Source organism: Falco punctatus (assembly GCF_963210335.1).
Source record: "Falco punctatus genome assembly, chromosome: Z".
Lineage (NCBI taxonomy): Eukaryota > Metazoa > Chordata > Aves > Falconiformes > Falconidae > Falco > Falco punctatus.
The window spans coordinates 20,987,646-22,123,538 of NC_137586.1; the positions used below are offsets into that span (position 1 = coordinate 20,987,646).

At 38.9% G+C, this 1,135,893-nt stretch overlaps 7 protein-coding genes and 2 long non-coding RNA genes across 36 annotated transcripts; 3 read left to right on the plus strand and 6 right to left on the minus strand.

Annotated features, from left to right (window-relative positions):
- The first annotated feature begins 31,790 nt into the window (after positions 1–31,790).
- On the plus strand, positions 31,791–189,823 carry RAB3C (RAB3C, member RAS oncogene family). Of its 3 annotated transcripts, none has more exons than XM_080372965.1 (5): positions 31,791–54,163; positions 63,638–63,865; positions 125,413–125,531; positions 172,333–172,457; positions 181,587–189,823. In XM_080372965.1, exons 1-5 carry the CDS (start codon positions 54,101–54,103, stop codon positions 181,772–181,774), a joined length of 723 nt encoding a protein of 240 aa, XP_080229091.1. In that variant the 5' UTR covers positions 31,791–54,100; the 3' UTR covers positions 181,775–189,823. The 3 variants fall into 3 exon arrangements, with proteins under 3 accessions (XP_080229091.1, XP_080229090.1, XP_080229089.1); XM_080372964.1 differs by having other exon boundaries at positions 31,791–54,124; XM_080372963.1 differs by lacking the exons at positions 63,638–63,865; positions 125,413–125,531; positions 172,333–172,457; positions 181,587–189,823 and adding an exon at positions 56,234–57,835 and having other exon boundaries at positions 31,791–54,124.
- Positions 189,824–218,410: 28,587 nt separating this feature from the next.
- PDE4D (phosphodiesterase 4D) lies at positions 218,411–844,683 on the minus strand. Of its 9 annotated transcripts, XM_080372937.1 has the most exons (17): positions 839,568–844,683; positions 750,562–750,687; positions 659,510–659,742; positions 345,625–345,816; positions 330,801–330,837; positions 325,642–325,715; positions 324,419–324,468; positions 272,481–272,593; positions 235,749–235,842; positions 232,072–232,244; positions 230,989–231,087; positions 230,734–230,898; positions 228,905–229,004; positions 224,983–225,137; positions 224,371–224,493; positions 223,744–223,926; positions 218,411–223,165 (listed from the first exon to the last, which is right to left on the minus strand). In XM_080372937.1, the coding sequence occupies exons 2-17, from the start codon at positions 750,601–750,603 to the stop codon at positions 222,755–222,757; spliced, it is 2,244 nt and encodes a 747-aa protein (XP_080229063.1). In that variant the 5' UTR covers positions 750,604–750,687; positions 839,568–844,683; the 3' UTR covers positions 218,411–222,754. The 9 variants fall into 9 exon arrangements, with proteins under 9 accessions (XP_080229063.1, XP_080229062.1, XP_080229065.1 ...); XM_080372936.1 differs by lacking the exons at positions 659,510–659,742; positions 750,562–750,687; positions 839,568–844,683 and adding an exon at positions 630,200–658,453; XM_080372939.1 differs by lacking the exons at positions 659,510–659,742; positions 750,562–750,687; positions 839,568–844,683 and adding an exon at positions 508,939–509,900.
- On the minus strand, positions 248,628–252,648 carry LOC308056963. The gene is made up of 2 exons (XR_013925045.1): positions 250,212–252,648; positions 248,628–249,808 (listed from the first exon to the last, which is right to left on the minus strand). It is a non-coding gene; the product is annotated as an uncharacterized lncRNA (long non-coding RNA).
- On the plus strand, positions 661,153–693,391 carry LOC308056959. The gene is made up of 2 exons (XR_013925041.1): positions 661,153–688,846; positions 692,958–693,391. It is a non-coding gene; the product is annotated as an uncharacterized lncRNA (long non-coding RNA).
- Positions 844,684–871,321: 26,638 nt separating the features above from the next.
- DEPDC1B (DEP domain containing 1B) lies at positions 871,322–897,983 on the minus strand. Of its 5 annotated transcripts, none has more exons than XM_080371835.1 (11): positions 897,277–897,595; positions 896,382–896,647; positions 891,243–891,378; positions 888,371–888,498; positions 883,170–883,300; positions 882,079–882,126; positions 881,532–881,672; positions 875,228–875,394; positions 873,591–873,767; positions 872,738–872,923; positions 871,322–872,415 (listed from the first exon to the last, which is right to left on the minus strand). In XM_080371835.1, exons 1-11 carry the CDS (start codon positions 897,322–897,324, stop codon positions 872,254–872,256), a joined length of 1,590 nt encoding a protein of 529 aa, XP_080227961.1. In that variant the 5' UTR covers positions 897,325–897,595; the 3' UTR covers positions 871,322–872,253. The 5 variants fall into 5 exon arrangements, with proteins under 5 accessions (XP_080227961.1, XP_080227962.1, XP_080227960.1 ...); XM_080371836.1 differs by lacking the exon at positions 897,277–897,595 and adding an exon at positions 897,045–897,247 and having other exon boundaries at positions 872,742–872,923; XM_080371834.1 differs by lacking the exon at positions 897,277–897,595 and adding an exon at positions 897,045–897,245.
- A 106-nt stretch (positions 897,984–898,089) lies between these two features.
- On the minus strand, positions 898,090–952,608 carry ELOVL7 (ELOVL fatty acid elongase 7). 11 transcript variants are annotated; one of them, XM_080370968.1, is made up of 9 exons: positions 952,544–952,608; positions 915,928–915,988; positions 912,836–912,929; positions 910,356–910,546; positions 907,781–907,861; positions 907,323–907,379; positions 905,502–905,607; positions 902,592–902,728; positions 898,091–901,323 (listed from the first exon to the last, which is right to left on the minus strand). In XM_080370968.1, the coding sequence occupies exons 3-9, from the start codon at positions 912,897–912,899 to the stop codon at positions 901,120–901,122; spliced, it is 840 nt and encodes a 279-aa protein (XP_080227094.1). In that variant the 5' UTR covers positions 912,900–912,929; positions 915,928–915,988; positions 952,544–952,608; the 3' UTR covers positions 898,091–901,119. The 11 variants fall into 11 exon arrangements, with proteins under 11 accessions (XP_080227093.1, XP_080227092.1, XP_080227101.1 ...); XM_080370965.1 differs by lacking the exon at positions 915,928–915,988 and having other exon boundaries at positions 952,544–952,588; XM_080370969.1 differs by lacking the exons at positions 915,928–915,988; positions 952,544–952,608 and adding an exon at positions 947,018–950,323.
- On the minus strand, positions 950,456–990,822 carry ERCC8 (ERCC excision repair 8, CSA ubiquitin ligase complex subunit). Of its 3 annotated transcripts, XM_080370962.1 has the most exons (14): positions 990,624–990,822; positions 986,364–986,459; positions 986,108–986,209; positions 981,661–981,784; positions 980,040–980,121; positions 979,367–979,435; positions 977,174–977,240; positions 973,133–973,236; positions 969,915–970,039; positions 964,444–964,641; positions 959,295–959,381; positions 953,267–953,385; positions 952,544–952,620; positions 950,456–952,161 (listed from the first exon to the last, which is right to left on the minus strand). In XM_080370962.1, exons 1-12 carry the CDS (start codon positions 990,698–990,700, stop codon positions 953,293–953,295), a joined length of 1,224 nt encoding a protein of 407 aa, XP_080227088.1. In that variant the 5' UTR covers positions 990,701–990,822; the 3' UTR covers positions 950,456–952,161; positions 952,544–952,620; positions 953,267–953,292. The 3 variants fall into 3 exon arrangements, with proteins under 3 accessions (XP_080227088.1, XP_080227090.1, XP_080227089.1); XM_080370964.1 differs by lacking the exons at positions 950,456–952,161; positions 952,544–952,620; positions 953,267–953,385 and adding an exon at positions 955,828–956,860; XM_080370963.1 differs by lacking the exons at positions 950,456–952,161; positions 952,544–952,620; positions 953,267–953,385 and adding an exon at positions 955,828–957,618.
- A 50-nt stretch (positions 990,823–990,872) lies between these two features.
- NDUFAF2 (NADH:ubiquinone oxidoreductase complex assembly factor 2) lies at positions 990,873–1,059,700 on the plus strand. 2 transcript variants are annotated; one of them, XM_080370978.1, is made up of 5 exons: positions 990,997–991,134; positions 992,174–992,270; positions 1,038,556–1,038,645; positions 1,047,417–1,047,457; positions 1,059,336–1,059,700. In XM_080370978.1, the coding sequence occupies exons 2-5, from the start codon at positions 992,180–992,182 to the stop codon at positions 1,059,591–1,059,593; spliced, it is 480 nt and encodes a 159-aa protein (XP_080227104.1). In that variant the 5' UTR covers positions 990,997–991,134; positions 992,174–992,179; the 3' UTR covers positions 1,059,594–1,059,700. The 2 variants fall into 2 exon arrangements, with proteins under 2 accessions (XP_080227103.1, XP_080227104.1); XM_080370977.1 differs by lacking the exon at positions 992,174–992,270 and having other exon boundaries at positions 990,873–991,134.
- A 4,193-nt stretch (positions 1,059,701–1,063,893) lies between these two features.
- SMIM15 (small integral membrane protein 15) lies at positions 1,063,894–1,064,385 on the minus strand (the record flags this gene model as incomplete). Its single annotated transcript, XM_080370979.1, has 1 exon — positions 1,063,894–1,064,385. One exon carries the CDS (start codon positions 1,064,383–1,064,385, stop codon positions 1,064,161–1,064,163), a length of 225 nt encoding a protein of 74 aa, XP_080227105.1. The 3' UTR covers positions 1,063,894–1,064,160.
- Positions 1,064,386–1,135,893: the final 71,508 nt, after the last annotated feature.

Sequence of the window (1,135,893 nt, forward strand, 5' to 3'; positions counted from 1 at the left end):
ATTGAGCTCCACAAACAGCGTTGTCACTGGAATACATACCAAAATATGTGGGTGATAAAAATTAAGCAGCTTCTTTCTAGAACATCGCCCTATAGAAACTGTGTTATTAAAACCGTGGGTTTTACACAAAGTGCTTCATGATTCTTTGTGACCTGTCAGAGAGAATAGTTATTGACTGGAGAAACTATTGCTAATCTTACTGTATTTTAGTGATTGACTACGTCGCATTTCACCTCTTGACTTTCTCCTTAGCTCATCCCGCTCCTTTTGTTCTTCTGGTTTAAACTTTCATACCCCACCAGCTCCACACAAGCCATTTCCCACCACCCCATACAGGTCTGTATGTACTCTGCTTTTGTGTTTCACGTTTTCCAGGTTCTCCAGGGCACTTGCTGTTGTGCTTCCAGTGAAGTATTCATTTCACAGCCTGCAGGGTATCTAGCATAGGAAGCCTCACCAAATAAAGTATAAAACATAAAAGCCAAACTAGATACAGAACTAAACATTTGCTCTGATGCTGCCATGCAGTTTCAGTGTCTCACTTCCCTTGCAGGATTTTATTGTCACAGATCATCCTCACCCACAGGTGTGATACCATTTGTCCTCCCTAACTCACTGCAGAGCTAGTGCAAAGCACTTGTTTCTGCTATAATTCATGTATTTGTTTCCTTTGCTTGAAGTTTGGCAAAGTTTCCAAAGACCTGAATTCCTTCGGAGTTTCATTTGAAGTGATCTACTAATTAAAAAGCAGGCATACTACCAAGAGCTTAAGGCAATCATATGCTTTCCCAGAAAAATCTCCAGAAAAAAGTGTGTTTAGCTTAGTGGTCACATAGGCTGTGCTAGTTTTTGGTTCTTTCTGGGGTGGTACCAAGGTCTGTTCCCATCCTGCTGGTTCAGTGTGGGTTCCCTGGAACCAGCAGGAAGGCAGGGCTGCAGTTGTGGGGGTTATAAGATCCTGTATTAGGTCCCCAAAGGCACAAAACTCCTCCTGTTTCCTAGGGTTTAATGAGTACGTACATGGTCAGGGTGGATGGATGGCTCTCAAAGTTGTTCCCCAAGTACAAAGATCAGGTATGGGAAATAATACAGCGCAAATCAAGTGTCAGTGTGTCAAGTGAAGACAGTGCCAGGGAAACTCAGCTTTCTCTTATCCCTCACTGCTCTCACACTCCTTCACTGTCCTGTTTGGGCTGATTTCAGCTTAATGTTAGGCACTAGCCCTTGCACTCAGGAAGTGCAGTAACATCTTCATACAGCGCCTACTTCTAAAAGTGAAGTCAGGCCACAGGTTTGCACACTGTGGTATTTTTCTCATTTAGTTTTTTCACGGCTTGACTTGTTTTTCTTGCATGTCCCAGACCAAAACAAATATACTAACCTCAAAGTTAAAGTACTGCAAAATTAAAGGCTCTAAAGCCTTTGCCTTTACCTCTAAAGATTGATCAAAATTTTTACTCTAAACTTTGCAAAGTTAATAACTGAGAATGTGTTTGCACAGACAATACTGTCAGATACATTGTTTCATTCAATGAGATTCTCTAAGGCCTCTATTTGCCCCCCTTGAAATGCACTGGGGAGAACAAAGAGTGTCAACTGTACCACCCATACATTAACATAATGACCACAAATACATGTGAATACTTCATGTAGTGTCCTGTAGGAATGACACCCACTCTGCCTCTGCCTACAGAGTGAAGCTCCTGAGTGCTCCCTTAGTCAAAGAGTATCTGTCCACAAGATGTTTAGTGACATATCCTGGCATTCTGGCCATCCATCCTGCCAGCAGCAGCTTTTTCTAGATGTTGCTTCTGCTGAAGCACTGGTGATTTTCAGTATGCCGTTGAAGGTGTTTGGGACTTCATGAGACCAGGGCTTAAGATACCACACCATAGTGTTATAATGGTTATGCCCAGAATTAGCCTGCCTCCCATGTAAAATACCACCAGACCCATTATGCAGCTGCATCAATCATGCAGAAGGAACAAAGGTCTGTGTGATGGTAAAGCGTCATGTCCAGTATTAGGGACACTTGGCTTCGTACCTGAGGAACAATTGGAGTAGTGTTTTGTGCCTCAAAAAGAACTGCCTAGAATATTATATTTTTTTTATAGCCCTTGTCAGCACCCTAATACCTTTAAACCTCCTTGTTAAAGGAAGTAATGCCAAAGGGTAGTCAAAATCCTCTAAATGGGACAGAGTTCACTACTTCAGTTAGTTCCCCTTCTTGCTGTCCCTTTCCTTTTCCAATTTCAGTCTTCAGCTCCTGCAGGACACAGGACAGGAGACAATCTCCTACCAGTTGGGCTAGGCACTTATTCTCTTTCTATGGGTAGGAAAGCATTTTCCTGAATTCACAGAGCAGAAGTCAGTGTTACTGGTGCTTAAATAACACAGACAACACAGGAACAGAATTATAAGATACATGAGGTAAGAGCCCATGTCACAGGTTGTCTCCATGACACTCCTTCCTGTCAAGAACAACCATATCTGTTTTTCATGCACATGTTGCCAGTAACTAGATATGTACATGCCACTTCTGACCATATATTACAAACATGAAGCGCAAAAGAGGAGAACAAGTATTTAGGAGGTTGAAAGCATTTGTTGCCTTGTTTTCCACAATTAACTGTGCCTGTAGAACAAAACAGCTACAAAGAACTAAGTGTTCTGGCAGACAGGAGTACAAGTCATTATTCCTAACCCTCAACAGTTGTGTATAATGTTCAAGCTCAGCAAGACAGTGATGCCGATCTTACGCATGCCTAGATATAGAACTACTCTGGGAAGTTAGAGTTGAAGGTAGAGGAGTTGATGGTCTACAGAAAAATTAGTTACTAGGTAATTTCATGCAATCCAGTGCTTCTTTTCAGCACTGCAGGTACTACAGAGGCTCTTTGCTACCAAAGCAAGACATGCCAGAAGAAATCCTGAATAGAGCAGAAGAGATAGCTTGCTCAGGAAGCAAAAGTGAGCTGAAAGCTGCTTTTGTCAGAGCCAAGTGAAGCAACCACATCATTTGTGAAAGAAGGGTATCCTGTGCTCTTTTGGCTGTTGGGATTAGATTAAAACCATTTAACATTTATTGCCTTTCCTAGATTTCTTCTATCCACCACTGACATCAAATCAACAGGCTTTAACAAAAGCAACATAGAAAGAAGAGTAAGCATCATATGCTACTATCAAAATCTTTGTTCATCACACACAACATGACAGAGACATTCTGGGGAAAGCTTCTGAGAACTATGTTTGCCGATAAGCTGTTTTCTGTCTGGCATATATTAGAAGTTTTTCTAAGTGTTTCTTACCTCCATTTTGTATTATATGTAAATCACTACAGCTTTTCCAGGTAACAGTGCTTTCTGTATTTATGTAAATATTTAAAAGTGACTGGCACTACATTTAGGTTATTTGAGTTACACTTGTCTTGACTGCTAATATGAAGAGTTGAAGCACGTCATTAGCAAAGTCAGTGTACCAACACCCCCCCCCCCCCCAAAATCACACACAAAAAATGACTTGTAATGAAAGTTATCTAGGAAATTGAGACATACCAAATCCAGTCTGCTGGCATCTTTAAGAACAGACATGAAAGCAGGTGGTTTTTTAGATGGATAAAAGAAAAGATGAACAAAAAGCATGCCCTAAATAGCTAGGTGTGAAAGTGAAAATCCCTACTAGATTTTTTTCCCAGCAATTCACTTTGATCTTTTTGTTCTAGCATCCTTTTCTGATTTAAGCTATTATTAGCATCAGCCACCCAAGGAAGGTAGGTAGGCCAGTGCAGTACCTTCCTCCTCCTGAGCTTAGCTGCACAGTCCACCAGTGGCCAAAGACCTTGGGCAGTTATTGTACCTCTGCTTCTTTGACTAGGAAAGCCAGTACCTTGAATAAAGCTCCTCATCAGTACGAAGAAAAAAAAGCCAGGGAAGATACTTGACAAGTGCAAAAAAAGCCAGAACTATGACTGAAAATACTGCCCTCTAAACAAGGAGAATGTGTCTGGGTGCAGTCACTGACTCCACAGATGGGACACACACTGGGGAGTAAAAAAATATATATTTATACATATAAATAAATATATATACATATACAATATAAATGTGCCTCCCAGCACCATCGCAGATGCTTTCCTGCACACCTGCATTAAGAAGAGGAAGTCAGGAAAGGGAAAGGAGAAGTCCCTGAAAGGGAAAATGAGAGATGAGTTCTACAGCTACAAACTGACCCAGGTATTTTGCCCAGAACAGGGGATGTTTTGGGAGAGGTTAGTTTTATCTAATCTTTAGCTCTGTTTCAAATTGACATTTTAACAGGTTTGGGATGTGGAGTCTCAGTTGACCTTTGATGTTCTGTATTACTTAACATGGAGCAGGTTATTTTTTAAGTTTAGAGAGCAGTTACTATTGGCTCAGATCAACCACAGCGAATTTATGGTGTAACAAATACATTACACTTTCTTGTCTGAAGTCCGTAGTCATATTTCACAGCAAATGCAAAATAATGCAGAAAGATAATGCTTAGCTGAACTTATGACAGGGTAAAAATATGAACACAAGTAGTTATTGTGCTCTGTGATGCCAAGAGAAGCTGTGGTACCTGGCAAAGAGCAAGCCTTCAGAAAGGAAGTAAATAAAATATTGCAAATACAAGTTTAGCAACAGGATGTGATAGCTCAGCCCACAACATGGATTATTGAACTTCTGAGATGGGGCTGAGTTAATTTTAGCTCTCATTTCAAGCAGAGCAGGGCACTTCCTCCAGTGAAAGAATAGCAGTGACCTTCACAGCAAACTGTGAGGTTTCTTCTATCGAAGTCTGCATTTAGCTTTAGAAGAACCTGCTTCTATTTTAGACTCCCAGGAGGGCTGGAGTGCTGAAAAACCTGTCTATTTTTTTTAGATACATCAATCTGAGTAAATAAAAAATATTACCTTTCCCTGGTCTAGTTTATGTCTTCAGATTCTTATGGCAGAGACACTATCCCCACAAGCATGCTGATTTTTTTCTTAGTTAAGTAGCTCGTTGCTCTTAACCTTAAACGACAGATTTGAGAACCATGGAATCAGCAAATTTCTGACTAACAGACTTGGACAGCTTTCTGTCATCTGTCAAATGGTGACAGGGACTCACAGTCCAAGTAATACCCAATTGATAAATGAAATATATGAAGGAAATCCTCCAATACTCACTTGCATGAAACATAGCGGTTTTTAAAAATTAGAGCTTTGTTTTACTGCCCTTTGGCTCCTTGTTGATGCCATTTCTGGTTAGACATACAGTGCTTAAAGAAACACAGTTGCTTCTAGAAGAACAATACTGCTTGAGAGGGGCAGAAAGGAAGTGAGCAGCTTTAAAAAGTCGAGTGATGAGAAACTGCCCTTCCAGCAGTCAGTTTCAGGGTTGTTCACACTAGTATGTGCTTTGCAAAAAACAGGAAAAGGTCACCTAAGTAGAAAACAATGTGGTGAGTGTTATTTTGCAGCTGCCTTGGACTGCTTTAAAAAGAGATACCAAGACAATAAATATACATGACCATTTGCGGTTGGAACAGGTGTTTTCAAACATACTTCAGTCCCACACAGAGCACTGCATCAAAAACCTACTTTAAAGCTATCCCAAGTTCAGTTAGACTGGTTCCTAAGCGTTTCTTTGTATGGAAAGAAGCAAAACAGACAAACTGCTTAACAAGGTCTCTGGCCAAGAAATGCAGTTGTCCAAGTTTATACAGTTTAAGAACTGCAGACTTTGTTGGATTCAGACCCAGGCTTACCAGGTTATTTTCCCCTGTCAACTCAATGCACAGAAATATTTGTCACGAGTCTGCCAGCAGAGCTCCTTCTCCTCACAGACCTTGCCATGCCTGACAGTATTTGCTACGTACTGGAGGATCTCCTTCATCTTTACCAAAACAGCTCTAATTCAGACTCAGAGAAATTTCTTATTTTCTTCTATCACTGTTGCCCATAGATTACTTACCGAGACTTTTCATAGTGACGAACTCAATGCATAGTCTTATCACTGATGAGAACAAAAAACTGTTCAAAGGGAAAAATAAAACAGACTGCATTGTATCCTGTACTGAAGAAAAAAGGCAAAGACACCTGGAATTTGCATTGGACTGACATTCATTCCTCATTGAGAAAGAGACTCAGCTATTGGGAATTCTTTGCTAGAACTGATGGGAGAAAACTTTGGGAATAATGATTCTGTCCCCTAATCTTTTCCTGCTTCCTCCATCTGTGACTGTTCTTTTGTTGGGTTTTCTTGGATTTGGTTGTTTTGGTTTTGTTTTAAAATCCTGATATTAATCTATTTTACCTTCTCTTAGTCACTGCATCCTTCTTATAATTTCTGGTTGGGTGATACCCTGGGCTTCACTAATTTCTTAAGCTAAGCTGGTGTGGTGGTGCATCTTGCCCCTTCCCCTGGGCTGCTCTGTGATCTCAGGAATCCCCCACAGGCTTAGCCTCTGCATAATGAGTTGGGTGGTTAAGCAGCCCTTGACCATACCAGAAAATCTTGCATGGCTGAGGTGGGGAATGGTGCTGGCAGTACCAGAAACATTCTTTATCTGCATAGTAATATCCTCTGACATCCTTGAAACACTCCTTATGTGAATCTGAGTGGTACAGTACCACCATCACTGAAATTTTGAAATTTTCAGTAATTACAGACTGAGATTGTGGCCATGATGGAAATTTGCTGTTCACTAAAGCAAATAATCTTTGACCCTATGAACAGTGTTCCTAAGTGAGGGCCCCTGGACTGCAGTGGGCTCTGAACAGCACCTCCTTCGGAGTGGGATGCCTCTCAGAGCTCATAAACTCCCAAGTCTGTGAAGTTAGGAGGACTATCATGGAAAGCTGGTGATGGAGCCTAAGCTGATACCCCCAGTCCTTGAGGCTCAACCCTTTGCTCATTGAGAATTACAAAGGCATTCAGGATGAATATTCCACTGAACTTGAGGGGAACTTTTAACTGATATGCCTTTGTGTATTTTGATATATCTATTTCTATATACACACACACATCTATTCTTTTGTGTCTGTGTGCATGTGTGTGTGAATTGATTTAGATATCCTGTAACAAGTATAGTCTTGGATTTGTAATTAAGTCACTTCTCTGATTGTAGTAAATCCCATTGATCCACTTTGTAAATTAGTCAATGATTAAGTGCTACTAAAATCTTGTGGTCAAATTTAAAATGGGAATAAACCTTAGACATCATTTAGATACAAACTGTTATCCTAGTCTGAGACTAGGACTGGACCTGGCCACACCTAAACTCCATCAAGAGTTTAGAAAGCAAGGGGTCCACTCTGTACCTTATGACTCAACAGGAGGGTTTCCCTTACCCTTTTATGTCTTTAGTCTCTGTGTAAAGCACTCCAGCTTAATTTTAATTTGATTCTTCTTTGTGTGATTTACACAATAAGTAATGGAGTGAACCTTGCCATCAAACTTTTTGAAGTCTCACTCCCCGAAATTCATGTTAAAACTATTTTGCTAATACCTTTGATGGTGATTTTTTAAGTGACCTAAACCACTCACTTGCAACAACTGGCCTCCATGAATCAGTCTCTCAGGCAGCTCTCAGATGCTCCTCTGCAGCCTAAACCCTTTCCAGCAGCTACCTGGGGCTCTCTCCCACTTGCATTAATTCAACCTGTTCACTTTGCTCTGTAACCAAGTTAAAAAAGAAGCATCTTCAAGTGGAGAGAAAGTCACACCCAGCAGCAGTCCTGGGTAAAAGCTTAAAACCAGCATTGCGACCATCAGGAAACAGAAAATGTGGAAGCATACAGAAAATTAAGCTTATGGCGAGAGGAAGGGAGAGTAATCATGTTGTATAGCCAGTAGAAAGAATAAAACTATGCAATAAAACCAGGGGAAATACTATATTAGAAGCAAGAAGTTGATGCAAACATTAAGCTAGATGCAATCTAAGGTTAACAGGTTTAGGAACAAATGGATGCAAGTCATCTTGCTTGAAGTAATTCCAGTAATTCCTAGGTGCGCTCTCCCTCCCCGCTCTCTGAGAAGGAACAACAGGCTCCTGAGATACTGCATCAAGCAGCATTTACTGAATTACAACAGGTTTAGAAAGAGAATATTATGGGTGGAGAAAGTGCACACCTCAATAAATAGCAACAGGCTCAGGAACTGGCACTCATGTTGTTCCGTGAACACTAATTATACAGCAGCTTGTTCTGTGGGCATCATCATCCTGTGCCTCATGAACCAGCCGTTTGATCAAGGGAACAAAGCAGGACCTGTGAGGGAGTTGAGATACTCTCCAAGTAACAGTTACGAAGATACTCATCCACTGCATGTTATCTCAACAGATTTGATTCATTAATGTTCCAGTTAGTTACAGGGGAGAAGTGATAATAAAAATCTGTCACCTGCTTTGTAATCAGATAGAAATTATGATCGACTCCTTTCTCATGGACTGCAAAAGACTGATTCAGAAATGAAAGTTTTAAGGTGTTTATCCGTAGTTACACTTTCTTGTATGCCTTGTGGCTAAGACCAGCATTTTTCTCCCAAACCGGAGAGAAAGCTTTACACCCACAGAGATGTGCTGACTGATCTGCTCTGGACATCCAAATTACATTATACCAGAGCCGGAGACAGTGTGTGCACAGGCAACTGGAGCACAGCTCTCTAGCCATGGAGGATGCAAAGCAATTAATCATGAAACTCATCTGTCTGTCTGGAGTTAACCACAGGCTGAGTTCATTTGTTGTGCAGGGGAGGGATAGGAAGGATCTTCTTTCTGAATGCAAAATACTTTTTTTTTAACCATTAAAGAGGACCTTATTTCAGACAGTATGAGAACGGAATAAGTAATGATATATACTCTTTCCATAACTCTGCTGAGTTCTAGATCAGGTAAACTTCTGGTCCTTTCTTCTGGCACTGCTTCTTCCAGGTCCACAACTATGACCTCCCATCACCTCCCTGCAACCAAACTGGTGTACGCTGGCACCATTTGGCAGATTCCTGATGGAGCCATCCCCCATGCACCCAGGGCTGCAGTTCAATTGGCTACAGCCAGCAACTCCCAAGCGCCTGCTAAAAAGAACATTGAAAATTCTTTAGCAGAAAAAAACCCACATAATGCAAAGGAAAAGAAAAGAATATTAAGAGACTCTGCAAGTGGTTTTTATCTAAAGGCAAATAGGTGTAATTTTTACCCCCAGACTTTTTGGGTTACGGCAATCCCCAAAAGAGTGACTCCCTGCTCCCCAAGACAGTGATTCCCCTGGATATCTCTCTCTTCAGATTTCTTCCTAACAGTGATTGCTTTAGGCAGACATAATGGCTTCAAAACGAGCTGAATTGCCATGCCATTTAAGTGTTTCCCCAGAGGAGTGAATGACAGTTCATCTCCAGGTCTAGGTGTACGATGCTTGGCAAAGCTGCTTCCAAGCAAGTCCGATAAATACATCCAGCTACCATTTAAAAACTGATCATTGTTACCCTCGTGAACAATTAACATGTAATTAAAAATCCATTAGATCACACCACAAAACTCCCACATTTGTAGAACCTCCCTCAGGCACAAGGAATTCATCTGTGCTCAGTTTCTAAAGAAAATACACCTTTTTGTGAAAGCTATAACTGTAAATGTGAGTAAACCATTCTTCTCCCATCCATGGGAGGGCTGTATTACTTTTTTTTCTGACAATAAGTGTACAGGACAGAACCACTAGTAATTTTTCTGTCTTCCCATAAATCATTCCAAATGTTGAGCACACCTGTGTCAGCCCACCCTCCCCTTCTGCAGCTTATCAGGAAGTGCAAGCACTTCCAGGGTGAAAACACCAGAGGTTTCTCTTTCTGAACACTTTCCTCCGAGCAAGAAAGCCAGTGTCCATTCTCCTGCTCTGGTGCCTGGAAATAGCAAAGGCAGGCAGGCAGCTTAAGCAAAGCCTGAGTATTTTCAGCTGCCTGTTTTGCAAATAGGGCACAGTGCTTCTCGTGCTTCTCCTTACTGTGAAGCACAGCACATCTCTGCCTCTCTACGTTCAAGTGGAACGTTGCACTGAGATGCAGAACATGGCATGTGCATTGTTTCCTCCTTGACTGGCAGGTCAGAGAGGAGAGTATACTTCTGTCCTCACAAATGGCTCATGCTCATGTAATTAATCATCCCAGTGCCCATGGGTCAGATATTTCTTTAATTTTAATGCCGCCAAACAACTCAACTGTTTTCCATCTCCTTACATGAATTATGTGAACTGTGACTGATAGAAGCCAAAGCAATTTAATGATTTACTGTCTTTTCTTAGCCAGCAATGTTTATACAGATCCTGAGGGAAGATTAAAGGAAGTTTTTTCAATCAGAAGTGTTAAAAATTGTAGCTTGGTGTTACAGGTGCAATTTTAGCTTACAATTGACTATACTTACCTTTCTTTCCAATACACAAAAGGTAGTATCAGGGATATAAGCCCTACTTCTGTTTTGATTATCTGTCTGTCCGAATGCATTTGGTGCTCAAATGGATCTCATATGGCTTAAACTATACCAGGAGAAAAAACAAGCAAGATTTAGAGGGCCTGACACAATATTTTCATGACAAATATTGCTATCAAGAAGACACTGTACAGACAGAAGTACATAGAATTCAAAGAAGGGAAAAGGAGACACAACAGGAGATTAAAAACAAAGCAGTGACATCTACTAAATATTTCCAGGTTCCACCTTTCACAGATGTTACAGAATACCTTTTATGAGAAATAAACTACTTTTCCTATAGGGTTTACTTCATGAGGTAGTGCTTACAAAATTAACAGAGAAATGTTCCTATGAGGCTGACTAGAAAGATAGCAAGAAGTGCTCATACTTTACTACCAGCAAAGCAACTTGCAGTTCTATTTTAAACTGTACATCTGCAGGCTATCACCTCCACCTAATCCTGGAAAAAGTCATACTCAGAGCAGATAGTGTTTGGCAAGAATGGCCCCAGGCAAAGCATTCACCCACTGCAAGAATCACTAGGGATTTCTCTGCAAGTAACACTCAAAATCAAAAGTAAGCCCATATTTTCTGGGACATGTCTCAGCAGTAATGCCACATTAAGGATAATGATTTTGTGTTAGAATGTGCACTCACTCCTGGATTAGTGATCATTTATTTAGAGGCTGCCTTATTATGGAATATGGCTACAGCTACAGTCTACATGTTGCTGTTACAAGGGGAATTTCCAACTCTTATAAATAGATATTATTTTGGAGACACATGAGCTTTCAAGGGTAATCAGCTTTAATTTCAAAATTTTCTATTGCAGAGAATCTTTGAGTCAGAAAGCCTTTGAAAATGAAGCAGTTCCCAAGCAATTCTTAGCTTCCAATGTAATTATCTCCTTAGCAGGTAGCTTTCACAAACATTGAATGTGTTTTTTGAAGGCACAGCCACCCACAGTTAGGAGGGAGATTCCAGTCCTCTCCCCCAAGGTCAGTTACCCCTGCTCCCTCCTACACCAATGCCCTAAGCTTTTCTCACATTTAGAAGAAAATATACAGAAAAACAAGGTACTACAAAGAATTGCTGTAAAAGTTTCATTTTTTTCAGCCTCCTAAACTTCTTAGAGCAGTGTCTTCCAGACTTTCATGCTCATCACTCAGACAAGTATTTTTGTAAAGGTAAACTGCAGCTGAAACAGGTAATAGCACCTCTTCATAAGTTTTAAGAAATAAAACATTAAAACATTGTCACAGACAAATGTTAATTTTTAACTAAAAGGTTTGTATCACATTCTCCTAGTATCTTCTAAAATCAAAAGGAAAGAAAGCAGAGCAGCTATTTATATGGCAGCTAATAGATTATTTTCCATTCAGATAAGAAGCCACTACATTTTTATGCCTGTTCAAGGTTGTTTTCCTTAATAACAGCTCTATTAAACTCATACTGTGTCTGAATTGTCGCATCATTGTGGGTAACAGTCTAAGTGTTTGAATTTTTCATATTTTTGAAAGAGGAACTTATTGAAAAACAAATATCTACATTTAGATCATACACTTAGATTCCACAAGTGAGGTGGAAAAAATTAATAGAGGAGCAGCTGGTTGTACAGTTTTAATATCATGTATTTGCTTTAAAAATACAATGCTGTTGTATGCATTTATTAACCATTTTCAAGTTGTATACATTACCTCAGTTTCTGATTTCAGCTTCTTCAGTCATTCAAGACACAGAGGTGGTTTTGTCCTGTGGTATATAACTGTTTACACTTTCTTTATATAAAGGCATTTATTTTCCTCTTTTCCCTTTTCAGTATTTCCAAGTCAAAATTGTACTGTTCAAGTCCCTTTAAGATGTGCCATTTTTGATGAATCACAAATTCTCGGTAAAAGCAGGAAGAGGTATTTCTAACTTTCACTGGCACGGAGAGGCAGCCCACCTGCTAGCATCAGGCGCCTGCTCCCTTACACCACCCACACTTCAAAGCAGAGCATTAAAGACTCAGTGTTGAGTTCTGTGTTTTCATACATCCCTAAGCCTGCTGGACTACTGTGACAGAAGTGTTAAAACACTTTGGAAATATTCAGCAATACTAATCCAGAGTTACAGTAGGATATTACTGTGGGGAAAAAAAAATAATTAGTTGGCTTTGAGCAAGAGGGTAGAACAGCATCTAGCTGTTGCTGTACAGCTGCTGCTCTGTATATGGGCTCAGCATGCTGGCTGGGGCTCCCCAGAGTCTGGGCAAGGATGAGCTTGGGTAAACCAGCAGAAGTAGTTTTCTGGACATCTCCTCTGGAAAGAGACAGTGGATTTAGAGACATGACTCTCCAAGTGAAACTGGTGGCATTGCTAAGGGGTTCCTTTTCAATGTGGGCCCAATATGATCACAGCAGTCACAACAACTAGCCCTACATTTAATCACTTTAACTGATTTTCCACCTGTCCCCAGCACTTTGGAAAACACTGATTAACATACACTTGCAATGTTCATGCAATATCCCTCGGTCATCAAAACACAGAACAACTTTAATACACATTATTAAACAGGTGCTGAGAATCTGAGAAATAATCACTGTTTGACACGTGCAATCCTGTTTATTGCAGTGGATTATAAATGAGAATGAGGTCTGGTGTTGGGGTCTGCAGCGGGTCTGCAGACAAGTTAGTTGACTTCAAAGACTTAGCCGTGTACCTTTAAGACAGCCACAAATCGTCAGGTATGTAAACAGGGTGTGAAGAATCTCGGAACTTAGAACCGCAGCATACAGCAAACAGCAAGCAAGAAGAAGGACACAAAAACCTATCAGGGTTTAACACTTGTACTGTCTAAGATATATAAATAGTTTGTATAAACAATAAAGGCCATTTTGGTCTGAACCCAGCCACGCAGACACATAGTGTTTTTTTCAGTCTGCTTTGACTTGCGTCACCACATTTGGTGACCCTGACATGCCGATGTGATCCCAGTAAAGGGTATCAAAAAGAGACCCTGAGACTGTGCTGATGTGACCCCGGTGAGGGGTGCCAGGAGCCGATCCTGAGGCTCTGACCAGTGGGTTGCTGAGGAGGCAGAGCCTGGTGAAGCGGAGTAGCACAGCGAGCGGCTGCGAGATCCCGGGAGAACGTGACACGGGTAAGGTGAGCCACCAGCGACAGCATGGGGAGTAACTTATCTAAAGAAGATACCATGGTGCTATCAATGTGGAAATTAGTATTAGAGAAGCGTGGAAATACTTTAGATGGGCTTCGGTTAAAAGAGATGTTATTGTGGGCCAAAACACATGGAGTGGAAGTGTCCCCCGCGACTGCTTTTAGTGTGTCGACCTGGGACAATTTAGGATTAACACTGTTAGAAGCTCTGGAGAAAGGGGACAAAAAGGCACCGGGGCTTTTGCTTACATGGGGACTGCTTAGATATGTTGTAGGGGGCTTAAAAAATCCGCAAGACGCAAATGGGGGCTTGCAAAATCAGCAAAATGCGACTGGGGGCTTGCAGAGTCTGCAAGACACGAGTGGGAGCTTAAAAAGTCAGCAAAATGCGAGCGGGGGCTTGCAAAGTCCTCAAGACGCAAGAGGGGGCTTAAAAAGTCAGCCAAATGAGAATGAGGGTACATCGTTCAAACCTCCCCTGTATCCCCGTCCAGAATGCAGGCAAGAGGATGAGGGGGTGGGGGAGGGGGAGAGTCTGTGTCCTTTACCAGACGCCACTCCTCAATGCCCCGAATCCCCTAAATCTCTCCAACTGCATCGACTTATACTCGATACCGATTCCGATTCTGAGGACGACAAGCAGAAACCTCAGCGGACCGGTCCCAGCCCCCCTGACTCCCCCCCACATTTGTGCCAGCCCACACTCCTTCCTCCCTTGGCTCCGGCCCTGCCCGCGCAGGATGGAAATGCCGAAAACCCGGATTCGGGTCCCGCTACGACAACGTTATCACTCACAGGCAATGAAGAAGGTGGAGGTGGTAAAAATCCAGTTTCCAGTGGTACAGTAATGACGTGTGACCCTCGCCGATTTTGGCAGGCTATAAGAGATGGGGCGTTAAGAGACTGGAACTGTGGTTTAGTAAAATTGATAGGCGGACCGCTCCTTATCTGCCTACTCCTTCGCACCGCACGCACATCCTATCGTACTGGGAGATGCAGCTGGCGGTAATCCTCACGTTCATACACCATTTGCTTGGAAAGTAGTACAGGACTTGCAAAAAACTGTTTTGCGATGCGGAGTGACTGTGTTCTGTCATGCGGAAAAGCTGTCTATAATCTACTGTATTATAGTGGTTGAAATGTATTTCGCTCTTTAAAAAAAAAAAAAAGGAATAATAGTATTGTACGGAACAGAGACAGTGGGTTGTGTTGACATTGATAATGTGCAGTTTTGGCCTTGCTTTGATGATGTGCAGCTGAGATCCTGCAGCAAAGAGTTAAATGACTTTAAGGGAGTATGAGAAAGAACTAGGATGAGACAGAAGCAAAGGAGGAATGTGATCTCACCCCTAGAAGATAAGGAAACAGCATGAACAGTAGAGAGTAGCCTATAGTGAACAGCACTAAGGAAAGTGTTGTAGGAATTTGCCTGATCACTCAAACTATTCATGAGCAGCTTGCTGAGTTAAGAAAAAATGTACAGGCCATAAAGATTGAGAATGGGTTAACGGACTGGCTACAGAGTTTAGGAATTACTGGATGGTTAAAAGATTTGTTTCTGCATGGGATAACGGTATTAATTGCCATTGTAATCTTTTTAATGATATTGGGCTGTGTGTGGAGTTGCTTTACGAGAATTATGAACAGAATAATAAAAGGGGTCTGGATTGCTCAAAAACAAAAAGGGGGGAGCAGCATGTGGGCACCGGGACCAATCACAGGGGAGGTGGAAGCGTGTGAACGCGTAGTTTTAACCTGTCACCTTTTACATAACAAAGCCTGCGTAGCGTGTGTATTTTTAGCTGGGGGTATAAATTGGTGTGAGTCTGTTAATAAAGTGGCACTCACTTAAAAAAAACCAAAACAATAAAAACCCCCCAAAACCCAAAGGGGAATGAAGGGAATGACCCCAGAGGCACGTTTAGAGAAAGCATGCTATGTTTTGAACTTTTTGAAAATCTCTGCCGACCATGCGGTGCCTCCCATTGTGCGACATTTTGTGTCAACTGGTGACAAGCAGCAAAAGCATGAAGGCGTCTTAGTACGCGTGAAAGACCCTCGTATCGGGCATTGGTCGGGAACGCATGAATTGCTAACCTGGGGGAGAGGTTATGCTTGTGTTTCTACAGATGAAGGCCCGCGATGGATACCTGCTCACTGTGCGTGGCCTGAGCTTCGTGTGCCGGATCGTGGGAGCGCTGCTGCCACCAGTCAACCCAGCAACTAACGTGTGTCTCCCTACCGAACCAGTCCTTGTTTGGTGTGTCCTTCCTTGAAACTGACTTGCAGACATTGTTGCAAAAAAGTGAATGTATGTGGGGAATGAAGAATCTTACTGAAAGTCTTGGTATTTGGCATAATTGATTACCTCTGTATAATGTTAACCCAAAAGAAGTTGATATTGTTTGCACTTTGAATACTGATAGTTGTCTTCATGTAGATGCTAATGTTGTGGAAAGCTATGATGGGACCATGACACCTGCATAAATCAACACGTGAACATGTTGATAAGCATAATGCGCTTAAACACAATGTAACTTTGGATGAAGCATGTAATGGATGTAGTTGATTTATGGAACTGATGGGAATGTATTGCAGCAGTTCTCTTATCCGAAGTAACAGCAGGGAAAGCATTAAAGAATTAAGCCACCTTGTTTGTTAGTCAAATTTGCCACCATTACATACAAAACAGAGCAACTCTTGGCTTTTTGTTGTTGGCTCAAGATCATGGCTGTGAGGATTTTGATGGTATGTGCCGTATTGATTTTAGGCGTCCCATTGCAGCAACATGTTACCAAAATCTGAGAAAATGTCAGCCTTTTTGGCATCAATTCACTCAATTGGCAGTATTGTTTGTTTGCTATTGCCTTGGTTGCTGTCATGTTTGCAAGGGCCCTGCAGAACATGACAAACCTGGTACTAGCTGTTCAAAAAACAAAAAGGGGGAATTGTTGGTGTCTGCAGCAGGTCTGCAGACAAGTTAGTTGACTTCAAAGACTTAGCCGTGTACCTTTAAGACAGCCACAAATCATCAGGTATGTAAATAGGGTGTGAAGAATCTTGGAACTTAGAACCGCAGCATATGGGCACCTACAGCAACAGCAAATAGCAAGCAAGAAGGACACAAAAACCTGTCAGGGTCACACCTGTACTATATATATATATATATTATATTTTTATATACTATATATATTTATATATATATATATATATATATAAATAGTTTGTATAAACAATAAAGGCCATTTTTGTCCAAACCCGGCGACGCAGACATAGTGTTTTTTTCAGTCCGCCTCAACTTGCATCACCACAGTCTGGAGCATAAACATTTGCTTTTGCATGCCCAGTTTTGGTGAGCTATTGAATTCAGTGTTTTCCCTCATAGAAGCATTAATCAAAGTTCCAGTACCCTGATTTTTTTGTGTTTTGATCAAAACTGTAGCAGCAAAAGTGTTGCCATTTTAAAAGAATTCTGTGGATCCCAGCATGACAGACCCGTTGGGAAGCATATTTTCTCTAAGCAGAGCAGCCCTCAGTTGTCAGGCCCCTCTGGGAACTGCCACCCCCTTCTTTCCCTCCCTATGCACCTGATGGAGCCAGCACAGAGCTGCTCCAGATGACACCCCTGTGAAGGCAACTGCTGCTGTATCAGGCCTGGCTGAGCCCCATAGCAGCCCCCGCGGCACTGTGCTCCACATTGGTAGCCAGAAAGGCTACCAAAAACACACCGGTGTTTTGGCTACTGCTGAGCAGCGCTCGCACAGCATCAAGGCTGTCCCGCCAGCCTTCCCCCCCTCACCAGTAGGCTGGGGGTGGGCACCATCCTGGGAGGGGACATGGCCAGGACAGCTGACCCAAAGTGATCAAAGGGATATTCCACACCACACATATGACATCTGCTCGGAAAAGCTAAGAGAAAGGAGGAGGAATAGGGGGCATTCATTATTTACAATGTTTATGTTCCAGAGCAACCACTACACGTACCAAAGCCCTGCTTCTCAGGAAGTGGCCAAACATCACCTGCTGATGGGAAGTACAGAATAACACCTTTTGTTTTCCTGTGCTTCCATGTGTGCAGCTTTTGCTATTGCTTCATTAAACTGCCTTTATCTTGACCCACAAAGGTTTTTTTCCATCTTGTTTTCTCCCCCCAGCCCCACATTCCACTGAAGAGGTGGAGTGACAGAGGAGCTTGGTGGTCACCTGGAACCTAGCCAAGGTCAACCTGCCACAGCTGTATCAGTGCGAGAAGAGGAACAGCAAACATCCTTTGTGTTACATGAAAGCTAAGGCAGAAGAAAGATTATTCTTAGCAGGCAATCATTTGGACACTGACATGAGAACCTGTTATTGCAAGATATGTAGTAATATGAATAGTACAGTTTATTCATTATCAGACTTCACATTGTTTAATATCTGCATTTAAAAATAACATTTTTGAGCTTGTTTACTCAGCTCTTTCCTTCCCAGTTTTATCTATTATTAATTACAATTGGAAGCGATAAAAACCCACTAGCACCAAGACCACTTTGCAGCAGCCAGACGTCTCCCTGTTAACAGCATTCAGCCTACATTGTATGGCTGCTGTGGATGTCCAGCAGCTTTCTGTGCCACGGAAATAAGGAATAAAACAGGCTAAAGCAGAATCAGTGTCTTACCACTAAAGACTAGTTTGCCTTGTTAAGAAAGAAGGAACAGAAATCCATTTCTGGTACAATTTGCAGCAAGAAAAGGCAGTTTAGATGAAGTTGCAGAATCACAGTATGTACAACATAGCTAATCTGTCTTCTTTCTGTACAGTAGTCAATTCTAATTACAGCAACCAAATTAAATTCAAGGAATTTTCTGTGCAAGTATTGAAGTTAAAGACTTAAAATGCAAACAAACACACCCAGACAATTGCCACAGAACACTATCCTTAGGAGGCTGCTCAGCCAGGTACTGTTCCTGGATTTGCCAGGCTCACCTATGTATCTTGGAAGATTACCTGCTGAATCATTTAAACTTGCCTTTCGGAACTACAACTTTCGCTTTTAATAAAATATGCTTATTCATTAATGGATAGATAGTCTTGTTTAACTACAGAACAGCTATAACGTTTACCAATAACAAAAACTTACCTCCTAGAGTGCCTCTGATACAGTACTGTTAAGGGCAATTTATGTTTGTCAATTAGCACAATAATGTTTTTCAGTGAGCACCTTAGTAATACATGCATGGGTAGTAGGATGTGTTTAAGGAGAGCCATAAAGCAGATAAGTTGCATAGCGGTGGCTGTGTTTCTGTCTGGGGTGGGGAAAGCTGTAGGGAAGGGTCAACCATAGAAACAGCTTTTTTTGGGTCACCTCTTCAGCAGCGTGTGGTGTGCAGTCTCAGGCAGATTGAGTTACATCCAAGATGAAAACTTTGAGGAAGGAAGGATTGTATTATTTTCCTCAAGCAAGTGAAGCTTGGTGTAGGTGGGGGGAAGGTGTCTGAGCAGGTAAAATATAGTTATCCAAATCCTAGCCTAACAACTTCTGAAGTGCTTTGTTTCTCACAATATGTGTGGCTGCTGACACCTGGATTTTTTCCCCTTTTGAAGCAGGAGTGACTCATAACCACTAGCAAGAGATGATGTTTGTGTTCAGTGTTTCTGTGTACCCTGCATGATAATAAACAAGGTAAAAAAAGCCTTTTGTTCTTCTGAATAGACTAGGTATGATGAGGAAAGCACAGAGAGAAAGATACATGTTGTATTAGTGATTGTTCCAAAATAACTTGATTGTTTTGACTGTTATAGTCGAAGTATAATAATGTAATCAAATACGGGTTGAATATTTTGATGATAATATTAAGAAAAATTAAAGATATGATGAGATTGTACTTAACAGATTTCACAGGGACTAGGTATAAAACTTTCTAGCATTCAAACAAGATAGTAGAGAGAAGGAAGCAGACTTCTTAACTATCAGCAGCACCTATCAGGAAGTTTATATGTCTCAACACTGGATTATCTGCTGCCTTCTTCCAAAAGTTTAGTTGCCTGCCATCAGCCAGAAACCTAGCTACTAGTCTAGGCAGCAGGACAGTACTCATTACAAGTCGCAGTCTACATTCTCAAGGATGAGCCTAGATACTTGAATCTTACTGAGGGAAACACAAATCTGGCTTTGAGCTTACAGTACTGGTTTAATTCTGTCCTCAATTTTGCCGTGTTGGCAACAGCATTGAGGGTTTCCCCAGAATGGCTGAGAGATACAGAGGCAGAGCTGCCCCTGTATGCACTGCAGCATTACGATTTATTATTCATTGATGATGTCTAATCTAAGGACAATTTTTTGATGGTGTGTTGTGGCAGGGTAATACTGGGCACAGAATCATAGAATGTTTTGGGTTGGAAGGGATTATTAAAGGTCATCTAGTCCAGTGCCTCCTGCAATGAGCAGGGACGTCTTCAGCTAGATCAGGTTGCTCAGAGCCCGGTCTAATCTGACCTGGAATGTATCCAGGGATGGAGATCTACCACCTCTCTGGGCAACATGTTCCAGTGTTTCACCATGCTAATCGTAAAACAGATTTCTTCTGTAAACCTAGTCTGAATCTACCCTCTTTGAATTCTAAAGCAGTACCCCCTGTTCTATTTCTACAGGCCCTACTAAAAAGTCTGTCCCCATCTTCCTTATAAACCCCTTTTAAGTATTGCTGCCTTTCATTATGGTCTCCCCTGAGCCTTCTTTTCCTCATGCTGAACAATGCCAACTCTCTCAGCCTTTCCCTACAGGGGAGGCGTTCCACCCCACTCATCATTTTTGTGGTCCTCCTCTGGACCTGCTCCAACAGGTCCATGTCTTCCCTGTGCTGAGGACTCCAGAGCTGGATGCAGTGCTCCAGGTGGGGTCTCACCAGAGTGAAGTAGAGGGGCAGAATCACATCCCCCAACCTGCTTTTGATGCAGCCCAGGACACGTTGACTTTCTGGGCTGCAAGTCCGCATTGCTGGCTCACATCCAGCTTTTCATCCACCAGTACCCCCAAGTCCTCCCTAGGGCTGCTCTCCATCCCTTCATCCCCCAGCCCATATCAACATCAGATGTTGCCCCAACCCAGATGCAGGACCTTGCACTTGGCCTTGTTGAACCTCATCAGGTTCACATGGGGCCCATTGCCGAGCTCATCCAGGTCCCTTTGGGTGGCATGAACACCTGTGACTTTGTTTAGGGCAGCTTTCACTCAGGTTAGGAGTGAAAGCTTATTGGTTTACTTGCTGCTTTAGAAAACATCTCCTTGTTACCTTGATTCACTGCCTTTGCAACAGCTCATCTTTTCAGGGAGAAAACTGCAGCACACTGAGATTTCTCCCACAAAGGCAAAACTGGAGTGTTTCCCTTCCTGCCGCTTCCTTGTTTAGGGCTCCTTCACTCTGTTGCTCCAGGTTGTGATGAGAGCCCTCAGGTGTTCTTACTGCAACTTTCTTGTTAACTATTAAAAAGCAGGGAAAATGGTTTGTATTTCTTAGATTTGAAGTTTGGCCGTTGTGGTAATTTTATCAAATTATGTTATTATTCAAATAATATAATTCAAATCCTGGCTTGTTTTTTAATCCTTTGGCGATATCAAGTGTTCGAAATTTAAAAAAGAAAACAAAGGTTTTGTTATTGTCCTGCATAGGATTTAAAGTAACTGACTTTAGGACCAGACCTCATTTGTATTCTGCTTGCTAGAAGCTGCCAAGAGAAGGTTGTCTCCCAGTCTGAGTTCTATATGCATTTGTTTGGACTTCTCAGATAGGTTTCAACAGTTCATTTTTCCTGCTTACCAGCAGGCATCACCAAAATTAATTCCTTCCTCTTTCTGAGTAGCTAACATTAAAAAGTTCCCATAAAATACATATTGCCCTTTACATGATAATCACAGCTGAATATCACAGCTGAATATCAGAGAGTTATCACATAGAAAATTATCTACTAAAAAATCACTTTCATCTCTATGAAAACTAATCTAGTCCCTGGGGTATTAATCTTAAAACTACCTGAAGTTATACTGAAGTATACTTCATACTTTATCCAGGTATAGGTGACTTAGACTAAGTAATCCTTATATGAAATCATGCTTCCTAGAATGACCCTAGCATTAAGAATTGCTTTTTAAAGTTCAGATGAGAGGTTTAGGGTTTATTTGATAGTCAATAGAGGATATTTAACTGAAAGGTTTTTATTTTAGTCCTCCTATAAGACAGCCAAATATACAGATTACTCAATTCTGCATCTCTTTGCTAATGACCAGCTGTTCACAGCCACTTGAGGCTGTTACAGAGACAGAAAGTGAAAGGTACAATGAGAAGATGAGTGTGTCTAAGAAAGACAAAACCCAAATCCTAAGTCACAGATTGGACTTCTCAGAGGAAGAGTGCTAACACACTACACTTTGTTTCACCTGTAATGGAAGAAACTGGCCAAACAAGAGCAGCTTTCCTTTTCACTGGGAATCTGCTTCCTCTCTACTTCAATGTCCCCATTCGTCCTAAAATTTTTTTTCAAGGCAGCAGAAAGATACAAATACAGTAAGCTGGCAGCATTTCCTGGTATTGCAGGAGAAACTGCTTAAGAACACGCATTTTTCTTTCTCTGTTGCGACAACAGATGAGGGTTGTGCTAAAAAAAACCAAAACACATTTTTAAGATGTTAGCTGTGCTGTCAATTTCCAGTGCTCTCATTACATGGTAACTGAGAGGGACCTTATACTTCTACATGGACAATGAATTAAAGCGTGAATGCTGATACTTCTAGGCTGCAAACACTAAACATGTTTTGAATAAATGTGCTACTATGTCCTAAGCAATTCATGCCATTTAGTGTATTTTAAAATTAAAAAAACCCAAACAAACAACACCAACCAGCATGAAAGATAGTGACATTTCATTCACTCTTTTCTCTTTTTGCTTGCAAAGGCAACACTGAATGTGAATTACATAACTGTAGAAAGGAAGAATGTAGCGAACCATGAGCATGAATCATTATCTCCCAAATGCCAGACTAGTACTTTGTCTTTATATTGCTTTTCCTGTGCATTAGACAACTTACATTTTGAATCATTAATATAACAGAAAAAAATTCCATTCATGTATATTGTAGTTGAAGCTAGACAAGGAAGAGTTGTGGATACATTCAAAATCTTTCCCTGACCTTTCTGATACAAAGACTCTTTTAGGAATTGTCTCTTACTGTAAGTATACTTACTAAAACCGTCTCCAAACCAAGCTATTTCTCCTACTAATATTTGTCATATACCATACAATTGTTCAGACATAACTGGAATGTCAAGTTTCATTGTTGTTATTATAATCTTACATCATTATGCTTCTGTTGACTTGTAACCTACAGCTAATTTTATTTTTTTTTTCAGCAAGCCTAAAATGATTTAAGCGTTTTGATCACAAGCTGGGAGAGGACCCATTGCATAGAGCTTTCAAGTGCCACCATTAGCTGGAAATCTTGTGCAAAACTGCTCCAAACTCTCCTTTGCAGAGTTAAGCAGCCACAGGCTGGAGTACTAAATCTGACATTCAGGTGGGCTATTGTGTCATTTTTATATTCCACAAGGTGCAGGAAGGTGCAGCAGTGTTTTGGAGAGTTGTAGGAAAATACTCTGTTAATATAGAGGCTGCCAGATGGAAGAAGCATAAATTGGAGAGGAGCATCTACCCTTCAGGTCACTTGTTGAAGGTGGCAAACATCTGAGGCAGTAGTTAGCAGGAGAGCACAAGGAGAAGAGAGATTTTGAAGTTGCATGTAGATCAGAAGTACATAACGGAAGAAGGTCAGCGTCTCACAGAAGAGTGTTACTTTAAAGCAGTTGCATGGGGAGTTCTGTTGCCAGATACAGTGCATGCTTCAAACAGGATTTTATAACTTGTGAACATCTGAGGTCCTGTGGATGGGAGTTTACACTCCCTCAATATTACAGGGCAGTGCTTGACATTGATTTTTGCTGTTCTCAGCACTTCCTCACAAAAATGGCAATTGTGTTATTGAGGACCACTTTGACAGGCCCAAGGGTGAAATGGAAGTTTGTAGGTTTCTAATGCAGATTTCCCCAAGAGGAGAGATTGGACATGTGCAGAGACCATCTAAGGACCCAGTGACAGCAGGTGGGGAAAGCATCAGCCTTTCATGTACTGATCCTCGGGACTCCTTCCCACTTGGGCATGCCAGGCTCTGTCTGACCACCTGGCCAGCTTTCTCACACCCGCGTTTTGTAGTTCTTCTATGGGAACAAGTCATCAAAAAGGTCTTGGTGCCATTCCAGGCAGTAACTTTGTCTTCAGGATAGCAGCAGTTTCAGTAGCAGCTTGCATGCCTGGCAGCATTTGCCTGGTATGTTACTTTCACTTCACCTCATAAAAAGCCAACTATAAATCTCCAGCTTCAAATCAGATCCATACCTACATCAGGATTTGGTGTTTTGGCCCTTTCCATGTAGGTGAAATTCATTTAAAGTTAAAAAATTAAATGTTACTTTAACATCACTTCAGGTTTTTCAGGGTCAAATTGGATAAGGGAGACTGATGTTAACTTCAGACAGGGAAGACTGAGGCTGAAGGGAAGAAAAAGGAGCTTTCTCACCTAAATTTTTACATAGTAAAGTGTGCTGTCTGCATACAATAAACAAATCAGGGAGAGAATGAGAAACCAGCAAGTGAAACTGGAAACTCAGCTTTCACGATGATGACATATTCTGTTGAAGGTGTTTCAGTATTATGCCAGTCTTTTACTGTGCATAATAATTTAGGTCCCAAATCAAGAGATGTCAAAGGTTTATGTCCATACTGCCCTCCCTGTATGGAATAGAAAGCCTCCCAAAACAAAAACCTTTCATTGAGAAAGCCAGGCTACCAATAGTCTTAACTGGTTAGGTCATGAAGGCTTCACTATCTGCTCAAAGCACAAGATGTAGCATACTTTAGTTGTGCATTATGTTTCATTTAGCAGAATTAGTAAGCTCCTTAGTTAAACCTGTATTATGTAATTAAAAAAAATAGATAAATCATTAGGGAAAGACTTGGTAGAAGGTTCTGAAGCCTGATCTATTTCAAAATACAGTCTGGTTATTAAATGGGGCTAACTGAAAAATTAAAAGGTCGAATACATGTGCTGCTGTAACCCTTCCCAAATGCTGTAATTCTCCCCAGTGACCCCTTTTTTGGACTTGCAACACTTGATGCTTCTCCTGAGGCACTTCAATGGCAACAGGCTCAAGAGCACAGTAACCTTCCCTGCGCCTCGACTCCCTCCCAATTCCTTTCTTTAACATTCCTCAGCACCCTGGTCTTGCCAAATACCAGCCTTCCACAGGCACTTTCACAATGCCAACGAGCTTTTAAAGGAAAGCCAAATCTTCTTTTGCAGTGCCTGGTGATCCAGTTGTCTCCCTGGATCATCCAAGTGCAGTCATCAGTTCTGTCTTTACTGTTTGTCCCTTTTCTAATGGTGAAAATTGGCTGCCCATGCCCTTCCTGCTAAAACACTCAGGGTGCAAATCCCAGACCTCCTTTCCATCATTATACCAATCAGCCTACAGCTTAGCAGGTTGATCTGCAGCTCTCATGACAAAAGTTTCTTTTTCTTTCCTCAACGAACTTTGCTAATTGTTGTAAATATTTATGTCTGAGCTTTATTCGCAAGGGCAAGCTTCCTACAGTGGGAACTCTGAGCCCAGAGGAATTGGTGGCTTTGCTGATACAAGATGGACTCCAGATGCAGAGCCCTGTGGCTTGCAGTGGCTCAGTTGTTTATTCAGAGGCAGCTTCCAAGTCAGTGATTACTTTGAAGTCATTGGCAAATATGATGAAACACAATTAGAGAACATGAAATATTCAGGTTCTTTATTTCCTTTGGGTTGGTTTTGTTTGTTGTTGTTTTGGTTGTTTTTTTTTTTTTTTTTTAACTAAACCCAGCAGTGACCCAGATTCCTCATCAGATTTACGTTTGTTTCCGTTGCCTGGGAGCTAGAATAACAATTGTAACTGTCTAGTACAGATCATGAGCCCTTTGCACTGATCCCAGATGTCTAAATAAATCCTGACACCTTGCAGGAGCACTTTTTCAAATAGTGGGCAGGATAAGTATGCCAGTTAAGTTCTTTGGTTTTGCTCTATAAATAGAGAGAAGAGCTGGTGACATTAAAATGAGCTTCCATTAATTCACCCTGAATTGAAATTTGCATATTCCCCAGGCTTCCCTACATTTACATCTACAGATGGTACATATTTGTTGTGCTGCTGAAAGATATAATATTTTCATCTCCTCATCTTGTGGAAATGTGCAAAGAAATATTGGACAAAAGGGTGATATTTACTTTTGCTGGACAGAGATTTCAATAAAGCATTTGAAGACTGCCCTGAGAGTGTTTTGTTATTCTCAGCTTTTAATAAGATGACAAAGTGGCTCTGACGTAAAATTATGATGAGGACAGGTCTACTTATATTCTATATCAAATTGTGATACATAATCTGACCTTCCTTCATCTTGGAGAATGTACTTCAGCTGTATGGCTCCAATTGTTCCTTTTTGTGTGTGCCTTCCTTCAGGGTAAGGGAAAAATGAAGTGAGTTTCTTCAAGCTTCAAAAACCTTGACAGTGATAAAGACACATTTCAATAAGCATTTATTCAAGCTCTAAGATCTTAGGCAAACAGCACTGAGGAAACACCTTGTTTCTTCAATAGACTGTAATGCTAAAGAATAAAGTAATAGAGGAAAAAGGGGGGGGGGGGCAGGGGGAAATAAAATTAAAAAAAGGTGGCTGACTAACCAAAAGCAAGTATGAAATTACATTATTTCCTCCTCATATCCTAATATCAGATAAACATCCATAGCTTCGTTTTCCAGTTCCAGCAAATGTATGCATAGCATGAAAATCACTGAAACTGGCATTTTAGCCTGAAGACCAGGGACTAAAGGATAGCCAGTTACTTCTCATCGTGTAAAGCACCCTCCACTCCATGACAAGAGCAATCCCAGCTGACACTGTGCCTTAGCAACTCTTCCCTTCCAGCCTCAGCTGGTGAGCCACCCTCCTGAGAAACAGAGACATCTTTTTCCCTAGTCTAGGTTACAGAAAGCTGTATATAGCTCCTAAGGGTGAAATTAAGGTTAAAGGAGGCCCATAGTGCCATATTTAGGGTATACGCATTCATAGTATCATCTGTAGGGCCCATTTCAAACTTGTGCTTTATGGCAGAGCTGTAGTTGGTAACATTGAACTGGAACCAGCTGCAATTAGGAAGTGTATCAACACCACCACGACTTACTGTCCATCCTATTCACAGAACCATAGGATGGTTTGGGTTGGAAGGGACCTTAAAGATTGTCAACTTCCAGCTGCCCTGCCATGGGCAGGGATAATTTCCACTAGACCAGGTTGCTCCAAGCCCCATCCAGCCTGGCCTTGAACACTGCCAGGGAAGGGGCACCCACAGCTTCTCTGGGAAACCTGTTCCAGTGTCTCACCACCCTCACAGTAACAAATGTCTTCTTGATATTTTTAGTTTAAAAGCATTGCACCTTGTCCTGTTGCTACAGGCCCTATTAAAAAGTCCATCCCCATCTCTTTTATAAACACCCTTTAAGTACTGAAGGGCTGCTATAAGCTCCCCCTGAGCCTTCTCTTCTCCAGGCTGAACAAACATAACTTCACTACCCTTTCACTTAAGAGTTTTCCTCGTGGTCATAACTTTGCTGCGCTATAAGCCCATCATTCCCAACCCCATTTCTGGTGAATACAGAGAAGAATTTAACTTCCCTCCTTTTCCGATATTTGAAGAATGTTGTGTTGCCTTCTAGTCTCTTCTTGGTTAAATAAACCCTTTTTGGTTAAATAAACCCTTTTTTTTTTTTTTTTTTTTTCCCTTTCCTCACACAGTTTCTAGATCTCTGCGTGTATTTGCTGCCTGGACTCCTCTGGATACTTTCCAATTTGCCCAGAAGCAGAATCATTGTGTCAGGACCGCAGCCAAAGCTTTTCAAGTGTGGCATGCAATGGTGGGACTGTGTGGTGTCTCCCCAGCTGTGCTCTAGGTTTCATGTTTTAGCTGATCCCATTTTTCAAAGTATTGCTCTTTTTTGTATGGTGGTGTTAGTAATTTGATGGGTTTTATGCTCTGGATACTCTTTTGTAAAAGTGCAGCACAATCAGTTGTTCCATTTCATAAGCCCACACTCTTGATTGCTCCTATTTCCATATGTGGAAGTTACTGATTTCCCTTCACTCATTCCGTCCTATTTTTTCAGATGATTCAATCCAACTTGTTTTGGGTGTTTTGGTTTTTTGTTGTTTTTTTTTTTTTTTTTGGGGGGGGGAGTTGTTGGTCTGAGCAGCAGGGCAGAGGGAAGTAAACACCTTGCACAATTTTCACAGCTGATATTTTCAACAACTTCACTGGGAAAAAAATTGTCTTTCATAACTTCGTTTCTCTTGTTAGGGCAATAAGTGGCAAATGCTATAGTACTCATCGCTTGGGGTAATCCTCAGTGGTACTGAGGACAAGGAAGAGACGCACACATGGTCTGCTGTGTGACATTCCACAGGCAAACATGGAGATCACATCTGGGTTTTAAGATGGGATATTTATACCGCAAAAATCCCATCCTACTTTCGAAACCACATGGCCTTCTTTATATTTGTTGAAGGGTCCCTGTCCTATGCCTTTGGTAGGGCTGTGCCTGGTCACTGTCTTAGGGTGCTGGGAGGCATGTAATGCTTAGACACTTGGGGTGGCCAGATCCCATTCCTGTGCTGAAGCCCATGCCCTAGACTAGTTAGGTCTGTCACAAAGATGTCATTGCAGATTCCTTTGGTGTTTGTTATCTTTCTTGCTGCTGCACTACTGACTTACCATTCAACATCTCTGATAATCATGACTGAGGAGCTGAACAGCTGTAACCTGAACTTTGGTTCTGGAAGGATAATATTCATCCACTGCACAACCTCTTGTAGGTAAAGATGCGTTTTATGCTTGCTACCCTCTGCTAGCCAGGACTGACAGTAACCTATGGTTACATCAGCCATGATGGCACCAGATAGCTCCCTGTTTTGTTCTTAAATCAATTTAAAGTTTCAACGTCAATTCCCCTGAAAGCAGACTATTACAGGACATGCTTTTCCTTGCCTTTGCAGGTGATTAAAATAGCCCAGAGTTACTTGCTGTAACAGTGCACTTAGCAGCCATCAGCCATTTGAAATCCCAGAAATAGGTAGAGGGTTATTATATCCCCCATCCTCTGCCAATAACTGTCACTCCCACTAAGATCTATGATAGTAATTTAGGTTCCATAAAGGACATTGTTAATTCATCAGACATGCAAAGGAAAGTACAAAAGAATCTAAGCTGAAACAGAAGTGTCAGGACAAACAGGGCTTCCAGAATGGAACACCAGCATTTATTTAAATATGTATATACATATATATGCTTCATGTTTTTACACTGAGCACAGACAGCAAGGTGAGTCTAAATGTCTGAGGTCATGGATTTAGTCTTATCAAACACATTTTGGAATGTTTTGCTTGTGGTTTCTGAAAAGTATTTGTATTTGCAAATAAGACAATTCTACTTAAACCTTCAGGATTTCACACGTAGGTTATTATAACACCTTATTAATCTGTGAAGCGTAAGCTGGTTTTCATTAACAGTTACTGTATTCAGCAGGATTCCTTCTTTTGTTAAAAAGAAAAGAGCAGGCCTGAATGAGCCTGACCAAAACATTTGATCAGAAAGAGGAAATAACAGTTAAAATTATCTTGACCTTTCAACTAAAACCCTTTTGCCACAGGGGGAACATTTAAAACTAGGTTAGCCTGAAAGAGCTTGGTGGCTCAGAGATGGCTACTGTTTTCTTGTTGTGTATAGTTTCTTTGCACACTTTTTGGGTGCCTTGTCCAACTGCTGCCCCATAATAGCTGCCAAGTAAGATCATCATCATGTGTGAGGGTCTGTGCTTGTTTCCCATAATAATGGTTAGAGATGAGCTCTAATTCTACACTAAAATTTAACCTAAAAGATATTTACATCAGACTTGTTGACTTTTATTTCTTGGGGTGATGAATCCTATGGGCTGTCTTGGATTGATGTAGATGTCATTGTCCCTTCATATAACAAACATAACACTATCTACCCTCCAGTAACAGTTCACCTGTTGAAGCTTTTCTCGGAAAAATAAACCTGTGGTTTATCTGCTTGATGTATTTTGTTAGTTTCCTAGTACTTCGTGTCCCCTATGTTTTCAGTTTTTCCTATTTGCATCTTCCCTTCCTACCACTGATCTCATATCTCAGATAACAGTAAACATTTTAATCTTTTTTTAGCCTGGAAAAAGTCTTTTAGTCTTTCCTGTCCTAAAAATATAGATTAGAGAATTTTGTCTAGTGATGTTTCATTTAGACCCCACCTAGCTTTTGCTTGACCTGCTGGGTTTAAGTTATTTTAAAAAGTCAGCCAGCATGGATGCTTGTTTTCAACCACTTGGATTTTTTTTGTATCTTGTTATGTCTTTAAATGCTTAATTGTTGTTTCTGTTAATCCTGCATTATTTCCTGTTGGAGCTTGGCTGACTTCAGCTTCAAATTTTTTACAACTTGCCTTTCTATGCTATACTGAAAGATACTGAAAGCACACATATATATATGTGCTACTATCAGCTGTTAGCCACATCTGCAGAATGCAATGAAATCATCTCTTCCCCTCTCTCTCACAAGCTAAATCAATTAGGCATCTGTCAACCGTTAAAAGAAACACAAAAAAAACCAATAAACAACCACCAAAAAAACCAAAAACAACAAGCAACAAAAACATATGCATTTTTTTTTACATTTCTGAAAAATAAGGTCTTCTAACTCTGGTGCTGGTGAGGGATGTTAAGGACGCAGGAAGACTGTATAATGGAGACCCACACACATAAAACACTTTGGTGGCCTGAAACGGTGTGGCTCAGTCTCTGATCTTCCATACCACTCTACCACATGTGGAATAGCATCAGCACCCCACATTTTAGTATCCTTCTGCCAGAGGCTTCTTTGTTAGTTAAGACTGTATAAAAGACAACAGTCAGAGAGAAAGCATCACCTTAAAATGCCTGATGTTAATACTTTGAAAGCCTGAGTTAGGAGTTATTTTTAATATAATAAGACCATCAGCCACTAGAGGCCCTTCATGGCTAGAAGACTGGCTGAGCCAAGATGCCATAGAATATCCCCCTGGTTTAATTTAGTGCACCCAGAGGGGAAGTATTAAAATGATAAACAACCTTACTGAGAAGCAACATCCAGAGTGTCTGTGTTAGGTACCTCTGACAGGATTCGGTCTCTTCTCAGCTTCTGTGTTATTCAAAAAACACCCTTAATATTAAAGTCTCTTTGCTCAGGCACATCTTTTCTTTCCATACCCTCCTTTTCATCTTATTTTTTCAGTTGCTTAAATGGAAGTATGGATGCTGATTTTTTATACTGTTTCTGCTGTTACTACTTAAGGCCCTTTATGTGAAAAGCAGAAAGGGACCGTGGGACCCAGGTGGGAGAAGAAACAGCAGGACACATGGGCAGCACTGCTGTATGTCCCTTCCCAGTTCATACAAAGTAAATTAGGTTGGATCTCCCACAAAATGGGGACTCAGACCTGCAAATATTTATTTTAAGTGCTTAGATGGAAGCATAAAGAGTCATTTGATGACTCTTCCCAATATAGTCTTGGGAAAGGGGCTTCACAGTGAATTAATTTTTTTTAATGTTAATACTATGCCAGAGCTTCAATCTGAATTGGGCTTTTGTTGTGCTGAATGCTTTTCAAATAATAATGTATTGTCAGCATAGGATGCTGGTCCAGCTTGCGACTCTAGAGGGCAGGGCTTGGGACGCTGATTTACTGAGAAAAGTGGCTGACAGAAGAAAAAATATTCTTCGCCTTGTAAAAAAACTAGTCTATTCTGCAAATCTGCCTCCTGAATACCAGGAGTAACACCTAACCACCTGTGCCATCATGGCCCAACACCTTTTTCACAACACACACAAGTGAAGGTGAGGAAAACCTGTGTTTCTCAGGTATTATCTTTTCTTTTTCCTTCCCTTCCCTTCCCTTCCCTTCCCTTCCCTTCCCTTCCCTTCCCTTCCCTTCCCTTCCCTTCCCTTCCCTTCCCTTCCCTTCCCTTCCCTTCCCTTCCCTGCCCTTCCCTGCCCTTCCCTGCCCTTCCCTTCCCTTCCCTTTCTGTGTATTGCCTTTATGACAACTAATTATCACTGTTGTGGTCTTCAGTGTCGTTATGATATTCATACAGAAATTAAAATAGGATCTCAGTTGCAGACTAAATGGCATTTCAAGATTGTAGTTGAGTGGGTTTTGTGGATGGAGTGACACACAAGAGGGAAGCAGCAATATGTTTATTGGTATAAAACAGCAGTTTAACAAAGTTCGATAGTAAATGCAACAGTGGTTTAACAAGACTCGATGGCAAGGTACGCTTGAGTATTTACTGCACAGAGGACAGGGTCAGACAAAACCATCAGGGAGACCCTCCCGCTGAGTGATGAGGTTCAGAGAGGACCCCCTTGTGTTCTAAACTGCTCCTCAGGGGGGAATTTTAGGTGCGGCCAGATCCAGACTTGGTCTCAGACTTGGTCAGTGGTTTGTGTCTAAAGGATTATATTTGAACAATCAATCCTTTTATATCACTTAGCTAAGATTTCAAAGTTTAGCATGCTTTTAATCAGCCCTGAGGAGTAACCTTGAGAGTCATCCCTACATCAAGGAGAGACCCTGTCGTGCAGCCCGCTGCCATGCAGGAGAGCTGACTGGGCCCTGGGCCGTCCACTCCTTATGGCCTAAGATAACTAACTCATAGTCATATTTGCATACCAGCTACAGAAATTAGTTTCTTTCAAACTTGGCTTGAGTCAGACCTTGATCAGCACTGTGGTTAGGTGGGCACATTGTTCAAATTACCCCTTGGCTATTGTGTCATCTGTCTCCCCTGAATCCACTTAATCGGATGACATCCAGCAGGACCAGACTTAGCCATGACCTCCACTGATGATCATCACTTGAGCAGGGTTACAGAAATAAAGGTCAGGATGGGTTCAGTGGGAGCACACTGCCACAGTAAAAGAGGAATTCTTCCAAATTACTCACACCTTGCTTAGGATCAAAATAACCCTGTGAAATGGCCCAGCAAAACTTTGAAAGGTTGGTAAGATCAGGACAGTCCTTGAGCTACTCAGACTGACCATAAGAAGCAGAACAGCTACGTGTTATTGGGAATGTTGTAACATCTGAAGGATGGAATAATTTCTCACTGTGCTAATGCCAACATAAAAGAAAGCAGATCTGTGCAAAGGAGGGACACTAACCTTCAGCTGGACAAGAAACACATTACTCAGTAACACTCTAAAAAGTTGTACCAAGTCAACAATCCTGTTTGGGGTGGACAGACTATGAGCTGTAAACAACATGATTAATATGAATGACCTGTTAAAGATTACCAGCTGTAGAGTTTTGTAACAAACATACTGTTCTGTGAAGGAGATGTGCCCAGCTTTGTGTTTTTACTTGGACTATATTCGCTCTTTACACTTTTGAAGAGAGTATGTTTTAATAAGAGCCTTTTCCTGTACTTGGCTATTAATGTGACACCAGGTACTGGCTGATTAGTAAGAAAGGTAAAGTATTTTCTACTTTTGCAGGACAGAGTGGCAGGAAAAAATTAGAAGCAGCAGAATACACTATAACGTTCCCAGAAATATTAAATGGCTGAGTAGAAAGCAGATTGCAAGTGGTGAGGCATAACTGTGGGGGGGGGGAAATGCTGAAAAGAGACTTGTGCTTTTTTAAACTTCATAAAGATACAAGAAACGAAAAAATGCATGGCAGAGGAGATCTATCAGCATTTTGATTTCACTGCAATACATTTATGCAGTGCAGATCTTCCTTAATATTTCTTATCCCTTTCCTTTATTATCCTTCCCTTTACATACATGAAATTGTGAAGAGGGAGGGAAAATACTTGTAAAATGTTTAAGCTGCTCTCCGATTTTTCTCCCAGATGAGTATGGCAGGGCATAGCTGGAGGGAAGGTGTGAAAGACTTGAAAGACTACAAGCACAACCTGCCTTAGCGTTGTCAGATGGCACAAAGACTATGGGCGCTCACTGCAGACATGGCAGCGCATCAGCTTCAACGATCACACACAGCATGACTGCGTGTGAAATATTGTGAGCTGAGAAGTGTTGGTGCCTGGATGGGAGCCTGCAGATCCCTAGGGAGGTCCTGGGGTTTGTACCACTATGAAGTCAGGGGCAACTCTGGCCTTTATTGTTTGCTTTATATAGCTGTGACCTTCTGAGGAACATTTTCCTAGAAAATCAAGTTGATGTAGCATGACAAAAATTCAGGCCCCAAGGCTATGGACTAGACTATTTCATTCTTCCCATGTCATTATAAGACCTGCCTGTGCCTTGTCTCTGCTGGGATTTTCCACTGCAGGCAGACACTGTGCTATGAAAGAAAGCCTGAGAGAATTTTCTTCAGCCCTTTCCACCTAGGTCCTTATGACCCTGTCCTGAGCGTGTCTGTACAAGTCAGGGATATAGGGAAGAATGTGCACAGCTTAAGGGTGTTTGAGGTCTTGGGCAAACCTCCTCTTTCCTTTAGACTCTGCTTTTTCAACACAAGTTGAGGTGTGCTCAGCCAACCAAATGCAGAAATAGCACCTGGTTTTCAAAGACAACAGCAAAGAGGTATGTCAGTGTTTGGTAGAAGAACTGGGAAAACTGAAGGTCTTGCCCTGACAAGACCTCCTGGAACAGGGGTGACCTTGTAACACTTGAGTGCAAAATAGTTATTACATGGCCATCAACATGGACAAGAGGGCCAAGATTCACACTCTGGGAAAATAAATCTTTATGGAGATCCAGCTCTTTCATGGACTCTCATTCTTCCAGACAGTTTGTACAAATCGTAGAATCATAGAATGGTTTGGGTTGGAAGGGACCTTAAAGATCATCTAGTTCCAACCCCTGTGCTACAGGCAGGAGCACCTTCCACTAGACCAGGTTGCTCCAAGCCCCATCCAGCCTGGCCTCGAACACTTCCAGGGATGGGACATCCACAGCTTCTCTGGGCAGCCTGTTCCACTGTCTCATCACTCTCATATGAAGAATGTCTAATGCTCTTCTATTACTCTGCACAAGAGCAGAGGGAGAGTATCACTCCCTTGACCTGCTGGCAACACTTCTTTTGATAAAGCCCAGGGCACATTTTTTTTTCCTGGGCTGCATAGATACATTGCTGGGCCATGTTGAGCTTTTTTTCTACCAGCACCCCCAAGTCCTTCTCCTCAGGGCTGCTCTCAGTCCATTCTCTGCCCAGCCTGTATTTGTGCTTGGGTTTGCCCCAACCCAAGTGCAGGACCTTGCAATTGACCTTGTTGAACTTCATGAGGTTTGCACAGGCCCACCTCTCAAGCCTGTTGGGGTCCCTGTGGATGGCATCCCTTCCCTTCAGCGTGTTGACCGCACCACACAGCCTGGTGTTGTCAGCAGACTTGCTGAGGGTGCACTCAATCCCACTGGCCATGTACTAGCAAAGGTGTTGAGCAGCACTGGTCCCAGTACGGACGCCTAAGGACTGCCACTTGTCTCCACTTGGACACTGAGCTGTTGATGACCACAACTCTTTGAGTGTGGCCATCCAGCCAATTCCTTATCCACCCAAGTGGCCCATCCATCAAATACATGTCTCTCCAGTTTAGAGACAAGGACTGTTGTGCAGAACAGTGTTGGAAACTTTGCACAAGTCCATGTATACATAAGAAATATATATGTAAATATAAATATAAATATATACAAAAGAATGTTTACAATATCAAACTGCATGGCATGAGTACCAGAAAGCATTATTAATATGTGTCAAGCACCCCCAAAATGACAAAATTAACATTGTCTGTCCAATACAATTCAATTTCTTTGTGTGGCTGTGTTTATGATAATCTTCTCAATTTCAGATTGCATGTGTTTTATCCACACTGCACAGAATAGGCATAGGCAGCACTCAGTTAATGAACCTCCATTTAACATTAATTGCCCACAAGTCAGAGTCTGCTCTGAAGACAATATTATTAATTTCCTCCTTGGTTTGCAATAGTGCTTGTTAATATATTATATGTGTGTAAGAAACTTTTTTTTTTTTTTAACTGCTGATAGAGTTTAGACATTCTCATTTTGTAGCTGGTAACAGAAGGATTTAGATAACAGAACACTCACCTCATTTTTTGGTTTGGTTGGTTTTGTGTGCCCAATCCCAGATCTCCTAGATGTAACTTTAAGGAAAGTAGCACTATTCAGCATGCTGAGAGTCCTGCTTTTGTGGCCTAGACAGTTTCCTCCAGATTCAGTGCTGTTGCTAAGTGGATCCTATACATTGATGAACTTAATGGATAGCCCTGTTGTTAGATAGCATTCAGTTTGGACAAAATCAAAGTATCACTAAAGCACACTGGATTTTTAATTACATTTTCAACAGAAAAGTGTAACATTACTTTGAGATATTTTCTGCCTACAGAAATGGAAAATTTTAGCACAATTTCACAAAAATTAGAAGCTGGTGACAACTGTCTTACAATGATGCTGAGGCAAGCTGTCAGTCACGTTTACTACAAGTGCAGGACTTGCTGTGAAGCAGAATGAGCATAGCTTTTTCACTTCTTTCATTCATTTTTTTGCCAATGTAAAAGAAAAAGAAAACCAATGGGGAAAAAAAAATAATCTTAAGAATGTGATCATAACAAGTTAATTAATCTTTTTTCATAACCTTGACAGACCCTTTCTGGGTAACTCATGCTTTAACCTTAATGCATTTTTTTTAAAATCCATGGCTGTTTGGAAGCAAGGAAGGGAAAGGCCTTTTACTTACAAGCTCCCAGTCTTCCTCTCTTGAAATTTCTTGAAATTGCTACAGGTGCTAGAATTGAGATTCGGTAACCCATGTCCAAGCCCCTCAACTTATGTTGGTGTCTGATCTTTAAGGCGTTTCTTTTAAAAGCAATTTTCATTACTTTAGTATGCTTTCCCCCAGTGCTTAAATGTGTACAAGTTAACAATTACCAAAAATAGCTTGATATGCAACTGTATTCCTATGTTCAGTAACAATAACATTATGCCTAACCTTTGCTGACAAAACTATTATTTTAATTGAACAGACTTTTAAGAAAGACATTAAATGAACAGGAAAAAAAAAAAAAAAGATAGGGCAAAGTCCCTAATGATCAACAATATCTGTTAAGTAAATGAAGTGTTTGCTGTTGCCAGGATGCAAGCTGGAAAAAAGAACAGCTAGTGCTTTGAAAAATTATATGAGGACTTGGTTTCCAATTCTTTTAGCTCAAGTGAACAGAAGAACATTTTTAGTTTATATTTTAATTATCTAAGTATTTTGGCTTGTTAAAATTAAATCTGGATTGTTCATGTTCTTGTTTTGTGCGCAAATTCCTTGTCTTAAATGAAAAATTCTTGATCAGTGGAAGGAAAAAATGGGATTATGCACATGGAAGAGAGCTGATCATCACTACCTTTCAAATTTGTGTGTGTGTGTTTGAAGACCACCTCAGCATTGTTTAGTGGATGGGCAGGGTGCCTTAAAGGAGTTTAAGCCTGCTGTGTTAATTAGGCTTTTTAAAAGACATTCTTTTCCAAATGAAGTGGTTGAGAAATCCTTCAGGTTGGAAATCATGAGACTAGGTGTTTTCCTGCTCAGTAAATTCTGAACTAGAATGTGATTTATATCCTTTCACATAATGGTTGTATTGAACTATTACCTGCTGAGTATTTCTGAGAAAATGGTTTACATACAGTCCTTGTTGTAATGAAGATCAGCTATGGAAATTAAGAGAGGCATTTGGGGTAGCAGTCACTGCTGCTGATTCTGATTCTTTGCTCCTTAGAAGTCTGTGTGACTGGCTGCACTTGGGCAAACCACCTGGAGTGGGTTACACTTGCAGGTACTGGTGCAAATGAGTACATAGTGTGCAAAGCTGCAAAGAAATGGCAGCCTTGACTGCGGAATGAGATCACACCAGAAACTGGTGCTTGGCCACTTTCAAGGTGCACTTTTAGGACTTTTGGTGGTAAGAAATACCTTTCACAACCTCAATACTGCAAAATTGGGTGTCCATAGTAACATGCAAGGGCAGCTTTCTGGTTTATTTTGTGCCATGGTTTGGATTTCTTGCTTATCTAATTTAGAGGGCTATGAGATTAAGGATTAGTAACAGCATTTTTAAAACAGGCAGGTACTTCTAGACTGCCACTATTCCCACATGTTTTAAGAACAGATTTGAAACACAAGTGAAGCCCTGGAATGACTTGTTTAAGGGGAATACTCCACTTTAGAACGTGTTAATTGCAAATGTTATCAAATAAGTAACTGGCACATGAAAAAGGAATGGCTTTTCTAAATAGTATGATGTTCTGAAAGAAAACCTTTCTTCAGAAGATGCAAGATCTATTGGTTCTGTGGGACACACTGTGTGATGAATACATTGATATGTGTATGCTACTCTTTGAATAATTTGCACAAATGAGTATATACATTTTGTCTGTCCTTCTATCATGAATTTCCTCGATTTTCTTGTTAGAAATGATTCAGAAGTTTTTGTGTGTTTCACACCTTTGGATACTGTGTCTAATTCAGCTACAGGCCAAGCCTGGGAGGGTTATGAAGGCACAAAGGGGAGCAGAATCAAAGGCTTTCAGATCTGAAGCTCAGCCAAGAGGGAAATGAGATTACGTCAGGGCTTGCGGTCACAGGAAAGTCGAGGGAAGAAAGTAATAAATATGGAGAGCAGAGATGTGTCTGCATGGGAGGTCAAGCTGCAAGGGCCAGAATAAGTGTTTTAATTAAGAGAATAAGATAAAATCAAGAATGAAAAAGAATAAAGATAGCATAGACTAGGCAAGATTAACATTTTTAAAGCTATTAAGTTAATTGTAAGGAGAAAATTAAGGTTAAAAATAGTTTAATAAAAGGTGTATTTAAGTTTCATTCTAAAGTTATTCCAAACTCGGAAAATATCCATTACCTCCCTTGAATATCTGGCCCACATGACCATAGGAAGACCAGGTCTGTCAAAGTTAACTGAATTAAAAATAACAAAGTGCATCAGTGTACGAAGAAGAGATACTGGGTGAATGTGGTCAGCCCTCAGAAATGGAAGGAGTGCTTCCAGTCAGTGCAATCTGGAATTAAACAGTTACTTGATTCAATGCCTTACAAAAACTTAACCGAAAACTTAATTAAAAACACCTCAGAAAAAAAAAAAAAGTGTTAAATTAAAAGAAACTGGCTGCATGTCTGTTAACAAATGGTGTCACTGCAGGGAGGACTGCTTGAATGAGGGTGTATATGTATACATGGGTGTGTGAAAAGCACTCTGCTCAAGGAGTCTTGTGCCAAACTGAATTTCAGTTCTTTATTAATAACTGATCTAGAAGATGGAGTAAGTTTTTAGCAAGTATTGTACTGGCAATACTCCCTGCGCAAATTTAACTTCCAGTAAGAAACGAATAAAGCCAGAAAACATTTGCTAATAGATTTGTGAAAAATCAATCTCCTAACTAAGGATTCAGTGGAAGAGTAATTAATCACAAACAAGAAATGAGACACCAGACCGCCTGCCAGAGGAGAGATAGCAGAAAGCTACTTGGGTATCAGGTTGCTGCAAAACTAGATAGTTAAATACAAATGAAGAAATGCAAAAATCCTGCCAATGTAGACTTGGCTAATATGTTAAAACATTTGCCCAGTTTCGGGTTTAATGTGGTCATTTTTCCATACACATGAAATTTCTATATTGAGATTCATTGCTTGGTCACTTTTAGCTACAGCAACATAGCTATGATAAAGGGTAGCTGAGAAGCAGTGCTTTTCAGTTTAGTCACAGGACATGGAAATGCATACAAAGATGAGAACTCTTAACTCTTAAAATTGCGTAGGGTACGAGGACTGAATTTAATGATCTGATGAAAAATTGTTATGATGTTGATCATAGAAACATCTATGAATAAGAACACTGGGTGAGACGTTAACATGCCAAAGAGACCTGAAGATGCAAGTTACACAGATGTCCACCCCTCTGATTTTCACTTGGCTGCACAGTGTGGGATGGAGGGGGGAGATTCTGCTTAGGGCTTTCCATCACCAAACTTCAGAACAACTGTTGTATGCAGGAAAGTTAAAAAGCTGTCTGGATGTATATTTAAAATTTGATATGGTGCCACAGTACTAATACTAATCTTTTCATTATCTCATAATTAAGAACTCTGAATAACAATATTAGGAAACATTCTGAAGTAATATACGGGGAATACTCTGAAGAAGAAGGTAACATGAGTACTTGAAAGTACTATATGACAAGAGGAGGGTGTAAATGGTACAAAGCTGCTGCTGATCTTATTTGTCATCAGACCTGAGCACTTTGTGGGTATATTTTCAATGGAAGAACATTTCGCTGAGCAGCTAAAATGCAGTGAACAGTACCAAATACATTAAAATTATTCTGGACATATTAGGCCTTGGCTTTGTGTTTAATTTGAAACAATGTAAACAAGTTGGATCATGAGATTGAGTCAAATATAATCAGAGGCCATGGGGACTGGTTATTTTCCTTTCTGTGCACTCAGGGATTTGTATCCAGTAGTTAATTCCTGTGAAGTCGCAGAAGGGGTTAGATACGAAGAATGAATCCCTTGTGAAACAGACCCCTATGGCTTCAAAGGGCAAACAACATGAGCACAGATTAGTTACTTCTGTAAAATTGTTCTGCAGTGGTGATTAGAAGTAAAAGAAAGTAAGTCCCAAGGCCATTTTGAAGGTTCTGTTTAGTAGCAAAGATATGCTGATCTCATGGAAATTAGTGGAAAGACTTTTGACTTTTACAGACCTGAAATTCATTAGAGGTCTCCAACACTTAGCTGCCCATCTGAAGTAATTCTGGCACTAGTCCAAAAGCAGAATTCTGTATGCTTTTTAATGCACCTTTTTAAGGGAATGATCTCTGCAACACAAAATCATTCCAAGGGAACTGGTGCATATGAAAAGTCAAGGGACAAATTACACTAAAGGCATCTTCACAGCCACTAACACAGATCATTAAGATCCTGACAAACGTTGTCCAACAGATGTTTCTAGCCTGCCTTACCTGGAAGAGCCTCTGCTGACCAAAGAGTAAACAAATAGTGTGAGGAAACAGTGCGAATTACTTTTAAAGTCCCAGTTAGCTTAGTTTGAAAAGGCAAAAGTCGTTGGTCCATATAAATATGAGTCCAGCCCCCAGATTGATGCAGTCAGCTTGCAGATTGCAAACCTCTGGATACCATGTTTACCTGCACAGTCTGAAGCTGAGGAAAGGCCTATATGAGTTTATATAAGCCAATTAATCAATCATAAAATAGTTTGGGTTGGAAAGGACCTTTAAAGGACAGCTGCTCCAACCTTCCTGCCATGAACAGGGCCATCTTCAACTAGATAAGGTTGCTGAGAGCCCCATCCAACCTGACCCTGAAGATTTCCAGGGATGGGGCATCTGCCAACTCTGAGAAATCTGTTCCAGTGTTTCACCACTACATAGCCAAACCAACAGAGCTTAGACTGTATAAACTAAGCATTCCCTCAGCTTATACGGTTAAGATTCTTTGGGTGGAAAGGTGCAAACACAGCAAGGTGTCAAAGTCATGTCTGAAAAATCGGTGTCACACAGAACCTGAACATTAAATTCAGGATCCTAGGAAGAAGAAACCGGAGGAGGTCATCACTGAAGGACAGTAAGATTAAAATACTCCCCAGACTTTTTTTCTCCATTTATCTGTTTCTGGAGCAGAAATGTTCAGCAGGGGACATTTTGTAATGGCATAAATTATATCTGTTAACACAAGCCAAGAGCTTAGTTTAGCTGCTATTATTTTCTTGTTCACTGTTCCAACCAATTTCCTTCTGTCAGTTACCAGAGGGTCTGTTAAAAGAGATAGAGCATGTGAGGCTGAGTTGCAGTCATTGAAGGCACACTACAGATAACTTAAATACATTTCCTGGACAGTAATTATATGTGAGAGGTCAATTCTGATTTCTCAGGGGTGAATTATGGGTGGATGTAGTCATGACCTTGATTGGCAGTTTTTCTGACAGTTAAGGTAATGCAGATTCAGACAAATAACTCATCATGTTCGAAAATGGTAATATTAAGATACTTTCTCATTTCCTTCAGAGTGAGAGCATTTAAAGAGAGGCAGCACACGTGATCCAGCACTTCCCACTTCCAGGTTTTTTGTATGTGAGGAACTCTATGCTGTTGACAGTTTCTCTAGAGAAAGTCTTTGAAAAGGGACTTGCCAGCTTCTCCAGCATACATTTGAAAGTAAACATTTTTTTTTTTTCCATTAGCAAATGCAGAAAGAGATGGTAGAGGAAATAGAGTAACAAAAGCCTGAAAGAGCTGTATCATGACATTAGCCAGCCCAGATGTGACATCAGCCTTCACCAGGGTTCTGGAAAAGAGCTGGCAGGAAGGGAGTGTGCAGGATAAAGACTGTATTTTAAAGTACCCTAAAGAAACTCAGTCTTCCAGCAATCCCTCCATGGGGCTTAAATAATCTTCTATCTCCCTTTTTCAAAACAATTATGTTTTATACAGGAAAATACACTGATAGCACTTGCATGTTTATCACAGTGTAATGACTTGGCTCTGACCCACAATTAATACCCCTTTCTTTAATCATCTATAATTATAATCTTAGCCAATATAATTCTAAAAGAAAGGAAACATACACTTTATTTATGTACCCAGTAATTAAACACTGGCCTGCCTTAAACTGAAGTCAATGTAAATCGCATGTAGTTAATTATATTGTCCTTGTTCAATTTATCAAAACTGCCAGCCAATAAATAGGAAATATCCTATGATACCTGTATATTTATTTTGAAAGGTATTGCTGACTTAAAGCTAATCGTAATCAACGTTTTACTAAACTAGTACAAATATTAATTCATTACCTTGACACACAGACTTCTTTTATGCTTGTTTCCTGTGTGTGCAAAAGAGAATTTTGGTTCTCTTAACAGTTTGATATTCTTGTCTTAAAGCAGTTGATATTGTAATGGATATACAAGATACCAATATTATTCTCATATAGGAAAAATTAGCTATGAACAGTTAAATTTTATGAATTGCTTTAACTTCTGATTTTAGAGTGGGTGCTACATCCTACTGCAGAATAAATACAGCACAGCTACTAGTATAATAGAGAGCTGCCAACTGACCTCTGTTACTTAAACTGGTATCCGTAATGCACAGATACACAATATGAATGTAAATTAAAACCTCCACTGTGTCTGTTCAAAATAACCCATGTGTGATCTACATGCAATTCTGGTTAGCACAAAGCAAAACCTCCCACATCGAAGATGCCTTTCAGAGCTTAATTCTGTCTGTTCTCAATGCTTTTACAAAGACACAACTGAGGGGGTTATTAGGGAGAGACAACCTAGATAAAATCATGAGGAAAGCTTAGAGACCATAGCTGGAGTCAAACACCATTATAGGTCAAAGCTACTGGAGGACAGTAATCACTCATTCTTCCTTTTCCAACTATGTTTGCACTAGTAAGTGTCCTTTATTACTTGATCCACTCAACAATATTGCCTACACTGCCCAGAGCCTGAAATATTGCCATAGACCACATAATACTCAAACCCTGGAGTGCAGAGCTAGGGACTTTGGGAAAAGCAGACTTCAGATAGCTAAAACCAGAAGGAGGGGAAAAAAAAAAAGTGCATGGTGGGTAGCCAGATTTGTTCTTTTATGGACAACTGTTGTGAAGTAGAGGGCAGTAATATATTTTTGGTTTCAGTCTAGGAGGGTTTTGCTTATGGTGTATGGCACTTACAAACTGTTTGTTCTTAGCATCAGCTGGTCTTTTTTTTTTTTTTTTTCCCAGAAAGCATCAAATATTCTCCTTTAAAAGAAGAATCCTGACATCATGAAAAGTTTGTGAGATCTCTTTTCCTTTTCTGGCAATGTTCAAAATGCTTACCAGCCTCTGGGCTGTAATGTTTCCTTCCTTTCCTGTATTATCCCCCTGCCTCCCACTCCCATACACAAAGGCAAACACAATCAACTTCTGTATAAAGTCATTGCAGCAAATCAGTTTCCCCTGAGTGTCCACGATCATACGAATTTGCAGTGCCTCGGTCGCTCACGTTGTTGCAATGTGTGTGTTTCCATTCTCCTTCCCACTCAGGGCCTGGGCACTGCACCAAGTGTACTTCCCTCAGCTGTGGAGGCATCTCAGGTAGGCTTCTTGAAGTTCTTCCCTATAACCCCATCTCTTTTGGTAAGTACTGTCGCTGCAAATCAAATAGAATATGTAGCACTTTTCTACTGAAGAATAGGAGCAGGTGCCATCTCTGTGATAAATCTTGGCTCTGAAGAGGGAAATTGACCTCTTGAATGCTGGTTGGCATGGCTGGCTCAAGAGCTGCTACATGCATACAGCATTTTGATTGATACATCTGATTTTCCTCGGTATAAATGAAGATCCTGCCGGCTTTTGTCTTTTCTTCCTGATGCATTGGTTTTAGAAAGCAACATTATGTTTGTTACCTTTGTAAAACCAATTGTTCAGGCAGTGAAACTATTTCCATTTGAGAGAGAAATACTGCAAAACTCATTAAGCACCCATGATGAAATACACATGGATGCAGGTCTCAGACAGAAAAATGGGTTCAGCTTTCTTATTATTCCCAGAAGACATGAAATCAAAAGGTTTAAAAATACATGGAAAACAAGTTTTTTACTTATTATACTCCAAGTTTTTTGATACCAGACCTTTCAAATAAAACAGAAAATATTTGGCTTCATCCTCATGTTCTTTTAGCTAAAAAAAAAAAAAAAAAAAAAAAGGCCATCTCGGTCAAACAGATGACTTCTTTCTTCATCTCAGTTCAAAGGAAGTATTTGTCCTGGCTTCTTGGAAGCTATTAGAACTATTGTGATGCCAAAGATCCATGTGTGAAAGATACAGTATGTATTTCTCCACTGAATGCATTTTTGTCCCTTTTTACTGATGTCTGACACTGCAGCTCTGGCCACCCTAAAAATACACATTTGAACAGCAGAGCTCTTGAACTAATGCTCTGCCTACATGTTCTTAACCAGAGTGTTCATTGCCATTGTTGTTTGACTGAACTTGTCATATAATTCAGTAGCTGTCATAGGGCTGGAATGATCTGGGACACTGGATGAATACAAAGAGGTTGACATTACTGCGGTATGTATGTTTTTACTTTATAAGGTTGAAGGGTGAGTAATTATGAAGGCAATCCTAGTGACAAATGAGATTACCAACCACAAATATACACTTCATATTCTTGAGACTAGAGCCATATGACCTTGCTTTGTGTTTCTAACCAGATGAGAATAATAATGTACTAAATCTGAGGAAGCAGATACAGCTTGAAGTGTATGAATGTACCTATTCTAAGAATATAGAGTGATTCATAAACTAGAAGAAATTGTAAACACAAACCATCAGGCCCTGCTGAAAACTAACTGGAATATCTCAGTGGGTAATTCTGGAACAGTGTATGCCATGGAGACTTTTGTTTTCCTTCGTCTATGCAAACCTAGTAGTGAGATTTTGAGAAATATTAAAAAAAATAACATGTTCTACAAACTTACATTTTCTTGATGGAATATTTTTACTTGAATTTATTTGAATTGGCAAAATAATGCCTGAAAAACTATCCCAGAGAATGTCAGCAAGTCCAAAGGAAGATTAAAATGTGTTGCCAGCACAGCATTAATTCTCATTCCTCTGCATTTCAATACATCTACGAGAAACATAGGAACAAGCTTCTCATAATATAGAGTACCAACTGCAGAAATATAGGAACAAGCTTCTCATAGTACAGAGTTCCAACTGCAGTGAATTCTTTTCTTCAGAAAGTGTATAGATAAATGTTGCTTCAGGAATAATCATCCTTTTTTAATTACTGTTTTTATCCTTATTTGTAAGTATCTCTCTTTTCCTGAATCATATTAAACACCACTTTCAAGTAGTATCGTATTAATTTCCTCAAGATCTTTTCTGTTGGCTTTTTTTTATTCCTCCCAGCTCTTGTTTTTTCCCTCCCTAACACTCCCAAACCCAGCACCAATAAGATGAGATAATGATATCTTATTTTACAGAAAAGGAAATGGAGACAAAGAGACTTCCTTAAAGGCATGCAATGAATCGGTGGCAAAGGCAGAACTCAAACCTACTTTCACACAAATTTCTGACCACATTCATTTTTCCAGAACATACAGTTTGGCATTTTGATTGCACTTGTGAGAACTAAACACGTATACAGATTAGACTGCGCTTAGGCACCCTAGAAATGAGGAACATGGATGCTGACTGCGCTGAGAGTTTCACTGCAGCATGGCAGTGTAAGGGATCCTTCCCTGAGGACTTGTTACTCCTTCTTGCTGGAGGTTGCTGTTGCAGGGGAAGAGCTAATGGAATGACTTGTGTGAGTGCCCATCGTCAACTCTGGTTGGAAATTGGTCAGCTCTGTACAATATCTGAAAATGACACAACAGTTCTGTAATGAATAGCTAACTGTGGGCTCTCTGGCCAGCTGCCAACATTTTGCTTGGTACCTTATGCAGAAGTCATGACTGATGGTAGGACTGGGCTTGTTAGCAAAACATTAATCTACCATATACCATCTTTATCTAGCTGCCTTTATGGTCTTGCTCGCCACATATTTTGCAGGCTCCAGAGCACTGGCAAATGGCCTGATTCCGTTCCTGATTAATTCCTCTGCACGCTCAGTCCTGCATGTCAAATAGCACACCTCTAGGATTGCCAGGCAAAATGAGCTAAACCATGTTACTGTGGCTGAGCCTGCCTTTAAGTTCAGATGTTCAGTTATTATTTTGGTGAGATGTACAATTCTGCAACGAGCAAAAGCAAGAGAAGGAAACAGATATTCAGAATATGGACATACTCACATGGGACACAACCCCCCATTGCTTTTTCCAAACCAATTAAGACAGCTGCAGATAATAGAGACAGGATGTGATGATTTCTCAGAAATAGTTAATTAGCTCTCCTTTAATGGAAAATAATGGTAGGGGTTCCTTCCAGCTCCCTGGCATGATAATGTGCTGTGTGTATAACAAGGAAGATGGTCAAGTGTGCAAGAATTTAACTTGGAAATAAGGAGTAAAATGGAGGGAGACAATATGTCATGTATGGAATTTGCTGACCACTCAACATCACTATTCTGGTGAAAAAATCACTGGCTGCATTTAGAGACTCCAAATGATGCTTATGAAGTTGATGTGACATTTAAGGCCAGGCTGGGGCTCCTTCATTGGTTTTGAATTTCAGCCTAAGATCTCAGACCTGAGAGAAGGTGAATGCCTCTAACGGAAAGCTAATGACATCTACAGGGGATGAGCATCTCACAGAATTATATCCTCACATTTGAGCTCCAGAGGTTTATTCTTCATCTCCCTGATGAAAAAGGACTGATGTCTGAGTAGGCCTGGTGATTGGTGTTTTAAGTACCGAGGCAAAATAGAAAATCAAGTAATGATCCTTTTTCTTCCCGAGTCATGCATAGCTAAGGGACCCAAAACTAGCTATTAGGTTGCTTCCTGCCGCAACAGCCTCTTCTAAAACAGCTGCAGAGTATTCATGGGAAGTACTTGATCATCATGATATCATTAGCAACAACTGTGTTTCTATCTTGAAATGCTTGTTAGATAAGAAAAGTAAGCAAAATCAAATTTTATTAGAGCTAGATGTGAATATATTTATTTCCTCCTTCATTTTTACATTTTGGGCTGAAAAATATGCAATCTGACTACATGCAGTTCCTGTAAGTAAATGTTTCTTCTTTTCACCTTTTTTTACTTCTGTCTATAGTTACTGTAGCAGAAACTTTCAAAATAGAACTAGTGAACTGTAGCAATATCTGTCGCTGTCATTGATATTAATTATTGGAAGCTTTATGCTAACATCATACTGAAGAAAGATGGAGAAGTCAGATGCAAAATGAATGAAAACACCACCCCTAGAAGTCTCATTGACTGTGTGTATATTTGATAAAAATGGTAAGATTATTTCTTTAATCAACCAGCCTTTCCCTAAGAGTAGGAACAAAAAAAAATATTAGCTTCTACCCTTGGCTGTTCAGCAGAACTTAATACAGCTGAATTCATTATACGCTGTTTGCTGCTATGCTGTTTTAACAACTATTTTGGCAGTGCACAAATGTTTTGACAGGAGGAGCTGTGTGAAAATTCCTGCCGAAGCAGTAGCCACAGAACACCTCTCTCTAGGTCATCCGATTGATCTCAGCTGTTGTCAGCACTGAGCCATCAATGTCATCCAGTGACCATGCAGAATCGTGATGTAGTATATCATGGATATGCTTTGTTTGCCATGTTTAAGAATTTCCATGCTTGACAGAAACTAATGCATGCTCTTTTCTCTCATCAGAGCTTCCTCTTGTCTAGGACAGATCGTGTGATTAATGGTATAGAAATGCATGGACAGTAAAGGAACCATTCTTCTGATCTATAGAAAGCTTAGGATGATGACATTTCACTGTGAACACAAAGCTTGTTGCAAAAGCATTAGATAAGCAATACGTTTAAACTTTAATTTAATTGCATTTTTTTTTTAATTTGACGATGCACGCACTGCTACTAAGTATCTCAGCAGATATATGCACAATTCCAAGCATGGGTTTTAATTTCAGAATTTCTATAACCTTTTTAACCTGCCCATCATGATGAATATACACTGTGGTCTTCCTCTTGAATGGTAGGCAGACTCCATAAAGCCCTTGTTCAGGAAACAGCTAGGCAGACATTCTTAAGATTTTAAAAGTTACACTTTGTACCAAAAACTGTGCTAGAAGGCTTAATGCATTAACTGCCAGTTTGTCCCTTGCCTGCAGAGGTCACTGGCCATGCAGATTCATAGTAGTGTGGGTGCTCAGATTAGGTGGTGACTGGAGTCAAGACTAAGAGGATTTTTCTTCAGCGTCAGGACACATACCAAAGGGAGATGCCTTCAAAGGGAGATGTATGAAATACCTGTTTGATCTCCACAGACCCAGGTGATCTTATAGAAGACAAGCCAGTGTGTTATGCAATAAGAAATGAGAAACAGAATGCAAGTTTTCCCTTATGCCAACAAAACGTTTGCACGTAGAATATGAGGATGCAGGAAACATGATGGCGTATCTGGTGCTGTGACCCAGTAGCCATGGCAACAACAGTGCAAAGACAGATTACCCCAGTGCTCATTTCCATCAACAGAACTGTAGTAATTTATACACTGGTCCCTTATCCACTAAATGGAAAGCTGCATTTCAGTTCTGTGTTACAGTTTTAATGGTTGCAAAGTTTAACAGGGAAGAGACTGACAGTATCCTCTATCCCGAGAATGAGAAGAAGAAAACAAAAATCACTGACAGAAACCATTTACTTGTCTTTCATTGAAATGCAGACCTGTCAAGACTCATGTGATGAGCATCAGACTTGCTCTTTTAGCCACTGCATTCTCATTCCCCACTGTGGCATCTCCAGTTCATGCATCAGCAACGTGCTGTCACGCAGCCTGACATGTGAGTCTTGTCTGTTGGGATTTTAAAGGACTTGCAGAATCTAGCAAGGTCACAAAACCAAGCATCTATACAGCAGTAAAGCATCTTAATCTGTTGCAAATATAACAACTTCCATGGTTTACCTCATGACAAGATACTATGTAGTTTATCTGTCTTCTAGCCTGACAAGAAGTCCCCACAGATTTTTTTTGAAGGGTGTGTATCTGAGATCTGTACTTGAGACAGATCTTGTGTTGTTTCAGTGCCACATCTGCTCTCAACAGAATTTCTAATTTCATTTTAGAAATGTACTTTGTTAATTTATGCTTGCTTTCTTGATGAAATACTGTTTAAAACTGTCATTGGAGAGAAGGCTTACCTCAAGCACAGCCAGACTTGCAAACACGACAGACTGAACCAGGGTGAATGACCTTTATTGCTTAGTGAAAGACTCATGACTCTTCTTTCCGTTATTTGCATCCAAAGTCCAATCCCAGGATAAGTCAAATGGCATGCAGGAGTAAAAGAAATACTGTGTTCCTAAAGGTCAGGAGGAAAAAGCAAGCTATTTGACAGTAAGGAACAGAACATGAGAGAGAACATTGACAAGATGTATAGTTATTTCAAAATGGCTGGCACTTTGTACTTAGCGAGAACCTTTATTTTCTTAAATCAAAACCTGAAACAATTTGTATTTCAACCTAAAAATTACAAGAGAGGAACAATGATCATTAGTTAACTCTCTTTGACTTATTTTCTCCCTCTTAACTTAGGCTTCTTCTACTTCCGAATCTTACTTACTTGTTAATTTTCTATTATGACACCTTGAAAGATTTGAAAGCCAGAAAATATTTATTCCAAATACATTCATTGAACTTGTGAAATAAGTTACATTGCATTTATATCACTTTTACTTATATAGACCTTTAGTGAAAAATCAAGAAACAGCTTTGTTAATGTGTCCATCATTCCAGAATTCACTCACCTAAAACAACTCAACTCTATACAAACCAGCTGTCTCCTGGTGCCTTTGTAAATATGTTTACTTATATTTAGTATGCAGCCCTCAAAGTTACTGTTTTATCTTCTTTGCTCTGTAAAATCAGTGTTTTGGGCAAAACCCAAACTGTATTACAAAGATCGAAAAATGTCCTAAAACGATGCTGTTCTACATCTAGGTAAGCCAGAGTGACTGTACTAGATATCTCATGAGCAGCATGCTCATTCTGGGTTAGCTTTCGTGATGATGTATGTTAATTGGATGACTATTTGCCATCACCTAATGAAAATAAAAATTTCTCCTTTTGTCTTTAGCCCAAATTAGCAAATGATAACTAACTTTTCTGTGCATTCCTTGATCTAGCACTTGGTATGAAAAAAAAAAAAAAAAAGATATCACTCCTGTGAGTGTTAGCAAATGAAAAGGAGGTAGTATAATCAACATAATTAAAAACCTGAACTGATGTTCATGACTACTTCTGCAGTATTTTTACTATTCATGGTTAAAAAAATTAGAAATTTTATTTTAAACTGGGTCCCTTCTATGTTGGCACCTTGTCAAAATAGCTAGTTCACAGTAATGATGTACAAAAGAGCTTCAAGAACACCATGTTCCAAAAATGTTAACATATTTTAACCCGGTGATTAGTAATCAACAGAAATTTCTGCCACATGCAAGCAGTGCTCTGTGGTCAACAGCATTCCAGAATATCATCACAGCATGTCACTGGACTAAGGTGCTTCGGGTACAAAACCACATCTGTGTCTAGCATTATTCTATTTAATTCTGGCCCATTTCTTTTCCATGCCATCTTCAAAAGCTTCTGAAGAAGAGAGAGGGAAAAGGACAAAGTTACTGCTGGAAGACAAACAATAAACAAAACCTGAGGAATCAAAAAAAACCAAACCCAACCCAACAACCACCAGTATTGCTGCTTCAACCAACAACAGAAAGAAAAAACTCAGCATTACTTCTTGTAGTTTTATGCCTTTTAAAAACTGAACAAAGAAACAGTATCTTTTATGCAGAGATGCTGTTTACTTTAACATTTATTGAAAAAAAAACAACACACCAAAACCAGGTGATCCTGTGCTTTAAAGAAGGACATAAGACAATCCGAAAAGTAATCCTGCTATATGTTCTACTAATAGTTCCCTGTATGGAGGTTTTAGGTGAGAGATTGCTTAGAGACTTCAATGCTAAGATAAATTTCAGTGTAATAAAAAGATGTGGAGGATCTTTGTCTTGGGATAAATTTGGGAACCCAGCATCATTTAAGCTTCATAATTTGTAATACAGTATCTGCATCTATTAAATTTTTTAATAGAATAATAAATCCAGAGTATCTATTTTCTAAATTCTATAACCAAAAGCTTATCTGAATACTTTAATGTTCTGTTTCAAATACCTATTCAACTAAGATTTAAAATGACATTCCAAAATGAGATTTGTTTTATGGAAAACTACAGTTTAATATATTCAGGACTGTGTAATATATTGATAATACTTCCTTAAAAAGTAACTCCATAAAACAACGCTTTAATAGGAGGAAGAATATCTCTGTTTTTTTCCCAATTGCAACTGATAGCAAATACAATGTGCCCTGTTTTCAGAAGGAAATTGATTGTTACTCATGATTGTTTGGTATGTATTCACCTAAAAATAGCAAGAATAGATCACATGCATTAAGAAAAAATGGACTGTTGGCATGCTCATGACACATGCACACATACACATTGTCTAAAATGTTGAGCAAATTCACGTCTACATGCCGACATTGGTACAAAGATTAACATTCAATGTTTCATGCAGGAAAGAGGAATCAGCTGCAAAAGTCATGTGTTTGAAACAAATTTCACTTAATTCCTATTTTCATGTTATAGTGAGGTAGATTTAAATAGTTGTACAAGAAATCAAAAACCTGCAGATCTAGAATGTAATTACTTCTGATATACAGTTTAATCTATATTCATGTCCCTGTTATACAATTTGACTATGTCATAGCTCCTGTAGGTGATTTGCTTTACGCAATGCCTACCACACAGATACAAGTGACTAGTCCACAGGGCAGACTGCCATTTTCATGCTGCCTCAGCCACCACAGCTGCTTTCTCCTGCCCTTCCCTCTCTGCCCAGAAAACGTCCAGCTCTCAAACCTCGGGCAGACTGCCCCAGGGTGAGCCACCTTGGCTGCTCACACCCATGGCTCGCTTTCACCCTTTCAGCAGAAGAGAACATGCCATATCTTAAATCTGAAATACCATTAGTTGTACATTTTCCTACCCTCTGGACCTGTATATTCCTCTGACTATGAGGCAGAACTTCTTTACTTTAGAGGGTGACCAAGCACTGGAACACGCTGCCCAGAGAGGCTGTGGAGTCTCCTCTGGAGACATTTAAAACCCACCTGGGTGGATCCTGTGCAACCTGCTCTAGCAGAACCTGCTTTAGCAGGGGGTTGGACCAGATGATCTCCAGAGGATCCTTCCAACACCACCCATTCTGTGATTCCGCATGGTCCTGTATATTGGGGCCCAAGTATGGACTCTGAATTAAAGGCTATGGTTACAGAAAAAGTGCTAAGAAAGATATTCAAAACCTATTGGACAATAAAACCCAGTTTTGGGAACACATGCAGAAGGTGTGATGCTTTTTTGGTGTCATTCCCTCACGATGACCTCAATACCGCCATCAAAACCGAGTGCCACCAGCCCGAAGCTGTGCCCGTGCGGGGCTGCCACCACCGCACAGCAGCACGGCCCGGCGCCGACCTGCTGCTCTTTGTCAAAGGCCAGCGAGGATCCTAGCGGGGACAGCGGGGACAATGGGATGTGACAAAGAGGAGGAGGAGAAGGGACTGTGACTTTACAACAGCGCAGACGTTAATCATGCGCTGCCATGCCGAGGACGCTCGGCCTTGCTCGGCCCCAGGGCCGGCCGCGGGAGCCAGGCGCGCCGGGCGGCCGGCGGGACCGAGCCGCGGTGGGCGCGGCAGGCCGCCCCCAGCTCTGCCCTGCGGCGCCCACGGGCCGCTGGCTGCGGGGCGTTGCCCGGCGGGCGCCCCCGGCCCGGCGCCCGGGCTGCAGAGTGATGGGGCCGGCGGGGCGGAGCGGGACCAGCGCAGCTGCCGGTGCGGCGGGTAAAGGGACGCGACATGGAAGCGCTGCCGGTGCCTCGCGGCGCGCCCTCCAGGCCCCGCGGGAGCGCGGCTTCCGCCCGCTCCGCCCCGCGACTCCCCGCAGCCCGCCGAGGGCCGCTGCCTGCCGCGTCCGCAGCGCTCTCGCTGCCCCGGCCCGGCCCCGCTCCGCCGCGGCTGCCGGCGCTGGGGCTGGGCCGGCAGCGCATCCGCCGAGCCGGCGGGGCCGGCCCCGCTCCCTCCGTCCCCGCTCCCTCCGTCCCCGCTCCGCGCCGCAGCGTGGGCAAAGCGCCCCGTGCCGCCCAGCCGCTCCCCGGCCCCGCCGCTCCCCGCGGCCCCGCGACGAGTTTGCAAAGCGCCGCGCTGGCCCCGCCGCCTCCGCCCGCGCCGTCCCCCGCGGCGGCGGGCCGCCGTGCGCAGAGCGCCGCGGGAGCTGTAGTGCGGCCTGCGCGGCCGGGCGGCGGCGGGGCGGGGCGGGGGGACTACGGCTCCCGGGCGCGCGCGGGAGGGGGGGCGGCGCCGGGGGCGGAGCGGGGACAGCTCCGGTGCTGATCGCGACGCGGGTTTGTCAGCAGAGCCCGGGCGGGCGGCGGCCGCGGCTGTTGGCGTGCGCGGGCGGGCGGCGGGCGGCAGCGGAGCGAGCGGCGGGCCGCGCCCGGCCATGAGGCACGAAGCGCCCGTGCAGGTGGGTCCCCGGGCCGGAGCCGAGCGAGCCGCCAGGGGGGCGGCCGGCGCAGCGCGGCCGAGAGCCGGGCGCCTGCGGCGGCGTGGCGGGGCCGCCGGGGCGGGCTCTCCCGCTGGCGGCCGGCGGGTGTGAGGAGGACAGGGCTGAGGGCGCCGGGGGTGTGTGCGGTGGGGCCCGGGCGGGGGTCGTGTCCCTGCGAGAGGTGTCCCCGGCGGGCGGGCGCTGGCCGCGGCCCGTGGCAGGGCAGGGGTGCGGGGCCCCGGCCCGGGGAGCGGGGCAGCCGGGGCGGGGGGCTGAGCGGCGGGGCCCTCCCGCGGCCGCCGCCCCGCCGCCGCGGCCGCGGGTGGGTTCCGGGTCGCCCTGGGCACACCGCACGGTCTTGTGCAGACCCTGCCCTCGCAGCGCGGCGGCAGCTCCCCCGGAGCGGGCGGGTGGAAGTGGTTGGGCGATGGGATGTAAGGAGGTCCCACCTGGATGCGCAGGGATCGGCGCGGTATCTTCCACCCGTTTATTCAAGAAGCAGTTACCCGTCTGCAACAGGAGAGGTGGCTCGGGGCTAGGACTGGGGGTAGCGAAGGGGTGGCCCCTTTTCAGCAGTTGTTATGTATGGAAGAATGTAATGCTCCTTATAGCACTGGAGAAACAGGTGCTGTGCAGATACAAGTTACATTACACAGAGTTTTTAGCAGTTCCTGGGTTGTTGGTTCCAAACAGTTTATGCTGGTGAACTGTACTTCAGTTATTAATTAGGACCTGTTTTATAATCTCATGCGGGAAGCAGTTCTGGGGGCACCAGACTGTAGCTATATTTGAACACATGACTGTTTTTTAATAGAAAGTCGGTCATATTACCAGTGGGTTGGGAACAATCAATGGTTTTATACAATGCAAAGAGCACTTCTGCTGTCCGTTGTGATTTAAGTTGCGAACTGCAGCTCTGCTAGCTAATATTTTTTATGCTGGATATCTACTCTGACAGTAACAGAATTTCAACCTGAAGGGAAGTTCTGCATCCTTTTCAATATGTGTGTTCAAAGTGAAGTCTGAAATCTTAAGTTATGTTGAAATGGAGTTGGGTTTGCTTGACTTTGGGCTGCTTGACTTTGGGCAGAGACTGACCATTTCATGTATATTTTGCAGAGCAATTGCTCAGATGTCACATGCTGAAACCTTTCAGCCAAAGAGGTGCACTAGAAATAAGCTGTTCTTCATTAAGAATGTCTTTCAGCTTTCTGGTTGGAGAGCAGCAATAATCAGAATGCTGTTGAAAATGCCTGGTCCTGAATGCTACATGTGTGTGTTGGAAATGTTTATGTGGTATTTCACATTTATTTACACATGCTTATTGAGATACTGAAGTCATGTTTAGTATGTATTGGCTTTGGTGAGCATTTCATTAAAAGCAAATTTCACTAGTAAAGCATCACAACTACAAGTTGGTCACTATTGCATTTGACCTTTTTGGCAGTGTTGAATTCACCGATGTTGTTACAGGCTTACGGAAACAAAAAAGTGGTAACATTAAAATCTTCTAAAGAAAGGAAGGTCCACATACACACATACATACATATATATATATGTGTGTGTGTGTGTGTGTATTTTGACACATTGGAGAAAAACTTTTAATTTTTTTATGTTTGTCAGTACAAATTTATGTTAAATATAATTGATTAAAAGTCAGGAGAAATCACACCCTTAGTATAAAAAAAAAGACAGAGATCTAGAAAAAACCCTAAAATTTCCACATTTTCAAGGCTGGTGAGATGGTCAAACAGTGTCTATTTTTAAGCTTATCTCATTCAAAATCATAATCAGAAGCATCTGGATTTTTCCAAGATGTGAAAATGCAGTCTGGCAGATGAGGTTTGATATTTTTTCCCCCACATTTGGTGTTTGCGTGTTATTTTTCTTTTTTCTACTTGACACTCTTACCAGCATACTCTATTATTATTATTATTATTATTATTAAGAATTCCAGTAAAACACTATTCTGTTGTATATTCTTCTTCTTAAGCGTGCCTAGTTTTCCAGCATCAGGCTAGTATGGTTGATCCTTGTCCAAATGTGGTTTAGTTTGGCTGAACTAATTGCTTGATTTATCTCTTTTAGCTATCTGATTTCCTATTACGTGAAAAAAATGTAGTTCCTTCATTGCACACAACGAAGTTATGGAACAGTCTGTTACAGAGCTACTATTCCGAATTGCAGAAAGAGTGATCAAGTCTATGTCTTTTGATCATGACAAAAAAAAACACCCTCAGAGGAAAGCGTAAGCATTTTTTTTTTTCATTTCTATCCAGCAATAATTAAAAAGAAAACTAAAAAGTAGAACTATTTTAGCAGGAGGAGGAAAAGGGCCTGTGCAGCGGCATTATCTTTCTGTATTTACAAATTGTTTCAATCTCAAGTTCATGCAATTTCTCTGTAGGCAAGAAGGGCCAACAGTGACCAGAAAAGCAGCCCGAACAGTCCTTCCAGAGAAGGAGTTACCTAGTGTAAAAGTTTGCTGTTGTCATCTGCCGGGTACAATTGATTCTGGGTCAGTTTCTGACTACTTCTCATTTTTCTAGCCATGTTTTCAAAGAATGGATATAAGTCTTAGTAGGGCTTATGTCCATGGAGAGGGCTTTAGTTTAGAAGTCAAAAGCAGTCAGCTGCGTTTTCTGTGAAATATAGAAGTTTGTATGGTTTCTGCATATTCTTTTAAGAATTGGTGTGAAGTAGTTGAAACATCTGTGTCTCTCAGTGGTTTCCCCTAAGGCTTCCATGGTACTTTCAAAAGTGAAGATTCAATGGAACATTCTCAGTGATTCATACACTGATTCACTCCAAGTTTCAGTCCCTATCTGATTGTAGCATGCAGACTTCCCACAAAGCTACACTTTGCCAGAATAAGAAAGTGGAAATGTAGTTTGGATAACCTTTTCCTAGTGTTTATCAGAGCATGTGGGCATTATGATGATGGCATTTTGAAGAAAATGCTAGATCTCTGGAAACCCTCTCTTTCACTTGCCAGGGCATGAGATCATTTCAAAGGTGATGGAGGCCACAGAGGTGAGGGAAAGCTAGGAAGTGGGAAATAATCTGTAAATAATCAGCTTTGCCAAGGAGAACATTTTCTTCTTGGCTTTTTTGTATCTTGTTGTCACTGGCAATGGTTATGCCCACACAAAACAGGTTTGCAACAGTACACATCCAAACACAATGGAGAAGGGCAATAGCAAGTAAAAAGACTGCTTCCAGATATTTGAGAATTTATTTAAGTTGTGATGAAAAAAGCCAAATCAAAGCTCTGAGACATAGGAGTCAGCAGGGCAATTAATCTCCTATCACTCAGCAAAATTATTAGATACATTAATCTTGGTTCAAATTAGAAGCACTGGAGTGGAAGAGCCTGCCAAGCCATTAGAGTCCACAGAGCAAGTCATATACACCTTTTTGTTAATTGATCAAGCTGCATTTGGAGTCAGTAGTCCTCTTTCTGTCACTACCCCTTTTTGGAAGTGTACTGTGGAAGCTCATTCCCTTGCTGGTTAGATCTTTCTAATCTCCAGCTCGAAGGCACTCAGGGCTAGTTTATATTAACTTCTTAATGTCCAGTGCCTGCTCCAGTTTACATTTGTCTAAATAGTTCTCATTCCCTAATGTTCACTCCAGATTATTATCTAAGGAAACAAGCTCACGTTTTGCTTACTCCTTTTTTATTTTTTTATTTTTTTTTAAAAAAAGGTTTCTTTCATAAAATAAGCTCTTCATTCTTCTGGTCTTCCTAATAAACTTTTTCTGTACTTTCCAGTCTGAACTCAGCTTTTGTAAACATTCATGACCAGATTGTTACAAATGGTATCTCACCACTGCCTTAGACAGTGGCATTAGTATTTCACTGTGTCTTTTGGCCTGATGCAGCTGCTGTGGAGACTAGAGAAGCTGCACAGTCTTTGCTAGTCTCATAACCCTGAATGCTGCACTAAATAGGGCAAATGACAGAGGGCTGTAGCCACCTTGTCTTCATTCTCTTTCTTACCCCCTGGTAAATTCAAATTAATTTCTACTGGAGTACTTGGCCTGACACAGCTTGTATTTTTTTTTTTTTCAGAGCTGCACTTTTTTGGTGGTTTCTTGACATCCTGTGTTAGGCTAACCTACTTAGGACTTCATCTCTGATTTTGCCGCTATTTGGAGAAGGGGATTTTGCTGTACTACCTAGAGTGGGAATTGGAAATACATTTCTTAAGCTACCCTTTTCATGGAGAAGGTAAACTTAGGTTAAAGAAAGACAAAGAAGAGATAATGCCCTAGCTCACCACAAGTGGATTCACCAGAATCCATGTGCTAGAGCCTTGCCAGAACTGTTCTTTATTGCACCTTGCATTCTGCTGTCCTGGACAGCTGCCAGCACTGTGGCCACGTTTGTGCTACTTCTGCTGATAGGAAGCAAGTAGAGCTTCTTTAGAATGTAATAGACCTCACCTCTCTGTATCTTTCCAATATTCCCCAACTTGTCATTTCAGTATGCCACTTATAATAAAACTTTGCATTTCTAACTACACATTTCCAATTGGGTTATGATATGCTTACACATATTCATGAATCTAACCTTATAATACCTTGAAGCAGATAAGCTTCTCCTCATGCTGCCAAGTACATTGGTTCACAAGCTGTGCTCTGCAGATGGCTAGCAATCCGTAAATTCAAAGTAAGTGGCTGGTGCATTGTCCACTGAACTCTAAGTCTTATTAATTGGACAGTTAAAAATTAGATGATAAGGATTTGTGAGAATTGGCTCTGTTCTGCATCTGTGGATACTGATGTGTTCTCTGAGAGTGCACCAAATGTAAGGGAGGATAAGCTGCTTGTCCAAGATACAGAAAAAAGGAAAACAAGTCGTGGGATACCTCTGAAAGATTAGGAATAAAACCCAATCTCTAGATTATTGGCCTGGTATTTTACCTAGAATATCATTGATTTCTTAATGATTGGGTTATGTTGTCATGGTGTTCTTATGTATAAGGATCTAGGTAACATTTTTACTACTCTGATGATGGCATTTGATTTGCACATTAGACACTCGCTTGTGGTGCATCCTACATACAGTCCAGTGAGTTACAAACATTGAGTTTTCCCATTGTATTCCATTGTTTTAATATCCATTGACTGATTATATTTTACAAAAAGCAAAAAGATCACCTCACAGATCACTTCACAAAAAGCTGTGTGTGCACGGAACTCTGTCTTTTTACTAAAAAAATGACTAAAGTCAGTTTCTTTTTAGAAAGCAATGGAAATGTATATATTTCTACGCTTTATGTAAAGGAGTGTTGCTCTTTGAAACAAATGTAAATTACAAATCAGTGTCTGTCTATCCTTACTGTAGATAGAAACAAGGCATTTTTTTTGCACTTACTATTGATCTTTTCCTTTAAGACATGCCTGGTTATATAGTTTTTAAAGAAAACCAATGTATTTGTAAAAGGCATAAAGAACGAGCCTCAGTATTTTAAGTCCCAGCTTTTCTTGCTTTTTGTGTCATATTTTCCAGGGGCAATTTATCCTGCATTAGACATTCAGAGTGGAATGCATATAGAGGTACAGGCCAGGGGGATTCATGGCATGCTGCTCTGCTTAAATGAGAAAGCTGTTCAACTTAATTCTATCAAAGAAAGAGGTCCTGTAAGGCCATAAAGCATAACATAGTCAAGTGTTTTGTTATTATCATGAAGGTGGCAGGTAAACACATACTTCTTCAGACATCTGTTCTCCACCCTGCCTTGTTTTAGCCTATTATTTTGGGATCAAGGAAACAGCTGAATATAAGACTTGAAAAGTACCTGAGTCTGATATAGGAAACTCAATGATTAAACTTGCCTTTGCCCATAAATAATCCTTATTTAAGGAGTGTGGATATATAAAAGAATATGCTGTAAGCAAGGAAGAATATAAAGCCATTCTTTTTTGCCCTTGGTCCGTATTCAGTCTGGGGACAACCCTACTCTGTATCAAAACTGGGAGAAGGTATGTGAGACCTCCTGACTGTAAGTCTTCTGATCATTGTCTTGAGTTTAGATTTCCTAGTGGACTTTCAAGTCTGTCCTGGGTCCTTTAGGAGGTAACCTGAGATTGCCTTTGGTGCTAACAACCTGATGGGTACAGGGATCTGAATAGGGACTCATTCAACAAAAAAATAAAGTATGCAATATACTAATGAAAATAGCCTTGTGTGTTCTATCTTCAGTTTCACTAAATAAGGAGAAAAAAATACTGAAAAGAAAGCTCAGTGAGTTTTACTGGAAGTGATGCTTGTTTAATATACCCATTTAATCACTTGAAAAGAGAACTTTGTCAAAATAAAGGTAAGAGTTTTGCTTTCTTTGAAACAGAGTAACATAACATTAGTGAGTCTGGCATGTTTATTTGTTTCTCCTCCATGTATGCATTATTTAATTACAGGTCCAAACATTGCATTCCTTGTGATATTTTCCAGCACTGTTTCCAAAGGAAGAGCATAACAACAGCACTAGCTTCTTCACATTTCTTTGCCAAATGCCTCCATAGCAGGGACAAGTCCAGTTAGGAGTGAACTGACATACTAATATATGGGGAAGTGGGCTACAGTGCATCCCATACTTACTTGAAGTCAGCAGCTTGCTTTTAAGGAAGTCTTGCAGACATATTCGCAAAGTTCAAGAGGACCAAACATCTAGATTTCCCTTACAGTCAGCAGAAAAATAGAGACTTCTCTAGATTATCATTTAGTGCAGGACCCTGATATAGGTGATGTGAATGGTATTCTGAAGAATCTGTGTCTGAGCTTACTACAGAATGAGTGAATGTGGGAAGTAATGGCAAAGTCTTAGCATCCATACTCAGTTTGATGTTTCTTCAGTCTAATGCAGGCACTAGTACTTTCCTAATACTCATTCGGTTTTGGATGTGAGAGAGGATCCAAAGTTCTTTGGATCTTTGTTTAAAAGATACCTGGCTGGCTCTATAGGCTAAAATTAGTCTTTCCAAACAGTATAAATTATAGCCAGTACCTCCCAAATCATGTCACGATTCCCCTGGTGGGAGATGACAAAATTAATCCTTTCCTATACCTTCTGCATCCTGTAATAGGCAGACATACTCCTGTCCCTGAAATAAAAGTTAGCTGCAATTCTGTGTTCAGCTTGCCCATAATTCTGTCTGTGGTACTGCAAGTAATGAATCCATGAGTTCAAGGGACAGTGAAGGTTGGGTTTTATTGTTTTATTATTTTTTAAGAACTTTTAAGGAAACTATTGCATAGGTAATGCACATAAACGCATTAATTTAGTGGAACACTGAAATTCTTTCTGGGGCAAGTCTGTGTTTAAAGCCATCCACAGGAAACCTGTTCTTACTCAGGAAGGCTACATACTGCACAAGATTTAGCAAGCCTATTATTAGAATCCAGGTCTCCTGATTCCTCTGCTCACTGAATCAGACTGTTTCTGAAGTGTTAGGCATTAAAGTACATGGCGATGAATGGTAAGGCACATAGGACTGAGGACAGCAAATTAAATGAAAGCTAACCCCCCTTTTTTTTAAACCTTAAGTGAGTTGAAGAAGCTACATGGATGGCTTCCTAGGAGATAAAATCAAGAAAGAAAACTATTCGTCTTGCTAGAAGCAGTAACTACTGGTTTCAGCTGCTGCATCGCAGGGAGGAGCCACAAGGGCAGCAGAAAAGGCTGCTGGGGAAGGTGTACAGGTTAGACACTGGCATCCCCAGCCAGTGCACAGTCTTTTGTCTGCTGGACTTTGTTGACTTCTAGTTGCAAACTGTACACAACACTAGCATACTCTTTACTACTTCATAGCCAGTTGTGATTAGACTGGTATAAACAGCATTTGATTTTCTTTTTCTCACGTTCTAAGTGAAATATCCCCAAATATTTTCACAGTAAAGGAGAGCAGTGAAGGTGAGCAGCATATGTTTCTGTCTTTTGCTATAGAAATCAGAAAGATGAAAGATTAGTAATGTGTATGCTTGGTAATATTTAGGGTTTTGTTCTAATACTTCTTTGTTTCATGCCTGTGAAGGAAGTTAATAAATATTACGGCCAATACAAGCACTCAGGTTGCAAGCATGTAGGTACCTTTTAAACAAGAACTTTAGTCACTACCAAATGAAAGGGTAATTCTGAAATCAAGCACTCCCTAGTGCATTATTTATGAAACATAAATCTTACACTGAATTTTCTCTCAAAAGTTTGCTACTTCCGTTGATTCCTTCACGACTTTTTGTCCGTGCTTCTATATGCCTCTTCAGCAGCCCATAGAAGATGGCATTCTGTTATTTGTGCTATGAGACAGCAGAATTAGTTCAGAAAATTTTTGTAGTAATTGGAAATCTGCTGAGAAGGTGGGTTAGTGTACAGCCCTTACCCTGGTTCCATCTGTCCTCTCTCATTGCACAAGTGCACTCTGGAATGTCTAACTTGGGAAGCTTTGACATGAGCTGCTTTTCCATGAGCCTTTATGTTAGGATATGATGTGTGTCTTTCCGTCTGAGGTCAGTGTGCAAAACTGTTGCATTTAGTATTGCCAGACTCCAAGAATTTAAAATCCTGCCACCGTCCCAAAATACTTGACATTTTTTCTTAAAAAGCATATGAGGTGAAACACTACCTAGTTCTAAGTATTTTATTTTTGCCATCTGTTTTTTGAGCATCCCAGGTAGAATTTTTGCAAGGTTTTCAAGTTAATCTCTGCAACCTTCCTGAAAGCCAAAAGTGTACTTTTTATAAATGGAACCCATAATCTTTGTAGTCTCTAGAGTAAAATAAGCTTGCTGTTTAGCTGCATTCAGTAATCTGTGCATATTCAGGTGTTTTATATGGATTAGAAACTGTATTTATGGACTCAGATTTGAAAACGTTGACAACTGCCACTTATGATGATGTTGCATTAACATTGCAAATTCTGAAACTATAGAACAGACTAGAACTAGAAGAAATAGTAGAGGTATATACCAAACACACTGTTTAATGGTATGGTAACTGAAACCTGCTAAAGGCATAATGCTTTGAATAAGGTTTTAGGTATTATAAAAGACAGCAGCATATTTAAAGTAAAATGAATGGTTCAAGAATTTTATCAGATGTAAAACATAGTAAGCTTTTGCTTGGAAACATACCTTCTACTTAATAATGCAACATTGATCTCTTCCTTCTGCACAAGTGAAATATATTTGTGTTTTCACTACTTCATTCATCACATTTTCTGAAGGTAGATCTTTTTAATTATATATTCAAGAACGGTCATGGATTTTCAAAATTGATATTTTTTTTTGGTACCAGTCACCAGTGATGTTTATTTCCTCTTTTGCAACTGGAACTATTACCATAGATACAAGAATCATAAAAAAGAATTAAAGCTGTGTGAATTTCTTTAGTTCATTTATAGCTGGTATCAAAAATTCCATTAAAGTCTGTTTCCACTTTTATATGATATAAGAGACAATAAACTATTTATTTTTATTTTGAATTACAGATGGCATCTGCTCAAGATTCCAGATATGGCCAGAAAGATACATCTGACCAGAACTTTGATTACATGTTCAAACTTCTCATTATCGGCAACAGCAGTGTTGGGAAAACCTCCTTTTTATTCCGATACGCTGATGATTCCTTTACATCTGCATTTGTAAGCACGGTTGGGATTGATTTCAAAGTAAAAACAGTTTTCAAAAATGAAAAAAGAATTAAGCTACAGATATGGGTAAGCCAAAAATAATAATTCTATGAACTAAGCAGGCTGTAGCAGTTTGATAGCATTTAAACTACTGTAGGTTTGCAACTGAATGTCGTAACCTTTTTCTATATAACTACATATATATGTATATGGCATAGTAATGAAAAAGCAGTTATTTCCTGCATCATTTTTCTGTCTTGAATAATGGAGTGTAGGCAGTATTTGCAAGGCACTGAAGTACAGCAAAGCATATATTCTGAATTAAATTCTGTTAAGAAATAACACAGGTTGACACATATTGATATCTGTGCAGTGAGGTATAAACAACTGTGCAATATATAGGCTATTGAAAGTGATACGTTATTAAAAAAGGCCTTGAAATACCAATTAGGATCTGGTTTCTTTCCACAAAAATTATAAATTAATTTAGGAGCTATGATAGTGGGTGCATAACACAAGGCGTAATTTCTTGCTCATGTTTGTCATCCAAATCACCTGAAACATCTTTCTTCTGCTGCTGAGGAAGAAAATGTGTGGAAAGACAGAGTGTGACAGCTGTGTTGTCCAAGTGTACGAGACCCGTTATCCCTTGCCTTCACCTTAGAGACGGTGGAAAGATGCCACATGTAGGAAAGTGTGATGCCAAGGGAATAGGTGTTCATTTCTATAATCTTTCCTCAGAAAGAAAGGATAGCCTGGTTTGTGCAGGAGCTGCAAATGCTCACATCTAGCCTGGTTTGTGCAGGAGCTGCAAATGCTCACATCTAATTCTTGGGTGGTAGCATGATACTTACTTAAAGGAAAGGAGGGAATAGCAGAACATTTAACAATGTGGGACCTAGAGTTAAAGCTTCAGATCTTTGCCATCTTCCTTGGGTGCTTGAAGATTTTGAGCAGTGTTTTCATTGTCGGATATTCAGAACAGATTCATTAACCAAGATTTTCTTTTTTTTGTGCATGAATACATTTAAAAAAAAAATTAATGATGGGCAGCCATTAAATCTCAGGACACATCAGATAAAATACAACCAGTTCATCTAACTTATTTTGAACAGCAAGTAAATTGAGTATTTTTTTAATATGGCACAAAGGTGAATTTCCCAGAGTTGCCTAGGCTATATCTAACTCATGTCTTTTTAGGTAGGCTTGAGCCCTTGATATCTCAGATCATTTGTTCTGTGCCCTCTAGGAGCTGGAACACAGTCTCTTTGCCTCTGAACCTTTTTTTAGCTTAGATTCTTGCTATTATTATGACTGTAACCATGCTACATACTAGATAACTATGTCATGTACATGCCTTCACTACAATAACTCTCTAGTTTTGTCATAGTAATTCAAGGCTGGAGATCACGTGGCAATTCCCATGGACATTACCTTACTATTTTTTTGTAATGGAGCAATAAAATTTTGTTCACATTAGAGTCTTTATACAGTTTTCCTAATCACCAAGTATTCCCTACAATAAATAGATTTTATTGTTTATGTCTCTTCTAGCAAAAGCAGTGTTAGTTTACAATGTTGCATTAACGTGATTAGTTTGCCACCACTATATTTCTCATAATGCCTCTCCATGGCAGAATACAAATATGTGCTTGGCTCAAAGCGGTCCATTATTCTAAGGCTATCCACGGCACAGAGAGGATGTAGCAGCTGTGTTCTAGGATAAACTTCCAGTTCTAGCAAAACGGACATTTTGTTGTTCTTTGCGTGGCAGTAACATGCAGAGTCCAAACGGACTCTGACAGTCCTTGCCTGAAAAAACTTGCAATTGGAATGAGTGAAACAAACACAAGGGCTCCCATGTCTTTTAGGGAAGAGGGAACAGAGGCTCAGAGCATGGAAGAGACCTTTCTAAAGTCAACTACCAGGATGCAGGGTTAGAGACAGGATTTCAGATATTATTTTCATGCTAAAGCTTTTTATAGCAGCCAGTATCCTGGGGTTTTTTTGTGTTTTTTTTTTTTTTCATTAAAATTTTAATGCCGTTTCTTAAAAGGCCTTGATATTGCCAAATTAACTCAAATTGCAACTATTGCTGTTTGCACTTTTTAGATGGAGTATTCTGCATTGGAGCATTGTGTTGCAGTTATGCTTGCTAGTAAATGAGCTGACTTGCACCTTTAGAACCTTAAATAAAATCAGTTAAGTATCTCAGAAAGCTATTCTAGATCACTAAACCTGAAATACAGCTATGTTACCCCATCTCATAAGCTATACCAACAGCCATATTGTTCTTAATACACAGTATTTGTATATGTAATATCTGTCTATATTACATTATACCTCATTACTTTTCTTTGAGTATGCAAATCTTTCTAAAATGAATAGTACTCCTGCAATATCCATTTCCATTTCAAACTATATTTATGAAAGACCGTTTACATTAGATAAAATATAAAATTGAATGAATCGTAGTGAGTGTGATTTTATGTTAATTCTGAGTAGAAACATGCATGAGGTTCTAACATTTCCTTCAAATCACTGGCAAAGTACTTGACGACATCATGTGATAACTGATGTTCAGCATATGTGAAATAAACTTTCTGAGAAACCTCACAGGTTTGAATAGTCAGAAGAAACCAAAAATGCAACTTTGAAATGCATACTGAATTACAAGATCAGAACTTAATTACTTTGCCATATACTGCAGTGAAAGAATACATGGAATGCTGCTTTTCTGCTGTCTTTGCCTGGCAGTAAGATGCAGGAATGCGTAAAGAGTAATGCTGTTCAGTCTCTAAAATTCCCTAGCTAGAGACACAGTTAATTCAACATGTGTCCTGTTACAATTTTGTACGTATTTTTCTTGGGTAGACATTTAAACCTGTTGTTTAATAGCCCTTTGAGCATAATACTTTGTGTTCAACTGGAAGCATGCTAGAGCTTGAAACACTGATTTCCTCAGAATAAGATTGTCAAATGCTTATCAGTGAAGGCTGACAATCAGCATGGGTAAGGATGCAGAATTATTATTTCTTGATAAAATTCATGGTGTGATTATCACAGATGAATTAGCAAGGGTTAACAGGTTGAACTAGGTGCTGTCTTACTGGGAGGCTCTGCAGGTCTTTTATTTGTTTGAACTTTTTTCTTACTTTGAGGCAACAGTGTCTTATTCTTGGATTGAAAGGACCTGAATTGAATTGTCTTCTTTTGTTGTTCAAGTCAGGGAGGACAAGGCTCTTTCTAGTACTTACCTTTATATCTTTTTCATATGGTCATAAAGAGCCTGAAGGGAACACTGTAATGTTTGGGGTTTTTCCTTCTGAGTCAAACACCTTTTTTTCCACAGAATTTCTTGGTGGAACCAAGAGATGTGTAGAGTTCAAGTGTGATATTCATAAGTGATAGCACCTTACCTTTCCACAGGACTACCAGCTGGCTCTGAAATTTTGTTTCACAGGCAGTTATAAATGTGACAGCACTGGTTTGGACATTACAAAATAGCATATTAACAGGTTTTTTTGCCTTTTAAAGAAGAGAAATTTGTAAAAAATCTGTTTTACCTAAAAGGGCATTGATCTCTCAACAGAAACAAGAAATTCTGGAAAGGAATTGTGTCTGTATGCAGCACATTCATGCATAGTATAAAAGTCTGTCAGAGTGCTTTAGGGTGTTTTACAGTGTCAAATAATAAACAGCAATATAATTTTCCTTCATTTGGTTTAAGCTAGTAATAATAAAGGGATGGAACTGGAAGGCTCGAAGAGTCTTTCAAATTCAAACTGATAGATTTCAAATTATGTTGAATTAAAATAAAATGGTTTGTCAGTACTAATTCTCACAAAAATACAAAATTCTGACAAAAGAAAATTATTAAAAGTTCAAAGAAGTGCAAATCAGACAATTAAGTTTAACCTTATAAATCTGTCACTGTATTCACTGTATAAATCACTACATTCAGATACCACTATCATACTATATTCAGTATACACCCTGTAACTGTGATGCCATAAAGGTTTACACTACTTTTCTAAACTCTGGCAATGGTTTTATAGAAATAACAACCTGAAAGAGTTCATGGAGAAAATGTGGGCTAATTTGGACAGTAGAATTCGTTAGCTAACATTTGACAAAATAAATCATTATTATAGGGGAAAAAGAAAAAAATAAAGTTCAGATATTGATTCCTAGAGAACAAATTAAGAATTAGAAAGACAGGTCAACATATTTATTTAACTGACAATATATCCATACCACATCTTTAGCTTATGTTTAAAATTTATTCGATTACAACTCTCAGTGATTTCTAACTTATTTCAGTACAAATCTTGTTTGAGGAATAAAGCCTCAAGTTTTTCCACTCTGACCTGTTTATTACACAAAAATGTTCTAACTGCATTCATACAGAAATATTTGCATAGTTTCTATTTGATCACAGCACTTTGGTGCAAAAATCAAATAAGAACACTGCACTGCCTTTTGCTGCTTAGATGGCTTTTCCCTGGGACTAGCCATAGACTTCATGAAGTAGGTGCAGTATCACACACAAATAAAGGATGTCCTACAGAAGTCAGTGTAAGAACTTATGTCAGCATATCCTTCCTAGAACTGTGTATGACAGTTTCATTTGATACCTAAAATGTTGCTGTCTTCACATCAGCTGTTCTCTATAAATTATCGTAGGGCTTAGGGACTAAGTGAGGACTAGGGTTTATAAACTAATTAAGGAAATGCAATGTCATCCAGTCAATAGTTGAAACTATACTAGTTGTTTAAAAAAAAAATCAGTAATAGGTACCTGATTTTTTGCTTTACAAGCTCCCTAACAGTGCTTTAGCAGTAAAAAGGTGTTAATTTGGAAGTTTGAATGAAAATTGCCTTGACATTGGAGTCTTCAAGGGGTATCCTACAGTAATATGCATGTGTGGAGGCAGTGCAACATTGCAGACATATCCTGTAACAGTGACTAAGGCTATAGCATCAGTGCAAGAATCACTAAATACACTGGTTCAGAAGAAAGTTAGTGAAAGCTGAATCAATAAAAGGGGAGTTGAGTAGCATGTGGAGATAGTGGATAGCAAACATAGCAAACGTTTCATCACAAAGTTCAGGACCTGATTTTGTCACATCTGACTCAATTGCATATTTTTTTTTGGTATGTTAGCCACATCAAGTTTTATTTCTTGATTCCTTTCTCAGGTGCTGTGACAGTGTGTAGCTGCTGCTTTGAATACACAGCCTTTTTAGGTGAGGATAGGAAATCCAATATTAAAAATTAAAATTCCCCGTCTCAGCATGAAAATCAAATGTGTGTACGGTAATATGTCAGGCAAAAAGTGTCTGAAGAGAGCAACTGCAGACATCTGGGATTTCTCTGGATCCATTTGTACTAGTAATTTAAACATACCAAGATTGTCCCTTGGCACAGAATAGCTTTTGTCCATACATTTAAACTCTTTCAGTGTCTGGAAGAGAATGGACACATCCAGATTCTGTATTTGGAAAGTTCTCTGTCCTGTGCTACATCCTGAACCTTGTCCAGGAACTGTTTGGCAGAGTGCTGGCAAACCTAGGTCAAAAACATGCCAGAAAACATGCTGGCAGTTTCATGGTATAGACAAATTCAATAGCTTCAAAATGCTCCTTGGCACAACTTAATTTGCTGTTACAGGCCTGGTCTGAAAAGGCAGCAGCTCTTGCCAGCCTTGGGTTAGGCTGACCTGTGTGTGGTGATAAGCAATGCAACATGTTCACAAATGTTGTTCTGTCAGAAGGCCATAAAGGAACCATTACTCAGAAAAGATGGTTGATGAGGAATGTAGTTCTGATGGCCAGAATGCAAACTCTTTCTGGACTTTCTCTGTTAGCTGAAAAAAAATGAAATTCTGAGCAGCTTTTGTTTTGATTTAAGCTGCTCTCCAGCAAGTGAACATTACCCCAGTTGTGGCTGGGCATTGTTAGCCCAAAATATTCCCTTTCTTCTCCTTTGCTTATTTCTACACAACACATATCTTTGCAGAGCCATAGATAATATTTACTTGAAAGTTTTAGTGTAGGATCCTATTTTCATACTGCTGTATGATTTCACGTAGTGCTTCTTCTACGTCTTCATTGAGAACTCTTCCACTTATGTACAAGCCATGTTTGGTGTACTTAATTTCTCAGAAATACTGGCATTCATTAATCATTATTTTTCCATAACTGGGTTTTTTTTCACCCGAATTTTTGTGGCACCTGGAGTTTTCAACAACAAATACTAAAGAATCGCGCATCCAAGGGAAAGCCCATTATAGTACAGACAGTACTACTGTGTTCAGATCTCAGTCAGAGAACTTCCAGGAGTTTTCAATCTTTGTATAGCTTAAGGATCTTTGTTAATTCCAGAAGCTGTATATGTTCCTTGATTCAGGGATTCTTAGTAGTCTTTTTACCTTGCCCTTTTTATTCTGTATTCTGTTTCTTGTAGATGCTCTTCTGTTTACATTAAAGTTGCACCCATGGGTCCAGTTCAGCTCAGGTTTCCATTATTTTAGGTAAATAGCCATGAAAAAAATGGTTGCATAGCTCACTTTTAGTCAGTCAAGTGGGAATAAACAGGTGGGAAGGGGAGATGGCTAATGTAGGTATTTGTGATGGAAAAGAAAACTACTTGCTTAAAAAGTAGACAAGACAGCTTGCCTTTTCCCTAAACTTTAGTAGGTGCTAGTAGTTTATATCATCAATATAATGTATACATAATATAAATAGTTTGTATTATAGTTTATATTATGTTTATATATATGGCTTAAAGTTCAAAGGCATCAGAGCAAAAGGAAGTATAAGCAGAAACTGGAAAGATAATATGTGTGCTGCTGTTTGAAGTTTGACTAATTGCTCACATAATGAGGTATGACATGAGAGAAAGCACCAATGAGTCTGAGTGAGAGTAGGACCAGGAGTCTGTGAGACAGGGCACTGTAAATGGTGTGAAAACTCAGAAACAGTTACAGGTACTACATGTGATGACTTCTATTATTTCCTTGCAAATCTCACTGCAGAAGTGGTAGCAGATGTGATATTGCAGTCATTTAGTGGAAGACACAAAACGGAACTCTGCAAAACTTTTTGTAAGAAATGCTACCTTGGGACCTATTCTGGGTGCAAAATATAGATGCATCGATTACAAACGATACACATCTTGTAAAACTGCTTGATGTATTTATTGTATAGAATCAGGCTGCAGTCTTCAGTGTCAAAGAAGATCTTAGCAACGTGAAGGGCATACTCAGTTCAGATGACCTTCAGTGCAAAGAGCACATGTGTATGCTTTGTGAGACTGGCCATAATGGCCAATGACAGCACTTTAAAAATTTATATACTTTTATTTTAAAAATAGCACTGGCTATTCAAATATTGATGTGACATTACAGTTTTATTGCTATGAAAAGCAATGTCTTCAGGGTTTCAAACAGTGGCTCTAAATCCAGCTCAAAAAAAAAAGATGGTGCCTATCACTTCAGCACTCTGTCTAGAGAGCCCTGTGGCCTGATTCTCTGTGCTTGCACTTACACTCATATGCACCAAAGCGGTTGCAAACTCCTGGCCTCAGACAGTTTGGAGAGGAAACCTGAGGTGAATACCAGTCCTGCAACTGCAACTAGCATTAAATTCCACTATTTTTCCCAATATTCCAATGGGGTTTTTTTAAGCTTTCTATAACAGAAGGTCAAAGATTTTACTATTTTACAAATTTCTGTGATTTACAAAATGCTCCATTGCCTGCTTCAACAATTTTGCTATATAGCTTTGCTTGCAGCATAGAGATCAGGTCCCTGTGACCAGCTTAGCGCTATATATGTCATCGCTGGACTTTAAATATCCTCTGACAAAGACTCCTGTTATCAGTAAAATCATACATCTGTATTCAAAGGCAAAGATTAATTGGAAAGAGAAGGTGGCATTTAGGATAATTAAAATTCTAAATAAGCCTTATCTCGCTGTTTAAGTGGATATTTCCACGGGGATTCTCTAAGAGAAACTGAGCTAGTTTAAGGCACTTTATAGCTTAGGCAGCTTCCTTCACCATACTCCTGGGAAATGCATCCTGCCATTGTTTAGGCCAACAAATCATCATCTTGCCAGACCTAAAGTCATTGCAGCTCCCCCTAACCTGTGACCAGGCAGTCTGGTATAATATTTTTCAGCTGCCTTTGCTTTCCATATCACAATCTGTGAGACGCCAGCTTTTCCTATATAGGGAAGCATATACCTGTGGAAGAACTGTCATGGACCAGCACTAACATGTGTGCAAGCATTATATGGATTGTACACAGGCTCCTTAAAAAGTGATGATGGGAAAGGGAAAATAGAAAAGTCTTTTAAAATGTTTACCTGAACAGCAAGATCTTTGATCTTGATTAAAACAAGGACTCAGGATGGGAAGGAAAAAGGGAATGGAACAATTTTACTGTGATAGGGATCTGAAGCAAGAACAATAGCCTTGTCCTGATGTTGAAAAAAAAAAGTTATTTTAATTGCTCAGGCTCAATACAATCCAGAGAAAGCTGACAGTATATTTTAAACTGTGAGATGTAACTTATACTTATTAAGCTATCACTTTAAGAAGCAAGATTAAGTCTATTGCTAAAATGAAATTGATATTGACAGCATTTCTTAAAGTGAAATTATCTATGCTACCAGGTCCTGTGAACCATTTTAGCAGCACATTTAAACATCCATACAGCTGCAGTGAATCTACAAAGAAAAAAAAAAAAAAAGCCTGTACAGGGTCTCTGCTGTGTTTTAGCAAGATTCGTGTTGTAGATTAGAGCAAAATCTTGCACTTTTGCTGTACAGATGTTGCTTTGAAATTGGAGGACCAGAGCCTTGGATGGGAGCCATAATGTAAATACTACGAAAAGGGGAGTGTAGAAGCAGTATTTAAAGCTCACTTTTGCTTTCTTCTGCTGCTCAGTGCAAGCTATTTCAGTGCTGCATTAGAACAGCTGGAAGTCATTCTGAAATTATACTGGGCTGAGAGGGGCATAAGTGACTGAGGAAGGCTGGGGGTCACACAAAAGCAACTCATTTTTATTTAACACTACCCAATTTGCATTATGTTCTGGAAGTAAGCGTAAATGCATTTTGTAAGAAGCCAGAGCCTTAAGGGGCTTCTTACTGTCACATCAGGATAATGTTTGTAGTAGCTAACACATGGATGATGCAAACAGCTTTTATATGTGAAATGATGACATCAAGCAAAATAGGAGGATTTGGCTTTGTATTTACATTATTATTTCTTGGTCAACTAAGAAAAATCCGTTAGGATACTGGCTGCATTTTTTTCTAGTAGAGAAGCTGTTTCTTCCACTTTTCTTTCTTTGCAGTGTAGTTGAAAGCTAATCTCCTTCAATCTTTTCTGAATAAATATGTTGTTCTTCTGTAATCATCTAGGTATTTTCTAGTTTAACCCAGATTGTTTTATTACTCATTACTTATAAACAAGTTCTTTGCAGAGTTTTTAGCTGTTATGACTTTATTCATTAACCGCAGTTTTAGGATACAGAGGAAATCAGTTGTGTGTTCTGACAGCAAGAATGATAGTTGATGGACGTTTTTGCCCTGTGTAGATTGGATACTATTGACTTTGGTTTATTTTACTTGGAAATTAAGCTAACTCTGCAGAAACGGATACGAAGTAACATCTCTTAAGCATTTCTGGGTTTTCTTTCTAGATGGTTTGGTCTGTCACACTGGCTAGCAAGGCCTATACTTGTTCAGCTTAAAGAATCATTCTAGGATGAGCTGAGCTAAAACAAACCTGGAAGTGTAATACTTTATAATTCTATATTCACCTATAATTGGGACTCATACTTTCTGCAGTGTCCTGAAATCTTCTGGGATTGCTTATTTCTGACCTTTTCTCCAAAAGATTCTCAAATTCCAATCATCATATGAGACTTCCTAACAACAACAAATAAAATTTACTTCAACTGTAATTTCTTTGGAGAAATTGGTTTGTGATGGGGGTTCCTAGATTTTAGTGGATACGATCACACATGAGACAGCTTCACCTATGCTGGGAAATAGAAATGCAAGAAGGAAGTGTGGAACCATCCCAGCTGGCTAGAAATAAATGTAAGATTCTTTAAATGTATGAATAAAAGGAATCAAGGAAATTTCCTGGAGTGGGCAGAGTTTCATAATGAAGAGAAGGGTGGGTAAGGAACTAATGGCAAGCTGTCTCGAAAGGACAGGACATCAGACTTAGAATGCACTGTGAAAAGGTTTTAGGACTCAAATAGTAAACTTAATACATAGTAGGTATATGCTAATAATACTCGTTAATGATGGCAAGTTGGGAAGTGTTACCAGTATAGAAGAGGATCAGTATAACATACAGAAAAACACAGTGACTTTCAAGTGTCAGGTAATAGATATGGGATTTAATGTATCAGTACAAACTGGGCACTTTGAGAACAACAATAAAAAGTTATTTTATAAACTAGAAGTTAGTCAGTTAGCAACCACTGAAGAAAGGCAAAATCTGGGTATGCAAGAAAGATCCATCCGTCCAATGAAAAACAGTTAAAATGGCTCTTGCATGTGCCTGGTGAAATATTTCCAGAGGAAATTGCGCTATTCCATTATCTACTGCACTGGAGATTCTTCATATGGAGAAAGGAACTCAAACTGAAGACAGGTACAGAAAAGCCCTATTGTAATGAGTAGAGGAACTAAAGGAAATGGAATTAAAAAAAGTGTGGGTTTTTTGATTCCAGAAAACAAAGGCTCTAGTGTTTTGGGTTTTGGTGAAGTAATTTTTATTAATAAATATACTTCATTTTGTCCCAAGCACGCAATTCTCCATTAAGAAACAGTTTGGACAGGAAAAATGTGTAGGCAGGCCTGTTATTTATGTGACATCAATGTGCTGTTAGAAGAAATCTGTGACAAATGAACAGGACATGCACTGACGGTCTGTATAGCAGACAGAGGCATTCATGAATTTCCTTAGAAAGCATGTGTGGAGTTGGGTCAACAAATGGCACGTGCACTGTTCTGAATGCCCCCAGTTGCTCCTCCCCAAACATACAGTGGAAATTAATGCTTGTATGGTATTTTTAATATGGCAGTGGTCTCACCTGCAGTACCTCAAGGACTCAAATAATTGTCTTCCTTCATGTCCATGAGGCACCATCCTTCTTCCTGCTCTTTCTCAGGCTAAATTCCTTTAGGAAGTCCATCCTTGCAGGTGCTAATAATGTTTTTTTCACAGCACTCTGCTTCAGGCAATTTAATTAAATGGGGGGGTGTGGGGTGGGGGGGTGTGGGGTGTGTCACAGTAGTGTCATTAGCTGGCTGCATCCCATAAGATACAGCTCATGGCAGGTAGGAAGACTCATAACAGAAGTGTGACTCAAGGGCAATCAACAGGAAATCAATTTGGTCGTTGGATATGATGAGCGTGGTAGACAAAGAAATTCACTGACAGCAGCTGAGTGTGAACGCATCTGCCATGTTGCAGGGAGTATAGAATCTATCAAGGCAGAAAGGCATTAAAAAGGTCATCTATGGCAAGGGGGGGTTGTAGCTGCTTTGGCTGGAAAATGCGAAGGCTGAGGAAACCAGTATTGCACTAATTAGAGGGGAAGAGAGAAAACAATGGTGTAATTGAAGCATATGTGAGAAGTCCTGAGAAGATGAATGTCAGACCCGAAACAAGAGAGTAATTAAGAGCCAGAAGGATATAAAGACCTTATAGAAAAGTCAAATAGTCCAGGAGAAATGCCTGTACAGTGAAGGTAATGAGTGTCATTATGATCGTACAGGAACAGGAGTCTTAAAAGCTAAATGGAAGAAACAATGTTAGAAGGTGACATTTGTATACAACACCCTTAATTGGACACCAGCTCTGGGGATTAAACGCATGTGTTAGAACTAAAATCATGAGCACTTGTTGCTTTATTTGAAAGGCTAAGACTGCTTATGAAAATCAGCCATTATAATGGCTGATCTGTATAGGAGGAATGAGCTTTTGATTTTAAAGGGATGGAAAAAAGAAATCTCTGGAATCCCTTCATACATTCAATGGAAGTCCTTGCTAAAGGACATTGCACATTCTAAAACTTTACATGCGTTAAGAGAAATCTGGGAAAATTCATGTAAGAGATATTCACTGAGTATTTATAGATATAGAAACCACTTCTAGCTCAGTAAATCACAGAACTCCATGTGATTGGAGGTTAGGGGGATGCTAAAAATAATATCATATATGTCCAACTTGCTGTTACCATTTTCCCTGGGCATTTAATCATCCACACTGTTACAGAGATACTGACTAGATATACTTTTGATCTGACCCAGCAAGACTGCTCATGCATGAATGTTTATTTACTTGAAAAACGGATCAGTTCTTTGCCTTATTCCAGGAAAAGCTTCCCTGCTTTTTATGAAGCTTCTAGCTAGAAAAGTGCAAGAAAATCCAGTCACAGCCATTTTAATACTCAGGCCTCTGTCATGAACAAATGAGCCTTAATAATTTGAAAATAACAGGATCCAGGGAAATAGAAATTTTACCTGTCTGTCCCTTACAACAAAGTTTTCTGACAGCTGTCATGTAGTAGTGCACAAGTACTCACAGAAGAGATTGGAGGTGAGCCATGGCAGGATTGCAGTCTTGTTTCGTCATGGTGAAGGATGCAGGGTCAGGAACTGGGTAGATTCCAGGAAATCTTGTGATAGTACTTGTGCTTTGATTCCCGTTTTTAAAGGATTGTTAAGAGGCTAAACTATTGTGTAGTTCCTGATGGATCACATACCAACTTTCTTCTGCTAAATTATAAAATTTGCTAAATTATAAATGCCTCAGATATCACAGTCTATTTCCTTCTGAATTCCTTTAGAAATACTAGGCCCCAATGCAGTGGTTCTTAGAAATTCATATTTGGGCCCATGGTGTCCTGTAGGACTCCCAGATGTGGTCTGTGAAATGACTGCAAATTAAAAAATAAAATACATTCTCACACATGTAAGTGAAAAAAAAAAATGAGGGGGAAATAGTAGATTACATTATTAGCCTAACCTGTATTTGTCTAGAAATAAAAACTCTTGTGGGGCATCTCTGCAAAATAAATTGAATAACCTTGACTTAGAAAGCTCTATTTTTCTTTTTCAGATGTAGGAATGCCTCCACCTGACTTGCAATAAACCATTCTCTCTTGAGCTCATAGGTTCTTTTTCTTCTTCCTTTGTATAAACACAGCACAGCCCTTGAGACTTAATTCTTTGATATTTTGCATTTTGTGTTGCCAGCTAGGAAATGCAATAGAATTGTATGACTTCTCTTTGTGTATAAAAGAATAAGTAAATATGTACACCTTCTTCATATGGAGAACATTTTCAGGGAAGACTGGCTTAGGTTTGGATAAGGAGATTGTTGTAAGATGCTAGGGGCTGTTTCTGTTGACAGTGATGGACACACATTCATCTAACACATCTTTTGTCTCAGTGCAATCACTGTGCAAAGTTTCCAGCACCTCGTGTGCTGCCACACAAAGGGTCTCAACACAAAGCAATGACACAGGAGCAGCCCTGACATAGTAGAAATAGGCGATGTTTTTCTAAATATTTTTAAGTTCAGGGGCTTTTTTCTCTTCCCTTTTTCCTGATTTAGTTCCAGGTAGTACAGTGAGAACATAACAAGCACGCAGTGCATTTGCCTAATTCACAGCCCAACTCCAGATAAACTGAGTGCAAAGGTAAATTGCTGAGTGCAAAGGTAAATTTGGTTGGGTTTTTTGTGTTTTTTTTTTCTGTGTGCACAGAAGTTCATAGGAAATAGGATCATTCTGCAGGCCAGGATGATTGACTTCCTACGGCTGTTTGTTTCTGATTATGCAGAAGAGGCTGTGTTAATGATTTACCCAAATATAATTTTCAACGACCAAAATGTGTGTATACCTGTGTGAGAACTTGAGTTTTCAAGAGTAGTACACGTCTTTTACTTTGGCTGTTTCTTTTGGAAGAATACAGTTAAATCCACAGCTACAGTCCAATGACACAGGGATGTCTTGTTTAGTGTGTTTATAAACATGGTCTACTTATAATGAATTTTAAACACTGGAAGTTTATTTTAGCAATTTAAAAAAACGGGTAGAGTCACCCACATAAAATGTTCATTAGTATGTCTTCCACTGATTTGTCTCATTAAATATAATTCTAAAATTAAGTAATACAGCATTTTTTTATGACTGCCTTGTGGATAGTGTCAGTGGTATATGAACAAATGTGGTTGATTGTTTCATAGCTTTTTATCACAAATAACTTTAAAAAAGAGAAAAATCCTCCTCTATGGCAAATCACTTCCAAATCTGAAAGAACCAATGTTGAATGACTGTAATTCATCCTCTTGGTAACCCAAATTGTATCTTCAGGGCTGCCAGACTAGCAGTTTGAAGATAGGGTCTGATTTCAGTTTCTGGAAGGAGTTTTGTAGTCTGGCTTTGAATAGGCTAGGGAGGGAAAGACATAAGTTTAACAACTTTTAATGTCCTTGAAGGTCTTAATTTAACTGATTGACAGTCCTTCATCCAGAACTGAATCAAATGTAAATCTAACGGCAATTACCCCGTAATTTGCATCTCACAAATATAGCCAAACTCCTTAAGAAGTAAAGATTTAGGGAAGATTTTAGCTTCATTACAGCAAGGAAACAGGTGAATGTGACAGCATTATATTAAGTTCAAGATCTAACAGTTTTATCAAGTGCTGTGACTGCTGTGACTGAGTCAGTAGTTACGTTGTAGGAAAGTCAACCTCTAATTATTACACCAGAAAATTTTCTGTTACACAGCTGAGTGCTGTTTTCTAGACCTCTCCTTATGAAATTTCCACTCAGATTTCTAAATCTGATAAATTTTGTGGATAGAACTTCCAAAGCTGATGATGTTTGCTCCCAAGTAGTTCAAAGAAGAAAGCCTTCAGAAAAGTGTACGATAGCAACTTCTTGTTTTATCTGTTCTGGAATTGTGAGTAGCTTAAATTTAGGGACAGATTTTCAGTTGATAATACATTAGTGTTTCACCAAAGTGAAAAGCACCAAGTTAACAAGCTTGGTAAGGTGGAGATCCAGATTTTGTATTGGAAAATGGGGGAGGAAGATGTAACATAGTAGTGGAATCAGAAACTTAAGATTTTAGTCAGCTAAAATTTAGTTGTCTTTTCTCTATAGAGCCATCTACCATGGCTCTGTAATTAGTGGTCAGAAATACCTGTCTTCAGATGGTGATTTATTCTGTGCTAAAATACATCACTGAAAGAAAAATTCCCCCTAAAATTTACTTTTTGGATATGTATGTTCTATTAAATAAGAAAGAAGTAGGCCTAAAGTATAGTCAAATATATGCTTACATTTTAGATGGCTCAATCTCACCCTTAGCAGCTAGAAAACAAAGGGGTAGTTTTGACAAGAACAGCCAGTGGTTGAGAGATTACTCGTGCTTTAGTCATGGCTTCTCATAATTTTTGCAAAAATCTGTATGCTGTAGATTAATGACCACTAGAGCACTTTGGGCAGGTTATGACTAGAATGAAGGATATTAAGGAGATGGACATTAACCAATGAATCAGTGTTATGCATGCAGAAGCCTCCTTTAGCTGGATGCCATTGCCGAGATGACGCCAGTGGTTAATAACATGAAGGCATTTTTTGCTTATTAGAACCAGGTGCCTATGTTCTTATTCTGAATTTCACTGTCTGGTGAAGAAAAAGATTTTACAGAAGGAAAATTAAGATGGATACTCTTAATTATTAGTCAGGGAAGTTTAGAGATCAACCACATGAATATACCAGCTTTGTTGAGAAAGGGAAGTGGGAGAGTGGCCATTAAGGCAGAATTCTAAAGCAAAACAATAAAGCTTTCTAATCCCATTGTGTATGGATAGATTCTTGCATCCATTCTATGGCAAAAAAGTTATATTCATGATTTGGTCTGATGTCTCTATGGAGACCAAATGATTGTCTGAATTTTATTGTAATCATGGGTTTACCTTGAAAAACCTTTGTGGCAGAATCCAGAATATTATAGAAAGTCTTAATATTTCTTGGTCCAGAAGACACTGTTGATGTTATATTTTTGCAGAAAGGTGGAAAACTAAGAACAGAACTCATACAATGTGTTTTGGGTTGGGATTATATCTTCCAGTTCTTTGAAGATTGGTCATTAATACCTGTTGCAGGCCGATAGATTTTAAATCCTCTGTATGCTGCTAATCTTTTCCAAAACTGTTGTTTGAGAGAGATGCTTCCCATGGAGAAAGAGGCTGAACTTCCTTAAATTTGCCATTTTATCAAGCATTTCTGGGCATGATTTTTTATAAGTGAAAAATACTTTTGTTACATTCAGGGGCACAGTGCTTCATAAAGAGCTTGCTAAGGAGGTTTTTTGAGTTCTTAAGCCTTTTAAAATATTTAAATGGCTCGTTTTTAAAACAGCTTATACGCGTTGTTTTCTTTCCTCAAAATCTACAAATGGGTATGTTTTTGTATATTTCACAGAGATTTTTCCAATGAGACATGGGTCAGGCAGCCAAAGGATTCCTAGGACAGTAACTGAGATCAAGAAAGAACTTTAAAACTCCTTGGTATAAATTCCCTTGTTTTCTCCTGTTATCTGTGAGAGTGAGCAGCAATATGTGCTTCATAACCATAGTTTAGGAAAAAAGATATGTAATCAATTCTCATAAGTGGTGAGCTCTGCTCACCAATCCATTTTATGATTTATTTATTTATTTGTCAGAGAACACTGTGTAATGCCTGCTGCCATTCTTCTTACTGTTAATTATCTGGACTGTAATTTAATTGTCCCTTGTATTGTTTTGCATCAGAAATCTTAAATATTACTTTTTCCTAAAAGCTAGGCACTTTCCTTGAATGCAAGCCAAGATTTTGCAGCATATGTCTTAAATGAGCTGCATGCAACACTAATCATTTTGCATTTCTCTTTTTCAGTCTGTAATAAGCTTTGGCACAAATCTGTACTTTCTGGTGTCTTTTCAAAATTACTTTTGGGGCTTTTCAAAGGGGAGAGTTTTTTTTTTTGTGATTTGGCCTCCACACCAGTAAGCTGCTCACTTGCATGAAGATAACATGCTAGTCTCTACCATCCACAGGTACCTTTGTCTTTGTACACCCTCCTGCTGTGAGGAGCTTCCAGAACTGAAATGACTTGCAAGTGAAAATCCTAATTGTCAGTCTTAGATCTCAGTTCTGCAGCTTTTATGTGAGTGATTCCTGGTCACATGAATTAGACTACTGCAAATAAAGAGGTTACTCAGGCAAATAAAGACTGAAAGACCAGGTCCATATTATCTACCCCTTAAAGGTCTGCATTTCCAGTCATTCAGCTCCAAATTTTACCATCAATTTATCTCATTTGAGTCATAGCTAAATATATTTCTACCTATAACAACTAATTCCTGATGGCTGCTGCCTGTTCCCAAATCACATTCTGTACCCATGTGCCTGCAACACATGTAGTTAACTCTGACAGAGGACCTGGAAATGCTATTACAGTCCAACTGCTTAGAGACCCCCATTAATTACACACAGGGCTACCTGTAATTGGTTATATTGTCCGCTTTATTATGTGATCTGTGTACTATTGAGTCTGCCTAGAGAAAAATCATAAGAATCAACATGGAGAAAGAAAGCATCTACTTTTTACTCTGTGAAGGAGAAGCATGCCTAAGAATGTTCAGAAACAGGAGAAAAATTCATACTGATATATTTCTGGAGTGTCTAACTTGTGATGGAATATTTGAAATACTAATGTTAGATGAATGTGTAAAGTTCCTTTCTTCTTGTTACTTGGCTTAAAAAATTACTATGTTTTGTGAGGTATGTTAATGCTTTTTGGGTTCCCTACTGAGTTTTTGAGAAAGGAAGGAGGAGGAATAACACAAGCTGAAAGGTGCACTTACAGACTCAAGAAACCTACTTCTTTTCACAGCAGACTGTCACATCTTCAGGGCATGTTAATGTCTTTACACATCACCTGTTCATGGAGAGGAGGACTACAGTGGGACCTTTTTTGGGGGAAAAAAGAGGTAGACAAAGTCCAAATAGCAGTAGGTAGGGTGAAATAAGAGAGAACAAACCATATTTAGGAGCAGAAGTATGGTATGGCATTTTTCCCCCACTTAAAATATTTTCAAATATTAGAGTGTCTCTTCTCTCATTACTGTTTCTTTCTGAGTGCCTCATGTTCCACTGGATAAGGAGAGGTTTCTTTCAGCAGTTAGCAGGTATGAAACATGGGATCAGCATGGCATTTTCTCCACTGTTATGACAAATATTACTGAACCTCTTGGAACATCCTTGTAATCACTGGGAATGGGCTTTTGCGATAAGGTGAATAGTGGTGTCTTCCCCTCAAAGCTGACAAACCAACAGAGGCACAGAATATTGTTACACTTTGGCCAGGATTACAGAACAAAGCTGTTATTTCTCAGCTTTCCTCTTACTCTTTGACATTGTTTCCACCCTTTGCCATTCCTTTCTCAGAACATCTGTGAAGTAATCAGCATATGGCCTTCCTATGATTGCTAATGAGCTTATTAAAAGCTACAGCACAAAATTACAGTTGCATGTGCTTTTTGCCTGACTTTATACTGGGCTTTTAATTACCTTCAGGTACTTTTATGAAATACTGTGGCTTAATAACTTTGCAGTGTTATTGTTTAATGTTATTAGAAAATAGGGAATTCAGGGGGGAGAGTGTACTTAGCTTGGCAGAGCAGTTTGCTAACTTTTGCTTAAAGCAACGTTTCTCCCTAGGCCTTTGCTGTAGTGAACATACTAGATGACAATTCTAACAGTAAAACAATGGATTCTATATAAGTTAGGTGTATCTAAACAGTGCATAGATCTTGTACTAGCTCCTTGTATAGGGATAAATACCAGTCTTAATCCTAAAATAACAGCTTGGTATCAGAACATGGGATTGTTTCAATAGTGAAGAATTTCTAGCTAAATTCTCAAAGATTTCCCTTAGAACAGCAAAAATCACTGGACTTTTTTCATGCTAAAATAAAAAAACAAATTTTCACATCTGCCAGACTTGAGAAAAACAGCAACCAGGAAACTGTCAAATATTGTTCTTACTTCAGAAGATAATACTATGCATTCATGTGTTTTGCTTTGTTTTCGTGCGTTTCTTTCCTTGCTGCCTTTCAAGACTTCATAGTGAGTAATCCAGTTTAGCTTGCTGTGTTCATTGTGAGCTAAACACGATGTTTGCTCCTCACATTTTTTCTCCTTAAGGGTCAAACTCCACAATGGTAAGAGTTAAGTGGAACTAACAGCACTAATTGTTCCTCTTGGATGGATGCTGGGTGTAGTTGATTTAGTCTGCTCCATTTTCAGTAATTAGCTCATTAGGTTCCTCCTGTCATTGTTCAAATCTTCATTGGATCTCTGTGTTTGCAAGGATTGGATTTAAGTAGAGAACCTGACACAGATGAAAGGTCACAACTGTTCATTTAAAAATTATCTCAATTTTTTAGCACAGCTTTCTTTGGTTTTACTTTAGAGCCTCTCTGTCATTGGGATATGGAGTGGTGGTTTGTGTGAATGACATAGGTACATTTTTGTGTGTTTTGTCTTCAAGGAGGTGGTAATTGGCATGAGCCTAGTGTGCAGGTGGAACCAGTGCCTCAGGACATCTTTATGGTACTTGAGCTTGGGACAGCAATGTGCAGTGATTAGTGCAAAGCTGCCCATGACTGGAAAAGAGTTATATTTATTGTCTGATTTAAACAAATATTCCTTTTGTATGGGGTAGCTAAAAGATACATACTGAAGTCCATATGGCACCAGATTCCTTACAAACTTTTGGGATAGACAATGTGGCATGCCTAGTATCACTGCTTATTCTGTGAAAGGAATTTAAACTTATTCTGTCAGAGGAAAAGTTTCTTGCAAGAAACCATGGTATTAGTGACATTACTGCCAAAACAAATCAGTCTGGACAAGTGGATTCATTGTGCATTCATTATCCACACAGAGCTGTAAATGGTTTGGGGTTACCACCCAATTATAAAATCTGTCCAGTCTTGCTCTTTCTAGACCTTTTCAAGGCATTTTAGCTACAGCTTCATTATAGAAAATTTTTGTTGGTGTTTCCAAATTCTTTCATCAGTTGTCCAAGTGTGAAGCAGGTCAGAACTACTTTTTTTTATTTATTTTACACAACACACAGTTTTAGTGTAGTATGCTAGATGACCAGGTGAGATAAGTCTGTTATTTCTTTAGGTTTTGTGGAGTTACCCTGACCTACACGAGTATAGGATCTAGTCCTACCATTAGCTAATATGCTTGAAAATTATCTTCCTTATTACTCATTGCCTTTGAGTAATTCCAAAAACTGTGAGTGTTAAAGTTTATACTTCTCTTCAATGGAGCAATGTGTATTATTTATGCAAGTAGTATCTTCAGATTCAGATAGACTTTCTGAAGGGCCAACTTATTATAGACGTAATTATTAACCTTGAGAAAAAAACATACAATTGTCATGAAAAGAATGAATTGCTCACCAGTTCGATTTATATTAACAAAACAAGGACAAGGTAAATATGTAATTTTAATAAGCTACTGAAAGATGATACTTCTTGTATATATTTAAATCACTGTACTTCGTGGGGCAGTTTAGCACTCGTTTCTGCCTTTACTGGGCACACTAAGTCTGTGTAATTCTACCTGTTACGTAACTCAAATTACTGTATACAATGCACATGTATACACATACATGTTGCGTGGTCTTTAATAATATGCATACTAAATAGAGATTCACCCTTGGTGCTGCTGGAAAATTTATAAAATAATTCTGCAACACTGGGGACTCCATTAACAGGAGCACACCCCTCCACAATAAACTGCTTCCATTATACTGTGGTGAGTTACCCCTGCCCTCACCACCTCCCCAGCATACAGTATGTGTGCCAGCAGAGAAGCCCCTTGGTTTCTTAGGTTCAATGTGCATGTCAAGCAGCTCTGCTATGGTATTTTCCTGCTGCAGAGTACTAATATTCCTATGGAGTAGTGGGGAAAAGTGATAAAGGATATGCCTATAGGGTCAGGTTAAGAGACAGGATGTAATTGCTCAGGTTTAGCACTGTAAAACTATCTGAGTCCTGTGTCCATCCCTGTAGATATACTCTGCAAATCAGACTGAAATTGGTATGTGAAGAGGAGTGAGTCCTATTTCTTTTACTGCCTGATGGGTCTAGTTAAGTTTGCACTGACACAGCACACAAAAAAGGTGAAATTTTGCTCTCTGGGACTATATAGCATGTACTCCTGACATCTGTGGAATGGGAACGCTGGAAATGATCCTTAGGAATCCTTTTGGGATGTATAAGTGAGAAGTACTACACCTCAGCCAACTGTCACAGTAAAATAAACCAGGTATTATCAACACAAACTTCATCAGTTGATTTATGCTGCAGTAAACTACTAGTTTTTCAACAGGTAAAACTAAGAAAATAAAGTTAATAAAATAAAATCTATAAAGTAAAATCAATATTATCAATGTAAGTTCCATCAGTTGATTTACAGTATAGTAAAACATTAGTACCATTTCTGTTTCCTGGCCGGATGACTTAAGTGCATATTAGAAAGGAAGAAAAACATCTCTGTTATTTGCAGCTGTTGTGGTTATGTGGGCAAGGAGCAGCAAAAACAGTTGTAGTTGTATGCAACTTCATATTAAAAGCAAAAGTGTTCAGAAAAGTGTGAGTGGGGAATGTGTTCCGAACATAGCAAGTTTAGCAGATTAAGAACTCATATTTGGCCATAACAGTGTAGAATTAATAGCTACTGTTTGAACTGTGACCAACGGTACTGTAGGAATCCTTCTACATACCCACCAACAGTGGAAGTTCCCAAGTGTTAGATTTATGGGTTTGTTGCCAAGCTGCCCATTGAACCATGATGCACATGTCCCGTATGGGTAGTACAGCATCTAGGGATTCAGTCTACTCAATTACAGGTTGTCCTGAGAAAGCATCCGCCATGTGCTGCGGTACTGAAGAGCTGGACTCCACTAACAGTTCTTGTCTGAGTCCTTTCCTTTTCGCTATGAGAAGAAAACAGCACCCACGAAGCATTTGCAGTATTTGAATGGGGTGGAAGAACAACCTTTGAGTGACAAAGAACGTGTCAGGCTGCCAGCAGATAGAAGGAACGAAAAGCAGCACCCACTAGGAAAACAAAGCAGAAGAGTGGAAAGAGTTGTGGGAGCTGAAGTTTATTGCCCAAATTGGTAGGATTCATAGATATGTTCCTGTATGTTGTATGTCACAGAGAGGCAGTCAACTCCTTTTAGCAGCCAACTCTATGTAACATTTTCTTTAATTAAAAGTTTATCTAGGTTACTTCTCAGACTACCATTTTCTTTGTGCTGAACCACTTGGATATAATTATATTAGCTAATTCTACCTAATGTGAGCAGTATCAGGATAAAGTGATAGAAAAGACTGTTGTGTTAGACACGGAGCTGTAAGATAGGGCTGGATACCTTGTAAGTCAGGAAGCCTGGATCTGCACCCACCTTTTTACTCCCTTTTCAGAAGCAGCTGCCCTCCTGCTCTTTTGCCCTGGTGTATAAGGACACCTTCTTTTGGAAGGATGTTGAAGCCCTCTGCTTGATACGGTGGGAATGTCTTTTAATCAGAACTTTTGAGCTGACTTCTCTTTACAGAGTAGAGAAGACCTCTTTCTAGAATGACGTTTTATGTTGTATTTTAGTGAAACATATTTGGATTCAGGTTTTAATATTTCTTGGGAAAATCTAAGTGGGGGAGAGCAACAATTCATTCTCTAGTTGAAATGAAATATGAATGATATTTTATTATTTTCTTGATGTTATTCTATGCAGAATATAAAGAATAAAGAAAAAAATCAGCTGGGGTAATTTTGGTTCGTTTCATCAAAATGTGAATTATTTTTTTTTCACTTGGTCTCTGTTTGTAGGTTCTTTTCTGAACTGAACATTTCCGTAATGTGAGACAAACCAGCTTTCTAACATGTTTGACAAATACCTCCATATTTAATCATGTGCTATCTATAGCATTTATATTACATATAGTGCAGGCAATGGCAGTTTCACAGAATCTAGGAACACTCTCCCCTGCATCCCCCACAACAATTGTGCTGTTGTTTCTTCCATCACCTGACATAAGCATCGAAATTGGAATAATTTTTCTTGTTTCATCTTCTTCATTTTAATTAAGAAGTTAAGTATTACACACTTTCAGAAACATTTTTGGGAAGGTGCTTGTGTAGCAATAACAATCATGATTTTTATTTTAAAACCTAATTCCTGCGTACTGTATGTCCATTGGTTACGTGTTTAGAAGAAAAAAAAAAGGGGGGGGGGGGGGGGGGGGGGGGGAAGGGATGGTGAAAGGAACTAAACAAGACCCAAACACTCCAGAAGTCTGGCATTCAGCAGCAGTGCAAGTGTTACAAGTGTGTAGGCAGTAACAAGGAAAGATTATACCACCTGCCCAATGTCGCTGACTGCTGAAGGCCTTGCCCTCCTTATTTTACAGGGGTTATCTGAGGACTTCAGATTTTGGTACATTTAAAGGCATTCATGTTGTCTGCAGTACTGGATTGTGTAGGTGAAAATACCATTATTTAAGCTGTACAACTAAAAATATTCTTGCATATAAAGTATTTTCCAAGACAGTCCCAATGTATCAGAAAACTGTTCTGAGGCAGCATGTGCAGAGCAAGCAGTAATCAATGCAGTCAAACATGTTCTAAATCTGTGATTGCATCAGTGTCCCAGAAGTGAAGAGCATTTTAATTCTTGAAAAAAAAATCATTACATTTAAAAGGCCTGTTTTGTATTGGTGCTACTTGGATGATGTTTAATGGATCTGAAAGTAATTAACAGTGGATTTTCTCTTCCCTTTTTCCCCACTGTACAGGGTTTCATCAAATTAAAAATTTTCGGCTACTTTACCTCATTTTTTAACTTTAGATTTGGTGGGGGTTTTGTATTATCATTATTTAAGTGGAGATCTGGTATTTTTCCCTTTTTTGAAACTTTAATTTTTTCCTCTTCGCTAGTAAATGCAAAAAGTGCTTTTAAAGAAGGCAACATTGTTCATCCTGGTTCATTTATGCTAGTCAGTGTTGATTCTGAGGCATTTCTTGCTGATAACTCTGCAAAAAAAAGGGTTTTTTGGGACCAAAGATGAAGCCCCAGTACTAATCCATTGCTTCAGATACTGAATGTTCCCAAGAACATTAACAATGCAGACCAGTGATATCTTTCAAAAGGTACATTTTGTATCTGGTTTTCTGACCCAGAAATACATTCTGTACAAGCCTCATTCATAAATAAGTGGAAAGCAGTCTAGATACTTAATAAAATTTATGTTCTTAATTTGCTATGAGCAGAAACATGCTGTAGGCTACATTAACTCTCATTTCTTGATGGTGCTGTCTGCTTTTCAAACAGCTCACGTATATTCTCAGTGACTTCCAATCTGTGTTTGGGAAACATTATCCCATGAGGCATCACTGCTGAAAGATCAGCTGCAAAATGGATTTGAATTTTTAAATAACTGTCCATGTGGTTCTGGCCCCTGCTCACAGCATCACAGAATTATTTAGGTTGGAAAAGACCTTTGAGATCATCAAGTCCAACCACTAATCGAACGCTACCTAGTCCACCACAAAACTGTGTCCCTAAGTGCCAAACCTACACGTCTTTTAAATATCTGCAGGGATGGTGATTCAGCCACCTCCCTGGGCAGCCTGTTCCAATGCCTGACCACCCTTTTAGTGAAGAAGTTTTTCCTAATACCTGATCTAAACCTTCCCTGGTGCAACTTGAGGCTGTTTCCCCCTTGTCCTATCGCTGGTTACTTCAGAGAAGAGACTGACACTCACCTCCCTACAACCTCCTTTCAAGTAGTTGTACGGACCAATAAGGTCTGAGCCTCGTTTTCCCCAGGCTAAACAACCCCAGTTCCCTCAGCTACTCCGCATAAGACTTGTTTTCTAGACCCCTCACCAGCTTTGTTGCCCTTCTCTGGACATGGTCCGGCGCCTCAATGTCTTTCTTGTGATAAGGGTCCAAAACTGAACACACTATTCAAGGTGTGGCCTCACTAGCGCCGAGTACAGGGTGACAATCACTTCCCTTGTCCCGCTGGCCACACTCATTCAGATAGAAGCCAGGGTGCTATTGACCTCTAGCCACCTGGGCACACTGCTGGCTCATGTTCAGGCAGCTGTCAACCAGCCCTTCCAGGCCCAAGCCTGTAGTGTTCCATGGGGTTGTGACCCAAGTGCAGGACCTGGCACTTCTCCTTCTTGAACCTCATACAATTGGCCTTGGCCCATCAGTCCAGCCTGTCCTGATCAATACTTGAAATCAGTAGATCTTTGTGCATCTTCTCTCCTTGACCTTCATTCTTTGGTTGGTTGAGTTTTGGTTTTGGGTTTTTTCAGAGGTGTTGGTAAAAGTTCTGCCTTTCCCAAATGGTTATATTGCAATGAGGACATGTGTGAAGACACAAAGTTATCTGAGTAAGCAGTGCCATAGTTCATATATGAGTATGCCTTCCTCACACATATTCATATGATACTGCATAATTTTCATATCAATGACATTTGTTTCCCAAGAGGAAATAGTTTAAGGACATTTGTGGAAAAGACAGTAAAAGGAAAACAGAAGCAATTGCATTTCAATCAGATTCAGTTCAACTTGTTTGTGAATAATTATTTCATTATTGTTCCAGATCTGCTCCTTAGTAATTAACAACTGAGGAAAGTCCTAACATTTTAATTAATATGTGGATATATTACAGAGTCAATTACTAGCTCTGCATGTACAGATGGCCATCTCCACTGTGAATTGTTATGCTTTAGTTTCAATGAGAAAACATGGAATAACCCTACCGGAATATAAATGTCTGTGGACAATGAACTTCCAGAAAATAGTTGCCTGTTCTGGCAGAAAGGAAGGCAAAACTAATCAGTTGTGTCCTGTGAGTGGGAAGCAACAGATCCTGGAACAACTTCTGATACCTGAGCATGGAGGTCTCAGAGATCAGTTGAGGCTTTTGTTAGACTTAGTTTGCAAACCCACAAAACTGCCGAGATCTGGGGTTTGGATTTCCTAAATCTGACTCGATGTAGACCCCAATGTTTCTTATCCTCGTGACTTTTCTTGATGAGGGCTTTCTGCTTACTACTCTCCCTTGCCACATGATGGGAAAGCTGTGCTCTGTGCAAGTTGTAGAAGAAAGAACTGTTGGAGGAGAGCTGGAAATCATACTTCAACTGAAGTGAGTAGTGGGTTTGGCTCTGGTCCTGTCAGTGCCAGGATCTCCTTTCTGGGTTGCAGAGGGAAGGAAAAGGTCTTGCTCACCATAATGGCTTCCTGTAGGGTGCAGTTAAGAAAAGAAGTAAGGACACAGTAAGAGAAGAATGAGCTAGATTAAACCTAGGAGATTAAGGAGGAAAATATTTTTGGGAAAATAACACCATTCTTCTGAGGTAGAAAATCTGATTCAAACCACAGAGGAACTATTGGATTTAATAAATCATAGATTCCTATCAGAATTTCCATATTCTGTTGTGGCTCTCTGTGTTCCCCTGAGACCTGTGAGGTATATACTTTGTTTTACTAAAGAATCCTCCAGCAGAATCTTTGCTTGAGTATCTCTGTTAATTTTAGGTTTCTTTTCTATAAAGCATATAAAAAGATATGACGTAGATCAGTTAAAAAAGTCTACACTTTAGCAGTACAGTATTACTCATACAAGAATATTTGGGGTCTGACATTCATTTTTGTATGAGTAACTGATTCATTTCTGCAGCATGAGAAGTGAGCAGATATTTTTCTAAAGAATTATTTTTAAATCTTATAAAATATTATCTGCAGGTCTTCTGTAACCTACTCAGTTTATCAAACTGACTGTAAATTATTACACCAATGATGCGGTTGCAACACCTGACCCAGTGGTTGTATTCACCACGATGTTCAGTTTCTTACACTCCTACAGGTTAGGAACAATGAGAAAACTGTTCTTCTGAAACGCTTGTTATCTCTCTACTTCTGTAATTTCAGAATTTTAATGTTCCAGCTCCTAAGTGGCACAGAAAACAACAGGATCATAAATACAAGTGTGTACTTCTCACAACTCTATTTAATAGCTGATGCTTGAATGCAAGTAACAGACTTTTCTAGCTGGGAGTAATCACATGAGAGTTGTGGCAGCTCTTCCTGATTTTCTCTAACAGACTCCTTAGTAACTTGGCTGTTTTCCATATTATGGACTAAAGTACTGCTTTGCCTATGCTACTGCCTGATTGTCACGGCTTTTAATCTGCTGTGCACCCACCACATACTTCCATCTGTACTACTGCTTGAATTTAGGAAGGTCTAGCATGGCTTTCTGCAGCAAAGTTATTCACATTAAATATTTATACCTGACTAAATATATACAGAAAAATAAATTATACTCTTGCAATGTTTTAGGGCCCGAACCATCTTATATATGTAACATTAGCAGAAGTGCACAAAGTTGTCATTTGATCCAACAGCAGAAGCTGAAACTATCTCAACATTTTCTGTCCACCCATTTTGCAATAGCATCATGGCACATACAACTCTTGCCACATAAATGAGTTTATCACCAAGGCACGTGCTTACACTTTAAAGTCAGTGGAGACTTTGCCCTTATTTCTATGGAGCCAGAACTTCACTGCAGAGTTCCTCCTGCCAGCTATCCCAAGGAAGCAGGAGCTTCCTTTCCCTTAACCTTTTGCATATGGTAATCTAATGCTTCTTTTGAATGAATAGTTAATGTGGGGCATTCATTTCCCATAAGCAAGCCAATGTATGGGACTTAAGATGAAACAGCTTCATTCTTTGAAATGAATTTTATAATAGGATATGATGTTCTGTTTCTAAGGCATCATTGTTGTATTATAGTAATAAGAAGAAGCTCTCAGAATAACTCTGCAATGCTTTGTGCAACATGAAAGCTGTGTAGCATTTAAAGAGTGTCTCCATCATGCTGTAATTCAACTATCAGCCTTTCAGCTAGCTTCAGTTAGCATCCTCAGCAGCTGACAGTCCAGCAAATCCCTGCCAGCTGGGAACTGGCCTATGCACCTGACTTCATCTACCTGCTAATGTCTAAGGGAATCTCAGCTGTTTTCCATTGCTATTCAGTTTATCCAGTTTCTGGATTATATTATCTTCAGCTTTTATTTTGTTGACGCTCTTTGGCTCTGTCCTAATCTGTATATCAGCTTCTGCACCATATTCTCTCAACTCAATTAGTTCTTACCTTCATCCTTGTTCCTGATCTGGTTTTCTGTCATGCTGATGGTGATAACTCTTAATGACTGACTTTCTTAGGCTTTCTTCTATCATGCCTGCTTCTGGCTGTGGACCCTGAATTACTCTGTGGTTGAAGTTCCTCACCTTTTACCTGCCTTCAAACTGTATCTGGCCTTGCAGCATGTGTACACCTCTGCTTGTGCACCTTAGCCAGACCTCTCATAACTCTTCTGCTTGACTTTTTAGCTTTTTTTTTTTTTTTCTGATTTGGCTGCACTTTTACTCCTGTTTCTTCTCTAGGTCCTGTATTCAAACTGAATCACACTCACACTTGAGGTTTCCCATCCCCAAGTGCTAGCTTAATTTGTGCTGCCAGTTAGCCTTCAAGTGCCAACTCCAGCAGTAATTGAGGATGAAACTCAGAGGGTGTCAGTGTTTAAAAGATAAAACAAAAAGGAAGTTGAGCAAATTTGTGTGGAAAAGTACTGTTTATATGCATATATGTATGAATTGACTAGATATTCTCCAGATCTTCTTCAGGCTTTTTCTGTTTTCATAGCAGCAAGCCCGTAAGTGTTCTCAATATTTCTTCTACAACTTTATTTTTCGGGTCCAGCAGGACCTGTACAAGAAAGCCTTTTAATGTGGATGAGCTCTCAGACATTTTCTGTCCACTTCAGAGCTTATTTTAGACCAACATTAGGTGCAAAATGTAATTCTGCTGAAGTGGGGAAATGCTCCAGCCTAAGAGATAATAAAATTACCAAATTCCACTCTTTTTTTCAGGCTAGACTGGTTTTCTGAGAAAACAATGCTGGATATAAAGCACTGAGTCATAGTTACCACCAAATCATTGAGTATAGAAAGCACTGATCTTTTATAACCTCTTTGTGGGATCAAATTTGTTTGATAAATGTTTGTGATCCCTTTGTATGAGACAGCTTTGTATCATTTATACCTGAGTCACTCTAATGTTACATGAAATCAATAATATCTGTAATTGTGCAAATTATATACAATCATGATGTCAAATTAATTTCTGTAAGGGTGCATTCTGAGTAATTCAGTAAAAATGTGCCAAGCTGCCTGTTCTGGATCTGGATCAAATTTACCACAATGTGTTCCTATATACTTGTGGAAGCATAAATGTCAGTAACCAATAACGCAGATGTTCTTAAAATATAGCTGAAAAATACGGAATTTCTGGCAGAATCCAGTTGCTGTGATAACTGCATGTATATTCCACAAGTCATGACAAAACAGACTTTATATAAACTTCAAGCTATAATACACAAAAGACTACCTTTGTAGTCTTAGGGTCATTGAAGAAAGCAATAGAAATGCATTCATTTGTTACTACACTTGGGACACTGCTACTGGGAGTCAGAGCCACTGTCCTCATCGTCATGGAGAAAATCCAACCTGCAGGCTTTGGAGATAAGTCTTCTGTCTGTAGAAGGCATGTCTTCTCCTATGTCTGTCTGCCTCACTGAAGGAGCAATGTGAATTCCTAATGCCAGAGACTGGAGATGACATTCCCTAGGTGAGGGGAGTAGAGAGAAGAACACTTTCCCAAGAAGTGGGAAACAGTCTTCAGCCCTTGAACTAAGTAGGACATTAAGACTTTTTTTTTTTCTCTTTCCTGGATAAAAGCTATAACTTGAGGTTACCATATAAAAATGGTCACTGACACCATAGACGCCACAGAACTGTGTTTTTCATTAGAAAAAAGAAGTGGTGGTAGCTGCAGTGTTTTGTGCTGAACTCCATACCGTCAGCCTGTGTCAAAAACTGCCTTTAACAGAAGCTCCTTGGGGTTTTAGGTACATGGGTTCCTAGTTTGTGGTTTCCAAATATATTTACATATAACAAGAGAGACCCTTGACCTAGACAGAAGGTGCAAGTACTACACATGTACAATGACATCATTAACAAGACTATTACAAACTGCAAGGTGATCACATACAGCTTAAGCCAGGCAGGAAAGCTGTGAATTTTATTCTTGACTTTTGAATTTTCTATCAGTCATCAAGCACTGGGAGTATAGCCTCATAGTGCTTTAAGCACTGATTCTGAGGTTAGAGTTTGACTCCTTTGTAGTTCTTACACTGGAATTCATTTCCGGATCAGAAAGATTGTAATCTCAGTTAATAAAAACTTTCCCCACCATAACTTTTTTTTTTATATTTAGAGTTTAATGTTGATAAAGAGTTGTTCTTCGTATTCGCTGGGCTTTTGAATGAGTCCTTCAATCCAGGATAAGAATTATTAATGCTGATCTGAGAAAAGTAAATTGCTTCATACCAGTCTTTTCTGACATTTTTTCGTTTGCCAAATGATTCTAGGAGTCAAAATTTCCTATAGAAGAGATGGCTCCAAACCAACCACCATTAATTTTAGACAATAGTAATGAAGTTCGGGCTTATTTTACCTTTAAGCACTTGACTAATTCTACTAACAGAGGTCTCTCTAACACTGTGTTTAAGAGTGTGTGTAAGTTTTTTGCTGTATCAAACATTCCACACAACACATGACTGGAAGAACTCAAAAGATACTTGGCAGTACCTGGGTTTTAGGAGAGAAATTGCAATCATGTATGTGTGTGATGCTTCTACAAAAAACAAATAATAACAAGTACCCTAAATATTAATAAGTAAATTACCATGAATTACAGATAATCCAAATAAGTATTAACTATACCAATAGCTCATATTATATGTGGGGAATGGAAAATTTGGCCTGAAATGAATTACCTTTCTCAAATAAGGTGAACTCTTCTGTGTTCAACTACACATTGACTGTGCAGTTCAAATGACCTTATTTATGTTAATGTAATTTATAGATTGCCTTCTGAGAGCATTTGGCAGGGGTTGAGAACAGTATGCAATTCACAATTAGATTATTATCAGAGCACCGCTTCATATTACCCATGACACACACCTTTGCATAGAAAACATCTGAATCACAGTTACATTATTTGCAGCAGTGCCCACAATGTGCTTCCTGTTCCCCAGAGATTCGTCCAATTTTGCTCTAAGCAGCTGAGGATAATACTGACCAGAGACGTAACAGGGAGCAGCTCGCAACAAGTGATTAAAAGAGGTCAATGCCTCACTGTAAGCAGTACAGCAGAAGGTTATAACAGAGGGCTTAAGTGGAATAGAGCTAAAGGTCTTGGGGCTGAGCTGAGAGAGCTGCCCCATGCTCTGAAAGTAGGCACAGGAGAGAATCAGGAAAATATAGCAGTGTGGGTGAATGAGTGGATGAACTGCCATACCTAGTACACAGGAGCTGGTCACACTCTGGTGGTGTGCCATCCCCAGCTTTCCTCCCTTAGTGTAGTGGCATGTGGTGGTGGTGTACAATCAAAGCTCCAGTATCCAGCTGATGGTATGCAAACTGACAAATGCTGGGTTTTCATATGTGAGTGGTGTCTGCCAGCTTGGACAGTAGAGACCATGGGGAGCTTTCTATGAACCAGCAAAACCAAGAAGCAAGAGCAGAGAGAGAAAGAGAGAGAGAGAGAGAGAGGAGATGCCCCAACCCTGTCCCCCCTGCCCCAAGAAGGAAGCCTTGGGGGCCCTGATGAGTGTCAGCTCTGACAGCATGCACAGGGACAGGAGTGAAGATGGCCAAACCCCCAGACATACAAAGGAGCCCCCAGAGAGTGTGAGTGACCAGGAGCATGGCAAACACAGTGGGTAATCAGGCTGTGGTACACCCGCTTGGGCATGGCGCAGTGCTTGGCACGGGGAGGGCACTGTTCCCTAATGGCTCAAAAAGGAGCTTCTGGTAGTGGTCATAGCTCCCCTGCCCCTGAAGAAACTGATCTGTAGTTTCTACTCAGCCAAAAACCAGAACCAGATGGCATGGCGACCGAGATGGAGCTCTACCTAAATGTGTAGCTGTCCAGCTCACAGACCACAAGGAGTGCCTGAGCCCATCACTGCTACTGGAGAACAGCAGAGATGACATCTCTGTGAGGTGTGACTGGGTGGGCAATAAGGAGTATCAGGGAGTGTGAGAGGGAGACAGATTTCTGGAGGTGGAGCCACTTTCTACCATCACTGACAAATGCCCTGTATGGACACATTACAAGAAGTGGAGGCTCCCCTGCCTACTTGCCTCCAGGCAGATGGAGGGGTCCTAAGTGATGGGGAGGAATGGAAACAGGTCCCTGCTCAGGACAGCATGTGAATCACCCCCTGGCCTACTTCACCTTCCCAGGTGCCCCTATACAATAGGTATGCAGGTCTGGAACCTGAAGGCCAGGAAAATGATGATGTGGACAAAAACCTGTCCAGGTTGCCCAGGGAGAGTCTGTCAACCCCATGCATCATGACCAGCTCTGCTAGGAAGAAAAGAAAGATGGCTGTCATCAGCAACTCCACTCTGAGAGAAACAGAGGGCCCAATATGCCAACCAGACCCAATCCATAGGAAAGCCTGATGCCTCCTTGGGGACCAGGTAAGGGATGTCACTAGAAAGCTCCCTTGTCTGGTATGATCCTCTGATTACTAGCTGTTACTCGTCTTCCAACTGGGCAATGAAGTCCAGATGACAAGGAGTCTGAGGGCAATCAAGAGACACCTCAGAATCTTAGGGTGACTGGCTGAGGGATCAGAAGCACAAGCAGTGTTTCCATCTCTCCTGACAGTTGCAGGGAATGATGGGATGTGTAATTGGAAGATCATACAGATCAATACCTGGCTCCAGGCCTGGTGTCAATGGCTAAATTTTAGATTTTTTGATCATTTTTGATCGATTTACACAACACCAGGCCTGCTGTCAACAGATGGAATTCACCTGTCTCGAAGTGGGAAGAGAGTCTTAGGTCAGGAGTTAGTAAGGCTCATTGAGAGAGCTTTAAATTAGATTCAAAGGTTGAAGGGAATAAACCCAAGCTCATTAGAGATGAGCCTGGGGGAAGCATGTCAGGGTTGGAGGTCAGATGCCTGAACCACAGCTGAACTCCATCTAAGCCAATGCCCAAAGCATGGGCAACAAACAGGACAAGCTGGAAGCCATCATGCAGAAGGAAGACTATGACATAGTCACCATCACAGAAACATGGTGGGAGAACTCACACAACTGGACTGCTGCAATGGATGGTTACAGACTCTTCAGATGGGATAGGCAAGGAAGGAGAGGCAGTGAGGTAGCTCTGTTTCGACTGGGATAGAGTGTTTCCACTGCCTAGAGCTGAATGATGGTGACAGCAGGGTTGAGTGTTTATGGGTAAGAATCAGGAGGAGGGCCAACAAGGTGGATATCCCGGTGGGAGTCTGTTATAGACCACACAACCAGGATGAAGAGGCAGATGAAACATTCTACAAGCAGCTGGGAGGAGTCTTAAGACTGCTAGCCCTTGTTCTTGTGGGGGACTTCAACCTAATGGATGTCCACTGGGAATACAACACAGCAAAGAGCAAACAGCCTAGGAGGTTCCTGGAGTGTGTGGAAGACAACTGCCTGACACAGCTGGTCAGTGAGCCAAGCAGGGGAGATGCCCTGCTGGACCTGCTTTTTACGAACAGGGAAGGACTGCTGGAGATTTGGTGGTTGAAGGACATCTTGGGCATAGCAGTCATGAGTTGTTAGGGTTTTTGATTCTCAGAGAGGTAAGGAGGGAGACAGCAGACCAACTTTGGCCTGTTTAAAAGCCTGGTTGACAGAGTCCCTTGGGAGATAGTTCTGAAGGGCCAAGGGGTCCAGGAGGGCTGGGCGTTCTTCAAGAAGGAAGGCTTAAAGAAGGGACAGGACCAGGCCATCCCCATGTGCCAAAAGATGAGCTGGTGGGGGAGAAAGAAGACCAGCCTAGCTAAACAGAGAGCTTTGACTGAACTGAGGAATAAGCCAGGTCTGCCACCTTTGAAAGAAAGGACAGGCAACTCTGGAGGACTATAAGGATGTTGTGAGGTTATGTAGGGCAAAGATTAGAGACACGAAAGCCCAGCTAGAACTCAGGCTGGCCACTGCTGTAAAAGATAACAAAAAAATCGTTTTACAAATACATTAGAAACAAAAGAACGGCCAAGGATAACCTTTGTCCTTCATTGGAAGCAGCAAGGAACATTGCCACAAAAGATGAGGAAAAGGCTGAGATGCTAAATGCTCATAACCAGGAGACTGAAAGTTAACCAGTGTGACACCCACCTACAAGAAGGGCAGGAAGGAGGATCTGGGGAACTACAGGCCTGTCAGCCTGACCTCGGTGCTGGGGAAGGTCATGGAGCAGATCATCCTGAGTGCCATCACGTGGCATGTGTGGGACAGCCAGGGGATCAGGCCCAGCCAGCATGGGTTTGTGAAAGGCAGGTCCTGCTTGATGAACCTCATCTCCTTCTATGACAAGGTGACCTGCCTAGTGGATGAGGGAAAGGCTGTGGATGTTGTCTGCCTGGACCTTAGCAAAGCCTTTAAGACTTCTCCCACAGCATTCTCCTGGAGACACTGGCTGCTCATCAGTACTGGGGCCAGTCCTGTTTAATGTCTTTATTGACAGTCTAGACAAGGGGATTGAGTGCACCCTCAGTAAGTCTGCAGACAACACCAAGTTGGGTGGGAGTGTTGATCTGCTTGATGGTAGGAAGGCTCTGTAGAGGGATCTGAACAGGCTGGACTGATGGGCCGAGGCCAATTGTATGAGATTCAAGAAGGAGAAGTGCCAGGTTTGACCCACTTGGATCAAACAACCCCACACAGCACTACAGGCTTGGGGAAGAGCAGCTGGAAAGCTGCCTGGTGGGAAAGCACCTGAGAGGGCTCATTGGTGACCATCTGAACATGAATCAGCAGTGTGCCCAGATGGCCAAGAAGGTCAATAGCACTCTGGCTTCTATCTGAATGAGTGTGGCCAGCAGGACAAGGGAAGCGATTGTCCCCTGTACTCAGCACTGGTGAAGCCACACCTAGAATACTGTGTTCCGTTTTGGACCCTCACTACAAGAAAGACACTGAAGTGCTGGACTATCCAGGGAAGGGCAGAAAAGCTGGTAAAGGGTCTAGAGAATGCAGAGCAGTTGAGAGAACTGGGGTTGTTTAGCCTGGAGAAAAGTAGGCTCAGATCTTATTGGTCTGTACAACTACTTGAAAGGAGGTTGTAGGGAGGCAGCTGTCAGTCTCTTCTCCAAAGCAGCAAGCAATAGGACAGGAGGAAACACCATCAAATTGCACCAGGGAAGGTTTAGATTGGGTATTAGGAAATCTTTTTTCACTGGAAGAGGTGTCAAGTATTGGAAAGGCTGCCCAGGGAGGTGGTAGAATCACCACCCCTGAAGGTGTTTAAAAAACATGTAGATGTGGTGCTTAGCAACCTGGTTTAGTGTTGGACTTGGCAGTCCTGGGTTAACAGTTGGACTTGATGATGTCAAAGTTCTTTTCCAACCAAAATGATTCTATGATTTATGCTGAGGTTGAACAGTGGAACTTCCTGCAGAGCTGAAAGCCTGAGATGCTGCACTGAAGCTGAACAGGGAAGCCTCAGCAGCAAGAGGCGTAACAGATTCCTCTTCTGCTGATAGCACTAAAATTCTCACTGCAAGACATCCTCATCATTGTTGTTGGTATTTATCTTCTGAAGATAGAGATTTTCATGTTGAGTTTTTCAATTTTCAGCAACATGGGTAAACTGTAATTTTGCTTTTCATTAAAATCCATAAAATGGTAGTGACTCCCCCTAAAAATATGCAGCTGTTATGATCCCTGTGCATGCTTAAGAAAAATGCAAATTGATGTGACGGGTTTGTCATTAAAAGAAGACATCATGATTAATTCTTAAAAAGTTTTTGAAAATTAGAAGTTGACTTATCTGATCTGAGTTTTGGGTTAGGTTATAGATTGGATTAATATAGCATGAATTTTTATATACTAAATAGCAGAGGACATTATCTGTGCTCTTGTTTCCTAATGACATAGATCTAATTTATAAGTTTATTCTGTATGGTTAGTAATTACAAAATACAGAGGAATACAGGATACCTATTGGGAAAAAGCTATCAATGTTTAAGAAGTAACATTTTCACCTGTATCTTTCTTATATTTCAGTCCTTGGCCTTATGTCAATTAATTTTTATTAGTGCTATCAAATGTTGTCATATAATCCAATGAAATACCCATTGCAAATCTCTGAGTACAAATGCAGGTAATATAATACTGGGAGGCATCTTTGTTCTGCAGGCAGGCATTGTGTTGCAATTACATTTCTTTTCTAATAAAGATAGAAATGTCATGATAGCGTATAGCAGATTTTACTGCTTTAAGAGCAAATGAACTCTGTACTAAGGATTCATTCACTCTTCTCAGCAAGAGAGAGCTGGAAGGGAAGAGGAAAGTTGTCATGGTTAAAAGAGGTCTTGGATTTAATATTCTGTGCCACTATACATGGACAAGTCACTGAAGTTTTTTTTCTGTGTTGCAGATACTCCACCTGGGAGGTATTCAGCTTACCTATTTCATTGTACTATAGAGATAAAGAGGAACTTTAAGTGACAGAGAGAAGACAGAGAGGACAATGCATCATGTTTAAACTGCAAAGTATAGCTGTTACATTAAGCCCTAAGAAAGAAAAAGTGCACTCTGCAGAGATTTTTCTTGCTTTAGTCTTCAGCATCCTGTCATACTATTTACTGAATTAAAAAATAAACAAATAAACACTCCCCCCCCAAAAAAAAAAAAAAAATTCTGAAGTTCCTAAGTTAAATGAATTTTTATGAAGCCACCATCATGGAATATGAATGATCTTAGGTCATCAGTCAGGACCCCTGTTTCATTTATTGTCACTGGTGCCTCGTGTCCAATATCCTTACCAGCACCTCATGCCACGCTTCAGTCAGTTCAAACTTCACTCATCCTAATCATACTACATGGATCCTGGGTTGGTGGTCAGAGGAGAAGATTTATACATCATTGGACCTCAGAGTCCAACGTATATACAAGAAAGTATACAAGCTACCTTAAATATTGTATTCCTCCCATATCCCCTGTGTTGGTAGGATTCAGCTGAAATTATCCTATATAAAAATAGAATTGACAATTTTAAGTTTGAACCTGTGCATGTTGGTTTTGGTGGGTTTTTTGGGTTTTGGTTGTTTTTTTTGTTGTTGTTGGGTTTTTTTTTCAGGAGAGGCTTATAGATAATGTGTATATTTATATAAAATAGATTTGTTGCTCTACACTGTTTGGCTAAACATTTTTGGAATGGATAATAGGTTATTTTCAGCAGTCTTTCTAAAGACTCATGGATTCACACCAAGTTCTGAAAAAATACAGCATGACTCTTTACATTCCAGTTTTTCTATTTTAGATAAGCATATGGTAAGTCTAATGAAAGATTTGACAGCAGAGAATCATTTCTGTGGTTAGTAATTTTGCTCCAAGTTTAGTTAAATTGTGCTGTGAGATTAAGATCATGCTTGGGTATATGAAGTGACTAAGCTGAGTGTATTTTGCTTAAATCTGTGATTTAAAAGTATTTAATAATTATTGATTGAGTCTGCTACTTCTCTAGATTACATTGTCAAATACATGTCACACTTACACTGAAACCACTTGAATTGTTTCTATACAGAATGTGGTGATGAGGCAATGGTTTGTCTAATTTTTCCGCAAATACTTGTGTTATTTTTGCTCCTGGTGTATCTGCTTTGGGAAAGGTCTAATACTGGAATAGCCTCTTAAAAAAAAAACAAACCCCACATAATTTTTCTTCAGGAAGTACCTTGAAATGAATATAATTAAAACATAGAAACACATAAGTACAACACTGCATTATATAAAAAGGTAAAATTTATAGTGAAACCAATGTCCATAGGAATAAATTACTCAAAATTTTAATTATTTTATTTGGGAAGTTAGATCTTCACATTGGTTTGGATCAATCTGGATTTCATTGAGCTATATGTGCTTGTTTAATTATTTTGTATAACAAAGGACAAAATTTGGCCTCCTTCCTTTTAGATTTCAAATCCTGTAAATCATTGCTGTTTCTTTAGTGTTACATACATCCTCTACATTCTTGATGTCCTGTGGGGCTGTCCTCATTCACAGTTTTGAAGGCTGGGTACCTGAAGTAGTCAAAAACTCCTGTAGAGGTACAGAAGAGAAGTTTGGAGAACATGTAACTTCCTGCAGCATCCAGTAACTTTGATGGTACTTGGCATCAAAGAAAATGTAGTAAAAAACAAATTTGTAGTACATTCATCTTAGCCAAAACTGTGTGTTATACAGATCAAATTTTCATCATACTGAAGATTAAAAAGGAAAAAAATCTGGGAGAAAAATTATATGTTCCCCACATTAATTTGTTGCCTTTCTCATCAGTGAAGGTGACTTTGAAACCCAAAGCACCGTTCAGTGCTTCTAGAACTGAATATAATTTCCAGGTTTAATTGGTGAGTTCTGCCATCTTCTGATATTGCTGTTTGTGATGGCAGATGTTTGGAAAGGGCTGTTTCCCCTACCTCTCCACCCAGTTAGCATTAGTTGGATGTAGCAAAATCAACAGCTTTGGTCTGAGCTGTGTGCCGAAACACGAACCCCTGGGAGCCATTGTGGAGCTGACTAATGAACAATTCTGGCAGATTGTCCTCCTTTTTCTTACTTCCTTGAAGCAGCAGACTTTGAGTGTGCTTACATATGAAATGACCAGAATTCAGATATTTTTTTTTTAATGTACCACTACCACCACCACCCTCAGTATACCAGAAATTATATAAGAAAAAAACCTCCTCTACAGGGTCAATTCTCACTTTGATCTTTCATTATTCAAGTCTTCTCTTTGGCTGTCAGTCTGTCTTGCCAGTCACGGTAGTATTTTGTGAGCTGATGGATGATAATTCCATTATGTCTGCACAATGAGAGAACATGTCGCACAATTTAATCAAATCAGGGTAGAAATCTTCAATTTTTATCAGGATCAAAGAACACATGGTTGAGTGTCTAATAATGCAATTTGCATGTAATATGCTGGTCAGTGTTTTATTCAGTGAAAAGATTACTGATGTTTCTATTCAAGTCGCAGCAGCCAAAAGCAGATTGCATGCAGAAAACACACATTCACCCTAAAAATGCCCTTTGCAGTGAAAGAGGCCTGGAGAGCCATGTTTAAGGAATTTGAATTATGTTAACTCTGCTGTGTACTTAACAGCTGCTCTATCAAGGGATTTCTTAACTTGACTTTCAAAATTAATTTAGTCTAATCTGTAATTGAAAAAGATTAATTTGATTTTCTATCAAAAATTTACATTTAACTTTATATTTGATTTTTTTGGTAAATACAATATGAATCTGAAATAATTACAATGTCATAGTGTGCTTGCATTTCTGATTCATACTTCTGAGTTTAATTTTTCTGTAAGGTAATTCTATTCTCTTTTATAATTAATGAAATGTAAATGTATATAGGAACAATTATGAATACATACATTTTCTCCTCTTCATGCTTTGATGAGGTCAGTCAGAGTTCTGGGACCATAGACACAAATTTTCAAGGTGAAAAATTTGCTTTCTTCATCCCTGACATAAAGACATAATACTCAGGACAGGTTTACAGAAAAATATTTATCTCACAACAGGAATAGTGGAATATAGGTTTTATTTATGTTATATACATACGGTCACATTATAAACATATAATTCATAAATTGAAGATATATTTTTATAAATATATGTATTCATAAATTTGTGTATATACACAGGAACATGCACTATGAGACTACACTGTTTCAAATTAATGAAGACTACTACAACTACTACTACTGCTACTTTAAAACCACTATTATGTGACAGTTAGAAGACTGGGAAGGAATGGGATAGAGCTGTTGTAGAATATGGTGGCTTCCAGGAAGCTGTGTCTTAGTTTCAGTGGATTTTAAATCAGAGAAGAAATAGCACAGTGTATAATTTAAAGCAGAATTGTTGTCATCAAACATCTACTGCTTCAATGTAGTCAGTGCTGCACTGCAGGCAGCAAAGCCCTTTGAAAGTTATTTACACTTAATTTGTTTTTAGACTGTTTTTTGTGTGTAGCTCTGGTTATAATTATACTAACTACAGGTTTCACAGCTGGTCATTTTTCTGCTTCCATTAGACGGTAATTTCCTATTCCTTTATAATGCATCAAGACAGAGTAACTGGTCACTGAAAAAATACCTGTAATTTGAAAATCAGAGCTGAAGAATGACACTATGAGATCTATCATGTGAGATCTAAATCCTATCTTTAAAACTTATTTATTTATAACAGCATATTTTATTTTATTGGAATATTTACATTCAAAACTTTTCAAATAACCTATATCATTCTGCCTGGTAATACATATAGGAATTATAGAATGGTTTGGGAAAGAAAGGCGCATTTCAATCAGGCCTTCTACCGTAACAGGTCAAAATCTTCATTCCATTTTTCTTCGGTACTTGATTTGACTTCTTGTGATGATGTTGCACTTTCAGGACTGATAGAATTATCCCCTTTTACTTGACCAGCATAAATGGTTTTGTGTCTTCCTAAAAGAATTAATTTACTAATTATATCATCTAGGTTTTCTGTCTTTAAAGGTATAATTTTTTACTTAAAAGCAAAATAAGCATGGATATTCCGTAACTATTACAGCTATAGAAACACGAAAACTTTCTTCTTTAACTGCATTCTGCTTGAAAATTTCATGCTATTGGATACCATAATCTACTGGTTTACTTCCCTAAAAAGTAAGCTAAAGGAAAATAAAATCAGCACTGTGGACTGAGGACTGCGAGTTTCACAGAAAACTGAGATACCTATCTACTTGGAGTCTAAAAGGCTCTGTTGTGTTTGGGTGATGTAATTAGAGCAGATCTTCAAAATAATTGCATATATTCTCAGGTGTAAAGTGATAAAGAGTAAAGGCATCTCTTGCACCTTTATGTATGTTGTGGTCTATAAGCCTGTACATGTGAACTAAAAGACAACTGGATAGTCAGGCTTACCGTATCTATTAGTCTAGTTCAGCCAACGATTTTATGATTCTCTAACTCAATGGATTTCGATGACCTATGACTCAGTACCTATTCCTGGTGGGAGTTATTTTGGCCAGTTTTTGACCAGTATTTGGTGTTTGACTTGTTTGGGCCAGTAATGAGTTGAATTTGATACACTTACCTGTGGCAATGAATTTTTCACATAAACATAAACTTTAGCAACAGTTCATTTGAATAATTCAGCATTTTCCAGAGAAAAAAATATTGCACCAAAAATCCAAAGTGAATGTAGTGTTTCTTTGGTTAATTTAGCACTAAAATCATGAGTCCAAGAAGTAATTTCTGTTCATCTAAAATTTGATCCCAGAACGTGATTACCACTGTAGTTCGTATCCAGCAAAGAACCTGAAAGCGTGAATTCCTTTCAGAAGTTACTTCTCTGCATTGGACTTCTGGACATTTCTTTTTCTTAAAGTGCAGCAGCCTACCTATGCATCTATAAAGTTAGTTATATACTTTTTATGAAGAACTAGTTCTAGATTCTCTTGACAAGTTCCATAGATACTTGTAGAACTTCAAAGCCTGTTCCTTGAAGTGTAGAAATCTTGCTACTGCTTTGTTTGCCTGATACTTTTTGAAATATAAGAGGAAAATTTTCTAGTTAAAATCCTTCTTTTAACACCTGTTCTTTGCTTCATGTATGGCTGTAGTTATTGAAGAAACTTTTGAATTAATATCTTTCTTTGAATTTTTGTTGAAACTACTGCTGCTCATCCCTCTTTGCAGAAAAAAAAAAAAAAAAAAAAAAAAAACAAAACAGGTTTTCTAGCAAGATTTGGATAGCACCTGACAATAAATAGTAGTTTTGAGCCTTCCTGAATGTTTTGTAAGATCATAAGAATGACTGTATTCCATCAGATGAAAGGTCCAGTTGGTCCAGTTAGTCCAGTACTTTCTGTCATTGCCAGTAATGGATGCTTAAGAAAAATGGCTAAAGAACATTTGAGTGTATTTCTACATAAATAGACTTTAAAAGCTACTTGTCTTCTAGTTTGTGCAGGCAGATAAATCTGCATACTCACACCTACCTGTGTGACTCTGCCTTTCTCAGAAAGGTTTGAACAGGAGTTGGTTGCAACCTAGTTGGATTGTGACAAGCGTGTTGAACTTGTATTGTTTTCAGGAGGTTGGAAAGTAATTGTCAAAGTATTTAAAGCCTAATATGTGAACTGCTTAGGCATTTAAAAACACATTGCATCCAGTAAATTGCCCATAATATATTTAGTAGCTTTTTATGCTCGTACTTCAATAAAATCAGGATCTGACTTAATGAGCACTCTTTTTGGAGACTTTTATCAGGGCTCTTTACACCTTGGCCCAAATTTTTGTGCAATGAAAACTTGTATAGCATTCTTTCACAGAATCACAGACTGGTTGGGGTTGGAAGGGACCACTGGAGGTCATCTAGTCCAACCACCTGCTAAAGCAGGTTCACCTACAGCAGGTTGCACAGAGTCACATCCAGGCGGGTTTTGAATATCTCCAGAGAAGGAGACTCCACAGCCTCTCTCAGCAGCGTGTTCCAGTGCTCGGTCACCCTCAAGGTAAAGAAGTTCTTCCTCGTATTCAGAAGGAATTTCTTGTGAGGCAGTTTGTGCCCATTGTCCCTTGGCCTGTCACTGGGCATCACTGAAAAGAGCCTGGCCCCAGCCTCTTGACACTTGCCCTTAGGATATTTGTAGACATTAATAAGATCCCATCTCAGTCTTCTCTTCTCCAGGCTAAGCAGGCCCAGCTCCCTCAGCCTTTCCTCAGAAGGGAGATGCTCCAGCCCCCTCACCATCTCTGTAGCCCTCGCTGAACCCTCTCCAGTAGTTCCCTGTCCCTCTTGAACTGGGGAGCCCAGAACTGGACACAGCACTCCAGCTGCAGCCTCACCAGGGCAGAGCAGAGGGGAGGATCACCTCCCTCGACCTGCTGGCCACGTTCCCCTAATGCCCCCCAGGATCCCACTGGCCGCCTTGGCCACCAGGGCACACTGCTGGCTCATGGGCACCTTGCTGTGCTCCAGCACTCCCAGGCCCTTCTCCGCAGAGCTGCCTTCCAGCAGGTCAGCCCCAGCCTGTGCGGGTGCGTGGGGTTGTCCCTCCCCAGGTGCAGGACCCTACACTTGCCTCTGCTGAACTTCATCAGGTTCCTCCCCACCCAACTCTCCAGCCTGTCCAGGTCTCGCTGAATGGCAGCGCAGCCTGCTGGGGTATCAGCCCCTGCTCCCAGCTCTGTATCATCAGCAAACCTGCCGAGGGGACACTCAGTCCCTTCATCTGGGTCACTGATGAGTAAGTTGAACATTTGTGTACCAGTGTGATGTTATGCTGCGATTGAGAGACGGGAGGCAGCTTGATGCAAGCAAATGTCACTTTAATTAGCCTAATAGCATGATTATATACACATAAGCAATTGTTAGCTCTTATTCTGATTGGTCCAAAAACTTGCTTATTCTATAACGATGTGGCAACTCGCACAAAGATCTCACGTTAGCTATTTAGCAATTCAGCAATAGTTAAAGACAACAATGTCTGCAGTTCTTGCACCACGTCCTTGAGCAAGCTGACAAACCAAACGCCTTATTCCTTGTATAGTCTCAACTTGATACTTAGTCCCTGTTTCTATACCCTTCAGTAATTTCTCATGTCCCTTATCACCAGGGCTTGTGATCCACAAGCTCGAGCACATTCTTTTCAACTAACTGATTTGTTACTTGTGGTCCTGCTTCACAGGCCCCCTCCTGCGCTTACCCCTTCTTCTTTTTGAGCATCCCAAATCCCATTTGTTTTAAACGTGTGTTCAATCAAGTTACTCATCACTCGTTGTAAACATTGAAACAAACAAGAAACAAATAATACTAAGACTAACAATACTGTCAATACCATCAGTGCTCCTTTGATTATGGTTTGTAACCAGCTCCCTAGCCCAAGACTTTAAAGCCAGTCAGAAAAAGGATCATGTCCTTCAGTAACATGCTTCATATTCTTGAGCAGTGCTGCTAATTGCTGAGCTATGCTTTTTGAGTGATCAGACAAATTCATGTAACACTTTCCTTAGCGCTGTTCACTATAGGCTACTTTCTACTGTTCATGCTGTTTCCTCATCTTCTAGAGGTGAGATCACATTCCTCCTTTGTTTCTGTCTCATCCTAGTTTCTTCTCATACTCCCTCAAAGTTATTTAACTCTTTGCTGCAGGATCTCAGCTGCACATTGTCAAAGCAAGGCCCAAACCGCACATCATCAATGTCAAAACAGCCCACTGTCTCTGTTCTGTAAATTTCCCCTTTTTATTTGAACAGCTAGTACCAGGTTTGTCATGTTCTGCAGGGCCCTTGCAAACATGACAGCAACCAAGGCAATAGCAAACAAACAATACTGCCAACTGAGTGAATTGCTGCCAAAAAGGCTGACATTTTCTCAGATTTTGGTAACATGTTGCTGCAATGGGACGCCTAAAATCAATGCAGCACATACCATCAAAATCCTCACAGCCATGTTCTTGAGCCAACAACAAAAAGCCAAGAGTTGCTCTGTTTTGTATGTAATGGTGGCAAATTTGACTCACATTCTTAACTGCCTAACAAACAAGGTGATTTAACTCTTTAATGCTTTCCCCGCTGTTACTCCGGATGCAATAAGTTCCCATCAGTTCCATAAATCAACTACATCCATTACATGCTTCATCCAAAGTTACATTGTGTTTAAGCGCATTATGCTTATCAACATGTTCACGTGTTGATTTATGCAGGTGTCATGGTCCCATCATAGCTTTTCACTACATTAGCATCTACATAAAGACAACTATCGGCATTCAAAGTGCAAACAATATCAACTTCTTTTGGGTTAACATTATACAGAGGTAATCAATTATGCCAAATACCAAGACTTTCAGTAAGATTCTTCATTCCCCACATACATTCACTTTTTTGCAACAATGTCTGCAAGTCAGTTTCAAGGAAGGGCACACCAAACAGGGACTGGTTCAGTAGGGAGACACACGTTAGTTGCTGGGTTGACTGGTGGCAGCAGCGCTCCCACAATCCGGCACACGAAGCTCAGGCCACGCACAGTGAGCAGGTATCCATCGCGGGCCTTCATCTGTAGAAACACAAGCATAACCTCTCCCCCAAGTTAGCAATTCATGCGTTCCCGACCAATGCCCGATACGAGGGTCTTTCACGCGTACTAAGACGCCTTCGTGCTTTTGCTGCTTGTCACCAGTTGACACAAAATGTCACACAGTGGGAGGCACCGCATGGTCAGCAGAGATTTTCAAAAAGTTCAAAACATAACATGCTTTCTCTAATCGTGCCTCTGGGGTCATTCCCTTCATTCCTTTTTTTTTTTTTTTTTTTATATATATATATATATATATATACATATATGCAACCAGAGACACTTTACAGTGTAACAGAGAAGCCCATATTTACATCTCTGAGCCCAGACACAAACCGCAGGTGTATACACCACCAGGCTCAGGGCAGAAATCATTCATGCAGTTACATAGCTATATATCACTACAAGCATGCGGACACCTATTAAATGCTAGATAACCATGTTCATCTTTCCTACTCTCCTTTACAATACCTAGCTCTTTTCTCATCTCTTGTTAGGTCAAATATTCTCCAGCTGCCTCTCCTATATCTCTCTTCAGACATTCTCTATCCTCCTCTTTTTTGCTTGTTAATTGCAACAAGGCAAAGGTTGTGTATAGCTGGGTGACCATGACCTGATTTATGTTATAATCAACTAAATGCTGAATACAGGACAAAAAGGCATGGGAGATAAAAGGCAAACATAAATAAGGTGGTTAAGATAACTGTAATAAATCCTGTAATACTTTTGATCCACAGCCTAAAGTTTCCCAGCCATGAGAAGAGACCAAAGGCATCCTGCCCCTGGCTCTGCTGCAGGTCTTTGTTTAAGGCTTTTAAGTTTTGTATGCTTTTGTGACTTAATTGTGAATTAAGTGGTCACTCAGATTCATGTAACACATCCTATAAAAGTCTTCACACTTGTGTCCCTGTGCTAATAATAAAAATCAATAGCAACTCAGTTCTGTAGCAAGATATGACGGAAAGAATCAACATCTGTTAATAAGCCAGAAAACAAGAAATAGTATTTGTAGTATTGCTTTCTTTAGCAAGTTAGCAGCCTAATTCACTAAGCAAGTTAAGAGCATGTACTATTCTTACAGAAAAGATTAAAGAAGCAAAAAAAATGTGTTATGCTGCATTCCAGAACTCAGCCTGAGAGTTACAGTCTGCTGTGAGCTCTGTGTTATAATCATTTGACACATGTTGGGGTTGCTATTGTGAAAGTTGCCGGTTTACAATTTTCATTGGCATTATCATAGCTAGTTGTTTTAAAAGCAACCCTTGAGCTTCCTGATGTTCGACTTGTTGTTGCAAAATAGTCTGAAGCCAATCAATAAAGTTAGTATATGACTCTCTAGGACCCTGCAAGACTGTGGCCAGACTCCCGCATCCTGACTGCCTTAACAGCCATCTCCTTCATTTGCAAATAGTTGTGGCTGGGATACCTTCCCTGAGTCACAGAATTGGCACAATTATTTTCTCCAGCCAACTGCTCATAGTTAACAGCAATACCCCGATTGAGGTTTTCAATCAAGGCCACTACACGTAGCTCACAAAAATCAGATAACTACATCATATACTGTATCAGTTAGTACCATACAAAGCAATGACTTCCAATCACGTGTTGTGAGTGTATAAGGCTCTGCCATCACTTCAAGAAGGGACATAGCAAATGTACTATGAATCCTCCCTCACTGCTTTGCTTAATTCTTTAACAGCCTCGTATTGCACGGGCTGCCCCCCTTGAGGTTGATTTGTCTGACAAAGTACTGACCATGCCATCCCAAATCCCCTTGCATAAGCGCTTCCCGCTTGCATTCCTGCCACCAATCCCTCAGATCCCCTTGCACCCTCCCCAAAAATACAGTCAATGCATTGGGGGAGGGAGAAAAAAAGTCTAGCTCCTTTTCTGGATTTATAGGACCCGGATCAAAAGGTTTATCAGTGTCAATGGAATCATTGTCCAAGGTGTCCTGTTCCTGTACTTGGTCCTGTGTTGTGAGGGTCGCTGCAACCAGTGACAGAAGCTTTGGGGGCAGAGGAGGTGTGGACAGAATTGCCATTGTTGACGGTGTGTTGAGAAGAGCCGCGCTGTCAATGGAATTTACAGCCTCCTCTGGTTTAGCACTGTTAGTAGAATTAGTCCACACTTGGCGAAGAGTAGTCAGAATTTGCCACCAAGGTGCTAAATGCATTCCTGACATGGAGCAGCATCATACAATTGTCTGCTGACCACTTTCCTTTCTTTCAAAGTCTCTAAAGGTTCTTGACTGCTCGCTTGTCTCAATGAGTACAGGTTTCTAAAGCTTCTTAAAATTTCTTCAAATATTTAAAATCTCTAAAGTTTCTTGGCTGCTCACCTGTCTAGATGCATACAGGTGTTATCCCCGGCGTTTAGGTTGTCCGCCTGGTCCAGCCAGCAAGACAATCGTTCAGCCAAGATATCTCCTCCGGAACGCAGCCCTCTTCCATGAACTGTCGTTTTTTTATCGACCAGTTCCATTCTTATTCTTCCAAGGCTTCGGAACACCACCATAGGGGTCACCATTTGAGGAGATTGAGGCACGGACTCCTGAATCTGGCCAGAAGACCTTTTATTAGTCCATATACGTCTCTTTCTGGGGAAGATGCTTGATTCCCCATCTTTCCCACAGCTCACCTCTCTACTCCAGAGGGATGTATTGCTGGCTAGCTCCCGCTTCCTTTCAGCGGCTCATTCAAAGTTCTGTGGGAGTCGCAGCATGCTGCTCAGCTAGGCGGTTCATAACCCCATCACATCAGGGTCACCAGTTTGCCGCGACTGAGAGACGGCAGCTTGATGCAAGCAATTGTCACTTTAATTAGCCTAATAGCATGATTATATACACATAAGCAATTGTTAGCTCTTATTCTGATTGGTCCAAAAACTTGCTTATTCTATAACGATGTGGCAACTCGCACAAAGATCTCACGTTAGCTATTTAGCAATTCAGCAATAGTTAAAGACGACAATGTCTGCAGTTCTTGCACCACGTCCTTGAGCAAGCTGACAAACCAAACGCCTTATTCCTTGTATAGTCTCAACTTGATACTTAGTCCCTGTTTCTATACCCTTCAGTAATTTCTCATGTCCCTTATCACCAGGGCTTGTGATCCACAAGCTCGAGCACATTCTTTTCAACTAACTGATTTGTTACTTGTGGTCTTGCTTCCCAGGTCCCCTCCTGCAATGTTATAATACTTTAAAAGAAGATAAATATATGTCCAAACTAATAAAATATCTTTGCAGTGATCAAGGAAATAACATAATTTCATTTCCTCTACTGCTGGATCGTGAATTGTCTTTGCTTAGAGATTGTCAGTGGTGGTCGTGTTCAGTGTTCTGCTTACAATGACACTGGAAACTTACCAGCTAAATAAAACTTGTTAAATATTTCAGGATTTCTTTGGACAAAAAACTAAGTGAATAAAATGTGACCGTTTTTGAGAGAGTAACAGAATGAGATAATGTGGGTTTTATTCTGCTTCCTATATGAACATACATACCTGTAATGGTGGTACTGATATTGTCTACTATACCTTTGTCTATTGCACAGTGGCCAGGACTCAAAAATAGATGCTATATGTAAAAGGACCAAATTGCTCATTACTAAAATAAACCAAAAAATATTAATATTTATATTTATACTGTATCTACTGGTTTAAAGTTGCACTAGTGGAGGTTTAGACTGGATATTAGGAAGCATTTCTTTAAGAGAAGGGTGGTCAGACTTTGGAGCAGGCTTCCTAGAGGCGACCGATGCCCCGCGCCTGTCGGGGTTTGAGAGGCATTTGGAGAATGTCCGTAACAACGTGCTTCAGCTGTTGGTCAGCCCTGAAGTGGTCAGGCAGCTGGGACAGGTGATCGTTGTAGGCCCCTTACAACTGAACGATTCTATTTTATTCTAATAGGTCTGGCAATTATGCTTTCTCGTGAGACTGCGTTTTTCTCAAAACTTTGGGTTTAAAGTTACAAGGAAGTAATTAGAATTGCTAAATGTGTTTATACATATGCTAAACCCGTAGCTCTTAAGGAGTCTAAGTTAAAAAAGGAGACCGGGGCCAAATTAAACAGCAATTTAGATGAAATCTAATTTAATTATGCCACTTCATGCCAGAACTTCCCAAGATGAGAATGCAAGGATAAGGGCACTGGACTTGAAATAATCTAGGATTCATAGGTTAATCACATGTGACATATTTAACTTCTTTTTACAACTCTTTCTTTACTAATTTTCAGTCTTAAACTAGAACAACGTAAATGTCATGATTGGTTGATGTGCATTAAGCTACATCAGCTGCTGAGACATTTTCAGGGTAAATAAATATTTCCTTGTCAGGACAACCTGTGCTCTCTTAAATTACATATTTCTCAACAGATAGCAGGACATTGAGAAGTGTTCTAGGTATAACCTTCTGATATGCAGTCATAGTGCAGAGGTGTTTACTGACAAGCAAGAGAACACAGAGGCCTTTAGTTTAAATACTATATTTTCCAGATGAAAACTCACCTCAAATCATATTGTAATTATATTGTTTATATTTGTCATCTTTAACATTTCTTTCCTGTGTGAAGAAAATTTAGCAGTGCTTATGGTGTATCTAAGAATTGCATCTTGTTTTGATAAGATATTTTTTCTTGGTGACTTCAATAGAATTTTTATTTAATTAATAGACAAATCCTATCTGGCTGTAGATAATTCTAGCAGCATATTGATGACAAAGTTATCTTTTTGTTATAGAGGATGTGTCCTCTTAGTTTTTCTGCAGGGAAACAATAATAATCAAACCCCAGAAAAATAGATTTTTCCAGCACCTTGTAACAACTGTTAATTAAAATTCAGCTTTGAAAGAACTAGAGAAGTCAATCAAAGTCTAAAAGTCTTGAAGCCAGATTCCTGGTCTTTTATGCATCACCTTTGTGTCACAAGCCATTTGGGTTCAGCCGTGAACTCCCATGCTGTAAAAAACCTTCCAGCACCTGATGGCTGATAGAATCTGTCCTGTGCCACCTATCCTTTCTCCATCTTTCCCTTTAACACAGAAACATTTTGGAGAAGTTCATCTGAATGTTTTGAAGACAACAGAACTGACTTGGAACATGTTCTTCAATGATTCTGGCCAGCTGACCACCCGTCATTGCAAACCTAAATTTCTAATCACTATGATCAGACCCAAGAAAAAGAAAAAGATTATGGGGAATTTAAAGATCTCACACACAGTCACATATTAAGGGAGTGTTTGGTGATGACAGATAGTTGGAGGGCAAAGGAGTCAGAAGTGGAAGAAAGGAGAGGTTAGTGGAGAGTGTCCTGCAAACAGCTCTCGCTAGTTCTGTGTCAGGGCAGGGAGCAGCTCCCTGGAAAGGCATGAAGGGGCTGTGTTGCTAATGGAGAAGAGATGGTGGCATTCTGCACCTTTGATACATCACTGGTGCTTTTTCAGCTGAGTTTAAGAATCTTAAAGTACCTGCCTAAGGTATGATATACAAAGAGCTACCAGAATTTCTTCAGGTATTTTTGATGTCTGCCCCAGAAGACAATGTCTGCCACAAAGAGGATACGGAAGTTACCTTCAGATCTTCCTACAAGGAATCTTCCAGACAGCAATAAAGCAGCATTATGGTGCCAAGGCAGGAGGGAACTGTTTTAGCACAGACCACACTGCAGTCCAGTACATTTATACTGCAAGTTTTCTAAAGAACTAGGCTGTGCCTTTTACCAGCTTTAATGTAAGTTCTGAATGGGATTGAACTTCAGACATGGCTGAACTCTCCAAGAAATATTGCGTTTATAGTTTCTTGCTTAGAATAGGTAAATGTGGCTTGTTCTGTGTTGCAGATTGTCTCTTTTCCTTTTTATAGGTAATTGAGATTTAAAACATTTTTATATAAAAAGCTTAAGTTGATAGTAATTCTAAGGAGCCTTTAAATGTGTTTTGTATACTTAATATTCTGCACAGAAATGCATTCTTTTACTCCTGGGAAGGTTTGCAAGGTTATTAATATTTAACAGCAACATTCCTATAATTTGTTGCAAATGAGAGAAACTTCACTGCAGATTTAAACACAAGGGTTTATCACAAGGAAAAGTGGAGGTGGAGAGCATTTCTTGCAAGAGTGCTTGGTTTATGGCTTTGAAAGGTCCTTTGTACCACTAATTCTTTTTTCTCTTAGAGTTGGAGAGTTACAAAACTGCACTTCTAAAAAAGGTCCAGAACAAAAATGTGCTAAGCTCGATGTTGTCATGAGGAAAGAATTATGTTCATAGCTCTCAACAGCTAAGAGGTACTGTTAGCTGCTAATCCATGGGCAGGGATTTACATAATATTTAACATGATGTCACTATTATGCAAATTTGTTCAGTGCAACGAGCCACTAATGTAAAGCTATTATCAAAATGGTTGGTCAAACTTTTCTCTACCCATGGATCCCACCTCATCCTGAATAATAAGTTAATTAAATATGAGCAATGAATATTAAATAGAGAAAGATGTATTCGAGATGCAGTATGGGACAGAATGACAAGGGAGAGAGAAAGATGAACGCTTATTTTCTTATTTTATGAATAATAAGTTTCAGACAGAAGTAGTTAATTCAAAAGATTTGTAAGTATACAATCAAAGTACAGAAATACGATGAGGAAGGTACTCTGGCATTCCAATATACCTTGACGCTGTTCTCTGTTTATGTGTTTATAGTCAGCTTGACTCTTAAAGTCTCTGAACTCAGGGTTTTTTCCTGTCTCTGTGAAATGAAAGGCACATGCCTTCAAAAAAATGGTGGAAGATCAGACAAAGATTTAAAAGCCTTATTACAGCTGTAAAAAAAAAAAAAAACCAACAAAAAAAGTAAAAGCAAAACAAACAGCATCCTACCCCCCCAAAAAAAAAAAACAACCAGCAAACCCAGAAATCCCCCACATTTATGATAGGGCAAGATCATACCTATTTTTAGGCTACCGAGTGCTCTGTGGGCAGAAGAGCCAGTTTGAAGAACTGGCAAGTTGCAAATACCTGTAGCGGGCACCAAACCAAGTGAAATGGAGACTGAAGGACTGTTTAGTGCCTGCTGTCTACAGATGAAACAGCTCTGCTTTGTATTTTCCTAATAGGCATAAGTCTTACAGCATTAGGATTGACTATTGCAACCTAGCCTCATCCCACAGTAAGTATGATGGGCACTGTTTGCTTAGTGTCTAAATTATCAAGTACACTCCTGGAGCTTGAGGAGGCTTTCTGTCAAGTCTGAGGATGGTCATTACATCCACTGTGTATCTGGGTGTCAGGTTTCTAAGACTACCATTCCTTGTAATGTTAGTATAGATCTAACATTCCTTTGCGACCCTTTCGCTCAAAAGCGGGTTGTTCTGATCCTCTCAAGCTTTGCCAGAATTCAGTGCCAAACATCAGCATTCCAAAATCATTTTGGTTTCATTCAAAGTTTTATTATTTATACAGTAACTTCAGCCCATATCAAATGCTTTTCATTTTTTCGTTATGCACTGGGACATATTTTGGTCTGTGACTACAAAGATTAAAAAAAGAGAGGAAAAAGGTTGCTGTTCTTATACAATCACAGAATTCTGGGAGCAATAGCTTTAAAACCAAAATATGACAAACCTAAGAATATCACATTATTCCAATGCTGCTTGCCATATGGTGAAAGCTGCCTTTAGAACAAGGATCCTTATCACAGTTTTGCTGGTTTTGTGTGTATGTAACTATTATGTTATGTAACAGAATGGGTCTCTGTTGCTTCACTCTTTTCCTGAAAAATATGAGGAAATATTTACAGTCTGATTTACAAGTATTTAAACATACTACAAATAGGAAGTTATTAAACTTCTTTTTCCCTAGCTATATTTACAAACTAAGCTCCAATTTAAATTTTATTCATTTAAAAAATAGTTGGATTATTACATTAATTGCAAATTAGATTTCATAATTCATGATTTCCACTATACATTTTTTGCAGCTGTACTTAATGTTTGATCTTGTAACACTTTTCATAAAATAAAATTTAAAAAAATGTCTTGAAAGCAAAATCTAAAGCCTTTCCAGAAATAGAAGTTCTTCTTAAGACCTAACATGAAGCTTGGTTAAAATACAAAGTGATGCTTCAATTAACATTTTACTTTTGAAAAGAATGCCAGGTCCTACTGATCTGACAGACGCTTTATAAAGTATGTCCAATGACTGGGAAGAAGGACAAGAGGAATTGATCCTCACCTCCAGCAGAGCAGGACAGGCCACAGCAAAAGTGAAGACAGGACCAGGAGAAAGCTGCAGCTCATGGTGGAGAAAGAGGGAGACATGCACTGAAATGGCAGCGGGGCTCAAAACTTCCATCCAGAACCAACAGCAGCTGCAGTCAAATTATGCTGGACTAGAAAGGAGGCAGGAAACTCCATCCTGGTTTCAGCTGGGATGGAGTTATCTTTCTTGTCAGTAGCTGGTGCAGTGCTGTGTTTTGGATTTGGTGTGAGAACATGTGGATAACAAAGTGATGGTTCTGGTTGTTGCTGGGTGATGTTTATCCTGAGTCAAGGACTTTTTGGTTCCTTGGGCCCTGCCAATGAAAGGGCTGGAGGGGCATGGGAAACTGGGAGGGGACACATCCAGGACAGGTGACCTGAACCAGCCAAATAGGTGTTCCATACCATGGGATGTCATGCTTGGTACATAAACTGGGGAGGTGAGCTGGGGCCTGGGGATCGCTGCTCAGGGACTGGCTGGGCATCAGTCAGTGGGTGGTGAGCAGCTGTACTGTGCATTACTTGTTTTCCTTTCTCCCTTTTCCTTTGGATTTAATCCTTTCCCCCACCTTTCTATTATAACTTCATCATCATCTTCATCATTATTATCTATCATTTATTATAGTTATCTATATTATTATATCTATATCATCTATAGTTATCTATTATTATTATAGTTATTATTGTTATTATTATAGATCTTACCTTTTTATTCTGTTCAAATTATTAAATTTTTCTTATCTCAACCCTCAAGTTTTACATACACCCTCCGGGTGGCAGGCAGTGAGCAAGCAGCTGCCTGGTGCTTGGTTGCCAGCTGGGGTTAAACCATGACAGTCCTTTTTGGCACCCAACGTGGGGCCAGAAGGGTTGAGATGATGACAGGTCTAATCAGACTGTGTTAGATTAAATTTTTTCAAGTGTTCATTGTATTAGATTAATTATAATGGCTACAATGCTGGCTTTTCTGCTTTTGAACTTGCTGCCCATGGTCCCAGGGCTGAATTGTCTTGTTTATTTACAGTACGTGTTCCCTGTTGTGTTGTTTGTTTACATTGAGAACTGGGCTAAAGTTACACTGTTGCACTATATAGTACTAGTTTATAATATGATAGACTTGGTTATGAAACTAATCTGGTCTGTGCACTCGATGTTGCCTCTGTGAGTCTGGTGGCCCTTACGGGGGAATGCCAACAGCTGCACCTTTGGCTTGATTTTCCCAGAGTCGTCCTATGGGTGGGTTCCACACCTCCCCCTTCTCCTCAGGGCTAATTAATGAACATTTAGGATTTTAGGAGACTCTGAGTGTCTTTGGTCCACTGGAAGCCCCATAGTGTCAGTCCTGAACCTAGTGATAGGAATACTGAATGCGTTTTCATGTCCTGGAACTGGTGGTATTCCAAGCCACAAACTTTAACTGCTGCTCCAGACCCTGCAGCCCCTGCTCCAGACCCTGCTCCAGCCTCTGCTTCAGCTGCTGCAGCCCCTGCTCCAGCTGCTCCATCCCAGCTGAAACAAGGACACAGGGATATCATGGTTTTCCTAAACTTTGTGCTTTAGGAAGACATGATAGCTGAACTGCAGAGAATTAACATTTAATCTGAGTCTTAAAAATAAACAAGGAGTAAGAACAGGAAAGGAGAAAACCAGAAAATTTAAATGCAGATGAACTTCAGGCACAGTTAACAGCTGCATGGATGGAGTAAGAGAAAACAAATCTGGCAGCAAAGTACTTTTACAACCCCAGCTTGGGTTTTCCAGGACCCAGACTCTCTCTCTGGTGCAAGCTCTGCCCCACATTCTGCCTGGCAGGACAGCCCTCCCAGGGCTATTTTTTACTAGCCATATTTGGAATAAAGCTTCTCTGGGCTGCTCTGGCCTCAACTATTTCCAGCTGGCCCTGCCATGCTCCTGCATCCCCCCCCCCCACCACCACCCCTACAAGAAATGAACTGTCAGCTGTGATTCTGGGATGGGTTCTAAACACCAGCATATAAGTTAGCAGACGTGTACTGGCAAGATCAGCAGCTAGCTTTTCATGCTCCAAATGCTTTTTTGATATGCATATATATGTATTCCTACAAGCATGCATGCATGCACACATATCTATACACATGTATGTACATAAAGACAGAATTCCAGGGGAATCAAAGCCATGAGAAGCCTGGAAAGGGCTGCTGACAAAAGACTCAGTTGGCAATATGCAGTGTTAAATCTTTTGTGCATACATTAGCTAAAGGAACTGTTTTGAACTGTGTTTTCTATTCCTAGTTGAAGATGTTCATATGTCTGTGTTTCTGTGTGCCTAACACTCTCTGTTGGAAGTGCTCCCAGGTTAGTCAACTCCTCCTGCTCCAGCAGCTTTTCCCCCTGTCCTCTTTCTTTATGCCCTGCCCAGTTGCTTCTGCTGTAAGCCCACAGCTGTTCCTCCTGGGCAGTTAGCAGCAGGCTTCAGGTGGGTTTATCCCTGTCTGGACTCCACCTCTAGAGGATTTTTGCAGAGGTTGTCCCTTGCACCTCCCTGAACAGCTGTCTGACTGGGTTATTTTATGTTGCTGTTTGTTTGTCATACTTTCCTTTTTATTCTTTCTTCCCCAGAGATCCCTGAGGAAAGATCAGAGACATCTTTTGTGCTGTTCTGAAAACAGCCAGTTTAGATTTTCATTCACTCACTCCCTCAAGTAATTTTTTGTATCAATAGGAGAAACTGGAGAAATGTGGAGTATCTTTGATATAAATAACCTTTGGGAAGAAACACAGGAAAGAAACATGAAGCTCATAAAGGAGCAGCAGTTCTTGATTGCTGTGCCAATTTTGTTTACCTTAACAGAAAATTTTGACCTGTTACAGTGAGAATTCACCAAGTTCACATTTCTAATTTTATCTTTGTTTGCCTTGTCTTCAAATGTTCTGGATGTGCAGCAGACATATAAATGCCATCCAAGAAATCCTTCTCCTCTGCTGACAGTTTTTTGGCATGCAGCACAAACTATATTGTGATATGGGTAAAACTTTTAATGTGGGGAAGTGGATCTATAAAGATATTTGTATGTTTAGCATACAGGACAGAAATGCAGAGTCACAGAGTCACTCAAGTGTGCTACAAAATAAGTTTGTTTTTTGCAGACTGAATTCCTTCATGACAGGCTCATTAAAAGTTCTTTCTGCCAAGTGCTGTTTGCTTTCACCTTCAAAACTGTCTTGCATTAATAATGAGTAACTGCATTTGGAAGTTACTTACATAGAGTATTGTTCCTGACAGTGGTGCAGTGCTAGGCAAGGGTGGGACAGGAGCACACACTCAGCAAATGAATTCAGGGGCCTGATTTAACATATTGCTCAAAAACATTGGTATAATCTAAACTGATATGGCACATTTTGGATGAAGTCTAGCTTAGCAGTACTTGACAGTAAGGGGGATTCACGTCTGCTAAGTTAACTCAGCTAACTGTACTTTGCAAGCCTAAATAGTTAGTATTTTCAAGCTTACTATCAGAAACTTGGTTTCTCTGTTTTGTGTTTTGAGACTTTCCAGCCCCATGAACTCTTAATCTCATGCGGAATACAGATTTTTCTTGAGTCAGATAGCTTGCTATTCCTAAGTGTTTCTGCTTGCACAGATGGCTATTACTTTATATCTCTCCATTCCTCTGGGAACAGTTGTCAGCAGCTGGTGCATTCCCCATACACTAAGGCCTTCAATGCTATGGCAGTTACACAGTAATAATTACAAACTGTAGGAAGTTTCCATTAACATGATAGAAGGCTTGTTTCAAGGGAGAAGCCTGGGACAAAACATGGTTCATGCGATTTCTGTAAAAGTAACTAATGTATCTTCTACTTTAAGCTTTATTGTACTGTCAAATTCACAGCTTTAACTCAGACTAACAGCCAAGGTAATCTAGAATTATCTATCTCCATATAGTTTGATACATATATGATAAAGGAAAGTTGGCCAAACAGATTGCTATCTACACCCTCAGCCAGAAACAACCATTTTGTGCTCAGTCTATAGCTCTACCATTCCTCTTTCACTGCCTATAGATATACATGCCCTATTCATGATCTTTACTGATGGAAAAGCTTTACTTGTCCTTTTAGCTATCAAATTTCTGCCAAAGATCAATTAATTTTTGTAATAAGAAATTATATGTATCAGGATCTGGAGCATGAAACTGTTTGCAAATATCTAAATTCAATTATAGGTGAAAAAAATTTATGAACTAAAAAAAGAAACACAAAACATAGTAGACATATCAGAGCACTCAAGGCCAAACTGTGCAAGTCTGAGACTTCCAAGTACTTACGATCATGGACTGTTAGCCAGTGTACTCTATGCAATGCTCAACAACCGGATAATTTCTGAAGTGCCATGTCCACTACACCTTATCATTCTGTGATTTGATATCTAAAATCTGTTGCCTATGAAAAAGATTCACTAAAAGAGGATCACCTAACCAAAAGCTAATGAAATTGTGGGAGCTTTATTAAAAACAGAATTTATAAAAGTAGATAAAATATTTGAAAATATTTCTTGAAGCTGCTGAGACCCTATTTGTTTTATTTTGTCTAAGATTTGTAAAATACTTCTTTTCGTCTTCTGTGTGTGGAGCTTTTCATAAAGTATTCCCTCACTGTCATTGATTCCCTTCTACTTTTCCACTCTACTTCTTTACTGAACAGTCAGTTGTCCTCACCAGACATTACCTACATGAATGAAGAGGCCCCCAAGACAATCTATGTCTTGTTTTCTGCCCATCAAAGAGGGAAAAAACTGCCTTGGTTAAAATACCAGTTAATAATAGGTCAAATTGTATTATTCCTCAGGCTTATTTTATTTAGTGTTTGCTTAGAAATAAACATCTGTCAGTGCAAAATACAGGTGTTAAATTTCAGAATTTAAATCTAAAAAGATGGTCATCAGATTAATTCCATGGTCTTGCAAAACAGACTAATAGAACACAGCAGCAGCCAGTAACCATACCTGAATTGGAAAATGTTTTCTACAAGCACAAAACAGTACCTGAGGGTAAAATGGTAGTGGTTTACAGAAAAAAAAAAAGATGATGAAATATGGAAATCCATTCTTTTCCTCTCAGTTCTTCCATAAAAATAAAGCTAATAAACAGAGAGAAATGCCACTTATATTGTTGCATTATCTGTTTCAAATAAATTAATTCATTGTAATAAGATATATTTAATTTTAAAGTATTTGATGTTTCTAATGTGCTCTTTCTCCTGACAAATTGTATTTCAGTTCCTTAACAGTTGTACAAAATAAGCTAGTATTAGGGCATTTATGATATATTCTAGTCAGAATTGAAAGGAGATGCTTATGAAGAACACAAAGGTTTCAACAACATTCATTACATGATCATAAACACTCTACTGCATGATTTGTACATTGGGCCAATTAAAATGTTATTTGCTTCCTTATAGCAAGTGAATAGAAAATAATACCAACAGGAATGTGATCATTGATGTTTGAAACTAACAAACTGCACTTTATTCGTGGTCATCCATCTCTGCCATATACTGAAATGCCACTTTAGAAAATCATCTTTTTTATCATCACATTAACACAGCATTAGCTACAGACACATGCTAGATGCCTGTATTGAGAACAACCACAAATATCTGGTTTCTTCTGAGACTGACCCAAATTAAATGCCTAGGTCCAGAGGAGCATGTTCTATCCCAAAGTCAGTCAGTGTTTGCATTTTCATCTGCAGCTTCCATTTCCCTTTGTGTAAAATGATTTAAGAACTTTTATCTTGTCTTCCTTTATGCTCATAATCAAGAGTGCCTAAGCCTGCACTAGCTACGTTTAACACTGTGCAGAAAATAGCTGGTGTCTTGGATAGGAAGCCTCACTGACTTATAGCTTTATTGCTAGGACCGTTCAATATTGTCAGCAGACAGGCTTCAGTGGAAATCATTTGCCTCAAAATAAGATTTGCTTTGGTAGCAGTGGGCTCCTGTTTGTCATATCATCATATTTCCAACCCTACCTGTCTCTGACTGACAAACAAACAGACAGACACCGACAAAACTTGTTTGAAAATCACGTATCTTCTGTACAGAGTCCGCGTGCTTGCTATAGGCCATATTTTCTTTCTGTCCCTCCCAGCTTTCTTCTCTAGTATCAAATCAAATAAATGAAGCCAGCAAAACATGTGACAGTAAACCTTATTCTGTAAAAGAAATACAAAGAAATGGTTTTAAATAATGACAGGTGATATTTCTGCTGCTATAAATTATTTTACTCAACATTTCAGTGATATTTTCATCTTATTAGCAGACTATGACCTACTGAAGAAAAAACTGACTTCCCAGTACTAGAATAAGTGCAGGCTTAGTGCAAGGGTCTTAGTATCTTAACATACGTTAATACTACTGGAAAAAATTGGGAGCAGCTATCCAGCCTCCAGACCACAGTTGTTATAGCCTTAGCCAGCTCTGAGTATAAGCAGAAAAAATTTAGGGCTGTCTGGCTTTTCCTGCAAAGATATAACCTAACCTGTGAGACCTGGTAAAGTCTGACTTCTACATTAGCTTGTCATCTTGGATCACTGAAACTGCATCAAAGCAGTAGGGGCTGTAATCCGGAATGAACAGAATCCATATATCTTACCTAAGACTTTGTTTGGTTTCAGTAACTGACTTGATTACATTTCTTATTCTGTAAGTGGTTTCTGATGTGTGTAGAATCTCCTATTTTTACTTTATCAGTTTACAAGATGAATGATGTATCTGTGAAGAAGGAGGCCCACTTAATCTATTTTTCTCTTGTTCATAAGGCGGTACTACTAGCCCAGGAATCATTCCAGAAAACCAAATAAAACATTATTTGGCACTGGTTATTCTTCCTTCTCTGTAGGAAGGCAAATCAAATATATTTATCTATATTGTAAAGTAAACTATTTCTTGTCCATGAAAAAAATCTGAAATAGTGAAATTACCTTTCAAAGTATGTTAAAATTGAATATGCAGAGGTGATCTGTTAGTTACAGGATTGCACTGAATTGTTATGTATGTCTCATCTAAATCTTTTAATGTTTATGATTTTAAAATATTAAATAGTAATGATGGAACAGGAAATAGCTATGCATTTCCTGTATTTCAGTTATTGCTGTTGTCTCACAATCTCAGTCCAGGCATGGGTGTTTATGCTAGACATTGCATATAAATGTACTAACAGGTAGTCCCTGACCTGAAATTTTTTCAATGGAAATAAGTAAAGCAAGCAGAAGGAGAAAGGAAGACCTACATTTCTTGTTTTAAAAGCAACTGAATGAGATGCAGAGAATGAGGGAGAAAACCGGCTTGAGATAAGGGACTGTCGGCAAAGTTTTAGGGTCTTTTTTGTCAGATATCCTTATTTTGAAAGCACTGCCCTTCAGCTTTTATTTTGTCAGCATGGATTTGTATTGGTGCTAAAGTTGACATGATCACCAGTGGCTTAAAATTGCAAGAACAAAATTATTAGATGTTGACTTTTTGGTTAGGATGTTTGTGGACTTCAGGAACCATCCTGATCTTATAACGAAGACCTTAAACTGGGAAAGTACAAGGCAGGAGCAGGAGGCAAGTTTCCTGCCTGACTCTCAGTTGAATGTCACAAATCAGTGAATGACTCAGGGTATATGACCTCACAGAGGAAAGGGCCATACCTTTCTGCATCTCTCCACTCTCACCTCATGACAGAATGGATGTGTCCCTCCTATTACAATCCAATGCAGAATTCTCCTTTTTTCTGTTGCTCTCAGTTTTCTCCCCCTTGATTAGTTTTGTGATTAGGATTGTAGGGTTGTACAATAATTTTTGTCAGTTTTCTTTCTATTAAAAACAATTATAATTTGTCAATTTTTTTTTAACATGTAAAAATTTTGTTACTGTTTCAGGACACAGCAGGTCAGGAGAGATACAGAACGATTACCACGGCTTACTACCGGGGTGCAATGGGCTTCATTTTAATGTATGACATCACGAATGAAGAATCTTTCAATGCTGTGCAGGACTGGTAAGTAAAACTTATTATTCATATTAATTCTACATTCATATTAAATACTACAGATTCATATTAGATACTACAGAGAATACTTGATATCACTCACCTGCTGGGACAGTGCAAATTATTTTGAAAAACATATTTCCAAATACAGTGCACAAGCATTCCTATACCCTAATATATGGTGTGGGTTGTTTTTTTTTCCTGGAAAGAAATGAATACTTTAAAATGTGTTGCATATAATTCATTGTAATAATTGTATTTTCTGTGCTTTTTGTTAATGTGTGTTATTCATACTACTAAAACCAGCAACATGCTAGTGTGGAGAGCAATTGCTAAAATACCGGAAAGTGTTTCCATATTTCATGGGGAAAAATGAGATGCCATGTGTGGGGGTTGTCTTTTAATTTAATTTTTCATCATGTTGCTTTTAACCATAGTTGGTTATACATTATGCTGTCAGCTTTGTGCCTCAAGTGTAAAAATTATGAGCAAACTGTATCAGAATAACAGAATCTAAAATGGCTGGTATTTATATTACCTTGTGTTATGTGAATATCAGGATGTCTCTTTGAAAGTGTCTCATTTTAATCAGGCATGGGTCAGTCAGGAACCAAACAGTCTAAAGCTTTTTTAAATAAAGCTAACCTAAAAAGAAAGCTAGGGTTAATCTCAGTGATCTCTTCCTTTACAAGTTATTTTAATATCCGAGAGCCTCCTAGCAGTGCTCTGAGTGATATGAATAGCATTTTTCATGTGTGCTTCATGTGCTCTCTTGCATGCTGTTCCCAAGGCAGTACTGTGTTTGAGAAAGGATTTTATTCAGTTTGTGTGATTTGTTCAGTATGTTTCTTTGACTTTTTTTTTTTTTTTTTAAGTTTATTTTAAGATAGCATTACTGTGTACTTCTTTCAGGAAAGGCAAACTAAGGAACAGTGAAAGTAAAGTAAAAGGCAGTGATGCTGTGATGCCTGTTTCTAACAGGAATTGTTGCCTAACCTCAGACTCTGTAGAAAAACCCAACATTTTCTTTATCATCCTCTTCTACTTATTGTGGTAGAAAGTGTCACTGAACCCACGAGGCATCTTTGCTTTCCACATCTGGAGTTTTTCTTGGTCTGTATATGCTAAGCCTGGTCATTCACCACTCTGAAAATATGAACTGAGAACCTTAGCTTGGTTCTGCTCTACAAGAAATGGGGTCTTGGGTTGCCTGACATTTCCTGTGTGAGTGCTAGGGATGTAGTCATTCACACTCCTCCAGGGGAAAGAGGCAACTCCAGAGTCTGTCCAACCTTCTCTCCATCAGTTATCTATGTGACTACACCAAATTGCTCTTATGAGCTTCTCTTTCCATTTATACAGAATCAGTAAGCTTACATAACTAGTATAGACCAGACAACTAGCTTTTGGACAATTGAATGTATCTGAGAGGAGTCTCTGCTTGATACTCAAAGAAGACACACTTGCTCATTGTGGCTTCTTATGCCAAAGGGATGTTCTGCCCATTTTGTACGAGCTGGAGGCATCATGCTGAGTGCTTGCTGTTACACATTTGTGAGTACTGCTCTGTTCAACAGCATGAGACATAACCTCCTACCTAATAGGAGGTAGCTGAAAGTGTTATTCAGAGATGCTGCTGTGAAAGATTAGCAAAAACAGGGAATCAAGGAGTACAACCAACCTCCCAGCTGAACCTGCAGTTGTGGCTGCCAGCACCACTGCTTCCTGGACCTGCCAGCTGAAGCACTTTCTTGCTTTGCCTCTGCTGTTCCTCATCCGTGGCATGATTCTGTTGAAGTAGTGGGTTAACTGGGTGATAATGGCTGACTAGGACCAGCTGTAATCTGCAGATCTCATTGCCCCATCTCTGGGCAAACCAGATAGCATGCCATGTATTATCTAGCTTCCTCCCAACACAAAGATTTCTTTATAGCAAGTGTAAATATGAGTACTTATTGTTAATTTTCCTACCTGTTTGTTTTCCATCCTCCTAGATCTGGTATGGTTGGCACTCTTTTTCTGCTGGTGAAAAGTAACTAGGCTTCATACTAGCTAGCGAAAAAAAATAAAGCCCCTGTAAAATGAAACAAGAAAATATTGAAAAGCTATGGAGTTCTTAAATAGAATTTTTATAGATATCTTTAGATACCTATTAATATAGATATGTATTTAATAAATAGAATCTTAAATTGTGAAACATTATTTTTTCCATAATTTTTATCTAGAAGCTGTATGAAGAGTTGGCAGCTACTATAGAAGTTTGGTGGACAGAAGGGATTGCGTTATTATGTGCCAAGAGCTACTGAGCAGTCATTGGCATGATGAAAGGGATGACAGAGTGCCTCACTTGTCAGGATAAGACATAGATTTACTTGTTATTTTTATTTTTAATTTCATGAGCCGAGTTCCTGCCCTGCTGTTCTTTCTCTGTTTTATTCCTCCCATCTCACAGCTGATAATTGATTTTGATGAGCCCATGCTTCAATTTTGATAGTAATTACAAAACCACAGCTTGCTTCTGAATGTGAGAGAAGTTAAAACTCGCAATTAGCAGTGCTGCAGAAAAGCAGGCATGGCTATGCGCATGTATCTGTGCATTTGTGAAAGATCTGAGGGGAGGAAGTGGGAGATTTTAAGCCTTTCTGAGGCTTAATATGCTTTCCCCTGTGATAAATGTGCCTCTGAAGGCAGTGGTGCCATTTCATGTACGTGCGCAATGGGCCAAATCCAAGCTCAGGTCACATCAGCTTCGAGTCTTGATCTAGAAACTGCACTGCAGTCAGGACAATGAATCTACAGGTACCTTTTAGATTTAGATGAAGGAGTTTGGATTAAAATGTCTGTTGGGATGATTTTTTAAAAGCAGTTAGTTCAAAGTGATTGTACTCGTACTGATGGGCATTTCTTTCTGTCTGAAGCCTGGCTGACAATGGCTAGTCGTATTTCTAGATAACAGGTCTAGGTAAGTATGAATCTATTCAGCTGTGAGAAATTCTGTATTTGATTTGACTATGAACATTTTACATTAAAAAAAAAAAATCAGCATCTGTAATTTTACATAAACCTATTAGCACCAATATATGCAACAGTATAGTAGGCAGGCATTTGCACCACTCTATGAGGCTGAGAAAGGGTTTTGACTAAAAGTTTTGACTAAATGACTAATGACTTGAAGGTCCAATAGATTTCAACCATGCTGCATACACTTCAGGAAACATTCATGTTACCTTCCCAAATCAAAACAACAACAAAAAACTATTAAAGATTGCAAATGACATTAACAACAAAAATTGTAATCCAAATATAAGATTTTCTTAAGACTCAAAAACTTTTGGGAAGAGAAAGCTTGAGTTGGTACTGCTAAGAGTTCTGCTGTATGTACACCCAGTGATTTATTGCCTTCAGCGATGCTTCCTTCGGAGTCACACAAAGCTGAAGGAACTTATCAGGCTTTGAATTATTGAAGTTTTCAGACAGTCTGTTATGTCAGCCTGTCAAGATCTACAGAATAAGTTCTTCCTGCTTTTTGGGCTGAGGCCTAGGGGAGCAGGGAGAACAGCATCCTAGGAAAAACTTCATCACCCCTCACTTTTTAAAAAATAATTTCTCAAAAATTATATAAAGCATATTTTTTAATGTCGCCATTGGAAACGATTATGGTTACACATTTTCTTGAGAAAATCAGAGAGTATTCCATGAAAGATACTTCTCTTTCCTCTTTTTCTCTTGCTTTTTTTCCTCTGCTTTCATTTAAAGATGTCCTCCTCAACAGTCTGCTCAAGCACATTACTTTTGAGAAGGAATCAGCTGGCAGAAGGTACATAAACTGCCTATTTTATGTAGGAGACAGAGGCTTAGAATACAGCAAGAAATTTGTGATTTTAAGAACTCTATTGTGCTGTGTTTACTTCCGTATTTCTATAGGAACTATTTGCAGAATTTACTACAAATCAATATGCTAAGAACAGCGCGAAAATTAGTTTAATTTAAAATTAAAGCCAACAGAATGAAATACTGATTGTACATCCTTCATCCATGCTCATAATGCATGGAGGATGGTTATTAGGAACTGGTCTGGGCAAAAACAATAGAAATTAATCAGTAGCCATCAGGTAAGACCAGAGCAGGTCCTAAGCTGTGCAATATGGGTTCAGCCATTACCAGAAATGTAGGGTTTTTTCCTATAATATACATGTCTTGAATTAAATTTTTCAAGGTATCTTTTGAGGGTGTTTTAAAGCCGAACCTTAAAAAGTAACTACGCTACTATGAATTCAAGATAACATTCAGAATTAAGGCTTTAAAAATATGAGCATTCACTACAACATGGCATTTGGCAGCTGGATTTACTGGGTATTGCAGTGCTAGTTATCATTCTAGGACATTGTGGAAAAAATGGTTCTATTTCTTCAAACTATTAGCTTTTTCTTTCCTTTTAGCACCTGAAGTGAACTAGAAGTTAGTAGGTATGGCTACAGTGCACTACAAATACTTTTTTCTGTGTTCCATTGTGTCTCTCTTCTAATAAAAGACATGATGGCATTTTTTGAATGGTCATTAAGAGAAAAAATGAAATTGGAAAATACATTAGCATGTTAATGGGTGAATGTAAGAAGTCCACAAGCAAATTAAGCCCATTAAGTTAATGTCAGCACTGCTATGTGCACTTCTAAAGGGCATATGTCCTGAAAGATACCTTTTTCTTGCTTTCACCTCATTTAGCCTAATATTCATGCTCAGCACACACTTGTTCTACAGACAGGCTATTTTTCTTTTACCTCTTAATATTGAGCTTAGTTCTATCATTTGAGGAAAATCCATTATTTGATGTCTATTAGGGAAGAAATCTGGAAACTGTTTCTAGGCAAATTTGCTAAAACATATGACCTGAAATGCAGCACAATTTGTGCAGTTCTGCTGCACAGACACAAGCCATGTGTGGCATTCCTTGTGCACGTCCTCAGGAGCTTTATCCTTTGAGGCTCTGACTAAAAATGTGTTGCATCGTGTCCACTGGCAATCCACACATAAAGCGAGAGTCTGCCATGCAGTTGACAGCAACCTCCACATGGCAATGCAGCTAAAGCTGGCTGGAAAAATATTCCCTTGGAGCATGCTGATATTAAATGTATTCACTTGGGCTTGATATGGACAAAGATTTAAGCAGACTCCCTGTTTTTTTGACATAGTTATAGTTTTCAGCCAAGCAGGTGCAAGAAGTTCCACACAGGTGGATAGTTTTGTGTCATTCTACTATTTAAAACAAAAGAATGAAATGCTAATATTCCACAAATTATATTCAGTGAAAAGAAGAAGGTGAAATTCAGAGATTAATATGTCAAAAGAATCACAGTTTGGTATACTTTTTTGTTTGTGTCCAAGTCTTTCATCTGCAAAATGGATGCACATAAGGGGAAAGGGAGGGTGGTATTCTTTACAGACTTAAATATAGGGAACAAAACCACATTTTACAATTTGGAATTTTGTTAGTTGTTGCAATTACATGAAAGTCACAGTTTTCCCTTTTAAAGTTCACTATTGGAAATGGGGCTTTTGTTATACATAAAATGACCCTAAAATTCTTTTCACTTTTTCTTCCTGTAAGAAGAACTAAGGCCAGTGGCAAATTAGATATGTTTTCTAAAAAAGAAATAAAAATAATCTCTCACTCAAATAGTATCAAGACATCTATCAAAAAGTTATTCTTGGTGGACCAAATATAATTTAAAATATTTTTAAAAACCTCTGTATTCCAGGTCAGTTTGCTTAGCTGTTTTTCACTCATTTTTTAGTATGGAATTCCTGATACAATAAATTGAAAACTTAGTTCTGTGAGATGACATCTTTTTCCTCAAATCAAACTTTGGCTCACAAATGCTAAACTGGTGCTAGCTCAAGCCACCTACATGCTTTCCAGTTTCACAGACCTACTCTAAAGTATTCCACAATATTTCTCCCAGCACATACAAAAATAGGAGTATCTCTGCATTTCAAACTCAAAGGTAGAGCATATCCCTAGAGAGTTGAGGAGCAACATGTGCTACAACTGAGTCTTCCCAGGGGAAAAAATAAATAAAAAAAAGGCTTCTATAATGATAAGATGATAAGAAAATGTTGCAAGTAGTTTATATTTTTAATTACAGGTTTCTGTAATTTTCAGCACATCACTCATGACATACCAACAAAAAATATTTAATGTCATCCAAATGATTTATTTGTTGCTTGAAGTTTTGGATGTGCCAGAAAGTACCTTCTCTTATCACTGACATTGCCAAATACATGGCTTTAGGTTTTCCTGTAAAGCTCTCGGTGATAAAAAAGAACATGCCTGCTTTTTTAAAGGTTCTTCTGATAACATATCTAATGTTAGGTTTAAACAACACAGTAGCGTGGACAGCATTTCTTTGATGAAGATATGATATTTTCTTACCTTTTTCTTTCTAGTAAACCCTGAATTTAAATACTTATAGCACACATGGAAATTTATGCAAATCTTTATCAAAGGGGTTTTTTGTCTTGAAAATAGTAAACCTTTGATATAAAGTTCAAACCTCATCATAACATGACGGTAGGTTTACTGTCAAAAAAATGATTCACACATTGTAGCAGTTAATCAGGAAAGACAATCGTTAAGTTTTCATGACAATTTTTTCTTTCCTGTTTTTATGTTCTTAAACCATAGAAAGAAACACATTTGTGAAGCTGAAATTATCCATATGTCGTTCTTGGTCCTATTGGCCCTTACTCACACTTGCTCCTTTCATTCATTTTGCTGTAGTACTGAGCACTTCTGCAGAAGGTCCTACACCCCCTTGAACCTCCTTCACTACAGATTTTACGTTTTCTTGGACACTAGGTAACCACCCAGTATCAGGGTGGTCATCCAGCTGTCCTCAGCTGCATCAAACATATTGATGCTGAAATAAGAATAATACTGCATGGACATTATTCTCTTAGGCTGCTCCATGTCTTTCTTTTCCCTCAAATCTGAGATTCAGCAGCAGTCATGAAGTCATTGATGGCAGTCACTCACCCAGATCCTACTCAGCCACCAGTGGCTCAGTGGAGCTAATCTCAGTAATACGCTCAGTAATAAGGGATTCACCATTGACTTTCACTGGACCTAACTGGCCTAGTGAGTGGCTTAGATAACTGCTTGTTTTGTTGTTGTTGTTTTAATTTATTTCAGTTCACATGATAATTGATTAGGACTGTTGTTGGCCATAACTAGACATGACTTACTGCAGCATCACAGATTGCAGCCTCCCTGTTACCACCAGCTGCAGACTGGTAACTACATCATAAATGTGGCTGCACCTCCTCTACAGATCCAACCCATAGAGATAAGGGCTGCAGTTCTGGGTATTAATTTATTCTTTTCTTGTTAGAGCTGGTCAGTAGTAAGGAAGGCTGCATCACTCCTTTCCTAGGCCCTTTTTCCTCATTCATAAAGATGTGGCAGTCCCGTCTGATAGGAAATCAACAAAATCTTTTTTTTGGGAAAACATGACAAACTGCCAGTCATGACTGGATACTATCTTCAGCTGGCTTAACTGTGCCCATACTTCAGTTACGATTTTCAGGAGCATATCTGGCAGGATTTCCCTCTAGCTTGTGAGTTTCTGCCCACTGTCTTTATAATCACACAGCAAGAAACAAAACATACATATTTTGTTGCCTGTTATCTCTCACCTAAGTGAACTGAATATAAATAATTAATAATAATAGTGCAGATGTGACAGTGTGAACATAAATTTGCTTTCCAGGACTGGAAATTCCACAGTGGAGTTTCGTTGCGTGGCTGATGAAGCAATATAGATAGCCATTTAGAGAACTGTTGTTAAACAGAGGAGGTGTCTTCTATTCTGTACCAGATCCTGCTATGCTTCACATAGGTCACTAAAGGTTACACTGAGGCAGATGAAAGCAAACCAGATCATCAGATTAACATCTAAATGCTGCCATGCTGAACCGCTCTCCTTTAATTAGACCATGGTAAGATACTCTTAATGAGATTTGCAATTTAGTCTGTTTTTTTCCTTTAATAAAGCTTGTACTTTTAAAAATGTTAAAGTAGAAAATGCCTCTGAGAGGCCTCCAGAGGTGAGCTGCTGGATTTTTCTAGGAAGATAAACAAACTTAAGCATGGTACTATAACTGTATGCTAAAGGAGGTACATGGAAGACTGATTCCTATATTTATTCTAGTCTGTCTCTTTAATTTATAGACACAGCCATTAGCACAAGAAACAAATTATCAACATGGCATGTTATCATCAACTCACAATATTTATTTTTGTTAGTGATAAAGGTCGTTAAATCTTGTGACAATGATAATTTTTATTGGCTGAACAGTAACTAAAATATTCTTTTTATCTCCCTGTAACTATTCATGTTGACAAAGTTACACCATTGCTTGGCATTCCCAAATGAAAGCTCTGCTGCCAGCCAACTACATGTGAGTCTTATCAGTGACTCAGTAATGTCCCTAAACAATTCCCAATCTCAGTTCAAGCTGCAGAAGATTTACTTTTCTCTGTACTCTAATACTCTAAACCTGCTATTCTTGACTTCAGAGGAATATCATAGCCCCAGCACTAAATTCAAATCTTGAGATTCGTTGAAGGAGCTGTTCCTTTGGAGGATTTCAGATTTGCAGTTCTGTGGGTCAGGGTGTATGTCAGTAGCTCTAAAGGCTGCAGTTTTGTTCATGCAGCCTGGAGGTTATTCGTTCAAAAAGCCAACAAAACTGAGACCATGCAAGTCAGCAGCAAAGTAGCATACAGCCTTGCGGTCAGTCTGAAGAAGTTTAACTGAGTTCCCTCTCCCTCATTAGCTTTCCCACCTCTGCTCCCCTCAGGCTGCTTCCTTTCTTCTGCTAGGTCCGCTGCTTTTGATTCCTTCTCTCCTTTGCATCTGGTTGCAACATGGCTTGTTTAGTGTCAAGCACTGACAGTTTTAAAAGGATGATAGCTATGTGAGATACAGGCTGTACATGGGTGAGTACAAGTTTTATTGGAATCCATCCCTCTGATCAAGCAGGAGAAGTGCTGTCAGTTTTCTTACATTGAAACCCAAGCTGCAAAGTGACATGGCAATGTAACCCAGTAATAGTTGTTCTTTTCAAAGCATAACAATGCTATTTAGGTCTGGTCTGCATATGAAGCAGTGTTTTCTTCAGAGTATTGCAAGGTCTTTGCCGTTAAACTAAGACATTTGTAGTGAATGCTTAATAATGATGGGCATGAACAATTTAAATTTTGGAAATTTTAGTTTCAAGGAAGTCATGAACAGTGATGTAAAACAGATCTTAAAACTATTATGGTGGTAGATTCCAGCTGAGCACCAGAGCAGATTATATGTTACTTGAAGAACTGTATATTTCAGCTTCTTAGGAAGCTCAGGACACAGACTATGACTGGTACAAATCCAACAGACCTGTAAAAGCATTACAACCTAGCTCTGTCTGATTGTTACAAAAAATCCAAGGCTACAGAGTCAAGAAGGAGTTTACATCACGAAATCTATTATTATCATATGCAGGTGTGACTGGTACCCACTGCTCCCAACCCCTGGTAATACAGTTAGTCGTGTGACTAACACCATTTTATAAGGTAAACGACTATTCTCTGTGACTGAGCTGGTCACATATTCGTTCTCTTTGCCCTTATTATCATGCCCTAAAGGGCTTGTGAACCAAGTAGGCAAACCAAGCAGATTTCTTCTTCCTCTCCCTACCAGCCTTAAGGGGTTCCTGGGTGCTAGGCCAATTACTCCTTTCATCACAAGCCTTGAAAGTCCCTGGCACCTGGCCAACCAGGTGGTGATGACCCCATCACAGAACAGGGAAGTGTAACAGCATCCAGAGCACTGTCCATGAAATTAAGCAGTTACAAGTCCTAAGTGGGGAACCTGGACTGGAGCTGCTGCTGGACAGTGAAATCCAGGAATGCCCAGTAGCCAGGGATGCTTTGGCCATTATCTGCGTCCTCCAAGGACTGAGTGATTAGAAACTGTAAACTAAGCTGTAATATAAATTCTGTATTACACTATTTATAGATTGTACTATATTGATTCTGCGTGTAGAAATTTTGTGCCATTCTAATAATAAATTCTGTGCTATACTCATTATAAAATTCTGTTAAGAAAATAAAGCTTTAAATGTAACCACAATTCAGTGCCATCACCATTCTGCAAGGATCCTTAAAAGAACCTGTCTGTCCCTTTTGCAGGGACAGCATGTTAAATACAAATAATAGTTTCCGAATTTCTAGGTTTCTGAATATAGAGTTATTATAAAATATGGAAAAAGCAGGTAAAATATCTTGTTAATCCAGTTTGGAGGCTCTACTTCTACCCAGTGCTCTCTCATGTTTCCCACCATACAAGAGGCATTGGGGTCCTTCTCTTTCTGGAGAATAAGTAGGCAATAGAAGCCCATATTCTTTTTGGGCCAAGGTTTTGTGTGTTTATTAAATAGGCTTTAGCAGAAAACATACTTCAACAGCACTTACTTTCTCCAGACATCATGTGATACCCTTGCAGAAATGGTAGTGAAAACAATGAGCCTTAGAGGTCACAAATTGCTTATAAAACTCCCTAGAGGCACCAGAGGAGGGACTGTCTTTCTGCTTTAATCCTCCTCTGTGCTGGCCACTAAACAACTGAGGACCATCTAAGTGTCTGAATATGTTGCTGTTGCCTTCACCGTGTAATGCAACGCTGCACAGAAAGATGCAAGCTGAGATACCCCAGTGAGATTCTAGGATAATACTGTTTACAACACTTAAGCTAATTTGCTCCACTCAAACTTGGATATCACTGTGAAGTGCTTTGTTCACACAGTATAAACTTTAAATATAAATTATTTCTGCAAAGTCATTGCAGTTCTCCCTGTAACAAAATGTAGCATACATAGCCTCAGCAATTTAAGGATGTTCATTGTAAGCAGTTAGGCAGTGACCACGTGACAAATATTTCATCTATACATTAGTGCCTCAGCCGGAGATTGTGAACTAAGTTTTCAGTGGAGATGGGGAAAGGGAATTAGAAGGTGCAGAGTCTGTGCATAACTCCTGGAAACACTGAGCAGTGTGGGGAAGCAGATGCTGCTGCATATCAGCTCAGCTCTAACAGTACCAGGGACCTCACCCTACCTTTCCCTCTCTCTTGCTACCCCTGGGATTTTTTAAAAATCAGCTAAAATTTGATTTACATGTACGCTCATGGGAAGAGTTGTAGCTGTTCTATGTTCCCAGTAGGGAAGGCTTTCATAAGCTCTCCGCTCCCTCTACTTGTAACAAACATGCTCTGCCATGAGTTCATATCTTAAAAGGAACATACTCCAAGGGGAAGAATAAATCAATGTATTTTATCTTAAATTGCCTCCTGCCACTTGCACTATAAATACCTATTTACAGTGCTTTGTTCACAGCAAGTGAAGAGAAATTGTTATATCAAATAAAAAACAATTGAGAGGGAATGGATCCCTTGGAAAACCATAATACTGACAAAACTGATTTCAGGCCCAGTTTGACAGGGACAAATCTGCATGACGTCCCCAGTTTTTCCATATCTGTGTTTTAAACTGTGCCTTTCAGACATTCTAAACGACAGAACCAGCATCTGTCATGTGAGGTGTTTGTTTTTCCTGTCATTCCTGGAAGGCAAAATTCTGTAGGAAATCCATGTTAATTGAACACATGAAATTCGCACTTAGCTATGTCTATGCATTAGCAGAGGCAAAGTGTCCTAAAGGAAGCAAAAATAGAGAAAAAAACAAAACACAAACACAAATAAATTGTTTCAAAACAATTCTGAAGAAAGGACTTCAGCAGTTTCTGCTGCTAGTCAGTGAGAGGAGCCTGCATATTACAGCTTGCTTGCTACAAACAAGGAGATAATAGAACTGAATGTTACCACCTCTGGGAGAAAAGGAAAGTACAAATATGAACCAGCCAGAAGGGATGGGGATGCAAACCTTCCTTTGATGTACTTAATATCCGTCCTTGCAGTTTTGATTGCTGGGAGACAATCAGCAAATAGATCATTAAGACCCAGTGACAAGTCACCCATCAGAAACCTGCATCTGAAACTAAAAGGGGGTGGGGGGAGAGACAAAGATTGAAATTGCATATGTGTAAGCTGTGGAAAAGTTGGGAGAAATAATTAATATCACTTTTGTATTATATTTTCAGATGCACAAATTGAAATTAGTACCTTAGCCTCTTTCCTTATTTATGACAGCCTTTATAACCTACATTTTTCTGAGCTTTTGAACCACAAATGCTCAACCCTATAGCAGTTAAAGTTATATTTCTAAGCAGATTTAGAGACATTTCCTTCATAGATCAAGGAAAATCAATATTGGTAGCTCATCATTAATACAAAGGCCTATTCGTCTTTTATAATCTTCACAGTGTTTTGTTGTGTATGAGTGTATTTATGTGAGTAGACTACAGAAAATATGAAAGTAACCAAGATTGACCAGGAAATGTTGCCTCTAGCTGAAAATTCATGCAATATCTGTTAAGAGAGATTTATATTCTGAAAGTCATGGGCGTTTAAAATGACTTTTCAGTCTCCATGGAGACTCTTCACTGGGTTAATTACTGCAGTCAGAGCTTAGATACATAAACAAAAGCATGGGTACAATGGCTAGAGGGGAAGTCTGGGTTTATCTGAGGTTGTTACAGGGCTTTTCATACTGTCTACTACAGTAAAACAGTCTTCCAGATCCAGTGTGCTAAGAAAACAAAGCCTGATGTTTCCTCACAGTTAAGTCAAGGTTTTAAAATTTAAATACCTGTTTATGTATCTTCAGTTTTGCCCTTCCAAAGCAGAGAACTTCCAGGGCTCATATTTTCAAGAAATCTGAGATGTGTTACAATCTCTTTTATAAGATTATCTATGTAAACTGCAAGCCTTGAGCTAAAGCTTAGTTTGTTTTAATTCCAGTTCTATACTTAAATATTTCTCTCTTTCCCAGTAAGGTCACATAAGGAAAATCCGGTCAGAGCTTACGAATGCTGTCCTGCCAGCTTAGTGTGAAATATCCAAGGAGGCAGAAGGGAACTGTGCAGGGGTGTGTGTCACAGATGGGTGGTTTAGGTCACTTAAAGAATCACCATCAAAGGTATTAGAATAGTTTTAATATGAATTTGTGGGAGTGTGACCTCACAAAGTTTGATGGCAAAGTTCACTCTATAACTTATTATATGGATGAAACATGCAAAGAAAAACAAGAGTTAGAATCGAGCTAGAATGTTTTACACAGAGAACAAAGATGTAAAAGGGTAAGGGAGACCTCCTATTGAGTCACGAGGTTCAGAGTAGACCCCCCTGCTTTCTAAACTCCTCATAGAGCTTAGTGCAGCTAGATTAAATCTAATTACAGATCTGAGATGGTAACATTCATTCTAGACTTGCTATGAGGTATCTAAATCAGTTCACGCACACATGCACACAGACACAAATAGAGGTATACCCATTAAAAGTTCCCATCAAGTTCAGTGAAATAATGCTTTCAGATGTCTCAGCATTTTTCAACAGGTGAGAGTTGAGCCTCAGGGAGTAGAAGATTTCAACCCAGGCCCCAGTGCCAGCTTTCAGTGACGCTTCTCCAGTTTTTGCAGACTTGAGGGTTTATGAGTTCTGTGAGGTGTCCCACTCAGAGGGAGATGCTGGTCGCAGCCTGCTGTGGTCCAGGAAAGCTCAAAGGGTCTCACCTAGGACCACTGTTCATAGGGTCACAAGATGACTGGCTTTAGTCATCCATAAATTTCTATTCTGGACACAATGTGGGTCATTAATCTTTCAAAATTCTAGTAACAATGGTACCGTTCCACTTGGGCTACGATTCAGGTAAGGAATGTTCCAGGGCTGTCAGGGAATGACTAATTATTCCCATTCTTGTTCCCTGCCTTGGCCGGGCAACAGGAGTTCCTGGTACGGTCGGTGCTGTTCCCCACCTCAGCCGTGCAAGAGTTCCTGGTGCTGTCAAGGGACACTTAAGCACTCAAATTGTTCCACAAAGGCCAAGGCCTAGCGGGAATTCCTGAGATCTTGGAGGGGCCCAGAGCGGTGGGGTATAGGCACCACCACAGGGTGACAGAACTCACTTGAAGCACACTCAGCTTGAAGCAGCAAAGAACCGTGCTATCCAGGAAGTGCTGGGTGACATGGAAAATCACAGTTATCCCCATTTGTATAGACAGCACCCTGCTGTAAGAACACATTCAGATCTCCCTGAGCACGGCTAGTAACCCACACTGCTTTCTCAAGGAAGAATTTCAAGTATTCAAGTTCATCCCATGAGTTGCAGAAAGGTGGTGAAAGTAAAGGCTTATGGTTAAATTACTTGGTAGGTTAGGGTGGTTCATATTTCCATGAGGTGTGCAAAGTGAGGCCAGCTAGGCATCGTCTCCCATGCTTCTCTGTCCTGTTACCCTATACAGAGCAAGTTCTTAAGTTTGATTTTGTTGCTTCCAGACTAAAGTTGCTTCACATGCAGACAGCTTATTCCCCAGCCATGGACAGACCTTGCTTGCTTTGGTCTGTGCCTAGCCAGTCAGGCAGAACTGGGGGAGCTTTCTGAAGTGTAAAGTTGCACTGTGTGTCCATGTTGGATTCAGATGTTATTGCAGAATCCCACAGACTGCAAGGGTCCCTGTTACAGCTTTATTACATGCAGATGGGTTTTGCCTTAGTTAAAGGCAAATGTCTTCTGATGTGCAGCAGTCTTACCAATATACAGTGTGTTGAAACCAGTTTCTAGATTTCATTCTCTTTAATAAAGATGTTGGAGGAATTGAATAAAAATTAAGCTTTACAAGCTGCAAAACATGTCAAGGCAAATTGTAATGTAGGCTCATTCTTATTTAGTAGAATACTTGAATCATTAGATTTCTTATTCCATGATGTATGTACACATCCAATTTTTTTTCTGTGTTTCCTGTGCTTATTTACCTTGTTAAGACTGCTTTATTTTATTGGAGTCAACACAAATCTCTCTTAGACTTGGACTAAAGAGCCTCATTTCAGTTTTTAAAAAACAGATCTTCTAGCAGTAGAAGTCACAAGGAGGGGAAAGACATCATAAAGTAACTGGTTTGACATTTGTATATATTTTAGTTGGTTTTATTAGGGATCACTGATAGTCATATGAATCAAAACCTTCAGGAAATACACCGATTCTTTCTTATGTAGTAAGATTTGAACAGAAAATTGAACTCAATACATTCTGCTTAAGAAAGCCATGGAGGAAAATGCTTGTAAACACAAGTGTCTGGATACACTTTTAAGCGTTATTAAGTCAATCAGTCAATACAGATCTCATTACCTTCACTTTTACTGTATTGCTTTTCAAAGTTTTTTTGTTTATGCTGAAGGCACTATCACATTTTCCTAGGTATACTTAATTGAAAACTATTGATTCATTATGTTGGTTGCTCTGCTTTTTGATTTTTTTTATTTTTTACAGCCATGGCCAATTTTATACACATAAGAACCTGCTGCAGAGGGTTCTCCACATTGTTAAAAATCAGGTTTTAAATGTCTTTTGCTTTCTCATTTTCAGCTAAGTCCATCAAGGATGAAATCAGCCAGTCCTTCCTAATTAAGTGTCTGAAAAATACAAATGCTTGGAGTATTGCTTATTTAATATTCAGCAGTTAATCAGCATTTTTAACATTTCTTTTGATTACCATTTCCTGGGTTGTTTTTTTTTTTTTTTTTTCTTTTTAACTGAATTCTGCATTCATAAAAGAATACAAGGAAACTAGGGAGTGGAAAGAGAATTTCTGTAAAGAATGTATATATACCTTACAGTGGAGTACACAGTTTCCTTCAGAGCCTTAGCAATGAGTTCTGCTGGGAATGTCTTTCAGTTTTGCTTAGGATTTACACAGGATTAAAGAAGCAAAAGGAATGAAGAACAAATGGAATGTCTTTTCTGTTAAATCAGGTGACTAATTATTTTATTGTGGTTTTCTGATTGTTCTCTGCACACAAAAAGGTGTAAATTAGGATATTTGGGGTATGTAGATTATTTATTTGGGCTCTGGCTTTTGGGGAGATGACAATACAATAAGGAAGAAAAAGCATGAGAAAATAAAAGGGCCAGATTAAATGGCTGTAAGAAAGAGGAGGTTTAAGAGTGAGAACTGTGCTTAAGGAGGATAGGAAAAATGGTACGAAATATTTGAAGAAATAGAATTGAGAAATCAAGTGGTTCTGATGGGCTTGCATCATGTCAGCAGCTTTGACTGTACTTATTCCAGCCATTTTCCATTTTGGGAAACTCCCTCTTCACTGATGGCTGACAAGCAGCATGCACATTTTGTGCTAGTTCACCGTGACACGAAAGAGCAGTGTTGCCCAGCAGCAATTTAAAGCTAGAGCAAGTTGTATTTAGAAGCTGCAAGAATCTGCCTGCTCAGCCAGGGCATATGCCATGGCTGGCCAAACTTCTTGGAGAACCAGTATCCTTGACGTCATCAGTAGAGCTTTAGACCTCCATGGGATGGGGTTCAAGAATATAAGCCTGTCACGTTTTAAAAAAATTCCAGAAAGGTTCTAAGACAAAATGTCATGTTCACAGTAAAAGCATGTCAAAATATATTCCTTCTGACATCTATAAAACTGTGGAGATGAAAAATGAAAATAAAATACACTGGAGCTGAGCTTATTTCTTTCTCCAGACACTTATTGCTTTGCTTGATATATTAATTCATTGCTAATTAACAATATCCATTTATTTAAACACAATACTGTGTAGTCATGTATCTGTAACTTAGTGAACAGGTGGCAAATGCAGTATAAACTAGAAACATAACAAACACCAGTGTCTGTTGAGCAAAGCACATCCAACATTTGGTGTCTTACACACATGAAAGGAGACAGAGACACTGGGTTTTTAAAGTATCTGGAAGAACTTCAGTTAGTGTGTTGCTTCTCATGGTGATTAAAAGGACATTGCCACTGTATTCCTTGAGCAGGTTAAGACTTAAAGTATATTGTTTATAGCTCAAGCATTAATAGTGTGGAATTATTTTCTCTATACTTCACACAAATTATACATCTAGAATGCTTTACTGTCCTTTTCAAATATGTCTGACTGTTAAAGGAGTACTTGGAAGATCTACCGGTAGAATACCATTTTTCAATATCCAGAATTGAAGATATAGTTGGGTTTCAGCGCTTCAGCTTAAGCAGCTGTGCTGATGATGAGCAGCCTGTCCAATCTCAGTTTTCACCTGTACATTTCAACCCAGTTTTACATTTCAACCCAGTTTTTGGTGTTGCTGGTCTGCGCTGAGCTATGACCAGGGAGTGGGGTAGGGCTGGAATATAGGGAAGAATGGAGTCACAAACATGGAAGTGTTATGTTACAAAAGATTTCTGCTTTAGTTAATATGCAATCTATGGTGATACGCTGTTGACAGATGTCCTAGTGTCCTAGGAAGGAAAGTGTTAATCTTCAACTAGACAGATTTAATTAGAATAATAGAAGTATATGAGAATGAGGTCTGTAAAATAAATTTATTACTTATACTTGTAACATATACATAACAGGAAAAGCTAACTATTGGATTTTGGGGGTGTTATGAATGTAAAGACATTATAGCCAAATTGTTGACACTTTTTTCACAGGAATGATTTTAATGATGGATTTTTAAACTGTTGTAAGAGTATCAGAAATTGTCTGATCTGAACAAGTATACACTGAGGAAGGACTTAGAAATAAATGTTCTGATAATAACATTCAGCTATGCTTTGCCAGATACATCTCCAGCATTTTGAAGATAAGTAGGTCCCTGTATACAGGTAAGGAGCATATCCTATCTGAACTGCTGCTGGCTACATCATCAGGCTGTGCAAGTCTTGTTTCTGTGGCCAAACTAAAAATATTTATCTCAGCCCAAGAATCTTCTCTTTTTGCCTCCAAAAGAATATTATTACCAAAGCTAGAACTGGGGCGGGGGGGGGGGGGGGCGGGGGGGGGGGGGGGGAGCGGAAATATAAGAGTGAAGAAAATACTTTGCTCTGTCTTAAAACTGGGAAGACCTCGTGGTGAAAGGGACTGTGTGTCTTGCAAAGGACTCCATTTTTGTTTGTTTCCATGGGTTGAGGTTCTGAGGTATCTTCACACATTTTTTGGTGTTTTAAATGTTTTCAGACTCTTAGTAAGGACCATGAGGGCCAGTAATAACCCTTGTAAAAAAATTATGTGCAATACCAAAAGAGTTGGTGTTTCAAAGAACATGCTGTGTTTTATGAGAAATTTTAAGAGAAAAAAAAACTTGGTATTTGGTATGTTACAAATGTATAACCTTTAATGTATTTCCTTGCAAGAAAAAAACCCTACCACAAACAAATCAATCGGTTATCCCTGGAAGTTACTAAAAAATGGATGGCTTCAGAAAACATGATATATACAATAACCTTAAAAGTGGCTCTAAAAATCACATTATCACTTAAGTAAGAGGATGTGAACTAACTGTACATTGGGAATGCAGCCCAATCCTATTTTGACAGTATTGCTTTGTGCAGTTTGCAGTTATTTTTTTCCTTCATCAGGTTCAGTTGAATTTCAGCTGGTGAGATTTTGGCTTTCCTTTTTTTTTCTGCTCATTCCCTAGCTTGGGATTTCCATGATGCCAAAGAACAGAGAATAAATTCACCCAAAATAGTTCAGACCAAATTATAATTGCCATATGCACCAGACATGCAAACTGACTGCTTCTGGGATTTGATGTCACATCCCTGTGTGGTACTGCCTTACACTGTATGATTTGACATCCAGACTACCTAGGAGGATCCCTAAATTAGTAACACATGGTGCTGTATACACATGCTCTCTATCTGTATTTGTATGTGTATATCATCCATACATCACTGATCCTTTCTGTTTTCACTTTCCTGTACTCTGAAGTTTAGTAGGATATGATGAGAAAGGTAGATTGATTTAGTCAAAGTTACCCTTCTATTACTTGTGCACTGCATTAAAGGTCTTATCAGAACTGATTGCCAGTTGTAATAGGCTTCATTCAAAAATGCTATGCAAAATGTCATTTCTTAAAAAAATAAAAGAAAACTGAGCTGAGGTCATGGAAGACACAGTAATGCTAACTTTATCTCAGTTGTAAATTCTGTAAGGGGACAGGGAGTGGCTTGTTTCCGTAAATAATTGTTTACATATATTGATTAAATAATTATTGTAAAGAAGATGATATGTTGGCCAAAATGTTTTTAAGTATTCACAAGTAATGTTCAAATGCATTGGAAAAAAAATCTTGTCAAGGGGATAATCGCATCCTTCTACACTTTTGTTTTTCTGTTCTCAACTCTCTTTCTCACTTCAAAGGCTTAGAAGTGTAAAGGAAACTAATGCATTTAAGCAGTACACAAATACTCAAGTGTTTATAGGAAGACCTTTTTGTATAAACTTCACAAAAAGTTCCACCTTAAATCCATACACAGCAATTGGAAATAGGTCAACGCTGAGCATCTTGTTGTTTGATGAAAGAATTCAAACCTGTTTCCAAGGTAACCAATCCCATCCTCTATAAATCTCTGCTGTCTTTCCACCTGTTTTGTGGAGCTGGATTATTTTTCATTTCCTGAGATACAGTTTGAACTTTAACACACATGTACACACTCACTACATGCTGCTTTTTTTCTACTGTGATGAAGGATATAACAAAAGTAAATAGGAGGTGGTTAATATTTAAACTATTAATGCAAGTGCCTCAGTAGCACATTTTTAGAGGTATTGTAAGTGGTGCCAAGCGGCACTTGAACAAATAGCTCTTACAGGAAGGGTAGATTAATTCTGCATGAATTCCTGGGTACCTGGACATCAGGTCACTGTAGTCTCCTTTGCTCTCTACACAGGCTAAGGAGAATACTGTATTTTATAGAGAGTAATGAGGATGTTTCAATAGAGTAAAATGATATTTAATCATACCACTTCATGCATAAACTGCCATCTTTTCTATTGCATTAGACAGTTGCTTCACACATCTGATAATAGCATGTAAAAGCAGAACTTTAGAGATTTCTTTGCGCATTCCACACACTTCTATACACATTAAAACATTTTCTGTAAAAGGTCTGAAAGATAAGTCTTTTTTTTTTTTTTAATAATTTTTGCTATTGAGACAGTAAGCCTTCGGGAGGGTTGAAACACAAAATGTATGGCAGGAGAGCACAGAAAAGCACAGAGTGGAGGGAGGCAATGAAAAAAGCCTTGCAAAAGTATCTTCTTTTATCTGGAAAAAAGCATGCGCATAATAACTGATAAAGGACATTCTGAATGTTGCCAGCATTTTATAGAAAGCATGTCCAATAATAATTTATTTTGGGTTTGGTTTATTTAAATATTGACCATACAGGCAATTTAGAATTCCCTGAATCGGTCTCAGAGTAAAATAAAACAAAGCAATTGCTGCCAGATGGAAGCTGCTCCTGCTTTGATGCCATAGGAGATATATCAAATCTATAGCTCAGTTTTAATAAAGGACATAACAATGGTACAAAACATGATCTTCAGAATAACAATCCAATAGTAATGCTCTCAATTTACTAATCTATTAATCACATCACTCATAGTATTATTCAAAGATTGTCTGTCTTAAGTCATTCATGATATACTTCCCTGCAGTCTGATACACCCTATTGGTTTACCTTTTGAAAATGTAATTTGTTTTCTGAGAAGTGACCAGTTGTATTACTTAGATAAATCAGTTTAATAAGAGATACTACCTGTGACAGAGAGTGTCTCAAATAAAGAAAGAGGTGATTAACCAAATAAAATTCTGCCAAGGCTTCTTCAACTATATATGAATGAATATACTGTTGTTCAGAAATTCATGCTTTAGATTTAATTTATAACACCAACAGTCATATTGAAGTTCAGTTTGAGAGGGTGCTGTAATTAGTCTTCTATTGACAGAATTAGAAGTAAGCCACTGTCATGAGTACATTTCAAGACTTGTGATTGCTTTGGGCAACTCTAATGAAGGTGACTTCCAGAAGCATTTCCATCTGTAATGGAAGTTCTGCAGATTCTTAGTGTAGGGTGCACAGTTCAAGGAGAAACAATGAAACGGGTCCAATTTTCTGTTATGAAAATCATGTTTCTCTAACTGCTTCTTCTGGAAAATATCTTCTAACAATCAGCATAGAACACATCATAGGTAACTTCTGCCTACATCATCAAGAAAGCAAAATGTATCCTTTGTACATTGGCATATTTATTTTTATACTATTTATATTGCAATATTCCATAATTTAAGTTGTTGATATAGCCATGTCCAGTTTAGAACTAGTTTAATAGCCTTTAACACTTTGGTCACAAGAGAAGACCTATTCGTTGTGTTATTTTAAAAACTGCTTATTGTCTTCATCATACAGAAGCTACAGAGCATGTACTTCGTGTTTAGTAAATTCCTACTTTGGGGAGTTTTGGGGCTTGTCAGTAAACGTTTGTCTTGGTAATTGCTCAGGTCCCTGCTGGATGTTTTTTACCTTTGATGTTTCTTTATATTTCTAGTCCAAAGTTAATTTTCTCTGTCTCTTCATGTCTAGCCTCTTAAAATCTTCAACCTATTAAAAGTCTGTTTACTTTCTATATCTATTGCATATTAATCAATGTTCATATGTCTTTGACCCTTCAGATCTGTGTAAGTATAGATGATTAAGCAATATGCTCAATTAATTATAATAGAGTCAACCTCTCCCAACTTTAGGTATTAGTCTAAGGTGGTCACCAAAGCTCTATAATAAGAGAAATAAGAACCTGGGAGGGGAAATTAATCTACCAAACTTTCACAGTCATTATACAGTGGAATGAACTGCCCTCTGCTAAGTCCTGTGCCTTTGCTTTGACTGTGGAAGGAGCTAAAGCAACTGACTGAGAATGGATGCCTAGGCCTTCAGAGGCTGAAGTTAAAAGTGCTGAATCCTAGGCTGGCTATTATTTTGTTTTGGACTTATGATTTCTCACTGTTCCATGAAGAAGTCATCTAAAAATTCTGTGGAAGTTCAGGATCAAAATGTAAAAGACACAGTATTTATCTAGTGAGCTAAATAGCTATTCATTTAATAACTCTTCATGGATAAAGACATTTTGGGTGGATTTGAGTGGTTTCACCCACATTAACACATCATTCCATTCTTGGAGTGTGGATTCTCATTTTGTGTCAAATATCTTGGCTTCATCTTCTGTTAGAATTTCATAATAAAGGGACTTAGACAGTCTGGGAAGTTTAGAGATTCATCATGTTTTCAAACGTGGCACCAAAATGCATAGAAATTAATTTTCTCTGGAATAGAGTGTACATAGCACACCTGCAAAGCACAAAGAGGAATGCTGATGTATGTCTGGCTGACTAATAAGTGCAGCAAACTGATTTGCCATAGAAAAGGGTATCCAGAACCATAGTCAGCCAAGCCTGTCAAGTACATCACTAAGAAAGACACAGCATGACATCAAAATATTCTCTGCCAACGGGCACTGTGGGAACCCCAGAAGAGTGTCTAGCCCTGTGCTAGATATTCCTCATGGGCCACTCTCACTGCTCACAATTTCTCATGGGTTATCCAACTTGTCTCCAGATGAGGTTAATGATTTATTTTTCTCTGTATCTGTTTGGTTTTTTTAAGTATTAGTGTACTGTTATTATGTTGCTTCTTCTAACACCCTTTCTAAATTTACATTATAATCCTTTAATATTTGTTCACAAGTTTCTAAACCTCTGATCTTGTTTCTGTCCTCTGTAATCCTCCTAACTTGCCCTAAAGTGTAGCACGCAAAAAAGAGCAAAAGCCCTGCAAATGCTGAGTAGAGTGAATAATCCTTCTCCTTTATAACACCTCTTAACTCTGCCAAGAGTCAGATTCCTCTGGTCACTGTGTTACCCATACTCAGTTTTTGGTCACTGCAGCTCCAGACTCCTTTTCTTTAGAAACACGACCAAGTCAGTTATTTTGAAGCTCATATTTTTGCATTTCCTCTCTTCTTGCAGAAGGTAGCCCTTTGCACTTGTCTGTACTAAATTTCATACCAGACTCCAGATTGCGCCCTCAGTCTATCATATACATTTAGAATTCTGATCCCATTCTCTGAAGTGCTTGCAAATATTCCCCTCCAGCTTGGTGTCTTCAGATTTGATCAGTGCTTCCTTATTCTGTCATCCAAGTCATTAATACAGCAGTAGATAGAGACATATCAACAGCCCATATTCAGAGTGCCTTTCCAGACTGACAGTGAATCATTCGTAACTAATCTGAGGGCAGATTTTAATTTTGTCCAGTTTATCTTCTGCATATTTCCTTTCCTACTGCATAAAAAATTGATGTTAACCTTCCTAAAATCAAGAGCGATCTCATTCATATTCTCCCCTGTACCTGCCAGGTTAGTTAGCCTATCAATGAAGGCAGCCAAATTGGTCTGACATTCTTAGTTACTGGCATAGCAATGTCAGTAACACATCTATGGTGGCTATGTCTTATGAACATCTGGGTGGCTATGTCTTATGAACTTGTTATACCTAAGGAGTTAGGAAACTGTTCTGGTGTTAAATATTTTCAGGCATTAAGTAGACTTATTGGTCTATAATTCCTCAGCTTCTGCTTTTAACTCTTTTTCTGTTTTGGTTTGGTTTGTGTTTTGTTTTGTTTTGTTATTATTTTCTTTCTCTCTCTTCTTTTTTTTTTTTTTTTTTTTTAATGTATTCTAAGCTTTCCTATGTTTAATTCCTTGGGACCTACTCCATAAGTACTCAAAGATAATCACTACTAGTTTAGAGATTACTTCAACAGTTTGCTTAATGCCTTAGGAAACATCAGGCTTTGCTGACTTAAATATGTCTACACTGCCTGAACATTCATTAATATCTTTGCTATTTTGGCAAGCATTTCTCTCCTGTTCTTAAACTTGAATTATGCATGAAAACCAATCTTTATTTTAAAGACTGAATGAGGTATTAAGTACAGGATATCAAACACTTGGACTTTGTCAGGCCATCGTATCTTCCCCACTAAGTCAGCCCACCTATGTTTCCCCTTATTTTCAGCTTATTCTAATGCATATATAGAAATTCTTATTTGAATTTTCTTCTTTTTATATCCCCCTCCCAAATGTTATGAGATGTAAATCTTACTTCCCACAAGAATCAGATTCCTACAGAATCAGAAGGATTCAGGTAGGAACTCCTTTCTGCTTATCACCAATTGCTTGAAAGCATTTCCACAAATGCAGTTTCTGTGCAGATATATTCCCCTATTTTGGGGGTACTCTGGAAAACATATAAGGGAGCTAAGCACTTTTGTTACACTGCACCAGAAACCCAATTTTTAGATTCCTCTCCACCTTAGACAAGGAAACTTTCAAAATCACTCCTTAGTCAAGTCAGGTTACAATTGAACACAAATGAAATCTGCTTTCATTGGACGAAATAATACAGCTGGAATAAAGACACAAGATTTTAGACTTTTTTTCCTTGGGACTTAAAGAAGGATATATGTTGCTGAAAGCTTTTCTGTTTTCCCAGCTATCGCTAAGCCTAATAAGAGATATTACCTCCTTGGGCAGTCTGCCTGTGTGCAGCTGACATTCTGTAGATGCTTTCCTTATGCATTCGGTTAGTATTTTTTTCACCTGGAATATTCTGTGTCTCAGACTTTACTCCTCAGGAACCAAATAATTTTCTGATGGAAAATGCTAGCTTTTATAACTAAGCTTCTTAGAGTCCTTTGGAAGATTCGGACAGATTTAGTCTTTCCTTCCAAAATATAGTTACTGCAAACTTATTCAAAGAATTGTCTTAATGCTCCACCTAAATTTAGGACGAATTTATGTCTTCAGAGACACATATACAATTGGGTGAATGATGAACTCTGTACTGTATTTGAACGGTCAATTAACAACTGTTTAACTGAGTGACTGATAGTCACATCCTCTGCTATTATGTGAATCAATATGCATTTTTTATTGTAAAATGACCCTATTCACTGAATTTTATATTTTATATGAGCAGATATTCTGCACAGAAAACTATAAATGGGTTAAATTCATGTAATAAAACTGAATTTTCACTGGGACTAGGAAAAATGGTCATACTTCTGTACACAAATTCTTGGCACAGTGGTAAACCTTTGAGATGACTGACTTCAAAGCCTCTTGCTGAGGAGTATCACAAAGTACTGATGTGTGATGGGTGTGGGGAGGACAACAGTGCCTTGACTAGTGTGTGTTGCCTACACTTCTGAGCAGTCCTCTGTAGGTCTGCATAACTTTCCATCCATTTCTGATTAACAAAGATAATTCATCCAAAATGCTGGAAGATTTTTACATACCCATTATGACAGATTTGGAAGTTGGTCCCATATCTTTCTTCATACTACTTAACAGTTCTACCTCCCTCAGTTTCTCTGTGTAGAATGCCATAACTAAACAAAAATAATTTTGGAAAAAAGACTACATATGTTATATCAAAACACTAATCTCAAAATAGCTTAGTCCTCCTACAGAAGATCTGTTTTATTTATGCATTTGTCTGTTCCCTAATTCTTTGCATGATTAGTAAAATCACTAGTAGTGTCAAAACTGAAAAACAGGGAAGTCAAGCAAGTTTTTCATTTTTATACACAAATCGAAACCCAAAATTTCCAGCATTCACAAGGAATAATACAAATATTGTTGTAAATGTAGTGGTGTAAAGACATAAGTAGAGAGTCATCAATATGCAAAGGTGTTAATTTTATTAAGCTGCTCGGTATATTTGAAAATTGCAGAGAAAGTTCTGGATTGCCTTGAATGACTCTAAATTCAAGCCACAGTAAGGCAGGGTACAGATAGATATGTTTAAAATGTACAACATTGTTACAAATATTTATAAAGGGAAGGACTGACAATCTCAAAAAAGTAAGCATACTTTGTCTATTTACACAAACGTTAAATCAGGAGGGCCTTCTCCAACTATTTAATTTATTTGTTGTAAAATATTCTAAAAGTAATCTGGCACTCAACAAGTCCCTGCAGGATGGATTTTGTTGTGTTTCTCTGACCCCATAGCTATCTATGTGAGACAGCTGAAGAAAACACTGACTAACTTCATGCCCTTTAGCTCTTATATCACCAAGTTCTCAAGCTGTCCTTCCTAGCATCTTCAGAGAACATCAGGTTCCTCTTGTGAGTGGATTCAAAGATTTTGAAACAGCCCATTCTACAACTATTTGCAAATTTGTCCCTTCAGTGCTTTGGTTTCTTGTAAGAACTATTTGGCTATGGGAGGGTTAAAAGCATCCTTCTTATCTTCATTTATCAGAAGGCCTTGATTTACTTAGTGCTGCACTGGAACAGACATCTCCACTTTGTGTATGGCAATCATTATTGAATGTAACAGGAAAAACTGGATGGTGAGCATGAAGAACAGAATTAATTTCATGTAAAAGGCTGACATCTGGGAAAACTATTTTTAAATACTCTTCCCTGAGACCTACAATTCTGTAAGTCTTACATGTTTTTCTCAGATAAGTTTGGCTTCCATCCGCTATGTATTAACTACTTTTTTTTTGTTGTTGTTGTTATTTCCATCCATCAGTTACAGCCAACTGGATGAACACTTTCAGCTTCTTGTGTTCACGTGCCTTAAATTGGTCATGTAAACTTAGCCTACATCTAAGACACCTTAAACGTCAGGACAGGCTTTCATCTAAGTACCAGGCAGCTGAGTCTACTCTGTTGTGCAGTCCACTATAAGATGACAGAATAGTTTTTACTACTTTTTGAAAATTTCAAAAATAACTGAACAGTTTGCTTTTGTCAGTGAAACTAATAAATTCACTTGTCTGAACCAAAAAAAAAAAAAGTAAATGAAGCCATCATATGATTCAGGTACATAGGACACTGACAGTTCACAGGACATAAAAATTCCAATTTCCATATCATGCAGCATGCATCTTCTCAAGTCTTGTTTCTATCTCAAAGTTGGTTTTGCTTATAAATTTATGTGCCAGAGTGACTAGAACTGAGCATCTTGTTCCAAGCAAGCTTCTGCAATCTATGTATTGGGATTTGGGGTTTTTTTATGATGAAGGTCAGGTGAAACTATGCTATTGATATGATGACCGTATGTCTTTACGAACAAATGCAAGAACCAGTAAAAGTTCCTGTTTTGGAAAAAGCTAGTTAAAAAGTTGACATTTTCTACTCCTTCTTGTATATTACATGCAATATTTTGGGGAACAAAAAAAGAAGTTATGATTGAGCTGGGATCATGATATGTTGATGATCTGTAAAGCTGGCATTCACCTGACAAGTTTTCAGCATCTGCCTTGTGTTAGTTACTTTAGGCTCAGTTTACAGTGAGTGCAGAGAATTGAGCATTTTTGTCTCATAATTTGTCTCATCCTAAGACAGACATCTAAAATTGGTTTTGTGATTTGTGCTTTAAAATTGTTTTTCTCTCTCCATTGAGGGAGTCAGCAGTGACCGATCTGCAGACAAGAATATTTACACTGTAAATGTCTGAGGTTAGGTAAGATGGAGCCTATTCCATGTGTTTAAAGACAGAAGACAGAGAAAAAGCTAAAAAAGAAAAAAGAAAAAGAAAAAAAAACATGAAATGGGCTTCTCTGAGAAAATGCAGGTTCTTTGTACAGAAATTTATTTGGGTAATAGGATGGCTTTATGAGGTTTGGGAACTGTGAGAAAAATTATGATTTCTTACTTAATTTTTATTGTGACCTCAGCTTTGAGCACATTTTTTGTATATAAGAAAATTTCATCAAAGATATGTGTGACATTCACATACAAAAATTTAAAAAATAAATCAACCAACACAAAAAATCCTGCCTACAAAACCATAAATTTAGCTAATAACCTTGGGTAAGAAGGAGATTTTAGTATTCTTCTTAATTGTGTTATGCATGCAGCCAACATTTTGCTTGGTTATTTAACTGTTATGGCATATTGAGCACTGGTTTTCATTAAGCAGCTTGCAATGACACTTGAGGTTTTTCCTAAGTGATTGTAGTTAATTCAGAAGTAGTTCATTAGAGAAGATGAGTAGCACAGATTATCCCTTCTAATGTGCATGTTTTAGATGTATCAGCACTAAAATTTAGCAGCCTTAACTGTCCTTTTATTTAGATCCCTTGTACTCCTGCAGAAATTTTTCGTTCATCTTCCGTCCTGACTATCTAACATGGATTTGTCCATGTGTTCTCATTTTACTTTCTTTTTCAGAATGCTATTTTTACTGTTTCACAAAAATTGGAGGCTTTGCTGCTCTTTTTTTCACCAAATTAAATGTTAGGTTTCTTTCCTTCTTTGTCTTGTGTCTCTTAACCAGCTCCTATCTATGATATTTTAGTGCTTGTACTGTACTGAACTACTTGTGTTTACTACACAAACAGCTGCAATAGCCTGTGATGTTGCTTCCCTGCCTCACCTACCTCTAGCTACTCTTCCTTCATGTTACTGCTGCTATCCACAACTCAGCAGAACAAAACATGTACTTGCACCTCAACCAGCTCACAGCCCAGAACCACAGTTCATCGTCAGATAAGCTTATACATAGCTGTCAATGTAAATATCTGAGGCACAGCATGTTTAATCTGTTACACTAAAACTCCAGCAGGAAAAACAGAGAGATGACCAGGATTTCCTGTGCCCAAATCCTCAAGCTTCTTAAAAAAAATTTTTAACAGTCCAAATTATGTCAACCAACCGGTTCACAACTAAGAGGAAAACAATTATTGACCTTAATAGAAAACATTTTTTCTGAGTACTTGAGCTGAGTAAAATTTTTCTTTTAAAGTTTTTGTGCAAAAGAAATGCTATTTTTTTAGACCTTGTAGAATGACACATAAAATACCTGAAAGTACAATAAACATAAAGAGTTTATATTCTGTTTTTATTTTATTACCAAAGCCTCAGAGTGCTATGACCTGGGGGGAGTATTTCATGATGCTTGTAAAGTGCCCTACATCATTCTGCCATTATAGCAATAATTAGGAGTAACTTTAAATATAGATATTTTGCTCTTTTAATATCATTCTTGTTTTTTCCTTAGTGCACACAGTTAACTGACATTAAGCCTTTAGCACAGCTGTTTCTCCGTGATGGAGAAATTTGTTATATTTTTCAGGTGTCATATGATTTTCATTCACAAATATGCATGCAGTGTCCTGTTGCCCTGAGCAGAGTAGAAGCCAACAGGAGCCAGAGTTCTTCATGTGTATCAGTTCATAATATTCTCATGTCTTCCTCCAGCATTGAGGTTTGGTTTTGGTTTCATCACTTGGCTCTATTTTGGCCCCAGTTCAAATGAGTGAGACAGGTACAAACCAATACTATATTGTAACCCCATATGCTTTGTTCTAACCTGTTGTCTGGCTTAGTCCTTGGGCTTTTCCTTCCATGTTTGTAGCTCTCTCTGTTACTGCCAAGTCTGAGGGAGTATGTGGCACACTATTGTGTTAATCACTATACATGAATATCAGAAAAAATAATTTAAAATCCCTGACCAAAAAAGTATAAGTAAAAAACGAGCAGAAGCATAAGGAAAAAAGATAAAGGCGACACAAAGAAACACAGAATACCAGTGGACCAGTGAATTAGTGAAGTAACTTCATTCACAGCATGTCAGCTGGCTACTCATTAAACAGAGAGATCACTACGCAGGTTGTTTTTCAGCAGAGATTTAAAGGGGGATAATATCATGCTGCTTTTTACAAAGGACAGCTTGGGAGGATGTGTGGAGGTTACTATTAGAATAATGAAACATGCTGGCCATCTGGGCTGGAGTTACCAGTAAGGCAGAGGTGAGGCTTGGTGGCATCATGAAATATGGGAAACATGAGGGGCTTTGCACAGAAGGAATACAACCACAAGCAGTAATCTGAGGTTTCAGAGGAAGAACAACAGCTTTCTTACTTTTGTTTTCTTTGGTACTGAAAGAATGAGCCAGATCATGTCAAGACTACATCAAGGTCAAGTATGTGGGCATCTGATGTCTAAATATCACAGACTGTTCTGGAGACCCTTAGGAAGCACTGAAAAAGAGAGGCTTGCAGTTCTCGTGGCTTGTGGCAAGCTGAGAAAGGGATGGTTTAGTGTTTGCACCATTTGGTATATCTATGGGAGATCAAGCAGAGCATAGCTCTAACCGTTCTGTGACTATGCTAATTGCCAGTCCAAAAATGGAGGCACCTGAACAACCAACCTAATTTAGTAAAACTCAGCACTTGAATTCAAAGCTCAGGACAGTGTGATGCCAAATTTTAGATGTCCTTTCTCTGAAAATCATTGCCATCAACTTTGAAGTGTTACAGCATAAAACACATTGCTAAAAAACCAAACCAAACCAAGATCTGCTAGGATGCTACATGTAGTAATTGTGAGTGGTTTATATAGAAACACTTCAGATTGCAAGTAAAATTACTTCTCTTCCTCTTGTCCTCAGTCTAAGAATTAAAAGTCATGATGTGTTTGCTTTTCCTTTGACCTCTTTAATCAAAGGTATTAGACCTCCTGCCATTTACCGCGAGTCCTCAGGACACACCTGTGTCACCTTACCCACTGATGTGTATTTCCTGTAGCAGTAAGACTCTGTTATGATCACAATTAGAGTGCAGGTGTCCTGCTGATTGGCGACACACACTCAGCAGGGTAGATAACACTGGCTGTTTCACACAAATTCCTTAGCTAAAGACCTGCACACGAGGAATGAGCGTACAGCATGCCTGAAGTGTAACTTTGGAGAAACCTGCTTGTGCCATCTTTCAAGGGTCAGGGTAGAGGGCATTGTCCTCAATTTCCTTCTACAGTGGTGTATATATACATATACACACACAGATCCCTTAGCCTTTGTACCTGCATGTAAAAGTATTACGTATTCTTTTTAAAGCCCCGAACAAAGATGAGGGACAGAGACACATAAAGAGATCATTTTTGCATTACCTACTGTTTCCCTGCATGAGGGTTTTATAACATAACTAATTTATTTGATTGCTAGGTATGCTTACAGTGGTTGGCCAGAAAGCTTTGAACTTCACTCAAGTACAAAAAGCAAGCTGTTCATTTAATCAGCACGTTTAATTCATCCTGCTTTGCATGCTGTGCCACACTGTCTTCTTTCCATATAAGGATCCTGTGGTATCTTCCTGCAGCACCCCTGCCTCTCTCCTGAAAGCAGCCAAAGATGGCTTTGTGCATATTGCTTATATATGCTGTAGGCCCAGCTCCCTTTCGGTGTGCAATGTAGCAGCTACCTCCTTCTCATGTATCTCTTCTCTTCAGGTGAGTTGTTTATATTCAAGGGTTGTTTTTTTTTACACTGACTGAGAGCATGCTCTTAATTTATCTTGCTTTTAAATATTTATTTTTGTTCTGTGTGACTAAGTGGGAAGTGAATCAGCAAACTGAGTTTTGGCTATACTAAGGATTTATATAATTTATAGATGTCTTCTGCCTTTAGGCATTTCTTTTTGTTTAATGCTGGTTATTCATCAGATTTCTCTTTAAGCAGCCATTGTTTAGAATCCAATGGTTTTCTAATGCTATGTAAAAATTTTAGAAAAACCTTCAAGGCAAAATTGAGGGGAGGGAGGAAAGATTTTCTAATTTAGCAATTACATTATATTAACAAAAACATAGCATATTTGTTCTGGACTTTAGTAAGATTGGGACTATGTGTTTTTTCTTTCAGACTCGTGCACTCGCACATGATATAAATATGTAACATGCAATTTACAGAAAATCAATAGGACCTTTTGTGTTACTTTCAGTGGTATCTATTTTTTATCTGATTATCTTCTTATTCTAAATTGTTTAAGGACAGTGTGGTACTTCAGACTCAGGATTATCTGCCACAAATATTAGAAAAGGTACTTGATTATCCCTTAGCATCTGTTTATGCACACCTCATTTTACTTAACTGGATGGGTTTCAGATAACTCATAATTTCTTTCTCAGTCATATCCTCTCCTCCATTCTAAGTCCTTCCTCTGCCAGATGTCCAGAGGGTGGAAGTTAAAATGTGTTTATGAAATGCTCTATTCAGCCCTGCTGTGACAAATGGGAAAAGAGAATATAGATTTAAACCTTGTCCAAATTCTCTTCTGTGTGGAAGTCTGAAACTATCGATGCTCCCCTGCAGGCTATGGGATTGCCATGGGAAGCACTAGGTCCATGGGACAAGCCCTGTTTCTCTGGAAGCTTTCTGCATGTTCCCCAGGGGCTCTGTGGCCCTGGAGAAAGGAAATCAGTTCAGTCACATTGCAGTTCATCCTGCTTCCTCTCTCAGTCCTCCCACATCTGTGCTTCAGGTCAGCCTTGGATTGCATACATTCCTTTTTATGGACTGTCTGTCTGAGAGGTAGTCATCATTTGTGTCTTTGAATACAAGCCCTGAGGAGAATGAACTGCCTGCTTGAAATTCCTTCTTTTCTGTCTGTTAATAGAGTACCACTGACCTTCTCTTTACCACTTGGTGGGTCCCACTGGCAGTTCCCCAGTCTGCAAGTCCACCATCCACAGCACAAAAGCCTACTTACAGAGGACAGCTGGTATCTGTGAGCAGGGCTATCAATAAAGTCGTCCTGCTAGGTAACAGTCTGGAGATGACCTTTTAGCTGTTCTAGGCAAATCTTGCGAAGAAGGATGTATACTCAGGCAGCAGTAAAATTTGGCTCAGACCACAGTAAAATTTGGCAGAGTTAGGAATAAACCACTTGAATTCCTCTTGTGACTCTGACCTGCAGCCCCCATGCCTATAGGGTTACAGGAGCTCGGAGCAGCACACATGAAGTTTCTGAGGTGTAAAGGTTTTATATCCAGCAATTTCTTGCTCTAGTCCCATCAGATGCTGGCAAAGGAATGTATGAGTGAAGCCAGGTTTGCTGTAACTTCCCGTTCAGCTGTGAACAACAGAGACCTCACTTTCAAATGTTGCTATGTGGAATTTAGCTTCAGTGAAATCCTGGAATTTTCCTAGATGAAGGTAACCATGGCGTCTCTTTGTTGTCGTACGCGGTTGTTAATACCATCAGTTGTTTCAGACACATCACTCCTCCCTTTCAGCCTTTCTCAGCTCTGCTGCTCAGTGTAGGAACACACACGGTTATCTCCCCGACACACTCACAGTGTAGTGTAGAGCTGTCCTCATAGTCTGCCACAACCTAAGTCCTGTGTAGTGAACAAGCCTTTAGGGGATCAGCCTTTGCTAGAAATGTTTCATAACAAGAAAGCTTAAGTAAGTTCATTAGTTAAACTATCTCCGGAGTGTTATAACTGCAGAAATCTGTCTCTGGTATAAGTCTGCTTGGATGTTTGCTAGTTATAGCTGTGAAATAGAGGTGTATAGGAAACCCTCACCTGACACTGTTACTCTGCAGACAAATCTTGTATTCTTTCAGTGAGTTCTGTAACCCTGGGAGACCTTGACAGCAACCAGAGCTATGGGTGAGACTCCTCAGTATAAATTTAGCTTATACATTGCAGACATCCATATCCAAGCTAAAGGCATGAGGATCCCTTCTAGTCAATGGCAAGAAACAAGACATTTCGCTGTTACTCATCTCATTCTAAAGCAGTTATCTAGAACAGACCAGAAGAATTGCACCCAAAAAGACCTCTGCCAGCCCATCTGTGTCAGAGCTGTGAGGAGCTGTGACTCAGCCTGTCTAGCTCTGCCAAGAGAAATGTCTGAGGGATGTGGTTATATGGGCAAAAGTTTTACTGCTTTATTTTGATTTGCTATAGGACCAGAGTTGGCAGTGCATGATAGTTTATTACATTCCAGGGCAAAACACAATTTTGTGGATGCAGTTATGTCCACACTGGAAACACTTTCTGGTAAAGTGCAGTCATTTCCTCCACTCTGTGCCTTAGAAAGACCTGCTGTTCAACACATTCATTCACACTTGCTTGCAGTTGTAGGTTTTCGTTTCTGGAACAGCACATAGGAAGTGCTTTATTCTTCTCATATTTCCTATACATCACTTTACTGCTCTGGGGATACAGAATAATTTCACTGATGAACTTTGAATTTTGTGATGCTTGCCCTTATAGCTGTCCATCCAGAAATTATTGTCTACCCAAGCACCTGTGTAATGCACACAGTTATGTCCTCTGAGAGGGGTCTCTACCCACCAAAGTCAGCGAAGAAGTGTCAATAAGATAATATAAACACTTCTTTTTTATTGACGGAGAGAAGCTGTAACCTCAAAAATGTGTTAGCTTACATGGTTTAAACAGTATGCTTATAAGGTTCTTACAGGCAGAGTGAGATGATCTCTAGGAGAGGTTAGGCTGTATCATATTGAAATGGCATTGTGTTCAGTTTTAAAAAGCATTAAGAGGTTTTAAATCTAATCTCCAAATTTTTTATTAAAAAGTTATATTTATGCCTGCATATATTGCTGATGGCTTCTGCCATACTGAGGATTTCCTTTTAAATCTAGCTGCTGGGGTCAGCGACAAGCGCTATACATTTGTTTTAAGAATTGTGATGGAGAACAAAATTCAAATATATAATAGCTAGGGTTTGAGGGGCAGAGGGGCAAATTCATATATATGCATACATATATACACAGTCTTTCAATTTGTGAATCAGGTAGGAGCACTACTGACACTCTCAATGAATATGCAACTCTCCATTTTCTAAAAACTTTTTTTCTTACCTTATTTTTAATCCTAGAATTATAAAGTCTAATGCCTCTTGTCATCCTCTGTGAGTCAGCAGAAATAAACCTGCACTTTACTTGTTGGCAGGGTGAGTCAGCAAGACAATTCTGCCACCCTGGGCCAACCAGGATGTAGACAGTAAAGTAGTTTTTACCATTGTCTTTGGCTTCTGGCAGCCCTCACAGAATGAATTTTGATCAGCAGTATCCCAGAAGCAAAGCATCACCAGACTAATTCAAAATTTACCTTCAGGACCTCAAAGAGAAAGAAAAAAAGTGCAGTTATACAACTCATATTTGTCTGATTAACCAGTATCAGTTAACAGCAAGATTAACGCAGTTGCCATTTTGCCAGTCTAGATTCAGCTGTCCTTGAAAAAAGGCAGAAGCTCAAATGTTCAAGATGAAAACTAAGCCCACATGTTTTGACTCAAAATTTCAAACCTCAAATCTCTCATGCTTGCAACTGTACAGCCATATAGGGAAAGTACTTCCAAAGAGACATTGGTCTAAGGACACAACAGTGGAATCCCATTCTTGTGCCTAAGGTTCAAATATAGCTCTGAATATTTATTTTGCTCTGCTTCCAGAAGATAAGAAAATAAGTAACTTTAAAGACAAAATGCTGGTAGGATTTGTAACCAGTTCTAGTATAAAATGTACTATTACAGAAGTAAAATATCCTTGGCATTTCAGCATAACAATGCTGTCTGCCTTAAGAAGTAAAATAACTCACATGATAGCCCTGACACATGGCTTGTAAGCTGGATGAATCTGTAACAAGGATAGTTCATGATAATTTATCACAGGTGCCTTCAATGACCTACTAAGCTTTTCCAGTGATTAAAATTGGGTCTGATTGTTTTAACCCCTTCAATAAAACATGAACACAGAGAACACCATTTGTGTGTATGTAAGACTGAGTTCTTTAGGAAAGAATTTGTGCAAAATACCAAATGAGAAAAAAAAAACAACAAAACAAAACAAAAAACCAACCCAAAATGATCTAACAAGATCAGACGTAAGAGTTGCAATAGCAATAGCAGAATTCATCTAAACTTGAAAAAATGAAAGCTAAAACAATAGATGAAATAAAATCCAAACCAGTGAATTTGTGAAGTGAGAGAAACTTGGAAGGCATTCCTGGTGAAACAGGCAGAAAGGGATTATTAACAACCACAAATACGCAACTAAGTTCATAATGAGATATGACAGCAAAATGTCAGGGTCAAACCAGAGTTTCAGAGAACTGTTTAATGAGAAGTTCCCTAAAACAGTGACATCTTGTTGCCAGAGATTTGTTATGTATATTGCGAACATGAACGTGGGTTTGCTATTTAAAAGAGAAAAAGGAAAAAGTAACTCACTCTGTCATCCAGTTAAATTATAGCTACAGAACTATCAATGTTGTTAAAAACAAAAGAATTTGACTATGCTTGTGAAAACTTTACTCCTTCCAAAATGCCATTGCTGGGCAGGTGTTTTTGGGGCTGAAGGTGAGAGGCTTATAGATAACCCCAGAAGTGCAAGACAGGCTCTTTGGCAGAGTAGTGCAATCCAGGGTTATGGGACCATTGCTGGTGCAAAGAAGAGGGAGGTATTAGATACGAGCATATAGTACCAAAACAATTTGCTCAGCATCAGTATTGCTTACTTAACTATCTTTTTTTAAAAAATAATATCAGAAGCATATCACTATGAAAAAGGAAAACAGCAGATGTGAGGACACATACATATGTGTCTATATCTGTTTCCCGAGATATGTGTGTGTCTGTATATGTATGATTTGGCAAGCAAAAAAAGTATTTTTAAGTGACAAAAAATTGCTTATTTACTTAAAAGGGTAGTATACTCAAACAGATGCTGTAGTTGCTTTAGTAAATTACTTCAGTACTCCCTTATTCCACAGCTACATTTTTTTGAATACAAGAGGTAAGATCAGCTGTAGTGATTAGGGTCATTACTCAGAGTTCCAGCTACAGTCTGTGCAATCAACATAAATTGGTGATAAACAGGATCATTTATTTGGAAGCATCTGGAACATGAAACCATGGGGGTAGTCAAAAGATGAGCAAGTGCAGACTCTATTTTGCCATTTATTTTATCCATGAATATGATTTTCCTGTAAATACTTTTTTCCATCTCCTTTAAAACCCTAATTTTTGATGATTGTGTGCACTGTGCATGTGTAGTAGTAGCTTTGAAGGATGATATAAATTAATGGTGGGTTGCTCAGTGGGGAGAAAATTAAAATCTACAGCCTTTTGTCTGTGTAGCGAGTTGCTAAATCACTTCCCACATTATGACACAGCTTGCAGCATTATACATTACATAAAAACTTTTCATTAACATGTGCTGTTACTGTGTCCCACTGTGAAAAATGTGTTACATTAGTTGATCTGCTCATAAGTAAACCTTGTTATAGGAGAACATTTTGTAGTCATGTGAATAAGAATTAAATACTGAAATATACTTTATATTAGTTTATCATGACACAAAATATGAGGAAGTAGGTTGAAAGATCTCTCTGCCTTTAAAGCCTAAAACAGTATTTGTTGTCTCTTCTCCACTGTCTGTGTAAACATCTGTTCAACTTTTCTAAACAAAAAGCCTGGAAAAGAAGTATGTACTACACATCAGAAAAGGAAAGAAATGCAGTTGGCTTTGACAGGGAATTTGCTTACTTTCATTAATGCTGCACACTTTCAGCCAAAGTACGTTTTGCCTAGGACTAGGTCAGGAGCTTCCACATCAGTACTCTGTCATCTACCTCCATGACAAAAAGGCTTCCAGGGTGTGCAATGTCAGGGTGACATACTCTGTGTCAGGACCTTGCTCTGCCTGAGGCTGTTCTTAGACTTACTGCCAGCTGTTTAAGTGCCAACAGTGGCATACTGGCTGTGCAGGTACAAGAACACACCTCACCTGGTGTGCCTTTCTTCTAAAGAATGGCCATCAGAGCTCAGGCACAGGAGGTGCTGGGGAGGAAGTATACCAAATATAGTGCTAATTTAGAGTACAGTCTTTTTTTTTTTTTTTTTAATGTAGTAAGCGCATAATTATGGTCCTGTTACACTGGTATTGGAAAGTAGTTTCAAGGTGTATTTGACAGCTGGGAGAAAAGCAGGATGCAGAGATTGTGCCAAAGATGCAAAAATTAAGGACATCCAACATGATTAATACAAATTAAATATGCCCTGTAGCCTTCTAGACCTCCACTGTAACTCCAAGTAAAGGGACATACCTAAGAATTACAGTTTGAACCTGAATGTCTTGCCCACAATATACTTACTTGGCCATATACCATTATCCAGCGGATTTACATTTTAGTGTCAGACAATAATCTTCTGACAACAGACACTTGGTACTCTTAGCTGAAACAACACTGTATAGAAAAGGGTTTGGTTTTTTTCAAAGCTAATTCATGGACTATTAAGAAAATTATTTGTGTATTACATTAAAAATGGAATGTAATTCAATAAAGTACTCAGCAGAGGTTTCTGGATAGGAAGGCTCTTCTGTGTACAAGGTAAGAACAGATAGAAATGGTTGATTAGAAAGAAAGAAAAGTCTGATTGATGAATCTCTCTGATGCCTCCCTCCCATCTTAGGTACCACACAGAATTATGTAGTTATCAATGCCGTGTCAGTTCTTACTCCATTGTGTTACATGCAGACCCAGAGTGGACATTATTGAGCAAGCTTATACTTCCATATAACAAATATAGTAATGGATTGTCACTGAAATACTTACATAAGAATAAATGTCATCGACACACAGAGAATATTAGCTCTTACATCTTCAGCTGTTCTCTGCTTTTCCTTCTTTTTTTTATTAACTAAACTTTTTGCAAAACAATATGTCATATTTCCTTGCATAATGTTATAAAAATGTATATATTAAAAATTAGTTCAATTCTGCCTCCAAAAGAACTGGATTCCCTTTGATTATCTTTATAACCTACCAAAACTGAAATGGAGCACATGGTTTTCCACAATGAAGCTATGGCCTCAGAAATTTGTAGTGGGGTCCTCTGTTAGGATAGCTTTTGTGTTTTGTTCACTGGAAAAGCTAGATTTATTTTCCTTAAAATAGATGCAATTCCTAGCAGACCAATGGAAACCTGTGGTGCTCTTGATAATGTGCATTTTGACTAGCCTTCTGGCTGAAAATGAACCAGAAATTTGTTAGTGTCAGACCTGTCATGCAGCTTCTGCATCATCAATTTATCTTCCTCTAAGGGAAGGTTAAATGTGTAGCCTTTCATTGCATGGGTGCATTCCTTGGCTCTGCACAAGGAAGATAAAGCCTGTCAGAAGGAAGAGGTGAGTCACTGGTATTCTTCCGTTTTCTTCAATATCAGCTTATTTCACAATCATAAAGTATTTTTCAATTACTTTGCCTTTCAATCCAAACCAAAAACATAATTTTGTATAAACAATACTTGACACATGCAATATAGCCAGTCCTGGCTGATATTTGTATATTCTGGTCTTCTGCAAGAGTAAAGCGGTTGGTATATCCCAATTTCGCTATTACATCCACTTCTTTACATCCAGACCCTTTTCCGTGGCTGCTTTGTGAAACTGAGGATTGAAGTTTATTTAGTTCATTGTTTCCCTTTCTTTGCCTCCCTCCACCCATGTTCATTACTCCTGTGTTGCTAGAACATCTTAGTCTATTCTCTATTCTGTTAATAAGCACTTGCAGTCAGCAGGTACCGCCACTGAAAATAAGCACTGCAAATTCAGTGTATGTCATCTGTTCTAAATAGAAGTGGAAATGCTAGGGGATCCACTAGATTTAAATCCTCAATGAGAAGGACCAAGGTGCAATTTCCCCACTCCTGTCACAGGTTCATCTATGTCAGTTTCTATTTTGATAATTATTTCCTTTATTGGTTACTTTTCTTGGTTTTTCACTAATTCTTTAATAATTATAAAGGGCTTAATGAATGCAAAACGTAAAAGCATTTGTATTAGCCATGATCATTGAGCTTTTATGGCCCTCAGCTGGAGCATGCCAGAATGATGAAATGAGTAGCAATAGTTAGAGTTTAAAAGCTGCAGATATCCAGATCTTCCTCATCAGTAAGGGAGGAAAGATCCCAAGCCGTTTCTTAAAGCTAGTTCTGTTTCTTGGGGCTGTGTGTGCTCCCAGCTGCTCATCAGTTCAACTGGAATCTGGCAAATGTTAGGATCTTCTTTTCATTTTTACTGATTTTATTACTAATTATTTCTAGTATAATCCTAAACTGCCAGTAACCATGGCCACAAGAAGTCTAGAATTCAAGTACTCCAGGACTCTTCTGCCTTGGTTTTGCTCAGAGTGCTTTGAGTTTTTAACCTTGGCACTGTTTTCGAAGTCCCAATCAAAAAGTTGTGTTGGGGTTTTGGTTCGTACATTTATAAATTTTGGATGGCTTCTCTCCCACTAACAGTGGGTTATTTACTGGGGAACAGATGGAAAGCCTGAGGCTGCCTCTCTCCCTGCCCTTCCTGCAGCAGGGTCTGAGCGCCAAGCCCAGAGCAGCTGGTACAAAGCCACCTTCCAAATGGCCATCAAAACTGAGCATTGTCATCATATAATGTGCTGTATACAATAAGTGGGTGTAGGCCCTATCTCCATCATATCCCCAAGAGGAGTGGGATAGAAAGAGGAGATTGGAAAACTCCAAGATGCAGGAGCACTCCTAAGGCACATAACATATCAGGATTACTGGGAATAATAAGGTTTTAGGAGACATAAAGGAGGGCATGGGGAAAGGAATGGAGCATATAGCATACACTGAAGTAAAGACACTTGGTATTTTGAGGGAGACTTCAGACCCACCGCATGGAAAAGATGGCTTGAACAGGGAGAGTGCCAGAGCTCTTCACAGACAAGGAGGGTGGGAAAGTGCTCCTGACACGATCCTATCCTCTGAAAAGATGGTAATGGCAGAGCTTCCCCTTACCATCCCTGTCTGTGTCAGGGGTTGGAGAGGGCTGTGCCATACCTTCTGACATCATAGGATGGGGACTGTAGGAAGAGGGAAAGACACCCTCCATGGCCTTAATTACAGAAGGAAAATTATATCTTCTGAAAATGCTGGAAAGCAAGCCTTCCTGGTCAGACGTAGCCAAGCATTTGGAGCTATCACCTGCAAGTAAAGGGAGGAAGTTCAGCTGAGGACACTGAAAGCTTTTGAACACACCTCCAAACTCATAGCTGCTTCTCTGACACTCCCTCTCATCAAATACTTAAAAAAAAACTGAGAAAGTTTTAGAATGGATAATTCAGATGCCATCTCAGATCCCAGCACTCCACTGCAACCCCTGATAGTTCAGCTAACGGGCTTTGGAGGCACCATGCTTTAGATAGAGATGGGAGAATTTTAAGGATCCATCAGTGAACTCAATATAACAGTAACTTCAAAAAATGAAACAGTTTTGGTAGAGGTTTTGCTACTTTGGTTTAGGGCTGGGGTTTATTTATTTTCCTTGTAAGATGATGCACTCCAGTTATTTGTATACTCCTTTCTAAAACCAGAACATCAGAAGTACAGCATGTTCCCCGAACTTGCTGAAACAAATATTACACACGGTCCCCTCTGGAGCATTCTCATTAGGGTGCCTCTCTGCTGTCAGTGCACGTGGCTTACTACATAATTCATCTAAAAAGCCCATAGAAACCAGCCCCTCTAGGCATGGCAGGCATACTTGGAGAGCTCTACATCCAAACAGTGGTCCATAGATTGCAACTGTCTCTAAAAATTCATATTCCTGACATATTTACTGTATAATTATATATTTATTGAATATATTTGTTTGCTATCCTTTCTGTCTGTGGGTGACAATACACTAGAGACTATTCCAGGTTAGATTAATGTTTGTTCTGGACATGTATGAGTTAGTAAAAACAGATTCTCTGGAGTTGCAGTCAGAGTGACCCTAAAGTATAGCAGTCAGTGGGTGCAACCTGAGATGTGTCTAGTACAATAAGTGGCAGGTTTGGCTTCTGCAGTAGTTTCTCCAGGGTACAATGCAGTGTTACCCAGGCATAGCTGAGCTAAGTCTGAACTCTTCGGGGAAAACACATCATGCTGGATCTGATGGCTCAAGAGAGGCAAGGCTGCTGTGGCTTCATGTCCCAGGTCCAACCAGTAGTGAGGCTAAAAATGTAGCCCCCACAGGCACGTGCACACAGTATTCACATGTACAACACCTATATATGCATATATACTTGGCCAGCCACACAGATCACAGACAGACACACACAGCGCTCCCACAAACAGAGAAAGCACCAACAGACACATCCTGCTCCCCTGCCTGACAGAGCAGCATGGAAGTCCACTACTGAGAATATATATTTGTGCAGATATGTGTACAGCATGGATCCCTCCATCCACTGGGCTTATACATTTAGTCTTCCCAGTATCTGCCCTTGGATCCCAGTGTCCCCAGTTGCTGGCATCTGGATGTACAAGTCTCCAGTGTTGACCCGTGGTGATGGATTTCATGCCTGGACAGTGGGGCTGAGGCTTTCCTGGGACAGCCCTAGGAGGGGCCTGGATTTGATGTCCCTTTTTTAGAGTCCTTAATCTGGATTGTCACCTGCCTTTGCACCACTGTGCTCCTCTGGACTTATGGACATGCGCCTTTGACAGTCTGATGGCTCCCGCAATATGCCTGGAAACAGCCAGGGCCAGGATATTATTTGGGTTCTGCCACCTGCCATCATCTCTGCTCCTGCACATCTGGATGTGCAGATAAGCTTTTATCACATAATTTAATGTGAACAAGCTGGTTTCCAGAACAGTAACATCACAGCAGTGCTCCCGTATTGCTTTGTGCTGGCTACCTTGCCTACCAGCATCTCAGCTACCTCAGCCAGCCGGGGCTGCATGTTTTTGCGCCCCACTCCATCATGTTGTGCAATACTCCCTGTAAGCTGCCCACACAAGCACACACAGACACCCCGCCATTCCTCACAATTGCTGGACAATTATTTGAAGTTCTTGCATTTTCAGAGGCAAAGGGTCACACCTGCACACTCCTGATTTTTTCAAAGTTTTGTTCTTTCATGGTTGTTTCCAGTCCCAGACAGTCCTTCAATTGCTAGAACCAAGTTCTTTATTAAACTGATTCTTTTACAGACCTCAAACAGAATCTTATCTGAGAACTGAGGTAGCCCTTGAAGTTTGTACCTGATTTTTTCCCAAAAGATAATGTGCTGCAACATAGACCTTTTACCTACTGCTGCTTCTCTGTCATGAAGGTGCATTTCACCATGCTTGGTTATAACCAGAACTGACATTTAATTTTCTTGGCAGACTTGGAGCAGGGTAGTGCATGATACTACTGTCTTTGGTCTTTATAGCAGTGTGTTCACCATTTTAAGCATTGTAGTATTTGCTTTGGAACTTAAGTGCTCATGAGAGGTGAGGTAACAGTGGACAGCTTTGCCTGGGTAACACTGGTTTTAGAAGTGGCAGCAATACAAAATCTTGTTACATTCTATTGAACTAAAGCCCCAATGTTTTCAGAAGAATATTTTGTGGACTAACAACTATTACAAGGCATTTCCAAGGAGCAGAACTAAATAGCTCAGTAACACTGAAGCAGGGTCCATACAGACATATGCCACTGTGAACTGTTTAACTTTGCCTTTTGTTTCAAACAAAGTAGGGGGTTTGTGTTCAAAACACAACTGTGTTCAAAATGAACTACTTTGTTCAAAATGAAATGAAAACACAAAACTCTTTGGAACATATTTTTCACATAGTATTTTGTTCCATGTAACAAAGGTTAAAAGCCTTCGTATTATCTTTAACAGTCTTCTGTCATAATAGTCCAAAACACTTTTGGAGATTTACTGATGTAACTTTGTACTTTGAACCAGTAGTGGAAAATAAAGCACTGTTTCAAGATAAGCATTGCTTTAGTTAGTGTTCAGCAAGTGATCTTTTCTGACAAGGAGTATGGCAGAATGGCAGTACAGGGAGAACAAGTCTTCTGTTGATCACTGAAAGTGATGGATTGTGGAACTCCTGCATTAATCTGCCCTTCTAGTGTCTGTATATTATAAAAATTCAAGCATGTTGCAGATTGCCTGCCTACCATACAACTAGAATGTGAAAGATTTACAGGGTAAATTACTATTGACATATACCATGTCACTGAGACTGAACAAGAATTGCTGCATTCAGCTTACTGAAAACATCAGCTCTGCCTTTTCATGTCTTCAGTCTTCCTGAGGCTAAAGTTCTTTACAAGGACAATTATTCATGTTTTGGATTAATCAGAAACCTTAGTCATTTGAAAGGTTGTGTATGCAAGGAACAGCAAAATCTCTTTTTTAAATGACCTGTGAGCTGGTTTTTGAGGTGAATTCTGGGAATCAAAATCTATAGAAGCCATTGGTGTAAATGTATGTCTAAAAGAAAACATTATAGTGATAAGCATACTATATTCTTTGAATCCAAGCCCCTGCTGAGTTGAGACTGATATTTTTGGATATCAATATTTGGATATCAAAATATTTGGATATCAAAATATTGATATTTTGGGGGATACATTTGACTAAATTTCACAGAGCCAGTTGTATGTTTTGCACTACAGAGTCTTTTGCAAAACATAAGCCTTTGCATTCATTATCAAGGACAAAATCTCTTCTCTTGTTGCTTAAAAAATTCTTCATAACTAGAATATAAGACATAAGCAAACCAGATAAAAAGTCCAAGAACAAAATAAGTCACTTTGCTAATGAGAACCATTTGAATACTCAAGTCTGTAGTTCATAGAATGACAAATCACATCTGGCTGCAGTAAAATGAAGGGAGTTATGTTCATAAGCAAAGAAACTCATGTAAAGCTCTGGAGCGAAAGTTTGCAAAACAAGACTGAATGAATTCGCTTTACACTGATGTGACAATATTTCGCCAGGTTGTATTTCTTCATTCATCAATTTCTTATATTTCATCTTTGCAGAATAAGCAAGTGATTCCTTCTATAAAGCTTAAAATTTTAACTGTATATTTTGCTTTTGAAACTTCTTCAATTTCCTGCTGATATAAGGGGAACAAATTGATTCCCCAAGTCATAACTGCTCAAAGCTGAGTTCGAGTCCTTAATGGACTAACAACCTCTGACATTTGAGCTACTAATATTTGCAAAGTTGCTATGGTGACAAATATAATTCTAGTTAAAAAAAAAAAAATACTCTATTTTGCTTAGCCACAAATTCCAGAACTCAGCATGGTTCCAGAAGAACATTTCTGCCAAAATGAATGCATGGAGCCCTTTTTTCTGAGCAATTGTATCTTTAGTAAAACGTAAGCGTACAGGGAAATCTAACCTCTGCTTTGGTCCCAATACCTTAGGATCACCTACTCAAATTTCTGTAAAACATTTAAAATAGCAGTGTCTGTTTCTTGAAGGAAAGATCAGGGCAGGTCCAAGGGAACAATCTGTAGAACAAAATGCCTGGGGCTTGCTTCAGCTTCTATTTGGTCATTCTGATGAAGTAAAACAACCCTAAAGGCAGTGTGGTCCTTCCTCTTAAATTCCTCTGCCCAGCACTGCAAACCCATCACACATGGCTTAAAGGTGCTTTGGCTCAAGCACAGGGGTCTGGGCCTGTGGGCAATGGCATTGGATCTAGGGTTACAAAGATAACTGCAGCAGTTTCCCCCCATGCCCATCCCTCTGGTCTTGCAAGACAGCTTTGGAGATTTGATCCATTTTCTGTCTTTCAGTAGAAATGGTTGTAGAGACCACATAATGATCTTTTTTGTGCATGCAATATTTTGTAGATAGGGATCTGAATACGTAGAGACAGGGAGACAGCTGTTTTATGGGAAGGGGTCACTAGTGACCCTGGCATCCACACAGACCAGCTTCCAAAACACTTGGGTGACAGATTTTTGAAGATATTTCGTCTTCTCACAGAGACCTAGGGCCCTGATAGACATCAAGATTCTCTTCCAGGGTGCCCTCTCCAAAATGTGTAGTTAAGCAGGTTAGTTGCTATTTCAGTGCACTTTCCCTAGGCAGCTTGTATTGTCCAAGGAGAGAGAGAGAGAGAGATATGCTCTATCTCCCTTGATCATATGGGCACAGGTGAGATATTAAGATCCTACCAAGCCCATGACTCAGAGCCCAAAGCCAGACATAGCCACAAGTCCAAGGCAAAGGGTGAGTGCTTACAGTAAGCTTGCTGCACTCTGCATTACCTTCAAGGGCAGATGCTGCTCTCAGTTAGAAGGTGGTAGCCAGCAGGATCGTTCCTGGCAGAGTCTGGACCCATGACATGGAGCTTTCCTTCCTACAGAGCAGGTCTGAGTACCAGCAGAATGGCAGCAGTCAGCAACTGAGAGGTGATATGAGTCTGCTCCTAAGTTGCCCATTAGCTGCATCCTTTTCAAATTGCAGAAGACAGCTTTGTAAAGTAAGCTGTTTCACCACCAGCATTCAAGGTCTCATGGCGTTTCAAGGCCTCAGATACTCCAGCTATAGCCATGCTTAGGGCTTGTACAATTTAAATGGAATGCAAATCAAAGCTCAAACTCAGTCCCTGACCACGGCTTAATGGACAATGCAAACATTGCTGTCGTCTTGGTAGGTCAAAGGACCTATAGTGGAACATGCTGAAGAGAAAAAAAAAGCAAAGAAGAGTGGCTTTGAAGTTTTGCTGATATATTTAGATCTTGATTTTTAAAAGTGAAAAATAAGAAACAAATAAGCTGTTGATTTTATTTCAAAGCTCTGGGTTTAGATGATAAGGTTTGCTTTTAAATGTGAAAATATTTTTTTTAATTGTGGGAGAGTGTCACCTCTTCTTTCTAAAAATACAGGAAAAAATGTTGATGGCAGGAGAAAATATTGAAAGACTGTCTTAACAAGCAAAAGTAAAATCTGCATTGACATTATTTCTGTAATAACAATTCCTGACAGATACTCCTTAGTTTATTTGAAATCCAAAATTCAACAGAATCATGTTACTCTGGATGTCATAATCACTATTGTCTTTTTTGTCTTGTTACAATTCTGTTTGAAATTGATATAAGGGGAATTTGCTTTGCTTTGACTTCTCTCTCTCTCTCTCTCTCTCTCTCTCTCTCTCTTTTAAGGTCAACTCAAATTAAAACATACTCTTGGGATAATGCCCAGGTTATTTTGGTCGGTAACAAATGTGACATGGAGGAAGAACGAGTAATCTTCACCGAGAGAGGCAAACATTTAGCAGAGCAACTTGGTAAGAAAAGAAATTACAAAAGCTATATGATTGCTTGTGAGAATGCACAAAGTAATGTCATTAATTCCTACAGTACTTGTAATGAAGTGTTCATTATACATTCACTGGAAAGGAATAGTCATATACCACCTCCCATTTCTTTCTGAAGGCTGAGGTATGAACTGCCCTTGTTGATATCACTAATATTGTAGCATCATTAGGATATGTGTCCAGGGATGACCTTGTGCAAAGCTGTAATATGTCTGTCATCTAAAAGTGTCCACAAGACTAGGGCTGGCCTGGCTCAGAGGCTGGCTTAGACTAAAGATATAGCTGAATAAATGTTCCTTATGCTGCTTCTTAGATAGGAATTACATTAAGGCCTTTTTGATAAGTAGCAAGATTTGGTGTGTGTCTGCACATATATATTAGGTTTAGATAGTTACAGCTATAGGCAGATACATCCTAGCCAGGGAAAAATAAGAAAAAAAGAAACCCACAAGCAAACCAACAAGAAAAAGGAGAGAAGAGACTGAAGAAACAGCTTGTCCCAAATGTGAACTAGACTATTCTGCAAGTTGAGAACATTGGGATTATGATTGCCAGTACCAATAATCCAAAACAGAAAGACACCAATATCCAACTGCTGACAGTTCACCTACTACATGTTTACATAGGTGTAAATAACATGAACCTCTGTTTGATAAAGTCTCCCTCTAGGAGGCAACTGTTATCCATACAGAAAATTACAGAGCTGTGAACATCTCTGTTCTTTCTGTTTCTGCCCAGAAGTGATATCCTTTCATACTATGAAATGTTTTTCAGATGACACTGGCCAAACTGTAATGGAAAATCTCCAGAGCATCACCATAATGCTACTACCTGGCCCATTTTTCTCTTTAAAATTTGCTGATCTCTGGAGACCATGCTCAGCAGCTGTGCAAGTCAAGCCCTAGCATCACTGGAGGCTGATTTCTGTGCTGTACTGGGCATGGGTTTGTTACTCTTTTTAATACTGACTGTGGTAAAGGTTCAGTCTGGGAACATGTGTGTAACTAAGATCACCTTGTCACTATTCCTATATAGGTGTTTAGGGGAAAGGCTGTTGTAAGAGTAACTGCACGTGAAACAGAGAGAGGTGGTGGCATTTCACCGTATACCACCAGTGCTGGATCTAATCCCATGCTGGTTCTTAATTTAAATATATTCTATATTATATATAGATGACCTTATTTTTTAAAAATTATTTTTCTAGTTGTACAATTGCTTGTCCTGGTAAATAATTTCATCAGAATATCTTCATATCACATCTGTCTAAATAAACATTGTGTATGTGTAAAAGCACATCTCAAAAGTATACATTAAAAATTACCATAAATAAGTCCTTGAAAGGTGACAAAAAATATTTAACAGTAGGTTATTTCTGGAAAAATTACCAAGACCTGTGAAGACCAGAGTTTCTAAAACTGTTTGCAACAAACCCAAACTGGCTACCATTGCACCTGCTTTAACAGAGGGTATTTTTCTTTGCAGAAGTACCTGTCATATTACCATATTTCTATAATCTGTTCTTCCCTCAGTAAGCATTTCTAATATTTATTCATTTTACTAGGAGCTAGGGAAGTGTATTCCATGAAGAATGAGATTCAAAAAATGTAACTGTACCCCAAATTTAGACCAGTCACTAAAATGCCTGGCAATAAACATAAATTTGAAATGTAGATTTTGAAAATTATTTTATTTTTTAAATTCCATAACTAATCTTAATTTCTCTTCCTCAAACTGTTTTTCTTTAGAATGATTAATGCAGTAAGTTGACAAGAAATCCCCAAGGTCATGAATTTAGCAAGACGAGAAGAAACTCTGCATGTTGTACAGTTAAGAATTCTCAGCTGTAATAACCAATGCTTGCAAAAAAAAGAGTAATGAGATAGATATCAAAACTCATCTTTCAGGCTTTAAAGCAAACTCTAGCTCCTGGGACTTAGAATTCAGTTTTTATGGAAGTAGATTATCCTCTCTTTCCATCTTTATCTACTCTGGGGTTTTCCTTTCTCAGATATACGTCCTGTGGCTACCTCAAGGGCAGATTATTGTATTGGATAAATTGTGGCTCTGATCCAGTATGATGGTTACTGTACTCAGCCTGAATACACAAGCGTTTATATGTTTCCTGTACAGCTGCAATAATTTCTTAAATCTGCTCAGAGATTGTGGGAGGTGCTGTCAGGAAAAGCAAGAATATGAGTTTTCCTGAACTGTAGTCAGTGCTCTGGCCATGCTGGACGGTTTGAAAGGCATGTGTTGTGCCAGACACTTGGGACTGTCTTTTCTTTCTCTGACAGTGAGTTGGTAACATCTCTTGCGGGCAAGTTTTAAAAATAATGTTATAGATTTATGTGTCCAGCAAGGCATTTTAAGACTTTTGGCCCTTTGAATACCAGTCTGCAACACTGATTGCAGCCACAACTACAAGCAAGCACAATGCACAAGCATTGTACAAAGAGCATGTTGTGAAACATTGTTCTCAAGTGTGGTTTTATCTTCAGCTCTGGTTTATTTAAGTCACTGAGAAAATGAATACATGTACATTTTGGGCTGCGTTTTCAAAAGGTCAAAAAGAGCACCAGGCATTTAACCCTCCTGGAAACATGATGTCCTGTTGATGACAGCGTTATCAGCAAATTGTACCTCTTTTGTGGCTGCCGATTTCTTTGAAAAGTGTGGCCTTCAACTTTATTAACAAGGTATAATCAATCATTTCTTTCAATCTCAGTGCTGGCTTATTTCTGAAGTGTAACCCAAACAAGTGGTTTAGATCAACCAGCAATAGGCCTTGTTATATGAGAACGTTTGGCTAAACTAGCCAAGTACCCTGTGGTAGCTCCAAGTACCTCTCCCATAACCCTAATGGAAGTTCACAAACGAGAGAAGGAATTGTTAAGAAAACTGGATTTGACCTTGAAGGGAAATGAACAGAATGTTTATAAAGACAGAATTTGTCTCATTTCCATTTAGATTTTTTAAAATACCGTAGCTGCACGCAGCGGTAGTGGCTGGAAGCAGATGCCTTGTGAAAGGTATGCAAGGGCAAACATACAGCAATACTTTCCTAGACTGCAGCAAATTATATTTGTGTGTCTCATGAACCAAAGGTAATAGCTTTGTATTCAATTGCCCTTTCATGATGATTTTTTCATGGGCTTGTCCAACGATGTCTTTGAAACCATATAAAATTTTAGCCTCCACAACATCTTCTAAATGCGTACAGTTTGAGTTATCTGCTTCTGCTTTGAAACAGCCACTTGCTAGTTTTTTCTGATGTTTCTTTACAGTTGTATTCTGAAAAACAGTGAACAACTGTTTGCTGTTCCCTGCTCTGTAACACAGTTGGTTTCAGAGACCTCTAACATACCCCTCCTTTTTCTCCAGGCTGAAATTACCAGACTATTTCATCATTCTGGACACAAAGATTGTCTCCCACCTTAGCCATTCCTTGTCACCCTAGTCAGTACTTTTTGAAAGTGGTACAGTCTTTCTTCAGAAATTAGTTCATGGCTGTTTAACATTATAGCATACTTATAAGAGTAATGTTAGAACAAGGTGAAAACAGGCAGGATCAAATAAATTCAGTTGAGTCATGTAACTACTTCACAGGGATATCATACCAAGAAAATACAGAAACATACAAACCAGCCAGTAGACAGAACTGATTAATGTAATGTTAATATTGACATGGGAATCACACCAAACACATTTAAACAAATTTATTCACTAATCACTACCAAAAAAAAAAAAAAAAAAAAAAAAAAAAAAAAAAAAGGTTTGGAACATAATATTTGTTATATTTTGTCTCTTCATAAATGTTTAATCTGAGCACTACATGCATTGGCTATTGAGTGAAACCCCAATACAGTCAGCATTTACATGCTTTGAATCATTTTAGTAAAAAAGGCTTGGAACTTCTTGCAAGCAAAATGCATGCATACTTGCCAGCTGTATTACACAGCTTTTCTGATATACACATCTCACCTGAGTTCAAAGCTTCATAAATTCATAAAAGTTCGGTGTCACTTGTCAGAAAAGAAATAAAAAGAATGACTCACAGATGGCATGAATGTCTTGGTTCCTTTTATTTGTGATTTGTATGGTATATTGTGATCTACATTCTGCCAAAGGATTAACAGGCAGAGGTGTACACAGAGCTTTGAACAGACTGAATAACAGCACGTGTAAATGAAATGGGCAGTTACATATGTGGTTTGACATACAGCTTCTCCATTTATTTATGACACAGTGCTGTGCATGCCAATTCAGTATGTAATTTTATGTGTTCTTTGGTTGCTCACATGCTTCTGTACAAGTCCTATCTGCTACGTATGTGCTACAAATTATTTCAACACTCATTAGTCTTTAATTGCAAATACTGCCATTACAGAGTATGTTATATCTTTAGGACCAAGGGCCTTAAGGTTGCTGCAAAAGTACAATCCTGTCATAGGTACAAACCATGTCTATTGTGCTCTTGCTGCACCAGGTACTAGGGGAGTACTGCAAGATCTACCCCAGATATCTGGCCACCTTTTCTGTAAGGTTCTGTTTGTCCTATCCCACCTTTTTTGCTCAAGTTAAGACTCTGGTAAATATAGCTATTGTATCATAGAAATGTTGGCTGGAACAGTTCAAGCTTGTCTTCAAGGAAGCATAGTTATTGTGGGAACACACCCTTGAGGACATCTGTTAAACATAACATCAGGGGTGGTAAATAAAATTGTCTTCGTTGTGGACAAACACTCTGAAACCAGAAGGTCTTCTTGATCACCTGGTGAAACATCAGCATAGCTCTTGTCTGTATTGTCTGTGGAATTGTGCTTAAAATTTGCTAGCTAGTGTGTCCTCTTGATGTCACATTTTTCTCTGGAAGACGAGATGGTGCAGAATGTTTGTCCCTTTGCATATGGGTCTGCTTTCTGGGTTTTTTTCTTCCTTATTTTTTGAAAGCAGGCATAAACAAGTGTTAATAAGTATTGATGAAAAAGCTTTTATGGAGCCAGGGCAAGTGGGAGGCACAGAGGGAACCAAGTCAGTAATTCAGGCTGTTTATGTGTTTGAAGGCAGCTATCCAAACTGCTCTGCATGCATTATAGCTCCCCAGGTGAACAGCAGCACCATGGCAGTGTTCTGGTTGGCCCCTGCTGCTCGAGTGCTCTGTGAGGGCTGCCGAGAGCTTACCAGCTTTCTTTGAGTCAATACTATTGGGAAGGAGATAGATAAGGGAAAGAGACATAGTGTAAGGACAGCAAAGGGAAAAACTGAATTAAACACAAAAATGGCATTTAAATTAGAACATCCTGATGCATGTTCCACAAACATTGTTCGTATGTTCAGGCAGCACTCTGGTATTTTGGATTTTCTCAGCCTCAGTTCTGTTCTGCCTCACCTATGTTCTTGTCTCCTGGGCTTTGTCATATCTTTGCAATAATCTGCTCTGCCTGTCTCATCCAGCAGTACAGATCTTCATGGGTGTGGTAACGTGAAATTCTTTGAGCTCTGTGCCCTGAGCATCACCAGAGAGTTGCCTCACTTCAGGCTTACACTCACATGGAAAATCTCTTCTCTCCATTAATAATGAGCAGTGGAAAAAAAACCTGAAGAAAGTACTAAAAGGCATAGGTCTCAGGCCCTTGTACACAAGCATTTTAGAAGCTTAGGGTGTCTGAGCATTATTAGTAAAATAATTGCAAGATGAGTCAGGAGGAGAGGAGAGGTCCACAGGGGGAAAGGTCTGCAAAATATTCCATAACAAAATGGAAAACAACCAGAATTCAGGTATTTTTTCCAGGCACGCTGCTAGGAAAAAAGCCCCATATCTCTGAAACTGTTCCACAGACAGCGTTACTGTTAAACAAAACAAAACTCAAAAAAACCAAAACCTTCACTATAATTTATTGGGATCTTTTGCATAAGGTAGCACTCATGTAGGGAATTGAATCCCCTGTGTAGGACAATTAGTTGCTGTCCAGATGGCAACAGCACTGTTGCAAGGGTCTTTGCAATGGTGTCTTCAGCTGCATCAAATGAGACTCTGAACTCCTGTTCTGCTGAATTCTTGTAAACCAGCTGGTCCTATGTGCCCTCTACATACCATGATCCTGTGGCACTGATTACTTTAAACTGTGCACAAAGCATCTCTTGACTGTCTTAGCTGGCTTCAAAGGACCATTCTGTGTGACCATTTCTGCATATGCCAGAAGAGTATCCAAAGACCATCTGCAGCTGAATCCATACTACAGCAGCGACTGCCTGGGAGGAGCCCACCAGCATACCCTGTTCTCTACTTGGCATGTTTGCCAATGCATTTAAGAATATAAATAGTTCCTATCAGGTTGCCTGTGCACAACAGGGGCTGTGTATGCGATAATCTCCAGAACTGTACAAACAAATTCCCACCTGTACAGTTCCTTTAAAGAATGAAGCTCATACTTTGTTGTGGAGGCAGCTGGGAGTTCAGTCACTTTCTTACAGGTCAGTGCATTCTCTCATCTGTGCGGTATCTAGCTAGGGAGGTCGTGGATCACCCAGGCAATTAATGACTAAGTTGATGGGTTGTGTATACAGGCATAGCCTGATACCCAGCTACACCTGTACTGTAATGGCAATTTCCTTCTTTTATCAAAATCATCACTGAAATTCCACAGATTTCATCACAGTAGTAGTGTCTATTTTTTATTGTATTTGAATAAGCATGTTTGTGCTTGAACAGTCTGTAAGCCTCTATTTTATTTGGAGAATGGATGCTTCTCAGTTTTTCACAGTGTTCTTATGCAGAACATACTCACCGTGATGATGGGCCTGTTTTCTTGATCCTGTCCATGTTACAGTATTTCCTGATGTGGCTGTCCTTACTTCTTTGTGATTTTCCCTTTCACTTCCTGCTTTTCTCTGTCCAGATGTCTTAGCTACTTGTCATATCTGCCACTTCATGACCATCTCATGTGCCAGTTATTCTGCCTTCCTATTGGTAAAAACTACTCCCCTCATAAATGTCTTTAAGATTCGTCTTCTTCCTGTTGTCTTCTCCAAGGCTTTGTTGTGCTGTTTCTCAGGCATTCTCTCATTGTCCCTCAACCCTCCTGCCCTCTGGTCCTGCCTGTTCCTCTTTGGAATGGCTGCTTTCCTCCTGCACTCTGTGGAGTGGAAACTAGCAGACCACGATGCTGTGCTACAGCTGCAGCCGGGTTTCACCACAGAGCACTGAAAATGTGAAGGATCTTCCTTCCTTCAAGCAGTCCCCAAGGGATCTGAACAGTCTTCTCCTGTGTGGAGCTCTGAAAGAGGGCTGAAGCCACCAACAAGTGAGGCTACACTGGCTTTCCCCATTTTCCTTCTAGTTTAGAACAAAGGAGATGTGATTCAAACCTCCTTTCAGTATATAATTTCTGTAGACGGTCTTTCATTATGTACAGTTTTCCTGCTTTCCAGAGAAATGTGGAAAGGAAAAGTTTTCACAGCAACTGTGAAATGTAAATATGTTTCACTCATACCTGTGAGGTTATCTTTACACTTCTTGAAGACATTGATAGAAGTCGTATGACCAAAACCCTGTGCAATATTTATACCTTTTATTATCTAAACTACCTATGAACACTAAGTTTGACCAGTGCTTAGATCCTATGCATTTAAACAATTCAGCACTTTGTAACATTTCAGCACAAGGCACGTTAAAGTACATTAAAACCATGAAGAAAGTTCAGAACAGAGTTAAGTTTTTGCATTGGTTATTAGTACACGTTGGGATATCACACCAAACTAAACATAATTATCTGCTGTAATTCTAGGCTAGTATTCAAACATGCAACATCCACATGGTAAGCAGATAAAGGACTGAATGTGCAGATTACATCCTGTTTAGATGGCATATTGAATACATAGTACTCATGTGATCCAAGTAGTGGCATTTAAATTTCAAGTGGCCTTTCAAAGCAGAAGATTAGCCCATTCACTAGGAAAAAACCACAATAATATTAAAAAAAAAAAAAAAAAGTTGGGTTTTGCCATTCTGCCAAGAATTTCAAGTGATTGACATTTGATTACTGGGATTTTTCTCATAATTAATCATGGTGGTAGTTGCACATTTTATTCAGATTTAATCAGTAAGAATCAAAATAGTTTTGCAGAGGCTAAGCCACTTCTGTAAAATTACCAGTGAATTAGATGTTTTGTAAACTGGTTTAATATTGAACCCTTAGGTAGTGGAAAGACAGAGGCAGAAGAAAGTTTTCAGTTACCAGGCAACACTCAAATGAAGAATGTAGTAACTGTGGGAAAAGGTGTAGCATGGAGGAAAAGGCTTAGAAAAAAAAACAAATCTAAAAAAAAAAATGTTTTGCAAAAGAAGCAAAAACATGGGAAGACCCAGTCAGTCCTAGCAGAAGCCTGCTGGATTGCTTCCAGTGTCCCTTCTGGGTTAAGGATAGCTCTAATTTTTGCCTTTGGAGTAGTTGTTGGGAATGGACAGATAAAAAGTCCTTCTGTGTAAATTAATTAAGGAAGATTTCTTTCTTATGTGTATTTGTGTAATTATTTTTTTTATTAGTTTGGTTTGTGGGACTGGGAGTCCCTTTGGTCCCACAGATTCACCTCTAACTGAAGTAGACTGCAGAAATCTTCCCTTGTCTTGCTTGATTTTTTACCTGGTTATTTTCAAACACAATTGTCTCTTTTGGAGCCAGGTTAATGACACGATGGAAGTGACTGTTTACAGCTAAATAATGCTCAGAGTAACACAATAGTTAGAGAGGGAGCCGTAGATTATTCCTTCCCAATGGCTGGGTACATAGGGCATTTCTAAAATAATAATACTCTCAAATTCCTTTCAATCTTTAGATTAAACTGTTTTAAAGTAGAATTTGTCTAAGGGAATGTATCAAAAGTCTTGATTTTATCTGGCTTGATATAAAGCAAATAGCAGTAGTGTAATTACTCTGGTTGTGTTACAATTTCAACTGCTCTTCCAATATCACTCTTTTGTATGTGTGCTCTCACACATTTGCTTTCTGAGTGTCTCTTCACTCTTTCTGGCCCAAAAGATGTTTGTATATTTGTTGGAGATACTGGAATATGCATCAAACCTGTTGTTTATTTTCTTAGGATTTGAGTTTTTTGAAACAAGTGCCAAGGACAACATTAATGTCAAGCAGACGTTTGAGCGACTTGTGGATATCATCTGTGACAAAATGTCAGAAAGTCTGGAGACGGATCCCACCATTGCTGCCAGCAAGCAGAACACACGGCTAAAGGACACCCCTCCTCCACAGCAGCCCAACTGTGGCTGTTAATACAGCTATCGGCGACGGCAGCTCCAGCATGTTCTGTTGCCAACAGAGTATTTATGAATGGTCTATATGCCTTTATTTATACTGTCTTATTAATTCATTTGGGAGAAAAGCCTTTTATTTTACAGCTGGTCGAGTATGCATATGGAGATGGAGAGGTTATTAGTCTGAAAGGACGATCCATTTTTTAGCATCTGGCTTTTGCATGCAGGATGGCTATTAGTTTCTCTTTTCTTTTTTGCTGTTTTACATTACACTAACTTCAGCTGGTGCCATGTCCTCAGACCACATTTGCCTAGAATTGACGCTTGCTTCATCAGTTTCAAATTACATAGTTGAATCCTTAGGGTAATGGCCAAGGTGTTTTAGAATAACTTTCAGATGCCCCTTATATTTTCTCCTGATTGAAAATAAATTTCAAAGTATTCCTCTAGTAAGCCCATCCCTCATTCTGCCCAGATCATTTTTCTAATCCACTTCCTGGATCATATTGCCTTGGAAAATCTACACATTATGTTACGTATCCTGGCTGATTGGAAAATGTGGAAGTTAGAAGTTCGTTCCTGGACCCAAAGCAACCAAATTTCCCTGTGAGTTTCCAACTGGATAAGAGTATTCAGTGCAGACCATCAGAGATATTAGGTACTTCATCCTGTTTGGGTAGCTAGTGTGTTTACATTTCCATGGGAGTTGCACACCTATCTAATACTTTTCTGAAACTGAACTTAAATTTCTTATTCTATCATTAAGGAGATCCCAGTAGTACCTACCCCAGTAATGGAGGGTGGACTAGCTCGTTACATTTCTACCTGCATGAGATATTAAACACACAGGTCTATATTACTCCTGACAGAAGCAAATCCATTATGTTCACTTGTTCATAGCAAAAAACTCTCTTGTCATGTTGCTGTCAAACCTCCATAAGTTTTCAGGAACTTCACCTGTCATTCAGTCACTGAGACAACCATCAGAACACTGGCCTATTGCAGAAGTGGTGCCAGTGTCAGTGAACAGGAGTTTGGCCTCATTTTTTTGCTTTGATGAGAACATCTATTTGGAAAAGACAACCAGAATTTCACAGAACTTTTAAAAACTTTAGGAGTAATAAAATATTGTCATCATTTCTTGCGTTAGGCTGAATACATTCATAAGATCACCAAAAGGCTGTGTAGATAGCAGAATAAAGTACACAGTCTTTTTTAATAGTGTTAAAATTTTTTCCTATTTCACAGTTTTTGAAAGTATTCCTCTAGTAATTGTTTGCAGTTTCTTACATCTGTGCCCTGGAGTACTTCATATAACGGCTTTACATGCACCACAGTGACATTTTTTAACTAAGCAACATCATTGAATAGGTATTAACTGTTTTATTTTTACAATTAGACAGAATCTGGGACAAGGCTGACATTTCTTAAACTGTATGCAATGGGAAAAATTGGAAGACAAAGAAGGGAAGTAACACAAAGTACTGCCAACTGCTCACAACTGCAAAGAAATCCCTCTACACGCAACTTTTTTTGAAGGTCATTTATGTAACTCCTGAAACACACTAAGAGAAAATGGTCACTTTTTTGGTTTGGGGTTTTTTTTTTTTCTGATTAAATAATCTACATACACTTTGACATAGTAAAAATTACTTCCAAACAAGGCGTATTAGACGTGTACAATGGATATGCCACAGGGTGTTACATTGGCTGCCTAACTTAAATGAATCAATGTTCTTTCTTCAGTCTGGGGTTGTAAACCATGTCTGTCCTGTTAACTAGTTTACTTAAGCACTTATTTTCCTAGAAGACATGGAGACTGGACTGCGTTTGTTTACTTCCATGGAAAGAAAGCACTGTCCATTTTGGGGCTCATGAGCAGCCAAGTGGAAAAGTCATGTGCTCTCCCAACCATAACTCTGCCTCTCTCCGGAGATGCTGCTTTTCTCTCCCCTGTCTAAGGCAGCATGCTGATAACTGTGCTGAGAGACTTTCATTAATACGTCTTCACCTGATAGGTACCAGCTGCTTCAGAAAAAGAAGTTGTAAGAAGCTGAGGAAGCTTTGTTTGAGATGGTAGGAAGTTTTCCATCCTTTTCTTGTTATGTGCAGTTATTCCTGCAGTAGAAAAAGGATCAGGGAAGCCTTGAGACAGCACACAGCTTCAACCCTCAAGTCCTTTAGGAAAGGTTTTGTTTTGTGTTATTAGTCTGAGCCCTCTCAGGCAAGGCAAGGAGAGAGGAGGATGTAGTCACATCTTACATGAGCTTGGGCGTATCCTGGATCATGCAGCATGGCTAGAAGTGCAAGTATTCTTCCAGCTTTGCTCTGGGATGCTTGCTGCAAGATGGTCACCTCCTGTGCACAGTGTAACAAGGAGAAAAGATTCCAAGATGCCCCTTGCGACAGCCACACCTTGCCTGCACTCTATTGCAATGAATTGCAGACCCTCCTTGCCTCTTTATGACCATATAGACTCTAATCAGTGTTAGCAATACTTTATTAGCATATATCTTTTTAAACAAACTGAGTGATAGATAAATAGTTATTTACTTACATAGGATTAATTAATTGCTTTTCATTTTACATCAAAAGTCTGGGCAGAAGAGCAACAGCAAAAACAAAGAGGGAGAATCTCTCCTTTGTGTTTCTGAGGCCACTAACCTCCCAGGCCTCCAGCATGTCTGACCTTCTGCATGGGATGGGGAGGATGGGGAAAGCAGCTGCCTGAGTAAGGTTGCTCATCACACTGTCAGCTGTGTGTGAAAAGGCTCGTCTGAAGTACAGCAGCAGAACCAGTCAGTACTGAAAAACTCCTAGGACCTTTGTACTGACACTCAGATATTGTCACAGAGTTCAGAATTAGTCAGTTTAATTTTTAAGATGTTCACATCAAATCCTTGGAGGTTTTCAAGATCAGACTGGCTAAAGCCCTGGGCAGACTGCTCAGACCTCTTAGTTGAAACTGTTTTGAGCAGGAGGTTGAAAAAGATGACCTGTTGATATCTCATCAAACCCAAATTATCCTATCATCCCTTCCTCTGAAATTGAAAATGCGTAGAAGTACACCTTTTCTTAACAATCAGAGTTACCAACTGTTGGAAAGTAGGCTTTGATTTTCCATCACAGGTTGTCTTTTGAAGCCACAGCCTTCACAGTGATATTGAATTTTCTGCTGTAAAGTTTGGTCACATTTAGATCAGAGGCATCATGATCTCAGTACCTCTTTCAGCTGGAACCCGGCTATCGTAGAGAAATATGAGGGACAGAAAGGCTTTTGGAAAGCAGCTTACCATCCCTTCCCCAAACATTCTGAAAATGCAGCTTGAATTCTGAGGGAACTAGCAAGACTGGGATTTTCATTCTATTTAAAATTATGCTTTGGCCTTTTCATAGGGCAGGATATCCAAGGGCAGCCTGTGACAATCTAGTTCAGCTCATTCAACCTAGTTTGGCTCCTATTGACTTATGTGGTAAAACTGAAATTTTCTTAAATGCAAGTAGAGTTAGGCTGAACAATTTTGGAAATCCCATCCCAACCTGATCAAAGGCCAAAATTTAAACAATCAGTGGCTCATTCTTCACACATATCCAACAGTCACTGATTATAAATTGTTGAAGGAAACAAGCAGGATTTGGTTAGATCCCTGGTCTATCTGATACAGGACAGTTCTGTCAGGAGAAAGTACCAGACTGAACAGAGTTATATTTTAATGATGGAAGAGGGCTGGATCATTAAATTGAAACCTGGGGTAAGAGATCCAAAACTACTTTAAGCCTCATCACAATTCTTGGTGAAAAAGTACTCACACACTTTGCGCTAGTTTGTTGTCACTCCCAGCACAGAGATAGGACTGAATGTCATGGAGCATTTTTGGTCCAGCCACGGATAAACCCTTTAGCTGAGCCTTAGGCCACTTGGTGAGATACAGCAGCTGCCACACAGAGCACGTTAAGTTTCTGAGATTAGATGCCTTTGGGCAGAGGGTCCTGAGCTCCATAGTGCCAGCTGAACTAATACTACACAATCCATTTTCCAGGTTATGATCTAGACTAAAGCTTTTAGCAGCAGGCTAATCCTGTGCATGGGTAACACACCAGCTTCATCATGCTCTGGCAGCGTCTTGCTTGCTGCATGCTCAAACTAGTACTCAGAAAATGCCTTGGGAGCACACAAGAGCATGGGATGTGACTGGTTCCTGCGGTGCCTCCTGGTACTGACCTGATGAAAGCTAGCAAGCCCGGCTGGGTTGAACCTTCCGATGCGTGTTTTCAGTTCTAAGAGTTCATGTTCACAAGCGTTCTAACCTTATAACACAACTAACTTAATACTGTACCTTTTTGTAGTTGTTGTTGGTGGTGGTTTGTTTATTTAGACCTGTTTGTTTGGTGTTTAAAATACATATGAGTTAGCCTGATTTTCTGTCAAAAAATACTCTTTTGCTCTGAACAGCTGTGTATGTGACTGTTACTTGGAACTGTTTGTTCCTTTGTGCTTATACTTAATGTAATGCCTAGAGAAACTACCTGAGCAACTACATTGATGTGGCCTTTCCAGAGCACCACTCTGAAAGATTTTCTTCGCAGCCTGCTCAGCTCTGTATATTCAGCTGTACCACCTGCACCTTCTTTATTTAAGGAATGAATTGCTATGTCAGGGTGCACAAAATCTGCTGGAGTCTGATCCCAACTTTGAGAATGCTTGGAATTCATCATTTTTAGGACAAAAATAGTGGTACATTACTCTACGTCTGATGGTGATGCCTTCATTTCTTCAATAGCAGATGAATGATGATGCATTTGCATTCCAAAAGAAGCCCCCCTCCAAAATTCCACCCCTCCCCAGCTAACCTTTTCTGTATTTGTTTGTAAGAGGCAAGTTTTATTACTTGCATTTGTTAGGGCATCAAGTAAATTAATGTTCTGCTGATGAACAGATTCCTCCTTGGCCTGTGTCCTATAAACAGACACACAATGTGTGAGCCTAGTTCTTCTTTAGGATGTGAGACCATGAGTATGTAAATCCTCATAGATAAAGCCTCAGGGGGTGTAAAACAACATGTCTGCACTTATGCCAACAGGGGAGTGAGTTGCATTGATTTACATGATTTAATCCATACACTCTGGCTCCAGATTCTCCTTCGTTCATCATTTGTCAAGTCTCCCTTTACAGATGAAACTTGTTTCAATTATTTGAATGATTTCTACCAGTTTTCTTTATTAAGGGGTAAATGTAGTTTGCCTTTGCAATTTCAGCTCTCATTTTTCTTTTTTTCTTCTTCTTCTTCTTTTTTTTTTTTACTTTGTTTATCCTTGGATTTTCATGGAAGCAGAAATTCTAACTATACATAGCATATACATCTTTGACACTCATTCAGCTCCTGCTGTTACTTGTTCATGGTCAGTGCAGCCTTCCCCAAATGCCACAGTGAAATTTAGCCATAAATTCTCATTAGCACCAGAGATCAGCTTGGTGACATTTGCAGACCATAAGTTTATTACACATGGTTCCAACAGATGTAGATGGCTTATCATGTGTAGAATAAGGTACCTGGTATTTGATTTAGGGGGAAACAAAAGTCCTAATCTTCTGATAACTTCAGGGTCATGCATAAGATGCAGAAATGAAAGCTACAGATTCCTTACCACTTCTTGTGATAAATTTCCTCAAGTAATTCTGACATGTACCTGCAAGTAGTGTTAAATGAAATGTTTGTGCTGTAACTCCTGTTTAATATTTTGTCAGTAATGTCAGATGTGTCGTGGCTCAGTTGGAGTGTCAGAATATGTAACCTATATACTAGTGTTTGTGGAATTCAAATGTCTTAAATGTTGCATGAAAATATGTTATAAAAATAGATATGTTTTCTATTTTTGAATACCTCAAAACTGAGGGATAATGGGCCAATAAGTGCAATATTTAATTATTTACTCAGTGTATATAAACTTGTGTGAAAGGGAGAAGTGTCATGTATGTGTGATAAGCTGTTGATGATGCCTGCGTGGCTTAAGATTTCCAGTAGGTGTATGTGTCTTGTAGTAAAATTTATATAGTAAACACTTTACCAGTGTAGTGCAAGAACATTCTTAAGTCATTTAAACTATTTTTCATATATGAAACAATGGTAAAATATATTTGTATGTTTACTGCAAGTGCATGTCAATTTTACTTTTACAGTTGTGAGTGTCCTTTTTGAAAATTATCTTGTTAGACCAACACAAACGGGACAGTACTTTCAGTCAGAAGATACTTGCAACCATTTCTAAATTATCTGTGTGTATTTTTAAAGCATGTTCTCTAGAAGCATTAAAAGAACCTCCTAGAGATCAGCAGTTACATTATTTATTCTTAAAAATCAGTAACATGCTTTGTCTGCCCATACTGCAAAATATCATGTGAGCATGTTTTCATTAATCTGATAGTTAACTCATAATACTTAAATGAAATACTAAATAGGAGTACCCAGTACTTTTGCAGATGACATGCAAAACTTCAGTTGGTGCCCTGAGTTAACATTTTTTTGAATCGTCACTTCTGCAAATTTTCTTAACTTTTCTAGATCCTAAAAGTGGAAGATACATCCTTAAATATATTGATCCACTCAAGTGTTACATGGTCTTCACTGTTCAACAACTCTACCATTAGCAGTAAAGCTGAGCTATAAATGGAAACAAAATGTAGCCCAGAACTTAACCATGAAATTAAAAGGAGACCTCCACTAATTTCTTTTTCCTTTCCTGTTATCCTTGCATATTTCTAATAGTTCTCTAAGCATACAAGCGAGGTCATCATTATTCAGCTAAACCCTTGGGTACATTTGGGACCTTAAACCCTGAATCACTGATCTGCCATCATGGGTTCCCAGCTGTGCCCACAGACTCGGCAGAGAGAAGTTCACTCTGTTAATTCTTGCTGCATCTCTGGTTTCAAAGGAATGTGTCATCTGCCTTAGGAATTTGCTAAATAGGTCACTGATTCTGAGCCAAGGGGAGTAACTGGTTTTACTGAACAATATTCACAACAAATTATTTTCATTAGTACCACGTTAAAAGGTACATAAGTAGACTTCTAGTTTGATCCGATGCATTTTTGTGACAATGTACAAGGTTGAATTAGGTTTGGGGGTTATTTTAAATTAGCTTGATCAGGAAAAGAACAAAACTCTAAGACATACTGGAAACCAGTATCATGGTTTTCCTTTGCTATGTCATCAAATAGTTTCTCTGAGAAAGCTAAGTAGCCAGAATGCATTAAGTAGCACAGGGCGTCACTTGCAATTATGTGAGCAGCCCTTAAATTCTCCCTGTTTTTATACCTTCTGCCATGAAAACTTCTGCAAAATTATACATACCAGAGTGAAATGAAAATGTACGTTGAGAGAAATTTGGGTTTGCTTAATAAAAAAATGAAATTCTCAACACCTTTGTAGCTGAGCAGCTGACAAAATAAGTCATAATATGAGATGCCACTTAAATACAGAAATACAGGCTGCTACTGAACTGAGGGTGCTTTAGCTAAACTTTTTATTGCTAAGTGACCTGACTATTCAAGGACTGGCAGATAATTTTACCCAGCATTTTTATTATTCCTCATAAACATGTGATTACCTGTACAGGGATAAATGCTTACCTTGAAAATATGTAGCTGTTCTGGCTCCCTCAAGCTAACTTGCTTGTCTACTTGTTCTTGAAGAAAAGTTGAAGTACTTGCTTAGGATACATTTGTGAGGGGGTGAGATTCAATCTGTCCCTCCTCCCCCAACTTTTATTGCAATATAGTTACTGTGGTTCTAAAAAATATGTTAGTTTAAAATGCTGCTGGGTGATAAATTTTGTGAATCTTCTGCATACATCCATGGGAGCTCTTGTCTGAAAGTAAAGTACAAGTTTTATCCATGTGCAGAGTTTTAATTCTGTGTGGACGTAGAGACCATATGTATTCCATTGGATATTCTGTTTGTATGTGACTTCTGTATTCCAAGTGGATTTTGTTTGTTTAATTTTTTGTTGGAAGGTTGGTTTTTTTCTCCTTTTGCAATTATAATAAATATTCAAGAGACTATATTAATGAATATGTCAGCTGTGGTGACATGGTCTTAACTCCCTTCCTCCCTCTATTTATTTCATTTCACATATTAAAAACGGGAAAGGATTACTCCACTTTTGACAAAATAATGGACAACGATACCACATCTGCAATAACTAATTTCCTTAATATCCTCTCAGTAGCACTGGTGAGTTGCAGTTCTGTTTGAATACCACAGAAATCACTGGAGTCTTTGTCCTAGGAGTTGGCAGGAGAAAGACTAGGCATTCCCCTACTAAAAGCACACTGTTGTCTCAACCCACACACTGACCCTTTAAAATGGTGCAAAGTTTTTTATTTTTACATTTCACTGTATAAACTGCTAAATATCTGTGCCTTCTGGATGCTGTTATTACTCTGTCGTGTAATCTTAGCCCAAGTGAGCCATCTCAATTGTTGTGGGTGGTATTCCACACAAATTGTGATATATCACTGTCCAGGTGTTGCTTTTTTCTAGACATACACATGCCCCTGTGCTAATTTCAGCCCTTCTGTGACTCTTTAATTTATTTTCCCTTCACTTAAGTCCTAATCTTCAACCAATCTGTTGAACAGGTCGCATCCTGTGCTCCCCAGATCCTGCTCGCAGCAGTCCACCTACAAACTCCTTTAGCATGTTCACTCTCATCGTTCCACTGCGTTTCAATCATGTTCCATTTTTTCTAGTATATTACATCTTATCTACAGAGTAAACATTGTCTGATTAATGCCTAGTTCTCACTCAACACGGAGCGCTTCCTACCTTGCTTGGGATCCCATATCTCTAGGCAGGTTTCTGCTGAGGAATCTATCCATGCAGCTCATTGCCCTCACTCATAGAGCTTCTCTTTCTGGGACAGACTCTTGCCATTGACATACCTCTGAGCATGAAACTTCTTTATTCCTCCCAGCTACCAACAAAAGCAGTGTCTTCTCCACCTACTTTCTGCATGCCATTGCTCTGTGAGATTTGCCCTGATGTACTTGCTTTGCCTACTAGAGTGAGTGGAAGACCAGAGGATGAAGGACAAGAAGGGGAGGATAACAGGGCAAGGAACAGATGACTTCTGACAGGTACCTTGGGAATGAGAGGATTCTTAAATTGCTGTTATTTTTAGTATGTTGGGACTTTTACCATATAGAACTAGAGTAGAGAAAATCACAGACGGGTAGATGAGAACTGTGATGTACTAGTACAAAACCTGTCTCAACAGCAGGTGTTTCTTGCTCAAGAGTACCCGTTTTTATCTTCTTTCCAGTCAGAGAAGCCTGGAGACAGAGGAAGATAGTTCCTAACCACCAAAGAACAAGACGTCAGGAAAGATGCTGTAAAGGGGAGATATAAAGTGGCACAGAATAGATTCCCAGCTTTGAGTAAGAAAGGGCAAAAGGCAGAATGCCCCAGTGAAGAGAGAGTGGATGACTTAGCAATGTGATCCATCAAAATCAAGAAAGACAAACTTTGGGCTTACACCTGACAGAAGAGACTCTGCAAGTTAATGAGAAAACTGAGGCAGTTTAGTGCAAGGAGCGTTAGTTATTTTTTTGTTCAGATCTTTGCAGCTCTTGAGCTGTAAAGCAAAAATCTAAGGTTCCTTCAAAAATCTTACCAACTGCCTTGCTATATCTGTTTGTCTCAAGAACTAAACTGTAAGTCAGAAGATTTACAGTTTAACTGTCTGACATCAGGAAAATATATGCTTTAAGCCATGGTGAACTCATATTATCAGTGTCAGGCACAGGTGATGGGAAGCTAGTGTGAGGTCCCATCCTCAGTGACGTCCTAGCCAGGGGGTCTGCCTAGGGTCTGGTCCTCAAGAAGCTGAAGGTGCTGGAGGAGTTGCAGGATTAGGAGACAACCTGGCCAAGTGAATGGCCAAGCCTAAGGGTGGCTCAGGCAGCTCTGCAACCCACCACAGTGGGATGGAAAATGAGACCAGAGACTACTCCAACTGCAGAAAAAAGGTGTTGAAAGGCCAAAGATCTGAACCCCCTGTCATTCAGAAGATAAAAAACATCTTGGAGAATTAGAAACTCTAGTATTGCACTCTTCACTTCCCAACAGCTGAATGAGGGGAGGTTATCTGGGGCCTCCTCTGAGCAGGAACATGATCTCCTGAGGAGATACTGCGTTTTTCCTGATATCCAAACATGTGCGAAGGGCATGCCTTGGGCAGTCAAATTGTCACTTCTAATGGCACAGTGCATCTAGCCCAATACAACATGGCCAGGTGGAGACATAAGTACACTCATAGCAGGGCAGCCTTGCTCTGTGGCCTCTGTTGGGCTCTCTGAGGCCCCAGGAAGTACATGTGCATTTGTTCCAAACCAATGCCTGTAGTTAGAAAATAGATCTGTGAATAGCTGTAGAACGTCCAAGGATGCCACGCAGGACGTCTGTCTCTCACCAGCCTCTTGAAAGTTTTAAAGCTTAAATAAGGTTTTAGGAATATAACATCAGACAACCATTTTTTAAAACCGTGCCCTGCTTTTCTTTCAAGGTGGTGTACCCTATAAGCAAAGCTGGCCATGGCACATTTTCACTTTTACCATTATTTTTAATACTCAACAAAGCAGAAAAAAGCTTAGCCCCTGACCCAAATACTGCCAGATCCTTTGCAGGTCAGCAACACACGGCACGCAGCTTGTGCTACTCTGCATGCTGCCCTGCCAGCCTTAGCAGCGAGGTGGCTGTCAGCTCAGGCAACAGCTGGTGGATGTCTCAGGTGGAACTTGCCTTTGAGCCATCTCTTTTATTTCTGTTGGGAAACAACATCAGAAATTGTGTAGAAAATAAAGCCCATTTCAAATTGCAGTTTCTCTTTTCAGTAACTGAGAATAGGAGGAGGAGTTTTAGGATGCCTTCCCTGCATGAGGGTACATAACCATCCACATACCACCCGGCACTAAGGTTTCCCTGTATAACTAAAGCCAACATACAACAAATGTTACTCTGTGCCTATGCAGGATAAAACCATCTGCACTAGCATTATTGACAAGCTGGTTAAACAGCCTCCTTTCACCTTGCAGGGAATAGGGACCATCTACCAGGACAGAGGTACCTGGTGGCCATTTCAAGGCTACAGGAGGTCACTTGACCCAGGGCCCACACAGGATTTCAGACATAGCCTTTCATTTCATGATTCCTATGCTTTTGGTCAGTAGAATGGCTGCTATCAACTTTTATTATATGGGTGCTTTCCATACCATTGTATATTGGGACATAAGCACCTGGCCCTGGAATGAGAATTTTGGTCTGGAAATTGCCTAATTCCCCTTCTGCATGTGATTCCCAGTTTTCTTGCACTAATTACTTTCCTAAAATATAATAGTAGAGATCACTGAAATATTAGAGTGGGGATTTTTCCTATTGCATTAGCAGATAACATCTTCATTATAACATTTCAGAGGGAGCCAGAAAGACAACTTAGTAACCTGCTAAGCCTTCTCTCTTGCATTACCAGTCTTGGCTAAAGGTAATCCAATGCTTTCACAAGTGCCCTAATGCAGAAATCACTAACTCAGAGTGGTAGGTGCCTGGCAGCTGCTACCAAAGCAAAATGGAGAAATCATAGAATGACATTTTGGAGATGTGCTGGCAACAGACTTTCCCCCTGCATTGAGCTCACTGGTGGGCTAACCTCATGAGCTTGGGTCAGTGGCCTTGGTGTCTCAATGCTAGGCAAACAGATGCTTTCTCCCCCATTCACCACTTATATTCCAAAGAGAAACTGCGACGTTTTAGTGCTGGGATTCTGGGAAGTGAGTCTTATTTTTTGGAAAATGCAGTCACATAACCAGAAGAAACATTGACTGTAACAGGAAAGGTGTGGATAAATGCTGCACTCAAATAATAAACCACAGCGTTATGTACATCATGATGATGAGAGACAAGCCACAGCAGAAGAAGGCAGATGGGCCTGGATAGTTTTGATGACCACAAATACCACGCAAAGCCACTTCCAAGTATGAGCAATGGAAACTATGATCTTGTGGGCAGCCCCTTTCCTGGTTGCCTGTTTGTCTTCATCCACCCTTCACAATCCATCAATGTGGTTTCTGAGCACTGCATTTGCTTGGGAAGCACTGCTCCAGCCTGACAAGTGGGGAGTTACACAACTCAGCTAAAAGAAGGGACGGAGAAATGGAAAGGAGAGGGTGGGTCCACAAGAGGTGCACCAAATCTTGGTGTAAAGGCAATACTCTTCAGGAATAGGAATAAAGTTAGTAAATCAGGAAAAACTTAGTCCCTCTATTTTAGAGGTCCCAAGGCTTCTGGCAAGTCAGAGCTCTGATGTGTGCCGTTGGTAAAGCTTGCCATAGGTCTTACACCCTGGGCTATGCACACCTGGGTATAGAGATCACACAGGGTGGTCACTAGGACTTGTTGCTGCAGCCCCACACTGTTGTGATCAGCACGGCCAGACATCAAATTAGTTGGGTTATTTCAGCATAACATTTAACTGCCTGATGCTTTTGAGTTCATCTAAACATCTTGCTTTCTCCCTTCTGCCTCAGTACTTTTCTTTCAACTGAAAAACAGATGCCAGAAATGTCTTTTGACTGACCATCACTTCTGGTCTCACAGCAAGAACCAACCCTTGTGTTACGCAGCACTCCATACAGGTACTACAAATCTCTCCCACCTCCCTCCCAGCCCCTTTTTTCCTCACTCCCCTTAGGAAAGAGTGGCAGGTGCCTTTCTGCTGTGTGGTTTACAATTGCATTAGATTGACCTCTAATGTGTGCGTGCCGCAAACACACCTCACTGCGCGTTGCAGCCATTCAGAGCCACCTGACAGGGCATTGTCCTTGGACATGCCACCTGCCAGATGGCAAGGGGAGACACAGGCACACAAGAGGGGAAAATTAACCTTGTTGTATTAAATTGCATAAAAGAAAGCAGCTGAGAGGAATCTGGATCAGAAGTGACTTTCTTGACTGTGCCTGCAGGCTGAGGGATCACTGCTGGCCTTTTCCTGCACCCTTGGAAGACCTGCTTGCCAAAAGAGGTGGTTGTTATTCATTACTTTTGCATTTGTTATTGGTTTACTGTGATCACCAGGGCATTCGCCCACCTCCCCATATTACTTTCGCCTACCTGATTGGAAGCCATTTAGAAAGGCGCTGGCTCAGAAACTGATCCCATCCAGCGGTGACTTCAACCATCAAAGCTGGGGTTTTTAGGAACACCACAGGGATCTGTACTGGGAGAAATCAGGAGACAGGGTAGAGGCTGAGGCATACATAGGGCACGGTAGGCACCAGAACTGACCCTGGGCACAGCCAAGAGGCAGGATGAAAAGGGGCAGCTTTGGTGTATGCAGCTGGATCTAGGCAGCAGCCGGGGAGGTGGCAGTGTGGCATGGGCATGCAGAGCTGTGTGGAGAGCTGGTAAACACCAGGACAGGAGAATGTGGGCTTCAGGGAATACCCGATAAAGGAGAATACGAAAAGGAGGAAAGAGATGGAGGAGCTGGGAGAGCATCCTGCTAATGGGGAGCAAGAGTGGAATCTCACCGCAGAGCTGCTGAGGACACCTGTGCAGCCACAAGGGCTTTGAAGTTGAATGTCACATTGAGATGTTCATAGAGTCTGGAAGGGCTGCCCAATTTGGTTTAGCAAATGTGTACTAAATACTTCAAGACTGAAAATTATTTGTTTAACTTACTTAAAATGAGGACAAAACAAGTCAGAATATGATAAACCTTTAAAAAGGGCCAGGTCTGGGGGATTAACAGTCTGAACTTCTGTTCAATGAAGAAATCCCTTTCTTAAATAAGCAATTTTTTTTCCCAAAGCATTTTGCCTTGGGAGCAGTTTTCTTATTTCAACTGTCACGCGAGGAAGCTTCCACCGTTAACCCACCCGCTCAACACCAGGCTGCTGCTCAGCCTGGTTGGGCAGATGGGGCTGCCCCAACACGGGAGATTCACTTTCCCATCGCTTTGACCTCCGCAGCAGGGTGCCAGGATCTGAGCACCGAGCCAGGCTGGCGTCCCGGCTGCGGCGCTGCCCCGGCGCCCGCCGTGGGCCACCGGCAGGCAGGCACGCCGCGCAGCCCCTGGGCACGGGGGGGCAGTGGCCAGGAGCTGCCCTCCCGACCAGGGCAAGCGGTGGAGCGGGGCCCGCCGAGCTCCAGCACACACCGCTGCGCCCAGGGCCACCTGCGGCTGCTTTGCCCACCTTGCCGTGCCTCACCCCGCAGCTGCGTGCCCCAGGGCCCGCCGGAGAACAGGCTGCACAGCGGAGCGTCACTGCCCCCCGGGGACAGCCCAGCTCTAAATCGAGAAAGGATTCTGTGAAGCCTGATTCTGACCTGACCCGTGCCCAGAGGTTCCCGTCGCGGGTGCAGCGGGACGGGGCCGCCCCCCCTGCGCAGGCGGGGGGCTGCGCCGCCGCCGAGGCGGCCAGCAGGGGGCGCGCCGGAGCCACCGCGGCGCAGTGCAGCTGGGGGGCAGCCCCGCCGCCCCCCTCGGCGGCAGCCGGGGGTGCTGTGCCCCTTCCATCCTTTGCTAACGTTTTCATACATAGCTCCCGGCAGCTTGCCTTTACGTGTGTGTACAGCTCTTTCTCTCTTTTTATTTTTTCTTTTTTTTTTTCTTTTCTTTTTCTTTTCAGAAGAGGGAGAAGGGCTGTTTTCTCCACGACAGAAACGAGTGACCTCTCTTAGCCACGATGTGGCGACAAGGCTTTTGTTTTTTAGCTCGGTGCCGTCTGCTGAATCCCTTGCAGATAGCTGTATCTGCTACCTTTTACCTGTCCGGATCCAAGCGTGGGAAAGATTTCTTCTCCACTCCAGCCCTTCCCTCTTTTCCCACACACACCCCATCCTGCTTCGCCTGCAGCACACATTTTGACAGCAGCTGCTAATGGTTTTCCACTCTGTCTTTAATTACAGATTTCAATATTGTCATTCTTCTAATTTCCCGAACCATGGGTCTGAATAGGCGCCTAAAAGCTATATATTATATTGGCTTCATCCCCTCTATTGTCTGGTGCATAGTGGGTTTTTGTCCATACTCCAAGTGCCTCTGAGATGTCTGCTTATTTTGTTAAGAGTTGCTACATAGGTGAAGGGGAGGAAGAGCAAGAAACAGAAATACTCCGTGCTATTAGCTTTCCCAGATATGTGTAAATAAAAGTGATCCAGGATGCTCTCCCACCATCCCTCATGGGTACCCTGGCTTCTGCCTCCCCATGCAAATTCAGCACCCCTGTGCTCCACCAGCCCTGACACCATCCAGGTTGTCAGCCTTGCTCTGAGCACCGAGGGCTAGAAAATCCCTGGAGAATTAGTGCCAAGAGACCCTTTAAAAATTTCCTATCAGCTTTAAGACAAGACATTATGGTTCCATAGCCAGAAACACCTCAGTATTGACAAGCTTGGAGGCTTACCCAAACTTCTGCATTTTTGCAGACAGCAAGGTTACTTGTGTATTTGCCGGTGCTATCAGGTGGGCTCACAGGGCCACCCAAACAGGCTGTCCTGTTCAGGTTCTGCAACCCAGCCAGAATCAGGAGGAGCTGCTGCACAGGTCCCACAGCCTGCAGTGACCTGGGCAGGGGGCTGGCAGGCAGAGATATCTTCCCACTGGCAGCAGCTGCAAAGAGAAAGCACAAAGGGAAAACACAGCTTTAATCTGGGCCCATGATGCATGGTGTACTGTTTGTGTGAGCAGAGGTTTCATGTCTGTCCTCCGTCCTCCCCATTTCTTGTCCCTCCTCTGACTCCAGGGACAGGAGTGGGGCAGAGCCAGTTCCAGTGGGGAGACAATAAACATCTTTCCCCTCTTCCTTGCAGCCTCATGTATCCCAGTCTCCAGGGTAGAAAGTATTCTGACACGCCATGGAAAGTGGCTTTGCCAAGACAGCAAAGCAAGGAAAATCTATGCAGTGTAGATCAGATGCTCTGTAGCACACTATGAACAATCCCTTGCTACCTTTGCTTTGCCACATGGCACGCATGTGGTGCGTGAGGCTCCGGTCTGCAAAAATGGTGTATCCCACTGCTAATTCACATGATATTACTGAAATTCACAAAATTTCTAGGTCTTCTCTCAAAACTCTAGCCCTAAGACTAACTCATCAGAATGCTAAAAAAAATCTTTACATTTTCCAAAGTATTTATTATAGAGGTACGCTCGCAAACCTGAATTTTAAAGGCCACCAGACCCACCAGTGAAATAGCAGGAACACCAAATATGTTTCTTGTTAACTCGTCGCCCAGAGGAAGTGGGCCCACTCCTGACCTGTGGTTGTCCATATAGGCAGTACAGTGGCTGGGGATGTGGAGAGTATGTGGACAGACTGGCCCCGCTCTGCACCAAGGAGATGCTGTGGATAGCTCAGTCCACTCCATCCTTCCATCTGCCCCAAACCAGGTTTGGAGGCTTTGGGCTGACATTTACACTAACCGGAGGTTTAAAGCTTTGCACAAGAGAGCAGAGCTGGCTGTAAATGCTCATCTGACATCCTCCTAAAATATCAGGAGAGCCTGCCCCATTTCTGTGTGGGAGAAGAGGCTGCTTCTCTCCTTGCACCCCCGACATTTAAAATATTGCAACCTACTGATCCGCCCCCATTCAGCCAGAAGGCAGGCTGAGAAGATGTTCATCTCAGGCAGATGAAGCTTGATGCTCCTGCCCTCACCAGGGAGCTGTGCAACTTCCCTGGCCTCAGTCTCATGGCACGGGTGAGGTGGGCGGGCAGGAGCACAAAGGCTCCCTTCATGCAGTGCCTGCTGTTTTCCTCTCTTAAAGTCTGTTGCAGACAATGCAGAAATATTTCTCAGCAAGGATACATGCAGGTTGTGAATCCCAGTGCTGCCTCATGACTCCTGAAAGGATGCCGACCTAATTTCTGAAGGCTTTTGTGGGAGGAACATGTGCTCTTGCCCTTTGTATGCCAAAGTGGCTGGGAGGGACAGCCGAGGGAAAGGGCACTGCTGATGCTGCTACCCAAAAATATGCTCACAGAGCAAGGAGCGAGAGGAGGTTTTATGTTCCATTTATGTTCCATGTAGAATCAACTAAAGCTATGGATTTCTCCCTCCCAGTCTTCCCCATCAATTCTCATTTAAAGATGTGACTCCGTTCATACTCCTTTTCTCCCCAAGGGAGACAGCCTGGCCCAGCCCACAGCCACAGACAGCTCTGTCAATGTCTGGCTCTGCTAGGGCTGTGTTCCCAGACCACAGCATCCTGCCTGAATATGCCTGCAGCAAGTGATTAGGAGAAATTGTTCAGCTCCAATTAATACAGCAACGGCAACGATCATTGCCTGCAAGAGCATGAAGCCTTAAAAACAGGAAAAGCAAAATCCAGAAATGGCGACAAGATATAGCAACTTACTTAAGGCATGAGTCTGCTGTGCAGTGGCTTTTACTGGGGCAGATTGCTGTGACCAGCCAAGGGATTTGCCATGGCCACTTTCACACTGTCGGGCCCCTGCATTTTCTTGCCTATCAGTTAGGTGTACTGTCAGTCAAGGCTTTCTCTCTGAACAGTGTCTCCAGGAGAGAGAACTTTGCTGTAAAAGCCTTTTGTTCCTGGCAGGCCAAGAGTGACCTGGGAGAGCTCATCCCTGCTCCCAGGCCATCCTCATTCTGCCTCCCCTGCAGTTTCCATGCACCCTCACTTCCTCAGTTTAAACAAGGACTGACCTGCACGGCCTGAGGAAGCAGCATGGGGTCTCGCCACAGAGCAGAGCAGGGAAGGTCCTGGGTGTCAGACAGGGAGAGATGCTTGCAAGTGTAAGGGAGAGCATGGCAGACTTTGCAAACTTAGACCTCGCTCAGAGACGTGGCAGTGAACAAGGTAATTCATGAAGTGGCTGGGTAAAGGAAATGAGAATTATAGTGTATCAGGTATGGAGCAGGTTGTGAAAGTTTGCAGATATTGAGTGAAAAGTGCAAACAATAAGCAAAGCTGAAACTGAGAACATGGGAGCTCCTTCAAAAGCAAAAAGTTTAAAAACCAAACGCATTTTGTTCTTCATACCAGGCACCTCTGTATTTGCTCCTTTTTGAGTGAGAGAAGACGCTGCTCTGCTGCCCTTCTGCAAAGGGATGCAGAGTTTTGCAGGCCAGGGAGGGCAGGGTGATAGAGGTTGCACATTGTGTGACCTGGAGTCATCCATAGTCATGTCCTGCACCTGCATTTGATGAAGGACTTTGGAAACCTACTGGTTTGTGGCTGGCTCGATAGTCTCTACAACAGAACAGCCCCCAGGGACAACAACGCTCTCATGAGGTCAGTTACTCCCCTGCTGCCTGCCCTGATGCTGGGTGAAGATTACTTTGATCCAGGCCCAGGAGCTGCAATGGCCCAAGAGTGACTTTGCACAGAACTCTGCTGTAGGATCTGGTGATCCCAAGGAGTTGGAGGTCCATGAAAAGCTGCTGGAGATGCATCTGCATCTGCAATGGAAGCAAAATCTGCTCTTGATGGAATGCCTCTGCTGATACGTCTGATACGCCTCTGCCGATGGCTGGAGGGCCCAGATAAAGTCGTGTGAAATCTTCAGGCAGCAGTCCCTCCCAGGGAAACCCTGAGCAGAGACAAGCCTTGCAGGAAGAGAGACATTACCTGTCATGTTAGTGGGAATTCCCTTCCTTGGATTCATGGGTTTTTACCGTTAGCTCTCCCAAGTTCCTTTAAAGCTAAATCTCATACTGTCATACAGAAGGAAAAAGAAATGCCTTCGATTTGCCATAAGTTAATGCTGACTGCTATGCTGGAGTGTTCCATTTCTTGATGCTGAAACAGATTCTCCCACAACACACCACTTCCAGCAGGTACTGGCTTTTCATAGTTTCAAGTGACCAATGTCTCATGACAACTCGGCTATAACCCTTCAAGTAACAATAATTTCAAATATCTGCTTACAGTCTTACAAATATTCTACAGTCTCTTTAATTCTCCAGTACCTAGGTTGAAGCCTCTGGGTTTTTTTTTTATATTTTAGGGGTTTGGAGGTTAATTTTTTTATCTGTGTTATAGCCACTTAGTGGCCATCAGTAAATGTCACTTTTCAGGTTTAAAACAGGAGGAACTCTTCAGTGAAAATAGCTGTGTTTTGGCTATCAATTATTGTGATGACTGTCTCTGAAGCAAGTTCACGGTGTGCAAAATTCTCACTTTTCAGCAAAGCAAAAGAACCTCCCAAGAGAATCAGTCTCCTCTGCCATGACTCTCTGGCTCATCAACCACTTTTCATATGGCCGTCGTGGAAAGTCTCCAGAATAAGAAATTTTTAACATAATCCATTGACACATTTGTTAAATGGCAAGTGCTTTCCAAAATTTTTACACTGCTACATGACATTTTAGTTCAGTTGATAGCGTTTTTTTTTTTTTTTGTAAGAATAGTTTTGAGTCAGCAGAGCAACACAAATTGAAGTCTACTAACGTTATGTGCCTTGCCTCTGCAAAAAGATCAGAATCTACACAAAAAGAAGAGAAAAGCAGTGTGCATAAATATCGGTGTTCAACACAAGACAACAGTAATTGTCTAACACAGCATAGCAAGCCAATGACTGCATATTAAATGTGTGAAGTCTGATTCACCTTTCATGCTCATAAGCAATACCTCAATAAATTACCTACTGCAAGGTTAGAATTTTATTTCCAAAAAGGGCATTTTAGTGCTGCTACAAGCAGAATAAAGGCTGGAGTGTGCTGGCCAGTAGGTGCTTTAGGATACGGTAGTGATATAATGGTTAATCACAAAATCCTTATTCATTTAAATGCTGATGATTACTCTCACCTCTCTATTTATATGCATTGAGATCTGTGGGTGTGCCTCAGGTGCATCTTAGTTTAAGATTTAGGAAAAAAGGTGTGCACAGGAGAGAGGAAAGAGGATCAAAAGCTGAGCTCCAAGGAAGAAGCATTGCCAAAGCCTGTGCTAAAACAAAGCAGAGCAGAGAGATACCAATGCAGCCAGGTCTGATGTAATCAGATTCAGGTTTACTTGGTTTGGAGAGGAAGGAGGATGTAAGCCATAGTCAGGAATCACTGCAAGAAGGAATCCATGCACTTCTCGCTCCTGTGCCTATTCAGAGCCTTCAGCTGTTCCTGCCTTGCCAAAGTTTCAGGGCTGCAGCTGTCCAGACAAATGTCCATGCACCATAATTTCATAAAAGGCTGAAGCTATTGGTAGTCTGTTATTGTCTTTCTGGTCAACCAGAAGCAACCACATTGGTATTACTTTTCAAAGGCCAGTTTGTTGTGTCAGTTCTCCTGTCATATTGCATAGGATCAGGTACGTGCACCATCCACTTCCTTCCCCAAGACCACTTGCACCAAAGCATTACCTGTATATGCTTCGCTGTGTCCTTCCTGAGCTCCAATGAGGCTTTCTAGGAACCCACATTGTCACTGTGCTGTTACTTACCTTAGGATCCTCAAAGATGCCTCTCTTTTACCCACAGAAATGCCCACTCAGATGTAGGGAGAGTGTTGACCACACTCATATACCCTCCCTACAAGTAACCCCTGCTCTAATCAGGAGTTACTGAGCTGCACCATGACAGCTATACTGACCAGTTCCTCACTCAGCTTGGAAACCCGGACATTCGCACAATGTAGAGACTTCAGGTGGGATTTCCTACCCCTCAGTAGGTTCCTTGTGCCCTTTCCCAGACAACCAGGGACTTTTCTGTCTTGCCAGCTCAGGCAGGACTCGTGCATACAAGTGAATTTCACCGTTGAAGATGAGGATTAGTGAGAAAATTAATCATAATGCAGATAGGAAGCCTGTCAGTCCACCTCTGAACAAAAAATTGCCCTCTAGAGAAAGAAATCTCTTCAGAAGATGCAGCTTCTCCAAAAGGAACAATAAAGTACTTTGGCATAAGAGGGTAAAAGAAAAATTTTCCAGCTACTTGAATATCACACTGAAAGGTTTTTTTATTTAATCAAGCACCGCTTTGAGTAACTATGTGTGGTTCCAAAAGCTGAAAAGGTCAGGTTACACCATCTAACCACTCTGCAGCCCTCAGAGTCTGGTGTGGATAAGTAAATGAGGAAGGAGCTGGGGATTTTGGCTTTTCTTAGCTGAATGACTCTGAAGTTGAAACCTCAAAGGATTCCTGCCTCCCCTTTCAGTATCTGTAGCATTTCCGTCACCAGGACTGACGGTTTCTTCCCCACCAGATCATGTCACTGCCTTTCACCAGTGGATTCACACATTATCTGATTCGTATGTGACAAGCTAACTAGAACCTGTCTTTAAAATAGGCTTTTGTGAGTCATCTACCATTCAGCCATGCTCTCCAAAAAATACACTTTAAAGACATAATACAAGGGCATGAAGAAACACTCTAAAAACCCCTGAATCATCTCCCCTGACACTATCAATCTCAAGCAGTCCAAAAATGCTGCATGCTCCTGGAGCAGTGGAGCCTGCTTTAAACACAGAGGGCACACCTGACCATGGCTCAGGGCTAGTTTATTTTCCTTCAGGATGACAGCTTCAACGAGTACCTCTGGAAACACAAGTCAGATATCAGGGCAACTTGCCCAGCTTCCCACTGCTGCCTGCTGGGCTACAACCCATCACATGCCCACAAACGTGCAATTTTGTTCCACTGTTCTGTGAAATACTTTCAAGTATTTCAAGCTTTCAGCTTGTTTTCTCATGGTGACATTTCAAAGCACATGTTTTCAGTACATAGAGAAAAAAGTTTCATGAATGAATTTACTGCCCTTGACTTCCTGAAAGCAAGCCTTAATCAGTTTTCCATGGCAGGCGTTTAAAAGGCTCCATGTTTCTAATGAGCCTTGCATAGCTTCAAGTGGAAATAAAACCATCTTTTAGGTATATAACTGTTTCTAAACACACACCCTGAGTTCTGCATAGCCAGATTTTTACTTTAAATTGATGGAATTAGGTTAGGATGAGGTGCCACTGCCATGCCTTAATGCAACAAGATGTTGGTTGTGTTGGAGGTGATTCAACAGAGGCAATGAGCTAACTCCATAACACTCATTCTATAATTCCTGCTTTCCTTAGGAGCCCGGATTTCCAAGGTGCATATATGATTCCAGTTACAAAACAGCTAGATGAAATTTGCACCTGCCTGGGGGATCCAGGAAGAGCAGCGCTCTACCAACACCCCACTCTTAAGCAGTGTTTTGAATGTCTTAGTAGTTTGTATTGATTTTGGGGAAGAACCACACCCATCTTTAATATCAATCCAAAGTGAAGTCATTTCACACATAGTGGCTTACAACTGTTCTGCCAGGTCACAGCACAGATTCAGTCCTGACCATAGCCTCCTTGAGAATGTGCTAAAGACATCAGCTTCAGCTCCCTGTTTTGTTCCTGACATTGTAAATGTGCTGAGCGGGGGGCAGGGGGCAGGCCAAGCTACAGATCTCAAGCTTTTGCAGGGTACTGAGGAAAACGAAGCCATGAAGCTAAAACATCTGCTTACTTATGCTTGTTCACAGCATTGAGCCATGCAGAGAGCAGGGACTTATGGCTATGTGTTATGCACATCCATTTGCCTCTTGTCCCTCCCCCCAAAACTTTCAAGTGTTTACTATTAGAGTAAGTTGTAAGTAAAACAGTCCCTGGCACAATTTTTGCTTTCACACCAGGATGTCCTCTGTGTGGCTGAATTAAAAGCCTGGGTCAAGATGCAACACCACTATGTGAAGTCAGTCTGAGGCTGCTGTGGAAAAAGCATTTGTGAAGTTGGGCAATGGATGTCAGTCCAGAAGGCTAACACCAACAAAAGAAACTTTTCCCCACAGCATGAGGGAGCTGAGGCCAGCACCAAGTGTCCTGGACATAAACAACCCAGTGTTTAGCTCTGCCATGGTCAGGCTGATGACAGTATGCCGCAGAAAAATGGGGCAATGGGGTGTAGTATTCTGTCTTGGACAGGCTGGCACAGCTTCCACTGCTTTAATGGGCATTGCACACACTCACCTGAGAGCCCAACATGAGCCAGTGCAGGCTAGCAAAGCTACCTGTGCTTGCCTTGTTCTGCCACTGCTGCTTCTATTCACAGGTATTCGTATCATCAGGTGTTACAGCAAGAAAGCGGAAAAACAGGAACTACCTTATTTCCCTCTCTATCAAAACTTGTCACTTCATAAGCCTCCCCTCATCCCCTTTTTCTTGTCAAGCTTTCTTGTCAAGCTACATATACCTACCCAGAAGACAGAGGTGAGAAAAGAGGGTGGGAGGTATTAGTTGTTGCTTCACATGGTTTTGCATTAGCATGTCACCAGCATATCAGAGGACGCATCAGAGTCAGGAATAGCAGGTGACTCACACAGGCAGTGTGCCTGTGCTTTTGCACATCCCTGGTTCAGGTAGCATATTCACTCATGGTATTTTACGTATCACACAACTGAGATGGGGGATTTGCCAAGGCTGAATCCACCTGGGGTTGGCTGTCAGTGTGGGATCCCCACTGCTAGGTTCACAGCCTGCTTCCCTCACTTGTTGAGATGAGTTTTCCTCAAGGCATTCGGTACCTAGAGAGGTGTACTTGCTGCCAGGGCTGGGTACAGAGCAGCGAGGCTCTGCACGAGGCAGTTCCCGGGAATGGTGGGGCCCTAAGCCATGTGTCCTACTTGCAAGTCTGTTCAGCTGCACCCATAACGCAGAAGGGCAGATATCACAGTGTGCGTCTCCCTGGGAGGAGCAGCTGCCCTGGCATAGCTATGGCTCACAGCACACACATGCCCTCAAAGAACTTATTCAATGACCTGTGCTGCACAATTCTCATCCTAATGCATGGACTCTGATCTAGGTCAGCAAACTCGCTTATCAGGGTGGTAGCTGGCACAGGCTGCAGGGAGAGCTGCCTTGTAGTCATCACTTTTTACATCCCTGAAGGAAAATAGGTCTTATGACACTGTTTTCTCTCCCCACCCCCTTTTTTTTTCTTTTTTTCTTTTTTCTCCTATGCAGCAGAAGGAATCCTTTCAGACACAGACAGGATTTCCCAAGAGCGTCTTCCTCTGTGTCAGGTGTTTTGCTGCAGAGTCATGAGTGTTCTGGAGACCTGGTGGCATGATCTCTTCTGACTCAGCTGCTCCTTGCTCATTTCAGCAGCAGAGAACAGCATGCTATTTTCATTGCTGCCTCTAATTAAATTCTGGGAGGATATCCAGGACTAGCTCTAAGGCACCCAGCCATAATTTGGCTACTAGCACATGTATTCCATGCTCCAGGGGGAAACCAGGCTGTAGAGGAAGTTCATTTGGTTGGGACATCCCTCCATGAAATAGCACAGCGCCCTGAGCTGTCTCCAAGAGCTGGAGGAAGCCAGCTTGCACCACGGTGCCCTTCTCTCTCTTCCACTTCTCCAGTGCCTTGTAGGGCCTCTCCCCTTCCAATGCAGAGACCCCTGTCCAAGCCCACTGCCCTGTTTCTAGGCCACCCTGGTTCTGCGGCCTCTGTTTTCTACTTGAAATGCTCCTGTGAAGTGATCTCTGCCCTTATTCAGTTGGCCTCATCTACATTTTATCTCAGGGCCCACAAAAAATTACTTGCTCAGACTCAGTCCACTGACCATTTTGCCAGGCTGGAGGGTGTACAGTTCTGACTGTAGATGCCACCTTGCCCCACAGCTCTTCTAGGAAGACCAAGTGACCTGCCTTAGTGATCACATTCCTGGTGCCACTGGGGCCAGGAACCACGCTCCCACCCAGACAGTCCATACTGAGGCATCGTGCCAGCATGAACACCTCTTCTTTTCCCAAAATATGCCATTCAAACTCTTTCTGGTTGTGGCTATCTCTCCAAATACGGTGTGAGGAGACACAGGATCAAGCAGGGCTTTGAAGCACGTCATGTAACCTTAGATTTAACAACTATCTTTGCAGTTAGTGGTAAACCTCTGCCTGGCCCAAGCACGCTCTGCCCTATTCCTCTTCCAGGCACACACAAATAGCTTTAAAGCAGGCAGAAGATGCTCTTGCCCCCATCAAACAAATACAGCTGAGAATATAGGCTTGAGCCCAGGTTTCATCCCTTTCCAAGTGGGCCAACAGCTTTTTCTGCACTGAGAACCAGCCTTGACTAGTTTTGACACTTCTGGGCCTCCTTGAGCCATCTCACAGTTATTCCTGGGCACTTGGGCTGTATTTTCTTTTTTTTTTCTTTCTGGTTTTTGTTTTGTTTTGTTTTTACCTTTCTCCTACACTGATGTTGGCCTATATATATACATATAAAAAATCTATATACATGTATAGAGAGATCTGTATAAAAATTTAAATTATAAATTCATATATATATAAATTATATGTATCATCATTATAATTTATATATATATATATAAAAGCTCAACTTTTTACTTCCATACTTTCTTTCCCTGGTTGCAGTTCTCCAGGCAGCAGAGACGACTGTTGGGTGCTTCAGTGCAAGGTGGTGTCCTCGTACTGATGGACTGCAGCCCCAAGCTCAATGAACAGCAGAGAGCCTCTGTGCACCCACAGTGAACTGTCCCACTCCGTCCAGTACAGAGCTGTGGATAGTGTCAACGTGAATGCAGCTACACGCACCTGGGTGGGCAGGAGTGTGTGATGACAGCATGCCATTGATGCTGGGCTGGCTTCTATATTCTCTGATAAGCGTCACTGCTGTTTGAAGCTACCTGCCCCTTTCCTCTGCAGAAATAGGGGAAGGGAATAGGCATCCAAACATTAATCATTTCAGAGCACATTTCCATGTCTTTGCACAAATCCATTTTTGGTGGCAGTGTCATCGATGATGGTAGGATTTGCGTTGCAATGGTTGAGTCATGGGCAATGTTCCCTGCAGGTGACTATGCTGTGGGAGAGGTAATTCTCCCAGGGGCACAGAAGGCAGGTCAGGGATCCCACAGGCTCAGTATCTACTTATCCAGAGTCACCAGAGGGAACCTTGCACCTCCTGGTACCTGGAGTGAGCCAGCTTATGCTTTGATGGACAAAATCCTCCCATATAAATACTGCAAGTGTTTATTTCTAATGCAGCGTCAAAGATACACTTTATGGTTGAAAATACTTGCTGTTGAATAATGTTTTCCAGGAAGGAATATCTGGGCAGGATGTTTCTGGGAGACTTAGGGCCACAAGAATAGGTTTGTCTGTTATGTTTCTATTTACATTTATCACTCGTTATAGGTATCCATTCCAAGCAACATAGTAAGACAGAGATGAGTTGCCCCATCCTAGCAACAGTAAAAAGAGTACGATGAGGCAGCCCTTACAGTGCCTGACCAAGGAAGTGGAAGGTGTGAGAGTGCTGAGGTGATGACATACAAAGTAGAAAGAAAGAAACCACATGGGACCAGGGAAAACAACAGTGGTTGAATGTTCCAGCCTAAAAGGAAAGGACCCATGTGTGCAGCAGAATTGTGAGTGTGGGGAGTTACTCAGAGGAAAGGTGTGATAAGTGATAAACATGATGGACATGATGAACCACAGTTAAAATACAGTTGAGAAGTGGGTTAGGAAGAGCTGTGAGAGAAGTGGGTTTGAAGCGGGGGGCAGGCTGAGTCTGCAGCCTCTTCCAGCCCCTTCCCTCCTCCCAGAGAATGAGCACTTCTTTGGGGAAGGGATTTTGTTATAGCCTAGCTACTGGAAGAGGAGGTGATATTTAATCCCTTTCTCAGTGCCTGACGGGAAAAGGAGTGAAGGTTGGAGGTGCTGTGTTTGGGGGTGAAGGTGTGGAACCTAGGAAAACGAACATGCTGCTAACACAGCCACAACGACAGCCCTTTGCCCTCTGCCCGTAGGAAAGGCTTGATGGTACAGAAAAAGCACTCTGCTATTAAAAGTGCTCCAGCTAACATGCATTATTTGAGCCAAAGAGGGTTGAAGTAAACCATGGTTTGAGCAGCAATGCTGGCAGTGAGTCCCAAGAGAGGGGTGGTAGAGGGATGTCAGTCCCTTTACCACAGATGCTGCAGCAAGCACCAGGCTTGCATGGGGTCCTGACTGACATCCAAGAAACATATTGGCCATTGCAGATGAGCAAAGGATGAGCCAAATTCTATTTTTTGACTAATTTGGTAGTTTTAAAGATGACCCTGGCAATATGGTGATGACACAGTCATATTGCCAGTGACTTTGTCATTAATAAAACCCAGACATAAACAATGACAGAGTTCTGCAGTTCTGTCTGGTTTTATCAGAGAACCTGCTCCGGTCTCTCTCTTAATTTAAATTGGGGGGAGGGAAAGTGGGAAGAAAAAGATGAGGCAGTATTTTACCAGTCACTCCAGTCTGCACAACCAGCTCTGTGACTGCTTGGCCAGCTCACTTCTCCTGCAGCTAGGGTAAACGCAGGCAACAGGGCTGTGAGCTTGCTCTGTTCACCTCAACTGAGTTTTAAATAAAGTCTATTTTAATCATTAAAATTCCATTACCTGTTTGATCCTTGAAACTTTCCTGACCACCACAATATATTTATGGAGTGTATAAAAATACTTTTAAAGTCCAGGCAGAGTTAGTTCTGCTGCGTTATTTCCCCATGGTTCTGTCATTATGAGCCATTTTAAGGAATGTCTGAGCTACGTTCCTCATGTATGACACAGGAACATCCTAGCCTGTCTGCTCATGTATGCATATGTGTTTATAATTACTTGCGTTTAGCTACATAAGTGTCTTAAATTTTGCTTCTAAGCGGTGTGCATTTTGCTGGTTGTGTCCTGAGCAAGGGGGATGGTGGCTCAGGTCTGTGCTCAGCCCCCAGCTCCCTGCCCCTTTGCAGCAGAGCTGCTGGAGTGAGACCAGCCATAGCAGGGCACAGTCCCCTACCGTCGCTTGCATGGCTGGTAGAGGTGAGTTTAGCCAAAGCCTGCAGGCCTTGCATTGAAGCTGTAAATAAACATGCATACGTTCCTTCTTGTTGACACTTTTGCAAGGAAGGTCCTTTCTTAGAGACAGCCCAGCCAGATGTTCACTCCTGATAACTGATTTAATTGCTCCAGGTAGACTCATTAACCCAGGCACTAATGAGCTGTGCTGAGCAGCTCTTTTCTGCAACTAATTCCAGAAAAGAAACATGTTCACCCACACACCTACACAGAACTTCCGCTTCTCAACCAGTAAAAAAGGGATGTGTGTATGTGTGTATATATATATATATATATATATATGCTTTTTACAGCAAGTATACATTATTTCATACGTCTTTCACTGAAAATAAGCTTTCCTAAGGTAGTAGTTGTCAAAATAGTGATCTATGTACTGTAAAAGCTTTTTGGAAAGCCTTAACTCACAGACATGTACAACAAACTCCACGCTGAACTAAAGATTGTTAGCTGATGTCAAAATCCAACCCACCACCCTGACATCGATGATCATTCAAAGTAAATAAACATTAACATTCTTTTGTATCAAAGGAAATTGCTAGTTTACTCTTGGTGAGGAGAGATGATGAAATAAGATACAAATGGACTAAAATAGGATCCCAATCTGCCATGCCCACTGTTAATCTGTTCACCAAGGCTGTTCACCAGGACCTGCCTTACTCTACACAGCTGTCCTGTATACATTCCTCCAAGGACTTTTTCCCTGCATGTCCCAGGAGCATGGCAACAAGAGGTCCTTCCCTTGCTTTGTGAGCAACCTGTGGTCCTGCTCTCCCAACACTTGCTGGACTTGGAGTTTACCCCTACCCTAAATGTGCTCCCAGTATTCCTCCATCCACCATCGCCTTCTGTGCTCAGATGCTCACCGGGAAATAATTTCTTAGCCAGGATTATTCCCTGCTGCACCACTCTGCCCCATCCATCAGGCCTTCCCAAGACATGCCCAGGTGGAAGATGGGGGGCCAGGCAAGCAGTGGAGCCAGGGAATGGGCAGTCCTTCACCTTGCTGTAACCTGCCTCATTAACAGGCTTTTTTACCTGCTAATTAGGGGATCCTCAGAGGCCCTGTGCCTCCCTCTCCTCTAACAAGCGTGATTGTGTTGCTGCGTGAGCCCTGCGGCAGATGTCATGGTTGTGTTTTCTATTGTGCACTTGTTTCCCCCTCCTTAGGAACCTTCACTGCACCTTGGATGGGTGCACTTACCTTTTCTCATCTACTACTGTTAGCTACAGCAAACGGCACACATTTTGTTTGCTTCTCTTACACACTGCTGTGTGGATCTGCAGGTGTGCTCTCCTCTTTGGCTGTGACAGAAGACAATGCAGCCAAGCCCTGCCTCTCCACTGTATTAATTATTAACGAAGCTGAACACTGGAGCAGTTCAGCTGAAGCGGCACAAAGGAGCAAGGAGTGATTTCATACCCACGCTCACTAATGCTCTCAGAATAATTTGCTGGGTTTCTAGGGACTCCCATTAAATCCCCCTTTGTTTAAATCAGGCACAAAACTCTACCCTGTTAGAGGAAACTTCAGTTTATCAGAAGCAGAATGGTTTGTGCATGACTCCATCAGGCCATGTAGAAACCAGCCCCACAGCAATACCTGAAATGAAATATGAGGTTTGGGATATGAAGCCTGTTTCAAAGGGGTTTGTTCTACCTATTGACTTATTTTTCACAATAAGATACTGCTGTATGCTGAAATGTATGCATAGAGGTTAGCATGTGCCCAAAGCAGCATTTCTATCTGCCATGAACACATGAAATACCATTGTGGCAGCTGGTGGCTGGCCCAGCCACCCCTCTGCAGCACCCTGTGGGCAGCACAGCGGCCAGCTGTGCAGCTCGGGGTCACAGGGTAGCCAGCAGTGCCCCTGCAGCGAGGGTCCCCATGAGTGCAAGACCTGTCCCCAGAAAGCAGAGGGAACTCGCTGTGTGCTGCTGGGTAGCTGCTTGGAGGGGAAGGGAAGGCAGTGGGATTTCATCTCTCTTCTCCCTGAGTCCCAGAGAGCAGAGGAAAGCTTGGGTACCACTATGAGGATACCTTTTGCTAAAAGCAGCCAAATTCTAACATCCGTTCCCCAGGAAAAAAGCTGTCATTAGTGCTGCTAGCGAGGACTGTGGCTACAAGGGCTGCAGAACACTCAGAAAGGTGGCAGAAAATTGTCCGAACATACCTGAAAATAAACCTCCAGGTTTTTAAGATTGGCTGGGGGCTAGCAAGAGTAGCCCAAACCCTCACCCTTGTTCACCATGCCACCCCCCTACCCCCTCTCCCCTTATCCCCACGCAACATCGTCATTGCACTCAGTTGTGGTTTTTGCCACTTACCGAGTGCAGAGCCTTGTGCCAGCCCATCATCCTGCCAGGGAAGCATCCCGCATCACCCCCCATGCTTCCTCCCACCTAGCAGCTTGTGCAAACAGCCTGCCTGGAGCAGGCGAGCTCCAGCGCTGTCACCGCAGCCATCCTACGGGGCGACAGTGCTGGGGCCCTGTCACCGTCCACAGATGGTGGAACACTGGGACCAGCAAACCCAGCAGAGCAGGCAGCCTGAGGATTGAAGCCACCTGAATCAGATATAAGGTTGAATGGATCTGCAACATATTTTAAAAGGGCATCCCTACTAGTGTTCCTGGACAGCTGCAGGCCAGTGAGAAGCACTGGCAGGTATTAATATTTATGAAGGTGGGGGTTGCACAGGGAACTTTGGTGGGGAAAAAGTGGAAAATGCCATCAAATACTTCTGATAAAGGATGAGTTTGAGAGTTGCTTTGCCTGCCTGCAAGGGAAAAAAAAACACAAACCATGACTGGTTACAAGTCATGGTGCTGAAGGCTTTTCCAGCTTGGACAGTGTAATGGATGAATTGTCTGAATACTAATGGTGTTCATCAATACTAATTGCTGACTGTGGAGGAGGTCATTAGGAGACAGCCTTGGTCTTACAGCTCCCACAGGATGGCTCCTGTGGCCCTGCCCTGCTGGGGACACTGCTTAGCACATCTGTCCTGGCCTTGCAGTGCTGTTGTGCATTGCAAACCTGAGGCTGCAGTCTGCAGCGGACAGCATAGCACACCACTCCCATTTGGGGAAGTAGGATACCCTTTAACTTTACAGACTGCTCCATGAGGTGCTGGCTGGCTCCAAGCAAGGGAGCAGTAAGGGCAGCAATGCTTCATGACAGCCCACAGGAGCACAGCAGGTTTCCCTCCCACCGTGGCTGCTGCTGACACCACCTGGGAGACTTTTGGGGGGTTATTTCAGCCTCGGGGAACTGGTGGTTTTCCAGAGTACCCGTCCCTCCAATGACTTCAGAGCAGCTGGCACCCTAACCTACAGGTTGCACTTAGCAATGAGCAGCTATTCTGGCTGGGCCCAGGCAAGTCTGCTGCAGCTCTGTGCAAGCAAGAGAACAACTATGCAGCCTGGTACACTGGTAGGTAACAGCCTTAGATCACAGTGGGTTTTTTTGGTTGAGATTTGTAGCTCTTTAATCCTTTCTAGAGCAGCAGACTGTCTGTGGTTGAGATCTTCCTTGGTGTGAAGCTTTGTTCTTCGGTTTCTTCCCATTTCTCCCTCTCTGTCCTCAGTCCCCCCAGCCCCTCTGCTACTTTTCAGCTCGATGGCCCAGGTGCCCACAGCACTGCAGGACTTCAGAGGTCAGACAACACAGCAGGAAGCTGTATCTCTGCTAAGAATTGTCAAAACCCTCAGCCAGATTATAACAATCTCCTTTTCAAACTTTTTTCCTGTTTTTCTCTAAATTTCCTTGACAGAGTTCCCCCTTCTCCTTCCTCACTTGTGTGTTTCCCTGAAGGTTTCATACTCGACTTAAGGACAATCCCAGACAGAACATTTTTGATAGGTTTCAGTGAGATCTCATTAGCTAATTGCACCTGAGGGTGGCTTACATGAGTAACCTTCAGCAAAATTGGAGGTGTTACAGAGATACTCTTCTGAAAAAATATGCTAGCAAAAAAAAAAAAAAAAAAGTCAGGTGACACCTACTATATTCTAAGTATGGTCCTTCTACATACAGGCATTAACTTCTTTAATTAAATGGAAGTGTATCGGAGGGCGGCACTCACTGCCCTGCGACTCTCCCCTCTCCACATGGCACCTTGCCCCTTCCTGCCACTGCCTGGTGCTGGGGGGTGGTGAGGCAGAGCCCCCCAGGAGGGCATCTGCCACTCATTTTGTGTTTGGGATGCACCAGAAACCATCATGTCTCTTTGACGAACAGTCCTTGTCAGGGAAATGATACCTCTGGCAAAGGAGCTTTTTCCTCTGGGGTTCAGGGGATGGCTTCTAATTGTAAGCAATGGAGTCCCCATGCTCGCCAGCACCACAAAACACAGCCCATGCACCAACACCAGCTGCCTACACAGCTGTCCTCTAACTTCTGAACCCATGAGCCAAATTTTCCCACATTAAAGGACCACATTTATAGTAGTTTCATGAAAATAAACAGCCAGCTGGAGGAGAACAACCCCACATGTTTATCTACCTGTGCAGGGGCAGGGTCTGCTGGGAGCTTAGGACTTCAGAAAATAAACAACTCACAAAATGTGTGGCTGTATTATGGCAAGCGTTCTTCTCCCACTGAGAAGGAGTCCCTGGGAGTGTGTGAGGTGGGATGCCATCACGCCACACATTGCCATGTAGCCCAACAGACTGCTCTGGCACATCTCTGGACAAACTGACAAACTGTGCTCTCCTACTAGCCAGGCAGAGTTTCCTCCCGTGCAAGTGGTACAGTGCTCCCTCCTGCAGGGACTTTGGTACGGTGTCATTCAGAGAGCGAGTAACCAGGGAAGGGGCTAGGCTACCCTCCAGTTGGTGTTGATGGGAGCATCTAAGCACGAAGCGCAGGAGGGAGGCTTTGCAGCCTTTGTATAAGAGATGTAACTGCCCACCTTAGGGATAAGGGAAGAGTGGCGTGTGAAGCATAAGCTCCAGGAGCTGGTGAGGCCATCAAGTGCAAAGTGATTTCATGTATGTGGAAGTGAAAGACACATATGAAAACACACACACATCTGTGTACACAGCTTACTCATACTGCGAGAGCAGAGAGCAGCAGCCTGGCTCCATGAACTGCACCCAATCCCATCCTGTGGCAGAGGTGTCTTCTCCCCTGGCAGTATGCAGCCATAGACCAACACAGTGGACCAGCCCTGTCAAACTCAGTTACCTGGAGGCGAAGGCAACCCAAACCAAACATAATTTTGGGTAAGAGGAAGAGGCAGACTAGCCCGTTCCTTTTGGATGCCCTCACCCCACTGGCGGCCTGGCTGTGCAGCTTAAAAAAATGAGGGGAGGCACACGTGCCAGTGTCTCAGTTCAGCTGAGGAAAACAGGGCCAAGCTGTGCAGCTAACACAGGGTGATTCACAACCCTTGCTGTGAACAGCACAATGCAATGGTCGGAGTGCTGCAGCCCATCTCCCCTCCCTACATGCTCATAAGACCAGGACCCCACACTGGCATTAGGAGGGACACGATTGCCATCACCCCTAAATCCAGTGGTGTCGTTTCCCTCCTACAAGCATGTGGGGAAGGAGCTGAACAACACAGAAGGTTAAATGAGGATATCAGCTGACTGGAGTCAGTTGTTACAAGTAGAGACAGAAAGCTTTTTGGATGCAAAAAAAGTACTTTGCTATTTTGCAATAAATAGCTCTACTGCTTTATGGTTTGAAAAGCACTGTAACAGAAAAAGCCCTTCCAACTTCCCTCTCCTTCATCCCATGCCCTCGTCCCATCATTGCCACAAAAGACCAGCACATTCTTAGGCAAAGCTACACCAAAGTGAATTGCACATATTAAATACTCCTAAGGGTAGGACCTGTGGCACTAAGCAGTGTGTGTGGCTCCCAGCACTCACAGCAGCACATCGCTCAGTTCTAACAGTCACAGTTCCCCAGGTCCCGGTCCCCAGTGAGGTACCCACAAACACGAACAGTGAATTAAAACAGCTGGTGCAGCTGCTCCATCCACGAGCCTGAATTTGTCACATCAGCTTAAAATGATTTGGCTCCTTTGCCAACAGATGGTTTTGCCTGCTACACGACACAATGGACTGAGGGACTATCATGTTTCTGTCCCCACATGACCAAATCATATCTTAACCTTCTCTTGAGTAAGATAAATAGGTCATACTTCTAGAAACCTACTAGACAGCAAGATTCCAGGTTGGTAACTTATTTTTCCATTGCATTTTTTGCTCCCGCACAAACCGCTTCTGCAAGTACCGCTACCAAACCCGAACACCGTGATTCCAGTAACACCCTTACCAATACTGAAGGTTGTTTAAATAGTCTCCCATTTACTGCTTCTCAAGATTATTTTTTTTTTGTTTTTAGTGCCTTACAGGCACAGCTTTGTAAGGGACATTTATCTGCAGCTGCCATCAACACAGGATCATCTCACACACACTATCACTGATTCCTTGATACGTCTCTCACCTGGTAAAAGTGTTTAACTGACGCTGTCTAGCCCCATGTAATGACGGCTCATACGCATTTGCTGTAACACGTGCCAACTGTACTTTGATTACTATGTGTGGCATAACTTGCATTTTCTTTTCCAGCCTTCTTCAGACAAACAATGGGCTCCACTGCATAACAGAGATGCTGATGTTGTAGGTCTCTGAACTCCATGGGTGCTGGAGGAGGACAGCAAGGGCAGGCAGGAGCGAGAAGTTCAGCATTTGGAGGTAGCCATGCGATGTGACCGCTGAGTTTCTGTTCTGCAATTGCTGCCTGCACAGGTCATCAGCACTAGACAGTTAATGCTACCTGGGGCCACACGTCCTGTGCCTTCCCCCTCTCGCTCTCTCTAAGGGCTGTTTACCCAGATGAGATGTTGTCATTCTCCTCCTCCCATGCTAAGGACTTGTTTGGTGGAAATAGTCATCCCACATTTTTAGTCTTTAAAACTGTGCTAAACTCTGCATTGTATCAAACAATTTTTTACTTTCTCAATGTCCATCTTGAATACATAGCTACTTCTTACCACCAGAGTAAAAAGGACCTCAAAATATTTGTTTTGTAAGAAGGAAAAAAAAACCCACAGCTTTGTAGCTGGGGAACTGAGACAGAGTCAGACTCAAACTGTGGTCTTCCAATGTCTATATCCAAGCCACAGGACTGCCTTTGATGAGATCAGATTATTTTAGCTGGAGGGTATTTCTCCCTGCCCAGGTTTTGCTCCCAGTAAGATGCTCTGATTGTGGTTTGGACTTCCTATCCTGCTTTGAGTTGCAGATCCCTCAACCAGCTTGACAGGAGGAAGCTGGAGATTTTCTTTACGCTGCAGGCTAAATTAAACTGAATTAAGTAAAGGTTTTTATAACATCTTTGAACTTCTGTGTTTTGGGTTTTTTTGGTCCGTGTCCCCATCGTCCCCCTGTTGCTGCTCTCCCCCCCCCCCCCATCCCCTTCCCAAGTTAAGAAAATTATTCACAGCTGGTGGAGAAACTGGGCTGGTCATTCCAGTAAACACTGTGTGCTAGCAGGTGTGACTTTTGTTTTTAGTACAGCAGCGCTATCAAGGAAATGAAGCTGCAGCTATTCAGACTGTTTGTCTCATTAGGAAAGAGAGGACCCATTTGTTCAAAAATACATTCAACTCCTATAGCAGCAGCTGGCTGCAGTGAAAGAGGGGATCCATTTTGGTTTTGCTCTGAAACTTGCCTATTCTGACACATTATTGCCATGCACAGGGACTGACAAAGCACTGCCAGAGGACGTAGGCAGCAGTGGGATAATCCTGCCAGCTTCAGGCTCACCAGGTCCACATCTGCAGTACCTGAGCTACTTACTCAAAAAGTTTTAGTAGTGTCAACAAGAATTTGGGACTACAGCTTCCCTTCATAATAGCCATGATGTATGCAAACTTTTTCCCATTAGGGCCACTTGGAACTTGTGAGGATCAGCCTGCCAGGAGCAACAGGCACTAACTGGTTTAGCTGCCCTACCTGTGCTCAGTGCAGCATCCTTCATCTCCCCAGCACAGCACTTGGTAGCCTCTTCTGCCACCAAGGTATGGTTAAAAAGGAGTCCTAAGGATTCTTCTCCTTGCAAACTAACCTCAAACCCAAAGAAGGATCCAAGAGACTTAAAGAAAAAAATGACAGAATTTCTTTGTATTCGATTAGAAACTATTTTCAGTTAAGCAAACCCACCCAGACAACAAAATCCTCATGCTGATCAAGGAGGTGTGCGTGAAAGCCACTTCAACAGCTGGTCCTGCATTAAGATCACATTTTCTCTTCAAGACAACAGCTGGTGTTTATGAATTCTGTTTAAAAAAACAACTTCACCGCCCATTTAGAGCTGAGATTGTCTGGTCAATATTTACCTATGGTATTCTTTTCCTTTTTTCTTTGTAGTACCCTAGCATATTGCTCTTCTAAGCAATGTTGGCTCTGGTTTCCTTAAAGCTGAAGTTTCATTTTCTCAGGACAGGCTGCTTTTGCCACTGAAACCAACGGTGAAATTTCCCGGAAACTGAGACTGAACGCCTTTCTGTGTAACTGTATAACACCTTTGTGGACTGGACTTCTTTATGAAATACCACATTTCAATGACTTTTCTGATTTGCCTCCACATTTATTTTCTATTATCTATGCAAAACAGTACGATGACAGAAATACAGGAATCAAATTATTCTGGAAATATGCTTTCTCTTAAGATGTCACAACTATGGGATGTATGTAAAAAAAAAAAACTAATTTGCAAAAGAAAATCAAATACAGTAACTAGGCAGAACCAACCCATGCTTTTATTTCCATTGCATATAAAATTTCATATGAAGGTATTGATGTACAGTACTATCCCATAGGCTGTAAGAGAGGCTAAGAAACAAGTGAAAGATAGTCATGTGCAATGTTCACACAAGTTGCCACTCTCAAGACACACCCAAAGGAAAAATCAAATTAGAACAGTAACAAAAAAAAAAATGTTCAGGATTTCTGTTGTTATAGTGTCCCTTTTATACCGTTTTAAACAAAAGCAATCAATTTCCTTTGGGCCAGGGCTGCTAAAATCTACAGTTTGTGTCAAAAAGGAGGCTCTGTTTTTCCTTGAAAATGAATCTCTCCTTTCACCAAGTCGTCGCGTTGCTACAAGGGCTGGGCATCACCGGAATGGAGGAGAGGTATTTACCTTGCTCTGGCAAGTACACTGATATTAGCTCTTAAGTGCTCTTGAGCATTGTGACAAGTCAAACAGCAAGGGATGCTCAGTCCAACCTGCAAACCTAGTACTAGTGTTTTTGAAAGATCTAAAGGTAGGTTTACCGCTCTCCTGTAGATCTAGTGCATTATGCTATACACAGCTGTACAACCTCTTAGATACATCTATATAAAATAAAACTTTGGCTGCTTACAACACTAATAATGGTGTTGGAAAGCATTTCCAAGATTGAAGTTGTCTTTTATCCTCTTCCATGGATTTTGCTTATATAGTGATAATCTGTGCCACTAAATAAAGAATGGATATTGCAGATGATTGTAAAAGTGTATGAGTTATACCTTTTTAATTCTAATGGTTCCATTTCCCAATATGCATTAAAATCAAATGCTTATTACAGATGCTTTCCAAAGCTGTTTCAGTGCAATTCAGTACTGGAATACAGCTCGCTGCTTTTTTTTTTTTTTTTTTTTTTAATGAGCAAAAAATGGCTGCAATAATCCCTGATGAAAGCCTGCAAGAAGATAATCAGAGACACAATACTGTTATACTGCCAGAAGTCTGGAAAAGCTTGAACTTCCACTAGAATCATGAATGAAAGCTCATTGAAGTATCATGCATATTAGCTCATATGAGTAACCCCATCAGTTAGTAACTAAAAATATGGTAGAAATGCCCAGCCCTATCCCCACAGCCACCTTACTTTCAAATGCAGCAAAACAGAAGAAAATATTGTTTAAAGTTAAGGCACAGCCCTGGGACCAAAGACCTGCAGCTTTTTTATTGATATATCTTTATGTATTTTATACTTTTCTTGAATCTTTCATAAACAAGCTCTAAGGTGACATTGAATATATTACAGGAGAAAAAAATGTACAAGGAATATGTATACACAATAATCATTCTCTCACCAAGAGTTTCCAAATACAGCAACACCACCCTGACAAGGATGATGTTATAAGAACTGATAATTTACAATTAACATTACAGTATGTACATTACAATAAATACATGGTTGTAAACAGAGACAAACAAGACTGTATTACAGGTAAGGTCATTTGGTGAGAAAAATGCATGGCACAAATAAATAATGCGTTTGAAAAGAATTGTCAAAGCTTTCTGTAAAATCAATTTCATTCAAGTTTTTTAAACTTCTGAATGCTATTCGCTCTACCTATATTCTTTCATTATCATTTTTTAATGACACAAAACAATTTAAGAATTCAAATACAGCATTATTGAGTACAGTAACTTGCAAGCTAAAGTGTACTGTTACAAGCAAGGTGAATTTTCTTCCCCCCCGCCCGCTCAATCCCCATTCACTGCATTTTTTTATGGCAAAAATACTCAGAACACATAAAGCCACTTGTAAATTGTATTGTTTTACAGCAGTGTACAATGCTAAAAACACACTTTGGCAAAAGAGGAAAAAAAGATTGTACAGTGCATTATATCCCCAGCTCTAAGAAATGATAAAGTTTTCTATTATTTGATTGTCCACATGTATGGGTGTGTATTTCACACTACGGTGTTATTCTCTTCATTTACTTTCCATTAGTGCAGATACAAAACCTCTTCAGGTCCCCATTGGTTCTTTTGGAATTTATATTGCTTGTCCATTATTAAGGTTCCAGGCACTCTTGGGGATTGAAAGGATTTTTAGATGGATCAGGTTCAGGAAGAAATTAAGAACAAAACCAAACAACAAATAAACAAACAAACAAACAAAAAGTCAAAACCTGAAAAAAAAAACCAAAACCCCATGAGTTCTCTTCACTCTCGTTCCTCCTCCAGCACCTTCTGTGCTAAGGCGCTGTGAGGGCTAAAGGTAGAGAAAACTATGACCTGGATATAGAAGAATGCAAAATGCATTTAAACACTGAATTCTTATCCAAACATTTTAGAACTTGTTTTTATTCTAGATCTCAGATGTATAAACACACTCCTGTATTCATACCTGCAAATTTACTAAAAAATTAATCCAAAGCAGAAATAATGGCTGCTGCTATCTTCCTTTGTTAAGAAATCATCTTGATTCTGTCATTTTACCAGAATTTTACAGAGTGGGAGTCTGCTAGCTTCCCTAGACAACTATCCCCCATCTTCCACACTCAAACCTACAATTTTAAAGAAGAATGAAGTGGAGGAAATACGGTTCCTTCTTCTTTCATGTGACCAATCTTAGGACCGGAAAATGACAAATACCTACTCCTACCTCCCTTTAACTTTCCAAGTTAAGTTTCCAAAAGCTTTCAGAACCAAATTTCCTCAGCACAAGCTGGATAAAGGATGAAAACATCTGAGATTGAAATAATGTGGAATAAACTACAACTCTCATGATGCATTGCTCATTTACTTAAAAACACAAGAAGACAAGACTGACCTAGCTCTTCTTGCAACAAAGACATGAACAAATAATGATAATAATTATTTTTATGTTGTATACATCTATTAGCAAATGGCTTAACTAGATAGCTTACAGATAAAAAGTTAAGAAAGCCAAAATTGGAAATATTACGCTAATGCTTCTGTTGCCAGAACAAATATTCCATACTAGCCTGTTCTGATTTAGGAGTCCACAGCACCCAGCCAAAAATGGTCTGGAAACCATGTTTCAGAGGGAAAAAATTTTAGTACAGCAGAAAAGCTGCTTTTGTATTAAGACGACAATTCACCACCTTCCTTATAGGCTCTAGTCCTGCAAATCCCAGTTTGCTTCACTGAGACCACTTCTTGTAGTAAGACAGAATGAGCAGGATCAGGCCACTACAGGGCCAAAAGCACAACACAAGTTCCTCTGATACGTTTAGGAAAACTGTAAAAAAAAAAAAAAGAAACAAAAAAGCTATCATACTGAAAAAGTTTTATGTAACATAAAAAGATATTCATGGAACTCGCTAATATATAAAATAGACGTTTGCAGTTTGATACTACCATGAGATTCTAAGGAGCAAAAAACAGAATGAAAGGAAAAAACCCTAGAAGTTTTATCCAGTGTAGCACAGATTTGTACTGAAATCTTGCAAGTTATTCTTTGGGAGAGGAAAAAAAAAAAAAAAAAAAGAGTAGCAGATGAAGTCTAAAAGCGTTTTTCTTCAAATATTATAGCTCAGTACATTTAATATTCAAAGTAAGCTCTACAAAAGATCTCCCTTTTACATACTATACAAAATGCAGAGGTTACTGCAACCCACTGGGTTACACTTTTTTCAATCACGTATCAGGAAGACTTGAAATTAGAAAATTATGCTATTTCTACAGCTCATCTTCCTACTGGTAACAGAATCATATTGTGTCCCACCGTTTACATGCATTTGATTTCCAGTAGGAACCTGTTTATTTTCTATCTGTTTCCTCTCAAGATGAACATTATCCAATGCTTTGTGAAAATACAATGCTTGTGAAATACAATGAATTCAAAAACTATCAAAGCATACCAGCATTTGGTTGGCAGGTGGTACTCCTCTGAAAACATATGCTTTATTTAATCAAATCTGCCAAATGGAAAGCTTATTGAAATGTAGTTTATGGGTGTTCTTCCCCCTGCTTTCTGATGCCATGGAGGTGAAAATTCTGGCTACAATATTCCTGAGTGCCAAACTGAGTCATCAACGACAGTTTTGATCAACAAACGGCCTGGCAGATGACAATGAGTTGTGACCACGGTTGAAGCATATGACATATCCTTTGGCAACCATTACTTAACTACAAAAAATGAAAACCAAAAGCAAACAAAAACCCCCAAAACAAAAGAAAACCAACAAAAAACCAAAAAAAAAACCCAACAAAAAAACCCCAAAACCAACATTAAAAAACAAACAAACGAAAAAACAAAACCCAAAACCAAACAAACAGAGAGAAAGAGGAAAGGAAAGGGAGAGGGCAAGAGAGCAAAAGACTGCGTCTTGGTTGTTACGTGTGAGGAGAATGGTCTTCTACCACACAAGGTTCTGTCTGGTTCTCCTCCTCTTCTACTTCTTCCCCTACTTGCTCATCAAGAGGAATTTCAGTGGATTCTGAATCCTGGGTGCAAAGTGTCTTTGAGTCACTGCAGCTGGTGTCTTCTTCTACTTGACTTCCACTGTCCTTTTCAGTGTCTGACTCACCATCTTCCTCCAGTGTTAGTTCAAACTGGAATTTTTCAGTTTGGCCCTGCCTACCCTCTTCCTGGCCATCAGGTGCAGGAGAGGGACTTTGAGGGATTGTGCTCTGGTACCATTCTCTATTGTCCTCCAGTGTATCTAAGATGTCCTGGGCATCTGGGTGAACAAGATCTGCCCACGTCTCCCACAAAGGATGAACAATGTAGTCTATAAAACCCACCTGTTTCAAATACAAAATTAGAATGACCTCTTATTCACACAGAAATAAACAACTATGCCTGTAAGTCATGCAAAGTACGAGAAATATAACACTAGTATGAGATACTAGATGTATTACCCTTAAACGTGGCTGAAAGGAAATGATGCTGTTTTATGTAGTAAATAGGGTCTTTTACATTTCAAAAGTCTGATTCAGGATATTGGGTAAGGACTTGGAAAGGATTTGTTTTCAAATGAACTGTTCAAATCAGCATTGCAAACAACTCTACTGCACCTAGTGAGCCAATCAGCTGCTTTATATCTAATTCTGCTTTTGAAAGAAACCCTAATGGGCAGCTGTACCATACTCTCTTTTGACACGTATGCTACATTGCAGGTCACAACAGCAATGGGATCTCTTCAGCAAACACTGCCACGCACCATGTTTTCACAGTAAAAATCTCAGCTCCCCTCACTTGCTACTCAGGAGCTGAGTTAATTAATGGTGCATTCAGAAATGAATCTAAACAGGGTTATGGACCACCCTTTTCTGTTAATGTGTGATACCGTGTTATTTAACTATCGACTAAAATTAATTACCTGTGATTTTTCTACAGATGCATTGTGCTTGTCACACATGGGACTTATCTCCATTCCCCTTTCTCTTTCCCGATCTCCCTGACGGAAAAATTCCTCCATTATTCTGTCTGTCCACTGACGGTAGAGATGAAGTGGCTTGGTTGGATTGCTTAGATCTGCACAGTGCACCATATTCTGAAGAACCTAAAATAAATTGAACAGCTGCTGTGTTATTGCACTGCAGAAAACCAGCTCATTTTCCATTCACACTTTTGGTCACTGTGAAACAGAATCTTGAAAATACATGTAGTGCAAGATTTATTCTAAACAGCAAAAAAACTTTATGTGCTTGGGTGTTTTTCACACTTCCAGTAATAGCCATGAATTACCTTGCTTCTGCTGCTTCTGCCTGCATAAGGGACAGAAAATCCTTGAGAGGAAGACCAATTAAGTGCTGATACTGTGAAGGGAAGGCCAAAGCCTCATCTAGTGCCAAAGTACTCTAGCACCTCATCACTCTCTGAAAGACACTCAGTACCTAACAGAGTACATGGTGTAAGGATGGACAGTCAATTAACCCAAGCTGGAGAATGGGTAGGCCAACATTATTAAGGATGCAAGTGACCATTCGCAGATGAATTTTCTTACCTGAATCCGGTCTGAATAGTTATCAAGAAGTAGGACACCAGAACTGGTCACTTTTTTGGTTTCTACCATGGTTTTTAGATCAGCCAACAGATTCATATGCTTAGACATGTCTGTTGCAAGTACCTTGAAACAAACAAACAAACAGAAAGTATTATGTAAATTATTCTACTGGTTTTATAAAAACCCCTCTGAATACATCAAAAGTTCTGGGGGGAACCCATAACTCCTGTGTCTGAATACACTATAAAAGTCTGAGTCCTGTATATCATTAGTGTCCAAAATAGTAAGTTTTCATTTCGGTTATTTTAAGAATATAACAGATTGATTGTTCAGAATTATCTGATCAGCTTGAATTCATCATCAATTTGATAGCACATTTCTAACTGTGATGGTGAAATGGCATATGTGTCAGTAAGAAAACAGCTTGAAGCAGGATTGTATACCTTCTAAAAAAAGTATAGATGGTTACTGAAACTGATTCATGTTTGGATATGACACAATAGAACTTCATTGGTTATGGGTCTAGAGACAAGTAATTTACCACAAAATGCTTTGTGCTTTATTATTCAATTTGCTAGTGCTATGAAAGAGGGATTCTCAAGTATAACTCACAATGTCAATGACCATTTTCCTCAATGACTGCCTCTGTTTTTTGGTCAGATTCTGGAAAATGTCACAATTTTCTTCCTGCAGCAGCTTGAAGCCCACAGCTAAGTGATGATTCTCCAGTACTGATGAGTCATTGTACATCAAGGCAAGTTCAGAATCTGCAATTACAATTGCAGGGCAGAACGTTAAAGGCGGTGCTTCTACCAAATCCTTTGAGATTTTTCAAATTTATTACATCTATAACAAGATTTACAGAAGAACTTTTAGAAAGTTCATGTAGTTCACACAGTATCAAAAGTTACAGAATTAATGACTGAACATTTTAACAAATCAAGGCAAGGTATGTTGAGGAAAATAAAGAAAACAGTTTGCAGTGAAGCATGTACACATGCCTGAAGTGGCGAGTTAGAAAAAATACAAGGAAGGTATTTTTCAGAATACATTTTCATATCTGCATAAGGTCACATGGGAAATTTTATCTGCATAAACACACCTAAACAAAAACACTCTGATGTTTTCTCTACTCAAGTCTCTCTCCTCCAGAACTACTAAAATTCCATTGTTTAAATTGAGTTGCAGCTGTCCAGCACTCAGACCTGGGCTATGTGTTGACGGCTGAGGCTCTGCTGCAGGTCAGGCAGAGAGCACTGCTTTCACACCGTGCCCTTTGGCAGCTAGCTAAGGCACTCGGGTGCCTTGCCAGTTAGGGCCACGGGTCATTAGTCCATGACAATTGGGTATTTTGAGAGAAGGCTGGTAGGATGGGAACAGTTACACTTCTGGTCTTTTTCTTGAAAGGTCATCGTGTGGCTTGAAAATACAAGCAGTGGCCTTGCCTGCTGCCTCGCGCTTGAGCGTGGTCAGTGCCTGACGCTGTAGTGCTGCCTCTCCGACAGAAGCATTCTGAACTCTCACTGCAGATGGCTGTGAGAACAACATGCACCTTCCCAGCAATGCCTATGCTAAGGCACACAGGCAAGGCCTGCATCTCTCTGCTCAGACCTACTGAACAGCCAGCTCCGACAAATAAAGCAGTTATGACAACTTTCTGCACAGCTTTAGCTTTTATGGGGGATATGGCACAGTCAGTTTGTGTATGTTTTAAGGCACAGCTTGCAAATGAGTCTGTCATAAAAAACCAAATACTTTTTATGCAACCGCACTTGTCATGTGTGATATTAACTTCTATTTATTACAGCTGTTCTATCCTAAATCTAACAGTACGTCAGTCTATTATATTCTTTGTCTACTCTTCTTTTATAGCTGCTTTGTTTTAAAATTCCACTGACTCAATGGGGTGCCTATAAAACCTCTGCTTTTCAGACTTCGTTAGTCTCATTATTCATTCTCCTGCTGTCTTCCTCTCCTGTTTTGAATGCATCAATCTTTTGAATCGGAAAACCCTTCCTCTACCTCTACCTCTCTGTATCCTGATTGCAGCAAAATTGTAACAGCAAAAAGGAAAAAGAAAGCAAGTTCGTCAACTGATCTCTCTTTCATCTTTCACTGACCATTTACAAAACTTGCCTAACTGTTATTTTTCTTACAAAGACAGGCACTAGTTTATTTCCCTCTCAAACAGCCTTCTGGTGAGCCTCAACTGCAAAACACTCAACATTGCCAAAATACTTTGGAAGGGCCGGAGCTACAGACAGAGCTAGAATGTGCTCAACTTTGTAATGGAGGTGGAATGGAATTAAGTTCCCACTTAGTAATCTCTGTAACACATTACAAGCTTCAAGAGTATTTGTCTGTAAGGACAGAGTTACACTGATCAAATAAGCATCTCCTCTGATGCTAACACAATCCATATTCATTTGTTCTTTAATAGCATTAAAAAGGGATCAGATTTTTAGACCACTGTGTAACAGACTTTAAATCCTTAAGTAGGGAAATAATATTCAGAAATATCCCATGCAAATAGTTATAAAGAATAAGCTGGAATACGTCAAATAACTACATACTTACAGTAACTGTAAGTCTATTATGCTGATTTAAAATGTATTGTTCTAGTTTTTAGTGAAATGCTAATACATTGTAAGGTTCGCCGGAAAACCAGACAAGGTGGAAACAAAAGATCTTCTAGAGGTTACGAAAATGTAGCAGCCCTAAATTACATGGTCTTTGTCTCTTGTCTCTGTCCCTATAGTTTCTTCCTTGTACACAGAGTAACTCAAAAGAGATAAAATCACTTTCCCTCTTTCAGCTTGCCAACAGCAGTTCCAGCTAGTGATATTACTTGATTAAGACAGAAGCCTTCTCTATCAAAAGCTGAACTGAGAAAAACAAGATGTTTCTTCCAAACCACTCAACAAACAGCATCAGAATCACTCCTAACCGAGCTGAATTTCAACTGTCTGCCTAAGAGTGAAAGCTTCGTGCATCGCTACTGATCCCTTCAACTAGTCAGCCATCCTGCTTAAATCTCAACAACTTGATGGTTTCCTCATAGCACGTCAGAGACATCTGTGTATTCTGGTACTCAGTTCTGACTAAACAAACAAATAAAAGCTTTACTTACATATGCCCACTCTACGAGTTTAGGTATTATCCACTGTTTGTGCACAAAGCTTGATTCACTCTCTTCCCATACCATGCTGCTGAATTGTATAGTTTACCGATAATACACCAGAAATCTGGAGTCAATCCTAATCCTCCTCCATGGAGATGAGTCATCAAATTTAGTTTCACTATAGGGTGGCCTTCAGGCCATTAAGACAAATAAAATTAGATGCAGGCTAAACTGGAGTGGAGGTCTTATTTGAACATACAGCACCAATGACTCAGAAGAGCTCCCTTCTTCAAACTGTATCACTGATTTGGGGTCATGTTATTTTAGCACCAGTGCAATAGATTCACCCCAGTACAGGAATGACAGTATCTGTAAGTATGCAACCAGATCGCTCAAATGCAAAAATACACAAATGTTTCCGTTTCTGTAGCTTTTTCTTCTGAAGTGTTTGGATTATTAGAAGTACTTCAACTTTTGTACTTCTGGGTCAGTTTATCGTAAAAGGAGAAGTTGTCATACAGCAACAGAAGTAACACTGCATGATGGAACTTGCACTGACCTACAATGTGCTCCTCGTAAGAGTAGCATACACCACTGAAATCAACAGGTCACACTGAGGCAACAAATCATTCAGCAAATGTGTCATGATCAGGTTCAAAGAAGCTAACACTATTTTTCTTCTTGTAGAAGAGGTTCATGAAACGCTGCAGAAAACAGCCTTGAGGAACACAGAACAAGTACAGTGGGTTTCAAATTGGGAGACGACATTAGGGTCACATTTCATTACGACTTTTTTCCTCCACACGTGGAGTGCCAGCAAGAGACTCAACAACAACAACAACAACAACAAATTGCCATATGCTGCAGGGACAGGCTGAGAAACTTAGTCTGCGTAGCATGAGTATGCAGAGATCAGAAATCAAGAACAGCAGCTAGGGAGAGACAGAGACGGGGGCCTGCCAGTTTGTTTGCCAGAAAGAAACTTGTTTCCTGAATTTCTTAAAAATGTATGGCTATTCTTGGTCGTATCATATGCTTCCAATATAAACCCATCACCTGTTGTCTTCCTTTTCTTGATTTTTATTTAATCTTCCTTTATTTCTCTCCTACAATGTTATTTATTTAATGTGTACCCACTCATTTCCAGGAGAGACAACATCCTATTGGATGAAAGTGTTGAAACAGTGCCAGGTTTACAGTTAATGTCTTAGTACTTCTTGCTAGACAGTACTACATAAATTACTTCTAAAGTTACAAGAAATGCAAAATAATATCCAGTTTAAAATACAAACACCTCTCTATTTACTACGAAAAATCACAGAGAGAAGAGAACAAGTAATGAACTATGTATTCTTCAGGTGCTATGAGCAGATCTTGCAGCAAATTTTTGAGAAAACCACTGAATAAACTTACTTGTGTTGATAAGAAACTGGTTTGAAACCCCAGGATGATCTACATCATGTATTGCACTGGCAAAAATTGCTGCAAGAATCTCCAAATCTGTGAACACTGCCTAGAAAATCATGAAACAGAAATGACAATCACTAATCAATGAAAAAGTGCTTTCAACAAAAAGGACTCTACTTGAATCTAGGTCTGAACAAGCAAAATACATTTGAAATGTATCACGGATCTCAAGAAATTTTACACATAGGCTATCACAACCTTTTGTAAAATTGTCAATTATGTAAAATTTCACAAATATTTCAAGTTTGGCCAAAGTCAAAGATCCATACTTCATACCAACAACATCACTAAATTCCATAACTGAAGTTTTTTCAGCTTCTCTGTAAATAAATCCACATTTATTACATCACTAAGTACAGATTAGACCATTAAGTACAGGTTTCTAATTTATAGTACAAATTGAAATTAAAAATTTCAGCCTGACTCCTACATATTGTCTTACACTTGAAAGACAAACATCTCCGGTAATTATGTTAAAGTCAATGGTGAAAGATCACAAGGCATCTTACTTAACATTTACTGATTTTTCTCTGTATGGCATTATTAGGAAGATAGGAAGAGAGGACTGCAAGGGAGCTGGCATGTCACTGAACCCAGTCACCTGCTGTCACAAGCACCCAGTAATTGTTTTCGTAATGATCAGTCAGCAGTGGCACTGGGCAGACATCACTGTTTTACTGGCTAAAGCTCTGCCAAGAACAAGGCCATGAAAAACAGCTGATCTGGAAAAAAAAACCCACCCAAATGCTACTGACGACCAGTTCAGCTATTTGGTGAAGCCAGTGGTGATTTAATAACATAATCTGATCTTTCTTCTTGAGATAGAAAAAAGCTTTCCCAAGATAATTCCTGAGTCTTTGGGGATGGAGACCTGTGAACAGTCTTAAGGTCCACTTATAACCCTCTCTTTAAGAGGAAGGTAAAGCAGAAGCATTCAGTAACATGAAAGATTGGTCATTATAAGAGTCAAAATGCAGCCCTTCTTGAAAGTTAGGGCAAATCCTTTTGAACTACTAAGATTGAACTGCTTGCTTTATCTGCCTTTTTCTAACAATTTACTGGGATAGGTCAATGTTTGCTATACTAAGACCTGAATTGTGCTTAAGAAAGGGAAAGTAAACTACGTCTTTCTTCAGCTGCCTTCTACTTCAGAGATTTAAACACTTTTGAGACAATAATTCCTCAGAAAAGAATATATGAAATGTTTTTTTTTCCAGTTTTTAAGTATTTATAATTTTTTTTAAAAAAATAGAAAAAAGAGATACAGTCCAGTGAAAATTTGGTACACGTTCCACTTTGTCTGAGAAACAAACACAAAAATAGCCCTTCAGGACCATAATAAATATGCTCAAGGTAAAAACCCAAAAAACAAAAGGCCCTGCTGAGGTAATCCCATTTTATCACTATCTTTCCTAAGCAATTCCACTAATTGTGATTAGTGAGAATCCCACAGGGGAGATAATGAGTGATCAAGATGCAGTATTAATAATGAGATGGTGGAAACGAGTTATGCATTGTGTTACAATGGAAAAGGTTATGACAACACAAATCTGCATGATTTTAAAGAAAAAGATGTGACATTTTCTGCACAATATTTACAGGTATATAAGCTTTGATCCTCACAAAATACCTTTAGAAGAGCAGAATTCATGAAAGAAATGTTAAGATTTCTTTCAAAGATACTACAGAAAACTAAGACCTTTAATATTTAGTTTATAAGAGTCTTAGTATGCCCCTTGTTCTCATGCCTCTTTCCCACCTCAGTGGTAGTTTACCTCTAATGCTGGGGTTGATAGCAGGACATGGGTTGACTGAACAACATCTGCAGCATGTATGTTATTGTGATATGCCACATCTGCATGGTAATGGTCTTCTAGGGTCATCAAGTAAGTTATTAAAGTATCTACTGGAATCTTAAACATTTTTAACAAGTCCCGTTCCTAGGAAAGGAAAAGAGAAACAATTAAGATTACAAAGCACTAGAAAAATCTGTAAGATAAGCAAAAAGCATCACGGCTGCTGCTACTTGCCTGAAAAATGGTGTACATGATGACAGTCAATGGTCTGTTTCCAGACAACTCTGCTACTCTGAAAACCTGAAGGCCCCATTTGTTCACATCTTCCAGTTCCTAGAGCAGAATCAAGTAACAAACATGTTGGAACCTAACATACAAATTCCAGTGATTTTTGATTGAAAAGCTACAAACAGCAGACTCGTGAAGATTCAAACCTTGCCACTGTGAAATTTATATGCTAAACCTCCGGGAGGGGGAAAGCTGCTGCTACTAATCTTGCAATACTGGAATTTGCAGCTACTTACTCTTCAGATTATAATTCACTCGGCAGGAAAGAGTGCCTCTTAAGTGGATTGCCCCCCAGGGAAAAATGCTACAGTATCTTGAATGAGCTGAACTGACACGCTTTGCTATCTCACTGCCCAGTCACAGCAGAGTTCAGCAAGGAGGATACCTCCAGGGATGCTCCATTTCTGCTGCTCTTTCCCTGGTTCTCTGAAACACTTAAAATAAAGGGGGAGATTCCTAAAAACATAAGGATAGGCATATTTCAAAATGCAAAACTCTAAAATTAAATTAATAAAAACTTTATGCCAGTTTTAGGTTACTGCAAACTAGTTAGCAGCTGTTGCAAAAATCATAGGAAATGATTCAAAACAAAACCACAAATAATGTACGTAAAAAGATACAGTAAAGACAGGACCTGGAAGCATAGCTCTAATGCTATACACCAGTTGTGCATTTTCAAAAAACAGGGCTGCTATAAATTTCATTCCTGTGACACCATATGGTATGTTTACTTTTCATTCTTCAGATATTATTTATGAATAAGCAGATTTATTAGTGCATACACAAATACTAATTTACATTCCATCTCCAGATGAAATGCTGTTCACGCGGAAGTTAACCCTTATGTCCTGATTCTGATTGTACTTGTTATTTTACCACTTCACCAAGTTTGTATTATTTCAAGTGAGATCACCTTTTGGTGCTACAGCTTGAAATCAATGGTTATAAGCAGAGGATGGAATAAAACTGACAAGTCCACCCTCTATCTTAATTCAATGGCTTAAATTCAAGGATTTATATATTCTCCACCTTGGCAAGAACATCCTCTTGGTCTGTTTTAACTCCAAATCTGGGAATACTGGAATTAGTGAGGCTGGAGCTATGCATCAGTTTTTTGACTCCACTGATCTGCGACATTGGCCTCTTCTTTTTCTCTTTCTCCTTTTGTGTTGGAGAAGGGATTTCAACTTCATGTTGTTTGTCTTCAAAAGAATGAAGAAAATAATTTTTAAAGGAATTACAAATATTATAACATTCACTGTTGAGTTGTATCTTATAGATATCGTAATCCTTAACAACACTTTTTATTATTTTTGTGTTTAGAGATTTTGCAACAGATACTTCATATAAAGAACAGTGAAAACATGGGAAATAAACATAGACCTATACCTCAGTAGAAGCAGACCTCTATTTCAGGAATTGCCTCATTATTTCTGAACCAACTTTGTTTAAAGTGACTTGTGACTGATTAATTTCCACTTCTCCTGCACCCCTAGTACTGTAGATAGGGTCAATCCTTTCATTATAAAAATGTTATTATTACAGCTAAACAGAAATGTAAATTTCCATTTTGCAAGAAAACTTAAAATTTCTTCTTTTCTAGGAAAAACACTCTCCGAAATTTTATTTCAAACCCAATCAAAACGGTGTCTTACATAAACCTTTACAAAAGGTTTTCGGGACTTGAAGGACCTAATACTTATGGACTGGTTCTGTTTGTGTTAAGGCTGTAAAACACAGAAAGCCTTTTGCCAGCCACATCTACAACTGCTTCGGATGTAGAGGCAGTTCATACCAGCATGTCTGCACCTCCTAACCAAATACCAACAAAAGGACTGTTTTGCTAATCCAACATTTTGCTGTGGGCTTTTGCCTCCATAGAATTATCAGTGGCATCATTTCACGTACCTCATCAATTACATGCTAGCAAAACTTTAGACGAGGATTAAGTGGCGAGTATAGTCTATTTAGGCAATGGCCAGCTGAGTGCTGCAGAAACAGTATGGGGGTGTGGAGCACTGCAGACATCTGTGGTCCCCAAAGAAAACCAGGTTAGTGCAACAAAGGATCTGATGCCAAAACTGCTAGGAATTTGCCTTAATTTTAGTTCTTTTTATTCATACTGTATTTAAAAACAGTTTTAATGACTCACTCCAAATTTTCTCTTTGCTGAACTATACCTGCACCTTTTCTAGTCCTCCAGGAATATTCCAGAAAAAACAGGAAAACCCAGAACAGGCATTTTTAAGACAGAGGCCTAGCAAAAACTATGATTTAAAAAAAAACTTAGAACAAAAGAAATTTAAATAAAGGAAAGAAAATTTGGCCCTTTCAAAACCTATGTCTATTTTTTCCTTCCTGCAGTAGTAATTTTCAATAGACGCTAAAACCAGACAAAGGTTGCAAGTCCATTTCTAATTACTAGACTTTTACTGCGTTTGCTTCTACGTTTTCTTTCTCTATCCTTTTTTTTTTTAATTACCCTTAAGCAGTTGCATTTACTGGACACCTCAAATTCCAAAGAAATCACAGCAAAGAAGAGACCATGAAAGTGTCAAAGTGTTCACCAAGCTTTAGCCTGTGGCACCAAGTTCCCTGATTGCCCCCACCATACTTCACCACTCTCCCTGTACTTTCCGTCAAGAAAGGGGGGAGGCAAAGCGCTGCAGCTCTTGTCTGTTGCAAACCAACAACAGATGAGGAGCAGCGACTCTTGTTCGTGCTTTGATGTTTATAGTTTTGGGCATATGCACAAAGTTTAGACCCATCAAAGGGAGGTTCATAAGCCAAGCTGTCAGACTAACTCAAGTGAAAGGACGTGTCTGTCTGAACAACTTCGGATCTCCAGAGGAATTCTATGGGACTGCCTCTGCTTTGGCAACTATGAGCACACAGGGCAAAGGATCCTGCACTCCTCTAACATCTACAACAAACAGCTCGCCGTTCTGACCCTGGTTGTGCTGTGCTCATTGGCAGATTCTCTTACATTTTCCATTCAAAGGAAAACAGATTAATGGCACTGCAAAATAAAAACCTTGAGTATTATTATAATCAATGCAGGAGCCTTAATTCTTACACAAATCTGTTGTCATTATGGCTAACTTCAATACATGTCATATTCCTTCTTGGGAAAAATCTTGTCTCTTCTTGGAAAAAATAGTCAATTTTATTTTTTCCAAAAAAATAAGAACAGCAAATCTGTCTTCTCATGACGTGTTCCTGATTTTCAAATGTCAGAAAATCCGTAGATGTTCAGGAGATAGATTATGCATCAAAAAAATTAACTAACTAGACTCACTAAAGTTTTACATGAAAAGTTTTCCCTATTCACTTTGTTGCTCAGAACCCATATACTTAAGACTGTGTATGATGAAAATACTCTGTTTAAGCAATAATTCTGCAGATGAGTTGTATTCCCAATTTATTCTTCCTGTACTTAAAATTTTAAGTATCCTAGTCTTTCACGCAGCCACAAACCACTACCCACGGCTTAGTAACTTAGAAGTGACTGCCTTTCCAGCTCTCTTTCTGCTCAGGCTGAGGTCTCACGTGAAAGGCTGACATGCATTTCCTTACCCTGTAAAAACGAGCCTTAAGTTTTCAAATAAGAGCATTCAGAAACTGGTATCTCACTCTTTTCAGCCTAAGTGGGTCACCCTCTCAGGCAACTGCACACTGTGACTCTCAGGGCTCCTAAAGCTGTGCAATATTGCTTCTCCATGACAAAGGCTCATCCCTTCCTTACTGTCTGAAACCCTACTGTGCCACAGCGCTCAGGCACACAGCTGCCATTGGGGGTAAACTGGACAGACACATTCAGTGATCCGTTCAGGATACGGTGACAAGGAGGATAAAATGTTTATTAAGCACCAGCTATAGTACCTCAAACAAATAAAACAAGATGTATCTTAGCATGTACGATGGGCACTCTTTCAAATACTTATCCTAGTTAGGATGTATCCAGCTGTGCCTGTGCTTACAGACACATCTCTATGAACCAATGGTGTTTTGCTCAAAAAATGCTTGAGATTGGTATATTATCTTTATCTTCATGTTCAAAATCAACAGTATGGAACCAAGTTTTACTAATTTCAACCAGTTTTAGCAAAAAAAAAAAACAAACAATATTTTCTTCTACAAAGCAATAGGGGAGGAACCATACTCTTTGTAATATTGTGTTTGGCTTTTTTTAATGCTCACATCCCCCCATGCCAAGCTCTTGAGCTGCACAAACTCTCCTGGCAGCAGCCTGTTCAGATATTGACTTAGTCATACTCATCCACCTGCTTATGTGCACACAGAACACCGAAGCATCAGAACTGTGTGCTACAGGATTTTATGAGGTTACTTGTATGTCCAGCACACCAAAACCTCTAAGTGAACTATTGTAAGGGAAACAGAGTGGAAGAATTCTTTTTAATATACAGTAATTAATTCATTATATATTAATGTCTTAATGCAGTAGCAGTATTGCAGTTGTAACTTTACATGAAAATATGTACTTGAGTATTTATCTGTAATTACACACACAGGGAAACCACGCACACAAAATAACAGCTGTAAGGAAATTAACATGATCTCTGTGCTCAAACACTGAAAAATGAGATATTAAATGTATAGTCTCTGAAAACAGAAATTCACATGGAAAGATACTTGTTTTCAAGAAAAAACAAACAAAAAAAAATTAACTCTTATCACAGTTTTACCTAAGAACGTGTTCGATATGTATTCCGAGACCTGATTGCCCGACCTGCTCATTTCAGATAGGTGGGTTAGCTCCCGGTTGAGCATTCTTTTGAACTGGAAAACAAACAAACAAACAAACAAGTGTAAAGTTAGCAATCAAGATGTATTTTACTTAGGATGAGAAAACATAGACAATTTATAAGTGGGGAAAGGACATGACATTAAGAATATGTAATAAACTAAGATAACTATGAAAGCAAAAATCACAAGTTAACATTGCTCTACCCTACTAACTTACTCACGTGTTAGACAACGTAATTCTTAACCGCCTAAAACACTCCATAGTGATTCAATTACTAAGGCACAGGGTCCTATTAATAACTGAAAACTATAAGACATATGTATACACAGAATTAACTAACATTATTGTCTTTTCATTGTTTTTAATTTTAATTTGGAAAGAAAAATTATTTACATAGGACTCCTTCTCTACTAGGATTTTTTCAGTATATTTGTAAGTTAATCTATTTGTTCATTTTTTGCAATTAATTTTGTAATATTTCAAGTTTATCTTATCTCTCATCATTGATCTGCTCAAAGATATTTGACAGTACTGCTCAAAACAATCAAAATGTCCTACTGATTCCCTACACACCAATAAAGAGAGGTAAGTTTTGTCTTCTCTGTCTTAAAATTATTATACTGGATGAGCCCAACGACTTGACCATTCCACAACAGTCAGCAACTGCCAGTATATGTATGAAATGTCAGAGTAGAAAATACCCATCTCTGGTAACACCTTCCTTTTCCCTCTAAGTTGGCATTTCACTCTAGGCACTCTATAGGATAGAAGCAGATATTCACATTTTGCAGAATGTGCAATTAATTAGGTACTCAACATAGAGCCTTTCTTGATTCCTTCCAGACTCCAAGGTTAAATGGTATCTTGGGGCATTGTGTTTGATGGGTTAATTACATAATACAGCTCTAGCTATCTTACCTGCATTTTCATTGACTATAGCTCTGCCTTGGTATTATCAGCAAATAGAAAACAGTAAGATTTATTAACAATTCAAATAACTCTTGCCAATGTAAATTAGCATCTGTCACTACTAAATTTTGCCTCCCACTGTGCTATCCTTTCACTTTCTTGTTAGATTTCTCAGTCATCTTTTAACAAAGCCAAGTGATTTGTGCCATTTTCAGAATCATCTTTCACACTGTTCATCCAGTTACGACTATTTATTACATCAAGCAATGGCTATCTTTAGTATATACCCCTGTAAACATTCCTCTGTGTTGAAAATCGGTCATTTATTGTTCTGTACAAGATACAGCACTACACTGAACGTTAACCACCTCCTTTCCATCTCACTGGAATCAAAGCCCTTTCTTCAAAGACGCCTTGCACAGTGAAAGGTGTTATTTTCTTCACAATGTCTCTGTATGTCACCAATTATCGTATTGCTCACAGTGTATCAAATAAAAATTACCATTAGCTACAGCATTTTCCTGCCATCTTGATGTGCTATGAGCTCACAAAGTTCCTGAGCTACGAAGACTGAATCCTACTTTAGTCACAAGCAAAGGCTTAGCTTTGATCTCAGATAAGCTGTTCGCTAGTAAGTGCTCAACACATTTCTGAAAGTTGGAACCATACTGCAAATACAGCTACGCATGCTATGAACTACAGGGCTATATATTCTGCCTGAAACCAGTATCAATATCTATAGTGAGGTCTGATGTTTGCCACCAATGTCAAATGTTGCAAAAGCAAGTCAAGCTTGCCAAGCAGTAAAGTGACTGGTCCAAAAATCCTAAGAGTATTTTTAAAAGCCTGTCTTTAAACTTTCAACACACACTGAAGTCAATCTTGCATGCTTTTTCTTCTGCATACATGAAGGTAAGAAACTGAAATATTTAAGCCAAAAATTGAAGCTGTCATGGAATGGCTTGTCTCCAGATGGTATCCAGAAACTGCAGCTTTAAATAAAAGATTGTGTATGGGAATCTTAATAAAATGTCAGAAGTTGACAAATATCGCATTAATTTCCAGGCACGTCATTGGTATATCCACTAGCGCTCAAATATACTCTCTCCTTAATTTAAATCAGCTAGTTCACCGGCTCTCAACTAAATAGGTTCTTATCTGTCTGTTTTTCTCCTAGTAAACCCTTTCAGATGATGCCCAGCTTTGCGATGCTGCTTTTGGTGTGGAGCAACACTACTGGGTCATGCTTCACACTTTGGAAAAAGGCCACCTAGCCACCACTGGTACATACTCTTCAGGAAATCTGCTGAAGAGTTTCCCAGCTTTGAAAGGAGAACTAATTGGTGTTTGTTTGCACTATGCTTTTTCTGCAGCCACCTAACACAACAAATAGGAAGGACTTTCTCTTTTTTTCCCCCTCCAAATCATATATTTAATTGCAGGGAGTAGGTAGGGAGAAGGTTTGTTACTGCACATTGAGAAGCACCTTGTAGAACTTAAAGGATCTGTATCTGTTTAAGAATTTCTTACTAAATATTTATTGTATGGATGTCCATAACAAATGGAAGGTGCATAGCAGTCCTTTCTAATGCCATGTTCCCCACTAGTCTGATGTTAAGCCTTGTCTTCCCACCTCTCATCACCTCGTAAGTCACCAGAACACAAAAGCTCAGCCATCAGCATGAAACGTGCAGAACAGTCTGTGTTGCTGCTGAACATGGGTGTACAGTAAAAAAAGTCCCGCAGCTTGGGCAAGGCCCTCCTGCTAACAGCAAATTCAATGGGAGAAGCCTTTGGCTCTCAGAACCGTAGCAGCATGATTTTACAGAATCATAGAACCACTCAGGTTGGACAAGACCTTTAAGATCATCAAGTCCAACTGTTGAGCCAGGACTGCCAAGTCCACCACCAAACCACATCCCCATGTGCCCCATCTACACATCTTTTAAGTACCTTTCAGGGACAGTGGCTCAACCACTTCACCAAAAGGGTTTTCAAGCATTGGAACAGGCTGCCCAGGGAAGAAATTCTTCCCCATACCCCTGGTGCAACGAGGCCATTTTCTCTTGTCCTATCACTTGTTACTTGGGAAAGACACCAACAACCACCTCAACACAGTGTCCTGCTCAGGTAGCTGGGGAGAGCGAGAAGGTCTTCCCTGTCCTCATACTCTTTCACATGTTGCTGACATCACAGCAACAAAACTTTAATTGATATTCAGTTTGAAGACATCTGGACTAAGCAGGGGTTTAAAGAACTGGTTTGTTCTTCCAATTATATAACAAAGCCTTATGACTGCCATCCACATTGAAGCAGATTAGGTCGAAGATCTTATGCAGACAGCAGTTTCTGAAGCTGAACAATAGTGTTCTTTGAGAACATAAAAAAACCCCCAAGAGATGAACGGTGGTCAAGATGCTCAGATATTTTGTTGATTATACCCTCTTTCGGTTTATCTGTATGTTACTTAATCCTCTGATGTTTAATAACTTGTCCTTTGGGGAAAATAAAAAAATCTTTTTTCCTAAGGAAAAAAAAACCCACAATACAAAACCAAACCAAACCTAAAGCCCCTGCTTCTTCCTGATTTTACCAATTTCTCAAAGATTCCATTTGGGTCCCAAGTGCACCCATAACAGTTGCTACTTCAAAGAGTGTAATCTTTCCACATATTTATACATCTCTGCACAAATACTTTATAATGAAAGCCTGCCTAACTCTCATGTGGCTCCCACAAGATCTTACTGCAAATCAGAGGAGTTTGTTCTATCTGTGAGTTAACTGTTTCAGTTACCCAGCAGACATCTCTTAAGTATTGGCTGGACTATCCATACTCTCATTATTTGTCCTCAGCCAAACAAGATGTGAAACTACCCTGCCACTAATAATAAATGCTAAAGATAGTATTTTAAGTAAAATAAAAATAATAATAAAAAAATATCTGAATGCCATATACCTGACAGTTGAAGAAAATCAGTCTTAACATCAAAACTGTGGTTACTAATAAACATTTATACCATACACTAGTTGTGATACTGTCAGCTCAGCATGGGGAGGAAGCAGAGGTTTTTGGATGATCTATGCATATATTGTGTTCTCCCTCAGAAAGGAAGATATCCCCATGTTAAGACTAGGCATTGTTAGATTGGAAAAATGACACATATACCCCTTTGGAATAACACAGCCCTTGATTATAGTCTAGGAAATTCCTCCTGGAAATGGACAGGCTATAAAGTATCCATTAAGCCAATTACACAGTTCTTCACTGCTGAATATGGATGTCATAGCAACATAGCAGTATTGTCTGAAAAAAATACTAAAAATATTTCCTTAAACAGATTTTTTCATTTCATTTGTTTCTATTGATTTTAATGGTTTTACTCTCAGCATGGAGGGTGGGGGAGCAGAGGGGGAACCCACACCACAAACACAGGCACAATATTCAAAGTAACATTAAAAATCTCTCAGAGTGATAAAACTACATGTACACTTTTACCTCCCTTTAGAAACCCAGAAAGTCTGGTAAGAACTGTAATCCATGAGAATAAAAATGCATACTTTGAGACAGGAACAGTTTCCTCATAGTGATCACCTCCAAAGGACATGTTACAAGTGAGGGACTGAGCCTGGTAGTTCAGGTCTTTCTGGGCTGAAGCACACTGTGGGCATCACTTTGCACATATAATACTGCTGTCAGCCTACGATAAATATACATGGGGGGGGTGGTGGAGAAAAAATAGGATACTTTTCTGATGTCAGCAAAGGTACAAAAAGAATTTAAACTTCTGCAGTAACCATGTTCCCAGACGGCAGCCAGAGCACTGATGCAATTTTGTGAAGACTTTGCATGTATAAGAGAAAGAAACTTCCAACTCCAAAGACGTAGTGAAGATCCAACTAGAGTCAATGCATGGCCATGAAAAAGTCTGGGCTGCATGCTTAAAAGAGATATGGGGTTTATTGATAAGATTTTAGAACACTTCACATTTTTTGCATAAAGTTCTTGACTCAGTGACACACTCAGTGACCCAGAGGTTAAGTAAATACGAGCCTGCAGTTAATTGCATTGAGAGAGGCAGCATGCATAACCACTCATGGTGTAGATGCCTTGTCCTGGTAGGGCCTCTTCCACCCAGGCCTTCTGTCCCTCAACAGGAGATCTGCTGCACCTCAAGGACTGTAAAGAGGCTTCCTCCACTACAGACTTTGGCACCAGCATGGAAAGTGAAGCTAGGGCTAGAAGCAGTCCATTGACCAAAAGGCCCTATCCTGCTTGTCCTTCAGTTTGAGTGTTAATCAAGCTCCAAGCCCAATGGAGGCTGGAACCAAAATGCTCAAGAGCACCTGGAACCTTTCATTGCACTAGCTCCCGCACCCACACAGCCACAGATCCCAGTTTCAATCCTTCTGGCTGCCTCTTTCTAAGTAACATTTCTAAAAGCTTATGTGAACACAACACAACCATAGAACATTCATTCAATACAGGGAACACTCATCTTACATGACTGTACTTTGTTTCTGAATATCTATCAGTGCTATTTTAAAAAGATGTCTGTAACACACAAAAAAAGAATAAATGATATTATTTTACTTGATTTGAAAAGTCTTGTATTTACAAAAAAGGAAAAAACAAAAAGCCAACAAGGAACGTAAAACAGGCCAGCCTTAGAAATTAATGTAAGGCTTTTGTTTATATTGCTTATCAATGCAAAACTATCTTTGATTGTAGCAGCATTCTTAATACAAAAACTGTATTCTTATTAACTAAACATTTGGGTTGAAAGCCCATCTGTTCAATTAATATCAAGGGCATGCACTAGGTTTTATACATAAGCTTCAGTGAGGAACATAACTAAGCCTGGCATTGTGATAGTGGTGCTCATTGTTTCAAGGAAAGATACTCAGTAAAAGCCAGGGTTAAATACTCTACATGACAATCATTTTCTGAAATGTAATTAACAGAAGAAAATAAAGTACAGCCTGGCACATACAGAAAAATATGTATAGTAAGGGATGCAACCATATATAATAATCTCTGAGACTTCATGCTTCCTTAGAATTTCACAAATACTGTTTTGAACATCATAAAAAGCAGATCTTTGCCTCTCTTCACGTCTTTCCTATAATGAGCATACTGTGAACTTAAAGAGCACTGTACTACACTTGTGTTCAAGTACTGTTTAGCTTAACTAAAATCATTTGCTATAGACAGCATAGGACACTGCCTATACAGAGGACTGTTGTGGTTTGGGCTTTTTTTCATGTGTAATCAATTACAGCTATCATGCTGTCTGCTGACCTTCAATTAGCAAAAAAATCTATCCATTTTTAAAGGCTATAACAGTAAGAGTGAACATTTTTTGAAGATTGGTAATTGGATTTTTCTTATTTAGCAAGTAGAGACGTGACAGCAGCTGCCTGGAAATACAGGGAACACTTCCATGTAAATTACAATAATTACTGCAGTTTCAGCTGAATGGAAAGTAACTTCATCTTATTTTTTGGTAAATGAGAAAGGAATCCACCTAGCTAGCATAATGGGATCCAATTTCTTCACAGATGGCTGATAAAAATCCTTGAGAATATACTGTAACAATTCTGCATTAGCAGGGAATGGTTACAATGACCTAATCGGACATAATGACCTAATGAGGGTTTTAAAATTTTATTTAAAAAAAACAATCATTATAAAAATAGGTATTAATTAATACAGGCAAACATAAGAGATTCAGTCATGTGTAAGTATAATGCCTGTATTACTTTTGTCATTTAATTTAATACTTGCAATATTTGGTTCAGGAGAAATCAGAATTTTCTTTAAAACAGGATTATTAGGAACAATTATTGTATGTCAAGCATAGGATGATGATTCTTTTTCCTTTTTCACACACTTGATAACAATTATAAAGGCAACATTTATTTTTTTTAAGCACAAATGCACAAGTAGGGCTAAAACAAAGCCCAAACATGGTTTTGTATTAAGTGCATTTCAGTTCTGTACATTGATAGGCATGACTTAATTCCTTAGTGCAAAACTTTTCCATAGAGATAAAAGCTTATATAATTTCATTTTCTAGCAGTATTGCAGCTTCAAGCTAGTTCAAAGCTGCTCTACATAATAATGTAGATCAATATTACAAGATGACAATTTCTAGTGTTTTCATCAATAAAGTTGTCACACACACACAGAGGCTACCAAAAAATGCTGCTGGAACATACTGTTGATAATTTCACATTTCTTCAGCTATTAAAACCAGTATGAGTCATGCATTCACCCGTTATCCTCAGCGTCTTTACTTATGCCCTCTCCTATTGTGTGCTATCTCCGTTCTGAGTTTGTTGGGTTTTGGTGTTTGGGATTTTGGGGGGGGGGGGGTTTGTAATCTTTTAATGTTTAGAAATTGAGTTGTGTAGTAATCTTTTCCTAAAAGAAAACAAAAGTCTTCCAGATTTCTTTGGCTTTAGACTTGGTCTGATTATTCACTGAAGCAACATTATTTTGTAAGTCCCAGCACAGTTTCTAAGAAAGACTGTATACTGTGCAGTTCATTCTCATTGCTGAACAAAGGCTGGCTTTTCTGATTTTTTTTTACTTTCTGTGACTATGAATAATATGAATATCACCCACAAATACTCATGCTACCCAGTGATCATGCAATCATGCACTGCAAATCAAGGTTCTTAAAAGGTAAAACAAAATCCTACCTTTATGTAGCCCCAAGAAACTGAGAGTAAATAGTTTGCCTCAGGCATTTTTGATTTTTTTTTTCTGTACTACCAGTCTGCTAATCAGTTCTTTACTATCTGATAATGCAAAAGACTTCCAAGAAGAAAGATTCTTTCTTCTATCTCCCAATTATTTTTGCTGATTTTCAGGTTCTCAGCAACTGTGTGCACAGGAGGCATACTGAAATGAAATCCAAACGCATGGTCTTCTGATTGTATAAATGCCATTTGTAAAACTCCAGGCATTCAGAGGCAACATTGAAGAGACATATTGTACAAGCTGAAGAAGTATCTGAAGAGCTAGGGATATGCATATTTCCTGAACACCAGGACTTAATGAATAATGTACGTCAAGATGCTCAGATGCTGGAAAGACTTGCTTTATCAACAGCTACCAAATAAGGACCTGAAGGGGAAGCTACAAACGATGCCAGTAATCCCTCCCATAGAGCCTAACTAGCAGCCAATAGTATGTCATCTTAACGATATAAATCTGAGGGGCTGGTGACATGATGTACAGTAATTTCCCATTGGCCAGCACAGGGGACTCTCCTGAGCACGGGGTATATCTTTTTGGTTTTTTACAGCAAATGCCATTTAATAACGGCATCCCTGCCTGCAGCATTCACATACCATTCAAAAATAACTGGGTTAAGGTCTCCCTCTTTCAGCAGCATTTGCCAGCTCTCTTCAAAGGATGCACCACCCAAGCAGCTAAAATCAGTATTGTGCATATTCATATGGATAATTTTTCATATGGAAGTATATTTAGAGTTTTTTGTGAAGATAAAAACAGAAATAGAGCTACTAAGTTTCCCGATCAATCTGTGATGTAGCATCACAATGAAAATGTTTTTGGCTTTTATGCCATCTAGATTAAAAACTGATCTACTTAAACCACTGGGTAGTCTGTCAGTTTCTACTGCTTTTTTATTTTAAGAGATAAAAGCAGTTATTATTAAAATAAAGCAAGTCATGTGTCCTACAATTTCCAGTAAATGTTAAGTTTCCATGGAGAAGTCAGAAGTGAGATAGTAAGGGTTCTCAAATTCTCACTGTATTTATTTAACTTCAACTCATTCTGCCTTGGCAGATTAATATAATCAATTACAGCTATACATCATAGAAAAAAGGGGATTAATTGAGCATGGAGTGTGCCAGTGAGCTGACTCAGAGAATTATACAAAATATCCCACCATCTGCCATTCAGAGACCAAAATTTGAAAGGAGGAATGCACTATCTTGCACTACTCTGTGCAAGGCATATGCACTACTGCAGCAAATTTCCAAGTCTGATTCCATCAAAAGAAGGGAGTGTTTCCCAATATGGCAATGAGGAAATGTCTAAGGACAAGCCGAATGAGATGCAGTGTTCAGCCTAAGCCCACACTGCTGATTCACTGAAGATGCTGACCGACAAGGGTCATAAGGGAGGGTTTGGCTGAAGTAGATTCTGCTTCTCTGGGTGATGCTACACAGCAATGTCAGCAACGCCAAGTGCATGAAAAAGAGTTGAACCTGCAAAACTCAATAGGGCAATACATGATATTAACAGATTTCTTCCTTACAGAAATATATAGCAATGTGACAATTGAATATAGTTAATGTATTAAAAAAAAAACCAAACATGAATGAACACATTACTGATGTGTTTTCCTTATAATACACACAATTATACCTGTCCTAGATGTACACAGGTAGATAAATACGAAACAATTAAGTTCTAAAAACAGACCTGGGTTATTAGAGAGTCAGCAAGACAAAGCACCCAAAAAAAGTGCTTCTGGAAAGTAATTCTCATTTTTCCAGCTCAGCTTCGTAACACTGAACATCAGGCTTGTCTGCATCTTTGTTGCATCATTTTCTGACAATCCACAAGAGAGCACTGCTGCCACCTACCCAGCATCAATGCTGGTAATTGCAAAAATGCTGCCTCCCTTCAGAAGGCAATTTCAATCATGATGTAGAAAACAGTAAAGTAACAGCCATTATAATTCTGGGTACTTAAGTGAAGCATGTGGGTATGAACGTTTGGTTGCAATAGGTAGTATGAACAGACAGTGGAAAGCCAAGTTTTTAAGTTACTTCTCTTACTTTGTTACTTTGAAGACTGGTTCTTTGTTACATCTTATTAACAACTGCTCCCAAAAGCACAGAACTTGTTTCAGACAAGGAATATTTTAAATGGCTGCTATGTGAATTACACAAATTGTTTAGCATGCATAAAAAAAAAAATCTTCCTTGAAGTTTTTTTGATCCCCACCAATGTATGTGACAAAGACACAGCCCTAATTACTGAATTTATTAAAGGACGGTATTTATAGAGCTATTAGATAGATAATTCTGATGTAAAACCATGAAAAAAATATTCTTCCAATGTATATATGTCATAAACATTTATTTTAGCTGCATATTAACAATATTGATAATAAGAAAATAACAGCTCATACTGACAGCTTATTACTAATTTGTATGATTCTTCCAAGATCCGCAGCCTCAACCTCATAAAACTATCAAATGCTGTGATACAATTTACTAGCACAACTTCACTGGCTCAGAAGGCATGTCCTATGACTTTAGCTACATGTAAAAGTTGGGAGATTTGTAGCAGCACTGATTTGCAGTAATCATTTTGGCTGATTTTCATCCTCAATTTCCAGATGGGAATGAGTAAATAATTAGCTTTAGAGGAGGTTATGCTGGATAGATGAGTGCACAGCAAATAGCTGCCACACACAACTAAATACCTAGAGCAATTCAAGGTAAGAAAAAGAGAATTTAGATATAAGCTGAAATCCAGCACTGTGAAAGGGAAATTCTTGTTTTCATACACAGATACATCCATGAAGATAAAACATGGGGTGGGAAGGGAATAATGACATTTTCTACAATGGTTCCAACAAAGCAAAGAATATGCAAATGAGAAAGTGATAATTTGAACTGATAGTAACTGAGAAAAAAGGAAGTTTTTAATGAACACTGTTGTGTGTTTTGAAAGCATCAAGACAATGACCTTGAAAGGCAGAAAGACGATGAAGTCCCTTAATACCCACAGGAAACATTAGCTGTTATTTAATCAACAAGCCTGGACAACTTTCTTTGCAGGAGTCATAAAAAGAGCTGGCAGAGATCCCAGGAGCTGTGATATTCAGCTTTAGCAAATTTTGAAAGACTGCAAAAATGTTAATTTTCTGCCAATTAAAATTTGCAAGCAGGATGCCTGGGTAACTTCAGGCCACTTCACAAAACATCAGCCCTGGGTAAAATAATGGAAAAGCTGAAATACACATATTCTAGGCATTTGCTTGAGAAAGAACTAGGGCCTTGGAGCGTAATTAATGCCAGGCAGTATTGTTTCATGTCTCTGAACACGTAATATTCTTTGATTTTTGTAGGGCATTTTATTTAGAACTGTACAATATTCTGTAACAGCACTCCTAATGTTGAGAGAGGATACATTAAATGGATTAAGAACCTGATCACTGACCCAATTTCTAACAGCCATCAACAGGTCATCTTCATCTAATGGGACTGTTTCAAGTCAGGCTTTGCAAGATGTGAGACTATTTTACGGTATTCATGTGAAAACTTCCACAGAACAGAAAATCCAGGGGCAAAGGAGAAAGGTAAACTGTGAGGATGTGGAACTCACCAGCAGCAGCCTCACTTGTTTAGTATGATGACTCCATTCATGTAAAATACAGTTCAAAGAATTTAATGGCAAAAGATAGCCAGCAACAAGCAAGACAGTCCGTGAGTACAAAATGGTGGAGTACACTGAAGAAAGCTGAAACCCTGAAGAGTTTAAAGAGTCACAGCAGAACACCTCATAGCAATACTGTGAGCCTCAAAAATCTGCATCTCCTGTGATGCTAAATAAACAGAGAGATACTATAAACACACCATTCTGGTGAGACCAGTGATGGAATAGTGCATACAGCTCTACTGTCTCTGTTTTCCTAAATGCTGTCACGTACAACACGTTGGAAAAAAATTACAAGTGTTACTCAGAGGATAGAGAAAATGTTTTATTGCAAGATAAAAAACTCAGGCTGTGTAGATTCAGAATAAGGCTACTGTGTAAAACCTGACAAAAAGGAAATAAAGTGTAGGGGACCTGGTTCACTAGCACCAAGGAAGCAGCAAGAAGCAATGGAAGGCAGCTGAATCTGCCTCAAACTAACAGAGCTGAAACCAACTCAAACTACGAAGAAGACATGTGAAGTAACTACAAGAATTATTAAATTAGCATACACCAGCAGTGAAGTGGTAGATCTTCTGTTCTTTGGTATCTTCAAATCAAGAAAAACAGTCTTTTTGAAAGATACATTTTAGACAAATGCAAGTCATATTAGTCAAACACAAGTCAGTGAGTTCAATATTTCCACAGCTATGTGCAAATTAGCCATCCGAGAGTCAGGAGATCCAGTAATCCACTTGGCCCCATGAGTCTATGACAGCTCAATCTACCTATTTCAGATGCTCATTCTAGAAATTCTACCTTCTAAATAACTTGCATAAAGAGCCTTCGTGACATGTCTTCTACAAACATGCTCTGCTTGAAACCAACTGTTAAGAAATTAGAAGCTGTGCATCTGTGATGAAAACAGGATTGCAGTGAGTTACCTCAAACATTCTTATAACTGAAGCAGTAATCTTGAGCTCTGTGCAAGCTTCTGGAGCTGTCAGTACTTATACTTTTTAAACTATTTCTTGATTCTTTAATAAAGCTCTGTACCATTGCCACAGTCAGTAAAAAGTTACAATTAACCTAAATTTTACTGTCCTTCAAGAAAAATGTGAGGATTTTCATTACTAGGTTGCTTTTTTTTTTTTTTTAATCATTCCAAGCAAGTGCAAAAGCATGCAGTTTCACCAACATTAGTGAAGGTTTTAATCCTTTTATTTATCTGTCATACTCATCATCACAATTTGCTAGAAGGACTTATAGCCTGGAAACCACTGTAAAGCATACATACCAGACTATGTACGGAATACAAGACATTCAAGGATAGCTCATTTCCAGCTCACGCCCCCGAGATCTAGAATAGGGCTTCTGATACAGAAACACGTTACTTGCAAGGGCAAGAATTATACCCTCAGAAGCCTGGCAGAAACCTTGATCCTCTAAAATAAAAGTATCTGTGTTCCTTTCTGGCTTTTGTTAGTAAGTGTGAGAAACTATGGACTAGGGTATTGTTTATTAAGATTTATGTTAAGCCTAATGTAAAGATTAGGCAACAAAAGATAAGATAACCACCAGATGTCCAGGATGCCTCTTGTGAAAGATAAGATAACCGCCAGATGTCCAGGAACCGACAGAAACAAGACAGACAACCCCACATAAGGATATATGAATGAAGGGTCAATACCTCCACTACTTCATGAACACGGAAGTAAAGATGTATAAAAAGGGACTGTTTGAACTGCTCAGTGCGGCAGTTGGTGGAGCGCAGACTCCCCTGCCGTCCAGCGCTGTTTTTGTTCATATTCTACTTGCTATAATTAATAAAATTTTAATTGGATTATGATCCGTTGTGGTCTCAATTTATAACAGTAAGCAAAGATTCCTGAAGGTTCAGTCAGCAGGAAAATAAGATGGCAACATTTCAAACCTGAGGAAAGGATAGGAAGATGCCTGAAGGGCCACTTTATTGATTCAGTTGCAGTACTTCTGAACTGTCCCACAGACCTACAGTCTTGGTCTTTCCTTCCACAGGTCAGTGACGGGTAACACGGGAGCTCCAGCTGAAACATGCTTAGCTTACAGGGCAGAACAGTACTTCCTGGCTTTCAACTGCAACCGCTGGATTGACTATGAAGCTGCTGACTAGGAACCTTCAAAGAGACGTCTGAACATCTACCCTGAATACAAGTGTATTGGATGTAGTGAGTATGTCTAGAAAATGGCAAAGAGTAAAACAAAGAGGATGACAGCTAAATGCATCACTGACTTCAGTTTTCAAGGTTGTATGCATTACAAACAGGAACCGACAGCCTGAAGATATCTCATGAGCCAAATGAGAAGCCTGTTTGAAAATATCAGAAAACATTTTTAGTCTGAACAGAGAAGAGCAATAATCACTCATATCAAATCCAGCTCCTACTGGTCACAAACACAGGACTGTTTTTACAGCATTGGCCAACCCCAACTGGCATTTGCACTGGCATGCACCCTAGCAGAAAGCCTCCCAACAAAATAGAAGGTCTACGCAGTGCTGGAAGACCATAGCAGAAAAGAATGGTTGTTTCATCCAGCAAGCAAGGGCATGTGGCTGAACTCAACAGAGCTAAAACCGAGAACTGGTCTGGAGGAAGCAGCAGGACAGCTAGGGACAATGAAACTATGCTGAATCAACCAGCCTTGCAACGAGCGAGGGGAAGCAAGCAGCCGACTCAATGTGAGTGATAAAGCAAGCTTCAATTTATTACGGCGCGATTATGTCTTATATACAGTTCCAGTTAATTTTATGCCTACAAATCATCTGCTAATTGGCTAAGCTCTAAAGGGTTACATTTTCATACGTCCTCCTACTTGCGGTTTCTGCGGATAGCTAGCTACATATATTTTTTTCTCTCTTGTCTACGCGAATTCCTCAAAGTTATTTACAACATTAGGCACAAGGTCAGTGTTTTTCTCAGCTTCCTTATCAGCATGCCTCAGCACAGCTGCAAGGCCTGCTTCAGCTAACTTACACTAACTTTGTTTCACAAAGATCTTTAAGGGAGTCATGGCCGTGATCACACAGCCATTCTGCAACACAGCCTCACCAAACTTCTCTGGGTTACACCTAAGCCTCCCTGACTAGAAGGAAAGAAAATGTAGAACTTCATTTAAAAAAGAAAAAAAATCAGGAATTTTACAAATACAAGTTGTTCCAGCTGCACAGCTATCAGCTGCCACACACCAAGTGAGCAGCAGGGTTGGAGACAAAGTTGGGTCATAACGCTGGTATCAAGAAGAGATGAACTCCGCTGGTGGCTGAGAACCGATGGCTGCAGTTGGAATGAATTCCTAACTCTTCTGAAGGAGTCTCAGCTTTAAGGACCCTAACTATAGCATAACTTCTGCTTTAAAAAGGCTTTCTTGGCAGCCTCCTGCTTGTCAGAATTACATTCATTAAACACAATGGAAGCCTAAGCTATATAATTTTACAGAACTTTTTATTTGGGAATACATACTTCTCATGCATCAAATATGATAATTTTATGTTGCTGAACAGACTGAGATGACAACGTTCTTCTGAATTATTTTGGGAAAAAACATAGTAAAACCCAGAAACTGGGGTGTTTAATAAAGTTAGGCCCCTTTATTAATAAAAAAAAAATTATTTTCTGGCAAAATACATAATTCAGTGTTTGTATTTAGTGCCCTCTAGTGGTAATATAAGCATTAGCTATGAATATATAGGAACACATTTAACTTTTTTCAGACCAGAAATTTCAGCGTGGTCCACCAATTTTCAATCATACCACAGCAGAGGTCTTTACGGGTTTTCTCTACAACTGCAGTATTTTCAATAGATACTCCTGAGCAACTGCACAAGCAACAAAAATTACACTGTATTTCAACCCGTGTTCTGGGGACCACTGGCAATATTTTAAGACACAATATTCACTTACAGTTTTCTTGCAGGAATTCTACATAACAATGAGCATAGTGTGTACATAATGGTTTCTAAAAGAACACAACCCTGCAGTAAATGGAGTTTAATTTCAAATATTTTCCTTGTTTGCAATATTCTGCTATATATTTATTTCCCTCAATTCAATGCTGTCAAAACAATGAAAATAAAACTTCAAAAGCTACTGTTAAAAGCTAATTTTAGATGACAGAAAAGTAGATCAGGGTGTGTAGACAGCAGATTTGAGGAGGCAGTTGCCCTAGCAGAAAGCAATGACAAATAGCTGAGGTGGTTCTCTCTGTATCCAGCGTGGCAACCCACAGAATCAAATGCATAACCACAATCCCATGATTTTGTCCATTAAATTACTATTGTGAACAGCACCTGATGTGAGCAGAAGGCTTTTCAAGTTCTGCCCTAAAAACTTCGTTTAAAAAAGCACTTTACCTTTAGTTGGATATATATAGATAAGTATCAGATATCATAAGCCCACAATATATGTGTCCATACATACCCACAGCATACTGATGCAGACATATTGCATGTTTGTATCACAATGGGACAAGTTATTTACACCTCTGGCCTGGAAATGCCTCCAATGATACCCTGAGTTAAGGCAGTATTTTTTAAAATCTTGCTTAAAATCATTGCAACGTTAGTGGAAATACTTAGTTCACTCAGTTAATCCATCATATCAGCATATTTGTCAACAGAAACTAAAATGTTTTGCTCCAAGTTTTTCCTCTGTAAATATAAAAGATGCTGGCACATAAATCAAATGTGTGCTCAGCTTGCACTGGACTTGAGCTCAGGGAACCTGGAGGAACCTGTGAGATTTTATATTTTGTACTTTTTGTATCTACTTGATATGCAAAAATCCATTGTATTTATGCAAGCGATTTTAATGACATGATTCTCTTGCTATTAATCCTCCAAACAACTCTGCAGGGAACAATCCAAAATGCAACTTTCAAAACAGCTCTGGAAGGAGCAACAAATAACCACAAGAGAGCCCTAACCTGGAATTTTTATAATTATTCATTGCCTTACAATACCCTGGCACCAACTTTTTGCTTTACAATAATTACCATATTTTATAGAAACTACAATTTGGATGGAAAAGTGGAAAATAAAATAGAAATTATTTAATTATCACTTTACTTTCAGGACTTATCCCAACACACCTCTTACACAAGCTGCTGAGGCTTTACTCTGACCAAATCTAAAAACTAAACAGTTCCAGCGCTCCCTTAGAAGACCCATTCTCTGGCCTTCCAGCCTCCTTTTAGGAAGAGTCCTCTCTGGGAAGAGCAGAACCAAGACCTGTTGTATGTGGAAGGGAAAACACATTTATTCCTCTTCCCTTAATGCTTGTATTATGTATTATGTAAACTGTATCTATATGGTGCACAGGACAGTGAGATAGCCGTAACAAAATAGAGTAAGAAAAAAACCCAAAATAAATCAGATATGGGACAAAAAGGTAAGACTTCCTCCTTAAAACTTTATCCACGGATGGCATAGCAATTAATTCTTAGTCGCATCTTTTTGCCTATTTTTTCTTAGAGACTGCTGTTGGCCAGTTCTGATCTTTCTCTTCAGTTCTTTCCCTTACACACATCGCTTCCTGTCTTGGGGACAATGACAACAGAACAGCCAAAGCACTGCTATCACCTTCACTCTGTCCCCTTACCTGCCAACAAAAATGCAGTCTCAAATATAGTCGAGCAGTTTAGATTATACTGGATCTTTTGTTCCATTGAGCTGCCACTTCTTTGTCACACTTTGAATCCGGACATTTTCCAAACAACATATTGAACCCACCCCCGCTTCCCAAAGTGCAGCCCCAGACAGCGATGTTTTGTCAGGGCAACAAATACACAAAACTGGCAAGTTTGGCTGTAAGTGGAATCTCAGGGCTATACTCCTATGCTCCTCAGCAGTAAGCCCCTATGCTTTACAGACCCTTTAACATGCTTTACAAAAAGCAAAGAAAAAATAATCCGACTTGAAAGAACAGTGTGATCTAGTATATGCATCTCCTTCACATGGCTACACCTACTTCAGTGCTGAGACTTTCAGTCTAAACGCGCTTAAGAAGAGTTAACATGTCAGAGGTACCGCAAAGACATAAAACTTCAGTAATGCACCGATATCCACCAATACCTTTACCTTCAACAATACCAGTGTTGGAGAAATGTTGCTATTAATAAAGAATACTATATGGAGATACACTCGTTTCCAGCTCCAACTAACCACTCATACCCTGCGGCACAGGAATTCCAGCAACTTGTTATGTGTTATCCCAGCTACAGCAGCTGCAGGTGCCTTTTCTACAGCTTATTTGCATAAGTAAGATTTACAAGCTACATCATTGTTAATGCCTCATCCCGATACTCATATTAGGGGATAAGAACACAGTGACGTTTAAGCCTCTTCAAGACAACTTGTGCTAAATCCGTAACGGTGTTCACACTGGAAAAACGATAAAGATGATTTCTTCTAATATCAAAAAAACACCTCTGCAAATAAGTACTTTGTCTTTTAAGTATCATGAAAAGAGAAACAAGATTTTTTTTCCTAAAATATATTTGTAGGAAATTCTAACAGTTCATTTCTGACTGAATGGAAAAGATTTGGCTTTAAACCTATCAAAGTTTTTTCTCCTTCTGCTAACTTATATCCAGTTAACATTTGCCTAGTTAACATTGGCAGCCATATCTGACAGACACAGGAGGTAAAAAATACAAGTAAAAAATACCAGCTTGCCATCAGTTTCAAGGAGGAATAATGCACTTATTCCTTGATCACCCCTCAGATTTGTAATTCTCAGGCTGTTACTCACAATTTAAAGATATCTAGAAAGAAAAGCTGCTGTTTTCTCCTCCTTTTATCCTTTATGAGGCTTTCCCCCCTCAAAATAAGTGTCAATTTCAACAAAGAGATAGGTCTGTAATAGAAGGAATGTAAGATGCAGAACCATCTGAATAACTTTTATATATATATATATATATATGCACTCTACAAGTAAATACCTACCCCATAAATACCTACTTTTAGCATTAGCCACAAAAGAGGTTTGTACCCACATCATGCATTTTTGCAGACAGCTGTGTCTAACAAATGTGCAAAGAGGACCGATACTTCACTGAGAGCTGCGACAGCACACTCTAGGACTTAGCTAGAGCAGGAAAAACTGAGCTTTACGGGTATTGCCTATTTCAGAGAGAAAACTGGCTTGCTATGTAAGGAAGAAAACAGCTTCACTGGTATTGCTGGATTAATCTTCCCTCTCCTGTAACACGACATTCTTATTTTAATGAGGTGTTCCTACTGTTGACCTGGTCAAGCACATGATTTAACAGTTCAGCAGAATTTTTTTTGAATGGTTGCCATTTCATACTAAGAAATGAGCCTTTTAATCATCTTTTTTAAAGCTACAGTCATGTTAACCTACATAGTGTTCTTGTGAAAAAGCAAAAATTAATGATTTTTTCTCATTCTACTATATATGAAAACCAAATATGAACCAATCCTATCCTTCTAAATACTGTTGCGTCTACCAAAAAAAAAAAAAAAAGGAAAAAAAAAAAGACAGAAGGTAAAAGCCATCCTACTCAAAAAAGCAATGATACCACAGATACAAGAAGAGAATTGTCAACACTGCAAGCTCAGTACAGATCTGATATAAACATACCTTAGCAAGCGCTAAGATCATCCACAGGAGATACCAGTATTTTGAAAGCAGACCTCAATTTTTTTCATGCAATTATGTTGGTTCAGGCTCCAGTTCTTACTAAACCATGGCTGTTGTACTCCTAGCTAAAGTGCACATGATAGTCATTGTTCTTTCAAGAAAAAAACCTCAGCAAGGGTTATTTACCAACTAATATTAATTCAAATGTGTCCTTCATACTTGTCATTTGAATATTTAGATGCTCAAACATGCTCTAAATCCAAGTAGAGCCACAAAAGATGAAGATCCATCCATCCATAACAGGAGAAACAACCAGTCTCATCCATTACACCCTTATCTCACACATACAGGGAAACACAAAAAAAATTTAAAGCTTTTTCTGTCCAAGTGAATGCTTCACTCAAATGCCTCCATGTAAAATTAAGAAAACAAGCATGACACCCAAATTGTTTCCAATACCACAGTCAGGTGCACTACAAGGTTAGGTTTACTGGTACATGAGAGAGATGGAGATAAGATAAAAAAAAACAGGACAAAGGCGGTTCTGTTGTTTCTTTAATCACATACTTATTACTGCTGTGACTTAAACCCCTCAAGAAGTCCCAGTATTTGCATGAGGAAGGTCATGGTATATTCATGTTTCCTTATTCTGTGTCTACCAATACCAGTCATTTGCCTGTCATCCTACACATGGGACCAGAGGGTCTTTTTGGGCACTGACTTGTTGCGCCCTGGTGACAGCATGTGGCGGGGTGCTGCTGCTCTGCTCTGTGCCTGGCGCTCGGTTTGCCAGCCATGGGTGTCTGCACACCTGGCTGGTGTTTGGCACGCTCAGACCTTGCCACACCAGGGAGGCACTGGCCAAGTGCTGCTAAGGACAAGCGACGCACCCACGTCTGACAGCTAACGTGCCTCGCTGTCCCGTGCCAACATGGATGGGTTCCTTTGGGTTTGGCAACCACGTGCTGGAGCAGAGCGGGTGAGTGCTTGGACTGTCACAGCTCAGTCCCACCTGGGCAACAACCGACTGCTGAGAGGCATTTGAAGAAATGGGCTGCTAGCATGTTTCACCTCTAGCTACTAGAGCTTCTGTGTAGCTCATCAGTTGTAATATAGACAAGAGGAAACATACAAAGGATCGGACTTGCTCAGCAGAGCACACTGTTGGAAACTGAAAGCATCTGGAACAATGACTGAGGGTCAGGAGATGCAGCTGGATGCATTTCTCATTAATTCTGTAGAACTGGATTTCAGGTGAGAGGTACCCTTTCAGTAATCCTCCAGCTTTTTACGTAAGCCACACCCCCATTTGTTTCGTTATTGACAACTGATTCCTTAAACATAGAAAACATTTTTATGCTAACTTTTCCAGAAGAATAAACAGTATGGAATATACAAATAGATACCAAGGTTTACTTGCCACATCAATGTATTCACCCCTGAGTAATGTTAACTGTGGGTTGCTCCTTAGCAACCCCAGTTTGACACAGCACCAATAAATTCTTATTTACGAGGAAACAATTTTATTGCTAAATCAATATTTTCTTTGAAAATGATCAAATGCAGCTAGTATTTAGCAATTTCCAGTAAGTACTGTAACACTGTACAGTAATCACCTTTTGAAAACACTGCTTTTAGTCAGTTTAATACCAGTGAGTATTTTATATTTAAAAATGGTTAAATGTACATTAGTAACAAATTAATTAACATAGTCAGTCTTTAAAAATGTAGGTCACTTATGAGCTTATCTAGCACAGCAAAGCATTAAAGATAATTTTATTTGAAATTTAAGACCTCTGTCTAATCAATGATAATCCACCATCACTTATTTTCTTCTCTGAACACTGAACTGTAACAAATCCTACCATCCATGCAAAATTTGAAACCAAAGGTGGACTAAAAATCACAAAAATAACATCACATACTGGAAACTGATTATGTTCCACTATCAGAAGAAACATGAATCATTAGATTGGGGTATACTCTCTGACGAACTTGCAATATGGATACAAAATGCACAGGCATTATTCAAGTAGATTATGTATTAACCCTTCATTATTAAGAAACAAGGCATTTTTCATATTTTAACCCTCTTAAATAGATACTTTCATGTCTCTATAAAAATCATCCCTGGTTTGAAAAACATCTTCAAATGAAACAAAACTAGTAAGATCTCAATAAATAGGGCATCATCTTCATCTTTGACTTGCATTTTTATTAGTAAAATTAAAAGGTGGGAAAATCGGGCTGGTTTTTGCCCATTAATGTATTTACATACAGTGTTTGGAGCAGCTGGAAAAGCACAAGACAGTGGAGAGACCTCGGCAGACACAGAAGGACAGTCTATCCATTTATGTAGGGGCTCACATATACACACAAGCTCAATTTTGCCATGAGGACAGAAACGTTGAAAAGCCTCAGTCTGCAACAAATTCAACCTCCTTCAGTCCTTCAAAGCCCATTCTACCAAGTCTTTATCAAAAAGAACAATGCTAAATAAAACCAGCTATGGGCTCCATCAACTACCTAACGAAGTAAATTTAAAGACTCTCATTAGGCATTAGATCAAGTTCTAATTGAATCCAAACAAACTGTAAAAATGACCCAGGCAATGGGAGAAATGCTCTAGTACCACCTTCCAGTTCCCCCAGTGCCATTCTTTTGCTCAGTCTCCAAACCACAGAATAAAACCGAAAGGGTGTAACAAATATAGTTCATCTGTACAGGACTGTATAGTTATCTAGGGATTTTATGTCTTGTCCAAATTCCATTAGAAATGAGATGGGATGTAGCATTTGATTACTTCAGTTAATACTGAAGTTAATTTTCACACTCATTTCATGAGACTGATAAGCCTAGTCTATTAATTACTGCTTAATTTACTGCTACGTGTGCAAAAAGGATATTCCTAGCTTTTAAAAGCAAACACGTTGCTGATTTCTACTGTTCTCTCAGTACGCATTAGATGATATGACTTCCCAATGTTTCCCATTCCACTGTAAGCATAGCATGTACTCTTCCTGAATAGAACAAATGTTTGCCTTCTCTATTGTTCAGTGTACAGCTGTATTAATCACCTCATATTAAAATAGTAGTATAAATCAAGTCCCAGGCCTTGATTAGAAAATTTTCCAAGAGCACAAGGACCATGAAGCAAAGATGAGCTATTCATCTGAGTCTGCAAACAGACTCCTTGAAGTACCTTTGTAGTCAAAAGGTACAAGTCAGAATGGATCTTACCACTTCCAGTGCTGCCACCCATAAGCCCGTGAGCAAGCCACCTGGCAGATGCAGCACAGGTCAGCGTGACTCTTGCCATTCAAAGCTACATGCACCAGCAAATGCAAGAAAACATCTCCGAGGAGGATGTGGTGTGAAAATACAGATTGGGGTACAGATAGATTTGTGCAGAGTGTGGTATTTCACAACAGCCAAGACACTGTAGAAGGAACCAAAAAAAAACCACCAAACCCCAAATCAAAAACAAATCCAGATGACTCCTCCCTGAAAAGCAGTTAAGGCAGTTTCATACCCAGGCACATTACTCAAATGACAGGGTGTAACAAGATGTAAGAGACCTGTCCTCTCATCCTGCCTCTCATCAGTCAGACAGCTTTAGTTTTCTATGTCCAGGACATTTTTCAAGCTCTAATGATAATTGCAAGAACAAATCTAAAACCCCTATGTACATCAGCATGCTGTTATTTATACCACGTCTATAAAATCTGAAAAGACACATGAGCACAGGAATAATACCTACCTGGAAAGAAAATAAAAATAAAAATCACCACAACGTAGTTATCAAATTCCTTTTCTTCCTGCAGTTCTACTTATCCCAACAGCCCAGTTTTATTTTGTATTGTTGTATCATTCCTCTAACTAATGTATCTTTCACTGCTCTGTGAAACGGAAGTCAGATTACAGACGTATATTTGTGACCAACAAAGAAAAATCATTACTTAAATTTTAGACCCCAAATGCCAAGATTTCTTTCTGCAGAAGTTTTCCAGAGCACTTTATCTTCTTGTATGTAAAATTTAGTCATTCAGATTTAAAAATCAAGTTCTGTAACCAGGGATGTACTGAAAGATGTGCTAGAAATGCCAGGCTCTGACTATTATCAACCAACTGCATCACCTTCACAGTGATGAGCTTTAAGAGCTCTCCTATAATAAAGTCTCTGAAATCTTTTCAGCAACAACTGAGAAGACCTGCAGAAAAACTCTCCCAGCTAGAAAATTTGCACGTTTGTTCTTACTGATGCTAAGAAAAGAGGAAAAAGCAACTAATTACCAAATTACAAAATGCAATCTTACCTGGGTCCCATATTCAGACATACAAAACTTTGGCCATACTTCATAGTACAAGAAAAACACAGTCATTTTACTGAGGAATCTCAGTTCTGGGCTTTAAAGTTTACGCAGACAAAGAGGTACTCTATGATTTGTCAAAGAATTCATCACACTAGTATTTCTCAGAGCAAATGTGCTTACAAATTTTCCAGCTTAAGTTCCCATTGCTAGCGAAAAATAATTTCATTTAAAGATACCCTTACATAATTAATTTCAGATTTTGTTTTTTGTAAGCTGTCTTCTTGCAAGTACTGTGTTTCAGAAAGCCTCTGATGTGCACATACAGAACAGCTTTGTAAATCCAGCAAAGATACTTTCTGGCTTCTTGTTGAGCCACACTAGCCTGCCAAAAGGGCACCCTCACCTCTGCTTGTTGCTATGGCCACACTGTACGTCAGGCTTGCACTTTTTTCCCCAGATCTGACTGCTTATGACAGGCCTAGGTGCTTCCTATTACAGTGCCTGCAGCAGCATCAGCAATGACAAGAGCTGGCAGCCACTGCTGAGATGATCAGCGTGCAGCAGAGGACAGAGATGCTGAGGAATCTGAGCATGCTCCCTGCAACGCTGCACACAAGGACTGCTTTGAGACATGTTACAGGGCATGCAAATAACACATACAGATTTGACTGAAGAAGTCCTTTTAACTCTAGCCTTCCGTGGCAGAAAAGAGCTGAATATGGGTGAACCACTTGCTTAGAAAGCAAAACAAATACTGCATTTTGCAAGGTCTCAAGCATCTGTCTGTCCCCCTGGTTCTGAAATGCTGCTGCTGAGCATCAAAGACATGAGCATTTTAATTCACATAACAACAGCACAGCTAAGAAAATATTTACAAAGCTACTCATCATTAACTTTCAAATGTAATCTTAGTATTTGATAGCTTGTTTCATTCATTTCAGCTACTAAACTGAAAACATTTTGTTTGTTTCATGTGGACTTGTAGGGAAGGTCCCTTTCTGCATGGGGAAATCATGGCCAAAATCAAAGGTATGGTAACTCTCATACTACCGACATACCACTTCTAATGTATGAGGGCTCAGTCCCCATGCAGTAGGAAACCAGTCGCCAATGCCACGTTTGCAGCAATAAAGCTTACCTACAATAACCAAAGGTTCACAGTGCTGCTGAAATACTCAAGAACACCAACCACCTGCAAACCCAGCGTTAACGAAGCTTAGGGTCCAGTCAGCATCCTTCAAAATCATTTGCAGAAGCACACAGCGAAGCTAAACTTCCCCCCCTCAAAAAAAAAAGTTATAAAATCTTTAAGAAAATAAAATTTCCAATTTTCCTTGTATTTGTCATTTACTTATCACAGCACCAATAAAGTCTGGCCAATTTCAAGCACAGCAAACACATTAACTGCTCAAAAGACTGCATTCATGAAAACTCCATTTTCTAGTTCATTTTGCCCATTATCTACTAAAACATGCCTAAAGATGCTCAAGTCCATGTCTGCTTGGCAGCCTACTTTTCAGTTGTTTCTGCTCCTCAGACCCTTCCTTGTTCAATTAATGAAACCGCACTATCTTGCTATTTCTTTTTTTCATACACTAGGCCCTATTGTGCCGCCTTCTTACCATCCTTTCCTGCTGGAGTTGCACTACTTTTCCAGTGCCACAAGGGATGAAGTTTGCAGAAACACTGGTAAAAAGCAGAGCCTTGGTGTTTATCCTTTCTTTGTTCAGATCAGCTCTGAAAACTAACAACTGCTTTCTTGTGTCAGTGAGTACACATGAATCATATCCTCACTTTGCAAAATTACTCTTTCTTTAGACCACCCTTTGAAGCTCCTATGGGTGGCTGATGTACTACGAAAATCGTTGTTCCTATATATAAGAAACCTTCAGGACAAGGTACCTGTCAATTTACCTTTTCTATTGCATAACATATACAGATACCTTGAGCAAGAGTAAGAAAAAATATCTGGCACTTTCATTTCTAGTCCCTGCAGTTAAAATAACTTTTTCAGTACCAACTGGTGCAGTGCTGCCATACTGAATCTATGGACTGCTATCAGTATACCACAAGAGAAGGTTATTTCATAATAAAATTTTACCTATCAACTTGGTGGTCCGCCTCTTTAAAATTTGATTTATGGCAATTAAAACACCAGTATTGTTAGTCATTTTGCTCTTGGCCATTAGAAAAGACATCTCTGTTGTAGCTGTTCATTCTGAATTGCAAAACCCAAGTATATGAAAACTATCTCAGCCAGCAGGGTGAGGTTGTAATTCTGGGTAAAATTACTGCATTAAGGCTGTGAAGTCCGCCTTGGCCACAATAATATCAGATAGCCTTGTTTAAATACATTAATGCCTGCTTGAACAGGTCCTTTCAATCCTATAAAATAATTCAATTAAAACCCACATACTATTACATCCATCAGACAATGCTCCTGGCTTTTTGTATGTGGTGAACATGAGTGATATAGCGGAATAGTTACAAGATTGCAGTTAACCATACAGATTTCCTGTAAGGTCCAGCTGTTTATTCCAGAATAAAATGAACACTGCCTTAGATTGCTTTATATAACTTTGAAAAACATGCTTGTAAATTTCTTCAAAAAGACAGACTTCAGGCAAAAAGAAAATCCCACTGGTTAGTATATGATGCTTATGAACACAGGCAAGCAAAAGCCACCATTAACACGCATTTTATTAGTGAGGGAGAATGATGGAGGAGATTGAAAACCAGCCTGAACTAGCGCACATTACAATAATTGCTGCCTCATTAACATTTTGCCAACATCTAGTGTTGATGAAAGTGGACTGAATTCTGATGTTCAAGAAACCTGCTAACGACATTCTTAGCTGACAAGCATAACTCACGTGAACATACGCATTAGGAAGCACAGGGAGCCCTGCTACTGAGCTGTGCCATGCAGACACTGACTGGGCTGCATAGCTGAACACCTGAAAGCAGCAGCAAGATGCTCTTAAGTATGCTTCCAGACTTGGATGGCCCCAAATGCATCTTAACTGCTCCACCTCAGTTCCCCAGCCTGCGAAACAGAAATACTTCTGATCTGTAAATTGAGTGACGTGAATGTCATGGTATATCATTGTAGCACAGTGCAGGAAATTTTTAAGCATAACTTGCAGTGCAATTAGATAAGAAAGGAATTTTAAGGGTTTGTGTTGTCTCACAGGTAAAAAGCTAACTATCCTGGTTCCAGCTGGGATACAGTTAATTTTCTTCGGTCAGCAGGTGGTGAGCAGCTACACCGTGCATGATGTGTTCCTTTCTTCCTTTCCCTCTGGATTTTATTCTTTCCTTCCCCCTTTTCATTATAACTGTTACTGTCATCATTGCTATTACTGTTCTTTCATTTTTAATCTGTTTCAATTATTAGATTGTTCTTACCTCAACCCTGGAGTTTTACATTCCTTTCCAACTCTCCTTCCCACCCCTCAGGGTGAGAGGGAGTAATCGAGCGGCTGGGTGGGGCTTCATTACCAGCTGGGGTTAAACCATGACAGAGAATGATGCTGATAACACACTGATGCTGTAGTCAGGGTAAGCACAGCTCAGCAAGGACTTCGCTGAGGACTTTTCAGTTTCCCATGCCCCACCAGTAAGCAGGTGCACAAGAAGCTGGGAGGGAGCAGAGCCAGGACAGCTGACCCAAACTAGCCAAAGGGACATTCCATACCACATGATGTCATGCTCAGTATATAAAGCTGAGGGGAGCTGGCCAGGAGAGGCTGATCGCTGCTGGGGGACTGGCTGGGTATCGGTCACGGGGTGGTGAGCAACTGTATTGTGCATCACTTGTTTTTTACGTTTTTCATTGGGTTTTATTCCTCTCCCTCCCTCTCCTCTTCCAATAATTACAATTATTATTATTGTTGTTATTATTTTTACTTTTATCTCAGTTATGAAGCTGTTCTTATCTCAGCCCATGGGTTTTAACTTTTCTCCTGATTCTCTCCATCACACAGGGAGGGGAGGCAAGGGCCTGCATGGTATTTAGTTGCTGGCTGGGGTTAAATGACAACACTAACTCAGTTATTTATTGTGGTTTATATTCTGGGCTGTTTTAAATAAATCCATGAACTACTTCCACACTTTTTGTACAAATTAGAAGCTATCCTTGACCAGGAAAGATGAAATATTACTATAGAAAACTACATATGTGCATTAATTGCAACTGATATTTCTTAACTATAATAAAAGATCAAAATAAATCAAATTCAACCAGAAGGTATGCTTCCAGTTTAACTTTCCTTTGTCTTCTTGCTTTCCCTCCCCAAATAAAATCAATAGCAAAAATTCACAAACCAGCAGCCTTTCCCCTAGCAATGATGAGCAGAGGGTTTAGTTAAACATTGAGCTGACTGAGTAAAATCCCTCAGCAAGACAATTTCATTAGCTGATCATCTATTAGTGGGCTACAACTCAATTAACAGAAGTAACAAGCTGTTTAAATTTCATTTATAAATAATCTCATAAACAGGCCCTGCACATCAGCTTGATTCAGTGTTACTCCACTGGCTGTGATTTACAACAGGTGGTACTATTGCCTGTGCAGCTCCATTTCAGCACCCAGAGAGGCAAGCAGAGCGGATGACAGGCGGGACTCACCCTAGTACAGCAGCGTTGCCCTGGGCTGGAGGTCCAGATGCAGCAGTGCCCATTGCAGCACAGCTCTGCCACCAGGCACCTAGCCCTGCAGCCACGGGGAAGCTGCAGCTGAGCTGCTCAGAGGTGAGCCCCAGCTCAACAGCCAGGTTCTGGCCACTGCCCTGCTCACACAGTCCCAGGCAGGATGAGCAGCATCACTTTTCACCATGCCTCAGCTCGCCTGCATTCATTTTTGCAGCTACCTGGGGGACCAGCTGCAAGTTAGCTAGAACTGGGATCAGTTTCTATTGAGATATGCTCTATTTAAAAAAATAAAATCAGAACAGGGTGTATCCATCCATAATACACTTAATTCTATGTTAAGTCTCCTAAATATGGAAAATTTTGGCAAATGATACCAAAACCCCTACTAATGTAACTGAGACAAGAACAGTTCCTCCGTGCAGTTTCTTTACGAGGCCGAGTCTGAACTGACATTTCAGCAAACACCACATCCATTGTACCAAAACTTTACACAGCAGCAGAAGCTGCCTCTTACTGGAAACAAAAAAATTACTAAAAAGAATAAAATAAGAGGTTGCTGCTCTTTGAAATGCTTCATATCTTACAGTCTAACCTTGATCACAGCAGCACACTACTATGAATAAAATGCAGGAGTTCTTGGCTCTAAATACTGGCACAAGGAGCCACAAGTATTTAGATACTTCCAGTAGCCACAAATTCCACCTTTATTATTAAGCAAGAAGTTAGGAAGTACTCATGTTCATGAAGCCTTTTCCAAGTAAAACCTTCAGAGGGGAAAAAAAAAGAAAAAAGACAAACCCCGCCACCAGTATTTTTTGTAATGTGCCTTTCTGTGGCACTTAATATTTGCATTTTAACTTTACATAATTCAACTGCTGGAAAAATTGTCATAGTTTTCAAATCTTCTATTATGATGGTTGACAGCAAAGTTATTTTCCCACATCAAGTCTTGGCTATTTACTCCATAACATTTTGTCTATATTATTCTGTGCCGTTACAGTAAAAGGAAAGAATCTTTTATACTGTGGCATTTCCTATAAATGAAGAGGCTACAAAAAGGGCTGTTTGTGTGCTGTTATGTGGACCATTTGCTTATATTTATGGAAAAAATTATCAAGTTATTAATGGCTGGAAAGCTATGCAATCCTAGAAGCAGCTAAAAAGCTGAAAAGTGTTAAATCATAGGAACGCGCAGAGAGGCATCATTCCTCTTACACAGCTCACATCCAGGACTTCTTAAGCAGCAGCAAATGACATGTGCAGAAATCGATCAGGTTTTTTTTCTAATATTGAAAGTACAGACTGAATCTGTGAGATTAGGGGTTCCTAACTTGTTTTGGAGCCTTAAAATGCCAGTATTCTTTGTATTGACTTTATGGGTCAAGTTGAGGTTCCTTTCTGCTGGTGCAGAATGGCACAGCCTGTGCGCTGTGCTTGTTTGAGAAGAGCCCCCTTGTGAAGGAGCTCACCCCATCACCCAACTGAGATACTTGCAGTTCACAAACACCTGCTCATCATGGCCCAGGAAGGCAAACGCTTGACATTGTGTACCCACACATGGAGAAGGGGCAGCTCAGAACTCAGACACATTGACCTTCACCCACCACATTTGCTTCTTTCTCAGCAACAGACTTACAGATCTATCACACCACCAAAGCCCCCAGTTAATATCCTCACTGGAGAACAGGGCATTTCATGATTTTTCCTCCTTTGGCAGCAACCCAACAGCCCCTATGGAAGCAGCATGCATTTGAAAAGAAGAGATTCAGTCACTGCTGAACTGGTACCACTGCTCCATCCTGAGTAGTGTTTCTGAGAAGATGGAAGTGTTCATAAATGATAAGGCAGCATTGGTGCAAGCCACCTGCACGAGAGCAAGTTTCACCCATTATCTTGCTGCAGCACATTGTTGCACAATACAGACAGCAAAGTGTTATCGCCTTGTTTTGTACATACATATGTATATACACACACCTCGCTCATCACTGCAGTTACCCGAGGGCAAGTCTGCTGATCTCCAGAAGCATGAGCAGTCTCAATGGAAGCAAGTAAGGTTGTACACAGGGAACTGCACTCCAGCCCAGAGGTCTTAAAGTCCTTTTGGGCTGGCTTCAGTGCATGGAAAGGGAGGAGCGTGCCTGGGCAGGCAGTCCTTCCTGACCTCTTCAATGCTCTTTTCCTTTTCTCTTGTTATGAAGTACGACAGAACTGGGGAATATGCACAATATGCATTAATTTAACCAGGCTCACCACTTAATCAGTACTCCTTTGTCACTGTAGAAACTTAAATCCGTAATGAATAAAAACTCTCCTGATGCTGCACTCAACAAGCCTTTTCTTGCTTATAGCTGCCCCTTAATTGCAATCTTCATCAGAAGCAGCACTCCGAAGAGCTAACCAAATCCCCTGATTTTCCTAGAAAGATCTGAGAATGTAAGAACCAATTAAACTACCATGTCAGCCAGCCAAGTGTGATGGCATTGCCAGACGCTTATAGAAGAGTACTGTCACAAAAGAAACCCCATCAAGTTTTTCCCCTGGATATCCAAGTTTTTTAAATCTGAGAAGCAAAACAGAGATGCTGCCTGCTCTGCAACAATTTAGTCATGACAACAGATTTCTTTTCTACTATTACATTTCCAGCACATATTTTTCATGTGCAATAGCTGAAACCCAAGAGAATGACTGATGTTTAAATCACCTTAAATGGATATGACAACATTATCCTGCCCCCTAATTGGAAACAGGTCACTAATCGGTGGCTATGACAGAAGAGGGTACAATTTTATTCTGGCTGAGCTTCTAGATTTGGAAAAAGTATTGCAAAAAATTATGCTCTTACACATGTAATTTCTGTAGACAAGCTCCTATCCATGTGACAAACCTGTCCCCAGAGTTGGCAGCAAGAACTCAAAAAAGACAATGCTAAAAACTAGCCTGTTAAAAAACTGAACTAGTGGCATAAGCCATGTTTATTAGTTCCATACTCAGCCTACCTAGGCTCCTGCAAAATTACCAACCACCACAGCACTTAAGCTTTTCCACAAAATAAGACAAGGATAAAAACAGATGAATGGACTGAATCAGAAGTCACAGCCTGTTGTTAGCTCCATATATTCTGGTCAGGGAAATCCAGAGAGCTACTGCTAGCCTGCGGGAACACGATGCTGTTTCTCTATCCAGTGAGTGCCTGTGAAGAGCTGCCAAGAGGCTGGAGGTGCCTTCTGGCCCCCTCCTCTTGCCCCAGCAAGGGTCATGCAAGAATGCAGGCAGCAGGGCTCTCCCCTTCTCCTGGGAAAACACAGTGAAGGTAACACAACTTGTGCTTAAGTGTGTTAGGGAATTCACACACGGTCCATTATTTGAACCAAGTTATTTGAACCAAGTTTAGCCTCACTCTTTCCCCAGATATTTCATTAGTCAGCCTCCCATTGCCTGTGTGGACTTTTTAGCACTGTAAAGGAGGAAAGGAAAAATACTTTTTAGCAGCAGGAAAATGTGATTATAAACCAGCTCAAATTGGCAGGGGAGGGACTTTAACATAATGTCAGGAGGGAATGTTAGAAAAAAAAAAAAAAGAAACTGAACAGATTTCAAATTGTCTTTGTTTCCATCAAGTGCAATTTTAGTTTACGTTAGATGTTTACAGGTAGGTAATTTTTTTACAATAAAATACCTTTAAGATTATTGTTTGAGTACATGTAATGGGTGACAAGTTCAGGGCCATAAACATAAACCAAAATTCCATTAACATTTGCTCAGAGTGTTACATTATCATAGTCTTTGGAATTTAGTTGATTGATAACATTGATGCTTTGGGCATCTTCAAAGCAATCAAAATCTCAGAAAGGTTTGGGTTTTTTTTTAATAGTAACCAGCACTAGCATCCATCTGTAAATAGACCTGCTTTAATCTGTAAAAAGATTTGCACATACTGGTATACAAGTTGGACAACTATAATTTATACTTAAAAAATAGTTTCATAGTTAACATGGTTAAACTAAATAAAACCTAAATCTTCTTAGCTTTGACATCTAAAAAAGCTTCCTGGAGAAAAGGAATTCACTTAAGTTTGTAGCGGGAAAGAAATACCCATGAATAACCTTTTCCAAACTCTTGTTCATTACCAGCTATCACCAAATCCTTCAAAACCACTGTCATGTGCAGTAGACTTAAAACTAAAACAAAAGCAACCTGAAACTTCTTCCACATCTAAAACCAGATAGCCAGACACACAAAAGCAACACACTAGACAAGTTTGCAAAAATCATCATTACAAATTACAAAAAATACATTTCTGTGTTACCAGTTTCACTGTAAGTATTCCTCCACATTTGACTACCTTGCAATTAATACTGTCTAACAGAAAGTGGTTCTTGTATCTTTATTATTACCATTCTTCATTTATTGATTGTCTGTCACAGAATAATTCTCAGATTCCAAATCAGGGACTTAAGCTAGGTGCTGCCAAACTGCACACGGGAAAGAGATGGTTCTTCTCCCAGAGAATTTAAAGTCTTGACAAAAAAAAAGCAGGTTATTCATTAAAAGGAGGTATTTTTTTAAATTTTTTTTTAAATGTCACTCTGCAACCTGCAAGTTCTAGAAAGATCATTTGCTTACACAAGTGTATCAAAGCGTACCTGTGTCTAAAGTTAAAAACCACAACCAGCAAGCTAGTAGCCACCTAAAAACTATCTTTTTCAACAGATGTTACTCACAGCTCACTTTAGCAGAACCTTCCATGGGTTAGCATCTCTGGAAATCAAAACCGTTAAATAGAGGCATCTAATTATGCCTTGGGATCCTATCTCTAGTGACCCAAACTGGAAAAGTATTTCCTGAAATGAATTTATTTCTGTTTGAGTAAGCATCATGCAGAAAAACACAATACAGCCACAGTCCACTGATGTTAGCCAATATTAACAGCACATCGTATAGAAAATCACAAATACATCTCCAAGAGTGAAAGACATTTCAGCTGATTTTCCAAGTTTAGAAATTTTTCTAGTTTCAGAGCCTTTCAAGACATTACAGGGTTTCTAGAGGAGTATGAGGATGACAAACTTCCTATGCTTTTAAAAAGATGCTGGGATTCTCCTGTTAGTACCCAATTTCAGAAGCTGGTGTTTAAGAAAACACCAAGTACTGTAATATTCATGAAAACATAACGACAACTGACAATACTTTTAAATACTATGTCCTTTTGAAATCAGATTTATTTACGAACTATGCCCATGGGTGCATCACAGATCTATCCATCAGTTACTTCATGTGCAATGCCTCCAGGCACTTGGAAATGTTGCTTATCACAGGAATGGCTGGGAAATGGGAAATCATCTGGATATTACAGTCATCCTGGCGTAACTTCAGCAGCCAAGCATCATGGCTGGCTTCCTACAGAGCCGACCTAGAGCACGTTTTCAAAGTTTCTGGGGTTACACTTCCTGCCACAAAATGCTGGGGCTCATCCACAGGCTGCAGAGCACACTGTGCCTACTGCTCCCAGCAATTTTAAGCAGGGAGAAGGAGGATCTTTTCGTCTGTCTGCATTGCCCCACTTGTGGTCATCCAAAGCTGTGAGCTGGCATGCCATAAACTGCTGCTAATTGAGCAAAAGGGACACCTAAATAAAATAAATACCCTTGGAGCAGGATAAGCTAACAGAAGACCTATGCAGGCATTACTGACAAGAAGGGGATTCCACACGGATGCAATCAATGGTTCAGACTGCCAACTCACTGCCCAGAGAGGGACTGGAGATGAGACTGACTCCCCGGCCTATTTCAGGCATTCAGGACGCACAATAGTTCCCTCCCTGGGTATTTTTCCCTCTTCTATAACAGCCTTTGCATGATGAGTAAAAGCTTTTGCCTGGTGCAGGGCTACATTCTTATGCTACTCCTTACGCCTCACACATGTTCACATAAGTAAGGAAACACTGACAAACATGATGTTACATATAAAAAAAAAGGGGGGGGGGGGGGGGGAATGACATGACACTGGGGATAAATATGGGAAGCTGAGAATCTGGCAAAACAACCCCATAATCAACCAATCTTGTGGGGTTGTTCTTAAGGAAACGCAGAGAAAGGGAAAGAGGGAAACATGGTGAGAAACCATGTCCTGTACCAACAATGTTCTTTTTCTTGGTCTTCTCATCTGATTTTATACGACTCACTTTTGGGTTACAGAACTGGGTACTCTTGAACATTCATTGCTGTACTAAAGTCTACGTCCTCAGCCTTGAGCAAAGTTTCTCTGCTTCAGTTTCTCTACAAACTAAACCAGTATCATTTACCTATGTGTTTCATTGAGATGCCACAGTTTGCAGCTGTATTCCAGTAGGAAGTGCTGTATAATATATGCTGGATACGTTTTACTGATCAGAAATAAAATCATTCTTTAGAACAACCTGTTACACATGTAAAATTAAAATCCTTCTGCATTAAATTTTCTCATATTATTATATGGGCTTGCTGATTTATATTCAAGATTGTTCACATTATGGATAATGGCACCAATTTACCTTTTATTTTAATTTATTCAAAACAAAATTAAAAACCCCAAACACTGAAATATGTCACAGATTTCTATACAGGGGGGTAGACTTTCCAAAATTGTGGGGGAAAGATTACCTCAGGAATTGAATATGACCTGCAGAACCAAACAGCAGCTATTTCTTTCCAATACAGTAATACCAGTTTTTTCCTAAATACTGCAACATGAAACAGTAAGTAGCAATAAAGTGCTTTAGACATGTACATCTATATTTGATATATCAAACAGACTGAGGACTGAGTAGAAATTACTGCAATATACAAATCCTGGTTTTGATGTAAAGCTTGGCAACATTCTTACTGACCTTCAGATTAACTATGCCAACTAGGCTTACTGTGTACCCCACATCCATCTCGTGTCTGTATGATCTTATGCTGGAAACAACAAGATCAAAAACTTTTTCTGAATCACATATTCCTTTTCATTTGAATAAACACACGTGAAGAATGTTTATCCTGTCACCTATGGCAAACAATTAACTAGTTCAAACAAATACAAACAAAACATAGTATCAGATATAGCACCTTTGTGTTTACTTGAAGATGCAAAGCAGCTGTCATGTTTTATTTTAAGAACAGATGCTTTTCAGGTAAAAACCTGAATATACTTGGCAAAACTTAAGACAAATCAATTCACAATTATTCTAGAAACAGCTTGTCCTTATTGTTCATACAACACACTGCATATCTTACCTGTTACAGGGAGGTAATAAGTAAATACTTGAAGAAAGTCCAGGATCTTGTGAAAGAGTGGCTATGCAGACATCACAAGTGAGGGAACAGACAGGTGTTCAAACTTGTTAGCAATGAGAGATCAGGCCCTACATGTCAGTCTGATTACTCCCTTCGAAAACAAGGATTCAAATAGTGCTAAACAGACCCTGAAACTCTTTTTGTAACTTGCCGGTACATAGGCAGCATGCCCATAATAATGAGATCTTTCAACTGGCAATAAAAACTGGTAACACAGTTCGGAGAATAGGGAAATACCAGGCAGATAACTCTTAGAACTGAGATGTAATTGCTGCTGAGAGTCTCTAAAGACAAGAACAGTAAATGGGATATTATATTATAGGACTAAACCACACAAGAGTGCAAATACCTCACACTTTACATGCAGGCTGAGTTGAACATGGACTTAAAAACAGTGAATAAGAAACAAAGGCAGTCAGAGCAAGACAGCAGAATTTTAAGAAGGTGTAAGCCAAATAAAATATGCTTAGTATTTTGTGACTTCAGAAAAAAACTAATTGCAACTAAAAAGGTTACCAGCTGCTTTCGCAGACACAAGAGGCAAACCCAGAGTACCTAAACCTTTCTTCTTCTCTCTCATTGAACATGTAGCTCCACACTCAGCTGACGACAAATACAAAAATAAATTCTGAAGCAAGACAGCAGGCTTATTAATTGGGCTTTGAAAATTAACTGTAGCAACATAGCTACATATTGCTTGTAAGCCAAAATCATTGATGAAAGTGAACTTATGAATGGAGCATGTGGCAGCTATTTCAAGCTGTGAAACAAAAATACACACGCAGATCACAACAGATACTGGCACATAATTCCCTAGCTAACACGCATCCTCAGCTTCCAGGAAGGGCAGGAAGAGTGCGCTCCGCCTCAGAAACACACCTCTGGGTCTGTCGTGACTATTGTGACTGCACCTCGGTTCTGAGCGTGGTCTTGTAACACATGAGAGTGGTCAGCACTACTGTTTACAAATAAATTTAGCATGCAGCTCCCCTGGGACCAACAATTAACTTCATCACCTCCTGATGCTACTTTCCACACCATTTTCTAGGAAAGATCCCTAGTTCAACCCCATGGGATGCTATGAAAAGAAAGAGCAACTGAAGGGCTTATCTTTTTGGCTTTGAAACTGAGACACACCGGGAAACACTACCGCCTTCCGTCACCAGCACCCCTTTCACAGCTTGCCCTCGTATGGAAGAGCACTGCGCGCAGCCGGCAGCACCGGCCCGCCCGGCGCCCCGGGGACCGCGGCTGCCCAGCCCGGGGCTCTCCAACGCCGCGGACCCGCTCCCGCCGACACCGGCGTGCGCGGCCGGCGGCGCCGCAACCGCGACCCGCTGCGGGCACCGTCTGCGGCCCCGCCGCCCCCCGCCCCGGCTGACGCGACCCCCGCACCCGTCCCGCGGCACGGGGGGCGCGGCCGCGGGCTCCTACCTTGTTGGAGGCCATCTCGCTGACGGAGTGCCTGGTCTGCAGGGTCTCCAGCTGGTCCAAGCACCAGTCCAGCTCCTCGAGGGTCTCGCTGGCCAGTTTTTGGTAGGCCTCCTCTGCGAAGAGACACGGAAAGGCGTACTCAGTTCGCAGGCGTTTCACAGGGCTAACGGCGAGCTCCAGCGGGCCCATCCGCCGCCGCCCGGTGCCCACACACGAGGTGCCCACACACGAGTGCCGCTCCCTCATATTGCCAGCCCGGCCGAGCCGCGGGGCCGCGCTCTTCCCCGGAATCACCGGGTCGGCCACCGCCGGCGCCGACAGAAACTTCCTGCCGGCCGCGCTCGCCGCCGGGCTCGCCTCGCCTCCCCTACCCGCCCGCCACGGGGTGGGGGGCGCGGCGGCGCCGGGGCGCCCCCTGGCGGGCAGCGCGGAGCTACGCGGGCGCGCTGCCGGTGCGGGCGCGGGCGGGAGGACCCCGCCGCGGCGGCCACCGCACTGTTGCGTTTCGCAGCCCCGGCGGCGACACGGCTGGTGGCGGGGGGCGGCCCCGGCGGCCTCGCAGGTCCCGGGCGGGACCCGCCGGGCCGGCCTGAGCCGCAGCCCCTGTGCTTTCTTACCGAGCCCCGGGGGCACCATGAGAGTCAACGGGCTAGTGCTTATACAGCGTGGGGAAGGTGTACGGGCGGGCGTCAGGTGCTTGGGGTAACGATGCTTGGAGCACCGGCGGCCAGCGGAGAGCTCGGTAACGGCGGCAGCGCTCGCACTCGCGGGAAAGCGCGCGCGTGCACGGAGCGTCACGTGGATGTCAGCGAAGAAGGAGCCGCTGAAAGTTTTGGAAATGGACCCGGCAACGCCGTATGTGCAACGGGCCCGACGCAGATCTTCGTGGTTTAACCAAAATCGCTCTGTGCCGCATTGGAGCCAGGCAGGGGTTTCCCTTACAGAGAGGCAGGCACTCCCTCCTATCAGCAACTCCCCAACAGCAGATCTGCTGGTATGCAAACAATTTCAGAAAAATAATTCCACATCTAGGGTGCCAGCCTCACCTACAAAGCCTAGCGCTTTTTTTCTTTCTTTTTTCTTTCCTTTTTTTTTTTTTTTTCCCTGACGTAGATCTGAAGGGGCGAATGCTTCACTACACTAAACTCAGCGCTGAGAAGAGTTTCAGCCCAAGCATGCTGTCTTGCAAGCTGTGTATCTGAAACATCAAGTTTTGAAACTCCTGGCACGGGTGATCCTGGATCACCTACATGCAAACGTAACCCCAAGGCACAGAAACTTTTGTTCAGTGGGCTTGTTATTGCCATCTAAAACATCTCCCTTAACTTGTTTCACATCACATTATCTGTACTTTCAAAATGTCAGACAAGCAAAAAATCAAGCAAACAAATTAACTAAAACACATTTTTAAACTAAACACCCCAACACGGACCACTGCCAAATAGCTCTGTGCATTACTGTTCAACATCTAGGGTATTAGTTTCATATCTTTACATTTCAGAATATGTGCTCAAAAACTTCAGATTCTTTCACAGCTGTTAAACCTCACATACTTGTGGTTATTGCAAAACCACTCCACAGTTATGAATAATGTCCATTTGCCTCAGGAAAAAGGCAATGTGAGAAGAAAAGGTTTGGACTGAGATTAAGTAGCAGAACTATTTAAAGAAAATTTTGCAGTGCCTGCCTGTATTGTGAGTAACCTGCCACTTGAGCAAACACAATGCTGATACTCAAAAGAAAAATAATCCACATTGAATTGTAAACATGGTCTTTCAGACTTGTCATACCTCCTACAAATTCTATCAGATTCAAAAGAATTCCCCTGGCAAAAAAAAATCAAGGCTTTTCTAGCTTGTTTAGCTATCAAAAGAGAATCTGTGACGTTCTCAACACACAGACATCACAGCTGACTAATTCTTGAACATGACTGGTTTACTGACTTTACAGTATAGATTTCATCAAGATCAGTACTGGAAACAGACATAACTTTGTTTATAATATGTTTGTAAGTAGACTGCATTAAAAGCTTTTGATGAAGTGGAGATGTGGTTAAAGTATGCATAATTATCTGATGACCTTATACAATTATGTAATTGAGGATAAAAAGCATAATGAAGATACTTTGTTGCTAGCCTACAGCCTACCCTTCAGAAGTTCTTGAAAATCAGATATTGGGAAACTTAAGAGAGTTGAGGGTTTTTTGTTGGTTTGGGCTTTCTTTCCCACAAGTAAGCATCATCACTTCTAATACTTAGGAGAGTAAAAGGGTAAGATTTTCCGAGAAGTATGAAAACAACAAAATAAACTTGACAAATACCATATTTAGGTAAAAGTAATAAAACACTCAGTTTGTTACATATTTTAAAACTTGTTATCAATGTAGCAATAACACACATTACCAACAGTACCTTACATCCAGGAATCCTTATCTACTATCCACCTTGCCATATATCTCAAAGCACATTAGAAAGCAGAATTCATCACTCACATAGAAGTCCCATCACCCTTAGGATATTTCTTACGATCTGTTGTTTCTGACGTCTGCACTTCAAGAGTCTGTGGCTGCGGTGGGGACTTGACTGACCACTGAGACTGAGTAAACTTCTAATGGCCACCGCTCAGCTAAAGACTTGCTGGACTCAGCACCTCCTGCCAGTTCTCAGACTGCAGAGCCGTCAGTCCAGCCCTGATAGCTTAAATGGAAATAAAAGGGTTTCTAACTGGTGACAAAGTACCCATCAAACAAGCACGGGCCGCTTTGTTCCTGCAGTTCTGAAGGGCAGAACAACCATAGGAAAGCTTTTTTCTAAACAGTACTGAAACTCTAAATTTGGGCCACACTTTTGTTGTTATACAATGTGGTGGAAAATGTTGTCGAGGTTAACAGCTTTTCAAGTATAACACCCTGTCACCACTAAGCTAAGAATAAAAAAATAATTATCAGCCATGCAGCTTTGACAGCCTCACAACAATTTTTCTGACCTCTTTCTTACCTCTAAGGTAGCACTCTGTAATTATGCCTAACCAGGACTGATCTACTTACCATTTTTTTTGGAATAGGCATATGATCACCCTTCCTCTCCCCACCAGCCCCCACCCCCTCCCCCACCCCTGCCTGATGAAGTCCTAAACTAGATTAACTTCTGTAAATGAGAGGGTTTTGAAATTTCAAACGTTCTTTAATATTAATAAGAGGGAGAGAAACACAATTTAAACACCAGTTGCTTTAAGAATTTGCATGTTATTTCATATATGCTTTAAAAAAAAAGGAAGTGACAGCAAATGTTCTCTTTACAGTTCACAGATTACCACAAACAATTCCACCACATGTAGCTTTCGGTAAAGTACATGGAAAAAAACAAATGAAAGGCTAGCAGAAAGAAAAAGGTCTGTCATAATCATTTATCGCTGCACACCTGTTTTTTTTTTAAAAAGAGTGTTCTACTGCTTGTTTTTATAAAAGACTCGATTCTTAGCACACCTAACGCTCCACCAGAGATAGCTGTACTTATATTCTCACACTTATTCAGGAACAACTTCTGTTCAAAATTTTCATAGGGGAAATTTACTATATGGCAATAATAGGAACGGTGTCCACATTATTTAAGTTCATCATGGTTCTCATATATGGTGTCCCAATACTCCCAGAGAACGAAAAGCAGTATTAGACTTTTTTACTAGCGCTCAAGTGTATTTATACCAACATTTGTAGTACTTTGAGGAAATTCAGCACAGCAGAATGAAAAGGTAAGTACAGCATCTTCATTGTTGTCCAATTAGTTGAGATTATCTGAGTGATGCAAAGAGACTGAAGAAGAGTTGTCTCAGCAAGCACACAGCCAAGGGCTTTAACCACTGTGTTGCCTTAAAATGGCAGTGTCTTGGAGGCAAGACAAGGCCATGGCTGAGCAGTGGTGTGATCCAGATAGGCTCAGCATTTGTCCTTTGGGTGTCCAGGCAGCTGGAAGAAGTTCTGGAAACCTCCAGGCTACTCTAAATGAAGATAAGCTGAAGATCTACTTTGAGGACCAGACCCTGGACAACTTTCCTGAATTTTCTGATGGTCTTTTTGCTCTTCTGCCTAGTATAAGTTTCAAGTTCAGTGCCACAGAATTGCTGGGCCAAGAGTTTCAGTTTCTCTTACTACTACAGCATTTTTAAAAAGTTCTCTTTGGCTCAAACTAAGATTTTTTTCTGTAAATGGGGATGTTCATACTTAACTGATGACCTCTATATTGAGCTGACTGACATTTTAGTCAGTGTTGGCACATTCTATTAAACATAGCCGTATTAACACTGATTCAGTGTAGAAATAACATCCATTTTCTTAGTCACTCTTTTACAACTGAAAAAAAAAAAACACTTTGCTTTTAGGTTTTACTGAGAAAATTTTAAATATTGTGACTTAAAAGGCTATCTTTGTGGAGTGTTCATATGTTGGTAAAATGTGGTTATGAATAGTATTTTTTTTTCCTAGAAATTGCAGATATCCCTCCACAATCACAAGTAAAACAAAATACTCTTGATCAGATTTTGGAATGAGCATCTGGGAAGACAACTCAGCTGCATCAGATTTCTCAGAAACTGTTTTGATGGTCCCACTCTGAACACTCACTTTTTTCCATGCCAGGAATCTCTCCAAGTTTCCATTCCAGTGTAGAAAAATCCTTTGTACCAGTTAGTAGCCTTATGCATAGCTGGACTGTGTCCAAATGACTAGGACTATTCTTCATTCAGGATGTGATGATCTGCAAGACTGCCCCAACGTACTCCTTTATACAATGCCAGTAGCACTAGCCTTAAGCTATGGAAAGTGCCTTATCTCCTTGAACTCAGTATGTAGTAACCTCTAGGAAACAAAAGGAGCAAAATGATAAAAGTCCAGTTATGCACAACTTGTCAAAACACTTGACTACACTTATAAAAAAGGACCATATGAAGAAATACACACACAAAGCACACATTAGGATCTAGGAAAAAAGGTGGGGTTCTCCCCCCTAACATTTTGTATTTCTGCCATGATGTCAGAGAAGTCCACTATGCTATAAAATGATCTCTATACCCTAAGACTGTATTTCAAGGGCAAAGGTATGAATAATATGTATTTGTATTCTCACAAAGCCAGGTAACAGGAAAGTTGCAGATAACTGTAAAGAAGTTACTTGGGTCTTAGAACAGGCCTATTACGGTTAGTTCAGAGTAAAAAAGGCACTCCTGACTTACAAATATAGAAGAACCGTATCATTAGGCTCTCGCTATGTAGTTCAGGTTCATTGTGTGGGGATGGGGATATTACATGTGCTATGTTACTCTTTTTTTTTCTGTTAAAATATTTGATCTACTTCTTGGAAGAAGCTTTGAAGTGAAGTTACTAGTACTGATATAATTTGTTCTAAAGTCTAGAAGTGTTTCTGCATTAAGTATTTGCAAATTCATCCTAAGAAACAGTCTTGCAATGCCACAGTAGCACATCAGACTACCAGAAAAGTATCCATCATTGAAGCCAAGCAAGAAAACGCACATCCAGTACATACTGTGTATTTAAGTAATTCACTGCTTTAATGACAGGCCACATCAAAACGCTTGCACTCTTTGCTTTTATCTAATATCCAGCAAGGCTAAATTAATTTTCTTCTGTTACCACACATCCCTACCCAGTGTGCCCTTCCCCACTGACCACTTTGGCAAGGGACTAACACATTCCTTACTCCACAGCCTGTAAGAATCTGCCAGAGGATCACTATCACCCAACCACTGTTGAAAAGTAAGCCCTTCCAACAAGCAATCAACCTTGGTCAAAATAAAGAAAAAGAGGAAAGTTCTTGATTTTCAAGTCGCAAAATGTCCTCTGCATGAATTTTTATTGCTTTCTTTCCATGAACAAAATGCATTTTTGGGGAAAAAGTCTGTTTCATTTCTACATCTCTTTTTTTCCCAACAGTTGTAGTTGTGTTGATGCTGTACTCTGAGAATGGATTCATTACTCAAGCTGCTTTCTTATCCTATTTCTTTTATTATACAAATTTTTTTTTTTCTATGTGAGAGAATCTATCATCAAGACTAGTTCACCCTGTAGCTGTAAAACAGTTTGTTTCTGAGGAGGATACTGCTATTAATTCATAACGAGAGAAGTGAGAGATTTTCAAAATAGAAAAAATTTAGAGGCAATGGGACAAACTGAAACACAGGAGGCTCCCTCTGAACATCAAGAAACACTTTTTTATGGTAAGAGTGACTAAGCATTGACACAGGTTGTCCTGAGAGGTTATGGAGTCTTCGCTTGGAGAACTTCAAAAGATGTGGCCCTGGGGAACTGGCTTTGGGTGGCCCTGTTTGAGCAGGGGAATTGGAACAGATGACCTCCAGAGGTCCCTTCCAACCTCAACCATTCTGTGATTCTGTGGTTAAATGAGCAGTTGAAAAATAAAAGCCATTCTGGCAAAAAGTGGGTGATTCAAATAGCCAACTGTCATGCTTACCATTTTGTAATGGTTTCTGACCCTAGTAGAAGTGATCAAAAGATATTACAGAGTCCCCATTAGGATTTTGCTGAAGAACTCAATTAATACATATTATTATGGGCATTAGGATGAAAACAAGCAGTAATAATCACTAAATATATATGTGTTAAACTTTACTGTTAAAAAGACCAACTAACAATTTTGGTTTTCCTATTTTCTTAGAACATACGTTCAGAAGGCAAATAGCTCAAGTTTCTGTCAAAAGACAATACAAGCCTATTAGAAACCATGAACTTTACTTTTAAGCAGATTACTGCTGGTTTCATCTGAGACGTCAATAGCTCCAAGATCCATAATGTCTATTTTGTCACAAAATCTTTATTACCAGATGGAACTTGTTTAGACTAGCTGAAATACGTCCCACCTGGGAAAGAATTTCAGGATCTCTGTTTCATTTAGAGTTTCTCAAAAACTTTACTAATGCATGTTCAAAATCACTGCAGAATAAAATAAATATAAAGATATCTGTAAGTACCAGAACTAACAAAGTCTGCTTCCCTAAGCATTTGTGTCACGACACCCAGTGGTGTAGCCTGAGCTCATACTGTATTAAAAAATGATAAATTCTGAAGTTTAAAAAGACTTCAGCTGGTCTTTGCTAAAGAAACTTCAATAGAACTCCTTGTGTCTAATAAAATGGGAAAGGTGAATGAAGCTTGAAGCTTTCCAAGAGTTAAGGCATTCTTATTGGCTCTTCTCCTCTTAGATCCTCTGGCATCTAACAAGAAATGTGTTCGAACTGCAGATTTGTTTCCTCAAAAGACAGTGTTAATAGGCCTCTCTATAAATTTGCCCATTTTTACATAGTTTATCTTTAATAAATCTCACAAATCGCTGCCCCACTATCAGATTTAGCTAACAGTGTCAATGATTTCAGAAATTAATAGGAGGCTGTTAGTAATACACACCTATTTCCTAGAGGAAAGCACTCTAAAAATGTCCCAAGTGTTTCTGGTGGTAGTAGTAATTTGAACCAGATTTGCATGATACTGATAAGACAAACTAAATTAACTGATGGCAACAGAGAACAGCTGGGGACTGCCTTTATCTTAGGGCCCTGGAGACTGCAGGAGAGAGGAAACTTCTCAGCCCTGCCCCAGCAGGGTAGGAGGAAGCCTGCTCTCCTGCCAACAACACAAAAGGAAAAATACAAAGAACTCAGCCTCATTCATTTTCATTCCCGAAAACCACAGAAAGGGCAGCAGCAGGAATGAAATTTCCTCCTTCATCTGTACAAAGTTGTCCTTCCCTTCACACCCAGTTGTGGCGGTGTATCTATGTGCCACAAAAGGACTACCCTTCTGCACTCTTCCCTAAGCTAAGAACACAGGCAACCAACAAACGTGGCTTTCAGGTCCAATATTTATTTAGTTTTTAATCTTCCTTTGCAGGTCAAGTGATGCCTGAATCAGCCTGTGGCTAGCAGCACGCTCTGTATCACCGGGCTCTTGTGACCTACTAAGACAATGGACCTGTGAAGTTCCGGGATACTCTTGATGGATTACTCCCAATGAGTATGTGCTGAATCAGACCCTCACTCTACAAAACCTACAGATCATCTAAGGCATCTTCTGTAAAATTTCACACTTATCTAAGACACTACTGAAGAAGCAAATAAGCTTTTCGTCTACAAATTGTAAGACTGATGAGGTGGATAAACTTAGTTTGGTTTTAGTAAGATGATTCTAACAGAACCTTTGCTGTTATCGTAAATATCATTATAACTTCTTTTAGTTTAGTGTTATTACTGATTAATATATTCAAAATATTATTGTAGTACTGCCCAAGAGCCCCATTCAGGATTGAATCTCATCAAATAATGGTGCAAATACATCAAAACTGTGGGTCTTCTTTTCTAGTTTTTTTAAGCACAATCTCACTTCCTATTTATGCTGGTTTCAACATAATACTGTTTCCACTGGTTTGATTTTTGGCTTTTGCAGAGGAACACAAACACTCCTTTGGAAGTCAGATATGCCTCACTGTTCTAGATTTATGTCATAGATAAGAAACCTACAGTTAAACTGAATGAACTGTGTTAGTCACACGATTTCTTTACACTGGACAATGAGTCAACCATTATTTCTCCTATACTTCTGTGTCATATTGCCTCAGGAAATTATCCTGAAGGCAACTAACCCTTGAGCTGACATTGTAAGTATCAGTCACTATTTCTGTGGCTGTGAAAAGGCCAGGCTGGGAGTTGATTTCTTTTGGATGACAGGTAAGCAGTAGACAAACGTCATCCAGCAAAACCACAAGACAGCTCAACCTGCTCCTCCATGCGTCAAGTTGAAAAATCAACAAACACTGTCATTGTTTCCCTTACAGCAAATTTCAGCTCTTTCACAATATTCATTAACAGTTCAGTGCCTTGAAACCCACAGGATTTTCTCCCTCATATTTTCCTTTAGAAGCCCTGTGCTGAACACTTGGCATTGATTTACTTGGTGCCACGCTTTTCCATATTAACTGATGACTTTCCCCTAAATTTTAGGCAGAGGAAATAAGAAAGCAAAAGTAGGGTAAGAACAAAAAGGTTCACATGAGATGCATCACAGTGATGATTAGTTCACCTCATTCTGGAGCTTTTTTTTTTTTTATTTGAGAAAGATTGTCCAACACGTTCTTTTCTTCTCCCATGGATAAAGGCCCAAATTAGAAGGGAGCGAATTTTTTTTTCACCCAGAAAATTTTTGCTAATTAAAAACCCTGAAACATATACATATCCTACACTACAGAAAGGTAACACCAAATTGGTTCACAGTTGTTTAGGGTTTTTTTTTTCCTGAAATGGAATAAAAGAAAATCTTACCCTAAAGTAGCCTGATTATTATGCAACTGTCCTGGAATGGAGAGGTTTAAATTTTTGTACCAGTTTCCCACGTGCTGTTTAAGCACCCTGAATGCAGGGTTGTTGACTATTGTTGAGGTGGATCTGTTGATTATTTTTCTGCTCAACTCCTTCTGGTATGGATAAATAATAAAAAGGAAGCTTCTCTCCTTCTAGCCCTGCAAATGCTCAGTATCTCTGTGGTGCAACTCTTTATTTATTTATACAAAGTGAAGCAGCTGCCAGAGAAGATGCTGAAATGCACACCACAACTGCATTATCTGAGGTCCCTCCTCTTCCTCATTACCATGAGGATGGGGAGACACTTCAGCCTGGGAATGCTTTTCTCGTAACACTCTCTAAGGGAGCTCAGAAATTTTTCCCAGAGTACACTTCAGTGATACTGGTACACTCCCACAAAAGACTTTGGTTCTGAAAATCATTATGTTCTACTTAAAAATAAAACTTAGATTTCTGAATTGCTGAAGATAATCACCCATATTTGGCAGTCGGTCTGAGCAGAGGCAATTGCTATAGTTTTCATAGTGCTATCTGGAGCTTATGCGTAAGTTTGCCCTGAGAATCTAGCAGCCTTAACAAGCTCATTAATGATTCCTCATCAGTGCTGCAAAAAGAAACTTGGCACAGTGAATAACCAAAAATTTGTTTCTCAAAATGTTTGATTTCCGAACAGCAAGAAAGAGTACTGTGGAATAAAGATCTGTTCTTTGTGACACAATTCATCACTAAAAGCACATTGTCCTTAATCCTTAACACAACAATAGGTTCCCTCTCACCTGCCCCCCCCCCCCCCCCCCCTTTTCCTTTTTTTCCTGAAAGGTGAGGTTTGTTCATCATCTTTTAAGGTTATCTTTACCAGGTGAGCTAGGCCTGTCCCAATTTCAAAATATCATTTCTGTAAGACCTCATCTACATGGGTTTCAAAGGAAATACTAGCACATACGTAAAGAAACACAAATAACTGTATTTTTCACTATGGATAACTTCTTTCCATTTTGTGCACAAACCTGTAGCTGGACCCTATAGCTCTGTCCCAGCATCCTACGCAAGAACTGCACTGTCTGCTCTAGGATGCAAAACCAAGCAGAAATCCGCAGAGCCAAGTGCAAAACTAAGAAAGATCTAGAACTCAAGGTATGAATCTGAAGGCAGCAGGAATATACAGGCATTGCAGTAAGAGAGTAATCAGTTGTCCAGGCCTGGGAGATTTGGTAAAACAGTCTGCAGGTATAAAAGACATCTCTGTTAAGTGTTGACATGAAAAAACAGCTTTTTCCTAATTCAGATGCAGTCTACATTTTTTTTTCCGTTCCATCTTCTACTAGTAACTTCTCTAAACAGCAAAGTATTTTGCAAATAATTACAAATATTTTTCCCATTAGCAATTTAAAGGACAATTTCTAATGTTGTGCATTTACATAAAGATTTTTATCAACATTTACTACAGTAAGCTTGACATTAAAGAATATTTTTTGTTGCAAGTCAAAACAGAATCATTCAGGATGGTTGCTCATGGGCTGCACCACAATGGCCTGGACTGTTGCAGTTGCCAGCAGGTCTCTGACAGCAGTGCTGTGCAGCTCTCCATTTTTAAAGCAACTTGAAATGGGTCATGGGTAAATTTGAAAGAGGAGCAAACTGCATTTCTTTTAAAATAAATAACAGTAGTGTTGAATCTAATAAGAACTTTAATGCAGTACTGTACTGGGTCTGCATGGCAAGGTTTTGGTAGCTGGGGGGTACTACATAGGTGGCTTCTGTCAGAAGATGCCAGAAGCTTCCCCCATGTCCAATGGAGCCAATGCCAGCTGTCTCCAAGACAGATCCACCGCTGGCCAAGGCCGAGCCAGTCAGCCACAGTGGCAGCACCTCTGTAACAGTACATTAAGAAGAAGGTGGAAAAAAATGCAAAGTGCCAGTGACAGAGAGGAGTGAGAGCAACAGCTCTGCAGACCCCAGGGTCAGTGCAGAAGGAGGGGAGGAGATGCTCCAGGCACCAGAGCAGAGATTCCGCTCAGCCCATGAAGGTCCACGGCGGAGCAGATACCCACCTGCAGCCTGTGGAGGACCCCACACCTGAGTGGGTGGATGCCCAAAGGAGGATGTGACCCATGGGAAGCCCATGCTGGAGCAGGCTCCTGGCAGGACCCCTAAAGACAGAAGCCCAGGCTGGAGCAGGTTTGCTGGCAGGACTTGTGACCCCATGGGGGATGCACGCTGGAGCAGCCTGTTCCTGAAGGACTGCACCCTGTGGGAGGGACCCACGCTGGGGGGGTTCATGAAGGTGTGTGCCTTCATGCCCCACACACATGGGAAGCCTGTGTGAAGGACTCATGTTAGAGAAGTTCATGAACTGACTTCCATGGGAGGGATCCCATGCAGGAGTAGGGTAAGAGTGTGAGGAGCCTCCCCCTGAGGAGGAAGGAGCAGCATAGACAACATGCGATGAAGTGACCACAACCCCCATTCCTCATCCTCCTGCACCACTTGAAGCAGGAAGAGGTGGGGAAATCTGGAATCAAGTTAAGCCTGGGAAGAAGCAACGGGTGGGGGGAAGGTGTTTTTCTGATTTGAGTAGTAAACTAAACTCATTTTCCCCAAGCTGAGTCTGTTTTGCCCATGACAGTCATCACTGAGTGATCACTCCATATCCTCATCTTGGCCTACAAGCCTCTCTCCCCTGCCTGGTTGAGGAGGGGAGCACTAGAGCAGCTTTGGTAGGCACCTGACGTCCAGCCAGGGTCACACCACTACAATTACCTTCCTTTAATGGTGTAAGAGTGGATTAACAAACCATATCTAAATTATATCCATTTACATTACACTCATTTTGCTCATCACTGACACACAAGGGTAGTGGCATGGCATTTACATATTTGTACAGCGCACTGCACAACTGATAACAAAAAAGCTGTATAGATTATAGGACCTACCTGAAATGACAAGAACAGTTTAGCCATGAACGTTTTTCAGGCAAGCCAGCTATGTCCAGAAACATTAATTTAATATCTTGACAAATACAGTATTTTACACTGCCAGCCGTGTGAGTGCCTACTAATTACTGTAGCTTAGTGTTGATTAAGGACACCAGTTCCTGATTTAGGAGCACCTTCTCCTGATACATGTTTCTGAACACTGTGTTGGTGTGACCCAACACGACTCTACATTTCCTTTGACACCTGACAAGTTCAAAACTTCTGGTAAAACACTTTTTTTCTGCTTACCAAAGCTTGCTTAGTCATCAGTTAGAACCAGTTTCAAAAGCACTGGTTGTTTCCTCATAGCATTTTAGCTAATCTGAAATTAACTAGATTGATGTGTGCAGTTTGGTAAAGCAAGTGATGTTGTACGCAGGCAAATTAGCACTGGCTTGTTTGTTTTTTGTTTTGCTTTTTTGTTTGTTTTGTTCAGAATCTCTTTATCAACTTCCCATGTATGGATAGTTTGCTATAATACAGTGCTCAGGTTACAGGAAGTTTTACTACAGCTAGGTTTCTTCAATACTTGCTTAGGAACAAAAGAAGTTTAAAAAACAACAGGAAAAACCCTCAAAAGAGGCAGCACAGCAGACAGCTCGCAAGAGTAAGCAATGTCAGGCATTCCTAAATAGCTTCTCAGAAACTTAACATTTATTATACCTTCACTGGTATTTTTATACTTTTTAATATTAGTTCATTGGTTTTATTTCACTAACAATTTTGTATTTTTTTATATATTTTCATACATATAATTACTTTTTTCCATGCTAATCAAACTTTCATCCTCTATCATGTGTGATAAACTTTTTTATGCACCTGAGCAGATCTGCCTTCCAAAACCTGTATCAAATTACCCAGTGCTCAAACACGGACCACGGAGAAATGTCCTTTTCCATCTCAGTGCAAATCTGCTTAGTTAATAGCTTTGTGCCATAAATTACTAATGTCACCACGTTGCTGGTAGAAAAGGTTTCATTGAGTTAATACGCTTGAAACAAGAAGAGCTAAAACAGCTCAAGTTGTTTTAATTGCTGCTCTGAGCTAAATTAGCTGATTTTGTCTCGAGCATATTAGGGACCACAAACAGATCTTCACTTCAAAACAAATTCTGGCAGTAACTTTCAGCAGCCTATTGTAACCTCTGTGATGAGAACCTGAAAGAGGACATCTGCCTATGGCATTGAATAGTGATATTTCCCTAAAAGTTCAAAAGGGAAAATAAGACTTATGGTGTTCCTGGGTTCTCAAGTTCTCGAGTCTCAAGTCTTCAGCTTGAGAACAACTGGCTTGTTGCTCTGTTTATTCAACAGTTCATTCTCACAAGCTGACATAATGAACTTTGGTATCGTTAATACAAAGCTTCTCCTGCAACCTCATAAAATTTCTGATACATATACTTCATTGTAGAGTTATTTATTCAGGAACTAGTAAAAACATTTTTCTCTTGCATAATTCATCTGTATTGATAGGAAAATTCTTGGTTACATCTGAGACTACATGAAAAGAGTGACCACTTCTTACATTTCCACCAGAATTACCTTTAAAATTAAAAATATTTTTTGTTTCACAAACCATCTCTGTGATCCAGAAAAAAAGTATAAAAGCCAGGAAATGAAACTTCCTGAGAACTCATCTATATACCAGACCTTTGGCTACAGGCAAAGAGACATACTGCATTAGTACAAATGAGTGAAAGCAATTCACAAAATACTTGTGGTTTTAGATGTCTGCCTACATTTAAATCTTTTGGTCAGCCTCAACCAAACCTAGCAGAGGTACAGAGATTTCAAACATACTAGATTCTGGCAAGTTTATTGAAAATAAGTCACCCACTAAAGGGAAAAATCTTTATTAATGCCTCTACTGAGTGAAGAGACCTAGAGTGGGCCCACTGTTCCTGTAAAGCATACAGAAGCTGCACAGGAGAAAGGGCTATGCATTGGTAGGGAAAACTTCCACTGGAAGTTGTGTCTGTTAGGAAACTAACAGTCAGAAATAAATCCATAGGAAACCAAACATCACTAAATCTGCTGCTTGCAGAACTATCTGTTTTCTAAAAAAAACTGAAACAACTGATTCAAGGTTTTTTATCTAATTGGTTTATGTGGTCATTGGAGTATTTTTAATGTCATTATAAGAATTCTGGGTAGTTTGGTGGTTTTGGTTTTGGTGTGGGTTTTTTTTTTTTTTTTTTCATTTTTGCCAAATGAAATCAATAAGAGTCCTGAATAACCTTTCTTTTTCTTTCTTCTGCTTATAAAATCAGTTTCAGTACCCTACATAGATGGGCCTGCTTCTGTACTGACCTTGGCAATGATATACACATAGGTGCCCCGCTTTACTCTAAGCTCTCGGAGACTTCCCCCACAAGAGAAGGAAGGCAGTTAGGAAGGAAGGTGATCTTTTTATTTACAAGCTGATAAAATATGGTAAAGGTAAACATGAGAAAATGTGGGACACAGCAACAGCATTTTTATTTCCTTGAGGAAAGTAATTTCTAAGCAGATAAGGTATTTTCTCCATGTACTGATGTATTTAGTATTGGAGACAAGCAGTTACAATACAAGTCAATTCTTTCAAGTAGCAGATACAAGAAAATGCAGGAGCTGGCTGAACTTTCTGTACAAAACTGACTTTCTAAGCCATTTTTGTGGTGTTGGTGCTGAGAAGCCAAGAACTAGTGGTGAAGAACAGATGGCGTAGCCACTGTACAAAATATAACCTTTATTAAAAAAACCAAACCCAAATACCTAATTCAAATCCTAATTTAAGGTATGAGTGAACAGAGATTCTAAAGAACCTTCTCATCTGACAAAAGAAAGGTGAAATAAATTGAAAAAAGTACTTGAAATTTTTAAGAGAGTTGTAAAAGGCAAAAAGGAATCGCTGGCTCCTCTGTGCTTCTCCTGGTGGTTACTGAGTTGGTGGGATGCCACTCTTGTCCTTCACAGCCCTTGCTTCAGTCCCAAAAGTATACAACAAAATTATGCAAAGTTTGTGTATATCATGTTTCCAAGGATGGATCAAAAATACTTTGCAGAGGATAATAGAGGTGAACTAAAGAAAGCCATTAAAAGAAACACCTCAGGACAAAGAACCTCTAACAAGTAAAAATCAAAGCAGAAATGGAAAAACCCCAACATGATGTAAAAATAAAACAGAAAATGTTTTACCATGGAGTAATCCAAAACATATTTTTTAAAAGGGAGGGGGGCAGGGGAGGTGAAAGGGTAACAGTTTAGTCCCAGTAACAAAATTCACATATGGACTTCAACACGTCTAGTGATTGCATTTTAAAATTAAAATAAAATGCGTTGAGTTCTGGCAGCCAACACCATATTTGTCCTGCAAGATTCAGAGCATAGGCAGCTGAATGGAGCAGAGCTCCTCTACACGTTACTGGTGAAATCAGCCCAGGTAAGGGAACCACAAGTCTTTCCAATTTTGTCAGGAAAGAACAGACATTTTAAAATATTTTCAGTTAAAATGCAGGTATTGGAAATTAAGATAAATACAATTTTTAAATTGTATCACGTGTCTTCTGTATTTTAGGGATTTCAGTTCATCTTCAAACTTGGGCAAAAATGTACTACTGCCAATTGTTTTTTTGAGGTAAAAGAGACTGAATAACGTGAAAGAGGAAAGCCATGGTTTAAAATCAGCTATTGCATGAGCTAACAGATAGTCTTTAATAGGAGTTATAAAGACTGCGAAAGAACAGATTAAGAAGAAGCCCAACAGGATGGGTGAGCAACATTCTTTCAGAGGTAAATACAAGCAACTTCCAGTTAGGGCAACAGAAACTCATGGTATCCTTTCAATTGCAAAGGAAGCTCATGCAATATGTGAAGAAAAGAGAGACCAGCAGTCAGTTTACCTCCAAAAGTAAGAGGAAGTGGAAGTTCCAAGAAAAACATGTGAATCCTTTAATTTCCACCTGCTTAGTCTCTACTGGGTACCTGTGCAATAAAGAATCTATACTAAAGGTCCTTAAAAGAAGTGTTTGTTGGTTTTGATGGCAGCATACACACCAAGCTTCCTGTGTATACTAGAGGCAAGCCTCCCAGGGGAGGGGTTAAAAAATACCAAATATAGTTTACGATGAACATTTTCTTTGATTGTTTTCAAAGTCATTGTTGTAGATAAGGAAATTCAATGAAGTACATATAAGCCAATTGAAATATAAAACAAGAATAGATAACAACTTGTCCAGACTCCAGAATGAGACAATAAATTTTCCAAAAGGGAAAAAGAAGAAAAAGGGAAAAAAGTGATAAACTTAAATATAGTCATTAGATCACAAAACTTTTCAACAGGAAAAGAACAACAGTTAAAAGCCCCAGCTCCAGTAAATTCTTGTGCAAAAGTCCTGCTGATTACAACAGACCAGAATTTCACTGAAAGAGCAAAGAAAGTTCTCAGGAGTGATATCAGGAGTGATGAAAAGAGGTGGCAAAATTACAGTGCTGGTTGTGGAGATTTTTTTTAGGATTTGAAAAATAAGCTGCTACTATATGACAATTTGTTTACACCTCAAATGACCTTTTTTTTACTGAGGGTTTTCAACAATTGCCATCCAGCCTGCAATTAATGTTAGCTCTCATTGGATATAACTCTTTTTTCCCCCAAAATATATTGAAAAATTACTAATCTAAAGGCTACTTTTGGAAAACTTCCCACAAGAAATAGGATGTACAGTGCAAATTAAGTGTGCAGAGCTGCTTCTTGCTGCTTCTTGCAACATGTGGAAAATTGCACATCATACCTCTGTGGGGAGTTTTAGACTTCTGACATTCAAAATCGATTATTCTAAAAGGAATATTTACTTAACAGAAACAAACTCATAGCAAGCTAGTACAAGTGAAGTAGCTGAACCTTCTGCTGTAATAAATACTAAATCAGGCTTTGATTATTAGGTAAACTCTCTTAACCTCTGTGACATAATTAATGTAGCACTTTAAAATGCATCTTTATCTTAATAGGTTTGGTAACCTGTTTTAACCTTAAATACAGAGCAGTGTTCTGCTTTAAATTCCATTTGGTCTAGTGTAAAGAAGGACATTGTTTTTTTTAAGTCAAGAGGAGTGTTTTATACTCATGGGTACACTTTTAACACCTTATCCTCTAAACCACAGTAAGTTTCTGCAATGGGAAATACAGAAAAATAAAGGGCTACATCTTAGCCAATAGGCAGGTATCATTTTAATAGTGGCACATTGATTAAAGTTAATAATTTTAATTGCTGCTTTAATAGCAGCATGATGTACTGCAGCTGAGGATGTGATGCATAGCTTGCATTTGTTTACAGAAATGTACTAAAATATACAAAGACAACTGAATTAAAATTCATGAAGGTAAATAAATATGTAAAATTAGTCAAGCAAACATGACAGACCGTTTTCTTGTAAGATCAGACAAGTGGTCAAGCTAATGAAATGTGCAAAGCAAAAATGAGGGTTTCACATCACCTATAGAGTTAACTCATAATAAAACAAACCTGAAAATGGTTGTCAACAGAGAATGGGTTTCACAAAGAGAAATAACAGAATATCGCTGTTTTTTAAAAGGAACCATAATAACTTTTTTTCAAATTGTATGATTATTTCCTATAGGAAATAACCTACTTTAACTTTTCTTTTTTTTTACCTAGAAGCAACCAACCAAATCAGAACAAGGGAATCAGTTCTCTGAAACACATCACTCCATGGCTGAGTGAGTGCTGGCTGCACCAGCTTGTCCCAGCTTAAATGGGGCTGCAATTTTGAATTTTTAAAAAAAGTTAAATCTTGTGTACACCATGTTACAAGACACTAGGTATTGTAAAGATTTGACCTCCTTGCCTTATGAAAAGCCACAGACTGGATCATTTCCTCTCTCTGTGAGGAGTACATCCAGCATGCAGGGGCACACATAACTCACATCCCTGCATCTTGTTTTTGACATTTCAGTACGTGCAATTGGGAAGGAAAGACGGGATTTCTGCTACCGGCTTGGCAGAATCTCTGACCTTGGCTCGGCACTGCTGGCCCTGCTTGCTGGGTGCATGTGGGAAGTGAACTGCAGATCAGGCTGCCCTAGTGCATCTGGTACATAGAGTCACAGGATGGGAGAGACCATGGTGGTGTGCTGTGTGCTGGGGTATGTCCAGTGTATGAAATCAAATAATCTGATTTCCTCCTCTGGTCTGGTTCAGTGAAGTCGGACCACGTGCATGTTTCAGTCATCAGAGTTGTCCATTTCTTCCCTCCTGCCACAGGTATTCCTCTTCTGTCCTGTAAAACTCTGGGTATACCTCTTAACTTCTTTTGGGGTCAGGTGTTTCATGACAAAGCAAGACTGAAGTGTGAAGACTGCAGTGGAACCACCATCATTTGCCTTGTTCAGACCTTGATCTCATTCATAACATGGAAAACAGTGGTTTTAAAAATCAGTAATTTTTTATTGAGGTTTTGTTTTGAATGGAAAAGCAAATCATATCAGCTACCTTATGTTGGATCAACTTTGTTAGTGTATCATGCCCAATAAACAAAAAGTGTTCAATGCTTGAACATCAGGGAAATAAAAAGTGCAGGACTGAAGGGATATTTCCACACTATTGGTTCCTCGTGGCAATGCTGGCATAGGTTGTTCTGTCCTTGCTCTGATGACTGCAGTCACTGTTAGCCATCTGCATACTATCCTTCCTTCGGGGATACATGGTTATGCAGACCGGAGGACCAGATTTGTTAAAAATAACTCTGCAAAACCCAGTTATTTTTAACCTGATAAATTTCTCACCAATTTATACTGTGCCTTCATAAACAATAGCACTGGCATAGATGAGGAGGTGGCCCCAGGGTAGGAAGGAATAGCTTGGGACACTGTATAGATCTCTTGATGCTGGCACTGTGGCCAAGGTATGCAGAAATGCAGTCTCTGGAACAACCATTCACCAGCAAAAGAAAGTTTCATTGGAATTTAAGAATACATATTTTGACTGATAACAGACTAGTGATGATCATTTTGTTTGCAGGCTTGCAAAAACCCCAATGTTCATATCAAAGTATAATTCTGCACTTTCAGTGAAATGTACAACATTGGGGGAACATTTGCTAAATGTCAAGCTCTTAGTTGCCGCAGGAATAATTTCCTAATAAATGGAAACTGGTCAATCCTTATGTTACAAAATTAGCTGTACAAAGCCTGATTCTTTAAATGCTAACTCTTTAAGGCAGGTGCCAATAAATCTTGATATTGTTACTTTAAAGGTGATATAGCTTAGTTGCCAGCTTTCACTGTGGCTAGGCAAAGACCTAAATAGTTTTATGTCTTTGAGCTCTTCCTTGATGACTAGGAGCAATAAACTCTCTCTCTCTCTCATCTCTTGATGTTGAAGGACAAAAATATCACAGCACAGTCTGAAAGAATATGTAGGGATCAAGAGTGGGAGAAGCACATAGAAAATGTTTGAAGACAAGATAGATCCAACAGACCAAACAACTCTAATGATTCTAATATTACAAATCACAAATCTGAACTGGGACAAGCCTGCTTTTAACGATATAGTTGAAGGTTAATAAATAGCGTGTATATCAGGCTCTGGCAGTTCTTTTAGCAATACACACAGTGCACCGCAACCACTCTTCCTATCAACCTCCATGTGCCAGTAAACAGGTTTTTAGATTTAACAGACAGTCACAAGAATGACTAGGAGAATATGAAAATCATTAGAAAAACAAATGGAAAGAAAAATCACTCTGATTTATTTCCATCTATTCCAAAGAAACAAAGACTATAGCTGGAAATTATGATCCCTTTCTCGAGTGCTGCCTGTAGCTTGTTTAATAAACATATAAGGAGCCTGCCAAGAGGAAACTCAGCTTGCCACTGCGGACTAATGAAATGCTTTGAACTACAGGCGGTAGTGCACACCCAAACTGCATACTGTGATACTCACAATATTTGAACTGATCCACAATGCAGAAACCTGTTACTCTTGGCAAACATTTTCATCATGCCTTCCAGCTCCCCATCATTCACATGTGGAGTAGTGCCACATCAAAAGAACCCAGCCATAAATTCTATAAATCCTTATAGATGAAGATCAAGTGGTAAAAATACCCAACCTTTGGAGCAAGTAAGATTTCAAATAAAGTCACATTCAATCTCCTTAGAGGTGCTACCAGTATAGCTCTTCGCAAGAAAGAAAAATAGCAAAAAAAAATATACCAGTTTAGATAAACTTACAATGCTTATCAGTCTAATAATTAATTTTTGTTTTACTTTAGAGCAATAAAGTGAGGCCATGAATATGAATTATATTAAATGAAAAACATATCTAACTTTTAATGTATTTTCCTTATACATTTCTACATAAACTTGGTCAGTAGTTGAATTACACATACTATGAAAATTCTCAACAAATTCACAACTGTACTTGAAGTCTCTAGTGCTAATTACTGCAGAACACTGCATTAAGAGACAGCCCATGACCTAAAATAGCCATATTCCAACAGACAGAGAAGGACAGAGAGGGAATATGAGTTGCCTAAGTATATACTACATACCTTGTTCGTCACACAACTGAGACCAGAAGGCAGGTCTCTGAAATGTAGCCCAGGATCCCACCTAGGAATCACACTGCCCTAGAAATGACTAAAAATGGTTCACAGGTACACTGTTACCTTCAAAATCTTCTCTTTTTCTTCATAGAACAAGAATCATTTTGGGGCACAATTCGACTTGCAGCTCCAGTTACATGAGAGTAATTCTGGGGCGAAATTTGACTTGCAGCTGAAATTTATCTTGTAGTGACGACAAGCTCTCAGAGAAAATAAAAGACATATCTAACTCATGTTCCACAACACTGCACCACCAAGGGCTGTGATACTTGAATGACAATCTTCAATGTACCCAAAAAAGCAAAATGTTATGCTTGGGAAGGGAGCAAGTGTTCCATTTATATCTGCTGCAATAAATTAGAATACGGGAGCTTTCCAGCTGTGGCAGCTAGGGAGTCAAATTAAAGAATTCAGATCTGATTTCTTATTACCAGAAAACTTCACTGATAGCAAAAGAGTTAGGTGGAAAAAAGACTTTCTAAAGGAAGTGAATGTGAGAAAAAATGCAGTCTTTGTAGCATTCGGAGGAATATGATATACTTGGGCTCCCTGTGTGCTAACAAAGGCCACAACTTGGTAATACAAGTACAAGTAGTGGCTTACAACAGAGTCATCAGCCGGCAGTCCTGCGTCAGGCCTGGAAAAAAAAAATGAAGTGTAGGGAAAGAAACTAAACAAATTGATGTTACATAGATAATTTTAAAGGGCAATGAGCTCTGCCAGAAAATACAACTTACTACTGGGAAGGCCAGGACACCAAGATTATAAACTTTTAATTAATACAACTAACACAACAAAACTCCTCAGATTCTTGGGCCATGAAGCCAAATGTGACATAGAAGGTAGGTGCTGAAATAAAAGCATCCCTAAAGGAAGCTTATTCTCTGATGTTCCATGGACAAAATCAAAGTGCAATAAAACAGTCAGGTTTGTAATATTTTTCTTAAGTTCTAAATTATCATTTCAGGAGAAAGAGATTAAACTTATTTCAGCAAAAATCCTAATGTTTGAGATCACCTGGTTTTATATTTAAATATAAAACTGTATTTTTTCAATATATCACTCAAGCAGGCATTGGTTATTGGATGGGTTAAGAGTCCATTGAATTCAACAGTGAATCATGAGGCCAAAATCCAGGTGTTTCTTGGAGCTGAGGACTGCATTCACCTAATCCACCATAAATGCAGCTCCTGCCAGCTGAAACTGGTCACGAATCAAATAATTTGAGACAGAAAGTTTTATTATCCTATTACAAACTCCCAAAAGATTCAGTCCTAACACACACTAGGGCATAGCTGAAGTATATTGCATGGGATTAGTAATTCCTTAAAATGCTTTTGGAAATTTAAAGACAAGTGATACCCAAAAGAAAAAGGCTGTCATGGGGCAGCACAGAGTGACTGTATTTGACATCATAACTCCCACAATCACTGTAATGAGGTAAGTCCTTAGATCCTCACATTTGGTGGTGTACTGAAACACACTTGGTGATGTACTGAAACAAGACTAAGGCCAATCTTCCCAGACTCTCGAATTCGCTCATAATTTCTCTCCTATTTTAATACAAATGAGAGCAGTTTTGGTTTATTCGTGATTTGAAATAATTCACGTTACTTCTATTTAGTATTTTAGGTGATCAAGCAATTCAGCTAGTATCTTTAACAGTAGTTTCTTTTTAGCGTTAAACTGAAATCACAGCTCTAATTGCTGTCAAAATCCAGCAAGTTTATGATTTTTTTTCCTGCTTTTTACACAGATCATTGGTTGTATACTCCCTACATATAAACCACAAATGATTTCACGGCACTACTCTACTTTATAAATCCCCATCAAGAAGCACTGCACAATCTGCCCAGATTAGTATTTTTTGTCACTATAAATACAGTGGTGTAATGACACTCAGTTAAAGTCTCTAATATGCATAAACATTCAGAACCACTCACCCAAATTCACCCCATCCACAACATGAAGTTCATGAAGCCAGTCAGTGGTGGGATGCTGGAGAAGAATTAAACCCTTGGCTCACGCTGTCATTTAAAGATCTGGTACCAGAAAGTGGTTTATCACTGTGCACCTGCATGCATAAGTTCAAAGTCTGCCCTGTTATGTCTTAATAACTCAGCACATTAGGCCTCCCTTATACAAACACCTACCTACAAATCTCCATGAACTTCCATGAGTGATGTATGTCTGAGCTGAACATTAATTTCTCCTTTGCCTTGATCATAAATATCCTTTTTAAAAGGATCCAAACTTTCATTATTTAACCTTTCTTTTGAGGAAAGACTGAAATATAAGTTCTCACCAAAGAAGTAAAAAATATTCCTCAAGTTCCTGCACTCCAGCCACACCATGTCCAAATTAAGGCTCCCATAGAAGGATTTTTTTGCTTTTGTTTTTTGTTTGTTTAGCAAACTATAATTAAACAGAGAGAAACTATAATACAAATACATTTTTCTGATTTCACATGGTGCCTCCTTCACTCTGTGGAAGACTTCTAACAAACCAGTGCATGCTGCAATATAATTAAAATTAAAACCCCCACAACTACTATGACACTAATGAGGTAAAGAATAATGTCAGCCAACATCCTCTGGTAAGAAAGTTGAAAGAGTGAGGGAAAGGATATATATAATGTCAATAAGACCTCAAGAAAGTGCCAAGTTCAAATGTAAACAGAACACTGGTAATAAAACTTAAAATAATGGTTTGCAGTGATGTCATCTAGCAGTCTGATGTGAGGTCCAAAGAAAATAAGATTCAGTGGAGTGAAGCACATTTGTCCAAAGTCCAGAAGAAAGGACTATTTTTTTCTCATAGAATACAATAAAATAAAATATACATTAAAAAAAAAAAAGAAAGAAAGGAAAAAAAAGGGAGTGGCCAGGGTGTATGCTTATTAATTTTTAAAAGCTTTTTTAAAAGCTATTACTCTGTAAGTGGCAGTATATTCATATATTTCTTTTTTTTCTGCTTTGTTTGTTGGAACTTCCTGACACAAAGGGACATTTTTGCTACAGTTAACATAGTCCCATACATATAACATTAATGAAACAAAGAGATACTATTGATTTTATGGTTTTGTTGCATTTTTAATATTCAGATAAAGTACATAGGAAAAAAATACTGTTTTATTATTTTATTACCAAGTTAAACAGAAAAGTGAACTTTAAAAAACTCCTTACAACAATCTTAGTGGGTGCCTAACAATTTTTCATTGTTGAACTTTTTCTGAGCTATTCAATTATCTTACTGAATATACTTACAAAACCTGTTTACTGTGCTTTTATTTCACACCCTGTTTTTCTATGATTTCTTTTTATTGGAAACTATGCAAAAACCAGAACAATTTACTAGATATTCCAGTATTCTACCATTACCAAAAGTCATAAATTAAAATTAAACATGCAGGTTTTATTCTTACAGTTTTCTTGAATTCAGGGTGAACACCATTTAATCATAGCACAGCCCTATTAATTATTAATCTTTAAAGGAAGTCACCGAAGAACCTTAAATTGTACAACTGGGTAATGACAGGGCATGGTCTTTCTAATTTTCCTCAAGATGCTGCCAAAAAGACCCTAGATACTATTGTTTATATCGACTAATTGTAACTCACTTCAGGCCTTAAAACCTATTGTTTTTGCTTCTCATTAGCCTTGATTTGAGGAACATAATAGTTCAGCCTTGCACAGGCAACTGTGAAAAATAAATAACTCCTGTAATGAACATCTGTTAAGCTGTTCAGAGAACATCTGCAGCATATAACTTGCCTACTTCTCCTTCCTTCTGTCAGTAGGAGAGCTGTAAAAATCAAACCAATTGCAGTAATAGTAACATAAGCATCATTAAGGTACAAAGAAACATGATTATTAGATGTTGCTCAGAAACAATTTCAGAGTTTGAAAAAGAAGACACAGAAGGTGCTGCACAGCCACAGGATCTGGCAAATGGAGACACCAGCTGATGCAACCCAACAACGACTTCCATCAAGACAATAGATAACACAATAGATGTAAAACTCCAGGAAAATAAGGCTACAGATGTGAACTCTGGAACTGATTCAGTCTCTGTATGTTCACATTATTCATGAAACCCCTTTTCTGGCTACTTTTTTTTTTTTTTTTCGTGTGCCAAAACCAAGCTATTTACATTAGGTTTTAAATATGTCATAAGCTGACTCCTCCAGATCTCATTCCTCATTCAGCCCTAAAACATTATTTTCCCTCACTGATCACATCACTGCACCTTTAAATTGACACATTTGCAGTTCTCTTATCTTGCTTTCACCCATGCAGGATCTTTTCTATATGTTAGCAAAGCTACCTCATCCTTTTCATTGAAATTGTGCCCTAAATCCTACATTGCTGTGATGCATCCAAAATCTTGCTATGAATGAGACTGCTGCTGTGTTGGGTCTGTTGTTTCTCATGCCAAATTATAGTGTGAATTTTTTTCCCCCTTACAATCCATCATCTTACTCCTTTCTTCTGAATCTAACTCTCTCTAACCTTCTGACTTGACTTTATAAATAAAAACCTCATTGAGACACAGACCACCAGTTACAGCTTATCAGCACAAACCCTAGCCTAGGCCTAGGGCTCCTTGGTGGTACAGGCAGTACTGACAACAAAATGACAATGAAATGTTGATGTTTTCCTTAAGGTTGGGAATGTTTGGATATATGCATCATCTCTAACCCAGTAAACAGGACTTCTCTTTCTTGTTAAATCAGTGCAGGCAACACTCAAGAAAATTAGTGTGTAGACTCAATCATCTTCAGAAATAGTGAAAAATCCCCATTTAAAAAAGTGGGTTTTAAAATATTTACTGTACTTCAGACTTCAGCCAGTAACAGTGAGTCCTGACTCTGCAAACTTTAATCAGATGACAGAAATATTACAGCCTCACATCTTTAGTATTTTGACATGTTCACACAGAAGGTCCACCTGACCTCACGGCCTGTTACTGCCTTTGTGTTTCCAGTTGCGAAAGAGAGGATAAATATTCAACATCCTGAATTAAAAATAAATCTTCTAGGATGCTTTACTAAGTGTTAACCATTTTATAGACTTAAGAATCTGCACAGGATGGAATTGGTGGAGGAAACAATGTAAAGAAACTATATATATGTTCATTATTTGCTGAAGTTGACTGTATCAACAGTTTTTTTTACAGGATTTTAAAAAAATAATACAGATCTTTCACTATAGAAGTTAATCCTTTAAGAAAAATTAAGAATATTTTTCTAAGAGTCTGATTCTGAAAACATCATGCTGTTGTCTTTCAAAACAGCATTGATAACAGAGATGTTGGCTCATGAAAAAATCCAGGACACTTGCAAGAGTCATCAGTTGCAAGAAAGCTGCTCTGCAAACTTCCCTGAAAGTTACCCTGCTGCACATGCTGCTTAGAAAGGTAACCATTCTGCAGCAGCTCAGGCTGTAGCCAGTGGACCACCAAAGGCCACATGAAAGGACTGATCTTTTGTAACCTTGATCGATGTTGGGTGACTAGTCCTGGGAAACACAGTCAGGCCTCTGCTTCTACAACTCATGCCTTTATTACAGTATATTTCCTGGTTAAATTAATTAGGCTGCACCATACATACTACCTTGTGTATTAATAATGTATGCTTAACCTACAACCTTATCACTGGGGTACATTTTATTACATGAAGTGATGTAAATACAGCCACTCCCATTCCTGGTAGCTCTTATACCTTTATGATATTTATAAAAATACATGCCTGCATTGTGATGTTTTGAGCAAGTATATCAGAAATATGAAAGATAAAAGCCAATAATGAATTAATGCTTTGCAATCTAATTCAATAGTGCACAAACAAACCATGGTAAATAGTACTGAGGCAGAGTCGCTCCAGACTTACTTCAAGGACAGCTCAATTACAATAAAACTACTGAAACAATTAATGTACATTGCAATAATTCTGATCCAGTCTAAGGATTTTACACAGTAAGTGAAACCAGGTAATGTACCAAATAAAGGAATACAATTAATATCACATGTCTTGTCCTTAGCTGAGTTATCGCATGGAGCAGAATATCTGTGTGCAGGAAATTCGTTGTTGAAGGGTTTTAGGCAAATCCCTTTGGAGAAACATTGAAGGTGCCACTGTACATATTTATATATATATATGTATGTGTGTGTGTGTGTTTTGTTTCCAAGAGAGTTTATGCAGATAGGTATACTCAAACACAGTTAGATACATGATGTGTAGGGTTAAGCTGAAGAAAGCTACAAAAGTAACTGGGAAAATGAAGTAAGAGCTAAGAAAGCTCAGAGTGTTCTACAATGTGTCATGTGTCCTTAGCAAACAGGGGCATTCTGATTTCAGGGCAACCACTGCTGATAAATTAGTTACAAAGTGTTTCACCCAAGTGAAGTCACCTGTGTCCCTCCTCGCCCCCCACCCCCGCCAAGGTTATGGAAACACAGTCATCTTAAGCACCATTCGGTTATAATCCAGTTATAGAAGGCCACAGTTAGACAGGCGCAGATTGCTTCTTTTAGCTACGTTTGCTGGACTATCTCAATAATGTACCCAGTTTTCATCCCGAAAATGGGAACTGTTTCACCTCCTTAACATGTGGATTTTCAGAGGCCACAGTGACACATCCAGAGTCAACAGAGGGAAAGGCACACAGAGTTAAAAGATCCTTGCAGCAGACTGCTGACCCCAAGGCTTAGGAGTTCTTTCAATCACACATTTTACTGTTCTAGATAAGGGAAATCTGCCTCTTTTCTGCCATCACTGCTGTATAACACCCTAATTAACGGCACTCTGGTGGACTAGGACAGAATTCTCACTCATTACACACTAACCCAGAATCTTTAGAAATGTAGAACACCCCTATATATCTCTATGTGCAGTATATAATCCCAGCCTAAAACAGAGAAACAGTCACTGTTATCTCACTTGAAGCCTATTTTTAAGCATGCATTGAGGGGGAGGGGCAGTAAAATTACCCAGCATCAAAAAAGGGACCAAGTCATAAAATTAAATGGAGCAGCTATAAATTTGATGGAGTTAGGTCAGAGATGTCGAGATTTGCTTGCAGATAGAAAAACACATCTCATTTTGATTTGACATTTACTTTACACAGAAGTAATTGATGACTCTGACCACTTTCTGAGGATACCGATTAGTCTGTGAAGATTCAGACCCAGTCAAGACAAAATTGTATCTACTGTGTGTGAAAGTGCATCAGTCTCCACCTTGGCAACCGCAGAATATTTTAAGGCAATGCCGCTGAACACACTTTGTTTTTTTTCCCACCAGAGACACGAATTTGCGGGAGCGTCTAAACCCGCCACCTCCCGCAGGGATCTCCGCAACGACAAGAATCGGGCCAGCAACGCGGCCACACAGATGTCACACGCCCCACGGCGACTCCGCTCAGGCAAAGCGCTGCCCCCCGCGCCTTACGGGAAGCGGCTGCTGGCCCGCCTGCGCGCGGCCCCGCGCGGCCCGCCCCGCCCCCTGCCGGCCGCCGCCCCGCCCCCCGCTGCGCGCGCATTCCTGCCTAGACGGCGCCCGCAGGCCGGGCCCCCGGCGGCAGCGCTCGGGCCGGTGGTCAGTGCCGGCAGGCACCGACGTCAGGGCTGGCGCTCCCCATTCCCCACACCTCTGTTACACTAAGCCGGGTTTAACTGTCCACGTGTAATCACGTTAAGTGACTCCGCACGCAGATGAAGGAGTGACCTTCCGTCCGCTCGGCGGCCCGGCGCGCCCGCGCGGTACCGCTCGTTTCGATGGGGGGGGGGATATGACCCTACACGGCGTTTCGCGGGTGAGTTCCCGTGTGCCCCGCCGCAGCCCCGCGGCGAGAGCGGGCTTCCGCGCCGCCCGGAGAGGCGCGGGGGCGGGGGCCCCCGGCCCCCCCAGCCCGCGCCGCAGCCCCCCCGCCGCTCGCTGGCGTCAGCGGCAGCCCGCCGAGGCCGCGCGGCGCCCTCCAAGCGGCGGAGCGGAGCCGGCGGCGGGCGGGGCGCGCGCCCCGCTCCCGGCCCTCGGAAGGGGCTCCGGGCGGCGTGCGGGGAGCTCCGCCGGGCAGCTGGCCGGTCGTGGGCGGCATGCCCCAGCCTCGCCCCGTCCGTCCTTCCCCCAGCTTCCCGGCAGTGCCAGGTCGGCCAGGAGCGCGGCCCTGCCCGGCAGCGCGCCGGTGGCGCAGGACGACCCGCACTTCCCTCACGCCTGCACCCGCCGAGGCGCCCGCGGCCTGGCGCCTGGGCCTCCGCTCCTGGCGGAGCACGGGGATCCTTCTGCAAAGGCGGCGCCGCCTCCCGGCGGCCGGCAGCACGGGCAGCTCACCGGGCATCCAGGGAAAAGTTCTGAAGACGGAGGTTTAATGAAATCTGTGGGTTCCAGCTGAAGCATCCCACCTAAAACCCCAACACCGAGGGGTTGAGCCTTTACTTGTTCATGCCTGTGGCCCGTCGCGCTCAGCATCCTCACATTCAGTGGTGTTACACCTAGTTACTGGAGCACAAGGGAGGGAAACACCTGGCACCTGGCAGTGCCCTTTTGCACCATTGGTGCTGAGTTTTGAGAGACAGCATTCCTCCCAGAACGTTTCAGTGGCGTGGATCTGACACCATTTAGCACAATGCTGTGAAAACCTCAGGGAAAGAACAGGCATTTACTGTGAGCGTGGCAGCATGGACGTCAAGGCCATGGGTACGCAAACAGGACAAGGCATCAAACTGCAGCTGTTGTGTTGTAGAACACAAAAAAGACAAAGGACCTTCTGAGATTTTAAGAGATAAAATCTATTCCAAGCCTGAGCTAGTGGGAAAACTGTGGCAGAGGGGGACAGTGATTAGTTTGCCAAGCTGGTTTGGTGATGTCAAGTCTAACCGGATTTACACTGAAATCTGCAGGATCCATGTATTTAAATGCTCCCATGGTGTTGTGTGTCAGTCTGGTTTGCACCTCACAACTGACTCTGCCTATCGCTAGTTATCTTCACTGGCTTTACTGCAAGTGGCCCAAAATGTGTGTTCTCACAAGCCTTCCTCTCCTGTCTGCACCCCTACTGTATATCCATGCCTTTATGCATAGTCATCTGTACATCTGTATATATACACACCCCCGATGTATTCTACACAAATATACCATATGTACAAAATCAAACAAATCAAATTTTACAAAATTACCACAGTTTATGTCCTTTTCTCTAAAGCAAAATGCCCTTTTCAATGAAATACATCATCATGATTTAAGCCTGTTTTTCTACACACCTATATCAAACCCCAGATTTTTTTTAGAAATACATGCTAGCACAGTGTTTGCACACCTATACGCTGTTACTATGCATGACATGAAACTCTCACACCTACCCAAGAAATGAGTACCAAATCACATTCAGCCCTAGAAAAAATAGTTAAAACTCCATTACTTTTCAAAATAATTAAGCTGTCGACCTTGTGTATGAATTTGGCCCACAAAGTGGGAAGACACACCTCAATGGGCTTTTAGAAGCAAAGCATGACAGACTGGAGAGCTGCAGCTGCTGCTCGTAAGGTTTTTGCACTGGTTCATTGTAATAACTATAATTCACCAATATTGTTGTTACTTTTGTTTTAAAAAGCTTTTCTTCAAATGCATAGCTATGCACAGGGAACGGAATAGAAGAATGATATGGAGACTATACTTGTTCCTTTCCTGCTAAGTAAGCACATCACTCATTTCAAATGCCCTTTTTTTCAGTTACAGGGAGTGATTAACATCCACAGAAGCCAACAGGACTCAGGCTGATCTGTAAAAGAAATGCATGGAAATGTAGCAACATTTTCTTAATCTGGTAATCATGTGCTGTTCCTGGTCATGGTGGCAGTTGTCTTTTTCAAGAAGTGAAGAGAATGTAAGGGAGAAAATAGAAAACCAAAGTCTACCCCATATCTATGTTATTCAAAATAGGTGATTCTTCTTCAGAAGGTCAATTGTGTTAGAAACACATCCTGCCTCATCAAGAGGATTAAGCTGCAGTTGGCCTTTGCTGAAAATGACTGAAAAAACATGTCAAAAATGGTTTGTGGCCATTAGGCTAATCCATTCACAGACAGCTCCCTAAAGACAGGACTAAATTCCTTATTTTTCAAAACTGACCTGTTGTCATCACTCTTCAAGATGCAGCAATAAAGGTGCAAATACAGAGCAGCCATGGGATTTGTTAGTGAAAGCAATTGCTACAACACCAAATGACATACTGTAACAAAACTCCTATCATGCGTGCCATCTATGTAGTGAGGTGAAAATCCAGTGAAAGCAGAGCTGAGAAATTAAGTCAAATCTAGGCCAGGCCTGAAAAGTCTTAATCAAATCCTGCTCACTGAGGATGCTATTTCAGTTCCAGACTGGACAGTCAAACAAATAACAGCAACTGAGATGTGATGGAAATAGAACCTAGCTTTCTACTCATTAAAATACGCTAAAAAAATGGTTAGGCTTCCTGCATACTGTCTATGCCAGAAGTCCATCACTATAGCCTATAATGAACTCAGAGTCTCTGGCACCAGGAAAATAATATTTTGCTCTTTTTTAATCTTGAATGAAATTGAAAAGTTATTGTGAGATCTCTAAGTTTATAAAAAAAATTCTGATTCAGTAACATTTTTAAATGGATAAGAATTCTGTTCATCTGTGATGTAGACTAGAGTTAAAATCACAACATAACAGCAAAGCCTGCCAGAAAAGAATTTCTACACCATACAAAGTGCTTTGTCTCTGCACTTGTAAGAGTAAATAAAATCCCAATGATTATGACATTTATGAGGATATTCTGAGACCACCTGAAAATAACATAAAATTGACCCTTCTTATGACTGCAATCAAAAAGCTAGGCTTGTAATGCTTTTCTGAGTCTAATATGAAGAACTTTGTTGACCAGCAGATACCACCATATAAAAAGTTACTATATTTTCTATATATACTATATATATATATATTTCTATATATAATATATATATACTATATATACACTTCCACTTCACAGGACAGCCTGATGAGTATTTTCAGATACACATTTCCAAAGTATGAGTAACACTGAAGCTATCTAGCAGAACCTTTCCCCACCCCCCACCCACCCCCCTTTAAAGAACAATTCCAGTTTCCAGCCTCGGCTAACAGAACAGACTGTATGGAGAGAATGAATTGTTAGCACACTTCCTCCTGTATCCTCTTCCACTAAACAACTTCATACATTGAACGACTGATTAGATGGGGGGGGGCATCTTTTCCATGAAACAATTCATGCTTTAGTTTACAATGCCAGTTACATAGACTAAAGCCTGTTTTAATAATCCTGACTGCCATCTGCTAACAGTCCACCTTCTAGCAACACAACACACAGATGAGTTTAAGAACTTCTAGAAGTGATCTTGTTTAACAGGAAAGTAGCTAGTTTGGCCCTTACACATGTGATACATTTTGTTTAAAGCTATCTTTCCACTGCAGTCAGGGATGTCATCATAGCATAAGCAGATACAGCTAAACCAGCTTTAATCTGATAGCCATGAAGCTGTGAGACCATAGGCTTTACCCTGGAACTTTACTAATGCTGGGCTTTTACTCAGGTGGGTGAAAGGTACGCTTTCCTCCTTCATTCCTGTTAGTACCTGCTAACTAAATATGGTAAGCTTAGGTATATCTATACATCTTGCAGACCTTCTCATTTGCAAAGCTGCCTTAGAATGTGCCGGGGAAGCTCTTCCTCTGTACTGAAATATTAAAGCTAGCTTCCAAATAACCTGGTCTAAGCATTGCCAGATGATGAGATAATCAGTAATTCAGGCAATAAAATTTAATATTAACCATTTTTCTATTTAGAAATTGTGAAACTATAGCATTGGCATAGACTGTACACAAGGAAAAAAAAAAAAGAGAATGTTCTAAGTGTGTTTACTAACCAACAGATAGAAATATTCCTTGATAAGCAACAGTTCTGAGAGAATTAAAAGGCCTGGAGTGATAAATGTTTAATTGAGAACTATTGATACTTAATAGATTAACAAGCATTGAAACATGACTGAATCCATATTGTGAGTAAAGGTGTAAAGGTGCTTGGGTCTAATCCCGCTTTTATAAATGCTTATACATGATCTATTTTGTCAAGTTTTTCCATGTAGGTTTAGAATTATTTGCAGATGTGAAGCAAGATAATGATATTAAATAAAATAGATAGTAAAGATATGATCACACATTTCAGAATTGCATTTAAAGAAAAATGCAAAGACATTTAAATAGGAGAAAACAGGACAGATTGTAAATCAAGCCATAAGAGGGGCAGAAGAAACTGAATGAAAGAAAAATAGGCATAAGGAGAAGAGAGTAAATTAGGGAATTTCTTTGCGTTAAGGGAATAAATTTAAGGGAACAGTGATTTGAAATTAAGAATGAGCAAACATTCAATTTTTAGCAAAATTCTCTCCTTTAACAGAAGCCTCTTCTGTCCTCTTGCAACTTGCTGAACAAATGTAAAAAATTACATTAAATCTGCAATACATCCCATGACTGTTTCAAGACATTTTCAGACTTCTTGCCTTCCCAATACTAGTCCAGACTAGTATTATCACACCATATAGAGTTACTTGCTCTGTCTCTCTCTGCGACTGGGTTTTTAGATAGCTGATCTTGTGATTGTCAAGAGTACCTTGCAGACATTAATGGATGTGTCCTTACAATGAGGTAGGCAGCATAAGAGAGGAAGCCACAAGCATGTGTGTGATCATACAGTAAAGCTTAGAACTAATTCCAGGTGTCAGTCTTGTGCAGCGCTGTGTCCATACCGCCAGCTTCTGAAATCAGCCTATGTTCCAGACAAAAGCTTTAGTGCTGCCGGCCATGAACAATCTCTGTTGTCCAGCTGTAGCAGCACAGCTTCAGAACCATGGAGTTCTGCTCTGGCTGCAGAACTCCCAGCTGTGTACTGAGCTCCGTGCTCAGCTTGCTGCTCTTTCGACTAAATTGTCTAAGCTTTCCTCTGATCAGACTTAACGCACATGGACCCAAAAAACTTAGCTTAAAAGTTGCAATGCAGGAAAATGTCTTTCAGGTCCCTTCACTATTTTGTCTTATTGGAAACGTCACTCTGCATCTTTTACCTTTTTCCCAAAGACAAGATTGAAAACTTTGCAAAATACTCTTAAAATGCTATGTCTAAAGTGAATAATAACCTGCATGATAACATCTTGTTACTGTTTTGGAATATATTAACAACTGATTGTACTTATTACATTTTGAAATCCATTTAATAAGCACTGTTAATCTTCATTAAGTTAATTTTTAACAAGGGGTGGAGACTTAGGACATACAGTCATTTTCTCAACAAAAGGAAGATGAAAATCCCTACCTCAGCACACTGCTTTCCAAGTTACACTTTGGATGACAACATCATTGTTTGTTTCATTTCTAACAGGCTTTGCTTATACTCCCTGTACAGTGGAGTCTGTACAGTTAAATCTTACTTCGGACCTCTTCTGTCTAAGTATTATATGTCTTCTCTGCTACAGTCTGCATTAGGGTTGATGGGGGATTGTTTTGTTGCTTTCTTTTCTCAGAGACATGAATTTATTGTGCTATGCATCCGATTTTCATGTCTGAATGTCACGTCTGGATAGTGATCTCTTGCACTGTGATCTGCAAGACGTTTTCACATATATGAGAAAAGAGCAGATACATTTTTTAAATGAATCACTGTTGTTTCAGAAAGAAATCTACTTGGGACAAAGAGGTTAAAAGCAAGTAAAAAGACATTTTGAAGGCGTGAAAGCTGAATGTGTGCTTTTGCATTTAAAATGTTACTCAGGGAGATGAGGGAAATGGGCCTCTGTGATGTTTTGTGTAATTTTGATTTCTTTCTAAATATTTCTGAAAGACTCTAAAAACAAAGGTCGAAAGGTCAATGTATGTGCTTAACTGAGATCCCAGTAAAATGATTTCTGCTGTATGAACCCTACTGCAATATCTCAATCTATAGTTTCATTTTCAGCAATTCAGATTGCCACTCTGTGTGGATTAAATGATGACAATATGATGAAAGGCAAGCTCATGGGTTCATATAATTTGTTATATTTAAATTCCTTAATTTGTTTTACAAATGTGGCTATTGTCGAATCTCTTAATCTGTGTAATTATTTTTATGAGATTAAGTTACTTCAGCATCATACAGAAATGTTTGTCTGTGTTCTGGGCCATCTTTCTGCCAGTCAAAGAACAGGTTTATTTTTGTGGAAATTTTCTAGCTCTGGAATGCAGAGTGCCATATGTCTGCTAAGGGTTTGAATGGCAGCTAACGATCTAAAGGTAACACTTAATACATATGTATCTTCAGCAACCTGCATAAATGTAGCACTACCTTTTGCGGTAGTACTGTTTTAGATAATTTCGAGTTCCCAGGCTATCCCATTGTTCACTGCTTAAATCCTTGCAGCAGCCCATTCATTTGTTTTCAGATGAGTATTTGAATAGCTGTATAATGAATCAAATGAAAAACTTATGGGTGGGGAAAAAAAAAAGGAAAAATCATACAGGTTATTTTTCAGTGTGTTCCTTGATTCTTTCACCCTGTGTCTGCACAGACAGCTTGATAGTGTATTGCAGGGAGTAGTGAGAGGAAAGAAATGAGTGCTGGAGTTCAGGAATTACATAAATTGATCCTATTGCTCAAAAATGCATGTTGAACCACAGCCTATGTCTCATTTAAATCTGTGGGACCTAAATACGTGCCTCAAGTTTTCTGAAACAAAGACTTGAAGCAGTTAAATCAAAGGCAATTAAAAAGAAGAATAGTTAATTTTTAAACCAATTGAAATTTGGGGTTGTCTCTCAACTAAGCAGTTCAAAATAGAGCAGAATAAGTCTGTGAATCAGTGTGCAAGGCAGACCTGGAGAAGCCATGCAGAATACGGGAAAGTCAGGTGGCCACCTTTGATTGGCGTCCCAACTATGAAAGAAAAATGTTCCCACTTGTTGCTAACACTTCTACAGGAGGTGTAGGCAGAAAGTTTGAAGATCTTCAGAAAAAAAAAAGGCTCCTGAGGAGTATAAAGTACTGATACCCCATATGCTTCTTTCAGTTGATATCATTACCTAGTGTGAATTAGAAAGTTTAGATGGTAGGCCTGACTACTTTTAAATAAGGATTTGACTCATAGCTGTTTCATACCATTAATGACTCCAAAAGAAATTATATTATCAATCTAGTTTTGGGAACACCTTTTCAGTCATCATCGCAAAAGTCTGCTTTAAAATGGGACTCGGGTTCCTTTGCATGATCGCTTTTCATCCCCCTTTTTAATATTGAGAAATTTATTCCAGAACATTGCAGTAGCAGTCAATATTGAAATATTACCTCTGGAAGGTAGCATCCAACATCTTGTTGGGAGGAAGATGGATATTTTATGGTGTATTTTAATTTTTGGGGTGGATGGAGCTGTTACCTGTAGTCAAAGAACCATAGCTAATGTTAAAACTTATATTTTGATTTTATGCTATGAGATTGTATTTTAAAGAATACTCCTGTCAACCTTTTTTATTTTGCAAAAGGAAATGTGGCTTTAATAGATGTTTTGTAAGCCAGATTTGCAGGATTGAGCTGTGCTTGGAAGGAATGCCTACAGTACTGGTCTCTCACAGAACCACCACAAAGGTTTTAAAAGTCAATTTCTATCAGTCAACGTACGTATACTATGAAGTAGAAATACCAGTTTATTTTAAAAACCAATCTTCAAAAAGATTCTTTGAAAACCTGTGCTATTTTTACAGCCTGTATTTTTTAGACAAAACTAACATCTTTGGAGAAAAGAGATTCAAGGTAGAAACTGGCAAGTACTTCCACACACCAAGTCTTACACAAACACATAACGATTTGTTGAAGCAACTTTTACTCCTTTGAGCATCAACTCTGTGTTCCAGTGGCTATGTTTAGACAATAGCATTTGTGGAACAGAACTGTGCCTTTCTTTTTTGCAATGTATACTGAGGCTAAAAGGATCCTTTGTCTTCCTAGTTTCTTCTCCCACTGCGGCCACCTGTACCTCCTAAAGAACAAATAAGCCAACCAGGGAAGGTAGCGAGACATGAAACTCAGGGCAGTATAAATCTGCAGGGAGGGCAGACTACACTAGACCAGAGAAAACTGTTGTAATAGACTTATTGGTGCTTCAGCTTCAGGTTTTACTCAGAAAAAAAAAGTTTCATCATGAGAATTAGCAGAAGCAAGGAAATCACTGGTTTTACAGTATCATACAGTGAAAATCTATGGCTGATAAGTAACATGCTTACATACACTTCCAAGTAGCAGAAGCATGTGAGAACTCAGTGGTTTCACCACCTGATAATTGCTTTCCTGTGTGAAAGGCATGTGTACTATGCATGTCAGCTGTTTGCTCATTCTCTGAAAACAGTGCCTTGAAATGCAAAGACATAGATTGCTTTAGGACTAATTCTTCTCTGCCCACCTCCTTTGTTTGATAAGTTTTCAGAGCTGAAGATTGAATAGGGACAAGGTTCAAACAGCCTTTCTATCTGCCAAAAAAGTTTTGACATCCCCCCTGCCTCAAAAAAAAAAAAAAAAAAAAAAAAAGGAACCCAATGGAGGAAAAAGGTATTTCTGGAGCTGAAATGCTGACATAGATCACACAGATGCCTTTTTGTTTAGGAAACCGAAAGGACATAATTAAAAAAAAAAAAAACAAAACAACAACATTTTGGGTGTGTGTCGGTTCATTTACCATTGCTGCCTCTCCGAAAATTCAGTGGGAAGGTGGGATTCAAAACCAATAGTATTAACAACAAAACCCACATCAACAATAATAACAATTACAGTGTTAAAGACTCTCCCAAACAAATGTTGGTTTCTTTCCCACTAGTTGCCTCCCGTTACCTTTCAGACCCTTCTGCATCACATTGGTAACACTCAGTTCAGGTAGCTCAACTATGTCGAACTGTTTTCTGATTTTCTCCTTAATTTCTTTGGCACTGACTTCTTCCTGGGCTTCTGCTAGTCACTTTTGCACTCCTTCTATTAAAGACTAATTAGTCAATAGTATGTCCACTAGGTAAGGTGCTAACATACACCTTGTTTAATACAAGGGGATTTTTTAAATGCTTGATAGTCCAGTAGTCACTTCTTTAATATATTTCTGAGTTATTTACTGTTTCTTTAGCATAGTAGTAAGTTACCTAGAGGCAAATTTACTCACTCAGGTGTAATCCTACCTTGTTCATTATTATTAAGGAAAGAAACCATTAATTTTTATCATATCATCCTATAATATAATTTATTGTCTGTCATTTTCATGTTTTATCTGGCTTAGAATTAATTGAACTTTATATCTAATTTGCACTTTCAAAGGTAAATATCAGTTGCAGAAATTAATTTTAAAATACTGCATAGGGAAGGAATAATGAATTAGATTGGCAATTTGCTACTAGTATTTTAATCTAAATATTTGGAATAATATTGAATATTTAGTATCAACTAGAACTTTATGCATGTGACCACAGCTGTGTCATTAATTCAGAATATCATCATAATGTGGATAAAATCAAGACATTTCTGGTACAAAAAAAGTCTGCTCCTACAAAAGATAGGGCTGAATCTTCTAAACTGTGACCTGATTAAAGACTATAATAAAACCACCAAAACTTTCCAATTCTATTAACAGAAAGCAAAAGTCACAGAGCTGTGCAAACCTGCCTCAGTGCTATGGCTGGGATTTGATTAGTGAGTTTCAAGGAAGTCATATCCTGGTGCTTTTAACATTTCAAGCAAAAGCTCTCCAGTAAGAACTACTGGTCTTTCAGTGCCTCCTGTCGTCCCCCCTGAAGTCCCAGAAGTAAGTCTGGTAAATTCCTTGTTTCAGCTTTTCCACGATAGGCTTCTGCTAGGAAACGCCTTGCAATTCTTGGGACTATGTTAGGCTACCCACTGCTTGTGTCTCTTTTATAAACAGTGACACCAAAGCAATGACTGTTGGATGACTCTCAAGGTCTTGCTTAGGCATTCGGGGGGTTAGGGCTGCCACAGAGCACTCGGATTGTCTGAGATGCCTGCCTGCCTCCCCTGACTGTAAAGAAAACCTGTAGCTGTCCAGAGGGATTTCATACACTGAGCCAGCCGACTGGAAGCATGTCTGAATCCATGACTAAGGTGTGCCCTGCAGTTACCCTCAAACTTCCCGGTTCCCACCACCAAAGGTCTTCTCAGGTGAGTTGCCTGAGAGGAAACAGCAGTTGGTTTTGTGGGTTTTTTTTGTTTTGGGGTTGGTTTTTTTGTTTGTTTGTTTGTTTTTTGGCCTGAATATGTTAGAACTTCTGGTTTGGGAGCATGAGCCCGAGTTTTAAGCATTTCTAATTCTTTAATGTTTTGATCCCAGTTCCTGACAAAGTGCAGTATGTCCAAGCCAATTTTCCTACCACCAGACCTGGAATTACTCCTTCCAGCTGAAGATGAGTCACTCTGCAGAATGTAATGCAAAATACTTGAGGTCAGAGAAAGAATGAGCAAAGGGGGGGCTGTCCCTGTTGTCTGGTGAAGAGGCCACTCCTGGAGAAAATGTGCAGGAGTAGGTCCTAAACTGTGAGCACTGTTCCTAGGGTAACTTATTCATTTTATCTGAGCATGGACAAAACACTATGTGGAGAGACCTGCAGAACTTCCTAGTCTACAAGAGAAGAGCTGTTATTCTTGCTTGTCTCTGGGGTTGTCTGAGCCTGGAGTTCAGGCACCATACTCAGGAGCCTGCAATATAATAAAAGCAGAACTTAGATTCTTCAATGGGTGATCTCAATGTAGCCCTTAACTTTTAAACGGACCCTCAGGAAAGTGAATAGTCTTTAATGGACCAGTTTCTTGGTAACCTGTTAATGGAAAAGAGGTCTACTTTCAAATCCATCTTTTCAATTGGACAGTAGATAATGCATCACTTATCGGAGATGTCAGAAGCTAGATGAAGTGTGAAATTGAAGCTGCACTCAGACTGCGTCTAACTAGAAGCCACATCTGCACAGTTTTATTTTCTATATTCATCAGCCAATGGGCTGCATTCATAACAGAAATGAGAATAATGACATAGACAGGAGTCCTATTTTTATTTTTCATTCTTCTCACCTCAGTCCGACAAACCAAACCACCTTTCACTCTTTTCAGTTGTTCTGTTACTGATACAGCAAATGCAGCCTGGGGTCATGTACAGTTCTCAGCTACTAGTGAACCATAAGTGACACTGCTGAGCTGAAACAAGAGGAAGCACACAAAGCCTGTCATCTTGTCTGTCTTTCTAGTAAAATGGACAGTTTGAGTGAGATGGTGATATAGGAACTTTTACTGATTCAGCAAAATATCAGACCAATGTAAAGGTAAGAAGCGATGACCTATGTTGAGTTGCATATCAGATTATCAATGTGGAGACTGATAATGCCTCTCAGGTGTTTTTTGTTTTTTTTTTTTTTTTAAACTGACCACTAACTCCAAAATGTGTAAGTCTATTTTGAAATCAAGGCTGTACTACACTGCAGTCCTAAGGAAAAGTAACCTTAAGCGCAGGATGAAGATAACAATCAGAGGTCAGCCCTATGCTGCCTTCTAGTCTCTATGCACTTTGATCATGGAATCATAGAATCATTTAGGATGGAAAAGACTTTTAAGATCATCAAGTCCAATTGTTAACCCAGGACTGCCTAATCTGACCACGCTTCTACCAAAACAGACTGTTGACAAATTAAAAATCATACATAAGGGCCAAGTGTTGTAGTCTATGCCCTGCAAAACAACTACAGTTATTTTCTAATTATTGATTTGGATAGTTAGTTTCAATTATGTAGACATTCTTGCCATCAATGTTTCAAACCCTTGATTGTACTTCCCTGTTTAAGTAACTTGCTCTTTTATAAAAGCTTACACATTTGACTATCAGGTATCAACGTTCAAGTGCAAACCAAAGGTGCTCATAATACTGAGCAAAAGGCATCTTCTCATTATACATGGTAGTTAGCATTTTTAAATGGCATAATTTAAACCACCATTTTGCAATTAGTATAGTCAGGGCAAGTCATTGTTTAAACATTCTAGGTGATCCTGAAAACTCCCAGGTTTCTCATAGTTTCACTGTATTGAAAGTCTGAATTTTCCAGACTTTTCAATGGTACCTTGCAGTAAACAAGTGTAGAGGGTATTCTATTTTGTACCATGGCTTTAGTCACTTCCTTGACTGTGAGATGATACATGAGCAGCTTATTTTGTTCAAAACCACGTCAATCCTCTTCCTGTTGTTCTGCCTCAAGAAAGTTAATCACCATTTAACAAACCCACCAATCTTAAAGGTGCATTAGATAAAGATTTCATTTGTAATCTCTCATTCAGTTAGAAAAAAATTGTGACGTTAATTAAAGGTCTACAAATTGAGACAGAGAAAACATTGAGTAAGCCTTCAGAGATGTATCCTGTCAGTAAAAACCTCTTCCCTAAACCAAGGAAGGGGGACAAACTGGGGACACAAATACTATTCCTTTTGAAAGGGCAGTATAATTTAATAGTTATCTTTTTGAATGACCCATTTTAAGCAGGTATTTTTTCATTATAGCACATTACAGTGCTGCACAAACTGTGACAGACAGAGCTAGTTTTTCATAGAATATAAGCAAATATGGCCTCCATTTATGAATATCAAATGCCCACAAACTCTGTATATGCAAGGAAAAAAGCTGCTAGTTCACCCCTGAAAGTGACAAAGTGACTGTGAAGACTGGGTGGGGAGCAGCCTCCTGTCTCTCCAATTCCCTGCCTGTTCACTGTATACGTTTGTTTGCTATGGGCAGGAGACATACGAATTAATGATAGTCTAAATGTCATTTGGGCCCTGTATGTCACAAAGCAATAAGATTTTGTTTTTATTGTGGATAAGAAGGCTGTAAATGAGATAACTCTCCTTATCATGACCTAGATAAGGCCTTTAATGATTGACTGAAAGGAGTAGCTTATCTAAATATTGCTGTTTTCCAAATCTGCTTTATTTATGCAAAATTTATTGATTGTTTAAAAAAACAATATACAAGCCTCTTTAAAGTACTTTATAAGGTAGTGATGGGGGATTGGTTCAACTCCACTGAAGCTGATGATTGTCAATCCTTTATTCAGGATGTTTGTCGGAAAATTGTGTGATCATTTTGCAAACAGAAAAGATGAAACTAGCTAAAACAAAGGGCATCTGCACTGCTAGTTGGTTACTAACTACATGGACCAGCTTTCACTGGGAGCGAAATCTAATTTTGCCCTGGTCTGCACAATATAAATCTGTTTCTTTGTATCTGTTATCTGAATTCATGGAATAATAGAATAGTGTGGGTTGGAAGGGACCTTAAAGGTTCTCTGGTTCCACCCCACCTGCCGTGGGCAGGGACACCTTCCACTAGACCAGGTTGCTCCAAGCCCCATCCAGCCTGGTCTTGAACACTGCCAGGGATGGGGCATCCACAGCTTCTGTGGGCAGCCTGTTCCAGTGTCTCACCACCCTCACAGTGAATTTCTTCCTAATATCTAATCTAAATCTACCCTCTTTCCATTTAAAATGATTACCCTTCATCCTATTGCTACTCTCCCTGAAAAAGACTCCTTCCCCATCTTTCCTGTAGGCTAGGCCCTCTCTAAGTACTGGAAAGCCGCAATAAGGTCTCCCTGGAGCCTTCTCTTCTCCAGGCTGAACAACCCAAATTCTCTCAGCCTGTCCTCACGGGAGAGGTGCTCCAGCCTCTTGATCATCTTTGTAGCCCTCCTCTGGACTTGCTTGAGCAGGTCCATGTCTTTCTTATGTCAGGGTCCCCAGAGCTGGACATAGTGCTCCAGGTTGGGTTGGGTCTCATGAGAGCAAAGTAGAGGGGCAGAATCACCTCCCTTGACCTGCTGGCCACGCTTCTTTTGATGCAGCCTGTGATTCAGTTGGCTTTCTGGGCTGCTAGTGCACATTGCTGGCTCATCTCCAGTTTTACAGCCACCAGTACCCCCAAGTCTTTCTCCTCAGGGCTGCTCTCAATCCACTTATGGCCCAGCCTGTAATTGTGCTTAAGATTGCCCTGACATGTGTGCAGGACATTTCACTTGACCATGTTGAACTTCATGAGGTTTGCACAGGCCCACCTCTAAAGCCTGTCGAGATCCCTCTGGATGTCATCCCTTCCCTCTAAAGTATCAACCATACCACTTAACTTGGTGTCATCTGCAAACCTGCTGAGGGTGCACTCAATCCCACTGTCTATGTCCCCAGCAAAGTTGTTAAACAATACTGCTTCCAGCAGGGACTCCTGAGGGACATGACTTGCCACTGGTCCCCACCTGGACATTGAGCTGTTGACTGCAACCCTTCAAGTGTGAACATCTAGTCAATTTGTTATCCACCGAGTGGTCCACCCCTCAAATCTATGTCTCTCCATTTTAGAGAAAAGGATGTTGTGTGGGAGAGTATCAGATTCTTTTCACAAGTCCAGGTAGATGACATCAGTCACTCTTCCCTTATCCATCAATGCTGTAGCCCCGTCATAGAAAGCCACCAAATCTGTCACAAATGTCACACACACTTTGCACTTAGTGAAGCCATGCTGGCTGTCACAATCACCCCTCTGTTCTCCATGTGCCTTAGTGTATTTTCCAGGAGGACCTGTTCCATGATCTTGCCGAGTTCAGAGGTGAGACTGACCGGCCTATAGTTCCCTACGTCTTCCTTTTTTCCGTTTTTAGCAATGGGGTTTTCCTCCTTTTCCAATCAGTGGAATTTCACCAGTCTGCTACAACTTTTCAAATATGATGGAACCTGATCCTCTATGGTGGGCAGTACTTCATTCTCCCAGTCCTTGCCTTTGGATTCTATGGACTGGGCAATGTGGCTAGAGCACTTGCTGGTGAAGACTGAGGCAAAAAAGTTGTTGAATACCTCAGCCGTCTCCATGTCAGTTGTAGCTAGGTCTCCCATTTTGCTCATCAGTGGGGCATACTCTTTCATCCTCCTTTGTTTTCCTATGTACCTGAAGAAATCCTTCCTGTTATTGTTTTATTGTTCACATTCCTAGCCAAGTTCATCTCCAGCTGTGCCTTGGCTTTCCTGATCCCCTCTCTGCACTCAGGCCATATCCCTTACAGTGTTCCCAGGAGCTATATCCCTGCCTCCACTGCCTATGTATTTTGGGTTTGTGGTTTAGTTTGGCTAAGAGGTCTTGGCCAAGCTGGCCTTCTGCCTCTCCTACCTGACTTCTTGCACATCAGGACTGACAGCTCCTGCACCCTAAGAAAAATGTTTTGTTTCAACAGGAGGTTACCTCTGTCTGGCCCCCAGAATTAAATAGCCCGTTTCCTGAAGGTTGCCCTCCCTGTGCGCCCTTCTGCACAGACTGCCATGCAAACTGAACTGCACAACAACAACAAAAAAAATAATGCTAGACAATCCAAATATCCAAAAGTATAATTTCTTTGCTCAAACTGAAGCTTGACACATACATTCATAGTGGAGTTTATCACACAAATGCCAGTGGGGGTCTGGTCTAAAAAGACAATAGAATGGAGTACTTTCTAGGTTCAGATATATCTTAGATTTTACCCACAACTGCAATATTGCCACCCATCAAAATAAATCTATTGAAGGAAGCACTGTACACCATGTAGACAAGCCATTTAGTTTTTAATCTTCCTTCCATTGCAACCATCTGTTCCAGTATGCAAAACCCTGAGATCAGTACCTTATACTAACTCTAAAACTGAACAAGGATGCAGACCACAAACACATTTGAATATTATGTAACAACATCTTAATGAAAGATGAAAAAAGCCTTTTGAAATGCCATCCCATATGAAGGACTACTGATCTTCTAATTGCATTCTAATTTGATCTATTAATAACAAGTTTAGATTGATTAATCCAAAGAGTGGATTCCAGACTAGTGTTAATACCTTTAAGTTATGATAAAATATATTTTTTCCTGACAAAAACTATGTGTTTTTCTTTTCCTTAGCATTTTTCTCTGCAGTTTCAAATGGCCTACTGAGTTTCAAAACTTGATGCCACTTGTGGATGCTTAAAAGCTGTGAGAGGTACCAGCAGCAAGAAAAAGCAACAACTGAAGAGAATAGTCCTTGCACATTGGTCTGTGTCATACAGAGCTCTACATAACACCAGCAAAATTTTGTTTTATTTTATTTTATTTTATTTTATTTTATTTAAAAGGAAATTACTTCTTTATAGAGGATGGGTAAGTTCTAAAAGAATGTTATAGACATGAAAGAGCAATAGAGTTGCATAGATGCTAATAAAATGAATACAAAACACCAGGATAAGTAAGTCAGCTCTGAATTCTACAATGTTTTTTGTGTTAACTACTTCAATTTAATGTAAAATAGAGTATTAGGCCTAGGATGTGAGTTTGTAAGAGGCTTTTTGGTTTTAAATACAGGAGCTGAGTTGGATAGAAATCATAAAACGATAAATACTTTTTTATGCAATCGACATTGACAAATAACACAGGTGTATGTGCTATGGGTACCTTAAAAAAACCACATTTTCATGTCTCCATTAATATGAATAGTTTAATGTAGGTATATAACCTTCCACAAAGTTTTCTTTCGGTTTGTCAGCTCCTGTCTCTTGTTCTACTACTCTTCATGTAGCATAAAATCTACACCAAACAAAATGTACTATTTTTTTTTGTCTATATGAGAAAACAGCTGTAATGAATATGACTGTCTTCACACAGTTCACATAAAGGAGGGATTTCAGAAGCATTCACAGAAGTTAAAGGGACACATTTAACTGACTCTTTAGTAAAAGTTCTAATACTTCTAGATGTGTGTATTGAACATATATCCCCTAGGAAGCAAACTGATGTGGACCGGCATGTGTATGTCAGTGACTTTTGTGCATATAAAGCACTTTTAATGCTTTAATTCAGCTACTGCTGATGTACACTTTTAACCTGCTGCAAGGCTGCAGATACGTATCTGCTAATTTCTCAAATAACAGATGGCATTTACCACAGACTGAAAGATGTGAAAATGCTACAAATCACATTCACACTAGAAAGTATAGATGTCTGTGGTATTTATCCTGAAATTAAAATAATTATTTGAGATGAGTTAAATGTGTTCAAAATATCTGTAGGTGTACGGATATAAGCAAAAGTACAAAGAACAGAACACTTACATATCATTCAACATACTGCACAAAGAACCAAGGCCATTTTATTAAGAACATGCCCCTTTGAAACCACGGTGTCAGGCTTCTCCAGTGATTCAGGAAAGAATCCTTTACTCAATAAACTTGAGGGAGGATTTCAGAGCATTTAACCTCACCTCTGCCCAGAGTTTGGCAGTGCAGTTTACTGTGGAATACTTGTCTGTAATAAGATAAAAATATATTCGGTGGGAAAATTGAGTAAGAGTGGGAAGTTCTCATTATAAAGGTAATCCTGCTGACTAAATCTAGGAGAGTGATACATACACTGCAATTATGTCTTGAATATGGCATGCTTTGTATATCTGCCTAAATCTGGGTATGAAATCTGAAGTCTTTAGCACTTTAAATGTGACACTGATATTATGAGTCTTCCTTTGTTAAAAAACTACAATGCTCTTTATTTTCAAGTATCTGTCTTCATAGACCTTAGGATCCCACCAATCCCATATACCCACTCCCAGGCTAGTGGCAGTTACCCCAGCATTGCATGAATCAACCTCCGTAAGGCATGCATTTTTGCTTTTTCTTTCTTTTGCTCTCCCATGATCTCATGTTTACTTTATCCCCTGATGTGCTCTGGCAGAATCGGGGAATAATAGACAGGGAAGAATAAAAGACATTTGGATTGCTGTGGACATCTCCATGCAGTGGTACACTGCACACTCCAGTCAAACCCTGGAAGAGATAGCAGGGTTTGCAACACTTTGCCTTTGGGACTTTTGTATAGTTTAAAGCATATTGCATACCAAGAATGTTACTTCTTATTGAACAAGAACTTACTCTATTTTAATTCCATCCTGTTATTCAATAAAATCCTTCTATTACAGAACTGGTATGAATGACACTTACACAAAGGTATACACACTCACAATAATCTATTATTCCAGTGCAATTACTTGTGACCTACTGATTTTCATCACCTTTGTTTTTTCTTGTTATGCCCAGCTGCTTGTATTTAGAAGGAGTTTAGTCTGTATGAATATAGATGTTTATCTTACCATAGAGATATTTAGGTGTATCATACTGAAAGACAGGAGGCTATTCTTTAATTTATTAATTAATATTTAATTATTAAATAAAGATTCATTACACTGCCAACGTAATAACAAAAAAATCTCTAGCAAAAGTCTAGTAGATCCCATTTCACAACCATAAACTTGATTGGGAAACCTGAAGCTAATCAAAACAAATCATGAAATGTGTGAGATAAAGCCCATGAAAAACATGCAAGAATTTCAATTTAATTAGAAGGTTATTGATTTCTGCTGGATTTAAGATGCAGAGCCATGTATGTGTAACTAGAGTGTAACTCTAGTCCAATAAAAAGCCATCAAAGCATAGAGTAGTCATTTATTTCAGTTAGATTTGTAATCTCATAATCTTTGCAAAAAGTCTATTTCTCTGGCACTGTGTTTTTTGTACATATGATAAAATCTTAAGTAGTTTTCCTGACACTAAGCCATATGCTTCCTACATTTTAATAAAGGAAACATGTAGCTTGTTACTGGAAAACTCCAAATATTTTCCTCTATTTGATGAAATAGGTTTGTGACAGGTTTTGATGCAAAATCATAAAGTGTAGTAGCTTCTAAAAAGTACAATTTTTCAATTATGATTTATTTTATGATTAAATTGCTTTTTTGTTAGATATACAAGTATTCACCTACAGGTCCTTTGGCACTGCATTTGTAATATAAAGGTCCTCTTATGTAATTACATTTAAATCCACTTTAAAGCTATTACTATGAATTAGGTATTGTCTATCTAATATATGTATATATTAATGAGTCAGACCCTGTGTCTGTGATTTCAGGTTAACTAAGACTTGCCAGTTAATCAGTAGTTGTGATAGTATTTGGTGGTTGAAACTTATTCTTTTGGGCAAACTTGCCTCCTTCTGCATGCAGAATCTTTGCACATAAAAGCAGCTTCCAGACTGAGTTTGCAAATTGTCATTAGTAGACAATTAGTAGACAGAGAAACTGTAAGATCTCTACCAGTTTTAAATCTGACATGTATCAAGAAATACCTTATATGGTTCCTTCCTAATTAAAATTATTCTGATTTAGAAATGCAGATATTAGAACTCTAGTAATCAAAAAGATATCTAATTTTTGCTCACTTTTTTATCAGTCAAAAATGAAAACTTGCATGCTCAGTTCTTGAGTCACAGCAGTTGTGGTTTGTTTTTTTTTTAATTATTATTTTATTTATTTATTTATTTTATTAAATGAAACATTATAATTTACTGGTTGTGTTGAAGGAATTACTATCAGCTTGAAACACTGTTCATATCACTGCCTGGAAAATGTGACTCATAGTGAGAGGAACCCCTCTTCTGGTTGAAGCACAGAACAGCACATAAGGAAGCACTGTACAGCAAAACAGGGAGTTATCCCAGACTGCTCTCAGTCATGGGAGATGGCACTTTCAGGGAGCAATTCATCTCCCTGTAAAGAAAACATCTAAATTAAGTCACTTTGCGTGCCTGCTTATTCACACTGACTATAGATAAAATAGGTATCTACATCCTAGATGTCTAAAGCAAGTTAAGCGCCATCTAAGAAGTCTGTTGTTACATGAAAAGCTCCCACCTCCTACCCCCTAATTTGCAAAAGGAACACTCAGCATGCTATAGCATACTTGGCTGATACTGAAGAACAAGTATGCCATTGATATTCATTACCATCCTTCAACACAGTTTCTAAAACAGATATATGTGGACATATGGAACAGAACAGACCATATTTTGATCATGGTTTACATATTTACACTGAAAACTCGCTTCAAATTTTAAGGCCACTGTGGTTGCTGTTGTTTCTAAGAATTTAAACATTTGATTCCTGTGCTGTTTCACTTCTCAGTTCCACAGTTTCTTACTTTTTGCTAATGCATTGTCTCCCACAGTCATGTCTCAGGGTGAATCCTTAAAATAGTAAATGGGAGAATTTTGCCCTTGCTGTTTTAGTCACTTGGTTTTACTAAATCCATTTTTATTTTTCCCTTGAGTTTTTCTCCGTATCTTCTGCAGCAGTTTGCTTTTGCTACACTTTTGCTTTCTGTGATCATCCATTTTCCTCGGTTGTCTTCCCAAAGACACTTCTTCCAGGAAGCTTAGCAACATAACCTGTCCATCCATCTTAAGCGTCTTTTGCTGGGTTAGCATTGACATAGTTTAGTGATGCTGTGTCTTCCAGTTACCTAGTTTTCACACTGGTGACCAGCTCTCATTGAGTTCGCTAGCTGAACCATCTGTGTGATGTGATGGGGCTCTACCTGTCTGGTGTATTGTTCTGGATATTCCATGACATGAACTCCGAGACCAGCGCAATCAGTAGGATTTCTCAGCAGGAAGGATCTGCACAAACTACCTTTCAAATATTCCCCAGAATAATTCAAAAAGCTTATCTGAAAGGGTTTTCAATCATTCTGTGGAGAGCAGGAAAAACTTTGTAGTATGTCTTACTTCTTGGTATAGCGCTGTAGTGCAGCATGCTTTACTAGGATTTTATATGCCTGAAGAGAGCACCTATGCATACCTGTGCTTATGCCATGAAATTTGTTGCCATGGAAATACCAAAAACAGTCTATGATTAAGAACAGACAAACCTGTTCAGGCAGAATAGTATCTAGCCTTTATCTCCACTCAACAATCAAAATGAATTGTAGCCATTTTCACGCTTTATAGTGGCTTAATATCTTCCCTGTGTCATTAAAGTCTTTTATCCACTTATATCCAATGCATGCAGACCACAGATCACCCAGTTCAATGCATAATTTGGGCACAGTAATTCCAGCAGCATCTCTAAGAAATCAGATTAAACTAAATTAGATTAAATTATCCTTACTATTATTTGCCTCTTCTTGCTTCCTTTAAATTTCTTGACACAGAAGCATTTTCTAGATTAATTGCAGCACTGACTGCACCACCTTCCTTCTAAACAGTAAAATTTCAGATGATTTATTGCTTCTGACATGTAGAGTGCACTCTGAGGATTAACTGAATGGAAACCTTCAGATCAGGAGTAATTTAAAAAGAATAGCAGCACCTTGCAGCATGTGTCTTGGATCCTGCTGTCTAACCAGCTTCTCCTGCTGGGAAAAAGAAGCTGACCTCAGGCAAACAACTGTGGGACAGCACATAAGGTAGGCTCACTCTGTATTCACATACATGTATCTCTTCTCTTCTGGACATCAAATATCCTTTTACTCTCAGGGACTTTACTGTGTTAAAGGCTTTATAAAGTTAGCCCCTTGGAACCAAAGAAAAAGCCCTATTTTCCAGTATCTCTATCTCCAGTTAAGATAACGGACTTCTGCGCGACTATACTGTGAGACAAACCCTGCAATTAAAAACAGGTGTAACATCTAGCAGTAACCAAATGTCTCATGGAGAGTTATTTGAAACTGATGCAGAAGATTACCTTGTAAAGGAATACATTAACAAAGGATTATGATTATAATTGATCTAAGCATTTATCTGTCTCCCTTTCCTATATTTAATTACCATGAACTAAGTGTGATCGCAGAACATTCCTAAGGATGCTTTTCTGCTGATAGAACAGATTTAAAGATTTAGCCCTCCATTCCCTGATGAGTCCTACACACATATTCTCAGATTACATTATGAGTTCCTAGGAGAATAATATTGTACAGAACTGCCAAGACTGGATCTTTTAGAGGTAAATATGAGCACTGTGTGAGGCTAGAAAAAAACCACCCTAATGTTAACATACTCCAGAGCCTAAAGACAGAAAGTATTGAACATCGTAAAGCCACATTTCTCAAAAGAACTGAACCTTCTTCCTTGGGTTACAAATCTATTATACAATTAAAAAGATATGCTATTTTGAAAATTCTGGAAAAATTAAGTTTTTATTTTAAATGATAAATTTCCTGTTTAATAAGTGTCTGTATACTTTCATCAAGAGGCAAAGCAAATGCTTTTTCAGTCTGCCGACACACCATAAAGAATGTAACTATAAAATTAAACAGTGTAAGAACACATGGATTAACATGATGTAAAAAATATGAGGTCAAATAAAGTGTGTTCCCATAAAGATGTCCAAGTCCAAGTTGCCATAATATTAACCAAAAGTGCCACAGGGTAAACTTTTCAAAAGTGTTCACAGAACTTACAATGCTGATCCTTTTTCAAGTTGATGTTTCTTTAGAAATAATAGTGTTTTTTACAAGAAATAATAGTGTTTTTTACAAAGGAATTATTGTTATCTTATGCACTTACAAATGTTACAGAAATAGAATTTACCATCCTAAACCAGAAAAGTCAGTTTTGAAAATTTCTTCTAATTGCCTAAGGGCTTGTAATGTAAAGACTGCCTTGGTATAGTGACAGAACTCCATGTCCCAACTCCCAAAGGAAAGATCAACGTGTTCCTCATACCAATTCTTTCTACTATATTTCATTGCAAGAAGTTACTAATGAAGGTAATCATGATACGGCCGCACATTGGTAGGGGGAAAAGAATATCTGGGAAAGAACTTAAATTAAAACCAGGATAATAAGACAGATATCAGAAAGCTAACATGATACAACACCAAAAGTCATCAGTTTGAGTCATTACATTACTCAAATCTTCTTTAATATAACACATACAAGGATATGAAACAACATAGAGATATTATTATAAACTGTAGTTTTCAGTGAGGTGTCTTTAGAAATAAATGATAAATTTAGAAACCCATGATGGTTTCAAAGAGGAATTTTAGTCATATTAATTCTTCTTACCTGTTATGGTTGCTTTGTTAATAGATGGTTGGTTACACATTGGTGATCGTCTGTTTAAAAGAAAGGAAAAATAGGTATATGCCTGATAAGCTCACAGATGATTGAATCCTGAAATAATGTAACAGAAAACACATTTCGGACTGGAATTCCCTGGCATTGCAAAATAAACAGTTTGTTTACAACAGGTATTTCTTTCTAATGTAGAAGGGAATTCACAACTCACCCTGAAAACTTTCTGCAGATTGGGAACTCCAAGAGAGGAATATTTTAGGAATTTGCAAGTTCATAAAAAACCTGCCCAATCATACCTAGAGCTTATATGTATCCTGAAGTTTACTTATATACAGTTACCATTATTCTAACACAGCTTGCAGTTCCCATTGCTCTCTCACTTGAAAAAAAAAAATCTTTTTCACTCTATTATTTTGCATATACCTTTCACAATAATCTTTAAGGCAAACAGCTCAGTGGACTGCTTTGCCCACTGAAGACAGCTAGAAGTTGCTGGGCTGACATAGCTGTGTAGGGATGTGTGAATGACTGCAAGCAGGGGCCACATAGGGTCTGCATATTCCAGCCCAGGAGGCTGGAAATATCTTTTACTGGCACTGCATATGAAATGGTAGGCAGCTGTCTTTGGAATGCTAATTACTTCTAAGCTCTAGGGACACACATTTCGGGTGTGGGAAACGACTTCACTACAAAAATTGCCAGTGTAACTAATGCTAATGTTAACTGTGATGCTGTAACACAATTGGAGAAAGATCATATTTATAATGTCTCCTTTATAATCATGAACTACTGTGGATAAGTGGGATGTCATTATCTTGGATGAGTTACGCAGAGTTCTATGTTTAGATCACGCAAGTAGGTCACAATGAGTGTAGCTGTCTGCTCGCTTTGGTTCATTTGCAAGACTCAGATTCTGCCTGAATGGTCATCTTTGAATGATCTTTGACATATGACTAAGTTATTGAAAATTACACAAATTGCACAAAACCACTCCAAGGTTATGCAAGGATGGCAATGCAAGAGAGACTAGTAGGCAAGAGGACTGTTGTCTCAGCTATCAAGTATAGCATCTTCAAGGGATTAATAAACTCATTACTCATCCACATGTTTGGTGGCACAGACTGAAATCTGTTAACATCTAACTGTTATTCTTACTTTACTTTTAAGAAGTATCACTGCAAAAAGTTCAGTGGCCAAAAACTGACACTCACTTGCTGGGTGCTCGATCTTGTAAATTGGTTAATGCAGCAAAGTTATTCCGTACAGTACGCAGGCTGGCCAGCACCTGGAACAGACAAAATGGTTTCAGTCTAAATTCCTGCACAGGTGAGACTGACTTATCTTTGCTCCACTGTGCTGAAAGAAAAAGGAAAAGACATTGCAAAACAACTGTAAAAGGTTTTCAGGGTTGGTTTGTCTGAAGCCTTTGAACATTATTTAACAATAACATGTCTGCAATACAAGGGCAATAGTTTATTTCTTTTTTTTTTTTTTTCCTCATGAACAACTCATTATTTGTGAAAAGGCAGACTTACTTGAAAAGGAAGAAAGCTTTCACAGAATACATATTTTTTTGAAATGACCATAAAAACATTCATGTTTGGAAGAGAATAGCCCATGCAAGCCTAATACTTTATGCGTAAGAAGTGATTACAGAGTCCTCCATTTGCAGTTCAGCCCCCACAAACCTCAAAGGACAAAGGGAACATGATTGTCTAGGCTTCCAGGAAAATTCAAGTGGTTCCCTTAAGGGGTACAGTTGATTTGGGGACCTAGTGCAGAGGGGCAGAGTAAGAGGAAGGTATCACATCAACCGGGGGAAAATGTCTGCAGGCTTTTACAAACTTTGCACATTGGGAAAGATGAGATAAACGAACTACCCTTTCTGACCTAATTTCATGCAAGACCACAGCTAGTGGAGGCAGTAGAGGAGCAGTAGAGGAGCATCGTCTTGTTATCAGTGGTGTAGGCACTCTTCTGAATGCAGTAGGGTAAATGCAACACACTTTGTACTATGTAACGGTAGTAAGATGCACCTCACCAACTAGGGAGAGGCATTTCAGCTGGTCAGAGTGGAACCACAAGTTCTTTGGAACCAGACAGGGAACGGGAGGAAGCAGCAACACTAATCACTGGTATGTCTTTGCAGGAGTTGGCCATTGTTGTTTCTCAGCCCAGAGTGGGCTGATTCCCTGGCGAACCCCTCCTAGGAATAACAGGTATGAATGGGAACTTGGTTTTGCAGATGTCTGCATCAAGGAGGATACAAACATCTTTTCATAGGCCCTGAAGCTTATACATGTGGTAGGAAGGGGGTAGGAGGCTGAAGAGAAAAGAAGAATTCAGTGAAAGCCTGTAAAAGACAGAAAATACTCAGGAGATAATAATGATTGGCAGTGTTCAAGCTCAAGGTAATTCCCAAATGAGTTAAGATAATAAAAATACAAATACATGTGTTGCCTAATTAGACAGTATTAATTTAATGATGTTTTCCTTTCTAAAGATCAGGAAGCAAACTCATATATTTTACATTCATCACAGAATAAAAATAATTGTATATGCCATCAAATTTGCGTGCCCAGGGTACAGTTGACACTAACAAATGTTGTATTTAGATCTTGGATATACACAGATGGAAATCAGGCATAAACTGAGCAGAAAGGGAAAGAAGATCTTGGAGTTCAAAAGTTCAAAAATGAATACATAAAATGCAAATAAAAACTGCTGAAGTATGAAAATATTGTAAATGGAAAGGATGAGATGGAGGTGGAAGGAGAAGGAAAGCATAAATGGAAAAAAACGTTGGGCCTACTAAGGTAAGACACACACTTTAGTGACTGTAGCTCAGTTTCAATTCTCTTTGGTCAGTCTGCCTAGCTTCAGTTTATGTGTGCCAGGATGCTGAGATGGCTTGTATATGCTCTTATTATCAAAGATACATATTTATGTAGCTCCCAGAGCTGTCTCAGGCCAAAAAATGTAAAAAAAAAGGCCAAAAAAAAAATGTAGTTAGTTTTGCCAGCTGCAAGTTTCTGCTTGTCCTGGTTTCGGCTGGGATAGAGTTAATTTTCTTCTCAGCAGCTGGTATACTTCTGTGGTTTGGATTTGGTGTGAGAATAATGTTGATAACACACTGATGTTTTAGTTGTTGCTGAGCAGTACATACTCTGTATCAACGACTTTTCAGTTTCCCATGCTCTGCCCGTGAGCAGGTGCACAAGAGGCCAGGAGGGAGCAGAGCCAGGACAGCTGACCCAAACTGGCCAAAGGGATGTTCCATACCATAGAATGTCATGCTCAGTATGTAAAGCTGGGGGAAGAAGGAGGAACGGGGGGACGCTTGTAGTGATGGTGCTTGTCATCCCAAGTAACCATTACACTTGACAGAGCCCAGTTTTCCTGGGAATGGCCAAACCCCTGCCTGCCCATGCGAAGCGGTGAGTGAATTCCTTGTTTTGCTTTGCTTGCATGTGCAGCTTTTGCTTTACCCATTAAACTGTCTATCTCAACCCACGAGTTTTCTCACTTTTACCCTTCTGATTCTCTCCCGCATCCCACCACGGGGGGAAGCGAGTGAGAATCTGTGTGGGGCTTAGTTGCCAGCCAGGGTTAAACCCCAACGCTACTCAATAAGCCCTGCTGGACTCAATTTTGCTGTATATGCAGGTGCACTGGGAATTTGGAGCATGCACAAAGGTAGCCAAGTGGCTCCTCAGTGGCTCCTCAGGTACAGCTATGCTTATTAGCTCTGCCTCTGCTGGACTGCCCTGAATGACTCCGTACCTGCTGTGCAGGGATGAGTTTCAGAAAGGTTAGTAGGCTAAGCAGATGCCAGGTGAAAAAATGAACCTAGCCGAGGTATGTGTTGGATCTGAAATAACAGGACATTTAGCATGTGAGGTGCTGGCGAAAGAAGTGTACAGAGCTGCAAGGTTGCTCAGGGCCAGACTCAGATTTGTGTGCAAAAAGCAACCAGTCACCTGCAAGCCTCTTCAGGTTTAATCCTTAAGTAAATAACATTATTTTCAAAATAAAGTTACATACAAACAGTTGCAACTGCATTAAAACCTCAAACTTCTTTAATTATAAAAACAGTACAGAACTCATCCTTAAATTTCAAATCACTCAAATGATTTTATTTTTAAAAGCAAAATTCTATGAATAATGAAATTACAGCAGCTGCTGTATATTACAATATAGGGAAATGCAACTAAAAATATCCTCATAATAGATTTTTTTATTTTAGCTTACAAAATTCCATTCTGGTAAAAATAGTAAATTATCTTGTCTTGGAGCCAGATTCTACGTGGGGGACACAGCATGCCACCATGCCTCCAGTTAACAAATGCAGCCACACTACCATGGTGATGTGCTGAATAGAAACTGAAATGCTAAAATTGGATCTATTACCACCAGGTGGCTCATGATCAGAGGAAACAAGCTTCCTGATCAGCTGAAGAAAATACAGATGATTTGAAATAACTGGAACATGTGGTCCATGTGCCCTGACCTCCTGCCACCAGGAAACCCTGAATGGATTAAAATGGATTTACTGTTTGCAATGCAAAAAATGTACATAAGTGGTGAAATATTGCTCTAGGAATATATTAAAAGGGTAGTTTGTATGATGCATAGACATTTTACTGGCATATGGGATCCAATTTCTGAAGTCCTGAGCGAGGTCCTAACACTGCTAATGTAACTCAGAGGCATGGGCCCTGTGCTTAGCTGCAGATGCAGCCTGTGATCGGGCTCCACTGAGAGATGGGATTTTGCATATTCAAATAATCTTTAGATAAGGGCTACATTTTTCATAAAAGTCTAATCAGATGTCACTTCCCCTCTATTAGGCATGGTCTCTCAACAGCATCTCAATTCCCCCTGTGTCAGGGAATGTGACATGTGATAACTCACCTTACGAGTGCTCTTTTTCTTGTTCGATGCAAATGAAACCAGGCTCATTTAAACCACTGCTAATAGGATTTTTGCACTGAAATACTAAAGCTCTCAAATAATCAATTATGGCATGTTGGTGCAAGTAGCAATAACATTCAACTGCTCCTGCTTTAATTGCTAAAGCATGTCAATCAACACCAACAAGAATGTGACACTACCCTTAAAACTGATAGAGTGCTTTGTCCCAGCAAAAAAAAAATATCCATAAATGGTGTGTAATACTTGCTGGTTTTTTAGACATATTATTATGTGTCTTATCTATATGGCATAATTTGTAATAAAAAATCAGATGACAGTGAACATGAACTATAGAAAATATTATTGGATCGCTTCACCACCATAAAATTTGTATTTTTTTCTGTGCTCAAGACTTAGGATTTTTATGTTTCCCAAGGTACTAAAATCAGAAGTGGTTTTACTTTTTCTTTTTCTTGTTTTTCCTGTACTTTCTTGCCTGCCAGTATTTTTTCCAGTACATTTACCATTTGAGTGATCTTAAAGTATTCTTAGAAAAGGCCCTGGCTTAATATTACCTCTGCTAATAAAGATGAAGGTGTTCTTCATATTAAGGATTTGACCAGAGAGCTGTATAAACACTGTATCAGTTTACAGTATAATTGAACATGTAATAACCTATTAAATTAATATTAACTGTTTTAACAGCTTATCATTAGACCAAAGCAACCTGCATATTCAGACTCAGGTTGGACACCTTATTCTTGTTTGAGGCTTCTGGGTGACTCAGCCTTTCTCTTTCCATTCACCTTCAATCACTTATGATTTCCAGATTTGTTTTTTCCCCCTGTAGTTACACTGAATTGACTTTCATTCCTATCTATTACAGTGTAAAACCTATCAGCATGAGTTCAAGAAATAGCAATGTTAAGTTTTCATACATGATAAGGCATGTCTATTGCTAAAAGTTGTGGAGTTTCAATCTAAATGATATGGAATTTTGAGCTGATATTTTATAAAACAGAATCTGAATGGAAAAACCAAACAAATAGAGATGATTTTGTAAAGGAACATAAGTATTCCGGGTAAAACTTATCTCACATCTAAAAATTACCTTGTATTGCATGCATAAAAAATGTTCTAAAGGAGAAATTGCAATTATAAAAAGCAGGAGAATAACAGAGTACAGATTTGTCTTCATCGTGCTCGTCTGCTACAGTATTTGAAAATGCATCAGTTAAAGGTGTTTATTGCGTTGCACTTCAACTTTTTAGATAATCAAAAAAGAGACGTACAGACAACAAGGGTGGGAGGTTTATGACTTCCTGTTTAGACAATTGTTTTTTCCCATTTCAAACAAACGTATCTTATATAATAGTAACAATGGAAAACACGTGGTTTGGCCATTTAGGCTTTAAATTGCAAGATTGCGTGAGAAATATGGCAAAATTGTGCCTACCTGAGCAAATGGTGTCACAATCAAGTCATCTCCATGTCTGAAAAAATAAGCAGGGTTGTAAATTAGGTATTACTGAACGTTTATCACACTACTGTAACAGCAAGAAAATAAGGTTTTACAATGCACTGTAGGCAACTCCAGTTTTATTCCTCTGCAGTTACTCGCTGCTGCTGGCTTTACACATCCTGTCAAAAGTATGTATCAACTTAGCTATTGCCCAACTGCCTGGCATGTCTATGGGATGGCTGATGACCCAGCTGCGGGTTGGGCAGGTGACCAGCTGCCTAGGATTGCAGAGATTTCATCCCAAAGGATGGATGTGAAAACACCAAAAGTGACCCCATCGAGGGTTACCAGCAGGTTTGTAAGTACTGGAGGGGTAAGTCACTGCAGATGGCTGAGCACTACATCGCAGACGAATAAAAAGCTAGTAAAACTTTCAAACTGACTCACACTTCTATAGCTATAGGGGGTGTGACAGAGTATGTGCTGTTGCTGTGGCAACCTCACCCACTCCAGGGGTGACTATGGGCAAAATGCCGGGATGACGCACTGTAGGGGAGAAGGGAGGAAGGGCAAGAGGGTTTCCTTCTCTTCAGCACTAAAACCTGCCACTTCAAATGGTTTCAAAAAAATACAGTCTTGTAAATACAAGTAGGCTGAAGGGCTGTTGAGCTTACAAGTAGCATCTGTAGCACAGAGGATATGGAGTCAGAGCTCTCCAGAGGACCACAAGGACAGGGAAAACATGGAGTTTTCTGTAATTTTATCTAGTATATGGCACCAATCAAGATGAAAAGAAATTTTCCAAAGACAAAAATCCAATACGACTCTGTTTTTAATTCTCCTGTATTTTCCTGCAGTGAATTCATTGTGGCAAATTACAAATTGCATCTTTCAGCAGAAATTACATTGCTTTGGTGCTATTATAATGTTATTTAAGTTTAAGCATAAAATAAGAGTATTTAACAACAGATTTCAAGTCCATGAAAACCTAATCAGGAAAAGGCTTTCTGATAAATGGAGAAATATCATTTGCATTTGAATTGCTACAACATCATTCTCATGATTTATATACTGTTCGCAGGTTTTTTTTCAGGTATTACCTCATAAAAAAGCAGTAAGTACAACCAGAGAGCCTGTATGGATGAAACAAAACTCCCCAGTATTCAGAATTATTATAATGCTTACTATCTGTGTAGCTGTTTTTATTACCATCTCATTTATCTGAAATAGAGAAATGGATTTTTACAGACCCTGTGGAAGAAATCTACACTTTTAACAAGGTCTTTGCAGGAGTAGTCGGAATTGTATTGCTTCAGGTGAAGCTCCAGCTCCAGCCTGGCTGCAAAGCACGTAAGCCTGATCCTCAAACCAAAACAGAAGAAACATGGGCACCATGGGAGGAATTCAGAGGCTTTAATTGCCCAATGAAGCCAAATCCAATGGGTTATTATAGACATCGTGGATCAGTTAGTGACCAGCTGAGTTTAGCACCTCTTCAAATTTTCATTGGGTCATGAAAATATCAGGAAATGCCCTAGACTATAATTTCTGATCAGGACTGCTTAATGAGTTACACAGCTACACAAAGGCTTCAGCAGAAGGATAAGCCACATCCATCTTATCCTTTTCTCTCCTGTTCTCCACTTGAACAGATATAGTGTGAATATGGACACTATGTCACTTCCAGAAAAAGTACACTCTTTGTCATCAGATTCTGTGAAATGATATTTTCTGCTGTGTGACAGCCGGCTTACCTGTTTCTCAGTAAAATCTGTTAATTTCTTCCCTTTTATAAAGAATATTTTACTATTTGTGTATAGATACTCCATTTTATTTTGACACCTGAAAAGAGGCACAGCTGTGTTGAGCAAGAAATTCTGCATTAGTCACCTGAATGACTTCTGCAAAGGTGGAAGAGCCTAAAACTTCAAGTGAATTATTTGTCAGTCTCCCTCACATGTACCCACTTTATCCGTTACTCAGGTTGTTTAAGCAAGAAGCAAACAAAGCATTGAGCAAATTCTTAGATATGAGTGTGTTCTCTAAGAGATCAAATTCTGCACAGAAACTGCATCTAAAATCAAAATGCAAACCCATTTTTTACTTATCTAGTCTAATTCCCACATGTGGAAATGTTGAAGGGGCCAAAACCTGGAGACGAAAAGGTTTACAAGTAGCAGAAGCACTGGACAAAGAACAAAAATACTGAATTGTTTCTACCTGTAAATAAACCAGATAGAGGAGAGCTAGTTCTTTCTGGTGTCACAAGCACCTGTCAGTGGCAAACACTCTGAATGCCCAATATTCAAAACGACACAAATGCACAAAATATTCATCAGTGCTTCAAATCTGGAGGCAACTGCCACAACGTAGGTATTAACCGTCAAAGTGCAGATTGGCAGAACTATGAAAATAGGGTGGGCCACCTTCTCAAAATCTCTTGTGGACTTCCTTACCAGAGGTGGTACTTTCTTGCTCTCCTTCCCACTCAGTATCCCTCTTTGCCAGCCTTTGAATGCTGAGGCAATTCTAAGAGGCAACAAATACACGTTTCTGGGATTTCTGTCCTGGAGTTTTTCTTTCCTTCTCTACAAAACAGCATGACCTCTAGTTTTCAAACTTCATTCTACTTGAGCTCTTGCTGGACTGCATTTCATTGGAGAACACTGATAAAATACTGTAGCTTGTTATTTTTTAGAGGAGGCATTATTAAATACTGATTTAGTGCACTGAAATCAACCCACGGTTTAATTTTCACTTTTCAAATGCCCCTTGTGTCAAGAACAGCAATTCCAGATATTATCATTATTTTCGTCAAAGTGTCATACTGAAAGTACAGGTATCCACAGCTTTCACAAAGCAGTTTAGCACACACCAGACACACTTGAACAGAAAAGTAATTGCATAGCGTGGTGAGTAATCTTTAATCCACACTGGGTCAGGAAATCTGGAAAAGGTAAGAGTGCTCAAAAAGGGAGAAGACATGTCTAAAGTGGCTGTGTTATTGTTTTTGTACAGCAGAGCAAGAATGTATGATTCAATCATTGATTGCCATTGATCCATGGTGTACAGAGGTGCAGTAAACACTCCAGTGTATGAGTGTCCTGCTGTTTTCTTTTCAGATGATACAGAAGCTGATAGATGATTCTGTCTGGATTCTGGACAGGATAGTGCCACACATCTATATACAGAAGCAGCAACAGGGCGTGTAAATCCTATGCAATACTTCACAAGCATCTACAGACAGAGCTGTTAATCTTTAGGGTTAGAAGAAATCGCTCACATCAGCGTTAGACTCCATTAACTAGAATGCCTGGCGTACTTGTTCACATCTTCATTTTTCAAAGGAAAGACAGATTTGAAAGCAGAGTAATTTTCGCATAGCCCCAAAATTTAAAATGATTAAATCCCCACCATGAGAAGAGACTGCTGAAGCACACAACAGTCTACATGAGATGAATCACTGCTACATAAAACACAGGCCATATTTACATTAGAAGACCAAAGATTATGTAATGCATTGCAAGTTATTTACCATGTTAAAGTGATGAAGCCTGGCCTTCTGCAAATTTTCTAGGTTTTGCTTCCTAAGCCTTTCCTATGGGACATACCTGAACTCACTCCATATAGCCTTTGAAGACTGTTGCCAAATAAAAAGTATAAAAATTCTGCTTCCTTCCTTCAAAATTGGCATTAATTTGTCTCTTCTATCCCTATTACAGAACAGCAATTAACTTTACCTCAACTAAAAAGGAACTTAGAGATGCATGCATTAAAAAAACAAAGAGAAGCTGGCAGGAAGATTAACACAAGCATAGACAGGGTGACTGCATAACCTTCATTTCTTAATTAAGTTGGGATAACCTAATATGATCATCTAATAAGAGGAGTAGCTAGAGAGAGATTCTGCAGACCTGTTATGATACTGTTAAAAAAGAGAGGGTGTTTTTTTAATGTGGTCAGAAAAAAGTCAAGGTACCCATTAAGGAGAAGTGAGTCCCAGAACTTAGAGACCACTAGAAATGTTAGTACTCGCCAGTGTGGAGCTTCGCAGGGAAGGTCCTGAATAAGGTTTGTCTTCCTAAAGGCCATACTAAACCCAGATTAAGACTTTCTAGGCACATGTGAAGAATACCAAGCAAGTGATCTCGAGGAGATGTATTGCAGACAGGAGACATAAACAGGACAAATAAGTGCTCTGTCTAAAGAGGGGTGGGGAGAGGGGAACAGGTATTTATGCCAATTTCAACATACCTTCTCATAGACAACATATAGTCAAAATGAAATTCCTGGTTAAACTTGACACAATTTTTATTGCATAAATTATAAGTCTAGCGGAAAGAATCTTGATGTCACACTCCTCCATTTGAATGAAAACCTCACGTATCTGCCCAGGGGAAGTACTGGCTGAGGATGCCAGCTGGGCTTTAAATCCAGCTGGCATAGTCTGTGTTGGATTCTCTGGCTACAAAGTTGGGACACAGACTATGTGAAAGAATAAAGCTGCCAACTGACTTTGAAAAGCCCTAGGGGACTGTGGCTGTCTGGAATTCCTGAACTGTGCTCCACAGCAAGAGTGAAGGCTTTTGTCACATTTTGTCACAAGGACTGACTCCATTTTTATAGAATTGTATTTGGGCATTTTTTGATTTTTTTGTTTTTAATATAGAAACATAGGAAACATAAAAGCAGGGAAAATCCATACTGTTTACATAGTACCTACAAAATAAGAAGATGAACATGAAAGTAGTCTTCTATTTGAATCAGAAAATCTATTGCAGCCCACTTTTTCAGTGTAAGCATCTAAATTTGGATTAAACATTACATCCACTTATTTCTCTCATGTACAAGGCTGATTCAGACTTGCTGTCCAATAATGCTATAAATACATCTTAAATGAGACATGAGTGTTTTGCTTGCAAATATGCTGGAACACAAATATACTGAGTGCAAAACCATAAATGGAGAACAGAGAGTAGGGTGATTGTTTACCCTAATTGCTAGGTTGGGGTTTTTTTTCTGCCCCAATAACATTTTATACGTGAAGCCAAATAAATGCACAAAAACCATATGAATTAGGTATGCTGAAAAGATGCACATTGCTCAGATTCAGATTTTAGCAGCAATGAAATCTGATTCTAGACTGCACTCTGACAGAGTAACAGAAACATTGTGTGATGATACTAGTCAGCAGAAGCTGTGCTCTAAGGACAGCAAGTGGGGTGGCTGGCTGCTCCACACATCATCTGCCTTTGGAATATCTGAATGGGATGGTCTGCAATACTGATTTGGCAGAGTCAGAAATCGCACTGCTCCAACTTAGTTTATTCTGTAGGAAAGTGCCTAAATCACATCACATCAATTTCTAAAGCCTTCAAAGACAATTTTCTAGTGCTAATATGAGACGGTCCAGGCCTGGCTCCAAAAGCTGAGGCTGACTGTGGTTAAGAGGCACCTCTCGATGTAGTGCCCACATTATGGGGTGTGACAGAAACTGGCTTACAGCTTTTCCCAGATACTCAGTGGGTTGTCAGCAATTTGCATCTCACTGAAAGGCTGAGCGCCATTTGGGGGATGATCAGCCATCTAGGGCAGGGGCTAAAGACTATGACACTGTGCGGGGCGCTGGGTTTTAGGGTTGAAGGAGCAAGCAGTTGAAATTGTTGTTGGAGTCATGAGCTACAGACGAAGAGGTTGTTTTTCCCAGAGCACTTCTTTATTTCTGGGAACCATGTACCTTACAGGATCTTTATGAAGAGCTACTTGAAACCACTTGTTCTATCACACAATAGACTGAAATTAGACCCTGAATGAAGCAGACTGTCATTAGCTACTGTCTGAGTGTTTTTGAACACCACATTTTTCTATAGCACTGTGCAGTTATGTCCTCCTGATACTTCTTTCTAATACAGCAGCAGAGCTTGCCCTAATTAGCCAAAAGTATTGCTGTAATACTGGGAGTTCTGGAGAGTTCAGTCTACTTAATTTCAATTGAGTTTACAATTGAGCTTACCCAGATGGAAGAGGGTTCGCTCAAAAAAGCCGCAGTTCCTGAGAAGTCAAATATCCCAGCCAAGAGAAAGGCTGGCTATAATAGTTCTCCTCAAACTATCTAACTAAGCAAGTTAGACTTAGGAAGGCACACCAAACGGAAAAAAAAAAAAACCCAAACATTTCTCCAGCATAAATTTCCCTAGAAAATACTTCAGATGTGTTTCCAAACACCCCGATCAACTTCATACGGAGCACAAATCAAGTTATTCCACTACGGCATCTTGATGAAGAAAACAATACTTGTCTGCCTTATGATCAGAGATCCAAAAGACAGTTCAAAACAAATGTGGATTATTACACATGGCTAATACACACCAAAATATGCCATGTACATGTTCCTGGAGCTTTCCAGGTACAATGGATATTTTGTACAAGAAAGTACTTTAATTTTTCATGCTGCCTCTTTAGCATCTCAGTTCCTGAAGATACACTGTCAGGTTTGAAAGAAGCCTTTGAACACTTGGAATCTGCTCTGTTGAAGTCATCAGTGTTAGGTCACCCAAATTACAATCTTACTTCCAGTTGAACTGCATAAACACCCAAGGTGAGGAGCGCTCTAAAGACTTGGAAAGACAGAATTATCACACCAATTACAGACTAAATGGCTGAAAAGGAACAATGAATACCAAAGTGTTTTTAAATCAGAATTTTGAGATTTAATCCAGGCAGTATCAGGAAACATTATCTGGTTACCTCTGTACCTTACAGTGCATCACCAGCATCACATCACAGCTCCTGTGCTTTCAGCAGACAAGAAACAAGAGACTTTGCTGGGTGACAAGGGCAGATAAGTACATTTTAGTGATGGTGATCTGAACCAAGGCCCATCAAATCCAGAAGCTTCATTCAGGATTGCTGGATTGGCTAGAAGCAGAATCAGCTGTCTAATTCAAAGAACAGGAAGTATTACTGTTTTTCTCAATTCCATGTCATATGCTATAGCAGCACTATCAGGCTTCTTCTATCTCCCACAAAACTATCATAGCACATTTTGAAGAATTCAAGATCAAGGCTTCTTGTGTTAGACCCAGCTACTTCCTTGCTCAGGAAGCTTAAATATTTTCCAAAGAGACTGCACTTGCACGTCTTACTTGGGTAATCTGCCTGAGGAAATCATGTAGGTACTGATGTAGTGGGCCATCACAGAAGGATGCCAGCATGATATGCAAGATACAAAACCACTGGAAAGCTTAAGAAATCACCCCTATCATATTGCCCCTAACAGCCACCTAACTTCAATGCCTTACTCCTACCATAATACAGCAGATCATTTAGATGACAGAAGAATGGTGGACAGCCCTGACTAACTGGCCTGCATGAAGTCTGACAGAATTATTCAGTCCTAAAGGGAAACTTCCCTGAAGGGAAGAGCATGGACTTGTCAGACTGTTTCACATGTGTAGGTGGTTTTCCTTCAAAAACTGGAAGGCAGTCTGCCTGGGGGCGACTGAGGCAATGGCAAGGGAAAAGAAGCTACTGCAGTGCAGGGGTCTAGTTTGTGTGTTGAAGGAGCAGCTGGACTAAGCCAGTGGATGTAGGACTTTAAACCAGAAAAGAGCTGAACTCAATCAGAAATGCCTGGGCCAATTCAGCAGTGCCATTGTTAGACAGTTCATACAATAGAAATCATCATTTAGCCCTAAGCAAATCTGTAAAACAAACAAGCATCAGTGACTAAAGGATAGTTTTGTTTTCTGCTCAGGTTAGAGAAAATTAGTGAGTGGGCGTGCATACATGACTAGAAGCAATCAAGCTAGTGTAGCTTAACGAGTTACTATTAATCGGTTTTGATTGCATTAGCTGACATATATAAATGCTTAGCTTGTTGCAAATGAAAATAAAATGTGTTACCTTGAACTGCTCTTAAGCAGCAGACATTTGGTAGCTTGCTTGTCCCTGCTCCAAATGCTTAAGTGCTGAGAACTGATACGATTGTCTTACTTCTGAAGAATGACTTTCCATGTGAATCTCCTACTGCTGCAGGCTGAAAAGTTTCCTCTCTAAAAGAAATTAGAGCAGAGTTGCTGAGAAGAGCACCTGTGCAAGGTAACTTCCCAGCCTGAGCAAGCTTGCTGTCAGCTAGCCACAGGAAGATTGTCGCAGCTTCAAGGTTTACAAAAAAGGGTCTGCTAACCAAATTCAAAGGCCCCTAAATGTACATAATAAGAAGAAACAAGAAGATGTCAAGACAAAGAAGGTAAAATCGTCAGAATTTCAGATAGTCCATTTTCAGGGAACAAACTCTACACAGCAATAGTGCCATTGCAAGCACAGAGCATTTGTGCCCTGAGGAGTGAAACAAGATCTAATGTTCTGAGTTGTGAAACAAATTCAGACTGTGTATGCAGGTGATCACTGAGCTGGCAAAACAATCTAAGAGACATCCCCCCAAAATATTTGTGTCCTTTACAGAGCTCACTTTCTCCACACTGCTGCCGTCCTTCAGTAAGGCACACACATAGAAAGCACACCCATCCTCCCTCCCCTCTGCTGCAGATCTGCGTAGCAAGCCCAGAGATGACTAGAGCTGTGATGTAGCCGAAATCTCAGCGAAGAACTGGGTTTGGTACCATGTTATTAAAAACATGCCACCTCTGACTGAAGAAGTTTAGGAATTCACTCTGCTTTGTTTAGCACAGGAGCAGTAACTTGCCATTTTGTTTCAAACACCCACTATTTCCAGAAGGGGGGTGGGGTGGGGGGTGGGGTGGGAAGTCTGACACATTGAAAGTGTTTGAAGGGGAAGTGATGTGTTTAACAAATTAAGAGTTATATCTGGAAAATGATTGGATTTCAGCATTCAGTCACAAACCAATGATTCTGTATTGTTTAAACATAAGATATTAAACATAAGATAAAATCAGGTTTCATGTCATAAAAAAAATCCTCATTCAACAACCAAATAAAGGCATATTAGAACACCTCAAAATCTCTTGAATTAAAAAAGCAGATCAAATGAAGTCCTCTCAATGTGAAAATATTCCCTTTTTATTTACAACATAACTGATTTCCTGATCAACCAATGAATGTAGCGCAAACTTATTATTTGACCTTAAGCAAGCTGGATATTACTGAGTTCTTTGTTTTGGATTCCATTATTCCATTTGTAACATGTTCAAAACAACTGGACGGGACACAGTGGTCTTTTTTTCCAAATGTTTTTCTCAATAACTCAGAAAAAGATTGTATCTGACTTACTAATTACTTTGCTTAATTTAAGCTGCAACCTGGAGATTTATTCAATTCTAAAGATCTTAAGAACAAAAAGGCAAAACCCAATGAAGCAAAATATTGGCCTATTTTTCCTAAAGCCATGTAAGTACAGTTATTTCCATGGGAAAATGTCTCAAGCAATTTAATATTTTTGTTTTCATTTAAAATTGTTTCTAAGCTGAAAGACACAGAGAAAATGCATCTTAAAAGATTTTTTTAAAGAAGGCTGGACTTTGAAGTTTAACTGCCTCTTTTCAGCCAGTAATATCTATGATAGAGTAGTAACACAAGTTCTGAGAAAATAATCTGATAAATCATAAGGAATTTCATCAGCAGTGTATCTAGAAACACAGACAATTATTTCTGATTTTTTAAACTGAGGTGAAATTACTCTGCTCAGTAAATGCGTATCTTTTGTGTTCTCCTATAATCTTGGCCAGAACCTTTCAGAGAAAAGGGTGTTTTTCTCTGTAACTGCAGATGCATACTCACAGCCTTTTATTAAGAAATCCAGGCCCTCCTGGTTCAGAAACAGAAGAATAAGCTGCATCACTAGCAACTTGGCTTCCTGTTCTGGATGAGAAAAATATAGCCTCATTTCATGATTTTATTGGCATATTAAAGGCTCAAGTGAACCTTTTTTCACTGTCTGTGTTTCCCATCTTTGTCTGCCATTATTTTAAAGTATATTCTTTTTATGAATCTGATCCAGATTGAATACAATGTAAGTTTTTAAAAAGCTGAGCAGGCTGTCAAGAACTGGGAAATGTGTACAAGTTTACCTCAGAAATTCTCTTCTCTGGCAGTTGTTCCACCTGCCAGTTAAAGGGATATTTCAGCCCATTTGCAGCTTCAGGTCAGGACCAGACCTGCCAGTTACTGACAAATAAGGGAACTCCCTACCTTGGAATTTCCCTTTATTTAAGGTAATATCCACAGCCAGAATAATTCTGTTATTCTTTGCAAAATTACAGGTTATTTTGGCACTATTTTGGAAAAAGATACCCCCCCCAAATTAAAAATCCCACAACTATTTCTCTAGCTATAAAGAAGGGGATAATTCATCCTGACAAAACAGCTCACATCTCTGTATGTCAGTATCCTTGTATATCAGACTACGGAAGTTCTTTTTATTCCAAAGTAGTCCACATTTGGGTTTTATTATTCAAATAGATGATTACTTTTGTGAAAAAAAAAAAAATAAACCTGGAGCCAAGGTTTACAGACATGTTCAAATACAGCCTACAAAGTAGCTTGCCCTCAAGGAGAAGGCAGGATAATACTGTAATTATAGGGAAAAAATTCTGGAGTAAATTGCGTTCTCTTGACATTCATTTTACCTGTAGGTACAGGGATGCTACTACCTACAGAAGGTATTGGCAGAATAGCAGTAGGTTGGCCAGTTTAGGGAATAGGTGTATTGGTGGCCATTTGGGCATTTAGCAGATCACCAGGGCAATGACCCTGCAGCTTCCTACGGTCATTGTTCCGTGGCTATGTTCTGATGCTTAAAAGATGGAAGCAAGGTTTAATGAAAATCAGTAAATTTTGTGTAATTATTCTGATTAGAACTTACAGTGATATTTCACCTGACTGGGGAAACAGTGCTGAGCCTCTCTAAATACATAAAACTTGTATATCAGACTATGGAAGATCTTTTTATTCCAAAGTTGTCCACATTTGGGTTTTATTATTCAAATAGAGGATAATAAAAAAAAAAATTTAAAAGAAAAAAGGATCATAAAAAAGCACACCAGCTGCTTTTTTACTGAGTAAGGTTCAGTTGGCCAAGTCCTGGAAAGACCAGGATGTTGCATCTGAGCTGTGTTCGGTGACTTTGTGGAAATGGGAAAAGGGTGACAATAAACACTTAAGGAGTGTTTATTGTCAAATGGCTTTTCCCCTAGATACCTTCAGAAGACATCGTCGACCTCAGACAGACTTCTGTACTGAGAGCTTCTTAGTCTTCTGGACTGGTTTGCTACACTCTGGTTCTGTTTCTTCAGGATCATAGAGGGACTTACATGATTTTGTTCCTTTAGAGTGGCAGTTAAAACATGGGCTCTGCCCCAGCCAGTGGAGTGCTTACTGGCTTTTCTCTAGTGTTCATGAGAATGCTACTGATTTCATTGAAGAATCCATTTTTTAACCTGGTTAGAGACCTGGTTTTTACTAAAAAAGAGATTGTCTTCTAAGCAGGTTTCTCGCTCTGTTAATCACAGCAGTGATTCCTTAGCAAGAAACATTAGAAGTGTAACTTTTTCTGCCTCTGCCTGCATTTGTCAGTTCTGAGCAGCAATAGCAGTTCCAACAGATCAACAATCAGGCCACCTCTGCAAGACACCCAGAAAGCCCCCTGCTTCACTGATGCCCTCGGACACACACCTGACAATTCATCCAGTACAACACTGATGATTTTGCTAACCTTGCAGCTAGCTTCTGTTACCTTTTTCCTGTTTTGCAACAGTGCTGTTTGAGACACACACACATACACCGCCCCACCCCCCCAACACTGACACCCCACCCCCCCTTTACTATCCATCCTTTTAAACTTGTTTTTTTGTCTCTCATCAGAGATCCTGCCCTGTAATTCCTCATATTGGCTCGCTCATCTTCACTGTCTCACTCATTTGCTTCTCTTTCCCTTGCACATCCTCTATCTGCTGGAAACCCCATAGCCAGGTTTCACAATGCATCTGTGCACTTCTGCCTTGGATTTTGCACCACCCTGTCTAAACCAACTGCCTCTCACAGTTCACAGCCTTGAATGGCTTTTTCTCATCTTCTCATATCATCTTCATGTCCTGCTTTTTTTTTTTCTTCTCTAGGACCATGCTATTTCTTCTGAGAGAACAAAAAATACGTTACTGACTCCCACTCCTTTTTATTTGTTTTTCCTTTCTTATCATACAGCTGCCTTTTCTGTGTCTTTCAGTGACGTAACTGCACCCACGTTTGTCTCACTTACCTTCTCTCATCTGAACAGCCTTGCACTTATCCCGTCTTTTATTCTTTTCTGTAGCTATCCTGGCTCCTCAGCCTCTCTAATTTTAGAATACTTTCTGCCTCCCCCTTCTCTGCCCTTGTTTCTGTTACTTTCCATCTCGACTCACTGAATGAAACTCCCTTTGGTAGGTCTGTGGGGTTTACTACTTTGGGCATAGGGACTCACATTGTACCTTTTCCTGGGGATAGAATCCGACTGTATTAGTCTCTTGGTTATCATCTTATGCTTTGACTTTATGTTGTTTGTGGCAGAGCCCATCTTTTCATCTGGGGTTTGCAGAGAACTGAGCACAGCTGTGTTCCCTTCCTCGGCTGGAGCTGTTCAAATACTGACAGAATGATGAATTCCGTACCTTCGCACTGCCATCCACTGGCTGCCTTTTATCATGACACTCCGTATTTGAAGTCTTCAAGTTTTGTTTTTTGTTCCATATGCTGCTACTGAAGTGGAATCTATTATTTTAAGCACGCTATTTGAGAGTAATGGAAATGCCAAAAATCTTTATGTTATATTCTTTCCAACTACGAGACGCATGCCTTTTGCCTTCTATTTTGCTTTACAAAGTGAAATACTGAGGTTGGTAACTTAAGTACTGAAGAATCAGGGGATTCTAGGTTTGTCTGTTACATAAAATTAATTCACTTCCATTACCTAAGTGATGTGTATGTTTTGTAAAATATTTTGCTTATGCTTAAGAAACATGCAGTACTTCCTCTTTCATTCCTTGGTTTTCTTTTACTTCATTTTGGTGATATAATCAAATTGATTATAATTAAGCTTACTGATATATGATTAATATTCTATGGTTAAAACAACTTGCTTTTTAGATTTCCTAATGTGCTCCCATCCTAAACAGTGGCAGGAATACTTAACATCTTAGTACAGCAGCTCCTCTATGACAGGAGACTGCGAAAATCTATCCAGATGTGAGGTCCAATAAATTTTAAGATGTGTTTTAAGAACATTTTGAAAGGAAGAATAGATACAAATATCCAAAGCATAAAGTGTGCTCAGTGTTTCTGTAATTCAATTGTTTATCCAATTTACTGCTCTGTGCTGAAATATTACCCAGAATTCTAGGAAATGCAGAAGTGGATTATGAGTTCAAGGATGGAGCACTAACTGAATTCTTAATTGAAATGACTCATTCTAAGCAACACAGTGACCTAGATTGCCCCCTGAATGTAAAAATCTTTCTAAATGGTATATTGGCACAGGTGCCACACTAAAAGCTGGACTCTGATCTATCTAAAAGAAGGGTTATCTGTCAGAGGAAGATTTGCTGGAAGAGGGTCTCTAAAATTTGCAAGTGAAATGCATTTTTACTTATGACAAGGAAAGATGGATTGGTCTTTTTCTTACTCATTTTGTCTCAAGCAAAACTGGTCACACATGGCACAAAGCTTATAAGTAATTCAATCCATGGGACTTAACTGAGGTACTGACCTTACACAAACCCTCTGTAAAAGTATGAGTTTTTCTCATCTTGAAACTCAGATAGAAAGAGAGAAATTATTAGATGGACTAATCAACATTTCTAAAAATTACATGTAAGCTGAAAATGGGAGTATTAAATTATAATGACTGCAGGTAAAATATCAGGTGAAATTTCACTCATTATTATAGAAACCTTTTTCCTTTGTTGTGTGTACTCTTACTTTTTAAAGAAGAGATTGATTGGGGTTTGCCTCATTAAAAAATAGTTTTTATTTTAATGCTGGATTTTTAATGCTTTAGACTTTCTTATTCACTAGGGGACTGTTACAAGTACGGTCCTTTATTTTAGTGATTTAGAATTGAACCATAAACACCTACTTGGCAGTGAAATTTGGAGCAGGTAAGGCAAACAAACAAATTAATTATTCTTAATTTCTACTACTTAGAAGTGACTAGAAGCTAGGACATTTAACATGGTTTTAGTGTCTTACAAAAGAAGAGATTTGCACCTGACTTCACTACCCATGCAACCTGGGGTCTACACACACACATAGTGGGTATGACCCACTAGCAGAAAATACACACATCACAGAACAGTGAGAGAGGACAGAATAACTTTCCAAAGGCCTTTTGTTAAATTTTTGCCTTTTAGTTAAAAGGATATTTAAAATAATTTTTGTCTCTCTTGAATTTATTAATTTTTGCCAGCTGGTAAATCTACTAACTAAAAGCTTAAACATAACCGATGCAAATAAACAGAATATTTTTCTTAAGAACATTAAGAAGCAGAAATTGAGTTTCTATGGCTTTGCTTGAAAACTGTAGCCAGAAAATCAGTTCTCAGTGTTTTGATACACCAGTACTGACTGTCTTCATTACTTGTCAAAGCTAATAAAGTGCATAAATACATCAAGTACACCCTCATGTTATCCTTACTTTCAGAAAACTGCAGAAACAAGTACCAGGTTTGTTAAAGAAATAAAAAATTATCCATGATGTCAGCAGCATGATTACTGTCTTTGATTTTAAAAAGAAATGTCTTCTGTCTAGAAAAATCTGAAGACAGAAGATAAAACATAGGCTAAAAGTATTTTATAATGTACTTACATATCACTGGCGATGGAGGAGTTCCTGGACATGGACTTTGGAGACAGGTCATAGTCACTGTCTGACCGGTAAAGGAAAGACTCCCTACGCTGACTGTGGACAAAATTTGCCTGAAGAATTAGCCCTGATCCAGGGCTCGTCATGGGATCCAAGGGACTTCGTCCCGATGATGTACCATTGTCTACATCGAAACTGCAAAAAGAAAGGAGAAAAAGATTTATACAATTAACGTAAGAATTTTGAAAGTAATAAACATTCTTTTGACAAATTTATCACTAGGTAATTACTTCCTGATAATAACAGGGAAATAAAGACATGGTCAACTCCACTGCTAAGCCAAAACGCAAGGCTCACAAGAAATATACTTTAAAATTGCTGACAACTAAATAAAACAAGTCCAAAAGAAAAGAAATTTAGTAGACAAAAAAAACCCCACTATTAGGAATACAGGAAGCCTTATGCTTCTCTGCATGTAGACTGTTGATGAGCTCTATACCTGAGGAAGCATAATGTTTCATTATTTCCCTCCTCAGGCCCCATCTCTCCTGAGCTGGACCCTCATTATCCTGTGTCCCACTGCTGAGGCAGTTGAGGGCTTTTTTGTTACTGAGTACCCGGCCCTAATATTTTCATTACTACCAAAATATTTCAGGAAACTGTTTTGTCTTGTCCCAATAAACAAAGTGCTGGGGTGGGATTAAGGCGTATGTGGGTGCTTGGGCATGTTTGTGTGCCTTAGAGTTGCTATTTTACAATTGGATTGAAGTTTTTCGCTCACTACCAAGCAGCGCAACTTCCACGGTTGTTTAGATCTTCAAACTATACAGTTTAGATCCAGCACTTCTAGGTATTGTATTTTGTATTAAGAGTGGTAAACAGGCTTATCTTTCCTAGGAAATACTGCCATCATGACATGCTGATGGGTGAGGGTAGAGAAAGAAAGAGGAGAGAGAAGATGCTCTTTCATGTAGTCTGTGATGTTTCCACAAAGGGCTTTGAAAATCGGTGTAAAGAACTTGAATGGGAGTCTGCAATCAATTAGAAACTAGTGCAAGGTGGTCAGTGCTGGGAGGATGCGCTCATGGCAACTTGTGGTGCTTAGCAGCCTGACATCTGCATTTGGTACCATTAGGAGTCTTTTTGGAGCATGTGGCTCTGGTTTTAGACCTAATGTGTTTTGGTATGCAATATCAGAGGTTACAGATGAGTGTATTAGCAAGATTATGTCCCCATCTTATGGGATGGAGCACATTTTATCCAGCTAAAAGTGGAAGATTACTTTTGTTTCCCTAGTTGGTTCTGTCTCTATAAAATCAAAGATCAGTTTTTATTTGCTATGCTAATGGGAACTTAATACTGCTAAAGCATTTAGGAATGAGGGATGAACACAGGATCTTTCCCGTGATTTTTTAAACATGGGTAAGTGTTAACATCATAGTATGCATATGTGCTGAACTCATCTAAAGTACTTAATTTAAAACAGTGTTCAATGAAGGACACCCACAGGTTTTCAATTATATCTAATGACACTGGAACACAAAATAGCCAGTACATGTCAGCTGTTGATTAGACTTCAGCCTGCTGCAGGTGTCACAGCAGATACATGCTGCTCTTTGCACTAGCTTGTTTCTCACTGTTACCTACCATTGACCTGAGGCTGCTGCTTTAATGTTTTACTGAAGTGACAGCATTCCCATGGTCTTTTTTCCTTTGTTAAATGAAGTAATCAAAGAAACTTCTAGCAGCCTTCCAGTACCTAAAGGGGGGCCTACAAGAAATCTGGAGAGAGACTTTTTACAAAGGCATGTATCAACAGGACAAAGGGTAATGGCTTTACGCTGAAGCAGGGAAGATTTAGATTAGATGTAAGGAAGAAATTCTTTACTATGAGGGTGGTGAGATGCTGGAACAGGCTGCCCAGAGAGGCTGTGGTTGCCCCATCCCTGGAAGTGTTCGAGGCCAGGCTGGATGTGGCTTGGAGCAACCTGGCCTGGTGGAAGGTGTCCCTGCCCACGGCAGGGGAGTTGGAAGTAGATGATCTTTAAGGTCCCTTCCAACCCAAACTATTCTATGAAACATATATTGCCCATTTTGACAGAGATGCATGTTACCTGGCAGAACACGGACCTTGGTTTCATGGTTTTTTTCATTGTTTCATTGTTACTTTGCATATATTCCTGGAACTGCAAGCTTCCTGCCACTCTCAGACTATACTATTTATTATGTATTCACCTTTCACAGTTTGAATGTAGAAAAGCATTTTTTCCCCAAAAAAATATGATTCAGAAACGGTAGCAAATAAACTTCAAGACAGCTTAGCAATTTAATCCTCTTTTCACTGTAGTTTTCAGAACAATTCACTGTTAGTAAATCCTAACACATACACTTCCCAACTTTTATTTCTTTCCATTATGCCTGAATATTTTTTCATTATGCCTGAATATTTTTTCTGCATCCTGAATTGTGCTACTACCACATGACATTATCAATCTCAAGCTAACAAAGCTTAATCCATAAGATATCAAATGAAAGATCCATCACCAGCCTGCTGGGTGATCTTGGACAATGCAAAGCTCTTCTTTGCCTTTCATTTTTCCTATTCATTACGTCTTTGTGCTCATTGTCAGATCTGCTCTCAAAAAAGTACTGAAAAACATACTGGAAAGGACAAGATAGCGTGAATACTACAGTAAATCATCCTTTGCAGCTTACAGTGCTGTAAATTCTTAAACATATTGCCATTACTACCAGCATCCCTACTATTATTCACTAGCCATCAGTATCTTTGGGTTTTAACTCCAGAGCATTCCAGGAGCACAAAATACTCACAGTACCAATGAAGGGTTTGGAACATTTGTGATCTCATTGTATTCAAATTTCTTAACACTTCTATTTCATTGAGAAAATAAAATATTTTTTTTTCTTTAAACAGCTGCAAGAACACACGGGCTCCTAAACAATACACAGGTTGTATTTTTTCTATTGAAGGCAGGAGGGAAGATTTTTCATGTAATTTTAGGTAAAATAGGACTGTTTACTCCTGCGCTTAATAAGACTAACTTCTGCAATGGCAGTATAATTCAAAACATATCTAAGTTTGCCCGAAAGCTCTAAAGAAATAAATGAAGGTAAATATAAGTCTGTCTCACAGCAGGAAAATTTTGAATAAAGAATGATTATTAAATTTATTTCTTTAACAGTGGACTTAATTATTTGCCTGATCAAAAGGTATTTCATTGGATTAAAGGAATATATGGTTTTGTTTGCACATTTGTTTTATTGTCTTCACCCACCTTTTGTTGACATGATATGAATATTTTACCACCAGTCTTAGATCTCCCAGCCAGAAACTAAGGGCAGGCTTCTATGAATGATTTTACTGTCAGATTATAGAATAGTGATTTTAAAAAATTAAAACTCTTAGCTGAAATTGCAGTGTCATCAGCTGGGAAGCGCCTTGCGGTTTGCAACACCCAGCAAGTATGCGTACTGCTTATACATGGCTGCTGGGGCAGGAGTTCCGTCCTGTGATACTGCGCTGTGACCACTAGATGGGCGTCACAAGTAACGGACGGGACCCAAACGGACCAGCTACGGCTTGTCTCACACTGTTCAACGAAAACGTCTTTTATGTAAATATGCATCAAGAAAAAAAAAAAAAAAAAGTCAGTTGTACAGTCAAAGGGGAATGTGAATACAGCACTGTTTGCCAAAAACATATGTTTATATTAAAAAAAATTCTACAATGCTACAGCACACAGTAAGCATCTTGTTTAGCTCTTACTGAGACATTTGTTAACAATTTTGGAGATAAATCTTGTAAAAATCTAAATTAAACGTGTTATTACACTGAAAATCAAATAAATTGTTCCTTTGGCTGAATCACAAGTCTTATTTGCAAGAAATGGCACTGATGATCACACTACATTAAACAGAGAATGAGAATAGGGAATTGAAGACTTTCACACAAGTTGTTTGCTCTTTACTGCTGCATACACTGGGGAAAAAAAAGTTTAAGATACAAAATAGGAAAGACTTTCTAATTTGCCTGGCCAGAAATTGCAGAAAGTCAGCTATGGTTGCTTCACATTTATCTTTCCACTCCTGTTAAGTTTTAAGCCACAGTAAGAATATGCTGTAAACTAGAAACTACATGTTCAATGACAAACCAAAAGGTACTCTCTGCCTAGCATGTTCCTTAGCCTCCCTGCACTTCTGGTGGAGGGTGGTCTTTGCAAAGAGAGAACGAGCATGGAAGTTGTTAGTGGAGGCACACAGTGTTTTGCTGTTTTTCACACGCAGAAACTGGCCATGTAAAGACAGATTTTTCCACTGTTGTTCTGCAGTCAGCTTCAGGCGCTTTGCACAACCCATGCAAACTGAAGCTGCTTTTAGTGACAGGAGCATTTGGCACACCACACATCACAGAATTTTCTGTGTTCAAAGAGCTTTGCTGCAACCTCACAGATGCCAAAGCTATGAAAAGCCAGTGCTAATTCAGCAACTATTGTGCCTGCGTTTTGACAAAATGTTTTATGACATTAGTGGATAGTGTTTATCCTTAGAGCCTGCCTTATTCAGAGTTCTGTGATGACAAACATGACATGAGATGAAGCTCAGCCTTTTTTCCATTTTTGGTTATTCTTTGTGTTTGCACATCTTGCCCACTGCATATCATCCAGGCTCTGTACTGACATAGGGATAAAGGTGGTGAACTCTCTTGAATGACTTGTGAAAACATTAATGGCTCATCTTCCCTGTGCTCCTAACAGCACAAGAAGTAACAGCATAAAAGACAATGTTTAGGAAGATTACTAATGATTTGTTTCAGGCAATAGTAGAAATCTGTGGCAAGCACAGGAGAGGTTCTGGATCCTGGATCTCAGCAGCACCACTTCATTGTTAATGACTGCACAGCTTCTTTACACAATGTAAGAAACCCTCAGTGGACTTCCCTTTGAGTCTTTAAATAACACTCTCCTACTCTCTACAAGGTTGCTAAAACAAAAAAGGGGAAGATCTGTGTACAAAATAGTTTTAGTTACATAAGAAGTAATGGTATCATAATGAATATGCGCCAGAGCTTGTAATTAAAGCTGCACAGAAAATCTTAATGTTGGTCTTCCTTATTACAAGAGTTTAGCAGTTTGTTTCTGTAGGCTTTTGTTGGGGTTTTTTGTTTTGTTCTCTTTTGTTTTAGAGAAGTAAACAATAGTAGAAGAGGGAAGGAAATAAATTCCACCCCAAAATGAAGAATTTACTAGACTTTTTAAGAATAGAAACTGCACTCCAGATATTCCCCTTTAAGTCTCTCTCCACCTTCAGCCTATCTGATCTTGGAAACTATGGGGAGGGAGAAGCCAAATTAACCTATCCTCTAGGGACACCTTATCTTTTAAGGCCATCTTTAAACATTACAGAGAGACAAAGAAGTTCTAGAGGAGCAATTTTTGTCCCCCATCGAAGGAATTAATTGTCCTGTGTCAAGCAATCTCTCCAGCCATCTGTCTGTGCTAGGACCTACCTACACATGTCAACATCCTTACTTCCCAGAAGTCCTATCCTGTATTTTCACCTGGGAGGACAATCCAGCCATCACACTGAATGGGTAGATTCAGCATAGCAGCTGTAATTCACTGAAATTATCACAGAAAAGCTGCCCTGTAGCAACTGCCTTTGGGCAGGGTCTCATTTAGAGCAAAAGCAAGGTAACAAAATGTTATTAAAGTCTCCAAGGAGAAGGTAAGCTATTTATCCCTTATGCCCCAGGATAGGAGCCCACCTCTGGAGGAGGCAGCCTGTAGCTACTGGAGAAAAGAGAGGTTCAGATGGTTCCTTCAAATGCCGAATCTGAATTTGTTACTTGTATTGCTCAGGATGCAAAACAGCAGTGGGCAAGCTCAGCTGGTGGGATACACCATGGATATGGAGGATTGCAGAGAAAGGCCAGTGTGTCTGTCTCTGGAATTGTTCAGTATAAAAACCCAACACAGGGGAAAACTCATTCTCTGTCAGATGCGATGTGACAGGCAATGTAGTGTGCTCTTAGACTCTGTGTGCATTAATTACTGTGTATTCCAGAGATATGTGCGTCTCTGATCAAAGCAGGGCAGTTTAAAGTTTTGTTCATAGATGTGATGATTTATTCTGAATTAGCTACAGGTTATTTTAGTAGGACAGACCATTTCAGTTACTGTGGAAATTATGCCCATTGTGACCCAGTTCTTTAAAAACCACACAGAGACTCCTGAAATACTATGTCATTATAAAGCATTTTGTGTGAGGTGGATGTTGATTGTATTATGTTAATTTTACAGCTCTCGGTCAGAGACGGCAGAGAAAGGAATAAATGGAGACAGAGACAAAAACCTCTTCCTCTGGAACAGACATTATCTGCTAATAAGAACTGAATTTTCATTGATGCATTTTAGGTAGTTAAATTCTGGTTTACTTTATACAGTAAATATATTCACTGAATTCACTGAATTCAGCTGTAAATCTGTCCAAAGATTTGCTAATACACCAAATAATTACCATAATTTCTTTGTGAAATACTGATTTTAGACACACTTTACATTCATTAACTAGACTGCACGCGCACTTTAGTTATGCCTTTATGACTTCTCTTGAACCTTATTATTCCTTATTAATAAATTAAGCATTAAATTGAGTGAACAGCTGACTTGGGTGTCCCTTTTTTTCCAGACATAGTTATTTCCAGTGTTTAGTAAGGATGAAACTTTAGAAATTTTCTTTATCAGAAAGAAACAAATTGTCACTAATCAGTCCCTGCCATAGGCTCTCACTAGACTTTAGATGTTAAGTTGGTTAACCTAGAGCATCAAACCCCTCCCTGTAAAAAAAACTAGGGCTTTTATATATTTGAATAGCAGGCCAAAATTTTATTTCTTATATTAATTCTCTGCTTAGGACCTTTCAAAATGTTTCCTTTCTGACAGTGTCTACCCAGTGATGATGCAGGAGAGACCACATCTGGTTTTCTCCTTTTACTTTCCTTTCTGTCTCTTTTCCCATGCCTAGTAAAAACTAAAGACCTCAGGAAAATGAGAGGGGAAAAAGAAAAATATTTATACTGACATTTTAGAAGGTCTATTGTCTCAGTTCCCTACATTTGAAGATAAACATCATTTATGTGTTACCTGATATTTTTATTTTCTCTGTAGTGAAGTTAATAAAAACTTCTGCTTTCCATTGCTTAAAAATATTTTCAGCAAACTGTAAGCAAATGATATTAAAAGGAACATATGATCTAAATCTGAATTTTCTTGTACCACTGGAGAATTCAAGCCAACTACCTACTTGTGGCTTTGGGTGTCCAGTTAAGCGATTCAGCAAGCAAGCAAGCCCTATGATTAACTCCATTTTTAGAAGTGGTGTGGATAGATTTTCCAGTATCAAAACTGCAAGCAAAAGAAGAAAAGGTGACATTTCATGAAATTTGCTTTTAGCAGCAGAACTTGGCTTTTGCTTTTGGCATACACGTTTTTGGACATATTTGGAGTGTAACAAGGCTTAATACTAATATTAAAAGCCCAGATAACAGGCCAACAGAACATGTGCAGGATAAAAAACATTCTGAAGCAAAAAGGTTTGTAAGAATTTGTCTACTCAAACATGTTAGCAAATGAATTCCAACTATCTGTTTTACTTCTGCCTCATGATTTTCTAGCAAGTGTCTTAGGAAACGTAGCTGATCTCTCAAAACAAACTGTTTCATGTTTTGTTTTGAAGTTTCCAAGCAAGGAGTTTCCTGTGACAACTATTCCATATCTTTAGGCCTTTTGCTTTGAACAGGCTCCTCACACTAAGTTCAAGGTGCACTCTTTCATAATGTCACTTCATTATTCTTAATTATACCTCAGTGGTCTATGCATTTGGCGTGCTAGCCTTTGTTGCACCTATTAAATCAATTTGCTTGTTGGGCTCAGCCATACTGGGATTCTTTTTGTAATTCCTTTTATTATTTCCTCAGACTTGGCTCTTGCAAGTGAACATCTTCTAATTAATGTGATGTTCTGATAAGAACACCAGATTCCAGATCCTGTTACATGGATTTGATGTTTTGTTGTTTCTTTGGATTGGAAAAGTTGTATTACTGCAGTATAACAAAAATGCAAAAAACCAAAACAAAACCACAAGAGAAACAAAATGCAAAATAACTTCCAAGAAATGTGGTAATATGTTCAGATTTATCCTAGGCTTCAATCACCTTCTATGGTGGTTCTGGTCTAACAATCCTACTGGGGCTTGTATCCCCATTTTTAGATAACAAAAAAAGGTCACTGAGACAGTTTTCCACAAGGCTTCTGGTAAAATCTGTGGCGGGTTGAGGTCTGAATGTGAAAACCCTTAGAAAATATTGAAGAATCTGAACTATTTTGGGTAACTGGAGGTGAAGAAGGCTGAAAACCAGAACGACTTAATCCAGGCATGAGAAGGAGTACGCAGCAAATCCAGGGGTGCTCCTGAGCAGCCTGCCAGCCAGCTGGCCCCAGCCACCCACCAGCTCCTACTGCTGCGGGTGCCTGGCAGCATCACCGCATTTCTAGGAGTGCAGTCTCAGCTGGACTGATGGTTCTCCACTTTATTATTGTCATTATTTAATTATGGTGTATCTGTCACCATTCACTTAAATCATTCCATAATGTTGTCTGCACTTATTTTCTGTAAGGTACCTTTTCTCTGGGTCCTAAGTACTAAAGTACCTTCAAACCCTTTAAAAAAAGTCACTTCACCTCATTTCTTCAAGAAATTCTAAAACAGCACTGGTTTTCTTTCCATGTTGAGTTTTGATCCAACGATCCTTACTCCTTTTTCCGCAATACTACTTTTTGAGTGCTATTTGGGCACTGGGATACAAAACCAACTTGCACTGACTCTGACTATATAGCACGTATTTACTGTAATATACAGTCCTATTAATTCTCTTTTATTTTAAATTTATTTGAATCAAAGCATTTAAAAATATTTATTTATAAATTTATACAAATATGCAAACCACCCATCAGGCATACTGACTAATCCTAATTAAAATGCAGTTCCCCTAAGATATTAGTGGAACACCTTTCTTTCAGGAAAAAACTAAAACATAAAAATGAATGTAAGATCATGATTCAGAAACAGTTTGCTGCTAGAGAAAGAAAATTCATACACTGAAAGAGCTCAGCCTCCTCTTTCTGGGAATTCAGTTGGATGCTATTATCAGAAGTGGCCAAATTGTTTATATATTCTTTCTGAAGTAGTGGTGGGATAAAGCAAGTACATAGGAAAAAAGGTGGTTCCTCAGACCCATACTATGTAAATCAGTACACTACAGTAGTGATGAGAGTGCATGGAATACGGAAAGTACACGTGAATGTTCCCCAGGGCTAACACTAGTACGCATTGGGAAGCTTCCTGGAAAACACATCCTTCTGAAGAATCATCGTATATGGCCACAATGACAACAGACCCCTGGCACAGTCACAGAAGATATGGTTACATGTACCCTGGGCTTAGCGGCAGAGATCTTTGGCAAACAGTGCCCCAGCCAGCAGCTGACAGGAAAAAGCAGTCATGGTTACTCCTGGCTACACTTCCATCCCAGAGAATGCAGTTCAGAAGGAGGTCCAGAGCCAGAAGGTGCAATGATAATGACAAGAGGAGGTCGCATGCCTCAGCATCACCCAGCTCATAATTCTTAAGTCTTTTGCACAACTGAGCTTAAGCCAATCTTACTTCAAAAGTGTGTCTTCCAGAAAACGGGTAAGAGCTGTGGACAAAAATGTCCATAAAGAAGGTGGTCTATAGCTCAGACTGTAAGAACCCTGCACACAGAAGGTAAGATGGCTTGTTTCACCAGCACAATGTGCACACATAGGTATCTACAGGAAATCAAGGCCAGCTTCACAGGACAGTGGGCAGGAGGCAGCTGGGTAAGGAATTGCAGTTGTCTCTTTAGACAAAGAAAGTGTCTTCCAGTGTTGCTCCAGATTCCCTACGCCAATGAAAGCTCCATGAAAAGGAGACAATTATATTTGAAAAGCAACATTTTATTTTTTTTTTCTTACACTGTTGTAACATTCCTCTAATTGCAATAAAGAATTGCTGGCAATTAATCATATACGAAATCTACTCCCACGAGAATTCATGTTGGTACATGTTAGCAGCAATTATCATTTAAATCATAGCAAGTACTGTTTAAAGCTTAAAAGCTCGAAGTATTAAGAGCTTCAGAGCTCTACAAGTTTTGTACTTTGTTTTTTCAAAATTGTTTCATTGAAATTCTTTCCATTTCAGTTCTTTCTATTTCAATTCTTTACATTCTGGGTGTTTGGATATTTTTTTTAATTTGTATTTTTGTACTGTATTAATTTGTATTGCATTTTTTGTATTTATATATTTATATATATTATAAAAATATAGAATTTTCTAAATTTTTAGTTGCTTCCACTTCCCTGGACTTATACTAGATGTATCAAGGTCCACTTCATGATCTGGGTTCTGGAAATCCTTGCTACAGCTTTGCCACAATCAAGCAACAGCCTTTAAAGGGAAACAAAAAGGTCAGGAGCTTGCCTTGGAAGGGTGCCGAGACTGGAATATCTTGCGTGTATGCACTCATACTGTATTTTTATACCGATTGTAGACCCTGAGCACATTCACTGAGTACCTGGTATGTCAAGAAAGATAATTCTCATTGCTAGTCCAAAACAAATTTTAACCTACACTAATGGATCATTTGGACCATATTCTTCTTGATTTTTTAAAATATTATTTTAATGGTATATTATATTATTATAAATCCTAATAACATTACCTAAGAGGGTTGCCTGACCATCCACATTATAAAATTGTGTTTTTCTTTTACCATTACATTACTAAATTCTGTCCAGTTGTGCTGAAATTTCCCGGGTGTTTTTTTTTTTTTTTTTTTTTTAGGGAAAATGTGTAAATTGTTAATAAGAAAGTAGAAGAGATGTGTATTTTTTCATATTAAAAAAAAACACAAGACATGGAAGCTGTTTTGTGAAGTGAAATTTAGCCAAATACATGCAAAATACTTTTTTTTTGCTGATTCTGTGAACATCTTCATAAATTTCAGAGTTATAAGCTTCGGCCAGCCTTAAAGTCAGTCAGCTCATGTATCTACATTATTGAAAAAATACTAAGTGATAACTGTGTTATTTTTTACAAAATTCCCACCTTACTCAGGGTCTAAGAGGACTCCGAGGAACACACCCCTGCCAGTGGGATACTTATGCACTACAGGAGGTGGGTACTGATTCAAGCAAAGGACTACAGGAAGGTAAAAGTGCTTTTATCACCAAGAACTGGAAATATTTGTCCAGGCTGCAGACCACCTGTTACTGAATTAGTCACACCAACTTTATCATATGTCACTAATTATGTGACTAACTAATTAGTTTTCTCATTCTTGAGGTATCCACTCTGAAAGGCTGCTGCTTGATCTATGTGGACATCACCACTTACAAATACAGATTAATTCAGAACATCTGAGCAGCCACTAAATGGCTCAAAGATCCATCAGATCCACTCTTCTGACTCTAGTAGTAGTGGCCAAAAGTGAATGCCTATGGAAGAGGGTAAGAAGCAACAAGAAGTGATACTTCCCCAGTGTATCCTAGCACTTCAACATTCTCCCACCCACCCTTTCAGGAAAACTATGAATATATGAGTCATTCTTTGATAAGCAGATCAAAAACCTGAAGTCCTAGGTACCTCATTTTGGATATTCAATTTAGGGAATACTTTCATTTTAATGCCTGTATTTTAATTCATCTTGGGTTAAGAAGGATAATAATACTTCCTCACATCATTACATGGGTGATATGAAAATTAATTTAATCATGTATGAAAAGTAGTGAGGTAGCATAGTGATGAACACCATAGAAAAGGCAATGAAAGCACTGTAACTGCTTTTCCAACAGGTCTGAACAGCAGGTTCTCAATGAAGCACGTGGCCATATAATGAAGAGCAAGAAAACAATAGAAAACCAAAAAAAGACACGAATTGAGTTGCATTCATTCTGTGCACTCAGCGAAATAAAAGCAGTATGGAATCATATAGGTAAAGTCTGTATCAAATTATTTATCCACAGGACTAAACCAGGGTTCCTAATCCAATTGTAATGTTGGTGTCTCCTTCTTTTGTGCTTGACTTTTCTTCATAATAACATGGATATGATTATTGTATATACTGTTGTGCACATGCTGGAGAATCACAGCCTCACTGAATGGTCAGAGTTGGAAGGGACCCCTGGAGATCACCTAGTCCAACCACCTGCTAAAGCAGGTTCACCTACAGCAGGTTGCATGGAGTCACATCCAGGTGGGTTTTGAATGTCTCCAGAGAAGGAGACTCCACAGCCTCTCTGGGCAGCCTGTTCCAGTGCTCGGTCACCCTCAAGGTAAAGAAGTTCTGCCTCATATTCCGGTGGAACTTCCTCTGTTGCGGTTTGTGCCCATTGCCTCTTGTCCTGTCACTGGGGACCACTGAAAAGAGCCTGGCCCCAGCCTCTTGATACTCGCCCTTAAGATATTTGTAGACATTGATAAGATCCCATCTCAGTCTTCTCTTCTCCAGGCTAAGCAGGCCCAGGTCCCTCAGCCTTTCCTCAGAAGGGAGATGCTCCAGCCCCCTCACCATCTCTGCAGCCCTCGCTGGACCCTCTCCAGTAGTTCCCTGTCCCTCTTGAACTGGGGAGCCCAGCACTGGACACAGCACTCCAGATGCGGCCTCACCAGGGCAGAGCAGAGGGGGAGGATCACCTCCCTCGACCTGCTGGCCACGCTCCTCCTAATGCCCCCCAGGATCCCACTGGCCGCCTTGGCCACAGGGCACACTGCTGGTTCATGGGCACCTTGCTGTGCTCCAGCACTCCCAGGCCCTTCTCCGCAGAGCTGCCCCCCAGCAGGTCAGCCCCAGCCTGTGCTGGTGCGTGGGGTTGTCCCTCCCCAGGTGCAGGACCCTACACTTGCCTCTGCTGAACTTCATCAGGTTCCTCCCCACCCAACTCTCCAGCCTGTCCAGGTCTCGCTGAATGGCAGCGCAGCCTGCTGGGGTATCAGCCCCTGCTCCCAGCTCTGTATCATCAGCAAACCTGCCGAGGGGACACTCGGTCCCTTCATCTGGGTCACTGATGAGTAACTTGACCAGGACTGGACCCAGTACTGACCCCTGGGGAACACCACAAGCTACAGGCCTCCAGCCAGACTCTGTGCCGCTGATCACAACCCTCTGAGCTCTGAGTTCAGCCAGTTCTCCATCCACCTCACTGTCCACCCATCCAACCCACACACTGCCTGAGCTTACCTATGAGTATGTTATGGGAGACAGTGCCAAAAGCCTTACTGAGGTCAAAGTAGACAACACTCATTGCTCTCCCCTCATCTAGCCAGCCAGTCATTCCATCATAGAAGGCTATCAGGTTGGTCAGGTGTGATTTTCCCTTGGTGAATTCCTGTTGACTACCCCTGATAACCTTCTTTTCCTCTACATGCTTTGAGATGACCTCCAGGTTGAGCTGTTCCATCACCTTTCCAGGGATGGAGGTGAGGCTGGCCAGCCTGTAGTTTCCTGGGTCCTCCTTCTTGCCCTTCTGGAAGACTGAAGTGACACTGGCTTTCCTCCAGTGCTCAGGCACCTCTCCTGTCCTCCATGACCTTTCAAGGATGATGGAGAGTGGCTTGACAGTAACATCTGCCAGCTCCCTCAGCACTCAGCAGTGCACTCCATTAGGGCTCATGGATTTCTGGGTGTCGAGTTTGCCTAAATGATCTCTAACCTGATAACTCAAGAGAGGGCCTAATCTCTCTAAACTCTCGCATTTGCTGTTGTTTTTTTCCAGTTTTCTTTTTCAACCTACTGTGGCACTATCAACAGCCATTACTGGTAGACCATCAGAAACATCAAACTTCAAATGCAGTGTTGCAGATTTGCTTTCTAATGGTTAGTATAGAGATGACCAAGTGCATGTTGCATTTTGGTTTTAATGCCTGAGGTTTTAACCTCATTTTCTGCAGACTTCAGGATCATTGGAACATTTCATTCATAGTCTCGCTATGATTAACTGTTGTAATATAAAAAAACCTCACTAAAATATCTTGTGCTCCTGTATTCTCTACTAAGTTTCCGTTAGTCACTGTAAGATCCCTATAGTGCACATGACTCTCAGACTCTGAAAGCAAAAGCTATAAAGCTAGAAATATAGTGCTTTATCTTAACAAAGTAAGAACATATTATGAACTGTAAAATTACTATATATATTATGAAAATCTCATTTGATAAAATACCTAAATGAGCAGAAGTCTATGAGTTCTCAAGGCTTATTCACAAACCAGCTAGAAACAAGGGAAAAGAAAACACTAGCTGCTACAGTCTTCAAATGCCACACACACAGAGCTAAGCTAAGCATGTCTCACCAAACAAGTGTCTTCCTCTGTGGAGGAATGTGGTAACAGAAATATCAGTTTACACTCTCTACTTGTAACAAGACATTTTTTCCAGTATTAAACAAACTTGGAAGCAGGTTTGATGTAGTGGTTTAAAACAGGGAAAAAAAATATAAATGTGAATATTCCGACAAGCCAAAGCTGTTAACAATTGCTGTGTATTGCAAACCAAAATCAAACATTCTCCTCACACAGCAATACCAATGTGTTCTACTAAAATTTACAACTCAGCCTGCCCCATAAAAAAATATGTCTCTATAGGACCATCAATACATTCACGAACAGCTCAAGATTTTCTCATCAATTACAGAATTATCTGTAAGCAGAAGCAAATTCCAGAGAACTAACTTTGTGCTCCAGTTCATATTAAGGATTTGGGAAGGGAGCAGACTACTTACTGCTGTGCTTATCCATCAGCCATCGTCTCTGGTGGAACTGCTTCTCTGCTGCCATCCTCCATCAGGCAAAATGTGCTGCCCTTCCCCATCCTTTCTGCAAGTCGACCCACCCACCCCCAACACCAAAGGATTACATGCTTAAACTGCCACAAACATTGCAAAATTCAGTCAAATTATAACAACTGAATTACAGAGTTTCTTAGGATAAAATGATTAAAATGCTGTCTATTTACAAATAGGGGAAAAAAAACCCAATATAAATTAAACACGTAAGGCCGTCTTTTGAATTAAGTAATTTCATGTTTTCAGGAAAAAAATGTATAGTATACAGAATCATAGAATCGTTTCGGTAGGAAAAGACCTTTAAGATCACCAAGTCCAACCATTAACTTAGGATTGTCAAGTCCATCACTAAACCATGTTGCTAAGCACCACATCTTTGCATTTTTTAAAGATCTCCAGGGATGGTGATTCCACCACCTCCCTGGGCAGCCTGTTCCAATGCTTGACAACCCTTTCAGGGAAGTAATTTTTCCCAATACTGAACCTAAACCTCCCCTGGCACAACTGGAGGCCGTTTCCTCTTGTCCTGTCACTTGTTATTGGGGAGAAGAGACCGACACCCACCTGCCTACAGCCTCTTTCCAGGCAGCTGTAGAGAGCACTAAGGTCTCCCCTGAGCCTCCTTGTCTCCAGCCCAAATAACCCCAGTTCTCTCAGCGGCTCACCACAAGGCTTCTTCTGTAGACCAAGGCAGTCAGCCTCGTTGCCTTCTCCGGACACACTCCAGCACCTCAGTGTCCCTCCTGCAGTGAGGGGGCCCAACACTGAACCCGGTATTTGAGGTGCGGCCTCACCAGTGCCCAGTACAGGAGGGCGATCACTTCCCTTGTTCTGCTGATACAGTTTCTGATACCAGCCAGGGTGCTGCTGGCCTTCTTGGCCACCTGGGCACACTGCTGGCTCATGCTCAGCCAGCCATCAGCCAGCACATCCAGGTCCTACTCGCCCCCCCCCCCCCCCCCCCCCCCCCAATTTGGTGTTGTCTGCAAACTTACAACTTACTGAGGGTGCACTCAATTCCCTTTGTTCAAAAAAGCTGTTTGACTACTTGATTCCAAAAGTCTATTTTCTTGATACCTGTGTCATTACTAAGATTGGGACAGGACATGCCATAATTGCTGGCACCAAGGAGGTGATTATATCGCTCTGAAAACATTACAAAATATGCAGTAGAAGAGACCAAGAAGGAGAAATGCCAGCACCTTGCACCAGTCCCTGCAGCTGAAAAAACGTCACTCTAACATTGTTGCTTTTGGAACAAGCTTTGTCTCCCACTGTTTTCCCCTGACATCTGGTTATTCCATCCTGTGAAGTGTTCCCAGGAGAATCAACAATTTTGCCAGCTAAAAAGTACTTTTCAAGCACTTATTTTCAGGAAAATTCAACCTGTATGTCCAAAGTTCTGCTGAGCTGATCAAACACATGGCCCTCCCCAGCTGGCACCGTTGTAGATGCACCATCCATCACCACGTCTAACCTATGATTCTGGAGAAGAACTCACCATCAAAGACTGGCTTTCAAGGGGAAAACTTAAGCTGATGCGGGGCCCCGCAGGCAGCCAAGGGAGGGACACTGCTGTTTATACATATAAGCTATCAGGAAATCCTTTGTTTCATTCTTTTCTTTTGCAGGAATGAAGTAGGATAATAGCATACAAAAACCTGTTCTCTCACTGCATGAGTCATCCTGAATGAATCACTTTATCCCCTTCTGTGCTTCCATTTCCCTATCTACAGAATGGGTACTTTACAGTGCCAATGGGTCTGGGCATTAACAAAAATATTTTGTAAGAGCTAAAATTAGTACTATTAGGAATAGTATTAAAAGCATTAGAAATACTTGAAACACTGCTTTTTAAGAACCTACCAAAAGTGGATTTGGGTGTAAAAAAGAGAAATTTAGAAATTTTACTGGTTTTCCTCGTGGGAAATGTGAAGGAAGAGCAAGAATAAAAGGAAAGACTTGCTTATTTATTTGTTTTGGTATATTTATTTTTCAAGACTTTCTCATAATTAAAAAAGGAGTAGAAGAAGACATTAGACCTGGCATTTCTGTAACATTTTGAAGCAAATGGAGGGAATAATGGCAATAACCACCACCACCCCCCAAATCCCAAAATACAAACAAACAAGAGAGGTGATAAAACACAAGAGGAAAAATAAACTTCATCAAAAGTTTATTATAAGAAAATTTATGAAAAAATCAAGAAATTTCAGAAAAAATAAAGTATTTTTCACTTCAGATAAGAAGTTGGTTAGATCTTTTTTCTTTTTAAATGTGGCTTTTATTTTCTGTTGACATTATTTTGCACCTCTACAAGACACAGATAATCATTATGAATTCTCTTTCCAGGCAGAATGAGATTCATTTTTTTCCACACAACATAAAAAAAGGACTACAGGATTTATTTTTTTTTTTAAAAAAAGGTTAAGAGTTATTATTGCAGCAGATGAAACATTACTGAGGTCTAAAGGAGAAAAACCTGACAGTGGCCAAATACGTGCTTGGCACACCCTACTACACAGCCCTGCCAGAACAGCACGTGCATGACCGTGTCCTCCTGGGAATCTGGTAGCTGGGCCTTAAGAAAGCCTCCACAGTATATATTTTCCTGTAATATTCTTTTTTTTAACCCCTCCAGCCATGGCTTGCTGCCAACAGATGAGAACCTGCCCATCCATGAGCAAGACATGCTATTAAAAAGGATAGCAAATTAAGCAGGTATGTATACTATTTTCTTCATTGAAATTTTTCTTTGAGTGTTAAAAATTAAGGCAATAAAGATAGAAACTTGTTTATATCTGACCTCTCTAATGTGTCAATGTAAGTAGCATTGAATGAAATACTAGTACAGTTTTTGCTAATAAACTTGTATCAACATATGAGCGCAACTTAGAAACAGCATAAATTTGCAGAATATTCATGGGTTTGTATAATTTTAGAGATTTCTACAAGGATGCTTGAGACATAAAGCATTGGATTAAAACAAAACAAAATCCTCAAGGAGTATTTAAAGCAGAGAAGTAAGGAGGGGAAATCTTTGCTTATACTTCAAATATTAAAAGTTTTTACCACTCCCTGACACCTGAGAAAGTGAAACAGCCAATAATGGGAATATCTGTCTATATTTAATCTTCATGAACTATTATGTTACAAGGTAATGTCTGTGATTGTCTCTATGTTCCATCCTTTACAGAAAGCTGGATTTAATTTATTTTCCAAGCAGCTGCAACAGAGTATTACACAAGAGCTGACTCTGCAAAGTTAAATTTCAGGGAATGGGGCCTTTTCTTTTGCTTCAATGAATCCAACGTCTGAGGCTAATTTAACATCAAAAGAACTGAGAGGTAACTCTGACACACCAGATGCTGGTTCTAAAACACAACAGATAGAATGGCAATGTCAAAGAGGTTCAGAAGGCCGCTCTCAAAATCATTGTTCACCAGAATTGCTATGATAAAATCTATAACTTGAGAGAGAATATTCACACACTTAGAGAAGAAGAGCAGCAGGCAAAGGTGGAATGGAATGGACAAGTGTGTGGAGAAGGGGGAAGAACTACAACAAATATCCTTAACCTGCAAACTCATCCTTTTTAGCACATAAATATCACATAAATAGCACATAGAAAACAATATTATATTTTCCAATAATTTTCATGAAAGACTGGAGAAAAAGGATGTCCTCGTGAGCAAAAGTACATTCCAAGAGCTGCTAGCTCTCAGATCTTCTCCTCTAGTTAAAACAACGACAGTGGATTTTTGATTCATTTTATTATTATTGTATTTCAGCAGACTCTTCCAAGGAGTTCTGAAAGTAACTGGAAAGTAACTGGAAAGTAACTTCTTCTTCAGGTTGTCATTCTGGATTTCTAATTGCCAATGAACATTTAAATTAAAACACAATCTCGTTTTGAAGTAAAAGCCCAAATATTACCATGATCAGTATCTGAAACAGAAAAATTGGAGAAGGCAGAGAGAGAAGCTGGTCTATCTTAATGATGAAAAAGTTACAGTGGTTTTCTTATACAGGACTTCTATTTCTAGTACCAGCAACCAGTAAGAAAATAACTACTGGTTAGGAAATCAATCAATTTTAGGTGATTAAGCAAAATATTCTGAAGAGCTACTAAAACTGGAAAATGTATGCTTCCTACCCATCTACAATCATGTAATGACACTGAGAGCATAAAAACAAAGTTATATTTTACTACTGAAATAAATGATTGTGAGAAAGTTGCAAATGCACAATATCAGTTACAAAGTCATAAGGTCATCTTACTGACACAGGGGGGATGTATTTCTGCGGTGGAAAAGCTGTTTGAACAAGATGAAAAGCTGTGATGGCTTTACAAAATGTAATTTCCTAGTTATTCATTTCCAGTCTTTTCCAAGAATGGAAATTCCAAGAAGAAAAATATTTTTTTTTCACAGCTGTGAACACCCTGCTTGCCAAAAATGCAAATGTAATCACTATCTGTGAATCAAAGACAAATAATGGCACTGCTGATAAATATGAGGAAGGACTTCACAGAAGTGTAGACCTCTAGTGCTGAAAGTCAGATTCATCTGGAAGGGTTATCTGTGCATATGCATAACAGCAAGCACGTCAGTTATAAACTGGCTGGTACCAAGAGGAATGTACTCGTAAGACAGCAAATCCTTTTAATAGGTGATTGTGGCATTTGAATTGCCACAAATGTTAAGACTTTATGAAGGCTGCCACCACCACTAGGGGTTCAAAAATGGTTCCTAACATTTTTCCAGCTCAATTCTCTGGCCTTTAAAGGATGGAAAACATATGTCAGCAATTAAGTCACTAATCATAGTGTTACTAAGCCTAAAAACAGTGCCTGTGCCAATATCAACTGAGTCACTGTATATGTTTTCTCAGATGTCCTGGACCCTACATGGCATTCATCCTAAATGGTCATTTAGCTCATACCGAAACCTAAGGAAGCATGGGTCTTTCCTTAATAGTATGGAATTCAGAGCAGGGGGCACTGAGGTGACTATCATGGGACAAGAGGGACATTAAAACAAAGACCAAACCAGAGACTGGTTTGGCCAGTGCTTCCAAGAGGATAAATCAAAAAATAAACTTCTGCAGGCTGGGCTGGAAAGGGCACGGCTTCAGTATCAGTAAGCCAGCCAGCATAATTTTCAGGCTCATGAAATGAAGGGCATGTGAACAGTCTGCTTAAGAACTGACACAATAGGTTGAACTTCTTAACAGTTATTATGCAGTTGTAGCACCTACCACTGATCATCAGCAAGTTTTGAACCAGGGGTCGCATTGGCTTTGATCCCTTGTGTTCTTTTACCATGCCTTCCAAAATATTCATTTAGAAGATCCCTTGAATGTTGTCATTTCTTTCCCCTCTGTGTCTATTAGTTGTTGATTCTTGTCAGATTTCCTCTCTATCTGGGTAGAAATGAAATATTAATATCACAGGGATTCCCTGTGGTAACAGGTAACAGTGCTAACAGCCTGGTAAACAGCTTTCTTCTCCTTGGGTTCTAAATAATTGATTTCTTTTTCAGTTATCAGTATGTTTTGAGATGCTAGAAACTTATGTCAGACAAAAGTATCAAATCAGGACTTAAACATAATAAAGGGGGAAGAAGATGACAATCCAGTCAGCTCTTTGGACACTGTCAGAGCTAGTAGAATAGCTACAGAAATGGGTACTGAACAGTGAGCAGTAATACTGAAACTTCAGGGTTTTGAGATACCTGAGGTGCAGATTTTAATGTACCATGAGCTGCTGAGGAGGGAAATACTAAACTTCAAATTTTAGAAGTCTGTGTGCTAAAGCACCAGAAAAGAACTGAATATTATGGAAGGTGATGTAAAAGTGGCTCTATGGTACTGAATACTTCATGGACTAAACAGCCAAAAATGCCCATTATGCAAGACATATACCAAAGAGCAGCCAGAGTAACTTAAGCAGAATGTTTTTTTCCTTGTTGCAGAAAAGGCACATGTCTACTATCTCACTGTATGATTCATATAGAGGTTTATACTGTAGAATAAAGACAGAAAAGAAGTCAGGGTAACATAACTGTTTTCAAGTCTAGAGGGAAACAAATCACAGTAGCTCCTGACACACACACAATTCCTCATTTCAGCCCTCTGTAGAAAGAACACAATCAGGTCTGGTCTGACTTTTTCAGAATCTCTGAAAAAATAAAATGTGAAACAGTGGGCATTAAAGAGTAAATAAATCAAAAGAAATTTAGAAAGAAAAGGAACAAGAGCCAGAATATGAGCCAGGAAGGAAAAGCTATCCAAACCCAATTGTCTGCTGCTGTAAATACGCATTTGCTTAATTTAAGATATAGAGTTTCTTCCATTTAAATGAACAGAAGATTTGTTCCCAAGTAAACAAGATGCCAGAAATGGCCTGAGCAGTCTATTTGAAATAGCAGGTTCCACTGCATGAATTGTTTGACATCTAGGTGGTTGAATGATTGGCAAGAGATAACAGGGATAGTAGGAAATTAAATTATTATAGAATTACAGGATATTTCAACTACAGAGTTCAGTACTGGTTTAAGACTAAAGCAATGTAAAATTGAAGGATGCATGAAGAAAACCTGAAACTCATTTGGAAGCATTAACGACATCTTCCTAAGTGTCCCTTTCAGCCTAGCTGCCCAGCTACAAAAGGCTTTCAAGCTGTGCATTACAAAAGCATGCTCAAGTGGAGCAGTCCTTTGTACATTTTTAATGGCTTTCACAACACTGAACACACTTAGAAGAAAACTTGTGTGACAATGGAACTGTGTGGAAAAGGGGACTTGGTTCTCCAGCATCAGCAAGGGATCCCTTCAGGGCCTTAGTTCCACTTCCAGTCCTCCAAAAGAACGTATGGTGTTTTTTTGCTCTCTCCATTACTGACCTTCTTAGGGCAACTGCGTGTTTCTTTTCAGCAGCCAAAAAAGTATGCAAGAACAGCAACAACGGACTAATATGGCCTCTACTGCTGAAAAACGTCTGCTGATGAGTATAACCAGAACATTTACCAGCAGATGTAGTGATGTTACTGTTGTTCTTTTGAGACTTGACATTTTCATTTGTTCTAAAATTTCATTTGTCATAAGTGAACATGTTCCATTTTACCATTATTGAGTCTGTCAGCGCTAGCTTAACTAGTGGTTTTACACTCTTAGTGCAAGTGCAGGCCCACTAACTTTTAAATGTTCATCTTTACTTCATCATACTTCTTTCTACAAAATGGGGCTTTACCTGTGGATACATTTTTTATGCTGTTTCAGACATAACAGACTAAATAAAATGAAAAACTGCACACAGGAATCGGACAAGATCTAGCATTTGTGAAATGGCATTACAGTCTATCAGGTGTTCTTCCTCTGTATTTCCTTTTTCCTCTGTACATTGCAATCCCAGCAGATAAAGGTATTATCATACCATCGTTATGCAAAGCACAAAAAGTAAATATACACATGAATCAATAATAAGAAGTAAATACACAAACCACAAAGATGGTTTTTGTTTTCTAAAAAGTTGCCAGCATCACTTGGCAAAACTTGAAAAAATGTTTGTTTATAAATCATGCGGTGAAGATTTACAGCACAGATTCACACAGATGTCTGAACGTGGAGACCAGGCTCCCCAGCAGTCCCTAGGGAGAGAGCTCAGAGGAAAGCTGGGAGCACCTGCCTGTGCTAGAATGATCCTCCTGGTTTCCTGAACGGCCCTCTAGATCTGCGCCATTTCCTCTATCAACTAAACAAGTATGGGTGATGGGATTGTCTTTAAAATGGTGAGATTTTAAACACAAGTAACAGATCTTTTTAATTCTTGAAACTTTGAATTCAAATTTACAAACTTTTCTGTCTTCATTAAATATTCCATTTTTAAAATATGAGCTGAAAATTTCGCATTACTATAAGACTTGGGTTTACATTAAAAAATTACTAGAACTATGCCAAGTGGAAAACAATTGAAGCAGCTACATTTTTATGAATGAAAAACCTTGACTAGAACAAAAGATAGGATGGGGAAAAAAATAGTATTTACACATACAATTTAAATCAGACACACTTTTGGATGGCATGAGATGACAGCAGTAAGCCTACAAACTCTTAAGATAAAGGCGGTCACTTCTGTAAGCGTGATGTGCTTCATTTGATCATATACACCATAAAGAGTACAGGCTTTATCACACTGTGCCTTCTCATATTAAATTTGAACAAACATATCTTGTGAGGGCTAAATCAAATTTTTAGCACACTGGACAAATTTGGAAAATGCAGAGGTACAAAACAGGAAACTGCAAGTTATAACATACACTACATGTGGTATGTAGGTATACACACATCCACAAAACGACACTTGTCCAAGTTTACAGGCATTACACATCTGAAGTGCAAAAAACCTAAAAGGATTAAGCTGTACAGAATGTAAACTGGATTTGTGATACAGCAATAAGGGTGTCAGTGCAGGAGAGGAACGATGAAAGTTGCGATAACACAATTATGCGATTCCTCAGTTTAAAGCATATGAATACCTAATTTATATCTGGAAGTTCTGAAGGTAAAAACTGAAACCAAGTGGGGTTTTTTTTTCATGCATTTAAGTTAACATTACGAAAAGAACTGTTTTGTTGCAGTCTTGCAAAGGCAAATTTTAATGACTTTCAAATGAGGAAGGCTACTTCAAATTCAGTTGGAAAGGAAGATTTAAATGCAAATGAGGACAGAAGAAACGCAAAAGAAAAAACGTGGGAAGTAAAAGTAAACTAGCTACAGATTTGGGCCCTAGGTAATAAGGGGAATGTATAGAGGTATGGCAAGAGGAAAATAGATGCTGGCTAATTCAAGGAAACATCACATGTCAAATGACAGCACAGCTCACAAGCTTCAAATCACTAAATATGGAAATTTCTGAGACAATGAAGATGATTGTGAATATAAAGCTCTAAAAAGGATGATGATCTTATATAACTGATCGCGTGTAGAGGATGTTTCAGGGCAGCAGCAATCAAGAAGCTTTTGTAGTTACTGGCCTTTTTTTCTCTATATATATACCTCCTGGAAAGAATTTCCTAAAAGTGCTTGCTGGAATCTGCCCTGATGTTCATGTGGGTGCATGCTGGCCGCAGCTATGAGATGTAGTATGACACCATGTGGGATTAGTCACTGGGGTTCAGAAAGCAGTGTAGCCATATCAGTGTGGTAGAGGGCTAACTGGCCTTGGTACCGCATCATCGCAGCACCTCCCAGGACAGCACAGCTGTCACCAACGTGCAAGGTTTTGTAATGTGTTGTTTTGTACTGTACATACGTAGCAACTATGTCCTTTCTCTGAAACATGTTATGAGTACATGTTACAACGCTATTTGTTTGGAGGGTCTTATATAATTACACACGTGAAAGCCTTCATAATGTTGATAACTGAACAACATAATTTCACAAAAACTGGAACTTTTCACAGAAAAAATATTGTTATCATTAAAATAAATTTAAGGATAAATTTCAGATTTTTCAAAACTTTTATTCATCAAAATAACCCCCTTTTTTTCTAGTCTGACATGACTTTTTATTCAAATACTTTATTTGAATAATAATTTTAAATTATTAAATTGAAATAAAGCATAATGAAACTTCCGAAATGGAATTTTTCAGCTGATCTGTGGTGAATTTATTTTGAGATCTCTGACAAATAGGAAGACAGTTATACTTCTGAAGCAATCTGCTTCAATTTTTTTAATGCTTAACAGTTTCACAGAAGGGGAAAAGTCTGTTAAATAATTACAGGGAAAAGTTTATTTGACTTAGTGTTTGAGGATTTGCATGTATTACAGTTAAATAGCACCATTAGATGCTGTTACAAAACTAGCAAATGAAGAAAGAAATTTATATTATGAGTTACTCTCTGTGCTTCTTGAATCCTTGAAACTGAAGTCACATGGCAAAATCAGTTTCTGCCACTTAACTTCGAAAGCTGTGCACTGTTCTGTGTTTTTACACACAGCAGGTTAGAAAATGTTTCATAAATTTTGATGAAAGAAAAAAAAAAAAAAGGTCGTATCATATCATACTATAGCCATACCATGCACCTATTTAAGTCACACATGCACATATCTTCACAGTATCACCAAGGTTAACAAAGGAGTGCAGAAATCAAATCTACTTATGTATTTTGTAATGTGACTCAAGAAACATGCTCTAGTGCGTGTTAGTTTGAAGTAAAACCCACCAGAGATGAAATCTGATAGGAATAATAGTAGTGAGGTTGAGTCATTTGTGCTGCTATCAGAATGACGCCATCACTGCTCAGTGACTTCATAGACGTGAACTGACCACACTTTGAGCACAATTTTTTTTCAGTAGAGTTGGTTTATTCTTGCTGCTGTGTCCAAAAGATTGTATTCTGTACTGGACTTCCCTTGGTTTATAGGAATACTCTCCTTAATATTATACAATAATACTACAACTACTAAATATTAAAGTATGTATTCAGCATAATGTACATTAGTTGGTTAAATGTGCACACTGCATGTGCCCATATACAAGTTAGATTCCATGTATACGTGTTATTTATATTCAGTGGAGCTTTTGTTGATAAAACCATTGACATCAAGATCTTACCTTCACCTGAGGCAGACATCTAAAATACACGATGTTAAGTCATATCCTGAAAGCAAGTTATTTCTCTTCACTGAGAGCATACGGTTACCAGTCCAGGTATGGCAGACATCTGTCTTTAGGTGATGTGAATCCTGTCTGCTATGCCTTACACTGTAATTGTGTTTCTCAGGAAACTGTGTTAGTTTCTCTCATCTTGGAAAAAATGCAACCGACTGGTTCAGCCATGGTGTAATGCGAGGGAATAAAAGGGAGAGGACTTCTATCAAGGCATCTCAGCAGTGATCCAGAATTAGGCTACCTCCTATCCTCAGATGAACCAGCTGTAAATGGGATTTTGGTCATTCAGGCTGAGCTGTCAAGGGAGCTCCCCATGATGCTTGCTGCTGTGTCCCTTGTTATACTAGGGATAGACACTGCAGTGCCTTGTCTGCACTGGCCTCGTGGTCCAGTTACATTTCAACAGACCTTTGTCCACAACCTGAAAATGTACGATGTGCACAGGGAGAAAGTGTGAGAACAAACTGTGCTGTAAAGACAATATAATATCTTCAGGAACATTGAGGGTGGATTGTTTGTACGCAAAAGTGAGGGGCAGAGAACTATATGTGCTTGCATCTGGTAGGGAAAGAGTATTACGTATGTTTGTCTGGATGTAGCTTGAAAGAGAATGTCTCTTGAGGAAGTGCCCTTTCTTTGCTGAAGTCAAACTGCCATTTGTTCTGTTTGGCATGGTTAGCGATATTTTTGTTTGTTTAAAAAAACATTTATTATTGCCAGACAGTAGTTCTTATCACATTCATGTTAAAGTAATTGTGTTTTATGTTGGCAAGTCCAATACTTTTTCTCTAAAAAAACAATGCAGAGATGCAGAGATGAGACCATCCCAAAAGACCGGCAAGAAAAAACAGTAAAAAAATCTCTAAAATCACTGACTCAAATAGAAATGGCAGTCAAAAAAGCTACCAGCATAATGGGCATCATCAACAAAGGCACTGAGAGAAAAAGCAGGCATCATTTTACCACTGTGTAAAAACCTTCATGTGTTCACGCCTGGAGTAATGCATACCATCTGATCTCTATATTTCAAGAACACAGTGGTGTTCGAGGAAATACGGCAAACAGCAGCTCAAACGATCAAGGGATTGGGCAGCAGCCTTTTTAGAAAAATCTAAGAATGCTACAACTCCAGTTTCTACAGGAAAAGATTGAGGAGGTTATGACTGAGCTTTACAAAATCATGAATGTGATGGATAAAGTAAATGCAGAATCTTTTGCCAAATGCCACAATGGCATAACTAAGAGACACTTGTTGAGACCAGTAGGACACCACTTTACAGAACAGTAAAGTGCTTTCCTGCATAGTCAGAAAGGCTGTCAGAAGGCTGTGGGGGAAGACAATATCAGCAAATTCAAGGAAGAGATTAGACAAATCCATGGGCAACAGGCCCTTACATGGACTCTAAAGGGAACAGGCAAGGGTGAATCCCTAATACAACACTAGCAGATGCTGGGCACTATGATGGGAATGGATTGCAGAAACTGGACAGGCTTTCAGGTTTTCCTGCTGCCACAGGTGAAGGCAGAATACTAGGCTTAGGTAGACCATTGGTTAGGCCCAGCAGGACATGTCTTATGCTGTTAGAATACTCGATCACCTCAAAGTCCACTCCTAATTTATTAGAAAAAACAGCATTTGTTCCCATTTCATTTTGTAAAAATAACACAGTTTAACATACCATAGCCTGGAAAATAGTGCAGTGCTGACCATTCAGGCTTCCTCATTAGTGCTGACACCAGCAGAATAAATAAAAGCACATATACCACTTTGAGGTTTTATGGCTGTCATGATTTGAGGACCATTCTGCTTATGAAAGCCTGTTTTGCTAAATGAAGTCACTAATCCCATGGAAGTCAGACTTCATGCAGTAAAGGTGATCTCTAGCTTGCAGGCTTTGTTCAGCATTCAGAAATCCCCCAGTTCTGCGTATGGTTATCGGTACTTCTGCTTCCCTGTAAGTCTGGACACTGTGCAGCTTGCATTGAACTTTCCCAGTCGACTGTATTCAACATCTTCAACTAATAAAAGCTTAATTGAAAATTATGTGAGGTCCCAACCCTTTTTTTGTTCAAGAGTAGTTTCATAAGCTATGGCAGCAGGGGACAGGTAATATCGCCAACAACGACAACAGGCACTTGCCTCTCACAAACAATCATAATACTGGAAAGGAAAAAAAGATTCATCCAGTACAGGAATAAAAAAAACTTAACTCTTCAACAGCCAAGTGGTATGAATGCTGTTAATATTATTCACAGTTACATACTGTTTTCTGTCCTGTAGACAAAGATTCCTTCAAGGAATACCCTGGTTTTGCTCTTGATCTCCCCATCGCTGGGTTTCCCAGTCTGAAAGTCAGCAGTTCCTTCAAATACAGGTCTGATGCCAATAACCTAAAGGTATATGACTTATTGAGTAGCACTTACTATATGCATTCATCATCTTTATACTGGCAATAAGCTTGCTTGCACCAAGTGATTAACGAAGGAACTGATTTGTGATGGCCAGTCTCTGGGCAGTGTGATGGAGCCACAGCTTCCTCCTGCCAGAGAAAGGTAGCAAAAGACTGGATCATGCTTATGGCAGAGTTTTACTTTATGGTACCTGCAAGTCAGGAAGCCAGTGTAGCTACCGCAGGCCAGCACAGCTGGATCTCATCTCAATCTTCTGTCCGAGTTGTTCTACCCCAGAAACAACACTATCCACTGATGTCAGGCCACAAGCATTTTCTTGTCTCCATCCAATAAAACTTTTATTTAGCACCCCTATTGTGATCTACATATTAAAGGCTACAGTCATGAAAAGTTCACTCAATAGATCAGTTTTGTTCCACTTATCTTTAAATATGTAATAGACTGCGAAAGTCATACTTGACAACATCCTTCAGCAATTTCCAATCTATGAACTTCATGATATCACAGACAAGCAGTATCACCCACTTCTGGAGTTAAGGAAGAACAGATCCATTGTTCTACAGTATACCGCAGACTGAATCATCGAAGGCCTCTGCTCTCCGGGGCACCAGGGAGGAGTGGATGTGCCCTTTGCAACTCAGCCAGCCCTAAGTTCCAAAAAACAGTACAGCCTGAATTGGCGTATGTTACAAAAAAATAAATACATACAGAGGAAAGCCAACCCACAAAGTAAACAGATAGCTATGAACTCTGGAAACACCACACAGTAAGGACTGTGGCAAAAAACGGACAATACTCCTGAGGCTTATTAGTTCTTTAGGCTAATTACCTGTACTGTCAAAAAAAAAAGCAAACAACCAAACAAACAAAAAAAAGGGTGCTCTAAAATCTGATCAGCTGCTGCTTTTCCAGCCAGTAAGCTGTTGTCCAACAACCCCAGCTGCTTGCTGGATTTGCCATCAGTTCTTCACTTAAAACTTGCAAAATTTTAATTAAGTTCCTCCAAAATAGTATTTTTTATAAGTTCAAACTCTTCCTTCATTACAAAAGAAAGAAAACCAACTGAAATATGACATTTTCTGTGGAAGACTGCTGCTCTACTGCTCAGTGGCAAATAGTCAAGAAGTGGAGTCACAGTCTCATTTAAATGCATGCTCTCCTATTTCAGCCAAGGTTTTACCTTACAGTGAGTTTCCTTACTACCTTGTTATTTCTTCTTAGGAGTAACAAGACAAATCTCTGTACCATTATTTATCCTTTCTAGACTATTCCCCAGAAATACTGTGATTCACCACACTTCATGATCACGTCCTGAAGGTAGGAATGAGTAGGAATGAGTGGCAGAGTTGAGCAGCATCAATGTAAGAGGTAATAAGCTTTAAATACATCACCACCTCGTTTTACATGAATACCAACCACCTGCTTTTACTTCAGTCACTGTAATGTCAGGAAACATTTTCCAAGGTGCATCAGAGAGAAGAGGTTTGCCTGCAGACCCTACTGTCATGCTAAGCAGCAGCCAGCCTAAACCAAGCTGACTTTGCCATGGGAAGAAGCAACAGCACAGCCTGGGCTCACCCTGCATGTCCTCTCAAAAGCCAGCTGGTGCACCTCTGCATACTACCAGCTGGTGATACCCTTCAGATGCATTGCACTACTGATGCTGTAAAAAATATCATGCTTTTACCACATGTCCTGAAGTTATTGCATCTTTTGGACACAGGGTGAGGGTGGTTTCAGGGAACTGAGAGAGGAGGTTTCTCTGCCTTGTCTCCAAGTCTCTTCCACCTGCTCACTGGTCTCCACTGTTGGGAGCCTGGTTTCTGTTCTTCATGGGAATTTTGTTCACATGGGGAACAGCAGTGCAAAACCATCCTGGAGCCATTCCTCTTAAACCCCTGCAAGAGGGATATCCACATTTCTCTACAACATTGTCACTCAAGTCCCCGTGCTCTCAGGTCCCACACACCTCCCTGCAGCTGTTAACGTCACATTCTCCCATCTCCTCCTTCTCCCCAGTCACTCCAGCTCCTCCAACACGTGGCAGGATTGCTACGTGCTGTAGCTTTCCCTCTCCCCCGGCTGACCACCTGTCTGTGCTCCTGACTCCATGATGTTACATGTCCCTATGCATTTTGGTGCTGTCTAATCCTGTGGTGAGATTGCTGTGTGGCTATCCTGCCCCACAGAACTGCAGAGAGAAGTGCTGGCCCACGGGGACAAGCCCACAGACTCCTGAGCGCAGCGATTCAGAGCACCAAACAAAGCCCCGCAGGGATTTGGCCACCAGTCCCGCAGAGGTGCCCCATGAAGGTTGCTGGGGTTGGGAGGTGTGGGTAGGGCAGGCTGGCCTGAGCTGCCACCCCCCGGGAGGTGGCCAGGAGCGGAGCTTGGCTGGGGCGGCCAGCAGCTCCCTCCCCTTCTCTCCTCCCTCTGCACTCCTGTTTCCCTCAGGTCTCTGGCTGGGGCAGGACTTGCCTGGCTTCACTCCACGCCGCCAGAAACAGCGTGTACCTTGTCTAGTCAGCCTCCAAGGATCGCCCCGAGAGCCACCTCTGAGCTCAGGTAGTGTTTCCAAATGGCAGGGGAGCAGTGGACTCCCAGTTCACAATTAGCAGATCAGGTATTCTCACCTACCAGATCAATGTTATAACTAAAAGCATCAGCAACAAAAGGGAGGCAGGCAGGTGTTTTAGGCAGAGTATCTGGTGGTGAAGTCAGCCTGCACATATTTGCTACGAGGGTTTTTTTCTTTGAAACGATTTATTTTTTCCTGCAAGCATCAATGGAAGCAGTTAAAAAAGAAATAATGGAAGGGCAGAAGAGTTAATCAGAAAGATACTGATTTATTTGCACAGTTGTATGTGATAATTAAGGTCTTTGTGTTTTAGCTCACTGCCTTGGAGACACCCAGCAGATGCTTCAGCAATATATAATTCATCAACATGGTATTAATTTATTACATTTTAATAAAGTTATTTCAGCAAATTTCTTTCTTAGTTTCTGAAAATAACTGGGACTACTGTTCAGCCTGAATAGTGTAGTTATTTCTTTTACTACAAGATGGTTTTAGTAATGGAGAACTGGAAAAAAATTACTAACTGCTTTAATGGTAGCGCTGACATAGCTTTAACTCAGAACCAAGAGTATTTGTAACATAGGCTACTGTTCAATTAATTTGATGTATTTACTCACAAATAAATGTATTTCATTACTAATCTTTCCCACAGTAATAATGAGCCATTTATTTCTAAACAAAGGCTGTATTTTAAAATACATAACTTTATACCAGTTAAATATAGCCATGAACAATTAGTCTATTATGTGTTTATTAAAGTGATGGTGGTTTTATTAAAGACACAGAGAGAGGGAAAAAACGTGGGAGATATTAAAAGAGAAGATGGGATTTATTTGGCGTAACTATTAAAAACCTGTCGGTGCCTATTAAGCTATGTAAAGCATAAAGTTCTCACAAGAAAAAAATAATTAATCAGAAGACCAAACTTTGCTGATTGCTAACTGAAAGAATCTGCAAGAAAATCATACACACAGATCCCTATTACAGGCTGCTTCTACACTTAACTGAGCCTCTGAGAGGAGGGGAAACACATGAAGTGTAACACAGCACAGTCTCACACATACTAATATAAAGCCTGTCTCTTCCCAGGACACTTACATATATCAGCCAGTCTATTTATGCAGCAAAACTACATGTTACTATCCCAAAATAGCTCACACAAACTAAAGCTTCATTTTACCCTCCAGCCTCCAGAACTGCAAGCTTTATATTATAGCTTTGTTCCTGAAATTGATCTACTGAAGATTTTTAGAACGTACCTGTAAGTGCAAGGACTGAACCTGACTATGTAATGAGAAAAATGCCTGTAATGGGTTAAAAAAAGACATACGTAATGGGTTCTCATTAAAAAAATGCTACACACAGTATTGTGTAAGAAAAAGCTAAATAATTTGTTCTTTACTATGAACTGTGAAACTCAGCAGACGAACATTTTCAGTAACCATGCAAAATCTATCAAGTCAAAATTAAACCCTGGGACTTTCTTGGGACATGTCTGTGTGTCATAATAGGAAGGGGAGTTTGAAAGAAGCAAACGAAACACATTACCACATTATGTCGGCATTCCTTAAGGAGCTCGTAGATCGGGATCTTGGCTTCATAACAATGCTCATTTTGAAAAATTCCTTCAGTGTTTCTAGAGTCAAACCTCAGTTGTCCTTACACAGCTCATTCTCAAAGGACTCCACTTCGAAGCATTTTTTTAAAATCCTCTGCCTTCTAAAACCCTTAAAATTCGTCTCCTGTAATAATCCAGGCTGTGGAGGAAGAATTCTAACACGCTGCAACTCCTTCCTTTTTCACGCTGAATTTACTCTAGCACTGTGCTGTTCGGAAATGACAGTGCTTTTCTCTTCTGTCTTGTATTGCCCTGGGAGGAACTAGTCTATTTTGAATCTATTCTCCCTGCAGGTCACATGGGAACGAAGGCAGCTGAAAAGTCTCTATCTCTTTCTTGCAGTTTGATAACAACAGGTTTAAAGGTCAATCACATTTAAAAAAAAAGAAAAGGAACAATACTGATGGATAATAAATTAAAGGAAAAGATGAATGTAAGTTACAGTAACATTAGTGAGTTTGCAGGGAATTTCCACTTACAGACGTGCTAGATAAATCAGTCTCTGTGGAGTCGAGCAAGGAACAAAGATTTTTCATTCCAAGTTAAATAAAAGCCTTACCTAGAAATATAATTCTTCCCTTTCTTTTTCTCCTAACCCTTGCCTTGATACTGTGAATAAGTACTATTGTCTAACTTCACAAAACAGAAAGTATTCCCTGTCTGAAAGACATTCAAAACACTGTGGGGAAGTTAAGTAAAAATAAAATTCCTTGTTGACTGTTAAAGTCAAACACACATACAGACAGCTATTGTTATAAACCACTGAAGGACAAAATACCTCAGTTAAAGAACTCTAACATGACGTTCTCTCTACCATACTGCAGAAAGAGATCTTTTCCTGTTACAACAAATACTTTAATAGTTTATGCATTACAGACAAACTTGCATTTATAAATTCTAGTCAAAAAATTACCATAAAAGCTTTGAAAGTTAATTTCTTTTAGGAAATAGTGTAAGCATATTTGGCAGCTTCAGTGGTAGAAGAGGAAAAAAGTGCAAAGAACTGCATAGTGAATATAGCATTCAAATTACACATTTTGAATTTGGTCTGAACTGTGTTAGAATTGTTTTTAAACTGAAAAAGCAAAGTTATTGCTCAACAAGTGGTTACATGCATAATAGCCATTCCTTTGTACAGTCTTCACGAGTGTTACAGTATATTACTTTGGATGATAGTACAGCTAGGTTAATAATGAAAGCCAGAACTAAAAATCGTATTTATAACATTTATATAGACTTGGCAAATAGAAGGAAAAATAATAAACAAGCTATACATTAAAATATGAAAAAATACATCAAATAGGAATATACATAAAGTGTGTAAAGCTCTCTAGAACCTTTGCACTTCATTTTATAACAGTACAATAAAATGCATTACCAAATACATTGTGTATCAACAGGAAAGATCCTAACTGCCCTGGAGGCTTGTACCAGTCATCTGCATATAAAGTACTCCACAACAGCAGAAGGAATGTTAATAAGGTTTCTTGCTAAGCATTCTGTTCTTCTTGTTTTCTGGCACCTATCTTTCAAATATCACCGAGTGGTTAACACAGGACCTTTTGTAAGAGTCCTGTGGAATCATAAAAGTTAACCTCAAAGAGTGGAAAAAGCATCTGTGGTAAATTTAGCTCAAAGGGTCATACAGTCATGGGAGCTCAAAGGGTCATACAGTCATGGGACCTTTAGTAACAGTTGGGTCTGTCACTGTGCAGGTCACATATCTATCGAAGTAGACATAAATGAGGCACCATGTTGTGAAAGTCTTTTATTCCTTAAAATAATTCGTGAAGAAAAAAATCATGTGAATTCGAGGTGCTGGGCTATTACAGAATAGCTGGCCATTTTAAAGCTTTTTTTACAGTTTGCCTGATTATTTATTACCGATAAATATCAACGTTATTCCCATATCAATGAAGGAACATAAAATGAAAGAAAATGGAGCTTTTGACTAAGCAGTTTTACAATATCTTACTGGAACGGAATATTTAAGGACTACTTCTGCTGTGCCACACAGTAGGTATCTCAGGATGGTTTGTTCTCAAAAGCGTATCAGTCAAGATGCTGCCTCTTGTAGTTAATAGAAATATAATTAGAAAGATACTGTAGTATATTTGTATACTAAATATTACTATACAATATGATTACACTGTAGTTACAGGTATTTATATAATTAAAGTAGTGTTTTTCAATGCTGATTCATAAAAAATGGCTAATGGAGATGCAGATCACCAACAGTGGTAAACAGTAGCACCTATTGCTACCATGGTTTTGGTTTTGTTTTCTTTCATCAGCTCTTTAGAAATAAACCCTGCCCTCCAAGCAGGAGGTTAGACCAGGTGCTATTATGAAATATATATTAGTCAGCAACGAGAAGACTACGGTATTGCAACCATGTTCCAAGCAGTCAAATCAAAGCCTGTCCTCAGGCAGCAACCTTAGAAAGACAGGCTTCCTGCAAAAAAGGTATCTGTCAGGAGGAGGGAGAGCTCATAGTCCTCCAGAGAATGTTTGTTCTATGCGAAACTCAAAAATTGACTTTGGTGAAAACTGAAAAACAGGGAGAGTTTCAGAAAATGAGGCAGTAAAAAAAAGCAACAATAAACAATCAAAAAAACCCTTAATTTTTCATCTGGATTGGTATCTTGCAAGCCGCATGGAATGCAAAACCATTTTGTCTGTGATTTCCCAGCTCCATTAGTGGGAAATTTTTTTTGCAGGGAACCCAGGGATTCAATAGTCAGTATGAGAAAGACAAACCTTTTCTGATGAAGTTTATAGGGAAACTAGTAGACCAGCTTTGGCAATTAGTAATAGCTTCTAATTTGTACATAAAACCTGTTCTGCTACCATTAAGATCAATTGGAGTTTTAGCCAAGATTTAAATAAAGGTAAGAGCATACCAGTCCACTGTGATCACCGAAGATGACACATAATTTATTTTAGGCCCCTGGTCTTGGGTCAAATAATATAAACTCTCAACTTCTCATAATTTGAGGAATTAAGAGAATGAGAAATTAATAGAATAAAGACAGAATTGGCCATTCTACTCTAATAGCAATGGAAAATTTTGATATCAATTAATGAATTGTAAAAACAGCCAATCAGAAGCCATAAGCAAAGAAGTAAATGAAACTTCTTAAAGACATAAGAAATCACGGTATCAGATCTGCTTCTTCATAAAAGCTAAGATTTACATATTGGAAGATGGAAATGTATCTATGTTACGTGCAAGCATTCTCTTCTCCCAGAACAGTATTTTATGAGTAAAGAGCTACTGCATTTTCTCTTATTAAATCCAAAATGTCAAAATGCAAATTATGTACAGATATGAAGTACAATAAAAAAGATAAATAAAAGTATATTCATTATTTAAAAATGTGTGCATGGCATTATAGATGCATGTAGAATATACATAGTCTAAAAATGCAAGCATTCGTCGACACATGCAACAGGCATTTGTAGCATCTGATTTCTGCATGTAATGCTGTAACTTAAAAATATCATATTTCTTTTCCTTTTTGGAATCCTTTTTTTAGGGTTGCAGGAATAAAGGCTCTCCAGCTGGGCTCCTGTTGGTATGCCATCACAGTTAAGGCAAGTGTTGACTACATAATGAAAATAAGGAAGAAAGTATTTTAAAATAACAAAAATTCTAAAAGATGGAGCCATTCAGTACTGCTAAATACACTAATGATAAAAGCAGCATGAAAAGCTACAATATTTTTTATCTCCATGTATCTGTCAGCTGAGGTTCTGGCTGCATAGTTAAGCTGTCTAAGGAAGAAAAGATACAGATGTAATTAAAACACCAATAACAAAATGTGTGCAAGATTCAACCCACTTTGAGGATGCTTGTATCTTAGTTACTCATCTTCAAATTAGTAACTAATTGAATTAAACCAGTGTTGCATTGCACAAAATTGAAAATTAAAATGAACTGGGAAAAGTATGGCTTAGGGAATGAGGAACAGGACTGACTGTTCTGTTCCATGCTTGGGCAAATCTTTGTCTTGAGAGTATGGAATATTTGCTTAAACGTTCTGAGTTTTGGCTTCCATGTTTGTAAAACAGGGATAACACATCATGCTGCTTGAAAAGCAGTTGGACATCAAAGGGCTGAAAACATGCGATAGGTGCCAGGTTATTACTGCTGCTGTTGCATACAGACTGAAGAAATAGATTCACTATTTTCCTTTTTAAGAGGAGGTAAAAAGCCCCTGTAGTCTGGTAAGACTCTAACACTGTATGTTAAGCCTACAACAGCTGATACCACTTTTCTTGCTTACTGGGGTGAAAAAATCAGGAATTCCTAGCAAATATGCATTGCTTTAGGACATGCAGGGACTGGCAACTTATCAAAAGAAACAGAATCCTGGAAGCCTAATGTCAAGCCTTAGCATGCAAAGAATGACTGGGCTCTTACACATGTTATTTGGAATGCACATCTGCGAATGAAAGGTATACAACAAGCTGCTGCTTCCTGATGTGCAATCTTTCAGATAGGATTATTAAGTGTCTCTAAAAACCTGCAGCTGTGCTCATTGACTCAGGACTGTCCCCGGCACTGCTTAGCTACAAGTGCACCTGGTATTGTGCACACTTTTTATTTTCCTTTTCTTCATATATGCTTGCCAGTTTATATGTTTATATGAAATATAGTTTTCAATATACAAACAATATACATCGAGATCTGTACTCAACCTTTCTAATCTCTAGGACCACATACCCCACAACAGAAAACATTTTATCACAATCTGCACACCACACCAGTTAGTATTGCTGAACTGTGACTTCCACAGTTCATCCTAGTTCATCCACAGCACCAGATAATCCTCTTATGTCCTGTATTGTAGAACAAGACTGAAGGACAGAAAAGATTAACAGGATATTCTTACATTACCTGCATATGTTTGAGAACTAGTAATGCAGGGGTAGGTTCAGAAGAGATATCTTTCAATAACAAGCATTAAGACAGAGAATTAAAGAAGGAAATTTTTGACCCACCAGAAGATTCTGCCACTGCTCAACATAGCAAATGATTTTAAAAATATGCTTTTATATAGTATTGATGGAATGTCAGGTAATTAAACTCCGCTGTCCATTTCTAGGTAAAAGCATATCCCCTTTTGACTGGAGTGACTCCATCAGAGAGGAAAAATGTGTATGTAACTGCATAAGTAAAATAACTGAAAAATATAATAGTAATTACTGCTTAGAACCCGTAAGAATGGAAAAAGGCAAACAAAAGGGCACAGAAGAAATACAACATACGTCATTAGTGTTTTCTTTCTATATTAATTTACATTTAACTGCCTGGATCAAGCTACCTGACTTATGAATAAATATGGTTTATTTGCTCGGTGAGTACAGTGTAAATAAAGTTACTATGTGCTCTACAAAGGCTTTATCAAGATTCAAGCATGCAGAACTCCTCATAGGCAGCATGGCAAAGAGGGCCTTATGTGAGAATACCCTGTTCTGCCACGATGCCTGGTCTGAGGAGACTCAGCCTCAGTGCCAGGTGCTGCTGCCTGAGCAGCAAGCAAGGCACGTCTTGCAGAGAGGCCTCACAGTGCCTCTCTCCCTCACATAGCAAAGCCAGGTTCTTGATACATGGTGGACTTAAAACATGTCCCTCTGCTTTTATTCTGGGCCAATTTTCATGTCAGTTATGGAATTAAGAGTGGCAAATTCAGTACTAACTGACCATTGCTGGTCCACATTGACTCGGTTGTAGAAATCAAGCTTTATCACGATAGATCTAGTACCTATGTAAAGCTTCATTGCTAGAGATTTGAAAACAAAACAAAAGATAGTTTTTAGGAGAAGGAAAATATTTTTTTTCTGACAAACATTGTATTCTAGGCAAAATGTGTGAGGTCACACTATGAGGTATGGCTGTGGTCTGTGGTTAACGTCCACCATTAAGGCTGTAACAAAAGGTACCTGCTAATGTTGGACTAATACTGGATAACAGTGAATAGCCCAAGATTAAATACTAGCCCACTGGAAGACTTTAACTTGAGCAGAGCTAAGGCTTCCAACTGTGTCAGGGTGGTTTTCTCTTGTTTTTAAAATAAGACCAAAAAAAAATCCCGAGATAATCAGCCATGTCTCTCTATATATTTAAAAAGACCTATAAAAATGTGGTTTGTATTATAAAAAAATAGTCTTTTTTTTTTTTTTCAGCTCTGAATGGACATACTGCAATATTAACAGCACTGATTACACTGTTAAATTGAAAGTCTACCAATGTTTCCATCAGGCTCTCTGTTTTTCAACTATTTGCTTCACACAAACTTGGACTACAATTTCTTAGCTAAATATCTGCTTAAAAAGTAAACATTGGTGGTTCATATTTAAGTTAGAGCTAAGCAGTAACTATGCCTTTCAAGTGCAGTATGTCAGTCTTTTGGGCTAAAAAAAAGTTAAAGACTAAAATTTTTTATTTTGTTTATGAAGCAGTGGCCGCTAGGAAAAGCAAGAGAGAACTGTATTCCTTGTGCAAAGATTTCATAATTAAGGCTGGTCCTGGACAGAGTTACTGTTAAGTGTCAGGCTTACTACTTTGAGAACAATATTTTGTAGGATATATCTTCCTTCATCTTCACCTTGTTCAGAAGAATGGGATAGTCCTGCTGAATATCATTCAAACACGAAAGTGAGCAATTGAAGAGGGATATCTAGAAGAGACTTAGGGATACCGCCATTTCAAGAAGACGATGCGTATGTTTCAAGATGATGATTAATCTTTTTCAAGAATACAAAATATACCACAATTTCAAGACAAAACTTATACACAACCTGAAAATTTGCACATAAAGGAATTTTAAGTATGTTTGCTAATCTTATGTATTAAACCACTTTTTTTTCAACTTTGCATATACATATGTATATGCATATGTATATATATTTACATATACATTTTGCTGCCTGGATCAAGCTACCTGACTTATGAATAAATATGGCCTACTTGCTCGGTGAGTACAGTGTAAATGTACTCCTGCTGCACTCCCAATTTGTCGAACAGCTGACTTTAGCAGTATTCCTCAACAACACATTCTAAAATGAGTATTTTTCAGTAATACTTCGCTTTTTTTGGAAGGAGTGCAGCAATCAACTTTCACTATCAGAAGTCTTCATGAAAATAAATGTGAGGTGGGGTTTTTAAAACAGTGTAACAGCACAGTTCTCCACAAAACAGGAGAGTGGATTTCTCAATGTTATTCACTGGAAACTTGGCATCCACAGGTATTGGACCATGACCTGAATGAGTCAGACACGGGTAAGACTCTTGTTTGGTAGAATGACATCATCCATACTTCCAAGTGCTTCAGAAAAATGTGAGGAAGTAAAATTAAACCTGAATTATTCATTATGCAACCAAACCTTTCTTGAAGAGGAACTACACCTCTCAGGCATTTGTGTTTCAAAAAATCCACTTGAATTTGTACAATATTATCTAATCTTGTTTATCTCTGTTTCTGAGGTATGGAAAACTCCAAAGACTTAATCTAGCTGGTACAGGGAGAAGAAAGAAAAAAGCAAGGCTTTATATGAACACTGAGAAGTACATTTGCTTGAATTTTAACACATGATTTTAATTAAAAAAAAAAATCTATGTGTGTTACTGGACAGCATTCTATGAGCACAAATGAAGGTTAAATTGAGAGTACCTTACTTGCCATGAATTATTCACTGAGAGCTAAACAAGGCACACTGAGAAAGGAGTTTTCTCTTTAGCCTTAAGCTGTCAAAAGGTTTGGTTGCTGATTTAAACTGGTCAGCCAGGCTCCTGCTATAGATAACTCTGTTAGGTACTCGCTGGGATACTCTATTTCCATGATTCAGACATCTATTTTAAGACAGAGAGAACTGCTCCTCACAGCTGTCTATCTGTGCTTCTGTGGAGTATGGCTTCCTGCTTATTTTATATTAGGAACTAGATTTTGGGCAGTTCAAGGTGTAATTGATAAATCCTATGGTACCAGCCTAAAAACTATAAGCTTCTATAACATGATTTTTTTCTTTTTTCTCTTCACCCTCTTAGTTGTAGCAATTGAACTGAATGTAGATAAGATTAAATTTTTTGCTTTTCTAGAAATATGAATTCCAAAATATTTTCGTATTTGGCCTCATGTCTTATCATACTTGGATTGCGTGAGAGATGAACCATGTTAAGACATCACCTCCCCAGTCCATAACTAATGTAGTAGCTGTCATGGTTCAAAACAGCTACACTTCTGACCTCTCGCCCCTTCCTCCCCAGACTGGGGAAAAATAAAGCAATCAAAAGGAACCATTGAATCTAGTCCAGCTAACTTCCTTCTAGACATTTGCTGCTGTGTTAAATGAAGAAAGACTCTTTAATTAGAAAAACAGGAAAGGCACCAAGTCTTTTTCTTGACTTAGTTTGTTGGTTTTTTTATAATAAAGGCTGTTCATCAACCTTTACACCACCACATTTCCTAAAAAAAAACCCACCAGCCAAATCATCCATGTACAACTGCAATGGGAAGTCCTGCCTCTTAATTTCCCTTCTGTGACTGATACGCTGGAAGTCTGTTACTGATGTACTACTTCAGATCATTTTCAATGATGACAAAGAGTAGTTCAAATCAGTTAAGGGCCTTGACTTCACTCCTTTTTTAACAAAGACTGCTTCTTTCAGAATACAGATAACCAGGTACCTCTCAACTTGATATTTTTAAAGTCTTACTGTCTCAAACACAGTAAAACCTAAATATTAAATTGTCACTTTGAAGAAATATGAAACTTTTCTCTCCATTCTTTTATAAATTAAACAACTCATTGAAAGTAACTTTTCCTCCAAATAAATTTTTGTTTACGGGAACACGCTTTTTAAAATAACATCATCTTTGTCATGGTAGCTTTTTAGAAAGGTTACACATTCTTCGTAAGAGCTACATGGTCACAATTGCTATCCACTATAAAATAAACTATGTCTCGGTTGGAAAATACAAAGTTAAAAGACGTTACATCAGCTACAAGTTTTATCCTCTAAACAGCTGTAACTGGGTTGATCTGAACCTCACAGATTTTCAGTATTAATTTGCTCTAATATCAATCAGTGCTTGAAATGACCTCCACTGGTTAAATCTTACTTTCATTCTCCTTGAGCTCTGACAGATTGTGAAGCTAGAAACTATTCCCTGACTCTAAAAATTCCTCCACATTCAGCATCCTCTCTTCTTATATTTCAACTGTGCTGCCAAACGGAAATCTTGGTTTTTTTCTCAATTTAACACCACACCTTCTCTTAAGCTAATTCCATGGTCCTCTATTTTTGACATCTTCTTTCTTATCCACTACCTTAAACCATTTAAAAATACTGTTAAATACACCATATTTATGTGGAGGAGCCATTACATTAGCCTTCTGTATTAAATTCTTACCTCATTTTACCTCACCATCCTTCTCATACAATTTTCTGATATTCCTGTACAAGCAAGATGTTAGAACAGCTTTAAATGAGCATTATCTCATAGATTTTTCTGTCACATGACTAACACTCCCACTTACTCACGTTATCCTAAAACGTTTTCAGCTTTGGTCCTTCATTTTGGCCAAGCCAGCCTTGCCATAGCTGAGCATCATTGCTTCCACTTGGACAATACTTGTCAGAATTATTCTGTCCAGACTCCCAAAACATAATCAGACCTTTTCTAACTATTCCCCAATGGACCTTGCTGGTATCACCACTTCCTAGTCAAAAAGACAGCCACATCTTTCTGGCTGACTATTTCAACAGTGTAATTCCATTTTCATGTCCTTATGTATGGCCCCCCTCTTGGATGAAAATTGTATTTTCCATATAAATTCTACTCTTTTTCTTCTAAGGCATTTTAATCTGCACTTTATCAAACAGTTGACTTCAGTCTGATAATAAAGACTGCTTCAGTCACCCATTTTTTTCTTCCTTCTCAAGCATGTGTGTTTTTCATGCAGATACTGTATGCAGGGAAAAAGACCCCATAAAATTTTAACTTCCCCTCAACATTATTTTTTAAATTACTCTTCAAAACAGGCTCTTCCTACAATGGCCATGTCTAACAATGGCTAGAGAACAACAACTTGGACTTCTATTTTATATAAGCTTGAGTAAAATGCTAGGCTTGCTGTGATCATGGAGATTTTGCTACTTCAGAAGATCCAGAATCACATTGCCTACATTTTATGGTGACTACCTCTTCTCCAAACACAGTTATTCAAGTTGCCTTTTTACTATTGCATCGTATTTCTCACAAAAATCATGAGCTCATTGGAAGACTGTCTATGCCACACCTTGAATATATTTCATGCATGTCTGAAACATGAGAATATTCAAGAAACGAAGAATCACTTATGCAAGGACTAAATGAATTTTAAATTATTTTAAGTCTGTGTCGAAGCTGGTCACAGATAACAGTGCAAAATTAGAGTACACATATTCAATTGTGCAATAATTCAAAATATTATCCCTGTGCCAATAGAGATTTTAAGTATGCTGCATTGGAAAATTATATTTAACAATTTTATAGAAATTTACAGTAAAAAAAATCTAAACTACAACAGCTATTATTTGAAACTACTTACTTTAAACAGCATGTATAACAGAATGTGCTCACTCTTGGTTGCATTAGAGACAATCTGGGCTGTATTTCAGCGTGTTTGCATGAAACCTAGTAAAACTAGAGTGAGCCTTTTCATTCCACTGACAGCATTTCACATGTAACTTTGAAAGGTGGCTTGCTTTGATTCTGCTACATGTCCAAGGGAAGGTTGAAAAACTCATACTGGGTTGCAAAGACCACTCGGACTCTTATTCTCTCTTATTTCCCAAGCCTTTTCATTCCACTGACAACATTTCACATGTAACTTTGAAAGGTGGCTTGCTTTGATTCTGCTACATGTCCAAGGGAAGGTTGAAAAACTCATACTGGGTTGCAAAGACCACTCGGACTCTTATTCTCTCTTATTTCCCATCTTAAATTATCTACATAAGTACTGCAAAAAAGAAACTTCTCTAAGTATACGTGAAAGTTTACATGAAAGTAATTGATTCATTTACAGAAAATTTCAGAAACTTTTACACCTACAAAGTTTCAATAAAGTTTCTTCTTTGATATTCATACACAATTTTAACAATTCAGAAAACTATGTTATATTTGATATTGCAAACATTGTTAAAGACTACTGCTGACCTTGAATGTTGGCTGTAAGAATATCTTTTTAAATGCTCCATGCCTATAGACACATATTTCATAACTGCTATCTAACTTGAGCTAACATTCAAAATACACTGGCAGTTTTACAAATCACAGCAAAGGCCACATTTCTGTCTCTGGAATATGAAGTTGTAAACTGTTAAAATTTATTTTTACTGTTTAAGCAACTTCTATATATGTAAATAAATTCAATCCTGCAAAGTCATGCCCAGCTGATCAACATCCAGATAAGGTGACATTTAAGAGAAAAACTGGCTCAGATTTTTTTGCCCTCTTGTTTCTCTCCTTCATGTTCTGTTATTTTGGACAAGAACACAAATATATGATTCACTTTGGTTCACTTTGGCATGTTACAACTGAAAAAAAGATCTTGGCATATAAAACATTTCTCAGTTAGGACGCCATTCTTGCAAAGATAAGGATGAGTTATTAGGATGTTTTGCCCAAAAAATTCTCAATCTAATACATGCCGTTGTGATTGCGGTTGAAAAACTATGGCTTCTTCAATCTTTATTTTAAATTGTATTTAAATTTTAATTTAGTAAACATTTAAAGCTTAGTTATCCCAATTGTCCGAAGGAAGTCCTCCAAACAGCACATAGGAAGTTATCCTAACACATGGTTCGCATCTGCACTGTTTCTCCTTCTAGCATAACAGCTTCCCCACTCAAGCCCTCAAATGACCACTTGTTTCATGACCCCTAGCCAGGTGGTTCAAAATGTCATCATTTTAGAGAAAGCTCTGGGCAGAAATCTTTCTTCTGAAAGGCTTGCACAGAAAGAGATTATAACAACCACTAATTCTGCCAATATTCTTTCTCAGAGAGGCACCTAAAGAAAATAGACTCAAGATTATCTTTCTAATCTTTAATAATTTTTCAACTACCTAGGGAAAAAGAATAACCTAGAAAGAGAAAAACATTATTTTAATGCAAGGAAATGAGATATCCATTTAAAATTCACAGGTACTAAAATTATGATTGCAGTCCTTGGCTTTGCAGTTCATAAAGGATTCATGCTTTCTTGTCTGAGGATATGCATATTTTTTTTAATACAGGACCTCCTGCATGCACAGGACCTCCTGCATGCACAGTCCCAGTGAATGAAACAGTAAGATCTGATCTGTGGCTGCCTTGCCTGACACAGACATGTGCAGCTGGCACACCGCTGGAGGCTGAGAGCTCTCAGGGAGGAGGCTGAGCTCTCAGAACACTGAGTACCTTCAGGTCTACTCATCCACAACCTTGTTAGGGATGACCATGTGTTTCCAAAATGTGAGCCAGCAGCTCTTTGTAGCAAAATAATGTCTGCTCTTAACTTCTAAAAGAACAAAGATGTCAGAGAAGGACTGTTTTGATTTTTTGAAATAAACCAGGGCATGATCTGGACTATTCTAGGATCTGAATCCAAGGTTCCAAAAATGTAGATACTGACAATGAAATCTGTAGTACCAAAACCCCAGAGTTTGAATGTGTTAATTTTGTAAGATCATAATCAGTGCAAGACATTTCTAGATAAGTCCAATTTGCAAAGATGTCTTTCAACAAGTGAGTTGACAGTAGTAGAAAAAGGGAAAAAACTTTGCATACACAATCTTTTCATCTAGATCAATAACTAAAGACTAATATGAATTAGAATGAATTGCGTTCTTAGTTTGACCTGATTCTGTTCATTAATTAGACCTAGAGAAGAAAAAAATAAAATGCAGTACCTTTGAAGAAGAAAGGGGTGCTGGAAAGGGAACAAATAGCAAATTTATAGAGAGCAAAAAGAGAGAAATAGCATCTATAGAACAAAGGTGGCTGTTTGGCGAATAGGGAAAAGATAAGACTGAAGAAAAAAACCCAAACCAATGTCTCTGTGGATTTTATTAATTCAGTGTCCATTAAAATGAAAACTTTTACTTCCCAGGCTTGCCTTTTGAATATATTGCTGGGTGTCCTTAGTGTGCCACACTGAGGGATGAGATACACATGGCTGCTCTTGTGGTTCTGACCTTTCTCTGTTGCTTCAGAAACATGATTCTAGGTTGCAGAACTTCTGTATTTGGACTCACATGGTTTCTATGACGACAACCAGTGCACCGGATAAAGTATATTGCACTGGTGATGAGCAGATGTAGGATCTATGGATTCTGATATTTCTCTTGTGAAAGATGCTGATTATGGTGCTTTGACTATCTCTAATATATAAAAACATTAGAACTTTGCTTATGGGCCTAAGAATTTCCCTTTTACAGCTCGGTCAAATCCTTCTGGTTTTGTTTTGTTTTCTGAGAATACCATTTGAAATAGGCTTCCTTCAGCTCAGTATACTAAGATGGAGAAGGGGTTAATGCAACATTAGAGAAAAGCAACAGAAAAAATGCATTGGAGCTTTAGAAAAACATGAGTTATTTTCTTGACACAAAGTTCTCATCAAGTCTTATCAGCAACTGAAATCTTAATGAAAAGAAACCACTGAACATCAGAACAGTCAAATCACTTTTCTAAATAACCTTAAGGCCTCTCCTACAATACAGTTACCCTTTCATCCTTTACATATCCTGGGTTTTGGTCTAGTTTTAGTTTGAATACGAAACTTATTTGATCTTTTATCTCTTGCAATATGTAGTGTTTAAAACAAAATTAACAACTTGAATCTTTCTCTCCTGCAAGGATTTATCCACAGATATATGGAACTGATATAGTGTCAGTAATTCTAATCTGTGGTGCAGACACAAATCTGTGGTTTAAATCTGAATATGCATGAGAGCACCACATTGAAACTTATCCCACTTCAGCTTTTTTAATATAAACTCCTTTGACAAGCTGGAGCAGCTACACTGGAGCAACAGAATGTGTTGCTCTTCTCTCGGTAAGTACAGCACTTTAAAAAGTAACCTGTTTTCCTTCAAGTGGAAAACATGACACATAAAGAAATACTACTACTACCAACCAAAAAAAAAAAAAAAAAAGAAGAAGAAAAAAAAAAAGGCCCTATTGTTTATTTTCTTATCCATATCTGAAATCAGTCTGGGATCTCTTTCAGGCTCAGCTGATGGGTCATTACTCCTAAGAACTAAGCCATGCTACAGCACACGTGCCTATTAAGTACACAAAGTGATATTTAACTACTCAATACATTTACTTTACATGACAGGTTTCAGATGCACACACTGATTTTTACTCTGTTGCAATTGATCTATAATTTGAAGTTGACGCTTCCTAATAACATCTTCCTGCCTCATTTTGCATTATAACTTCAGCAAAAACCATCCTATGTGATAGGAAAAACACCAGTAAACTGAGTGGTTATTTACACTGGTAGAGAAAATAGCACCACCAATAATGTATTATGATACTTTTTAAAAGTGAGTTTGCAGAAAGAGTAAGATAGAAACCTCATCTAACAAATATGGTCCTATGTTTTTATTTAAAAATATAACAAGTATCAACAGCAAAAAATAAAATAGATAATGGAAAATGAGTCAAAGCTTTTGCAGCTTAATTAACCAGGTTTGCATTTGGATGAAGAACTGGAGAGTCTCTTCAGTTTTCAGGGGCATATCTTTGTTCATGTGTGCTTGGTTGTCACTTTTCCCTCCCAACATATAAAAGCTAGAAATATCTATCATCCCGTGTTATCCATTTGAATTTCACACTAAATAGTTTTTGCATTCCAGGTCTTTTCCTTGGGTTTAATCAGTTTGAATTATGTATTATAGTATGTCACCTTCCTGACAAGTCATCTCAGTAAGATAGGTTTGGTGCAGTTCAGTTAATATGGTTTCACATGGATCTTGGAAAACATTTTTCCCTGTAAATTTGCTGGTATAATTAGCATGAAGCTCAACGATCTCAGCAAGGTTTTTTTCATAACTTTTTACTACTTTATATATAAAAAAATCTCACAAAACTTGCAAGACTCAAAGTTGAACCAAATCAAATAGATGTCAAAGAGCCAGTTCCTGAAAATTTTTCCTTTTATTTTGGTCTGTCTAACACATGGTGCAGTAACAGTAGTGTGCTACAGTAGACTGTTCATGAAATTGAATGCATACCAAATTACAAGTTAAATGTATGGTTGTTTTTATAGTATATTTGGTTTCTGTATGGCAGGATCAGGAATATTCAACATCAAATAGTGTCTGACAGCTGCACTGCACTGTCTAGTTTAACTAAGCCTCCAGGATTTTCTTTTTTTCAAGATGAAAAATTAAGTTTTGTATTTGAACTAAAAATGGAAAGCCGCAACAACAAAAAATCTTGACTTCTTCACCAGCAAAACCTAACTTTCCATACCACCTAAGAAGGACTGAAGACTAAATGCAAGGTTTCAAGGTGGTATTTTACACAACCTAAATTTACTGTGTTTGATCCCTTTGTAGCAGTTCAAAGAGGGAGGAGCTCAAGTACTACTGGTTTAAAGTGCCTACTGCTTCAAAGTGTACAGAGCTAAGGGCCGTGTGGAGCAGGAATGCTGTTTTGGTCCTGTAAGTTGATATTTTAGGAAATGTCACCTGCAGACCTCTTTGGTGACCAGGATAGTAAGGCAGCTAAGTTTGTAAATTAAGCTTCCAATAGTGTTACTTAAATGGTATTTATTTAATTTAAAAAGTCTTTAGAAAGCCTTAAAGGTTTTGCCATATTATTGATTAAAAATAATTAACAGAAGCATTAACATGTAGTTTATAAATTCTGAATACCATTCAACAAGAACCACAAAAAAAATCTTTTGTCTTGATATTAAACTCACCATAGTAGTGTTTATTTGAAAAAGAAATTAAATAAATACAATTACAGGGGCTATGAGAGATATAGAGTGGATAAACAGCAATGTAAAAATGTTATGAACACAGTCTGAGGCCCAGAAAAGGAACTTTCTGCATGACAGTGACACTGGCCTGCCATGTTTTTCTACAAAACAGGTTGGGATTTGCCATAAAATTTTGCCTTGAAAACTTTAATGAAGCAATATGTCTATAATCTAAATCTGCATCAAGGTGCTGCTTGTTATTGGCAACCTAGAATGGCTCTGACCTATGTCTGGCTATTACACAAATTATTGGTTATTCATTGCAGAAATAATCATGATAGGTTAATTTATATTCAGGGAAGGGAAATGTATATCTCAATATCTTGAATGCAGTAAGGTGTACCCATGAAAGTAGCCCAGCAGGGCAGCCTCCGACTCCCAGGAACTCCTGTTCCTAAGGACCTGCGAATCTTGTTTTGCTAAAGGCAGGTATTACAGATTAAAAGGCTCTAGGCAGCTGGGAAACAATTTCAGCCCTGCAAAAGGGAGAAATAAAAGAACTGAGCTGCATCAGTATGACGCAGCTTTTGCTACTGACAGTGCCTAGACAGTGGTCGTATGTGACTGTAGTAAGCCACCTCTTTCATCTACATGCTTTTCTCCCCCTAACAGTTCTTGCTTCATCCCACTCATTTGCCCCATATTTTTCTGCCAAGTAGTCAAATCAAGGCTGGATATTAAAGCTGTAAAAGTTAATTCTGTGATTCCTCTGAATTTTCTGCAGTTACCCATTTCTTAATTTGCATCTCTCAGTCCATAGGTATTATGATACTACCGTGCAACCCAACATTTGTAGATGAAAAATAGTTTCAGACTATTTTGAATTTTAACTTGAAGAGATATTGACAAATCCTAAACAAAGCACTAGATTGTTAGAAATACACAAAATAAGGACATTTTCCTTATCTTCCTGCCAAGTATGAAAAGAAAAAATTTCTCCATAAATGCTATGAACAAATTGTTACCCAACTAACCGTAAATCAAATTGTAGTGCTATCATATGTACTTAGTGATACAACAAACAGAAAGAAGGTAATGAAAGAAGGCAACTTCTTAGCCAGAAATAAATTTCAAAAGCATGGCAGAAATTCTGGAGTAACTTCAGTTAAGGAATAGGAATAGACAGCAGCTACAATGAAAAACAATTATATACGTTATACAGTTATTTAGGTTATAAAAATGTTCCTAAACTACAGATACAAAAATTATCGAAAATCAATCCTTTCCCTACGTATGTAGAACCATAATGTCTTTCTAAAAGTATACTCATATTCACTTTTCTAAGCTACCCAGTATAAATGCAAAAATTATGATGCTGCACAAAAGTTAGGGTAAGAGCTGTAGGCCTTCAAATGCAGATGCCTAAGAGTGCTCTACATTGTTACCACAAACTTCTTTACATTGCTTAACATTTTTACTGTAACTGCTAAAGCAGCTATTTTGAGGGAAGTGACTTTGTAAACCTGAAGAGCTGACAAGAACAAGTTCATGTCTTACTGAAACTGTGTACTTGGAAGCAGTTTTACTCTTACCCTTTTACAGTGTATGCCATTTAACACTGAATTAAAAGTTACAGGATAAAAAAAAATATCTATATTGTATATAGATATATAATATTTAAACCATTTAGAAGTATCATACAAAATAATATTTATAATAAATTGCTAATAACATCCATTTATTTCACTTTATCAAAGTTAAGAAGCTGACAAACTGCAGCTCCATCAGGCAGTTCTGCACTGTAATAAATAATTTTCACTGACATTCTCTGACTGCTTTTATTGTCCTCTACTTAAACTTATATTAGCTATTATAAACTACAACCAAAATGACAAATTAATTCAAAAGGAACAGTACAAATTATGAAATATCTGCTTGGTCAAAGATCAAGTGTTCCTTTCAGAAGGGTGAAGAAAGTGCACATTAGCCAGTCTCTCCCTCAGTGGAAAGAGAGAGCACAGCTTTTCCAGGATTGTCTGCTGCTTTCTTTACACCTTAAAACACTCCAATTATACAGCTGGGAAATATACATGCTGAAAAAATATTAGGGAAGAAGCAGCTGGTGAGTTTTGTATGCTAATAGGAGCCTGGGTGAATTCTTTATACTAACACAGAACTTGTTACTTTGAACTCTGGAAGAAAGAATAGGGCATCGTGAGGAGAAGTGCGGGTCAGGCTTCCACTCTCTGCTGTGAAAAGTAGAATTTTAGAGAAAGTTTTCAGGGTGTGGATGTCAAAGTCACATTATCCTGCCCTGACAATCTTTGAAATGTTATTTCCAGTCTCTCTCTATATATATATACTATACCAGAGTAAGGTATTTTCTTTAAAGCTACTGGAGTCCAGGTATTAGATGAAAATCTCAAACTGCATCTAAAGAAAGCTCCTGGCTTTCCTCATTTTGGGAAACCCTTTTAGATTTAAGCACTTGAGGACAAACGATTCTCCAAGACATAATTAAAAACAGTTGGAATTGGTGGTACCGTAATAATCGAGCAGAATATAATATAGTCCAGTAGAAAACTGTGATGAGTTTATTTTAATAAAGCAGCAAAGGAGTAAAGTCTTCTTGGTTTGGAGGGTAACATGGACCACCTGAGCCTGGACCAGGGACCTCTCCACATGACTATTTTGTCTGCTTACAACCTGCTCCAGGGAGCAGATGAAGTTAGCATTATGGACAGCAGCCTTGTCATGCCAGCTAGTCCCAGTTCACGAGCTGGAAGGACTGCTGGGCCGTTTTATTCAGTGTGTATATACAACCAAGTTAAAATATGGCTCCTCACGTGGCACTCAGTAAAACCGGTCCAGCTAACCTTTTCTGATAGCACCAAGATACCTCAGAAAGATCTTCCACATCTAAATTTTAGATAAATGTACATTTTTTTGATATTCAGCATGGATAGGACAGTACGGTTATGTGTTTAACAGACACTACCTGGACTACTAAGTATTTCTATTTAAATTATATATGCATTTGCAGGCTAGTATTTGGTGTATTTAGGAGTCTAGACTGATCAGTATGCACAGCAAAATTAATTTTTTTTATCTTTTTATGATATCCTAGGCAAGGATAGCCAAGTAGGAAGAACTGAGTCATCAAAACTTCAAGCCCTTCGTAGATCATGGAGGTATATCTGGTTTTGTGCATGTGAGGATAAAATTTTGTCTGTATCTTGAAACAGATTTTTAACAAGATCACATTACATTTTCTCATCAGCTCCAAGTATAAACTAGTATACCATTAGTGTTATATCATAAATATTCTTATCTATAAACAATAAGTATTATTTTGGCATTCAAAAGTGCTTGTATTTGCACTGTAAAATCACTTTGGCTAGAATTCCTTCTGTTTTCTATGATTCCAAACAGTGTTTACCAGAAAACAGAACTACATGCATTTTTATGCCAAATTTGGATAAGCCTCAAAATATGCCATGTCCTGTAACGTATCATGTGGGAGAGAGCTTAAACAGAGACGGTGGCCAAGTGGAAACATGGAACAAATACAGTTTTCAACTTATGTGCTCATTAAGGCTGCATGATTCCCTCGTTAAGGGAACCATCTGGATGCTAGGATTAATGTTAAGAAATTACATTAATGTCTTTTTTTTTCTTTCTATTTGAAATAGAAAAATATCTGCAGAAATCAGTGTCTTGTTTCTGAAGGCTGATATAATTAACCACACATACTAGTATAATGTAAATTTCTTTCTCAGGTATCCATGATGCTTCTGTTCAGGAACCCATCACTGCTGGATATTTCACAGCAAATTCATGGGAGTGTTTTCCTCATGCAATGTTTAGAATAAAATTTTCTCCTCTATCAGCAGTAAAAGCCTAACTCAGCAGATTTTACTTCTAATGTTTTACAGACATACCCCAGTTTTCAAATTACCATTTTTCTGACTGTTCAGTCTGTGGTTCAGTGGAGTGCAAATGATGTTGAAAAATTTGCCTTGGTTTCCAAGGCATAATATAAACCAGATGAACTTCATTGGTTAAAACAGCTGACTTCTCTGCTTCTCCCATTTAATGTTTGCGTGACCATATTTCTATTTTCTTTTTATTTTATGAGTAAGAGGAGCAAAAAGCAAGGAAAAATTATGCAATGGGATTGTTACCTAGAAGTTGAATTATATTTCACACACTTAGGAAAACCAACAAAATGTAAGAAAATACCCACACTTATTAGTGTCATGCATTAAGGTAAAACAGGCATCATTTGCATAGTGCTACATGATGCTTCTGCCTTACACCAGAGCTGTCCAAGCAGCAGATCCTGGTCCACCTGCAATATTTTCACTGGCAATTATGAGTTTAATTTATTGTCATATTTCAGTTTATCAGAAGGAAAACAGAATTCTAAATTTAATAGAAGAAACTACAGTGTTCCTAATTTGGAAAAAAAACCCAACAAACAAACACCAAAACCAAAACCTGAAAACTGAACAAAACCAAACCAAAACAACCAAACTCTAACCAAAAAACAAAACAACAAAACCTGATGCACTGTTCCCAAGGTGTGCATCCAACTTTGGAAGGCATGTATATTTCAGCCATCCATCCATCCATCCATCCTCCTTGTGCTCTGTGTACCTAAAATGGTCATGTACAGAGGCAGAGATTTAAGCAGCTGGCAAACTTTCCCTTGGAGCATGAACTCCCTGTGATTTCTCTGCAGGTGAGAGGCTTCTCACAGCAGATCTGGTGTGGGCCAAATACCATTCCTGACAAAGTAAGCAAAAGTCATCAGAGTGTCAACCTGTCCAAGTGCTTTTCTTTAGCACTTCTGCAGCAGTTTGTAACAAGGGATGCAGATACATAGTTGTGTCTCAGAGAGCTTGAGGAAGGAAAAGGTGCTCTAGATGAAGTATCATGAGGACAATGAAATATCCCATATGGCGCACTTCTCAGCAACTGCAGATTAATTTGGATTGACAGGGTAATTTACAGGATATATTAGAGTAACACATAGGTAGCTCGAGTTGTTAATTATTTTTCTTTTTTTTTTTTTTTTTTTTTTATATTTGGCTTTTTGCTACACCTACATCTGTTATAACCGAGAAAATATGAGGCCTCTCATTCTCCATCTGGAGACAATTATATCCCATTTAAGTAGCTTTGCTTTCTTCCATTTTAGGTTTCTTCACTAGCTAAGTAACTTCAGCTAGCGTTAACAGGAGTTTATCTGATCCCGCTTGGGAGAGATCTTACACTTTGTTGTTTGTTCTGCTGTGTCATTTTGCTTTTACAAATTCAACAGAAATTTTTACCTAAGCCAGTGAAAGCTAAGCCACTAAAGAGCTGAGTGTTGACTGGAAATGTTGCAAAGGTAAAATAAATAAAGGAAAACTGAGTATATGTGGACGAACAATAAAGTAAGTACTGTGTATTCAGCTTCTTCCTGGCAAACTTCTGATAGTTTGCTCACTTTACTGTCGAATATATATACACACACACATGTGTCTGTGTGTACATATATACACATATATAATGATCAACTGTCTGATTGTGTTGGTGGGAAGCATCTGTCTCCTCCTGCTGCTGAGACCCCCAATTTCTGCAGTTGCCCAGATTCTGGCAGCTTGCCTGAAGGACTTTCCAACCCCAAACAAGTCAGGAACCATATAGAGGAGGCTATAAAAAAACTAATAACATTTTATATTTCATTATATTAAAAAAAAAAAGTAAAATTCTTCCCATAGAAAATTGTGCAAATCTGGCTCTTCATCACACGAGATTTTTCTTTCTTTTAGAATGCAGAATTTCCAGTGAGACTGAAATTCTACCTCCTGCAATGATCCCTGCTGCCTTCACTCAATACTGTGTCCTTGTAAACTGCTCTGAGAGGAAAGAGAATGGGCAGACATGGAACAAAATAAAAAGTTCATAGTAATAAAGTAAGAGTATTCCAACAGGGTTAAAAACACAGAATATCTAGTCTGGCTGGAACAGACACTACCAAGTATTTGATGTAATGGGAGGTTATTGCTCTTTACCTAAAGTTAGTTAATCAGCAAATCTGTTAAACTACATCAGAAATGAGATAGAGAGTAATAATGGAAATGTAATTAAACTCTACTTGCATGGGAATAGGAATATTATAATTCATCTAGAACATGTGCCCTCATCAGAAGCTCTGAGTTTACTTCTAGTCGCTCTGCATTAGGAGTACTGCAGTAGGAGTGGTTAAGAAACCTGCAACATGAATGAAATGGGCCCAGAATTTTTCTGTGTGAAAAGAAGAGGCATTGAAAATATAATTAGTTAGAAAGCTCATGAGCAAAAGTGGTATACAAATATATAAAACAACTAACCATTCAGTAAGATAAGGTCACAATACTTAAAATGTTCCAAGGCAAAAGAGAACAGAATGAAGAAACTCCTGCACATCGCAGAGAGTTCACCTGTGGAAGTATCAGAAGATATTGCTAAAACCAACAATTCAGCAACCTTTTAATTAAAAAATGGACAAATTTTGATGTGAATAACTATAATACTCAGACTTGTTAAAGTAAGCAATACAGACAGTAAGGAGAGTTCTGGAATACCTATACATAGGGAACTACTGAAGATACTGAGGAAATTCTCTCTCAAAAAGGATTCTATTGTAACCGCTACATGTCTTACTGTTTTCCCTCAGATGTTTGCTTCTGCCTGCTGCCACAGACCAGGTGCTGGATTAGCTGTCATGGACCACCTCTGTGACAAAATATAACAATGCCCCTACGGCAAAGAACAACAGACCAGTGTGGTGCCAGACCCTTCTAGATGGGCAGGAGTCTCTCCCTGACCCCCTCCTCGGCTTCATTTCCCTTTTTCTTTTTTGCCTCATGGAAAAAGGTGCATTAGAGCCTGAAATTACTTTTTAGCATGTTGCAGAGGTTTTCAATTAACACTCGCATATGGCTCTCATAGACACAACTGAAACATGAAATGACCTGTAGATATTAGTGTTTTCTGGGGCTTGGAAATAAATTGTATTTACTAGTTCCAGTAAGTAATTCCAGTTTTTAAATTTTCTTTGCCATAAAAAAAAAATATTATCTATTCAGATCCACAATGGACATGGATATAATCTACAGTGGCATAAAATAAACAGTTAGGTTACCTCCGTACCACTTTTCTTCTTGTTTAATGCAGTATCCAGAAATTAATTACAACATTTTGACATGGTACATACTGAACTAGCGTCAGCTTGTTCCTGATGTATTCAGTATCAGATTGAATGATAGACCTAATTATAGTGCTCCTAGAATTTGTGATACATCAAGGAATTGCAAGTCAGATAGTCCTGACATTAACATAAATATCCATGGACATCTAAAATTTTTAAATCAAACTCAGAATTTCCTGGTGTTTATGGTTAGTGTAACCTTTTTCTGCATCCTAAGGAATGCTAATGCCGGCTCCCAGCCCACTCTGGGAGGCCAGCTCTGTATGGGGATTGTTCCAGCCAGAAACAGCAAAGCCCAGCCATTTATTTACTGTAAACTGTTGGCAACACTAGTCATCATAATTTACTTCAATGTGTATAAAAGAACATTTCCTGATAGTTATTCATACAGGTTCTGGCTTAGGCTGTTAGAACTTACTTAAGCATAAAATGGAAAAAAACTCTTTGACAAAATACCTATAGATATACTTCAGTTTTCTGTTTATTTCATACCAACTAAATCACTTCCAAGGCAGTAGCAAGAACAACAAAATACTACAGAATAAGTGCTCAGGTAATGCCAGTCCAAAGCAACAATAAGAAACACTGACAGACTCAACTTGTCCCACTATGATCAACTCACTCAACCTACCTCTGTGAGGATGAAATACATCTCATCTGAGAAATTTAAACAAAACCAGAAACTTTTAAATATGTTACTTCTATTTTTTTCCTGCTGTGGGGGACCTATGGACTGGGGCTTGCCTTTCTAGGGTTTTAGGCAATGGTGTAGAGACTCAATATTCATTCATTTTCAGGAAATCTCTAGGCAGGTCTGTCAAGGATGTACATCTGCAACAACACCAAGAGTCAAGTATGATTCACTTGCTTTCCTACTTCTACTCAACCTGACTACCAATATGCCTTGCTATTTTGCCACTTCTCCCAAGATTTCAAATCAGCATAACGAAATGTCTGAATTGGGTATGATGACATTTTGGTATGCAGATTTTTCTAAAATAAGTCTGCGTGAGACTCAGAACACCATATTAACCGTGACATGGCCTAGTCTGAATTACAGAATTTCTGAGCTGAATATGAAATCAACTGTGTGACTCATCATGTTCACATGAAACATTCAGACTCATACATTTGAATATTTTGTTTCTCAGACAATTTGAATGAGTAGTCAAAAAGAATCAAACCAGTTCCAGTGTGCTGGGACTCACTAATCCCTCATAAAATAATAAACTTTAATCTGGTTTCTATTCCCATTTCATTCCAAGGCTTACAGTAACAAAAAAGTTAGAATATTACACTGCTCACTAAGAAAGCTTTGACATCATTAAGAAGTCCCCTTAGAGAAGGGATTCCTGAAAATTGCTGTTTGAGAGAGAGATTCCACTTTCAAGCTCAGCTCCCAAGAGTTTAGTGGCTTGGAGTAAATTATCTGGCAGGAGGGAATCTGCCTCCTTATGTATGAATGCCATGAGCAGCTGGCTGCAGAAGTGGTGCTGGCAGTATCCTCAGCCACATGACCATTCCTCTAGCCCAGGAAAATATGCCAGGTGGCAGCCAAAGAAGAAAAACAGAAAGAAAGCAGAAGAAGGAACAAAAGAAGCTCAAACAAAACAATAAAGAACCTTTATTTCTTTTCCATATAAAGGTAAAGTTTCATGATTACTGTCTCAGGAAGTGTATCTCCATAGCTAACCAAAGAAAGATGTAGTTCTGACACTGCAATAATTTAACAAACATACTAATTATTTGATTATTTAATTTCATGCATAATATTGCCAGTGTCATTTCTCCAGAACGTTCATTTTACTTACAACATCTACAAAACTGTCTCCATGAACCGGTTCAACTCAGCACATTTTTGCTCTGAGTTATACACAAATTCTTCATTGTGAAAAGAAAGACAACAACCAGGCAGACAACCAGGGCAGATCCTGCTGCCTCTGGAGAATCTTCTACATGGTCCTGAGGGCCCGTCATTAAGTTGGTGGAAGGTGTAAGTGTTTAGCATGTAGCAGGATTAGGTGTCATAAAACACGTTCTTATTCAAACATCTCAGTTGTAGGGAATTTTGATAAGTCCTTTAGTTCTTCGTCATCCGTGCGTGATAGGATGTAGAGGTCATGACAAAGGCTTCTGCCTCCATCCGTTCTTCAGAGGTCTCGGGAGGCTCTGAAGCATAACTGTGCTACTATTAGGACTCATTTTTTACAGTCATATCTAGCAGTATTTTCCTGAGCAAAGCAAAATGCAGCAGGAAACACGATTCCTGTCTGCATTTCAGGAAATGAGGTGTGCTTCACTTCAGAAAGACTCATGGCTTTACAAAGGGGGGTGGGGGTTTAGGGGGTGGTGTGTGTGTGCGTGTGTGGTGGTGGTGAGGAAAGAAAAGAGGTGAGCTTGTCTGTGAGTTCTGGAAACATAATAAAGATTTACAAATATTTTGTTTCTATTGCAGTAGAAGAATGTCCATCTGCCAGAGAGCTGGATAGGCACACCTCCCTACACAACTAAACAACCCTCCTCCTTCTCCAGACTGCAAAAATTGTGAAATCATTTGGCGGTCTCCTGAGTTTCCTTGTCTGTGAACATGGCTCTACATCTAATGCTGTGAATACTTGCACTTCTTGTGTATAGTGGATCTCCACCAGTTTCTCTGGTCTGCTTTCCTGGTTTTGTTCAGTACAATTTGATGAGGCTTTAAGCTATGGTTTATTTGATGGGAAGGGAAGAGGAGGAGAAGGAGTTTTAAGTGGCTGCATTACATTCCAGCTCCTCCTAGAAAAATGGCATTGTCTCAAGGCATATTTTTTCCTACCCTGGAAAAAATTGCATAAGCTGGGCTCTTCCATCATCTTCAGAAAGATGCAAAACTCAGCACTTGCTGATCAGCAGAGAAACTCAAATCACTATTTGGTTATGAGGGGACATCAATGAATCACAGAACCTCCCAGAAATAAAATATGTAAATTAAAACATAATGCTCCATTTAATCAATAAATTGTGAATCCCACAGAAGAAACCCCGTGTTTTTGTGCAGAATGTAGTAAAAGAAATTTAAAAATCATGGCCAACTTCACAATTTAAATGAAGATTATGAAGTAGATCAGCATGGTTTGCTATACAATGTTCATCACGGAAAACCTGGATGGTACTATCAGGCATTCAGTTTTAGAAACCAAAGCCCCTTGACATCAGATAGTTGAGTGATGTGAGCAGAACTGTCAGTTGACATAAACAAGGTTATTAAATTACATAGGGACTGGGTACTGTAAAATTTTGTAGTGGATTTCTAAATATAACCTACAGTGTGAATGGAGACATGGCAGCGACATGGCAATATGTATATTGAGGATTTTTAATCTTCTTAGTCAAAACAAAAAGTAACAACATAAAAATGGCTCACATTAAATAATACAACTGTGACCCAGTTCTTGTAAAATTATCTTCAACCTCATGCTAATTCTTTGAAGCTCCTGAAAAACAAACATATAACACTCTCTCTATGGTAAGACAAAATTCATTCATGCCTCTGGACTTTTTAGATAAGATTTCCTTGCTTTCTATTTTTCTTCACAACTTTTAAGACTATTTTCACTTTATTAGAAAGAAAAACTAGTGTGTGCTATATTTACATAAGTTAATCATCAAAATAATCAGATCCTATATTAACTTGCTTCTTGAAATATTTTTCTTTTTGTTTCTGAAACAGTAATATAAGTTTTTAAAAGAACACTAGTAGCTTTCTTTAAGCAAAAAAATTCCTTATAAGAATGCCTTAAGAGAATCTGAATTGAATTACATGATCTACTTTCGAACTTTTAGAAACTATTATAGATACCACCTTTTTATTCTGTATTCAAATCCCTTTATCTGTTGTTATTATTTTTTGTGATAAAAACTGCTCCCTTTACAGGAACAACGTAGCTTTTGCAAAAGAGAATATTGAGAGAAGTTCAACTGTACATACCCAGCTTTTTTTACCATATTCATATATACAGTGGTTGCTGTCAATAATCATACATAAAGCATTTAGCTTCTTAGGCATTTGATATTGTACACGTGCAAATAAGTGTGGCTGTTGCATCAATTAATGTTGAAACGTTATTATTAAGATGATATGTAGTAGGTTCTTCAAGGAATTATATACAAATGAGGATCTTTTAATAAGAATTTTATACTTGAAGATTTATATTGCATCTATTATAAATAAAAGCAAGGAAGTTGGAAAACAAGTATTGGTTCAATTGCAAAAAAAAAGCAGTATAATAAATAATGGAAAGCATACTTTGCTATTGCTGTTTTTAAATAACAGCTAAGGAAAAAAGAATCTATGTGTTTTTCTCATTGGTTAAAAATACTTCTAAAATGTTGAACACAAACTTATTTCACAAACATGGTTTTCTGGTTATGTAAAAGCCCCTCAACTATAAATATTAATTAAAATTTGGTATGCTGTACCAATGTGTGATCTTTATAACTAAATATGTTTCCTTATAACAAGTACTGATAATATTTATAATTTATATTTTTGTAAGAACACTAATATAAATTCTAATATACTTTCCCCCAACCTAGAGTGCAAAAAATTTTCAAAATTATTATATGCTTTTAAAATGCAGTTTCATAAACTTCCATTGTCACTTACAGTACTTTCCAATCACACAGAAGCAATTACTATTTTCCTGATATAATTGTTCAGCAAATCATTTACAAGTTCAAGACAGTCACAGTTAATACAAGACATTTCCAAATTTTTATATGCTACAATCCTACAGAAGAATAGAAAAGAGCTACAGTTGCAAATATCACTTTCAGTTACACCATAAGCCACCAGAACAGATACCTGTAAGACTTCAAAAAGCGAAATCTCATCTTATTCCTCGGAGATGGACGAGGGTTATAGGCTCCAAAAGGATCCCACAGAAAGGCCATTAGCAAACTTAATTCTAGAATTGTCTAAAAAATATATGCCTAAGGGAAAGCCGGTCAGTTGTGCTGGAGGTGCCGTGCACTAATCATGAAGCACTTGTAACTGTGTAAGGGAACGTCCTTTTCCTACGGTATGCTTTGGCAGAGATATGGCTGGCTGAGAGCACAGGCTAGAAGGGATAACTGGGATTTCCTGCTGTATGAGACTTGCCCTTTGCGTGAACGTTACCTATATTCAGGGCTCTTATTGCGTTATTCAAGTAAGAACTCTTATGGTAGACCCTTGAACAGTTATAGCAGCCACTAAAGAGCACAGAACCATAGAATTGAGGCAGACTAGAAATAGACAATGCTCTGATTATTCACTGCTGCCCAGACAAAAGCCTTCAAACTCTGTTAACAGACTGTTGAACATACTTTTAATATGGATTATATTTGACCAACCTATTTCAGCTGGCATCAGACAGCTAAGGAGTATCAGAAAATGACCCCAAACCTCCCAAAAGACCCTTGAACCAAAATCTGCTGCATCCCCCAATGTGTCCCCCACAGCACAGTAAGGAGCTGGTAACCAGGGGGTAAAACTGCTGTTGAAAACACGCCTGCAAACCCCTCAATTGCTTATTTGTTTAGCTCTTAACTCTCTTCAAGTGTGTCATCCTCCCTCACAGTTTCTAAAGAGAATCAATTTATAACATTAAGTAGCTTTTCTGAAAAGGCTTAATCATCTATGAGAGATCAGCCACTCTAAGAAAGTACGTCTGAGACCGGTAGATAATTTTCAGGCCTCTTGGCAGCTTTTCTCAAAGACATCACTTCCCGTACTGAATTACTGCCAGTGACTTTGAGAAGTGAACTCAGTTCCCTGCTACCTGGGGTCATTCCAGTTCGGTGTCATTTTGTTGTTTGTTTTGCTGCTTTAGGGTTGGGGGTTTGTGTTGTTTTTTTTTCCTTTTAATTACTTTATTTTATTTTATTTTTTATAATTCAAGACCCAACACTTGCATGCAATTGTTTCAATCCAGCACTAGTTGTGCTGAAGGCAAACAACAGCCTACGATTCAACACTGACAACAATTAAGTTCACGCCAGCAAGGCCACTGTTACTTCTCCTACCAGCTCTGAATGTGGCTATGACCTCCCAGCACTGCTAAGCAGAGGACTCTCTAATTTAGCTGATCTTTGAAACAAAGCTAACCCAGATATTTTCATTCATAAGAAAGGTGATGGAGGAGAAACTGAGTATTCACCCAAAGCAAGGTTAAAAATGAAAAAAGAGGATTGCTCAGGGCCATACTGGAGAAGGTCAGAGAATAAGAAAAACAATTTTCAGGGATAAATTACATCTATGAATCAATTATCTGATGAACAGCACTATTATCATGGTAAAGGCTACTGTGAGAAACTACAGTCATCAGAAAATTTATAAATATACTCTAACTGGGAATATTTCGCTTTTGGAGGAACATTTCTGTTACACTGACAAATGCACAGGGTCAACTGACAATAAAACTCTGCACACAATGCAGTAAGTTTTGAACATATGGGACTCATAGGTGAAATCACCGTTTCCAGGTCAAAAGTCACATTACTTTTGAGCAGCTTAAACAATATACTAGATAATTAAATTATAATAATATAGCACCTGATTTCCACAGGAATAGAATTGTGATCATTCTAACAACTGTTAGTAAGGTGCTCCCTGGGTGGATATCATAAGCTAAAGTCTTATTCACAATCATGATAACATTAAAATTTGAACAATTAATATATAATTTAAAACATACTTGAATGAGTGAGCATTCCCAAAATTAGTATTTCTCTTCAGTCAAATAAAACCAGGTTAGGATGCATTTTTATAATTACATCCTATATAACTGAATACTGCCAGGTATGTTTCATTTTCACATTCTGTTTCTAAAAAGAATTTTGTACAAAACATTTATACAGAAGCAACATTTTTTTTAAATAAAGAAAATGGAAACAAACATGCTTATTATAAACTCTCTTTCCTCCTCCTTAGTGCCCTTCTTATTGTACTAAACCTGCTAATGCAGCCAACTACAATAAGGTCATAGAAGTAAGCTTCTTAGGAGATTAGTTACTAAAGACTAAATTTATACCTTGATATCAAAAACACTTACTGTCAGTACACAGTGGCATGCAGTAGATCACTGTATCAAACCAAGTCACAGTGTTTATGGAAATTCTAGGAAATGAAGGAGTATATAGCTCTGTAATACACTTCGATGTCTACAGAGAAGTTGCTATGCTCTTCCTGCCTTTTTTTTTTTCTTTTTCATCAGACAAAACATTTCTAGAAGCACTCAAAGCACGTTAAATGATTTGACATTAAGTTGTTACTTGCAGGCAGTGTTTTGTGGAAAAAACCCAGCTCAATAGTATCTAGTTTTATATAAAAGAGGTAAAATCAATCATTGCACTCAGTGGTAATCCAGACCTCTTACAGAAATGCACACTGTAATAAACGTTTATGGTGCAGTATCTTGGAGATTCTATGTAGTTTTGTGATTGCAACTTCTGCTCTACGGTTGTGACAGATACTGGGATATCACATTCACACTCCTAGCTGGTCAGTGGCACCACTGGAGTATGTCATGATTGATGGCTTCAGGTTTGAAGGATCTACAAAGGATGAATTATTAAAGGAACATTTCTTTTACTGGTCTCCTGGATAGATACATTCTTGAGTTGTTTTTTTTTAAAGAAACCTTTTATATAAATGAATTGTAAAATAGTATTTTTCATAATTTAAAATGTGAAGCTTAAATTAATAACGAGCACAGAAACCCACATGAAATTAGACTTCTTTTTGGTCATTTGAAGTCATGTAAGTGTTAAAGCTCTTGTAAGCAAGCAGTAAGCGTAAGTATCTTTACAGACTCAGTTCACTTTCCCAGTTGTTTATGCATTTTAAAACTCAAAGGACCAAATTTTATCCCTAAATTCCTCTCAGTGTTTCCAAAGCTCAAATAATTACAACTTTAAGGGGACCATAGCCAGAAGGCTCACCAGTGGTGGTGAAGGTGTTTTTGCAGAGGTCTCCACTCTAATCCTGCTCCATGCTTTGGGTGATATGACAGGAAGCCACTACAGCACAGGGACGCATGACAGATTGTACTGTTCAACAGAGCACATGACAGAAGTACAGCCTGGACCTGGACACTATGACTCCTACCGTAGTTTCTTTAAGTAGCCTCCCCCTTACGCCTTGATCTTGTCGGTCGGGTATAAGTTGTGACAAGCTCCTAGATCAGCTTCATCAACTGAGTTTCAGTTTTTGAGTTCAGTGCAAAAGATATATGACACCCAAACTTAAAAGTAGGAAGGACATAAACAAATAAACAAGAATATAGTTTATATCCCATCCTGAGTGGGTGGTGTGATGGATGTTACACTGGCAGCGCATTGTGCCAGGGAGGTGCAGGGGCTGCCAGCTCAGCCAACCACCTCCCGAGCAACACTGGGAAATGGACAGGACCACTGATTCCTGTTTTGGCAGGTGAAGTAGTAGAAGATGTAGGAAACAGGAAAAACAACTGAGGTTATTGCTTTCTACAGGGCTTTCCCGTGTGCTCCCCTTGTGGCTCCTCTGCAGCGCGGGTGTGCTCCCTCCCCAGGCAGCCTTCCCAAAGCCTCTGCCACGCACGCTGGTCTACTGTATGCAGTGTTATACTTGGAAAAGAAAGATGTTACAGATACTATTGAACAATAGCAATATGTAAACTTTGTTGTTTAAAAAATGCTTTTTTATCATCAGCTGGAAACTCTGAAAGAGTTCAGACTGGGGTCATTACAGTGGACGGAACAGTTCATGTTAGTGTACAGTATTTTACAGATGCTTCTCCCAGAGTTACTCGTTTTGTTTTCAGACACCACCTAATGGTTTAGTTGGACATCTTCAAACAAAATGCCACTGAATATTATATTGCTAAAATAAAATATTCACTCATTATTTAAGAGATGGCTTGTAAATTCTGAATTCTAGGCAGTTTAATGATATTTATGCACATTTTATTACAGACAAGGTATTTTCCCACCTTCTTTCTCCCTCTCTTGCCATTATCAAGACAGAAATGAAAGACAACTGACAAAACAAGAATTAGGAGTAAACCACTGAATATAGGATGAACTTGCATTTTAATTTCCCCCAGTAGCATGACAGTATCTAGAATTTCATATAGTTACCTCAATAGAAGTTTATGCTGGAAGTCTAAGAATACGTAAGACCCTAGAATTAAATAAAACTATTTTCCACATTTCATTTAGTTATGATGTAACTTGAAGATTATTTTTGTAAAATTTCTTCTAACTTGAATTTTTTATATTATTACTGTTCAGAACATTACACTTCCATGACACAGGTATTTTCTCCTGAAAGAAGTATCCTGAACCTTGACACAATTCCCTTTCCACCTGAACAAAGAATCACTCCAGCAGAAAACACCCTGCCTAATTCTGATTTTGAGTAATAAACTGGAAGTCTGAACTTTCAACCTCTCTAAAGGCAAGTACATTCTCTTCAGTCTTTCATTTTTTCCATCATTCTGATCTATTTTAACAGGTCAGTAAGTCTGAACGTATTATTTATGATACCAGCTTGGCCCTATTACCATGTTCAATGAAGAAAAAATTTACAAATTATTTCACTTGGGACTAAGTATGAAGAAAAATCCATGCTCTGACTATGTTTTGTTAAGCTTAGATAAGATTCTACCCATGTTTATTATCTTTTTGCATTGCAAATTTTTTCTGATTATTATTACTTATTACCCCTTGTTGGCTTTAATGCTTAATTCTGAAGCCCTTGTTTCTGTAAACAAATTTGGCTGCCTTATAGGTGGCTAAATGGGAATATTTCTGTAAGACCTTCTCACCTGAACAAGTTTCTGAAGTGGTTTGTAGTACTGATAGTATTCCTGAGGTTGGAGCATTCACAAGTATGCCTTACTGTAAGTATTTTTTTGTGATTAATAAAAAGTCAGCATAGGCTGCAGCCCTTATGTGAAAAGAGCAGCTCTAAGGTGTGAACTTCCAACAGTTCTATAGTTGTGAACTTCCAAGGGTTTAATTATTTCCCAGATTCTTGTAAAACCATTGAATTTTGTGGAAATCATACAGGGTTAAAAATTACATTGAAGGAAGACATACAAATACGCATGCACAAGCACACACTCACATTGATTCTGTAAATATGAAATATTTAAAAAGTCTGAAAACAAAAACATCTGAATTTTGCTCTTTCAGTAACTTTATAGTAATTTTTTGCTCATGCTCGTTTTACAGATTATAATATAACCTGATTTGAGATGCATGCATGAAGGGTTTTGTCTCATCAGTTACAACTATTTGTGGTCTCATATATCTGTTGTGTGGGAAGTATTGTTAAATAGTGGTAACTGATTTAAAGTGGTAGAAAGTTTGGTGCTCTGGTCTTTGCTATTAAAGCTATGCAATGAAGCAGCAAGCTCTCTCTCAGAAAGTAAAACGAATGTGGCTGAGCTGGAAGCAAGCTACATGAAGAACTAAATGTACCTAAGATAAAAGAAGTGTGAAGTTCTTTCCCAGAGATTAAAGTATTAATACTGGAGAGCAAGAAGAGAGATGTCAAAAATGTAGCAGCCTAAACAGATAGCTCTTTCATTAAACATGTATACAGCCACTACCTACTGTAGGTGACAGAATCAAGAAGGAAATAGCAGAATGAAAGCCAGGAGAGACCTGAGATCAGAAGTAAGTTGGTTTAATCATGAAATAAAGGAAGGTGCTAGACCAGGCAGGAATGTTAAGGCTATTTATATGTGTCTAGTCAAGTTTTCTATGGAGTTTGCACTAAGAGCTTTTACTGAGCAGGGTTTTTCTCTGAATTTGTTAGCAACTTCTGCAGCCTGTGCAGCAGATGTTACCCTTGGTACAGAATTGTATGTTCATCCATGACCATCACACAAGCACTGTACACTGATCTTCAGCTTGAAGAGTTATGAACTACAAAATTCTGTAAAAGCCACAGCTGAAAGTGTCATTTTTAAAAAGGTAACCAGATTAAATAATGTGTGGTTTAGAAATGCTCTTACTCCTGATAATTTTCCAATAAATTGTACAACCTGTATTTGGAAAAAAAAAATTTACACAACAAAGAGATGCTACCCCAATACATGTTGTGGTCATTATTTTTTAAATTGTTGCTTAAAAAAAAGCTCTTTTATTTACCTATTTTTTCAAAGAATGGTGATATACTTCAAGGACAAATGGCATCTCAAGAATTACTGAGGAATCTAATTTTAGTACAAGTGAAATTTAAGAGCTTGTGTAAATGATTAGCAGGCACCTTTGAGTCATGTCTGGAGCTGGCTCATTGAAAGGGGATTTCACAAATAAGCAAAATATACATTCAGCAAATTACCTAGGAAAGCTTTCAGTTGTTCCTAGGGACACTAAAAAATCCTCTGATCCCTCAGAGACCTCTCAGAGATTCATGAATTAGAGTAATTCCTTGCCCTGAACACTTCCAATCCTATGTTTTTAGTGGGATTTCAGAAGTATTTGGCAGGAACCCATTGTACTTCTAGCTGACTGCAACAGAAGGGGCATCGGAGCCACTTAGATCAGAGCTAATTTGAGAAGTGCCTTAGGACAAGGGCAAAAATGGGACAGCTTTGGACAGTACTGAAATGTAGAAGAAACAAGCTAAGTTTATAGTCTACATTTTAATTTATCGCTAAAGCATATAAGAAATCTTGTTTGCATAATGTATACTTTTAAGTGATCTTTTGTAAAGTTGGAAATAAAGATCCTACTTCAGTCCCTGAGCACAAGACAGAATTAACATTGCCAGCAAGACTTGGGAAATATGAATCCTAAAGGCTTTGCAACTCAGCCCCGCTTGTCTGTGTGACAGCTAAAAAGCATGTATTCTGATGCTCACATAGCCCAAGTTAGTCCGCCTTTCAAAGATGATAGACAATATTTATAGGTAAGTTCTTATATGTGGACATACGTGTTATGTATTCATGGTCTTACTCAAAAGAAAGGAACAATTAGAGGAAATGCATCAGGGCTGCCTAGGACCCAGTAGCTAGAGAATTAGCAAACTGTGGATTTGTTTTAGCCTCCCGTGAAAATGAGTAGAGTGGTAGTCAACATGGCAGTCAAAACCACTGGAAAAATCCAGGAGAGCTGCGTGCAAGAAAAAAGTGCATATAACTCTCTTGTCTAAAATACATAAACATTGATTTAAAATGCAAGCTTCCCAGCAAGTGCTAAGGCTTTCCTAATTAAACTGACTGAAGCTACATACTATACATTTTGTATTTAAAAAACCCCTTTATTTGTGAAACTACTTATTAAATATCACTTTAAATATGTACTTTGTTTGGGTTTTTTTTCACCATCTTATTAAAAAGGAAATTATCCACCTGGAAGAAAAAATTATTTTCTTATTTAACGAAAAAATAATTTGAAGTAGGTAACTTAGCTGATTTAACCTAAACCAAAAAATAAATCAGTACCTGAACTAGGACTGGAATCTTGCTTAACACATGATTGTAATGTAACCAAAACCTGTAATAACATAAACTGCATCTTTAAACAAGGTATTTACTGAAGGTAGGAAAAAATGTTATAGTTTTATTATTTTTTCAGTATATTTATCTCAATTAATTTTCTCCTTAAATCTTTGAAGATTAAAATAATTCTAATTCATTCCTTTAGCTTTAGTGACTATTTAATTGCACAATCCTAACACAAGAATTGCAATATAAGATGACAAGAACAGTTTTATTTAGACTTTATAAAACAAGGACTATCATAAAGTTCCTAACATAAATAATGAGAATTAATTTATGGAAGAGAATGAAACAAAGAGGCAATGCTTGGCATTACAAGTTACCCAAAAAGCTGAACAGATTCAAAAGTAGTATTAGACCATGTGGTGTTGCAGGTGACTGAAGAAAATTCACTACAATGAATTTACTGAAAATTTCTTGACTGAATAAAAGATGACACAATACTACAGTGTAATAGTTTTGGTCACTTCATGTTCAGAGCACATCACAACTACAAGTAAAGCTGTAAAGCTATCACATGACATGGCCTTGGACCACCTACTCCAGGTGACCCTGACTGAGCTGGAAGGTTGGACTAGAGGATTTCCAGTGCTGCCCTCCCACCTGAGTGATTCTGTGATGCTGTAAACCAATCCAGTTTCCCATAGGTTTTGAGATTATGAAAGCTATGGGATTTCAGAATTGCTTTAATTTACTTGCAAAGCATTTCCCTCTCTCTGGAAACATGCTTTCGTGCCCTCTAGTGTTCATAATAAAAACTGTTTCTCTCACTTTCATCAGTTACATCTAAGATAGTAACATATCCTTAACTAGGTTGTTCCTCTGATCGTTAAGAAATAGTTCAGATTGTGATCAAAAGAGGCACAAAGGGAACTGTTTGTTAGGTTAGTTGATCTTTAGTAAGACAAAGTAAGTAGCGATTTCTAAGATACAGTGGTTTAATGTTTCTAGCGTAATAGCAGTGAGAAAAAGGCAGGGCTACATTGAGACACCTCTTTACAAATGGAGCAACTTCTATGTGTCTTGCAAGAGAACCTTCATGTGAAATACACAGTAAGCTGCATACGGTTCAGGTGGTTCACAACACGCAAGGAATTGAAGCTATAGTTCAATGATGAACGACCACAAATATGTCATTTGCTAAATTTAAAGAAAACAATCCTAAACACCTTCACAGAAATCATCATTCTACTTTAATAGTACTCAACACTAGAAGATTCATTCTGTAACATATATTTTACTATGACACGAAGGAGGATGAACTCACATATATAGTGGTAAATGTTAGGCAGTAAAAACTAGCACTGTTTTGCTGAGTATCAAATTCTAGATTTACTATTTTATTTTGTACAATCTGTTAAGGAATATTAATGACCGAGTAAATGTTTTGAAACGGTAATTCAGACTTCTCATTTTAATCAGAAAATGTGTAATGGTAAGAAACCACGTGAAGAATACAAAAATAGCCATCTTCTGTAGGAGAAAATCTTTACTGCCACAGAAGGATTCTAACATTCTGACCTAGGGTTTTTTACTCTGTTTTATCTGTATTCTTCCTTCTGCTCCTCTCAGCAAGTAATTTAAATAATCTCTGGAGCAGGCACAGTGAACCATAGGCTCTTAATCTAGCACTTGCACTATCAGTCTGAAGTGTTACTCTTTCACAGACTCATTACTCAGTTAATATTTAAATGTCTTAACCACATAAGACCAAATTACGGCAGAAGAAAACCCTCATCAGAAAATATAAATACATGAGGTTGATAAGTATCCAAAAACTCCAAACACAAGGGTTCAATTCCTTTCAGCAGGACGACCTGGAGATGGGACTCCCTGAAAACTGAGTTACCTGATTGCTAAGGAATCATGTAAGCAGTTTTAAAAAACAGTAGCTTTGAAACATCAAATACAGACAGAACTTCAAACAAAATATGCAAATAAGATCATCTGTCCTAGACCAGAAGGCCAAAAGTGGATGACTTTCAAAAAGAGCAGACATGGTACGTGATACTTCTTTCCCTCAGATAGATTCCTAAACTTCAACAATTTTTGATTCAGGGACTTCAGAGCTAAAGATAACTGGGCTTTGCTGTGGGTTTGATTTTTTCGTTTTGTTTTCTTTTTTGAGGTATTTTTTCCATTTAAATTGGTGTTCTTTTCGAAATATTTGCCAAGCTGTAGTTATACAGCAATATCTGGTTAGAACAGTGTAATCAAAATAAGTTTGCTAGCCTTATAAACAATGATCACAAGGTAATTTCATTGAAATACTGCCTGCATTGACATACAAACTATATGAAACTGGCCTAACATCTGAGTGCATGTATTTGTAACTAGAAGGTTTTACAGATGAAGAAATAGAAAATCCATCCAGATGCTTAAACCACCTTCTATTAATGGATGACTCTGAGGTAGTCTAGTTTATCTCGCATGATTTATGCAAGTACCTGTTCAATATATTTCCGAGTTTTCATTTCTGTGTGAAATGCTTTGAAATGTTGCAATGATAAGTGTTACACAGGAAGACAGACAATGTAATTTAATACAATAATTATAATCTTACCTGATTGATTTTCTCTGGTTTTATTGAATATTGAATACAGTTTTTCATGTTCTAAACTTGCTTTTTTGTTCCATACACTGCACATCAGTCATTCTTTAAAAAAATCTAACCTGAACCATAATATATTTGAGAAAAGCATCTGAATGTGTGCAAGCCCCCACTTTCACTAGAAATATTTTGACTATTAAGAACTAATTCTATAATTTTCAAGATAGAAAAACTTTTAAAAGAACTATGTATTAAAAAACTGCTTGAATACTGGATTTTGGAGGAAATAAGTTCTCATTTCTCAGAACAAGAACATTTACAGCCCTTTTCATACCCAATATGCCTTAGAAATACTTAGTGACTGAACACTATGGCATGTTTGGTCTTCCTTTAAATCTGCAGGCAGGCACAACAGAGGGCTGAAAGATTAAAGTAACTGAAACTATATTTACTGTGCACTAAAAGGACACAGACCAGCAATGCAGATTAGGTGACCATAATACATTGCTCTTTGTCTTCCTTTGAAATGGTTTGTCACCAGGTGTCCGCATGGTGAGCTCAACTGATCTTTAAGCTACTCTGACAGTATTGACTAGGTGACTGTTGACTGCAGTAGCTCCAACAGCTGCCATACATGCATAGATTAACTCTTTACATTGACAGTTGTCCTAACTTGGAGCAAGTCCCACCCCAGTATTCTTAAGGGCTTAAGTCCCACAGAAAAATGAAGTTTAAACCAAAATTTTAAAGGGAGCAAAGTGCCTTTTCTCTAAGAGCTTTAAAAACATGAACTGTGTACAACTCAATGTGCTTAACGTAGTATTAATCAATCTAAAAATATGTGATTGTAAGGTAGGAACAGTAACAAATATGCCAAGTCAAAGTGGAGGTGATTCCAGAAGCACAGCTGACTTATGCCTGTCTTCCCAAACGACAAATCTTGGTAGCCGGGGTTGAAATACAACTTTGTTTTTTAAAACAGTAACCATCTGAACTTTACACACATGTACCTCTTCAATACTGCAAAATTATGAAGAAGTATGTTGGGACCACCTCCAATACACAGTTTCTATACCAACTGCTGACATACGTCCTCAGCATGACACATAATTGAGAGATTAATTCAGCCTGGAATTAATAATAACATAAAAAGCCTGGGAATCAGTCCACTGAGAACTGCTTGTGCCAATTAAGAAAGAATCAGATCCTGGGTGCATTAAAAGCAAAAATGTACATTTACAAGTCACCTTATGTCACACAGTTTGGTGGCATTTTGCACAAGGGCAGGCCTTTGTTGCTGGCTGCGCGATGTCCTTCCCCATGCATACAGCATCCCCATCTCAGCAGTAAGGGGCACTCTGCCACCTCCTAGCTCCACCACAGCAGCCCATTACTCCACCTGCCAGGACTGAGTCTTTATGTAATATACTTCAAATAAATGACTGAGAATTTCACTTAAGAGTTTCCAAATTCTTTAAAATGCTTTTTTTAAAAAAAAAAAAGTTAAAAGAGTGTAGAAGTGGGGCTTCATGAAAAGGAACACCCTTTCAGCCAATCTGTTACTAAAAAAATTAGTGGAAACTGAATATTATTTTTAAACAAAATTTTAGTTTTACAAAAGCGGCCCAAAGGCAGAGTCAGGGAGTTCTTTTCCTCTCATGCCCTCACAGAAATGAAGGAAAATGCCATCATGATGGGTTTTGTATAGCTAATAAATTTTCAGCACAGTTCTTTTTATAAAGAAAACAGCGACAAGAACTACCACCTTTTGCTATGTTATAAGGTTGCAAGACACAGACTGCCTGTAGAGGAGTCAGATACAACTGTGCATCCATGGAGATTTGCTTTCACATGAACACATGAACAACAGATTCGTGCCATTTCTACCCCAAAAAAACTGGAGTATAAAGATGGAGTAGAATTAGGAGAAGAATCCAACCAGAAACTTTTTTTTTTTTTCAGAAAGAAAATACAAGAAAGCATGAATGAGAACACGGGGAGAAAGGACAAGTAGCACACATTGCCTGAACAGACAAATATCGCTGATGTACTGGTAACTTTGGTAAAGAAGTTATTAACCTAGTACCTTTTTTGCTTTCTATTTCACATTATAAAAACAGATCACATTGTCTTGTACTATGCTATCTTTTACTTACTGGTACAGCAATATATAGCTTTACAACAAACATGTTTATTCCTTAGTTTCACGGGTGAAATTATATAAATATAGCATGTTTGTTGAAGCAGATAAATAAAGCCCCCTTGTTCAGAAGCAGTATAGCAACGTCCTTTCACGGGAAGTCAAGGCCCTAGAGCAGGGGTCCTCAAACTATGGCCCATGGGCCAGATACAGCTCCCCAGTGTCCTCAATCCAGCCCCCGGTATTTAGAGCCACCCCCCACCCCCCGCTGGGGGTTTGGGGGGGAACCAAGCAGCCGCAGATGACTGCCTGCCACTTCATCCGCGCGCCCGCCCCCTGGTTAAACAGTTTGAGGACCCCTGATATATTGTATTGCAAGGTTACATTTGAGTAAAATGTTGAGTACTATGCTAATTTATTATTAGTTGGCAGTACACTAAATCATTTTATCAGTTTCACAGTTCTGAAGAACAGACAATATTTAGTTGAATGAATAAAGGTATTTTGGAAACTATTTCAATGATATTTCTGTAAATTGACAATTGACTGTAACAGATGAAGCTGAGTCATCCGTCAGTCATGGCTGAAATCAGAAAGTGCAGCTGTAGAGTGCACTGATTGCATGTCTATTATGCTGTTAAGAAAGTTTCAAGACATTTCACACTTTCTGATCAGGTTTTATTTTATACTGACTCAGTACAGGTCATCTAGTATCATTTAATAATTTCATCTACTTTACAACAAAAAGGCTTTTGCTGAGTTCAGATAGCTGGACTTGTCTTTTGTTAACTTTTCTTCTCATTGGAAGCCTAGATATTTTATGTATTTTTCATCCATAAACTTTTTCTGATGGATTTGCTTTAAGAATCAGTTGAAATGCATCTGCTGTAAAGGACATATGTGAATGAAGTGGGATTTTCTTATAATGCCAGCCCTTTGTCATCTGTAAAGCTGCCTTTCCAAAATTCACATTTATCTACAGTGTGCATTCACTGCCTTATTCTGGGAAAAATCTCAAACCTAATAAATTTTCACTACTCTTAGTATTTTGGAGGTGTCATGGATTATCCTGACCATCTGAGATCTGACATCAGACAGGCAATGTCACTGCAAGAATCGGTGGAGGGTGCCTGGCTCACCACAATTTCTCATGATCTAGTCACTTGGCAACTAAAGACACGTTTGAATGAAGTTTACTCCAAAAGCTCTGCTGAGTTTTCCTCTCCAGCCATAAGCTGAACTTCTTTTGGATTTGGGGAAAAAACAAACAAACAAACAAACAAACCACATATACACAAAAAAAAAACCCCAAAAAACACAACACAAAAAACACGATCTCTGCAGATAAATATTTGAAAAAACAGAAAATCTTACCTTAAGGCTGGTCCCAAAATTATTGCACAGCAATACTGGCGTAGCCATTATTTAACAAGAACAATGTTTTTCAAAAATTTTTCAAAAAAGCTGAAGAGGGAATTAAATGCTGCCAGTTAAGTAGTAATGCTGCAAAATCTTACAAGTTTCTCTTAGAGTATCCTGCAAAGAGCACATTTTCTGTACAGAGAGGTTGACTTGATTTGAGCGCTACAGTGAGTTTTGTAGTAGATAATGCTTCTAATATTGTGTACAGAAATAGATCATCTTATTTAAAAGGTAATTTCTGATTTACTGAAACAGTTTTCAAGAGCAGCCATTAAAAGAGCAGTAAGAATGTCCTGGCATTTAAAATTCAAAGCATACCTGCACTTTTGTATTTCATGCACCTGCTATAGTCTGGTAGCGATGACTGGTATTAAGCCTTCTATTTTAACAATGGTATTAGAGCCCCTGTGAGCAAAAGCTTCTTCCTTAGATCCAATAATACCTATTATTTTTTAACATAATTGCCTCTACTGATGAATAATTTACATTGAGAAATTTAATAAAATGTTCATGAAGACCCACACTGCAAAACATTTAATTAAAATCATCAAACCATGATAACAAAAAAGAATGGCTTCGTTTCCCAAGATTATACCTAGCTAAATACTTGAGTCGATTTTAATACAGTATCTCAGAAGTGCTAACATTATCAGGCAATTGTCTTCTGTGGGGGGGAACAGCACATTACAACCACATCATGTTTAATGTCTAAATTCTGCCCTTTTATTTCGCCGTGTTTTGCATGGCTTTGTTTTAGGGCCCTGGCATTATATGATTTGCTCTGTAATAGACACTTTTCGCTTAACAAGAACAACTACATAATAGCATACACAACTCACATAAAGTACTCAGACAGATCAAATAATTGTATTGGCCGCCAACTTTTATGTAGTTACTGTATTCTTTGCAAAACTGCCTGGCACATGACAGACTGAAGAAAATGGGAAGTCTGTACTGTTCTGGTGACTGTACTGGAAAACCATGTTCTAAATTTGCAGAGGTATCACCTTTATGTTCCTGTCTCCCCCAGAGGCTCAGGAAAGGGCAGCTATAGGGTCTCTCTGACTCACAAACGGCACAGAAGGTGTCTGTGAAGGAGAACATTCAAAAACTCACAGGATCCATGAAGTCTGGCCTTGTCCCATCACTTGCAAAGAAAATACATGAAACAACAGCAGAGAGAAAAAGCAAAAATGAGTCAGATCCCTAGGAGCTGCCACTGGCTAACCCATTTATCCTCTTAGTGAAAAGAACTCAGAACATGAAAAAAAAATATTGGCAATTTCCTCAAGGAACTAGATTGCCAGATCCTGCTGTACCTTTTCCTTTTCTCTTCTGACTGTAAATGTCTCAGAAAATTACACTTCTTCTGAAAGTGATTTCTGCAGGCACTGAATAGGCCCAGTTGTGCCGTTTTACTATTAAAGGTAACTAATACTTTCCTTTCAGCTTCTAAGCAGGCAAATAACATCTAGAGTAAGGCAGGGATTTCAGGTGAAGAATGTGCAAGTAACTAATACTCCAGCGTTTCAACTGAAAAATCAGGAAGGAAAGTATTTTCCAGAGCAGAACAGCTTTATTGGGTGAGATGGAAAATTCTTTATTCCATGTCTACAATACCTCACAGGTCATGGCTTTGTCTGAACAAGCCTGTGTTCAAAAATCTGCAAGAGAACTGGATTAGACAAATTCTTCCGTATCCTTGAAAGCTTCCTAGCAGTCACTGGGGGGAAATAGAGACTTCTGGTTTTCCACTAGCCATTTCATGAATCTAATCCTGACTATTTCTCTAATTAGTATGCCCATTAATGTTCGTTAAATACTTTTAGTTAGCATGCAATTCTTAAAAAAATATTCACCTGGCTTCATTTTAAACAGCTAAGATCCAAAGAGGACTGTATCCCTCCTTGTGTAAAAGGAACACACCAAGAATTGGAATGGATACGTACAATCATTATACAATTACTGATATTTTAAATACATATACTGCAGGAAATGTCAGGCTAAAGGTTGACTATGCAAATTACATTTGTTTTCCTTGTACATGTGCACTGTGCTACAATCTTTTAACATAAGGACTGCACACACTTTTTATCCATTGGAGTCTACCTCATCCACTAAGATGAAGCTGCAGATGGGAGAGGAAGTATGGACAGATAAGGCAAGAAAAAGAGGCATGTCTGATAGATATCCTTTTGGGCCAAATCAGAAGGTAAGCAGTAAATGAGATGGGAAATTACAGGAAAAGAAAGGATGATCTTTTATCAAGGAAATTGAATGCAGAACGGAAGAAAGTCATAGACAGCAATTACATTTTCCTAAATTTCTGGCTATTTGAGCTTGCTTTGCTAATGTGAAGAGTTTATAAACAGAGATGAAGTTAAAATTTTTTTTCTGAACATGTGAAGACTTTTGTCACAGGTTCTTGAGGCATCCAACTTAAAAGTAAAAGTACCTAAAAGGAAGAGTGAAACTTTGACCTTACTTTTGCTATATTCAGTATGCATTTACAAAAAGAGAGCAATATTAGTCCTTCATTAATCAGTTCTCATTGTGAAGAAAAATAAGTTCTGCTGTGAAGTACTCAAGTATTGCAGCAACAAGTCACAGAATCACAGATTTGTTGGACAGGGTGTCTGCAAGTCACCTCATCCAACCTCCTGCTGGGAGATGGGCTCTCACCAACACAGAACAGTTCGGCCGTGACTTGATCTACTTGAGTCTGGTAAACCTGCAAGAGTGAAGATCTCAGTGTCTCCAGGCAACATATTAAAGCACTGCACTACCCTCCCAGTAGAAGAAAAGGAAAAAAATATGTCAAAAACAGACACCTACCCGCCCTACAGCCACAATTTGTGACCATTGCCCCTTTTTAGATCATTGCCCACTATGAAGAAGAGCTTACTATGTCACTGTTCACAACTAACTCTCAGTAGCTGTTTAATAGCCACAGTCTATTAGATCTCTAGTCTTCTGTTTACTCGAGCAAACAAGTACAGCTCCTTCAGCCTCTCCTCACTCCACCCGGCTAGCCCTCTGCTGGATCTCTGATGGTTTCTCCAAATCCCTTTTTAACTGCAACCCCAAAACTACAGAAGTACTGCAGTAACTCGCAAGTTCTGAGGGAAATAACTACTTCCATTCATCTGCTGGCCACAGTCCTCCTAAAATGGTTCAGCATGCAGCCTGCTTTGTTCACGATGAAAGTGTGCTATTAGCTTGTATTCAACCAGGTGTCCATCAAAATCTCCAGGTGCTTTGCAGTAGAACTGCCAGTCAGCCACTCGCCCCCTGCCGGGGTTATTCTTACCCAGCACTGTGTTTCTCCTGACAGAACTTCATGAGCTCAGCCCAGTCCTCATGTCCCGCTGGTCTGAAGTTCTGGTATTTGTCACGTTTGTCACTCCTCTTTTTGCCCCTCAAAGAAAAAGGCACCCTGGATATGCCTTGCTTCTTTTGGAATGCTTATAGTGTTAGTTTTATCTCGGTTTTTAACTCCCAAAGGGTATTTATCAGGCAAGTTAATTCTAAATTAAAATGTTGAATATTTAAAAGCTATGAAGCAGTTAATTAATTTCAAAAGTACTGTATTTTATGCTATTTTTAGATTATTTTGAATTTAAAAGACTGAATGAAAAAGGTCAAGTGAACTTCATACTAATAACCAACTAGGGAATTAATTTTCCTGCAACATTAAATTCAGATAGAAAGCTATTTAATTCTTCAAAAACTTAGGCACGCATTGGCAATGACCCATACTTCAGATGTGCGTTTAGAACAGCAGCTTCTACTACGGAAGTGCCATTTTGTGCCAGTAATAAAAAAAAAAAAAAAAAAGTTTTTTCTTCTGAAATATGAAACATGTATCTTCAAGGATAATTCTGGGATCTCCAATGTTTCCTGTTTTAGTAGAGGATCTTGAACACTGGAACACCCTCACAGCACAGTTTCAATCTTAAAATAGATTCTTTTCACAGCACATCCAGACGAAAGCAAACCTCCATTTCATATTAAAAAAAAAAAAAAGTATTGCTCCTATGTATAAGGGTGTGGTTTTTTTTTAACACACTCTCTGACATTGCTGTTGGCAATATAATCAAGAACCTGATCTTTCAAAAATATTACATATTCCCCGTTCTATACCTAGACATAGACATCTCCTACTAGACACCACTGGAGGCAAGATACTGTTTTTGGTGGACTTCTGGTCTCATTGTTATAACTGTTTTTTATGTTATTTTTCCTTCACTTAATAATTTGGAATACTTTTAACATAATATGAAAAATAATTTTAACTTCTCTTCCAATGGTCTGCATTGTTTTTGGTAACTCAAGCAACTGTTCTAGGCAGCCTTAGTTGTTCCTACTGCAAAGGATGAAGGATGAAAGAAATATATTGTTTCATGAGGAATGGAATTTATTTCACTTACTTTCAGTCATTTAAAAGTTAGGGGTTTAGTTCAATATATTTTTACAAGTCTATGTATAGTAATGGACAAAGACAAGTACCTCGAAAAGGTGATTCATTCCACCTGCCTTAAAGGTCCATTTTGGACAAAACTCTAAAGATGCCTTTCTCTTTTCAATACTCACAAAAGAAACCTGTATGACTATTAGCAAAGATGCTTGCTTTTAAATGACTATGGAGCTGAATCTCAACCCAACTGATTAATTACTAGTATGTAGCTATATTAATTTAATTTCTTTTGCTAGTTCAGCCTCTGTTCTTCAAGCTTCTGATCTTACAAACACTATATTTTGTCAAAGAAAATTACTTGAGCCACACAAAAAGGATTAAAAGCTAATTCAGAATGATGAATATCAATGTATATTTTTCATTTTTTAACCACAACTTTTAAATTATTTCTTGGTTGTGGAATATTGGATTGCATATATATATTCTACACATCTCTTGCTACATTCGTTAGAAAACCCAACACATACTGTTATTTCTCTTTCTATAAGCACCTTTCTTTCATGCAACTTGTCATGCAATGGTTGGAGGACTACGTTGCCCATTTTCCAAATAATAATTTTGTTGGCCAGTTTATCACCAATTTTTAAAGTCTCAGTCCATCTGGCTCTCAGTCATGTCTCGCGAATGAGGGATTTGGGATAGGGGGTTGTTTTGTTGTTTGAGTTTTGGCTTTTTGCAGGGGGAGAGATGAGGAAGTCTCTGGCTGTTCCAGCTCTGAAATGCCACAGCATGATAAGAGAGACTAATATGACACTAGAGACTTAGATGGACCGATCCCAGACTAATTATCATAAAGTTTTCTCTTTCTCATTGAGACAGCATATTCTGGTTGCTGTGATAAATCAGCACAATAGGTCCCATTACACCTGTCAGCTTGAGGATGGCATGTTTAGCAACAGTCCTGGTATTTACTTTTGTTTGATATTTCCTTTTGGAGATGCTATTTTGTGGAATAGAATCCACAGTTCTAATAATTTTATTTTGTGAACCTGAACACTATTTCCATACTATCTTCAAAATGCACTTTACAGCAACTGACATCTAGCTTCCCTTTGATAAGTTAAATTTCTTCAATAGATGTTTGATTTCAGAGAACTTTTGCATCGCATGTTTCAGTAGTCATCAGTACAAGGCATGTCTACCCCTACGCATTTACTTTCTCATCAGTAAGACAGTAATTTATATCAAGTTTCAATAGCTGTATCTGTTATTATTGCTGCTTATTCTCTGAGTCACCACAGTACCCAGGAGCCTTCAAAGTGAACTAGGGCTCCAGGTCATTAGCTATGAAATCACAGGCTACTTCCAGTGACCAAATCAATCAATATCAATAGCTGAAAGTTATCTAAATTTATTAAGGTTGATATTTATGTCTTCAAGCCTCCTTTTTTTTTGCAGGAAAACACAGCTTTTTTTGAAGTGCCTTTATGTACACCTTGTAATTCAACAGAGTATCTTTGGTTTTATGAACCTTCTTGATTTACCTGAGCACAGTTCAGAATTATTTATTCCTGCAGTATCACATAGGCATGAAATACACTGCTACAACTGTTACAGTATTTTTTATGTGAAGTTCTAAATTCTGGACAAAATTTGAGTAGTTTAGTGACCCAACAAAGCATACAGAACTCTTTTTCTTCAAAAAAACAACTGCAGTAGTTTACCCATGGGGAGTGGGTGTGGGTGTGGGGCATGGAAGTAAAAGGGAGCAGTCTGATTAGAAGGGATTGTAATTACAAGTAATCATATGACTTAGAAATTGAAAAGGATAGAATTGAAAATCCACTTGAAAATTACAGCCTACTTAAAAAAAAAAAAAAAAAGACCAAATCAACAAACAAAAAAACCACCCCACAGCACTGTTGTCCTTTTTTTCTTTTTTTGAAAGGCAATTTAGCAAAATCTTAGCTGTAAATTTATTTTCAGTTTACAGCTGCTTTAGATGGTAAAAGCAGTATAAGGAAGATTGCAAATAAGAATGCAAGCAAGAAATAAAGACGCGGAGATCAGAAGAGTGAAAAAAGATCTAAAAAAAATACATTAGAGAAAGTGACTTTATGTAGCTCTCTACAAAAAGGTGAAGCCATGACAGCATGAACAAGTAAGACTGAAAGTAGCTGCATGGCATGAGAAGCACATCAATATCATTCCCTGAAAATACTGCAGTAAAATCGCAACTACTGAAATTAGATTTGTGTCCCAGTACTGCTAGTCCTTTAGTAGCCACTAGTTTGTAACATGAAATCTTCTCATCAAACCTAATCTTTTTCTTATGCATAGAAGTGCAAGTAAATCACTGAAAGAGTCTTCACATTGTTGTAGTATTTCTACTTAAGACACCAAGCACATATGGCTTTAGAATCAGGCAGCTGCAAACTCAGAGGAGCATATGAAAAACAAATGGGGATCTCGTCCAATCTTCCATTTTGCATGTATGCAACTCCTGCAATGTTAATGGGTGATATTCACCCTTATCAAGTCATGAACATGCCCCAAAATGCGAGCATCTGCTTCAAATTTCCTGGCTTTTGTTGATTTGTCTCAGTCATAAAGCTATTTGAATGTACATTTCCATTACTAAATAAAAAAATGTAATAATGATGCAGTCGCTGTGCTTATCTATTCGCCAACATCTGTTGCTTTGTGGCTGGTTCTTATTATTTACTTTTTGGAAGACATTTGCTAGTTGACATCGCATAAGCTTCTCTAATAGCTATAGTGATTTTGCTTTTAGTGAAATGTAATGAGAGATTAAGGATCATATACAATTGTGCTACATGTTTGCACAAACAATATATCATGTGATTTATCAGGATTCTCATCAATTAAAGATCTCAGTGGAGAGATTCCTAACATTTTTACTTCTTAGCAGTGATTTCATTAAAATTATAAATGTGTGATTTGAGAACAATGCTATGATGGATATTTGCCAGATGAGTTACAAAGCGGACTATGATTACTAAAAGCAGAAAAAGGAAGAAAGTACAAGCATATCATACAGATCTTTCCAATGTGAAGGAAGCTGTAGCTGTACAATTGAGTATTGTATCATGTAGAAAATCTTAGCTGTTTTTTTGTATAATATAAGGGGAGATAAAGGGACAGGCTCAAACTGACTACTCAGGTCTGTACCAGTTTCTGAAAGATTGCATCAGCTTTGGCCAAATCTTAAGTCTGAAAATTTATATTTCTTATATAATGGGCAAACTTCTGAATCACTGCAATCTTATTTAATTAGTAGAAAAATATAAAAATTAACTTCCTTTGGAATTTATTTGAAAATTTTGCAGCTAGATTTAAATAACTTAATGCCTCTGCACTACTCCCTTAAAGGACTCACATGCCAACAGGAATGTTAGTAGCTGAAAAAACCCCAACTAGTTATCTTTCAGACAAGACAGGTGAAATTCAGTAACGTGTTGGAAAGGAGATTCAGATGATGTAATTCTAATTGTCTAAGAAGTCCTTAAGTTCAGAAAGCCCTGAATATTTTTTATCTCATTAACCTGTCTAATTAAACTATATGTTAAATTTAAATATGTTATATTTAAAAATGGGGTGTGGGGGTGTGGGGGGTGCGGTTGTACTGAGAAGAGACATATGTTAATGAGATTATCAGGAATTTTTTACAATACAATAATGTCCAGCTATGTGACTCAAGTGGGCAGATTTATAGCATCAAAAAAAAAAAGAAAAGCAATTGCCAGCTGTAGAAAAATATAGCCACTGTATTCACCAAATACACAAAACACGAGAATGTATTTTGTTTCTTCATATTTTGCTTTCTGTTTCAAAATAATCTTTCCAAAGCACCTCCAGAATCCACATAGCTTACGCAACAGCTATGCCATCAGACAGTAAACATGACCGTTTTACACAGTGATAACTGCTGTCATTCAACATGGCAAGTGTTGCACATTCATCCCATATTTCAACTTCCCTTTGCGCATTCCTATAGCCTATTTGGATTATCACAATAAGCAGAGCTCAGTCCAGTGATCACTGTGAAAGGTTGTTCATCCTCTTCTCTCTCAAATGCATTAGATACAGCTCAAGGGCCAGGGAGGTCATTATCAGCCATGTTCTGCCTCAGACATTAAAAAAAAGAGGGGTTATGGAGTGTAGGGTGTCAAGGGCGTGCCCTGAGTGCAAGCTGGCTGTTTGCCACATTGCTGCTAGAAGACCTGGCTACAAGTATATTAGCAAATAACTATACTTCCACTGCTTTGTCTTGCATTAGTTTTGCATTTTTTCCTGTAATTACAAATAAAGAGGTTAAATGTCTAGTGTGTAACTGTCTGTTAGCCAAGTTTTAATGTTCTAAAATATTTTTTCATACAAAAGAAATAGAATTCACTGAACAGACTTTGTCAGAGTATTAGATTAATTCTGACCCTTGTGGTTTGCAAATAATTTGTACTAATATCCTTTTATTGCAATTTATATACATATATATATTTTAAATATATATCTATAGATATAGATATATTCCATGTAGTTTAAATAAGTGTTTTAATGACTGAAGACTTCCTGGGTTAAAGTTTGGGGATTTATTCCATGAATATATCCTATTGTTTTTTTAACCCATGGAAACTGCTGATGTTCACAACATCCTTTGATGAGGATTTCCATATCTTAAGTGTTTGTTTCATGGAGAGGTGCCTTCCTTGTCTGCTACAGAACTGCTCCCCACTCTTTCTGATCAGTGTTTTGTCACTGTTCTGAAGGAGATGCTGAGCAGTCACTACCCAGCCATATTCTTCACAACCTTTCTCATACTTGAAAGTGGTTTTTTTTTTCTAGGCTGAAATGCCCTAATTTTTGTTCCCTTCCTCAGTTTTCATACTTTAATCACGTTTGCTTTTTTTCAACTACTCTGTTTTTGAAATCAAGAGGAATCAGAGCAGTTAACTATCAAAACATGGCCATAACACTGCTATACATAATGCCATAAAGTTTCCCTTTCTGTTCATTATTCCTTCCCTCGCAATTCCTAACGCAATTCCTAAATTTTCGTCTTTGTCTGCTACAGAGTGCCAAGATAATGTTTTCAGAGATTTATTAAAACACCAAGATTTTATTCCTGAATAGAACTTGGTAGTTCGGCGCCCTGAAGTTCAAATTCTTTTCACCATATGCCTCACCTAATATTTATCTGTATTTAAATTTTCTGTTTTATTATTCAGCTCACTGAGATGCTTCCCCAGCCTGTTTCTATTGGTATGCTTCAGAATGAGCATCACCAACATGTTGCTTGTCATTCACCACAGTCTACAAGTCCTCTCCTAACAGCTGCCTGTACAGCTGCTGACCTGTTTATATTTATAGTCTATTCCTCCTTTCCAAGCACTTCGTGCTTGTCTGCACTGAATTTCATCTAGACTTGATCTCAGCTATCCCTCCAAGCCTTTGGAGTCCTCCTTAGATTATCATCCATGCATTTTGCAAGTACATCCTATCTCATCACTTCAATCAAGTTCTCCACACAAGCTCACTTAATTTAACTTGTCTTTGAATGTTTGCTATTTTCTGAAAATAACTTTAAGCCAGCTGGACTCTCAGTTTGTAACAATATAATATAAACCACATTTTACTAGTTTGCTTGCAAAACTCTCATGGGACAGTACAACAAGCTTTCCTATAGTTACACAAAGTCTGCATTTTCACTAACACTCGTTCGGTCATCCTTCTAAAGAACCGTATCACATTGGTTGAACACAATTTGTCTTACTCCACATTGGCTGTCAGGATTCTTTTCCACTTAATTGTCTGTTAGTTGCATATAAATTGCTTGTGTGATAAATCATTAACTGTCCTCGGCATAAAAACTAAGGCTCAGGTATGCAACTGAGCTTAAAGAGTTTCCATTCCTCCACAAAGCCGCAAGGACTGTTGTGCCTGCTGTTAGGCTATCACAAGCATGAGGCAACATATTTTAGCTTTGATTTCTGACAGACAAAAGTGATTGTATTAAATCGGCTAGAAGTTAGAAACAGCAGAAGGTACACCTGCCCCAGTAAATTACAAAGGAAATTAATGCACAAGGCCAAAACTAGCCACGCTGGTTCAAGAATTGATTCAGATAGACAAAACATCTGTTTCAATATTAGGAACAGAGCAGCTGGCCAAGAGCACTGAGAGCTTGAGTTACCTGGTTTTATTTTGTGACTGCACCTCTGTCCAAGCTCTCAACTCTCACTCATGGGGACTGAAGCTAAGGTATTTTTTCTTCACGCTGCAAATAGCTAAAGGTCTGCTACCAAAGATAGCTGTAATGTGGCATGTGCCTCAGCCAATAAGACGACTGCTTAAAGATGTACAATTTCTTCAGCCAGCTTCTTCTCCAGCCTTTAAGGATGGAGCCTTGTTTGCATTCACTATTTCTCTTGATGTATCCCACTGTATGAAAATATAAAAATACTAATTTATTATTTAGCTAATTTCTATAGATATTTTTGTTTAAAAACATGAAGAAGCATGGACATCAACAGTATAAAACTGTATGTTAGTGATAGGAGTTGCTTTACATTTATGACAGAATTGCCTCAAATTAAACAGCATTTTACATTCTCACTGGCAGAAATGACAGACTTCAAGTTTCAATACTTTTGCTGGTGCATCCCAAAGTGCATAAATCTACCATCATTCACTGGTGTGTTTTCCTGAAGTTTAGCGTTGCTTAAGGCAGGTTGTTTAGGAGGTATGAGTACTCAATTTCAGCACATTGCTTTCAGTCAAGAGAAAGTCTGAAGTCAGTCTCTACTTGTGTGCAGAACTAAAACAAAAATCACTTAATTGGTCTTATACCACCACCATCACCACACCATTCATTGCTATTGACTACATAATAATCAAAAACTGATTAATGAACTAAAATCTAACTGCAATAATCCACATACACTTGAGTAGTAACTCTTCTGTGCTTATTACAACAAACAACAAACCTTGTATTTCTAAACTACTTTGTTACTGTGCAAGTCGTTACAATTCCTGAAAATAGACACTGCCATCATTTCTTTGCCGGGTTAATTCTGCTTATGCTGTTCAGACTGCTTCGTAATTTTTGTTCAAAAACATATTCTTTTTTTCTTTTTTAAAAAAATCCATCAAAATATAGAAAAATATGCTGTAATACAGATTTTTAAGAATCATTTCTCCTTTAATCCTGACTTGTGGGGAATTTAACCAAAACTGAAGTAACCAAAAAGTCACCAAAAACTCATCTTGTTTAACAACAAACTAAACCAAAAGAAGTGAACAAAAGCTTTGATAGCAGTTTCATCATTTGAGTTATCATTTTACTATCTGTACTTGCCTAGTAGTGTTGACAACAGCATCAATTTCTTTTCTGTTCTACTTTGGGATCCTCATTTCTACATCATGTTTCAGAATCTTAGTAAAGCTTATCTCCGAAACAAAATTGAAGTAAATTTCAATTTTTTTAAAAAAAAATTTTTACTCTGTTGTATGTGAATATGCACTGCAGTTTCTTTTAATCTTAAAAAAAAATACAAAAATCCATGCAAAAATAAATTTCTCTAACTTAATAAATAATATTTTAAATATGTTTTATTGGAAGTATATAGAGACACATTAATATATATAAAAGGTATTTATTCCATTTTTTAGGTTGTGAATGATATAAATACTTCGCCAGTGTCCTCCAGCTAAGCTTTCTTTGGAAGAATGTCTCCAAATTACAAAGTGAATCCAATGAAAGAGAGAAACAAAACATTAGGTGCAATAAAACTGAATTGAAATTCCTACAATTTAACTGAAAAAAAAAATTAAATGGATTTTTTTTGCGTATTTTGGACACACTTGCATAATATTTTTATGCATTATTCTCCAGGCCAAAAGTTTTAAAAACTGAAATATAAAGCTAAGATTCTCACCTTAAAATTTGTCTCAAGGAACTAGAGTTGAAAGTCATGCTCTAAAAAGCACACCAGCTAATAAAACAGACTATGCAGTAAATATTCTTTTAGTCACAGTTATCTCTTAAGCCTTAATTCAAATGCTCCTATGTTTCTAAAGAAGAAAAAAACAAAAAAACAGTAATTAGAGTCTCAGTGAGCTCTATGCATCAACAGTCAACCATCTATGGGTTTCTATTTTAAAAGAAATTAACATAAGAATATTTTTTATTATAAAAGTTAAGCAGCAGATATGTAACAACATTTTATTCATGCCTGTGAGAAGAAAAGCTGGAAGAAATAAAATGGATGGCTTAATGTAACAATAAATAAATAAATAATCATCCCTCTACTATTAGAAATTGGCTATGAAATGAATGCCCTTAATAAATTTTTATTCTAAATGTATGCCAGTACTGCTCACAAACAAGAAGTAAATAAAATATGTAAATACAATGTGACTTATTAGCCTTCACACAGTAGTTTATGTTGGAGGGATGCAAGGGTGGGCGCAGGTCAAGATAGTTGAGCTCGCCTGACATTCACAGTGGGAAGGAATGTGTGTTTCATTGAAACGGTAACAAAAAGCATGGACGATAAGCCAATTATTTTGGGCACTTTGCTCACAAAAAGATCACATAATAGGGAGAGGACAAAACGGATATAAATTACAAGTTAGTGTGAGTGCGGATTGTGCCATTGCTGTAAGTATAACGTGGTTAGGCATCACCTCTATACTGAAAGGTCAGGAGATAAGCAGCAAGCTCCCAGACCAGCTAAACACTGTCCATGATGATGGAGGATGAGGTAGGAAGGGGAATGGGAATTTTATCATAAAGGAACAGCTTTGTAAGTCAATTGAGGATCTTTCTCAGTGTGCTACTACAGTGGGATATAAGCCGATTTGAAAACACCATCATTTATTTCAAGCATCCCTGAAGTGTAGACAGTTACCGCTTCCAAAATAATCTGTCTACCTGATTGAGATTTACAACAGGGCAAACTGAAGGTATATGATACAGTTTTTGTCTGATGAAATAACAAAACTCATTATTTCGGTGTCATTTAACACCGAAACAAAAAGCAGTTTTTAGAGAGCATTTCAGACAGAATAGAGCATGAATACTAAAATATAACAAGCAATGCCTGCTTGTGAAATTAAGTTGGTCACATCAACCAGAGAACATAACAGTGATAAATTAAATAGCTAGTCAGATCCATGTTATGGGTCAGCTTGTGCCAAGTGAAGAAACATTGATGGATTTTAACAAGCAAGTTTTCTGTCAATATCAGACTTGCCAAGTGCTCATTACATTGTCACTTCCAGCACTACTAGCCCACCTAAGCCCTGCACAAGCAGTGCATACTATATACTGTATTATTAAAAAAATAATTGTAATTTCCCAACATATTGGATATAATTTCCCTCTGTATTCTTTTTTTCAACAGAAGAAAAAGCAGGACTTCTTTTATGTATCAGTTAGAATAAGTAACTTTTTTCCCCACCAGTTAATTTCCAGTCAATTCAGTTTCTTCTTGGAACAAGACGCGCTTTGCAGCATGGTTGACCACATATGGGGTCTCACTGATTGTTTCATTCTGGTTTTATGGACATGAAGATACAACTAATGCACGAATATTAGCCTACGTCTTAACTCCCACCACTGTGTCATTGCAATTGAAACATTTCCATGGATACCATTATAAAATGATGACAAGCTTGGCAATTTAACAAAAAACCTTACTTGTATTCAGACGCAGGCCTATATGAGAAATAGTCTTCTTGCTTTGACCAGCAGTATTGCAATTCTGAAATTTCATCCTCTTCCAGAACAGAACCCTAATGCAGAATGGAAATTTCAAGTGACCTAAAATTTTAAAAGCCTTGCATTTCAGGTTAATTGAAATATATTTGGTATTAAAAACCTGAAATGTTTCTTTTTTCAGTTTTTCCTTTACCCTTTGGAAGCCTTATTATGTAAAAATCTAAAAATATAAATCTCCTTTGAAACTGAATTTTGACACAATTCTTCCTAAAGACAAAATGAAATTATCAGTTTAAAAATCTCTGAACAATCTGATGTCATGCAATTCTGTAAAAAGTTTTCACTTTCAAGAAACACTGGGAAATATTCAACTAGCAGTATTAAAATACTAAAATGCTTGTCTCAGCTTTGGTAACAGCGATGAAAACAAGCATGACAACATTTCTAAATGCACAAATATATGTGTGTGTGTGTGTGTGTGTGTGTGTGTATGTAGAATGTTTACATGTGCATATAGGAATGACTGGGGTTTTGCTCTAAAAAGACACTTGCAATTAGCAAAACAATTCATAGTCCTAACTGTGCAAATTAGGTATAACTACCTTGCACCTCCTGTGAGTATCTGATTATAAAAGATGCAATTTCTTCCCAAAGCCTTCATACCTTTTTGCATTGATAACACAAAGAAAATAAAAAAAGTCAGATGAGAGACTTCTTGCACATTAAGTAATCCAAATAGTGCAATCTTTGAGAGAAATGCTTGTATCACATACACGTACCAAAACCAAAACCAAAAAAATGTTACCCAATGGAAAACAATTCCCCTAAAATTCATTGTATCCACACTCCTCCTGTACAGTTAAATCTGTTCTTTTTTCTATTAGCCACAAAAATCTCATTGTAAATCCACACTCATGGAGACTAACTTGGTGTAGTATGAGGTAGGAGTTTTCTTAGTGACTTAGTTATCTTAAATATTGCAGTCTAATTCAGATTCTGGTTCTGAGTTTTCAATGATTTCTTTCATTTCCACTATGCATATACTCCCATTAACCTTAATTCTTTAAAATATTTTAATTATGATTTCTACTCTCTCAAGAGCTTCTAAATAATATTTGCACCAGAAAGCTAATAATTATGTTCTGCTTAGAAATTCCTTACCTACTTTTTTTGCAAGTTCTGCTTTAAACTAGTGCACTGAAAAATATCACACATGAACATCTTGTGTATATTTGAAATTAACTTGTGTGTAGCATGCAATCTTCTCCCTGAAATAGATAGCAAGGAGTTCCAAGTGCCTGCAGCACAATTTTGCACTGTTGTTTGCATTTTTCTAAAGAAGGTGAATAAACATTGCTTTGCATGTGGAAGAGCTTCAGTTCCCAATACTATTTAATTATTGGGTTTTTTATCTGATTTAGGTTTCAACTTGCATAAAAGAAAGGAGGAAAATGCTCAGCCACACAATGCATCAACCTCTTTTATGAACGCCCTGAGACCAAAGTGTTACATCAACTTTAAAAAAGGTTAAAATCTTAACAAGAATAGTTATTAAGCAAGAGTCTTCTGCCTGAAAGGCAGCAGTACAGTGGACTCACAACAGTGTGATGTCTTAGAAAGGTTTTGGAGATGGAGATTGATAGATGTATCACATCCTAAGCATCAGCCTCCATGCTCCTCAGAGGTAGCAGAGACTGGAATACATTCCCCATTGTTTAGACAGCACAAAGGAAGTAATTTCTCTGGCTTACACACACAAATGAATCAGTGGTGGTAAAATCAATTTATGAATTTGTACAACAGCATTTGAATTTCACTGGTTTTTCTTTCTTTTCCCAAATATACCCACCAGATCTGTTGAATTTATATTGATGAGTACTCACAAGACTGGGGTCTACATAGTGGCAAATCATTAACAGAACAGAGTAATATACCCTTCTTATAATAAAAAACAAAATTCAGGCTTTAATATAGCATGATACTATCTTAGGACGGGGAAATATAATATTTAGAAAAGTTATGTATTACATTAATTTTTTGAACTATGAACAATGAACATATTCAAGAGGAAAGTAGATTCTGTAGAAAAATCAAGGAGCTCTCTGAGCATCTTACATTAAATCAGTAAAGCAATTCACTAACATGTAAAAAATAGGAAGTTTCTTGAAATAGTACTTAAAATTTTCCTATTAGTTTAATTTTTTTAACAGAGTATGATTTTTAAATTAATCTATCAAAAATACTGTGGAAAGAGGATTTTTTGTTTTTGAAACTGGAGAAAGGTTTCCATTTCAGTTTTCGCATTTGACTTTTCACTCTTCATGCCAAAGTCTGGCTTTTTCTAAGATCTACGTATAACCTCGTCATTTAAACAAAGTATTATGTACCATATAGGCGGATAAACAACTAGAGATTATAAATATTGATTTAACCTGAAACTACTTTTGGGAAGGCAGCTGGAATAAATGACCATTTCTCTTAAGGTAAATTTTGTTTTAGAGTATCACTAGTTTACCTTTTACTCCAAAGACCCCCTGCTAAAACACTAACCAGATATCAGCAGATCTCTGATCTGACATGGAACTTTACATCTGGTTTTTGTTCTGGGAAAAAATCAAGGGAGATTGATATTTTTTTATACAAGAATTTTCAGCAAGTCTTTCAATCTCATTCATAAAGCAAGCTTCTCTTCATGGCATAGTTTAATAAAATTGAAGAGAAAGAAATTCTGCCACACTGAACAATATGCAAAAGCCTGTTTCAGCTATTTTGCTAAAATATGAAGTAATATATTCCAGATAAAAAGATAGAAAATGTTCCATGTAATATCTGACAAATAGGATTAAGAAATAATTTGTAACTAATCAAATTCCTAGTACATTTTTTGCTTGAGATTTGGAGACAATAGCCCTAGTTTACTTGTATTTAAAAAAATTAAGTAACATTTCTTCCCTGAAAAAAGTGTCTAATTATTTGTAACAGCACCTACATACAGTACTGTCCTGTCCAAACAGTAAATACGCTGTTCATATCTTTGTGTTAAACAAATATAACTTTTTGCTGCTATATTTATTGCTGTTATCTGGTGGTGTATTTTTTTCCTTTTTTTTCACTACATTTCTCTTCCACGATTCAATAGTGAATACACACACAGTGAGATGTTGGGGTTTTTTAGCATGCCCCTTCTCCCCCTCTCTCTATACACAAGCACAGAAGGTTTAAAGGCAGCAAGCTGTAGACAATGCAAACACTTTGCTGAAGAATAATAAAGTCTCATACCGTCTCCTTTGCTGTTTAATATCAATTGGCTTGTTAATAGCATAAGGCGATCCGTGAATGTAAGCACTCTGGAATCTAGCCACCTTCTCCAGAGTCAGGTGCTCACAGCTAGATGGTAAACTCATTTTATCCCAACAGAAGCAGCATAAGACTAACAGCCAAAGTGATGCATTCCTGGGAAAACTGGAAACAAAAGGCTACATAATCAACTTCACTGAAGTACGCTGCTCCAAAGGAGCCCAACACTCCTGTGGTTGGAAAGCGAATGCTCGTCTCAGCTGCAGCTGCCACCCTCGTGGATGCAGGAAGTTGGCTGCTTATTTCCACCCAGTCGTACTCCAACCAATTACTGATCAAGCAGATAAAGCGGAAAGTCACTCAGGAACAGTCTCCCCCACCCGTGGGCACTAATCTTTTCTCTAAATCTTTTTCTGGTGGAGACAGACCATGAGCACAGTTTAATCAGTTAAGACCCATGCCTAAAAAGGCAACAGACTGAATTTACTTTGAAGCAGCAGGTGGGCCAGGAGAGATACTTCTGCACCAACAGATCGCTGTGGAAGGAGGATTGTCTACCCACTGGTACATCTGAAAAAGCCAAGTAACTTTTTGAATTTGTGGTGTGACCTCAGACTGATTAGCTTTAATGATTTCAAGATTTAATCCGTATAGCGACAAAAAGATGATTGTCTAATTTATGATAGATTTTATGAAGTTTTATATTCTGCAGTATGCTTCTCATTCCATAGCAGTGCATTCTCCACTAACACAAAGTAACAAAACATGATTATAACCTCATATAAGAACTTATTCTGTCTTCAACCAACAGTATATTAAATTGTTTTACCATATTATAAAAAACACTGGGTTTTTTACACATTCAACTGCTCAAAATTAGCCATAGGATTGCCTTTATTTATGAAAGTGCATCTACTTGGTCTCTGCTCTCTCAGCCTCTGTGCAATGCTCTTAGAGGTCCCAACTATGAAAAGCAGGACACTAGTACTTCAGTGCTACTTTCACACACAATGAAATTATGAAGTGGATTTTACACTCTACTATGAGAATTAGAGGGATACAAGGGAGATTTATATTCAGTACAGAAAAAGCTCTGTCACGGAGAACTGGAAAACGGGGGGGGATTTTGTGTATATAATACATAAATTTTATATGCATCCAGATCTATCTGGCTAATATTAATCCTCTTGAATTGCTGGAATTAAATCAAAGGAGGCTGCAAAGGTGGAACCCCAACAGGAAACAAGACAGAAAGAAAGATAAGGCTGCTTGTGAAAACAATGGATGGGGGAGTGTTCCCGACTGGGGAATACCCTCTGCCTGGCTCCAGCCAGGGTGGCAACATTTACCTTTCCCAGGCTGCAGAGCACTAGAGAAGGATAAAGAACTTGCCCATGATGTGTCAGCAGAAGCAGACAAGTAGCAGAGATGCCCAACAGAATGGGAAGCAGGCTGCCTCCCCTTGGCACTGCTAAATGAAGTGGAAGGTGAGGTTCTTACATATGTACCAAAAAAAGTTCAGATGCTAAACTCTGGGCATATGTCTGTTTAAGTTTTGCTCTTTGTGCTTTGTATTTATCAAGAGACCAGAAGAAGAAATAAATAAAAAAAAAAAATCGAACAAAAAAACCCCCAGTAGTTCTTTTCTTGGAAAAGACTGACCTGAGAATCAATTTAATTCTCAGGTTAGAAGTAACCAAACTGCAGACTGTGCACCTTACTGATGCTCTGGGCTGCAGCCACGATGTTGCTGCTCCATGTGCTGCCAGCCCTAGTGCCTTGGTAGAAACAGAAGCAATTTGTCCTGTGCCTTTGGCAGCTGTCAAAGTCCTCACAGGACTCCGTTAAGTGACAAAACAGCCAGGCAAAAGGTGGACAGTAGTCTATCCTGTACCCTTCCCTTGCATCTAATGCAAACTGCCAGTGTAACAGATGAGACTTTTTAAAGTTATTCTTAATTGTATTTGCGTCTTGAAACTTTTTTTTGCCTATATAATTTAAGTGTATTTTTGCAATGCACAGCTATTGCAAGACTGAGTTCAAGTTAGGTAAACTATACTGCATTAACAGCCACTCTTAAGGAAAGAGGGGTGCATACACTCTGGAAAAGATGAAATTGACTGACGTGAGAACACCTGAAAACCTGCATTAGTCTTTTAAATGTGACAATAACAGTGTACAGCTACATCTGATTCTGTTTAGGGTATAAGACAGCAGCAGTCAAAAATCCTTTAGAAATTAATTCAGCTTTGTAAAACAAAAAGCTAACATGAATAAATTAGTCCAATCCATGCCTCAAGTAGCCACTCTCCATCTTCTAAATACAGCTATTAAAAAAAAAACCAAAAAAACAAACAAACTAAAAAGCAAACAACCCTCAACCTCCTACATTTTAGCTTTTTCAGTTCAGTTAAGAAAGAAATAGGAAGGAAAAAACAAGTAAGAAAAGCATGGAAATTTAACAGTCATTTAAGAATAATCAGATTAAATTCAAACTAAGAAGGTTTTACCATCGTTGTGGTTTGGTTTTGTTTTTTGATTTTGAAGTGTGAATAAAAACAGCTGTAAACCAGTATTTCTATGCATGGAACAGATTCTTCCTTGTTAATGAGGAGGAATAGGTTATTTCCATTTCAAAACAGGTATATACACACAGCTGGAAATATTTTTTCTAGATACAAAAACTGACTTAATTGATGCATTGAAGATTCTTCTCTGAGAAAGGAGATAAAAGTGTGCACAGCAGTACTTCAGGAGTCATGCTGTGTTGATAAATTCTCCGTTGCACACCAGGCAGCCCTCAGCAGCATTGGGTAGAAGAGCCTGGAGGCTCCAGTCTCCCTCCCAGCAACCCTCCCATCTTTAAAGGCAATGCTAATTTACTGGGAAATTTATGGAAAATTATGTCTTCCCATCTCATGATCTGTGGTCACATTTCGGATTGGGTATCATAACAACTGGAAAATACTTCCTACAGGTCTGAAGAGTGCACTGGGCATAACTACTTGTATCTTTTTTGGGTAGATTTTAAGTACAGAGCTATTCTAATTTTGAAGTCTGACTGATCTCAGTTATGTTCAGTGGAACCTGGCTTTTACATAAGAGCTTTTTTTTTCCCTGTGTTGTATGAATCTTTGAAAACTACACACCAAACACATCTTCAGCTTTAACACCTTTGTAACGTATGCAGCCAGAAAACATGAACTTACTTTGACATAATGTCTCAGAAACATTATGTAATACTGCAGGTAATTAGACAATATCCAAATCCCTATCAACCTGAGAAATTTCAATGGAACAGTATAGCATCAGGTTATATCAAAAGCATCTTGAGATAGGATAGAATTTTATGGAATTTTGGCAGAAAAAATGAAAATGCTTAATTTTGATATTTTAAAAGCAATCTGAATTTTTCACTAAGATGCAGTTTGAAGTATTTTACAACACACAGAAATACTCTAAAGTAAAAACAGGTGAAATATCTTACATTTCTCAATATGAAATATTAAAGTCAGTATAAAATTAATCCATCTAAGATTTTCCTTTGTGGAGGGATTCTGATAGTTTGGGTTGGCACAAAGCTTAATTTAGGTATCTCAAAACTCTTGGCAAAAATGGAACTTTAAACATCGTTTGTGTCCATTTAAGATTCAAGTGTTAAACATCTCCTAATTTACTACCTTTATGAATAGTTTTTCAGCACCTTTTTTTTAATGTTGACATTCACAAACAGCTGCATTTTTATTATCCTTGATTCGTATTCTCAAACCTCTGTGAAACAGAAGAACATCCCCGTGCCTTTTAAGGAATTCTATCCATTGTGGAACATGGTATAGGTGTATGAGTATTGACTGTATCAAATGCTGACAATGTCTGCAAAGCTTTTAAAAGTTAATTTGATTTGTGTTTGTTACTAGTAAATAACTAAATATTAAAGAATAATCACAAAAGTCTTTTGTTGGTGTATGAGACATACTATGTAAGAATTTAACTTTTATTACTACTATTAGATTGCACTGCTATTCAGACTAGACAGCCTCGGCCAACATCCTAAGCTTCACTAGACTACAGAACATTTTAAGCAAAAGACAGGTGTTTCTCACAAAAAAAAAAAAAATTTCTTGATCTATAGACTGCCAGGTCATCTGCTAACTAGACCTTTTCTCTTGTGACAAGAATTGCTTCCCAGAAATATCCCAGATGATTAATTAAATGAAAATTGTTTGGCAACATATGACAATTTTTTTCTGATGATGATTTTTCTGATATGGCCGATCCAGAGTACAGAAACAGTTAAGAATCTTCTTTTTTTAATTCATAGACTGAACAAAGCTTCCCCCCTCCTTTAATTGTTTTGAAGCTTTTCCCTTTGTATATATTAATTTGTTTAACAACTCTCTAAATCTTGCTGTTGAGCATTCCCTGACTGCTGAATATCGGCAACTGTTTACCTGTTAGCAGATAAGCTAAAGAAATCTGTGAATATAAGTGTTATTTTAATTCTTCTCTCCTTCACTGATAAGTATTTGATTGCCCCTCCTATCTTTTAGAGGATTAATTTCTTTAAAAATGTACTTCTGATTTACTTACAGAGGTTATTATAGGAATTGTCCAAAAATTTGCTCATATATTTTTCTCTGATTTAACAGTGATCTAAGAACGTATGCTATGTCTCTGAAGAAGTGTCAGCCAAAACAAACACACAAATAGAAGTCCCTAATGTAAGGATCATATAATAAAGCTGTGAATAAGAACAAGCTCTTACTTACACCACTGCACAGTCTGCATTATATTACGAGTCCATCTGTTACATATGGAGATAATAAAAATCGGTTTATATAGTACATATCAAACTCATGTTGGAAAGGACCCCAACTTTCAAAAAAAGTGAAATAAATATTCACTAATGGCATATGCTTGGCTTCACTTTCTAATATTTTGTCAAAATTCTATCCTTAAATTTGCCTTAAAAAGATGAATCTGTTTTTAACACATGTTCTTTTAACTCTGCCAATACAGAATTTTGTTATTGAAATGTGGGACTTCATACTGCTGCCCTCAAAGACTTTTTTTTAACTGATTCCTACAGATCTTTCTTCCCTTTATTTCATTAAATACCCCAGAAAACCTTTCATGAAGGCCTTCTATTCTCTCCTTTACATATCATAAAGCCATCAGAATAGTGACACTGCGTACGTTCAGCTCAGCACCCCATTTGCAACACTGGCTGAGAAGCCTACCATTTATTCAACATATAACCTAATGACAGAACCAGAAAGGTCCTATAGACTGAATTTTAATAATCACATTGGGAAAAAAAAAAAAAAAAAAGCCTATTGTTCTGACAGAAAAATTATTTAAGGGCAAAAAGTAGCTCATAAATGGAAGCAATTAAAAAATCAAGAGTTCTTATTAAAACCTGTCTCCAACCATAGACAGTCAGTGCCACTGTATATAATGTTACTCATTAAAAAACATTAATGACATACTGCTGTAGTTACACAGTGGAACAATTCTGTTTATTCATCTCTCGAAATGAACATCTTCCTTGAACATCAGCTGCTACTACTATATTTAGAATAGCAAGGTAGCAATGCCAACATTGTTTGTTGAATAGGCAAAATAAAGACATTTTAGAAATGTTAGGTGCTGTTAATATACATTACTTCTCCAGCATACTGACTACCAGTTTGGCTGTTCAGTATTAAATTTGTATAGTCTGCACAGGTTAACAATGAACTGATTTCTGAATCCATTTCTTAGGTATATACCTATGTTCTTTTTCTATGTTATCACTTTTCATGGATGTATTTCTTATTTTGCCAAAACCGAACAAGTGTCATGTATTTGCACACTATTCATCAGGGCTAAATTAAAATTTACAATGTAAAGGTGAAAGACTGTGTATCCCATTACAGGTTCCATGGACAACTAATTTTCAAGAAAGATGTTTTCTATTAGAAACTGTTGTTTTACAAAGTTTATAATTTCTAGTTAATATTCAGCTTTCATTGGTTGTTTTATTAATAACTCCATTAATAAATCAAAGAACTATGCTGTCCTCTTAACACTGTTATTATCAAGACTTTTTGATTCCCAGAGAAACACTGCAAAGAGTAGAAATCTCTAAGTTGACCTCCACATTCTATGACATTTGAAAATGTATAGTATTGATCTAGCAGTATGCATTATCTCTTCCTAAAATGATGTAACACACTGTCTGAAAACCTGCCTTTAAAAAAAAAAAACACAAAAAACCCCCAAATACTATCCACATGGCTCTCATGCACCATAAAAATCACTCATGAGAGAAAAAGAAGGACATATCTCAAGCTTAGTCTAAGTGATGAAAAAACCCACCTATAGAGTGATGTTCTTTCCTGAAGGGAAAGGAGTCTTAAATTCTACACTGCCTAGGAAAAAGGAGGAGCTTTGGCTCTAAAAAAGGTTGATGTATCATAATTACGGTATACAGGCTGATGCTGGTACATAACAAGCTGAGTTCATCTTGCTCTGAGGAATTTTCACAGTGCTTTGTTTACACGGTATTTAATATGATCTATCACTCTAAAGACCTAAGCATTTTTTAAGGAATAAAACCTTAAAGATCTTTTCCTTATGTTTCAATTAGAATAATTCTTAAGCTCGTGAGTGCCTCACAGTAATCTTGAATTTACAGCAACCTCTCAGAGCTGAGTGTGGGTAAAGGTGAGGGCACGTATGGATACATACAACTGAGCTGCATGCCAGCCTCCCTTTTGCTCTTGCTTATACGCTCCTACTGCCTTTGCTGTGTTGGCTAGCATGCTCATCTCTGCCCCTGGTGAACTGATCCAACTTCTTAACTGAAAGAGCAAGAACAAATGTAAGCAGTGTTTTGCTAGGTTCAGCATTTGAAGTTCTAGAATAAGATTAGTTATTTCCTAATGTCTTTCCATTAAGAATGCCTGTTGTGACGTCCCCAAATGTAATGTCTACAACACATGTGTCTGCCTTTCGCCAGGTGGCTACCATCCTTAATATCCCATTTGTTGATCATTTTCATTTGTACATAATGTTGAAGAGAGATTTGAGCAAATAAGTACTACTAAACCCAAAATCGAAAAACCAGGCCCTTAGTTTTTAAATTCAGCACCAAAAACAATTAATATATATATATATTTCTGCCATTAGTCTTCCAATGTCTGACAACGGAAACACTGATACTATTTTATCTGTTCAGTTTACTGTAAAGATAAATATACAGACCATATGTCAAGGCCCAAGATATTATACTGCTGAACATCTCAGAAAAGCGAAAAAAGAACCTAACAATTTTTTTTTTTTTTTTTCTGGACAGGAACTCAACAATGTTCTAGAGAGTTTGGAACTGATTTTGTTGTTTGTTTTTTTTTTTAAAGATAGGGACTCTTCACAAAGAACAAGTAAAAGATAAAATAAAAAACAGACAGTCCTGTCTATCTCATTGCACACATGAGACTAAGGTCCTCTGAAAAAGCTGGCATTTATACAACTGAAGACTATCAGTCCATGTATGCAGGGTCAAAATTAAATTCATAAAGTAAGGATAATTTAATCTTTTCCAAAGTTAGAATGTCAACGTTTGCAACACATTTTTCATAATGCATTTTTTTTTTTGTATGGGGTTTTAAGTACGTAGCAGCAGAAAAAGGAAATTGAAAAATGGTGAAAATACTCTGTTATGAAAATAGTGCTGACATCATAGTCTGTATGCAAGAAAAAAATCCCTTCTTTCCAGAGATCTTACAAGTACTGCACTTTAACATTTCCACTGTGATAGCTCTAACACTTTCCTTTGTTCTGCACCAGCCATATTGTGTCAAAATATGCAGAGTATTGGATTCTCTTCCTTGCTATCATGATAACAGCTCCTGAACCCTGCTGGAAATGAACTTCAGTCACTGCAGAGAAAATTGTGTGCTGATTTGTGACTGACATCGGTAGAGAATCTGTTTTCACACAAAGGGTTCCCTGCTTCTGCATTACTGTATACAGCATTGTGACAGGTATGCTATTATGATTTTCTTCTGAAATAAAAGAATGGGTTTATTTCTCTTGCAGGAAGTGTTGGGGAGGGTTTCCTTTCCCTTTTCAAACTGTTGAAAATAATTAGTAGTTAGTCATCCTTTCTTCCTATGTAGTAGATATACCTGTTTCTGTTCTATGTCTTTTACAGATCAGTTCTCATTTCTATCAAGATAAAACACAACCCACCACCATCTCATAGGAAATCATTCTCTACAAAATGGCTTCACTGTATGAAATGAGTCACTGCTTCCCAGGGCAAGCTGCAGAGCAAGAAGTAGGGAAAATAATACACTCACTAAACAGTTGTAAAAATTACTTCACAGCCCTCATATTTGATGAGCATGTGTTGAAGATAACTACAGAAGTGAGAAGAAAAATAAAAATCAAGACATTATCCCACTATTGCATTGTATTTAAATTTGTATCATTTACAGTAATGTGTAAGTAATTACTTTTGAAAACTTTGTGCAGCAAAGGCTGGTTTTCCCTAAATTTGAAATCCATGCAAACTTGTTAAACGTATGGCTTTGCTAAAGACTACCAATAAAGGCTACCTACTCCTGTGTTATCAGAGCCTTAAATTAGTGAAGAAAACTAATTCTGCTCTGTAGCATTGATGCTGATTAGGATTTTAAAATTAAAAATACTAGAAGTGATCCTTGCCGATATTTGAGTGTTTTCTGTGGCTTGAGGTAAAAACTGCAAACAGTCATTAGATGACATATGATGCCACCTTAGGTATACCTGAAGCACGTAAAAAGCCAGAGGGAAATTTCAGGAAAATTGCACTGCAAGCCCTGAGACAGAGGTAAACAAGTTATTTCCAGAGCTGAATTTGGGTGAATTATAAAGTTCACAATCCTTTTTGTTTTTTGCAACTGTCAGTGTAGATCCCATTGTGGACAACTGACATATTTTACCCCCTCAGGATGGTGGAAATGAGAAGTGCCAGCATAATCAGTCAGAAAAGACTGTAATGGCACTCTTAGACTTGTCATGATCCTGTTACCTTTATAAGCTCTAAACCGCTGAATATCATCTTGTTTGAAGATTCTGAGAACTGCTCTATCTCCAAGGTAGCAGAGTCTTGCTTGAATGTGGATGGAACAAGCCTTCATGTTTGATGGGAGAGATACTCAAAGATGGAGTCTGTTATCGTAGCAAGGCAGAACGCAAAAAGATCATGTGGAACTTACTGTCTTCCTATCTATTCAGACAGATGTCAGCTTTGAAAAATTGAGCTCTTTTTCAGAAATCACAGAGAAGGCTCATAATGTTGTTCATTTGATATAATAAAGCAAGGCTCAAAGTAAAATTGTGAAGATGTTAGCAGTGAATTGAATAGCTTGATTTCAGTAGAATTTTGAAACCACTTTAGTAACTGATTTTAGCTGATGTTGGTGTGAAGAGCCCTTTAGGGACATTTGACCATTATTGTGTTCAAGGCCTTTGTACTCTTCCAGTTGACAAAGTAGCCATTACAAAAACCCCCACAAACCTACAGAAAGGTGTGGTATAAGGAGAACAGTGTGATAAAGGCCAAAATGAGACTGCTCATGAGTCACAGGGAGGTGATTGTAAGTCTGAGGCAGGAACATGTTCTTTGGTACAAAGAGAAAGTTTTTTTTGGTACAAAGTACGTGTCAGTTGTAGTGATCGCATTTGGAGGAAGTATCTGACCATAACAATGTGAAATCAGACCTCGAAGCTAAAAAGGCACAGATTAAATTCCTACCCTGGTGGTAGTCACTGTACATCATAGGTTTTTTTCTGGACCAATTATATAGATCTACCTACAAAAACAAGACATGGCCTCACCCAAATACAGTTTCAGAATATGGGCAAATTTTCTATTGAGAACTTTAGCAAATAAAAAGCATCAGAGCCATCGTGGCTTATGTCTGGCCACAAGTCAGCTCCATTTCAGTGTCAAATTCTTGAAGCAAAAAAGGGTAAGATGGAGAAGTATCAAGAGTGAAATTTTGTAGGATAGTATGATATAGTATAGTAATGTGTAACTCTACATAAGCAAGATTTCAAAATATAATTTCTACTTTTTAAAATATTAAAATATTTGGAGACATGGGACAATTTACTGGTTTCTGGAAGTCTCCACTGAAAAAGCAAGCACTGTCTTAAACATCATATTTAAGCTTTAAAATATACAATCTATTCTAGAATAAATCTCTATAGCAGGAATGAAAAAATGATCCAGTAGATTGCTGTCTACTTTGTGGCCTAATAAAAAAAATGTTATGAAATCATCCATCTAAACATACTAACCACACTGAAGTCAAATAAAATGTGCAGCTACTTAAAAACAATAAACAGATTCCCCAAACTATCTTTGCATTTCTTTGTCTCTCTCTCTCTTTTTTTTTTTTTTTTTTTAAATAAAGCTGAACTAAGAAATGTGCTAGCCTAGTAGTTCACAAGGTGGGGGAGGACAGACAAAGCATATACCCAAAGTATAGCTGGAACAGGGGAGATGATGGGGAATAGAGTCAGGCTAAGAAAACAGGGCAGGAAGGGATAACAGGCAGGACATAGACAGGACAGAGAGCAAGACCAAGGAAGTTCGTAGTTACCCAGCAAGGCTGAAAGTTTCCTGCAGACTTCAGGTGACAAGGGGCAGACTGGCATGCTGGACTGTGCATGTTAGTTCCAGGTCCAAACTGGAAAAGGGTAAAACTATCCAACTTGGGGAAGAGGCAGGAAACAGAATATTCTGACTCAACAAGGCAATATTAAAACATTTTTGTGAATGGCATCCAACAGCCATGGAAATTTGTTACTAAGTGTGCAGAAGATATGAACTGCCATAATCTCATTTGTGTTGCAGGGAAAGAAAACCCTGCCTTCTTATTACTTACTTATGGAGTGATCTAGAAAAATCTGTGGAAGTATTACTATTTTTCAGATTAGCCACAAACCCAAAATTAAACAGAAAAATCCAGCTCCCATACTTCCCCTCTAGATTCCTTGTATTTTCTACCTGCAAGAGAGCCACTGTAGCAGTCACCTAACCCTGTCATCCGGGCTCATTTGCATTGGGGTTTTCAGGCATCTCGCTGAACAAATAAGATGGTATCAGTCATTTTACATACGTGCCAAATATGGAAAGTACACAGTATGTTATCTTATAGTTTTCTGATGTTATCTTAAACATGTGAGAGTATTTGTTTCAAACTGAGATATGAGCAAGGATTTTGAGCTTATCTCAGCTCCAAGAAGACAAACAAGGTACATACCCATTTCTGCTGCCATCTGCTGTAGCACACACACTACTCATAACTGCTTCTCTTTTATAAGCAAATTTGTTCCAATACTACAATCCACTATGCCCGTCCCTGAGAACACAGCTTTAATTCTTGTAACAGCCTGTTAGAAGATAAGTTATTTACTCTTTTGCTTTCAATGCCTAATTCTGTGTCTGCACCGTAATGCAGCAGGTATAGAAATGACATAGAAAATGCATTCAAACCCCAGTAAAAGCAAACCGTATGCTAGATAACAAAAGTTTCATTAAAAAAAATAATCTAATACTCAGGCTTTTAAGTCAGTAAGACTCTTCTACTAAATACATGATGTGCATCTACTCTTCCTCTAACAGAAAGAACAGCTGCATATTAAATTGGTTTGACAAAACATGTTAGAAAAACATTAGTAGAAGTGGCTAGAACTATTCCAGGTAAAATGTCAATATTTAAAACCAAAAAAAGATTAGGTTAAAAAAACCCAACAACAACTTGCTCCAAAGCAAGGCTGCATTTTAGTTCAGCTTGGTCTGTGTTTATAAGCACACAATTGTGTTTGCGCCATTTCTCAGCACTGTCACTTGTACATGCATGAGATTCTGCAAGATACTGTGCACATACGCAGGGTATCACCTAAATAATACAATTTGCACAACTGAATGGTCCCTGCATAAATAAATAGAAGACCTTATCTGAAATATGCCTGTTCCTTTATTTTGCATGGTATAAATAAACTCATTCTACCTTTGAAGCCCCAATTCCTTTCCTCTTAGGGATTCCTCTAATAATGGTTCTATTATTTGTGCTCTGAGGATGGTAATACAGGGATCACAGTAGCCTGTTCTCAAGAAGCTCCTTGTTAAAGGACTCACAAAAGTCATATTCAACCTTATTTTCTGTCAGAAAGCATTCAGTACTACAAAATATGCTTGTACAGAAAGTGCAAGTTTGCCAGATCAATGTTTCACAGTTGATTTTTATCTATCATGGGACTCACTAGTCTCCACAAAAGGGTATTTTAATAAGAAGAAAGAAGTTTAAAGGAGGGAATGCACACATAGTCACAGGATTTTTAAAATATATATTTTAATGCACATTAAACCTCTCTGTTTATATGCAATGCATTATTTTGAAGGAAAATATTATGGGACTGTATATTTCTTCATGTTTCAAAAGCTTTACAGGACATTGCTGGTTATTAATTTATTTTTTCTTTCAAGAGTTACAGAAATAAAGATAGTTTTTTTTAAATAACTGAGCAAGACAGTTTCAATATCAGAACAACTCAGAACAAGAACCATCATTTTAGAATCCTGAGCAGCAGAATACAGTAACGGTAGTTATTTAGTATGAACTTTAAAACTACTTCTGATAAAGTCTTAATGAGTTTTCTCATTTTCCCTGTTACAGCCACCTAGATGTTGCTATGCCAAAACCATCATATTGCCCTCTACAGGTTGATTTAGTAACATACTCTGCACCAAACCATTTTTTCCCTGAAGCATGTTACTTCCCACACACCTGAACTACTTTATGTATTATGAAAAGCTTTAAAATTATGCCTTTATTAAAATATTAGAAAGTATTAGTCACCCTAATATTCTCAGAACAAATACATTAGTTTTAAAGATCTCAATACAGAGCAGCTATATAGATTTATCAAGAAAAAGACCTGCATCAAGTGTCACAAAAAGAACGTATTAAATGTGAAAAGAAACAGCAAGTGTGGATTTTGATTTGTTATTGTTGTTACTTTAAACTTACTTATTTTTTTTAATTGGAAGAATAACTGATTTTAATAGCTGGATTGAATAATTCAGCTATGTGTTACAGACAAAAAGAAGTTTGCATTAAAAATACACATGGCATCTCCTGTTTTCAGAAAACTGTAACCTTTTAAGGCAATACTACAAGTCTGAATGTCTTTAGTTATTGAAAAGCTGAATAAGCTCTTATTTTAGATGAGGGAAATACTGAAAATGTTGCCCCTATTCTTTTTACTTTTAGGCAGGACAGTGTTCCTTTTCCATCTTTCCTACAACTGCAGTAAATAATGCCTTGTCTTATCCTTTTTAGTCATTGAATCTTTCTTCAGGTAAAATCTTTTCTATGGAGCTATTTTAATTTCCATTTTAAAAACTCCATCTAGCTCAAAAATAATTTAAGTTTTTATCGCTATTTCAGATATGTGTGTGTGCCTGTCTCTCTGTATGTGTGTGAATACAAGGATAGGGAAATTTAATGTAGGCAGACTATAATTAGGCAGACTAAAATTAATGCAAGATTAAAGTTCGTAATTATTTTTCACTCAAGTGCCAGAAAAACTTTAATGGCTACCAAGCACAAGATCTTGAATATAGATTCCTAAGCCAGTACTAGTCTCAGGTGTTTCACAGTTTGACGCTGGTACTAGAAAGGACAGGTAGATGGATGAGGTCCATCTCTGCCAGTATGGCAGCTTTCAATTTCAAGTCCACAATGCTTGCAATCCCCCATAGCACCACTAAGCTTTCAAAGCTCACGTTTGGAGAGTCCAGAGGACCTTACCTTGTGACATTACTACTTCCAACATCTTTGCTTAGGTCTAGAAAAGCACTGGAGTGCAAGATTCATGTATCTACTGTAAAAACTTCACTTGCGTCATTTTCCTTGTAATTAACTCCCCCCTCCCCGCCCCCCCCCCCCCCCCCCCAGTCTCCTCCTCCTCTCCTCCTCTTTCGCCTGTCCTTGGCCTTCTAAAAGCAATCCATCTTAGCTGGCTAAGGGTGCATCCTGCACTCCTGTGACTATAACTACAATGGAAGCTATTGGTCATGTCATAAATCGCTTCAATTCAGCACAGGACAGACAGATTTTGAAAAGCTCAGACAGCCATCTGTTTTCCCTGAAACCGCTTCAACAAATGGTTGCGAGACAAACTTCAAAGAAGTTTATAACTTAGTTATATAACATATATAACTTTAGTTTATAAAGTTAGTGGGATTTTCCCATCTTTTTCACCTTTTACTTTTTGTTGTCCTTGCTTTGTTTCCCTTCAAGAAAGCAAGACCAAATTGTACTTAATAAGAGCATCAGCACCACTTCCAGAACCTTCTGTAACCCTATTCCTGAACAGGCAATTTCCTCCATCTTTGATATGACCCAAATAACTCAAACACTGAGATTTCTGACATCAAAAGTCTCTGGCTATGCCCTAATTCAACCTTTTAGGAAATGAAAGCCTGGACCATGGAAAGGTGGGAGTGCTGCCTGCAGTTCACCTGGGTAGCCTGCAAGTGCAATGAGCGTTTCATAAACAGTTTCTGTGATCAGCTTCTCTCTTCTCCAACTCTACACAAACTAATCCTCTGAAATGGTTGCATTCCTCCAAAAATAAAAGTAGATGAGCAGGTAAACCAAAGAGAATTCTTACCAACTGGCCCTTCATTTACTTTGCCTTGGTTCTTACCTCTTTTGTTGCACTTCAAGAAGGCAGAGAGGAATATTAGGTTTTCTGTCAATTCAATGAAGAAGAATACAGAGAGTACTTACCTAGAAAAAAAAAATGAAAATAATTATTAGAACAGGGAAGCTTAAGGTTTTACTTACATCATTTGCACAAACATGTATTTACAGATGCACTAGGAAATTTGACTGCTTCTATTTAGGTTTCAGTGCTAATTTTTTTATGTCACTGCACCACAAATGTGAACTTAGCACACGCAGACACACACTGATATACACACACACATACACAACACTGTATTTTGTTGATACTCAAAATTATTTCCAAAGTTTGTTATGAGTTTTCTTACAGACACCGTTCATTAACAGGTGTCTTAGAATATTTAATATTTCATACAGCACTGATGTTTCACAGCTTTTTTACAACATATTTCTCTTTTTCTGTGGACAGTCTTGTGTGATTTTTTTTAATTTCAGTTATCAAGTACAAAATTAGCTGGCAACGTATATTTTTGTGCAGTTGAGTTTAAAATTAATTTCTAGTTCAGTACTATTGAATATTCCTGTATTTACTACTATCAAAACGTGTAAGTGAAATGAGAATTCTTGGATCTTCAGTGAAAATGAAGTTTTGCAGCCATTATACGTATAGATAGATCTAATCTTAAAAAGATTAAAAATGAAGTATTGCAGACATTTTATGATGGTTAAAGTTCTTTTGCTATTTAGTTCTATTAAAAAATTATGTGCTATAAATTGGGATAACAGAAAAAGATTACAAAAATCACTTAAATTTTAGGAAGAACTATGTAAGAAGAAAAAAGAATGCCCTGCGTTTAAAATATGGTTAGACCACCAAGAATTTTACAAGTGCTCAGGACAGTGTTTCTTTCTAGGAATTTATCCAAACCATGCTAACAATAAATAGTAAAGAATTAGTGCTTTAAAAAAATCTCACCTTCAGCAGCATAAAAACTTATATTTTGTCACCTTAGTTACATACACAGGGAGGTTCCTGGCGACCAGCCCCCACCCCCTAATCTAAATCCAAAATAAAATAATAAAGCCCTAGTTTTCAGTGCTACTGAATTGCTAATATATTATACCTTGAGCAGAAATACAGCAAAAATAAGAGGAATGAATGGCTGAGTGCGCAGTCCAGAAGCGATGCTGTAAGAGCCTCATGAGGACTCTAAGGCTATACAAATACATCTGACACTTTAGAAGTCATTGCTGCTAAGAAACACTTCTCTGTGCTTTGCTAGTCTCCATTTTTCTGGTCTGCTTTTGATGCCATCTTTCTCAGAAAAAGTCAAACTCACCCCCTTGGTCTTGTTGACTAGCCTAACATCTGGGCTTTCTGGGCTTCACTGTCTGCTTCCACTTATTATTGTCAGCCAGACACAATTAATGAGACTCCAAGCACACGCTAATCTAGATGTTAATCAATGACAGGTGCAAAACTGGTGAATACCAGGGTGGAAAAGTTGCTTGCCTGCCTTCAAACTGTTCAGACTACCATGAACAGGATCTAAAAGTAGTTTCCTAAATCCAGGTCCCATCAAGCAAGAAGTCATTCTAAATATGTAAAAAAACGGTTAGAATGCTGACCATCAAATGACTGCCCTCAGCTGTGGCATTTACTACCCCAAATAAATAAATAAAATACTCAAACATGAGACTTATTCAAAGGTGAGAGGACAAGAAACAATCCATGTGCATCCATTTTTTTCATAGCCTCATTGTATATGAATCCGTATTTTGTGTTACTGGTAAATCACCGTATTTGTTTGTCAGAGGTCCTATTGATCTGTATGACATCAGTTGTGTGTGTGATGCATTCTTACAAATGCCATAACTGTCTTGTATTGAAGATGTCTTTTTCCTATTCTTAATAGTTTTGCCTAATGATTTAGAAATGGAAATTACTAACACAACTCTAGCAGCAAACTACGATAAAGAGCCTTTTATTAGAATTAATTTAGAGCTGTTAAAAACCTGACTTCCATATTTGACATAATTCTTAAAGAAAAAAAAAGTGAAAATATGGAAATATTTTCCAGAGGTAGGTACAGCATTCAGCAGAAACAGGCTGAAGGAGTTCTTAACTGGCTGAAGGAATAAATATTATTAATTAAAGTCCTCAGTACCTAAACACTAACAGTATAATCAGGAGAAGCTGACTACTGACACCTTCGTATTTTACATCTATAGGTTGAGTTACTTTTGCATTCTTCTTCAAAACAAGTTTCTAAGTCACCTCTTTTGCTTTTGTGATAGCTATTCTGTGACCCTTGGGGGACAGCAGAAATAAGATTATAAGAAAATACCTGTGACAAATGCCATGAGGAATACTTTCTTATTAAGGAAAAATAAAATACAGCAGTTAGCAAAACCCCTTCATTTTATAGGTTTTTTTCTGTGTTAACACATTAAGACAGCATAGAAATGCATGTTTTATTGGTGTAGCATATAGCTAACTCTGCCAAGCTGTACAAATAACATTAGATGCTTCTTCAGACCCAGAGGATCAAAACAAGACACACATCCCTGTACTCTATCCTAAAATAACACCATCTATCTCCTTCTCCCCTCATACTTGCTTCAGTGATAAAAGAGTTGCAGAACAGTTTTTAGAAAAGGAGGGAGATTCTGTATGTCATACAACCAGAAAGGTTTTAGGGTAACTGGTTTAGCTTTAATTATGTCCTACTCTCCTCTTTATCTAAAGAGGCTATGGCTATTATGTATAAAACTAAAACATCTGTGATTTTCAAATAGCCAGACCTTTAAAAGATACCGGCTTCTGAGAAAGAGCTGTAGGTTTGCTTGTTGAACTACAGCTCACAGACCTGTGCTCCTCCCACCAGAGCAGCAATAATTCATACGCTCCTGAGTGTCGTGCAGTGTCACAGCTTCTGCTAGCTGCCTAGGACCAGGAAGAAGCTGGAAATCTGTGCTGTGTAATTGTATTTCACAGAGTTAAGCCCAGGTTAATGTATTCTCTTTCTCCGTGGGGCTTATTAGCTTGTCTGCCAGACTGGTTTCTATCACAGGCACTTCAGAGCACTGATGGAGTGGGTGCAGGACTTTTCCACTGACACCAGGAAACTTGTGAAAGTCAAATGAAGGACTGTTTCACTGAGACACATAGTGAGGAATGTTGAGGGAACTGGGTCTGGATAGTATGGATAAAGGGGGAGAAAGATAATTATTTGTATTCAACTACATATAGGGAGGATACAGGGAGGCAAAGCCTGACTCTTCGCAGCAATTCATAGATGAGAAAAAACAAGATGCAGTTTGCACAAAGTCATACTTTGAGTGGGCATAAAGAAAAAAAAAAAAATCTTCACAATGATGACGGTTAAGAACAGAAACCAGCTGCCCAAAACTGTTGTAGAGTCTCTACTCTTGAAGCTGCTCAAAGCTTCACTGGAGAAGGCTCTGGGAAACTAAATCAAACCTTGATGTTAGGCCTGCTTTAAGCAGAGGACTGCATGAGATAGCTTCAAGAGTACTCTTCCAGCCTAAATTATTTTATGATTCAGTGACTGTAACTCTCTAGTTACAACTAATAACAATATAGTTTTATAGAATGACAGCAGTAATGAGAAGGCCAAGTATTGTTTGTACCTTTCCCTTTCCTTGATGTGACACCATGCGTTCATCAGCAGCAGGCATCACTCTCTGCCCTCCCCATGCCAGGACTGAATTTTGTTTTCTGTGCTTAAAACTAACAGCTTCCTTATTGCCATCATTTTTTTGTGCAGCCCAGATGCTCTGTAAACAATTTTCTACAATTAATCTACAAATGCATGCTCTAAACACATAAAGTATTGTTAAACATTTCCTGTTTCATTATGTACCATGTTATAAAACAGTTTTGCAACTCAGGAAAGGGAATAAACACTTCCTAAGAAGCAAACAGTCTTATCAGTGTATTAGTTGTACCCCTTAGATGTGTATATTGATACTTCCTTTTGATCTTTTCTAATCTAATCTATTTGAGATTTACTTTTTTAATACCTATGACAATTCTGAAATGTCTGTAAACTTTTCTTATCATGGCTTGTATATATGGATTCTGGGCTAGACTATGTTCTTTGCTAATAGGGTCTGGTGAAAAGAATGTTATGGAAATGACACATAGGAACAAATCCAGGGTATATTATTAAATATATTAACAATAAATTTTCTTGGTATATTGAATTAGTATTGTAAGAGATTAAACAGGTTATTTCTTAATGTCTGTCTGCCATTAGCTATTGTGTCAGCCAGCTGTGCTTCCTAATGTCATAGCAGAGGGACAGATATCCTGGAAGCATTAGGCAGGGCTTTATTTGTAAGTTTTCCTGTCCACAGAAGGGAGGATCGAAAGGATGATCTTCTCTCAGAGTTTGAACATTACAGTGGACATCTTCATTAAGTCCAAAGTTATACACAACTTTAAAAACACGTTCCATCTCTGTAAACCTGTTTTCTTGACATGCAAGACCAGCGTACATGTATAATGTATGAATCTTGGCATTGATGGATGATAAGTGGTACTGTTGCAGAACTCCTAATTAAGCCAGAGCTGGAGGAAGAATTATAAGGACAAGAAGATATCTGTAGTAATTTTAGTTCCTCCCCCTGAAACACATTCAAATACTCTCAGCCTTTTTGTAGAAAAGCTCAATACCATGTGAAGAAGCACAATTTGCTTCTTCCTGGACTGCAGAATAAAAATACTTGCATAATGCATATTTGAAAACTGCTATATGGCACTGCCACCACACAGAGAGCATTAGAACTCTATCTACTCTTTCTTTTGGTTTGTTTTTTTCTTAGGGAAATAGATCAAAGATGCCCACTCTGAAAAAAATAATTCTCAAATGTTGATGGTACACATCAGGCAGAGAAAGTCATCTCTGCATGCTTCTGCTCCCACTTGGGGACAGTGTAACACTGACAGCTAGAGGAACTGACAACAAGAGAGACATTTATGGTCTAATGTTGTATGTATTTTCATCATGAGAAGAAAATGTTAACTGCTGTCTGCAACAGTATTTCTATAACCCAAAACTGTTTTCTTCCCTCTTTCCTCCTCCCTCATACTTTCTTTCTTCCATGTATTCTTCTTTCCTTAATTTGCATAAATTTACAGCCTTTGTACTTATCCATTTCAGAATGCTACTTAAAACATTTAAGACTCAGACGTGCACTTGTTCAGCAAATGGCAGTGGCTTTCGCTTTTGCTCAGCAGCTGATTTCCTCTACCCGCCCAGCTCCCCAGAAAGCTATCTCTGTCTTCCCGGGAGAGGCTCCTCTTTCCATGGAGAAGCTAATGAAGCGGCATGCGTAAGCGCTGCTGAGCTGCTTCAGCACAAAGGCTCACTTAAATGGCTGTTGGCATTGAGTTGCACTAAGTTACTGTGGATTTTGGACTGCAGTGGCCAAGGAGTGCTCTCAGGCTTCCTCTTCTGGCCAAGCTCCAGAGAAAGCACACATTGTGAAGGGATAGTAATAAAGGCAAGGGGAGAAAGATATGCCTGTAACCATCTGCAAAATGTTCTCCACCCCATCCTGAAAAAGAAACCAATGAAGATCCTGCAGCTGCAACACCAAGAATGGCAAAGGCTCAGAAGAGATTTCCCATCAACAGAAGCAAGAGCAGCAGGGCAGTCGCCAGCCCTCTCATCAGAACACCCCCTCAGTAAGGACTCCTGGGAGAGCCAGGGCAGAAGGCTCCTGCCCTTCTGTGCAGCAGCAGGTTGCTTTGCTGGTACAGCACCTGCAGCAGGACCTGCAGGGACCCTGTGTTACCACGTGGCATGACAGACAGCTTCAGTCCCGGCTGCATCTGCTTATCTTGCTCGCTGCAACAGCTCTGACGCCAGGGAGATCTGGCTCTTTCAGAAAGCCTGTCTCCCATGACTACCAGGTAAGACAAAGCAGTGATGAGTTTTCATCTCCTGAGCACATCCTGTTCTTACCCATGTCTGTGAGCCTTAATTATGAGCACACCGTACTGCACTCCTGCTTGAAATTTATGCAGGCCTGTAAATCACATAATCTGGAACCATGATGGCTAGAGTAGAAAACATGTTTTAAAGCAATTCTTTAAAGGATCTCAGAGAAGCTGTAGTATTGAATTGCCTTCTACCTACTGCTGCTCTCTCCTCTTCACCACTGCAATTCCTCTCCTCACAACCTCCCTAATATTTAAAGACACAGTTTGGTAGTTGTAATTCCAACAGTCTTCAAACATTTAAATGAAAAACATACCTCTGGAAAACAAATACAAGTAGCTGACAGCCTGATCTGATAGCTAGCTCTTCTTTTACAACGATGCAGTACTTCGTGCATAACTGACTGTTCTAGCAGCAAGATGTGACCAGTGTTAACTTCCGATATACTTTGCAGTCAAATAGGACTGCATTCTAAAGCAAACAACATATGATACTTTGTATTTGAAGGATTTCAAAAGTTGCTATGACAATGGAAATGCTATGTTATTCACAGTAGTTATGAAAAATGGTTAATGATGTCAGTGAAAGAGGATTAAGATAACAAAAATTGCCTTACATTTGTTAAAGGCAAAGAACACAGAAAAGGTACGGCTGATGAGGTAATGCTAGGTGTCATCCTCTTACACAGACACCATCTTTTCTTATTAGTTATTTGTTGATCATGTCTGTGTCCTTTTACTCAATAATATTTACACAGGCAGGATCAGGAACGTTTATATGAGAAACTGCTGGTCTGCTGCTCATTATGGGTAAGACAGCACTTCTCAGGAACACGCCTGAGAAGGGGTGAGCAGCTGCACGCAGCTCTGGGAACAGCAGGAAACGACAGACATGCACACAAGAACCGCTCCACGTCATTTCTCCAGTTGAACTGACAAGTCTATCACCCATGCGGTCTAGTACAACAGAGCAAACCTAAGCTAAAATTTCCTTACCATATGAGACAAACCAGCTCATTAACAAGATACTTCAAAAATTTAGGTCATGACACATAGCTAACCCACGAGTCCTGCAATTTAAACACTCACCTGTGGCCACTCAATTCTTCCCTATGCCCACACTAATTTTAAGCTGTTAGCAACTCTGGAAGCATTTGCACTTTGAAGAGTACTGTATTACAGAGCCTCATTCGTATAAGAACTGATAAGCATTCTTTAGAATAATTGTGAATATAAATGAAGCACAATAAAGTATTCTTAAGAGCTTTACAGCACCACTTCCTGTAATTATTTTGTGGGTAACTGTTCAAAAACATAAGCAGAAAAGATCCTCAGTTCTAGGGCTTAGCACATACTTTTTTGTTTGTTTTCATTTGCTATGAAGTTTTTCTAAAGTAAATTACGTCTTAAGTACAGACTTTAAATTCTCATATTTTTTCCTGACTTAATAACAAATCAGATTTATTCTCAGTAGCAAAATAACAAAGTGTTCTGCTAAGGTGCATTACCTTTTAGATAGAATGCAAAATGCATTCTGCTTTACACGATGTAAAGCTACTCAGATCAGAATTCAGTGATATAGCAATACTGATTGGCAAAAAACCATTTACAGTTGTACCTCTGTCTAATTAATTCAACAGTGACATTCGTCACTCACTTTGGATATCCCAGAGTAGTGTTAATTACTAGCAACATACAGTTATACATATTTTAACAGCATAATTTCTAATAATATTAGATACTACCACAATAAATGTCTTGTAAACACACATTGCCTAGATTTATAAGATAATAGTCCTATTAGTTTCTTATCTGTAGGTTATTATTGGTGAATGTTGCTTCCGTATATAGCACACATCAGATATAAACGGATGCCCATTTATATCTAGATCCATTGAATTGAATGAGAACATGTATTGTTCTGCATCAACAAGACGATCAGTACTATAAAAAAAAATCTGTAAACTGACTTCTGAGTATCAAAATGTATCAGAATTAAACTCTCTAGAGATTATCTAGTCTACAATAAACTAATTGTTATTGTGCTTTCTTCTTGTTTCTGCAATATGCAAAGACTTTAAAGTAATATGAAATACTAAAGTAATTTTATTAGAATGGGATAAGGTAAGATGCCAAAAATGTCTTTGGACAAGAAAATGTCTCTTATCAATATGATTAGTGTAAAATTACTAATAACTAGTCTTGTGCCTCTTTACAGGTATACTTAGATATTTTTAATGTCATGCAGAAATCTGACAACGTAGTAACAGAATCTAGTAATGCATCTTCCTTGGTGGTAACAGAATATTACATCGTATTACATCACCATGATGAATGAGGCTTACCTTAGGCCACAACTGGACTCCACAGCTTTTAAATAAAAGTAAATAAAAATTCTGCACTGTTTGATCGCAGCAGAAATCATGTATAATGTAGTGTTCATGTAGTTAAAGACTTCAGAATAACACTCGTGCTTAGACAGGATGAATTGAATTAGCAGTAACTACCTTTATATTGACATTTTCTGATTCCTCAATACTTAACTTGAAACTTCTTTTTACAAGTGATCAGAGACCTATTCTGTCTTCTGAAGTGTGACTTTCCTATGAAAGTCCAGGACTATAAGCCAGGAAATCTGTTGTTGTTCCTACCCAGCAAGACTGCATAACCTGGGGCAAATCATTTCACTTGTTCCTTTGTTTGTCTATAGGAGCTTGAGAAAAGTATGTTTCTAATGGCTGGCACTTCATTATACGACAACAGGGATACTGCCCACTAAAATAAAACACAGTATTGAAAGTCATCCAGATTTTTTCTCTATCAAGTATCAATAATTACAGTACCAAAAAGAATCCATCTGCAGTTTCTTATGTCTCTTTATACTGAAGAATATACATAGAAGAAAATTGCATTTACATTCAAGATTTACAATCTGAAACTTTCTTCACTGTACTTTTATAAATGTTTTAAACGTTCTGCAAATTCACTCTCAAAGAACATATATATATGTGAATTAAAACCTATATTGTGTGTAAAAAAATGTAACAGGTAATCACCCACTTTCTTTGCTCTAAACTTCTCAAGACAAAACTCAGGAAGTGGGAATCATCTGTCTTTGACATAAGTTTTATTTAATAATTAAAGTACTGGGTTGCTTCTTTTAGGACATGTACACAGAACTCAGAATAGCTGGGTTAGAACTGTAGTGTGTGCTTGAAAATGCCATGATCCTACAAGTAGACCTACATGTTTAGACTGGAACACTTCTGTCTGGATACATACCTGTATCATAGAATCATAGAACTGTTTAGGTTGGAAGGGACCTTTAAAGGTCATCTAGATCAATCTCCTGCAAAATGCAGGGACATAAACTAGATCAGGTTGCTCAGAGCCCCATCCAACCTGACCTTGAAATGTTTTCAGGGATGGGGCATCTGCCACCTCTCTGGGCAACATTTCCAGTGTTTTACCACTGTCATTACGAAAAAATTCTTCCATATTTCTAGTCTGAATCTATCCTCTTTCAGTTTAAAACCATTACTTCTTCTCCTAATGCTACAGGTCCTACTAAAAAGTCTGTCCCACCTTTCTTGTAAGCCCCCTTTAAGTACTGAAAGGCTGCAGTAAGGTCCCCCCAGAGCCTTCTTTTCTCCAGAGGAACTAACTACCTCAAAACTCTCTCAGCCTTTCCTCATAGGAGAGGTGTTCCATCCCCCTGATCATTTCTGTGGTCCCCCTCCAGACCTGCTCCAACAGGTCCATGTCTTTCCTGTGCTGAGGACTCCAGAGCTGGATGCTCCAGGTGGGGTCTCACCAGAGTAGAGCAGAAGGGCAGAATCACCTCCTCGACCTGCCGGCCACGCTTCTCTTGATGCAGCCCAGGATACAATTGGCTTTCTGGGCTGCAAGTGCACGTTGCCAACTCATGTCCCGTTTTTCATCCACTACTACCTCCAAATCCTTCTCTGCTGGGCTCCTTTCATTACCTTCATCCCCCAGCCTGTATCGATACCAGGGGTTGCCCTGACCTACGTGCAGGACTTTGCATTTGGCCTTGTTGAATCTCCTGAGGTTCCCCTGGGCTCACTTCTTGAGCTTCTCCAGGTCCCTCTGGGTAGCATCCCATCCCTCAGGCACGTCAACCACACCACACAGCTTGGTGTCACCTGCAAATGTGCCGAGGGTGTACTTGATCCCACTGCCTATACCGTTGATGACAATATTAAACTGTACTGATCCCAATATGGACCCCTGAGGGACACCACTTGTCATTGATCTCCATCCAGACATTGAGAGCTGTTGACCACTACTCTCTGGATGTGACCATCCCACCAATTCCTCACCTACCAAACAGTCTGTCCATCAAATCCATGTCTACAGTTTAGAGGGAAGGGTGTTGTAGAGGACCATGTCGAACGCCTAGATGACGTCTGTATCTCTCCTCTTGTCCACTGGTATAGTCCACTGATTTATATACTGTCCAGTAGTCTTATACCACTGTATCATTCCCATACTTTCATATACATTACAAAAATTTAAATCAATATATCCCTACATATTCCTCTATGTTGCTCACTGACTATATTTACCAGTGTTTCTGTGATCAGTGTTTCTGACCTCCCCGAACCACAACAGAGTGGAGGGAGCACTGCCTTTTTCTGCCACGTTCCCTCCACTGAACTGAACATGGTTTACTCAGTTCCTCTGCTTTTTGAAACACTTCCTGCATGCTGAGTGGATGCATGCAGAGTTCCAAACTGCAAAATTAAACAGGATGAGTTTGAAAGTACTGAGTAAGATAATCGAGTTTTCTATGAAATTAACATTTATTGAATGATATTTCATTTTTCTGTCCTACAGTTTCTGTGTGAGTGCCTCATTTAGCAATCTTTAGCATGCCAAGAGAAGTTACACAGACTCAGGCTAGCAGTAAAGGCAGCAGTGACTACATGGTGAAAAAAAGGGTCCTATGACCTCATTGCTCTGCTGTGACCAACCCTGCTGCTATCAGTTCTTTTTTTCTGGAAAAACCCTTATTTGTACCTCAGATTTACAAATGTAAAGGGTCAGAAATGTTTTACATTTTCTTCTGCAGTACAAAAAAAATGACAAAAAAAAACCAACCCACAACAAAAACAACCAACATGCATTTTCACGAAAATGTATTAATTTTGAATATTGAAAAATTGATCCAGAAAGGTTCCAGAGGTCCATAATTGAATTTTGAATCGAACTTCAGACAGGAAAGGAGTCAAGATGTCCCCAGGGCAGCGTATCTCTGAGCATCCCAGTGGTTATGAAATCTTGCAACTCCAAAGAAAACGGTTTGAAAGTCCTGTCTCTCATTGCTTTAAAATGCTGTCCTTGAAAAGGCCTAAAGTCTCTTTTTTGTTAAAAATCATTAAATGTGAAGCTTTTACAAGCAAATGAACAACAAATCTAGACCTAGAAGTCCTTAGTGATTGGACCCATTTTTTTTTCTAACCATCCTTTTTCATATCTACCTCAGATAGTGCAAATCAAACAAGGAGTTTCCTAATTTTGGTAGTCATTTTTTCACTGTGACAAACACAATATTTATTTTACCCTCATAAGCAAATAAGAAACTATCATACATGGGTAGAGCTGTGTGTGTTTTAATGATCCACAGGACTAGGCTCTGCAGTGTTGGCGGAATAGATATAATATAAGCTGCTAAAGCTTAAATGAACAGTTCAAACTGATTTTCTTTGAGAAGCATAAGGGAATTAGACTTCACTGAAATGTCCCATCATAAAATAATTTTATGAAAACTAAATAAAACTAGTTTTGTTATTAATTTACATTCTTTGGAGTATAAATTACATACCTATAAGCTTATATGTACACTATAAGTATACAGTTACATAAGTTTTAAGTATATATCAATATATAACATCTAAATATGTAAGAATAGCTTATATATATATTTATATATACATACACAGATATTCTTATAAACAATTATTTATATAAATAAAAGCTTCTTATTGTTTTAGAATACAGCGTTTGAGGCATATTTACAATTTGATGTTGCAAAGCCATATGAATTTCCAAACTGCGTTTCCAAATTGAATGATGATGATGTAAGAAATGGTGCTAATAACAGGACACTTCAAAGAAAGGTAAAAAAGTATTTCCTTTAAGCACTAAGCTAGGCACTAATTTTTTCATTCAAATGTAGGGAAAAATTACTTCTTGATCCCATCTTTACAGATTAGTATGCAAAATAAAAGAATCAGCAGCCAACATGACCTTATTTCTGGATTATCACATATAATATTATTTTTATCAAATAATTCCACACCCTTCAAGAAATATTAAACTAATCTCATTAATCCTTTTCTACCCATGGAGAAATGCCACTTTTTTCTGTGAACATTGCCTTTAAATGATGCTTATGGTTTGGAGCAATCTCATCTAAATACTGACAATGATTTTTATTATTTTTATTTTTAGTAGAAAAAAACACAGACACCATTGGGAGTAACTGTAAGTTATTTTCCACTTCAGTAATTTTTAAATATAAAAGGCCAGTATGATTCCAGAAGAATGAGGGGGATTCCTAGGTTCTCCTTTTTCCACTGCCATGAACTTCATGTAGATGTTAACTCATCCATCAAATAAACGGCAGCCAAGTCTTAACTGCTATGGTTCTGATTTGTGGCTGTTTTATAGTTGCCTCTCCTGACATATTCTGAAATATCAGAAGTGAGAAATGGACTTATCACTAAATTCTTAACAGTTAAGTGAAATTCTTAATATATAATATTTTTTGCTTTGAAATAAGTAACTTTATAAATTTACTTCACTTAACTCATGCACATAATTCCAGTAACACCAAGCATGTTTAAACTTTTCAAAAAGGGGGATAATCCTTATCTAATGAGGATGGGAATGAAACATCAGAAAGACACAATCAAAAAAGACAACTTGCATAGAAGTGAGGCAGACTTACTGCTGACAGTATGGTACACTCACCTAGATATAAAAGTCTGCAAGACCATTGTTTATTTTTTTTCTCATCGGTGTTGTCTATTCTTTCAGCACATACAAACTACCTAAATCTACCATCTTTGCCACGTATTTTTCTGACATAACTGCTGTGATTTCAGACATAACTGAGAGCACATATACACAATTCAAGTTTCATTGCAAAAGTATTGTATCCAGATAATTGAAGACAATGCTGTCTAAAAGTATAGTCTCCAAGAAAAGGATGTTGCTCAACTTCATTTACACAAAGTTGAACACAAATTTCATTCCTGTGAATGTATGTCTAATGGAAGAATAGAAAAGCTAAGACAGAGCCTTAAGAAAGCTTTTTGAATCACTGAGAAACTTCAGAACAGAACACAGACTCAAAACTACATGAGTATGTTATACATTCTTCATTCTACACTGACTCTCAGGTTGCATTTACATTGCAGAAAATTAAAAGCACAGACATCGTCCTTGCCAGAAGAATGCCCACAGAAGCTAACCTCCAAATTGCTTTCAGCATTCCCAATGCAAGGTTTCATCAAAAGCTGTAAGTTGCATAACCAGCTCCTGACCTCTGTGAGAGTCCCCTTTCTCCAGAATTATTCCGAATGTAAAGCTGACCATCATAACTTTGCTATATCAGCACCAGTGATTACTAGAATTCATTATTTTATAATATCTTTTCACTGACCTTGGATGTTTGGGGTTTTGTTTGTTGTTGGTGGTGTTTTTTTAATGTAATAAACATCGATGTTTATTTCCTATTAATTTTTATTCAGATTCTCAGTCAAAAAGGTTGAGATTTTTTTGGAAGGTTTGGAGTTCTTGTGGACTGGTTGAGGGAATTATTCTCTTGCCACAGAAATGTTAAGCTTTGTTTCCTATTTTCCTACATAGTTTTGTTTAACAGTCTTTAAGACAGATGCCACTTGTGCCCTGAGCAGCACAGTGCCTGTTGCCAAGGAAACAACATTCTTTTCTTGCATCCTCTGCTTTCCCCTGCTCCTTATTCCAGTGTCTCAGCATCCTTTGCAGCAAGGGCAAATAGGAAAAGGTGTCTGTAACTGCTAACTTGCATAAAGTAGCGCGGTACAGTAATATCACAAATTTGGAAGATTTGTTAGTAAGACTGCAAATCATAAATTGTGACTTTTCATCAAGACTTTAATTTGCCACAAATATTGTAAATCAAAATAATAATAATAGATAACAAAGTATTTATAAGCATAACACTCCTACTAAAGAGCTGTAGTATGCAGACTGTTGATCCTGCTCAGCCGTATGTACAAAGCAGTCTTGTTTGTTCTGGAGAAAAAAGGTCCTTATCATAATTGCCTTATCATAATTCACCCAGTGGAACAAATCATTGGATGGAACCACAGGTACAAAGATCCTCCTCAAGAATACAGCCAAGATTTAATAGCTAAGTACTTGCAACAAAAAAATAAACCCCAATCTAAACAGTAAAAGTGGATCACAGAAAACTATGCATTCTTATCATGCTGGGTTTCCTATAAGACCCTTGTTTCCCAACAGTCCACCTCTAGTTGCCTGAGCACCCAAATGAGAGGTGAAGCAACCTGATGTGGAGATGATGCCCCATTTCCCAGAGCCAGAGGAGTACACCTGCACACCATTACCCCACAGCCTTTTCTTGGGAAATGAAACCAGTTCCCAAACACTGTAGTAAACAAAAGCAGAAGAAAAGAGGAGACCAGTTTCCATTTAGTCATTAACACAAAGCCACAGAATAAAAACCAAACACAGAAAAAGACTCAGAAATGGATAAGCATTACTCAGCCCCTAGAGAAATCATGGCTTAACTATTACCGACAGCAGCAATAACCACATCCATTTCTGGCTTCAGCGAACAAAGCAGGAATTGCACCCAGGCAATAGATGCTATGTTTTCAAACCTTTCAATGCCATTAAGAAATAGAAGGCGGCAGAGGTGCTGCCAGGGCCCTGGGTGCACCAAGCAGCCACATCTGCCCTGCCCAGGCTCAGCCTCTCCACAGGCACACCCAGCCCCCAAGCCATCCCCATCCCCACCGTCCCCCATGGTGCCACCCCCATGTGAAACCTCACAACCAGCTTGCCTTAATGGCTGAACATGCAAACCCAGGACTGCAGTCTGCTGCTCCCCACTGCTCATCAGAGAGAAGGAAGAGACAGAAGAGAATGGGATTTTATTATGAGGAAAGGTGAAGCATTCCCAAAACTCTGCTGCAAATGCTTTTAGGGTTTGTTTGTTGGTTTGTTTGTTTGTTTGTTTGTTTTTAAAAACAAACCAAACCAAAACCAAAACCGTGCACTTACTATTAATAATTTTGTAGAAAAGCCGTAACTTATTACTGTGCTGCATATTATGCTCAGGTATTTGTACCTACAGGTGAGGCTACCGTCACTAACAAAATACAACATCCCAAATAAGAAAATAAGTCATGGAGGCTCCTAAGCCACACTGTAAGAATGTGAATCCTTTAAAACAAACATTTAATGCAAATAACTTTCATTTCTGAGGGACTTATTAATTATATAATGATCAAGGTGGGCTTGATTAAAACAGTGATGTAAATGTTCGAACTGCATTTTCGAAAAAAAGATTCTGAGATCCAGAATGATGGTAAAAACATACAAGGTACTTCTATTTATTGGAATAATACAGAAGAGAAACCTATCAATTTGATCCAAAATGTATTTTCAATGTACTTTGCTAGTCTAAAAAATTGATAGAATGCTTATTTTTATTGTAATTAGTACTGAAATGAATTTTGACTATCACAAAGAGCATGACACCGTAAACCTCTTCCTTGTGCCAGCTCTGTAAAATGTGATTTTACACATTTTACAACAGTTCAAAGTAAAATGAATACTTCTTTTTATCACCAAATTTTAATGGGGTGGTGTACAAATACATTTATAGAATGAAATCTCCAATATTTGAGATAACCACATGCTTTTCAGCAAAAAAAATCACCCTGGTCTCACCCACTCACAATTTACATGTAAGCCTTTCTAAAAAGACTCTCTTTAAGAGGTGACTGGCCTTTTAAGAATAATACCTCAGAAGTCCCAAGAGATCATAAACACCTTATTATAGTGTCAGCAGTGTATTAGAGCAAGAAATTCACTTTCTTCCCATCTTTGCCCTTTTCAGCACCAGGCAGAGACACAGAATGTATCATGGTATGGCTGGAAAACATGCCTGGGGGAGAATCTGAGTTCAGATTGTGAGATGTGGTAGAAAGGTGTCAGAGAATTTTACTGCTGAAGCAGGGTGGCAATTGGTGGAAGCTGGCTTTCTTTTTTCTTCTATGACCTCTGAGGTCATATAACTATACTGGACAGCAATCTTAATTAATACATAGAAGAGTGTCCTGAGTCTGAACTATAAACCAAGTGTCCTGCATTTCATAAAGATTGAAATAATATATTCAATCTCATCAACTCAGAAGTCCTTATGATGAAGTCCAATTTTTTGTTGCATTTTTAACTTTATTGCAGAAGTCATCTTGCTCTAACAAAAAAAAGCCACTTTATGCTCTATCAGAAATATTATTTATTCAGATAATTGCAGGTTTGGAAGAATTAGTCAGGATTTCATTCTAGAAATCTGGAATAAAATTGACTTCTCGAGCAGAATTTAATGGAGATTAGATACTTAATCACATTTTCTCTATGGATCTTTTAGCATACTGTGTGACCTCCAATGAAAGTGGTAATAACTCCACCGGTGTGTTCAGCTGTGCAACAGTACTTTACAAAATGAGTCCCTTTCCATATGAATGGGTTTATTTATTCTGACACATTAATAAACCTGATAATGAATCACTTTGGAGACTCCTTGCATATGTTTTGAAATTTGATTATACAAACTTAATATTCTGTATGTTGGTTATCTTTTGGGTTTATCATCTTTTATTCTAAAACACCATAGGTAACTTAATAATACACTTGTCTAAAGTTTTTTATGTCTTTCCATCATGTAAAGCCATATATATATATATAAAATTTAAAAGGCATTTCAATCTCTTACTTGTAACAAAATCAAGTTATAGCCAGAGATAAGCAAGGTATTACCCAGTTTAAATTAGTTCTTAAAATCCTTAACACAGGGCCAAAGAAACTGATAGTCAAGAAATAACATTTCCATTTAAAAAATAAGTACACATTGTTTTAAAGAACACCATATTCCTGAAGCGTTGTTGTGCTCTTATTTTAGCTTGTTTAAAATAATGCCTGAGATCAACAAACGTGAGTAAAACTAAGTCATCTGAGTTAGAGTAAGTAAACCACCAGAGTATTCCTATTAAATATTTCTACTTTTCTATGAAGTTTTAACAGTTAGGACTAGAAGTAATTTTCATACAGGTCAAAAATAATTAACTTATGCTTCTGTAAAAGGCATTTTGCTCTTTTCTGGCAGTATTTTTCAGAGTCATAGATGATGACAATAACCCACTCATGAACAAATACCCAGGCCCAAGCAGTAATTTCATTTGCTTGCTACTTTTTCCCTCTAATTAAAGGAAGATATTTTTTTCCCCTCCCTAAAGATAATGACATTAACAGCCTTTCATCATAAAGCATGGAATTTCACAATAGGAAATATTACAATCATATCCAAGTAATCAAGCTATCTTTGGTTGTTGTTGGTGGTGGTGGGTTTTTTATGTATTCCAGTCTTAACAGGAGGTGGTGCTGAGAAGAATAAGAATAAACCTGAGTATCTTGCAGACTATGATACTGAGCCAAATTATCTGCTTCTGGGTGAACAAAACTCCCACTGAAAATCCTTCAATAGATGATTCAGTCTTTTAGGACAACGGAATTTGTTCTTATAATTTAAAACAATTCTTAATTTCTTGTGCAGTACCTCAAAAACAACCCTGTTGTTCTGTAGCCTATGTTCGTATCATTGGTGTCCGTATGACATATTTCACAATAAATTTCACAGCATTTGAGCTGATGGGTTACTACAGCATGGAGGCACCTGCAGACAGGATCCTAACACCCAGTATGACTCAAAGTGCGCCTTTGGGGGTGATTCTAGGCCATTCTAACTCTGTCTTCCCTTTTTTTTTTTTTTTTTTTTTTTTGGGGGGGGTGTGTGTGGAGGGGAAGGAGTGGTGCAAAAAGTAGCCATTTCCTTAGATCAAAAACTGAATACATGTAGTTACTGAAGCAAGTTTATCTTACCAGTGTGGTAACAACTATATGATTGGGTTCAGATCATCATATCTTTCAAGACTTTTTTTCTTTGATGTATCAACAGAAGCGTGGTGCTAATACAGCCTTTTTGTTGTTGGTTTCCAAAGTAGGATCTTTGGAGATTATTGATACACTGAGTTTATCACTACACAAAAAAGAAGGATTTACATGATTTAATATTAATTAATATAAATAATTAAAATTAATTAATATTAATATATATTTAACATACGGTATGATGAGTTTTGTTTTCCTATATAGTCTATTGCCTTGACAATAGTTTCCATTCCTCATAATGAAGGCATAATCAGAGCACTACCTGAATAAAAGCTTTTTTAATTTCAGACAACTATTATGTGAGATCTCATAGTCGTCTTGGCAGCAGTGACATGTATCATGGCATATGGAAAGGCATACTATCTGTACTTTAAGTATCAGAAACTGCATTCGAAATCATGAAGCTTGAACAAAACTACTGTGATCACCTAAACCAACTTCTTGAATAATGCAGATTGTTAAACGGCCCTAAACTAAATCCTACTTGAAACAGAACATATCTCTAAAATATATTGTGTAACAATCCCCAGCAAACCTTGATAAATTCACTTAGTAATTGCAGAATCTATTTCTATTCATTAAAATGAAATTACTGTTTCTACTGTTAATTTCCTAGCCTCCACTTCTACTCATTGAGTTTTTGTTGGGTTTGGTTTTTTGTTTTTTTTGTTTTTTTTTTTTAATTATTATTATTTTATTTATGTCCTAGGTAAAGTTCTCTTCCTGTATTAAACTGTTGACAGTATGTCTGTGCTGTCACTGGATTACCTTTCAATTCTGTGTTGGAGAAGTAAGATGGAGATACTTCATACCGTATAGAGTGGATTGCTAAGATGATTTGTCTAACAACCTTGAAAAACACTCTTAACTGCCTTGGCTTTAGAATCCTCCTTGAATCCTTTCACTTCATTGGTTTTCTACAGTGATTAGTTTCTAATTTATATACTTTACTACTCACATCCTCTGTTTTGTCAGCATTCATATACAGTTGTTTCAAGTTAGTATTTCTCTTGTTCGATCAAGATATTTTTCTTTCCTTTGACTGAATTTTATGTTAGAAGTTGTCCATACTCAAAACTGATGATGCATAAGCAAGCTTTGAATACAAACTTTGTAATGAAGATTGCTGAGGGTTCTCAAGGCATCTGAAAAGTAAAATATTTTTGCAGAGGCTGTTCCTGTGTTAAGACATTTTAGGATCAGAGGTAGCCTGCACCTTCCCCTTATCTCAAGACATTCTTACATGTCAAAGCCCTGGTGTGTCCCTGTTCCTGACATTACATAGTCCTGAAAATACACTGAATTCTCAGACAAGACTTGATAAGGACAATTTATTATTTGGCAAATTAAAATTAGGCGTGTTTTATTTCAAAGTTTAATCCTTTTTCCTCCTTTGTCAGAGCAGATTGTTACATAAATCTTTGCTCTGCTACAGAAGTTAAACTAAAGAAATACTGCAGGACTTAGGATAGCAAAACTTCTTTCTGAATGACAGTCAAGATCAGTCTCAGCTTTTCAACTGTCTGCATTACCAAGGATGTAAACTAAACAAATACAACACTTCCTTTTTATTATTTTTTATTTTCATTTTCCTTCATCCCTAGAAAGATAAAGCTTTTTGGCTGAGCTTTTTTGCTTGGTACAGTTCCAGATTTCTCAGACTGGTGGGTTGAAAAGTTGGTGAAGATGTTTTTACAGAACAGCAAGTCGAGCAATTCTGGCAAACCCTGAAGGGAAGAGAGATCATCAGGGCATTAAGCAATACCTATTATGATAACAATACTAGAAAATGTCCATCAACCTAACAAAGAGTTGATTTTGCCATCAACATTCTTCCTGGAATACGTTCAAGCAACATTATTAGCGTAAGACTTCTGAAAGAGGAGCAGGAAATTACATTTCTTTGCTTCTTGATTGCCTCTTACAAATGTATTATGTAGGTGTGCATAGCATCAACACAAATACCAATATTTACAGAAAAAATACTATCATGGAGAGAGAAGGCAGCAAATATTTATTTAGTATACACATCATCATGATTCTGAAGCACAAAATTTTAAATTGTCTTATGTATACATTTTCACAACGAAACTATTTCTTCTTTCTCACAGACATGTCTGTTACCAGATCCTCAGATTAGGTACAAGGCTAGTTGGATGTCTCAAAAGTTATTTCTCAAAGGGGAACTTTCCTTCCACTGGCTTAAAGTACAGACCAGTCTAGGTGTCATAACAATATTAAATAGGGATCCATGAAATGATTGAGGCCTGTGGTCAGCCAAGGAGAAACTGTCAGTATCTTATCCTTTAACCACACTTGGGTTTTAAATTATAAGCACATGACATCAACATGTTCTTTAAAAAAGTAAAGAAAGAGAAATCCTAATGAATTCAACCTAGTAAACAATTTCTTGAAATCTTTATTTTCACTTTAAATTTGCATTGACTGATACAAGAGTTCCGCCTACATCTGTTAGAAAATCATTATTACCAGCTATTTGCTAGGTGCCTAGGCCCGAATTTCTTGATCTGACTCAGATTGCACATCTGTATAATAGGTGTAAAATTTAAAAGAAAAATATTATGTTAAGGCTGTATTATTTGTCATAAATAACCAAGCAGAACAAATCACAGGGGCATCCTGCAGCAGAGGGAGCTCTAACACAAGCTGTGTGATCTCGCACCACATCAAAGTCAGAAATAAATTATGACGTGTACTAGGAGAAAGGAATGCAAGAAGGAAAAGGATTTGATGAGCGACAACATGAAAAAGAAATCCTAAAACATTTTCTAAGTATATTTGAGAGACAAACAGAAAATAAATCATTGATAGTAGCTCAAAATATGATGCTAAATACAGAACATAATTTTATGGATAGCATAAAAACTATCAAAGAACTCTTGTTTACTGCTCTGGCCTTAGGTGGGGAGGAAGTGAAAGGAAAGTCAATGACAAACACGAAAAGCAGTTTGACAGACCTAAAAGAAGAGTTTCATATAAACGAGCTCTTAATAGATCATCAAATTTTCCTTTCTTACAAAAAAAATAATGAAGAACAAGTATCTTCACTTTCCTAACACATTTAACTACACTAGATTTTGTAGGGGTCTTCACAATTATCTTGCACTTTTAAAATTGATAATTTGAACATGTATTTTCTCGACTGGTAGCTTTTTTCTGAACTTCTTTTTGTCATGATTACTGCCTACTCATTAGCCTCGGCCTTGGGATCAGACAGTAAAAAAAAACAACAACAAAAAAAAACAACAAAAGACCATCTGAATGTCAAATCGTTTGAACAATTACATAGGTAAATGTGAAATGTGATTAAATTCTCCAAATCTGTCTGGTGAAAGCAAATATTTTATGCAAATTGTAAGTGAGAGTGGAAAATTAATCTTCAGAAGAAGATAGTCTCTCTAGCTCATTGCAATACCATCATTCCCACTTGCAGAGCTAAAACCAATATAGGGCTATTAATAAACTGTATGTACCACAGTGTCCTAAGAAAAAACTTGAAATACTAAATTCTGTGTAGACATAAATACATAAAGCCAAGATAACTAAATAAAAAAAAAAAGTCATATGCCCAGAATGTTATCAATGCACCTTTTGTAAATAGCAAGCACACACTGGTGACAATTCATCTGCATCAGTAGTGGTTTCTTTTTTTAAAATAATGTATATTGCAGATGATTCTACTACAGAAAGAAAAATATCCAAAATAGGGACATGAAGATAAAAGGCATTCTAAAAGTAATAGTAAGAAAAGGCTTTAGGACTTTTTGATTCCTGAGCCAAAGCAAAATGAAGTCTGACACAACGAAATTCAATTAACAGTTGCTTCTCACTTTAACTAGGAAAAGAATAATTTACACATTTCAAAGAAAGAAGTAAAATGTACAAAACTGGTGAACATCTTAAGATAAATCAATGAACAGCAACAACAATTACAAACAGCAGACCTTGTGAACACATGCATAAGAGGGCAATGCCATGCAGGATCTATTTACTAGTATTTTTCATCCTGAGAATGGCATTTCCTAGCCTCAATAGCTGTTAAAATTAAAGGGGCACAGCCACTGATCTTTCTTTCCTTTGGGACAGTCTGGAAAGTCCCAGATATTTCTGAAAAGACCACTCTGTAAACTGCTTTGTGTGTGTGGGTGAGGAAAGTCCTTGCATGGACTCTGCAGCAAATCAGCTGGCATTTGGAAGCTTATCTGGCTATGCCTCTCCTGGTATGCTCAGCAGTAAAATGTTATCGCTGGTTTCTAAAAATATCTGGCATCATTTGAAATCCACTACTGCATTTGACTCTATAATAATCTCCTGCAGCAGTGAACCACACAGACTAATTAAAACTATGAAACACTGTTTCCTGAGCTTCTTTATAATGTTCTTGCATTTGAATGCATAAAGTGGCCCTTTTTCTTGTTTCTCTGGGACAAGGTAATTAAAAGGCTGATTGCATCATCTGTACTTCTTTAATAACTCTGAAAATTACATTTAACTAGTAACCTGAGGCAGTGAGTGGACCCATAATGCTCATGATGATGGTTTTTCCAACTTCAGAAATTGTGCAGAATTTCTGCACAGATCCCAGCTATAAAATTATGACTTTGCAGTTAAGGATGTAGAAAAGCTTTAGTTTCATCACTGAAGGTTTTTCCTGCCTAAACCTCCAGTGACTCTGCCAGGATGGCAAGTATCACACTAGGTCCTACATATACACATTTTATACACTTTGGGAAATTACAGCTGTATTGAACTGCAGAGAGCAGTTCTGCCACCAAGAGACAAGCTACCACTTTTAAAACAGAGTCTACAGAGCCAAAAAGAGACATGACATGAACTATGGGCCTAATTTGAAAACCACATGTATTTCTGCGTGGAGAAAGCATATTAAAAAGCTGTTAATAAATGATCAAAAAGTGGATAGTGCCTGTGCTTAAGTTGACCAGCAAGTTACTGTACTTAACTGTGTACAAATATGGGAGACAGCTGCTGTATCAAACCCCCTTCAATTTAAAGAGGGAAAACCACAGAAAGTAACTGGCCAGCTAGACAAGGGGATCAGTAACAGAAACGTGATTAGCCCATTTGTTTTAAGATATTTCTTTTTGACTATTTAAATAATAAACTATAATTAAACTTACTAAAATTATTTCTCATTTCAAGTTTTTCACTTGACTATTCATTAGAGTTAGAATAGAAATGAACAATCCCAAAGAACTGTTAAAACTCAAATACCTTATTTCTGTACTAAAGATCAAGACAGTCTGAAATTAAAAGCTGGTAAAGAAAGGTCTTAATGCTTGCAGAGCCACGGAGTTGAAGGTATCAGATGACTGGGTGAACTCAATTCCCTCCCTTACATAGACAAGCAACAATCCTGGAAAAGCAAGATAAAAACCCAACATGAAAAAAGAGCCTGTATTACATATCTGTGTGAGAGTGTATGCACATGCAAGAGAGAGAAATTACCACTTTAAAGACTGCATTTTCACCTTTTCAGAACATCAAAGGTAAAAGCAAAAAGAAACAAGTAATGCAATGCACATCCTCTGTTCTTCAAGGAAGTCAGGTCCTCTAAACAGGTTTAAGAGCACACCTGAGATAAATTCTTGACCTAATTATCTTTGCTTTCTAGTTTGGGGCTATTTTTCATCAGCAATAACCCATTTAGTTGAATTTTACCAGAGTCTGTTGGATCTTAAATAGAAGTGGGAACTAAGATGAAATAAATTTTAATTCATTAGGTAATCCGTAAAAAGGAAATAAAATAGACAGCTAAATTGCTAGAAGTCTAAGTTCAGCGTGGGAAATGAAATTGAACATTCTTTGGGCCCTTTCAGTTTTGTCACAACAGATATGGAAGAGTGATTATAATTAGGGTTACACAAACCTGTCTTTTCATTTTGTCACACCCAGAGTCCTTGGCTTATCTTTGCTCTAAAAATGTAATGAGTGCAGTGGCTACAACACACATCTTATGCTTTGGTAAATGGTGCAACCTGCAGCAGTAAGGCCATACTGTTTACTTTGTCATCTAAGGTAAATTTAAACATCACTTTAGACTATGTTTCTGTGGACCTGATCAATATGATCTGGTTTCAGATTTTTCTAGATTTTCTTCTGACAGGTTCTCTCAGTCTTCTAAGATTTACTGTGCTCAAAATTGACCTTTTTTTTTCTTCACAATTGCCCATGCATATATTTATGTCTTTTGAGAAGCCTTATTCTATTCCAATGAAGAAACCTAAAATCCATTGTCATCTACTTACACCAGAATCAAAAGAGTGCTTGTAATAACTGTGATTAAGCGTGGCAGAAAGGTAACTTCACATATTCTGAAGCTTGCTGTCCTTTCCACATACCCACTACTGAACACTTGACCTTGCCAGGTGCAACTGTAAGCTTGAGCCTGCTACCCCAGCCACAGAGGATTGCTGTGGGTGGGACGGTAAGGATCCACATGCTGCAGGATGCTGCAGGGTTGACAGGTTGCCAGTGGGGAACTGGCAGTAAGCAGCACAGTCAAAAAATGTCTGAGATACAGTACTGCTACCTTCTTTCAGAGCAGCATGACTTTGAGATGAAGGCCAATGCTGGTCCACGCTCTTTTATTATTTATCTATGTTATTTAAAATATTCAAGGTTATTTATCTGTGATGCAGACCTGAAGCTACGCTGGAGAAGAACTGTTCGGAGTAAAATGTAAAATCTATTCAACCTGACAGCTGAATCTTTACAAATTAGCGCTAAGAAATGGCTTAGGTTGATCACAGTTCAGAGTAAATCTGCATCACAAAGTATAAAGCAAATTTAGTTTCTCTATACCTTGAGAATATTTTGGATATATGTTGAAGAACTGAATCATTGTTGGATAAATCTCACAGGTATTTGTATCACATATGTAAGAGATGATTAGCAATAATTCAAACTTCTGCTCCAGTAACACTGAAAAGTACAAATTCCTATCTCAATAATTAAATGTCTTCATAGTTTTAAAACTCTAAACACATTTTCTAGCCCAACTAAGTAATGCTTTTCTGGCTGCTCTTTCTCACAACAGGAGTATGCAAAGACCTACCAGGTTAACACTGATGAAAATATGCAGTACACTGCTCACTTGGTTATCTCCAAGCCAAAGAGCATACTCATGCAAGCACATAAACCTGGCATTTAGTGAAATTATTTCCTTGTTTCTCAAGGGAACAGTATCAAGAACAGAGAAGCCTAGTTTGGGGAATATTTTATAAGCCACATAGGCTAAAATGTGCTCGTAACACTTGCAGCCCCCCAGGTATATACTACCTAAAATATGTGATGAATTTTCTCCATTATTGGCATTGAAAGTTTTACAGCTAGAAATTACTGAATAATTTTAAGATATTATGATCCAAAAGACAAGCAGACAAAAATATTTATTACTCAACATAAAAAGTACAATTCAGAGTTATTGTAAAAGCTTGTTAATAACTTTCCCAGTTGTAGTAGCTGTGTCAAAGCCTGTTCAAAAACTTCAAAGCACCATTTGACATTCACCAAAATAATGACAGCATAATCTGTTTTTCCTTTAATATAAATATAGTAGGATCACTGTCATATTATTAGGTATCAAGCAATTAAAAAATAGAGGCCAAATAATGATACTGGAAGTATTTGGTAAAGAATCAGTAGGACAAAATTAAATTTACCCTAGTGTGCTTGTGATGCTAGCTGAAATAATATTTAAATCATAAGTGACTTTTAATGAACTGCAGAATAACGGTAAGAGTAAAGGGCATTGGAGAGGGCACACAATGTCAATACAGAAAAAGGAGAAGGGGCTAGCTTAAATTCAATACTAAAAGGAAATCACTGCTCAGTTTGTAACAATCTAGAGGATAAGCTGACAATAACCAGTCAAAATAGCTTAAAATCTTGCCAGACCATTATAACCTTCTTTGTCAAAGAAACTGGTCAGATACAAGTTGAAACTGGAAGCCATAGGTTTCATTTATCTTGAGTTTAGCAAAACTTTAGATACTGCTTTATGTGATGTACACTGAAACAACATGGGGATACCTGGGCTGGAGTCCATTAATATTTGGCAGAAGCGGATACACGGACAAAAATAAAAAGTTAATATCGTCTATCAAGTTGTAAAAACACACATTGCATGAGGCTCTTCAGACTGTCTCATGCCAGGTGTTTCCATTAGTGACTTGAAGTAAAGCATGGCGTGACAAAAACTTGATTTTATAAGTAGAAAATGGATGAAAACATTTAAGGGAGATGGATTAGCATGCAAGGGATCTTGAGAACCTGGACACTGAGAACAACAGTATTTAAGAAACCATTAAGCACCAAGTAAAATACTTCTGGAAAACTGTCAGAATTACTAAAGCCAAAGAAGAAATTAATGTAATGATACATTGGATCACAATCCAGTTTCACGCAGTAGCCATTTTGATCCTGTTGGAGAAGAGGAAATTTACTTTTGGCGATATTAAAAACTACTATCTGCAAGAAGTGGGCAGCAGCCTCCAGATTAAACAACATACCAATCTGCAGACAATATTTTAAGGAAGGTGCAGAACAGTAACCCCCCTAGATGCATTGAGTCAATGGATCATCACCAACACTCAAAAATTCTGCGTACCACAATACAGTCCTGTCGCTACACTTTATACTGGAAAATCTATACAAAGCCTGTGTTCCGTGAGGTTCACTTTGCGTAAATTTGGGCATTACTGAGAAGTATCGCAATAAGCAAAGATGTTACCAACATCCATCATCCATAAAGAAAGGGCATGTTTAATCTTATCACAGGAAGACCAGGAAAAAAATTACAACACCTTTTGGTGGCTCCTCCAATACTTTTAAAAATAGACTGACTGATTATGCTCCATGGCCTCTGAGCTTAGACAAGAAGCTTGCTTAATTTGCAGCCAGGGAAGTTTGGCCTAGATACTGTTTTCAAGATAATGATGGCCAGAAACTGGAATAGATTATGTTCACTGGATATTATACACGACAGGTCAGTTAGGTTACATAAAAATCTTCATAAAGTTTTCTGGGTATATGTGAGCATGCATTTGACTATTATATAATGACCTCTTCAGATACTTTCATCCATATCATTCTGCTAGAAATGGTAGTACCCATTCTATTCGACTTTCAAAATTATTTTGCAGGCAAGCAATATAAAAGTTAATTTCTGACTAAAACATGGGTATATTAAAATCTTAGGTGTACATCTGTAAATTGGATGATAAATGGCACCCATGATGTAGATAACCAGAAGTTATGGAAGGCAAAATACATGTTTTTTTCCAGATTTAAGCATGACAGCTGTCAACACAGCATCCCCAATGGCTCCCACTGTTACGAGCACCATGATTTTTCTGTACTACTGCATGCTTTAGGGACTGTGAGTCTACTCTGCTAGCTGCTGAACAGAACAGCAACAAACTCACTCCCTATCTCAAATACCTTAGACTCTAAAGAAAAAAGACTGGTATAGGTAGACCCTGATGAATTAATACAGCCAGAAAAACACATTAAGATAGACATAATGTTGGTCAGCATGGTAGGGAGTAGGCATAGCATATCAGAAGTCAAGTGATAGTTCAGATTTTCTGTAAGTTGTGGCACAGAGAGTGGCACACAGGCTTATCTAAAAACCTGTGCAACGTTTATCAATAGAGCAGATTAGCTAACTTATTGAGCATAAATAGGCTTGATTTACACTCAGCAGTTGTAAGATAGAGCGGGGGGAAAATGAGCAGCAGATACGTAAACTAATTTTTCATTTCCATTTGACTGCTTCTGAAAACTAATACCTTTTTTTTGGACTCCCTTCAGACTGTTCTCATGGAAAATTAAAATACTGAGTGCCAAGCAAGGCATTAGAGGTTTTGATTCTCCCCTCCAGTTTATGTACATAACTTCCTGTATCAAAATCAATAGGCATTAGGCACTTAAACAGTTCTGCGCAGCGTTCTGGCTAGAATAAATTATGCTGAGAAAAAAGGTCACAGATCTTATGCCCAAAACTTTTTCAGATTTGTTAACAGTTCTGTTTTGGCACCGATTAATAACTTATCAGGTAATATTTTTAGATTTGGCCTAAATTTACCAACACCACAATTACCAGCGTGTGAAGGAAAGTAAAAATGTGGCAGATTCAATTATACACAGAAAACAAATATATGAGAAGAACATTTTCATTTTCTCTTTTTATGTAGAAATAGAGAACAGAAGAATGATTTAAAATATTCATTTGACCTTTGCAACTCTGGTTCAAGAAAAAATCAGAAAATATTCTGGTGAAATTATAAGAAGATACAGTCTGGAAAGTAAAAATGTGGCAGATTCAATTATACACAGAAAACAAATATATGAGAAGAACATTTTCATTTTCTCTTTTTATGTAGAAATAGAGAACAGAAGAATGATTTAAAATATTCATTTGACCTTTGCAACTCTGGTTCAAGAAAAAATCAGAAAATATTCTGGTGAAATTATAAGAAGATACAGTCTAAAGATTTATGAGGCTAAAAATTATTTTAGGAAACAGGTGAATCACTGCTTCATTTGCAACATGCTTATATGACTTCCTAAATCCCAATGTCAGAAGTTAACGTGTTTGTTTTTTTCTTTTTTTTCCCAAAAACATATGATTTCAAACCTAGATTAAATAACATATATTTCTTTATGATGCAGAAGAGTCCCAGACTATGTATGGATAAATTAGATGAATGTGCTGTATTTATTAAAAAAATATTTTTTCCAAAGATAGCAGAACCTGAAGAAAATAATAAGTTGTTTCAACTCACAATTCCACTAGTAAAATACAAATATATAGAAAAAGAATAGTTCTCTTCCAAATGCTTTTCCAGCTGATTTAAGAAGACTTATACATTCATTTAAAAATAGAGAAGTCTGTGAGACATAATAGAACAATATGAGGAAATCTCCCTGGCACCAGCTTACTCATTGTAGCAGTACCAAAGGTCTAGAAAGCCCAAGCATACATCCTGCATGTGGTTTTCGTTGGCATTCTTTACTGCAGGGAATGTTCCTGCCTGCTGTATAAAGCCTGGCCAGTTTTTGTGCAAAGCACTAAGCCTCACAGTCTCTCTAGCTGTTACTTAGGATGTAAGGTTATGGCGGAACACTTTAAATTATAAAAGGCACAAAAAGCACAAGAAAGGGATATTTGCTCTGCAACCTGCACATTTTGCTTCAGCTAGACAAAAGAACTGGAATATCTAGTCCTGCTGAATACTGTCACAAAATATGGCACTTTTTCTGTGGAACCACTGTAATACCCATGCTAACACATATTTGGGCTGTGTAGAAAATCACTGGTCCAACCAATGTCAGTGTGTTACTAAGGGGTTAAAAGTACAGGATGTTTTTAATGTATCTTCATATCCCTAAAGATTTTCTCGAACCCTTCTTAAAATTCCTACTTTTAGGATGTCTGTGAGAAAGTGGCCATTGGCCTCAGCAGGATCAGGTTTTACCTTAGATCTTTTAAGAATGATTTAAGATATTATTTATTATTATTATTAAATCATAATTTGAAATTTCTAAGGCATGCATTTTGCTGTAAAATTTTACTAATAATTTACTACTCCACCATATTTAGAATTTAAAGCATAAGGATATTCAAGCTTCTGAATCAAAGCAGAAGGCAGACAACAGCAGAACTGACCTTCAGGGATTTACAATTCACAAACTCTGTAAAAAAACTTCTCTCCCATTGATGTAGTTTAAAATGTCAGTTCTTCCCAAGTAAGGGAAAACATTTCTGCACAAACTTCATGAGAAACTAAATGGGACCTTTTCAGGCAACGGCACTGTTGATGCTTTTTCCTACATGGCTGGTTGCAGCTGTCATTTCAAAACCTCACATTCTTGGGCTATTAGGTAACTACCTCCAGGTCAGTTATTCTCTGTTCCAGTGTAAAGGTAACTTCCATGCAAAATAACTCGTCTACTCATATTATTTTAAAAACAGAAGTAATTGCTTTCAGGGATTTTGTTATTTAATGAATGAAAACACATTCTTACTTGACTTATTTTAAATACCTTTTTTAAAAGTCAACTTTATCATTAATTGTTATAAGCTGCAGTGACTTGTTTCTCATCAGATAGCTGAATTTTAGGATTTATTTCATAAGCTTACTTTTCCTGTTACCAAAGTTACTTCACAAAGTAGGCATTTTTATTTCTTTTTCTTGTCTTAGAGATAGCCTTTCACAATTAATGCAATGCACTCTCTATATCTTAAAAGATTTATGACCTTTAATGCTGTTTCTGAATTTTTTATGCAAATAAATGTAATTTTCTCCATTTGTATGGATATATTGAAGTTCTGCAGGTACAGTTAAAGTAATTACCTTAATAGTGATCTGTGTGTTCCCATCCAGCCTTTTATTTTTATTCAGCAAGTTTTTGTCTCCTACCTGAAGTTACTCTGCAGCTGTTTTATTCATCTGTTGGATACTTAACCCTTTCCTTGTACTGAGTTTGGGTATGTAATTCACTTTTAAAATTCACCCTTTCATTTTTGAAAATAATTTTCATTTAAGAATGGTGGATAGACAATTACAAACATTTCAACGGAAAGTATCTTGTCAACAATAGTTCCAGTTTTCTAATGAACAGATGCAGATGTGCAAATATGCATATTTATTGTTATCTTGAAGCTCCATACAACATGAAGTGCAACATTAATCAGCAACATTGATCAAAAAATCTTTTTTCTACAGAACTGCAGTATTTCTGCAAAGTTCTGTAGGAATTTTGTTGCTCGTTATACCACTACACAGTCTGACAAGTAGTTGGCTTTCTGAAAGTTAAGGTAAGAAAATAATTGTGCAAGAATATAAACTTTCACAGCCTATTTCCAGCTTTTCTATGGAAAACTTGAAAATGCAATGCAGTGCAGAGTCAGTTTCATGTCAGCAGTTGCCTGTTGCAGCAGGCCACTGTGGATAACAGTGGGGATCCAGGATGGGGAGGGACCCCCGAGTCTGGGGAGGAAGAGGACCAGCTGCCTGCAAAGCAGAGTTTGCTTGAACAGCAGTTCTCCTTTCTCACCGTCCACACACAGAGCTAGTGAAGTTGCACCAACCCATACGATAGTGGTGTTCTGGAGGATGTCTCTGCATAGGCTGAGTGGCAATGACTGCTCTGGATGGTGACCCTTTCTGAACACCAGCATTGCTACTCCCAACTCCTTGGTGGCAGCAGCCAGGGAAGCAAGTTCATCTTTCTAGGGCACTCAGCTAAACTCACCAGCTGGAACATATTACAGTATTTGTGCTGGAATGACAAATCTCATCTGCACTAGTCAAAAGGCTCAAGCATCAACCAAACAAGCAAAACCAAAAATTTTTTTTTAACTTTTTTTTTTTTAAAAAAAATAATCTAGCTCTATTGACAAACTTTGGATACTGTCTAATTTTTGTTCCCTCAGAGCTGAAGTACTCTTGATTAAAATGTGTGAGGTTATCCCTGTGCCTACAGTCTTTCTACACAAAATAAAGGCATTACTGTAAACTACAGATGTCATTAAAAAAGTTCCTCTTTCCTTACCTCTGTTACTGTTCAAGTTTTCACCACTTGCAAAAAAAAAAAAAAAAAGGAAATGGAAAACAATGTAGCTACACAGCCTGTATAAACTAAGCATTTGGCCCTTTTGCCCTCCCACTGTGTTTCAGACTAGTAAGACCTGTCAATGGCTTACCACAAACTTACTCTTCCCAAATTCTCTAGGAAATGAGACACCCAATGGTGTAATTTTTACAACAAAAGTTTTGTTCTGATAAACAGATTGAATAAAAATTTTACTGTGGTTAAATAAATACATTAAAACCACTATTTGGTTAGAAACACAAGAGATTTTCACAGGGCAGGTCTTCCTCTAAAACTCAGAATCTCACAGCATGGCAAACAGCAAAATCTTCTGAAGGAGAACTTACAGACTGAGACTTCCCCTCTCTTTGAGGGCAGAAAAAATACTCCTAAGTGAACCAATTACTTGCCTGTGATACTAACACCCTTCACAAATGCTCCTGCCAAGCCTTCAGCTCCAGCCACAGTGCCCTCATTTTTCAAATACCCAGGCCCAGTTATTTATTCAGGACAGCTCATTTCAACAACTAAATGACTGGTAAAGTCAAACTACATTTAGCCTCTAGCATTCCTTGGATGTCTGACCTGTAGAAGCGCACAAAAAAATATTACAAAATGTACAAGTCTAAGTGGGACTGCTGAAGCAATCTGCTCTGACAAGCTCTCTGTCAGTGCCATTTCAGGGGTGCTGTTAAAACTAGACAGACATTTACCCCTTTTTTATAAGGTGAACAATAATACAGCAACAACACCTTGTAAAACATCCAAAACATTTCAACAGAACTCTTCTTAAAACCATTCAATGAAATCTTAACCCCAAGAACTATTTTCCAGTTCTCTTCCCATTTCCTAGCTTGTAGGGCCATTTCCTTACTAGTAATCCCACATTACAGTTATAAGCCAATTCTTCAGGTACCTGTTGCTGTGTTTTTCCATACAAGATTTTTAGTTTTTTCAGAATATGCTTTTTTTTTTGTTTTTAAATAAGGTAATACCCTCTTATGTAATTTTTTTTTCAATATATGCTTTTCAAGTAGATTTATCACAGTGACGTTACATCCTGACTTAAGTGTATAAAAAACAATTAAGAAATCCCCCAACAGCATTCCTTAAAATACCAACATTTTCTGAGTAAGAGCAAAATTACACATGTAATTATAAAGCTTGTCTATACACACACACACACACACACATACACTGGGGAGCACAGAGGCATGATGACAAGAGGGGGAACCCCAGCAGCCCAGTCCAGCCTCAGCCCTGTAGGCTGCGGAGTGACACCCACCATGGTGAGCTGATGGCAGAGGCTGCCTACAGCACCTTACAGACTGAGGGAGTACTGCCAGGAGGCATGGGACACATTATGGGACACCAGGGAAAAGCAATCAGGCATTGCATGGTATTTACCATGGGATGTACCGGGGAGAAAGCGAAAGCAGGGGAAGGGACAGGTCAAGGTGATTTGGAAAGGAACATGCATGGGAAAAGAGGAGTAAGGGGTTGAAAGGAACTGGTCAGTTGCCTTAGCTGGCCACAGGATACCCACAGTCTGTCCTGTCCTTTTACTGAACTGCACTTCTAACTCTCTTCCTGGGCGAGGGGCTCTCTGTCCTGCACATGTGTGTGCCAGCAGCTAGGGTGAGACCGTTTGTAACCATGTCCCTGGTGCCAGCAACTGGAGCAAGACCACGTGTGGTCACTAACATGCATCAAACCAGACTAGCCAGTCAGCTGGCTGAGTGGCCCAGGAGCCATGGGCTGGTAGTGAGGCACCTGGTGGAGGTGGCCACCAGAGGGATCAGGGGTCCGGGCTATGGGGTTGGAGGTTGACCAAGAGGCCCATTTGCATGCTGTATGTGTCTTAGGTGTGAAGTAGCATGGTCAGCTATGGGGTGGGGTGGGTCTCTAATCTGGTCATGAAAGGATCCTATATGTGTGGCTCTGTGTGTGTGCATGCATGTACACTCATGCCAATGAGGAAACCAGGGACCAGCTACGGTATATATAGCTACTGGGGCATCACAGCCCAGCTCCTGGAGGACTAACAGTGTATGTGTATCCCACCCACAGACCTTCATCTTTATCAGCCAGAGGGGGGAAGAGGATGCGGACAGTTGCACGGTTTGTGTTTCCCTGTTCTGCCTGTGCTGAGCTGGGTGGCCGTGTCCATGCACATGTGTTTATCAGTACTGTACACATGTGTGCGCCCACGGGGAAGGCATGCTTACACTGCACACAGAGTGGGCCTGACAACATGCAGCTGTGGCAACCTCACCTCTATTGGGCATGTATGAAAATACAAAATCCAAGACTATTTGCAAAGCTTATGCATCGTTACACTGTATGTAAACACTTCAGGAGAAAAATAAAAAAAGTTATTTCCATAAAGTTTGGAGGAAAACTCAGAAGAGAAACTAATACATTGTTTCAAGACTAAAATTCAATACAGGAGAAGAATAGAAACCATTAGTGAAATCAGCATTCATGATGTTGGCAATTTCAGTATCCATGACAAATGTACTAAGTATGAATTATTTACTCTTCTTTTTTGGTTGGTACTACAGAAGAAAGAAGAAAAAAGAATCTGCTGAATCAGATCTTTGGTGGATGCTTTCATCTGAGCTGTAGAGAAGTTTTCAGTAATTAATAGCCAGCTGCACATCCTGATATAATGCCAGATGGGTCCTGCGTCATTAAGCATTACTGAAACAAGTTACTGTTTATCAGGTAATGGTCCAGAAAAATAAATCCTTGGAAAAGCAAATAAGTTTTCTTAAGAGAGAAAGGTGTATTTAAGGAGTAACTTCATGGTCATTATTTAATTTCATTTAAAAAAGTAAGTTCGTGAAATGTTACCTTATCATGCAAATCTCTCACATATGGGAGGGACAGAATCTATTACTCATCTACATTTACATTTCAAAGGAAGTTCTTTTGACAAAGCTATCAGTACTGTTGATAGTTAACATTCCTTGATATTTCTTTTAAGAAGTTATTTTTCAGCTATTTATATCTTTGCCTAAAATTATCCATCCAGTCAGATTTTTTTTTGTGCTGGGTATATATCCCAAGGTAGTTCATTTTTGATATAGTTCTGTAGAATGAGATTCTGAGCTCCCACACAACAATGGGCTACCTAAACCCATTCACATCCCTCACAGATGATCTCCATAGGTACCTCACTCAATTCTAAGGGTACTTAGCTCTGAATTTTGAAGAAAGATTAGCAGAAACAGAGAGTATTCCCAATTGCCAAAGAAGATTATTTGAACAGTATCTGGATTAGATTTGTTACTATTAAAGTACTAGAAATGCTGGAAAATTAATCTCTGGATATTTCAAATTACTTACTCCACATTAGCAGACACTTCTTCATACCTTAAATTCTCATCTATAGAATAGATCTAATGATATTTTGTCAGTGCTGCTACAGCACATCCTTTAATCTTTGTAAAGTACTCAGCTTCTACAATGGGAAGAATTAAGGAAAACTCAAGAGGAAATAGGCCATTTCGAATCTGGTGCAGGTTTTAAATTACTTATTTTGAGAAAGAAGTGCAGGGCTGTCTGCTGAACAAGAAATACTGGGGCAGCTGCCAAAGCAGTGAAGGAATAAGGTGTTCTGTGGAAGCTATAGTATCCCTTCATGCATTTGGAGCAAGTACCTCACACACATAGGAATCCTAACTATTTAAGTTATGGTGCAAGTCACCAGAATTGTAACATTTTCTAACTTTTGGATCCTTCAAACCTCCTTGTTTTAAACACAAATACGTCTGTTTTCACATAAGCTCACAAGCAACAGTTTTGCATTTTGCTGCAAAAGTTAATTTGATATGGTACTAAATTTATACAAACAGCTGCATGTGAAATCACGCCTTAGTACATTTTATAATCTTGAATGGTAGGTAACAGCCTATTAGAAAGCCTCTTTGCTACTACTCGATTTGCATGTGCATAACAAGCTCAAGAGAATGTGACTGGTTATTTCCACATCCCCCACCATTACACTTTTTGAACACCTGAGATTTAAAAGGCAAGAAGTTTGTCTGGTACAGCCAGGAGAAGTACTTAAAGGCTTTTAAAGAGATATGCAGATATTTTAACTCCAAATAAGATTAGTAACAGTACGCCCACTATATGGAGGTACACAAAGTAAGGATGGACAATTGCTTGTCCTGACATTACTTTCAGAAGTGGGTGTAAAAGCTTTTTGGTTTTATCTCTCTATTCCCATCCATGCCTGGATCTGAAATGAAAAAAAGCCCAATCATAAATGTTCTCCCTACAGTGTAAATGACAAGACAGAAAAAAGTTAACTGGCATAATACTGCAAGATTATTTAAAAGGTAACAGTAAAAAAAATCAAACCACTAGTATTCATCTTTGCTGTTAGGTAGCATCATTCTATCATAGATAAATAAAAAGACAAAGAATTGTATGACATCCAGAAATTGTTAAAGAGTTTTTTTTCTCAGACCTTCTCAATGATCTTATCCCAAAGATGGTAAATTAAGGTTACAGGGTGAAAGACAACTACTATCAGCCTCAAAGATTATTTCTTTTTTACTTATGACATGTTCACTATTTTAAAGACCAAGATCACAAGCAAGATCTTCTTCAGCGAGAAACTGGTAATATCAAACAACAATATGCAGCATCCCTCACTAAGTTTCAGAAATCTAATTTTCAGTGAGTAACCAGTTGATATAAAAATACAATTTGACATAATGTAAGTCAGTAAGATCTGCATTCCAAGCAAAAATGGAGGTTGTTCTCCATACAACAGGCTGTTGTAACTTGGGGGATTCCCTGCCAAAGCATATTGCAAACGAAGAAGTTTACATAGGTCCCAGAGGAGACTGGGAAATAAATTAGGAAATATTTGAGTGGAAAATACTTGGGGGCTGGGAGAATACTTGTGGGAGGTGTCATATTGCACTTTCCCCTGTGGACGTCTGCTTACAGCCAGAATATCTACCCATCTAGAGGTACTCTTGATTTCTGCCATTACATCCACTTCATTAGTACACTTACTCTCACACAATATAGTGTAAGCATATAAAATAAGCTTAAACGAAACTATTTTTTTCTGGAGAAGATGACAGCTAGCGTGTTCTCAAGAATCAGAAAGATGACGTTAGGCTGCAGGCCCCCCCACCACCTTGCCCTTGGTGTGCACTTCTTTGTCTTTGAATTTTCACCCCTCTCCTGCCTCTGCATTTAGATTAAAATAAGGTGGAGGTTACTTCTTGCTATGAATTTTATCAATGCCTAATATGAAAACAAAAATCTTAATCCTGATTATAATCTTTACACTCAACCGTAATAGTAAAGAACAGGTAAAACATTTCTCAACAACAACCACTAGAGAAAATGCTTTTGGGTGCTTCCATTTATCCCTCTGTAAATTTGGTAAACAGAAAGGCATGTTGCTAATTACCTTACCAAAATCCACTTTGATAGTCTCACAGGAAACACAATATTAAATCAAAATTCAGTATTAAAATAAAATACCGTGGAAAATACAGAAGCAAAATTAATAAATAAGGAAATAAAAACTTTTAGCTTTTTCAAGTAAGAAGTGTTCTCAGTAGTAAGTTATTTATGTAAATATAAATATGTATTTAGCATGGGACAGTTCCCTGTTTCTCTCTAGAATAGCGTCCATCACATAACTGGGTCATTATTAAACAAAATGACAGTAAGAACCTTAGAACTGCAGATCCGAATTCCAGATTTCTTAAGAGAAAATAATTTTCCAACTTCTGGGATATGGATGTTGCAACTTCTAATTCCTATAAATAGAGGAAAGTATACATTCTATAATTTGAGAGAGAAGGAAGGAGGGAGGTTGGAGGTGTGGGGTAGGTGGTGTGTGTGTGTGTGTGTGGTTTAAATAAGAATTAAAACATACTTTTTGCATTCAGTTTGGAAGCTGTCTTGTATCTTCCTACCTCCATCACTGACAGTCACAGAAAATCAGTGTCCTCAGGGGAGATCAGGGGGGTATTCAAACTCCAGATTTATCTCTAATCTTCCTACATGAACTGTCACAGAAGACACTTCAGTGGCCTACAGCCTTTTGTGATCCTTCCCAAATCCAGATCTAATGTGACTTGTGCAACAGAATCATAACCAAGAACTGGTGACAAACATATCAAGCAGGATGCCAAGAAGGCAGAATTGAACAAAGCTATGTCTTCCAGTATTTGAAAATTCTGTTTATTCATTAATCTCTGACACTTGCTCCTTCCTACAAACCACTCTATAAGGCTCAGTGCTTCACATCTGCAAATGTCATATTGCATATAGTTGTACTATTCTCTGCTATTAAAAAAAGCACCAAAATTAAAGTACTAGGTTGACATTACAGACATTTCGCTATTTTCTCCAAAGATGCTATATGATAGAAGAAGCTTTGTTATAATTTTACCCGCTACAGCAAACATAAAGGTTTGATTTTTTTATTGTTGTTTTACTTTATCCAAAATATATTTGCGAAAGTTTTCATTTTTATTTATATTGTTTGAAAATGTTGGCACATCTCTTTTAGTTGTTTGGGCTTTTTTTTTCCCCAATAATAAATAAATATACAGGTAAATATAAAATAAACTTTTCTTGTAAAGAAACAGCCTTAGTGTTCTGATGACTGACAAAAAAAAATGGATGCTTAATGGAGCATGGAAGAGTGAAAAGTTCTTTTCAAATATTGTGTCATTTTTTTAACTATCTATCACACTTCGTATAGATCTTATCTTGTGCTCGAAATTAGTGGTACAATAAACAAGCAGTGAAAGAAAACCATGGTAGATGGAACTGTGCCCCTTAGCACGTTAGGAATATATAGTACCTTTTGAGATTTATAGACCATTCAAATATGTTGACTTTATTAGATCAGGTTTCAGGTAAGAAAGAAATTGGAGTGAAAGAAAAAAGTGAGAACCCCACCTCACACATCTAGGGAAGAGGAGGCTAATAATTCCAAAACACATTTTCTTAAATGGGTATTAATGAATGTAAAATACAGACTGTAGCCAAACACAGGAAAACCTAAGTCAATCTTTCTAATTTTTCCCAGTCTGTTGCTCTGTGTTCAGCAGTGCCCGTTTGAAAAGACATGACCATGTGTATCCACGGCTCAGGATAAGGAATGACTGGCCCTTTGTAAGTGGCAACACATATTTATATCACCTTAAAGAGAAATAATTAAATGACAAATAAATGAAAACTGACTTGAACCCTGTAAGCAATTGTTAGAGAAAAAGAATGGGGAAAACAAAGGGAAGCACCAACACTACAGGATGCTTAATCATCTTATAATTATGATTATATACTTTAAATATATATAAGATGTATTATATTTCTTTTACATATACAGTATCTACTATATAAATAACAAAACTAATTCAAAAAATCAGTGTGAAGTCTTGACTCTGCAGAATTATTGAACTGATCACCTCACAATTTTCAAAGACACTGAAGTAGGCCATCTGAGCACTCTGACATGGGTTTTCATTGCTGACATTAGAAATGAAACAGCTATTTAATTTGTCAAAAAATACTTTTGATAGAAGAAAAAAAACCCCAAGTATACAGTATGTTTTGCTCCTACAATCAAAGGAATTTTTCATATACCTATTGAGATAATTTCTCTTGACAAAAACCTATGAGAGATTAAAGACTACTTTTGTGGTGCTTCTGTAAATTGATTTTTTAACAGTGGCCACTGGCACAATTTTCCAATTACCCACATTTGCTACTTGTTGCTAGAATCTATGAGGATTTTAGAGAACTTCTGGAGCATCATCATCCCATCTAACATCTTTCTCAGATTTTTCAGGCTTTCCCCTAAAACTACCTTGAGTTTTTGGGTTTCCACTATATCCTCTAACTTTCAACCCCTTCAAATTGGAATTCTATGTAAGACTCAGTCAAAACATATTCATATCTACTAGAAAGCAAAAGACCATTTGCAATGGAAGATTTTAATTATTCTTCTATTCTTTGCAGTATGTACCCTTCTATCTTGTTTGCAGATCCATAAAATAGTGCTGTAGTTAATCTGATCAATGATGTTAAATTACTTTGGCTGGATTTTTTGTTTGTTTCTGCCTGACTGTGCTGAGAACACAGTCCCTTGTTTATCAGAAAGTTAGTTCAGATAATCTGCACATGATTTGCTTTTTAAAAAGATGTGAATGTCAAAGTGAGGGGGTTAAATCATGCCACAGTAGAAATGAAGTCTAATAACCACCGAAACAGGTGTCTGATGTGTTCCAAAGTTAAAGATACCATTAGGACTACAGAAGAAGGAGGTGAGCAGTCACATGGGTCCTCAGAGTGATACCGGTAACATTAGTGAGAATAATAGCTGCTGACGTCTCAATGAAATGAGCTACAGCAGAGCTGGATTATGAGGCACTGAAATAGTATTAAGACAACTCAGAACTGACCTGTTAATCACTCATAGAGCTAAAAAGCCCTACTGGGTACTAAAAGCCTGCTTCTTCTGACCAACGAGAATGTAATTCTATAGAAACTTTCTGATATTCATAGTCACAGGCTAACACAGAAGTAGGGTATGTGAGAAAAAAAACCCCATGAAATAAGTATTTGGCATTTCTGCTATGAAATTGTATCTTGATTGAGGAAAAAGCCAAGAAAAGAAGGTAACAGGTTTGCTAGCTTACCATTCTGGAAAACATTTTCTCAAGAATCCACTACCCTTAAACAATTAAGGACAGGAAACTATGAGGTTACCGCAACAGTCATGTTTTCATTCTTGTATGTATTTGTATCAGTGTTCTATGATGCTTATAGCAAGATGAGCATAGACAACAATATAGAAAAAATGTAGCATATGTATCCACTTTGTCTTAAGAAGAAAAGATGTATCTGGTAGGAAATATAAATAACTGACAAAATAAAAGTATTGAAAATAACTGTGAAAAGTTAAATAAAACACAAATGAGCAACAAAAGTACCAAACATTACTGAAGATATAAAAAAGGTGAAAGCATTCTTAAATACGACACAAATTATGTTCTTGGAAAGCTACCTGGAAGCTGTTGAACAAACATCTTTTAAAACACTAATCTATCCTTTGTCTGTAGTAAGAAGAATCAAGAACATTGTAAGGTACTGCCAAATATACAAGCTGTATCAAAATAGAAACCACTTATATAACTGAATGATAGAAAAAACCTAGTATGCCTGTCACTGTATTTCAGATACTATACTACTCTTCTGACAGAATATGCACAAAAGAACTAAAGTGATATAAAATATCACCCAAATAAGCCACGAATAATGTAAGAGCAAATTAGGCTGTCAGTGATAGATACCCAAGTTGGTAATATCTGTTTGGCATATTAGCAAAAAAGCCTACTATATTTCTTTCAGTTACCTTTTTTTTTTTAATTAGAAAATATTAGAAATCAGAAATTTTAGAATAAGATGTATTTTGTCTGGATATACAGTACAATACAGAAAACCTTCAGCAGAAAGAATAGAATTATTAGATCTGCAATGCATAGGTATCAAGCACACTGTATAATTTATATTATATTTAATAGATTATTATATTGAGGCTATTTAATAGAGATATTTCATAACAGATCAGGTTGAAAATTCTTGAATTACACAGCATACTGAAATGGAAAGCTATCATCAGTTACATTCAACTGTAGAAAGCAGCTGTGCTCTATTCTGTCCTGTGTTTTTGATCCAAATGAGATACGAGTCCTGTGTATTGAAAAACTATGGTATGATCTAACATGGAAAATGAGAAATAAATTTGCAAATAATGCTGCTGAAGTAACTAGATTTTTGATTCAGCTACCTAATTAAAAAAAATCAGAATTCAATTTGGATTATTTATAAATTATTTTAATCTGTTTTTCTTACTGGGATGAAAAACCTATTGAGATAAGAGGCTGCTGCTAGAAGCATCATAATTTATTAAAGAGCTCTGCCATAAAACAATAGGATCTATATTTAATTGGTTTTGCTATTTGCAGATTGCGCTATTCACCTTGATATAGAACTACCATGGGAGCATCCTATATAAAATGTAACAGCTCAGAGAAAAGGACAGAAATAAAGACACACAAGATTACTATGTGTCTTAGCATTTAGGCATTCTACAGGACTGTGGAACAGGAGGAAATTTAAACGTAAGTCTCTGCATCCTTGGTGTTATTTTTGCTAGATGAGGATGCCATCAAAACCATAAACTCCCATTTGAGCTTGGCAGTCTGCTCCAGCACAGCGCTACTTACTCCTAGGCACCACCTTTTTACACATTGAAACTATTCATGCAATTTAACCCAAAATTGCTACTGGTACTGACTGAAACCACATTTTCAAAGAACACATTATTTACTAAAATGAAGTTATGTAACTTGGTACAAAAGTTTTCCACTGGTTATCAGTCCTATTTTCAAAGGTATTTCCACTGGTATCAATCCCATTTTCAAAGGCTTAAATGACTTTTTGATCCATCTTCCTAAATTTGTTACTAGATGAATGATCTGTTTCATTGATGGTTGCATCAATCTCTCTTTCCTTATTTTAGTAACTTTTAGAAAAGCACTACCACTTTAACACTTTTCAGACAGGTAAATAATGAATACATCATTAATAGTAAAAATAGGAAAAGAACCCAAATGGGTATCAAAGATATTTTAAAATATACTTTTTTTGTGTGTGTGTTTACATTTTTTATATATTACTTGCACTACAGATACAATACAGGAACTATTTGAAATATACCAGCTGCAACACCGAAGCAATTCTACCAGACCCCTGTTACTCCCAAAGCTTAGTCCTCGGAAACAAGAGGCATTACTACTTAGGCATTACAGACAAATACAGAATTCTTTCAAAAATACATCAACAATGATTTAAACTCCTAAAGTGACAGGAAAGGAAAGGGCAGGAAAAAGGGCAGGAAAAGAAAAGGGAAAAGGGAGAAGGGAGAAGGGAGGAGGGAGGAGGGAGGAGGGCAGGGCAGGGCAGGGAAGGGAAGGGAAGGGCAGGAAAGGGCAGGGAAGGGCGGGGCGGGGCGGGGCAGGGCAGAGCAGGGAAGGGAAGGGCGGGGTGGGGCAGGGCAGGGCAGGGAAGGGCGGGGCGGGGCAGGGCAGGGCAGGGCAGGGCAGGGCGGGGTGGGGCAGGGCAGAGCAGGGAAGGGAAGGGCGGGGTGGGGCAGGGCAGGGCAGGGCAGGGCAGGGAAGGGCGGGGTGGGGCAGGGCAGGGCAGAGCAGGGAAGGGAAGGGCGGGGTGGGGCAGGGCAGGGCAGGGCAGAGCAGGGCAGGGAAGGGCGGGGCGGGGCAGGGCAGGGCAGGGCAGGGCAGGGAAGGGCGGGGTGGGGCAGGGCAGGGCAGGGCAGGGCAGGGCAGGGCGGGGTGGGGCAGGGCAGAGCAGGGAAGGGAAGGGCGGGGTGGGGCAGGGCAGGGCAGGGCAGGGCAGGGAAGGGCGGGGCGGGGCAGGGCAGGGCAGCGAAGGGAAGGGAGTAGTTGAATTAATTCATTTACCAGAAAGAAACTTAAAAGTAGAAGGGATGTAAGAGACACTCTGGGTGACACAGTCTAGTTGCCCTGCTGTCACAGACTCCACATCACAGAAACATTTCCTCTGTTATTTTTAACATGCAACAGTTAATTACTTCCATGCTTTTCTCCAATATGCTGTTGGAAGGCTGTTCCAGAGCCTGCTTTGTCTGACAGTCTAGGAGTACTCTAATTTCCAGCCCAAAGGTCTGACTGGTCAATTAAACTCCATTGATTTCTTCAATTTTGCCAACACAGCTCTAAAACTGAAGCAGAAAACCCAACAGAACTGTAGCTGAATATGCCTAGCACATGTTGGTTTAACTTGCTCTTAAAACTCTGCAATGATACAGGACCCAGAAGTATGGCATTTCTCTCACCATCTAAAGCACACATTTATCAAGACTGTTCTAAACTGGGAGTTTAGACTCTGTTAGACTTTAGCAAGACTCCTCCAAGGCTCTGCAGCCAACCATCTCCTGTCACTGCAGGTACAAACACAAAGATTCTCTGACATTTGCATTTTAATTTCACTGTGCATGAGGAATTCTGATATTCAGCAGTTGAAAACCTCTATGCAGTAGCAAAATATACTGACAAACGCACAGCATTCACAATATGATTTCAGTTCTTTCCCTGTCCTAACTTCCAAGGTAAACAACAAAAAAAAAAATCAATGAAACGCATATATTTCTCCTGAAGGTGAAAGTGCATTGACTGATAAAAGTCTCACATAAAAATCACTGATGCTAGAAAAGTCATGGCAGTCAGGTGAAGTCCCTGGTACCTGGAAAATGAAAACATTGAACCTCTTTGTAAAAAGGGTAGAAAGGAGGACCCTGGGAACCACTGATCTCTCAGCATCACCTCTGTGCCCATGCAGATCATGGAATAGATTCTCCTAGAAGCTCTGCTAAGGCACATGGAGGACAGAGAGGTGATTCAAGACAGCCAGCATGGATTCACCATGGGCAAGTCTTGCCTGACCAACCTGCTGCCCACCTATGATGGAGTGACTACATCAGTGGGGAAGGGAATTGCTATGAATGTCATCTATCTGGGCTTCTGTAAGGCCTTTGACACAACACCTTTCCCTCTAAACTGTAGACATGGATTTGATGGACAGACTGTTTGGTAGGTGAGGAATTGGTTGGATGGTCACATCCAGAGAGTAGTGGTCAACAGCTCTCAATGTCTGGATGGAGATCAATGACAAGTGGTGTCCCTCAGGGGTCCATATTGGGATCAGTACAGTTTAATATTGTCATCAACGGTATAGGCAGTGGGATCAAGTACACCCTCGGCACATTTGCAGGTGACACCAAGCTGTGTGGTGTGGTTGACGTGCCTGAGGGATGGGATGCTACCCAGAGGGACCTGGAGAAGCTCAAGAAGTGAGCCCAGGGGAACCTCAGGAGATTCAACAAGGCCAAATGCAAAGTCCTGCACGTAGGTCAGGGCAACCCCTGGTATCGATACAGGTTGGGGGATGAAGGTAATGAAAGGAGCCCAGCAGAGAAGGATTTGGAGGTAGTAGTGGATGAAAAACGGGACATGAGTTGGCAACGTGCACTTGCAGCCCAGAAAGCCAATTGTATCCTGGGCTGCATCAAGAGAAGCGTGGCCGGCAGGTCGAGGAGGTGATTCTGCCCTTCTGCTCTACTCTGGTGAGACCCCACCTGGAGCATCCAGCTCTGGAGTCCTCAGCACAGGAAAGACATGGACCTGTTGGAGCAGGTCTGGAGGGGGACCACAGAAATGATCAGGGGGATGGAACACCTCTCCTATGAGGAAAGGCTGAGAGAGTTTTGAGGTAGTTAGTTCCTCTGGAGAAAAGAAGGCTCTGGGGGGACCTTACTGCAGCCTTTCAGTACTTAAAGGGGGCTTACAAGAAAGGTGGGACAGACTTTTTAGTAGGACCTGTAGCATTAGGAGAAGAAGTAATGGTTTTAAACTGAAAGAGGATAGATTCAGACTAGAAATATGGAAGAATTTTTTCGTAATGACAGTGGTAAAACACTGGAAATGTTGCCCAGAGAGGTGGCAGATGCCCCATCCCTGAAAACATTTCAAGGTCAAGTTGGATGGGGCTCTGAGCAACCTGATCTAGTTGAAGATGTCCGTGCTTATTGCAGGGGGGTTAAACTAGATGACTTTTAAAGGTCCTTTCCAAGCCAGACTACTCTATGATTCTATGTACTTTTCACATAGGGTCCCACAAGGGACTCACAACACTAGACAAAATGTCATCTTTATTTCCCTAGACATGCAAGCACATTTGTTCTTTCTTCATGGTATCCCCTAACATGGATGATAGTGCAAAACTTGCAGAGCACCAAAGTCTCTTTTAAAATTAGAAATAAGATACTTTTTCAAGCCTGCAGTGGTCCTGTTATTACTACAAATCTCATTCCAAATGCACGGATGCCCTCAACTTACGTTCCTGAAAGGTAAAACTAATGCATGTTAAATACTCAGCACTTTTTGAGTACTTCAAGCATGGGTGACTAGTTAGGGAAGAAAAGTGGTTTCTCAGAAATTTAAACATGCTTTTAATTATTTTATTCTGTGTTTTCTGTAACTGACAGTTAAAATACTGCATACATTTTCAGTAAGGAGAGTACTATGATACCATGGTTGTTCTGCTGATGTTTTAAAGGTTTCTTTAAGGTGCTTTCAAAATCCTTGCTGTTACCTACACTATTCATCATGGGAAAGAACAACACAACTGGACTTGCTTGTCAATTCGTAAGTGAATCTTACGGAGTTCAGAGGCAGCCTAAGCACTTAAGATGTAAATGAGTGGCTTTGAAAATATTCAGAATATGATGTTAACAGATTAAATCTATGGTTAACAGAGATACAGGTTCATCATTACTGCAAACTCCATTCTGTCTGTGTTTTTGTCCTGAACATGTCTGCATGGATAACGCTTCAACTCTACTGTCTCTACGCCCATGTCCACGTAACACACTTCACTGGCTTCATCCCCACAGTACACCTGAACTGCAGCAGTAAGCTGCTGCATGAGGAACGGGGAGCCTGGCCACCTCCTCCCTCTCCTGTGACCCACCTGCACGGACGCAGTGTGAGGGTGCAGGAGGCAAGAAGCACTGAGGTGACAGCAAGCTCTGCCAGGGCTTTGCCCGGCCAGCTGCTCCCAGGGGCCGCTTTGCCAGGGAGCAGCAGTCCCTCCCTCAGGAAGCACGCAGACTGAAGGCACTTTCTAACCAACACTGTTTCCTGAAAGAAACAGATAGGTATGATCATGCAGGCCTGATTTCTTCAAGTAACTGGGGCAGGGGGGCATTTCACATATAGATAGTGATATATTTAAATGACAGTCCCAAAGCAGTTCTTCCTGCCCAACATTCTGCATGTGCTGCCTTGGTTAATGCCCAGTAACATACCTGTGAATATACGGAAAGCAAATGACATTTCAGGAAAGCAGTAACATTAAACTCACAGTCATAAATATGCTTATGTATTCTATATTTACCAAGTATCAAAATCTTAATACATAAGGAGAAGAGCACTCCTTTTTCTTTTTTTTTGGGGGGGGTGGGGTGGGGTGGGGGGGTGGGGAGGGCAGTAGGAATGAAGCGTTTCAGCAAAGGATACAAAGCAAAAAACTGACAATCTAGCAGTTACTACTCCAAGTGTTTGTTTTCCTTAGTGAATTTATTTTTTAATACAGATGCCATTACCTATATCCTGACAAATTGTCATTTATTCTGTTTCAGAACGTAGATTCATTTTGCCTTTCAATTATTTTTTTAAATATATTGTATAATTAATGAAACAATGGCCTGACTATATGATCTTGTTGTAGGATTGCATGAACTGATGGTTCAAAAACGTTCACTATGCAAAAATATCTTAAAACTTTTATTCATACTCACTTTGCAGGGGAAAAGCAATGCTCTAAATCAGCTTTAAAATCCTCCTTCTACTTCACAGAACAAGCAAGTGAGCTGGTACAATCCCTACCTTATTATGTCTTAATCTCTGATTCCTGCTTGGTTGCCATAAATAGCCATATATTAGCTCAGCTGCAGCTCAGCATGCATACCTTTTCGTGACTGTGGTATTCCCAGTAGCAGTTACCTCACCACAAGCCACATCTAATTGCAAAATGCAATCCTATGGAAAGAAAATTGATTAGTCTGTGAGGATTATACAGCGTATAGAGATTCCACTCTTGCTAAAGATATTGTATAGCATATAGCTCACCAACTTACACTGCAATAATAAAAGCATTACACCATTTAAAACTTGAAAATGTTTATTACACAGATGACAAGCACCGCACATTAACTTTCTTTTTATCAAGTTGTAACTTCCTAACAAATAAAATGGCCTATTATCCCAAACTAATACTCCCACTAACATCTGTCTAATACTGGAAAGAGCAATTTCAGTATTTGTGAGCTGGACATTCCAAATACTGTTGGATTAGAAAGGAGGAAAAAACCCAGCAGCTGTTAGCTACTCACCTTCTCTGGGCAATTCCTAGGATTATTGTATTTTTATGGGACAGGTGAGTCTCTCGGAGGGAGAGACCACTTTCTATGGCAGTTATTCAAAGAGCCTGGAAATTCTCAGGGGAAAATTGCACGGTTACTGCTGTATGTTTACCCTGAAGAGATTTCCAAGGACAGTTAAGATCAAAATCCCAAACAGCAACAGGGAAAGAATAGGTATTTGTTGATTGGTAACCTTTACCAAACCTCCGTTTCAGTATCACTGTATTAAAATACAATCAAAAAACCTACTCTCTCACAACCAGCAAGAAACGTGGAAAGGCTGCAAGTATATTTAAAAAAATAACTGATAGAAGAGCTGGGTATCTCTTGGCCTGTACATGAAAATATGCTTTTCTGTATGACACCAGCCTAGCATTCAAGAATCTTCTACTTTTATCCCAGGTGTAAATTTCTCCATACCTCCTACAAGATGGGGGAAGGGATAATTTTTATTTCACCATGACTATTCGGTTTATGACCTGTTTGGAAAATAGCTATTCTATCGTTTTTGTTGCCTATTACCACAGCTTCTTTGCTTTATTTGGTGACTGGTAGAAGGTTAAGACACTACAAAGATGACACTGCCTGATGAAAAGTAGTGTCATATAGTAGGACACATACAGTAGCTAAATACAGTGCAAGACAATGAAATAGTGTTGCTGATTTGGAATGTCTGTAAAGGTTCAGATCCGCTATTTACAAATTAAAGTACTGAGGAAAGGTAAAACATGAGAGCTCAGTAACAGTCATAGGCCATGCTCATTAAGACAGTTATGAGCTCTGTTGCATGAAATGTTATTTTATAGTGGGCAGGAAACATTGGAATGACAGATTTCAAGAAGGTTTCTGGGAACTTATGGGTCCTCCTGAGCTGAAAAATATTGGCTAAAATACCTCTATCAGAGTTTAAGAATTAAATAAAGCCTCTGAAGTTGGAAGTCTAAGTATTCTTTAGATGCCTAAATATAAATAAGCTGATGAATGTATGCAATCAAATGCAAGCTAAAAATATTAAGTCCTCACACCAGTATTTTTTTGGTAAGTAATTCTGCTGTTGGAGGATGGCATGATATGTACATTATTATTTCACAATATACCAAATCCAAACGATTAAAATTGCATTTTTTTGTCCTTAATATGTACATTTTAGTTCAGTTGAGCATTGATTTCCATACATTACTGGATGTATCTAGATACTGAATATAACATGATACTGGTTCCTCTGCCCCAAGTTCTGTAAGTATGTATGGATGAGATGCCTCATTCCTTTTTCTATTATTCCACTTACCCAATTCAAGATGAATTAGCCAAAAAACTAATACTGGAAGATAATGTTCATAAATGCACATAACATGAAAACAAAAATTCACAAATAGTCAAAGATGCCTAAAAATCTTAGACTTTCATGTGTTGAAATGATTTTTAATTGGTTGATATTTGGTCAATTTCATAACTAACAGCTTTGGTCCAGATCCACCAAATGAAACTTTTCTCTTAAAATAGCACTCAAACCCACAGTTAATCTGCTATTTTTAATATGTCTCAAGGATTTAATTGTACACTAAATTAAAGTAACACTGTGATTAATAATTTGATAACTAAAATCTCCTCACTTCCCTGAAGGCATTACTTGCCTATGCAGAATACAGTTGGATACAAAGACAAATGAAACCAACTTCTGAAACTTTTTTTCCCCTGGTATACAGACACATATCATTAGGGTATATGAGCCTCTGTGCTTGATGCTTCTACTATAACCAGAAAGGCTATTTCACCTTGAAGGTCTTGTTCCGGTCTGAATCTGCAAGGTATATTGCAAATGAGCTGTATGTTTTTTTCCAGTTAAAAAGAAGTTAAATTCTGAAAACTTTAAATTGCTTGTGAATAAGAGTGTATATTGACATCCCCAGAAAAGAGATCACTCTTAAACAATTTTGTAAAGAAAGATAAATCCAGTAATAACATGGAATAAGACATATGAAATAAATGTAGTATAAAATGTTATGACACAACATGGAGTACTTTTTTCTCTTAAAATATTCTAAAGATCATGTGATTGTTCAACTAGGCATAGAACTGACCTTAGAATTTTACCAAGTAACTGTTGTGTCAAGGCCAACAACTTATGAAGGACACGCAAGCTTTCTGTTACAGAGTTACATCCATATGATAAACAAAGGTAACTGATTCAATCCTTAGTTACTGACCACATTAAAAATGTGTCTGTATTTCAGATCATATATTAAAGACTATTTGTTAGTGTCTGAAATTAAGCATTTTATAACCACTAAAAAAAAATCATTAAAATAGGAGCTACATTTCATTGCAGATGGAAAGAGTTAAAGTCATGTCTTTTCATCTCAGTAAGAATTATCTGTTTTCCTGAAGGGGACAAGCTGTCATCTGCCATATCAAAGTAACCCAATTAAAATGAGACAATATGAAATAACACAATCTAAACCAATTGCTCCTTAAGATTGAAAATATGAAGCCATTCTACTTTAGAAAAAAAAAATTAAGCCTTCTACATTTTGTAAAACTACTGAATAAATCATTCTGTAAAATTAAAAGTTGTGATACAAGAAGCCTAGAGATCCTCCTTTTAAGAGATCAACTAAGCTAACTAAATCTAAAAGAAACAGTTCCCAAATTTGAGACTCAGGTATACGCAATTTCACTGTAGCTTTCCAGTGCTTCAATAACTTTAATATTCAGGCAAGTTTTAATTAGTTCTCAACAGAAAGAGAACTAATTTTGCCTAAATAAGGCAAAATACTAATTTTCATACTATTTTTCCATACCCATCTTTAAAAATAGTAATAAATTCCCAAGGTAATCTAGGAATATCAACTTAGCCAGTTTTAAAAGTATGTAAACACCCCTTTCTTCTGTTAAAATGGATCAGACATTTAAACATAGTTACCAGTTTCCTAAGCAAAATTGTTCTTTTCTTTTTCAAATGTTGTCCTTGTTCCTATCCACTCCTTTGAAACTTTTTCTTTTGTGTGTTCCATTTTACTAATCCCATGGAGTGAGTCACACAGGGAAAATGATTGCATTTATTAACAGCTACTCACCAGTAGTTTTTACTGGAAATATTCTTGTATTTTTCAATGGTTAAAAGAAAAATTATCTTAACTCATTCTGCTATCATCAAAGAAGTAATCCAGTAATAAAAAAGTATCAAGCATCATGTATTCAGTTACAGTTTCAGCAGACAATAATGAATTCATATTAGCATAAAACCTGCCATTTAGCATAGTGTACAAGTGAAACCCAACTACTTCTATTTTAATTACATGAAACTATAATAAGCAGTAAATTATATTTGTTGGCCAATCTTCAGTTTTGTGATTGTCAGCCTTCAATATTTTTAGCGGTTCTCTTTCCTCCCTCTACTCTCCTCCCTGCCCACAAATTGAAAATATAAAACAAAATAATAAATCTTTATGAATAGACCTGGACAATTCTTTGGTTGTCTCCAAATGCCATATAGGTGGATTTCAAGTAAACCTGTTAACGTACTACAATACTTAACACCATTGTTTCTTTTCTCACTAGGAGTCAAATTCCAATCCTCAGGGAATCTATCTGTCAACAAAAGACCATCCCCACTTAAGTCAGGCCCAAATGTTTATGAACTATGTAAGTACCTACAAACCTATTTACACAGTACTCTATAAATGAAACAACATAAATAATAAATCATATTTAACCAACATGTTTAATGTAATAATAATTTAAATGTTTTTTCTTCATTACTAAACTATTGTTTAAGAGGTAGATGTGTAGGGTAATTTTTGCTGAGCCAAAATGTAATTACGGATAAACTCTTCCCCAAGAAGAGAAGGTGGCTCTTTCTATGCAGGTAAGAGTGAAGAACTGCATGAACAGGTGTTCATTATGAAAAGAAGTTTCAATTTAGTTTCTACGATTGTGGCTTGAGTTTCCAAGAAGATATAAATCAAGACTATATCCAGACACAGCAAGACTTTCTGCAATTTTATAAGATCCTTCAAGAAACAACTTGACTCTAACTTAGCCTGAAAATGACTGGTTCACAGACGTGCTCTACGTCTAATGAGACATAGTGTTTCAAAGTGTTTTCACTTGAACAAAACAGATGGTGCATCCGAAGGAGAGAGTTATGAAATAACAACTTCATTTACAGATTGTAGGCTGAGCACCAAAGAGCAAAAGGCAGGCCTTGACAAGAGTCCACATTCCAAAGACAGAGAAGTTCAGTTTGAAATTAGTTGCAGTAATACAAAGATTAATGTATTAGTGATCTGAAAATGCAGGTTAAATGATCTTATTATTCTGGAATAATCGACTGAAGTCCCAACAGGGTACTCATCTGTCTAGTACATCCAAAGCGAGTGACAGTTTACATTAGCTTATATGGTTATATTATCTTGCCTGTGCAGAAATTTTGCCTGCAGAAGTGCCCTAACTATTGTGTGGAAGACTACAGAGCACTTCCGTGGTGAAGGTTGTAATTTACATACATAGATACATACCCAGCCTGTCCGTCAGGGGCGTTGTCAGGCTTAGCTGACTAATGTTTCTGGAGATCTTTCAGCTTTTCACATGGTAACATTACAGAAAGTCAAAGGACTGCTAACACAGCTTACAAACAAATAAACTCTTGCCCTATTTGCAGACAGTGGAAATATTTTTCTCCCTTCATTAATTTTCAGCATACTGAATGCTGGCTAGGTGACACCAGACAGATAAGGTGTTAAGAAATATAAAGAAAAGACAATAGATACCTTAAAATGAAACTCCTTGTTTCATTCAGTATCTTACTACACTCATCGTAACTTGAGCAATAAACTGCAACAATGCCTGAAGGAAAGTAACACCTGTCTATGCGTAAGAACATGGGGAATAAGGTGACATTTCATACTATAGCAATACTGTGAAAACCTGCTGACCACAGATGGTTAAACAACATTCTTTGGTCTTAAAAAGTTTCTTCTTAGTTTAAGAGATCATACTTCTTTTCCCCAAAATTCAGGTTCAAATCCAGATTTCCAAAGGAAGAACTGAGATACTCCTCTACATTTTTAATGTTAATGTTTTAAGTACAAAACATCTAAAAACTGGTTAAGTACTGTGCTGAAAAGCAGTTCATAAAGAAGCTTATTTTCTTTCCCCACTATAAACACAGAATTTTCTAGAACAAGCAAATGAGTAAATTGAAACTTTTCATCCTGGTTTGGGCCAGAAGAGTTATGCCATGAAAAGAGCAGAGCACTTGACAGAGTTAGTTGGCCATGACACCTTAGTGAGCTGAGGTGACTCATCGTGTCCTAAGAACATAACAAAAAGTTTATTTCATGCATTAGCATTAAGATCTTCATTTTCCATCAGTTTTCTTCACAGTTACATATTGTTCTGTTCTTACAAAATGGAAGAACCCGCGTAAGAATGGAAAGCCAAACATTTTTGGCTGGCTGACAACCATGTGGGTTTCTAGAAAACGTACAAATAAACAATTCAGTATCATTATTTTAGAATCCTGGCAAAAACTGAAGCTTAATAACAATTGCAATCATTCAAGGAATTATTAAGGTGCTTTTCAAAAAATAAGTTAGTCATCAAATTATCTGAAGAAAAGAACAACCTTTACAACCATGCATCTGCATCATTTTGCATTATATGAAGTATACCAAGCAATAATGATCAAATTAAGTAAATTGTAAAGTTAGTGTACTCACCTGTGGATTAATTTTAAACCTTTACCAGTTTAAAGACAGATAATCTTGAACACATTTCTGTTTTGCCTATGGTAAAGCTAAAAGGCATATACAGTATTTGTTTACACAATTAGGCAAGCCAAAATTGAACACCATGTTTATCTTAATTTGCTTTGGCATCAAAAAGGCAGATAAAATGTAATGTTAGGAAATCTAGGTTATATACTTCGGCAGTAAATGTTTCTAAAATTGTTTTCAGCATCAGTTGTAGTAAGCTGTATGTTGTTAATACATAATTTATGCTGTATAGTGTGTAATGTGGTAAGTAGTTATAAAATCATCCTCATCCTCATATCATCACAAACATTTCCCACTGTTGCTAGGACTAACTTTATCCTCACCCAGGACATGACCTTCCCCAACCACTGCACCCCTTTAATCGTATGTATTTTACATTTGCTTCTCTACAATCTATTTGAAACAGCTTCAAAGTATATTTGTTTTGCCTACTCCAATCTCAGTTTTATATGACCTTTAGAGTCCATTCAGATTATAGCTCTCATTCATACTACCTGGGAACATACATATTTTATAGTTGCTTTTTGTCCGTAGTCAGTTGCTACCTATTACTAACATTACTAGGAGGCTTCAGATACTGGAATTCTCACTAGACTTGCAAAAGCTTACAGGTTCACATTCAAACCCTGCTCTCAGGATTGTCACTTCTTGTCTGTTCTTGCCCTAAACCCACACAAAAGACTGAACACCAAAAATACATCCACCCTCTTGACTAGTTACACAACACTGAAATCCTGGACATTTGAAACAGTAAGTTATATTTCAGAAGAGTTCATTCCCCGCCCCATCCCCAGTCCCCCAAGTCTTCCTCCCCACATTCCATGTGAGACAAGCAGGAACTAGCACATGAAGGCATAGTGCATGTCTCTAAGGTACTAGAAATACCTTAAAAAAGCAACATCTCTAAGGTACAGAAAATCATTAGTCCTACTTCTGAAATATGTGGTTCTATATGCATATAAAGGTTACAAATGTTATGAAGTACACAACGCTGGCCACAAAACGCCTTGGATGTGTTGCATCAGCATTGGGGAAACATTGTTAACGATGATGAACTAGTATTTGTATTAAACAAACACAAAACTATTTGGGTCCCATGAAAGATATCCTTTCCTTTATCTTCATTATCATCCTTTAATGGACATCTGAAAGTAGCACGGGGGGTGGGGGGGCTGGGGGGGGTGGGTGTTGGAGGTTATATACATATAGAAAACTTTCCTTTGTCACAATTCCTATTCATAACAGAAAAGGTTGTCATTCCTTACAGGCGATGCATGGATTTGTGACGGTTCAGAACTAAAAGCTATGACTGCCAGCTTACAACCCTGGCACCCACAAATGCTCCTTACAGACCTACTGTAGCATGAATAAGCAAATTTGCCAGTTCTCTCAGAGTGGAGATGAACAATGGCATGCTAAAAACACTTCCATTCTAAATTAGGGATCTAGGATTCGGTAAGCACAGATGTAGGCATACTGTAGCTTGCATCAATGAAAACTGTAATGTGGAACATATAATTGTCCTTATGTATCTTCCTAGCAAACACTTCTGCCAGTCTTCCCTAGGCAGTGGGCTCACATCCTGTGTCAGACAGCAAGGGGCTGGCGAGGAGTGCATGGGGAAACCATGTAACATCCTCTTAGAGGAGATAAATAAGAGTCGCTTTGTTCCACACACCCCCCCCTCGGCAGACTTCAGGGTTCATGTCTGAAAACCGCTTAATCAGAAGATGAGCTCTGGGGGTTAAAGCATGCTTAAAATAATTTCTGCAAGTTATTGGAAACAGAAGTAGGCCAAATTCTGAGAAAACAATGAAAATGGCCTTCCTGTTAGGTGTGGGCTGCAGTCCCCTCCCCAACATGCCTTGCTAAATAAACCGCCAAAACAGAAAGATGAAATACGTTCCAGGCCACATGCTCCATTTTTCAGGTAACGCGGTTTCAAGTTGGCTCTGAAAGGGTTTTACGTGGGTCAGGACGGTTCTACGGAAACGTGGCATAAATTTAATTTAAAACAAAAAACCCACACAACACAACAAAAAAAACCAGCAAACAAAGCCCTAAGTGCACGCAGCTGACGCGCTGAAGGCGGCGGGTCCCTCCCAGCTGCCCGCCCCGGCCGCCGCCGCGCCCCGCCCCCCCGCGCCCCGCCCCGCCCCGCGCCCCGCCCCCCCCCGCGCTACGGGCGGCTCCGGCCCCGCCATTGGCTCCGCGCGGAGCCGGCGGCGCCGCCGACAAACGGCAGCGGGTGACGCCAGCGCCGGTGCTGCCGGCCCGGGGCCTCGGCGGCCGCTTGCCCCCGCAGACAACTTCGAAATACCGCAAAAAGAACGCGGCTTTCAGAACTTTGCTCGGGCGTTCCCAAGGGAAGAATCCTCTTCTTCCGTTTTCCCGCAAACCGGTTGCGGGCAGAGGCCAGCATACGCCTTAAGGGCAAATCTGTCAGACAAAGGTGCACTCTGAACCCAGTCCCTCAACTCCCATGCAGTTGTTTTTTTAAAAAAGAGCTTCCATAATATGTTTGCTTCTAATATTTTGCAAGACTCAATATTCGCACAAAGAGCTAAAGTTTTTCTGGGTAAGTATTCTTGCCTCACCTGATAATACTCATTAAGCACTAACCAGGACACTAATGCCAATACCAGGAGCAAGACATGACGCAACAGCCACTGGTAGAATTTACACGCAAGTTAACTGCACCACATCGCACAGAAAGTTACAGAGGAATATTCTGCAGTGAGCCAGAAGTGTAGATGCCTGTGGTTCAAAGAGGAAACAGCTGTTTTAATGATGATAAAGGGATTTTAATGCTATATGGTCGTCCTCCAAATAACCACATTTCAGAACCTAGCATACAAAAACATTTATTAAACGTTACTGAATCATCATATGAATGAGCATTTTTTCCGGTTTTCAGGTCACTGGAATGTATATAAATAAACAAGTTCCAGAACAAACAACACAGTAGCATAGGGAGAAAAGATACCTTCATTATTTCATTCAAGTCAGGCTAAGAAAGAAATGGGAATACGCGTTGCTTTGACACATCAAGAAAATACGTCTCCCTGCTCAAATGGGAGCACAGAAAAGAAACATGACCATAACAATACAAATTTTATGCCTTGCCCATTTTGTAAAGGCAAAGGAGTGCCAACCTCATATTACTTCACCTCTACTGTCTCTGTAAGATTTTCATTCTCCTTATAGCCCAGTTAGTTCTCATTTGATAGTAATGTAGGGAAAAAACATAGCATCTGGTAGTTGCCACAGTATTTTGCAAACAGGCATTTTGAGTTTAACAATCTCTAATGTGTATTGATTACTCACCATATCCATGAATGCCTCCTAAAGGGGAAATTATTCACATGCATCATGTTCACAGATCTTCCAGCATTAGTGTTTTCCTTGTCAGACAGATTTATCTGCTGTGGTATTCATAGATGCATTCCAGAACACTGCACGAGCAGTTAACAGCAGGGATTATTGCAAGAATTACTGTAATCCACAAAAATAAAAATTCCCAGGATCCGAAGAAATACTTCTCACAGGGTTTTCTAGGTACACGTCCATCCATTTATGCATCACTTGCTACTTAAAAAACATTAAACTAATCAGTATATAGAAACTGTTGTGATAATGCCTTGATAAAAATCCAAGTGCTTTGACTGGGAATTAAAGCATCTTCATATGCAGCATTTTGGACAGTTGGAAAAGGTTAGTCAAACGATAGTTTCTTGTCATCCGTGCCAAATCAGTGGTTAGGGGAAGATACATAACTTCTGATTGCTTTGCCATGTTCAGAAATGAATATTGCTTTTTCTTCTTTCTTAGACACATATTCATTAGTGATCGTTTTAATGCAGTTTTCCTTTCTTACAAGCCCAGGGAAAAGGATGATGTTTAATAGCCATGTACAACAAACCCAAACTTATTTCTGAATTGGATACTGTGGGTTTGTTTCTTCAACTAACTAAGAAAGAAGGAAGGAAGTATGCTTTTTCCGCTCCATAGGACAGGACTACAGTTAGATACCATCACGAGATGTGAGCATACAATGATCAAATTCATTTTTGCTGTCTAACCCCATTATGAAGCTGCCTGCCCCCTTTAAGTAAAATGACTAAGCTATTGACTCTTGCACTGCAGAACCTAGTTCTGTTTTGATGTTACACTGTATATAAAGCCATGTGCATCATTCTGTACGTTGCAAAATGAAAGCAAAGCTTTAAGTCCCATGTTACCTAAGCATTTTTTTTTCTGCTGTCCTTTTTTCCCAATTCAGCTCCCAGATAGGAGTTATGCCTCCTTGACGCTCTGGTAAATATCCTCGGGAGGATTCTTAAGCCCGGGCAAAAGAGACGACGTATATTTTGAAGCAACGCAGGCAACAGGCTCTTGCTTCCTTTTCCCTGACAAGAATTTCCAACCTACCCCTCGGGCTGCTCGTGTCCTCGCCCAGCAGCAGCTCCGGACACTTGCGGACTCCGTGGCACTTACTCTGCAGCAGACTGGGCTCGGCTGCGGCGAGGGCTCTGCTGGCAGAGGCTGCGCTGGCGTCAAGGGGGCCCTCTAGGTGGGCTCTCCCGACACAGCGCATCCTGCCCTGCCGCTCCCGCCGGCGCCGGGAGGGGAAAGGGACGGCGGCACTGGGGGGGACCAAGCCGGAGAGCCGTCCTCAGACGTTTGTCCCGGGTGGCCGAAAGCAAAGACAATTTTGCAAGAAGGTGCAAAAATCCGTAGGAAAAGACACACGTAGGAGACAGGGTTCACAGTGTCGCTCTCTACTGATATGTGAAAGATTTCTAGGCAAGCCTTTGTGCTTCAGCGTTCCCAGGCCATGCACCGTGTGCTGGCCATTCTTTTTGAATGGTTTGCACTGCACTGAGACCCTTTAAACTTCAAACAACCCCTTGCCCTTTTGGACAGGAAATACTGCAATATGGAAGCCAGCTGCAACTTCAATGACATTAAAACATGTGATAACAGTGTATTTGATGAGGGTGTGGGTGGACTTGGGAGTAACATGATAAGGTATTGCACTGCACATTTTTATAGATCCTATTTCCTTAAGCGCAGTTCTGTTGCTGTCAGCTCTATTCTACAATACCCCAAATTAGCCCTAGTACAGCTGATGCCATTCTGAAGGAAGAATAAAATATTAAACTGCTTGAATGTCACAATGTGTTGACAGTGAAGTAGTTTTATTTCATTTCAGTAATAAAAAGGTAGCCTGCGCTGCTGCACACATTTGTATGTTGCTGTACTTTGAAGTTCTGGAGCACCAAAATACAACAGATTCCAAAATTTAAAAGGACCCCAGCATCATTTATGTCACTACTACTCTGTGCAGAAGATTGGAGTTTCTTTTTTTTTTTGAAATACCGCCGTGATAGAAAGCAGACACTGAGAGTTAGGAATAGTGAGAATGAGAATTAGCCTTTTTTCATTAAGGCATTACAAAGTACATAATCATGCTTAATAAAAATAAATAGTGTAAAGACCAAGTAAGCTGTTTTAAGTGTTGTGATATGCTCATGCTTTATGTAAAAAGCGCACATGCGCACAAACACACACACACATACACACTTTGGGAATATATACTAGAGACATTTGAAAAGAGTACAAACAAAACTGTGAAAACTGCAAGGTTGTGTGATTAATCTGTATATGAAAATACATTACATCTAACTGATCCAGTTGTCTATTGCTTTCTCTAGGCTACATCCACTTATTATGAAATATTAACTACACCAAATGCTACACCATCATTATTATTTCATATTGCACTTACCTAACTGCATACTTGCCCAGTCATCCATGGGCACTGACATTTTCAACACTAGACTTAATTAATGCCTTGTACTATCTTGAGAAAGAGCTTCTTAACACTGACCTGGCACCTAACACATCTGAAATCCATGAGCGAGTCTATTCTGCAGCTATATGCCAATTTTTCTGGTTTTCTGTGGTATTAAGTTCAGCACAAAGCATAGCACCCATTGACTCAACTAATTTCATTCAGAAGCAGAGTTGCAGAAGGAGAGTGGGCGTATATGAAGTTACTATATAGCATTACAAACCAGTTAAAGAACTCACAAAGGGGAATACACAATATATAGGCTTTCCAAAGCAGCTATGAATTAAAGGCACAGACTTTAATCAGTAAATAATTTTTGTTACATTTCCAGTATAGGCTGATTTGCGAAATTCTTCCAGTTCAAGCCCATAATAGCTTGTTAATCAGTTCACCTTGAAAAAAACATGCAACAGCTAAAAACATTTAGTGACATTAATTTTAGTGGCTTTTGTTGTGTTTTTTTTCTTTAAAAAAAAAAAAAAAAAGGATATTGGTATGTCAGTTCCAATTCAGGTTCACCAAGTTCTTTGAAAAAGTAGTTCAAGCACAGTTTCAGGTAGAAAAAGAGAAAAAAAAACAATTCAAAGCAGATTTCGCTTTGATTCTGTGGCTCTGCTACCAGAACTGTGCTCTGAGCATTAGAATTTAGGCTATAGGAAAGTCTAGTGCATCTTTTCCATTTTTTCAGAATCTAGGCTAGGCACAAAGAAGCTGGAGGGAGAAAAGCAGGAACACAGATAGGAGTCTACAAGTGGCAATGGCTGTTCCCTGAGATGGAGGAATCCCAGATTCCAGTCACTTCTACAAGGCCTCCTTGAGAATTTTCTTCTAAAATGAACTAGGTAATGGATAAAATATGTTTGCAGCAGGAGCCAGGTATCAGTAGTTACAGTGGACTACTGAGTGAGGATCAATTCTTTTTCTCTCTCTTACCGGGCTTGGGAAGCTTGCATTTCTGACTACCCAATGAAACATCTAAGCAGGGAGGAGTGAAAGTATGTCCCATAGACCTGGTTTTTAATCAGCCTATTAAAGAGTGCAAAATTGTGAATGTCTTTCCATTCTGTTCTTTGTGGGTTGCAGAACCAAATAGAGGATTAGTTGGGTCTCCTTTTTTTTTTTAAATTTCCACATAGTCTTCCTCCCACAGTGCACAGCTTTGCAATTAGTGACAGCAGAAGATTCACTTAAGATATGATTAAGGTTTGTGTCAGTTAAACTGAAACCCTATAGAGTATTTTCTTTACCTCTTCACATAAGCTGCAAATGCAGCAGCAGACACCAGAGAAAGAGTTTACCTTGTGACATTTCTGGTCATGGTCATAGAATCATAGAACAGTTTGAGTTGGAATAGACCTTTAAAGGTCATCTAGTCCAACCCCCCTGCAATGAGCAGGGACATCTTCAACTAGATCAGGTTGCTCAGAACCCCACCCAGCCTGACCTTGAATGTTTCCAGGGATGGGGCATTTCCACCTCTCTGGGCCACCTGTTCCAGTGTCTCACCACCCTCATTGTAAAAGATTTCTTCATTATATCTAGTCTGAATCAACCTTCAGTTTAAAACATTACCCCTTGTCCTATAACTACAGGCCCTACTAACGAAGATAGTGCTAAGAGAAGCTAGAACTACTGTTCTACTAGTGTCAGATTTTTAATACAAAACCCAACAAAACCAATGAAAATATATAATACAAACCATACAGGTCACAAGACAGAAACTGCACTAGGGTCATACAGGACTACCATTTGTATGCTAAGAATGAAGACAAATTGTCTGAAGACATCTGTTTAACTTACTAAATCTTTCGATTTTTACAAAAAGGGGCAAAAAGAAGTCATTGAATCAAATATTTTGGTGACAGTACAGTAACACATAGGGCAAAACGTGAATCTAGGAAGATAAAGCTAGTGCTTAAAGAGATGCTTAAAAGCCAGCTCTTAATGACTACAGAGAATTTTTCATCAGTGTCACTGATAAGTAGTTATAGGGACCAAAGTGGGATTTTTTGACAGTATGCAAGATGGACTGGTGTCTTCCACAAGTAGATTCCATTCAAATATCAACAAAAAAGCCTTATCAAACTTCATAATTGTATACAAAGTCTCCAAATACTCTCCAGGAAATGAATGGTTATGGAGCCTGAAATATGCTAACAGTGACAAGGAGCATTCACTGAGGTCAGGTCTGAGGTATGTGATAAAGGCTAATGCAAGAAACATATTGCTAACATAAATATTGTACAGACCAGTAGTTTCAGCCTTCAGAAAGAAGGCTGAAATGAAAATTATTTTAAAGAAAAAAAATAAAAGGCAGCAAACCATGGCATTTTGGAATGCTTTTTTTAAAAAAAAAAAACTATTTAAGAGATTACCCAAAAAAGAAGGAAAGAAATGAATGAAAATTAACAATCACTTGAAGGTTAATATTGATTCATGTGCACTATTACAAAAATATAATGTATGCATGTGACAATTCCCCATACATGGGATTCATTTCTATATTTTGAGTGTTAGGATCCCTTTAATATTTATAAATTCTCTATGAAAACCATATAGATTAAAAAATCACCTTGATTAATGAAGTGGTAAGAAATGCATCTCACTACATATGATTAAAGGAAATCAACCAAGTAGTAGGTCTTTAGTCATACAACTTTTTAGGTCCACTGAAGTTGTCTTCAATTATAGTAGCATGTAAAGTTAAGGCACAAATTCTTCTCATCAGAATCCTCAACAGAGTGAGCAATAAGCTCTTTTACCCCAGTTTAGACTGTTTACTTATAGACAGGTGTTATATGAGTGTATGTCAAGCTAAGTAACTTTGCTTTTTGTCCTGTCTGCTTCCTCTTACCATTCATCCTGCGTGGAAATAAGCTCACTATTGGATCTCTTTCTGGCCTAAATAAACTATTCTTTCAGAGAAAAACATGTGCAACTTCAGAAGCACTTTGCTACAAGGAGTCCAGATAACAGTCGGGTTTATTTATCACTATTCTTCCTATACAGTCTTGGTGCATCCCATATAGGCCTTCCACCCTCAGACATCTTCATGATGAGTCATCAGGCAAGCCACTTGCATTTTGGTGTTATGATACAGAAACACTATTCCAGTGGGCTCTTACAAAGACTTGCCTGGTTTCAGACACTCTGAACTGAAAAATGACAGAGAAAAATTGTTTGTACCTATGGAAAGTCTAAATGAGTGCTATGCAGGGTGAATATAACTTGCTCCACATAACCTGCCCTCAGGGGCTGACAGCTTAGAGCCATAATTATCTCATTGAAATGAACACTAAAACAGAGAACTTCAGAAAACATGTTCACTTTTGAACAACAGTCATGAATTAGGTAATGTTACTGAGAGCTTGCAGCTATCCCTTAAGGAGTTAAAGAGCTTAGTTATCAAGTATATTTTTGTTCTGAAAATGATGTGCTCAACTATAAATGTAATTTGAGCAGAACATTCTCCATCCAAGCCACAGACCATTTTGAAGTCCAAAGGTTCTTCAGTCAAGAACTTTGAAAAATTAATATTTTATGTGTCTTTTATTAACTTCTTAGCTTCTTCTGTCTCTCTCTCTCTTTCCCCTTCAATTAGAGCAAGAAACGGTTTCAGGTAATCTCATTCTATATTGTAAGATCTACTGAGGTGTGTCAAAAATAATTATTGTTCCTCATCTCACTTGGTAAATGTCAGTTCTCACTATACTTTTGCTGTGCCATTTTTTACTTATAATTGACATTAAAGCTCTATAAAGTTGCATAGATTTAAACTGAAGTAGATGGACTGGTGTGAAAAGGAATGCAAATACATCTCAGGAAGATCAAATTACCATTTTGTCTCATTTGAAGAGAAATAAGTCTTGCTCCCCTAATACTACCGATTGTTGATGACTGAAGAAAAATAACTGTCCTGCATAGCAACCTGTGTCTCTAGATTTGGCAGCACTGCTTATGCTCATAGACTCGTCTCTTCCCTATTGCATAAGACAGAGTTCAGATGCCTTAAGGTTATTCCGCAAATACAAACAGAAACTTTGCATGTATGCAAAAGCAATGTAAATGGGAATGGCAGATCATTGTTCTCTTTTGCCATTTGAACCCTTTCCCTGCCCACCTACTGACCCACAAATCACCTTTTCCTTAAGAAAAGTGGCAAGAAGAAAAGCAAACAGTCTAGTTTGCTGACAGAATAGAGGTTTAACGTATTAAAATGAGGATTAGTTTAAGCTCATATTTATCAAGTCATTTTGCCTCCTGTGTCCTAGCTATCTTATTTATGGTCAGAAGCAGAGCTTGAGCTCTCTATAAGGAGTCACATAAGTTATGCAGCTCATGGCTACGGAATATGTGGCTGGCACCACATTAGCAGTTTGGACATGTGCCAGCTGTGAAACAGGAAGTGACTTCTGGTAACCACAAACTAAAATTTTATGTCAGTGAAAATACTAGGTATGACTAAATTCCCAGAAACATTTTGGCAGGACTTCTTTAAGAAAACTGTCTATTTTCACAACTGTGAAACTGAAACATTGAGAAAACAATTACACTTTTTTATTTATACAATGGCAACAAAATAAAGTCAGATTAAATAACCTTCTAGTGAATAGTTATGACCCATTCTATAACATGGGAGATTATTGTGCATTATTTTTAGTCATACTCTATTTCAAATAGAACATAGTTCAGAGTATTTAAACCTTAAATGGCAAGGTAGAATGATATATTAATTGTTCATGCTTTGAAAAAAATCAGATAAATTAAATTTATTCCAGTAAATATTTGTTACTGTAGTATGATACAATATTATATTCATGCTGGAGAAGAAGCTTAAAGTGGAACAAATCATAGAATTCAAGATAATTCTATATATTTGTTTACTTTTTCTTCAATTTGATAAGCAATGCCAAAATAAGGATTATTTATTTTGCTCACAAATTTATCTGATAAAACAGGTTTCTATTTTCAATTCTTTTGTCCCAAACCCGGGTACATTAAAAAAGTTCTGAAGATGGCATGTGAACACACAAGATGGAGTTAACAGAACAGTTCCTGCTAGCAGCCCATACTTAGATTAACTGAAAAGTGTATTGATGACTTCTGGAAAGCCTTCTGCTCTTTCCTCTACAAGGGGATGTTGGCATGAGTATTCAAAAATAGCTGAAAATCTTACATGAAAAAATGTAACCTTTCCAGAAACTGAAGAATATCAACATGAAAGGGTGTGGGTATTCACTAGGAATAATTTACATTTTTTAAATCACAAAATATGCCTTTACTATGCACCCTGGAAACTCAGCTATAGTCCATATAGCTTTACCTTCTCTGCAGGGCTGTGGAGAAAAGGTAGCCTACAACATCTCTGGGGTTTTGCCTGGCATCAAAAAAGCCCCCTTTTTCCCCCTTGCATCTGGTAATGTTCGCATTTCACTTGCTACAAATTTGCATATTTGCGTAGTGAAGATGGCTTCTTTCTATATTGCCAAGCATCATATGTATTCTGAACACAACTATATTTTATAAAAGGAATCATAACTACCTGAACTGAAGAATACAGAAATGATTTACAAAAGGAAATGGAGACAAAGGACTCTTAATTGAGAATTCATATGGAATCTTACTTAGAGATGCCTGGGTGGCATCTTTTCTTGGATGGGGAAGGGGAAGCGTTAGAATGGGACACATGAAAAATAAGGGACAATACTTTGAGACATTGAGAAATGTAATGTCTCCTAACGTTGTATTTTTCTATCAAGAACACTTTTTTATGTTTTCAAATATACAGTTCAATTACATTTCATGATTTATAATATAGTTTAGAACATTTGAATTATTTTTTAATAATCTCACAAAAACTTCATAAAGCTACAAGCTGTAGATCAGTTGTACTAGAATCATGAATAAGCAGATTTATGTTTTGTCTGAAACTGCTTATTCATGGAAAATATTTGTTACTTTTGAGATGGGAACAGATATACTGCAGTTGGTTTTGCTTTTAAGAAATTGAAATAAGAGGAAATAAATTTAGACTGTTTTCTATATGAGGATTCCTGAAACTTCTCCAGACACCTTAATGAATTTTGCAATAACATATTTTTACTATAAACAATCTAGATCCTCTAGCTTTCTGTCAAATCAGAACTTTTGACACAGCTTTTCAGGGGAAAATGAATGAACCATTAGTATAATTTCTTTCTGAAATCAGAATATGAAGTCAGATATTTGAGAGGTAATGTATACTAATGAGTGAAAACCTTTTCTGTTTGCCCTGATTTGCCTTGTTTTTGTTGGTTTTAATTTTGTATATGAGTAAAGAACATCTGTCTGTTTGTAACTTAGTCATCAATAAATGTAGTATGTCAAAACCTCCAGGGCCTGCAAAATCAAATAGTTTCAATATTGACATTATGTCATAAAGAGGGTTAGCAATTGTGAAAGTAATGTTAAGTAGTGCTGAGTCACTGAACTTGTCTTTCTCTTGTGGTCAGCCTATCCTCATTAGATAGGTAGATATTTCCTTTCATAGTTTCAAAAAGTTTCAGGACTTAAAACTTCTAAGCATCACATTCCCACCTACTGAACTACTTTAAGATCCTGTTATCTGATTCTTCTCTATAGTGATAGTTTAGTAACACTGAGTCATATGCAAGTGTCACTAGTGTACTACAGCCTAACGTTTTTAAGAAAACCATGAATAAAAGTGTTAAGTCAAATCCTAGAACTCTAGTAGCATCTTACTTGGGAAATACTACTTACGTTCTGACAGTCCTTTGTTGCCTTTTTTTTACTAGCTCCTCATCTGCCTTAAAGTCTATTACTAATACCCATGTTTTTAGTTAAAACAGGAATTTCCCAGCTTACATTACAACAAAGATCATCTACATGAATCCACATACTACTTTGTCTGCAAAATACTAAGATCGCTGAGAGCAACTTAAGTTAGCAATCATATATGGTATAGTTTTAACTCATTTTCTATTTGTCTTTATGTCTAGTGATTCTGGTCTTGAAATGATTTATTTATTTTTAAAAAAGAAAAAGGCACTGGTACCTATCTAGATCACTTCCAATCTCTTCAAAATCAAGTAACATGTTTACTATTACACCATTCTGGATTTTATAATATTATTAATGTTCCCTACTACAAGATCAAAGATTTCCTGTACCAGTTCTTTCGAAGTTCTTGAACAAATAGCATCCATTCCCCATAATTTAAGAGCATTAATGTCTCAGGTTTACTTCTGTATCAATTGTAGCAGTTTAGATTTACAAATCTTTGTTCCTATTATCTATCTTGCAAGCCCTGAGGCTTAAAATAATTTTCTTAATTTCTTAAAACCAAGACAAAGGAAGATATTCTTTCATTTCCTGCAATTCCACAGCCAACCCTGTAACACGTCTATTCTGCTGCTTCTCCTCTTTTATTTATACTACTTTTACAGTTCATGCAACTTTTGTTTTCTGTTGGTTCATTGAGGATTTTATAAAGAAATTGATCAGATTTATCTTGTCAGACTATCTAATCTTTGCCATCGTTTACAGATTTTTTTGCAACACAAACACGGGAAGTTTAAGTTTCTCATAATATCATAATTCCTGGTACTATTTTATTTAATAAAGTTGATATGTTTCTATACAAATGCAAGTACTTTTGCAGAAGAGCCCCTTCTACTAGGCGACATTCACCCAAAACAATAATTCTGTAGCTATGCAAGATCTTCCTTTTAATGTTCAGTATTATGTTTTTCAATTCATAGAACTGTAATTCCCCTCCCCCTACCGGTGGATGCACAGATCCCATAGAGCTAATTTCTGCTAACTGATATTGAAGTTATTTTCTAATTGCCTTTCACAGGTGTCTTTAGAACCAGTCCACCAGCCCCCTGGAGTCTGCAGGGCGCATATATGATGCATATGCACAAACTGCACAATGCTGTCCTCTTACTGGTATACACAATCTTACAAATAATATTTCATTATTTGGTAGGACAGGAATTATCATGGTAATTACCTTTTGTACACAAATACTCATTTTTTTGTTGTTTGTGTGTCAGATGTGCACAAAATGTGAATGTGTAATTGTATATTCCTGTCTGGCAATTTCTATAATTAAGTGACAACTTGTATTCTAACAAAAATACATGTATTTGTAACGTATTAAAGTACAGGAACTAAAACTTATCATTAAAAAGACAGTGCAGTATCTGCTTCTTAAGTAAAATGTGGTTAAGAATCAACCCCCAAAATTCTTTTTTTCTCCAAATTTAAAGAAACCACATAATTTAAATTGCAGACTGCCCAAATGAAAGCTAATTCAGATAACAATTCTGTCTCCCAGCTGCAGATGATAGGAAAAAACTAGACCTTTTATAGTATTAGGAGATTCCTACTGTCTCAGGAATAGTATACAGAAGTTGCTGTAATATACACCGCTGGACAAAAATTTTATTGGTTTTGTGTATGTAGCTGGAATGTGTATGGACAAGTACTCAGCAATAAATACATGGTATTTCATAGCAACATAGAACCACAGACACTTAGGTTAACTAAAAGATGTAAAACAGACAAGAACTTTATCTCAAATGGTTTACAGTCCTAAATTAGGTAGAAAACAGTGGAAATTTATTATGCATTACATAGAGAAGTGGACTAAAATGTTCTTAACAGAGGACTAAAATGTTCTTACAGAAGCAGAATAATAAGCTGATTATAAAGTACTTAATGAGATTTATTAAATGAATATGGGCCAATATTCCCTGTATACAAAGCCACTCTTAGTTTCTTTTTAATTTATTATTTAGAGGAGTACAATAAAGAGCAAACATGTGACAATCTAAGTAGCAAACCTTTCTGGTTTGCAGACTGAAGTTCAAATTTGATGAGTTTAGCAGCTTTTTCTAAAGACTGAAGTCCAAATCCTACTGCATTTACATCACTGAAAATGCTGAGTAACCTAATGCTATCCATGGTATTAACCACTACTAGTGTGATTGTGAACAAACTGAGAAGTCCTGAAAGCCTCACTGATTATTTCCTCAAACATATATAATGCAAGAAATGGAAGTCTTCCCCCTCAATGTATCTCAGACTGTGAAAATTATAAGGCTTAGAAACTGGAGAATCAGGTTTTATGAAGTGCACAAAACAAAATCATGCCTTTTTTCCTATATGCTCACAGTTGTTTTTTTTAAGAAAAGACTCCTAAATTGGGTATCTCTGAGACAGGCAACAATTTTAGCAGATTTAGACAGCTCTACTACAGACTGGTCTCCTACCAGGCTACTGAAATATTCTTCAGAGAATTCCCTCCATTTGGCAAATTATTTAAGCAAGATGACATGGTGAGACACAGTGAGACTCATCCACTTTAAGGTAGACATACATTTGATGCCTTTGCAGGATCAGTTGAACCTATGCCTAGTTTCCCATTATCCCTGGACTGATATAGCAAGGTGTTGCACTACATATAGTTCCACTATATATGCACTATACTTAGATGCTAAATATTAGATCTAGTGAGCAAAAGTGAGAACTTACTTACTTTCCAGCTGTATTAAAATATTCCTGCAAACAGAAGTCATCTCTGTGACACTAAACCTAAACAAATTAGATCTTTTTCTGGTATTTGATTGTTGATTGGAAATGGGACCATATAACTGGCACAAAGGCAATCCTTTGCAGGTCCAGTTAGAAGATAGGTCTCTGAAGTCAAGTCTTCTGATCACTAGCTACTAACACTTGGGAAATTTGGAAAGCTATCATAACATAGTTTGGTCTTACTTTGTTTTGCCAACATAACCCATGAGAAACATGGGAACTTTTTAGCAGTACAGAAAGTCAAGGCAGCACTGTCTGAAGTAAATGCTTACTCAGAATACTATACCTGGGCCATAGTGACTGTGCTGCTCGTGCTATTTATCCAAACCTACATATATTAATGTAGATTATTTGCAATACTTCAGTAATAAATACCAAGTGCAAAGTAGACAAAACCTAAGAGAGATTATTCGAAAGATTAATCAAGAAAATGGGTAATTTGAAAGTTATTTTTTCCTAAACGTTCATTTTTCAGATTTCTTCTTTTGACTGAAGTTACTAGAATACTATTTTTTTTCTGATAGTCTGATAAATAGTGATAGTTCATCTAAAAACAACCTTCAAAAGCTCTTACTGGTGTCTGTCTTCATATGAAATTATCCAACAAGGTTGCATATGGGATAAATTAGCTAAAATAAAGGTGAAAGAGAGCATGCTTTTGATGATGTTCCCTATTTTCAAAATCTTGCAGGGAATTTTTGATAATTAAATGAAACAAAAATAGCTGTCTGTATAAATCCTAAATATTTTTTCCTTAGAAAATTATTCCCTTAACATGTATTTCCTGGAGTCTTCTGAGAATATTATGATTTTTTGCTCTATAGTTTGAAAGCTTGTGTGTATGAAGAAACAGAACAGATGTTTATCAGTAATCATAGGCCACACACTGATTTTTTGAGTAAATGACATTGTCCATAAAGGAGGATGGCAGCCTTGATATGTTGAAATTCTCAGATATTCTGCTTCAGTTACTGTATCTCAGACAATCTGAGATTGCCTCAGATAATCTCCCTCAGTACTGTGTAACGTGGGACGGAACCATCTCATTACTCCCTGCAGAATGATAGTAAAGCTGTACACATAATTTCTTACTACCCTCATGGTTTGTGTTTTAAAATAATGAAAAGCTGATTTGTGCCCAAAGTATTTCCTGCATGGATTAGTTAGATAACTCATTGTGGAAATGATCTTTAGAACTTCAAATATAAGACAGCTGTATAATAAATATGACTTAAACTTTCCTATTGCAATACTAAGCTAAAACTGAAAACTAGTGAATGATTTCTTCACAAAATAGCCATATAGGTTGCCAGCTGAATAAACCTGTTACCAGAATGCGATATACGATTACAAATAAAGCCTGATGCCTGCATCTGACTACCTTATATCTTCTCACAATTACTCATATTAGTGTATTTTGTCAGGTGTTAACTTTGCAACTTGTTCCAATAGCGGACTAAATAGAGATTGTTGCTGGACTATTTTCGACTATCTATTCTTATATTTTACTGCCACTTCTCCAGAAGACTTTCACTCTCCAGAAGATATTCTGTTGAGGAAAGAATGCAAGAATTTCTTGGTAATGAAATTATTCATATTGTATTTGACACGGGGCAAACAAAACCCTTCCATATAATTTTACAGATCTTTGTTATGAGGACTACAAGTCTACTACTTGTAAGAACCCAGAAAATTTTCAGATTTCTAAAGTGATGTTGGTTTGCAAAAAGATTGGGAAAAACAGCTCTAAACACTCATTTAAATCAATGTTTAAACTCCAACAAGTGAAACTTCAACTAATTGACATTTTTAGACTTTTTGGGTTGTTAGTTGATCACTTGAAAGGGTACAATGCAATACTCTCTTTTTAAAAAAAAAAAAAATAATGTAAGCTCCGATTTTCCAAAGGAAGAATTCATGGGCAAACCAACACTTTTCAAAACTAGGAGAATAACAGAATTGCCTAAATTAAGATTTGAATATCTGAATTTGTGCTCCAGAGGGCTGGACATACAGCAGCTCTACTGAATGAATAGGAATTTGGAAAGCTCAACACTTGAAAAATCAGGCAGTTCCTGACATTTTCTTTCCTATTACATATAGCTTCTTTCTGCACTTTGCTTTTTCCACCACATCTAGCTTCAGTATTGCTATTTCCTTTTATTCATGAGAGATTATTAATGAATTAAAAAAGAATAAACAAACCATGGTGTGAACAAAACCAATGCTTGTTTTCCAAATTATATATCTTTACTGATAGGTTTGACTAATACACACTGTGCTTCTAACACTGAAACATAGATATATATTTTTTTTAAACTGGGACAAAGCCAGATTAAATTAGTGCAAAAATCATGCTCAACGTAAAATTGTCAGTTGCTACTTAAAGGAGGAGTTGGCTGTTGTAAATTATAAGTGTGAGTAATGGCCTATCTGGGCAGAAACCATGACACCTGTATGGAAGGGAATGCTGCCTAAAGCTAAGATCACCTGCTCCTCCTCTCACTCTAGTGCTTAGAAGACAGTATTAATAAATTGATATGAAACCCCCAGTTCCATTATTTAAGCAGTAAGTACCACTTTTCACTCATCCTTTAGAGAGCTGATAACTAAAACTAGTTTTATTTCTCATATGGAATACAATTTCAAAAAGAAACCCTGAAACTATCTGTAGATATATAAACAATAAAGTTCACAGGAAATTTCCAAACATATTTTGCAATAACTATTCTAGTAATAACTATTCATGAATGTGTAGCATAAACTTCACATTTTGCACAGCTGGCAAGAAGTTATGTTCATTAGTTGAAGAAGAAAAGTTCTAGACTGAGAGAAGGTGCACTGTAATAGACGTGCATAAAATTATTGCACACAAAAGTATTTTTCCTTCAGTGTCAGCAGACCCAAATGGAAATTTTGATCTGAAATCAAGTAACATGAAATCTTGGCACACAGGTCTTCTATGAATTCAGAACATTGAAAATTGTAACTTGCAGCTACTAGTGTTGCAGCCTGACAGAATCAAAACATGCTTCAGATAATTTTGCCTAAGTTTATTAAAAGAATACAGGCAGAAATTAAAGTGCATTGAAGCATCATGTCATAATGCTTCCACTGGTTGAACTATTCTTTTGTATTCTGTTCTGGATTGTTTCATCAGCTGATATCCTCTGAATCTCTTAGTTATGATGTTTTTCATTCAGTCTTTATGTATTTCTCTGTGTTAATATTTTAACAGTACAAAAATGTCTTTAACACATAAAGAAATATTATACTGCATAATGAACCGTTAATAAAGACTTTGACAAAAATTATGCATAAGCTGTATCAAAAAGGATGACCAGAAAGTTTTCAATATAAATATTTTTGCTTTATTATTGTACGATACCTTATCTATGCCACACAAAAAAAATTACTCCTGGAGGAAACATTTTCAATCTTAGTCAGATCTAGCTTACATGATTTTGCAAAGATTAATTATTCTTTAGAAAGTGCTTTCAAGGTGTAAAGCCAACTATGAATGCCAAAGATAATTAATATTGTTAAAGCAATAAATGAATGGTGTATGTAGTACTGTTCAATAATAAATTCCTTTGTGACACTTAAACATGAGTTTGAGGGCCAACTGTAACTAACCATTGGAGTATTATTTTTTAATGATTACACGTCTCCTGGAAGATAATTTCATGACCCTTCATGATTTTTCTGAAGAAGGTATACGTAAGACAAAAAACTGAACAAATATTCTTGAATATGATAGGAAATAATGCTTCAAGAGAGTCTCACTAATAACTACAGCCTTAATGCACAATAATCAATATCTTCATATGAAAAATACATGGAAATAATTATAGAAAATATTTTAAAATTATCAGTTCTTAATGTATTATTTAACAAAGCTGAGGACTGAACAGAATGGCAATTCTTTATTTTCAAAAAGTAGTCATGGTACTGGGATCTCACATGAATGTACAAGGAAGATCCTGTAACACGCAGTGTTTTGTATTACCCATGCAGTTAATATTACACACCTCAAATTAATTTCAGGTTGAAGACCCATTTGATGAATTTTCTTTAAATAAGTTTGGACAGGGAATTTTTATGGGACCAAGCTTCTTGGTCTGCTCTGCTCTGAACGTATTAATGTTATGCTCTGAATGTTTTAAATGTTATTTATGGAATACTATTACACTGACCCAGATCAAGTCTTTAAACAGGCCCTTCTTTTTTGTAACAATGAAAAGACAGCTGTCTGTCCTGAGAGACAGGTAATAGAAGTTGCACTGCAAACCCATACGTTGGGTTTCAGACCTTTTCCTGCAACTGCATTCAAGATTTCATTTTTAAGCACCAACATATACGCAATTCTTAAACAATGTGTTTCCAGGCATCTTCTTGTTTTGGATCAATTTAACTGCAGAGATTTCATGTTTTACAGGTTGCCAAGCTTGTAACTGAAGAGAAATACAGTGGTGGAAAGCTCTGACAAATGATAAGGAGCAATGCATGTGCAATGGCTGGCTGTAGACAATAATCACAGTCACGTGATGGGTTGAAATAATCATAATTCCCATTAACAACCTCATCTAAGTTGGTGCCTTCAGATCAGAATGTGAGGCCTGAGGTTCATTCTAACACTGGCATTTTGTGTGTTCTGAGGGCAAAGTAAATAACGTTATCAGAAATAGTGCTTAGTCAAATGCTGCATTTGGGCATAGTAACGTAAAATTTTCAAGCCACCGTAAGATTCAGTGTGCCTAGCTATGAAGTTGGTGCCACTATTGAATCCAGATGGTATCCAACCACATCTAAAAACCATTCATCATCACACAAATATTAATTATGAAATGTATCAAAACATAAGATTGTTAAAAAGTCTACAAGAGTAAAAAAAAGAATAATAATAATTTGAGCCATTTTCTTAAGCAAGGCATAAGGATAAACCCTTACTTGTTTATATGCAGTTTAGGTGAACATATAGCTCAGTCAGGTGATGAAGACTCTATACATACATTCATTTTACTAGGAAAGATACTTTTCCCATCGGATTCTGTAGGTTTTTCATTGTTCATAAAAAGCTATTTTTTCGTACAATTCAATGTAATTTGAGCATGAATGCAAGAAATATGATTACAGATCTTGAAGACAAAATTATTTGCTTCTCATACAAGAATAACAACCCCTTTCCAGCACTAAATCTCTCTATTTTTACTGATAAAACTCTCAAAAGAGGCTATTCCAGAGAATAGATTCTCTCTTTTTGAGTTTTAGGTGTGTTCATATGATATTTATTTTGCAAATTAATAACGACCCTATAGAAATCTCAAGGCAAGACCTGGAGGACAAAATTAGTAATTTTCTACTTATGTCAAAATATATAGCCAACTATAGACATTTATTAAAAGTTGTGTAACTTTCAGGGTCTCTAGCCAATTTATAGGCCAAGAGTTGTAGAAATAAGATACTACAGCACAACTGTGTTCAATACTATGCCTGGAGTGTCTGATAATCAGCTCAGAAGCATACTGAAAAGAAAGCTGTTAAATAATGACAGCACTATTCCAGAAAAGCATTGATCTGAAACAGAAAATATTTATAAGAAATTAACACCCCATGGACTACCAAAAGTAGAAGCCCATATCCGTGATATGGAAAATGCTCTGAGACAATTGAACAAAGCATGAAAGGATGCACTGTAAGGGTATTCTGCAGCTTGTGCCATGTTTGGAAAATCAGAAAATACAAATTGGCTGTCTTTCTTTTACAAGAAAAATAAGTAAATTCTTGGGAAGATCAGCCAGTTGTCATTTATTGTGGGCTTTTTTGTTTGTTTGGGGAATAGTGTGTGTGTGTGTGTTATTTGCTTGTTTGTTTTTTAATATACAGAGACAGGCAATGCTTCACTGATCAGTCAATGCTTCACTGATCAGTATTTGTACTGAGCTGAAGGTCAGACTGCCAGCATTTCTGCAACCCATACATATGAATTAATAATTGCTTTTTAGGTATTGGTGAGCTACAAAATCATTGTAATGCTATTTGGAATCACAGAAGCAAAAACCAGTCCAGGTTGGAATGGACCTAAAAACTTTTCACAGGAAAGGGAGCCTAGATTTGGTGAAAAAAAACTAAATTTGAATTGTTAAAAAAAATGGAGGGGTCAGAAATGCAAATCAAGTTTTTATTATTGCCATTATTTTTAAGTTTTCCCCAGATTGTAACCTAGAATTCTCTGTAAGATATATCAAATGGTATGGTTGATAAGTTTTAAAAGTGGGAAAGATCACTATAGGCAGCAGTTTTTCAAAAAAGCAGATGTTAAAGTCTAGCTCAGTAATTCCCTCACCTAACCCAATAACATGTCGTTCAAACATTTGGATGCTTTGGTTTTTGTTTTGGTTTTGGGGGGTTGTTTTAGTTTGTTTTTTTAAGAGAACTACTCTAAAGACTTCAAATGTGGGACAACTCTTTCCACATTTAAGTGATTTGTTTTCACATATCTTTATATATCTTGCTGACTTTATACAGTGATGGAATATTGTCAGTTTTCCCTGCCACGTTAGAAAGCATATACGCATTATGTATTTTATCTTTGTGTAGTTTCTTGTAGTCTTTCCACAGTTAATACCCAATATTTTTTAAATAATTATCCAGTAATACCCTGCATGGGCAGGGTGTGAGTTTCCTCAACACTGCTCAAAGCTTTGGTGCAGGTCATTTGTAGTATATGCTGCTCTGGGTAATAAATTCAAGCCTGAGCAACAAAAAAAAAAAAAACAACTTTCCGAAGAACAAGATGCATCTCTCTTACAAAGGTTTACCAATAAAAATATTCAAGTAGAGATACCTTACTAGTTTCAAATATAAATCCCTTCCTATTTATTCCATTGACAAATCAGTGACCTGGCCTGTAGAAGTCCTATAGCTGCCATGAAAATATTCTCCAGACATCCAAGTAATTCTTCTTTGAATCATCTGTGGATTGCACTTTTTTCAGGCAATGGTATTGAGAACTGAACAATCTTCTGGTTATGGTCACACCAGCATCTTGAACAAAAATATATCCCTACTTACAATCCCCTTTTTGCATTGCTAGTGACTAAAAGTAGCTCTCCTCTGTTTGCATATTTTTTCTGGAAAATGTATGTTTGTATTTCTGCTCTGATCCACCAATTTCTTCCATTCTACTTTCCAGCACAGATTCTCACATCAGACGACAACATATGCTAGCTTTGGTCTTCCATTTGACTGTACTGAATACTGATTTAGTTATCACATCCCAAGCAAAGAAGACCAGTAGCAGTGACTCATCTTTAATACTATTTCTTCATCACTCATTCTCTGGGTCTTAAAGTATTCAGAAAGAATTTCCTGTTACACATTTTTTCACAATCCATCTTCACTCATAATTACTTCTAGTACATTCTACCTTTCACAATGCACTAACTGTGCATTCATACCTGCTACATTTGTGAATTAAAATGGAATGTCAATGGCATTTTTTAAACCTGAGGTTGCAATAAAACATACCATATTTGTAAGGATCATCTAACTACAGCATTGGCAGGAAAGCTTTTTATTTGGTCAGTTAACAAAAGGTGGGAAAAACAAATATAAAATACATGTATATGAGAGCTTCAAAACTATAAAACACCATCAGGTCTGGGGTAGGGCTTAATTCTGTTTTTATACACATATCAACACCAACATGCATAGAGGACTTTCTAATCTGATAAGACAAGGCAGATTGCGTTTATTATCATAGAATCATGGAATAGTCTGGGTTCAAATAGACCTCTAAAGTCCAACCCCCCTGCAATGAGAAGGGCCATCTTCAACTAGATCAGGTTGCTCAGAGCCCCGTCCAACCCGATTCTGAATGTTTCCAGGGATGGGGCATCTGCCACCTCTCTGGGTAACCTGTTCCAATGTTTCACTACCCTCATTACAAAAAATTTCTTCCTTATTTCTAGTCTGAATCAACTTTCTTTCAATTTGAAACTATTAGGCCTTGTCCTATTGCTACAGGCCCTACTAAAAAAGTCTGTCCCCATCTTTCTGTAAGCCTCCTTTAAGTATTGAAGGTATGCTATAAAGGTGTCCCTAGAGCCTTCCCTTCTCCAGGCTGAACAACCCCATTACGTATCTTTCCATACTTACTAATGGATGAAATCTAATTTTAGTTTTTCATTTGTCATCAGACATATGTCAAAACACTTGTGACTTCACTGAGATCAAACATCCAATATTTTCAAAAGTATTTCTTTGATTTTATTTCAGAAAAAAAATCCCAGTAATGTAATATTTATATTTACCTCTCTTGTAACAATGTACAGCAGATTAAAAACAAAAGAAAAATAGTTTTGGAATTTTGTGGAAATTTCTTGCTGTTTTCTTGCTTTCAAGAAGTGAGTGCATCTGAAAATACTTTCAAATCAAAAGCCCTGAATTTATTATTTTAAAGCAAGTTACACAACTATACCTTTTGTATTAAAAAAAATAAGTGTTTTATGAAAAGTAAATAATAGCTACTTTAAGGTCTAAAATATACTTTAAAAGTGAGCACATCAGGTTGAGTGTGATGTATTGAACTCAACAACTCATTATGTCTATGATGGTTTTCTTATTTTTTTGACATTTACTATGGTATCAAATAGGAACATATGTTTGGAAGTGCAAAGTCTGCATTGGGATGACCAAAATATAGGGTCAAATATTTTTAATATGGTACAGTTAACTAATCTGTTGGGAGGAGGCTGAGCGGTTTTCAGCTGTCCTATGTTACGTAAAGAACAAAATTCCGCTTCAGCAACTGTAACCAGTACTGAATCAGTTTCTGAAAATGTCTCTGAGTTCCAGGAAAGAACCAAATAACTTCAGATGAAATGATTCAGATCATGAGGTCACCTAGCTCCATAGACTATGCAGCCCCCACACTTAGAGTTGCTTTTGATCAAAACACCTACAGGAGGAAGACTGAACTTCCTTAACTACCAGTGACCACACTGATGCCTGCATCACTCCCAGCCTCAGCACGGGCTGCAAAACAAAAGGTGGCCCCAGGAGCTACCAGGCTCTGGAGCCACGATCTCAGCTCTTCTTCGGACCATTCCAACTAGCTGTCTCCAAGATAAAACCAGGACAGGGTCCTGAAGTAGTTCACCCTAAGGATGACCCCACAGCATGTGATAGGGACCAGACTGCATCATGATTGTTTTCTTTTGACCTACACAATCCTCCATTATAGCATTTGATCTCCAAGCATCACTAAATGCCCTCACTCAACATCTCAAGACATGGAGCGTAAAAACAATAGTGCAGTGGGCTGCATTACAGCCTGTGTTATTATCTATTATTTCAAACACTTTCAACTGAACAAACATAAAAAATAATAATTATCTTGTTACCAGAGCAGCATCAGGTAGGGCCCAGGGGGAATTCAGAGCCAAGTGGTGTGCAAAGACAACACATGCCATCTGGTCTAGACACCTGAGCAACTTGGGCCACTCTGCATCATTTAATTTATGGGTTAAGCATCACACCCCAGAACTGATGCATTTCACAAGGTAGATGGATGACTTCTTTGGTCTTCATAAAATTCATGCCATGAGGACAGTCTGAGCAGAAGGCTCTGAAATGAACTAAGGTCTGGATCCAAAACACACCCAGGAAATTAAGCAGAAGGTCTTGATAACTCAGGATAACATTCTTCATACACAGACACAGAAGCCTAGCTCCTGTAATTTTGTTGGACAGATTTAAATAAATTATTGAAATGTCCAAAATTAATTATTATTTAAATAAGCAGCTGGACATAATGATTTAAATAATTGATTTAAATCTGGGTTTGCATTTGCATTTTTCAGGTTTTTACATAAAGGAATGTTCATCTCCTTTAAAATTCACATTTAGTTTTATTAATCAAGATACACTATGCCTATATATATATTAAATAATTACATAGTTCACTAGACATTTAATACATTTCTTAGCTTTTTAGAGTAATTTCTGATGTTAAAATATTAAATACCACCTTTGCAAATTTGGTGATGACATCTTTTATTCAAGGTTTCTGGAAAGGTGCATTTCACTGGAAACTAAAACCCAGTTGCAATACAGAAATCAGCACTTTAGACTTTCTGTTGTTACTGGAGTTGTTACTTATAGAAAAGAATTACTATGATAGACATATTTAAAGAAAAACAGTGGTGATCATGGATTTCAACTAGCATGCAAATAATTGAAACTACAGCAAGAGACTTCTTTGTAATCTTCCAGACTTCAGAACTGAGATTCAGCACTGGGGGGATCTGGGGGATTTGAGGTATTTTTTATTTTCTTAAAATGATTAGGCACAGCAGGAAAACTAATCAGCTCTTCTATTTCATTATTGACAAAAGCAATCTGAAGAAAATAAACATTTTTTTTTTCCTGCCTTGGGCTGTGAAAAGTTAACTATTGTTTCTTACATCCAGGATAAATTTTCAGTGTACTGGTTTTTAAATGCTTGGGCAGGAATTAGGATAACAGTTTAACATTCTGCAAAGCTTTGACAGTAAATATACACAACAGCCTATTGTGGGGGCAGGGGGGAAGACACAATGAAACCCAAAACAGCTTGCATTATTTTAGTAATTACTCATTGTTTCCTCATGAAATTATACTCATGTGATAGGAGAAACGTGTTCATCTATTGTACTTTTCACAAACAGAAGTTTAGTTAACAGAAATAACTACTAGACACAAATGAAAGAGGTATGAAATAAACTAAATACTGAAACCTAATGCAGCAGTCTAGATTAGATGACATGAGATTAGATCACATCTCATCAGATCCTGGAAACAAAGTAAAAAATATCTGATGTTATCTTCAACTACAAAGATATAACACTACTTGTTAAACTGTAAAAATTCATTCAACAATGTAATGTGTCTGAAAGGCTTCCTTATTATAAGTTTATAATTTGGAGGGATGTTACTTTTAACATGAACTCTCTTCATACTTATCCAGAATCAAGATGTTCTACTCCTGGAGTTATAAACAGCAGCATGATTATATAAGCAATATATTTATATGTAACTTAAGGAACATTTTCAGTATTCAGACACAGCTGGCCATATTATTATTCTAGGAAGAAATTAACAAAATAATTCCCAATATTTAGCAGTGATTTCACAGTGGATCTAAAAAGCAGAATACAAGAGTATTCTACTTAAACTAACAGTTTAAGTATTTCTTTACTAATATATACTACTTAAATAAAATAGTAGATTCAATTTAGTTAAAAAATGAGGTGCAAACCCAACATATTTCTCAACTGTATATAAAATTTTATGCATATATATATGTGTATATGTATATGTATATGTATATATTCATTATGTATAATGCATGCCTTTCTATTCCAGAACTGTGATCTGTGATACTGTGATGACTACATTTCTGAGTTCTTAGATACAATATAATTTCAGGTAATTTATTAACATCTTCCTTAACATAATATTTTTCCAGGGTAGTAATAAATGGTAATCAACACCAATAACATTTACTACTTTGATAAAGTATTTCCTTGCCAAAGGGGATCAGTTCAATAAGATAACATAAGTTACACAATAATTTATAGACCCAATAATCTTTCTCAGCTGCATGCATGCAAGAATCTCCATTTAAGCAGTTACGTTACAACTAATTTTTACCCTAATTTTTCAAAATAATAGTCAAGAGATTTCATTTTGAATTTACCAACATTTTTAGAAATTACACAAAGAACTCCTTTGGGGCAAATTTAATGCTTATGACAAGACTTGTTCTTCAGACAGACATTTTATCCGGTCCATGTTTCAGGAAAACTTTCCTCTTCATACTCAAGATAGAGAGTTTAATTAATTATTGGCCCTTTTGTAATTATTAGTTTCATCTTCTACTGTATTCAGGCAAAGCTAAAGTGACCAGTTCCTACTGAATTGAAACTTACTGCACATTCATCAGATCATATTTTTCAGCAGCACTGTCTCAAGCTTTCCAAGCAGTGATTCAGAAAAGGCCTCCATCATTAAAAATCTTCCAGGCTATCCTGATTAGTCAAGACTTTATACAAAGTTTTACAAAAAGTCCTTAAATGCATCCTTAAACATATTGGCAACAATAATACCTAGAATGCTAACATATACCATGCTAAATTGCTCATTTGTTCCCAAGATTTAGCATGTCAGGTAGGCATTCTGTAAACTTTAAAACAAAACAAACAAACAAAAGAAATCAATATAATTTAACAATGGATATATAACTTAACATCTGATTCCAAGAAACAGTGGCCAGACTCTGCATGGATAAATGTAAATGGTTTAAGTATTTATGTTTTGGCCTCCCAAACTTTTTGTCAGTTCTTACTGCTTAGCTGGAATTGCAACAGCTTCAAAAGAAAAATAAACTGAGAAGACAAATAAGAACAAAAGCAGAAAAAAAATGTTTCTAATAAAGTTGTTTCTTCCAATTTTTCCAATGCAGCAGAGGACAGAATAGCAATGAAATTACACTTTTAAAGGTTGTGAGGCCTTTTTTTATTTTTCTTTCCAGTAACATGGAAAGAATATTATATTCTGCAATAAAGTGTTTCTCGCAGCTTTTCTTGGCATTGTATCAGTCTATCTTAGTATTTCATCAAATGTATAAAGTGAGATTCTTTTAAAAAGGATTTATTTGTACATTGTTCCTAAATAAGCCTCTTTTGGGTCTAAACCTGTGGATGACACAAACGTACTTGAAATATCCAGCTACATTACTAATACTGTTTTCTGAAGTAAATGGCCCCAAGACACCATTTTTAAATCCAAAACTACACCAAGGAAATGTGTTGTAAAAATTCTATGAATAAATCTGTCTTTCTGACATCTTCAACAATCTAACAATGGAAGGGGAAACAGGAATTTGTTTCATCAGCTAACATTTTATTGCATGAAATAATTCATTTCGTGGACTATTTAAAATAGTTCCATTTTATTTCCTAAGGTATGATCTTCCAAAAGTACTAAATTAGATTTACAAGTACATATAGACAATTCAGTTGCTGGGGCTGAAAATGTATTTCCAGTTACATTATAGATTTCACTACATTTTGCTCATTTTGATGCCACTGCTTCATATTTCCCATCAACTGATACCTCAGACTTAAAATTTTTTATATTTCCAAAGTACTTTTTTGACGATCAGTTAACAGAGGAAATACTTAAATTATATTATTTAAAATCTTGTATTTTAATCCTTTTGATTCAGGGATTCTGTGTTTCTTCTGTCTGTAGGTAATTGTTCCTCTTTTATTTGCTATCCTAACAGAAGTAACAGTCACAAAATATATTAATTTCTATAATGCCATCAATACTGTCAATAAATAAATTTAATACTGGACTTGCAAAGAAAGGGATATGTTTTCTTTCCTATTTGCAAAGAACTAAGTACATTTCTTGCTGTTCTTCAACATAAAGAAATATTACATATTCTTAAGCATTTTGGGTAAGTAGAGAGTAAAATAGACTGCAATTAATGAGGTGAAAAGAGACATAAAATTGTATTGTTAAGATAATAATAGGGAGCCTATGCAAAACGAAAAAAAAATATTAATAAAATTGAATATAAGCCAAAAAGATTTTGAGCAGTATTTAAAATTACTGGCTTACAATGACAACTTGCAAAACCAAACTCAAGAGAAGCTTGATCTGAGTAAAAATTTACTATCCGTTCAGTGTGTGTAGATTAAATCTTCTCCCTCCCATTAGTATCTCTAATATTTTCCTATCTTTACCCTTCTGCTGCTTTTTGCTATGAAAGTTTTAGCTGGTTTGATTCTTCAGTGAACCTTGAGCGTGATATCCTGAATGACAGGAAAACAGGTTCCAAAAAAGCCCTAAATAAGACAAAATAATGAAATACTGCATCACAACACATCTCTACAGGGAGCAAGAACGAAAGCCACCTGCCCAGGCACAAAGCTGACATTTTAAAATTTTCCAGTGTTCCCACTTTGCTAATTAATACTTTTACATTACATTTAGTGTCATAGCCTTTCATGGAATAGTGAAATGGTAGAAATATTTTCAGATTTATGCAATACACCCAGATGTGGTTACAGTGCACTTTCATCGAGATGGTGTATCGGGAGCCTTGCAGAAGACATTGTATTCAAGGGCTGAGAAATCTTAAACAGGCTCTGCCTGCTCTATGGGGCCTCATACTTGGGGCTTCAGAAAGCTGTATGTCTGTACATATCACCTGTACGTATCTTTGGGAAATGTAAACTCTATGTGGATTAAGGGGTAGAAGGTATTGATGCTGACCGAGACACTGCTGCGTGTTTAGCAGGTAGTGATCCCATGTAAGTTAACCAGAGCAGATGCTGGCCAGTGCTGTGCAGCACAAATCCTGTGGCCACAGGATAACCCCAGGCAGCACAGGGGAGGCTGCTAGAGGCAGCTTCTGCTTGGCTCCCTGATTACACCACCTGCATGGCATTGCCTTTATCTAACAGCACAGCAAGCAGATCTCATGAAAATGTCCTTTGGGAACAGAGTTTTGGATTGCCAAGGCTATACATGTTGTAACAACTGCCCCATCAGCTTCCAGATGTACCCACTAAGGTCTGCTGTTGTTGCCTTGTTGATGGGGCAAACCTTCGGTTTTAGAAAGTTTGTGTGTTTAGGTTTTTTGGTAGGCTGCGAAACCTTTCTGAGAAATACAATCAGCTGAAGGAAAATGCTACTTTAAGCAGTATAATTAAGCTAAAATTGAGCAGAATTTACCAGAAAGAGGAACATCTCTATCTAGAGAGCTTTCATGCTGCTGTATTTTAAAGCAATCCAAGATTTTGCTGCAAATATTGGCAGTATTAGAAACTTCTGAACGTATATTTTGTCTGTAACTCTTTGTATAATACTGTAGGTAATTCAGAAGCAAAACAAAACAAAACAAAAGCAACAAAAAAAGAAAAACAACTAAAATGAAAGCTATTGCACAATAGGTTTTATAACACATTCTGCTATTAATTAAAATCTTCGCAGCGCTTTCAACTGGAGAGTAGGAAGAAACATCAGGACATCAATTGCAGAGTTTTCCTCATTTTAATACCTACCGTGCTCTGATTTTGTAAATTCTATTTCCTTGAAATCTTAATCCAGCCTCAGGTGGTGAGAGCCGAGGGAAGGAGGCAAGGAAAAAACATGTCAGGCATTGAAGAGGATTAAAAAACCAACATAAAACCTTTGCTTTGACATTCACTATAAAATGAGAATTGGACCTGCTGCCCCGCAGATGGTGAAGGGCTAAACAGAGTAAGGAAGTGCTGAGTCAGGCTGCATTAGGTTGCCGTTCCAGGGAACCCAGTGCTTAGTTGTCCACTGTTCGAGGAGTCAGCTATGTTGTGACAAACACACATTAAAGACTCAGTGCTGGCACATGTAGAGAAAGAACCTGTACCTGGGCTTCCTAAAACACAATTAAGCTGTAGAGAAAGAACCTGGACCTGGGCTTCCTAAAACACAATTAAGTACCCTTTTAACCACTTAAATATCGGAAAGCATGAGGAACTAGCTGATCATTGTCATTGGACTTTGCATTAATAGATTTACAGTTTGGGTTTGTTCCAGAATATAAAGAAAATATTAAAATCTGTTCTCCCTCCAAAAGACAATTCTCATTTTACAGCCAGATCTGGATATCCAGGACCCTACTTTTTCCCAGTGAAAGCACAAATTATCTTCTTTTGCCTCTCCTTTAGATTCCCGCTGAGATGCCTATATTTCACATTTCCTTTTTCCCCTTTACCAGACAGATTTGTTATTCTTCTCATTGCTGAGGATATCAGATATCATCACTAGGCATGCACAGTATTTATAATACTGCAGTGTACCGCATGCAAACCAGTCCAATACTAAATATCCCCACCAACAGTTTTCTGTGTACACACTATATTTCATACAAAGTCTTTTAGAAGATAAAGATAACTGGCATAATGACAGTTTCTTTAGGAAAAGTCTATAGACAAGGAATACTGTCATCCTCTGTAGTCAAATTATGATGAAAACTGTACAGAAAAAAATGGAAAAATACATTTCAGTACCTACATTCACTTAGTAACAAGAAGAGAGAGAAAAAGCTTCCTCCAGGGAATCACATTTTGTTACACTTCTCATAACCACCCTCTTTGACATCATGTATACAATAGAAATTTAAAAACAGCAATGCTTATGGAGTAACAGAGGCTATTACTGCAGCATTTTGACAAAAGAAGGGTTTACATTTATGAAGTTTCATAATAGAGAAACAAAGAAACTACTATTTCACTACAAAAAGACTAGTCCAGAAGATTCTTACATGACCTTTTCAGTGGTATACTATTAATGAATGCACTGTCATTATTTCTTCCCTGGTAAAATTGCAATAGCTTCCTGATAATTAGAATCTGGATTAGAAAGCTCCAATATGAACACTCTGTTAAACATTCAGGTCTAAAAGAATTGCATAAATAGACGCCCAGCGTAGGAATCTACAGTTTTGGTTACAATGGCCATACACTTTCTTGTTGCATTTTGTTTTGCTTAAACTTACTTCATTCTTACCCTTCACAGGAAGCTCTTAAGAAGTGAAATAACAAAAAGGAGATACTCTGAGAGAATAAAACAGCTGATTTATTTTGTCCTTCAGCTTAGCTTCGGGCTTTGTTTCCAGAATGTTTTATATTTCATAACCCTAACACGGAAACATGAAACCATGTAAATTTGCCACAAAATCTAGTGGCAAATTTGATGGCATGTTTTGATAGTCATGTGCCAACATCATCTGTGTGATGGGCCTCTCAGGCAGTATGCAAGTTATTCAATGTTCTGCATCACTAGGACAAGAAGGCATTCAGAAGAAACTAATAAGTTGCTTTGACTTGTGCATAGGACTGACAGAATTCTTATCTCAGTTCTTGTTCAGTGAATTGCCACTCTCTTAAGATCTTAAATTCACTATTTTTTTGCTAGTATTTCCTTTCTTTCTGAAATCAAACTACAAATGTATGCTTGAGTTTTTTCAAATGTTCAAACTTTAATTCTTTCTTTGATTTCTTACTTCATGGTACCAACCTGACATGAGGATTTGAATTTTTCTTGCTTAAGTAGTTTTCTTTTTAGATTATTTTAGGTTGCCTCTGTCACCTCCTCCTATTCCTCAATTCCCAAGTCCTGAAGATGAAGAGGCACCTATCACCTGTCCTCCTCCTAATGCCATCCCTTGGTACCATCACAATTATCTGAAGACCTCCACCCAACACCTGAACCAGTATTACTGTTGTGCCTCCACAAATTTTTCACCTTCTTGCTTTGTAAGCATTTTAGTGTTCTTGAAAGAGGTGGGCTGGGTTCAGCATAGCTCCTGTAGAAAGCTCTTTTGCTGCATCTCATCTCCTGGATAATGTCTGCTGCAATCTTATTTCTGTAGGGCTAGGTCTCAGTATCACACCTGCTTCAGCTTCAGCATGATCCCCAAACTAATACATCCAAGGTATCTTTGATATTAGTACATCTCACCAGTAGAGTGCACATCATGCTTGGTGACTTCCTTGAGTGAAGGACTTCCTTGAGTTCCTGACGAACTAAATCCAGTATTGGATTACTGAGAATGAAATACACAGAGACATGCAAAAGCCAGGATCATCTGTCTGTATGCCATCCATTTCCAAGGCACAGAAGTTTCCTCTCACTGTCTCCAAACACTTGCATGTTTGATTGTTATTATGCAAACCAGGACTTAAGATCATAGCACTGTTGTGGGAAGGATTTGCTAACAGAAAAACAGAAATATATGAGGGTTTGGAATTGTCATTTAAGGTACATGCAGGCTAGGGGAAAGGTCAGCACTAGATGTGTTTGCAATTTTTTTCTGTGAAATGGAACTAAATGCGTCTTACAAAAATATAGCCACGCAGCCTAATTTTAAGTTTAATAAATATAGTTATGAAGAACAAACATGGCTGTTTCAACTCCAACTATTCAAATCCAAGTGTTTTGAAAGATACATTGTTTCTTACTGCTGATTCTAACAAGAAAGAACAACGCTGAGTTAAAAGGGTTCCTACCAATAATGCATTTTCATGCTTATATTCCATGAAAATCTAAATCTGTTTTTGTTCGTTCAGTGCCATGGGCTTTCATGGCTTAAAGCACTATAGCTTATAATTAGCTAAGCTATGTCAGATACATGACAAACCTCTAAGGGCAGCCTGAACATAATAAGAACTATGCTGGTATGTTACTCATTAATATGACAACAAAGTGGTAGTTTTGACTTCATTTGTCAGCCTGCAGAGCTCAAGAATTCCTATTTATAGTAAGCACTATAAGGAGGTATGAAGCATGCTAGAATGAAATTCAGTTCAAGACATCAGTAAGTAAAGGTTTTATCAAGGACACTAAAAAAAAAATGTCTCAAAAACCAAGGCAGCAATATAAGAAAAAAATAGAAAAAGCCAAGGCTATATTCCAAACATATTTTTTATTATTGATAGGTACGAAAGGTAGTGATGGCAACCACCAGAGCATAATAGCAATGGTGGCCTGCATCCCACAACTATAAAAAGCTTCCCTAATTCCAAGGAGTGTTTCAAGCACTCTTGGGCTCAGTAAAAAGGACAGAAAACAAATAACATAAGTAAGAAACTGTGAGTATCTTCCCAGTCTCTCTGGTCTGTCCAGTGAATAATTGATTATAGAGATGGAAACAGTTCTCTTGGGCACTACCGAGAGACCTCCAGACCAGAATTAACTGTAGGTTGCTGGTCGGGTTGAAGCCATGACCAGGGTTAAGTAGTCTAGCATCAAGAAATCACATTCCCAAGTCCATCTGGTTTTCTGTTCAATCAGTTATCTGAAATTATCAGACTAATAAATATACCTAGAGCTTGAGGATAAATTATGAGTCTGAATCTTTAATTTACAACAATATGAATCAATTTCACTATGAAAAATCACCTCAGTTTCAGAAGGAAAATTGTATTTCTATTTGGTTTTGCCAAGATAGAGATGCTATTCCTTTTATCTTCAAGTTATAAAATCCTTAAAATTTGTAGCCTTCAACATGTGTCTACATTGCAACCACTAAGAAGTACAGAGGCTTATAAAATAAACATGTAATTTTATATTATATTACATAACTGCACATGCTTAAAGCAAGAAAGAATGACTGTATACATTCAAGACAAGAAACATTTTAGAACTGCAAGATTATTGTGATATTGTATGTATACGTACCACACTAACACACACAAAATATAAAAGATTTTAACACACGTAATAAATTCTGCATAGATGGATTTCTCCAAATGATTTGAAAACATGGCTGTAAAATGCTAGAAATGCTGCTGTCCAACAACTTTAACATTAGTCAGCACAACAACCTGTTACACACCTTTTGTCCTGCAGTCCATTCAGAAAGGATGCCTTACAGAAACTTGAAAGTAACAAATTTTGCATTGGAACCACTTATGATATTTTTATTTAATTTTCATATTGAAATTACTTTCTGAGAACCTATTTGCATCTGCCTACTATAAATTCATTTTGAAAGCCTCAGCTTTTCCCCATAGAATTTACAAGATACAACTAATAACATATAAAATCTGTATGTTATTTTAAATATAAGATCTTAAGATATCAATAAGCCCATGTATGACGTTAACTTATGAACATATGCATCAGCTATCTGATTTTCAGAAAATCTCCATGACAGGTTTAACTATTGAAGGAATAGGAATGAATATACTGGATCTCACTTAAGAAAGGGGAAAAGGAGTTTTAAGTGTTCTAAGAATTTGCTTTTCTAAGATACAATTCAATTGTCCTTATTCAGGAAACAATAGAATAGAAATATCTACTAAACTGTTTACAAGAACTATAGCTTTGAAAGTTGAAACATTTCCCTTTTCTATAGTAGTGTTGGGCAAAGAATATTTGTCCAGAACTAACCTCTTTGCTAATGAATTTACCTACAGCAAGCAAGAAGACAACATGCAACATTAACCTGCAACTATTCATAACTTTTTACACACTGTAGGACAAAAAGACTAAGGCAGTCAATTAGACAACAGAAAAGCTTAATTCTAACAGTGAGGACCTTGGGTATATTTGAAATAGGTGCCCTTTTCACATCCCTGAGAGAATGGATTCAGATTTCTGAGATTCTGCCAATGATACGTCCCCAGTCATGCCCCTCAGAAATGCCTCTCCTTCTCCCAGTGCTCTGGTCTGGCCACATGTTCCACTATCTGTGTCACTCAGAATTAGTGTTTCATTCTCCTGATGCGGTGGGCTCCCTGGCTTTTTGTCTCCCAGCCTCTCCCCTGTCCCACTTATCCTTAGCTACCCTCTGCAATGGTAGGAAGTCCCCTTTCTCCAAAGAGCTTCACCTTTTCAGTGTGAAGTGGCTAAAGCAAGGTGAGTGGGTAGCCTTCACTGCCGCTACCTGGGCACAGAACTTAGATCACAACCAACAAAAAAAATAATCCAAGACATCTCATTTTCTTTAAAAAAGAGAATAGACCTCTCTGTTCTTTGCAACTGATGGCACCTAATTATTTTTCAAATACTCACTGAGATACTGGACAGCTGTTCAAATGTCTAACAGCTATATTCTTGAGAAAAACGATGACATCTAGTGACAAGACAGAAAATCACAGCCCTGTCTTTCCCTATCCACCACTGAATACACATTCACCTCCACTTATGGCAGCTATATACTCACTGCAGCTTCAAGATTAACAAGATTTTTATTAAAAATCAGCAGAAAATATAAATAAAACATTTAAATTGTCTTGCGTGCTTGGATCTATATCCTGCTGCATTTTAAACGCACAGCATTTTAAATTTGCAAATTAAATGTCCCTCATATTTTACCTTAAGATCCTATGTACTGACATGTTCAGAAGCAGTAAACCATAACATGCACTTGACAGACTTCTTTGTAAAAACTAGCAAAAATGAGTGTACTACTTACATACTTCCCCACTTCTCATCCCAATATGGATGTTCCACCAAGAAAGTTCAGTTTTCTATTACTCTGCTTACAAGTTAAGGAATAACATAAAAGCTTGGTGGTAACACTGCAGTTACAGATTAAAATGCATGAGTTCAGGCAGTGTTCTTTTCTGAACAGTTTTTTGTTTTCTTCTTCTTTTTTTTTTTTTTTTTTTTACTACCCCCCTGCCCCGGGAATTATTACCCTCCCAGTCTCCTAGGCAGTGAATGAATTTCTGGGATATAAAATTTGTACTCATGTTTCTTCATGACAGTTCTTAATACTGATCTCTGCCTACAAATGGCTTTCTATATTATGTGTCTTACCCAGCTTTTACTTTACCAGCTTGACAACATAACACTGTGTAAAGATTTGCACTATGTAGCAGTTCATTTTATGTTCTAATAATTACATGATACAAAACTAGGCACTGAACCACACCACATTATTGTGATATAATTGGCTCTATTACACCATTGTGGACTCATTTCCATCTGTCCTTGACTGGAAATCTGTTACACAAAACCATTAATTCTTATTGTCACAATAGCTACATTATGGCTACGTTATCTAAAATGTCTTGTGTATCACCTTACAGATTTTTCCTTTCTTACTGATAAACTTCAAAATTCATCTAGAAGCCTGTTTCAGTAATGATACAGCAACTTAATTCTCTATATCCTTGTAAAAGAAAGACTGCATGTGCTATATTGGCCCATTTTAGTTCAGGAAAATGCTGGCGCATACGCTTGCAACATACCCTTTTTCCCAACGGCTCGAGTATGTACCTGAATTCCATTGGATAAATATGAATTTTAGACATATTTGCAAGTGCTGTTCTGAATAGTGACAGAAAAAAAAAGTACTGTTTTTTTGCTGACCTTAGGTAACCTCCGTCCTGTTAAATATGCAAAGAACAACGTTGAAAATTCCTAAAACCAGGCACTTCGAAATAATTTATTTCTGGGTGTACTTATTCCCATTAATAGAAGTGGGCCAAGATGTTTCGCCTTTCAAGTCTGCACCAAGTTTTAAACAGAACAACTCTGCAGGGACTGAACAAATTGGTAAACACATCTCCTTTCATTTTAATCCCACACTGACTCCAAGAGCTGCACTACAGAACTTCAGGAAAAGCAACCAAAACAACTACATTAGTAAATTCTTGTTATAGATGATGCTTGTTAAAATATAGCCTCTAGTTTAAAGACTTCTCCAGCTGTTCTTTTTTTCTGCCTAAGCATCCAACATTTAATTATCAATAAAATTATTAATACATTATTCATTAAATAGATTGCATAGTTTAGATTAAAAAATAGATTAAATATTGTTTCTAACAGTAATGGAAAATCTGAACCACCACCTTAGCTGAAGTTTATGATGATGATAAAACAATGTAGTAGTAAAAACAACTCCAGTTTGCCTAATAAGAAAAAAAAAGTAGGAGGATTTACAATATTTACACTATAAAACTCATCTGGTTTTTTACATAAGAAATGAAATATAGGTTATGAAGAAATTTGTAATTGGAACTGCATAAGATGAAATGGCTTATTTAGTTAACTGGTCTATATAGTTTTTTAGGGTTGTAACAGCTACCTTAAAAAGAAACACAACCCATTCTTATATACAGCTGACCAAATCTTACACTTCTGAAACAAGCACAATTTTCATTCACTTCAGAGTTCTTCAAGATAAACCCACATTATGGTATTGGTCTGTAAAGAATATAAACATACCCTCTTTCTGTAAAACAGGTTAGCAAAACCAGCAGCCACAGAAGGTGGTTATATGTCCCCAGTTCAAGCATACATCTATATTTGTATTTGAGTTTGGCTTAGGAGTGTATTTTGAAGGTAGTCCACTTTTACCAGTTCGGTTTGCATAGCAGAGAAGCACAATGGTTTGGTGCACAAACAAAACACGAATGCAGTGAAACCAGAAGGTATATTCCAGGACTATGTACACAGTGCACTGTGGTCATTAGGGACTAACTTAATCTGACAACCCCCCCCCCCCCCCCCCCCCCCCCGAAACACAGGCAATGTAGACAGTTTCTCAGTACTGACAGCCTCACACTGCAGTGACACCACCCTACCACCCCCATTATGAGACCTTATTTGCCAGTTAAGATACAGTCTAAGAGGTCTTTAAAGATTACAATCCCACTAAGCAAAGGCCTGACAAATATTGAGGATGTCTACGGCTGCACTGTAGAATCACTGGTTGATGTCTGTTTTATCATATGCCATCACCGAGATGAACAACTTCTGAATAGAGGAGTCCCTGATGTCTATGCTGGATGATGTGAATTTTCCAGTCTTCCTCTATACTGAACCTGGAACACCCAAAAGCTTCTGGATATAGTCTTCTTCTCTCCATTCCAGAGAGCAGGTCATGCTCTGAAGACACAAAAACAGGTTTCTGAGGGATAATGTGTTCATTAACTTCTAACATGGAACCTGCTCTGCAGTAAAAGTTCAGGAATCTTGCCCAGACTGAATATGGGGAGAATAACAAAAAACAAAACAAAACAAAGAGCTTGCCCTACAGAACAGTAGTAGCATCTACCTCAGCGATTCAAATCTTCAGCATACATAAACATATCTGTACAGTTAATGCATGTCTGTGGGTCTCTGAATGTGTTGCTGCTTCCTAAGGCAGGATGTGCAGTGTCAGACATCTATTAGTTGTAATTAGAGGTTACAATTGTCATTTTCTGTCTTGCACCTAGCAAATTTTCTCAATTTTCTATTCCTAATATGAAGCAGAAATGTAACATCTGACAATGCACTATTGTTTTGCATGAATGCTTAAGCAGCTCATGTACCTACATAAAGTTCAGAGAATGATTCATCAGACTTACTGAAATGTAAAGGCTCCTGCTTTGTGGCATGCTGAGTGTTTCAGCTTTCATTCATGTCTGCAGGTATTGCAGTTCTTAACCACCACAGAAATTCCATCATTATACAAGATTTCTGTGTATCATTTGGGTCACAATGTATTTAAAGATATCATTGTATCTACCCTTTAGATCACAAATACTAATATAAATGATAAAATTACATATATTCAACAATTTCCAACCACTCAAGAATATGAAAGCCGCTTATAGCATCTTTTAATTCAAATATATAATTTAACCTTGTAAATTAAGCATAAGTAGCCTTAACCATTACACAATGATACCCTATTTTCTTTTAAAAAAGCCCTTGCTACAGTTTGCTGAAACATATCTCTAGAGGTCAGAACACTGATTCCTGAAAATTCCAGCCAATCCTGAATGCTGTATTTTTCCACTGAACACCACAATACCACTGGGTAAATAGCTCAAATTCTGTCATAGGTATGTTCCTTAAAAATCTTCTTTGCATACAAGCTTCAAAAACTCTGGAGAAAAGACCACAGGAAGTCACTGTATGTTTATTGATTTGTTGCTATCAATCTTGATGCAGGACTGCAATTTATTTTTTTAAATGGCAGCATTTAAGGTAATTCATCTGACTTCAGATTTGCAGTAAAGTGAGAGTAATGTGCCAATATCCTCACCAGTTGAAAACACTGCAATTAAATCTTCTGTAGGTTTTCTTACTCAAATTCTAAAAACCCAAAAGTCCCACAGAAGTGTCATGAATATTGTCTAGGTTTGCACTGATCTAAAGCAGCATGTGTCAGAGAAGAGGACAACTGTACGCTTTTCAATTTATTCCTACAGATCTCATCCAAAATTCAGAGAACACAGCTGAAAGATTTCATAACACATAATAGCAGTTGCTGATGAGTTAAACATGTCAAGACATGAAAAGATTTTGTGCATACTCACTGGACACAGGAATTCACAGAAGTGCACAGCGCAAACACTCACCAAACTATGAACTTCTTCAAAAATGGTACTTACCTACAAAGCAAACAATAGAAGAAACCCTTAAATATCTATACAGACACACATACGTTTTAGCATCCTGAAAGATGTCAGATGATCACAGTATTATACTAACTTCTACAAAAGGTAATGGTCAGAACACATTCCTAGATTTACAACTTACACATTACTGGCCATGTATAGTCACAGATGCTTTAAAAGAATTCGCATATAGGCTTCTTCTTTTTTTTTTTTTTTTTTTCATTTTTCCTTCTTAGTTCTGGAAAATCACCACTTTTAAGTTCCAAAAATACTTGCAAAGTTTTGCTGCCTACCCTATATTCAAATTTTAAGAATCAGTTACAATGCAAAAATATGCTAAAATAGCACAAGGTTTTAGCTTCAAAATTAAATAATTCAATAATAACAGCTGTAAGAAGAAGGATTAGCATATTCCTAAGCAGGTTATTAAAACGATTAAAAGTTTATCTTTTTCATATGGCTTTATGCTTTAGTTTCAGATAATGCTACTCTGCAATTCCAAGTATTTCTAATGTCGCAGCTCAAAAAATTGTAAAAATATTATAAATATTTAGCACTAAATAACATTGTTTATTCATAGGTCTAGCTCCTTAAAAATATGTTTTGCCTACCTTTGATAAAGTAAAAAAACCGAACATGGCACATAACTGACTGGGCCAGCTTCATCAAATCAGTCAATAATCAGACTGAAATAATACTTGAGCCCTCAAATACCCAGTCATGTGACATAAGTGGAGAGTGGATAAACATGATTAATCTTGCTCTTAAGAGTCATTTCATACCATTAAACAATGAGGCATTCTCTTGTTTTCAGTTCTTCAGAAGGGAGGGGAAAAAAAACAAAACCACAAACCAACCAAACAAACAAACCCAGGAGAAATTTCTTAACTGATAGGAATTCCTAAGCTGTCAATTTCTTTCTTGTGCTCACACAAAGGTCACCAGAATGCAATTGTATTCTACAGTTGTGTAAAATCGGTTCTAAAACACTGTATGTGTGTGCATATAATGAAAAAAACCCAACCAAAAAAACCCACAAAACCTCAAAACCCCAAAACCCAAACAAAACCCCAAGTCACACTCAAGTACTGGCATTACTGCATAGGTTTGGTCCATACTGTGGTACAGATGTTCTAAATTATTTTGGTATTGCTGCATGGAGATGTTTCCGTAACTGTGTGTCTGCAGGCTATAATAAAATACGTTATTTCCAGTACTCCACAGCAACAAAGATGCCTGAGCACTTGTTAGCTACAGAAAGGTTTCAGTTTCTGTTCAAACTAGAGATAAGAATGAGATTTGATCGGAAAGGTCTGTTATGACACTGACAAACGTAAGACTCTTTAATTTGTTTCACATCATGCTTTCTTGTTTGTGAGCTACTTCAGCACAAAAACCCACAGTTGTCAGGGCCTACATCAAACCAAGGTATATTACATATTTATGAATTAGCAATGAAGCTGCTGCAGTGGGTGTTGTAATGCTGTGGCAAGTAACCTGGTTACAGTAGTAATTGACTTTGCTTTTTCCTTTTCCTTACCTAGGCTCTGTAACACAAATGCTCCACTTGTGCCAGCCTAGGAATTCCGTGGTTTCAAGCAAATGTGCCTGCCTATGCACGATGTGCATGACAAAACTGGAAAGTCGTGTGTATATTTTTAGAAAAAACTCTTTGCCTTACTGACTCTCCCCATCACAGTCATGATATACAGCCAGAACAACAGCCAGAAAACCATCAGACAAAGGTGACTTTAGATAAAGCAAAGATTTATCCCAAACTGAAACTCAGAAGAGCAGACATATATCTATATGTATTGTAGACCATCCAAAAGAGTAGACAGTCCTGCTTCATATACTGTCTTTCTGGTAATCATTTGATAGCATACGCTTGAATTGGAAAGGTATTGGAGATACTTTCTCAAGGCTGACAGATGTCTGAGTTTAGGAACCCTTGGAAAAGGCACTGAAATTGAGAATTTTCTATTTCAGTCATTGAAAAACTGTTAGTGATTGAAAAACACTATTGAAAAAGTATTTACAGACAACAAATGGAAGCTGCAAGAGTTGTAGTTGCCTTTAAAACATCCTTGCTCTAGGTATTAACATTGGGAAAAAAAATAATAAAAAGAAATAATCACATGATAAATTGTTACCAATGCCTTTCTTCTTCTAAATACATGCACAATTTATATCGTTCCTCATGAAAGAAATATGAAGTTGAAGTTCCTATATCCATGTCTATTCGGTTTACATGAATTTTTGATTTCTTGGTGTTAGTTTTTTAAAATTATTTACATCAAAACAAAGAATAATGAAATGAAGGTTACATAAAGCATGACATGCTCTACTAGAAAAAAAAATCTTACAGCATTCAGATTCCTGGAGAGACTGATTTTACCAACTTATTTTCCAATATATTAGGCCCTATAGGTAAGTCTTAGCAGGGTGATAGGGGTGCCTGCTCCATATAGCTGTGGAAACTGGAAAGCTCATCTGCAGACACCTATAGACAATCTGCTCATGAAGTTCAAATCTATTACCTCAACACTTTTTACTGTCCTGCCTGAAGTGTAAAAGCTAGCTCACAGTCAAATTGAATGAAGTGCTTAGTACTAATTACTGAATATATCCACAGTAAACAAAAGTAATTTTATATTTTTATAACAAAGAAAAAACAAAAAAACAAAAAAACCCAAAAGAAAATAATTTCTTCTCCATCCCAGTTCTCAAAAAAATGAAAATAAAGTTTGAAACTCCAATCAGTTGCTTCTCAAGTCTTAAAATATCCTAACCCACTCAAACCCTGCACAGAAGAATGCACATGCATATGAAATCACATACCTATCTGACAATACTCCTATGCTTAGTAGCACTGAAACATTATTATTGCTAATTTAAGTATAAAACACTGGTGATTTTTAAGACTCTATAGTTCTAGGATTTTTTGTCCGTCTTAGTTGCAACTGAAATAGCCTAAGTATGCGTCAGAAAGCAATGGCTATTCTACCTATGCAACTGTGCCAAGAAAATTTCTTTCCAAGCTGCAGATTTTCTGTCGTTCTATTTCCATATCATTCTAGAGAACAGAGCAGCAACCACTGCTTAAACATGCTGTGGGTTTATAACAGTATTAACGTTTTCAAAGATTTTTAAATATGAATTTGTGAGGCAAAGAGTATTTTTTCCACTGTATGTTTTATTGTATTGAGTAAACTCAGCATTTAAAATGATTAATAATTTAAAACTGCAAGTGAACTTTCCTTGTGGCTGATAAGATGGGAAACATTAGAATATTATCCTCCTTTTGTACCAGCCCAAGTGTTGTGCTCTTTTTTTGTCACCAATCAAGTGTGGTTTTCTTTGTAGCTGCTCAATTTTTTTTTCCCTTAAACATGAATCTTAACTTTTCTAATTCCTTGAAAACTCAAGAACATTTTCATTTTTCCAGTTAGGAAACAACATTAACAATAATCCAAAAATAAATCTGGAAAATTAAAACTCTATCAGGTTTATCAGAAATTAAACTAGTTTAGCCAAATGATTCATGTTCATTTCATGGCATTAAAAGGACTTAAAAATTCTTTGCAAACTGCAGTTACTGATTAATTTGGTTGTATTAGAATGAAAGAAATTATAAAGAAATTAACCAGAAAGCACAAGCACACATATTCTGTACCAACTTCCACACGGTTTTTCGTTGTTTTGTGGTAGTTGTTTTTTTTAATTTCAGCTTTGAAAATGTTATAATTAATGCTTAAACATAAGAAAAACAGATGTTTACAAAGCATACTGAGGTTTACAACACCAGGAGATGTGAATGTGAAAGTCTGACAACAAAATGACAACCTTACTGTGCAGTTTATCAGTCATTATGCAACAAGAAAAGAATTATGAGTTTAGTCTATATAAAGGACTAATGCTACTTCATTACACTTAGGCTGTTTGCTTTCTTATAAATTATTAGAAGTGGGAAATACGCTATAAAAATAATGCAAATACTGAGCTGGAAAATTATATGTTCAAGGAGTTATTTCCTCTCAGATTACATTATCAAGGGCTTTATAGACATTATTTATTTATTTCCCCTCTTGTTTCTAAAATAAGGACTTCTAACCAGCCTGAGGCTGACTGCCTATCTACCCAATTTGCAGTAAATTAAATAGGAGCTGAGAAACTATTACCTGTTCACAGACACGACCCTGCTGTCACACTTGCATTACAAATCTTCTTTGAAATATTAGAAGCTCATGTGTAGGATGTTGTCTCTCACTGTCCCTTTAGTTCTCAGTGTATGCAACTACCCGAAGCAAGTCAGAAAGGAATAGTTGCAGAGTACTGTTGATACAAAAACGTGGGGTTTTTTCCTATGTAAGCATAAATTTTGTACATTCTGTCTGATGACATACATTCAAACTTGCTAGCATTTTAACACAATCCTTTCTGTCGTTATTTTCTTCTACTGCTGGAACTACGGGCAACAATATCCATTATTTTCTGTTCTTAAAAGCAACAGAAGTTAACTACATCCATACACTATCACAGAAGATAAATTAGTCTGAATAGAAGAGCAGAACAGATGAGCATTTCTGAAAGTCCACAGGAAGTCCTCTGCCACTGGCAGTGGTGATCTTTTCATACCGAAATGAAATCTTATTTTTTAAAGAAGGAAAATGAATATACCAACTGAAATGAGTGGGCTTTTTTCTTAAAGCTTTTTTCTTGTTACGACATTCACCACAAAAAGTAATCATCACCCCCCACCCCCGCAAATAATTACTTTTTGCTGTGCAAAGTCACCTGAGCAGGAGAGGATTCTCCTCTAAGTAATAAACACAACAATACAGAATTTAGATTTTATTAATCTCAGTGTTGTTGTGTACCTGCAGATACATTCCTATGTCTGTTATCTATTGGACAGCCAAAACCAGTTTCTTAGAAGCAGCCACAGAAGTTCAACCTTTCAAAACGTGTAAACCAATCTTACAACTTTCTACCAATGGAATTATTATTATTATACCAATGGAGCATAGGGAATAAACAAGAAGAGTTAAGAGATGTGCATATGCCTGCAGGGCTACGATCTTATTGGCATCACAGATGCGTGGTGGGATGATGTCAAAGGCAACAAGAAAAGCTTCTATAGGTACCTTGGTGGTAAAAGGATGACTAAAGAAAATGCAGGCCCTCTCCAGAAGGAAATGGGAGACCTGGTTACCTGGTATATGGAGAAGGCTGAGTTACTTAATGACTTTTTTTCCTTAGTCTTCACCAGCAAGTGCTCCAGCCACACCACCCAGGTTGCAGAAGACAAAAGCAGGGACTGGGAAAATGAAGAACTGCCTGTGGTAGGGAAGATCAGGCTTAGAGACAATCTTAGGAGCCTGAAGGTGCAAAAGCCTATGGGATCTGATGAGATGCATCTGCAGATCCTGAGGGAGCTGGAAGATGAGATGGCTAAACCACTATCCATCATATTTAGGGAGTCATGGCAGTGAAGTTCCCACTGACTGGAAAAGAGGAAAATAACTTCCATTTTTAAAAAGGGAAATAAGGAAGACCTGGGAAACTACAGGCCAGTCAGTCTCACCGCTATACCCAGCAAGATCATGGAGCAGATCCTCCTTGAATATATGCTAAGACACAGGGAAACAGAGAGGTGATTGGTGATAGCCAACATGGCTTCACTAAGAGCAAATCATGCCCGACAAGTGTGGTAGCCTTCTATGACAGGGTTACAGCACTGGTGGATAAGGTAAGAGTGACTGACATCACTTACCTGGACTTGTGCGAAGCATTTGACACTGTCCCTAATAACATCCTTGTCCCTACACCAGAAAGACATATGGATTTGACAGGTGGACCACTGGGTGGATAAGGAATTGGCTGGGTGGTTGCACTCAAACTGTTATGGCCCAAGTGGAGAGCAGTGATGAGTGGTGTTTCTCAGGGGTCAGTACTGGGACCAGTGCTGTTTAACATCTTTGTCGGCAACACGGACAGTAGGATTGAGGGCACCTTCAGCAAGTTTGCAGATGACACCAAGCTAAGTGCTATGGTTGATACCCTAGAGGGAACAGATGTCATCTAGAGGAACCCTGACAGGCTTGAGAAGTGGGTCCATGCAAACCTCATAAAGCTTAATAAGGCCAAGTGCAAGGTCCTGCATGTAGGTCAGTGCAATCTCAAGCACAAATAAAGGCTGGGCCATGAGCAGCTTGACAGCAGCCCTAAGGACTTGGGGGTGTTGGTGAAAGAGAAGCTTGACATGACCCGGCAATGTGCATTTGCATCCCAGAAAGCCAACCAAATCCTGGGCTGCATCAAAAGCAGCATGGCCAGCTGGTTGAGGGAGATGATTCTCCCCACTACTCTGCTTTCATGAGACCCCACCTGGAGTACTGCTCTGGGGCCCCCAACATAAGGATGACATAGACCTGTTGCAGTGAGTTCAGAGGAGGATCATAAAGACAATTAGAGGGCTGGAGCACTTCTATGAAGACAGATTGAGAGACTTGGGGTTGTTCAGCCTGGAGAAGAGAAGGCTTCAGGGAGACCTTCCAGTACCTGAAGGGCACCTACAAGAAATCTTGAGATGGACTTTTTACAGGGGCATGTAGTGATAGGACAAAGGGTAATGGCTTTAAGCTGAAAGATGGTAGATTTATATTAGATATTAGGAAGAAATTCTTTACTGTGATGGTGGTGAGACACTGGAACGGGCTGCACAGGCAAGCTGTGGATGCTCCATCCCTGGAAGTACTCAAGGCCGGGCTGGATGGGGCTTTGAGCAACCTGGTCTAGTGGAAGGTGTCCCTGCCCATAGCGGGGGGTTGGAACTAGATGATCTTTAAGGTCCCTTCCAACCCAAACCATTCTATGCTTCTATGAAAGGACTGGCTCGGTAGATGAGCAGATAGCTCATTGTCTATCATTGTCTGTCTTCACTTCAGGAAGACTTTTTACACTGTCTCCCATAAGATCCTCACAGAGAATCTGAAGAGGCATGGGCTGGATGAATAGGCAGTGAGGTGGACTGAAAACTGGCTGAACAGCTGGATCTAGAGGGTGGTGATCAGTAGCACAGAGTTGGAGGCCAGTAACTAGCCATGTACCCAAAGGTTCAACACTGGATCCAATCCTGTTCAACATCTTCATTAGTGATTTGGATGATGGGGTAGAATGTACCCTTAGTAAGTCTGCTGATGACATTAAACCATGAAGAGTGGCTGGTATGCCCAGAGGGTCATGCTGGATGGTCCCCATCCAAAGCAACCTCAGCAGGCTGCAGAAATGGGCTAGCAGGAACCACATGCAGCTCCACAAGGAGAAGTGCAAAGTCCTGCACCTGGGGAGGAACAACCCCAGGCAGCAGTATATGCTGGGGGACACCCACCTGGAAAGCAGCTTTCCAGAGAAAGCCCTGGGGGCTCTGGTGGACACAAAGTGGAGTATGAGCCAGCAGCGTGCCCTTGCACCAAAGAACTTTCATGGTCTCTGGGCTGCATTGGGAAGAGGGTTGCTGGCAGGTTGAGAGAGGTAGTCCTTTCCCTCTGCTCAGCACTGATGAGGCCACACCCAGAGTACTGTGTCCAGTGCAAGAGAGGTCTAGAGCTACTGGAAACAGTCCAGCAAAGGACAAGATCAAGAGTATGGAGCATTCCTCACACGAGGACAGGCTGGTAGAGCTGGAACATTTAGCCTGGAGAAGACAAAAGGAGGCTCTAGAGTATCTTATCAATTTGCACAAATACCTGGAGAGAGGTTATAAAGAAGACAGAGCCAGGTTGCTCTCAGTGGTGCCCAGCGACAGGACCAGAGGCAACATGCACAAAGTGAAACACAAGAGGTTCCCTCTGAACATCAGGGAACAATTTTTACTCTGAGGGTGAGCTCAGGCATCCCAGAGAGGTTGTGGAGTCTCTACACTTGGACATACTTAGAAGCCATCTGGATGTGGTTCTGGGCAACCTGCTCTAGGTGGCCCTGCTCGTGCAAGAGGGTTGGATCAGCTGACCTCCAGAGGTCCCTCCCAGCCTCCACAATTCTGTGGTTCTGTATAGAAACAGACTGAACAAGTCTAATTTACATTTAATAGGGAGAATCTATCTTCCTTGTGAGAACAGACTAGATGAATTATTACATCCTTTTAAATGCCTTTTTCACAAGATTTATTGTGCTTATAAAGAGCTTCTCATTTTTGGTATGTATTTTTAATATTCACTTTAAATAAGTGACCCAAAACACCCATTATTTCCTTTTTTTCAAAGGAAGCACATGAAAGCATTATAAACCATGTATTTGTGCTGTAAATGATTGGGTTTTTTGAAAACACTTTTTTCTCCCTCCCCTCCCCCTTATGTCCTGCTGTCTATCCTACGCATTAACTGGTTTATGCATCTCTTTCTTCCACAAAATATTTTTTTTCCAGAAAATAATCGCTCTGTGGCCCTTTTGGCATTTTTAGAATGGTACTGGGGACCTTCTGGCATTTGTATAACAGGTGAAAACCAGTCTCAAATTTGTCAAGGGTAGATAACATGATCAATCACTGTCACAAGTCTTTTCTTTCTTTGTGATGATAGTTATTTCCATCCCTAGGAACAAGCAAATACAAACTGTCAGTTACATACAGAAAGCATTTTTTTCTCACCTTTCAACTATGAAATACAAAACCACCAAGGACATTTTAACCAAAAAGAATGCACATATTTTTTAAGAAAAAAACTTTAAAATGAAAGTTTTTTAAAAAACAGTTTACTTACACATCTTATACTACACTTACATGTATAAGATGTTTCTCAAAACATGCTCCCTATAACATTAAAAGAACAAAGCTCACAATATAGTTCCATACCTTATGGTATGTTTGCCACATCTAAATGTCCTGCCCCGGATTCTGCCATAAATTATCATCTAGACTAACAGGAAGTTGACATTTCAGTTTTAGCATTTTTGTATGAGACTACTATTAGGTGTATTCTAGACAGATTGTAGTTCAATGAATATTGTGAATTAGCAATGCATATGATCTTTCATCCAATATTATAGTAGCATTATTACTTTAATCACAATAATGGACTAAAATATATATGCAGTAATGGATTTGTTTTGAGTCTTTGTTCTGCTAATAATAGGCACTAATTACCTTATGTGAAGAAATCCAAGTCATAGTTACACTTCCTTTAAAAGTTGTAATTATAATCTATGCTATTTCATGACTCACTTTTTGTAACACAGTGCTGGAATACTGTTGCTCAGAAAAACTGAAATTACCTCTATACAGTATTTTCCTTCCTTTTCGCACCAGCAGTCACAGAAAGCCACACCAGACTGCTTCATAGGTAAATCAGCTTTGGACTTGGATAGGGCCTTTCAAGCAAGATCAGGTAGCTGGGTTAACCCAAAAGTTGAGGAGTTTCTCATGCTTACCTACCTGCTTCTTTCAGGTAACTGTGAAAAAGCCACTGATGACTTTTTCTCTCTTTTATCAGTTTTAATGAGTCATTGTCTTAGGCTGTTTGTAACAATACATTCTATAACTGTCACTAATGCATTGTATTACTACCACCATCAAAAAACAAGCACTCCACAATCCCACATCCTTTATCGATTAACTCTTTAAGTCACTACTTGTCTTGTACATCCCCAAAGTCATCTGCAGAGAATGTATTTATATGCATAAGAGTATCTGATCCCCTTGAAATGCCTTTTTCAGTTGCCTATTGTAACTTCTTTCAAGATAAAACTGTGAACCTTCATACTGTGGTCTCATTTTCATTACGCTGGTAGCCCAGCTGACAAATTGAACTTTGCCCTAAACTTCACCCACAATCGGAGAACCCTAGGCCAAGTTCTTGGATGCTCTAATTCAAAGTATCCATCATGCCAAGTTGTATTGAAGTTCTGGTATTGCTGGAGCTCAGGCCAGCAAAGCAGAGGCGCTGTGGTTACTAAAAACCTCCTGCAACACAGATAAGTCTCCCTGGGGTAACAAGATTTTAACAAGTATATTGCTATGTGTTTTTTGCTCACATGCTCCTTTTTACCATGCAATAGATGTCAAACAATGCAATATAGCTTTTTTTCCTCACTGAAAGAAGAGTAATTTCTCACATCAACCAATGCACTGTACTTAGGGTGGGTGATGAGTTTTTAAACACACAACAATACCTGGGCTTGCCCAACAACATCACACTTTTACCAAGGATCATACTTCTATGATACTTTTGATTTTTAAAAAAGGCAAAACCAAAACCAAACAATCAACAAAACCAACAACAAAAACCAGACATACCGCCACCCCACCCCACCGCAAAATCCCAGAATATTCTTATTATTTTTCCACAGGAAGCTATTTCCTTCCTTTTGCTTTACTGACCGACTCCTCTGCCAACACACTCTCGATGAGAATTAGAACACAACGCAGGAAGAGTTCAGGTCTGCTGCGCAAAGTGCAGTAAGAATCACTGCAGCCCACTCGTATGCCTGCAGCCCTCACTAGAATTTCCCGTTCTTGCTTATTTCTTACTTAGAACTTACTTTAAAACTTATAAAAAGACTGCAAATCCGCTCTGTCCAAATGCGTTTCTAAATACATAGGAGAGTAAGAAGGAGACAGCGATGCTAACCCCTATCACATTCTTCTCCCTAAAAGTGGAGTAGAGGGCCTGTGTGAGTGGCTACTCCCAGAGGGGGCCAGGGAAGCAGGGGCCGAGCAGGACCAAGTAACACTGAACACAGACCAATTCCAAAAAGCTGCACAAAGCACAGCGCACTGGTATCACAGGTGAGGTTCTGTGGCTAAATACTGCTGTATAACTTTACATTGTGCAAATATGCTTAAAAGGGACATTACAATACTAGAACATGGGGCATCAACGACAAAGCTACGGAAAGCAGGGGATGTGCTGCAAATTCACATGGTAGTTTACTTCACTACAGCATGAACTGAAGTTCTAACAGCTCTGCAGTTGTTAATTTTTTTATCAATTGTTAATTCAGATATTTGGTCTGCTAATAAATTTGTCATGTGTAGCCATTTTTCAGAATCTCTCAATTCAGAATACCCCACTTGATGTAATCAATATGGATTAAAGTGGGTATGCAGCAGCTACTGCCATTTTATCTTGCCATTCATTAAAATTGACTTGCAGTGAACATATGCTTTTGATATACGTACAGAGCTACAGTTCTATGAAACCATAATACAGCTGGATATATTTCAACCTCTGGTTTAAATTCTACTACTTGATATATTTAGCCCATATTCTAATCCAGCTATAGATGATCAGGTATGCATAAAATACTAATAGACAAGGTGTAATATAATTGATAAAAATGATATGATTTAATAAAGGGTGTATATATATACACACACCAAAAAAAAAAAACCCAAAAACATCTGAAATCTTTCCAGACTAAAACAGATAGAAAGTCAGTGAATTGATTTTCAATTTCCATCCTTAACAAACTATGTAGAATAGGAAAGTTGTAAAGTAATAATTCAATTTCATTTTTATACCTTCTGCAGTAGACTAAACTTTGTGTTATAATGCCACCCCAAAATGTCCTTTAAAGGGAGAAGACATGTGACAAATACATTTTCACAAGAAGAAATATTAAAAACAAATAAACACTGATCTGAGAAAATTTCTACTGGTCTCCATCAGCTTAAACGCTCTCTGAAATTCCTATGAATAGTATTTTAAACTGACAGCACTCCACTGCCTCCCTGCTTGTTGGTCTTCAGAATAAAAAAGCCTCTCCTTTGCCTTACATATTTCTGATGCATGTCACACATATGCCGAGTTAAAGCACCATGGAAAACAACAGGAGATTTTACATTATTCTACAAGAAAACCATTTTTAAAGACATCAGCGGTACACACCCTACGCAGTTCTTTCTTGAATATTCTTAATCTGACTCTACTGAATAACAAACAACAAACATTTAACAAAGGCAATATAATACTCCCCTATCCCAAAAATCATAGTGATTTGGAACTGAAAATTTTCTGCTCTGTAATTATTTAGTGACAAAAAAAATCAACCTAGGCAAGTACAGCATGGTATTTTCACTTATTTTCTGCAATATCAAAAAAAGGCTAGCTTTAGCAATAAAACAAGAAGTAGTCTTAGTAGTGTCACACTGTTCCCCCAAGCCCAACCCACCCACAAATGTGTATTAAATTCTTGGGCTTAAACACCAAGAAATTTACACTGGCACATTCAGGATTTTAGTCAATCCAAGTAGAAGTCATAAATCCAATCAATCAAGCTTCCAAAGAGCAAAATATTTAAACCAAACATTACCAAGCTGTTTGAGGTTCTTGCTAAACTTTTGTTAGATATCATGCAAGTTGTTACGTGCAGCCTTTCTTTTTCTTTTCCTCATCTCAGTTTAGTCAGTGCTGTTATAACTAACAAAGATCATCAGAGACAAAATGTTGTTTCCATTGAAAGCAAGTGCAAAATCCTTTAAAAGAAGAATTAGTCAGTGTTCTCTTGTGGCAAGCAATTATGTTAATTCAAGAGAATTTGAGGCTGATGCAGTACTATCTAACAGGCAAATAAATAGTATTCAGAATATATGCAAATTACTTTGCCAGTTCAGATAAGCAAGCCAAGTCTTCACAGGGACTGTTATTAATTACTGGAAAAATATTGAAAGGGAAGAATTTCTTGCCTCTGATACAGTCAATTTCACATTGGTGAATAATTCTGGCCAAAGATGACAGCCCTGAATTAATATTAACCGCTCTCAAAAATATTTCTTTTCTGGCTAGGAATGCACCAGGTTGCACTTGTTGGATAAAGATGTACAAACAAGTCCCCAGTCACACACAGATACAATTTCACTGGGTGGGACCCTAAGTTCACCTAGCTGGATTTTTCTGCCAGGGGCTACAAACAGATGCTCACAGAAAAAGTGAAAATACTACTTCAAGAATTCAATAGCATTTCTCTGAATATTTCCTGTCAAAATATGGCAAGCCTAATTCATCATCGTGTTGAATAGCTCTCAATAGACTTTTATCCCAGGATTTTGCCTAAACATATTTTGAACTCATGTAAAAAATATTTACTGTGCATTCTGTGAAAAAATACTGTGTTGAAACCTCCTGCTTCAGAGTTTCACTGAGTAATCGTGTTCTTACATGGGAAATAGCAAGTGACTTTTCCTTATTCACATTTCCTCTGCTGTTCACAATTGTATATATTTTCCTATAAACCCAGGCTCTTTTCCAAACTGAAGCATCCCAGTCTATCCGATTACTCCTTGCTGTTCTCACTGTTTCTTAACAGTTCTTAACAACCTGAGTATCTTTTTGACTTCTTAACACCAAGTCGGCATTTTCAAAGAACTTCCCACAATGACTTCTAGAACCTTGTCCTCAGCAGCGTTATTTAAGATCCACTGTTAGTTATATACGCCTAAAGTTGGTTTTTTTCCCTTATGTATCAATTTTTATTTATTGTCAATGAACTTTCTTCAATATGTTGTTTCCCATGGAATCAATATTGCATGACAGCTTTGCCTCTTTAGGAGCTCTTCACAAAGTACACTATAAAAAAGCTAATTGGAAAACCATATATACAAGAAGAACTGTATCATCTTTGCTCATGTTTGCCAACTCCTTAAAAAAACCCAAAACACAACACACACACATACAAAACAAACAAACCCAATCAGAAAACAAAACCATAAACCCTCAAAAACACAACAAAAGAAAACACTAACCATTTCTGAAGTATGCTTTTTTTCTATAAAAGCCCATTTCATACTTCTCTGTTTTATCCCATGAACTTAAATGTTTACTTTCATTCTAAAAGTTTCTGGAGTTATTTCAGTACAGATGTCAGATATTCTTGCTTACAATTCTCTGGATTCTCCTTCTCTCTCCACAAACAGTTGTTTTAAAAATCTGGCATCATGTCTGCCAGCATCTGATTTCTTTGGAATAACATTGATCTCAGTGGTAGATGTAAGTAATAGTTTTACAATTTCATGTTTGGGTTATTTTAGAAATATTGAACGAATGACATCTGGACTTGCATACTTACTACTTTTACCTTAATTTTTTCATTTTTAGATTTTTCTTTAGAGTAGACATTGGTCTCTGCTTCATGCAAACCTGGAATGCAACACTTGTAAACAAAAGCTCTAGTGCAAGACAGAGCCTAAGTTGTTTCGTGAATCATGATAGAAATAAAAATGTTTTGGTTTTCTGCTGTTTCTTTGACTTCTTTGTATACATCTCTTATCTCTCAATCATTGCTCAGTTCATGTACCAAATGTTACACATAGAAACATGGAGCTCTTTCCAAAATAAATTATAACATGGGCTAGTAAAAGCTCATTATCTACCTGTATGAAACCACGAAACCAGAAACAAGCTCTGATAAAATGGAGGTATGTTACCAGCTTTTAGGTGTTACACAATACACTTTATTCCAGGAGGTAATGGACAGTAGAATTTACACAACTACAGAAATGCTAATACCAGCCTTTGTTGTTGTTTGTTTGTTTTTTTTTTTTTAACACTGTGAATTAAGCTTGATGAAGTACAAAGCATGATACGGTTAAATTTTGGGTATTTAGAGAGGCATGCAGGCATCTAGAGTGCCTTACGCCAAAGTATAGTCATTTCCCCTGACTTCTCTGGACTGAAAAATAACATTGTGGAAAAATATTTTCTGTCCAGCCATGAAAATATTCCAAAGAAGCTTTGAGTAAAATGCAAAACTTTACTTAGAAACTGTGCATTATCAAACAACATTAACCTCTATTGTACATCTGTTTAAACAGAAAGAGCTCGTTTCTGACAAATAACCTGAACAATAATACAAACTTTGTGTTAACCTTTGTATTACCAATGTATTGATTTTTTTCTTTTTCCTTTTTTTAGGACACAACTCAAAAAACAGCTGATTTCAATTAAGTTGTATAGGATTCACTTGTCTTTCATTAAGACAATGAATTCTACTATTTTTAACACATATATTAAATTATAAATATTGCAAATATTTAACAGTCCAGGATATACTTCCTGCTTTAGGAAACAGCATAATTTACTAAAGTTTGCCAGGCATGAAACATATCAGATATTCAGACAGGATATTAAAAATTGCTATTTTGAGTGTTGAAGTTAGCTCTGCTTTTCATTGAAAACACGCCGTTGATTAACGTAATTCAAATAGCCCTATATTACTGAAAATTTATGTCATTTTTTTCTGCAATGTTATACTGAAATGTAGTAGCACTAATCACACATCAGAAAAAATACACAGTTAATGGGTTTACCAATGTTTGCCTCCTACGTTGTGTTCTGCTCAGTGCATAGTCTGTTCTGATGTATCGAGCACTACAGCAGGGGAGAGCTGGGGCAAGCTGCAAATGAATGAGGCCATTTCACTTCAGTTTCCAGGCAACACAGAAAAGTGTAATGACTGTGCAGCGTGCTGGTCACTGTTCCAAAAAGTGCTACAACTCAGAATTGTCGTGGGTTTTAATTTTAAGCATTTGTTCCACCTTGTGTGTTTCAACCTGCATCTTTTTTCTTTTTAAATTTTTTTTTCTCCCCATCCTTTCTAGTTATCATGTGTGGAGGACATCTTTGTTCTAAAAAATTGTGTGTCTGTATAATCAGCGTAGCCACTCCTTGGAGAAAGACCCTGGGTAAATGTCTATTACTAAAATGATATAAAAGTCAAATGATAACCATGTACTTTGCCAGCTCTGGAACTCGCTCCCCATTTGATCCAGATGGATGAAAGAATGGAGAGGAGGTAAGATTCTGACAAAGAGTATCCAGTCGCTTAGGCACTGACCGTTTTGCAGATTTAGTTTAAAGGGGCTTACGTAAAATATACTGCTTAGTAATAGGGATACTCATCCGAATTTATAGTCTTACTTTATCTAGTGAATCTTACCTCCTAAATCAATAAATAACAGGCAAATCATTAAAACTATTTAAGTTATAAAATAAGAAGTTAAAGAAAATTAAGAGTTATATTAGTGATCAGTTAGTCTTACTGATTTTTATTTACTTTCTGGTGTGTTCCTGTTCACTTTTGTAGTCATCACACAATTTCCATCACTGCCAACTGAAATTTTTAAAATCTTTGTGTAAAACAAATATTTACTGTTGCAGATCTGCTACCAATTTAACTGTGTTGCTACTAAAGATAGTATTCACTCCTACCCAACTGCAATAGGCTTTCAGTCACTACATATGTGAAATGTGTATTTATGAAGCGACACACATTTATGTCACTTTTGCACAACACAACATAAACATAAACACATGAATTTATTAATGTAGAAAATGCTTTTAAGGAGAACAACTAAAGCTCCAACTTCTTCTCCCCGATTAAATATACAGTTATATGATAACAGTGATTGCATCACAACAATTTATTCCTCAAGCACGTGTATTTCTGGGCTCGGTCTGTGGGAGGAGGCCAGCTCAGAGGCACAGATGTGGTATCACACCCTCTGGACAGCAGTATTTCTCTGCAAAGGGATCTTTAACCTGTGCAAACTCAACAGCCAACAGACTTCTTGTGACAAGATACCACCCACACCCTTACGCTGCATGTTCAGACCTGGTTTTTCTCTGACATCCCTGGTCGCTAAACTATTGAAAGCAGTGCAGTTCAAAGAACAATAAAGTCTCACTGCTCCAGTATTTATGTTCTGCTCAGTGCCTGAGAAGAATCAGTTTGCAAGGAAATTGTTTACTTTGCCATGGTGCTGTTAATTCTATACATTTGTTCTGCCCCAAAATGAAACAGGACTTCTACATTAGCTGTCTGAGTTTGTCAGAAACAAGCACAGATACTGCTTTCTGAACTAAGTTATTCTTACAGCTGGTTGTCGAGCTTCTAAATGGATGGATTATTATGATAAAAAAAAATAATCAAAGCTGTACAAAAATATACTTTTGCAATTTTAAAATATGCAAAAATAAGTTAAGATTCACTTCAACAAAAGCAACAAGCCAATTTCCTTTAATTACAAGTCAAGATGTAAATAGTTTGTGTTTTCTCTCTCTTCTTTTTTATTTTTTTTATTTATTTATTAAATTTTGCCCTTGTCTTTCATTCCTGACTTTTTTTTTTTATTTTAGTCAAAATGTATTCATTTCATCATTGCATGCATGTCCCCCTGCATTGGCAGCAATAATTACCCACGCTTTTGGTTTGTTTTGTTTAAGACTTAAAGAAATGTAATCTACATTTAAGAAAACAGTATTTACATTTCTGCCGGACTTAGGATATGGAAAAAAGTTATTTATGAAAAAGTATCTTTGCAAAATTAATCCGTTATCATTTCTTTTAGCAAAGCTGTCATAAAAATTTTAGGTACCCTTCACTCCATATTTTTCAGAGTTGAGAAATGGCCAGCATCACATTAATTGTGTATTTCCTCTTATTTTTTTTCCTAAGAGTGAAAGAGCAAATAGAATTTGAACTACATTCAACTTCTAATACCTAATTTGAGTTTATTATGTTCAAATTATTTTGATTTTAAAATAGATTTTTACATTTTTCTTCACAGGGAAGCAATTTAAAGATAATTTCACCACATTAATAATCTCTCTAGTTCATAGTACTGTAATGTTTGCATTGCCCCAGCTTGAATTTTTCATTAATACTTCTTTGCCACCATACAAATATTTCTGCTTTGCACTGGAAGAATAATACTTTGCGGTTCTAACATCAGTATAAAAACTATTAAAATAAGAACCTATCCTTCTACTTTCTTCCCCACTTGCTTTTACTTTCAGAGCTGCAGAAACAGAACAATTTCTTTATGCAGTTTCAGTGGTGAGTGTTCTGCACAAAACCCCAGAGGTTTTACAGGCCTACAGGTGTAGAAATAGTGCACATGAAGGTCTCAGGAGAGTTATAACACTTACAACATCCAAGAGGTATCAGAGGGCAAAGCTGTTTACTCTGTCACATTGGTCTTAACCCCCCATTTACAAAATGACTCACCCCTCATACAATAGACATTTTATTGAAAGCAATGCCAACAGTGACAACTGTGGATTAATTGCCACAGTTGTGAGTATAGAAAAATACAACAAGAAGAGGAATGTAAAATCAAAATGAAAACCCGATGAGAATATATACATATATTTAGACTTTAAATTTCCAAATTTCAAATCTTTAGTATTTAATTTGTATGCCTATTTTCTGAAGGTAAGTTTTGCATTCAGAACACTGTCCCTTACAAGTACAAAGATTCAAAAAATGTTTAGATTCCAGTTAGTCTCCATAGCCCTTCCAGTTGAGTCACTGATAGGTAATCATTATAGAAAAAGGCCAACTTCAACCAAGATTTTTTTTTTTCACCCCCGAGGGCTTAGATTACTTTTAAGTAAGACAATTTATATGTAAAATGAAATATTTCAATTAGCATGCTCAATAACAAGCTAAACGCAGAATACAATCCTACAAATCCAAACAAATGTGTAATTTCCGCAATGTTGCCTGTTAGACAACTACCAATATTTTCTAATGGATTAATGTACTTAGGTGTTACATGGCTCCAGCATCCCTACATTAGACAGTTCATTCATCTCCTTGCCAACCCTTCTTCATACAGGTATGGAAGGCTGTTACAGTACAGTTAAGCCTGCAGAAAAGTAATGAAGGAGACATCATAAAGCAACACAAGAATTTTTTTGCATTAAAAAACCAAACCAAACATAAAACTCCCAAAACACACACACACACCACCACCACCACCACACCCCCCCAAACCAATCCTAACCTACACTGAGAAATTGTGCACAGGAAAGGATATTAAGATTGTAAGACAATTTCTTAAATGTTAAGACATGCCAAAAGTGTTTCTCCAACCAGCCATAATTTGCCTGCTGTGTATGACATGTACTATGATAGCGGTGCCCTTTAACAATGGTCACAACCATCTTTCCCACCAGACCAGTACTTCTTTGGGCAAGCAGAACTGGTGTTTTACAGGTAGAAAAAGAGGCAAAGATCTGTTGTCCCTCAGTTTTTGCAGACATTGGAAACTGTCATGAACAAAGCAAGAAACATACACTTTTTATTTAGAAAAAGAGACACTACTCTGTAAAACTGTTTGGCCTTTTCTGCAGCCCACAGGTTGTCTATACCTTTTCGAAAGCCCATATGCTTTTGCATTGCCTGATCTTTCTGCAAATCCAACACAAGTAAGCTTTGAACTGCATAGTCAAGGTTAATGTGGCATATCCTTAAACTGGTAAGTCTGATGACAAGCAAGATAAATGAGTTCAGATGTACTTGTCATGTTCAACTATTTTAAAGTTCCAGATTTTTGCTACAGATCAGTGGGTGGTCTTAAAATTACAAGCAAAAAGCAGCTAAAGCTTGTATTGGTTTGGTTTCTCCTACAGTTAAAGAGTGCAAAACAAAGTTAATGTTTTCTTAGATTCCTACAATATCTGAAATGTTGACACCACAAGAAACTACAAATGGATATTTAATATTTAAAGGATGAAAAGTGAACATCTGTTTGATCTGTAAGCAATGATAGCACTTCATACTTCAAAAGCATTGGAAAAATACTAACAAAACATTCCTGAAATAAGTATTGTAACATTTTATTTCTGATTTAGGATAATAGAGAATAAATAACTCCGTTGAATCCAAAGAATAGGAACTAACAGCAGAGCAAGGTTTTAAAATCCCAGAATATTTCAGCCCAGTCTCACACTGTATCCACAAGGCCATGTGTCCATCTACCTGAATTTGCTTACAAGACTCGGTAACCATAGCACTTATTGCGTGCTGTTATTAATGTAAGTGGCAGTTGGATTTTTATATGTTAATGCACATACCTTCTCTTTAAGCCGAGAAGCTTGTTCTCAGAGCTACATGATTGTTCCACACAACAATAATGACACAGCAACCATGCTTTTATTTCAACAAAGAAAAAATGATACATAACTGCAGTTTACCTTTTTGGTTTTCATTGTGACCACATAATGGCATTACTGTGATGTCACAGCCATTGGTTTAAAAGGAACACTCATTTTTTCTACTGATTTAAGTGTTGCTCCATAGATTACTTATTAATCAAGAAAATACTTCTCAAACATTAAAACTGTACTTTATAATTCACCTTGAAAAATTTAAAGGCACCCAAAGTTCATCTGCTATATTGTTCAAGTCACTTGAATTTGTTTCCTTCTCAAAACTATTTAAGCAGTCAATAATCAAAGATTGGGGATTATAATTTAGTATTCTATTCAAATAAAGGAATGGAGCAAAAACAGGTTTTATAGAAATGCTTCCTGATCCTCACCCAAATATTTTTACTCAGAGGAGTGAGTCACCAGCTACCAGCTTAAGCAGCATTGTATAAGTCTCTTTATAGAAAAGCTGGGCTTCTCTTTCTTGCAGTTACAAACAAGGAAATTAATTGTCCAGAAAATTGTATTTTTGTGGTAGTGATTTTATTTTTCATGCTGTTAAAAGCAATTCTGAATCACATCACATTTTATTCCAAATACGATCCTGATTATTTTTATCATTCATTCCATGAAAGTTCAGTGAGATTCAAATACTGTTATTTTAGGGGCAACAAAGCTTCTGAAAATGTAAAACTTCAAATTAGTACCAAAATCCTTCATGTAAATATTTCAGGATGAATATGAAAGCAGTTAAGAAGTTTCTTAGGTAACTACTGAGAAACTAATTTGCCACTGTTGGCAAATAGCACACCGAAGAGGGCTTTGCTAGAGAAACAGTTATTATTTCTCACTTTTTAGACTGGGTGATAACAGGCAAACAACTATGGTGCTCCTGTTCAAGTAGTCTGAAATAGGACAATTATTTATAATACTATATGTGGCTTGCATTAAAACTCATTGGTCAACATATAGAGACATCATCAGTCTTCAAGAAGACAAAAAGTGAGTCAGACTGTTTTAGTGACTTCAGCTTCTTCTGATGACCTTAATATAAGCCCTAGAACTAAGACATCTGCTTTTCTCCAGCCCTTCCAAGCATCAAATCTTAATGCTGATAACAAGACATTACTACTAGCTGGTCAAGTTTTGCTCCTTGCTCTCACCCATGTAACCTCATCTGCATTCAAATGCTCCAAAGTCAGCTAGCCTGCTACTTCCCAGAGTTCATGTTACATTCTTTATCTAAGACTACTGTTGCTTGTGAAGCCTTTACCTTATTGTCTGCAAATGTAATTTATTTCAGCAGACTACTTTTTGCAAAAGCACTGTCACAGAAAAAAATGGGTGCTTCCAATAGAAAATTATTATCTGGGTTGAATTAATTATACAAAAGTTATTAAATATTAGTTAAATTTGCAGACATTATGAGCTAAGTCTAGTCCAAGGTCTAAACATCCTTAGAAGAATTAAATTACATTTTGTATAACCATTTGGTTTTATGAATGAAGACTGTATCGAAGTAAAGAATCCATTAGGAACTACATCATACTTCTATTGAAATACTTTATTTCTTTCACTTTGCATACACTAAAATCTGGAAGACCCCTACTCTTTTCTGGAAAGTTCATTAAGCCTACATCAATCAAGTTTTCCAAACAGAAGTTTGGAAACATAAGCTACCATATGCATGCTATTTCTTGGTAAAGAGAGGATCACCTCTATAATATTAGAGGATTTCCATTTCAAAGTTAATTCTGTCTTCTGTACAACTGCCTCTATGGCAACAAAAGCATAACCTTCTATTACCAAAAGAGTGTGGATGGAAACAGCAAGTACTGAACAGTTGCAGCTCATAGCACAAGTTTATATTAAAAAAACAAAAAAAAAAAAAACCAAACAAACTTTTACAGACCAAGGTCACTATGTTTTATTTGCCCTTAGCTTCTCTATGTATTTTAACAATGATGTTTCATTGTGTGCATTCAAACAATTGATGACATTTTTCTAAGGCTTCTAAACATGAAAAAATTATTTTTATTTATTTTTGATTGGTGATGATCTTTGCACTTTAGACATGCAGGTAGCAGCTTGTAGTAAAGCCACAACACACAAAACATTTTTTATTGTGTAAGATATGTCTAAAGCAACTTCGTAATTATATACAGTATGTAGTCTGGGGTACTAGATAATTCTGAGAATATATGCAGAATGAAAGATAGAGGCTTTCCTCCTTGAATTCAGCTGATATTTTCTTTTTATCACCACCACCACCGTCCCTTCGCCAGCCCATGTGAAATAAGCTTTGCATCAGAAAAGGAGCTAGTCCTGCTCAGCATATTAATGGCATTTGCAGCAGATACTCAAGGAACTAAAGGGGCTGTGAAAACCCTTTTCAATGATGTCTATACACAAGTCTAGTTTAATTAACAAATTAAAATTTTTTAGTAATAAATCCCATTTCTTCATAGAAATCGACATTAATTTAAAACTATTTGTCTGTCAGTTTGAAAAAGAATTGATAAAGAAAAATTTAACTTTTAATGATACATTCCCAGAGGTTCATAAGGCATGCCCTTTAAAATCATGAGCATTGGGATCAAGCTCTACACTGTAATATACCCTCTGAAGGGAGCAGAGATTAAATCATCCTCCAGGACAGCTTATAATTAAAAAAAGAACCCACAACTGTTACATGAAGAGAAGGACAATGAGATGGCAGATTATTTGTAGCAAGGAGAATAACGGATCTTGAGCAACTCATCCAAAAACAATCCTGACAGATTTTGAAGAAAAGATTTCTAATTGTGAAGACACTTCTCCAGTTTTTTTGGGGTATATATTTTCTCAGTAGGAACACTGATAAATTGTATTCTTAGGAAGCACATTCTTCTAGTGGCTGTCAGTTCACAAACAAGATTAAGAGATTTATGCATAGGTCCTAGAAAAGGTTAGATCATTGTCCCAACAAAATCTGGTGACATACAAGATTTACAAGATTATTACCAGCAAAATACTTTTTTTTTTTTTTTTTTTCCCTCTTCTTACAGAAGAACTTCCATGCAATACAATATAGGATATGGAGGTTCTGGAAGAATGGTTGGTAAGCCACTGACCTTTCTAGGTGGAATAATGGGTATCGGAGCATCATTATGAAGAGAGAGCAAGGTGTACAATAGTGTTTCAAGGTGCATTTCATTAAGGTTTATCAAGATCATACTGTGATCTTTAAAAAAAGGTTTCCAGACTGGAGCAAAAACAGATCAGAAAGAAATGTTGCTGATGTAAAAGGAGAAAATAGAGAATAATTTGCAGATATGGCCAGTGAGTAAACTGTGAATTTGATAAGAGAGGTGGCTTAAAGGCAAAGTATATGTTATAGAACAGCGGTTATGGCAGAAACTGCTGTTGGGTCTAGAGTTACATATATAATATCTAATACATAATAATGTATAATGCAATATTTAATATTCATTACCACCTATCTGAACAGAAAACATAATAATGTGATTTGTTACTCAGCTCAGCAGAACACCCTCCAGCACAGCCTCTAGGTAAGGTGAAATAAGGCATTCCTTACTCTCAGCTGTTACTTGGGGGACAAGGGGATGGGAAACAAGTATTTCAAAGTAAGTATTTCAGGCACAATAAGTCAGTATTTTCCAGTATTTTATTAGAAAATTCCTCACAACCTCTATCCTGAAGTTCATGTCTAAAAATCTTTTAAAAATCTTTTTTTTTTCCCTGTTGAATTTAGGTTTTGGGGTTTTTTTGGAGGGGTTTGGGCGTTTTGTTGTTTTTGTGGGGTTTGGGTTTTGGTTTTGTTTTGTTTTTGGGGTTTTTTTTTACACAGTGAAAGATGCATTCTAATCTTGAACTTGGCACACTTCAGCCTTAAAGGTACTTTTTACATTGCTAAAAAAATAAGATGGGGTCAAATTTTTCCTCATAGCCCTTTCCTCCTCCCACACCCTTCACCACCAACCAACATGTTTTAATATTGTTTCTCTTGACAAGCTACTGTTGATGAAAGGCCAAAAGTCTGATATTGTCACAGCTCCTTCTATACTAATGCCACCACCTATCGCAAACTCTTGTGTGTCTACAGCAGCGAGAACTTTTCTCTGACATATAGCTCATAGAGTCACTGCAGACAAATATAGTCCACCCCCAAGACAAACACACAGAAGTCTCCAGACTCCAACTATCACAACAGGTAAGAAATAAACACACAATTGTTCTTAAATAGTCATTTTTAGCTGGCACATCTAACTTAGCTCTCTTACTCGTAAGTTGCATTCCTTGGAAACAAGTGAGACATACTTGGAGAAACACTGTTGTTTGCAAGCTTCCAATATTCTGCAGGAAATTATTTTTTAGGTGGGGAATACAGCCCCTTGTGCAGTCAATTTTTAGGCCTTTTAATGAATATTTTTTTTTATGATCTTGCTGGATTTCCACATTTAATTATGCAGTCTAATCTATATCCCATGACAGCATGCATTTACACAAGTCATTATTCTTCTTTTTGATTATGTAATGTGCTACATGCTATGATTGTAATTAACACCTTTGGAGAATTCAGTCTCTGTCATATGAATATGCATAATAATGAAGAGGTCCAAGAGGTAGATGATATTTTAAAATAACTTAGATTTTATTGCTTATGACTGTGCTCATAAAAGTACAACAGATTTTAAAGGTTCTTGCTGCTGCCCAGCAAGACTGGAAATACAATAACTAACTTCTGATTCAGTGAACCTTCCCATCCCCAAAAGAAAATAACATATGTTATCTGTGGTTGCATGTGGCTTCTACAATGCGAAATTATATTTATGGTAATGGTCAAATCAATTATTTACTTCAGTATAACTGGAAAATTCTTATAATACTCAAATGTTCATCAGAAAATCCTAATTTTCCTTTAACTTATTTAATATGGACATATATATTGTTCTTATAAAGCTGGAAAAAAATCACACAAAATCTATTCTGGATAAAACCTACTTGCTGTCTTATTCTATTTTGATGGTGAGAGTGGGGTGGGTGGAATGATAATATAGACAGATATTCTTTAAACACCTTGTGGAGATTTCTTCTCCAGCACACTCCTTATTCTTGTTCTGGAGATTATTTTTCAAGCTCAGCAGATGCAGATTTATCACAGAAGCACAACAAAACATACACTACAAAAAACTGCACATATACACAAACCCCACAGTTTACATATTCACTTAATCTATCCACAATTACTTTTTTTTAAACTGTCAAGGTAATGCTATGAAGAGATAATCCCAAAGACAAATTCATGCATTAAAGAATACTATGAAAGTTCCTGGATATTCCAGCCAAAGTTAGTCTGGCCCATAAAGCTAATGTATTTAATTGTACATCATTCATTCCCACACATTGTTATACCTTAAAGTATTTCAAGATCATCTGAACAATCTATTGTCCATAGAAGTCTTTGACTACTATTCTACAATAATCAATCTTACTTGCAGGATCATACCTATGGAGCACTTGCCACAATGAGATTCTAACTGATCAGTTCTGTTATAATAAGGATATTTAATGAGTACCGATAAACTTGGTTCACTGAACAACACAGAAGACACCTGATGACTATCTAAGAGGAAAAAAGATTACAACTAAAGCATTGTGACAGGACCACAAGTGTTTCTTTATAAAACAAGGAAACAGAGTACATCCTTCTTGTCTTACATTTCACCCTGTGCATGCACAAAATTTCACTTCTTTGTGATATTAATTCTGTACCTGTGTTTTTTTAAAGAACCAAATGCAGAGGCTTAGTAAAAGTAAGCTGTTGAAAATAATGGATGGAAGGTCCCGAATGTTTACTAAGAGAGAATATACAACTACTGGAAGAGAAGTTCCACAGTAACATGAAGTGTTAACCATGTAGTGTCATATCACGTCTGATGAAGGAGAAGGAACTGGAGTGCTTGCGGAATTTGAGGATTTAGAAAAAAGAAAGTCAAACCACTATAGATTTATTAAATGTACTAATCTACACAGTATGAAGCAGTAGAGGTTTTACAAGACTCTTAGCTAAAATTTTGCAGGAAGAGGAGGGGAGGTGGCAATATTACCACAACTATCTAGTGACCAAGATCAAACATGAATTTGACATGAGTGAAAGGACAGGTCTGGCAGTACATCCCACCACAGCAGTGACCACACTCTACTGCAGACACAGAACTCGCCCCAGCTAGAGAACAGTCCCAACACTGGCCATTTTCCCCACGTCAGTACCGAAATAAACTTTCTGCTGGCAAGTGTTTCACTGCACTTCTGTACAAATCAGAAGCCCTCCAGTAGTCTGACTTTTGACAGAGTAAAACCTGCTGGTTCCAGTCAACAGTTGCTCCTTACGGTAGCTTGACAGATAAAGATACTGAGACACCCTCCCTTCCACTTTTCTATCTTACTTAAATGTTAACTTATCTACTGTCAGAGTGAACTCTTGTAAGTTTTAAGCTCAGTGTTCTCCTGGACCACCAGTGGAAAAATCATGCTCAGTACTAGATGAAACAGTAGGAGAAGAACACAAAAAGTTCATGAGGTACAGAAGACATGTAATGAGAAAAAAAAAATAATTGAGTAATGCCTACAAACCTTGAAGAAGATGAAGCTCTTCAAGAATATGTGAAAGAAAAAGCCAGCTACTTGCTAGACTGTGCTAAATACATTTTAAGACCATCCATTCCCATAAGAAATATATATATTAAGAGTTATTAATTACTATGAGAAATCAAAAAGGAAAAGAAACATTTGACACTGAGGTTATGTACATGGAAGTATACAATACCTATCAAATCCTTAATTTAAGGCCATGGTACAGTGGAGCCTTGAAATTGAAAACAGAGGAAAAGACTGCATATGGTACCAATTTCAGCTTGCGTAAAGCATTGAAAATATGTCAAATGGCAGAAGAAACAAACAGGTTTGCATGGGCTGGGGACAGAAAAAATAATCTGTTTTAGCAAGCCACAAATAAAGTAGTAATATACACATGCAAAATGGAAGTGAAGATAGCAAGTTTGCAAAATGCAGTCAGAGCGATCCAACAAGAAGCTATGAGGAAGATTGCTTGAGTTTAACACGCTTCCCAGGACATTATGCAGAAAGTGAATAAAAGTATTCTATAAAAACTACTGGAACTTTTTGCAAATTTAAAAAAAAAAAACAAACAACCAAACAAAACAAACAAAAGAAGAAAATCAGAGATTTTTTCATGCTGTAAGAATACAATAGCTAAAACTTTTGCAGTCACACATAACTTGCAATACAATTATAGTAAGATTAAAAAAAAAATCGTGGATGCAAAAGCACTCTTGCAAAGCAGTTTTTGCTTTTGAGGTAACTGCTAAAGAAAAGTAGAACTACAGGACTCAGTTGCACTTCTGCTAAATTATTGAGAATTTCTCCTAAATTCTGCCCAACACAGGACATGCTACTAAAGACAACAGGTCAGACAAGCATGGCCTAGGCAAAGCACTTCAGCTATTAAAACTGACAATGAAAAATCTACAAGGTCTTCCACAAGTGAGAAAGCCTGTAATTTATTGGGTTTTCTCTTCCACACTGTTCTTCCTTACTCATTTATTTGTCCCTGTACAATAAAGACTTAGCATTTAGTCTTGAATTGTTCATTGCTCTTTCTGAAGCTGTTTTGGTTTTCCTTTCTGATACCAGGAGCTCTGCTCTAACATTGACTCTTATTTGGGAAAATGCATCTTTGCCTCTTACTTCTTTACAGGGAGATGAATTTTGTTTTCCTCGCTCTCTCCTCAGGTTTGAGCTATGGAGAAAGAGTATTAATTCTCTCTGGTAAATTAACTTGTCAGTAGTTAACACCATTATGCAGCATCCTTAGCTTATTGCAAGCCACTCTGTAGATACTAGACAGCATCATGTTCCCGTAGCTCATTCCTTGCCTCTGACCCACTAACCTATACATATTTGTGCACAGATCCCATCAAATACACATACTGTCTTTGCAAGCCTGTCACCTATTTGTATACAACATCCACAGAAGCGTGCCCGTCCTTACATAACAGAATTTCTAGAAAAGAGTGGATATGTGGATTGGGTTATCTTACACACTTGTAGTATGTCTCTGACAAAATTGTGAATTAAATTACTTCCTGGAAATTATTTACGCATCTATTATGAATATCTTCATATTACATGAGGAGAGGATCACATATTATTTCAGAAAATGACTAAGATAACCCATTCTAAAAAGTCTGAAATCCAGTGGAAGAGATTCCTCTGTAATATGCTCATTGTTACCTTGACTAAAACCTTATATGATATTTGGTCATCTGATTCAGAAAGTGTTGAATAAAACTTACAGGAGCAAAAGCAAGGAAGTAATAGAAGAAACAAGATACTTTCTTAATTGAAACAAATAAGGTCACATATACAAACGTGCAACTTACCTTCATCTGACTCAAATCTTTTCTTAAACTCTTTTTTTTTTCTTTACTTTAATAGTTCCAAAAGGATGTTATTAATTAAATTTTATTGCATTTTGACCCGATAAAATATTACCTTTAATCTTATGAGCACATGCATCTAATTAAATCAGGAAAATATGCTACAATCTGGCTTCTCTTTGAAATATTTTCCCACAACACTTGCTTATTTTTTTCCACAGAAGTTTAAATACTCTGCACAACTCTCTAGAACATTTCAGCTGTTAGTATAGAGTACACATATAGAGAATTTATAGACTATGAATCCTATCCTTCCCTAGTGTTCTTATCATAGTTAATCATCCTACTCTGCTTTGATTTGATCCTTTTGAAATGCTTTTCACACACAAAAATGTAATTAGTCTAGTTCCCTGACATGGACTGAGTAGGGAAAGCATTAGTAGGCAGGCATTAAAAATCTTTGAAGAAAATGTATCTTGAAAATTGGAATAAAATTGTAGTTAGAAAAGTCTATATTTTCAGTTTGGTATAGCTTCACTATACTTTAGTAGTTTCAGAGTAAACAAACTGAACCAGACAGTTTACAACGACATCAATATGTTGCTCTGCTGCAATCTATCTACAACTAACACTTGAGGTTTTGTTGTTTTTTGCAATTAGTGCTAAAAGTGCGTGAAAAGATATTGTGCAATAAAAATTAACAAAGACCTTAGTTTATCAGTACCCTTATGCAAGTTACATTCCTGAAACTTAAAATGGCACACCTTACCCATATCTATCTAAACTATTTGTAAAGCATCTATTGTTTTCATATCTGAATGCCAAAGTCAATGCAAAACTATTTACTATGGGTGGGGACAAAGGCCGGCTGAATTCAGATAAAGTACTCTATATAACTGAGCACATAGTTGTGTTCTTACAGTAATGTTTGGAGGTGCATGTTTAAAATAAATAATAAAAAAAACCCACAACAGTCTAAAGAGCAAAACCATAAAATCCCTGAACATCAGAAAGTACTAAATGAACCCCTGAAGAGCTGGAAAGGGGACAGATATATAAGGGGAAGACTGACAACAGACCCATGAATAACAAACCCACTTTATATCATGAAAAAACAAGTCATATATCACTACTTGGTGTATCTGAACACATACAAACAAGTCACAAAGGCAGCAAATATTCCATCCAAAGTTATATACAACAAAGAAAAAAATGACTGAACATTTGTGCTCACTCACGGGTATTAAGGCAGCAAATAAAGGCCAAAAAAAATCAAGCACATTCATGCCATGACTTCATACTTCCAATTAAATAGATACAATTTAGTTGCTATGTTGCACTGACCTTACTATGCTGCTCCAAATATTTATGCTTCTTGCTTCTCCTCCCTCTCCTACAGAAAGGAATCTTTCATGGAAAATAATGGGAAGCTGACTTCCCACATGACTTAGTTCACTAAAGCTGTACGATTTAAAGTATCTAAACATCCTTCCACAGACCACTGGACACGTCCCACACACACTGGCTGTTCACGCAGCTGGGGAACCGACAGCCTCTTTCCCTGTAACCGAAGGCCCTCTCTTCTCACAAATCCCAGCACGTACGATCCCACCTTAACAACCTCTCCTGCCAAACTGCACTGGGCTAATAGGCAACCTGAAAAGGCATGCTAAGAGCCAACCAAGAGAATCTAGAAACTGAATTTGTCAAGCACATACCAAATAACTTAATTTATCTTGTCTGTATCGGTTATAATATGTGCTGCCACATCACTATATTGATCAGATCACAAAACATTATGATTGCTTCTATAGTAATACAATAGAATTCAGCTTTCTTAGGAACATGAGTTTGTTTTGGCTAGAGTACGTTTGAATTCCTGGCCACGAAGCTTTGAAACGCTTGTTTCTTTTCAGTTGCTATAGTTGTTTCTTACAGACTGCAGACTGACGTGGTCTATACGCCGAGTGTGATGCAGTCTAAAAGTTTAAGATAACTAGTTTTAATTTCACAGTTATAGGCAAGACTAGCTGTAACACTCTCCGAAGGTGTAAATTATTCGGAAATTTCTCCAATAAAAATGAAGAGCCCACACACCTCTACCACTTAAAATCTTCTATTTCAGCTTACTCTTAATGCTGTACTTTTTCCTTTCTGAAATCCTAAAATTAGTAGTTTGTCTTTCAAGTGTTAGAATGAACTCAGAGTTACAGCTGGGGAAGGATAAAGAAGAAAAAGGAGAGTAGGACTCAAAATGTTTGAGATTAATGGCTAATAATGAACTGAAAGAAATATTGGCAAATTATCCATTACACTCTTGTAAGTAAAATCAGGTATACAACCACATTTCTGAACATAGTACATGGAAACCTCCTATTAAATAAAAAAAGAATCTTACAAAGTTGTGCCTTTGTGAACACAACTGATGCAGAGTGAGCAGACTTAAATGGCTCCATCATTTTCTTAAGCACTCCCTGGTAAATGGCCCAGTTTGTGTATACCTTTCAGGAAAACTTTTTATACAAAATATGGTTTTCAGAAGACACAATGGTGCAACTTTTCTAGAAAGAACAGCCACAGAGATTCTTAAAGAGGTTTTAAAGGCTTACATACTACATCACAGTAATCACAGGTAGTTACATGTATTTTATGTAACATACGATCACCTCACTGTGTAAATGGACACGTATGTGAACATTGCATCCTAGATTATATGCCTCATTACATGAAAACTTCAGGTATGTTGACATTTCACAACCAGGCCGTTTATGCAGTCTTTACAAGACTGACTATTACTCCATATGACTAAAAACAATAACTTAATTATTCATGTGAAAGGGTAACAGTCACATGATAAAGTGCATTTTGGTGTCAACAGTTCTACATCCCAAGCTATTACAGGGGGAGAGCTATGGGCCTTATCAAAGAAAGAGAAAGAACCAGGTTGCCAGAACACTTCATCAGTCTGCCACCCACTTCTTGACTGGATCTGAATGCCATTATGGAGCCTTGAAATCAGTAGAGTTAGGTAAAATCTAAATGAGTTGTTCTGGTGCACTGGTTCTGTGGTGGCTGTATTTGGCCTCACTCTAATACACAGCAATATCTTTAGTGTTATACATTTAGGTTTTATGCTACTATATACATAAACTTCTAACCATAAGAAAGATGTAAGCAAACACTAAATTTATAAAACTGGAGGTTTGGTATTTTACAAAGTTAGACGGCTTTCCAGCTTACTGGTTGCTTAAATAAGATCATGTATTAAAATTTTTTAATGCCTGTATGTGAATGATGGATTAAACAAGAAAGCTGTATACACAAATTCAGCACCTATTCTTAAAGCAGAAAACAGATTAAATCAGAAACGCAAAAGAATTAGAGCACTTACAGAGAGGGTCATAACTATGGTGGAACAAAATGTAGCACTAGAACCAGAATGGATCCTCCGTAGTACAACATTTTGGAGTAAGCTTACAATTACTCCATTTTCAAAAGTACTTATTTTCTATGAGCTGCCTAAAATAGATTATATGGATATCGAATTAAAATCACTATACTGCTTATGTAGCCAAAGTATCTAGAAACCGAATACCTACCAACAGCATCTCAGTTTTCGAAATAGATAACCAAGTGAAGAGGTATCAGTAACTATGGACTTGATGGGATTTGGCAACCAATAAATTTCGTAAGCACACAGTAGTGCTTATGCTTCCCTTCATATGTCTGTCAGTCTAATCACATATATTATTGTTTAAGAAAAGTGTGGGGGGGGTTATCTTCACTTCTGAAATACTATTCTTCTTTGCAGGTTCTCAAGTCATTTATTGTAACTCTCTGCTTGACTCTATCTACTTGCTGAAAAAAAAGTGTTCCTAAGATGAGCCGGTCTTACAAATCATTAGAAACAACTGTGAATTGTTCTACAATAGTATTTTGCAGGCCTAGTATTTCAAATATTTGGGAAAAAACCAAGCATTTCCTATACTCCACATCATGCTGAAAAAGGCACTCTACCCAAACTAAAAACTTTCTGAGGCTCACTACAGGAAATGTGCTTAAACAAAATTCCACTTTTTAATACTATGCCAGCCTTTGCCCCTTGATGTTGCCCAAACCTGTTTGTTCACTTCATATCTACCTTTTAATACCCTTCCTTCCTCTGTCATCTGAAACTGTCTGCAATAACTCTCATAACACATACATAAGCACACATGATAATTTCCCTTCTGTAAGCTTTCACAAATTCTTATTTATTTTCATCTTACAATGTCAAACAGCTCTGTCTGATTTTTTTTAATCTTGTGTGTTCTTATGTGCAAACTGTTTTACAAATTATTTAATGCAGGTCAGCAGTCAGAGACCCTTAATGTTGTTGAGATTTATGCATAACTGTTAAAGGAACATGAAATATCCTAATTTTATTCAGTTTTCTCTGTTACGCAGGCAATTTCTGACCAGGCACACTGGTTTCATAACAAATATGCTTTAAGCATAAAGGCACACTTGTTTTTCCTCATCCTTTTCAAGGGTAAAAATATCATTTTATCAAAGGTGTATTTTAACTACACAAATACGTACAGAGTAAATATTTAGGCACACAAGTATGTAATGTGCAATGCACAGACCAGTCACATAGCTATAGTGTAAATCTAATTTCAGACAAATAAAGGTAAATTTGAATAGCATATCCATTTGCTGCTTAGAATGCATGACTTTCTTTGAACATGTTTCATTGCTCTCTTTTCTTTACATTACATTTTTATTTGAAAAATAACAGGGGGAAATCTCACAAGAAAAAACAGAACACATCAAAATCTCAGGACCATCAAAGCAAACAGGAATGTATTACTGAGTTACAATAATCTCATATGTAACTTTTTAAAAAATAGTAAGTGAAGTAATGAAATTATGCTGCTGTTTTATAGAAGGATAGAACAGAATGCATGTCTTGTATAGATTTGATCACAAACACATGTCTAAGAAATTATTGAGTTACCAAAAAAGTACTAGTGAATCACTTAACAAGGGGTTCCCCTTCCCATCTTTCCTCTGTTTATTCCAGCTACTGCTTTCATAAAAATCACTGTTTCATATACAAAATATTCCCACCATTCTTCTCTATCATTTCCTTTTTAATTTGAGTGCTGTTAAAAGATTAACAAACATGTTATTCTGCATAGGAGTGGAGGTATCATACATGACCAGTAAATAAATAAAATATACTTTAAAACTACACTAAAGGAAAGTATTGCCTACTCACTCTAGCCTGAACAGCACAGACTGAGATAAGTACTTTTCCTTCTTAAAGACTCCAGTTTTTATTTCTCGTGGAGGAAAAAAAGGAATTATTACCCAAGAAATATATTTGCTTGCACAAAAGCTACTTCATGTTTTCTTACTTTATATAAATTACTATTTTAAACTTCTGTTTAACTTGAGTCACAAATTAGAACTGTCTCTTTCAACCAGAGGGATTCATGCGGAGATCAAACTAACAAACATAAGCAGTGGCATTGGGGAAATAAAAAATTAATCTGACATTTCATGACAACCCACTCAGTGCTTACCATGTATGTGCCACAGTGAAACGCCGCTGTTTCGGTATGTTGCTATTTAAAAGCATCCTGCGCAAAAGCCTTGGAGAGTTTCGAGGAGAAATAACTGGACACAGCCGGGGAGAAGCAGATGAAGATTTCCTAGACGTCCTGGACTTTTCATGTTGCAACAGGTTTTCCCTCAGGGTCTTCACAAGATCTTCATTTAACCAGGGATTTTGACAATGTTTATTATCCACTTCAGGAACAGCCAGAGTGCCTGGACTTGTCTGCTGAGCCATGTTTCCAAAGTAAGTTTGCTATCAAAGTCTAATACAATCGAATATTGGCTTAGCTGCTTAAAATATTTCCTTTCTAATCAGTGCTCAAGAGCTGTGCAGAGCTCCAACTCTAGTTCAGCCTATTCTGTTTTCAACATGGTGTCGCTTGCCCTCAGCTTCTCTCTATAGACAATCATCTACAAAGAAAAAAGCAAGCTAACTCCTATACAGAAACCTATTAAACATTACCACTCCTCTCACAGACCTGCTGCCAAAGATCACTTATTAGCTATCATAGCAAGTGAGCACAGGAGGAAGAAACTGCCTTAGTACAGCCTTTGTCAGAGTTGTAAAGCTGCCTGTTAAACTATTGGAACTAATGTGCTGCAGCTGCTTGAGTGACTTCTGGTTATGTACATAAGAAGTGTTGGAGGAGGGCTTAAACATCAGATGTGTGCTCATTTTGTTTGGTTATTCTTTCCCTTTGCTTATTCCTGAACCTTCAGGGAGGCTGAAAGAAAAGGGGGACTGCTGAATAACCTCTTCTGTTTTTTCCAGGTTCCACAGTATTTGTCATTGTTGTCCCTATTTACCAATCGAGATTACAAACTTTTAGCTCTTAACCTAACTAGCAAATGCTACAATTAAATAATGTAAAAGGGCTTAGGTTCGGCTTTGCCTTCCCCACCCCCAAGTCCATTCATCACAACCATTTTCAAATGCATTTAGGAAAGGCTAATACTTGCTATTTCAAATGCTTGTTTTGGTTTGGTTTGTTTTTTTGAAAATGTAAGATCAAACTATGGCAGCAACTAGTTGCTGTTTTATGAGATATTCTTAATTCAGTATACTGTCATATCATGACCACTACTTGAACTAAGGGAGTGCCTTTTTGCTGTTCACAGCTGGTGGGGAAAAAAACTATCAGAAGATATTAAAAGAAAACTTCCAAAATATAAAAAGGCAAAAGTATTTGCATTTATGTAGTCACCACATACTGCTATTAAATTTCATTTTTAGAGTATCTTTTTTCATGGCATTATGCAGAAAAGATACTGTTACAGTTTTCTGATACAACAAAACCTTTGTCAATCAATCCTGAGGCTTGCTTTTTTCATTTTTAGTTAACTCACTTCACCTGTTCTGAAAGACAAAATTTTTATGAACATGTTCAGTTTTGTTCATTGGACACTGGTAGTTGACAAAGACCTGTAATACCTGGTGGTAGGCTAATATTTGCTTAAGCTTAGTACATTCATTTTTACAGCAACAACAACAACAATCTTTTCATTGTAAGCATACTTCCTGTTCATCCTACAGGAACAAACCGTCACCATTTTGTGAGAGATTTCTTTTTAATCTCAGAACATTGGTTACATATAATTTTTGTTGGTGCAATGTGTTTTTCCTCTTTTACTTGGCCTTACAATCCAGCTTTCCTTTGTAAATAAGAATTTCCTTTTGAAGCACACACAATGTCCAGGCTTTCAGTGGGGTGAAGGGTGTTTGACCACAATGACATGACCAGGTGTGAAAGGCAAATACTGTTTTCTGTTTTATTGCAAAATCAGAAATCTTTCAAAAGCAGCCTTGTGTCACAGCAGAGAGGAATCGCCTTTGTACTTAGCACCAAAACCACAATTCCTGATGAGGATTATAAAGAGAACATCATGATGCTGACAGAAGTTGAGCAGAACAGGAACTGAAAGGTCAACTTACTTTAAGAATGACCTTGCGATCAGGTGTCAGCCCCAATTATGTAGACAAGTTTAACTGTACTGCGTCATATGTGAAATTTGATAACAGTGTATTTACAAATTTAACTCAATATCAAACAGCACCACAGAATACAGAAATCACTCTGCATTATGTTTTTGTGTATTCTTCTAAAATTTTGTACAATATTTAATCACTATGTAAAAACTAAAATATAGTAAAACCTGACCAAATACAGAATAAAGCCCAGATACTATTAAAACTACAAACCCAAAATGTTAAACTATGTTTTATCAAGAACAAAATTTAAACTGGAAATCAAGTGTTCATCGACAGACCAAAAAAGAATTGGATTAAATTGTAACTAACACAGGGCTAACACAGTAACTGCTTCCACTCCTTTTCAATTGGAAGACTAGTACACACAGCGTTCGTCCTCAACAAGCAGACGAAATATAAGCATAATGTATGAAAGTGGGGGGGTTTATATCTGTGAAGAACAAACATATCTCCCCTCTATTAGTCTATTATTTCTTCTTATTTATTAAAAAAACAACCACTAGCAATTCCATAGGAGTCCAATATTTTTTCTTCAGACAATAGTCTGTATAAAAGAGAGCTGTATTCTTTTATGCTATGAAATACTGCCATCTGACGTCTGTTCCAAAGCATGTTTTTCAGATAGCTGGCAGTGGCTTTATAAAACCAGACAAACTGACCCGCTGGAGATCAATGAATCAATGACGTCAATAAGACTATTAACATTTAGTACAGCAGGCCCAGGGTCATACTTTACACTGCACTATGTTACAAAGATAATTATAGAAAAGGGAAGTATTAGTCCACACATCAGCAGTTTTATTATCCTTGTTCTTAAAAATATTAGAACTAAGTCAACAAGGACCATTAGCTTGACACCCTTCATTACAGGTATTGAGTGGGTTTGCCACATATTCAAAGGGGTAACATAACGCGTATAGAACAGCAGGATAAGGCCTTTTAACAGGAAAAGTGAATTCAGTCATTATAAAGCAGCACCATTTGCATGAATAGCAAACTAAAATGCTTTTCCTTACTTGGTTAACAGGTTAAATTTCTGAACGTAGATGTTCTCATGCAGTGCTACAGTCTTGGGGAATAGAGGCTGGAAAGGTGCCTGGTGGAAAAGGACCTGGGGCTGTTTGGCAGCCAGCTGAGCATGAGCCAGCAGTGTGCCCAGGTGGCCAAGAAGGCGAAGAGTATCCTGGGTTGTATCAGAAACTGTGTGGCCAGCAGGACTAGGGCAGTGATTGCCCCCTGTACTGGGCACTGGTGAGGCCGCACCTCAAATACTGGGTTCAGTGTTGGGCCCCTCACTGCAAGAGGGACACTGAGGTGCTGGAGTGTGTCCGGAGATGGGCAACGAGGCTGGCTGCCCTGGTCTAGACAAGAAGCCTTGTGAGGAGCCGCTGAGGGGACTGGGGTTGTTTGGGCTGGAGACAAGGAGGCTCAGGGGAGACCTTAGTGCTCTCTAAGCTGCCTGCTTAGGCAGGTGGGTGTAGGTCTCTTCTCCCAGATAACAGGTGATAAGACAAGAGGAAACGGTCTCCAGTTGTGCCAGGGGAGGTTTAGAATGGATATTCTGAAAAAAATTCTTCACTGAAAGGGTGATCAAACACTGAAACATGCTGCCTAGGAAGGCAATGGACTCACCATCCTTGTAAGTGTTCAAAAACATGTAGATGTGTTGCTTAGGGGCATGGTTTAGTGATGGACTTGGCAGTCCTGGGTTAACAGTTGGACTTGAAGATCTTAAAGGTCTTTTCCAACCTAAATGTTCTATGATTCTTTTCCTCCAGATACCTTATTTTGACAAATGCCTGCCTCTTCCTCCTCAAAACAAAACAAGCGGAAAAAAAATAAATCTGAGAGGACTAAATGAGATCCTTATATGCTCAGAACAATTTTAATTACTAAAAACAGTCCCACAATATAAATTATTTAAGAATCTGTTGAGCTAATCTCTGTAATGCCTAGCATGGATATGTACTATGAAAACTCTCAATCATGCTCACAAAGTTAAATGAAAGCCTTTGGACTGATTTTATTACAGGTTGGAAACATGAACGGCCTTCACTGTAATAAAAAGCAGAGATCTAACTTCCAGCAATATTGAATAACCTCTATGCGAGATAGACACAATGCTTATCTTTGAGTCAGGACTGGGAAGAAGGCAGAAAAAGGGCAGTAGCATGAGGTAGCCTACCCAGGTGCTAGAATAAAGTCTTCAAAGAAAATCAGTCCATAAGGAAAAAGTATCATGCACAGTTGAATGTGTCTAGCTACATTAAAAGACAACAAAGTACAATTTTTGTTTTCTGTAAAGATTCTGATTAAAGAACAGCCCTACTTCACTGTTTTAATAAAGATATATCTAATTTTTCTACAAAGATTACTACAACTATTATTGACTGGAAAACATTGTTGGCTACTCCTTTGAAAAACTCCAGATAAAAACCACAGTATGTGTTTTTCACACACATTAAGAAAGCATAGGGTACAAGTCCAAAAATTGCTGTAGGGTTTTTAATCAAGATTACAAAACAAGTATTTTAAAATGTTTTTTTCCAATGAGTTAATTTTCTGGTCTCTTACCTACTCCTATTAGTGAAATGAGGTCACTGAAAGTGGTCTGTGAAATTCCACCAAAAAAGATATTTACTGCTTCTTTTAAAATAAGAACATTTAAGAGTTGATACATATCACATTTTCAAAAGGTAATACTGATAGGGCTTCAAGCATATCCACATTGTGTGTCCTAAGGGCATTTGATTCACTTTCTGATTCTATGTTCTATTTTAAGGCCCTCACAGTTAAATCTAATTTTGCTGGTTTAGCTTAGTCACAGCTGCATAGGTAAAAGTTATATCAAGATCAGATTTAATTCTGCCTGCTATACATTTAACTAAATCATCATAAGGCTCAGGACAAAAGCAGAGGACTGGAATATCCCTGTAGCAGAAATCCAGTATTACAAAAATCTACATGTCAGTAGCTTATATTCTATTCCAGTGATGGCTTAATGTTACTAAAAAATGAAATTCAAGCATGCAATTCTTGTACTTTTAATGAACTTTCTTATGAAAATATATTCCTTATGATAAATATACTTAAATATTACAGGCTTAAAGGGCTCATATTTCTGTTAATCATGAGGACCAGAAAAAGCTGCAGCATACAGAAAAGAAAAAGTTAATAGGTTCTGCAGGTAATACTGTGCAAGATTAAACATGTATTTGATCTCACATAAAAGAGACTAAACAAAGACTTTAAAGTAATTTCTGTGTTACAACTTTGAACAGAGTATGATAAAGTAACTTTAATATTTTAACTATTAATAAACATATAAAATACATTACACAATTGTGCCTATTCTAAATTACCCTTAACAGAATTTTTATTAGAACATAAATGCAGTCACTCACTAGGAGCAAAAGAACTCTTTCCCATAAAATATGAAGAGGAAAAGTTATTAAAATACCTCACTTGGGACCGAGTAAAGAATTCCAGACACACAGGAATGCAAGCAAAAGAACAACCCTCCAACCAATGTGTTGCTTCTTTGAAAGCAAGTAGCTCAGTTTCACAGGATCATAGAAGAATTCAGATTGTTAATGACCTCAGGTGATCAAGTCCACTGTCCTGCTTAAAGCAGAACCAGCTGTAAGGTCAGATCAGACCATGCTGAGGTATTAGAGCACCTGAGAATGGTGCAGAAGTGGAGAGAAAAGACAAAGTCAGAGGTGATTGTGAAGAACAGGTGGTATATGATGGTTTAATTTCCTGAAGCAAATAACAGAATCCTGAGGGCATGGTGTGACTGAGGAGAATTCTGATTCTAGATAAGGTAGAAAATAAGAATCTTGGATGATACTATGATTCTTATTTGGAAAGAGAGGTTAATGCATGAATTGAGGAGCAGAGTGGTAAAGGAAGAAAATCAGGATAAAAGAACAAATTAATAGGTGATAGGAAGTCTTTATAAAATGTTATGTACCAGTAAAGTTCACAGTATCATTTTAATACCTGCCAATTGCCACGTTCTCTAAGAGCTGATAGAATATTTAGGGATTTGCAAAGTGCAGGGTTGTGCTTATCAGATCATTTTCCTAGCAGTTACATCCATGGCCTGTTGGGGAGACCATAGGTACCATGCAGCTGGAACAGGTGACTAAAAAGAGTATTGGTTGCGATTAGCACAGAAATAGCAGGCATCCTCTGATAGATAAAACTCTCTATTGCATGGAAAACATGCAATTCCAAATATTCCAAGGAAAATTGCAGGCTGCGCTTTTCACTCTGCATATTTGATCTGAGTAAATTTTCATTAATATCCTAATGGAACAATAGTACCTAAAATTGCATTAAAAGACCGAATCACATCAACTTTCCAAACAATAGTCAGATAGATATACATTTAAAACTATATTTTCAGAAGGAGAACAGAATAAAATAAGAACAGCTTGTGGTACAACCGAAGTTGGGTATGGTATGTTTACCATCAGGAACAAAACACTTGCTGTCCACTTAAATTTTAGAGTACTTTTATTCTTGAGAATTTCCTAACAAAAAGTTTTCATAATATCAACTGAGAGTCACCTTGCAATTCAATAAAGTGTGTTGTATTTAGTCAGTCATTTCTTTTATTATGATTTTTTGAGTGTTTGGAAATATTGTCATGATTCTACAAAAATAAAGTGCTATTTAGCTGCTGATTCCCCCAAATGAGCTACTAGATTTTTATTCTCTTTTCTATGCATGGCAGAAACAACAGAGTTAAGAGAACACAGAGTATATGATAATGAAAGAAAACAAGTTAGATACAACAGCTATGTATTACAATATGGCCAGAGTCCATTCTAAGAACAGAGGAACATTTTGCAATCTATGCACAAGGACTTCAGCAGTATTTTATGCAAATGTCAGAGATAACACTTAGTACTATACTTTCAAAATAATTTTCTAAATGTAATACAGACACAGAACTTCTAAAAAAGCTCCAAATTCCAACAGAACAGTACACTGAGTTTCTGAAGAATGAATTGAAAATGGAGATTCTCTGAAATCTTTGCAAGGTTCTGCAGTTCCTTCTACAATTCATGCTGCTACAGAGAGTGAATTACGGATATTTTCAGAATAGTTTGTTCCTGGAATAAAATGCTGTAAACTGAGTGCTGTAGGCAGCCATCCACTGTTTCCCATAAATAACACAGTAAATGGTCTGTCAAAGACCTCCAGTTTAAAAACATTCATTGCCATACATGCACACAAGAAAACAAATGAAGAAGGGGAAGTGATCATCTCAAGAGCAGTCTACTTAGCATTTGGTTATAAATTAAATCATTATGTCAACACTGCATAGGATAGCCTGGAGATTTCCTTCTAACAAGATTAGATGTTCCTTAATTTAAAGAAAAGGATTAAGAAAAACTGCTTCTATCATCAAAAGCTTCCATTAGAAAGGACTACTAATACAATCCCATTTGAGTACACAAAGCAAGCTATCAACATTTCAAAACAAAATGCCTTTACTACACCAACCCTTGAAAAAAAGGCCTCAGCTAGTGTGACATGTGTTAGAATATCTAACAGATACTTCATAAAAATAAAAGCAGCATTTCTTTTAAAAGATTGTATCAGTGTGGGAAGAAGCTTGTCTTGCCAGGAAAAGATACGCAGATGTACCATTCCTCACACACATGCGTTAACATAGAAGTGAGTGACCTCATATGGCAAATAAGAATAAACAGAGTAGCAATAACCGTAATTTCTAAACAATTGTGTAAGAAAACATTTCCTGAGGTCAGATTAAAGGAAATGAATGTAATTCTACATAATTACATCCAAGAACAGACAGGAGCATTAGGCAGCATTCCTGCCACTGCAATGCATAAAGATATCTGTTAACTCTTTGTTAATTACAATTGAAGGACATGGCCTACATGAGCAGAAAACAATTATAAATATAAACTGCTTTGCAGAGTAGTAATGAGGAGAGGTGAAAGGAGAGGGCAGTGGACAGTACAGGGCACAGAATGAACCAAGCTAAACCCTACCTCCCCAGTCTGTATTTAACATGGATATAGGCTTGATTAAAAAGTATAGCAGTTAAGCAAGTTGTGGTTCTAAGATTTCTTGGGGCTAGACCTGTGATAGATACTGTTAGAGCTTTTGGAAAATCAATTAGCTTAATGATTAGAGCGTAATTTTGCCTGTTGATGTCAGCGAATGCACGATGACTGCGTAAAAATCTAGGGATTATAAAGTATCACAGGAACTTGGCAAAAAGCATATCGACAGTCCAGATTCCCAAACTTCAAAGTTTATTTCTGAAGCTAGGAAGAGCAATAGTTCTTATCAAACTAGACTTAACCCAGGCTCTCCAAGCATGGCAGTTACGCCACAGTATAACGTACAAACAAGTACATTTCTGAGAGGTCAGACACATGCAGAGTTTACTCAATAAGGAATCTAGACCATCTGTTATATTTCAAGTAATCTGTTATTTTGACCACGCATTAAAATTTAAACACCACAAAGGATTTGCTTCTACAATGTTACTAAGAATTGACAGAGTGTATTCCCAGTCAGGTGATAAGGTCCTCTGAAGAAATCTGGGGGGAAAAAAGTTCCTTCCCTGCATGGAAAAGCTTGGGATTGTGATACTATGAACGTGTCACACTTTTTCCTTTATAGAATTCCCCAGAAAGTAGGATTTTCATAAATCTTTCTAGAATCAACAGTAAGTATTTGTGTATTTGCCAATTCTATCACGTGTCTCTCTCCATCTTAAGAAATAGGACTTAAGTGTTTTCAGGCAACCTTTTGTGGACATAAATGGAAATTTAATTCTACCCTGCAAAATTCTATTCTGCAGTCTTAAATACCATTATTTTCTTCTGAATGTGCGGAATAAAAAACCACTTCAAAATTCCTTTTGGTTGCAGATGGCTTATAAACTTTGTGTATAATAAGAAATCTGGTTTGTATAAGCAATTTTACTCAACCTAATATTTGCCAAAAACATTGGAGAAGTTTTCCCTTATTTTTGCAAGGAAGAAACTAGGAACCAGAAACTACAGCACAAGGCACAGTAGAAAAAGGTAATGTATGCTTTAAAAGAAAATGGTAATAGTTTTTTTTAGTACATCAACCTAGAGGTATCCCAAATGATTTATTGAAGTACATCATATGGCACTTACAATTACGGAGGAAAAAAAAAATGATGCATTACAGAACTGGAGTATGGCTGCTCTCAGATACTCAAAAGTACTGCAACAGCATTTAAATATGAGGGTCATATGTAGTCTATCAGGTAAAGAAAATTACTATATTTATGATTGAAAGCAAACATAATTAGCAGACTTTTAAAAATCACCTTATAAACTGCCCAAAACTAACATTATAGAGTTTTCATGCCTGCTTTAAATGGGGAAAAGAACAATCTCTAGAAGTTGGACAATGAAAGAAGAAATTATCAGTCCTTTGTCACCCTCTACAGGAAAAATCCTAAACTAGAAGCAGTTCTTACCTAACACAATTAATTATAGACCTCCGTGCCACCACTTCATCACTGGTTTAAGGGACACTGTTTTCAGAGAAGTTAATTTTTCAAACATTCTTGTTGGATATAACCGTAATGAAAATGTTCTTTTTCTTCATTTATAAAGCTGAGGGCAAGAAAAAATTGTCAGATCTCTATAGAATATGTTAAGCATTTATATTACATTAATACCCCTGTTTTACTGACTGAAACCAAACTAAATTAACATGACAAAAAAATATGTGAAACATTTAGTTGCAGTTGCAGATTCCAAAATTATAAGATTAATTTTAAACTATCCTTTCTGTGCTTAGAGAGGATATTCTGGTTTTATTGTTAACAAAGAACACATGTAACAGCTTTAAAAAAATAATGTTTGCATCAAGTAGACAAGGAACTAAGGATTCAGAGGGATTTTCATGCACTTGAATGTAAAACATGAAAGCCATTAACTGAAAGAGATAATGGACAGGCCAGACCATGAAGCCACTTGGTATTTTTTAGTTTTATAATTCTGCTACAAGTTCCTGCATTCTGTGACTTTCAGGGGCACAAAATCGAAATTGTGCTGTTCACAGAATGCAGAGATGTAGAAAAGTAAAGAAAAAAGAAACCCATCCATGCTTAATTACCCTTAACATAGTTATGCAGTGTATCTTTCCACTATAATTTTTTTTTTCCAGGAAGAATCAGACAACCCTGTAGACTACCAAAAGAAAATTCCTACTAGCCAAAAATGCTTTCTAAAACCTCTTTCTTGATATTGAGGGCACTAGGCCTGAAATACCCAGGTTAGATGGGTACCTACAGACAATGTAGTAGCTGTATTTGGGGATTCTTGCTGCCTGTTCCTGTACAGAATCAAAGCAGCAGAACACTACAGTCTGGAAGAAGATGCCTGAGGATAGCCCATTTTCTTTTTAGGAAGGTTGGACTTCCTTTAAAGATTTTAATGTGCCTCTGAAGTTGTTTGTTGAATGCATAATCTTGCCCACATGCAAGCTTAAAAGTCCTTTGCTATCAGAGGAGATTGGGACTGGGTAGCACTTTAGGGAAGTAAAAGATCAAGAGCGCCTCTCTAAAACAAGCACATAACCACGGAGCTGCATTTAGGATACTGGTTGCATAATGAATTATTGTTATAGAAATTAGGTCCTTCTCTGACAACCAAGACTCCTGTAGGAGCTTGGTGGAATGAAAAGAGGATTAATGTAGACAGCAGATTTTTTGTTATACCTGATTAAAAATGCTGATACAGAAATGAAGAGTATCAGAAAAACTAAAACTGTTCAGCCAAGGCATCAAGGTACTTACATTCCTTTACAAACACTGAGCCTCCAGCCTGTCTGTTCCTTTATTGGTGGCAATTTGCATTGGTGAGGAAGAAACATCTCTCATGTAGACCTTTGAATTTTATTTATTTTTTTAATATGGTCATATGAGAAGTCATTTTTTTACCAGATGAGATTAGCAGGATCCAAGACAGCAGACCTGATAACTAGTGTCACCTCAACCAGTATTAGATGTCCAGAAACAAGTGTGATGAACCTACAGAGTGCTAAATACCAGGACAGTAATCATACTGTCTGAGACCAAAGGTCCATCTACTTGAGTATATTTTCTCTGACAGCTGCTAGGAGTAAATAATAATTGAAGAGTAGAAGACAAGAAGCATGCAGTGACACTTCCAGTCATTTGCAGTGTTTGGACATCTCAAGCCATGTGTTGTCTTTTTACTCAATAGAAAAAATCAGTCAATTTTTCTTCCTTGTGTTTGTCCAGTCATTTCTTGAACCATATAAACTTTAAGCATCTGAACATAAAGACTTCACAACTTTGATTAAAAGCTTCATAAAGCAATAAATATTGGTTCACTTTGGTACTGATAGGAAAAGGAATGCATAATCATATTGGATTCAAGTCTTCAGGATGTCGTGACCTCAGTGGAACACTCTTTTAAGAGGGTAATTCTAAACTGATTGAAGGAAGGAAAGATAAAGATGCTCTGTCTCAACACCAGAGCTGGAGAGTGGTGGTATGATTCAGTGCTGGGACGTTGATTATACCAAAGTGGCAACATTCTGTTGCAAAATAATACCCAACTAAGTGGTGCCAAAAGTGGCCTACTAGAGAGCTTTGAATATGTGCTGTGGTGGGTAAGATGTTGCAGAAGTAATATTTGTGGTTCCCTCAGGAGCTTTCTCTTGGAAACTCCTTTATGGTAACATCTTGATGGGTACAGAAAAAGATCAGAAGGGGTTACAGAGAAGATACAGGCTAAGAAAAGCAAGGGGCCAAAGTGCTGTCTCTTTCCAGTCCCCAGGAACCTCTGCACAGGTGAATATTGCAACTTAGTTGTCAATGTTCTTCATGAATCCCATTTTTCAGAAACTATGAGATATTCATGGAAAAGGGTCCAGAAACACCTCTAAATCTCCTGTCTCTAAAAAAGGACCTAGAGGTGCTGTGCGGTGCTCTGAGAAGGCACATGACACTAAAGGAAGACAAAACAATTAAAGAACTGAAATAGAAATTATACTCTGTATTTACTTATTTACTGTGTAATACTTAAAGTGTTTGGTTTTAGTTTTTTTACCTCAGCTCAACTGCAAGAATGCATCTCATATTTAAAACAAGCTGCCCTGACAACCTAAAGCACAGACTGTCTTGTAGCCTACATGGGAAGAACAGAAACAGGAAAAAAACCTTTGTGTCCTGCAAATGTGTCCAAGATCCTTCCATAACCACGTAAACTGCCCTTACAGGAAGATGAACACCTAAAAAACAAGCTATGATAAAAAAGTATCTGACAGCACAATAAATATGCTCCATAGTGTAAATGGGCTTTAAGATAAACACTCAAAGGAAAAAAAAAAAGGTACAAATGGGAGTACATAGAAAAGGGCACATGAAGCATGGTAAAAAGAGGAACAAGAATGAAAATCTGGAGGTCTAAGAAACAGCAGTGATGGTGCAAGACAACAGTATTGGAAAGCTAGTACTGCCAGTTTTGCTGAATGAACAGCCAGTTCTTTGGAAACTTTTTATCTCGGAGGAAACCAAAATTGTGATGGGATGTTTGTGTTATTGTCTATAGATTGTGAATGTCAAGCTGATAGAGCGCTTTACAACTTCAGCACTGTAAACTGAGAACCCTGGGGAACCATATGTCCAGGACAGAAAATGGTGTGAGTTTGTGCCTAGCAACCAATTTTCAGAGTCATACCATGACGTAGTGATCCCATCTATCCACACAGTAAGAACGCTCATCCAGAAAATCATTATCCTCCATCCTTTCTCCTGGCCTTGACAAATACAGTCTTGTCAGCAATTCAGAACACTGCTGACAAGAATAATTTCCCCAGCCAAACATTCCAATATGACACTGTTGAATTTTATCTCTTTCACTTTTGTTTGCTGTCATAGACTGCCTGCCTTCACTTGCAGAAGTCTTCTCTGACTCTTTACCCTACCTCTTTTCTTTTACCTTGCTCAAATGTCAGCTTCCCCTTAACATACCCATTTCCCTCAGCCCCCTGTCATTACCAAATGCATTCAAACTGTCTTCAGGATAGCCTTTCACTTAGAAGCCACCTATAAACATCCACAAACTTTATCTCATTATTTACCTTCAAATTCTTTGTTGCAGTGCCTTTAGGAAACTGACAAACTAGATTACTGGAAATTACTGTCATCACATACTCACTTCTAAATCTCTGTATCGATGTGCTGTTTTATGTTGCTTAAAACGGCAAGATCTCTTTGGCAAGGAACGTTTGTTCTGGGATATTTTTGTGGTTTTTTCATTACTTAATGCTTAGAACTTCAGACAACATGAACATTAAAAAAAAAAAAAGAAAAAGGCAGTAGCAAGGAGTACTTGAAAACTCAAGTCTATGGTTCTCTTAATATCCAACAACAGACAATGATCTGTAAGTGCTAAAGAGACATACGAATATCAATTACCATTGGTTGTAAGTCAAGTCAATGCTAGCTACAAAGACTGCAGTAATAAACTACTCAAAATTTACCAGATGAGGTGCCTATAAACATTTTGGGGAAATACAAGTAGAAATTCTCCCTCCAGTGGTCTCAAAGGAGAAGTACACAATTAAGGTAAACCCAAGCAAACAGAGTAACAAAAAGCTCTTTTTTTACAATTTATTACTAATGAACGATTATATTTGTTTATATTATTATTTAACATCTACCCTATGGCAGTAGTGCTGAGCCATAGCCAAGAACTACAGCCCCACTGGGGCAGATTCTGTACAATTACAGAATAAAAAGCTTCATTAACAGCTTAAAATTTAGTAGAAATCATACTGAAAAGAGGAGTAGGGCAAATAGAAAGAAAGAGTGTAAGGAAACAGAATTTTTCACATATAAGGTAGTGATGTGTATGCAGTCTTACCTTCTCAAGATTTTGAACAGAAATTCAAAGTTTTAAGGAAAATTTCAAGAATAGTTAAATATATCTATAGGTGTTGTAAAGATAGATTCTGTCAAATGTGAGGGGTAGAGACAGAAGAAAATCTAAATACGTGTATAGAAATCTAAGCTGAAGGTATTACAGGCTCATCTATGGACTGATGAAAGCCAGGTGCTCACTTGTTGCAATGGACATAATTAGTGAGCTGGACAGAAGTAATGATGAATTTCGGTAGGAAAGACAGGCACCAGAACTGGTGCAAAAAAACAAGTGGACATAGAGGAAAACACTCTACTGTTTTAATGCTTTGCCTGAATGGATGTAAACAAAATGGTTTTACACTTTCAAAGTCCAGAATTGCAAAGGCTAACACAGCACAATAAGATGTAGTTTAAAATTTCATCACCATTACAGGAAAACATGTATCTTTGAGTATTGGTTCAGCTTGAAGGATTTTTGGTATTTAATTTTCTGGAAAGCAAACAGTTACAGTACTGTTTGCATTCTGGTTACTGAGACCTCCAGATGGTTGTGATTTCTGGTCAGTCCCAGCCTCTTACTCTCCTCCCTCATATGCTCACACACATGATTACAAAGCTCATTCCCTCTCCCTTCAACGCCCTGTTCATAATTTTGGGTTAATTTCAGCCCCTTCCCTATTCCAATTTTCCATGCTGCAGCTGCCATTTCCCCTGTTAATTTTTGCCTTCTGAGCATAGCCAGAAATTATAACTTGCAGTCCAGATGAAGGGAGGCACAGCTGCAAGTCCTATAGTCTGGAATGAGAGATGCTGGACTTGATTAAAAATGTGATCCAGGGTTTGGAGGGGAGGAAGTAAAACAGACATTATAAGTGGCAATTTTAGCTCAGTATCTCTTTAAAGAAGAGTGACAGGCAAGAAAACCATGTGTTTACTGAATAACATGAAAACCTAGAAGAAAGTAAAATTACATAAAGAGTTGCAAGGTAATCCTAAATTAAAGGAAGGTGCAGAGCCTTAATCAAATGTAGTTAATTCAAGTGCATGTCTAATATGACCAGTGATGTTTCATCCCAGTTGAACCATATCTGCTTTGTAATCACCAGTCAGTAAAAAATGTCTGGTCAGTACTTTCCATCAAAGGATCACAATCTGCAGAATTCAGACAGAGTAAAACGTGTTGAGCCCTATCATACCTGCTATACTGGGAAACAAGGAATGTGTTCACTCCTCAGCTTTTTTCCTCACAGTAGACTAACTGGTTTGTAGAACTTCATTTTTTTCAGTTGATGAAACTGAAAGCACCAAGGGTATAATTTCCTGTGACAAAAGTGACTGTAGGATGGGAGGAATGACATAGCAGCTATGGGAGAGGTAAAGTGGCAAGCATTAGGCTGAAACAGAAATCTGCTTCTAGCTGAGCTCCTCTGAGTGCACTGTAAACACTACATGGCAAAAGCACCAGCTGCAGAGGCAAGCAGATCAGGTACGTACAGAATATAGGATCCCAGAGTGGGAAAAAACCTATAGCACCTGAAAACTCCCTAACACTCCTTAGCAACATCTTTTGGGCCTTTTTCTCATCTTGCTTTTGCACCGACCTTAGCAAGCAGGTACTATCTTATAGTTTGTCACCACTCAAATACAGTTTGAGCATTCTTTATTAGAGAATTTATGAGGTTTTTAGTAGTAATACAAAGTTTCTCTTTGTTCAGACACATTTAGTCTTGAGCACTCACAAATCTGACTTTCTATTTTTCCCCTGTACATCTGGGCTGCGACTAAATCTGAGTTTTTTGCATCTGCAATAGAGAATCACAGTTGCAACACCAAACTGGGGGTGGCTGGTGCCATGAAGGGCAAGGCTGCTATTCAGGACATGAACAGACTGAGAAAAATAGGTGGATGGGAATGTCAGGCAGTTCAATGACAGTAAATGCAAAGTGTTGTAGCTGGGATGGAATAATCCAATACAACGGTATAGGCATTTTTCTGTCTAGCCAGAAAAAGGCTTCTCCAAAAAAGACCAAGGGTTCCTGGTGGACAACAAGTTAGTAAGTTTCAGTGGTGTGCCCTTGCAGAGATGAAGGCCAGCCACATAATGGGCTATATTAACAAAAACCTTCTCAGCAGACTGAGGAAAGTGATTTTCCCATGTCTTAAGATCACATGGAGAATACCATGTTTGATTTCGGGCTTCCCAGTGCAAGACAGACACTGACACATTGGTGTGAGTCCAGGGAATCGCCACAAAGATGAGGCTAAGAAAAGTGACTTTCTTCATCCTTAAGAAGAGAATGCTAAGCAGAGATCTTACTGCTGTCTGCAGCTACCTAATAGGAAGATGGAGTGAGACTGCTAACAGAGTTGCACAGATACAGACAAGTGGCAGCAGATGCAAATGGGAACATACTAAATTCTGACTGGCTGTACACACCAAAAAAAAAAAAAAAATTACTATGAGGGTGGTCAAACACTGGAACGGGAGAGAGGCTGTAGAAACTCCATCTATGGAGACATTCAAAACCCAAGTGCATATTTCTTGAGCAACCTGCTCTAGCAGAAACATGGACTAGAGATCTCAGAAAGTCTCTTCCAATGTATGCGAGTCTGCATTGCTGTCCTATCACTTACTATTATGGGACAGGGAATGCTTTTTAAAATCAATTCAGGTTTTTGTAATTAGGTTAAGCCCATTATACTACACTGCAAATTTATACGAAAACCAGAATATAAGCAATAAATGCAGGAGAGAGAGGCAAGCCCTCTACAAGATTGCCTGTAAGGAAAGGGGATAGGCTAAATAATTTGTTCCGTTTTCTGATTTGATAACTAGGCATAGTATGAAGCTACTGGGGATGGAGTTTACAGATAAACAACTTATTTTTTCATGTAATAAACAGCTGAACTGTGGAACTCCTTGTGAAAGGTTCTTTTTCTGTAGATAGCAAAAGTTTCTATGATCTGAAGGGCACACTAGGCAAGTTCATGGAAGAGAAATCCATTTGACGTTGTTAACTCAATAAGAATCACATCCTGCTCAAAAAGGCCCGCAGCTGAAAATGGCTAGAAGATGGAAAAAACATAAGCAGGCTTATCATACTGGCTTGCATTGTTCTTACACTTTTTCTTAAAGACTTGCTTATGGAGAAAAACACAGAAACAAAATACTGTGCTTGATGAACCATTAGCTGCTCCCCCAACAACTGTTCGGAGGGAGAGAGAGAGACAAAACAGTGCTCAGCCAATTAACAGTTAAAAGACATGATAACATGCAAGAAGGGAAAGCTAGCAGAAAAGAATTTCTGAAATGGAAACTGCATGGATTTGAAGATGAGCAATTTAACTGCATGACAAGTGGAAAAAAAGAGAGCAAGCAGTTGTGTTCAACAGTATGTTTAGGAACAAAAAAACTCGGTTGAACAATAGGAATGGACTCATTCTGTGTATTACAGCAGAGGGAAGAATAGGCAGAACAAAAGAAAACAGATCACAACAGGTAACAGGACATCAGAATCTGCATAAATTTTGCTCATGGGAACAGAAAGTCAGAGTAAGGAATTCTGAATGCTCAAACTGTATTTGAGTGGTGACAAACTATAAGAGAGTACCTGCTTGCTAAGGTCAGTGCAAAGCAAGATGAGAATGTTTTTAGAAACATGCATTAAAGAAAGTGGAGTCAGAGTGCAGTTTTGACAAAAAAATTGACCACAACATTGCGAGCCTGAAAGACTAGATATGCTGAAGTACTAGAGGAGAAAGAGAGACAAGAGAAAGGAAGACAAGTATATACACATTTCTGGAAAACCACAATGAACTGATTAAAAATTATAGTGATGACCCCCCAGCACCGTTACTGCAAAATCCCATTTCTTATGAAGGTTGGTATTCAGTCGTCTTTAATTCTGAATGGACTTATTGTAGATTTAGAAGTGAATCTGGACCTGAATATATATGAAATTAAATTATTTCAAAGGAGAAAACACTGCCATCACTGCTTGCATAAAACATGCTTGTTAGGCTAAAAAATAATAATAATGCAATCATTCTTGAGGAAACACAGAGCTTTTAGAGACTTCTAATGACAATGTCATATTCTTTTCAAAGCAGCACTTGGAAGCTACAGCTTTTTAAATATCCGCTTTCCCCTCCCATAATTGCCATCTGAGAGAGTACTGCACAGCAGGACAGAAGTCTGACCTTTGAAAACATTTATAAAGGACTGCATTAAAAATACAGAAATGTAATTTTAAAGTCTTTTGAATGCACTTCCTACAACACTGCCTCAGATCCTTAGGTACTTCCTATCTTCAACTGTAGTAAATATATGGTAACCCAAATCCCATTATCCTGTTGTAAAGAACAGGATATTCTGCTAGTTTGGCTCAGGATAAAATTAAGAAAATCCCATTGCCTGCTTCTGTTAATGGGGTACATACGACAGTAAAAATTCTTTCCGACCCTTTATCAAGATGTTTCACAGTTTGCATATTTAAAAGAGACAACAAATCAGTAAGATAAACCTCTTTGCATACCACAAAGACCACCTTTCACAACCACATTTTTATTTTTTAAAATAAAATCCAGATCATTCGAAGGCTTTCTAAATACATCTGGCAAGGTTCTCTTTACTGGGTCTGAAAATTTGTGCAGAGATAAGGAAATTGCCTTTATAGTGTTGGTACACATCTTAAGAAATCCTATTTTAGTACCAATTAAAGAACCTTTAAAGTTCTTACTAATTAAAAAAAAAAACAAAACAACAAATTGCTATTATTGCAATATCTATGAAACTGACCCATAAAAGCCCCTTTGTATATCTTTGACAGTGTAATTTCTGTAGACTCTTCATCAGTAATTAGGTAAGAAAACCATACCTGATGTTTCTCTTTACTTTATCAGCACCAGGAAACAAAATCAGACATTAATTTTTGAGTCATCAGTGTAAAAAATGGCTCTCTGACACTCTGTGCTACAAGTAAATTTATTTTTAAAAGGTTCATTTTCATTGCAAAAAGAATGTTACTCAAATATATACTCCACACCAATAAATAAAATCCTGAAGCCTGAGTGATGCCCCACAGATGAGAGTAGAGCTGAAAAAAACCAGCGGTCTGACATTCTGCAGCCAAAACATGCAAGCTATAGAACTGACAAGCAGTGCTGAACATGAAAACAAATTTGAGAGCATTTTTTTAGCTAGGTCACACTCCTGTAAGCTGCCTTTCATTTTTTGTGAAACTCTACAGATTGTGACCACATGTACGAAATTAAAATAGCATGCCTCATCTTCACATATAATCCCATGCTGTATTAATGCAAGAGAAAATTCAGAAATCTTAGGTATTGCATTTTCGCCAACGGTCCTATGTCATTCTCTTCGTATCTGCTCCAGCTTAAGAAAACATGCAGCGGCATTTACTCCTATTTACCAGTAGAGGGGGCTCGCTTCCTTAAAAAAGACCAATTTACGCAGTGACAGTTGACTACAGCCTCGTTCATATTTCTAGTCAAATAGAAAAAGAAAAAGAAAAAAAAAAAAAAAGAAAAAAACCAACCAAATAAACAAACCAAACAATTGCAGATGTGTTATGGAAGAAAGCTGCTGTGCATTGAAAATCAACAGAGTTATTTGAAGTCCTAACTTGGAAAACAAGAGAGTTCTGATTTAGCGTGAAACTCATCCTAATTTTACCTAGATCGTTTACATTTTATAAAAACAGATGCAGAAAGACAGGAAGAAAAATTAAAAGGAGGTAAGACAATTACAGTACACAGCTACGACTATCTGCTTGGGATAAAAAATAAGTGTGAGTTTCCCATCCAGTGAAGAGCATAGAAATAGGAACTGTATGGGGGTTATCACCACGGCCCGAGAAGGCTACCTGTAGAAACCTGTGCTCTCAGGAGACAGGAGCTTCATCTTTCTCTGTTGCATGACAATGCAAAGAGCAATGCACGATTCAGAAGACAATGCAATATGCTAACATGGTGGGAAATACTTTCAAAAAATTGTATTGATGGATGATTTTCACTTCTACTTCTTAAAGTGAATATTAAAACAACAAAAGGGCACAGCACCAACTGCAGTTTTGGGATGTATTTTGGAATGTATTTTGCAACTGACTTAAAGTCCTTTCCACCACTATTTTTCTGAAGAACGACAAGGAATTATAATATTTACTTAAAAAATACAAAATACTTCTGTGAAGAGATGATGATTGTATTACAGACCACAGCCAAAGTTAAGCAAAATCAAAGTCTTTTAACTGATTCCTTCAGCTTTGGGTCCCGCTATTAATGAGTGGGTTTGTGAACACTAAAAGTAAATAAAACCACATGCCCACACTCTTTAAATGAGCTCAGCGGCACTGGAACAATCAGATCAGCTGACCATCCAATCCCACCAAGGTTTCACATAAATGTTTCTTTCCAGTTCTTCCCACTGACAATGTAATTACCATTCCACAAACATTTTAATTTATCATTTTGTTTCCTTTAATTATACATACTGAGGTAACAGTCTTTTTATTTCTCTATCATAATAAGTAGTTTGTAACTTTCTGTTAACTGACTTATTTCATTCACCATATATTTAGGCTATCCTATACAAATAAACACAAGCAAATAAGCTTCAGATGCCTGCAAACTATTACCATTAAAAAAAAAAAAATACTGGCTGAGGTATGATTTAAATACTAAAATGGGAAAACAATAGTTTATCTGGTTGTGGAGTTTAAGATTTCCAAACGTTAGGCTTCTTATTAAAAAAAAAAAAAGTGTCTCTTTTTGAATTGCATATAGTCAGCCTAATAATAAATTTTGCCTAGTTTTGCAAAGTTAGTCCAGTTCCTTTGTCATAAAAATATTTAGAAAGAAATATAATGGTATGCATTTTACAATAATGGAACCTCTTTAGAACATTTTTTTTTTGGGGGGGTGGGGATTCTTACAAAGAATATTTACTAATGTTCAAGTTATTTCAGAAATGTCCCTCGGAAGCTCCAGTGAAGGATCAAAACTAGGTTACAGCAAACAGCAGTGAGTTATATAAAACATACATCCAAAAAGCATATCAATATAATATTAAGCGACTTTTTATCTTAGGAAATCATTTAAGGATAACATGCTAATAAGTACTATCACTTGTGAAAGATCACAGTTACAACATAAAGACAGATTTTGTGCACATAAAAAACTATTTTGCCTCACAATGCAGAAAAAAAAAAATCTTGTATATGTTTGTCCTTTTGATTTGATGATACACAAGAACCTCTTGCTGAGACACTGCTCAAAGTTACAACTGTTCTATCTACATACAAACTGGAATACAGTGTCCCCCACTACAGCAGTTACAATCCCACGTTTCCAAACCAGCCTCAGCAGTCTATTTTCAAAACTGAAACAAAATAAATTACACAGATACTTGTGATTTAGGCACATCACTAGAGACTAATTAATCAGTTATCCACACAGTTAAAACTATATACAAACAAAACTAATTTTACAAATAAAGCTCCATAGCTAAATACATATATGTGCGTGCACAAGGTGGTTAGGGAGTTGAAAGGAAGTTTGGAAGACACTTGTTCAAACCATCTTCAGCTCTCAGAATACAGAACAACAAAAAGATCTTATGAAAGCAATTGATTTTTTTATGTGGGCATCTGTTAGACATTTCTTACAGAACATAATAAACATTTTTACAGAAACAAAAAACAAAACCTAAGCAACCTAATTGCTTTGGAAGTGTAAAATGTATTTGTTTGCTGTAGCCTTGCCACAAGGGCTAAAACAAATGAAGAAAAAAGTAGGAGGAGATATTCAACAGCCAAATGCCAGAATGATTGTATTAAATTAATAATTGTGTTGGTTGCTTTTTTAAAAAAGACCAAACAAAAACAAACCCAGGGAACTGAACTTTTTTATAAGTCATAGCAGCCAAGTGTTAAGCAGATTATTATCTGTTATAGACATTCGGAAACGAATATTTCAGTCTCCAAATTGCAGGAACCTGGATTATTATGTGCTGTAATTAGCTGCAACCCAAATTCTTCCCTAGAACCAAGTAGTGGTAAAACAGAAAAAAGTAACAAAAAACTCAGATGATCAGAATGCTACTCCACAAAAGATTAAGCTCATGTTACTCTGAAATTGGGTCTCCTCACTCCTCAAGTCATGTTTTGTTTTTTGGTTGTTTTTTTTGACTCAGCCTTATCACTTGTATGGTAAATCAGGTGAAAAGGCTGACTCAGCTGAAATTATTCACACCAAAACCTCCACAGAATGCAAATTAGTTTACAGATGCATTAAATAACATATTAGTTATTCTTCAGCATCTGGAGTAAAGGAGGCAGCAGGAAGATAGATTTATTAAAGCTGCTTGGAAATGACAGGAAGGGTTCAAGAAGGGTCTATGGCTGTAGTTAAACAGGTTTCCCTCTCTGCAAACAAGTTTTTTAAATTAAAAGAAAAAATAGTTTCCTAACATGAATATAGTCAAACTCCTACAACTATGTATTTTTAAATAGCTCTATACCTTCTTTTGACAATTATGAAAAATTGTATTTTATAGGTTTTATTCTTGGAGTGCTTTCCATAAATTAAACTTTGTGTTTTGAGATGAAGAGTAGTTTCACTAATAGAAGTTTGAAAAAATCCTTTATAAAAAACTTTCACTCAATGTTATCAGAAATTGACCTTTGGATAAAAAAAAAAAAAAAGGGGGTCTCAGGTTAAAAGATAAAATACTACTCCACCAAAAATACCTGATTCTGTTGAATCTGATTATGTTAATTTCCTAAAACAAACTTCAGCTTTATAACACTGTGTTATTTTCATAATGACTTTGGAAGGAATTGACCAATTAAAAGGAAGAAACTGTAAAGATAAGGAAAATCAAAGCAACACTTTTTATTATAAATTCTGCAAAACACCAAGGTAAGGGAGAAAAACTACGTTTGCAGCTCCACTAAGCAGGCTTAGCATGAACTTTATAGCCAAAGAATACATATAAAATGGAATATTTATAAACGTCCCAACTTCAGAATATTCATTTTGAGAATGTACTGGTTCAGACATGGAAGTCTATCAACTGCAAGACAACGATCTGTAGCTAAGCAGGCTATCTCAGTTCTACAGTTCATTGAACTTATTTATCAAGGCTAGAAAAGGGTAGTTCTTGGTGTTAATAAGGTATGCCATCAGGTCTATGGGTATTTTACTTATACCACTGGCCCACATTAAAATTACATTAGTAATTGAAGTTTTAAGAATGATACACTGCTTTCTAAATTTCCTTATAATCTAAATCAACATGAGTATCTGTAGTAGATGTTACAGGCAGTTCAGACATGAGATCACAGATCTGATTTTTGGAAGTCACGATTAGATCAGTTTGTAATGATTATCTTGAACTAAAAGACTTAGCCAAAGAGAAATATTCCCACAGTACAAAACTGTAGAGTACAGAAGTTGTATTACAAAATGTTGTTTAAGAACCTAAATTTTAAAATCTCAGGTGCTTTTTGAAGAAATACTTAAATCTTATCAGATCATTGTATAGAGGAGTGTCCTGGTTTCAGCTGGGATAGACTTAATTTTCTTCTCAGTACCTGGTGCAGTGCTGGTTTTTTTGATTTGGTGTGAGAACATGTGGATAACGCACTGATGGTTTTAGTTGTTGCTGGGTGATGTTTACCCTGAGTCAAAGACTCTTTGGTTCCTTGGGCCCTGCCGGCCAGAGGGCTGGAGGGGCACGGGAAACTGGGAGGGGACACAGCCAGGACAGGTGGCCCAAGCTAGCCAAAGGGACATTCCATACCATATGACGTCATGCTGAGTATATAAACTGGGGGAAGAAGGCGGCAGGGGGGGACATTTGGCATTATGGTGTTTGTCTTCCCGAGTAACCGTCACGCGTGATGGAGCCCGGCTTCCCTGGGGATGGCCGAACCCCTGCCTGCCCGTGGGGAGTGGGGAGTGAATTCCTTGTTTTGCTTTGCTTGTGTGCAGCTTTGGCTTTACCTATTAAATTGTTCTTATCTCAACCCTGGAGTTTTACATTCCTTTCCCATTCTCCTCCCCATCCCTCTGGGTGAGGGGGGGTGAGCGAGCAGCTGTGTGGGGCTTGGCTGCCGGCCGGGGTTAAACCACAACAAGGAGTATAAAATTATTTATGCTCCCAATATTCTAGGAAAGTGATGGATGCATTCTCTCTTGCCTTTACCAAGTATTTTCTCTAGTTGTAAATTCACAGATGGATCAAAAGTTATACTAAATGCAGTAGTTTATTGGTTAAATATTCCTTCTAAAGAGTCATATTGGGGGCCAATTATCTATTTTCCAAAGTCATTTTATTCTGCTGTCGTTGCTGTTATAATTCCTGATCCTATTTAAAAGTACATTCTCTGTTCTCTACCATTGCTTTTCACGAGAATTCTTAAACTTAGCGCTCTTTGCTGACCTCAAAGGGAATCACACAAAGCCCTTCATAGGCTGATATTTCTTCTTTGAGTGGTCTGTATGAATCAGAAAACTATTCCATGTGTCTTGTAACTTAAATCATCTTTAAACACAGAAATTAAAGACAGAGTATGGTAAAAACAGTTTATTGGTAGGAGAAGATACAGGTGCTGTCTTGTTTCTCAGTTTACTACAATATGATACCGAGCTTGGACCTGCTTCTGTTTATTTGACTACAAATTATGTTTGTATCATTGAACTGTATTTGACCCATTTTAGATGAGGAATAGGGATATTTCACTTTTGTCATGATGAAACACCTGTCTTTTTTTTTTTTAAAAAGACTCTGGAGTTTTAAAAATTCCTGCTATTCTTTCATTAATTTTCTTTGTTTTGCACATGACATTAAGTAACTCTTCTTGAGGAAACTGGTGTTTACACACATGATTATACGAGTATGGCTTTTTATGACAAATAATGAGAAATATTTTCAGAGTATTCTATAGAACAGGTATTCAACATAACAGGTACACAGTCCACATAATCAAAATACTTCTGTGCCCGATGTTCCCCTTGTTCTCAAGGGAGTCCTTCAATGCTGAATGATATGAAAACAGGTAAATCAGTTGGGTGCCTAAAGCAGACAAGATTTCTCTTGAAAAATCAGCTGTCTGCCTCACACTACTTTGGGCATAATCTTCATCGGTTGTCTGCTGGTGAATATTAAAATAAGAGTATATATAAATGCAAAAATAATATTTTAGAGTTTAGGGTATTCTAAAAAATATTTAGATATTTTAGAGAATCTCTAAATACTGAAAACCTTTGAAAAGGGGATCTCTTCAAAGTGCCTTAAAGTAAATAATTAAATTCAGATCTGTTTAAAAAAATCCAAGCCGAAACTGTAATTATCATAAACAGCCTTTATGCATAGTTTTAGGAGAAATAGAAAAATTAAGGAGATTATCTAAGCCTGTGCCTACATTATCAAGTAGCAAGGCCCAGTAGAAGCACACCTGAAGACTGAACTAACAGGTACAGGAGACCCAACATCCATAATATTTGTTTCAGAAGCTTTACTTCAGTCTGCCTTTGTTCTGGTCCCATAGACAAAATAATCTTTAGTGGCTGGAGTGCCAGAGAGTGTGCTCTAACATCTGGTTTAGTTTATGAAACTGTATACTATGAAAGCATTTAAATGAATGTGTTCCAAGACACCTACTCAGTGTAAGCCAAAATAAGGTAAGGGGTTTATCAGAAGATTTTTAGAAGCATAGTCCTGATCCAAGCTAAAATGCTTAAAGTAGACAGACTGTCTCTCTTGGATCAGACACAGTGGTAAAAATACAAATACCTCCAGTAACTGAGTGAACCACAGTTTTTCTGTATTGCATATGCTTACCTTCAGATTCACTTTCTGATCTACATGCATTTTGTCACCCCAAACCCCCATGATGCTAAGCAAGCAGATTGTCATATTCTGATCAGGTGAAGGCCAAATACCATTATTTTCTAAGTTAATGACTGTTAAGAAAAGTTTGTACATCAGCATATCATGTATTTTCTTCATATACAGACATAGGACAGCATGTCGTATCTTCTTCATATACAGACACACATAACCACAAAAAAAACCCTAACAAAACAAATTCTTTTATAAAGTGTGCTTTATGCAAGGATGAGATACTTTGCTCATGTAAATACAGAGTAGCACTCTTTAAACTACTAAAATATTAACACTGAGGTCAGGCATTCCTATGGCCCATATATGACTGTGTCCACAGATTGTAAACCAATGCAGTAGCAAAATGATCACTAAAATGCCATAAAGGTAATAAACAACAGAAAGTGGAATAAACAAACCTAAAATAATAGAATATTCTTCTGCCCCTCTTTCCATGACTTAACTGGGCAGCTGAAGCTCATATACTTTTTAATATTTAAAATTTGGAAATATCTGACAAGTAATCATTTCCATGTATGTAATACGGTTCCAAACTTGTTTTTAAGTAAGCTGGAAGAATACTTACTGTTAATGAAAAATGAAATGTTGCAGTGTACAACATGATCTCATAAGATAAAGGTGTTTTAAATGGCCATATACAAAGTCTGGGAGAATGTGATGGTAGTTTTGTTACAATACATCTGTGAAGATTCTAACTTACTTACAGCAATGATAAATTATCATTTCAAACTGCTCTGTCAGGTTCCTGTCAAACAAACTGCAGGTTGAATACTGGGGGTTAGAATTAAAACTTTAGTGAAATCGATTGTACACAGAAAAAGAACAATGACCCCCAACTTTTTTCAGAACAATGTTATTGTCCTAAAACCACAAAAGTTTCAGGATAAATGTAGCAAAAAATACCGAATTGCACTGTTTTATCCAGTTCAATATCTTTGCCTCAATTCCACCAAAAAGAATCCAAGCATACAGTGTAAAGTAAAAAAAAAAAAAAAAAGTCCTTGGTTATGTTTCTTGATAATGTTTCTTTAATGATGAATAATTACGGCATAGGGTTAACTGGATTACCATTATTGCAGTGTTAAAATGTTACAGCTGTAAGTGAAGAAAATATTAAACTTTCTATAGCCAGTATGGAAAAATTTGTAGACACACAATAAGTATTATTCACTACAATTCTGCTTTTTTATCTTTCTCAAAGTTTTTTAGTCCCCTCCATGTTACCTGTAGTCTTGATTTCTAGATGCCTGACCTTGGATTTTACCATTTTAAAACCTAGTTTTAATCGTACTGTGCTCTAGATCATTCTGTAGGACCCTGCTGCTATATCATGTTTATTTATGACTTCACTGTTTTCTTCAACTCATTTACAAACTATCTGCCTAAGCCTTATTATTTAATCTTCAAACCATGTGTATGTACACTAAGTCAATAATAAATAGATGTGACACTTCACCTGCATTGAAGATGCTCTACCAGAAATTACTTCTTGACATCATCAGTTAGGTCTTACTCAGTGTCACACTGATTCTTGCATAGTCTAAATTTACTAAATCAAAGTATCATACAGTTCTAAGTCAAACAGCTCAATTTCTAAATTGTACTACAATAAAAGCATCATTTGAAATTAACCTGAAGTACAAATTACAATTCTGCATTCTCATTCCCACCAGATAGAATTCTGCATTTAGAATACCCCTCTGTTCTCTAGGGAAACATATGGTCTTGAGTGCTTAAGGAAATATGAGTCATATAATGGATTGCCTTTACAGAGCTGCGCATATGAGTTTATAGTAAAAAAACATTAGAATCCAGTATTCTATAGACTTCTGTAATTAAAAATATATTCTATCATCACTCTTCCACAGACACTTAATATTAAATTTTACAAATGTCTTATTACCTGATGTTCCAGACAAAGTAACATTTTGATGAAAACTATAAAAAGGTCTTGGCAAAATAGCTGTATCTCATTTCACAGTATTTTACAGTTCTATTTTATATCCTGCTGTGGGATGCCTAGATCAAGATGTAAGATACAGAGCTTTCATTAGCCTTTCAAATTACCTAATGTGGCGGAGCAGTACTTTAGCTTACCACCTAGTTTCAAAACTAACCTCTCCCATAGCCGCTCCATAGTTGGAAACCTAGAAAGCTTTCCACAGGAGATTTGCAGCATTTGTTTCATTTGAATAATGTGGTAGGCAATTTGATTTTACAAAAAGTGAAGCAATGAAAGGTGCTTTTTAATCAGGGTAGCCTTCAGGTAGCACACCCTATCCCTGTACTACTTGGAATACCTCACAGTATACATTACTGTATCATTTGGCAAAACTACCAGTAAAAAAGGATAAGCAGTGGATTTCAATCCAAACACATAACTAGTTCTGCATAATTTTACAGAAAATATGTCCTGTGATAAAAAAACACAAAATAAAATACACATTTGGATATCAATATACTTCAGATTTTGGAAAGAGGTAACATCACTCTCTCTTAAACTGTTCATTATCTCATAAACTTACCCAGCCACAGTTACATTTTTGGTCAATTCCAAATTAAGCAGCAAGGAAGTGAACAGTGGTCAAGTTCACAGCTTACTATCAAAAAATGTACAACTCAGAAAACAAAACATTCATAGATTGCAATACTGGCTGTTTACATGCATTTTGAAAGGAGTTTTGTGCTTCTAGTGACACTGGTAGAAAAACACTGAAGAAAAAATTATCAACAACATATTCAAGTAGGACTGGGACTTAAAGTTTCAATTCATATATGCATAGAGCCATATACAAATTGAATAATTGACAGTACCTGTGTTTGATAACCATTCTCTGAGTAGGTTTCTTTTGTAGCCTCTAAGGGGAAATTGAAAACACAGAACTGATGCATGCTTCAGTTTTCTCATTAGTTGTAGGAATTCATGCTGAAGGTTTAAAAAGTAAGACTTCCCTCTTTCTCGCTTATCACTTTGTACACCAAATGATCAAAGCAGGCAATAGAGAAAATCCTAATATTAACCCAACTTACAAGGAATTAATTTTACAACTGTATTTGTCAAATTGGTTACTTATAAGGTAACTGCAAGAATAAGTTATGTATAAGGTTTTAAAATTAAGCCCTACCCTACAGAAAAAAAACCCAAACAAAACCAACTTATTTTCACTAGAATTCCCATCTACTGGAAATGTAGAACTTTTATGTCTATTAAACCTAGTGCTACATAAAATGCCTACTCTATTTCAGTTACCTTTACTATGATATTTTCTCATGTGCATACCTAAGCTCTATTTTAATCAAGGTGTCAGTCATAATTAATGTACATTGCTTAGTTTCAAGATTTTTTTTAATCTATTAAGTATTACTGAGTCTACACTTCATTAAGTTCTATACATAGACATTAGAATGTCCCTGCTTCATACACATACACAATGGAAGTTGTGCAATGAGCCTTAGTATTAATATAATATATATAATTAATATAACATTTAACTTTTTTTATAACCTCTCTGTTGCTAGTATTTTTATCTATTTTCAATAAATCACCAGAATCACACATGCACATGAATGTTCAGATAATATGTATACATTTGTCAATATTATATATTCACAGAAACATCAAATAATAATACCAGATGGATAAGATACATTCCAAAATCTCCTGCCAAGCCTACCTACCCAAATATTATATATTTCAAGATTCATTATATTGAAAATTATCAAAATTATCTCAAAAGATAGATAACTGCCAAACAGCCCAAATTTCTGAATTCTTCTGTCATTTGGATGAAAGCAGTGCTTCTGAAAGCGAAGTGCTGTTTATATGGTGAGCAAAGTCTGTATGAATTGTACCATATACAATTACCATCAGATATCCAAAGCCTAAGTATGTGTTATTTAGCCATTACATAAAACTGTATAACTACATTGCTGGAAATTAAACTAACATATAGGGTTTATACTGCATTAACTACCCCAAAGTAGCTCCTTGTTTTCAACCATAAATTCATAGAAAATGTGGATTATCTTATTCCCCAGTTGCAGTTATTCCTCAATTGGAGTTCAAAATTGTAATCTTCTCAGTAAGAAATTATTCTCTCTTAATTCTACAAGAAACTTTATGTTTCTATTAAGACTAAAATCTTACTTTGTGTGACTTTCCCTTTTAGCTGGCCATACTTGTGCAAGTAAATTTTTATATCTTCAAAATGGGAGTTTTGTGAGGGCTTTATGAATAATTGAAGTATTTTGCATGCTATAGCCTCTGCAGTCTGTGCTAGAGAAGTCTACATTTGTAATCCCACTTCAGGCTACAGCACTCCAAATGTGTTATTCGCAGTTCTTTCCTCAGCCAAGTGTGGAGAAGTACATTTTTTACTGTATCAATATTGTGTAAATTCACTTTCATATCCCTAATGCTTTTGTATTTCCTCCTGGAGGTTTTCTTATTTTCAGACATAATGCTTGTAAAAGATGAATCTATTGAATCTTTTTAGAAAGCTGAAATGGTCTACTATGCACTAGAACACACTCCAAACTTTCACTTCACATTGCAACTTAAAATGCATGTTCAGACTTTTGGGAGTACATCCCTCTGCGTAAATTCCAGCCTATTTCCTCACTGTCCTGGCTCTAAAGCAAGTGGTTGAAATATGTTTTATGTATTTCTAAAGTATGCGTTTTCACATATCTCTATCCAAAATCCATTAGATGACTAATGAGACCTAGTATGTATAATAGATCCAGCTTGATTGAAGTTCCTCCCTGAAATTGAGAGGTGGTGAGTAATTCAGAATTTACTTCAAGTTTTCACCTTTTTCCTTTATGCATAAACCTTATTTATTTTATGATGGTCTACTTTATGAAATTAAAAGAGAAAGGATGGCAATATTAGACTGGATCAAAAGCCCCACCACTTATATCTATAAATACATGAACACATTGAATGCAGGGATGACTTCCCAATGTAATACACAACACTTGCCAACAATGCCACTATGTCAACAATGATACCAAAACTAAACTGAAACCTGTACGTCTAAGCCTGGACCCACTAAGCTTTGATGGCCTTCTGAACTAAGGGTAGCTTAAAAAATTCAATTATCCATATATATGGGATAAAAAAAAAATACACTGCTTCTGTCAGTTGACATGTAAAACTTATTTTAGTTCTGCTATTAGATTAGTGCAGTTACTGACTAGCCATAATGTTTGTTTGAATAGTGATGTAAATGTCCTGCTTTGATAGATAGGATGCAGTCTGATATCCCTTTAAACTCACAGTGCCGTACCTGATTCCTAGCTGACACTAACAGACATTCCTACACTTATAGAACAGGGCTATGTAGGTTTTCCTAAGCAAAAAACTCCATTCTGCAATTTACTTCATTTATTCTGAAACATCAAGAATCCAAGCATTTATATGACAATACCTATAGGCAAAGACCTATAAATTGAGCTCTGGGACAATATCTGCCAAATAGGACAGGGAGTTTACACTTCTTTGTTTGACTGACACCTCTGCTGGACAGAAATGACTGTCCTTCATGGTGAACCATTTTATGAATGCCTTAACTCTGGCCTCTATAGGAAGGCGGCATATGGATATGCAGGCACATAAAAAAAGCTATGGGATGAAAGCTAGAGTGCTTACAGCATGTCCTATAGTCCACGCAGCTATAAAAGTGTACTAAGCTAAACATGAAGCAGCTTTAACCTCAATAACCTTGGCTGTGATGTCACAGCATGGAAGTATGCAGTTACCACCAAATGCCTGAAATGCAGCGTGCTTATACCCACTACTTCCATGTAACCTGCTTTAGGGTTTACACTCTTCACTAAATAGGACAAGCAACTGCAGCAGCTGAGTTCAGTAGCAGACAGGGTCAGTACCTCTGAAAACACTATACAGCCCTATATTTATACTTATACTTTATATATTTCTATATTTATACATATACTTTATTTATATTTATTTCTATATTTCTGTAATTTCTATATAAATATTTCTATATTTATACATATACTAGGGCACAACCCTCAGGAGAAATTGAGAGTTTCATTCTTAACTGTTCATCCTTATTTTTGTTTTTCTTTAACTAAACTCTCTGTGCTACAATAGTATAAATTTCCATGTGAATTATGCGGCCCGTGGTTTCAAAAGCTGGCTGTTGCTTAGTTTCCATAGGCTTCCTGGAAAATCACAGCCCTAATAGTAAGTAAACACACACATGCAGACATACAAATAAGATACTTCTGTTTACACACCTGTGACTAGCTGCTATCCTTTTAATCAACTTCCTACCATATAATTTTATCATATTGCCATCTTCTTGTGACAGTAGACTTCTAGCAAGTGGTATAAAACTTTATTAGCCTACATGTAAAGTGTATCTGCTTGTCAATTATGTTTTTCCTTCTTTGACTGAAATGTATATATATATTCGTCTCTACCTTAAGTGGATTCTGAATTATAGGTACCTACAGTTTCTGCATAAACTATTCCATTTTAAAAATTACATCATATTTCTTAATATCTTATTAAAAATATAGCTGACATGAGCCTAGAAAAGTAGTAGGACTGAATAAATTCACAAAAAGCATGCAAATACACTTAATTCATAAAATAGAAAATTGACAAAAGACGTGTGTAGAGAGCTAAATTTGTCACTGTAATCTGGTCAGAAAAATATTTGAAAATGGGTACATTGCAATTTGCATTCTATTTTTTACATTGTCATAATTTAAAATTTATTAGGTGTGCTTTGGGATCAGGTTACATCCATGTGAACAGTTACTGAATTGTCTTATTTCAAGTATTGTGATCTCTGTTTTTCAGTCATTTTCATAGCTATGTTCTGTGAAGAAAGAATGGGAAAATATCAGTGAGTAAAGAGAGTGGTGCAAAGCAGGAAAAAAAAAAAAGCACAGAATCAAAACCTTTTATTACAGTTCTACAAGTATATCTCCAGGTATCCCTTGGATAACTCGAGTTCATTAACTTCCTCTGAATATTAGGACATTAATGTTAGCAAAAAAGAAGCTGTGGCTTAAAAGAGACTGTTTTGATGGAATATCAAGAGGATTTGCCATAACATAATAAAATGTATTAATGTAGGAATATCATTCTCAAATAATTGAGTGAGATAGTTGAGCACAATCACCCACATGTTGCTGGAAGAACAGAATTTCCTGGCAAAATGAACATAGACTTTCACTAGAATACCACACATGCTATGAAAAAATCTTGAGCTACCTTTTTCTGTTACTAATAAGCACAGTCCAGACAAACTGGGAGACATCCCTCAGGGCTTTTTTTCATATTTCACTTACAAATGGATACAGGTTAAGTGCCATTTCATATTTATCTAAAATCATGTTTATAACATTCCTACTGAAATACCTCTAGAAAATACAATATTTTAGAAAAATATAAAGGAAGTGAAGACACCAAGGGCTAAAGTAACATACATAAGACCTTGCACTTATAGAATTCCCAAAAGTTCGATGATGCACAACTCCTATATATATGTTGAGGTTCAATGCTGCAAGGAACTAAACAACAGTGAATGTATCTGCCTAAGAGTATGAGTACATTTTGTAACTAGTACTTGTTGAGGGGTGTTCTATGCAAGGTAGTAAGTGCATGCTGAAAAGTAAACCCCATTTCCCACATTTTAGATTTAGCTTTTCCTATCCATCTGCAAAGACTAACAGCCACAGTCATCTTATTTTATATCTCTCTTATTCATCTAGAATGCTGCTGCAAAGAAAATTTCCTAATTAATTTCTTCAGCATCTCTTTCTCCCTTGGTGCATTCCCCTGCTGTCTTTTTCCCTGTTCTATAGCATCAAATATAAACTGCTCCTTTCACCTTCAAGGTTGTTCATTAGTTATCCCCACCTTATTTATATCTTATTTTCTGTATGACAACTCCCACTTCCAAATCAGCTCACAACATCAACCCTCAATTAACACTTGTCAAATTTTCAAACAAGATGAAAATGTTCTTTTCTTATTGCTGGGTAGAAATCCACCAGAAAGTAATCTGCAAAACTAATCCATTACTCTCTTTTAAATTTCATTGGAGTGGCTACTTTCCCATTATATTTGCAAAAATATTGATAATGTTCTACATTAATAGGATTTAAAGTTGTTAAGACTGACTAGTCAAACAGTTCAGCATGGGAGCAAGCACTGAAGATTGAATTGCAAACCGTACATCCCGCCATACATGAAGTCTGTTCAGATGACAGGTAATATCCAGTGTTAGCATCTCACATAAAATAATCCTTCAATATCAATAGCAAGGGTTGACATCTCCTCATGAAAAAACAGAAACAGAAAAAATATTAAAGTCTTTTAAAAGAAAACCACTTAAAATTAGCATCTACACCACTTGTAACACATGAATTTCACTAGCGTTAAATTTTAATATTTTCCCGTAGGTCCATTAAATTTCTTCTAAGTAATGGAAAAAAGGGCAATTTTATCAGACACCACCACCTTCCTCCCACTTAGATGCCCTTCTGCTTGTCCCAAGAGAGACAAGTGCTGACAGATCATACAGAAATAAATAAAACTCAGAAGCATTTACAAAATCTGTGGAAGTAGAAATGGAAGTTCCCATCATTTAAAAGATGCACGGTGCAGGTATAGTGCTTACAGAATGACTTGGAAACATGCTTCCCTTCTGAGAATGAACATAGTCAAAAGGTGCTGCTTTTTCAGTATCAACACTGGTTGGTATTTTACAACTAACTGCCTCATGTAAATGCTAAAACACTGGTTTCTTGTGCTTATCTAATATTCTAAGACACCCAGCTGAGATGTTTGTCTCCACAGTTTTAAATGAGCAAGAAACTTCACATATAGAAAGAAATCTTCCCATGACACTGGAATTCTGATCTAGGTTAAGCTGCCCATAACTACTGTCTTTTTTCTTTGCATCTGCAATCTCCTATCATATACCTAAATCTTAGGACCTTTTGAATTATTACAAGATATCTTGATCTTTGGAATGAGTCATCATTCTGTTTGAGGCTTCAACACTACCAAAACCAAGGCAATGATAACATGATAATAATAAGAGCTATACAGAATGGATATAAATAACCACTTTGTGTCTGAGTCAGTTAGAAGTAATACGTATTTTCTGGATTTTACACCTTAATATTGTACCTCAATAAAAGAACACTTTATAAGGCTTTGAATAACCACCTACATCGTATTCATGTAAAATGAAATGTCTTTAATATCCACAAGGTGCCATACATATGAGAAATCAGGAATTTTTCCTAGGAAGAAGAAGACATTTTGTCCTAGTTTCAAAATTTCACATCTAATGATGTAAAAGATGTAAATAATATTGTTACGTATTTCTGATTTCTGATCTGTGTAGCATTTTTATTAACCAAAACCCAACATTAAATGGTTTTCACCAGATGTGTATTTATTATAATAGTTGTTCTACATAGTAAATAAGTTATATAATTAAAATACATAAATATAATTGCATTTATACAGGATAAACATAGCTTATTCAACATAGTATATCCTAGCTCCTTTGGCTGGAACTCAGGATAAAAAGGAGTTTATGACCATTGGAAGAAGGAGCAGGCAACTTAGGAGGACTGCAAAGATGTCATGAGGTTATGCAAGGAGAAAATTAGAAAGGACAAAGGCCAACTAGAACTTAATCTGACTACTGCTGTGAGAGGTATCTTGAATTGTTGTGAAATTGTTTTTCAATTGAAAAATTGAAAAATGTTTCTGTAAATACATTAGCAACAAAAGAACTAAGGAGAATCTCCATCCGTTATTGGATACGGGGGGAAATACAGTGGCAAATGCTGAGGAAAAGGCTGGAGGTACTTAATGACTGCTTTGCCTCGGTTTTTAAAAGCAGGAACAATTGTTCTTGTGGTACCCAGCCCCCTGAACCGGAAGACAGAGACAGGGAGCAGAATAAAGCCCCCACAATCCAAGGGGAAATGATCAGCAACCTGCTATACCACTTAGACACAAATCTACGGGATCAGATCGGATTCACCCAAGGGTACCAAGGGAGCTGGTAAAAGTGCTCAACAAGCCACTTCACACCATTTATCAGCAGTCCTGGCTAACTGGGAGATCCCAGTTGATGGAGGTTAGCAAATGTGATGCCAAACTACAAGAAGGGCAGGAAGGAGGATCCCAGGAACTACAGGCCTGTCAGCCTGACCTCGGTGCCAGGAAAGGCTCTGGAGCAAATACTTTTCAGTGCCATCATGGGGCACATACAGGACAGCCAGGGGATCAGGTCCAGCCAGCGTGGGTTTGTGAAAGGCAGGTCCTGCTTGATGAACCTGATCTCCTTCTAGGGCAAGATGATCCACTTAGCGGATGAAGGAAAGACTGTGGATGTTGTCTACCTAGACTTTAGTAAAGCCTTTGACACCATCTCCCACAGCATTCTCCTGGAGACACTGGCAACTCATGGCTTGGATGGGTGTGCTCTGTGCTGGGTTAAAAACTGGCTGGATGGCTGGGTCCAAAGAGCTGGGCAGGAGTTTTGACCTCCTTGAGGGCAGGAAGGCTCTCCAAGAGGGATCTGCACAGGCTGGATCAATGGGCCAAGGCCAGTGGCATGAGGTGTGAGAGCGGCAAGTGCTGGGTCCTGCACTTGGGTCACAACAACCCCCCACAACACTACGGGCTTGGGGAGGAGTGGCTGGAAAGCCGCCCAGCAGGAAAGCACCCGGGCGCGTTGCTTGACAGCTGCCTGAGCATGAGCCAGCCGTGTGCCCAGGTGGCCAAGAAGGCCAACAGCATCCTGGCTTGTGTCTGAAACAGTGTGGCCAGCAGGGCTGGCAAAGTGATTGTCCCCCTGTACTGGGCACTGGTGGGGCTGCACTCCAAATAACTGTGTTCAGTTTCGGGCCCCTCATTAGAAGACAGACATTGAGGTGTTGGACCATGTCCAGAGAAGGGCAACAAAGCTGGTGAAGGGTCTAGAGAGCGAGTCTTGTAAGTGACTGAGGGAAGTGGGCTTCTTTAAGCTGGAGACAAGGAGGCTCAGGGGAGACCTTAGTGCTCTCTACAGCTGCCTGGAAAGAGGCTGTAGGCAGGTGGGTGTCGGTCTCTTCTCCCCAATAACAAGTGACAGGACAAGAGGAAACAGCCTCCAGTTGCACCAGGGTTGGTTTAGATTGATAATCTGAAAAGTTTTTTCACTGAAAGGGTGATCAAACATTGGAACAGGCTGCCCAGAGAAGTGGTTGAGTCACCATCCCTGGAAGTGTTTAAAAACTGCGTAAATGTGGTGCTTAGGAACATGGTTTAATGCTGGACTTGGTACGGTTACGTTAACGGTTGGACTCAATGATCTTTAAGGTTTTTTCCAACCTAAATGATTCCATGATTCTATTATTAAAACACACCACTATAAATTCTCTGGATTTGATCCAGTTCCTTTCAAATCCACCAAAATAACTTTATCACTGCATTAGATTTTTTTATGTGGTTTTCAACAATTACTCAGAAAGCAGTTATTTTACTTACAGTTTTCAGAAATCTGATGTTTTTAAAGTTTAGAACAGCATTATAAATATGGAATAAAATTCTTTAAAATAAATAACATTCAGGAAGCTTACTGTTGAAGAATCAAATTCAATAACATATACATCACAAAAAGAGAAACTAAGTATGTTAAGGATGATACAATCAGAAGTGAAATTAAAGCTCAAAGATCCATCTGGGAAATTAAGTATTGTGAAAGTAACATGTTCTTTTCTCTTTGCTAACATCCTTAATGTTAATGTGATCCATGTGATAAACCAAAGTAGCTATGTAAGTCCCAGAACAATGCCACTTTTTACAAGCAAGGACACAGGTGTACTTTTAATACAGCTGGTTATTCAGTATTCCTAGAATAATGGATAGGAAAGCTGTATTGAACACTGCCAAACTATTCAAGGTCCATCAGCTGTGCTTTGTTTGCTTTAAAGTCTGCTCAAATTGTGTACTTTTACATGTATGTTGTGGTAAGAACTTTGAAAACAGAACAGTAACACTGCCTTAGTCTTTCTTAAACATCTGTTTCATGCTGAGGAACAATACTCACATACGTATTTGATATTCTTACTGGATTTTCACATAAGGGGTAAGAGTTGATACAGCTGGACATATCCTGCCTTATGGCCAAGAGACTGTAAAAGAGAGGGATCAGACACCAAGAAACTTAGCTACATTCTACTGAACCTTTGCACTTAGGAAATCAGCAGAAGGCACAGGGTCTCTTGGCACTTTTATACTTTTCCTGCTGAAAATGAGACTGCAGAAGGGTGGTCCTACCATCGAAGATGCTGTGTACTTTAGGCTTATTTTGGCAAATGAGAGAATGTGATTCGGGGCTTTTAAAATAAGCACTTGCTAAGTTTGTAATACTTCCAAATCTCGGGAATGTGAGGAAGTTCATCTTGAGATATTCATTACCAATTTTCACTGAAGCTTTTAATTTGAAATTGTGGGTGTTTTCCATCTAAGATAATGGTTGGGGTTGGTTTTTTGGTTGGTTTGTTTTTTTTTTGAGGGGGGGGTTTGTTGTATTTTTTTAAGCTGCATGTTAAGGTAAAAGTGGAGCATCAAAAATCTGACTTAAAGAAAAATTCAGTGTTCAGTACATTTAAGATACAGCAAGAATGGGGGTAAATTTGTATTAGAATTTTATATCCTCCATTAAGCATGTGTTCAGTCCATCATGTCACATTGCATATGACTGTAATCACTGCTGTCACACAGCAGCATCTTGGAAAAGTATTCAGCATCTTCTCTGAATGAAACTGTACAGCTGAAAAAATGTTAGGACCATTTGAATTGTATATTGCACACCTCTCTTTTGTTTCTCTTTCTGTAAGAAGGGCAAACAAATCATGAAGTTGAATATGAGCGATGTTAAGGCTTGAATTAAGCCAAAGATGGTTTTAGTACTAACAGAAGAGGTTTTTTCCTAATAAATAAAGGTGTAAAGACAGCAATGCTCTGGAATCTCTCAGTTTTATCACCTTCCTTTTGCAAAGACTAAAAAGGCAAAGTTCAATGAAATTCAGACTTCAATTTGATTATTACACATAGCTCCTGGAAGGGGAGGCAGAGGTGGAAGCAGAAGCATTTCTCTTTCACTACCTGGTACATGGTAATAAGGTGTAATCTTAAACTAAAAGTGATGTATCTAAAGCAAGAATCAAAGTGATTAAGTTATGTGAATTGAAATCAATTGACATCTACTTATGTGTAATTTCTCAGCTAATTTCCTACTTATGCACAGTTAAAAATATTGTATGGTTAGAAGGGCATAAAACGCACATGTGGGTTTCAGTCTGCTCATTCCTTTAGGTTGCTCTACAGGTTTAATTTTTTTGTTCTTTCATTTTTATTACTGCCAACTAGCGAATTTTTTTTTCTCTGATCTGTGTTTCAAATTACATTTTAAGCTCCCTTACCTTTACTAAGTATATAACCTTTACTTAGCTATAATTTGATAAAAGGAGGGCTCTTTAAAGGTAGAATCAAATATTAGAATTCACATTTGGGGCATCCAGGTTTTCTAAAATATAAAAATATTTTCCAGATCTGATAATTTTCTTCTCCTTTTGTTCCTGGGTCCAGTCATTAATTTTTCAACCACATTTATAGTCGTTAAAAGTTAAATAGGTCAGAAAAGATTTACTGTACATTCTGAACAAGCATGCTGAAAAAATTTACAGTAGAAACTTTGCTGATACAGTTATGCTTCTGAGTGTGATCCAGGTAAGTTGTTTCCATTCATGTGGGTTATGCTATACTGATACATTATTTAACAGACACAAGAATTTCACAATTAATAATTTCATTTTTGGCTGCATACTTCACCCCACGAAAAGAGGCACTTTAAGTTACTTTTTCACCTTGTTGTCTTTGAGCATGCATCTGTCACTAAAATAAAAACACCATCCTATATTTTATTTTTATATTACACTACGCTTCCTAGTAAACTAACACTTTACTACTATGGCATCAATGTTTGCCTGCTATTTCAATAGGACTACCAAGTTACAAGATTCTCTTCTAGCTGTTTATAGAACACTAAGTGTTGCATCAAAAGTTGTAGCAATCTAACAGGGCTTCCTACTGACGCTGTCCTTCAGACACTACCAAGTTACATTAAAAAACTAAAGACGTTTTGATTATAGTAATTTCTCATGCTTCATGAGCTCAAGGAAGCACTTGATCTCTATTTATTATTATAGGATTTGCAGGAACATACAACTGGGGGAAATTGCACAACTACAAAATAACAGTTAGCAGTTCTGTTGAAAAGCATTTGGGGTTACTGTGCATTAGAAGCCAATTATGACACATTACCATGCTGTTGGAAAAAAAATCCAATCATCAAACTAGAATAAATAAAGAGGCATAACTTGCAGAACACTTCAGGTATGCTTCTGAAGTATCCACTTCTAGAATTTCCTTAGCTGAAGGCTTTGATCAGTTTTGGACACGTTATATGATGAAAGGTACAGATCAAACCTGGAGACAGTGTGGAAGAAAGGAGCAACTAGATTAAAACTCTAAAAATATGGAATAAAAAGAAAGTATGAAAGAAAGTAAGAAAAGATCTGACACAGGTGTAGCCGATTCTTCTGTGAGATCTCTCCAAGCTTTATAATTCTAAGAAAATAAATAGAAAACAAGATATTTTTGCCATATGGTTTAAAAATGTGTGTGTAAAAAAAAGGTCTGCTATGCCTTTCACAGAAAGTAACTTGTATTAAACAATTTTTAAAAAAAATATTGCAGAACTTTTCCAGAAGAAAAACACACTCTAAGCATGAAATCCTCCTTAATCCAAGGAGCTCTGCTAGTCTTCAAAAGATCAATACAGGAAACTACCTTATTTGTGTTTTCATAATGATACATAGAGTTTCTGGTAGTATGAGATGGGAAGAAAACTATTTTGCTCCGAACAGTCTCCTGCCATACACCTAAACTACTCTGTTGCTACTCTATTAAAAACCACATTTGCCAAGTGATCTTTCCTGATACTGGTTTATAGACAGTAAGCATGAATGTAAATTTGTTAAATTCTTAAGGAAAGTCAGCAAATCACTGTAGAGATAGATTGATGGAAGTTAGTGAGAAAAGTGGTCAAAAGATGGTGGGACTTGCCCAACAATTTTAGTGACTATTTGGTGGTGGGCTCTTTGCTCAAATCAATTTCTCTCTCTCTCATCCAGTATCTTTGTTTCTGAGTGGCCTTAGAGTGTTATTATTTGTTTAAATTATCAGTATTGATCTTTTGCATTTTTTAAGTCACACTAATGGAAAACAGAAATTCAGATGAACACCACAGTATATTTTTAAATGTTATTCAGTATTTAATCCTTGGTAACTGATGAAAATAAGATTGATCTCAGTGAAAATTCTGTAATGTTACATAACACTGAGGCATTCTTCTCCTCCTGTATGGGAAAGTCTATAAACAATGTAGATATATAAAACCACCTATCTTAAGTGTAAACTGTTTCCATTCTCACAGCCAAGCACAGATTATGCCTAAAAATTCCTGGAACACTGGTGCATAGAGAAATGTGAGTTACTGATAATCTAAGGTTTATAAGTGAACAGAGGGAAATGCAATGAACGTCAGTTCCTGAAGCATGTGTATACATGCAGCAGTCCTTTATATCATTATCCTATTACTAGATGGGACATTACTACTCTTTTATTTAATGGTATCTCAAGTGTCTGACGGAGAGAGAGAGAGAAAGCACACACAAGTGTATCTACAGAGAAGCATCCCAGTCTTAATTGTTAATATTTTTTATTTGATATTCTGAAAACGAGTAGAACAGTTCAACTAAATATTTATCGTCCTTCCATTTACTACCATACTTTCTTAGTGGTAGCACCTCCATTCACTTCTATAAAAAGTTTCTTCACTGTTACTTGAGAATGCAACTATTGCCTTGAAATACCTGGTGCTATTTAATTTTCTAAGTGGAGAGTAAAATAAGTAAATAAATAAAAGTTGATGAGTTTATCCTAAAATTATGAGTTTAGAGTTAATAATTGAAAACAATAATGAATGTGTCCAAAGCAGGAAAGGTAGTTTTAGTAGCAGCTGCTCTCACTCCCATGACTTTTTATGGTCAGCTGCTGTAGACAAGTGAACATGACCACACCCCAAAACACAGGTGTGATGACCTACAGTGACAACTGAGGGACGTCCATCCCGTGATTTCTCAATTTCAAAATCTGACAGGAAATTTTCATCCCTTTATTATAACATATCCTAGGGGGGTGGAAAATGCACTTTGCCTCATGAACTTGCAAATCCCTTGAGCATAGCCTTGCAGCAATTTGTATTTTTCTGAAACTCTGCTCTCAATATTTGATATAAACTTACATCATTAATTGACACCTCTACCACCCCCAGCCCTCAAATTCAAGAGCTGAACTTATTTCCCTATGATTGAATGTTTTGGTTGTCTCTGCATGTGTGTGTGTGTTTAAATACACATCCAAATATCTGTTCACACATAGATTTTTAATGTGGCGTTTTTGGTTAGTTCCCCTCCTGTATGACCAAGCACTCATTTTACACACTTACTTCCCTGTGGGAATAAAGCTGTAAGATTTTCGTTTAAGCGAATGACAAAATTAAGCTAAAGTATTATTCCAAATATATTGAAGATTCTAGTGATTTGTAAGACCTCAAAGATGTTAGATTTTTGCTTTTCTTTCCTCTACAGCCTTCTGCTGTTGTTTGAGATAAGCTTCCCGGCAGTTTTTCTAAACTGTATGGTCCAGAAGAAATGGACCTATTTCACAGGGAGGTCAAATTTGGGAACATCTTTTGGAAGAGGTTATAATGACAGAGGCTAAAGGAAAGAAAATAATTGGGATTCAAGGCCCATTTTGTAATCTTCAGTCTTCATGCCAGTGAATAGTGTTATCTGAAACCTTAGAACAGTAGACAGAAAGTTAAGCTCAACAGTCAGAGGAATAGGTTAAAGTATTGGATATGCGATTTACACGTTTTGTTCTGAAGTGCTTTCATTTCTGGAACTGGAGGGAGGGCTGGCTGTCCCTGAAGCAAACCATTCCCATTATGCCTATTTTCCCTGTCTGGAGCTGGATGGCCTTAGGTCAGCTTGGCCCAAGTTAGGAGACGCAAGAGTGGAAATGATCACAACATCTCTGAAACATACTAGATTAGTGAACAAACTACTTGATAGGAAGGCACAGTTCTTTTTTTTCCTTCTTTCTCCCCTGACTATTCTTGCAGCGGAACCCTCTCTCTGAAATCTGAGAGAAAAGTGGCTACAGGTCCCTCACAAGGACAAAGACAGTGAAAGAATAGTCTATACAAACTAATCTACTAAGCATCCAGTCATTCTTAGAACTGTGTATCTAATAAATAGCAGTTGAAAACAACACTTCCAGCACTAGACTTTCCTTTAAACCTGTTAAATTCCTATCCAGCACTTGTGAGATTGCACCCAGAGAACTATACTACCTGCCTGATCAGAAGATGATAAAGAATGGAGCCAGACTCTTGGAGGCGCGCAGTGATATGATATGAATCAAAGGAGCCAAGTCATGACATAGGAAATTCTGATTAGATATTGGAAAATGTTATACCATCAAGTAGTCAAATATCCACAGGGGCTGTGAAACCTGCACCCTTGGGAGTGTTCAAGACTGAAATGGACACAGCCCTGAGTAACCTGTTCTGAATAGACCTGCTTTGAGCAGTGACTGGACCACGGGACCTCCAAAGGCCCCTTCCAACCTAAAGCATTCTATGATTCCACGATTCTTTAATGCTGTATGTCTTTATTTTCTCTTCGGCTCTTTCACGTACTAATTTAACTGAACATGTAAACTTGTCCTATTTATCATCAGCCTGTAGTTAACTTTCTTTAATGCACTATAAGATACTCAGAAACTATTGTGCAAATCCTGTAGTGCAATATTGTAATACAGACCTACATAAGGTAACTGGAAGTAGGCAGGAACTTAGGTCTAATTGCAGCCACATTATTAAGCTAAATGGTTAGTTAGTTTGAAACCTTCACAGCAGGACACACTAAGTCATTGGAAAGACACAGGAGAGGGACAAAACTGAGAAGAATTTGAGGAATGGATAACAGTGGGGCATCTCCTAGCTATTGATAACTAGCAGATATTGCTTTCCCTGCCTCCCTCTCCACCCCCACCCACCCCCTACTCCCCATAACCCTTGCTATACAGAATTTAAGGCCTTAATACATCAAGGGAAAGATGTAGGTGGCTGGACAATTGCATTTAAAATAAACATCAACAGAATTTAATATCGTACCTATATGTTTTCATCCCTTAGTGAGTGTTATTACCACCTTTAAATATTCAGTCTAAACAAACATCACTAAATATAGTTTCTCTGGATTACTGGAAGAGCTTTGGATTTAATCCAGACGTGGTGGTGATCCACCGTATTACCAAGAAAAGAACCCTTGTTCTCAGATATACGCTGCATTCTTGTTTACAAGAAGAAACTCTTCTAGCAATGTTCTTCTTTTCTGGAGCTGCTATATACCTCATACTGGTTAAAATGGCAAAGGAAAGCTAACATTGCCCATGTCAGCACATACCAACCTTCTTTCAAATCATTCTATCAAGTGACACGGAGTAGGGTTTGTCTAACACCCTTTCCTCACAAAACTCTTGCCTTCCAGTAGAAAAAAAAATGAGCCTTGGAAGTTGTCCATCAAGACGACCTATTTAGCAGTCAAATGGTTCTGTTTCTGGACTTAAACTTCTTCTCGCATTTACAATTTTTACACATCAACATAATCTCACAGGCTTTCCAATCATCTACTAGCTCCCAAGTCTTCTCTAACAGAGGAGCACCATATACTTAAAATTATTTAACTCCATTTAAGATAACTTTTATAGGAAATTCACTAAAGTTCTTTTAGTGCTTTATATGCAAAATTCCTATCTAAATTTTGCCTCAACTGTGCACCTGGTGTCCGAAGGAGAGACATTTAGAGCACCAGCTGACTGCCACAGAGCTGACACCATGAGTGTGTTCCTTTACATAACCACTTTATGGACAGATATCTCTATTAATACTTAAATAATGTTGCTACAATAAAACCAATTTTAAAAGTACTGAAAGAAAAACTGCATTACATAGTTTCCACTGGGAAATACATTAAAGAGTTGTGTTAATAATTTTAAGGTAGAACTTTACATGGCTATGTCTTTAAGGAAAAGTGCTTCAATGGTGATTAATCTCTACTTGATTACTGATGGGCTTGTCCTGCTTTGTCCTATACTCACTAAATTAAGAAATTGGCACTATTCATTTGCAGCAAAATTAATGTTAAAATAATCATATTTGAATATGTAAATTTTAAAAGCTAATGTTTTTTCAAATTCCAATATCATGAAAATGAATGCTATTTATATCGTTCAGGTCACACAACACAATCCAAAAATGCAAGCCTTTTGAAACAAACACAAAAATCAGGCCCTTATAATCACTTATTTAAAACATTTGACAACATGAGTTTCTTATTTAATTTATTTTTATGTACAGTTAATAAAGAACATTAATCTAACAATGTTTACTAAGTTGTAAAAATTATTTGTATTTTTGAAGGAGGGCTAGCATATGTCAATTGTAACATCTTGGGTGCCAATACCATTTAGTAGTAAACAAAGCAATAAAACTCTGCCAGACAAGTAAACAACTAAATTCTTAATTAGAGACTGCTACTGAATTCTGAGAGCATTTTCTATTGGCCTGTAAGTTGGAAAACACTTATATTTCTTTTCCTTAGGTTGTGTGGAAGCAATTAGGACATAATAGATCAAGAGGAGCTTGTCAAACTAAGCAGGGGAACAGAATGGGGTTTAGGATGGAAAGAAGGGTGAATTTTATTGGAGTACACAACAGACTTTTGCCAGGATTTGCGAAGGTACCATTATTTTTCCAGGTGTTCTACTTTTAGCTACAGAAACCAAGGTCTTATCTAGCTAAATGATCACAGCATCATACAGTGCTGCAGACTTCAGAAATTCGAGAAACTAACACACAGAACTCTTCTCCTAATAGAGAATAAAGCTTCTGCTACTGAAATAATACACTACATTCCATCTTGGGTGTTATTTTGTTTTCTTAACACTTTGTTGAGTGGTGTAAGCACAAGATTGTCACTTTCAAGAAAAAATTGATATTTAGGACCAATCTCCGTGTATAAGCAAAGCAGTGGTGGGTGCTACCTGGTTAGACACAGTCCCACACAAGGAACAGAAAGGGAGAGGAAGTAGATTTTTTTTTGACAGCAGCTAATTTTAATGGCCACTTACATGTTTTGAATAGACAGCATTAGGGAACAAGTACCCTGATTGCTGGATTGCAAAAGGCTAATATTGCCTCACCTGTGTGTAGTCACTTATGCATACATACAGATACAATGTTGGTTTCATGAAGAAGCCTAGACCTGTAAATCACCTGAGATAAATCTACAAGAAGCCTATTCTAAAACAAACAATGGTCTTGGAAACCTAATAAAAAGAAGTCTAAAGTCTAAGATATTAGGATGCATCTTAAGGATACAATAATGGGAGATTTCATGACTCGTGGAATTAGGACCAGTGTATTTCTTCCCTATTTTTTCCAGTTGGAAATTTCATTAGTGAAAAATAGAACATAGAAAGATGATACGACAAGATGATTTAATTGATATATGACTAATGGCCTTTAAAATTGTTAGTTGTTTGGTTTTTTTTTAAACCACTAAACTGTGAATAAAGACTATGCAATACTGATAATTATGTAAGGAGCAAACAGAAGTACCTGAATTTTTTGAAAATAACCAGAACGTCAGCTCCATTTATTACACTCACTGTTTTTGCTATATTGAATGGAAAATTATTTGAAGTATTTACTTCCCAATTGCACTAGTACTATTTATTATTAACATAGTACCTTTTATTCTATGATCTAAAAAAAATCACTCTAACATAAACTTGTCAAGACTCTATTTCTGTTTTTATTTTACACATGAGAAAACAGTGCCAGAGAGAGATTGACTTGGCCAAGACCACACAGTAAACACATGGCAACAAAAAAGATCACAGATAGTCCCGGCTATTCTTGACTCCTCTGGCTTTTGTATAGCTCTTCTGCGTATGAATTCAAAGCACTTACCTTCCCATTTGAAAATAAAGGAATAATCTCTACTTTAAAGAAAAGACATCAATGATTCTCATACATTTTTCTGTGTAATGAAATGCTATTGTATTCCTTGAAGGAAATACAGCACTGTACTAAGCTCTGTGCAAAGTTACTGATGATCATATGGAGCCAGGGAAAGCATTAAAATGGTTATAAAAAATACTCCATTTTCCAAACTACAAGCACATATTTTTTTTCAGCTAATTCAGTTCAGAATTTTTGCTGGTTGATTTTGCCATTTAAATGTTAACTCTCTTCAGTCTGGATGACAAAGATGTACTCGTCTGTTCTCACTCAAATTTTAATATATGTAACTTCTCATTTCTTTTGAGAAATATAACCATTAGGTATTTTTAAGTTTTCTACAAAACATAAAATAGAAGAAACTTCAGAGTTGTGTATTTGGCTTCATAAGCGTTCCTTTGTGGTTTTCATTGAGGTTTTAAGAGTTAGTGTATCTTTGGAGCAAAAGAAAACAAATTATGGAAAAAAAATGTTACGGAGCTAATTTCTGCACTTTTGAGCCATTAATGTTTAATACTATCTCTAATACATGATGTGTTTTCTGTACAGTTCTTTACACAATTTTTCCCACCCTCTCACATTCAGAGTAACTTTAGGTTTTCTGAAAGACAAGTTTATCACCCTAGACCATAATAAATACAGAGGAATCCATTAAGAAATGTTCTTCTGACAAACAGGTTAAATAAGGGAGAAATATTAAAAAGCCTTAATATGAAAAGGGAAGCTGATAACTTCGGAAAGGACTGGTGCCTTTTCCAGAAGTATTACAGGTTTTTGCAAGTTACTGTTTTATACAAGAATACTAAGAAAATATTTTGCTTTGCTCTCCATGAAAAAAAGCAGTTGACCCAGAACTTGAAGTCCTAGAAAGACCAGGCTTTTCTGATATTTCTTGAACTTACTTGTAAAGCAATTTGTTACAGTTCACATTGTGTTTCCATACTATAGGTGTTTGTTTCATTTAAAATGTTCACCTGTGAGAACGTATTTTTGCTAAGAAAGTCATGTAACGGTCAATTTTATTGAGCTTCTTTAGTCCACTTTGCTCCAGTAATTCTAAAAAGGAGGCATACCTGCAGCATTTTTACCAATCTCATAAAATGAAAATAAAATTCACTGATCATCCTTGATTTTTAAGGAGCATGTCTTGTCAAAACAACATAGTTCCACTTATAAAAAGAATAGAAGCTTAAAAAACCAAAATGCTATGCATTAAAAAAAAAAAATCCTGTTCAAATGGGCATCACAAGAATTGCAATTTACAATTTTTCAATGGCCCCAAAGTCCTAACAAAAAAAAAAAAAAAAGTGTACTTTCCCTTCCCACCTTGACTTGTCATGCCCTCAGTAACTAACAGTTATGGAATAATGCTGAATATACTCAAAGCAGCCATTACCATTTGCAAGAACTAAACTTCTTTGCATTCAGAAAACTGAACCGCATTCAGTCTTAAAGACTGAAAACCCTAGATGCCTAGTGTTTTTTCTATAAAAGAAACAGGCATGTATTGAAAAGAGCATTAAATCGAACATTTGTTCTTTTTTGAAGCATAGAGTTTATTCTTTCAAATCTTACATGATGAAAATTTTAACATCATTAACTTCAGACAAGCATGAGTTCACCCAAGTGATACAAAGGTGTAGCAACAGAATGGCTGCATGAAAGCCAAAGCTATTAAGACAGATTTTAAAGATTACCCATGTGAAAGTTTAATTCCAATTCAGAATTCCTGCACCTCTTTTTATTTCTTAATTACATACAAAGTGGAAATGAAGCCAAGGTAGAAAGATAAAATAGAGCAAACAGTGCCAAAGACTGTTCAAGTATGTCTTGCTTAGATTTATGGCCAAGGCTAAAGAATACAGTGTGCACCACAGAAACATACAAAGCAACCTCTGCTCAGAAAGGGTTCTATTATTTATTCATTAGAATATCATGCTATAAAAACATGATTTTCCAGGAAATCAAGAATCTACAGAGTAACTGGATATTAAGTATTGTCCCTTTGCCCACTATTCTCTCCATAAATCCTTTATTCACAGCGTCTGCTTAAAATTGAAATACAAGCTTGTGGCTCTCCACTAAAAGGAAGTGGTTCCAGCCACCCAAAAATGAAGACCGAATAACAAATTGATCGATCAAATAAAACATCCTACTGATTTTGACGGAGAATTTGATTTTAAACCAGATGCCTGTGATAGCCATCAAGGGCAAAATCGGCACTGGTGAGCTACACACTGCAAAATAAATCTCCAGCTCTTTTAACAGGGAACAATAGACTAGTAGATGACGGACTCCTCCCTCTGGCTAAGAAACCATTAGGCTGTTCTCTCCTCTAAGCCCATCCAGACTAGCGGGACCCTAACCCCGGGTTTGTCAGACTGCACACCTCCCGGAGCTCTCATTATTTTAACTTTGTGCAGCCACCACGCGAGCCGCGTCCTTCCCGCCCGGCGCCAGCGCCGCAGGTTCGGCGGGAGCGCGGGCAGCTCCCGCGGGGGGGGCGGCGGGGAGCAGCGGAGCGGCGCGGGGCGGCGGCGGCCCCGGGCGCGGCGCGGCCCCGGGCGGAGAGCCCCGCTCCAGCCGCCCGCTCCTGCCGCCCGCTCCAGGCTCCCTGCCGGCACCGGCGCGGTCCCGCTCCCACCCACGTGTTTGGCGGTGGCTTTTCCATCCACAGACAGGCGCGTATGGCACGACGTACAGCCGCCCGCGCCCCGGTCACGCCCGCTCCCTGCCCGGGGGCCCCGGGGAAGACGAGGTGCCCCGCTCCCCGCAGCCGCCCACCCGGGCTCCCCAGCACGGCAGCCCGGCCCGGCCCCACCTCCCTTTCGGAACCTCCGCAGTTGCACGGCGTCCCTTTCTTCTCCTTCCTGCCGTGGGGAGCGGGGTCGGTCGGCGGAGGTCCTGCTGTGCCCGCACCTCAGCGGCCCCCGCCAGCTCCCCCCACCCCGCGGCCGGGAGCCACCACGGCTGGCGGGAGAACGGCGCTCCGCCGCCGCGCCGCCCCCCCCCCCGCCTCCCTACGGCCGGAGCGGTGGGCCAAGCCCTCTCCTACCGTCTGAGCCCCTGGAAGGAGGAGGGCCAGGACATCCGCGATTTCTTCAAGCCGGGCCGGTGGCCGGTCTCCACGGCGTAGGAGGCGCGGTCCATGGCGCGGCAGTAGAGGTACCGCTCCGTGTCGGAGTAGCCGCGGTGCCTGACGCGAGCCCCGGCCAGGCAGCGGCCCCGCGAGGCGGGCGGCGGGGCGGGGGGCTGCTGGTGCTGGAGGAACTGGTGCTGCCGCAGCTGCGGCGGGTAGTGCTGCTCGTGCCGCCACAGATGCTTGGGGGCTTTGAGACTCCCGCTGTCCCCGCCGCCGGCGCTGCCGCCGGCGCCGTCGCTGCTGCCGGGCATGCCGCCGCCGCGCTCTGCCTCCATGGTGCCGGCGGGCGGGCGGGCCGGGCGGTGGCAGCCGCCTTCCTCCGGGCAGCGCCGGGGAAACTGTGCTGAAAAGTTGGACAGCGCCTGCCGCGCCGCCCCTCGCCCGGTGCTCCAGCGGCTGGGGCCGCCGCGCCGGCGGGTCCGCCTGGCCACTCGGGAGGGGAGGCGGGGACAGGGGGAGGCGGGGGAGGAGAGGGGCCGGCTTCCCGCTCGGAAGTACTTAAAGTCGGGCTGGAGCCGGCGCGGGGGAGAGCGGAGCCGGCAGCGGCGCGCGGCGGGGGCGCGGCAGGCGGGGGCGGGCTCGGCGGGGACCCTGGCCCGGGGTGGGAGCGGGGCAGGGAGGGGCCGCGGGGGGGCTCAGGCTGCCGCTGCTGGAGGCAGCCCCTCCGCGCTGCCCCTCCCGCCGCCAGGCCGCCGGCAGCAGCGCTCCAGCCCGTGGCTGCTGGCCCGGCCCCGGGGGACCCCGGCCGCCAAGCGACGGCAGGTGGTCGGGCTGCGCACGCCCCAGCTCGCCGAGAACTTGGCGGTGGGTTAAAACAGGGCTCTTCCTCCCTGCACTCCTCCTGACGCCTCTGCCACACCAGGTTCGGAAATCGTCTGCTGCCCAACTTGAAACCTTCCCCTGGTCTGCCATCTTCACCGATGAATAAGCTCTCTCCCCTCTGCGAGTAAGACTGGCTGTAAATCAATGCGAGGAAGGTTTAATTATAGCGGCGCTGAGCCCACTGCTACAGGGAAGCTTTTATATTTTAAACCGCCAGTTTCAGGAGTTTGTAACTGCCGCAGAAAAATTTATTTAAAGTTAAAATATACAGAAAGGAACTTCGTCCTAAAAAGAACTTGGTTTTACATCTCAGATTCTTTTGTGCTCATGTACAATCCAGAACCAAAGGAAGCTGCATTTTTTTAAAGCTGCTGCTTCTTTAATTTTTTTAAAGTAGAATTCATATTTGTCCCATGTGGAAATATTCTAAAATCTAACACTTCTTATTCATGCCAAAATTATAATCACTATGCTCCTGACAAAATATGAAGAAGACACAGCCAGGTGTTAATTTGAAAGTTAGTATGTATTTGTCTGGTCCTTCTATTATGTTTGCCAGAGTGTCAGTACTAAACAAGAATGCACTGCAAAAACGTCTCGCAAACAGTACCTTTACAAAGACATGTATTTTCTTCCAATCAGCATTCATCTACTCCTTAGACTGTTCTGATTAGCTTCACGCACATCTTCTACTTCCTCAATCATCAAATTGGTCCTGCCATCGTTCTTACCTTTCCATCACAGATCTGCAATCATTTTAAACCTCATACATTTCTTTCTAAACTTCTTAATTTCATATTAATGGAATGGTACACCTATGTCAAATCTCTTTAACCTGTTGATGCATTAATTTCCATTCTCCATCTTAAAAGTCAGCCTTCCTTTCCAGACATACGGTGCTCCTAAAATCAAGATTCACCCTCTAGCCATGTATATCCAAGCTTCTTTCGGCCAAAACTCCCAGAAGATGTTTTTCCAAGCCAACTGTACTTTCCTAGATAATCCTGACACTCATCCATCATCCCTTCATTTCTTTTTTCCTGCCCAAATAACTTTTGGTTTCACCAATCAGTTTCAGACAAGACAATATGCTGTGATCAATATTGTAAATAGTGGGAAATATCTGAAGCAGTATTTCCATTGAAGGAAATTTGAACTTAACCTCATGGATTTATCAAGTTCTGATTCTCTTGCTATTTATCCAAACATACAAGATTATTTCCAAACCAGACATCACAGATGCTGCCACTTGGCCAGCTGTAGCAGGCTGTGAGAGTTTTGATGGCATGTATAGCACACAGAAATTGGAAGAAGATGGGAAGAAAAAGACTTAAGTGAGACAAGAGGAGAAAATGATGTTCAAAATGAAACAATGGGGATAATTGCAATGTGGAATATAGGCATATGGGATGCAAATCCATGAACAACGGGAGAAGTAGCATTTCCCCCTCTTTTCACCTCCATTCCCACAGAGCTTCTGTGACCAATCTGACTATAAATTCACAGAATCACAGAACTGCTGTTTGGAAGGACCCTCATGAGGCTGTCCAGTCCAACCTCATGCTCAAAATGAGACTATCATCAACACTTGATCACATCAGCCACAGCTTTGTCTGAATCTCAAAAACCTCCAGCACCAGAAATTCCCCAGCCTCCGTGGATAACCCACGCCGGTGCTGCACCACATTCCTAATGAAGAAGATTCTCCTGATGTTCAGTCTGAACATCCCAGACAGGGGCCCTTGGCCCTCCTTAAACAGCATGCCGCCGCCGAGAAGAGCTGAAGTTTGTTGCCTTTTGCAGCAACCTTCAAGCAGCTGCCGGCTGCCACTAGACCCCCTTTCAGCTCCTCCACAGCAGACAAGCAAGCTGGGCGCCAGCACTGATTGTGTGCTCTAAGTCCTGACCATCCTGGTAGCCCTCTCCTGGGCTCCGGGCGTTCCCCTCGATCCGCCAGCGACAGGCACGCTGGCACATATGGTGTTGTTTACGATGGAGAGCGTGCTGCCTGGCTGCGACCCACCCCGCCGTCCCCTGAGGGCCCCAGGTCCTTGCCAGCACCCAGGCAGCCACTTGCCGGCCTGTGCCGGTGCTTCAGGTTATCCCGTCTGGGCCACGTGGGTGCCAGTACCAGCCCCTCATGGTGATGTGCTCATTGCCAGCTGCCAGCCAGATGTTGGCCCATCAGTCTCTGCACTTTGATCCCACTTAACAGTCTGTTCATCCAGTCCAGACTTCCCTGGCTTCCAGATGAGAATGTTTTGAGGGATTGTTTCAAAAGCCTTGTGGAACGGAAAGGATGTTACATCCACTGTTCTCTCTTCCACACAGTCTTTTCATCATGGAAGGCAGTCGGGTCAGTCAACTACTATTTACCCTTGGTAGATCACTATGTTCAGTAGTCCTGAGTATCTTCACATCCTTCACAGCTCTGGAAACAGATTCTGAGATGTGCTTGGACTCTTCCAGCAACTGAGGTGAGGCTGATCAGTCTGTAGTACTGTCCTCCTCCTCCCTGCCTTTCTTAAAGATAAGTGTAACACTAACCTTTCCCCAGCTGACAGGGATTTCCCTTAACCATCATGACTTTCCGCAAGTGATAAACAGCAGCCTCACAGTCACGCTAGCATTGGCCTTTGGATCAGCCTGGTCTGATCTTATTATGTATCTGAATTATAAGTGCACTTCTGATATTCCCCATTCAATCCAGTATTTTCAGAGTACAGCTAATGTTTTAGACACCAAGTACAATTTGACAAATAATCAAGGCATATTAACATTTAAAGTATTAGCTCTGAGAAACATACAAAAGGCACCAGAAGTAGAAGTTTATCTATATCACACTGCCAATACTTTTGCAGATAGAATGGAAAGTTCTGCATCAGAGTCCATCTAGACAACTGCAAGAACTCTTTTCAGACAATTCTTTATTTTTCTTTTTTCTTTGGTGGGGGCAGGAATTGTGTGTGTGTTTATGGTTCTTTCTTTCTTTCTTTTTTTTTTTTTTTTTTTTTTTTTTTCTTGTACAGAAACCTTACAATGAGATTTGCATAAAAATAGATAAACTTTCACTAGGCTATCTTGTTTGAATTCAGGTCAGTAGTGTAAACTGTATTACTGTACATACTGATGTAAACTAAGACAGGTTTGGTGACTGCCATTTTTGGTAAGAGTCCATCTCTGCTAGATTTTTGGCTTTTCTTCTGATATTGGGAAGAAGGGAACCAATTAGCCACATGGATAGGAATGGCATATTATAAATGGGCAGCTTTTAATTCAGAATTAATGGAGCTTTCCAGTTTTCCACATAGGCCGCATGGGACAACTTTCAGTTGTTACGAACAAAGACTGCCTAAATATAACTATACCAGTAACTTTCTAGTTCGTAATCAGTTTCCTGACTTCTTTTCATTTCAATCTACCCCATATTTCTTTTACCTTAGATATGAAAAAGAAAGTAATTCTGCAATGTCATAACTACATCACTGTTTTAAACTGTAATCTTAATTCATAATCACAGATAGTATTTGTAAAATGCAATTTGAACTGTAGTTGTAACTAGGCTTAATAGACCAGCAATTTAAAATTCATGGAGTATTAGAAAGTCCAGTTCTAATCTATTAAAACTTATGATGACAATGACTAATTCAGTTGATTGTTTTAAGAAAGAATAATTATTTTTGTCTACTTTGAAACACATTTTACATTTCTTTCTGTAGTAATGCTACAGAAAGACAACTGAGTGAAATAATGGCAATTGTCATATACTTGAAATAAAGATAAGATAGAAAGGCAAGGTTGTTGGACAGAGATAACTTGCACCAGTGGCCAAGACTGTCTGAGATCCTTCCTCTGCCACTTCTATAATTCTTACCATGCAGCAATTCCTTACCTCCTCAGGTGTGGCAGAACAACAGCACGCAGAATGGACCGTTGCAGAACTGGTCGAGCCCAAGTCATCAATCTGGTTTACAAGGCGGCATGGCATCATGGTGTTCAAACACCAGAAGGTTTTGCTTGACCACTGAAATCAGTGTGACAGACTAAAAACTTAGTTTTACATTGTCATGTGGCATTTGTGATCAGCTTCAGTTGCTGACTAAATTGATACTTACTTGTCGGGATTGTAATTGCCAATACAAAAATAAACACCAAGTTCCTGGACTTGAAAAAAATGCACTAGTTCATCAATACTCATTTAAATAACAGGGGTGTAAAAGCAGACCAATTTTTATATTAATAATAACTTTTACTAATTTTGTAGAATTTGTTTAACCTAGCAATTCTATGACTTTGAAAACTGCCCAGAGATAAAGAAGCCAAAAGCTTCCCAGTTTACTAACAAGCTACAATGGAAAGACATATTTTGTTTGTATCCTCTTTATGATAGTAATTTTTATTGACTGACATACTTTGAATTTATGGTACCATACAAACAACAAGAATAAAATTGTACATATGCATCCTATTGCTTCAAACCCGTTCTTTTACATGAACTCCTAACAATCCTACCAAAATCTAGGATAAAACAGAAGTTATTTTAGAATTGTATTAGGGTGATACAACTCATGACTCCATATAAAGGGTAACTAAGCTGGGGTATTTTTTTTTTCCAGTCCTTGAAATTTTTATGTATATTTTTTTTTTTTTTTTCATCAAGGAGTATTGATTCCTGCAGTGGCTTTTGGAGGACAGAGAATAATTTCTAGCAGATCTAAGATGAAACATGGCCAGACACATGTCTGATTTTAGAGCCTGAGCCCTATCCTGGAAATTAACTCAGTTTGCAACCTGCTTTCCCTGGAGAACATGGGCCTAAATAGTTTTTTTAAATTTTACTGGAATGTCAGGGTTCAAGAATAAAACTAACAATATATAAATATGTTTTGCTTGCATTTTAGGAAAAAACTTTAGGTTTTTATTTTAAAGGGTAGCATACAGCAAACATCAATACAAGTAAATAAAAAAAAATGTTAAACCTGTCTTGCTAACATGTCCATTTTTGAAGATCAGTATAAAATTCAAATTCTCCCAGTTACAGAAAGAAAGGGTGAAAGAAGAGTGGCTGAAATAAACTGCCCATTTGAAAAATCTCTCAAATAAAATCCTATACCAAAAAGATGCTTACAATCTTATGTTTTGCTTTCTAGTCACTTGTTAAAGACCCCAATTTCTGCATAACTGCATTTGGGAGATTCATGTTTGCTCTCAGAGGCTGAAAGGAGTTCAGTATTGAGAAAGAAGGTTAGATCTGGCTAAAATGTTTTTAAATGTTCCTATCTAAGCTTAGTTCAGAACCTCTGGAGGAATGATTCCATATCTTTAGAAGTATTACCTGCTTCTCTGCTTGGAAGCTCCAAAAACTTCTCTGGGCCTCTACCCACAAAAACAAGGTTTCTATAGCATAATCAGTTTAATTATTTTGAATGCCATACATCCACATTAACTGGCCCAGACCATCTTTCTCTCATGACAAACCACAGATCATCTCTGCCTTGGTTCTGCTAAACAGTTCTTCTGACCCCTTTCTCAGTTTTGTGAAATGATACACACTAAAAAAATCACATCAAGTTAGAGACCGGTCAAGCCAATAGTTTAACAGACCATAGAGATGGTGACATCCAGTGGAAAGGAGGTGGCAAGCTATATTAGTCTCTGTGACCATGCTCCTATTCAATACAGCCTGTGGTGCTGGCTGCACACCAGGTGCCCATCAAGCTGCTCTATCATTCCCCTCTGGGGAGCTGTACAGGGAGAGAAAGTACAATGAAAGGACCGCAGGTTGAGATAAGGACAAGATCACTCAGCAATTACCATCATGTGCAAAACAGATTCAAGTTGAGGAAATCAGTTTAATTTATTACCAATCAAACCACAGTAGGATAATGAGAAATAAATCTTAAAGCACCTTCCCCCCACCTCTCCATTCTTCCCAGGCTCAACTTCACTTCTGTTTTTTTTCTACCTCCTCCCATGCAGGGGGATGGGGCGTGGGGGTTGTGGTCAATTCATCAAATGTTGTCTCTGTCATTCCTTCCTCCTCAGGAAGAGGATTCCTCATACTCTTCCCCTGCTCCAGCATGGTCCCTCCCATGGGAGACAGTTCTCCGTAAACTTCTCCAACATGAGCCCTTCCCACGGGCTACAGTTCTTCATGAACTGATCCAGCATGGGTCCCTTCCACAGGGTGCAGTCCCTGAGGATCAGACCGCTCCAGTGTAGATCCCCCATGGGGTCACAAGTCCTGCCAGCAAACCTGCTCCAGCTTGGGATCCTCTTTCCATGGGGCCACAGGTCCTGCCAGGAACCTGCTCCAGTGTAAGCTTCCCACGGGCTCACAGTCTGTTCCAGACACCCACCTGCTCCAGCGTGGGGGGCTCCACGGGCTGCAGGTGTGTTATCTGCTCCACCATGGACCTCCATGGGTTGTAGGGGCACAGCCTGCCTCACCATGGTCTTCCCCATGGGCTGATGGGGAATCTTTGCTCTGGCACCTGGAGCACCTCCTGCCCTCCTTCTGCACTGATGTGGGGGTCTGCAGAGTCATTCCTCTCACATATTCTCACTCCTCTCTTCTGATACAATTAGTTGTGCAGGGTTTGGGTTTTTTTTTCCCTTTCTTAAAAATGTTATCCCAGAGGCACTGCCAGCCATAGCTGATTGGCTCAGCCTTGGCCAGCAGCAGGTTCCTCTTGGAGCTGGCTGGCACTGGCTCTTTTGGACATAGAAGTTTCTGGCATCTTCTCACAGAAGCCACTCCTGTAGCCTCCTTTGCTACCAAAACCTTGCCATGCAAACCCAATACACAAGCTACCCAGGTTTCATTTAGAAAATGCTTTATAAAAAGGAAGAGTAATGCATGTATATTGTAATAACTATGTGTTAATTATAGTTTTGGTGTATTTGGCTTGTATACCTATTTTCAATTAGTAACAGTATTTAATGTTAGGAAAAATGTGTTTTGCATTTACATAGTGTTTTTCACTCCATCCAAAATAATACAAATAGGATGTTGCTACCTGTATTATACACAAGAGGAAACTAAACTACAGGGAACAAGACATGGCAGAGTATTAATGGAGACATTCCAGTCACCTACTAGTCTTTATATTTAAGTTTTTAAAAATGACATGTGCATGACCAGTTGTTTATTACACTGGTGTGCTAAGACACTGGCAGAACATTTTGTTCCCAAACCACAGAATATTTACCCTTCCCTGCAAAATATGCTATAATTTATCATCATCTAATGTGCATGTTTTAGCGGCTTTATCAGAAAAAAGAATCAGTATGTGATACATTTTAATCAATATTTCTTATATGAATTCAAGGCAATTTTTTTTCTTACTTGCCTAGCTTATTTCAGCACAGTATCCTCAAAAGTACCAAGTCTCCTAAAGACTCAATAACAGCGGAACATTCTACGTTTGAGAATTGTAACTGAAAATTATTTAGAAAAATATATTTCTTTTCATTTTCCTGGAACTTGCCTAAGCCTCCTCACAGGAGACTGGAACCTCCCTAGCGAGTTGAGGCTGGAATATGAGAACTACTGCTCCAGCTGTACCCACCTATTATCCTTGTATTAGCATCTCAGAGCTCTCTGTGTACATCACACCAAAGTGCACAGATATCCATAAAGTAAAATGTAACATTTTACCTCATAAGAGAATGCCATTTTAAGTTAGCTAGCATTCTTAACCTTCCACATGTCTTTTTTTAAAAAAACATGTCCTTGATTGTAAGAAACACGTAGATGGAAAGAATAGTGTTCAAATAAATAACAGTTTTATTAGCTTTTTAAATCTGTTTACAAATGTTTTGACAATATTTTCCAGACATTGTTCAGCTGGTGGTGGTAGCATTAACAGTGTACTAGATAAATTGTTGCATCTCTGATTACTTTAGAATGGCACTGCAGTTCTTAACAGATATCTATGATAATACTGCAGTGAAGATAAGTAACTCTGACATACAGAAAATAATGGGGAACATCTTATTTTGTCCCTTCATTTTCTGGACTAATAATGACATGCATTCCTTACAAACCACTGTATTTTATTTTTGGTCTGAATTTAAGAGAAGTGTGTTGCCCAAGTGCAATAGAAATGATTCAGAATTGAGATAAAAATGTAACATTGAAGGTCAATGTATTAAGGAGATAACAAGTATAACCGGATTAGAAAAGAAAATACACAGCAATTTAATAAGGAAACTAATAATGTCCACCCACTTCATGTCAAAGAAGATACTTCTGTAATAGTTTACATACCTTGTAAACAGTGGTAAAGTGAGAGCAAATCACTTGCATTATCTGTACAAGAAATGAGCCAATGCTAAAACATGCACATTAGATGATGATAAATTTTGTTCAGTAGTATTCATCACTGACTGCAGCTCTGACAGTAATCCTTCTATAATTCAGAACAATGGCACTTAAGAAACAGTACTATATTTTACATATAGCCATAAAGTTTCAGTGAGTTCTTTTAAGTCTAATAAGGTCGAATTTCAGATACAATGGACAGTCACTGGCTGTTCATATAAATTTTTTTATCATGTCTGACTCATGAAGCAGAAACACATTCCTGCTGCTAGCAATGGAAAAGGAATTCAGCAGATCATCATTCATGAAAACATGAATTATTAAAGAGGAAAAAACTGAGTGCTTTAAAAAGCAGAGTTCTGCTTAAATGTAGAATATGTTGTTAGATGTAGAACTACAAATCACAGAAAAAGAAAATAACACAAGAACATACCCATATAAGTCTCCTATAATCTGTTTGTAGAATGTATTCACATTAATCATGAACTTTATCATTGCAAACAAAGGGATAGTTATGGTAAGAACACTGTATCTAATATATATTCTGAAATCGCATTGCAGAGAAAAATTAACAATTAGTATTTTTTATTTAATGTCTTTTGTAAATTATGGAATTACTGTATAATTTAATTCTACTTCAATTACTAATGACACAATAAAAGGGGGATTAATCTAGAACCATATAATTTGATGTTTATTGCCTATTAGGAAGGCTGCTTTTCCAGTTTGCAGGAAGGTATTCTTGCAGGTAGCTCCATGGGGTCTTATTTTTGATACAAATTTTTAGTGAGGAATAATACTTTTGAATTTTGAAAAAAAAAACAACCCCACAGTCCTATCACCTGTCTCACCTAGTGCCTTATGTACATAAGCATAAATAAAATGCTTTATTTATTGCCCTACAGATTTTTCTTGAGTGTTCCTTAACTTTCCCTGCAGTTAGTCAGAACTGATCCAAAGATCTGTTTTTCTTAGAATAGGTGTGGTATAAATACCAAACTAATGTATATTATAAAGTGAAATAGAAATCATGCTAATTTAAGTATTTACTACAACACAGACTACTACATTGCTTTCAGAATCTGAATACAAACCCAGATCTAACAGTTCCTTGTGAGCACACAGTTTCTGTTTCTTAGAGAATGTTTGTTTGAACCTATCAAAATTTCAGTTGCAAGAACATAGTTCTTCTGTATAGATTGTATTCTTGTCCAGCATATTAAAGCACTGAGTTTGGTCCTGTGGAATATATTCACCACAACACGGCCACAAAGGGGAGAGAGAGAGATCCTGACACACAAAGGCAACCCTCTCCTCTCACCCATTTAATATCTGTCAAGTATGTAAGAACCATGTGTTTGAAACTGCAGTTGCATGGACAGACACAGCTAATGTCTGGGCTATGACAGCCCCAGGCTGATGCACAGCTCTACTGATGAAAGGCTGAGATGACTGAGATGAAAGGCGTTTTGCACCCACTAAGATCACAATTCCATGTAACCTCCCACTTAAAGCAATGAGCAAAGCTCACTCTATTTCAGAAGCACACTAAAAATCACAAGCTAGATTCTTGCTAGTGCTATGTAATTACTGAAAGTAAAAGGGGGCAGATCTTAAAAACATTCCCTTGACTGCCTTGATTTGCAGCTTGAGGAGGAAACAACAGCAACAGTTATTACTTTCCCAGTTGGATAGCATAGCAGCGAGAGAGGGGGATTTAACACAGTTAGTGCTCTTCTCACCACTTCCTCCACTCCAATGTACCACCGCAGCAGATTAAATGAAGCATAAACCTGCAGAGAGTCTCTTGTGGAGTTTCTTCCTTTTGTAGCAACAGGGGACAGTGCTACCTTGATTGAAACTTTGTTTCCAAAATAGTTCCTGAATAATGAAACTACACCTCATCTATCGATCTGGAAAAATCACAGAGTGAGAATCTAACCCATTTTGAACAAGGTCTGATGGATAAAGGTACTTCTCCAGTTTCTTTAGCACTCTATCAGTTGAATTATTGATTTGCTCACTTCAAGGAGAGGGGCGTGGGTGAGATCCAGGATATTTTATTAATAGTACATTTGTATGAAAAAGTTACTTCAGTTTCAAGGCGTTTAGGAGCATTTCATTCCTGTAAGACTTGCACAGCATTAAACCCTCTTAATTTTGCTGTGACTTCTACAAACAAGAAAGCCTACAGGTTAAAAGCAAACTTCATTCAAAGCTAGTTGCAGTCAGTTCTCAGTGAAAAAGCATAAATTCCTACCACTCTCAAAAACACTAGGAAAATTTCCAAAACAAGAACAAAAAGGACTGGACTGTTTAATCAAACTCCAGTGCAGGTGAGGTTTGCATGATCTGAAGTTTTAACCAATCTCTTGAAAAAGGTCCTAGAAAATTCAAGATCTTTCAAATTCTAATTGGTAAAAGTTGCCCTTTTGGAGAAAGCTGGATAAGATGTTTATTCAGAATTAGGCAGTGTAATTCTTTGGCTCCTTTAAATTTCTCAAACCATATCTGAAGCTTGCTACTCACTGTCTTAATTATTTTCATAATTTCTAATGAGGGTTTGAATTACTGAACCTACCTCACATCTGAAATACTTCTGCTATTTAAGTTCTCTTAAACAGACAAAAAAAGCTACTAGGTATTTCATTAATTCAACTGAAACAATATTTTTAGTAGGACTAAACTTGATATAACTCTTTTTTAGGTAGATAACTTTCTTTCTACATACCCTTAATTCCATCAAGCTTTCACATAAGCTTTAATAGTATTCATTAACTTTATCAAGCAAGATAGTAAAAGTAAAGATGCTTTTAAAATAAGCTTTATAATAGTAATTTTGCAGAAAGATCAATATAGATATTTAAATTGACTGTTCCCAAGTAATAAGCTGGCAAATTAATGGAAAGGCTCATGCCAACAGATTTCAGTTAATTACTCTCAAAGCCTCCCAAAAATATTGCTGGTATTTTTAGTTTGGTTTTGGGGGGTTTTGGTTTGTTGGGGTTTTTTTTGTTTGTTTGTTTGTTTGGTTTGGTTTGGGGTTTTTGTGGGGTTTGTTTTGTTGGGGTTTTTTTGTTGTTGTTGTTTTTGTTTTGTTGGGTTTTTTTGGTTTTTGGGTGTTGTTTTTTTTTTTGTGTGTAAAGCATTAGTTCTATCCACCATTGTTAGAATGAATACTAGAGTTTATTTCTTTCTTGGAAACAGCATTCAAAAGAAAACTACTTCTCCTGTGTATTATATTTCAATTACTGGACAGCTTTATTAACATGTACCTGATCTTAACTTTGTCAGGAAAAGACCCAAATTTAGAAATACAATTCATTGAAACTATTTAAAGTGTTGAAATCTCTAACACAGCAGAAACTACGTAATTTTTAATTAGAAAGTTAAGAATCAGTATCAATCATTTTTTCAATAAATGATTTTTAAATAAATAAATCATATATATGTACATTATCTTAGTAGATTATATTTCCAGTAAAAAGTTTCCTACATGCTTTTGTTGAATTCAAAATATTAACAGTTTGAATAGTAAGATGTAATTTTGCATGTCAATGTATTACTTATTTGAATGAAGGATAGAGGGGAAAGTAGCATTCATTAATGCAGCTAAGTGAGTGTAAATATTGCCAATTTAATTTCCCATCTGCAACTCTCCAAAGTAAAGGCCTTTATTGAAAGATATTAACTTGAGATATAAAAAAAGTTTTGAAGTGTTATTTGGCAAAATTTTTATTTGTTACTTGTGCATCTCATGCTTGCTGAAAATTTCCCACTGATATTAATGGCTCTATTTTCTAAGCTTAGCTCATTTTGATTTGATAGTCCTCCAGCTAGAACCATTAGGAGGTTTTTCTGCTGTCTTCATTGAAACTTGGATTGTTCAGCTCATATCTGAGCCACAAGTGAATGTTATTTGAATTGCAATATTTGCCTGAAGCCTGTATAATAGATGAGTCTTCGTTATTCTCTGAAAATATGAAATTCATTGGCTGAAAATTCTTTCACATTTGTCAAATAAATCCCTTGCATAAGAATACTGCCCTCCAGAGACAAATGCAAAAGACCTCATAGACAACTGTTTGTACAGTAAAATGCCATGTTTTTCAAATACTTATTTTACAGAAATGGTGGAATGCTTTTATTCAATCTTACCCCTTCTTATCATCTAGCACCCACATAGATCTGTTCAACCCCTTCTTTCTTCTCACCAGTATTTCCAAGTGGAGAGAAATATATAAAGATTAAATGATTAAAAGCTACATTTCACTCCTTAAAATGACAAACAAACAACAACAAAAAAACTCAAACAAAAAAACAACAGAAGCTGAGCTTCTGCTTGATATTTACAGGGTTTGTAAACCCTATGGGAATGTTAGCCAGACTGTGACTATCCAAGGCAGCAATCACAAATAGGAGAAACTCTGAAACCATTCCCAGCATTCACTGAAGCACTGTTGCCCTGTTTCCCCTCTAACTCATCAATGGAGTCTTGCAGAGGCAAGAATAGTAGACAGAAATTATTACCTCTTTTAGAGCAGTGTAACTACATGCTGCTTGTATTAGTGTGGTCCAGTGCAATCAGGACATGTTAAATTTGTATTCAAAAAGGGTTTAAGATGGGGTCAGAGATACTGGAAACTATCGGTGTCTAGCCACTATTGTTAGAATGTGATTAACATCTCAGGATTAACAGGGAATACTTGTAAGATTTTATGTTTGCTTTTTTTTTTTACTGGTGGTTTGGAGGTTGTGGATCTGGATGTGTTTTTAATAATTAACCCTTCAAAGAAAGAAATGTTCACATATTCAGTATCATGAGGGTGTTCATAAACAATATAGTAGCTTTCAATGTACATAAACACTGGTATGAATACTTTCCCCAAAACCTATGTGATCTACAGGCTTGTAGGAACCAATGAATTGCAATACCTACCTACAGAATAAATTAAGTACAGGTTTATTTTCTTACAATCTGCTAGGTATCATAAAATACAGAGCACTAAATTCTGTCCTCAAGTTCTGCAAATAAGCAAACAGTTCCTACTTCAGGGAATCAGAACTTTAAGTGCCACTTGTCACTCAGGCAATGAAATCTTCTGTTTTTCATTTTATTCTTTGTTCATGATGGATAGCTAAAATTCATGTAATGCTAATGGAAAAACCACCACCAGGAGCTTGATTTCTCTGACTGAGATATACTACTGGGTAAGAAATAATAATCCACTTACTGCTTTAATTACTGAAATAATTTATGACAGTAAATGCTGTCGTAAATAGAAAGTGTTGGGCAGTTGCAGTTGAAATCAGAGAGAGAAAAAAATCCAACTACATTTTCTCAGTGAATTCTCTCACATTCTTCGTTCATACACTTACACCGCTCTACTGGTAGCAACAATATTCCTGCTTTGTTTTCTTTTATCCATGCTACTTTTTTCCACAGCTTTTTGCATTCTTCAGTAGGTTGTTCCCTCTTAATTCTTAGTTAAGCACATCATATAATAGAACGTTTAAGTAACTATGTAGCTATTAAGCATCAGATGGGTCTTCATCTTTCCTATGAAAAATGCTATACAAGGAAGTAATGATGGTAATTTAAATGATTTCAACAGTATCACTTATTCTCATCACAGTTCCTTGGTACTCTGTGTTACTTCAGTAATACTCTATGCACATTTTATTAGTCTTGACACAATATGGAAAACTGGTAGCATAGCTACCATGAGATTTCTTTGCTTGCCTTCACTGTCCTTGACAAAAGCCTTACCACAATTACTCTTGGCTTATAAATTTAACTTCCTGTGTTTTGCAGACTGAGAAGGTTTCTCCCGTTATTTTCAAAATATCTTCCAAACTCAAGGTGTATCAAAGATAGGCAAAATAAGACAACACTGAAGTGACACTCCTCAAATCTAGGGAAAACTCTTAAATCTAGAAACCCCTAGGAATTTCTCACCTTTTTCAGAAATTGCAGATTTCACATTTGTCAGTAAGTATTGTGTAAGGGCAAGCATGTATTTCCAAGAGCACCAAAGGTATAATGGATCTTCAACTCAGCCTGTCATTGAAATGCCACCTATATTTGAACTGGGATTTAGGATGCTCAGCTTCTATTCGTGGCTGAAATGGAGATCCCAAAAACTGCAACAGCCATGATTCCATTACTCAGTAAAGCATTTAGCAAGAATAAAAATCCTGAGAGGTGAGGTAATCAGAACCACAGAAAAGTTTCCAGTATAAATTCAGCACTAATCGGTGTTGAAAGATTTCTAGCTCTGGAATATATTCATCTGCAATGATGCAGCTTTTCAGGTTAGCAACTTCTAGTTTATTTTGTATAATTCTTCTCTACAAAGCTGTGTCAGAGTACATCTAACCTCTTCTCTATCCAGGAAATCAATGACAATCATCTGAAATACAAGCATGTTAATGAAGAGCTTGAAGATTTTTAAACTACCAGAGAAACCAACACTGCTTGTTTTATGTTATTAACTTAATGCCAGGATTTAAAAGGCTTTTTCTATACCTCCTTCATTTTTGGTAATTTCCTCCTCTACTACAATAAAAACACCATCGTTCTATAAGTTTTAAAGAATGTAATTTACTTTAAAGTAGCATACTTAACAAACAAAATCCTAAGATCTTTTTTATTCTGCTTTGAATTAAGGCTAAATTTACAGAACAGTCTCCAGAGGAAACCCCAGACTACCGATGACTTTATATTAATCTCCCACACAGCTTTTAGAAATTCTATGGTGCATCCTGTCATCATTTAATTAAACAGGATTTTGCCAACAACTCTATGTGCAGAACAATCATACTTTGCAAGTGTATTTGACATCAAGAAACTGTAGCATCAAACATAAAGATGACAAAAGCATAGTTCTTGTCCAAATTTACACCAATTAATCTGTGAATCAAAAAGCACAATCACATTTGATGAAAAGGAGCAATTGCTACTGAATCATGCGTACACAATAGATTAAGCATCTCAAGAGAAACATTTAGGGCTAGGGATTATTTCATACATTTCAATTTGACAATAAAAAATCAGATTCGACTTTTGACTGAGAAAAATTACTATGATGACATCAACTTTTACTACTGATTATTGAATATCTTGCTGTAGTTTTCTCTGTATAGAAATAAAAATGCTATGCTTTTCACACCTGTATTTAATTTACTCGAGAAAAAGCTGACTATTCTTTATCCAGAACTGTACAAAGGTTTCTATATTTTTATTGTCATAAAATGATTGGAAATCATGGTGTTGAGTATTGTATAAATTACTTGATACATTGTATAAGTTACTCAACACAGTCTACTCAATGTCCTCCATCAATCATGCCTGTGTCCAGTGGTGATAATTTTAGGACATACTGAACTCAAGTCTTCTGCCAAAGGTGAGGAATAGTTATAAAAATGACACACAACATGAAAGAGATCTTACATTGTGGCAGACCAAGAAAACCAGAATATGTATGATTAATAGATGTTTTAGACAGTGATAGCAATTATAATAAACACTATAAGAATCAAAAGATGTCAGCATCTGAAGGAAAAGGGAGATATGAGCCAAAACAGAGTAACAGAAGGAATCTAAGAAATGTTACAAGACTGCAGTCAGAGAAAGACACAACCCTCAAACTTTTCAAAGCTGTCATAAAAATCCAGTTGCTTGAGTATGAAACTAGATAAAAGCAGCTGAAATTCCATACTACTGATTTGTCTTCATTGAAAAGTCTTGATTTCTGTACGTTTAATGAATTTCAGATCATACATTGCTATCAAAAATTATCTTATTACCATACATTTATTTTCTGTTAGGTACATGCAGACATGTCTAACGCTAAACCTCATAGGGCCACAGACTGTCATAATGAAACTTTTTATTGTAGAGTCTGTGAGATTCTGCATCCACCTATTCACACATTTCTCATTGTCTGTTATATTTAATCACCCTGTCACCTATACCAGAAAAAAGACCAGAGTTACTTTTAAATTAAGGAAAATTATAGTTAAGGGATGTGGCAAGAGAGAACAGAACGAGACCATTACATAGCCGTTACCTGAGATTGCACAGGAACTTAATTTGCTGAAAGTAATAGCAGTCAACCAGATCTTACCCTACCACATGGAGCAGATCCTCTGATAAGGCCCACATTTTTTACTCTGCACTCAGGAGTTCAAGCAACAAACCTATGAAAAACATCTCAAAATTGGTTCACTGCTGGGAAAGAGGTAAAACCAGAGTTGCAGCCTTTTGTGGCTTGTGTCTTCTATTTTCTTTGCTATAACAAGAACTAAAAATTATCTGCCCATATAGTTTTGCAAGATAATTCTAAAGTCCTTTCTTTTCATCTCCATTATAGACATTATCTCTTTTAAAGAAGACCTTTTTAAGGACAGCAAAAATCATGTTATATTTACATTCCAAGAGGATCTGATCTGTTTACATCTCAGAGAACTACTGTAGTACCTTGATCTGAAGTGAAAAGGGAAACTGTAACTACAATGTTTAAAAGAATCAGAAGAGAGTTTGGAGCCTTAGCCAGAAACAGAAAAAGGAAGTCAGTAGATGAGTGAACGTACTTAACAGGCTGTTCTCAGAGGATATACCTAATGTAAATATGTATGGGGAAAATACTTTCTATGCTTCATAATTTCAAAGTATAATTTTGATTTCAACTGTGAAGAAATCAACTTCCTCCTGCTTCCAGAAAATCCCATTTATTCCATGTGTTCCAATCTGGAAAATTATTCATTGTATGTTTCATTAATTTTCTTCTTAAATTTTTAAATGGAACTCAAAGCATCACCTCAATAAATTCAAATCTTAGTTTCTGCATTTGAACTTTATATTTTATAAAAAACTTTATTTTTCAAACAGATAAAAATTGCTTCAAAGTGAAGAGAAAAAATAAGTTCCATCTGTAAGAATACAAAATATTTTTTTCTTCTAAATAAACTTTCAAAAAATATTATGCCATTTAATGAAACAGTATTTTGATAATAGTGTGGTATTATAAAATGTTCTTTCTATTCCAACAGTGTGAAATGCCTCATCAAAACTATCCAAAATATTTTGTATACATTTGGATGTGATATTATACACTACTTAAACAGCAACCCTTTAAATGTTAAATGTTCAAATTCCAAAGTGAGATTTGGAATCTGCATTTCCTGCATCGTTTGCTAGTAATGTGAAATGTTACTGGAAATATGTTCAAAAGATATAAAGTAAATTTATAATTCTAAATCTGTACTCAGTCATGAAATAAATTAAGACCTTATTATGCATATACCTCTTAACTTTATTAATAAATTATGGTTGGTCTCAACGTGGATGAAAATTCTGCAGAGCCAAGTTGAATGCATATTATGAACAGATGACAATGGTCTAGAGAAGAGAAACTATTACAATCCATTTTATGTGAGAATGGCTGTACTTAGTCAGACCTAGAGTCTTTCTAGCCAACAATCCGTACTGTCCATAAGCAGGTACCTGACAGAAGAAAGAATAGGACAGGCATAACTGATAGGCTTACCAAGGCAGAGCTTCCCAAGTAACCACCTGAAATCTATCCATTTTCTTCTGAGAATTTCTTAGTTAGGTATGAGTTATAAATAGAATAAGGCTATAAAGTAGCATTCAATTTTATTATGAAATGTGTGTACTAATTGTTAGTTGATGTGATCAGATGCTTATCTCCACACAGGATTGTACTGAAGCAAGAGAGGTAAGGAATGATTTGCTACATAGATAGCCTAGATCCTTTGCCTGTACACCACCTTGTTGCTTCTGCTGATTTAGAGAAAGGAACACATGAGGAAAAATATAGCCTGTAATCAGCCTTAATAAAGATGATACAACAGTGACTGTGCACAGAGACCTGTAGAAAGATTGGGTCACGTAAATGCTCATAATTAATATGCTTCTGCATACTGTGCAAAAACATATGGGTGTCTCTCCCAGGTATACATGGCCTGCTCAGATGCTAGGCACCATTCTGCATGCAATGACACAAGATGCACGGACGGTTCACCACGTCATTCCAGTCCAAGACAGCTTGGATGGAATTGTCCTAAAGGCTGGATTCAAGCACAGCTGCTGGCTGGATCACCGTCTTGAACTGATTTCCACCTTTCCCTTAGCTTTGAGTGCCTGTGACAGTCCAGTAGGTTTCTTGTTTGTACTTATAAGCTGCTGCTGTAGGGGTGATTGAAATGCAAATCAGAATGAGGCCAAGACATCTTCAATAGTGAAGCTAATCTAAAGGGACAATTTCTTACATTAAATCCTCATAAGGAAGACACTATGTATTCCTCTGATTAGATAAGCTTTCTGATTTCTTTTATCATCTCTGAATTGACGTTAATATGACAGTGAAAAAGTATATATTAAGAGATTACTTTGTTATGCATTTCTTTTCACACTGAATTTTCAATAGTGAATCACTGTTTTCAATTTCACACAACTTTCAGTAGGGTGTGGGCTTGGATTTGGCTGATTGCTTGAAGAAATATTTTAACAAAATAACTATTTTACCAGTTAACTGCTTAAAAAAGACAATACCTGAAAAGTATAAAACTTAACAACTATTAACATAATACCTCCTCCACTTATGGTACAGAAAGTAAAGCTGATCTTGATGAATTCCCAGCCTTTTCCTACCTCACTGCAACTCAAACCAGTTATAATTAGAAGCAGTCTTTTACTTTTTGAGCTTTCCTTTGCAAGATGAGCCATAGTAGCTGTAGAACTTGGCAACAGTAATCATCTAAGCAGGTAAATGAGCAGCAGACTAGGAAGAATCATCAGGAAAAAAAAAAATTAAAGAGTTACTTAGCAAATGCCCAGTCTCTTTATACCTACAATCAAATCAGCTATGAAACAAGAAAAGAGTCTCTCTCACTCTGTTTAACAAAACGGCACCAAATTACGTGAATGCAAAACCAGAACCAATGTAGTCACATTAAGAAATCCCTCCTTTTTATGGAATGCATACAGGAATGTAATAATAATTGAAAATTAAAACAATATTTTATCATAAAAATGCCACAGAATCAGCCAGTGACTCACTATGCTGTAGTACACAGGATAAACAAACTGTGATTAAGGACTTAGAAACAACAGTAGGACATCAAACTGGCTGAGCAAGGAACTTCTGACAGAGATGAAATGCATAAAACAGAAATACAGGAAGTGGAATAAGAAACACATTTCCAAGGAGGACGATGGAAGTGTTACCTGGCTTTTCAGGAATGACACCAGGGAAGTCAAAGCTCAGTTGGAGATGAACCATCATTGGAGTTGAAGGGCAGCAAAAAAGTATATCAAAGGCAAAAAGAAAAAAGGAAAATGTGGGCCTGCTGCTGAAAGGAGTAGGCAACAGAGTGATGAATCACATGGGAAAGGATGAAGTACTCAAACTCTTCTTTGCCTTATTTTACTGGCAAGGCTGTTCTCAGGCCTCCCAGATCATTTTGTCCAAAAGGAAAGATTTGAGAGCATAAAAGGTACCACCCACTGCAGGGACGGATCAGGCTAGGTTCTGCTTAAGTAAATTGGTCAAGTTCAAGTTATTGTGACCATGTTGGATGCATCTAATGGGTGACAAAGCTGATCAATGTCATTGTGAAGCCATGTGCTCTTTATCATCTTTGAAAAGTTGTGGTAACCTGCAGAGGTCCCCAGTGACCTGAAAACGATTGATGGTGAGAACATCTTTAAAAGGCAGCAGAAGAGAACTTGAGAACAGCCTGCCTCAACCTTATATTAGATCCTAGGAAAGTTATTGAACAAGTTCTCTTAGAAGTAATTTCTAAGCATATGAAGGACAAGAAGAGATTTGGAACACTCAGCATAAATTTACTAAGGGCAATTCATATGTGATGAACCCAATTCCCTTTCATGAAGAAATTCCTGTCTCTTTGAAAGACAACAGCAGCAACAGCAGGAAGGTTTTTGACAGACTTTCACTGAATCTTGTAGCCAAGCAGTAAAGATATGGACTAGATGAGTAGACTACTGGTTGCACCATCAGGCTCAAAAGGTAGCGGGCAAATGGTTCCAAATCTAAGCAGCAGCTAGATAAGAACAGAGTCCCCCAGGAGTTTTCACTGGAGCCAAGACTGTTTAAAACCTTCAACAACTATCTGGACGGTAAGATGTAATGGACCCTCAGGAAGTTTGCAGATTACACCAAAATCGTGGGAGCACCTGATACACTGGAGGGCTGCCATTCACAGGGCCTTAGCAAGCTAGAGGAATGGCGTGACAGGAGTCATATGAAGTTCATCAAAGGCAAAAAATAACCTCATCTCAGACTATTATGTGCTGTTACCTGACTTTAAAAAAGTTAATCTCAAACTTTATCTGCTAATTATACAACGCTGCAAAGTTCTAAACCATGTTTTAGCTTTTTTTCAGATATAGCTATCATCTAAAGGTAACTATTTCAAAGTGCCTATTTTAAATACTAGTTGTACATTTTTTTCTTAAACCAGAAAATACATTCACACATACACTATTTATCCACAATTTACAGTAATGTCTGTTACCAGTGTATGTTATATAAGTAATTATTTCAAAGGGCAAAGAGGTCATTTTTATTATTGAAAAACTAGAAATTTTACCACTGCTGAATAAACCAGTAGTATTTGATCAAAACTCTGATTTTTAAAAGTATTTCAGAATGACTAGTGCTGGGCTGGACACAGTACCTGTTGTCCTGCATAGTCTACCTGTGCATCAGATCTAAATCATCCAGGCATAAGTTAATATAATCCTTTTCTCTGGGAGCTGGGGGGCTAGAGATAAGTGTAAGATCAGAAGTTGTGCACAGGTATTAAGAATTGCTGTTATGCAAGTATTCTCATATGGGTCTTGACACCTTCACAACTTCCTTACCTCTCTTCAGCACCTAATCAATTAAATTCTTGACCAATAAAATTATTTTTAAGTTGTTCTCCAACATTATTCTAGCATACATATAGCAACATAGCAATTGTTGATGCTGGTGACCAAAACATAAGACTCTCTTGAAAGTCAGGGCTTGAATGCCACAAAACATTAAGACTTCTAATATCCACTTAACCTCACAAATTCCCACTGAAAGATCTGAGCTTAAATACCGACTCAGTTTTGATTTCCTCACTAATTAAATACACTTTTCTTGGTAACAGCTATTGCAGTCAGATAGAATTCAATGAGACCGAGTCAGTATGATAGAAACAAAGGTTCATTGTGAGTCCAGATGCATAACAACAGTTACATATTTAACTCCTAATAATAACAATTAAAAACCTTCTCAGACCTGGTCAGGAAAATTCTCCTTGACCTACTGAGTTCATTTTTAAAGGCTGAGATGATAAAATTGAGGTATCTACATGCCGCGCCCCCCCCCCCCCCCCCCCCCCCCGCCCAGGTTCCATCCTCAGCCTTCTAACCAGTAGTGTAGGCTAAACACAAAACCAGGAGCCAAAACCTCTTGAATTCTGTTCATAGTTTGATTGCAGGTTTGTTCTGTGGTCTTGAACAGTTGCAGTACCCCTTTGTATGCATGTTTTCCTATGCATAAAGTCAAAATAACGCTACTTGCCTACTAACTGGTCTCCCAAAGGTAACATGAGGATTTGCTCAAGTTTATAAAGCTTTTAAAATGAAGAAAGTGCAACAAAAGTGCTGAAGAATTATTGTGCTGTTCTTCACTATTCTTAACTGGCAGGTGAGTCAGGCTTTGGAAAACAGCCTAGACCCATGAGAAGTTTCCTGAGAAGAGTTACAGCTTGGCAGACACAAGATCATAATTCTGAGTTAAAAAATAAATTAAATAACAAATTTTCTTTTTTTTCATCTTTCAGCACTATATAAACCATAGTTCCCACTTATTTTCACTACATACACTACCCTACTGTGGTGTGAATAAATGAATTTGAAAAGCAGCTTTTCCCTAGCTTTTATCTTTATTACATGTTACTCTGCTAAGATCCAATCTCCTTACTTTAATTGCCTCTAAGACTCATTCCCTAAAAACAATAACTGTCCTGATTTTGGCTGACTTTCTTCTTAGTAGTGGGTGCTGTGTTTTGGATTTAGTATGGGAATAACGTTGACAACACACTGATTTGTTGCTAAGTAGTGCTTACTCTAAATCAAGGTGTTCACAGTTTCCCATGCTCTGGCAGTGAGCAAGTGCACAAGAAGCTGGGAGGAAGCAGAGCCAGGACAGCTGGCCTGAACTAGCGAAAAGGATATTTCATACCATAGAACGTCATACTCAGTATATGAACAGGGGGGAGTTGGCCAGGAGGGGCCGATCGCTGCTCAGGGACTGGCTGGGCATCAAGTGACCAGGTGGTGAGCAATTGTGTTGTGTGGCATCTGCTTTTCTTCCTTTAGGTTTTATTCCTCTCTCTCCCTCTCCTCTTCATTATTATTATTATTGTAATTCTTGTTGTTGTATTCTTATTGTTTTCTTTAATTCAATTATTAAACTGTTCTTATCTCAACCCATGTGTTTTTTACCTTTTTCTGATTCTCCTCCCCATCCTATGGGGGAGGGGGGAATGTCAGTGGGGGTGACTGAGCAGCTGTGCGGTACTTAATTGCTAGCTGGGGTTAAACCACAATGGTGCTTTTTGGCACACAACATGGGGCTGGAAGGGTTGAGATAATGACAGGTCTGACTAGAGTGTGTTAAAACAAATTTGTTATAAATATTTATTATACTAGTTTAATAGTCACTGGTCACAATGTTAATTTATTTGCTTCCAAAGTTGCTGCACCTGATTTCATTGTTACACTATTTAATACTTTACTTGCAGTACATGTTCCCTGTTGTGTTTATCATCCTTGGGCCTAGGCTAAGGTTGATACTGTACTTGTACTGATGATATGATACAATTGCTGGTCGTGAAACTAACCTGATATATGTACTCAGCCTTGTCATCACCTCTGTACTTGGGGAGCCATTTAGTGGGAACTATTAATAATTACACTTTTTGACTTTTCTCCTTGGAGAGCCAAACTATAGGGGAGACATCTGCCTTCCTTCCTCCCTCCCTCTCTCCTTCCCTTCCAGCAGCTTTCTTCTCCTCCAGGCTGATCACAGAAGGATTTGAGAACTTTAAAAATTTTGAATATCCTTGGGATGTTGAGACCAGGGTATTTCTGGTCCTGGTTCTGTTGCTAGGATTGATGACTACGCTTCAGATTTTGTTTAGGGTTAAGCAACTATCCACGGCTACTCCAACACCTGCGACAGGCACTGCAGCTACTCCAACCCCACTGGCAGTCACTATGGCTACTCAAAACCCCAGAGACAGGCACTGCAGTTACTTCAATCTCCATGACAAGCACTGTGGCTACTCAAACTTTTGCAAGTTCTTGGTTAGAATTCTAGCTGTTGTTTAAAAAGTACATTGCTGGTATAGTAAATGAATAACTGCAAATTTATGGCTCGGGATTCACACATTTAAGCTGTCTAACATTTGAAAAAGTTTTTCTTGCCCTGACTCAGAAGAAAAAATTTAATCTTTGAGGTATTACGCTTATGGGGAAAGACAATGAGCAAGCACATGGTAGACATTAAGACAGATACAGTCTGAAATCAGGACTCAGTCTGTATTGCTATACTATCAAACTTGCACTGATGATGCTAATAATTTTCTACTTATTTCTTTTCAAAAACAGATATTAAAAAGTTTAAATGAATCTTTAAAGGGCATAAAGAAAACCAGGATAATTTTAAATCAAGTCTTTATCTGATTTCCAATGGAGAATTTTGATTGCTTCTTTAATGGATAATAAAACACAGAAGTTTTTAAGCAGCACAGTGCCTATCTAATTCACAGAACTTAACTTAAGGAAAAACTGATAAATTAGGACAGAAGGAACATTGCAAAAAAGATACTTCAGAAATTAGCAATCATGTAAGTCATTCCTGTAGCTCCCTAAAGTTTCATAAACACTAATACATATGCTTTGAGTTGTACATAAGCATATGAAAGCAATTTAAAATAGATCTTATGTTGTACAATTAAAGTAACCTCTCCCAAAAGATGTTTGAGCAAAGAATAGGGTAAATAGTAAGAAGAGACACTATATATACTCAATTACAGATAACTAGATGAAACACAAAACATTATTTTATATATTTTTGCACTGAAAACCTTTATAACCATCTCAATGACAAAGTAACTTTTTGCTTTCAACTAACTCCTTTAATGAAGTCTTGAAGTACATGATATACTCTTACTTTTCTGGACTTTATATCCAAAAAACATGACATTTCCCATCATATTATGTCAGTAATATGTATTAAGAGAACAAAAGATTCACAGCAACAATGGGGGGAGTTTGCCCCTTTGTCATGGGAGAAGGTATCTTTTAAAGCGAAAACAAAAGACTGCATCAGCCTCTGACACCTGGGATCTGTATCACTGAGAGTGGAGTACGTATATGTGCCATTGCAATTCATATTGTCCAACAAATGCTAGTCCAGCCAGCTCAAGAATATCTATATCCTACCCTATCTTCTCCTATTCCATCTCTTCTTCCAAGTTAAACAGTGCAAAGAGGTATTTCATAACAAAGGTGACTGAAAAGACTTCCATCATATTTCATGAAGTTTTGGACAAACCAATACCATCATCACATATGGATTTAACAAACTGTCTTAAATCATATTGAAGTGTTTGAAGGAAGAAATCAGATTTACAGTATCACACTTACTATCATAATACAAATATTTGCTTGAGTATTGAATCAGGGTGGGATCTGTGGCTATCGGGCAAAACAAATATAGAGGAAAGTAAACCTTCTTTGAAATAGTTACTATAAAGTAGGTAAGATCAAATACTGTAAATCTCTTAAACAAATGAGTTCCTAAGAGTGACAGTCCCCCACCATTTTAATACCAGCTGCTTTGGTGAAAGCAAAAGTATTCTGCTGTTGTTCCCTTCCTATCTGTGCACCCCATCTTAAACGCCACCATAGCTGTTACCTACATCAAAACTGTTGGTAAACTCAATTATGGTTATTTGAGGAAAACTGTGAAAATTTAAGGTAAACTCAATTATGGTTATTTGAGGAAAACTGAAAATTTAAAACATGTGGTCCTAGCTTACAGTAAAATATCATATTTAATAGTCTCTATATATAGGCCAAATATATTGCTTGTTAAAAAAAAAATAAAAGGGAAGAACTGAAATATCAAAAGCAATTGACTGCCTGTTTCTAATCCTCCCCATAGAAAGTCTGGCGGTTCTTACATTTCACAAGTCTAACTGTTACCAGCTGCAGGCTCAGTCTATCCATTTGCAAGCACTTGTTTTTATAGCTCATGTTAGTGATTTTGTACGCGAAACTTCAATGTAAGACATAAATCCTTCATCTTAACAATGATCTTTGTTATTGCCTCATTTAACCAGGGTGAAAAAAATGAGAATTTGGCTCCCTGTATTCACAAAAAGAAATTGACAGGGTGATGGGAATGACAACACACTAATGTCTCTTTAGAATCAGAAGAGTAAGAGTTTACAAAGGGTGAAAGGTTTAGAAAAACAATACTGAATATTTACTTTCTAGATTTTCAACTACTCTGCCATATTTTTCTTAAAAAAGAGAACCTCTGTTTGAATTACTGTAACTCATTCCTCTACAAAGCTAACATAAAACTGGAAATAATCCTGAGACATTGTAAAGATGAGAGAGAAAAAGGGAGTAAAAAAGGGAGCATGTGTGTGCACATGTGTATATGTATGTTTAGGAACAGAATGTATATTTTATTTTCTAAACTACATTTACTGTCACTGTTTGTCACTGTTTTTAGTTTTGCACATTCCAGGTATTTAAATCACAGCATAAGATGTTTTAAAATGCTGTCTTTGGGATATTTTGGTGTATTACTCCAAAAACATGCATTTGTAATATAAGATCTTTTCAGAAATTCTTCTGCCTCAGACTGAGTTTCTACGACCCAGATGCTCTTCACCTACCCACTGAAAACAGAGAACCCTCTCCTGTCTCCCACCCACATTTTGGTTTCCTTTTCTCAGCTGCACACTTCCATACTTTTGAAGACAATGGAGGTAAGCTGTATTTCCACAGACATAATAGGTCCCCTAAGTTTGTGTACTTTCAAGCTGACAAGATGCCAGATAAAAGGATAGCTTTCTCCAGCTGTTTGGCTGGCATTACAAGCACGTAGCTGCTTGAGAGAGTTAACAACTGAAAACCAGCATTAAACATCTAGAGAAATTTAATTTCCTGAGCAACAGTCTTCCTGTAGCAACATAACTGCTCCTTAGCTAAAAAAGAATCATAAAAGCTGAAGATTCTGTATTACAAAGAAACACCAACATTATAATTGCTTCTGCTGTTGTGTTCAGTTTGGGTTTGTTTGTTTGTTTAAACAGCCTGGCAGCTCCATTCAACAGTCTGTAGATCTGCTGTTTCCCTGTCACTCTCAGAAATAAACTTACTGGTAGGTAAATCTTCTGTTCTCTAGTTTCAAAACATTCTGCCAACCATAGGAATGAATGGTATAGACAGGATACAAAGGTCTGTCTTAATGCTTGGTACAGGCTCAATGCCCAGTACAGACTCAGCCACAGAGTAAGCCACTCACAGAAGCAATCATTCTGTGAGTACAGCAGATAGCTACCCCGAACAGCCAGTATGTTTTAGGTTTGTTATTTTTTTGAATACCTGTCAAACTGTCTTGCTCTTGCACATTGAATCCAGCAATAATGCAATCTCCAGAAATCTATAATCACTTAGACTTTTTCATAGGGCAGAAGTAATGTTTTCCATTGTGCTTTCTAGTGTTCTACCACATCAGCATACATATTGTTTTATTTCAGTCAGGGTTACTAAATCTAACAAAACGCAGAGTACCTCCTGTGTATTACACAGTTTACACTGAACATGCCAAATGATATTGAAGCTTCAAAGCCAAATAGAAAGGCCAGGAATGTGAACTATAATCATTCCACATATACTTATTTTCCTTTCAAAACAAAAAAGTTGAGACACCAATCTATCTTCAGAACTTCACTAAATGACTTTGTATTTAGCTCTTCAAATAATAATATTTACATTTGCAAACAACCTACATGTTTAAATGTTTTTATGGATGTAGTCAGTGTTTCTACAAGCACTTTTCAAGAAATAGTCTCACTTATTCAAAAAATATAAATACCCATGTGGTAAAAAGATATGAGAGGCAATATTAAATTTAAAGGTAGTATTTGATGGGGTTTGCCATAGCACTTTAATGAATACTTATGCTTTTTCTCATGTGCTACAAGTCCTACATTCTTTTCACAGCCATATTATTCAGAATACAGTATTCCCTCTGAAGATATGTGCAAAGGTTCTTAAGTCCTGCATTTTAGCTCTCAGTGTGTTCACCTTTCCTTTTCATGTATATTCTTAGGTTACCAAATGGCTACACTGCCTTCACCATTGTAAACAACAATTTAATAAAAAACCATTCACATTATGGAAAATAGAAATAGAAAATAAAGTAATATCAAAAACATTTAAGAACAGGAAAGACTACTCTAGAAAGCATGGATGATACAAAAAGTCACAGGTGTAGTATGAAGGAACTAGAATACAAAGGACTGTAACCAAATATGTTCAACTATTAACATTAGAAATAATGTAGATATAACAAGACAGGTAAAAGCCTCTCATGACTTTTTGGAACTTGTTTAAAACTGTATCATTAAAAACTTTCTGTGTACAAAAAAAGCTTCTACCTTTATTATGATAGCAAAATACTGTTTTTTCATGCCTCCAGAAGTCTTCTTTCTGAACATAAAGTATTAGTATTGTTTGGAGAAAATGTTTTCTAGTGTTTGTACTTGGACATGACTAAAAGGTCTACAAGCAGTATTACCAAATGTCACTCTCAAATGTACATGTTAATATTTTATTCTTCTTTTTCACTTATGTAAGGGATTTACAAAACAAATAAACTTCTGTCTGAAAACCAGCATCTGCTGTCTTGCACCTCCCACTGAAAATGTCAAATCAAGGAGAAATTGCTGGACCTTACCTGCTGGACTCGGCAGATGTAATGGCAATCAGAGGAGGAATCCTCAGTGGAAGAGTGGTGGGCCTTGGAATAGTCTCAGTATCATTCTTTTTATCCCAGTCTGCCTGTTCTAACTGCCTGAAAGCCAGGGGGGGAAGCTGGATGTTACGAGATGATAATCTCCGTACAAGATAGGGCTCCAATCCCTGGAAAGACTCTTCATCCTCAGTGCTATGGTGGAGAACTTCTGAGACCTATGATCAAGGCAAAAAAATACCTATAATGTAATAAATTACCTATAATGTTAATCTGATAAATTCATAAATTCCTTTCCATAAGCTAGTTTCATATAAATTTACTTTTATTAAAAAATACTTTACTACCATTATTAAGAAAATGAAAAAGAATGAAAAAATGCAGGTAAAAACTTCTAGGACTTAGATAATTTGGGGTTTTAAAATTAAACAGAAAGCTATTTTATGATGAGATTAATACACTATTATAAAATAGGTACTCATACCTGTAAAGCCGACAAAAGTGACATTAGACAAATTTCTTTCCCACAATATTCTTGCTTCCCTACAACTTAACCACTTTTTGGAAGTGAAAGTCCAAATACCAATAACCAAATAAAGTGAAAGTAGTAGTCAGAGATTCGAAACTATACACCTCTTGACTGAGAACAGGAGAAAATTTACTCTTGAATTCTCTCAGCTGTCCCTACTCTCATACTTCTCTCTTGCTCACAGTAATTTCGTGCTAACAGCAAGTGATGAGTACTTAAAACAACACTGCAGTGCTTAGAAACAGTGAATATTTAGAAGCTCTGAAGGTCAGGCCCTAATGAAATCTTAAGTCTAAGCATTAGTAGACATTATTTTTAATTTAATTATCTAACCACTGGTAATATTCTCTGGGTCATGGAAGAATGGTAGACAATAAATGGTAGACAGGAAAGAGATTTCCAACTGATACTGATTTACAGGGGAGAAAATTTCTTCAGACTATTTCCTGAACTTTTAACAAACAGCTCACTATTATGAGAGGAAATTCTCAAAGAATTACTTTCGTGAGAGCACTGATATTCTGAGAAGCCTGTTGAAATAATAAGAAAAAATGTCTTTTTTCTCCATGTGTTACACAAAGCCTTTTACCACTATTTCATAAATTCCCCAGCACAGATACCACTGTCTGCACCTAAGTTCTGAGCAAGTCTAAAAATTTTATACACCTAAACTAAGAATTAGGAATACAGCATATATAGCTGTATATTATTCCACTTAGGTCATGTATAGTCCTAATAACGTACTTGAGACTGGTTCACCAACTACCCACCTCTGTCAAACTACAGTTCACATTCATATTGTGGTATACATGGTATACAGAAAAAGCAAGCTGGACTATGCCCACAGCTTACAGTCACACCTTCAGTTACAGTGCAGACATGGCCTTCAGTTTGACCTGTCTCATGAGCACTGATGCACACATGCAAGAAAAATCTGAACGGCACTGGATTGGTTCTGTGTGTAGAGGGAGAGCCATTAACCAAACACCTTTCATGATGAGTAACTGTATTGTGTTTGCATGGCAAGATGCTCGTAGCAAAGGAGGCTACAGGAGTGGCTTCTGTGAGAAGATGCCAGAAACTTCCCCTATGTCCAGCTGGCTCCAAGAGGAACCTGCTGCTGGCCAAGGCTGAGCCAATCAGCTATGGCTGGCAGTGCCTCTGGGATAACATTTTTAAGAAAGGGAAAAAAAAACCCAAACCCTGCACAACTAATTGTATCAGAAGAGAGGAGTGAGAATATGTGAGAGGAATGACTCTGCAGACCCCCACATCAGTGCAGAAGGAGGGCAGGAGGTGCTCCAGGTGCCAGAGCAAAGATTCCCCATCAGCCCATGGGGAAGACCATGGTGAGGCAGGCTGTGCCCCTACAACCCATGGAGGTCCATGGTGGAGCAGATAACACACCTGCAGCCCGTGGAGCCCCCCACGCTGGAGCAGGTGGGTGTCTGGAACAGACTGTGAGCCCGTGGGAAGCTTACACTGGAGCAGGTTCCTGGCAGGACCTGTGGCCCCATGGAAAGAGGATCCCAAGCTGGAGCAGGTTTGCTGGCAGGACTTGTGACCCCATGGGGGATCTACACTGGAGCGGTCTGATCCTCAGGGACTGCACCCTGTGGAAGGGACCCATGCTGGATCAGTTCATGAAGAACTGTAGCCCGTGGGAAGGGCTCATGTTGGAGAAGTTTACGGAGAACTGTCTCCCATGGGAGGGACCATGCTGGAGCAGGGGAAGAGTATGAGGAATCCTCTTCCTGAGGAGGAAGGAATGACAGAGACAACATTTGATGAATTGACCACAACCCCCACGCCCCATCCCCCTGCATGGGAGGAGGTAGAAAAAAAACAGAAGTGAAGTTGAGCCTGGGAAGAATGGAGAGGTGGGGGGAAGGTGCTTTAAGATTTATTTCTCATTATCCTACTGTGGTTTGATTGGTAATAAATTAAACTGATTTCCTCAACTTGAATCTGTTTTGCACATGATGGTAATTGCTGAGTGATCTCTCCCTGTCCTTATCTTGACACAGAAGCCTTTCGTTACATTTTCTTTCCAGTGTCCACCTGAAGAGGGGAATGATAGTGTGGCTTTGGTGAGCACGTAACTTCCAGCCAGGGTCAACCCACCACAGTAATATTAATAAGCTCCATTTATACTCAGAGCTTGAGCAGTTGCTGCAAGCAAACTGTTTCTAATTAAATTTTTAATCACAACATCTAAATTCATAATTTAGCGATTTTTCTTAATCTAGCTGTAATGTAGTTTAAGAAAACAAGGATTATGAAATGGTATGCATTAATGCATGTACTCTGAAGCAAATCAACAGCAAGATCAATCACTGTGAAAATACTACAAGAATTAATGTGTTATAGTTATCCAGGGAGAAGTTTAACTTCAGGCTTCTATTTTCAGTGTGTGCATAGTGGATATTCAAGACAGCTGAATGCATTTAAAAAATAATCATGAAATTAATTATAGCTTAGCAAGAAATGAAAAATACTGATATTGAGCTAAAAGTAGTCTATCATATGTGGTTATTTGATCCACTTCATCACCTGCTATTTTGGGCAGGTCTGAAAATCATAAAAATCTTTTAATTGTGGCCACAGGCAACAAGAATGAGTTAGCCAAAGGGAGAAACTGAACTCACTGAGTGACTTCTTCTTCAACTCATATGCAAAAATTACAGAAGTAAAAGATTATAGCATGAAGAAGGGCATACATGAAAGGGAAGAATTCCAACACAAATATTAAAGCCAAGCTTTGGAGAGATTAAAACATAGACATCTAACGTATTTCCATGACAATAGAAAACTAAATCAATTTGTAGAAAGACAGACCACCAAGTCAGTTACAAATACTCACGCATCTAAACCAGTAAATGATCATATTGATTTTACTCATCTTGGTAAAACAGAAGAAAAAATGCAGTGCTAGTTTTGCCTTATTTTTGAACATGGTTGTAATGAGCATTATCTTTACTCACTACAATCACAGAACTGCTGTTTGGAAGGACCCTCATGAGGCTGTCCAGTCCAACCTCATGCTCAAAATGAGACTATCATCAACACTTGATCACATCAGCCACAGCTTTGTCTGAATCTCAAAAACCTCCAGCACCAGAAATTCCCCAGCCTCCGTGGATAACCCGCGCTGGTGCTGCACCACATTCCTAATGAAGAAGATTCTCCTGATGTTCAGTCTGAACATCCCAGACAGGGGCCCTTGGCCCTCCTTAAACAGCATGCCGCCGCCGAGAAGAGCTGAAGTTTGTTGCCTTTTGCAGCAACCTTCAAGCAGCTGCCGGCTGCCACTAGACCCCCTTTCAGCTCCTCCACAGCAGACAAGCAAGCTGGGCGCCAGCACTGATTGTGTGCTCTAAGTCCTGACCATCCTGGTAGCCCTCTCCTGGGCTCCGGGCGTTCCCCTCGATCCGCCAGCGACAGGCGCGCTGGCACATATGGTGTTGTTTACGATGGAGAGCGTGCTGCCTGGCTGCGACCCACCCCGCAGTCCCCTGAGGGCCCCAGGTCCTTGCCAGCACCCAGGCAGCCACTTGCCGGCCTGTGCCGGTGCTTCAGGTTATCCCGTCTGGGCCACGTGGGTGCCGGTACCAGCCCCTCATGGTGATGTGCTCATTGACAGCTGCCAGCCAGATGTTGGCCCATCAGTCTCTGCACTTTGATCTCAGAAGTGGAACTAGTTTTTTTTCCCAACTAGTAACCTTTTCATTCATCCAAGGTTTCCTATCTGGAATTCAAAGCAGAATTCAAAATCTTCTTTAAATTGTGGTCTGTTAAAGGAGGTTTGCCACAGTAATGGCAGGGGCAGTGGGTGGGGAGGTGAAGAGGCATCAAAGAAACTGCAATTTCAGACAGAACGATTGAGGAATCCAGAATATAAGTAAATAAATAAGATAAATTTTGAAGCTCTAAGAGCTTCAGATGATATCAGTGGAGTGACACAGAGTAAGAGGCCTTAACAGGAGGTCCAGAAGATACTACATTAACATACATGTACACCAGGATGAGGAACAGCATGATGAGGACAAATTTTTTTGGATCTAGACTGCCTTATGAGGACTACTGAAAAGTCAGATAGAGGCCAAGAAGCTCATAATTTATGTAGCTTTGTGGAGAAGATGTTACAGGTCATAGTATCTGAATGTAGATAGACTTACAATGCTATCACTATAAGAAAGACAAGAAAACTACTAACTACTTTATAGAAATAAAAATAGAAAACCTAAATTTTGCAGCCTGAAGTTACATGAGGGTAGAGATGATACTTTTATGAGCTCCTGGTTACCAAACAGCAAACAATGTAATATCAAAGTCGGTTGTAAAAGATCTGAATTTTCAGAAATGCAAAGTGTATGAAAAGCAAGAAGTCGGTGTTGGCCATCTTCCTGCTGCCTCTAAAGATTTAGTGAAGAATAGAAATCAAGCAATACAGCATCAGCACATAAAAGACCTTTCATCTCCAACATTCAGAGCAGTAACATGTGAATGTCAGATAGACAGGTTGTACGCATATACAAAATACATATTAAGGTAGTGTATCTGCAGTGGTACGTTTCACTCCCACCGCTCTGGGCCCCTCTATAATCTCAGGAATTCCCGCTAGGCCTTGGCCTTTGTGGAACAATTTGAGTGCTTAAGTGTCCCTTGACAGCACCAGGAACTCTTGCACAGCTGAGGTGGGGAACAGCACCGACCGTACCAGGAACTCCTGTTGCCCGGCCAAGGCAGGGAACAAGAATGGGAATAAGTAATTTCCTGATGGCCCTGGAACATTCCTTACCTGAATCATAGCCCAAGTGGAACAATACCATTGTTACTAGAATTTTGAAAGATTAATGACCCACATTGTGCCCAGAATGGAAATTTATGGATGACTAAAGCCAGTCATCTTGTGACCCTATGAACAGTGGTCCTAGGTGAGACATTTTGAGCTCTCCTGTACCACAGCAGGCTGTGACCAGCATCTCATTCTGAGTGGGACACCTCACAGAACTCACAAACCCTCAATCAGCACTGAAATGCTAACAGAGCCCCATTAACAGCTACAGTACCACATATTGCAACCCTAACAGCCACACTACAGGCAGCCACACACCTATGGATGGCAGCACTAGATGTAAAATATATATTCCTTATGGTTCCCCCTACAAGAGTAGGATAAGAAGAAACTTGCTTTTACTTAGGAATGTATATGATATACCTTTAACAGACTGCCACAAGAGTATAAACATTCACCCACAATTGCTCATGCTGTGGCTTGCTGAACTTCTACAGTCTTGCTTCCTCAGGATGTGAAACTACCAACATATACATGATATTGAAGGAGATTCCCCTTAATATACAGGAGAAGTGACAATAGCAGTGTGGGAAGCACTCCATAAAGCAGAAGTTGAGATACCACCTCAGAAGTATCAGGGACCAAATAGGGAAGTAAAGGTTTTGGGTACTCATTGGACAGCAGGCAGTGCAGTGATTCCTCCAGATACCTTAAGAAAAACAGAACAGAACAGTTGCGGGTGCCCCAGTCTAGGAAGGAAATACAACAGCTTATGGGTACTTCAGGGTATTAGAGAAAGCATGTACCTGGATTTTCTATCATTGTTTGCCCACTATGCTCACTTTTATGAAAGGGAAAGATATGGAAATGAAACTCAGAACATGAAGTGGCAGCCAAAACTTTAACACAGGAGTTGAAGACATACCAGTCCTTGTGACCAGTAAATCCCCACAACCCTGTTATAGCAGAATGGAGTTTTGCTGAACACAGCTCTGAAACTGGCCCTGGACGGATCAGAGACCTTTATTGTTCTGTTCAACTGCATTTAAAGAGACAGATAAGAAATACTCTGAGTGGGAAAAGGGACTTTTGTCTTTAGTCCAAGCAGTTAAACAAGTTGAGCTACTAATAAGTAACTTGTCTGGAAAAACCCTGCCAATACTTGTATTGTTTTCCCTTGCCAGAAACAGTACTGGTAATAATACCAACAAACCTTCCCTGGAGATAAGGTTGACTATTGAAGGATTGCTTATCCTTCTCGCAGGAGCAGTCATCACAGTCATGAATGAAATTCAGTTCACACATCAACAAGCTTGACCCACAGAGTGGACACCTACATTTCTTTTACTTGTGCCAATCAATATGGAAACTATAGTACATTCTGCACCATACATATTTCTCAGTTGTGGGTCCAACCTACTGTAACAGCAGTTATAAGAGAAGGTGAAGAGGACACCTTACTCCCTGAAATTTGAAAAGTAACTTGAGATAATGTGACTCAATTCAAATAAGATTTCCAATCTTTGTGACATCTAGTTAATTTCATTTATGACCCCAGCAACAGTAAAGCCACAGTCTTTGTTTTGACAATACACAATGCTTCAGTATACACCATATACCCAATCATTGTGCTGGGATTAAATCACAATGAAACTGTTCTCTATCTGCTAGAACACAGAATATGGGCCTAACAAAGGGGGAACAAATGGCAAACTATTGATGTTGACACACATGTTGTATGGGAACAACAGGCATTTATTTGTGAAAGTAATACTATTAAGGCTCAAGACATTTGTTGTGACACTAAACAAAATGTCATTTTGAAATACACCCCGATGAACCCCCTGAAACTGTACTTGCATAGGTTAGAAATGGATGTGTTTGTCTGAGAAGCCTTTTGTGATTTTATATGTACAAACACCACTGTAGAGATATATAATCACTCAAATACCGATATCTGTAATTTTATCAAAATTATGGTATGCAACTGTCCAGCTCCTGTCCCAACCAATGGATTCTACAATAATTGCTACAGTCAAAATACACATCCTATCAAGATTTACTACCTACCCCCATTGGAATGAATCTTCCATTGCTAAAAACACTACTATAACATGATGACCTGATTCAAGTACTGAAATGAATCCAGAACAACAGATAAAGAATGTTGATTATCATTCATGATGATGCAGAAAAGATACACCATGCCCTAGAAAGAGTGAAGATAGAGAACATAACTGGTGGGATAACTTATTTGGATGGTCACCAACAGCAACAGGAACTTTGAATTGAATGCTATATCCCATTGTAATTTTACTAATTTCTGTCTTATTATGCTTGCTGATGAACATTATTCTATATGTTAGAGTGTGGAGAATGGCTAGATGGGTGGCACTGTTGCAAAGACTTCCTTGCATATATAGCATAGCTTGATCACATTTAACAAAAGATAGACTAACCAGAAGTTTCTCTCAAATTACAACTCAAATATGCCATTGATCTGTTCATAGACATAGAGGCAAAAGGTGACCACACCATCAGTCTGTGAGAGAGAGACTGATTAACTTTACTCACAGGTTAGACTGTGGCAGTGCATTTCTTTCCTACCCCTCTAGGCCCCTCTACAATCTCAGGAATTCCCGCTAGGCCTTGGCCTTTGTGGAACAATTTGAGTGCTTAAGTGTCCCTTGACAGCACCAGGAACTCTTGCACGGCTGAGGTGGGGAACAGCACCGACCGTACCAGGAACTCCTGTTGCCCGGCCAAGGCAGGGAACAAGAATGGGAATAATTAGTCATTCCCTGACAGCCCTGGAACATTCCTTACCTGAATCGTAGCCCAAGTGGAACGGTACCATTGTTACTAGAATTTTGAAAGATTAATGACCCACATTGTGTCCAGAATAGAAATTTATGGATGACTAAAGCCAGTCATCTTGTGACCCTATGAACAGTGGTCCTAGGTGAGACATTTTGAGCTCTCCTGTACCACAGCAGGCTGTGACCAGCATCTCATTCTGAGTGGGACACCTCACAGAACTCACAAACCCTCAAGTCTTCAAAAAACTGGAGAAGCGTCACTGAAAGCTGGCACTGGGGCCTGGGTTGAAATCTTCTACTCCCTGAGGCTCAACTCTCACCTGTTGAAAAATGCTGAGACATCTGAAAGCATTATTTCACTGAACTTGATGGGAACTTTTAATGGGTATACCTCTATTTGTGTCTGTGTGCATGTGTGTGTGAACTGATTTAGATACCTCATAGCAAGTCTAGAATGAATGTTACCACCTTGGATCCCTAATTAAGTCGCTGTTGTGATTATAGTAAATCCTATTAACCTCACTCTGTATATGTTAAATCAGTCAATGATTAACTGCTGCTGAAATCTTGTGATCCACTTTAAAACTGTGAATAAACCTTAGACATCCTTTAGATATAATTGTTGTCCAAGTCTGAGACACACTGGAGCAGCAGAGGTGTGAGGAGTCCTCCCCCGAGGAGGAAGGAGCAGCAGAGACAATGTGTGATGAACTGACCACAACCCCCATTCCTGTCACAGTGTGCCACTCAGGGGAGGGAGGCTGAGGAAATCTGGAGCTAAGCTGAGCCCAGGAAGAAGGGAGGGGTGGGAACAGTGTTTTAAGATTTGGTTTTATTTTCCATTACCCTACTGTGATTTGACTGTAATAAATTAAGCTAAGTGCTGAGTGATCTCCCCCTGTCCTTATTTCAACCCTCAAACTTTTTGTTGTATTTTCTCCACTGTCCAGTTCAGGAGGGAAGTGATAAAGCAAATCTAATGGGCACCTGGCATGCAGCCAGGGTCAACTGACCACAAGGCTCCATGTATCTGTGGCACAGACTACATCAGGAGAAGGTGCTTCAGGGACCCAAAAGGGTACCAGTGAGCTTTTGATATAGTTGCCTTAAGTATGAAGAAGATTAAGCAGCTGTCTAACTTGCCTTGTCTCTCAAAGGATCCTTCTGTTGTTGACAGACAGCAGGGGCCAATATCTACCATGACAGAGCACTGAGAACAATATCGCACTAATCAAGACTCCCTGATTCCCATCCATAAGCTGATCCTGTGAATGGAGAGTAGAAGACCGATCAGTAGGACTCATTCACCCTTTAATAGTCCCACATGGCCAGTGTGAAATGCTAATGGAGAGTGGAGGCTTAACACTGGATTATTGTGGCCTGAACAACATCATGCTGCCATACCAGACATGCTAGAATTCCAATATGAACTGAAGTCAAAGACAGCCAAGTGGTATGCCACAGCTGATACTGCTATTGTGTTTTTCTCAATCCCTTTGGCTGCAAAGTACAGGCCACAGTTTGCTTTCACTTGGAGGGACATCCAGTACACCTGGAATTGACTGCCCCAGGGGTGGAAACACAGCCATACTATTTGTCATTAATTGATACAGGCTGCACTGGAACAAGGTGAACTCATGAACACCTGAAGTATATTGCTGACATCGTTGTTTGAGGCAACATAGTGGAGGAATTGTTTGAGAAGGGGAGAAGAATAGTATAGATTCTTCTGAAAGCTGGTTTTGCTATAAAACTAAGTAAGGTCAAAGGACCTGCAAAGGAGTTCCAGATTTTAGGTATAAAATGGCAAAATGGATACCATCAGCTTCCAACGGATGTGTCCAATAAAATAACAGCTATGTCCCCACCAACTAAAAAGAAAAAAGACAAGTTTTTTTAAGTGTTGTGGGTTTTTGGAGAATGCATAATCCAGGTTACAGTCTGATCGTAAGCCCTCTCTATCAAGTGACCCAGAAGAAGAACGATTTTGAATGGGACCCCAAGCAGCAGCAAGGTTTTGAACAAATTAAACAGGAGATAGTTTGTGCACAGTAGTACTTGTACCAGACTGAAAAGAGCAAGATGTGAAAAACATGCTTTACATTGCAGCCAGGAATCATGGCCCCACATGAAGCTTTTGGCAGAAAGCTCTGGGGGACACTAAAGGTTGACCTCTGGAGTTTCTGAGCTAGGCATATAGAGGATCTGAAGTCCGTCACACTCCAACTGGAAAAGAAATATTAGCAACATATGAAGGAGTTCAAGCCATTTCAGAAGTAGCTGTTACTGAAGCACAGCTCCTTTCAGCACCTTGACTGACTGTGCTGGGCTGGATGTTCAAAAGAATCTCTACACATCATGCAATGGATGGTACATGGAGTAAGTGGGTCACAGTGATAATGCAAAGGACTTGGATGGGAAATCCTGACTGACCAGGAATTCTGGAAGTGATCATGGACTGGCCGGAGGGTTTAAACTTTGGACTGTCACCAGAGGAGGTGAACCATGCTGAAGAAGCCCCACTGTATAACAAATTACCAGCAACTGAAAAGCATTACACGCTGCTCATAAATGGATCCTGTCATACTGTGAGGAAACATCAGGGGTGGAAAGTTGCTATGTGGAGTCCCTACATAGCAAGTCACATAAACTGCTGAAGGAAAAGGTGAATGAAGTCAGTCTGCAGAAGTGAAAGTTATCCAGCTGGCTTTAGCTATGGCTGAATGAGAAAAATTACCAATACTGTATCTCTATACCCACCCATGGATGGTGGCAAATGCTCTGTGTGTGTCTACAGCAACGGAAGCAGATTAACTGGCAGCACAGAAGTAAGCACAAATGGGGCTGCAGAATTGTAGCAACATATTGCTGCCCAGGTGGAGAACCTGGATGCTCACGTTCCCAAGAGCTGTGCCACTGAAGAACATTGACACAAAGAGCAGGTGGACCAGGCTGGACCAGGACCACTACCACTGCTCAGATGGACCTGGACTGGGAACATAAAGGTGAGCTATTTATAGTTTAATGGGTCTATGACACATCAGGGCATCTAAGAAGGGATACATTATATAAACAGGCTTGTGATCAAGGGATGGACTTGTCCATTGATGTCATTGCACAGATCATCCATGAATGTAAAACATGTCCCATAAGCAAACAAGCCAAGTGGCTGAAGCCTTTCTGGTATAGAGGGCAATGGTTGAAATACCAATGTGGGAAAGAATGACAGAACAATTATATCATGCTATCACAAGCCTGCCATGCCAAGCACCATGTCCTTACAATGGTGGAAGGGACTACTGGATGGCTGGAAATACGGCCTGTGACACATGCCACTGCCTGGAATACTATCTTGGGACTTGAAAAGCAAGTTTTATGGCAACACAGCACCCCTGAAAGACCTGAACCAGAGTGCAGGACCGATGAGGAGTTGAAAGTCATTGTGCAGCTGGAAAAATGTGGTGTAATTGCCATCATGGAAAATGGTGGGATGACTCACACAACTGGAGTGCCCCAGCAGATAGCTATAAACTCTTCAGAAGGCATAGGCAAGGAAGGAGAGAGAGTATATATACAGAGGCCTTGTGTATTAGGGAGTGTTTTGATTGTCTAGAGCTTGATGGTGGTAATGAAAAGGGTTGAGTATTTATGGGTAAGAACCAGCGGGAAGTCCAACAAGACAGATATCAGGGTGGGACTATGTTATAGACCACCCAATCAGAATGAAGAGGCAGAAGAAATAGTCTATAAGCACCTGGGAGAAGCCTCACAATCACTAGTCCTTGTTCTCATGGGGGACTTCAACTTACCAGATGTCTACTGAAAACACATTTCAATATAGATAAAAAACAATGTAGGAGGTTCCTGGTGTGGAAGATAACTTCCTGAAAAAATTCGTGAGTAATCCAGCTAAGGAAGGCAACCCACTAGACCTGTTGTTTGCAAACAGAGAAGGACATGTGGGTGATGTGATGGTTGGAAGCCATCTTGGGTACATCAGTCATGAAATGGTAGAGTTCAGTTCTTGAAGAATTAAGGAATGTGGTTATCAGAATCACTACCTTGGACTTCTGGAGGGCAGACCGGACTATTTAAGTGCCTGGTTGACAGAATCTCTTGGGAGTCAGTCCTGGAGGGCGAAGGGGTCCAGGAAGGCTGGACATTATTCAAGAAGGAAATATTAAAGGCACAAGAGCAGGCCTATGTGCCAAAAGATGAGCCATCAGGGAAGAAGACCAACCTGGCAGAACAGAGACCTTCTGCTGTAACTCAGGGGGAAAAGGAGAGTTTATGACCTTTAGAAGGGGCAGGCAACTCGGGAGGACTACAAAGATGTCATGAGGTTATGCCAGGAGAAAACCAAAAAGGTGAAAGCCCAGCTAAAACTCAGGCTGGCTACTGCCATAAAAGATAACAAAAAAGATTTTTACAAATGCATTAGAAACAAAAGGAGGGCCACAGGTAATCTCCACCCTTTATTGGACATGGTGGGGAACATTGCAGCAAAGGATGAGGAAAAGGCGGAGGTACTTTATGACTTCTTTGCCTCAGTATTTCATAGCAAGGACAATTGCTCTCAGGGTACCCAGCTCCCTGAGCTGGAAAACAGGCAAGAGGACCATAATGAAGTCCCTGTTCTCCAGGAGGAAACAGTGGCCTGCTGCTCCACTTACACATCCACGAGTCTATGGGGCCAGATAGATTCCACCCAAGGGTACTGAAGGAGCCAGTGAAAGAGCTCACCAAGCAACTCTCCATCATTTGTCAACAGTCCTGGCTAACCGAGGAGGTCCCAGAGCACTGGAAGTCAGCCACTGTAATGCCTGTCTACAAGAAGGGCAGGAAGGAGGATTCGGAGAATTCCAGGCCTCTCAGCCTGACCTTGGTGCTGGGGAAAGTTATGGAGCAGATCTTCCTGAGGGCCATCATGTGGCACGTGCAGGACAGCCAGTGGAACAGGCCCAGCCAGCGTGGGTTTGTGAAAGGCAGGTCCTGCTTGATGAACCTGATCTCCTTCTAGGGCAAGATGATCCACCTAGTAGATGAGGGAAAGGCTGTGGGTGTTGGCTGCCTGGACCTTCGTAAAGCCTTTGACACTGTCTCCCACAGCATTCTCCTGGAGACACTGGCTGCTCATGGCTTGGATGGGTGTGCTCTATACTGGGTGAAAAAATAGCTGATGGCCGGGTCCAAAGGGCTGTGGTGAATGGAGTTACATCCATCTGGTGGCCAGTCAGAAGTGGTGTTCCCCGGGGCTCGGTACCAGGGCCAGTTCTGTCTAATATCTTTATTGAAGGTCTGGTCGAGGGGATCGAGTGCATCCTCAGTAAGTTTGCAGACAACACCAAGTAGGAGGGTGGGGAAGTGTTGACCTCCTTGAGGGCAGGAAGGCTCTCCAAGAGGGATCTGCACAGGCTGGATCAATGGGCCAAGGCCAGTGGCATGAGGTGTGAGAGCGGCAAGTGCTGGGTCCTGCACTTGGGTCACAACAACCCCCCACAACACTACGGGCTTGGGGAGGAGTGGCTGGAAAGCCGCCCAGCAGGAAAGCACCTGGGCGCGTTGCTTGACAGCTGCCTGAGCATGAGCCAGCCGTGTGCCCAGGTGGCCAAGAAGGCCAACAGCATCCTGGCTTGTGTCTGAAACAGTGTGGCCAGCAGGGCTGGCAAAGTGATTGTCCCCCTGTACTGGGCACTGGTGGGGCTGCACTCCAAATAACTGTGTTCAGTTTCGGGCCCCTCATTAGAAGACAGACATTGAGGTGTTGGACCATGTCCAGAGAAGGGCAACAAAGCTGGTGAAGGGTCTAGAGAGCGAGTCTTGTAAGTGACTGAGGGAAGTGGGCTTCTTTAAGCTGGAGACAAGGAGGCTCAGGGGAGACCTTAGTGCTCTCTGCAGCTGCCTGGAAAGAGGCTGTAGGCAGGTGGGTGTCGGTCTCTTCTCCCCAATAACAAGTGACAGGACAAGAGGAAACGGCCTCCAGTTGCACCAGGGTTGGTTTAGATTGGATATTCTGAAAAGTTTCTTCACTGAAAGGGTGATCAAACACTGAAACAGGCTGCCCAGAGAGGCAGTAGAGTCACCATCCTTGTATGTGTTTAAAAATGTGTAGTTGTGGTTATTAGGGACATGGTTTAGTGGTGGAGTTTGCCGTCCTGGGTTAACAGTTGTACTTGATGATCTTTAAGGTGTTTTCCAACCTAAATAATTCTGTTATTCAATCTGAAACTTCAGGGTCTTTAGAATGAAAATAAAAACATAGACTAACTTACTTCTTGCTTTGCTAGTCATACAGTTCTCTGTGAGGGGCCCTAAAGCTGAGAATGATTTAACATGCCAATTAAATTTTAATGCTCAGAAACTAGGTAAGTGTTTTGTACACTGGGGCTTTTGTATTTGATCGGTTTCTTATTATTGTTTTAGCAGGGCTATAATTTTCCATTTGAATTTGTATTGCTTCTTTGTGAGCTTCATGGGAATTTATAGAAAGCTTGTGATAAATCAGTAGGCTGACACAGTTATTCTATAAAATGCCATTTTGTTCTAGTTCATTAATGCTGGAATACTTATTAAATGATGCAGTTAAGCATTGAGGGATTTAATATACAGGTATAAACTCCTGTGGACCTATCTTCACAACAGGAGACCCCTTAGACAGAAGTATCTGATATTTTCCTAAGGCACTTTAATTCATCTGAAGTGATGTTTATTATTAAAGTATGTTTTCCTCCAGTATTTCATTAGTTTAAGTTTACTGAAGTATTTAGACATCTTAGAGGGTTCTAAATAATAACATGATCATCTAAGAGAAGGGACTGGGACATTGCTGAAAATAATTTAATTAGCTTTTTTCCATCTTCTTATTGTTGCCAACACCAGAAGAATGCTCAGAGTGGACTAAGGTAAAAAAAAAAATTGAATAGTTTGGCAAAATGTAGTACAAGTGCAGTAAATTCATGCAAAGGACATGGTAACTGTCAAAATTTCTGCTGGAAATTTGGCAGGGAAGCAGATTCTCCGGGACTGTTTTCTGCTTGAGTTCCATGGCAGTCTAATCCAGCAAACCAGTCTACCATTTTAATACTGTTTATGATTCCTGTGAAGAGAGAACACTTAAATCATGTTCTAAGAAAATTCTTAGGTTTTTAAAAATCAGTTTAAATTTACAAATAATTAGAAACATAGAATTTATCATGAGCTGGGAATTCTTGTTACTGCACAGACCTGATTAGAAATATTGGGATTAAGATTATGTAAATCAGTTATTCAAAATGGAGAGAGGTGCTGGGATTTTGACCATGAGTTGTCACGTGAAATATGGATTACCTCATTTCCTCCAAGATATTAGAGAGCTGGGACTGGATTAAAAAAGGATAATGAACACAGCCTGTCAGGAAAAAGAAAAAAATTGGGAGTTTGGTATTACATACATAAACAAAATATGTAATTAATTGTCAGAGTATACTATTGCTACCAAGAATTTTAGGGATTTTTATCAATTTAATTACTTGTTTATATAGATATAAAATAATATTTGGAATTTAAACATTTCATGCTGGAGAAAGAGGATGGAAGAGAAAATTAAAAGGATATATAACTTAATGACTCCGGGTTTAAGACACTTTTTGATTAGGATTAAGTAAGACTTGAGAAGGATCAGATTTCCTTGATTCCAACTATAAAAAGGATTTTTCTCTACCCAATTTTGATACAATATTTGCTGCCCACTGCCTGAGACTGCAATAATTAAGTATAAATCTAGTCTAGAATGGAAATTACATCAAATTATTTTTTTATATAAATGTAGTGTGGATTTTTAAAAAAGAATATGACATTTGCCACATATGTTTTCTTTTGCTTTTTTTTTTCCATTTTCTCTCTCTGTGCATATGTAGATGTATGAGTTCCAGACATATCAGAATCACCAGTGAGGGGATGTTTACACATACATGAGCAGCTGCAGTCAAACTTCTAAGGCTATGCAATGGGAAGATTGTATGATGATGTCCCCATGTTTTTCAATTAATCTTTAATTTAAGTAATCCTGTCACCCTTAAGTCTCAGGTGAGCCTAGGAAAAATACCTTTCCACGATTTGAACAAACACTTCTTTTTGGTTTAATTCTGTTCTAACTGAAATGGCTCTTGCTGTACTGCTGCTACCATGAAGACCTAAGCTATGACAGAGCTACAGGAGTTATCTTCAAACTATGTTTAAAGAAGGTAAAATCATAGAATCAGAGAACCGTTTAGGTTGGAAAAGACCTTTAAGATCATTGATTCCAACTTTATACCTAACACTGATAAACACAGTGCAAAAACTGTGTCCTTAAGTGCCACACCTACATGTCTTTTAAATATCTCCAAGGATGGTAACTCAACCACCTCCCTGGGCAGCCTGTTCCAATGCTTGATCACCCTTTCAGTGAAGAAATTTTTCTGAATATCCAATCTAAACCAACCCTGGTGCAACTGGAGGCCGTTTCCTCTTGTCCTGTCACTTGTTATTGGGGAGAAGAGACCGACACCCACCTGCCTACAGCCTCTTTCCAGGCAGCTGCAGAGAGCACTAAGGTCTCCCCTGAGCCTCCTTGTCTCCAGCTTAAAGAAGCCCACTTCCCTCAGTCACTTACAAGACTCGCTCTCTAGACCCTTCACCAGCTTTGTTGCCCTTCTCTGGACGTGGTCCAACACCTCAATGTCTGTCTTCTAATGAGGGGCCTGAAACTGAACACAGTTATTTGGAGTGCAGCCCCACCAGTGCCCAGTACAGGGGGACAATCACTTTGCCAGCCCTGCTGGCCACACTGTTTCAGACACAAGCCAGGATGCTGTTGGCCTTCTTGGCCACCTGGGCACACGGCTGGCTCATGCTCAGGCAGCTGTCAAGCAACGCGCCCGGGTGCTTTCCTGCTGGGCGGCTTTCCAGCCACTCCTCCCCAAGCCCGTAGTGTTGTGGGGGGTTGTTGTGACCCAAGTGCAGACCTGGTACTTGGCCTTGTTAAGGGTAGATACTCTTTTCCTAGTACATTTAAACTTTAAAGTCTTTCTCTCCTGTCAGTCACAGGTATCACAGAAAAGCCAGCAACATGAGGTTCAGGAATAACTGTGATTTGGTTCTAAATATTTTTCTTATAGTAAGTTGTTGTGCTAGGGTTATAGAGTATATCATAAGTGATCATAAGTGATGAAATTACATCCAGTTAGACAAATGCTAAGAAATGGTAGGTTTGAAAGAGATTCAAGGCATGTGAAATTAAAGATTTGAGATTGCACCATGATGTACCAAGTCTACTTTTCCACCAATAAATGAAAAATTTTTGCATAAAGAAAAAACTTAGAAGTAGGTTCTTACTCAGAAAAGGTTTTGTTTGAATATTATATTTATAGGAAAGAATTGTTTTAACTTAAAAATCAATAACCATTACTGTTTTTTCTTCTCCAGGATGCTAAAAATGAAAATTAATTTTTTTTAATCCTCTTTTTCATGAAAATGCTCCTAATAACACAATTATGCTGAAGTATTTGATACAGTGAATGTTTTTTATAAAGTGAAAATACCAATTAAGCATTTAGAAATACTTTTGGCTGTCCTATATTGTTATAATTTATATGGAAGCAGTATGAGAAGAAAAAGTTGCAGTACAAATGAAGACCTGAAAAATACAGTGAAATAGTTAAACAAAATTAATAAGAAGGCCACCCTAAACAAATTAAATTATAATTTAAAAATATTTTCCATATGTAGAGAAGGTGGAGGAAATATTCAGACAATAATGAATTAAAAATGCTGTGCAGGAAAGAAAAGAAAGATTATGATGTCTCATTCTGTTACTAGAAATAGCATTACTGTAGTCAGTTTGAAACTAAGCAGAGAACAAGCATGAAGAATCTTGGTAAAATCATAAATAAAATCATAAATTGTATCGTCCTGGAAGAGTGAAATGGTGAAGAGAGAAATTTTTTGCAAAAGATTAAGAATGAAAAGAAAATATTGTCTGGAATGTCAGAAATTTCAAACTTTGTCAGTAAGCTATAATTTTGCTAATTTTAAGGATTCACTGATATGTGACAAAATAATTTTGGGTGTATAAGACTTACTCCCACAAGAATATTTACTATGGGAACTGGGGAGAAAAAATCTAGCATGTTTCTAAAACCATGCAGATGCAGAGGGAATGTAAATTATTTTTACAGGCGAGAAGGCACAGGACATGGAAATGGAATATATGTGTATATACTCTTATATATAAGTTATTTGAATCAGGCTCAGAAAATACAAGTTTATGGGTTGGGGTTTTTTTTGCATTTAAAGAGCTGTGTTTTAACAAGTAGACAAAATGAGAGTGAAAGGTGCTTGCACACTGTAGCGCTTTTAGAACAGAACAGACTGTTCTCCATGAAAAAGTCAAAAAATGAACATGTATACAGAGGAAACAGCAGGATTGCCTAGAATACTGCTGCATCCTAAATACATTCAAAATATGAATGCAAGTGAATGATTTGGCTTTATAAGCAATCACTCTTGACATTAGTGATTTTATGTAATAATTTGAGTGTCACAGGCTAGCTAAAACAGTGAAGTATTGGCAGTTTAATCATGAAAATGGAAAAAACGAATTAGAAATTATGTAAAATATGAATTAAGATTAAATTTGACATCGATTCTAAATTTCTAATAAAGAACCTAAAAAGGCAAAAAGTGAATAGATGAGAATGACTGATAGTTGAAGGTGACTCATCTGTTACGTTGTTTTGGAGTTCAGGATATCAGCACAGTGAATAATGTGAAGAGATTTGTAGTAGACAGAAACTGTACAAATTTCCAGCAGGGATAGGCAGATTCATCTTGGGCTGAGGGGACCTCAGAAGCAAAATACAAATTAGAAAGAAAAAAGAGTGTAACATACGCATGGGTGCCTAAAAAGTTGGTTATTAGAATTTTTATGCAATCCCAAAGGACTGGATTAGGTTATTTAGAAAATAACTATAAATGATCTTTAAGAAGCAGAGTACTTTTGCCAGTGGATGCTAAGAGATATAAAAGCATTTCTGCAATCTAATGTCAAATATTAAAGTATTATAACCTAAAATGATGATAAATTTTATTATATTGATATATCAGAGTAGCAGTATTATTTGGAGCCATATAGAGATGAGTCATTTAGTGTCATACATAATAGCTGAACCTGTTTTTCACTAGAGGATTCATGGGGCTTTGCTCTGATGCTCTCCTTTCTAAGCTATATACTTGCTTATCAGGAACATAAAAGTTTCCTCACACGGTACCTCTCTATTACACATGGAGAAATCCCTTTGCTTCTCTTCTATCCCATGCCTTTGCCTGAGTAATTAGGCAAGGTTCAAAGACACTGAAGAGGCACTGGGAGGGATTCCCCACTACTAGTCAAACTGCTCTGAAAAAATACTGTCATCCCCATGTTGCACAAAATTCAAGCACTGGTGTATTGTATGTGCTATGTTTTCTTTCTTTTCCTTCACTGTTTTGGACTCGTAATGTCTGCAGCATAGAAAGATAGAGACGGGGCTTATTGGTACCTGCAAATGTGTGTGCTGGTCCAGCCCATTCCATCAAGTCTTGTCTGGACAGTGATGAAAGTTGCAGTTTTGCTGTGACTGTGCAATGTTCTTTCTGCTACCACAGTAAAAGTGTCTGGGTTTGCCCACCATGTTGACATCCAGTGAAGCACACACTGTATTGTCGTTTCATCCCTCCTTACAAACATTTTGGATGATGAGCTCCTACAGTGCATTCTAATATGAACAATCTTTGTGGTTTTTAATGTCAAAGTCAGTATGTCAGAACTACAAAGCAGTATGCTCTATGGACCACTGTATGACAAATTAAGAAAATGATCACCGTTGCTTGCCTCTCTTAGAAAATTGATTCTGAGCAGTATAGTTCATTCTTCCTTATGGAATTCTACTTTAAAAGAAAAGTATTCTTTGGTGGGGTCTTTTTCCTGACAGAAATTGCTACTGCAGGGAGTAGTTGATGAATCATCATCTCTAGTGAGTCTTACTATAGTTACTGTTCTGTTACAACATTTTGTAGACAATGAGAGACTATTCCTCCCTTCCTGAGCCTTTTGCATACAAGTTCAAAACTGGTTAAATTACTCTGGAGCAGAATATGTCCTGCATTATAACACTTTGTTTTCATTGTTGTAGACTGACTATCAGTTTGTGTGTTCAAGTTCCTGTAACATGTATGTGGTGAGATTTGTAATTTACTTTTAACATTAGAAAAGAAAAAAAAATTATCAAGATAAAAACTTTTCCTACAAAAGTAGAGGAGATCTAGCGAGTCATTCACTGAGGATTACCCTGGATACAGAACCAAATTTCTTGTTAAAAGAAATCAGTTCCTTGCCCTTCACTCCTCTCCATATGCATACATGTGGATACAGAACTGGACTTCTGGTTAAAGATACAGAATTTAATTTCTAGTTAAAATAATTCAATTCCTTGCTCTTCTCTCCTTTCCACATGCACTTTGCTCCTGTGTTTTATATTTAATTTGAACAAGTACTAGCCAGTAAATTGTCTACATGGATGAAGAATTAACCTCTTCCCACTCACCTTGCAAGTAATTAGTTGTAGGTAATGATGTTTTTCAACAGAGGAACTTGAGGGAGACCTACTCGAGCACAACCAATACTTCAGTGAAGTCCATCTGAGAGGAAAGCCAGGTGAGTGAAGGCCTGATGTTCCATGACTGGAGTGCTCTGATGCTGGCTCTTTAAGAAGAGCAGGCTGGGAAGATGAGGAGAAGAGTTGCCTTTCATTTAAGATAGTAGCTGGAAAGCAAGGAGCTCTGCACAGGGAGAGCTGAAGAGCCAGATTATGGGTTGGAGTTAATGGGCAGACCAACAGAAATATTGTGGTAGGGGTCTGCTTCAGACGTTCTGATCAGGAAGACTTAGTGGAAGAGTAGATAAACTGAAGAAGCCTCACATTCACAGGTCCTAGTCCTTATGGGGGACTTTAACTACCCTGATATCTGCTGGAATAACACCACATCAAGGCACATGCAACCTAAGAGGTTTCTGGAATGCTTTGATTAACAATTCCTGACACAGGTGATCAGGGCACCAACAAGAAGAGGCTCTCAACTGGACCTGATGGTTGATAAAGAAAGAAAACTTGTAGAGAAACTGAATGTTGGTGATAGCCTTGGCTGCAAAGACTATGAGATGGGTGGAGTTCAGGATCATGAGAGGAGGGAAAAGACAAATTGCAGGATCATGAGAAGAGGGAAAAGACAAATTGCAGGATCATGACTCTGGAATTCCAGAGAGCAAGCTTTGGCCTGTTAAGGGATCTGCTAGAAATGGGATACAGCTGTGGTGAGAAGAGGGCTCCAGGAGAGCTGGCTGATTTCCAAGGATCAGTTTCCTGAAGCTCAGGTGCAGTGCATGCCCTCAAAAGGGAAATTAAGTAGATATTGCAGAAGGCCAGTATGGATGAAGAAAGAACTCCTGATAAAGCTCAAATATTAAAAGGAAATATGCAGGAGGTGAGGGCAAGGGCGAGTGGCCCAGGTAAAATACAGAGATACCCTCAGAGCATGCAGGGATGGCATTAGGATAGCAAAGCCCATCTGCAGTTGAACCCAGTGAAGGTTGTGCAGCGCATCAGGAAAAGCTTTTATAGACATATCAGCAGTGAAAGGTTTGCTGCTAAATGGGTCAGGAGACCTGATGACAAAGGACAGGGAAAACACCAAGCTACTCGAAGTACACACTGGTGGCTACCATCTGGAAAGCAGCTGGGCAAAAAAGTACCTGGACATCCTGGTGGACAACAAGCTGAGCATGAGTCAGCAGTGTGTCCTTGCATCAAAAAAGGCCAGGAGCATGTGGACAGCACTAGGAAGAGCACTGCCGATTTGTCAAGGAGAGTGGTCCTTTCTCCTCTACTCATCACTAGTAAAAGCACATCTGGAGCGCTGTGTCGTATCCTGGGCCCCTTGCTACAAGAAAGACGTGGCTGTTCTTAAATGAGTGCAGCAGAGACACATACCAGGGGGAGGCTGAGACCTGGGACTGTTTAGCCTGGAGAAGAGAAGGTTCAGGGGTGGTGTTATCAATTTGTAAAAATGCCTCTTGATGGGATATTAATGAAGGAACCAGATTCTTCTCCGCAGTGCCCAGTAGCATGACAAGAAGCATTGTGCACATATTAAAACACATAACAATTCATCTGAACACAATAAAACACTTGTTGGTTTGTTGTTGCTGTTTTTTAACTGTGAGGGTAGTGAGACACTGGACCAAGTTGCTCAGAAAGGTTGTGCAGTGCAGTCTCCTCCTGTTGATATACCCAGAACCTGACTGAACAATCTCCTGGACAACCTATCATCTGAGCTTGCTTGAACAGAAGGTCTGAACTTGATGATCTCCAGAGATCCCCTGCAGTCTGAGTGATTAGGTGATTCCCTGATGTGAATCTAAGAGCCCTTAGTTCATTTACAGTTACATTTCCAGGAGGTTGCCATGTCCTGAACTACCTGACTGAGAGGACAAAGGTGGGAGAAAGCATGTATCTCAAATTCTTGCATTTTATGAAAATATTGAAAGAATCTTCTTTCTATATGACAGAGAATAGGAACATTTCTGAACTTGAACAGTTTGGCAGGGTAGAAAAACAATTTCCTACTACGCTCTGATGATATATTTTTCTTGCAAGAGAGTGCATTTGTGCAATGTTTTGTAAAATGTCAGTATAATGTCCTTGTTATGGAGTTAGTTTTTGCCAAGTTTTTATCTTAAGTTATAATTAAATTAACTCAAGCAATAATAATCACATGGTAAAACATGAACACAGAGATGCAGCAGCCCTGTCTGCCTCTGTATGGTTACAATCTTGCATGTTATCCCTTGAATTTCTATCCCTACCCTGGCAATTCAACTGAACTGAGTTTAAATAATTTTTCAACTCAGGTTGGATGTTCTTATGTGTGGGTGGGAGTGCCAGAATTAACCTGTATTTAAATTGTATGTTGATTGCAATGAAGACAATTATTTGTGAAGAGAGGGTGATTGTAGAAACAAATTTATGCTCTTGGGGTTAGTCAGAGGAATGTATTTGTATGGATGTTTGGATTTCTACTCCACAGTGCATTTGGCTTCAGACTTTCATTCCTTCTCCTTTCATTTTTCATTTTTCTGCCCTCCCTGTTTTGTGTTTAGATATGATAGTGCCTTTTGAATTACCAAATATGTCTTCTACTACCACCGTAGGTTCTGTAAGCCTTTTTGATCAGCTGTTAGGATTGGGTAAATTAACCCCTGGGTTTTCCTTTTATTTCTTTTTCTTCATTAAATCATGGCTTATTAACATTTACAGGAGGAATATCTCCTCTTCCACATCTCATTGTGTTGTGTGCACTGTTTCTTTTACTTACCTTTGTCAAACTATGTTTTTACAATTATATGCAATAAATAGTTTTTCCTCTTTATCTATGCTCTATTTTACTTAATAAACATCTAACTTGAGCTGAATGGTCTTACTAGCTGCTGTTTCAGCAGATTCCCAACCTGTTGCTCCCTGTCAGATTGCTGATAATTCCGTGGGAATTTCCGTGGGGAAAAAAATAAATTGAAATTATTTCCCAGCCTGTCTTTCTACACGAGCATTATTCAAAGTCTTCCCTAAATAGAATTGTAGACATTCTATTTTTCTGTTGACCTGAGGATAAGAAATTGAAGAACTTCCTGGCTTTGCACTTTCTCTCCTTTAAGAAATTAGTCTGAACTTACAGACACAAACAAAGATTCTTTGATCTCAAGTATCTTCAACTGGTAACATAGATACCTGTTTGCAAGTTAATGTGCTGAAAAATAAAAGCTACTTCTTCATTTGCTGAAAAAAAATAAAATTTGAACTGCATAAAGCTAATAATTCCACTAAATTGGTCTTGAAATATTTCAAAATATTCTGTACTTTACCTAGCAGTATTGACAAGAACTGACAAATGTAAATGGGAAATACAAAGTAACGATACATTCATAGTAATGGCTTTTTAGTGATCTACCACAACTCAGAACAGAGGTCTTGAACAATATTGTTGGTATTTCTCTGCAAAACTCAAATCAATAATCAGCAGTGGTGGAAATAATTGGATAAGTGGAAATCAGATACAGTATTAGGGATTATCCAGATATGCCTACAGAACAACGTAATTACGAGGCATCAGTTTAAAAGCAAAAGGGAGTACTTTTTGACAGAAAATATAATTAAATTCTAGGACTAAAATTTACAAAATGTAAAAGGGAAATTATATAAATAGGTTCAAAACAAGGTGCATAAATTAATGGAATTAACCATTAATTTCTATGGATGACTATCAAATGCAACAGTCCAAATGAACCCCCTGCCTAAGGATATCTTAAAGTTGTTCCTTGAAATAAAATGAAAGCTATAAAAATGGGAGATGGATTGTTTTTACTTTTGACCTTTTCCTAACATATTATCCCTAAACATCTCCTTCAAACTCTTATGCTAGAGGATACCGGGCTAGGAGTAATAATAATATAAACCTGTATGGCCATGTCTCCCTGGGTCAGACAAGATAAACTGTTGTGATATCAAATTTATTTGATTTACTGTAGAACTTAACCTGGCTATGTAACAGCACTCTCATATACTTCTAACTCAAAATTTCCTATTCAAATATGAATAGAGACTTCATGGGTAGATTGCTTTCTGTTAGTGGATAAACAGAACACCCTAATAAGATTGAAGCCATTGACAGTAAGCAAATAATATCTCGAAGCCTTGTTCACACAGTAGTTCAGTATTAGTGAACAAAAAGGATATGGCTTCTGCCCCTTAGGTTGCAAATTAAAGGACACTATGAAGAATTCACAAACTTCCTTAATGTACTTCTTGTTAGTAGGAAACACACAAGCATCTTTTTCTTGTATTTTTTCTTAATGAAGTGAACTACATAATAACATATACTTAAAGGTACAGTCATGCCTCCAAAATTGCATATAGTCAAGTTTAACATTGTCCTGCTTATGAAGTTGCTTAGAAACAACTTGAAATGCCGGTTATATCCCAGCAAGCAGGATGAAGGTGTTTTTCCTTTTAGACAATAGATAGGTTGCTTCAAGGGAGCTCTATTTCCTGACCATAAAAAAATTATAATAAAATAATATATTGGAAAACAACACTTGAAATAGTCAGTTTTGATATTTAGAAGCTTCTCACTCAGATTTCTATATTTATAGTTTAGCATCTTGCAGGAATACTTGTTAAAATACAGCATGGAATAATGTCTAGTTGCATTATTATAGAAGATTATTTTCTTATGTTTTGTTTTGGGTTATTTTATCTAGTTCAACTACCTCTGATAGGTTTTTCTCTAAGAAAATTAAAATTTTAAAGGAAGAGAACTCTTGATATCATCTGCTTACCTAAACTTTATTGGTTTTGGTTTTTTTCACTATCTACTAAAATTTATAAAGTTTATAGAATTTTATAAAAGTAAATTTTAATCTGCGAGATCCTAGAGCAGTGTAATAGCAAGGGTAGATGTAGCTGAGCTGAATTATGTCCAGATAAGAATCTATTGTTTCTACCTATTGGTGCAACTGGACATCTCTATTCAAAATTGCAATTCATTATCTTATAAAATTTTTCAGCATGACTATTTTCTATAACTTTTATTTTAAATGATAGGATATTTTATTTCATTTAATTCCTAACTCCAAAATTAATTTTTACTACAAGTTAGGAAACTTATTATGTTATTCATCTCCATTCATAGAAGGAGGATGAAAAAACAGGGTAATCCAGAAACCAGCCTATGAACAACTTGTAGTCTTAAAAGACTAAAAAAGGGCATTTTGACAGGGTAATACTGCTTTCTACAGACCTCTGACAAGTAGCGGGCTACATGTCATCTGCATACAAAGAGAAGTAACAATTATTTTAACTCAACAAAGTTTTACTCAGGTAAGTCACAAAATGTATTCCAGTAAAACTCATTTCCATAAAAGAATCTATAGTTTTTCTACATGAAATGTTCCTTCTGTCCAGGGAGTCAAGTTTCTAAGCTTGTGTTGCATGTAATAACCATGAAACTAGCTTTAGTTATCCTTTCTTGCTGGAGTGTAGGGGGGTTTTACACATTTTTTCTTCATCCAGACTTTCACAAAACATGCTGGTTTCTTGTCCTGGTGATGGAAACCTTTGCAAGGGTTATAATTGTGACAACAGAAACACTGGGTCAACAGAAAGAGCATCTTTAAGGAAATTTTGAGGAGAGATTCTTTCAGATGTGTGAATGTCCTGAAAAACTGTCATGCAATTTTTGCATGCTAGCAAGGGTGGAAGAAGTAAGCGAAAGTAGTGTCTGTAGTCAAAAAGAGGCAAAACCTACCTCATTGACATTGAGGATAACAGGTTTTACTTTGCATTTTGAGAATCTACAAGTACATATGTAATAAGTCACTCTGATGAACAGTAATTTGTTAATTATAACAATGTTACAGTGTGCCTACCTTCCCTTTTTTCTTAGCTGACACCTTATCTGCCTTTTTTTATGTTTACATCTTTATTGTAAAAACTGAAAAGCAAAAATGAAATAATTGCTATAAAGTGCCTAATGGACACAGCTGTATTGGTAAATTTTTCCTCTGTGTACCCTTTGTGTCCGTCTTCAATATCTACCAAAAGGTAGAAGAGTATAAACTTTTTGCCAACTTGATGTAAAATACTTTTTCAGCAGTCTGTGATGATCTGCAGAATGCACAGATAAGGAATGAATTGGTTGAACATGCTCACTCAATTCTATTGATAATAATTTTTCTGCAGAAGACAGTTTAGTATTGTGTAAGTTTACTTTTAGTTTGTGTAAAAGTTCAGTATTTATGTCTTTTATGTACAGAAGCATTGGAGATAAAATATGAGGTATGTGTGACATATGCATGGAGAAATTTGTGGGTGGTAGTGTTAACTTTTAATAATGGTTGTTTGAGTATTTTGTATTATTAGTCTTGAACTGGAAATATCCTCTGTATTTTTGTTTAGGTGCTAGGTCTGTAAAACATGTTGGTCAGTGGATCTACCAGTTCTTCAATTTTGTATAAAATTTTCATTTGTTTCTTTTTTTTTGTTCAAAACCAAAGATATCTAGAGTTAAAGGAAAAGGAACCATACTGGTTATTTGCAACAAATCAACTTGATATGATTTTATATATGATAGCAATGTAATAGCTGGATGGTTGGAAGACTATAATCCAGAAATATTGGCATTAAAAAATATGAAAGTGTTCAAAACTTTTTTCTAATAGTTGTTATGTAAAGGCAGAAGGGAAGATTCTGTCCTATACGTTATCAGCCAGTAAACTAACTCCTTGGAAGTGTTAAAAAGATGTCTTTAAATTCTGGGATAACAGTGTGTAAGCACACTGTAAATACCTTTTTACAGTTGCATATCTGTGAATTAAACAATCTGGAGTGGAAGACTGTCTTGGGTCTTGGATCCTGAAGTTTACTAGTGAATTATCAGATTTTCTCTGATACTAATCTTGCTCACTGACTAATATCTGATAATACCTGCTCAGTGTTCAACTGAAATAGATTTGCTTTTGCAAACTTGACAGTATCTAAGCCTGAAAAATGTCAAAACATATGCTGCAAATATAGAGAGGCCAAATCTGTATTTTAGTGTGTGTGCCTAAGTGATCACGTGAGCTGTTAAATAACTATGATTTTTAGAGTTGAAAAGTTGGAGGTAAAGACTTCTGGGCAAAGCTCTATAGTCAGACTTGTGTCTGGACTAGCATTAAAAAATGTCCTCTGTCCGCTACGTTGCTGTGGGTATGTCATACAATCAAGCTCCACTATCAGGGTTCCCCAGCATTTTGTGATGTGCTTGGAATGTCATGGCCTTATTTCAGGACACTTTTTGGGAAAAAAAACTACTAATGAATAGCCCTGTTTCCAGAAGTTATGAGATCAATAGAAGTACTTCATGCCAGGGCTTCTGGTAATCAAGATACTTGTTGAAATGCCCAAACAGGGATGTAGGAGCTAAAAAAAAGTGTTGACATCATTCTTTTGTCAGCTTCCTCTTGGATGTCCCTGTCAGAAAGGTGCATTTACAGCACTAAGTAAATTATCTATTTCAAAACTTTCATTTATCCTGAAAGATATGTCACATAACTATTTCTGTTATGAAAAGGAGTGGAAGAAGCATCTGTCCACTTTAGGAACTCTTTGTATGTGTCCATCTCATCTTTCTTCCCATACAGAGGGCAGTCTACCTGAGTACACTTAGCAGGAGAACTCCAGGTAACAGTAAACAGACTGATTTTTTTTAAAAGACTGATAGCTAACAATTAGGATTAGGATGGGTGAGCCTTTGTTTTTTCTTGATTTTTCAACTGCCATTAGGAGGCTAAATCTTAAGCTACCATTTTTGGAACACTCGGGCAAGTGTGTCAGCAACTGCCTGACACATGTTCTTAGCTTATTTACTGCATTCCACAGTGGATGAGATTATTATTGAATGAGGTCCTCCTACGCAACTGACAATGCATCATGAAGCTGAAGTCAGTGTAGTTCTGCCTTACTGAAGCCCACAAAACCTGTGGCTGCATACTTACAGTTTTTCATTATATGTGCAGCAGAGAATGCAGTACTCTTGGCATAATCTCCTATATGAATTGATCTGAAATTCAAAATTGTTTATATCATCACCATGACTTTGAATAACTTGCTTTGGTTGGTTTTTTTTCCCCCCCTAGCTTTTGGCATGCACTTTTTTTTTTTATTGCTAAGCATCTGCCTAACTGCAGACATCCTTTCAAATAATCTCTAGAGATAAAAAAGAAGAGCTTGTAGGAAAATTCCTGATTGAAGAAATGGAGGACCAGAAAAGCTGTCTAATAAATCAATACCAGGGCTGAAGATGTTAGAAATGCACACAGTCCTGAGGCTGGAGCCTTGGATTTTTTACCTCTGGGATAGACCTACGCTACCTTTTCCCAGGTAATAAGTGATAGAACAAGAGGGAGCAGCCTCAAGTTGCACCAGGGGAAGTTTAAGTTGGATATTAGGAAAGATTTCTTCACTGAAAGGATACTCAAGCATTGGAACAGGCTGCCCAGGGACATGGTGGAATCATCATCCTTGGAGGTATTTAAAAGACGTGTAGGTGTGGCACTTGGGGACATGCTTTAGTGGTGGACCGGGTAGTTTTAGGTTAACTGTTGGACTTGATGATCTTAAAGGTTTTTTCCAACCTAAATGATTCTGGGGTTCTATGATTCTAACAATAAAACTCAGGACCAGCTTGTGAGCTGGAGCTCTGTTCTCTGCTAAATTAAAAAGCCTAAAACCTCATGGAAATGGAGAATGTGAAAGTGCTGTGGCAAGTTCCCAGGGTATCTGCCTCAGAGATAGTCATATTTGTATAGCATTATTTTTTCATCAGTTGCATGTCAATGCCTTATAAAACTCTGTTGTATGTACAAGAAAATGCCAAAGCTTTTTTTAAAAGATCTGTTTCCTATAAAGTCAGATTCAATGCAATACTCTTACATCTTTATAGTAATATGACATTTCCTTTTGTATGTTAGTGGGCTCACTCTTCTATTGGAATTTGGGTCATCTAATTTGTTCTTTTAGGACAAGTGTTCTTCTGGTCCTTTTGGCTTTCCCTTGATTCCTAAGATGTGTTACTATTAGAAAAGTTAAAGGATTGTCTGCCAACTTTTTTAGTGTTTCTCTGTGGAAATAATTTGACCTGCTTAAAACTTTTTTTCTTAGAAAACTGTCCATATTAATGGCCTGGAAAGTACTTCTTCATTTCCTTTGAATGAGTACTTTTCATCCCTCTAAATACAGGAAGAAATAAACATGGCTATGTCTTGCAACATTAACAATTCCACCATCTCCATCTAATTAAACTATCATTAAAAATTGTTCATTTTCTTATTTACATTAATACTTCTTAACTTGTGCTGAGATACACAATCATGTGTTAAATGGTGTGATTATTTTAAACCACTTGAGAAAGATATGGAAAAAAAATTATTTTGAACTTGTTTCAGAGATGTTTTTCCACTAAAAATATTTGCATCATAGACAAAAGAGGAAAATAATTGTCTGACTGTATAGTTAATTTTATTTAACTATGAAATTAAAAGTATGAATCATCATTTCTTTCTGAAGTGCAAATAATGAGCAGCACTGAATCTAGTCACAGTGAAATGTAGCATTGAAATGACTAATATAGGTTCATCTACTTTTTAATAAAAATCAAAGAATCCAAGAGCAAGAACATTTTACTGGTTTTATAGTTTCCTTGGGTTATATTTTGAAAGTATTTCAAAGTATTAAAATGGTTACTGGTGAGGAACAAATGGAGAAGGTATAGGAGTGGAAAGTAGAGAACTGCCAGAAAGAAGGATGGTGTATTTAGTCTAGACCTAATGCTAGTGGGTCTCAAACACATTCATAGCTAGATGGGAATAACTATGTCAGTTCTCCAGGTGTAGAAACTAGGGGATGGTCAGGGTGAGAGAACTGCCAGGTGTGAAAACAAACATCCATAATACAGCAGAGAAGAAACCCCAGATATTAATACTCTCAGGCAAGCACCTATTCTTTGTGTTCTGTAAATGTATTACTGGAATTTAAAACAGTCAGTACTCATCTGCTGTCTGTTTAGATGGACTGTTCAAACACTTTAGGTTTTCACAGATACTATGTCAGTTTCTAGTAAAGCATGAAATAATAATTACTTATTCTATGTAAAAGAATAAAACAAATATTTGGGCAGTTTATTAAAAATATTTTGGTGTAAATGAAAATAGTATTTTGTACAGAAGCAGCTAGAATTATTAGACATGATTATTTTCTGACTTAAGCCAACCACAGAGCTGAGTCAGGAGGTTGTTCTGTAGGTAGGCTAGAAACCACCCCATCATTCTTTGGGAGAAATCATGTGTCAAACCTCAAAAATGAATTTTCATTGTGGCGTCTGGCTCTTTGGTACTCGGTATGCTTCTTGGCTGCAAATAAACGAACCAAGGTGAATTTTTTTACCTATTTTTCAGCTACCTTCTGGTTTAATTCTGCTGTTGCATTGGCATGATTTATCATGTGACATGGCAAAGCAAGAACACACACAGAGGTTAAGAAGCTGTACCTTTTTTCCCCCTAATTAGTATTATTTCAAAGAGCACTGTGCTGTCATGTCAAAGTTGTTGGAAGAATGACTGCAGTGTTGGGTTTTTTTTAAGCACTTGGAAGTCTCCTTACTTGTTCTTGGAACAGAATGGATAAACTTTAGGATGTCAGTAGTCATTTGATCCACGTCACAAGACTGAGCAGCAGATGCAAAGGATGGGAGGGTGTGTCAGGGTGGGTTGATTATGGATGATTCAAGAACTGGCACTACACAACTGCTTTGTTAGTGATGCATACTGTGATACTTCTAAAAAATGTTTTTCAAAGAAACACTAAGGAACATGAGAAATAGATAATCTAAGCCTGTCAAGATGCCTGCAAAGAAATGGCAAAAAAAACCAATCCATATTTCCATGTCAGGAGTCTGTACTTTTGACTTTTCTCAGGCTGTTTTCACTTTCTACCAAGCTTGTGATATGTGGGTGACTATTGTTCCTTAGATTACAATCATTTATTGTGGCACAAAAATCTATGACTACTACTGAGCAATGACTGATAAGAACTAAGAAACATACCTGCTAATTAGAAGGCTAGCAAATGATCTCATGAGCATGAAGTTAGAAAGCAAATGATTCATCACACTAGCAGAGCGACCAGTGGGATAAGGAGACAGACACATTAAATGACCTAGCCTGCAGTCTGCTCTATATAAAAAGAGCTGAAGTAAGTTAATTGGTATCTAAAAGGATGTCACGCTCTAGAATTTAATTAATTGGTTATAGGGCAGGGATTAACAGAGAATCTTCTAGACCTCTAGTGTAAAAAAGAAAGCCTAAAATGTTCCATTTAGGTGATTTCATTAACAGACACCTTACAGGAGCTTCCCTTCACTTGTGTACATTCTCAAAGATCAGAAATGTCAGGAGCAGAACTATTCCTTGGAGTTGCTTTTTTTTTTTATTAGCAATTATGATCCTGGATAACTTTATGTAGCAAGTCAGATACCTGCCATTCCAAAGGCTGGTTGTCATTCTTGTCATTCTTGATGGTTTTGTTGTAATGTTGTAATGTTGTAATGATAGCACCAACTTTGTTTATGCTTGACCAACACTGGTATAAATTGCTTGCGATTTAGGAAAACCTGAACTGCAACCTTGGATAACATTATCTACACCAGTTTGTCTTAGGATAATTACTTACGCAGCTCTAACTCAAGTTACTTCAACTGTTAACAAGAATGAGGCTTTTTCACTGGTCAAAATATGATGATAAACTTTCTTTCAAGTTATTTAGCACTCTCACACTTCAAACCACAGATGCATTTGGTGCCATCCTTGTGAAAATTTGCACAGGGACAGTCAGAATATAAGCCTCTGCAGAAAAAGAAAAGAAAAGAAAAGAAAACAAAAAAGGGTATTCTTCAGTTCTGTTTTGTCCTAGGAAGTGAGGCCTCAGCATGTGTCATGGTTGTTTGGGAAGACAAGTACTATAACCCTAAATGCCCAGGATCTTCCTCCTCCTTTCCCTGAGCTTTTATTGCTGAGCACAACATCATATGGCAATGAATATCGCTTTGATCAGTTGGGGTCAACTGTTCTGGTTGCATCCCCTCAACTTCTTGAGCATCCCCAGCCTACTACCTGGAGGTACAGCATGTGAAACAGAGAAGGTCTGTATGCTGTGTAAGCACTGTTCAGGAACAGCTAAAACATTGTGTTATTACCAACACTGTTTGGGTCACAAATCTAAACCATAACACCATATGGGCTGCTATGAAGGAAATGAACTCCATCCTAGCCAGACCCAATACAGATGCCAAAGCAAATTATAGAAACCAGTTGCACAGTTGTCTGCCTTCTTCCCCTGCCCTCCCTGGGATCTTGGAGGCCTTGTGCTAATGTTGAGAAAATAAAAAGAAAATAATTATCCAGTTCAAGAAATGGACAGGAGCAAAAGGCAGGGCAAGAGAAGAAAAATGAATAGGGAAGAGAATTTTGATAGGTTTTGAGGACGTAAAGAAAAAACTGAGTTTAAGTTTGAAAAGTAACACATCTTTGTGGAAAACATATGGTACTGAAGCATCCAAGGGCATATACCTTCTTTATTACTGCAGATGTGATCAGCAACACTACTCCAGCAAGACACTTCTGAGCCTCTCTGGCTACTTCTTTGTGGAAAGTGGGAGAAACAGGACATTGCATGTATACTTTCTAATCAAGAAGAAACTGCATTTTATGTATTCCCTGCAACCTTTATAATGGACATTTCTGCTACGTAAAGATCTCATAGTCCCTTGCAAAATGTAACATTGACTGTGCATGGCAACATGTTGCAGGGTCTGGGGAGAAGGGACAGTCTTGGAGTAAAGGATAAATAATAATCTGTATTCCCTAAAATATTTAGCCTGAAGCAGCATCCAGGACTGACAGAAAACAAAACCAGTAATTCCTAAATCACATGTTTTTCTATATACTGAATATCTGGAGAATTCACTGGGAAAGTTGTTATTTTGTATTTATGGCATGTCTAAATAGATGACTACCTAACTTTCTGTTTCTATTTAAATATTTCTTTGCATAGCATTGCTTTTTGTAGTCCATCTGAAGTTTCATCTTAGCTGAGGAATGACATGATGGAAATGTGCCATCTATTTTCTGAAAGAAAATTAAATGTTATATGGCAAAAATGTCATACAAATCACTAAGCTAGAAAGTCAAGCACTCAAAAAACAGCCAGTGCCAGAATTACCTTTTTTTGGTGTCCTTATGCTTATACTATGATATATATATATTTATGTAGTAGGATAAACTTTAACAACACGATCACATGCTCTCTTAGACATGACCCTGTAGGCTAAAGCTGCTTGTAGGATCAGTAAGGATTATGTATCAATAGTTACTATAGTCTCCTCATTTCTTACAGAACCTGAATGATTTTTAACAAATGCTTTGGAAGATTTGAAGTGAAACAATGGTCTGAAAGTTAAGATAATAGACTCTTACCTTAGCGAAACTTAATTCTATAAAACTTGGTCATAGAAATACTATATGACACCAAATAAATTGCTTACAGAAAACTTCTTGTCTTTATTTTCTGACTGTCCACTTTGAGCCCATAGTGTTACCTGCAAACATGTTGAGCTAAACTCTTGCAAATTAAAGTCAGAAGAAAATATGCTTGATGGCGTTAAGGAAAGCTGATATGAAGTATTCTGAAACTTGCATTTCCCAAACTGGTCAAGCAAAATTAGAGGCTGTTTTTCAGTTTATCTAATTCTGTCTCTGTCTCTTGGCTATAAAAATGGGATAGTGCCATCTTTGCAGCTTCAATAGGTTTTATGGAGTTAAATTAACACTTGTGAAGCTTCTAGCTATTGAGATGATAAGCACCTAAGAAAAACCTATAAAGAATGACAGGCAGAAACTAAGCACTACAGGACCACACAGCTCCTCTCACTCACTACTCAACGCACTCCCCACCAGCCCCCAACCCTTGGGATGGAGGGGAGAGTCAGAAGGGTAAAAGTGAGACAGAAACTCAAGTTTTGAGATAAAAACAGTTTAATAATTAGAAAGAAGTTTAAATAAATTGCAAGGGGTGAAAAAAAAAAGCCACCAAACCACACAAGCCCAACCCAAAAAGACAAAAAGTGAGGAAAACAGAATCCAAGAAAGACAAGTGATGCAAATGAGAAAAATTGCTCACCACTGACTGATGCCGAGCCCATCCCTGAGCAGCTCTCCACCACTCCATTTATATTGTTAAGTATGTTGTATGGTATGAAATATCCCTTTGGTCAGTTTGGGTCAGCTGTCCCAGCTGTGTACCCTCCCAACATTTCGTGCATCCTAGCCTACTCACCGGCAGTGCAGTGTGAAAAGCAAAAAAGACTTTGGCATCGTGTAAACACTGCTCAGCAATAACTAAAATGTCAATGTGTTATCAACACTGTTTTCAGCACAAAGGCAAAACATAGTCCTATACAAGCTACTATAAAGAAATGTAACACTATTCCTGCCGAAACCAGTACCTTCTTCACTCCTTATTCCATACTATTTATGTAATCATGCTCAGGTCCCACAGTATCACAAAAGGTCCTTATTTACTACCCCTTCTCCCATAAAAATCTGTAAAATGTCCATAGATACCTATAAAATTTTCCTTAAGTTCATTTTGCATATGACTTTGCGTGCCATCTGTTATGGTATTCACTCAAGACAGGAGAGGTGGTGTGTCACATGGAGTTACTAGGCACCAAAGCCAGATCAAGTTGGGTCATTGCTGCACTTGCACTGCTTCTTGTGAGGTTCGTCCTTGACTGATTCAGGTGGTTTCTGCTGTAGTACTTCCTATAACACACAACTCAAATTATGGGTTAAAACATTTTAAAGGCATATCTGTTACAGTCTTTACCCCGGGCCCCTTTGGACTAAGCCATAAAGTGTGACATTGCAATGAATTTCTCCTTGTGCTGCTAGCCTCACTGGCAGCAAAAGGTTCCTACTATAATACCTTTCATGTAGGGCAGCCATACCGGTGGTGACATACAGCACCATGTAACACTGCCATCATACAGCCTATATCATGGATTATTTTCACTCAGACTTAAATCACTTTGAAGTATACTGTGGAGTTCGTCATCCTTCTGCATTACCCACCAAGTGTGCTCAGGTCCTAGAGCAAAAACAATCACAAATGTTTGCTCTTTCACAAGGAGGGAATAACCCAGACACTTTTTCTCAGCCATTTCCTTACATGTGCTACGGGGATCTTAGCTCCTTCCACAGTGTGCAGAGCTCTAGATTGGGCAGGGCTGGGTCAGCTGGTGGATCCTCTAGTGTTAAGTTGCCAAACGGATTCTGCTAAATTATATCCCAATGTTTGAATGTCACAGCACCCATTGGTCTCAGTGTAGTCCATTGTATCATTCAATTATCCTGGAGGCTCATGCATGATGCAGGATGTGATATCCCCAGTCAATGCCATGCTCCTTGTCCCAGGAGTTTATAAGGTTGTTTTGGAAATCATATAAACACAGAATCATTTAACTTTGAAAAGACACTTAAGACCTACACAGTTTTTAAACATCTCCAAGGATGATAACTCAACCACCTCCCTGGGCAGCCTGTTCCAATGCTTGATCACCCTTTCAGTGAAGAAATTTTTCTGAATATCCAATCTAAACCAACCCTGGTGCAACTGGAGGCCGTTTCCTCTTGTCCTGTCACTTGTTATTGGGGAGAAGAGACCAACACCCACCTGCCTACAGCCTCTTTCCAGGCAGCTGCAGAGAGCACTAAGGTCTCCCCTGAGCCTCCTTGTCTCCAGCTTAAAGAAGCCCACTTCCCTCAGTCACTTACAAGACTCGCTCTCTAGACCCTTCACCAGCTTTGTTGCCCTTCTCTGGACATGGTCCAACACCTCAATGTCTGTCTTCTAATGAGGGGCCCGAAACTGAACACAGTTATTTGGAGTGCAGCCCCACCAGTGCCCAGTACAGGGGGACAATCACTTTGCCAGCCCTGCTGGCCACACTGTTTCAGACACAAGCCAGGATGCTGTTGGCCTTCTTGGCCACCTGGGCACACGGCTGGCTCATGCTCAGGCAGCTGTCAAGCAACGCGCCCGGGTGCTTTCCTGCTGGGCGGCTTTCCAGCCACTCCTCCCCAAGCCCGTAGTGTTGTGGGGGGTTGTTGTGACCCAAGTGCAGGACCCAGCACTTGCCGCTCTCACACCTCATGCCACTGGCCTTGGCCCATTGATCCAGCCTGTGCAGATCCCTCTTGGAGAGCCTTCCTGCCCTCAAGGAGGTCAACACTTCCCCACCCTCCTACTTGGTGTTGTCTGCAAACTTACTGAGGATGCACTCGATCCCCTCGACCAGACCTTCAATAAAGATATTAGACAGAACTGGCCCTGGTACCGAGCCCCGGGGAACACCACTTCTGACTGGCCACCAGATGGATGTAACTCCATTCACCACAGCCCTTTGGACCCGGCCATCAGCTATTTTTTCACCCAGTATAGAGCACACCCATCCAAGCCATGAGCAGCCAGTGTCTCCAGGAGAATGCTGTGGGAGACAGTGTCAAAGGCTTTACGAAGGTCCAGGCAGCCAACACCCACAGCCTTTCCCTCATCTACTAGGTGGATCATCTTGCCCTAGAAGGAGATCAGGTTCATCAAGCAGGACCTGCCTTTCACAAACCCACGCTGGCTGGGCCTGTTCCACTGGCTGTCCTGCACGTGCCACATGATGGCCCTCAGGAAGATCTGCTCCATAACTTTCCCCAGCACCAAGGTCAGGCTGAGAGGCCTGGAATTCTCCGAATCCTCCTTCCTGCCCTTCTTGTAGACAGGCATTACAGTGGCTGACTTCCAGTGCTCTGGGACCTCCTCGGTTAGCCAGGACTGTTGACAAATGATGGAGAGTTGCTTGGTGAGCTCTTTCACTGGCTCCTTCAGTACCCTTGGGTGGAATCTATCTGGCCCCATAGACTCGTGGATGTGTAAGTGGAGCAGCAGGCCTGGAGAACAGGGACTTCATTATGGTCCTCTTGCCTGTTTTCCAGCTCAGGGAGCTGGGTACCCTGAGAGCAATTGTCCTTGCTATGAAATACTGAGGCAAAGAAGTCATAAAGTACCTCCGCCTTTTCCTCATCCTTTCCTGCAATGTTCCCCACCATGTCCAATAAAGGGTGGAGATTACCTGTGGCCCTCCTTTTGTTTCTAATGCATTTGTAAAAATCTTTTTTGTTATCTTTTATGGCAGTAGCCAGCCTGAGTTTTAGCTGGGCTTTCACCTTTTTGGTTTTCTCCTGGCATAACCTCATGACATCTTTGTAGTCCTCCCGAGTTGCCTGCCCCTTCTAAAGGTCATAAACTCTCCTTTTCCCCCTGAGTTACAGCAGAAGGTCTCTGTTCTGCCAGGTTGGTCTTCTTCCCTGATGGCTCATCTTTTGGCACATAGGCCTGCTCTTGTGCCTTTAATATTTCCTTCTTGAATAATGTCCAGCCTTCCTGGACCCCTTCGCCCTCCAGGACTGACTCCTAAAAGATTCTCTCAACCAGGCTTCTAAACAGGCCAGTCTTCCCTCCAGAAGGCTAAAGCTTACTTCTCCAAGAACTGTAAACTCTATAATCTTGTGATCGCTAAGCCCAAGACATCCTCTGACCATCACATCACCCACATGTCCTTCTCTGTTTGTAAACAGCAGGTTTCCCTGCTTTTGGAACGGGTACACTACATTTAACTAAAAATATTTGCTTCTCAAGTCTGTATGCAATCTGTTTTTCCTCCACTCATGCATAGGATGATGGGGTTCCCATACATTCTCAGTGTTAAGCTGTTTCTAAATGAATAATCAGGGAATGTATTACTTGTTAAATCTGTGACTGATAAAGAACAAGCTTTACAGCGATAATATAAAACTTAAAGTGACTGATAGAAGCTACCTCTGCAAGTAAATGGGCTTTGCTTGGCGGAGACACATAATAAGGCACATAGAATACATTCCTTAGCTCCATAAGGCGATGTATTACAAACAACATGCCATTTTGGTCAAATTGATGTGTATATGTGAGCTACAGAACTTCATTTCTGTCCTGTGCATGTTTTCCCTTCTTACTTTTCAGTTCCCTTGTGCAAAGATCTTTACATCACAAGGAAGGAAAAAGAATTCCCCTCAGTTATTGCCTGCACAGTGCCTATACCTCTTTCCTTGTATCATAAGATATACAGGATTTATGTCTTGCAATGCAGGCGTAGGTCAAAATAGACATACACATTTCACACAGCAGCCTCTTTTTCCTCTTTTTCTGTGTGGGATAATGAAATTCTCATATACTCTTAGTCATCCATTTACCCACCAAACTGCTCAAAGCAGCAATGCATTGTCCCAACCTGTATTGTAACACCTTGTACTCATATGCTGATGTTCAATGACTGTAATACAAGAAAAAAAATGTACTGAAAAGCTCTTACGGCCAGACAAAACATGTAAGGTAATGTATCAACATTTGTACTGTTGAAGAGAAATTGGTGTTGGCAAGAGTTTCTTCAGTTCTAGTGAACTGAGGCTGCTGGGGGGGGGCGGGAAGGCGCGTCCTGCGAGGGGCGGCTGGGGGCTCTGGGTCGGTCTGGTGGCAGAGGGGAGGCCGAGGGGCGCCCTCATGGCTCCTGCAGCTTCCTGAGGGGGGACGTGGGGCGGGGGGTGCTGAGCTCTTCCTCCTGCTGCCCCCGGGCCGGGCGCAGGGCATGGGGCAAAGCTGCGCTGGGGAGGTTTAGGCTGGGCATTAGGGAGCGTTTCTTTACCCGGAGGGTGGTCACACACGGGAAGAGGCTTCCTAGAGGCGACCGATGCCCCGCGCCTGTCGGGGTTTGAGAGGCATTTGGAGAATGTCCATAACAACGTGCTTCAGCTGTTGGTCAGCCCTGAAGTGGTCAGGCAGCTGGGACAGGTGATCAGGTCATTGCTGGTCCTCTCCAACTGAAATATTCCATTCCATTCTACTATATTCAAATTCATCAAGCAGGTCCAGGATACTGCTTGTTCTATTGAAGTTCATATACCACAAAGACTTAGTCCAAAGGTAATCTTATGTCTGCAGATAAAAATTTGAAAGTATATTCTAATTTCTGCCTTGGAATCCTTCAGAGTTTTCTTTGGAAGTGGTGAATAACAAACCCATTTACTAACCAACAAGACATGTAATTTTTAACTAATTGCCTACTACAAAGAAAAAAAGTTTCTATGAAAAGCCTAAGGTTGAGCAGAACCCAGTCCAAAGCTGAGAGTAGGGTTCTATGACTTCGGGATGTAACACTAAAGTCTTTTCAGTTTGGAAGAACATGAAAACTGGAGGGAAAAATCCATCAATTTCTACTGGCATAGTTTTTCTTTACACTTATTTCTTTGAAACAGGCAGCAGCTGCTGATGAAAGGAAGTAGTCTCTGTCTCTGTTTTCTGGGACTTATTACAAGATCACAGCAAAGACAGAATTTATAAAAAAAAATTATGAAAAAACCTAATTAATTTAGAGGGAACATGTTAAAGAGCTGTGCTTAGCTTTTGTGCAAAATGAAAATCTGTTTGTACAAATACAAAATAGTAATGATACTAATCCTTAGTTACTACTATTTTATGGGTATTCTTGGCAAAACCAGACTCTTGATTGCTGTAGTTCCTTTGGTATAGCATATAAAACCATAAAGAAGCTACACGCTACTTCACAGCCAGAAACTACATTATAGTTTTGAAGGAGACTCTTTCATCGTTAAAGAAAATACTTAAGTGTGTGCTTACAGAGGAGAGGGAACTGTCTTCTGATCTTTAAGTGCAGCATATGCTGCTGTATAGTATTGAACACTCCAAATAAAATGCAAACATTCTATCCTGCCTCTGTTTTTCTGTATTCCTTTCTAATAAAGCTACAGAATCTATGCATTTACTAATATTGGAGCCTGATTTATATTGTTAATTTATATAGATTGTTATACCGTCTGCCTTAGAGCTGGACTCTACTAGTTTATAACATTGGTGTCTTTCTTACATACACACTTCTATCCTCTTCCCAAGATGCACATGAGCCTAATCCAAAATCAAAGTATAGTTTCTTCTTTCTGTCTTTCTTTCTCTCTTTCTTTTTCTCTCTCTCTCTTTCTTTCTCTCCTTCCTTCTTTCCTTTTGTCTTTTCTTTTTAAAAGTAGTTTCTAGTCCAGGATACCTATTTTCAGTGATATTTTTCAATCGTGCACTGACCACAAAAAAAAGCCACAAAGGAGAATAAAACAAAAAGGTTCTACAGATCTGGTGAAGGCCACAGCTGCTTGGCAGGAATGCAAAAAATGGTTTCTTGAGGCTGACACAGTCTGGTAGACTGGAGGGACTGTGTTGCCCTGTTAATCGCTGAAGAACATAAAAACTTTAGCCATGTGCCTGGGCATTTGCAAAAGCAGGTTTTTGGTCTGGCTACCATCTTTTCTGTACAAGCAGCACGTACAGCCTCCCAGTCCAGACATTAGAAAGCCACAGGTAAAAAAATTAAACCAAACCAACCAACCAAAAAAAAAAAAACAAACCACCCCAAAAAACCCAAACCACAAGCCCAAAACATCAAGACGAAACCCAAGAAACTGTTACTCAATGCTGAGCCTGCATCCTTTCACAGAAAGTTTACATACAGAGGTCTTGAGTCCTGTTCTAAACCAAAGTTAATTTTTTCTCACAGGTAAGAGCTCTGTCTCCATCCAAATATAATTTAACCATGTGCTCCACTTTGAATTCCCACAACATTGGCATCTTCTGTGCATGAGGCTATGCAGATCAGACTAGATCATAAACGAGTTTCTTAACGATTTCTAGTATACATAAAGCCTTCATGTATCCTCCTTTGTACATACTGACAAAAAGTCTGCATTCAAGTAAGTTTTCTGGAATTGTCCTTATAATTTAAGTGCTACTAGAAGGATAGTGTTGGCACACAATTTGATAGCATAATTTATGGCACACTGGCATCATGGGGATCCAGAAAAGCTTTGCAAGAGAAAGTTTCTAAGAGCCTGGAAGACCACTCACAGCCATGCTTTTCTTACCAATAATAACATATATTGGGTCTGGATGACACAGGACTGGATTTTGAGCAGTATAATATTGCTCAAAACTCAAAATCTAACACATGCTATGAAAAATAAACTCAGACAAATAAAAGTAATCAGTGTCATGTTCTTTATGCAAATAGCATTTTAGTGTTTGGCAAGCTTTTTTTCACTTGCTGCTTATTCAACTCCTGTGTCTGCCCTGTCTTTGACTTGAGCTGACCTCTAGTCTTAAAGAAATTTTCTCTACATCTTAAGACAGAAACATCAGAAAGCATAGCATAATTGGGCCATACAATACATAGATATAAATGTCAAGTTTTGCACCTGGTTGAGCTATGTAGTGTTAGCCACCACCACCAATGTGGAAAATTTTCTCTGTAATCTGTTCCCCATGGGACACCAGCATACATCAACGGGAGTCACATGGGCCCCTGCTCTCTACAAGAGCTATATCTCGTATGAATTCTCTACTCTGTACTACCACATTGTTACTGAGATTCATGACAAGATTATTAAATATCTGCTACATTCTGCTGAGTAACAATTTACTGGCAATAAATTAATCATTAGGAGCTTATTAACACCATGGTCTCCCATTTTCCTTGAGGGAGCAGTTCAAACCTAACCCCGGTTAAGTCTTGCTGTCATGATAAGAAAAGTGGCTGGTTGTTCTCTTTTCCATCTAGCATTTAAACATTGGGTTTTTTTAACCTCTTCCTCTGTACTTCACTTCTACTCAAGTTGTAACGGGACATAGTCACTGTAACTGTCTACTGGCCAGCTTTAGGTTTACACAGCTATAGGACATCGTTAAAATGTGAGTGTGACAGATTCCTGAAAACAAGATTTCAGATAGGCTTGATATGATGCAATAAACTAAGAACACGATTTCAGCATTTTTCAATACATTGCCCAGCACAAAGACTATGCATGTCTTCAATTTGTAGCAGTCAGTAATACATTAAAAAAAACCACTGACACTGAGTAATTCTTGTCAACCAATGCTTAAAGCTCTTTGTATGCATCTTCATAAGCTTCCCCTCTTTCATGTCCCTTCTTCCTCAGTTTCTACTAATTATAACTTCTATAATTTGGCTTTTTATCCTGAAGTCAACATTTGCAGCAAATACGTACATGCAAGTTACATGCAAAACTATACCTCCTGTTTGCACTTTTCCTACTCCAAAAGTTTATTTTTCTTTTTGCAAAGCATACATTAAAGCTGAAAATAAAATTCAAGTGTGGAATTTTTTAATGCATGTTTTGTCAAAATACGATTTTCAAGGTCATTCATAAAATGGTACTGAACTTCAACTTCTTAATAAAATCTGTTTAAGTGAGTGTGGTGACAGACTGATTTAATTTTTGTTTGTAGGTCTAACACAACTGCTGTTAAACAGCAAAAAAATGCTACGCTTACAATTTGAATTTATTCATGTATTTAAGAATTAAAAATGTGATTAGATTTTCAATTAAAAATATGACTATGCTAACCAAAACATTACACATAGGTACTTCATGCAGAATTAGAAAGGTAAAGGCCACAGTTATTTGTGATATTCCAACACGAGCAATGGAATAAATTAAAATAATGTATCACACAGCAGGATTTGTATCTGTTTAAACAATTTAACATCTAGCAAATGCAGCAGTTAAAAATAATCTCAAAACTGTTTTCCTAAAATGCCAAATAGACAAGTTTAATACTTTCAGTAACAAGTAGTGAAGTAACTGCTTAGTGTCTCTCCTAGGAAAAGAAAACTTGTAGAACTAGTTTGTCAAGGAACTTGTTAAACAGCAATTCACCTGTAAGGCATGGATCCAGTGCTTTGGTCAAAAATTGTTCTGCTTTCTTCATTCCAAGAAGACCTTCACCTTCTAGCTCAAAAGCAGAAGGCCCATTCACTGATGTCCCCAAAGGCCAGGGGAGGTCAGGCTTGAATACCCACACAGGAATGCAAAGGGCAACCACCCCTACCACCACTCACAAGTTTGAGCAAAGCTGCAGCTCAAATTTCTGTAATGCTTGAGTCACACATTAAAAACAAACAACAGACAGCCACCACAAAGTACTAAATAGAGACTAAAGTGGAGAGATTACCTGGTTTAATTTCCACTAAGTACAGATGGGTTTTTTGCCAAAATGCTATTAGAAGACAAAGCAAGGTGCAAGTCCTTGGCTTCTTCACAGCATGAACTGAGAAGAATCTTTGTACATCTGCAACAGCAAATGCTTTCATTTTTTGCTGCTCTCACGACACAGTAGGCATTTCTGCCAGTTCATTTTCTAAGTATGTGTTTTCCTGAGCCCTTGTATCTTTGCAAATGCACAGCTTTAAGAATGGAAAATACTTGCAGCAAAGGCCATTGTCCCTTCTGCAGGCAACCCAGAGCACAAGGCAGATAAAACAATGTGAATGTAATACTTATCATGGTGCCCTTAGACTCCTCTGTTGGGAATATTTTTTCTCTCTGCACAAAGATCATGGACTCTGCCCTTCCCACAAAATAGTACCACCTGCAAAATAATATATCTAAGCATACACTCCTAGATCCTGCACATTCAAGGCTGAATTCACACTGTTTTAAAGAGATCTAAATTTAGTTGCTCCCCCGATACAGCTTGATGTTACACAGGTGTGTTTACAACCATTATCTTCCTATGCTTCCTGAGCACCAGAGGAGACTACACTGAAGTTTCCTTCTCTTCAATTATGGAAGCTACAAAGACAATATTTTAAAATAAGCAACTGTCTTTAAAAAAACCCTTAAGTCAGTGCCCTTACAATAGGAAAGGTGCATGGTTGTACAAGCAGGCAATATACTTGTTTACCTCAAAAACTTCAGGAGCAACATTTGCAGAACCTTAGCCTCTGTTCTAAAGTACGTTTTAGAGCAGTATACTTAGGATTGTGGATATAATCAAGGGTAGCCCAGAATACTAAACACAGTACTCTGTAGAAAGGTGTCCAACTGAGTTATAAAATGGAGTCCCACTACAGCACACTGAATCCGGAACGGAGTGCAGTCCAAGGCAGCTGGACTCTGTGGAACTAAGCCAAGTGGATATTGGAAACAAAATTACTATAATGGATAAATCACATCCAAGGTAGCACTGAAAATTTATGTAGACTCAATAAAGCATTAATTCAGATGGAGCACAAATTTCAGAGAAGGATAACATAATGAAATCAGAGGGACAAATTAATCTCTAGAGTTACTCCCCTGAAGTCAATTCAGTTAGGCAAAATCTTAGTTTGTTATTTGAAAGAGAATCACTATTAGCTGAAGCTGGTCAACCCACTTGATAAAAATGAACAAATTTATGCTCCTCTTTCCCAAGAACACCCATGGAGGAAGGCCTCTCTCCAGAGTGGTACATCAAAGAACACCCATTCATAATTCCTATTTGATGGGAAAAGTAGAAAGATTTCTCATTCCCCAATATTTACAATGATTCCGCAGACTTGAGGGCTCTTCCCACCCACCCCACCCCCTTCCCTTGTTAAAACAGCTCCAAAGAAGCCATACTTTCCGCTTATTCAGTGAACACATTGATTCCAGCAGGAGTGCACACAGTATACATTTGGCCACATTCTCATAGGTATGACAACAATTGAATTTAGCTTCTGTTACTTTCTTCAAATAAGTGAGTGTTAGTAACTGATACAGTTTAGACTCCAATCCATGTAGTGTAGTTTGGTTGTACTGATTTGCTTTCATTTTACTTACTACAGAAAACTGGGCATTTTTCCATCTGATTTTTAGAATTACTCATTTATTTCTAAGAGAAGTAGTGTAGTATGAGCTCACCAGTCCTTGGTCTTCTACTAATATGCACTGATGCAACATGATACAGTAAGGTAATAAGTTGTGGAAATTACTTTTCCTATTTCCACAGATGCAGAGGGAAAACTGGATCACCAGTTTACAGACTTAGAAAAAAGGAGATAACTGAAGTTTGCACTCTTCCCCTTACATACAGTCTTCCAGCTGAAGGTCTTCTGTGATATAAACCATTGGACTCAATGGTCTTAAGAGTCTTTTCTAACAAACAATTCTATTGTCTTGGATTCTTTCCAAGGATGTGAAAGGCACCGTCTTGGAATCATAGCTAGTACATATTCTTTAGCAATACCCAAATTCAGTTATGCACATTGATGTTGTATTTGTACATATATGCAGGTATGTAATAATTGCAGTGGGAATAGCATCTGGGCATAAAGTTAACTGAATGCAGAATTTAGCTCTTAATGATTTATGTTATTGAATCAGCTTCTGCACAGGAAATTCCTAGCAGAAAAATCTTCCTTTATGTGATGAGCTGTACTCCATGTCTCTGGTGGTCAGTCATAACTAGCCTATTCAGCTGACAATTCATAAACATGGTTTTATAAAACATTCCATTTTCACAAAATTGTATTACTGAAAGATCACAGGTCAACATATACAAGCAGCATGTTAGTACTTTGTATGTTTCATATACTTGTGAAGTATATACATATATAGAAATGCAACAATTTGATTTATAACACATATATAAGCTTTTCATTCATGCTCCAATTTATGTTCTATTTTAAGCCATCTTTAAATTCTGCATTCTCTTTCCCTTCTTCTACCTGTACAACCTAAGTAAACTACTTATATACTTTCCTGTTACTGTTGTGTCACAATTTCATACTTGAATAAAATTATGTTTAAAATTCCATTGTATTGTATGGATCTTTGATTATCCTTATGTTAGAAATAAGGAACAGAGGGACGGAAATTGTAACTATGCCCTTAAAAGAGCATATGGGTGGCAAAGACTTTTGAAATTTGTAGAGAGATTTAGTGGAGTAGAAATACATATTTATGAACAATCTCAATATGCAGATTCTTCTTCCTGCCTCTGTTGTAAAGAAAATCCTGAGGAATGTGAAAGCTAAAGTCATATAATGACTGAAATACTGTTTTCATGTATTGAAAACACTATAACTTCCAACATGAAATTAATATTGCCTAATAGATCAATTTCTGACAACAGAAGCAACAAAACTGAGTGAAAACTCAAAAGTAACCAAGGTTCAATTAGTTTTGCCTTAATGGAACATTAGGTTGAGATAAATGAGTAGTACTTCACAATTAACAAGTTCTTACCCAGTATTTAGTTGTGACTAATAATCCATTAGTAAATTTATGAAAGACCTGAAAAGTATTTCAGTTAGAATTACGGAAGATACTGTAATGTAGTTTAAATTGTTTTGAAGTCATTACTGTGTACATCTATCTGTATTTAAGCATAGCAGCACCATTGTATACAAACCACCAGCAAAAACTATAACTTTCTACAGATACAGAAAAAAGGCTATTAAAGATCCCAGGATAATTAAAGATTATCCCAGAGAATCTTAAAAAGGTTATATTTTAATTCTTACTTTTCAAAATTAAAGACTTCGAAGTATTTTATTATCCGATTTCTAGAAAGATGTTGAGTGGAAATATACTCTTTAATGTTTATCAAGTGAATTGCTCATTACTTGTTTTTATAATGCTATGACAAATAAACATAATTCTGTCATATCTATTAGTATGTCATTTAGGCAGAGGCATCGAGTACAGGATTTACCCTACAATTACAGACAGAGAAAAGATTCAGTGTTCTGCTAATCATTAATCTAATGTAATTATGAACACGTTGATACTCAATGTACACTTTTTTAACATTCATCTGACCAAAAAAATGTTGAACATAAATACTATAACCTCCCCAAACAAGGAAGTTTTATAACACAACCAAAACAGTCTAGGGAGGCAAAAGTAAGGGATGCCATGCATCTAATATACATGTGATGCACTAAAAATATCACTCATGCCAAAATTGCTTTTCTGCAGCATGAACTACACATGAGAATTATACCTTGACAATGGTTTTGAGCTATTTGTAAATATACTTAATATATTTTTGTTACATATCAACAGCTGATTGCTGCCGAAAGATCTTTTCACGTTTTGGCAAAAAGAGACAAAATGTGGTACCCTTACTATCTAACAACATGACAAATCAAAGATTATTACTTAAAATATTTAATAACAGTTTTTAAAGGCAAACAATGTACAACAGAGGTTTGTTCCACTGGTGTATTTCATAAGCCCCATCATAATTTCCCCCATTAATAAATGAAAATGTATCCATTAAAAAAACATCCCCATATGAAAATCTTTCAAAAAAGTTAACACCACAAAAGCTTTAGCATCATTGGCTAGGATCAATGGCATTCCACAAGAGGCTCCTTTCTTCAAATAGCAATGTTTACATGTATCTGAAGCAGAAAGGGGGGGGGGGGGAGGGGGGGAAGGGCATTCCAAAATCCGAAATACTTAGATGAACTTCTTTCTAGAGAAATTCTATGAAAACTTGCTATGAAACAAGGTTTACATTTGTTCAACCTTCTTTCAGTTGCAGAATATATTGAGTTTATTGTAGATGCTCTAAAAACCTCAAGGCTCAGGTCAGGGTATGCAGTGTGGTGACGAATCAAAAGACAGAGCCAGCTCCATATCTTTTACAAGTTTAAAAGTGTCTCACAAGTTTAAAAAGCAGTTGGACAGGTATCCAAAGAAGAAATAGCTGCCAGCATTTAAAATTATTACATCTCTTTACATCCTGTTTGCCGATGTTGCTGCTCACAAACCAACACATCAGTAGAAAGGAATTTGTGTTGGTGCATAAGATGCTTCAATGTAAGTTTTAGGAGTTTAAACCATGATACCCTATGTAATAATTTTTTTAGAATAAATCATTGTGGTAATAGGAGCCAACAGGGGAACACCAATGAGATACTCCAAAGGAAATAAGGTGTGTTCCTCTTAATGTGACACAATCAACAGTGCAGGTGAAGTGCCTTTACACCAATGCGTGTATCATGGGCAACAAATAAGGAGCAGCTGGAAGCCACCGTGTGTCACAGCTCTTTCCAAACTATCAAGCTGCAACAACGTCTTTCACCACATACCAACATACTCTTCATGCCAGTCCCTCTGCTGCCTTCTAGTCTCAATTCATCCAGGGCACGCACTCTCTTCTCTCTGCTTCTTCCTCCTCTCTTCCTTGGCTGCCCAACCCCTTAACAGAACCAGCCACAGCTGCACCTTGTCTACATCAGCCAGCCCACAGTTGTATGTTAACAATTATTATATCAAATATATATTTATATATATTTGATATATCACATATATATGATATATATGAAAAATTATATCAAATGTAAATATAAAAATTTTATCAATCTAATTAACCCAGCTTCATTCCTCTACACCTCCCCCTTTTTCTTTTTAACGTTGAATACCTTATGTTTTTAACAGTTATCACAATCTTTTTACAAATAAATTTTTCATACAGTCCAGACAACTTGTCCCTGAACTCTTTTTTTCTCTTCTTAACATTTCATACCTCATGTTTTTACCAACCATCACAAACTTTTTACAAATAAACTTTTCATACAGTCCAGACAACTTGTTCCTGAATCCCTTCTTCACTTTTATCTTGGGCTTTTCAGCTTCTACAGGTTGGTCACCTTTCTTCTTATCTGCTTTCTTAGCATCTGGGATTTTGTTTTCTTCAGAGGGGGGTTCTGATGAACTTACAGTGCCTTGTCCTTTCACCTCTTGGTTTACACTGGACAGTAAGCTGAATGAGCTTTCAGCAGCAGCAGATCTAGAATACAGCGCTAGCACATCATTCTGTGTCCTGAAAAATTTAACATCCTTGTGGTCACCTATTCCTTATACAAGTGGAGACACCTTCAATGAGCACATAAATACTGGCAAGAATACCACCAGGCTGAGCAGCAGCAGCAACAGTGGGAGCCACTCACAGCATCGTGCTGCTCCCGCACCTTCCCCCAGCACACCATCATCGCTGTCTGGCCAGACCTGCTCTGGACCCACCACTGCTGTGGGGCTGCTGCTACACCTGGCCATGTACTCCACTGCTATTGCCCATTACCCTCAGTCTCTTAACTCCACGGCAGTCAGGCTTCCTTCTCTTTGACACCAATGGCTCACCTTTACTGGCATCTGATCCAGATCCCCAGGCTCTTCCCGCCTATCTCAACATGATCTGGATCGCAGGCTATCCCCGCCTGTCTCCGCTACATTGGGCACCACCGTCGCTGTTCAAAAGTTCAAACATCCCCCAGCACAGCCATCACCGCTGTCATCACTCAGTCTCATAATCTGAAGGGCCTCACACAGGGCACCAATTGTTGCAGCACAAACAAACTAGCAGGCTGCAACAAGACTTTACCATTGGTCAGATTCCACTGTCTGTCCTGTATCTCCTTCCTCCAGAGGTCAGACCACACTGCTCCTCCATCCAACCCCCCTCTCCCATCAGCCTCAGGTCTATTTAACCACTTAGCGGGAATGAGCTACAGCTGTATATCATCCACGTCAATCAACCCACTGCCTCTGAGGCAAGGCCACAGCTGCATGTTGTCAATGCTGATCAACCCACTGCCTTCAGTCCTCTACAACCGTGCTGCTAGAAAGTTACAACCTGGTTGCCATTACAGAAACTTGGTGGGATGAATCCCATGACTGGGGCATGGCTATCAATGGATACAGGCTGTTTAGAAAGGACAGGCATGTAGTCAGCATGGATCCATGAGGGGTAAGTCATGCCTGACTAGCCTAGTGGCCTTCTGTGATAAAAGTGACTACACCAATGGACAAGGGAAAAATTATGCATGCAATCTATTTGGACTTTTGTAAGAGCTCAGACATGGCCCCCACAACATCTTTCTCTCTAAATGGGAGAGATACAGATTTGATGGCTGGACTGTTCAGTGGATGAGGAACTGGTTGGATGGCCACATCCAGACAGTAGAGGTCAGCAGATCAATGTCTGGATGAAGATCACTGACAAGTGGTATCCCTCAGGGGTCTGCATTGGGACCAGTACTGTTTAATTTCTTTAACTATGACATAGACAGTGGGATTAAGTGCACCCTCAGCACATTTGTAAATGACACCAAGCCAAATGGTGCAGCTGAGGGCTGAGGTGCCATCCAGAGGGACCCAAACAAGCTCAAGAAGTAGCTCATGTAAACCTCAGGAGGTTCAACAAGGCCAAGTGCAAGGTCCTGCACCTGGGTCAGGGCAACCCCTGGTATCGATACAGGCTGGGGGATGAAGGGATTGAGAGCAACCTTAGGGAGAAGGACTTGGGGGTACTGGTGGCTAGAAAGCTGAACACAAGCTGGCAATGTGTGCTCACAGCCCAGAAAGCCAAACAGTACCATGGGCTGCATCAAAAGAAACATGGCCAGGACGTCAAGGGAAGTGATTCTTCCCTTCTAGTCCACTCACATCCAGCTCTCAGCACAGGAAAGACATGGACCTGTTGGAGCAGGTCCAGAGGAGGACCACAAAAATGATCAGGGGGATGGAACACCACTCCTATGAGGAAAGGCTGAGAGAGTTGGAGTTGTGCAGTCTGGAGGAGAAAAGAAGGCTCTGGGGAGATACTGCAGCCTTTCAATACTTAAACGGGGTTACGAGAAAGATGGGGACAGACTTTTCAGTAGGGCATGTAGTGACAGGACAAGGGGTACCGCTTTAAAACTAAAAGAGGGTAGATTCACACTGGATATAAGGAAGAGAATTTTTTACAGTGGGAGTGGTAAGACGTGGAACAGGTTGCCGAGAGAAATGGTAAATGCCCTGTCCCTGGAAACATTCAGGGTCTGTCTGGATGGTCCTCTGAGCAACCAGATCTATTTGAAGATATCACTATTATCACACAGGGGTTGGACTAGATGATCTTTGGAGGTCCCTTCCAACCCAAACTATTCTATGATTCTCTGATTTAATTTTTTGTCAAAGATTTTCGTTAGGTAAGTCTTTATAACAGTGATACAGAAAATCTTTTTAACTTATCTTCCCCCTCAAGGGTGTCTGAAAAACAACTAGAATAGCATAGAGCTTTGTGCAGGGAGAGGTACGTCCTGGTTTCGTCTGGGACAAAGTTAATTTTCTTCACAGTAGTTGCTACAACACTGCGTTTTGGGTTTAGTATTAGAATAATGTTGATAACACACTGATTTTTTTTAGTTGTCAATAAGTAATGTTTATACTAAGTCAAGGACACTTCAGTTTCTCAGGCCCTGCTAACGAGAAGGCTGGAGGCACACAAGAAATTCAAAGGGGACACAGTCATCTCAGCTGACCTGAACTAGTTGAAGGGATATTTTATACCTACAAATGTCATGCTGAGTATATTAACTGGGGGAGTTGGCTGGGGCCTGCTGACCACTGCTTGAGGACTGGACACCAGTCAGAGGGTGGTGAGTAATTGTATTGTGCATCTACTGTTTTTTTTCCTTTCCTTTTGGATGCTATTCCTCTCATCTTCTCCTTTTTGTTACAATTGTTGTTGCTGTTACTATTTCATTTTATTTCAATTATTAAATTGTTCTTATCTCAACACTCAAGTTTTACCTTTTCCCCATTCTCCTCCCCACCTTGCTGGTGGCGGGGGAGTTGGGAGTGAACGAGCAGCTGTGTGGTACTTAGTTGCCAGCTGGGGTTAAACACCACCACCCAGGTAAAATACAGAGATACTCTCAGAGCATGCAGGGATGGCATTAGGATAGCAAAGCCCATCTGCAGTTGAACCCAGTGAAGGTTGTGCAGAGCATCAGGAAAAGCTTTTATAGGCATATCAGCAATGAAAGAAAGACTAGAGAAAATGCGTGTTTGCTGCTGAATGGGTCAGGAGACCTGATGACAAAGGACAGGGAAAACACCCAGCTACTCGAAGTACACACTGGTGGCTACCATCTGGAAAGCAGCTGGGCAAAAAAGTACCTGGACATCCTGGTGGACAACAAGCTGAGCATGAGTCAGCAGTGTGTCCTTGCATCAAAAAAGGCCAGGAGCATGTGGACAGCACTAGGAAGAGCACTGCCGATTTGTCAAGGAGAGTGGTCCTTTCTCCTCTACTCATCACTAGTAAAAGCACATCTGGAGCGCTGTGTCATATCCTGGGCCCCTTGCTACAAGAAAGACGTGGCTGTTCTTAAATGAGTGCAGTAAAATCCTACCACTGGGAGTTTGTTGGCAACTGAACTCAGACAAATAATTTGGGGAAAAAGAAGGGAAAAAATTCAGTAACATAAGTTTAATGAAATTCCATGCTTCTCCATCTTACAAATTCCCTTGAAATAGATTACATTTTTCAAGTTACTCAGTGTACAAAATTACATACAGAGTCATTTTTCTGAAGGAACATTGGACTGGTGTTCAGTTCAGAACAGTTCATAGTCAGCATTTATATTCATAAATTGAATTGTGGGTATGGTGACTACAAAACATGTTACAATTCATTACAGGAAGTGTTGAATATTTAATATTTCTTCAGTTGTTACTTTTATTTTATGGTAAATAAATGTTCTAAGTATATGTTGTTTCCTATTAACACAGACATCGAGATCTGCCTCATTTTTGCATGGGCATGAAAGTAACTATGTTCTTTAAGAACACAAAGGATATTTTTGCTATACAGGGTAAGTTGTTTCAGTGTCTACTGAAACAAAGCTTCTAAAAAGGAGGCAAGCCTTCTTTTTCTTATTATTTTAATTTTCTCCAGGAAGGGATTGAAAGAAATTAAGAATTAATTTGTGCAGCATGGTAAGGCAATTCAAATGTAAGAATTCCAGTCAGGCCTTGCAGACCAGATGGCTTTTAATTTTCTGGCAATGATGTTAATTAGAAGTCAGGATGCAAACTTCTTTTTTAATCAACTTTAGGCAACTGAGGGTTTTTTCTAATCATATAAACAGCTGCACACTGTAAGCATCTCAGCATCTATGTTACATTGTGCAGTACACATTAGCCAGGACAAGTAAAGCTATAAACAACAATAATCTTAAGTGAAGTTGTAGACCACTGTTAACTACATTAAAGACTCTAAAAATGAAAGTCTGGATTTTTGTGAATATCTTACTTCTTCTCTCTCCATTTATGCAATAAAATTCCTAAAAATCACCAAAAAATCTTGACATTTATTTAGTCACTAAAATGTTGCACTCCTGCCTCAACACAAAAGATTAAAAACCTCAGTTGCCTATTATAAAACAAATCTTTTTTGTACACTCTGTTAAGAGTATAGAATCTTAATTGTATTAATAGTTATTTTCTTTTTCAAATCGAAGAAAAACTTGAGGATCTATACTACACTAAAAATGATGCTATATCAAATTAGGAATTAATTACAGGGCAACACAAAACTAGGAGTGTAGAACTACAACTAGGTTTTCACATTTGCCATAATTGGCACCATTCCATAGGTTATAAATTGAAAGTAAAAAACTGAATAACTAGTTTCTAGCTTTGTTCACCCTTTTTATTCCTAGAAAGCCTTGAAAAAGAGAAAAATATTCTAGATCACCTATTTGGATTACTGTCTTTGACAAAACAAAAATAAGACATAGGGACCTATCAAGCCTCATTAAAAATTTTAAAATCAAGCCCATAAGTCCTTTAAAGGCAAATCAAGCACAGAAGAAAAAGTGGAAATCTAGATTTCACAAAGTGCCTTTTCAACAGAATCCTCATGAAGTTCAATAGATATGGATGCATCTTGGAATAAATTTCCAAGACATACGAGGCTGCAAGAGCACAGCCAGCAGGCAGGGAAAGTGACTATTTTGCTTTTCTCAGCACTTATGAGGATAGACCTGAAATATGCTGCATCCAGCTTTAATCCTACCAGCACAAGAGGCATGAGGACAAACTGGAGAGAGTCCAGCAGAGGAAGGTCCACCGGTGTGGTCAGGGGCTGCAGCAAATGACATTCAAAGGAGAGGCTGAGCCAGGTGGGCTCGTTTGGACTGGAGAAAAGAAGGCTCAGGCATGAGAGGAACTAATTTCAGTCTTACGCAACCTAGAAGGTGTTGCAGAGAAGAGAGAAACAGATTCTTCTCAGAGGTACACAGTGAAAGCTCAAGAGGCAGCAATTACAAATTGCAGAGGGGTAACTTGTTGGGCAAAAGAGAAATTCTTCTTATGTGGGTGGCGCAGCACTGGCAAGAGCTGTGCATGGAGGCTGGGGGATCTCCAAAATTCTGAACTTCAGAACTCATTGGGAAATCCAGTCAGGCTAGAAATGCTTATTATTTCTGATTCAGCTTATTCTGAAGATTTTAACAAACTCTTCAATAGATGTTCTTATTTTAATTTCTAATCCGAGAAGAAGCTGAAAATGAAAGGATATTTTCAGTTGGCATAGGCAAGCTTTCCATGTCATCTTTATTTTATTTCAAATAATTCACTCTTATTTATCAATGCATTGTAAGAGCTCCTTCTCCAAGTCATGCTTTGGAAGATAAGTGCAGTCTAAAGCTTAGACTTTAAAAGTTTTCCACATCCTGTGATATCTGATTTCCAAGTCTTAGAACCGTGCTTGGGTTTTCTCACTATAGATAGAAAAGCCTGAAGCCAACTACCTTAATTAACAGAAAATCATCTGCTTCTGGATCTGAACCCACTTGATCAGCTCCAACATCATTGAAATGCTATGCTTGAGACGTCCTGTTTTGGACCTGCTTTAGAATAAAATGTTTCAGTGAAGTTTTTCTTTAATAAGTCATTAGCACTAGAAGAGATTTATACATTATTAGTCTAGAAAAGAACTTTTATGACTAAATAATGAATTGGTAGAATATTGGTAGAAATAACATTTCTTTCATCTCAGTGAATATTTAAAGACTTGGGGTCATTAAATTGAACAATAGTAGAGCTTTTATCTAGGTTTCTGGTAAAGTCATTATCACAGCTGTCAGCCACTTCTATCTGATTCATGGCCAGATTGGTGAAAAATGATGTTAATAGCACACTGTAGCAGCTAACAACGGTCTGTGTCTATCACTGTGTCTCTTTGAACCAGCAGTTACTCAGAAGGGCTTCACTGAAATCTGTTTGATAATCATCCGTGACAGTTTCAGCTTAACAGAGAAGAGGTAGGATTGTGTCCACATATTTCACATTAAAATATTACCAGTTTAAAATGTCTCTATTCCATGACATCTTAACTATCTTAATTGCAACTTTCCTTTACTCATTTATATTTTTCTGACATTGCCTTAGGTCCCATATTCTTGGAAAATCAGAGGCATGACAACAGGATATCGAAGTTTTGTCAATTTAATTTTATTCATGAATAGATGCTTCAATTACTGGACCTGTCAGCACTTCTTACTGTAATTACTTGCAACTCAGTTCATATTGCCCTCTTCACAATTGGATTAAAAAGAATAATTAATGCAGATATTTGTTAGCAGTCAGTGTTCTGAAGTGTTCATAACTATTAATTAGATTACATAAAATTTCCTTCTTTTTGTCAGTAAATATCAGATCTTCTGTGGTGTGATCCTACATAACCTTGTATTATGATTAGAATATTATTCTAGCCAAGGGACAATCTCAAAGACATTGATTGAAACCTTGCAAACTCATGTCTGTGACAATAACAGAATCATATTTTATAACAACTTCTATTTGCATGTACAGAAGTGTTTCATAGTAATGCTTAACAGCAATAGTTAAAAATTGTAGTATGTTTTGATGACTTCTTTCCTATGTCAGGTTTTTATTTACCACAAATCCTTTGCTTCAAGCTGTACTCCATATAGGGCTCATGACTCAGATCAAATGTTTTGTTTTGGTTTTTTTTTTTAAACATGACATTTTGAAATTATTTCAAATTCTGATATATTAATGCATATTTTGTGAAATCAGTGTTTTCTTAGTGGTACTATAAGTAGGAGTACTTTTACTTTGTAGAATTTCCTCTAAGTGGATCCTGAAGAAAAATGTATTAACTAATCATCCTTTCAAATAGTGACAGTGTGTACATCTGCAAGAATACCAAATTCTAATCTAAGTCTGCTTGTGTAGAAAAATTCTTTAGCACTTGTAATGAAGGTAACAGAGTAATTACTAAAAAACTTTCTAAAGGTGAGTCATAAAAATGCAGTCTCGTACAGGCCTGCTCAGTAACAAAAAATTATCAAGCAAAATATTTAAAATAGGTTTGCAGAGCACTTGTTCATGCTCTGATTGTTCCCTAACTGAAGAACATAACAGAACTAGTGTAAAAATTATACATTCCATGTTTTTTAAATGTGTGGGTTTGTAATAGGATATTAAAATGGAAAGTGAAAAGAATTAAAAACTTTTTAAGATTTTACACATTTTTTTCATGCTTTTTCCTCTTGAATTCTCATGTAAAAGGAGCAATAGAAGGATTAGCAGCCCACTGAAATCCTAACTTATTTGATTCTCAGTGCCAGTGAAGTAACCAGGGATGTATTTACTGTCTATGGATGCTGCATAAGCAGGCAAAAGGACCAATAAAAAAGCAAAATATTTGAACACTTCGGGTAGTTTATTTTTCTCTGCTGGACTGGAGAAATCTCCATTTGTCTTGCATGATGTTCTGTTGCATTAGGAATGTTCCATTGGGGTTTTGGTTACCATTCCTCTTTGTCTGGGTTTCCCAGCTACACATTTCCTTCTGTTTGTTGAAAGGCTGTCCCTTGGAGGTGCAACTGCCAATAATTATCTCTTGGTGATCCAAGTCCTCCTCAGGTCCAAGTCTCTTGTTTCTTCTGATTTTGCTTTTCCTCTTTCAGCTTAGCCTTTCAAAATGTTTCATAATAAATTGTCCACTCATCTTCCATTCTATCCCACTAAACAGTATTATTATAGGACAGCTGATGATCCAGGCCAAAGCCAACTTTGCAGGCACAGTGTACATACTTTGCTTCCCCTGCTCTTCAGAACAGAGTTCTCTTAGGTAAACTGTGATGCTCAGACTGTGGTGCCAGCTTTGATTTCATTTGATTATCCTCTACAGAAAGCTCCATGTTGGACTGTGTCAGGACACAAGTCCTTAGCAGGACATAAGTCACCATAAGTCTGCCACAAAAGACTCCCTTCAAAAGACATCATATGGGAACTGTGTTGAAAGATAAGTGCCAGGAAATAAAAAGACCATACCATCTCATTTCAGGCTAAACCAGAAGAAATTATGAAAATAAAGACAGCTATATAAATCTCCTGTTTCAATGATATTGTACACATGCAAGAAACAGATTTAGCAGTCGTACAGAAGGGCAATCTCCTCATCCATGGCTATTAACACCATTTCATGAAAACAAATGCTTTTGCTTTGATAATGTACTCATCATTCTTAAAAGCAGACAGGAACCATAGTGACTTAGCAGCCTCTGGACAGCAGCAGGATTCCTCTATAAGTACCATATAGGTTATCTGAGTTTTGCCTACATAATGTTAACAGCAGTATCCTACTTCTGTTCCTCTAGTAATAACAAATGTAGTAATTTTTCATTTATACACTTCTGTGATATTTAATCCAGGGAAAGACACAATAGACATACTTGCAATATTCAGTACACATTTTCTGATGTCTACTGTGTTGCATATTGTGTGCGCTCCTCTAACTTGGTGTTCTAAATCATATTAAAAAGCTGCATACAGACACACACCTATGACAAACATAACTGCAATAACCACAAAAATTACATCTAAAATCTATTAACCACTAGAAGAAAAATTCCATTATTGCAGGGTATAGATTAACATTCATTTATATTTTGACTTTTTAATGATGCCTGTGCTGCCATTCAAGAACACTATGATTCTATTCAACATGTGGGAACTCTGTGCTTCCACACAGAGTGTTGGGTTTTTTTATTATACTTTCCACAAATATAGATGCTTTCAATTTGCAAGGAAACAAAGAAAACAAAACAAAAATCAAAACACCCAGGTTTCCCATTATTACTTGTGCTTTCGGAAAAGAAGTAGTATATCTCCATTGCTGGATGAACTTGTATAAAACCTGCTACTATTTACACAGATTTGAGGTCATTATGTGCAAGGAAGGCAAATTGTTCTAGATGGCATAATACATTTCAAATAGGACCTACACTCTGCTTCCAGGATGGCAACCAGATCTCCAAGCAATTGATTATCTGCTAGTTTCTTTGTTTGAAAAGCACAAGCAACATTCTCTTTCTGGCATTTTGAGTTTTGAGCTCTGTTACACAGAAATTGTGCACTAGACACTAATCTAAAGCAATCAGTTCAAGTCAGTTTAGAAAGTTATGTTTTTCAGAAGGCAGCAGCTTTTACACTGCAACTCTGCCTTGACTGGACACATGCTAATGAGTTTGAGCCAAAAGTCTCTTTACCAGATAGTCCTCCAAGAATATCAGGTGTTATTACACCTATTTTATCAATCTCCAGTCACACAGAAGGTATTAGTAAAAGAAATAAATTGCTGAACTGATTTGTGAAAACATTAGAGATTACCTTTTATTGGTGATAAGGAAGAAAGAGGAATTTTTTCCCCCTCATCTCCTCACTCTGTCCCAGGTACTAATAGATACTTTGAACTGTCTTCCAGCAGTAGAAAAAGCTTAAGTCCTTCAAGCTTCACCAAGTATGAAAACAGCTTTCTAGCACAAGCCTTGCCATTTTGGGCTAACATTTAATAGGTGAAAATAATCCTGACATCTCTTCAAAATGCTGCTTAGAAGTAGTTTGAAAACTAGCATCTGTTGAAATGCTACTTTATTTAAAGAAAGTTTCTTACATAGTTTGTTTCATTCTATAACATCGCAAATTTATTGTATTCTTAGTAATGGCATATATTGACAATCATTTCTTATCTTGTCCTTGAGAGTTCAGTATATATAAATAAGACAAGAAGAAATCTTACCCACCACAAACCTCACAGTTCATTATATGCTGTAATTTTTTCCTGCATTTCTATCATTTCTATCAAAAGCTCCTAGGACAAGAACTGTCATTTTTCAAGGTAGGTCAAAGTAGTGATGCAACAGTTGAGGAATGGGCTATGCCATAGGTGGCACCTCCAGGCAGAATTTGGCTGCATCAGGAGAACCCGTCCTGCTGTACTGGGGGCAATGCATATACCTGTACCTAACCCTCTAATGCACTGCTAACAGGTTGAAGGGCTTTTAAATAGATATTGAATGAGTCACTCTCTTCTAACATGGGACTGTTTTTCTTTGGCTTTGTTTTAGACAGCATAGTGACAACTTTCCTGAAACTGTATCATGCTTTCCTTAAAAACATTCATATCTGAGCCCCATCGAGCCCTGTTTTCTGGGTACTGTTGCATGTACTAAGACCTAGCTGTAACGTCCCTCTGCTCAGCACGGAGGCAGTGTGATCTGAATCAACAGTTGAGATACCATGGGAAAATACCATGCTGTATTAACCCTGCACTGCTTGTTCTCTTTTCTTTGTGTCTAGTGGCACTTCATCTGTTGACTGATCTCCTAAGCGGTAGCTAGCAAGACCTAGCTACTACTTATGATGGGGGACAGGGGGAGGAGCAAATGATCACAAGCCTTATGAGATGAGGAAAATACTCAAATACATCCTCCAGAATAAAATTCTGCATTGTGACTTCTGATCAGCTGAAGGGAACTAAGAGGTGACACAGACACACACGTCTTAGCCTCCCACCCACAGCTCCAGAAGCACTGTTGTACTGAACAACTGAATAGTTACTTAACACTTGTGGTGGTATAACACCCAAAGAAGTATGAATTCCATGAAAGATTTAAAAAGTTGTGTCTACCATCCTATAAGTAATCATGCATGCAAACAATTAACAAATAAAAATATTTAAAGATATAAGGAGTTTGGCAATAATGTCAAGAACTCAGCACTTGGCAAGAACAGTTTCAAGTGGTGCTCTTACATTATAGCCAGATACCCTTTAACAGGTCACAGCAGTACAGAAAAATGAGCAAATGAAAACATACGTCTCTAGAAAAAGAATTTAAAATAATATTAAAGTTGGAAAGCACCTCTGCAAGCTATCTATTATAACATCCTTTTCCCAGCAGGGCTGACTTCGAAGTTTGGTCTAGTTGTTCAGGTGGAATTCTGGCACACTGTTTTTGGAGATCCCCCAGCCTCCATGCACAGCTCTTGCCAGTGCTGCGCCACCCACATGAGAAGAATTTCTCTTTTGCCCAACAAGTTATCCCTCTGCAATTTGTAATTGCTGCCTCTTGAGCTTTCACTGTGTACCTCTGAGAAGAATCTGTTTCTCTTCTCTGCAACACCTTCTAGGTTGCGTAAGACTGAAATTAGTTCCTCTCATGCCTGAGCCTTCTTTTCTCCAGTCCAAACGAGCCCACCTGGCTCAGCCTCTCCTTTGAATGTCATTTGCTGCAGCCCCTGACCACACCGGTGGACCTTCCTCTGCTGGACTCTCTCCAGTTTGTCCTCATGCCTCTTGTGCTGGTAGGATTAAAGTTGGATGCAGCATATTTCAGAAATTCAAATAAAAGTTGAACTTAATTTCCTATTCTTAACATATTTATTCTAATGTTGTAACAAGACACATTGTCTTTCTCGATTAAGTGTAACAGCAGATTAGTAAAAGATGTACCAGCAGCTCCAAACACTGAAGTACTCTGATCTCAGTAATACATACATGAACCCAAAATTTAGTAACCCTGACCTATTAAATTACCTTAAACCTAAACTCAAGGTACTATGTTACCCTGGACAGTAACTTTAAAGTGCAAGGGATCAGTTGTGCTGTGAATTTAGCACTATGAATTTCTTTCCACCTGTACCTAAAGAAGGAAGTTCCTATTGCCTTATCTAGATAAATAGTGATAGATGTGACAGAAATATGAAAAGGAGTTAGCTAATAGCTAGATATCAAATATAAACTCTGAAGGAAAAGCCAGCCAGCAAATAGATAATTAAAGAGGTTTCTTTGAAAAAAAATCTCAAGAGCTGTATACAGCTCACTTTCTAAGATTTTACGCAAGTCCAATTAAAACTAGTATTCTTAGAAATAAAACTTCACACATTCAACAAAACTGCATTTTAAACCACAGACCGTAAACTGCAGAACTTTCATTGTAATATGTAGTTGTGAAGTTTTCTTAACACTTTTCTTTAACTTTACATTCTCTGATATATCACCCCAACAATGTCACGGTAAAAATGTTACTTGTGGGAAAGGGATCCTCAAGCTTTGGAGCCTAATCATAAGAACTACAGTTCTTGTACTTGTTTCTGTCTGTATCCTTTCCACTTCTTATTTCTTACTCTCATTCACTGTGTTTTATGTCCCGGTTTCAGCTGGGACAGAGGTAATTTTCTTCTCAGTAGGTGCAGTGCTGTGTTTTGGATTTGGTGTGAGAACAATGTTGATAACAATGCACTGGTGATTGTGGTTGTTGCTAGGTCAAGGACCTTTCAGTTTCTCAGGCACTGCCAGTCAGAGGGCTGGAGGGGCACAGGAAACTGGGAGGGGACACAGCCAGGACAGGTGACATGAACTGGCCAAAGGGACATTCCATACCATATGACGTCATGCTGAGTACATAAGGTGGGGGAAGAAGAAGGACGGAGGAGACATTTGGCCTTATGGTGTTTGTCTTCCCAAGTAACCATTACGTGTGTCGCAGCCCGGCTTCCCTGGATGTGGCCGAACCCCTGCCTGCCCGTGGGGAGCGGTGAGTGAATTCCTTGCTTTGCTTTGCTTGTGTGTGCAGCTTTTGCTTCACCTATTAAACTGTTTTTATCTCAACCCATGAGTTTTCTCACTTTTACTCATCTGATCCTCTTCCCCATCCCACTGTGGAGGGAGTGAGCGAGCATCTGCGTGGGGCTTGGTCGCTGGCCAGGGTTAAACCACAACATATGCTAAAATTACTTCATAAACTCTGTAAGACAGTGTTCATCTGTTTACAGTTGTTGTGCTACATAACCGGTGCCTATTAAGTGCAAAATAATTAAATAGTGGTTAGTATTATAAAACCTTTGCATACTGAATATGGGTATTTTTGTTGTTTTTAAAGAACTCTGGTCTAACAATCCAAAATAGTATCAATAATGGCACTGAGGTAAATCACTAGCGGTTGGAATTACAGAAGCTGGCTAATCTACCAACTTAATCTCTGTGTGTGTAATATCAGTAAATAAATGTCATTGTGCAGACCTTTGATTACCGGCACAGTTGAAGTTAGTAGCTATGAAGGATAAGGGCCAGATTCTGACCTCAAAACAAAGAGAATTCTAAAGGTGTAAAACTGAGGAGTACAGAATCTGTTTCATTGAGTTTAGGAAAGGATTTGATAAAGGAGCAGAATAAACTACTTACTATTCACAATCAAACGTTCTTACACATCAGGAATGGTTCACAGTATATCACATATATCACATATATGCTATGCCATTCTACTCTAATGTTTAAGGTGAAAAATTGGTAATTTTTACCGCAGATCCTTCTCAGGGGCCATTACGATGTGCAACAAATAGGAAACCAGGACTCAAGAGTTGCATTTTGTGTTGAAATTGAGTACAATGCCTGAAGAATCAGATGGTAAACTATGTATTGGACTGCAATATTTTAATTTACCACATTTGTCCTATTTTCAGACACTTCACTAAAACTGAATACAGCCCTGACACAGCTGCTGCAGCCACAATAGTATTGCAAGCAACATGGTGCAGTGACTCAACGACTATCAGCTCAGCCACAGCCGCGCTACCCTGTTTGTGGCTGTGCACCACCTATAAAGGTGGAGGAAGAGCCAGTTCAGTTCATCTCCTTCTTCTCAACCCCCCTTCTCCAACTGGAAGGACAGAGGAGAACACCTGTGCTCCCGGTCCCTTTAACATTGTTCCAGGGGACATAAAGTCTCTTTTGATAGTTCTGATCCACCTCATTGCAGCATGATTCTATTGTACTTGGAATAGTAGAAACAGGTGATGATCTGCAGACCTCACTATGCTCAGCAGCCTCTCCGTGACATCACAGATGTGAGCTCCTGGCAAGCAGCACACTTCTTTAGAGATACTGTCTGGGTGTTAAATGGGCATTTCTGTGCCTCTCAGCAAGGGGTCTCCAATTACTAACACTCTACACACTCTTGTGGTTGCACTGGTTCTAATGCGGGTGGGTGGGTGGACCAACTTTGCACGATTGGTCTTTCCTGGGTCTTGCCCGGCACTCACTCTTCATTCTCCAGCCCCAGGACATCACACCTCTTATGAAGGAAGGGGAAGATTCCTCCTCCTTCAGTCAGAACAAGGCTTCATGCTGACAGTAATGCATTTTTAGCTAAATTCTGGTGATGTTTACCACACCAGGGGTAAACCATATCTCCAGAACTGAACTGTAAGACCTGATAAATCATTTACCAGTTTGCAATGAATAAGTCCAGTAAGCTGATTATTTCCCACATCTGTATGTTGGGTAACAAATGTAAGATCCAGAACTCCAATATGTACTATGTAACAGCACTGAATAATACACATAATTTAATGTCCTCCCATTGAAGCCAAGGGAACAATTCCATCTCCTTTCAACTTAATCAGAATTTTAACCACATACTAATCCTAAACCAATTGTTTCTGTAAAACAGTAGTGAACTGAACTCACCTGATGTTGTGAAAGCAGAAGGCTAAAGATAAGAAAAGAAAATTCCTAGCAGTTAGAATTTCTCAATCCCTGTACCTATTTGCCAGGAAGAACAGTATACATGAGAGATTAGACTGGCCAGTCCTTTTAAAACCTTGCTGTAGTTATTTATCTACATGAGGGAAAATCCAGTATACAAATTCAGTGTCCATGAACACTTCAGGAATTGTTTCAACAAAACCTTTTATTTATAGTCATGCACTGCAGTATAAATGACATAGGTATAAGATTTATTTCGGATCACTTAAAGGATTTCCTGTCAATATTGGGAAGGGGCCATGGCTTCTCTGCATGTGACATATGCACAAGAGGATTTCCCATCCACAAAGTTATGACTATGCATACTTATGATTTCATCTTGTGAATTAATTATCTTATTCATAGCTACACTGATTTACTGGAATAATGAAAAAAATCGGGGGATATTCGCTATAGTATTCCACGCTATGGGGTTTTACAGTATAGCAGATTCCAGGCACAGACTTTGGCCTGCTGCAAATATTTCAGCAAGGAGTTTAATTTGCTTTTTCATTTTATAATGCTCAAGACAGTTCTGCTTCATGAGGAAGGAACCAATTTTCAGTAAACACACATCTTTTAAATAGTCTATAACCTGATTTTTTTACTTAGTATTCTTACCACTGGATAAACACTCTTTATTCAGAAGAAAAAGTTCTATGTCTTTAGCAGACTGTGGACAATGCATATTGTGTTAACAATTCTCAACTTAATTTAGAACCACAGTTCTCTGCAGATGCATTCCATTCTCATATTCTGTATAATAGTATTATTTTAGGAGTTAGGACTTAATAGTAAACAAAGGTGTTTATTCCTACCAGCAGGATCCTGCCAGGTGACTGGAATCTAGCTTTACATTATGCTCTATATAGGTAAAGTCTAGAGCTACACTTATAATAAGAAAATAAAAATCACAAATCCATTTTTAAAGGACAGTTAAATAAACATCTCTAATCCAGACTATGTTGTTCTTATTACTTTCATAAACTCCTATTTTTATGTGACTGTATTCAAATTCTATGCTTCATACAATCAGTCTTGGTGAAAAGTTTCTAATCCAGTCATGATCAACTGTAATAATAATAAAAACAAAGCATCTATAAATCAGCAGCCAGGAGTTACATTAAGGAAAGGGTTACAGCTGAGATCAGAGTGAGGCCCAATACAAGGACCTTGAAGAAACTCATTGAAGTATCTTCTCTCCAGAATACACAGAGCTATCTATTGAAATTGCCAGGGGAAAATGTCTGAAAAAAGTTTTAAATCTGAATTGAAATTTTCATTTTAAAAATAAGCAGGAATGAAATAAAAAGGATGTTCCTCCCAGTCACTATTATCGTACTAATTTGTATGTTTTGTTCTTAAAGTACTACTAATGCTGAGCAAAAAAATTATTTGACTTCTTACACCACAGTCCCACAATCTCATACATCTGTATGTTCTGAGCACAAAGAGCCCTTCTGCATCACTGAATTCTTTGTAAACTGGGGACTTAATTTGGAAATATTAATCTACTTTTACTCCTTACTTGTTTGTCAGATGGCAAGAAATACAAGTAGATGTAAATCAATCAAAAATGTAACATTTGTCATGCAAAAGTAAAAAATCATGTTAAATAAGTCTACATACAATATAAAGTGAAATTAAAATAAAAAATGGATATCCTAGAAATTTTCTCTTGAAAACAGCTACTTAAGGTTTTCCAAAGGGAAATCATGCCACACAAATCTTATTAAATTATTTGAAGGAGGTAACACAGTTTTGATTTAGCTAATAACCTGCTTGGACTTGGAGGTTTTCTGTCAAGGCTTTTGAGAAAACTAGGAAGATACTGCAATAAGAAAAGGTCTTTGCATAAATAAGTAATTAGTTAAAAGACAATAACAGAAGACAGGAGCAAATGGTCAGGCTCTGCCTCCGAAGATTGTCACTGGAGGTCCATAGGAACGTGCACTGTGGTCCTAGCTATTTAATGAAGCCCTAAACAATCTATTAAAAAAAAAAAAAAAAGACTGAGCAATGATATGACAAAGTTGGATAATGATACTAGGTCACAGTAGTCAAAGTAATGGCTAACTGTGAGAAGAGTAAAAGATAAAGACAGGACTGAGTGATCAGGCAACAAAACAGCAGCTGAAATTTAATACAGAAAAATGTAAAGTAATGCACATGCCAAAAAAAAAAAAAATCTAACTTCACATATAAAACAAGAGCTCTGAACTTATCAGTAGCATTCAGGAGACTCCATGGAAACAACCTCACTGCTCAGTAATGGTTAAACAAAAAAGCACATTTGACATTATCGAGAAAGGAATAGGAAGCAAAGCAAAGTACATCATGATACTATTGTACAAATAAGTGTTCGGGTACATCTTGAAACACTGCATGTAATTCTGGTCTATCCCCATTTCAAAAAGAACTTACAGACTTCAGAGATGTTCAGAGGTCAGTAACAAGGGTGATTAAATTTATGGAAAAGCTTCTTTGCAAACAGTTGTTAAATAAAATAACAATAATAACCATATTCAGAAGCAGCATGAAGAAATACATAAGACTCATCCAAGAATCATTTGAGCTTGGGAGGAACCTCTGGTTGTGTTTATTCCAGCCTCCTGCTCAAAGAAGGGTCAATATTGAATTCAGACTAATATGCTCAGAGCTTTGTCCAGTTCGGTCTTGTTGGGTCATCCTTCAAAGCTGGAGACAGAGCAGCCTCTCTGTACAACTTGCGACTGCAAAGTTGATCTTCAAAGAAAAAGTTCTTCATACCCAGTCAAAACCTCCACTCTTTCCACTGAAAGCCACTGAACTGGCTCATCTTTTTCAATATATTTAGTCTCTAAATAAATATAAAAATTACAGAGAGGAGTCATCATATGAAGATGGCAGGAGTAAGGTTCAAAACAGACAAAGGAACAAGAGTCTCCACACAGCTGGCTGAACTGTGGAACTGTTGCTGAGACTCTTGCAGATTATGAAATTGTATGTGGGTTCAAAGAGAGGCTTGGCATATCCATTCACAGAAAAGTAATCCACTGAAGCTTCGTAATGAATGCTTAGGACACATGATATTTGGCCAATGAACCTTTGTTCTCACCTGACACAGCTGTTCTTACCTTAATGCTTACCAATGTGTTTTTGGTAACACATACCCACTATTGATGGGAACCAAGGATTCCAATTTTTCAGAAAAGTTTTTCTCCTGATTAATTCTATGTAACTGTGGGGGGTGGGGGGTGAGGTGGGATGGAGGGTTATTAAGGAAAACTGGAACCTAATAGAATCATAGTACTACAGAAATCTTTTTAGTGTAAAATACAGCTATGGCTTTCAGGATGGCTGGCACGGACGGAATCTCCCTGGCCAGGGCTCCCTAACCACACACCCTGCCGTCTGAGCACCTGCTGGTGGGAGTAACGGAGGCTGGAGCGGAGCGGAGACCCCGCGGCCAGGCTCTGCTGTGCTCCCTGCGGGAACAGGAATTCGATGGCTCCACACAGCTGATACGTGCATAGCGGTTGTCACACCAAGAATACATGAGAAGATGTCCACTGCTGAGCCAACCGTTGTGGTGAAATTAATTTTCTGGGATGAAACACTCTCATTGCAACACCAACGCACACCTCCATCCCAAAGTCACCCACCTCTGGGGCACTTCCACACCTCACTGGGCAGGCGACACCAGCCCGTAACAGAAGTGTGTGTGACTGGAGTCAGTCAAGCTCCACCTAAAAGCAAAGAAAATGGACTGGTCCTGGACTGAAATAAGTCCAAAGGTTGGGGGAGGGGGAGGGGGGGGGGTGCAGGGGAGGGAGGGGGTGTGCACAGAACTGTCATCTAAACTCCCAAATTACCATTCTGATTTAGTGTTTAACTACATGTTAAACACATATGTGCATGAAGTTAGATCAAGCTGACTCACTGTCTAGGAATGAGGGGACTTCTAATGAAGACAGTCAGCCTTGGGAAGGATGGGTGACAAAGAACAGATGGTGAAAATACCTTTATCTAAGAAAGGAGCCTTCAAACAAGGAATTTCTGGCCACAAAAGGAGACAAACTGATGAGGTGTTGCAGCCCACACACATCAACAGAAAATTAGTTTAAAGTAGGACAGATGCAATTGTGGTAGTGGGAGATCACGACCTCCAACTGAAATAGCTCTCCCAAAACAGGGTAAAACCCCATTTGGGGAGCATGCATAGTTAGTGAAAAACTTCAGTAGTGTTGTGTGAGGTTATGTACTGATTTGCATTAGAAGTACATTAGAAGCAAGAAACTTGTAGCCAGTCCTGTGTATGATAAATGAGTATGCAACATACTGTGGAGTATAAAAAGCAGACAATGACGGGAGAAGTTGGAGAAGACTCCATTGTAACTTCTGGGATCAGTCAATGGGCTGAACCTGTCTTGTCCCCCATAGGGATGCCTATTGGGTAAGAACTTTATTTTATGATTAACTCATGTTAGCTGTTACTAAGTGTGTTGTTTTAAGCTTGTTTTGCAGCCAGTGTATTATCACCGGCAATCCTTGAACCTTACTTTGTCACAAACTATTATTTTGTATAATAAAAATCTTCAGCTGAAGTTCAAAGTCTCCAGAGATTTGAGTAGTTGTAAGGGATTTGACTCAGTGCCTTGATCAGCAGAGGTCCCTGAATAGGTAGTTGAATCACCCTCCAGTACAGTGGGCCATCAAAACACAGGTAACGGACAGACCGGTCTGGCACAAGGGTCTCATCTTGGGAAACTGACAGGCTGATCAAATGAAAATGGTTTGAGGAAACCCCCCTTCTTAATGTGACAATAATGATAGCCCATCTCTCTACCCAGAGCTTGTTCACACAATGTCTATCAAAGTTCTTCACAGTCTTAAACATTATTATTCTACAATCTACCTGTGATAAACCCACCCATGCTGGAAAAAGACCCAAAGCATCAGCTATGCAAGCAAGTGAGGTTTTGTCCAAAATACCATCAAGGCTCACGAGGCATTACAAATAACGGTTCTTATGGGCAAGAAACTCCTTCATGAGTGCTAGCCCTCATGCTGTTATGAAAGCTTAATTTAGTACTTTTGAACACTATGGATTCTTACTTGCTACATTCAAAGTGCTCCTAAAATCTCCCCAAAGCACTTCCACCAATGTATTTCCTGACAATCTGCAGCAGTACATCACCCATTTGTATTAAATTTCTCCAAAGTATATTTTGATGATCATTAAAATTTGTTCCATAAGTCCTGTCTTATACTTTGCATCAGCTGACTACAGAGTCTCAACTCATGTATTTAAGCCATTTCAGTTGGGAAGGGAGAGGGAACAAAGTTAAATCCCACAAACAAACAAACAAACAAACAAACAAACAAACAAACAAAAACAGAACAAAGCCCCAAAATTGAAGATCATAATTCTCCAGCTCAGAGAAATGTTGTTGTCTGTGTGGCTTGCTAACAAGAAACAGTCCTTGAAGTTAAAAGCTGCAAATTAAAATATTTTAATATAAAAACTTGAGAGCCAAAATGCGAATGTACCATAACTGTTTAATAGCCAGCATGTCTGCTTTTATGGTGGATGCCATTAATATTGTTGTTTTATTTTAGATAATAAATTGTGAAGACATAATCAAATGTCAAAAATGAAGCAAGAAAACAGTACAGACACAAGGAAAGACAGTCTGGAGGAACATCTGTTGCTAGGGAAAAAACATCATATTTTGTAGAGTACATGAATGATACATAATTCCCACAGTACTGATATTTACTGAGCTGACCACTGAATTTTTTAATTTTATGAGAATAAAAAGCTACCTGAATTAATTTCAAATTAGGATGTGATTACCCTTCCTGTAAAGTTTTCACTTTATCAACTAAAAGCATTTCTAAAAGTTGCTGGCCCAAGATTTAGTTCGAAGATTGGAATATACTGAACTTCTGTGGAAAAGTGAGGTTGAAAAATGAAAAAGAAGAAAAGGAAAAAAATTACTCAGACCACAGCCAAAAGCTATAAAGCATCTGCATAATGTGGGGCTTCTTTTGGTTTGGTTTGGTTTGGCTGGGGGGAGGTGGCTTTTGCTTTCATTTTTATCCTGAGTGGCGAAAAAAGTTGAATAATTCAATAGACAGAAGCACAATATATCTGCCAGAGGTAAAAACACACTAGAAAATAAATACCTTTCCCTGAAGAGAAGGTTTTTATTACATTGCCCTGTTTTCACTTGATTGAAAGTTATGTCAGAAATGTCTCTTTTGAAATAGGGAAGAGCCATATGTTCTAATTTTACCAAAAATGCTCACCAGACTACCTTTGAATAATAGACAATGCAGTCTAAGATATCTACAAAATCTTCCATTGCATCAGTCATTGCATCATTTCAGGCCAAACACAACTGAAAGGGTTTGCCATAAACACAAATCACAGCAGAAGAAGTAAATAATATATTAGAGGTCAGGTCCAGATTCCCACAGGTGAATCACTAAATTTCATTACCAGAAGAACTGAATATCCTAAAAAACAAAGCATGTACACATATGTGTTCACTCCCCTCATAAACTGTAGTCTGAGTTTAAGTTTATTGCAGAATGAAGACACAATCTCACATTGTTCTTATAGTTTCAAGATAGTATCTCTCCAAATGGTTGGTAGTACCAGAAGAGTTGTACAGAAAAGCAAACATATTTGGCCAATATAGTTTTCTCCACAGGATTTAAAAGCTGAATGTGCAGACTTTGCTAGAAAATTATGTGTTCAAGTAGGTCAAAAAGTAATTCAATACTACCTTAACATCATGTATTTACCCCTTCTTCCCCCTCTCAGTAGCTTTACAACCACTTGAAAATAAAGCCCAAGGTGGAAAGAATCTATGTGAGTAAGCAGACAGGAAAGAGGAACACAGTTTTCTGACACAGAAGTAAGGAGAAAGTCATGGATATTAATAATCTAAATACAGAATGTAACTTAAGTCAGGAACCTAGATTCCTTACCTATGCAGCAGAGAAAAGGGTATACTCCTACCTTAGATATTCCAAATAGCTCTGGAGATTTCCCGGTCAGTGAGAAAGACAAGCTCCCAACCTGGGCATCTGAACAGAGTACTTCTGGCGTGATTGCCAATGACTCCCGTTGCATGCCAAAAGCAACTCTATCCCAAGCAACTCTGCTTTGACAACTAAAAGTTCTGCTTTCATTACTTCTTTATCTGTTCATGGGAGCCATAAAGAAAATTCCATCATTTAGAGAAATTACTTCAACAGAAATAGCAGCTAAACTGTCAGGTTGTCAAATGGAACTGTATTAAGCTGCCTATGAATGACATAGCCTGTATGTCTGGATGGCCTACTGTGAATCCAGTAACAGAACCACTAACTAGAAAAGGCTCCTCCATTTTATCCTACTGTTAAAGATCCTGTTAATCTTGCTCCATGATCAAATTAAGCTTTTTAACTTTAAATTAAACAAATTAACCAACACAGTCATGTAATTCCTCTCAAAACATGATCAAAATCAATTGTTCCAACTCACCTAGTTGGAAGTCTGCTCTGAAATCTCACTTCCCTGACAATCATCTTATATTCAATCTAAATTTCTCCCTGGTCACTCCATTCTTTTTATTTTTGTACTGATACTTCCTTCAGTTTAAGGAAGATCTTAATCCTTCCTGGTTCCCAGACTTCATTTCTCCATTGCTGTCACTTTTAATCTCTTTAAGAGGATACAGCAGCACGACATCTTATTACTGGTTCACATTATGCTTCTCCCAGTATGGATAAACCTTCCTTAAACTTGAGTAACCCAAAATGTATACTATAATCCAGCTGGATGTTTTTCCATCATACAAGACAACAATATATATTTCACTAGTGAAAAAGTTTGCCTTATGCATTCTTGAATCCCATGTCTCTTTTTCACAGCAACTTTACATTGTTACCTCTAAGTCAATCTGTGATCTACTAACACACTGAGATCTGTCTTTGTTTCTGTACTTTGAAGTTGATAAACCTCCAACTTCTAGCAGAAATACTTGTTATTAAGTCCCCTATGTGTATGACTTTTTTTTTCAAATTATTAAATTTCTTCCTATTTCAGCTAGTCCACTAGGCCACTAACATCTTCACAGGAGATGCCATCACAGGCTTCCATTTATTGATTATGCCTCATGGTTTGAAATCAACCAAGTCATCAAACCACAAAGGAAATCTTTATATAGCTTCCCACCAACCTTAAAGATATCTCTCCAATGGAACCTGCTTCCTGCCCTTTAGATAATTCTCTGTCCATCTTGCAATTCTTAAACCAATCACTACCGTCTCCACACTAACTAATCAACACATATGGGACATCAAATAAAATGTTTCAGTAAAGTCTGTCTAGATTAAATCTATTGCATTTTCTTACCTAGAAAATTAATTAGGGAAGAAAGAGAGCAGCTTAGAGCATTCTATTGCAAGGCAGTGGTGCATTTTAGTATTATCTTCTTTTTAACAACATATTTATTCTTTTCTCCTTTAAAACATGTCCAGTGAACTGTCAGACACCATACTGCCCCCACCCTAATTAACAGAAAACCAGTAGTCACCTTTTTAAAAACAGCAATAATTTCTAAGCGGAAAACTTTAAGGCACAACAAGCAAAACTATCTTTTTTCTTTTTATAACAAAAAATACATGTTGGACATATCTATGTAGTAGACATGCCAAGGAAGCAGAATATGACAGGAAAGCCAGGGTATGATTCTGCTTTTTATACACTTCAACTTTTCTTAATTTATTCTGTATAAATTTGATTGTAAAAGTGTTTTAATTCAGTACTTAAAATACAGTTTTATGTGTTTTTTTCTACTACAGAGTGTTTATAATTTGAAATTTTCTGATTCAGCTGAAACCTTAAACTTCTTGCAATAAAAGTATTAATAAGAGTACATCTTCCTGATTGAGAGATTTTATGACCTATAAACAAAGTTTAGGTTACTTACTTAAAAAAAATGTACGTCTTTTCACTGTTTTTTATATGGATGCCAGCATGACATAGCACTCTTTGCACGTTACTACTATGTACTTCACTATTTCAGTATGTTTTAATACAAGGTTAACTTGAAAATTTCTGTTTATCTCAAACCCAAGAATTTGTGATTACAGCTCCTTAGGAATTCAGTTCACCTCAAATCAGTAATATATGCATTGCGCATTAACTCTATTTAGATACTGCTTTGAAGGAAGTTTTATGTTACCTGTATATTTTGACAATTGCACATCTCTACAACAGCCAATTTCTTATTTGATATGAATAGATTGTGTCTGAACTGAAGTTTTCTTGCAAGTTAAAGTGTAAATTTACCAACAGCAATATGTATAGTAAATACATTATACATATGTATTTTCCATTTTTGTCACTCACTGGTGTTTCTAATCCCTTGTAAACTCTTGACTGAGTTTTGGAGAGGGCAGTCCAAGAGAACAGATTATATTACTCCCCTAATTTCAACCGGTCGGTTTTAAACCAAGTGTTTCTCAGATTTCAGGTGGGCAAAAAGGCCTCAGCTACCTGACAGCTGTAGAACATTTAACTGCATACCACCGGCCAATCTAAGCCTTATACTGAGTTAAAGAGTAATACATAGTTTTAACTGGAGTATAGCCACTTCTCCAATGAGATATGTCAGTGGACTTCTAAATCCTAAATGTGAGCCAGATTTCCTAGGGAAGACTTCTTTAGACGTATAGATTCATATTTATGAGGCAAAAGAGTAAGACTTGAGTTAGCTAAAGCATATTTACATTAAATTAAGCTGTCTCACATAGTATTTGGATAATAAATTATTATAGCAAAATTGTATAATCAACTGCAGGGCATGCAGTGCATGTAGTATAGTAGGCTTGAATCCATGCTGTTTGATGGGTGATTTAACATGAGTGAATAAATTGTCAGAATCAAACTAGAAATTAAACTTGCTTCTTTAGTAAGCTTTTGCAAACCACATGATGTTCAACAGCTACAGACTGTCCATTTCTTCAACAACCAACAATTTTATGTTTTTCTTCCCAGCCATGGAAGGGTAGACATAGGTAGTCCCATCTATTCAGCCTAACATAGGTCTCACAAAAATTTAACCATTGCCGCAGTTTCTCATAGACAACTGTAATTCTACCACTCAATTCAAATACACAGATAAGAGGTCTTTTCTATCATTTTTAAGACTTTTGTAAACACAGATACTTACCACTTTTCAATTTAATGTCTTCTTTTCTGAAAGTACTGTTTCTAGGTTATTTTCTAGTTATTTAATACATCTGAGTCTTAATGAAAAGAAAAAGAAGGAAAGCTGAAATGTGTTTTTCACCATGTCACAGCAAAAATGGGATCTTTTTCCTCCACTTCCAAAGCTCACTTTAATGAAATAATGAAACAAAGAAAGAAAACCACAGTTAAATGTCAACAGCTTTCATTTGCATGACAGCTGAAGTGCCCCCCTGTGTCAACATAAGGCCTCAATTATTTTCAGACTGCATTACCTGTCACCTTTAATAAAAGCTGGCCAAACAGGGAGAGTTGCAGCATATGCTGAGTTTTACATTGGTGTATCAGCAATTTATCCTAAGACCAGCAAAAGTGCAAGATACAAGACCTGCTCCAAAAGCAGATTTCCAAATAACTTCCAGAATAGATTCCCTTCTGCAGATATTAAAAAATTAAAAAATGGAAAACTCGCTCTGAAGAGGCCAGAACTGGGGTCATACTATTGCCACTACCTTCTTAGATTATTCTTCTGTTTAAAAAAAGAAAATAGAGACCTGGATTATTGGATCATAACTGCCCATTTTGTATGTGTTTAAATATATTATCCTTTTATTTCAAAGCAGCAAACAAAGTTTATTCTAAGCATCTTCAAAAAAGCTTCCATAAGGCATTTCCTTTCAAAAAAATCAAATTGATTCATTTAATTTCTTTTCCCGTAAAATAATCTGTATGCAAATGGTACTATGATGCCAAAAAATAAGCCTTTACATCTAAATTCAGGAATCACTTCAAATGTGTTAAGACATTCCCCTCACTGATTTCCATTCTTCATTATGCCACAAGTTTTCTTGGTCATATACAGATCTTTGAACACAGATCTATTATACTAAAAAAAATACAAGTTTCCATGGCTGGTATCATGAAATTGCAACAGCAAAAAAAAAGATTGTGATTGTAGGCATATGTACAGACATGCCTGATGTCAAATTTCATTAGAATCCATACTACTTGAGTCTGCTTATAAAATTTTCTGCAGCTTATAAAATACAAATTTAGTGCTTGAGCTCTGAGTTGCCAGGAGCACTGAATGAGCACAGAGGAGCAGATTTCTGGCACTACATAGACAGCGTATAGACTAACAAGTGGCTACAATTCAACATGTGGGTAGGAACATCTAATTATGGTGCATTCACCTGAGAATCAGGCAGTTAACTAGTGAAATGCCATTTCTCATAGCCAATAAATAAAAATGCTTACAAATATGATCCATTCTACATTCATGGAATTCATGTCATTTAATAACATTACAAAATTATTTTTTCTAGATACCTGTTATATTAAAACATACTTAAAACTCAATGTTATGTGGAGAGAGGAGGAGGAGGTGGATTGTTAGCCATTTAGATAGGTTTGAGAGATAGAAGTGTGCAAGATCTGGACACAAATTTGTAGTGCCTTATTTCAGAGCTCAAGATAAATTGCTTATCTCTTTCCGTTCCTTATATTAACAAAATTTTTGCCAGCTGTGAAACTGGCGCTATATAAACTCAGTCCGATAACAGAAAATATTGTCCTTTTGCAAATTTTAAGAATTCTTTAGCAATAGTATAGAAGCTTCCAGAAATTAAACTAGAAAATCTCATGTACCCATTTATGTACAGTTAAAAATGTTGAGGCAAAGATCGCTAAAAACATTATACAGCAAGAGGAAAATTTCTACTTTTTTACTCCAGTAGAGGAATGTCAACAAACAACCTTAACTCCAGATGTTGTAGACTTATAAAGGCATTTTTTATTATTTAGATTTTTGTTTTCATATAATCAATTTTCTGGCAGTTTATTTTATATTTATGTTCCAATAAGAAGTCTCAATTTTAAAAACATTTTTCCCTACTCTTCTGCTTATTGGATGCTATATTAAGCCATGTATCTTACCTTTACTGGCTTTGCTGAAGACACAGCTTCCTAGATTCTGTTCTGATACTTTGAAAAACACACTTTTTAGTACTTCATGAGTGAGAGAAATGGTTAGAAATAGTTTGTGGTCTGAGTTATTGTCCTTCCCAGCTCCTATTTACTAACCCAGCCAACAAATTAAAGTCTTTCCTACACAGTCATCCCATGTGACAGTCTTGTAACCTCTGACCTCCAACTAAACAGCAAGCATCTTCAAACACAACTACTACTATTACCGTCCAGTCCATAATTTCGAAGTTTCTCATACCCCTAATGAAAGGATGCTTACAATGTTATTTCTATGTTGTCTTGGTGATTTCATGAATGTACTTTTTTTTTCAATAGAACCCAGAAAAGAATTCTTACATCAGAAGTAGTTTTTATTTTTTAATAATATTGGACATTTGAGATAGATTGCTGTATAGGGAAGAACACAAAATCATTGTTTTGCTGTGATCTGTGTTTTTATTAGCTATTCCTCTGACCTGTAACACCCAAACTTTTCATTAAAACAGAAGTTTTAATACTCAACTTTTCCCCTCCACCCCAGCTAAGGTAAACTGTACACTTCTTTCCCTTGGTAATTTCCACCCTGAAAACACTTTTGTAACATGACTGTTTATTTTCAAGCCCCAAAGTGAGTGGAGGGGATTGTGTGGTGTGTGTGAGTTATGGACAGAAAAAGGTAGAAAGGAATGCTAATGTTTGAAGGAGTTGCCAGTATCCTTGATGCACAGCCTTGGGTTACTGCCAATGTATTGAAATTAAGAGTGTTAGCAAATTGATCATTCCAGGATGCTTCAAGGGTTTCTATATCAGCATTCTTTCTGCTCCCTTCCCCTGACTCTTTGGAAAGAGAGGATACATTGAAATAATCCCAGCAGCATCTGTAGCTTTCCTGTCTCCTTCAATTTTTTTAGATGGAACAAGATTCAAATATTATGATGCTCATTCTCCTTGCAATGCAACTGTGTTTGCTCCATCAACTGTCTTCAAAATATTGACAGCGTGTCATTAACAAGTCTGCAGTCCTTGGCTGAAGAGACAGTTTTGCTCATGTATCTGCTCTCAAAAAGCTCAGAAGACATCACACAACAATTTATAAATTAACTTGCACCAAGATTCTCCCCTTCTTATTGACTCATAAGGTAGGGGAAAAGATAAGACTGCGTGGACTGCATTACCATTGGTTTAGAAATGGTCATCTGTTCTACATCTTTCCTTTAGTAACTGCACGTTGTCCCACCGTTTAGACTTATCTGGCTCAGACTGCACTTGACTGAAAGCTAGCACGCAGCAATTCATTTTATGTAGAGTATAACGATTAAAAACTCTAAACAACCAAAGCTAAGTGTCAAAGGGAGACCATCCTTTTGGTATCAAGTTTATATCCATCCTGAACTTCGGGCGTTCAACTGCACATCTTCTATTTACCACAACCAGGCAGCAACAATTAAGAAAATGGTATTTTTGACCTTTTAAAATGAAGGTTTTGGTCATCAGTCCCAGCAAAGACACCTGTGCAAAGCTGCATAGGGGTTTCCAAGGCCACATAAAGTGTACCTTCTTCCATTACCTTTCTTTTCTGTAAAATGCCAGCTAAGGTACCTTACAGACACTTGACAAAAGCAATAAATCAGTTTAAATGTATTTGAACTTGTGGTCTACCAAAGCCTGAAAGCTTTGTTTTGCTGGACCTTCAAGGCATACTGTAAGGCCAATAGATGCTTTTCCTGAGGGAGTGTTTTTTTCCAGGGGAAAGAATATCATTCAGCTCTGTGAAAGCTGTATTTTGGTATTCTCAACCACAAAATAGTTACTTTACTCCACTACTGTTTTGTTTTGTTTTGTTTTGTTTTGTTTTGTTTTGTCTTGTTTTGTTTTGTTTTGTTTTGTTTTGTTTTCCCTAGTGATGCTGTGATGGATGAATTGCATCATATTTATTCTTTGAATTTATGCATCTTAGCTAGTTTTCAATACTATTGGAGCCAAAATAATGTTCTTTCTCCCAGAGTCACTACTTTTACTGTGGTTTCTCTATTACATCTCTATTCATTGATTCAACCTTATAATAATACTGTGGAGGTTTGTGTCTTGTGTTTTGTTTTTTTCTATTACTTTGTGTTTACCATTTAGAGAGATTGCTCATGGTGAAACGCAACCAGAGGAGAGGTTGAAGTTGAACTAGAGCCACAAATAGAAACTGGAACAGTAGAAGGAATTGTTACCCACTAAGAAACAGATTAAGAGCATATGGTTAAATAGAGGGAAAATGAACAGAAACATAGTACTTGTGAACACTGAGAGGAGGGAGGGGAAGACAGGATTAGGGAAGAAATATCGAATAAATTTATTCCTTAATTTGTACCCCATTTTATCTCAACAATTCTGCTGAATAATAAAATCCATTAAGCAGTAACTCAGCAAATGACATGACAATCAGCACAAGCTAATTAATTAACATGTATTTAATTCTAATTAGATATTCTAGGGAAAAAAATCTGTTTCATTTTCCCTTTTCCATATGCACACACTTTTCTACAAATATAAAATCCTATAGTTGAAGATTACAAGTGAAGATTTAAGACACATTCAGACACAGTTAGTTTCTTGTAGTTGAAACAATCAAAACATGGCAGTTTGCTTTCCCAGGGAATTATGCAAGTCATACTTCATTCACTGTGCAGCACACTTGAGATTGATGAGCTTGCCATGACAATATGTAAGCTTTAGAGATTCCAGTCTCTACCTCTGCTGCTCATCCAAGAGCATAGCATTGTGGATTATTTAATGTAACATAACAGGAAAGAAGGAAACAGTAGAGACCATTGTCAGTAGGAAATTGGAAAAAAGCAGAAATTCACATCTCCAAAATATCTTTTGTAAAGTCTGTAGGTAACTCTTGAGATTTCCCATGTTATTAGTTATTGAAAGGGTACAAGACAACAGTTATTAACTAAATTTGGTACACAAAGTATTTGAAATAAATTACAGAAACATAATTGTTTTAATTTCTGTTCATCCACAGAGGAATCTCAAAGTGCTGACTTGTAGCTGAGTAGATCACATCTGTTGTCTGTTATTTTAACTACTTTAATTAAATCTTTGCACCAAAGCGCAGAAGAAATGTTAAGAAGCAATCAAGAAAATAGCAGATGCTTGTAAAATAGCAACAGTTCTGATCAAACTTCTGATCTGGTGCCGATTAAGGAAATATAAATGGTTGGCTGGGACTGCGTCACTACACAAGGTATAGCACAACCAGTGAAACTGGAGGACAGTTTGGAAAATACGAAGAAGCACTTTGAATAGAAGCCTTTATGAAGCTGTTATAACCAAGTTCAAACATTATTAAAGTGTTCCAATTATTTTCATATGCTTCTATTACCTGGTAATAATTAAAGACAGTTTTATTATACAATTTTATGACCTGAGAGTTTTCAGTCTGAAGTGATCCCAAAAGTCACAAGATGGAAAAGAACTATAGGAGTAATTAAATGGATAATTAACAGGTATCGTTGTTGTGTCTCCTTTACACCAGTTTAGTTTTGTTTAAAGGTAGGTAAGACACAGTACCATTTGATGATGTAAGAGAGAAAAAAATCCAGGATTAATAAAATTTTACATCAGAGAGTAGTTTTACAGCTGAATAGTTTACAGCTCAATAGTTCATGACAAACAGTAGTGCCTCTCATTAGTAGGGACCCTGCTAATCCTCATCACAATGTTGGTACTCATTTGATATAAAAGGAATTTTCAGCCTTGCAACACAAAATCTAAAATATTAGAAGTATTATCTTTTGATCCAAGGAGAACATGGTTTGAAGAAAAATAGGTAAACACTCAAAGTGTGGAAGGTAAGTGGTACAGCATAGAATGCCAGTTTTGGGGGATATTTGGTGTTTAAAACTCATACTGTATGCAGAGTAAATTGCTAGACAACATGTAGAGTGAGATGACAGGACATCCTGCAAAGAAACTTGGAGAATGGTCCAAGTACAGCCACATCATGCTGGTTTTGTGATGGTCAACTCCACACCCCCTCACTCAGCTCTTCATTGCTTTATCTCATCTCATTTACAAATGTAATTTCTCTTTTTTCTTTCCTAAACCAATTCCTTCCTGGGACAGAGGAGCTGCCATTTCAAGACATGAACACAGAAAGTCTAATTTGCTCTATCAAGAGAGGATCAGTAAGTAAGAGTATTTGAACTGAGGTGATTGCTTTATTTTGAAAACTGGATAGCAAAGCCCTTGAGACTTGAGCCTTTACTGTCTGGATTGTGACATTGAACTGGTTTCTTATGAAAAGACCAATGGCTGAAAATTGTTTCCAGAAGGAAGTTTTTGAAGGTACAAAGAAAACTTCTAGCATTTTATTTTCTGAAGCAAAGCAACCGAAGTAGAGGCCAGAGGTAGATGCTTGTAGATATATAGCCATTCGATTAAAATTTTTGCTCATTATCCATGTATGAAGTCTTCCACTTCCACCCTAGTTCATTTCCTTTTGTGTTACCATTTACAGACTACTGCTACTAAGCAATGTCTAGGTCTCAGCATGTGTCATTTAATGTAGATATAGACCCCTGCTGGTAAATCAATGATATGCAATGCTCTGCCACAGAAAGAGATGGAAGCTGGCTATTAAGTGACATTATGCATACAGCACAGGCAGTGAAAAGAATGTAGACAAGCCTTTGTCTAAGTTTCAAACTTTTTCAACAGTTTTTCAAAAGTATTTTCAACAGTTCTCAAAACACAGAAATTGAAATTGATAAGAAATGCAGCATATACACTGAAAAAAGATCCCCAACCCCAAACAAAAATTGATGTTCTGTCTCAATGCCTTAGCCAAAACACTGAGTATGTTAGCTCGTTTTTTAAAAATCATGTTGCAATCAGTTGTGGTTTGTATTTATTTAAGAGCATGCAAATTACCTAAGTGTTAACTTTGATATTGCCGCATTGGCTTTTCAGGTGAACCTTAATTTTTTGTATTACTATTTTAGTAGTAGTAGTAGTAGTACATTGTACAACAAAATGTCCCAATTAGGCTGATATATATGATCTAGTAAGTCTGAATATTTTTAATTTTAGTAATAGTAGTAGTACATTGTACAGCAAAATGTCCCAATTAGGATTATACATATGATCTACTTAAGACACAGAACAGAAATTGGCTCAGCTTACACATTATAACAGATTAATTATTTTGGACATTGCATGACTGCTTTCATTACCTTTCTGGATATTACATAGGAAAGGAAGATGACTGGTCTAACACCCTATGACAGACACAAATAATGTTCTAAACCAGCAGGTAGGACCATGAAAGTATAAGCAAGTCTGAAAAACATTGGTGCAAGCCAACAGCTAGGAAGGTGGAGCAACAGCAAAGCTTGAAAGTTACATCAAAGAAAGCCTGGTATTCAGGAAGGCCATGTATCATAGTGAAATTTCATCAAATTTAAAGATTTCCATTATTTTCTATTCTGAAAAAGAAAAGGTGAAGTCCTTAGTAATTAAGCCTGTTGGTAGAGTACCCTGAATGTTTTTATTTTTTAAAAGGGGGTGGGGGGGAAGAAGTAGAACACAGAGCAACAAGCAAAGCAGATAGATCTGAAAAACAAATAGCTGTCTATGCAGGGTCTGAGACAGCAGTGCTAACCCTAGAACAAGTTTAAGCCTCCTTTATTCTTCCAGCCCAATACAGACAAGACAGAAGCAAGTAAGTCATAAACTGTCTTTTGGAAGCATCAAAATAATGATATTGAATAATACTGAAAGTCTGCTGGGCTGGTACAACTTTAATTGTTTTTATGAAAAGACAAAGGGAGGAACGGGAAAATTTCCATTCATTCTGCCTATTTAAATGTGAAAAATACAAATAACAGAAGAAAGTCTCATTTGGTCTTTTGGGAATGTTATTGAAGATCTATAGCTGAAGTATCAGCTACAACCAACCCAAAAGTTTCATCAAAAATCTTGGAAACAGGTTTGTCTCCTAGAACCACTTTGAAAATCAAAAAGTTTACATAAACGCAGCCTTAGTTCTGAAGGAAGAGACCAGCACTTTATGGGGTCTTTTGTTGCACAGGCTTGGCTAAAAATAATGCTGCTCATCTCTTTCTGTTAATTATGTTCTCAAATTGTATTGAAGATCTATGAAAAGACATGTTCTTTGAATCCTGACAAAGACATTTTTTCACTGAGACCGAAAACCATAGTATCATAACATGAGAGAATGATATTGTCAAGTATTTTAAAATACACAGGTAGAATGTTTACTGAGTAAGTTAGTATTAATTCAATACAGTTGAGATAAAAAGTTTCCAGAAACTGGTTAGCAAAATATAATCATTAAAGGAATCTAATAAAAAGCAGAATTTCCCCAGAATTTAGACATTTTCTTCCTTTTTTGTTCCAAATCCTATCAAAGTTGAAAGGGATTAAAAGAGAGAAAAGAAATGGGCAAACCAGATTTTCCGAGATCCTGCAGTATTGAAGGAAATATGCAAGAAACTGAAGATTTAACCAGCACTTTCATAGATATTACTAGGTCTCCCAAGCTCACGTCACCAGAAGCATTCACCCAAGGGCTACAGATCATGCAGCTTCCTTGTTCATAGGCTGGCAGGAGAAAAGTTTGCAGTGTTCCATCTGAGACACTAGGTAAGGTCAAGTTCTTCTGAATGCAGTGAACTAGGTGAGAGAAGCCTAATATTTTGTAAGAAAGCAAGTTTGCAGTTAGCTGTTTTCAGAACTGTATGTGAAAATTTTCTGAATGGAACTATGAATTCATTTAAGAAAGCTGATCCTTTTTTTTTTTTTTTTTTTTTTTTTTTTTTCATTAGGAGCTTCCTGATCTACATTCATAGCATATGCTTTCTGGATTTCTAGGCTGTATATTTATGTGTGTAGACATGTATGTATGTATGTATGCACAGGTAGAAGATGCAATATATTGCATGTGTCACAAGGAAAAAAAAAGCTCATTTGGCACATACAGTCACAGCTGTTTCTGAAGCCACTGCTAAAGGAACACAATAAAAATTTTAAAACTGCAATAACAAGAGCACAGTCTAAAAGCTCAGAGGCAGTTAATTCTGAAACTTACTTTTGTCAGCCTATTCAAACTTTAAAAGCACTCAACAGTTACTTGCATTCTATTTCAAATTCTTCATGTCTCCTGCTGCTGCTAATGGCCAAAGAACAATAATCCTTGGCAGGGAATTATTTGTGGTTTTCCATAACAACTTGCATGAAACCATTCCCATTTTCCATAAAAATATCTAGCAAATTATTCTGCCACTGACTACAATATTTGTTCTTCTACAAACATCCTCCATGTAACTGCTTCTTACCTCTCTTTAGCACTCTTAGCATATCTATTGTACTTAAAAATGCTTGACATCTGTATATTTCTATTAAAACTACTTAATATTTATATTGCAACTATGCCAAGAACATCATCATGCTGGAGAACCAGTTGTTCTAGCCATTGCATGCACTCTGACAGACACAGAGATATCGACCATTACAACCTGCAATTTAAAACGAAAAGTGAAAGGTAAGTAGGAAAGTAATTTACTTTAGGAAAGAAATTACACAATGTTGCATTTCCCTCCATCTATAGTGTGCATCAGTCACATGCTCATTCCCCTTAAATGCCCCTCACTCTATCAGCATCAGTCAGCCTCCTTCTAGGCACAATTTCAAAATTTGGTCTGAAAGAGGGCATCAAAAAATACAGTGATCGCAAACTGAAGAGCTTGAAAGACCACCTTCCTATTTAAAGAAGAGACAACAGCATGGAGAAACTCAGTCATGGATTAGAAATATACAGTAAAAAGTAAGTAGGAAAGAAAATTAGGGAGATACCATGTTGTCTGCATCTCTAATAGTACTATGCTTTAATTACATTATCCATCACCTTCATGCTTTTCCTGTACTCCTCCCATGACCACCAGCCTTCTTCGGTGTGAAGTGTGATATGTGAAATCCTGATCTTTATTGTCTTTCTTTGTAATTCATCTAGTCCATGCCCTCAGTCATTTTAGTTATCTATCTATTGCTTCCTTTGCTTTCAGGACCTGTTTATCTGTATTTTATCTAAGTTTACAGTCTTTCAGGTAAGTATATTACCTTACAGTCATAAAGTGGGAGCTTCAGATTTATTTAAATTTATTTTCACCACTGTAGTAAATTACTACAAAGATGAGAGCAGCTTCCCTCAAACAGAAAAAACAGGAGGTCTGGAGCTGGTTTCAGAGAACAAGAACTGTTTTTGGACAATTAGTAAGCAGTAAAACACAGAAGTAGATGTAATTCTGATAGAAATGGCTGAGACCTCCCAGCCCCTTCCCTGAAAGGCCCACTGTACCACAGCCTACTGTGCCTTTTGGAGATGGCCTGAATTCCAGCACTGGTGGAAAGATTCAGAAGTATAATAGTAATCTGTATTGCTAGGTAGATACAGCTTCACATGTAGACAATTATCCTCAGAGACAGAAAGAACTAGGACAGAGGAGGCCAGTGACATAAAAAGCTCCAAAAAGTAAAGATTCATCTATGCTTCAAGAGTTTACTCATGTAGCTGAGCTGTAAAATTCTGTCAGACCCATGCAAACTACCAAGAGAATTTTTCTGTTGATGTAATTTAACTAAATGAATGTTATTGGCCCAAAGATTGTTTTTAAAATCTGCATGATTGTGTATGACATTTGAGTTACAGGTTAGGCTTATTATGTCCATTTAGCATAAAGGTGGGACTATTTACGTGTTCCAAAATTGTACAGTTGTTAAGTTGCAAACTCGTAAGTACTGTCCAAACCTGAGATAAGGTGGTAAGACTTGCTTCAAAAAGGCTGGAACTTCGTTAAGAAAGTAGGCAGGAGCTGAACCACAAGATGAGTCATGAATAAAAAAGAGAATGATGACAAAAGTGTCTGCATTAATGTCAGAAATATCAGAGACAGAAGGAAGAAAAGCATGGAGAACAGATTTTGAGATCTGATTGGAACAGGATGGGCGGAAACAGTTAGAACATCCATGAAAGGCTGGAGCAGGTGGAAGACAGAAAGAAATGCAGAATAACTGGGAGTAAAGAAACACATTTGCAACTGCTTTGTTAGGAATACACTAGTATCTTCCTGCTATAGAACCTTTTCTCTCTCCACAAAAGATAATCCCACAATTAGAAAGGGATTTTCAAATGTACACGTGAATACAGTAAAATAATCCAAAGCAATGTAATCAATAGCAATTGACTTTAAAAGGAACTAATTTATTAGAGATCAAATCCAGCTATTCCTTCTCAGACTGAACTCTGACCATGGACTAATTACTAATCCCTGCAGAAGGAATGTTAGAAAACATGCAGAAAGGGTTAAAGTTGCTTTAAGCAATTCTTAACTGTCTCTACAGGCATTTCCTGTGCATCTGCTTAAGGGAACTTGCTGCTTAAAATGTCTATTCTGCCAGGCAACCACAGTAACTGACATTAAGGGAAAAGTAGTACCACTAAATGGGCTTCAGTTTGCCCTTTAGCAATGTTCCACCTTTGCCTTTTCTATCCCTTGTTTCCTTTGCAAAGGATGTATTACAGATGGGGGGGGGTGGGGGGTGGAAGAAGGCAAAGAATATGTAATGTAATTGCTTCCCATTAATAAAGAATGATTAGTCCAGGCAATCGCCTTCTAAGCATCCTTCTATCATCTAACAAATGTACCTAACCATTGGCAATGAGAGAAAAATCAATTTATTTGGAAGTAATGCAAATTTATTATGAAAAATGCTTCTGGAACACTGCAAGCTTCCTCCATTTCTGTTGACAAATTGGTTACATAGAACTATTGACCTAAAGCAGGGATTGCTATCTGACAAAACTGCACTGTGACAGAAAAGGGCCTGGAACCAAACTTATTTGCAATTCCTTCACACTTTCTGTGGAGAACTACATCACTCTGGTGTAAAGTATCTTTCTTACTCTATTGCTGAATAGCTATTCTAAGTGGTGAGCATAGGAGCGTACTGGATATGGCTAGGATAGACAGGATGACATTCCCTCTCCCTGACCATTTGCTTACAGGAGGAGTGGCAGACAAAAAGCCCCTGGCTCTTGTCATCGCTGTGAGTCATAATCTAAGCAGAAATGAGCATAGGAATAAAGGAAGTCTTTAACTTCCTCTTCCCTCCCCCACATCATAAGCAAAGGTTATGACAATCTAGCCTTAGGTACTTTGGAAGAAAACATCTCAGTGAGTCAGCTGTTTGCAAATAGCTCTCTGCCTCCCTTTGAGCTTCATCTGTATGGGAGCTCCATGTCTGCTTTGCATTCGCATGACTTCCACCCACTCACCCCCAGCAACTTCTGCATGCAGCTAAGCTCTCAGCAGCTTTACTGCAATTTCTCTGAGCATTTGCTTTCGTGGTCCAGTATCATTTGATCGCATCAGTAGCTACAACTTTGCTTTTAATATAGAATGAGACAGCTGTTGTATCTCCTGCTAGTGATCTGTAGTTTATCCAGAAGTTACTGTTGTTGAAAATATACCTTTTGTATGTAATACATTTATGAATTCAAATCAGTCTCATACTTGTAGGCTTTTACAGATATTTGTAAATTAAAAGGCTTACCAAATGCTGTTGAAGTTCTATTTTTTTTTCTGCACACACCCCCTCACCCTTTTTTTTTGTTGTTGTTGCAGCTGTTGAAATTCCATAGTTTAAGTTGGCCCAGTTGCTAAACATAGCCTCTTGGTTGGGTGGTTTTCTTGCAATATAGCTACTTTCTGATTTCACAAGGGTTGACTCACTTCTGACACAATGTTCCAAGATGAACACCCACACAGTGTAACATTCACACTTTATTCTTCTCTCTATATATACTAGCACTCTCATCACCTGAAAGTAGAATCTTAGTTTAGCTGACCAGATATGCCTCCAGTATAATCCCATAGAAAACTAGATACTGTAATACTCTCTTGAAAAGTTATTTACTATTGATGGTGTGTTAATCATCAGTAAAGCTATGCTAATTTAAGTGAAGACAGGCTGAAAGTTTTGTTTCAAAAATACCAATTAATAATTTATTTCATCATGCTTTTTGATAAAGAAATTATGTTGAAATTTGTAAAGCTGTGTGTAGAAATACATTGGCTTGTTCATCCAGTTATGAGAATAATATGAAGGCCTTCTAAACCACAAAGAATAATGTTCAGTGCTTTATTATAAAAATATTCAAAAAGGTATCTTTTCACAGCTGATCAGCATTAACTAAAACCTCTATCCTATACTGGAAGTAACTTTGTAAGGGGAGAAGAGAGAACCAAGTCAGAGGGAGAGAGGGAGTGAAAAAAAACCCACTTAGGTGTGTTTTGAGGAGTACCAGATGGCAAGTCATGGAAATTAAAGCAATAAAACATCTAGAATATTCTAAGCCGTTCAAGACACCAGAAAAATAGACATTTCAAGAAAGGAGGAATATATTTATGAGGAAACCATTTAAAAACCAAAAAGCTACTTAAGGAAACTTACTAAAAGGGACTAGACAAATAGTACACATAGACTGAAAGGACATAAATGCAGATATCTTCACTGAATGCTGTAAGCAAGAGTGAGTTAACTACTACATAAACCCTTACTACAAAATACAGTTAAATCCAACTCCATAGCCTACCAACGAAGAGTGAACAGCAATACAATGCAAAACAGACAGGGAGAGGGCAAAGGACTAGCAGGATTATACATATTTTGCTGTCTGAGGACATGAAGTACAAGTAATGCAATAAAAATCTACTGGAGGAAGTATAAAAATAAATACTAACAATATTTTCAATGACAAGATTACTTGCAAATGAATTTTTTAAACAGTATCAGATGTATTGTCAGAAAAATCTGGAAATGTTAATAATGGGGTTTTTATATGCAGTTTCTATTATCCCACACTCAAACTAAGCTTCAGCTAGTTCTTGATGCACAGTTAGTTCTGCATTTGGTGAAAAAACCAAAATATTCACACGTACCTGCAGTTTCATCTTCCATATTAGATAAATCATATTCAGTGACATCTGAAACCACTGAACCAAGACTTTGATTGCCATGCTTTCTAGAAACATAGAAACTTCTTTGAAAGCTAAGTGACAAGATCCCATGAAATAAAAATAAAAGCCATATTCCATTTCTCTTTTCAAATTGAAAGACATGTAGGAAGATGGAAGATTTAATGTCATTGTCACGTGATACCAAATCTTTGGCTGTACTCAACAATGAGTGTATTGAGACACCTCTCCAAAGTCACTTTTGTTCAAATAGTGCCACTATCCCCCAATGAGCGGTAGTCAAGGAATTATTTAGACAGCACTACCACATGGCTTAAAATAATTTCTTAGGGAATACATATTTTTGCAACTTAAAAACATCAGACAAACAGTAGGAAATATTTTATATACCCTACCAGGTATATAAGATGCAGGTGGTTATGATTAAGTTCACACAGAAAGATGTGGTGTGATTTAACACTAAAAATAATGTTTATTTTGCAGATTAAAAAATTCTCATTCAGGGCCTGAGATGCTCAACATGTTTATTGAACTTTTCAAACTTATTTTCACAAACTATATACTAGGCTAGGACATTTGTACTGAAATACTGAGATCTTTTGAATTAATTAAGACAAATTGATAAAAATTTCTCCAGTTAACTTAAACTGAAACAATGCCAGTCTCTCCCTTGTATTTGACTAAATCTCATTAGCTCAGCTAACATGAAAATTTTATGCTTTGTGGTCTTTTAAAATTTTTATAGACAGCATCATGCTTCACATAATTCCTCAGCAGGTCAGACATAAGCAACAGTGGAGCTTTTTTAAACACACTGAATACTTGTCTTCTCTTTGTTGAGACATATCAGGCTGTTTCTTTGATCCACATATCAAACCATGGCACCATGGTGAATTCAGCATTCTTGTCTTTCCCCCTATGGCTGATAGCATACTATATATACCAGCATACTGTACATGCTGATAGCAAAATACAGTAAAATTACATGAAAGAAAAAGTTATCTACATAAAGAGGATTATATTTTTTAAAAAAAAGAAATTCTTAAGAATAAGCCAATAAGAACAACTGGTCCCAATAGCCAGGAGCTCAAGCAGATACAGCCTGCCAGATTCAGAAAGCTCCACAGCAGACCTGATGAGAGATGTCTGCACTGCCTTCTCATATCTGAAAGAACAGGGAGAAACCTGAGTGATTTTGCATAAAGTCAACTAAGCTCATCCTCCTGATCCAACAAACAACCCCAATGGATTAGAAAACTGAGGCAGCAAAGAAGAGAAGGAAACAGATACACCAAGGTATTAGTGGCGACAAAGCAAAGAGCGATCCCAATGCCATTACAGGGCAATGTGGAAGATACTCATGGGGAGACAAAAAATCTGGATCCAAAGTGATTTGGAATATTTCTCAAGTGAACTCTGTTTACATACAGGCTGGGAGCCTCTCCAAAAACAAGGAAATATAACTGTATGCTCTGTCCTTGTAGATGCAGTGTCCTCGTAGCTGAATATTGGAACTTTTCTCTCCTATTACTTCTTATCAAATAATTTAAATGAAGTTTCCTTGCCTATTAGGAGAAGGGGCATATTCGACAGCTTAAACATAGGAGTTGCATTTCAGAGAGGAACATTCAGTTCTTGTCTGTGCCTGTAAAGCAGTGTCATTGATATATAATAACATGCATTAACGTTGTTCCATGAGCATCTGGGAGACAGAAAAGGCTACAGCAGCATCCAAAACTCTCTGTTTCAGGAGTACTCTTAGATATTGAGAGACATACATACACAGGACAAAAAAACACCACAAAGACAGAAAACAAACAAAATTCAACCTCATCCAAATATATGTATATTATTAGCATATCTTCTCATTGGTCTCCTGGAATATTACACAGTCAACATTTCAACAATGCATTATCAAAACGAGCGCAGTCCCTGATACCAACATCAGTGCAGAGGAATATATTTATGACTGACTACATTATAGGCAATATGTAAGCTTACATTTCAAGTAATGCTCAAGAAAACACTCATTTTTAAAAACTGTGTAAAATACATTCTGAAAAATTAATGTCTCAATTACAAAAAATCACTCTGAAACTTATTAGTCTTCAGTAATCATCTTTTTGTGTACAAGTCATATTTATTTAGGCTACAGATACAAGAATAGGATACAACTAACGAAGTTTTCATTACAGCTGCTACGCTACTCAGAAAGTGGTATTTGAAAGGCTAACACACGCATCAGTAGTATGGAAAAAATAGAAGCAAGAAAAAGAAAACCTGATACTCACACTTTCGCTCTTCTCATGTAGACTAGAGGCATTCTTGTTCATGGTGACTCTGACTAAATCAATAGTGTTCTGCAAGTTTCAAAGGAGAGGTTTTATCCCTTGGCCATCCAAATACCAGCTATTACACTGAAAGGAAATTAATTTATCTTGTTAGCATCAAGTCTTTGCAAGTTGTACAACATCCAGGCATAAACCACTGTTTCTGTGCATGAAAGCTGCAAAGACTCAAAGATCCAATACAGCAGATGTTTCATATATCACTAAATCATTCAAGCCATACTGTTACCCTGAAACACAACCATATTTCTGACCAGTGCATGCTTTCTGGTCAATAACAAATGCATGCCAACCCAAACAACCACAGAAGGTTACAGAATTCTGAGGCAGCGGTTTTTGCCACAGTTATTTAACTAGATATTGGCAGTGTTGTTTGTAATAGTGAAATAAGCCTTGTTGGGTGTTTTAGTGAATTTCTAAATCTGAGGGGATCTGTTAATTTATATGCTACTCAGACTGGCATACATATGTTAAATTTAGGGGAAGAAGGTCAGCTAGAGTAATTTTCAAATCCAGGTGCCTAAGGATGCTTACACCAGCAGTTGTGTAGTTTCATATAGTTGTCAAGGTTTGACAAATTGGTCTTTGAATTATAATAATAACTAAGCAAAAGCCCTAGCAACTGATGATGGCATGGCATGGCAGCTTTGAAAAGCAGCATTTGTCAGCCTCTGGGTAAGTGCATGGCAGTAATTATGGAAAATCAGAGTTAAAGGGAAATTCATATGCTCCAGGATCAGGCAGCTGAAAGATTTATATTCTCATTTGGGCCAGGTAGATCTCTGCACATATTTTTTTGCTTAGGTCTGTCAGCCAAAGATGAGGTAAAGTGCAATTTCTGACCAACAGAGCTGTTCTACTAAAATCTCCTAATACAGGATCAATCATACCAGCAAAATTACAGGTATAGCTTATTTCCCTCATAGGCAGGCACACCACTGATGCATTTCATACGGGTATAAGAAATATTTTTCTAGGCTAGGCATCACCCACACTAGCACAGTTTTGGTAGTGTAACATACTGTTTTAAAATGACTAAGTTTTTGAGAATCTCTGAAGCCCACCTCTGCCAAAACAGAAAATAAACTCTTAAAGAACAGTATGATATTGAGTCAAATTTATTCACAAGTATACACATCAACAAGTGTAGTTTCCTGCCCCCATAGGGGAGCCTGTGGCAGACCTAAAAGCCTAGTTTTCCTTCCTAAGAAACCCACTCATCTCAATGCATGAGTAACTCTTCAGCACACTACTTGATCTTTTGATTTGTTTTCTAAAACTCTGCCACTTCCTCCAGATAAATATTAAATATATGTTGATTATTTACATGTTTAATTTTTATAGGTAGCAGCCAGTAACAAAGACACAAAGCCAATTGCTGAAGAAACAGCTGATTTTTTTCGTATTCAGATATCATATATACAAATATTGTTGTTGGCAGTTTTACAATATTGAAGTAAAGGATCTAATCTGCAGTTAGAGCTGCAGTGGTTACACCTCCTTGTAGTCCTGCTGGCTGCCCTTTCAGGGTCACTATGTTAGCCTCTGCTCCAGTGTGATGGAATTACTGTTACCTCCTCCCTGTTGATTGGTTTCACCAACCACTCAATAGTTATTTTCAAAGATGAAACAAATTCTGGCACTGATTTAACACCACTGCCCAGAGCCTGTGCCTGTGGGTATATAGTTGGGCCTAGCCTGGCATTTCTTGAAGGTAGTGCTGTCTAGCTTATGTATACCCTCACACCATAATTGACAATATGAGTCAGCCATTGCAGATTACATTCGTATCTGTGGCCACACGAAAAAGTCCACTGGACTTGCAAGATGAAGTGGTCATCAAAAACATCAGAGACCATGAGAGACTGGTGGAAGAGGAAATTGATTTGAGTGGACTGGAGTTTAACTCCGAGATTGATAGTTTGGACTGGTGTCATCCTTCCACCTGGAATGATACTGACAGAGATACATGAAACCCCTACCTCTCCAAGTCTCAGGGGCATTACCATCAGTGCATGCTCAATGGAAGAAGAGAATGAGGATGGGAAGCAATCTTCACTTCCAGGAGCCATGGCTCAATTTCCTCCATTGTCAGCAATACCTATCCTGGCTACCAGTGGACATTTGTCAACCAGGGTACACTGGCTGTGAAGGTCTTGGACAGAAATCCATCATGTCCATGCTGTGGGAACTAGCCAGGAAAAAAGTTGGGACTGACTGAATATCTAAGGAGAGTACATGGCAGAAGAAAGATCTTCTTCCAGTGTTCCCTCTAATCCACTGAAAGAAGCAAAAGCAGTTCTTTTGTTTCTACACATGGGTGGTAGGAGACTTTATGTGAGAAAACTAAGAATCACTTCTGTAGATTTGGGAGCACATAGGAGGTGAGTAGTAGAGACTGCATTGAAAATAACTCACAAGATCTTAATCAGTTTCTGGGATATTGTTAAAGGCTTTCTTTAAGAGAATTTGCATTCCTAGAAAACTTATTACAATTATTCATATACTACTCAAATACTATATAATACTATATCTAACATATTTGAATATATATAGGTATATATAAAAAACTTAATCTGTCTAAGTTTTGTGGACAGAAAAAAGAATTTTCAGTGGCAGATATATTACTTGTCATTTCTACATAGAAATCAGTGTCCACGAAAGAGTAACTTCACGTTACTTTTTCTATTTAAAATAGCTACAGAAGTAAATGAACATAAAAGTAAATAAATCATTGCTCAATCCATTCCAGCAATGCTCAAAGTACACACCAGAGAAAAATATACTTAGCTAATTAAACTGGTTAATGTATTTAGATAAAGTTCACAGCAGTCACGTAAAATATCTGAGACTATGTATGAAACCAAGGTACAAACTTACAGCTTTAACTCAGTAGAGCAGTAGTAGCACATTAAACGGGTGTCAATTATCTCTTTCACATATTAAAAGAGACTTTCTGTCTTAAACATTTTCAGTCATGTTTGTATGAACATCTGTAGTGTACAGGTCCACACCACAGCCAGGAGGCAGGATAGCAATGCTCTTAAAAATCATAGAATACCAAAGAAAAACAAAAGCTATTCATTTTTAGGAAAGGTTTGAAGAGATTACTTCCTGTCTAATGTACCTTTGATGAAAGAGACTGAAGAACATTCCCTGATCACTATTTTTCTGTTGGTGTAATACTTAGAATCATCACACGTCATCACAGGAAGAGACTTCACTGAGCTAGCCCAGAGGTGCTTCCAGCACCCAGACTGGTGCAGTTTATTATAACGGGGACATGAGTCATACAGTCAAATGCCCTACTTTCAGACCTTTAAAGCTTCCCAAGTTTTCATTCAAAACACTGTGAACCTCATTCCTGTTGAACATGGCAGATATGACCATATTAGCCAAAGGCATGGTGCAAAGAGATGGTATTAGGACTTCAAGCAGAACCATATATATACACTTTTCTTTTATCACCTTAATCATTAAGCCTCAATAATTAACAGTCATATAGAAACTACTGAACACAACAAAGACGAACAAAAAAGTTAGTGACTTCAAACTGAAGATTTTTCTGATATTGTTTAGCTTTTAAAAAATAGAGGACAATTAAGATGCAAAGGCTTCTACTGAGTTGGTAGCTCAATTACAAAACATTTTTCTGAAGAGGAGATTGTGTGGCACTTAGGGACATGGTTTAGTGGTGGACTTGGCAGTGTTAGGTTAATGGTTAGACTCAATGATCTTAAAGGTCTTTTCCAACCTAAATGACTCTATGATTCTCAGAGATGACAAAATAAAAACAACTTCCCATTTGTGTTCTGTTTCTTGCTGTATTTTTCACTACACTTTCATGATATTTGCATGGAGTGGAGGTCTATTGACTAAACCAGCATATTCACACAAAGCAAAACTTTATTCACCTCAGGAAATTCTAATAAGTTTAGTTAAAAAAAAAATCACACATCAAAGCAATATTCAAAAAGGAGAAATGAAAAGCAATAAAAAATTTGGTCAGACTACCTGAGCAGATTCCAGAGTGAATCGCATGATTTTAAAAGTAAGAGAAGCTCTTGTAACATTTACAATATTATTGTTCGTTTCTTTGTATATATGTGTGTCTCTTCATGAAAGCAGCATATTTTCCTTAAAAAGAGCTACAGAACAGTGCAAAATAATCCTTGCTGTATATTTTGACGGACTTGTACCCTTTCTGCTTGCCAGATAGCCTTTCATTCCTTTAATTTTATTTTTCAAAAACATTCACTGAAATTTGCACAGGCAACAGTTCCTGAAAGAACTAGCCAGGAAATTCTTACGTTGTATTAATATTTATGACTTGACTATGAACAGCATGGAGTGTTTAATGCTTGTGTACAACAGTTGCCTATCCACTCTCTACCAGGCATTTAACAAACAGAAATTAAAGCGAAGATAGTGTCTTCCATAAGGAGTTAACACTCTACATGCCTATATGTTGTGCTTGGTCACTCATACGTATATAGTTTAAGTTTGTTTACCTTAGGTACTATCGAAAACCTGAGCAAAGGGGTTTCAATGCATGAATTCAGAATTAAGTGATTTTGGGGAGTAGACTGCTGGCAACAAGCAAGATTATGATACTTACTATTTTACTAAATCTGACTCTTAAGGCACCTGTGTCTGCATTAGAGCTGTGTTTTATAAAAAAAAATATAGTTTTAGGATTACGTTTTTTTCTCGTTTCTGATTGACAGCAATGCAACTGTTACACATTATCATTTGGAAACATTGACAATCTATAAAAACTTTAAACAATTATTTAGGTTGCCAATCACTGCCTAAAATCTTTCTATAAAAGGTGTAAAAAGGACTTAAGATATGTCTTACTCCCTGTTGCCACCCGACATTCATATGCATGAATGAAATGAAGAACTCATACTTTTTATCTCTGATATGTCTTTTATTTCTGAGCAGTTCTGGGCTGATAAGGTAACCAAAATTCTTTCAATTATAAAGACGGGGCGAAAAAAGCACATCAACATACAGGATTAGAGATCTTTTGAATGATCTCCCTGTCTCTCTGATCGGCTGTAAGAAGCCTGGCACTGCTCTGAAAAAGTATGTTGTTTAGAGATTTCAGTCTCAGAGACAAGCAAAGCATGCTCCCTTTGCAACAAATGAGAATAAAAATCCAAAAAGACTGAGCTTGTCTCTGCAGTGTGACTCATTCAGTGGCCAGGACTGATTCCGGAACATTTTAATGCCGGCTTGCTTAATTTCAATTGGAGCTGTTGTTTGGGGACATCATTCTTCCCCAGCACAAGAGCATACAAAAGAAAAAAAAAAAGCTGAAACAAAAGAGCAGACACTCCAATGAATCTGTTAAGCCACATTGATGACATTTTCAAAAGCAACAGGCTGTGAAAGACCTAGACAACTGGAACAGATATGAAAGAGAGGCAAGAGCATGAGGAGTACAGAGGTCCCAAAATAAGAATACATTTAGATCCATCTTCTTCCAGAGTACATGGTCACTTTTATTCATCCCTCTTATGTTAGGCAAGACACTGTATTTCTCTAGTTATGATTGAGAAGAGAAAACTAGCTTGTACAGATAAGCTATGACTGAGATATGTGAAATCTGTAATTAAGAGAGACCTGTGCAAATAAATACTTGAATATTCAAGGCCAAATGTATTCCTATTATCATGCTACTGGCCATTTATTTCCTGAACCATGTGGCAAAGCATAACCATGGGTTTCTTCAAAACAGAGAGAAATCAATTTAAACAATAAGGTGCAAGGTAATGTTTAAACTAAATTAGTTCCATTGTTCTACAGAAAACAAATATCCAGAAACTGAATGACCCTGCAAAAATCTCAAGTATTTTAATACATTCAAAAACAGTGGAACTTCTATGGAAAGCCATAAGATCAAACAGAATGCATATAATATCTCTGTTTATATAAATTTACATTGCTTTTTAAAAAAGCATAATTAGCATGAGTGTGAATGTTCCACATTCTTTACATTTGGCTAAATGCAGAGCAAGCAACATGAATGCTGCACCAAAAAATTGTAATGTTACATCAGTAAAAAAAAAAAAAAAAAAAAAAAAAGGGAGAGAGAAAAACCTTTCTTGTATTATTACACTGAAAAGCTAATCATTTGTACTTTCCTTATATTCTCCAGGGTTTAAAAATGCTGCTGTAAAAATTAGAGTCTCAGAACTACCATGGAGTTCACTGGACAAATATATTGTATAAAATACTAACATCTCTGAAGAGTACATAAAAATAGCATTTAAACATGGCAAATAGACTGAATTAATTCATAAATGGGGGTTTTTTAGTGCTTTTTTTGAACCTACTGTTCCTAAAATAACTCTACTGTTCACATGAATTATATGTATACAATCTCTCTAATGGACAAAATGGGAATTTTGACATAGATCAAGGTAATGCCAAAATTTAATTTCAATCGGATAGACATGAACTCATCAAATTTGCAGAAAAATGTATTTTCAGCCATTTTTCTTTAATTTTTCAAAGGTAAGTAGTACTTACCATTATTTACTTTAATAATAACACATCTGCAAGTATTAATTACAACTCCAGCAATCAGCTAACATAAATATTTTTACTGTCAGCCCTTGATTGTTAAGTACTGTACACTTTTTGAGGGACAGATGCAAAATCCCAAGATGCTGTCAAACAAAATTAAACAATACCAGAAAATTACTTTTCTATACACTTTCTCCAACACTTGAAATGCATAAAATGCAGGTTATGAGAACAACTTTTTAAGAAAAATTTTCAGCCTTTGCAAGAAGGAGAAGCCTCCAATTTTCTGAAGTTCTTTGAGAAGGTTTATTACTGTATTGATACAATGCAAGAATTTATGTCTGATAATTTTAAGGACTGAGTACTTTTTCTCTGTTTCCTGAAGACAAGGGGAATGTGATTTCAGCAGACTACAGCATGACCTCTAGGAGGACACTGAAGTCACTTAGTGTTTTCTTTTTTTTTTTTTTTTTTTCTGATAACTTTCGTCCATTCAGAACTGCCCATCACTTAGTCCAGAAAAATGCTTTAGAGCAGAAAGCGAGCTGAAAGCTGGGCAACTCAATCAGGCATTGAGTCTGGGGAGGGGGCACTGAAGAGGAAATTTTGGGTGACAATATTTCTTCTAAAAGTATTTTCCTTATTACTATATAAGTAATAACATCATTTATAAACTTACAGAACAATTGCTAGTATTTTATTCATCACTTTTACATGTTAACACTGAGGACTCACAGCCAGGGACTTGGACTGACTCAGTCCTAGGGACTTTATCAAGACTGACTAAAACAAGGTAAGACCTTCCCCAAAGTATGTACAGCCCTATTAAATGTAAATATAAAATACTACCAAGCATGATCACAAGCAAAGAAGTTCTTGCTCACCTTTAACACACTGAGAAAAAAATCTGGTCTTATTTTACAATCAGATAACGTCTATTATTTTTTTTTAACTGTTAAGACATTTCTTTTCATCAGGCTTCTTCTCATGCTAAAACCAGATCAAAGGAAGATAGAAAATATTGGAAAGAGTAAATGACAAAGTATATTTTCTCTGGCGCTCTGCCTGTGCTGGCAGAGAAGTAAGAGTAGCATCAGATAGCAACACTTTTTATACAGTAATGCTAACTTCTACTTAAGTAGAGTTTTAACTAAAAGGACGTCATCTTTCATTGTCAGGGAAGCCCTTCTCATACTGAAGTGAAATATGTGCTTGATACCAGGTTGCATCAGTCTACATCTGTCCTGAAAGACATACCTGGGAGCACTGTCTGGCACTGAGGACTCTTAGCCTGCACTCAAAACATTAAATTTAGCCTCAAATCCAGCACAGCAGCACACACACCATGCACAGGGGCGAGAACAGCCTGCCAGCCCTGGCTCTGAAGCTAGCACAGCCACCTGGGAGTGCACCAGTGGGCCAGGGCTGAGCCAGGCTGGGAGCCACCCTGAGGACGGAACAGCAGAGGCCATTGCAGGTCCTTGTCACCACACACTCCCCCGTCTTGTCCCACTCACGTAGCTTCTTTTTTATGCAGCTTCTTGGGTATAAACAGCAAGGTTTAAGGACCTGGGTGGCAGTGGTGCCTTTGTGGGAGGTGCACTTCCCTGAAGCAGTCGCAGCTGGCTCCCGCCGGTTCGTACCCTGCCAGCAGCACCGCATGCCCCATGGCTCAGCCAGTCAGAGGCGGCCATGGCGCCAGCCCTGGGGGTCTGGAGGTGCTGGGGAGATGTGCCTGGAGAAAGGAGGTACTTCCCCCCAAAGGGTGCCCCTCTGAGGGGACTGAGTCCCATAAGAAACCTGCACCGGAGTGGAATCACCTTCCTGAGGGGACTGCACCCACAGCGTACCAGGAACACCCCTGAGGGACAGGCATCATTCTTCCTCAGGCATCTCTTTCATAGCCTAAACTGTCCTGGTCGGTGTATTGATTTCTGATCCTGAATCATCCCTGTCACCCTTCTGAACCTTCTCCATCGCACTGTGCTTGGGGAGGCTTCCTTCTTTCACAAACTTTGAATATAAGGCATGCAAGAGAACACTGCACACATCCCGATGCCGTGCACAGCCCAGTGAATAGCGCCAAGATCAGGCATCGCAGGCCCCAGATTCCCACCTGTTGAATAACGACTGTTGTAAGGATGCTTTCTTTTTAATGGAAGAACTGATTAACTGACTTAAAATAGCTGAAATACACTGCAAATTCTCAAAGGTGCATATGCTCCTAGCACTGAATGGATAGTACATTAATGGCTACACTTCAAAATGTCTAACCAGAACCTTCCACACTGCTCAACATGCAAGTGGTCCTGGCAAGTACACACCAGCATAATGGCAGTCTCTACTTCGTTTTCTGCTGTTTTCCACACACTTCCCAATGTTTCAGCTTCCTCCTTGCCCTTAGAGCATCAAGCTAACATATTCATTAAACTATTTACTTTTGCCTGAAGACCTCATTTCTACACAGCAATATTCAGTCAGAGCTTATCATGCAAGTTTAAGCTTGCCCCCCTCCACCATGTGCATCACTTTGCATTTCATTATAGATTTTGTCTGCTATTTTATCACATTCTGCAGTTTTGCAATTTTACATAGTTGCCTTTAATGCCATGAATAGCTTAGTATCACCAATTTATTTTTTTCCAAATCATTTTTAGTACATAGAACAGCACAAAACTCTGCTTTCTGGCAAGATCACATTTCAGAGTTGGTAATTAATCTGTTTAATTCCTGGGCTCCTTTAGAACTGTTCTGTTGATTGTCCTCCACTTTACTTGTTTATTTAATAAGCTTTTCTGTTATTACCTAAATCTGGGGCAAATCATTTGATGTCTCAAGAAAAAAATATCTGTCTTAAGAGGCTTCACAAGTTCTCCTGTTCTAAGCTTTTGCTAAATGTTCTGTTAATCCTAGTTATGTCCCTCAAATCTCCACAGCTGACTTCATGATCTGGAGGAGGTTTCTTAGCAGATATTTATACCTTCATACCTTTGTTTCTATTGCCTTTTTATGGTCTTCCTCATTATATTTTTATATGTAACTTCTCAGATTTTATAATGTTTTCTATTTTCTTCATTTGGGCAAAATTCCAGCTTTTTGAAGGATGTCGTTCTGTCTATCCTACAGATTCACCATGTCAGGTTTCTTTCACTTTGTACAAAACTGCAAACTATATATACATATTCTCCCAATTGTTTTTCATGGGTTTCTACTAGTTGTACAAAGAAAATCAATTTATTTTTATAGAAGCATATCCTTTTTCTTCCTTACAGTGTCTAATAACAGTGGCATTGCTTGTTCTGTCCTTCAAAATTTCCGATTTGATAAAAATTTTCTAACTCTACTTTTCTTCAGAGATAAAAAAATTACGTAGGGTAATTCATCATTTTGAAACACCTCTTTCAGAACTATCTGCTTTCCCTCATTCTTGAATTTAAAACCTCAGATATAACTCAGCCTCAAAGGGTTTAAAACCTTAATACAACCTCTTGATTTTACACAATACCTGCTTCCCTTGAGATTCAAGTAAAGTATATCTTTCTAAAAAGAAACTTTCTGGTCTAGAAGCATAAATCACTCTTGTACTATTTTCTCATCCACCTGATGAAACCTTGGCCCTCTGCTTCTTGCAGTTCTGCATGCAATATAGGAAACTCTTGAGAGAATGCCACAGCAGAAATGGAGTATTATTTATACAACTTTTGAAATCTTTTTCTGGAAGTGTTCACACTTTCCCCATCTCATCATATACTCATTTGAATAAAGGATAGCAGTAACACCATTTCAGAACAACTCAGCCACCTTTTCTTTCTGTAACTACATCTGTTAGAATTTACTAATGCAGTTCTAGCACAAGAAAATCATATTTGATACCTTAATTAAATATATATATATATATATATATATAAGTCAGCATATGCTCTCCTCTTTAAAAATGTTTTCACTACTTTAAGGCATCAGTAATTCTTTGCTTTCCATCTTCCACCCATGCCATGTCTTCACATTATAACTTTACAGAGCAACTCAATGTCCATCTGTATGCTTGAGTTTGTTTCTTTTACAGTCTGCACTGACATTCACCTGTGTCTCCAAGTACTATAATTTCTTCACATTCTATGCTTTTCTAACACCGATCATAATTTCCCTCCTTCTGTTCACATTTTCTACTGCACATAATTCCTATTTTTTATAGTTCAAATATATTAAATATCAATACCTGCACCCCAAGCTACTCAAATTTATGCTATTACCATTTCAGGGTATTCCCAGAGGAAGAGGTCCAGACTGAAGTGGTAGTAAGGCACTTGAACTCAGGATTTGGCTCCATGTCAAAACACACTCCATAGAAATGACTGTTTAGAGAGCTACGTAATCAAAGCGACAAACCCTTGAAACTTGCTGTGCAAGTCTAGCTGTTGTACCATTTAAGACAGATGTTTGCAAGTATGAATTCTTCACACAGGTAGAGAGCTGAGAACGGTGAAAAGATTTGTAAAAAGCTAGAAACAAAACCTTTAAGTATGATAATTATCTACCTCATATTTGGATAGAATTTTGCCACAGAAGCAATGGAGTAAAATCAAAGCTGGCGAATCTAAAAGTAAATTGAGAGAACAACCTTGGCTAAGTTTTTAATACTATTTTGTCTAACAGTGAAATAGATAGTTAGGAGACCTTATACACTAGACAGAACCTTGGACGTGCTTGCTCCTGAGAAATCTCCTGGTTTACATTCCTGTCATATGCCAATGACTGCCAAGATCAAATTGCTAATCTCTGGTTTATGAACTCTAAGAATAAAATTATTAGTGACAAGGATCTTGGCTTTCATAAAATGAGATACATATGTATTTTTTTATGATTTTACATTATTTATTTAAGTCTTACCAAAAATTAGGAGCTTGTTACTCTGAAATTACTTGAAGTGACTGAAAATCAGCTGTCCTCAGGCTTCACAAATCTGAATTTTAGAGGTTATTATTCTATAAGATTAGACTGATAAGGTGTACAAAATGCAAGTTTATGTCATTTTTCCTTTAGGCGGACTTGATTTGAAGGAGATTGGAGCTAAAAATCAATTTGTTTAAACTGCTGGTTTTACGCAGTATTTAAAATGCAGTATTTTAAAAATATACATATTTTTCTATAAAAAATAGAAATATTATATTTTATTACATAACAAATTTAATTTACTTCTTATTGTATTTGCAGTCTGACAATGGAAGACAAGTTCCTCATGGAAGGGGAGTAAATATGATCTAAAAAAGAAACAGAAGAATCCTCACAGTGTAGCTAAAATACAGTTTTCTGAATAAACAAGTATTCCATTTGCTACAGCAAAAAAAGTATTTGGATGAAGTGCAAACTAAAAAGGTAAGAAAAACCCCAAACCACAAATAAGAAATCCAAGAAGAAATTTTATGTTTCGGTCCAAAGTCTAGGCTAGTATTTTGGATTTTTCTACCTTTTTATATCCAGTGGGACAGCAGCTTTCATAGATACATTTAGCATCAGCTTCATGATATCTTAACACTTATCACCTCCAGTACTGCAGATAAGATATTTGCTAGCTCAAGACAAACTCCAGGACAAGCATTTGATTTCAGATACAGAAAAGATACATCTAAATCTTTATCTCTGCAAATCCAAGAAAGGCTAAAACACCTTTTATTTGATTGGATTTTTCTCCCTCTTTTCCAGCAGAAGAAAAAGCGCAGTTTGGAAACAGTGGGCTTGGGTTTGCTTTGTTTCTTAGTTAAAAATCTCGACTTCTTCCTTTAGAGTTTTGATTCTGGAATGTGAAAATGATTCCATGTATAAGGTATACCAAAATGATCACAGAAGCTATGAAAAAATCAAAGCCATCACAGGAATTAAAGCAAAAAGAGGCCCAGTAGCTGCCTACTTGTTATCGAAGAAAGAGTATCAAGAAAATACATGCCGTTTTAATTTGCAGGAGGACTTCAAGGTCCTTAATTTCAGCACTGAAAAATCCTTCTTAAGGAAAATTCAGGTGCCCAGACTTCCTATACAGCATATGTCAAAAAAATTAAAAATATGATTTAAAACTAAGCTGTCAGCCTAGTTAAACAAGGGGGGAAAAAAAGTCAAGCCAGAGTTAATTTGAAAGACAATGCATCTCCCAGCCAGAAAAACCTTTTGTGAACTTCAGATTAACATGGAGGATAACACTTCCTCTCGAATGGAAGAGCTCATGATCTTTTCTAGCTACCTTCATTATTTAAAAAGTCTAAGTGCTCCCAGAGTTTGGGGAAATGCTCTGGGCTGAGCTTCACCGCCTGCCCACTTTGGAAAGGGGTCTTGAATATGAATCTTTCAGCTCACAACACAGCGCTCTATGTAACATGTAATGCATGTTTCATGGATTCTGAGATAGATGTCTCTTCCAGAGCTGCAGAAATCACTATAATCAAGTGTCTAAAGGAGAAGAAAATTGGTGCTCTGTCCTTAGTCTCCCATGACTTCCTGATTATGTTTTACATTAGACCATATTCAGTAACAGTATCTTTGGGGGACACGAAAGAAGACCAGTTAGTTAAGCTAATGTTTCAAATAGCTGGATATTATGTTCTGTAGATAAACTCTGAGTCTGGAGTAACTTAGTCTTATCCTGTTGAACCTTCAACAAGAAAAAGAAATTTCTTTAGTTCTTCTGCAAGGTAAGAATATGCATTCTTATTTTAGAAAGAAACTGACTTTCAGCATGTATACATGCACTGACTTACTGCACAAGAACCAGCCTGTTATCATAGAATGATTATTATATTAATACCCATGAGCAAGATACCAGAGAAGCAGTTCATGTGAAAATCTAGGCCTGAAGAGTATTAATAGCCAAACTCTTCAATGATGCCTGTTTATGGTAAAATGTACCAGCAGCAGTTTTACAGACAATGACAGTTGAGAAATTTAGATACCTCCATAGATATCAGCAGGGAACAGAAGATTTGAGAATCTGCATTTTAGGCCTAGGCATTTATATACAAATCCTGTTACAAGAGTAATGATGCCTGGCATTTACATATTAAGGGTTTAAATGTCTTCCTCAGACTTGTCAGTAGCGATACTGCTAAACTGTTTCTGTGTAGAGTTAAAATAAAACAAAAATAATAAATTAGGAAAAATGAGAAACCAGGCAGGGAACTTGAGATGAATGCATATAGCAGAATGCAGCCACAACAAATTTAGTACAATTACTAATAAGTATATATAGATGATGGTGCTGATATTTCTGTAAGTTTCTACTTTTTGACTGTGTTCACGTCTAATCTGTGGCTACTGCAATCACAGCATCACAGAATAGTCAGGGTTGGAAGGGATCTCTGGAGATCACCTAGTCCAGACCCCTGCTAAAGCAGGTTCACCTGCAGCAGGTTGCATAGAATCATGTCCAGGCAGGTTTTGAATGTCTCTAGAGAAGGAGATACCACAGCCTCTCTGGGCAGCCTGTTCCAGTGCTCTGTTATGCTCAAAGTGAAGAAGCTTTTCCTTTTATTGAGATGGAACTTCCCATGTTGTGGTTTGTACCCATTGCCCCTTGTTCTTTCTCTGGGCAGAGTTCTTCTCACTGAGAAGAGCTTGGCCCCATGCTCTTGACACCAGCACTTAAGGTATTTGTAGTTATTTGTAAGATCCCCTCTCAGTCTTCTCTTCTCCAGGCTAAGCAGGCCCAGGTCCCTCAGCCTTTCCTCAGAAGGGAGATGCTCCAGCCCCATCATCATCTCTGTAGCCCTTGCTGGACCTGCTCCAGTAGTTCCCTGTCCCTCTTGAACTGGGAAACCCAGAACTGGACACAGTACCCCAGATGCAGCCTCACCAAGGCAGAGTAGAGGGGAAGAGGGGTGGGGAATAACCTCCCTTGACCTGCTGGCCATGCTCCTCCTAATGCCCCCCAGGATCCCAGTGGTCACCTCAGCCACCAGGACACACTGCTGGCTCATGGGCACCTTGCTGTGCTCCAGCACTCCCAGGCCCTTCTCCGCAGAGCTGCCTTCCAGCAGGTCAGCCCCAGCCTGTGCTGCTGCGTGGGGTTGTCCCTCCCCAGGTGCAGGACCCTACACTTGCCTCTGCTGAATTTCATCAGGTTCCTCCCCACCCAATTCTCCAGCCTGTCCTGGTCACTGAGCGGCAGCACAACCTTTTGGTGCATCAGCCACTGCTCCCAGTTTTGTATGATCAGCAAACTTGCTGAGGGTACACTCTATCCCTTCACCCAGGTCACTGATGAGTAAGCTGACCAGAACTGGTCCCTGCACTGACCCCTGGGGAACACCGTGAGCTACAGGCCTCTAGCTGGGCTCTGTGCCACTGATCACAACCCAGTTCTGGTTTGATCAGCCAGTTCTCAATCCACATCACTGTCCACTCATCCAGCCCACACTTCCTGAGCTTACCTATGAGTATGTTATGGGAGACAGTGCCAAAAGCCTTGCTGAAGTCAAGGTAGACAGCATCATTCCATCACAGAAGGCTATCAGATTGAGCAAGCATGATTTCCCCTTGATGCCCCCATCTTGACTACCCCTGATAACCTTCTTTTCCTCCACATGCTTTGAGATGACCTCCAGGATGAGCTGTTCCATCACCTTTCCAGGGATGGAGGTGAGGCTGGCCAACCAGTTGTTTCCTGGGTCCTCCTTCTTGCCTTTTGAAAGACTGGAATGACATTGACTTTCCTCCAGTGCTCAGGCACCTCTCCTGTTCCCCACGACCTTTCAAAGATGATGGAGAGTGGCTTGGCAATAACATCTGCCAGCTCCCCCAGCATTTGGGTGTGCATCCCATCGGAGCCCATGGATTTGTAGTGGCAGGTTTGCTTAAGTAATCTCTAACCAGATCCTCCTCAGCCAAGGGAAAGCCTTTCTTTCTCCAGACTTTCTCTCTTGCCTGCAGGCTCTGCGATACCCAAGAGCCAGCCTGGGCAATGAAGACTGAAGGAAAGGTGGCATTCAATTACTCCACCTTCTCTGTCCTTCATCACCAGGACTCCCACTGCATTCAGCAGCAGGCCCACATTTTCCCCAGTCATCCTTTTCCTGCTAAGGTACTTGAAGAAGACCACCTTGTTGTCCTTGACATCCCTCTCCTGATTTAGTTCCAAACAGACCTTAGTCTTCCACATCAACTCCCTGCATGTTCTGACCAGAGTCCTATACTCCTCCCAAGTGGTCTGTTCCTTTTTCCACATCTTGTAAACTTCTTCCTTCTGTTTGAGTTTTGCCAGAAGCTCCTTGCTCATCCGCACAGGCATCCTGCCCTCTTTGCTTGATTTCTTGCTCATAGGGTTGCACTGGTCTTGAACTTGGAAGAAGTGATGCTTGAATACTAGCCAGCTCCCTTGGACCCCCCTCCCACCTTCTACAGCCTTAACCCATAGGATTCCTACAAGGAGATTCTTGAAGATGCCAAAGTTAGCTCTCTTGAAGACCAGGGTTGCAATCCCACTTACAGCCTTGCTTCCTCGATGCAGGATCCTGAACTCCACCATGTCATCATCACTGCAGCCAAGGCTGCCCCCAACCCTCACATCCCTAACCAGTCCTTCTTTGTTTGTGAGTACAAGGTCCAGCACCCCACCTCACCGCATTGGTTCCTTCACCACCTGCATCAAAGAGCACATCAGTGCTGTGCCGGAGCCTTCTGGACTGTATGTCCAGGACAATCATACACAGACTGCATGGCCTGGCCTACTGAACCAGGACTTTACCAGCTGTTTAAACCTGCTGCACTGCATGACTAGCAACAAAGAACTTGCCAATCAGTGTGTCCTTGACATTTCAGAAGTGTGCATTTTTCCCAGATGAGAGAAATGGATTAAGTTTATTTTAGTAATTTATTTGGGATTATGATGAATCTGAAATACTGCAGAACTGTACATGAGGAATGTCACCATATTTTTGTGACTAAAGTTTCAAAAACTATGTCATTTGATGGCTGGATAATGAAATAATAGGAAATTATGACAGCGAATATACACCAGGCACAGACCTACATTTAGTTTCTAGTTCTAGTAAACTAAGTACAAACAAAGCCAGTAAGTGGATCTTTAGAAAGTAAACAAGCTTAATTGTTCATCTTTAACATTATTCATTAGATGTCGGTTGCTCAGCACTGGGTGAAATCACCCTGGTAGAATTGCAAAACTGAACTTTAAATCTGTAAGTCTACATTTTCATATTAAATTTTACATTACTCTTATATTCAAGTACTTTTTTTTTTTTTGCTTCTTCCACCATTCACAATAATAAGATTATTTTTTTTTCTTTAAATTTCTTCTTAAACATCAAGCTCTGTCTCAAAGACTATGTTATACAAACTATTGTTACAGTAGTCATAACATATGAGTAGTGCCCTAAAAATTCTTCTTTTCTGAACAGTCATTTTATCAGGCAATAAGACATCATCATCTAACAAAACCAATTCTGCTTTTTTTTTTTTTTTTTTTTTTTTTTTTTACTCTCTAGCAATAAATTGTTAGTCCAGGCAGTGTAACAAAGATCTACAAGGGTGTGTTTTTTTTTAATTGGATTGCCAAGTTAACCACTAGAATCCACAGTTTTAACCAAAAACTAGTTTTGAATCCTACTGCTTTCTTTTTGAGAACTCAGCCTGGAAACAGATTTTTGAGGCATGTCATATTTTTACGTGTTTTCATATATAGACATACACACATACATTTGCCTGTGCAAAAATACACACATTTTGCTATATTTATGATGAGTGGGAGACAGAATTCTGAAATGCAAACACAGATCTTATGCTATTTAATTAGAATGTGACTAAGATAGTTTGTGTGACTATGACTTCATGAAGCACTTAAAAAGAGGCCATAAAAATCAGCAATACTTACATCCAGAAGGGATTTAATTCACAGCTCAAACACAACACATGAAGGTGAGAAAGCATCTCATACCATATAATCCAAAAGAAAATCTTTTCCCAACTAAATAAGAGATTCTGCATTGATTAGAACTTCTGAATGGATAATTATGTATATTTAGATTTAAAAGCCTGGGAAACAAGGATTGCTTAAAATCCTTTTGATATGCTACTTCTGTCACAAAACACACATTTTAAGTAGCATATTCAGTTTAACAATCCAGACAAAAATATTCATAATACATGTATTGCTTCCTAGGTTATAAAGCCACCAGGTTAATAAATTAAAAGCAAAAGGAATAAAATTATCAAAATGACACTTCTGCAGTATAAGAAACATTAAACATGAACTCCTACAGAGTGGCTAGGAAAAGTTTTTCTTTGTTTCTTTCTCTCCTTCTCCTGAAAACATACATACCCATGCTCCAACCAGATATTATAAATAAAATATATGTTATAGTATAGGAAGATATAAGTGGAAACCATAAATCTAATGCTGTCTTGATAATTCAAAATAAAGTTAGAAATTCGGGTCTTTTTTGTCCGCTTTCCTCACAAGTTCTTTTAATTTCAAGAAATTACTTAAGTGGTAAATTATAGTTCAACTCTATTATGTACAATAAAAGAAATAAAAAGTTATAGAAAGGAGAGATTACAACTGAAGGGAAACATTCTCTAACTACTGTATTTTAAGGACAGTTTTCAAATTACATGCATACTTAAATCCAAGAAAAACATTCCTTAAAACATTATAAATATTTCTGACCTTTAAATTTAAAGTATATGAATATGTATATCTTGGAACAGAAACAACCATATTACATAGAAAATCTCACAGTAAATTGGCTTCATTTTCAAGTACTTCTAAAGCACAGAGTATAATTCTTCCCAAATGTAAATACCATGTGCCCATCCCTACCTAATGCTCTACTTTCATTTTTTTGTGCAACATCAGGTTACGCTGCAGCAACCCTATGTGATGTTTGACATTTTGGGGACAACATAAATGGCTTAATTTATTTTCATTTTGCCATTCACTAGATCTGCTATTAGTTTGTGTCTTTGGTGCTGTTCCCATTTTTTTTTGTTAAACTGCCATAGCTTAATTTTTCCTAAACTTGCCTCTTGAGAAATCTACCAACTTTTTCAATGCACTGAAGTCTGGAGTCTGGCTTCTTGAAGTTCATTGTTTCGGTTTTGTTGCTCTCCGACATTCCCTTATTTTCATCAGCTTCAAGAAGTTGCCTTCTATTCTCACATTCTCAGGGAAAGCCCACTCCTTAGACATTATCTATCTGAGCTGTATTTTAGCTTTCTATACCAAGAAGCTGCAACGAAATCATCAGGAATCTGACAGACAGTTAACATCTTTCTATATTCCTTTCCCAAATGATTTCTGGGAAAATCCTTCCTACTGCACTACTTACTGCTTGGATTTAGTCTCTAGTTCCTCACAGAAAGCACTGTCTTAACTGTTCTTCCAAGTCTGGTGGCATGCCGTGCAACATCAACACAATAGTGCCTCCAATTTTTTCTCCTTTAAATATTACCTAAGGACTTTCAGCAAATCCCATTCCTTTTGCATTCTGGATTCCAGACCAAGCATACACATCTTTGATTAAGAGAGTTATGTAAGTCTTCCCTCTTATTTGCTCCTCCTTTTATAGTAATATTCCAGTCAGACAAGTTACTCCACAAGTCTCCATTACATCAGTTAAGTTGTAACGTCAATTGTGCTTTAAGACTTTTGGCTCCTCTTGCTTGTTTCTCATTCTTCCTGCATTAACATCAAGGCTGACTAAAAGGAAAAAAGTAATAGGCAAAGACAGGCAAGAATATGACAAGTGGACAATAACCTTAATGGTAAGGATTTCACAAATTTTCCTTTAAGCACTGAAGATTTTTTTAAAGCACTCTCCAAAAATCAAATTTATCCCTCAACTTATTTAATTTCCCTTTGCTCCACAGTAAACTTCTGTCTGGGACCTATCAAAGCATCCTTTCCACATCTGGTTTACAGCTGTGCAACAAGATAAGCTCCTAGAACTGCTAAATTTTAATGGCAGATAGCAGCTGTCATTCAAAATCAAGTTTCTTCAAAGGGACTGTTCTTGTATTTGCACAATTGAATGACACTAGAAGCATGTATCCTTGCATCTATGTTGAACTTCTGCTATGAAGAACAGTATAGATGAATTAATTATTTTTGACAAATCAGAAGAAAATAGAGAAGAGGTCTTTGCACCTTCTCTTGAGTCCACAGGTTGGAGTCAGTTAGCCATGTCAATTCTCTGCTGAGGTTAAATAAACCAAAAGTATATGAGTGAGTCAAAGACTTAACTCTACTATGTACAGTGCGTAATTAACAAAGAAAACAAAACAAAATTTATTTTTTTTGCCAGTGTCCTCTCTCAGAGGATCTTTGGGGATTCTGTAGTGTAGAAGTTAGAAATATGATCATATACAAAGTACAGCAAGTGCCACTGCAGGTAGAACACAAGGTGGTTGAAAAATTAGAAAAATAGTTTATAATTCAACACAGGGAAAAATGAAAAAAAAATCTTTCCTCCTTCTCTAATAAAAACTATTAAAACTTCTTGAATACATACTGAAATGCTTGTCTGAAATGCTGCTTCTCAGAAATGGTAAACATGTTGCTAAGTGCTTTCATGGTGCAATCAATGACAAAAACGTTGCAAACCATTTTATATTCAGGTTTGTATTTCCAAATTAAGATTACTGCATTTGCATGGAGGAGGTTGCAAAAAAAATCACAGATTGTATCATTAAAGACAACCAAAACATTTATAATAGCATCAGGGGTTTTTTTTGCGCTAATGCAGTCCCAGCTATTCTTAAGGGAGGGGGAGAGAGATCCCCTTCATTTAGCTCATCAGACATAAGTAAAACTCAATACCTTTCCTTAGAGATCTAACTCCCCACTATAAAAAGGTCCTGGAAACGTTTTCCCACCTGTTACTTAGCACTCGGTGCTTACTCTGGGACCACATTACAAATGCTACTTTGGTACATCCATATCTCTTTCTAGCCCTGTGCTTTGCTGTTTTCTCCTGCCTTTCTCAAAAGCACAGGCCCCTTTACTTCTTTGGCAGTCAAAGTAATTTCTCAGTTTCCACAACCCATATTTTACCTAGCCCATTCTGCAGACAGATCTGGAAAGCAGTGGCCTCCACTGATTTAAGTGTCGATAGGACAGAAAGGCAGTTTTCTGTTCCCTCACTGAAAGGAAGTATAGCTGCTATACCCAGGACACTAACCATTCAGGACACTAATCTTGCCGGAGATGACTAAGACCTATTCATTTCCCTTGTGTTTTGAGACACCTTTAAATAAAGATCTTTTTATGCTTTTGTTTCTCCCCTCCCACAGAATGTGCTCAAATGAACTCCCCACCCAAGACAGGCATATTATAGATAAGAATATATTTCCTTTTTTCAGGTCCCTGTCCAAACCTTTACATATCTGAGCATGACATCATATTAAAACCCAACACACACAAAAATCTACCACCCCATACCCTGCAGGTGTTACTTTAGAAGAAAACTCAGCAAAAATCCAATTCCATTCAGACTTTCTGCGTTACTCCCTCTCTTTTTTAGCCCTTATGTTACGCTTCTTTTGTTTTACCTCACAATAGGTATTTGAGTTTGAAATCAAGGTCTTTGCACTGTACAGTTTGTCTAATCAGGCCAGCTTCCTCACCTCCAAAAACTTGTTTTGGGCATTGCTAACTAGTCTAGAAACAGTAATAGCATCATGATCAAGGGATTCTGGCCAGAGTTCAGGCAAGGAGCAACGCCAGAAATTGGTCACAGATGGATGCTTGCAAATGCAAATCTCATTAAAAAAAAAAAAAAAAACAAAACACCATGAAAATGCAGATGTATATCTTCCTAGAGTATTTTATAGCTCATCCTATGGCACAGCCTAACCATTATTATGGTGGTTTTATCCTAATTGAGAAAAATGTGGGTTGCATCTAATCCAGCCAGCTTCGATCTTCACATTGACTAGTTGACAAAGTTCTAAGTAGTTAATCTAAATAAATGTATTTAAATTCAGGTAATTCATTTATTTTCACATTATGAATAATAACTAACATTTTAAATGGTGATTTACTAAGGCCAGCTGGAAATGGAGTTTAGCTAAGCTAAGGAATCAAGAACATCTATACGGAAGTTGCTCAAACTGTCTGATCTGCTTTGATTAAATTAATTCATGTCTGTCTCTACACCAGGCCTTTATCTAGCAACCCATCTATCACCAGTCAAAGGAAATGCCAGTCAAGATTACTTTCTCAGGGAAAGGTGCAGACAGAGATTACATTGATTGTTACCACCATGAGGCTGGACAGCCAACCATTCCACTGTGCATGTGAGATGGCATTGAAGGTTCTGAAAATGAGAAGAGAAAGCCAAACTACCAGGAAGGATGTTTATGGCAGAGGTAGACACACAGTCACAGTGTGAATGGAAACTGTTTTGCAGACTAGAGCTCTCAGTTGCAGCAGTCAGGTAGAATTCATAAAACCCTGAAACAGGTAGGTAGTGGCCATCTACATGTTCCTAATCTGGATCAAAGTAAAACAAATGGTCAAGAGTCAGCACTGAAAGCTATACTAGTTGTTTCACTTTGCCCTGAAAGGAGGAGCTGTTACTGTGTTACTACTTACCCCAGCTAGTGGTGTAGTAACCATAAGAAAGGGTGGTATCTCATGCCACCTCACTACATTTCAGTCTGACATTTATCTGTGTCCTGCATCTTAGGATGTGTCATGGAAGAGATGATGAATGTCCATTATAAAGAAGATTAGCATGAAAACTTTTGCATAAGGTTGTTTATCCATGCTTTTTCTTTCTTTTCTTTTTGTGAAGCATGCTTATAACTAAACAAACTGATACAGTGGTCAAAAATTAAAAGTACGAGAATCATGAAACCATCAAATTAAAAGTCCATGTAACCCAATCTTTTTCACAGTGGCAAATACCAGATGCCCATGGAAAAGAAGAAAAACATGGCAAAACCACAGATGATGTTTTCCTTGCATAATCTCCCAGACTCCAACAACTTCTAATTCAGGGATACCATGAGCCAAAGTATATGTCCTTGTATTCAATTGCCTTTGATATGTTAGTTTACTATGAATTAAGTCACCTGAAACATGTATAAACTGCATCAGCTAGAAAATTACTTTCAGGTATGTTCATGCTTTTCACAGAAATGCATTTTAACTTCAAAGAAACAAAAAGCACAGGTACTACAATAGGTCCCTTTTCACATTCCAAGCTATAATAAGTGTTTATTTTGCCACAATGTGTACCACTTTACAGCACACAGATGAATAAAACCTGAATGTCATCCATTTCAATTTATAGATTATAAAAATAACTGTTAGATTTCAGTTGCAAAGACTTTGCCTCTGCTGAAGAAAGAAAACAAAATTATCCTGGCTTTATTTTAATATACCAGTGTATTGGCTATACTTCAACTGTATTTCCTATTTATATTAAAAACTGTCTAGAAAAAATGAAAAGATAAACATGTAAGCCTATATCATCATAATAAATAAGTTATTTCATGGAGCAAAACTGAAGTAATTTATTTTTATTTCTTCTTAGGGATGGGCTAACATGAGATGGAACAAGAACAGTAACTGAATATTTTGATAAAAAAGAAAAAATGCATGTTAAAATAAATATTGTATGGACATTTTTCTACAGGCTGCCAAAGATTAAAAAAATCACTATTCTCTTCTATACGATTTAGACCGATACATAAATGTCATGCTATATTGTAGGCTATTGGAATCTAAAGAGGCTATACTGCAAAAATACTCTGTCTAAGCTTGTCGGTATGACAGAATCTGAGTAATATAGTAGAGGGAGTAAGAGAGGTGAAAAATACTGGTAAATGGCAAATCATTAAATTTGGCTGAAAGGCTTTTGGAATACATCATGTCTTTTTCATCTTAGAAAACAAGGTCTACTTTCTTGATGAAGAGTGAAGAGGAGAGTGCACGGAGAATTTGGTATTTGCCTTTGAATAAACTTTTCATATTTCTCATGAGACTGCATCTATCTTTGATCTCCCTTTCTCTACCTCTAATTTAAAATGGCTTACATCCATTTCAAAATTTGAAATAATCATTGTGAGCAGACTTGATTGTCTGTATAATCCAAACTAAATGATTGCCCAGATTTAATTGTCATGTGAATGAGACGTATTCCTGAAACATCCAAGGTTGAGCAAAAATGTTGCCACGGAGTCTTCATTGTGGCAATCTTAACAACCAGTTCTGTGATTGCCTACACTCAAAAAACCACAAAAGTTCCTTAATAATCTGAATTTGTCTTGCCTAATATTCAACCATTTTCAGTCCTCTCTAATCAGTTGGAGTCCTTGAGTCCTTTCATGACAAGTTATATTGCCTGAGCATTTTCTAATTTTTTGTAATTCTTGAACTTCAGTGTCCATAATGCAACACAGCACCGCAGTAACAGTTTGCACCACTTGCAAACTGAAAGTTAAATTGAGTAGGAAGGTTATTCTAGCATGGATTTTTACAAATCCATTCTTAGAGGCTATTTTGAAAAAATAAGTTTTCATAGCTGCTGATTTTCTATCAAAGATCACAACTGTTTTAAAAGTGCAGTAATTTTGTTATGTCATTAGCGTCCACCTAAATAATGGCATAAAAAAATTACAGGTCTCCTTAGTGAAAATCCACCTATATTCAAACAATCAATAGGATAATACAAAAGCTCATTATCTATTTGAATGGATAGATATTCAAAGTTGTTATTCCTTTACGTCTTTTTCCTATTTTATTTCTGGGACATCACCTTAAAGCTTGAATCATTGGCCCTGCTTTTTAGAGCTATATAAAATCGTTATAGCAAGATTCTAAATGTTATAAATAAATAAAGGTTTCGACTTAAGTTGTTTTAGTATGAATATGGTACAGAACTGAGAAATTACCTTATAGGCAGAATTCTGATTTGGACTTCTTGACCAAAAAAAAAACCATTTCACAGTACATGAAGATAGTATCCCTGTATCTAGAACGTTCTCCAAGTACTTCTACACAAGGCCTGAAAAGCAAGTGTTTTTCATTCTAAGAGTAGAGCAATAAAAAAACAGGGCATGCAACTGTGCATATAGAAACAAATCACAAATTGTCACTTTGTAGACCAGCAAGACATATGTCAGGTTATCTCATGAACAGTTTCACTATGAATCTGGGTACAATGATGTGGTTAGAAAGTGATTAGTCACAGGTTATTTTTGAAGCTCCAGACCACTGCACTGACTGCCATTGCAACCATTAAAGTGTGAAATGTTTGCACTTATTTCATTCCTGTACTTCATCGAACATCAATGCCAACTATAAAATAATTTAAAAGGCTACTGAGCTTTCAGCTGAGGAAGCTAAGACGACTCCCAAACAGTATCAGTGCATTGACAAAGTGTCAAGCAAAGAACAGCTTCAGCTCAAACAGAATGTGAATTCTTGAGGCATTGACAGATTTTTTAAAGTATTTTTGGAAATAAACATGTCATAGCAGCTGTGTAGGTGTTCATTCTCTGCCTTCCATTTAAGTCTTGCTCCTGAAAAGATGACACTATAAAGGCCTGCAACATTTTCCAGTTTAAGACTGCTCCTAAAATGATAGGATTACCACTTGCCACACAACACTAAAAGCCTTTGTATGCAGCCAACAGACATGGCCAGATTGCTTAGATACCACCTATAATGGTTACAAAACTAGTTAAGATAGCAGAGATGTCCTTTATACAAGCTACATCTCATAATTATGAAAGGTACCTTTTATTCTTCCTTTCTTAGGAGAAATTAAATAGATAACTAAATTAAGAGTATTCACTGCATAGCTAAAATAAACTCTCATATCATCCAAATAAATTGGAAAATCTGCCTGAAATCACAGAGGTCCACACACAAAGACAAAGCAGTAGCCTAATTATTAATAAAATCCCACCATGCTTTACTATGGATTCTTGAGACTAGAGTGACACCACTTCTATTATTTCCATTAAAATCTGGGAAAGAAATATTATTTGAGAAATTCTGCATAAAAACCCCCACAGTAGCCTCAATCTGTAACTTTAGTATACTCACAGATAAGCATAAACAAAATGTGTTTACCTGATCTTCATTCTACATTGGACACTACCACATGTAGATGGAAAGCATACACAACTACAGTTTTATTAGTGTTTAAAATTATAATCTGAGGAAATCCCATCTTCCCTAATCCCTAATTTTCAATCTTTAGTCTGCTCTGAGATCTTTACACATTATGATAATATAAGTGTAAACATTGATAGTATGGTTAATCTGCAACGTAATTCCTTGATGAAGCAGCCAACTGGGTCGTTCAATACTGCAAAATAAATGGTAGTTTCAGCTCAGAGTAATGACTGCTCAAAAGTACAACAGGAGTCCATTTATCATGTTGGATTTTAGGTATATGGAATGATCAAACACCCCAGATACTAACACAATAAACCCATGCATTTTTAGGGAAACACTGGAAGAAAAAGAAAAGCTGGGGACTGTGGGAACCGAGACAGCATCTACAACAAAGGAAAACCAGCAGGTTTCTGCTATATCCTTTGTCCATGCCATCTTTCCTTCATTTACAGAAATGTCTCATTTTAAACTAAGAGTCATAAATGGCCTGGCATCTCAAAAGGGAGCAGTAGTCAAATAGCCTACACAGATATAAAAAGACATTGATTTTTTGCAGAACAACTGGTTTTGCTCCTAATGCCTTTGCTATTTGAATAAAACTTTTCCCAGGAAAAATATAAGTACTTGAAAGAATTGAAAAGAACACCTGAAAGACCAACAGACAAAGAGGAAGGTGAAGGACAGACAACCTTCCAGTTAATAACTTAACTAAGAGGGTAACATTTGGAACTAGAGCACTGTTCCTAGGCCAGCCTTCTAAAAGCAAATATTATTGTACCCTGAGGTAAAGTAAGAAGCCTTTCCCTTTGAAATGTCTTCATCCGTGACTACCCATGCTTTGCAGGCAGCTCAATCTCAAAACAAAAATGCTATATGAACTATTTAACTTTTATTTATGAATTGGGAATATCTGAACAGCTCCCTGTTTTTCTATTGAAGCACATTTGATCCAGCCTGGACCAGTTACCACAGAAGTACCACCGACTCTAATAGCTATGTGAAGTGGTAAAAACAAAACAAAGCAAGCCAACCACACATGTGAAACAAGAAAGGAAATTATTACTGAGGCTTCCAGCTGCCTTTTTTCCTGAAGCTCATTCTCCACTTTATGAATCTGTGTAAGAATTATCTATTGAAGTTTTAAAATCTTTCCTTCGTTTATTAATGCATATTTAGGAACACTTTCATTGAGTCATAGGATGGTTTGAGTTGGAAGGGACCTTATAAGGTCATCACCCCAGCCCCTGCCATGGGCAGGGGCATCTTCAGCTAGATCAGGTTGCTCAGAGCCCCGTCCAACCTGACCTTCAGTGTTTCCAGGAATGGGGCTTCTACAGCCTCTCTGGGCCACCTCTTCCAATGTTTCACCACCCTAATTGTAAAACATATTTTCCTTTTGGACTAAAGCAAACATTTGTACAGTTGCTGGGCCTTGTATTTTGGGATGAGAGCCACAGAACAATAGTAAACACCTTCTTTATTTGTGGTGTGCTACACAAGCTGGCAAATGTATCATGCTTAAATGTGAATTAGTAAAATGTATTCAATTGCTGATAGTTAAGATTCTTCAGAGTAGGTAATGCAAAAATCACCAGACATTTGGAAAAGCAAACAAGATCATTTAACGGAACTCTATCATTAATTCACATTTGTATGTACCAGAAAACCACTACAGAATTTAGCACAACTTGTGTTTTCTGTTCAAGGGAACCCCAGACTGGACCAGCAGGAATACTACAGATTGCAACAGGAGTCCCAGCACTGTCCTGTATGGGAGCTTGCACAGACCTGTCTACTCAGTGTTTTCCAAGAGCACTAGCTGGAGGCACTCACTATCTTGAGTACCAACATATACCAACAAAAGAGTGTAAAAGAGGTTTATTCAGGCAAGGATTATGCTATTCAACTGTACATGCAATATTCCAAACCAGATTTGCATTCCTCTGCTATATATGTGCTGGGAGACCTAAGTGGTACTCAAAGCAATCTTCTCAAATTGAGGAGAACTGGGAAGTGACTCCCTGAATCTAAACAGATACTCATCAGCAAGTCAGCACCCTTTTTAAGGTAGAAGTGTCTTAATTTAAGCAGACCACTTAAGCGAAAAACTGCTGTGATGCAGTGTGAGTGAGCTGACTCCCAATAGATTCCTTTGCTCTTTATATTTTTAACCCTACTTCCATCTTCTCATCACACTTGCTTAACAAAAGGCTTTTGATACTTTGAATCTATGTTTAAAGATGTGTTAAGAAATCTACCCAGCTGAAGGATCCAACTGACATTATATAAATTCAAACTGCAAGTAATAACAAGAATGTTAAGTAAGCATTGGAATATTTATTAAGGAATACATTTGATTTTACAACAGTTGAAGTTTTTATTCCAGGCTGGATTATATTCTGTATGTTCTGGATCCAGTGCAAGACTTACTGTGGACTCCTAGACTTTGTATATGGATTACGTTATTTTAATAGTCCCTCCTAGCCTTTGAAAATATGCTGTTTATATAAAAGTTCATGTCTGTAGCTTTTAGTACTGTTCCTATTTAGTTATATCTGCAAGCTTCTAGTTATTGTTGAGCCACAACTTTTAATCAATAAATGCAAATAATCTATCAACTCCATACTAACCTTCACAATAATTTTTACATTCTCATAGACTCATTAGCCCAGTAAATGTGCTTAAAAAGGCAGTAAGATTCGTTGGTTATTAATGCCTGCTCTGAAATCCACTCTCTAAGAGCTCTTAGCAAAACTTGCATCTCTATAAACTCTGAGTTTGTGCCAGAAGACCAAAAGGAACAAACTAAAATGTTCTTCTGGAAAGCAACACATGTTGCCAAGAACAATAACTTAACTTTGTCACAGCACTCTCAAAACTAGCCAGCTGCAGCAAAGCTTTTACTACCCCATACCAGGTTAACTTCAGTAAGTAGCTCCCACACCTTGCCCCAGCATGGCCACCAATCCTCCACAAGGTTTTAAAGGTTCAGCTACTGTTCACACTGTTTTCATACTCTTCAAGCCAGTCCCTCTGCTGCATCCTTGCCTCTCCTACATCCAGGGCACACTCTCCCTCCTCCCTCTACTTCTTCCAGGTCTCTCTTCATCCAGAACTCCTCTTCATACCCCTCAGAGCTATTTAACTACTTAGCAGGAACCAGCCACAGCTGCACATTATCCACATCAGCCAACCCACCACCCCTGAAGCCAGCCCACTGCTGTATGTTATCAATGTTAATTAACCCAGCTTCATTCCTCTACATAACTTCACATGTTCTTATGTGCAGAACAATAGGATTAGAGAAACCAGTTACTACCTAACAGCTGAGAAGTTTGTCTTGGCTCAAGCAGAAAGATATGGCTTGTATCAGATAAAATTCTAAGACACCAGAAGACAGCAACTAGGAGAAAAGATGTAGCTCTAAGAACAGAGTAGAGAGACACCTCGAACAGAACATCTGTCTGTCAGGAATAGTACAAAAAGCACTTTTACTTATAACCCCAGGTTCACTTCCTTCACTAAAGTATATATTTTCCCTTTCAGCAAATTATCTAGGTATTGAGCAAGATCTGATTCAGATCATGCAAACAATGTTTACACAAGAGAGTTAGCCGAACTAGGAAGGAACATAGTGAAGGGAAATATTAATCTTGATTTTACCTTTCTAATGCAGTTACACTGCTTTAGATTAATGAGTGAGGAAATTACAAAATTGCTGCTGATTTTTCCTATATTTTCTGTTACAAGCACCATCTCATTAAAGTGACAGAACTAAATCAGCCTCTGCCCATGAGTTTAGGGTGGCTTAACAACTACTCAACTGTAAAATTAGAAAGAATCTTGCTTTGTTGCTGTAGTCAAAGCTGGATTTTAGAAGATTGAATTATGTCCTTGGCATTTCCCTACCTTAGAGCGAGTGCAAAGAGAAAGTCAGATTTTTCTCTGTGCTTCAATTTATAAATGTGTAGCACAAGAATAATTTTACTATCTTGGAATGTTTATGAACTGCCTCAATTATAACCCTGAAGCTATAGTGATGCAAGCTGCTTTAAGTTTCCATTTCAGAACTGCTGGCCCTCCATTAAAGTATAAAAATACAGCATATTTTACAATAATTATTTATATATTCCTCTACTTAAATGGCATTCATAGGACTGCCATCATCAGGTAAGTTTATTTTCCAAAATGATATTGAAACTGAAGGCCTCTCATTCATTTGGAAGGACTAAACTAGACAATTCCAGAAACTGCGGTGAAAAATATACAACAGGATGACATACTTAAGTATACTGGAGATACATTGCACTTACAAAGAATTAATTAAATAAATAAATAAATCTTTTTTCTTACATCCCCTCTCCAGCCCCTAATATTCCACTAATAAATCATGGGTAAAGTTTTATCTAGCAAGTAGGCAGGCAAAACTATAACTAATTTCAAAAAGACCTTGAATTATTCCTCATTTCGCTGTCTATGCTGAAATAATTTTGACTTGAAATTTATCAAATCCCACATCATACAAACATGATGATTCAAAAGGATTAGATCACCACCTTAAAAGTTCAAATACAATGTTTAAAAGAGGGTGCCATTAAAATAATTCAGTGAAATTATGGGAATAGTAGCTTTAAAGCATGAGTGCAAGTAGGCCCTATAATATTACAGAGTTCTATTTTAAGTGTTAGATTTTCCTTTAGGCTTTTCATTCATTTGGAATTCTAAAACTTTCTGAAGTGCAGCAAGCACTTTTCTAACCTTAACAGTGCAAGATCATATTTGTCTGGTTCATATTTGACTAGATAAAGTGATAGATAATTGAAAGCATTGACAGAATAAGAATAGAAGTTCTTCACCTACAAATGCATTCAGTATTCACATTCTGAGTCATGAATTCTAGGAAAACAAACCACATTTTCTCTTCTAAATAATATTTATTGGGATAAATTCCTTTTTACTGAGTAAAAACAGCTAAGTTACCAAAAGGGAACAAATACAAACTACCAGTAGAAACAACGTAATCAAAGACTTCTTGATGTTCTCCCCATAAGAGACACTGCTGTAGAACTACATGAACTGAACGTTAAAACTTTGGATTCCCATTACTTATCAGAGTGCCATGAAGAAAAGAGAGGAAAAAAATCTGTTTTAGGTAGCTTAAAGATTTCTATTGTGTATCTGTGACAGTTTTGACTCTAAAATTTCGGAAAGAATCATGTAAGTGAGTTTTAACTTCAAAAGGAAATTTAGAAACTCAAACTACCTTTCATTTGCAATTCAGCTGACTTTGAAATAAGTATGTGTGTAGCCATATAGCTTGTACTAGTGCTTGGATTTCTAATGCTGGCAGTTACAGGAAACACCATTTTTACCATCTGGCTGGTATGATTCTTGTAGTATAGTCTGTTTCACATCAAAATACTATCAAAGTTTAGCTTCTGTTCTATTGGCAACATATTTTTCCTTATGGCTGAGTGTCTCATATTAAAACAAATTATAAAAAGTGGTTTTCTCTCCATTGCTGGAATGGTTGCATAATCTCTTAGTACATCATTATCTGTTTAGAAGGTTTAAAACTCTATTAAAATGCAAAGTATGTCTACACAATGCAGCAACAATTGCTACAGATGAACAAAAGGCAAAGCCAGGTTCAGCCAGAAATGAAAATGTTTGAGTTGTAACTGAATTTGCAATTATCTTGATTGGAATGCCTTCACAAATAGCATAGTAAACCAGGAGTGAATAAAGCCAAATGCAAATGCACCTGTTATCAGAGCCAGTTCACTGTTTAAGTGAAATACAGTGGGATCAGACAAAACCAGCAGTATCTTCACAATTCCTTTTATTCCCTATTACAGTCTAAAGTGACTAAACAAGAATCCCGTAATAAACAGTTATGGAGAAAGACAGAAATCTAGATCTGTTTGTGCTAGCGGGAGAAGGGATATTTCTATCTCTGCGTATTACAATGACACTTGAAAAGAACAACAGGGCTTCATTATTATTCAAGGTTTATCTACAGGTTTCTTTCTTTTTTACAGAATCTCAGCAATTTAATACTTTTTTTTTTACTTTTTAAGTTTGTGAGAAGCCTGCTATTTAACAATACTGTAGCCCCTTTTTTTCCCTCTTAGAAAAATGGGGGTAATTTAAATATGAAGACAGATAATATATTAGTTTTTCATGAAAATCAGTGCTCTGATTCCAGAAGCCTTCCATGTAATTATTTATTCCTTCTTCTCTGAAAGGATAGGAATCTGTGAGCAGAATAGGTTTAGCATAATCATGTCTAAGATATGTCTTATTCCCTGGCTGAATTGAAAAACATGAGCAGAGTTAGGCTGAGATAAGCACTGGGGGAGCTGATGAAAGAGCAAGTCTTCCCTTGACAAAATTACTCTCTTTTATGAACAATATCTTTCCCAACTTATTTTGTGTTGAAAGTATGTGTAACACTTCATTTTAGGTTTTCAAAATATATAACTTCAAAAAAAACCTTTCATTTTGCCATACAACAATTATACCAAAATTGGGATGAAGAGAAAAGCCTTAAGTTGTCTAAACTGGAGAAAAGCAAAGATACATATGGCCATTATTTCCATCTGCTTAATTATTTGAGTTTTAAGGTGTTCTATAATATTCCTCACAAATGTTGGGAATTAACGGGCAACAAGTCTTGCATTACAAATTCCCTGTTTCCTATGTTATTGTATATAGCTTATGCTTGTAACTAAAAAATAGTAGCTCAGAGATCACCCACACTTTTATTTTGTGTATCTAACTCAGGGATATAACTGGACAATATAAGGTACATTGCTCTTCCAATGAGTAATACAGAGTATCTGAAGGTGGAGGTACCAGATACTTTGGCTGTCACAGTAAAGGAGTTTTAAAGCTCTCCAATTCCTACCTCTCCAGCTGTGTGTCACCGGGGTTTGTCTCCACATAGCTATATTAACCAAATGGAGCCATCATGGCAACATTTCAAAACAGATCACTGAAATGATTAAAGATGCCTCTCCTCCCAACATGCTTTTGTAGAGGGCTGTTTCAATCAGACCGTTAGAGTGCTTTGGTTTGAAGCCTGGTCTCTTGATGCAGCTGACAGGACAGCACATGGCTGCACAGGAAAAATCTGGCTAAAGTGTGATGGGGCAGATGAGCCCTCAACTGGCTTTATTACTATGGTCAGCATCAAGTAACTACCTGTGAGGTTAGCATCTTACTTTTCTCCAGCTATGTAGGAAAACGGCATGTCTAACCTGGGCTTCAGCATTAGACTTATTTAAAACAAGTTGTGGTGGTTTTGACTACCCAATTGGTTATGTTTACACACAGAAAACTTGCATTACATTTAGATAAAGTGAAGCTAGCGTGCCCCAAGTAACACTGGTCCCCTGCAATTCTGAGTATTGCTACCAGGAGTTTTTGATGGGTTTCCACTAAAATAGAATGCATTAACTTTTTGCTCTATTTTCATATGCATTTGTTTGATCTATTAAAAACAAAACTTCAGCAAAAATTACATGCAAAAAATCCACATGTTCTCTGTCCCATAAAACAAGGATAAAACTCTATTCATTTTTGGTCAGGATGCAGTTTGTTTTCCAGTAAAAATAAAGATAAGAGACTATTTCTTCTGACAATTTAAAAAGGCAAGCACATTCCAAGTACTCATTGGTCCAGAAATAAGAATTACATTTTATCATCTACCTCGCTTTATATAAACAAAAGCTTTTTTCACACACCATTACCCAAGATGCTATGAATGATGACACCACACTTGAAAGTGACAGCAGTGACCTTAAAGAACACTGAAATCTTAGAAAGTGTTTTTAAAGTTCTGTAAGAAACATTTGCAAAAACCAAAGGCATAGTTATTTCTTTGACAGCTTTGTTAAATTTCCACCAATACTGTAATCTTAATACTATCTAATTTTTATTGTATCTCTTAAATAAGTTTCCCTTTAAAATGACAAAAATAAAAAAATAGTTACCTTGAATTTCTGATTTATCTGTCTGTTATTACATAAAGACTTCATTGGTCCTTGGTTCTTGTTCACAGACATCAAGGTAAAAAGACCAAAACTTTAACATCAAAGATATTGGAAGACTTGCTAGTTGCAGAAATTACCTAGTGAGAACTTTGAAAACTTCAAGGCATCTGTCTTCCATTGATTTCAATAGTTTTGCAGGAATAAGCACTTTTTGAAGTTTCAGGAATTGCCTGTGTCAGTCTGTAGGTGTCTGTGAGACTCTATTGATAAAGAACCTTGTCTCCTGGGATACCAGTTACTTCCAAAAAAATGGGCATAGGGTATTTTCAGAATTTTGAACTGAATGTCCAGCTGAGATTCATACTTTTTAGTACGACTCAGTATTCCTAGGGTATCATAAATTGTTTATTGAGCTATGTATTGCTTGAGCTTTTCTATGCATCAAATGCAAGAACAAGTCTGGCAATGACATTAATACTCAAAAATGCTGCACCACTTCTTCCATTTGACAAATAGACCATGAAGACAGCTAAGGAGAACATTTTCCTTTAAATCTAGGTTTTTACCTTACTAAGAAACAGAACATACAGAAACACAGAAAATAGACTAGTTTTACTTGAAATACACTGTAAAAACCCCACTGTTATCAAAGTGGTTCTTGTATAAGGATTTTGTAGACCACACTTGGGGAAATGGAACCAGTTATGCTTTTTGAAGACACTTTTCTTTCCCCCGTCAGGCGTACTTGAGGAAAGATCCAATTACTTGCATGCAATAAACACAGGGTAGCAGAACACATTTAATAACATGTAAAATAAAGTGGACAGGAATCTAGAAAACATGTTTTGGTTTTACTTTCACTTTTCATTGTCTACTTGAGCTAAATAAATAATTTTCTTTTAAATGTTAATATGATATGCTACAGACATGATAGCACTAATTTAATGATCTGACATTTTATCTGCTGACAGACTAAAAATGAAAGAGACTTTCAAATATTATGGTTTACACAGTCTAGCAAACACAACAAAACAAAACAAACAAACAAAAAAACCTCTTAACAAGTCACTCCATTATCTAAAATATAATGAAATGCATAGCTACCAGAGCAATGATGTCCCTGCTGCAGCTTTCATCTACAAAGTATTAATATGAACAGCAGCAGATACATATACCCTTAAGACAGGACATTATTAAGAGTGGAAACAGAAGTGACAAATCACACATCAAAAATAATGTTTCTATGGGTGGAAGCAAGCAATACTGAAAATGTCAGCAACTTATTCACATTATTAAATTAGTACATGAATTTCATGCTGTGTACCTGCCTCAAAGGCAAAAGTACATACTCACTTATGCTTAAAATACCGTGGGGGTGGGAAGGAAGGAAAAAGTAATAGAACTGTAATGTAATACATTAAAGGACATGAACCTACATTCGTGGAAAATGCATGATTAACCAATTAAAAAAGACAGAAAATAACCAAATGCAAAAACTATATAGGGACCTATCAGTGAAAAACTGATACAATTTTTTTCCATTATTGCTGGCATGCTAATTCTTTTTTCAACAGTTTACCTTACAAACTTGCAGATTGAAAACCTCAAAATTTTTGCTTCATAGTCCTATAAAATGAATTACTAAATAAGTCAAAGATCTGAACAGTTTTTGGTAGTAATTCACATCTTCAGTCTCTGGCAAATCACAAATCAATTTAGCTCAGTTAAAATAAAATAATAGAGAGATTTGAGGACTTTGTACAGTTCTTGAAGAAAATCACTGGTAAAATACCATACTGTATGCATAACTGTGGCTCTTAAATGAATTCAAAATATGTCAATTCAAATTACTTTTCAGCTGAATTAGTGATTTGATTCACAAATATGGTATTAGAAAGAGAATGGAAAGAAGGTTGTTGTTTCCACAATAGCCAGTTCCACTGACATTACCATGATTATCTAAATAGCACAACAATATCTGGGACATCTATCTCTGCCCAACACCTCTATGAGCAGGAATAATAAGAGTGCCTTTTGTTATTGTGTATTTTCTCTCGGCTTATCTGGACCCTAAATTCCAGCTACAAAACACCAAGCTCTCAAGCACTGATTTATAGATTAAAAAATTACCCATCAAAATATGACAGACATAAACAAAAAATCCTTTTTTTAATTTTGCATAATTTAAACTTTCTGTGAAATCACCAATCACAACAGTAAATAATTCATACATAACTTCGACTCTTCCTTCAATATCTAACACAAAAAGTGTTTGAAATAAATGGAATTTAAATAGTTGAATGTCTTCTTTGCAAGGCTATGACCTATTTTGGCGCACTGAATTGAACCTATCTATTTCAGTCAGAAAGATAAAGATCTGATATCAAGGCAACTTCAACAGTACAGAAGGCAGTGTAGTGGGATACACTGCCTGGAAACACCATGGTCTCCTTCTTTGGAGGGCTTCTAAAAAAACTTCTCTCCTGAGTGGAAATATATGTATATTTAACTGTGCCACAGGACAGCCGCACTAGTCAAAAAATTCTCTTCCAGCACAGCGACTCCACCATAATGCTGTCAACTAAATCCTGAGCGGATAACATCCCAGTGCAACCTCCAGCACACAGAAGCTCCCTGCACATTACAGCCCAACAGATTCAGACATGGAAATAAACTATTGCTGACTTTAACACACAATATTTTATTTCTGTTCACCTTCCAATCATGTGCAATTGCAGAGTCTCACAGGCAAGTAAGGCAAACACTCACTTGTAGCAAGAGATCTGCCTCCCAGTCTACCTGAAAAAGCAAGGACAATATATTTAAATGTATCCTGTCTTCACTTGGTTTCCAACATAATTATACAAAGCCCAACCTGCAAGCTGAATTGATTTATCTTAGTATCTGCAAGCTAACGAGGTGTCCTTTAACCTGTCTTTAAAGGAGGGGGACGGCGGGTCAGGACCCCAACCAAAACAGCCAACCGCACTCTGTTCCTTCCATGTGACTCCATCCCTTCTGCTCAGCTAAGCCCAGGCATCCTTGCTTCACTGTCCTCAGAAGTAAGTGGTAATAGTTTCCTTGCTCCTGAGACTGCTAGTGGTTATTTTGACACTTCAGGCTGGTCCTCTGTTCCTATACTGGTTTTAGCAACAGTCTTTAAGCCTTGCATTATACTCACACATATATTGAATATTATTATTATTGAATATTGAGCCTCCACAAGTGCAGATAAAAGTTAAAGTCCTTATTTTTCCTTTATTCAAGCTCCAAATGATCCACTTTTCAGCCAAGAGGCGGCTAAGTATGTTAGCTGAGTGAAGATGCAATTGAGTTGTGCTGAGTGAGATAATGGTCTGGTACCATCCCATAATTCCCGAGTGTTGCATATTCCAGTACTTCTGTTTACTCACTTCCTACTCTACTGCCTACACCTGAAGACAATTTTCTAGTTCATACTCAGTCAGCATTTAACCCTTTGTCGATGCAGCCTCCCTTCATATTTTAAAACAGCTCACTGCAATTCACTCGGCAAAGGCCTAGCAAGCAGGCTGCCAGCTGAGCGGGGCCACGCCGGAGCAGGCTGGGTTTGCATGCTCAGTTAGAGACTCCTTGTTACAGTCCAAGCATTAGCCATAACCCACAGGCTGTTCAAACAGCTTCGGCTCTCAATCCAGCCCTCTGATGAGCAGGGCATCAGAAGTGAGTCAGATGTCCTTGGAGAGGCTGAACTCCCTGTATGTGCTGTTCTTTCGATAGTGATTCACATCATCTGACATTTAATCACCGAGACCAATCGCTGTCCATGTGAGTGCTTCTCTTCCATTTCAGCATGAAATCCAGGAGACTAAACTGTCTGATCGTGCAGTGGAAGAGAGCTGAACAGTGTAAGCACAAGAGGGAGCAGTTATAACTAAAATACTCAACTTCTAATCTAAAACTCTCAGAAAAGAGTGAACACGGAGATGCAGCAGAGTACCTGACAGCATAAATAAAACCTACCACAGACTTAAAGGTGGCAGCGAAAACTTCCTGTTTACATGCCACTGTACTAAAAGGTTTGACCTTTCATTTCACCATTACCTTCTCAGCATGAACTTTATGTTTTTATGCTTTGAAACACTTAACACTGAAACAGCAAGAGGAAAGAAACAAATTACATAGAGATCACAGTGTACAAAGTACCCTAGACTCTAGTGCCTGGATGGATAGTCTAACAGGAATCTTACATTCACCATCTAAAAATCTATTCAAGGCTAAACCTGTAGAATCACTTATACAGCAGGGAAACACTCCACTGTTGTCAGAGACACAGTTAAGTAGGAGCTACCATCTTCAACCTTTATTACAAGAAAACTTGCAAGAAGTACAGAAAGATTTTCCTGGGTTTAATCATAAAAAAACCTACTATTATGGAGTGTGCTGCATGCACTGAAATGGCTTTATCTTTCATTATGAGGGTAAAAATAATTAAATAAATATTTGTGATTAAGTACCTACACCACCACAATCTGCCACTCTCTACTCAGTCTTTGCAACTCTGCTGCACCAATCAACTGCAGTTTCTACCACTGAAGCTGTGCTCCCAGCAAGCTGCTTTATACAGCCCTGATGCTGTCTCTTTAGAAAAAGACGAATTTTTTTGTGTGATGTGCTTGGCTGCTCCAATTTATCTGTGGTGTGATGTTTGGGGAACAGCCGTCGTTCAGCTGTTACCAGCTTTCTGCAACATTCCCCACACTGTTCCCATTGATGACACATGCTGCTAAATTTGACTGCAGATAAACCTGAGATGCTTAAAGAGACTTTCTGGTGAGGGAATGGCTCCACAACTTCAAGCAGAGGGTGAACAGAGCTGATAACAGCTCCATTAGTATTTATTTCATCTGAAGAAAAGTAGGCCTCCCTTTACTCAGACAGGTAAACACTTAGACTTACTTGGCAAAAATGGTTTCCCATGCTTTTCCAGAGTATCCTGTGGTGTTGTTCATTTATGTGCTTTTGGGGTTGTTTAAGGTCTATCCAAAAGCTCTTGTGCCAAAAACTACTTTACAAATACAGCTTTCTTGTTCTCTAAATGCCAGTTATACCTGAGAGATGCTCATCCTGTCCAGGGTCCTATTTAGAGTCCATGCAATACATGCCATTAAAAATTTGGATTCATTGCAGCATTGCCATATAACCAAAATCAGTGAAAAGAAACCCTGTGTTTTTGTATGCATGGGACTGCAGAGCTACGCTTCCATATTCACTCCTTACTCTTTCATTAAACAGTTAACAAAGGTAACAGTTGCATAACTGCTGCTTTCAATACAGAAACCTGCAAAGCAGAAATGTAAAATAATCAACTCATTTCAATGTGGCCTGCAAGTAGTTTTGAGAGGGCAATGATTTTCTGTAGCTATTAAATCAGGCTGTATTAAAATAACTGATATGTTTTTATACAACACTATATTGCATCATCTTTTCCTGAGTCATTTCTGCCCTGATTAGAAATTCCTCTGAAATTTCTGTAATCACTGTTTTTATTTCCTACGCAACAGAGAAATATGCAGAGAATAAGGTATTCAGTTGTGGTGAATTGAAAAGACATGTCTTTAAAGGGAGGAAAAAGGAACATAAGACACTTCAGTTATGAAACACAACCAGTACATTTTTGATGCTTTGTTCTGGACTTTGAGCACTCACATACATGCTTCTATCCTCTGGTACAAATCTTTACAAGAATAGAATTTTAATCACAAATCCTCAATATGACGCAGATCACACCAACATCATGACATATCTGGTATGAAAATTGGCTTATTATCTGAAACAAGTCTTCTTTCACACTTAAAAAAACACAATATGTTAATATAAGCCACATTTGATTTCTGAACATTTTAGTTGCCTGGTGCGAGGGAAAGCCCTGGAAGAAGAGAGTCTGCATATCTCAAGAGACTCTGCTTAGAAGGGTTTTTTTGGTAGAAGTCTATTTTAGTGAAGTACATTGCGCATTATGGCGTTTCCAGATGTTCCCTTCTTCCTTGCCCTTGCACCAAGTGCTCTATATTCTTCTTGGATTCAGGCACTTCAGGATGTATGTTCAGGGGCAGAGGGCACTTCTGACATAACGAGGGCCACACAGCTGATTAGCACACTTGCTGCTCTACACCCACATTCTGCCAGTGTCTGTCTGCTACATAACAGCCTGGAGCGCCTTGGAGCAGCAGGGAGCTGCCAGAGAGAAACCACCAAGGAGGCCTCGTGGGCGGTCAAAAGAAAAAGATAACTTGAAATAGACAACCAAAAAATATACAGCAGTTCAAGCTCAGGCTAAATTCCAATTTCCACCTAACAGAAATGAAGGGTTATATGTAAAGGGACACACACCCTGTGGAGATCATCTCTGAAGTGTGTTAAAGCTTCCCAGTAAATGTGAACACTGAAATCTGCAATCTTTTGTTCTATCACTACAAGCTCGGTAGATTTTAAAAGTGCAGATGGAGAAGACAACAAACTACACACTTTTGCTGCTGCTAAACAGAGTTAAAGTGAGTATGTTGGAAACCATCCACAGACTTAAAAACATATTTGATGTTCACACGATATAAGCCATCTTTTCTGTCAAATGTGCATATTACTGATCTGACTCACCACCAGCTTAAAAGGTTGAGAGGCTCAAGTGGAATTATTTTGTGGCTGATTGCTCCTGTACCCTCAGTAATAAGTGAGCAAAAATACATTGAGTGTTGGAGAATGCAGTGAAAAATGTAAAACTCATTCAGGAAATGGGTTGTTCATTAATATATTTATAGCAAACTTCTGTCAATTTTGAATTAAATAAGCAAAGAATTACTACCCAAAAAAAGGTGTGCCAAGTTCAATAGTTGTCCGATGGAACAAGCATACTAAAAGTTACTTGATAAGGCAAGGTACACACAGACACAACCTGAAAGCATTTATAACAACGCCTCCTTTCCATTCACCCAGCTAATACAATTCTGTCTACCAGACACTGAAAAATATACACACGCTCTAATAGATAACTATAGAGGACATAAAAGAGTGCCCTTAAAACCTGTTTCTGCTTCTAGATCTTTCTTGAATCTACCAGTTGAGGAGTAGTGAAGAGACACCTATACCACAACAAAATCTAGGACCCATGTATGTCATGGTATTGCAGCTATAAATGGAAAGCAGAAACTCATACTATCTTTTCAGAGATCCATGAGTATTTGGAAGAATTGGTTGAACTCTAAAGGAAACGTCAGTGCAAAGTAGAAACCACTTCCAGCTGGTGTCTAAGGCTCCTTCTGAATTTGCATGTTTTCAAATCTAAACAATGTAGTGACAGCCAAAGGGAAAAAATCTAGCCAGAAGAGAACTAGAAAAAACAAACAAATCCACTTATAGCAAGACTTCTAATCTACAAGACTCTGACATTAATATACAAATATGCAATAATATACAATAATATACAAATAAAATATGTATAGTGGTGATAGTTACCAAATTATTACCACCATGGTTGAAAGAAATCTTTCCATGAATAGCAAGTTTCAGTGAACATCAAGACCAGTAGGTTCAATGTTTTCTGTGAATTCATATAAAATTGTCAGTTTCAGGTTAAAGATTCTGAAAGGAATAGCCTTCAATACTAGCAGAAACATGGATTATAGTCGTAAGGTTCACTTACAGGAAGGTCCCATAGCATTTAAATAGTTACATCCACCTCTTAAAATTAAAATTTTTAATCACTACCATTGCTTCAGTTTGCCATTAATGAGTTTTTCAAGGACTAGATAGGAACCATTATGTGTAATGTATTTCAGTGATGCAGAAGGCTTAGGGACCTGCTAAGACAAACGGACCCTGATGCTAGACAGCTTTCCTGTCCATGGGCAGAAAACCACATAGAGGAAGAAAAAAACCCTTGTTGCCAGCTGCCTGTTTCCTCAGGAATTAAACACCAACTTCTTGATGCTGCTTCTTCATTCTCTTTCACCTAGGAATACGTTCAATAAAACATGATTTCTGACAGTCTGACAAAATCAAACTCCATCATGATCTGCCCACACTGAGATGGCACACAAAGTAAATCCAAACTTTGGCCTGTGTCATTAAAACCAGCTGAAATAGCAGCTTTTTACATTATTATTTTTGCCATAGTGCAACTATCCGGTTAATTGTTGTAAGAGTAGTAATATTTACACTCACTAAGTTAAGTGTTTTGCAAAAAATAGTGTAAGAGTAGTGTTAGCCTTGGTTACACACACCAAATGAGACCCTGCAGAGAGCCTATTTTGGCTTGAGCCAGGGAAAATGAAGGTTGCCACCTTAACTAGGAGTGTAATCTCTTCTTCTAGCTCCTTCGAGACACACAGAAGCAGAGCTAGCTTTCCTATCTGAACACAAAATACTGAGTTCATAACAGGAATTTTATCTTCTCATGACAGGAGATAACAGATGCAGCACTATTATAATGCTTTGTCACTTCAGCTACCAATTTCAGATTGCAAGGCCATTCCTCTCCACCCTGCAGAAGAGCTATGCTTACTTACACCCCCGCTCTGCACTAAAAGCATGGAGAATGACAGCCAGAGCTTTCTAAATTTCTTTTTCTTAAAGGTGGAGGAGATGGTGAAGGAGAAAAGTGGTTTCCCTCTCCTCCCCCACTAAAATAAGCTCTGAACTAGCTTTGATTTATTTTTTCCCCCCAGGTTCTAGTGATGCCATTTAAAACAATTCAAAGGGAAAATATTTTTGTAAAATACCATCACTCCTCTATGAAGCAAGTAACTGTTACACATGGTAGAGCATTACCAAGTGCATCAGACAAGTTGGCACCTATCCTGAGGCCTGCAGGACAGGAGCTCTTGTTACCCCTTCCTTCATCTATAGACACATGGGGTTGCGTAATGGCAGCTCTGTCTGGTGTTAAGAGACTGACTCATTGCTGGCAGTGACTGTCAGAAATGGGTCCCCTCAAGCAGTATCTTTTTTTCCTTGTCACTTCAGAAAGAAGGAATCTTAGTTTAACTAGTAATTTAAGCAGCATTAAGTGCCTGTTGCTTGCAAATGTGTATTGAAAACCCTGTAAAAATTATTACAGTTTGCTAGTATTGTCAGACTGTCCTAGAAAATCCTTGTTAAGAAGATAAAGCATTCACAAATAAAATATGTAAGCCAAACAGTCCAGCAAAACACACTATGTTGAGGGGCACATTTTATGTATTCAAAACCTTTTTAAATAGTTCTGCACCTCCCCACCGCCTTTATTTCCCAAGTCTCTATCACTTTTATAAGGGGAAGATGAAACTATCTTGGACAACTCTATAAAAGCTGCTTGACTGAGTTTGAAAACAGCAACAGCCATCATTGCATCCCACAGTCCTGAGGAAATTGGCTGATGTAGTTGCCAAGCCACTCTCCATGATATCTGAGAAGTCATGGCAGTCAGGTGAAGTCCCCAGTGACTGGAAAAACAGAAACATTGCACCCATTTTACAAAACATAGGAGGATCCTGGGAACTACTGACCTGTTAGCCTCACCTCTGTGCCCATGAAGATCACAGAACAGATCCTCCTTGGAGGACATGGCTTCATCAAGGACAAGTCCCTGACCAATCTAGTGGCCACCTATGATGGAGTGACTACATCAGTGAACAAGTGAAAATTTATGCATGTCATCTATTTGGACTTCCATAAGGCCTTAGACATGACCCCCACAACATCCTTCTTTAAATTGGAGAGATACAGAATTGATGGCTGGGCTGCTCAGTGGATGAGGAACTGGCTGGATGGCCACATCCAGACAGTAGAGGTCAAAAGATCAATGTCTGGATGAAGATCAGTGACAAGTGGTGTCCCTCAGGGGTCTGCATTGGGACCAGTACTGTTTAATTTCTTTATCAATGACATAGGCAGTGGGGTCAAATGCACACACCTTCAGCAAGTTTTCAGGCAACACCAAGCCAAGTGGTGTGGGTGACACACCTGAGGGATAAGATACCATCCAAAGAAACCCAAAGAAGCTCAAGAAGCAGCCCATGGGAACCTCAGGAGGTTCAACAAGGCCAAGTGCAAGGTCCTGCACCTGGATCAGGTCAACCCTTGGTATCAATACAGGCTGATGGATGAAAGGATGGAGAGCAACCCTGGGAAGAAGGACTTGGGGGTACTGGTGCATGAAAAGCTGGACATGAGCTGGCAATGTGCCCTTGCAGCCCAGAAAGCCAACCATAACCTGGTCTGCATCAAAAGAAGCATGGCCAGCAGGTTGAGGGAGGTGATTCTGCTTCTGTACTCCACTTTTGTAAGACCCTCCCTGGAGTATTGTGTTCAGCTCTGGAGTCCTCAGCACAGGAAAGACATGGACCTGTTGGAGCAGGTCCAGAGAAGGGCTACAAAAATGATCAAGAGGATGGAACACCTCCTCCTATGAGGAAAAGCTGAGAGGGTTGGGTTTATTCAGCCTGTAGAAGAGGTGGCTTTGGGGAGACCTTATTGCAGCATTTCAGTACTTAAAGGGGCTTACAAGAAAGATGGAACAAACTTTTTGGTAGGGCAAGAGGGTGGATTCACACTGTATATAAGGAAGAGAATTTTTTACAATGAGGTTGATGAGACACAGGAACAGGTTGCCCAGCGAGGTGGTAGATGCCCCATCCCATGAAACATTCAGGGCCTGGCTGGCCGGGGCTCAGAGCAACCTGATCTAGTTGAAGATGCCCCTGCTCATTGCTGGGTGTGGTGGGATGGTGGACTATATGACTGTAAAAGACCCTTCCAACCAAAACCATTCTATGATCAGGAGCAGTGGGCCCGTCACCTAAACAAGGCTGGTGTGTCAAAAGCCTAACACAGTTAGAGTTGCATGAAATTGGAGTGCTTATGTTTCAGAGAGATGGGAACATGGCTGGGTGTAAAGACAGAACTCTCTGAAAGTATGAATATCCTAATTATATAGTTTAAGAATCTGAACAGGACCAATACAGTAGCAGTAAGGAAAGAAAACAATTGGATAGAGAAGTGATAAGCGATCTGTGCAAGGCAATGTGGAAGAAATTATGGACTGCTTGATATCATCTGTTGTCTCAACTTGGTTTTTTATTGGTTTTGTGCAATTTAAAAAAGACCTTGAAGCAGATCCCAAAAATTACACTTGTAAGCATAAATTACACACTACACCCTCCAGACCTGAACACGGCAAGAACTGAAGACGCTATAAACCTTACAAATATGTTAATTTTTTCCTAATGAATCAACACCCAGCTTAGCAAATATCTGTGCTAACTGAAAGTATTGCCTGTCCCTCAGTGTTTTTTTAGCATCCAACACAACCTCCCAGTGGCTTTGTCAGTGGGTGGGTTATGGGGTGCTTGCACAATCCAGGCCAATTGAGGTAGTTTAGTCTTGCCCAGCTGACTTTGCCTGAAGGACTATAAAAAGCAGTTTTACACTCCTTTCATTAAGCAGCAGTCTTTTACAGGAGACAGGATGACGAGCAGCACAGCAGGGTGTCTACAGCTGGCATAGCTGTATCCAAGGGTCTGCATTTGTAGTCTACAAACCTCCTAAGCCTACAGAGAAAAAAGCTCACTAAAAGCTGAGCTTTGACAGTACATGAAGTTGCAAAGGGAGGCTTAATTATCTTAGTGGTTTCTGCCATACTACACAGAAAATCAGCAATAACAGAAGAGTGGTCTGTTCTGCCTTTGTATGCAATCTCATCCAGAGCACTCTCCCTGCCTCACCTTAGGTTATGTGTGTACGGGATGGCTGCTGTTAAGAGACAGGTGAGGAATTCTGCAAGTTCTTACAGTTTTTCTTCCAGAAGTGTATTTGGAATTGGTATAAAATCCCATGTAAAAGAACAATCCTGAATGCATACCTGGTTTGGGACTAAGGAGGAATGGATCACTGCTCTTTATAAACATATTCCAAAAAAACAGTCCTCAGTATAGGCACACACAAAACTCTTCTCCCTTTACTTTTGGTTATTTACCCTCATTCCTTGGAGTAAATATCTTTTCCCCCTAATAACAGGTATAAGTTCACATGCAAAAAGGTGTTTACGTGGTTTTTATGTGGACTTACATAGAGAGACGTATGGTCTGTAAGCAAATACGATTCCAGAGACAAATATTACTATGAACAGTGTAAGATATTTCGCCTTCAAATAACAAGAGAAAAAATAAATTAGAGACTTTAAAAAAAGAGACAAAATAGCATTAAATTAATGAAAACCCAGGCCCAAACAGTGACATTAGCAGGGAGTCATTATAACTACTGGTCAAACACTATGTTGTATATAGAAAATATAAGACCTGGTATATTTCTATTCTTGACTTGACTGTCGCTTTCTATCTATAGAATAATAACTAATTATCCACATGTAATAATTAATTAATCAGTAATTTACCAAATCTGCTAGCTAATTATCAGGAAGACCAAGTGAGAAAGTGAGTCTGTTTCAGTCACATGCACTTCTTAGGTGCATACATCAGGTATACCTAGAATTTTTTCCACAAAATTTGAGCTCCCCCATAACAATACACACAAAAATTTCATCAGAGTAGGCATTTACTAACAAAACAGAAAAGAACAAAGAGTCCAGGAGGTCTCAAAGGAGCAAGTCTGTAATGAAAGCAAGAAAGCACACAGCTCCTTCCAACCCTTCACCACCAGGGCTCTGCAGCTGCTCAGCCTGGGTTGTTGCATTAGAGCAATTATAGATCTTTTCAGTCTTTCCAAGGTTGGAAATAATCCAAGGAACTAGATGCTCTACTTCTGTTCTTCCTCTTTCTCTCTCGCTTTCTCAGTTTCTGTTTGGCTTTTTTATTTTTTTAATCTTGGCATGGAAAAGCACAAGGAATAAATAAGCAGGAGGAAAAAGAATGGGTAGAAAGCAACAAATTTTCAGTTTCAGAAATTCAAGATTGCATTTCTCTGTAACCAGCCAAAAAAGAATGTAAAAAGAAGCTACTGAAATATCTTCTGACAACAAGCCATTTTAAAGTATTAAGTGAAAAACTTCCAGCTTTATCTGGGCAACTCTTACTACTCCAAAATACCAGGAAGGCTACTTTCGTATTTAACAGGTGGACAGTTAATAGATATGTTGCATTTTTAAAGATTTTCCTTCAGTTTCCAGCACTTCTTTTTTGAAAATATATGCTTGCCCATGAAACAACTAATTTATCCTTATTTTATTGGGTTTGTGTCTATCCAAAGCTCTTTAGTTGACTGTTACAACTCAAATTATAAGAAGCTTAGCATAATGCATCATTAATAGACATATTTCAGCCAAGATCTGCTGGAGAACAAAGCCAAGAAGCAGCGTTCTCCTCTGTAGCAGAAAAAAGAAAAAGAAAAAAAAATAGAGTGAAAAAAAGAAAAAAAGAATTAGGGAAATAAAGAAAAAGGGAAAAAATGGGGAAAAAGAAAACAGAAAACCCAGAAAAAATTGAAAAAAAAGAAAAAAAAAGTAAAAATAGAAAAACAAAGGAAAAAGAAAAAAAATAGAGGAAAAAGAAAGAAAAAAAGAAGAAAGAAAAAAGGAAAAGGCCCAGAAAAAAAAACATAAAAACAAGGAAAAAAGGAAAAAAGAAAAAAAGATAAAACTAAAGGGGGAAAAGGGAGGAAAGGGAGAAAAGAGGGAAAAGGGAGGAAAGGGGGAAAAGAGGGAAAAGGGAGGAAAGGGGGAAAAGGGGGGAAAGGGGGAAAAGGGGGAAAAGAGGGGGGAAGGGAGAAAAGGGAGAAAGGGGGAGAAAAGGGGGTGAACAGAGAAAGAAATCACAAATAACTTGCTGTCTGGTTCAGTAGCACACAGGAACTGGACTGTACTTTACTCCAATTAAGACTTTCCTTGAAGGAATTGTTTAAGAAAAAGTAACATTTGTTTCACCAAAGTGGAGAAATAGATGCTGGGCACCTGACTGCAAAAAATTCATACTAATTATTTTCTGCATAAGATGCAGAATGTCACCACTAAAAATGATCAAGGGTTACAAATATCCAGTTTCTAGAGTTGCTTCTGGTTGCTATATGATAGTTCCTCATCCCTAATCTTTCATAAATCCATTACTCATCTCCATATCCAAATGGCTTTAAAATTATAAGGACAAGTTGCTTCATAAATATGTGACAAGAATTAAAGCACCCTGGCAAAATGCAATTTTGTAGTTCCTTATCATTTTCAGCTTATGTTGCATACTTAATAATGTTTGTCTCAAAATACTGTTTTGTCTCAATTATTGTGAGACAATTACTGGATTACAGAACAATCCATAAAAACATTCTGCTTGCCATCTTGGTCAGGAGGTAGACAAATCTCATTTTATTGTCAATTCCAAAAGACAAGTCTTTTGCAAGCTGTTTTCTAACACAGGTTCTTCATCTGCAGCCAGACACTGGCAGGAAGAACCCACTCTGCAACTGGCCAGTCAGTGTGAAAATAACTTGGAAATGGTCTACGACAACAGGTAACAAGAAGGAATGCTGCTCTAATAGTTCGCTATACAACTGTAGCTGTATTTTCTGGGTCAATCATATTCTTCTTCCAAGTTGCAGCCTTTTCTTGTTTCAGACAGCTTAGTGCTTTCTCCATTCTCTCAGCAAAGACTGGCTGAAAGATGACTTTCTTGCATTGGGAGAAATGAGTCTGAATTGGTGCCATTGTCTTCTTCGCTGGCTTTTCCAAAAAGTGAAATACTTCACGTTGACTTGTTTAAAACATCTTAATGCTAAAATGTTACCAATAACATTCTAAAATCTATATGCTAGAATACACTTCTGCTCCCCCCAAATAAATGATTATTCTGCAGACTTTTTCACTTCTTTTAATGTTAGCTATCTGGAAGCTAACGTGCTTTTTTTCCCCCAACAAATTCCCCTGCTTCCCCCACGACATTATCTTTTTAAAAAGCCATGTTATTTTCTGGTAAAAGCAAATATTGCAATTTCCAGAAAGCACAAAAAAAAACCAGCCATGACTTTTGAATGTTCCAACAACAAACCAAAAATCCTTTGGGGTTCTTTAGTCTTTTTCACCAAGTAGTTACTTATTTAAAGAGTGTCAACATTTTGAAGACATTTTCCAATACAAACGTAGGGAGTTTGCATTTTCGTTATTCAGTCTCTGTGGTAACAACATATTAACATGATCTGACAGGGCAAGATGTTTCCAGACATATACTATGGTTAACAAAAAATCACTTTCACTCTTCCGATTGACCTGCCATATAATTATTTTTTTTATAAGGAATGCACCCTTTGCAAGTTTTATGTTCTTATTTATTTACAGCTCAAAATAGTTGTACTCAAAATGAAGCTGCATTGCAGTTAAGTTACTAAAATGTCTCATCTCACTTTTTAATTTTGTAAAATCCCCAACAATACATTTTTTCCACATACTTTGAAAATAAAAAGCCCTGGTAATGATAGCAACACAGAACACTTTCTTTAAATGCAGCAAAATATACATGTTAACCAAAGGCAAAAAGCTGAAGAAAACAGCAGGTGACTGGTACATTGGTCACAGTGAATATTCAGCAACAGTAGCGCAGATCTTGTAGAAGCTGAGGGCACTTGACACTGCATATTTCCAATCAGTATTCATAGGCAATGTTTAATACTCTTGATCTAATGGATACAGAAACACTACAGTGTTCCAGGCATCAAACACTGAGCAAGAAAATATGGCTTGCAATCAACAGGCTAGCAAGCCCACATTTGAAACATGAAAAAATGTTTCAATGAAAAGACAGGGGAAAAAAGGGTGCAAGAAAAGACAGGAGCACAGATTTTAAACAATTGTTAAAAGTCACCTCAATAACATTAAACATACTGAAGAACTGTGCCAGACAAGTCCTGGGTATGCTGAATCAGTGTAGTTTGTGCTATTTACTATTACAGCAGAAAAGTCACAGATTGCTTAAAATCATTGGTAACACATGTAAACTCCAAAATAGGGATACATAAGAAATTTTCATATAAGCAACAAAATCTTTTAGGAATAAAAGGGGCATTCACTTGCTCGTGTTATCTTATGTTGGCAAGGCTAACTTTGGTACCGCAAAGATCTCTTAATGAAATGGGAAGTGTCCACACTTTCTTCCCATCTTACTGGAGTGACTGCAACTGCAGACAATTGCATAACTCTCATTTCAGCAAATATAAACCAACACTTTGCTGCCTTACCTACAATTTGTATTACCTTGGGACCCTTACATTCCATTCTGTAGAAGTAAAACAGCTGCTGTTTGAACATTCTGTAATGTCTGATGCTTGCATCTGTTCAAGGTTCTTTGTTAAAGGAGCATGCACAGATTGCAGTAGGCTGACATGAGGCTGAAGGCCCTACTGCGTGAATTTTGATTATGTTATTCAAGTAGCATCCTTCTTTGTTTTCAGTAAAATTATAGGTTACCAGGATTTCCTTCTCAGCATTTTCTTAAAGCACTCGGTTCAGTACATTCAACTTTGAAAGTACATGAGAAGATGCCCAAAGAGTCATGAGTTCTCCCCTATTCCTGAGCACATTTTTGCTTTCTCTGCAGGAAAAAAGGTGAATCCTCAGGCAGCAGAAACCATTTTAAGACCTTCTTAATCCTCCACTATCAATAGCTATGGAAAAATAGAATTATGGTCTTGACAACACTTCCTCAGGCAAGTATTAACATCACAAAACCATGCCCAGTCCCAGTTCTTCCACAAAATAACACAAATATGGACTTACTGTGACCGATAAGAAAGTAGCTCCACTTAAGCAGCCTCTCAACAAGAAGGCAAAGATGCAATGATAAAACAGAGTGAGGAAACAACAGCAGTTAGTGCCACGCCTGAAGTTCTTCTGTGGTGGAGAAAAGGATTTGATGCTGTTCACTGGGTATTGCTTTTAAAGTACAGAAATACTACTTCTGGAGCACTTACTTTAGCTTAGAAATAGACACTTAAAATTTATCTTATGTTTGAATGATTCTCACGCAAATAGGCTTGTCACTCATTTGCAAGGTTTCCTGTTGATTTCAGCAATTACTGAGTCACACCTGCTGGCAGAGAGAAACTGTCACACCAGTCAGCACCAAACTGGGGCAAAGCCTGTGCCTGCAGCAGAAAAACATCATCACAAACCACGGCCACATGCAAGTTTCTTATTCCATGTCCTGGTGAAATGGTGGACACAGAGAAGGTGGAGTAACTGAATGCCACCTTTCCTTCAGTCTTCATTGCCCAGGCTGGCTCTTGGGTATCGCAGAGCCTGCAGGCAAGAGAGAAAGTCTGGAGAAAGAAAGACTTTCCCTTGGCTGAGGAGGATCTGGTTAGAGATTACTTAAGCAAACCTGCCACTCACAAATCCATGGGCTCCGATGGGATGCACACCCAAATGCTGGGGGAGCTGGCAGATGTTATTGCCAAGCCACTCTCCATCATCTTTGAAAGGTCGTGGGGAACAGGAGAGGTGCCTGAGCACTGGAGGAAAGTCAATGTCATTCCAGTCTTTCAAAAGGCAAGAAGGAGGACCCAGGAAACAACTGGTTGGCCAGCCTCACCTCCATCCCTGGAAAGGTGATGGAACAGCTCATCCTGGAGGTCATCTCAAAGCATGTGGAGGAAAAGAAGGTTATCAGGGGTAGTCAAGATGGGGGCACCAAGGGGAAATCATGCTTGCTCAATCTGATAGCCTTCTGTGATGGAATGACTGGCTGAATAGACAAGAGGAGGGTGGTGGGCATTTCTATCTTGACTTCAGCAAGGCTTTTGATACTGTCTCCCATAACATCCTCATAAGTAAGAGTGCAAGAGATTTGGAGATGATGAGTGGTCAGTGACGTGGATTGAGAACTGGCTGAATGTCAGAGATCAGAGGGTTGTAAACAACAGCACAGTCGATTCGGAGGCCTGTAGCTTGTGGTGTTCCCCAGAGGTCAGCCAGTCCTGTTCAACTCTGAATATGCAGAAAAGCTTCTTTACCTTGAGGGTGGCAAAGCACTGGAACAGGTTGCCCAGAGAGGTTGTGGAGTCTCCTTCTCTGGTATCTCCAGACATCTTCATAAACCCATCTGGATGCGAATCTGTGCAACTTGCTTTAGGTGAACCTGCTTTAGCAGGGGGTTGAACTCAATGATGTCCAGAGGTCACTTCCATCCCTGACTATTCTGTGATTCTGTGATCCCTCCCCCAAGAAAACTATGCCCTACCACTTACTTTTTGTATGACAAATGTCGAGGTAAATAAAGAAGAGGAACATCAGTAGACTTAAACCTCTAAAGCTGAGGCATTCATTAACATTCAGGTCTGCTTTACCATGACATTAGCAACCAGTTGCTTGAGGAAGGTTACCATATTCACATGCAGCAGAAATTAAATGAGGAGTGTCAGAAAATAACCCATGATTTTCATTTATCTTAATGCTTTTTCAAAAGTACAGTAGTAAACATTTACTTTGAATAACAATTCAGTAAAAGTTTAAAAAGTCATAAATACTAAAATAGCTTGGACATATAAAGTGATAGCAAGACAGTTAAAAGCAAGTCAATATTAATTGTTAGTATGTGTAAATATACTAGTTGCCCTCCTGCCTCTTTCTTTCTTGTGCAATTATATTCTTGTTCTGTTTTGGGGAGGAGGAAGAAGTTGTTTGTTTTTAGTGAAGAACCAGACGGATAAATGATTGGTCACATAATAACGAAATTTTGGTATATATCACTTGCTTTTAGGGTCTAATTCTGCATAGTTTTTCACATCCTTTACCCATTGTCAAACAATAGCTGTTCAATGGCCTCTGAGAAATATTTAAATACCTTAATCCAGTTCTTCGTCCTCTGGTTTTATAGTTGACCCAAGTTAGCTAGAAGACACAAAACCCAACTGGTTTTTCATTCAAGAGCAGTGAAGACAAAGGACTGAAGTCCAGTGAAAATTAAAAACTACTTTAAAAGCTGTTTCTTTGCCAAAGAATTTGGGGGCGGGGGGTGACTTAGAAGTGATATTGAAAAAGAGAAATTGGAAATCAGGCACTCAAACTTACAACTCTTTGTGATGTTAATCATGTCAATTCTTTATTAAATATGATCATCACAATCCCCAGTTTAAATATCAGCTTTACATGAAGGGCAGACATGCTTATGACAGAGCTTATATAACTCCACACTACTTGTCCAGGCAAACCAAGCACAAACATAGAAAGGTATATGAAAACTGAGAACGTGCACAGGTACACTACATACTTGGATTTTAAGACCATTTCCTAAGCCAGCTACTAACAAATTCGTAAGGAATAAAACAGATCTGTAGGTATTCATTACAAGCACTCCTGGCCTTAGCAGGAAATTTGTTGATTTTCAAGTAAATATGTCCACAAAGATGACATCATAAGAACTACTTTAGTACACACATAAAACAATTACACTGTGTTTTTATGATGGGATGCCACAGGCATACTGCTATGGCAGTGTGTCTCGGCAATTGCTGTTATTGTACCTGTTTAGAACACAGATTATTTCGTCGAAATGTTACAGAGTCCACCTTAGTTGTTTTCTTGCAAGTCTTGTGAAGAAACATGTATAATAAAGCTCAGAACTGAATATGTTTGTGTTCTAAATTTAAGTGCTGAAAAAGTGGCATGAGCTCAGACACTAGATAATAAGCTGCATGAAATTCCACATTTTAATAGGTATAGTATAACAAATAACTTTATCTTCCTCTAGCAGAAATAAAGACCTCATTGTTCATATTACATTCCAAACCTTAGTCCCATGAAGTACCTGTGAAGTTATTCTGCAACCCATGAAACACTACCATGTCATATTTTAATATTAAAAAAAGGAATTATATTTGTTGTTTATATTTATTTGAAAAGACTGTGTTCTTTTGAGGGTAATACCTTACTGAAGCACACTATTAAGTGAAAGGATATTCCCAACATTTAAAGGACTTCCTCATAATGCCTGCAAAGCAACAGTTCTTTACCTATCAAGAGGTGGAGACTTTTTTCATATTCAGAATTGGAAAAATCTAGTCATTTTTTATTTTCCTTGTTTGGGCATTTCTGAAATTAACCCCAAACAAAGTAGGTATTTGGAATTCAAAACAATAGTTTAATTTGCAATGCATATGATCGTGCCAGAAGCTGGAGGGCTATGTCAGAGAAAACATTGTTCTCTGCATGCTCTCTTACGTTATTCAGCAAGCATTCACTTCAGGCCATTATCAAATGGAGAATACAGCACTCGGTGTAGCTTTAGAATGGCAAGACACTTGGTTAATAGGTAGCACCACTGACATAGGAGAGAAGAGAGAAAGCACAAATGGGTAAAAACTAATATAAAAAGGAAACAGAAGAAGTTTTCCTGGAGTTCTTAATGGATTCCACAAAAGAGCACCTTCCAGAATCAGTTGAACTAATGCAATTTTTTGCAGTGAGCTCAAAACCGAACATTTATAAGGAGCACTGACCCATACACTTGCACCACTAAAAATGGAGAACGTACAAGAAAGACTTTTTCTCCCTCAGAAGCTGACATGTCATTAACTAGGTGAAACCTCATAAAATGTTTCAAGCTTAAAGCTGATTTTTTTCCACTTCTATCATGAACAAATTCTACAAAAAAGCTAAAACAGGGATTGTTTCAAAATGTAACTTCACTATCCCTAATTGGATTAGCTTTCACTTCATTACATGTCATCCAACAATGAAAAAAGTACCTTAAATGGAAGAATATTTGCTTTTTTGCTCACTCCTTCATAAACTATGAAATTAAGCTATGATTTTTAATAGCACAAGTAACAATTCTTCATCAAGAAGCAGGATAATGAAGGAGAAGCCCAGTGTATGCTCCAGGAGAAGGAATGCACACTACTGATACATCTAGGAATAGTTTTGATTTGCCTGCACTATGCCTATGCATCACATTATGTTGTATCTCATGGCCCTTTTATGCAAACCCTTGATCCCTCACAGCCAGTCACACTAGGCCAGAAGTCTTTAATGTAATATTTAGTGACCAAGAAGCACCTAACAGGGAATTTTTGAACATCCTAGATAGTCATGTTCCCTGACCACTGGTCCTCAGGTCTATGCAGGGAGGAGTGTGAACCACAAGCTCACTGAGCCAAGACAAACCAGTAGAAGAAAAACAACCACCTGGCAAGTAGATCAGGAGCCATCCGGTACTGTACTGTGCTTAGGCCAAGTCTGAAGTCATACAAATGCAAGCAGGTGTCCACCCCAGCTGAAAAAGTCCTTGTCCTATGTGCCTTGTATTCAGCATAAGATGTTTCTGCAACCTGACCCTGCATGCTAACAACTTCTTAGTTTGCTTTTCCTCTTCTTCTTAAACAGAGTTGCCTGGACTTCATTTGTTCCTGCTGTTTTGCCCTCTTACTATTCTGACATTCCAAAGCAAAACAGTATTTCTTTCAGAGGAGTAAGTAGCAGTAACAAGCTGTTCCATGAAACCAGTAACAGGATGTATCACAAAAGAGAACAGTCAAAAAAATACCTCCAAACGGAATTCTTCAAGATTTCTATATTCAGCTGTTGAATTGTGAAATTACACACATGGCATAAATTCAGCATCAGAAAAAGACTTCCATGCTGATCTAGTAATCTTGAGAGTAAAAATTCATTGTTATATTTCGATTTCAGAGTTCAGCATGATGCACATAGCAGACTGCTGTGCTGACAGGTGGTTTGGTATCTTTGGTGTAACACAGAGGTGGCACTTCGGAACCCAACAGCAAGAGGAAAAAACTGTTCTATTAGAAAAGTTTACTGACTCATTAAACTTGTTAGTCTGATGACTCTGAAGCTGTATCTGATTCTGTCAAGTTGAGCAGATGAAGATAACATGTCTGGGACAAGGACTTTCCCCAGGCTATCTTCCATGTTATTCTTTCAAAATCCAATATACACCAGCATCTCAGCAACTCAAATATTTAATGAAATCTGAGCGGAGACTTTGGGGAATTAAGTAAGTTCATTTCATCTGGCAGTTTATAGTTTATAAGCTTTCATTTTCTCTTAAAGAAAACACACAAGCCTTTCCTACACACATGATCTGATTAATGCTTTCCTTGTGCACCTACTCCTCAGTGTGAAATAATAATGTACGTTGCTATGAAATGTGCAATGAAAGTAGTAAAATTTAAAACCATCCATCCAATTAAAACATTTTAAACAAAAATCTAGAGATTAATAAAGCTATCTTCCCAACTAAACTGTTCAGCATTATTTTTATTTGACTGTCAAATTTTAGACAAGTATCAGAAAAAAAATTACCTTCTAGATAAAAAAATATAACAATTCCTAGAAATAGGCAATGGGAAGAAGTACTTAGAATTGGACTTTCTCAGGTCTGATTCAACATTTACATCAATTGTCCCCCAAACTGGCTGACTTGCAGAACAAGCACACAGAAAGTAGACATTTTCAAAAATAACTGTTTGGTACAACTGTGCTGAATTCAGAGAAGAAAATTACAATCAAAAATGCAGCATAAGAAAGTATAGATCCTTGAAATAAGTTAGCATAATAAGTTGGTAATTTGGAGCTTTCCCAAGAATTATGGAAGTGTAGAGGAAAAAATGAGCAATTGCGGGAAAACAAAAACCTGCTTCACAACTTAATGTACTATGAAAACTATGATACAGAGAGAAGCTGCTATCCTACATGATAAATACCATCTGCATTCTGAAATAAAACCAGCATTATCAATGTTGAGGACCCAATATTAGTGATAACACACACACGAATGCCTATAAGTTATCCCTTTATCACCTCCCAGGTGACAAAACTCAGTGAAGGACAGCAATTAAATGTGGCTCATTAAACAGTAAAAATCCATTAATATAAGTATTGCCATATTTCGAGTTGAATTTCAGACAACTCCTGTGGTAACTGTATAGAGCACACATATTGGTCTACTGGAAGATAACAAAAACCAGAGATGAGATACAAAATATAGTCCTTAACAAGCTAAATTCCAAAGCAAACAGGATCCTGTGTTTTTTGAAGCTTATGTATCAGAGACATTGCATGTCAATCAAACTGTGTATAGCTTTACTTCTATGCTATTTACACTATTCTAGTATTTCCTTTTTTCTTTTAAACTAAATCATTCTGGTGACCATTGACCCTTCCAATTTAACAGCATTGAAAAGCAAAGTTTCACTTCTCTAATGAGATAGCACTCTGACGTGTCCTTCTGGCCTCACATCTCAAAGAGCTGTACCACAAGATAACATTACCTTGGAAAGAAATACCATAAACTTCTACCCTTCACACATTCACACTGAGCTGAAGAATAGTTTCTGCAAAATCTTGAATGTTCATACCAAATTGTAGGTATTTAATATACAAGAAAGCACCACAGGGTTTTGATACACAGCCCAAATGGTACTTCAATGGGCAAGAATATTAATCTTAACCCAGTACAAGTTGCATCTTCAGTTTAAGCAGCTATTGTACCACATAGGAATAATACATGATCCAGCAAAAATATATGTGCGTGTGAAATTTTTACACTCCGTATTTGTCCTGAGTTTTACAAATATTCTCTCCTACTTGCCTCAAAACTGTTACAACACTACGTCCAGATGGGAGGAAGGAATAAAGGAACCAGATAGAGGTTTTAACTTTCATCTCTTAGAATTATTTTTTTAAAACTATTTTATTCCTTTATTATTGGCTGATTTTTATTCACTTTTCTCCTGCCAATGATGATACTTACAACAGTTCCTTTTTAACAAAGTTTAATAAAAACAAAACAAGTCTCTACCTTTTCATGTTAGTAATGTGAAGACAATGGACATAGACGATACTGCAGGCAAAAAAAAAAAAAAATCCAGCTGAAAGTTAAGTAATACAGCAATGGAGCTTACACAAAGCACCATTTCATGTATTAAGTAGTGTCAGTGCTTATCATTTACTGTTCAATGCAAATTAAAGAATTTGAATAAGGTTCCCTGGAAAAGATGCAAACAAGCAAAGGCCGAGTTATATTACCGTGTGTTACAGTAAAGCAATAATTTTTTAGCCCTGTATATCCATTGCCCCTGTAGCACTAAACTCAACTTCTAGAGAGTCTCAGCTTACTGAGTCAAAAATGTCAGAAAACTGCTTGTGCACACAGTGGAAAATGCAGGTTTATGTAGAACATACCAGAAGAAGCAAGGTAAAGGATTTGAGAAAGGAATGTCTCATCCCAAGTTGTTATGGTAATTAAGCATGAAAAGAATTAAGCTATACCTAGAACAACTTGAGAAATTGAAACTTTCCCAAAGTTTCTAAACAAAGTGAAGTATAAGCCTTTTTTTCGCCTTCCATGGAAAATAAAAGGGGAAAATAATAAGAAAGATACAGTGAGGGAACATGGGCATACTGTCATACATGCACACAATATTTTGGGGATGGGGTGGTGTATTTTATTTAATATTACTTAATTATTTACTTATATTATTATATGTAATTTACATATATATATTATATAATATATATATATAAAAATATACTTAATTACACCTCCAACAAACAGCAAGCCAGCTTTGACCTCTTCAGCAGGCAAGTCTCAGCACTAACCCCTGCCACTGTCAATGTCGTACCAGCTTTATGAAGGATGACAACCAATGTGAACTGCTGTGCTAGCCACAGGGAGGGTATGGAGAGCTTAGATCAAACCCAATTTTAAGACAACCTGTCAGACACAGAAAGGTCTCTGCAGTTACCCAAGAAAATGGGTGAGGGACAAAAGTCATAAACAGATTTCTAAGAGTTTTAAAAAAATACTAAAAATTGCAAGTCATATTTAAGACTGGTTTTCAATGGCATCAACACTACATAGGCACAGATTTCTGTCCAGGGATTCTCACCGAGAGCAATTCTCGCCCTGTATTATGGAAGATACCATGCTAATTGACTGTCAGCATGACCCCACACTGGGAATATTTCAATATAGAAGTCTGGACACAACAAGCATTTGAGAAAAAGTGGGATGAATCATATGGTCTAAACATGGACATAAAAGCTGGAATCTTTTCCTTTTGTTTTCTATACCTCCTCCAGAGTGATTGTGCAATTTATCTCACAAAAGCTCATTTAATCTACCTGATGTAGGGAAGTTATTGTAATACCGAATGCCAATAGCACAGTATACATAATTTTCCTACCTAGTACCAGAGACTGCAAATTTCTACATGATGGAAACAAGGGAGACTCAGTCTAAATGGTTACCATTAAGATGGCCACGACACAGAAAAACAGAAAACTTGAAATCTATGAAACTGGGTTTGTTCTGCCTTGTCTGTAGGGACACGAAGGGGCAGAGGGAGAAGCAGAATTTTCCTGGAAGGACTAAAGTCTATATATTTAAGAAATAGAGAAAGGACTCAGAAAAATGGAGGGTAAAAAGATGATATTTCAGAGTCTGGGGAGGTCAAAGAAGAATTACATAATTTAAAGATGCTCAGCACACTGAAGGAGACCTGAAAATTTGAAAGGATCCTGAATCAGAGTCCAAAGGACACACAAAGTAGGAACTAACTAACTACAAGGAGTAGCAGACATGTATTGTTACTGCTTTACCCAGTATAAAATGAATCTAGAACATCCAAAATGAATCACTGCTTTTCAGTGCAAAGTCTCAATTTGATTTAATAATCTTTTGTTCTTGGAAACCACACACCATAACAACCTCAGTGGGACCGCCTGCTCTTATAAAGGCGTCTTTCAGGAATAGCAAACTCTCACTGCCACTGAGTCAGAAGGTCCCCCTTCAGGAAAGAATGTGAAGACTCTACTTGCAGAAGACAAGGGGTCAGTAGCCACTGTAGATTCAATAGTCATGGGGCTGACCCAAAAACCAGAGGGAGTATAGAATCCCAGGCATGCAGCACACAGCCCAAACAGCAGCTTGTCAAAGCACCAGTGGAAGATTTTGAGCAAAGCAGCAAGAGAGCACAGATAATAGTTTGATTTGGATGCGGTCCAGCAGATAGCACATGGGCCAAACCACCTTACTTAATAACTGCCATTTGGCTCAGTCTTTCCCCTCATCAGTAAGGAAGAGCTGATGTTCAGGAACATATGTTACCACCCTCTAAATAACCATTCCCAAACCTACCCATGGCTACCTGCTCAGATAGCCGAACAGCCTGATATAGAGTAGAAGAAGAAGAAAGTTAAAAGATTCTCTGTATCACTGGCAGACAATATGTGGAAACTGGAAAGTACAGAATCTGTGATTCGGTTGCTGCAGCTTGTCCACCCTGCACAAGTCACTGGAAAGTTCAATTAATCCTTATAAGAGACCTTGGAAATGGGAGGTGGTTTTTTTTGCTTTGTTTTGTTTTTTTAATGACTTAAGAAAAAGTGCCAAAAATGCCAACTCTTACTCCTCCTTTTTGAAAAAAAAAAAAAAAAAAAATCAAAGAGAAAATGAGAACTAATGAAATGCAAGGGAATCATGCAAATTTTGCATTGTCAAGGACTGAGAAAACAACCATTGCTTAACAAGCTGGTATCGGGCTCCCACTGGAACTTGCAATATTTCTCCCAAAAAAAGAAAACTTGGATGGGAGCTGTTTCAATGGTTCCTGAGCTTAAAACAAACTTCTCTACTACTGAAAGCTCTTTTTACTGCCTAGGAAATAGACTCTATTTGTCATATAGTCTGAGAACAAGCATACAGTAGTGAATGAACTGTGCTAACATTCCTTTTCTGCCAAAAATGTAAAAGAAGATGACCTTCAGTCATGAAAAATAAATATGAGGATCATACACATAAGCCAGTCTAGTTGAATTACCTGGACCTTTGCTAAAGCTGTTGCATGTTACCAAGGGCTTAGCGTGTGCAAAACATGTTTTGTATTAAATTTGAACCTTTCTGCAAGAAAGCTTCTATATAGGACAGAAAGTCTCAAAACAGACATCTGAAAGCTTCTAAACTATCCACCTACCAAGCTAAATTACTAACAAAAGAAAGAAAAAAAAAGATATAAAACACAGAAACATCCTGAACAGTTTCTGTAATTTTACATATCATGGGCTGAATCTGGCTTTGTGAATAAGTGTTGTCATGGCAGCAGTGTCATGGTCCCGAAGGGAAATAAATCCTCCTAATAATTTGAGACAAACTAGCCTAGCAAGGAACAAAATTACTTCAATCTTGCTAAAGGGTTATTGATTTATTATTTGAAGCTCAGTATTGGTTATTGAAAAATCACTACCTTCTCTTTTTTGGATGTGTTTCCAAGAGCAGAATGGGAGATGCCTAAAGATTTTCTTTAGGGGAGATTTTCTTTCAGAATATGCGGTTTCTGCAAAACCAGACTTTATGCTCCCACCCAGCACAAAATTCAACTTCCTTAAAAAAGAAAAAGAAAATAAAAAGAAAAAGCTAAAAATAAGTATTTAAGTCTGGTTGATTTGAACTAATGGCATATTTTGAACAACTGGAGAGAGGCAAAACATTTCTCTTTAAAATAATACAATACTAAACTGAATTTCTCATTGCTTGCAGATGTGCTTGCAGTGAAGGAGGTAAGTCAAATTTTATACCGTGTTTTTTCACATAAATAATTGACCTGTATTATTCCTACACAAATGGAAACCACACTCAGTTCAGGAAATCTCACACCTCTTTCAGCATAGGGATATCCTGGAGTGCATTGGAAGTTAGAGGAACATTATGGGGAGGCACTGTCTATGATTGCTGTATTGCTACATCCTTCTCAGCCACTATCCCACCAAAATTGAGAAAGGATACAGGGACAGATGGGCCTTTGACCTTTGACACTAGAGGCATTTTAATGAGATTCAGGCTTCTGGATTTCTTAATGAAGTTATACTTCATTTTGCTAGATTAGCCTATCTGGCATGAATCAGGCTTCTCTGCTGGATGGTGTCTTCCACAGTGCAATGCAACCCTCTCTGACACTGACATACAACATTAAAAAAAAGCCATCTTGAGGCAGAGGTCATGTAAAGATGCAATCTAATAACTGGAAACCCAAACTATAACTCAAACAGCCAGGAAAATCTGGCTTAATATGCAGTTGATCCAATATTAAAGACTTGAATTGTTCTGAAGCTGAAACAGAGTATTCCCAAAGAATAAACAGTTGAATACTGAAATTCTCTGTAAGGTGGAAAACCTTCAATTTACCAGTTGCAATACTAATATAAGTTACTGTGATGATCTCTTATTCCCTTCAAAAGCCACACTGACTACCCAAAATTTTAAAGTTCTTGACAATTAAGAAAAGTTACATTCATTATAACTGAGCATGATTTCAATTTTTAAAAAGTCAAATGCCTATTTGTCCAAATTTTAAAAGGAATTAGTTAGCAGTGACTAAATATCAATATTATGCTTGCAAAGAAATCCAAATAATTTTTATATTCTAATTCATTGATTCACAACAATACAGGAATCTTTTCTTCACTGTACCCTTGGATAATGTCTTATAACACTCAAAACAGTGCTTCATGCCATTGGTCTGGCTGGTCTTCTGGCTAAGGCTAAGGAAACCACTTCCTCCCTTCGGATATACAGATCTCCTGCAATGATCTTTTCCTAAAATGCTCAATCCCAGCTCTGCCACAGGTCCCACTTCCTTGAGGACTCACTTGCCATCAGGCTCTGAATGCTGCTGGCTCAAACCTGAAACCTAGCCCCAGCACAATTCTGTGATTTTACCCATCCCAGTTAACAGAGCATCTGATATGCAAGGCTAAATCAGAGATGAAAACCTAGACTTCTATTCATTACTGCCAGAAAAGGAAGTTTCCATAGTTTAGCTAGAAGACTCTCAACAAATCATGTGCCCAGCTAACACTGAGTAGGACTTGGCCATGTTCCTGCTTGAGGCTCCAATTCACTCAGTTACTGGTTCTGATGACACAGAAACCAGAAAACAGGGTTGAAAACAGAGGAGGGAACTCCCTTCTTACTTGCACAGGCCAAGGACAGTAACTGAACAAACTCTTGCTAAGTCCCTCTAGACTCAAACAGATAGAACATCCCAAAGTCTTTCCTTCCTGACTTCTTGTCAACTCACTAAACTGCCCAAACTCCCATGAGCCTTTCAAAACCTTACCAAGGCTCATCACACCCTCCAGATAAGATAGGTATGGTGAAGCAAAGCAGTGTTTAAGAAGCAATCATTTTGAGACACTTCTCAGCTTTGCTTCCATTCATCCATGGCAGGTTTTTTATTGATACCTGAGTCAGAGAACCAAATGTGTGCTATGGAGGAAGCAAACAGCTGTTGAAGACATTCAGAGGAGGAGAGAGCAGGAAGAGGAAAGGACAGCAGAGACAGGTACAGTCTTAGTTGCAGAATGAGCCCAAAAAAGGACGGAAGCTACCAAAAGAAGGACATTTGCCAGTACAGAGCATCATGAGCAAGTGATAGCAATGGACTAGGAGACAAAATTAAGTAAACAGGAAAGGGCCTGTTGTGAGCATAAAAAGCTGCAGATGACAATTCTTAGCTAATACTTCACAGAAAGTTTTACATGCCTCATAGAGAGATGAGCACACTTTTCTTCCACACAGGAAGAAGGAAACTCACTGTAATAGAATTTTGTACCAGCTTCATCCCTCAGCAGGGCTGAAGCTGGCTTGTGAACTCCTACTCCCTTAGTTTTCCAAGTACTTTGTGAGCTGTCGTACACTGAAACGCAACATTCTATCCCAAGGCAGACATTTTCAGTCCCATGCAACAGACCCCAAGTCTCACAAGAAGGATGTGACGAGGCTGGCAGTAGTGATGTGGCACAAGTTACTAGAAATTCAGGAAGTTTGGGCAGAGGTTAGAGAAGGGCCTGAAAGATTTCCTCCTGGGAGAGAGAAGGGGGGGACAGAAAACAAAAATAACCACATAAAGGAGCTCAAGTAATGGCAAAGCATCAGCAGGAAGGGGAAGAATATTAAACTAACCAATCTACACACATGCAACTGAAGTGTCAGTACTTTTCATTTGGTTTCTAATCCCTTTGCAACAAAGTGTAACTCTCAGCATCTTAAAATATGACAGTCTTGAGAGCCTAGACAATACATCAGCCTGACACCAAACATACTTATGTTTGTTTTTATCTATATCATGTTTTGGCAACTCAGTCTCTGGGGTACTATTCCTGATTGCCACCAAATCGTTGTCATCTGAAAAGGTTACTGAACTGTACCCTGCATGTAACAGCAGCAGCTATACTTCACTGCATATTGTGAAGCTTAATGAATGTTCTTAATGAGCTTTCAAAGATCATCAAAACAAAGTAACTGCTTCATCAGCACATAGGAAAAGTGAAATTAAAATAGGGAATCAGTATGTGTGGGGCTGATTGTTCACATGCATTATTTTTTTCTGCCATTTCTCTGTGTTTCAGTTCTATAATGAAGCAATTTCAAACCAGACATATAAGGTTACATTTTCAGCTCCATTTTAAACTACCAATTTAAATTTCTAAAGAGCCATGTCCATAATTTCCAAATTCAATTAAATATGAGACATATTTATAGATACAGTTCTTAATTCTACCATTACACTATGGCAAATTGAATCATCTACTAGAGATACTTCAGCTGAACAAAAAAATTAAAATCAGTCACTTGGAAATAAGGGAGTGAGAGATCTGCAGATGTGGCATTCTAGTCTAGCAGTATTATGGTAAGATCACTATGTTTCTTCTGGAGTTTCTGGACTTCTTACTTTCATACTCTTAGAAAACATCTGGTCTAAAGGTCTTTTTATTTTTTCCAGAATCTTCGTATATCTATTTCAGTTCCAATTTTACTGTTCTGTTTTCATTTATTTCCAGCTGTGTACTTCCAGGAAGAGATTTCAATATCAAGAATCACAGTACTTTCCCAAACTGGTTGCTGTCATGCCTCTGTTTCCTTGCTTCTGCAAAATGTGCCAAAGATCCTCAGCTCAGATGGTGAATTCCACTACAAACCCTTCTTACTGGCAACTCATTTAGAAATTAACCCCACCCTTTTCTCTTGTGCATGGGGCTAAGACTTGTTCCTGCTTTGGCACCAGGCTTAGCATTCATTCTTGGTATTGCTTCTGTACTTCATCAAAATGTGTAAGAGCCCTGTCAGCCTTGTTTGTCAACCTCTGGCTGTGTTTGTTGCTGTACAGAAAATTTCTTGGTTATCCATGCTGCCTCTGGTTGTGCTTGTCTGGCAGGGATGCTTGGCTGCTTTGTGCAGCCCACCTGGGATCCTTGTAGGTCTCAGCCCAGACTGGATGAAACTGTTGGCAACACATCATACCGTCACATCAAAATCTGAACTTGAAGAAAAAAACATTCTTATCACTGAAAGAGCCAAGAGTGCAAACCCAAAGAGAATATGGGCAGAGCTGAAAATGGCTTTCATCTAGGGTCCCAAGAAGTGTGAGCTATTATTGGAGCATTTCTCCAGGTACTACTAAAGACAGTTTAGAAAAAAAGATTTTCTAATGGCTATGTGGAAATTCATTCATTTCAAAGTTTCCTTCAAAAGGGCACTTTGCGGAGATAAAAAACATGTTGATGTAGCGAAGAATTGTTTTGACCTTTTTAAAAAAGAAACATTTCTATCTGCCATTTCAAAAGAACTCTTCATGTTTTAGTTTTAAAGAACACGGAATTACCATCAAAATGGAAACAAAACATCTAATATCAACTGAAATGAGTTTCCAGAGTTTATTTCACTGAGAACGCTAAAATGTATTGTTTTCATTAGATTTTGGGACAGATACAATTTTTTGTCTGTGTATTTGCAGATACAAACCAAGATCCCACCCAGTTCAAGTCTTTTTTGTGCCAAAATAAACTACTGAGGGAAGCTATAAACATTATGCCCATACCAGTACAGAAAGCATTATGGATCTCCCCTTGGTCTCTAGACAATGGAAAAGAAACAGATACCTAATGCTGCTTTAACAAGCAATGGAAGAAATTAGAAGGAAGGCTCCTCAACACAGCTGTTCATTCGCACTTGTTCCCAAAGGCACCTAGGGGTGGCCACAGGTCAAACTGAAGACAGCACAGTAATCCTTACCTGGAACATTTAAAGCAGCTCTGGCTCGTGTGAACTGCTGAAGCAAAATGCCACACACTTAAATGCATAAACACTTTTGGATATACAAGACAATTGTTTTACTTACTTTTAGATTTTTTTTATAGTGGCTCCCTTCTGTGATATTTAATGTTTCTGGAGGATACTAGTTCACCTGAATTTAGTTCCTTGAGCAGAAAAAGATGCAAAAGGCATGGGAGTATGTGAATTAGGTCTATGAAAAAGTGATGAATTCATGTAAAAATTCTCAGTAATTTCTACATACTTGTTCTCAAGACTGTGTTTTCCCAGAAACATTCCTGGAATTCAGGAGGCAAGGATGCTAGGCTATGCATATCTACCCCACATAAAGCAATTGTTAAAGACATGTAGTGCACAAGAAGTCTTGGCCTGAGGTACGATGTAAGTCTAATCTTGATGAAACACGTTCTGCCGTATTTTGTTGGTAGGAAGAAAAAAGGCAGGGTCAGAGGAATGGAAAATTCCCACATGGAAAATAAATAATCCAGCTAACAAAAGTGGCTTTTAAAGGCTAAAATACTAAGAAAATCAGGAAGGTATAGAGGCACACAGTTCTTGGAAAGCAGGTGCTTTGACTCCCAGCAAAGCTGAAAGGAAACTAGCACACAAAAACAAGCCAAAGGAGCAGCCAGGAAAAACCTTGGTAGAGGCAACTTGCAAAAAAACATGGAGCCAAATCCCCAGGAACACTCAGGCATACAAGAGGAAACTGAGACCAGAAAAGGCAAAGAAATGATTCACTGTGTTGCCCAGATCCTGTAGTCAAACTGAGCTTGTGTACACAGTGTTACAAAGCGATACTACAAACAAGCTTAATAGCAAATGTGCTGATTAAAGCAGCACAAAGCCAAGCCAAGCTGGACTACTATATGTATGCAGACCACTGCCTATTGCTATGCATTCCTTGTATTTTCTGAAGCAAACAGCACTTGCGTTGTAGATATATCAGGATAAACTACATGCTACTTGCTTCCTACAATTTTTCCTTGAAAGGTTAAAAAGAATATTAATGTGAGGCAGAGGAAATGGGAAACAAGGAATAGTTGCTCAAATCACTAGATGGTTTGGGAGATGTTCAATATTTATGGCCAAGCAGATCACAGTGTCGTACTACCTATTCCTTATGGAGTCCTGCAAACATCTCTGTGTTGGTTACACAGCCCTTGTTTCTGAATGTTTTGGGTTTTTTTCACAACCAATGCAGTCAGATAATTAGTTTTCCCAAGTAATGGAGGAATGGTGGGCATCTGTATACCGTGAGGTACAAATTGCTCTATGTCAGCTTGTCCTCTGCTCCCCATGGCAGGGACTGTGCCAGCAGTTTTGATTTTGACAGGTAGCTGCATATGCTCCCAGGAGAGTGCCTAAGCTAGTAAAATCTGCCTGTCTGATACTTGCCAACAGGGGTATGCTCATGTGCTACAGTGTCTCAGAGACTCTCAAAGTAAGGTCAGCTTTTCTCCTGCTGGCCTGGAATACATTAACCGTGTGATTACCCTTTGGAGAGCTACAGCTTGCTTTCCACGTCCATCACATGCCTGCTCTCATGATGGAAAAGGGATCCAACTGCCCTTCTTGCCTCTTCTGAAGTAGGGCATCAGCTGATGTTTTCCCCCAGAAAATAAATAAACAGTAAACTCAGCCCTTAGAAAGGAGGACTGCAGGTCAGGACAACAGTGAAGTGTGGGAATATAGCAATGGGAATGCTGCATTCCCAGAGCTGCACAGTGAGGGGGAAGGAGGAAGCTGAACAGCTGCTTTGCTTTAAGATACATGTTTATATCATTTGTTACATTTCACAGCTCCTTACTACCCAGTGAACACTATGGGGGTGGATGGAAGAATGTCATGACCATCTTCACGAAGCTCATAACCTTCCAGAGAGATGGATAATGATGTGCCTGAACCCTGCCTCACAGGGCAAGAACTAACCATCTCATGCAGAGGGGTCAAACCACACAGACCCAGACAAAATTTACTCAGGAACTATTTTACCACAGTGGAAGAAAAGCCTTGGAAACTGACTGTAACAAAACTGAACTGCAATGCTGCACTGAGAAGGACAAGCAAAAAGGTTTTTTCTTCAGCTCCTTTGGAAAGCCACATTCGGTGCCTACAGCTTCTGCTGTAGGGCTCTGGACTATGGCCTTTCCAGGCCAAGAGAAACCGGACTCAAAAGGCAGAAAACCAAAAAAGAAACCCCCTAAAACCATGACCACGTTGAAACAGGAACTTTTATTATTGCATTCCTACACACATACATGGGCCGTGCCACTTCACATAAATCAGTTAAAATTAAAAGAGAAACCTGTTTTTACTCACCAGCATTGGATGGGGTTATATTGATACCAAAGGTCTTCACAATTATATTTGTAAGTGTAAATGTTAACTTCTGAAAAGACACTCCTTAAAGCAAAAAGTGAGTTTATAAAAATAAGCAATGTGAGAAATCACCAAAACGGTACTTCTATGTCGGTGTGTACACACATATATTGTCAGGGGTTGTGATTTTTGTAAATGAGCTAATGTGTTTCTTTTTACAAATCTAACTAAGCAACTTCCTTAGGCATTTCCTTTTATGTACAGCTTCTAAATAAAGTAGTCTGTCCTGCATCTCCCTTGATTCTTATCAGATGCCTGCAAATGCCACATACAGTCTGCACTGGACTTTCCAGAAAAAAAGTAAAAAATCCCTAACGATGGTGTATTTTAAGTCATAAGGATCAAATCTACTCTTAGAAGATGTAGTAAAAGCAAATAAACATGTTTATAACATCTGACTGACAAAGTGTCTGAAAGCTTTTCATGGCTTTTACAGTGAATAAAGGACACTACTGATAGAAACAATGACGACTTGAGAGAAAACTTGCTTATATTCAAGATTAGAAATGCAGATTTCTACTTTTCTACATTCCTGTGTTACACCAGATGATTGCCTTAGCTCATATTTCTTCATCATTTAAAACAGTTGTGCTACTATGAACACCAAGTTTGTATCACAGATTTATCTCTACCACTATATCTCAATATAAGCAATCTTCTTTACTCCACAATAACCTTCGGGTGTTGCCACATTATCGTATCTCCACTAGAGCAGACAAGAACCTTTTGGCTGCACTAGCAGCTGCATGCCCAACTATTACTTGGGAGCACAGGGAAGGAAGACCTGCATTATTGGTATGGAGGAGGGGAAAGAAATCAGTCTCAACTCAAATGGTGTGCTTGCTTATTTTCCCAAGTACTGGCCTCAGATGCTAATACAGTGATACAAAGGGGGTCAAATACTGTTTTGCTAGGCAACCTCAGGAAGCTAAAAATATACAACCAATGATTATTATATAAATCAGAGCTATTTTGTTAACTTAGGCAAATAATGTCACCTCAGTGTACCTCAAGTTGACCTATTAACTTGGAACTAATAGAAAATATATATATGGACAGGACACAAAGATTAGTTCCTTGTAAGTCATAAGGCAACCTTAAATGAAGCAGATCATATAAGTGAACAGTCTTATTTTTGCTGATTATGTCATAAATATGGATCTCTTCCATTCAGAAAGATTTAATTTTTCTTTAATTCATGTTTTTAATGTTATTTTTCCTCTTATTAGTGGTTTCATTTTTAATTTTCTACTGGCAATATAAGATTATGATTTGTTGGCTGGAAGATACAATCTATAAATTTGTGAGACTGGTCATATGTGGTTATAAGCAGCCTGAGCATATTCCCTAAAAAACAGGAATTTTAAGTTACTGAGGCAAGACATAAAGTGTATTTTTGCTAGCCACATGTTAGAAATTATTTTGTTATTGATATTTTCACTCCATTTTAATATATGGCTAATGAATGTGAAGGACAATATATAAAAGTAAATGAACATTTTTCCAATTTTCTCTGCAGATTGCCAACCGTTGAGTAAGAAAAATTGAATGGTTCTTATTCATGTCTGTTATACTAAAAAGCCAGTAAGCAATGCCAGCTAAGCCAGCCACACTTGAAGATGCATTATTAATAAATTTGAGGGATTTTCCTGTGAAAGATGCATAACAAAAACCTTGAACTGTCAGAAAGACAAATATCTCCAATTAAAGTGCACCTTTCCTATCTAGCTTCTTGCATGTTTTTTCCCAGCATACATAGCTATTGTGTCTGTCACAATAAAAACATATTTAAAATTTAGCTAGGCACCTAACTGTGTAAATAGGCAACTGTTACATTTTTCAAAGAAAACAGGAGCATAAATTCCCTACATATTTTTAATCTTCAGGTACCTTAAAGTGTTCAAAAGACAGCCTAAAATTTTCATCTGTGGGTGCCCATGTTTAGGCACTTGAAGTCATCCTTCAGCACTCAGCTAAAGCCAAGTTTAGAAAACTTCCCCAGCTGAGAAAATAAATCAACATGAAACATTAGTGAACACAAACCCTTCTCCCTGAGCAGCTTTATATACTAGGCTCTCTTGTTTAACCCTACATGGCACAATTTTGGCAGGCATCTCCACTCATAATAAAATTTCCTGGAAGAAGTGTAGCTAAAACTAAGAAATGCAAAGTCAAAGAACATAGACTGTACACAGTAAAGTCATAAGTTCCCACTGCTCAAACCTCCTTATCCTCATTTTTGGTCAACAAAATCTGCAGCTATGTTTTAGTGCAAATGTCATCCCTTCTTTAAAAGTGGTGAAACTGGCAACTGAATTGCCTCCACTAGCTTATGAGTCATCCTTGATTTCTAGCTTGCAATTAGTTTGAGGCTGTGTTTTGACTCTCTGCATCCTCTAATTTTCTCATACTGAATTGGTCAAAAAAAAAAAAGGGGGGGGGGGGGGGGGGAGTAAACCCAATAAGTGAGCAAACAAATAAAGGCTTTTTTACATCAGGGGTATATTTAAAGGAGCTATTTCCTCTTGGCTTTGTGGTACCATACATCTGGGCAGGCCACTTAAAGACTGAATTGCATTTGCAAGGTCCGTTCTGCATTCTGGAAAGTAATACTCAGTTTCCTGCTTACTAACTGTCTTCTGAAAGCTTTCCCTGTATCATTAACTTCTGCTTACAGGCTAAACATACCCAGATTTCTTTATGCTATGTCTTTCGTCTTCACAAATACCCTCATACAATTTGAATATGTTGTACTGGATATTCTCTGCTACCAGATTTACACTGTCACTTGCAAGATTTATTTAGGCCATGACTGACGTATCCTTGTGGATCTATCTGCAGCACTTTCCATCACCTTTGGCTATTTACCACAATTACTTGTACACAATATTTAGAAAGAGATTCAGAAGCAGCATGTTTCTGAATATATATAAACATATCTATAGCATGTTTAAAACATACTTACAACATACAGTGCTGCTGTATGTACTCACAGTAATCTCTTTCTCTTCTCAGAAATAGACTATTGCTTTCCTTTCTGGACCTGTTGCCATTTTAGTTGTGTTTTACAGGAGCCCAAAACCCACATTCAGTTCTCAGTCAACAGAAGCATCACCTCTTTAGAATCATGTTTCCATCATGCACTGTCAATTACTCTTTATCTCTGCAATACTGAATTTCCAAACACTGTCTAGCACATGGTGATCACAAAAAGGCTATTCTTCATTTTAAGGAGCTGACCTCACCACAGAATACAATTATTTCTTTTTCCATCTTGCAGCATTAGCTCTTCACCCACTGGTAACACATCATACACTTTGTCTAGCTTTCACCCCACTCTTCAGCCTATGGCATGACAGCTGCCTTCAAAGCCAGGTTCCAGGATCAAACTGGGAAATTCACCAAGGAAGAATTTCAGACACATTGTGTCCAAGAATGAATTAGGCGCACAGTAACATTAAAACATGTCTAAATACCCAGGCAGTCCTTGTAAAGAAGGAGACATCAAGGATGAGTCTATCAAGCAAATTCTTTGAGTGCTTTTTCTCCTCAGCGCATTATAAGTAGAAGGCAGTAGTGGAAAAAAATAATTAGTCCTGAGTCCACTTAAGTAAGTTAGGAAGCTTCTTCATACTAAGTGAAGAAACCATGCATAGATGAGGAAATGAGTAGAATTCTGAGAATACTGCAGACCTTGGCAAACCATTTGCTTTAGCAGATGACCCCATTCAACCCCATTCAATGGATTTATCAGGACCTGTAAGACCTTGAGCCCTCTATCTACCAGCCAGCAAAACCTACATTTAACATTTTTCAGAACAAACTCTCAAGAGGTGTACCCACAATGCTCACTGAGACCTGAGTTTAATGCATTTAAACATTATGAAATTTTCTTACAAATAGTCTTGCTTTTGTTGCAATGGTTAGCACCAAGTAACTTCACAAACCAGAACATCCTTCTCAAACAAGTTGTCCCCAAGCCAAGGGCTCCAGCATTTTTCAGAAATATTCCGCTAATAGAAAAAGGCAAAAATGCTCTTCTCTCTTTCTGGAATTTATCTTTTACCCAAAACATCAATCTCAGTCAGTAAGAAAGGGTCTCAGCTGGACCCAGGAGAAAAGGAAAAACTATGTCTGACTTTTTTGAGGGAGCCAAGAATATAATGGCAAAAAAACCCAGTGAACCACAACCAGGATCAATATTGTTACCTGAGCCAAAAATCTTTAAGATTTATTTATACACATTTACAACATACAATTCTGAGAAGTAATTCACAAGGACACCCCGTATGTAAACTTGAAATTAATTTCTGACCTGATGGAATCTGTCACCCAAAAGGAAATACTCCTATAATTCTCAGTTCTACTAGATCCTGGTTTCATTTCTACGGGTGCTTTTGCTGCTAAATAAATACCAGCTGAGGTAGCTTCACACTTCAAGAGGACTCAAAAGAAGCAATAAGAGTTGCACTGGAGCACATGCTACATGGCTCTTTATTGCATCCTGCAGGTTGTGACCCTTTAAAGAACTTAAAAAAATAGTTTGAGGCCTACCTCTGGCACAGGCCAAAGAGGTATACTTTGCTGAATATTTAATGGTAAGAATTGGAAAGGATGAGGAAAGAAGAGGAAGAACTAATGATTACAATCACAATCATAGCCTGAAACATTAGTGCTTGTTTAATACTGTTACACTAGTCACACCATTCAGAAAATTTATTTCATTATTCCATTTAATTCCCACAAAAAATCTTATTAGGTGATGAGGTTTAATTTTTATTTCCCTTCTTGTTCCAATTATTTGAGATTTGACAAAAAAACTCAAATATCTTTAAAGCTAAGGTTAACAAACCTTTGTGAAACGCCTTGACAAAAAATGCAAGGAAATGCTAGAGAGGGCCAGTAAGAGGATGAAGGGACCAGAGCATCTGGCATGGGAGGAAAAGCTGAGAGAGGTGGGACAGTTCCACCTGGAAAAGAAGCTCTTCCTGGTGTTACCCAGTGACAAGAGAAGAGGCAACAGGCAAAAAATGAAATAAATACAAGTGATTCCCTCTGAATATTAGGAAACACTTCCTTTTTACTGTGAGGGTGACTGAGCACTAGAACAGGTTGCCCAAGGAAAGGTGTGGAGTCTCCTTCCTTGGACATACTTGGAATCCCTCTGGATGTGCCCTGCAATCTGCTCTAGTAGGCCCTGCCTGAGCAGGGGGGTTGCACAAGGTGACCTCCAGAGGTCTCTGCCAAACTCAACCGTTCTCTGATCTCTGGGGATTTCCCAGTGGAGGCCACAGGTGAGTCCTTCTCCTGTGACAGCCCTCAGAGGAGCTGAGTCAGAGTGCTCCATTGGCACTGAGGAGGTCACCAGGGTTCCTCATCTGCGTTGCTACACTGCCCCATTGCCAGGCCCTTCTGCTTGTGGGCATCAGCCTTTCAACATGGGATCCAGCTTGAGGTTAAACCATCCCTACAAAGCCATGAGAAGATGGCCAACATTATCTGAAGCAGGGATTTTCCTATTTTGTGGTGTCTTGCTATCCTCACTTCCACCCTGTGATGCTTCTGAGGGACCTCTGCGACAGTACCAATCTCACTGCTCTTGAGCAGCTGCAGACTCTGCCCTGGTGCCTTTGGTCCAGAGCTCCAGCAGGCGCACACCACGTGCACGCTGTGGCAGGACTGTGGACCTGCACCGGGAGTGCTGCATGTGGACAGCGCCTTGGCTGGCTGGCACTGCAGGTCATGCATGGTGGCTGTCCTGGAGCTGTGGGCACAAGGAGGGTGCCAGTGCCCTTGGCGCCACTGGCAGCCCCCAGCCAGCTCTTCTGCCTCCCCTGAGCACCTCCTGCAGGTACCCTGCGCTAGCTCGAGTTGTGCTGGCTGGCTGGGGAGGAGCAGAATGGCAGGCACATACAGAGGCAGCCCCCAGGGCTAGCTGGCCACTTTCCAGCCTGCAAGAAGACCCTCATGGCAGCCCTTACCTCCCCTCTCCCACCACCACCTTGGGCTTTCGCTGCTTTTGCACAACTAGCACCAGAAAACCTCAGGCACTTTGCAGCTCTCTCATGACAGGACATGGTGTTGGGCACCCAGGAGGCTCAGGAGTTGCACAGCCCTGCCACCACAGACAGCACCCGACAGGGGCAGAGGGCAGTGTGGTGGGAGGCAGCAGCAGCTGCCCGAGCCCCATCTGCCAGGGCAAGGTGAGCAGCACAGCCTACGTTGACACCTGCAGCGACTGTTTCTGCCCCACCTGTGTCTGGCTGTGGACCACATGTGTCCTGCACGCAGTGAGGCTGGACAATAGCTGCCAAGAGTACATGGTCAGCTCATTTGCTTACCGGCAAGGGTCAAGGCCAGGAGCAGGTGCACCACAGACCCCTGCAGCGGGGTGACCACCTGCACCAGTCTCACTGCTGGGAGAAGGAGAAGGGGACCTGCAGGGAGGGACCAAGCAGTCCCATCCACCTACTTGAACATCAACCAGCAACGTGCCCCAGCTGTAAAGGGGGCTTATGGACTGGAGCACTGCCATAGGAGGAGGGCAGGCTGAGGGAATGGGGACTGTTCAGCCTGGAGAGGAGAAGGCTCGTGGGGGATCTCATCAAGGTGTACAAATACATGAACAAAGGGTGCAGAGAGGACACATCCAGGCTCCTTTCAGTGGCAGGACAAGAGGCAATGGACACAAACTGAAACACCGGTGGTTCCTCCTGAATATCAGGAAACGGCTTTGTTGTTGTGAGGGTGACTGCACAGGCACAGATATCCTGGAGAGGTTGTGAATGCTGCTCTAATGAGAGGAACACCTTGCCATTTACACATGAAAACAATCCTATCTATTTATCATCACAGCACTACAACAAGCCCTCTGAGACACTTTGGCAGTGGGAAGAATAGTCTCACACAAAAGAAAAAAACAACCTGAAAAACATTCTGGCAAAATGCAGCTGAGCACAGACAGTGCTAAGTATTTATGGATTAATTCATAGGCTTTGGAGGAGACTACATCATGATATGAGGCATTCCTATAGGACATCGATTTGCTCCCAACAGCTGAGTTTTTCTCATGGCAAAGACATCTGGAAATGGTGCTCAGTCCTTCATTTGATTTTCTGTTTTACTGTACCACAGATTCTAAATCCCTATAACTTTTCTTGCAATTACATAAAGAATATTTTAATATACTTGCATTACCTGCTACAGTACAAGAGATTTATTCCACACATTCCTTTAGATCCCCATTCTTTTACATAGTCAGATATCTAGACAAAGGGTGCATTGAGATTAATCTGAAAGCTAGAAATTACAACATCTGTGCAATACACAAACATTCAATAAAGGAAGAAGAATGCAAGTAAAGAACAAACTAGGATAGGCAGTGCTTACACTCCACCATAGGTAAATATCCAAGTATTTACCGCTGCATTCTTCTCGATATGGCAACATCTATTTTTACTATAGAAATACATACAAAGGTCTGCAGGGCTTTTATCTTTTTGTCAACAAATGGTGAGTCTGCTCCTTCTACAGGTACATGCCTTAATGAAAATCTGAAAACTGTTTGGGGATAAACTTGGAGACACTTCCTTTTTATTTCCTGTTTGCCCCAGTTTTTGCTGGCCTGAGTCAAGACCCCCTGTTTGTTCTAAATCACCTTCTTTATTTTGTAGACAATAATGCTATTCTCAGGATGAGTGTTTGTGGTAACTGGGAGAGCCCCAAGGCACTTCTGTTTTTTCAAATTTACTTTTGAAAGAATTTTCAAACTTTCCTGTTTCCATAGCCTGAAAGTTTTTTTATGTTCCTTATGTGAAAGAGGGTCAAGTTTTTAGGGGAAAATAATCTGGAAAAATATTTTTCCACCAAAGGAAGTCTATCCTGGGCAAACAGAATATGATCAGCATACACAAGTGTTCCTTGACTTAAATGGAAAAAATGTTTTGATAATAGAAAAATAGCAGAAGAAACTAAATTATTTAGAAAAATACAGGAGCTACCTGACCGGACATGGGCATGGACAACCTGCTTTAGGTGACCCTGCTTTCAGCAAGGGGTTGGGCTAAACGAACTTCAGATGTGCCGTCCAGCCACAACTGCTCTGTGATTCTCTCTAGTGTAATAAAAGCAAACAGAAGATAGCTAGGTACAGAATATGAAAAAAAAATAATATTTGATTTTAAGTTGCACATATAACTTTATGGTATCATAAGCATTGGTCGGTTGTTCAACAAAATAGGTACTCTCTCAAGCAGCTAAAAGAACTCTGTGCACTTTAAAATACATCTTTCAGCAACTCTGCTGTCAGAAGGATTAAGTCCTGACTTTTCTTTGGAAAGGAGAGGCTGGATCTAGGGAACTATCTTTGTAAATCCGTCTTCATTTAGTCAAACTATCTACACAGTTTCCTTTCACTATCCGCTCAGTATTGAAGCAGGAAATAAAAAGTATTATATTGTTTTTTTCTTAGTGTTTTTTAACAAAACTAATTAAAGTATCAAACTAATGGTACTTAAAATTTACATAATTTATATAACATAATTATTTGCAATCACATTTGCAAAACTGCCTTAAAAACTCTGCTGTGGGATATTAAAACCATAAACCTGAATTTAAAACTTCCATTTCCTCTGAAAAGCTTGTGCAAAGCTTTTAAAAATTACTTTCATTTCACATCTGAGTTGTGAGAACCATGGTTTTATTTGAACTTGTATAAACTTAAAACTTAAAAACAACATTTAGATTAAAATAATAATAATAATTTCTCTCTAAAACAGTTTTGTATTAAAAGTGAAAAATTTCCCACTGTACAGAATCTGCCCTGTACATATCAGCTCCATATTTCCCAAGAAACAGAATTAAAATCAGATGAATATGGAGCAGAGGGGAACACTAAGCCTGATTTGGAAAGAATCCGTTAGAAATTCAGGGTCCAGATGGTCAGCTGCATCTCAAGCTGGGCTAATGCTGGTACGCAGATAGGCTTTGTCAGACGACAGCAAACACATGTCTGTTCTGGTTTAGGGGCAACTATGTAAACCAGCTCCCAGCTACAAGAGGAGGCAAGACAGCAAATACTGCCACAGCTGCCGTGGTCCGTTGCCGTGAAGCTGGCTGCCCGCTAGCCTAACCCTATTGTGTCTTTGAGCAGCACCAGGACCTCTGCCTCCCCTCTGCTCTCTGAAAAGACCAACACCTGTCTTCTTGTCCTTATGGGTGCAACCGCGTAAGGTTCATGAGATAAAGACCGCTAACCACCCTCCAGCTACACCTCTTAGACAAAATACTTTTAGTCTTTTTCTCATATGAACCTTTTTTCAGCTGTTGATAAATTTTGCCAAACTTCGTTTGGAGTGAAACTTCCCTTAATAGATGTTGAATTCAAACTGAATTTTCGGGGAACAGGTTAGCCACAGAGTTTAGTGATTTTGAAGAAGGCAATGAAAGGAAAATTTGGACAAATTAATCACAACAGGGATGTGCTTTCAGCTATCCCTGTAAATATGCCTAAATAATAAAACCTTTGCGAGGGAGAAGAAACACATCATCTGACACATGCACTACAGGGACCAAGTTCTGCAGCTGAGTTTTCAGAAGGCTTGGATCAAAGGATCAAATTCTGTCCTGTGTCAGCTCCTGTAGGCATCACATCTATGTTGTGCTGAAGTACATGGAGACTGAAAGGAATGAACAGTTGACATGTCTACAACCAGAGAGTCATAGCGGACTGACATCCCCAACACAGAGCAAGTGCAAGTTTCCTTAACTACCATGAACTCTTCTCACTATTACATGGCTGATTTTAATTTTACACGAGGCTAAGCATAAGCAACCATGGCAATACATAAAGGGAGTGAAAATAGCTGCACAGAAAAGAGAAAGATTGAAATAGAGGGTTAACAGATTGGAAAAAACAGAGGAAAGTAAGTAGGAACAGGAACAAACATGGCTAATTGGCTAGGAGAGGGGAAAAGCTACCATAGACTTCCACAGAAAAATATATGAGAAGCTGCCAAAGGTGAGGACTGGACTGGTGTACAGGAAGAAGATAGATGTGTGGAGACACAGAGGCAGCTGTAACCACCAGATTATAGTTATAAAATCTCAGAATGGTTTGGGACGGAAGGGACCTTCAAAGATCACCTAGTCCATCCCCGCTGCCACAGACAGGGGCATCTTTCATTAGGTTGCTCAAAGCCCCATCCAAACTGGCCTTGAACACTTCCAGGGATGGGGCATCCACAGCTTCTGTGGGCAACCTGTTCCAGTGCCTCACCATCCTCACAGAGAAGACTTCCTTTCTTATATCCAATCTAAACCTACCCTATTTCGGTTTAAAACCATTACCTCTTGCCCTGTCACTATAGACCTTGTTGAAAAGTCTCTATCTTTCATTTAAGCCACCTTTATCTATTGAAAGGATGCAAAAAGTCTCCCCAGAGCCCTTTTCTTCTCCAGACTGAAAAATAATCCCCCAGAAAACCTGAAAATGAACCCAGAATTCCAGTATCCCTAAAGGGGACTGCCCTGAGGCAGCAAATGCAGCTGGAACTGTAGCCCACACCCATTCCCTTCCCCTTTCTGAATCATCTGCACAGGAGTAACTGGCAGCAGTAGTCCTAAAATTTTGTTAGTTACATGTTTTCTGTGACCTGCATTTTTATTTCAAAGATCCAAATTGAAATTGCTGGCGACCAGCTGTGCAACTCATGTCACAATCCAATGCTGGTTTATACTTCTGCTTTCTTCAAATCTAAAGCCATGTAAAGTCTTGCCATCGAACTGGCTTTGTTTAAACCTAGGGCTTTTAGAATTATCAGGTTCAAATGTAATTTCCTGAATGAATTAATATTATAAATGCTTTTAGCACCGTGCTGCTTTTAAAATAGACTATTTGCAATTTGATGATTTATATGGTCTTATATAAGCTATTTTACTGAATTTTATTAATAAAAGTGTAATTGAATTCCAAAATTACTGTTTGACAGCTGATCACTTACAAATCTGAATGATGAGAAAATGAGTTTTAAGTAGCAGCTAGGGGAAAAAAGAGGAATAATAATAAAACCAATAAGTTACTATATTGTCATTCTATTGTAATTACATGATTTGCCTCTTTATTCAGCTGTCCTTTAATTCAGTCATTAGTGAATATCTGATAAACACAGCATATAGTACACTTAAAAATATTTAGTGTGTGCGTCAGCAAGACTTTACACACAAAGTGGCACCTGTTCATTTCAATTGTTCAATAGTACCTTTAGGCTCAAATTTATTTCACCTGGTGATATATCATATGTGTGTATATATTTTCACAACCTGTCTGTTCATTGATTAACATTCTCAAGTGATATCATTGTGTTATTTGTTTTCCTAAGGAATCCTGGATCCAGATTTTGGAATTTTGATTTTATGTGTGTATCAACCAATTCCCTGAAGCAGTATGATAATTTTTTTTTTTCCTCACAAGAGAGGGAAACTTTATCCAAATTAAAGTACATGTGTAGTATTGGATAGTCAGACATACAATGGTGTAAAGCAAATCAATAAAAGCAAATACAAAGCGCTTAGGAAAATCCCTGCACACTAAGCTGCCTGTGGATTATCCCTATGATGAACAGCAAAAACTACAGGCTATAATATAAAAATAGCCCAAGCTATAAAAGCAGAGAAAAGTTGCATTTTTCAGACTCTTCACTGTAGGTTTCTGAAAGGCATTACTAACCAAAGACAGCAAGGGACTATGTTAGTGCCTAATTTCAAACAGGTAACTCCACTGAAATTCATTAGCTTAACTTCTTGTATACTTTAAAATGTTTTGTGCTGTTTCTTTGTGCTATCTTGATATATCGTAAGTGTAAACACCTCAGTGAGCCTAGATACAGCTTCCCGTGGCAAAGTCTTAATTCAATGGGTTTAACTCAAAATTTTCATTAAGTCTCTTTGCACAAAACTCCCAGAGCACTTGGGATCAAGGCAACTGAAGCAGGAAAGGGGGCTGGTCTGGAGCCACACCTCTGGGGTCACCCAGGTTAGTTGCAGACTGTGGCCAAAACCATCACAGCCCACACATGCAAATCCCTGCACAGAAGGTGCAGCAGGTGACCCAGGCAGCGTACATCCTACACTAGGTAAAGGACATGCAATCCCTACTCTGGGGAGAGGAATTCCTCTTACCTGTAGGGCTTTCTTCAGGGAACTGACCTTCATGAGGCAACTAGAGGGCTGTTAGTTGTGGAGGACCTGCCTTCCTGAGCAAGCAAAGAGCCAACCAGGAAGCTGGTCGGCTGGGTAGGGAGCAATCTGAGAATTTGCCCAGACAAAAGACTTTGCAGTAGAGCAATGAGTAAATACAGTGAATAGATCTGCACTCCTGAAAGCCAAACAAAACGTGTCTGGGGTGCAAGCCTGAACCCTGGACCACTGATCCACCATGGGAACTGCAAACATGTTTCTTGACACGGTACTGGCTGTGCCAGTTAGCACAGAGAGAAAACGCGTGCTAGCTGGCACAGTCTTGAAGGGTAGCACATTGTGGGGGCCATTCCAAGTAGGAAGAACATACAAGGCTTCACTATATTTGTCTCCCTCCACTGTTCACTCTGCCTAGCTGGCTTTTTACCTTTAACTACCACCACCACGCCAGACTCCAGAGCATGCTGGACATACCACATATCACACTATGCAGATTCCACCTGCAGGAAATTTTCTGCAAGAAAGCAGAATTTCAACATAATTTTAGATACTTTCAGCTGGGGAGTGGGTGGGGGGTGGGGGAAGTGGCAGGGCAGAAAGATAAATAAATAAAGCCTAAACCGGGTTAGGACCACGGGATCCAGAGCTATATAACATGGGTAGGTGCATAGTCTCAAGTTCATAGTGAACTTCATCCCTGCATTGTTAAGGATTCCAACACTGTAGTCTTTCAATGGGCTACCTGTTTAAAAATTAAAAAAATTACTAAAACAACACAGACTTTGCTTACCATCAGGAAAGTACAGTTACAACTTTCTTGGTCAATTTGCAGCAAACTGCGATCAGGAAAGATCATGAAAGAGCAGATTCCAGGGAGAACAAGTACAAAAGAAAATAAATGTGTTTTTTCCAGAAGAGGCTTTCTTAACAATAATGCAAGACACATGGAAAAATCCTTAATATCTTTGAAAACAGAAACTGCCATAAGCCATGAAAACCTTCTAAGCATGGAAAGCATCCTCAGTGAAGAGAAGAATTTTTAATGTAATGCTCCATATAGTTTGAATGGATCAAGAGTGTCTAAAACCAGGGATACTGTTAAAAACTTTAGAATCTTAACCAGGACTGCAAAGTATTTATAATGATTTAACCACACATTCATAACAGACTTAGAAGGTGATATTTTACTCTTAAGGTGCAGTAAGACTTACTAAGAGATAGAATTAAGAGTCAGTAGCTGAAGCTAGAGGAAATAATATCCAAAAGTAAGCAACTGTGCTTTTGTTAAAACAACACATAAATGCAGTATTTCAGAAGCTAGTGTAATATCTCCAGAAAAAATCAAGTCTTCAAGCCATAAAGCATCACCTTCAAATCTCTCAGTCCAATGCACTGCAAAAGTAGACATTTCCTGGCTTTTCAACCAATGGCTCCTGAAAGGGTTGTTGCGTAACTTTTTCCATATTATTTTCCCACCTTCCAAGTACACCAAGAAATGTTGCTGAACACCCTACAGAAAACTGCCTTTTTTTTCTTTCTACTGCTCCTGTATTTTCCTATTGCACTCCAAACATGGACATAAAAGGCCATACAGTCCCATTACACTGATGTAGCTGTTTTCTAGTGCTGCTTTTAAAATGGTTTTTAAATGCTGTCTTTCATGGGAAAATTAATAAAGGACTGCAATTTTATCACTTTGCACTTCTTGGGGAACACCAGCATTATGACATCTCTTCCCATGGGTTATCCTATATGTCTGTATTCCCACAGCTAGGTACATGACAAGGCAGTTCAATCTGAATGTTTGAATAAAGGGCCTTAGTGTTATTTCTGTGAGAAAGCTTCAGGAAATGGCTGTAATGACTGGGGGTTATGTTCTCAAACTTTATTTTGTCATCAGGAGTATCTGCCTTCATCCAAAATAAACTTGAACAGATTATTCAGAGCAACAGATATTTCTCAAACAGACAGATTTATGCTTACATTGAAAAAACCCACAATGTCGATTAATAGGGCATTAGGTAGATAAAAGATACCTTTTAATTTAAATTAATTGCACAGCATATTGATAACTGATCTTTTCAGGTTTCAGCTAATTGTTTCATTTATTGTATACACATGTGCTATGCTATATCTGCTATATGGGAATCTATTATAACAAAGGTTGGTGATGAATGACTTCCCCTCTTTTCATAATTAAATATCTTGTTAGAAAGCATCCATATGGAGACAACAGAGGCAAGGGACAGATTTTATATTCCCAAAGTCCAAGGGCAGCACACTGTTAGAAATTACATCTACCAAAAGGCTGGAGCAAGGTCAGTCTTCTTGATGGTCAAAGATAGATGGATGTAGAAACACATTTGTTCCAGACACCACGCTGCACTGCAAATGCCTGGGATATCACAGATCTTACCATCTGTTTAAATGGATGAGCCACAGACGTTCAAACCTCCGTATGAGCTTAGTCTAGAAGCTGCATACAGTATTCAGATTCTGAAAAGTGCAAATATTAAAAATCCAGCCCTTGATTTAATTTTTAGGAGTGGTTTCAAGTAAAATTCACATTATAGCTTTTCTTTGAGTAAACGATTGATTGTATGTAGCCATAAATATCTACTCACCACAATAATTTTATGACCATGTGTATTACTGAGAGTAAAGAAAGTAGAAAACACATTCTCATACAAATGTATCTTCTCTTCTCCATCACTTTACTCATGAGGCAGGAAAGAAAAGACAGAAGGATAGGAATCAGTGCAGTATTCTTGGCTGTAAATTAATGAAATGAAAACCCTTCCAATCAGTGCCCAGTAATCAAAGAGCTTAGGGAGGATGAGATCCCTAGATAATGAGATAAAGAATAGACAGACTATATTTCAAACTCTTAACTGTTAAATGTTGATTTTTTAAAATAATTCAAAATGCTTTGATACAGATTAACTGACATACTATATTTAAGATCTAAATACAGCAAGCAAAATCAGTATCACAAAACTCAACTTTTAATTATTCAAGTAAATTTTTATGCAGGTACAATCACACACTGTTTTGGGGGTATATAATAAAAAATATCACATATAAAACACCGTAATTTTTTTCATGCTGTAAAAACAGCTACATCAAGGAGCTTAATGTGAAGGGCCTACATTTTCATAATTCTAAGATAAAATGAGCAAAATCTTTTTTTCTTTTTAATTGCATTTGCAAAAACGTTGGACCCTAGGGGTAATGCAGCTATCACTGAAAACTGCCTGAGTCTCATATTGAAATTCAGCATAGCAAGATCAGCTGGATTCCTCTCCCCTACTGTGTCAGACATTTATGCACTGCTGTCAACTGCAAATTTTTTAACAATGACCAGAAAGTTTAAGATATAAGGAGAGCTGTTTGGGATAACTACAGCTAGAGACAAACATAGATTTGGTTAACCAAGTTTCATGGCAAGCACATCCCTTATATTCTCAAAATTCTGGTTTTCCAGTGAAACTGAGTATAAAAATCTTTGAAGCCTTGCCAGCTCAGTTTACACAGCAAAGTCCCTTTAGTCCATCTAGATTATTTTCTGTTACAGGCCATAACAGTACCTTCCACCTTCTTGTATTTCAGCTCCTAACTTGCCTTCAGACCACCTCCAAACACACATCAAGCACAAAGAAAATGTTTGTTATCCACATCTTAAATTTCTTTTTTCAAAAATGTATACACAACTGGTTCCATACAGATAACACACAGAAACCTGTTTCTCTCCCTTTATCATCTTTTCAAATCCATTACTTAGCTGGAATAATTTCATTTTTTAGTTTGACAACCCACAAATTATATACTTGCAGTCCTTAATTGAGAGCCTCTGACCATGAAAATTCAAAAAAGCGTGCATTGGTTTGGCAGAACTGCAGAGATAGAGATCATACTTCAGATACGATGTATCAAAGAAGCTAACAGACTCTCCATGGCCTATAATTCAGATTCCAGGCTACAGCAAGGCTGTGTTTTGCTACCTTTCAAAATCACTGTGACAGGTAAAACTTGCCAGCAAATTATTTAATGCAAAAGACACCATCATTTCTCATGCAGAGAACAGCAAGTTCCAGCTAGCCCCTAGAGAAACAGCGTGTTCTCTGTACCTGAGCAGGGAGCTATGCTACTTGGGGAGAGTATTTGTGTTTCTGCCTGAAAATTTAAATAAATCTGTATTTTACTTTGGGTAACAGTACTTTCTTTCAAGGAAAGCAAGCTGGAACACAGGAGCAGGGTATTACTTTTTCAGATGCGTAAGACTGGAATCCTGACACAATAAAACAAAAGCAATCCTGTCCTTGATCCTGAGAATGTAAATACATGCAAACAACCAGTACCATTTTTGTTTAAGGCCTTTTCCACATATATACAAATGTAAATGCTCACCTGCTATGAACATCCACACCTGCATCTTCAACTTTTATTTGTGTGTCAGTACGTTCACTGCACAGCTATTTACAGAAAGTGACTGCAAAGACAAAATTACACAGCAAGCCAAAAGCTGATTCATTAATAATATGACTTTGAAGCTTTTTCTTTTCCCCTCTGGGCCAAACTGCATTGTACACTTTGTTTAAAAGTATAAACTAACATTTTGAAGATACTTTGAAGATATTCATTTGAACAGCGAGTTTTCATTCAACATTCCCACTTACTCCTTTTGGTTTCCTCCTATCTCCAAATGTGATTTGATTTCACTTCTTTTTTCCTCTAGATTTCTTTCTTTCCTTTCTCTTTCTGCTACCCACATTCATCACCTTTCAATCTGCTGAGTGATCTAACAGAACACACAGACATCACAGATATATGTTTATACTGTTTTAAGAGGATATAATACATTATTGTAGTGATGTGATTACATGCTTTTTCCCAAGACTTTTTTAACTCTTCAGGAGCACCCAGGAAGAAAACAAAAATCCTCCCATTTAAAAAGAAAAAAAAAAAAAAGAAAAAAGAATTGTTGTTGTTGATCATAACCTAGTTATTTCTTTTTCAAGCTCTGGAATAATTTTTATATAGTGCATAGTTAATTCATACATTTAAATTGGCCATTGTAAATGAGAGAAGAAAAAATTCAGCACACTTTAGACTAAGCTAAATTCTTTTTCTTTTCTTGTGAACTCTAATTTTCTGGTTATATTTTTTGCTCTATATTTTTTGTATTAAGGATTACAACATAAAATCATAACAATGCAGTCACACCAATACAATCCTCTGTGAAGCCAAAGTATTTTAGATCTGTGAAACAGAGGTGTACTGAAATATTTATTTCCAAGACAAGTAGTACCACACTCAAAGTCGCTTAATGTTATCATTCAAATAATATTACACAGCAACAGCAACAGAAGGCCCTGTCAGATCCTCTGCTAATTTTGACCTGTACTTAATTCCCAAGTCTGCCATGAATTATTAAAAGCAAATACATGGGCCAGCTGCCCTACTGAGAAATGCTCATTCCTTTCTGGGGTTCTGTAGGACCTTTCGTGTCTGTTGTCTGCATGAAGAACCCACCACTTCTGCAGACTTAAGATGCGTCCAGTGGCTAAAGTGAGCACATTTTTTTGTGAGTGCCCCCATTCCCCCCCCGCCCCCACCCCCCCCTTTTATTTTTTAGTGTTTTGTGATGGGGGTTTCTTCACACAACTGACATCTGATACACAGACACACCAAAGGAAAAAACGCTTCTGCTGACTGCAAATGGCTTAGAGTTAACTGCCTTCTTACAGGAGACTTTAATATGGGTACAAGGCAAGACACACCTGCAGTCTATACTCTACTCTGGTGCTCTACTGAGCAGACATAGTTTTGATATGTTTACAAAAATATTTTCCAAAACATGTTGGAGTTTCAATATAAATTATGTTTCTGATGTGAATACCCGAACTCACACTGAAAATTCACTGGCAAAGCATCAGACCTTCAAATTTAATGGGATTTTTAGTTCTTTTTATAACATATTCCAAATTATGTAAAGCATTCCTTAATATCAATCTTACATTTAAGCAGACACACATGTATTTTATCTGCTTCGGCCAAACACCAATAGGCACAACTCAGCCAGTGGGACTCAAGGTAGGCACTATATAAAATCTTTAACTTGGGCTGTCTCTGCAGCAAAGTTAAGCTCCCTTGCATTTACAGAGAAAAGCTGCTGGCATGTTTTAAACAAGGATGCAAATCTGAGATTCTCTACTAAACAAGTAGAAAAACCTTTTCAAAGAGTTCTGAAAAAAACAGTTATCTAGACTTCCTAACATGGATGTAAAATGTTGGAGTATTTAACATAATAGGAGATAAAAAGTTTATTTTAAGTAACATCAGTACAGTCAAGGAGGTGCTGAACTATGAACTAGGAAAGCATCTATACAAGAAGCAGTAAAATGTTCAGTGCAGGCTAATTCTGCCCTAATTAGCCTTCACACAATGTACCTATACTGCTTCTGGTATCAAACAGGTGTCCTAATGTGGACCTTCATGGGCCCAGCTCTTTGCTACAGATACCTCTCATACAACATCATATTGCAGCTATATTCCAGGATTTCATTCCTCCCTTGGCTGTTGACCTGCTCTGACTTGCCCAAGGTTATGTTTAAATTGTATGTATTTCCATGCTGTGCCTACCATCCTGTTTAGTTTATAATCTTGTAAGGGCCGGGACTGCCTTTTACTGCTTGTTTGAACAGCATCAAGCACAACAGGACTTTGATCCAGCCCGTAGGCATTGCTTGTGGTACGTTAGATTCCAAATATCACCTATAGAATTCAGTATCAATACAGTTTCAGTTCCTGGAAACTTGGTATAAATAGTATTGAAACAGTGCATGCACTCAGTATAGCACAGGACCAGTTTTCCAAGTTACTCCCCTAAAGATCACAGCAAACACAGTGCCATAATAAACTCACTTAAACTGGCAAGGTTTTTTCCATAGTCTCTCTTTTTTGTTGAGCACAGGAAAAGTAAAGTAGCAGCATTTAATGTCTCACCAAGTTATTTCCTTGTGCTTTGCATATGTCAGAGAAATTATGCTGAAACCAGCTTTTCATGTCTAAGAGAACTACTTTGGATTCCTCATTTCAGAAATATCATAGAACTAACAGTTTGCACTATAATTGCTGCCTCACTTAATGCATACCACCTCAGTCAAATTGATTTCACCGTGGTTTAGGTTTTATATTATAACAGTATACCTGACCACTAAGGTAAAGCTGGCAAAAGTTATCTCAAATATTACCAATGTCAGCAAAACGCTTTTTAGTTTAACTTCATAAAGCCATTTAGAGGATTCAAACAGTTTGGTTTGCTGACCCACATCTAACAAAAATACTTTAGACAGTGTCACCATAATCTTGCATCATTCAATGCAATACAACATGAGACGTGCAATACTGCTAAAATTACATTCCTATTTTCTATTACAGGTTCAAAAAAGAATGTCTTTACCTATGCTAGCAAAAAATAATATTTTTACAGAGGTTTTACAAGGGCATTTTATATCCCCAGAAGCTATAATATTCATTAGAAAGTGCAAGTCAGCTGTCTGAAGAACATTTACTGTTTTAAAATTATTAAGCTAATAAGAAACATCATAGGCTTATATCCTGCTAGCAGAATGTACTTCTTGGTATAACACAAGCTATTTACCCACAAATGCTAACTCTGTTACACCACACAATGAAATTATATTTCCAGTGGAAAAACAAGCACTAGGGAAAGTTCTTTGCATGAACTAATGCATTTAAAGCAATGAATATGACCTTGTAGCATTTACTAGAGAGGTGTAGAGCACCAGTTTAGTAGCTTTCTGATTTCAATCTCTTGTTCTATTGTTCTAAACCTGAGTTGCACAGAGGTAACACCCGACAATCTCAGGAAACCAACAAGGGAGTCACTGTGATAACTCTATCTGATTAAACCACAGATCCTGAACAGCATTTCCCACTGGTTTCTAATTCACTGTGAGTAGAATTTGTTTTTAAATGTGTGAACTCTAACATGCTGGCATTTCCCTTGCTACAAAAACAACCTCTACAAATTAAGGAAAGCATCATAGCACCATAAAAAAGAAAGTGGGGTGGGGGGAGGGTGTTAGTTAAGCTTTGCTGTTGTTTAAAATACTAGATGTTAACACTGTGCTGCTTTTTAGTGGCATGTCTGTTCTTATTTAGAGAAGAAGCAGGGAGAGAGTGTGAAAAGAGTGGCTATTTTTTATTTTACTTGTAAGCTGAGAATTGTGTGCATTTCTTCAATAGTTTTACTACAATTGCTAGTATACAACATACAAATGATATTAAAAAGTAAGATACACCACATGTATTGATTAAGCACAAATGAGGTGTAATGCAGCATCACTATATTTTATTATAGAAGAACAAAAATTATAGGGATCAAACACAATCTGTTTCAGAAATGAATGAACCCCAAATGCACTGACCACATGCAACATCATGAAGCTATTTTAACACTAGCAAGAGAAAAGCTGCCAAGTTAACTTACCTGACTTCACATAGCACAGAATCTCAGACAGAACTGCTAGTGAACTACTTCCTAAACACAAGCATTCTTGTTTACGATGTGTAATTAACAGAGTAGAAAAAGTCAAAATTACTCACAGAGTCCTGAAGATGCAATAGCAAACTATCTAAGACAGGAAATTCCAGTGCAATAAAACAAGTAGGAATAAACATGCACAAAGTCAGGAACTGACAGGCCTCTGGATTACTGCAACTGTAGGAATCATGCTCATGCATGCTGGGCTATAATTTATGAAACGGAGTCCAGGAAACAACCAATTGCTTAGCTCCTCCTAACAAGTCCAACTGGCTATGAAAAGCTGGAAGTGCTGCACAGAACAATGAAGAGGAGCTATCCCACATAGTAATCTGCTTATCTGGGATTGCCTTCTCTGTAGAGGGAGGGAAGCATGTAACAAGGAGAGAGGAAAAAAGAAAAATCACAGCTTGTTTGTTGAAACTTCAGAGCAAATTTCAATCAACAGGCAAATCTTCCACTGTAGTTAGATGGCTAGTACTATAGTCAAACATTCATAGCATCAGCTAAAACCTTTCAGAAGACCATAATCCTCCTCAGTAGAGATTTTTTTCATATTATTGACAGAAAGCTATGCAAACTGGATTTATATCTCCTATGTAATTGTTTCAGTGCTCTCCTGCTCTTCATTTAAATAAAATGTTATTGCTTAGTGTGAAAAATCCTTCCATAAAAGCTGATTATTTTCAGATCACAGGTGGCTGTTCAGTGCATTAATGAGCAGCTCTTCCTCAGAAGACATCTGCATGGTCCTAGGGTTTAAGACCATCATTTACCAGAAAGATTTGAAGAGGAACAAGAAAGTGTGTCTTCAATTAATAATAAAAAAAAGAAAACTTTAAACAATCTGGAACAGACCAGGATTTACACACTAGACTACATGAGATCAAAGTTGTCCTCCCTGGGAAATTCCATTGTTTTGAAATGTTGGTTTGACCAATTTCAAACTAGGATCACTTTGATGTTTTCGGCTAAATAACATTCCTGAAGTGCTTCAGACTAACAGAAAGCATTTTTTTCTCAATTCTGGTTTATTTTATATAAATTTATAAAATAAAATGTATAGTTTAATTAAAAGTACATAGGAATCTGTCAAGATAACAGATTTTGACCTTACAGAACTATCTTCCTGTAAACGTGCCCACTGAATTTTCCACATTGATAAATTTCTATTACTGAAAAAAGAAGTAAGAAACAAACTTTAATACATAAAAATGCTACAATTTTTTAAAAGAGCTGTTAACCTATTTATGCAGAAATCCTAGTAATATTGAATGAAAACATAGATACTTTGAGGTGAGTTTGCATGAATTCTACAAGGATGGAAATCACACAGGTTTGGCTGCTTTGTCTTTAAATCCTTTTTGCATATGGTTATTCTTCACATTCCTTCCCTTTTCTCCTTCCTCTTGTAATCCATGCTTTAATAATTTCTAAAATCTCCTTTGCAAAATGTATTTTATAAAACCTGTTTCACTCTTTGCTGTCACGACACTCATACTCAACAGCTTCTACTGATACTTTGCAGCTTTAGATACTTTCCCAAAAGGCAGTTAGTAGCTGCAAATGACCTCGTGGACCACCTTGTCCTGCTGGGCATCATTACTTGAATTAGCGAAACTAAAGCCTTTAATTTCAGGAATCAGGTCTTCTTGCATACCTAAACAGTCTTCTCCCCAGGTCTAGGTTCTATCCCTACATGTAGTAATCACCAGCTATTTTAGCACTGCAGCCTTTAAAATGGCTCTTAATGAAAAATTACTATGCAAAAAGAAAAGCATGTGCTAAACATCAGCAGTTTATAACACACACTCAAAGTGATATTCACTTCTCTTGATTCCATTAAGTAGAAGAAATTCTCAATTGCCCACAGATTTCTAAGCAACAGATAAAAGGAATAACTTTATTCAAAGATTCTACAATTCCACAATGACTGAAGAACAGTCACCTTCAAAGAAGAGCATTTGCTAACCAAAGGGAGAAATGGAAGTGGTAGGATACATAAAAATAGAACATAAAAATATACTTTAAAAGGGGTAATATTACAAAATTTAACCTAAAAATTTGAAAATATTCCAGTCATACCTATGGGATGCATACAAAAATCTTCAGTTATTGATATCCATTGGCAACCTTGTCACCAGCCCATACACTATTTGACAAATACTAGAAAGAAACACAATGGCTTCATAGACAAGGAATTTGAGTTCACTACCTTTGCAAGCCATGTCTCCAAACTGAAAAAGGAAATTGTATAAATTTACATTTCAGCTTCCTGCTGCCATAACATAAGGAAAATAAAGCAATTACCAGCTGGTCTTTTTCCACAGCGACTGACAAATAGCCTCCTCAAACAAAGACCGTTTGCTAATGAAAGAAAATAAATATATATACACTCATGCTAAGGTGTTTTTTTCCAACTAATTCAAATAAGGTGCTGCCTTTCACCCCAAAATAGGCTTTACAGTCCTCCCTTCCACCCCACCATCCACTGAGACTATGACAGGCTCTGTAGGTAGTAGGGAGAATGTTTCCCCCATCTCCCTGTCAAAAACATCCTTCTTATATGTTCGGGGGGTTTTATGACCTTAAATGTGAAGGTTAAATTATGAACGTGAAGTTGCTAGCTCTAGCTCTCTCAACAAAGAAACCTACAGCTCTCAGCTACACCCTGTTAGAGTGGCAGTCTCCAGTTTTTCTCCTCAAGATCACAAAAAGCATTAGCTCCTATCATTATACATATACATAGATATATATGTATACATAAACGTACATAGCCTGACACCCACATTCAGTGTTTCAAAAAGAAAATCTGTTGCAATACCATAATAAATTGGTACCATTCCCTTATTTGCTGTAAAACTCTGGACAGTATCACATTGCCAGCTTACTATAGTTTAGTTTAAAGCCAAATAATTTACTGCTATAAAATCCACAGTAAAGAAAAGCCTTCACTGAATAACTGGAATGTCTGAGCTAAAGCAATACAGTTAACTCTTCAGTACTTAAGATATCATATCCCTGGCATTTCATTTTTTTCTACCTTGTTACATTATTCATCTCCATAATAGGAGTTTTCTGCATGTAATTCATTCTTTCTGTACTAGGCTTTTTTTCAGAACTCCTTGATTTATTGTGTTTCTGGGTTTGGCTCACTGGTATGTACTTCACATCTACTAATAAATTCAGCAACCTTAAAAGTATTGCAATCTTCTGCCAGTAACAATTTCTTTTTAAATGGGTCACTGACAAATTATTTTGCTTTGTCAATATTTGAAATACTTCTGTATGCTAAAAACTTTTTAAACACTGTAGCATACAGCCTAAAAGGAAAACATACCAAGCAGGAGCTTCAGCACCTGCCTGCCTGGAGGTTAGTCTTTCTGGCAGACTGAAGGAGAATCCCATTTTCATACGTGAAAGTGTCTATGCATAGTAGGCTCTGAATATTTACCTGATTGGAAGAGGCAGGCATAGCCTAGGTATGAGTGAGGCAGCCCGGCAGTGGCAGCTGGGTCTGTGGAAAAGTGCTAATGGCGGGTGCTTACCTCCTCATCTCTCCTTAGCTAAAGTGGGATCTGTGAAAAAAGGGCTACTTCTGTCAGTGGCAATTGTTCAAAAGAATGCAAGATTAAATTGCATTCCTATATATTTCAATTTTCCCAGCATGCTTCCAACCCCACTGTGTATTATGCTGCTCATCCCTTAGGTTTCACATTGATTTATTCCTGCAGTTCCAAGAGTGTCTTGTAGATGATCAAATACGTATGAGCTGAAACATCTGCAGATTTACTTGATCCTGCAGAACGTATTTGTGCTTAACTTTCCTAGGATTACTTGCAATCCATGAAGTTCATACAGAGGTGATTGTTACCAGTTTCTCTGTATGGGCTAATTGTATAAGCAGCATCTACAAAATCACACCTTGCAATGCACACACGCAAAATATATGGAAGGAAAGGCATACTGCTATTACACCTAGCCCTAAAAACAGCAGGGAAATTCTGCACACTAGGACAGCATTGAAAATAGCAGATATGAATAATGGAACCAGAGATCTGCAGGCAGGCTACAGATCAGAAAAATTCTGGCTGTTTACTCATTTGATGAATTAGCACGTATAATCCACTACTGAATGTTACATAAGAACAAGGTTTCTCTGATAATATTAGGAAACAAGCACTGTGTGTTGAATGACTTGAGGTATAAACAAATATACAATGGTTTAATAAACAAGTTTTTCATGTGGCCAGATGCTGATTTTATTTTATACAGCAGCAATGCCAAGAAATACCAGATCATAAAAGATAATTGTACTCTGTATGATAATTTCTTGAAGGAAATCTTTTGAACAGTACACAAAGAAACATGGAAAATATGTGGGGAATAGAACATATGATCCATGAATACACATCCTACGTCAGAAGCAGAAAGACATCATCCAGCATGTAACTGTATAATGATTTAGCAAAACAATATGTAAAAGAATCTGAAACTCCTGCTTACAGTAAACAAGAACAACCTCTAGTTCAGGTTACATTGTGTACTACAAAAACCAAGCTGAAGAAACATTGTATGCATAGCAGATTATGGTGTTTTGTTTTGGGTTGGTTTTGTGGGTTGTTTTTTGGGGGGGAGAGGGTAGGGGGCAGGGGAAATCCTCTCTGCATATATTCATTTAGGAACCCAAGGATTCATCTGTCCTGCTGGTTCAGATGCACATGAGCAAGTTCAGACAGTGCTAAACTCACTACTAGATGCACAGTTAACTGGCAACTTCAATACGAAAGCAACATAAGCAATGTTTATAGCTAATCAGTTCTGCGTGGCAGAAGAACAGTGTTGTGCAGTCTGGCTGTGTTACTTGCACACCTTAGTTTGTTAGCCTGCACAAAATTATACTGTATTATATGCATGCTTGTATTGTGCTCAGGATGGAGATGCTTCAAGACCCCAAAGAACTTCTAAGCTAACTTGATATTTAGTAAATATTCTTATTTCAGTAGCTAGAATAACTACTTATTATTGATTTTGTTAATAGAACAGTTGCACAAAGTCAGGCTGAAAATTAACTGAGCCCAGTATCCTAAATTTGAAAGTAAGCTATATGGAATGTTTAGTGGAAGACATGCTCACCTCCACCAAAAACAACAACAACAACAACAAAAACCAAAACAAAAAAAAGCCCAAGGCAAAAAAAGAGAAAAGGAAAAGAGAGAGAGAGAAAAAACCTATAGGCTTTAGTTTTAATGTCCCTTCACTTTTAATAAAGCCTGGAGGGTTTGACTGGGATGTAGAATTCATTTCACATACAAAGAAAGGAATAATACATAGTCTATACAGCACTTAATAAAAAATATGGGAGTGTAGAATTCCTCTCACTTTAAGACATTGCAAGAGAGAAACAGTATTAAACAATTTTTCCCATGATCACTCTGGAATGGAATCCAGTCTTCCAAGTCTTACCCCAGGATTTAAGCCACAAGATACCCATTTCCATCACTATTTACTGCAGCAAGTTACAGCTTATAAACTATCTATGAGGCAGTAAGGTTGTATAAACTGTATGACTGAAACATCCTACATACGCAGAATAAACTTTATGATATCAAAACTGTATTACCTATATCCCAGACCAGCAATGATGAAAGACTGTTAAATCTCACTGGTCCTCTGGAAAGCAGAGTCACATTTAGACTAAGGAGAGACTGAATCCAAGGGAAAGCAGTCCACCCACACTGGCTGCTTGATGAAGGGAGATGTGTAACAGAATTGTTCCAGAAAGAGAAGATACGGGGACATCATTAAGAGTCTCAGTAAATAGAGGGCTATAGAGGAATGTATAGATTTTCACAGATATACAGGAAGCTTGATCCAAGAGAAAGGATCACAAGAGAAAAACATATGAAAACAAATGTTTTTACTTGCACATACTCTGTCTCTCACAGAGTTAGGAAATTCAGATGAAGAGATGGAAGAGAAACTCCATGATCTAGAGAACTCATTTTCATCAGAAGGGGCTCCTTTTCTCTATAATAACTATAAACATCCGGTCAGAAATGATGAAACTGTCTCCAAAAGCCTAAGGCAGCATGTCTTTAAAAGAATGATAAACCTTATGCTCAGACAAATGCCAGATAAGCTAAGAAATCAGCCAACTGAATTTCAGCACTTAGCAGACCCAATGTGTTTGCAGCCCTGTTAATAAACCTAGTACGTATCCAGCCCTACGATGCTTCCATTTTCTTGCTTCCAGTCAAGTCTGTTGTATTAAAACTTGTTTGCATTGAGAACCAAAGCACTAGAAAGTTTAAAAATGGCAGCTCTACAGTTGCACACAAAATTGATACATTCAGTCCCAGCAGCAAGAAAGTTTGGAGTCCTTTGAGACAGACAGCAACTGTGTTAGAAACTAGCTATAGAACTATAAAACCTGGCATTTTCAACTTCTGAACACTAAATTTCAGAAACAGTGTAATATTTTGCACAGGATTTGCAGGGGAGGCTTTTCTGGAGGGGAGAAAAATGATATGTATGTAGCTTCCGAAGCTTATACTGAGAAAAACAGTATGCATTATAATATCTGCCATTCTAAACTTTCAGTGATGGCTGGGAGGAGCTGATAGCTGCCAGCCCACAGAGCAGACTAAGCACTGAAGCATACAGATACCATTTAAAGGCATTACTTACAAGCCCAGGAACCTGGTAGCCTGCTGGTGTGGATGTATCACTGGGGCCAAGTGGCTCTCAAGCAATGAGTACTGAAGAATGAACCTTCCCATTATCTCTCTCCCTATCTTAACCTGGGAGCATCAAGCTTTCCTTTCACTGCTCCCAGCTAGGAAAATTAAACATTCAAACTCTTCGTTGCATCTTGGTCTCCTATAAATAGAACCAGGTACAAAACAGAGTGGGGAAGATTTCCTGCCTAGTGCAATTCCCAGAGGTGCTGTGAGTCAGGAGATCCATGCAGAGTGATATCAACACCAGAAAAACCCCAGGCACTTTTTGAGACCCCCACCAAGTCACGGGGAGACAGAAGGGAGAAGTGCAAAGCTGTCAGGAAGAAATTAAAGTTACAATGTCAAGGGAGAAGAGGAAATAAAACCAGCCTACAGTTTACCTTTTTTTGGGGCCCCACAAGTTCAGTGGTGGTGATGGATCTGTGTGGGGCTGGACTCTTGCCCTGATCTTCCCTCTCACCCCCTCTGGCAGTCTCAGATGTTCTTAGTGAAGCAGCAGCTGTCACTCTGGCAGCAGCAGTGTGAGCCCGGCTGAGTTCATATGTGCAGTTATTTTAGCACATTCTCTTTTTCTTTCTTCTCAGAAAAAATGCTGGCAATTTAATGCTTTGGATAACTCAGCTGAACCTGGATAGGATTTGACTGGGTTGAGAAAAAAAACACCCTAAACAACACAGTTCTTTCAGTCCTGGTATTCCTTTTTCTCAAATGACTGTTCTGAACAAGGGAGATTTAAGAGGAAGAGCTTTCTGGTGAGAAGTATTAAGCAATCAAGTCATAAGCAGAGCAGGTCCCATTTTGGGTTGCAAAATGCCAACTGAAATTGTCTTAAGAACATGAAATAGTTTTTTAAGAACTGTCAGTGCCATCTCCAGACCACAATCAAATTGTATAAGCCTGTAACAAGGGAAAAACCATGCTGGATCTTGCTTTCACCCTCTCTCCTCTTTGCTCTTCTTGTAGCAAGCAATAGCCTGAAAGCTGAGTCATGGCTTCAGTCACATTTCTGCCTAATTCATCCATCTCTAAAGTCACAGTCTATCCACTGTCTAGACATAGAATATCCACAGACTTTTCTGAGAAGAGGTTTTCCATTTTATACAAAATACGAAATGGTTGGAGAGGACCTTAATATCCTATGTCCTCTTACCCTTATTCCAAAGAGAGGCCATATCTTTTTGTCTTCATAAATAAGCTCTAATAAATCCATAAGTATGATCACCTTGAGCACTGTGCGCAGTTCTGGGCCCCCTGGTTCAAGCAGCACGTGAAGGTCTTTGAATGCGTCCAGGGGAGAGCGGCAAGGCTGCTGGAAGGCACATCGTGTGAGGAGCAGCTGGGAGCTCAGCATTTGTCTGGGTTGCAGAAAGGGAGGCCGAGGGGCGCCCTCATGGCTCCTGCAGCTTCCTGAGGGGGGACGTGGGGCGGGGGGTGCTGAGCTCTTCCTCCTGCTGCCCCCGGGCCGGGCGCGGGGCATGGGGCAAAGCTGCGCTGGGGAGGTTTAGGCTGGGCATTAGGGAGCGTTTCTTTACCCAGAGGGTGGTCACACACGGGAAGAGGCTTCCTAGAGGCGACCGATGCCCCGCGCCTGTCGGGGTTTGAGAGGCATTTGGAGAATGTCCGTAACAACGTGCTTCAGCTGTTGGTCAGCCCTGAAGTGGTCAGGCAGCTGGGACAGGTGATCGTTGTAGGCCCCTTACAACTGAGATAGTCTATTCTGTTCTATACTAGAGGGCAAGGGCTTTGAAACTGTGTTGCACTGAAACATCACTAGCAATGGACAGTCATGGGGTAAGAATGGTCACACATGTCAAACCTAATGTTCACAGAGTCTGGGATCCTCTTTCACACTGGCAAGAAGACAATGCCAATGAAAAGAGCAAAATATAAAAACCACCTCTCCAGAATGCACTTGCAAACTTCAGCAAGCTGTGGATCAACAATGCACTAAGCCAAAGCTGGCATTATGGCTTATAAAAATTTCCAATTAATTCTTTTTTTCAGTTAATTTATCCAGCCAAATTTTGAACCAGCAGAAGCCTTCAGCATTTATTGCTAGAAATAAGTCCACAGCTTAACTACACAGCCTTCAAAAACCACATCCTTTGGATCCCAGTGCGATACTTCCCCCTAGGTTCATTTGAGGATTCCAAGTTTTGAAATCCAATTTGAAAATGCAACAAACAATTGTTCCTTATTCTTCTCTCTCTCATTATATTTAGACATCATTTTTACACCTCCACCATCTACTGTCCAGGCTGAAGTTTGCTGACCTGTTTGTTCGTTTCTCATCAGGTATGCCTGTCAATATTCTCTGTGTGGCTATACCACCAGCTTCTGCTTTGGTGTAACACTATTCTTTCTATAGAAAATTGCTATATACCTATACTGACAGCAAGTGTCCTACCTGTTAAAGAACTGCCACCTCTCATACTCTGTGCAGAACTGAAAGAAACTTGTCTCAAAGGGGGAAACTTCCACTTTCTCCTATAATAACAAAATACCAGAAAAGCCTTTTACTGCACTGTATGTCTGAGAATTCTTGATGTATACTAGAAGCCCAAAAACATGAATCGTGGACAAAAGGACATTTATTTCCAGCTGAAGGTCACTTTCAGTTAATTCCATTTATTTCCCATTTTAAGCTTGGATTAATTTGAAAGCTTCATCATTATTTTTAATATTGTTGCTGAATATGACCTTTTAGTAGTTATTAATTTTCAGTACTTTTATTATTTTTTCCTGTTAGCATAAGTTGCTTTGGCAGGCAAGGCAGCAGGTTTAATAGTTGTCTTCCTTGTGCTGTCAGTTTTTCAACCACCCTTGTGAACACCTTTGTTTTTAAAGGTTATTAAATTCATCAAAGGTTATTAAGTTTCTGGGTTCAGTGTCGTTCATTTTTACAGACAGTACACTTGCTAAACTCCTGGAAAAGTGTTATATTCTCTGAGATTTACTTACATCATTGTTGGAACTGAAATCTCTTCATCTCATTTGAGAGACAGAATAATGACTACTTTTGTTTTATTGTCACATGCAACGAGAACTTGACCTTAGTATTTGAGCACAGGTTAAGTGGGAGAAATTATTCTTCAGGGCATCTGTGTAATCAGGCTCTAAATGAAATCTGAAACTTTAGCAGTAAGGGAAACCATTGTCTATGTCTTGTATTAAACCTTTAACCCCATTTCACATCCCAATGCATAAACTGTTTGGCAGCAGATACCAAAAGAGCAGGACCAGTTTGATCTTTATAGGGTGAGGTGAGTGAAAGAATTACTAGTTCCGACTCCATTAGTGGAAGTTAAAGAGTACATAAGTTGAGACACATGAAAACCTTTTCCATTTCACATAATTAATACCAGGCATTCAACACAATTTAAGACCATAAATTCACACACATTCATTAAAATAATCTAAGCTGTTTTCTAAGAATCAGCTGCCACTTCAAGTAATTCTCTGGTCTTTAAGACAGAGGTTGACCTGTTTAAGATGACATCTTTCCATTGCAAGTTTCATCTTCTAGGTAAATATACATCAACATTTTTTCTTCCTCAAAAAAATTATGACATGTTTGGAATTGTTATCATTTCCTTATGCACATTTAGCTTCATGTGATAAAAGTGCTTGAGACATTCCTGTGAAATTGTTGCTCTTTATGCTATGCCAGATCTCTGAAGCAAAGCTGAAACACTCTAGAAGAAAAAGTATACATTCTAATTTAATGATGTCATTCTCCTTGTAGTATTGTTACAACTGGAGAAAAGGAAGAAATCTTTATTTTCATAAGTTATCGTAATACCAATAAAATTTTGGGTTTTTTTTTTTTAAATGATTGCATACTGAGACATTCCTCTCAACCCATCACATATCTAAAAATTTGAGAATTATGTAGCAAATAATTTTTTGTATTGGCAAAGCAAAATGACCTGACCTCCAGGCTGAAAATATATGACTTAATCAAGTCCCCAAGATTTAAAAGCAGTTTGAGTCCTGCAGCTGTTATTTACATACAGATATTTAGTGAGTGAATGTGAAGAAGCAACAGACTAAAAATCAGATCCTGTGTAAAGCTGTAAACCAGCCAAAGCCTTAAAGTGGCCTTTTAGGTGATCTAAAGTTTCTGGATGGATTAGGTTTGCATGACAAGGTTTTGGTAGTAGGGTGGTTAGAGGGGTGTCTTCTGTGAGAAGCTGCCAGAAACTTCCCCTATGCCTGACAGAGCCAGTTCCAGCTGGCACCAAGAGGGACCTGCCGCTGGCCAAGGCTGAGCTCATCAGTGATGGTGGTCACACCTCTGGGATGATAAATGTAAAAAGGGGAAATAACTACTGTGCAACAGCAACCAGGAGAGGGGAGTGAGACTGTGTGAGAGCAACAACCCTGCTGACCCCCAGGTCAGTGCAGAAGGGCAGGAGGTGCTCCAGGCACCAGAGCAATGATTCTCCAGCAGCCTGTGGTGAAGACCATGGTGAGCCAGGCTGTGTCCCTGCAGGCCATGGAGGTCCATGTTGGAGCAGATATCCATCTGCAGCCCATGGAGCACCCCACCCCAGAGCATGTGGATGCCTGAAGGAAGCTGTGACCCCACAGGAAGCTTACACTGGAGCAGATTCCTGGCAGGACCTGTGGCCCCATGGAAAGAGGAGCCCAGGCTGGAACAGGTTTGCTGGGGCTTGTGACCCCACAGGCACCCACACTGGAGCTGTTCCTGAAGGGCTGCAGCCCATGGGAGGGACTCACATGGGAGAAGTTCATGGAAAGCTGTCTCCTGTGGAAGGGAGCCCACACTGCAGCAGGGGAGGATTCTGAAGAGCCTCCCTCTGAGGAGGAAGGAGTGGCAGAGACAACCTGTGATGAACTGACTGTAACCCCCATTCCACGTCCCACTGCGGAGGAGGAGGTAGAGAAAATCAGATGTAAAGTTGAGCCTAGCATGAAGAGGGAGAGGTGTGAAAGGTGTTTTAAGATTTGGTTTTCTTTCTCATTATACTACTCTGATTTGACTGGTAACAGATTGAATGAATTTCCCCAACTCAAGTCTGTTTTACCCATGACAGTAATGGCTGAGTGATCTCCCTGTCCTTATCTTGACCCACCAGCCTTTCATTATATTTTCTCTCCCCTGTCCAGTTGAGGAGGACAGTGATAGAGTGGCTTTGGTGGGCACCTGGCATACATCTCCACCACACTGGAGAACTACATAAAGCAACAGAGAGTAACATATCATGAAGATTATTCACATAAACTGAGCAGCAGCTATACATGGCCTTGCTACCAAAAGATTGGTTCTTTGTATTTCCTCCTAACAGAGGAAACATGCTACATACACGGAGACACAAAATAATATAGGATACTGTAGTTTCTACAGTCTTAAATGAGAAGTGTACATACTACTCTATGAATGTTAATTATCTTATCCTATCTAAACATCGATTTGAGTGATCACTGAAATGCTCAACTGTCTGTGGCCTGTTTTGTATAGCAGCAAGAGAAAACAGAAGAATGTTACTATAGTCTCCTTAAAAATAAATGGATATGCAGAATGCCACTCAACTACCCTTAGGCAGTGCCTGAAGCACTTTGGCTACAGTACCTGCAGCATCTGTGGGACTAGATAAGAGTCCTTAGTAACCTGACCACTCAAACTGAGTGTTTTAATTAAATGCAGAATTTATAATATTTTTTTAATTCACTATCTGCGACGATGAAAGCTACTGAAATTTGGAACATGTATTCAAAAGCTTAGTCTATATCCTCCCTGTCTTCAGGCATTCATATTTTTGTTCTAAAAAATCAAACTGTTCCAAAACACTCCCTAGAAATGCCTTAGAGTCCTGTCGTCTGCTAATTGTTTTTCAGCTTACTTTCCGTTAAGCCACAAACATTCGTACAGAAACAGAACAGTACTTGTAAATAGCCAGATAATTATTTAGGTAGACCAGATGTATCAAGCTGCATATAGTAGTAGGCTGTACCTTTTCAGTCATTTTACTTATGTATGTCCCTAACTGTTTCTAGATCCTGGGAGTGAGGGGGCAGTGGGGGTGGATGGTGTGGAAGAGCATAAAAGAAGGGTCACGTTATAAGAAACACATAGAAAAGAAATCAATATATAAGAAGTCTATAGAAATCACACAGAAAAACTGTATGATCTAGGTTTTCAAAGATTCACATGTCACACAGATGTGTTTGACTAGTCAAGATGTGACAAATGGGTAGTCTTAGGCAACCAGTGCCCACCCCTTAAGCTTACAGGAACAATGCCATATATTTGAAAAACTCAAATACTCCGACCACTTTCAAAAAACACGGTTTCCAGAAGAAGACATTTAAGTCGCTGTTCTGTGTTTCAAAGAAAGCTACATTTACAGAGCAAACCGATAAATACAGCTGAACCACATTAAATTTTGTGGTAGTTTGTGAAAAGTATCCAAGTTATCTGATGAATTTCATATTAGGGTTCAAAACAGTTGACAGTTCACTGGAGGCCATGTTGTTCGTGCAGTATATTACAAGCCACAGGTGAGGGCTTGCAGAACATCCACAGGGACCTCCCAACATATTCTCTCAGCAAGGAAAGCAAGCATATCATCCCATCCCAATGGAGAGCAGTATGTTACTGTGCCAGCTGCGTTCTATAGGCTCAGCCAGTCATGAGCCAGAAACAGCTGGTGGTCATATCTATGCATCCTAAAAAGCTAACATTTCTACAACTTAATGAAATAATTGGCACAAAACATGTAGGCTGCCAGGTGTCAGAAGGAATGCAGAGTTGCTTATAGAAAAGAACAGAGTAAGCACTGAAAGTCATAGTACCACTTTATTTTCAATTCTCTGGTCACTCCATAGCCAAGAGGATACAAAATAAGTGGGAAATGACTACCAAAGTGTTTAGAGGTGCTGAGAACCCTTCATATAAAAAGCAATTAAGAGAAATTATGACATAAGCTCCCTTTGGAAAACAGAAAATATATGTCTCAAATAAAACCAGAACGAGTGGACGTGTACTGAAATTAAGAGGCAACAAACTGACAAAAATTTGTTTTGTGATTTGTTATTACCTATTCAAAGTAAGTACATAAAGATATATAAATATCAATAGTTATACTATGTCCAAAGTCAAAATTTGCACGTCTTTCCATTTTTCATGTTCAGGAAAATGGCCCTTCAGGCTATATCCAGGTAAGGAACAGATTGCCTCTACAGATATACCACAATGTAATGAATAGGATTGGGAGTCCCTTTGAAAATACCTTTCATTTCTGGTGCTGAATAGTAACTTTTTTCATCAGCATTACCTGTCCTCTTAAAAAAACTACGCAAGATCAGCAGTGTTAATATGCTTCTTGGTATTTATATGAGATGAATGCTGTAACCTTTTTGGGTGTCACAATGGAACAGCACTAATTCTTTTCCTCTTTAAAAAAAAACGTTGTTCAAGTCACTTGACAACAAAAACATTAGACAGCCTGTATTCTAGCCAAATGACCTTTAAAATTTGTTTAACTATCAAGCACTTTTTAATAAGTATGGATTTGGCACTAGGCACATTCTTGCATAATTCCTGTTTTCATAATACATACGATGGAGTTCAGGAGCTATTAAAGAAAAATAAAAAGAAAAAAACTCAACCACTCTACAAAGTAGCCTTTGTCAATAGCTGAACCACAGCTTTCCAGTTACTGACTTTCCTGTGTTCCACCTTAATGCCAGCAAACATCAGCACAAATGAGCCCTTCATTCCCCCAGGCTAACAATGAGCTGGAGAAGGTACCACTCTTCTGAACCTACTGTCTGTTCCCTCAAAAGGACTTCACAGCTTAAACTTGTATTGCCCTGCTAAGCCAGTGTGAGTATGCATTGGAGATAGAGTTTGGGAGATCACAAACCCCTAGGTGATTAATAACGTAGGTCATCTAAATAGATACTTACTTATACTTATTTTTATTTATAAATAAAAAAATATTCTATTAAAATTATCTACAAACTTCATAGACATGTAAATGCCTTTATTGAGTTTATTTGTCAATATATTGACTGCTGCAGAATCTATAAAGATCTGATGTGAGACACATCTGATATTTAATTTTACTAATGAGCAGTGCAATAGCAAGGGAGAAAGACATGTTTCATTAGAGGAAGAACCCTAGCTAGTCCAGTATAGAAGGCAACATCTAACCTAATTAAAACAATTTTTGCCTTAATTAAGGAGAAGAGTTGATTGTCTCCTGAACAAGGAAAACTAAGATGAGTTTCAGGAAGCAAGACTAAAAGTTTATAACTTTTCAAGTACTACTCCATACTGAATTTAAGATTCTGACTGAAAATCCACAACCCCTTTGTATTTTTCATAGTTAACTTTTTCTATTAGTATAATAAGTAAGTGGCTCCTAATTTCTAACCCAGATTTATTTGAATTCAGTTTCTCTTTACTTTAGGCTGTTACGTTTCACCTTGTACACAATGAGGCTTCTATTACTAAAATTTCTCTCTTTGTAATGAGGAAGTCACCCTTAAAGTACTCAGAATATTACGCAGATCTTTGTTAGGGACATCATTACAAACTATAGCAGTAAACCAACAGAACATGTCCTGTAGGAAGCATGACATTTAGGCACTGTAGATGAAAATTCTCAGCTTGTATATAATACAGAAGACAAGATTTTTTTGAAGCTTCAGCTCAAAGAATGTACACTCAAACCTTTTGGAGAAGCTACCTAAGTTGAAGTCAATCAATCTGTAACTGTGTAAACATGACAGCCCCTACCTATGACAGTTTGTGGGGATTTCCAAGTCTGCTTGCCAAGAAAGGAGTTAAACAAGGCAACATTTAGGAAACTGTTATAAGGGAATAGTCAATAAAGACAAAAGTGTTCACAGAAAAAACAGGGAGGGTGAAATAATTCAAGAGATTGCAGTCAAAGTAGCAAAGACTGATTTGGCTTTTAAGATGGGGGAAGCAAAGAATCCGTGGCGTGGCAGCGGAACAATAGACTTGTCATAAGGAGAGAGATGTGGCGTGTTAAGGCTGATGCTGAGTAGCTGTAGCTGATGTAAGTTTAGCCTGGAAGAAGTATGGATCTCACTGGTGTAAGGCTCTGGGGTAAAGCTTACCTATTAAACTGAAAGAAATGAAGCTGGAAACAGAACTCATGCTTTGCAAGAGGCGTGGTGCAAGCTTGGCACATACCAGAGGGCTGGCAGCCCTGCAAAGGCAATTGCAGCTTGCTGCATGGTGCCAAGTCAGTGAGATTCACGGGCAACTGCTCCAAGCAAAGGAAAACCAATGTCTCAGTGAAAACCCAAAGGATGATTAATGTGAGGCACTTCAAGCATTATTAGCAGTATATGTGTAACATAAAAGAACCATTACGCTTCTTTACCATCTAGGGCAATGCCTCTGAAGAACTTCAAGCAGCATCAGGACAGCCTGCAATGCAGCAAAATTATTGTTTTCCCAGCCCTAAATCTAAGTGCCAGGCCTCAAAGATACAGTAGCCCTCTAGAAAGAGCACAGTAAATTCAAAGCTACCCTAAAGGAAGAAAATAGAACAAAACAGAATTCCAAACATAAGGTGTTTCAGTAGCATTGAACAGACTAGAACTACGCTAAATATCAGAAACTTTCCAAAATCCTCCCAAAACACAGGCAGTGAAATGGGCTCACTGACAGAAGGATCATCAGGGTCTGAGAGGGAAAGAAAACTTGTAATAGGGTGTGTAAAAAAAAGAAAATAAAGATCCACAATACTAACAGATTGCATCAGCTTTAGTAATAATATAGCATACTTTAAAGAACAAGTAAAGCACTAAAGTATATGGACAAACCTCATGCAGTTTATTATTCACATACAGATCATTCCAGTGATTTCATTAAAAAAAAAAAAAAAAAAAAAAAGAAACATAAAACAATGTTATGTCATATAGTTTGAACTCCTACCTGTAATAAAATATCCTCATACATTCCCTGAAAAAGGATGGCAATCAGAAGCTGAATTGATTTTTGTTTGTTTACAAGTATTTGTAACAACCAGGTACAATTATAGGTCTTAAAATCTTTAGAGCTTTTTGAATAAAGAATTTAATGCCCTGGTTGAGATTCCAGGAACATGCCATGTATTATCTACATGATAGCATATCAATGTTCCATATCTTTTATGAGGCAGCTGTGGAATAACGGCAAAATATGCCCACATGTTTCCCACAGACACCAATAGACAGCTATGAAAAATAAATGGTGACAAAGTTCCTAATTTAATGTACCAGTTTGTACCTCCCAAGAATATAATAAAAAAAATTACTTCACAAAACCAGCTGGCAGTTAGGACCTATTATGCTCTTGAAGCAATCTCAGGAAACGTCAGCCCTACTACTACTCTGAGGAGTCCCAAAATGGAGTTCAAAATAATGTGTATCTCTGCTTATGGAGGCATTGCAGATGCAGAAGCTTACCCATCGGTCTCTTTCTTGAAACCCACAGCAGTTAATCACAATTTAAACTAAATAAGGAACCAATGAAGCACAGTATGGTGAAGCAGGCATCCTTGCAGAAAATGTTGCCTACAATATATAGAAAGGGAAATACTAACAGGACTAAAAGCATTCTTGACAACGTCTTTATTTCAATTTTCTTATGTTCTTTAGGTAGGGAAATGCATGTGATACTGGTGAGACCATAGCAAGTTTGCAACAGTGGAGATACGCCTCTCATCCTAAAAGGTAATACTGAACCATTCATAGTTCCAGCTTTGTTCCTGAAGATGCATAATGTTTTTTTGATTTCTCTCTTCAAGTAAACTTTCAAGGGGTTTTCTGAATACAACACACTATATGGTTCTATTATTGCTTATTATAAATTAACAATCCTTTAAAAACTTTTCTGAAAGATCCTTTCCTGCCTCTTGAGCACATGTTAGCTTTCAGCATTTCTTCCCAGAGAACTGCTGGACACCTTTTCCTCCCACAGTTTTATATTTCATTTTGGCAAAGATAGGAACACGTACTCAGTAGAAAACAACTTGGCCAGCTGCAAGATTTCAAAGCAGTCTATGGAAAGGGGTAAAAGACAACAGGCTTTCCTCTTCCCTGGTAAACCTCTAGCTACCCACACATAGCCATCTCCACTTTCCAAGCCTTCTCTTAAGTTTTTCATTAAGTAAAGAGAATATTAGACTCAGCTAGTCTCATTACAGAATCTTTTTGATTACCCTCTTGTGTCTTGTGATTTTAATTTCTGTTGTTCATGTGTTCATGTGTAAAGCTGAATGAAGCCATCTTTATCTTGTAGCTTTACATTGTGTAATAAAGGAGGCCCCAAGAAAACTGGTTGATGTTCACAGATGACCTCCTCCAAATGTGCCCAGGTGGCCAAGAAGGCCAACAGCATCCTGGCCTGTATGCAAAACAACGTGGCCAGCAGGACTGGGGAAGTGATTGGCCCCCTGTACTTGACATTGGTATGTCTGCACCTCAGATGCTGTGTTCAGTTTTGGGCTCCTCATTACAAGAAATAATTGAGGTGCTGGGGTGTGTCCAGAGAAGGGCAACAAAGCTGGTGAGGGGCCTAGAGAACAGGACCTATGAGAGGCAGCTAAGGGAACTGGGGTTGTTTAGCCTGGGGAAAAGGAGGCTCAGGGGAGACCTTATCGCTTCTACAACTACCTTAAAAGAGGTTGTAGCAAAGTGAGCGTTGGTCTCTTCTCCCAAGTAACAAGTGATAGGACAAGAAGAAACAGCCTCAAGTTGCACCGGGGTGGTTTAGATTGGATATTAGGAAAAAAAATTTCACCTAAAAGGTTGTCAAGCTTTGGAACAGGCTGCCCACGGAAGTGGTTGAGTCACCAGCCCCAGAGGTATTTAAAAGACGTGTAGATGTGGTGCTTAGGGGCATGATTTAGTGGTGGACATGGCAGTGCTAGGTTAATGTTGGACCTATTGATCTGAAAGGCCTTTTCCACCCTAAAAGATTCTATGATTCTGTATTAAGTACTACGTGTCAGACAATTCCCACATGGCTACAACAGGCATCTTGACTGCCAGAAAAGGTTCTACCTCCTTCCAGTAACTTATTCCATAGATTTTGACCAAATAATATTATCATGGCTCACCTTTCTCCACACACCTGTTTTTACCCCATCGTCCTTTTGCATTACCATCAGCAATTTAACTTACTCTGATAAATTTGTGTAATGGTCCCATGCAGTGTTTGAAGAGAATGCTAAAAGGTCTTTCTACTCTTGGAGGCAATCAAGTGCAGTCATGATCATACTTGTGAAACAGGACTCATGAGAGTCAGCTTTGGAGCTAGAATTATAGCGGTCATATAAAAAACCTGGTTCTTATTCTGGTAACAGAGCATGTCTAAGTGTTTGATATATTGGCATCAGGAAAAAAAGATAGGTCTCTGCATGTACTACATTTAGGTAATTTCCAGCAAGTGATAACCATGTTAGAGCAAGGAGTAAAGATATGGGACACTGAAGATATCATCTTAATGCTTTCAGTGGCACAGAAATTTATTTGGCAGAAGTTTGTATTTAACAGTGGCTGTTCTTCCCTAAGCAAAGATAGTTACATATGTTGAAAAACCTTTTCCACCGAGAGTAAACACCTTGGAGGATAAGTGTTAAAAAAAATTTAAAAAAAAACAAAAACACAACACAAAAAAACCCAACCAACAACCCAAAACCTTTTCATAAAGTGGCATGATTTAGAGTTTGTGTCTTTCTTTTCAACCTGGAGCATGTAAATAGCAGTCAGCCTTTTTAACACTTGCTTCAAGACATCTTCTAGTCTGTGCTTGTAGAGGAATTATAGAGGACTGTATGAAAAGTTTATTTGTAAAAAGTTTGTGATGATTGGTAAAAACATAAGGTACGAAACAATAAAAAGAAAAAAAGGGGGGGGGGAGAATTGTAGAGGAATTATAGAGGACTGTATGAAAAACTTATTTGTAAAAAAGTTGTGATAATTGTTAAAAACATAAGGTATGAAATGTTAAAAAAAAAAAAAAAGAAAAGAAAAAGGGGGAATTGTAGAGGGATGAAGCTGAGTTAATTAATATTGATAACATACTGCTGTGAGCTGGCTTCAGGGGCTGCGGGTTGGCTGATGCAGACAAGGTGCAGCTGTGGCTGGTTCTGTTAAGGGGTTGGGCAGCCAAGGAAGAGTTAGCAACTGAGGAAGGGAGAGGAGGAAGAAGCAGAGAGAAGAGACAGAGTGCGCCCTGGACGAGGAGAGACTAGGAGAAGGTGGCAGAGGGACTGGCATGAGGAGTTGTTGGTATGAGATGGTAGAAGACCTTGTTGCAGCTTGATAGTTTGAAGAGTGCTGTGACAATTGGTGCCCTGTGTGAGGCTTGACCTCAGGACCTTCAGATTATGAGACTGAGTGTAATGAGCAGCAACAGTGGTAACGGCAGTGCTGGGGGACGTTCGAAGTTTTGAACAGTGAAGAGAGAGGAGGAAGCAGCAGAGAGGAGAGAGAGAATGTGCGCTTGGGTGCGGAGAGATGAGAAGGCAGCAGAGGGACTGGCATGAAGAATATGTTGGTATGAGATGGTAAAAGACCTTGTTGCAGCTTGATAGTCTGGAGAGAGCTGCGACATGTGCTGAGCCTTTAGAATGGTATAAGTAGTGCTGCTTAAGCATACTTTTAACCAGTCATTGAGAAAACACATCTGTAGCAACAGTGGCAGCCACTCTTCCCTCCTATACCCATGACATGCTGCAGCATCATTATCAAGATACCTCTCCCTCACAAGCATTATGGCAATTCCTTTATCCAGGCTGGATGGCAGCAGGCAATAGTCTTCTTTACTTTCTAAATAAAAATTAAAATGAAGTATGATTGAAATTCCTCAAGTACCACACCAGAGATAATGCAAAAAAAGCGAGGTCCGCATGCTTGGCAATCAATGACATCAGACACCTGTCCCTCCTACACAAACACTACATAGAGTGCCCTCAAGCAGCATCACACTACCTTTTTGCTACTCACAGGTGTCAACAAAGCAACTCATGAACTAGATCTTCAGGGCAAGATTTCAGTTGTATGCTATGAACCATTATTTGTACCATTTTCATTTTCTTATCAATTTTTTGTCCATGCAAGGCAAGAAAATTAAACTTCTTTGAGTTTATTAGGAATAATAACCTAACATACAAAACAAAGGGGAAAAAACTCAAAACCCCCATAATTTTTTTCCTCCACATATTAGACTTATCATTCAAAAACTTTTGAGGCCAAGCCCCTTTCTGCCTCTTTGACTGCTTAATGTCCTCTACTTAAACAGAGATTTTACCTAAATGTTTAACCAATTTTTAATTTTTTTTTTACTTCCCGTCAGTCATTTCATGGCTGCAAAACCCTCTTACTGTGATTCTTGTGCCAACTGTTTTTTCCCCTATGTTGAAGAAAATCTCTTTATGCATGTACATTACAGGACCTCTTTCATAGATAAATACTGAGAATCAGAAAATTTCAGAATACAGAATTCCTTTTCAAGCCTTTAATTTTCCTTAGGTATATTTCTAATGTTATCACTCACAATGCTCTTTAAGAGATGGCAGAATCTTTCTTCATTTATCTCATAAGCCATGTCAAATTAGCACTTCCTTTCTTTAAATATTACTACTCAGTTTTACTGATATTTTTGCAATTTAAGTATCCAAGCAAGCTCATCAAAATTATATACAACAGTCTATAAAAATATATATGGATTAATGTGTTCTCCAAAAATTTCTAGTCAGATACTCTAAAACCTCCTTTCCTACAAACACATTTCATATACCTACAATGAGGAGACAGCCATATCTCTGAGTTAAGCCAGCACTAATAACAGTCCTAGGCAAAGATCATGAGAACAAGGGCTTCTGAGTAGGCTGGAAACCTGAGTACATCTCCCATGGCTCCTGGCAGGCTTGCAAGCTGCTTTGAAAGTGGTGTTTCTTCACTGTTATCACCCATGTTACCATGTAAAGTTAAATTTAGCATCGTAGAGAGTGCTGCAGTCTTACCTACATTTGGCTTCATAAATACGAGAAAAAATATCAGGCTGATTTGTTTTGGTTGATAAAGTTTATCTACACTTTTTTTTACACCCACAGAGCAGTACAAGCACTTTCAGAGAACAATTAATCTCAAAAGGCAGGAGACAAGTAGTCCCCTGAAAATGGCAATAAAAAGGGATTCAGTTGGGATTTAGCTTTTACGTTGCTGAAGTTGCATATAATGATTCCCACCTTAAATAAGAATAATGAGCCTGCCAACCTTTCTCATTTATTTAATCTCCAAATTTAAATTTCATTTTCATAGTTTCAGGCAATAGTTTTCTTCATCAATGGGAATATGAGAAATTGACAAAATCAGGTGAAAAGTACAAAGAAAATTGCAGTATTTGGTAGTGAATTTGCCCTGATAGTACAAGCTACACTTCCAACCAAACTTAAAGGTAGGGAGAGGAAAAACGTCATATTTTATGCCAATACTATAAAAGTAATATTATATCTACAAACATTTTATTCCAACCTGGATTCAAGTGTCTATACAAAGGTGTTTTCTTAATGGAAGCCAGGTATTGCGATAGTATTGCAGTGCTTTTCAAAATAAAATTGGAATAAATTTGAATTTCCTCCGGTGCTCAGGCACCTCTCCTGTCCTCCAAGACCTTTCAAAGATGGAGAGGGGCTTAGCAGCAACACCTACCAGCTCTTCAGGGCCCATGGATTTGTGGGTATCGGGTTTTCCTGAATGATCTCTAACTAGATCCTCCTCGACCAAGGGAAAGTCTTCCTTTCTCTAGACTTTCTCTCTTGCCTACAGGACCTGGGATACCCAAGAACCAGCCCTGGCAGTGAAGACTGAAGCAAAGAAGGCATTCAGTAACTCCACCTTCTCTGTGTCTTTCATGACCAGGACATCCACCTTGTTCAGCAGCAGGCCCACATTTTCCCCAGTCATCCTTCTGTTACTGATGTACTTCACAGAATCAATGGTACGGGTTGGAAGGGACCTTAAAGGTCATCTAGTTTCAAGCCCTAACTTCCACTAGACCAGGTTGCTCAAAGCCCAATCCAGCCTGGCCTTAAACGTTTCCAGGGAGGGGGCATCCACAGCTTCTGTGGGCAACCTGTTCCACTGTCTCACCACCCTCACAGTAAAGAATTTCTTCCTTATATCTAATCTAAATCTACCCTCTTTCAGTTTAAAACATTACCCCTTGCCCTATCACTACAGGCCCTACTAAAAAGTCTGTCCCCATACTTCTTATAACCCCCCTTCAGGTATTGAAAGGCCTCAGTAAGGTCTCCCTGGAGCCTTCTGTTCTCCAGCCTGAACAACCCCAGCTCTCTCAGCCTGTCTTCACAGGAGAGGTGCTCCAGCCCTGTCATCATCTTTGCAGCCCTCCTCTGGACTTGCTCCAATAGGTTCATGTCCTTTTTACGATGGGGGCTTCAGAGCTGAACTCCATCTTACAAGAGATGAGTAGAGGGGAAGAATCACCTCCCTCAACCTGCTGGCCACACTTCTTTTGATGCAGCCCCAGATACATTTGGCTTTCTGGGCTGCAAGTGCACATCGCTGGGCCATGTTGATCTTTTCGTCCACCAGCACCCCCACGTCCTCCTCAGGGCTGCTCCCAATGCATTTTCTGTATTTCAGCTTTGCTGAACTGAATGAGGTTCTCATGGGCCTATCTCTGAAGCCTGTCCAGGTCCCTTTCATGGATGAGGTAAGTTTATGCACCCTTTATATAGATGCAGATGTCTAAAGTCTGAAGAGCTTACTGGCTGAGGCGTACATACCAGACGTGAAACCTTGAGAAGCGGGTTTCTCTATCAAAACCAGACCAGGCACTGTGTTCTCAAAGGGACATGTGGTGGCGAGCACAGTGCAAACGTCCCAGTGATTTTCTGCTTAGATAGTCTAAATTCAGTTAGGTTTAGTACTTTCAGTACACCTGGACCCAAGTGATTAAATCCAGAGCACCTGCCTCTGCACCTACTTTTGTTTCTTTATGTTAAGAAGGGTTATTAAATTGAAGAGTTGCTTACAAATCCAGGGTTTCTATATAACAACTGAAGTGAGCAGCAAAAGCCATTGTGCTAAGGACAAAATCTGCCTTTGAATGGGAGGCTGTTAAGACAGCACTTGAGTACTCAGGAGCTAGGAAGCACCATAAAATGATAGTTATACATGCAACATTAATTCACAATATATTTTCTTTTGCATACCCATAAGGTTATGTCCTAATTACTTAAGCACATGCTATTAAGTCCACAGGATGCCCATTCAATGCTATTTTCTTTTCAACAGAGTGAGTGGACAGGAGCAAGAACAACATACACTGTTGCTGATTAAAATTAAATAGGGCTCTTTGTCTTAATACTTTGGCTTTCCCATTCTCTAGCAAATAATAAACATTAAGAGATCTCAATAACATTCAAAAATAATGTGTTACAGCATTCTGGTCACAGCACACTGATAAAAGCTTCCATCTCAGGAAAAGCTTCCATTTGAACAAAGTTCTTACTTTCTGTCTCTAATCGGAGAACAATTTTGAAAGATAATGCTCTGTCTGGCAGGTTTTTGGGTGTTCTGTAACCATCTTTTGCAAAAGATGAACATAGTAGCTGCTGTTGCTCCAAACTGATCTTGCCTCCTTGAAGGCAAATTAAAAAAAAAAAAGAGAAAAATAAATTATGGTTTTAAAAGAAAAGCAAGCATCAAAAAGCACAGTCTTTATTCCTGAGGCTGCTCTTTACTTGCAGCCTTGCAGGAGACACAGAATACACTTTTATTAGTTACTCCAAAACAGGGGTCCTCAAACTGTGGCCCGTGGGCCAGATACGGCCCCCCAGGGTCCTCAATCCGTCCCCGGTGTTTACAGAACTCCCTGCCCTGCCGGGGGTTGGGGGGGGAAACCAAGCAGCCGCAGATGACTGCCGGCCACTTCATCCGCGCACCGGCTCCCTGGTTAAACAGTTTGAGGACCCCTGCTCCAAAATCTCAGAAAATTGTTCTCATCACAGTGTGTCTGAAAGCCAACTTCAGAGTATACAAAAAAATGCAGTAGTAATAAAGGAGTAAAATGTCCTTGCAAAGTTCAGAAAGCAAACTGGCTGAATGAAAAAAGCAACATGTTTTCCCAGTTCCCAATGTCATGTTCAAGTCATTTAAGCATGTTCTGTTGCAGAAGACCAAGATGCAGCCTTTCAATGCTGTTATTGCGTATTCAGTTCTACTGTCTAACTAGATCAAACTACATTGGAGCTAGCTCAAGGTACACGGAAGATTGTGTTCAGACAGAGCAGAGCAATTACATCAGCCACTGTTGAGTTTGTCAGTTGGCAATAAACTTATAAACCAGTAGTCAACCAATTTAAGACAGGGCTGCCTCTATTCTTGAGGAGGATTATAATCTGAATCATTAACTTTATGTTCAATTAGATCCTTATTAGTGTCAAAGAAAGCATCACTGACCATTCTAGCATTGTGATACAACATAGGAATAGCATTTTACATTGTGAACAAAAAATCTGTGCTTCTGAGCTGGTACAGGGGACAAATACTGATTTTCTGCCTTGCCCCAGCTTTCATTTTTTTAACCATCACAAAGGGGAAAAAAATTCTTTTTTATTGAAAGAACACCTTTTATTCTCATAGAGTCTTAGAAAGATGTGAAAAAATACTTTTCTATTCCTCCCACCTCCCTCCCCACTTTTTCTTGCCCTGCCCCAGTCATTTATGTGATACAGATTCACCACTTCATCACTGTGAACCTGAAGCATGTAGCATTCAAATGACAGTTCCATGTGTTCCCTCTTGATGTTGTTTCACTGAACTACACAAGCAACTCTGGAAATACAATAATCTTATTGAATCAAATCAGTAAGTAGCTATTTTAGTATACCAACAAGCTAGCGTTTGAGACAATTTGTAACAATTTTACAAAACAATAAACATTCCAATTACATAAAGAAGTTACATTGAGATATTTAAGCCACACATCTAGCTACAACACAGTAATATCACACCAACACTAACTTGCAGAAATGTATCTTACAAAACAAAATTCCAAAGGCTTTTATAATACGAACTTTGATTCAACTCCTTTTGTTTGAGCATGCTTTGAAAAACGTCACAAGGCTGACCTCTGCTGGGTCATAAATTGCCAAGCATCTAGTGAAGCACAAAAGATTAAATAATTTTCGAGGAGAAAAGGAAGGAATTTTTCATAGGATCCAAAAATATTTTTCACAGATTTCAACATCAAAAGCACTACTATTCTTCACAGAGTCTTGCAACAAGAAAGTTAATATACTGCAAGTCATTATAATAAACAAGAAACTAATGATCCCACTACTCATTCTCTCACCAGAATTTGAATAAAAGATTAGCTACAGGAATCAGAACTACTTCTTTTTATGAGATTAACTTTAGAAGCTAGCACTGCATACAAGCTTTGAAATCACACAGCAAATCTTAGTTGTGCACAAGGCCAGATCCTCACATGAATAAGCACTTGCGTTAAAGAACAAAATAAAAGACATCTTTGCAAAAATGTAAATTTATTACATTATGCCTTTTATTCACCTTTGGAGTCTGTCTAGAAATGCCAAGGTCTGTCCATCCTCTCTTCAGCAGGCAAGCTTAGGAATCATTGCCAGAAGCTTTTCTCTCTGTCACTGATAAAGTTTCAGAGAACCTTGCAGATATTTCAAACTGCAATTATAGACAGCATGTAAAAAAATCGCAGGAAGAAGTAGCTATAGACAGCAACAAGACTAAGACAAGAGATACTTCAGGCTACTTTGGATGTTCAAGAGTTGTCTTTCCTAAATATGAATATTATCAGTTCAGCACCACATAATCCCAGGTTAAAAACAAAACAAAACAAACAAAAACCCAACAAGACTAAGATATTTATTTTAAAATACTTATTTAGGTCACAAAGCAGCAATGACTGTCACATTTCTATGCATCTTATTCTCTCTCTCAAACCCAGGCAAGGCAACTGCAGAGCTCCCTTTCGTTACCCCCAGAAGCAGCTATGCCCTTGCAACTCAAAAGGTGACCCCTCTTTGCCTATATTCACTGGGGTTTGGCTGAAGAACAAAAGCAATAAATGCTGTTTTCTTTAGTTGCCTCAGAAATCAAGAAAGGAATGACAAATCAACTGTTTCACTTTACTTCCCAAATATCAATTCACGGACTGAAGCTAATCAATTTGAACAGAAGTGTGACTCACATGTAAATATCCATAGCATGTGAACACTGAGATTTTGTCCAGACTTCCACACATCATGAGTCATCATACTTCCTCTCTGTTCACCCTGCCCTGAGCTCAATGATTTGGGTGTCAGTAAGCATCCACCAGAGAGATCTTCCTCTGAAGATACCAGGAAAAGTTAAATATCATCACATTCCCATCATTCAGTACCTTCAACATAAACCCCCCCATATAACAGCTCCATGTTACATCCGAGTACTACTCCCTTCTGAACTTGAGTCTTCACTGCTTTACCAGTATAAGTACTTCTTTATGTAGATGCATTCCACAACATAATCAAGTGACCTCCTATTCTTGTTTCTCGTAAAAGGGAAAGACTGAAGTAATACGAACTCTCCATTTAAAGAAATAATTCCAAATACTCACCTTGCATTACCTACAGTTTTATAAAAGCTGCAAACACTGCAATGTTTCAGTGTCAGTCAGTCAGCCAGTATTGAGTGCAGAGGTCACACAAGATGAGTCAGCCAATTTTATGTAACAACCTCCAATTTAGACCTTCAAGAACCACATTAGCCCTTTGCCTCAGCATGTCGGGAAACCTTGTTCACTCTGCAAGAAACCTTTTACATACAGAGCTGTAGTTTTCCAGAACAGTCTTTCTTTTGTCTTTTTGCTTTTTTACATGACCTACATATGTTGTTCTCAGACATAGAACTTTGAAGTGACCATGTCTGAATTAATTTTCAACATACACTGTTCCATATTAATGCCTCTATTTTGAATGAACAGTCTGAAAACACTAAAGAGATTAGCTAATGATGCTAACAGTGATTTTTATATTTATTTTTACATCCTCAGGGAAAACTGGCTGATAGGAAAATCTAGTACTGATTTCCTGCAAAACCCCATAGAGAATGTCTCCATCATGATTCCGTTGTGCCTACAATTAGGCATTTCTTAAACACTTACTGATGTTATCCAGGAATAATTTTATCAGATGCTACTAAATTAAATACCATAAAAAGCCTCCTGCATCCACAATTTTCAGCCATATCCACAGCTCCAGCAGTACTTCCAAGGAATCCATGGGGAAAAAAGTAACATCTGTTTCCAGTTTGCCTGAATCTACTATATAAATATACAACTTTCATTAAAAAAATTTCAGCGGTCAAAAATTGACACAATATAAACTTGTAATTTCTATCACTAACAAAAGTAAGTTTGCCAAGCAAGACAGTATCCTCTCTATAAAGAATCAGAACAAAAAATAAGCTTTAGCTTTATTACTGTGCTTTAGGTTTTCCCACTAAAATTCTACATCAGTTTTTCCACTCTTTTGCCCAGGTTTGCCATCAGTCTCATTCATTATTGGTTATTTGGACTATTTTCCATTATCCTTTTGAATAACAGTGTATTTGGCACTGTTCTGGTATTTTCTGCTTTTGCCAGGACAGACAAGATATTTTTTTCAGGCAGCTTTAGATACCAAGGTTCAAAAAAAGCAATGAAATTGAAAATTACCAACCCTAATCAATACTGTTTAAATATCCTGCCTCTTTCAATTACTTTTAGAAAGGACTTCACAAACATGTATCAACTTCTTTCTTTATACAGAATGATTTGAGCATCTCCTCTATGTTATTTAATTATCTTGGCAAAATTAAATGGGAGTTAGGCACCCAAACAGAAACTCATGAAGAAGGACTGACTTTACCTAATTTTAAAAGTTTATACCTAGTAAATTTGTCAACTCCTTTTATAGACAGTAGAATGTAACACTAACTTCGCAAACATCATTCATATAGACAGAGGAGATAAATAGTGTTCTAGATGTATAACTATTCTATAATCTGGGTTTCTGGGGGGTGGGGGAAACAACAGAACTGACATCTAACACAGGAAGAGATGCTGCTTAGCAAATACCATACAGCAGATACTTCAAAACAGAGCTAAAAATTTATATAAATTTTAATCCCATTTTACAGACTTTCTTTTCCTGAAAAGCTTGTCACCTCACACTTCTGCTTCAAGCCTAATGAACTGATGACAATAGTAATGTTAATGCATTATAGCTGGTATAATGTACACCAATTGTTCCAAATTAACAAAAGTAATCCAAGTGCACTTTTATACCTACAGAATGGTATCTATAAGTTTGTGGATTTAAAATCTAGGAAGTATGAGCTTACCTAGAGTTAAAATAACGAGATTGATAAGCTCTGAGGCAGTAAAAGACTTTAAAAATTGTGATCAAGAGATAAAGCAAGTTATTTGAGTTAGCACAGTTTCTGTGAAAGAAAGAGATGCTCTTGCAATCTGTAACAGCTTTTTTAAAAAGGGGGAAAAAAGCTCTGGCATTCCACAGCAATAAATTAAGAAGTGTGGTAAAATTAACATAATACCTTCTTCACTTTAGTTCTTGTTTTCACTTAGTAGAACAAGAAGATGAGATTGCCCAGATTTTGCCTAAGTTTCCTCTGATGTTAAGTAACATCTGAAAACAGTTTCAGAAAATAACACCAGTCACCTATCATTCTCTGCAGTCATTAAGTGTAAACAGCTGATATCACAGTGTGATAAATTAGGTTAGACTTCAAACAAAATATGAGCAATTAGTAATCTTTACGTATTAGCAACTAACAACGGAAGCTGCTACCCAAAGAACATCAGAGGACTAGAGCAGAAACAGATGTGAATCAAAAGGTTTTCCAGATTTCCAGATTTCCAGACTGTTAATTTAGGAACTGGAACTAGCTGTGTTTGTGTAAGGAGAGAAAGTAATGCAATAATCAGCAAGAAAGAGCAATATTAAGTAGACTCGGCTCCCCTCCCAAGTAAATACTGCTCTTCCTTCTTCCAGGAAATGCTGGAGCAAAGCTGTCACAGGTGTGTCACTAGGATCCAATAGATCAGGAGAGAGGTTATGCTCAAGGTGGGGAAAAGACATTGTCCTGCTGGGGGCAAATAACTTAGTAAATAAAAAAAAGCAATAAAAAAAAAAATCAATCAAACAAAAAGGAATAAAAAAAACCAACACACCACTGCAAAACCAAACAAAAAATACCACACAATAGAAATTTCTACTTAAAGATCAAAAAAGCTGAACAGTACCATGATACCTAATGGCATTACACTAGAAGTTTCAGTACTAAGGAATTAAACAGCATTGCCCAAATTTATTAAGACATAGCTCCTACTTATGTACAAGCTTACAAGCGGATATTTCAGATGCTCCTTTTATAGATGAAAACATTGGTCTAGGTAGACTGAAAAAGTGGCTGAAATAACATCTTCTACCTTCATTGAGTCTTCCACCCAATGTGCCTTAAAACAATGTCAGCTAGTGCTCTGTTTAGTGAACCTCTGCAGAAAACAGTCATTAAGTTAAGCAAAACATTTTTTGGCATATGGTCCTCACTGTTCAAGGGAAATAAACACAACAGAGCCCATGCTGTTGAGTCACGACAACATCAAGACACTGCAAGGGTTTAACACAAAAGTAAAGCTTAAATTCCTGAGAAAGTTAATATCAAAATTGAAGTTTCCATTGACTATAGCTTAGGGATACAGAACCTGTGTCTTTTCTAAGACACTTCATCAAACCCACAGTCTTCTCTGAACTAGCTTTCAAGCTTTCTTTTTCTGACTGCCACTCTGAAAGGAATAGGCAAATGTACTTCTGTTTATAACTTGTGTTGCATATTTGCAGTTGGTTCAGTTTTGAGACAGGGTTCAGTTATGAGCTGTAAGCAGTGGCCATAGTCACATACATTCTGTTACCAAGGTAAGCTTTCTTAAGCGTCTTCCAAGATAAGGCAACAGTTGAAATTCAATCTGTGAGATTATGATCTCAGATAAAGTCCCCTCCCTACAGTTCCTTCAAGGTTTTAGAGGACATTTTGTGGTGGTATTTTTTGCAGGCTTGGGAACAGTGAACAAATGGACTTGCTTGGTTGGTTTTTACATAGTCAAATAAATTACTTTTTGAAACAAAATTACAATTGATCTGTAGAAATATGACACATGTTCAGCTTTTCTTCATAGAAACTAATGAGTAAACTCTAATTACCGTTTAAAATAGGCTCAGGAAGGCTACAGACTTAAAAAGTAACTGGGGAAAAAATTCGACACAACAGTAGAAGTCTTTATTGGCAGGCTGTGAATTTATTTCCAATGGCAAATAGATTGGCTTCTGCTTCTCTGTAATTTATGAACAGATATCAAATATAACTTAGGTGGGTTTTCACTTTTATGGAAGACTTGCTTTCCAACTAGCCTTACTCATTAATATACTTCATGGATTAGTACTGTAATCACATCATTATATATGACTAGTCTAGTCATAGTCAAAGTTTGACTGCACTTTGCATACTAAGCATACACAAAATATTATGACACATGGAAAAAGTTATATAACCCTTGAAGACCTAGTATAAAAGATAAAAAGTGGCTTCAAATTTTGTATCAAATTTGCTTAAGAAAAAAAAAAATTATTGATATAAAGTCCAAGTACAACTGATGTGTGAAAACAGATCACGGAAACCTCTACTGTTCAAAATCACATTGCCCAAGAAATATTCCAATGTATTAAACCAAAAGCCTTGTAATGTACATATTAAAGCCTATTGACTGGTTAGGAGGTTAGCAAAGGGAAAATACTGTCAATGTTGCATTACAGGATAGTCACCATGTTGCGTACTACGATGTCACATAGAAATTTGTTGAGATGTCAGCTGTCTTCTCTCCTGCACAGACTACTCTGACATTCAATAAGGTATGAAATGCTGCTCTTTAAATCTGTAGTGGATAATATGAAACCACCACTCCAAATAAATATGGGAAAATGATAATGCTTTAATAGCTCAAAAGCGCTCTCAGAATTAAGTATGTTATATTTCAAGTTATAAGTACAGTAGATTTCATAATGCAAAACAAATGAAACCATTAAAGGCATGTATACTTCAATGTCATTTCAATATTCAAATTCCATTTTCAGAGGAAATTCAAGGCTTCAAATTTTTCTGATAAAATATGTTCTATCATCAGGCATGCAATTTTGTATGGCAATATTTAGTAAGAGCATATGGGAAAAGATTTAAAAGACTGGGCTGCTGAAAAGATTGGGTCAACACTACAGAATTTAATGGAATTTCAACAGGAGTTGACTCAAGCTGTAATGCATCATATGAATCAGAAAATTAAGAATGAGTTTTTACAGTTTTTTAAAATAAATCTTATATATCAAGAACACTGAGGTGTACAATGGCAAAACAAAATCCAGTGTTTCATACTTATTCAAGCATGTACAGCAACTTAATTCCTCAAGCTATGTGAACAAACACAGCCTAGTTTATGCAAGAGATGCATTTTCAGGGAAAAAAAACCAGTCGTTGACTACTTACCTACAATATATTACACAAAAATAAATTCAGACCTTGAAATGATCATCAAATCAAACTACAGGAAGTATACTTACTTTATCACCCAGGTAGATTAATCACCTTCAGTTTCTTGGTGGTTTTTTTTTTTGTTGTTGTTGTTTTGTTTTTTAAATAACAGACATATAAAAAAATAGGGATTTACAAAAATACTGATAATGGTTCACATTTCTACCATCTCAATACTTTCCTCTTCTTTTGACCTTTTCTACTATGTCAGCAGTATCTCCAGTGTTTTTTTGAGTACCTACAGGCTGCTCAGGCTCCTTTTGTATAAGATCCATTGATAACATGCTCTGACTCTGTTTGCTGATCTACTTCATACCATTTACATTCGAAAGCTTCTTGTTCTGTGAAATGGTTGAAAAGGCTTTTTTAAGGCCCACAGCAGTATTGGTGGTTTCTGTTTAGTTTTTTCTGGGAACAGCACCGCTTCAGTTTCAGGGGTAGGAAATCGTACTTTATACACTTCAGGATAAGATTTCTGAAACTAGAAAAGTACATCAATTTAAATGAAGAATTCACTCAAACTTGTAATATAAAAAACTATTAAAGTGCAACCTCCACCTTCGGAACAGGAAAATTATTATTTCTCTAACGGACTCTCTATACCTCTAAATAGAAAATGAGGTGGCATTTTCAAATACGTCTTGATTCATCGCGGTACCCCCATTCCAAATGATTAAGAAGTGTGAAATCCACAAAAGTATCTACGATTTTAAATCTCAGTATTTCTCTAGAGGACTACATGTCTAACACTTGATAAAGTTTTGTAAGTTAAAATTAAATACTGCAAGGGAATTTCTATTTACTTGCTTGAGCTTCTTCCTCTTGTCTTTTACAGATATTTCTTTATTCATTGCAATTTCTTCCAATAAAGCTGCCAGTGGTTCTTGAGAGCCAGTTGCCCTTTGGTATTCAAATTCATCTGTACTGATTTGGTGACAAAATGATGGAGGAGGAAAAGTTGCATCAGTATCATCTCCAGCATATTTTATCTGAAGAAAGAGTCAAAAAAAAGCAGCTATGTTTTTTCAATAAATTTGCAGAAGTTGGCTTAACCAAATTGACCACCTGAAGTCACTAAGTAGAGAAGACATAGAAAAAAGACCTTAAATTGTACCTCCTAGCTCCTGCACTAATTGGGTGAGTTCTAATAAATCAAAAAAGATGACACAAAGGAAGCTTGTTTAGCTCTTGGAATAAGCTAGAAGTTACTTTTTCAGTAGAAATTAAAGGAGGAAGAACTAAATAGCAGCTTTGAACAAAATAAAACATGGTGTCAGGAAATAGAAGAGTTATAAAAAAGCTGAACAAGAAAGGATGGCTCTAAAAGAAAATCAGAACATTAATGGAAACACTTTCTAAGCATTCAAAGTTTTCCTCACTACCATAAACACAGTTTTCTCATTCCATGGAGAAGATGGCACTGACCAAAAAGATATTTTCAAGTTCTTTTTTAAATCTCGAAAGGATTCAAGATCTGCTTAGTTTAATTTAAATACATAGTTATAATTGAATATCAATAGTCAAAATTTATTAGCTCTTCATAAGCAAGCAGAGACAGACCAAAGTCTTCAAGAATTATCAAACTTCAGAGCAGAAAGGATAAATTTGATATAGAAGCACAGAGACATGAGGAGTTTTTTTTTACCAGATACCTACTTGGACTCTCTGGAGATGTACAACATGTTCCTCTATAGAAGATTTTAAGGCAGAAGGAACACTTAAGATCTCTTGATAATTATCCATAAGAAAAGATACTAGTTTAGCAGCAAGCAGTTCATCCAAGTCCATTTCATCCTTTGAGCAGAGAATACAACGGGAAAATGCCTGAACCATCTGAGAAAAAAACCCAAGCATTATTATTTTTCTGTTTGGGGGTGAGGGGAGAGAAATCAGACTGTATTTAAAAAGTGATCTTTTAGAAAGAAGATTTTTAACAGCACAATACTCACCATACTTCCAACACATCAATATTAAGATTAAAAAAAAAAAAAGATTGTGTATGTTATCCAAGTGGACTAAAGATGGCTCCTGCCTCATGTATAATAATCTAACCCTGACTTTACACTTAGAATGACTGAATTCTATTTTATTCTCAAGCCTCTGTCAAATAGCTACTTCACATGGGTTTTCCAGTTAAACAGGGCACAAGTATTTCAGAGATTTGAAAAGTAACAGGAATTTAAGAGAAGTTAAGCACCAGAGGGAAAACTTAATACCATTTTTTGGAAATCATTAAACCACATTTCAGGTCCTGCTAACTTTGCTTAAGTCTTATGCTCAAGCATTCAGTTACAAAACTTTTCTGTCTGTGCACCAGACCTTTAACATTAAAACCACAAAAGGCAATCAAAGTTTTCTGTCATGTACCATAGACTACAATGCTGAATTAAAACTTAGTACAAAATATTTGGACTGTAAAGGATTCACTTCTAAAAATAACATTTAGATTATAATATAATTATTTTAATCAAAGACCATTTACAGTTAATTAAATTATAACCTTAGCAGTCAAAATTTTAATTATTTTAATCAAATACTATTCATAGTTAATTAAAAACTTAATTGCTATGGGACAAATTTAGATTTATGTATGCTACTACAGGATTTTTGTGGAGTGGCTCTACAGGTGAGTTTTCTGTTGCCCTTCTTGCAAAAGACTTGAACGTTAACCAAAAGAAATACATGTTTTTACCCAGTCAGAATTGCTGAGTTATGTCTAATAACTTTGTAATAACATGCTGTTGCAAACATCAGTGATAACTCTACAAGTAGTCCTGCAGAAAAAGCATTAGCAAAAACTAGAGCTTTGCCAAAGTTTGATTAAAGTTACTTTCAGAGATATCTGTAGTTGAATGATGAAAAAAAAAAATCAGAAAAAAACTCATAGGATTTTTTTTTTAATGGATGAAAAGAGGTAAACTAAAACATTCAGCTACATAATTCTATGACTGAAACAACCAGTCTGTTTCTCTGACAATCTGTCGCGATAAAGAACACAAGAGACCTCACTTACTGTTGGGTTTTTTTCTATTTTTTTTCTTATCCATAGTGAAATCAGTCGTGATTTAACTTTGAAAGATAAGGAAAACTCCAAATTCCTAGCAAATTTTTCGTTTGCTTACAACTTACCAAGAAATACCATTTATTAAAATTCAGAATAGATTTCCACATAGCCAGAAGAGATGAACTGTTCTTCAAACAAAGAAACTGTATTTTTACACTCTTTCCTGTAAGAAACTTTTATCTGTGCTACTCCAAAAACCTTGATTACACCTTGTGCCTTATATACATACCAATGTTCTGGTCCTCACTGACTCAGAAAGAGGTGGCAAATCCTTGTTTAAGCTAATTCTCGCCATCATCCTCACCAGCAGCTGTAGTCTTTTCCGATTTTCTGGTGGCAGCAGGAGACAAGATATCTGAAGAGCTTCTATGGCCTTGCTGTGTTTTTGCAGCAGACCTGGATTATACAAGATCAGGAGATGGGGCAACATTTATCAGTTATGTATTTCCATAACATTTATATATAATTTCTAAATCTGTCGAGCCAAATTCCTTTCTTACTTATTCAAAACTGCCTTAGAACTCCACTCCCCAAAGAGTCTAAGAAGATAGCACTAGAACCAGACTACTAGAACTGGGCACCTTGTTTAAGTATTTACAAAATTTCCTTCTGATGCATACGGAGATATTAACAACCATAACCAACAACTCCAGATATTAGTAGACATGAAAAACTACAATGTTTTGTTTCATCCTTTCTTCTTTTATAACACTCAGCTCTAAACACAACTGAGATGCATGCACAGATATAGCAACCACACAAAAGTATTAAGTCTGGGCAACAATCAGAGAATCTAAACAAAACGTGTTTATGCATCAATGAGAGCTGTGGCAATACTGACATGTCTCTCATACCTATAGAAGATAAATCTATGACTAATTCTACTTAAAAACTCTTGAGAAAACATAAGAGTGTAGGCATGCCAGAGATATTTGAAGAATTGGACAAGCACAGTACAATCCGATAGTAGTTTAGGTACCTGTAAAGAGGTCACACCATCAAAATGTCATCCTCTTTTGGGTTTCTAAGGCTCAGTGGAAGAAGCATCTACTACACATTTGCCAAATAGCACTATTATCAGAACAAAACAGAAGTCAAAATATCTGCATGACTGAAGTCTAACTAATTTACCTTGAAAAAGAAACAAGGAAGATGACAAAGAGATGCACCTTTTTTTTTTTTTCATAGGATTACAGATACTGGAACAGATCTCTGGAGATTATCTAAGACCTCTCCCACTGCTCAAAGCAGGGGCATCTACAGCAAGATGCAGATTTTGAGTATTTCCAAAGATGAAAGATTCCACACACTCCCTGGACGAGCCCTCCCAGTGTTTGACCACCTTTCATTTAAAAAAAAAAAAAAAAAAAAAAAGCTATTTTCCTATGTATAAATTAAGTTTCCTGTATTTCTGTTCATGCCCACTGCATCTTGCCCTGTTATTGGGTATCACTGATAGAAGTCTGGTTCCCTCTTTTTTACTTTTCCCATATCAGTCTTCTATACACATTACTAAGATCCTCCCTGAGCCTTCTCTCCAGGCTAAATAGTTCTTGCTCTCTGCCTCTCCCCATATGAGAGATGCTCCAAGGCCTTAATAATTTTTGTGGTCCTTTACTGGACTCACTGACTACTGATGAGGGAAGCTCTCCCTCAACATGTGGCAATGCTTTTAATGCAGCTAAGAATGCTGCTGGTCCGCTGCTGGCTCATGGTTACTTTAGTGCCCACCAGGACGGCCAAGTCCTTCTCAGTAGAGCTGCTTTCAAGTCAGTCACCCTCATCATGCACTGGCTGATGAAGTTATTCCTCCCCAGGAGAGGACTTGGTATTTCCCTTTGCTGAACATTATGAGATTCCTGTTTGCCCTCCAGCCTGTCAAGGTATCTCTGCATGGTGCATTAACTGCTTTTCCCCATTTTGTATGTATCTGAGCACTTATTTAGGACATTCTGTTGATGTTTAGGACAATGTCCCACCATCCAAGTCATTAGTGAAGTATTAACCACTACTGGCCCCATTATCAGCCCTGCGGTACTCCCTGATGATTGACCCCCAGCTGGACTTTGAGCCACTGATCACAGCCCTCTAAAGCCAGCAATTCAGCTGATTCCTGCTCTGCCTCACTAACCACTTATCTGGTCTTTACTTTCTCAGTTGCCCTATAAGGGTGTGATGGGAGACAGTGTTGAAAGCTTTACTACAGTCGACATAAAGAGCAACCACTGTCATCCCCTCATCCCCAACATCAGCCAATCACATGCTGTGTAAAAAGTGGAAGCTGTTTGTTATTAAAAAATGACAGAAGTGTGCAGTAGTAAATAGGGCAGCCAAAACAGACAGTATTCCAAGAAAAGTGGTAAAGCACTGTAGTTAATTTCATTTTCAAAGTAAAGCTTTTTCTAATTTCAAATGAAAATTTGGCAAGAACACTGGTGCATATGATGAGCAGAGGCCCTGAGAAATAATAATTAACTTTAACGAGATTTGTACATAAAGAATCATTATAACCTGTGTAAAGAGAAAGTTTAATCTTACCAAATTACAAAAACATCTGATGATCACTGACACCTTAGCCATATTTCCTTAGCTATTCTGAAAACTAATTTCAGCCAGCCTTTTGGAATAGAAGTGCTCTGGACAGTCTTCATTTGAAAACAGAAAAAGGTGAGGCATCTTGATATGATTATACCAAGCCATCTGCAATTTTTGCAAAAATTTCTCATGTTTTACAATGGAGCTTTTAGATACATACACATCACATCATGGCTGTCTCAAATGACTAAAATTATCATCTGGTAACAGTTCTTTTGCTATTTCCTGAAGTCTTCCACTAAACAAAAAGCTTAGCCACTGAAGGAAGAAAGAAGTCTTATAATCACTGTGGAAAGGTTGTAATTCCCTGAGGGCAGCAATATGAAAAGTCAAAGACTCAAAGACTGAAATCTTGGTTTATAAATGTCTTAAGATTGAGAATTATTGTCAATATAGCAAGCCATATTCCACTAAAAAAAACCACAGAAGTGCAACTGCGGACATGGATCTGCTTTTCCATATTTTGTAAGTGCACAACTGCTAAGCAGTTACTGCTTCACAGGCAGCATTCAGTTTCAGCACTGACAGCTACTAAAACAGTATTCTGTGGAGTGTGCATTATCCTCTACATCTACCTACAGCTTCATAACGGTCTGTACATCAACCTCCTTGTTAAAACCCAGTTACATATTGACCAGAACCCAAACCTTTCCCCTTTCTCTCTCAGCTGAACTCCTAAAAGAATCCCTTCCACTACTCTCTCTCCCCCCAACCCTAAGAACCACAGATCAAACCTCAGAAGAAAGTCTGCATGGTTAGAGAAGACCTTGCTACCAGAACTACAGATCAGGCACCCCTGACTTGTGTTTGCTTGTTTATTTTCTTAATACTGCTTCTAAGTAGTTTTGAGCACAAACAGGAGAGTTAGGCTTCACCATAGGTATGCTGAATGGCCGCCTTGAATTGCCTCAACCGGCTAGATAGGGAGCATACACCTGAACTACAGAAAAAGTACAAAAGACACCTAGGGATCATCTGGCCCAATCCTATCCCCCAGTCAGTGAAGCTGCCCAACTCAGGTACCCCAAATCATTCCACTAAGGCCAAACACAGCTCTTCAGCTATTCAAATGCTTGTGCTAGATGTCTGGAGGAGGCTGTTTAGGCAAGACTTCTAGAGAAATGTGACATATTCAAACACATACTGTCAGTAGTTTAAAGTAAATTATGTAAGTATGAAGATGGAAAACAAACTAAGTAGTTCTTGAAAGCCTGTATTGCCATGATTTTTCTTGTCTAAATCTATTTTTGTCAGTAAGGAATGATCCCATAATAACACGTAATACTTTTGTGACAGAGACCACAAAACAATTTTTTAACTTTTTGAAATAGTGTATCCGTTTCCTTTCATTTCCATGTAAACATTGGCATGAATTCTTTCTTCTCATTTTTACATTTGTGAAATACTGTGAAATAAAACTCTCAAAACCTGGAAGATGTGAAATACAATGGAAAAGCAAACAGAAAAAGAATATGAAAGGAGATAAAGATTTTTTAAAGATATTATTAAGAATATCTGTTGTCTAAGAAAAAGAAGTCATACCCCAAAAACACCTGCAATTTGTGAACAGAGAAGGACTTGTGAGTGATGTGATGGTTGGAGGCAGACTTGGGCATAGTGATCATAATGGAGTTTTCAGTTCTCAGAGAAGTAAGGAGTGTGGTCAGCAGAACTGCTGCCTTCAACTTCTGGAGGGCAGACTTTGGCCTGCTCAGGAGACTGGTTGACGGAGTCCCTGGAAGGTGCCAGTTGACTGCAGGTTAGCAAGTGTGCAACCACCTACAAAAAGGCCCACAAGGAGGAGCCAGGGAACGACAGGCCTGTCAGCCTTATCTCAGTGCCAGGGAAGGTCATGGAGCGGATCATCTTGACTGCCATCACATGACACATCCAGGACAACCAGGTGATCAGGCCCAGCCCGTACGGGTTTATGAAAGGCAGGTCCCACCTGACAAACCTGATATCCTTCTATGACAAGGTGACCTACCTAGTGGGTGAGTGAAAAGCTGTGGATGTTGCCTGCCTGCACCTTAGTAAAGCCTTTGACACTGTTTCTTACAACATTCTCCTGGAGAAACTGGCTGCTCATGGCTTGGACAGGTTTACTATTCACTAGCTAAAAAAGTGGCTGGATGGCCAGGTCCAAAGAGTGGTGGTGAATGGAGTTAAATCCCGTTGCTGGATGGTCACAAGTGGTGCTCCCCAGGGCTCAGTATTAAGGGCCAGTTCTGTTTAGTATCTCCATCAGTGATTTGAATGAGTGGATCAAGTGCACCCTCGCTTAAGTTTGTAGACAATACCAAGTTGAGGGGATTGTTGATCTGCTTGAGGGTAGGAAGCTCCGCAGAGGGATCTGGACAGGCTGGACTGATCAGCCAAGGCCAATTCTATGAGGTTACACAAGGCTTAGTGCTGGGTCCTGCACCTGGGTCACAGCAACCCCACACAATGCTACAGGCTTGGGGCAGAGCGGCTGGAAAGCTGCCCAGCAGCTGAACATGACCCAGCAGTGTGCCCAGGTGGCCAAGAAGGCCAACAGCATCCTGGCCTGTATGCAAAACAACGTGGCCAGCAGGACTGGGGAAGTGATTGGCCCCCTGTACTTGACATTGGTATGTCTGCACCTCAGATGCTGTGTTCAGTTTTGGGCTCCTCATTACAAGAAATAATTGAGGTGCTGGGGTGTGTCCAGAGAAGGGCAACAAAGCTGGTGAGGGGCCTAGAGAACAGGACCTATGAGAGGCAGCTAAGGGAACTGGGGTTGTTTAGCCTGGGGAAAAGGAGGCTCAGGGGAGACCTTATCGCTTCTACAACTACCTTAAAAGAGGTTGTAGCAAAGTGAGCGTTGGTCTCTTCTCCCAAGTAACAAGTGATAGGACAAGAAGAAACAGCCTCAAGTTGCACCGGGGTGGTTTAGATTGGATATTAGGAAAAAAAATTTCACCTAAAAGGTTGTCAAGCTTTGGAACAGGCTGCCCACGGAAGTGGTTGAGTCACCAGCCCCAGAGGTATTTAAAAGACGTGTAGATGTGGTGCTTAGGGGCATGATTTAGTGGTGGACATGGCAGTGCTAGGTTAATGTTGGACCTATTGATCTGAAAGGCCTTTTCCACCCTAAAAGATTCCATAATTCTATGAAAAGGAACTATATTCAATTTGAAGCCAGATTGTCAATAACCAAGTATAAAAATACTAAATTCCAGAAATAAGCATTATTCTGAATTCCTTTTCCCCCTTAATAATTTAAGAGCAATTGTTGTTCTTACTTAAGCTCAGAAAAGTGACATGCTACAAAGCTTGCTTACTTTTTGACTCAGTTGTTCTTTTCTGAAATGTAACTATAAAACATGATCAAATATTTTCATATTTACTGTCTTTCAGTGAGTCATCTGTAGGTACAGGGTAAGTGAATTTGGTATCTTGTGAACCCTTAAATAGTTATAACAAAACTGTTGGGTTAAAGCACTAGGATAATTAATACCTATTCTAAGTTTAAGCAATGAAGGATTTTGATTTCTTTCAGATGTCATATTGCCAGGGTTAAAAAACAGTCCTTATGGTTCTAATCTTTTTTAATCTAGACTTCAGTCACGCAATTTCTGAAAGAGCTTACATGAGTTTTTAAGACAGGAATTTGTAAAAACAGAAGAATCTTTTAAAATTCATCTGTTAGGTGTGACAGTGCTAAGCAATGAACAGAGGCTTTTATGAATTATTAAAGACAAGCAATGGAAGCCTTTTAAACTAATGTGATCAAAAAGACACAAGAATAAAACCACCTTGTGATATGAAATGAATTTAAATATTAAAATGTTCTCTACATAGAATGGACAGGAGGTCCTAAAGAAATCCGCTGTGATATTATTTGGGTATGGTAAATTAATTCCAGAAAGTTAATTCAAAAGAATATTTTTTTCACTGCATCCCAAATTACTTACCTAACACACTAACAAAAACATCAAAAAAATTAAATGTGAGAAGAGGTTCTTTCATCTGGCCAAAGTAGTCCACTATAGTTTTGAAGACATCTCTTTCAAATCCTGAGTACGTAGGCTGCTTCAAATCTGAGCAGCTGGGCCCTACAAAAAAAGAATTCATTTGCAGCCATCAACCAGATTTCTATTCCAGCCACTACAAAACACAATGTCAAGTAGAAAAAAAAAACCCAACACATAGATTCATTCTTCAAAATATATGCTATTGAATTGACCTATTTCTGATTCATCTAGTGAAAATACACAATAAAGGTGAAATACTAATAAAATAGTTAAGCCTGTATATATTTCACTGAAAAAAGCTGTACTGGCAGGAGAATATATGCTCTCTCATCTTGTCAAACTTTGTTTAAGGCAATGATCAGAAAAAATATTGATTGTGAACATAAATAGGATTTGATAAGCAGTACAGGCACAGCCAGTTCAATTGATTTTTATGAGGTTCGGCTGGGTTTTTTGTTGGTTTTTTTTCCTTCCTTAATTTACTTACAGTTTGCTAAACATTTCATTGCTGATAATATCCAGTGGGGTAGTTCCTCTGCATAGGTGAGAAAGACAGAAATTAGGAGGAGAAAAAACCCTGATAAAAATGTTAAACTGTAAGGTAAAACCAAAGCTGAAAATTCTGTAAAAAGTTGTTCCTATATAGTTGATCAACTCACTGCAAACACAGCCTGTACCTTAATGTAGGATCTAGTTTAAATTACACCTATACTTTAGTACCTCCAGTACTCAGTATCAACCAGTTACGTCTACTGCTCTTACAACTCAATCAGCAAAGTGGATCATATCACAAATCCTTAACCTGCCCTGCAAAAATCAGCCAAACTACTTCAAGCTACATCTTCACTAGTGCATTACAATGGAGTGTTTGCACTGAAGATTATGAAAAGCACTCATATATTCAATTCTGTCATTTCTGCAAGGAGGAAGTTTATACCTTGAGGTTTTCCAGTTGTCTTTAAAATGAACATGTATATGCTCTGGAGGGGTTTTTATTTACAAACCATACCAGGTTCCAATCTTGTATTTCACTGCTCCACATATCTTGTAGAAAACATGGTGGCAATAATATTTTAAGTGATAACACAGCAGCAAAGATGTTTTACTTTCTCCCTGATGTGGAAAGCAGTTTTAAACTTGGCACTAGTTTCAAAAGACATTGACTGAAGACTCAAAACTGGGAAATTTTAATGATCTCTCAGTGTACATCTTGATTTTTTCCCAATTTTTAATACACATTTGTTTCATGTTAACACTCCAATTCAGGCACTTAAGGGCTGGGCTGAAAAAGTCAGCTTGAAGTGAATATTATCCCTATCTATAAATTATAAGTTGCTGCTCTTTCATCTTTCAGCCCTGCTAAAGCAGGCATATGTTTAAAAGAATAAATACAGAATAAAAACTGATTCTTTCTATGGGGATGAGAGAACAACAATGACATACTTTGCAAAAACACTAGTATAGCTGTGGTCATACAAGTATAAAGATGGTACATGTTGGTATATTAGAATTAATACTTTTTTTATACTAGCAGACTACAATACAAAAAAGTTAAATAAAGACTTCTGAAACACTTACTTGATTTGTCTTCTAAAGTGACAATGCCTTGCTTATTGACATTGTATGCATTTTGGACTATATGTTTTGAATTCACAAGTTTTGTGTCTAACACTTCATCCAGAGACTCCAAACCCAAGACCTTCTGTAATCTGTAACAATACATAAACACATAGTTTACATGTCATCTAATCTGAAAAATGCCAACATATAAAATTAGAATAGATATGATTCTGAAAAAATTGCTTAGAATCATGGAATACCTCATGTTGGAAGGGACCCATAAGGATCATCAAGTCCAGCTTCCTGCTCATCACAGGACTGCCTAAAACTAAACTATGATCAATAGTGTCGTCCAGATGCTTGTTGAACTCTGACAGGCTTGGTGCTGAGACCGCTTCCCTGGGAGCCTGTTCCAGTGACTGACCACTCTCAGTGAAGAATATTTCCCTAATGTCCAGTCTGAACTTCTCCTGACACAGCTCCATTCCATCTTCTTGTGTCCGGTCACTGGTCACCAGAGAGATCAGCAGCTCCCCCTCCGCTCCCCGCCTTGAGGAAGTTGTAGGTGGCGATGAGGTCACCCCTCAGCCTTCTCTTCTCTAAGCTGAACAGACCAAGTGACCTCAGCCACCCCTCCTAAGTCTTGACCTCGACACCTTTTTCACCATCTTGGTTGCCCTCCTCTGCACACCCTCTAGTAGTCTGATGTCCTTCTTATACTGAGGCACCCAAAACTGCACACAGTGCTTGAGGCAGGGCCACACCAGTACATTGTAGAGTGGAACAACTGCCTCCCTTGTCCACCTGGCTATGCTATGCTTGATGTACTCCAAGAAACGATTGGCTCTTTTGGCTGCCGGGGCACACTGTTGACTCATATTCAGCTTGGCATCAACCCCCAAAACCCCAGATCTCTTTCTGCAGAGCTGCTCTCCAGCCTCTTGTTCTCCAGTGTGTATGTATAACCAGGGTTATCCCATCCCAGGTGCAGAATCTGGCACTTTCTCTTGTTAAGTTTCATACGGTTTGTGATTGACCAGGTCTCTAGTCTATCCAGATCTCTCTGCAAGGCCTCTCTACCCTTGAGGGAGTTCACAGCTCTGACTAGTTTAGTATCGTCAGCAAAATTAATTAATGTACATTTCATTCATGTGTCCAAATAATTTATAAAAACATTAAAGAACACTGGCTCTAAAAGTGAGCCCTGGGGAACCCCTGGTGACTGGCCGACAGCCTGAGGTAACCCCATTTACTATAACCCTTTGAGCCCAATCCATCAGCCACTTACTCAGCCAACATATTATGGACTTGTCTGGTTCTATGATGAACAGTTTACCTAGAAGGATACCAAGCGAGACAGTATAAAAAGCTTTGCCAAAATCCAAAGCCACCACACCTATTGGCTTCCCTTGATTAACTAGATGGGTGACCTTGTCATAAAAGGAAATTGAGTTAGTTAAGCAGGACTTCCTCCTTGTGAATTTGTGTTGGTGATTACCAATGTCTGCATTGTCTCTTAAGTGCTTTTCAATAACTCCCAGAATAAGGTTTTTCATAGTTTCACCAGGCACTGAAGTGAGACTGACAGGGTGAAAACTGGGACATTTGCCAGCTTCCAGTCAAATGGGACCTCTCCAGACTCCCAAGACCGTTGAAAAAAAATAATGGAAAGAAGTCCTATGATGACATTGGCCAGCTCTTTCAGTAGTCTGGGATGAATCTCTTCAAGCACCACAGACTTACATGCATCCAGCTGGAGCAGGAAGTCTTAAACAAATTCAGGGTCAGCTGTAGTTTATCATGCTCTCAGTCACAACTGTCCAAAACAGGTCTCTGAGGGTACCAGGGCCCATCACTGATGTTGAAGACAGAGGCAAAAAAGACAATAAGCATTTCTGCTTCATCTACATCCTTATTTGTGAGGTGACTGACTTCATCAAGCAATGGGCCAATGTTAGGTCTGATTCTCTGCTTGCTGTTAATATTTTTAAAAGCCCCTTTTGTTGTCCTTCACAGTGCTGGCCAGCTTGAACTGTAATCAAGCTTTGGCTGCACAAATTTTCTCCCTGTGGTGGCAAATAACATCTCTGTAGTCTCCCCGTGTCAACTGTCCTTGCTTCCAAGGACTGTATATTATCTTTTCTTGCCAAAGTTCTAGAAGATCTCTACTTAGCAAAGCTGACCTTCTGCCTCGCTTGCTTGATTTCCAAAAATTTGGAATTACCCACTTCTGTGCTCTTAAGAGATGGCTCTTAAAAAGTAACCAGCATTCATGGACCTCAATACATTCAAAAGCAGATTCCCATGGGACCTAACTATCTAGCTCCTTCAGCAGCTTGCAGTCTGCTCTTGCCATATCCAGGGTGGACGTTTTGCTGGCAGTTTTTCTCCTACCACCACCAATTTGAAACTCGGCTATCTTCTCATCACTGTGGCCAAGACAGCTACCAATCACCACTTAACCCATGAGTCCCTCTCTGTTTACAAACAAAAAAGCTAGGAAGGCATCTTTCCTAATTGACTCTCTTAGTACCTGCACCAAGAAGTTATCTTCAACATGCTTTGGAAATTTCCTAGACCTGTTTGTGTCCACTGTATGATATTCCCAGTTGATGTTTGCAAAGTTAAAATCACCCATAAGGACAAGGGCAATTGAACTTGAGGCTTCCTTTAATTCCTTGTAGGATATCTCATCAGTTTTGTCATCTTGGCTGGGAGGTCAATAGTAGACTCTCACAACATCTGCTTTATTTGCTTTCCCCTTCATCCTTACCCAGAGGTTCTCAACCATGTTGTCACCATCTGTAAGCACCATACAATCCAAGCCCTCCATAACATGCAGCTCCACTCCCCCCACCTTGCCTGTCCTGCCTATCCCTCCTGAAAAGCCTATAACCATTCATCATGGTACCCCAGTCACCGGACTCACCCCACCAGGTTTCACCTACGCTAATGATGTTGTAGCCCTGGGACTGGGCCAAAGCTTCTAGCTTCTCTTGCTTATTCCTCATGCTGCATGCATTAGTATAAAGACATTTCAAATGTGCTCCAGTGTACTCAGCACATTGTGGAGCAGACTGAAGGACCTCACTAGCACACCATCTGTCAGACATTGGTGTGTTGCCCCCAGGCCCATCTCTAGTGAGCCTGGATTTATCCCTTTCCCCCTTCAAATCTAGTTTAAAGCTCTTTCAATGAGCCCTGCTAACTTCTGCACAAAGATTGTTTCCCCCTTTGAGACAGGTGCACCCCACCTGTCACCAGTAGGCCTGGCATCTTGTAGTCCAACCTGTGAACAAAAACCAAAAAATTCTGCCAGTGACACCAGTCTCAGGTGTTGAGCCAGGTATTGATCTGCTGGCTCTTCCTGTTTCTTCCCTTATCACTGCCTACAACTGGAAGGATACAGGAGAACACTGTTTGTGCTCCTGATCCCTTAACCAGGCATCCCAAGGCCCTGAAGTCTCTCTTGATTGCCCTTGGACTTCTTACTGAACTTCAACACTGCCTACATGAAAAAAAAAGAAAAATATCAATAAGGAATAATAATCCAAGCGCCATATCAGTGTAGGAAGTTTTTTCTTTACATCTTTAACCCAGGCCCCAGGGAGGCAGCAGGCTTCCTTCCCTAAGAAGCAGGTCCAATCTGCACACTGGGCTTTCTGTTCTTCTCAGAAGAGAGTCTCCTATGACAATGACCCATCTTTTTTTCTTTATGGAAGCAGTTTTGATGCAGAGCATAGGCTGACTTAATCTCAACAACATGTCCATGCTAGATGAATCATTGTTCGGTTCCAATTGCAGGGCCTCTACCTACTACACAACGGCACCAGGGATGATGGAGTAGTCACAGAAGAGATGCCTCTGTTGCACCAGGCAGAAACTTGTCCCCATTGCCCCCTACCCCTTAAGTAACAACATTCAGCTCAGTGGAGAGAAGATAGGGAATCGTCCCTTATTATGTGGCCTGTCTGCCTGACAAGCTGGTCCCAGGGAAGGTAGGGTGTGATTCCAGTAGTCTACCTCTCCCTCACTCTCCCTGACACTCTTCAATCTGCTCATCTCCTCCCTGAGCTCTGTCACTAAGCAGAAGAGTTCCCCTACCTAGGCCTGCCTTGCACAGCTATACTTACCACTGCCATCTGGTGCTAGTGTCAGAGCAGGGCGAAGCCTTCAGCCTGGCACCTGGCTGTCGGTGTGCTCCTGCCGGAGCTCTGTGTGGGCAGCTGCATAACGTGCTGGGTGCACAGCTTAGAGAGGCCATGGCTTTCTGCCAGGTAGACACCATTACTACCTGGTCGGCCTGGCAGGGCTCCAGTGCCCTCCCTGCATCCCTTCCACACCATGCTCTGTGTCCTGTTTGCCTGCCCTGTTGGCAGTGCTCTGGGTGGCTTGTGCTCCCTAAGAGCTTCTTTTATAGGAGGAGGGAGGAACTCTGACCACCATTGCTCCTGGCTCCACCCAGGTCTTGTCAGTCACTGTCAGGCAAGCTGCGGGCTCCCAGGGGCTCTCTAGGTTCCTGGGAGGTTCCCCCTGTTTGGGAAACCTCCCTGTTCACCATGCTGGTCTGTTCTGCTGATGATCATGCCAGCACTGGAGCCACTTGCCTTGGCATCAAGTTTATTACATGGAGATAACATGCTAGTTCTAGATGAAAGCAATCATTAGTAAGGCATCAACTGTACTGTAGAAATAACCAATGTATATTATTCTTTTCTCCTGCATAAATAGTCTAAAGTAATGCCTTAGACTTTGCATAGGATATTCCTTTTGGAAATAGTAAAGAATATGCAAATCTCAAAGCCTTCAGCACTCAAACAGCTACCCCATTTCTTATCTCATATGAAGTATTGCACTTGTCATTGAAAGGTTTCATGGTGTCACACTTCTACAAAAGTGCTTCTGTTTCATAGCAACAAGAAAAAAAGAGAAAGACTGAGGAAAAAAGTGATTAAACAAGACAAAGCCCACACAACCAAAGGACCTGTATAACACAACAAGAAAAAGTAAAAATGTAATAAGCACAATAAATTTTCTTTGCAAACTTTTTTTGCTGAATTTGTAGCCAAATAACAAGTGGTATAGTTAGGGTAGCTACTATGGCTTTCATAGCAGCAATGAAAAGCGAGTGGCTGAAATTACAAGCATTACCTGAGAAAACAGACAAAACTACTACCTACTACACAGTTTATCAGCAAATGACTCACAAATATACCCACCGTGACAAAGTCATGGATTTCCATATCTCTTCTATATTTGTTTGTGTTAGCTCCCTGCGGAACACAAGTTTACATGCCGGTACTTCCCCTATAGCTATACTGTGTCGCTTGTACCACATCTCAGAGTTCTGAAATCAGAAAAAACACTCCTCATTAAGTGGTGACTGTTCATGTATTAAACAGTATAATACATTTCTAGTACAGCATGTTCCCTATTACAAGTATTTTAAACATTCCTGAATTCCAGTACAGTCTCCAGGCTGCAAATAAGTGTTTAGGTTTCACAGATGCGCAGCATCTTTTCTCAGGTACATAATTTGTCCAAAGCTGAAAAATTATGTGTGCCAGAATAGCCATTAAAGTTCAGGAGTCAATGGCCTCTAATGCTCTGTTTAGATCCTCTCCATTATTAAAATGAGTTCAACTCTCTTGTTTTCAACTACCACTCTAAAACTAAACATCTGCTTATGGAAAAATTATTGGAGAATCATTCGGTAAGATATTAAAGACTGACAGTAATACTTGTTTAGCAATATACTGATCACAACTAGACATTAAGTTCATTAGCAGATTCTACACATGAAGGAAGTAAAAGCACATAGCTACAGTTGAAGACACCCATCAGATCTAGTCCACCATTGTAACAGAATTAAGTAAAGAATGCAAAAGACTCCTTTACTCAACCTTCAAATCCAGGTTCAATGCTTGAAGATTGCCATCAACGTGTTGATGAGTAGATATACAATACAGTTTGAGTCAGAGTACTTTTCAAGGGAAAACTCCTAATCATTCCCAGTTCCTTGATTTACATCACAGAGCAGTACCAAAGCACATTAACAGTATTCCTTGTGATCACAACCAAACCACAAAATGCACTCCAGGAATTTGCTTAACTACTCCAAGCACTAAGCATCTGTGGCACTAGAGCTAGTTTGAAACAAATAGCACCCTTTGAAATTAGTATCTGGTCTTCCACATCAGTGTTTCCCTACACAGACCCATGCCCATCAACATCTACACACATCCAATAAGTGCTGTGATTGCTGCCGTCTACTTCACTATTCCAGGGGAAGCTACACCTTTCTATAAATAAGCCACCAGAAAGAAGCTTATTCCTTTGCCTCAGTTACTTCAACTTACAGTCCACAGTGTTAACCAAAAGTACCAATTAAGGAGATTTTGAGTTATTCCAGACTGTGTGCTGTTGCATCAGATGCACATAGGCAGTCTTTTGCTCTTTTCAGTCCAGGATGCTTGGCTGGAAACTTAGACCAGACAGCTGGAGGCTGTAACTGATATGGAGAAATAGTGTGAAATGGGGACAATGGACATCGATTGTGATTGTATATGTCTGCCCAGGAACGTGGGTATGGTGACTAGTCATGGGTGCGATGTCTGGTCACATAGGCACACAGCCTTGAGGAGACACCTACAGTTTTGAGGAGACGCCTGCCCTTCTTCCTCTAACAAAGGGGCTATTTAAAAAGAATGAGAAAAGGATGAGAGACATTCAAATGCTATCTAGAGGGAGGGAGTGCTAAGTCTCCTTGCTGCAGAAGATCAGATGGTCACAAGAACATGAATCACCTACAAACCTGCAAGACCACCACATTCCAGGCAAAGGACTGATAAGCTAATTAACAATGAAGCAGGGTTTAGGTAACTAACGAATATGTATAGGTGTTAATTGAATATTCATTTGTTTTATTGTATAAATGTGAGATGGTTCGTCACTTCGGGCATGCACGCTTGTGGAGGAGCGATCCCCCATGCATCTGCGCGCAATAAACATACCTACTTTATAACTTTTGAGTTATAGAGTCTTAATTCCGTACGTCATAACTTGTTGAAACTGCAGCAGATACTTGCTCAATAACAAAAATATTCAGTTCTCTTTAGTTGTCTTTGGCACTATCTTTTCTTTTTTCTCTCTTAATCTTCTACCTACTATTGAAGTTCTAAGGACTATGCCTTCTCCTCTGCCTGCTGCACGTGGAAGGTGAACTCTATCTGCACATAAACAATTGGATTACAAATATGGAATAGCCACTCATTCAGGACTTCCAGGTGTCCAGCAAAATGGTAGGAGCTACTTTTCCAAACAGACTTGATCACCAAGAAATCCAAGGGTAGTGTCCTGCACTGATGAGCATTAATAAAAAGGCCAAAATTATTGAAAAAGTACCAAGAGTTCACAGAATATGAGAACACTCACATATAAAATACACTGGAGGGAAGGGTTTAGAATATGCATAAATCCAGAAGCCTAGTCTTTTGAGATGTCTAGGTGGCAAGGGTTGGTTTACTAACAAAAGCAGGAGTTTTTCCAACAACTTCACAAAGGCTGGATCAATCCAGGTAGGTATGGGGCAGGATGATTCTCCATGCTGACAAAAGGTAACAATGAAACCAGAACCACTTCTCCTTAGCAACAACATACTCCTTATGAAAAAGGAAACTGAATCACTAACAATCTCATAGCAGCTACTAAGGAAGTAATATTGTACATATTCTGCTACATGAAGTATCTGAGTAAGCGTTACAGTATAAGTGACAGCAAGGTAACTATTTTGTCTGGTAGTATAATAAATGCCCTGTTAGAATCTGAGCAAACTGGAATGTAAGCATACTGGCAAATACAGCCATACTGAACTTAGGATGTCAGGACCTTGTAATCTGTAGCAGAAAGAACACTCAAAGCCAACATCCCCAGTAAATCATTAAGAACAGCTTTACTTCACATGAACTTAAAATAGAAGTATTTTGCGTTTAATTTTATAACAGAGTATTTTGTGCCACAACAATGAGATTATTAGTTCAGTTTTGCTTTTCAAATTTACTTCTGTGGGGAAATGAAAACTGGGTATCTTACCATTGCAACTGATTTCACTGGGATGTGTTCTTGGGAAATGCCAGCCTTTGGTTCATTCCAGTCTGGAAATTTAATTACTTCCTTTCCACATGAAGGTTTCTTTGGATATGACTTCAGCGGTGAGGAAGGAGGAAATCTACAATTACAGAATATTTTTAATGCCTCTGAACCCCACCCTAGTCCATATTTACCAATGCAAAACTGCAGCAGGCCTTCACATGCAAAAATACAACAAATGCCTTGGACATTCACAGCATGATGTAGTTGCCTGAAGACGGGTGTTGAGTGACAAGTAAAATACCCTAAGGTGTCTTGTTTGGCCTCCACCTGCTGCTCCAGAATAGTTCAGATCCTTTGTACCTCCCATGACATAGCTGAGCTTTGGGTGAATGTCTGATATCCCAGCGCATCTCAAATAGCACCTGCTGCCTATGCATAAACAGCTGACTCCGGTCTTAACTAAAACATGTTGATTCTGCTGAAAAAGCTGTGGGTAGATTTTCCCATGTCAAGTGCACTCCTAGCATGCATATCCCAAAGCAAAACTACATAACTAAGTCACATGGCTAATGCTTGGATTTAGTTAGTATGTGTGCAAGTGTCCACACCGTTGTGTCCATGTTACCACATTCTTCTGTGTTTATATGCTTTCTATGCGAAGGCCATATTCTTCATGCAGTTCTTTTCTTCCAGCAGGTTGTGCAGAAAACACATTCACTTTTTAAGGCATTTCAAGAAGTACTGTGAAGAAATTAGTAGAAATAAACTCTAAGCTAGCTCTTGAAGAAAACAAGGAAAACAAACCATCCCAGATCACATTCAGCTCAGTCATACCTCCAACCTGACCAGAATTAAATTACTGCCAAACCTAGGTCAGAGCACACACAAAGAATTAATGGCAGCACATCAGACTGACAAATTAGTTCAATGGCAAGAGATTATCAGACTGCCCCAGATCAGCTCTTGTTTACCTGCACTCCTAGGTTTTAGATGCTGAGATTCCTGATGCTTCAAGAAATTGCTTCAGCTTCACTTGCTTTTTTAATCAGAATGTAAAAGGCAGTTACTTCTGTGACTATGCAACAAGAACTTGTACACCGCATGCATATATATCCTCCCAGAAAGATTCTCATGCTCAAGAAATCCTCACTTTTCCTCTAAAATTTCATCCAGTCCTCTATAGGCAGTTCCAACACTTAATTTTTAAATTAGTTTTGTATTGCAGTTTTGTTAGTCAAGTAGTGTTACCCTGCATAGGTTAAACACATTATGATTTTGATCACACACACTGAACCCATTTGGTATATTCCACAATAACACTCTTCAAGAGAAGATCTGCAACACAAGGAGATATTACTTCCTTCGTACAAACCCTGAGAAGTAATAAGCACCTTGCACTAATCCTGCAAGACTTACTCTGCCTTTTAAAAGTAACCCACAACACATTGCAGATGTTCAGCTGTTGAACACTCCCAACTATTTTTCAGCTATTCATTACTTCTTAGAGTTCAATGTTAAAATATCTGCAGACTTTTTTTCTTTGCCTTACAGTATTCTCAACAGTTCCCTGTTCCCCCTCCAGTTCTTCACAGTGTTTAGCCTTATATTATTTGCTGCCCTGATTCTCAACCAGTAAATTAATAGTTCTTGCAAGCAGAAAAAGGAAATGCATTCCCTCTTTTTAGGTGGTATTACAGCAGGAGCAGGATATAGACAGAGCCAAGTTTTTGGATGAACAATGAAAAGCCTCCAATTCTATGATGAACAGAATAATGTTACCTAAATCTAACAACTGGGGAGCATTCCAAAGTTTGCATGTCAAGATTAGCATGGTTTACAGCCAGTAACACTAGTTTCAGGAGTTTATACAAGGAGGAAATAGAGATAACTGTTTGTGTCCAGGGCAATGGATAGAGAACAGGGTCAACTAACATTGGTGTCCATGGTATAATAATTACCACAGCTGAATTCCCAGAATTTTACTTGCAGTGCAAGAGTACTAACCCTTTTGCTTTTAATGCAATTGCTTACGTTCTAAAAAAGTAAAGCCTGACAGTTTCCAAAACAACTCATTTATTATTGTAGACTACAGGGACAGTAGGTCAGGACACACAAGACAGATAGTCTGTTGTTTCTAGAAGCCACATGAGTTCTCACCTTCACATTTAATACTCAACCAATTCTCTCAGGCAAATTAACATTTGGCAACATCTCTTTTTCATACTCTGTGGAATGAGTAAGAGCAGACAGCTACACTTACATGAGAACTTAATGAATGACACAACGGTGCACCACAGTGTACAGTTATAGTATGTACGAAATTAACACAGGAATTTATAGAAAAGGTATGAAGCATATCAAGGTTTCCAGAGTAAGCACCATCAGTGGAATCACAAGCGACGTACACTGCTACCGGTATCAATGCGGTGAAAAACGTATTTACAGCGTAACATTAGGAAAGCCCACCAGAGGGAGCTGCCAGGACATTAAATACACAAAGGCGGGCTAGAAAACCATGTTGAGCTCCACGAATCGGAGAAAAGCGTGTCTTAATATTTAAAGCCAAACACCAAAACCATGAGTAGCATATGTAGTTTACTTATGCACCAAACCCAGTGCGAAAAAGCTGGATTCAATTCAAGGTGCATGAAAGGTATGCAGTTCTACTAAAAAAACCTCTTTAATTAGTAACTTAGTTAAATTTTGAACAGGAACTGGGGAACAAAAATCATTAAGATAGCTGTAATAAAAGAGCTTTCTTGTCCAACTGCCGATCGTTCTGCAGAGCACATAAAAAATTAAAAGCACAGAAATATTTCACCCCAACAACTTCCACAGCTCAGGAAAGTCATGGCTGAAAATACAAAGGAGAAAACAATAACAAAATTTTGAGTGTGTCCACAAAGCCAATGCAAAATAAACAAAAAAAAAAATGCAAACACAACAAACACAAACCAAAAAGATATAGCGTAAACCTCATATTTAATCTTTTGATGAAAAGGCAATGCTCAGAAAAAAAAGGAGATGAAGTGCTTAACACCTATGGTACCAGTGAAAACTGCATGCGGGTAGTGTTGTCCTAAGGACAGACAGAGCAGGACCAGGCCAGGAACCAATAATAATGTAACTACCACATATGCTGTACCAGCACCTAATTGCTTTTCTAACTCTGTTTAAAGAAGTATAAAGCCCACTCCACACCACTCCTTCACACTCAACTTTCTCCAGACTGAAGTCAAGACGTAAGATCCTCTGCAGCTCCTCTTGTCTTCCATGCCTGTTTTCCAATCTAAACTAGTCGATGACTAGGTAAACAATCACGATATCTTGCCCTTCTATAGCAGCCAAAAACAGATGGCCAGGAAAGAATTTAAGAACAGGACAAGCATACATGATACTTCCTCAGTACCTTTTCCCAGCCTTTGGTCATGTTCATCTGGTAGACTAGAGAGCCATATATTTTTGAGATGCTTAGCAACAGATTTTCTTGGGTGAGCTTCTCAAAATACCTAGAGATAGAAGTCCTTTGATACACTGGGTCCTTCGAATTTGAGTCCCAAGCTCTAAAATTTAATATTATTCTTGATTGTTACATGGAAGTTCCATTTATGGAGGTAAGTTTGTAGAGAACATTCATTTTCTATTGACTCCAAATCACTTAAAAACTCCTCCATTAAAGTTGATTGCAATTCCTTTGAATATTTAACTTTTTTCTCAGGGAAGCTGTAGCATTCAGTGTCATTTCCTTCAGAAGGCAGGCTAAAAAACAGCTACCACTTTTACTGAAAACTGTCATGTAGTATCATAAAGTTGAATTGATGCTAACTTGTTACTGGAATTAAACACAAATTCAATCCAATCTGGCTGTAAATCAACTGAACAGTAGTGGAACAAGTTTAACATGAACGACAGTTCTTTTATAATAAAATATCTTGACCCAAGTTTGTTCATGACAAAGTAAAAGAATTACATTATACATACCTTTTACTTTTAAAGCATTCCAAGTTAATAAATAAAATTAGGAGAGCAATGAACTGCATTTACAGCATAGGTGTACAGACTAGATGGCAAAGAAGCTTAGCCGCGCTCTACAAACTAGTGAAGATCATAGACCAAAATGAAAAATTGACTTCACCCAAATAAAGTGGAAAGTCAGTATTACATTCTCCCAAAAACAATATTAAGAAACTGTCTTAAAAAAAACCCATAAAATTTCTGTAATTATATAGTAATAGATGTAATATGTAGAAACACAGCATTATTGCTGACCTATTTTTCCTATTGCTTTGCATGAAGATAGCTCCCATTTCCTCAAAAGACAACTCATCAGGATAGAAGTTACAAATCCATACTTAAGGTAATGGTCACTTTCGCACTGCTTTGTCACTGAACAGGACACTACAAGATAGTAGAAATTCAGAACTTGCAACTTTTGGACACCCAAACCAAGGTCACAAAGGTCAAAGAACTCAATCTAGTAAGGTTAAGCCTTCATTACAAAGAAAATTATTTTCCTCTGCTAACAAGCCATCACCTGAGAGGCTAAACAGGGATAAGTAAGCAAGTTTCCTTTAAGGATGAGCAAATAAAACTTTGCCTCTTTTAAGAAAATTTCAATCTACAACCCAAGGAATATAGAAGAAGTTACATCACAAATTACTTTTGAATTCAGAAGGCCTTTCTCTCAGGAGTAGAAACAGCATCCAAATAGTCAGGAGTTGAGGGAGAGGAAGGACAACTGGAGTTGGATGGATGCTTAATGGCATCGGCATTTCCATCCATGTCTTCCTGATATGCACTCTTCCAACACTAGCAAACCTGATGTCTAGCAACAACAAATAGAACTACCTTGTAAAAGGTGCAAAAGCTTTTGTTACTATTCATGAATGTAATTGAGTAAAAGCACCCTTCAAAAATATTTAAAAACAAGCAAAAAAATCCCAAATCCAAGCTAAAAGAGTAAACCATGACAGTTGCCTGTCACTGAAGAAAATGAAGTCTTTAAAAGGAAAGAGGGAGAAGACACAGTAATACCTTTTCAAAGGCATTCTACAAAAACATTTGTAAGACCAATGAACAAGAGTTATTACCGCCCGTTTCCAAAACCCAAAATTTTTCAGTCACCCTATATGGGTTTACCTATATAAATGGCCATCATCTTGAAAATCTTCTTTACCCCATCTTCCTTTAATATCTTCAATAACATGATTTTTCAGGAATTTTTTAAGCAGCTTAACTGTTTGATTGCGAGTCACTTCTGGCCCAAAGTTTTGATTAGAGCCAAGCAGTTCATGTAAACAGTCCACTGCCTCCGAGGCTTTGAAGCAGCGCTCATAGCTTTTGAAGCGACACCGATGCTTCCGTAAAGGCATCCCAGCACGAAAAAGTTCTATTATCTCGTTCCACTAAGGAAGAAGAACAAAGCAAACCATTACGGGAGCTCTTCTCCTGGAACCGTTCTAGTTATACAAAGCAAGATCAGAATGCAGCCAGATTTGAACGCAAAACTACATAATTTTTTGATTGTCGAAGTTTACAAGCAGACCTAAAACTATGACTTAAGCAGCTGAGATCTGAGAACAAACACCAGACACAGGAAGAGGAAAGATCTAGAGCCCCATACTGTCTGCGGCCTTATAGATACAGCTTTAATCCCGCTCTTGGTTTTTAACTCGACAAAGGCTGGACTAAAGCTCCACCTTGCCGGGCTCTGCCGCAGCTCCGGTCACGCTGGGAGCAGGCGTCCCGCCGCTCCACAGGACTCGGACCACTGCTGGGGACCTCCCGACCAGAGGAACCTACCGGGTACCGGCTGCCCGGGACAGACCCGTGGCCCTGCCGGACTGGCGACGCTGGGCCCTCAGGCCGCAGGGTCCCGGCCATCACGGCTGGCCTAGCGACCAGGCTGTCCCACGCCGGCCGGTACCCTGGAGACTCCAGAGTCGCCGTCGGGCACGGAGGCCCCGCTCGGACGGGACAAGGGGACACGGGGGAGAAAGGCGGTCGGGGGGCCCCAGCCCAGGGAGGCACTCACCAGCCGGGTAGCGCGGTAGGGCCCAGGGCCGACGAGCCTCGGCTCCATGGACGCGGCCGGGCCTCGCCGTCTCCACGGAAACAGGCAGCCGCACGCGCCGTGCCCGCCGACCGTTTGAACGCGGGCCCGAGAGGCGTAGCCGTCACCTATTGGGTGGCGGCGGCAGCACGTGACGAGCCCACGTCGCCCTCGATTGGCGGAAGAAAGCCGCTGACCCGCCCCGCGCCGTGGCGGGCCCTCCCCCCGGCCCGGCCCAGCCCCGCCCCTCCGCCCTCACCTCGGGGGCGGCCTCGCTGAGGGGCTCTCACCCGTGCCCGCGGGGGCCGACCGTGGGACGGGGGCTGGGCAGAAAACAACGGCACGGGCTGGGAGGGGGCGGGGATGGTGCTGGCGACGGGGCTGGGCTGCTCCCGGGTGGGCAGAGGCTGCTGCGGGAGAGCCTGCTTCAGTGAGGCGCTCTGACTTCCCAGAAGATACATTGCTTAATTTTGAAAACGAACACGGACTACGTGTTTCTTCCTCAGCCAGTAAGTGGTTCAGGACAGGGGCCCAGGCTTAGGTTTGGACAACAGTCAAACCATGGCAATGAAATAGTGTATGGTGAATTGCCACTTTGATAAAAAGAATAGAGCCTGTTCATTAATCTAAAAAAAAAAAAAAAAAAAAAAAAAAAAAAAGAAAGAAAAAGAAAAAACAAAAAACAAAAAAAAAAAAAAAAAACAAAAAACACCCAGACACAAACCCCAAACAAAACCAAACCAAACCAAAAAAAAAAACCTCAAACATACCGCCCCCCCCCCCAAAAAAAAAAAAAAAACCAAGAAAAAAAAAAAAAGAAGCCCACCAAAAAGCCACCCATCCACCCCCAATTTTCAGGACTCAGTGTCTTAGGAGAGGAGTAGCTAGTAACACTGCTGTTTCTCCACCAAATATAAGGAATACAAAAGTTCAATGCAATTCCCCTCATCAGCAAACATTTACTGTAATATTAATGATTTTGGTTCACTCCAATGTGAACACACTTCAGCATGTCAGCTGCACTATTTTTAGGTAGGAAAAACTTAACTATCCAGATCAGGACTGTGTGATTCTGCACATGGGCTGCAACACTGTGCATAGACAGGGTTAATAACATTTTGTACTGATGTCATTAGCATAGTTATACTAAATCATCTCTTAGGATACACCCATACAACTTGCTGAAACAATGCATTCTTTCTCCAAATGCTTTGTTACTTCCAGAAAACTAAACCAGTGTGCAAGAAATTATGCGGTAAGAATCTGAAATGGCACTTGTTGATAGCCCACTGCATGATTAGCATCTTGTTTCTGCTCCTGCATATTAATTCTTAATCTCAAACAACTGAGTCTGGTGGCAGGTGGCTACTGTACAACTGGTGGACTTGGAAGGTTTTTCCTGGCTCCTTTATGTTCAGCACCTGTCCACCTGCAGAGCTGCTTAGTTTTGACTGTGTACACTCTCAGCTCCTACTCAAGCCTAAGTGAGTTTGAAGAATCAGCTGCAAAACTGGGTCTCAAACTGACAAAGCACCTGGCTCCTCATACCCAGGTGCAGGATGCATTCCTCCATGCATATTTGGGGTGGTGGTGGTGGTGTGTTCATAACTGCAAAATTGGAGACAGAGCTAGGACCTCCCATATGCGCATAGCTGCCGTCTGCAAGACTAAGGACTAACACCTACTCCCCTCCAGAAGCAGCAGAGGCTATTACAGCCTTTCTCCCAAGAGGCCTGCATTTCCCAAACACACTTGAACTCACAGGTTCAAGAAGGCCTAAATGAACCAAATTGTCCCAGTTACTTTATCAGTAGTCAATAAATTATTATATAAAAACCAGGCACCGTTCAAGCTTTAAAAAGTAATCAAAGGCAAATCCTTTCCAGCTATTTGAAAACACAGCAATATGTCTCTCTCTCTCTAAGAGATGACCCCCCCTACTTTGGAAACCAAGGGCATACACACAGGCTGGAGACTGGCAGGATTTGAGACTTAAGAGTCAGTGATTGCATTTCCCACTGAAAACACATGGCCCCTGATCAGCACCCCAACTGTCTTGGAATATGTGCTAAAGCACCTCTCCATATGCACTGCTAGGGAGCCAAAACTGCACTGATGATTCCAGGATCAAGCATTTAAAATTCAGGGGTTGCAATATACATCTCAAGCCATCAAAATCTTTTCTGGGATCTAATTTCAATCAGTCACAACAGTTGATAGCTACAGGGATTGACAAGCAGAAAGATAAAATATAAATTATTTTATTTGTTTTATAAAGACGACTTGTATGTAATCTCCTAAGAAATCATTTGCAACTCACATTCAAGATAAAGCTCAAATTCCTTTAAGCATTAACAATGCACCATAAATGTCAGTATCCCCATAAAAGTATTCATGTAACAAAACTTACTTTCTTGGAATTGTACAACAGGGAGGCAATTAAAAGGTTCTGGGTATTTAAAAATGCAACAGATGAGATGAAGCATGAAGCAAATTATCACAAGCTTCTTTTCTGTTAGTGGTAAACATAACAGAAAACTGTAGTTTTTACACCTTTAAATCCTCATTTACAGATCTATTGCATGCACCAAATTCCCAATAAACTCATACAGTAGAAATGCACCTTGCATACAAATAGCTAAGTCTTTTGATTTCTATACATGTGTGACCCTAACAGTCTGCCTAACCATGGAAAACAACATATTGGGTAATTCTGCATGGACTGGAGTCATGTGTGGTCACCATTGCCTGCCCTGTTCTTAGCAGCTCAGAAAACAACACGTACCTTTTTGCCTAGTTCCAGACAAGGTAACTGGTGCTATTAATAGAGAAACTTTGAGTTGTTAAAAACAAATAATAATAATAAAAAAAAAAACACAAAAAAATTCTATGCATGTATTTCAATAGATAATGGAAATGGAATCATGCTAGCTGACATTTAGGCTTGAATCAAAAATACATTGGTTTTTTTTTTTAAACCTACTTGAGGACTAAGATTTTGGCTATTGAATTACAATCTTTTCCCCCCTAAACAGCCTAGGCTACCAATATTAAAATATATCCATAGATACACTGAATAATAAGTATGTTAGGCTATTTTAGTGAACAAATCAGTAAGATGTTTTTATCATTACACTACAAGACTTTTGGATAATCCTCAAATTAGTAGGTTTCCATCATTCAGAATAATGTTCAAGGGAGTAGAACATGAAATCAATTAGCTTGGTAGAAGACGGTGTATCCCAAAAGCTACGATCTTCAAATGAAACACCATACCTTGACAGATTAACACATTCCTTTCCTTAAAGTAATATCGTTTGTAAACACATTTAACAATGTTTATGTATTAACTATATTAATAATAAGCTTTAGATTCTATAAACAGTACTTGCTGAAGATTCATTCTTTTAATAAAATGTAGCTGACAGTGTCAGCAACTGATAACATTTAAGGTGAAGTAATTTATTTGCCCTCAGTGTTCAAAGTACTCAGTACTTGTCATACACATTTTAATTTTCCCAATGAATATCTTTATTTTCATGCATCTTCTAGATAAAGTTCATCTATCCATTGATTTCTTATAGGATAGACGTGAACAAGTTGCTGAAAAAATGCCTTTTTTTCATAATCAGAGATCCATGCTACTCCCGCCATCCCCCAAATTCTGTGTCCCAAATAACTTATGGTAAAAATACAAATTCTGTTTTGGATGAAAATGTACAAAATACACACTGTAGTGTGTGCACCTAAATATTATGATTGTCAAGTAGTGCAAGTTTAAACTTTGACATATACACTTTTTTGGTTTAGAGACAAGAGTTTGTTTCACTGATCTTTGCCGGTCCCGTTTCTTGCCATCTTTGGTAGTCTTTGTCCCTTCGTGTAAGCGTGGTACCAGAAGTGGAGAAACAAGACTAAAAACACAGAGCCATATAGCCAAATAATAAACATGAAAATTGGATACTGGTATGGACAATCATCCATCATGTAGATTTGTCCTATATGGCCTGTAATCATAATAAATTGGACCTGGAGGAAAAATGTGAAGAAAATAAATATTTTTAAATAAATGGCAAACTACAGAAGTTTAAAAAGATTCATCATAACTTGTATACAGAAAAACAGAAAGCAGGGAGAGGAGGGGGTGGCACTTCTTAAAACAGCAGAGATGCACCTTTAGTGCCCCTCTCCCAGAATGTTACTCTACCGGAAAACACTTTCACAAGCTAAAGAAAGAAGTCCTGGGACAAACTGAATTACAAGCAGCACTGAGAAACCCATACTAGGAAGTCTGCCCTGATCAGTTCAGAGAAGAAAGGAGGAGGCACACAGTATTTGACCAGTGACAAATGGGAGGCTTCTTTCGAAAAATTAGCCAGGAAAAACAAAAGGGTAAGATTGGTGATCATGAATTCCCATTTTCCCTGCACATTAGCATATGTCACAAAGGTCTGCAGGTCCCAAATAACAACTTAATGAAGGATTTAAAAAAAAACACAAACACATGAACTCCAAGTTAATGATCCACTGGTAGCGCCTCCAAGACAAAAAGATTTCACGTTGTAAGTATTCAAGCTAAATTGTTCAGTTACACATGATTACTTGAAGTATTTGATCAACACCAGACCTGGTGCAAGCAGACAGCCACGGCTGCTTCTCCCTGCTCTTTTCCCTCCTACATCAGCATCCTTGCTCAGGCCAAACTAATTGTTCAGCCAGAAGCTGAAATTTGAAAATTTGCCTATTAAAAAGCCAGGCATGAAAAAGGACTCAGAGCAGTGACCTTTTGAAAGTGATCTAAGGCTGGTAAAACACTTAGTGTAATTACTGCAAGAGCAATTTTTTAACTTTAAGCATTTTTAAAGAGAGGTAAATTCTCTAAAAAAACATTCTGTGAAAGGACAGATACAAAATTCTAAAGAAATACTTCTTTTGCCCTAATCTTCACTACTAGTCACGTGAGTATTCTGTACATTAATTATGTTTTCTTGGTGTAAACTTACATTCTAATTATTTGTATACAGGCACTAAGTTTTATGAATCTGTTTACCAAATAGTGGATAACTGAAGAGGGCATGTGTCTAAATCTGTGATTATAGTGAAAGCTGAAGCAGATTTATGCATATAACTGAGGGGACTCACAACTTTGTTTTTATTCAATTAAAACATGAGTAAACCTTATACCAGCTGTTAACTACACATATGAACATAACTAAAGCATAAACGTACTGCATTAAGCCTCATTAGCCACAATCAGCTTTCTAAGAGGTGTTTACATCAAACAGAAAGTTACTCACAAGTTGTATAGTTGTCATGTATTTTTTCCACCACAAATATTTATGATAGGCTGGTCCCAAAGAACAGATTCCATAATAAGTGTACATGACAACATGGACAATACAGTTCAGCAGAGCGTGAAATGTTCCTAAACCACCTGTAGAAAACCAAAAATATAGTAATATTATTGGATCAGGTACTTAAAAAGCCACTTAGTAGGTGGCTACAAGTCCTAGTAGTTTGTTTTGAGTCAAGATATTAAAAACATGTACCACAAAGCCTACAGACTTTGATTAACCCTCAAGGTATTTAACTTGAATTAGTTTGACATCATTTCTGAGGGATCGTATCACTTTCCTTTCTCAGAAAGGTTTATCTATTTCCAAAACAGCAATAAAACCTAGCTGACCTAGTTATCTGTAAAAGGTTTTAGTGCCATTCTTTGGGTTAATTTTTTTATTAAAACATATACATGATGGAAACAGAGAGTTTAGTAGAAACAGTGTTTCTCATGTTTTATACCTCTTTTCTAGACATCACGATGAACTTTGCAAAGCTCTGGAGGACAAATTATAATTCTCTGCCCAACACAGATTTCCAGATTCTCAGGGAAAGAATCTGTTTCAGGCAACAATCTTTTGGAATCATGACTTAAGTAAGGGTCTCACAAATCCATCATCCACCTCAAAAGCATACTTACAGTGAAAAGGAAACTTAAGGCCAAGTAGCCCCTTTGGGGGCACAATCATGAATGAAACTAGTAAGATATGAATATTTCACAAAGCAAGTAAGGAAGTACTTCATTCTCCATTGGATCAATGACGGAGTTGTATGATCCTGAATGTATTTAATGAACATAAGAAATTGTAGGTAAAAATGATCTAAGAGAAATATGAACATGAAAATATTGACCATCAGGAAGAAAACAAAGCGACATAAAAGCAGACATTTAGTGAAGGGGAAAAAGCACCAGTTTTCCATTAAGAATAATTCCAGTTAAAAATAAAATGTATTTTGTGATTTTAGTAGCTCACAGTAATCTTTCAGCTTGACAGATCATAAGTCTTCCTGCTGTGATTGCAAACTTTCTTTGAAACTTAGATATTTGTATTTTTAAAAATAATTTTAATGTTCTTACAGCTCAAATGTACATACTTTTTTTGGCTTGCACAGTGAATATTCAGAATAAAAAATAAATAGTTAAAGCAGAGAAAAAAGAAAGAACAACCTAATCAACAGTACAAAAATAAGCTCCAAAAAGCAACACCATACATAAGCACCATTTTACAATTCCCTGTTTATATCAGATCAGAAAAGAAGCATCTCCATTCAAACCCATTGTGTTTTTTTACAAACAGGTTGAAAACTTGATCAATGCCACTATTTAGAAGGACAAAAAGTCATGAAATTGAATATAAGATAATCATCAGCAGGAATGAAATTCTTGGAAAAAAAAGTCAAGTTATCAAACAGAAGAATATTTGGAAAGATTAGTATAAAGATAAGCAATAAAGCTGTAGGAATAAACACAGCTCTGAATGACTAGGAGGGACAATTATTGGCAGAGGACAAAACAGCTCTTGCATACTTTGCTGAAAGTATTTGTCAAATTATCACATGGGAAATTTGAATCTGATGCAAAAGCAGAAGCTTGTAGCTGGGATACTGATCCGATGTCCAGATAAAAGGCAGAAAGTTAATCACATATAAATGGAAACTTTTCAAGGTTGAAGAGGACAGACTGATAGTTGCTGGGTTTTGTTGGGGTTTTTTTGCAAATCTCTAAACACACTGAAATGTATGCTGAGAAAGCTATTCATAATTTTATCATTACATTAAAATACCAGTTACTCAGCAACATTTGAGAAAGGAAGCTGCCGTCTTGATCATGTCTAATAACAGAAACTCAACAAATACAGAGGAAGCACATCCTTTCATGTACTAGGAATATCCGTGCACTGGACATGTTCAAAGGATCCTATCTACAAATTCTCTGGACTGCTTCCAAGTCTTATTTTTGTATTCATAATACAAGCACTAACATATCAGATTTAACAAGCAGTGGTTTTCTTCATCAATTTGTTGCCTATTTTCTGGGAGAAAAAAAAATAATGCCAGAGAACATGTGTGAAGAAACATACACACACCCTTAGTATGCACTACTAAAAAAACCCAACACTCTCCTAGACTATGCATTTCTCCACTCTGTGCTTATCAGACTATTCTCATGGCAAGCTATATTTATTAGTGGTGCACACTAATAATATAGCATAGGAAGCTGCATACATAGACAGAGAGCAGTAAAGAAGAAAGTAAAGGTAAGCTAGAAGTGGACAAAAAAACTTTAAATTTATGAAAATTCTGGTAAGTTTCTGTAATATGTAAGGTCCAGAAAAATACTTCTGTGGTTTTATGAAAGACAAAGTATTAGATGTAATTAAAAAACAATGCTGCCTAAAGCCAGTAAAAATAACTGCAAAGCAGCCTGAATAATCTCTTAAACAGGCAAAAACAAGTGAGAACACAGTCTTCCACTCCAACTTTGTTCTTACATTTGAGAGGAAAAATGGCTCTGAAGGAGTTTCAGCAGTTATCTGCCTTTTACACCTCCCCTAGCACTTCTGATTTTACAGTCACATCTCTTTTTCATTTAATAATGGTCTTTGCTTACATGCAGCTCTCTCCTCTGCACCTTTTCCCCTCTATGAGAAACCAATGCTGCAGAAAATGCTGTCAAATAGGAAAAATGAGTACTCCTCACCCATTAAATAATTATGGTGATCTCAGATGTTCCATGAAATGCTGCAAACATCTACGTTTAAAAACACTGATGTTTGCAAGATTTTTAATTGTTCTTTAAATATTTTTGTCTAGCATTGTTGACTTTTACTACCAGAGGATATGTACAACTTAAACTCTCTCTCCACTACCTGCAGCAAATTTGACTCCAAACCACCAGGTCCATGGCATGATGGAATGATGAAAGACATGCAGGAATGTAACTTGGTTGTTTTTCTTACGCAGCACAAAAAATATCTGAAATAGATTTTTAATGAACAGTATGTTACAGGAGATAATCAAGCCCAATATACTTATAAAAACCTGTATGCATCAGTGCTGGCTGCTCACTACTATACATCTAAAAATTCTTCACAGCTGTGGTCTAGAGAGAAGGAAGAAAACTGAGGCTCTGGATATGCAGATTAATTTAAAAAAAAATTAAACCAGTATGTAAAATCCACCTGTGGAGTCCCAAAAGCCAGGGCAAGTGTTGAAAGCCACCACCTATGTGTGCAATGGACAGCATAAGAAGGACTTGCTTGGATTGAGAAGTGTCTAGAAACGTCAGATTTTAAGTCCCCTGAACTTCTAATGCAAGGCTGTTTGAGAAAATTAACTGAAGAACCAGCAACAGATACAGGCACAGTAGAAAATACTAAGTCAGATAAAAAGCACTTTATTATGAACATTGAGTTAGCTACCCTTGGAAAAAGGCAAAATTGGACAGAATATGTAGGTATTTTTAATCGATATTGACAGGCCACATTTTACAGGACAGACTTCAAGGAAAGTGTTATGGGAAGACAAAGCAAGAAAATTGTATAAGGAAAAGTCAGGTCATGCAAAGGGTAGTATCAGATGGCAAGCAAATGAGCACAGAATAAAAGAAGTCTGTTGGGCCAGGGAAAACATTTGGTGACAGCTGACAAATACAGCTAAGAAATTACTTTTGCAATAAAACCAAAAAGCTGCTGAGAAACAGGTACCTGATTAGGTGGACTCAAACAAAACAAATTTAAGCAAAAATAATTTTTCAGGTCAAGAACTAATTAAAAAGGGCAAGTCTAACTAGTGGGTAGTAAATGTAAATAGAGGACTAAACTCATCAGGCTTTTCCAGTTTTAGCATTCCTGGCCCTTCCATTACCATTCCACTCGTCTCAGTCAATAAGATCTTCCAATGCTGAATCACGAGTATTTGCAGATGAAAGTTAGATGGCTAACCTTGCTCGCAGGGTGTAGAACATCCTAGCTGCTCATGAGTCAGCTCCTAAATGGCCACTACTGTGCCTCATGCAATAGGGCAAAAGAAATCACAGCCAATTCCAACACTCAGAAGCTGGTTTGAAAATAGCTAAAGGAACCCTCCTAGATGTCGGTTTCTGGAAGAGGGGAAGACAGATGGCTGATGGTGGTGAGCAAGATCTGCATTCTGCTTTAACACGTTGCTGCTTGGACCTTTGAAACAGGTTAGAGTGCCAGCCTGATACCAAATACATCAATAATTATGACCCCTGAGGCATACACAGGAATCTAGAGCAGGCAGGTACGGAAATTTATGTTGTATTCAGAGCTACTGATGCAAATATTCCGAATGCAGACGATAAAATCTGAAGACGACATGGAAAAAAAATTCAGCATGCTCAACTGTTCATCTGCAGTGCTGAGACAAGCACTGCCATAGCACAAAAGGTTAGTGTATTCAGCTATTACACAGGAAAATTATCAGGGCTTCCTAAATTTTTGAAGGTGTGTTTCCTCATTAAAATTTTTCCTGATGATCAAGGAATGACAGTGTAATGAGACAATAAGATGAGACAAGATAATAAGGGTGAACAGTTTGATAGTATCCCAATGACTGAAGATTGGAGGGCTAAATAAAAAGCAATTTATGCCCGCAGCCCCAACAGCACCACTTCTACTGTGAAAAGGAAACATCACTACTTTTTTTATTAGGTTACAAATACTTACAGTGTCTAATAATTCAATGAACTTGGAAAAATAGTAAAGCCAACAAGTTCGTACCATCTGCAAGAGTAAATCACAAAAACTGTCAAATCTTGATAGTCAAATAAACTAAGCAGCTGCAAGAAAAATAAGTAACTATAAAGGAAAGTAAGTGGCATCAGAAGGTTGACAAATATTTAAGTATATGGTTTGTTTGGTTTTTCTTTAAAAACACAAAAGATCTTTTAATCCTGAAGGAATTTTAAAACCAAGAACAAGCCAACAAATGTGTTGCTTCCTTCTTTCTCCCAAACAATCTGAGTTAACAATTCTCCAGTTAACTCACATGATCTACATTATGCAAGACAGCATTTCCATTTAGTGCATTCCACTCTACAGAAGTGCATTTGGTTGCTCAAAAAGAATTTCTAAAAATAAAGTCAGTGTAGCATAACAATTTGGCTTTGTGTTTGGCAACTTACTCTTAGAGCTGTAGGTGATCTTGAGTAGTCAACAATATCACACCGGAACGAGTACCCTGTGGCCCAACCCGACATAAGAAACTGGAGTAAAGGGAAAAGGCAGAGATTTACTTTATGTCTTTTGAAAAATTCATTAATTTTGGATTACTTTTGTAATCGGTAAGCAGGAGAGGAAAACAGTATCAAAAACTTGTTGAATCAGCAGTCTTGTCCATCATCTACCTCTGTGTGGGCTAGCTACCATAAAATCCTTTGCTGTTGCAGATTAATGAATTTCCAATTCCAGCACCACACCTATAAACATAAAAAAAATTCTTCCTGCACCCATTATTCCATTATTAGTAACTGAAGAGGAGAAACAGCTGCATCTCAAACCCAATGTTAAAAAAAGCAACTTAGCATGTCAATCTGGTCACAAAAACAAATCAAACATTTTGCAATTTTTTGAAAACTGCTATCACAGCCAACTGTCTCAATACTGAGAAGAAACCAGCACAGTATCTTAATACTGAAAGAAAACCAACATAACAGAAAAACATGGCTTAATATCATTAAAGACAAGGAAGAAGTTATTATGCACTATATTTTTAATATCGTAGTTTCTAAAATGTTGCTTAGTCAAACTGCATGATTAAATTACTCTTTCACTGATGTGAGCAATGAAAAGCTAGAGTTTTACAATCAAGAGCACACACATGACCAAAGGCCTGTATGTAAAAAATAGCATATAATCTTTTCTCTTATAATATATTAAAGCTTGGAAAACAGCAATGTTGTTAATATTACACTTGGCTCATTTGTCTGGCAGCCAGCAGGGCCTGCTGTATCTCATTTCTGTTTATAAAGTGCTTCTCATCCACTGATCATTACCACACACAGGCACAATAGGTGGTTCAGCTTTCTTAACAGATGGAGGGTTTTAGTCCGTGTAACTTCCTGAAAGAATCAGTTGCTTAAATAAAACAAGATCTGAAACACCATCAAGACAGCACAATACTAAAGCACCCACCAAATAGCTTCATTCCAAAGAGGGACAGAATCAGCTTTTTGCTGAGCACAGACAATAGCAGAAATTCAATCTGTCACACTCCATCCACGCAGTCTTTCATGAAATTGTAACGTGGAAGTCTTGACAGCAGATTAATTGAACACTGTGTTAGGGTCAGACACTAAAAGAAGTTTAATTCTTTTTTGCTTGTTTCTGAGGGTTATAACCAAATTCAAACTTGGCACCAAATCACAAAAGGAAGTTTGGCAGTTTTTCAAAACAAGGTCTAAATAGCAAATGTGTGCATCTGGCCCACGCTTTCCACACAACACTCATGACAGATAGCTGCTGCTGCACTGCCTTTAGACTGCTGTTAAAAGAGATGTCAAGCAGTCCACTGTAACTTATGATGAAATTTATGCAAACTGAGCAGACAGAAAGGTATCCTGCCAGTTTGGCACTATAAGATGACAACTTTTCACTGCTAGTTTGCCAAACCTGAAATAGCCACATAGCCAGATTTAACTTAAAGAGGGTCAGTACTACCGTAGTGAAGCTTCACCAAACAAATGTATAAGGCTATCATTCACACAATGTTATGTTAAATAGCTACACTTTAAAGACCAACCAGCCAAAAAAAAAAACAAAAACCCAGCCAAATAAACCCAAACCCAACCAGCCAAAAAAACCCCCAACAAACAATCACACTCACAAAAAAAACCCCAACCAACCCAACAAAATCCCCAAACAACCAGCCAAAAAAACCATGCAAAGCCAACCAGCCAAAAAAAAAACAACCAAAAAACAAACAACACCAACCAACCAACAAAACCCAAAACCCTCAATAAACATTAGCTATCTTAAAGTTTAAGGTTCTAAAATAATGCTTCTACACAGTCTGTATCATTCATGTAAGGAATTTTAGGTCATTCAGCCCATAATGCTATACAACTCATCAGGCTTTCCACTCTTCAAGTCTAACATTCCTTTTGAAAGAAAGAACATTTGTTATTTTGGGGTTGGGGGTGAGTGGGGAATCAACGCTAAATATTTTCATTCTTTGGGTTTTGGAGTTTTTTTGGTTGGTTGGTTTGGGGTTTTTTTTTTTTTTTTTTTTTTTTAAAGGATGAAGATCCCAAATTAGATTTTCTAACTTCTGTCATTTAAAAGGCAGATCTAACTAAAGATTATTGCACAGTAAACATACTCTATACAATGTCTGAAACATCATAGTTGACTGTCACATTGTAGGAGAGAAGCAATTACAACAAAGAAAAACATGTAGTCTGGTTTACCTGCCACAGCCCAGGGAAATTAAATAAATAAGAATTTTTGACTTTGTAGATTATACATTATGACAAAATATTTTATAATATTTCCTTCTAGGTATGACTTATTCCCTTTTTTCAAGTATCAGCTCAATTAGTTTAGCAAACTGATTGGAGGAATTTAATTACAAAAATCAGAATAATATTTTTTTATTACTAGAGAACTACAGAGTGGGAATTATATTAATAAATGTATTAAAAGTGTAGCAGTTAGATGCATGAAATACATAAAAACATTACAAATAAAAGTAGTACTTACTTCATAAGTCATATATAAAGAAAGGGCTACCACACTAAAGTTATAAAACGCCATTATCTGCCTGAGTTCAAAAGGTTTTTTATTTTCCATGAGTTTGGGTCCCAAGGAAGTGACAAAATAAACATAGGTTCCAACGATAAAGGTTGTTGGAAAAGGTGAAGACATGAGTGGCCAGCCTTCCAGTCTTGGATCTAGAAGAGGGGAGGAGGAGAAAAAAGAAAAAAAATAAAAATCAGATCTTTCCAGTATTTACTAAATCCTAAAACAGCTACAGAAAGGTACTTCATTCTGAACAGTTTAGGTTTTGCTATCACTGATCATGTTTCAGAGTCCATTCACCTCAAATCCACACCGACTAGACAACAAGATTTAGCACCTGTAGGTTTCAACACTTCTTTCTGCATCGATTCTTCACACGTAATGAGGAGGAGACACAGAATCACGAGTGACAGTTTTCTGCCTAGGTCTCCTTCATGAGAAGTCTGCATTCTCACACGCATGGGGCTCAGAGGGCAGCACGGGAAGGCATTGCACAAGCACATCGCTGAGGTTGCATTTCCATGTGAGTTTTCGTTCTTCTGGAGAAGCACGAACCTTATTTCAAAAGTTCAAGTCACAGACTGGGAGCAGCCCCACTGTTAAAGATCCTTGAGCTTTATAAGCGGTAGGACATTAGACATATTAAATACGGGGATTTTAAAGTCAGGAGACCTTCTGTCCCATCAGCTGGTATTTGTAGCTTAGTACGTGAGGCGTGTGTATATTCAGTCCGGACACATCACCACCTGACAAACACACACTTTCATATTACAAGCCTCCAAGTGGTCTAAGTGTTGCAAGTTCCCTCTCCAGTTATCCCATACAGAAGTATTGCAGAGAGTCCTGCTCCCTCTCCCTGCAGCTGACGCTGGCAGGCGCTCCCCTTGGAGCTTCACCATGATTCCACTGCAATCTTCTGTGGTTCATCATTGCCTCAGCTCACCAAAGACTTCTGCATTTCTCTGTACGCAGAACTGCTATGAACTTTGTGTATTTTTTTTTAATATATATATTTTAATATTTATGAACTAATCTTTGGAAGATTTGTTTCTGAATGACCCCAAACTTAACTATTGACTCAAATTGCTGCTTTCATCATTTGCTGCTGTATTTTGGGGGTGAAATTGAACGACTACAATTTGAAAAGTGTTTAATTCATGGCCAAATGTCTTAAGTCAGTGATTTTCAACCCATAGCATTCAAGCAATCTATCTCCCGTGAGACCCTCTGACGTTATTTACAGCCACTGGAAGTTTTTAAAACAGACTGAGGAGGAAAGCACATTGTAATGCTCACAGCCTGTGATGTGCCCAGTGCTGCTGCCTGCAGGCCAACAAGGACTGTGAACCGCAGCACTAGGCACCTGTGGGTGTTGCACTGCAAGGGAATCACCAGCTCTTCACAATTGCCTGCTTTTTCTGCATCCACCCCTTGCACTGGTACCACCAAAACTCTCCTGTCTGTCTTCCTAGCTTGATCCTGAGGAAAGCATGTCCTGCCACTAACAGTATGCTAAGACATGCCAAATGCAAGCACTGGTAGGTAGGAAAACGAGGAACTCGAATTCTGAAGTCATGGACACTGCATCAGAAATGCTTCATCACCCAGCTTCACCCAAATCCACTTCACCCCACAAGTCATACTGATAAAATTCCCTTCTCAGTTGCATGCTTTTTGTTTTACATGGTTTTACAGAACAAGAGAAATGGTTCTCAGCTATACTGAAAAATATAAATTAGTCATTTTATTGATCAAACCTTAACTGCTTCTCAAGTTTTCCCCAGGAAACAGTTAACCCCCATCACTACATGCCTGCCACAGTAAGGAACACTCAGGGATGTCACTGACACAGGTGGATCTTAACCCCAAATTTGAGATCTTCTTTGTCATTTTTTGTTAAAGCATGCAGAACTACAGAACAATATTAAAGCAAAGTGTGTTTTATATCCTCATACCAGCTGCCACAAGAGACTAATATTCCTTTTCAAAACAGAACTCTGATAGAGTACTCTAATTTCAATATATTACAATTTATCAGGGTTTTTATTTCTTTCACTTTGTAAAAGCAGAATACAGTAACACCATGCACCTAGCTCAGTTAACTGATAAAATACTGTTGTTTGGTAATGAAAAAGAGTTAAAGCAGGAAAAATGTAAGTTATATATTTAGGTAAGCCATGAACACTGACAGAAGAAACACTGTTTGCAATTTATTTAGGCTGAGGTTATACCCATAAACTAGTTGAGCTTTGCTTTTTTAAAATGCAGAAACTAGTCTGTTCTTTATAGTTAAAAATATCAATAAGTAACCTGACAAGCCTTAGGAACATTTATAGGAAGACAAAGCTACTTCTAAGTTGATAAGCAGTACACCTAGAATAACTACATATTGCTGTTCAAAATTATCAAAAGTTAATAAGTTTTAGATTTAAATGACTCACCGGCATCTTTAATCCATTCATCATACAATAATACAGCCTTTGATGTCAGATTGGTAAAGGCCATTTTCACTTGATTAAGATTTTATGATGCTCCCTGCAGGAAAACAAGCCAAAACAGAAATATAGATTCTTGTAATTAATAAAATAAAGGTCAGTAAAGTGTCTTGGAAAAGATTTTCAGGAAATAGAATGGAAAAAACAGAGAGAGTGCTAACCGAGCATGATGTGAAACAGATCAGGGAGCAGTAGCGGATGACATCGCACTATGTTTGGAGCTAATTTATAGCTGAGCTGTTATGCACAACAATATGATTTTGTAATCTCTACATACCAAGCAAGATGCTTCCATCCCATAAAGTGTTATCTCAAGAAACCATGCTGTGGTTAACTGTTACTGTCTTAAAGGAAAAATATAAATAAAGAGCAGCTGCTTAAATCTATTTTTATTACCATCTCTACTTGAAGTCCAGGTCACTGATACGTGCAAAAGTTCAGCTTTGCAACATCTACTATTGAAAATTTTAATTTTCTAACTAAGTATTTCTAAGGTAGGTGGAGAAGGAGGAAAGGTGCCAATATGTCTGCATATCCCTTTTAAATACCATAATTAGCTATGTTATAATTAGCATGCAAATCACTACTCTGATGAATCAACTGTTTCCACACCAGGATCATGAAGTGTCATAGCACCACTGACAATACCATTAACTCACAGCAATTATCCAGCACATCCAGTTTGCATGCAGCAACACCTACATATGTAAAACTTTTCAAAGTATGCTTATACAAATACTGATTTCTTGCTCCAAAATCAAGTACTCATCAGCCCCTCCCTTGTCTTATTCCCCCTAGAAAATACTTCTTAAAAATCCTAACACATTTGAAGGGCACCTCTCCTATTTCCACTCAGTGTCTCACTTTGTCATATGACTTCTCTCCATATCCCTGTGCAATCTTCACACCATATTCACCTTTGTTAGTTCAGGCTGCAGCACACCTTGAGAACCAGCTCCTTTCCCCTGGCTGCCCTTCTGCATCTCCTCCAGGCTAAGCTAGCTGCAGCTCTGAAGAGCCAGTTCTGCCATCATCATGGTAATCCATCTCTCTCCTCAGATCTCCCCACTATCATCTTCTCATTTGTCCTTACCTTAACACTCCTGAAAAGCAGTCTCATCCTTATCTCCACTTCTACAAGTAACTCCTGTTACTGAAATTACACAGAGAAGCCTGCCTTCATTAGAGTTCATGTGATCTACCTCTTCTCAATTCTAATTTTACTACCCACTTGTTTTCCTGCTTGCACTTCCGTCCTGTGTCTGAACACCTGAAACCACCATCAGTCTTGTGTTCAGAAAATATTCCCTCTGCACTTTTCTTTAAAGATCACATTTTCCACAAAGAGCATCCAGTATCAGCATTTCCCAGCTCAATGTCACTGCCTTTTTGCTGACCATTTCCATATGCTCTATGTTTATATCACTGTTTGCTACAAACTTTATGTTTATAAAGGTGCTGGCAAAAATCAGAAGAAGCAGGAGACATCCTCTTCCTTTTCCAATGAAAACTTTGGGGGCCATCTTTTGGCATGAGAGAGAAGATATCATGGTTAGAGGCAAATTGCAAATATCCCTGCCATCTTGCTCCTTAAGCCAACCTATGAATGATATCAACAGGCTAGCCAAAACCTAAGTTAAACAAGTGACCTACTGTTTCAAAACATGCTCTCTAAAATCCAGAAAATTCTGTGGGGATGCTGGCTCAAACTGAATTGCCATTTATTATGGGCTTGAGGGTGTTGATTGACTTTTCCTCCCTCTTATGGTGCAAGCCTCTCACCCTCACAAATTGACAGCTCTTTACATTTATCCACTTGACTTGTTGACACTAATTTTGCTTTACAAGTCAGACAAATGTGCTGTCAGTGTTTAAACAGCAACTCTTATGCCTGCTAGGCATTGGGACCAAAAGCAAGCTTTTTTTATCTGGAACCAGACTATTTCTAACAGATGAGTTCTGCCCATAGTAGGAAGGCAGCAGATGAAAATAGCAGACCTCACGTTTCCCAGCCCCTGCTGTGCTGATGAGGAGGCATTTTTGTCCCACCTCTCCTGACCTCAGCACTTGCAGCTCTTCTCCCTTTAAAAGGTCTCACAAGAGCAAAACCAGCAGAGGCTCTTAGCCTTTGAGTTTTCTTTTCTGTTTATAACCAAGCAAGCAAGATACAAGTCCACAGCAGTTGCTAAACCTGTTCTAAACGTTTTTGCAGTTTAGTTACCATCCTTGAGAGAAGGATGTACCAGCCAGAGGGAAGCCACAGCCTCACCACACAGACATACCGACTGATCAATTACACTGAATCTGAAGGTAAGCAAAGTACAGTAAAACTACATATTTCAAGAGTAAGAGTAATGTCTGCAAGAAAAACAGTGCTGTTCAGAACTTTTATACAGTTAAAAGGTTCCAAATCAACTTCCTTATATAACACTACTATGTGCTTTACAATTCTACTCAGTTTTTTAACTAGCTACTTAGTTTTCTTTTAAGTTCATTTCTATGAACCATTGTTTGCATTATTGTTAGGTTTTCAGGATTTTTTGCTTGCTAACTGCCTACAAGTAGAGTTAATGGCAACATGGAAGGTATTTTGTCTTATTCTGTTACTGTTAGTTCACACAAATTCATACATACTGGAAAATAAGTATGATCAAGGCTTCTTCTTTTTAAAATAGAAGATCAAAAATCCCCCAGGTACCCACACACAAGATAAACAACTAGCTTGTGCTTCAGAAAAAAACAAAACATTTTTGAAAGACTGCTTTTTTTAACAGTACAACTGTGTTGTTAAGAAGTAACCTGATAACATGTTGACCATAATACAACCTTTCATAATGTTTGGCAGTTTTTAAGTCTATAGGACTTGTCCTCTAAATGCCAGACTGGAAATATTTGGCCTGAAGGGACAGAGGCTTGGGGGCATAGAAGACCATTTGTTAAATACACAGCTTTAGTTCTTCATGCTGTAAACTCATCTGCACATTAAGCATTTGTATAGCCACAGTTCAGTCTGGAAAAAATACATTTAGTCTACATACCTGCTAATGTAATACAGATTCAGCACATCTGAACTTTTATTCCCAATGTTCCACTTTCCACCTGTAACATTAAAATACAACTAAAATACACTAACAATAGGGAATTTTCTTTTTAAAACAGAGTGTCTAGATTGTAGTAAACTTGAAATTAGGAAAGTCACACTGGCAGATTCATTTTCAAAATTATGTTATTTTAAATGACATATTGGAAGCAATTTACATGAACGTGAAAAAATGCAGTCATATAAGTTCCGTCTGCCCAACTTGAAAAGTTCTAAAGAACATAGAAGCAGAACTCTCAAACCTACACGTCTGGAAAACAAGCACTGAAATCACCTCAAACACATATGCAAGGTACTCTATTCTTAGAAAGAAATAAGAACTATTTTTTTTTTCTTTTGTTTAAAGATGTCGATGGAAGTAAAATTGTGGACCTAGTTTCAAGCCAGCTGTACCAACATAACTTCTGAAGACATCTTTCAAGAAATGTCTCTTCATTATTATTAAAACAGGGGGTTTAAGTGAGGCAAAGGATGGAAAGGGCTATGTTAAAAGAGCGATGTCATTTGCTGGCCTCTGGTCCCCTGAAGCTCAGCTGAAAGAGTCCACTAACTGCAGCTGAGTTAAGGCATAACAGCTTGGCAGAACCCATTTTAAGCTGGACCACTCATTACCTTTACTGGAGGAGCAAGGGCAGATGATATTTTTACACCAGCCAAAAATGCCACAAATACCACAGCAAACCATACAAGAATGCCTCACGATGACAAGTGGTAGGTAGCAAGTTGTTGGAAGTGCTCAAGTTCAGTTAGCACACAAAACTATTAGTGATTGTTGTAATAGGAATTGCTGGTATGCCTCAAACATTCCTTATTTTTAAATGAGAACAAGAAGTTTCTCACATTCCTTTGCTTACCCCACATGAAAGATATTTGCTATTCTTTATGGTCATTTATTCCCCAAACATCGTTTTTTAAATATTAGAAGAGATATCAAGTTTTGCTCTTCTATAGTAATTTTGTAAGGATTTATGTTGAATGGCTACTGAACAAAAAGAAACAGAAGAACTTGACAGAAAACCAGGCAAAACGAAACAGTCTAATGTAAGCTCTGTCACCCCAGAAAATTCTAAAACTCAGTGAGAACTTAAAACACTTGAAATTAAGAACTTGCATTAGAAAGCAAAGTTAATTATTAGAAAGACAGATAAGCTACTTTTACAGTAACCCCTTAGGAAAAGACTAGAGAATATGACAACACAGTACAAACTGCAACGGGATAATTTCCACCCAAGGCAGATTCCAATAGCAAAGATTCTGGAGCATCACCCTCTGGCCTGGCAAGCAGGTAATGATGGGGGGTGGGCCTCCACCCCATGAGCTTGCTGGAAGATGGGAATTGCCTGCAGAAAGCATTGACACATGCAGGACTGATTTCAAAATGATAGCTAAAGAAATGACAGTAATATTGGCTTACATATTCAGGCACAATTATACTTTCATGTTTCAGAATCACTTGGTGTACTGTTGTTAATTCTGCTCTTGAAGTTCTGAAGGTAATTAAATCAAGACGTTTCACAGATGGTATCTTAAGCTTTACCTGGGAAATACCAGCTCTGCCCTTCCTATTTCCCAAGGCTCTGTGCTTACATAATTGGTGTTACTTCAACTACATTACTCCCTTATGCCACATGGCAAACGCACACAAACTGCCTATTACATTAGATGGATTACTCACCTACATCCTGTAACAAAGTTTTGAACTTCAGCTGGGTATCACCTGTTATGGATTTCCCCGAAAGAAGTTTCCATCACCTTCCCTATCCTTTCTGCCTTCTCTCAACCACCTAAAACTCATTTTTGAAAGATTCATCTCACAGGGAAGTTGGCTACATCCTGCTTACCATTAGGTGGTCTCTTCTGGTAATATCACTTGTAAACACTGTTCCTGTTAGATGATGGTTCTGCCCGAGGGACAGAAGGCAGGCAAAGCAACTCTATGCAACAGAGATACTTTAAGAAATATCCAAGTTTAATTAAAGAATAAGTTAATACATCTCTATAAATTTCAAACTTTGTCTTTGAAGCCAGTTCATTTAAAAATATGGACCCTAACTCCTTTGAGCACATCAACAATCTGCATGCACACTTTAAAGTAGATATTGGGGAGAGAATAGTAAATTTCAAAATAAATACAAATTCCTTTTTAAAGACTGGGCATCTAAAAACAGATGAAAGAGGCTTAGAAACTATATTAGAACGTCTGCTTGTAAAATTCCCCATTGGCAGTATTCAATAAGAGCTCTAAAACTTACCCTGCTTAGTCACCCTTACAGAATTAATTACACAGTACCTCTATTTAATGCTTTGGTTTTTAAACTAATATCAAATCTGTCATTCACCTACATCAATAAATTAGTCTGTTAGCAGAGAACTAGAGAAAACACATTTCATTGCAATCACACTTCAGATTGGTTTTCTGCCAGACTAATGGATTCTGATGCCGTGCAAATTAAAGACCAGTTTGTATTTCCTTCCGCCTGCCTATAAATTGTTAAAAGAACTGACAATACAGACTTCACAGCAAGGCTGAACGCTGGCAACAGGCACAGAAAAGCTCCTTCCCATAGGAATCATATGGTAAAAAAAAATCATATGGGAAAATACCCAGTATCATATGGGTATTTTCTTGGTCCATATACACTGACTGAGTCACCAGCAACAGCTGAACGGAGAAGCCCCAGTGTGCAGTCCCACGGACCACGGCTGGCAGGTCCAGTCCTCGGGCAGCTATGGGCTAAGTCACAGCAGCTCACTGACCTAGCTGAAATCTTGGTCTTTTTGAGAAAAAAAAAAAAAAAAATTTCAGTCAACTCAGACCTGTAAAGCTGAACAGGCTCATACAAAGGAAACACTGAGATGCACAAACTGGGATGCCACAGGCAGGGAGAAAGATGGACTAACGGCCCTGCCATAGATCTCCTTAAGCTGGTAGTGAAATCATGTAGGGACACAGGATCATCATGTCCAGTCCTTCACACTAATAGACAATCATGTACTAGATTTGTAGTCAAGAAGTTCACATGCTTCACCTCAGCGAGTCATCACTGTACACCACAAGCCACAAGGGACATGCTACAACACGAGAGCCAAAACCACAAAATGTACATCATACTACAGTAAGACAGGAAAAGATCCGGCATCAACAATATTTTAATATCTTAAATGCATCACCTGGGGTTGCAGTGATGCCCGTGAAAGCAATCCTAGGGACTAGTGTCCCACATCACATAGAAAGACACATTAAGTTCAAACAGTCCCTGCAATCATAGCCTGGAAGGAATTCTACAGGTCTGGACCCAGTTATCAGCTCAATGCAAGTATGAGAAAGACACTGGGCAAAGTGTCTGAAAAGACTCCCAGTTTCACCTGAGAAATGAACACCACGGACATCTGTCTATCTTCCCCAGTTTTATCTCCCCATACTCCCAACGTTTCAGAGAAAGGCAAAAACATAAGGAGGGGAAAAGCTCCTAGAGCATTAACTTCTTGTCAGTGCTTCCCTACCTTTACCAAAAACCCTTTACCTGAGCATTTGCATGTCAGCCATCCCAGAGTCAACTGGTCTGACCTGGCTACTCCTCTGCCACGGTAGGTAGCTCCTGCACCCAGCTTCGGACAGAAGCTCTTCTTTTTGGTCCCTCAGTGCATGACTTGTACATGGCTCCTTTAAGTTTGATCCCAGCTCAGTGATGCCAGCTCAGAAAGTCACCTAGCCCTGCCTACATGGCACATATCACATGACAACTTTCACCTAGAAGCCAAAATAAGGTTCACCTACGATATAATTATTTTTATTAATGCAACCTCACTTCCATTAGACAATGATACATCATTACCCTTATCAAAGACCTTTGTCAAAAGTATCGATTTAGTAATTGGGCCATATCCAACTCAGACTAATCTCCTTACTCAAAGGACTTAAGAGATTCTCTTTTTCTCTCCTTGCTTATTATGTAACTAGAAAACTTTCTGCAGCATTTCAATTTTTCATTCAAGACCACATCAGCTAAGCTTTGGGTCACTTTAAACTGGCTTTCACAAAATAAGAACCAGGGGCTAGATAGCAGTAACACAATCTGGTACTTTCAGATGTACTACACAGTCATACCACTCATACACATGGTGCTAGTGATCCCTACTCATTCCTCCACAAGCTAACATCTTCATAATATACTGAGCTTTTACCCATTCTGGTTTTTTTTTCCCTCTACAGCAAGGACAGTTCTGATAAATATATGTAAGAATTATTTACAGCTGTGGTGTTTCTAAAGTACGTACAGATCATTAGTTACCAAGCAAACCAGAATATAAAACTTTGCTGAACTAGAGGGATAATGAGTGGCATTTATCTGCACTGAAAAGATAGCGCAGTCTGGGGTTTTAACCTACATAGGAAGTATATTATTTTTAAGACAATTTATAGGTAAAGTCTAAAAAGGTAGAGGGAATGCAAGTGCTAACTAAATACTCTGAAGGAAAAGAATTAAAGATGTCTGATGATATCTAAAGTTCGCATTTTATAAGACTAAAAGTTAAGGGGCTTTGTGGATGCATCCACAAAATAGGACCAACGATATTTAATTTTCTTGTTGTGATGAAGACTGCTTGTTCTGAGTACACACTGTAGTTACTTGTGCTTTGGTAAGACTAAAACTTTCTATGGACATCTCTTAAGGTGAAGCACATGGAATGCTGACAAGAGCATCCTCATGTCAGTTATCAAAACCTTCCCAATATAACTGACAAAGGGCAGGCCACAAGCGAAACAGACCTAGCTAACATTGATGAGATTTGTGATCAGTCTAATAATCTTCCTTCTTTCTCCTCTGTGATAACTGAATTCTGTGTCATTCTTGAACCTCCACATAGGACAGCTTAGAATTGACTTTGGTTATGAGTACTATTGCTTGTAGCTACTTACTTGATTAAAGTTATTCATATCAAAAGATGAGAAGGGACACGAGTGAGACCATCCCCTTCCTTCAATGGCAAGCTGAGTCACTGAGTTGGCTCCATCGTATCTTCTGTCCTCATTAACAGTTAATAGTTAATGCATGTGAGTACTTAACTGCATATGAGAATTTCATACATCCAAATAATTATGAAAAAAGCAATTTGCTACCAAGGACTGGTAAAGAACTTAGTTTGTGTTTACCTACCACTTAATGGAACAATGACATAAATTATTATTAATCACCATGAGGGGCACTCCAGGGAAGCTAAACAAAAAGAGAAATAGAGAGCTAAACTTCAGCTTGCAGAGCAGACTCCTTACAACAAACCGGAACAAGACTCGTTACACAGGTAACGTCTTGCTAATCTAGCCAATACCAATTGGGAAAAAAAGCAGATAAGCCTTCCTATTTCCAAAGACGTCTTGTAACCAAGTAATCAATGGCAATGTACCTGTAGCTATTCACCACTAGAGAACAATAAATACAGAGAACTGGACCACAAATTTCCACCTGCAGGAGACAAAGACAGGGAGACAGTGCTGTCTTTTGTAACATGAAAATACAGCAGAAAGGAGTTTTGTAGGAAAGGGAGATAAATAAGATATATAATTACCTTAAGAACACAATATTCACCTTAAGATGTGAATAAAATGAAAAATATTCATCGTTATGAAAGGAAGACATTTTTCTACAGTTATATCTTGCCTACAGCGTACGCTCAACTCAGCTACCATCACTGTAGTTGCTGTGGCAAAACGACATTGCAAAGTCAATGTCATTTTATGGAACTTTTATTGTGCTAGCTGTAATCTTGCCAAGTTCAGAATATTAGTAAGTAGTAACACTGATAACACCGGTGTGGAGTTGCAACACATTCTTTTGTTCACTCCTTAATGCAGTAATTTACAAAAGCTGAACTGCTCCCACACCATTCACTCCTGCTGACATGGGCTAATTTCCTTTACCATTGTTTCCCACAGCCTTGCACTTGCTCAACCTACCCACCACCCCTCTCGGTCCTAGGCTGATACTCTAGGCAGCAAAATAATGCATTCCTTCTGCTCCGATTTTGCTTGTGTTGCATTAGGCAGGCATAAAATCTAAAGGCAGCTGACCTAGAACTGACACCCTTTTTTCCCTCCCCCATTTTTTTTTTTTTAAGCTACCATGCAGTATAGCAGGCATGCTGTTGAACACTGTAAACATCAGGAACTGCAGTCTCCCTAGGAGGCTCTTCCAAAAGAAAGCTGGAACCAGCTATGCCGGCACATTCTGCAGCAACCCACACAGTGCAACTTGTGAGCTTTGGGAAGCGTGACACAGGCAGCGGCTGCACAGCAATGGCAGAGCTTTAGGGTGACGAGCCATTTTAAAGGAAATCTGCACTAAGTGTTTTTAAACTCAAGTACCAGAATACTCCTCCCACCCAAGGAAGCATGCTGACAGTATAATAAAAAAGGCTGCTGCTCCCAGGTTCAATCTTGGCACATCAACTGTTGTTGTGGACGTGATTTTTGGAGTGGTCCAGGAAGCTGCTACACTAACATCCTAAATCTCTCCAGTCCAGAGCTGGTAATTTGTACAGCTGCAGCTGGAGGTTCCAAATCACTGAGGGACATGCAATGAGATATAAAGGCCTTAGGTTTGGGGGGGGTTTGTTATTAAGTCAACATTCTTCAGCATGATGAAAGGTCTAGTCAACCACTGCAAAACATACTCAGAGTCAGGCAACCCACAAAGGTACATTATACCCTCGCCTGGATCCTCAGGCCTCTCAGCCAGAGCAATTCAACAGAGTAGTATGAACAGAAATAGACACCTAATTTCTCCTGACACTCCTGTTTTTTTCTCCTGCATCTCAAAGAAGATGTTCACTTAAAAAAAGGGGAAGTTATTAATTTACACTTGACCAGAGTTAGTGCAGAAATGAAATACGATTTCAGAAATGGAGGTGAGTGAAAAAGCCAGATGTTTCCCAGTACTTCTTGTACTCTGCACTCAAGGGAGGAATCACAGAGGGATGGAGAACAGATGGCAAAGAGACATCTGAACGTTAGGGGCAGCTGGAGGAAATGACCCTGCAGACTCATCCTGTAATCAAAAGCACTTGTCAACATTGCATTGTGCTTATAGTTTGAGTTCAGGGATGAATGCATGGAAATGTGATTACATTTGATTCTGCCTGAAATTTGAGTAAGCTTCTCGGTAGCACTCAAGCCATCTTGGATGCTGTTTACACTACTTCTTGATCAGTAACTTTCCACAGCACCTTCCCTTTTGAGGTGACTGCAACCCTTGGAGGGTGATCCAGTTTGACAGAGGTTGGGCACACAGTGTGAACACAAAAGATGGAAGCATCTTTGCTTTGACTCAGTACTAATGGCAGTTTCAGAAATGCTCTTTTCCACTTGCTGTGCAGTTACCCTTCTAAGACCTACAGAAGTGTTGCACTTCCAGAGCGTTCTTGTGCAAGTCCTGTGGGTCAGAACTCAAAAGAAAGTATTTAAGAGGAACGTTAGTAGCTGGCAACAAGCATAAGAGAAAGGAAACATCCAGTCAAGGTGAATCAGAGCAGTCAAAGATCTATGGAGACAAGAAAAATGTTTCTCCAAGAGCAAAGCAATGCTGCATGGGACAGTATTCAGATGACAACCTAGCCTCAAAAGCTTACATGAAAACAAAACTCTCCATCACCTAAGAATATTAACTGGCTTGATTAGCAAAAGCATCTTACAGTGTTTTTTAAACCAGATCTTGTTATAAAAATCCAGCCTTAAAAATCTCAGTTCTTTCTTCAATTTCCAAGCAATCAAGATGCAGGAGTTTGCCTAACACAAAATGCAAAGTAGAGGCTGATTTGAGAATACTCAAAGTAGAGTATGAGCAAAATGTATTAATGACATTACACAGCTGTGAAAGTTTTCTTCTGCTCTACATTAGTTAGCTAGACCATGGTTCCTTTGATAAGAGGAACTTCTAAAGTCTTCATTATTTTGCACTTTCAGGAAGCTCAAGAACAGTGTATAAAGCAGAATTACGCAGGCTCCGAGTTTGTAACAGTAGAACTTTTTGAAGGCAGCTTAAAACATTGAAAGGTAACTTCAGAGAAGAACAGAATGAAACACCACATTAATGCACAGGTTTAGTCACAGGGATGTTCTAAGAATTTTCCTTCTTCTGTCAGTACTTTCCACCACAGTAGGAAGCAGTTTTTACCATCTTCCCAAGCATTCAGAGACCACCTAGGATCACAAGACATCTCTACAGTTTAAAATAGATCAGCTCAGCCAAACAGCACATCAGGGATGAAGCAGTTACATCTGGCCAAGTCTGCTGCACTTAACTTTTTTCCCCTCTTTCCAATCCTGAAAGACTGCCAAATACAAATAGCTCAAAAAAAAAAAAAAAAATCCCATCAGCAAAGTGCATTAGGCAATGGATGTGCCACATCTGAATAAGCCAGGAGACAATAATACTTCCAGTGCCGAAGCTTGGCAAGCAGCAGAGTACTCAGCCTAATACTAATGTTCCTGTAAAACACCAGTATACAAGAAACAGACACGTGTCTAATAGTCTACTCAGCATGCAACAGCAGCAAAAGAAAAGAAAACTGGACTATCTCCAGTGCAAAGAAAGATTAAGCTTATATTTAACTACACATTTAAATTATCAGAAAAAAAGTCTTACACAGCACTCTCACGTACAGGTTTCAGTGCTTTGCAGAAGAGGTCAGTATGTCTGGTTCACTCTTTGTTATGGAGCACTCCGTCACTAGAGAGAAAGGTGCACTTTTTCCATCAGTTAGCACAGCAAAGTTGTGAACAAGACTAAAGTGTTGTGTGCCCGTTCAATATTCCAGTTACTATGCCAAATTACCAGGACACATACCACCTTCTAAACCTAAAGCAACACCATAGCTCTCATCCCTCAAACAGGTTTCTAAATGCAGTGGTTTGTCTCCACTTTTTCTCTTCTACCTTGCTTCAGGATGATTTCATTGCTCGTGCTCAAACCAAGGAATCTGCTCTCACCAACACTGTCTTCCATATACATTATATAGCTGCAGGTTCATCCAGCTGACTATACCCAAAAAGTGTGATACTTTTCCACAGACTGGAATGGAGGACTGGACTTCTTCCCACTGCTGTTATCTCAGCAAGTGAACCAGGGTCATATAATTTCACCATATGTAAAAGTAGCTCCGTTGCTTATCACAGAAGTCTGTTTAGTTTCAATGAAGTTTTGTCTGATGCTCCAGCACCTTGGATGAAAGCAATTGATGGCATGCAACCACGCTGCACAAGTACACATGTAAAGGCTCTAAAGGATAAAAGCAAGAACACCAAATTGCGCAATTTCCACAGCTCCAGAGGCAATTTCCCATCCCATACTTTTGAACATAGTTTAAATGGCGTATCTAAGCTGTTCAGTTTTGAAATACAGCAGCAGACTCATTTCAACAGACTGGGAAAAATTCCAGATTGAACCAGAACTCAGCATGGTCCAGCCCATAATCAGGAACACTTTCTGCAGCTTTCAGATAAGCTTCCCTAACTGATCAAGTGGACCACATCAGTTCATGAGAAGCAGTTTCAGGATAATTTGAAATTCAGCTGGGGGATTTTTTCACCCCATAAGATTTCAAACACTCATTAAAGGGCCTGCTGGAGGGAGGCACAGAGTGCCCCAACAGCTCCTGGTTTGCACTCCTGCCTCCCAACCTTCTTCCTTCTTTAAAACGTAAGAGTTGTGTTCATGGTCAGAAGTTAAAATGAGTGAAATTCCTCAACACCGCAGCTATGAATAAAGTCATTTACAGGCAGGCATTAGAGTTTTATCACTCCTTCGCGTAACAACAAATGGAAGCAGACTCCTCTACCAACCTAGCTTGGTACAGAACATGCTACAGAAACACTGTTGTCTGCACAGCAGTAACACTGCAAGGGACAAAGGGAATTGACATCTGTAACAAAGTTTCTGAGGAATACAGAATACTCACAAGTACTTTTGTGGAAGGTTTAATTTCAAAGTTGACAGTGAACACTGAGCTTACTCCATTAGCCTCTCAGCTTGCATACACAGTGTCTTCTACTCGTCTCAGTCACAGGAAACAAGGGTGGACAGGGCACTTCCAAAGGGCATTACAATAATTTCATTAAGCTTGTCAGACCCATTCTGTACAGTTAAAGTTTCAAAAGTCAATCTTTTATTTCAGTACTGAAAAGACAAGCCACAGAGCTCCAACTAAAAAAGTGATTGAAGAACATATGTAATCCAGGTATTTCCAACTGTACATCTAAACCAACAAAAAAGGGATTGTAGTGAATGTATATATATAAATATATATAAATATAAATTCAAATACTGCAAAATACACTAAGGTATTCACTTGCAATATACCTACGTAAGTAAATTTCACCTGCACAGGAGACAACATTACCAGTTACTACTTCTCTAAACAGATTATAGACATTTTCATGCTGCCGATCCCCATCTATTTGTAATGCCACATGGTAAACAAATATTGCAATATTTACTTAAGAAAATAAATGAGCACATCTGACCAATAATTTTGGTACTCTTGATGCTTTAGCCAATACTTTTTCATTAAAAACAATGCAAAAAACATTTTACCTAAAGAAAACAATTGAAAATACTAGCTGGAAAGTCTTTAAAGAAAGAACAAAAAAACCCAAACACACAACCAAAACATCCACCAAAAAAAGCCCCAAAATCCCAAACAGATACATTTGAGAAATACTGTATTTCAAAACTTAACTAAACAGAAATCCTTTCTTGCCCTTCTTCAAAAAGATCTTTTCCACCAGCAACAATATTTGTAAAGCAGGAAGTTTCTCCTTCCCAGTTGCCTTGCACTTTGCTCAGGTACATATCAAAAAACACCACCTTCAACTACTGGTAACAGTTTCCAGGCACTTTTTATTTTTTTCTATTGAGTTTTGCCTGATCTAATATCTACTTGCTACCTCAAATAACTTTCCTGAGAGAAAGGGCACGATACCAACATGAACCATACCCATACTCTTAAAGCGTACAGAGAAGCATTGAATCAGGTTTTTGTGATGTTGTTTTAAGCCATTTCAGGACTGATGATACAATGCAAATTATTTCCAAGTCAACAAACTGATCTTTGTGTTTCAGACTCCAGCAAGAGTTGTCCCTTTCTTTCGTTAGAAAACAAAGAATAAAAGGAGTAGAGTTATTCTTAGTATTTTGATCTCAGATATACCCCCTAAACCCAGAATGCCATCACTGGGACAGGAGCATTCTCCTAAATTCCAGTCCAAGACATGCCTCTAGAAACTCAACAACAATACTACATACTATTCTTTTGTACAGGTTTTTGCAGTGCACCATACAAAGTTATGGTCATATTCATATGCATTTGGTGAGGTACTGCTTTAAATAAAAAAATAAAAGGTAAAAGGAAAAAAAAAAAAAAAAAAAAAAGACTTTGAATAGAAGCTCCAGGCACGGGGCCCAATGTGCAAGGCACCATATCAATATCAAAGATAATCCAAGCTACAAAGAATTCACAATACAATTAAATGCATGCAAGCAGCATGTCAGAATTCATAAAGCTGCTACAAGCAGCTTCTCTTAAGCATAGCCTGCTCAAGCAGAGCAAGTCTGTTTACAGGGTAGGTTTGCAACGATAAAAGCACCCTTAATGGTAGCAATGCCGTTTTAACCAACCTTCCCCACCCCACCCCCCCCCCACCCCCACCCCCCCCGCCATTACTCATACATGCTCCTATGTCACCCTTGACTTGTGCTGGAAAAAAACATTTTTCTGGCTGCATAATAAGTTTGGAAAACAGCTCCATGGCAGGGGAGACAAGTCTCACAGAAAAGGAAAGGGTTTTTTTAACTCAGACCATTTCCTCAGTGCTTTTCAGCACCAGCCTTCACCAAGAGTTATACCACCACAACAGAAAGGTGACACAATGGCAAAAGCACTCAGGACAAAAGAAAAGCTGGTGAAACTACAACATCAGCCTGAGCTGGTATGTGAGCAGAGTGGAGATAAGAGTGGGTGCTCACTGCTTTCAGCACAAGGAGTAATACAGCCCTGACACAGTTCAGAGGGGCAATCTGAATACCATTGCTCCTAGCAAACAAGATGATTCATAGAGTTTACTGACACCTATATTTGTCATCCTTGCGACAACTGTGCCACTCTGCAGGTGGGACCCAGAGCTTGCTTTGGGCTGCATAGGCTTTACAGGGAGTTTTTGAGAGTTTAGTTTTTTGTACTAGCTCACAATCTCAAAATTAAAAATGTTACTGAAAGTCAGTTCCTTATTCTCATACAGAACCAAGATAACAACCAAGACACTTTTAAAGCTGTGATGCTCTGAACTGTGTATTCTTCTCACGTTACTCAATTTAAGAACTACTTATAGGTCTTTTCTAGTCAGTATCTTCAGTGATAAAATGCTTGTCTAACCATCATAAGCAGACATAACATATGCAGCAAAAAACATGCAGAAAAAAAATAAAAATCAAGACACACATCAACCGATACATCAAAAGCATTTTACTGCATTAATTTAGTAAAAAGAGACAAAAAAATAAAAAACCTAGTCAACATTTCCAGTTCAATGGTCACACTAAGACCAAAGACAGTAAGAAAAAGGACACCTGAATTTCTCTGGTGCCTCCCATCAGCATAAACTTGTATCTCTAATTTCAGCTGAAATACTTCTTTACTTTTTGGATTTCAACTATGTATCGGGACAGCAAAAAATCTTAACCGCTACATTACTTGCAACTTTGCAAAACTTATTGAACATGTGACAACAGACTACAGAAAATAAAACCACTGCATGACCCTCTAGCTTTCATTTTCTTGGTTTTTAAAGGAACTAAAATTTTAAAAAGTACTATCAGACTTACAAATTGAATTATTTATTTTCTTAATGCTATGTTTTTGTTCTAATAATCTGATGTTTTCAAGAAGTGAAAGGTTTACTTATCACCATTTAGGCTGCATTTGCCCTCTACAGCATGGAGCCCAGGTATTGGAGGGAGGTTCCTCCAGTGTCCCAGGCACATGGGACCTGCTCCCTAGCACAGTCCAACAATGCAGAGTAACTACTCAACTTTTAAATTGCATGTAAAGTAACTTTAAGTGAACAGAAAGATCCTAAAGCTAAACCTAAAACAATAGTGAAGTTTTTGTGACATGCTTTAAATCTACGTTATGGCAATAATTTGTCTTAATGTTGGAATAGCCTCTGTTGGAGCCTCTCAGTGCTTAGCTCCCATTCCTTTCCACCTCAGGACAGCTTCCAAGCATAGACCAGCTTCCTCCTAAATACTCAGGTAAGGCCTACCAGAAGTGCTGTTTGAAACATCCATAAATTACCATAGAGAAAAACAATGAAATCTGTCAGTTCTCAAACTTAATATGTACTTGGGCAATGTGGAAACAGATAAAAGCACTGTACTTGTGTCATCTTCTGTGACTTCAGGAATGAAAACCAGAACAGTGAAAAGCTGTGGCGAGGGACAGAGGAATAGCGAGAGGAACTTTTCAGCTACCCAGGCTTTTGGAAGTAGCCTCAAGATTCAGATGTCCACTAGCCTGAAGTTAATGAGTATGCTGCTATAAAATTATTTTTATGAAGCCACATTCTGCCACTGAAGATGACACCACCACATCTAGCCATCCTTACCTATGTGCCATAGGTCCACTACCCATATTTTACAAATGGCCCTTAATCCACTTCAGACAAAGTGAGTCAGATTAGTTTAACCCACAAATGGGAGCTAAACTATCTCGTTTGGGCTGGGGCAGACCAGGGAGCTCACACCAGCCTTCACCAGGAGAATTACAGGGCGGCGGCCCCTGACAGCTGTGCGGAGGCAGAGAGGCATCAGGGAGGGAGAGATGCCAGATGAAGTCTGCCAAGTGAGATGCAGAATACTACAAACATGATTTCACAATCAGCTAACAAGGATCCAGGAAGGGATCATGGCTCCCTTCCACCTCCTGCACCTGAACACAACACAAAGGTGACGTGCCCCCACTTCCACCACCACGCACACACCTCCCGCGCCCATCCCACGCACTGCTCTCCCCGCATCTGCTCGTGCCTCCAGAAGCCTATGTGGTAAGCAACCAGGCAGCGACAAGCCAGAGGAAGAGGTGAAAGAAGCATTAAAGGAGAAGTACCGGGCAGAAGCAGATTCAAGAGGAAAAGCAGGAATCCAAGGTAGGGGGAAAAAAAACCAGTGTTTCCTGGTTTTTTGCAGCAGAGTGAAACAAAGCCAGGAAGGGCATGGCACAGTAAGGGGAGCACACTCAGCAGAGGCCATTAAGTCATGTCAGGATATAAAAACATACTGATTAGTTCTTTTACTGGTATGTAATTAGTTGATAGGTATTTCATGGTATTCTGTGAGCTTCGTAACTAGTTAAGTCCTATTTGGCATGTATTACTTAACTAATGTGGTGGCATCTTTCCCAGCACATTCCATGAATATTGCTTCCTGTACCATAACCTGCCTCTCTACCAGTAAATAAATACTGTTTAATAGAAAGTTGATTGACACATTATAATGAAATACCATAAAGCTGCGCTATTCAGCTTATATATAACAGAGGTGCTGCCTAGGAAGATGTTATAAGCCTATGCCTGGCTAGGTTTTCATATCCTAGGTCTTTCTGTTTTTCTTCAAGCAAATGTGTAAGTACAAGTGCTCCCACTCCACAGCGAAACATTTTCAGGGTACATCCATGCTGCCTAACGCTGTGCCAGTAAACAGCGACGCTACCATTACCCGAGGCAGCTCCAAGCCCCGAATGCTTCCTGGGCAGCACCCCAGATGCTGGGCAGCAGAGTAAGTCAGGCAGCACGCTGTTCCCAGGCTGCTCCCAACAACCAGAAAAACTTGTTCAAGTTTCTCCCACAAGGCAATGTTCAGTACAGACCTACACACGGTCTGGGAAGGACTCGGTTACAATGGAGTATGGAAGAGGGTATCCATACACAGCTGTAAGGTTTCTGGTTTTGTCCAAACAGCTTTAGTTAGCTTACTTTGATTTCCTACAAAAGCAAGCAAAGAAATCACTAAGAGTTGGCTGGCGGCCTCCCTATACCTTTTCAAGCATCACACCATTCTATCTTGGTGGCAGCGATGTCCAAAACCCAACCAAAGTATCAGCATACTTAAAACATACTTACAAACTAAGTATCGAAGTACTTCCAATGCTCAAAGAACACACGCCACATCCACCATTGCAAAGGGCAGGTCCGAGAGGCTGGCCCAACACAGCCTCGTCAGCCACACGAGCCGGCACCCACCAGCTTCCTCAGCTCACGGCCACGCTGCTGCTGCCGGTCCTTAAGGATGGGCCTGCCATGCACAGCAGCAGAGGAGAACCATCCCCAAGGAGGAGGAAGGCAGCAAGCCAGACCCCCACCCTTCCAACTTGCCAGACAACCCCTGACTAGACATCATCCCTCCAGCCCTACATTTTAATATCATCATCTCAAGCGCACGGGCCACACCTCTCCCCTGGCTGCCTCCAACCTTTGCCCCTGCAGAGAAAGAAGCCTCCACTTCTTGACAGCTGGGTCTGCCCCTCTCTCCGGGGGGTGTTGGGGGTGGGAGGGCATTTTTCAAGAATAACACCCCTGATGCAGCCCTCTGTGCAAGGTGAAGGCCATTTTCACGCTGCACCCTTGGTGCGGCTTCTTCTTCAAGGTGGGAAGACAAGCTCAGCGCATGCGAGGTGTAGCCACGGGGCTTGGGGGGACAGGCACCATGGGGCGCAGCCTGCGGGAGCAGGCACCGCGGGGTGCGGGGCGCAGCCGGGGGGGCTGGGGGAAAGGCACAGCAGGGTGCAGAGAGGGACGGGGATGCGGGTGCAGCCAGAAGACGGAGGTGGGGAGGGAGGAGGCACAGCGGGGCGCGGCGGGGGGTGCGGCGCAGCACGGGGAGCGCGGGGCGCACTCGGGGAGCTCGGAGGGGAGGGGGGCGGGAAGAGCCCCAGGGCCCGCGGCCACCCCGCCCGGCCCAGTGCGGGAGAGACCCCGCGGAAGGGCGCCGAGGGCTCCCCCTCCCAGCGCGCTCCGCCATCCCGCTCCCGACGGGACCCCTCGCGCAGCAGCAACACGGACCCACCTGTCCCCGCAGCCACCAAACAGCGACTGCCGGCGGGGCGGCGCGGCCGGCGGGAAAGCACGCGGGAGGGGCGGGGCGGGGCCGCGGGAGGGCGGGGAGGGGCGGGGAGGGGAGGGGGGCGTCCCGTCCCGTCCCGTCCCGCCCCGCCCCGCCCCGCCCCCGCAGCGCTCACACCCACGCCGGGCCGGGCCGGGGCGCTGAGCCGGTACCGCCGCTGAGCCAGGGCCCCCGGTGCGGCCCCCCCCCGGGGTGCGGTGCGGCTGGGATCGGGCCTCCCCCGGCAGCGGCGGCCCGCGGGGGGGGACGCAGCCCGTTGCCCACCTGCGGCGCTCCCCGCTGCTGCGGTGCGCAGGTGCTTCCCCGCACGGCCCTGGGTCTCCCGGCTGCGGGCGGCGCGGCGGGGTGTGGGCTGCGGCTGCGGGGCCGGCGGCTGCCGGGGGCCACTGGAGCGGCAAGCCCGGCGAGACGTTGTAATTCCGTCCTAAAAAGCAAAGCACGATGGTCGGCGGGAGCGCCGTGCTGCGGGGCACGCTCCGCCCCGAACGGGCTGCGGGACCCGCTCTCGGAAGCTGTTCAGGATGAGGATCATGCTCCCGGTGACTCCCGACTGGAGAAGTATGGGGCATAGCGAAAGGTGATGGAGAACCCCTAGCGTCTAAGCAGGTGCTCTGGTTTAGTTTGCCACTTCAGTCCACAGGAACCTGGAAATTCCATCTCTTTGGAGATGGTTAGCACGGAGATGACAGCCTGAGTCAAAACAAGAGGCAAAACCAATGAGCAGGGAGAGGGTATGAAGACAAACTGAAGGAAAGAGGCAAACTCATTTTATGACGTGCAAAAAAAGCACAAGAGGAAGGGACTGAGCTGACGCTGTGAAATGAGTACATAGTCAACGTGTAAGTGCAGAAGGGGCCTCTGAGCTGGGGCACAGTGAGAAGCTCAAACCTGAAGTTTTGCGTCCACAAGAGGCAGAACAAGCACAGAAACCTTGTTATGAGTGTGGAAATACGGCAATAGGCTGAAAACCTGGTGGTGGGATGGGGATGGAGAAACACAGCTGGTAACAGAGATCCTGCAGAAACTCCACATCACTGAGCAATTGACTAGGCTGGAGATTAGGAGGATGACCTTGACCTGAAGGGCCAAGAGGTCCAGAAAGGACTTTCTTCAAGAAGGAAGTCGTAACAGTGCAGGAGCAGGCTCCCCATGTGCTGAAAGCCAAGCTGGGTTGGGGAGAAGACCAGCCTGGCTGAACAGAGAGCTTTGGCTGGAACTTGAGAAAAAAGGAGAGTTTAGCACCTTTGGAAGAAGGGGCAGGCAACTCTGGAGGACTATAGGGATGTTGTAAGGTTATGCAGGGCAAAGATTAGAGAGGCACTAGCCCCAGTAGAATGCAAGCTGGCCACTGCCCTAAAAGATAACACAAAATGTTTTTACAATTACATTAGAAACAGAACAAGGGCCAAGGATAATCTCCATCCTTTATTGGATGCAGGGGGGAGCATTGCCACAGAGGATGAGAAAAAGCGTGAGGTACTTAATGCTTTAATTGCCTCATTTTTTAATAGTCAGGCCAGCTTCCCTCAGGGTACTCAGCCCCCTGAGCTGGGAGACAGGGATGAGCCCAGGAGGAAACAGTGACCTGCTGCTCCACATGGACATGCACAAGGACAGATGGGATCCACCTGAGTGAGGGTAGTGAGGGAGCTGGCAGAGGAGCTCACCAGGCCACATCATTTACCAACAGTCCTGGCTAACTGGAGAGGTCCCAGTGGACTGGAGGTCAGCCAGTGTGATGCCCACCTACAAGAAGGGCAGGAAGGAGGATCTGGGGAACTACAGGCTTGTCAGCCCGACCTCGGTGCTGGGGAAGGTCATGGAGCAGAACATCCTAAGCTCCATCAAACAGCACATGCAGGACAGCCAGGGGATCATGCCCAGCCATCAGGCGTTTATGAAAGGCAAGTCCTGCTTGAGCAACCTGATGTCCTTCTACAGCAAGATGACCCACCTCATGGATAAGGGAAAAGCTGTGGATGTTGTTTGTCTACCTGGGGCTGCTCATGGCTTGGACAGGTGTGTGGTCTACACCAGGTTAAGAGCTGGCTGGATGAGGCCAGCACTGGTGAGACTGCACTTCAAATACTGGGTTCAGGTTCGGGTCCCTCACTTCAGGAGGGACGTAGTGGGGGCTGCAGTTTGTCCAGAGAAGGGCAATGAAGCTGATAAAGGGTTTGGAGCAGATATTATGAGGGGCAGCTGAGGGAACTGGGGGTGTTTAGCCTGGAAAAGAGGCTCAAGGGAGGCCTTACTGCTCTCTACAGCTACCTGAAAGGAGGCTGTAGGCAGGTGGGCGTCAGTCTCTTCTCCCAGATAACAGGTGACAGGACAAGAGGAAACAGCCTCAAGTTATGCCAGGAGAGGCTTAGATTAGATAATAGGAAAAACTTTTTCACTGAAAGGGTACTGAAGCACTGGAACAGGCTGCCCAGGGAAGTGATGGAATCACCACCCCAGAGGTGTTTAAAAAATTCAAAGATGTGGCTCAAAGCAATATGGTTTAGTGATGGACTTGGCAGTCCAGGACGAAGGGTTGGACTTGATGATCTCTAAGGCCTTTTCCAACCTAAATGATTTATAATTCTATGATTCTATGACCTTTTGGATTTGCTTCATGCAAATTGCTAGGAATTGTTAGGATTGTGACAGGTGAAGAAATCCTGGGGCTTTTGATCTTTAATAAGATCACAGGGTTTGGCCAAAAGGGGTATGTAGAAATATGATAATCCATTGAGCAATACTGCATGTGTCACCTAGGAGGGAAAAAAATCACAAAACAAAATCAAAGCACCCCATTTCCCACCCCCTTAACTTTCAGAATTTGGAACATTTTCTTTGATTTCTTGGTTCAAAACCATTTTTACTAAGACATCAGCCAAGAACTACAAACAGACCTTGGGAACCAGCACATCCCTGCTCAGACAGACCCCTTGGGGAGCCTTAAGACTTGTCCAGAGGGACATGGCTATATGGCTCAGCAAGCAACTAGTACCCCTCACATGTTCTAAAACCTATTTTGCCATGCCTGATAAGGCTGTCTTGGCTCAGACAGAATGGGACACTGGGGTGCATAATAATAAAAAGTAAGTAGGTCACCTGTAGATTTCAAAATGTGCAGCTGTTACTAATGGACGAAAATAACAATTACCAGATGCAGGCTAACAGCTCTAACACATTTGAAGCCAACAGTGTTAGCAAGAACAGCTCTTCTGTCTTTGGAGCCCCATAAAGAGAATGGCCTCGCCTTCCATGCACTTCAGGAGCAAAGGTAATCTGAATCATCAAGCGAGTCTGTGAGGGCTGGGAGAGGACAGAAATAATGGTTGACCTGCTCATGTCAGGTAAATGATTAACATGCAGCAGGGGAAAGGCAGCATGAAGGAGACAGCTGTGCCCTGCACGCACAAAGAAAGCAGATACACACAGGAAGTCAGAGGCATTTAAATTGTAAAAGAGGGAGCTAGCAGCAACCAGATTGTCTCAGTGCTTAGCAAGTGAAAGCTGCACATGAGATTTACTGTAAATTTCAGTAATCTTTTAAGTTCCCTACATTCACCACCAAAGAACTAGGGAAGAGGGAAACAAATGTAGACGCTGAAGATGGCTCTGCAGATTTTACAAGACGCTGAAGACTTAACTCCTGGTCTATGCTAAATAAAGAACTGTGCTTGCCATGAATACTGCTAACCAATGCTTTTTTGGGTTTTGTTGCCTTGCCAGAATCCAGATAGCTCAGATACTGAAGGATGTTTAGCCTGTTACTCTGTTGATGAGATGGTGATTTAAGAGTCTTTTAGGGATGAGTGAGGACTGTATTTGGAGCCTGAAGGTGCTTATCAGCAGGGGAATTGCAGGGGCTGCTCCTTACTGCACCAACAGTGTCGGGAGCTTTTGCTGAAATAGTAACAGTTGTAACCAAGCAAGGTAGTCACCCGAAGAACACCAACAGATACCTGCACCCTCAGCTTGAGGAGATGCAAACCTTACACAAATCTTGTTTGCAAGCTTTGCTTTCCTGGAGAACGTATTGTTTGCTGGTGCATCTCTGCTGGTGTTCTGACTCACAACTGGTAAACCTGTCCCAGGCAGGCTCTGTTGCAAGTGGACTGTATCCCACCTCTGTAAGTGCACAGCATGTTGCTGTGCTTGGCAGCAGGACTGGAGACAAAAGGGCCTTCCATGGCCATTCTCTTTTTCCAGTTGCAGTTACTTTCAGACTTTGCAGAAAAAAATTGCTTTTTCTTCCTAATCCTCTGGGCTGAAACAGTGTCCTTTTGTAGCTGAGGCATTTCTGCCTAGCTCTGTTATGGACAGCCATGCATGAGTCCTTGTGTAATGCTGGCAGTGACATTCCAGGAGCAGTTTACAAACAGCAGAGAAATCTCTCCTCAGACATGTATCATCACTTTTACTGTGGCACAAGGTGAGATGACACAGTCCTGCTCATCTGTCTATGGATGAGCTGAGTTGTGCAAGGAGGTCTCCCTTGTCTCTCTGTGGACATACACTTCAGGGAACTGTCCAGAAGTGAGTAGCTGTCGCTGGTTTTGCATGGTTTCTTGACACCATGAGCCCACCACAAGCTACAGCAATATTGTCAGGTCAGCTCTATTTCAACAGTTACGTGTTTACCTATGTGTTGAGCTCCAGTTTTGCCATTTTAACAATAGTGAATTTGATAAATTCTTGCAAATGTGACAAAGCTATTCAGATGTGGAACTTTCCATGTAAGCCCACTTATCTCACATAACAGTAGGTCCTTACCATAAAAAATTGTTTTACTATTATGCAGCTGAGACTGGCCCTAGGCAGGAGTGAATGAAGGTGCTCCAAAAGTAGGGTGGAAAATGGCTATTGCAAAAGTAGAAGAAATAATCATAAGTGTGTGAAAAACGTCTTCAAAGGGGATATTTAACAGAGGTAGTGTCATAGTGTTGTATATATGATAAACATATATTATATATACACAAGCATTCTATTATATATGTGTATATGTAAAGCTTTGTGATATGTTTGCATTACATACACAATATATACACGTATATAATATACTGTATAAATAAATATGCTTATAATGCATATACACACACATTATGTAAGACAGTTCATTATACACACACTGTGCTTCTCTAAAACTGGCAGTGACACACCTCTTCAGACTGTATTGCTTAAATGCAGGCTGACTGCAACTCAGTCTATACCAAGAAGGAGAATTAAATCACCTGCAAAAGGTGCATTGCAGTCAGCCAAAGAAGCCTTACTGAACATCATGAGAAAACTGAAGCCAAAACACTTGTTCAGCCTATTTCCAAAAATCATAACATTGCACCACCAGATTTTTCATTTTAATCTGTCCCATCTCTGAAAACAATATATGAAAAAAGAGCCAGCCTCACTAACATTGTGAATATAATTCCAGTGTAAAAATATATCAACGTGAAGATCTAAATCCTTGTTGCAAAGTGTCAGTAATCATTGAATGAACACTCCAAGCACATTCTGTGACAGTGAGCTACAGAGAGTAGCTGTTCTGGAGCCCACATCTTAAAGCTTTTCACAGCTGAGAACACTTAATTCAGATGCCATCTACCAGCTTGTTTTGTTATGCAAAGTTTATAGCTAAATCTTTCATAAATCAAATTTTAGCTACATGTGTTATTGGCCATGATACGATCAAATGGTTTATTCTGTAGGAGCTCACACAGATGAAGCTAAAGTAAGTAGTAATCATTTCAGCATGCTGGAAGGTTGCAGGGTATGTTTATTGTATCTGGGCCACAACATTACGCCATAATCGCTGCCTTATCCATGAGCTGGGTGCATAAACATGTCTGGAAAAATCAGTTCCTTTTAGAACACGGTGCTTCACGACTGCAAAATCACTCTAACCTGCATCAACACCGCCCCCCCCAAAAAACAACCCACCAAAAAAACCAAACAAAAAGCTGTCAACAAAGATGTGAATGCTAACTCTGCAGAATACTTGTGCTGTGCTCAATAGGCTTTAACTGGCAAAACCAGCAGGTGCATGAATGCCATGGTGCAATACACCAGAAGGGTACAGAGTTCTAGGAAGATCAATAACAATAAGTGGTTAGCACAAACTACACCACCTCTAAATCATGGTAATCCACAAGGATTTTTACCTAATGTAAAGCTTGATTTCTGCTGTTAGAACTTGCTAATTTAGGTTAATTTTTAGATAAGATGCTAAGAATAGAATGGAAATTTCAACAAATATTGAATCTTGCGGTGTGATAGGGAAGTTTTTGTAGTTTGTACTGTGTTGTCCTAGCTATGTTGGTTTTGAAACTGAGCTTCTTCATTGGGAATGTAAGACCTGTGAGCCCATAATTCCTGTATGAGAAATCACACAGGTTAATTACCAATCAATCAAGAAGCTATATTACATTTCATAACTAATTACACTTCTTCTGTGGTCTCTCATACCTATGGTACCACCACAGATCAGCTATTCTAAATGAGGTTTTTGAAATCAAGAAAAAAGAACAAATGACAACCTCCCCCCCCCAAAAAAAAAAAAAAAAAAACAAAAAAACTCCAACCAAACAAACAACCGAAATTTTTTTAATTTCTTATTTGTTTTTCTAGAAATATCTTCAAAATACATTAAGGACATCTTCCATTATCATGCTGGTATATAGAGAAATGTGGACACCCAACGGCTTTCCTTTGTGAAAGGATACATGTGCAGGTCTGCAGTTACATCCATAACCTGTTAGATTCACAAAAGCCCATCTCACTCACAGTCTTACAGTGCATGTTCAGATAGTGCAGGTGTGCTGCAAAGTACTGGTGGCAGTCATGAAGAAAAGGCTCTAGAGTCACAGATCTCTTAATCTGAAGAGTGGGAGAGCGCTCTCTGCCGCTCTCAGTAGAAAGGTTTCTCTGTGGAGGGAGGTAGGCACCAATCAAACCAGTTAAATCAGCCAGCTGCATTGTAAGATTTTACAAGGACTAACCTACTGCAGCTTAAAGACATTTTTTTCCTAGGATAGATTACAATCTTCCAGTCCCTATAACTAATGAGCTGAAACTGTGCAGGAGAGATAGCAAATACTGGTACAAGCAAGATCTTTGCAGTAAGCTAAGAAACCATTTCTCATAGAGACACTATCCTTGAGGAAATCAGACTCGGATTTCTGAAGAAGCTGGCTAGTTCGTTTTTCCCTGTTGTTTTTGGGAAACATTTTTTTTAAGGAAACTGTGTTCTACCAGAGAATATACCTAGTTGTGTCACGAGTTTCTTTCTAGAGAAAACCAAAATTGTCAAGACCCTAAATGCTGGCTATATGCTGCATCCCAAAGAAGAATGCTCAGGGAGTAAAGCAGCTGAGCAAGCTTTAGTTTTCTGCTTATTGACAGCATTCCCTGCATGGTAGATCCCCATCTTAATTATGTCAGCAAGAACTTGGGGCAAGTTCAGACAGCTTCCATAAACTCTGTGGTAATTATCAGCAAAAACTTGGCAACAGTTGGAGTTATTGTATATTTTGATCCAGAAGAATGGCTGCAAACAAGAAGTGATACACCTTCATCCTGCATAAGCCTAAGAAACAGCAGTAAGGGTTGAATAAGTAACTAGTTCTGGTATTTCTTAATGTAATCATCTAACCCTGAAGCTGCAGCAAATCACATTTTCCCAGTAAGAAGTGCAGCACTTGATGCACTGAGCCTCTCTGTTCAGTCATCCATCTGCCCAGTGCAAAAGGCTGGAAAGATCACAGCTCCGTTACACCGTTATGCTAGGCTGGTCCTTTCAGCACTCTGGCTGGAGGGGATGGTGCAGATTCCACCTTGGAGTGTCTTTACCCAAACAGCTTTACCCCCAAACCTTTCCTGCTCAGTTCTTCCCACAGTCTTCACCTTCCTCTCAGCTGACAAGTTCATGTCATGGGAACAAGCATCAAGAAAATACTCCTTTCTTGCATCTTCTTTCTTCGGTACTTTTTACACTCTCTCCAACAGGTAGCAAAGCACCCAGAATTTGAGTTTTAAGACTTCAACAAAACAAAGTGGAAATAAAACAACATGTGCAAATAGCTAAGCTGTGCTCAACAGTTCTCATTCATTTGCATGAGTGTATCCCTAGCCCTCTCCAAACAAAAAATTCCAATTGTTCGTACACACTCCTGACCAGCTAGCACAGGCATACATACAGATCACTACCTTTTCATTCATGACAAAGAAAGCAGTGTCAGAGTGTAACAGAAGCTTTTTTTTATATATATATACTTGTTGTATACCTCATTTATTTAACAAGTATATATATATATTTGTTGTATATCTCATTTCTTTAACCTTTACAATAAAATCTGACATTTTCACAGGAAGCACCTGAGCCACCACCATGCACCAGCAAGACAACACATGCCTTCCCATTGTGATTAAAGTTCTCCTAAAGAAGGGCACACACTTACACTACTATCACAACAGTTTACATAAACATACATGAACTCCTATTCTTCCCAGCTCAAGTGTCTGTAGTAGCATAACCACAGCAACAGCAAACTCACAGCAAGTAACTAAAGCTTCCTTGAGGGCTGAGTAAACACTCCTCAGACTGTCAAGCCTGACAAAGCTGAGCTGTACTTAATTGGCACCATGGCAGGAGCAGGGGAAGAGAGGAGCTGACCCCACGAGGTTAAACAGTTTCTTGGGCTGTTGTTGGGCTGGGCCTCACCTCCTTTTGGGAATTTTACTAGCCTCACTTTATTAGTGCCTCATGCAAAAAGCCCTGCACACCCCTCTGCAGGCCACACAGCTGCATTTTCACTGTTACACTATCCTCAATCTTCCATGATGCCGTGACAGTGTCTTTCAAGCAGACACTACTAACAAGAAGCGCTACTGCTGATACAGGTGTATCTCTGCTTACAGAGATGGGGTAAATAGTCTGATTTTTTTAATGAATTGCTTGAAAATTCCCTTATTGCTAATCCCCATAAATGCCACTTGCAGCAGTTCAGAACAAAAAGGTTTTGCAGATGAAATGTCTTATGTGTTTAAAGGAGGGCAGTAGAGCTATCAAACAGCGAGGCTCAAGGCACAACTTCAAGATATGAATGGTAATGTGACTGGGAAAACACATTCTGTCTTGGGGAATCTGCCATACACCTAAAATATTCTGTGAAGGAGTCCAAGGCCAGTATGGAAGGAAGATGGGGAAAACCCCACCAAACAAACTAGTGAAGCTTTTAGTCTGAACTCAGTGAACCAAATGGTTTCTTCCAAAACAGATCACTATCTTCCTATTCCAGCTGAGAAATCAGACCATTCAGTCAGAGACTTTAAATGCAGTGGGGTACATTGTTGCTACAGGGTATAATATATCCTGGGTCTATAGTCCCACTGAGGACACTCTCTCAGGCAGACTCCTGTCACCCTGTCATCAAGAGAGCTGGCTAAAATTCAAGCATCGCTTCCTCCAAGCTCAAGGTCGGGGCAACCCTGTGAGCAAGAAATCAAGCAGACGGGGCAGGAGGCCTGCATGGATGAGCAAGGAGCTTCTGGCAAACCTCAAACAGAAGAAGGAGGTTTACAGGATGTGGAATAAGGAACAGGCCACTTGGAAGGAACACAGGGATGTGGTCAGAACATGCAGGGAGGCAACAAAGAAGGCTAAGGTCTGTTTGGAATTAGATCTGTAAAGGAAGGGAAGGACAACAAGAAGGGCTTCTTCAACTACATCAGTAGCAAAAGGATGACTGGGGAAAACGTGTGCCTGCTGCTGAATGAGGTGGGTGCCCTGGTGATGAAGGACACAGAGAACACAGAGTTACTGAATGCTTTCTTTGCTCTGGTCTTCACTGCCAAGGCTGGCTCGTGGGTATCCCAGGCCCTGTAGGCAAAAGAGGAAGTCTGGAGAAAGGAAGACCTTCCCTTGGTTGAGGAGGATCTGGTTAGAGGTCACTTAAAGAAGCCTGACACCAACACCCATAGGCCCTGATCAGATACACCCCCAAGTGCTGAGGGAGCTGGCAGATGTTGCTGCTAAGCTACTTTCCATCATCTTTGAAAGTTCATGGAGGACAGGAGAGGTGCTGGAGGACTGGTGGAAAGCCAGTGTCACTCCAGTCTTCCAGAAGGGCAGGATGGGAGACCCAGGAAGCTACAGGCCAGTCAGTCTCACCTCCATCCCTGGAAAGGTGATGGAGCATCTCATCCTGGAGGTCATCTTGAAGCATGCGGAGGAAAAAAAGGCTGTCAGGGGTAGTCAACATGGGGAAATCATGCCTGACCAATCTCATAGCCTTCCGTGACTGGCTGGGTGGATGAGAGGAGAGCAGTGGATGTTGTCTGCTTTGACCTCAGCAAGGCTTTTGGCACTGTCTCCCATAACATCCTCACAGGTAAGCACAGGCAGTGTGTGGGTAGGATGGGTGGACAGTGATGTGGATGGAGAACTGGCTGAACTCAGAGCTCAGAGGGTTGTGATCAGCGGCGCAGAGTCTGGCTGGAGGCCTGTAGCTCACGGTGTTCCCCAGGGGTCAGTACTGGGACCAGTCCTGGTCAGCTTACTCATCAAAGAGCTGGATGAAGGGACCAAGTGTCCCCTGGGCAGGTTTGCTGATGATACAGAGCTGGGAGCAGGGGCTGATACCCCAGCAGGCTGCGCTGCCATTCAGCGAGACCTGGACAGGCTGGAGAGTTGGGTGGGGAGGAACCTGATGAAGTTCAGCAGAGGCAAGTGTAGGGTCCTGCACCTGGGGAGGGACAACCCCACGCACCAGCACAGGCTGGGGCTGACCTGCTGGAAGGCAGCTCTGCGGAGAAGGGCCTGGGAGTGCTGGAGCACAGCAAGGTGCCCATGAGCCAGCAGTGTGCCCTGGTGGCCAAGGCGGCCAGTGGGATCCTGGGGGGCATTAGGGGAACGTGGCCAGCAGGTCGAGGGAGGTGATCCTCCCCCTCTGCTCTGCCCTGGTGAGGCAGCACCTGGAGTGCTGTGGTCCAGTTCTGGGCTCCCCAGTTCAAGAGGGACAGGGAACTACTGGAGAGGGTCCAGGGAGGGCTACAGAGATGGTGAGGGGGCTGGAGCATCTCCCTTCTGAGGAAAGGCTGAGGGACCTGGGCCTGCTTCGCCTGGAGAAGAGAAGACTGAGAGGGGACCTTATCAATGTCCACAAATATCTTCCATGCAGTGTCAAGTGGCTGGGGCCAGACTCTTTTCAGTGGTGCCCGGTGACAGGACAAGAGGCAATGGGCACAAACTGCAACAGAGGAGGTTCCATCTGAATGTAAGGCAGAACTTCTTTACTTTCAGAGTAACCGAGCACTGGAACAGGCAGCCCAGAAATGTTGTGGAATCTTCTCTGGAGACCCTGAAAACCTGCCTGGACACAATTCTGTGCAACCTGCTGCAAGTGAACCTGCTTTAGCAGGGGGTTGGACAAGATGATCTCCAGGGGTCCCTTCTAACCCCAACCATTCTGTGATCTTCAACAGCTGCCTCTGGGGACATGTTAGGCAACTGTGTGAAACAGCATCACGTCCTACAGTGTGCTTCATTGTAGGTGCTGTCTTTCTTTCCCTCCTGCTGTTTCTGTACTGTTGGGGCTGAGAATTTAAGTAGATCAAGAGTGAAAGTTGTATGGCTTCATATCAGATGGCACAGTGTTACTTGAATCTTAGGTGTGGGTGGGAGCCGAGAAAAAACTAAGGGTACTTGTTTTCATATCTCCACCCATTTTGACATGCCTTTACAACCACTTTAGAGCAGCCAGAGGCAGAGTAACAAATTATAAGAACAGCTCAGAGACTGGCTGAAATTAATGCAACTCTTTACAGTGTGTTGAATTTTACTTAAAAAACACAGCATTTCAATAAAAAGCTTACACTTCCTTGGGTTTTACTATTCAATGTATTGTTACTTCTGCATTAGTCTACAGCATGTAACTATGAAATAATACATAGTCTAATGTTCTTCACCTGCAGAAATTCTGGGGCTAAACCTTGGGTGAGGTCTGCAAGACCTATATTCAGAGACCAGGTTTGCACCTGAGGTCCTCTGTTTGACAGCCACAAACACATAAACCCATGACTTTTAGACAGAGCATAGGAAGAGTTCTGTATTCTTAGAAACCAGTAGTTTCTCTTCAAAGCTTAACCACTGGGTAGTAGAAAACTATTAACTGAAGCTACTGGTTGACTTCTGTGATTCTAACATGGCTTCTCAAGTATTTCTACAGAATACTCTGAAGCGTTCTCCCCCACTCTTTTTCCTTACTGACAACTATTGTCTTATTCAAGGACTTACTGTGCCTGAGGCGAACTGTTATTGTCCTCACCTTTTCTAATGAGACATGTGAAGAGAGTAAGAGGACAGAGTGGAAATTTTAAACTTATGTCAAGATTTTCAGAGACCTTTCAGGCTCTTGTCTTCAGGCTGCCCTTGGATTGATCTTGGTCTTTATTGTTTATAATGAGTTCTACATGCATAAAAGATTTCAAAGGCTACACAAGCTCATACATATGAATGCAGCTGAAATCTCTCTGGAAAGATGTGTCATTGTGACATAAAGAACAAACTAAATTACTACTGCTTACAATTCTCTTATACCATTTTTAAGGCAGCTTGTCTCTTTGTCATATACTGAAGATGAGGAAACCAGAAGTTACCATCAAGTATGTTGTTTGTTTCTTCTGGTGGCAGTACTTACATATATTAAGCCACACAAGAATTAGTGCTCTTTGTCAGAACATGCCCTCTGATCCTTCTGGTCTAAGATTTTGCAAATAGCAGAGAATGCTGATGTTACCAGTTAATGTAATAACAACAATAAAAACACAATTAAAAAGAAATAACTGGGAAAAGCCAACATCATTCCCTTTCTCCCACTCTTTGGTTATCAGTTGGGTGAATTCCTGTCCTAGTATGTTTTGTCTTTGATTTTGCTAGAGGACCTAGATGCTTCCAAATAGAAATTAATTTATAATAAACCTAATTACTTCTATTTTTAAGGTGGAAATTAAAAAGCCATTTGAAATTTCACTGAAATTCCTGAAAAAAAAGAAATTTGTCAGTCTAGTTTGCCTTATACTCTTTCTTTACAAAGACCTTAGCTAATTCAATCTAAACAGTGAAATGGCTTCTACCATGATTTTATGGTGAGGTAGAAACAAATATTTCAATATCACTGAAAAGGGACTAAACAAAATGCTGTGTAGGAAACCTCTTAATGACATTGGAAACTGCTTTTGATCACCTTGTATAAAGGAAAGGTTCAAATACATATTAATCTTATAGGGAAATCCAGATAAAGTTATAGTTTTGAGCACTTAGACCACTTTTGGCCCCCAAATTCAACATCTATTGATACCTTTTTGAAAATTCCCACCAGTGCCATAGCATTAAGTTTTCTAACCTGAAGCATGCTGTGTGCTCTGAAATGGGAATTTCAGAGCTTTGCTTTTGCAGCTGCATATGTACATCAACCTCTCTAAAAAGCTCTTTTTTTGTTTGGTGTCCTCCACATGGGCCTGATTTAGTGCATTCACTCTTCTTCCTCTGTGCACAGGTACATGTGCAACCCTCCTGTCTCCCACTCTGAAAGCACCCAGCTCTCAGAAAACTCCCTAGAAAGCTTCATCAAAATCAAATCCACCAAAATATCGTGCCACTGAAAGACAGGTGCTTACACTGACTTGCTCGCAGTTAGAGGTGTTTGTGGCTCCCCATCCAGGCATATGGCTGTAGCCTGCATTTGTGTATTTTCTACATAGGATCTGCGCTTGTCTTCTTGTCAACCTGTCAAGGTGAACAAGCTATTGAAGCATTATTAATAGCTGAGTTTCAGAATGCAGCAGGCTGGAGTCAAGTGTTAGGGAAATGTGTTTTTCCACAGATGCTTTAAAGGTTAATCTTTAACAATTAAAAGGCTTTTAGATTAGAGTTCCTAAGAAAACACCTTATTTTTCCAAACAGGCTACAAAGAAAGGTGGGGAGGGTGAGAATGGTCTAAGTAACATAAAAGGGAGACTGAGGAGACAGAAAAACAGAAGAGCAATAAACCAAGTAGACAAAGCAGGGGAGTTCCCCTTCAAACTCCTTCCATTATGCTGGATTTGGCTCTGCCAAGACATAGCAGGATTTTCATGTCCAGTTCTGCACCAGAGCTTTCCTTTTTGGCACATGAGGAAAGGCATGGCAAAGTTAATTTTAACTGTTTTGAACCCTCACCCAACTGCAAAGGACATCCCTGTGCCTGCTTGGCCTGTCTTTAACTTAAGGGCCCTGAGGGGCTCAAAGGCTGCAGACTCTGGTGGCTGCTGTGGTGCAGCCCAGGAAGGCAGAGACACAAACAGGGCTCTTTCTGCTGACTGTCCCTGACTTTTCATCTCTGGTAACACCCTTGTCTTCTTGAATAGGTGGTAGCTCTGAGCGGGATAATATTGGGTAGATTTGGAATAATACAGAGTATGTACTTACTTGCAGATTTTTGCAGAGTCCAAGAAAAGGAAATCTCTGCTTTGTGCAGCATGAGTTCAGACTTTATGAGATTTGGGAGAACTGTTATTTTCCTCAAAGCAGTTTTGACAAGAGCTTTTAAGAGAGTTGAACATCTCTGCCAAGTCACTGTAATGAAACGTACCAGAGATATTCCCTGTATTTCCTGGTTAATCCTTGGTTATCCTGTAATAATTTAGAATACACCTGTGGACATAATAAAACACTTTTCTTTTTTCTGCTAATGTTAGATGAATGTTTACCCCCTATATTAAATCATTCATATGTTTAATATACCTGTGTTACAGTATCAAGTGATGTGAGTCTGGGTACAATGAAGGGGTTAAAGCTTTAAGACAGCAGAAAGGGAGAGGAATGAATGATGTTACCATGCAAAAGCAGCAAGGTCCAATGTTTGTCAGGTATGGTCATTTGTCCATTTTCTGGGTTAAGGATGGCCTGGGACAGCAAGGACAATGGGACAGCATGGGTTGCAGCTGAAAGCACAATGCAAACACCTCATGAATATTTAAGAGGTAACCAAAAATAAATGTCTGGCTTATCTTCTAAAGACACAGCGATAGAAGTGAGTCTTGAAATTTGGTAAGAGTGAAAAGTTACACCCTGAGCAGACCAGCTTGGAGTAAGGTAGTAAAAAGGGTGCAGATAGTTGATGGAAGAGTAAATGAATGAAGCTTATGCAGGCAGGCTAGGTAAGAATTATGAAATGTACTGAAGAGAAAGGAAGGTAATTTAAAGAGGTGATATGTTGGGGCAATAAAAGTGAAGGCAAAAAGAAGCCAAAAAAGAAAAGGTAAAAAGAAAATAGCTAGATCTCAGCATAGGAATTTTAAAATTCGTGGCTCCTTTCATTAAATAGGTGGCAGACTGCAAATGTGGGAGTAACTGAAGAGGAAGCTATCAAGATGGGAGGTGAAGGAATGAAAGTTAGTGGACCCTGGGCACAAAACAAAGGTTAGGCCAGATTTTATGAATAGTTATACAGGAAAAGTGGTAATATCTCAGTTCTGGATGGAGCAGAGCTTGTAGCTCTGTATCATGGAAGCTGCTGGTCTTAGATAAGGTGACAGAAGACAAGGCAGTGAGAACATTCTAGGAAAAATTAAGTAATTTGGTTTGGACTAGTGGAATGATGTTTAAGAAATGATGGGAAGAAGAGCAAAAACGTGAATTTGGGTAAAGATCACAGAGAATTAGCATCTACAACTGAGGATAAACAAGCTGGAAGCTGTTTTATATTGCACAAAGTTATCAACCTGAGAAATACTTTAATATGGCAGCTAGTAGTGCTGCTGATTTTCAAAGATTTCTTCACTACTTCTGCTGTACTTTTATTTAACTAAGTCTCCTTTTAGATAAACCAGACTCCAAACATTTATATGATCACTTTTGTTAATGACTCTAAGATTTTAAGAAGCAGGTGACTGGGTAAAATAAAGATGAACACAGGTCAATTAGAAAATGAAAATAACATTTAAATGCCAGGTTTTCAAGACAACTCTTTTCTACCAACTTTAATGAACAAATGCTGCACGTATGGGAACTAATGAGCTGCTTCTTCATATAAAAATATTGCACTGGGTCCAAGTGAGTTAACAAACAGCTAATATTATTCCAGAAACTGCATGTACGTTAACATGGGGTTACAAAAAAGCTAATGAAACCTCCCTCCCATTCTCCTTACTCTTTGAGTACAGTTCTGCTTTAACATAACCAAATGGCTTTCAGATCAAAGCTCTTGCGTTCTTCTGCTCAAAACACTACCTGAACTGGCAAACCACTGTATGCACCTAAGCACATAGCCATGCCAGCCAAATGGAAATGGAGAAGGAAGCAGAGGACAGGCCTAAGGACTGCCCAGAGAGGTTGGCTGGTGTTTCAAAAGCAAGCAGAACTACCAGTTTCAAGCAGAAGATCCTGACTAATAATACTGGCTGAGTAAAGGGTTGAGGACTTCAGTGTAGAGACAGGCCAGGATTAAGCCCTGGCTTGGAAAGCTGTGTGCAGCAGAGAAATGAGATGCAAATTAACAGCAACGATTATGAGCAGCCTTCTGAGGAGAGAGGGTAGGAGCTGGGGACCATGAAACATCTATGTTTAATTGATCGTTAGTAAAACAATGGAGATAGAAGATGGACCGGTGTGAAAGCCACTGCTTTTGTAGCTCCTGCGGACTGGCCCATGTGGAGCAGGACCTTCACGCCAGGGTTTGGGAGATCAGGGCGCCACAGAAGTGAGCACCGGCCTTGGTGATGCACCACTGCAGCATGAAGGACTGTCGAACATGCATACCCTGTGCATCTTGGTGCACAAGTGGGGCTCTACCTTTCCTTCGATAAACCGGAATGGCTCCTTTGTTTCCTTTCTCTATGTGCTGGTTTTGGCTGGGGTAGAGTTGATTTTCTTCATAGCTGGTAGGAGCTATGTTCTGGATTTGTGCTGGAAACAGTATTGAGAATACAGGGATGGTTTAGTTACAGCTGAGCAGTGCTTACACAGCATCAAAACCTTTTCTGCTCCTCACATTGCCCCATCAGTGAGTAGGCTGTGGGTGCACAAAAAGTTGGGAGTGGACACAGCCGAGACATCTGACCCCAACTGACCAAAGGGATATTCCATACCTTACAGTGTCATGCTTAGCAATAAGAAAAAGCAATAAAACTAGGGGGAAGGTTGGCAGGGGGGCCACTGTTTGAGGACTGGCTGGGCATTGGTTGGTTGGTGGTGAGCAATTGTTTTCATTTGCATCACTTGTCTTTCTTGGGTTTTGTTTCTCACTCTTTGTTTTCATTACTATTGTTGTTGTTGTTGTTATTATTATTATTTCAATTATTAAACTGTTCTTAACCCATGAGTTTTCTCACTTCCACTCTTCAAACTCCCATCTCACTGCAGGGGGTGGGGAATGAGTGAGCAGCTGTGTGGTGCTTAGCTGCCAGCCGGGGTTAAACCACGACACTCTTATCTTTATTTTTCTTGTGCCTGTCAAGCTTAATGCTTGAGCAGTCTTGTGAATTACTGGACCACTTTTCATCCTTTGACTTGCATCCCTTTTCCTCTCTCTGGCAGGGGAAAACAACTCTGCAGGCACAGTTTTCAAGGCTACTGGAATATACAATAAGCCTTCCTACTGATGCGAGATGTACCACTGAGACTGTATATATGTTTAGGGTACACAGAGCAAGCCTTCTCAAGTACCGAAGCCTATAATCCAGCACAGGGGAATTCTGATAAGCAGCAATATAATTCTTATAACCAAAGTTCTGCATGTCTCACAGGTATCTACGTTTAATATAGTAGCTCATCGCTGAGTGCTATTTAAATTACTTTGATATACTTCATTAGTCAACCTAAACTTTAAGTTATCCATAGTGGCAGAACAGGATGAAGTAGCTGTTTCAAACATTCATTTAGGCCCTCAGGTATACTGCTGTCTGCAAAACAAATAAATGTTCTGGAAACTTACTTCATAAACAATGACGAATAGCACTCAGATGGCAAAGTTCCACGCAACTCTAAAGATGTATTTTTTTTCCCTTGGGAAATAATTTATGCACTACCTAAGAACATGCAATACTCTCCAAGTAAATGCCAAATGTGACAATTTCCCACAGAAGATGTGCAGAAGAACTCCTCAGTAAAAGGTTCCTGTTGCACTAGTGGCAGTGCAAAACCACAGAACAGCATCAGACTTAAGATGACTAGCTTCAACTCACATAAGCTGTAATCCATGATGCAGGTACAAAAATATATTCTCTGGGCCATATACTCCACCTGGAAGAACTACTGAGGCAAATGAAAAGAGCTCCATTCAAATCTACTATTTTATAAAGTCCCAAAACATTTTTCTCATGTTTGCTAGCATGAGAATCTTAATCAGCCGATTTCCTGAGGTGTTACAGAACAGTGTAGGAGGCGACAGCAACAGTAATTAACTGTTGAGCAACGTGAGACACTCCCTACTGACTGCCACAAAACATGAGAACTTTACATATGTATACGCTTCCACACACCTACTGATTTTATCTTTTATCATAGGAAACACGGCTCCCCAAACTGCTGCATTCATTGAGCCCTACTGACACAGGTGTCTACAGAAAATAAGGAAGAAGAGTATTAACACAGTAATAACATGGTCTAGCTGTGGAAATGTTAAACTCCATATAGGTGAGTTGATGCAGCGTCCCAGCAAGGCACATTAGCTTCTTGTGGGGTTGCTCAGTTTAAACTAGAGTTAACAGCTCTGTATTATGCTGCTGCCTGCAGAATAGATGTTCCCTAAGTTAGAGGAAAGGATTCTCATTTTCCTCTTTCTGTTCCCTAGAGTAACCCTCTTTCTTAAAATGGCACCCACAGGTTAAAGATCCAGCGTACAGACCAAGATGTATTTGCATGGATGAAAGTACAACATGGCAGGCAGGCACTGATAGCTACAGTTTCTTCAGAGGCCATCCTAAACTACTAACAGAGACGATTAAGAATCAACTTTAAATTTTAAATACAAATGGAACTGGCTGGCTACCAGATGCAAGCTCTCTCTTGCCAATGATCTCCAGCAAGAGCATAATGCATTTCTTAATTTATTATGAACACGTTTTTTTGACCTAACCTTAAAAATATGATTCCAAGTTTTCTTAGAATGTTTTAGTAATTCTGTTGGAGGGTAAGACCTGTAACTAATACAAACCGAGTATCCTGTTAAATAAATGCTTTGTAGTCAATAGAAGTGGAAAATGCTCACTGCCTTTCAAATGCAGCTGCTGAGAGCAGCAAAATAATGTTTTAGTAACATCCCCTTTCTCTGTCCCCCATGTTAACCTATTTTGTATTAAACAAACGTATATTATTTTTGTTGCTGAAAACATTACCCTATTCTTGCTTAAACATGTTACTCTAGATTACAAACATACGGCTGCAAAAATAACTGGTTAGACTGATTTAAACTGCTGATGTTAATCTGCAATTTGGCATGAGGAAATTTACTACAAAACCTGTTTAGGATTGCAGAAGCATCTCTTGTCCCATAGCTGCAAGAAAAGGGTGGATTTGTAGTCTTCCAAGTGTACAGACCTCAGGGAATGAAAGAAAGTCTCCTCCTTAGCAAAAAGTTAAAATTCATAACTAAAAATATCCTGGTTTCTTTCTGCCTTAATTTGAAAGGAAACGGTGATAAAATGAGTATTAAGAACAAAGCTGTATGCCTATGCAATTAAAAAATTATTTCATATGTAAATAGAAAGCTGCCTTAACAGCCACAAATATATTTTTTTTTGAGTCTCTTGAGCTTCATGCAACTTGGCAGGACTGGGCGTGGTTAAGGGTTGCCAGCGTGGTGGATGACATCGGTTAGGTGTCATCTTGGCAGATTGTGTGGGCTGGTGGGTAAGGCTGACTACACAGCACACAGATATTAGAAGGGATGAAGATGTGGGGAATAGTTATACAGCTGCCTGAATTCCTGGCCAGTCAGTCATCCCTTTATCCTCCATTCCCACTGTTTCTATGGAATACACTAAAAAAACCAAACAACAAAGGGAGATGGAAGAAGGCATGTCCATTTCATAACTCAGCTTTAAACACACAAAAGGACTTTATCAGTATATTTTACATACTTTTGTTGAGTATTGAAAGCATTAACCGCTGTCCACTGAAACCAATACACTGCCTTCAAGAACAACTCTCAGGTGCCAAACCTCAACATACACCTTAATGGCTAAGCACATGGCCAATGTTCAAGTTCTTTTTTTCTAATGGACTACTTTAACCATGTTAGTGCCTATGTTTTATATATTTTATGTATTTATCTAGACAGTTCCCATGGTTTAACTGTTATGCCTATTTGACTATCACTTGTATCATATACATCACTTGTACTAAGCTAAGAGTAGGCTTACCCATTCATTGTGGCAGATCCTAGGCCAATATGCACTGAAGAGCCTACAATTTTCAACTTTATGCACCAGACTTTTCCCTGCATTAAAAAATGAGGTAGGAAGAAAACACAAGAATTATCCTCTAAGTGCCAAAGCAGTGGTATTTTAAATATATCTGTATCTTGTGTGGATATATATATGTGTGTGTGTATACATATGTATCTTCCTGTATCTCCATTCAAGGTAGGATAAGGACTACAACACAAGGCTAAACATAAGAGAAAAAAAAATGTAACAGTCAATTCTACTGATGTTCCCAAATCTAAGAATTTTTCAGCTTTACAATGACAGGGGCCTTAAATTCTAGTCCCTAAACTGGTTGAGCAAATGAGGAACTCATTTAAAAAAAAAAAAACAGTTGTCTTGCACAGTGAGAAGTCTGGTCTAACTAAACCCCCCCCAAAAAAAGGTGGCAAACAAATCTGTGTATCTTTAGTCTCATCAGCCTGTGGGTTACGAGTGAGTATATTTGGGATAGAGAAAAAGGCGCAGGGAGGTAAACTCATGGTGTTAACTTGTTCTTCCCACTACTTGGGACTTAACCGTATTTGAATTCTCATATGCTAATGCATTCTTCCAGGTCTGGGTACAGGAGGAAAAAAAGAAACAGGTTTCTGCTTTGATATCTCAATACCAGATTCTTTCTGAGCATCATAACCTAGACATAAATAATCAGAGTCCTACCTTAGTGTCTCTATAGAACTAAACTTTCACTCAAGCTGAAGGAGGCTTGTCTTAGGCTCTCTGGATTTCTTCAAGCTGGGCTGGCTCAGACTGACTCCCACATCCATTGTTTCCTTAGGCTAGAAGGGAAAGGAAATTCTTTGATCTCTTGTAAGAACAAATAAAATATTTTCCCTCTTTTGGTACCTGCTGTATCAAGCTCAAATAAAAATCTCTGCTTTGGCAGGCAAAGCAAGTCTTCTAAGCAACAGTCAATTCCTGGAATGGCCTGAAAAGATGAAAGCACTTCTCTACATATTCCGATACAAATTTGGAAAGATTCCTGTGCAAAAGACGCTAGCTGTCAGTAGGAACAATAAACCTCCAAGGCAACTTATTTCTATTTTCAACTGTTTGGGATAGCTTCAGACACTAAACCAAAAGGTGTCTGGGTGGATAGATACTTGGACAAATAATTCCCAGCCCACCTCTTCCTGAGCTAAATCCCACATTGCATTCACGGTGCAACTTACACAAAACTCATATGCAAGCAGTTACTCAGGAATAGTATTGAAAATGAGCCCCATAAAAGTATAGAGGAAAGTTTCCACATTTCCAGATAGGTCCCTATTTAGGGTTCTATCTGGAAGAATTCCATGGGATATAGCCCTGATGAGAAGCAGGGTGCAGGAAAACTGGCTGATTTTAAAGGAGAGTCCATTCCCACATGCAGGAAATAAAGCTGGAAAGTTAAATCTGGCGAGGAATATGAAAAGCAAAACTAAAACCTACAGGTATATCAGCAGTAAAAGGAAGACTATGGACAATGTGGGCCCACTGCTAAACAGGGCAGGGGAACTGGAGACAAAGGACACAGAAAAGGCTGAGATTCTCACTGATTCCTCACCACAGTCTTCAGTGGCAAGACTGGACTTTACCAGCCCCAGGTCCCTGAGACTACTAGAAAGTCTGGAGCAAGGAAAGCGTAGCCTTGGTGAAGGAGGATCAGTTAGGCAACACTTACACAACCTGGACATACAAAAGTCCATAGTGCTTGAGTGGACGCACCCACAACTGGCAGATGCCATTCAGGATCATTCTCAATTACCTTTGAAAGGTCACAGTGAGCAGAAGAGGTTTCTGAGGACTGGAAGAAAGCCAAGGTGACCTTGAAAAGAAGGAAGATCCAGAAAAGAGAGGTCAATCAACTTCACCTCCATCCCTGGGAAGCTGATGTACCAAATAATCCTGGAAACCACTTCCAGACATAAAGAAGGTAGCAGTCAGCATAGATTATGAAGAGAAAACCATGCCTGACCAACCCGACAGCCTTCTGTAACATGACACTGAGCTTGGTGGATAAGTGGAGAACAATGGATGATGTGTACTTTTACTTCAGCCAGGCTCTGGACAGTCTCCCAAAACACCCTTATAGATAAGCTGACATAGTACAAACTAGGCAAGCGGACAGTGAGATCAAAAAATGGTTGAAGGGCCAGGCCCTGACGGTTGTGATCAGTGGCATAAAGTCCAGTTGGAGGCCAGTCACTAGGGGTCAATACTAGATCCTGTCCTGTTTAACATCTTCATTAATGACCTTCATGATAGAACAGAATGTGCCTTCAAAAAGTCTGCAGGCAATACAAGACTGGGAAGAATGTTTGATATGCCAGATGATTGTGCCACCACCGTTCAGAAGGACCTCACCAGACTGGAGAAACAGGCAAACAGGAATCTTGTGATGTTCAATAAAGGCAAATGTCAAATCCTGCACCCAAGAAAGAAAAAACCCGTGGACCAGAACAGGCCAGGGAACCAACCTGCTGGAAAGCAGCTTTGTGGAAAAGGATCCAGCACTCTTGGTGGACACTAAAGGAATCATAAGCCAGCAATGTGCCCTTGCAGCAAAGAAGGCCAACAGCACCCTGGATTGCATTAGGAAGACCACTGTCAACAGTCTGAGGTTTGTGATCATTCCTATGAGAAAAAGCTGAAAGAGCTGGGACTTCTCCACCTGGAGAAGAAAAGGCTCAGAGGGATCTCACCAATGCATAGAAATACCTAATGAAGCCAGGGGAAGGGACAATAAAGAGGAGGAAGTCACTCTTCTCAGTGGTATCCAGCAATGGGGCAAGATGCAATGGGTGCAAACTGAAATACAGAAAACTCCATTCAAATCTAAGAAGAAACTTTTATTCTAAGAATGCTCGAACACTGGAACAGGTTTGTATATTGTAGAGGTACTCAAAGCTCAACTGGACACAAGCCTGAGCAACCTACTTTAGGTGACTGCTTTAAGCAGGGAGGTTGGACTAAATTATCTCCAGTGATCCCTTCCAATCTCAATAATTTTGTACTCAAAGCACAGAAAAGGGAACTCATTTGACAAAGGCCATTCAAAAAAACCAAGAGAATTAATGCAACATTCTTATTTATGGGTTTAATTTTTATGTTTTCTCACTTTTGTTAATGTAATTTTTCTACCTCTCCTTTTTTTTATATACTATTCCTAGTCCACCATAAAGCTGGTGGGGGTTTTGATGGGTTTGTTTGTATCAAAATCAACACCATTTATAGGCATATAACAGGTGAAAATTTTATTGAAAAATGTAATGCATTTATTCTTTGATAAATCATAGTAACCAAAGTGAAAATCTTAGTTAACGAGCACATTTTTAGAAATTCAAATACATGCACTGCGGCTGGCATATGCAAACAATATGCACAATTGTAACACGCAAAAAAGTAATCTTTAAGACAATCAAAATGTGTAGTCTTTCTTCAAATCTGTTCCCCAGTTTTTCCAATTTTAGAAGGAAGAGCCACCATAAGTAATGAAAACTACAATTTTCATTTGTAAATTTTCAGAGGGAAAAAATAGAAAATTCTCTTTTCTGTTTTGTAAAGTGACAGTATCAAGCTGGTCTTTAACTTCAGCTGGAACTTCTGAAAGTCTTCCACCCTGCAGGTATCCACTTAATAGTGGGTCTCTCCCAGCAGCCACGCACTACATATGAAGTTTGTTTAATTACAACATTCCCTTGATATGCCCACTCCTCACTTCATAACAGTTTACAATGCTAGACTATAGATTGATACAGAAACTGACAGCCTATATTTTGTATAGATATTAAAATACAGAAGCACAGTGATTTAATTCTAAATTGTATACTAATCAGAGAAATAATACAGTACACAAAGATTATATTATCTTTCATTTAATTATACAATATTTTTTCATTTTGTCTGAATGTGTGGTCCTAGTATCTTAGTATCTGCTCTGCTTTGGAAGGAATTTCTCCTCTATACAGCTGCATCTAAATCTGATGGGAACCTCTACCTCAGCTCTCAGCCTGGTGACTGTACTATGTCTGAAGCACAAATCAGCGATTGAGATGATACAATAACCCCACAAAGCTCCTGCCTTTCAAAACAGAGCAGGCATCAAGATCACAAATTCAGGTGAAACGTTTTGAAGAAGTGCATTCAGTACTTCTACCTTGACATGTGATCCACTCTGCCTTGTACTGTACTTCAGGCCAGTTTCTGTCCAGGAATTCTTCACATTGGCTAGGGAAGTGTGAGATTCATACATAGAAGACTGATCTTAAAAACCTGCTAACAGGAGCAACAAAAACTCTAATTAAACTGGTTTATATTCTTAACTTCCTGGGACTAAGATTCAGATATTAGTTGATGGGGTCACCATATACTTGAATAGGTGATCCCTGTTGCACCTCCTTTTGAACTAAATACTACACCTATGGAAAAACTTACACAAAACTGAAAATGGAAAAGAGCAGGCATAAAATCCTGTTACAGGCTCTCACAGCACATAAGCACTTGAAAATGGATGCAGTCTGTTCCATCTAGACACTGAAAAAAATAACTTGGAAGTATCCCTGAGCTAGTCCTCTTTCAGGCAAAATCCTGTGTATCATGTCTCTTGGAAGTGAAAGGTTGACTTATCTATTAGCGGTATCAGAAATAATGCAGTATTAACTGGTCCCAAGGGCTTTTATTTTTCCTTTATCAGCTGTTCAACAATTAATAAAGTATCAATGTGTAACTGTAAGTATGAAAGTCAGTAAGTATGAAAAAGTAATCCTCTAGATTTAACTAACAGTTAGAGAACTGAAACTGTGAAAGAACAGAGAACAATGGAAACTTATTTCTGAAAGACCTTGCTCTAACAGAACTGTACCAAAAATCCAGTCATAATAAATCCAACAATATCCCAGTTCTGCAGATAAAGGCTGTAAACACAGTGCCTGAATGTCAATTTTATGCCAGCACATAACTGAAATTCAGCCTTCATCACTGCTGCTCCATGCGTCTTCATATGCTGGGTTTAAATGCTGTTGAGGCAGAGACTAAAAAAAAAATAAAAATTCTCTCAGTGGTTTGCTTAATTAAAAATACTAAAGTCAAATAAGGGCAATGCTAACAGCATTCCTTAAATTACTATATGCAGACAAACTATTCTGTCTCTCATGGGTACTGGACTTTTTTAACCACTTCTTTAGCCATTATACAGATTAGAGACAGAATAAATTATGAAAAAAAGTAGTACTCTAACTCAAATTTCACAAAAAAATATCTGGAGCACTGACTCGAAGCTTTACAAATGTCTGATATAAAATATAACAGAGGGACATTACTGTGTTTGTTTTGAGTCATTGATTTTAATTCATGATTTCCTTAACTGAGCACTACTGTCTCAAGTAGTCCTGGCCTCTATCCACTTCCAACAAATATTTCTCTCCGCCATCTCCTTAGGGTCAAGCTAAAGGATTTGTGCAGCTATGCAGTGCACTGTATCACAGAGACTCAGGATAAAAAAAAAATTCTTGTTTATTTCTATCCTGGATTCAGATTCTGGTCATATAGGTGCTCAAATGGCTGTTCTAGCACTTGAGAGGGAGCAGAAACCAGTGGCCTGTGGACAGCAGAACTGCTCCTTTCAACATTGGTAAACAGCAGCTGTAGCTTAACAGATTTTAAAACAATGGCACATATCACATATCTCCACCATGTCAAATTTAAAGGGGCAGTTCTAATCAGAGCTGGGTACATAATCCTGTGGGTTTTTAGTTTTCAGACTATGAAAAAACAATGTGCAGACATCAGAATTCTCACTTACAGAAAAAAAATGTTTACTTCAGGTAAACTAAATACATTTTGAGCTTAGGGTATCTAACTAGTGAAGCCACTTTTTTCTTTGCTTAAGTGTAGGATAGTTTATAAATCAGTTGTCTTAAAGCAAAGCAAATGTTATAAAAAATGTACATTTCTTATACTTTCACCATCCAAAATGGAAGATTTCAGAAATTTTGAAAAGTGGAACTTTTGTATGCTATAAGTTAAAACATTAGTATATCCTGATTCTTTAACATTATTACAGTTTGCCAAACTTCGATTCTGTGAATGGTTTCAGTTCCCTAAAATCTAGGATTTTTTCCTCTCAAACTGTTCACTGAAATGTTTGTTGCCCAGCTCTAATACTGAGAGAGAGGAAAGTACTCTCTTCGAAAATTGCAACATATGAACTTCCCTGCAACAGCCTTAATGTCTTGCCAAAGATACTAAAATAAGCTCATTTAGAACCTTCTCCATTATATTTCTGCATCACAAATATTTGGGTATGGAGTGTGGCATCCCCAATCTTACTGTTTAATGCACAGTATATTCTTGAACAATTTAAAATACAGTATTTGGCACCTATCCAATTCCACAATGGCATAAATCAGAAAACCAGTTTGGAAATTAAGGAAACTATAGAAGCTGAAAGACTGATAGACAAATGGCAAGTACTACTTTTAATTAAGTGAGAAGCTAGAATTCTGCAGAAGATTTTACTAGACTATGGAAGAAAACGTCCTCTTGAAACCCCACAACAATAAAAAGATTGCACAGAAGCAATAGGTGATTCTTCTCAGAATTGTTAAAAATTTTGATGGTGAAACACATACTTCATATTCAATTTCAACACCACCTTCTCAAGTATAACAGCCATAAGAAGTATAATTCAAACTCACAAATTCATTACCTTTTCAGAAACGTAATCATTAACTGGCTCTCGAAGAGCTGGTATCCATGCAAGGATATTGCAATCTTTGCTACCACTATAGAGTTCCTTTAAAAAAAACAAACAAAAATTAACTTCTACACAAATTTACTAAATAGTGACATAGACACAATGTTGGGTGAAAAACGTGTATGAGATACTGGTTAAAAACAAAGAAAAATATAAAATTTCTAACTTGTAACATAACCTTGATAAACATTATTTTAAATAATATGGAAACCAAGTAAGTTTTTATATTTTTCCCAGACTGGTCACCAAAACAGCACTACCCACATTTAAATTAATGTTATTGTTTTTTCTTCTTTCCTTTCACATCTCCTGAAAAGACACCTATTCTAACAGTTAGAAAGCTTAAGAGATGATTTATGTTCAATAGAGAAGAAAAAAGAAAAAGGGAAAAAAATTTTTATTATTATTAAAAAATATGAAGGAACTCAAAAGCATCTAGTAATACATGTTAGAAAAGTGCATATGTATGGAACAAAGTAGTATTAAGTAAATTTAGTTTCAGTATGCCTAAGGAAGGAAAAGAACAAATAAAGAACAATTTGAAGCCTGTATCCTGTTGGGAAGGCAGAGATCAGAAAGACTGATTTATTATTTTTAATATAAATAACTCTTATTTATTATGGTAATGACTAAAGAATGAGATCCCATTGTGCAAGGCACCCTGCAAACACATGGAAATAAACAGTTTCTACACCAAACGGCTAATAGTCAAAAATAGCTTAGTTTTCTTCAGTCTTTATTAAAGGAAATACAGACTTCTCTGTCAGTTTAAAGTGAGGAAATTTTGCTAATGAGAAATACTGCACCAGCTTTGGAGTAGACTTTGTACTAATAATGCTTCTATCTTCCAAATCGCTATTTAAATGAATTCACATAAAAATATTCTCATATGCCTTCAGTCTCAAATCATACTCCTGCATATTATATGAAATGTCTGAAAACACTTAAGTATCGCCACATTTTCTGACTGCCTGAGTGAAACATGAAGTATTTTTTCTGTATTCAGGCTGACAATATGAAAGCCTTGCTTTAAGCGTGTTGGCTTTTACACTTGAACTAGCAACACTGTGCATATATGCACATTATTGATACATTGATTCAACAGAAGCGCAATAAGTCACAGCTCTGTCTTTGCAAAAAGTCTCCTCTGTTATGTATATTTAATTCTAGAGCTGCATGAATTATGCTGACAGTTAGTGCAGGAACTTAATGCCTAATTCCTATAAATACTCATTTATTTATGTGGGTAATCTTAATCAAGAGAACTGACACACTCACTTTTGTAAAACTGGTCCCATGCATGAAGCATCATGCATAAAACACATATAAGATTAGTATTTAGAATTTTATGAGAGAAACATTCTACTTATATCTTGTTTAAAAGAAGACAGGTCAAAGTTACACCATGGTATAGGTCAAATCCCACTTTATCCTGTCAGCAGTACTCTACTTAGGCCTCCTGTCTAGGATAAAGCATGTCACTAGAACTTTAAAACCTCTTCCCACACCAAAATCTCTTTCTGAATAATGTCACATTGACATCAGTACACTTCAGTTTAATCTTTATTACCTCTTGTCTCACTTTCTGATCCTGGCATTGCAGTATCTTCAGTTAACATGCACTGCATTGAGTAATACTTATAATTAATTATAATTATTACAGGCTGAAATGGTGACTCATACCTTAAGTCAATCAAAAGAAGAGCCACTGAGCTCCATGTATATTTATGGTACAGCATAGGACATACATGTATATTGTACCGTAAACGTGCATAGAGCATGTTTATAGTACAATATATGGAAATACAATGCTTTAAGACTCTGAGGAAAGATTGAAAATAAAACCTGATTTAACTTTCTTACCACTGGATTTGCCAAATACCTTTGCAGAAATGTCACTAGCATTTCTTGAACAATAGAAGTATCTATAGATACTTCTATATATAGAGATATAGAAGCAAAACTATTTCCTGACGCACACCTAATATTTTATGACCTGCTATTTGTGCATGTTTACTCCATTTCTTTTTTCTGAAAGGGAAAGGTAGGTCTTCTTTATGTAAATTATTTTAGCAGCTAATATGGCACAATGATATCTAGTGTATTAGATCCAACAGTAAACATTATCTAAAAGATTGCACAATGATTTCCTCTTCCACACCGCCCTTGAAATTACCGACCTCCTATTAAATAAATGGCTCTTACCAAAGGGCAAAATTCTGCACCTGTTCCTACTCAAGCAGACTAACATCTTATTAATTTTACAGAGATACTCATGTAAGAACAATTTAGGCCAATAATAACATAGTGGATTTCATGGCTCTATTCTCAGTACGTCAAAAGCCATACATACACACATTAACCAAATCTTACACCATTCTGTGCAGACAGCTCCACACGGTATCTCAAACACCACATAAACCTGCTCATTAATTTGGACCTCATAAGAACAGATAAAGACTAATATCATTGGATTGCAAATAGTTGCTTGGGTGTCAGCGATCATATTGATTATATGGCTCTGAGCAAACAGAAGACATTTTTTACCTCTAATACATAATTACAACAATGTTAAAGCACCTTTCAAAGTCTATTCCAGTTACAAGGTGAAACAAAGATAACTAAAATACAGTTAATGAACAGAAAGAACATGATTGGCAGCAACAATATCAATCAGAAGCTTTGAGCACAGAAAAAAATAGCAAGAAAATCTAAGGACTGGGTTTGAGGGTAGGACAAAGCCAAAAAAATCACTCAAGCAGGGTTAAAGACAGCAGAAAAAGTCCAGAAGAGTATTAATATTAAGAAAACTCTTAACAAGAGAGACTCACTACTAGATGGACACGGTAGAAACTATGCATAAGAGATGTAGACCTTGTTTCGTATTAAGGTAGCGTACTAATTTCAAATGTAAAAGTAGGAAAAATGTTAGAAAGCCATCTGCTATACATTTCACTGGTAGATACATAACTTACATCAGAGAGACTTAGAAGAGTTGTCTAAGAATTTCTGGCTTGCTGAAATTAATTATGTTTTAATATGTATTGAAATACTACAAAGCTGAAAGTCAGCCAACGAGCCATTTGGGGGAGGTGGGGGCACAGCAGAGAAAAAGTGGAATGATACAATGGAAAAGGTGATTACATGGATCAGTTACTACAGAGTTAAGATACAGGAATATAAAAACCATTAGTCAAGCAAAACTGATTTTATTTACAACTAATAACTGAAAATAGAAATGCACAGCTTGAATAACTTTAACATATTGATTTAACATTGCTTGCAAGAGTAAAATAAACCAGTTAACCATGCATTTTACACATGACTGCATTCTTAGAAAATGAGTTTTAACTGGGAAATCATAATTTCTATTGGAATTACATGAAGACTGATGAATTGTCTCAAGACATAAATGAGCTATTTAGAAGTGTGTGTGAACACAAATAGTCAACACTACCACTGCCTTTGGTGTTGATGCATTGACTATAGTAATGTTATTCCATCAGAGTAACAATTGAACACAACTAAAAGCAAAACATTTAAAGAACAAGAAAATCCAGTCACACTTCTAGAATATAGAACTGAACTCCGGAAAACAGTGATTCTGAAAGAGAATCAGGAATCACAACAGATAAACAAATGAAGTTGTTGTCAACATAAACCTACAGCTAAAGAGACAGATGCAGTTCTTGTGTGCATGCTCACAAGTGATTCTTTTCTAAGGATTTTAAAAGCCAAGAGACATTATACAGAGGTTTGCATTTCCAGGGCTGAAAAACCTGATTTACAGTGAGATTTAATGAGCCTCACCTCTTCAGTTTATCAAAAACACCACCAAAGATGACTTAATAGAAACACACTAACAATATTTGGGAAACTATTCTTAAAAACACAAAGGGCTTTTTAAGCTAGTCAAGAACAGTCCAGAAAAGACATGCCTTGGTTTTAATGTGAATATTCCACCTTTCAGTGGACCTAGCACCTCACTGCCTACTCATGTCGGAACTGCTTTCCAAGTTAAGAAAGGCTTATTAGCTTGGGCTCCATTGCCCCATCTGTAATGTGTCCAAAATTTTCTGTGAAGTCCATTTCAGTGACAAGGAAGCATTCTTTCAGTCAAAGTTACTGTACCCAAAGCAACAGCTACCAGATTGACTTCTATGAGGTATAAGAGGTAATGAAAAGATATCCACGTGCCCTTTCTGCCTCAAGTATTTTTGCTTGGTGTTTCAGAAACAAATGATGAGAAAGGGGGAGCTGGAACATGAAGTACAATCGTCAATACTTATGGGCAACTATGCAAGAGCCTTAAAATCCTACTAATATCAGCACCTGAGGGCAACTATGTAACAGCTTTAAAATCCTACCAACATTCACTCTGCTCCTGCTGCACCACAAGCCGTAAGAACAATCTGTTCTGAAGAGCTCATAATGACTTAAGCTTTTCTATCCTTAAGTCTTTTATTGCAAGAGAAAAAGATATCACAGCCGGAGAGGAAAATTAAAAAATAGGCAGAAGAAAAAAAAGGCTGTCAGCATCATGAATTCCTGTAATGCTATGATATTTCTTAACTGAAATGTTCTTAGATTAATTTAAGAAGCTCAACATGTTCTCAACACTTCATCCAAACTGTTCACAGATCCAGTGACTGGTATAGCTACAGGCATTTGAGCAAGATCATCTTAGCAAAGTACTTGAGAAGACTCTTAGTACTGACAGCAATACTAATGCACTTCACCTTACTGTGGTTAGTTCTAGGTATCTCAGAGAAAGACAAATGCCTCCTCTTCAGTCTTAGAGAAAACAGGCAGAAGCCTTAATACATATGATTTATTAATGACAACGTAAGCCAAAAAAAATTACTATAGGTATACTGAAATATATATATGTGAGACAAAATGAACTGCGGAAGAAACCCAATACAGAAAGGGTCGTCCCAAGAACTTAACCAAACTTTTCTTGCCTAGGCCACAGAACTCCCTCTTATGTCACTATCTTTGATTAAGTCACATCCCTGAAAAGTTAACACTTTGTGCAAATGGTTTGGCAATCAACATAAATATTCCAGTTTGTCTGGAATGTTTTTTGTACTTTACTTACCTGAAAATTAGGTTGAAATACACAGCAGTTGACAGTACTATAATGTCCTCGAAGCACAGCTACTTGTTCTCCTGTGAAAACTGTATAAACAGCAATGGTACTGCCATACGGTACAAAGGCAAACTCCTGATTACAGCCACAAGACACTGTGAATTTGAGTCCTTTTCTACTTTCATTACAGACTTTCCCATAATTCACCTGTAAAATGAACGATTATGCAGTTAGCTACTAACTAAAGCTACAGGAAATAACTTTACATTAAAAGATCAATTTAATTTCTTATTTAATACCCAGTAAAATGAATTCTAAGCTTCCAAATGTTAATACAGTTCTTGAGATTTCCAATTACAGATGTCTATCAAGAGAATAATTTTTCTGTTCATTAAAGTTCACTCTCCTTAATAGTAATAGAAGTTCCACAATCAGCAGTTCCACACTTAGAGCTGCATGGACTGTTGTGTGCCAGAGCTACACTGAGCACCTAAACTATCACTGAAATAGAACTGTATCAGGAAGTATCACCTTAAACATTTTCCTAGATGAGCCAACATAATAATTTTCTCTCAGATATTGAAACTATTAAAAGAACTCCTTCAACAGCATACACTTACAAACCATAGAACAGCTTGGTTTGGGAAAAACCTTTGAAGGTCATCTAGTCCAACCTGCCCCTGCAATGAGCAGGGACATCTTCAACTCGATCAGGTTGTTCAGAGCCCCGTCCAACCTGACCTTGAATTTTCCAGGGACAGGGCATCTACCACCTCACTGGACAACCTGTTCCAAGGTCTCAGCACCCTCAGGCCCTACTAAAAAGTCTCCATCTTCCTTATAAGCTTCCTTTAAGTACTGAAGGGCTGCAATAACACATCCCCAGAGCCTCCTCTTTTCTCCAGGCTGAACAAACACAACTCTTTCAGCCATTCCTCATAGGAAAAGGTGTTACATCTCTCTGATCATTTTTGCGGCCCTCCTTTGGACCTGCTCCAACAGGTCCATGCCTTTCCTGTGCTGAGGACTCCAGAGCCGGACACAGTATTCCAGGTAGGGTCTTGCCCAAGAGGACTACAGGGGCAGGATCACCTCCCTGGACCTGCTGGCCACGCTTCTTTTGATGCAGGCCAGGTCACGTCTGGCTTTCTGGGCTGTGAGTGCACATTGCAAGCTCGTGTCCAGCTTTTCATCCACCAGTACCCCCAAGTCCTCCTCCCCAGGGTTGTTCTCAATCCCTTCATCTCCTAGCTGGTATTGATACCAGGGTTTGCTCTGACTCAGGTGCAGGACCTTGCACCTGGCCTTGCTGAACATTCTGAGGTTCCCATGTTGTCGATTTGTTAAAGAGTTGAGATCAATTGATTTTATTGGTTTGATTATCTGATTTTATAGAGTTATTTTATAGAATAGAAATATAGGAGGATAAAAATATATGTTGAAGAAAGTTATGATTATTTAGTAAAAGTAGTTGTGAGACCCTTTGTACATTTTGTACTAAGGCCAGAAGAATGGGTTGGAATCATTGTTGAAGCTTAAGTAATAATTTAGGGTTTGAAAGGTTTTTTTGTATCTAACTAGTCTTCTGTATATAGAAAGTATATTGAGATGTCAGAATGTAGGATTAATGGGAACTGGGGAGAGTCGACTGGAACAGCTTGTAGTTACCTGCCAAGAAACCGTGAACTTTAGTAAAAGGTAATTCCGGCAGGGGGAGATCGCGACCACCGACTCATATACCACCTACCCAAATCGTACCCCAGACCCATTTCTGGACCTTTCTAAGCTCTACTGCGCAGAATCGGATATAGGAGGAGAATATGTTAATGATTTACAGGAAATATCATGGTTATGTATGAATACTTAATGAATATGTATGAATAAGTTCTATATATGGAGTCTGTTTTTGGGACCTGGCGTGCGTTGATCGTGAGAGGACTCGCTCACGCACCCAGCCGTCAATAAAGAAGTGTCTGCTTATCTACATCACATTGGTGTCGATAAGTTCTTCATTCTGAGATTTCGGTAACACCCATAGGCCCTTTTCGAGCTCATCAAGGTCCCTCTGGATGGCATCCCATCCCTCAGGTGTGTCAACTGCACCATTTGGCTTGGTGTCATCTCCAAACTTGTTGAGGGTGCATTTGATCCCACTGTCTACATCACTGATAAAGATGTTGAACAGTACTTGTCCCAATACTGCAAGATTTTAGTCCACAGATTGAACAAAAATTGATATACACTATTGTGTACCCTGAAAGTGCCCTTTGTTTGCTGGAGTTCACTGATGTTGCAGAAAACTACATTTCTGAATTGTATATGCCAGTAGAATGGCAAAGAACAGAAGGATCAGCCTAGACAACACAAGTACTAGTCCTAAGGATTCCTCAGCCAGTCATCCCTTACTTGGAGAAGAAGGAACAGAGGAAAAACATCTGCAATGTAGGGAAAGATTCTGCATCTCCTCCTCATGAGTTAGCAAGAAACAGTAGGAGATGAATAGGCAGTATGAAAAGAACTGAAGGGTAGGCAGAAGGATGGCACAAATAAATGGCAAGAAAAAGACTCATGAAGAAGGAAAGAACAACTTGTTAAATTATTACGAACTATTCAAGGGTGATTAAAAAAGCACGTTTTCTAATCAAAGCTAAATCACCACTAAGAAATTCAATATTGTTCTCTATAAGGGCAGCTGGGTTAGGAACAAATGCTACATTTCTAAGACCCAGCTTGTGAGGTGTGTGGAAAGCCTTGCAAATAATAGTAGTTTAAGAAATATAGCTTATTAGCATCTGTATTTAAGCCCTTGACAAGACCTACAGAGACAAAATTCTCACCAGACGTTGACAGTGGAGTTTCCAAACATGCTAGGAAATATTCCAGTTGGATATATCAGTCTACTTATATACTATATCAGACATCAAAAGTGTATTCATGAGAAAATACAGAAATATATTCATGAGAACAATACAGCTTACCTCTAAAAAAACTTAATTAAAAGAAAGCATTATAATTTGGACAAATAAAAAACTTACATGTATTTTTTTTCCATGAATAAGTCCACTACAAACACTTGAAATTCACACATTTCACGATTTAAAAGTAGTATTTTTTCTATTAACAGTATTTTAAATTTAAATTCTTTAATACTACATAGTATTATATATGAAATATTTTGCTTTCTAATAATATTGTCCTACAACTTATGCTCTTAATTTCTGCTGAAAAGCAAGAGATTCACTTACACATATAATGTTAGCAAAGCTCTCTGGGTTGATTTTAAAGCTCCCTACCTAAACGTCATGGCCTAGAGTTAAAAAAAGAAGAAAAAAAATCCTAAGTATGAAATCTCTTGACTATAAGCTAACAGATTTGTAGTTTATCAGGTAAATATTCTAATACAAATGTCTTGCTTTTTTAGGTTCTTGATCCATACTACATCAATTACCTGAGTCCAAAGTTGAGGCAAATGTAAGTATCAGTGATCTTGAGCCAAGCAAGGAAGAAGACTACTTGTTGCTCTATTTTTAATGTTCTTTGATAGCAAAGAGCACTCGTGTAAGAAAAGTATAATAAAAAAAGGAGTCCTGAGAAAAATTTCTCTCAATTGTCATAAAAATGTATACAAAGAGAGTTTTGATTACCATACAAGCAGGTTGATATTTTTTCATATTGAGGGGATATTTTCACGAGATACGGAGCTTATGCGTGTCCTTTGTGGATAATACTGCTCATTTTTTAAAGACAGTGTTTATAAATATTGCCTGTGTTAAGTCTTGTTAAGGCTAGTAATTTTAAGAGGCATATTACTCTGCTGATAAAAAGCAATTAAACTCCTTTACACAGCATATGAGCTGTAACAGCAACAATTCCCAAGCCACAATACTGCTCATAACAAAGGCGTGTACAATGAAAGGGAGGAGTGGAGGCTGGGAAAAGCAAATTATACGGATATACTCAGTGTAAGTGTTCCTGCTTGACAGAGAAGCAATGGAAAGAAAAGCATGCTGCCAAAACAAGAAGAGAAGAAAGATCTTAAAAACTGACTTTGTCCCTTGAGCACACAGACAGAAAACCTGCTTCCTTTTGTTTAATTTTCCCTATACTCAGTGAACCAAGGCTTTCTATTCCTTTTTTAATAAAGGACGTATGCAAGATGCGCACAACTCCAGCATGCATTTCCCTTACTAACTGAAACAATCCACCAGGCCCTGAATCCGCTCATTGCTCAAAAAAATTCATATGCATGGCTTAATTTCTATACCTTTTGAAAGATACAGAAAAAAATTACAGAGATCAAAAGGACTGGCTAGTAGGGAAAATACAGTGACTATGGTGTGAACCTTTATCTAGACATGCATTTATTTGTCTTCTAGTGCCTTAAAAATTGTTTTATACAATACCTCTGGTCAGTGTGAAAATACAGTTCTCTGGAAAACATAGTTCTGGACTTGAAAAAGTAAGGCAGGATCAAGCTATTACACACCAAATAAGAAAATTGCACAACAGCCTATGAAAAAGGTCAATGAACTAACAGGCACAGAAAAACAAAATGCAGTGATCCAGCTGGTGACAGGAGAGTGAACAAACTGTATTATCTACTTTGGTGATGGTGATTTGAAGACAGAGAGATGCCTGTATATGAAGTGCTGAGAACAAGCTGGCAAATATTGGTAGCATGGAGATAGAAGCATCCTTTCATTTAAATGTCTACAAGGAATTCTTTTTGCTGTGTTCTGAAACTCTGCAGCAGAGGTAAAAGATTTTTACGTCACAGAAAATTTCTTCCTTTCCTGATAGCAACGATAGGCTATAATTACAATTGGCTAAAATTCCATGGAAACTGACTCACCTAGTATGCTCTTCTTTCAAAATAAACATAGGGAAAAAATTCTTTACTGAACAGAAAATTAAACCTGGGACCTTCAGCAAAAAACAAGCCATAGAAAGGACTGTAGCAGCAGTAAAGATTTAATTTTGATGCCCCACCCCCACCATCATTTGGTTGCAATGCAAATGTAGAAGGATAGGGGTTTTTAACATGCAAATACAACTCCTCAAAACAGGCTCCACAAAAAACCAAAGAAAGTAGCAAAAAAGGCAGTCAGTAAGTCAGTGAACCTCTCAGGTATGGACTGCCCTGTAAATAACATGCTGACAACTAAGAGTTTAAACAAACAAACAAAAAATTCGACCGTCACTGTATATTAAGGTTTTCATTACTGTCCGGAGTGTTTTCAGCTATGCTCAGGAATTAATGAACTTAAAGTTACTATATTCAATTTTTAAAGTAGAACCAGGCTTCTTCATACTCTGGGAAAAAAATGCTCACAAAGTCTTCTAATTATGAGATTAAGCAGCTATATAATTTATGAATATTAATAAATACATGAAGTTGTTGTAATGATGATTGCACAAATTACAAATCTTCTAAAATCAAATGTAAATGAAAGCATAACTGAAGACCCCTGAAAACTTACTAATGTGTTTTCTCCAGTGAAGCTGTTCCAGAGTCGCATCCGATCATCTGTGCCAATGGTCAACAGATGAAGTCCATCATTCATATAGCATAAACCATTAACTCTCCCATTGTGAGCAGTGCTTGCTGTCAGGAAAAAGAGCTGGTTGAGATTTCTACAGTAGAATTATTATTTTGTATACACGTTTTTACTTCTGTGTACATAAATGGTAACATATCAGTAAATTACTACTTCTGGTTTATAAAAGCAGCTGGCTGGTGACTGGTCGCCAGCGGTGCTCCTCAGGGCTGAACTCTAGGGCCAGCTCCGTTCCAGGTATTTACCAGCGACCTGGACGCCGGGGTTGAACGCACCATTGCAAGTCTGCTGATGACACCAAGCTGGGAGCTGCTGCTGGCTCTCTCGCGGGAGAAGACCCCTCTTGCAGAGGGATGCAGGCAGAGGGGAGCACCGGGCAATCATCAGTGGCATGGCTTTTAACGAGAGCAGATGCCAGACTCCGCAGCCAGGATGGAAGAACGCCCGGCACAAGTACGAGCTACAAGCGGGGGCGAGTGGCTGGAGAGCAGCCCCGCAGGGGGGGCCCTGGGGTGCTGGCTGACAGCAGCTCAGCGGGAGGCAGCACGGGGCCCTGGCAGCCAGGGGGGCAAACCCCATCCTGGGGGCACCAAACACAGCGTCACCGGCCGGTCAGGAGAGGTGACTGTGCTGCTGTATTCAGCGCTGCTGTGGCCTCCCCTCGAGCACCGTGCGCAGTTCTGGGCCCCCTGGTTCAAGCAACACGTGAAGGTCTTTGAATGCGTCCAGGGGCGGGCGGCAAGGCTGCTGGGGGGGCGGGAAGGCGCGTCCTGGACAATGCCCTTAGTACTACGCTTTAGCTGTTGGTCAGCTCTGAAGCAGTCAGGCAGCTGGACTACATAACCATTGTAGTCCCTTCCACCTGAATATCTTATTCTATTCTGTATTATTTACAAAATACTATAAAGGAATTCCACTGAGTTCACCCTGCAATACTGCACATTCTTAAGTATGTTAAAGTAGTTTAAAACCAACTTAGCACTACCCAGCAAACGTGATTATGGTGCCCATAAATTAACTCACTAAAAATGGGCAAGTTATGTATTATACCATATATACACAATTCAGACATACCTCTTAAGTAAAATGTGTTATCTGTTTTTCAACGATTTTATAAAAATAATTGTTAATTGCATTTGGTTTGGTTCAGCTACATTTCAGTATATTCAATATCCTAGTCTATGTGATTGCCACTGGATTATCAAAAAAATCTTGAACATGTCTGTGAAATTAAGTTGAAAAGAAAGTTGTTATATTTGAACAAGACAACATGTCGTTCAAAGGAATGTATAAAATGGCACCAATTACCTTGGGAATTACATAAAATTTTGGTTTTCTTAAAAAAAGAGTTTGTCCAAACTTTTCCTTTTTCAAAAGTCTTAGATTTCTTTAGAGCATTTTAATCTCTAATTTCTTGAGTTAAAATGAAATTTAAAATTGTTAAAACCAAACATCTATATTACCACACTATAATATACATAGTAGTGAGCATAGTTATTAGAACAGATACTTACTGCTACTTCATATTCTTTAACTGTACATTTTGGAAGATTAGTTTGATTATACAAAGACTTGCATGTATTTTTCTACATGCAATTTAAGTTGAACATAACAAGACAGACTGACTTGTAGCTGTAATAACTATGATTTATGCTATGCAAATCCCTTTGTTCAGAGCCATGACACTCAGTTTCTGCTTTGTGATTCAATTTCAAATACTATGTGTTTCTACCTCAGAATAGTGACTCTTCAAGTACTTCTTTGGCCTGCCAAAATTAAGAATCTTTTGTCCAGAATTGATCAGAAACCATGAACTATAATCTAGAGTTGAGAAGCTTTCCTTTAATTGAGTTTTGTTGTTGTTGTTGTTGTTTTGGTGGGGTTTTTTTTTGATTATCAAAACGTGACCTTAAGATACATAAAATAACATTAACGTAGCTAGTAACTGATACAAGGCACCATTAATGCATTTGACTGTAGTGAAAGAAGTGTAATTTAGCTTCCTGTTACATTAAATGCAATGACAAATTTATAATCTGTTGTATACTTTATGCAGTATAAAAGGAATATAATTGATTTTATGGACCACATATGAAAAAAATATTCTAGAGACTTACATTGGAAGCAAGACTAAATTAAACAGGAAAGGAATGTGCTTTTGTGGGTTTTGTCTGTGTTGTCTTTGTTTTCAAAAGATGGTAATTAACTGCTGGAACAGCTGATGAAGTATGAAGAGATTGCTGTTTGTATGAAACCTGATCTACAGCAGGAATGGATTCTTCTGCCCATAAAATGGATGGCCAAATTTCCCATTTTAAGGAGAAAAATATTTAGAACAGATACAATACTGATGCCAAGGAGATCTCTCTAAACAAGATCCTCAACCACACGCAGTCTCTACAACAGAAGTAACATAATAAAACTGAACAGCCTCTGTTACTGTCCTGGTTTCAGCTGGGATAGAGTTAATCTTCTCAGTAACTGGTGCAGTGCTGTGTGTTGGATTTAGTGTTGGAACAATGTTAAGAACATCAGTGTGTTATCAGGTGTTGCTGGGTGATGTTTATCCTGAGTCAAGGACTTTTCAGCTTCTCAGGCCCTGCCAGTGAGAGGGCTGGAGGGGCACAGGACACTGGGAGGGGACACAGCCAGGACAGGTGACCCAAACTAGCCAAAGGGACATTTCATACCATATGCCATTGTGCTGAGTATATAAACTGGGGGGAAAAGAAGGACAGAAGGGACATCTGGCATTATGGTGTTTGTCTTCCCAGTTACACATGATGGAGCCCGGCTTCCCTGGGGATGGCCGAACACCTGCCTGCCCATGGGAAGTGGTGAATTAATTCCTTGCTTTGCTTGCATGGGCGGCTTTTGCTTTACCTATTGAATTGTTCTTATCTCAACCCTCGAGTTTTGCATTCCTTTCTGATCCCACTCCTCATCCCTCTGGGTGAGCGGGGAGTGAGTGAGCAGCTGCATGGGGCTTGGCTGCCGGCTGGGGTTAAACCACAACAGTTACACAGTAGGTAACAACTGGGTAATCGCTACTGTCCTTGCTGGTCTTCGTATTCAACATATTTATGAAATATAACAATGCTTCTAGTTATATATGGATTACCAGTTACATTCTGTATTACCTGCCTCAGAAGATGCTTTGGACTTCTCTCCATTGTGCTGATCCAGTGTACTCAGACATCCAGATGCTTTCCTCACATCCCATAAGTTTACTTTACTGTCAGCACTAAAAAACAAATTTGCACACATCAGGAAAATTGTATGCGCCCAGGTTCAATAACTGCCTTTAGCCAACTCATCTGGCAGTAACCCTGGTACAGCGACTATTCTGAGCTTCTCATCATGCAGTCACATCAAAGCCAAGAGAAATTAATGAAAAGATTTTTAAGAGACATCAGACATTCATTTATATGTATTAATAAATACAGCTGGTACAGTACAGGCACTTAAGTTCAGAGTGAACCTTGCATACGTACATAGATAAGGAATGAACTTGCTAATTCTTCTGTGACTGAATTGTACCTAGAGACTGCAGCATGGCTGTCTGGGAACTCAGACTCTTGCTATCACAAACGTATAGTATGACTGGCACAGAAGTTGGCTACATACCCATAGGCTGGATAGGCCTATATGCTGTTGTCATAGCGCTATAGCAGAGGAACACTGAGAATTGCTTCTGTAGGAACTCACTGGCTTTGTCTATGTTACCAGGGTGGCACAAGGAGGGAAAGACCAATGTTCACGCTGCTGTAATTCATTCTGGTTCCCGGCATTCCAGTAATATACTTTTGTGTGCACCACAAGACTCCCAGCTACATATAGGAGGTAAATTAGTGGAAAAGACTGTTTCCCCATATACTAAATTACCAGTGTAGAGGTACTTATTGAAAGTATTCGGACAGCTATCAGCAACTTAAATGTCCTTTTGGAGAAAAAAACCTGCAAAAACATAAATCACTTTTCACGCCAGCTGAAAGAAATAAAACTGCATCTCTGTGATCTACAGCTAGAAAATACACCCAAACATGCTGCTTCTTAGATAAGCAGTCTTCCAACTGAAGTACTACATGCTTTTGTGTGTTCTCAAGTTAGATCAGTGTATTAGTATTGGAAATACATATAGTATATATACACCAGCTGACCAAGGCAAAACCAACTATTGCTTATTACCTCTTCTGCATCTGACAAAGCTAATGACAATTTTTTTCTTTTGTGCTCCTCTCCACTGCAGATTGATTGTGTTAGCTTCCAAGGGGTATTGCAACTGAATATGCTGACAAAATATTGCTTTCCTGCAAACAAAATTTCTAAGACCATGAATACAGATATTGCTGAGGTTTGAACTGACTGTAAAGTGAGCAAACAACCACAAGTAGCTCATTGAAATTTCTTACAAAGGCATAGAGAGCTTCATTATTATAAAAGCCTACAGCTGTTCATTTTTGATGATGCAGTTTTCCATTAGCTGATCTTTTCTAGCCAGTCCTACTGAGCAAGAATGAGCTTATAATGTTCCTGCCTGAAACTGAAGTTTGTGAAACACACACAGAAAACACGTCTCTTCTCTGACTGTTCCAGTCTCCTGCCAAAACTATGGAAGAGCCAAGCATCACAAAGAGAAATTCAAAATAATGTTTCACATGCAAGCCACATAAATCCCAATATGTATTTTCCCTCCCCTGAAGAGTTCACAACCAAATATGTACGTGTCTTGGAAAATGGTCACATCTCCTGACATGCAAGATTAGTCTAGATTCTCTTTTTAGCAGTACCAGTCAGTTACTCTTCACTACCTCTTTATTATCTCAAGTGTTGACAGTTCTTGCCTGTATTTGTCTCCGCAAATGGCAAAATGGAGTTGTGTTGTTAGGAACTAGTAGTCCAACTACAGTACTGAGTTAAGTAATGGACCCATAAGAAACATGTTTAACACGCAATTATGATACAGTAACATGATGACATTGGTAGATGCAGTTTATAGTTACAAGACTTTGAAGCAAAATGTTTCAGAAGACATTGATAAGTCAATATTTAATAAACAACATTTGCTACTATTTCTGTTATGGAAAAACAAAGAAAAAAATTTTTGTTTGCTAAAACAAAAAATCACACTTAGGAAAATTCATTACTACGTTAAGCCTTTCAGAAACTTGGCATCAAAAGCCAAAGGTATGCAATTCAGTATCAACTTATTCAAATTTCACTCTCAACTTCTAAAGCAGCCTCTCTGCAATTCAAAAGAAAAAACATGCCAACAATAAACCTGAGGAGAAAAATGTCACCTTATAACCAAAAGCTAATACATGCAAGTGTTATATATATAGATAGATTTATATTTATATATATATATGCAAGAGGACCTTTTAGACTGAAAATTACTGCAATGAAAAGCAAAAGGGCCTGGGAATAACAACATATAACTCATACTCACTGAATTACTGTAGCATGGAAAGTTATTACCCATCTGCTATGCTACCCAAGTTATGCTCTTTGATATAATTATGAATCCACCCGAGAGTACTGAGGGAGCTAGTGGAGAAGCTTGCCAGGCCACTCCCCACCATTTATCAACAGTTCCGCTAATTGGAAAGGTCCCAGTGGACTGGAGATTAGCCAATGTGAAGCCCACCTACAAGAAGGGCAGGAAGGAGGATCTGGGGAACTACAGGCCTGTCAGCCTGACCTCGGTGCTGGAAAAGTCATGGAGCAGATCATCCTGAGTGCCATCACGTGGCACATATGGGACAGCCAGGGGATCAGGCCCAGCCAGCATGGGTTTGTGAAAGGCAGGTCCTGCTTGACAAACCCTGTCTCCTATGACAAGATGACCTGCTATCTGGATGAGAGAAAGGCTGTGTTTGTCTACCTGGACCTTAGAAAAGCCTCTGACACCATCTCCCACAGTATTCTACTGGAGAAACTGTCTGTTCATGGCTTGGATGGCTCTTGGATGTCAAGAGCCTTAGGAAGGCTCTGCAGAGGCATCTGGACAGGCTGGGCCGATGGACCAAGGCCAGTTGTATGAGGTTCAACAAGAAGTGCTGGGTCCTGTACTTGGGTCACAACTACCCCACACAATGCTACAGGCTTGGGGAAGAGCAGCTGGAAAGCTGCCTGGCATAAAAGGACCTCGGTGTTGGGTGATGGCTAGCTGAATATAAGCCCGCAGTGTGCCCAGGTGGCCAAGGCAGCCAATAGCACCCTGGCTTGTATCTGAAACAGTGCGGTCAGCAGGACTAGGGAAGTGATTGTCCCCTTATAGTCAGCCTGGTGAGGCCACACCTTGAATACCATGTTCAGTTTCGAGTCCCTCACTTCAAGAGGGACATAGAGGTGCTGGAGCATGTCCAGAGAAGAGCAACAAACCTGGTGAAGCATCTGGAGCACATCTTATGAGAAGCAGCTGAGGGAACTGGGACTGTTTAGTTTGGAGAAAAGGAGGGTTGGGGAGGGATTTTATTGCTTTCTACAACTACCTGAAAGGAGGCTGTAGGCAGGTGGGGGTAGTTTTTTTCTCCCAAGTAAAAAGTGATAGAGCAAGCGGAAATGGCCTCAGGTTATGCCAGGGGAGGTTTAGACTGGATATTAGGAAAAACTTTTTCACTGAAAGGGTACTGAAGCATTGGAACAGGCTGCCCAGGGAGGTGGCAGAATCATCACCTCTGGAGATGTATAAAAAAATATGTGTATTTGTGGTGCTTAACAATATGGTTTAGTGATGGAGTTGGCAGTCCTGGGTTAATGGTTGGACTTTATGTTCTCAAAGGTCTTTCCTACCTAAATGATTCTATGATTCCATGAATAATGAGGATGGTACTTTGAGCTAAATGTGTTTTACTTTGTTATAAAAAGAATTAGCAATGCATGCACTAAAACAGTAAGATGTAAGTATCTCTACAGTGCTCTCTACAAATCTCTACAAATATCATTCTCCTATACCTTTAAGTGCAATTACCATTTTGAATTTCTGTACAATCTTCCTAAAAATAAAGCACCCCTTGGATAGCTCTTCAGGCTTAGTTTTTCCAGGTAAGATCTACAAAACTGAATAGGTCAAAGTAAATGAGATTAAAAGTGCATTTGAATTGTAAAACACAGAATGAATACAGAAAATTTTAACATCAGACATTTTTAGTGCATGTAGCAGTCCAGCAACACTCTACCTTGCTGTTGCCAAAACATATTCGTGACGTGTGGACCAAGATACTGCCAGTACTTCTTGCCTGTGACCTAAAAATTATATGAAAAAAGGTTATATATCCCATTTTACATAAATAACAAAGTAAAAGCAAAACCTACTAGATCCACCAGTCCAGAATAATAATCTAAATTATAATGTGAATGTTATGAAAATATTATTTTGGACTAGAGGTTATTACTCCTCTTCCTCTTGCCTGAGTGGGATTGCAGTGAGCTGGAAGTGATACACAGTGTTACATGTGTATAACCTTTGATAACAAAGACAGTTTTGCCTATGCAAAACACATAACAGCACAGTCACAGCTACTGAGTTTACTTTAAGTACTGTTATTAACTTTTGTGTTAGCACTGGCAATCTCACCCACAGAAAGAACCTTCCATTTGTTTTTTTTTTAAATTCTTTCAAAATGTTTAATAAAAAGTGTATTTACCTTATGTACTTAAGATTAAAACTACATTCAGTTTAGCCTCAAATATTCTTTTTCTGAATTTGAGATATTTTTCCCCTAATTAGGTCTGAAATATAAAAAGATTAAGATAAATGTCTTCTTAGCAATGTCATGCCCAGTGCAGCTTAGTGGCAAGTAATACAGATATATATATACACACGCTTTAACTTGGATAGCTTTAAAAGTGTTAAACAAATACAGACAATAAGAAGTGCAAAGTGTCCTAAATGGAAAGGACACTGTATTTCTAGTAAGAAGTATTTCTAATAATAGAAATACATTGAAAAATAAACTAATTTATACAAATATATTTTTGCTAATGCAGTTTAGAGCTATGAGACCTTATTTCTGGTACACCTTCCAGTAGTTCCCCTTCCATTACCTGAAGTAATCAAAGGGCTGCAATGCCCAGGATAATGAAAAAATCTCCATAATACAGTTATTACAGGATACACTAGGAAGACTCAGGGCAGCCACATTTATTTGGATCCATTAAGTAAACAGCCAAGCATTTAGCTCCATTTCAGCTGCTAGAGTTAGCCTATGTAAAAAATATTCACACCTATTTTCAAGACACTATTGAGTCCTTCAGGTTCTGTAAAGAATGATTAAATTACATGTAGTGGAGGACAATCTCCTTCCGCTTGTTCCTCTGATAGTGCACTTGAGCTAATTGTTACCAGCCTGCATACAAAGACACAACCAGCTTGTGCCTGGAAAGCACTAACTCTTGTGGCAAAATTAAGAAGCCTGGCTGAAACTAAACTGATAGATTAGAGAACTATTTTTGTGTCTGCACTCCCTGGTGCTCTCAGTTCTAGATACAGAACATTGAGACACCCTTTGTGGCTGATTCAGTTCAGCTCTGCATCACACCAAAGCACCTAGGCTGCTTTAAGACTTAAGGTGGCCACTGAAGAAAGAGCATTTGCTTATTGCTGTGTCTGAGCTAAGGCTTCTCTACAGTTTCGAGACCAGATCTAGCTCTTGCTTCGCTGGTTTAAAGTATGAAGATTTATCCTGTAATGGTCTTCACTTGAGCATGTGTATATATATACTCATACTCCAAAAAGTAAACATTAGAAAAAAGACATTAAGGCCAAATTCTTATTAAGTGTAACAAGGAATTGGATTAGGGAACAATAAACCTCTGTATTTACTGAATCAGGTAAATGCAAAGGACTAGATACTACCTCTCTGTAGCAAGTAGTATTTTGCCTGCTATACAGCAACTTCTAAACAAATCCATGCAAGAATTTCCACAGGGTATTGTTTTCAAAACAGTGAAGTTTTCTTGTTTTGGGGTGGGTGGTTGTTGTTTGGTTTTTTACAAAAAACAGAACCACATAGTGAATTTCTGTAACACAAACCCAATGCCTACACTTAACCATGTAATAAATAGTAATCACTATTGATTAGATCATGAAAGTGTCCAACCATGTATAAAATAATTACTAATGATTTGATCATAAGAATGCCCAAACGTCTGTAGTAACTGTTCATTAATTAGTATTTGTTTTCCCCAATTCATTAGCACTAGACTAACACCCAGAAGAACCTTTTGCCACTATGTAACCTTCCCAACTGGCAATACATAGATTAGTCATGTTACTGATAAAGAATACATTGTATACAGTATTTCTTTACAGGACTTGTTTTACTCAGAGTAGTTATTGTTTAATGTTTATGTTTCAGACTAAAAAGTACCCTGTAGAGTGTGAGAACAGGATCCAGACTTCAAGTCACAAAGCTGTACTTGGGGTCTTTTGGTACCAACTGTAACAAGAGAAACAAAGACAGCTAAAAAAATACCCAGCATTTGAGAGAACAACAAAAAATCTTAGCAAGACAAAGAAATAGAAAAAAGTGCTAGCTCAGTAACTGTTTATTTAGTCAGAGCAAAGCATTCTATTAATAGATTTACATTTTTAGTCCAAGTAAATTTACCATATAGCAAACAAAATTTAGAAACTGGAGATACACAGGACAGTACTTATGAAACTGAAAAATTAGAAATATCTCCTCTAATTTTTTTTCCTAAACATATTTAATTTGTGTACATGTAAGCACTACATACACAATTTACTGTTTGGAGATAATAATCTTCAAATGTTAACATATAATTATAGGTAATCTAATTACACATAGGAATTTTTATCTAGAAGGAGAATCGATTGATGCGTTATTTCAGAGGAATAAACGTGATATTCTCATCAACATCATCTGACTAACCAGTAATACTTTATGTTACCAATGATCTTACATCTTAGGAAGATTCAAATTATGTAAAAATAAGACAGGGGAGGGAAAAAAGCCCTACTGAATATTACTTACTATAACCCTCAAATACATTGGGCTTTTCTTAAAACCATATACATACCTGCTATTAAACAATGATTTGTAGCGACTGGAGACATGTGATGGCTATAGACTGTTCCCTCAAAGTGAAATACATCTGCAGGCTGATAATAAACAGATTAAATTAATCACAGTGCATGTATGTTAGCAGAATGTAAATCCTCATTATTAACTATTTTTCAATTAACGGTTACAAATGAGAATAATAAAAATACTACTATTTACATACTATCAGTAACTCTCCTGGTTAGAAACCAGAAGACAAACATAGTAAATAATTCCCTTTCCAACACTAGAACAACTATGCCATAGCTCAGAGATAACCCAAAAGAAAGACCAAGAAAATTAGTTAATCAGAAGTGCAAACAGAAATTAAAAAATTGTCAAAAAATTGGATAAGCTAACAAGAAAACACACCAAACAAGAAGGTTACAACATGGAGATAGATACCAACAGGAAAGCAGCACTCAGACTAAATTTAGAAGCCTGTCGTTCACAAACATCACATACTATCTTCAATTCCTCAAAAAAAACCTCAAACCCAAAAGACCATACAAAATTATTAGCTCCCTTGTGAGTGTTCAAAATTAATGAAAAATAATACTGGATTTAATAATCAGCACAATTACTTCCCAGTACAACTGCTTTTATTGTCTCATTCTGAAATATTGTATATGGACAAAAAATCCCTTAAAACTAAGCTATGTGTGTTTTCAAATACACTGTTTGGTGGCACCACAGGTCAGTCAATCTTCACAGGCACACTTTGTCTTTTAACTGATGCTCACAGAACTACCTGGACAGTGAACTGAACTTTGCATTTACAAGACTTAGTAACTGCAATCACAGCTCCACTTCTCACAAAAAGAGAGGTCAAAATTTATTCTTTATTGTGTCCCTAGGACCTCTTTTTTTTTTTCTGATTTTTTCACTACACATGAAATAGCATTCAAATAGCATCAGTGTAAATCCATTAATACATTCATACTGGAAACAAGATAAACTTCAGCCATTAATTCATAATTCAACAATTAGATGTGAGGATTAGTGAGTCAAAGCAGTCTAAAGTCCTGCAGAGTCTGTTTGTTTTAATAACTCCAGTTACATTGTTTAGCATTTTCTTAATGGTTTCTCTCATTTTCCATCAATTTTCAAAAATAGTGTCTATAGTGCTTACAACAGCAGAATTTTGGACTTAATGACCCTGAATGCCAAGATTCACCAGTGCTTCAAAAGCAGTATTGAAGCCTTGGGTACGAAAAATAATTAGCCCTGCTGTACACTACCAATGCATTCAACAATCCCCAAGAATGAACTTCAGACCAGTCCTTGGTAGACAAGTTTACATAGCATAAATTCAACTATCTGTATTCCTGTTCACAGCAAAAGCAGAAAGGAATTGTCCCAAGGGTTCCAAGCTCTTGTACAGTTTGGACATCAGGTCTTCAGAAACAGACAGGTATGCAGCAAGGTATGCGTGAATGCCAGAAGCATGCCACCCTGCTCCTGCACCCACAGTTCTAACAATAAGCTGGTTTTCACTGTTCTGGATGCTTGGTCCTGTTTAGCTGTGGGAGAACTGTAGATGCGGAATGAATAACATGTAACAAAGATGCCTGCAAACTGTACAAATTCTTTCTTACTTGTAAAACATTTGTATCCCATATTTTCAAGGTTTTATCAAATGAGCTGGATGTAAACATGCCAGTGTCATGAGGATACCACTGGACTGTCTCCACACTGAATTTATGTACATCAGGATGGCTCCTAAAATCAAGGAAAATATCCCAGTTGGTTAGAGTCTTGATATTCAATGACAAGTTGAAAACAGTTTAAACATTCTTTTAAAATTTGTACTGAAGTTTTCAAGAACTAGTTATTTGATGTCTCAATTTTCAATCCACTGATGTTAATGCTTTGAAGAGCCCTCATTTCAAGAAACTACAGATCATTTGTTTTTTCAAAATATGGTATTTGTAGCACACCTCAAGTTAAGACACACAATTTAAGGCATAAAAGGCACTAATGTATTTTGAAATTTTTAAATTCTAATGTTTATAGATCTAATGTTTAAAGGAGGGCCTAACACTACAAAAAATTAAGCTTGTGGAATTCTACTGTCTTAGAAATGGATCCACTGAAAAATACAATCACATACAGTTAAAATTTGCATTATTATTAGCTATTAATTACAGCTACACTGTTACTAGAAATTAATGTATACTGAAGTTAACAGATAGCAGTGGCCTTAGTTATTGAGAGTTAATTATTTTTGCATGCAGAAATGAAAGAACAATCTGAAACTTTCAACTCAACTACGCATAGTAATGGACTGTAATATAATTAGCAATACATTAACTGTGGTAGGAAGAAGACACACCAGAGCCAATCTTGACAGCTCCAGGATGTAACTCAACCAACCAAGCTCTGAACAATATAGGTCATTTCATGTATCTGCTAGGCCACTCATATCTGAGCTGGATCCACACGGATGCAGCTTCAGGGCTCAAAACCATGCTCCCAGACTCAAAGGTACCATGCTGTTGTAGGTTAACCGCAGGCAGCTAAGCGCAACCACATCCACTTGGGTCACTCCCCTCTTCAGTGGGATAAGGGAGAGAATCCAAATGGCAAAGGTGACAAAACTTGTTGGTTGAGATAAAAACATTTTAATAAATCAAACTAATCAAAACAACTCATGCAGGGAAACAAAAAAACCCCAGTGATGCAAAAGCAATCCCTCATCACAGACACATCCAGACCCTGAGCAGTGGCTCAAAACCCCTGGAAAAAAAAAAACTGGAAAACTCCTCCCCAGCTTTATCCAGTTTTATCGCTGCACATGACCTTGCATGGTATGGAATATCAATATCCCTTTGGTCAATTCAGGTCATGTGTCCTAGCTGTGCTCCCTTAGAGGATCTTGTCTACCCCCAGCCCACTTGCTGAAGGAGCAGTGTGATGAGCGGACAATGCCTTGACACTATGCCAGCACTCTTCAGCATTAGTTAAAACATCAGTGTGCTATCAAGACTCATTACAAATCCAAAACATAGCACCATACAAGCTACTGTGAAGAAAACTAACTCCATCCCAGCCAGACATAGTACACATGTGAGAACAGTCCAACTGGCTCCATCTACAGCTAGTGAAGGGCTCAAAAAACTTCTTCACTTCAGCTCTTATCTTTGCATTGTTCTCTCAACTGTCCTGGCTTTCAAAGTGATAACTATTGCAGGGTTATCATTGTGTAAATGCAGACACAGATCTTCTGTATAGATATGACACTACACCTAATGTAATAAACCTTCCTGCTTGCTTGGGTTGCTAGAAAGCACAGAAGACATCTTTATATGTAGTTAGCATGAAGCCAGCACTGGTGATACTAAGCAAGAGCTACTGGGCAACTGCTGAGCTTAGTTTAATAACTCCTGCATTGCTTATGTCTAAAGCATACCCTAGAACAGCCTGTACTTTGCCATGGTGCTAAAAATTTGTGTGCTTATCCTGCAGGGGGGGTCAAGCTAAAAACCTTCAGTACCTGTTGAGCCAGGAAATCAAGACTGACTCAGAGAACTTAGGCCTTTAGAGGCATTTGTCTTGTGCAGAAATATCTAAACTCATGGAACTAATTATGCTGGTACACTAAATATATTCATGTCTCAGGGCTGTGTCTTATTCCCAGTTCATTCTATATACAGTAATTTCCCTCACTACCCAAACCATCCCAGCCTTTTCTACCAAGGAAAAATAAATTCTATGGATAATAAGGTCACTGCCATTCATTCTCCCCAGATAGGTTTCAAATAGAGGAGATGACCTTACACACAAGCAACAGTTATTAGAGTATCTAGAAGCTAGCACTGTCTGGTTACTCTCAAATGCCAGTGCTTACCATAGCACAGCATATGAAACCATGTAAAGCTCTGTGTGCTGACTGTCAGCGGAACAAGGAAAGTTCTTGGTTTTTGCAATACTGGCTCTATGTTCTAGATGAGAAACATTGGGTAAAACTCCTGATGGTAGGCTGTGATATCTCCTCTGATGTCTAAACTACTGGACTCACAGCAGGCCCATTTCAGAGTCCATTCAGAAACAGCTTCAAAGGGCCTCTACAAAGAGCTTATTCTTTCAGTAACTTTGAGACCAGAGTTGCACTGTGCTGTGCAAACTCTGAGCACAGGCAAACTTGCAATACAACATTATCATATGGCTCCTGTCTTTGAAGCATAGAGTCAGATGGGAAGTGTTTCTTACTGGTAATTACAAACTGATTTATGATGTTCAGAACTCCACATTAATAGTATTTCAATATCTGAAGCTGTATCTGTGGCTAATTAGTTACAATATGTATTTAAACCATACAAGAAGCTACATGAATACTGGGAGTAAGTAACCGAGGCAGAAAAACTACGGTGGTTACTTAAATAATAATAGTAAGCCTATCATTTAGAACATGGTGTCGTAACAAATCAGATTCTACTAGTATGATTTATGCCTCAACTGATAAGAAAAACAATGCATCTACACAAAGAAACACCTACTCAAGAAACATACTACCATCTAACTATGCTCATAAACAGAATTTTCTAGTATGGAAAGTTAATGGTCGCATGATTATAGCACGGAATTGCAAGCTTTTTTGCTGTGTCTTCTCAGCATGTATTTCTTCAGTTTGCTGTATCTATTTCTGAACTCATTCTGGTTTTGAGATTTGGTGATGTATACTCATTACTAGCTCTTAATTACAATTTTAATTAATTTTGTTTAAGAAGTTCCAGCTATCAACACTTATCTAAACACAGCTTACTTGCAGTAGATTCTGTTCCTACCCAGCTTTTTCAATGCACATTCTATTACCCTTTTTCCTCTTTATGTACCAAGATAGTGTGTTTAGGCCTTTTACTGTTACAGATCCGATCTGTTCTTGTCAATCTTACTCATGAACCTTAGACCTCAAATAATTTGAAGACCAGGAAAAAATGAGGGGGAAATGTAGCTACTAATATTTTACACAGTAGGATACATCTTACTTTAAATCTGAGATAAAGTCCTAACCTACTAGACAACCTTACTACCTAAATACAAGGGAAAACCAGCTTTTGCTAGAAGACTTAATGCCTATAATGGACAAAATTATACTGCCTGCAGAGAAAGCCTGACAAATCAATAAAGGCCTGGAGTCTTTATATAGATTATGACTAGTACGGTATTTCTGCTCTTCAGAAAAATACGTCCCATTTTTCAGTAACACATCTGTCCTCATTCAGACGTGTTCTTAAGAAATTCTGTATTAATTACTTCTGTACCTGAGGAACACCTGGTGAACTTAAAATAGCTATTAGCAAAGCTGAGAGCCAGGCAAGGGAAAAGAAAACCCAACAACTGCAGGTATGTATTAGATGTTTTTCCAATCAGATGAACAGTGTTATGCAAAGAATTTTTCTTTTGCTTAAACACATATTTATTCAAAGATATTAATATATATTTGGGGGATACAAGGAGTATTTCTACAATAGTCCCAAAATTACTTTCTCATAATTACTGGCATAGAGTCAGCAAATTTCAACAGGAAACAGCAAGGAAACTCACAAGCAAGGAACTGTGCCCTGGAAGAGGGCTGGAGGCGTCTTTGTCTTTTTTCTACTGTTAACAACATGAGATTAGAGTACTAACTCTGACTTTTTGTGGGGTCTGTAGCAACACAAGCCTCTCTACTGTGATTTCCATATAAGTACAATTAATAGCCTCCAATTTAATTTTTGAACTGCCGAAGATCTGCTCAAACAATACCAGAGTCACTGTACATATATTGTAACTGTTGGGGTAGACAAATCAAGAAAAAACAATTAGTTTCTGCTCCTTAGTAAGTCACAGAAATCCTCTCAAAGCTTCTTGCTTTTTTTTGCATGCCAAACCCCATAAGACATCATGCTAGCCTTCAAAGATTTCTGGCACTATTTTCTACAGCCTTTTTATCCTAGAAATAAGAATTGGAGAAAAAAATAAACTCTCATTGATTGGTGAGTTTAATGCTAGTCACACAAGAGATATCACTACAAACTTTTAACAGAATTTTTGAGTACCTACCTTCCCACATAACCAAGTGCTTTACAAGTGTAAGTTGGTTTTCCGCTGAAGTTTTCAAGGTCATGAAGTACAATGACACCATCTGATCCACCAGATAACATACTGAAAGTGTTAATAAAGCACACAAGTTACAACACTCATGACCTCAGGAGGCTCAATGTAAGTGAGCTTTCAGCAAGAAAACAAATCCATAGTACCAAAACACAGTACACTAAAGTACTCATACACATTTTTAGTAACTAAAGTATATACTTACTATCTTCCCTCAACAGGCTCAATATCAAGGGTGTTGATACCAGTACCATGTATTCTTTCCACATCTCTATCTTTATTTAATTCCAAACTTAGAACCCTTAAAACAAAAAAGAAAAACAGCGACATGAACAAGAACAACAGAATTGTAGAATGTTACTATGTAGCTCTGAACAGTTCAGACCATAGTTCTGCACTTCCTCAATGCACGTAAACCATTCTATTTTTTCCAAAACTAGACTTGCAGACAAGATACAGGGCTGGAAATAAGTCCTATTTAGTTCACAGAAAAAATATTTTATTATTTACGTTGTTTGGAAGTTAATAGAGAAATAAATACATAAAATAGGCTCAAAGAAATAGTAAAACAGCATCCGGGGTCAACATACGAAACAAAAACCAGAATGTAATTTAAACAGAGCAAAAGAAACATGAAGAAGCAGTTGTAGTAGTCTCAACAAGTATTAGTTACTTTGAAGCTTCATCATGCACCTTCCTTCTGAGCTTTATTCTACTTGGAAATACGGACACCTAGTGGACATATTCATTTAGCTGAATAATTACAGTATTTCCTTTAAGGAAACAATGTTTGTGTGTTATGTTTTCTGTAACATTAAATAAAAACGTTAAATTAAAACTATGCTATCCACATGATGTCTTCCAAGACAAACTTTTCTGAACTAAAACTGGTACCTTTAAATATGCTAATAATACATAGTCAAAAAGGAGACAGATTTTGCTTCCTGAAACCATACTACCCAATATAAAATTAGTCTTACAAGATATCAGAACTTCCTACAGCATATTTTGTAAAAACCACCATCAACAAAAATGCAACGAAGTAGACAATTGAAAAGCTGTAAGACAGCTTGCCTCTACTCAGCTTCAGCTTGAATGGCAAAAAAATTCACATGAGAAGCTCAGGCTGTTAGGTGCAGATACCCATCTCGGTATCATCAGCAAACCTGCTAGAGGGGACACTCAGTCCCTTCACCCAGGTCACTGATGAGTAAGCTAACCAGGACTGGACCCAGTACTGACCCCTGGGGAACACCGTGAGCTACAGGCCTCCAGCCAGACTCTGCACCACTGGTCACAACCCTCTGAGCTCTGCCGTTCGGCCAGTTCTCCATCCACATCACTGTCCACCCATCCTACCCACACACTGCCTGTGCTTACCTGTGAGGATGTTATGGGAGACAGTGCCAAAAGCCTTACTGAGGTCAAAGCAGACAACATCCACTGCTCTCCTCTCATCCACCCAGCCAGTCACGGAAGGCTATGAGATTGGTCAGGCACGATTTCCTCATGTTGACTACCCCTGACAGCCTTTTTTTCCTCCACACGCTTCAAGATGACCTCCAGGATGAGATGCTCCATCACCTTTGCTTTCTAGTGACAGAGATGAGACTGACTGGCCTGTAGCTTCCTGGGTCTCCCATCCTGCCCTTCTGGAAGACTGGAGTGACACTGGCTTTCCACCAGTCCTCCAGCACCTCTCCTGTCCTCCATGACCTTCAAAGATGATGGAGAGTGGCTTAGCAGCAACATCTGCCAGCTCCCTCAGCACTGAGAGGTGGGTCCCATCACAGCCCATGGGTGTTGGTGTCAAGCTTCCAAGGGAAAGTCTTCCTTTCTCCAGACTTTCTCTCTTGCCTACAAGGCCTGGGATACCCAAGAGCCACCCTTGGCAGTAAAAACTGGAGCAAAGGCAGCATTCAATCACTCCACCTTCTGTGTCCTTCATCACAAGGGCTCCCACCTCATTCGGCAGCAGGCACACATTTTCCCCAGTCATCCTTTTCCTGCTGAGACACTTGGAAGAAGCCCTTCTTGTTGTCCTTCACCTCTCTCACCAGATTTAATCCGAACAGACCTTAGCCTTCTACATGTTCTGACAACATTTCTATATTCCTCCCAAGTGCCATCCCTTTTGCCATATCCCACAAACTCCCTTCTGTTTTGAGGTTTGCCAGAAGCTCCTGGCTTATCCATGGAGGCCTCCGGCCTCCTGCCCCCTCTGCTTGATTTCTTGCTCACAGGGATGCCCCAACCTTGAGCTTGGAGGAAGCGATGCTTGAATTTTAGCCAGCTCTATTGGATCCCCACACCTTCTACAGCCCTAACCCACGGGATTCCTCCAAGCAGGTCCTTGAAGAGGCTAAAGTTAGCTCTCCTGAAGTCCAGGGTTGCAATCCTACTTACTGCCCTGCTTCCTCCATGCAGGATCTTCCACTCCACCATGTCATGGCTGCCCCCAACTCTCACATCCCCTACCAGTCTTTCTTTGTGAGTACAAGGTCCCACAGCACACCTTGCTGTGTTGGCTGCTCCACCACCTGAGTCAAAAAGTTATCATCAGTGTTCTAGAGGAACCTCCTGGACTGTATGAGCTTAGCTGTGTTGCCTTTCCAGCAGATATCAGGGAAGTTGAAATCCCCCTTGAGAACCAGGGCCTGTGATCATGAGGCCATTTCCAGCTGTCTACAGAAGTCCTCATTGACTTCCTCATCAGGTGGCCTGTAGCAAACACCCATGATGGTGTTGTCCCCCATGTTAATCTGCCCCTTAAGCCTTACTCAAACTCTCAACTCGTTCTTCATGCACCCCTAGGGAGAGCAGTTCAATATATGACACTTATCCCTTCATAAATGGCAATTCCACCATTTCTCCTTGCTGGCTTGTCTTTCCTAAAAAGTATGTAGCCATACATGGCAGCAGTCCAGTCATGCATGCTATCCCACCATGTCTCTGTAATTAAAACAAGAACATGGCTTTGTGACTGCACACAGATCTCCAATTTTTCCTGCTTATTGCCCACCCTGCATCTTTAAAATACATTTTTTTAAATTCAAAATTTTAAAACAGACTAATTTTACAATGATACAGCCCCAAACGCTGTAATCACCACCACAAATCTTTCCTGCTGATGGAGTTGAGTGACTGAACTGAGGTTGGCTTTATTGAATTTATCTTTAAATATAGCTCCAAACCTGATTTTGTGATAATGAACAAATACTATCACATTGTTGTCCGTGATCCAGTGCACAGTGCCAAATCACACATAGAGTCGAGGTATTTCCAAGTTTCTCTTCTAGTTTGGGCAAAGTAGGGAGCTAGGTAGTAATCCACAAAAACTAGCTCCCTCTTAAGACATATTAAAATACTTCATACACTTCGAACAATTGTTTACAATTACATTTAGCCACACAATTCTCAGTGGTTCTTACAAGTCTTGTCTTCATTTAAGAGTAAAACATTCTTTTTTTTCACAGCACATGTTCTGTGGGGGAGGGGGCTTCCTTTGTTTGAGGGTGAATCTTACAATATGACAATTAGGACAGTTCACACATAGCTCAAGTAATTTTCTGTTTACTTAGCCTCATTAACTCCTGAGCTTATCTTGTTACTTCTTAGCTTGATAGCTTGACATACCGTATCTATTACTTCTCCCAAGGCCCCTTATTATTTGTAAGGATTAAACATCACCTGCTGATTTTCAAATTCTTTCTTGTTTTTCGCCACTTACATAGTCTGTCTAGATCTCAAGTCAAATATCGGGCTGGCCTTCTATTAACCACATGTCTGCAAGCCGGACAAGTACAACATTACAACCTTTAGCAAGAACATTAATAGTCGTCTCTATGCAGTTACCACTTCCCAGAAAAGCTGTTGGAAACCTAATGAAACGCTTGCGTCTGATTCTTCAGCAACCTGTCAACAGGCCGAGCTCGGAGAGAGAGGATTAACTGATGCAGGTGCACAAGCATCACGTGAACCTTGTTCCTATACGAAGCCGCATGCAAATCGAAACACCTGATAAAGCCGCTACGGTAAGAAGGGCATGAACACTGTCGTGCCGTTTACTGCCCTGTGCCTACCCAGCCTACCGAAACGCGGTTACTCAGCGCACCCCAAGGCTGCTAACCCACACACATGAGCAAAACCACCCCACCGGGAGCGCCCAAAGGAGGCACGGCAGGCACCCGGGAGCTCCTACCGGAGAGCCCGGGCCGGAGGCTACCGGCTCCACCGCTCCAGCTCCACGGGCTCGGAGCAGACGGCGGGGCGGCGGCAGGGCAAGGCTCCGCTCCCCCGGCCACAGCGGTAGCGGTCCCAGGTCCCGCCTCAGAGCGGCCCACCTAGGGCCAGACAACGGCTCCCGGCAGGGCGAAGCGAGGGGCTTCTGCCCCGCCAGCCTAAGGCGGCTGCTCCGGGGCCTCCCCACACAGCGCGACCCGGCTCCGGTCCCGGCCCCCGCTACCTCCAGGTGGATGTGGTCCGGCGCAGCCGCACTGGATCGTCAATCCCGGCCTGACGCGCTAAGAGCAACCCCAGCATTGCACGACAGGCAGGCTGCTCACGGCCATGCCACCACCTTGGCCCAGGAGCGGCCAGGATTGGCTAGGGGCAGGCAGATTCCCGCCAATCGCGAGCGGCGTTGCTTTTCTGCCTGCCGCCGATGGGCGGGGACAGGGCGGGCGGGCAAAACGGCGCCGATGCGCCGATGCAGGCCAGTTGCGGGCAGGGCATCGGGCAGGGCGCGCGGCTGTGACGTAGCACGCAGGGGCGGGGCTCGAGCCGCTGCCGGTGCGGGGCCCGTTGGTCGCGGCGACCTTGGCCGGCGGGAGCCCCGCGGCCTGCCGGGATGAGCCGGGCCGTGCAGGTGCTGCGCGCTCTGCGACTGCGGCTCTTCGGGCCTGCCAAGGAGCTGGTGGGCACCGATCAGTTCGGCAACAAGTACTACCGGGTGCCCAAACACGAGACCCGCGCAGGTGAGTGCGCAGTACTAAACCCGGGGGGAGGTTGGGGCCGCCTGCCGGCGCGGGCCGCGGCGAGCCGCCGGCGGGGGCTGCGGGCCCCGGGCCCCAGCGGAGCGCGGTGCTGCATGGCCGGTGACCGTGTTGCCGCTGTCCGATAGTCAGCGGGGCGGTTTGGTTGCTGCCGCCCAGATGCAAGAAACGAGCGACGTTAGGTGAGTGAAAAGGGTGCCGGTGCTGAGGGACCCGAGGGGGGTGTGTGTGTGGGGGGCGTTCTCTGCGGCTCGCTTCGAAAAACACTTTCCGTTTCTCGTTAGGCTGATGCTCTAATGCAAGAAAAAATCCTAAAGCCAGTCATCGAAAGAATTTAGAGTGACTAGCACCCTGCAGTAGGTAGGTAGGCAGGCAGACAGGCAGCAGTAAACAAATTGACTCTTCTTGATAATTCAGAGCACTTCTGCATATGTTTTTAAATGAATTGCTGTACGTATGCACACTACACTTCCAAGGAGAAATAGTTTTCTAGGTTTCTGTCTGCCTTCCAGGAGCCTGGGTGCTATTACAGCATGTCTTCGGATCATTATCTACAGATGCTATGCATATGCTGCACAGCTATGTATAATTTACTGAAGGCAACTTCCCTGAAGGTGTCTTAAGAGCACATGCTACAATATTTTACAGTCCTGTTACCTCTCCCTGCACAAGCTTCTATATCAGTTTGCTGTAATTCACATGTCTTTTATGACTGCTTAAACTGGAGCATCCCCAAGCTGTGGAGACTTTCTGATTTATATTCTTGAATGTACAAAGAGAAGCAGAAAGTCTGAGACTGCAGTCATTTAAGTGAGATCCTTTCCTAAAAGGAAGGAAGGAAAGGGATGCACACCTTCCCTTCAGAAATATGTAATGTCTTCTGGAGTTATTTTGCCTTCAGATCAGTTCATGTTTCTGGGCAACTTCATGAACAGCTGGTCATGACTTAAAGCAGTTCTGCTCAAACAAGTGTCTGGGAAGATGTGAACACCCTTTTTTCAGCAGTGTTTTTTTCCTCTAGGTTAATATGATGGTGGACAGGCTTTCTGCATCTTGCTTTCAGCTTTTGGGCTTCTCATTGTTGGGGTTCATGGTGACTTTGAAGGATGTACGAAAAGGTTTGTCTTTTAACATGCACAAAGTAGTGAAAACTGTAGTAGAATTTATTGTGTGTGATTACTGCAGTGTCAGTCCTTATTTACCAGTAAAAATGACTTGTTTTATCAGAAATACGGATAGCCTTTCTCAATATTTGAATTTATGCTGGCAAGCCTTTCACAGTGAAGGTCATCTGATGAACTTTAAGGCAGATCTCTGTATTCAGAACTTAATTACACAGTAGTAGTAGTGCCAGTATGAGGGCAGAGGAGGTGGGACAGCCATTCAACTCATCAGGAGCATAGTATAAGAGGCTTTTAAAGTTAGTAATGAATTGAAATAGTTGTATCTCAGACAACGTTGTGGTAGCCTTTATGTTTCCCAGTTGTTCTTTGGATGAACTGTAGGTGAACTGAGTGTAACACTTCAGAGGTGAAGTTAGGCTGATTTTGCTTTGAACAGGGAGGGCTGTCTCTTAAATGCTCTGCAGCTGCAACTCTGGCTGGAGTCAGTAAGAACAGCACTTCTGTAAATCTTAAGGCTTTTGCACAGTAAGTCTTAGTGATACAGATAACACGAAGCTGGTCTACTGAATTATCAATACTCCTGTGTTATTGGATTTCCCTCTCCCATCCTTCCACTTGTCTTACTTTCTTTGTCTTGATATGTTGAAAATTCTGCACTACTGGTTTGCACTGGTGCAAAGTTTTACTGCCATCAAAACAAGAGATCTTTTCTTCCCTCTTATTTTCTTTCACACTGCTGCTAACTTTTCACTGTCATTTATTTGACCTTCCTGTGAAAAACTTTGATAGAACAGTGGAATAAAATGACTTGATGAATACATTGCAAGCTAGAACTGGCACAGAAGTGGGAATGAAGAGGATGAGCTGTAAGGTAGCATAAGATTATACAAGATGTCTTGAAGTGAAGAGGTAGAACTTTTACAGTCTCTAAAACTTAATAACCGTATTTGTTGCAGCACAAACAAACTAGTAGGCTGCAACAAGGCTTTTGCCATCGATCAGATTCTACTGTCCATGCTGTTTCTCCTTCCTCCAGAGGCCAGACCACACTACTGCTCCCCTGTCCAACCACCTGTCCCACAATCCTCAGCGCTATTTAACTACTTAGTGGGAACAAGCTATCTGCACATTGTCCATGTCAATCTCGAGGCAAGGCCACAGCTGCATATTATCAATGCTAATCAACCCACTGCCTTCAGTCCTCTACAATTCCCCCTTTTTGTTTTTAACCAAAAAGGCCATGTCTGTCATCCACTGTAGGGTCCTTGGCAGGATATGTGGGAAGGCTGTTCAGGTTGAGTTAAGAAGGCACAAAGCTGCATCCAATTCAGGCTCTGTATCAGGGTCACCCAGATGTTCTGACTCCCCTCTCAAGGTTTCTGTGGAACAGCTGGTATGCGATGTCCTCTTGTCAATTCTAGGATCTAAAACAGGCTTAACACACCTAGCGGGAAGCCACCATGGCCCTGCATCTGTGGAGACACAAGCATACCCTCTTCCCCAGGTAATTAAGTCCCACAGGCCTGTCCATTTTCCTGTTTGTAGGTCTCGCGTTAAGACCTTTGCTTGGATAGGAGGATCTCCTCCCTGCAAAGACAAGAAACGTGAGATAATCACAGGACACCATTTCCCCATCGGCACAGTCAAATAATTCAATGTATACCCAGCTTTTCATAGACAAGCATGCAAAGTCTCAGAACCCATTCCTGCTTCTTGTTTTTCAAGTAGTAGCTTTAAAGTATGATGAACATGTTCCACAGTGGCTTGGGGAGTGTGGGATGCCAGTAACATGTTCCACCCCCCAAGAGGCAAGGAACTGGCCATGCGTGCAGGTAAATATGCTGGCCCGTTGTCTGTCTTGAGACTCTTTGGAACCCTCAGAGCAGCCCAAGCCTGTCAAAGATGTGAAATGGCATCCAGAGCCTTCTCCCCAGTATGGGCCGATGCCCACACAACTTTTGAGAAGGTATCAACAGAGACATGAACATACTGTAAAAGACCAAAAGAAGGCACATCTGTGACGTCAGTTTGCCAGAAATCCAAGGACTGGTATCTGTGTGGATTGACCCCTCGTGGAAATGTCAGTCCAGGACCCAATCACTGACAAGCAGCGATGATGGATTTTGCATCCACAAAAGATATTTCAAATTGACAGACCAGTGCTTGAGCCCTTTGATGAAAAAATTGATGAGACATGAGGGCCTGTTGTATCAGATCCAGCACTGGAGGAGTCCAAGCGGGAGCTGCAAGAGCATCAGCATGGGCGTTTCCTTCACAGACGAATCCTTACAATCCAGTGTGACTGCAGATGTGCAAAATGTAATATCTATGTGTACGTTAGCCCACTATTACCCATAATGTTTTTAATTAAGAAAATCGTTGTTCTGAATTTACCTCCTTAAGCAGTGCACAGTCAATGTGTCATGCAACATCCACAACATAAGCAAGTCTGTAACAATGTTTACAGCACATCCAGAAAATTTTTTAAAGGTAACAATGACAGCACTAAGTTCAACCAATTGAGGTAATCACTTTAAGTGTATCTATTCTTGCCATTGAATCCCACCATACCAAGTGACTACTGCCTCTCCTGATTTCCCAGAACCATCCGTAAAGACTGTAGGGCCTTGCACTGGGCTATTTGCTGCCAGCAGCTCTTGAAGTATTTGTATGTCTGAATAAGTTTGTAACAATTTATGACTGCAAAGATAAGGATATTTGTCCCTTAAATCCTTCCAGAGCTAATTGAAACTGTAAACTGTTTGCCGAACACCAGCTTACATAATTGTGTTCAATGGCAATTATCAGGTAACTGGGATGTTGGTCCATAACCTGAAGGCACCACATATGTCCTTTAGTGGTAATTTTTGATACTAGTTCGGTTTTGAGTGCTCACTGTCTTTGTGGTTGTACAGTTAAAAATAACCATTCTAAGACATGTAGTGGATCCTGCCAGCACTCATTCCATTGGCCCAACAATCCCATGGGATGATAGTTAGCAATGACAAGATATAAACTTAGTGGAGTTTCTTAAGTCTACACGGTGTACCCTTTTTTGTTGCAGACCATTGGCCACCCTCTCTAGGGCTAAGGTGGCTTCTTTTGTTAGTGATTGGGGAGACGTTAAATCAGTGTCACCCTTCAACAGATCAAAGAGTGGTTTCAGTTGTTCTGTTGTAAGGCCCCAGTATGGCCTTACCCAATTTGTGGTCCCTAATAATTTTTTGCAAATCATTTAGGGTTCTGACATTTACTCAGGGCTGGATAGACTGTGGCTCAAGTGTTTGATCTAGCACTTTATCTCGCAAGTATTTCCACAGGGCTTGTTGTTGAATCTTTTCTGGTGCTATACATAGCCCAAAGGTGTGGCCAACGACTGCTGCAAAACTGGATACACTTGTTGAAGTTTAGCCGTATTTGCAGCCGGTACATAACATAATCCATATAATGATAGCAATACACTTGTGGAAATTGTTCCTGTGTAGGTGATAACGCCTTTGCTACATACTGTTGACATATAGTAGGACCGTTCTTCATACCCTGCGGCAACACTGTCCATTGGCATTGGTTACAAGGAGTCATATTGTTTCTGCTAGGTATTGAAAAGCAAATTTACATTTATCAGCTTCATGTAAAGGAATACTGAAAAAACAATCTTTTAAATCAATTACCAAAATGTCCCAGTTTCGCAGGATCATCATTGAGGAAGGTATACCCGATTGCAGGGCTCCCCTTCCCTCCTTTACATCATTTACTTTTCTTAAATCTTGTAACAAATGCCATTTGCCTGATTTCTTTTTTATCACAAACACAGGGGTATTCCAAGGACTATGGGAAAGTTGTCTAGGTGTCCTTGTGCTAATTGTTCTTCAACTAATTGTTGGACAGCTACACATTTCTCCTCAGGAAGGGGCCACTGTTCCACCCAAACAGGGGTATCTGTCTTCCAAGTCAAAGGCAGAGTAGGTCTTCATACACCCTCCATCACAGTGGCCCCTGTTAAAAACCCACCTGGGTACCAATGTTAACTCCCCATTGTCCCAAAAAGTCTCATCCCCACAAACTCAGAGGGACATCAAGCACGAAGTGACTGATTGTTGCTGTCTGACCCTCAGGGTTTCAAACTTGCACCATAAACCGGCTCTGGACGCTCTGTGTCACACCACCCACTCCCGCCAGTATGGAATCTGCTGAGCAGACAGGCCAAGAGCGAGGCCAGATGTGCACAGATACAATAGTCACATCTGCTCCCGTGTCAATCATTCTGGTCACCTGTATTGCAGAAGGAGTCCCTTGGCAAAGGTGATTTTACAGGTTAGATTTGGTCGAACATTTTGTTTGCTCTAAGTCCAGAAAATTTATGATGTTCCTGTCAAACCAAACACTTTTTTGCCCCGGACTTTGTCATGGGCATAATTTAACTTGCTCCCGGAAAGGAATTAATTGTGCAATCTGGCTACCTTCAGGAACTGACACGGGGAGGGGGCATGGGGGTCCACACCATTGCTTGAATCTGACCCACATAATCAGCATCAATGACTCCTGGTAAGACAAACCTTGTAACGTTACACTAGAATGTCCAAGCAACAGCACACGCATTTTATTGCCGATGGGTCGCACAGCATTCACTGGGACCTTATGTACTTCATCATCCTCTGTTGGGATGGCAGCTGCTGTGGTAACATCCAGTCCGGTGCTCCCTGAAGTTCAGGTTGTGAGTTGGCTGCATAAGCCTGGAATTGTTGAGGAGGATTCATTTGTATCATCACGTGGTTCCTCCCTGTTTCCCTGCTTTCTGTTGCCACCTGCAAGTTACTGAGTGTTAAATTGAGATCTACAGTATTTTGCAAAATGCCCTGGTTTGTTACATCGACGGCATGCCAAACCAGAGCCATCAGCCCTTCCCGGTCTCGATCTCTTTGGACAGTCCTCCTTTAGGTGACCTTCTTGCCCATCTGTGACAACGGTGGATGACCCTGACTGCATCAACAAAGGTCTTTGCCAGACACTCTGTTTGGAAGGCAGCGGTTCCTACCTTCCCACATACGTCTGTTAATTCTACTAAAGCGGGATTACGGTTCGCCATGCCTGCAATCACCTTTCTACAATCCTCATTCGCATTGTCCTTAGCTAACTGAACTAACAATGCTTCCTTAGCTGCCCCGTTCTGTATTTGCTTATCCAAGGCATCTCTCAGCCTTTCCAGTAATGACACATATCCCTCACGTGGACCTTGTTTTATTGTGGTCCATGACTGTTGTGGAGTGCCATGATCTGGGACCCGCAATAAAGCTTGGAGAGCTAACTCTTTTCCCCGCTGCAGGGCTAAAGGGTGTAAGCGAGCTTGTAACTGAGGAAAGTTAACTGGAGCCTCCCCCATCAATGGTGGAATCCTTGCCCCAAAATGTGGGTCATCCTGGGGGTATTCTAAATTCATCAATGATTGCTCATTTGCCAAGCGCCTCCAATTTGACTCAAACATTAACATTTGCATAGGGGTCAATATAATTTGCGCAATCGTATGGCAATCATAAGCAGTAGGCTCTGATTGATAAGACTACATAACAATGATTGAGCGTAGGGTGAGCCTATTCCATACTGTATACAGGTTGATCTTAACTATTTTATCACTCCCCCGTTGAAAGGTTCCCACAGGGGGAGCATTACCCTCCCTTCAAAGCACTGGGCAGGCTAACACCCTGCCCCTCATGGCGGCTGCAGCATTGATATCCCCTTCCGCAAGTGCTTGCTCCTGTATCTTTTTCCAGAATTTGGCAGGATCTGTTCCCTATGCTGTAATTTGTGCTGGTTGTTGAACATGACCCGAGATCTCTGATAAACCTATTCACAGGTGGCTCTGGATCACAGTTAGGCAATGGGACAATGATCTCCCTGCCACCTCAAAGGGAACCTCCTGCCTGCTTGACCGGCACCGCTCTGCTCCTCCTGCTGGCCCCGACTGCCTGAATCAGGCGACGGCAGAGAATCTGATGGTGCCGAAGGTACCTTACTGGGTGGGCATCATCTCTGCAACCAGGGATGTGGCTATTTCAACTGCAGCCTTTGTCTCCCTGTCCACTTTGGATTGTTCTAGTAAATCTAAGACCAATCTCCATGTTGTCAATGACACTGTAGCAATTTTGTACCCTCTTTCTAGCGAATCTATGATCAATCTCCATGTTGTTAATGAGGCTGTAGCAATTTTGTCTGCCCTTGAGGCAGCCTCAAAAAGTACCTTTCCGACGCTTTGCTATGGCTGAACACTGAAAATCTTTTTCACCATAGCTGGCAAATCATACATTTTACACCACACTAGCAGAATTCTTAATGTCGTTTTATCATGTTTTACACCTCTTTTTCCCAATATATCCATAAGCATTGCAAATACTGTCTTTTTTGTCTCCCTGTCCACTTTTAATTGTTCTAGTTAGTCTAAGACTAATCTCCAGGTTGTTAGCGATGTTGTTGCAATTTTATCCCCCCTCAAGGCAGCCTCAAAAAGTAATTTTCCAGCATTTTGCCATGTCTGAACACTGGAGACATTTTTCAGCGTAACTAGCACATCATTTACTTTGCATCATCCTAGCAAAGTTCTTATTGCCTTCTTGTTACACTTCACGCTTCTTTTTTCAAATATATCTATAAGCTTTGTTAACATAGGATTTTCTTCTTCTGCACCCATACCAATTAGTCCCCATCTACACTGGGCACCAAAAGTCGCAATTAAGTTAAGATGGACAACAAATATTGCAATACACCCATATCAATTAGTTGTTAACAGCTCATCTCTCAGTGTCTGTTATGGGTTGCAGGTTTTCCCAATTGCCTCAACTACATTGGGTACCAGTTGTTGTAGTCAGAGTCCAAATCAGCCTCACATGGGGCACCAGTTGTTGCAGCACAAACTAGTAGGCTGCAACAAGGCTTTACCATCAATCAGATTCTACTGTCCATGCTGTTTCACCTTCCTCCAGAGGCTCCTCCACCATCCAACCCCATATCCCACCATCCTCAGTGCTATTTAATCGCTTAGCAGGAGAGCTACAGCTGCACTTCATCCATGTGAATCAACCCACTGCCTCCTAGGCAAGGCCACAGCTGCATATTGTCAATGTTAATCAACCCACTGCCTTCAGTCCTCTACACTTATTTACCTCAGTTTTCCTCTGCCTTGTAGTAGTTTGCTATTAATCTTTCCAATTCTTCTCATCTGACCCAGTCAAATGCATATTATCTGGGAAAAATTACATGTTTTAAAGAAATACTAAAAAACGGAATAAGAAAAAAACAGAGTAAGAAAAAAATACCTGGCAAAGGGCTAATCTGTTCACTCTTCCCATGCTTCTCTTCTGTCTTTGGAGTGAAAGTAAGGGAAGGGTTATTACAATTTAGCTTTACGAACTGAAATTTGAGATACTTAAAGGTAATGCCACATCTTAAATGTGTTCATTCCTAGCCGGTGTATTCTCTCTTATTGTCATTTTTTCAATGTAACTGGAGAGTGCCTATGGAAAACGTTACTACTAGAATTCTGTGTGGAAATACTACTTCTGAAAAATCTGTTTTGTCTTTAATTCACTGATGTATGTTTGACACTGTGCACTAGTTGTGGCTTTAGATGATCAAAAAAACACTAACTCTCAGCATCAGCGGATTGAAAGAACTCTGAAAGAAGTAAGCAGGACAAAGAAGGAAGTGATAGTGAAGCTTTTTCATGGAAGGGTTCAAACTTTGCTTTTTATTCTGTTGATTTGTCCTGTGTTACATTAATTGATCGGACTCAGTCAGACACACTTGACCATGTGATGTGGAATGTAACAATCGTTACAGAGGGAAGTAGGTAGAATGAAAACAGTTTCAGGAAAAGAGACTTCAATGAATTCAGAAAACAGACAGGAGATATTCTTTGAATGTCTAAAAAGAAGAGGTATGTAGAACAATTTGTACCTCTACCTCCTCCAACTGTTAAAGGCACAAGTACAAATTACCCTAATGTGGATGAATGCTCGGAAGTATAGCAATAAATTAACCTGGCCAAATCATGAGTTTTTAGTGACCTCAAAAGGCAAAAACCTTCCATGAGTCAGGTTAACTGGCACGAATGCTGAAGAAATAGAGGAACAAGTAATAACTCATAAGTATATTCACAAGATACTGAGTCAAAACTTACGTGAAATAGTTGATTTGACAAGATAGGTTTGTATCAAAATTGTTTCCTGGGTGGACAGTACTTAAGTGTTTTTAGACCTTTTTGTGTGCAAAATTTAAATTGTGGATTGTGAATTTGCTACATGGATGCATAGCAGGTTGGAAACTGGTCTTGGAATAGTCAGAAATGTTTCCCTGACAGCTGGAGGGGAGTATCCAGAGGAACCCACCAACTGTCTGTCGAAGTTCAGAACTGCTCAAAGTTTTTATTGCGATTTGGATAAAGAACAACAAAGTATTTTTATTACATTTGCAGGTCAGACTGTGCAGGACGAAAATGACAGCAGCTGTGAGCAGGTCAGCTGTCACACAGTTTTAGCTGGGGGATCAGCTGGGATCAAGCCATGCATATTTCTAAACAAAGAACATATATAATGTAGTGGTTAGTGGGTTCTGAGAACATGGATCTACACAACTGACAGGTGTTCTGTAGTACAGCATGTATTGTATTAGTACTGTCATAAATTTCAACTTTTTCATGAGTATTTATTGTTGTTATTTGAAGATGCGTTCTTACCTGAACTTAGCCAGCCTCATGTGGCAGTCTTTTGCTACTTTGGGTTACTTGAATGTAGGAGGTTCTATATCTGTTAAGTTTCCTCACCCACTGGTGACTCATTTCCACTATAATTTGTACTTTTACTTCTGTGGATGAATATCCTTGTGGTGTCAGCAGCGAAAAGATACTAGATTTGTTCTTATTCCGGAGCAGGAAAGTATACCAGTCCTCCCTCAGGTTCATGCTGCCTTGTGGCTGAGGGTTAGTCAGTTCATTCTGGTGCTAGTGATGTGGTTGCAGGTGTTACACCCACTACCTTGGGTGGTGGTAACTAACTTGCTCGCACCTTACAGTTTTGAAGAGCATACTGTGCTGGTCACACTTGTATACAACACATTTACAAAGAAGTTTAAGGATATGAGATGGGGGGGAAATCTTAAGTCTATAGAAAATAAAATGTACACATGCAGAAAAGTATTGAAGGTCAGTTTTTAAAGAAATTAGAAATTTTAAGTGTGGAAGAAGCAGTGTTCTCTTTTTAAGTGTTGGAGAGCTTTATTGGTTGTACATCAGGAAAATCTGGAGCATATGTAGTTCAAATCAAACCCTGTGACCTAGCCATATAGAGACGGAGGAAAAATGAGTTGTAGAAGAAGCCTTGTAGAGACGCTCAGCTGTTGTGTACAGGTTCCACTGCAAGGTCACTGTAGTCTGTGTCTGTACCATGCTTTGCTGTCCTCCAGACTTGGGGAGGACTGTGTAGCTCTCAGCACAGTGCCAGGCCCAGTGTGCTTTATCCCTTTGTACTATATGTAAGCAAATCAGCTCTTGCAGAAAGACAGTGCAGAACAGACAGCTGCTGCTTCCTCTTTCATGTCTTAGATATGGGAGGTCTATCAGGACCAGGCTAGGCTTTGTTTCAGACCAGCAGGGAGATCCCACCTTCGGCTAGAGGTGAGGACAGATGACATAGGTAGTATTTAGCCCTTGTACTTCAATCAGTAGCTGGCTAACAACTTGGGCTTGACAGGCGTTTAGGATAGAAATACATGGAGCCTATGATGCAAAGAATTCATGTTTAGTTTCTTTCACAGTCGTGACTTGCACTCTTCTACACTCAGTCTAGAGTCCAGGGCACTCTTGGACCCTTGGTGGTGTGTCTACATTAGTCAGAAATAGTAGGAGCAGATCAGTGGATCCAAGTGGTTAACATTCAGCTTCCTCACACCTCCATCACGTGTGATTCTGAGAGTTTACTTCAGATTAAATTTAGTCTGTTTCCGAGGACTAAACACCTGCATATGTGTAGTTTGAAGATCTCAAAAAGGTAAAAAAGCATTAGGTAAATACTACAGGTATGGCTTTCAAATAGCCTTGGCACCTACTATCCTGTTAGTTTTTGAAATGTTTTATAAGTGAGGATTTCTTCTTAAAAAAAGCAATTCATGCACACATATACTACTTAGAGATCCAAATCAGCATGCGGTAAATAGAAGCAGCATGAGATTTACTATTGCTTTGAATCAGGTCACTACTGCAGACATAGTGTCACAAATATCCTAAATGCTGGAATGTCAAGGTCAAACTTGAGATGTAGCTACTGTACCGTGAGACCACCTTTACCTGTTTGTAGTCACAGGAAAATTAACTTACATTCCTGATTTTGACTGTCTCTGAATATTTAGATTATTAGAAGAGCTAGCAATCTGTATGTATTTCATTGTGATGCAGGGAATCATGGAGAAATAAGCACTGGTATCAGCTGTCAGTGACATGCAAAGGTGCTGATTTTAACAGGTTTTTGCCTTATTTTAGAAAGGTCTAATGAGTAATGGGAAAAAGATGTGAGCTTGCAGGGGTATCATGATTCTCCTGGGTGAATACAGGAAGGACTGGCTCTTTGGAGAGGAAGAGAAGGAAGATGTAATACTGAGTTGTTTGAGCCTGGTTGTGTCTTGAAAGAGTGAAAGTGAGCATTCAAAGGCCCTAGACAGTAAAAATGAGAAGTTAATAGATTCAATGAAGAGAGTAATTGCTAGAAATTAGAAAAGGAGTTAAGGAAAATTTGAGTGTCAATACAGAGGCAAAGGACCCTGAAAAAGGAACGGTTCTGCCAACAGGAATACAGAAGAATTCAGAATTATGCTAGTTAATTTTCTGAAAATATGGTACTTCAGACACAGTGGGACTCAAGGTATGTTGTTTAACATTTATCAGGGACTCTTACTTTCAAGTGTGAGGAAACTGTCTCTTCAAAGTTAAGTCAAATCTTCAGCACTATGTGAGCTAGGCTTATTTGGAAGAAAAGATGACATCTGTATTTAATGACATTCTACAAGTACTATTTTTTTACAAGATTACCTTAAAGTGTTGACAGTGATTTAATAGTACACCACCACCATGCTTGTTGTAAGAGGAACATCTGGCATAACTCATTAATTCTGAGATGACTCTTCAGTTGCCAGTCCTGAAACTGGAAGTGATAGAAGATGGGAATAAAAAGACTGGATTTATCAATGTAATGCATTTAGTTTTCTTATTGTATAACATACTGTCAGGGCATTACCATAGCTTTTCTATATGATGAATTGTTCTTGCTGCAGAACATGGAGTGATACTTAAAATGTTCATTTTTTTTAAATTACAAACCACATTTTTCACACAGCATTTATTACAACCAAATATATCTTAAAGGAAATGGCCGATTGCCATTTTCCATAGGAAATAACTTATAAATCCTATAATAACCAATTTATTTTAAAAAATCAGGAAGATAGGAGGCATTAAATATGTAAGACTTGGTACATATTTTTCATATTGTCTAAAGGCTGATTAATAAGCAGCTTGTATTTAAACTTTTCCAATATCTTCATTTGTAGTCTCATCTGGTTTAGTGAGTATGAGTTAAAATGAGCACTCTGAAATTCCAGTACATGGAAGGATTTTATAAGAACAGTAGATCAGCAACAAGAGAGTTGTTTCTTTAAAAGACATGTGTCAGTGCTAGAAGAGTGGCTTCAGTTTTAAGGTTTTGTTGCAGAAACAGCAGACTCAGGTTTAACTTGACTTGGGGCTCAGCCTACCAGGAGCAGCTGGAAAAAGCCCAAAGCATTATGTATTACATAGGTTTTTATATGTTGCATAAACTGCATTGGGGGGCATATGTGGCCTGAGCCTGTGATGACAGGAGATTTAAGAAGGAAGCTGGCAAGCAAAATGTTTCTCAATACTCTTATAAATACTGTCTGAAACAAAAGTGGTATTACCAAGTTTCAGTTGTAAATTTTGTGGCTAACAATTGAGTGCAAGCAGTGACTTTCTGTGGGAAATCACTTGCTCATGTGAAATGCCCACTCAGGTTTGTGTAGAAGGCCTCTGTCTTGTGAACTCTCCTCTGAAGAAGCCAGAAATGTGCAAATAAGACAGAATTTGTCTGAGGAAGGAATAGTTAAGTGTTCAACTGCAGGAAATACATAGAGTGTCCTACATCTTACTGAAACAAGAATAACTGCTTTTTTTAATGACAGAAAAAAATTATGGTTCTTTAGAGATTAAAGGAGTCTTCTGATTGTTTTTGTAGCTACTTGCTTTCTGTTTTAGATAATGGCCTGTTGCCTTCCTGTGCCTTGGAAGTATAACTTTTACTTTTCTACAAAATTTGCTGTCAAATAAGTTTTTATATTGAAAGCTAGACTGAAACATTCCTGTAATACTTTTTAAAGAACAGGATAGGGTGGGAGGAACGACATCATCTCTCCGAAGTGTGTCTTCTGAGGTTAGAGCTATGGTTTTCTTTTGACTCTGAATTTCTTACTAAGAGGAATGAAATCTGAGGAAGAGGCAGAAACTGTTTCTGATTGTATGAAGCATTCATGAACTGATTGTCAGGTGTCGCAGGTAATTGTGCAGAAATGACTGAAGAAAAAAGTTTTGCAAGCATTTTTTCAGGTGTTAGTGGAAAGCTAATAAACTTTTAGTTTTACATGTCTAATGTTAACATACTAAAGAAGCATAGAATTATTATTTTGATTAATGAATGCAAACACAGATTTTAAAAGACTTAATTATTTTGGATGTGGAAAAAAAGTGTGTTGAGAAAGTGGAGGTTTTTTTCCGCATAGGGAGTTTTTATTGATTCGTACTCTTATGTGGAGACATGACAGAACAGCGATCTGTCAGTAGCAGCTTTGTCCAGACGGCGGCAATGTTGTTTCAGAAACGGTGGGTACTAGGGACTCGATGAATATTTCTTTCCGATGAGACTATATAACAGAGAAATCTAGCTCTAAAATAATTGTGTGTATGTGTGTTTGTACAGAAATAAAACTTGCATTGCAGGCTGCTAGCTTCTGGGATGGTAATCCTGGAATGACAAAATTGCTTTTCAGTCTGGGTGATACATTATGCAGCAAAGCAATTACACTGTGAAGAGCTCACTGCAGATTATAAAAACATTAATATTTGAAAAACAGTGTTTGGGTGTAGTGATATGTTTTTCCTTCAGCTGCCAGAAGTGAACTGGCAACAGGCATGGTATGTTAATTTTACTGACTTGGAAACCAGGAATGGCAATAAGTAGTCATATGGGCAGGCAGTAACTTGTATGTTATCTGTTCCTATGGCCAGATGTGATCTTCAGTATGTACATTAATATTCATCTGAGATGCTGAACTTGTTGAATTTTGCCTTCTAGTATAAAGTTTTATATACTGTACATTTGTTACTTTTTGTGAGTTTGCTTTGAGAACCTGTTTTGACTCTTTCAGTAGAGGTGTGTGGTGGGGTGGTGGTTTGGGTGGGTTGGGTTTAGTTGAGGTCTGTTTGATGGCCAAAAAATCAGATAGTAAAAATAAACCCCAAACCAAAAACTCAAGCAAACACCAGATAAAAAACCTTCCTTTGTGTTCATAGCTTTCCTTTACAGTGTAGAGAGAAAGAAACAGATTAGTACTGGACAGATACGTGTTTTCAATAGATGAAATATTCTTAACTGATTTCGTTAATTGTGCTGATTTAAGGAGCTGCCACCTTCAGGGTTCAGAATAACAGCCCTTTTAGTGGTTGTTACAAATATGTTTCATTAGGCCTATCTTTTCTAAGAGTTAAAGTAAGTATGGGGTACATGTGCTGTCTTGATGGAGTTGCTTACACTTTGTTTTCCTACCTGTATATTAAAAAGAAATAACTTACAGATGAACCTGCTCTGGGTTCACAGTGGCAGGAGGAGGATGGGCTCTCCCAAAAACAGAGCTTTCTTGCTTTCCTGTGAAACTGTCAGTCATCTTGCCCATATTTTGTCTTTAGAATATGATCACTAGAGCTATGAGTATGTTGCAAACATGATCATTGTATCTATCAGGATTGTTGGCATATCATCATACCTGCTTTATGGCTGCATTCTCTTACTTTTAGTTTTATTATCTTGAAATATAACGAGAATTCAACTTTTATTCTGGATCCAAAGGAAAAAAAAATCCATCACTAATATGTATAAGGACAACAAATTACCTACTCTGTATAAAGCTTTAGGGTTTGAAATTGTATTGGCAAACTAAAGGACAGATTTAACATAGAAGCGACTGGAAGTGTGTCTGGTAGCTGGTACAGGAAACATTCTTCTAGTATGTCTGTGTAATTAATTTTGGCTCATGATTTGTGTGAATTTGGGTTAACAAGATTAGTATATCTTTTTATTTAGAAATTCCATGCTGTAAAATAAGACTAGAAAGAAGATTAAAGCAATTGAATAAAAACGGTGGGGCTACGTTATTATTTTTAAAAAGAGGACAGAATAGGAAGATAAAATGCTGAACAAAAGAGTGCAGATGGGAAACTGTAGTAAAAGAGAGGTTAAATAAAAGGAGCTGAGGAAGGCTGGCATGCTACCCTGTGGGCCACTGTAACCTTTTCAGTTTCTCCTGAAGAATAGAAAAGGTGGTTAGGCATTAGGTTTGACTTCTGCTTTGTACAATAAGTTTTTTGTGTTCTTTGTAGATCGTTAAAATACCAAATAAAGTTTCTGTCATAAGAGGCTTGATAGTGTTAAGGTCAGATTTGCAGAGATAAGAACTACTTTCCTCTGAGGAGAGGGAAGAATCAGTTTCATGCTCTGCCTCTGGGTACAGGAGTTGCACAGAAGGGAACAATAAAAAAATTATTGTGACAGTTTGAGGGAATGGAGACGGTGAAGTAAGGAGGTAAGATCTTAATTTCTAGGTGTCCCTTGTTTATGGCTATGTGCATATGAAATGCAACATGTTGTCATTTCACCCTTCTTGAAGTGAAGGACCAATTTGACTGGCCCATCGAGATAACCTGGAGGCACCATCAAGGGGAACTACAATCAATATGAAATTTGCTTCTGATGAGGAGAGGTCAAAGAAAGGCTGGATTCTGCCAGACTTCTGCAGGCAGTGGTCAGTGCTGTAGGAATTAAAAATGTCACAAGCTTTGCAACTCAGGAGGCACATGGATGGTGCTAATAGCATTTAGAACTTAACCACTGTTAGCATATGAAATAATCAAGGGGATAGTTTTAGAAATAAGTTGTGGTTATTATCTTACCTGTCTGGGATAATTTATTTTTTTTTTTACTCAGTGTAACAGTTTCGTATCTTTGTAAGAGTTTCTTCAGATGAAATAGAGACATTTGTCATGCTATTATACTTGATATTGTTATATGGATATTTTGTCACACACACACAAAAAATCTTGCTTAGTTCATTCCTGATTTGAGAACCTAGAATACACATCTGTAAGCAAATCGTGGCATTGCCTCAGTGTGATGCACCAAAATTTCCTAGGTTGTTCTTGAAATAATTAAGTGGACAAATTACAGGTAGTTCATGGAATCAGCTGGTTTTGTGACATTTCTGTCATCTCGGATCAAAAAGACCTGCTGTGTAAGCAGTTTCTGAGCCAAAGCTGGAAAATGGGCACCTCCTGGTTTTGGGTCTCACCCAGATATGTAATAGTATGGGATAAAGTCCAGAAAACTGGAGCTACAATCTCTTGTGAACTTGAAGGTGAAATGAGGTTGACTCAATTGATTTACATAAGTTTGCTGTTGCTGAGAGGTCTTGTTTTAATTCAACACTGTAGAAAAAGTTGAGCAAATGTAGAAAAAGTGGTCCCATGAGCTATGAAGCTGGGACAAGGGAGGAAGGTGGAACCTTTGAGGTAAAAGTGGTGTGGGAGGTTGGTTACTCTGGGTGGAGAATGTAAGAGACTTGCCAGTGGAACACATCAGTCCTCACGTAGCTTAATCTTCAGCGCCTTTATAGGATTGCCTGTGAGATTCTGATCTTTGTTTTGTGTTAGAGCAAAACATGGGTCATTTATGTGAGGAAGAAGTGGTACTGTTTGCTGAAATAAGTTTAGTGTGGTTCGTTGTTATGATCACAGGTTTTTGGCAGCTATACTAAACATCTTTCCAGTCCTGTAAGAAGCCATATAAGCCTGTCACAGAAGAGAAGATTGCCAAATTGAGGGTTTAAACAGGTTTTATAAAAAGTTTCTGTCAGTGGAATGGTTACTAATATTTGACTTGGAGACCTTTGATCCAGCTGAAGGTATGGTCTGTGCAGATCACATAGGATGGTAAAGGTAATGCTTCTGAGGAGCTTCTTGTCGATTTCAGGCCAGGACTTTCCTCTGAGAGGGCGAAGGAGGTACAAAGGCCCAGTTTCTGTGGAGGTTGTATTTATTTTTAGACTTTTGCAAGAGCCACAGTATTCCTGAGTGTGATTAACTCTGTCACTCTTGTCCTCTGAAACAGGAATATAGGCAGGCTCTCAAAGAGGAGTAATTAATTTTATCTGGTTTCTCTGTTCCAATGTGGAACAAAGCAGTTCAGTACAGTCCGTAACTGACCTAGTCTTTTCCATGTCCTTTGACTGTTCACATCTTACGCTCAGTAACAGGAAGGTGACTATTCCAAATCAGGGTTAGAGACTTTGAATGCTGTTGTGGTTTAACCTCGGCTGGTAATTAAGTACCACACAGCTGCTTGCTCACTCCCCCTTACTCCCCCTTACCCAGAGGATGGAGAGGAGAGTTGGAAAGGAATGTAAAACTCGAGGGTTGAGATAAGAACAATTTAATAATTGAAATAAAATAAAAATGAAAGAACAATAACAACAATGATGGCAATAACAATTATAATGAAAAGGGGGAGGGAAATAATAAAATCCAGAGGGAAAGGAAGAAAGGAACACACGGTGCAGCTGCTTACCACCCACTGACCGATGCCCGGCCAGGCCAGTCCCCAGGCAACAACCTGCCCACCCCGGCCAGCCCCCCCTCCCCCCTGGTATATATACCAGGCGTGACGCCCCATGGTATGGGATACCCCTTTGGCTAGTTGGGGTCAGCCGACCTGGCTGTGTCCCCTCCCTGTTCCTTGTGCCCCTCCAGCCTTTTCACTAACAGGCCTGAGGAACTGAAAAGTCTCACACCAAAGCCAAAACACAGCACCACACTAGCTCCTAAGAGAGTAATTAACCCCATCTCAGCTGAAACCAGGACAGATGCCTAACCACAACAGCCTACCCAGAATAGTCTTAATGTACCAGAAAACCAGCAAGAAATCTGCTAGTTGGGTAGGTCACATAGTCACAAACTAGTTGTTCTATATTTGCTTTGCTTTAATAATGCTGAGGCAGCTGGTGAGCAGACAGTTCAAGTAAGGAACAAACATGGGTCACCCAAGCATGTTAGAGCCAGTTACAGTCACACCTACAAAAGAAAGAGAACTTCAACCAGTATGCATCCTGACCTCCCTCCTGAATGTCAGCTGTGCAGTGGCTGGTTGTTTAGTTTTTATGAATTGTGACTCTGTATATCTCTAAGCTTGTAGAAAGCTTATGTACAGTAATTTTTGCATGAATAGTAATCATCAAAATATCTTGTAGCGATGCATTTATGAATTATTAATGTACCTAAGGTATCAGGTCTTTTAATACAAATTACTATCTTATGACAAAAAAACCCTCTGCTTGAGTTTTATCACATAGTTGCATAGCTATAAATATTGTTAGTTTGCCATGGGACAGACTCACCACAACCAGTGTAACTCTGTGGGAGGGACAGAGAAGGCGCAAACACCCACAGTGTACACTCAAGGGAAGATGAAGATGTCTAAAATACTGTTGTGGTGGATGTCAACATCTAAAGGATGATCTTAAGTTTTTGTCCAGGAGGTCGGCTGCTGTGAAAATCTTTCTGCAATGAATCACAGACTTTATCATGAGGAAGCAGGAAGGCATGTTTCCCTGAATTTCTCACCTTGCCATCCTCTGAGATAAGAATTAATCAGATGGTGGATAAAGATCAAAACTGATTGTCAAGGATTTGCATTGGTTATTCCTTGCTAGAATTTATGAATCTCTTCTGATGGAAAAACTGTTGTTGAATGCTTTTTTTGGCTCAAAATGCTTGGAAAAGTTGATTTGAATTGTCCTCACTTAGAAGTTTGGAATAGGAAGCAGTTGATACATTAACTGATTGTTTTAGACTGCTTACCAACATCCATATACTTTTACTTACCATGGAAGTTGAATGCATTCAGTAATCTGGCCTGTGGCAAATTTTTACAGCTTGGTTGCTACTTTTTAAGAAGGGATGTAATAGAAATGCTGGTACAATGCTACATTACCTCTGGTAATCAAGACAAAAGAGCTGGTCATCAAAATACATCAGCTTGCAGACTCTGGCCTGTTTTGAGCTGAAAGGGATTGTGTTCTTCTCTTTAAGTGTTCTTGGATCCCTGTAGATGTATTTACCCTGGGTGCAGAGTTCATGAAGGAAAACTTTCAGTAGTAGGAAGGTATGGCATAACATGAAGAAGGAATATAACTATCTAAATGTAATTGAGGAATCAACTGTAAATAAATTGTGAGAGCTAGAAAAGAAAAAATTGATAATCTGTGATACTTCCGCAGTGGAAAACAAAGGCTAATTCGATGTGATGCTTTTTTCTATTTGGATGTGTAATGTGCAAGTGCAGGCTCTCTTTATAGATGGGTGTGGGAAGGAAATAAATTTACTACTTTTCTTTAAAATGTTTTTGTTTGTTTTTCTTCTGTTGGCAAGCATGTCCTGAGACCAGGTATGGCTTCAGTGGCTGGCTTCCTGGCTGGCTAGGCAGAATAGATGTATTAAACAGTCTGGATAAAATATTGTTAGCCGTTACTTAATGCTAAAATTACAGCTGCCAGGTCACGTGTTCTGCATATTGATAAGGTGTGGACTTATATAGGCTGCTGAGTGGATTATAGGCATCTTTACTCTTACACTGACATTACTGATTGTAATGCAATAGGAGTGATGATTCATGGTCATTGTTTTCTAGCAGCCCCCTTAACTGTTACCTTTTCTCCCTTAAAGTGTTTTCAGAAGAAGTTAGGAAATCGCAAATGCTTAATTTCCTACTTAATGCAGCTTCATTATCTGTAGAGACCAGTTTTCTTTCTCCTATATTCTGCCAAGCAAATCTTAAAAAGAAGCGTTGCTTTCTGAAACTGGAAGAATACAGAAGAATTACATTGGGAGAAAAATGCAGTTTGGTTGCTGTGTGGTGAAATGTGTCTGTTTATATACAGTTATTTCAAATGATTGACGCTATAGTAGGAGAACACCCTGCTGTACAACTACAACTATTTCAAATTTTGCTGTACTAGGCAAAAAACAAGAGCCATCTCTGTATTTTTATATTGTCTTCCTGAATATTGCAGCACTGTTTCTCCCACTCATGTAGTTTAAACTTGTTTATAGGTATTAGTTTTTCTTTATTGGTAAGTGTATTATGCTTATGAGCTATAAACCATTGTCTTGCATCTCTGAGTACCTGCTTGGTCATTGAGACAGAGGGATAGTCTTTATCCAGGGTGCTTAAAGTTGGTGCATAAGAAAAGGTACTCTAGGTAACTATGGAGAGTAGTGGTCATCCTCATTAGCAAAAATGGAACCCACCTGCAGCCTGACTAGCTGAATTTTTTTGTTTTATACTTCATGTCAAAATAGAAGGTAAAGGAAAATTTTGAAATTAGTTTGTGGATATTCATGGAGTTCTCCTGACTAGCCAAGGAAGCAGAAAATAAATTTAGGTTGATTCATATAGACCCATATGTGGTAGGAGTTCAGCTGCCTCAGGCTACAGAAAGAGGAGAAAACGACAGTTTGCAGAGGAGTTTGAAAACGAAGTAGCTTGTAGCCAAAGTGAAAAATAGAGATCCTGTGGAGGGTCTAGAGACAGAATTGAAGCACTCACAGTTTTTGGCTAGAAAAGCAATCTTTGCAGAAGTATGATAAATTCATGAGTAGGGTAGGATGCATATGCCAAGTCAAGAGAAAATGATGTTGTAGTAATTGAGCCTGGATGACATATCTGGCAGCAAAGTTTTATTGAAATCAGCAAAAAAATCAGCAAAGTTTTATTGAAAAATCTTATGCATAAAGAACCTGTATGTTGGAGAGAAATCCTGAGTATAGAGATGAGAGGTCCAATTCTAAAACAATACCAGAAAGAAAAGAGTAGTGACATTCTTCATCATGATTGTGCAGAAAGGAAGAATAGTGAGATCTGTTTTAGACATGCTGATTGTAATATAAAGATCAGGCTTCTATTTGGAGGTGTCAGAGAGATCTTAAGGCAGAGGGAGGCAAGTCTTGAAATTCTCAGAAGAATATGGTTTTGTGCATGAGATGGGTGAATCCTGATAGTAAACTCAAAACAGCTATGGAGGGTGCTTAGCAGTAATTTGTGTCAGAAACAATCAGTGAAAGATTGGTATTATGCCATGGCATCCTGTACTACAAGTATTTTTCTGAAGAGTGGGTTGCAAAGATTGCAGTGTCTCTTGTGAAATACAGAAAGAGAGGATCAAGGACAGCTAATGCCTTGTAAGTATAGCAAGATCATTATTTACATATTTTTGAAAGCAGCTGTTAGAATAATTGCTGCAAGTCCTGTAGTGCACTGGAGCTTTCTAGCTCATCTTGCTGTTCAAAATGCTGACACAACAGGAAAAGCTGGAGCCAATGAAGTAGTGTAAGGGACAAGATGTAACTACAGCAAGAAAAGGTATGGCAGAGTTTTTTTGAAAGCAGTATCGTTGACAGACTGTGTAGAGGAAGTGCCATGAAAGGCCAGACAAGTATAAATTGGAAATGAGGTGAGAGGGGACGTTTTTTTCAAATCAGATTTTCCTCGTAAAGAATGTAGTTAGAGAAAAATGGGTTTAGAGAGCCTGAAAAGTTTAAAAGAATAATTCCTTAGTGGGAGCTTAAATGCTGGACAGTTATCTGTATTTAGAGTTCAATCCATTTGTAACTGCTGTTGGAAGCAATAAAACAATTCAGAAGCAGAGGCAGAGAACAGAAATGTATAGGCATTTGAGATTTAGGAGAGCCTTACCCTGCAGTTTTGTGGGGTTTTTTTTCCTCCCCAAAATATGGAACACGGTCTGGGTTTTTTTTTCCCTCATGTTAACACACTGCATTAATGCCTATTCTTTCTGCATTCAGTTTTCATAAATGTATAATGTAACAATAATGTTGGTTTAATCTTTGCAGCCTCAATTCATTGTTTTAGGGATGGTACACCTGCTTTTTAGAAGGGAGTAGCTTTCAGTTGAACTTGAATTATGTTTTAAGTATTGGTCCTGTTAACAAAAAGTAAGAAATTCCATCTGTTCAGTTGTGTAGAAGAATGTTTTGTCTCTGAAATACTTTATCATATCTAAAATTGACAGCATAATCTGTTAGGCTTTTTTTTTTTTTTTTTTTTGTCCTACTTCCCCAAGCATTTCTTGGTACAGTTTTGATTAAAAGAAGCAATTCTGTAGTTAGACACAACCTGTCTCAAATGATGAGATTTTCTTTTTCTGTTGTTTCTGTGGCACTGCAGTGGCCAGGCAAGCGATGATATGTACGCAGTAACTGCAGGATTTGCCACTTCCTTTCCCCTTACACCCTCAAACTGTAAAGAGTATAGCAACCATGTGCTTAATTTCAGTAACAGTTCTTGAGTAGCAATAACATTTTACCCCTTTATGAATGCCCTGCTCATTTGTAGCTAGCATACTGCAGAATAGCTGCATGTGCTCCTTTTTCTCAGGGTAGCTTCCCAAGTTGTTCTGTGGCTTGCCTTCCTATGTGCTGAAGGAGTTCACAGATGATGAAGCTGATATTTCTGTGAATTTAGAAAATTTTGCATTCTTAGATCAAAGTTTGTGATTTACTGAGTATTGTTTAATTGTAAGCCTTTTCAAAAGAGGTCCAGATTTATTTCTGAAGATTGGTTGGCAGAATGGAACTTCTATCTTACGTTATTTTAGTTAAAGTTCACGTAGTAAGTTTCGTAATATCTCTATTTAATGTTTTTAAAGTCTTAGCACTTTAAAATGACAATGTTATCTTGAAATCTTACCTAACCGAAGGCCTCTTAACTGCTAGGTGAAATTGACACTGTTCATTGGAGGCAATTTCCAGGTGAGAATTGATAGTCTGCAGGGAGAAGACAGCAAGCTTTTGGACTGGCATTGGCGTAATAGGGTTCTGATGCATTTTTTAAGCTAGGAAATGAGGATATGGAGATCTTGAAGTGTTTCTGTAACGTGCTGAGCTGTTTCAGCCATTTTGTCTGAAATTATATACAGTGAGGTTCAAGAATGCATTAATTCTGTTCTTAAGCCTGTGATGTAGCTCTAGTCCAACTAGTGAATTAAACTGAGGGGGAAAGAGGGTACTAGGATGAAGAATGAGCTGAGTAAAAAATGATGACATTGCTAATTAGGAAAAAATACAGTGTAAGAAAGTTGGCCAAAATATAAAGAGGGACCTGGAGTTGGCTCAAAAGAGAAGATGTTGTTGGGTGCATCTGAAGATTTGTATAAGTGGATGAGTAATAAATTGCTGAAGATTAATGAGGACAGAAACACACTATTTAATTCCATGCAGAGGAAAAGAACCTTCAACTTGTTATAAAATGGGAGAAAGAATGTAGAATATATTTAAAATACATGACAGAAACTGCCTGTTAGAAAATAAATTAGGATATTTTTTTTTTAAGTATGAGAAACATTAAAGACCTAAAAAATGCTATGTCTGCATCTGACAAGCAACAAAATAATGGAGTAGAAGGAAAGTAAATGGTAGTTTCTTCTGTATCAGTATTGACAGGTATTTTGATAGTATTCCTAAAAGATGTTTGATAGGTGCTAAAGAAAAGAGAATGGAGAAAAAATTACTAAAGACACCTTGTCCAATAGATGTATTGGTTTTGATGTTGATTAGCCTGTTAGTTACGACTCTGGCAAATGGGACATCCTGATGTGTAATGCTAGTGTAACAACCCTTTCCACTGCCATCTTCCGAAAAAGAAGGTGGATCTTCCATCCTTCTTTTGATATTCCAAATGGGTGGAAAGCCTCGGATGGAAGAATCCATACAAGGAATTCCACACTTCTTTGTTCCTTTTCATTGGTCTCTTTTCCATACTTCTGCATCAGAGCAGTACTCTGCTATTTGTGATGCAGAATACAAGAGCAATTACATTTAGAGAGCCTTCAACCTCTCTGCTTGTTTTTGATTGCCAAATTGTATGAGACTTAAGCACTCCAGGGAGGGAAGTTTGTGTAAAGGACATGTTCTGTCCTATGGAGCAACTGTGAAACACGTTTTTGTTGATGGTGATTGATTGGTCTTTTTTTGTTTGTTTCCTCCATTAAGAGAAAATACAAGAATAACAGAAAGATGTTTGTGCTAATCTTTGAAGAAGTGAAAAGAAGGCATTGAAACTTGTGCTACTTCTAGGCAGGACTAGGAATGCAGCTCTAAATATTAATGAGCACAGAAGACTAGGATGTGATAGCAGACACCTAAAAATTAATTTTAATGCTTGTCGTCTTCCTGTTACATCAAAGCTGTGGAAAGCTCTCATGTTGTGCACACAACCTATTTAGGATTTTTTTGTGATTGTAAACCTTATTGTTTATCATTTCATTGATGAAAAATATTGAAAATTACAATGCATATAATCACAGAAAAATGGAAATAGGTGCCTGATTATTCATTAACTAGCATGGCCTCACTCCAGATGAGGCTTTTAAGTCTATCATAGATAATGATATTGTAGATCACTTGAGCATCATGATTTTTCTTACAGTTTTGCAAAGGGTGCAGCAGTTGTGGAACACATGTTTTTCCAGAAACATGCACACATTTGTACTATACTGAGAACTATTTTGAGAGTCAGAGATTGACCGTGTTTTCTTTTAAAAGAAAAACCATGTATGTTTGCAGTGCTGCAATGTTATTGCAGTGCTGCAATGTTATTATAGATGCCGTTTTCCAAGCAGTGCTTATGCAAGTCTAGAAATGTTTCTGTTTTTACCTGAGGGATGAAATAAGTATTGCCATTCACTTTTTTTAGTTTCACTAGGGCTTTTCACAAGGCATTCACTTGATTAATAAGACAATTTTTCTCCATGGATCCAGCATTCTGATTCTCTTTCATCCTCCCTCAGTGGCAACAGAAAAGAAGATGCCATTGAAAGAAATAAAAGCAGAAGGGAGATGAAAACCCAAGTGTGTAGGAAACAAACCATATCCAAAAGAAGAGGTAGTTTTCAAGTTGTAATGTTGTTTCTTTTTTCCATTCCTGCAAGTGTCCAAATGCTTTTCTGTAAGCTTTTCTTGAGAGCATTCAGGTACAAGGATGGAATCATAGAATCATGTAGGTTGGAAAAGACCTTTCAGATCATCAGGTCCAACTGTTAACACAGGACTGCCAAGTCCATCACTAAACCATGTCTCTAAGCACTGCATCTGTGTGTTTAAAAAATACCTCTAGGGATGGTGATGGTGCCACCTCCCTGGGCAGCCTGTTCCAATGCTTGACCACCCTTTCGGTGAAGAAATGCTTCCTAATAATCCAATCAAAACCTTGCCTGGTGCAACTTGAGGCCATTCTTTCTTGCCTTATCACTTGTTATCTGGGAGAAGAGACTACCTCCACCTGCCTACAGCCTCCTTTCAGGTGGTTGTAGAGAGCAGTATGGTCCCCCCGAGCCACCTCCTCTCCAGTTTAAACCACACCAGATCCCTCAGCCATGCCTCATAAGACTTGTTCTCCTGACACTTCACCAGGATACACACTGGATAATTTACCACTGTTGCAGTGTTTAGCTGTTCTCTGCTTACCACTGGTGTGTTTCCTTGTAACATGCCATAAGCTGTGGAGACTGTGTAAAAAGTATGAAAGCTAATGTTCCTAGAAAGGATATGTATTGTATGCCATGTGGTGAATTAACTGACAATACTACAAGTAATATTCTTTTAAACACTGTGTATTTTCTGTTTTGAAAACTATGTATTATTTGCATTATAAGACTTGGTTAAATTTCATGTTAATTTTCAAAAACACATTTTCAGAGGTTTTGAGTGGAATGATTATGTTACTTGGAGATTGTCATCTTACAAAATACCTCTGATAAGAAAGAAATTCACAGTTACAAAAGCAAAGAGCGAAATCAAACCCTTTTGTTTATTCTTTTTATTCCCTTCACTTCTGTCTGCTTCTCATCTTGTGAATGATTATGCTGTATTTTAAAACAAAAATCTGCTTCACAAGGTTGTAGTGCTGCCAACCTTTCTAAGCAAAACCTTGTTCGATGTCTTGCCATTTACAAATTTTCCAGTTGCCTTAGGAAGAAGGTGAGAAGAGGGAAATGTTCACGAACTTCTGTGCATGTGTGTAGGGGAGGTGTTACAAAATTAAAAGCAAAGATAAATAAACTGTTTTAATATTATTGGCTATTGAGTAGAAAAGCCAAGGAAAATATTGTGGTGAAGTTTTAGCTGTGATGATTAGAAGAGATGAGCAAAGCAAGGTTTGTAGATAGAAGGCAATACTTTTATTAAAACAACAAGTATATTTTGAGAAAAAATAAACAGACTGACTTTTGAGCCCAGAAACGTGTCTTCAGTGCTGAGTCACTAGTCAAGTATTTCAATAATAAAGATGTGAGTTTGGGGGCATCTGGAAGGAGACTAATATAATCTGCAGGCAGTATACCTTAATGCCATAACAATTACGATTTTTGTTTATTTGTAATACTTCTGACACCTTGCCAAAATGTAAGTTTAATGTCATCCCAGCCTTATCTGACCTGTGATACTAGTTCTTCAAGCATATTTTTTTTTATGTCAGCAGATGACTGAATTTCCTTCCTAATGTGACTTTTTACGCAGTGTGAAATTCTTAAACTTTTGCCCAGAATGAGGGCTGCTTTTGAGTGCTGTTCTTGTTAAACATGCATGTGTAATTGATATACTAATGCCTTTAAGTTTATGTTGGAAGGAAGAAAGAAATCACACTTGTAACTATGTAGTTGTAATTAGAGTAGTTGTAACTATGAAGCTGAAGATGGCACCGAGAAATATATATAATACCTTAGATTTTGTAGGATCACATTTGTTTGATTTGTACTACAGTGAATTTTCTTTTGTGCAGCTGTGTTGCTTATTAATGCTGTATTCAACTTCCACTTTCTTCCCTAAGTTTTGACGTACATTGTTTTCAGTTTTGGTAAGATGCCCTGAGGTTGTCATGTCTGAGTCCACACAGAAATTGAAAAATTCTGCACTTAGTATTAGATGGAAGTTTAATTAGCTCCATTTGGAAGTGCTTCAATACTCTGTGCTTTAATAAAGTGTCATGGCCTAAAACTTTGAAGATAGGGATAAAATGGAAGTAATTGTTTTTCAAAAGTAAAGGTGAGGTTTTGAAATAATGTGAGACAAAGCTAAACCCTAAAACTGGACAGGAACACATGCCAAATAATGGTGGGTTGTTATGGTTAGAATGGGTTCTTGGTTCCTGTCTTGCATATATTGCAGTGAGCTCTATCAGTAGTACTCTGATGTCGTGGTTTAACGCCAGCTGGCAACTCAGTACCATACCAGCTGCTTGCTCATTCCCCTCTAGTGGGATGGGGACGAAAATCAGGGGGAAAAAAGTAAACCCCATGAGTTAAGAACAGATTAATAATTCAAATAAAGAAAAATGTAATACTAATACTATCTCATAATAATTGTAATAGAAACAGAGATAACAAAAAGAGAAATAAAACTCAAGGGGGGGGGGGGAACCCAAAACAAATGATGCACAATAAAGTTGCTTACCATGTGCTGACTGATGACCAGCCAGTCCCCAAGTAATGACCTGCTCCCAGTGGGCAAGTCCCCCCAGTTTATGTACTGGATGTGACGCCATATCGTATGGAATATCCCTTTGGCTAGTTCGTGTCAATGTCCTTCTGTGTCCCCTCCCAATTTCTCATGCTCCTTCAGCCCTCTCGCTGGCAGGGCCTGAGAAGCTGAAAAGTCCTTGACTTAGTATGAGCACCACATAGCAACAACTAAAAAAGCCAGTGAGTTATCAATGTTATTCTCATCCTAAATCCGAAACACAGCACTGCACCAGCTACTAAGACAGTTAACTGTCCCAGCCAAAACCAGGATATTGTTATATTTTGAGAAATAGAACCAGATTTTCTTACGTCTCCTTTCTTTTCTGGAAGGCTCCACAGGTAAGTGTAACCAAATAATGGAATATTCAAGAAGCTGTTATAATGTAAGCTATTGTAATACATTTCATAGTTACTATTCTTGCTATCTACCCTGGCAGAATCTGTAGCTATGCTCAGGTGCTAAAACTTATGACTGGAAACTCTGTGTTACAGAACATCTGCTTCACTATGTAAAAGTACTGTCATTAGAACAGAGATTGGTGTGTGATTTTTTGTTTTGCTGTTAAAATTAATTAAATATATGACCATGTGAAACTGAAATAAAGTCCCCACGTTATTTGATCTGGTATGTTGTGACTCAGTGAAGCAAAATCAAAGCTCTGTTGAAATAATGTTTTGAGCAATGTTGAAGGTTTTTGGTCATGCTGAGCAGGGAACTTGCATTCTAATAATAGCAAGTTTATAAGGTTCAATTTAATAAGCATAGTTTAAAAGGGAGCCCAGTAGTTCTGAGTGACTTGCCTCTCTGACCTGCTTATTTGCCAGAGCATAAGATTGCATGTAACTAGTGTAAGTCCTTCCCTAGTTGCATGCCAGCATTCTTTTCTTGGGCCTTTTTTAGAGACAGACATGATTTTTGACATAGATTAGTTCTCTCACTTTTTTTTTTTAATCAGTAATTCATACTTCAGAAAACAGTCAGGGAAATTGTATAGATCAGTTAGTTTGGAGGGTCTGGAAATATGGTCAACTTGCAGGTCATTCCAGTTCATAGTGCAGGTAACCAAGGGAGGCAGGGACTGGACTTAACTAAAGAAGTGCTGTAGTGACATATTAAGAGTGTTAAAACTTGAATGTGTTGAAAGTCTTCTGCAAGGGGTTATTCTCTAGCTACTAGGTTTTAGGTTTCTTTCCTCATTCTGATAATTAACTGAAAGTTTGGTGTATACAAAAAGATGTCCCATTGAACTTTCTGTAAATTGGAAGACAGTCTTGTGTTTTGCAGTATGGTACTTGCACTGAAACATCCAAAAGAGTCATTCTTTTCAGTGTCAGTAAAGTACAGTTCAGTAAGGTCACCACCCAACCAACCACAATATTTATCCCTGGAGAGGAAAAACCAAAGACAGCCAGTTCTTAACTATGTGAATAGATAAATCATCTTTATTAGTGAAATTTCTCTTCGTGGATTGTATTTTTATGTATGGAAAGGAGATGAGAAGAATACGAAACAGACTAGTTTGCTTGCAAATTGGAAAAGTAGTGTTGTTTTACATATTTCACGTTAGTGTCTACAGAAGAGAGGAACATAAACTTTTCTAAAGCAAAATACTGTAATACACCTGGTAGGCTGTGTGTGCTTTCTAAGCTACTCTAAAAAAACAGTAATAGAATGAGAAATTGTATTTTGCTTTACTGTATTCAGAGAACAGCAAAGTGTTCAAAACTACCATTTTAGTAATTAGCATATATATTTTCATTTTTCTACCAACATTAGATACAGAAACAAATGGTGAACTGAACTTGCTCTTCTTGAATGTCACACCATAATGACATTGTAGGAAATTCTTTAAGGTTTTTTCCAGCTAATTTCTGGAGGTTTATCACTGCAAAATACTGTAGAATGAGTAGCAGGTTCAAATAACTGGTTTGAGAGCATTTGGAATGTAACGAAGGCCCTTTTTTCAACTACTGAAAAGAACATAAAATACAATTTAATTCTTTATGTAAAATAAAAACAGGTCGTTTTTCATGGGTTAATATTTAACCCTTTCGATAGTAGAGCGAGATAATGAATGGGAAAATTACTTGCCTCAAGCTGGTAGGCACTGTATCTGGGCTAGCTATTTTAGTGCAGCTTGAATTCTAACATGAGAAAATTGCAGAAATTTACAATTCAAAGTGTGTTTCATCAGGGGGAAGTCCACAGATTGTTTTGACACTCAGTTAGAAATTCAGCATGAAGATGGACGTCTCATGAAATTTGCAGCGGCTGATTGAATTTATATTTCCATAAAGGCCATCAACAGTAGCAGCCTGCGGGGGAAGTGGGGGGGAAAATGACAAAAATTGTGAGGCTAGCATTTTTTCCTCAGCCTTATAGTAGTAAATTGCTTGTAATAAGGTCCTACACTGACCAGGATTAAAGAGAAATATAGGCAGCCAGAAGGGATTGATTCCTCAGTTTAATTGATTTGAACTAAAAATGTCTGAATTTGATATTTAAATATATGCTTAGTCATCTGTACAGTATATAAAATGCAACTGCAAATCAAAAGTGTCCTTAACTGAAAAATAAGATTCTTACTGGTAATTATAGAAGGTTTATCATACAGGTAATTTGATTTTATAATAAATTCCCAGGATAGAAAATGAATTGTATCAAAATGTGCAGAAGTAGGTCGTCTTTATTAGGGATGAAGATCTCATCTCTGGCATGCTCCCTCTCATTCATACTCACATACAGATAGGAGAGAATATGTAAGATCTGTATTTATTTTTCTGAATAGCAACTCTAATTACTTTGGTTGTTAAAAAATGAAACATGCATTCTCAAAAGTAAGTCCATGTTGTCAAAGCAATTAGAAAGAAATGCCACTGAGACAAACGCTGAAATAAAATTGAACAGATTTATCTTTTGTTTAGAAGGTTGTGTATGTTACCGTCTGTATTACTATTTCTATGTTCATGGAAGGAATAGGGCAGTGGGGGAAGGTTAAATATTTCTGAAGTATCTTTTCTTTTGTTAGAAGCAGTATCATTGTTATTATTCTTGAGAGATTCTTAACTCTCTCAACACATTTGCTTCAAAATACCTTTGCATCTTAAGACTGTGGGAAGGTTTAGTGTTCAGGTGTTTGCTTTCTTGTTAGAGATTTCTACATGCGACCCCCAATGCATAGCAAGGTAGCTACGCCAACCAAGTTGTATTCAGAAGCCTTCTCCTCATAGTTGGTAGTTTGCATCTGTGCCATCCTGTGCTGCAGTTCCATCATGTCTTGCAAGCAAAGGAAGGTCAACAATAAGGTCAGTAGACACTTGCGTGTTCCAGAAACTGACACGGGAGTTCACCATAGCTGGACAGTGCAGAGTTGTGCTTCTAGTATAGTGAAACACAAGTCTTGTAGTGTTGATATCAGTATGGTTTCTTAGTGTATGGAGATATTTAAGAATTAAAGTTGTAATATAAAAACATAGGGATCGCACATTTAGCTGCTCACATGAGAGGAATGATTTAGAATTCTAATGAGATTAATTTAATAACTTTGCAATAATGAGAATCTCTACCGATGTCATTATTCTTGAGAGTTTACATTTTAGAGATGAAATAGGTAAAGTGTAAGTAAAGTAACTATCTTTTAACACAGTTTAGGAACCTACAAGTCTTTGACGTACAAGGAAATAAATTCTACAAACAAATAATTTCATAAGTATCACAGCTTGTTCTTTCAGTGGTCGTAAACTCTGTGTATCAAACACTTGTATTACGGTTATTAAAGTTATGCAAGTCTAGAGGTTGCTGTCCAAAGACGGTCGGTCTTTTCTTTCACTGGCATCAGCACAAATGTTTTCATATAGAAACTTTTACATGTATTTATTTGCTACAATAGTTGCAGTTGGTGCTTTAGCTTCTATTAACAGCAAAATACTCTAAAATCAAAAGGCACACAATTCAGTATTTAAATACTTGATAATTAGGCGCTTACATACTGTGAAAGCACGTAGTTCTCCATATTTGCTGTTTAGTCTAAAATTTGCCTAGTTAAGATGGAACTGTGGAAGTAGAAAGCAGGAAAAACTATTAAGTGGGGACTATGTATTGTTTTTGGCAGTGCATTTGTTTTTTCTAACTTGCAAAGTGACCACAGAAACTCTGAGATTTGAGTAGAAAAGTAAATTCATGGGTTTAATTTGGATTTAAAAAGCTTTGACTTTCAGGTAGTCCTTGGTCCCTGCTGTTCCACTTTATCCTTTTCCTGCTCTAAGTAGCTTTGAAAGTACATTAGATATTGCTGCAGGTCCTTTGCTGTGTGAAGTTTTTTTACTTCTTCACCTCTCTGAGCTCACCACAACCAGCTAAAATGTACTTTTTTTCCCCAGAATCAGTGTTACTGGAAAACACTGTAACTAATGGGTGTGCACAGGTCAGCTTAAAGAAACAGACTTTTGAAGCAGAGAGTTAGAAGTAAAGTAAGAGTTAAATCAGGCAAAAATTTTCAGCTGATGAAAGGTAAATTATTCCATGTTACTACTAATAATCCACTAAATTGTTGTACTTTCTGGTAAGTATAATTTAATTTAGTTTTTTTAAATTACCAGTTACTTTTATATACTTACATATCTTAGAACTTTAAGCAAGTAAATATTTTTCTGTATGTGATGAAAGATGACATTTTGTAGACATCAAATATCAAAAGCTATAGAAGTGCTTGCTAACCTGAACAATGATACTTAAGCTTCTGTAAGCATTAGTATAGCATTTTTTGAAAAAGTGTATTACTAATTATGCTTGCAATTTATTTCATGTTTCTGTTGCCTTTCTAATAAGTGGTGAGTAGTATATTAAATAATATGTAACATGTATATAATAAAGATACGTGAAAAAGACTAGAAATTTAATGTAAAGATAAACTTGAAAGTAAATGAAATACAATGGCTGAACACAAAAAAAATTATTGTGTTTATGTTAAGTGTCAAAACTAGTGAGTCAGAAATGTGTTTGGAAATCTGTTTATAAACTGCTGTGCACCTTTTTTTTAGATATATCAATTTAATGATCTCCCTTTCAACCCTCACACATTTTAAACAAATCAGGATACAAGAGTAAAGTTGTAGGGAGGTTTTTTTGCCCGTTAACTGTCTGCCCAGCTTCTTCCTAAGGATCTTGAGAGTGATATGCTATTATAATAACTAATATCAATCACAGAGGAGGGGCATATTTTTTAGAACTGAGATGACAGTTTTGAATTCAAGATGTATAACCCTATCGTAATATTTACAGATACAGAGTTGTCTTTAAGCCCACTTCAGTAGCATTTTTTCTTTCTTGTAGTGAAAGTTAGACGTGATCTGCTTATGGAATAAAATATTCAAATTCAGGTAGTTTATCTGAATAAAAAAATAAACTTTCAAATTGGAAATAACTGATGCTAACATACTTTCATTGGAACTTTCTGCTGCGGTATATATGTGCTACATAGTACTGATATTTTGAGGCACAAGACATTTTTGTGATAGCATTTTGAGCTGCAATCTCAATGTACCATGCTTTTTTCCCAGGTCAGGCAATGTTAATGTTCTTCATTTTGCTCCAGTACTAATTTTTGAGTCTCAAGTGTGACTCTTCAGAGTTAGTTAAAGGTCAAGCTAAGTGAAAGTTGTGTGTTTTCAAACAGAACCTTTAGTATTGTTTTGTATAAAACATGAATAAAATATCCGGATGCAAAAGTGGTGGCAAGATCCTGCTCTTCAGCTTCCAGGGCTCTGGTTGCATTCTCAGTTAGGCCGCAGTGCTCCTGTGTGCATGTTTGTATGCTGTGGAGTAACATTGTTTGTCATGTTGGTGCCTCTGTCACCACAGCCCTTTACGTTGCTTTTTCTGAGAGCTGAGGGAGTCTTGCCACTTCACCTGGTTGTGTTGCCCCTGACTGCCTCATCTCACAAGAAATATCTTTGCCATGAGGTTACTTATAAAAGTACAAAACTTCCTGTTAGACCCAGCTGATTGATGAATTAGAAAATCTTTTCTCTTTTGACAGTCCTGGCAGACTACCATTATCTACATTTATTTCAGTCTTTGTTAGGTATTGTGTTGCCTTGAATATACAGTGTTTCTTTTGACTCCAGTAGGTGACACAGGGGGCAACCATTTGTGTGTCCAGGGTCATGCTGTAGTCACTTGTCCTGTCATATTGAAATTACTTCCTCTTCTCCCAAGGAAAAGCTCTTGCTCTTTCCTGAGATCCCTGTCAGGCCTTGTCTTGGCCAGTGGGCTGTCCCTCTGAATCCACACTAACCTGCTGCTTTTACCAGCCTTCCTTTTGAAAATGGTGTTTTGGTGGTCATCACTCCAACTGAAAATATCAGTGAAATGAAAGACGGATGGCCAGGGTCCCACAGGTGGTCTGTGAAGACTGCATCGTGTTTAGGCTCTGCTCTCTGATACTTCACACACACACACTTTTTTCCTTGAGCATTGAGCTTTCACAACAGCGTTTCTTGTTTTCTTCCCAAAGCCATATTTTAACCCATGAAGAGTAGCATTTCACCTGCTGCATGAAGTGAGAAGCTTTTTTTGAACAGAATATACACATTCGGCATGTCTCCCAAGTTGACAGACGTTTGCAGAGGGGGTCAGGAGCTCAGTTGAGTTCTATTCAGATTTCCAAGCACGCTGCCAACTTCAGTCATGTTGGCACATTTAGAGGGGGACCACTGCCACCTTCTGTATCTGAAATATTGGGACCTCTGTTCCCATCTTACTCGAATGTGAACTTTGCAGGAGTTTTTGAGTAATTGCTTATAGGTGAGAAGTAACTACAGTAGGAATTTATTTGTTGTGTTATATTGTTATATCTGCATCCCACTTTTTCATCTGAGTCTGTATATTTGAGACTGGTGTTTGTCAAAGGACTAGGTGGCATGTATATTTATACACCTATTATGTTCTTAAAATGCTCTGTCTTGGAGTATACAAGTAATGCAGCTTCAAAGGATAATTTTGTAATTTATGTGATAAAGTCAGCAGCATGTAAGCTGTAGGATAAAGAGTATTTTCTAATGCCATTTAAAAGAAATGTCTGTAGGATATGCATATATGTGAAATGGATAATACGTCTCAAAAGACAAGTTACTTTAGCTACCCTTCCTTTTCCTCAGAAGTTGCCCTCTTGAGTCGACTGTGGCTGAAATACTTGAGTGTTCTGGCCTATACTCTGCAATGAAAACCAAACACAACAAAACAGCAGTAATAGTATCTTTAATCCTTGAAGTACTATGCACAGTATTAACTGTAACTGTATAACTGTTCAGACCTTGTATAGGGCTAAATATTCTTTGTAATTCTCAAACCTGTAATCCTGCAAGATTTACTTAAATGTACTGAAAAGCAGAAATAGGATTGCACTAGTTCCTTGAAAGTATATGTGCAGCTAGCTGTAATAATTCCATTTATTCTGAGAAAAATTGGAGATGGTAAATGAAGGTTTGCAAATTATTTATAATTGAAATATGATTAATCATCCAAACCACACTGCAACACTGCTGTGTTGGGTCATATTGCTTAATTAATGATCTCCACAGCTGTAACTTTCTTTTAATTGCATTTACGATTGATACCCTTGCTGCCATTTGTTCATTTCTCTTTCCTGCATGGCTGTCTTTTTATTGTATCTTCCTACATGATGTTTTTATTTATAGAATACAAGTTATTGTACACTTTCTAGCTGCTTGGTAAATTCTCTTTATACATGCTACATCCCCATTTGAAGCCATTTTTCATACAGTTACAGGAAATATTCAGTACTTCATTCCTGGATGTATTCACATTTTGACAGTAATTGGTAGAAAACTGTTTCTTGAATCAGACAGACTAAAACAAACCAAAAGAACAGTTGGGAGAAAGCTTCCATGTGCCAGAGCACTGAACATCCATCAGCTCTCCAAGGAAGTGGCATTTGTACTAGTATAATTTACACTTTTCTTGCAAAAAAAATGTAGTTTTGCATATTTCTAGTAAGGTTATTGTGGATTTGTTTACAAAACAGTGGTTCTTTGTAAAGGTGGAGTATCATTTGGGCTTTGTGCTGCTTTAATGAGTTAGAAGGCACAAGGCTTTCCAGTGAGCAGGGAATGGGAACTGGCATTGGTGTGTCCTGCAGCCAGGTGAAAAAAGCTTGGGTACTAGAATGGCAGTGTACACTCGCACAGGGGTTTTGTCTGTCCACTGAAGGAACTTGCTTCTTAAACTGCAAAAAAAAGGTATTTTTCTTAACTGCCACAGTCTCTCATAGAGCAGGCTTTCAAAACATAAGGTTTCGGTGAATGTATATAAAAGTTACAAACTCTGATTACTCAGGAAGTTACAGGTTCAGTATTATTAGATTTGTCACTCCTATTCAGTCACTACTATCTAATAATTTGAATTATTAGATTTGTCACTCCTAAAAAGTACAGAACACAGGATGTCTTTTTCGTATATTTATGACACAGACATAAATGACTGTACATGTTAACTGCTCAGCATTCAGAATTATCCATAGCCTTCTGATTTTACTAGAATAAACCTTTTATTGTTAGAGAAACACAGTTGTTGTATCCCTTCTGCCTAGCTTGAATGTCTTATCATGACAAAAGATCATAAAAGCAGAATCGCAAACCACATACAGGGAAGAGTGAGAAATTGATCCCCAGAAATAAGAATGAGTATGTTTAAATTCATTTTGCCCTTACATATGGAAGACATGAATCTGTGAAGTTCAAGTAGAGACCAGTTTTAACATACTTACCGCATAATGCATAAGATGTAAATGAGTGTCAAAGCAGACTTCTTCCCTAGGGAGTTTCCAGGCTGAACTCATAAGGGTGCTTTCAAACCTCCCATTGCTTTTACTATAAATAATACTGCTGAAAAGATAATGTATGTTTAATTGATAGAGAAGTATGCAGAATAAAACCTTTATAAAGTGTGGTTTTGCACTGTGATCACCTAAACTAAGGATTTGCAGTTGAAGACTTTTCCATTTATCTTGCTCTGCCTGCACACTAGTTTATCAGATAACAAGTTATGAAGTGATTATTTCTCCCTGAGAACTGAGCCATGTTTTCAGGATACCTTTTAAGTTTTTGAGGAAATGCATAATGTGTTATGTCATACAAGTATTTTGGTACTTTATAAAAGATCAAATAAATATTAGTTCATTTTTAAAATAATAAAAAAAGACCTAGTCTGTCACTGATTAATGATTGTCTTTTTTTTCTGTCTGTCCCTTCTCTTTGGCCTCATTAATAGCAGTGTTGCATGTATTAGTTTTTTGAGACTGTTTCAGTGCTTTTCATCACTAGACTCAGTTCCAGTAACGGCTATCAGTTTGTCAGGCATTGTTTGTATGTATAGAAACTCAGAAACCATTCTCATAATCATTAGCTGCTAGATAATCATATGTGAATAAAAAGAACTTTGAGATGTTTCTGAACAAGTTGTAGTTGTCCAGAGACTTTTACTAGGACAAATACTGGCACTATGTACAACTGGAATCATTGTAGTAATCACTTTTTTGGTCTTTGTGAAAGTAAAATATTTCTCCACATATATATGAGCCCTAGTGAATCAATGTATACACACTGATTGCTAATCTTCCTGTGAGATAATGTGGAATAGATGTACCAAGTATTTAATACAGTTATTCAGACTTCAGGTTCTGCCTTCCTCTTGTCTTCCTGCTGGCTCTAAAATACGTATTTTTAATTTTTATACAGGCCAGCTTCCTAATCCCAGTGTGGCGTGGAGTGTTATGTTCTGATTGCATATTGTAGGTATATGTAATTTGAATGCATTTATCTGCTTACACAGTTATAGCACTTACAATGCAGTGAATTTGGGCCTTTTTAAAGTCACTGTCTGGCTAGAGCTAAGGGTTTGGGGATTGTTGTGGGGAGTAGTGAGGGGTGTTTATTATTTTTTTGCTTATTTGGCTGTAGAGAAGATACTGTAGAACATTTGGATCCAGAGAACTCTGTGGTTTCCTTGTCTTCTATTATATTTAAGGCTGGATTTAATCTTGCTACTTTGAAGGAATTTGTCGTATCTCAAAACAAATACCCTCATTTGTTTAATAAGCCCTTTAGTTCTAAAAGCTCTGACAAAATACTCTTGTTTATCAGAGAGAGGTTGTATCTTTGTTACTGCAGATTAACTACCCTTCTTTGAGAATAGTGCGCGGTGGAGGAGTGTGGTGGAGGAGTGCATTGGTTGATTGGTTTTTCTTCGAGCAGCACAGGCTATCAGAGATAACAAGCAGTATGTTTTAATCCTTGTCCATGACCTAGATTTCTAAGGTATTGGCATAGTATCTTTAATGGTACCCATATCCTCAGGAACAGTGATAGCATCTGCATCCTCAATAACAGGAGAGATTATTTCTAAAATAAAAGCATTTGTCAGAATTGTAGATAAATATACATGGACTGTGTAAACAATGAACAAACTCAACCCAGCAGTCAGTGTCAGTAATGGCAGTATTTTAATGAAATTATTTCTGCCAGATCCAGTGAACTAACGCCTCAGATGTTAGTTTTGATGCATCTATAGGAATTGCTGCCGCATCTTTGGATTGGTGCGTAGATGTTAACCCAGACCCCACAAGATGTTTTTTTGTAAGTTTATACTAAAACCACATCTTCTGGCATACTGAAAACTTACGAGCTCTCTCAGCGCAGATTGTATTTTGGGGCCATCTTGGGGTTGGGTTCACGATTAGCATGCAGAATGATTTCAAAGCAATATTCAGAAGGAATAGAAAGAGTGTATTGGAATTACTCTCCGAAATCCAATGCAGAGTTGGACTGCCACACTGGTGGTAAGCAAAACTTTTCCTCTTCCACATGCAAATGTTTTAAGTAGATGTTTTACTAAGCTTGTCTTCACATCTGGCTGTATACCAAAAAAATTACTTTCTACTAGCCTCCAAATGGTCATGTTATGTTCGTGACGCATTTATCTATATATATGTGTGTGTGCGTGTATATGTATTTTAAAATTTTTCATCTGAGGTGATTCCATTTCAGAGATGGGTAAAGTGATGCTGGCACACACAGTGCAGAGTTTGCACTGAATATTTTGCAAGCTTGCAAAAGTTCTGAGTGATCTGATCAAAACTCTTTTTTTTACAAACATTTTATACTTTCTATTTCTGGCTGTGGCTTGGTACCATTAAACTCAGTAGAAAAATTGTTGACTTCTCTGTGTGTGCATGTTAGCTTTATTTATCTTAAAAATATCAGACTGTTCTTTGCAGATTTGCCCCTGCCAAGACCAAGGTAAAAAGTAGTGTCTTCCATTAATTATTTCCTAGAATGTTCTCTAGACTTTTTCGTGATGTTTGTAAAACAGAAGTGTATTATTTATATAAAACATTTATTGTAAGGTTTTTTGAAAACTTGAGCTTCCCATAGCTTGTTTTATATTAGAGAAAATACTTGCTCATACTTAAATAAACAGTTGAGAGATTTAAACACAGTTGGCCGTAATCCAGATAGAAATTGTTAAACTTTTGGCAGTTGGACCAATCAGACAGAAATATGGTTTGTAATTTAAAGAGACCAGTTTGAAAGAGGAAGTGGGACACCTGTATGTTAGTGTGTTAAATTTTGCTATTCTCCAATCATTAGTTTAAAATTACTCCTGGGAGACTATTCCTGGTAACTTTTGCTTAAAGTTTAAATTGAGAAATATTCTGAAGATTGCCTTAAAGACATAGTTCTAAAGTGTACTAAGCTCCTTCTGTAAAGGTAACCTTACTCATGATGACATGGTACTGTATTGAATAGAGGGGGCAGTGTATTGAGAAAACGTCTCCTTCTGGTGTTGGTGACGGCTGCTGTTATAGATCACATTAGGAAAATGGATGGTGAAATATTTACTAGCACTGCACATTGGTTTAATTGGTTTTCTGCTCCTGGTGTTTTCTTCTGTTACTGGTTGCATCATTATTATAATATTTGTTCCATCCCCAATTTCAGAAATTACAGCTTGGTGTATCAGTAAGTCTTACAACCCAAGTATGTGTGTGTCTGTAGGGAATCTGTTGGAAGAGACAGCTTCCAGACAATTTTTTTGTATTAATTGTCTGTTATTCTTGACAGATGTGCAAGATGGAGTCCTAGACTAGGGGAGGTATCAGTCTTCAAAAAGCCATAGCTTAGACATACAACTAGGTGAAAGTAGGAAACAGTAAACTCCAAAGCCTGTGTTGTTTTTTTTAACTTGTTCTTAATACTTGTTATTTCAACTGTAGTAAATGAATTTTTAAACCCAGAGTTCTTTTTTACCTTTTTCTTATTGACACCCCCACTCCCCATCACTCCTGTCTCTCCCCTGTCCTTCCTGTCTGATTGTGTAGCTGTTTTTCCAAAGTTTCATTGATCTATGCCGTGTCTTTACTGTCAGCACTTTGGCTAGGTAATTTTCATTTGAACATTGGTGTTATCATACATGTTACTGTGATGTTTTTTCTCCTGAAAACATAATTAGGGAGTGGGTCATAGAAAATACGTAACTGTATGTATGTACATACATTCAGTATATCAGTGGCTGGATGCATGCAATGGAGTGGTTAAGCAAAAGTGTGATTACTATGGACTAATGACCCACATAAATACAGGCCTTTTGATTTACAAGGGGAAAAATAATCTGCCATTTATGTCCAACTGGAAAACTTCAATATACGTAACTGTTAACGGCAAAATGGAATCAAGTTGCAGGCTGTACACTCCAGATGTCTTGACAGCTGTTGTAAAAGTGGATTGTCTTTTCAGAGGGCTGAGGGACCTGGAACATATCCATCCAAAGAAGCTAACAAGTGTCAAAATCATTCTGGTTAGCTGCAGAAGATACAAATTAGTATATGAAATCAGAATGAATCCATATAGACCTGGTTGCTCTGCAATATTACTTGAGGTTGGGTTAAAGAGGGCAAGATTGGGTTATTGCCTGTTTGGAAGGTGCTGTTCTGAGTCTGTCTTCTTTGATTTTTGGAAAATAGGCAAAATTTCTTGATCTAACAGGGTAAGGTGTTTAATTTTCTTAGTCATACATGACTACAGCAAGAATGATACTGAGCAGGTTTTCCTGTCATATAGATGATTTTCCTGCACTAAGGAAATAAAAATTTTCTTGGAAATAAAAACTGTGGCTCGTGTTTCAAGGAGTAGTGTATAGTCTTCCTTCTTGACATAAGTTTATTTGGGTTTTGTTTGCTTACGAAGTATGTATACATTGTGATAGCTAAATTGCTTGTTAGTAAACAGTTGGATAGTAACCCTTGTTTGCAAAAAGCATATATAACATATATAAGCATATACTTATAAGAAGGGCAGAATGTAGATGGCATCACAAGTCATACTTGTTGACATACTGGATTAAAATTTGGGACAAAATCAGGCAAAGCATACTCTAAGTGTTTGTAAGTCAAGTGTACAGAAGTGAGAACTTCTCCAAACAACTAACGGTCCATCCTAGAGAAGCTTCTGAAGATGATTTATATACAAATCACTTTCCCTGAGAAAAGCAGGCTGTGGATCATACAGAGATGGGAGAAGTCCATGTCTGTGGAAATTTCAGGGAAGAAGCAAAGTCTTTTGGGACAGCATCAGATGTGCTGCTGTTATGTTAATACCCATTTCTGACAAAAGGTATGATGTTGGGACATGTTGGGCAAAGTTAGAACTCTCTCCTCAGCTAAATTCCATGTTAAAATTTGACATTTCTGGTGACTTCATGATAATTAAAGCTTACTCTTCTGTGAGAGACACAGATCTGATCTTAGCTGCGTTTAAACTAAAAAAACTGTATGTTGTGGGGTTTTTGTAAGATACATTGACTAGAGGCTGCAGCACATGTATACACTGTTTGGGCTAGTGTTACCTGCTGGTCCTGAATGGAAGACTGTCAGACTCTGAGATAAGGTGGGAGAAATTATCAAAACTCCGAATCTGCTGTGACTAACCTTTCTGGGATGTAAGTAAACCTGCTCAAAACCATCTTGGCTGTCTTCAGCTTCTGTTGCAACATGAGCCTACCCTTAATCTTTTTGTACCACGTCAAATCCATTGTTACCGGGATACAAAGAATATTTAATGAGTTGTATTGGTAAAATCTGATAACCAAGTCAATTAAACATGGCAAATGCTTCCCACTTCATTGGACATCAGTTGTAAATACTGTAGAAAATCAGAGCAAAGTGGGATGGGAACAATAATTTTGGTACACTGTGGCATAATAGCAACAGCAATCAATACAAAGTAACAAATAATGCTAAGATGGTATGGCTATGACTTTGGCATTGTCGGCAGGCATTTCTAGGGAAGTGGAAAGGCACTGTGAGGCTTCTAATACCTGTGAGTCTTTTCTTTTGACAGTGTGTGTTCCCCAAAATGGAAGTAACTATCCTGACTCCAGACCTTCAGTAGAAATATGAATCTTTCCTTTGGAAAGAAAATAGCACTTGCAGACAACTCTGTAAAGCCAAATGTGTTGTTGATAAGACATAAATATAAATAGCAAAATGGAAGCATGATTTTTGACCCTGAGTGCCTGGTACTTACAGCATTTTTTGGACTTGCTCATTCAGCACCTAGCAAGTTTCATATTGCTTGATCCTGCATCACTAAAACTGGAAATAACTAATCCTGGTTCTTTTGAGGTTAATGGAAATCAGAACCCTAGATCAGAGCAGGCTATGGCCTTACCTGCTGCTCTTAGCAGTTGAAATGAGTTTCTAATACGATTTTATAAAGCATATCAAGTGTATGAATTGTTGGAGAAAACATTACTACGTGCATAAGAGGTAGATACTAGGTGCAAACATTAAATGTTCTCTATTTTATTTTAGACTACTGTATTATTCTATGAATAAATATAGTTAACTACTAGAAGTTACTGATTTGTCACTCAGCAAAAATTATCCTCATAGCAATTTAATTTTGAAAAAATAAAATCAGAATTCTTTGGGAGAAAAGTATTATCTTAAAATGTTGACGTCTTTCCTACAGTGAAGGTTGCTATTGCAGAAATACTGGAATTCTGACCATAAGGTAATGTGAAGTAGTCAGCAATGAACAAGGTCTCTCAGCTAAAAATTTATGCAAAGGAGGGATCTAGGCTTGCATAAAGTAATTAATGTTTACAGTAAAATAGTTGTTTTCCTTTTGTTTTCCTTTTTCTTCACAAAAGACTTTTTTTTTTTTTTTTTCGGGGGGGTGGGGGTGGGAATGTTGTCCTTCTCCTCCAATAGAGATTAGAACTTCTTATCTTGCTCTGAAGGTGGTGGGCCACTCCAGCATATAGAGAAGTAATCTACTTTTTGTTGCCTCTAGAGATGTAGTTGTTTCTCTGCTTTGTGTGAAGAACTGCTGATAGTTGAGTTGCTTTGCTATCTTAAGTACTGCTTCATATTGAGAAAAAACTGCAGTTTGGAAATGGGGGATCTGTTCTATGACCTTTGTAAGAAACTGCTGAAAAAATATTTAGAAACCTTATTTTCCAGTAGGTAAAATTCATGTTGTATTAAATGAAACACAGCATCATCTCTTCAAACTACATAGCACTTCAGCAAATAGGTGCACTTCAAAAAATGCTTGTTTCATCACAAAGTTTACAGCAATGCTGTGCAACTGAAATTTACTTCATTTGTCTTAAAATAACAAAGGCCGCATATTCAGTCTGCGTTTTTAGAAAGATTTCTGTGAGTAATTAATAAAGTGTTTCTTCCATGGCCTTTTACCACACAGACAGTGCAAATCAGCAAGCCAAAAGAGTCCTGGTCCTGAATTCTCACGTGGTGGCTCCATGCATGCATGTGTAGAAGGTGATTCCATTTCCATCTGCAGACTACAAAACATACTGATATTTTATAGCCAACAGGGGCTCTTGCTTAGTTCAGGTACCAAATACATCCAGTTCCCTTCTGATGATCCCATTTCCTCTTCTCACTGATCATATGTGCAATGGTTTGTTCTAGCCATGCACATTAGACAAACTGATTTGGAGGTTAATAGAGAAATTTTTTCAAATAACATTTTTGTAAACAGTGAAAATAAATCAAGAGCTGCTGGAGATCTTCAAAATAGGGTATGTGTTTATGTATTGTTTTAAGAAATTGGTGTGGGAAGAATAATGATTTGGTTATAGAACAGTGCAAGTTTGGGATTATTCATTATTTAACCCTATTTTCAACTAGAAGATTCTTCAATGGGTTTTTCTTAATGCAGATGTGGATATAACAGATTTGGTGACTGCAGTGGAAATAGCTAGGATGTTTTGCCTGTAGAAAAGGGGCTCTTCCTTAGAAGAAACTGAAAAATGAAAATAGTAATTTTATAACATTTGTGCGTATCTACAGTTAAGCATGTTTTTGTTGTGAAAGTATGACTTAGTTTCTAAGTGTCATAGCCTATAGATAGGGCTGCAGAATTTTAGGAAATAATTCATTAAGTCATTTGCGACTCTTTACATTTCACTTACTTTTTCCCTTGTTGGCTTTGGCTACCCCTTTCTCATGCCAGCAGGCTGCCCAACTTCTGTTAAACACTTTTGTTTTCAGGCTTTTATACAAATTCACTTCAGTCATCACATATTGACTTCCAGAAAGACTGGGACAGAAAGGCTTAGGGAAAATACGTACAGTAAGAAAGTATATAAATCTAAAATGTGTAAATACTGTCTCACTTGCTGAAAGATCTGTCTGCTACTCAGAGTTCTTGGCCCACTTTGCCTGCTTTGCAACTCCTGCAAAGTTGCAAATCTTGGCTGCTTTGGTGTTCTGTGTAAATGATGTTGTATCTGAGTATTCCGTGTGAGTATTCTGTACATGTTAAATTCTTCCTAAAGTAATGTGCTTTTATTTTAAGAGTTATTGGCTGTTAATCTTTGAATATGTTGTGTTTTACATAATACCAGATTCAAGTATTAATAGTTCTTCTATGTTTCTAAGATTTAGTGGTCACATGAATTGGACGTTAAGTTTAAATTTAAAAATGTAAGTAGTGGTTCCTTTATTGCTATTTGCAATTGCTTCATATGTATACACTTCAAGTGAAGTTTCTTGAGTTGCAGTAGCAAAGAACACAGCATTTATTTGAAAACATGGGAATTAATTAATATAAAGTAAAATAGTCAATATCTTTAGTATGAGAAAACACTCCTCTAAACTGTAAAAGGCTTTAATTGCATCTAAAGAGGCCTGCGTGTGATCTTCAGTAGAAAAGTCTATGCAAATTATTTGCCAGTGGTGGTCTACCAAAAGAAACCTAGGAGACAAGGCAAATCAGGCAGTTGGAGTTAATTAGTGTCGTGTGTGCACAGTAAATGTAGAGAGGCTTAAGAGCCACCAGCAGTACTGTGTGATGATATTTCAAAATAACATCTTTGGAAAATAATGGATATGGCTCTACAATGTTATTTGACTGTGGGATCTGCAGAATTAATGGGTTTTTTACAGGTCTTACGAGAGCTTGCAACAGAACAAAACGTGGTGTGTTATGTTAAAGGCAGATTGGTTAAAAACGTTTTTTATTTGGGAATACATAAAGATAAAACATCAATAACAAGTTGTGGTAACAGGTAGAAAAATGCACTTCTTTGTTACTTCTGCTTATGTCAGTTTATTCAGACTGTTCTACCTGTGTAGGATTCAAATTAGGGACAGTTTTTTAAAAGGTGCTGTGCAGTAAAATCTAGTGACTTCCCAATAATAGAGAAGAGCGTGAATTCTGAGGCTTATATGGGTTCAGACCTAATTAGATTGGTCTTCAGCTTTTCTGGAAAACTTTTGTGTGGGAAGAAAGTAATTCTGTATTTTTGCTTTGTAGATAAGGAGTTTGAAAAATGGAATTTTCCGTGGTGTTGTTAAAAGGAAATTATTTTAAAGCGAGTGTATGAAGTATATAATCTTCAGCCTATAGGAATTGTGCACTTAAAAACAAATCAGTGTAAATTATGTATCTTTCAACACCGATCAAAAATATCTAATCTTGGAGTTGAAAGTATGCCGCATTATTTTCTTCTCCTGATGGCGTATCCAAAACAGTAAAAATGTTGCATTGCTTAAAAATAAAAAGAAATAGTATAAAGCTAAAGAAGGTACTTAAAAAAGGAAATGCAGTTTCTATACAAGTTCTTATTTTACTGTATTAAATACTTAATGATGAACAATACTATGCGGTTTAGCTGTTAACCAGAAATGGGTGAATTGTAACTCCTGACCGCTATCAGTTTTAAAGTAACTTCAGTTGAAACACTTGTTGAAAATATACTGAACCATGATATATTCATCATGATGTGAATAATGAATTTCATCATTATTCACATCATGATGAGAGAAAATATTTTATGCAGATAGTTATTTGTGTTGCCTCAAAATGTCAAATTTCTCGGTACCAGCCTCCTAGGAGGGGGAAGAAGCAGGGAGAAAAAGCCTGGGGAATGTTGTTAGGATTTTTTTGCTGTGAGGGATGGTGAACTTGCATGTCTTCCCAGTATCGGCTAATTTAAAAAGCAAATTAAAATACTGTTTCTCTGTACAGTAGCATGATATCTGACAGTCAAGTCTGCTGTGTGCTGCGTCACTTGTTGAACCTTAGTTCTTCCTCTTCGGCAGTAATAGAATCTGTGTATGGGATATAGGTGCAGATTCTCCACGCTGGCTCCAGCTTCCCTTTCAATATACTAAATTCCCTGATAGAGCTACCTACCGTGTTTTTTTGTTTTTAACATGGAAAATACTCAAGTTTGCAAGCATATATGAAAAGGCTTACATGCACAGAGTAGTTGCCAGTGACCGGAGATGATATGGCCTGACTGCTTTGCAGAGCTCACCAGTGAACTTTCAGTGCTGGGTTTTGACTTGAGAACAGCATTGAGTTTCTGATCCCTCACCAGCAATGGTATGGAAGATTCGCAGGTTAAGGGAAAAAACAGTTGATGGAAAAATGATTGGCAGGTCTTCAGAGAAGCATTCTTTAAAGGAGGGATATGCTAAGGTGGATGACTTGAGCTGAAATATATTTGTCATTAATAATCCCAGTCAACTATAGAACATGCAAGCTTTTGTTAAATTTACTAAAACATATAATTTCAAATTGATACCGAAATGGTAATAATTTTCTCAGTATTTTAGTCCTTCATTTTTACCCTGTAGACAACATTGCACTTGTGTTAATAAGCACAGTTCTTTCAAAACAATAATACAACCAGTAATTTAAATATTATATAAAAATATATTTAATTGCCTTTTCTTTTTTCTTTTTTTTTTTTCTGTTATAGGGCAGATTATACCAGAAAGAAGATTTGTAGAAGCAATAAATAGTGAAGCATATCGGTATGAAATGGGTGATTTTCCAACAGAATGGGAAGGTAAATCTTGAATATTTTTGTTTTATTTTAAAATAATTTTGCCATTGCCGTTTGGTATTTTTAATGGAAAGCCTGATTATGTGAATAGGTTGTCTGTTACCTTTCACATTGAGCAATGCAGGCTTTTGTTTAAAAAGCATAGCTATTGTGAATTCTTAAAGCAACCCCTTTAAAAATAGGATAAATTTTGTTTAGGAAAACAGTATTTAATAAAAAATGTAAATAAAGCCTGTTTGATCATGACTTTCTCCTCTTAAATGGGAAAATATTTGTGCCTGAGGGGGGAGCTGGTAGCATAACCAAACCTAAATGTGTTAAAGTTCCTAATTATGCCTTCACGGCAGTGTTAATTTGTAGGTCAGTTGCATTATTGGTGGCACAGTGATGGGGTTTTTTGGGTTTTTTTACAGTGGCATTTGGTTTCCTACACTCTTACTTGCACCATCTTGTAGGGAGTTGAAGAACCTGTTAGTAATTAACCATTTTTTCCCACTTCTATTGATGAAAGTTTTGTCTGCAAATTTTGGACATAGAAAGAAATTTAGGGAGGCTGGAGAGGTTCCTTGGGATTAGCTGAGCAGCCCTTGGAGAAAGAGAATGCAGAGAGGCAGAATATAATGGTCCTTGAGGCTGTAGGAGCTGGAGTTAAGTGTGGCTTAAAATCCAGGACTCTAAAGCATAAGCAAGGAACCCCTGAAATAGTAGATAGAGTCTACCCATCATTCAGCATATTCTGGGGGAGAATAGTATCTCAGCATCTCCCAGAAGTTGGTAGGTTTTAAGTAAACAAACTTAAATTTCAAGCAGTGTGTAGTTAAACTGTGGAATTCCTTGTCCTTGAATTTCTGCTTGCTTGGAAGTTTGCATGGATTCAAAAAGTGATTAAAAGAATTTGTGGAAGAAAAAGCCTTCCCAGACACAGACGTTACTGTGATATAATTTGTCAATGAGCTGCAAATTAATAGAGGCTACAGTGTGTTTTGAAGAAATATTGCAATATATTTATTTGCTTTACCTCATTCTCTTCCCTTTGCACTCACTGTTTGCCCCTGAGGGAGATGGTACTGAGCTAAGAGAAAACTTTGGTCCCCTTATATACCTTCATGGAGTTAGTAGAGAGAGATGAAACGTTCCCATCTTGCATTTTATCATTGTCATTACACCGATTCCTATGATTTTTATTTGTGATCAACTAAGGCTAATATTAACAGCTAAAAGTTTCTCAAAGTTGTTTCAACCCTATTAGCAGCATTTGCCAACTGTGACAAAGCCACAGTATCAACAGCTTCTGTCTTCTACTGCGGCAGTACCCACAGTTGGCTGGTACATCTTAATCTTGTTGCTCCTAGTTCTTTACCAGTCCAAGATAGACATCCTCCAAAGAAGAGCAGCAGCCTGGTAGGCTTGTCCTTACTAAATCATCTGGTGCTTGAAATGGTATCTACCTAATCCAACTATTTGAAGTTCATCCAAAAGTTCTCCAGCCACTGCTGGTCTTCTAAGGCCTGTGTGACTGTCATTCAATCACTCTGCACGATAAATATTGAGAAGCACGTATAAAGCCTCAGGTAACTGCTCTGCTGTGAATGTATTCTAATCTAAGACCTGCTGCTGCCTGTTCAGAGTCAAAAAATGCAATCCAGTAGTCTCTACCTGCACTTTGCTGGAATTAACAGGAAATAACATGGACAGTCAGACTGTCTCAGGTGGGTGTGAGCTAGTCACCCTTTCACAAAGGGCCTAGACTGGTTCAACCAACTTGCTGTATGAACCTGTTCCCTAGGACTGCTGCAGTCAGTGTAGCACTAAGGTGCCTGCACCGTATCTCTTTTCAGAAGCCTTAGCACAAATCCGTGTGACTTGATAGTATGGTGTATGGGCGGGTACAGCTGTTTGGAAGGATGCTTTTGGCATCAGTGCAGGGACCTTGGAGTCAAGGGACAGGTACCCTGCAGTATGGACTTGCCTAAATAGATGCAGCTGCCAGACCGTTGATGCACTTTTGCAAGTCAAGGCATCTTATTCAGGGTTTTTTAAAGAAAAGAAAATTGACCATTCCCATTTCTATGAGCTGCATTTACACTTTTAATGCTTAACTTCCTCATCTTTGTAACTGCATTTTTTTTTTCTTGGAGATTTTGTCAGCACCGAAAAGAAAGGATTCACAGAGAAAAGGAAAATACAGTATGCAGATAGGTAACAGCCTTTCCCTCTTAAGTACTGAATTGGTCTGGAAAGAGAAAGAAAAGATACATGCATCCTTCTTCCCCTATGTATTCCTTAAGCAGAGTGGGTGTGTAGTGCATGTTTGTGACAAATAAAGCATGGAAATTACACAAAAGACTAACCTGTAATTTTTTTTTTTGTCCAGTGCCAATTTCAATATTACAAACAGTTTTGTGGAAGTATAACGTAATTTTAAAAAGCCAAACCTGGTACTTCTGCTGTTGGTATAGAGGCTGTTCAAAGAACTATTGTGCCTTTGCTGTATATTGGGGTGCGAATTACGGATGTGGGCTGCTCTGAAGTTCATTACTACTTTTTTTCTGCCTCCTGTAAAATGCAAAATTCTCAATGAATAAGAAATGTGAAAGAATGGAAAGAGCAGAGTTCAAATAATACTATAGAAGCCAGTTATCTGAGTGGGAACGGTTTAATTCAAGGTTTTTAGACACACTTTGCTGAAAGGCTCATTACAATTCTCTCCCTACTTTTTCCTCTTTAAAATTGATCTAAAAGTTTTCCAGGCCCACAGGACCTGTGCTGAACTTTCAATCTCTATCTCCTGTCCAGACTCTTGACAATTTCCCAGTGCATTCTTTCTGTGGGTGTTCATTTTATAATTCATGCTGCCATGGATGGTGATCATTCCAGCAAATAGTCTGAGACTTTGCAGAAGGATTCTAAAATACTTGCTGTTTTCTCTGAACAGTGAAAGACTAAATACAAGGTTAGAAGGCTATATATTTCTTATTTCTGTTTTCTCTTGGAAATTTTATGGATATTGAGTGTTGTAAACCCTCTCTGCTCGGCACATGCTTACATCTCCAGGGGCCTGCTCTCCAAATCCTGTGTATGCACTTTGACATCTTTGGCCTCTCTGCTTCAGTTTTGGCTAGTTCAGCAATAGCAGTCTCCTTGCATAGCCTTCTCAAGCTTTTCACTTCAGGGACTGTGCTGAAGTTTGTTGCCTTATTTCCTCTTTTTCTTGGGACCTGCAGAGAGCTGCTTTACCTGTGCTCCTGTGCTATCTTTGTTCTGTCAGGACTCAGTTTTTTGGTTTGTGGATAATCCTTAACGGCCACCTGATTTAAAAGATGTCATTCCAGCACCTTTTCCTTCTCCTTGTTTCCCTACATCAGTGCTGTGTGACTAGAAAAGAAACCTCTTGTGACCAAAATGAATAAAAGTACTGTCCCTGGAAGTGCTTCGGGGCATGAGTTATCTAAGGAGAACTTCCACAAAACCAGCGACAAAGGTTTGTTTAAGGAGTGGGACCAGACTGCAGTGAAATTTGAAGAGGGTCTGAATTAAGTCTCATTGTTTATCTAAGGCATCAGCATGGACAGCTGGTAAACTAAGTGGCTGATTTTGATGCTGTGTTTATCAAGTTATAAACGTGTATTGATATAACTGAGACTAAATAGAAAGCTATAAAATAAGTAGAAAAACCAATCGTCCAGATTACAGACTCAGTCTGTGCAAACTGTTGCTCAGGCTCTGGAGAGGATATTTGTGTGTTAGTCCTGAGGGTTTACTGAATACAAGACAGAGAGGGCTTACTTCTGAAGGGTTTGCCTGGAATTTTTCTCTTGGAGGTGTTAGTTTTAAGTGCTCCACAGGATTAGATTTCCTAAGTTCTCAGACCTGCGAATTTTCCAAAAATCCTGAATGTCCATTGAGGCTTTTTTAAAATTGAAACATGCTCAATATTCAGAGAATAGAATCATAATACCTTGTGTTATCCTTACTCTTAGCTATTTGTACGCAGAAAATTAAGTTGATTTTAATTTTAAAAATCCAAAAGTATTTTTCCTTTTGTACTGTAGTTTTGAATTTAGAACATAATACTTACACACAATATTACCTAGTTTTGTTCAGGTGCCACTTGTTTTATTATGAAGTGGGAGTGCATATGTCTCTTTTCCCTAGGCAATAAGGATGCACACAACAGATAAAGTTTCTGTAATGTTAGTTCTGAATGTTCACCTACTGTAGAATGTGTGGTTTACCTCCTAAAGACTTGTCAACAGTGCTCCTGAGAGGAGATCAGTATTTTTATGTACCTATAAATATTCATGAGATTGCATGCTTCATGCAGCATTTTATTGCCCATCCATTCCTAGTGTGGGGTTTTTTTTGGTTTTGTTTTTTTCCTTTCCTGGTAACATTTAGTGATTAATGGGAATCTTAATTTGCAGGCTCACTTTTACACTCATTACAGTGTTTTAAGTGCTAGTAGGAGTCTTAAAGTTCAATGAAAATCTCATGCATACTAATAAGAATGCAAATGAGTGCTGATGAAAGAATTCGAGGGTCTCAAGGTAGAAAATGTCTGGCTGTCTTAGAAAATTCCTTTCAGACAGAAGTAGCATTACTGTGAGTACAGAATGCAGGAATTGTCATCCAGATAAAATTAGAAGCAGCAGCGTAATGATTTTGAAATGGAGGCAATGATTCACTTTGCCAAAGCTTTGGGGGACTTTGGTTGCAGTCAGTACATACATGTTACCTTCTCTACTTCACCAGGTTTAGAACATCTTGGCTGACAATGGTGAGGGCATTTTGGTTTGTTAATGTAGGGAACGGGGGTGTTCATATGGAAATCTTCTCTAGCTGTAACTGTCACTGGACACTTTTTAATTAAAAGTGAATGCATTTGTGCATATGGTGTTCAAATAATATGTAATAAGGCGCCTACCTGCCTTATTTCAACAAGTATTTAACTGTCGTGTAAATTGGTTCAGTATTTTAAACCTGCATTGACTAAAAATGTAATGAAGAGCACAAAGAAAGGTGGGAGAGCTTTTCCTTTGCTAAATTAGGTACACTGACTATATTTTTTAAAAAGAATGCAAAATGTCTTAATTTCAAGATACCTTCTACTTGGATTTTGTTAAAGTTAGTGCTAACTCAGAAGTAAATCGCTGGTTTTATGTTTGTATACATTCCTTTTTCCTTTACCTGTTACCATGAATTTCTCTTATGCCTGAGTTATGAGGTGTTGGTGGGTTTCTGAATCTTGTGTTGGATGCTCAAGATATTTTTGATAACTTAAAAAAAATTGAAGGATTTTTAAATTTTCTGTCTGAAAGAAAACCACCTCAAAACTGGTGGGGACTAAATACATTTGAGTCCTTCTATTCTTCTCCCCAAAGACTGAGGAGTGGTCAAGTGATTGCTTTTGAAAGACTGATAAAACTATTAGACACTAAAGTACAGTATACTAAAATATACTCAAATCAGATGATATTTTCTTGCTTTTAATCTTGTATCTTGAGCTGTGCTTTACATAGAGTATTTCAGAAATGGATTTGCACACAGGGAATATTATCTATTAAAACTAACTAACTTCATTTTATGGCTATAAAGAGATTTTAGTAAATTTTGTTACGTATTTCTCCCTCAGCTACATAGTGGTGAAGGAATCTTTCATTAAATAATGATTTTCTAGTGCAGCTCATTGGAGATGTTAAAATGAATTTACTTGTAGTAATTTGGGAAATGCTTTGTGTGAGCAAGTTTTATTTAGAGTTAAACTGAAACAGATTTGTAGTTCTGACATTTATTAGAAGGAAGGTCGATATCTCCTGTAAAACCATGCATTCAAATGCTTGCTATAGCTGGAGAGGAACATGGCAACTTCTGTGTGCATTATTTTTGTTATTAAATAGATACAGTCTCATAATGGAATGTTTGGTATAAGAAATATTCCTAAATTAAGGATTGTTTTGTTGCTTTTGAGTGTTGGTACTAATTGAGATCTATTAGTGAATGAAAGCATGTTGTGTAGTGTTCCTTACTTCACAGCTTCTGTTCACAGGACATATGTCATTGTTTTACCCTCCACTGTTCTGTCTGTGGCATGTTAAATCGAGGCAGCTAATTAAATGATAAAATCTCTTAATAGAAGCATTCCATTCATCTGAAAATAATTAATCAATGAACTGTCTAAAAGTCCCATCTGCTACTGAAAGAAAATCTACTGTAAAGATTATATTTCAGCAGTAGTTTCTAACTACAGCTTTATTTTTGTAGGATTTCAAATTTTAAGAATTTTGCTTTAAGAATTACTAATTGTAATCACTTGAACTTAAAATGCAGCTGGTGTCTTTTTTCAGTATTTTCTTAATACCAGCAATTTAAAAAAAAAAAAAAGAAAAATTTTTAGGTGCTGAGATCTGTGGAATTGAAACCACTGGGTACCGTACTTCCATGTGACAGAAACAAGGCATGGCAAGGCAAAAGATGATACTTTGTTGAAAGTAATCCCTTTAATTCTGAAGGTTTAAAACTTAATTTTTTATGAAACATTTTTAACTACTCATTTTCCTTTTTTTTCCCAGCTGTATCTTTTATTGGTTAGTGCCTAGTATATATACTTCACTATACCTGTCAGCTCTACCACTTTCTTGCTTTCCTGGTTGGTGTTGGAACTGTTGCTAAGTACAGACAAAGATGACTTCTGTCAGGAGGAGAAGTCTCATGTGCCGTGACTTCATCTAATACTGTCGTTGCTCCTTTTACAAAGAGTGTCTGCAAGGCTGCCAGCTGAGAAGTGTCAGTCATGCCAGTTTAGTCTGATCTTGCATTTGGAAACCCTCGTAAAATCTAGAGGTTTAAAAGTGCTACAAGTACATACAAAATGTTTTCTAGTTTTACAGATTTAATAGAAAATCTCTTAATTGTATTTTGGATTATCATAATGGGCTGGTTTTCCTTCCACTAACATAAAACTTTTGCAGAAAGGGTGATCTTGACTGTTCAGTGCTCAGTCACTTCTTTACAATGGAAAATTTGGGTCTAATCTTTGTTAGGACCAAAAGACTGCTTAGAAGAGCTGGCAAGAACTGCTTTTAAGAAAAGATGTTTGAGAACGGTGTTTAAAAGACCACATTTTCAGAAAGTGTCATCTGATAGACAAGAACCAGAAGTGATACCTTGCTTTGTATCACTACAGGTATTCTACCATTAACCTTGAGCTGTTGGCCTTGCCATCAAGGCTAAATTCCAAGCTATATAATGCCATTTTGCCTCTCTTAATTCTTTTCTAATTTCAATGGGAAGCTATTCTTCCTAAAGCCACTTTTGTAGTGCTGCTGAAGCAGAGTGGTGTTAGTGTTTCACTCTATGTGTAATTGCATTTTCAGCAGTGAGGTGACGTTGTAACTCTGTGTGGCTTTTAATGTTTTGGACTTGCTGACTCATTCCCTAGTTTCCCTCAAAACACAGCACAGATGGTATTCGAAAATTAAAATTTGGAGTAGTTCCTTCTTAAAGCATTTCTGAAACTTATTGACAGCTACAGGTCAGACCAGGAATTTGGGCGAAAACGAAGATGTCATTTTTGCTCTAATTTTCAAGCACAATAACAAAAGTCCTAATTTTCTGAACAAGTGTACAAAAGAACATTTTGCCATGTCTTGGCACGTGGAACTGGCTTTCCTTATGTTTGTCCTTCTGTTCATTACTGGCCACTTGCATTCTGCTACTCAGTCATTTGAAAAACATGAGCAGAAAAGACAAACGTCTACAAAATATACAACCCAGTACTTACCAGTTGTGTGGCTTGAAAGGGCATGAAAAAATGCTTGTGGTAGTGATACTCTTAAAGTGATGGATATCACCTTGTTCACAATCAGGTGACCTGTGTGTCTAAGTAATGCCTGTAATAGCTGGAACTATCTTTAATAATTTACTGACTGAATGAAGACCCCCGATGGAGTGATGCTTCTCTGTCTGCAGCAGGGTCCCTTTGGATTGCTGCCTCCAGTCAGTGCCACACGAACTCTCAGTGTCTGCAATGGGAGGGGGCGTAAGTCTATTGGTTTTGGTTCGTAGTGGAAAGCCTGAGCCACAGGACAATTGTCATTGCCACTGCTTTCATTCCTCTGCTGTCTTTTTCAGCATGAACTGACTGAGGTGGGGGGAGCCTCCCCTCAGCTGCAGTACTTACTTCCCCCTGGACACAGTGGGTGGTCCCATGCAGCCATGGGACACGGTGCAGTCAGGGCTCTGCAGCCCTGCAGTCGGGTTTGGAGCTGTCTTGCATCCTTGTAAAGGAGTTCTGGTTGGTGCTGACATAAATAGGGGTTTGGCTTTAAAAATGCATGAGGCATATACAGACACCCTTTTTCTCCAGAGTGTTCAAAGGCTTTTTATACTTTTCAAGCGGTCATCCTGTTGTTTTCTCAGGGTGAGGCTCAGCTCTGTATAGCAAGCTCAGTAACAGGCCAGGGCCATAAGCCCTGCTTTTTAAGCCCTGTTTTGGCAGCCAGGGTGGTAAGTAAACTGTGCCCAAGGTCTCCTCACTGAGGTAATTTCCCACCCTACCCCCACACCCCTTCTTTCTGTAAGGACTGAGATTGACACAGGACATCTTTATGTTTTGGGAAATGATACAGCTTGCCAGGTTGTAGCAAATTCTGCTGTAGTTTTTTTTTTTGTGTGTGTGTGTGTGTGTAAACATTTGCTTTCTGTTACAAATTCAGTGTAATTTTGAGTTCTAAAAATCTTTGAAATAATACATTTGATTTTTATTTCTTTTGCAGCATGGATAAGAAAAAGAAGAAAGGATCCTCCCACCATTGAGGTGAGACAGATTAAGTGTCTTCCAATGTTCAATTGTTGTAATGAAACTACAATAATTTATAGTGGACTCATCTGTGTGGTAACTGGTCACTTCTGGGGGAGAATTTAGTATGTTGCTTGCCTAATTGATGAAATTATACACAGACTGGATATCTAACACTTAGGAAAAAGAAAAACAAATGGAAATATAAGCTGCAGTGTTCTTTAGCTCTTATTTTTATCGATGTGAATGCTTTAAGATGATCTATGTAAGTTCTTTAAGGTGATCATGGCCATTCAAGAGTGTAACTAAACAAATTCGAAAATAATTGCTGTGAGTTTTTAAAATAGACGCTCTCTGTATTAATGCAAGGGTTTTTTCATGGTGGTTGACATTAAAATGCGATTTCAAATCCAGTTGCCAGTGGATTCATCAGTATAGGAAAACAAATGGCACTAACATTTTACAATGCTGATAAGATGGGAGAGTAAAGTGGTTTCTAACAAAATGAAGCAGGGCAATATCCCACAGTCTGTTATGCTGATGAGTTAGCAAAGAGTGGAACAAGTTTGACTGTTGACCTGTGTATACAGACGCACAGGTATACACTACTTGTCCTGGAATTGTATTGCAAGTTGCTAAGCACCAGCTAGGAATGAGTAGATGAGGCATGGTTTACTGCAGAGGATTCAAATCGACACCCACAGAGGCAGGTACTTGACTTGCATCAGTAGGAATAACCATGTTGAATTCATTTGAAGCTATGCTGGCATGCTGTAGCCAAAGATTTGGTCACTGCGATCTGGAATATACTGGTTTGTGAAAAGTTGTCCTGCCTGCCTGTGTTGTTAAGATGACCTGGGGAAGCTTGTCAGCTGATGTTTGCAAGCTGTAACTCGTTGAAATGAGCTCCCATGCAACTCGGAGCTTTTCAACTAATTCTCTCTGCCTGTGTTTTTCACTTGCCACTGAGGTTTTATGGATAGTAAGGACTATAATACATCCATGAAAGGCAGAAGTTTAATTTATCCTCAAAGCTTTTTAGGATTTAAAGCAAATTAACACACTTTTCTTAGCATTAACATTTGAGGAAGTATTAAGTGTGATTTTTTTATGTTTTTTTTCATTCCCACCCCCCAGCCCACAGTTACTTGTGCAGAAGTGGTACTACAGCTGTTGTTCTCTCTAAGCTTGAACCTATCTCTGTTAAGTACTTCCGACTCATACTAACTGTACACATACAACTTCTGTTGTTGAAATTACCATCTCGTGATACTTGAAGATGGGGAGTGTTGCATATCTTTTGTCCTATCATTTCCATGAGCCAGACTGTCATAATTGTGCTAAGACAACCTGCTCCAGAGAACACATGCAGCCTTGGTTTTGGAATTGGTGCAGTAAAGCTCCTCCTGGTGCTGGATTTGTTGTTTCTGTTTCAAAATAGGAAGCAAGAAGTCCCCTGAGGTGAGAGAACTGTGGATCTGTAGTGTTAAGTATTTTACCTTCCAGAAAAAGCAACGTATTGAGAGTGGAAGATTATTGGGAGTAATGATACATTCAGAGTTACAGGACTGCTTATAACTTCAGTTTCATGAGGTAATAGATCTAAAAAATAATTTAGCAGCTAGGTACTTTACCTGCAGGGCTGCGCATTGACCTTAACAGAGAGAAGTGATATACCAGGAATTTGAAAAGTAGTAATCTTTTTCTTTCAAGGAATCTCTTGTTTTCTCCTGTATAAGGAAAGGTAGTTCAAACATATGTACGTTAGAAATCCATACTAGTATTTTAAAAATCATGCTGCAGTCACATTTTAAGTATGTGACAACGCAACTTAAGTAATTTTTTTTCTGTATTAGTTTAAGGTGATACACATGATATACTTTTCTCCTGATGTGAAACTGTTACACCAAAGCCCCTTATATTTATAATGATACTGCAGTATAATTATACTAGTGAAGTACAGCTAGAGTATTGTTTGGTCCCTGTTTGTAGGACTGATTTGCTTTAGTGCTTTAGCTACATGAACTTTACTAGCTGCTATTCTGTCTTATATTCCCTTTTTGACAGTAATGCTGATATGGTAAACTGGGGTTTGACAGCTATGGAATGAGGGAATATTTGTGACCATATTTCATGTTGAAACCCCATATAACAAATCTCTTTGTTCTCTCACATTTTTCTCATGAGACTAGACTATTTCTGAAAAAAGATGCAAAGCTCACAAATTTTGCATTTTTGCTTTAATGACATTTTGCTGTCAACATCATATTTCAACACTGCAAAACAGCATTACAGTTCCTAAACCATAAGCTTCTGGAGCTGTGCCTACGTTCCTACCTTTGTGGTCTGTAATACTGCTTTTTTTGGGGTGCCTTTCCTTTTTTTCCTGTCTTTTGCACATCATCTTTTTCTTCTTTCTAGTATCAAATTTCATATGTTAAAGTTTATTAAAATTTCTATTCCCCTTCTCTGCTCTGTTTGCCCACCATACCCCTTTAGTATTTATGTTTGGGTTTTTTTATGTTTGTCCAACTTATCTTTCATTCAGCTCTCAGCTGTGGGTGATAGAGATTACCAGCCTGCTCAGGCTATCAGGTATCATGATATGCTCTACCATCAAACTTTAACTGAAATTATTGCAGAGAGATGGCTTCACAAATCAGCTGGATCTTACTGATCTTACTGACAGCACTGCTGACCACATTTGGGGAACCGGTGGCTTGGTGAATACTGTAGGCCAACAAATGTCATTCATAATCATTATGACGTGTCAGTCACTTAAGTGAGAATGAACGTGTGTTGTCCTTCTTAACATTGGTCACAGCAACAGAGTCATGACACCAGCTAAATCTGTCGATGATATTCTTAAGACTAGATACTCTTTTGGGTTCAGGCCATTCTTTCTTCCGCAAATGCCTAGCTGATCTTCCCCCCTCCCCCCCCCCCCCCATTATAGAGCTTTCATTTTCTCACTGAAGATACTGCTTTACATCTCTTTTTCTTTGGATTCTGTTTCTTTAATGGAAGAATACTCCAGTGACTTCACAAGACAACTTGTTCAATGCTAAGTATTTCACATACTTAACAGTTTCTTTCCTGCCTGTTCCCTCACTGCGTTTTCCCTATTTTTGGAGGACGTCACTTGAACTTCTGTGTACTGGGCTAATCATGACCCAAGAATGCTGCTCATTGCCTTGGTTATTTCTAATTTGACCAGTAACTTAAGGCATGTTAGTGGCTGGAAGCCTTGGGTTTTAAAAACCGGCTTCTGGGATACTGGAAACAGTTGGTTGCCTTTTGATTTTATTACAGCTTGAAATATGCCAAGTCTCAACTCAGTTATGATGAGGGTGATAACTTCTCAAATGAATGCAGACCAAGTTGTTTCTTATCTTAAGCTTGAACATACTCTGTTCCTATGGTAATCAGAGAGTCCGTCTTGATAGAGTTTTGGATCACATCTGCACCCAGTGTAGGCATGCGTGTGTATATAAACATTCTGCTTTATAACAGATGAGAATATGAGCTTGTATATATTTTTTTTTTTGCATGACTATAGCATTCTGTCCTCTGTCCCTTTGTATATAATGTGTATGGTAATGTATGGTTGGCTGAGGAAAATTTGTTGTTACCTTTATTACTGTGCAGCTGTAAATTATATTTTAACCAATTTAACAAGTGATGAATAATGAACTAGACTATTACATTTCGTTGTTGTGTATGTAGCAAACTAGATGCATGTAGCATGTTTTGGGGCAAATAGGAATTGAATCCTTGTCTAGAGAGCTTACAGTTTTAAATTAATGAAAATGTTTTAAAGACTACAAATATTAAAATACTTTTAATCAAATGCTGTTTTGTGGAAGCAGGCTTAATAATTTATCACTTTACATGCAAGTTAGTTTACCTGCTAAGCATTAGTGTTGTCAGAATTTATTAACAAAAGTCGTCTTGGTACATAGCAGTTGTTTTATAGGGGTGGTGTTCCGTCCATGCAAGTTATTTCTTTGACTGTTCCCTTCCAATCTTTAAGCCATAGTCCACTTTCAGTATGGCTCATCAATTAGGTTGTAAGTTAAATGGAAATGTGCTGTCTCGCATACACTCCTAACCCCCAGTTTTCCTTCTGGCTACAGATTTCACTCCTTACTTCACATGGCATCTTTATGTTTTGGATCTTTCACACCTGGTTGCAAAGGAAAGAAAAAATGTTCTGGAGAGGCAGGGGGGAAATCCTGCTATTCAAGACTCCTTTTTTGGGGATTATGTTGCTATTCCATCACCACAACAGAATTCCCCAAATTCAAAAGATGTTAAACAATGTAACACCTGTAGGACTACTGTGGGTATATCTCACTCTTCTTTTGCACCTTCCTGAATTTCAAGCAAAGCTCTGCTAAGAACTTCTGAGACTTCTCAGCACTTTGTTGATAGGCAAATTTGCATGGCATTCACAAGGCTTGCTGCATTCTACATCTCCTGTTTTCGTTCTGGGTCACACATAAAAGAATACTTTATTTAAAATTTCAGACAGCATTATGTATACTAATGAAATTAATTTTCTGTTGGTGCAGCTCCTAACTGAGATAGTGGCTGCATACGTAAGATGGTTATAAGCTTTGGTGATGGTGCTTGTTTCAGTGGAGTGTCTATATCTATCTGTGTCTCATCTTTATGTGATCAGTGCATATGTAACACACAGCCAGGTTTTCCACCACACAGCCAGGTGGAGTCCTATCTACATTGGTTTAGCTATCTAGTGTCCAAGATACATTGTGTCTTCAGCTTCCAAACCTGGACAGAACTAAGGTGTATTTTTGAGGGTGTAGCAAACCTTAAAAGTATCAGGCATATAGCAAGTTTTTAAGCCTTTCTGTGCCTAACTTCTATTTTATTTCTGATTTTGGAGGTTATCAGATTTGTAGGGGCTTTTAAAGATTCCTACTGTCTGTAACATAAGGGACCTGAATGTATTTAGAAGTCTAACTGTAGGATTTTCCCATAACAGACCTTGTAGCTACTATGCACTACTTCTGACAAAGTCCTGAGTTTCAAGCGTTTCCTGGGTAATGTGATATTCTTTATGGCCGTGTTTGTAGAATGGAAGTAGAAATAAAGTTACAGGGTGTCTTGGGGAGCCAGAAAATGCGTGACTGAAAACCTGAGAAGGTTCTCATGGCAATGTCTAGAGAAACTGGTACAGGGAGAAATGTGGTTTCTCTCTGAACCTGCCAATGTGATATCCTGCAATTGCTAGATGTGTACCTACAGTAATGCTGTTCTGTGAACCCAGATCTTTGTACCAGAAGTCACTTGACTGTTAAGCTACATGCTGCTTCCTCTGTAGTGCACACAGGGCTGCATAACTGCAAGTATTTTCAGTTTGAATGGAAACCTCACTGTTGCTTTCTATACATGTGTACATATGTTAATATTTCATGGGAAGTAAAGTAGAATTGTGTGTTCCTTTAATTAGCGCCAAGAGCCTGAAAATAGTTTGGAAGGGGGGGGGGGGGGGGGGCGACCCACAAAAAACCTGAAACCAACAGCAAATGACTGCTTTCCTGAGGCATTACGTACTTGTTTCACAGTAATAAAATTCGATGGCTTCTGAATTGCGCAGTTGGATAGAAGGTGAAATGTTAAAAAAAGAAACTTTTTGTGACAACCCCTGTCTTCTTTTGAACTATTTCTAGCATTTCCATAGTTACCTGTTTTGACAAACTCCTTGTCAAGGGAGGAAAAATATACTTCAGTGAGTTGTAATAAGGTTATGGTTTCAATGGGTGTTTCTCCCTCCTCCCTACCCTGAATGATTACATTAAAATTACGTTCTGTTTGGTTGCTACAATACATACCCACTTTTCCCATTTATTTGATCATAAGTATTATTTATTTGAGAGATGGTATGATCAAAACTAGGTTCAGTCATGGAGGTTACTTTACACAGAATTAGTGTTCCTTTAACCAGAATGAGATACAGTTTAGAAAAATTATTTGGCACTGCTGGGATTGTACATTATACTTCTGCTTCTGTTTTCTTTCAGATACTTCAGTTGAGAAGTTGTAAAATGCGTGTTCTGACATAGAGACTGTACATTCTTGCATGGAGAATAGGGCTTAGCAAATAAGTATTTTGCTCCTGAAGCCACAAAAAGCTGCAGAATATGATTTACAGTTCTGGGAAATGCTACTAGAAAGCACAGGGATAAGCAGTGCTCTGAGCAAAATATTTGCCACCATTGCTGTCCGGGATTGCAAGCAGGATTGATAATTTGGGACAGATTAAAATGACTTGGCTTGCACTGAATAGTTTTTGCATCATAAATTATGCATGATTCCAGGGAGAATTATGACTGAGTGTGAAAGAAAGGGCAGTAAAATCTGACAATATAAAGAGCTGAGCTACAGAGGTCTAAATAAAAGGGAGTGGTCAGAGAAGTCACTATATATATATATATATATATATAAAAATTGAGAGCTTGAAGAAACCATCATCTTTTAGAGTTTTTCCCTCTTGTTCACTTTAACTTTCTCCTCGAGTTTGAAACATGGGTGCTTGTCAGCCTCCACAGAAGAGGATCAAAGCAACAGTTTGCCTATGCTGCAGATCCCAAGGCTGTAGGGGAGGGAGGTGGTGCTGCTCTGGTGCTCCTCTCCGTGTGGGAGGGAGCGCATGGAGCATTGGCTCAGTCTCCTAATTCATTGTCAGCACAGCTGAACGGGGGTGGAGGGAGAAGTAACATGTACCAGGAAAAAGGCTGGTACAGATTACATCATATGTAGAGTAAGGGGAAAGCAAGGACCAAACTGGGACTGAGTCACAGCTACAGTTCCTTGTTTGCTCTGTGGGCATCAAGGCAGTGCATTGCCCTTTATTCAGGGCAGAGTGCAGTGGTGCCAGGCTAGTTTGTGATTTTGCTGCTTCTACAGAGTTTCATCTGTGACCTTGAATGTATATGTAGTTCTGTATAAAAATCTTTGCAGTCTTATAAAAATAATTCAGGCACAAACTCTTACTGACTTAATGGGTTGACGAGTTGCCTTACGTTCTAGTGTCTCTGCCTTTTCTCTTCCTTTTGCCAGTCATTACATGTTCTTGCCAAATAAGTTTGCTACACTGTGCTGCCATAAAGACTATGTCCTGCCAGAGATCCTGTAGCTCAGAAGTAGAAATTTAGTAATTTAGTAGTAGTTAGCATTGCTTCTTTGTAAATTGATTTAAACAAAAATTCCTGTGAGTTAGAATTAGTATTAACTGATTTAACTTGGTAGTAAATGTGGTATTAGCACTACATTTAAAACTAAATATCGGGCTGTTGTCAAAGCATATATTTGTACATATATTTGTAATCAATACATTGGTTTAGCACACATTAATTGTGGAGGGCTTTAAAGCTTAACTGCGCCTCTTTACAGGAACGCAAAACGCACAAACTGCCTTCATCTAAAGATATTTAGTATGCATGTTCTTCACAAAATTAGCAGTCAGTTGGCTTAGTGCTTGATTTAAATAATTATTTTGGCAAAGCCAGATATGCCTTTCTTACTCAAGCTGCTCGTCTGTTTTTGCCATGCACCGACACAGCCCTTCATTTAGTATGTTATTCCCAACCTGGCACTGAGGAGCTCGTGCTGAGCTGCTAAGTTGACAAGGCCTGCTCTGCATCAGAACATTCAGTGCTTTCCAGTGATGAGGTCCTCTCTCTGCCTCCTGCTCTTGAAATATGATGTAATATCAGACTATTTCATCTTGCCTATTTAACTTGTCAAACTGGAACACAGAGTTTAGTTAACCAGTTTGGTGATATTATAAAAACAGGTGAATTAACTTCTAGCACATTGCTGGATTTCTAGTTAATTTGTCAGTGAAAAAAAAATTATGATGTGATAAATTGTCTTGTAACATGCATCTTTTTTAATACTGTTCCAAAACAGATTTTTTCCTGTTCCATTTGTCATTTTTTAAATTTTTGCTAACTGTTCAAGTTCATTAATGATTAAACATAAAACATTCAATCTAGACACCAAAATGCGAGCAAGTATTCTATGAATATGTAGTGTCTGTACAGTTCAAACGACCGTTAATCTGTTAGATGTTTCTCAGTTCTGACATCAAATAATGGTTAGTTAACCCTTTTCAGATGAAGAGAAATCAGGCGTATTTCAATGTATGTTATTAAGATAACTTATTATAACAATGTATGTAATTAAGATAACTTAGGAAGTTGGAATGGTTTCTAAGACAGCATAAAGAAGCTATTTTTAATTTAATCAAAATACAAATGTATCTGAAATGAAATGTGACATCTTGCTCAAAATTAATAATAAATAAAACTTTTGAAAGTCATCTGGAAGGAACAAAACCAAACCAAGTACCACTGTTAAAATAACCTTTAAACGTTCCCTCTTGGGCATCATTACATTGGTCCGGTGTGTCTAACCTAACAACCTGCATCCTTAGAGCTGCTTGTTCACAAGTTTGGGTTGTCCTTTGCCTTTGGGATTGAAAACACTCCGTGAGAATCGAGTGGTGTGATAACTGATGACTGACTGGAGGGCTGAGAGGGAAACAGTAAGGAAGTAGGAGGAAGGAGAGGAGAAATTCCTCAGATTGTGGGGTTCAGGAGGTGCTGCAGGTGCCTGTGGAGAAGACTAGCAAGAAGTGTTCAATAAAGGCTAGCCACTATTGAGCAAGACCCCAGCTGAAGCAATAAACGAGTCTTAGAGAAATCTTTTATATTTATGACATTTTCCTGCTAGGAGGAACAAATTTTATTTATTTTGTAAAGCTGCTAGTTTGTTCAGAAAAAGTAAAGCAGTGACAATATGAGATCCTTTAAAAGTGCAAGAATGCTTTTTCAAGATCAGCATGGTTATTTTACTAGATCACAACTGTATGTTGGCCAGTGAAAGCTGGTGAAAAGAGCCTTACTTGAGTCTGAAAAGCAGATGACAGTTATACATTAACATTTTAAATGGACTTGGAGCATTTGGAATTTAGTTACAGCTGCTAGTATCTGACTAAGATAACTTTGTTAAAGTGATCACTGAAAGAGATTTGATGTTAGCAAGTAGCTGTTCATAAGTGAATTACATTCGTATTTTAATAAATCATTTCAGGCTGTTTGAGCAGACACTATGATGCAGTCTTCAGATAGCACAAAGGTATATGACCTTATTTCTTAGTAGTGGGGTAATACAACCACTGTAGGACTAATCCCCTTGAAATCAATAAGGTCATGGTAGATTTATACGGGCATGTGGTAAACAAGGATGGAATTGAGAGATGTTATAATGAGGTTTTGCTATACTGACTTGAAAATTTGACCTTGCTATGCTTAGCAGTATTTTTATTTGAGTATAGAATTTTTTCCTTCACTTCAGCCTGCAAAGTCGCGTGTGTCCTGCTTGTGTATTTTCATGCTATATATGCATGCGAAGTGTTTTGCCTCTGCTCTGTGCATCTGTGAATTTAAGTATAGAGGCAACTAAGGACTAAGAAAAAGGTGTTAGTTTTTATGGTATCTCTAAGATAAGGTTGTCTTTAAATACTGCCTTTTAAAATTTTCTTAAATCTTCATGTACTTGCTATGTCAACTCTTGGCAGTATCACATGTATTTTAATGCCATTTCTAAAATTATGGCTTGGTCTTCTGCTCAAAGAGAAGTGTACTGGTCTAGTTTCTCCTTAGCTCTTCCATATACTTGTGATCTGGAGAAAGTGTTCAGCCTTTTTTCCTCCTGTATCCCAATCTAAATGTGGATATTATCAGCTTCCTCATGACATTGTGTTGGTTGCAGGTAATTTGTATTCGTGTCCAAAGTGTTATAATAATTTGTATCGCCTTTCTGCTTTTGTTTCTAATACTTTCCACTATCTGCCCTGACAAACGCATAGAGAGGTCATGTTAGCAAAATTTGCAGATCATCCTTTCCATCATAGGAAACACATGCTAACAGATAAAAACCAAATTTCAGTGTTTTTCAGGGGGGGTTGTTTTTACTTTGGGGGTTCTTTGTAGTTTTACTCTAAACAAGATGGCATGGTCTACTAACAGCTGTTTTTCTATTTTACCTGTGGACAAGCCAGTAATTGCACTTGCTTCAGCTAATAGCTTCAGCATTTATCAGCGGAAGCAGCCAAATCCCAGTTCAGGTCATTTTTATTAGTGAATTTCTAGGTTAACCTGTATCCAGCCATGTTTCAGTACCGAGCTTCACAAAGCTAAATCAACAAGCTGTACGAGCCTTTTCTGAATGAATGTCCTGGGTGGATATTTTGGCTGCACAGTAGGAGTAGGATCATGCATCATACAGTTGCTTCAGTTTATCAGAGGTGGGGGTAAACCTCTAAAAGCAGATCACTTTTATTTTTTCACCTGTACAGAGGCAGTAGGTAAGACTTTACACCTGTTACAAATGCAGTGCATTTATTTTGGGTAATACACCTGGTGGATACCTAGAGTTAACATACAGCTCACAAAAGCAGTGTTATGAATAGTCCAGTTCACATCACAATGTCCAGTTCACCTTTGCTGGTGAATAATCTCATCAGTCATCAGCTGAGACTGTATTGGCCTCCCTTGTTTCTCAGACCAGGCTGGTCCTTGGCCTTACTGAGTGTCTTCCAAGTCTCTAGGTCAGGGTTTCCCTTAGGGATTGTTATGCCTCCCCCTGCCCTGTTGTTTTTTCTTCTGAGTTGCTAGTACCATCTCAGTGGTTTCAGTTCTCTCCTAGGGTGTGGGGTTTTTTGTTATTATTTTGTTTATTTATTAATCTTGCATGGCTTCGGCTGATGTACTGGCAGAGTCGAAGTTGCAGAACTGTTTCTTCAAAAACTGCACCCTGGGGCACAGATACCTAACGTCACAGGCATAGTGAGTTCAAGGAAGGGATGGGAGTGATAAATAGCTGTATAGAAGTAGGTCCTACTTAGAAAACAACGTAAAAGGTAGGCTTGTTCTTAATGCATTTTCACATTCATTGATGATTGCGTTTAATTTCTTTCCCTTCTTGATCCAACAGAATAGTAAAACTGGTACACCACAATGCAGTTTTGCTTCAACATGACCAGAACACTAAGAACATTCTGAACTAGGGCTGAAATTGTGGTTGTAGAAAAACAATTAATTTTGCCACTTTTTTTTTACCTATGTGCCTGAAAATTCAGATTATAAAATTAAGAAAAACGATGACTGTTTACTGTGTTTGTTGTGGCTTAATCCCAGCCAGCGACTCAGTACCACACAGCTGCTTGCTAACCAACACCCTCCCTGCAGTGGGATGGGGAAGAGATGCATGGGTTGAGATAAGAACAGTTTAATAATTGAAATAAAATAAAGTTAACAATTGTAATGGAAAGGGAGATAACAAAAAGAGAGAAATAAAACTCTAAGGGGGGAAAACCCCAAACAAAAACAAAAAAAGGAAGAAGGAAAAAAAACACAAAACAAATTATGCATAATACAATTGTGCTACTACCTGCTGACTGATGCCCAGTCAGGCCCTAAGCAGCGACTCTGCCCTGCCAGCCAGCTGCCGCCAGTTTATATACTGAACCTGATGTCATACGGTATGGAATATCTCTTTGGCTGGTTCAGGTCAGCTGTCCTGGCTCTGCTGCCTCCCAGCTTCTTGTGCCCCTCCAGCCCTCTCACTGGCAGGGCGTGAGAAGCTGAAAAGTCCTCGACTTAGTATAAACGTTACCTAGAAACACCTAAAAATATCAGTTTATCAACACTATTCTCTTCCCAAATCCAAAACACAGCACTGCACCAGCTATTAAGAAGAAAATTATCTCTGTCCTAGCTGAAACCAGGACAGTGCTTTATTCCAGCATTGTGTATTGCATTTACTATTGATTTATCTAATTATCTTTCTACTGTATTTTTAGGAGATTCTTAAGAATGAAAGTTATAGAGAAGAAATGAAACAGAAAATCAAAGATGTGTCCGAAAAGGATAAGCTGCTTCAGGCCAAGGAATACAAGGAAGGACTTGTTGCTGAACCAGCTCATACTCAGGTTAAAGGCCACGCATCTGCCCCTTACTACGGAAAGAAGGAGCCTTCGCAAGATCCAATGAGCACTGCAAATACCTTTCAGCCGGGCTCCTGGATGCCACCAGGCAGTGGCAGTAGTCATAATAAATAAACAGTTGTAATGTACAGATATTAGTAATGGTAAATATTTTGACAGACAACATGAACAGCTATTATGTATAAGTGAGTGTTCAATAAAGTAATACTAAAGCAGTTTAATTTCTTTTTACAGAACTGTTGAAATAGACTTAATCATGACAAACTACTGTAAAATGTTTGAATTTAGTGAAAAACAGGGTGTGTTATTAAGCAAGTTTATTTTTGACAGTTGCTATTCATCAGTTACTCTTGAAATCACAGGTAGAAGGTTTTCTAGGTAACTTTTTTTAAGCAGCTCTCAACAATTTTTCCTTGAAGATTAATTTATATTTAGAATTGGTTTTGATGTAATAAATTCTAGTTGATCAGTACACTTAAATTTTCCCAAACCTAGGCATCAGTGTAAGATACTTTAGAATGCTTAATTCCCTTGGAACTGCCAGCGTGCTTTCCTCTGGCAAGTGGATGGAAAACTATTTTGTTGACAGGAATGACTATGACACTACACTGAGTATGCAATGTATTGATCTGAGAGACATTCTTGTAACATAGATTGAAGAAAACAATCAACACATGACACTGTCATTAATATTAAAAATATTAAAAGTTATTAAATTATTAAAATACTTCAGTTACTTACTGAAATAGTAAAAAAACTATTTCTGGTGCATGGTGGAACTTCCCTAAATAATTAGATCTGTTGGGCCATAGTTTAGATACATAAACTTGTGCAGATTACTTGCTTTGAGATGATATTTGAGAATCACAGGGTGGTCAGGGTTGGAAGGGACCCCTGGAGATCACCTAGTGCAACCCCCTGCTACAGCAGGTTCACCTGCAGCAGGTTGCACAGCATTGCGTCTAGGCAAGTATTGAATGTCTCCAGAGAAGGAGACTCCACAGCCTCTCTGGGCAGCCTGTTCCAGTGCTCGGTCACCCTCAAGGTAAGGACGTTCTGCCTTATATTCTGGTGGAACTTCCTGTGTTGCAGTTTGTGCCCATTGCCTCTTGTCCTGTCACTGGGCACCACTGAAAAGAGTCTGGCCCCAGCCTCTTCACACTCACCCTTCAGATATTTGTGGACATTGATAAGGTCCCCTCTCAGTCTTCTCTTCTCCAGGCTAAGCAGGCCCAGGTCCCTCAGCCTTTCCTCAGAAGGGAGATGCTCCAGCCCCCTCACCATCTCTGTAGCCCTCGCTGGACCCTCTCCAGTAGTTCCCTGTCCCTCTTGAACTGGGGAGCCCAGAACTGGACACAGCACTCCAGCTACAGCCTCATCAGGGCAGAGCAGAGGGGAGGATCACCTCCCTCGACCTGCTGGCCACGTTCCCCTAATGCCCCCCAGGATCCCACTGGCCGCCTTGGCCACCAGGGCACACTGCTGGCTCATGGGCACCTTGCTGTGCTCCAGCACTCCCAGGCCCTTCTCCGCAGAGCTGCCTTCCAGCAGGTCAGCCCCAGCCTGTGCTGGTGCGTGGGGTTGTCCCTCCCCAGGTGCAGGACCCTACACTTGCCTCTGCTGAACTTCATCAGGTTCCTCCCCACCCAACTCTCCAGCCTGTCCAGGTCTCGCTGAATGGCAGCGCAGCCTGCTGGGGTATCAGCCCCTGCTCCCAGCTCTGTATCATCAGCAAACCCGCCGAGGGGACACTCAGTCCCTTCATCCAGGTCACTGATGAGTAAGTTGACCAGGACTGGACCCAGTACTGACCCCTGGGGAACACCGTGAGCTACAGACCTCCAGCCAGACTCTGCACCGCTGGTCACAACCCTCCGAGCTCTGAGTTCAGCCAGTTCTCCATCCACCTCTCTGTCCACCCATCCTACCCACACACTGCCTGTGCTTACCTGTGAGGATGTTATGGGAGACAGTGCCAAAAGCCTTGCTGAGGTCAAAGCAGACAACATCCACCTCTCTCCCCTCATCTAGCCAGCCAGTCAATCCACCATAGAAAGTTATTATGTTGGTCAGTCATGATTTCCCCTTGGTGACCCCCTCTTGACTAGTGATAACCTTCTTTTCCTCCACAGGTTTTGAGATGACCTCCAGGCTGAGCTGTTCCATCACCTTTCCAGGGATGGAGGTGAGACTGACCGGCCTGTAGCTTCCTGGGTCTCCCATCCTGCCCTTCTGGAAGACTGGAGTGACACTGGCTTTCCACCAGTCCTCCAGCACCTCTCCTGTCCTCCATGACCTTCAAAGATGATGGAGAGTGGCTTAGCAGCAACATCTGCCAGCTCCCTCAGCACTGAGAGGTGGGTCCCATCACGGCCCATGGGTGTTGGTGTCAAGCTTCCAAGGGAAAGTCTTCCTTTCTCCAGACTTTCTCTCTTGCCTACAAGGCCTGGGATACCCAAGAGCCACCCTTGGCAGTAAAAACTGGAGCAAAGGCAGCATTCAGTCACTCCACCTTCTGTGTCCTTCATCACAAGGGCTCCCACCTCATTCGGCAGCAGGCACACATTTTCCCCAGTCATCCTTTTCCTGCTGAGACACTTGGAAGAAGCCCTTCTTGTTGTCCTTCACCTCTCTCACCAGATTTAATCCGAAACAGACCTTAGCCTTCTACATGTTCTGACAACATTTCTATATTCCTCCCAAGTGCCATCCCTTTTTCCATATCCCACAAACTCCCTTCTGTTTTGAGGTTTGCCAGAAGCTCCTGGCTTATCCATGGAGGCCTCCGGCCTCCTGCCCCCTCTGCTTGATTTCTTGCTCACAGGGATGCCCCGACCTTGAGCTTGGAGGAAGCGATGCTTGAATTTTAGCCAGCTCTATCGGATCCCCACACCTTCTACAGCCCTAACCCACGGGATTCCTCCAAGCAGGTCCTTGAAGAGGCTAAAGTTAGCTCTCCTGAAGTCCAGGGTTGCAATCCTACTTACTGCCCTGCTTCCTCCATGCAGGATCCTCAACTCCACCATCCCATGGTCACTGCAGCCAAGGCTGCCCCCAACCCTCACATCCCCAACTAGTCCTTCTCGGTTTGTTAGTACATCAGGAACTTCACGTCAAAATCAAGACCACAAATTTTCTTGAAAAAAGTATCAAATTTATTTATGCAGTGCATGCCTCACCAGTTCTCCACCATGTGTTTTAAGATATGCAGGTATTAAAGACAGAACACATACACATTTGACAACACTTGATAGAAAACACGGAGACTTAATGCCATGTATTTATAAAATGCAAAAATGTCATATTCTAGTAATGCTTGCTTTGACCAACAAAGTTGAAAGAGGAATCAACAATAATTCACATTTACTTTTATTTCAGTTAAGAATACCCACTCCTAATCCCCCTTGGTGCCAGCCAGCTCCACAGATCTCATTTGAATGGTATTACTTTTAAGGTTTTATTTTTAAACATGATGAAGAGTTGCCAGAAAGCACAACTCTGTGCTGCTCTTTAGAAATACATGCACGAAGTCTAAAACCTTAAGAGCCACAAGCTCTGTAGAACTAGAGTATTAATAAAAATTAGGCTTTGAAAAATTAATCACTTTTGTTAGAAAAACATGAATTGGAATTAAGGTTAAATAATTTTGGCATTTTTACAACGCAAACCCAACTTGGACTTATTTCCAGCATGCCAGCATTTTGCAACCTGGAAGGCAGCAGAGTTTCAAGGGCCATAAGAACAAAGATCCCACCTATTTTCAGAAGGTCCTACATCAAAGATAGCCAGAAGGCTAGCAAGTATGAATAACTACTGTCGCCAGCATGCACGTCCTCATCCTGTACTTCCCCACAGCCACTTGCTGTAGGTCACTAGGACACACAACACTAGGCCACCTGGGACTTTTGGTCTCACCCCATTTATGGCTAATTTTGAGGCATAAAAAGTTTCCGAAGGCAGGGACCATTCAGTTACAAGTCATCGTTAGGGAAAACAACATAACAGTGTATTTTGTAGAACATGAGTGGCTTAAGACAAATGATGGTAATGAGAACAGACAAGCAGTCTCCTAGAGAATTTGAAGACTCTTCAGAGCTGGTGGTTCAGAAAGCAGGAAAAACTCAAGTACATTCTTTTTGCAGACAGGCCCCACTGTCAGAGACGTTACAGCAGCCCCTGTGGGCACACAGCTGAATGAACCTCATACGCAGTGTCCTTAGAGGAGATCAGTAAGGTTTGCAACCTATCTCTGAAGGTAGCTTATCTCTGCAGCTCTCCTGAAGATGTACCAAGGCTTCCCTTTCTGCAATTCCAGTTTATCATTCACATCTTCCCCATAATTTGACAATTTTAAGACAACTGTTAAGTCATAACTCATCTAAGGAAAAAAATTATCTACCTCCAGAGCCACCCAACAGATTATTTTTTTAATTTAACATGCAAATTTAGCAAAGCAACCTGCACCAGAACACAAGTAGTAAATTAAATGACTGTAACAAGTGTCACTTGGGAAAACTTTTAACACAAATCATCTAGGCAGAAAAAATACATCAAAGGGATAAAATTTCATACTTCAAGAAATAAAATGATCAAGTAGCAAAGGACAGCTGCAACACAAAATGAACAAGTTTTCCATTGAAAAAGTGGATTCTTTGCCAAAGGAAAGCCTTTTTTTGCCCATTTAATCCTTCTTTGTTCGCTTTGCTTTTGCAATATTCTCTTGGCGTTTCTGTTTCTTCTTTTGCTCTCGCTCCCTGGCCTCAATCATTTTTGCAAGCTTCCACGAAAGTGCTGCACTAATTATGAACAATGGTGTAAGTCCCAAGATCACTGTAGTAAGAAAGCCGTATGGGTCCTTTGCAGCCCACTCCACAATGTATTCAGCCCAAGCCTTAATATCAAACATTTTTTCTGGTTTTCTATTGGGAAAATACTACAGAATAATAAAAAAAAAATAGAAATCCGAGAATTCAGTAAAATAAAGCACACATACACAGCAATTACCATTTTAATATAAAGCATCATCTTTCATTATTAAAGAGGAAGGCCATTTTGGCTAAAGTTAAAAGAAGTGTGCAGTGTGTGAAAGCATACTACAGAGCGTTGACCTTATCTTAAAGTGTTGTTTACAAAATAACTAGGCATTTCATCCAACAGCGCCTCAGATACTTACCAAGAAAAAAACGGTACAGGGGTGGGGGGAGGGAATAAATGAAAAAAGTGAAGGCTGTGCTGCTGTAAAAGAGATGAAAAGAGCACCCAGCTGCTTTGCCTCTGCACCGACTCAGCCAGGGAGGCCGGAGGGCCGGAGAAGCGCCCCACACAGCCGAGCCCCCACCCAGCCCCCACCCACCGGCCGGGCCGCGGCCAGACTGACTCCTATGCGCTCGCCCCGCCGCCGGGGCCACGCCCCGCCGCCGGGGCCACGCCCCGCCGCCGGGGCCACGCCCCGCCGCCGGGGCCACGCCCCGCCGCCGGGGCCACGCCCCGCCAGCGCAACCGTCGCACTGGAACCGCCCCCTAACGGCCGGCCGCGCGCCTCGCCCCGCCCCGCCCCCTCCCCCCAGCCGCGCCGCGGGACCCCCTGCCCCGCCCTCACCTGAAGCGGAGGGGCCCAGCGACGCCGCGGGCATCCTCCGGGGCTGCCGGACGGCGGAGGGGAGGCGCCGAGGTCCCTGCGGAGAGAAGACACAGGCCGTGAGGGGAAGGCGCACCCGTTGCGGCCCGTCCACGGCAGCGCCCGCCTCCGCCCGGCACAGGTTAGCGCTGCTCGGGCGCGGGCGGGGGTCGGCGGCGGGGAGGCGTCACCGGGGCGGCGTCGCCGGGGCGCGGCGGGAAGCGCAGCGCCGGTCCCGTCCCCCACGGCTGCCCTCCGGCTGCCCTCCCGCCGCCCCCCGCCGCTGCCCCGCGCCGCTGCCCCCCGGTACCGCTGCCCTGGAGGGCGCCGGCCTGGCGAGCGGAAACAGGAAGGAGGCGCCCGCTCCGCCCATGCCGGCCGGGCGCCGAGGAGACAGAGCGTGGCCGGCTAGAGCGGCCCCGCCGCGCCACGGCCCCGCCTCCTGTGCGCCCGGGCGTCACCGCGGGGCGGGGCAGAGCCGCGTACGGACACCCCGCCCGGGAGTGGGTCCCGCCCCGCGAGCCACGCGTCGCTGCGGGGGCGGGGCAGAGCCGCCCGCACGCAGCTCCGGGGACTGGCGCGGCGGGCGGCGCGTGCCCAGGGCGGGGCGGCGGGGGAGGGTGCCGCGCGGCCTCGTCGCCGCGCTGTGAGGCGGCCGTGCCACCCCGGTGCCCCTGCCCGCGGCGTGTCCTGCGGGCAGCGCTGTCCCATGCGGCCGCTGCTGGCGGCGGCGGGAGCTGTAGGCGGTGCGCTGCGTCCGGCGGGCGGGGCTTGACCGGGACCCCCGGCGGGTCGCGGTGCGGCCCCAGCGGCTGCGGGAGCCTGGTACAGGCTGTGCGTGCGCACCGAGCCTTCCCGCCCCCGCGCCGCACGTGTGCGAGCGCCCCGACGTACGTGCAGGCAGTAGGTGCCGACGGGAGCGAAGCAGGGTCGGGGCTGGGGCACCAGGACGCCGCGCAGTCCGGGAATCCCACACCCTGTAGTGCAACAGCAGGTGCTGTCGGGGCATTCTGCTTCACGTGGCTCTTCTTTGTGTGAACACTTACCTTAGTAAAAGGGGAGCGTGCCGGCCAATACGAAACACATTTTGTCAATGAGTCATTGATGAGACCTGACACACCTGAATTGCTTTAGGCTGAGTACAAGGAAAGCAACTTTGTGCTGTGTGCAGATTTTCAGTATTTGTGCATTCGTGTTCAAAACTTGTCAGTAGTGTTCGAGCTTTTGTCATAGCTTTTGAGAATAGAATAGAATGGAATAGAATAGAATAAAATAGACTATCTCAGTTGTAAGGGGCCTACAACGATCACCTGTCCCAGCTGCCTGACCACTTCAGGGCTGACCAACAGCTGAAGCACGTTGTTACGGACATTCTCCAAATGCCTCTCAAACCCCGACAGGCGCGGGGCATCGGTTGCCTCTAGGAAGCCTCTTCCCGTGTGTGACCACCCTCCGGGTAAAGAAACGCTCCCTAATGCCCAGCCTAAACCTCCCCAGCGCAGCTTTGCCCCATGCCCCGCGCCCGGCCCGGGGGCAGCAGGAGGAAGAGCTCAGCACCCCCCGCCCCACGTCCCCCCTCAGGAAGCTGCAGGAGCCATGAGGGCGCCCCTCGGCCTCCCTTTCTGCAACCCAGACAAATGCTGAGCTCCCAGCTGCTCCTCACACGATGTGCCTTCCAGCAGCCTTGCCGCCCGCCCCTGGACGCATTCAAAGACCTTCACGTGCTGCTTGAACCAGGGGGCCCAGAACTGCGCACGGTGCTCGAGGGGAGGCCACAGCAGCGCTGAATACAGCAGCACAGTCACCTCTCCTGACCGGCCGGTGACGCTGTGTTTGGTGCCCCCAGGATGGGGTTTGCCCCCCTGGCTGCCAGGGCCCCGTGCTGCCTCCCGCTGAGCTGCTGTCAGCCAGCACCCCAGGGCCCGCCCTGCGGGGCTGCTCTCCAGCCACTCGCCCCCGCTTGTAGCTCGTACTTGTGCCGGGCGTTCTTCCATCCTGGCTGCGGAGTCTGGCATCTGCTCTCGTTAAAAGCCATGCCACTGATGATTGCCCGGTGCTCCCCTCTGCCTGCATCCCTCTGCAAGAGGGGTCTTCTCCCGCGAGAGAGCCAGCAGCAGCTCCCAGCTTGGTGTCATCAGCAGACTTGCAATGGTGCGTTCAACCCCGGCGTCCAGGTCGCTGGTAAATACCTGGAACGGAGCTGGCCCTAGAGTTCAGCCCTGAGGAGCACCGCTGGCGACCAGTCACAGCCGGAGGCAGTAGCCCCGTTCAGTGCAGCCCTTTGAGCCCTGCCTTCAGCTGGGTCTTCACCCAGCGCACCGTGAACCTGCTCACCCCACAGTTGGACAGCCTGTCCAGGAGGATGCTGTGAGGGACAGTATCAAAAGCCTTCCTAAAATCCAGAACAACTACATCCACCACCTTCCCTTCGTCCGCGAGCAGGTGGCTGTCGCAGAAGGATGTCAGGGCAGTTGCACGGGGCTTTCCCTCTGTGAACCCGTACTGGCTGTGCCTGACGATTGCAATGTTCTTTAAGTGCCTGTCAGTAGCACCCAGCGTGATCTACGTTCTCGACGATTTTTCCAGGAACTGAGGTCAGATTAACAGGTCTGTAGCTTTCTGGATCTTCCTGCTTGTCCTTTTTGTGGATTGGAATAACATTGCCCAGCTTGCAGTCAGTGGGGTCCCCCCAGACTCCCAAGACCTTTGGTAGGTATCTGTACATGTGTTACTCAGCCCTTTACATGAGCATTAAAAATCTTAGAGAGTTTATAGATCCCTGTTTGCTCTGCATTTTGTAAATCTCAGCAAAACGTAACAATCTAAATTTACTAGAGATTAGATATTAGTTCTGAGGTGTTGTATTTATTGGTATCACTATAAGATGTTTTTGCATGCTGTGTGGCTAAGTTAAAAGTAGATGGGCTATTATGTAAGTATAGTCTATTTCGGTAAAATTGCCTATCAGGCTAGAGGGGACACAGTTATATTTCTGATGCTTGGATGTTAAATTCAGGTACGTATGTCAAAATACGTACTGACTTAGTCAACATCTATATACGGGATGCTTATTATTTTCACTTTTAGACTTGCTGCAAAATTTATTTGCAGTTCCAGTCTTTCACATAATAGTAACAGTCTCATCTGTCTGTCTTTCAATGTCTTCCCTGCCTTATTGATTTAAATAGGAAAGTGCCTGATTCATTGTGGCAGGGAAGAAATAGAGCAGGGGATTTTAATTTGCTTTTGTAAGAGAACTGATTTATGTAGTTACTTTTTCTGGTGTCCTTCTCCCCCTAATAGCTTCTGAAGTTGTTGACCTGGTGTATTGGCAAAATGTTAGAGGCCTTGTAAGTAATAATTCAGCTCTTTCAAGATCTGTGAAAACAGGCAGCTAGGTAGAGAAGAGAGGTGTAGGCTACAACCTTGACCGAAAGCTGGATCTGTATTAGGAATGAAGAGATGTTATGGGATTGATACCCCATAGGAGGGCTTCATTTGGGGCTTGCACTCTACCACATTCAGAACAGATAAACCACAAGGCCACAGGAGATGAGGGTACTTGTTTGCTTTTCCAAGTTACTCAGTTGTTTAAGTAGTCAAACAGAGAACAGAAATCCCAGAATTCACTACAACTCAAAGCAAGCAGCACAACCCTTAGCACACCATCAGAATACTTTATAAAGGCCACATTAAGCATGCATTTATGTTAACTATAATTTTGATCGTTAACTGCTACTTTGTAAATCTGCATTTTCTTCTGCATCTCATCTAGAATTCTTTTAAATTACCCTGTTCTGTTAGTGATAGCTATGTATGTGCCTGTTAAGACAGACACTTTAATTTTTATAGAATCACAGGGTGGTCAGGGTTGGAAGGGACCTCTGGAGATCATCTGGTCCAACCCCCTGCTACAGCAGGCTCACCTAGAGCAGGTCACACAGGATCACATCCAGGCAGGTTTTGAATATCTCCAAAGAAGGAGACTCCACAGCCTCTCTGGGCAGATTTTGTGTCTGTCAATTAGAAGTGGAGTAGCAAGAGAATATGAGGACATAGGAAGGAGCAGGAAAGGATCCTCCATTGAAAGATCACATTGTTTGAAGTGTGAAAGTCACGATCCTTACTAATCATCATCATGGTTTACCTACGTGTCATTCTGGATATCAGGGCTAGGAAGGAACTTCACTTAGGACAGATTTTCAGCAACTACATTATATCAGTGGCAGCAGCTATGAAAGTAACACTGAACTATAATACGGTATGAATTTGTAAACCATTAACTTTCAAAAAATTAAATCACAATTGTTTTACATCATATATATATATATGAACAGCATTAAAATTTCCATTTCAATGGACTTTCATAAGAGCATGCTAGAGAGGACAAGCGTTACCATCCATTGTCACACTTTCAAAGAGGAAGTAGGCAGAGGAATGGAAACAGCACTCAAAACCATCAGTAATACAGTAAGATACAACACAGAGAAATCTGCTGAGAATATAATACAGGCATGGAAAATTGGGAGAGTTACTTCCATGAAAGCAAAGCCTTTCTCATGCCAATGGTGACTGAAGAGTCTATGAGCATGTTGAGTGTGTGTGGTGAAGACAAGCTCTGTGTGAATATATTCATTTCACTGAGATGTGTTGACACATATCAGTGGTCCAGAATCATTCTGTATATGGAAGCTGCTAAATATTTCAGGTAGTGTAATCTCTAACTATCCTTTTATCATTTGTAAATTCTGAGGATAAACTAGTTCCATGAAGCCTTTTTTTCCCTACATGCAGCATGGATGTTCCAATAATCTTGATGTATACTTATTAATGTCCCAGGCATTTTGTACTCCACCTGCTGAATGTCCCTATTTCTAGAAGAGTTAGGTGGAATTCTTAGCTGTTGCATAATGGTGGTTTTTTGAAGGGTTTTGAAAAGTGACTTGACGATTGCTTTTTTTCTCCAACCTGTATAATCTCTAAGCTGTGAAGGCTTTATTGGTGGCTTTTTGACCATGTATGATATTCCACAGTATATTCCAGCCAATAAACATTCTGGTTTGTATAGCTTTACTTGAGCCAACAAAACTCCTTTGTGCCACTGCAGATTAAGGATTCTTTTTCTGCTACAAATCTTTGTTTACAAACATTGGTGTTTTATGTTTAAGTGGATCTGCAGTATATCTTTATTCTATAAATTGCATGATCAACCCCATATATTTGTAGTTTGGCTACCATTCAACATGGCTAGGTCTGTGTATCCAAGACAAAAGTAGTCAAGATCATGAGTAATACTGCTGCTCTAGTTAATTCATTTCAAACCATCTTTATAAGTTGTTCTGCTACTGTGTATTTTCAAGGACAGCATGTGTTGGGACAATGCATGACCCATAGACCAAGTAACGTGCTGCACACTTTCATATCTTAAGACAGTGATAGAACACAGGATTATGTATATGTAATACTCGACTAAAGAATGATCAAAGTTAAGGAGACTGATTGACATGTAAGTCTTAAATGACAGTTTTGGAACTTAACTGATTAGGTAATGAACAGCCTGCTCTGTAGTTACTGTGTATGTTCTGAGAACTAGAGAACCAGAACCATACTTCTGTCTAATCCATCACATTTTATAGAAGAGCTGAGCATAGTTAACTGTTGTTATAGTTTCTTTCCAAGAGCAGTAGGAAGTAATGACACTGCTTCACTAAGTGTCACAGCTGCTTCACCAGGTTGCACTGTCCCTCACTGGAATTGAACAAATGTCCCAGGATAGTGCCTGCAAGAACCTCATTACTTGAGTATTCTGTTTTGCATATGGTGTAAGAATGAGGTCCTTATATTTGCAGTAATAATAATTATACTGTATAGTGGTTTAGTGCTCTGAAGTGTTCATCACATGGCCAGGGAATCTCTGTCACAGCTGTTCTAGTGTCCTTGCTAAATTCTAATTCAAGTAACACATCTTCCTGAACAAGAATTCCTCTTCATAGCTTGCAATCATTTTGATTTCCTTTTTAGAGGGTACCACAAAGATTCCTGGTGATCCAGGGTAAAAGTGAGGTTGAGACTCTCATTACAGGATATACTTTAATGAGTCAGAACTGCTGTCATAACAAAGGGCTCTAATTCTAATTCCTTTTTCCTTTTTGGGCAGCTAGACCTATATGCTACAGTACATTTTTCCTGTGTGTTATATGGCTGCCATTTACCATCTGAACATGGCAGTATCTTTTTTTTGCCTGTGTCTGTTTAGAAACACTTCATAAAGTCATGTGAACTCTCTGCTGATGAAAGACACTGTATAAATCTTCAGTACCAATAATGAGTGCCCATTTCAGTATCAAATTAACTTACGAGAGTAGTACATATATGAGTCACGGAGATCTGAAAGACAGCCAGCATTGTTGGCTGCTTCCTGCTCTGTCTTATATGGACAGAAACTGTTGTTGGTGGAAGTGAGAGTCTGTACCTTATTTGAATTCATAGTCCTATGGAAAGAAATGTTATAGCGGTCTGTAGCATTATGTGTACTGCCTTCTGCTCAGCAGCGAAGTAGTCTTCAGCAAAAAAGAAAATTTTAATATGTTCCCTTACCTACTTTTCATGCTAGAGTTAAAACAGCTAAAGTTAAAAGCTTTTCAGTTCCTTCTTAGCAAAGCATAATGATCAAACGTAAAGGAACACTGCCAAGACTAAAATATCTAAACGTCAGCCAGTCTTGACACTGATTTTGTGATCTGAATCACCTCAGCTTCAGGATCATGTGTTTCAGTGATATTTCATGTTCAAATGACAATCAGAAAAGATGCGTGATTCAGTGCTATGGAACTTGCATTTATTTCCTCCTTTCTTAAATTATGGGAAATGCTGTTCTTAGAAATACTCACAAACTGTGATATCTTACAGACATAAATTTACCTTCATCATAACAGCAGTGGTCAGTTTTGTAAAGCATATAAATGTATGTTCTTGAAATCGAATTGTTAATGACATGCTCATCAATCTGGGTAACTGTCAGCTTGCCTATCCTTGCCAATACCAGGTATGCTCCTAAGTTTCAATTGTATGGAGTATAAACATAGAACAGGCATCACTTAGCAAAATTAACCAACTAAAATTGTGCAACTTAGATTGTCAGCGAGTATGAGTATACATCTGATTTGTTTGGAAGCACTTTGGCAGCCTAGCTTGCAACTGAAAATTGCCATCATTATGTTGCACCCCAGCAAGAAAATCGGGTGCTTTTTCCTTAACTGTTTCTACATTCTGAGGTACACAAGAAAGTAGTTTCAAATGGTCATCTGACTTTATTTTGGTAGCAGATAGCCTTTTCAGAAGAGATCAGCTATGTTTTTAAAGGCAGAAATACTCCTTCATGTATACATGCTTTTTAAGAGCTCTACCCACAGGATCAGCATAGGAATTTATTCCATACCCTCCACAGGTTCATGGTCATACTCAGCACAAAGCAGCAAGGGCAGGCCACTCTGTAAGGGAAAGCGAGCCTGTTCCAGTGACTGACGACTCTCTGTGAAGAATATTTCCCTAATGTCCAGTCTGAACTTCTCCTGACACAGCTCCATTCCATCTCCTTGTGTCCGGTCACTGGTCACCAGAGAGATCAGCAGCTCCCCCTCCGCTCCCCGCCTTGAGGAAGTTGTAGGTGGCGATGAGGTCACCCCTCAGCCTTCTCTTCTCTAAGCTGAACAGACCAAGTGACCTCAGCCACCCCTCCTAAGTCTTGACCTCGACACCTTTTTCACCATCTTGGTCACCCTTCTCTGGACACCACCTAAATGTTTGATGTCCTTGTATTGAGGCACCCAAAGCTGCACACAGCACTTGAGGTGGGGCTGCAATCCCTGCAGAAGAGGCACACTTGGGGCCCTAACAAAGCTGGATATGCCAGCTGCATGTTTATTTAGTCTGAGTTTGACTTGCTTTAATGTCTAGAAAAAAAATTAAGATCCACGTCTGGTGGATCTCCAGGTATCCAACTTTGCATTGACACATTACTTTTTATGCCAGGGTTATTAATAAAAAATAAACTAAATAGACTCTCAAGATTAAGCAATTATACTAGGAAATTTTTCACTTTATTTTTCAACAGTAACTGTTGTCATGTACCAGTTCTTTATCTGCAACAACTCCTATTTTGTAAGCAGGTTTTTTTTTTGCTTACAGTATTTCTTTTGTTTAAAAAAGGTCTTTTTTATCAAAAACTATGTTGGGTAATATGTATCTGTCCTAAATTTGTGCTTCAAATCTTCCTCTTCCATTAAAAATAATTTAATTAATTTAATATTTTAATAATTTAAAAAATTAAAAGCTGAGTATCTTATTAAAAAGAACAGAAGAAGTGTGAAGGAATATTAGAAGATTTTATTAGATGTCCTAGAATCAAAAAGTAGATGATACAGTCTAAGAAACCCATCCAGAGAGAAAATTAAAGAAGCTATTTCAGAAATAATAGATATCAATAAAGGGAAAATAAGCATTAATTCATATTCTAAAGCAGAAGTAGGAACTGCAGGAATGTGGTAAGAGAAGTAAGTACAGGAGGACAAGCTTATAGCCAGCAGATTGGTCCAGGAACAGTTGAAATGTTCAGTAAATATTTATGATCTACATCTGGGAAAAAGTCTTGTTTATGGCCTAATATGTGTGTGCACTTATTTATAAAAGGATAGGTCAGGTTTAAGTGTCTCAAAAGGACCTTTTTCCATGAAAAGAATGATTCTATAAATAAGCTGATTCAAAGAAATCTCATAGCCAGAATCAAGCAGGAGGTAGAGTAGGTGGTCACAGGGTTTGTCTTATATTACACATTTAATAAAAATTCTGTTGAATTGAAACTAGTGCTTCTAGCAACAATGACGCCAGTTTATGGTGGCACCTGAAGAAAAGTTTTGCTTCATATACTTATTTTTATTTCCATTTAGAAAATGTAATTTTATCACTATTGCTTTGGAAACGGTCTTAATCAATAGTATTTTACATTGCGTAACTGTCCTCCAAGTTAAGGGACAGGATGTTTTTGCTATTCTGTTTCTTTTGATTTCTCAACAATATTACCTTTCATCTAGCTTGGATGATGAGGTAGGTGTTCAAGCTCTCTGTCAAATCTCTGCAAGTTGTTTGGTCTGTTGTTACACATTATGTGATGTTCGCTAGGGAAAGCCAATGGCTTTGGTGTCCTTTTTGAATGGACATGTTTCATAATGCAGTTGAAGACTGTGATTCAGATAAACCTTTGTATCCCATGGATACTGAATTACTGCTCTCACTTACATTTCAAAACTCCTTCAGCATAATACAACACAATGTTCTTGATTCTAAGACTTGCTATTAAACGAAGAAGCACCTGCATGGACTATTTCTTCCATTCAAAGTTTTTCTTCATTTCTTTCCTTGAATTTTATGCTTTTTCCTCCAGTTTGCTTCTGTAAAGGGAAGCCTTTTCCTCCGTGCTCCCACCAGGAATGTGTTACAGAAGGCAGTGTTTTCTCCAAGAAAAGTTTGCACTACATCAAAAATACTAAGGAAATATTAAAAAACAAAACAAAAACAACCAAAACAACAGAGGGCACGCCTTTTCCTGCTGTTATTCAAAAACATTTTTCATATTAGTCACAATCCTTTTCAAGGCAGGGAGAGGTGGGGCTCCTTGTTTTCATTCTTAAAACATTTTGAACCAAACAGGTATGTTTGTTCTCAACCGTGAAGTTTAACTACTCCATGCTTCTTGTGTGTATTTAATTGCTCAAACATTTCCAGTGGAGATTTTGCTCTCTCCATTTTGGAATGGAAAACAGAAAGACATGTGAGTTCTGGTGTTTTCCACAAACTGCCCCAATAATTGCATTGCCCACTCCAGCACTGGGAAGAATCTCACAGCTCTCAGACTCCTTTGTTAGGTGAAAGATAATTCATGACCCCTGGACCTGCCTTGCTGATGTTAGTATTGAATTTCCCATCGACTTGATTGGAAGGAGAATGGTTTTGATAAAACTAATGGAAATGACAGTGAGAATGCAAATTTTATACCCACAAAACCATTGCTTACATCAGTCTAGAAAAGGCAGGTACTGAACTGTTTGGCTTCTTGGAAGCTGCTACTTTATTTTACACCACTGGAGAACCTGTAGAAAAAAAAAGTTGAAGGCAGAGGAGGGGGCAGTTCGAGCGGTTTAGAGATGATTGCCTGTGCTGAATTTGCGTGTTGGGCAAGTGCTTTACAAAACGCCTCTGCCTCAGGGAGCTAATGAAAGAAAACAGATGCACATAGCCAAGACAGGTAAAACACATAGGAGGCCTTCTTCCTTGCAGTGCACCTTCCTCAAAAAGCACAGAATAGTTGTGTCCCAGTCCCCTGTATCAGGGTTTCAAATGGGATCTTTTGATGCTAGCAGTGGCTGACTGAGGAGGAGGTATTCTCATATATTCTCTGCTGTTTTTAACATCCCGGTAGTGCCAGAGAAGTATAAAACAGCTTTAGCGTAACTGAGGATTAAGCTGCCACAACAGTAGGTTTGCTGCTTCTTTCATAAGAAATGCCTATATTAATTGACAAACATTCCCATAAATCAGAGCTGGAAAAAACTGTGCAAGTTAAATATCTTCACTTTGCTGCCATGTGGTAGAAGTTGGGGCCTGACTATTTGTGCTTTGGGGAGAAATCGGTATTGTGATGTCTGGGTATTCTCCAAGTACAACTTCTGCATTTACATTCTGCATATCCTTCATGACAGATACTGATAAGCCACACCCCGACAACTGTTTTCTCAGGAATCTTCAGTCCCGATTCCAGTCAGTTCCCTGGAAACAACTTTGAACAAGACTATGACTTTCTACCAATTCAAGGCTGTGCAAAAGTTCCTTCCTGGGGAAGTCTATAGTGAGAACGCTATTTAGTGATGTGTGCTGGTGCTTTCTTAGACTCTGATTTTAATAATGCACAAGGCAGGAAATTTCAAACTTACTTTCAGAGATGTTTCTTCTGTCATTTTTCACTTTTACACCCTGATAGGACATTGAATTGCATAATCCCAAAACATAAGATACCAAGATGTAATATGATGCAGTCAAAACTGAACCGCACTGTTGTCTGTAATAAGCCACACAGATATAGAAATACATGCATATAAATATATGTATATATACATATATAATTGTACACACACACATATGTATATATATAAAAACAGACAGAAATGTGTCCTATCATACTGTACTGTATTTGGGGATATGTGTTGTAGAATCAGGCAATATAAAGGAATACTTAACAGTCATGTCTATCAGTGCTGTCTTTAAAGGCACTTGGGATTATGCTATATGAACAACAGAGGAATTAGATTTAGTGTCTGTGGAGAAAGTGGTAAAATAAGAGGGAACATAACTCAATAAATGCAATTCTCATTACACCAAAGCTTCTTTAAGATGGACTTAAATCATATCTACATTTATGCCTGCTTTAATGTCCTTGTATTTTGTCTGGGTGATATAAAGGGGCTGTGATGTGCATATGTCTGTCTTCATAGCTAGTATTATTGTGCTTATGTTTAAGGTTTTCATTGGTTTGAAGGAAAATTTATATATAATTATTCATGACTTGTTTCATTAACAATTATAGCATAAATAGAATGCATTAAAGTACCTCACAGGCTGCTGAAACTAGATACAGCTCAGACCACTTCAGTTTTCAGACCACTTCAGTATTACTTTAGGATTATTGTACAAATCTTTCTCAGTTATGGTAAGTGGTGTTTAAGAATGTTATTCTTATTGACCAAAATTCCTTCAATCATTGCATTTTACTTTTTCCTCATAAAAAATAAAGGACAACGTAGTAGAATCCTTTCTTTCTGCAGTCTACATTTTATTTATTGGTTTGATTTCTGCAGCACCAACTTTATTTCTTAGTATATAAGGATGCATTAGTGTCTCTTTAAATCACTTGTGGACCTTTTAATAGCACCCTCTGTGTTTATAGAAGCTGCCAGAAACCAGTCAGAGCAGCAGCATGCCCCTAGCTATATCTTGCATGTTTGTCTATTAATTAGTAAGAGCAGTTATTGGGACTCAATTATACCACATGGTTTCTTCATACCGTTTTTGTTGTGGAACAGGCAAAATACACGTATAATGACCCACAGCACTAAGTACCTTGCAGTGTTTAGCATGCTGAAAGCCTGCAAGGTCTCAGTATATACTTCATCAGAATTTCCAACCATGAATGCTCCAAATTAACATATTCTCCCACAAAAAATAAAGACACACCAGGGACCAATGTTATGAAACCCCGTCTACATTGTTCTCTGAATTTTCAGACCTTCCATCTCTCAAGCCTCATTCTCTTTGAACATCTGCAAAATCAGAGCATGCCTGGAATGTTTCGCAGTCCAGGAACTAGTAGACCAAAGAGGGAATCTGATTCCAGAGCCTAGGGCCTGCCTGGAGAGTACTCTCCTATTCCTGAACTCCCAGACAGTTTGGAAAGGGTCAAATTTGGGCTGTGCTTTTGGGCCACAGCTATCTAACATATATGTGGTGATAATGTGCAAGAAATGTGAAGAAGAAAGTAAGGAATATGTAGTTCCTTTGTCAAAGTATTGGTTAGCAGCCATAATCCTGAAAGGTTTTTCTCTTCAAACCTGTCTACATCTTCACAGAGCATGTACATTTGATACAATGTTTTCTGTGTATTAAATACAGCTAATTAAACTCTGTGCTTATCTATTTAAAGAGAAGGATTCTAAAGAAATAGAAATGGAGTCAGTGTAAAATCATGAAGTGTCCATCTCAGGGAGACTGTGGCATTTTCTATTATTGGCCTGAGATTTACTCTTTCTAGAACACACAATACAGTGGTAAGAGCCAAGGGTTTGCCCTGTACTTTGGTCCAATATTGCAGATATGTGCAGAGACTGTAGAAGATAACAAGCTTCTATGTGGACTTGATTGTATTATCACATTTCTTACACCTGTTCCCCCTTTCCTAAGAGATATAGTTGGAAACTAAAATTTCCATAAAATTTTTAACAAGCAAACAATTACACAGGTTCAGGGCAAATACACTTAGCATAAAGCAGGAGTTGAGAGGAGTATGGTTTGGGACAGTTTTTACTTAGGTCAGTTTCAAGGAAGTATACTGAATTTTATTTTTCATCTTTTTATTAGCCATACATTCATCCATATGAAAGACCAGGTACCACTACTACCAGTGAATCAAAGTATTTTTATTTGTAAAACCCTTACAGAATCCTAATCCTAATAGCTCTCCTTTCCCAGATAAGATTGCCACCAGATTTTTACCACCAAAACAGCTGGATACTTGGGGCTTGTCTGTTTGTGACTGTTAGTGTAAAGCAGAGTGGGATAAGCATTACTGTATGAATCTGTTCAGAATAAGTCTGTTTGTGGACACTCATATTGTGTATATGAGCATTCCTGTTTGCATTATCTACTTCCAAAGTCAATTAAAGGCAGCAAAGCTCAATTTTGCCTTGAATGATAAGAACTTTGGAGCTGCCATGGCTGCTCAATCCTTTGACAAATGGTTATCAAGCGAACTGCTAATTTTTATGCCAGGTTAGCTCTCTAGCTGATTTTGCTGCTATGTAGGTAAATACCAGCCCGGGTGAAGGGTCAGGACCTAAAGTGCTGGCATTTCTCCTTGCGCACACACTCTTTCCTTGAATCAGAGAAGTTCCTCCAACACACACCTTTCTACCTGCCAGGATGTGAAGAAAGAATGGTGGTGGGAAACAACTGCCAGTGTTGGTAGCAGCTGGCTATTAATTTTACTCTTTGGCTGTAATGTCAAACTACATCATCAGTAGCCCAGCCATGGACTTAATCTGCCATACAACGGAATCATGTCAGATATTCTGTATCTGGGTCCTTTAGGGAATGGATAGGATGTGATACTCCTAGATAGCAAGAATAACACAGAGCAATTGTACTGCAAAGCAAGATTTTCAAATGGTTGCCCATGGGCCATCGCTAGACCTTAGGGCACATCAACAAGATCTGACTCCAGCAGTGGCCTATCCTTAGGATAGACCTAGGTTGTAGCATCACTTACCAAGACTGAATCCAGAGTGAAAACCTTCTAGAAATTCCCATTTGAATTGGCTCTGATAGGCATTGCAGTATCTACCACCGGCATTTCCACTCTTCCAAGTAAATGGATAGTGCTGTCTGCAGTATCGTGGAGGTTAGAGAAGTCTGCCCAAGCAGAAGTCTACAACATCCTTTTTTTGCTGTACGGTGTATAGGCTGAGGAAGAATCACCTGCAGTTTGGTGCTATGCCAGGAAACAGATGTGCTCTGAAAGATCAGCTCCGTTCACTCATTTACACTGTGCACAGCGTTAAGCATTTTGTCTGCATGGACTTCTCTCTCGAGCTGCTGGCACTGTATCGCTGCAGCTAAAGCTGGGCACCCTTCCAGAGGCAGAGAACTGTCCCATCCCTAACGCTCTCCCATCCCATTACCACCCTGAATCAGATCCCATTCCCGGATGGTTTTACACATGCCTCTTCCCCTATTTTGTGCACTGCACTTTTTCTTTTCTGCTTCTAATTCAGTTGTGTCTCTAACAAGTACTGGTGGAAGGGTTTGTCTTGCCTACCTGCTACAGCTGAGCCCTAATACCTCATTACAGCTGCCAGAAAGAAGTGCCAGTTTAAGGGTGAAATTTACCTGACTCAGCTCAGATACTCCATCTGGGATAAGATGAACTGTAACCCTGGGAGTGCCTAGTTGTTTCTGCAGTATTGTTAAAGGGCCTTCATATGAGTAGATCATCCATAAACTACTTACAGTTCAGTTAATCCCAGCTGTACGTGCTGTCCTCCCCCTCATGCTGCACCGTGACAGTCCTCCTACCCAGAGTTACGTGACTCCCCCTCATTACTCCAGAAGCACATGTGGGTGCTTCAGGCATACATACTTTCAAAGTGGACACCTTAAAAATCTAGTACAGCAGCCCTCACGGAAAAGAGGATAGCATTCATAAAACATTTTTCTTCCAATGTAAAATGAATTTGCACCGTATAGTTTTTGTGACTTGACTAGGCTTGCTTTTCACACTACATAAATGTTTAGTAAAAAAGATTCTCTCCTTGTCTTCAGAAATAAACACAATTTTAAGTTTCTATTTTGTGTTTCAGTAAAGATTTTTATATTTTCTTTGCCTGCCACTTTCCAGAATGACACTGTGCTTATTGGATTGTATCATGAACTACTCAGTATTGCCTAAACAGCTTTGAAAGCAATTTATAAACCAGAAAGTAGCATCCAGGAGAGCCTTTATAAATACACAGGGGGATATTTTCATTACAGCTGGAAATTAAAAGTGTTTGTATTGAGATCATATGGCAGAAACTAGAGAAGCAATTTTTAACATGCATACTTTGTTAACCTGTTTGTCTGGAGAAAAAAATACCAACAAGGAAAAAAAAATGTATGCTATAAAAATTAACATCTTGGTTATCTTCTAATAAAATCAGTTTTGTTAATGGCAACATTGTGTGTATAAACATCTATATGGCTTTGAGTTATTGCATGCCACATAAATGAGAATACTCTGGTCTCTCAAGTAAGTGCTGTCCCACATAACAATAAAATTAGGTAGAGAATGCTGCAGCACCCTGGCAACAGAATCTCCTTGGAGTCATATGATGAGGAGGTGGGATTTTGTGCTCCTCAGCTTATCTGTGAAGCAAAGCGCATGGAGAGACCTTTACCAGCTGAAGGAACATCAGGATGCCTGTTAAATTGCTTTTCTTATTATTCTTTCTCTAGCAGTATAACTCCTCCCTGAGTCCCACTCCCAGTATTCAGCTCCCCCCCAAGTCCCCCTGCACAGCGCGGGGTCTGTGCGCTGTTGTGACCTGGGGAAGAGAATTGCAGAAGTGCTGAGTGACCCATAGCTGCAAACTGGGGTTCACAGGGCAATCTTGCTTTGCCTTGCTCTCACTCTTCCCCTATTTATTTCACAGAAAGTGTGTGTGCATCATTTGTAAAATTCTTTGTGTTAGCTGTAAGCACTGTAGAAGTCACAAGACACAAATAAGTAAACTGGCAAGGTTTTTGAGACTCGTTCTGAGGGCCTCCTATCTTGTACCTTCCCACTCAGTCTCTTCTTGTCCAAACCCAAGGAAACATATAGATCCAGAGCCTCTGCATAGGATCTACTATGTACCACATGAAGTATTTCTGTACACGATGTAATGCTTTTATGTATTTCTGCAGGTGCTTAATTCATCTTCTTTTTGAAAGTCAGCAGCTTGCCTCAGAATATCTTTGAGATAGCCTGCTAGGGAGATGCTGCTAGAAGTAATTCTTTTCCCCAGTATATATAATACTTATATAACAAAATCACATATTTCCTTTAGGGTTTGAAAATAACTGTTTTAATTTTCACTTTGTTTGGTACTTGTATGGATGTATATACCAAAACACTGTGGACATCCCCTGGGAATAGATACACTTGGATTGCATGCGATAGCTCTCACCTTTGATAGTAAGCCGTGATCAATTTTTGTTCCATTGTGCCATGTATTTACCTATTCATAAGAAGAAAAAAAAAGCCCAAAACTTTTCTTCTGTTCTCCTACACCACACTAAAATTAGGTCTTTGTTGTACCCATTCAACTTGATTGCAGTCCTCTTACCTAACATGGAAGTGAAAAGTTAAGAGGTAAGCCTATGAGAACCTGCCATAACTCACACCTTTCTTTACGCATGCAAAAACTTTTTTATTTTGGCTATTTTTGGACATAAAAAATGCTTACTTTAAAAAACATGAACACCATTTTCTGTTGAGCACAAGTAAAGATTTCTGGAGAGAACTCCATTTTAGTGATTAAAATATATGTATTTTTAAGAAGAAAATACCCATTCATATGTAGTTTTAAAATCATGCAATGGTGACTAACCACATGATTCAGTGCACTTAGAAGTCAGTGGAAGGACTTCTATTAATTTCCGTGGGTACTGGATAAATTGGTGCGGTGGGCCTCTGTTTGGGACCTGGTCTGGTTTAAGCTCAGATATATTAATGGATATAGATGTCTTCCTGTGTTCACAAGTGTAATACTTCAGCATTTTAAAGAAAATAAAAAAATGCAAATGGACTTTCTCTTCTGCATTAAATGAAGTTCTGTTAAAATTTACTTTGAATGGCTGCTTGCTTAGTGTAGTTAATGTGGCACATAGTCTGCTTTGTCCACAGAGTGACATTTCCAAGTGCTGAGTAAATGGTTAAGGAATTACAAAATCAGTTGTTCGAAATTTGGCCAAAGGGATGATGCCAGTTTCTACAGGCTGTGTGTATATTCCAGGCATTAAGTAGTTTCTATTTCATTGCTGAAGTGTAACAAGCCAGTTGCAAACGGAAGTGTTGCAAGGTATTTTTCCCCAATTTTTAAGAGAAGTATTGCATTATGCATCTTTTCTATAGCTTATTTTAAAAGCCATATTGAACAGGAAGCACTGAAAAAATACCTTGCTGAGATTGTTTATACTGTTTATACAGTACTTCCCATGCACAAATATATAATTGTGAATCCAGCAGTAAGCACACTAAGAAAACAACCTGTTAGGGTTTTTTTCCTTTTTCTCCATGTTTATTTTATAACGTACTGCACTTCTATTTATAGGCTAATGTTTCACAGCACAAGCTGCCGTGTTCTTGTGCAGCTTCCTCGCCTATAGAAAGCTGATTCTCCTGTGCTCACAATCCTACTACTTTATTAATTTAACTTCTCAGCTTTCTTTTGAATGAGGACTAATTCCAGATAAGTGTGACTGATGCAGGCCACTTTCAGGTGATGAAGGTCATTCATACAGAACGTACTGTACTCAGTACATAAATAATTGCTGTGATTTCAGCTAGGTGGTCCTAATGATACCTTAATGTGGTTGCAAGTCACATTATCAGCCTGCAGAACAGTATTTAGATATTAATCTTTAATAATAGCCATGTATTGCCAGTTATATATAAAGCATGAATTTGTGGATATTGGTATATGTTTGGGAGTAGGGACCATATTTCGTCCATATTACCAGGTTATAGGAAGGTTATGGGAGTATAACCACATAGCACTGTTTTTTAATTGTTGGTTGTAGTTTGTTCCAGTCAATAAATCTGCTTATAGAATAGTTGTATTAAGAAGGAAAACTAATATAACTGTTATCACTGGGTTGCATGAGACCACCTGCTCATGTGGAAGGTAAAAGCTGAGTTTGTATGGATTTTTTGTAATTAGCTGCTGACCAATGTAGCTTGGTGCTTCTTCTGCTCTTCTCCAGGTAGTCTTTCAATCTGAAATACATGTCAAAAAAAAATCCACCATACCTTTCAGCACCTGTCAGCTTTAAACATGGTTTCATGTTTAACATCTACCCTCCTTTTCTCACAGCTGTGCTAACTGACATATCTATCACTGTGAGGACTGTCACAATGAAATACTGGGTGGTCTATAACTGCAACAACTCCTGAGTTAACTCAGGAGCAGGGAATAAACTTTTACAGGTGAGCCTGAAAATCCTGAGTGTGCTGCAACTGCCTACAGGCAGTGTGCGAAATCTTGGCCTCACAACACGCGAGTGGCCGAGATCCCACTGCCTCCCTCAGTATAGGCAGGGTTTCACTAATGGAGTATCTGAAGTAGTAATCCCTTTCAGCTGTTGTGGAGCGGCGCTGGCAGACCAGCGGCAGTCCTGCTTGCCCTCTCAGATGATGAGGTGGAAGCAGCACCTCCTGTCAGGCTCCGGTGAGAGGCATGGATTGAGGGGTGCTGTTCAGAGTACAAGAAGCAGCAGCACAGCTACAGTGAAACTAAAAGCGATAGGTCTGGTTTCAACGTACAGGCCTGATTAAAAGTGCCATGCAGTGGGTGTATTTCAATTATATTTTACTTAGACAAATACACGTTTTCAACAGCACTAATAAGGAGAGAGGTGAGAATGACTTGATGATCTCAAAGGTCTTTTCCAACCCAAATGGTTCTATGATGAGAAAGGAATATAGTGACCAGGGTTGTGGGAGAAACATAAGGATAAGATCATTTTAGTAAAGATTTGTATTTATATGGAATTGCTTTTAGTTTTTGGACTTCCTCATTCTTATTCCCATTAGTGTAGTTTTACAATAACGCATCCCCACCTCTGTTTCACAAATGGTGAGCCTGAAACAAATGAATGGTGAGGATAAGACATATGGCTTCAAAATTAGCCTAGAAATGTGGCTGCCTCAGAGTGAATCTTCACTCCTCCTTACTGCCTTTATGCTCGCCTGCATCCCTCCAGTGCTTTCGAGGCTAGAGAGGAGGATGACTCAAGGAGTTAATCCAGAAGATATGTAAGCCTACGCAAGTGAGTATTTCTGCCAGTTTCGCCCCTGGCTCTGTGAGGTCAGATCCATCCCAAGAAAAGCAAAAGCAGCTCGTGGGAGAATCAGGTGGGAGCAGGGCAGCTCTTTTGCCAGCAGTTAGCCAGCTGATCAGTTTTGCCATAACATGAAACCTCACTCTTAGTTATTCAGAACTTGGCGTCAGATATTTGTGACTTCATCCAGAGAGTATCCCATCTGATGGCAAAGAGAGCTGCAGGTGTCCAGCACTTCTGAAAAGACAGACTCAGTGTCTAAGGCAAAGCATCTGGGATTAGAAACTGCTTTTGAATATTTGAATCTTTGTGATTCAGCCAGTTAAGAAACAAGTCAGTGGCAAAGTCTGAAATACATCTGCTGCCTCCTGCCTCTCAGCCACGCTCCCTGCGCAGTAACGCTCATGCTAGACCCTGCCATCTCCCACATACTTTGTGACTCATTCTGTCCCTAAAACTATTTGCACCTGATCTTTTATTAACAGTGTAATAGTTAAAAATATGACCTTCAGAAGTGTTTAATTAAACCACAATGATTTTCTCATCATAAATCTCCAAGCTTTTATCATTTGCATGTTCCCAAGGACCTGTGCTCTTCCATGACATTTTGCCCTTGGCTTTATGTAGCAGCGGTTAAGCTCAGATGCACACATACAGGGAGGGTGTATCTTCCATCTCCCTTACCTCTGGTTCCTACTTGGTACGCCCAGTATACTCTTCTTTATTGCCATTAAATCAATCTTTAAAATGCCTTCCTTCCATGAAGCTCTCTTCTTGTGCTCCTCAGCAAAGACACACCACTGCTTTTTAAATTTCTGTACTGTTCTGTGTTGCTAAGTCAGAGCATAATGTCTTTAGAGCTGGCAGATTGTCTCTGTGCTTTACTGGAACAACAAAGGCACCTGCAGACCTCATTAATAATACTACTGCCATTGCTCCCCTGGAATCCTTAAACTCTGATTCCCTTTTACAGCATAATTGATTTCCTGTGTATGGGTTTTGTACAACTTCAGGCATGAAATTACGCAGGGCTGAGTTTGTCAATGTGGCATGCACATCCCAGAAACTAAAAGAAAGAAGTAAGCTGACTAGCTAGTGGGCTAGAAATGTCTCTGGTAGAGTAGCCATTTAGGATTGCTTTGGTGATAAAGGCATAATATTTACGAAGAAGCATGCCTGCCCAGTGAAAATGTTGTGGATATTGGGGGCTTTTAAAACAAACGCTGCGTTTAATGCTTGTTTCAGTCCTTGCCCTCCAAATGTCTTTGGAGATCGTATTTGGAGGAGGAGCACAAGGTGGGCTCTGACTTTCTCCCCAGAAGGACTGAGAGACACTAAGCACTGCTGAATCATGCCCTTAGCTTGCTATTCTGCTGTCTAGTAAGTCTTGCTTCTTTGCTTACATTGGCTTTATAGCCATTTGGATTGTCTTTTCTAAAGGGAGATTTGTGGACTTGAACTCACTGTGGCTGAAGAAGGATCTGAACTTGGACTTCCCACTTGAGATAAGTGTTCAGACATTAGGCTGGATAGATAAATTACCTGTGACACCAGGAATGGGGTCTGAAAAGGCTAACAAATAAAATTGCATTTTGTGAAGGATCTTATTCTATCAGCTTCGTTTAGGTGTGTTTGGAGAACATCTACTGAGCATGGCTTACACGTCACTCTTCAAGTTTCTGGGTCCTGTCATGATTGTGTAGTGCTTGTCTGGTCTGATGGGAGCAGTCACAAATCAGGTAGTGCTCATGGGACTCCAAAGGCTGTAAACCTAATTTACAGAATGGCCACTGTGGATGAAAGGTGGCATCACAGACAGGGACTTAAAACTTCAAGTATGCCTAAATCTGATTCTGATTGCTCACATCCGTTGCTAGATCTAAGGCTGCAAGGGGTCACAGGCAGAAGAGATGAGAGTGAATCCAGGGCATCATCTGGACCAAACTCTTCCGCTTAAAGCCCTGCTTCAGCAAAACCCATGTATATAGGTCTCTGCTTACATTCTCTTGGTGTCTTCAACAGCCTGTTTGGTTAATGTAGGGCTTTGCTCTTTGCTGCGTTATATTAGTCTCAAATTAGACTGAGACATTGAACATTTCTGATTTTGGTTCCCAACAACATTACAGAAAAATAAAAACATCAGTAGGTCCAGGCTGTCCACTGAACTGATCCAACAAGGGGTAAACTCCGGGTACCATGCAAATGGAACACAATTTATTCCTAGTATTTCAACATTTAGTGCATCATCAAAGAGATGAGTGGGAAGAAATTTTTGGGAGGAAATATTTGCCTTTCCTGCAAATTCTTAGTTACAAAGTATGACATTGTATGATTTCATTAAAAATAACTGATTCATTATCAGCTGGAGTACATGAATAACCAGCCTCAGGCGGAAAGTTTTTGGAGTGAAATTTCACATACTGGAGTGCCATACTTTTGCTAATATGCTAATAAGACTTTGTTAGGCGATCCAAAAATAGCTTTGGGGATAAGGATTGGGTTTCAAATGAGATTTCAGAGACAAGGTATGTGTATCTGCAATTAAATCATACATTATAGGAAACCATATTTTTTAAAGTTAAATCAAATTTGCTGCTTTTATATCTTCTGCAGCTGAGGCCGGTGAATTCAGATCCTTTTCGTCAATCACAAGTGATGGGGGTTTCATTCTGTTTACGATTTTGTGAACCAAAACTAGTGTATTCACTGTGCTGGGGACCTTGGCTTCTACCACCCAGAACAAGTTTCCTCTGTGAAAGTGCCTGATCTAAACTCTGCAGAAGCAGCTGCAAATGGAGATGAAATCAGCTTTGATGATGACAGCTGAGCTGGCAGCCCATCTTTATTCTAAGAGTTGTAGGTCCCTCCCAATTTTACTGTGGGTTTGTGTTTTGTTTTATTTTTAGTTTTGTGGAAAATACACAATACACTGTAATGAGGAGCAAAGAATGGCAAATGTTCTGGATTCCTAGACAGTTACACCAGGCCTGTTAATGGCAAACATCAGAACTACCAAAGAATGCCAAAACAGGAGAGCCATCACATGTTCTTTCCCTTGTATTTCTTGGGTTACTGACTGTGTGTCCATTTACTACAACAAAGGCCATCTTTATTTTATAGGTTTTTAATTAATGATTTTAATATGTTTTGTGTGATTTTACTGGTCCTGGGGCAATGATTAACATGTCGCAAGTTCCTCTGAGAGCAAACCCATTAAGTTGTTAACAAGTTGCAAAGCATGTGCATGTAGAATTTACAGTAGGGTACTGGATGTCTGCCATAAAGTGTTTAAGAGTGGCTGAGCAAAATCCTACCAATTAAAGCCTGCATAGCTTTGCCACTAACTGCAGTAGCTTGAGTTTTCATGCATTGGGGAGGGCAACTGGAAAGATTTTTGAGCAAAATTCAATATTAGCAACCTGTTTTTCTCTCATTCAGGAACCTAATTTAAAAGGCAACTTAGTAATGTCATGAGAAGAACTGGTGAGGGCATTTAAACTTGATGAAAAATCTTAAGAAAAGTAGCAAGGTGAGAAAAGTTTATTGCTCATTGTCTCCTCTCCGGGGGACAAGACTGGCCACCAACTTGCATTCCAGTCAAGTTACTTGAAGAATGTAATTCCTCTGACTTTTCCCCCCGCACAGAAAGTATCTAAAAAAACCCCCCAAACACCAAACAAACAAACAAACAAAAAACCCAAAGAAAAAAAAACCCTCCAACACAAAAACTTCAATAGAAAGCTTCTAAGACACTGCATGTTTTCAGTAGCCAACCAGTATGGAGTGCATGAGACAAGCAGAACTGATTATGGCTTTGACTTCCTTGATTTTTTGCCTTCACAATTATTCTTTGTTCTCATTTTAGTCTGATCTTATATTTTTAAGCACCTTTGGGCATTTAAATCCATTTGGGTCAGAATTTTCTCTGTAACACCAGTTGTCTGTGTCAATAGAAAAAGAAATACGTACATCAGGAGCTGGCACATGCTGTCCTTTACGTAGCAGCCATGGCCTATGAAAGAGTGCTTATCTAGTCTAGTTTTTATACACTTGTAGCTCTGTATCAGAAGACACTGTCTTGCTGACCAGCTATACAGAATGGCTCCTGAGAGTGACTGGGTGTTGACAGCGTCCCATCTTCTCATCTTTACATAGCTCATGGTAAGACCCCCTGTGCTCTGAAAACGCGTTTGAAATTGAGAAATGAAGTGCATTCTGAAAGCTGCAGCAGTAGGCTCTGCATTCAAGTTAGCTAGGCCCAGAAAACATGCCTACATGATCCTGTCATATGGAGTGTTCTGGCGAAAGGATGGAAGTCTTTGTAGCAGAGCATCTGCTCTCATGACACACACGACTCAAAGCTGAATTGTCAAGAATTTCCCCACTGAATCAGAAAACCTGGGGCAGTGCTGGTGGAACACTGCAGTTCTAAAGAAAGCCGTATTTCTGTCATTTCAATGAATTGTTAGAGAGAAATTCACTTTGCTGATCAGATAGTTTTGCAGGTGGCTGTTAGAGATCACACATGTTTTCTATAGGAGAAGATCCCTGATGCTTTACACAGCTTGCTTTGTCTCAGTGAACAGAGGGGCTCAGGGGAAGAATGTGTCTAAATACCTGTTGGGAGGGAATGAGGAAAAGGGAGACAGACTCTCCTCCGTGGCGCCCAGTGACAGAACCAAAGGCAGTGGGCACAAGCTGAAAAACGTGAGATTCCACCTGAACACAACAAAGCACTTTTTACTATCCAACACTGGAACATGTCGCCCAGAAAGGTTCTGGGGTTCCCATCTGTGAATCCAACTGGACATGGTCCTGGGCAAGCTGCCGTAGCATACCCTGCTTGAGCAGGGGGCGTGGATTAGTTGATCTCAAGAGGTCCCTTCCTGCCTTTAGTGATTTTACGAGTGGCAGAGACTCCAAATAGACTCCTTCCAAGCCCATAATTTCAAAAAAAAAAAAAAAAAATGCCAAAAGAAATAACAGAATATATCTCATTTCAATAGCATTGACAAATACTGGCTGCTGTAAAATTCAGGCCTTTTTCTTCATCCACAATTGAGCTCCATGTTGTTGTGAATTCTGTACCTTGCTGCCAATGTTACTCTGGATTCATTGTAACATGACTTGAGGGGGTTTTTTGGGGGGGTTTTAGTAAGCAAGATCTTGAGTTATTTCTCCTGTTAACAAAATGAGGAGAATACATTACTTTTTATCCTTCAAGCTGAGGGAATGACCATTACTACGTCACCAAAAAAATGACACTAAAAAGCTTATGAGAAATAGGGCAAATTTCTAGAAAAGAATCACATCCTGAAATCAAAACGAAAGAATTTTCTTCCTTGAAGAGGGAAATTCCATACAAGTGCAAAACTAAACTGAAAAAGCTATACTCTCAAGACACATTGTCAAGGCAAGTGACATGTTTGTTTGATGTTTACCAAGAGCACAGCAGGAAAGAAGGATCTTCTTTCAGTCTGCAAACGGCTGTTAGTGAGGTAAAAACCTGGCTAGTGTTTAATATTTAAGAGAGACAGGTACATGGTACTGAAGCTTTCATGTAAGCAGAGTATGAAACGTACAGTATAAGCTGACACCATGTAATTCAGAGAGGCTTAAGGACAAAATGGTAGTCACACCCCTTAAGCTTGTATTTTTTTCCTTCATTTTTCCTATACCCTTGGTGGTTTTAGGTGTCCGTGGAGGCTAGACAGAAGTGTTACTACCCTCTAAGTCTCATGCTAACATTTATTCTGTGTATCATTTATCTAACAGAGAAAAATGATTTTAGGAGACATTCCAGTGTATTAATTGAATGAAAAATCCCACATCTGAATAGACAATCTGATGGTTTAGAAAATTACTTCTCTGATAAATGCACTGCAGTGTTTACAAAAATGTGTTTTATTTCTCTCTCTCACATATTTAATCAGTGTATTAAATGCTAATGGTGCAAAGTCTAATAAGGCTTTAATGGAAAGAATTTGGAGCAAGCATGCTTTGGCATTTCAGATAATCTAAAATCTTCAGCAGTTAAACCTTTGTGGTACCTGTGAGCATTACTGTATTGCTTATAGAACTTTGTTTTTTTCCTCCTCCTCCCTCTCTTGTTTTTCTCTTGGAGGTACACTATTTTCCCGAGAAACAACGTTGTTACTACCCTAGAGATTAATCTATGCATTGTACATCACTTTTAATGACATTTAAAATGTTCACAGTGATTTCTGATAAATCAAAGTTTCTGATGATTCTTTTGATGGCATGTGGTCAAAGTATGCTTGTTGTTACCAATAACAGACTAATTCCTTCCCATTGTATTAATATAAATTTCTGGTATCTATCTTGCTTACCTATCAAGTTGAGTTGAATTAGAAAATATAATTGTTGTGTCTGTGCAGCTTTGATATTAAAGAGATACCAGTAAATAGTTTGCAGAATGTTTTGAGACTGTTAGCTGCATGAGATGACCTTTTATTTCTAGTTTACTTTTTAATCCATTGGTGGTTTGTAAAAAAAAAAAAATCCATGCTAACATGGCTCTTTTCAGCATGCTTGCTGTGCTGCTACAAAGCCAGCCAATCAGTGAATGGAGCACAGCTAATAAATAACTATTAATCCCCAAATTATGTTGGAATCATACATGTCTAAGGTACCACAATGAGTAAAAGCAGGCTCTCTTTATATTGTTCCCCTTAAAAAGGGTTGTTGCAGTATTTGCCAAAACAAAGCTGGCAAAGAAATGCAAGCTAATTTCAATTTTTCTAGTATTACAGTCAACAAGGAATTAAAAGTAAATACTCTAATAATAAGATTCATGTTGTAATAACAATAAAGAAAGGACCTAGGGCTGCAAATCCCAAATGCAACTTTAGCCTTCATGTTATAAGTGATCCCCTTGTCCTCTTTGCTTTTTTAAATCCAAGTTTAATTAGCTAATTGGACACGTGGCCCAGATTTGGGCTTTGTTACAGCCTTGTCCATTTACAACACCAGCAGCCAGTGCAACAGCAATTCAGAAACATTGCCAGGACGGAGCTACTGTAGGCTGTCTTCAACATTTTCTGCTTCAGGTAGCTGCAGAAGCTGAAGTGCAGAAGACAGAGCAGTCTTAGGAGCCTGTGCCATGAAAAACCTATGGGCAGCTGTGCCAGGTGATCATGCAGAGATTGGTCCCTAGTGTATGCTACAAAGCTGTGAAGAGCATCCTAGCAGGGTTGTCCATCACACACAGGCTCACAGCTCAGTGCTATAAGACAATAAAAGAATCTTGACTGTCTGGATCCTATGAGGTTTTTTTCATTAAATCTGAGGTGTATTTTTAAAGTTTCTAAGTATTAGGCCAGATTCTGCTGCTTTCACCTCTTCCAGATTAAATCGTATTCATCCTGTATTTACAGGTTTCCAAACATTCTGCCAATTTCAGTAGCATTGCATTTGCCTGATCTGCAGTACGGAAGATCAGAATCAAAACGTAGAGAATACCATAGAATAGTGTAACATAGTGTAACATAGCATAACATAGCATAGCATAGCATAGCATAGGGGAGAGAAGGGGGGAGGAGGGGAGAGAGGGGGGAGGAGGGGAGAGGTGGGGGAGGAGGGGGGAGGGGAGAGGAGAGGAGGGGAGGGGAGGGCCTTCAGTTGTAAGGGGCCTACAACGATCACCTGTCCCAGCTGCCTGACCACTTCAGGGCTGACCAACAGCTGAAGCACGTTGTTACGGACATTCTCCAAATGCCTCTCAAACCCCGACAGGCGCGGGGCATCGGTCGCCTCTAGGAAGCCTCTTCCCGTGTGTGACCACCCTCCGGGTAAAGAAACGCTCCCTAATGCCCAGCCTAAACCTCCCCAGCGCAGCTTTGCCCCATGCCCCGCGCCCGGCCCGGGGGCAGCAGGAGGAAGAGCTCAGCACCCCCCGCCCCACGTCCCCCCTCAGGAAGCTGCAGGAGCCATGAGGGCGCCCCTCGGCCTCCCTTTCTGCAACCCAGACAAATGCTGAGCTCCCAGCTGCTCCTCACACGATGTGCCTTCCAGCAGCCTTGCCGCTCTCCCCTGGACGCATTCAAAGACCTTCACGTGCTGCTTGAACCAGGGGGCCCAGAACTGCGCACGGTGCTCGAGGGGAGGCCACAGCAGCGCTGAATACAGCAGCACAGTCACCTCTCCTGACCGGCCGGTGACGCTGTGTTTGGTGCCCCCAGGATGGGGTTTGCCCCCCTGGCTGCCAGGGCCCCGTGCTGCCTCCCGCTGAGCTGCTGTCAGCCAGCACCCCAGGGCCCGCCCTGCGGGGCTGCTCTCCAGCCACTCGCCCCCGCTTGTAGCTGGTACTTGTGCTGCTCGCTCGTACTTGTGCCGGGCGTTCTTCCATCCTGGCTGCGGAGTCTGGCATCTGCTCTCGTTAAAAGCCATGCCACTGATGATTGCCCGGTGCTCCCCTCTGCCTGCATCCCTCTGCAAGAGGGGTCTTCTCCCGCGAGAGAGCCAGCAGCAGCTCCCAGCTTGGTGTCATCAGCAGACTTGCAATGGTGCGTTCAACCCCGGCGTCCAGGTCGCTGGTAAATACCTGGAACGGAGCTGGCCCTAGAGTTCAGCCCTGAGGAGCACCGCTGGCGACCAGTCACAGCCGGAGGCAGTAGCCCCGTTCAGTGCAGCCTTTTGAGCCCTGCCTTCAGCTGGGTCTTCACCCAGCGCACCGTGAACCTGCTCACCCCACAGCTGGACAGCCTGTCCAGGAGGATGCTGTGAGGGACAGTATCAAAAGCCTTCCTAAAATCCAGAACAACTACATCCACCACCTTCCCTTCGTCCGCGAGCAGGTGGCTGTCGCAGAAGGATGTCAGGGCAGTTGCACGGGGCTTTCCCTCTGTGAACCCGTACTGGCTGTGCCTGACGATTGCAATGTTCTTTAAGTGCCTGTCAGTAGCACCCAGCGTGATCTACGTTCTCGACGATTTTTCCAGGAACTGAGGTCAGATTAACAGGTCTGTAGCTTTCTGGATCTTCCTGCTTGTCCTTTTTGTGGATTGGAATAACATTGCCCAGCTTGCAGTCAGTGGGGTCCCCCCAGACTCCCAAGACCTTCAATAGGTGATTGAGAGGGGTCTGCCATAACAGCCACCTGGGTCCTTCAGTAAATCCCATCCAGTCCCATGGACTTGTGAACATTCAGCTGATACAGCTGGTCCCTTACAATATCAGCATTCGCAAATGGAAAATGAGTATTTCCACACTCATGGACCTCCAACTCGGGGAACTGGGCAGCCCAGGGTCTATCAGCATTATTAAAGACTGAGGCAAAAGATGCATTGAATGTTTCCACTTTTTCTTCATCCCTGTGAGTCATATGACCACCTTCATCAAATATAAGTCTGATGTTTTCCTTGGTTCTCTTTTGCTATTAATGTACTTTCAAAAGCCCTTCTTCTTGTCTGACACAACACTGGCCAGTTTTAACTCTAGCTGAGCTTCAGGCTTTTCATGTCTTTTTGTCTGCATATATGAACCACAGCTCTTTAACCTTACAGCAAAGCCTGACCTCGCTTCCAGAGATCATACGAAGTCTTTTTTCTCTTGAGCTCCACAAGGAGTTCTCTGTTCAGCTAGGCTGGTCCTCTGCCCCGCTTATGTGCCTACCTTTGCCAGTCTGTTGGAGCAGAGTGGGGGGAAACACAGAGGTGAGCGCCAGTGTTAAAAAATATTAGGTTAAGTGGGAAGTCCTGAAATTATTGTTGTTTGAAGCTTTATTATTAATGTTACTCTTATTCAGCAAAATCACTGGATTGGCTGCGTACACACATTTCATGCAGCTATTTGTTCATAAACATCTAAAAATTGCTTTCTGTAGTCCCCTTTAATTGCAAATTTGAGACTTTTTTTTTTCATTACTGCTTCTTATGAACACTCATAGACAGTACTTCCAAATTATCTAAAAGTGGCTATAGTGAATTTTTTTATAAAAACCAAGCGTATGTGTATGTTTTCAACTTAAATGTGATTGTTACTTCTAAACAAGTAATTTGAAAAGGTTATTTCCTCGTTCTTTTCAATGTACTGGGTTTTTTTGTTGTTGTGTTTCCTTTAAATGAAACTTTCACTAGCATTGCATTCCCTATTAGTAAATATTAGACAAAAATTAGCTGCAGGTAGGCTTCTAATGTATGTAAACAGAGATCTGATGTGTAGCATATATGTCATCAGAAACAATACCTAATCAGCCAGCCTTGTTTGTTTTTTCTTTTAAAGAAAACAAGGCAATGCCTTTCTTCATTTTGCTTCTACAGCAAACTTGAAATTGACTATTTGTTTCCCTCTGTGCCTCTTTAGTATGTGTGTGTATGTACATATACATATACACAGATATATATATATATATATTTATATATGGTAGGCTAAAACGGACTCCCAAGCATGTCACCTGTTTAGAAATTATTTTTGCCTTAAAATAGCATGGATAGTAAGGAATTCCTCTGTAACATTCCAAAAGAAAACCTGATTTTTCAGCTTGGGAGAAATGGGTGCTAATTCTAAACTACCATTTTCATTTTTTCTGCAGCAGAAATGCACATTTTCCCCAACCATAAAATTTTCTCGTAACAGAAATGAGTCGGTCCCCAAGGGTGTGGTTATCGAAAGATAATCTCACCCCAATCTGATTAGAGGCATAAGGCTTCTGCCTCAAAATGCTCCAGGGTGTGATTATCTTATGATAACCATACCCTGTATCATGTCTTATTGATTAACCAATAAAGCTTCAGCATTATTATTCAGAGGAGGAACCAAGATATCAGCAAGAGATCTGATTCTGAAATGGGAAAGATTCTTTGAAGTTCTCGAAATAATCTCTCTTTTTCTGATTATAACATCTCTGAAATTATGGGCTCACCAGATGCTAGTTTTTGTTTCTTATTGGTGATTTTATCAATGGTATATTAAAACTGAACTGTACCCAGATATATACGTATGTAAAGACACATTTACACTAAACTTTTTGCTTTGCATTTATATTGCAGATTTAGGTTACACAGATGTTCCCTGGAGAGCATTTTGCAGCTCAGACACTAACTGTGTTCCTCATTCAGGGCTGCTTTAACTTTTGTGTATGGTTACAGTGTGGAGGGATCTCTGTTCTGCCAGGGGATCACTCCCCCCATGCTCACAGGTATACAAAAAGGGGCAACAAAGCCAGCCCTTGGGCTCCTGAGTCTCCCAGTCTGAGGCATCCAGAGCTGCAGGTTTCGTACAGCTGTTTGTCCCTTAAATCTCCTAAATAGTAGCACAACGAGGACTTAATCCAGTGCTGGGGCTTTAACTGCAAAGCCACCTCCCCGCTCTTGGTAATGTAGTTCTGTACAAAAAGGCTACTTAATGATGTGGGACCTGCTTGAACAGGCAATCTGAAGGCTAGTGTTGCAGCCAGCAGATTCTGCTCTCCTCTGCATCAGTGAAAAGTTGGAATTATTTCACTGACTTCAGTGAAGCCAAACCAGGTTAATAGATGTACCTAACAAGAAATTATAGCTGGTGTATACAAAAAGAACCTCACTAGGAATTCCCTTGCAGTACAACTTCTATGTACTGGGGACAAAGGAGTCAATATGCCTCCTCTCTTAAGAGGCAGAATTTTTTTTGAAACAAAAGGCAATATATACATCTGTATTGCTGTCTCGTCTTCAGTTGACAATTGAAAATGATGAAACATTTGATCAAATCTCTCATGTAGGGAGGTGCAGCTTACACCTAACAAAGGGATGATAATGCAGCAGTGCAATCCACACCACAGTAATCCACTGCAATGAATTCTTTGGCAAATTTGCTCGTCTGTTGTGTTGCCATTTATTCCATTACTGGAGAACGTTAATTTCTGTAGCTAGCTGGATCTAGCTGGAGAGTTGTCCTCCTGCCCTTTCATGCTGCGTGGCAAAAATAGCTTGCTGTTCCTAATGCCAACGTAGCTCCCTTTTGGCTCGTCAGAAGGAATATGCGTATAGATCAGGCTCTGGAAACCACTAGCATTTGCATTATTGTTTTTACCTACAACATCTCAAAACAGATTCACATGACTAGTCGCCAAAAATGTTGTGTTCCTTCAGCATTCACACAGATGCTTCCACCACTGTGGCAGTGCTGCCGTTGTTAATTGGGAATTGCTAAAATCTCCGGAAGAGATGAGTTGTTAAAACTGTAACCTGTCTTTATTTAAAAGTTCTTTAAGTAGGTGAGTGATGATATCCTAGAGTGTGCACCCATAAGAGGAAAGATATATCACTGTCTGAAGTGTTTGTCTCTCACCACTGACAACAGGGAAAGAGTCAAGATGACTAGTTTGGATGGGATGCCTAGTTTTCATACAGCTGGGTGAGGTGAGGGGATTTCTGCCTTTACTATAACAAACTCTTAACTGAAACTTAGTTTATTAGTATACAGTCTTCACTGTTGCACCTCCTTTTGTGATCTGCATAGTAAATGCTTTTTTGCCAGGCTGCACACCATGGAGCTCTGTGCAGCAGAGCTGCCTGTCTTCTGCACTTAAAGATGTGTGCCAGATGCCAGGTTTGCTCTCAAGTCTCATCTTTCTCTGTACAATGATTGTCCTGAAAAGAAACATACAGTTCCTGCTAAAGACACATCCTACTGAGGAAATCTTCCTCTTCAATGGTACCCTTCTGTTCCATTGTTAATTACTATGAATAGAGTTCATCCTGAATCATAATGCACATTCTTCTTGTCTTGAATAGGTTATGGTCCAGGTGGGAAAAAAAGAAGAGGCAGGGCAGATTTAGAAGCCCAGAAAGCAGAATGCAAACATAAAGTGGTCTTTTTGTAAATGTCAAGATGTTTTATCACTGTCTTTCAACTCCCTATGACAATTACAACTGTGTTTTTCTATGGTGTTCATAAAGTATTTTTGCAGAGGTGTTTCTGGTTTTGTCTGTACTCTTGTAGTGGAAAATGTCATGTTCTGTAAATATAAGCCTATGTACCATGAACTTAATCTTGTTCCAATAATTCTTCCCCCCCGCCCCAGCCCCACCCCAAGAGGAAAAACCTAAGTGGTCATCCTGACCATCCATAATAAAGTCAGTATATTTCCATTCCCTGAAACATCTGTGAATGAAAAGCACACCTTCAGGACAGGGCAAATGGTTGACCTCTAAGTAAAGGACTCCCATGCTCCTCATTGTACATCACACATTCCTCATCTTAAACAAAAGCCCGGTAGCTGAAACATATTAGTAAGCAGTTCTGCTCCCTTCAGTAAGATGGGCAACGAACCTGACCTGCACTTGAAGAAGAGCTTCTTAGTCCCAAAGCCCTTTTGAAATTTTAGAACTGATCATCTGTTTCCAACAGAATTACTTTACGTGCAGCAAATTTTTAGTCTAATATAAAATCTCTATTACTTCAAAATCTGAGGCTTATTATTATGAATGAAAAATAGTCTTGGGGCACTCCCTGTCAACTTCAGGCTTGCATTCATATAGAATGGTTTGGGTTGGTAGGGACCTTAAAGATCATCTAGTTCCAACCCCCCGGCTGTGGGCAGGGACATCTTCCACTAGAGCAGGTTGCTCACAGTTTCAATGGCTGGACTGTTTTTTCCTCTTTGGTCACGGATATGCAAGCCAACAGCAGATGCTGTGACAATGTCCATTTGCCTTCCTTTCTCTGCATATGACTTCTGCTGCTGTTGCTTAATTGCCCTAGCTCTCACTGTGGGTTCCAGTGTAGTATCTGCCGCAGCAAGGCCCTCCAGGTGTGAGCAGTGAGGAAGGAGTTAAGAACCATGCACAGCCTGCAGAGCATTTTTAGTAGCTGCGTAAGATTACTGATCTTCTAGCCCACTTCATTGCCAGATCATCAGCAATGAAAAAAGTAATTTCAATGAGAAAAGGGTAATACATCTGAACCATGGTGATGCCCTAGAACAAGACATTCTGCATTATTGCAAGTCTAAATGTGTGTGTGGGTACAATCTTCAGAAATAGGTAATACCTAATTTTAAACTTCAAATTTCCCTGACTTCTTGACTTACTTTCCCCAAATCTTAACAATATTTTAAGTACTCTGGAAGGGCAGAGTATTTAAACAGGCTTTAATTTTCTTCATAATAGTTTTTTAAAATGAAGTGTTTAATTAAATCTTTATATAAAATAGAGACATGAAAGATGTTATGTCTAGAAAATACCGATCTAAAAATTCATACATATTTTTTTGCCATTACATTTAGATGTAAGAGCATGCAGTTAGTCATAAGGGAGGGTTTATTGTTTGGTTTTTAATTTGTTTAGGGGTTTTGTTGACATTATTTTAGGGGTTGTATTGGGTTTGGTACATGGCTACAGTTACAGAGGCACTGCTGTAATGAAGGGTTAAATTTCAGTATCTTCACTATTCCCAAATGGTGCTTTATTCCATGGATCGTTTCACTGACTCGATAGGAAAACTTACACAGTAAAATTTTCTTCAATACAGAAAAGGAATAAGAGCCTGGTCCTATGCCATTTGGGACACAGTTTTGTCCACTGGAAGCTGGAGAGTAGTTTTAAAAATTGCACGTGTTATTTTCTCCCCCGCAACAGGAAATGCATCTACCTAAATCAACACATAAAAAGACGACCCATGGAGTTAGGCATGATGCTTAAAAGTAGGAATGCAAGAGAAATGATAGTTTAAATGCTGTACAGTGCTATTTTAAGCAGAGGGCTTTGGCAGATATTAATTTTTTGTAAACACTACAAAAGTGTTTTTATTATTGGATAAAAATAACAGCTGCAAGAGAGGCTGAAATTCTTTCTGATATAACAAAGAACAGAGGAAAGACTTTGCTTAAGGATTTGTGTCAGCTTTAACAGCTAAATTGTGCTCTCAGCTCAGCAGGCAGGATTGCCGCTGAAGGCGTTGTATGACCACGTTGGGCCATGCCCAAGGGGAGAATTTGGCCCAAATGGATGACTACATCCAGGGCTGAGGGCCAGCAGCCAGTGAATGAATTGTCCTTTCATTGAAGCACTTCAGAAAGTGAAGAGCTTCATCTCTAAGCCTGTGTGCCCCAACAGAAAAGGGAGCAGAGGGATTTAAGCCATGTCGATCCTCTACCCTGGCTGATAGTGCAGCCCAGCGAACTTCAGTGCTAGCACAAGTGAGGAGGGGAGTACATTGCAGTATGAAATGAATACACCTGAAGGCCATTTATAAAGTCTAGATTGTTTCTGCTGCTGCCCAGAAAAAGGGTAATATCCCTCACTGAAGTATTTTTTTTTTTTTCAGGTCTAGGACCAAACAAAACACAATGCAGTCCCTAGTCCCCTAGGCCAGAAATGGGCCTTTGTGTATGATGTGTATCGGCCTGGAAGGTTTATTCTGGGAAAACCAAAGAATAACAGGATAAAGGAGAGTTTACTCATTCCTAAATAAGTTAGTACATGTGCCCTGAAGAGGTTCTCTTCTTGCAGACTTTTGATTTACTGGCTTTTTGGTCTACGGCTTTGGAAAATTATATGCTTTCCTAAGTCTTGAACACCCTTTTTAATAGATAAGGCTGGCCCTGCACATTTTGGCAGCGCAATGTGGAATGAAAAATGTAGATGTGAGTGCTCTAAGAATGTATTTTTTAAATTACTGGAATATGTGTTTCAGTTAACTGGAAAGACAAAAGGCAGAAGGGGCTAGCAATGCTGAAGTCCCTCAGAGACTGAGGTTAAGATGCACTGCATCATATTCTGCCCTTCAACAGTGGCCCCGGGTTGGGTCACACTGCCACAGAGGCAATGGCTGACCAAGCACCACCTTTATGGAGTGATAGGCTGAGGCAGAAAGCAATTCCCACCAGCCAGTCAGTGCCTGCAGCCACGCATAGGTCACCAAAGTCCTCAATATCAAATTGGGATGTGGACTAGCGCATGGATCTGTGCACTGTGTTTGTCTTGGAAACATGTTTTCTCCATTTGGAACCTGATAATATAGTTTGCTTCCAGTCACTGTGGATATACAATGGGTGTGCTTGATTTAAAAGCTTTTCTCCATTTGGGAACGAAAGACAGCACAGAACAACTTCATGCTGGATCCTTTCCCACCCTGTGGGTGACTTACAAGTTATATTTTAAGCACAACCTCATGTTTTCCTGGCTTTTGCCTTCAACTGGGCAATGTGAACACGTGCAAGATAAAAACCCAAACATGTAAATAAATGAATAAATAGATCACTGACAGATGTTACTGCTGAGTAATACACACTTAAAGACAGGGCAAAGGGAATGAAGAGATGTAAAAATGTTTGTCTGAATATAAAACACATGTTTGTGGCCTTTTTGTTTTCTTCTTACAAATACTTCCCTGCTCTCTGATTACTGCAGAGATTGAATATTAAGCTAGACCTGAAGCAAATAAACCTTTGCACAAAGTCTGAAAAAAGCATGTGAGCCCCTCACAAGCCACTAGCACCTTGCTCCCACTCCTCCAGTCTCGGCCATCGAAGACAGGTGGAGAGCAGGTAGGGCTAATGAGGTAGGGTAATGAACTACAGCTTCTCCCCACGATGCCGAAAGTGTGGGCTAACAGAAAGCAGCTCAGCTAGTCCTAAAGCCTTTCCTCTCCAAACCTACACCACCCTGTTTAGTGACGATCTCCTGTAAGGAAGTCTTCCAGGATCCGCTGCACTCAGCAATATGGCTTCTCTGAATTCTGTATAGCTCTTGTTCTTAATGTAGCACCTGCCCTATGGTATCTTGTTGGAAAACCGGAGTCTTTTTTCTTTTCTTTAGAAAGGAGCGGACTGTGCTGCAGATTGGCAGGGCACGATCTGAGGCAGCCTAGAAAGAGATGTCAGACCTAATGCTAGCTAAAACATATGTGAACAGCCTCTCTACTTCTCTTTCTATGAGGCCCTTCAGTGTCTTTGCTCTATAGCTAAAAAGAGACTTGAACATTACAATGCTGAAGGTCGCAGTTCCTGAGTTGTAGGCACCCAATGGCATTTCTGACATCCAAATCTGATCCGTGGGTATGCTGGAAATTTGGCACCTTGGAGTGGGATTTGTGGAAGGCAGCTGAGTGGGGAGCTGCAGACACTGGGCAATAGCAGTACCAAGGAGAGAAGGATATCATTTAAATTGTATCCTTTGCTGAGAATTGACAGTCTTACTCAGGGCAACAAAAGATGCCATTTATGAATCCCACTGCTGAACCTTCTCCTTTCTCTGAAGGAGTAAGGAACTTCATGTTTGGCTTTGAGAAAGCCCATGTTGCCCCGGTGCTCTGGAGCCCGCTTCAAGCCTCCGCTGAATGCCAGCTTGTCTCCATCAAACTCTTTTCTTCCATGACATTTGCAGAGGCCTGAATAAGCTAGGCTGCAGATGTGCGATGTGTACTGCCTGACAAGCTGTCCATTACTGCTATTTTTCTTGTACTCCCCTCTGTGCCCGCTTATTGTCTCTTTTTTATATTAAGACTGTAAGGCATTTAGGGAAGGGCATGTTGGTTTGCTCTTTGTTTCCCTTTCTGGTCTTTGCATGACATTAGTTCATTGTGGTCCTAGACCAGGAAAGAAATGCAGACTTTACTCTCTGTGTGTTCTTGCATTTATTCAGGGAATAGATGCAGTGTCACCTGATGCGTAACCAGGAGAGCAGAAATTAGAGCTATTGGTGGTGAGCTTTTTTATGAACAGCTTGTTGGTAAGGAATTACTTGCTGACTATAATCACAGATAAGTAATTTGGAAATCTGGAGTGGTGGGTAAGTTCAAAGACTCTAAAGAGTCTATATACTACACTGTATATTTACATGTGGCCAGCCACCTTTACATCTGAGCAATTCTTTGTTTTCTGCTTAAACAAGAGGGAGTGGAGCAGAGAAACCTTTGAGAGTCTTCCCCTGGGATGTCATGGGCTCTATGATATCTGGGATAGACTTTGATTAAAAGACTTCCATGGCACAGGATGCGAACGGTGCATTAGTTGTCTCATGTAGTAACAAAACTGTTGCTGATCGACAGGCAGATCTATAATAGCTTGTTTGACTTGTTTCACTACTAAATAAAGATTTGGCTTCAGATAATAGTTAACATTAAAAAAGAAAAAAACAACAACATCAACTTCGTAGAAGAACAGCTGGGGTTTGGTATCCCAAGGAAACTCTCATGCCCATGTTTATTTTTATCTGTATTGTACCGAACCCACCTCCTCTAATTTTTGCCATCTGAAGGTTAAACACCCAGTTGCCTAGGCTCCTTCTCTAGCATGTAGAGAAAGTGCTAGATAGGATGAATCACTTGCCAGAGGTGCTGTCTTTATATATCTGCCTTAGACAAGCATGAATGTGTCTCTGGAAGTGCCTCTTTCTCTCCTTTGTCTGTAAGTGGAGGCTTATGACTACCTCAGCTAAAAGCCTAACTTTTAAATACACACAGCTGAATAAGAGCATCCCCACCCTTCCATGTGTGCAGTCCTCACCTTTCCGTCTGCTCTTATTCACTGGAAATGGGAAAGCTTTTTAGGTCATGGATTATCTTCTGTGCCAGAGTGATGGGGTAGCACTATACTACCCTTCACTTGCCAGCTCGGGGAGGGGGGGGAGGGAAGTCCTGGGCTGATGAGACACCTCATCTCCCATGAGAATCAGTGGGAAGTGATGGAGCAACTAGCTGTGCTGGGTGCACCAGCACCTTCTGGCCTCACGAGGCTCAGGGTGGGACCAGCAGGGGTTCTGCAGGTTACTTGTGGCTGTTTTGCCAAGCATATATGTATGTACTACAAAAGCTGAATGGGCTAGAGGAACATGTCAGATTTGCCTAGGGAGTAGGAAATAGATTTCCATGGGTAAATAATGAGACAGACATGGAACAGACATATTTTTTCTTAGGAAGGAGAGACTGGCAGAACTGCAGTTACAGCCCCGCCTATAGAGCTCCTTGTTTACCCCGAGTAATTCCATTTGCAGCGGACTCTTAACTTGGGTCCCTTGTAGGAGGTGTGGAAAGAAATCAGACTGTGGCTGCCTCTTGCTTCTGCCAATGAAGCAAGAGTCATTCAAGTCTCTCATTCTTGTGCTTCATGCAGTAGTGGTCAGTTATGGGCAGGCTGAGATGATTGCCAGATTTCAATTTTCTTAGCAAGAAAAATAATAAAAAGCATTGTGAAGCTCATGTAGAGCTAGCCAGATTAACCACCTGCCAAACCCTGCTCAGGAAAGAAAGCAGATAAAAACCAAACACACCATCACTCCACCCTAGCTAGCCCGTACCACAAACTTCTTTCTCTCCACTTGGATGCCACTCAGACATTTAGACAGGCTGTCATTAACAGCCACCCGCTGCCCCAGCTTTGCCCCAATTTTTTTAAGCCCTACAGCACTGTCATTTGATGTGTCTGGTGAGAGAATCAAAGTAGATGAAGACTGAGGATACCACTCCCTTAGGTAATGATATATTCTGATTCCCTCCAGCTATCTTCCTGACAACCCAGTCCTCCTCATCCTGGCCTTACTCCACTCTTCCACAGACCCAAGAATAATTAAAACTCCTCTACATAAGGCATGGCTTCATTCATCATTCAGCTTAGACTCTGTTAAAAAATGCCTCTGACAGATGGGGTATATGCTGTGCCATAGCAGTAAGTTAGTTGGCATGCAATACCCAGCAGGAAAAGCAGACAAAAATATCTGGCATGCAAAGGCCAGGAAGGAAAGGAGACAAAAAATGCTGAAATGTTACGCACTTTTTCAAACACAACCTTAAATAAGGCCTCATCAATTTAAACAACAAAAGCTAGAAATGCTTTGAAATTGTTATGTGGGTACTGTACTGGATGCACTCAGAAGAGATAAAACCACTGAAATATATCTCTTGATCCCTCAGGTATGCAAGAGACCTGAAGATGAGATGGGATGTAGTGTTATTTTTGAAATCCATCAGTACTGCAAGTCAGGAGAGTACTCCACCTTGGATATCAGCATGAGTGGGTCAAATTTCCTTGCTCTAAACTGTATGGGAAAGTAAATGGGAGATCTTTAATCAGATGAAACACAGTTACTTCAAGTTGCCTAATAAGGAGATTTTGTCAAGAAAGTTTCTAGAATAAGCAGTTCGAATACAGAGAGGCTGTCGAAATGTGCATGCTGGGGTGATCCTGGAAATGTTCATTCTCAGAACTTGTTCTTCCTATCAGTGGTAGCACTGCTTGTATCTGGTGTAATTAGTCACATGTTTATATGAAGCATTTGGCACTAGGAAGCTTCTTTCCTATCCTACAAACATAGGCAAGGCAATCAAAAGCTGTGTCCAAAAACCCCTGCAAAACTAATTTTTAATCCAAAGGCATCCCTGCCCAGTTATTCTGACAAAATGATACTCTATCTCAAAAAAGCAAACTCTCATGACTTGTGATACTATCACAGCCTTGGAATGTATGCACAGCCTTACTTGCAGAGTTACTGGTTTTTTTCTTAATTGTTTCAAATAGTTGATGGATCACATACTATTGTAACAAGAAAAACAGGTTTGATAAAACAAAAACAAATAAACCAGTGAACAGAATGTGTAGTCATAATTATTTTTTAAGAGATTAAATAGGCAAACATGAGATGTAGGGCCAGAATAAGATTGAATGTGCCATGGTTTCCTTAATTATGTGGACACAGTTTCATGTTCCCCGAAGGTGGTGCAAAGAATACATACTGGCTGCTGGAAGATTGTTATCGAAGCAGTTTTTCACTGCTGCACAATGGGCAAGGCAACACACGTGGCTTTAACCCAGGCTGCAAAAGGACCCCAGGCTGTGGCAACCTGGGGAACCCTGCAATGTGCATTTATTCCATTCTACAAACTCCCCATCACTTTCAGTGCAAGCTGAATAGTCCATTTTATGTCAGGAAAGGGAGACTGAGAAACTGAGATACTCCTTTAAGAATAATAACCAGTGGAGCTGTCTTGCCTGGGCAATGAAGAGTATTAGCTGCAGATTACCATCAACTCTTGGTGAGCAAGTTTGAAAGAGGAGGGAGAATGACAACACCCAGTAAATGGGAAGAAGTTCTCACCTTGACCAGATTGGAAGAGTGAGCATAAATATGGGGTAGCAGAAAGAGTTGTATTGCCCAGGTGTACTGAAGATCCTAGAAAAGACATTTTTTAGGTTTTGTCCAGGTCTTAGCTCTCATTGTTTTAACTGTAAGTGAAATGGCTGACTGCATGGTGGCAAGTTTGTTTGTGAAGGTTGGAAATACTCTACCTATCACACAGTCCTGAGAGAGTTAAACTGGGAACTGGAACAGCCATGTCATTTGACTGCATAATCCCCAGAGAGAGCACCTGCACCTGAGGGGGGTCCATGAAGGCACATGAAGGTTTACACGCTCCGTTGGTGCAACTCCAGCTGAGCTGGCTTAAAAGCAAGTAAGATCCAAAAGATGGATCCAATACATCTGTCCTGTGGCTATTCACAGAGAGGAATTCACCTGGGCTTGTAACAAGCGTTCTTGTGGGTAGGGGACTGTGGCTGAAGGTATCAGATGGTTCCAAAGCTAAGCCAGTAAAAGTTTTGTGACTTTTTGGTTTCATAACCTTCATAGATTAAAGTTTCAGGGGGTGTATTTTAGATATCAGAGGTTGTATGTCAGCAATTAAACACCTGATTAAAGTTTATTTGCATATAAATTCCTAATCGAAATAATATAATGAACTGTCAGACACTGTTTTTTCCCCATTTGGTTGGTGCTGGTAGCTGTAACTTTGGGCTTAAATGGTGAGGGGACCAGAGGGGTCCAGCAGGATGGTGGCTGGGTAGAAGTATCACGATCCCCACGTGTGAAGTATCTACTCTGCACACAGAACTGTATCTGTAACTAGCCAGTTACAGAAGGAAAAAGTGAATAGACTGTTCCTGGTCAGGACACCTTGTTTTAGTGGCTAATTGAAGAGTCTGCCAAACTCATTGAGAGGAGAATGTATTTACCCTCTTACTTGTAGAGATATGCAGAAAGTGGCTTGGAAAAATGGGATCTGCTCAGGGTTGCCAAGAAAGAAGGACGGAGCTTGTGGATATGCCTCCTGAAGACAGTCGTGCTGAGATGGTTGGACCAGGAAACTGAACTTCTTTCATATGTGGACTTTGCTTTGATATTTCCTTGGTCAATAGCTGACCTTCTTGCCTAATACTCAGAGGAGGTTTTATGGGAACAGCTCTGCTGAAGGTATAGGCTTTAATATGGAAAACTCCGTGTTTCCTTGCCTGCATCTGTAACTAATAAAGGAAGAGGAGTCACTTCGCAACCTATGCACTTTACACTGTGTTGCCTGTTATTCATGGAGAGACCTGGGATAACAAATGACGCACTCAGCTGAGCCAGCCTAACCATTTGGAAGAAAATTCACAGCAGGAACACCTGGGGGAGTGTGGGAGAGCATGGGACGAGAAAGCAGCCTTGCTTCTCAAAAACCTGCTTTTGTGAAAAATTATGTTAGACATGGGTGGCCCTGTTCCTGTCGTTTTTTGTTAAGGGAAATAAGCTACAGCAGAGCATACTGCCTACCAGTGATTGCTAACTATGCCAAGTAATGGGATAAAAGAAATACATTTCCGAGGATACTATTAAAAAGAAATATTTAAAGATACCACATTTGGTATTTTCATGCAAGCGCATCCATCTGAGGTTTGTCCTTTATAACAGGAATGCCATATCTAATTAAATCTGAATGCATTTTTAACACATTTCTAGTTTTCTAGGCAAGTCAAAGATTTAACATGGCACTGTGGTGACAACCTGAGAATATGACTTTTTAGTAAGTTGTAGCAGTTTTGCTTAACTTTCATTAGATGTGTTTGAATGTATAGTGCATGAAGTGAAAGTAATGCTGGGACAAGTACTAAGAGTCAGAAAATTCTCCAGCTTCAGGGTGCAATATTAATTTGTCAGTGCAGATCTTGAATGTTTTACACGAACAAGCTAATAACGAACTGCCCTAGGCTTTCATTAGGACTGCATGTACCATATGGTGAGAATACCCTCAGTGTTCCTAGATGTATAGTCAGCCATCTGAGCCATTCTGCTTATCTTCGTGAGGGTGTCAGAGCACATTTGAGACCAAATGGTTTTTAGATCTGCCTGCTTGATGTTGCTGCTCTTTCTCCAATTCATTGCTCCCCACCCATCTCCCTGGCTATAGTTTCCCTCCTGCAGTTTTTCTCATTGCTCCTTCCCTGGTTGCTCCACCAGCTCCCACAGCTCTACAGCTTCCCCCCCTCACCTGTGTACCTGCTCTAGCCACCTCCCCAGTTTCTGTAACAAACTCACAGCTCCTATGGGCTCCCCCAATCCCACCTTTAAGGTTTCACTGCCAAATCCAACAAACAAACAAAAAAAGTGAATTGAGAAATGCCATAAAATGTGAAACTCAGGGCAGACTTCTGAACGCTTTGATGCTGATTGTGCAAAGGATCTCAACATGAGCCTAACTGCATAAGCTGCCTTCTTCAGCGTGGCTGGGAGTGTGTGCATCTGCTAATTCTGACTCTGCTGGCATCCAAGTCTGTGTTTATTTTCACTACAGAGCTATTATTCCTCACCTTAGTCTCCTTTTAATCTATCCCTACACAATGAAGTAGCAGGCACACTTTAGACATCATAACAGAACAGTGTCAAGAGAGTAACAGAGATTAATGTTGACTGGAGTGAGAGTGAACCAGTGACAAGAGAACATGAAAAGTGCACTATTTGTGACATATATTGTGTTTTTCTCAATATCTGAGAGGCATTTGGAGAGGTAAAACATTGGGTCTTTATTGATGCAGCTCTAGAGAGATGTAAAACAGTGCACTCAAATGGGTAAAATGCTGCTGAAAATAATTCTGAAAACACTGTAAGGGGAAATACTGCACCATTGTTCAAGGCCTGTTTTCTGTGATACAAACATTGCTGCTGTTATCAGTGACACTACATTAGTATTGGCCAGCACAATTTACAGTGGCATAAACCTCTGGATTAAAATTAGCTGGAAGTCCTTTCAGAGTTGCCAGACCAACTGCAGTGATTTCCTGGGAGTGCTACACACCTCCACCTGTAGCCCCAGACCTGGTGTTACCGCCACAAAACTCAGCAGTGAGCGAGTGGCGGTGGAAGAACTGAAGCATTCTGTGTAGCTTCAGTCTTTCTTCCCCACATCTCTCTTCCCCCTCTTCTGCTCCTTGCCCAATAAAAGAGGTGATTTGAAGACAATCTCATTTTTAGGTAGGACATCATCCCATCTCTGCTTAAGACATTAGTAATCCTAGTGGGTTTTTTACCTCTGTTCTAAGTTCTTGGAGGTGAAAGCTGTGAACTGAACCTGTGCAGACCGAGATGAATGCACAGGGTAGAAATAGAGAGAGCTGGTGCTTTCAGTCACAAATGTAGTCAGCTGCTTATTGACTTCCAGCGCTCCCACATCGCCAGTGATGTGGGGACCTGAGCAAACTGATAGCACCAAATAATTCAGTGTCATGCTCTTGGGTCAGCAAGATCCATTCTGAGGCAAGCACAGGGATAAACATGTGTCACACAGGTAGTGGAAAACTTTAATCCAGGTGAAGAGTCATCTCTCCATTCCCCTTCTGCTTACTCATGCACTCTAATTTGCTTTGGCAATTACCATGCGAATATAAACCAGTGCTGCAACTTGTATGGCACCTGATATTTTTATTTACCCACAGAAACATGACACTAGGAAAATAATACAACTTGCTTATTCTAATAGCGTGTTACACAGCTTGTGAAAGCCTAAAAAGTGCAACAATAGGATGTAAATTCCCTGTAAGAAACAGGACGAGGATGCCCAATCTTGCTCTCCCCTGACTGATTACAGTGCTGGGGTGCAGCCAGACACCACGCACCCTGCAAGCCCTGGCAGACCAGCAGCATGGGTGAACTCAGGTCCCTAGTTTGTCTCTGCAGATAAGTGCTTTCTGTTTCTCCAGAATGAACAATCTCTGTACGTGGTCTTTAGGAGAAGTCCATAGTCCCATGGACATCCCACCATGTTTCTGGCAAAGCAGGACTCCAGAAGAGTAACATCAGGTGATGGAGTGGGAAATGTAGTATTAAAATACTTCTGTTTAGGACAATAGAGTACGTGCTTGTTTCTCATACACACCAAACAGATCAATTTCACTTGTTAATTTATTAGTGTGATTGCACAGCTGGTTGGATGTCAGTGGTGATCTTTAAACTGGAAAGAAGGAGCCTATAACTCTTTCTTAAACGCATTTATAAAGGCAAGGAAGTCCAAAATCACTGAGACAGTCTAGCACTGTCAGGTATGGAGTAACATACCTGGCTTCATATCCACCTTGTTTCAACACCCAGAGGTGAAGTGGGCCTGGAATCTAGTGCAAACCAACCACCACCTGTTTATTAAACAGGAAAGCTTTTTAATGGCACTGGGTGATAGGAAGGATGCCAAAATGTCTTCCAGCTTGCATCAGTTTAGGTTTATGCTCAATCAGCCTTTGCCTCTTTTTTATTTATTTTATTTTGTTTATAAAATTCCAGTTTCCTTACCAACAAATCTGTTGTTGAGTGAGAAAAACAATAGGGAATTATTCAGGCCTCCTTCTTTGCTCCCATCAGGAGAAAAAAGAAGAGTTTAAAGCCAAACCTTAGTAGAATGATAACAACCCTTGACTTTGGATCTTCTCTCAGGACTCCCTATGGCCTATTCCAAGTCAAGAACTTTTCTCTCTTTCAGAAAAAAGAGCTTTAAGAAGCTTGTCTGTGGTTAGGTATCATAAAACTGATTGATGGTTCACAAATGGGAATTATTTGGTGATTTAAACCAGATCTTGCTGCTGAAAAGTTGGTAAGCTGATATACTAAAACTGTATTGCTGTATGTTAATATGATTCAGACCAGAACACCTGTATTTAAAGAGTGTATTTATTAAAGGAGTATTTAGGCTGGGTGTTGTATGTCAGTGATGTAGAGATAACAAACAGTATTTTTCTTCTAAAACCAGAGTATAGTAGCTTTTCTAATTAATTTGCCATGTTTTTAGAAGATGATGTGACATGCAAGACAAGCATACCTGACCCTAAATAGAAGCTACTGCTTAGTAGCGTCAGTCCCTGCGGTGCAGGCAAAGCAGGGAATACTGAAATTGAGAAGAATTTAAATTCTGTGATGATTTAATTTTAGTTTGGTTTTGGTTTTGGTTTTTAACTACTGAATAAACTTTTTTCTCATTTACAGTACTGGTTTTGTACTTCCCCCCACCCCCCCACCCCCACCCCACCCCGTGAAGAGTGTTCTTCTAAGAATCTCTAATCAAAAGGTGGAGGTTCTTCTGCTGCATAAGGATGCACCAGTTTGCAGATCTTTTCATACCTAGAGACCAAAGCAAAGGTAAGAATCCAGGCTGGGGCACTGGCTACATCCTGCAGCCCTTACTCAAGTCAAACTCCAGTCCACCATGTCACTATATTGTTCTGTAGTATAACAGAACCTGCGGGTCAAATTCAAATTTGAATGTCACAGACTGCACAAATAAATACCAAAATGCCAGGTCCTGTCCTATAGCCTATAGATGTTCTACATTTATGACATGGTGTAACAGCTTTTAGTGAAGGGAGGGTGAGGGGCCAAACTAAAGGGAAAGCAATACAAGCAGGGTTTGCACAGCAGACAAGAGCCTTCTCACCTGCTTAGTTACTCTCAGCTGGCACAGTTATGTAGTATCTGTTACAACTTCAGTCACTGTAGTTATAGGTTTAATTATGATTTGTTTGCATTACTCACAATGTTCCAAACCTTCGGCTGGCCCTGCCAGAAGATGGATATTTTTGGCAAAAATTTCAGTATCTGTGTGCAACTTTTTTCGAGCTTTTAATAAAATAATGAAGTAAGGATGAAATTAAATTGTCCTGCACGATCATTATTAAAAAAATCCTTAGAATGGCTACGATATGCATCAGACTTGATTGTTCATTTTATTAATGCCTTGCTACCCACATAGCTCCGGGACCCACACTGTAAGACCTTCAGGCACACGGACAGGCGTCTGGTTGCTTGCACAGCCCCAGCATGCTGGGAGGCTTGCTGGGCAAGCAGTGGTGAGAGGCGTGTGTGTACCAGACAGCAGGAGAGGAGCGTGGTTGGTTCCATCTCAGTCAGCTGGGGTTTGAGATCCCAGCTGTCTTCGCCTTCGCTGGGTGGCCTGCGCAAAGTCACAATGCCCTGACTGTTTCTGCTCATGCTCCTCCTTCCTGACATGCTTACACTTCCTCGGTGCCCACCCTACCACAGGACGGGGGGCGTGTTACATTGCAGGTGGCACTTTTTGCTCTGCCAAGTTCAGCCTTTTTACATTTGTTGGGCAAAGCTCTCGACTAGGGCTTGGGCTCCCCCCACTTCTTTCAGCTAAAACTTTACAGATTTTTTAAACAGTAATGCTGTGCTTTGGGTATCCCAGGTTCTAAAAGGGATACTAAAATGGTGTTAAACTTCTCTTGCTCTGTCCCACCTTTTTCTGTTTGGCTTGAATAGGGACAGCAAACCAGTTTCACTTGCAGGTTCTCACTGATGAGCACATCATGCTTCTTCTTTCCAGAACAGCAGTATTTTTTTCATCATTGCAATTGTTAGATTCACCTAATCATCCTTTTTTCACCCTTTTTACCATGAAAAATAACAATAAACCTGAAATGTGTCAAGAAATGTGTCTGTTCCTTTGTTGTCTCATCAGAGAAGTGGGACACTGTGTTAGTCTTTAATACCAAAAGTCAGGAAGTATGTTAATTGATTTGGTGCTTTTAATGATCTCCTGGTTTTATTAATCGTTTTTCTCCATTTTTCATGTCTATGTCACAGGTATTTTAGCATCATTTTTTACACTTTTATATATTTATTGGGTCCTAGGACTATCATTTTATTAATGTGATAGGCACTGATGAAATAGAAATGTGGAACTTGTGCGTGGTAGAGAACCAGGAGTGATACACAATACTGGCATAGAGATATTGTATATTTATTTAATTTTTGTTTTGATTCTGATAACATCTTGTAAAAATCAGCGCTAATGAGTTCTCATGAAATCTGCAAATTATCTTGAGGCAAGTGTGGAGTAGCTGCGTGTTGAAAAAATGTACTGTAGAAACAACTCTAGACAAGTATAGTCTGTATTACTCAGGAAGTTGTAACATGTAAACACTTAACATGCATCTTTGAAATTTAATGATACATAAATTCCTAGTCTAAGCATCATCAGCACAAAGATATTCATTGGTGTGGGTGGAAGCATTTTGGAGATAGGGAGCTTGCTTCTTTTCCTCTGTGTGAAATACAGCACTAAAAATGCGGTGGGGATCTGGTCTCAGCTTGGAGAATTCCAGAAGGTCCTCAGCCTTGTCAATGCTTGTCAATGTTTTTGTCCTGATGAGTCTGGCTGGAAAACAACAACTCCGTCTACGAAAAAAATCAAAATATCTTTTATCTCTATATTGGCAGCCGACAATTCCTTTCACATTTTAAAGAGAAAGTGTAAAATTTCACTTGCCAATAAAAGGAGAAAAGAGAAGTGGGATGACCCCACAGTGACCAGTTCTGCAGAAGCGTTGGTATTTCCAGGCAGGGGGGGATGGAAGTGGGTCAGCCTTGCTGCCCCAGGGGGGCTTTGGCCCCGGCACCCACCTGCGAGGCCAGTGTGGGCAGCCAGAGCCCCTCTCCTGCAGCCCAGCCCAGGCAGCTCTTGACTATTTCTTTAAAGTGGAATTTCTCCATCAGGAAGGCAGGAAGGATAGAACATGGCTCTGTGGTCAGGATGTTTGCCAGGGAGGTGGGAACCCCCTTTGGTTTCTGATGCATCCAACCCATGTGGGGGCATCCCCTTCCTTCTCATCCTGCAACATCTGCCCTGGCGCGGGGGTGCTGTTCACGTTTCTGTGTTCTTGCTGTAGTCAAAAAGGCGATATTCCTGGGAAACATTTGGTTTAATCAGCTGTTAGATGGAAAAAAGCATTCCTCAAAAATGTTTCCACCGGCTGTGCTGAATGCATAGTCACTCCTGTGCACAACCCCATTCTTCTGAAACGACCATTCGCAACACTTGTCATTTGTGAGACCTTCACCCTGGCCTGGTACCCTGTTATTGCAGTTGGGGAAAACAATAATGCAAAATTGAGGGGGCTGTTTTGAATTATTTGAGCCCTTTAAGCTGCCAGTCATTTACAAATCAGGCCCTATAAACCCAAAGCTGCTACAAACATCAAGGCTTCCATCTAATCAAAAAAACAGTTGTTAAAAAATGTGGCATTTTGTCTTCGAACTTCTCAGAATTAGTAATGCTGACATGTCTGCCATCTTTACAGGAAGAGGAAACTTCCAACACTTGCCTGTGGACATTTTTATACAGATATAAAATGTTTATTTTGTTTCTTTTTAAAAAACAAAATAGAGACATAAAACAAATTACTATCATAATTTAAAATATTGCTGTCTTTAACAACGCAGAGCAAAGCCTGCTGATGCCTTGACTGTTCTGACAAAAGCACATCCAGCTAGGAGAAGAGTTCAAATGAAAAAGAGGATAGGAGAGGTGTCCCTTTCGATTCGATGCCAGCTTGTCAGGAATCCTTTCTCCCACCGAAGCAGCGTTAGGGCTGAGTGGAGCATCACCGCTTGCAAGCCAGCCTGAAGCTGGGGGCTTTGCATGTGCAGGCTGGCCTCCTGCCCCCTCTGCTCCAGAAAGGTGCCCCTTGGGGGACCAAGGAGGGCTGTCAGAGTAAGAGAGGCAGTTTAGCCTACTTTAAGAGTCTTTTTATGAAATTGCTTGGTAATTACTGAAAATATTCTGATGCAGTATTTACATTGTAATTGGATTTATCCAGAAAAATAATTTTGTATTTGATTCAACAAGGTTTGAATTGCAAAACAAGCTTTGCAACTATATTAATCAAGTTAGCCTGCTATGAGAATGACCACCGATTTTGCCACAGTGGGACTGTTTCATTGGTAGGCTAAAGCGCCAAAATAAGCAGAAATGAGGTGCTTATTCTCTAGGGGCAAGCATGGGCCAGTGTGTTTTCAATTCACCCTTGAAGGCCTACCCACTAAATGCTATAGGTGTAAGCCCTGTCGGAAGCTCTGTGTAGCTGAGGACAGCCTGGGAACGCTCCGCACATGGGTCCATGGAGCAGACAGCTGTTCTCTCCAGCTGCAGCTCAACTGCATGGGAAAGCTCATTTCAGACACAGCATCTGTAGGTTGGTGATGTGGCTCCTTCATTTACTGCCTTTTCAGAGGCTGACCAACAAGCCTGGGTCTCCATAACCCCATAGCCTGTGATCCACAACCAAAACTGAAACACATCTGGAGTGGGGATGCTTGCTTAGCTTACTTATGTTGCCTGGCCCCACGGACCCCTGACTGCTGCATGCTGCTGCCCTCCCACTGCCCCCTGCCAGGGCCAGGTGATGGCTGTGGCAGCCGTTTCACCCCTGTCCCAAGGGCTCTGTGCATCTTCCTTTGCGAGGTGCTTGGGAATGCACCCATCTGTGCCCACGGTGGGACAGGTCTGTTCCTGTGGTAGGAGGGTACGTAATACTCTGTCTTCTGACCGCATTATAAAGCAACGTTGGGGAGCTGAAGCCCACGAGTGCCCCAGTGTCCCAGTTTCAGCTGGGATAGAGTTAATATTATTCTCATAGCTGGTGCAGTGCTGTGTGTTGGATTTGGTGTGAGAACAATGATGATGGCACACTGATGGTTTTAGTTGTTGCTGAGTGATGTTTATAGCAAGTCAAGGACTTATCAGTTCCTTGGGCCCTGCCGGCCAGAGGGCTGGAGGGGCACGGGAAACTGGGAGGGGACACAGCCAGGACAGGTGACCCGAACTAGCCAAAGGGACATTCCATACCATATGACGTCATGCTGAGTATATAAACTGGGGGAAGAAGAAGGCAGGGGGGGACATTTGGCATTATGGTGTTTGTCTTCCTGAGTAACCGTCACGCGTGATGGAGCCCGGCTTCCCTGGGGATGGCCGAACCCCTGCCTGCCCGTGGGGAGTGGGGAGTGAATTCCTTGCTTTGCTTTGCTTGTGTGCAGCTTTGGCTTTACCTATTAAATTGTTCTTATCTCAACCCTGGAGTTTTACATTCCTTTCCCATTCTCCTCCCCATCCCTCTGGGTGAGGGGCAGTGAGCGGCTTGGCTGCCAGCTGGGGTTAAACCACGAAACCCAGTAGGAAGTAACAGGTCCACAACTACTAAAAAACATCAGATAACAGTGCTCTAACATTATAATAATCCCTTATGTAAGCACTTGTGATGTAAAAGTTCACCAACAAGAAAAGGTATTTGCCAAGGTCCCATCCTGAACCCCTTAATTAAAGTAGTCCTGTTAATTTCATAATATTACTTGCCTAAATACATAACACTTTGAAAAAAGTGGTGTATTATTTAGCCCTAAACAAATCAGGCTATGCTAAGCAGATTGACAGGTAAGGACACCATTAAAAGATGAAAAGGGATCACAGAGTTTGTTTTGTTTTGAATATTAGTTTGATTATTCTTTACAAGGGTACTGAGTGGAAGACATTTACATTATGTTTTTATCAAAAGTAATCCAACCCTCTCCTAACCTTCATTTTAGGAGGCTATATTAGCCAACTCATGGAAATGTCTTTGATTTGCCACTTCCTCTGTGAGCAATTGCTGTATGTCCCTGGGACACTCTGCTTGTGTCCCCCAGGCACGCCAGCCTGCTCACTTTCCCAAGTTCCTTCTGTGGTGTAGATATACCTAAGAACATCTGGGAAGCTTCTCCTGCTGAACCTGACAACCTTCTGGAGACACCTGTGCTGCTTCAGGCTAAGCTGGATCAGCAGCAGCTAGAAAACAAAACCTCCTTCAGAAGCATCAGGTGCATTGGTGGCAATGTGAAATAAAAATCAGAGAGGGAGCGTGATCCCTTCTATTTAAATCATGGGCGCTGTTCCTCATAACTTTCTGCCTAAGGGTACATGTAAAAAAAGTTCAGGCAATATTTTTTCTGCAGAACCAGCTATAAGGCCTCAGTGCTGGGGTTAGAAATAGAGAGGTCAGCACTCAGTCCAACAGCAGAGTGCCTCCACAGGTACCTGTGAATTCTGCACTTACTTCGGCTGAATGCCAAGTCTTTGAAAACTGGATTTAAGATTGCTCATATAAGCATTTGCCAACAACTGCTAAAAACCGATCTGCACTCTGCTTTTTACCTTGTTTATCTGTACTCAGGTGTTTAGAGCTCTTCAAGCCAGACAGGTCCTACATCCAGATACCTTTGCCAAAAATCATGCCTTGGAGAAAAAAATAGTGTTATTTTTTCCCCTTCCTAAACTTCTGCCTATCAGTTCAGTAAAGGGCAGGGATGTTACTAGCTGGTGACAGGACACTACCCTTCTTTGCCACGCTGCTCGCAGGCTGCCACCTTCTACTAAACTCCCAAGGTATCATATTTTGAAAGTTGAAGTGCTTTTTTATGAAAGAGGTTTTAAAAAGATTTCTAATAGTTTATTCTAATTCAGTGAGAAATAGCGTATCAGATCACTTGTTTCACTAAGGTATGAGCCTCAGAATCAACTTAAGTCATTGATACAGGACAAGAATACAAGCTTTGGTTTCTAAAGAAGCTGACAAATCAAGTATAAATTAATGGAACAAAAGATGTATTTACCTAATTTTCTTTCTGCTCAACTACATTCTGTAAGTGCTGGGGCTTTGTTTCATGCATTTTCTCTGGTAGTGAATACTGTCAAAGATGTGGTGATAAGAGAGTGAGGAACTCTCCCGCGGTGTGTACCAGTGGTGCTTTTTTACATATACCAGGCGTATCATTTACTGAATGTAGGTTTTTAGACTAAAATATAAATTTGGGTATTTAAGGCAATATAAGTAAAAAGCCCTTCAAGGTAACTAAAGGACTCCTTTTTAATTATAGCTTTATTATGACAGGTTTATTAAAATAATTCTCAGCAAAATTTATTTCCTTCCAAGGAACAGAACACTGAATTAAAAGAAAAGTAATTCTGAATCATCTGCTAAGAAATTTAATCAGCAAGCATTGCATCTAATGAGTCCAGTTGCGGAGCTACCCAATTAATGTATCCTTGTTACGATGGAGTTAGTCTGAATTAAATACATACTACCAAGGAGGAACTAGGTATTTAGTCAGATCTATTAAGATACTAGTTGTTTTTTTTTAACGTATTACTTTATAAAGCTGCTACATAATGATGAAAATATATCTGTCAGTAAAGACAAGAACCTGATATCAAAGACTGAGACATCTGTTTTACTACAAGTATCTAAACAGCAGCTAAGTTGTGTTAAACAATTACAAGGTAAATTTTCTTTGGTATTGTTTTATCCTAAGTAATTTTTTTTAAAGACAAAACAAACAAGTGGATGAAACAAACGCTTGAACAAATGACTCCGACGAGCTAACAATGAAGAAATCTTACCAATTTAACATTGTTGAATGGGTTGAGTGGCAAAGCAGCTTGGAAACCAGAGTGAGAGAAACAGAAAATCTGAAAATGCTCTAAGCTTTAAATAAAACATAAAAACACTTTGTGTGTATGTGTGTGTGGAGGACCATTACACATAAGTCAGTGTTTGATATGTGGCATGTAATTACAGGAAGTTTGTAGAAGGTGCCATGATACCTGTCAATTATCAGCAGGCAGAAAATGCAGATAACATGCATAATTCATCAGCACACTGCCCTTTGTTGTTAAGCTGACTGATTTAGCTTCATAACTGCTTATTCAAAACAAGACATTTACATTCAAATGAAATACTGTTACCTCTTCAAAATGTGTTCAGTTATTATACTGATGCATCTATCTATCTATCTATCTATCTATCTATATATGTGTGTGTGAATTGCTAAATGTTGGCAAGGAAGACTAGAACTACACTAATTTATGTGTGCACACAAATCTGTTGTATTATGGGGAAAAAAAGAGGTGTTATCAACATCAGTCAGCCCTTATATATTCTTGCATGAAAGAATATGTTAGTGAGTCCTGACTTTTAATAGAAAACATTTAACAATTAATATTATTTTAATGTTCTTAATATATTTGTTATTTTGCTAGTCTCACACAAATTATTGTAATAATTGCAAATATACTTCAAAATGGATTTTTTTAAAAAACAGTGTGGAGGTCAATTCAGCTTGATTTCTCCTGCTATAGCCTTTAATTGTGTCTGCTTGAAGTCAGATGGATCTTAATAAAAAAGCCATCTATCCAGACAAGGACTAGCAGTAAGTACCGATCAGGTATTGTGTGGAGGATTTTCATGCTTTTTTCTAAGTGCCCTCACTTAAGATAAAATATGTTTAAAACCCATCTACTGAGATGAAAAAAGCCTAATAGAAGTATGGAGGCTTTTGAAATTATTAGTATCCATTGCTTGGGCATGAAGAGACAGAAAACAGTTAAATGTTTGGAGGGAGACAGATCTGAGATAGAATAGAAATTTGTGTACAGTACAAAAAACAAAGAGGAAAGAAATTAACTGTTTTTATTTACTATTTCAGAAAATGAGAAGGAGAAGACGCATTGTGAAATCAAAAGGATGTCAAATAGAAAACCCATGAAGGGAAATGCCTTCTACACAAAGAAAGGCTTTCCTGGTTGGAGTTCACTCCCACAAGGTGACTGGGAGCAAGAAGCTCTTTTGTCTAAGTAGGATTCCTACAAAGTTTGAATTTTTATGAGTGATGAGTGCATTGACATGCATATATGCAGAAGCTGTGAATGTTCTCATGGTGTAAGAAGGTCCATGATGCTGTACCAAAGCTGCCACCATCTGATGGATGCATTTCCCTTTCGAGGAGGTTGTCTGCATTTGCTGGGTCTGCTGGGTCTGGTTCTGGATAGGCAGATGTCCTGTGCACCCAGAGTACATTACATCCTGTGCTGTTAATAAATAAGCATAAAAACCTTCCAAGAGGCTAATCCTTTTTATTCACAAAATTATTCTCCTAGGAAGAACAACAAAATTTAGTAAATCAGATTGCATTTAGAGATATGTGACATGGAAGTGATCTGAAAAGGTAGCAAAATTGGCAAGGGGTCTACCTTCTCCTCCTGGGCTGCAGTTAACCAAAGACCCTGGCTGGCAGCTTGGCCTTGGCCTGTGACCTTTTCCAAGCTTCTCTGTTTCCACCACTGGCCTGAATAAGGCCTTGAACAAGAATAATATCTCTCACAGCTGAAGGGGAAATCCTACCAGTGCAGCTTCATAAAATGTTTTGGGTTAAGTTTTCAAAAGGCTATTGATGAGAACAGCAAAACAAGAAGCAACTGACAACATCCCAGTTCACAGCTTAAAAAAAGGCAGGACAGGCTGCAGAACTAGCTTTGTGGGAGGAGCTCAGGCTGACTCCCATCCCCACCTCTGAAGATTCCCCAGGAGCCCAAGCACTTCCATCCCCAGCTGCCAAGGTGTTTAGCCTTGCTGCATGGGTTCAGGAGCCAACTGATAACTCAGTGGCAGGGGCGTCCTTTGGCTAAACCCAAGGAGGAGTTGCAGGTGTTGTATCTCATTTTATATTTTATCACCCAAAGCCTTCTCTGACACAAAATGCTGTCTATTTGTTCCAGAAAATGCAAAATTGAATATCCATAATTAAGATCAAGTTTTGGATATGGTGCTTTGGTTAGCTGCAAATAAATTCAAATCAACGTGTCAGCATGTAAAACAGTACAAAGTGTTGCCATATTCGTGTCCAACACATAACACACACTATTACTCTATCCATAGTAGCACTGCAAAAAGCAAGCAGCATATTTTGAAGCACATGCTGAACAGTCATTTCTCATAAGCAGGCAAAGCTGTATTCAATCATATGCGCTGCATTGTCAAAATATTTATTGTACTCACAAATTATCTGTATACCCTAAATGTACAAATGAATGTACTACCAATTATTTCCCCTGAGTACATATAAAATAGAGCCAAAAGGTAGAAAATTAACAGACTAGTTCAACCACACCTCAGGCTTCCTGCAGGCTCTGTGAGACATGATCTCCATACATTTATTTGTCTTTGTTGCCCTTTCTCTCACCCCTGGTGATCGCTTTGCACACATGGCCACCAGGTAGGAACAAGACGGCAGGAAGATGACGAGTGACAGAGCTGGAAAGCGGCTGCCGTTTGGGATGGGCAGAGGAAGTTTTCCCTCTGTAGTGAGATGGGAGTCACCCAAGTATGTCGACAGTGGTCAAACAGCAGTGAGGGTAAAGGCACTGGCAGGCTGAGAAAAGGAAGGAAAAGGGAAGTTTGGGGAGGATCTTGCTTAAGTTTTCTACCAGCCCACAAAGGACACTTTGGCTGTGCTTGATGGTGTTTTATTTACCTAGGGTCAGCTGGGTAATTTTTGTCATGCTTGTGTTTGTATCTCCAAAAGCCTTCTGAAGGGCAAACGTGTCTCTTCCGCAGGTACTAGGCTCTGTTGGTTGATGCAGCCACAGCTATTGCCCACAGCGACTAACCCAAGATCCCCTTAACAAGTCCCATGACTGTAGCAGAACTTGACACGTTCTGCCAAAATCTCTCTCCCATTTGGGATTGTAAACACTTAGTGTCTTTAGATTGGTGGTTCATAACTCCTTTTTTACACATTTCGAAGAAAATCTGACAGTGGGGGAAAACCCCAAAATACTTCCCCTGCCCTCCTGCCAACACCACCACCATAACTGGAGGGTTTAAATCTTAGTACTAGTTAAAGTACATAGTAGGGTATTGAACAAAAAGGATGATGCAGAGGAAACACAAAACAACCAGACCTAGAGATACAAAAGATGACCAGCAAAAAAAGTTCATCTCCTAAAATTCAGCATTCTGTCATTTATCAGTGCTTCTATTCATGCATAGCAGGGAAAGTTACTGTTAGGTCTAGATGAATGTAAAGTCTTTGCAAGATGTAAAGACAGTCAGCCCAGTGGTTTCTGAGGAACAAGCTGGAATAAAAGTTTATTCTTCTTCTTGCTGATCTATCAAGGATCTTTCTTGAGCACAGACAGAAACTTCTGTCATTCACTAAAGTGTCTCCACTGGGCAGCAGTCATAGAATATGCCCGAGCCGTGACTGAACGTGATTTATAGAAAAGGTGGTGTTTACAGCTATGCTCTGTTGTTACTGTAAGAAAGAGCACAAGTATGTATAAATTTTAAAGTAACAGAGAAAATTTGATGTTTTATGGCACAAGTAGCTCTTTACAGGCAAAATTGCACAACATACCCTAGCAACATAAAAATGCTGATTTGTTCTGTGTGGAGAGTTAAATCAAGTCCCAGAAATAAAGAAGACAAATTTTCTTCACACTTATAGTGATAGGTACTTTATTTACAGTATCACATTACGGAATAGGTCAGAGACCATGTTTTCCATTAAACACTACTAATTTTTACCATATTATTGATATAAATAGTTGACATCTGTGCAATCTCATATTATTTACAAGTTCAAATGGATACCAAACATCAAGTAATGTTCATATGGCATAACAATGGATACAGAAATCAAAACTTAAACACATTAAAGTAACAAACCTAGGTTTAGTGCTCTAAAATATTAATACATATGATATATGTAATGTTCATGGTCAGGATAAAGATAGGACTAGCTTCTACCAGAGACAAACTCACAGGCTTTGCCAAGGGAATATTGGCTTTTGGGCCTCTCAGCAAAGCTGCAGTCAAGGACTACAGCAGTCTCTGTTCAGCTTCCATTTTTGATAAAATGCAGGACACAATCCCAGTTACTCAGATGCAGGACAAAGAACTTTAATTCTTCAGTATGCGGTGGTGTGCTGGAAGCTAAGTAACAGGTATTAAGACAGTTCAACTCAGACACATACTAAGCACTTATCATTTTTCAGATTAGTTAAAGTATCAGCTGCTTTTTATTACAGTTTTCAGATGCAGAACCTCAGATGGCATAAATTATCAAATCCATTGAAGTCACTGGAACAATGATAATTTACACCAGATGAGAATCTCAGCTATCATTGGAGATACAGTCTCTCTACAGGAATCTTAAATGAGAAATGCTGCCTTGTGGATATAGCAAAAAGTCTGGAAAATCATTTGATCTGATTGTGTCAGTCAGCCCATATGTTAAAACCAAGGTGTGATAGTCTGGGGAATGCCTGCCATTTTGTGGGTATGATTTCATTGTAATTTAAAGTGCAGACTAGACTCACCATTTTGTAGCAGAAAGAAGATCGGATCTGTGGAGCTAAAACACCCTTCCAGAGTACCCCAGCCAAGTACTTTCAGCCTGGAAGAGCAAATAGATTCCTGCCACAAACAACTGACTGTTACCACAGCACTTTGACATCAGCCTGGTGGGTATCTCAAGAAAATCTCACCAGAAATCTAAAAGACTTGGGCTCTTTCAGAAGAGAAACTTCCTTCAAAGCAGACAGAAAGAAAAACAGTGGGAAGAAGGATGGACAAGGTTTTGCCTCCTTTCCCCATAGTTACAGATCAAAATTGATGTCTTCAAATGCCCTAAGAGGGGAATGATGGTCATGCTGTTCTACATAGACCAGTAAATGCTGTGCTGCTTTGCAAGGTCTCTTGTGACTTTGTTGCAACACAAACAACAGCAGCTGAGAAACAAAACTCCAATAGAAGGCACAAATCAGCTGTGGAGGTGTGAGGTACTAAGCCATGGTCTCATGACAGTTACACTCTGGAGCCTCCTGTCTCAGTGAGAGTTGCCAGGCAGTCTTTATCATGGAGGGGCTGCACAAAGATCCAAAGTTGAAGACAATTCTTAAAAGCACTCAATCCGAAACTGGAGTTCTCAAAGCACAGAAACACAGGACCACCCACTCAGGAGGTTCAGACATACTGACATAAGGCCTACTTAGAAATTTGATGCTTTGCTTACCTGTAGATTTCCAGAGTAGTTTAACTCAGCAGCTCTCTGATGCAAAGATGGGTGAGGAAGCAGTGACACATCACATGTACTGGTCAGTGAGTGGTGACCATTGAAATTACAAGGAACACGCAAGGCAGTCTGATGAGAATGTGAAAAACTACTCCTAAAAGAGAATAAAGAATCTCCATAGTAGTAAAATACTGTTTGGGAGCTTAGTGAGAAACCTGCTTCATCTGAATAGAGGCTAAGCCCTGGACCTGCTGATACCAAAGGGCAGCAATTAACAGAGCTCCATCCTGATCAGTCCTGCAAGGAGGAGGTGACAAGTGCTACCTACTACTTCCATGACACTACTGTGAGTCTTCCTTCTCTTGGTTTCTTGAGATCAGGCAATTTATTAGCTTCTTCAGCATGGGACAGGAAAACACAGGGTCCTTTGTAATGCTTTGGTTTTTTAAACACATCCCTTCCTTATCAGTATCAAAGTAATTAAAGAAGTTGGGGGACTTGTATAGGATACCAAGGCCAACTTTGCACCAAAAACCTGCTAAGGATTGCTATCAGGTATAAGGTTTCAGCTTGGAGGAAGCTGGAAGAAAAATTCAGATGATCAGTTATACAGAAAAAAGAGCGGCAGCAAAGATACAAATATCCAATTCTTGTTAGGGACTACTTGGAATGCTGATCTCATTGGAACATGCTCCCCCTTGTTTTACATTTCTTACGTAATTGCACTCTGTTTTCAAGTTCTTGTCACTGCACAGAGTCCCTTTTATATATGTTCATATTCAGGTCGAGTTCAGAGAGGTTTCACAGCCATCAGAGACAAGACATTGTCCTTCTGCCAATGTGTTTTTGCCCCAAGCTGCAAGAAGGCTAAAGGAGCCATTGTAAGGGATATTTGCATTTTTTGTTACTTGCAGAAAGGAAGTTTTCAGTCAAGCAAGGATATCATTTTAGTCTTCTATGCACAAAGACAGAATTGCTTTGCTGTATATAATGATAAGCTAATGTTACTAATTACTTCTGCACTTTTTATTTGAAGGACTAAATAGCACTTTACAAACAAGAACCCAAACACCCAAACACAAGTTGCAAGTTTTGGACAAGCTAAAAAAGGAAGTGTCAATATGGACATAACTTTGGTGTGTTTAAAATCATACAGGCATACAAGAGTTAAGACATGAGCTAAGACTGTTGATCCAAAACAGTATTCCACCTTCTCTATATGACCACAAGCTTATATAGTGGCAGAGAATCACCAGCTACACTGTTAATTCACAAGACTCTTGCTCAGAAACTGAAATAAACATGAAAAAGGAGTGCTAAAATTCCCTGTCTGGCTAGCTGTTCTCTGTGTACGTCTTTAGAACAGGCTTTTAGGCAGTCTGGATCCCTTGCCACACTATACCATTTACAGACAATTATGGCCTTTTTTAAACTGCTGCAGCTGCACTGAAGTTCCAATACAAATGTTAGCATCCATAGGCAAAAAAAATGGATCATGAAGTAAGCCCACAGCAGAGCTGAAAGAAGAACCAAAACCCCCTTGGTCTCCATCAAATATAAGGCTGCAACATCCACTCTGAAGATCTGGCTCATCTATTTTGCCATAGAAGTACTTGATTTCCTGAACTACCGCCAAGTTCAGCTAGAATATGCCTTTTAAGAAAAACATCTCTTTAGGTTTAAACTACTAGAGATGGAAAGACCATTATAACTTACATTAAATTGTTCCAATGGTTATCTGCTCATTAGGGAAAACCTGTACCACTTGGTTCTAGTCTGATTTCGTTCAGCTTCAACATCCAGCAATTAGATCCTGTTATGTCTTTGTCAGCTAGATGGAAAAGCCAGGTATTAAGTTTCTGTTTCATTGCGGATACTTTTGGACTGCAGTCAATACACTTTTCTGTTAAGATAAACCAAACAGAAACACTTTCTTGTATCACACCACATGAATCAATGATTTTTCTGGCTCTTTTCTCACCCTTTTCTGTCTACCAAGTCTTCCTGAATCCTAAACTGGACAAAGCAAATTCCAACAAAAATTTTTTCAGTGCCAAACATATAACTAGTATTGTCTTTGTGGTCCCTAGAGATTTCTTTTTGTATAGCCAAGAATTACATGAGGCATTTGGACCAAAGCACTGTATTTAAGAGTTCATTCATTGTTATCTTCCTCAACAAGTGCCTCTGTACCTCTTCATTCCTCCTCCAGATCCCCAAATAAAAACTCTGTAGCAGAAGAATTTCAACTAGCATTTTCAGTTCTTCCTCAGTCCAACAAAACACACATTTCTGAAGATGAAAAAGGCAACAGCAGCATTAGCTTTGTCGTAATGTGGCTGTTGATTAGACTATGGGAATTATCTGCAGACATGGTTTTATTCCCTTATCTGTTACAGCTTTGCCAACACATGTGAAAAGGCTATGCAAGGCAGAGAAAGGGTAACAAAAGTAGTGACGCATCCATGGTATAGGACATATTTAGAAAGACTGGCTCAAGGTTCAAAAATAGGGTCAATCTATAGCATGGGGATGCTTTAGCATTACTCTGAGATGCCAAAATAAAGCTGTGTAAGCATGTAACATAACTGAACACCTTAGACATGATCAGTCATGATATACAAGGAAGCTCAGGAGTTTTAGACTTCCTGAAAACAAAAGGCTGTGTTTGCTACAGAATTTTATTTTGAGAACACCTTGCTCAACTGACCTTCAGTGGCTCCAAATTTAGTGTCTTCTCGATTCTTGAGCTCTAGTATTTGGTGGGCAGTCCAAATGTGCAGGTGAAAATGTCAGTCTGCTTTCATTGTTCACAGATGTATTACTTTAATAGGTATCCACAAAACATTTGTAAGCTTGCCCCCAACTTATTAAATAATCTAGACTGCATTAATCACTTATATTTGTTCATTACAGCCCCAATCTTATGGGTCATCTATAATTAATAATTTTGTACCATGTTTGATGTAATTTAAAACATACATTAAGTAACACATGGCCAAAAGCAATTCCTAAAATAACCCTAATATAAATATACTTGCTCAGCTAGAATCCTTCATTTACTGTTTCGGTTTTGGCTGTCAGTTAACCAATATTCTATTAATTAACAGGTCATATTGACCAAAGTAGCATGACATATAAAAAAAACTGCCATCCAGTGGTAACTCAAAACCTCTGGAAGAAGTCTATTACACAAACACTATTGTTGTATAAACACTGTATTTTTTTATCAAGTGTGTTGTTTAACAAAACTGCAGTGTGATCTGCTTTTCATATACCCATATTGACTAACATTAGTTCTACTGATTTCCTTTAATAGCTTACATATCAGTTATGCATTTTTTTGCTTACATGGATGCTGGCCGATAATAATGGATTGTCCTCTTACCCTTTTTACTGCCAGTTCTTTTAACTTTGTCAGATCCTCTGGATTGTGTTTCCCTGTTCCAAATTTATTGAAAACAAAAGTAGTGATACAGAGAGCTGTTTGATCAGTTTGAATATAAACACTGAATTATCCAAATATGTTACTTTAAACCTAGCTTTGATGATGAACACGGTCCCGAGTTACTGCTGGAATAGCACGCGTTTTCTCACTTTGTGAACTGATAGGAGTTTGGGGGTTACCCACATGCTTCAAACATAGAAAAAATACATAATCACCCAGTCTTTTGTGTTTTACCAGCAACACTTCCATGACTTCTATAGATCCATATGATTCTTAGGACTAACATAACTTTCCCTAAATGTACCACCTCTATCCATGAGGGCAGCAGACATGAATGATGCTATATTCTTTGCAGACATAATTGCTATTTACAGCACTGACTTACGGAAAGTAGTAACTACATAATATATTCCATCAGACTGGCTGATGTGTTATTCCAAGATGGTGTGTTGAGGCAATAAAGAGCAGTCACTGTTCTGAGCATCTGTTGAAAGGGCAGAGTGAGCTTAAAATCTATACAACTTTCAAAAGTTTGTTAAAAGCAGTTCTGTAGTTTCCTACACATCTCCTAAATGACTTGTGAAGCTTATTTACAGAAACATGTCTTCCCTGCTATGTGACAGATGGACACAAAATAAGAGACCGACTTAGGAACAGCGAAATTAACCAAAGATAAATGTGCAGGCAGAGTAACCAGGGAATTATTTTTGTTCAGCATTACTTGCAACAGCTAGCATGACTCAAATGAGAAAGGTGTAGTTATGTTGACTCTGCTTCTGTCAGAATGAAGTGACCTGTGGAGAGACATAAAGAAGCAAGCTATAATTCAGTCTGCTTCCATTCTGCCTGACCACAACTTCCCATACAAAAGATTTCTGCAAGGACATCACAGGATGCAACAACAAAAGGTATTTATTAGACTAAGTTTATCAACAGTTTATACCTGGGACAGCAGAGGACTAACTCGGATCTAGAATTTCCTTTTATGTTCCCCTCCTCATTCCCATTCATCCCACACATTTTTCTTTACATGCAGACAGTAGAACCCTCATCTTGTCTAGGATTTGTCATGTTTTATTTTTTTTTCCAGGTAAACTTGGAAAAAAGATTTTAACTATCTCTGTACTACAGCTGAGCATAAAGAGTTAGTAGTATTTGTATTTTTTGAAGTATACTTCATGCAGAATTATGGTTGTTAACCGGGCTAGTCAGAACCACCACTGGCTATTAATATTTATACCATTATGCCTTCACTCATCAAGGTAAGATCTATCAAATGATACCACAAATACTCTTGCTGAGATCAGTGTAAGCCAGAGCAATAAATTTTGCATAATTTTCACTCTGCAGATGCTGAGGTGTATTTCCATCCGGACTGTAGTCTGGAAAATTATTTTTCACTTCTCAAGCTACTTCCAGACAGTTGTCTTCTGAATACTAATTTTCAGTGTTGTGTTGGCAGATCCATACTGAGCACGTAATGAATGTTGCCATGGTTATGCTCTCCATTTAGTAAACAGTATGAAATAAACCCACATTCAATGGCAATAATGCAACTTAGACCAATCCCCAGGTACTCTTAAAGTGGTTCCTCTTCATTTACACTTCTTAAAATCTGAGTAAGCAGAGATTGCAGTTTCATTTCCAAGTTGCCAGTACAGGGAACACATCCCTTTTAAGAAGTGCTCAAACTCAGCAAGCAATTTTTCTCTCCTAAGACCATCCCTGCAGACAAGGCAAGAGATTTTGAACAAAGGGAGAAAGTTGCCTTCCTCTTAGTAGATGTGGTGACTGCGACTCATGAGCACCAGATGGAGGTTGTCACCACAGCATCAATTATCGGGAGAGGAAACTGCAACTTTTGCAAGGCTCAGAGCTATTTTCGGAGGATTTTCCTGATGCTGGAATCAGTGCAGGGTGGATCCCATTTCCCTGGCAGTAAATGCCATTTAGAGGGTGGAGTTGGCAAGGGACTGGGTTTACACATTCATCTTTCAAATCTCACTTGCATTAGTTCTGCCCTTCTCTTCCTCAGTTCTTCCACTCCTAACTCATATCCTAGTGATTTCTTATTTTCTTTTAAAAATAAAAGATCTCTAGCCTTCCCAGAGAGCTTCAAAAGCAGCCATTCAACTGCAGCCAGTAAAATTTCATTTTAAAAAACAAAAATCAAACCCTTTAAGTCTGCAGAGATAAAATGAAAAGTTGAGAGTAGAGTGCAAGTCTACTTCGTACTGGTTGCCCAAGTGTGCATATGGAGAGCTTTCGTGCCTATGCTGCTGCTCTGAGGTGCTGCTGCTGCTCAGAACCACTGAAACCACAAAACAAGGTGATTTTTGTTCTGTCTGTAACAAACTTTGGAGAAGCACATATTAAAGTTACTAACTAGGAAGCAGTTTTGAGTGAGGGTACTGGAGACATTCCTCGATCTCCTCAGACTAGGGAAGCTGTAACATGCATCAGACCTTCATTACATCTGGATGAAGTCAGAGGGTTCATAGAGACCTGTCCCTGAAAGGCTCCATTTTTTGGAACCACTCAAAAAATGTATTTTACATGAACACCAGAATAGATTTCTACCCCTCCTCCAAATGGATCACAACATCTGCAGGATGACTGATGATGACATCTACCTAAGCTCACAGTCACAGCATCTCCTGGAGCATTTGAAACACACCACACATGGTGCCTTTCTATTCCCTCTGAAGGACCCCTACAGCCCAGCAGAGGACAGTGTCTAGCAGTAAGACAGCTGTCCCATGAGTCCTGCCCAATTTACTGAAGCAAAGAAGTACGGATATGTATCAAGCATCAAGGGGTCCCTTCCTTTTCAGTAGTAAAACTGTCACATCCTTGCAACTCCTAATACCCCCTGGAACAGGCTCAAAGCACTAACTTTCTGGAAATATATGAGTACATTGTGACACTATTTTCCAAATGGCAAAATAAAGCAGAGGGATACCTCTAAGCTCATCTTTATCCCTGGAGCACAAAAGAGGAGAAAGAAGAATGCTCTCCCTTTCTGTTGATAGCAACTTCAAAACTTAAAACATTGATATTCAGGGCAACTTCAAGAATTAGATGTTGTTTAGTGACAGACCAGTAGAAAAAAAAAAAAAACCAAAACACACATTAAATCCCTGCTCCAAGAAAAGGGATTCCACTGAAACCTTTGAAGCTACTGAGGGAGAAGGAAGTACTGGTTTCCCTGACAAAATTTTACTGCAGAGCTCTAACTATAGCTTCTCTCTTCTGAATTTGACTACAAGGCTTAGCTTGAGATATTAGCTCTGGTGCAATTTCACAGACTGTAGGACAAGAAAAATAGGAAGGAAGAAGGTAAGCAGATGGGAAGTTTACAGGGCGTTAGTGGGGACAAAGCAGTACAGTGTACAATGAACTGGCAGCACCAAAGTGTGGTCGAATGAAGATGGGAAAGAGAAAGAAAGCATAGAAACAGGCAAACAGACAATGAAAACACAGATGAGGTATAAAATAGAGGTGCAAGAATATCAACATGACTCAAGATACACTTTGGTAAACTGTGTTTAACTCCAAAAGTTGACTGCTCCAAATGGATGCAGTATTCCACAGCTCAGTCACTCAGTGTTGCAGGGACAACTTGGTAAAGCAAGTACACGTCAGTCTAATTAGTACCTGGACTACAAAATTTCAAATGCTTTCTAAAGCCCTGGGACGAATGCCCAAGTTTTACTTAGTTAAACCCGCAAAAGTAATTAAAAGGCACTTTGCTTAGAGATGAGAGTTGACACCAAATACTGGAGATACAATCAGAAGATGAAATGTGGGTGGGAAAAAAAAAACCCAACCTGAAAAAAACTCCTGGAAATGTTACACCCTAACATTGGGTCTTTATTAATTATTCCTCAGTGCATAGCCCTCTTTGACCAAATGAAATTTAACCAGATGGCACAGCATAATTTTTCTGCCATACAGAAAAACAGGTGGCTGAATTATACAGAAGCCCTTGTATTTAGAGTACTGCCTCGTAAGTTTCTCTCTGGTACAACCCAAGAAAAGAGTAATCTGTAAATCCCGGCTAGGTGTTTCAGAGCCAGGAAAGATGGAGACAGGTTTGCAATATTGTTCAAACACTTGTAAAATAAGAATTTAAGTACCACTAGAAATCAAATTTTAAATACACTGTTAAGAAAAAAATCTTAAGCTTAGTTTCCTCATCTTGCTAAATGCAATCACTGGTGACTAAGTTAGGGGAAGCAGACATTGTACCCAAGCTTTTTAAAAGAATGCCGGTTGTTCAAACAGGTATCATTTAAGTGTTGCTTAGTTATCTCAGCCTTTTCTCTGCCTCCATACTTTCTGTGCATCCTCAGTTATCATTTATAAAGGCAGAGAATTTCACAGAAGACTGGCAAATACCCAAAACAATTGCTGGCCAGCGTCCGGACAATTTACCTCTATACTGACTCATGGATGGTGGCAAACGCCCTGTGGGGGGTTGCAGCAATGCAACCAGAGTAATTGGCAACGCAGAGGTAAACCCATCTGGATTGCTGCATTATGGCAAGACATTGCGGCCCATGTGGAGAACCTGGTTGTGACAGTACGTTACATTGATGCCCTCGTACCTGAGAGTTGGGCCACTAAAGAAGGTCAAAACAACCAACAGGTAGATCAGGCTGCTAAGACTGAAGTGGCCTAGGTGGATTTGGATTGGCAACATAAAGGTGAATTACTTACAGCTTGGTGGGCCCATGACACCTCAGGCCATCAAGGAAGAGATGCAACATATAGATGGGCCCAGGAAGAAGGGGTGGACTTGACCATGGACGCTATCACACAGATTTTCCACGGATGTGAAACATGTCCTGCAATTGAGCAAGACAAGCAGTTAAAGCCTCTCTGGTATGTAGGACAACGGCTGAAATACAAATATGGTGAGGCTTTGCAGACCAACTTATCACTCCCGCAGACCTGCCAGGGCAAGCACCATGTGCTTACAATGGTGGAAGCAACCACCAGATGGCTGGAAACATACCCTGTGTCCCATGCCACTGCCCGGAACACTATCCTGGGTCTTGAAACACAGGTCTTGTGGTGACATGGCACCCCTGAAAGAACTGAATCAGGCAATGGAACTCACTTTTGAAACAATCTCATAGACCCTTGGGCTAAAGAGCACGGCGTTGAGTGGGTATATCACATCCCTATCATGCACCAGCCTCTGGGAAAATTGAACAATGTAATGGACTGTTAAAGACCAAGCTGAAAGCAATGGGTGGTGCGACTTCCACATACTGGGATACTCATTCAGAAAAAGCCACCTGGTTAGTCAGCGCTAGAGGACCTGCCAACTGATGTGGTCCTGCCCAGTCAAAGCTTTTACATACTGCAGAAAGGTTCCTGTAGGGCACACAAGTGTGCTGGGGAAAACAGTCTGGGTTATTTCTGCCTCAGGCAAAGGCAATCCCATCCCTGGGATTGCTTTTGCTCAAGGACCTGGCAGCACTTGGTGAGGGGGAAGTTTGATGTGTGCCCCAGGGGGATTTGATGATGGGTGAAAATAGGCAATGAATCAAATTGTGTGATGGTAATTGCTACATGACACTGTAAGTTGTCACTTCTATATGCCTATTATTGCACTGGGTGCCTTGTGGTGCCCATCTCTACCACTTTTAATTTGGAGATCTGAACCTGACTCCCTTCCAATTGTCACACCAACTAAGAATGACAAATGAAACCAGACCAGTGCAGCAGTGATAAAATCAGAACTGGCTTCAAGATGCAACAGTCCAACACCTCATACCATCTTCCTGCCTTGAAAGGTTGTTATGACAGATGGAGCCCAATGGCATGGACTAAATGAACTCAGCAGACCTTTAGAGGGAAGGTCCATACACTAAGGGAATTATATTGGTGTGTTTATATTAAAACATAGGAAAGGTGATGACATATTGGAAAACACAGCATGGATGTAAATGGTATGGAATAAGGGGTGGATACTGTCCTGGTTTCAGCTGCGATAGAATTAATTTTCTTCTTAGTAGCTGGTACAGCGCTGTGTTTTGGATTTGGTGTGAGAATAATGTTGATAACACAAAAGTCTGTTAGCTGGGGGGGGGCAGTTGGCCAGGCCAGGCTGGTCGCTGCTCAAGGACTGTCTGAGCATCAGTCAGTGGGTAGTGAGCAACAGCACTGTGCATCACTTGTTTCTCCCTTCCCTTTTGATTTTATTCCTCTCCCCTTCTCCCTCCATTTCATTACAATTGTTGTTGCTGTTGTTACTACTATGATGTTATTTTATTTCAATTATTACATTGTTCTTACCTCAGCCCTCAAGTTTTACCTTTTCGCAATTCTCCTGCCCATCCCGCTGGAGCAGGGGTGGGGGTGGGTGAATGAGCAGCTGCGTGGTACTTAGTTGCTGGCTGGGGTTAAAACAAGATAGCCAGTTAGATATACTTTCCTCCTCCTTGCACTGCTGTCTTGGCTGTGCTGGTGGAGACAAGGGGGCACAAGCACAAGGGTCCTACTGATAGCCACCACATCTTTACAGTGCATGGGCAGGAGCTCCAGTTTTTGGCATATTTAAACTGTTCCCTTTTAAGTACAGCTCTCTTGCTATCACGAATGAATCTTAACTCAGACTTCCTGAAAAGGGAGAAAGAGGGTTTGGGGTTTTTTGGTGCAAAGAAGTCTAAAGTAAAGTGCAGTTTAAAGGGACGAAGCCCAAGAAGACAAAAAGGAAGTTTGTTAGCGTAGGATGCTTATCCACAAGACGGCAGTCCAATAATGTTTCCTTTTAGACTACCAGTCCACTTTCTGTACGTTACATGTACTGAGGTGTCCCTACACATGCTGGCAGACCAATCAGTGGCATTTTGCACCTTATTAACTTCTGAAATGGCCTATTACATTTTTGGTGGAGGATGCCTGACCAAAAGAGGACAAAGCTTTGAGTAATCTTTTTGGGTTTTTTTGTTGTTTTTTTTTTTTTTTAAACTACCTTACCACAGTTAACTGCATGTGTCTGCAGTAAAGAGAGAGGACACCTATAAGAAAGTTATTTTGAAACCTGAAGCTTTCATCAAATTTGCTTTTATTTTGATATCGGAAAACATAATCCTTTAAAAATAAATTTACAAAAGCCTGTGAGAGGAATAACACTGGTTTTACTTTGAGTGTTCATGAATTTTGCAACTCAGTTCTACAGATGGTCACAACAAACCCAGAGGGACTTTAAATATAGAGCCCTCTCAGAGATGCGATTTTCTGCTTCTTACTTTCAGCAAATGGTAAGTTAAAACTCTGAAGAAAGGTGAGAGACTTTTATTTTTCTATTCCAAGACTTTGAAATTCTGAACCCTCTAAATTGGTTCAACATGTTTAATTTTAGTAAGTCGCTTGCACATTATCATTTTACTTGTAACAGTGACGCTTTTATCCCTAGTAACTTAGATGTGAGCTAAACTGTCCCAAAAGATATCTCAACACAAGGCTCCTTATAAGAAAGAAGTAATTCAGTCACAGGGTCTATTCTCAATACATGTAAACTGAATGTGCTCGTTCCTTGAGGAAATACAGAGCAGCATTAATTCACACGGCTCTGGGGCTATGGCACACACAATGCCCTCCCCTTTAGTCCATCTCAGAATGACTTCATACGTCAAGCATCAAGCCACAAAAAGGCAGAGGACACAGGAATGAATGTCAAGAGGATTTAGCTCAAATTAAGATGTTAGTCTCTTCATTATTCTAGAATACTGGTAAAGCACCCTTAGTATTTCAAGTACATTTTCCTAAATAGTTTTAGATTCTAGCCTCTGACTCCAGTTTTGGAATCATCATGGAATTTAATTAGAATGAAAAGCTCCGCTCTGAAAGGGCTCATTCAGTGCTGCTGGTTTATTTTCACTTTAACAGAGAGACTCTAAAGAGCTGGCAAAATTTATCCTAGAGCACTTGATTTGAAAGGCTAATAGAAGTCAAATGTTCTGTTTTTAACTCCTTAAATTAAAAATAGTTTCTGAACATAAAGAAGAAAACTATTTTAAGAAAACACTGTAAAACTGAAGATACTGACCAGCTACACTATTTTCTTCACTGAAAAATCTTACGATAACCTTGACGCTCATCATTACTGTCCGTTTTTCCTGTATTTGGATTTCCAGAGTCACTACACTGCAAAGTACAGTGATACTCACGACCTCTACCTCCAGCAGCAATTTTTAACCTTTCAAATGAAAAATGTTTGAATACATTTGGTATCCATAAAACCTGTAATTTTATTTTAAGAACTGAAGTGCCTAGTTATCTAATAAAAAGCTTAAAGACACAGGATAAGGATTTGGTTTAGCACTGCAAATTCAACTGTTTCAGTAGGTCCAAGAGTCTTTCTTGTATTTGATTAGTGCTGTCACCTCAACCAATTTTTCTTGTTTTTTTTTCTTTCTTAAAGCTCTATCTCTGAGAACTCTCTTGCCTCCCTTCTCCAGTTTCCTCCTCTTTATCTCTGACCTCCTACCCTCCCAGTGTTTAGAAATATTTTATGCAGTGCATGAATGCAGATTCTTGTTCAGCTTCAACGTAGGAATGCTGAGTTTCATCTTTCCAGATAAGTTTAAACCACTAGGGTGACTTCTGTTGGCCAGCATTACGGTGTCTGCCATGCATTTTCCTACATTTAGACCATTATTTGCTTCAAACAAAGAAGCTGTGCAGCTGCATGTGATCCTTCTTTTAAACTAGCACAACTGGTAGAATGCTTAGACTCTGGATGTTTTACTGGAATGAGCAAAAATGACTGCACGTGGACTAATGCTTTGGAAGATATTAAGAAGGCATTTCACTGAGTGGTGGCCAAGGGTATTTTTCCATACAGCTCATAGAATAGCCTTTGATTACATGCAGGAAGTTAACCAAGTATAAGGTTACTGTTTTGTAGCCATTCCTTCCTCTCTGCGTAGCTCTGGAGAATACAGACCTCCCAAAAACATGAGGCAGAAAAAGCGGAAATGAATGCTCAGCTCAGCAAGGTCTTTCCACAAGAAGAAC

Coding starts and splice junctions, on each gene's coding strand:
- RAB3C (XM_080372963.1), top strand. CDS start 53,202: ATGCCGAGGACGCTCGGCCTTGCTCGGCCCCAGGGCCGGCCGCGGGAG.
- PDE4D (XM_080372936.1), bottom strand. CDS start 630,561: ATGGAGGCAGAGCGCGGCGGCGGCATGCCCGGCAGCAGCGACGGCGCC. Junction 345,817..630,199: donor TCCTTCCAGGGGCTCAGACG/GTAGGAGAGGGC, acceptor TTCTTTTTGCAG/TTTCGATGTAGACAATGGTA. Junction 224,494..224,982: donor GGAAAATGGTCATTGACATT/GTGAGTTATACT, acceptor GTTTGTTTCAAG/GTACTTGCAACAGACATGTC.
- DEPDC1B (XM_080371834.1), bottom strand. CDS start 897,125: ATGGCCGGGACCCTGCGGCCTGAGGGCCCAGCGTCGCCAGTCCGGCAG. Junction 873,768..875,227: donor CAGTGAGGACCAGAACATTG/GTATGTATATAA, acceptor TTTTTTTCTCAG/ATGGTTCAGGCATTTTCCCG. Junction 872,416..872,737: donor AGAGGAAGAAGCTCAAGCAA/GTAAATAGAAAT, acceptor GTACTTTTCTAG/TTTCAGAAATCTTATCCTGA.
- ELOVL7 (XM_080370968.1), bottom strand. CDS start 912,899: ATGGCCTTTACCAATCTGACATCAAAGGCTGTATTATTGTATGATGAA. Junction 910,547..912,835: donor TGAATGGATTAAAGATGCCG/GTGAGTCATTTA, acceptor CCCCTCTTCTAG/ATCCAAGACTGGAAGGCTGG. Junction 907,862..910,355: donor CTTTATATATGACTTATGAA/GTAAGTACTACT, acceptor CCTTTACTCCAG/TTTCTTATGTCGGGTTGGGC.
- ERCC8 (XM_080370962.1), bottom strand. CDS start 990,700: ATGCTGGGGTTGCTCTTAGCGCGTCAGGCCGGGATTGACGATCCAGTG. Junction 970,040..973,132: donor CAAAGCATCTTCTGAGGCAG/GTAATACAGAAT, acceptor TTTTCCTGACAG/CAAGCACTGCTCACAATGGG. Junction 959,382..964,443: donor TATTTCAACCTAATTTTCAG/GTAAGTAAAGTA, acceptor TTTTTTTTAAAG/GAACTCTATAGTGGTAGCAA.
- NDUFAF2 (XM_080370977.1), top strand. CDS start 991,008: ATGAGCCGGGCCGTGCAGGTGCTGCGCGCTCTGCGACTGCGGCTCTTC. Junction 991,135..1,038,555: donor CAAACACGAGACCCGCGCAG/GTGAGTGCGCAG, acceptor TTTCTGTTATAG/GGCAGATTATACCAGAAAGA. Junction 1,038,646..1,047,416: donor TTTTCCAACAGAATGGGAAG/GTAAATCTTGAA, acceptor TTTCTTTTGCAG/CATGGATAAGAAAAAGAAGA.